This window comes from Schistocerca piceifrons, chromosome 2 (genome assembly GCF_021461385.2).
Source record: "Schistocerca piceifrons isolate TAMUIC-IGC-003096 chromosome 2, iqSchPice1.1, whole genome shotgun sequence".
Taxonomy (NCBI): Eukaryota; Metazoa; Arthropoda; class Insecta; order Orthoptera; family Acrididae; genus Schistocerca; species Schistocerca piceifrons.
Window position 1 is genome coordinate 294,313,028 of NC_060139.1, and position 816,797 is coordinate 295,129,824.

At 44.2% G+C, this 816,797-nt stretch overlaps 1 long non-coding RNA gene and 3 other non-coding genes across 4 annotated transcripts; 2 read left to right on the plus strand and 2 right to left on the minus strand.

The window, feature by feature from the left end:
• Positions 1–72,915: 72,915 nt before the first annotated feature.
• LOC124777090 lies at positions 72,916–773,670 on the minus strand. Its single transcript, XR_007015683.1, has 3 exons — positions 773,561–773,670; positions 342,021–342,105; positions 72,916–73,037 (listed from the first exon to the last, which is right to left on the minus strand). It is a non-coding gene; the product is annotated as an uncharacterized LOC124777090 (long non-coding RNA).
• Positions 192,726–192,799, minus strand: Trnat-ugu. Its single transcript has one exon. It is a non-coding gene; the product is annotated as a tRNA-Thr (tRNA).
• On the plus strand, positions 246,406–246,480 carry Trnat-ugu. Its single transcript has one exon. It is a non-coding gene; the product is annotated as a tRNA-Thr (tRNA).
• A 228-nt stretch (positions 773,671–773,898) lies between the features above and the next one.
• On the plus strand, positions 773,899–773,989 carry Trnay-gua. Its single transcript is given in 2 exon segments — positions 773,899–773,935; positions 773,954–773,989. It is a non-coding gene; the product is annotated as a tRNA-Tyr (tRNA).
• Positions 773,990–816,797: the final 42,808 nt, after the last annotated feature.

The window sequence follows — 816,797 nt, forward strand, 5'->3', positions numbered from 1 at the left end:
AGAGGAGGTGCTTGTATATGACGCCGCGGTTTTCCTGGCACCTAGGGTCAGCAGCCATCGGCCACTGGCTGCGACCTTGAGGCGACAGAAGGCAGCGGGTAGCGGACAGGAAGCGGTGAGCGGTGTAGGGCCTTAGTGTAGCGTGGGGCGTGCCTTCCTGCCTGTCGTCTGCCTCCGCGTCTTCTGCTCAGCTGCTGCTGCTGCTGCTGCCGAGGGGTTCGCATCTCCATGCTGCCTTCTCGCCTTACGCCAAGGACGATGCACATAACAGATAGTGCTCTACAGCACGCTACTGCTCAACGAAGGGGATGCTGAATCTCTAGACAAGTACAGTACTGTATGCTGGAACTATAAACTACAAAATCTGCTGTGCAACAGTAGAACACAGTACAGCAGTGCAGTAGAATTTGCCTGCTGAATCCGGATAAGCAATGAGTTTTGTAACATAGGGCCAAAGCTGTACAAATCGTTCACACTCTTGCACATGGAATTTACTCTAGATGCAGGCTGGTAGGGCAAACGAACTCCATCCTTGGGAGAGTGGTCGCGTCAGGAAGGGCATACGACCACCAAGGAAGAGTAACACTGCCAAAATCCGTAAAACACTGCCGGCCTTTCAGTGAAAAGGGTAAAGGGAAAAGGAAAAGAACATTATTGACCTAGTCATCTTGAGATTGAAGCTCTTCCGTTCGTGTTTGCTTACAAATAGATTTGTTTTTTTTGAAGGAGTCTGCCTTCGTCTATTACCCAGATATATTTCGCTGAAGTTTCAGCATCATCCTTGCGCTTTTTATTTTGTTTCTATTAAACAGGCAAAATGCCCTTTAATACTAGTAGACATATAAATTTGAGTTGTCAAGGCAGTCTTTACAAATTTGCGGAATAGACACAGTTTTGTGTACGTATAGCTTGTTACAATATGTTTCTGTTTTCCTTTTTTTTCACGGGTTTTCTTTCACAGTTTGTCATCTGCAGCCATGTAGAACTTAACGGAGAAAAGTTATTTATTTCGAAATTTTAATTTTACGACTGCGACTGTTAAGGTTAGGTCTAACATTAATTAATTCTGTGTCGAAGATGTGTGTGTGTGTGTGTGTGTGTGTGTGTGTGTGTGTGTGTGTGTGTGTGTTTCTATGGGCCAGAGTTGTCTGATAGCTCCTTCAATTTCTTAGTTTTTGTAGGGGGGCTGTTGCTATATTTGAGAATTTTCAGTTCGGTGTTGATGTCTGTTGGGCTGCGTTTTTATCTCCATAGGGTGGTCAGAAAATTTAGAATGACAGCTGTTACGTTTTGATGCTCTTCTGTGTTCTGTGTATCTGGTATTAAAGTTTCTGCTCTATATAGGACAGACAAGCATAACATTCCCAATCGTAAAATGTCGAAGTAAATAACATTTCTACATTAAGTTCCACATCGCTGCAGATAGCAAACTGCGGAAGGAAACAAGCGCGAAAACAAATATAAAAAACCAGGAAGATGTCTGTTCTTCAGATTTGTAAATACCGTCTTGAAACCTCAAATTTATATATGTAGAAGTAGAAAAGGGCATTTATCCCGTTTAATAGAAAGAAAATAAAAGCCCAAGGATGAATCTGAAGCTTCGGTGAAACATGTCTGGGAAATAGAAACAAACATAAAACTGTGTACTGCTCAAGGCGAACATCCTCCAAAAACAAGACAATATCTTTAAAGTTTTATCGTTATCCTGTACGGGATACATACAGGGTGGGCGAACTAAACCTGTCCGCAAATTATTTATAACACTGACGACGAATTGACGCTTGTTAATGAACAGGAGAACTGCCCATCACAGGGAACGCTGGAAACCGTGATTTCGCTGCACCAATCGGTTGCTGTGACACGTCTGCGTGCATCTCCCGCACGTTTAGTCTAGAATACTTCGTTGTGTGAGTGAGTAAGAGCAACAGACGTGTTTATAGTGACCAGCTGGATGCAACACAAAGTGCTGTTCGCGATAAGACAGCGCATTTCCATAGCACGGTGTTACGCGAAGCACAATCCGTGGAAAACTTATGCAGAACTATTTGCGCAAGAGTTTATGACTGGGAGCGTTTCTGCAAAACCTCCAGCAAAGTCTGCAATTCCTAACTTAGGCTTAGCGGCAAAGTGGGGCGAAACGGGCTGTTTACAGGATAAAAACCATAACTATCCCGAAATAATTCGCACACCAGAAAACATAGCTCCACTAAAGGAGAGCCTGGAACAAAGTCCGACGAAATCTCAACGTCGTTCATCTGTACAAGTGGGAATTAAAATATCTTCGTGTCCAAACCTAATCAAGAATGACCTGCTTCTGAGGCGTTATAAATTTACTGTAGTGCACGAGTTCAAGCGCCCAGTCGAACTTCGATGTGTTCAGTTCTGTCGACGGTTTTTACGTGAAGCGGAATCAGGACTTTTGGATAGTCAGCTTTCCCATAACTTCAGATCGCTTCGATTAAATTAGTTTAAAAAGGCATTCTCGATTTTTTTCGACCCTTTCCCCTTTGCGGTTCGTATCTAATGACCTAATCGTCTAGCGGGCGTTAAACTTTAATGCTCCTTCCTTTGAACATACTCACTGAAATGGATCGTGTTTTAGGTGATGGGTACGATAAGCAGGTAAATTTTAAAACTGGACAAGAAAAACTTAAAGAAATGGATGAACTCTGCTGTCTCGGAAGCAGGCACGTAAAGAAGGAATATACGTGGTGTGTGGAAAAACTAACGGGGATTTTGTAATTTGGGGTGTTGCGTTAAACCGATTCGCGCGATTTTTTCATTATTGTGTTTTTAAACATGTCTTAAAAGTTTTTGTACAATATTGGCCATACCACATATTTAGTCTGTTGTCAGGTATCAAAAAGGTTTCATGTGTTTGGGTAGTATCGGCGATTTTTTGTTTCGTATAAAAATTGATCAGAGGGTTTTTATTAAATTTTTCTGCAATAACGAAATAAAGTGCAGCAAATTTTTGTAAATGTTAAACGTTGCTTTTGTGAGTCTACTATGAGTAAAGCAACGGTTTACGAGTGGTGCAAGCTTTGTGATATCAATTGCCTTATGCCAAGAAATTTTCTTGGATATTTTGGGTGTGAAACACGCGATGGCAAAATTCGTTCCAAAATTGTTGAATTTCGAATAAAACTGCAAGTTACTCACGAGACGCTAGTTGGAGTCAGCAATTATGCAGAACTACTGTAACGTGTCATAACATGTAATGAAAGATACGTTTACGCATATGACGTCGAAACTAAAGTTAAATCTTCCCACGCAAGCGATTCTGGATGGGGAAGATAGAACAAATTCTCGACAAGTGGCGAGGCTATGCTCACTGAGTTCTTAGATTTCAACGGATTAGTACACCATGAGTTACTGCCAGAAGATTGAACGGTCAATAACTAGTGCTACTTACAATTTCAACGCCGTTTTCATCAAACAATGTGAAAAAAATCCGGATTTGTGACGAAGCAATTCACGGCTTTGCACCACGATAACGCGCCTACTCACAAAATTTTAGGCAAAAACAGTACTGCAATGGGGTCGTATTCTCCAGGCATGAGCCCGTATGCCTTTTTCAGTTAAAAAAAACAAACTAAAAGTTCCGTAGTTCTACAGACATAGATGAGATTAAAAACGGATAGTTGAGAAAGCTAAGTACGGTCTCAAAGATGGAGTTCAAGAAGCGTTTCAGGGACTGGAAAAATGTGTAATATCTAATGGGGACTATTTTGAGTGGGACAACAATGGTGAAGAATACGTAAGCTTCTTTCCACAAAAAAAAATTTTCCCTTATTTTTTGAACTCGCCTCGTATAGGAAAGATATAGTAGCTACATATTGCGCAGAGCAAACAACTCTTTCATCCGAAAACATTAACTTTGAGGCCGTAAAAAGAGCCATGGAAAGTTATGTTTGGAGCACTGCAGTTATGTGTGAAAACATGAACAACAGGGAAGGCAGAAATGAAAGATCAGAATTGACTGAAAAACGGTGTTTTAGGAGAGGACTAAAAATCAGCTGGGTTGCTCGACTAAGGAATGCAACCGTCCTGCTACGAGTCAGCGAGAAAAAGTGCCAAACAGAAAAAAAAATAACGAAAGGAAGAGACAGAGTGGTAGGAGACCCATTACTACAAGAGTTGTTGCTAAAACTATAGCTGATGTGGTCACAGTGGGAAAGGATCGTTGAAACAAGCTTAAGTGTAAAGTGTGCGATCTAGCAAGTGTGCCGACATGAAGCGGACAGGAATGGAGAGCTGCATCATATTGGCCTCACGGTTCATGGCCGAAACGATAACGTAAGGAGTTATTGCGTCTTTTGTAAACGGAGAAGCTGACTAGTAGTGTAGGTTCACTCAAGACTATCGTGGAGGTTCGTTATACTCCTCCGTGTCGGTATAGTGTTACTGACATTGCAGCTCGCAGTTGGTTGCAACGGTTTTCTATCGATGCTTCACATTCGGTCATTCAGTTCACTTGCGTACCAGTTTGATACGATAAAGAAAGACCATCAAGAGCTGTAGCGAAGCCCAAAAAATTTCCCGGCGTCTGCTGTGCGAGTCACAAGCAAATACGATGATTCCGATCACGAGGTCACACATTCCCGCGTGTGAGCGTGCTGCTTCGCTTCCGCTGCTGCTGGCGACATGGGGATTGCAGAACGCATTCAGAGCCCGGGGCACAGTGAGCATGAAAGCCGGCAGGCAGGCAGCATAATTGTCAACAGGGAGGGGGGGGGGGGGAGAGGGGATGGCGGGACGGGGGGCACGTACATTCACCGCCCACGCTCGCTTTGATGCCTTTTGTCACCGACATCGGCACTGAGAGGTCGATTAGGCAGCACAAAACAACGTGAGCTCGCTCTCTTTTCTCCTGAAATAGTGCTTCTGAAGTAACTTCAATTGTCTGACGCAGGCGCAATACCAATTACACTGAAGTTTAAAACTGCTCCATTCATTCCGCTGCTATGGCCGTTAACAGGTCGGTTTAGCCCACATGAAAGTGTAATAGAAATGCTCGGTGAATTGAAATTTGAATCCTTTGAAGAAATATGTCGTATTTTTCGCGAAACTGTGTTAGATGAATTGTTCAGAGAACACTCTATGTCACCACTATGCTGTCATAATAGTATATCTACACGCCTGCATACACGGTCCGCTAGCCCCCATACGGCGCATACGGGAAGGTACTTTGTACCACTGCTAATCAGTCCCTTTCCTCGCAAATGGACCGAGAGAAAAAGTACTGTCTCTAAGCTTCCATACGAGCCCTGATTTCTTCCAATCTGTCGCAAATGCCTGTTCGTTAACTTTCTCAATTGTGTTTCACCGAAAGAATGTCATCTTCCCCCGCAGAGACTCTCGTCTGAGTTCACACATCATTCTCAGGAAATATTTTAAGGAGGAATATGTGACATTTGGAAAGACACACAACGAAATACCGAAAGGGACATCATGATAAGTTTGAAAGTAACTGAATAACCTGTCGGAACATTCACAATTTGCTAGAGAAAAAATGTCTTTTAGAATTATTTTTCTTTATGGTGGATCGTTATGTCTTGTACAATGCGAAGACGTCAGTATACTTTGCTTGAGTAATGACTTTTCCTTGCTCATATTTCATGAGGGCATGTGGTCTGCCATGCTACGTCAGAATCGGTAAGGTGAGAGAGGGCCAAGACAGCGATTAAAACATTGGGCTCGCATCCAGGAGCGACGGGGTTCAGTTCGACAAACGGCCATCCAGGTACAAGTTTTCTGTGGTTCCCCTACATCGCCTAAGGCGAATGCCGCGATGGTTCTCTTGTAAAGGACCCGGCCAATTTTCTTTCGGAACGCGGGCTTGTGCTCCGTCTTCTATGACCTCGTCGTCGACGGTGCGTTAAAACCTAATATACCTTCATTTGTCACTATGGTAATGATTTAGATTTTACAATACCTGCACAAAAAAAAGCCAACGGTGTAGATCACTAAGAACATAAAGAGATGAAACTACTTTCAATAAAAATGATTTACAACAGTTAAGAAGTGAGCTCTGTTCATACAAAAATACACTACTGGTCATTAAAATTGCTACACCACGAAGGTGACATGCTACAGACGCGATATTTAACCGACAGGAAGAAGATGCTGTGATATGCAAATGATTAGCTTTTCAGAGCATTCACACAAGGTTGGCGCCGGTGGCGACACCTACAACGTGCTGACATGAGGAAAGTTTCCAACCGATTTCTCATACACAAACAGCAGTTGACAGGTGTTGCCTGGTGAAACGTTGTTGTGATGCCTCGTGTAAGGAGGAGAAATGCGTACCATCACGTTTCCGACTTTGATAAAGGTCGGATTGTAGCCTATCACGATTGCGGTTTATCGTATCGAGACATTGCTGCTCGCGTTGGTCGAGATCCAATGACTGTTAGCAAAATATGGAATCGGTGGGTTCAGGAGCGTAATACGGAACGCCGTGCTGGATCCCAACGGCCTCGTATCACTAGCAGTCGAGATGACAGGTATCTTATCCGCACGGCTGTAACGGATCGTGCAGCCACTTCTCGATCCCTGAGCCAACAGATGGGGACGTTTGCAAGACAACAAACATCTGGTTCGACGACGTTTGAAGCAGCATAGACTATCAGTTCGGAGACCATGGTTGCGGTTACCCTTGACGCTCCATTACAGACAGGAGCGCCTGTGATGGTGTACTCATCGACGAACCTGGATGCACGAATGGCAAAACGTCATTTTTTCGGATGAATCCAGCTTCTGTTTACAGCATCATGATGATCGCATCCGTGTTTGGTGACATAGCGGTGAACTCACATTGGAAGCGTGTATTCGTCATCGCCATATTGGCGTATCACCCGGCGTGATCGTATGGGCTGCCATTGGTTACACGTCTCGGTCACCTCTTGTTCGCATTGACGGGACTTTGAACAGTGGACGTTAAATTTCAGATGTGTTACGACCCGTGGCTCTACCCTTCACTCGATCCCTGCGAAAACCTACATTTCAGCAGGATGATGCACGACTGCATGTTGCAGGTCCTGTACGGGCCTTTCTGGATTCAGAAAATGTTCGACTCCTGCCCTGGCCAGCACATTCTCCAGATCTATCACCAATTGAAAACGCCTGGTCAATGGTGGCCGAGCAAATGGCCCGTCACAATCAGCCAGTCACTACTCTTGATGAACTGTGGTATCGTGTTGAAGCTGCATGGGCAGCTGTACTTGTACACGCCATCCAAGCTCTGTTTGACTCAATGCCTAGGAGTATTAAGGCCGTTATTACGACCAAAGGTGGTTGTTGTGGATACTGATTTCTCAGGATCTATGCACCCTAATTGCGTGAAAATGTAATCACATGTCAGTTCTAGTACAATATATTTGTCCAATGAATACCCGTTTATCATATGCATTTCTTCTTGGTGTAGCAATTTTAATGGCCAGTAGTGTGCAATTATTTTTGACATTATTTGGTACTTATAAGGAAAACAAAGCACAATAGATAAAGTCAAAAGGCGCTGTTTTCCATAGTAAATATTGTTCGATATGACTGTATGTATGTATGTATGTACACTGAGATGAGAAAAGTCATGGGATACCTCCCAATATCGTGTCGGACCTCCTGTTGCCCGCTGTACTGCAGCAACTCGACGTGGTATCACCTCAACAAATCGTTGGAAGGACCCCTGCTGAAATACTGAGCCCTGCTGCCTCTGTTGCCGTCCATAATTGTACAAGTGCACCAGTGCAAGATTTTGTGCACGAATTGACTCTTTGATTATGTCCCATTAACGTTCGATGGGATTCATGTCGGACGATCTGGGTGGCCAAATAATTGGCTCGCATTGTCCAGAACTTTCTTCAAAACAATAGCGAACAATTGTGCTCCGGTGACATGGAGCATTGTCATCCATGAAAATGAAGTCCATGAATGGTTGCAAATGGTTCCGATGTAGCCGAACAAGACCATTTCCAGTCAACGTTCGGTTCAGTTGGATCGGAGGACCCCCACACTGTAATGGAGCCACGACCGGTTTATACAGTGCCTTGTTGAAAACTTGGTTCCATGGTTTTGTGGAGTCTGCGCCACACTCGAACCCTACAATCAGCTCTTACCAACTGAAATTGGGGCACTCCTGAGCAGGTCACGATTTTCCAGCCGTATAGGCTCCATCCGATTTGGTCACGAGCCTAGCAGACACGCTGCAAGCGATTTCGTGCTGTTAGCAAAGGCATACACATCGGTCGTCTGCTGGCACAGACCATAAACGACAAAATTCCTTCGCACTGTCGTAACGTATACGATAGCCCGCCCGGTTAGCCGTGCGGTATAACGCACGGCTTTCTTGATTGGGAAGCAGCGCCTGGTCCCCGGCACGAATCCGCCCGGCAGACTTATGTCGAGGTCCGGTGAGCCGGCTAGTTTGTGGATGGTTTTTAGGCGGTTTTCCATCTGCCCCGGCAATGCTAGCTGGTTCCCCTTATTCCGCCTCAGCTACCCTATGTCGTCGATTGCTGCGTAAACAAGTTCTTCACGTACGCGTACACCACCATCACTCTACCATGCAGACACAGGGGCTACACTCGTCTGGTGTGAGACGTTCCGCCGCGCAGGGTTAGCCGATCGGTCTAAGGCGCTGCAGTCATGGACTGTACGGCTGGTCCAGGCGGAGGTTCGAGTCCTCCCTCGGGCATGGGTGTGTGTGTTTGTCCGTAGGATGATTTAGGTTAAGTAGTGTGTAATCTTAGGGACTGATGACCTTAGCAGTTAAGTCCCATAAGATTTCACACACATTTGAAAATTTTTTTGAGACGTTCCCTAGGGGGGAGGGTTCGATGTGGGGCGGCGGTGTGGTGAAGTGAATTGCGGTAGTTGTCGTGGGGTTGTGGACCACTGCAGCTGCGGTGGGGACGGAGCCTCTCCGTCGTTTCTAGGCCCCCGGTTAACGTGCAATACAACGTATACGATCGTCAAACGTCCGACATTGGGTTATGTGGCTATTTCACGCAGTGTTGCTTGTGTGTTATCACTGACAACTCCACGAAAAGGCCGCTGTTCTCGGTCGTTAAGTGAAAGCCGACGGCCACTGTGTTGTTCTTAGTGAGAGGTACTGCTTGAGTTTGGTGTTCCCGGCGCATTCTTGACACTGTGAGTCTCGGAATATTGAATTCCCTAACTGTTTCCGAAATGGAATGTCCCACGCGTCTAGCTCGAACTACTACTCCAAGTTCGAAGTTGTTAATATACGTCGTACGGCCACAATTACGCGAGAAACCTTTTCACATGAATCACTTCAGTACAATTCACAGCTCCGCCAATGCACTGATCTTTTTATACATCGTGTAAGCGATACTTCCGCCATCTGTATAAGTGCATATCGCTATCCCATTACTTTTGACATCCCCGTGTATTTTCTCGAGCAAATAAACGTTCACGTCGACATTTTTCGTATTATTTCACCTCTCATTAGTGTGGGAAATTTCGCATACAATCTTTGTCAAGAATAGCAGTTAAGAATTTTTCCTTTGACAATTAATAAGCTATATTATCAAATCTAGCCCCTTAATTCCGATACTGTATTCCGGTATCTCACAACTCCAGTTTCACCGTTGTGCACAGCGCTAGCTGACGTGACGTAGTGTCCGTGATCTGCCTAGTGTGAAGACACCTCCATCCGACGGTTGACGTCGCCTCCAGTGCGTTGACGCCTGCAGCTACGCAGCAGTTCAGATCAAAGGCGGCGTCGGCGAGACGTCTGTCCGGAGCGCAGCGGCAAACACCGGCGACCAATCAGGACACCAGCAGCCTCTCAAAACAGCTGACCAGCCACCACTCTCGAAACACAGGCAAAAAGATTTTATCGTAACGAACCGAAAGGTAGTGGTAGTGAGGACTGGCGATGAGTCGGTTACTGCACAAGCATATGGTTTATCACCACCGCTGTTCAATATTTATGCTGAGATACAGGGTAAACGGTTAAGTATGATCAACCAGTCTTGGGAGGACTAGAGAAAGAACTACGATTTATGAAAGAAAGGATCGTAAACGTGGGGAAAGAGTATGCAACGAGGATAAGCGAGGGAAGACCGTAGTGATGACAAATCAGCAAACGTGAAGGTTCCGTCAAAATGTCATTGGAAGGAAATACCTTGGAACAAATAAAATCCTTTCTAACACCACGTTACTTTTGTTTCGTAATCTGTTTTTTGATCAGAACTATGGTATTTTCTTTGCAGCCTGAATAGCAAAATTCGATGAAACAAATTCAGAGATGCAACTATTTTGTACAACTAACAAGAAATCATTAAGTAAAAGTACACTGAATATAGAGATTATCGCGCATTTACATGCTCCGAATTCGAATAATTTTTTCGATAGCAAACATTTATTTACGAGCATCAGATGTTCTAACGGATATCTGCCCATTTGTTGAAAACTGTGGGAGGTAAAAACATTATTTGTCATACCTCACTGCCGGCTCACTGTCTTTCCAGCAATATAGCATCTCTCTTTTTGTACAAAGTAGGCTTAAATGTTTGTAACGCCTGATGAACTATCATGAAATTGCGACATGAGTGGCGTAAATTTCCAGACAGCTGGCCTTTCAACGGCCGAAACAACACAGAAAAAAATCCCGGTATTGAACGCATTTTTACCCCATGATTTCTTATTCGATCGAGAAAAGATTTATATCGCTTAATTTATCCCGTCAAGGTGATCTGTTCTGAAGGCAACAATAACGTAGTTCAATAGAAAAAGGTTGACTGCCTGCACTTCGGCTATTAATGAAGTTGCGTGAACTCATTGCCGTTGGTTTCATGAGCGCTTGGTCATTGTTCGTCTAGATGAAAATAGATTACAAATTTATTTAGCGGGTCAAAAGTAATTTGACGTGGAAAAGTTAGACGCTTCACCCTGAATAACACTCAGCCCCGAAAGTTGGCTGAAAACAGAGACAGATAAAGTCTTCAGTAGTGGCATCGCGTTAAGTGAAAGACTCTACGGTGAGAAAATACACAAAATGAGTGAACGAAACAGTGATCTGTACGTGAACCACGTTTTTACAGCACTGTTAAAACGATAATGGAGAGAGAATGCTCGACCTACTAGCTCTATTGCCAACGATGTGGGCTTCCCTCACGGTCTGGCAGCAAGAAGGGTTGCCTATAGCCAGATGCGCAGGCGTTGTGGCTCAGGAACGGATTGTGTTGGGAGTTACTTGGTTATTAATGAAACCGCTCCAGCTGCTGTCGAGAATTTACTGAATCGACTATCAGTTTTGGTATTTAGATTAGACGATTTTCAAGTAGTTTGGAAAACTGCCATAAATATGATGGCTATATAAATATTGCACATAATGCAAAACGAAAAAAAAAACCCAAAGCCTACACATCCACCGTATTAGTGCAGAAAGAGCATAAAATTTACATTATGCTGTAGAGAAGTAACTCAGATGATTAAAAACTACAATTCAGGTGGATTGAAAATGTTATGTGCCCAACCGAAATCGTGAGAAACGTCAAAGTGTCAGGATTATAAAAACTGCACAACTCAATATATTAAAAGTATTGGCATACTGTAGCTTTTGTCCTGACATACTCGAAAATTTCAAATTGCATGTTTTACCAATAAAAGGCTAAAGCTAATTTTTACATTCAATCATTTTTTAAATCCATTTTACTGGTAGTTTTTTTTATCATTTGACGTCGCTTCTCCACAGTACACTGTACATTTTATAATCTTGTCTGTGCTTATGTTGTTCATGCTTAAGCCTTGTTTTTCATCTGTGATATACAACATTTATAAATCCATCATATTTTTGGCAGTTTTCAAAACCACTTGAAAGTGTCCTAAAGTAAAGGCCGAAACCGGCAGTGGACTCAATACCCTTCTCAAAGCAAGTGGAGCTGTTTTCACTAATTAAACAAACGACAATGGAATCAGCATACCCTCTGAACATGAAGTAACTAATAAGTATCGAGAGTTATTCGGAACGAAAACTGTAACCTCAGCGTTCAAGGTTGCTACGGAGTTCGGGAGTACCTACAAATCAGAAGTGATACAAACACGTCTGTAACATCAGCATACTGATTTTCACACCATATCGCTTAGTATACAGGGTGATTACGAACTTTATTAGACAATTTTTCGAAAATCAACAAATTTTCTGAGTGTTTTGTATAAGTGACCCGTGGTTTCTCGTGGGCCGTTACAGAATAATAATGTATTATGATTTATTCTGTTCAGTACACAAATTACCGGCACCTTTGCTTCTGTAGAAATACCTTTACGATAGTGAAATAGCTTGTAATGCGCAATCGGTAAAAAGGACAACACAAAAGGCTGAGTAGGCGCGCATTGCCTTAGGTTCCAGCTATTCTCAGACTAGAATCCCTGTTAAACAAGACAGAACGTTTTGTTCTCCACGGGGAAACGAAAACGTTTCTTGTCAGATTCAGAGTATACGTTGAGATCTCCAACGGCCCAGCACATCAGCTCTTAGCTGCAGAGACGCGTTTCGTCATTAATACACGAGTGTCACTCAATAATTAAATAGACAAATAACTGTACAGCAAAAATCTTTAATAAATGGACAAAATTTTTATGTATTTTCCAGGTAATCCCCACCAACATCATTGCACTTTTCTCATTTTCTAACGAGTCGTCTTATCCGTTCAGCGAAGAATTCTTTATGTTGATCTCTAAGCCAGTTTTGTTGTTTCTTCTTTACCTCTTCGTTACTGTTGAGGATGAGTAAAGGTTGTTTCATCAGGCCAAACAAGTAAAAATCAGAAGGGCACAAACAGGGTTGTAAGGATGATGAGGTAGGAGCTCTCGCAACGCCTTTGCCAGTAGTTTACGGAGTCAGTCGTGTGGTATAAGGTCTAGCGTTATTTTCAAGAAGAACGCCTTTCCTCTGGCACCTCGGACATTTCCCCTTCAGCGGTGGTTCGACTTTGCTCTCAGTCATACTTGTGTAGCAGAGGCCGTTGATATTGCACTGCTCGACAAATCATGCAAATCGGACCATGCGCACTCCAAAACTGGTTGCCAGTGGATGTTTTGACGCCTGGACTCCGGCTCAAAACCATGTATCCAAGTTTCTTCACAGGTTAAAATCCCATCCAACAACGCATCATTTCTGCTACTGGTATGATTTTTGAGCTCGGTGAAACGAGAGATCTCTGTTCTTCGTGATGAACCTCTCTGCAAGACCACCATGCACAAGTCTTAGGATAGTTTGGTTTGTTTTGAATGATTCAATGTGTTGTCACAATATTTACTCGACATTTTACAGCAGTTTTACAAACCTTAATTCGTCGGTTTATTGGATAAACTGATCACTTCAAACTTGCAACTCCGATGTCGCTACTGCTGCCGAACACCCAGAGCAGTGGTCCTCGTTTACGCTTTTGCAGCACGGTTGATGCAATTACCGCCATACTGTCTGTTCATTCGAGAGAAGATTTCTGACAGTTGCACTCTTCCCGAAAATAAAAATCGGATCAGAGAAAGCTGTTGAAAACTACTTTGTTTGAGCGGACACCCCATCAAAACTAGAAACTTAAACAACGCTATGTTTACGTAAATATTGAACACGTAACTAACCTTCTTCTCAAAGTCATCAACTAAAACTTGCAAAATTTTCAAATTCCTGCTTTAAGCATTGCCATATATATTCGTTAGTCTGTTTAACTGCTGAATGACTGTGGTACTCCGGAGACGCCAAGGCGGACAGGCAGAGAGGGAGGGTGCCGGTTCGAATACCCCTCTGGTATCTTATGTGTGGGTTTTTGGTGTTTTGTCTTAGTTGCTTAAGACGAATGCTGGTATGACTCGCTACGGACAATTTTCTTCCCTATGGGTCCTCAATCTGGGCAACGCCTTGCCGCAGTGGCTACACCGGTTCCCGTGAGATCATCGAAGTTAAGCGCTGTCGGGCGTGGTCGGCACTTGGATGGGTGACCATGTGCTGTTGCAATTTTTCGGGGTGCACTCAGCCTCGTGATGCCAATTGAGGAGCTACTCGACAGAACAGTAGCGGCTTCGGTCGAGAATACCATCATAACGACTGGGAGAGCGGTGTGCTGACCCCACGCCCCTCCTATCCGGCGGTCGGATGGTCCCGGCAGGCCACTCGTGGCCTGAAGACGGAGTGCTTTATTTTTTTTATGGGTCCTCACTCTGAGCTTCTCTTTCGTCTCTATTGACCTCGTCATTCAACCTTCCTTTCCATCATCCATGCAACCTCGGTAATTCAAGCAAATTCTGTCAACACGAAACCTAATAGGTACCACATTCTCTTTTTGAGAAGGGGACAGGGGGATCGTAAAGATATTTCATGCCTAAAGACACGGTGATCGATACTGTGACAGCCTAAGAAATCTACAGCGAGCAAGCCAAAACCGGAGGCGTAGAAAGATCATTCTTCTTGATGACAATGCCCGCTATCAGAACGATGTTTTAACCAGAAGCTTGGTAAAGCAATTTGGACGGGAAATATTTGATCACGCAGCATACAGTCCAGATCTTGATCAGAGAAATTTCCATCTTTCCACGGAGGCCAAAGAGTTTGTCGCCAGGAAGGATTCGGAAGAGATGCCGAGGAGGGGAATGTAGCAAACAGACAGGCCTATGCACTAGCTGCACCAGACTACGAGACTAGATATTCGAGGCTCGTAGCCACATGCTTAAATAATAGATGCGATTATGTATAGAAAAAAACGATGCTTCCATTTTGTAAGTTACACTTTTTCTGGTCATAAAATATACACTCCTGGAAATGGAAAAAAGAACACATTGACACCGGTGTGTCAGACCCACCATACTTGCTCCGGACACTGCGAGAGGGCTGTACAAGCAATGATCACACGCACGGCACAGCGGACACACCAGGAACCGCGGTGTTGGCCGTCGAATGGCGCTAGCTGCGCAGCATTTGTGCACCGCCGCCGTCAGTGTCAGCCAGTTTGCCGTGGCATACGGAGCTCCATCGCAGTCTTTAACACTGGTAGCATGCCGCGACAGCGTGGACGTGAACCGTATGTGCAGTTGACGGACTTTGGGCGAGGGCGTATAGTGGGCATGCGGGAGGCCGGGTGGACGTACCGCCGAATTGCTCAACACGTGGGGCGTGAGGTCTCCACAGTACATCGATGTTGTCGCCAGTGGTCGGCGGAAGATGCACGTGCCCGTCGACCTGGGACCGGACCGCAGCGACGCACGGATGCACGCCAAGACCGTAGGATCCTACGCAGTGCCGTAGGGGACCGCACCGCCACTTCCCAGCAAATTAGGGACACTGTTGCTCCTGGGGTATCGGCGAGGACCATTTGCAACCGTCTCCATGAAGCTGGGCTACGGTCCCGCACACCGTTAGGCCGTCTTCCGCTCACGCCCCAACATCGTGCAGCCCGCCTCCAGTGGTGTCGCGACAGGCGTGAATGGAGGGACGAATGGAGACGTGTCGTCTTCAGCGATGAGAGTCGCTTCTGCCTTGGTGCCAATGATGGTCGTATGCGTGTTTGGCGCCGTGCAGGTGAGCGCCACAATCAGGACTGCATACGACCGAGGCACACAGGGCCAACACCCGGCATCATGGTGTGGGGAGCGATCTCCTACACTGGCCGTACACCACTGGTGATCGTCGAGGGGACACTGAATAGTGCACGGTACATCCAAACCGTCATCGAACCCATCGTTCTACCATTCCTAGACCGGCAAGGGAACTTGCTGTTCCAACAGGACAATGCACGTCCGCATGTATCCCGTGCCACCCAACGTGCTCTAGAAGGTGTAAGTCAACTACCCTGGCCAGCAAGATCTCCGTATCTGTCCCCCATTGAGCATGTTTGGGACTGGATGAAGCGTCGTCTCACGCGGTCTGCACGTCCAGCACGAACGCTGGTCCAACTGAGGCGCCAGGTGGAAATGGCATGGCAAGCCGTTCCACTGGACTACATCCAGCATCTCTACGATCGTCTCCATGGGAGAATAGCAGCCTGCATTGCTGAGAAAGGTGGATATACACTGTACTAGTGCCGACATTGTGCATGCTCTGTTGCCTGTGTCTATGTGCCTGTGGTTCTGTCAGTGTGATCATGTGATGTATCTGACCCCAGGAATGTGTCAATAAAGTTTCCCCTTCCTGGGACAATGAATTCACGGTGTTCTTATTTCAATTTCCAGGAGTGTATTTCGTGCATTTATTGCAGCCAAATGAGAGTTACTTCTCGGATTACCGTCGTAATTAGGCAATATTGTATTGAGCTTAAGTAGTTAATGCAAATGCGAAGAAAAAAACGTGGAACGCAGAAATTCCATACAAATATCTGTCACGATTTTCAAAATAAGTAAGTAATGTGATAAATTTAGGACTTCCTTGGGACGAAGAGAGAATTTCTATGCCCTGAGGTGGAAATGACGGCAGAAAGACTAACTGATAGCTGGCATTCACTCCGACGCAACGTGTTTACCTTTCGCTATTTCCTCCCAATTTGCAACCCTTGCTTCTCTGAATATCAGAGGGTTACGTAAACGAATTACGACGGGTAATGAACTTAGGGGAGGATAGTCCTCGATGAGATCCTTCCCTCCCAAAAAAGGAGGCCCACAGCGGAATAAGCTCACTGCCTCTTAAAATTTATGTAGGACTGCGCCATAGGCCCCTTCCACAAAGTAATACTTTAGTTATATTACGGCTGCCGTGAGCCGTTTACGTATTCTAAACGCAGCCAAATGTTTAGAACAGTAAAGGAATCAAATTCTGTAAGGAGAAAGAGTGAGGAGGACAGAAAAAAACAGCATAGGGTACATTACTTCATGAATGGCTTTTTACGTTTAACCCGTAAGCAGGATATGCATTATGCAATTTGGTTTCAGCTCAGTACCTCTACATACATTCTTCGCAAGCCGCCTTACGGTGTGTGGCGGATAGTATACCTGGTTCCACAATCTGGTCTCCCTTCCCAGTCTGATTCGTGAATGGCGCGTGGGAAGAATGATCGTCGGCAAGTGTCAGTGTGAGCTCTGATTTCTCCGACTTCTCGTTTTGGTCATTTTGCGAGACGTATTCAGGAGAAATTAATCTGTTGGTCGACTCTTCTATGAAGGTATGCTCTGGGAATTTCAGCAGCGAACCTCTCCGTGATGCACAACGCTTCTCTTGTAGCGAGTGACTTTGGAGTTCGTTGACATCTCCGTAACGCTCTCGCGCTGAGTAAAGGATCCCGTGAAGAAATTCGCGGGTCCCTTCTATTAACACGGCGTTGTAAGTGCGTCCGACTAGCAAACAGTATTCATGTGTCGGGCGGACAAGAAGTTACTGTAAACCACTTAGATGACTTACTATTCCCTTTCCTTCAAATAAATCTTTTTTGGGGTCTAGCTTTTCCTACAAATTGTTTTATATGGACATTAGGTTGCACTTCAGGTCGCTCTGGATGTTTACTCTTAAGTTGTTAGTAGCGTAACCGATCAGTAGTAGATTTATTCGCCTACTTGTGCGCAACATGTCACGTTCATTTGTACTCAGGGTCAACTGCTAGTCCCTGGACCAACCGCCGATTAACTGTAGGTCTTCCCGTGTTTCTGTTCCAACTCTCTGCGCCGCAATCTTCCAGGCATCGCTAGCGAACAGCCCGAGGCAGTTCCCGACGTTATCCACTTGCTTACTAATTTAAACATCGGACAAGAGCACTGTCGACCATGCGCTGCATCAACAATCAATCTCCACTGCATTGTGTCTGCTGCTGTTTCCTCCCAGTGGACTACATTCAGAGCTTCCGCATCTTCCTCTAGGTCGTCTTCCCACCTGTTTCTTGGCCTACCGATGGGTCTTCGTGTCGCAATGAAAGCTTGCCCAGGAATTCGGGTCTCTGCCATACGGATTACGTGACCTGCCCATTGGAGTCTTCTACTCTACTGATACTGTAAAACGTTGCACGGGTTCATGATATTAATTCCATATTCTTTCTTGGTCTCCAAGTATGTCCTCTCTCACCGGGCCCCAGCTTCTCCTCGTCTCCTTTCTTTCAAACGTTACGAAGCTTCTGCGTCTCCTTTTAGTTGGTGTCCAGTTTTCTGAACCACAGAAGACAAATGCGCGTGTAACGGCATTATAGGCATTTTCGCAGAATGCGATAGGGCTTTCTATTTGAACGTGTCTCCCGGGGCATACAGACATTTGGAACCAGCAGAAATTCTTTCGTTTACATCTGTGGGTATTTGGTTACAACAACTGTATCAACATCCCAGGTAGCTGAACTGATCAACACACTTGATCTTGTCTCGGTCAACTTTGAAATGGTATTGTTCACATTTAATTGTGCCTACTTGCATATGTTGTCTCTGTGTGTGTTTCTTTTCTTTTTTTGTTGGTGAGTAGTCCTGCTTCACTTGCCGCTATGGTGATCCTTTTATGCGTCTCCCCAGTCTCTTGTCCACTCTCGCTCACTGACACTATGTCGTCTGCGTAAGCAAATTTCCGAGACCTGCCACCTTCCGTTCGTAGCCCTTTACACTTTTCCAGTACACTCTCTGTTTACGACTTTCTCCGGAGTAATATTAAATAGTACGCACGACAGAGCATCTCCTTGTCTTAATGCAGCATTCACGTATACTGATAACAATAACATCCGTCTAACACTCCCCTGGGGAACCCCCGAAATCACTTTAGCATCTGTCGATCTCGTTCCGTCAAGAACAAAGTGTTGAGTTCTTGAAATGGCTTTAAGCACTATGGGACTTAACATCAGAAGTCATCAGTCCCCTAGAACTCAGAACTACTTAAACCTAACTAACCTAAGGACATTACACACATCCATCCCCGAGGCAGGATTCGAACCTGGGACCGTAGCGGTCGCGCGGTTCCAGACTGAAGCGCCTAGAACCGCTCGACCACTGCGGCCGGCTGTTGAGTTCTGTCTGCAAGGGAGTTCAGTGACAAATCTGGTTACAAACTCGGGAAGGTTGCCTGTTACGTACTGAACGACAGTGCGAAGCTGTGTCTAAAGCCTTCCGGAAGTCTACGAACAAAACTAGTGCGTCGATGCTAACACTAGCACGCCGTGTTCTCTTTTCCGCCATGCGGAAGAAAACAGCTTAAAGGTGAACGGAGGAGTTACAGATTGTACTAAACGATACTAAGGCTGATTGATAAAGCTCTGAGTATTGTAAGGCGTCAAAGAGTGAAGTCGTGAATTTCGTTGTGAAAGCGATCTGTCTGAATTCTGAACCAAACGTGGCGAGCTGCATAGACGCTACATCCGTCTTTGTATAGGCCTCCGCGAGCGCTGGATCGCACATCGGATTACAAATTACACTATTCAGGTGCTGGATAAGCCAGTTTTGGGTGTGCGTGGACCTTGCATCGATGGTGAAAGGGCTTGATCATGTTAGACCCCTCAACGAAGGGGCTTAACCGTTCACGGTATTTGCACACCACACAGTGCAGCAATCGGTTACTGTAGATAGGCTCCCGTGCAGGCTCGTAAACCGATACTTTTTTGAGCGCCTTTGTTGACTGAGGGAGATGTGTCAAGCCCTCATACGACCTTCCATAAAAAAACGTATACGGTCTGTTGCTTTTGATCGGAATGTCTCTCTAAGCTTCGTGTAAAAGTAGAAAATAAATTTCAACCTCAAGCAAAATTCTGATTATTTATAACTTATGGATATTATTATTTCCCAAGCGGGAATAGTGAGCATTAATGAAGGGATGTTTTCCAGTGTTTCACAGTTATGAAACAAAATGTTCAAGTTATTTACTTAGTTATCTGTAATTTCAAGGATAATAATTACTTTGTATTGCTATGATGTAGTAAGTGTCAGTTAGTTTATAAATGTAATAAAATTCCTCACTGAAAAGTATGGCAAAACTACGTTTACTTATTTTTCATATGGTGATTTATACTTAACTTCACGTGCAACCACCTTCCCCCCCCCCCTCTCTCTCTCTCTCTCTCTCTCTCTCTCTCTCTCACACACACACACACACACACACACACACACACGCACACACACACTTACACACTTACATATTCTTTTTTCTATGGGCTAGGATAGGTTGTACAGTACTAATTATTTTAGTTTGTATTTGAAGTTAATTTTGTTACATTTATATTCTTAACATCTCCGTGTAAGTGGTCAAAGATTTCTACTGCTAAATGCCTCATTCCGTTCTGCACCAAACTAATGTTGACTGGTGGATACTGAAACTCGTTAGTTCTTAGTTTATTAGCATTCTAATGGGCGTTAATACACTACTGGCCATTAAAATTGCTACACCACGAAGATGACGTGCTACACACGCGAAATTTAACCGACAGGAAGAAGATGCTGTGATATGCAAATGATTAGCTTTTCAGAGCATTCACACAAGGTTGGCGCCGGTGGCGACACCTTCAACGTGCTGACATGAGGAAAGTTTCCGACCGCTTTCTCATACACAAACAGCAGTTGTTGTGTTGCCTCGCGTAAGGAGGATAAATAAGTACCATCACGTTTCCGACTTTGATAAAGGTCGGATTATAGCCTATCGTGATTGCGGTTTATCGTATCGCGACATTGCTGCCCGCGTTGGTCGAGATCCAATGACTGTTAGCAGAATATGGAATAGGTGGGTTCAGGAGGGTAATACGGAAAGCCGTGCTGGATCCCAACGGTCTCGTATCACTAGCAGTCGAGATGACAGGCATCTTATCCGCACGGCTGTAACGGATCGTGCAGCCACGTCTCAATCCCTGAGTCAACAGATGGGGACGTTTGCAAGAGAACAACCATCTGCATGAACAGTTCGACGACGTTTGCAGCAGCATGGACTATCAGCTCGGAGACCATGGCTGCGGTTACCCTTGACGCTGCATCACAGACAGGAGGGCCTGTGATGGTGTACTCAACGACGAACCTGGGTGCACGAATGGCAAAACGTCATTTTTTCGGATGAATCCAGGTTCTGTTTACATCATCATGATGGTCACATCCGTGTTTGGCGACATCGCGGTGAACGCACATTGGAAGCGTGTATTCGTCATCGCCATACTGGCGTATCACCCGGCGTGTTGGTATGCGGTGCCATTGGTTACACGTCTCGGTCACCTCTTGTTCGCACTGACGGCACTTTGAACAGTGGACGTTACATTTCAGATGCGTTACGACCCGTGGCTCTACCCTTCATTCGATCTCTCCGAAACCCTGCATTTCAGCAGGATAATGCACGACCGCATGTTGTAGGTCCTGTACGTGCCTTTCTGGATACAGAAAATGTTCGACTGCTGCCCTGGCCATCACATTCTCCAGATCTATCACCAATTGAAAACGTCTGGTCAATGGTGGCCGAGCAACTGGCTCGTCACGATACGCAAGTCACTACTCTTGATGAACTGTGGTATCGTGTTGAAACTGCATGGGCAGCTGTACCTGTACTCGCCATGCAAGCTCTGCTTGACTCAACGCCCAGGCGTATCAAGGCCGTTATTAAGGCCAGAGGTGGTTGTTCCGGGTACTGATTTCTCAGGATCTATGCACCCAAATTGCGTGAAAACGTAGTCACATGTCAGTTCTAGTATAATATATTTGTCCAATGAATACCCGTTAACATCTGCATTTCTTCTTGGTGTAGCAATTTTAATGGCCAATAGTGTAAATGAACCCATATTTTCCAAAATAAAAGTTGAAGCATTATCGTAGTTTTTTCGTCCTCGAAGTGCAAATATGAAGTTTCAGTGAAGCGATAAAAACAAAGCGGAATGTAACGCTATGCGCACTTGACAAGTGCAACATGTGCACTTTCCTACATCATTTTCGGTCTGTGCCCACTGCAGTAACCTAACGGCAAAATCTACATTGTTCACATTATCCACATCGTTACGACAATTTTGTACTTCGACGATGATTAACGGAAGAACGTACGACGACACGGCAACTTCTCTGAGAAATCCGACTGCATGTGATAACATACCCTACCTGGTAAAAAGTAAATTAATACGGGGCGTGCCCATCTTTCAGTCAAGTGTCTGAAACTCTACGGAGGAATGGTAGTCCATCCTTCCTCACGAGCCGTAATCGAAGAGGATAGCGATGTTTGACCGTGAGGTCTCGAGAGAAACCAACGTTCTAATTCATCCAAAAGGTGTTCGATTTGGTTGAGCAAGTCAGTCTTTTTCACTAATGTTAATGGCTTGGTTCAAATGGCTCTGAGCACTATGGGAGTTAACTACTGTGGTCATCAGTCCCGTAGAACTTAGAACTACTTAAACCTAACTAACCTAAGGACATCATACACATCCATGCCTGAGGCAGGATTCGAACCTACGACCGAAGCGGTCGCGCGGTTCCAGAATGTAGCGCCTAGAACCGCTCGGCCACCCCGGCCTGCGAATGTTAATGTCTAAAACCCATTGCCTCACGGATGGTGCTTTACGACATGTTGCATCGTCATGCTTGTACAGCCAGGCATTGCCTGCGAACTGTCCCTCTGGTGTAAGCAGTACATAATGCTTTAAAATGTATTCATATCCTTTCGCATTTAGCATTTTCTGAAGCGTAATAAAGGGACCACATCCTAACCATGAAAAACAGCCACATACCGTAATACCACCTGCTCCGTATTTCATTTCCGGCGCTCCACATGGCATACGCCAATCGTTGTACTAGACTAACTTGTGGTAGCATTCTGGAAGTCCCGAGTGGTTCCTTCTGCTCAGTTCACATGATATTTTTCACAGTCACTATGTACAGTGCCCGACGGACCCTGTCCGTCAGTACGTGATATCTGCCAGGTCTCGTTTTAGCTGTGGTCATTCCTTCGCGTTTCCTGGAGAGGGAGGAGAGGGGGGGGGGGGGCAAACCGGTGTATGTGCCCCGGGCGGAAATGTCAGGGGGCGCCAAATTACACATATTCTTGAAGAAAAAGCCTTGTTTCACAAAGCACCTAGCATCCAGCGCACGTTGGTCTATTTATTATTGATATCATTTTAAAACGTGTCCCTGTTAGTTTTTGAACATTTTTGAACACATTTCTGAACGAATCATAAGCTGACATTTGAATGGATCCATATTGCACTTTTCATGGACTGTGCGGCTGGCTGGTCCCGGCGGAGGTTCGAGTCCTCCCTCGGGAATGGGTGTGTGTGTTTGTCCTTAGGTTAATTTAGGTTAAGTAGTGTGTAAGCTAGGGACTGATGACCTTAGCAGTTAAGTCCCATAAGATCTCACACACATTTGAACAATTAAACATATTGCACTGTAAGTCCCTGACAGAGAAATCCCCGTCGCAATTAGAAGTGAAAAAAAAATAAGCTTTCCGGGAGTCAAAAGGGGACAGGGCTATACGAGCTGAGCCGAATAAACCCAAAAGGGTGAATGCCGATCGCTGTTTGTTTATGTGGTTGATTGAGTGTGCGAATGACAAGCGTTATTATAATTACTAGCGAAATCCATAGATTCAGACTACCATAGTAGAAATAAACGAGTAACAGGACTAACATATTATCCTCTCGGTATATCCGAGAAAATGAAATTTTATCAATAAAGTTTTGCCAGATCGCCACATTTTTAAGGTCCAGTTGTACGAGTCCCCGGTTAGCAGCCGCTTAAGTTCTGTTCTCGGAATAGCGGGGAAAACGCTCTAACCGGAGAATAAACGCGGGATAACTGAACCGGTGATTCTGGCAGGGTTAGTGAAGTTAACTGGAGAATAGGTTTTGACAATGTCAGGAATAGTTACAGAATTAATGATGACAAGATTGTTTGTTAGAATGGGGAAGGAAAAGAAACCGGGGCATCACACAAATTATGTGGAGGAATATGACGATTCTAAATTTATGTAAAACTTTCGTATTTCTACTACTTTTCGATCTCAAGCTTGAGAAACTGGAGCATATGAATGGAATGTGAAACTATTCCCTACATAGAACTTTTTGCTTGTAGCAGGCCTACTAGGAATTTATTTGATAATGGTACTTCGTGAATTACATTCTGTCGTGTTATTATTTATGTAAATGAAGTACGTAGATAAAAACGACCATTTGTGCCACAACAGCCTCACTTACGTGTCGTTTGTTGCAACTGGTGCAATATTAGAAAGGCCTATTTAGCTTTATCTAGCAGAAAGTGACAAAATAGACGTAATCAAATCGAGAAACCACGTCAGTCTCGGGTACTATTCGTATTAAGAGCTTTTTCAGTATTAGACAACGACATTTTGATTTTTCATGCAGCAAAACATTTTACGAACTTTGATGAGGTAATAGATTCTTTTGCAGAAAAGAAAGCGCGCCGTGTAAAGCTGTAGCAATATTGGAGAGAGAAAAAATGCTGCGACCTTAGTATGAAGAAATGGGTACTGACTTTGCTTGTCTCTTGTCTTTACTGGTTTCCTATATTTAATTTCATGTCACATAAAATAGAAAGTTATTGCTAATAGGCAATAAAGATTGCAAATTTTCTGAAGAGTTCTTATTCTCCCAGTCGCTAATAATCCCACCCACTATTAATTGTATTTTTTTTAAAGGGGATAGGATGTCAAACCTACCGACTGGGAGCAGGAGACGCACCACATGACATTTTGATTTACGCTGTCCTGAAAATGGGTTTAATGGTTTCCATTAACAACATGTATGTTAGAATTGCACAGAGCGAAATATAGTGACATGTGACAGAAGAATGCTGTGCGAAGAGGGGCGGCACTGCACTTTGGCACACTTAAGGTCAAATAATATGCCTTACATTTCCTCGAACATGTATGTTTTATATATCGAACTCTTCACAAAGACGTGCGCTACAAAATGAACATATGTTTGAAAAAACTATTTTCTTTTAATTTCTGATATCATATATCTAACGCTCGTGGGAGATGGTGGGGGGGGGGGAGGGGGGGGAGGGGTGTAACTATCAAGTTTTTGCCCCTGTTTGGAAATATCGCAGATCCGCGGCTGTTCAAAACCACATCAACAACAGTCGACTTGAACAGCTTTTAGAAGGGTCAAAATGTGCGTAATTGATTTGTTACACAGATGACAGTGACTAGCTGACGTTCGAAGTCACTGACCGAACAATTTTGCTGCTACAGCTTCTCTGCTGACAACCACAACACTCCCTGCCACCTTTCGTAACCGTAGGTGACATCTTGCGGTGAATTTCGCGTTACAAAGCGGTATACTGTTTCAAGCAAATGTTTAACTTTCGGCACAAATAATACCCTATTTATGTATGACTTGTGAACCTTATATTCCTGATTGCCTGTTCTCCACGATTTTTTCCCACGATTTGTGGTCTTTATGTCCGTTTATCTTCGATCATTTGCTGTACGCAAATTCAGACAAACGACCTTTGTGTGTTTCAGCTGAGGCACTTCCCTCGTGAGGCGGCGCGCGTCTTTAGTTTCATGGTCTCCTTGCGATTCCTCCGCGGTGTTGCAATTCTGCCGTCCGGCAGTGAACCTGGAGTCCAACCTACAAACTCGTAAACTCCGCGTGCACAGTCACAGAATGCGTGCTACGAAAACGCGAGCCCTAAGGTGTCCCCGGAACGGCAGCGGCCGTTGGCGGAGTGCGTTCTCCAGGAAGGAGGCGGCTCCACGGCACGGCACAGCACGCCGAGCCACGGCAGGCCGGATAAAATCAATAGCAGGGGCAGCAGCAGGAGCAGGCAAAAGCACGGGGCGGCCACGCCTGTCTCCGAGGACCCCCCCACAACACCTGCATTCACAATGGTGACCGGCCAGGACAGGACCCCGAGGACAGTCCACTGGTGTATGGCGACGGGCCCAAAATAAAAGTCAGCTCTGCCAACAAATCCCTCTGCCACGTCCACCGGAGACACGGGTCGCGTGCTCCCTGGACAGTGCATCGTGAACAATAGATATGCATTACGCAGCTAACGGAAGAGAGCACCTTCAAATAACGTGACCAAAACTGCCTCAAAGGCAAAGGAGGATCCGCAAAATCCCAGTGGTCGAAAGGGCTCAACAGTTCAGGGAGCAGTGGTAGATCTAGCCCCTTAGCGTGGAATGATAGCCCTTCTAATGGAAGATGACCTCGAGAAAAATTAGCCCGTCCTCCAGGATGGGGGTTGGGGCGTTGGATTCGGAGCCCGTCACTTATATAAAAAGATGCCGAGGCAAAATTTCCCACTAAAATAGTCTTGGATGAACAGGTTGGTCTTTCTGGAAGACGAAATTTGGAACGGAAACGACAACTGTGTAAGTATTTCATGGAATGAAATGGACACAGTAGCCCTAACTGAAACGAAGAAAAATGGCAAAGGTACGGAAGAACGGAATGGTTACATCCATATCTGCGCAGTGCCTAAAGAGAAGAGAGCTAGAAGTGGAATCTCCACAGCTATTACGAAAAAAATACAGTGGCGATGTGAAATCCTGGGATCAGATTAGTGAAACAACCCTGCAGGTACAAATGGATTTATTAACACACTCAGTCATGACCGTGGGAGTGCATGCGGCAAATGACGACGCCAAGAGGAGGCAACAATAAAAATTTCATGTCAAACAGACGGCATCACTGGAAGAGGTAAGTTATCGAAAAGAACTTTTAATTATTGGGGACTTGAAAGCATGTGCCTGGGTGGAGAATTCGCGACTCTGTTGTTGGTAAGTATCGGAAAAATGTGTTAAACGACAATGGGCATAGGCTGATAGACTTATGCCAGCAAAATGCTTTGAAGATAATGAATGCATGGTTCAGGCGTAAGCAACATGTGGGGACAACCGACTCTGGAGTTAAGATCAATAACTGGGCAGAAAACAAGACTGCATGTATCTAGGATGTGAGAGTTTTACTGGGAGCCAAATGTGGAGCACTCCATTTTATGCCGGCCGGAGTGGCCGTGCGGTTCTAGGCGCTACAGTCTGGAACCGAGCTTCCGCTACGGTCGCAGGTTCGAATCCTGCCTCGGGCATGGATGTGTGTGATGTCCTTAGGTTAGTTAGGTTTAATTAGTTCTAAGTTCTAGGCGACTGATGACCTCAGAAGTTAAGTCGCATAGTACTCAGAGCCATTTGAACCAACCATTTTATTGGGTTGAAGAATCTGCTTTTCATTAGGACGGAAAGAAGCAGTAGACGAAGTGGTGCCAAGTGTGAAGTCTTCGTGGATCCCATACAGTGTAGTAAGTTTCCAGGGGGACTCAACAAACTTCCTCTATCAACTTACACTCGCAGTCAAGGCGTAACATAGCAAGGATGATACGGTAGAAAATATGTGTAACTCATTTAGCAATTTTATATGATGCGGCCTTTGATGTTCTAGTGGGAAGACACAAAGCTGCGAAGAGAGAGGAGGAATCTATGGCGAAGTGAGGAACTAGCGAAATTGTTGATGAAACAACATTTTGGTGGTACTAGAGCAATCGTGGAAGATACTGAAGACGATGAGAATTGACAAGAAAGGTACTGCTGAAATTACTCGAACGAGCAGGGAGGAGTGTCTAAAGTATTAGCAAGCCTTGCTGACGGAGAAGAGGAACGAATTCATACAAGGAACATTGAATTTGACGCAAGAGAACGAACAGTTGTGTACAACAGCTCGTATGGTTGTGCATGATATGTTGGCCCCATTGTAAGATACGTGTAGAAGAGGACCGGGTATCCAAGGAACGGAAGAAGTCTGTTATTACTTCAGTCTATAAGAAGGGACATAGGCAGAACTCTGAAAATTATCGGCGCATAAGTGTGATGCAATCAGTACCATGATTACGCAAGAGATTCTTAAAGGATGGATTAGAGATGGAGTTTAAAATATCTGAAAAAAAGGATGGTTTTAAACCAGGGCGCTCATGCATTGACGGAATATTCACGTTTTGGAATCTAATAGAGAAGAGAATTAGCAGAGGGAAACAGAACCATTCAGTCTTCGTAGATTTACAGAAGACCTATGATACGGTACCACAAAACCATTTGCGGTCAAGTATGAAGAATAGTGGTGTGCCAACTACTTACAATTAAACAGCCCTATACGGACAGCGTGAGTGGCGTCAAAGCAGGAAATTGAGTGTCACAAGAATTCCCGTTACAAAATGACTACACCAATAATGTGCTATGTGGAGGAGGCACTTAAGTTACGATATCATCAAACGAGAAAGTGAAGATGAAAAACATAATAAAATAGGGCGGGGTAAGAGGGCCATACGACAACTGCACTCGTACCTTTGGAATAACAAAAAGGACCAAACAAACATGTGACATATCGTTCAACTGTTGAAAACAGCCAACTTTGTAAATTGTTAATGTTGATACTTGGTTGTATGTTAGAGGTTAGAATTTAATTCTTTAGCGTAATGGTAGATGATTTCTTGAATTGGTTGTGTAGGGCCGGTTTAACGAAGGGCTATAGAAATATTTTGTTTTATTGAAAGTGTAGTATTTCTATTCTGTTTTCTATTCTATATTTCTATCGTAAGTACGATCCAGCAACGCGGGAAGTAAACAAGCGTCAGGCAAAGACGTTGCTTGCGCTAGAGATGAATTTTTAGAGGCGCGTCGACAGGGTCGCATTGGCGTGGCAGCCGAGGTGACCGTTCAAGACTGGCAGGGCCTGAAGGTGTTAAGAGTGGAGACGACCGAGAGAGTTCTGGGTAGAGAGGGCCTCGAGAAACTCACGTGTTGCGTCATTGTCAGCCGGACGTCACTACGGGCTGCGTGGCGTGTGGCCGCTACGTGGATGTGGACACAACAGTCTGGAGAAGCGGTCGGCATCTCCTGTCGGCCGGACGGACACGCGAACCCACTGGAGGCGGTGAAAGGGGCTTCTGCTCTTCAAGAGCAGCACTACCCGAGTACTTTTGGCAACTGTCTGTTTACGCTGGTGGTTTTATGGCCGATTCAGTACACTGCGCGCAATACGAGCGGAGCGCTGGGTGTATTTACTAGCGACGACATTCTACAAGCAGATCTGTCGTTGTCTAGTGACTAGTTCTGGCTGTTTATTGATGGCACACAGGATTGTGTGTGTGTGTGTGTGTGTGTGTGTGTGTGTGTGTGTGTGCACTGTGGTCGAGAGCAGTTCTACTTGATGACTGCACGCTGTAAGCGTGATTAATAGTATTAACCCTAAAGCATTTTGTTTAAAATATGCCCAGAGCATAGCTGCTGAGCTTGTTGTGTGTTATTGATGAATTGTTTGTGTCCTAAGAATTTACGATATATGATCAGGTCGTTCGGTAGATCTTCTAGCTTGTTGTGGTAACTGTGGTAGCAGTTGTTGTAGATCATGTGTAGTTGTGTTTTATAATGCTAGCGAGTCCTGAATGGTTCTTCCGTCGTATGTTTTGCTGCTGAAGTAGTCGCATATGTTGTTATTGATTACGGCCGGAGCCCCAGCCAACTTTATGTTTTGCTGCTGAAGTAGTCGCATATGTTGTTATTGATTACGGCCGGAGCCCCAGCCAACTTTGTAAATTGTTAATGTTGATACTTGGTTGTATGTTTGAGGTTAGAATTTAATTCTTTAGCGTAATGGTAGATGTTTCTTGAATTGGTTGTGTAGAGCCGGTTTAACGAAGGGCTATAGAAATATTTTGTTTTATTGAAAGTGTAGTATTTCTATTCTGTTTTCTATTCTATATTTCTATCGTAAGTATTTTAATGTTAAATAAAATAACTGTTAAATAGTGTCCCATACCTGCACAACTCACAACCTGTAGCCCGAACCACACTAGATCCAGCGCTACACAATGAATAGATGAAGACGCTCCAATCTGATTAGCAAAACTAGGCAAAGTAAACCAAATTATACGCGAACTGACGTGCTTTGTCTGTAAATCAAAAGTGTTCATTGACATGCAAATACGAAAAAACCTACTGATCCATCTTCTGAAACCACGGGGCTATACTCCCGAGTCTCGAATGTGTAATGTAGTGCGGTATACAAAACTGGCTGTGTAAATTTGTAAATTAAAAAATGGTTCAAATGGCTCTGAGCACTATGGGACTTAATATCTGAGGTCATCAGTCCCCTAGGCTTAGAACTACTTAAACCTAACTAACCTAAGGACATCACACACATCCGTGCCCGAGACAGGATTCGAACCTGCGAACGTTGCAGTAGCGCGGTTCCGGACTGAAGTGTAACTTAAAGTGGACTGTGTTTTCTAAGTGCGTGAAACGATCAGAATGAGGGTGTATTTATAGCCATGTGCGAATGGATAGTTTCGCGGTGACTGGAACGCACAAAGGAAGAGGCTTCCTCCAGGGCCAATACGTAAAACTAGCGCGAGTTTTCGCTCGAGAGCTTCTCGGCGACTGACTGGTGTGCGGTTTGGAAGGTCTGTCCCTACCGGCAGTGATGTCAGTGGCGCTGGCTCCGTCCGCGACCGTAAAAGGCAAAGGGCCGAAGGAGCCGAGGCCGTACTGATGACGGGAGGGAGCCCGATGCGGAGGACTGCGCTCCCCTCTTCGGCTTTCTCAGCACGGTTAGGGTTTCAAGTTAAGCGCCCACACAGAAATTTTATGAAGAATTAAGATTCGAAAAAATCGTCTTTGAAAATTAGCTTTTAAGGATAAAACATTTGTTTGTCTTTCTGTAGTTGTCAGTAACAGAATATGAAGAGTAAAAGTCTTCTGAATGTAAAATTCAGACCTTACTTTTATTTGAATCCTATATTTATTAACAAACAGAAACGTTCATTAATAAATTTTAAATCGTAATATTTCAAATCAAACGAACATCTTTTTAATTAATAGTTGTGTGAAATTCCAGTATTCACACTTAATTGATATTTGGTGCAAAAATGCGAAACGTGAAATAGAACACAGAATACTTTTTTATTTCTAAAAATTTAATAATATTATTGAAGAACACAATCTTTTTTTCTTTAACAATGGGCCATTTGACATGTCTGTAAAAAATTTTAATTTATTTTCATACGAACCCCAAAACTAACAAGAAAAATACGTTATTCTTGTTTAAAAATTATGATTCAGTATTTGTAATCCACATTTCTACGAGGGCTATTTGGAAAGTAAGGTCCGATGGGGTGCGAAATAGAAACCACAATGAAAATCCGACGAAGCTTTGCACAGATGTGTTGGGTAGTACCTGTACTTTGCCTGTCGAATGCGTCATGTCGCTGTTTTGAGTTCTGAGCACACAGTGAGTACATACAGGTGTCTAGAACGATAGCGTCTCCCGCCAAGTATGAGGGACTGGTGTGAGACTTCGCCTGATGTCATGCAGCCCACATAACATAGCTGTCATACGTTTCCTTCCGCATGACAATTGGCAGGATGCACAGGCGGCTGCATTCTGTGATGAGGATATTGGAAAGTGGGTACAGCGCTACAATAGACGTCTAAATTGGAGCAGTGACTGTGAAGAGAAGTAGCTGGAATGTGCAGCTAACTTTAGCAAATAACACATTTTTGATTTGCACAGTGTTTTCCATTTTGCAACCGATCGGACCTTAATTCCCGAAGAGGCCTCATATTTGTTAATAGTTTCTCTTGTATGGAAAGGACACTGCGTCCTCCCACAGTATTGCCATGTCTGCAGGGTTGGTTGCACGGCAGATGTAAACAGCGTAACCACAACATAGTTCCGGTGAGGTTCACGGATGACGCAAATTCTGCCAAAGGAGGCCTACATATCTGCACAACTATACAATGCCAGTGTCCTGCACTAAACTACAGTGTGGCTGTATCCTTTCCTCTTCAAGTCTTTAGTGAGTTGTATACGGGGTCTCCGAGAGCTCTGCAGTGGTCTATGAGTGTCTGCTTCCTGGGCAATGCCTGCAAGCCAGCACGAGTAAACTACTTTGTTTAGAGTTTTGTGACCAAGCGATCATTACTGAATATGTGCATTTTACATTGATATCATGAGAGTTAGAACTACATTTACCGTGTGTATTGCGTAATGAACCAGGGACCTAGAAGCGACAGAGAGGTTTCGTCCAGCCATAGCCCTCAGTGGTTCACAATCCCACAATAGGCCACAGCAGTCCACCCACCCCACCGCCGCCCCACACCGAATTCAGGGTTATTGTGCAGTTCGGCCCCCAGTGGACCTGCCCCCCCACCCTCCCCACGACCGGGAACGTCTCATACCAGACGAGTGTAAACCCAAATGTTTGCGTGGTAGAGTAATTACGGTGTACGCATATGTGGAGACAGTGTTTGCACAGCTATCACCGACACAGTGTAACTGAGGCGGAATAAGGGTAACCAGCCCGCATTCGCCGAGGCAGATGGAAAACCGCCTTAAAAACCATCCACAGGCTGGCCGGCACACCGGACCTTGACACTAATCCGCTGGGGGGATTCGTGCCGGGGACCAGCACACCTTCCCGCTCGGGAAGCAGCGCGTTAGATAGCGCAGCTAGCCAGGCGGGCATATTTACCGTACTTGTAATAAACACTGATTCAGTTCTGTCAATCCGAAGTCGTGCAGCCACCTGGATAAACAGAGACAGAAGATTTTGCGAAAGTACGGCACTTAGTGAGGTCAGTCGACAGATGTTGGATACTTGACAGTGTTTGTAAATATTCTAATCTTAAAAAGCGGCTTTTCTGATCTTTTATGACAACTTCGTCCTACAAGTTCAGGAAATTCATACCCAGGCAGTGACCCAGTTGCTATACGGATGACGAAAATCGAACAGGGCAGATCAGTCCATACGGTCGCTTCGTAAGTCGCGAGCCGCCAGCGTCGCAACCCGCGTTCTTCCATATTCTAATTCCAGTCAGTCTGACTGCGCCCCTTAGGCTTGTCCTTTCGGCTATTGTCCACGCCACGGCCATTTTCCGCTACGTAATGGTGGGGAGGGGCGAGGCTCCGAATAGCCTCGAGGTGATGGGCCAGAGTTTGTGTAACTTTTCTGTGTGGGTTGTGACTCTCCAGCACATGTCGGAAACAAAATCCAGCAGGAAACGGTGATTTCGAGAGCAGCTCTATTAGCGTTAGCAGGAAGTGGTCAATGTAAGTGCCCGATTCTTGTCCTCGATTTTGATTGGCTGAAAGGTCGGTATGTTGAAACAATTTCGTGGAGTAGAGGACATCACAAAACAGTAGAGTTGGTTGGCAGTCTTCGCGGTTGTAGCAGACACGTATACTGATGAGCTAGCACATTATGACGGCCTTCGTAACAGAGTGTTAGTCCACCCCTGGAACGCATTTTAGCACCGATTGTGCGCGACAGTTGTGCAAGTCGTTGATAGATTTCCGAAGATATGTGGCACCAGATTTCTACGCACAGGTCACGCAATTCCCGCAAATTACGGGTCACTGGTTTGGGGCGACGACCTGACGTCCGCTAGAATCCCAAATATGTTCCACCGGGTTGAGTTAAGGCGAATATCGTAGCCAAGACATCGAAGTGAGTTCACTATCATGCTCCTCAAACCACTGTAGCACGATTGATCTTCTGACACAGGCAATTTTCCGGCTGAAAGGTTACCAACTTCATGGCGGAAGTCATCAAGTATAAAGGAGGAAATTCACAATAAAGTTCACGTAGACCACAGTTCTCATGCTGCCTTTGACTACTACCACAAATACCACGGAAGTCCAGGTGAATATCCCCAGTGGCATAATAATGCCTCCAATGGTCTCTGTTGGGAATGTAATTACCAAATGGTACTTTTAATTCAGCCTTAGCATGAATGATAACAGAAAAATGCTACAGTTCATTAATGGCAGCTATTGCACGCTTGCTAGTTAACACTTGCTTGGATTGATAGGACGCAATAAAACAGAAATGTGGCAACACAATAAGAAATGATCAATAACGCTTATTATGAGTATGCTACAAAATGGTACTTTGGTACAGCTTGATGGTTGGCACTTGATGTCCTATATCTTACACAATGAAATCTAAATTACTTTGCTGTCTGTAGCTAGTCTATGATATTTTCACCATGTCTGAATGCAATATGCAGACACTTGCGATTGTCTTACTGCTACGTAAACAGTCGCTCCTAAGAGCAGTGACTCCTAAGTCGGGAGGCAGTCTTCACAGTACTTCAAAAATGTTCAAATGTGTGTGAAATCTTATGGGACTTAACTGCTAAGGTCATCAGTCCCTAAGCTTACACACTACTTAACCTAAATTATCCTAAGGGCAAATACACACACCCATGCCCGAGGGAGGACTCGAACCTCCGCCGGGAGCAGCCGCACAGTCCATGACTGCAGCGCCTGAGACTGCTCGGCTAATCCCGCGCGGCTCTTCCCAGTACTGTACTGAGCTGACTCCAGGCAGCGAACTGAACTGTCTACATCTATATTTACACGTACACTCCCCAAACCATCGTACAGTGCTTTTTGGAGGGTATCTTCTACCACTACCAGTCATTTCCTTTCCTGTTCCACTGGCAAATGGAGCGAGAGAAAATCTACAGTCTATAAGCCACTGTAAAAGTCCTAATTTGCCTTATCTTCGTGATCCTTCGGTGAAATGTACATTGGTGGCAATAGAATCATTCTGCAGTCGGCCTCTAATTCCAGTTCTCTAAATTTGCGCAATATGCCTTCACAAAACATTTCTGTAGTACTTGCATGCCGATCGAAGCTAGAAGTGTCAAATCTAGTACCACGATTTTGAACTGCTCGATGTCTTCCTTTAACCTGAGCTGACAGGAATCCCAAACACTGGAACAGTCCTCAAGAATGGATCGCCCTAGCGTTCTGTACGCAATCTCCTTTACGAATAAGCTAGAATTTTCCGAAAGTCTTCCAATAAAACGACATCGAGTTTTCGGCCTCCCTACTACCAACCTGGCACTCTCATTCCATTTCATATCGCTTTGCAAATATTATGCCTAGATATTTAATTGAACTGACTGCATCAAGCTGCACCCTACCTATGCTGTGTTAGAACGTTGCAGAACTTTTTTTTTTCTTCTCATCCACGTTAACTTATTCCACATTTAGGGCAAGCCGCCATTCATCACACCAACTAGAAATTTGGTCTACCTCATCCAGTTCGCAATTGTGTCGTTGTCTGCAGTGCATCGTGTTTTGGTGCCTATCAGGAAAAGTAATTCCGTATCTGCCAATGCAAGGTGGAAGCGATACAGTCTGCTGTCGGCAGAGCCGCCTGTGGCGGCTGTCCACACTATTGGTGGATGTAACGACGCTGGAGGGAGTGGTACGGAAGCAGGAAGAGGTCCCATGTTTGTGGGCAACATCTGGAGGCTGCTGCATGGAGCCGAGACACGCCAGGCGGGTGGTTGTGCCTGTGGGGCGGCGGCATCTCGCGGTATCTCTTGTGCACCCCTGGCTCGGTACACAACAGTCTGCATCCGTGGCGCAGTTCATGTTTCGAGCAGAGCTGCGTCTGAAGGACGGCGCATCTGGACACCACCATCGACCTGATGGCGTAACAATAAACGTCGTTCATCCAACGAGGGGACACATTTCCATTCATCCAGTATACAATCTCGATGGTCTGATGCCCTTTGCCATTATAATCGATAATTTTGCTGAGTCAACAAGGGAACACATAGCAACTGTCCCCTGCAGAGCTCCATGTTCAACTATGTTAGCTAAATAGTCAGCTCAGAAACTCTCGCGTCTGCACAAGCTCTGTACCTTCCCATGGGACCTGCCACAGATCACCGTCTATCCTTCTTTACGGAGTAGATAGGCCTCCGACCTCCACTTTGCGTGATGAGGTGTGAACGTCCAAGCCGGCTGGAGTGGCCGTGCGGTTCTAGGCACTACAGTCTGGAACCGAGCGACCGCTACGGTAGCAGGTTCGAATCCTGCCTCGGGCATGGATGTGTGATGTCCTTAGGTTAGTTAGGTTTAATTAGTTCTAAGTTCTAGGCGACTGATGACCTCAGAAGTTAAGTCGCATAGTACTCAGAGCCATTTTGAACGTCCAACATGTTGTCACTGTCCTTCAACCATTTTCCCAGCCGATGAGCATTGCCACTTCCAACACGCTGTAATAGGACACAGTTTTCTAACATACTTTTTTTTACAGAAATAGACGATACCAAAAGCTATTTGAAATTTTGTATAGGTTAAAATTATCTCAGCTGTTTCACTAAAAGAATTCCATATCATTTTGAAAACGCTGAATTATATTTCAGGCAAAAAGGTTTAAAAAGAAAGTAATTTGTTAGTACTCTGTACGTACAGTTAAAATTACTCTTCTATCAGAAATATCTGAAATTACGAAACTGATAGATTGGTCTTAGGAAAGGCAGGAAAAAGTGTGGACGGGGCCTAATAAGTTACCGTTGGTTGCATAGTAAACACGTACACTTTATTTAAGTAAGTAATTTTTTAAAAACAATAATTTTAAAAATATGGACTGTAACACAAGCTACACTGACGGCTGAAGGCCTTATTACGAAAGAATTCAAAATTATTTGTCGATTGAAAGCCACAAGCAATACTTCAGAACAATTAGCTGCTGAAGGCCTGAATTACAAGTGAGGAAGACAACTACACGTTAAAAATACCAAAGTAATTTTAAAAAACAATCATTTTAAAAAATCAACTGTAACACAAGTTACACTGACGGCTGAAGGCCTTATTAAAAAAGAAGTCAAATTATTTGTCGGCTGAAGGCCATAAGCAATAGGAATAACAGGATGGCAACTCAAACTAGGGACAGTTTAAACGCCGACCAACCCTCTTACAAAATCCACCTAACATCTGATAACCAGCACAACGATGGAATACCTCAGGCGAGAGCGAAGTGACAGACAGCACTGCGTCTGCTGAATACGGCTTTTAAAACACCAAAAGGCAGAAGGAACCACTCCACAAACGCACTAGGCAGACAGCTTTAAAATAACTGCTCATTCAAACACACTAGATACACACGGACCCGCGAAAACAATTCCACCAACAACTCAAACAAAGCTAAAACCAGTCACTGTGGAACAACAAGCACGAACCACAAGTCGACACAAAAACAGAGGGCCCAGAAGCGGTCGGAAGACCAAATACACGTCGTTCGATGAGACGACCGACCGAACGACCAACCAACGGTCGTCCCCGCTCAAGTCGGGCAAGGGAAAGGTGCCAGTATGAATCGTCGACTGACAGCTTATCGTCATGAGGTCACTTACACACACACACACACACACACACACACACACACACACACACACACACACACACACAAGTGAAGGTTGCACTACTCGAATATAACGATCCATTCAACTTAAACTCGCTGAGTGCGGACCACGACGTGGTCGTGCACTCTCGCGATCACATCCTTCCATCGGGCAATGCATGTATCGCGAGCTACCCCGGCGAGTACTGTCGCTGTGCGGACCTCACTGCTCCTCCGTCCTAAGCGAACTACCTGACACACGACGACCTGGAAATACTAGAGGGCGCTCCAAAGATAGTACAGTACGTGCTATCGATAAGCTCTGCTCCTGCCACTGACGGACAGACAAAGAAAGCAAACATAGTGGCGCCAGTGAACAGACTGAGAAAACGAGAGGTGACAATCCCAATAGAAAATGCCAACCTGTCAATGGCACAAAGGCGAGCTGTATCAGTAAGATCTAGCATACTTAAAATTGATATCATTAATTGCAAAATCTAACACTAATTATTAAATTTATTTTTGAATTAATTTATAAAATTATGTAATATCTTGGTGATAATTCTTCTTTTGCGAAGAAAGTTTGTAAACTCTTTTGCTTTGTAAACTCTTTGGAGTATTTCGATTACCGCAGAAATTTAGTAGTGGTGGGTATGCCTCTGATGGAAACAGACGTATTTGTATGATTGACACTAACAATGTTATCCGTGGTGTTATAGAAGTGGAAACTGCAAAGACGGTAAGATACTGAAAAATGTGAAAAAAAATAAAATTCAAGAGTAAAACAGGCAAATCTTCAAACATTATTCAGATCAACAGGAACCTACAAAATTCAAAATTTCAGCCTCAAGGATGTATCCCTAGACGCGAGAACTGCAGCCACCAACAAGAGAAAATTATAAGTTCAAATGGCTCTGAGCACTATGGGACTTAACATCTGTGGTCATCAGTCCCCTATAACTTAGAACTAGTTAAACCTAACTAACCTAAGGACATCACACACATCCATGCCCGAGGCAGGATTCGAACCTGCGACCGTAGCGGTCGTGCGGTTCCGGACTGAGCGCCTAGAACCGCTAGACCACCGCGGCCGGCAAATTATAAGTAAAAAGTTTTACTTTTGTATATCTTACGTCTCTCGAAGCATTCGAAACTTTTGAAGAGACAGGAAAAATTAATGTTGATATGTGGGAGGGTAAGATTACAACGCGCATCCTTAGGCCTTTGTCAAAATCGGTTATGTCGGGGGATTTCCCAATTTGCGGCTTATATCATCACTAGAATGATTCCTCATTTGCTTAAACTCAGATTACACACTTTCTTTACTACGAGACGTGTCTGCAACCTCACCGGGCGGCATTCAGTGTCGCGTTAGGCACTTGTCATAAAGTTGCGGTTTCCCAGTGCAGTTTGCCATGTAGGGCGGAGGTGATACTCAAAACGCTGCGTGTCTGGAGTCGGGAGTGACTGACAGTCATTGATGGATGTAGCTGTACTAGACGAATTTAGAAGAGCTTTCCCGTGTATGGGTGTGGAATTCCTCCTAGTCACTTTCCAATTTTCTAGGCGACGCATTTTACTTAGGGAGCACTTCCTAGGTCGGCAGAGGTCTCATATCGGAAGGTGGGACACTTGTACCAGCTGGAGGTAGTGCTTAATAACAGCGATGGAGTTTCTCGAGGTATTACTGAGACTTCTCTTTATTGACTCTGAACTGTTCTCCAGTTTTACAGTAGATTATTGGAAGAAGCTCCTAGCACTCATTTGGATAGGGCGTAGTTACTGTTTGTGGTGCACTACTTCTAATCTAGTGCTCGAATTACGAAGACTTTCTCAAAGCAGCTGAAATGTTAAAGGGCAGGGTAGTGGTATAGAAGCAGTGAGATGATGAACCCTGTCCCGTGGGCCAAAGCGAGAAAGCGAGGCTGACTACTATTTAGGCTGATTTAATAATACAGCAGTGCAGACTATTAACCCAGATTTGTGAAGAAACTTTTCCGTTAGGTCTGCAGAGTAAAACGTCACGTAATATGTCTCACATGCCGTATGTTGCTATGAGTGCACAGAATCTAACCACAGTCGTGACTGTGGCTTCGTATAACAGGGAGTTCTGAGGATGACGTGAAAGGAAAGTTTAAAAAAAAAAGCTTCTTACGCAACCCCACAAACTTTTTGTCCTTGAGAGGACGTAACTACAGTCGAATACAATTTCTTGCCCATTTTCTGCCAATGCAGATTATTTCAGAATACCGTAAGTGTAAACACTTGTTTTGCTATCCAACAGTGCTGAATAGTGTGCAGTCTGCGTGGTACGCTCATTGTCGAGTGGCAGTAGTTTCTAAGGCATTACGACCAAAGATGGGTACAGAAGTATATAGGCACTATGCCTATGAACGGTACAAAGTTTGTCTTTAGTGTTATTGCACTTTGCTTATGTGTGGTGTTTCTAATGAGCAGATGGGAAGCTAGCCCCGAACGGTATGGAAAAAATCCACAGCCAGACTGTGCTTTGCAAAACCAAATCTTTCCCAGTGGCGTGACCAAATCCGAGATGAATGCTGGTGCGACAATAAAACTTACCACACTCGGCTTATTTCAAGTACAGCAATCTGTGCAACTATTCCTTCCAATTTTAGCTTGCTTACAACATATCGGAAAGTAAGACGCCAATTTGCAGAGAAGAAAGGGACTCATATCTTATTTCAGAATCTGTAAAAAAAAAAAAAAGACTGGACTATAAATGAAATACGGACTTCAGTAAGCAGTAGTGAACAGCGAGTGGTGGGATGATGTGGTGGTGCACTCTGCGAAATCGTTTTTATTTTGTAGCCGTGTTTAAAAATTCCATTAACGGAAAGCTGAGTGGAGCGAAAAGGGAAGGGAGGAGTAGAAGCGACTGTGGTGTGGGGAGGCGGCGGGCATCCATTAGGGTAGCTCCGCCTCTGCTACTGCGCCACTGGCTGGCAGTCCGGCGGCAGATGGGGAACTATCAATCAGTGTCTCCGCAAACTACAACTACCTCCGTCGACAGTCAGTTGCCCCTGCCGAGGACTATAGAAGTAATCGTCAAAAAATCGAGTTTGTAATTTAGACTGATGCGCCAGTGTAGTCACCCCCCCCCCCCCCCGCCCCCCCCCCTGTCCACGCCCCTGCCACTACTTGAGTAAGCCTGGCACAACAGCAAGAACTTCCGTTACCGTCGTCTAGGTCAGCGTTTCTCACACTTTCTGCCCACTTGCTGCCTTTCAACAGTTGTCAAAACTCTCACGACCTGAACGCTCAGTTCAAACGCAGTCAAAGTCTACCTCGCACACAACTCTTTCTACATACAAAAATACTGTCATAATAACAACTGGAAAAAAGAGTAAATATTTGTACATAATAAATTCATATTAAGATAAATTAATCATGTTGTTGTCGTCTTCAGTCCTGAGACTGGTTTGATGCAGCTCTCCATGCTACTCTATCCTGTGCAAGCTTTTTCATCTCCCAGTACCTACTGCAACCTACATCCTTCTGAATCTGCTTAGTGTATTCATCTCTTGGTCTCCCTCTACGATTTTTACCCTCTACGCTGCCCTCCAATACTAAATTGGTGATCCCTTGACGCCTCAGAACATGTCCTACCAACCGATCCCTTCTTCTGGTCAAGCTGTGCCACAAACTTCTCTTCTCCCCAATCCTATTCAGTACTTCCTCATTAGTTATGTGATCTACCCATCTAATCTTCAGCATTCTTCTGTAGCACCACATTTCGAAAGCTTCTATTCTCTTCTTGTCCAAACTATTTATCATCCATGTTTCACTTCCATACATGGCTACACTCCATACAAATACTTTCAGAAATGACTTCCTGACACTTAAATCTATACTCGATGTTAACAAATTTCTCTTCTTCAGAAACGCTTTCCTTGCCATTGCCAGTCTACATTTTATATCCTCTCTACTTCCACCATCATCAGTTATTTTGCTCCCTAAATAGCAAAACTCCTTTACTACTTTAAGTGTCTCATTTCCCAATCTAATTCCTTCAGCATCACCAGACTTAATTAGACTACATTCCATTATCCTTGTTTTGCTTTTGTTGATGTTCATCTTATATCCTCCTTTCAAGACACTGTCCATTCCATTCAACTGCTCTTCCAAGTCCTTTGCTGTCTCTGACAGAATTACAATGTCATCGGCGAACCTAAAAGTTTTTATTTCTTCTCCGTGAATTTTAATACCTACTCCGAATTTTTCTTTTGTTTCCTTTACTGCTTGCTCGATATACAGATTGAACAACATCGGGGAGAGGCTACAACCCTGTCTTACTCCCTTCCCAACCACTAGTAGAAGCCAACCTCGGGGAAGATCAGTTTGGATTCCGTAGAAACACTGGAACACGTGAGGCAATACTGACCTTACGACTTATCTTGGAAGAAAGATTAAGGAAAGGCAAACCTACGTTTCTAGCATTTGTAGACTTAGAGAAAGCTATTGACAATGTTGACTGGAATACTCTCTTTCAAATTCTAAAGGTGGCAGGGGTAAAATACAGGGAGCGAAAGGCTATTTACAATTTGTACAGAAAACAGATGGGTATGTAAAAATGTATTGGGAATGTTTTGTAAAGTGCCTAATGGCTTCTGATAGTGTGAACCGTGATATCCTCACGCTAAAGTCAAAATATTAATGAACAATAGACAGAGCAGATTCGTGGTTTTTAAATAATCTGCAGGAGAAAAAGCCATGTGTATAGGTTCCATATAGAGCGTGTAGCAATAGACAGTCAGAAATTCAAGGAACTAGGAACTAGACATAGTGTTGCACAGGGTTTTATTTTAAGTTCTCTTATTTCTGCTGTACATGCTGTACACATATGAAACTGCTCTCGCATTGTGAGATCATATAATTTTTTGTCACATTTTCAGAACAGAATAATAAGCGGTATCAGTCTTGTTAGCGAAAATGTAGTTGACATTTGAATACAAACAGATGGCACAAAGTAAATTAATTATTATTTGATTCTGAGAAGACACACTACATGAATTCAATTCTTCTTACATCAATTCATAAAGTGTTCAAAGAAAGAAATACAAGAACTAGTTTGTGTTCTGTTCATGGGACAACCTTAATAGGAAAATCCACAACCTAGAATCAATGAAGCGCCTTAGTTCCACCACATTTGCAATACATTGGATTAATGCTGGTGACTTGAAACGGAGAAAATAGTTGTCCTACATATTTACCGGCCCGGATAGCCGTGCGTGTTAAAGCGTCGCTTCCAGGACGGGGAGATGCGCCGGCCCGGTATCGAACCCGCCCACTGGATAAACGACGAGGTCGGGTGTACCGGCCAGCAAGCTTGGATGCGGCTTTTACGCGGTTTCCCACATACCGCTAGGTCAATGGTCGGCAAACAGCCACATGCGGCTCTTAAAGGCCCCCCCGAGTGTGGCTCATTGGATAAAGTAACATGTGCGAGCGCGAACGTAAAGTGTGAATGGATGTTCGTGGCCAATGCGCAGAAGTCGGTTTTGGGCCTGGGCAGTCTATTTTCAAGAAGTGGCGTTATTCAGATGCAGGTGTATGAGACTCAGACCACGTGCTCTCGCTGCTACCCCTACCGTGTTTGTTGCCTGTGACAGAGGCTGCAAAAGAGGGAGATGGACAATGGCGCGCGCGCGCGAGATAATTTTTGACGAGCTGAATGTCATGGAAAGCGAAGCTGCGGAAGGAATACCTATTTCGTTGAGGAGTGTGGAACAGTTCCTTGCGAAGTGTGGAAGGAAGCGTCCAGTGGAGCGAAAGGAGAAGATAATTACGTTAATAATTAAGTAAGAAGAGATCATTTGAAAGGCTATTTAGTAATAACTACGAGTCAGTAACAAGTGAAGCAGACAATGATGGTGACAAATAAATATATACTTCTGTAATAAAAAAATACTGGTATGTATGACTGGTTTCCTTATTTCTGTTTTTACGTATTTAGCTGGTGTTTATGAGAGAGAGAGAGAGAGAGAGAAGATATGTTGGTTTTTAACGTCTGGAATAGTATTCCTGCTTCAGAATGAGATGAAAAAATTAGCGTTTGTTATCCTTTCCTTATTCAGGCCTACATATACACGTGAACAATCAATTTCAGTCAATTTCATGCATGAACCACATCACTCGTCTTACTGACGAGAATTCGAGAGCGTGTCTAAAATAAAAACAAGATACAAACCTGACTTAGCCCAAACTTTCCAAGGAGACGGAAGGCCATTGTGGACACTAGTTTTTGTCAGTCATTTCATGATACCTTATAAGTTAATTTAAACTATAAATAATACGGTTATTAAATACAATATGATATAATATTCAGAGTAATACCTAAATATTAACTAAAAAGCTAAAGTTTTTTAAATTAATTTTAGGGAGCGTTGTGGAGCGAATGAGGTAGTGTCGAGTATTGGGAAAGGTATACTGAGATGATTTGGACATAGAGGGAAGATGAAGGAAAGGAGGCAGACGAAACAATTATACAAGAGAATTGTAGATGGGAGGGGTACCTCAGACTGAGGGCGTTCTTAGCGCACGCCGGTATAGGACTATGCCAATTGAGTTAATAACGATGCATGTTTAAATTTAAAAAATGTTTGCGTTTAAAAATATTTAAGTTTAAAAAATTTCGCTCTCAAAAGAAATTTCAATAGTTGTACTGTTGATATTTGGCTCTTTCGACTGATGAGTTTTTCGAGCATTGCACTAGGTGACTACCGAGCTGGTACTCAAGTTCGCAACATTTAGAAAACTTTCCGTCACGTTCACGTGAATAACACTAGACGCAGACAGTTGGGATGAACGTGTTCCATCCCAGGGGGTAATGGGGTGGCGACAGAAAGGGCACCCTGCCACCCCTTAAACTAACCGTGCAACATCCGTTTCATAATCATGCCGACCCTGCTCCGATGCGGAAGAAAAAGAAGTAGTAGTTTATTCTAAATATTTATATTCCCTAATTAGTTACAGCATCAGTTATTGTACAAATTTAGGTTGCAGGGACAGTAATTTCAGAAGAAGTGAGTTAAAAGAATAATATTGAATATTAGTTCTAGAACTGGTCGAGCAAGGACAATTTGGTATTTTCAATATTCATTAATGCCCTGTGAAGTTATGAACACATAAAAAAATACGATGCGCCAATATAACATTTGAATCAAAAACAACGTCTAGGGGTTTTTGACAACCTTAGCCGACGAGTTTGTTCCACCTCGTGGTTACATGACGGTACTATTAGTATTTACGACAGGGAAGCATGCGGTCGCATTTTCTACAAATACGACACTTTTTTCTGAGCTTGGCAAACGGCTGGGCAGAAGCGTGAGAGCGCACCGTTAACGTCGGACCGGGCGGCATGAAACAAACCCAGTAGTTGAGCGTCGGGAGGCTGTCTGTCTGAAGCACCTGCCTAGCGGAGGACACTGTAGCGACAATAGTCGCTCCGGACCACCGGGCCGCCGCGCTATCGACCGGTCGATAGCTGGAGCGATGGCGGCCCGGTCGGAGCGCGCGCCGCGCAGTTTTAAACCGGCACCGCGGCTGCGAGTTACTAATGACAGTCATTAAGCGCAGCGGCGAGGCGGGCGGCCGAGCCGAGTGGATTAACACCCACTCGATTGCAGCCACGCCACACGCCGAGAGCGGCCGTTTCATAGTTCACGATCAAACCCCACTTTCATTAGTTTCGCCAAATCCAGCTACCTGCTACACAGGACAGAAACCCGCATTTCACGCGATCGCTCCTGGAGTTCTTCAAGCTGGCTATTTACGTCCATGAATAACTACATAACAGATACAGCACCGCTCTGTATGCAGCGTATCAATTTCTCCTCGCGACACAACCACCACAAACATCAACGAAAAAATTGGCAAGGTGAGGGCAGGATGATGATGATTGGATTGTGGGGCGCTAAACTGCGCGGTTATCAGCGCCCGTACAAATTCCCAACCTTTGCTCAGTCCAATCTCGCCACTCGCATGAATGATTATGAAATGATGGGGACAACACAAACACCCAGTCATCTCGAGACAGGTGAAAATCCCTGACCTCGCCGGGAATCGAACCCAGGACCCCGTGCTCGGGAAGCGAGATCGCGACCGCGAGACCACGAGCGGTGGACATGAGGGCAGGACTCACACCCTGAGGGTTCGGTACAAATTTAGTTGTATATACAGGCAGTTCATCCATCCTAGGAATCGAGAATCTCGGTCATTTTTGCCTGTTATCGACAGTGGTACTTGCAGTGTATCGGTCCCAAGGATTTCAATGATTTTCAAGAATATACACGGACGGAAAAAAAATCGCAGCACCAAGAACTATTTGTGCAATGTGAATTAAATTTGGTAGGCCTGTTTCTACAACTGAAAGATGATGTCTAGCCAGATTTCGCGCCAGTCGTATAGGAGTGGCCCCAGTAGCGCCACCATAGCGATGCAAATCAGATTTGCTCTAATCACACGCTGCAACGGTCCTCGGCGTTAGTTACCTTTGAGACTGGAAAGAGAGTTAATGTTAGCCAAGATTGCCTTCAAGGTAACAAAGATGCTATTATCAACACCTCACTGAGATTGAACGAGGTCGTATAATAAGGTACGAGAAGCTGGATATTCTTTCAGCAATATTGCAGAAAGCCTTGGCACCAATGTAGCCACTGTGCACGGTTGCTGGAAGCGGTGGTCACGAGAAAGTACGGTCTGAAGATAAAGGGGCTTCGAACAGCCACGGGGCGCTACCGAGAAGGAAAGACCACCGTGTTCGGCGTATTGCTCTGGGGCATCGCATTGCATCTCCAGCAGCAATCTGAGCAGCAGCTGGCACCATAGTTACAACGAACAGTTAGAAATCGGTTAATCCAAGGACAGCTTCGAGCCAGGCACCACGTAGCATGCATTCCACTGACCCCAAACCACCGACACTTGTGACTTCAGTGGTGTCAAGCGAGAGCTCATTGGAGGGAAGGGTGGAGGTCTATCGTGTTTTCTGATGAAAATTGGTTCTGCCTCGATACGTGTGATGGCCTTGTGTTGGTTAGAAGGAGGTCATTTGATGGCCTGCAACCAACCTGTCTGCGTGCTAGACACACTGGACCTACACCTGGACTTATGGTCTGGGTGACATTTCATGTGACAGCAGGAGCGCTCTCGTGGTTATACCATGCACTCTGATTCCAAATTTGTACGCCAGTCTGGTGATTAGACCTGTTGTGCTGCCATTCATGAACTGATTCCAGGGCGTGTTTTCCAACAGGATAGCGATCACCCGCGTACCGCTGTTGTAGCTCAACACGCTCTGCAGAGTGTCCCCATGTTACCTTGGCCTGCTCGATCATCGGATCTGTCTCCAGTCGAACACGTATGGGGTATCATCGGACAACAACTCCAGCGTCATACACAAACAGCATTAACCGTCCCTGTATTGATCGACCGTGTGTAACAGCCATGCAACTCCATCCCACGAACGGACATCCGGCACCTGTAAAATGCAATGCATGCACGTTTACATTCAACATTCTGGTGAGCACACCTGTTATTAACGAACCAGCATTTCACATTCGAACTGTCTCTTCCCCCGCTCACATTAACCTGTGATCTTGCGAAGTTAATCACTAAAATATGTTACCTAGGCAAATGTGATTTCAGAAATTTCGTTCCTCTACATTTATTATTTTATGGTGTTGCGATTTTTTCCGCCCAGTGTAGATGTGACAAAGTCATTCAGGAGGCAGGCGACCGTTGTTGTATTAATCAGTAGATCAGCATTCATGCTGAGTTGGTCGCAGTGGTACAGTCAGACATTAGACAAGGAATGACTGTCGCTCGTACGACGCGTTTCGGAATTTATCCATCATCAGATATCCAGTTTGTTTCACATATAGCCTAAAACGCCGTGTCTACGTGCAGCAATCGTTTCCGGGTATCTAATGCGGGATAAATTCCGAAAGGCGTCATATGATCATTAAAGTCATTACTTGGCTGATGTTTGACTTTTACCATTGCGACCCACTCAGTCTGAATGTAGCACCACCGATAGTTTTAATTTCAAGTTTAACGTCGAATAACAAATGATAAAACAATATTTTTGTGTGATATAATTAGAAATGAACAATTTTCGGATTTTTTTCCCTTTACGTGTGCTGCAAACCACGCTTCTTGCCAAATTTCATGATTCTAGGTCAACAGCAAGTACAGGTTTTGATGAGTAAGATATCGAGTGTCAAAGTGTGTGGCATAAATGGCCGTATCTTTTGATTGGGTTGACTTAGAAGCTTAAATTTTTTGTACCACGAAGGGGCCATAGAGGTGAGTATGTGAAATAAACGTCAACTGGACAAGTCTACCCGTTCCTGAGAAATAGGGTTTTGTAACAGCCGGACAGACAAACAGACACGGGAGAATGAACCTATAAGGGTTCCAACGACTGAGGTATGGAACCCTATAAAACACACATCAAAAAATGTTTTACATCACCCCGGTTCCCAGAACTCCTGAAGATAGACGTTGACTGTGGATATTGTATCACAGACACAGTCGTTTTGACTGTTCAGAGTAGCCACTAAACCCTCCCAAAGATGTAAACAACCGCTCATGAGCAGCACCTATTAGACGTAGGGGGTCCGACAGCCGATCAGTTCCAGTCATTCCACCAGGAAGCAGGTACACGGCTCGTGTTGTCTGTAGTTCAACCACGCCTAGACGTTCAATAATGCGGTTTGATCGCGTCCGCATTGTTGCTTCGAGCCAGGAATGGCTCACAACAAAGGAAGTGTCCAGGCGTCTTGGAGTGAACGAAAGCGATGTTGTTCGGACATGGAGGAGATACAGAGAGACAGGAAGTGTCAATGAGAAGCCTCGCTCAGGCCGCCTAAGGACTACTACTGCAGTGGATGACCGCTACCTAACGATTATGGCTCGGAGGAACCCTGACAACAACGCCACCATGTTGAATGATGCTTTTCGTGCAGCCACAGGACGTCGTGTTATGACTCAAACTGTGTGCAAAGGCTGCATGATGCACAACTGCACTCCCGACGTCCATGGCGAGGTCCATCTTTGCAACGACGACACCTTGCAGCGCGGTACAGATGGGCCCAGCAACAAGCGGAATGGACCGCTCAGGACTGGCATCACGTTCTCTTCACCGATGACTGTCGCATATGCCTTCAACCAGACAATCGTCGGAGGCGTGTTTGGAGGCAACCCGGTCAGGCTGAACTACTTACACACACTGTCCAGCGAGTAGAGCAAGGTGGAGGTTCTCTGCTGCTTTGGGGTGGCATTATGTGGGGCCGACGTACGCCGCTGGTGGTCATGGAAGTCGCCAAAACGGCTGAACGATATAATAGTACCATCCTCCGACCGATAGTGCAACCATATCGGCAGCATATTGGCGAGGCATTCGTGTTCATGGACGACTATTCGCGCCCCCATTGTGCACATCTTGTGAATGACTTCCTTTAGGATAACGACATCGCTCACCTAGAGTGGCTAGCATGGTCTCCAGATATTAACCCTATCGAACGTTGTAGGGAAGCAGCCTACTCACGCTGTTGTAAATTCACATCAGTTTCCATTATGTGCCAGCCAGTCTGCTGTAACTAGCTCTGACGTCATAAATGTTGCGCAATACCTTAAAAATCAAGCGAATGAACTAAAACTTTTCTAGCATGTCAGAAATAATACTAAATTAATGTGTGTTAAATATCAGTTCGATAACTTCAGCCATTTCCGAGAGTTGGACGTTTTTCTGAAAAAATCATTGGCGCAACAGAACAGAGCTAGAGACTTCAAAATTTATATTTAGATTCATCTTTCATAATGATTTAATAAAAACAGTACTTTGGATTTCACAAATTAAGACTTTAGTGGAAATTCATGATTTTCTGATTTTCATCTCAAAACTGAAGGAAGCAAGATAGATTAAGTAGGCTAGTAAATAAGGCTAGGATGTTTAGATTTAAATAGGTTGGAGGTCCGCTATGATTATGAAGATGTGTAAAGTTTCTTTTTAATACCTATAAAATTATAGCGATAGCGGATCTCAACAGGGCTAGTTCAGAGCTCATCTAGTGCGTGCAGGGCAATTAAATTAATTCTCTCGCCTAAAGTATTTAACTTAGCCACGTCAAAATTTTATTATCAATACTTACCTGCGTGCTGAATGCACGTTTAAATTAAGAGATTCTTCGGCCATCAGCCAAAGAAGCTATAAATTATTATGTAACTTGAAGTGGTGCGTTACTAGCCCAGCGGCTAGTCGGGAGAGCGGATTTAATCAGGCGTTCCCTCAGCCGTCCGCACCGCGGCTTTATATATAAGAACACTGCGCGAGGAAGCAAGGCCCCAGTTCTCTCCAGACACTGAATGACACGCCATCTGTGTCGGTAGTCGCGTCGCATCAGTGTATCTGCTACAAACAGCCTCGGGTGCCGTATTAAGTTACTAGAGATATGCGGAACCATGAAAACATTTTATGTGAAGTGTTAATTCTGGAATGATTTTCATTATCTAGCTTCAGTTTGCGTATTGTATTTTTCACGTGCCGTCGCGGGACAGACATTCTACCAAAAATTTAGCGTGGCGTTTGATGAAATATTTTCATCAAATTATGGCGAGCATTCTTTTTAACATTTGATTTGGACATTTATAGTTGCTTCAGCGCATTAGACTCTGAACTGTTCTGTTAGTTAGGTTGTAGGGATACTTGTGTTGTTTATCAGTGAATTTCAGAATATACTCAACTATTTTGGAAAACCGTTTTTGATTAGAAATCCCGGACAATCTCCTAATTCCTCAGAGCTATAAGCTGCAGCTATAAGAACATTCTCAGGTAAAGTGGGCACTAGGATATCTATTTACTGGCTCCAAGTTTTATTAAATCACTTTCTGGGGGTCACGGAGTAAATAGAGAGCCAGTGTTGAGAACGGCAAAAGACAGCAATAACAACATTCTAAAAGCTAGAAACTGATTCAACACGCAAGCATATATACAACAGTAGATTTACTATTATTACAAACTTTCATCTGCCGCCCCACATGTGGTGCATCGGCCGGGAAATACGCTAAGTGAAAGTGATTTTTAACTATTCGGATTCGCGAGTGAAATGCGACACGCAACTGAGTATAGAACAGTGAATGTGTTACGTGTGCATGTGGACGACGCAATTGGATTAACAACGCATCTGGATTGACGGAGCTGGCACTGAGTCTAGCGGTGTTGCCGGCATCGCGAGAAGCCAGTCTCGCCGCACCGCAGTCGTCCGCTGGAGCAGCCGACGCAGAGCCTGCAATTGCGGGCCACGCAAACACACAACAGCCGTCGGAGAGCCGTCTGCAGTTCAACGTGCCACGTCGCATCAGGAATCCTGGTACGCCGCGCCGGCAACGCCATACGTCGTGCAGAAGGAACTAAGTTAAGTGAAAAGCTGTTAAAAATTTTACTAACCTGCACTAAAAGACTGTCGGCGATGGAACCGTCAAAAGAAACTGAGGTTAAACTTAAATCAGAACCTATGTCTGTTGAGGGAACTGTAAATACAGACAACGGTTCGAGTGTAAATATGCATGAAAGTAGTAATGTTAAAGTGAAATATGAAGTATTGTCTCCTGACAGTAGTGTGGGAAGGGGCAATGATTCAATAATAGAGACCCCTGTAGTAAAGCGGAAAGTAGAAATTGTAAATTTATTGGATGATAGTTCCTCTGATGAATTAAAAATGAAACAGTCATCAGAGATGGTAGAGTTTAAGAAGGAGAAGTTAGATATGACTAATCAATCAGAAGTTTCATTTAGTTTTGATGATTCTGGTATTGGAGCTAGTTTTTTGTCACCTGAGTGTGATAAAAAGCCAGCTCGTGAGCAACCCAAAGATGCTGGGGCTGTTGATTTAAATGTTATATTACAAGCAATAGCTGCCAGCAATGCTGAATTAAAGTCGGAAATAACTGAGGTCAAAAGCAGTAATGCTGAAATGTCAGCCAGTAATGCTAGAATGAATGCTGAATTAAAGTCTGAAATTGTGGCCAGCCAAACAAATTTTAATAAACGATTGGAGGTAATGGACGATACCTTCAAGGCTGGTTGCAATAAGTTGAAAGAGGATCTAGACAGTTTGAATTATAAAATTGATTACAATCATGAAGATATTAAGAAAAAGGTTGCTCAACAGTTTTCTGAAATGTATAAAACAGTTAAATCCGAAGTTGCTGAGGTTCGCAAAGACTTCCAAATGGAAGATGCGAAGCTGGAGCACAAGTTAACAGAAAAGATCGAGGCGGAATCTGAACTGTGCTCAGATAGATTTAAAGATGTTAATATAAAAGTAAACATATGTCAAGCAGAAGTAGAAGCAATCAAAACTGACACTACTCATATTGTGCAAAGAGTAGATAATGTTGAAATGAAAGTAGAAAATATAAGTACTAACATTGAGAGTAAAGTAGCTTCAGTAACTTCTGGTAATGGTAATGTACAACAAGTTGTAGCTGCAAACGCCGCTTTTATCGGGTGTCGGCAGTTCTTGCGGTTCGATCCAGATAAAAATATCCACCCGCTAGATTTCTGGAACGATTTTGAAGATGTGATTCCACCAACTTGGTCTGAGCGAGAGAAAATCTCATTTATTAGAAGCCATTTAGCAGGTGACGCCATGCGTTGGTCAGCTGATGTTATGTTGAAATGTAAAACATTAGCGGAATTTAAAACAGCTTTTATTAATGAATATTGGTCTAGCAATAAGCAAAATGAAGTGTTGAGAGAATTTTGGAGTGGAAAACGCTTCAATGCAGGCAAGGAATCTATTAAAGAGTTTGCTAGGTCATGGATTTCACGTTTGTCACATTTGGCGGAAAAGCTAAAACCAGAAATGATTATACTAGGTCTGGAAGCCAAACTGCCATGGTACTGGCAAACTAGAATTATATCAGCCCCTAGAGACAATCTGGATCGTTTCATTGAATATTTGGAACGTGTAGAACGTGTTGCTGCCAATGAGGAGCAAGCACGTAATAACCGTAATGCCAATAATAATAATAGTAATTTTAGGAACGAGCAAAATGGCAATGTAAACATCAGAACAGTAGGTGTTCGTCATCCTAAGAGAGATAGGAATTGGGGAAATAATTATCAGAACCAACAATGGCGTCCAAGGGATAATAATTTTGTTCCAAACAGAAATATGCATGTAAACAACAGTACGGAAAGTAAGGCTATGCCAGCTAACTATAATGAAAATAAAGGAAACAGTAGTAGACCTAGGCAGGAAAACTAGTTCCCGTCTATGAGGACACTGGCGCTCACCAGGCGGTTACTTTTCCTATGCCAGTAGTTAAGGGAATTGGTAAGACAGATCAGAATACTCAGACTGAACATGTGGAGGAAGAGTCGGTAGCACCTAAGGATACAACAGAAATATTAGATCACTCACAGTATTTGATAGATACCGTATTAGAGACGCTTTCTAAGTGGGAAGAGAAAGAGAAGGCGCAGCAGTGTAACGATAGGGACGAGCTACAAAATACTGAATTGTCAGGTGAAGAAGCAGAAGAAATTCATGCTTATATTTACGATGAGGATGATGTGCTCTTATCTAAAGTGCCTGTGCAGGATGTTGATAATGTACTAATAGATTTAGGACAGGAGATAAGTGGGAATGTAGAGGGTAGGCTGTTTGGGGTCGATGAACCCAGTAGCTGTGACCAGTTGTCACTTGAGAAGGAAACCGACGATAATGGTGAAAGTGGTTTAGCTGTAACTAATGTTATGCCCGGTCTGGAGGCGCAGAATCGCTCAGACTACAGTAATTTGGGTCATGTTCAGCAAACTAAATGTAATGAAGTCGTGCGGTGTTTCGATTTAAAATTAATAGACCGACTGGAAAAGGCAGCTGAAAATGTAATTCAGGAAACCCCTACACACTGTGACCTAAATGTAATGAAGACAGATGTTGATCACTTTAGTTGGAGACAAATCCAAAAGGAACTATTAGATGAATTTGAGGAACCACCTGTACAACCTAGAATAAGCCACCCTATAATAATAGTGAATATGTTGGGTATCAATGTACGTTGTCTCTTAGACAGTGGAAGTGAGGTGAGTGCAATATCTCAGTCCTTCTTTGATGCATTACCTGGTAAAGACAAGCTTACAGTAATGAGGGTATCAGGACTAAGAATAATTGGTGCTACTGGCAAGGTTTCAAAAACGGTAAAGCAAGAAGCTTTACTACCCTTTAACATTAATGGTAATTTAATTGATCATCCATGTTTAATTGTAAACAATCTCAGTATTGAGGTTTTAATTGGCATAGATTTCTTGTCAAAATATCAGAGTGTTGTTGACTTTGAAAGAAGCCAGTTAAAAATGGTCTTGCCAATAACCGGAGTAATTATAGTACCTTTTAGTGATAAACATGTAGTAACTGATCATGAAAACTGGGAGCTGCCTATACGAGTTCTGAAAAACAGGAGGTATTGGGACGAGGATGTTAATCTTAATAACAATAAGTTGAACACAGAAGAAGAAGAAGAAGCAATTATTTTAGACAAAATAGAAACTAAATTGCAGGAAATCGATAGGATTTCAGCCAATCAAAAGGAAGAACTGAGACAGGTTCTAAAAAGGCATCATAAGGTATTTTCAGATCGACCTGGCATAGTCAAAGGTTATGAATGTCAGTTACAAGTGAAGCCCGGCCAAGTGTTTTTCAGGAAGCCATACCAAATACATGTAGCAAGGAAGGAGGCGGTTCGAAAGGAGATACAGAGAATGTTGGAGTGGGGTGTGATTGAGAAAGCGGTCAGTGAATACAATAATCCTCTTGTTGTTGTACCAAAAAGAGACGGGAGTGTCAGATTGGTCTTGGACGCTCGTTGGTTGAATGAAATAGTGGTTAGGGAAAGTGATAGACCGCAGAACATGGACGAGTTACTGCAAAAATTCCGGGGAGTAAAATTCTTAACGTCCATGGACATCACGTGTGGGTATTGGAATTTGCCACTGGCGAAAAGTTCAAGGAAGTACACAGCTTTCTTGTACGAAGGAGTTTGTTACCAATACCGTGTGGTACCTTTCGGACTTAATATCTCTGTTTGTGCCTTCGTACGTGTGATGTGCCATGTTTTAGGACCAGCTTTAAGCAATAAAATAACAGTTTACGTAGATGATCTGTTAATAGCAACTCCTACCTGGGAAGAACACATAGCTTTATTAGAGGAAGTGTTAGAGGCTATTGAGAGAGGTGGCATGAAACTAAAGATTGAAAAGACTGAGTGCGTTAAAGAGGAAATAGGTTTTTTGGGATATAGGATAAGTGGAAAAGGTATTCTGCCTGACCCAGGCAAGCTAGCAGTCATTGAAAAATTTGAGGCTCCCAGAAACAAGAAGCAGTTGAGATCAATGTTCGGTCTTTTCGGCTTCTATAGGCGTTTTGTTAGTGATCAGGCTTTTAATGTTCCCTGTCTTCACCTCCTGCTGAAAAAGAGTACCCCTTGGGTTTGGACAGCAGAATGTCAACAGGCGTTTGAGGTGCTTAAACAGTCTTTAATTAATAGTCCAATTTTGCATCATCCTGACTTTGAGAAACCCTTCTGTATGTCTGTTGATGCTAGTGGATATGGTATAGCTGTGGAGATATTCCAGGTAGAAATAGAGAACGAACAAGAAGTGCACAAGACTATAGCTTTCGCAAGTCGATCTTTACAGGCAGCAGAGAGAAATTATGGCATCTCAGAACTAGAAGCGTTGGCAATTGTATTTGGGGTACAGAAGTTTGAGCAGTATCTATTAGGTCACAAGATAATAGTTTATAGTGACCATAAGGCATTGACCTTTTTAAAGACCTGTAAGTTGAGGAATTCTCGTTTGGTAAGATGGTCATTGTATCTCCAGCAGTTTGACCTTGAGGTTAGATATATTCAAGGGAAAGACAATCTGGTAGCTGATGGGTTATCTAGAAGTGCGGAGCTCTCTGATGACGCGGGAATTACAGCAACACACCTAAATGAAGTTCGAATGTTTGCATTGCACGAAGTAAAGGAAGAAAGTGCGTTAAAGAGAGTGATTAAGAACTTGAGACGTGAGCAGAATGCAGATGACCAACTGAAATTAGTGAAGAGCTATTTAGGAAATGCGAGCTATCCTAAGGTTTCGCAATACTATTGTTTGCATAAAGGTATTCTGTTTAGGAGGAAAAAGGTAGGTGTTTCTGAGTGGAAGCTGTGCTTTCCCTCACAACATGTAGACTTACTAATCGACTATGTACACCTGAGGTATGGGCATTACGGTGCAAAGAAGTGCATTGCAAAATTACAAGAGAAGGTTGTGTTTGACAACATGTACCGCCGTGTGGCCAAGCGTCTAGCATCGTGTGTAGTGTGCCAAAAGGTCCGTGCTGCCAACACCAGAATACAAGGGGATATGCATTCAGTAGAGCCAACTGAAACCCTAGAATTACTGGCTTGTGATTTGTTTGGCCCTCTTCCTGTTTCGAGAGGTGGTTGCACCCATGTTTTTGTTGTGGTGGATGGATTCAGTAAATATGTTAAACTATACCCAATTAAAAGAGCAAATGCAAAAACATTGGTTGAAAAGTTGGAAAAAGATTTCTTCGTGAACGTTGGCGTTCCGAAGAATTTGCTGTCTGACAATGGACCTCAATTTACTTCTGATAGATTTAAGGAATGTCTAGATAAGGCCGGCGTGAAACATCTGAAAATATCTGCGTATTTCCCCCAAGGAAATATGAGTGAACGTATTATGAGGGAATTGAATAGGCTTTGCAGAACTTATTGTGCTCGGAAACACTCAAGTTGGGCAGAGCACATTAAGTATTTTGAGAATGTAATTAACAACCTAAGACATGATGCAACTGGTTTTGCACCTTGTGAATTGATGTTTGGCCAAGAACCGCACAATGTGATTGCAGATATGGTAGAATTCCCTATTCTAACGCAAATATCCACAGACGAGAAGAAACTAAAGGCTAGGGCTAATATGAGAAAAAGAGCGTTGGAAAGGAAGAAGCGTCATGACGCAAAAGCTGTACCTACTAGCTTTGAAATAGGTCAATTAGTCCTTGTCAAAAACAAAGAAAAATCAAGGAAAGTAAATGCAGAAACAAAGAAATTCATGTTTGTATACCAAGGACCTTTCAGGATAATAGGAAAACCACATGCCAATGCATATAGGCTAGAGTACCCTAAAAGTAAGAAGCTCTTAGGTCTCAGGAACGTGATTGACCTAAAGAAATTCATAGGTAGTGAATGAATGCTGTAGGGAGGAGGTTGTTCTGTAACCTCTACACAGTGTGGCAGCTGTGCAGTCCCAGCTGTGTGAGATCTTCTTTCCCATTTCAGATCTCACTCACTCTTCATCTTTTCTATCCACCTAAAATTTCTAACTCTTCTTTACAGCATTAAACCAATGAATGCTGTAGGGAGGAGGTTGTTCTTTAACCTCTACACAGTGTGGCAGCTGTGCAGTCCCAGCTGTGTGAGATCTTCTTTCCCTTTCAGGTCTCACTCATTCTTCATCTTTCCTGTCCTCAAAAATTTCGACCTTTTCTTTCCAAATACTAAAATTTTCCGTTATGACTATTAAGCCAGCATTAAACCAATGAATGCTGTAGGGAGGAGGTTGTTCTGTAACCTCTACACAGTGTGGCAGCTGTGCAGTCCCAGCTGTGTGAGATCTTCTTTCCCTTTCAGGTCTCACTCACTCTTCATCTTTCCTATCTACAAAAATTTCGACCTCTTCCTTCCAGACATGAAAATTTTCTGTCATGGCTATCAAGCCATGAGTTATGTAACCATTCTATCTACCGATTAGTGACAAAAAAAATACCTAATGTGACAAACCTAATAGTGACAAACAATAGAGAAGTATGACGTAATTAAGATATAAAATGTATTTGAGTAACAAGTATGTATAGTACCCTGGTAATATAAGAAGTACAAAGTGTTGTTTTATTGGAAATGGTCCACCAACAGTAATTTAAAAAGATATATGAATTCATGTACAAGCAGGATCTGAAGTGGTAGTGAAACCTAGTGTATGCTGTAGAGCTAACTAATTAATAATAAAAGAGATTGCTTAGTGTTATGAAAAATATGCAGATAAGTTGTAAGGATAAACTCACCTGGTATAGCAAGGAAAGGCAGTGTAATGGAATTGAGCAGTGTTTGTGGTTGAGACGTGAAGGACACGTCCCTGAAGTATTTATAAGGTTGGAGCTGGCCATTATTTTAGTGTAGTGTGTGACAGGATACACCTACACGTATTGAGGTTATGAGTTGGAGGCGTGAATGCGACCATAGGTACCCTTATGTTAGATGAGACAGAGCAGCTCATGGTGTCCTATAGGTTTAAGGAATTTAGCATTACGCTCGTCCATATTTACTTGATGCACTTTAGTGGTAGGTCTGAGAGAGACTACCTGAGGTTTCAGCGTCCGATCGAGTGGAAATGGATTGCCACGTGAGCAAACTAATCAGCTGCAATACACTATGAATATGAGATAAATGTGCTTTCCTATGCTTTAAATTTAAATGGAGTGAGTATTACTTAAGTTCATACACTAGCAAATGAATAAATAACATACTGACAGACGTGAAACATTATTTTAGCTCAGCATAAATACACTTCAAAGTAAGTAAGTACCTAATTGCAGATGTGGAACTGACAACAGCAGAGGACCAATAAGTGGATTTAGTAGTCAACTAAACGTAGTGTGTTTTGAACACTCAAAACTGTACTATTACCAAAAGTTACTCACATGTACATGGAAGCTGAGAAAACAACCACTAATCATACTCATACTATCTCTAAGAATAAAGTAATCAAAGATGAGTCAGTTAAGTAAATAAGATGCAGATTTGTCAGGAATGTACCGAGCATTGGTTCAGTGTTCCGGCCCAGAAATAATAAATTCAGATTAAATATGATTTATGATTGTATGCCTAAGGAGCATAAAATTTCTCCAGTACGTGACTAACGGCGTTTTGAGCCATTTATTTGCCGATTTTATGACAGTTAAGTAACCGTGAGAGTAAAATTAAAAAGGTTCTGTTAACTTTGTTCCAGCAACATACTGAAGGATAAAATGTATATATCCCCATTTCATTGTGACCCACCCTTTGGTATTAAGTGAACAGAGTCTGAGGCACTCTTTTTGTTTGTTCTACAGGACAAACCAGATAATGGCAGCCTGGTAGCTGCGTGAAAGCGTGGAGTGACGTGGACACAACTCACAGTGACCCCTCCCCTTCCCCCCATGTAATTTAGAGTGATAGAGAAGGACGCACACCATAGCAACTTCCCCCCCTCTACCCTTGTGAATGGAAGTGTAGGACGCCAGCCAAAGCGGCTACAACCACGTGTGTAAAAATTATTTGTGAACTTTTCTTTCAGGTTTAGAAAAGACTGCTAAGAGATAATCATCTGTTTATGTGTCATGTTATTTTCTTTGAATTTGTGTATGTAAAAATGTATTTAATGTAGTTAAGATTTTCATAATTTTTCATTTTTTTATGTGTTTGTTTGTCTAAGGCAATATGTATGCCAAAATATTTCGTTGACTTTGCTTAAAATTTTGAGTAATGACATTGTTTAAAAAGGCAGTGAACATGCCTACAATTTAAATAATTAATGTAGGTAATCAGTTTTCTTTAAAGTTTCTACAGGTTTATATTTCAATTTTGATTTTTCATAGGGAGTTAAACTGTACTCTTGCTTCCCTTTTTGTAATTAAATTTTTTTTCCATTCATTAACATTCATAAACAAAAAATTTAAGTAGAGGGTGATGTAGGGAAGCAGCCTACTCACGCTGTTGTAAATTCACATCAGTTTCCATTATGTGCCAGCCAGTCTGCTGTAACTAGCTCTGACGTCATAAATGTTGCGCAATACCTTAAAAATCAAGCGAATGAACTAAAACTTTTCTAGCATGTCAGAAATAATACTAAATTAATGTGTGTTAAATATCAGTTCGATAACTTCAGCCATTTCCGAGAGTTGGACGTTTTTCTGAAAAAATCATTGGCGCAACAGAACAGAGCTAGAGACTTCAAAATTTATATTTAGATTCATCTTTCATAATAATTTAATAAAAACAGTACTTTGGATTTCACAAATTAAGACTTTAGTGGAAATTCATGATTTTCTGATTTTCATCTCAAAACTGAAGGAAGCAAGATAGATTAAGTAGGCTAGTAAATAAGGCTAGGATGTTTAGATTTAAATAGGTTGGAGGTCCGCTATGATTATGAAGATGTGTAAAGTTTCTTTTTAATACCTATAAAATTATAGCGATAGCGGATCTCAACAGGGCTAGTTCAGAGCTCATCTAGTGCGTGCAGGGCAATTAAATTAATTCTCTCGCCTAAAGTATTTAACTTAGCCACGTCAAAATTTTATTATCAATACTTACCTGCGTGCTGAATGCACGTTTAAATTAAGAGATTCTTCGGCCATCAGCCAAAGAAGCTATAAATTATTATGTAACTTGAAGTGGTGCGTTACTAGCCCAGCGGCTAGTCGGGAGAGCGGATTTAATCAGGCGTTCCCTCAGCCGTCCGCACCGCGGCTTTATATATAAGAACACTGCGCGAGGAAGCAAGGCCCCAGTTCTCTCCAGACACTGAATGACACGCCATCTGTGTCGGTAGTCGCGTCGCATCAGTGTATCTGCTACAAACAGCCTCGGGTGCCGTATTAAGTTACTAGAGATATGCGGAACCATGAAAACATTTTATGTGAAGTGTTAATTCTGGAATGATTTTCATTATCTAGCTTCAGTTTGCGTATTGTATTTTTCACGTGCCGTCGCGGGACAGACATTCTACCAAAAATTTAGCGTGGCGTTTGATGAAATATTTTCATCAAATTATGGCGAGCATTCTTTTTAACATTTGATTTGGACATTTATAGTTGCTTCAGCGCATTAGACTCTGAACTGTTCTGTTAGTTAGGTTGTAGGGATACTTGTGTTGTTTATCAGTGAATTTCAGAATATACTCAACTATTTAGGAAAACCGTTTTTGATTAGAAATCCCAGACAATCTCCTAATTCCTCAGAGCTATAAGCTGCAGCTATAAGAACATTCTCAGGTAAAGTGGGCACTAGGATATCTATTTACTGGCTCCAAGTTTTATTAAATCACTTTCTGGGGGTCACGGAGTAAATAGAGAGCCAGTGTTGAGAACGGCAAAAGACAGCAATAACAACATTCTAAAAGCTAGAAACTGATTCAACACGCAAGCATATATACAACAGTAGATTTACTATTATTACAAACTTTCATCTGCCGCCCCACAACGTGTCTGGGACAGATTGAAAAGAGCTGTTTATGGACGACATGACCCAGCAAGCACCCTGAGGAGGATAAGCCGAATCGCCGTCGAGGAGTGGGACAATATGGACCAACATTGCCTTGATGAACTTGTGGATAGTATGCCACGACGAATACGGGCATGGATGAATGCAAGAAGACGTGCTAGTGGGTATTAGAGGTACCGGTGTGTGCAGCAAACTGCACCACCTCACCTGAAGGTGTCGCTGCATGGTGGTACAACATGCAATGTGTGGTTTTCATGAGAAATAAAAAGTGCGGAAATGATGTTTATGTTGATCTCTATTCCAATTTTCTGTACAGGTTCCGGAACTCTCGGAACCAACGTGGTGCAAAACTTTTTTTGATGTGTGTAAAAATAAAATAGGGTCCAAGCTGCCTATTTTCTATTGCACGACACCAGTATTGGGATACGTCTGGGTGCAGCTGATAAGGGAAGTACGAAAATGTGATTAGAATACAAATCGCTTACTCCAAGAACAGTGATGTAAGGCATTCATATGCAAAACGGAGCTGTTGTCTGGTAGCATCATTCTACGACGGCATGTCTCACAACGTGAAAAACCGCGAGTACAGCAGCACGATCGTCATTTCATCGTCAGGTTTAATTCTGTTTTGTACAATGAACTTTCTGCACCGAAGTACGAGCCTGTGTTACAATACGCTTGCCAAAGGGAGCCTACAAACGTGAAAATGAAACTGGTGTTGCGTTTGGTACTGTACTGTGTGAATTCAGAAGAGATGCTGAATAACAAAAGTGCCTCAAGTCATATGTGCAGTTGTTTGGTTCCACTTTGGTTTGACCACTTGGTTGGAATCACACATCTTCACTTTTAGCAGTGCAACACTATTAGGTCTGCAGAAAAAGTTTGTTGTTTAGATAGCATAATTATTTTCGGCTGGTCCCGGCGGAGGAGGAGTCCTCCCTCGTGCATTGTTGTGTGTGTTTGTCCTTAGGATAATTTAGGTGTGTAAGCTTAGGGACTGATGACCTTAGCAGTTAAGTCCCATAAGATTTCACACACATTTGAACATTTGAACATAATTATTTTAAGCAGAGGGAAGTATACCAGTTAATAGCGACAGTGAAATATCTGTGTTTGGCGTCCTGTTATATCGATATTTTGTTTGTTCGCGCTACTTAAGTTGCTCTTTTAGATCTTGAGCAGATCATTCAAGTGTCTATCGTGGTAGGACGTGCAGTCCTTTATGCGAGTGGCTCATACAATTGGTTTTTGGATGAGCCATTTATATTATAAGCATATTTTCGTATGGTTCTTAGCATTCGAGGTCACGCATTTCCGTTCTCAGCATTAATGATGGAGGGACGACGACAGAAGAAGACGAGGTGGTAACACGTCAGCGACACTGTTCTCGCTGCACTAGAGAACGTCTTCAGACCTCTGAGCTGCAATGAAGAGGAATGCATGTTCACGGAATACATCTAAACCTCCTCCGAACTCAAAGAACGAATGTAAGAACACAACAGAAAACTTTTTGCAGAGTTGTCAAATAAGGACATGATTGGAGACTGGCTGCTACATGAAATAATTTGTTGATAGTGTACAACTTTAAAAGCTGACCTCAAAAACAGTACTAATAAAACTAAAAAAAGAGATAGCCAATGTATCTAAATGGAAATATTACAAACCCTCAGTGAAGTAATTGTACCAGTTGACACTGCTTTTGTATTAAAGCCACCTGAATGCGACGACCAGAATGGGAAAAAAGCCTGGAGTGCTTTCGGTACACTAAATACGGTTTAAAGGCTAAGTCCCTGCTGCGTCTGTAATGGAAAGATTACAATCACTGTGTGTTACCAGGACTGTCTTGCAGCAGTGGGGGATGAACTTCCATTGCTAAGTTTTTTCAAAATTTAAGAGTTGAACGGCCTATGGAGAAATACATGTCGAGATTTCTAGCAAAGGCAGATGGACGAACAGTGTAGCGTGGGAGTTCTCTGCCGGATTCCAACCGGAAGGAAAAGAGCGACTAGACTATCTAATTGAAGGCTGGTAGGAAACGTTAGAAAATGTATGGAGGCAACGCGAATACGTAAAGTTGAAGGCATAAAAGAGTCCAGAGAAGGATTGTGGCGGTGATAGTGACGATGATTATCAAGAAGAAGAAAGGGAGGGCAAGAAGAAGAAGAATACGCTGAGTTTGAAATATTTTAACCTAAGTTACTTCTGAGCCAGCAAGGGCGGCCTCGCATGTTGCAGCAGTGGCCGGTCTTCCTGAGAGGTCCGGACAAGCGCAGAGGATAGGATTGCTTGTCATTGGGAGCTCCAATGTTACACGGGTGATGGAGCCCCTTAGGGATATGGCAGCTAAGGACGGGAAGAAAGCCAATATGCACTCCGTGTGCATACCGGGGGGAGTCATCAAAGATGTGGAAAGGGTTCTTCCGGCTGCCATCAAGGGTACAGGGTGCAGCCAACTGCAGGTGGTGGCTCATGTCGGCACTAAAGACGTGTGTCACTATGGATCGGAAGAGATTCTCTCTGGTTTCCGGCGGCGATCTGAGTTGCTGAAGACTGCCTGTCTTACTAGCGAAATGAAGGCAGAGCTCACCATCTGCAGCATCGTCAACAGGACCGATTGCGGACCTTTGGTATAGAGCCGAGTGGAGGGTCTGAATTAGAGGCTCAGACAGTTCTGTGACCGTGTAGGCTGCATATTCCTCGACTTGCGCCTTGTGGTGAGGGGGTTTCGGGTTCCGCTAAATAGGTCAGGTGTCCACTACACACACGAGGAGGCTACACGGGTAGCAGGGGCTGTGTGGCGAGGACTGGGCGGTTTTTTAGGTTAGACAGTCTCGGGTTCAAATGGTTCAAATGGCTCTGAGCACTATGGGACTCAACTGCTGTTGTCATTAGTCCCCTAGAACTTAGAACTACTTAAACCTAACCTAAGGACATCACACACACCCATGCCCGAGGCAGGATTCGAATCTGCGACCGTAGCAGCAGCGCGGCTCCGGACTGGAGCGCCTAGAACCGCACGGCCACCGAGGCCGGCACAGTCTCGGGAAAGATAAAAAAGGGCTCAAGTCTCAAAGGGTACAGGGCAAAGAAACGACGAGAATCGACCAAGCAACAGTCGATATTGTAGTTGTAAATTGTCGTAGCTGTGTTGGAAAAGTACCAGAGCTTCAAGGGCTGATGGAAAGAACTGAGGCTGAAATCGTTATACGTAGGAAAGAAAGCTAGCTGAAGCCGGAGATAAATTCTGCCGAAATTTTTACAGAGGCGCAAACCGTGTTCAGAAAGGATAGATTAAATAAAGTAGGTGGTGGTGTGTTTGTGTCTGTTGGTAGTAGTTTATCTTGTAGTGAAGTTCAAACAAATAGTTCCTGCGAATCGCTGTGGGTAAAGGTTATACTCAACAGCCGTACCAAAATTTCTACATCTGCATGAAGATGCAGATATTTTACTCTAAAAACAAATAACATCATTTTGAAATGAAGGAAACTATTCTCCATCCGACGTTGTAAGTTTGAAAATATGGAACAGTGAGTGATGATGGAAGTTATGCAGACAATCAGTAATGCTGCCTTACTTGCCGTAATGCGAGCGTGCCAGATTAACAGAATCCGATTAGCATGCATGATTACGCCCGTTCACTGAAAGAGGTTTAATCCCCGTACTTCCGCGATAAGCAGATTTGTCGATAGTACCCGTGTTTATTATTAACCTTGCGAAGAGGAAGATGTGTAGAAAGGTGGTCGAATAGAATTTGACGGCGCGGCGTGACGTGGGCTGGGTAGCTCCGGAATTCATGGCTTCCCGCGCCCGTGCAGTATTCATGCGCCTGGGGCCTACACCCTACAAACAACCCCATCCCCCCCCCAGTCCCACCACCCGTCACACACACACACACACACACACACACACACACACACGGCCTGTTCACAGTGTACCACATACCTCCCGTTTGCCTACGTCGCCCACCCCATGTTCAAATTTCACTGTAGAAGCGCGCGGTGTCAGTAATACGGCGTTCTCGACGTAGCTCAAGGTTTCATCAAGTGCTCATGACCGTAGAAATCAGGTATCAGTTGGCGTCGTACTGTCTAGCAGACAGTGTCGGTTCGCTTCTAACACTCTTCTGTAAAACGTTTTGACCACACTTTCCAATAGATTTAGGCACGAAATTCTTCTTTTCTGTACTTTTCAATGCCATATTTTTAATATTCGTTCGTCTTTATTGAATCTAAAATATTAATTGCACATAGTTCTCTCTACATGATAGGTACGCACTGTTGGTTGGTTGATTCGGAGGAGTGGACCAAACAGCGAGGTCATCGGTCCCATCGGATTAGGGAAGGATGGGGAAGGAAGTCGGCCGTGCCCTTTTAAAGGAACCATCCCGGTATTTGCCTGAAGCGATTTAGAGAAATCACGAAAAACCTAAATGAGGATGGCCGGACTCGGGTTTAAACCCGTGTCCTCCCGAATGCGAGTCCAGTGTGTTAAACACTGCGCCACCTCGCTCGGTATACAATAGTATAGCTTCCTAATTTAATTACTGTAAAATAAGCAGCAAAAAATGGTTCAAATGGCTCTGAGCACTATGGGACTTAACATCTGTGGCCATCAGTCCCCTAGAACTTAGAACTACTTAAATCTAACTAACGTAAGGACATCACACACATCCACGCCCGATGCAGGATTCGAACCTGCGACCGTAGCGGTCACGCGGTTCCAGACTGAAGCTCCTAGAACCGCACGGCCACACCGGCCGGCTAAGCACCAAGGCTTGGAAATCTGCTTAATACGAAGGAATAAACTTAGCACATCGTATACAAGTCGAAATAAAACTGGACCGCAAAATACTTCATTCACCTTAACATACGCAACACAATTTTCATCTGCCCCAATTGCGAATTATGTAAGCTGGGTTGCCTATCTTAAGGTGAATGAAGTATTCTGCGTGCCACTTTTATTTCGTCACACCCCCCCCCCCTCCCGTACATAATTATAAAGCTTATCTGCAGTTAAACATTGTTCGAAATTTGTACACTATCTGGGAGTGCACTCCAACACCATCAAATTTATTTGGAATACGTAAATATACAGCCAAACATGAACATTACCCCTATGATATTAACACTTGATCATCGTGTGTCTCGATGTTTTATACCATGTAAAACGCCTGTTTTTGCTACGATACTGGTATTTATGCTTTGGTCGTATTTACATAGCCTTCCTCCTCGGAAATATTTCGGTTTGCATTTGTAGCAGCAACATTTTTGCCACTGCTTAGTAATAAATGAATGTATAAAACTGGGTAAACACGACTAATATTAAAGTTTCGGTGTTGGTGCAAATCTATAGTAATAATGAAACTGGAAAACAAGCGTGTCTGTCTGTTAGAACATGCTAATCTCCAAAACTACTAGACGAATTTTCATGGCGTTTTCACATGTAACTTGATCGCGACTTGGGGCGGCATACAAATTTTATTTCATCAAAAAAAAGTATCGTAATTTAAAGTTTTATCCTCAAAAGCCTACCCAGCTTAGAAGTTCGGATGTTCAATCTTCATTGTGTAGTACACCAGAGGACCAATAGATAGTGCTATTCGTTTTTTTTAACTCGCTGACTGATGTAGTTTCGGAAGTTTACACAATAAATCAGTCATATCTAATGGCCGCCATTTCAACTAAATACCTCGGAATTACAATTACGAACAATTTAAATTGGAAAGAACGCAGAGTATGTTGTGGGCATGGCAAACCAAAAACTGCGTTTTATTGGCAGCACACTTAGAAAATGTAACAAATCTACTAAGGAGTACACCACGCTTGGCCGTCCTCTTTTGGAGTACTGTGCGGTGTGGGATCGTTAGCAGATAACGAAGTACATCGAGAAAATTCAAAGAAGGGAAGCACGTTTTGTATTATCGATAAATAGGGGAGAGAGTGTCACGGACATGATACAGGGTTTGGGATCGACACCATTAAAACAAAGGCGTTTTTCGTTGGGCCGGAATCGTCTCACGAAATTTTAATCGCCAACTTTCTCCTCCAAATGCGAAAATATTTTGTTGATGCCGATCTACATATAAAATAAGGGAAATCAGAGCTCGCACGGAAAGACATAGGTGTTCATTTCTTCCGCGCGCTGTTCGAGAGTGGAATAATAGAGAATTATTGTGAACGTAGTTCGATGAACCCTCTGGCAGGCATTTAATTGTGATTCGCAGAGTATCCGTGTAGATGTAGATGCTAGTGTACTTGTAAATAAATAGCTTTATACCATACTCACGCAACAGTTCGCGCTTGTCGATGGCGACGTGAACACAACGCTACCCTCCTCAGTCCATGACTTCCGCCTTTCATGATGGGGTGGCCCAGACCGTTTGCAAACATGAGTAAACACTCCAGCAGCCGACAGACGAGTAACTCACCCGTCACCACCTCGTGCATTTAACTGGAATCGTCTCTCAGTTGTAGGGTCCAAGACGCACTGTCGGTCTGCGAGAGGGTCACTATTATTTCAACAGGCGCCGGTAGCGTAACGATGTCTGCATTTGCCGGGAGTCTGCGAAACAAGGCGTACCAGGCAGCGAGTCGTTACCGGTAAGCAGGTCAGCAGCAGCAGGAAGTGGAACGCCGGGACAAAAGACTGGCGCCAGCTGGAAGCAATTAGCGCGCTTTTTGTGCGTGCCAACAATCGCGCCAGCCCGCGGCGCGGCGCAGCGCCGCTTAATTGGACGGACGGTATCGATTGGGAGCGCGGCAGTCGACTGTCAGTGCCGACTGCGGGAGCGGCTACTTCCGTAGTCCATCCGCCTGCGCCCATCTCTCTCTAGGAAGCGGGCAGGCGCTCTCGGAAAAACATCTGCGCTCTGTGCAGAAACAGTCTAGGATGTTGCGAAGCGGGATGCGTCCTTTCCGGCGGCAATTCCAGCGATATGAGTACACTACAGCACATAAACGTTTTCATCACATCAGTTTCCGTTATTCTGGGACAGAAATCACTCTGGCTCCTTCAAACAAGATACAGAAGCTGCGAGTGCTTCAGAGAATTACACACCCCGTAGTTCCTTAGGGTTGCACAGTTGATAGCGTACACACGTATTAGTTTGAGCATTCTTTTGATCGTCAGCTTCATTACATTTTATTATAGTTTATTAATGATGTCCGTTATTAGTTGACATGTAATCTCTCTAGTTATAAGCTACGCGTTGTTCACAAGTAGGCCAACTAAACTCTCGAATAGTCTGACTATAGAGGAACGTCCATTAATTTTGCATTTTTCGTCAAAAGTACAGCACTTTCTTTAATATTCCAGTGATGATATCATTTGTAAGATTTATTTTTTTAGTTACTTGTGTTTAATGCCAAATTATGACAACAATATTATTAATTCTTTCAATACTGGCAAGAACAAACAGCTCGTGTGGCTCTAGGACAAGCAGAAGAATATGACGAACTTCCAGCATGCTGGAGTACCTGTGGATCAGCAACTTCTGTTAATCGGTACAATGAAAGCGCAGTCCAAAGTTGCAAATTTCACTTTTTTTATTCACTCTATGACTAGTTTCGGGCCGACAGCAAATTTCAAATCATCGTAACATAGTTTTAGAAAATGGTATTTCCGAAGGTGTGAAAATCATAGCTGGGTCTGAGCACTATGGGACTTAACTAGCCGGCCGGAGTGGCCTTGCGGTTCTGGGTGCTACAATCTGGAACCGAGTGACCGCTACGGTCGCAGGTTCGAATCCTGCCTCGGGGATGGATGTGTGTGATGTCCTTAGGTTAGTTAGGTTTAATTAGATCTAAGTTCTAGGTGACTGATGACCTCAGAAGTTAAGTCGCATAGTGCTCAGAGCCATTTGAACCATTTGATTGGAATTAACTACTGAGGTCATCAGTCCCCTAGAACTTAGAACCACTTAAACCTAAGGACATCACACACATCCATGCCCAAGGCAGGATTCGAAACTGCGACGGTAGCGGTCGCGCGGTTCCAGACTGAAGCGCCTAGAACCGCCCGGCCACCCCGACCGGCCGTGAAAATCATATCAAAAATGTGGAACGAACAGTTACAGCCTACACACACTATTTTTGACATGGGTTTCACGTTTTCCGAAATACCGTTCTTGAGTACGTTACGATGATTTGAAAATAGGTCTCGTCTCGAAACTAGTCCACCGAGTGAATAAAAAAAGTAAAATTTGCAACTTTAGATTGGTTTTTCGTTGTACTGAAACACAAGAATGTTACTTAAGAATACTACAATAGCTCTAAGATTTTCATGCGGCAATTTTCGTACATCTTAAAAGAATAATTTTTTTTAAAAAAAGAACATACCTGTTTTTAAATTAATTACCTATCCTTCCTGTAATTTCAGTTCCAACCAAATACAAAGTTTTTCCATTACTATAGTTCATTCAGTATTAATTTTCCAAGTACTTTCAGGTCATAATAATTCGGGCCCTGCTGTTACAGGTCATTTTTCACAGTAGGGGCAGCCACCCTCCCCGGCAACCTGCCGCGCGCGCCTCTGCAATGGCACAAGAAGTTTCTTAACCGTAGCATCTGTGTGAGTACAAACACGACGTCGAGAAACAAGACAGAACTCAGTACACAGACTTATTTACACACTGTTGAGAAGTTCCAATATGTCAATACTGCATCCAGCCTCTGGAGATTTGTCAACTGTTTGAACAAAATCACCGTCAGACGTCTTCAACTACAAAAGAAACAGCGACTAATGCATAGCAGGCTTAAAGCGAAGCTTCCAGCTGTTGACGGAGAGACATCTGGTTGACAAGAGGACAACGAGTGAAGCATTTGATGAACACTGTTGCAGAATATTCTCGAAATATATCTCAGAAAACCCCATGAAATTCTGGTCATACCTAAAGGCTGTCAGTAGCATCAAAGATGGTGTTGCGGCGGCGCGGTTCCTTTCTGGGATTAAACCAGCACCTACCTGTGAACTCGTTGCAGCAGATCGCCGGTAGGAAAGCCGAGCAGAGAGCTACCGAACTGCGACTCGTACCAGGCTGCATGCAACGTAACCATTCCAAAAATCGGGAAAAGGTCTTTATTTTGAATGAAAAGTGAAATACTGGCAAAACTTCGGTATATTCTAAAGTCGAGAATTACACGTTCACTGCCAAGCCCGTGCTAATTCTAACACAGTCATGCACAATCCCTTTCACTCACATTAGCAAGTTTATGATAGTGTATTTCCCGAAATCTGAACAGCTACTAAACACGGATTGTTCTTAAATGAAAATGCTCGCCATACTATTAAGTTTATCAATGTCTAAAGCACTCCCGTTTTTAGCCTACAATCTGCTCAATATGCCACACGTAATTGCTGTCTTTTCTGAAACACAAAATTACTTTAAAAAATCCGTACTTTCTATAAAAACCCACCGGAATAAATTTGCCTTCACTTTAAAGCACTTTTGAGGCATGTAGCACAACTAAAAGCGACAAGCTCACCACCGTACCATTGAAAGGCTGAGCTCCGACTACTTTAGACTGCAGTAAACATTCTCTATCTGCAAGAGAAAAGGCGCGCGAAGAATACTCCGTTCTGATTGGTCAGTTTTCTTTAAGGCCAATAGAAAAATGTTATTCTCCCGCGTTAGTCCGTGCTTTTCATGACTAACCAATCAACAAATAACACACTTTGGAGTTTGTACTTTTCCCCGAAATAAATATTTCACTTTGCGTTATTAACTATTTTCATTTGCACTCGAATTAGCTTTCCTTTTACCACAAACTTACTTAACATATTATGATACAAAATTCCCCGTCGTCTGCATTCACAGTCTTAAAAATTTCTCACGCTCGTTCATATAGCGTTTGTCAATATAACAATGATCTACATATTTACTTTAGACCACATTCACGCATCATTCACGCTACTAAAAACATATACAAAATTGTACAAACATAAATAAACAAAAGAGCCTTCAAGAAATAAACAGAACAATTTACAAAAAACATTTTCTTGACCTGTTTCTTGACTGTCTCTGTCCGCTACTGTACTCTGACAGATGAAAATTAGAGCTACGTACTCGGCTGAACCCGCTTCAGACCATCTGTCATTATGCATGCATGAGTCATTCTCCCGATACACAGGCTCTAGGCAGAACGGATATAAAGGCGCCACACCTCAGTGTACAGACATTCTTGTATGACACAAGCGCTGAAATGGAAAATAGAAAATCAGAAGCAGAAATTCTGATGACTATTTCCAAATGTTCCTTTACTAAGGATGACACAAAAATATAACCTCGTTTTACTTCTTGCATCGTTGCAAAGTTGAGTGATATACGTATCAGTGGAGTTGAGAAACAGTTAAAATCGATAAAACTGAACAAAGCTCTGGGACTCGATGGAATCTCAGTCAGACTCGACACATAATTTGCAGCTGAATTAGTTCCCATTTTAACGTAATATACTTCGTACAAAAACAGTGTCCAGGGATTGGAAGAAATCACACGTTACAAGCGTCTACACCGTGGATTGCAAAAGGGATCAACAAAACTATCCTCACATCCCACTGATGGTGGCCAGTTGCAAAATACCACAAAATATTCTGAGCTCAAAAACAGTGAAGTATTTCGAATAGAATGACCTCCTCCGTGACATTTCTAAAACATTGATTATGTGAAACCCAACCCGTACTTTTCTTACACGATATCCAAGAAGCAGTGGATCAAGGCATTCAGTTGAATGAAGTGTTTCTTGATTGCTGTAAAGCATTTACCGAGCTCACATAGACGTTTATTAACACATATACCATTGTGTGGATTGATAACCACGATGTGTGACTGCGTTGGGGATCTCTTGGTAGGCAGGCTGCAGCATGTTATCTTGGATGGAGATTCATCAACAGAAGTAAATATAGCTTCAGGCGTGCCTCAGGGAAGTGTGCTGGAATGCCGATTGTTTATTTTGTGCATTATTGACCTGGAAGAAGGTATCAGTAGTAAGACCACACTTTTTTGCACATTACGCAGTTATCTATAATGAAGTACTGTCTGGAAAAACTACAAAAAGATCCTGTCAGATCTTGGTAAGATTCAAAGTGGCGTAGAGTTTGGCAACTTTTTTAGATGTTGAAAAATGTAGAACTGTGCTCTTCACAAAGCGCAGAAAGGTAGTATCCTATCATGACAACGTCAATAACTAATAATTAGAAACAGCAAGTGATATGGATGTAAGAATCTGTAGCGATATGAAATCGACTGATAACATAGGCTCAGCTGAGGGTAAAGTAGATGGCAGACTTTGGTTCGTTGCTAGCGTAAGGTGTCAGATGTTCAGCGTACCTCTGACATGCTACAAGTACGATCCACAGTGACCTGCAGGAAAGGGATGCTACCCGCAAGATCATGCAAATTTAAGAAAATCAATCTTGCACAATGGATGATATCATATTAAATGAAGATTAACCATGGAAGTGAGGGTGGCTCACTTCACATGGATATATTTATGAAGGGGCTCATCCAACTACAAAATGAAACAGTCACTATAACAATTTGGTTTATTACCACAAGACATCAAATAAAATTATTTACACTTTGACACATGCACATAAACCTTCACTATAAGGACAAAAGTTTGGAATTATGAACTATAGCCTTGGAGCAGGTGGCTTGGCACGTGAAAGCGAATGTGAAACTATATCGCGGATATGGCCAGTGATGGTAAAAATTGTTATCATTTAAAGATAAATCCCTGGAAAAGCCAGAATGAACAGCAATAGCATTATCAGTGCAACTAGCTGGCTGCTAGCGTTAAAACTTGGTAGTTAATCCTCATGCAAATTAACTAGCTTCGTGGCCCCTTGTCTCAGTGGCCATATCAGTGGCTCATGCTTACCACTCTTAAACAGGCAGAGAGTAGAAGATGGCAGCAGCAGTGGCTGGAAATTCTAAGGCCAAGTCAAAACCTGTACTCTTAAGTCAGAGACATCCCTCTCCATGGCTGCCCAAAGCTAAGTGTATTCTCGATGGCACCCCTAAAGCAAGTGTACTCTGCGACCTCCCTGCAGCACTTTTCTATCCGGTACGTAGCTGGTTCTGCCAGTACAAGAATCTCACCGACCAGTTGCGGCAGATCTTGTCAGTTCTGACAAATAATTCTGTAAAGAAGTTTAACAGATTCCTACTCTTATGGAATTTTTCATGGTTAACCAATAACGGTATGGTGTGGGAAGGAAGGCAGAAAATCTCTCCTACTTGGTGACAGATTTCCAAGCCCGGCCAATCAAAAGCCTTCTGCTGAAATAATTGCTGTGAGCCAATCGGAGACCCTCTTACTTGGATTTAAATGAACACTGCTGTGCGGCATAGCCACGACCAACAGGCTCTCCCAATGCCTCATGCTCTGAGATTTTCAGCGGGCTCCCAGATCTTATCTTGCCCAACTTGATACCTTCTAATGTCCTGAGCAATGTAGTTTTTATGGAACGCGGGCTGCCCTCCCACGCACTTTTTCCGCAGACAGAGATAACTGTGACTTACCTGTTCTGTATCTGCTCAGGGGCTGACTTCACTGCTGAAAAAGTTTATGACACTCCAATCCTTCTAAGTTAACTTCCTGACCACGAGCCAGCTAAAGACAGTCCCCAAGATTGTGGAAAATAACATGTCTCCCTCACTGTAACAAAAGGAAAGGAGAAGAAGCCACATCACAACAGGATACCGGGAAAATTCAGTTTATAAAGAAGACTGTGACATTACGACAAAGCTTGTCCGACTATAGTACAATATTTCTTCCACATTCTTAAATTCTTTTCATTTATCATGAATATAAATATTTTCATTGTCCCCTTATATATGATCAACTGCAATATTACGATATTATTTTGTACAACTATTGGAACACAATTATTATAACTGTTGATAGTCGACAGACTGGTAATGTCACGGGCACTGCATTACATAAAATGAAATATGTTTGTCTGAATGGTAGTAGGATCTGTGTCATCAGAGAGAGAGAGAGAGAGAGAGAGAGAGAGAGCCAGAAGTTACCTGTGAAAAAGGCTGGACGCGATATGTAGCTGCGAGGAAAAGCGCACACAAGCGAGTATACGGGGTGGTCCATTGATAGTATCAAATGAAAAAACTACAAAGAACCAAACTCGTCTAGCTTGAAGGGGGAAACCAGATGGCGCTATGCTTGGCCCGCTAGATGGCGCTGCCATAGGTCAAACGGATATCAACTGCATTTATTTAAATAGGAACCACCGTTTTTTATTACATATTCGTGTAGTACGTAAAGAAATATGAATGTTTTAGGTGGACAACTTTTTTCGCTTTGTGATAGATGGCTCTGTAATAGTCAGAAACGTATAAGTACGTGGTATCACGTAACATTCCGCCAGTACGAACGCTATTTTCTTCGTGATACATTACCCGTGTTAAAATGGACCGTTTACCAATTGTGGAAAAGGTCGATATCGTGTTGATGTATGGCTATTGTGATCAAAATGCCCAACTGACGTGTGCTATGTATGCTGCTCAGTATCCTGGACGACATCATCGCCGGATAATTACGTTATTTAAGGAAACAGGAAGTGTTCAGCCACTTGTGAAACGTCAACCACGGCCTGCAACAAATGATGATGCTCAAGGAGGTGTTTTAACTGCTGTCGCGGCTAATTCGCACATCAGTAGCAGACAAATTGCGCGAGAATCGGGAATCTCTAAAACGTCGGTGTTGAGAATGCTACATCAACATCGATTGCACCCGTACCATATTTCTATGCACCAGGAATTGCATGTTGACGACTTTGAACGTCGTGTACACTTCTGCCACTGGGCACAAGAGAAATTAAGGGACAATGACAGATTTTTTGCACGCGTTCTATTTAGCGCGACGAAGCGTCATTCACCAACAGCGGTCACGTAAACCGGCATAATATGCACTATTGGGCAACGGAAAATCCACTATGGCTGCGACAAGTGGAACATCAGTGACCTTGGCGGGTTAATGTATGGTGCGGCATTATGCGAGGAAGGATAATTGGCCCCCATTTTATCGATGGCAATCTAAATGGTGCAATGTCTGCTGATTTCCTACGTAATGTTCTACCGATGTTACTACAAGATGTTTCACTGCATGACAGAATGGCGATGTACTTCCAACATGATGGATGTCCGGCACATAGCTCGCGTGCGGTTGAACCGGTATTGAATAGCATATTTCATCACAGGTGGATTGGTCGTCGTAGCACCATGGCCCGCACGTTCACCGAATCTGACGTCCCCGGATTTCTTTCTGTGGGGAAAGTTGAATGAGATTTGCTATCGTGGCCCACCGACAACGCCTGACAACATGCGTCAGCGCATTGTCAATGCATGTGCGAACATTAAGGAAGGCGAACTACTCGCTGTTGAGTGGAATGTCGTTACCCGTGTTGTGAAATGCATCGAGGTTGACGGACATCATTTTGAGCATTTATTGCACTAAAGTGGTATTTACAGGTAATCACCCTGTAACAGCATGCGTTCTCAGAAATGATAAGTTCACAAAGGTACATTTGTCACATTGGAACAACCGAAATAAAATGTTCAAACGTACCTACCTTCTGTATTTTAATTTAAAAAACCTACATGTTACCAGCTGTTCGTCTAAAATTGTGAGCCATATGTTGGTGACTATTACAGCGCCATCTATCACAAAGCGAAAAAAGTAATACAACTAAAACATTTATATTTCTTTACTTACTACACTAATAAGAAATAAAAATGGGGGTTCCTATTTAAAAAAACGCAGTTGATATCCATTTGACCTACGGCAGCGCCATCAAGTGGACCAACGATAGTGCCATCTGGTTTCCTCCTTCAAGCTAGACGAGTTTCGTTCTTTGTAGTTTTTTCGTTTGACGCTTATTTCGTGAGATATTTGGCCCGGTCACGATCAATGGATCACCATACATATATACAGCCGTTTTTACCTCATGTCTTTGCAAATGGAACACGAAAGGAAATGACTAGTAGTGGTACATGGGCTCTCCACGACTCACAGTACTGTGGTTTGCGGAGTATGTATGTAGATATGTAGATCTAGATACGGTGCACAGTACGTAAATGATACAATACCCGAACATAGGAGTAGTTGGAGTTCGTATTGGCGCTGCGCACATCATAGCATACAGGACTGAGCCCAGAAGCAGAAATGAAGTGACACTGGGCGTAATACCTATATACCGACAACACTGCCCATCGGTGCCGTTAACCTAAGTTGTTAGTGCTGCTTATAATTTTTTGCATCAATGGTTGGCAGGGTATAGTGTTGTACAAGACAGGGATGATTTTGGATGCGAAGGGGGCGGGGGGGGAGGGAATAAGAGGAGTATGTGGAGGGGTGGGGTAGGGTTCGGAATGGGGGAGGGGGTAAGCAGACATGGCGCCAGGCGCGCCGGGAGCCCACGACGCGCGGTTGCTCGGCATGCGTAACGCACTGGCCACGCCCACAATGCGACGCACGCACCCCCTAATGGCAGCCACGTGCTCGCTTCACACACAACAGAATACAGAGGACACTCCCGGAACCTGCTGCATTCCTACAGTACGTCCACGTCCGTACAACTCGGCAATTGCCACTCCTATTACATTCGTTTATTGGTGGGTAGGGAGGGGGGGGGAATCCTAGCAGCACGACTCGATCTTTGTTTTTTATTGTCTGTAATCATGATAAGGACTCCAAGTACGTGGAACACACTACATATGTTCCCACTGTCGTCTCATATGAGATTTTCTTTATCTGTGCATCGTCCTTCCAACTTACTGCTAGCCATCCTGCACTGTGATGTTACGTATTCGTCCAGTTTCATGTCGTTTCATAGCACTACGCCTGAATACTTAAGCGAAGTCACGTAGTGGAGATGTTCGCCACTTATCTTGGAATCACATACTATAAGAATACAGTATGCAGACACAGAAGGGTGTAGTTACTCGGAGATGAAGAGGCTTGCACAGGAAAGAGTAGCATGGAGAGCAGCATCAAAGCAGTTGTGGCGTTCGCCTGCTTCATTTCTTCGTTGATAGTCCTCGGTGTCGACCTACTGTATTGTTACACTGGCTGAAAAATGAGGGCGGTGGTGGGGGTGGGGGGTGGAAGTTCAACGACAGTTTCGTTTCCCAGTTCACGGTTATATGGCCAGTTCACTGTTGGTAAAATGTTAAGCCTAATTAACAGGTTGCAGGAAAAGATCAACATACTGCTACTGTTGGACCTACACATGAGAGCGGCGAACGTTCTCAATGCATTCGCTGCAAACACCCTCACACCGAACTGCCACAGCGTATAGCGTGATTCATCTACCCAAATCACTCGTTTCGAATCATCCAGTGTCCGGCAGCGTCGCTCTTTACGCCACTTCAAGCTTTGCTTAGCATTGAGAACAGAAATTCGTGGCTTATGGGGAGATGCTCCACTATTCCACTCCACTGTTTTTAACTTGCTACGCACAGTCGCTATGCTAACTGGGCTTCTGACAGCACTTTGGCACTCACGAGGGATTCCTTCAGCTGATTTCATGCGGCCTCGAGGAGTGGCCGCGCGGTTTGAGGCGTCATGTCACGGACTGCGCGGTCCCTCCCACCGGAGGTTCGACTTCTCCCTCGGGCTTGGGTGTGTATGTTGCTCTTAGCATAAGTTAGTTTAAGTAGCGTGTAAGTCTAGGGACCGGTGACCTCATCAGTCTGTTCCCTTAAGAATTCACACACATTTGATTTTTGATTTCATGCGATTTTTCTACGACCACCTTCCGCAATATTCTACGGTCGCTGCCCGTCAGTAAATGAGGCCTGGATGGTGTTGGTTTATCTGTGGTTGTTGCTTCGCATCGCCACTTGACCGTCACAACATCAACAGGCCACTTCGGCATCTTTAGAAGGGATTACACATCTCTTGGCTCTGAGCACTAAGGGGCTTAACATCTGAGGTCATCAGTCCTCTAGAACTTAGAACTACTTAAACCTAACTAACCTAAGGACATCACACACATCCATGCCCGAGGCAGGATTCGAAACTACGACCGTAGCGGTCGCGTGGTTCCAAACTGAAGCGCCTAGAACCGCTCGGTCACACTGGCCGGCTACCAAAGCACCTACATATCTTTGGTGGATCTGTTGCTCAGCTGACATGCAATGGCTACTCGACCTTCGAAGTCACGCAGCTTTGACACCTGACCCATTCTGCTGTTACTGCTACCCTACTCTACTCTGCTCTGCTGGTATCAAAATATTCGCCGCCTGCTTTTATACCGGCGGGTCCGCCTCTCGTGACGGCTGTTACGTATGGGCGTCCGGATGGGCTTGATCAGATAGAGTACATGGAAACTTCTGCACCAATGCTAAGTACAGCCGGAGCTGCAATTCAAACTGCACTACCTAGACTGATTTCACGTTTACGTACAAATTCAGAAACCTACATTCTTCCTTTCCAAAGCCATTTTGGTTACATCGCCAGTCTTTATGAGAGATAATCCTCTCTGAAAGTCAGAGTTTTGCGTCGTAGATCTTACTACACTCCTGGAAATGGAAAAAAGAACACATTGACACCGGTGTGTCAGACCCACCATACTTCCTCCGGACACTGCGAGAGCGCTGTACAAGCAATGATCACACGCACGGCACAGCGGACACACCAGGAACCGCGGTGTTGGCCGTCGAATGGCGCTAGATGCGCAGCATTTGTGCACCGCCGCCGTCAGTGTCAGCCAGTTTGCCGTGGCATACGGAGCTCCATCGCAGTCTTTAACACTGGTAGCATGCCGCGACAGCGTGGACGTGAACCGTATGTGCAGTTGACGGACTTTGAGCGAGGGCGTATAGTGGGCATGCGGGAGGCCGGGTGGACGTACCGCCGAATTGCTCAACACGTGGGGCGTGAGGTCTCCCCAGTACATCGATGTTGTCGCCAGTGGTCGGCGGAAGGTGCACGTGCCCGTCGACCTGGGACCGGACCGCAGCGACGCACGGATGCACGCCAAGACCGTAGGATCCTACGCAGTGCCGTAGGGGACCGCACCGCCACTTCCCAGCAAATTAGGGACACTGTTGCTCCTGGGGTATCGGCGAGGACCATTCGCAACCGCCTCCATGAAGCTGGGCTACGGTCCCGCACACCGTTAGGCCGTCTTCCGCTCACGCCCCAACATCGTGCAGCCCGCCTCCAGTGGTGTCGCGACAGGCGTGAATGGAGGGACGAATGGAGACGTGTCGTCTTCAGCGATGAGAGTCGCTTCTGCCTTGGTGCCAATGATGGTCGTATGCGTGTTTGGCGCCGTGCAGGTGAGCGCCACAATCAGGACTGCATACGACCGAGGCACACAGGGCCAACACCCGGCATCATGGTGCGGGGAGCGATCTCCTACACTGGCCGTACACCACTGGTGATCGTCGAGGGGACACTGAATAGTGCACGGTACATCCAAACCGTCATCGAACCCATCGTTCTACCATTCCTAGACCGGCAAGGGAACTTGCTCTTCCAACAGGACAATGCACGTCCGCATGTATCCCGTGCCACCCAACGTGCTCTAGAAGGTGTAAGTCAACTACCCTGGCCAGCAAGATCTCCGGATCTGTCCCCCATTGAGCATGTTTGGGACTGGATGAAGCGTCGTCTCACGCGGTCTGCACGTCCAGCACGAACGCTGGTCCAACTGAGGCGCCAGGTGGAAATGGCATGGCAAGCCGTTCCACAGGACTACATCCAGCATCTCTACGATCGTCTCCATGGGAGAATAGCAGCCTGCATTGCTGCGAAAGGTGGATATACACTGTACTAGTGCCGACATTGTGCATGCTCTGTTGCCTGTGTCTATGTGCCTGTGGTTCTGTCAGTGTGATCATGTGATGTATCTGACCCCAGGAATGTGTCAATAAAGTTTCCCCTTCCTGGGACAATGAATTCACGGTGTTCTTATTTCAATTTCCAGGAGTGTATATACTACACTATTGTATTGTGTGTACCGAATAATAGCACTGAAAAGCAGTAACGCAGCGTTCGTAGGCCATGCTCGTTCTCCCGTATCTCTTCTGTCCCCCGTCCGCCTCCGTGGCGCAACGGTAGCGTTACTGCCTACCACGCAGGGGCGCCCGGGTTCGATTCCCGACGGGGGACTGGATGTTGTGTGTCCGTCATCTTCATCATCATTGACACGCAAGCCGCCGAAGTGGCATCAACTAAAAAGACTTGTAATACGGCGGCCGAACACCGAAGGGTATATCCCAGCCAATATATGCCATACGTTCATTTGATTTTCATTCTTCTGTCCCCTCTAGTCTAAAGGATTGTCACAGATACCACGTGGTTATAATAAAAGTACAGCTAATCATGGAGGTCCTGTGTGGGCTGTAATTATCGTTAGCAGCGAAACTTCTTAGATATTCTAATGTCTTAATGCGAAACCGATTTACGCTGAAAAAAAAGTTCCAGTTTTGGGCACCAGGTGCAAATCTGGCGCTATGAATGCAAGAAAGACGTATAGATTTGTTTCCGTATGGATTAGGATGGAAAAACAGTCCTAAGCAAAGAAGGGAAAGCAGAAAGGTGGAAGGAATATGCAGAGAGTCTGTACAAGGGCGATGTACTTGAGGGCAATATTATGGAAATGAAAGAGGACATAGATGAAGATGAGACGGGAGATATGATCCCGAGTGAAGAATCTGACATAGCACTGAAAAACTTAAGTTAAGTCAAGGCTCCGGGAGTAGACAACATTCCGTTACAGGTACTGATGACCTTGGAAGAACCAGCCATGACTAAACTCTTCCAAGGCCAGGCAAGATGGTAAGTTCCTATGGGACCAAACTGCTGAAGTCATCGTTCCATAGGCTTACACACTACTTAACCCAACTTAAGGACAACACACACACCTATACCCGAGGATGAGCAAATGAAGGAGACAGGCGAAATATCCTCAGGCTTCAAGAAGAATGTAATAATTCCAATTCCAAAGAAAGTAAGTGCTGACAGGTGTGAAAATACCGAACCATCACTGTAATAAGTCACTGTTGCAAACTACTAACACGAATCTTTTACGGAAGAATGGAAAAACTGAAAGAAGTCTACCTCGGAGAAGATCAGTTTGGATTCCGCAGAAATGTTGGAACACCTGAGGCAATACTGACCCTACGACTTCTGATAGAAGATAGGTTAAAGAAAGGAAAACCTACGTTTATAGTATTTGTAGACTTAGAGAAAACTTTTGACAGTGTTGACTGGAATACTCTTAAAATGGTTCAAATGGCTCTGAGCACTATGGGACTTAACATCTGAGGTCATCAGTCCCCTATACCTTAGAAGTACTTAAACCTAACTAACCTAAAGACATCACACATATCCATGCTCGAGGCAGGATTCGAACCTGCGACGGTAGCGGTCGTGCGGTTCCAGACTGAAGCGCCTAGAACCGTTCCGTCACAACGGCCGGCCTCGAATACTCTCTTTGAAATTCCGAGGGTAGCAGGAGTAAAATACAGCGAGCGGAAGGCTATTTACAATTTGCGCAGAACCAGATGGTAGTTATAAGAGTTGAGGGGGACGAAAGGGAAGCAGTGGTTGAGAAGGGAGTGAGACAGGGTTTTATCCTGTCCCCGATGTCATTCGACCTATACATTGAGCAAGCAGTAAACGAAACAAAAGAAGTATCTGTATTGAGTGTAGCCATGTATGGAAGTGAAAGATGGACGATAAACAGTTTAGACAAGAAGAGTATAGAAGTTTTTGAAATGTGTTGCTACAGAAGAATTCTGAAGATTAGTTGGGGAGATCACATAAGTAATGAGGAGGTGCCGAGTACAATTAAGAAGAAGAGAAATTTGTGTTAGAACCTGACTAGAAGAAGGGATCGGTTGGCAGGACATGTTCTGAGGCAACAAGGGATCAGCAGTTTAGTACTGGAGGGAGGCGTGGAGGGAAAAAATTGCAGAGGGAGACCAAGAGATGAAAACACTATGCAGATTCAAAGGATATAGGTCGCAGTATTTATCTGGAGATGAAGAGGCTTGCACAGCAGGATATAGTATCGTGGAGAATTGCATCATACCAGTCTTTGGACTGAAGACCACAACATGAATTAGGAACGGGAAGAGACCAGAAAAGATCAGACAAGCGAGAAAGGGCTAGTGTCGATTTTATTATCAACTGCCGCTTTCTCCGGAGACGTCTACCAGATGGTGCATCCGTAAAACGACGTTATCAACTGTTGCTGGTAACAGTTCCGGTGGAATCTGAGCAACGTGTTCGAGACTGAACTTGTTGGTAACCGCTTTCTTTTAGATATCCCCAGAGCCAAAAGTAATAAGGATTCAGATCAGGCGGCCGGAGTGACCGAGCGGTTCTAGGCGCTTCAGTCTGGAACCGCGCGACCGCTACAGTCGCAGGTTCGAATCCTGCCTCGGGAATGGATGTGTGTGATGTCCATAGGTTAGTTAGGTTTAAGTAGTTCTAAGTTGTAGGGGCCGAAGACCTCAGATGTTTCAGATGTTGAGTCCCATAGTGCTCAGAGCCATTTGAACCATTTTTGATTCAGATCAGTGATCTTGCAGGCCATGCATCTGGAAAACATCTGGAGACTATACATTCACGGAAGTTGTATTAAGGAGCCCTTTCACTGGACGAGCGACATGACTTGTTGCCCCATGTTGCATGGAGACAGTCGCTGGTTTCCTCTCGAAAGCAGGAATCACGTGCTGTACAAAGATGTCTCGATGACGAGCAGACGTCACGGTGCACCTGACAGGCCCTTTGGCAGTATTCTCTTGAAAGAAGATCGGACCGAGAATAAAGGTTCTCGTGAATCCACAGCACACAACCACATACGACGAGTTCAGTGGCCCTTCGTGCACAATACGCGATTTAACGGTATCCCAAATTCGGCAGTTCTATGTATTCACAATACTCTGTAGTGCGAAGTGGCTCTACAAAATATTACCAATCCACATGTCATCAACTTCGATCTGCGACGGAAACCGAATCCTGCTGCCGATCACGAGGTTTTAAGTTGTGTAAGCGGCTGTTGATAATAAAATCATCATCATTCCTTTTTCACTTGATGGTCTTTCCTGCCAGTGGCGCAGTCCTAATCCATTTCTGTTCACAGCGCCAGATTTCACCTAGAGGCCAAAACTTGGACTAATTTTTTTTTTTTTTTCATCGTAAGACGGTCCCGCATTAACGCATTAGATTATCTACCAAATTTCGCTGCAATACGATAATTACAGCCCACACTGGTCATCCGTGAGTAGCAGAATTTTAATGATAAGCACCGTGAAAGTGAATGGCAGTGAACAGCGCCCAATTGTCAGGGATTGTTCGATCGCTCGCGTTCGCTTCCACTGGCTGCAGTGTAAAGCAGGCCTGAGCAGCACTCGGCGTAGCACGCCGGCCGCCGGAGGAGGGCGGGGCGGTCCGTGTGTGGCGCCGCCCAAGTGCCCGCTTGATGTGGCGGCGACACGCGCGACAGGAATAGCTGGCGGCGGCGGCGGCGGCTTCCTGCAGGAGGCTGGGCCGCGCGGAGCGCTCTCTCCCTCTCGTCAGGCAGGCGGCTGGGAGCTCGACGTGCCGGCGGAGCAGAAGAAGCCACGCAGCAGCACAGCGCAGCCTGTTTGGCACGGCGTTGCACGTGGACCGACATGGAGGAGGACTCCCCCAATGGACGCATTCTCACCGGCCCGTCCATCCGACTGTGGCAAGTGGAGTAGCGATTTGAGCCGAACAAGGCGTATTTCGACCGGACTCGGGAAGAGGTCAGAAAAACTATTGCTCCGGTTAAAGGCTATAAGTTGCTCCAAGGAAGGGTACTACTTATGCCGCTGTAGAGCTCGCCGACGCTCCTTAATTTCTTCAGCGACTTCCGGCGACCGAGGGACTGCCTTGTGCCTTGGGCACCCTAAAGAGCGAGGGATCGCGTTTTCTGCAGCAGAAACAATTGTTGTAGTCACCTGCTCAACCACCACATCGATGTTACCATGTGGAGGAGATTCAACGGTGACAGCAGAGGTGAAATTTTCCCAGTCCGCCTTGTTTAAAGTCCATCTGCGCAGACGTCTATGGGCCTCATTCTGGGGCAGTGACAGCAATAAGGGGAAGTGGTCACTACCACACAGGCCGTCACGTGCTCTCCAGTGGATAGATGGGAGAAGTCCTGGGCTGCAAATTGATAAATCAATGGCCGAGTAACTACCATGAGCCACACTGAAATCTGTGGCGGCCCCAGTATTTAAGCCGGCCAGAGTGGCCGTGCGGTTCTAGGCGCTACAGTCTGGAGCCGCGTGACCGCTACGGTCGGAGGTTCGAATCCTGCCTCGGGCATGGATGTGTGCGATGTCCTTAGGTTAGTTACGTTTAAGTAGTTCTAAGTTCTAGGGGACTGATGACCACAGCAGTTAAGTCCCATAGTGCTCAGAGCCATTTGAACCCAGTATTTAAGAGGCAGAGGTCGAACTAAGACAGTAAAAATTTCACATATCTGCCTCGGCCAGTAAGCACAGTGCCACCCTACAATGGGTTATGGACGTTAAAATCTCCCAAAAGTAGGAAAGGTTTAGAGAGTTGAACAGTCAGTGCAGTTGATACATTCAGGGGTACTGCACCATCTGGAAGAAGACATACATTGCAGACAATTTCGTGCACCATTCTTATTCTGACAGCGACAGCTTCAAGAGGGGTTTGAAGGGGGCACAGGTTCACTACAGACTAAGTTTAGGACATAAACGCAAACTCTTCTTGACACTCGATTATAGTTGCTATGTGTCCTGTAATATCCCTTATAGCCGCCGAGGACAGGCGTCCGCATTGCCGGGAACCAGGTTTCCTGGAGGGCAGTGCAGATAGCAGGTGTAAAGCTTTACAGTTGCCGTAGCTCAGCCGGGCGATGGAAAAAACCGCCACAATTCCACTGGAGGATGATGTCATCGTGAGACTGTGAAGGCATGGAACTTTTAATGAGGCAGTTTACCCCTCAGAGTCACTTGCTTCAGAAGGGTGTCTCACCTGCACCTGCTCACACAGTTGCACAAAAAATCCAACACTGAAACTTTACAAAGTAAATCTAGCACTTCGACACCCCAGGTCCGCTAACGTGATTCTTCCGTCTCTCCCGGCGTATTGGTTGATCCGACAGTCCACGAGTGTAGAACAAAGATGCCTATTATGCGATAGTTCCCAAATGTGCGACACCTCGACTTTGCTCACAGCAGGTGCTGAACTCTGGTGGACATTTCCTTAAACACGTCTCTGGAGCGTCAGACACAGCGACGATGACGCTATTACTCGGCTGGAAAGAGTGTTTAGACGCAGTTATAAAATTTATAGAGTCTGGAGTTTTTGTGACATCGGTGCTAAGTTAACATTATGCTTAAAGCTGTATGGATATTACTATACTCTTTATAGTTCTTGTTTTGGATAGAAATACCTATAATTTTTGACACGTTCTCAGCATGAACGAAACTGTTTGTCCAATACGATGAGATTCGTAATATGCGATAGCGTTGGGATCCAAATAAGCGAGAGTGACACTTCACAAACTATATACATTGAAGGTGGAAGAAGGAGCAGGGAAAGGAAGCAGAAGGAACTATTGGTGTCGGCTGCATCGGGACTTTATGCACAATAAGCGACGACGAGAGAAAATGTCTGCTAGTCCGAGATTCTAATCTAGGATCCTCTGCGTTAACCACTGCGCCATCCGGACACAGTGTTTATCGCGATTATGCGGACCTTCTCCGCACGCCTCTCGGCCGGCCCAAACTCCAACCCAGCACCACCTACCCGCAGTCGATGTCCCTGTCCATGTCCTCCAACCTCGCTTCTGCGAGATTCCCGCAAGAGGTCGGATGTACCTGTGTATCCCCACTGAAGGTGGCGGAGTCACTGCGCACCCAGGCGAATCGCTTATAAGAATGCGTTGTCTGTTCTTTCTGACATGACGCGGGTTCCAGTCCAGGTCCAGCCGATTCCGCATGAATTTCCGATGCAGCTAACATCAATAGACACTTCCCCTTCCTTTCTTGTCTCCCTCTATCCCCCTCCACCTTCAATGTACATAACATATATCACAGCTGTGGATTTCACGTGATGTCTGTTCTGTCGGACGTGCCAGAAAGAACAGACACCACGCGTTGATATAATTCTTATATAAAGTGTGACAATTATTAAACTATATGAAAAGAAACGTAAATTAGTTGCAAACTACTGCGTGCACGCACTTTATTCAACATGTAAACGTCACTACAGATATTCGGATGTAGGTTATGACATCTTCGATATGCCTGTCATCATTGGCGATGATGTGGTGCAGACGAATAGCGAAATTCTGCATGACCCGCTGAAGAATCGGAACATCGATGGTGTCGGTGACTTCCTGTATGGCTCCTTTCAGCTCAGCAATGGTTTTGGCGCCATTTCTGTACATTTTGTCTTTAATATAACCCCACAAAACCGAGTTTCATGTCTTCACATGCGGACAATATGGCGGCCAATCGAGGACTATGCCAGTGGCTTCTGCGTACCCCAGCCAGAAACCGTTCCCAAACTGCTCCTCCAGGACATCAAACACTCTCCTTTTTCGATGGGGTCGAGGCCCGTCTTGCGTGAACCACGTCTCGTCGAAATCAGGGTCACTTCGGATAATGGGAATGAAATCATCTTTCAAAACCTTCACGTACCGTGCTATCAAGGAATATCGCTCCGATTATTCCGTGATTGGACATTGCACACCGCACAGTCACCCGTTGAGAGTGAAAAGAGTTCTTGATCGCGAGATGCGTATTCTCAGTCCCCCAAATGCGCTAATTTTGCTTATTGACAAACCAATCCAAATGAAAGTGGGCTTCGTCGCTAAAACAAACCATACTAATTCCCATAATGCCACGCGGCCAAACGTGTAGTTTGAACGTCCTAACGCAACCCTTTCAGAAATTATGACTATTTTATTTCATATAGTTCAATAACTGTCCCCCTGCACTTGTGCATCCACACTGAAGGTGGTGGATTCATTGCCCGTCGAGGCGAATCACTTATAAGTATGCATGGTGTGTTCTTTCGGAGATGTCCCGAGTTCGATACCAGGTCAACCACATATTTTCACTCATGTCCGAAAGATGTCTTATAATTCTTATATAGGATTTATACAATAATATCATGATGTCATCGTATACCGGACATTTCACGTCGTAGAGGTCTACAATAAAGACATGGGTCATTCATATTACCTGCCGTCGATGCCGTTCATTCTGAGGACCAGGAATCATCGTAAAATAAATGAATCCGAATCTGTGTCAGTGTGGGTTAAAGGTGCTGACCATTGTAAAAAAATATACAATACTATCATAAGTCAGCAATATTTTATCATTTATCATAGTAAAGTAATATCATTTGCGTTTATTTTTATTTTATTAAATTACCATAAACGGCAATAGTCGTATGAGTGGAAACTTGCCAAGTTTTCCCGACGTTACTATTAAGGCAGCACTTTCTTCATAAGATAATCAATGTTGTTGTTGTTGTTGTGGTCTTCAGTCCTGAGACTGGTTTGATGCAGCTCTCCATGCTGCTCTATCCTGTGCAAGCTTCTTCATCTCCCAGTACCTACTGCAGCCTACATCCTTCTCAATCTGCTTGGTGTATTCATCTCTTGGTCTCCCTCTACGATTTTTACCCCTTTACCCCCCACGCTGCCCTCCAGTACCAAATTGGTGATCCCTTGATGCCTCATAACATGTCCTACCAACCGATCCCTTCTTCTAGTCAAATTGTGCCACAAACTCCTCTTCTCTCCAATTCTATTCAATACCTCCTCATTAGTTATGTGATCTACCCATAAGATAATCAATATTCCTCCAAATTCAAAGCGCTCATCTCACAATACTTGTAAAAGTATAATAAATAAAATGAAAAGAACTGAAGTGCTCTGAGGGCTATTTCTGATGAAATTTATGGGACTCCTGGAAACCTAGTATGCCCGAGAGATTGAAACATGGCTGGCAAGTAACCCAGGTCGCATTGTCACGCCATTGTTAATAGCCAGGTTATTTGGGGCACCTTACAATCGAGCAGCAAGAGTGGAAGCGTCTGTGAATGCCTTCAGAAAAGATTATCAACAGAAACATCTGTAGGAAGCATGATTTTTCAGTTCATCGTCATGCGAATACTCCTCAAGAAAGTGATGCCGAAAACGAAACTATAAAATATATGTGAAGCGATTACAAGAATCTAAACAGAATAGATCACCATCCGAAGTTAAGAATACAGCAGCCAAAAATGTACTCGGGAAGACTAGAAAATCTTCAAAACGTAAAGCGGAAAAATGGTCCATTGATTCTGTATCTGATGTGCATCTTGATGAGAGTGGTGATTCAGGTAGCAGTGATGACGAGAATGCGGAGTGCTTGTTCTGTACAGGGCGCTTTTCTGACGATAAACATGGGGAAACATGGGCATAGTGCACTAAATGTTGTAGCTGGGACCATGAAGACTGCGGTATCAAAAATGGTTCAAATGGTTCTAAGCACTGTGGGACTTACCATCTGAGGTCATCAGTCCCCTAGACTTAGAGCTATTTAAACCTAACTAACCTAAGGACATCACACACATCCTTGCCAGAGGCAGGATTCGAACCTGCGACCGTAGCAGCAGCACGGTTCCGGACTGAAGCGCCTAGAACCGCTCGGCCACAGCGGCCGGCACTGCGGTATCGAAGAAGACAAATTTATATGTCTGCAGTGTCGTAAAGATAAACTTAAATAGTGTGAAATGAGTGAAGAAAAACAGAACTCAATGAAGGTGTAAAAAGTGTATGTTCATATGTCACATTAGTTACTAATAAAAATGTGTTTACTCTCTCATATTAGGAAACAAGGATTTCTATCAAATATCTCGTTTGCGAAGCTTTAATAACTACACTGAAAGTTTGTTTATTATTGCTAATATAATAAATCTATGGTAAAGTTAAATAGTATGAGCTATTAGTACCATGATAAAATTTAATTGTATTTGCTTTTGGTCTTTAACTTGTGTGTCTCATATAAGGCACCTTTCTTTTAGTGTTGATTCATGATGTCATGCGGGTACAAAATTTGCCATCGTCAAGTAGACTGGCGAACTCATCTCCTGGGGGTACGCGGTGGAAGGGAATAATTATTTCATCGCTCTGTTTACAAGCAGAACACGAAAGAGAAGAGCAATGGTACACAGCAGCCTCCACCATGCGCTGAATAGTGCCTTGAGGATTATGTATGTTGACGTAGAATTGTTTATTCTATATGTGTACGCTATCAAAATTGTAAGTAGGCTGTTTATGTTTTCTTATTGGCAACGTTACGTAGCGCTCTGTATAAAAATCACTGGCTGTGCTGTGTGCAGTCTGTGGCTAGTTTGCATTGTTGTCTGCCATTGTAGTGTTGGGCAGCTGGATGTGAACAGCGCATAGCGTTGAGCAGTTGGAGGTGAGCCGCCAGCAGTGGTGGATGTGGGGAGAGAAATGGCGGAGTTTTGAAATTTGTAAGACTGGATGGCATGAACTGCTATATATATTATGACTTTTGAACGCTGGTAAGGTAAATACATTGTTTGTTCTCTATCAAAATCTTTCATTTGATAACTATGCCTATCAGTAGTTAGTGCCTTCAGTAGTTTGAATCTTTTATTTAGCTGGCAGTAGTGGCGCTCGCTGTATTGCAGTAGTTCGAGTAACGAAGATTTTTGGTGAGGTAAGTGATTTGTGAAAGGTATAGGTTAATGTTAGTCAGGGCCATTCTTTTGTAGGGATTTTTGAAAGTCAGATTGCGTTGCGCTAAAAATATTGTGTGTCAGTTTAAACACAGTTATGTATAATTTTTCTAAGGGGACATTTCAAAATTAACGCTACACGACACAAAAAGTGGTATGGCGGGAATTAAAACGCTAGGGAATTCATACACTATGTCCTCGAAAAGAAAAGCCAAATTCATTCACTGTTGTAATCTTCGATGGAAAGGGACTCTTTTGTTGGGAGAAACAAGGTTAAAACAACTATATAGATAGCAACAATAATTTAAAAGTGGCATGTTTCGACTTCACGTGGAAGTCACCTTCAGAAAATGAGCACTGTAACAGTAACAATAGCAGAGTTACAGAAAGTTTGATGAGTATGGCGTCAGTGGAAAGTGCAATGAAGTAGCGATGTAGCATTTACTGATCCGGCTGCTGTTGATGACAGCTGCTCCGATTCTGAATGAAATGAATGAGCCTATGGCACCCTCGGATTCTCGCGCGGCAACACGATGGTCAACTGTTGACATGCCTGCAGAGCCACGGCTTAAACAGTGTGTAAATTTCGCGCCGAAGACGGATTACGCCAGTACTAGAGAATGGTAAATGCTACGCAAAATGTGAGACACTAATATTATGTGAAATTTACAAAATAAGTTATAGTAAGCTAAGTACGAATATATAAACAGCTAAATAATTACAGATCATTAGGCAAATAGTCTTCTTTATGTTAAGATAAGTGAGCTTACAGACTTAGAGAAGATGCAGTGCTACCTAGCGGCACTGGTACGATTAGCAAAGACGTCGTTCGTAATCGTTTCCAGCCGACATGCAAAACAAGCCCCGCATTGGCCCCTCGGAAAGTCTTTCGCTGCCTGCCACACCTTGGAACGACCACCCACTCGACCAGGGTGACGGGTCGTCCTCAGTGCAGGCAGTACTCCAACCTGCCACAGTAGTGGACCGATTGGGGAGCACGTGAGATATAATGATCGTCCCTCGGATCTTTACGTGCGGCCTCTCACGGTGAGACCTACTGGCAGCATCTTCATGCTGTGTGACCAAAGCTAACACTGCCTGGAGTTGTGACCTAGTGAGGTGGCGCAGTGCTTAGCACACTGGACTCGCATTCGGGAGAACGACAGTTCAATCCCGTCTCCAGCCATCCTGATTTAGGTTTTCCGTGATTTCCCTAAATCGTTTCAGGCAAATGCTGGGACGGTTCCTTTGAAAGGGCACGGCCGATTTCCTTCTCCATCCTTCCCTAACCCGAGCTTGTGCTCCGTCTCTAATGACCTCGTTGTCGATGGGACGCTAAAAAACACTAATCTAACCTAACCTAACCTGGAGTTGTGAGGGAAGTGTTACCAACTCAGCTCACATCTGAGCACAGCAATCACAGTTCCCATCCGTACCAAAGACGGCGAAAATATACTCTATACATTTAATAAACGCGGAACTGTGCCTTATAAATAAACAAACACGCACGAAATTAACGAGTTTAAACTAAAGAGCGCAGAAGAACTTTAAAATAAGTTGCTTCTTATGAGAAGCTGGTCACACTCACAGACGTAAACGGTGTCCTCCGATATGCTGCTGTAGTAATGAAAGATTCTAGCACTCTGCTTGCTCTTAACTGCGACGATTAGACGAGGAAGCGTTACGCCAGGGTTCCACCCTTCCGTCCTTTCGACATCTGTACTTGTTTCGCTTCCTCTAGCTATGTCACTCACATCGGATACCGCACTGTTTGTAACGCTGCAGAAATTATTAGAACTGGGTCTTTACAGAGCAAAGGCTGTAACCAACAGGTGAAATCAAGGTCAACCACAAATTTCTGAAGGCGAGTTCCAGGATCGGCTGAGACCAAACAGTCCATCCCAGTCCGCAACGGGTCATTCTACTCTGATCAGCATCTTTCTACTCGGCCGAGAAGACCCAGTAGTTGGTTGACTTGTAAAATAGGTACTATAATTGATTTTAAGTAAGTGTGGTTTAGATTCTGACGAGAGGGTGGTAGTCAGTTTAAATAGTTTTCGCTGACGACGGGACGAGTGTGATATCTGTTTTAAAATTATGTGAACTGTTCGAACTCTAGCCTAAACTATTGGTATGGAGGTTCCAATAAGTTGCAGAGAAGCTGACTCATCCCTTTTTAATTTAGTGATCACCCAGCAGCATGTATTTGCAGCTCCATTTTGATAGCTGCAGCTGCCCCTACCGCTGCTGTTTTATGCAGCCCGTAATGTACTAGCCGGCGTTCACAAAACACACGCGAGATTTTCATATTCTCTCGCTTGCTACGTGCTTACTGTTAGCCCTACGTAGCTTTTTGTAGAAAGTTTAATGTAGTTAAATTGTGTACTGGAATCCGTTTTCTCTGGTGGCCACCGTTTTCGAGTTATTCAAAAGTTACCTTCAAACGCACCTCAGTAAACCCCCCCCCCCCCCCCCAGCTCATATCTCACGTCAGGATATGTAGTATGTTTTTCGTGGCACTCCTTCCTACCATTGTACAAAAATTTCTAATTACACGAAGTGTCACCGATAATCGACCATTTCGGTCCCCATTGATTGACCATAGCCTGCTACTTCGTTAAGCATATTAGTTTAAACGCGCCCGTGAGGACAGCGAACAAAAATCGAGTTATGTAAACGTTACGCTAAAATTTATTACGTTGACAATTCGATCCAGATTTAGCGCTTATAAGCAAAGTAATTTCGTCGGCAGAAAGTCTGGCGAATAGAAACAACGTAACTGTTTATTTTATTCACAAAATTGTTAGGTAAAATTTGCACTAATGTCAATTTTACATTTGTAAGTGCTCGACTAAGTCGGTGTCGTAATACGGTCAGTCAATGCAAAGGCCAAAACAGGTCAAAACTGGGAAATAATGCGTGTATGCCACGAACAAAATAGAAATCCTGACCGGTGGGGGAGGGGCGGCGAGTTTGAAGGTAACTTTTGTACTTTTTTTTTGTTTAATAACTCGAAAACGACTGCTTCTAGCTAAAATGTATCCCAGTACAAAATTTAACTACATTAAATTTCCTACAAAAAGATCCTGTTCAATTTAACTACATTCCTCTCATCAGACTTGAGCATGGACTCTAAAGAACTCGATGTCATTGGTCCACACAAAACTATTACCATCGATTACAAACAGAACTACTTTCCATATTACAAGACAAATGACAAAAAATACACGCGTACATTTACTTGAATTTACGGAAGTGTCTTCTAAAACGGCAATAAGAGAATTAGCAGTATGCCTACGTCAGACTAACGTCACATTGACTTCAAGTTAAACATATCCATTCTGCTCTTAACGCAGCGAAGAAGGTTATCAACAAGGAAGGATACACCGTAAAAGGAGCGATATCTTACACCAAGTTGTTAAATGAAGAGGGTAAAAATTTGACACATACCTTCCCTTCGTACAAGGAGTAATCGTAAGGAAACTTTCGTGAAATTTACCTTTTATTGAAAAATATTGGTCTGGGGAGAAGAAAACTATTTCGTTTTGAGTTACGGTACGAGGTCCAATGCTTTGTCTCCAATTCGGGTTTTGTTCTGAGGCGCCTTTTTGCTGTGAGCCCAGGTAACCTTTAGTTAGATTTATTGATGAGCCTTATGACTAGAGGCAGAGAGAACTCCTATTAATGAATGAGAACGGTAGCTCTCTACCGCAAAGTATGGGAGAGAGTGTCACAGAAATGATACAGGACTGGGGCTGGACATCATTAAAAGAAAGGCGTTTTTCATTGCGACGTAATTCTCTCACGAAACTTTCTCCTCCGAATGCGAAATATTTTGATGACACCGACGTACATAGGGAGGAACGATCACCACGATAAAATAAGAGAAATCAGAGCTTGTAGGGAAAGATATAGGCGTTCGTTCTTTCCGCGCGTTATATGAGATTGGAATAATAGAGAATTGTGAAAGTGGTTCGATGAACCCTCTGCTAGGCACTTAAATGTGATTTGCAGAGTATCCATGTAGATGTAGATGTTGATCTACTACAGCATTTCTCGGCACGAAAAGCCAGCTGAACTTCTCTCGTAATTGTTGAAATCACGTCCGGGTTTGCCCCGAATACACGGATCGACAGATCCATGCGACTTGAGAACAGTTAGTGTGTAACAGCTGTGAGAGAACACGAAAGCAATGACCATCAGGAAAAAGAAATGTACACGAGGGGTGTTGGAATTTTAGTAACTAAAACCAGTTATGGTTTTCTTTTTGTCACATATTCCTCTCTGAAACTAAAAGAAATAAATTTAGATGTCCGCCTCCGACGTTCGTTTGCGTTTCTATGGATTTTCAACGGTCTGTCATTATTCATGGTTTGGTTATAATACGTACGATATATAAAACGATTTTTAACATATTTTAGACCGGAAGATAAACGTTAACCGCTCTTTGTAGGTCATGGGTCACAAGCAGTTGTTTTTTTCGCAAATTATTTATCTTCTTACTTGTGGTATTGTCGCCACTGATTTCGCAGTAATTATTCAGAGCTGGAAATCTTTATGGTTACTTGCTGGAAATGTGGAAACTGTCACGAACGTGGTACAGAGAACTGACAAGACTCAACTTAAAAAATAAATAAATGAAGCCTAGCCAAGCACCTATGTCAAACGCTTGAAAGCCTTATAGTTGCTTCTAGAGAGAGACGCTTGTAGAAATGATAATCCCAAATAAGAATGGAATTTTTCCGGAAGGAATTCCTGCACTGGAAGTTAAATAATGGAAACACTTAAAAGTGGGCAAGTAAAATGAAGTTGAACACGTTCTTTACATATGAGGTAAACCGCGGCAGCAGTAAATAGAGTCCGGTGCCGCGGTGCAATGGTCACCATGCGGCATTTTTAATTTAGGTGGAGAAGGAGGGACGGATGAAGGGTGGGAGGGAGAGAGGGACAGGGAGACAGTGGGAGGGAGAGAGGGGGAGGGAGAAGTGGGAGAGAGAGAGAGAGCGAGAGAGAAAGAGAGAGAGAGAGAAATTCCCCGGCCAGGGGTCTACAACGCGCTTTCTGCGCATCAACCCAAATGGAACACAGCCAGCTCCCTCCACTATTTTACTGCACTTGACCCGCTGTTTCCTCACTAGTGACACAGACGTTGACAGTTTTCTTGTGCTATGGCACTGCAGCCTAGAGATTGAAAAAATCGACCCGTTAAAACCGTTACCGGTATTTTAATCATGTATAACCGCTATTTTTCGATATTCATTTAATCTCGTTTATAACACGCGTTTTGCTTTAAAATCACAAACGAATAAAAAACCGAACTATCAATTAGCCACAGTAGCAGTGATGAAATTTTTCGTTAAAAAAAACGTTTTTTAAAGAGGGAGTAATTTTTAGTTCTTAAATTTTGCGTTCGTTTGAAATATTGCGTTATTACAGAAAATGGGAAAAGCGATCGTTGCTTTTTCAGTAACAATGCCGAGAGAAACGAGCAACAAACACATGGCATACGAACTGGCACAGCGTTGCTGAGACAATAGTGTCCCCTGTCGCCGTGTGCCCTGGCACAAAGGTAGGCGTGTACGTGCCGTGTCCGAGACTTGATCCCACGTAGTGTACACACTGTAGTCTCTCGCTGTCTTCGATGGACACCCGTTGTACTGCAGAATGCCACCAACCCAAGTGTGGAAATAGTTGTACGAACTGAAGTGGTAGCAATGAAGGACAATGCTTCATTTTCTTCAGAATATTAAATATTTACCTACTATTTCTATGAAATAATAAAAGACGAAGGAAATTATGCTAACAATAATGAATTAAAAACTTAATAAATATACATTCATAGTATACCACAAAAATAGAAAGTAGCTGAACCGTTGCGTGTGTCTACATGTTACGTCTTTATCTTCTTGTAGCTCATGAAAACTGAAAAATTAACACGAATAAGAAATAGAGTTCTTCAAACTCAGTTTTCTCCCTTTAGCACTCACCATTTGTAATGCTCAAACAGTGGTCTGATCCGCGTTATAATACGATTTTTGAGCAGACTTTCAGAAAATTAGAATCAATGGGAAAACACTGGTCATTTTTTGTAGTATTCAACCACTTATCTATCACCTTTCTGGAAAAGCAGCGAATTGTGGACATATTAAGTTTTCCTTTATTTGTCTATTTAATTCAATATTTTGATTCTACGTATCTTGAAACTGGGGGATCTTTGTTGGATTTCTACGTTTTTTACAGTAAATAGTAGGAATAAAAAACCGAAAATCAGTTCTTTCCGAAACCGATTATTCTGAGCAATTTTAACAGTTAGGTTAAACTGGTGTGAAAAAAACTTAATGACCGAAAACCGGTAGTTTCAGTGGTAATAACCATCCCTACTCCAACCCCTACTAACGCTATCAGATGCTACAGAAATGTGAGTAAGCTCTGAACTTTTCATCCCTGTCCAGAATTCCTGCACTAGGGGGGCGAGATGGAAAGCTGGAAATCTAGCCATCAGATGGCGTTCATAATAGAAAACGATTTTTTTTCCTCTCGTACCGGTACATATTGCACAGTAATGTTAGAGAACGGTCAATTTCAGCAGTTCTGATTACATCCGTTTCAAATGTATGACTATTACGTGAGTTTCGTTCGGATGGATAAGCTACACGATATCAGAGAAGACCCTCATTACTCTTCTTGACTTTGTACAATTGCGAAATGAACAGATGTATTATTGGTGTCCTTGCTTTGAAGCTGACGAAAAGCATTGTTGTGAGTATCTTATTGTTTTGTTTCACTATCGCATTTTTTCAGTTGCAAGGCTGATCTGAACGGACGCAGTTGAGGGGCGATTATGGACGCGTGTGCGCGTGCACGAACGTCCACAAGCAGGATACACAATGAGAGAGATACAGGATGCGTCTACACGTCGCCCTACCTCATAAAGTAACCCTTCTTGATTGGAGACACGTGCTTTTGTTTCAGAGAGTGTCTACCTCTACACCTAAACACAGCAAACCACCGTGAGGTACATGGCGGAGAGTACGTCCCATTCTACCAGTTATTAGGGTTTCTTCCTGTTCCATACACGTATGGAGCGCGCGAAGAATGTCTGCTCGAATGCCTCTGTGCGTGCAGTAATTATACTAATCTTATCCTCAGTATCGTTGTGTGAGCGATAGGTAGGGGGTTGTAGTATATCCCTAGAAAAATCGTTTAAAGGCGGTTCTTGAATCTTTGTTAATAGACGTTCTCGGGATAGTTTACGTCTTTCTTTAAGAGTCTGCCATTTGAGTTTCTTGAGTATCCCTGTGACACTCTCCTCTGCATTAAACAAATCTGGCCATTCGTGCTGTCCCTCTCTGCATACTTTCAATATCCCCTGTTAGTCCTATCTGGTACGGGCCCCACACACATGAGCAATATTCTAGGATGGATCGCACGAGTGATTTGTAAGCAAACTCTTTTATAGACTGACTGCACTTCCCCAGTATTCTACCAGTAAAACGAAGTCTGCCACCTGCTTTACCCACGGTTAAACCTATGTGATCATTCTATTTCATATACCTACGAAGTGTTACACCCCAGTATTTGTATCAGTTGGCCGATTCCAACAGTGACTCATTCATATTAAAGTCATAGGATACTGCGGTTTTTCGTTTTGTGAAGTACCCAACTTTACATATCTGAACATTCAGAGCAGTCAGGCAATTACTACACCACTTTGAAATCTTACCACAATCTGGCGGAATATTTATGCGGCTTCTTTCAGACAGTTTTTCATTATAGATAATTGCATCATCTGCAAAAAGCCTGATTTTACTATTAATACTGTCTGCCATTTCATTAATATAAAACATGAACAGAAAGGGTCCCAAGACACTTTCCTGGAGCGCTCCCGAAGTTAATTCTACATCTGAAAATGCCTCTCCATTCAAGGTAACATGCTGTGTCCTCCCTACCAAAAAGTCCTCACTCCAGTCACAAATTTCACTTGCTACCCTATATGATCGTACTTTTGACAATAAGCGTAGGTGCGGTACTGACTCAAATGTTTTTCGAAAATCAAGAAACAATGCATCTACCTGGTTGCCTTCGTGAGCGTTGGACATTCCGGCTCCCAAGTTGATGCCATATTTCTCGACTTTCGAAAGGCGTTCGACTCAGTTCCGCACTGTCACTTGCTACAAAAAGTGCGCGCTTACGGTCTATCCAGTGACATATGCGGTTGGATAGAAAGTTTTCTAACAGACAGGGAGCAGTATGTCGTCCTGAACGGGATAACTTCAACAGAAACAAGAGTAACTTCAGGTGTGCCCCAGGGCAGCGTAATAAGTCCTCTGCTTTTTACATAAACGATTTGGTTGATGGTATTGACAGCGGCCTTAGACTGCCGATGATGCTATAGTCTACAGGAAAGTAGTGTCACATGAATGTTGTGAACAAATCAATGAGGATTTGCAGAATATAAAAGCGTGGTGTAATGACTGGCAGTTGTCTCTCAATATTAGTAACCTACTACGTATTACAAGGCGAAAATCCCCATTAATGTATGAGTACAAAATAAATGATCAGTCTTTGGAAGCGGTAACATCAGTCAAGTATCTGGGTGTGACTATTCGAAATGATCTCATATGGAATGATCAGATTACACAAGTAACGGGTAAGGCGAACTCTAGATTGCGGTTTATTGGTAGAATCCTGAAGCGATGCAGTCCTTCAACAAACGAAATAGCTTACAATACGTTAGTTCGTCGAGTCTTAGAGTATTGTTCGTCTGTATGGGACCCTTACCAGTTGGGTCTGATTCAAGAGATTGAGAAGGTCCAAAGAAGAGCGGCAAGATTCGTGATTCGTACATTTAGCCTTCGCGAGAGCGTTACAAATCTCATAGAAAGTTTGAAGTGGGACACACTTGCAGGTGGACGACGCGCTAAACAGAAGGGGCTGCTCACTAAATTCCGAAATCCAATCTTCACGGAGGATGTAGAGCATATATTATTACCACCAACTTTCAAATCGCGTAGTGATCATCATTCAAAGATAAGGGAAATAAGAGCTCGTACTGAGGCGTTCAGACAGTCGTTTTTCCCTCGTGCAATCCGTGAGTGGAACAGAGGGGGGGGGGGGGGGGGGGGAAATATGACTTTGGCGCGAATTGTGCCCTCCGCCACACACCGCTTGGTGGCTAGCGGAGTATATATGTAGATGTAGGTGGTTACCTCTGAGATCGGACATAGTGAGTTGATTGTAGTCAAGAATGCCTCTGAGGCAACGAAGACGCCATTATCAACACCTCACTTAGTTTGAACGAAGTCGTATAATAAACGAGAAGCTGGATGTTCCTTCTCAAATATTGCAGAGCGACTTGGCAGGAATGTAGCCACTGGACATGAATGCTGGCGGCAGTGGTCACGGGAATGTACGGTGGCAAGTTGAGTGGGCTCCGAGCAGCCACTTGTCATTACCGAACGTCACCTTGTTCTGCGTATGGCTCCGGAGCATTGCACTGCATCTGCAGCAGCAACCTGAGCAGAATTTGGCGCCACAGTGACAGCGCCGAGCTGGACACCCTGTAGCGTGCACTCTACCGACCCCAAACCACCGCCATTTGCGACTTCAGTGGTGCTAAGCGAGAGCTCATTGGTAGGCGGACTGAATATCTGTTGTGTTTCCTGATGAAAGCCAGTTCTGCCTCGGTGACGTGTTTTGGTTAGAAGGTGGTCAGTTGTGGGCCTGCAGCCAACCTGTCTCTGTGTGCTAGAACGCTGGACCTGCACCTGCAAGTATGATATGGGTTGTGATTTCGTTCGACAGCAGGAGCACTCTCCCGGTTATCCCACGCATTCTGACTGCAAATTTGTACATCAATCTGGTAGTACGACCTGTTGTGCTGCCATTCGTGAAGATCATTCAAGGGCGTGGTTTTCCAACTTGATAACGCTCACCCACATACCGCTGTTGTAACTCAACATGCTCTACAGCAGGGATCCCCAAACTATTTTGGACAAGTGACCCCTTTTCCAAAATGAACTGTTATCTCAGACCCCCACGGCCAAATTACCTACTTTTAAGATCAACTCCCTTGTTCATAATGGTCCGCTAACTTAAAACAGCTGCTACAGAGTGTTATTTTTCATTCTGACTTAGGTCAATAGAAGAAGACAGAGTGAGAATTAGCAATGCTTTAAGTTAGCAGACTATTATGAATAAGGGGGCCTATCTTTAGTTTTTTTCCTATTGATACAAAATACCATTTTTGAAGGCTTCATGGCATCGTTACTGAATTCTTTTTCACATATGAGACACATCGGCAAGTGTTGATTTGATGGAGATGCAATAAATCCGAACTTCAAGTAGTCCAGACTGTATTGTCTGCATTTTTTTTCGTGTCCGCCATCATAAAACTCACAGTAATCCTGCAAATAAAAAACTACCTAAATAAAAAACTATAATAAACTGTTAAATTTGCACACTATCTTATTTTTATCACACCTAGGTAATGGATTCTTGTTAGGTATTACTGACTTACTCATTGATAAACTTGGATACCTATATTTGGTACGTAACTATAGTAAGTAATTACGTATAGAAAATTCGTATTAGGTAAGTAGGTGCCTATCAGCATAAGAACGAAAACCAAAGCAAATTGAACACTTCAAATTTTAGGTACCTACCTACTTAACAACTTAAGTGTAAGTAATTTTTACAAATACTTTTATACCTACCTATTTAAAATATGTTGTATGTTGTGTTTACCACTTTTTCAGTCACTTTACTTCACTTAATTTAGCTATGTAATAACTTTGTAATGTCTTGAAATAAATGAGTACTTATATGAGTTATAATCGTTCAAGTCCAACGAATTTCAAAACGCAAATGAACTTTCAACCTAAGTGCAAGCTCGTTAAATAGTAAAATATCAGGAACATGTTTGGACTTGATCATGAATTCGTTCGTGTTAAATCGCTTAAGCGTCAAATAGAGAGCAAGTCAAAACGCGCCTGAAAGACGTACGCTCGAACTCATTATCTTGCACAAACTTGTCCACACAGACTTGCTGAGTTTTTCATCTTGTTCGAACTTGAGACTTCACATTACTACAACAATGCTATTTCCTACAAAAATATTAATTATTCTTAGTACACGTAACACAACATAAACAATACAGTACCTACCTATCTTGAAAGTTTTAAATAAGAACTTATGTTAATTTAATAGGGATCGATTTTTAGACCTCGTCGACCCCCAAAATCAGGGAAACCGATATCGACCCCAAGTGGTCGATATCGACCACTTTGGGAATCCCTGCTCTACAGAGTGTCGACATGTTGCCTTGGCCATCTCCATCACCAGATCTGTCTCCAAGCAAGCACATATGGGACATCATCGTACAACTCCAGCGTCATCCACAAACCGTCCCTGCATTGAGCGACCAAGTGCAACAGGCGTGGGACTCTACCCCAGAAACTGACATCCAGCACCTGCGCAACACAATGTATGCACGTTTGCATGCTTGCATTCAACGTTCTGGCGGTTACACCTGTTGAAAATGTACCAGGATTTCACATTTGCAATGTGAATGTTAGGTCAACAACTTTGCTTCCGCCGTTTTGCAATAGACGGCAGTAGCGACAAGTGGGGTTCAGGTGATTGGTCATAGACGTAATACAATAAGCTTAGACATCTGTAAACATAATGTCATAAAAATGTTAGTCGATTTGAGATTGCAGCATAAAGTTATTCTCGATTAAGTACGTCAACTTACGTACCCATTTCTCGCCATTTGCGGGAAGTTTTAACTTTCTGCTTTAACATGAAGAAATCTGCAGCTGTGGCTCTTACTATGCTGGGTAAGACCAATAGTGAGGGAACTATTAGTGGAAGTACGCGCAGAGAATGTTTTCAATGCCTTAAGAACGGTGATTTTGATGTCTGAGACGGGCATGGCGGGGGAAGACAGAACGTTTTCGTAACTACTGAAACAGATGAAGACAGTTACAGGACATCACTATCGAAAGCAATTGATATGTTCGAGTCCAGCACTGAAACACAAACGGCCACAATACACCGATAGACACGTAAAGGTAATTTTGCAGCAGGTCAGTGCTCGACCCCATGTCGCATGACCCGTCAAAATATAGACGGTAAAGTTGAAATGAGAAGTCCTATCCCTCCCGCCGTATTCTCCATATGTTGCTCTCTCTGTCTACCACATTTTTCTATCAGTGGCATAAGTCGGGCTAACCAGCACTGCTCAACATATGAACAAGTGCAAAATTAAAAAAATGCTTCAAATGGCTCTAAGCATTGTGGGACTTAACATCTGAGGTCATCAGTCGCCTAGAACTTAGAACTACTTAAACCTAACTAACCTAAGGACATCACACACATCTATGCCCGAGGCAGGATTCGAACCTGCGACCGTAGCAGCCGCGTGGTTCCGGACTGAAGCACCTAGAACCGCTCGGCAGCAGCGCCCGTCAAGTGCAAAATTGAATCGATTCATGGATTCCCACAAAAGACGCCCAGTTCTTCCGCCACGGGATTCGTACGCTATCCGAAAGATGGGAGAATGTAGTGACCACCGATGGGCAATACTATGAATCACAATAAAGCCCCGAACTTCGAAGAAAAACGGCGGAAGCAAAGTTGTAGACCTAGTATGTCATCTAGACAAATGTATTCCCGTAATATCATGGAATATTCCAGAATTTGAAACACGAATAGCTGCTATCATGAGTTTCTTAGAAGTAGATACCTTAGGGGTTGCGAAGCAACTCAAATCGCTTGATACGGGCAAGTCTTCAGGTCCAGATTGTATACCGATTAGGTTCCTTTCAGATTACGCTGATTCAATAGCTCCCTACTTAGCAATCATATACAACCGCTGGCTCACCGATAGATCTATACCTACAGATTGGAAAATTGAGCAGGTAGTAGGAGTAATCCATCGAACTACAGACCTATATCATTGACGTCGGTTTGCGGTAGGGTTTTGGAGCATATATTGTATTCAAACATTATGAATCACCTCGAAGGGAACGATCTATTGATACGTAATCAGCATGGTTTCAGAAAAAATCGTTCTTGTGCAACGCAGCTAGCTCTTTATTCGCACGAAGTAATGGCCGCTATCGACAGGGGATCTCAAGTTGACTCCGTATCTCTAGATTTCCGGAAAGCTTTGGACACCGTTCCTCACAAGCGACTTCTAATCAAGCTGCGGGCCTATGGGGTATCGTCTCAGTTGTGCGACTGTATTCGTGATTTCCTGTCAGAAAGGTCGCAGTTCGTAGTAATAGACGGCAAATCTTCGAGTAAAACTGAAGTGATATCAGATGTTCCCCAGGGAAGCGTCCTGGGACCTCTGCTGTTCCTGATCTATATAAATGACCTGGGTGACAATCTGAGCAGTTCTCATAGGTTGTTCGCAGATGATGCTGTAATTTACCGTCTAGTAAGGTCATCCGAAGGTCAGTATCAGTTGCAATGCGATTTAGAAAAGATTGCTGTATGGTGTGGCAGGTGGCAGTTGACGCTAAATAGCGAAAAGTGTGAGGTGATCCACGTGAGTTCCAAAAAAAATCCGTTGTAATTCGATTACTCGATAAATAGTACAATTCTCAAGGCTGTCAATTCAACTAAGTACCTGGGTGTTAAAATTACGAACAACTTCAGTTGGAAAGACCACATAGATAATATTGTGGGAAAGGCGAGCCAAAGGTTGCGTTTCATTGGCAGGACACTTAGAAGATGCAACAAGTCCACTAAAGAGACAGCTTACACTACACTCGTTCGTCCTCTGTTAGAATATTGCTGCGCGGTGTGGGATCCTTACCAGGTGGGATTGACGGAGAACATCGAAAGGGTGCAAAGAAAAGGGCAGCTCGTTTTGTATTATCACGTAATAGGGGAGAGAGCGTGGCAGATATGATACGCGAGTTGGGATGGAAGTCATTAAAGCAAAGACGTTTTTCGTCGCGGCGAGATCTATTTACGAAATTTCAGTCACAAACTTTCTCTTCCGAATGCGAAAATATTTTGTTGAGCCCAACCTACGTAGGTAGGAATGATCATCAAAATAAAATAAGAGAAATCAGAGCTCGAACAAAAAGGTTTAGGTATTCGTTTTTCCAGCGCGCTGTTCGGGAGTGGAATGGTAGGGAGATAGTATGAATGTGGTTCGATGAACCCTCTGCCAAGCACTGCAGAGTAATCATGTAGATGTAGATGTAGATGTACTCTACTGTAATTATTTTTTGGTGTTGCGATTTTTTTCCCCGTCAGTGCATTTTAAACATGAGTTTAAGAAGACGGAACGTTGTAGTCAACTGTGTGGATCTGATAATGGAGACCAGTTTCAACAGCTTTGGAACTTAAGGTATTTTTCCCAAAGGTAGCGCTTCTTTTGGAAGGACGCGCCACGAGGCGTGAAGTAGAAGGGGGCGAGTGCCTCTGCATTCTCTCTCTGTGCGAGCGTTCCCCCGCTGGAGCAGGCTGTGAGCGTTGTCACTGGAAACACAAAGGCAGACAACCAGCCGGCGAGCAGTTCACATGCAAAACGCGTGTGAAGTACACAACGAAACAGTTAGACAGGAGCGAGAGAAAGGCGCGTTCCGCCTGGCCGACTCCCCGTTGTTCCGGTAGGCGCGGGCGGGCAGCCCGACCGTAGCCACAGATAACGTGCGACGCGACGGGCATCGCATTCCTGCTGCCGAGGCAGCCGACAACGTCGTCTGGAGGCTCCAGTGCCGCTCCAGGCCTCCAGGGCTTCTGACTGCGATGCTACTAGCAGCTCCACTGTCTGGGTCCAGGTTTTTTTTTTTTTATCATCGGTCTTCTGACTAGTTTGATGTGGTCCACCACGAATTCCTGTCCTGTGCCAACCTCTCAGAGCAGCATTTGCAACCTACGTCCTCAGTTATTTGCTGGATGTATTCCACTTTCTGTATTCCTCTATAGTTTTTGCCTTCCACAACTCACTCTAGTACCATGGAAGTCATTCCTTCAGGTCTTAAGAGGCGTCCTATCATCCTGTCCCTTCTCCATGTCAGTGTTTTCCTCATATTCCTTTCCTCGCCGATTCTGCGATGAACATCCTCATTCCTTACCTTATCTGTCCACCTAATTTTCAACATTCGTCTGTACCATCACATCTCAAATGCTTCGATTCTCTTCTGTTCCAATTTTCCCACAGCCCATGTATCACTACCATACAATGCTGTACTCCAGACGTACATTCTCAGAAATTTCTTTCAAATTAAGGCCTATGTTTAACACTAGTAGACTTCTCTTGGCCAGGCTAGAGTGATTTTAATGTCCTCCTTGCTCCATCCAACATTGGTTATTTTGCTGCCTAGGTAGTAGAATTCCTTAAATTCATCTACTTCGTGACCATCAATCCTCATGTTAAGTTTCTCGCTGTTCTCATTTCTGCTAAAAAAATGGTTCAAATGGCTCTGAGCACTATGGGACTTAACATCTATGGTCATCAGTCCCCTAGAACTTAGAACTACTTAAACCTAACTAACCTAAGGACAGCACACAACACTCAGTCATCACGAGGCCATTTCTGCTAGTTCTCATTACTTTCGTCTTCTGACTTAGAGGGCTTGGTGTAACTACGGATGGAATATCTGCTCCTCTGCTCCAGAAATGAATGGCCTAACTTGAAAAGGCTGTTTGTTATTTATTTATGTAGTCCTTCCTTCAGTTTCAACGGAAGTAGCCTTCTTTTGGTAGAAGTATGGCCATCATTCCTTAAAATTTAGCATATATTGTGTGTGTGTGTGTGTGTTCAAAAAGGTTTCAAATGGCTATGAGCACTATGGGACTTAATTTCTGAGGTCATCAGTCCCCTATAACTTAGAACTACTTAAACCTAACTAACCTAAGGACATCACACACATCCATGTCCGAGGCAGGATTCGAACCTGCGACCGTAGCGGTCGCGCGATTCCAGACTGAGGCGCCTAGAACCGCTCGGCCACAACGACCGGCTCTGTGTGTGTGTGTGTGTGTGTGTGTGTGTGTGTGTGTGTGTTGCAAAATAGTTTTGTTCACATATAAACATTCCAGTAGATTATATATAACTGCTATACTTTAGCGTATTTTTATTCATGAAACAACTGATGAAGTGGCACTAAATATTCATACATTCTTGTGCAGTGTGAGCAGACGACAGGCTGTCAACCAAAGCATCTATGTAACGAAAAATGTTATCGATTTGAAGATGTAGCCCGAACCGGTTAGGACAGTAAAATACAACATTCAGAAAGTATTTATGGGTCGTTGCGTCATTCACCAACTATTATTAACGGCCGCGAAGTTCATAAGATCCAACATGGATCGTATGCAAACGGGTTCTGTCTTTATATTGGAGGTATGATCTTACAGTTAGCCACATTCAAAGAGAGCTGCCACTCTTAACACCAAGTTGCAATGCTGGCTAGCCAAACCCCCTGCATTCCTTTACAATTAACCAGTGTTGTCACTCTACGGTAGACAACAGCATCGTCAGCCAACAAACAATCAGAGAAATAATGACTACTTGACAAGTCGTGCATATCCAGGACCTCAGGAGTCCTGTTACACATCCTTATGTCGTTTCTTTCGTATCCACTGCAGGGTTTCTACCAGTCAAACACTCTAAGAGCCAAGCACACATTTGTCATGTTTCTGCGGATAGCGTCCAGAGCCTTTTAGGTTCTTTCACACAGCTATACCCACATGTTAGTCTTTTTTCGAATATTCTCTTTATTACCAAACTCCAATAGTGAAACTAATGACACAACCTGCACAGTTTCTACGCACCGTGCCAAAAAGAGCTTTTAATTCACGCCGAAATTATAATAAAAATTGTTTAATGAGTTCGGAAACTCGCTTTGCGCTGGACTACGGACGTAGATTACGTTGCAAGTTCGAAACAAAGTTGGAGAACACAAGTTGTCACACCTGTATTTTTTCATATATATACGTAATTGTTTTTAATTAGTTCTACTGTTGCTTAACATTTAATTGTTTGTCTCAGTGGATGAAAGTGTTTGGATGTTCAATTTGCTTTTAAATTATGGTGCATTAAAGTGAGCGACGTGTTTTTCTTGCTAAACACGTATTTCGGCAAGGCAATAAATACACGGATATAATGCATGAGGCATTTGCTGATAAATTTTCGAAACAGCTGTACCTCATCACAATGCGTTTCATCCAGTTATTGAGGAATTTCGAGAGAACGGCTCAGTGTTAAATATCGTACGAATTACAAGACCACCAAAACTAAACAAACAAAAGTGGTTGGATATTTCTGACTCTACGCAACAGAGCCCAGCAAAATCATTGCCCAAGTTGGCACACGAAAAATATGTCACGCTTGCAAACAGCACATGAAGTGGTTAGGCAAATACTAAAACTGCTCCCGTATAAAGTGACGGTAGAGCAAGAACTGACAGATGCGAATCATGAAAAGCCAGTCCATTACTACAAACTGTTTACATTTTTCATTGAGAAGAATACCACTGATTTCTTGGTGTCACCTTCCATACAGACGAGCATGGTTCCACCTTTTTGGTCACGTTAGCATACCAAAACACGATTACGGTCAACGGAGAATCCTGGTTCTGCACTTGAAACGCCATAGCATGATCAGAATATTTGGGTGTGGATAGCAATATCCATATGGCTCATTATTGGATCGTTATTATTTGAAGAAATCGTGAACGGTGAATCTTATTCCTTGATGATCCAAGATCTCATTGGCCACCTAAAGGAAGACCCAAATCAAGTACTAATAGTTTCAACAAGATGACGCTATTGTGGACACGACTAAAAACGCTATGGTCTTCTGGGCGTGCTTTTTGGGGCACATGTCATCTCAAAAAATTTCTGTCCCCCTCGCTCGCCGGACATTACACAGCCAGATTTTTTCTTTATGGAGCAACAAAATTGATAGTACGAGGGTGAGTCAAATGAAAACCTTAAATATTTTTTAAATATTATTTATTGTGCAGAAGTGGTACAAAGCTGTTTCACTTTTCAACATAATCTGCCCCACGCTAAATGCAAAAGCCCTCCAGCGCTTACAAAGTGCATAAATTCCTTTAGAAAAAAATTATTTTGGTAGTCCGCACAACCACTCACGCACCGCGTGGCGTACCTCTTCATCAGAACGGAACTTCTTTCCTCCCATTGCGTCTTTGAGTGGTCCAAACATATGGAAATCACTTGGGGCAAGGTCTGGTGAGTATGGTGGACGAGGAAGACACTCAAAATGGAAGTGAACCCTGGTTTCGTCCCCAGTAACGATTCTTGCAAGGAAGCCATCACCTTCTCGTTCAAAGCACCGAAGAAGTTCTTCACAAGCATCAACACGTCGTTCTCTCATTTCAGGTGTCAGCTGCCGTGGCACCCATCTTGCAGACACTTTGTGAAACTGGAGCACATCATGCACAATGTGGTATGTTGACCCATGACTAATCTTTAAACTTGCTGCATTGTCATTCAGTGTCACTCGGCGGTTTTCCTTCACTATGTCTTCAGCTGCTGCAATATTCTGTGAAGTCACAACTCGTTGTGCCTGACCTGGACGAGGAGCGTCTTCCACTGAAGTCACACCATTTGCGAACTTCCTACTCCATTCGTAGACTTGCTGCTGTGACAAACATGCATCACCGTACTGAACCTTCATTCGTCGATGAATTTCAATAGGTTTCACACCTTCACTACGCAAAATGCGAATAACAGAACGCTGTTCTTCCCTGGTGCAAGTCGCAAGTGGGGCGGCCATCTTTATACTGATACTGTGACGGTATGCGTGCATCTGCACTATGCTGCCACCTACAGGCCATTCTGCACGCTGTTTGTAGCACACTTACCAACTTACAGGATAACGGCGCGAAAATTTCGATTTGTTATTACAAATTTAAGGTTTTCCTTTGACTCACCCTCGTATATCGCAGTCGCCCAGGTATGCTTTGTGACTTAAAACGTGAAATAAGTGCACACGTGAGAAGTGTATCACGACCATATCTGCAGAAAGTGTTTTCCAATCAAATTAAGCGGGTCCAGACTTGCGTAGCAGCGCGAGGACGTCATTTCCAACATATATATGTTGTAGCTGCACAGCAACTTCCTGAACATCCTGTATAAACTGATATTATGCAGATACTACTACAAATATAACTGTCTATACATATTTAATTCGGACACTAATATTTGTGTATAATGTAATGCATCACAGCTTGTGTAGCCCGTGTAGCTATCAGAGACTGAATAGCTTTTATTTTGCTATATTTACCGTCTTTGTTTAATACTTTTTGTTGTATGTTTAAATTGAAAACATTTAAAAAGTCTTTGTTTAATAATTTTTGTTGTATGTTTAAATTGAAAACATTTAATAAGATTTAACAGCAGTAATATTCTAAGAGAGAGAGGTTTTAAATGTGAACCGATAGGTAGCGAGTTTTGATAGAAAACTGCTAGGACAGCAGTTATCGAAGATTGGTTGTTGGCCGGGGCGCTGGCATGGGTGGCCAATTTATAACCGCGGACTGTAAAAATAATGGACAAAGTGTATTAAAATGTGACACGTTCTGGGTTAATTTTCCACTCAATATGCTAAAGGCTGCGTCATGGGATTAGTGCAGAAACACGTCTATCAACGGGACGGTTTATGAAGCAGAACACGGATTACCGATCTGAAATTATCATGGACTAATGTGTGGTGAACTAATGGGAAATCGATGACTGTACAATAATAGATTTACCGAATGTGCCTCTCATCGTGAGCTAATATAGCACGGAGGACTATGAAAGCAATGTCTGTAAAAGGAATGTTGACCAAGTGAATTGATCTCAATACTGAGTACAGATTCGGAACTGTGTACCAATTTCAACATTCGAGCTGTGGTTATAAGTGCTTATTAGGCTACACGTAGTGACGTTGGTGAACTTTGCTTCCTTCGGCTAGAGGCACATTCCTTCTGCATCGTCACCTGCCAACGCTTACACTAAGGAGAAGACGATACGCATCTTTTAGTGTATCTTCAAGCCAGCAATCACTTCCTAGAAGAAAACTGCTGTGCGGTTATTTAATAATCATCACAATTACAGGAATATGTTCGCGGCCCACCAGCCTGAACGATAACTCGTCATTTCTCGCATCTAAGTTTCTTTCGCCGAATATTACAACTGTTAGGGAACTCTCTTATCGCGATTATGGTTTTTGAAGTCAAATTTTTAATGACCAACAGCCTTCCGCAGTGGTAACACCGGCTGCGTCAGATCACAAGTGCTGCTGTGGTTGGCTATCACTTGGATTGGTCACCGCCCGAATCTGCCGAGCGCTGTCTCCAGCAGAGATGGCGAATGTGAAGGAGACAGTGTGAGACACAGGTCACAAGCTGATGACTCCCCTGCATCGTCAATTTTGGATGGTGTCAATTTGTCCCCCTGAAGCGACCACAAAATTACCATCAGTTATTATCCAAAGTTTACAGCATATCAATACAATTGTAGATGTGGAAATGAAATTTACTTTCTCTTCCAAGGAACATTGTCGATGTTTTCTCCTTATATTGCAAAGTTGCAGCTCCTTCCGTTTTTTAATCTTTTAAATCGAATGGAACACTATACTCCATTACTACCGCACATCGTAAAATATTTCCAAACTAGGGAGGTGCCATTCTGAAATACAAACGATGATTAAGGGCGACAGCGAAAAACTTAAGTACAGAACAATTTCCACGTGTAACGCCGGAAATGCATATCCTCCTGTTTCCATCTATTGCACTGCAAATTTTTTCCTTATTTTCTTACCTGAAGATATAACATTTCTGTGTCTTTGTATATTGTAATAGTTTTACTATTTGTATATATATGCATTTATGTCGATGTATAATTGGTATGTTTTGTGAATATTATTTGTATTTATACGCTGGGTCTGGCCTAGGGAAAACTATGCTATCGAACGAATACATCGATAGGTCGTGTGGAGAACCAAAGTGTTTAGGATCTTTGGTAGTGTTAACTCTGCCGCGTGGAGCGCGGGCAGAGGGAGTCTGGCTGGAGTAGTGCGGTGGAGCAGTTGTGTTGTGTGACGCTCCCGCGAGTTGCCGCGCTTTCGGGGTTTGGCAGCATGTAATTGCGCTCGACTCGCTATGATAGTTTCTGACACGGTGTCGCGGACGGGAAGCATTAGCTGGCGCACATCAAGAGCCCGTTTCGCCTGGTGACCGTGTCGAGAAGAAGGCGCGCCAACATCCAGCTTCTGCAACAGCGACGGCCGACAATGAGTGACAGTCGCCACCTCCTCAATCGACGACTTCAAACCTTCAATCAACCAACAAGGAAGACTGGAAGCACGTAAAGTCTTAGAACTGTATGGCAGACCTCAGCTTTTCAAAATTGTTCCATTTGCCTGGAAAATTACAGCAACTTAGCATGAACCTTTGTTGCTCATTGTCCCAATTGCATTACCAAGCAGGATCCCTTCCTTTTCCGGAATGAACCCGAGTGTCGTTGAAATTCAAACGCCAGCATTAAAGTAATATCATTCCATTTCACTGCTTTAATTTCAAAGTTCAGTTAAGGTATTCATAGCTGGCTACAATATTTAGATTACACAAGCTCAAATTAAGAGTGCGAGTTTTGTTAGCATATTTTAGCTTACCTGTGACTGCAGCTCAGCTTGGTACGTAGTAATGTTACTATTGTTAACTGTCCAGAATCATTTAATTCAAGGTCAAAGTTAAATCTCTTATTTCTAAATTGCGTGGATTCAAGTAGCTTTTGAAATGATTGTTGAGGTAGCCCAAGACTAACCTTATTTTACTGAATTTCGTAGTGCTTCAGAAACAAATCTCACTATTAATTTCAGCCACTAAATTAACTTTCAATTTTCCGGTTTTATTAATTCTTTTGCTAAATTAAGTCAGAGTGTAGCGAAATTTATTACTTCTGACAAACTTTCAATTTTCACACAACACGTGTCAGCCTTCAGTTGCCACGCTTTTGGTGCTAATTATATGTGTAATAACCTTTCTTTTTCAGTTAGTATAGTAATTGTCCATAGGACTGGCGACCGTAATTTCCCCCAAATCTCAAATATCTAATTACCGCTAGTTAATTGTTAACGTAACGGCCGCATATTTACTTTCTTTATTAACTTTACCCCTTTTCAAAATTAATTTCCACCAGTTTCATTTGAATTTTTCCTTTCATTTAGATGTAACCCTTTCCTCCCTCCTTACCGACAGATTAACTTAGGTGACGATTGCTTTTCCCAAATTTCCATTAGGTACACGCAGTTTAATTTATCACTGTCATTAAGGTCGATAAGTGAGGGGGAGGTTACACACGTACGTGCGTACCGTCAAACAGGTCACGCCACACGGCAACAGGTACACTAATGTCTCAGCAATGGAAAATGTTAAAATGTGTGTGAATTCCTAAGGGACCAAACTGCTTAGGTCATCGGTCCTTAGACTTACACACTACTTAAACTAACTTATACTAAGACCAACACACACATCCATCCCGAGGGAGGACTCGAACCTCCGGTGGGAGGTGCCAGGCAGTCCGTGACATGACGCCTCAAACCGCGCGGCCACTCCGCGCAGTCTCAGCAATGGCGTACCGATTCGTGTCATGCGATTTGTTGCTCGTTGCCGTTGTAACTAATTCTTGCCGTTGTAGCCAAAACAGCACTAACCGTTTTTCCCACTTTCCATGATAACCCAATATTTCTAAGCAAAGAAAATTTTTCGTATAAACACTACCCGTTTTTAAAAAAAAGTTTTACATAAAAACAAAAAATTTTAGGACAAATCAATATACCTCTTTTTCGTCTGTTATTAGCCATAAATTTAAAAAAACCTGTTGTAATCGAGACCGAACAAATACCGAAAAACTCTGGTTATTCAGTACTAAAATACCAACACCAGTCATTCAGTGTCGGTTTTAATCGGCCCTACCCTGGTTCAAGCACAAACCCCTTTCCTGGCGGTGTGTGCGAGTTGTGTCTTAAGCTTATCTTGACTTTTCTCGTCATGAGGGTACTGATGGGCGGTCTGTTACAACTATTAAAACCATTCAGAAGCCAAGATCGTGCAAAATATTTTTTATTCAAGACAACCGGTTTGAAGAGTCTTAGCTGTCATCTTCAGTGCCTAAACAATTTTTAAAAGCTGAAGATGACAGCTAAGACAGTTGAAACCGGTTGCCTCGAATAAAAAAATTTTTTGTGCGATCTTGGCGTCTGAATGGTTTCTAACAATAACGTGTACTTGTTGAGCGTAAGTCACTGTAATGGATGTGTAGTGTTGTGTTTGTGTTGTTACATGAAGGGATGGGGCCAGCACAGGGTCTACACCTCTCGAATATCACCGAGGGGTCAGTCGATCTCAATATCCCCGTACGACGGACGGATCACCATCAGCTGTGTCGGATGCTCTCACTCCATGAGACACTGAGCAGAGGTTTTTAACGTAATCCCGACACTGGCGCAAAGTCCGGTGACCAGCAACTTGACGCTGCCACCTCTTCTCCCCTTTGCGGCCAACTGCTGGAGGCAATAATTTCTTGCACCTCCAACACGATTCGAAATGGCTACTTCCGTGTTCAGCGCACAAGCGTGCGGGACCGACCTCTAGGTTACAAAGGGCGGGTGTCTTCTGTACAAATTTCCTTGTATACTGTACGTCTTCACAATGTATTCCCGACTTTAATAAATTCGGATTTGGGGTGGGTATATGAGGTCTGAGCTGAGAAAATGGACGCACACTTAAAGGTCAGTCATCGAGAACTGCGCTTTTCGGCGCGACAGATAACTCGTGCGACTAAGATGGAAAGAGAAAGTAAACCCCAGCTCTTGAAACACGTCAATTACAGGCCGAACTGTTGGACAAGATTAGCAGAATCTTGAAGTGGCCAAACTTGGCCTAACAGGCGAGCTGTCGCGGCTTGTCGAGGCGCCGATCGGCTGGCTGCGGGAAGACGGTGGAGGGCGGAGGGTGCTTCCAACTTGGTGCGCTGCTCCGCCCCGGGGCCCTCAGCCGCTACAAGTGGCGCGTAATTACGTGCTGCGGGCTGCCGGCTCGCGGGAACAGCGCCAGCCGCAAGGAGGCCGACTGCGCAGGCGCTGGCCGTAGGCTGCCAGATCTGACAGCCGCATCCGCTTCTTAAGGTACCTCCTCTTATTACGCCAGAGGCCCTTCGTTCTCTGACTAACACTTGTTCGCTCTTCCGGGAATGCTCTTCCGCTTGTGGAAGTTGCCGTCACAACGCGCCCAGTGTTTTATTTATGTTAATCATTTTAAGAAGAAGAAAAATCAATTTAAGAAGAAGAATGAAGAGATGAAATAGTGAAGGCAGCAAAGGATCAAGCAGCTAAAAGGACGAGGGATACTAGAAATCCACGGGTAACAGAAGAGATATTGAATTTAACTGATGAAAGGAAAAAAATATAAAAATGCAGTAAACGAAGCAGGCGAAAAGGAATACAAACGTCTAAAAAATGAGATCGACAGGAAGTGCAAAATGGCTAAGCAGGGATGGGTAGAGGAGAAATGCAAGGATGTAGAGCCATATATCACTAGGGGTAAGATAGATAATGCCTAAAGGAAAATTAAAGAGACCTTTGGAGAAAAAAGAACCACCTGTATGAATATCAAGAGTTCCGATGGAAAACCAGTCTTAAGTAAAGAAGGGAAAGCAGAAAGGAGGAAGGAGTGTATAAAGGGTCCGCACAAGGGCAATGTATTTGAGGGCAATATTATGGAAACAGATGAGGACGTAGAAGAAGATGAAATGGGAGATATGATACTGCGTGAAGAATTTGACAGAGCACTGAAAGACCTAAGTCAAAAAAAGGCCCCGGGAGTAGACAACATTCCATTAGAACTACTGATAGCCTTGGGAGAGCCAGCTATGTCAAAACTCTACCATATGGTGAGCAAGATGTATGAGACAGGCGAAATACCCTCCGTCTTCAAAAAGAGTATAATAATTCCAATCCCAAACAAAGCAGGTGTCGACAGGTGTGAAAATTATCGATTTATCAGTTTAATAAGTCATGGTTCCAAAATACTAACAGTAATTCTTTACAGGCGAATGGAAAAACTGGTAAAATCTGGTAAGATCAGTTTCGATTCTGTAGAAATGTTGGAACACGTGAGGCAATACTAACCGTAGGACTTATTTTAGAAGATAGATTAAGGAAAGGCAAACCTACGTTTCTAGCATTTCAAGACTTAGAGAAAGCTTCTGACAATCTTGACTGGAATATTCTCTTTCAAATTATGAAGGTGGCTGGGCTAAAATATAGGGATCGAAAAGCGATTTAAAATTTGTAGACGGCAGTTATAGGAGTCGAGAGACATGAAAGGGAAGCACTGGTTGGGAAGGGAGTGAGGCAGGGTTGTAGCCTATCTCCGATGTTATTCACTCTGTACATTGAGCAAGCAGTAAAGAAAACAAAAGAAAAATTCAGAGTAGGAATTAAAATCCATGCGGAAGAAATAAAAACTTTGAGGTATTGCCGATGACACTGTAATTCTGTCAGAGACAGTAAAAGACCTGGAAGAGCAGTTGAACGGAATGGACAGTGTCTTGAAACGAGGATATAAGATGAACATCAACAAAAGCAAAACAACACTAATGCAATGTAGTCGAATTAAATGAGCTGATGCTGAGGGAATTGGATAAGGAATGAAACAAAGGAGTAGACGAGTTTTGCTATTTGGGGAGCAAAATAACTGATGATGGTCGAAGTAGAGAGGATATAAAATGTAGGCTTGCAATGGCAGGGAAAGCGTTTCTGAAGAAGAGAAATTTGTTAAGATCGAGTATAAATTTAAGTGTCAGGAAGTCTTTTCTGAAAGTATTTGTGTGGAGTGTAGCCATGTATGGAAGTGAAACATGGACGATAAACAGTGTAGACAAGATGAGAATAGAAGCTTTCGAAATGTGGTGCTACAGAAGAACGCTGAAGATTAGATGGGTAGATCACGTAAGGAAAGAGGAGGCACTGAGTAGAATTAGGGGGAAGAGGAATTTGTGGCACAACTTGAATAGAAGAAGGGATCGGTTGGTAGGACACGTTCTGAGGCCTCAAGGGATCATCAATTTAGTATTGGACGGAAGCGTGGAGGGTAAAAATCATAGAGGGAGACCAATAAATGAATACACTAACCGGATTCAGAAGGATGTAGGCTGAAGTAGTTACTCGGAGATGAAAAGGCTTTCACAGGATAGGGTAGCAAGGAGAGCTGCATCAATCCAGTCTCTGGAGTGAAGACCATAACAACAACAACAATCATTTAAATCGAGTAAAGTTAAATTCCGTCGAGTATTCTAAACACTTTTCATTGCGATATGGGAGCAGGGCTGCAGCTGAGGGTTGGCGAGTGGCAGTGCCCGCGTGTGTGGGAGGGTAGGTGGCGAACTCTGCGGCAAGAGGAGGTGCAAAGGTTGAGGTCGTGTGAAAAACGGCTGGCGAAAGGAATACTGTACACGCTGTGACTGAATTCCCGTTACTCGCTCTGAGGACAGGCTCCTCACAGCAAAAACAAGAAAAACTGTACAGTAATCATGGGCTCTAAAACGCACACCTTAAGAGCTGTAAGCACTTGTTCACCTTTGATGCTGTGAAACACATCTCATCTACTGCATGCTCTTTGCTTTCCGTATTTTGGGAGAAGGTACAGGGTGTTTCATAACGTTTTGACGATATCAAACGTGAATAACACACACACTAATCGTGAAGCAAAGTTCAAAGTGCAACACTGATTCAAGTTTACTTATGAAGTACTGCATCGGGTTAATGACTACGTTTCGCGGCTACACGACAATGGATGCATTTCACCCAGGTTTTCAACATATCTTTCGTAACTGCTAGAGGCATTCTGGAATGGCCATCCCGAATTCGATCTTTCAACTGTTGCAAGCTTCTCTGTCAATCTGAGTAAACTCTCGCCTTCAAATAACTCCACAGTTAAAAGTCTGGCACAGTAAAACCAGGCGAGCGAGATAGCCATTCGATACACGAGCGTCTGGAAACTATGCGGTTATCAAACGGTTCGCGGACTCGCAAGGTCTTGTTGGATGTGTGGCACGTCGTGCTGTCTTGTACGAAAGTTTTCGTAACGAGACACGAGGGCCTGGCTGTAAACTGTTACGCACATGTTCGATGTCTCGGGGGTTCTGACGCCTTTTCGAGGGCCAGTTGTCTTTCAATTCGATGCACTGGCAGTTGCACGGAAGTTTCTTATCCAATTCAACATTGTTTCGTGAGCAGGAAGTAGATATCGCGGCTTAATCTTCAATTGCTTGCGAAAAGCATGTTGCACGCGTATGACAGATTTGTCGCAGCGAGAATAGTACTCCACCGCTAACGTACGACTTTGTTTCGACATGATTACTGAGCTGTATACGGGATGAAACTTGATGCTCCGCACTACTAATAGACGGCACCAGCGTCTCATAATCTTGTTTTTTAGCGCACGTTATTCAGATTTGAAATCGTCAAAACACTGAGAACACGATGTAATATGGACCAAAACAAGAAAAACTGTCTGGTAAAAATGCGCTCTAAAGTGCACTTGTTCATCTTCGCTACTGTGAAACACATCTCATCTATTGAACAAGTGCTCGTAGCATTTAAGAACCCATGTTTCCTGGACATTTCTTTCTTGATTTGGTGTAATCAACATGGCCCAAAAATCTGTAAAGAGAATTTAGTAACACTCTGCATACTGCACTACGTCCATCCTACGCTTAACACGGAAGTAAACATTGCAGTGTGTTTTCTTCCACGGTTGTAGTTACGTCACTGGAGTCGCCTTCCCGCGGAGTGTCACGTGACGCGCAGTCCAGCTAGTATTGTGGTGCGTTTGCCAAGGAGGTATATAAACTACATATAGTGGCTATCTGTGAGGTAACAGCGCTCCCAGCGGCAGCAAAAAGCAACACCGGCCGCCATTTTTTGAAACGTCTACATTTGGTGTATAGTACTGGCATTAGAAAATCACTGTTTTCCGGTTGTAATTTGTTTTAAAAGTCTTATTGACCGATCGCGAATCATGCCCAGTGTATGTGCAGCGTACAATTGCGCTAATAGAAGTGATAAAACAACTGGAATATCATATTTCAGGTGAGTATCTAAATGCGAGTTGTACTTCGCGTCTTGTGCATAATTTTCGTGTTTAAGCTGTATCCAAAATGTAAATAAGCTATTGTATACACGTCTCTTTATTTTAGATTTCCTCTGAAAAAGAAAGAGGTGTTAAGTCGGTGGGTAGCCAATATGAGGCAAGATAAGTGGCAGCCAACTTAATATAGTTACATATGCTCGTTTCACTTTGAAGATAGATACATGCATAGTACAAACGAGAAAAGGCGACTTCTGGGAAACGCAGTACCGACAATATTTACGTTTGCTGACCATCTGCAGAAAACAACTATAGTATAGAGACAACCAAGGAAACGGCCTGTCAGTGAAGAATCAGCTTCCTTATCAAATGAACCGGGTAAAATAGTTTTCCTGTTATTTATTTGCTATATGGGTTATGTGTGAATTTTACTATTAATCAATGTATGTTTAAAGAAAAATAAAGCTTAATGATAATACTTCATTTTTGTAGGTGAAAGAGTGAATCAGAATGATCATACAGATCAAAAAATTGAAACAGAATTATGAGGCACTACAGAAAAGGACAGAGAAGCTGAGGAAGCAAGCGGAACATGCAAGGCAAAGTGTTTCAAGAAAGAAGAAACAAATTGTGACATATAAAAAACAGTGGTTGTACGCCTAAATAAGACACTTCAAGACTGTGCTTCTGAAGTGATAGGATGTGACAAAAATAGTGATATTCTGAAGCACTTTTTGCAATGCAAAACAAATGTTCAGTTCCTGAATATCCTAAAGAAATAAGACAGTTTGCCCTTACACTCAGTTTTTATTCCTTCAAAGTTTATAATTATTTGAGGAAGTCTGTTAAATTACCCCATCCTGCGCTGTCAATTGGTCCTTTTTGGACCTACTGAACTATTTAAAATTGTTTTTGACCTAATCTATATGGCATTGCAGCGAAATGAACTGCAACATTTCGTAATAAACTTTTCAATTAATCGATGTCAGAAGTGTGTTTCATTTCTTTTAGCCTTCGTCACTATATGTTTTACAGTAGAGAAATCAGATTGTCAGTGCAGATTGGCTTTTTTTTTACGCCATGCGTAGTAAACAATAACAACATTCAGTATTAGCAGACGACGTGTAGGCTGCAACTTGACGTTACAAGACATGGCGGCTCAGTTTTCAAGTTGCTTCAAAGATGGCGGTGCCATAGCCAGTCTATGTTGTTTATATAGGTCGTTGGCGTTTGCGATGCAGCCGTCGTAGCTCTCACGCGTGTAACAATGTTAGGTACACTAAACCCCTTGACATCAGACATAAATGTGGTAAGTAGAGGAAACCCCTTAGCACCGAAAGTAGTTGCTGCTACTGAGGTGGCTTCCTTGCAGGAACAAGTATACAACCTCGTCACAGAGCCAAATGGGTTTAAGCAAATACCGAAAAACTGAAGGCACCACATATCAGCAACAATTTGAAATAATTTATTAAAAGAAAATACAAGTTAAGTATTTCGAATGCGAAGATGCTCCGAGGCCGCGTTATTAAAAATTAACATGTATTGATCTAAATTTGTACTCCTCTCTCGTCCTGAATCGAACCGGTGATGACTAACATAACCAGTAGAATGTCCAGTTGGGTTCTTCCCTGCGGCGAGTGTACACAAGCCCTGATGCGCGACGCTGATGCGCACTGTCATCAGTGGTCACGGGCCCTACATACAACGTAGCATACACTTCACAAACATGTCGTATTAACTTACATATACTCACCTCATGATGAAGGTTTAAATACCTGAAACGCATTGTGGAAATGAAATAAAGTGTGACTGGTAAAAGTACTCATATACATCGAAGTGACTGCTCTGCAACTCACATTTGAGTGCCTGGCAGAGGGTTCATCGAACCAGCTTCAAGATTTTTCTCTGCCGTTACTCTCTCGAACAGCAGGTGAAAAAAGAACACTTTCAGCTTTCTGTGCGAACTCTGAATTCTCTTGCTTTTATTACCATGATAATTTCTTCCTGTGTACGTGGGTATCAACAAAATATTTCGCAATCGGAGAAGAAAGTTGGTGAAAAGATCTTGCTACAACGAAAAACGCCTTTGTCTTAATGATTGCAGCCCCAACTCGCATTTTCATACCGTGACATTCTCACCCATCTCTGCTTTGCTATAATACAAATCGAGCTCCCTTTTTTCGAACTTTTTTGATGTGTCCGTCAGTCCTATCTGATGCAGATCCCACACCGCGTTCAGTACTCCCCAAAAAAACGGACAACCGTACTGTAGGCAGTCCCTGTAATAGGCCTGTTGCACAATCTGATAATCAGTTCAAAATCGATTTAATTAATCGCAGTCTTTGGTTAGCTTTCCCCTACAACATTATCTATGTGATCGATTCCAATTTTACTTTCAGTCAATATCAGTAACAGCCACGGTAAGGCCTGACATAAAATTTTCGCATTTAGAACGTGGTTCGTACGTCGCAACATCTACATCTACATCTACACTTATACTCCGCAAGCCACCCAACGGTGTGTGGCGGAAGGAATTTTCGTGCCACTGTCATTACCTCCCTTTCCTGTTCCAGTCGCGTATGGTTCGCGGGAAGAACGACTGCCGGAAAGCCTCCGTGCGCGCTCGAATCGCTCTAATTTTCCATTCGTGATCTTCGAGGGAGCTATTAGTAGGGGGAAGCAACATATTCGATACCTCATCCAGAAACGCACCCTCTCTAAACCTGGACGACAAGCTACACCGCGATGCAGAGCGCCTCTCTTACAGAGTCTGCCACTTGAGTTCACTAAACATCTCCGTAACGCTATCACGCCCACCAAATAACCCCGTGACGAAACGCGCCGCTCTTCTTTGGATCTTTTCTATCTCCTCCGTCAACCCAATCTGATACGGATCCCACACTGATGAGCAATACTCAAGTATAGGTCGAACGAGTGTTTTGTAAGCCACCTCCTTTGTTGATGGACTACATTTTCTAAGGACTCTCCCAATGAATCTCAACCTGGTACCCGCCTTACTAACAATTAATTTTATATGATCATTCCACCTCAAATCGTTCCGCAAGCATACTCCCAGATATTTTACAGAAGTAACTGCTACCAGCGTTTGTTCCGCTATCATATAATCATACAATAAAGGATCCTTCTTTCTATGTATTCGCAATACATTACATTTGTCTATGCTAAGGGTCAATTGCCACTCCCTGCACCAAGTGCCTATCCGCTGCAGATCTTCCTGCATTTCGCTACAATTTTCTAATGCTGCAGCTTCTCTGTATACTACATCATCATCCGCGAAAAGCCCCATGGAACCTCCGACACTATCTACTAGGTGATTTATATATATTGTGAAAAGCAATGGTCCCATAACACTCCCCTGTGGCACGCCAGAGGTTACTTTAACGTCTGTAGACGTCTCTCCATTGATAACAACATGCTGTATTCTGTTTGCTAAAAACTCTTCAATCCAGCCACACAGCTGGTCTGATATTCCGCAGGCTCTTACTTTGTTTATCAGGCGACAGTGCGGAACTGTATGGAACGCCTTCTGGAAGTCAAGGAAAATAGCCTCTACCTGGGAGCCTGTATCTAATATTTTCTGGGTCTCATGAACAAATAAAGCGAGTTGGGTCTCACACGATCGCAGTTTCCGGAATCCGTGTTGATTCCTACAGAGTAGATTCTGGGTTCCCAGAAACGACATGATACGCGAGCAAAAAACATGTTCCAAAATTCTACAACAGATCCACGTCAGAGATATAGGTGTATAGTTTTGCGCATCTGCTCGACGACCCTTCTTGAAGACTGGGACTACCTGTTCTGATCTACCTCCGTTCAACTCACAGACGCAATGTTTTCTGCTGTGCAGAGATGACAGTAGGCTGGTGAGTTTGCGTGGCATTACGATGGCGGCAACTTGTAATTGATTGATTGATTAATTGAGAGGGTTGATGGGACCGAACGGCGAGCTCATCAGTCCCGCGATTCAGAAGTTAGTCACAAAAGGAAGAGGGTCCGCTAAAAGTGGACGGATCCAGTCAGGGGAGTTAAAATTATAAAATAATGAAGTTAAAACACACACTGTAATAGGCATAAAAGGTGAGACCAAATCTAAAAACTGGAAAAAAGGGACGGTCTTTCCATGGGGGAGTGATCATGGGTCCCCAGATCGAGAATACATGAAGAGAGGTCCCAAACACAACCACCCTGCCCCAGCTCCAAGAGTAAAAGACCAGTTCAACCACCCGTGAATCGTCTGCTGATATTAAATTTAAGGAATCGGGAGGACTATACTTAGCACGAAGGACCAAAAGAAGGGGACATTCCACCAATATGTGGGATATCGTCAGTCTGACTCCACAACTGCATTGTGGGGGTGGTTCGTTACGTAGGAGGAAACAATGGGTGACCTGGGTATGGCCAATGCATAAATGGGATAAAACAGTGAACTCTTACCGAGAGGAGCGAAAGGAAGAGCGCCAAACTGCAGTAGACCCCTTGATCGTGCGGAGTTCATTAGTATAAGCAGTAGCGCACCAGATGTCATTCCACTTTTAAGCAAAGAGAGATTCGACGTAGATCTACATATCGGCAGCTGGAATCATGAAAGAAAATGGGAGGGGTGGGGGGTAAGTATCTGCTTCTCTAGCCAAACGGTCAGCCAGTCCATTCCCTGGGAGGCCCACATGTCTTAGCACCCATAGAAAGACAACTGAGCAGGAGGCATGACGAAGGGCAGAGAGGACATCATGGATAGCAGAGACCAAAGGTGCGAGAGTAGCATCGGTCGATAGCCTGCAGGCTCCTCATTGAGTCTGAACAAATTAAAACACTGTGTAGGGGCAACTTGTGAACAGTCCTTTTTACTCCTGCATAAATTCAGGATTTACTGTATGTTTCCGATGCTTGGCAAATCCTTGCACTACCTACGATATCCAGGATAACACAATACAGTTGTGCGCGTAAGCCACGCACGAGAAACGCGTCCAGTTGCAGGCCGGTGTAAATTCCGCACAAAGCCGGCGGGCAGCGGCACGAAATTGCTCGCAACTATATTACAGCCCGCTTTAGCGGCGCGACATGAATACATGCACGAGGCGAATAATTCTGCCGCCATAACCTCGCCGCTGCGTGTGACGCACAAAGGGAACCTACGCACATCGCGTCACGGGGACAGATTTACCGAATCACTGCCGGTTTCCCAATTACAGGTAGGGACTGGCAGCGCCGCACTGGCTGCGATGATGAGAAGCTAATCCACCGTATCAGAACCTATAAAAGTCGCCAATTTCCGTACAGGGTACGTTTCAGGTAGACAACTGACTTTGAGAGAAATCAAACTCACCAATTCGCACTTTCCTCACATGACACCTGAAACCCGTGGATCAAGGCAGTCAGATTGATGCTTTACTTGTTGGCTTCGGGAAACCGTTTGACTCAGCACCACACCAACGGACATTAAGGAAAGTAGGATCATATGGGAGTCTCACATAAAATTTGTGACTGGATTGAGCATTTCTTGGTAGGAAAGACATGGAGTGTTATCTTGGATGGAAAGTCACTTCTGTAAAGTAATTTCCAATGCACTCAGGAACGTCTGTTGGGACTGTTATTGTTCATGTTGTTTATTAATGACCTTGCAGACAATGTGAATAGTACCTCAGACTTCGCGGATGATGCGGTCGTCTATAATGATATACCGTCCGAAAAAAATGCACAGATATTGAGTCGGATCTTGAGAACATTTGAATGTGATACGAAGAATGGAAACTTACTTTAAATCCACATCTACATCTACGTACTCATCAAGCCACTGTACGGTGAGTGGTGGAGGGTAGCCTGTACCACTGCTTGTCATTTCCTTTCCTGTTCCACTCTGAAAATAAAGCGAGGGAAAAACGACTATCTATACGCCTCCGTATGAGTCCTAATTACTGGTATCTTATCTTCGTGGTCCTTACGCGCAGTGTATATTGGCGGCAGTAGAATGGTTGGGCAGTCAGCTTCAAGTGCCGGTTCTCTAAATTTTCTCACTAGCGTTTCTCGAAAAGAGCGCCGCTTTCCCTCCAGAGATCCCATTTCAGTTCACGAAGCATTTCCGTAACACTTGCTTGTTGTTCAAACATATCGGTAACAAAGCTGGCAGCCCGCCTCTGAAATGTGGTGGTGGTGGTGGTTAGTGTTTAACGTCCCGTCGACAACGAGGTCATTAGAGACGGAGCGCAAGCTCGGTTAAGGGAAGGATGGGGAAGGAAATCGGCCGCGCCGTTTCAAAGGAACCATCCCGGCATTTGCCTGAAACGATTTAGGGAAATCACGGAAAACCTAAATCGGGATGGCTGGAGACGGGATTGAACCGTCGTCCTCCCGAATGCGAGTCCAGTGTGCTAACCACTGCGCCACCTCGCTCGGTGCCTCTGAAATGCTTCGATGTCTAACTTCAATCCGACCTGGAACGGATCCCAAAGACTCGAGCAGTACTCAAGAATAGGTGGCACCAGCGTCTTATATGTGGCCTCTTTTACAGATAAACCACTCTTTCCTAAAACTTTCCTAATAAACTGAAGTCGACCATTCGTCTTCCCTACCACACTTCTCACACGATCGTTTCATTTCATATCGCTTTGCAACGCTACACCCAGATATTTAAACGACGTGACTGCGTCAAGCAGGACACTACTAATGCTTTATCCGAACGTTAAGAGTTCGTTTTTCCTACTTATCTACATTAACTTACATTTTTCTACACTCAGAACCAGCTGTCATTCGTTACACCAACCAGACATTTTGCTGGGGTCATCTTGTATCCTCCTATAATCACTGAACTTCGACACCTTACTGCACGCCACGGAATCATCAGAAAACGACCGCAGACTGCTGCCCGCCCAGTCCGCCAGATGATGTATATGTGTCGAAAATAACAACGGTCCTGCCACATTTCCCTGGGGCGCTTCTGACAATACCCTTAGCTCTAATGAACACTCGCCATCGTCGCCATCGAGGACAACATACTGAGTTCCACTATTTTAGAAATCTTCGAGCCACTCACATATCTGAGAACCTATTCCATATGCTCGTTCCTTCGTTAACAGTCTGCAATGGGACATGCTATCAAATGCTTTCCGGAAATCTAGAAATGTGGAATCTGCCTCTTGCCCTTCATGTGTAGTTAGCAGTATACCATGTGAGAAGAGGGCAAGCTGAGTTTCGCTCGAGCGATGCTTTATAAAACTGTGCTGATTAGCGAACATAAGCTTTTCGGTCTCAAGAAAGATTATTATATTAGAACTGAGAGTGTGTTCGAAGATTCTTTTACCCTTATTATACAAGGTGTCCAATTTATCTTGACCACCCTAAATAACTGTTTGCCCACATGCAAATTACGAAATGTTTCAAGCAAATGTTATTTAGCCGTCAGGGGGACATCAATCAGCATGATTGCCTTCGTTGTAGCTTTGTTTTTTACAAAGATATGAACAGTGGTATGACTTCCAGAATTAGATTTTCACTCTGCAGCGGAGTGTGCGTTGATATGAAACTTCCTGGCAGGTTAAAACTATCTGCCGGTCCGAGAGTCGAACTCGGGACCTATGCCTTTCGCGGGCAAGTGCTCTACCAACTGAGCTACCCAAGCACGACTCACGCCCCGTCCTCACAGCTTTACTTCTGCCAGTACCTCGTCTCTCCTACCTTCCAAACTTTACAGCTCTCCTGCGAACCTTGCAGAACTAGCACTCCTGAAAGAAAGGATATTGCGGAGACATGGCTAGCCACAGCTTGGGAGATGTTTCCAGAATGAGATTTTCACTCTGCAGCGGAGTGTGCGCTGATATGAAACTTCCTGGCAGATTAAAACTGTGTGCCGGTCCGAGACTCGAACTTGGGACCTTTGATTTTCGCGGGCAAGTGCTCTTCCAACTGAATAGTTACGCAAAAGTGGGAAAAACTAGCAGAGGCTGACTTCGGTGATGATTAGTTTGGGTTCAGTGAACTGTAGGCAATGCTGATCCTATGACTTATCTTAGACTGAAGATATAGAAAAGTATGTTTACAGCTTCTGTAGATCTGACAAAAGCTTTTGACAGTGTTGATTTGAATACGCTTTTCCAAATTTTGAATGTAGCAGGAGTAAAGTACAGGGAGCGAAAGATTATCTGCAACGTGTACAGAAACCAGAAGGCAGCTTTTATGAGTCGAGTCGAAGGACATGAAAGATTAGCAGTGGTTGAAAAGGGTTGTGACGTCTCCTCAATGTTATTCAATCTGTAAACTGAGCCATCTGTGAAGGAAACCAATGAGAAATTTGGGAAGGTAATTAGAGCTCAGGGAGAAGGAACAAAAACTCAGGGGTTTCAAATGACACTGTAATTCCGCTAAAGGCGAAGTAAGCACTTTGACCGGAACGGATATTACCTTGGCAAGGGTATACAGTGAACATCAACAAAAAGAAAACAAGGGTAAGAGACTATAGCTGACTCAAATCAGGCGATTCTGAGGGGATTAGATTAGGAAATGAGACACTTAAAGTAGTAGGTAAGTGTTGGTAGTTGGGCAGCAAAATAACTACACTCCTGGAAATTGAAATAAGAACACCGTGAATTCATTGTCCCAGGAAGGGGAAACTTTATTGACACATTCCTGGGGTCAGATACATCACATGATCACACTGACAGAACCACAGGCACATAGACACAGGCAACAGAGCATGCACAATGTCGGCACTAGTACAGTGTATATCCACCTTTCGCAGCAATGCAGGCTGCTATTCTGCCATGGAGACGATCGTAGAGATGCTGGATGTAGTCCTGTGGAACGGCTTGCCATGCCATTTCCACCTGGCGCCTCAGTTGGACCAGCGTTCGTGCTGGACGTGCAGACCGCGTGAGACGACGCTTCATCCAGTCCCAAACATGCTCAATGGGGGACAGATCCGGAGATCTTGCTGGCCAGGGTAGTTGACTTACACCTTCTAGAGCACGTTGGGTGGCACGGGATACATGCGGACGTGCATTGTCCTGTTGGAACAGCAAGTTCCCTTGCCGGCCTAGGAATGGTAGAACGATGGGTTCGATGACGGTTTGGATGTACCGTGCACTATTCAGTGTCCCCTCGACGATCACCAGTGGTGTACGGCCAGTGTAGGAGATCGCTCCCCACACCATGATGCCGGGTGTTGGCCCTGTGTGCCTCGGTCGTATGCAGTCCTGATTGTGCCGCTCACCTGCACGGCGCCAAACACGCATACGACCATCATTGGCACCAAGGCAGAAGCGACTCTCATCGCTGAAGACGACACGTCTCCATTCGTCCCTCCATTCACGCCTGTCGCGACACCACTGGAGGCGGGCTGCACGATGTTGGGGCGTGAGCGGAAGACGGCCTAACGGTGTGCGGGACCGTAGCCCAGCTTCATGGAGACGGTTGCGAATGGTCCTCGCCGATACCCCAGGAGCCACAGTGTCCCTAATTTGCTGGGAAGTGGCGGTGCGGTCCCCTACGGCACTGCATAGGATCCTACGGTCTTGGCGTGCATCCGTGCGTCGCTGCGGTCCGGTCCCAGGTCGACGGGCACGTGCACCTTCCGCTGACCACTGGCGACAACATCGATGTACTGTGGAGACCTCACGCCCCACGTGTTGAGCAATTCGGCGGTACGTCCACCCGGCCTCCCGCATGCCCACTATACGCCCTCGCTCAAAGTCCGTCAACTGCACATACGGTTGACGTCCACGCTGTCGCGGCATGCTACCAGTGTTAAAGACTGCGATGGAGCTCCGTATGCCGCGGCAAACTGGCTGACACTGACGGCGGCGGTGCACAAATGCTGCGCAGCTAGCGCCATTCGACGGCCAACACCGCGGTTCCTGGTGTGTCCGCTGTGCCGTGCGTGTGATCATTGCTTGTACAGCCCTCTCGCAGTGTCCGGAGCAAGTATGGTGGGTCTGACACACCGGTGTCAATGTGTTCTTTTTTCCATTTCCAGGAGTGTAGTAAAAGAGGATATAAAATGTGGAGTGAGAAAAGAAACATAAGAATTTCTGAAAAAGAGCGAATATAAATTTATACGTTAGGAAGTCTTTTCTGAAGGTATTTGGATGGAATGTAGCCTTAAACGGAAGTGAAACGTAGATAATGAACAGTTGAGACTAAAAGAGAATAGAAGCTTTTGAAATGTGGTGGTATAGAAGAATGCTCAAGATAGGTGGGTAGAGCAGGTAACGACTGAAGTGATACTGAATGGGACACGTGAGAATTGGTAGTACAAGCGGACTAAAAATATGGATGGGTTGACAGGACATCTCGCTAGGTATCAAGGAATAGTTAATTTGTTAAGTATGGAGGTGAAGATTGCAGAAGAAAATCAAGACATGCATACAGTACGGAGGTTGAAATGCATTTAGGCTGTAGTAGTTACTTGGGTATGAAAACACTTGTACAAGTGACACTGGAATTGGGAGCTGCGCCACACCGATCTTTGGACAGACGACAACAATTGCGACATGAAAATCATACGAGACGAAGCCAAGTACCAGTCCCGATAGTAATATTGAACGACAAAGATTGCTCTACTTATCTTTGTGAGGCACTTGAGTGCCAGGACCCGGAAAATGATTATGAATGCCGAAGGCATCACGTTATACACAGTACTTCCCTGTCTGCTCATTGCTCCGACTGTCCGCACGCACGGTATGAGTCAAAATTGCTCTATTTCAGCGCCGTGGCCATTATGTCAGGCGTGTGGTGAAAGTTTTAGAAAGTGGGCGCGCTGATTTTTGTGAACATCTCTGCGATGCACAACGCATTTCTGTTAGCGTCTTCCATTATAATTCGTTGAGAGTCTGCAACACTTTTTTATTTATTTATTTACACGTCAAGTTCCGTAGGACCAAATTGAAGAGCAAATCTCCAAGATCATGGAACGTGTCAGTGCACGAAATTACAACATAAAAATAATAACAGATAAAAATAAAATGTTTATGAACCCTAAAAAAGTCACCCCATAAGTTTAAGTAAACGCAGCCAACAATACAACAAGAATCAGCTTAATTTTTCAAGAAACTTCTCGACAGAATTGAAGGAGTGACCCATGAGGAATCTCTTCAGTTTCTATTTGAAAGCGCGTGGATTACTGCTAAGATTTTTGAATTGTAGATGTAGCTTATTGCAAATGGATACAGGAAGTTCGATCCAAATGCAGGTTTGATTTTTGCCGAGTATTAACTGAATGGAAGCTGCTTCTTCTTGGGAATAAGCTAATATTGTTAACAAGAAATGACAGTAAGGAATATAGATATTGAGAGGCCACTGCCAGAATACCCACACTCGTGAACAGGGGTCCACAAGAGGTCCGTGAACGTACACCGCTTATTGTCCGAACCGCCCATTGTCATGCTGAATTAACAAACATACGAAGCAGAATGAAATTTTCACTCAGTAGAGCAGTGTGTGCTGACTTGAAACTTCCTGGCTGATAAAAACAGTGTCCATGGTCGGAATTCTAATCTGGGTCGTTTTCATTTCGCAAGCAAGTGTTCTACCGGTTGAGCTAGCAAGGCACGACTCACGACTAGCCTTCACAGGCTTTCTTCTACCAGAACCTCGTCTCCTACCTTCCAAGCTTCACAGAAATTCTCCCGCATACCTTGCGGGTCGTGGGTCGTGATTGGATAGCTCAGTCGGTTGAGCACTTGCCCGCGAAAGACAAAGGGTCCCAGGCTCAATTGACGGCCAGGTACACAGTTTAAATCTGCCCGTAACGAAGCGACCACCTCATACTTCATTAATTCATCTCGAATGAAGAACTCTTAAGAATCAGTCATGTAAGGTTCTTGTAAGCGACAGCTTCCGTGTGCGAATTACGTCTCCTTAGGATTATCCCAACAAACGAGAGTCCGTTACTTTCCATCTCGACTAGATAACGAGGTTGTTCCACATTCAATCAATTCCGGACAGAAACTCTTAGAGCCTTGAAGGCTGTGATATTGCAGTGGCTGACTGCTTATTGTGTATACTCAAACGATATGGAGTTTGACAGAGCACTGAAAGACCTGATTCGAAACAAGGCCCCAGGAGTAGACGACATTCCATTAGAACTACTGACGGCCTTGGGAGAGCCAGTCCTGACAAAACTTTATCATTTGATGAGCAAGATCTATGAGACAGGCGAAATACCCTCAGACTTCAGGAAGAATATAATAATTCCAATCCCAAAGGAAGCAGGTGTTGACAGGTGTGAAAATTACCGAACTATCAGTTTAATAAGTCACGGCTGCAAAATACTAACGCTAGTTCTTTACAGAGGAATGGAAAAACTAGTAGAAGCCGACCTCGGGGAAGATCAGTTTGGATTCCGTAGAAATATTGGAACACGTGAGGCAATACTGACCCTACGACTTACCTTAGAAGATAGATTAAGGAAAGGCAGACCTACGTTTCTAGCATTTGTAGACTTAGAGAAAGCTTTTGACAATGTTGACTGGAATACTCTCTCTCAAATTCTGAAGGTGGCAAGGGTAAAACACAGGGAGTGAAAGGCTATTTACAATTTGTACAGAAACCAGATGGCAGTTATAAGAGTCGAGGGACATGAAAGGGAAGCAGTGCTTGGGAAGGGAGTGAGACAGGGTTGTAGCCTCTCCCCGATGCTTTTCAATCTGTATATTGAGCAAGCAGTAAAGGAAACAAAAAGAAAATTCTGAGTAGGTATTAAAATCCATGGAGAAGAAATAAAAACTTTGAGGTTCGCCGATGACATTGTAATTCTGTCAGAGGCAGCAAAGAACTTGGAAGAGCAGTTGAACGAAATGGACAGTGTCTTGAAAGGAGGATATAGGTTGAACATCAACAAAAGCAAAACGAGGATTATGGAATGTAGTCGAATAAAATCGGGTGATGCTGAGGGAATTAGATTAGGAAATGAGACACTTAAAGCAGTAAAGGAGTTTTGCTATTTGGGAAGCAAAATAACTGATGATGGTCGAAGTAGGGAGGTTATAAATGTAGACCGGCAATGGCAAGGAAAACGTTTCTGAAGAAGAGAAATTTGTTAACATCGAGTATAGATTTAAGCGTCAGGAAGTTGTTTCTGAAAGTATTTGTATGGAGTGTAGACATGTAAGGAAGTGAAACGTGGACAATAAATAGTCTGGACAAGAAGAGAATAGAAGCTTTCGAAATGTGGTGTTACAGAAGAATGCTGAAGATTAGATGGGTAGATCACATAACTAATGAGCAGGTATTGAGTAGGATTGGGGAGAAGTTTTTGGCACAACTTGACTAGAAGAAGGGATCGGTTGGTAGGACATGTTCTGAGGCATCAAGCGATCACCAATTTAGTATTGAAGGGCAGCGTGGAGGGTAAACATCGTAGAGGGAGACCAAGAGATGAATACACTAAGCAGATTCAGAAGGATGTAGGTTGCAATAGGTACTGGGAGATGAAGAAGCTTGCACAGGACAGAGTAGCACGGAAAACTGCATCAAACCAGTCTCAGGACTGAAGACCACAACAACAACATGGTATATTTTCGTACAATAACATTATATTTACACTGTTTACAGACAGCTGTCATTCTGCGCCATGGTCTGGTCATCTGTAAGTCTGTGTACACTTCATATCAAGTTGCTAAGTCTGTCAGCTACCTGTAGACAAATGCACCGACTAGCAACAGCCTCATAGCACCACACACTTTGTCCAACGTCGCGTTTTCCTGTCTGCCTGTGGGTGCTAATCTCGGGAACTGCTACTTGTAGGGATTTTGATACGGTTTCCACTAATAAATACACTGATTCAGGAGGAACGTTTTTGTATGTCACTGCATATTATAAAGAAGTCGTCAGCGCTCTAGATGCTTAGTGCATACGCCGCCGAGTGGCACTACCACGTCACCGGTGGACGTCGAATTCGCGTCACCTCACTGACTGCAAATGTGACAGGACCACAGGTTTTTTTAGCCGCCGCAATTCAGAACTCCACCCCACATTATCCTGCGACTACTTTCATATCACGCCGAATATACAGAAGACCAGTTGTGGGACATTATGAAACAAGCACGACGCTGTTGCTACATCCACTGGTAGTGAATATTAGTGCACGGCTTCCCAAACTGTGTGTCAGCGGAACGCTGGTGTTCTGCGGGAATTGAATAAGTGCTCCGCGAAAAACTATTAATTGCATGGCGTATTTTCGACATTACTTATTTTTTTTAGATTTTATGGTTTATTTGTTATTACATGTGATTTACAATTGAAGTAATCACTGAATAAGTCAAAGTTTTCTCGGTTTTCCAAATTTTATCAGTCTTCAGAATAAACAACATGTTCCGTTAAAGCACCAGGATTCTTGAAGTGATTCTTTTCCGTCAGAGGAAAAATGTACGGCGCTGCACGATGTAGTGCCCGTAAAGCAGCAAGAATGTACAGAGAACGCTTTCCCAGCAGGTATCATCCTAATTGGAAGATGTCTGAACACTAGACTTTTACGACATGTGTTGGATCGAACCACCCTGCAGTAAGCACTCGTCAACTTGCCCCTGAAACGCACACCTCGAAGGATGCAGTGTGGAGAGTAATGCTGGTTCAAATGGCTCTGAGCACTATGGGACTTAGCTTCTGAGGTCATCAGTCCCCCAGAACTTAGAACTACTTAAACCTAACTAACCTAAGGACATCACACACATCCATGCCCGAGGCAGGATTCGAACCTGCGACCACAGCGGTCGCGCGGTTCCAGACTGTAGCGCCAAGAACCGCTCGGCCACTCCGGCCGAGGTATCACTCGATTATCACACAGAACGGCGCCAGCACTGGGACTACTAACACGCATTTTGAGCCGCTGGGTTATCCACCGCAGTGCTGTAGTGCCGAACTTCGTACAGTTTGCATTTTTCACGCTTGAGGCGTCATTCACCCGTAACGGTATTTTCAACAGCCGCAAGATCCACGTCTGGAGTAAGCACAATCCTCATGCCATCCATATCGGTGGCCACCAGCTACGATTCTTTGTCAACGTATGGGCGGGCACTGTTCAAAATCACCTAGTAGGATCTTATGTGCTGCCTGCCCGTTTGACTGGTCCACGTTACCTGGTGTTTCTGTAAGATGTGTGGCCACAGTTCTTGAAGACATTACCCCTTGTTGTCGGCGAAAGGATGTGGTTTCAACACGACGGTGCACCAGCCCACTCCCATGTTAATGTCCGCGAGCACCTGAACGACACGTACCCTAATCGTTGGACTGGAGAGGGATGTCCTGTCCCAAGGCCAACGACGATCGTCGGCTCCCACACGTCTGGACTTTTTCCTCTGGGGTTTCGTCAAGAAATTCGTGCATGAAACCCCCGCAGAAGCGGCTGAAGACCTGCTTGCTAGGGTTCAAGCTGCTTGTTTCCTAGCTGAACAGACGCCAGGCCGTGCGCCAGAAGTTAAAGCGTCGTTGCCATGCAATCACCGAGAATGGTGGTCGTCACTCTGAGCAGTTACTATGAGCTACATTGTTTGTTATGCACTGTACGTCTTGTATGCTCATAACACAGCAAATATGCATTTCCGACCATTCGTTCCCTACCTCAATATAATCGATTGTGGACTCACTGTCACCTGTTTCAATGTGATCCAAAAGGTTTGAGACGACCTGTATATTGTAAATATATACATTTGTGTTTTAATCTTTCTGTAGTTTCTGATGTGTTCTATAGTGTTCATCCACCTCGTTACAGTGACGGACACGACAGTTAGTGCTACTCGTCCGCAGGTGGAGTGCATCTATCAGAATCTCATAAATATTAAAATTAACTTTAAACACAAACTGAAATCATATCAGTTTCACAGCTCCATAGAATAATTTCTGGACTGCAACAATATTGTGTGTGTGTGTGTGTGTGTGTGTGAGAGAGAGAGAGAGAGAGAGAGAGAGAGAGAGAGAGAGAGAGAGAGGTAAATGTTCAGGGTATTGCCGGTGCTTCACTGAGAAAGTCTACGGTAATTGAAGCCATTACTGTTCCCATATCAGAGAGAGAGAGACCGCAATAACTAAAAGATACGGGTCAATTCTGAACAGGACTTGCTCTCCGAGGCTTCCGTACAGAATTATGTACACCAGGTGTCTCTTTTAAGAGTTCTCAGGAGAATTTTCTCTGGTGATTCGACAGGTATTTGCAAATTGCGTTGCTGTAATGTGTAGCTACAGTCGGCCCAAACAAATACCGCTCATCGAGTCTTTCATGCGACGCCGAGTGTTGAGGAAAACCAACACTTTGTTTCCCACTATGGACAAAACTTTTTTTAAAGCGAGATTTTACGTGCTCATTCCATAGAGCCATCCCAGTCTAGTGCGACTTTGTATTATTGGTACATATTAACAAGGACGCTAAAACTCTTAGGAAACTGTATTCCACCAGTAGCGACTGAGCAGCGCCGCTGCATGCCGGCAGCTGTCAGAGTGGACCAGGGCAGAGCCGTCGCTGCTGCAGCACTGGTTATTCTTCGTGCCTTACTGTCCCCGTTAAGACGGCCTGGTGCAAGTTTTTCAACAGGATGCCACTTCGACGACTTGCGTGTCCTTTTCCTCGAATGGTCACTCGTCCAAGTACCAGCCGGGCCCATTGTTGATTAACCTCTTTTTTTTTTAAGGAAGCAGAGCAGATATCTTTAGGCCGGTGGAAGCAGGATGGACAGGGCTCGAAAACAAGGCCTGGCCACAATGCCTCCCCCTTCCTACGAGGCATGTTAAACAGAACATCTTTACTTCTACTATGGTGCTCTTCTACGGGGTAAAAAAAGTAACTAAACAAAAAGATTAAAGCATAAACAGAATGTAAAGGCCGCTCTTCCGGCAGAACCAACATTTGACACTACACTCGCCGCTATCATCGATCAACACGTCCATGGATCCTTCTAATCCGCCATTACAGCCAAGCACATCTTCACGAAGAAAGAGTTCATATGGTTCTGTCTCTTGTACCCATCCGTTTCGTAAAATTAACATGCACATCAGTTTAACTTCTCATACCTGACACAACCCAATTGCAGGGCGGGTCCAAGAAGACACTACCCCGATAATTAACGAAGCATTGGCGGTAGCGCGGGTGGCATCGTAGACGAGTGAACCTTTCCAATAGGAAGGTCCAAAAATAGAGGAAGTGGTGGTCATCGTCATGGTAACGATACAATATGGTCAAACCCGATCCATGTCACTGCATTCATCTTAGTATGTGTATAAAACGTCAAATCTGCGATAAGAAGGATGACGGAGTCACAGCTGTAGGGGTCCTTCGCTGAAAGAGCGGCAAAATCACTCTCTTCAACCTCCACACGTCCACAGCAGACCCATATTCCAGCCAGTGTTCATCTGTATCAGGAAGATGGCACTGGAGACACAACAGAGAATCGGCCATACATGCGGAACGGAGCCCTTGCTGATTCATATATTTGTGGCTGACCTCTAAATACCAGGCCGCTCTGGCGTCGAAATCGAGAGGAGCGCCATGTAACCGGCCAAATAACCGACGGTAGACGGCTTTCAGTCGGATTGCGGAGATGTCCTCACATCATATAGCAATAAAGATCATGGGCCCTCTGCAGTCACTCAGTTCACAGATCAGTGTTGACATAACTGAAGTCCACAAAAATGTCCGCAAATTGATGCAGATTTCAATGGTGGGCTATCAACAAGTGTCATCGTACGAACCATTCAACGAAACATCATCGGTATGGGCTTTCGGAGCCGAAGGCGCAATCGTGTACCCTTGATGGTTGCACGACACGAACTTTACCGACATTGGATTGTTAATGACTGGAAACACGTTGCCTGGTCGGACGAGTCTAGTTTCAAATTGTTTCGAGCGGATGGACGTGTACGGGTATGGAGACAACCCCATGAATCCAAGGACGCTGCTTGTCAACAAGGGACTATTCAAGCTGGTGAAGTGTCTGTAACGATGTGCGGCGTGTGCAGTTGGAGTAATGTGGGACCCCTGATACATCTACATACGACTCTGACAGGTGACACGTATGTAAGCATCCTGTCTGATCACCTGCATCCATTCGTGTTCATTGTGCATTCCGACGGACTTGGGCAATTCCAGCAGGACAGTGCGACACCCCACGCCTCCAGAACTGCTACAGAGTGCATCCAGGAACACTCTTCCGAGTTTAAGCACTTCCGCTAGCCAACAAATTCCGCGGACATGAACATTATTGAGGATATCTGGGATGCGTTGCAACGTGCTGTTCAGAAGAGATGTCCACTCCCTCGTATTCCTACCGATTTATGGACAGTCCTGCAGGATTCATGGTGTCAGTTCCCTCCAGCACTACTTCAGAGATTAGTCGAGTCCGTGCCATGACGTGTTACGGCACTTCTGTATGCTAGCGGGGAAACAACACGTTGTTAGGCAGGTGTACCAGTTTCTTTGGCTCTTCAGTGTATATCGATGAAACGAAACTCGCAGTAGACTAACCTGTGGTCGCTCTATCGAATGGGCACGTAAAATTCCATTTTAAAAATCATTTTGCCGATGACAGGAAAGAAAGTGACGTTTTGCGTTGACACTGGGCGGTACATGGAAGAAGTGATATCCAGCTACACATTGCAAAAACGAAATTGCAGATATATGCCGGAATACCAGAGAAAGTGGCCTAACGACTCTTAGGACAAACAACCTGTAGAGACAGTATCAAAATATTGACATAAATAGCCGTAACTTTTGACTGCCTTGACGTAGAAGCTTCAAGTTTTTCTTGCCAAGGGACCGTAGATCTTAGCATTTGATATAATTTTCTGCTTGTTACTTCTAACCGTTCCTGAGAAAAAGGGGTCTTAACAGACGGACAGATAAACGGACACGCCGGCCGGTTTGGCCGAGCGGCTCTAGACGCTTCAGTCTGGAACCGCGCGACCGCTACGGTCAGGTTTAAGTAGTTCTAAGTTCTAGTAGGGGACTGATGACCTCAGATGTTAAGTGCCATAGTGCTCTGAGCCATTTGAACCATTTAATAAACGGACAACAAATTGTTCCTTTAAGGGTTCCGTTTTTACCGATTGAGGTACCTACGGAACATAAAAAAGAATCTAACAGCAGCGGCGCTCCTACGCAATACCTTGAGATATGCCAGACGATACACTCACACCTGACGACACCTCTCCATTTACAATGACGTACTGAATTGTATTCGTTAGGAAGTCCTTAATCGAAGCACATACTTGTTCGCATATTCTCAATGCACGTACCACTATAGGATGGCGTTCAAAAGTGTCGAAGCAGCAGAGGATTTACCTGTTCGCAGTGTAGCGTGACGAGACACCAGCCGACATCTCTTGACGCGCTGCGGTAGTGTGAGTAACTGTTGGTACAGAGCGCCGACTTATCTCGCAACAGCTGTTGTGTGCCGCGCGTTATCAGGAGAAAGAGAAGACGGGGCAAGCCAAGCAGAAGCCGGTGCGAGCGAGTACACGGTCCGGCTCGGAAGAACGCGCGCTTATCGCTCCAGCGGCGGCCACACACGCAGTTACAGCAGCAGATGCGCGGTCGTCTACCCGGAAACATGAAAATATCTCCCCCCCCCCCCCACCTCCCCTCTTCAAACAGCAACACTCCTCGCTATGTTGCGCCAGCTCTTATTTGCGCCTTCTCAATGCCTGCAAACGCTCCGCTGCTCATAGACCCCTCTCACGGTTACTTCATTTCCGGAAACTCGGCTCTTGTGATCTGAGCTTTTATAATTCTGAAAGAATTTCTGAATCTGGATCCTTATGGATTGTGAAAGGGCTGAGCGAGATGATTCACTTGATGACGTGTCATTATGCGAGAGAGTTCTCGGCCCCCATTTCCTGTAGACTATGAGTTCGTGATGTATGGTTCCAAAGGAGTCCCAAAGGAGTCAATTACTATTCCTTGTATATAACTGCATGACCTTCCTCCGCTCACCTCAAAGCAAAATTAGTGCTTTTTGCTTACGAAATACGTTGTTGTTGTTGTTGTTGTGGTCTTCAGTCCTGAGACTGGTTTGATGCAGCTCTCCATGCTACTCTATCCTGTGCAAGCTGCTTCATCTCCCAGTACGTACTGCAGCCTACATACTCCTGAATCTGTTTAGTGTATTCATCTCTTGGTCTCCCTCTACGATTTTTACCCTCCACGCTGCCCTTCAATACTAAATTGGTGATTCCTTGAAGCCTCAGAACATGTCCTACCAACCGATTCCTTCTTCTAGTCAAGTTATGCCACAAACTACTCCCCAATTCTATTCAATATCTCCTCATTAGTTATGTGATGTACCCATCTAATCTTCAGCACTCTTCTGCAGCACCACATTTCGAAAGCTTCTATTCTCTTCTTGTCCAAACTATTTATCGTCCATGTTTCACTTCCATACATGGCTACACTCCATACAAATACTTTCAGAAACGACTTCCCAACACTTAAATCTACACTCGATGTTAACAAATTTCTCTCCTCCAGAAACGCTTTCCTTGCCATTGCCAGTCTACATTTTATATCCTCTCTACTTCGACCATCATCAGTTATTTTGCCCCCCAAATAGCAAAACTCCTTTACTACTTTAAGTGTCTAATTTCCTAATCTAATTCCCTCAGCATCACCCGACTTAATTCGACTACATTCCATTATCCTCGTTTTGCTTTTGTTGATGTTCATCTTATACCCTCCTTTCAAGACACTGTCCATTTCGTTCAACTGCTCTTCCAATTACTTTGTTGTCTCTGACAGATTTACGATGTCATCGGCGAACCGCAAACTTTTAATTTCTTCTCCAAGGATTTTAATACCTACTCTGAACTTTTCTTTTGTTTCCTTTACTGCTTGCTCAATACACAGATTGAAAAGCATCGGGGAGGGGCTACAACCCTGTCCAACTCCCTTCCCAACCGCTGCTTCCCTTTCATGCCCCTCGACTCTTATAACTGCCGTCTGCTTTCTGTACAAATTGTTAATAGCCTTTCGCTCCCTGTATTTTACCCTTGCCACCTTCAGAATTTCAAATAGAGTATTCCAGTCAACATTGCCAAAAGCTTTCTCCAAGTCTACAAATGCTAGAAACGTAGGTTTGCCTTTCCTTAATCTTTCTTCTAAGATAAGTCGTAGGGTCAGTACTGCCTCACGTGTTCCAACATTTCTACGGAATCCAAACTGATCTTCCCTGAGGTCGGCTTCTACCAGTTTTTCCATTCGTCTGTAAAGAGTTCGCGTTAGTATATTGCAGCTGTGACTTATTAAACTGATAGTTCGGTAATTTTCACATCTGTCAACACCTGCTTTCTTTGGGATTGGATTTATTATATTCTTCTTGAACGAAATACGTAGTGCAATTAATTCTATTAGACTAAAAGCAATAGAAGAAATTTACAAATAATAAACAAGTGGTTCTATGAGAACAGATTCTCATTTATTTTGAATAAATAAATAAATATAAACATTATATGCAGCTCTGTGCAACAAATAGAATAACACAGAATTAAGATGGCACATACACATGAGGTAATTTGCGGGTTACACAGCTCAAAATTTATGATTGTACATACCTATGAAAACTTTAGCTGGAAGAGACATATTGCTGGGCTGTTCGAACAACAAAGTTCAGAACTTTCTTGTTAACGTAGATTGTATAAAATTGAAAAGGCTGTAAGCACTATCGGACTTAACATCTGAGGTCATGAGTGCCGTAGAACTTAGAACTACTTAAACCTAACTAACCTAAGGACATCAGACACATCCATGCCCGAGGCAGGATTCGAACCTGCGACCGTAGCCGTCGCGCGGTTCCAGACTGAAGCACCTAGAACCGCTCGGCCACAGCGGCCGGCGTAGATTGCATATTCCACTCAACAACAACGTATGACATTATTTTTAGCGGTATATCATTACTTACAAGAAAGTATTCATTACACAAAAGCAAGCAGTGTGGTTAAAATGTTTTGTTCATCTACAGACATCTTCCACGTGTGTCTTCAAGCAGTTATGTATTTTTACTGTCCCTTCACAATATATGCATTTGCCAATGAAACTCGTTATAAATAACACTTCGCAAATTGTCAATAATAGTAATATCCGTAGCTACAAAATGAAGAAAAAAAATCACCTTTATTATACACTATTAAAGCTGTGGCTCAGGAAGCAATTAAACATACAGGCAAAAAAAAAAAAAAAAAAACGGTGATTATTTCCCAAATAATGTGAAATGTCCCAGTGGTAGCAAAGCTAATTTTAAATCTCAAATCGTTTCTTCTGAACAGCTAGTTCAGCATTTTAATTAAATGGTTGTAACAGGTATACCTACAAATCTAAATTTAGGTGTATCACTAGTTACATAAGTGTTTGAAAGTCTAATATATAGCTTGTAACCTGACTCGTCCAGTGACACCCCGGTAAAAATCGAGCGAATGATGCACAGAACACGTAAATGACTACAGCAGGATTCAGTACGACTCGTCCACAACTGTACGTGTTTCACGTGACGCCGGTAGATCTGCTGAAGGTATCGAGTGAAGGTGTACGGTCAGTGAAAGTACGCAAAGGAAACGAATATACTGCTGCATAATTAATAATTATAGCTCAGCGGCACCATAACTCAGTTATATGCAGGGTGTTTCGGTAAGAGCATGAAAAAATGTAACAAGACATACAGAATGCTCCACTGAACAATTTGAGGTAGCGAACCTGGGGTCGGAGAAGCCAGCTTAACGAGATACGGAAGTAAACTTACCTACCGCTCTGTCTAGCATTACTGTTTTCCAGCTTATTTACAACTAACATGCATACAAGTTTATACGTACTGTGCTGTTTATTAGCCGGCCACTGTGGCCGAGCGGTTCTAGGCGCTTCAGTCCGGAACCACGTGGTTGCTACGGTCGCAAGTTCGAATCCTGCCTCTGGCTTAGATGTGTGTGATATCCTTAGGTTAGTTAGGTTTGAGTAGTTCTAAGTTCTAGGGGACTGATGACCGCAGATGTTAAGCCCCATAGTGCTCAGAGCCATTTGAAACTTTTTTTTTGCTGTTTATTTACACGCACATTCTTTATTTCCTGCATGGAAACGAGGGGAACAAGCCTGATTACTAGGAAGTCATGATGCAGGTTGTGTTTACTTTATTTTTCCATATGGTGGCTCTGTTGTATTAACATTGTCCCATGAAAGAACGTGCTATGAATGAACGACAGACCTATTCATTACTCAGTGCTATTCAGAGACGTACAGTACAATACGATGGAGCTGTACCGATACAGTTTCGCAGATCTCACTGACATGGGCCTTCTGTATGGACAAGTGCATTGGAATATTCTCGCTGGTGAAAGGCTGTACAGGGAACAATTTCCTGACAGGCATCATCCATCATGACGAGTGTTTATTTCTCTCGATCGACGAATGAGGGAGACTAGTTCACTGGAAAGAAGAAACGAGAGACATGGCAACATGAGGGCCACTCGCATACCTGATTTCGATGAGGAGGTACTGGATCGCGTTGCAAAGGACATCACTACAGTGAAGATGCTGAATGTGTGCTGCTGCTGCTAAAGACTGAATATCATTCCTCATTCTATGAATGCTGTAATTTATGACTGCAGTTATCTGTCACCTTATTTATGTCATTTTAGTGTAAGCTAGCCACTTTGTTACTGTTTTTGTGGAATAAAAAAGTGGTAAAAAAAGAACAAGTACTCATCGTATTGCACATGAAATGGGCACTGCACCTGCTATCTTGTAGTGAGTACTCCACCCACATCACGCACAACGAGTTCATGCAATGCTTCTGACTGACTATGCTCCAAGTCTCGCATTGTGTCAGTGGCTCCTCCAAATGGTGCTGTTTACCGACGAGGCCTCGGTATGGTTCAAATGGCCGTAAGCATTATGGGACTTAACATCTGAGGTCATCAGTCCCTTAGACTTATAACTATTTAAACCTAAGGACATCACACACATCCATGTCTGAGGGAGGATCCCAACCTGCGACCGTAGCAGCAGCGCGGTACCAGACTGAAGCGCCTACAACCGCTCGGCCACAGCGACCGGCGACGAGCACTCATTTGATCTTGATAGTATTGGGAACAGCACGAATAGCCATGTATGGGATGAGGAAAACACGTTGCGGTAGAGTCACACCATCAAGCACGTTTTGCTGTCAATATCTGGGCCGCCATTGTAGACGATAATCTCATTGGGCAATACCTTCTACCTGGCCGTCTGAATGGCCACCTGTACTTGAGTTCGTGCAAAGAGTTCTACCCGAATTGTTGGGTAACGTACCCTTGGCTGTTCGTGAGAGGATGTGGATACGACATGATGGTGCACCGTCTCACTTCAGTGTGGATGTCCGCAACCATCTCAATGCTGTATTTCCTGGTCGCTGGATTGAAAGGGGAGGTCTTATTCCGTGGCCTGAGAGGTCACCTGACTTGAATACTGTTGGTTATTTCCTATCGGAATATCTAAAGTCACCTATGTATGAGACTCCAGCGGGTACGGAGATGAAATTAGTTGTCAGAATTGTAGTTGCCTGTGACGTGATTCGACAGACGCTAGGGATATGTGTCAGGGTGCGTCAGAATCTTGTTCACCGATGTCTTGTTTGCGTTGAGGCAGATGGCCGTCAGTTTCAGCAAATTTAGTAAGGTATAATATAAATGGGAAGTTCATTGTGTCAATGATAGTATTTGCAGTTACTGTAAATAATGTAAATAAAAAAGTACGCAGTATTGCGATTTTATTCCTATTATCTGCATAAGCCCGTTTCTCTGACCCCAGGTTCTCTGCCTCAAATCGTTCAGTGGAGCATCCTCTACGTCCTGTTAAATTTTCGCAGTCTCTTACGGAAGCATCCTGTATATTTGCAAGTGGGACATTACGAACAAGATATTACTATAAGCATTGGTGTGAGGATATGAAAGTGCTACAATACAATGGCGCTGAAGCTGCTAAATATAAACGACTATAGTCTCTCGTTATGTGATTCTTGCACGGGAATGAGGCGTGACTGCATCCACGCGTTGGCGCATTCATTACCTCTTGTCATGCAGAGTTTCACCGGAGTCTTCAATAAGGGCCAGACCACTGTGCTCACTTTTTTTTTTCTAGGTGCCCTTTACTGGGCTTAAGAAACTGTACCGTTCCATTCAAAAAAATGAGAATTATTTCAGAATGTCAGAAGAGAACAACATCATGACCTAACTGTGAAGCAAAATATTCGACATTATTTCGGTATCTTAAACCGTTTATGAAATAAGGCGTACGTCTATCTTAGTAGCGAGACTGCATGCATTTTAGAAACGTATTTTTATCTCGGCGTGCAGAAAAATGCTGAAGATTGGGTAGGTAGACCGGACAACAAAGGAGAGGCTATTGAATAATATGGGGAGCAAAAATATGTGTGGTACAACTTGCCTGAAAGAAGGGACAGCTTGGTAGGAGACATCCTTAGGCACAAAGCAATAGCTAAGCTCGTAACCGAGGGAGAGGCCACTGTAGAGGCAGACCAACGCTTGACTGCGGTTAGCAGGTTCACCAGTTGGATGTAGATTGCAGCAGCAATACAGGAATGAAGAGATTCGAGTAGCATGTGTGTAGTGTGCCACACATGGTCACGACTCACCTCCATAGGTCGACTGGAAGCTACTACTAGAAACAAGTACTACTTTTCTTTCAGCCTGCTGTTCCGGCGAATGACGCTCTACTAGCAAGATTGCAACTAAGTGCAGAATCATCCACTTGTTCCTCGTTGACGTTATAACTTTCCACACGTTGTCTGTAACGGAACAATTAATGGTGAAATATGGGAGAGATTGACGCACACAGTAACGTTAGTTTCCGTTAAAGGTAGTGGAGTAATTAATTTATACTTCATTGTTTTATACTTAATCGTATCTGATGGGCCTTGGTGGTTAACTGTGTGTTCCTTATGATGTTAAGAAGAATTCCGCTGAGAGCTGGTGCAATTCTTGTTTTATTGATACCCAATCGGTTTCGGCTCTAAGGCTGCATCATCAGGGGAAATAATGTTAAAAGGTCATCGATGTATCCAACGCTCATAATCAAGATACATTATTCGTTGAATACTGTCCGCTAAATATTGTCGAATGTTCAAAATGGTTAAATGGCTCTGAGCACTATGGGACTTAACACCTGAGGTCATCAGTCCCCTAGAACTTAGAACTACTTAAACACAACTAACCTAAGGAATCACACACATCCATACCCGAGGCAGGATTCGAACCTGCGACCGTAGCGGTCGCGCGGTTCCAGACTGAAGCGCCTAGAACCCCTCGGCCACAGCGGCTGGCTCTGTCGAATATAAAGTAGACATCAATGAATAAGATATCTTTAGCGATGGGTACACCTGCGACCTTTTACAGAATGACTATTACTGGACTATACGAAGAAGGGTAAATTAGTTGCAAAATAAGGCGTGGACACACTTTATTCAACGTGTAAATGTCAATACAGATATTCGGATATAGGTTATAACATGTTCGATATGCCTGTCATCATTAGCGATGATGTGGCGGAGACGAATAGCGAAATTCTGCATGACCCGCTGAAGTGTCGGAACATCGATGCTGCCGATGACCTCCTGAATGGCTGTTTTCAGCTCAGCAATGGTTTTGGGGTTATTGCTGTACACCTTGTCTTTAACATGGCACCACAAAAAGGAGTCGCATGTGTTCACATCAGGATAATATGGCGGCCAATCGTAGCCCATGCCAGTGGACTCTGGGTACCCCAGAGTCAGAATGCGGTCCCCGAAGTGCTCCTCCAAAACATCCAACACTCTCCTGCTTCGATGGTGTCGAGCTCCCTCTTGCATGAACCACATCTTGGTATCAGGATCAATTTGGATAATGGGGATGAAATCGTCTTCAAAAACCTTCACGTAACGTTCGCACTGATTCTTCCGTGACTGGACACTGCACACCACACAGTCTCCCCCAAATGTGCCAATTTTGCCTACTGACGAATCCATCCAAATAAAAGTGGGTTTTGTCGTTAAATCAAACGACACAGCGCATACTAATTCCCATCATGCCCCGCGTCGAACTGTGCAGTTTGAACGTCCTAACGTAACCTTTCAGAAGTTACGACGATTTTATTCCATATAGTTCAATAATTGCCACCCTGTAATGTAACATTATTCACCTGATGCTACAACTTTAGGCCCGAAACGGTTTGTGTATCAGTAAAACAAGGATTTTGCCAGCTGTCAGGGGAATTATTCTCAACATCATGCCCCTCAACGGCTGTGGACGCCCAGAATACATATAAAAATATTTGTTCACTGTTTAGGAGTATTCCGTGTATTTCGTTGCACACAGTTGTGTAATGTACAATACTTCGAGCTGAAGTCTGATATTCGGTCGCTCCTAGGTATTTTACGGCTGTTACTGTTTCCAGCAGTCCTCCTCCGCAGCTGAATGGTCAGCTCCACGCGCGGACGCGGGTTCGATTCCCGGTAGTGTTCGGTGGGAGGACTGGTGCGGCCTGCACTCAGCCTCGCGAGGCCAGCTGAAGAGCTGTTCGACCGGTTAGCAGATCCAGAGACACCACTAGCACAGGATGAGACGGCGGTCGGTCGGGCCCTATTAGCCCCGCAGAGCCAGAATGCGGTGCTTTCCCTTCACCTTACCACTGTTAGCAGTGATTTAAAGACAGCCGTGTAGCCGAACAGAGCTGGTCCTATACTCTGTCAGTTCGATTTTGCTTATCAAGCGACAGTGTCGATCTTTACCAGCACGTAGCTCTGCTCTGCAGCAGTCGTCTGCCGCCTTGTGAAGGTCCTCCAGGGTGCTTTCTGCGCCAAACAAAGCGTCCGCCTCAGGCAGAGCCGGCGCGCCTGTAAGGAGGGAATCGTTATGTCGGAATAATTGATGAAGCCGTCGAGGGCGCGCTGTAAGCACCGGCAAACACAGTCGGCGAGCATTCGTCGCCGTCGCGGAAGGAAGCCCGGGGCGACTGAAGCGACGTTTCTAATTAAAATTTTCACGTAATTAAGAGCCGGGGTGGGGGCGGCGGCGGCATTGAACTGGCACGCGCGCAGGCAGCTAGCCGGCGCGGGCAGCGCGGGCAGCCGACTTCTGCCAGAGTCTCTGCTCTCTGAGGCTGAATTCGCCCCGGCGACCGCCAAAAGGCGGTGCAATGTTCGTGCAGTGGCGGGGCGCTGCCTCTGGGGTCCTCTCTCTGACGCTTCCCCGGCTCATGTCGGGAAGCTCTGAGCGCGACAGGGCCCGGAAACAGAAGCTGATACAGACTTTCGTCATCTGCAGCGTTAGAAAAATTATTGTATATATTTTGAGAGGTACTAGTAACGACCAAAAAAAGAAACTTCCACTAGACTTGGTCTCTAAAACTCATATCTCAAGAGTTATGAGCGCTTATTCATCTTCGCTACTTGCCAAACACAGCCTATTTGCTGTTACGAACGATCTACAAAACGCAGTAGACAAATGAGTAAACAAAAGAGAACGCAGTTCCCTGTTGCCGCGAAAGACTTGTGCTCCTATTGTACATACACTGAGGTGACAGAAGTCATGGGATAGCGATATGCACATATACAGATGTCGATATTATCTAGTACACACTGTATAAAACGGCAGTGTCTTGGCGGAGCTGTCGTTTGTAGTCAGGTGTTTCACGTGAAAAGGTTTCCAACGTGATTGTGGACGCACGACGGGAATTAACAGACTCTGAACGCGGAATGGTTGCTGGAGCCACACGCATGCGACGTTCCATTTCGGAAATCGTTAGGGCATTGAATATCCCGAGTGCCACAGTGTCGAGAGCGTGCCGAAAATACCGCATTTCAGGCGTTAACTGTCACCACGGGCAAAGCAGTCGCCGACAGGCTTCACTTGACGACCGAGAGCAGCAGCGTTTGCGTAGAGACAAGCAAATAAGAGCAGAAATCAATGTGGGTATACGTTAGGGCAGTGTGGCTGTGGCTGACGTTAATAGGCTACAGCAGCATATGAACGACATGAGTGTCTTTGCTAAGAGCACGACATCGCCTGCAACACCTTTCACGGGCTCGCGATCATATTGGTTGGACCCTAGACGTCTGGGAAACCGTAACCTCCTCACATGAGTTCCGATTTCAGTTGGTAAGAGCTGAAGGTAGGGTTCGAGAGTGCCGCGGATCCTTCAAATCCACGGACTCAAGTTATCAACAAGACACTGTGGAAGTTGGTGTGAGCGATGTTTACATGGAATGGACTGGGTGCTCTGTTCCAGATGAACCGATGATTTACTGTAAATGGTTATGTTTGGCTACCTGCAGACCGTTTACAGCCATTCATGGACTTAACGTTCCCAAACAACGATGGTAGTTTTATGGATGACAACGCTCCATGTCACCAACCCACAGTTGTTCGCAAATGGTTTGAAGAACATTCTCGATAATTGGGACGAATAGTCTGGCCAACTAGACTGCCCGACATGAATCCCATCGGATATCTATGGGACGTAATCGAGAGGCCAGTCGTGCGAAACATCCTGCACCGGCAACACTTTCGCAATTATGGACGGCTACTGAGGCAACATGGCCCAGTACTTCTGCAGGGAACTTCCAACGACTTGTTGAGTCCATGCCACGTCGAGCTGCTGTACTACGCTGGGCAAAAGGGGGTCCGACGCGATAATAGGAAGTATTTCATCAGTTTTGTCACCTCAGTGTAATCTGCATGGTATAGCATACGATCTGCACTTGTGGGTCGTCGCTAAAGGAGGTGCTCAATACGATGTTGATGAGGGACATCTTAGGGAATGATGCAGTCCCTTCAAACCCACGTTTAGTCAAGGGTGCGATGGCAGGTTTTGGTGACGCGTTCCTGTACAGTTTTTGTATCATTAATGGCGCTTGCATTCACCAAAATTTTCAACTGTTCCCACACCCCAAAATCGAAGGAACGAGCTGGCCAACGTAGAGGACCTCCCTAACTAATCCATTGTCCTTTAAATGTTTGTCTCAGGTTTTTCTAGGACATTTCGGAGGAAATGAGCTGACGCTCTATAATGCATGAATCATATCTCCAGCAGTTACTGGAATGGTACTTCCTCTAGCAGGACAGGAGGTTATTTGGTAGAAACTGAAGATACCTTGCACCAGTCAATTTGTTTGATAGTATGTAACGTTGACAGACCATTTGAGAAGATCGTATCTCCCATTTCCCGTGTGGAATAATAGGCTTCCATTGTCCTCGTAAGCGGAAAGACACAACTGTAACGTACAAGCATTTCACAAACTTTTATCAAAACATAAACTGGTTCCATAAAAAGTGATGTACGCGCTGCAGTTACGCGGAACTGTGAATATGGTTTACAGTAACAACGCTAACAGATGTTTCCTGCACACTGTATCAATGGATAATAACAGAGGAAATTCGTTTACCGTATACTGTACGTCCTTCGTAACAGCAAAGAGGTGGAAATGGAACAGATGTGTTTTGCAGGAGCGAAAATGAAGCTCATAGCTCATAAGGTATGCGTTTTAGCGCCTATGTCTATTGGAAATATTTCCTTTGCTTTTATCTATAGTGGACCTTCTCAAAATATAGAACACTTTTTTGAACACCCTGTATTTTCCTCATAGCAGTGCAGTAAGTATTGAAAGCAAAAACACGCACGCACACACACTATGAAGCCCACGTCCGATTATCATAAAAGAAACGCTATTTGCTGCACACGCAGCACCTAGGCAAGGTCTCTTTAAAGGGCGAGCTAATGTGTATTAACGTGTATGAGAGAGAGAGAGAGAGAGAGAGAGAGAGACCGGTAGCATCGACGAACATCTGGATCCCTCCTTCACATCGTCAAACTATATTGGGGTAATACTAAGAACTGATAGGAAATGAGACGAACATGTAAAATCCGCAATAAGGAAGACCAACAGAAAACTTTGATTTGTTGGAAGGGGTCCAGCATGGTTCACTGTATCTGTAAAGTAAGTCTCATACAAGATGCCAGTGCGACAAATTCTGCAGCGTTTGGAGTGCATATCAAATGGTCGTAACAGCGGATACGGAAAGAATTCAGGTGCGCTGTTGTCTGTTGGGATCGTAACAGGGAGGTAGAGCCCTTGCGGAAAGGTAACAATAATGATTGGGGAACTGAAATGAAAAGCCGGCCGGTGTGGCCGTGCGGTTAAAGGCGCTTCAGTCTGGAACCGCGTGACCGCTACGGTCGCAGGTTCGAATCCTGCCTCGGGCATGGATGTGTGTGATGTTCTTAGGTTAGTTAGGTTTAAGTAGTTCTAAGTTCTAGGGGACTTATGACCACAGATGTTGAGTCCCATAGTGCTCAGAGCCATTTGAACCTGAAATGAAAATTAATGGATGTCTATCCTATTACACGGAAATGTTTGGAAGAAAGACGATGATGTTCTCCTGGAATCTCTATAGGGTAAATTTAAAGATCAGCTGATGGAGTCAGTTTGTGCTACATTTCTGCTGCAACCGTTGTATATTTCGCAGAGATTTCATGATAGTAGGATAAAAGAAACCGGAGGCATGCAAGCAGCTGTTTTTCCCTCGCTAATTACCCGAGTGGAACAGGCAATACCGGTACCAGGCACCCTCCGTCATCCATATTACGGTCATTCGCTGAGTATAAACGGCGGACACTGTGACGGGTGAAAATACACGATAAGAGAATCAAAGACGTTCCAGCACAGGTGGGTCGGCAAACGCGAGGTGGTTGGCAGCTGTTGCTTCGACGTGGAACATTGCCCTAGTCGCTAGAAGTGTGTTTGAAATGTAAAGTTTTGGACAAAGTCGCCATCTGATTGAGGTCAAATTTCACCCGTGGCCGGCGGTTGCCGTGTGTGGTACACGCGTGATGGGACACCGGCACATTTTGCAGCTACCGTGTGATGTCTGGCTCTCCAGAACGGTCGGAGATGGACAGCTGCAGCAGGACCTGCAGCTCAGTCTCCGAGTTCGCGGCTCGCCTGTTGACCCACGTCCTCATCTTGCTATCGTATACTCTCATCAGCGTTAGTCTTCGCCATTAATTACGACACGCCCTGTATATATTGTAAAGACCCTAACTTTTCCAGATAATATGACGTTTCACTCGTGAAATGTATTTGTAGTCTCTTTTCGTCAAGACAAATGGTGACCACTAGCTCATGAAACAAAGAAGAACGTGTATTCTCGCAAGTTCGTTAATCACTGAGACAAGGCCCTTCATTTTTATGGAACTACACCTCTTTGTGCCAGAATAGTAGACTTGTATGTGAGAAATTCAGTGACATAAGTATTTTTGTTGTTTCGATATGACTAGTAGATCATCTTCAGATCTTAAACCGAGAAAAGGAAAAACGAGGTGCTGTAATATCAAAACCACATGCCCGTAATACTATAAATACTACTAATTCAAACCCGCGTCCGTCTGATTTAGGTTTTCCGTGATTTCGCTAAATCGCTTCAGGCAAATGCCGGGATGGTTCTTTTGAAAGGGCACAGCCGACTTCCTTCCCCATCCTTCCCTAATCCGATGGGATCGATGACTCCCTTGTTTGGTCCTCTCCCCAAAATCAAGCAACCAACCAACTACCAACAATAGTACCACAAATTAACTTTACAATAGAATGAATTTGGTTATACCTAGTGGTGCAAGATGCAGTTTGTCAGCAGTGGTAAGAACGTAACTTAAAATTACGTAACAAATACACAGCATACAATGGGGAAGTTTCCAACGACAAAAACGTAGCATGTACGTAAGTCAGTGTCTAGTATACCGACTCAGTGCGAAGAAGATTCTGTCATCATAAAATAAAAAGAATTTTTAAAATAAAAAATATGCTAGCCTAATACACCTCAGCATAATATACTATGAGCTAAAAGCATAATTGCAAAAGTAGGAAACAACAGGGACAACTGTCCATCTACGGCCAGCTGACTAGATAAATACGATGTTAGCGAAATGAGGGGGCGCATCAGGGATTGAAAATCTACTGGAGATCGTCATTCTAAATGTTATACCAACGGAGATCACGATTTCCTGAGACATGCCGTTCATTATGAAAGAGCTACTTTATTTGTCTATAAATGAGACTGAGTGACTCATCAATATAAGGTTTCCTTTGGTACGAAATCTATTTAATCCTGCGTAAAGTCTAGAGCTCGAGCAAGGCTTGCGTCTGAACCCGGCGGCGCAATTTGCAGAGTGGCGTCAGATTCCGGTGGCTTTTCAAACAGCAGCAGCAGCAACAAAACAGTCCCCTATACAGAGTGTAGTTTACAGTCAGGCCTACAAGTGAGCTACATAGCTGAGTTTAACTAATACAGAACTGCTTCACGGGCGCAAATAAATACCATAGATCAGTTTTAATTCTAGATTACTAAACCCTCGTACCTATTCGCCTTTCTCACCAAGCTGGTATTGTCAGTACATGGTGTGAAACAGGGCATTTTGTACTTATTTTGTACGTGACATACCATCTAAGACCTTATAACTGTAATTAACTGTGCATAAACTATAAATTATAACTTCCTTTCAATAAAATATGGCGTAGTAATTTAGTGTTTCAGGTTTAAAGAAGTATCTCGGTGGTTGCTAAAGTTGCAAAAACGCGACTTCTTTTGTCTCATGTAGCCCAGGTCCTTATTTCCCTTGTTGGAAACAGATTACAAATATCTTTTACGAGGTAAAAATTATTTCAGGTAAACAATTAGTCGCTTGAGCTTTGCTGTAATACACTACATATCATTCAAGGTCTTTACTCACAGATGGTAAAAGAGACTTTCTAAAAGACGTGGACCATAATGTAGGAAATTTTAGCAAACAAGGTAATGATTAACATCAGCTCGTGGCTTACAGAGAACAGATTTTCGCTTTACTGTGTATACGCACATTTACCTGACAGGGAACTCTCCTAAAAGCAAAAATCAATATCACAGGGTGATCAAGTACTCAGGCAGTTGCGACATTCTGAATTCCTCGGACCGAAGCTCGTTTAAAAGTCTTTTTAAATTGTTCTGATACGAGTGCTCCTACCCGCACTGTAGCAATGTATTCACTGGCTACGAAACTAGAAGGCTTGTTTACAACGCTTATTTCCGCTATTACAGATTCGTACTTTTCAGGCCTGCCAGTGGGTTCCCAGAAAAGGGCGGTCAGAACTATTTGCTGTGTTAATCACAAAACTTGGCGCAGGCCGTTGTCCAAGCGTCTCCGAATCTGACTAGGTCCTTTGTCACCTGTTAGTTCAGTCTCATGTAGATGCCAGTATAACTCTTACAAACTTTTGAAAGCCATCTTTCAGACAGACTGCAGTTCCGTTAAACTTCAGAGTGGCATACGATATTTTCAAGAGAAAATGATAACAAATAACTGAAATATTTGCTGTCGATCTTCTCCATTACGACTATTCGTATTACCCACAGTACAGCAACACAGCATAACAGATAACGAGTATTGAATGAACACAACTACTACGGGATGAGTAGAAAGAACGACAAAATTCAGTTCAGCTGCTGCAATTTCTGCTTCATACTCACACAGAAGTTAAAGACCACACTGCGAGTGTGATGTGTCGACTTACATGCGCCACGCAACAGATTCCCCGACGAGGCCGCCTTTCAGTAGTGCCTCCACTGACCTGGGAACAAAGAACGAAGACAGATATGTCAGTAAGTAACACAGTAAGTTCTCTCCGTAGCTCTACGGCACGCAGCGTTGTCTCAGCAGCTTGTGGAGGCAGTACCCCTATATAGGAGTGCAACTACAAGGTGACAATTACTGAACTATATGAAAAAAAACGTAAATCATTCACAAACTACGGCGTGGACACACTTTATTCAACTTGTAAACGGCACTACAGACATTCGGATTTACATTATGACATATTCGATATGTCTGCCATCACTGACGATGATGCGGCGCAGACGAATAGCGAAATTCTGAATGACACGTTGAAGTGTCGAAACGTCGATGCTCTCGATGACCTCCTGAATGGCCGTTTTAAGCTCAGAAATGGTTTCGGGGTTATTCCTGTACACCTTGTCTTTAATATAGTCCTACAAAAAGGAGTCGCACGCGTTCACATCCGGAGAATGTGGCGGCCAATCGAGGCCCATGCCAGTGGCCTCTGGGAACCCCAAAGCCAGATTGCTGTACCCAAGGTGCTCCTCCAGGACATCAAACACTCTCCTGCTTCGATGAGGTCGAGCTCCGTCTTGCATGAACCACATCTTGCCGAAACTAGGGTCACTTTGGGTAATAGTGATGAAATCATCTTCCAAAACTTTCACGGACCTTCGGTAGTCACCGTGCCATTAAGGAATACCGCGCCGATTATTCTGTGACTGGATATTGCACACCACAGTCACCCATTGAGGGCGAAGGGACTTCCCAATTGCGAAATACCGATTCTCAGTCCCCCAAATGCGTCAATATCGCTAATTGACGAACCTATCCAAATGAACGTGGGCTTCCTCGCTAAACCATACCCAACCAAACCATACTTATTGCCATCATGCCCCGCAGCAATTTGAACGTCCTGACGCAAACCGTCCAATAATTACCACCCTGTATGCACCGTCCAAAACCCAGCTATATAAATTAAGTCTTTCATAATATTGTAAGGAAAGATTTTTTTTTTTTTTTTTTTTACGGATTCATGTGATTGATAACTCATATATATTGATCTTTCTGGGATTTAAAAAAAAAATAAAACAATTCGTACGCTTTTACATACACAAAGAGGATAAACCTCTTACAGTACTTCGACATTCTCATAATATCTGAGCTTTCACTGTTGCTGATCAGTCAAAATCTTTTGGTAAGAGTAATCTGCCTGACGTATCGGAAGTTCCATGCGGCTTTGCGCGGATGATGCTGTAGTATACAGAGAAGTTGCAGTATTAGAAAATTGCAGCGAAATGCAGGAAGATCTGTAGCAGGTACGCACTTGGTGCAGGGAGTGGCAACTGACCCTTAACATAGACAAATGTAATGTATTGCGAATACATAGAAAGAAGGATCCTTTACTGTATGATTATATGATAGCGGAACAAACACTGGTAGCAGTTACTTCTGTAAAATAACTGGGAGTATGCGTACGGAACGATTTGAAGTGGAAGGCGGGTGCAGGGTTGAGATTCATTGGGAGAGTTCTTAGAAAATGTAGTCCATCAACAAAGGAGGTGGCTTACAAAACACTCGTTCGACCTATACTTGAGTATTGCTCATCAGTGTGGGATTCCGTACCAGGTCGGGTTGACGGAGGAGGTAGAGAAGATCCAAAGAAGAGCGGCGCGTTTCGTCACGGAGTTATTTGGTAAGTGTGATATGGTTACGGAGATGTTTAGCAAACTCAAGTGGCAGACTCTGCAAGAGAGGCGCTCTGCATCGCGGTGTAGCTTGCTGTCCAGGTTTCGAGAGGGTGCGTTTCTGGATGAGGTATCGAATATATTGCTTCCCCCTACTTATACCTCCCGAGGAGATCACGAATATAAAATTGGAGAGATTAGAGCGCGCACGGAGGCTTTGCGGCAGTCGTTCTTCCCGCGAACCATATGCGGCTGGATCAGGAAAGGGAGGTAATGACCGTGGCACGTGACACACACCGTTCAGTGGCTTGCGGAGTATAAATGTAGATGTACACAACGAACAAATTCTAAGACTTCAGCATCACACCCTTCATAACCGTTTCTGAAAGTACCAATATATTACTAAAATCAGTCTGTATTGCTGAGACATGTAACTCAGTGATAGTGGCTAAAGAAGCAGGCCGCGGAGGGAAAGGGGGGGGGGGGGGGGGGAATTGACAAGCATTATGGTTAAGATAGTGTTTCATTACACTGCGAGTAGCCTACAACACTTAGTATCAGTTTTCGCTAATATGATGTCATTGCATGATTTCACCTCCCTTATTATTCATTATAGGGGATCTGAATCAGTTTGCTTGGTTTCTTGATGAATTTCTAGTATCAAACCTTTCGGTTCTTTATCGTTAAAGCTAACTGTAGATACTGCGTTGGGGATCTACCTTCTATATGAGTGACCGTGAAATCATATTCGCGGCCTCCCGATCCTGTATGTGATTGTTTTTTGTTGTTATTATCACCGAATTCGTTGGTGATAATTGTCGTTATAGTCGTTGTTTCCTTGCTGCTCGATACTGAGTGGACCAGGGGCAACTCCTATAGTAGGCAACTCCTGTTTATGCTTCTAGAGGGTGCAGAGAGGACTTAGTAGATAAGCTTTTGATAAGGAACCTATGTCCAGAAATGTAACGTTTAGATGTAAAATAAGAAGATCGGATCACTTTCAGATCTCCCGCTACATGGTACACACACAAACTGAGAACTAGGCGCAGTCGCTAGTTCCTGCTGAAGTTATGACGTAGGATACTATTTTGGTCCGACTACACAACGGCTGCGAGAAACTCGTGCGTTCGTAAATAGGAGGGTTGACTGGTGCTCCACGGACGAGCCGCAGTTTCTACGTCGAAGAGGACGTCATTCTTCACGTAGAAAGGAACCCGACGACGAGTACTCGAAACATCTGCCGTGCCATGGACGGTCGTAGAGTACACACGTCAGAGCTCATCGTCTCCGCTGTGTGTGTGCACCGTGAAGAGGGGAATTTGAAGCTGACCCGATCTTCAAATTTATTTTGCATCTAAACGTAACGCTTCTGGATATTGATATCTTACATAAAAATTCATCTACTAAACCCTTCTATAACCCGTAATAGGAATTGTGAAACAGCCTAGTTTCATTGAGCATCGCCGTTCCCTTGAACCTCTTTCGCACCCTGGGCGATGGTGCGTGTTTCTACCCTCAGCCCTCTCCCAACTTCAGGGGTGAGGCGTTATCTACAGGAAGGAGGGTGGATCGTAGCCGACATGTGTTACGTCCAACACCTGGCGTGGCCCCAACTGTCGATCGTAAACCGCCCTCCGGCGGCAATTCCAGATCTGACGTGGCCGGGTGGCTGATCGAAGCGTGGCTGCGCTACCGTCTGTTCCACGGACAGGGTCCCACTCTCAGCTTGGTAAACGTGAATAATGCGAACCGAAAAACGCACTTGGAGAATCTAACGTTACTATAGAAAATTGCAAGAGGATGAAATAAAGTAGGAGACTAGAAAAGATGATAAAGATCATACAACAAGATTTGGAAAGAGGCCTCAAAACGTATCAATGATTAATAGTACTGTCTAGAAAGTAGTATTATTCACTACGAACCGAGCAAGAGAAAACACATGGAAGCAACATACTTACAGGAAAACAGATTTCTTCCAAAACAAAATGTAAAATACATACGGAATCACTTCGCTACAATGAATGCTTCGGACACTCTTGTCGCTTTTCACCAGCAATTTTCAGATTATATATGAGTGAAATATTGAAATACTGGTCTAGAGAGTGTAATGCTATGTTTTTCATGGTTTGGCAAGTATATTTTATTTAATTTTGCCGTTCTGGTTGCCACAGTCCTCAGTTAACACAAGGAAGCGAAGTCGTAAGAGTCATCTATCCGAGAAACGTCTAAACTTTGTCCTCCATTACAGCGTATTGTAACGTTTATAACTTCCGTATCGGTTTTTCTGAGGCGGAGATAGGTGTTCCCAACCCTGCATTAACCTCAACGAGCGCGGAAAACCGCGAAAGAATTGATCTGAGGCCTGACCGTGTCCCAGGTCAACGGCCGCATCTGGCTCATAACCGGCTCACTGCCTCGCAAGCCAGCGCGCTTCGGGTTATGTTGTACGAGCAGCTGAAAAAATGATTGTACGTATCCTAGCCGAAGATGGAAAAGATATTGCCCCTGTGATGAGGAAACTTTTACAATAAAATGGAAGGCCAGGCTGCAAACAAGCATCAGAAAAAGCCGTTCGATAGTTGTGGCCTCAGAATGGTTCAAATGGCTCTGAGCACTATGTGACTTAATATCTGAGGTGATCAGTCCCCTAGAACTTAGAACCAATTAAACCTAACTAACTTAAGGACATCACACACATCCATGCCTGAGGCAGGATTCGAACCTGCGACCGTAGCGGTCGCGCAGTTCCAGATCGAAGCGCCTTGAACCGCTCGTCCACAGCGGCCTGCGGGGCCTCAGAGTAGACGTCTTAATGAGTATGGGGAAAAAATCCGAATGTTCAACAGTTCACATATCTGGCGTTCACTAACTGCGAAATAAACATGAAAGAAGTGTGCTCCTTGAAGTAGAGCTAAGAAAAGTCAGAATAAGACATATGAATTCTGTCTTGCGGGATCCTAAAATCAGAAAATAGAGAAAATGCCGTAGATTGCAGTAATCTGCGACGAGTAGTGACACCTCAGAATCAGTATGCGATCTCAATATACAATTAGACAAAAAAAAGACGCACAGGCAGTGAATTATCGGAATGGGACGGAAATCGGTAGATGTGATCTACATGTAAGGACAACCAATTCGTTATAATTTAGGAAAATTGGAGGATTTGTTCAAGTGAAAGAGCTTCACAAATTGAGCAAGTCACTAACGTGTAGGTCCACCTCTGGTCCTTAGGCAAGCAGTTATTCATCTTGACATTGACACAGTTGTTGGACGTCTTCCTGAGGAATGTCGTCCCAAATTCCGTGCAATTGGCGAGTTAGATCGTCAAAATCTCGAGCTGATTGGAGGGCCCTTGCCCATAATGCTCCAAACGTTCTCAGTTGGGGACAGACTCACTCGCCTTGCTAGACAAAGCAGGGTGGGTGCCGCGGATGGTAACCAAAGGGGTCGTGCTATGAAAAGAAATGCAGCCCCAGACCATCACTCCACATGGCGGGCGGCAGCCATGTAGGTATCGCACTGCTCTCCGGAGCATCTCCAGACACATTTTCGCTTGTCACGGGGGCTCAGTTCGAAGAGGAACGAATAGCTGATGACAATTCTACTCCAGTCAATAAGATATCAGACCGATGACGTATCCAGAGACGCCCCCAGCAGCTGTGCTATAACAACCTGACCGCCGCCCGCCATACGTTTCGACAACCGGGAGTGATGGTATTGGGCTGCATTTCTTTTCATGGTAGGATCTCTTTGGTTGTCAACCACGACACCCTTATAGCACAGCCGTGCATCGATGAAATTCTACGACCCATTTTGTTGGCCTTCATAGCAAGCCATCATCGGCTTACATTTCAGCAAGATAATGCCCGCCCGCACAAGGTGAGAATTTCTCCTGCTTGTCTTCGTGCTTGTCAAAACCTCCCTTGGCCAGCAAGGTCACCGGATCTCTCACCAATTGAGAACGTTTGGAGCATTGTGGGCAGGGTCCTCCAACCAACTCGGGATTTGACGATCTAATGCACCAACTGGACAGAATTTGGCACGATATTCCTCGCGAGGATATCCAACAACTCTATCAATCAAAGCCAAACCGAATGACTGCCTGCATAAGGGGCACAGGTGGACCAACATGTTATTGGCTTGCTCAATTTCTGAAGCTCTTACTACTGAATAAGTCATCCAAATTTTCTGAAATTGTAATCATTTGTTTGTCCGTACATCTACATCACATCTATCGATTTCCGTTCCATTCGGGTAATCTCTTCGTGGTGCGCCATTCTTTTTTTTCTTAGAGTGTGTAATTATAATCTAGAATTAACCCTTTCTGGTGCTATAGAGAGGAAGCAATTATCACGGCATGGACACATGAGGAGGATACCAGATGAGAGAATACCAGAGCTAACTTGGATCTGCGAAGAGAAGGAATCCGTGGAAAAGGTGGATAGAACGAATACAAGTAGTTAGGGGGCAAAAATAAGCTTACCGGAGGACTAGTGTCACTTCCTCCTTTTTCTGTTCCATTAGTGAATGGTTCACATGAAGAGCGATTTACGTTAAGCCTGTGTGTGGGCTCCAGTCTCTCTGGTGTTATCTTCACGGTTTTTTCGGAGGTGTACGTTGGACGAAGCAACATCTTGGACCGAGCGAGGTGGCGCAGTGGCTAGCGCACTTGACTCGCATTCGGGAGGACGACGGTTCAATCCCGCGCCCGGCCATCCTGATTTAGGTTTTCCGTGATTTTCCTAAATCACTCCAGGCAAATGCCGGGATGGTTCCTTTGAAAGGGCACGGTCGACTTCCTTCTCCGTCCTTCCCTAACCCGATGAGACCGATGACCTCGTTGTTTGGTCTCTTCCCCCAAACCAACCAACCAACCAACCAAGCAATATCTTGGTATTTGGAACTATTTTGAAAATAATATTGTCGAAGTATGTCCAGTAAACAGTACGAGGCAAAACCGAGAGATCACTCCCAGAGAACCGGATGCTGACGTAAAAGGCAAATAAAAAAGATACAGAGGAGATGACGGACGAAACCGCCTGCGCCTTTCCGTTAGTCACAACCCTCCCTCCCAACATTTACCTCACATGGTTCAGTGCAACCGAATTCACGAGTGATGAACGTGGAATTGAGGTCCACTGCTCCGGCAGGTTAAACACGTGGCGCGCAAATGGCAAACAATGCTGCGGACCTTGCTGCACCAGAATCGACACATTTGGCCTCGATACCAATACCTAAAATTGTATCGACACCTCCATAACTTCGAAACAAAAGTCGATATCAACAATATCGGCTGATTTTATCCACATTTTTACAATTTTCTTTTACACAAACAATTTATTTAAAATACAGGATGAAATATGGAAAACATACTATTCTTACATGAATCGCCTTGAATATAAAATCAAATACGAAGGTAACCAGTCAAGAAAAAATACTGGATATGGGATAATAAATATAGGCACTGATGTAAATTTCATGCAACGCTTAAACAGACACAGTTTCCATTATTATTAGTAAAACCACTGTCTTCGTGAAAAGTTATGTGTATCTGCACCATTTTTCTGACTGGGAGCCTAAAAATATTAATTTTTTTTCTAGGAAACTGCCAGAAAGTAGTTTTCTCTGCTGGAAGATTGACGCTACCCACGTTGAGAAAATGAACTCTGGCCTGTTTGTACAACCGGACACACAGTTTTTATTACTTATATATGTCGCTGAAATCTGATATTTTCATAACAAACTGAACATGTCAGGTGGCTGTCATTGCTACACTTGTTGTTGCTCTGTACTACGTAAATACTGCACAGGTTTCCACTCGCGTTTAGCTTTTAGTGAAAGGTTTTTACTTCCCCCCCAAACCACTACTCACGCTACAGACGATCCGATATTTCATATGACGTTATCAAATTCTCGAATACTTTGTATTAAAACAGACACCACAGACCTAAAACAAATTACTAATATCTGCAATATCGGAAGTTCCTAAACATGGACTGGCCAGATTTCAAAGTGAAAAAACCGGGACAATTTTGTTTGTACCTAACTTCGTTACTAACTTTAATACTACACTTATGCTTAGCTTTCCGCTCACTTATCGTGAAATTTTGAAATCAATAACAGGTCTATGACGATGCAGCAGCTGAATAAACCCATAGCAAGAACGCATCTTCATTTTGTGAACTGGAAAGGAACATGTAGGTCCCGTTAGGAGAAATGGTTTATTTGGTGCTCCTTTATAACTGGTTTGGTTTTGGTTTAACTTGTCTCGAGGGCCATAAAGTGGAAGGTCGGCAAATTAAGAGACCAGGGTACATAATACCTGCTTTTCTTTGCAACATACCTCTCAATCTTTCTTTAGATATAATGCGAGTTAAAGCAAATGCGGTAGGTCTTTGCAAATACCTCAAATGGCTCTAAGCACTATGGGACTTAACATCTGAGGTCATCATACCCTAGACTTAGAACTACTTAAACCTAACTAACGTAAGGGCATCACACACATCCATGATCGAGGCAGGATTCGAACCTGCGACCGTAGCAGCAGCGCGGTTCCGGACTGAAGCGCCCAGAACCGCTCGGCCACAACGGCAGGCAGGCCTTTGCCGGATATTGTGGAAATATATATTTCTACGGCGTTCTATTTCTACGAAACACATTTGTCACGAATGTTTATTTAAAGTAGAAGTATTACTACACGCATTTAGTTTCTCGATAAAAACCGGGACAATTATGTGTCCCGAATGATTTGCTAGGGACACCAGGACATTTTTGTGAAAATGGGGACGTCTGGGCAGCCTACCTAAACAGGGCGTCCGTATGGACACAGGAAACTGGACTCTCACTTAGAACAGAATCCTCCTTCCTGACAAAGGTCTGCCCAAATGGCGCTGTTCCAACAGTCTAAGGTCGGTTCGTCAGACACATGTAGTCATCACTTGTTAAAAACGTCGCAGCAATGTAAAGCAACAACAGATGCTTACAAGGGGAGGTCACAACGTTGGGATCACGGATTTACTTCAGACTTTGTACACCTTATAAATATGTTTGTTCTAATAATTAAATTAAAAATAGTAAAAAGTCAAATAACACGAAATGCATTAAAACTTCAAGCAAATAGATGTAGTAACCACGTTAATTTTGTTAGCACATCTGAACATGTAAACAAATACGTAATCAGTGCCGTTTGTTGCGTTGTAAAATGTAATTACATCCGGAGATATTGTAACCTAAAGTTGACGCTTGAAACCTCCGACGTTCAGTTGCGTGTTGTAACAAACACGGGCCACGGTCGGCGAGCAGCATCTGCAGGGACATGTTTACGATGACGACCGTGTTTACGAGTGTGGCTGTAGTGCACTGTTGTGGTTTGGTCTAGCTGTCGCAGTGTCCGCATGTAGCGCTTGCTGCTATTGTTATTCTGCATTCATCTCCGCACGCAGACCAACTGTAGTACACCGTGTTACCAGACGTCTGTAATAGTGTAGTGTTGTAGGAACTGTGACCATCGTGTATTCGAACTCTGAAAAGGCGGAGATGATACTCATCTATGGCGAGTGTCGACGAAATGCAGCTGAAGCCTGCAGGGTGTATGCAGAACGGTACCCGGACAGAGAGCATCCAACGTGCCGCACATTGCAAAACATCTACCGCCAACTGTATGCAACAGGTATGGTCGTAGCACGCAAACAGGTCCGTAACAGGCCCGTCACAGGAGAAGCGGGTGCAGTTGGTGTGTTAGCTGCTGTTGCCATGAACCCACATATGAGTACACGGGACATTGCGAGAGCCGGTGGACTGAGTCAAAGTAGTGTCATGCGCATACTGCATCGTCACCGTATTCACCCGTTTCATGTGTCGCTACATCAGCAATTACATAGTGATGATTTTAATCATCGAGTGCAATTCCGTCAATGGGCATTAACAGAGAATGCGTTGCAGTTCTACCTGTTTATCGATGAAGCGGGTTTCACAAACCACGGGGCAGTGAATCTACGGTACATGCATTACTGGTCCGTGGACAATCCTCGCTGGCTCAGACAGGTAGAGCGACAGCGACCGTGGACTGTAAATGTATGGTGCAGAATCATTGGCGACCACCTCATTGGTCCTCACTTCATTGCAGGGGCCCAAACAGCTGCAACATACATCGCGTTTCTACAGAATGATCTGCCAACCTTGCTCGAAAATGTCCCACTGGAAACGCGTCGACGTATGTGGTATCAGCATGATGGTGCACCTGCACATTCCGCAATTAACACTAGACTGACCCTTGACAGGATGTTCGACGTGCGTTTCATAGTACGTGGAGGACGCATAAATTGGGCAGCCCGTTCTCCTGATCTTACACCTGTGGACTTCTTTCTGTGCGGTACGTTAAAGGAGAATGTGTACCGTGATGTGCCTACAACCCCAGAGGATATGAAACAACGTATTGTGGCAGCCTGCGGCGACATTACACCAGATGTACTGCGGCGTGTACGACATTCATTACGCCAGAGATTGCAATTGAGTGCAGCAAATGATGGCCACCACATTGAACATCTATTGGCCTGACATGTCGGGAGACACTCTATTCCACTCCGTAATTGAAAACGGAAACCACGTGTGTACGTGTACCTCACCCCTCATGGTAATGTACATGTGCGTCAGTGAAAAAGACCAATAAAAAGGTGTTAGCATGTGGACGTAATGTGCTGTACCTAAGGTCCATCACCGTTCCCTCTGGATCCCTACGCAATTCGGTGCTCTCCGATACACACGATCGAACAGCGGAGGAGTGGTACTCAAGCGTCAACTTTAGGTTACAATATCTCCGGATGTAATTAACATTTTACAATGCAACAAACGGCACTGATTACGTATTTGTTTATATGTTCAGATGTGCTAACAAAACTAACGGGGTTCCATTTAAAAATACATAGGTTTGTGTTAAAAAACATACTTCCGTGCATTTTTTTATGGGTTGTATTAACCAATTACACTAGCTCCTCTCCTCACGTTCGTTCTGTGGAATCGATTCGTCAGTATTTGATGTGGTTTACGAAATATATCCAGCGGTAATGTTAGGTGACTCACCCTGTATATCCAATTACATAATAGACGCGTAAAACTTCTATCGGGATTTTGTCGGGATTGCCAGAATAGTGCACCTTACTATTTGCACATCGTGTTGTTCTGACAGCCTACTAAAGGTGTACAAAGTTTGAAGTAAATCCGTGATCGCGACGTTGTGGCCTCCCCTTGTTAGTACACGTCGGAGCCGGCCGTTGTGACCGAGCGGTTCTATGCGCTACATTCTGGAACCGCGCTGCTGCTAATGTCGCAGGTTCGAATCCTACTTCGGACATGGATGTGTGTGATGTCCTTAGGTTAGTTACGTTTAAGTAGTTCTGCGTTCTACGGGACTGATGACCTCAGATGTTAAGTCCCATAGTGCTCAGAGCCGTTTGAACCATTTTTATACGACGGAGCCGGTTCCTGACGTAACCGTCTTACCGCCTCATTAATGTGCTATTCAGTTCGTTTTCTGTCCAACAGAGCAATGCCAAGGTCACCGCAGATACAAAGTGAGAACTGGGGTATGACGTCACATCTGGACGTAATTCGGACAAGGTTGGCGCGACAACTGAGTTACAACACAGAGAGCGGCAAGCTCCACGGAATCTTTAAGTGAGTCACCCAACAGCGCGTCGATGTATTGTGTGGAACAGAATACGTACGCTGATACGATGTGTGATTCAGCGATAAGTTCTGTTTCAGCTGTGAGACTGTCGGCTTGTGTCTGAGTTTCCAACACGTGGGCCACGACGCCGCGAGTCTGAAAAAGCCACCCTCCCATAGCACTACAGTGGAATCTAGGCCTAGACCACCTTAGTCGAACTTGGAACTATTTCAGAATAAACGTCTCAAACCAGTCGGAAATCAAGTTTTCTTTTGTACACAGACTGATCTGCAGTAAAACGTTGCATATAATTTTTGTGTTAAGTTATTTCTTCAAATATTGAACGGCTTTTTTAATAAAACAAAAGTTATTGTCCCGCTAATTCATTAGTAGACGCAGGGCGCATTTAGGGAATATATTCCTGTTATCAAAAGAGCAACGTTGGCGTGGCGTATGACGTGGAGGTTCTCTATCCACATACAGCTGAATACCTCTCCCTTCACGTAATCAATAAATACATCACAACCTGTGGTAGCCAAATATTTGAATTCCGTGTAACTGGAGTGCTTTCCCAATACCGTTCTGACAGGAACGGCGCAGCTTGGCAATTAATTTTACGCTCGTCCACCTTGTGACAGACGTACTACATTTTCAAGTTTCTGTCCTCTCTATACTGGTAAGCGATTTCTTGCATCGTCTATTGTTACTAAGTCATATTCCTCTTACGTTTTATCCTTTTTATTTAGCTAGCTTCGAACTGCGGTAATAATCAGCCAACACAACCTTTCCCCTCAATACGCAGCAGCACACATATAGGGTCTCCCAGGAGCACTGGTCAATGTCCAGGAATCTGACAGAAACGATTAATGGAAGCAAGAAGGCGTAGTAAACACTGACTTTATACGCATACCTTAAGAGCTATGAGCATTTTCCCAGTAGAAGATATGTTTTCACAGAAGAGAAAAAGTGCTCATTGCTCGTCAGGTATGCACTTTTGAGCACGTGTTTAGTGGGCTTTTTTTCTTGTTTTGGTAGATGCTACCACCTCTCAAAATAAGATGAAGTGCTCATAGCTTCTGAGGTATGCATTTAAGAGCCCATGTTTACCGGATTTTTTTGCTTCGAATGATCTTTCCTGCCACAGCTCTTAATGCTGACCATTCCTTCTGGAACACCCTGGATACTATCGCCTCTGGTTCTGACACCCAGTTTTACAGCATCTTTCGTGAACTACTCAGCATGATGTTATACGGGTCTTGAATATTTGAAGGAAATTCTGTACTGTCTCTCCACTCTACGGAGTGTTTCTTGTACATCGTCTGTGTTTTCTGTCGTATGTGCACTGATACGCGGCAATCTGAACGTTAAGTATTGTCCTTTCATGTTGATTGTCCTTACGCTCTTTCTCTGTTTGATCAGCGGACAAGGTAAACACACGATTTGACAACTGTGTTTACGTAACAGGCATAGATACACGTGTCCACCATGTTGTCTTTAGCCCAGTTCATAGTTCCACATGTCACACATCGGCGAAGCAGCCCTCTGTGTTGTAATATATACATAGTGTCATGGGACCGGTTGCCCCACTTGAAAATGACCTGTGTATGACTTTCGAATGTCGCGGCTGGGTATGGCGTGTGGCGCCAGTGTGGACGCAGTATTTGGCTAGTCTGGTCTGTCACAGGCAGGTGTCTGCCGAACATGCCAGCACTCTGAAGCTGAATGATTATCGGCACAAGGCGCGTACACCATTGCATATCGGAGATCACGCAAGAATCTATGTTTCCGAGTTCAAAAGTGCATCAGTTGGACCTTCAGTACTGCTCAGAATATTTTTACACATTCGTTAACTGCCGCAGAGAACGACGGCAGGTGAGGCCTAGGTAGAATATGGGCCCCGATATGGACCTGTGACGTCACTCTAGTCGACTCGACCACCATACATCGGGAAAGCTCAGCCCCGTGCAGGATCCACGGGAAATCAACATGACAATCAACAGGTACACACTAAAGGTGTTAACTTTCTCATGTGCTATCGAGAGCGGGCATGCATTTAAACTCGCAGCCAAGAATTACGAGGGGTGTTTCAAAATTCCGTGCAAGAGTCCGAAAGATAACTTCACGGGCGCGTAAGTATGGACCTCGACATCTAGGGGCCATCAATCCCCCAAATACCCAGAACCACCCACATCCAACCAACCCACGTCATACACATCCATGCCAAAAGCAGGATTCAAACCTGCGACCGTAGCGGTCGCGCGACTTCAAACTGGAGCGCCTAGAACCGCACGGCCGCACCGAGCCACCAGCATATTTGGAAAGAACGCACACCAAGCTTCAGCCGTATTGGTCCATCTCCTTTTGGAAAGAACGCACACCAAGCTTCAGCCATATTGGTCCATCTCTTTGTGTTTGGCATTCGGGTGAATCAAGGAAGTCGAGTGATTGTCAAAAAAATGGACGAAGAAGAATTTCGTGTGGTGATTAAACTTTATTTTATGAAATGCAAAACGCCTCAGGAGACTAAAGAGAAGCTTGATAAACATTACAATGACTCTCCACCTTCGATTAGAACAGTTTATAACCGGATTCAAAATTTTCGGAGTGACCATATGGGCACATGTGATGCTGAACGTTCTGGACGACCTGTGGAGGTTACGACTCCAGAATCATTGATAAAATCCATGATATGGTGATGGATGACAGAAGAGTTAAGGTGCGTGAGATTGCTAGTGCTGTGGGCATCTCGAATAAACGCGTACATAATATTCTGCATAAGTATTTGGACAAGAGAAAGCTATCCGCAAGATGGCTTCCGCGATTGCTCACGCTTGACCAAAAACAGAATAGCATGAAGAATTGCGAGGATGGTTTGCAGCTGTTCAGAAAGAATCCGCAGGACTTTAAGCGTCGTTTCGTCACTAAGGATGAAACATGGAGACATTACTATACTCCTGAGACCAAACAACAGTCTAACATTGGGTTACCAAGGGAAAATCTGCACCAAAAAAGGCGAAGACCATTCCTTCGGCCGGAAAGGTTGTGGCGACTGTTTTTTGAGATTCGCAGGGGATAATCCTCACCGACTATCTGGAAAAGGGTAAAACTATTACAGGTGCATATTATTCATCGTTATTGGACCGTTTGAAAACCGAGCTGCAAGAAATCGCCAGCGATTGGACCGCAAAATGACCTTTTCCATCACGATAATGCACCAGCACACACCTCAGCAGTTGTGGTCGCAAGATTAAGGGAAATAGGATTCCAACTCGTTTCACATCCCCCCAGTTCTCCAGACTTGGCTCCCTCGGACTATTTGATCCCCAATTTGAAGAAATGGCTGGTGGGACAAAGATTTTATTCAAACTAGGAGGTGACTGCAGCAACTAATAGCTATTTTGCAGACTTGGACAATTCTTATTATTCGGAAGGGATCAACAAGTTAGAACAGCGTTGGACGAAGTGTGTTAAGTCTAAATGGAGACTGTGTCGAAAAATAGAAAAGGTTTACCCCAAACACGTAAGCAGTTTTTATTTTTGCACGGACTTTTCAAACGCCCCTCGCATTAAACTCGTCGGAAGTAGTAACTCGCTCCCAGCCGGAGACGGCCGTTGACCGTTGGCACTCGTAAGACCTGTATCTCTTTGGCCCCAACCACAGGTGTCTGACGTCACGCCGCCTCCGCAGAGAGTCACGTGGGGGCGGTCGACAGTCTGCTGTCAGTCAGACGAGTACCTCTCCAGAACGACTCCAACGCCTCGCACAGTCCACGATCCACGACTTCCGCGCCTCCACGATTTAACGGCAGTTCTGAGCGCTCGCGGAGGTGTGAACCGCCACTGATGGGCCCTTTACAGGCTCATGTCTTTGCACCGACTGCTCTGTACAGACACTGTTTGCACAAACAAACCACTGCATTGAAGGAATCGGTGACCGAAAAGTTTGTCCGTGTTATTACCGTCTGCGTTCGGGCTGGGCGAAGTGCATCGGCGCTTAAATTCACGCAGACTAGATGAAGTGCTTCAGTACTTTTACATACGGCACATGTTTCCGGAATGATGTGCCTTGGCGATGAAGATGAAAAAAAAGCATAGTTTCTGTCAGTTTTCAAGCAGCTCAGTGTTATTAAAGTCTTCCATAAGCACTTAACGATTTGTTTATTACAGTGTCATTTCTCCTTGTATACGGCGTAATATTCTGAAACAACACATGTAATTCGATACAAAGAACACACAGACGATGCACTATGTTAAAAAAAGTAAGTAAATATAGTTTTTCGGCCCACCTAGCACAAAAGTCATTCCGTTACAAACCTCAACACAAAACACCACAAAACAAACCACCATATCCCACACATCGCAGACAAAGGAATAAAAGTGGACCTCCTGAAACAATTAGAAATTTTCGCTCATAGCAATAAATCACCTCACACCATCTTAAAAGAACAAAACGACTTAGCAAATAACCCATTTTTCCAAAATTTCAAAGAATCATTAAAATTGAAAAAGTAAATAACTCACAAAACCGCCTCCCCCCCCCCCCCCCCACTCTCTCTCTCTCTCTCTCTCTCTCTCTCTCTATCTCTATCTCTATCTCTATCTCTCTCTCTCCCTTCCACACCAGCTCAATTACTCAACACACTCTCTCTCCTTCTAGTGCACAAAATACTGTTTATTTCATAAGTATTGGTCAATATTAGTTAAACAAAAGATAATTGAAATGTCAAACGAAATTTCAGTGCTAAAATTGTAAATGTAGTATCTTACAAACTCATTGTTTAATAGAGGATGTCAAATCACACACTTTTCAGTCGTCTTATTTCCAAACTGATTTTATTTGACTACCAGTTTCGGCGATTTATTACTTCGTCTTCAGGCTCCTGACCGACGTGTAGGAAGATTCCAACCTCGGTTCAGATATTTGAATGCTGGCCTCTATTTTGATTGGAACCGAGGTTGGAATCTTGCTACACGTCGGTCAGGGGCATAAAGACGATGTAGTAAATCGCCGAAACTGGTAGTCAAATAAAATAAGTTTGGAAATAAGACGGCTGAAAGGTGTTTGATTTGACATCGTGTAGCGAACAGCCGAGTCCCGCAACCATATCTGAAAAGATGGACAAAAAAATGGCTCTGAGCACTATGGGACTTAACATCTGTGGTCATCAGTCCCCTAGAACTTAGAACTACTTAAACCTAACTAACCTAAGGACAACACACACATCCATGCCCGAGGCAGGATTCGAACCTGCGACCGTAGCGGTCCCGCGGTTCCGGACTGAGCGCCTGAACCGCTAGACCATCGCGGCCGGCAAAGATGGACAGACAGAGACATTGTTTGATAAATTTTATAAACAACACATGCAAATTTTGCCATATAATTACGTTTCATTTTTGCAGTAGAGAAATAGTTAGATACTTATTGTCGTCAATGTGTATTACAAGACCTGAACAAAGAGACTCTCCGCTCTAACAGAAACTCTTTCACGTAACTATAGCTATACACCTTGGTTTATTTACGTTTTGTAAAGCATGTGTGGAACGTGTTACCTGTGGCTACCTTTGTGAAGTACAGTAAAATTAACATCACTGGAAAACATTCATTATGTTTTTCAGAATGCTGTGTACACCAACTGTGGTGTCACCGCCAGACACCACACTTGCTAGGTGGTAGCCTTTAAATCGGCCCGGTCCGTTAGTATACGTCGGACCCGCGTGTCGCCACTATCAATGATTGCAGATCGAGCGCCGCCACACGGCAGGTCTAGTCTAGAGAAACTCCATAGCACTCGCCCCAGTTGTACAGCCGACTTTGCTAGCGATGGTTCACTGACTACATACGCTCTCATTTGCAGAGACGACAGTTTAGCATAGCCTTCAGCTACGTCATTTGCTACGACCTAGCAAGGCGCCATATTCAGTTACTACGAATGTGTTCTGAACAGATAATATTGTGAATCATGTACCGTCAAGAGCAACGTTCACCATTAATGGATTAAAGTTAAGTATCAAACAAATTACGTCCGCTTTCTGAATTCTAATTCCTTGTCACGTTCCAGACCTCACGTCAGTATAGTCCTTCCCTCCTCACGCCAGCCTGCTTGAGCGAAAACGCGTGCATTTCGGCCACCTCTAGTAACACGGTGTTGGCTTTTCTGCCAACACAACACCAACAACCAACCAACGGGTAATAATAACAAAATTAATGCAACAAAATCGATCTCATAATGTGAATAATTCTTGACACACTCAGTGCTTACATGTTTCGTTTATACATCTTGCCACAGCTACACTATTCCCACACCCCTGCTAACAGTCAATAAATATGTACCATCTGATGATGAATATATAAGCGGTTCGAAACCGGCAATGGGATAATAAAAATTGACGAGCAAAACATAACGCGACTGGTTGCACTAATTTCAAGAAACCTTTAGAAGATGTAATGTCTCTTCGTCCTTTTTTCCGATATTTAGCTCCTTCAAAATATTAATATGCGAAAGAGTAACACCTTGTAGAAGCTATTCTTTTGTCTATCTTCTCTGTACTGATCTCCTTTTTATAACTTCCGAAACAATGGAACAAGATTTAATTACCTCGTAAGTTAACTTAATTGATTTAGACGTGGCCAGAAAATACACTGCACTCTCGGACTGTTGATTCAGGACTGTGCGAAAGTTGCATTGTAATTGGAAAGTGTAAATGCGAATTAAACACTGCAGACCACATGTGAAGAGGGGCGTTGTGAAGATGGTCTGCCCAGACAAACCTAGACCTTATATGACATCCCGTGCCTTCGGATGACTTCCAACCAGTCACTGCATTTAAAAATTATCGCGACAAAAATCTGAAATTTGCACTAGAAAATATCGCTGCAATTTGATGACGGTCTTAGGCTTCAAACTACACTGCGCAACACAATTAAGGGACCACTTTCTCGAAAGCCTGTAATTGTCGTGCATTGTGACGCACAAGTCTGAAATGTGGCTTAAATGTGCCTGCAGCCTTCCTCTATAACGGTGCAAAAGCGTTACACTCAGCTACATCATGCTAGGGCTCCACCATGCTTCGAACAGCAACGTGTCGACTCTTGCGAATAAAAGGCCAGAGCTTAGAAGTTCGTGTGAGGTACGTGTAAGGTTGGTTTAATGATGTCACATTGGCACCAAATTTCTCCACAATTCTGCCCAACATCACCGTGGACGAGTTACATGTTGGGAAAGGTCGTCACAACCCATCTTACACACGTTTCACCCCTTCTTTTGATCCCTTTGCGATGGAAGTGAGAACCGACACCCAGGGTTCAAATCACGCGATTCTTTTAAAGGACAGACGAGCAAAACTTTACAGTCACACCGCCGCTCAGAACTGACATGAAAAGGCCTCACAGGTTGGCAAGCCTTGGGGTTACGTCATTTCGACACTTTGTCAGAAGATGTTAATGAATCTTCGAAACGTTGCGCATTTGTAAATAACTCATTCGACTAGCAAGTAGATATACTGTATAAATTTAGCGAATACTCCTGAAGCTACCTTATGGTGTGCAGGGGAGGGTATTTCTGGTGTCACTACGATCTCCTTCCTACCCGGGTCCATTCGGGAACGGTGCGTCAGAAGAACCCGGTAGGTGTCCGCATGGGTTCTGATTTCTCCGAATTTCTCGTTGTGGTCATTGCGCGAGAAGTGTGTGGGTGGAAGTGGCGTGTTGCCCGACTCTGCTTGAAACGAATGCTCTCTGAATTTCAACAATAGACAGTGACAACGCTGCTCTCTTCTAGCATCTGTCACTGGAGTTCGCTGAACTTCTTCCGTAACGCAGTCGTACACGAAAAAATTAAACCGTGACGAAAAACATCGCTCTTCGTTCGATGCTCTCTCTCTCTCTCTCTCTCTCTCTCTCTCTCTCTCTCCCTTTCTTTCCTTCTCTTTCTCTTACATTCAACTGGTAAGGGACCGAGACTGTTGAGTAACACTCAAAAACCAGTCGACCAAGTGCTTTGCAACTCTTTATGGACTTAGCTAATAGACTGGTGTCGCAACTTTTATGTTTTCCTTGTGCGCGTTTTCCTTGCACTAAGCCTGCTGCGGACATTTCAAGGTTACCAGCTTCTTATTATTCAATGTGTGATGCTTCATATTTGTACACTGGATATTTTTCAAATAGAAGTCTTCAGTAGTCAATACGTTACGCTACAGAGGTTCTGAGTACAAGCAGCGTGATCTATGGTAGCCAGTAGCATTATCGCTGCCAGTAGCATTCAGTGAGAAGTGAGTGAGGGAGTCGGGTGTTGGTTAAGCTGAAATGCACAGGATGTTGCTTTTTGGAAATATGATTTGGTAACGACTGATTTGAGAACTGTGAAGAATTTCAGGTAATGTTTTCGCTGTATTGCTTGCTCGCGCGTAATCTATCCTGAGTTTGAAACAGATAAATACTTACCAATTTTCTCTTTATTGGTTCGGATCAGTTAGTCTGATTGTCGAGACGAGATGAAGTAAAATTATCTGTTGAGATGGTTTACACTGAGAATGATAGACGCACCACTGTTTTACTATTCTGTTAACTAATTTCATACCGGAGTCATATTTTATGAGAAGTGACTTTTGTAAAGATGACTAAAATTGTTAAAGAATGGGGTTCACAGTTAACTTAAGAATGCTAGTCTCTTCTCAGTCATTTAATACGTCGAGTTTCTACCACCGTCTCCTCACCAAAATTTTGTTTTGTAATTGTGTCTCGTCGCATTGTATTTGAGCGGAACACAGTCATTCAAAGTAAAGCGTGATGTTTTCATTGCGTTAGACTGCGAAAGGTTTCTTTTCCTAGAATGGTTTGCTGCTGCGCTGTATTTTAATATTCACCACTTTATAACTCTACCGAGTTTCCGCTGCCACAAGGTAATTCACGAAAATTTAGGGCCAGTTTAGTATTACAGTCAGGACGCGGTAAAATCATACACAGTCATACGTTACATTTCAAAATTATTATCAGGATCAGCTTAGGTAAGGTTAAGTTTAGATCTCGTTTCTTACGCATACAGTCTTCTTCTTCTTACAGTACGATGTTATATTCCCGTGTGCATCATTTAAACTTTGGAATTTTATTTAGTAAGTGCGTGTAAATTACTTCACAGGGAATTTTAACAGAAGCATTTTGGACATTTATTCTTTCAAAATTTGATTTGTAATTTTTACCTAGAACTTTTATTCTGTTAGTTTTGTGTGTTCGAACTGCAAGTGAACTACTGCGACGTCACGCACTTCGCAGAGACTCACAGGACAGCCTATTTAACAGTTTTATGTTTTCTAATTATTTCTGGTAAAAGTTAACAGCAACACATTTATACAGTTTCATTTGGATTTGACGACTCTTTTTGTCAGATAGCGGTTGCGTAATCACACCACTTGCATCATTCAGGTTAACATTACAACACAGACATACACGAAAGTTTAAGAACAGGAAACTAGTGTTTATCTAACAACAACAACAACAAGAACAACATACTAGAACAACTTAAAACGAACAGCTGCAATATACAGTAACAATGCACTGCCGCTGTCGACGTTTCTGCCACCGCGAGCCCGTCCTCAGACAGCAGCAGAGGGGCCGCGGCAGCGCTCTGTCCGCCATTAAGTTCTCAGTTTCCTCGCCCGACTCCCACGCAGCAAAAACGCAGACACAGCCGGCAGCGAAATCCGGAGCCCGTCTGCTAACAGCTCACCGCCTCTCTCCGTTCTCTCTCCCAGTTCTGTCCGAGCCAGCAGACCGACGTCCGTTTCACGTCTGGCTGTGCGGACGAACGGAACTGAAGCTTTGGAGGAGATACCTTACTGCCAACGATGAATAAGTGATGAGTACTAATTTTGTTTTACAAGGGCTGGAACTTAACTAGTGGCAACTATTTATTCACAACTGATACAAAAGAGTTACATGTTTGCACTCGCTACTGTCCTTCAAAGTAGTCACAAGTGTTGCGTAGAACCCGTTGCCAGCGATGTGGTAGGTGTTGTAATGGTTCTTTATTTACGTGACCATTACGACACTCCAACCCCAGTTCTCGATACTAGTAATATCGTACTACTTTTCTGCGAAGTAACAGACATATTTTTGTGACAATATTCACATTTGGTTTTATTAATGTATAGGTACACCGATGTATCGATATATTACAGTGATATGGTTCTTGTGTGTATTCATTTCTGTGACACTGTCATAATCTTTGACTTACTTGTAACCGTTTTGGCGCGAATGCGACAGAGCAGTCTTTGTTTCACTTTGCAGAAGTTAAGTTGTTATTTCGCTTTGTAAACGAACAGTCAAGTCTTGTGTTTGGTTAAAGTGGAAATTAAATATATGAAGATTGATGCAAAACTGCTTCCTTGATGATGTGACAATTAAGAAGAAGTATGTATGTGAATTTACAAGAAGTTTAATAAAAATATGGATCGTGAACACCAAGTCAAAAATTATTTCTACCATACCATTGTTCTGATCTGGGATTGTTTGATCATTAAGAAATTCCTGAAAAAGGCATTTGTTAGGTCTTCAAATATTGCTAAAATAGAGATCTGGACCTTCTAGCAGTCAAAATGGAATCACCCTAGAATCAACAAGATGAGCCATAACAACTTCGACGAAATCTACGTGGGAATCCATTCAAGATAAGTGCCAAAATTAATCACTTTTTTACAGTGACTTCATTATTTCCATTCTGACGATACCATCCACAGTCAATAACTTTGTTGTTGCCCGATAAAGCGAACATATGCTGCGTGAGCAACATTATCAATCTGATTTCTAATCTACTTTGCAAGTGGTGGTATTGTTAGAGCGTGTACACCGTTAGCAGAGCCTGTTCTGCTGATGGTGAGAATGGAGCGGTCTACTGCCTGTCGAATCTCTGGAACAGTTAAAATGCCACAATATAGTTCCTTCATCTTCGGAATGAAAGCAAAGTCACAAGGACTTAAGTCCGGGGAGTATGGTGGATGGTACAGTACCTCCCAGTCCTATCGACCGAAGAGAGCAGCCACAGCTTGCGCTGTATGCGCCAACGCATAGTCGTGGAAAATGATGGGTGGGTTGTGCAGAAAGTGTCGCCGCTTCTTTTGAAAAGCTGATCGCAGGTGATGCTCCAAAAACGAACAGTAATACTGTGCACTGACTGTCTGTCGTGGAGGAACATAATGCGTTAGGATAACACCATCACAGTCGTACACGAGAATCTCCGTAACTTTCACCATGCTGGGGCTATGACGCACTTTCGACTTTCGCGACGACCCATAATGACGCCATTCGTTGGATTGGCGTTTCAGTTTTGGTTCGTACGATGCGGCACATGTCTCATCCAGTGTTACGATACGGCGTAAGAAAGCCTCTCATTCTCGCTCACAGCGCTCCAAGTGCGTCTGAGCAGCGTCGTAACGCATCCATTTCTACATTCCCATCAAGTCATGCGGAACCCATCGTGATGCAATGCCCAGTCGAAGCACAGTCGTAAGCGCTAATCCGGTTTCGTGGGAGAGCTCACGAATCGTATGGCGTCGATCACTGTGCACTAACGCAGCAACAGCATGGCACTTCTTCAGAGACGCTAGGACGACCTGCCCGATGCATGTCTGCCACAGTTTTCCGACCTTCGTTGAAGACTTTTACCTAACGTGCCACTGTTCTGTACGGTAATGCCGATTCCCCGCACGCCTCTTGAAGATATTGATGACATTGTCGTGCTATATGACCTGTGACACATTCAATCTTGATCCAACTCCGTTGTTCCATTTTCGAAAACACAGTGACACCGTTACGTTAGACTGCTGCTCGCTCACAAGTGACTGTGTTTCCCCCGATTGTATGCACGCCGGTGACGTGGGACGGGCGAGTCCATTTGTTCGGAGGTAAGATAGGTATGTCAACAACGTGTGCTATCAGCGACAATAGTAGATTCCATTGCATAGTGTCTCCACAGCAGTGTTGCCATTATTTAAGTTTCAACCCACGTATTTTCTTGTGACGGCCGGCCGGGGTGGCCGAGAGGTTCTAGGCACTGCAGTCTTGAACTGCGCGACCGCTATGGTCGCGGGTTCGAATCCTGCCTCGGGCATGAATGTGTGTGATGTCCTTATGTCAGTTAGGTTTAAGTAGTTCTAAGTTCTAGGGGACTGATGACCTCAGAAGTTAAATCCCATAGTGCTCAGAGCCATTTTTTTGTTAAATAATTATAGATATCTATAACCTAATATCAGGCTGGAAATGGCACGTTGTAGCCTATCACACGTAACGATAGTTTAGCCCATACTATGCCGATCCACTTACAAATGAAGCAATGGAAAAATGACTGCCCATGTCTCTCTGTACGAACCCCGAACTCCCTTATTTTGTCCAGAGGGATGTACGCTGCAGCCAGTATAATCAGTCCGCACCATGTCGCTACATAGAGCTGCTTAACTTGCTCACCATCGCTTCGCGGAAAGGCCGCCCACACCCCTCCAAGCGCTTCCGCAACACTACCGACTGACTCACAAGGAACCCCTGCAGTGTGGGGTCGGAAAAAGCCAATGACATTTACGGCATTCGACGCCACACATATTGTCTATCATGCAGCCACAATATTGCCGGCTAATCGCAACAGAGGGCGGGACTGTAGATATGCAATGGTGAGCACAGTACGAGTCTACGGAGCGTAGTTGAAGTGCTTAGGCGACGACGAACTCAACAACAGTACTACAGTGCTTGTGGTGTCGATACAAATCAGAGCAATGGCAACAGTAAACGAAGCAAACATTGCATTTCATCTACATCAACAGTTGCCGAAGTTGACATTTCGTCAGAAAGGAACCCCAGAAATTTCGCAGAATGAGAAAGAAATTGCAGATGAAATATTACCGTTTTTGTAAGACGAGTCATAGGAAAATGTGTTGTCGTATACGCTCGACTGTGCGGTCACTGTAGACGAGAAGTACAACGATGAGGCTGACAATTTACATGAAAAGTACAGTGATGACGGTACGTGGTTAACAAGTGAAATTGATACTGAAACAAATGTCGAGCCGTGTAGTTCATCATCCTCGTCAGACAGGAAGCCACAAATTCCGTCTCCCGTAAAACGTAGTAAAGGACAATCGTTGTCCAAAGAGCGGCTACTGAACATAAATACTTACATGTAAGATCATCCACAGCGTAGTAAAAAATATTTATAAAGCTAATTATGAATAGATTCCGAATACGTCCGCAGCAATATGACTGTGTAGCCCATTGTATTGTATTGTATGTGAACCGGGGACCTAGAAACGATGGAGAGGCTCCGTCCCCGCCGCAGCCGCAGTGGTCCACAACCCCGCGACGACTACCGCAGTCCACGTCACCCCTCCGCCGCCCCACACCGAACCCAGTGTTATGGTGCGGTTCGGCCCCCGGTGGACCCCCCCCCCCCTCCCCCCCCAGGGAACGTCTCACACCAGACGAGTGTAACCCCTTTGTTTGCGTAATAGAGTAATGGAGATGTACGCGTACGTGGAGAACTTGTTTGCGCAGCAATCGCCGACATAGTGTAACTGAGGCGGAAAAAGGGGAACCAGCCCGCATTCGCCGAGACAGGTGGAAAACCGCCTAAAAACCATCCACAGACTGGCCGGTTCACCGGACCGCGACACAAATCCGCCTGGCGGATTCGCGCCAGGGACCAGGCGCTCCTTCCCGCCCGGAAAGCCGTGCGTTAGACCGCACGGCCAAACGGGCGGGCTGTGTAACCCATAAGAAAAACTACGGATGTTCAAGAGATTTTGAATAGATTCCCAATAAGTCCGCAGCAATACGACCGTGTAGCACATAAGAAAACCTACGGATGTTCGAGGGAGGACAGGGCGCACTTGTTGCAAAAACGCCGGCCGGAGTGGCCGTGCGGTTCTAGGCGCTGCTGTCTGGAGCCGAGCGACCGCTTCGGTCGCAGGTTCGAATCCTGCCTCGGGCATGGATGTGTGTGATGTCCTTAGGTTTGTTAGGTTTAAGTAGTTCTATGTTCTAGGGGACTGATGACCTCAGAAGTTAAGTCGCATAGTGCTCAGAGCCATTTTTGTTACAAAAACTGATGTTTGAACGTTTCATGGATGCTCGATACAATGTTCTACGGGATGTGCATGATGGTGACCTACTAAGTTATTCACATGAAACTGCGCGTGACATAAATTACAGAGATTCAAAGGGAAGTTGTGGATGGCTGCACAACTTCAAATAGTGCGACACAATTGGACGACTGCTAATTTCGATGGTAAGTTGTTTATTGTACTGCGAGAAGTTGGAGGTGGTGTCCCCCTACAATTCTTTCTGGTGTGCGTGATCTTCCAAGGGCAGTAGGGAATATTTACGTCACACGGCATAAGAGAACTACTACACTACAATAAATGTATTCGCAATTGCGAGTATGGACTACAGTCAGCTGTATAGAGGAGACGACAACGAAAGGTGTATAATGGAATGACGACAATGAAAATTGTGCAGGACCGGGACTCGAACCTGGATTTCCCGCTCATCGCGAGCGGTCGCCTTACCGTTAGGCCAGTGGCCAGTGATTTTCAACCTTTCAGAATACGCGACCCCTTTACGAGTAAAAATATTCTGACGACCCCCAGAACCATAATAAAAGTGTGATAAAAAGGTATAATTAAAGTACCAAGCGTGAACGTGAGCGAATTTGCAATGTGCTTTCAAAAAACCTTGTCACTTCCGAGAGACATTTATACAATAGCAGATGATGGTCACGAAACATACGATACCAGTCACGCTGCAACTGCTTTCTCCTGCGACTGCAACCATCTGAGCAAGGCTTTGCGACCCACGGGTTGAAAAACGCTGCGTTAGGCTATCCAAGCATCCTCTCGTAAATACAACTATGTTATGAGCACTGCTTTTGGCCAATATCTTGTCAAAATAACTTGCTTTTACTTGATCCCCGGTCTGCGAATAAAAATCATCCCTCCTTTAGAGGGAACTATCACCACTGAAAAGTGTGCGACGTTGCTATTCATATCAGCTGGAAGCACTGGACAAATTCAGCCTCTGGATTTTTTTTCGGGCCTTGTCAACATCTAGTATAGATGTAAGTGTCAGGAAGTCGTTTCTAAAAGTATTTGTATGGGGTGTGGCCATGTATGGAAGTGAAACGTGGACGATAAATAGTTTGGACAAGAAGAGAATAGAAGCTTTCGAAATGTGGTGCTACGAAAGAATTCTGAAGATTAGATGGGTAGATCACATAACTAATGAGGAGGTATTGAATAGAATTAGGGAGAAATTTGTGGCACACCTTGACTAGAAGAAGGGGTCGGTTGGTAGGTCATGTTCTGAGGCATCAAGGGATCACAAATTTAGTATTAGAGGGCAGCGTGAAGGGTAAAAATCGTAGAGGGAGACCAAGAGGTGAATACACTAAGCAGATTCAGAGGGATGTAGGTTGCAGTAGGTACTGGGAGATGAAGAAGCTTGCACAGGATAGAGTAACACGGAGAGCTGCATCAAACCAGTCTCTGGACCGAAGACCACAACAACAACATAAAACAAATAAATTATCGCACTCTCTGCAGCTAGAGCTTAAAGGATAGCCAGCTTCACGATAAGCTCCACGACAGACCGTTTCGTTTTCTGCGATCACGTTCGATCAGTTCTCATCACCCCGTTACACTAATATAATTCTATGCGAATTCTTTAAAATTGGATACCTAGCTGAAAGTTTTACACGTCTGTAACTCCCATGGAGTTCGCCTTCGATCTTGATAGTGCGAACTTTTCTGATCACTGTGGCGTGCCACTTTTCTTTCAATGGTTGTAGAGCACGTTAATGGTTTCGTTTCAACATTTCTTGAACGTTAACGATGTCCATTTTGTGGTGCAATACATACATCGCGTAGAAGGTTGATCTCTGCTCTTCCGGACACTCATTTTCCGCCGCCCTCCTTATGCGTATGGTGCGTCATTGGCAGCTAGTATTTTTCCTGTTATAATTGTTAACACAACACTCTCAAATGAGCCTTACTGAAGACTGAACTTGAGATCTCGCACAGATTCCTTGTCAGACTCAGCCCCACCACCGAGCTTCTACTTAATGGTAAAACCAACAGGAAGCATCCAAGAAAGAAACTACAGAGAGGCACTCAAGAAAAAGACCACCTAGGCACCCCCTTTACTCTGAAAGAATTAGAAGATTCCATCTCCATAATGAAAATTAATAAAGCCGCTGGCCTAGATGATCTACGCCCAGAACAAATAAAAATGCTCGGACCTGTTACCAGACGGTGGTTACTAGATACGATGAACAAATGAATTCTTGAAACGAAAATCCCCAAGACTTGGCGGAAGGCAAATATAGTAGCTATACCAAAACCTGGAAAAAAGAACCACAGACCCTAAAATTTTTTGGCCTATCTCCCTGCTTTGTCAGCTCTATAAAGTCTTAGAAAGAATGATCCTTAACCGCATCTCAGAACATGTAGACAAGAATATAATTAAAGAGCAAGCAGGATTCCGCCCAGGAAGGTCATGCTGCGGACAAATCCTCAACCTTACACAGTATATAGAAGATGGATACGAGCGGAAACAAATTACAGGTGCAGCCTTTATCGACCTTACAGCAGCTTACGACACCATAAACCATAGTAAGTTAATATCAAAAATATATAACACCACAAAAGACTACCGACTGGCGCAATTCATCCAGTGCCTGTTGCAGAACAGACGGTATTTTGTCACGCTGCTGTCGAAGAAGAGCCGATGGCGGACCCAGAAAAACGGCCTACCTCAAGGTAGCGTCCTCGCCCCATTGCTGTATAATATTTATACCAATGACCAACCGATCAGCATGGACGCTCGCTCCTTCATCTATGCAGACGATACAGTCGTTGCCACCCAGGGAAAAACCTTTGAAGAGGTAGAAAGTAAATTAACTTTAGCGATTGAAAAGCTGGGTGACTATTACGATAATAACCACGTCAGGCCAAACCCAGCAAAAACCCAGGTCTGTGCTTTTCACCTACTTAATAAGGAAGCAAGGAGGAAACTCAACATAAGCTGGAAGGGACAACATCTATCTCACTGCGACACACCAAAATATCTTGGGATTAAACTTGACCGTGCTCTCACCTACAAGGAACACTGTTTGGCCACAAATATGAAAGTGAGTGCCAGGAACAACATCATCCACAAGCTAACAAATAGCAGATGGGGAGCGCAACCTACAGTTCTCCGCACGTCAGCTTTAGCTTTATGTTTCTCCACTGCGGAGCACTCGGCACCCGTTTGGCAAAATTCCACCCACGCTGAACAAGTAAATATAGCATTGAATGAGACTGGACGCATCGTGACAGGATGCCTCCGCCCAACTCCCACAAAGCAGCTGTACCACCTCATGGGCATAGCCCCGCCAGACATCAGAAGAAGGACTGCCGCAGAAATCGAGAAACATAAACAGGAGACAGATCCCAGGCATCCAATGTTCGGATACAATCTTCAACCTCGCCGACTTAAATCAAGGAAGAGTTTCCTACGAACAACTGAAGCAACTCTTTTATCGCCTAGAGCACGACGAGAAGAACTGTGGTAAAATGTGGACCCAGGAAGACCAGGTAATAGCCCCAGGGGAGAACCCACAGCTGGCTCTGAACTCCCATATACGACCTGGAAAGCCCGGAATAGACTACGAACAGGCGTATCAAGATGCAGAGCAAACTTGGAAAAATGGGGCTACATCAGTGCAGATGAGCCCTGCCAGTGTGGAGAACAGCAAGACCCACAACACCTACTGGTCTGCAGGAAACTAAACAACCCGTGTTCGACTCAAGACCTATTTGAAGCAAATGACAAGGCTATTCAAGCTGCAGTGTATTGCGCTTCACGTGGGATATGAAAATCGCTCTGTTTCGCATCCTTAGCGCTTATCATTATATTTTACATACTTTTCTATATTATTGTAGTTAATTTACCTTATAACCATGTATTATTGTATTATAACTGCTTCTCTTGCATTGTAATATAATCTTTTTTTTGTAAAATAGTGATGTCTTGGATACGATAAATAAATAAATAAACCGAGCTGTGGCCCGCAGTTGCCTCTCGGCAAAGTTCCCACTTCACAGCAGACACACGTTTCCACACAGTCCAGTCACATCTGACACGTAGAGGATGCGACTGCTGTCCCAGCGGTATGAGGAAACAGATTCCCCTTCCTCCACCGCTACTTCGTTATGCACGCACCGGAGGCGCTTGGCTGCGATGTGGTAATCTAAGTTTGCGCCTTGGGAAACCCCTGCACCCGGCTGTAATAGTATGACACACGCGACTCTGCGGTTTCGCTCCCTCACAGCGACCAGAACTGTCTAGAGGAAGCAGTTAGAATTGCCAGGCCAAGAGAGAAACAGAAAGCAGTACCCAGAGACAGCACTAACATCCGCATCACATTACAACGTATCGTGGAGGGCACATCGTGTAAGATTGTCATTCACCGCACCTCAGCCTGCTTTTCCAGTACCAGTTACTAACGGAGGGCGGAAATAACACAGGTTACAATACGTATGGCTTACCTAAAATTCGCGAATTCTACCTTCGCCATATACAGGCATAGGTGAGCTACACAAGCAGTGGGCGAGAAAGTAGTTAAAGATGAGATGGCGGATATGATACTGCGAGAAGAATTTGACAAGAACACTGAAGGACCTCCGTCGAAAAAAGGCTGCTGAATTAGCCGACATTCCCTCTCAATCATTGCCATTCCTGGGAGAGCCAGTCGTGACAAAACTATTCAGTCCTTTGTACAAGATATCTGAGACATGTCGAACACAGACTTCGAGAAAAAGGTTTGAAAATCATTCCAAACAAGGTAGGTGCTGATGTGTGCCAATATTATCGAACTATCAGTTAAATTCGTAATTATTACAAAATAATTACACAAATTATGGAAAAACTTGTAGAGGTCTCGGGGAAGATCAGTTTGGTTTTCGGAAAAATGTAGGCACACTCGAGGCATCACTGATCCTATAACAGTATCCTGGAAGATAGGTTACGGAAAGGCAATTCTATGTTTAAAGCATTTGTAGATTTACAGAAAGTTTTTGACATTGGTGATCGGAATACACACTTCGAAATTCTGAAGGTAACAATACTAAAATACTGGGAGGGAGAGAAAAGTTACAACTTGTACAGAAACCAGACGGATCTTAGGTCGTGAAAGGGAAGCAGAATAGAGGAGGGAGAGTGGGAGCATCGTAGCCTGTTCTTCATCTTTTCTTTCCCCTGGCTTTATCCCGTCTGGTATCGGTTCCGCCACCTGTCTGTATGTTTCGTATTTTAACTGTTTTCGGCCGTAACCGACATATAGGAAGTTTCCATCTCGATTCTGGTCAAAACCAGGAAGATGGCGTAGTAAATCGCCGAAACTGGTAGTCAAATAAAGTAAGTTTAGACGGTTGATATGTGTTTGATTTGACATCCTGTGTCGAACAGCCGAGTCCCGCAACCATCTCTAAAAAGATGGACATACAGAGACTAATCGAACATTTCCGTTACAGCCGCTCCCCCATGTCATTCAGTCTGTACAGTGACGAAGCGGTAAAGGAAGCCAAAGGACCAAGAAATACAAACTTCGAGATTTGCCCATGACATTGTAATTCTGTCATTGATAGCTAAGGATTTGAAACAGCAGTTAAATAAAGTCAATGGTCTCTTTAAAAGAGCTTATAAGATAAAAATCAACAAAAGTACAAGAAAAATAACGGAATGTACTGAAGAGATAAACAGTCTTGGATGCAAAACAGGCTTTATTATTTTATATTTTGCCAAAAATACTTTTCGCCTTGTTTAACGCACCTTCAGATGGGCCTACAAAGAAAAATACAAACTTTTTTTAGAAAATGGTATCACCCCGACTTAGTAAAACTTTGGACAACCAAGGAAGATGTAAAAACCAGCGTACAGGCATCACGTGTGTTAAACACGTATGTTGTTCATGCAAATATCTTAGCATGCAAACACCGCTGTCAATATCTTAACAATATTTCGTGGTGTCCCTTGAAATAAAAATAAATGGGATGTAATAATCGAAAATATTCAGAAGCTAGTTTCTGATCTTGTCCGTCAAAGACACCAGTAAACACGACAGAAATATTTTCAAATCACTGGTATAAAATAGCGTTGAGTACACGGCAAGTACCGAGCGAGGTGGTGCAGTGGTTAGCACACTGGCCTCGCATTCGGGAGGACGACGGTTCAATCCCGTCTCCAGCCATCCTGATTTAGGTTTTCCGTGATTTCCCTAAATCGTTTCAGGCAAATGCCGGGATGGTTCCTTTGAAAGGGCACGGCCGATATCCTTCCCCATCCTTCCCTAACCCGAGCTTGCGCTCCGTCTCTAATGACCTCGTTGTCGACGGGACGTTAATCAACACTAACCTAACCTAACCTACACAGCAAGTCACGTTTCATATATATAAAAAGCCTCAGCGAGTAGTTGCCCTTGTTGAGTTTTAAGAGACTTCGTGCAGTGCCCTTTTACAATACAATGAACCAAAATGGCATTCAAGGCGAGTAGTCTGCGTATGCCTCTAAGTTACGCCCTGAGAAGGAGGCAGCAGATTACCTTGTAAATTACATGGCGCATTTCAAATGACACGAAAGACGGAATCAGGCCTACAGAAATGCATCAGAAAATGTAAACATGTAAAAAGCACCTCTTCCGCGGGATGGACGTGTGAGTAGTTTTATCTGCAAATATCAGTATTAAGCACAAGTACACTCATGATGAGCAGCCGAGCTGGTTTAAGTATCTAAATTCAGGCGTTTACCTACTCGAATGCAATGAGTGTCTAGTTCCGCACACTAGCCAGACGCAGAACTTTTAAAGCCAGGTTTCATGAACATCTGTTGAACAAGAAACTCGAAGTGAAATACAACTCGGCCTTCGCAGAACATCCTAAGGCCGATGGACATGCAGCCCTTACGCTACAGAATTTAAAAAACCTCCGTTACGCCCAAAAAGGCAAAAAACTGAATATTTTAGAACAAACAGAAATAGCCATACATGTAGAAAAACAGGCAGAAGATTACTAAACGATCATCTGGTCGGAAAGAATCAAATGTACTTTGATTCCATGAGACTCCTATTTTAGCGTAAGTAGTTAACGCCTGGATTTCACCGTTTCGGGGGGTGCCATCTCGTGCTTTTTTGCTCCAGTGCACTGGATTGTTATTTAGATACGCTCGTACTTTATCTGATGCGCTATGCTTTTTATTGTGAAATATATAGCTGATACTGGCCTATTTGAAATCCCATATTATGTATTCTTTTATCTCTATATTTTATCCAACTTTACGTTCTTAACACCATGTGCTTTAATGAAGTGTGTTTTGAGAGTTATCCTAACATTCAGATGCTTTATTACTGCTTCTGACTATTTTTGGGCTTCTAGTTACCGTGGGACGCGTTTCCAGTATACCTGTATCGTAACTTTTCATTTGGTGCGCGGCATAGGTGTATTTCGATTAATCCACAAAAAATTATCTTTCAAGGTTCTTTCGTACACTTTTACTCCCCTGCGCTCTAATAGTATGTGTTTCACATATTTTAATTTTTAAATCATTAGTCATCCCCTGTTCATTAAAATCCACTTCCATAAGCATATTATTTATATTTTAATAAGGAATGTTATTAGTTTTCCATTTTTTTGTAACTTATCACTATGTTTGGTTGTTAAAATAACTCTGCCCTAATTATGCCCGTTGCGCCATCTGCTGTGAGCGACGCAAGCTAACTAATATCTCTTATAGTTCAATACCCTGTAGCATTTGCGCAGACAGAACATACACAACGGCATTTCTTGCATGTTTACATTTTGTGAAGCATTTCTGTAGGTCTGATCCCGTTTCTGGTGTCCTTTGAAATGCGCCATATAATCTGCGACGTAACCAGCTGCCTCCTCCTTTTTCAGTAAGTAACCTAGAGGTATAAACAGATTACTCGCCTTGAATGCAATTTTGGTTAGGTTAGGTTAGTGTGTTTAACGTCCCGTCGACAACGAGGTCATTAAAGACGGAGCGCAAGCTCGGGTTAGGGAAGGATTGGGAAGGAAATCGGCCGTGCCCTTTCAGAGGAACCATCCCGGCATTTGCCTGAAACGATTTAGGGAAATCACGGAAAACCTAAATCAGGATGGCTGGAGACGGGATTGAACCGTCGTCCTCCCGAATGCGAGTCCAGTGTGGTACCACTGCGCCACCTCACTCGGTCAATGCAATTTTGGCTATCTTTTGGTCCGCTTTATTTTGGTCCGCTTTATTTTGGTCCGCTTTATTTTAAAAGGGCACTTCGCGAAGTCTCTTAAAACTCGACAAGGGCCACTACCCCCTGGGGCTTTTTGTATATCTGAAACGTGGCTCCTGAATATTTTCGTTTATTATATCTCATTTATTTTTATTTCAAGGGACACCAAGCAATGTTTTTATGATATTGACATCGGTGTTCGCCTGATAATACATTTGCATGGACGGCAACATACGTGTTTAATACCTGTTATGCTAGTAGGTTCAAAATGGCTCTGAGCACTATGGGACTTAACAACTGAGGTCATCAGTCTATGCTAGTAGGTTGGTTTTAAAATTTCCCCAGGTAGCCCGATGATTTACTAAAACTGGGTCATGTCATTTTCTAGGAAAAGCTTGTATTTGACTTTGTAGGCTAGTCTGAAGATGCCTTAAACAAAACGAGTTATCGGCAAAATATCAAATAGTAAAGGCTGTTTTGCAGTCAGGACTGTTTATTTCTTCAATAGGTTTAGCACTAGTTGCTGTGCCAGACTGCCATGAAATGGAAAAAATTCTGTAGCGGAACGCAGTCAAATCAGAGAGAGCTGAAGGAATTAGATTACGGAATGAGACATTAAAAGTGGTAGATGAGTTTTGCTTTTTTGTGCAGCAAAATATCCGATGATGTCCGATGTAGAGATGATAAAAAATGCAGATTGGCAACAAGAAGAAAAGCTTATCTGAAAAAGAATTATTTCTGAAGGTATTTGTATGGACTGTAGCCTTAAACGAGAGTGAACCGTGGGAAGATGACCAGTTCAGACAAGAAGAGAATGAAAATTTTAAAATGGGTGCTACAGAGGAATGCTGAAGTTTAGGTGGGAAAATCGAGTTGCTAATGAGGAGGTACTGATTCTAATTGGAAAAAAGAAGTTCGTTGAACAACTTAGCTAAAAGAAGGGTAGGACACATCCCGAGGCATCAAGAAATCTTCAGTTTCGTAATGATGGATGGGATGGGTGGGGGGGGGGGGGAGGTGGCAGATTGTAAAGAGAGGCCAAGGTATGAATACAGTAAGCAGATTCAGGAGGATGTAGGTTGCAGTAGTTACTAGGAGATGAAGAGGATTGCACAGGACAGAATATATGAAGAGCAACATCAAACATGTCATCGGACTGAAAACAACGAGAACAATAAAAACTTACGTAGGAGGAAGCAATATGTCGGCTGACTCTTATAGGAAGTACGCTCACGGAATTTTAACAGTAAACCATCCCGTGGCGCTCAGTGCCTCTCTTGTAGCGTCTGCTACTTAATTTGTATGAGCACTTGCATGACGCTTTTCCATTTACTAACCGATGAAACGCGCTGCTTTTCTTCGATTCTTCTCTATTTTCTCTATCAATCGAACCCAAAGGTCACAGACTAAGAGCAAAACTTAAGACTTGGTCGAACAAGGGTTTTGTATGCTGCATGCTGTAATAGGATACCCTTTTCTAACATAACCTTTTTCTATAGTAGTAGCCGATACCAGGATTAATCCCGAATCTGGTATGGGTGAACATTCTCGGCTCTTTCACTAAAAGAATTTCATTTGATTTTGTATACAATGTATTATATATCAGACCAAAATGTATAAAAAGAAATTAATTTGTTACACTCTGTATGTACGGTTAAAATTATTCCTCTTTTAGAAATCTCTGGTATATTAAAATTCATATTATTAATTGCACAATCTGACGATAATTATTAAATTTATTTCTGGATTCATTTATAAAATAATTTTATGACTTGGTGATGATTCTTCTTTTGTCAAGAAAGTATGTAAACTCTTTGGAATACGGTGACTTCCGCAGAAAGTAAGTAGTAGTGGGCATGCCTCTGATAGAGACAGACGTATTTATTTGATCGACACTATCAATGTGATCTGGAATATTAGGTGGAAATTGTAAAAACGGTGTGATATCTAATAATGTCACAAAGAATAAAATCCAAGAAATATACAGGCAAATCTTCATCAGTTATTTAGTCATCAGGAACTCACAAAATTTCAACCACAAGAGTATACCCCTACACGCAAGACTTGGAGCCAACAACAAAAGAAAGTGAAGATAAGTAAAATGTTTTTCTTTTGTAGATCTTACGCCTCTCGAAGCTTTTGAAACTAATGAAGACACTAAGAAAAATTTAATAGTGATGTGTGGGACGGTAAGGTTACAATGCCTTTCCCACGATTAGTTTTGTGTGTTGATTCCACTCGACATCGTTTCGTACATACCGTATTAGATATTTAATGGAGATTACTGTTTCCGGTACGTTTTCGACAATCATGTAATGATACGGCAGTAGGTCTTTCCGTTTCGTTAGTTAGTTTCATTTACCGTGGATAATTTTGCACGATATATTGTATTGATGTGGAACGAGTCATTTTACATTCACATCGCAAATTAATTTGTAAAATATGGCTATATACTAAACACTCACTAGCTTTTTTATTTAATTTTTTAACATACGCCGACGGGGTGGCCAAGCGGTTTTAGGCGCTACAGTCTGGAACCGCGCGACCACTACGGTCGCAGGTTCGAATCCTGCCTTGGGCATGGGTGTGTGTGATGTCCTTAGGTTAGTTAGGTTTAAATAATTCTAAGTTCTAGGGGACTGATGACCTCAGAAGTTAAGTCCCATAGTGCTCAGAGCCATTTGAACTTTTTGTTTTTTTTTTTTTTGTTTTTTTAACATACAGATGTGAGTGAGTAATTCCTACCCATCACCTTTCACACATTTCAACAATAGAAATTCTTGTACGGAGCAGAAGGAGTTATAAAGGAGAAAACTTTTCAGTTTGTTTTCAAATTTTGCTTTGCTGAGTGTCAAACATTTTATATCCCCGGGCGAGTGATAAAAAGTTTTTGGTTGCACCATTATGCACCCATCTTTGTGCTAAATATAATCTTCATCTGGCAAACGAATGACATTTTTCGTTCTGGCTGTAATTATGAACTTCATTGTTTCTTTTGAACTGCAATGGGTTATTTACAACAAACTTCATGAGGGAATGGATATATTGTGAAGCAGTAGTCAGAATACTGAACCCTTTACACAAATGTGTAAGACGATCAAGGGTGAGCACAACATATTATTCTTACAGCTCGTTTTTGAGCTACGAAGACTTTCTTTCTTAAAGATGAGTTTATACGCAATGTGTTACCGTTGTTTATGTTGTGGGTCAACTCGCGATACATGTTGCAAGCTTCGACTCTCTGCATATGCTGGTACATTTCGCAATCATTTTTGTACGTTCTGATTTCCCTATATAAAACAGCAGAACGAACGGTCAACCGTAGACAAAGAGAAGCCAGCTACATTTTAACTTACTCTTACAGCAATTCTGTGCTCTAAACGGGAATGTGGAATCTAGGAGCTTAAGGGCAGTATAAAAGACACTCCTTGTGAATAGTTTAAGAGAAGTAACTGCGACGAAAACAGGCAGTAATACGTGTCTTCAAAATAAAACAGTCATAAATAAAAAAGTATACCGAAACGAGAGAAAATTGGTCACGCCCCTAGAATACTACTATTTCTATAGCATTTTAATGATTTCATACTCTTGAAATCGATTGGACATTAATTTCCCATCAAGACAAATTATATGGTGCAACTGCAGGGAAGAACTGACATTGTTCCTGGAATAAACAAAACAGCTGACAAAGAAAAAGCATGGTTCGTAACCGAATGGAGTCCCTGAAAAATAAACAAACAAGCATTAAATGAGTCTTCAGGAAAGGTTCACAAGCTTTTGATAATGCTTGGCATTGGCACCGTCGGAATGTTGACCTATCCGAAATGAAAACAAGATAAAATCAAATAAAGCTGGAAATAACAGATGCCAAAGTTTAAACAATTTAATCACATTATATGACTTATGCCACGTCGGCACAGTGAATGTTGCAAAATTAAAGTATAGTGAAAAAATGACGTATTAAACAAATCACAGCACTTTGGACCGGACCACCGAGAAAGAAGTTACACTGATTTTCAAACGAGTGAGATACTGATCTCTTACGTATTTGTAGCAACTTGTTTCCAACAATTACGAAGCCAAGTAAATGTTTGCCCGCCAAGTGCCAAACAAACATTTGTACAGGTTTCAGGGAACACAGAATTGGGAATACAGCAAGCGACAATCAATGTAAAGAATTGCCGTATATAAAGTACTATTTGCTGTCAGAATGATGCCTTTACTCAGTGGGAGAGTATGCCACGTTTCTGAAATTTCCTGGCGGATTAATGCCATGTTATGGACCAGTAGTGGGTCCTGGAACCTTATGATTTACGGGCAATGCTCTTACTGGCTGAGCTACCCAGGTACAACCCAAGACGCGCCCTCACTTCTTCCAGTTTCTCTCTCCAGGTTTTACAGAAGTTCTCCTGCACACCTCGCTGGATCGGCGTTGCTTCAAGAAATGTAGTTCCAGGTTGTAGTCCCGGTCCAGCTTGCAGTTTTAATCAGCCCGCAAATATCCATTCCAGTTGTATTTATCTAAGCCGTACACCACCGTTATAATCAAGTCACATACTTCCCCGCAGCCGAGGTCACTAAAGCGGATGGGCACCGACTGCGCGCGGAAAGGTAAATCTCTGGCAAGCATCTGTGGAACGAAACTGCTGAGGTCATCGGTGCCTCGGCTTTCACACTGCTTAATCTAACTTAAACTAACTTGCGCTAAGGATAACACACACACCCATGCCCGAGGGAGGACTCGAACCTCCGACGGGGGGAGCAGCGCGAACCGTGGCAAGACACGGCTACCCTGAGCGGTGGCGCGGGAAGGTTCACTGTTTGACCGACAACGCGAGAGAAGATTCGGCATCACCTTAGCAAAAACGTCGGCTGCGCGCGATGGTGTATGTTGTAAACAGGTCGACTGCGCGCGAGTGTTTTGTTTGCTAATTGGTAAAGTTTGTACTGAACTGTTGGTAGCACTGCCGCTTACTCCGAGTGCTCCATTGCCTGTTCCCGTTCCTACTCCTCCCCTATGTGACTGCGTTCTCTCATCGATCATCAGCAGCAGCAGCAGCACAATACTACACCGCACACGCTTCTATTACACTCACATACACCCCACAAATACACACACGACTGTACTCTCATATATCCGCAAGGAAAGAGGCCAATGCGGTCGGAAGAAGAACATCCTTTCCGACTAGTGGCTGATTTCACCCCCTAGGATTCCACGCCAACATTGCCATCCGGCATTTACATTTTTTGCATATTTCTCATTGAATAAATAAGTATTCGTACTTACTGGTTTGCGCTATGATGCTAATACTGAACTTGGAGATGATTTGTGCCCTCTGGAACACTCCCCGCAGCTCAGAAAGACACGGTTTCAGCGAGGTACTAGCTACCTCTGCGGTTCTTCTGGCACGAAACAGAAATGTGGGTAGCTTCTGAGCAGTCCAAACTTCTAGTGTGTGGCTAGACTAACGGATCGCATGTGAAGAGTCAGAAACACGATTCTGAACTGCGGGGAGGAGGGCTATCGCACTTTGTGGGCCAGAGGAAAACGGAGTGACGACTTGTGTTTGGTATGCTAAGAAGAGTGCAGTTAGAACGACTGGGGTCGGAGGGTCTAATAGCGGCCGTGGTCCTGTTTGCCTTGGGTCGTGTCCTGGAGTGATGGCCGCACGCCAACATCCTCCCAGAAGCCTCTGCACGGCGGTTGCGCAGCCAGCAGGGGCGAGGTGGTCTTCCGTGTGTGCGACGTGGCCGGCATCTGCGGTCACCCGTTCGACAACCAATAGGAAGCCTGTGGATGTGGGACGTCGTCCTATTAAAGGCATCAATCTTCACTCTACACCCACATCTACATCTACACTGAAGCACCAAAGGAACTGGTATAGGCATGCGTATTCAAATACAAAGAAATGTAAACAGGAAGAATACGACGCTGCGGTCGGTAACGCCTACGTAATACAAAAAGTGTCTGCCGCAGTTGTTAGATCGGTTACTGCTGCAACAATGACAGGTTATCAAGAATTAATTGAGTTTGAACATGGTGTCATAGTCGGTGCACGAGCTATGGGACACACCATCTCCGAGGTAGCGATGGAGTGGGCATTTTTCAGTACGACCATTTCAGTTGTTCAGATGTGTGTGAATTCCTAAGGGACCAAAATGCTGAGGTCATCGGCGCTAGACTTACACACTACTTAAAGTAATTTAACCTAACTTATGCTAAGAACAACATACACACCCGAGGGAGGACTCAAATCTCCGACGGGAGGGGCCGCACAATCCGAGACATGGCGCCTCAAACCTCACGGCCAATCAGCGCGGCTACGACTACTAAACGAGTGTACCGTGAATACCAGGAATCCGGTAAAACGCCGCGCGGGATTAGCCGTGCGGTCTGAGGCGCTGCAGTCATTGACTGTGCGGCTGGTCCCGACGGAGGTTCGAGTCCTCCCTCGGGCATGGGTGTGTGTGTTTGTCCTTACGATAATTTAGGTTAAGTAGTGTGTAAGCTTAGGGACTGATGACCTTAGCAGTTAAGTCCAACAAGATTTCACAAACATTTCAACATTTTGAATCCGGTAAAACATCAAATCTCCGACATCTCTACGGCCTGATAGAATGGGACCAACGACGACTGAAGAGAATCGTTCAACGTGACAGAAGTGCAACCCTTCCGCAAATTGCTGCAGATTTCAGTGCTGGGCCATCAATAAGTGTCAGCGTGCGAACCATTCAACATCATCGATATGGGCTTCCGGAGCCGAAGGCCCTCTCGTGTACCCTTGATGACTGCACGACACAAAGCTTTACGCCTCGTCTGAGCCCGTAAACACCGAGGTTGGACTGTTAATGACTGGAAACATGTTGCCTGGTCGCTCGAGTCTCGTTTCTAACTGTATCGAGCGGGTGGTGGTGGACGAGTATGGAGACAACTTCATAAATCCAAGGACCCTGCATGCCAGCATGGGACTGTTACAGCTGGTGGAGGCTCTGCAGTGATGTGGCGCGTGCAGTTGGAGTGATGTGGGACTCCTGATACGTCTAGATATGACTCTGACAGGTGACACGTATGCACGGATCCTGTCTGACCACCTGCATCCATTCACGTATAAAGCTGGTATCTGTATAGATACCATTGGTGATCTTGCAGCTCTCGAAGAATGAAATTGTAACTAAATCCAGACCTTTAGTTGCTTACAGGCGTTGATCAATATCACGGGGAGAGTTGAAAAATGTGTGCCCCGACCGGGACTCGAACCCGGGACGTCCTGCTTACACGGCAGACGCTCTATCCGACTGAGCCACCGAGGACAAAGAGGGTAGCGAGACTGCAGGGATTTATCTCTGGCACGCTCTCCCCGTGAGACCCACACTTTCCAACTTTCTGCCCACTCACTACGTTTGTAGTGCCCCTGCCTACCATACTCATTATTCGCGGCAGTCAATCTTCCGATTCCCGTAAGAGTTCGGGCAATGTGAGTGCATCCGCACTGAAGAAGATCATTGGCCGGTAAGTCTTGTCTATATGAAGCTAGTATCTGTACAGATACCATTGGTGGTCTTGCAGCTCTCGGATTTGTTCATACTCTTTAGGAAAGGTAAAGTGTCTTTGATGGATAACAAAACCGTCGGAAACGACAAAATACGCGGCACTGTTTTGTGATTACTCAAAGCTAACCAATAGAACGCTAATGGCGTGATGTACCACAGACCAGTTTCGTAGCCGGCCGGAGTGGCCGTGCGGTTCTAGGCGCTACAGTCTAGAACCGAGCGACCGCTACGGTCGCAGGTTCGAATCCTGCCTCGGGCATGGATGTGTGTGATGTGCTTATGTTAGTTATGTTTAATTAGTTCTAAATTCTAGGCGATTGATGACCTCAGACGTTAAGTCACATAATGCTCAGAGCCATTTGAACTAGTTTCGTATCTTCGAGGAACTGTGCGGATTCTTCATAGCGCATTTTCCAGCTGCACCAGCATCAGGACGAGATGACACAGACAAAACGCTGACGAGGGTTTGGTGTAGCAGTCACTGAGGAATGTGAGGATCTGCACAAGACTCTAGGAATGAAGGTCAGCATCAGATAAGTAGAACAATTGTGAATGTAACATAAAACAGATGTGTTTGGAGGAGGGGGTATTATTGTACGTAGTCTGGAAAGGCGTTTCACCTTCTAAACTGACCTCGCCGTGGGAAACGGTGGCGCGCCGGGCCCAGAGACTGGTGGTAGGCAGACCAGAGCGGATGAGGCAATGCCGGAGCTGGTGAGACGCCAGCGCCACAGCCCTCGACTGGCAGCGCTCCAGGCCGCGGGTAACGAGCCGGGATTGGGGCGGGAACCGCTCCAGCGGTGCTTCGCGATACGCACTTCGCTACTACTGTACGGCTCAGCGCGTCTCCGGGCACACCGACAGCGTAAAGATATCGCGGTTGGATCACCGTCCGAGGCACAAGATTTCATGAAAAATTGACTACATTACAGTGCGCTAGTGCTGGAACTTATTTGGGAGCCATGAGACCTACTCCCAGCAAACACGCTGCTATTGCATGGTAAGCAAATGCCGCATGATAAAGAAGACGAATGCTAGCCGGTGGATATTTACTCAAAAATGTTCCTGCCGAGACAGCCAAGTGTTACAGCTGCATCTCGTGGTTGGATCACCGTCCAAGGCACAAGATTTCGAGAAAAAATGACTATATTTCAGTGCGCTAGTGCCGGAACTTATTTGGGAGCCATGGCTCAAATGGCTCTGAGCACTATGGGACTCAACATCTTAGGTCATAAGTCCCCTAGAACTTAGAACTACTTAAACCTAACTAACCTAAGGACATCACACACACCCATGCCCGAGGCAGGATTCGAACCTGCGACCGTAGCAGTCCCACGGTTCCGGACTGCAGCGCCAGACCCGCTAGACCACCGCGGCCGGCTGGGAGACATGACATCTACACCCAGCAAATACGCTGCTAGTGCAGGGTAAGCAAATGCCGCATCATAGAAGATGACAAATGCTAGCCGGTGGATATTTACTCAAAAATCTTCATCTACATCTACATATCTACATATACATACATACTCCGCAAACCACCATACAGTGCATGGCGGAGGGTACCTCGTACCACAACTAGCATCTCCCCTCCCTGTTCCACTCCCAAACAGAACGAGGGAAAAATGACTGCCTATATGCCTCTGTACGAGCCCTAATCTCTCTTATCTTATCTTTGTGGTCTTTCCGCGAAATATAAGTTGGCGGCAGTAAAATTGTACTGCAGTCAGCCTCAAATGCTGGGTCTCTAAATTTCCTCAGTAACGATTCACGAAAATAACGCCTCCTTTCCTCCAGAGACTCCCACCCGAGTTCCTGAAGCATTTCCGTAACACTCGCGTGATGACCAAACCTACCAGTAACAAATCTAGCTGCCCGCCTCTGAATTGCTTCTATGTCCTCCCTCAATCCGACCTGATAGGGATCCCAAACGCTCGATCAGTACTCAAGAATAGGTCGTAGATGAACCACATCTTCCCACAATTCTACCAATGAACCGGAGACGACTATCCGCCTTCCCCACAACTGCCATTGCATGCTTGTCCCACTTCCTGCCGAGACAGCCAAGTGTTACAGCTGAATTAAATTTGACGATAGTTACAGTAGTTTTCGTCACAGTCATAAATGTCCTGTCATCTTCGATAGTTATACGGCTCCAAAACATCTGTTTGAAAATCTCTTCAGGTGGTGGTGATAGCAACTTTATTCAACCGTGCATCACTTTTCTACGGATTCCTTCCTTTCATTTCGGGTGCCACGGCCAAATATTTATTCAAAGACAGTTCCATTTTCCACCTCGGGTATTACGCAGTCACTGTCGATTACAAAACGACCAGCTGATTTCGGCGGTTTGCCGTTTTCGTGCACGTATTCGTATTCTCGTAAATGTACACCGCCACCTTTTGCGGATGCGCACATATCTAGGCTGTATCTGTCTTCTTAATACGTAATCACTGCCGAGGAAACACGGGAGAGAAAAACGGAAACGCTTTGAAATAACATTACAGTAGTAGTGACATAGGTACGTAGACATAAAAACTCATGTTCCGTGCAATACACTGCGAGTTTTTATGTTTACGTACGTATGTCACTACGGAAGTGATGCTATTTTAGCCGCGCGGTCTGAGGCGCCTTGTCACGTTCCGTGCGGCTGCACCCGTCGGAGGGTCGAGTCGTCCCTCGGGCATGGGTGTGCGAGTTGTCCATAGCGTAAATTAGTTTAAGGTAGATTAAGTAGTGTGTAGGCTTCGGGACCGATGGCCTCAGCAGTTTGGTCCCATAAGACTTTACCACACATTTCCAATTTTTTGCTGTTTTAAAGCGTTTCCGTTTTTCTCGCCCATGTTTACTCGACAGCGATTACGTATTAAGATGACAAATGCAGTCTACGTTTGGAGATCCAAAAAGGCTGAAGGTACATATACGAGAATACAAGTGCTTACATGAAACTGGAAAACAGCCGAAAGCAGCTGGCTGTGGTATAAGAGGCGATCAAAAGTTACTTTTCAAAGGCCGTACGGTCCAGAATCGGTATGCCAATCAGGCAACATCGCAGTGAAGCAATCATCCGACGCACCCGTCTGATAAAACACCGTGCCTTGCTGCGTGAAGAAGTCCGTAACTGCCTGCTGGACATCTACGTCCGACAGGATTCGTCGACCCTTGCTTTTCTTTAAGGCATCGAAGGCGCATTAATCGTGTGAGGAGAGATTACAGGGTGCTCGAGTGTCTCCCACATGAGTTGTCCCCAATGGATGAGGCTGGCCTCCCAGATCGACCGCCGTTTCGCGTAGAATCGCGACCAGCCCGGAACGGCACACCATTCCACAACGGCGGTTTTCAACAGGCACGCTGCCCGATACGCATTCTTCATTCTCTGGTGGATGTCTGTCTACCGGTGACTGCTCTTTGGCACAAAAAAAGGAATAATAGCAAGTTGGTCCTATATTGAAAGTAGCCCATGTTTCCATTATTTTAGATGCAATAGGAACGTCGCAGCATCAATAATCACGATTTGTGTGTCATCACATTTTTCTGATTGATGTTAAAAGACTGAAAATAAAGGGGACCAGTTTCTGTGACTGCGACAGCAGTTACTGGATGGCTTGAATCACACGTTTTTGTTCCGAATGTACAAGATTACTTGCTAACTTTAAAAGTTCAATGTATTTTCCCCCACAGACGTGGGGAGATCCAGTTTCAGAGTATATGGAGCTCTTTCCATACACATTCTAGGAAGCAACGCACTTATGAACAAAAAGTTGATACTTATACTGATTTATTTTCTAAAATATTTCCTTTTTATCAGTAAGAACACATTGGTCAGCACGACAGAAGTGGTCTTAAATGGTTCAAATGGCTCTGAGTACAATGGGACTTAACACCTTAGGTCATCAGTTGCCTAGAACTTAGAACTACTTCAACCTAACTAACCTAAGGACATCACACACATCCATGCCCGAGGCAGCATTCGAACCTGCGACCGTAGCAGTCGCGCGGTTCCAAACTGAAGCGCCTAGAACCGCTAGGCCACCGCGGGCGGCGATGTGGTCTTAATATTCTCGCTAAGGAAATATCTATGTATTTGTAAAACTTGCCCATATTTGAAGTTTCTGTTTACATCTGATGCTTAATATTGAACTGCGATAATTGCTAATAAGAGCATGTCCCGGACCTGGCACTCGAACTAGCAGCATTGCCTCGAATGGGAAATGTTGTTATCCACTGACTGTGGGCATCCAGACACGACAGAAAAGAGACGCAACGACGCAGCAATGCTTCGCTGTAACGAAGGCGATAGCAACCACACCAAAGTATTTTTGCATCAGAGCGTTTCTACATTACTCCCTGTTTTGCGTTCGACGCTTTTGTGATGGCTTATTACAGGCGTTTTCACTTTTATGAAGGCATTTTTATGGAAACAAGGATAACTGGGCTTAACAAACAGAATAAATCATAATTACGTTATTATTCTGTAATGAGCCACTGGAGACCAAGGGTCCCTTACACCAAAACACTTGGGAAATATCCCTGAACAACCTCCGAATTTTGTCAGCGGACTTCTTGTCCACCCTATATACTATACTGTATTGTCACTTTCCTAACTTAAATGTATTTGATGGCGTGCCCATTGGCTGCCAGTCAGAGAAATTGGGAAGAGGACAAGTGAGCATGTTTTTCAACATTACACGGTGAACCGACAAAGAACAGAAGACATTCCTGAGGAATGATCACACAAGCAGGGCAGGGCAGTGAAGCAGCCAAGACGAAAACTGTAACGGGCTCCCCATACTATAGAGGTGCAAAACTGCTAACTTCAGCTGGGGCAAGTGGTTGGGAAAGGTCCCCCTCTGAGTGGTGGTTGCAGTAGGTCACCATTTAAGCGGTGGTAGCATATTTATCAGTGGTTTTTGAATAATTTATATGACTGAGATGTGCGTGGTTTTATGAATACCGACGCACATCTAAACTAATGAATGGATTTACAAAACAGAATTAGGGTACAGAAGAGCAGGATCGCAGGACACGCGTGTGAAAGTAGCGTCGAAACATTGTGCAGTTTCAACGGTTAAATGTAGATAGATGCTAGAGAATTCATTCTTTGTATACAGGGCTATTCAAAAAAAGGGAACAGATTTCAAACATTCATTGCTTCCAAACTGCAAACGATAGAAACACAATACCAAAGTTCCTGGAAATTTTTATGCATTCAATGTGAGCACCAAGTGTTAAACGACAAATATCGAAACAGTGCCTTATTTCCTGCCAGACACAAAGCAGCTTGTCTCTCGTTATCGAATTCACAGCTTCAGCAATGCCACGTCGCACACTTTCAAGAGTGTCAGGCAAACTCTTGAAACTCTGCGACATCGCACTGTTGAAGTTGTGGATTCGATAACGGGAGACAAGCTGCTTCGTGTGTGGCAGAAAATGAGAAACCGTTTAGACATTTGGTGCTCACACTGAATGCATAAAAATTTGAACTTTTCGCTTTCCAGGAATGTTCGAACTGTGTTTTTGCCTTTGTAGTTTGGAAGCAATAAAAGTTTGAAATCTGTTCTTTCTTTTTGAATAGTCCTGTATATCTGAGTAGACAGAGTACAATTGAGTCAGGCATAACAACAATGCTCTAGGATGAATTAGAAATCTAAATTTACTGCTTATTTACAGTACCGTTGTAGCGCTGCACAATAAGACAGAATTCCAGAATGAAACTTCCACTCTGCAGCGGAGTGTGTGCTGATGTGAAACTTCCTGGCAGATTAATAGTCTGTGCTGGACCGAGACTCGAACTCGGGACCATTGCCTTTCACGGGCAAGTGCTCTATCTACTGAGCTACCCAAGCACGACTCACGACCCGTCCCGAGTTCGAGTCTCGGCCCGGTACACAGTTTTAATCTGTCATAAAGTTTCAAGACATAATTATTCCGACAAGTGAGTGCTGCAGTGGATATGTGGCTCGAGGCACCAGGAGGAGGCGAAAGTTCTCAGCTGCTTTGAGACACGTGTAATCACTGTTTCCTGGAAAGCTTCCTATAAAGTGGGAGTGGGCCTATTAATGTGGACTGAAGTTCAATCTTCGAATTTTCGACTCTGCTGGTAGTGCGCAAGACTAGACACAGTCAGACCACACAAAAGCTGCGGTAACGCCTCTGTTGACGTGTGTAGCGTTAACACATGAACATCGCAGCGCAGCCATTGGTCGGCGCGAGCAACCAATTACCGGCGGCAGCCTTGCCGCCATTGTCCTAGGAGGCGCCGGCGGCGCTAGTCGCAAATTAGCTGTCCTCCTGTCGCTATTAGCTGCCCGAGATTGGCTCAACACGTGTCCGCCTCCAGGTTCGCACGGATGCTGCCAGCTGCAACACCTCACTGCGGCAAATCGCGGCCCCCTAAATCTACACGTGAGGGCCTCTTAATCTTCTCAGTACACCTAATTAGCACCACTGTCAGACTGTTCGCTGACGATGCCACACAAAGTCGCTGGTGTAATGAATGGTAGCTCTCTTTAAATACGGGCAAAAGCAGCATACAGTCTCTAACAAATAAAAAGTAAAGGACACTATGCGGTAAGGACATTAATGATTAACATTTAGATCACGTTACACCGTACAGGTGTTTAAGGATAATACTAACAAGCAATATGAAACTGGACGAACACGGAAATTCACAATTACGAAAGGCAACGGAAGGGTTCACATCTGTAGACGAAATCACATGCATCACTTTTGTTTTACGAATTCTAGAGTACTGTTTCAGCGTTCGGAATTCTTAGCAAGTATGTGCGAAGACACACATCGAACAAATTAATAGCTGCGCAGGTCAGAATAGGCTGTGGTAAAGCGTAACACAAATGTTCGGGGAAATTAAATGATAATCTCTATTAGAGAAATGCCCTTGTTCTCGATGAAACACTATTGGTTAAATTTAGAGGGTCTGTATACTAAGGACAATGTGCCACCACTGTGCTGCCAGTATGGTATTTTCCTCGGTCATGGGAAGAAGAAGATGAGAGAAATCTTGGACGGTACACAAGCGTACAGATAATCATTTTCTTATGGGAATATGGCGGAAAACTTATAATATTTCTATGAGGTACCCTCCGCCAGGCACTGTATGTTGGTTTGCGGAGTATTTACGTACACGTAGATGTCGCCTCCGAGCAAGCCGCCTTGTTGCACAACTCTTTCTGTACGTTGTACATGGACTCGAATTGTGGCATCGGCTTATAACGTAAGTCCCTTCAGACTGGGCTATCCAGAACTAGCCTTCGCCTTATCTGCAACGTTATCAGAACCAGAGAATGGAAGGCGCCTTCGTTCAGATCCCTATAAATCTGTCACACCTGTTCAACGCGGCTGTTGATTTACGCCAGTTCTAATGCAGAAAACTCTTATAACGATGCAAAGCGGCTGTGCATCGTTACGAGAGAGAACGCGGCATACCCAAGAAAACTTACCAAACTGCCGTACGTTTTCAGCAGTTATTTTATTTACATGGTCAGTTTCGGCAACTCATTACTGGTATCTTCAGGCCCTTATGCACTCCATTTGTAGAGAATCAGATACATCAGTGCACCATAACTGGAGCCATCCATACCTGGATTCAGTGAATTTTTTGTGGGCTGTGTACTTCTAAGACTTGAGTTGTTATCAAGTGTTCGAAGTACATACTTCACAAAAATTTCACGGAATCAAGGTACTGGTGGCTACAATTACGCACGCATCGATGTACCTGATTCTCTGTACATGGAGTGCATAGGGGCCTGAGGATGCCAGTAATGAATTGCCGAAACTCATCACCTAACTAAAATAACAACTTCTGAAAACAAACGACTGTTTGCTGATTGTTCTTTGGTAATTATCTGACAGGCCGCTGTCCCGTATCCACGATGGATCAACAGAGACGTGGCGTAGATGTTGGTCGGATCCACACGCCTCACTGTGGTACACCATCCAGCCTGGATATGTTTTACGACATTTTCCACATCACATCTGGCCAATCCAAAGGCAGGTATACAATGTCCGCATTATAACTAATAACCAAGACGTGATCGCGTAGTATGTTTGCACACATATGATTGAGTCAATCCGTTGTTGAGCTACACTCGGAGTACGTCAGACTGGACGACGAAAGTCCCAGGAAAACGGAAGTAACATTTCGCGTCCACCAAGGAGGAGCAGTAGCATCTCTAATTTTCTCGATATACATAAATGATTTATGAGAGAGGATTTGCACCACTATGATTGTCCACTGATGATGCTGTTATCTCCACTACCTTAAGGACATCCAGAAAAACTTGGGCAGAATTACCAGTGGCAGTACTGTATCGAAGCTCTTTTTAAATAGCAGAGGTTGAAAATACCGCTTCATTTGTAAATTTCTTTATTTTCACACGACCGGTTTCGGACTGTTATAAGCCCATCCTCAGGTGTCGTAGCTGTACAGCTGAGGTCATCAGTCCCCTAGAACTTAGACCTACTTAAACCTAACTAATCTAAGGACATCACACACATCCATGCCCAAGACAGGATTCAAACCTGCGACCGTAGCGGTGGCGCGGTTCCAGACTGTAGCGCCTAGAACCGCTCGGCCACTCCGGCCGGCGGAAAAGATCAGTTTGGGTTCCGGGGAAATGTAGGGGCACGCGAGATAATGCTGACTCTAACTGCTTTCTAGAAGATAGGTTAAGGAAAGGAAAATCTGCCTTCATACTATTCGTCAATATTTAGAGAACGCTGTTGACAAATTTGACAGCCGGCCGCGGTGGCTGAGTGGTCTAGGCGCTTCAGTTCGGAACCGCGCTGCTGCTACGGTCGCAGGTTCGAATCCTGCCTCGGGCATGGATGTATGTGATGTCCTTAGGTTAGTTAGGTTTAAGTAGTTCTAAGTGTAAGGGACTGATGACCTTAGATGTTAAGTCCCATAGTGCACGGAACCATTTGAACAAATTTGACTGGAATGGACTCTTCGACAGTCTGAAGGAACACGGGTAAAACACAGGGAGTGGAAAAGTTGTCTACACCTTCTACATAAACCAGACAGCATTTGTAAGGATCGGAGACAGAGGCGCAGCCAGTACCCTATGTTATTCAGTCTATGAAATTTCAGGGAGAGGATATAAAAACTTTGAAGTCTGGTTATGACATTGCAATTCTATCAGAGACGGCAAAGGATTTCGAAGAGCAAATAACGGAATGGATAGTGACTTGAAAAGATTGTTGAAGACGACTATCAGAAGAAGTTAGGTAAGGGTAGTCAGTTAAATCAGGTGACGCTGAGAGAAATGGATGAGGAAATGAGACTCTAAAAGCTGTGGATGAGTTTTGTTACTTTGACAGTAAAATAGCTGATGATGGCCAAAACAGAGGCGATTGTGGTGTCAAGTGATTAGTGTATGCTGCGATATCAGCACAAATGTGTGTTATTTTATTGCGGTAGCGTTCTCGCTTCCCGCGCCCGGGTTCCCGGGTTCGATTCCCGGCGGGGTCAGGGATTTTCTCTGCCTCGTGATGACTGGGTGTTGTGTGCTGTCCTTAGGTTAGTTAGGTTTAAGTAGTTCTAAGTTCTAGGGGACTGATGACCATAGATGTTAAGTCTCATAGTGCTCAGAGCCATTTGAACCATTTTGTTATTTTATTTGTGATATGCTGATATTCCCTGCTATTTTTATTACAATTTGACGCGACATCACTGCGTGACTTTCAGTGTTGTAACAAGCATATACGGATAACAATGTTACAAGAGCCAATGATGACAGCGTAGATCTGTCGAAACCGCCCATAGTAATAAAAAGAATTGATAGCGATGTTGGCCAACTTGATTCATCAAGAATAATGTAAATTTCAGATCGCCGCCCATCGAGTGACGCAGTGTGAAATATATATACATTTACGTATTAAGAAGTGTTTTGTGAAGGTATTTGTAAGGAATGTAGCCTATTACAGGAGTGAAACGTGGACGATATGCAGTTCAGACAAGAAAAGAATGGAAGCTTTCGAAGTCTGGTGCTACAGAAGAATGCTGATGGTTAGATAGGTAGATCAAGTAATTAATGAGGAAGTACTGAAGAAAAGAAGTTTATGCCACAACTTGACTAAAAAAGGGATCGACTGATAAATGCATCCTGAGGCATCGTCAAGTTGATAATGGAGAGAAGTATGGATTGTGAAACTGTAGAGAGACCCCAAGGCTTGAATACAAAAAGCAGATTCAGAAGGATATAATTTGGAATAGTTATTCGGAGACGAAGAGGCTCGAACAGGATAGAGTAGCGTCGAGAGCTGCATTGAAAGAATCTTCGGAGTGAGGACCACAACAGCAAACAACAAATCACGGTACATCTGCCGTAGGGATTGCGAGAATAACACATATGAGAGATTAGCATGTGTGCAATGGCAGTCAGTTAAGACTCGCGAAAGTAATAGGACAGGAATTTGGTAACGCTGGCGTAAGGTATCCACACCATGTATTGTACCGCAGCCTACTGAGTATTTATATAGAAGTAGACCAGAAAACAACAAACACAAACAACCAGAATAAGAGAGGAATGTAGACGATCCACTGGCGGGCAGTGCAAACGACTTTCCCTTCTGGCGTTTGTGGCGACACGACTGACGTCTGGCCACATAATTACATTGCAAATAATTGTCAAATCGCGGATAGACGACTACCTATCGTACCATAGGCGGAGCGAACGCTGAAGGAACTGCAGGAGAAACTTTTATTCGGACGTACTCCTGTGATAAAATATGCCTCACGAACGACACGAGAGGAGCGTCGTGCGAGAACCGATGTGCCAGTAGGCAGCTCCGTTCACTGCATACGCCACGGCCCGCTCCACGGACTCTCTCAGGCTAAGAATCGGGTTTAGTCAAACTAGGCGCATTAGGAGCAGCATTGGCCAGATGTCGGAGGTGTGCTCAAACGCGAACCATTTTGTAACCCTTTGATGACCGCATTGGCAATGTGGTGTTGGTTTTTACTGCATGAGATCTGTTCGTTAGTTTGTTTTATGGGAAAAAGATTGAAGTGTATTGCTCACATACTAGGTATCAGAAGTTACGATTCGGTAGGAAAACCATCGGTCCTGTAATTGGTCTTGCACAAATTGCACCCGTTACTGCTGTTGTCACATTGTGCAAAAGCTTACGTCGTACGTGAAACCTCCTGAAACGCGCATACCGAGACATCAGAAGCAAGGTTCATGGTTGCATTCTGTATGCACTGTCCTCTTATGCATACAGACGTATGTAACCCAGCTATCATTCCTACAACTGTGATGTGTAAATGGTTCGTAGAAGTCGATACTGATCATAAACCCGATTGTATTTAGCTGCTAAGCTAATGAACACATAATAGTTGTCCGCCTGCTTAGCTGGGTGGTAACGTGCTCGCCTCCAATGCAAGTGGGCCCGGGTTTGATTCCCGGCCGGGTTGGGGATTTTCTCCGCTCGGGGACGGTATTGTGTTGTCTTCAGCACCATTTCGTCCTCATCATCGGCGTGAAAGTCGCCCTATGTGGCATTGACTGAAATAAGACTTACACTTGGCCGCCGAAGTTCCCGGAATGGGATCTCCCGGCCAACGAAGCTATACGCTCATTTCATTTCATTCCACATAATAGTTGACACAAAAGGAATGCTGCCACTCTGTTACGGACAGTGCAGACATTATGTCCAGCTTGAATTCAGAGAGACATCTGAACACTAAGCGATCCAGAGTAGCGATAGCGAACCCGTAGTTTTGACCTGCGTGCACGAGTATTACGAATCACCCATAGTGAATGACGACCACTTCTTATGAAATCTCGCGACACCAGATGGCCGTTTGCGTATTCTGCTTTACGCACAATTACGAGGGTTGGAATGTGAATAGTGCAACTATTTATTCACAACCGATACAAAAGAATTACATGTTTTCACCTTTTACTGTCCTTCAAAGTAGCCACCAGTGTTATGTAGAACCCGTTGCCAGCGATGCGGAAGGCGTAGTATACCGTTAGCAGAGCCTGTTCTGTTGATGGTGCGAATGGAGCGGTCTAAAGTTGTGGTGATTCTCTTGTATGACTGTGATGGTGTTATCCTAACGCATTACGTTCCTCCAAGGCAGACCGTCAATGCACAGTATCACTGATCGTTTTCGGAGCAGCACCTGCGACCAGCTTTGCGAAAGAAGCGCCGACACTTTCTGCGTAACCCACCCATCATTTTCCACGAAAATGCGCGGGCGCATATAGCGCAAGCTGTGGCTGCTCTGTTCGGTCGATGGGACTGGGAGGTACTGTACCGTCCACCATGCTACCCGGACTTAAGTCCTTGTGACTTTGGTTTGATTTCGAAGATGAAGGAACCACTTCGTGTCATTCGCTTCAAAACTGTTCCAGAGATTCGACAGGCAGTAGACTGCTCCATCCGCACCATCAACAGAACAGACTCTGCTAACGGTATACTACGCCTTCCAAATCGCTGGCAACGAGTTCTACACAACGCTGGTGACTACTTTGAAGGACAGTAACAGGTGCAAACATGTAACTCTTTTGTATCGGTCGTGAATAAATAGTTGCTACTATTTAAGTTCCAACCCTCGTACTTATTAGTCAGTCATCCTGAGGAGGCTGAACGACTGATAGGGAAACCCTTTTAAAGGAAGGTTGGATCTGATAATGAGGGAACTCTGACACCTGACGTGTGAGTGTGTGTGTGTGTGTGTGTGTGTGTGTGTGTGTGTGTGTGTGTGTGCGTCAGAGAGAGAGACAGAGAGAGAATAGTGACGCACACAGACACAAAACACACATACATATAAACAGCATTTTAATTTTTGTCTGGGACGAACGAAGACATTGTCCCACGTCTGCACCCTCGTTATCGCATGACTAACGAAACTGATAGGCCCCTTCATCTGCTCCCAATTCGGAACCACTCCGCCTCATAACCATATGGAGTCTGGCTGAAAAGATTTGCGACTCTATAATGGGCTGGATATAAGACAGCCCGCTCTATTCATTGCAGTGGCGAATGAAAAAAGAAAATATTGTCTCTCTCATACACGTACGCCTCATATATCGACCAAGTCATAGACTGTACTCTGTGTTTTCATAAACAAATACACTTTCACATGCACTAAGCTTTCCATTTTTTGTCTCGGCGTTTTGCACATAATTAAGTCAGAACACAACCCATTCCTCGGTTCTTACCAAAGTTTTCGGGAGGTTTCCCTCGGTTGAAAGGCGAATGCTGGAAATAAAAACGCCTTCTGGCCTACAACCAACGCAAACAGTATTTAGCTGAAAAGTTCGTGGGCAATCTATAGATTATAAAGTAATGAAATTTATAAAATACACTCTCTGTTTAGAAATAGTCAGAATCTTTTATATAATACGGAACTCAAGAGTAGACGTCATAAGAGCCGGACCCGCCATTATGAATTGAGGTGGGCGGTACTGAGCTGTCGTTAGAGAAGTAGTGACAGCAGAATGAGTCGGTCAGGCGAGGTCAGTGACCTCGGTCGTGGACTAGCCACTGGATATCACCTTAGTAACAAATCCATCAGAGATATTTCAATCCTACAACTGTCTATGTCGACTGCTGGTGACGTCACTGTGTCAGCCGTGGCGGCTCATATCGATAGTTCCACTCTGGTGGTTATCTTTCCTGCCACGGTCAGGACGGTAAGCAGCCCCCTCTGGGGCCTACGCGAGGAGTAGCGTGGCGGGGTCCTGGGGGGGGGGGGGGGGGCTCCGGGACGTGGTGGAAGACGGTTGTCGGGTTGACGCAGCGAGTGTGGGACCAGACCTATCGCATGGAGATATACAAGTTGGCTCTGAACGGAAGGCGCCGTAGCAAGCAGCGGGAAGCGGGCGTCCTGTAATTTGTGTGAAGGAGTAACGATTTGCATTGGATGTCCCAGTGGTTCCCGAGAGTTGCGGTGGCTGCTGTCGGAGAAGAGAATTGGTAAGAGCTTGTGTCTACGCTCTTTTCCGTACGATGTTGCTGCCTGCCGTTATAGACGGGTGAAAATCAGGCGCTTGTATTGACTATACGGGAACTGGAGATGTTAAATTACATTTGTGATTGAGTCTCACTTGTACTGTGACAATTTAGAGGCGAAAACTGTGGTGGTTTCATTAGATCTGGTTCTTTGCTGTGCAACTAAGAGAGTCAGTTATTTGGGGTAACTGAGGGAACACCATTATGTTGGTCTAAGTGATACGTTCTCTACGTTTTGTCTATGGCTTTGCGAATCGAAATCGTGGGGGAGTACACGTGTGAGTAATTTGCTATTGTATTGATGGTTATGTTGTAAAGACTGTTCTCTGGTGCGTTAAATCACGAGCTGATTTGTAACCATCTAAGCAGAAATTACCATTGCTACTTGCTTATGTGCTACTGTCCTTATTATTGGCGTTGTTTGTCTTTTGATTGTGGGTATGCTCACGTTTAAAAAAAAAGTACGGCTACTATTCATAAGGGTTGTCTAGTAAGGAAATTGCTTAAGCTTTTATCATATGCTGGTCTGTTTGCCTATCACATTGGCTTTCTATGCGGTAATTGAAGGAACGTGTATGGTGGTTCAAGATTGTAGGCTGACTAGTATTTGAACTGGTATTGAGGTTAAGGGCGAGATCAGCATCCCGCAAACCCGCACGCTGCGCGTGGTTACATGTTCCGCTATTCGGGAGCCGGCTCTCTGTTCTTGGATTTTGTAAGGACACGTGATGAGTGCATCGCTGCAGTTTTTCGCGTGCTAAATTGCGGGGTGTCGGTACCGTGATGTACTTGTGATGTATGTTATGTTGAAAGGGAATTAACTGTACCAAACTTAAGTGAGCTTTTAGTTTGTTTTAGGTCTGTACACGGAATGATGTTGATATTTTGTCGATTGCGGCAATAACTTCCTGTGTGGGGAGATTCTCTGAGGCACTTGTATTGTACTGTTGCAGCGCAGTCCATCTGAAACGTGCTGCTTAAAACTTGGGACTGCAGCTCTCTGATGTTATATATTACTGTTTAATCTTAAATGTCTTGGATGTAAAATGGTTGTTGAGGATTATGTAATTAATTTTGATCGCTGGTTCCTTAAAGGAAGTATTTAGTTTTAAAATATGTGCTCGGTCAGAGCCTATTTAAATATGATTATTCAAATTTTCTAGTCTTGCTTTCTTAAAAGGCTTTCAGTTAAATGATTGCTATCTGCCTGTTTAAATGTTTGAGTGACTTAAAGGAAAAGAATATTATTTTGTAATTTGTACTGATTGTTCCTTTTGGGTAATACCTGACTTATGTGTTCAATAAATGAGTGTCTAGTCAATGGTCATGCACTGTTCTATTGCTAGCCTACCCCTTCCACTCCACAGCCTATTGAGCTGCTTTGTGTCGAAATTGTGTTCAGAACACCCCTCTGGACTGACACCTCACTGTGAAGTGGAAACATTAAGGAACAGCCACATCTAAATCGAGACCAGGCCGACCTGATACACTGACGGACGGGAACCAGCGGCCATTGCAGAGGTTGGATGCAAATAATCACGCGAAATCAGCGGAAGGAATCACCTGTGAGTTCAAAGGTGCTACGTAACAGCAGTCCATCTGGCACAGTGACTGGTGTACAATGCTCGGGCAGCTGTAGTCATTTTTGTATTGGATGCTTAACGATGCCTGAGGTGGTTGAAAGAGCGACGACACCACTGGACAGTGGATGACTGGAAACGAGTGGTCAGGAATGATGGATTACGTTGTACGTTGTGGCGATCCGATGGAAGGGTCTGGGTTAGACGAATGCCTGGACAACGTTACCTGCCACTTGTTTAGCGCCAAGATTGGAGTATGTAGGAGGAAGTGTTACGACGTGAGGGTGTTTTTCGCGGCTAACATGTGGTCCTCTCAGTGCACATAGGAAAACTCTATTGGGAAGCTTGTAACCGCATTTTAAAGTAGAGGTACAGTTCGCAGACAAGGATTGTTTCTATTAGCATAACAGTGCATCCAGTCATAAAACAACACCTGTGAGCAATTGTTTGTGGGCAATAACGTTCCTGAAACAGACTGGCCTGCCCAGATTCCCGGCCTGAACCCAACGGAACTCCACTGGGACGAGCTGAAACGTGGACCTCGCTCGAGATCCCAGCGCCCAACATCACCACATTTTCTGGTTGCCTCTTGAGGAAGAATGGGTGCCATTCCTCCTCAGACATTCGGACTTCTCATCGAAAGTGTTCCCAGTAGAGTCCAAACCGACGTACAGGTGAAGGCTGGACGCGCCACATATTCCATGTCCTCTCGTAGGTTTCCGGGTGCTTATCATCAGATAGTGCCTGCATGTACTCTCTTGGTATGAAGTGCCCTCTTCGACGCATAGGAGCGTGCCGCCTATTAAACACTGTAGTGAATACAGGGACACTGCAGGTGTCGCTACATCGCTGGTACCAACATAATCTCTGACCGCAGCGACCGCCACCGCTTCGTTCACATCTGTACGATCCCGTCACCTCTTTGAGGGTCGTTAATCGCAGTGCGTTTGTAGACCTGGGCCGGCCGCGGTGGTCTCGCGGTTCTAGGCGCGCAGTCCGGAGCCGCGCGACTGCTACGGTCGCAGGTTCGAATCCTGCCTCGGGCATGGATGTGTGTGATGTCCTTAGGTTAGTTAGGTTTAACTAGTTCTAAGTTCTAGGGGACTGATGACCTAAGATGTTAAGTCCCATAGTGCTCAGAGCCATTTGTAGACCTGGCGACTGCCCATGACTCAGCTCGTGGCGGGAGCTACCGTTTTGCTAATGAGCCCCGCTCTAAGGCTACGGGAACTCCCACAACTGAGCCCCGGGCAGGGTCCCCCGGGGCAGGCGGGATCGCGTTACACTCGCCGCCTAATGGCCAGAAACACTACACTGCTCCACTGTACAGCGCGGACGGCACGGCAAGGCGGTTCTCTCTAGCCCGCCGCGAGGGGCAGAGTTCTCCAAAACAGGTGTCGCGAGCACCGGGAAGAGAAACGAAGGCACGACATTGCTTTCGTGCTTCAGACTAGTATTCAGAAAAGGCAAAGCCTCTGGAAAATCACTTACTGTGGTGCCGACTGTCGGAAGTGATGATCGAAGAGATCGCTGTGTTAAGAAGAAATCTACTGATACCAGTAACTGAATGCAGGCTCTTATTTCGACTGTACAAGACATGGGATGCTTCCTACACGTAGGCGAGGGGTCCTGAAGAGGAGGTAATGTACCACTGAAACTGGCTGTTCAAATAAAAACAACTCTAAATTTAGACGGCTGAAGGTGTTTTGATATGATGTTTACCAGGTGTACAAATATGAAACCGCAATTTGGAAATTTGTGATAAGATTCTATGGGACCAAACTGCTGAGTTCATCGGTACCTAGGCTTACTCACTAAACTAACTTACGCTCAGAACGACACACACACCCATTCCGGAGGGAGGACTCGAACCTCCGACGAGGGGAACCGCGCGAATGCCGGCCGGAGTAGCCGTGCGGTTCTGGGCACTACAGTCTGGAGCCGAGCGACCGTTACGGTCGCAGGTTCGAATCCTGCCTCGGGCATGGATGTGTGTGATGTCCTTAGGTTAGTTAGGTTTAATTAGTTCTAAGTTCTAGGCGACTGATGACCTCAGAAGTTAAGTCGCATAGCGCTCAGAGCCATTTGAACCGCGCGAACCGTGGCAAGGCGCCTTAAACCGCACGGCTACCCCGCGCGGCCCCGCGTTTTTGTTGCAATAATTACGCGTTTGTTTTTTGAAATTGATTGTGTGTGTGTGTGTGTGTGAAATCTTATGGAACTTAACTGCTAAGGTCATCAGTCACTAAACTTACACACTACTTGACCTAAATTATCCTAAGGACAAACACACACACCGATGACCGAGGGAGGACTCGAACCTCTGCCGGGACCAGCCGCACAGTCCATGACTGCTTGAAACTGATAAACAATATTTGATTCAAAATACTCTGCATTGTTATTCATACATTTCTCCCAACTCTCCAGTAGGCTATCAATGCCACGCCAACAAAACAGTTCTTCTTTTGAACCGAACCAGTCAGCGAGCCATTTTCGTTCATTCTCATAGGAAATGAAGCGTTGTTCAGCGAGACCGTGACCCAGTGATGCAAACAGATGATAATCGGACAGAGCCAACTCTGGAGAATAAGCCGCATGTCCTAGTATTTCCCAACTAAACGCCCCGATCGTTTCCCTGACTACTTTTGCTGTGTGTGATGGGGCGTTATCATGAAGCAATATGACTTTGTGTTGCCTTTTTCAAAATTCCGGTCGTTCTTCACGTAATGCTCGATTTAAATCGATCATTTGCTGTTGGTAAAGATCAGTATTAACTGTTTCACAAAGTTTTAGCAGCTCATAATAGATTATACTTTTCTGATCCCACCAAACACAGAGCATTGTCTTCTTTCCAAAGCGGTTTGGTCTTGTGGACGTCGATGGTTTGCCTGGACTCACCCATGACTTACGACGATTAGGATTTTCAAAATATTTCCATTTTTCATCACCTGTCACTTTTCGATGCAGAAAAGACTTTCTTTTGCATCTGGTGAGCACCATTTCACAAGCTGTCGTTCGATTTGCGTCGTGTCTTTCATTCAGTTCATGCGGATGCTATTTTCCCACTTTTTCGATCTTTCCCACAGCTTTCAACCGAAGAGATACGGCTTTGTGCGTCACATTCAATTGTTTCGCGAGTTCCTGTTGAGTTTGAGTATCATATTCATCCAATAAGGCCTGGAATTCGTTGTCTTTGAACTTTTTCGTGGTTTCCCGCTCTCGTCGTTTCTCACGTCAAAATCACCATTTTTGAATTTATAACAGAAAACTAATGCTGTCCGTAAATCGTAGTTCGTAGGCACAAATCTCAACATATTTACGGCTTTGGAACAGATACCGATGTATGGAACTTGGGTTACTGTGTGTTGACATTCGTCGTCAGCCGTTACAGGAAGCAGATGGCGCTGCAGGCGCGGTCTCACGGGCCCTACACTGACGGTTAACACATCTATAGGGAAATCCGGTTTCATACTTCTACACCTGGCACGCTGAACAGCGGAGGTCCCGCAGCCATCTTGACAAAAGATTGACACATATAAATAATTACACCGCAGAGTGAAAATGAGAAGTGCAAAACAGAACAGATGTTCAGGAATATCGACAGAGCGAAACAATGACAACAGTACAACTAGCTTCAGGGTAGCTTTGCTGAGCACCTGTGTCGCGTAAGTGTGTATCCATCGTCCGAATGATTAGTTTGTAATAAAGAAGGCATTTATTAGTCAGTTTCATACGCTGACTTGAGGAAAAATGGAACTGTATAAATCACCATCGTTTGTAACACTGTATCGGGAAACCCGGAACAAATGGTTATGGGAAATGGAAATGAGCGTTTGGCGTCATTGGTCGGGAGGCCCCTTGCGGGGCAGGTCCGGCCGCCTTGGTGCAGGCCGTATTACATTCGACGCCACATTGAGCGACCTACGCGCAGGATGGGGATGAAATGATGATAAGAAAACACAACACCCAGCCCCCAAACGGAGAAAATCTCCGACCCAGCCGGGAATCGAACCCGAGCCCGTAGGACGGCAATCCGTCACGCTGACACTTTTTTTTTTTTTGGCGGGGGGGGGGGGGGGTATGGAGTTTTTATTCATTTATTTTATATGAAGTAAGGTAGGAGAAACAGAAACCTTTATCATTCACAAAATAAACATAGTACGTCCTGACACATGATAACTGTCCTGGAAGGGACCTCGCTGCCGTTCTTCCATGCAGCATGAAATAACAACAAAATCAAAGTGGGGCCACCTCCGGCACCCTAAAGAAAAGTATTTATGGATATGAAAACAAAATTTGAAGTACATCCATTTGCTAACTGTTCAAGCGTGAGTGTTTCGTAGGTCGCATACTCGGATAGTGTTCTTAATCGATCACATTACTTGGTCGGTTGCACAACGAAGGCACCGCCGCTCATCTTTGCGCACCCGGCACACCCCAAGTATATGGAGGGTCCGCAAAAACCGTTATTAGGAAATTGGCATACCAATCCTTGTACTTTTGTAGCCGTAATAGTTTTGTGTGGCCATCTTGCAAGTATTGCCAGTAATCCAGTACGTTCAGTAAGTTCGTACGTGTGTCTCTATAGACGTAATGGACCGTCATACCTGTGATCCACGCCACTACGTTCGTCTTATGACGCGGAAAATACGTTTCCTCTGGAAAAAATACTATGTCAGAACAGACTACTGTATAGATAGTGCGCCGCATGAACGCTATTATCTTTCTTGCGAGAGTCCAGACAGCCAATGGTCGTCCGTATCCAGCTCGCCACATTGCTGGCACAAGGGCGAATCCGCCAAATGTATTGCGTACTTTTTATCATTTATAGGGTATTTTCGGTTGACGACAATGTACCTTGTTGATCTGACTGATGTAGGTAGGTGGGGGTGGTGGACCGTGCCCCACACCACGTGCCAATGGATGTTTGCGTTTCACCCTATTCCTGGAGATCTGTCGAAGAAGCAGATGGTACACGTCCTTCGATGTCGACTGTCGGGTCGTCGGTAAACGCTCTCGAACGTAACTGTGTTCCACGATGAACGTGCGCACATACGTTAACGGTGGCGATATATGGCCGACACTGACTGGAGGAAGATGCGATGTTGGTACGAGTTCTTCGATGATCGTCCCCGTAAGCGAGTGATTCCTGTTGCGCCACCGTTTGAGCATAGTATTAATATACATGGCACGCGCTTCTCGTGCACGTTGACTAAACCAACGCCCCCCTCTCGCGCTGGGAGGGTAAGCGTGTTGTACTGTACCTTAAAGAGTTGTCCCAGGCACACACAGTACCCAAAAGCCGCCTGAATCCTCATAGCCATCGTGCGCGTCAAGGGGAGAAGGTGTGTCAGGTGGCACATCATGGGCGCGAGATAAAGGTTGACGAGTAACACTCGCTGCAGCATATCCATCGACTGTAGGGCGTTTAGTCGTACTGCTGTGCGGACTCTGAGTAACAGTCTTCGGTAGTTGTCCGCAGCCGTTCTCACTGTCTCTTTATGAAAGGTGATACCCAAACAGCGGAGGGTTTCCACCGCAGGTAAGGGTCCTTCCGTTCCTGGTTCTAGTCCACGCCCCACATGCATGAATTGTGATTTTCGGTAGTTGGCCACACTTCCAGCTGCCATCCCATACGTCTGTAGCCAATCCAGTGCTGTTTTAGTCTCCCTCTCATTCCGCACGAGGAACACAATATCATCCGCGTATGCTCTGTATTTGAATGATAAATGCCGTAGGGAGATCCCGGTAAGACGGCGGCGGAGGCCTGCGAGGCACGGTTCTAAGGCGATTGCATAAAGGAGGATCGACGAGGGGTAACCCTGTCTCACTGATCTTAAGATCTTAAAATACTCAGTTCTCCCTCCGTTGACCACCATCGCTGATCTGGCGCCTCGCAACAGCCGCATCACAGCATTGGTCAATAATGGCGAGACACCCATCCTGTTCATCACCGCCGCGAGATACACATGATCCACGCGATCAAAAGTATGATCGAAATCTATTGCAACCATCGTCCCCCGGAGGCGGCATGCAGCCGCGAGGGCGACGGCGTCACGATAGTCTCCCAACGCTGTGCGGATATTACTGATGCTGCCAAGACAAGTCTGATCGGCATGTATTCGATTCTCCAGCAACTTTTTGATACGACTTCCCAGGATGCGCATGAAGATCTTGTAGTCACTATTGAGGAGGGTCAAGGGGCGATAATCACAAGGCCGTTTGCCACCACGGGGCTTCGGTATCGGTATCATGAGCCCTTCCGTGAAGTGAATGTGAACTGGTACTTCTTGCCGCAGAAGCTCATTAAACATACATAGCCACATCGGTGTCATAATGGTCACAAAGGCACGGTAAAATTCCAACGGGAATCCGTCTGGACCTGGGGACTTGTTGCAAGCACCTCGTGTAATCGCTTCCTCCAGCTCTTCACACGTAATTTCAGATAACCCGTCCGCTTCCCCGTTCACACTCGTCGCGTCTGGGATCTCTTCCAGGACGTTCCCCAGCTCCCTCTGACCCTCCCCGTTGCTCGCATAGAATCTGCTAAAATGATCCGTGAACGCCTGTGCTATACCCCTTTGTGTTGTAAAACAACGGCCATCGCCGAGATCGATCTCATGTATTAATTTCCTGCGTCTTCTTCGTCTTTCCTTTATCACATAATGCATCGAGGGAACCTCGTTGGGCAGGAAATCCTGCGACCTCGCGCGTATCATCGTACCTGCCATCCTCTGCGTCGCAAGTTGTACCAGCTTCGCCTTAACTCGGTGGACGGCCGTCTGGCGTTCTGGTGTAGGTGGTTGAGCAAACAGCTCCCGGAGAGCCGTAAAGTAAAACTCAGTGGTCGTGCGCTGCCATTGAGAAACCTCCTTCCCGTAACCTATTAACGTCCTCCGTAAAGCTGGCTTCGCGCACTCGATCCACCACTGCAGGACAGAACCGAAAGAATTTCGTCGACGGAGGCAGCCATGCCACGCGTCCTCCACCATGCGTCGGCATTCTGCATCTCGCAGGTGGGAGACGTTCATCTTCCAATTACCCCTCCGTCTCCATACCTGCTGTCTATCAAAGTTAACCGTATAAATATATGCCTCGTGGTCTGTAAACGCTGTCGGCCATATTTCTGCGTCCACCGTCGACATTGCTAACGCCCTTGAAACGTAGATCCGGTCCAAATGGCCCGCGGAGTGGCTAGTAAAAAATGTATATCCTGGTTGGTTGCGATACTTCAGGTCCCATGTATCGACTAATTCCATCCCGGTGACCAGCTCCCTAAGTTCTTGGCTAGTAGTATAGTTAGGTTGTTGGTCCTTTCTGTCGAGCACACAATTAAAATCTCCGCCGAGTATGCAACCATCGTATCGTCCCTGGAACAACGGTGTAACCTCATGGGCGTAAAAATCTGCTCTGTCCCTTCTCTTATCTGAGCCTGACGGTGCGTATATGTTGATCAAACATATTCCACCTATGGTCACTGCCGTACCACGGGCAGAAGGCAAATACTCTACGTCGTCTGCACGTATCCCTTCCTTTAATAGTATAGCTGTGCCAACGCCTCTCTCGCCACACGGGGAACGGTAAATGTCGTAACCGTAAAAGTCCGAGGGGGAAAGTACCCGAACTTCTTGTAATAATCCTATGTCTAAATCCGCAGCCTTTATCATGTCACTAAGCATCTTGATTTTTACCGTCGTCCCAATGCTATTGATGTTAACAGACCCTATCCGATAAGCTTGGTGCATGGCGGTCAACGTAGATAAGGTACCGTACGGTCGCTAATTTTGCCGTACATAGGCTGCTGTCGGACTAACGTCCCCCGCCGTCCCCTCATATGGTCTGCCATTATTCCGTGCACTCTGCCGGTCTTACACCGGGAGAGTGCGTGGGAGCAGTTCCTCCGACATCATCTGTTCCCCACGGGGGTGGCTCTTCTGACCAGTCCCCTAGTGTCCCATCGTTGTCGTGCTGTGCAGGCGCCATAGCCTCCACAGTAGCCTGTTGCCGTCTATCGAGCTCCTTCGCTGTGTCTGGAGCATCGTCAGCGGTAGGTCGTGCGGCCGTCCCGCTGGCCACCGTTGCATCCACGCTAGACAGTTCTTCTGTATCCATGGTCGTCTGTTCTGTACCCGTAAACATATCAGAATTGTCTGCTAGATCAGCGTGGTCGTTCTCCACCGTGAGGCGGCGCTTCTTCCGGCGTTTTGGTGATCGCTGTTTACGTTGCCGGGCCTCGGAATCAGAGGTCAGCATGGTCTCCAGTTGTTCGTGGGGGGCGTCGGAATCGTGCGCCCTCGCACTATCGACGTCACCAAGTCCCTTATCTGAAGGGAGCGCAAGTGGAACCGAAGAGAGGGCGTCCTGTGACTGCTGCAGGCGGTCCAGCGCAACGTCGTCTTTATGTGGCTCGCCACGATCCGCCGCTGTCTGTGTGTTCTGGTACGCGTCTGTCTCGCGGCCCACGTCATCGCGTAATGCGGCGACGTAAGTCATTGGGAGCACGGTCGGATGCGGCGCGAGGGGTGGATCATCCCGTGGCAGCTGTAATAACCTTCGTTGAGCACAGAACGTATGTGTCCCTCCTTCCCACATCCAGAGCACGTCCGTGGTTGTCCGTCGTAGATGACAATCGCCCGACAACCGGCGATGTACAAGTATGACGGGACGTGTTTTCGGAGTTCGATCCGTATTTGTCTGACGCCATTGAGGACAGGATACGTCTTGAAACTCGCCCATTTTTCAGCCACGTGGGATAGGACCGCTCCGTAAGGACGCAGGGCGTCTGTCACCAATTCTTCTGGCACTTCGAATGGAAGCTCAAAGACGCGGATCGTTCGGAGGCCCATGCCGGCGTGTTCAACTGTTACCGCTCCAACATTCCCGTCCGAATGACAGAAACGAAGTCCTTGTCGGTGTCGAAGTAGTAGTTCGTCACATGCCGCTTCATTTATGAGCTTGACATAGACCACGCTGCTGACTATAGATAAGTGTATTCCAACTAGAACGTCAGGTTCGATTTTCACCTCGTCCCGTAAATAACGTTCGATCTCGTAAGACTTCGGTCGAGCATATTCGTTAACAAAACTAAATTTCAGTGTCGATTTGCGGAACGACAAGGCCATGATTCGTTCTATGTATACCGCGACACACTGCTACACACTTAACGTAAACACCTCTCGCGCAGACGTGCGGCAGGGACGTAAACACCGTCCGAACCGCTGCGCCGCCGAAGGCTGACTGCACTCAGCTATCGGGGCAGAAACAAATTGTTATGTACCAGTGTTAAGAACGTTAAGTAAATAAAGAAAATTAGTTGGGCAAGGGTAAGACGGGAAAAAAATAAGGTGCTCTTTTTTAAAAAAAAAGATGCTGCAACTCGCAAAATATTATCTGTTGGAAACAAGGAGAATAGTTGTTCTGGATGGTCGGGTTTGGATTTGAAATCTGCTCATCCTGTTTGTCATCCGCAACGTTCGGTAAACAGGGAGAGACAGGGAGGGAGGGAGAGGGAGAGGGAGAGGGAGGGAGAGAGAGAGAGAGAGAGAGTGTGAGAGAGAGAGAGAGAGAGAGAGCAAATGCGTATCAGAATTGTGAAGATTAAAAGCTGTTATTTGCATTTGATTCTTCGTTTTGTAAAGTTTACCGATCGCGCGAATGTTGCGTTAGTTACCCCATTTCGCATCGCTAATGAAACATTTCACGGCGCAACAGACGTGGAATAATGCCCCTAACCGGACGGAAAGCGGGAAAAAAAATAAATCACGCGCATTAATTAGCGGCTGGTGCAGATGTCTGCTCACGCGAGCATCGCCGATAGCAGTTGCGGCGCCATCGGACGCCACGGCCGAACGCACCTCGCTGCGAGCGGACGCGACAGAAAAAACAAGGCAGCAAAAAATAAATAGTCGAAAAAAAAGGCCGCACGGGTCGTGGCGATATAATTACCGTCAATACGGCGTAGTCCAGCGTCACGACCGAAACTGAGGGGAAAGTCTGGCTGCCGGCGGTTTAGGTATTGTATGTAGTTTGTGCTCTGTTCTCATTACGTATAAACGGTTTAATACGCTGATTACACTAGATACCTTGATCGCTCTCATATTCTCGATGACGCACAACAATAAAGAAAATAAAAACGCACAATACACAGTTACCAAAGACACTGATGGGCCAAAAAATTATGGCCACCAGCTTAATAGCTCGTTCGTCCGCCTTTGGAACGAAATACATCGCTGAATATGTGTATTATTGATCCAAGAGCTAGTTGGTAGGGGTTTTGGAGGTATGTGGCATCAGATGTCTACGCACAAGTCATGTGATTCAAGTAAATAACGGGCCGCTGATTCGCGTACACGATGATGGTGGCCTATAGCGTCCCAGATAGGTTCCACAGTATTTACATCAGGCGAATTTCATCGCCGAGACATCAACCTGAGTTCAGTATAATCCTGCTCAAAGCACTGTAGCACGGTTCTGCCTCCGAGACACGGACAGTTATACTGCTGAAAGATGAGACTGTCGTCGTGGAAGACTACAAGCACGAAGGAATTACTACCATAGGTCGCATGCAGGCGCAAAAAACGTCTCTCATAGCACAACACTATTTTCCACAAGCCTGCGCCCGTGGCGTGCTGTCCGTTTTCTAGCCGCTGCTCACTTCGATGAAGGCGTTTGTGGAGACGGCCATCGACCTAGTGTAGCAAAAAATGTGATTTACCCGAAGAGCCGACACGTTTCCATTGATCGACGGTCGAATTCGGATGGCCCCGTGCACACTGCATTCGTAACTAAGTCTTTAGGTCAACATGTGAACAGGTAGGGGTGGTCTGCTGCGGAGCTCCATGCTCAACAATGTACGATGAACGGTGCGCTCCGAAACACTCGTGCTAGCACCAGCATTGTGCTCTTTCGGCAGAGATGCCACATATCACCATCTATCCTACTTTACAGAGCATACAAGCCTCCAAACACCACGTTTTGTGAAGAGTCGTGGACGTCCAACCATTTGACACCTAGCGGTAGCTTCACTGTCCTACCTCTTTCCGTAGCTGCTCACGACAGTAGCACGTGAACATTCCACCAGCCTCGCCGTTTTCGAAATACTCGTTCACAGGCTCTGCTAAAAATAATCTGCCCTTTGTCGAAGCCGGTTATCAAAATGGATTTTCCCATTTGCGGCCCATATCTTCGCTAGAGTGATCCCCCGTCCGTATCTGCTCAGCTTACATACTTCCGTTACCGCGTCACATGCCCGCATCGCCACCAGGGGGCATCCAACGTCGCGGTCGGCATTGGAGGTAATGTTTTGGTTTACCAGTGTACATGCTAATGTTTCTTCCGCAGGTCCTATGTGAAATGGGCATCAAGTAAGTGATAAAAAAGCAAATGAAAATGTATCTGCATTTCTCATTTACACTTTAATTAAGAAACTAACGACAACATGTAAATGAATGGGTAGTGAAGTATGGCCAGGTCTTTGAACCTGCTTCTGCAAAACGGTCTCATATTTACCCAACAAAGCAGTCGTATTACACGCTTTTGGATGCAGAAGATTTTCCATTGAAATTGTAAATCGAAAAACGATGTTTGGTCGGTAACGTGTTATCCCTGCGTGGTTTTACAGACAAACGTATGCGCACGCGGTGTATGTGGAGCAGGTGATGTTAAATCTTTACGACGGTGATCGATACTAGGCCTGTTGCAAACCGTTATGCATTCAATACTGAATAACTAGAATTCAGCAAGACTCTAAGCATTTAGAATCTAACCATTCTTGTGCTGGTGAAACCACAATCGTACTCACTTTAAGAGTAATTGTAGCGTCGACTGTTTCTATATTCCTGCATGCGTTTTCGTTCAGTCGTTCAACCGTTTTAGGGTTACTTTCGATGCTTTTAGAGGTCCACAGAGATCAAAATCACAAGCAGACAAGTTCGGAGAAAGAGGCGGCCACAAACTCTTATTGCGTGTTCTCCTGTGGAGGCTTCAGCCAATGACAGGACATGTGGTGCGTAGTTCCATCTCGCTGGAAAAAAGACTGTCGTGAGTTTGACGTTCATTTAACATGATCGGGGACAAACGTCTGTATGGACATTAGTTTGAAAGAACACGGGACCCATAACTGCATTACACAAACCAGGAACCACTCACTCGCTCACTTTCTCTCTCTCTCTCTCTTTCTCTTTTAATTCTGGAGAAGTATTTGATCCACAATGCGAGGAGTAGTGATTATTCTGGATATTGGCGTGGCCAGAAAGGCGACGATATGCTTCATCATTCATAAATTGTAGTGCCTGGTGAAGTTTGCCATCCACAACTTTCCAAGCGGATAGTCCTGGTACTCAACGATCTTGTGTTTGTCAACTGCAATTAATGTCGGAAAACATAAAACGCGTAAAGGTTTCAGGTGTAACTACCTAAATTCTGAATGACAAGATGTACGTTTAATACCGTCTGTAGCGAAAGGTGCCTGAGAGCTTTTTCTGGGGTTAGAAGCAATTTTCTCCAAAATGCTTGCAATCGCTTCCGGAATTTCAGCGGAAGGCATACGTTTGTGCTTGCAGATGAAAATACTGACACTGGACCGATATTTTGTTATCAACTTCTGAACACTAGCTTTTCAGGAATACTGGAGAGATGGGTACCGTTCGTGAAAAATTTTACAGTTCTTCTTAAATGCAGAATGCAAATCTCAACAACCGTACATTTACATAATACAGTATACATCGCTTGAATGACTCAAGGAACAACTAAAGTCACAACGTCCAATTTGAAGCTACAGGTGAAGTTGTGAACATTAATAACGCCCGTCGCGTGATCAGAAGGTCGGGAAAACCGGAAGCTGTAAAAGCGGAACGTGTTGTTCGTGGATGGAGGGACACTTTCATCTCGGAGCTACCATACTCGTATATAGTATCTGTTGAGCAAAGTGTTCCTTCAGAGTCCGCAGCTCGTGGTCGTGCGGTAGCGTTCTCGCTTCCCGCGCCCGGATTCCCGGGTTCGATTCCCGGCGGGGTCAGGGATTTTCTCTGCCTAGTGATGACTGGGTGTTATGTGATGTCCTTAGGTTAGTTAGGTTTAAGTAGTTCTAAGTTCTAGGGGACTGATGACCATAGATGTTAAGAGCCATTTGAACCATTTTTTGTTCCTTCAGAAATCTGAGAAACTGTATGTTTACGCACAAAGAGGCTCCGGCTTACTTCAACTGCAGTCCCAGGGCTGTTGTAACTAACGTGAAGCTGATGTTTGGTTTGTGGGGCGCTCAACTGCGCAGTCATCCGCGCCTGTTCACATTACCAACCTATAGACAGTCCAATCTAGCCACTTTTATGAATCATGATGGAGTGATGAGGACAACACAAACACCAAGTCCCCGGGCAGAGAAAATCCCCAACCCGACCGGGAATCGAACCCGGGACCGCGTGATGCAGAGGCAGCAACGCTAGCCACTAGACCACGAGCTGCGGGCAGTACGAACAGACGTTTACCGCCACTGCTGGAAGGCAGGCACCATCCCGTGCAACGGCTTTCCCACATTTCTATCAATGGAGACATTTAAATGCGGCATTTAAAAGACTAAGGAGCGAATTTTCATTAAATATAAATCTTTAAAACTGACCGAGGTGGTGGTACAGTGGCTAGCATATTGGTCTCGCATTCGGGAGGACGACGTTTCAAACCTGCGTCCGGCCATTCTGATTTAGGTTTGCCGTGTTTTCCCTGAATCGCTTCAGGCAAATACCGGGATGATTCCTTTGAAATGGCGCGGCGGACTTCCTTCCCCATCCTTCGCTAATCCAATGTGACCGATGTCTTGGCTGTTTTGGTTCCCTCTCCCAAATCAAGCAATCACCATTAAAATTATAGTTACCATACCCGCAAGCAAATCTCGTACGTAACATGTAAACAGACTCCTTTTGCATCATCTCGATAGAAGTCGTGAGTGATTACTAAAATGGTGCAAATGGCGCTGAGCACTATGGGACTTAACATCTATGGTCATCAGTCCCCTAAAACTTAGAACTACTTAAACCTAACTAACCTAAGGACATCACACAACACCCAGTCATCGCGAGGCAGAGAAAATCCCTGACCCCGCCGGGAATCGAACCCGGGAACCCGGGCGCGGGAAGCGAGAACGCTACCGCACGACCACGAGCTGCGGACTGAGTGATTACTAGGAAACTGAATAAACAGCTGAAGTTTTTGGTTTCTGCAAGTGCCAGTACCAATGAGGAGACACTTCAAACCGTAGCGTGTGTGCCTGCAAATCTATCCGCAAACAGTCTGGAATTTTTCAAACTCTGCGACAGTTGAAGTAACTGGAGGACGTTTCAGGAACATTTGTTTTGTGATTTACGCCATTTGTTTCCGCGTACAATGTAAAATTTGCAGTATCATTGCAGCATAACATTTGTTTATCCGGCCTCTTCAGCAGACATTTCTGGACAAACGTTTATACCATGGGAGCCTGTGAGCGTATTTCAGAGGCGGCCAGTGTGTAATGTAACACAGTATGTAGATTTAGAATGGTCCCGCCGTCCGGCGAGCCTCCGCAGTGTGGCGGGTGGACAAATAGCGAGGGAGGCGCTGCGGCCGCTGCGCTGTAATGAAATTTCGCGGAGGGCGAGACGAGAAGAGCACTGAAAAAGAAGCAGCCATTAGTCGCGGCCGAAGCTTGGCAACATAAAAGAAACGCGAAATCTACGAGAGAAATTTGCACCAGTCTATCGTAGGCCGCTGGAGCGACGAAGGATTCCGACTGACCTGAAAAAGGAGTAGGTGGCCCCCAGTTGCCAAGAACAGTCGTCGGATACGTTCACCAAATTCTAGGTCTATAACTAGCACCGTCCGAACGGACCTCGGAAGGCCCAACGGTACCGACTGACCGCCGTGTCATCCTCAACCGACTGGCGTCACTGGAGCGGTTATTGAGGGGCATGTGGTCAGCACACTTCTCTCCCGCCCGTCGTCGGTCTTCGTGACTGGAGCCGCTACTTCTCAGTCAAGAAACTCCTCGATTGGCCTCACAAGAGCTGAGTGCATCCCGCTTGCTAACAGGGCTCGGTAGATCCGGACGGTCACCCATCCACGTGCCAGCCAAGCCCGACAGCGCTTAACTTCGCTGATCTGACGGGAACAGGTGTTACCACTGGGGCAAGGCAGATTGCATTCTAGTCCTATACCGTGTCGAAATAATTCTTCCACTGCCGTGATTAATAAAGCAGTGGTCGCTAGAGTGGGTCTAGCCCCAGCGTGTGTGAGTTAACGAGCATTTCGCTCTCATTTAAATATATGGCCGAAAGAGTCAGCCTTCAGGAATTAAGAAACGAACCCTGTCGTCCACGACCGTGTGCCACAAAGGGTGCAGATTCGCCACGAGATGGGGAAACTCACGGGCGTCTATTGTCTATCGAGGCCTAAGCGCTGTAGTGTGCGAGTGAGACAGACGAGAACCTACGTCATAGGGAAAACCCGTAGTAGTTGTTTGTGGACAGGGAGACGTAGCAGTGTTAAATATGGAGGACCTAAGATTGGCCATAAAGGGAAACATTTATGAAAACTATTTAATTCTGTAGTAATTCAAGGAATAAAGCCATAGTCGTTTTAATCTACCATCCTTAATAAATTTTCATGGTGATCCCGATAAAACTTGAATACTCATCATTTCTATAATAGTTTAGGATTTACTGTTAAAGTGAAATTAACAAGTTTCGTAACAAAGACCTAAATGATAAAAGTTGAACGCTTTGGTGGATCTTAACATCGACATTTCATATAGAAGCGCATCATTAAAATGACAAATGTTGTAAAAATCAGCTCTGTAACTTTAATGTTTAAAAGATATAGTAAATTTCAATTATATGTATTTTCAGTTAAGCATCAGATCATCATTTCCTCCACACAAAACACACTGAACGATGACAGCATGACACCTTACTGAATCATTAGGTAATAGAATATTTGTTATAAAGTTTAGTGCATAATAGTTACTTTAGTTCTTTATTTATTTATCAGAAAGCTCATTAGTGCAGGGCCACTGGCTGTGGTATTCAAAGCTAAGAAGGAAATTGTATTGGCTTTATGTAAAATAAATTAACATTTATTAAGTAATTGATATTATTGTTATTTTATCTAGACCGTAACTTATTTAAAGATGTTAAAATGTAAAATAATGTAGAATAAGCTGTAGTCAATGAAATGGACGGCTTCAAGAAAGGGAACTGCCCTAGCCAGTTGAGTGAGGATTTCGGCGAGCGGAAAACGTGGCTGGGGACGGGTAGAGGGACAATGCTGGTGGAGACGCGAAAGAGGACGGTCGGCCGTAAGGTAGCTAGGAACTGAAACGACGTAGAAAATTTCGCGTTGGGTGGTATCGGGGGGCTTAGTCTCTGAGCGGTGAGCAGTCGCGCGCCTGGTGTGAACTCTTAACTTTTCGCGTAGTTAACGAGGTGGAGTATTGGACTTGTAATTCACGATGAGATTGTGAATGATCGAGCTATGTCAAATGGGTATACAACCGAGTGTAATAGTAATTTTAAATACTACCAATTTCGCTGTTAGTTTGCTTCCTGAATAAACATTATGTAAGACATCGTGGTCTCCTGACCTTCATTGCTTACATATTCCGCCCTCACAATCATATTCCGCACGTCAAGATGCTTCATTCAAACCCAAACTCGATAAGATAAACTCAATGTTGTATGAATTCATGTAAACGATATGTAATTAACAAGCAAGCGCACCATGGTTGAAATACTCAAGACTGGCGTACACACATACATTCCAGACATGACAGTCACAGAAGCTTTTAGTTCGGGAGAGAAACCGCACAACGGGACGCCAGTCCCTTCAGAGGACGACCCAGCCTATGTCGGCTGGTGACCGCCCATATAGCGGACAGCGTGGGCCTGAGTGAAAGGGGGGAACAACTCTGTGTTCAGCTTAAAAGCAAATTCCGCTACATTGTGTGGGAGTGGCCAGCCTACGCATTCTTTACACATAGCACGCAGTTTCAGAGATTTTCCTAGGGAGACAGCAAACGCCAAACGCCAATGCTACAGGTTTCAGGATTGGTTGCCTTAAACGAAATGTCATTCTCCCGTTTTAGAAGAGCAATGCTGATTGGCAGACGATATTTCTGACGCCTTGAGCTGAAGGAATAGTGGAAGAGACCGAAAGATATACACCTTCACGTCTGGCATGGTTAGGCGCCGTTTCGTTGTCGCTCTTGGAGCGAGGAACAAGTCTATCCTCAGTACTTCACTGGGAGAGCTCCTCTGTCGAGAGCAAATCGAAGTGCTACTCTATATTGTGTCCTTGCGATTAAGCATTGTTCACTGTGTTGGCCGACACACTTATTGTGTGGTGTGAACGGACAGAGTTATAGTTAAACGCCTGCGAGCGAATTTTGAGTGGCATCGCGGTGGACTGGTTATCTGACCGGTGTGCCATGCCAATAGTTAGAGTAGGGGCGAATGGGAATCCTTGACTTCATCAAGGCATAGGGAGAGTTTCCTTGGCGAAGGTCAATCCAGATAGAACGGGAGTTAACTTATTTGTCAGCAGCGAGCGGCGCAGGCAGCAGTCATCGCAGCTTACGGTACTGTGTGCTACAGCTATTGCGCGCCCCATATTTCCTCCACAACAGTACACTTCACTGCATTTCACACGCGGCAGCCTCGACCATACCTAGCAACATTCTAATGGATAATTATTCAAGTTGAATAGGCGTGCCTCTCAGCCACTCTGCCAAGTCAACAACCATCTTAAACTTTGTATAGGAATTTCATTAGCGAATCCTATCCTTGAGAGGTAACTTCACATTCCGAAAACAACCAGGATATAACTTGTTCAATTCATAACTAAAAGTGCCATTGTGATTTTTCAGAATTTTTGCAAAATAAATAATAACTTTCGTTAGTTTCATGTTTTTCTTACACTAACTAACACTACTCCAGTACCCTAGTACCCCACTAGTTATGTAATAAATTTTGTGAATTTTTGTATCATTTCCTTACAGCAGACGACTCCAGAAGATATTTATTGCTGAAAGTTTTTCAGAACGTTAGGAGCGTCTGTCTGACTTCTGTAGTAGTGTGGGGGTGGAAATTGCATCTTGCAGGAGCCACAGGGTAAAGGGTACATCTCAGATTAATCCGTTGCGCAGAATAACAGATCAACCCCACACCTCAGAATTAGTCTAACCAAATCGGAACAGTGTGACCTACATCATTTATGAGTCGTTCATTTAGCTCCCGATATTATTATTACTGTTGTTATATGTCATATTAACGTTGTATGTTTCATACAATTTCGCAACCTTGCCATCAGCCAGACAATTTAACCAAAGTGTCACAAGTGTCTAATCTAGGGCGTTAATGCGAAGCGTGTGGTTCAACCCCTAGACGAGTTTTATCCAAGGTATTTCGACGAAGAGGAACCGCATGTGAGCCCGAACATCTTTGGGATGTTAGCTCGCACGTGCAACACAGTACACTTGATGACATCGCCGAACACGCAAGAAAACAAGTCAGTGACGGCTCTACCCAGAGTTCTTGGCTAGCTGTGGCGTACAGAAAGTAGGAGTCAGATGACAGTGCGCGCTAGGAGGCAGAAGATTCGCTACTCGAACTGTCAGGCACCAGTGCAGAAGTAACATTCCGTTGTCTGCTATTGAGCCCCAGCGTCGAGACAGACATAGGCCTGCTGGCCGGGGATCGGTGCGTTGAGTGAAACAGTTCCCTATTCAGTCGTTCTCAAACAGTACCTGCGTAGCCGGTAATGGCGTGATCGCCGGCTTCAGTTTACCGTAATAACCAAGTGCACTGGTGATTGGTGGCACTACGCAATCTGATTGCGGTAAAGCAATCAACGGCCTCGTATCAGCACGACATTCTTTGATGACTGCAGGCCCTTGGCCGCAGTTGGATGGCCATAAAGGCGAGTCCTACACTTTCCTATTCAGCTGTACCTAATTCAGTACTTCTATTATGCTACATCGACTACATACGGAATAAAAGGAATATTTAGACTGTTAAATCTAAAAGGTAATACATGTTAGAACTACGTTGAAGCTTTCCAGCCACCGTTGACGTCTCGCCTGCTAGCTCTTGTCACGTGATCTCCTGGCGACGGTTGTTTAATTATTTGCGTGACAATTAGTTCGAGTGGCTGACGTTCTGAGGATTTCACCCTCAGTCGCTGACGGCGGATGGGAATCGACACTGCGGCCGGAGTTTGCCGTGTACCCGCCGTATCAGCGTACGTCGGCTTTTCCATGGACTTAGCTCTAACAAGCAGGAGGTGTACCTTAAGATAAATGGAGCTCGGATTCCGCTGCTGCAGTTAACTGCTGCTGCAGCACGCAACAAGTGGAGAACCACGTCGGTAATCGCAGGAAGAGGCGCTGAGACGTTGGCGCGACAGGTAGGTGTAATCGCCTGCCGCGGGCTTGACTCCAGTCCTCGAACAGCAATGGAAGGTTAATCTCTGATAATGTCAGCCACTCGTGCTGGCGAAACTTCAGTAATGTCACTATGCGACCGTTGGCCGAAGATCCCAAGAGACCGATACGTCATAACACGTTATTCGGTACATTTTCGTATATTTGAAATGACTTTACATATATTTACTATCAAAAAGTCTCAAATCAAGAAGATGGTCCTACTTGCATGAAATGTGCGCGAAGTCTCCGTTGTCCTCCAAGTTGTTCTTCACTCCGATAGAATTAATAATAACAAATCGATGACTTCCGCGCTAAGGGAAGTCAAGATTTTCCTTAAAAGTCAAGTGGCAAGCAAAAGCTCACCTACTTAAATCTCTTAGTTATGGTGGCTCTGCATATTCTTTCTATCTGATATCAGAAGATCTCCCTCTTTATCCTATACACCAATTGAGTAAAAATTCCAGAATAACAGTGTACAGTATGTGATATTATTTATTGGCAGTGTAACTGTATATCTTTTGTAGTTTATTGTTTGTGGAGAAACTTATTTTCACGTTGGTACCACAAAGTAAGATTTCAATTTATACATAGAAAAAGTTGTACTTCCTATGAGTAAATGTGAATAATATAAGAATAGCTGATAATGATTGGCATTTGCCATAGTCTAAGTGAAATGTGTAATGTACTTACGAATAATAAAACAATGAAGACTATAACGTTGCTGAATATCATAGATAGGGACTGATGACCTTACCAGTTAAGTCCCATAAGATTTCACACACATTTGAACATTTTTTGAATATCATAGATGTAATACTACCAGTAATGCAATCTACTTTGCACAGGCTGAAAATGTTAAGAGAATAACTTCCGGCTGCTGTCAAATACGAGATTTTTGTCAGAGTCATGCTAACTCTGTTTACTACGCGTTAAGTCAACATTCAGCAGCCACGGCTGTGAAAACGAAGAGGAATAGGCGAGGACTGAGAAGAAATATTATGTCTGCCATTTGTTTTATGTGGTCACTTGAATGGGCACTTTCCGTAGGCGAGGGATGAATACTGCTGATTTCGGTAAACGGCAATGACCTAATATTGGTAACCTAAACAACCGCTAGCTGCTGTAAATACTTGCTCGGTAATGCTGAGGGAACTGTATAAAACTTCCATGCCCAACAGTGCAGGAGCATACATTGCAAAAGCGTCTATGGCATCATTACAATATATTTATGAATATAGGAACTAACTCCGAAAAACCATCATAAACGCATAGGCGGTGTGTCCTGCTTGAAACATCTACATCTATGTGATTACTCTGCTATTCACAATAAAATGTCTGGCAGAGGGTTCTACGAACCACCTTCAAGCTGTCTCTCTACCGTTCCACTCTCGAACGAAGCGAGGGAAAAACGAGCACTTAAAAGTTTTCTGTGCGTGATTATCTTTTCTCCCTATGTAGGTGTGTGCCAAAAGAATGTTTTCCAATAGGAGGAGAAAACTAGTGATTGAAATTTCATGAGAAGATCCCGTCGCAAGGAAAACCGCCTTTGTTTTAATGATTGCCACTCCAGTTCACGTGTCATGTCTGTGGCACTATCTCCCCTATTTTACGATAATACAAAACGAGCTGTCCTTCTTTGAAGACATCCGCCAGTACCACCTCATGCGGAACCCACACCGCACAGCAATACTCCAGAATAGGGCGGATAAGCGTGGTGTAAGCAGTCTCTTTAGTATACCTGTTGCAGCTTCCAAGTGTTCTGCCGATGCATCGCAGTCTTCGGTTTGCTCTACCCACAACATTATCTATGAGATCGTTCCAATTCAGGTTATTTGTAATTTTAATCCCTAAGCAATTAGTTGAATTTGCCGTCTTCAGATTTGTGTCACTTATCACGTAATCGAAATTTAGCGCGTTTCTTTCAGTACTCATGTAAATAACTACACACTTTTATCTATTCAGGGGCCGGCCGGAGTGGCCGAGCGGTTCTAGGCGCTACAGTCTGGTACCGTGCGAGCGCTACGGTCGCAGGTTCGAATCCTGCCTCGGGCATGGATGTGTGTGATGTCCTGAGGTTAGTTAGGTTTAAGTAGTTCTAAGTTCTAGGGGACTGATGACCTCAGAAGTTATGTCCCATAGTGCTCAGAGCAATTTTTTTAATTTATTTATTCAGGGTCAGTTGCAGTACTTTTCGTTAGTTGTTAGTTTACTGAAAAAATGTTGCAGTGTGTCGTTGACATATCTCTCAGAAGTTATGATTTGATGGGAGAAAAATCGGTTCAGTGATGCGTTTTGCACTAATGCTACACGACGCTCCTGTTTTCACATCATTCAGGATAACTTGGTGTCGCTAAAGAGGATTTTCATAACTCCAGCGTCCATTATTCTACAAGTTCATATATCCTGATAGAAGCAGCCATGCTTCGTCAGAAATAAAAGCATTTTACGATAAACCTCTCCATCGTGCACACACAGACAGCAGTCAGTAACCTGCTGCCGTACTCCTGTCCAGCAACGGTATCTGAATTAGCTAGCCGATGCTCTGCTACTGCCATTACTTCGCAAAGTTGCAGTTTGAATTTGTGCACAGTTTTACGCGCTACTGACGGATCTTTGTGAAGTGCCAAACGGCGCAAAGGTTTTGTCGGATTTCCTTCCAGGCCCTGTCCTAATTCGTCTTGTCTGTCTAAATCCGGTACACCTCCCCGGTACTGTTCCCCATACAGTGCTTGCGTTACAGCTGGAACATCCTGGATCAGTAGGCCCTGTTACTATTGCCATATCACAGCAACAGCGACGACTAGAACCTACGTTACATGCGGCTTTTCTCGGATGTTGCTGTAGTATACAGAGAAGTTGCAGCATTAGAAAATTGCAGCCCAATGCAGGAAGATCTGCAGCGAAGAGGCACTTGGTGCAGGGAGTGGCAACTGACCCTTAACATAGACAAATGTAATGTGTTGCGAATACATGGAAAGAAGGATCCTTTATTGTATGATTATATGATAGCGGAACAAACACTGGTAACATTTACTTCTGTAAAATATCTGGGAGTATGCGTGCGGAACGATTTGAAGTGGAATGATCATATAAAATTAATTGTTGGTAAGGCGGGTACCAGGTTGAGATTCATTGGGGGAGTCCTTAGAAAATGTAGTCCATCAACAAAGGAGTTGGCTTACAAAACACTTGTTCGACCTATACTTGAGTATTGCTCATCAGTGTGGGATCCGTACCAGGTCGGGTTGACGGAGGAGATAGAGAAGATCCAAAGAAGAGCGGCGCGTTTCGTCACAGGGTTATTTGGTAAGCGTGATAGCGTTACGGAGATGTTTAGCAAACTCAAGTGGCAGACTCTGCAAGAGAGGCGCTCTGCATCGCGGTGTAGCTTGCTGTCCAGGTTTCGAGAGGGTGCGTTTCTGGGTGAGGTATCGAATATATCGCTTCCCCCCCCCCCCCCCCCCCCCCCTACTTACACGTCCCGAGGAAATCACGAATGTAAAATTGGAGAGATTCGAGCGCGCATGGAGGCTTTCCGGCAGTCCTTCATACCGCGAACCATACGCGACTGGAACAGGAAAGGGAGGTAATGACAGTGGCACGTTAAGTGCCCTCCTCCACACACTGTTGGGTGGCTTGCAGAGTGTAGATGTAGATGTACAAAAGCTAGCACTGGGTATTCATATAAAGTCCCTCTACCGTTTCAAAAAATCGTGACATGGCAACTATTATAGAGCATCGTGGTTTCTTGTCGAAGTTTAAGTTGCTCTTTAGTTACTTTTTTTCTGAAATATCCTACAGCTGATGCGGAACGATGGTCCCAATTCGCGACTTTCTTAATTGAATGTGGCCGGCGGGGGTGGCCGAGCGGGACTAGGCGCTTCAGTCTGGAACCGCGCGATCGCTGCGGTCGCAGGTTCGAATCCTGCCTCGGGCATGGATGTGTGTGATGTCCTTAGGTTAGTTAGGTTTAAGTAGTTCTAAGTTCTAGGGGACTGAAGACCCTAGAAGTTAAGTCCCATAGTGCTCAGAGCCCTTTGAACCATTTTTTAAATGTGATTGTTGATTGTCAACGAAGTGTCTCAGACATTGCACCGCAGACTGAGCTGAATGTTTTCTGTGGCCTGACGCGCGGTAGGATGACACACCCATTTTTCTTCGCAGAGAAAACTGTTAACGAGAAATGTTCGCGTGGACGTCCTCGAACAGTTCCTGCTACCACATGTTGTTGAGCTGCATCTGTACATCATCTTTCAGCATGATAGTGCTCACCCACATTAGAGTTTGAACGTGCAGGATGTGCTAAATGACACATTTCCTCAGACGCTGATGGGTCGTAATGGTCTCACCTCATGACTGCCGCGCTCTTCCGATGTCGCGCAATGATACTTCTTTCTGCGGTGTTATGTGAACGATCGCGAGTCCACAACATCAGTCAGTGACGTTGCTATCGTTGGTGCACGAATCACTGGAGCAATGAGGACTCTTGATACTACAGTGCTCGTCTGGACAATCACCTTGTCTGCGAAAGACGAATGGGGAATGCATTCACATTCTGGCATAACAGAAAAAACTTTGAGAGCTGCTAAACGTTTTACAACAAACCATGATGCTCTAGACTTCTTTCCCGTTTCGTGGCCTTTCCCCTGTTTGCTTCAGTGTGTGTTGACTACAGCTACGCTTTTTCTGGGACACCATCAGGAGAATTCTATTGTTCCAGTGTTTGGGGTCCTTATCAAGTGGGCGTGAGAACGGACACAAAATTAATTCAGTTTCGCGCTGCTACGATCGTAACAGGCTCGCCATAGACCACACGAAAATGCCAGGGGAGCCTAAAAGGGAATCCTTGGAAGAAAGACGACGAAGTTGTCGTGAGACCCTGTGTTGAGTAAATTTTTAGAACCTGTATCTGAAGGAGACAGTGCGACGATTATATTGCAACCAACATATATCTAACGCAGTGATCACAGGTATACGATGAGAGATATCACTGCAAAAACAGAGGCACATGAACATTCAGTTCTCAGTCGTTTAGTACGCGAAAGAAACCAGAAACAAAATCGATAATATTGGTGCCACGTACCCTTCGGCATGCAGTGTACAGTAACTTCCTGAGTATGCGTGTAGTTGTCGAAGATTCAGAATATCGAAGTTCCCTCTTACTCTAGTTACGTCGTGAATATTTTCGTTTCTTAACCCTTTCCCATTCTTTAACAAGTCCGACTCATGTAAATAAATGAGGACCAAACGTAAACATCACGAGTCACACTCGTGGGAACAAAATTACGGACTAACACTTTTTTATGTGTCGGATACGGCTCTGTTCAATACGTACATTCTTAAAAAAACAATACGAAATCAGAGAAAGGAAACATATGTTCATTACCGAATAAATGTTGCAGACGTAACGTTAAAAAACGTCGAACTGGCAGACTACGAAAAGTGTGGAAAGCCATCATCACGTGAAACACCTCTTCGAGTCCAAGCACAATACTGGCACCATTTTCGAAAACATGTCGATCTGATGCCTAAAGAAACCACCCAAAAAGGGTGTACATAGCGAAACGAAGCGAACCGACGTGGTAACGCACGGAGTGTAAAGTGGCGCCACGTGTATCACAATACTTTCGAAATTAACATGCCATGCAGCACTACTAATTTTTAGAGTTGTGGGCATTTCCCTACTAGAAATTCGTTCAAAAGGAGCATTTTTTATTCTCGTAATTACATTTTTTTATTCACAATAACCACGTTAGGCGTTGTGTTATTACATTCCTTAAGAAGAGGTCACACATGAAGACACCCAAGAAGATTGTAATTTCTATTAAAGTATTGTTTACTATTGTTTGAAATATTGTAATAGAAAATAAATACACAGAGCTGCCAAAAGTCATGGGATAAAAATACGTACGTATACACATGGCCGTAGTACCACGTATGCCAGGTATAAAACAGCAGTGGACTGGCAGAGTTGTCATTTGCACTCAGGTAATTCATTTGAAAAGGAGTCTGAGGTGATAATGACCGTACGCGTGGAATTAACAGAGTTTGAAAGCGTAATGGTAGTTGGAGCTGGACGCATGGGACAATCGATTTCGGAAATCGTCAGGGAATACAATATTCCGGGATCCACAGTGTCAATTGTGTGCCGAGAGTACCAAATTTTAGGCGTTACCTTTTGTCAACGACGGTCTTCACTTATCGTCCGAGAATGGCGGCGCTTGAGTAGTGTTGTCAGTGCTAACAGACAAGGAACACTGCGTGATAAACAGCAGAAATCAACGTGGGACGTACGACGAACGTATCCGTCAGGGCAGTGGGGCGAAATTTGGCGTTATTGGGCTATGGCAGCAGACGATAGAGTGTCTTCGATAACAGCAAACATCGCCTGCAGCGCCTCTGCTGGGCTCGTGACCGTATCGGTTGCACTCTAGACGACTGGAAAACCGTGACCTCGTCAGAGGGTCCAGATTTCAGTTGGTAAGCGCTGATGGTAGACTTCTAGTGTGGCGAACACCCCGCGTAGCCATGGACCCAAGTTGCCAACAAGGCACTGTGCAAGCTGGTGGTGGATCCATAATGGAGTGAACTGTCTCCTCTGGTCCAACTGAACCGATCATGGCCTGGAATGGTTTGTTCGGCTACTTGAAGACCAGTTTCACCCATTAACAGACTTCAAGTTCCCAAACAATCGAAGCGCAGCGATTGGTTTGAAGAACATTCTGGACAGTTCGAGCGAATGACTTTGTTATCGGGAACGCTTGGCATGAATCCCATCGAACATTTATGACACATAATCGGGAGGTCAGTTTGTGCACAAAATCAGGCACCGGCAACACTTTCGCAATGATGGACGGCTGTAAAGCCAGCATGGCTCAATTTATCTGCAGGGGACTTCTAACCACTTTTTGATTCCATGTCACGTCGAGTTGCTGCACTACGTCGGGAAAAACGTGCTGCGTCACGGTACCAGGAAGTATGCCAGGCTTCTTTCACCTCAGTTTATCAATAAGGAACAAGAATTAAATTAGTATTAACGTCTACAAGAGCAATGTTTCGTGCAACAATTGAACACGTAGCTACGCAACAGGTACCGGCCTGTCGGCGATTTTCTGCCGCATTATGCTGGTCCGTTTCGCACGTGTCGGTCAACAGTCACTTGGGCACGGATTTCGTCCAACCAAATGGTACGGCAACGAGTTGAAGCCTGCCCTAGCGGTTCTTGGTATGTATTCAACAACGGGACATTCCCATAGAACACGAGTTCATGCGGTCGTGTGACTAGGGCCTCCCGTCGGGTAGATCGTTCGCCTGGTGCAAGTCTTTCGATTTGACGCCACTTCGGCGACTTGCGCGTCGATGGGGATGAAATGATGATGATTAGGACAACACAACACCCAGTCCGTGAGCGGAGAAAATCTCCGACCCAGCCGGGAATCGAACCCGGGCCCTTAGGTGGTGATTTCGCCACAGTCACAGCTCGTCGCCGTCCCCCTACCAGTTCTGTTCAGATATGTGGGTACGGCTCAGAAAGCGTGAGCTGAATTACATCATCACGAAGACTGACTAATCGACGTGACTCAGTAAACGTGACGCGCCCCGGGCCGCAGGGGGGCAGGAAATGACATTGGCTGACATCAGCCCAGAAGCTGCACCAGCAATCACTCGATTCCTCCGGTGAGAGCCCTGCAGGGCTGCCAACCTCGGGCGGCCCCCTCGCGGCTGCAGTGTTTGCGGAGCGGATGCCGACCCTGGGCGGTCTCTGGCGCGGAGAACGCCCGCCATTGTGTGGGAACACGCGAACAATTGCCAGAGATTAGACTCCGCGACTGAAAGGATCGCAGCTGCTCAGGGAATAAGGGAAGGCGCGGGCAAATGGGAGCCGAGAGCCGCCGCCTGAACTAAGGACCGGCGAAGACAAAAGGAGGAGCGCGAGCGCCGCTATTTAACGCACGCAGGGGAGCAGACAAACAGCCGCCTGCCGGCGCAGAATCAATAGCCTTCCCGTCCCATCCGTACCGTTCGACAAGTGATTGCCTGCGCTCTACTGTATTTGCCTTTCGCTTCAGCAGACGATACAACTTCCTGTTACACCGGGTGTCGCCGGAGGAATGGTCAGTATCCTGATGTATGATGGGAACGTTCAAAAAAATGGTTCAAATGACTCTGAGCACTATGGGACTTAACAGCCGAGGTCATCAGTCCCCTAAACTTAGAACTACTTAAACCTAACTAACCTAAGGACATCACACACATCCATGCCCGAGGCAGGATTCGAACCTGCGACTGTAGCAGCCGCGCGGTTCCGGACGGAAGTGCCTTGAACCGCTCGGCCACCACGGCCGGCTACGATGGGAACGCTCATTTCAAGAAAGTAACTTTACATGGACATATTCCCTATTCCGAATAGTTTCCGAGATGCAACGTATTTAACGTACGCGAGACGAACTGCTTGGTCGTAGTATGGACCCTGCTGTCCTCATTAGGGAACGTGCGGATGCACACAGACAAGCAAAACGACACGCTCTCCAAACAGCGCACAAATGCACTGAAGTTGACAGCGGGATATTCGAACATTTATTGTGAACTGTACGACAGGTGAAACGTGACGTGTTCGATGATGCTTAGAGGTCAATGCCTTAAAAATACGTATTTTTCAGCTGATATTTTGTAAAACGTACATCACAATAATTATTAACTGTTGTACACAAAGTTTATTATTTTTTTACATGCGTAAACACAATAACGTGTTGAATAACACAGAAAACAAATAAAAATGTACATTTAAGGTAAACAGTTTTTGATGTTGCTGAGCAACAATCATACAATAATTTTTAAATGAACACACCACCATTTAAATGTCCTTTTGTTTATTTAATTACGACCCAGATTTCGGCCTTTTTCGTCATTTTCAAGTGACTGAGTTTTGTCGTTAACATATATTGCCGAACATCAAGCTTAAAATTGGCCATAAATTAAGAAAAATATTAACTCCCTACAAAATGCCAGATGTAAAATTAAATGGCTCTTAGCACTATGGGACTTAATACCTGAGACCATCAGTCCCCTAGACTACTTAAACTCAACTAACGTAAGGACATCCCACACATCCATGCCCGAGGCAGGATTCGAACCTGCGACCGTAGCAGCAGCGCGATTCCGGAGTGAAGCGCCTAGGACCGCTCGGCCGGCCGGCTGTGAAATTATCATCTTGTAAAAAGAGATCATACACCAAAGTAAACCTGTTTTTATTAAATATTACGCGCTCGCTCCATTACTTACTGATGTTTTTACAAGTTGATGATCTTACATCTGGCATTTCGTGGGGAGCGAATACTTTACTTTATGTATTGCCAATTTTAACCTTGATGTCCTGCAGTATATGTTAATGACATAAAATCAGTCACTTGAAAATGGCATAAAAGGCCGACGCCTGGGTCGTAATTAAACAACAATATAGTCAAATGGCGGTGTGTTCATTTCAAAATACATTAAATTCTTCTATCTTGTAAACCATTTGGAATAAGAAATATGTCCATATCAAGTTTTCCTTCAAATGATCGTTCCTGTCACATCCCTGAATACTGACTATTTCTGCTGGGACACCCTGTATATACGCGTTGTTTACAGCTAACGCCGTTACTCGCTTATCAACCTTCATAGTTTACAGTCTTATCTTCCTGGAGACTCCTAGAGTCCACAGCCTCGTTGACGTCTGTCGTCCATCGTCTAAGCCGTGAACCTCACTTCCGTTTCTTCGCTCTGGCAATCTTCTTTACAACTTTCCGGTATTTGTCCAGCTACACTGCGTGCCAAAAAGAAATTGCAGCATCCGAAATGCGAGGATGAAACGAAACGAAACTAGACCGGTTGACAGAGTATCTGTTATTATTTCAGTGATTACAAAATTTACACAGAACTGGGCAGTGTCGGACCCACTCTGGCCTGGATGTATTCACTGATGGGAAGGGAGTCACCTCCTGAGGCAAACTGGCCCACAGCTGTTGTGACTCCTCCTCCATATCCTGGATATTGGCAATGGGAAGGATTTGACCTCCGCGCTGCTCTCACACCATGTTCTATGGGCGCAGATCTAGGGTTCTCGCTGACCGTGGGAGTATCTGAACATCACGATGATAGTTCATCGAGACACGTCTTCTTATAAGGTATCTGAATAGATTCTGAAGTGTATCTTTGGAAATCATGAACTGTATCTATTAAAATTCCGCGAATAATAAATGAAAAAAATGTTCAAATGCGTGTGAAATCTTATGGGACTTAACTGCTAAGGTCATCAGTCCCTAAGCTTACACACTATTTAACCTAAATCATCCTAAGGACAAACACACACACCCATGCCCGAGGGAGGACTCGAACCTCCGCCGGGATCAGCCGCACAGTCCATGATTGCAGCGCCTTAGACCACTCGGCAATAATAAATGAATTCATTTTACCACACGGAGGCTAAGGCCCTCTCATCAAACTAGAGTGTGTATTCTGTCCTCAGTCAGGCAATATGTTCATGGAGAATGTAGTTTATAACAAGCAATTAAATAAATAGGCATGCATGAATTGGACAAGCGACAAACGCTGTAGAATTTATCATATGAAACAGAGTGGAATATGTGAGATAAAACATGAGCAGTCAAGATTAATTTAAACTAGATTCAACTTTTATTTTACGTAATCAAATTAGAAAAGCACTACACATGTATATAAAAACATAGCGGTTGCTGGTGGCTGCTGTAAATAACCACGTGAGTGCAACAAATAATCGAATACCTTGCATAATAGGCTTGTAAATCATTAGATTCTCACAAGACAGGATTCACTCAATGGTAAGGTATCACACATGCACTTCAGATTCACACTAACACAACAGAATAGACAGAAAAGAACTAGAAGAACTACAACATACACCACACACACACGTTCCGCAAAAGGTTTACTCCGCTGGACTAAAGCGAAATACGAAAAACTCAAGCCGTGGATCTGAACGAGAATAACAATCCGAAACGCAAATTAAATCAGGAACTCCTGTAAAACAAGGCACACACATGAGGGGAATGTAATTTAAGCCCTATAGAATAAGAACGGAAAACGGACGAGCAGAAGACTCGTTCAAGCATGTGGCCCTAGCCACACAAAGTGAGATCGACAAAAAATGTAAAAATTGCGAAAAGTCACTTAAGCCGTGGGAGGAAGTACCCACATAACTAAACTATCGCGGGATAATTGCAAGATGAAACAGATTCCGAGAAATGAATGTTCTCCAAAACGATGACGAACAGATGGAATTGAGCGAACAGTCACGTCCTCTAACGGATGGAAATTACGGAATACCGACGTAATTAACGAAACTGAAGGAGGAATAATGCAAGAAACACAAACACACGCACACTCAAACTGGCAAACACGGATTCTAATTGAGATTCAACAGAGTTCGCACACCACGCTCCCACGCTTCTAAGTTCTGGTTGAACAAAACACTACTAGTAAAGTGAAACAATTACAAAAAAAGGCTACCATTTCCCATTCCGAATAAAATGTTCTACATGATAATAAAGGTCTGAAGCTAGAAAAGAAACGGATTAAAATTTCTACTTCACCGAAACTTAGACAGAATCAGTCTCCACATTCCCTACTGCAGGGGAGCTGCCACGACAAAAGTTCTCTCTTCAAAATCCCAGGACCGAATGTCCTGCACCGTGACGTCATGAGGGTCCCTACAATAGGCAGCGAAGCTGTCAGGGAACAACCTTAGCGCACCTTGTTAACTTAAGCACAATAGTGCATGGACTAGAAGGCAACGAAACCTCTTCGCTACTCTCTAAGCTTACACCAAAATTGTCTAAACTGCCAAGGTAGCAGAGAAGTTTACCCGTCACCAGGCATTATGAAAACTCAATATACATACGCATTCACTCACTCTGTCATTCTAAGATGGTAAGAATGGGAAAGAAGGATAGCGGTAAAATATAAACACATCTACATCTACATGGTTACTCTGCAATTCACACTTAAGTGCCTGGCAGGGGGTTCATCGAACCATTTTCATACTACTTCTCTACCATTACCCTCTCGAATGGCGCGTGGCAAAAAAGAACACCTAAATCTTTCCATTCGAGCTCTGATTTCTCTTATTTTATTATGATGATCATTTCTCCCTGCGTAGGTAGGTGCAAACAAAATACTTTCGCATTCGTAAGAGAAAGTTGGTGATTGAAATTTCGTAAATCGAACTCGCCGCAAAGAAAACTGCCTTTGTTTCAGTGACTGCCACCCCGACCCGCGTATCATATCAGTGACACTCTCACCCCTATTGCAAGATAACACGAAACTAGATGCAGTTCTTTGAACTCTTTCGATGTCCTCCGTCAATCCCACATGGTAAGGATCCCATAACGAGCAGCAATATTCCAGAAGAGGACGGACAGTGTAATGTAGGCTGTCTCTTTAGAGGGGGTGGCGCATCTGCCAACAAAGCGCAGTCTTTGTTTCGCCTTCCCCACAATATTATCTATGTGGTCTTTCCAATTTAAGTTGCTCGTAACTGTAATTCCTAGGTATTTAGTCGAAATGACAGCCGTTAGATTTGGCCGGCCAGAGTGGCCGAGCGTTTCTAGGCGCTACAGTCTGGAACCGCGCGACCGCTACAGGTTCGATTCCTGCCTCGGGCATGGATGTGTGTGATGTCCTTAGGTTAGTTACGTTTGAGTAGTTCTAAGTTCTAGGGGACTGATGACCTCAGAAATTAAGTCCCATAGTGCTCAGACCCATTTGAACCTTAGATTTGGGGGATTTATCGTATACCCAAAATTTATCGGATTTCATTTAGTACCCATGTAGATGACCTTCCACTTTTCTTTGTTTAGTGCCAATTGCCACTTTTCGCACCATACAGAAATTCTCTCTTGATCATTTTGTAATTGGAATTGATCGTCTGATGATTTTACTAGACGGTAAATTACAGCGTCATCTGCATACAATCTAAGGGGGCTGCTCAGATTATTACCTAAAAAAATGGTTCAAATGGCTCTGAGCACTATGGGACTAAACATCTGAAGTCATCAGTTCCCTAGAACTTAGAACTACCTAAACCTAACTAACCTAAGGACAACACACACATCCATACCCGAGGCAGGATTCGAACCTGCGACCGTAGCAGTCGCGCGGTTCCGGTCTGAAGCGCCTAGAACCGCTCGGCCACCGCGGCCGGCTGATTATCACCTAGATCATTTATGTAAATCAGGAACAGCAGAGGGCCTATGACACTACCTTGCGGAACGCCAGATATCACTTCTGTTCTACTCTATTATTTAGCGTCTATCACTACGAACTGTGACCTCTCTGCCGGCCAGTGTGGCCGATCGGTTCTAGGCGCTTCAGTCTAGAACCGCGCGACCGCTATGGTCGCAGGTTCGAATCCTGCCTCGTGCATGGTTTGTGTGATGTCCTTAGGTTAGTTAGGTTTAAGTAGTTCCAAGTTCTAGGGGACTGATGAACTCATCTGTTAAGTCCCATAATGCTCAGAGCCATTTGAACCATTTTTTGTGACCTCTCTGAGAGGAAATAACGAATCCAGTCACACAACTGAGACGATACTCCATATGCACGCAATTAATACATTGTAATAAATCAATATATCGATATAAAATAGACATAGAATAGAAATGAATTCAGCGATTGTTTGCAGTTGTAGCTGATTGGAGCATGCTCAGCTGCTGATTATTTCTCCTGGCGTGTTTATTGAATGCACCGGATGTGTAAGGCGCTGAAGGACATGTGAAATAAGATTAAGTTTTATTTAAACGTTATGAAGGGGCTAATACGGAGACTCTTCACCATGTGCGGACGACCACTGGCCGGCTGAAAAATGGCGCCACGATACAGTCGGGCCAGAGACAACACATGAGGACAGAGGAAGTCTGTGACGCAATGGTCCCTCAATCACTACCAGCTGTGACCTGAAGTCATGCGAGAAGTAGCATCGCTGTGCGTCTCGAAACATTGGAAGAATGGCACATCTTCGCAGGTAGTTGGCACACCCGCCGACGATGATCATCTGTGGTAGTGCAGAACCGCGATTCATCGCTGAATACAATGCGACGCCATTCAGCAACAGTCCGTGCTTCCTAACCACAGCACCACTCCAAAGGCATACGTATGCGTTGTGGTGTTAACGGCAGCCAGACTATGGGACCGTTATTCCCTACCCCGGCTCCTGCTGGTCTCTTACCAATGCTGTGGGATGACGCAGCATGCTGCAGGGAGCTCGTTATTCGTTCTCGGATGGTAGACGCGGATGCGAAGCGATTACGATGTGCTTGGTGCACGATACGGCGATCCTCCTTTGGGGTACTCAGACTGGTCGGCTTAAACCTTGATGAGAAGTGCGCCTGCCTCATGTTGCTACACAGTGCAACATCGGTCCATTGCCATATCATAACGCCCAAAAAATCTAGGTGTCACAGGATTCGACCAGCTGCAGGGCCACTGGTTCATCGTGGAGACATTTCCTCTGACCTGCGGCTAAGAAACTTTTCTGGTGTATCATTTCATCCGAGATTGCTAGTCAATCAAGGATTGTGTGGGCTCTTCCATGAAGCTCGAAAAACAGGTCCTGCCTGGACACCCCAGTAAGTAAGAAGCTTAGGGTGTAATGGTCCGTCGTCAAAAAGATCATTAGGGAGGGAGCACAAGCAGCGACTAAGGGAAAGGTGGGGAGGGGGGAACAATCCCAACATTCGCTTTAAGCAATTTGCGAAAATCTGGGAGAACCAAAATCTGGCTGGTCGGGGAGGGGTTTGAACCAGCACTGAGACCTACCCATTTTTATTTTCTCTCATATAGCGAACTCCCGGTCAGTAGATAGTTACAACTCCCGATGATACAATTAGATTAGTCGATGTTTCGTTCAGGGCTGTTATTCCACGGATCCATTTGATGTTGGAGAAAATATTCAGCTTCGAATATGAAACGAAAACTTCACGTATTTTTTTCCTATCGACATCCAGCACAAATAAAAACAAAATCGGATGCAGAACAATATGGACGCTATCAGTGCAGTTATCATACAACACCATTCTAAACAAATATACAGTCGCATGTGAGGTAATGCCCAGTTGTAGATGTCGAACCAAGTCACCACGCCCTCTCCCTTCACCCTGACGGCACATGCACATCCCAGCTGAGACAACCACTTTTATAACACTGGCTTATGACTTCATTCTCAATGGCGGCGCAGTTACAAAATGTCTATTGAATCAAATTATTTTTCATACAAATTCACATTTTGCTGAAGGTCAGTTTTGAAGCAAGACTCGGTGCATTAAAATAAAATTATAGGTCCCTCCCAGATTGCCGGTTACGCTTATGATATGTTGACTGAGCCAGCTTGACATGGGGGTAGAAGAGCTGAAAAGACAGAAGAACAAAAATCACCATAGAAATGTCAACAAAATTCAAACAGAATGTTGTTCATATGTATGTCGAACGACTGTGTCTGATTAGTAGCGAAAAAATCGTGAATTCGATTTTATCACGGCAAAGGTATCTTCAAATTTATCGAAGAATTTACATCGCTATTTTTATTAATTAATAGGCATCGAGTAATCGTATTTTAGAAGAAAGAAGTCACACATACTGAATTATTTTGACCAGTTACTTTAACTGACATATCGGAATTACTTCAAAACTATTTTAAAGAATGAAAAAATAACTTTATCGGTGCTCTGTATCAGGCTTGGAAAGATCAATCCATGTAAGTCATCGTCCACAAAACTGGGAATAAATTTTGGTAATCTTACGCCTAATTTGGAAAACACATGATAATAGCTTACAGCGCAATTATAAGCAAAATGACTGGTATGAAATGAGTCTGATAATTTCAAGCAATTTTATATTGTAGTCGCAAGTGTGTATTACGAGTGTTTCCGGAATGAGTTTTCACTGTGGAGCGGTCTGTAGACTAATTTGAAATTTCCTGGCAGATTAAAACTGTATGGCGGGCCCGCACCCGAACCTGGATCCTTTGCTGCTCGCGGTCAGGTGCGCTACCGAGTGAGCTGCCCGAGCACGACTCCCGACCCGCCCTCACAACTTCACTTCTACCAGTACTTCAACACCTACCGTCTAAACTTCACAGAAGTTCTGCTACGTAACTTGCGGGGCTACTGCTCCTGGAAGTAAGAAGGTCTCAGGTTCGAGGCTCTGGCCAGCACACAGTTTTAATCTGTCAGGGAAGTCTGAGTATTATATTACATGTGAAGCAATTCTTACTACATTATGATGAACAGAGAGCCCTCCGACTTAAGCAACCGTTTAGATTGGGATCGACTGCTTGCAGCCGAGCTTGACAGAAAGAGGGAAGAATTCAACTGAACGACAGCATATCGTCGATCGTCTTACCGCCCATCTCGTCCAGTGAAAACACTGTCCGCAGAAGTCAACGTTCCGGGTTCGAGTACCGGTCCGGCACAAGTCTTACAATCGACCAGAGTTTCAGAACGGCGCACACTCAACTGACCCATCGCGGTGCGTAATAGAAGCCGGAAAGATCCCAGCACTGTCCCATCTCCCAAACTACTTCAGGATCTGAATCTTACTAGTAGTGAGGGAGGACAGGTGGAATATCTTTGTCAGCCCATCAAGTACTCAGACTCGCGGATGGCAGCACCGGCGGGTACCTCGAGGTGAGGCAGCTACCGGTACACCCCTCCCCCACTCTCTCTCGCTCTCTCTCCCACCACTCTGTACTGCAGCTTCTGGCTGGGGAAATGTGGGAGGGGTCGCTCACAAAGCCGCAGCTGCTGGAGGAACTGTGCTCGCTGCTCCCACGCCGAACCGACTGCGTTGCAGCTACCAGAAAGTGATGGCCGCTGACCTTATCACCACACCTCTGCGTGTGTGGCGGGAAAGTGTACCACCGATTCGTAACAAATGTTGCCGATGCAGACATCAGCACCAGCCTTTACGTCCAGTAGATGGCGACTAACAGCGTTTTTATAACACCGCACTGCTGTATCCCTTTCGCACACAACTGTCTACGCGTATCCTCCGCCACATTAACGGTGTGTACCGGAGGCTTCTTGTCGTATCATTATTTTCCTCCTTCCCTGTAAAGCTCAAAAATGGTGCTTGGAGAGAACATCGGCAAACTTCCGAATGAACTATAATGTCTGTGATTTTCTGGTAGCGGACATTCAACGAGACGTTCGTGGGAGGCAGTAATATGTCGCCCAACTAAAAATGGCTCTGAGCACTATGGGACTTAACTGCTGAGGTCATCAGACCCCTAGAACTTAGAACTACTTAAACCTTACTAACCTAAGGACATCACACACATCCATTCCCGAGGCATGATTCGAACCTGCGACCGTAGCGGTCGCGCGGTTCCAGACTGTAGCGCCTAGAACCGCTCACCCACTTCGGCCGGCTCGCCCAACTCTTCTTGGAACTTACTCTCTCGTATTTTATCAGGAAATCTCCCGGTGATGCACAACGCCTCTCTTGTGCTTTCTCGATCACTCACTTTCAGTCTCAAGCTTACTTAACGAGCTCGTAAAAAAAGTCGCCGCGCTTCGATCTTCTCAGTCTCTTGCATTAACCCAATCTAGTAAGGACTTACGAGCAATATTAAAAATTTCTTTGGTTACAAATTAGTTTTCCTTAATATTCTTCCAGTCGTTCTCATCCAGCCCCATGCTTTACGTACGACTAGTTTTGTGGTTACTGTACTTTAAATTACAATTAAATCAATACGATGAAATGAATACCCTTAGCTGCATGCAGGCGTTGAGATACGTCAACGGGGACAGTTGAAAATGTGTGTCCCGACCGGGACTCGAGCCCGGGATCTCCTTCTTACATGGCACACGCTCTATCCAGCTGAGCCACCGAGGACACAGAGGATAGTGCGACTGCAGGGACTTATCTCTGGCACGCCTCCCGTGAGACCCAGATCCCCAACTTATTGTCCCGCACGATATTCGTAGTGCCGCTGCCCATTACACTCATTACTGGCGGCTTTACCGATTCCCGCAAAAGTTCGGGCAATGTGTGTGCATCCGCACAGAAGATGGTCAAATGGCCGGTGAGCCTTAACTATGTATATGAAGATGTCCGAAAGAATGGATATCATCTTCATATATATAGTTAAGGCTCACCGGCCATTTGACCATCTTCTGTGCGGATGCACACACATTGCCCGAACTTTTGCGGGAATCGGTAAAGCCGCCAGTAATGAGTGTAATGGGCAGCGGCACTACGAATATCGTGCGGGACAATAAGTTGGGGATCTGGGTCTCACGGGAGGCGTGCCAGAGATAAGTCCCTGCAGTCGCACTATCCTCTGTGCCCATGGTGGCTCAGATGGATAGAGCGTCTGCCATGTAAGCAGGAGATCCCGGGTTCGAGTCCCGGTCGGGACACACATTTTCAACTGTCCCCGTTGACGTATCTAAACGCCTGTATGCAGCTAAGGGTATTCATTTCATTGTATTGATTTGATTGTAATTTCATTCTAACGAGCTTCACGGTTCTTTCAGACATGTCCGAAAGAACAGATACCATCTTCATATATATTGTACTTTAGGTCGCTGCAGATGGTTACCTCTTGGTATTTTATGACTGTTACTGTTTCCATTGACCTTTTCGCCAATAGCGTAGTCGAATCGCAATGGATCTCTTCATCTACATGGGTGCAGTACGTTACATCATTTAATTCAGGGTCAGTTGATTTATGCCTATCATTCTTACATTCTGGGATTCCAACTTCTTGCAGGCACCATCATCGTCTGACAACTGACCCACGGACCATCCGATATTGACCATTAGATGATATATATTTTGCAGACAGTAATGTCTCTGTGACAGTCCCTTCACGACACCTGAAGAAATGGCTCCACGACTAATTTTCGGCACTTCCTTTTGGTTTCGCTTATGTCATTTCGATCTCAGATTTCTGCTAACTACGATTCTTTCATTTTCTATTTCCGTTTGTTGTATTCCCAGTGCAAAAATTACTTCTAAATGAATGTGTCATGACCAGTGAAAATGTGTGCCAGACGGTGACTCAAACCAGGACTGCCTGCTTCTTGCGATCCTCTGGGCACGCCTCCATATCTGACAAGCTGACTACTAACAGACATTCCCCCACGGGGAAACCCCATGAATAAGGGGGATGTTGGCGATAAACGGCGTAGCACAAATTTTCAGTTGCCACTACCTAGTGCTTGTACTTTAATCCAGTATACCTGAGATTATTGCTGTGATGCCGTTTCGTGTCACTGCATCTTCGCTACTACATCGGTATATTCATTTTATTTCAGTGCATTTCACTCACTTTCTTACTTCCAGAGTATTATGACACTTTATTATTCAAGGTAATATTTACATTGAGTCGCTTGGTTTCCTCGAAAGAAGAGTTTCCTCCTATTAAATGTGTCACGAATCATTTCCGGTATAGCCACCACTATGATAAATGTCAGTTACGCGCGCTGTGCTATAGTTTGCCATCAGGACATACGCCGTTCGAATCCTGGGAGTGGAACAGTTTCACCGGAGGTATTTTGACTAGAAACGTGACATGAGTCTGCAGTGTAAAGCTCCTGATCATCGCCCTGTGCAGTTTCGCATGGACAGCTCGACCGCACCTTTTGAGCTAGCCGACCGCAGACTGAGCTGTGTGTCGACACAGGAGCATGCTGCCACGCACACACACACGCACACGCACACAGACAGACAGACAGACACACGCACAGACACACGCACACACGCACGCACACACACACACACACACACACACACACACACACACACACACACACACACACACACACGCTTGCGAGCGCACACACACACACACACACACACACACACACACACACACACACACACACACACGCACACACACATGACGACATGACACTGCATGCATACATCGCCCCCCTGTTATAAATCAGTTATATTTAATACAAAACGTCAGTAGGCAAAGGTAAAGTTTCACCATCCACGGGGTCTGTAAAAGGACGTCGCAAAAACCACGTAATACAAGCACACACATCTCCTCTTTGGCGTCTGTAGTGGATCCCGTGATAGCCGTCATGTTGGTGAAGCTTTTGTACCGAACGTAACATTGGCGTTTTCGATACGTAAATTACCTCCTCGTTTTACATTGGTCAAGAGATGAAATGCCGGCCTGCAGGTACACGTAGAGATGCTGCCTACAGCGTACTCTCTACAGGCCAGACTTGTGACGATTACCTTGGATATATACATATATATATCCCGTGTGGGGTTGTTAGTACCCTCATCGGGCGCCTTATCGGGTGGCAGATACGGGAAAACCTCCAAGATATAGGTGGTACTGGGAAAATGAAATACACAGGGAGTACCAAAAGCTCACAAACATCACAAACCCACTGGCGTCTGTTTGGGATGCGACGGCAAATGTTCAGTGTCTGTTCCTCTAGTTGAGGCGGTTGCAGTAAAGTCTTCTCGAACTCAAAAATCGAGTCGTACACATGTGATCTCAGTCGAGATCTCCACAAAAACTGAATTTCAACTTGAACACATCATAGAAAAGACGATCATTGAATCACTACCTGAGGCACCACTTGATAGACTGGACTCACCTGATCATCAGATTCTGGGGGATCGGGAACACCATGCGGGAAAGAATAGGAGCTCCTCAAGAACACTTAACACTCTCAAGACTAAACATTAGAATTTGTTGACACAATTAATGTGAACATTCTTACCAAAACAGGAAAATTAAAAGATCTCAACAACACCCTGGAAAAATTTGACATAAAAATTACCACACTCCCAGAGACCAGATTTACTGACGAAGGACACGCCAATATAGAGAAATTCAGAACCTACAAGAGCAAACCTGCCTTAAAAGTTAGAGACAAACTACCACTCCTGGGAACCGGATTCGCCGTACACAACTCGGCACTCGGCTCAGTGATTGACTTCACCTCCCCAATGAAAGAGTTCATTACTGCCAGTAAAATCAGCTAATAAAGCTTACACACTAATTAGTGTACATGACCATACAAATCAACATAACAAAACAGATCCTGAAACCGTGGATAATTTCTTGGAAACTCTGCAAAAAGAAACCAACAACATACAAGAGCACCATGTGAAAACCCTATGGCGCGATTTTAACGCACAGCTAGGGAAAGAGAGAAAATTCAGATACATAACAGGGCCTTATACCAGACACAAACGTACCAACAAGAACGGTCAGAAACTAATTAACTTCTGCAGGAACTTTGGACTTAAAGTTATGAGCATCCAATTTCAAAACCACACACACAAGCTAACCACACGGAGATCGCCCAATCTGAGGCAGGGCGAATACCAAATTCATCTCGTCGCTATTTTCAAGGAAAATACGAAAGAAATTCTAAACGTCAGACCTCGCAAAGGCGCTTTTGAATCAGACTATCTTCTCCTACAAATAAAGACAAATTTTCAACCCAATAGAAGGAAAATATATCCACCCAAAAAGATGAAGCCAGATCAGGAATACCTGAAACTCAACAAAGCGAATCATCAAACAAATTAATCAGGAAAAATCGACAAACTGGAAGAAACTAACAAGGGAAATTCAGGAAGCCATGAAACTGGGACACCCCCTCGCACCAGAAAACACCACTTGTGGAGCACAGTCTGGGATCAGCCAACAGACAACAGAATAACAGGCTGGAAAAAATTCAACAGCCGCAAGACCGAGGAAAACTGGGACAACTTTCTTAGAACTCGAAAACAGACTGCAAAGGTGATTCAAAAACAAAAACTAGGATATGACAACAATAGACTCCAGGAAATCCAACACGATATCAACAAAAATAATATAAAGAAATTTCTACAAGACGTTTATAGAAAACCTACAGGGATACCAAGCACCCAGTCTGTGCTTCGAAAGCCGGAAACCAACTCGAAAAAAACTGCAAAATATTACAAGCTGCGACACTGTAGCGAATAAAACAGTGATCCGAATATAGAATAAATTTCCTTTACTTACAAAACACACCTGAAGATGGTCATTATAGACAGAAACCGGTAATCTATCGACAAAAAGTTTGTGACCATAGACGTAAAGTAAAGGAAATTTATGCAAAATACTAGCCCAGTATTTCTGCTTCCTTCTTAACAGTCACCACAACAGGAAAAACGTGGCTTCACAACCCGGTATTCACACAACCGGACTCAAAAGCCCCAGATCGCGCAGAAATTACGGCGATAACCAAGCAGTTCAAGAACAACAAAGCACCAAGAGAAGATGGGATTGTCGCAGACTTCTGGAAACTGAACGATCCTACACTGACACAGAAACTTCATCACCTAATCTCAGGTATATGGGAGACGGACGAAGTGCCAGAAGACTGGAAACGCGCTCTGATGCGCCCGTTAGATAAAAAGTGTCACAAGACCGACATCAAAAACAACAGAGGAACCTTCCTGCCCTCAGTGGCGTACAAAATCCTCTCCAAAGCAAAGCACTTCTAAACGGAATATAACCTCAGCGAATCCACTACTTGGTGAATATCAGGCCGGATTCAGAAAAGGACGATCATGCGCGGAGCAAATCAAATGGCTCCGAGCACTATGGGACTTAACATCTGAGGAGACTTAGAACTACCTAAACCTAACTAACCTAAGGACATCACACACATCCATGCCCGAGGCAGGATTCGAACCTGCGACCGTAGCAGCAGCGCGGTTCCGGACTGGAGCGCCTAGAACCGCTCGGCCACCACGGCCGGCTCTTAATGACTTCTTTTGAGCCTAAGTTCATTACCAAATCATCCACTAAGCTATATATTAACATACAAATGAGAAAATGCAGGAATACAGTAATTACATTTATCGATCTCAGGAAATCTTATCACTCAATAGACCGCGAAGTCCTCTTTAAAAGAATTCGAAATCGACCAAAAGACCCGGAAAATCATACAACAGATACTTACAAGAAAAACTTCCAAAGCGAAATTCATGGGTGAGGTATCGGAACACTCAAATTAGAAGGGGAGTACGGCATAGAATGGGAGTACGGCAGTGGGGCGGTCTATCCCCGATACTTTCCAATATTGTTCTATAAAATATTATCAGAGAATGGGAACCTGATATAAAAGGTGTCTAAATTGGCATCAGAAAAGAAAACAGTACTAAAGTAAAATGCCTTGCCTTCGCGCACGAAATTATGATTATCACAAACAACAGGACAGAAGCGATTCACGTAGTTGAAAATCTACAAAAAATTGCACAGAAGATTGGATTGCAAATTTTGTACGAAAAAACCCAGTAAATGGAAAACGGCCAGAGAAAAGTGCCCGCTAATCACGAAACACGGTAACATCACAGAAGTCAGCCACTTTATCTTGGCGAACCTATACAGTCATCAGGACTAAACAGAACCGCCGATGAACAAAGGATCAGCAAGCTGCAAAAAGGCATATAAATTAACATGGCTCTTCTACAACAAGAAATGCATTTCGACAGACGCAAAATTGAGACATTACAAAACTGTGGTTCTTCCAGAAGCAACATACTCAGCTGAAACAATGGTAATTGGTGGTCACTCCAAAATTAGGGAAATAGAAAAAACAGGAGCGAAAAATTCTTAAGAAAATTTACGGAGCAATCAACAAAAACGGCATCTGGACGATGAGACCACAGAACTAACTCCATCAAAAGACGAACACAATAACCGAAGAAATCAGGAAACGCCAAGCAGAGCCCTACACACACATCTACAGGATGAAGAACACCAGAACCGCAAAGAAACTACTCGACATCGTAACAAAGAGAAAATGCAGCACGGAGTGGCTAAAGGAGGTCCAGAGGGGCATGCAACAGATCAACATATGAGTAAAATCATGAGTGTGAAGTTCGAGCAAATAACAACGCAACAGCTTGGTAAAAAGTGGACAGACGAACGGAAGAGAGAACATTCTGAGAGGGTGAAGAGTTTCTGGAAGAGGAAGAGGGAAAATATCCAAAAACAAAATCGTGAATTCAAGTTCAATCGCTCTCCTAAAGGGGAAAATATATATATATATATATATATATATATATATATATATATATATATATATATATATACGAGGCCTGTTCAGAAAGTAAGCTCCGATTGATTGCCAAATTGAAACCACAGTGAACAATTAGCTACACCTTTCAGCTACTTCTCTACGTAGTCGCCGTTCTGACTTAGACGTTTGTCATAGCGTTGTACCAACTTTTCAATAGCCTCATCATAGTAGGCAGCCGCCAGTGCTTTCCGCCAATTCTCCACGCTGGCCTACACCTCGTTGTCTGTGTCAAAATGTTGTCTTCAAAGACAGCGGTTCATGTGACCAGAGATGAAACTCAGGGGGAGACAATTGCGGACTGTATTGTGGGTAATCTAACATTTCCATTTGAAAACGATGCAGGAGCATCTTCATTGCCCCTGCAGAATGCGGCTGAGAATTGTCTTGAAGAAGAAACAGCACGACAGTTATGTAATGTTAGCTGCATAGCTTCAGGCGAAATTTCTCACCAGGCCCTCGTACTTGGCGGCAGACACTATTTTCTAGACATCTTTACGCACTCACTGCGAGCTCAGAAATGAGAAGAGCGACGTGATGCTAACTGAGGTTATACTAGAGACACTACCCAACACATCTGTGCAAAGCTTTATCGGATTTTCATAGTCGTTTCCATTTCGCGACCGATCGGAGCTTACTTTCTGAACGCCCCTCGTATATTGATTGCTCGAAATCTGCTTCTGACCGCTCGCTTACGCCTTTCCGCGCCCATTCTTCGCTTGGAACTCTAGCACCTCGACTCATTTTGACAAGTCGTCCGCGGGACATAGGAAGCGACTGTCGTGAGTTAAACACTGTGCACGGTGACTAATGAGAATGTTGAAGATTTTACATGCCTTACCGTGGCTCAGTGGATCATTCGCGCTACAACCACAACAGTACAGCTAACACACAAGCAGGGCACTATTTCCAGCGCAGTCGCAACTACCGGTGGATGAGGACTCCGGCCGGCGACCGACCTGTGAGCAGGCGTTTGTTTACACTTGGACTGCCTCACGGGGGACAAAGCGTAGTTTGACGCAGGCCGTCAGCAGGTGAACACCGACAGATAAGCAGCGGATGGTGCTTCAGGCCCGGTGTTTCAGCGGTCGGCTGCAGGCCACGCGATAAGCCACTGCCTTTTTGGGACAGGCTTCACGCTTTATGTATCTCCTACCCCCTCTGCCCCCTCACACCACAGCACATATTTCACCTTATGCGGCACCGATAGTTTTCGCCGTTTCCAGTGAGATGCCTGTCTTCCTTGAGCAGCCAAATCGTCTAAACATTGGCTTTCATGCCGTCCTTTAGCCCAGCTATCGTAGCTGCTTTCTGTTGTTCTAATGTTGTTAATAAGAATCTCCTCAGTGTTCCTTGTTTTCCCAACATCAAATGGTTTTAACGTTATTTTATATTTTTAGGTAGTGATCGTAAATATTGCTCCTTTTCGCACGCCTTGAAATTTAGACATTATGAAGGATGAAATACAGGGAAGAAAGATTGAAACTCGCACGGAAACCAGACTACGGTACACTTCGTAAGAGTCGAAGGACATGTTAACGAGGCAGTAGTTGAGAATGCAGTTAGACAGGGTTCTATTGTAATCCCCATATTATTCAATTTGTACGCAGAGCGAAAAGTATACTAGGCAAAGGATAAATCTGGAACGGGGATTAAAGTTTATGGAGAAGAAATAAACAGCAGGTGTAGTAGACAGCCAGTCAGTTGCAATAAATGGTGGATTTCAAATAACATTTACCAAGGTTTCGACGAATTTAAGCCCGTCTTTCTCAGGACAAACAAACTTCATATTAGCAACCAGTAAGTGAAGCTGTCTCCTCATGACATGTGTCAGCAACGGTCTGTATGTTCATATGTAAAAATTAAGGCCCCTAGAGTCAAGGGCATCTCACATCAGTAAAACCAATCTCTTAAAATAACAGACCATGTTAATAACTACATGCCCTCAGTCGTCACGTAGCTATTAACATGGTGTTTTATTTTAAGAGACTGATTTTATTGATGGGTGAAGCCCTTGAGTCTAGGGTCGTTAACTTTTTCATATGGACATACAGACCGTTGCTGGCACATGTTATGTGGAGACAGCGTCACTGACTGATTGCTAAAATGAAGTTTGTTTGCCGGCCGGTGTGGCCGAGCGGTTCTATGCGCTTCAGTCTGGAACCGCGCGACCGCTACGGTCGGAGGTTAGAATCCTGCCTCGGGAATGGATGTGTGTGATGTCCTTAGGTTAGTTAGGTTTAAGTTGTTCTAAGTTATAGGGGACTGATGACCTCCGATGTTAAGTCCCATAGTGCTCAGAGCCGTTTGAACGATTTTTTTTGTCCTTCTGAAGAAGAGGGGTTTAAACCCGTCGATACCATGGTAAAGGTATTTGAAAATCACCATTTATTGCAACTGGTTGGCTGTCTATTACACCTGTTGTTCTGTAGCCGTTGCTGTAGTGCAGCCATCTACAAAATATTGAAGGAATAAACCTTTAAAGTTTTGTCGAGGGCGCTGTAATTCTGTCAGAGACAGTCAAAGAAGTGTAAGAGCAGTTGGACGGTATGGATAGTGTCATGAAAAGAGGTTATTATAGGAAACACCAGCAAAAAGAAAACAAAAATAGTGGAATGTAGTCGAATTAAGTAAGTATATCCTGGGGGAATTACATCGGGTAATGAGACAGGAAAGGTAGTAGAAGAGTTTTGCCATTTGGGCAGCAAAACAAGAGAAGAGGGTAGAAGTGAAAAGGATATAAAATGTAGACTGGCAACAGCAAGAAAGATTTCCTAAAGAAATATAAATTAAAGCGTTAGGAAGTCTTCTGTGAAGGTATTTGAGTGCACCCTGACACTGAAGTGAAATATGGACAATAAGCAAGGGGATAGATGTTGATGACTAGATGGTTAGCTTGGGCAACTAATGAAGGGGCACTGAATGGAATTGAAGCGGACAGAGACTTACGGCATCACTTGACTAAAACAGTGAGTACGTTGGTGGGACATAAAGCGACTGTGTATTTCGTGATATAAGGAAGCTTGAGAGGTAAAAATTGTAGAGAGAAAGACTAAATGCCACCTACAGTAAGCAGGTTTAAGTTGATGTAGGATGCAACAGTTACATAAACGTGAAGAGACTTTACAGGTGAAATGCACTTCAGACCAGTCTTCGGCCTGAAGGCCACCGCAACAGCAAATGAGGTGACACTGTTGCACTGAGGCTGTAACGTTTACTACGAACTCTTCTTAGTCACACAACTAGTTCCGGAATATACTGACATTTTCTAGTTTTTAGCCACAGCAAGGCGACTTAGATACGCAAATGGCAGCGTTCTCGCGCCGTTTGTAGTGGTTTACAAACTACAGGAAAAGCTGGTGTTCATGTAGTTTACAAACAGCTCTTCAACTGTCTTAAGTGTACCGACTGTCTGTAAATAATACGAACAGCCGTATTTCTACACAGTTTGCAGATGGAAGGCCAATATTCAAGAATGGCTCGAACGAATGTTTTGTGAGCAACTTCTTTCGTAAATGGGGCATACTTCCCTAAATTTCTTCCACTGAATCTTTGCGTGGCATCTGCTTTTCCTATAAGTGGTCTGAAGTGGTCATTCCCCTCGAGACTACTGCTGACGGCTACTCATAGATTTTCATTGTTGCCAGTAATTTCCCACCAACAATGTAACCGAACTGAAATGGGTTATGCCTGCTATTTATGCACCGTCTATTCATTTAATTACACTCCCGGTCCGTACACTAACCTCGCCGATCCTCTGCAGTTCTTCGTGCATTTCGCCATAGTCTTTTGTCGGTGCAAGTTTTCTGTACGTTACAAATACGTCCGCGAATCACGGAGCTGCCGACATTATCAATAAGACCGTTCACAGACACCGTAAACAATAACAGTGCCGTTGCGAACTAGGCTGCCCATCAGTAGCCACATCTCGGTCTATAGAAATGGAGAACTTTGAAACGCAGTACGTCTACTGGAAGAGCCGTGTTGTGCGTGCGCCTACAGTAGTTGGCAGCCGTATTTACCTTTCATCTGCCCTCGGAGGAGTAATGTAGCGAGTGAGCGCTATCTGCGCAATTTGAGAAAGCAGAGCACTGAAAAGCGCGTCTCTGAACGCAGTCATAGAAACCAAGCAGCGGCTTTATCGGTGTGCGAGGAGGCGCCAAATCTTGCTCAAAGTATAATACGCTAGTGCGGAATCGTGGCATCTAAAAAAGTACGGCTCGTCGTATATCTATTCAAACGGTTCGCTTTGCATTTTAGGCAACTGCTCGGCAGTGTATTCAGCACACTTTTTAAAAAAACGAAAAGAGAAGCACTCGCTATACGAACTACAGTTGGCTATATTCACATTCTCGGTACTGATGCTCCTGTATGCAAACATTCCGTTTTTCCGTTCCCGGTCTATTAAAAGGTCCGCCACTTTGCGATGACATGAAGGCTTGATCTGCAATTTTTGTACAGAAGTAGAGGTTGAAAATACCGCTTCAGTTGTAAGATTCTTTTCATTTTTCAGACTTAAACCACTACTGGTTTCGGGCTCTTACATGCCCGTCATCAGATGTGATGCTGAAAATAAACAAGAGACCGAAGCTAATTGCCGACCGCGGTGGCCACGCGGTTCTAGGCGCTGCAGTCCGGAACCGCGCGACTGCTACGGTCGCAGGTTCGAATCCTGCCTCTGGCATGGATGTGTGTGATGTCCTTAGGTTAGTTAGGTTTAAGTAGTTCTAAGTTCTATGGGACTGATGACCTCCGATGTTAAGTCCCATAGTGCTCAGAGCCGAAGCTAATTTTTACACGCAGTAATACGTATGAGAAAACAAAAAGTAAGTCCCGTATAACATTTTAGAAAACAGCAGTCAGGCTAGGTGCGGTAAAGGGACACCAGACACCAGACAATCCTAATGACGACTGTCTGGGTACAGAAATATGCAGTGAACACCGGAACACTTAACACTTTGTGCTGTGACCCCGAGCGCCGCCATGAGCGAGTATAGCACACGGTGTACCACCAGCGACCGCAGAACACAGAGTAGCGTACACGAAATGGTTCAAATGGCTCTAAGCACTATGGGATTTAACATCTGAGGTCATCAGTCCCCTAGAACTCAGAACTACTTAAACCTAACTAACTTCAGTACATCACACACATCCATGCCCGAGGCAGGATTCGAACCAAGAAGGAAGGAAGCTGGTGAATCAGAGAGGCAAAAGTACTGCCATTTATCCACGGGAAAAACAACATGGGACCAACTAGGCCGGCCGCTCACAACTTGAATCAGTGATTTACATGAAAAAAAAAGGTTCGTGAAAAGCGTTGAGAGTACATTATAAGTGATAAAGGAACATATTGGACAGAGACAGTACAGAGCTGTAGTGGAACTCTTAACTGGCAGCCGGCGACTTAAAGCTCATGTATGAACCGTAAGACCAATAAAGTTCTTTTTTCCCCTTTGGTAAGACACAATGAAGTTCTTTTTCCCCGATTTCCATGAGTTGCATGCACATTTTCTAATTTAGTGGGGCCGAGTGTGGTGAGGTGGAATAACGTAACACAGCCATGAGTCAAAAGAACATACACGTGTGACACACCTATCGAAAAACATCTCGCTACTAAACAAAATGGAAGGTAGCTTAACCTTAAAGTAAACACAGTAAAAAACTCCTACACCAATTAATAACTAGCAGCAGCAGCACTAAAGGGACACATTGCAAGTAGGAGCAATTCAAAAACTGCTAACTAAAAGCCGGCGACGCAACAAGGCCTACATGAGATAAGACGTGAGACAAATTCTACATCACGAATGACAGGTAAGTTTTAATTTAGTGAGGACACAGCTAATGATGCACAACAAAGGGCGGTATTCATAGGATGACAAATTAAAAATATGCAAACTTCTATTAAAAGAGGACATTTTTCAGCTATGTAAAATAGAAACTGGGTGGATCGGTAACTTACTATGTTCAAAATGCGAATACGAACATGGCTGAAACCTGACATTGTGGCTTTTTAGAACATGTCTATCGTGTAATCCGTTCAGCCACTCCCATTTCCTACAGTATGTTGGCCATCAATTAGAGAAGTTATAGATATCCTCAGTTTCTTTCAAATGGTTCAGATGGCCCTGAGCACTACGGGACTTAACTTCTAATGTCATCAGTCCCCTAGAACTTAGAACTACTTAAACCTAATAAGCTAAGGACACCACACACATCCATGCCCGACGCAGGATTCGAACCTGCGACCGTAGCGGACAAGCGGTTCCAGACTGTAGCGCCTAGAACCGCACGGTCACCCCGGCCGGCTCTTCAGTTTCTATTAGCTTTTCGGTGGACTCACGATTTTTGAAAGCAGTGGCAGTCATTTCACAATATTCTTGCACAGTGTACACTCTTTCAGCTCTTCTGGTTAGCCGTTTCACCGTGGGAAATTTCCAGTGATTACGTTATACCTGGCACTCGTACGAATGTCCACGAATAGGGAAATATCTGTTCCACTTCCTTAAAATGTTTAGTGTCCTCCAAAGTGTAGTGCAAACATTCTAATCAACGGTAATTCTTATTTTGCCCAACGCAACCGTCGAAAAATAAAAGTAACTGACATTTTCTAGTACACATTCTTTTAGGTAAATCAAGTGGGAAGAAGCACACTTCATTCGCTCCTTTTCTCGCATTGCCTTCATGGTACGCATGCGTTGCAGACTCGTTATTCTTGTTGTGGATACAAAATACATTTACCAATAGCTGCCGAAGACAAGTTTCTAATGAAGTCAAAACAAGTACCAAGAAGTGAACCACTACGTCTGCATTCTTCTTCAGTTACCTGCATGCTCTTGGAGAACTTATCCGATATGCGTCTACGTACAACAAACTTCGCAGCTGCTACTCTTTTAGCAGTGTCGTTCAGCACTGTACTTTTCATTTTTAATTTGAGTTCTTCGCATTTCATACCTATGTCAACTACATGTGTACCGACTGACTGGTCGAAATGTTCCCTGAAATATTTGGCTTAATACTTGTATGTAATATCAGAGCCGTGATGTGTTGTTTGAAACAAGTAGTACATACATTGCGAGCCTGGAGTCCAAATATCTAACTTCATGTGAGGAGAACCGTGACACATGGACAGGAAAAGGCTATATGATCATGAATGTGCTTTACACGTGCAACTCCACATTTATCTTGCGGATTCTTCTTCTGAAGCATTAATGGCTGAAAATTCCGTACTCTCATCGCTGTTATACCAAGGAAGAAACAAAAGCTGTATGGCACACTTCACGTCATTCAGTGTTTACCAGCACAAAAAGTAGGAAGACTGTTAAACTCTTGCAAGCACACCAGTACATCGGAACAGTCATTTCCTGTGAGCTTTTCAAAACACTTGTCACGGCAAGTAGATGAAAGCGTAACGAATAAAACATTACTTTGTCCTCCTTTTTTCAGACACAATATGCAACAAGAAAAGTGACAATGTATTTCGATACAGCTGTGAAAGCATTGCGCTGGCCTGGATTATGCACCGACTTTTCTTTCTGCAGCGGGTAATACTACTCACGACCTTCCACTCTTGCTATTTTTATATCATTCTGTTCGTGATTTTCAATATTGCGTTCTCCTTTCCTTCTTTTCTTGGCACTTTCACCACGTTTCACATCAATTCTTGACGCCATTTTACGACTCAGAACAGTTTCACAAATGATAACAGTTGAACTACGAAAAGCGAAACGAACGCATAGTGCATTAGGTGTTCGATAGACAGTATACGAAGACGATCACTCCAGGAGTGAAGCCTTTCCAAAATGACGTCGCTGTAACGAAGTCGCAAGAACGCATTTTCAATGTGTGGAAGAAAGCCATTTTCATGCAGAAAAATGTGTATCAAATCTGATATCGTCCATAACTTATTTTCTCAAATTTTGGAATAGAGAGAGCCCTTTCAAAAATGACTATCATTTATACATCTCTGTCATAGGGCCAAATAGGGTTAGTTAACATCCAAGGAAAAAATAGATGGCAACACAGATTAGCAACAATTTACAATTACTCATGAAGGCAGTTTTATAATACTTAACTGGAGTACGAAGATTGTCTGTGGCAAAGTAAATCAACGTTCACTTGCACTGATCCGTCTTTAAACCGTGGTTTGGTACTAGAACCAGTGAACAATATTCTACATCACTTTCACAATGTCCAGTTGGGGTCTTGTTGGCGGTGACTGACTCCAAGAGTCCACAGACACTTGAGGTTCTAAGTGCAGACGTGTGTCTGCCGATATCCACATTTGGCGGTTGGATGTCCACTTGGGAACTATTTGTGTGACGTAAGGCGGTTGCTTAACATAGTCCTTGACGTGTGTCCCCTCTTTTGAAGCTTAATCTTAACTAAGATGCGCCTGAGTAGCAGGCAACTTGGTGATCTTCTACGTAGGCTGTGTCACGCATCATCTGGAGGAGACAGCAGTAATATGAGCATGAAGCAATGCTCCGCGTTGTGGCCCAGAGAGGCCAATGTGAACCGACCGACAGTCGTGTCCTCCTCTGCCAATGGCATCATCTCAATGCGGTAGGGAGGGGTCTAGGGTGAGCATCACGCTCTCCCGGCCGTTGCCGGCTTTCTTCACCTTGGAGCCGCAACTTCTCACTTAAGCAGCTCTTCAACTGGCATCACGGGGCTCACTGTATCCCGTTTCAGTTCTCCCACCAAGGAAAAATCGTTGGTAGTACCAGGACTCGAACCCGTGTCGTCTGCACAGCAGTCAGAAACGCTGACTACTGACCTACGGAGGCGGCCATGGGCACAAAGAAAGGCTAAACAAAAATATCGGAATGCCCATCGTTACACGTCGTGTGGTCCAGCAAGGGCCACGCTCGAATAATGATAGTAATGATAATAATAATAATAATATCAATAATACAGAAGGTTAAGTCTGATGACAACAGTGACATGATAAACCGTATTTTACTCTTAGTAAAGTAAATCTGTCATCAGCATCAAGTTTGATCCCATCATCAGTAGTGTCTTAATAATCTTAAACAATAGTAGCGTTCTAATAATCATAACCTCGTTGATGACCATTTCAGACAGGAAGATTAGCTACCAATATTGAACTTTATACAAGACAGACAATAGACGTTGAGCAATTTGTATCTTTATCAGACATGACATGAAAAGCACTGCATGTAGGGGGTGTGCGGATGCATGTCACGAAAACATTCCCCAGAGAATAATGCTCCCTACTCCGGCCTAGAACCTTCTTACGGCCTTCTGTTCCATGAAGCAAAAAACGTGATTCATTTGAAAAGGCCACCTGTCGCCCGTCATTGGACGTCCTATTGGGGTAAAGGCGAGCAAATTCCAGCCTTCGTCGCCGGCTGAACGCCATCTCCATTAACATTCCTAATTTATTTCGCGGAGTTACGCAAAAAAAATTGTAAATACGGGTGGCGTCAGGTACGCAGAATTACTCATACAGCGTGTGACGTCAGAGCACACAGGATGTGCTGTGCTGTGCTGTGCTATGAAGTTTCGCCGGCACCAGATGGCGCGAAGCGTAAACTTCGGGTGCCGAACGCAAACTTTATTTTGAACTGAAGTTCATCGCGAGACGCGATGCCCAGGCAAACACTTGCGGATGAAAACTCCGTTAGACACAACAGATGGGCGGACCGTTCCTGGGGCACTAACGACCTGTACGCTTTAAACTCATCTACAGCTATGTGTGGCGCATTTTGCCTTTCCTTTGGTGCATGGTACGTAGTTAATTCAGTTTTAGTAACGATGGTTCAGAGTAAAAATAAACTAACGTGTGTTCTACTGAAAATATTGAGTCCGATCCACGAATATTTCTCTGTCGGTAAAAATGAGGTCAGTCGGAATCTGTTTCATAGTTTCCCCGCCAAAACTTCCACCTGCTATTTCTTTGTCTGTCTACCAACTAGTGAAAGAGTGTCGCCTGTACGCTTTAAACTCATCTACAGCTACGTGTGGCGCATTTTGCCTTTCCTTTGGTGCATGGTACGTAGTTAATTCAGTTTTAGTAACGATGGTTCAGAGTAAAAATAAACTAACGTGTGTTCTACTGAAAATATTGAGTCCGATCCACGAATATTTCTCTGTCGGTAAAAATGAGGTCAGTCGGAATCTGTTTCATAGTTTCCCTACCAAAACTTCCACCTGCTATTTCTTTGTCTGTCTACCAACTAGTGAAAGAGTGTCGCCTTTTCAAACTTTAAAGACTGTATCCAAAACAAGTTTGTCAAGTTCTGCTGGTCTGCCGTCCGGTGTGGCCGTGCGGTTCTAGGCGCTTCAATCTGGAACCGCGTGACCACTACGGTCGCAGGTTCGAATCCTGCCTCGGGCATGGATGTGTGTGATGTCCTTAGGTTAGTTAGGTTTAAGTAGTTCTAAGTTCTAGGGGACTGATGACCACAGATGTTAAGTGCCGTAGTGCTCAGAGCCATTTGAGCCATTCTGCTGGTCTCAGAAAAGATTGTGGATGAATGCAAGATAATGATTGCGAGATGGACATTTTGAGCACGTCAGATTGTTAAAGTTTTTAACGCGTTTCGCATAGCGAGTAGAATCTGAGACGATGACATGTTCTTCAGGGTATTCATTTTATTCGTAATTCCTGAGGAAACAAAAACAAAATATGTGTAAGAGTATATGTACATCACGAAAGTTCTAGAGCATGTATGGGAATGGAGGCTTTTTCGGTAAATTTCGATGATGAAATCTTTTGGGAATATTTGCCGAGAAGCCTGAAGATGACATGTAGGAGACCTGCTGAAATGTAGCAACAAGATGGCGCTGTCACTCGGCTGATATCATGCGAAGATTTCATCAATGCAGAGGATATGTTCCCACTGTATTACTTTTTTTCAGGTCTGGAAGTAGTCCGTAACTTGAAGCACGACATCATGTTCAATGAAACCATGTCGGTTGCTGTTTCAGAGACTGAAGTGGTTTCCTTCACCAGGATTTCCTCTTTCAATATAATTTCATGATAACGACAACAAAAAGAGCATGTCTTATGCTCGCGTGTGATCACCTTCCAGGAGATCTCCCAGGTAGGAATCAAAATGGATCCCGTAAACACGACCGAGTGCATCCAGCTCTCTCTCTCTCTCTCTCTCTCTCTCTCTCTCTCTCTCTCTGTTCATCCACGAGGACCAGAAGGCTATAAATAACAGCTCCTAGGCTGATGTCGTGTTCCTTGACACCCGGATGCCGTTCGACACAGATCTGCACTGTCACCTAATCAACAAAAAGTACGAGCGTATGCAATATTAGACGAACTTTGTGATTAGTTTGAAGAGTTCCTACCAAATCCAATACATTAAGTCAATCGTAATGACGGAGAGAAATCTTCTATTGTAAAACAGACTTCGGGCTTACCCCGAATGGAGTGATGGAGAACCATTACTGTTCTCAGTATTTATAAAGGACATAGTGGATAACTTCGGAAGTGTCAGGAGGCTGTCCGCGTATGATGATGATGATGATGATGATGATATGATGATGATGATCTGGGAGATCAGAATATTGTAGCGAAAAGCAGGAAGACAAGAGGATCGACGCGTGGTGCAGGGACTGACATTTGACTCCCTACATGTCACGTAATGCCCATAAATAGGCTGAAAACTCCATTATTGCGTGATTACAGGATTTAAGAAGAGTCTCAGGAAGTAGTTATATCCATTAAAAATATGGGTGTATGAGTACGGAGCAGTCTGAAGTGGGACGACCGCATTAAACTAGTCGTAGGATCTGCAGATGGCAAGCTCAGGGTCACTGAAAGAATCTATACTAACAAGGAACCCCTTCAGCGTGAGGTGGCAAAATGGCAGTGATGTCTACCGCATTCGACGCCACACGTATTGTCTACCATGCAGCCACGATATTGCCTGCTAATGACAACAGAGGGCGGGGGCTGGAGGTATCCAATGTAGGATACAGCATTGAGTTATTGTGATCGTTTCTCTGTTTTGGTTACTGATAACTTGATACCAGTGCGTATGAGTTTAATTTGTACATCACAGCACCGAAGGTGATCACTATGTGATTGAAAATCTATTTTGCTATCCTTAAACCATCAATATTACGGCCAACGCTGACCTTCCTTTTAATTTTAATACAGCATGAGGCTACCGAGCGCAGTTGAACTGCTTAGGCGACGAGTAACTCACAACAGTGCTACAGCGCTAATGGTGTTGATACAAAGCAGAGCAATGGCAATGATAAACAAAGCAGAGATTGCGTTATATCTACATCAACAGTTGCCGAAGCTGGCATTTCCTCAGACAGGAACCCAAGGTATATCGTAGAGTGAGAACGAAGTGGCAGATGAAACACTAGCGTTTCTGCAAGATGAGTCAGTGGAATGTGTGCCGTCGTATACGCACGACAGTGAGGACAATTTACTCGAGAAGTGAAATGACGACGATACGCTCTTAACAAGTCTAAGTGATATTCTAACAGTTGACGGGCCGTGTAGTTCATCACTCTTGTCGGACATGGAGCCACTAATGCCCTCGCCAGTGAAACGTAGCAAATGACAATCGTTGTCCAAGGAGCGGGTACCAAACATAATTAAGTACATGGAAAATTATCCGCAGCATAGTATAGAAAACAATTATGAACAGATTTCGAATAAGTGCGCAGCAATTTGACCGTGTAGTGCATAAGAAAAACTACAGATATTAAAAGGAGAACAAGGCCCACTTGCTACAAAACTTGGTGTTTGCGTGTTTCAAGGGTGCTCGATACAACTTACAGGAAATGCATAACAGTGACCTGCTACGTTATGCACATCAAACTACGCGCGGGATAGATTACAGAGATTTCAAGGGAAGCAGTGCATGGTTGCACAACTTCAAACAGTGCATCAGAACTGGAAGACGTAAGACAATGAAATTTCAAACAAAGCGACAACTTGAAGATGCATAGAAAACTGAGGAATAGGCCCGAGAATTTATAGATGAGATAAATAAACTTGTCCCATCGTTCAGTAAGGAATTTATTTTCAACTCCGACCAATCGGGATTTGAAGAGGAAATGCATATGAAAGGAACCCTGGAAATCAGAGATACCAAGAGAGTTGTATCAGTATCAACAAACATCAAACCCTTAAGCATTCGTATACAATTATGCCGACTGTTAATCTGGATGGTAAACTGGCTGGAAAGTTATTTACTGTGTTGCGAGAAATTGGTGGTGCTCTACCCCCTATTATTCTTTCTCGCGTGCGCGATCTTGCTAGGGTAGTACGGAACATTTGCGTCACTAAAAGCGAGAGTGGGAAAATGGGCGTAAGAGATCTTCAACTATGGTACGAGCACTGCTTTTGGCCAATAGCTGATCAAAATAATTTGCTTTTGTTTGATTCCTAGTTTGTGTATAAAAATCATACTCTTTTAGAGCAAACTATCCCTCCTGCAAGGTGCGTGACAGTGCAGTTCACACTACCTGGAAACACTGGACAAATTCTGCCTCTGGATGTTTGTTTTTATCTGTTCCTACAAAACATTATCGCACTATCTGGAGCTATGCCTTAGCCAGTTTCACAATCAGCTCCACTATAGACTGTTTCATATCGATTACATGCCATCACTTACCATGATTCTATATGCCTTCTTTAAGAGTGGATACCTAGCTGAATGTCATGCACAGTTTTTAACTCCGAAGGACTTCACTTTCGATCTTGATGGTGCAAACCTTTGTGATCATTGTGGTGCGCCATTTTTCATTTGGTGTTCATGGTGCAAGTTCAGGGTTTTTTTTCTGAACATTTCTTGAATGTCGAAGACGTCCATTTTGTGAAGTGTAATACATACATCCCGTAGACGGTTGATCTCTGCACCTCCCAGACATTCATTTTCTGTCGCTCTCCTGACGTTCATGGTGCGTCATTAGCAGATAATATTTTTCCTGACATAATTGTTAGCACAACACTTTCAAATGAGCCATACTAAAGACTTGCAACATCGCACTCACGAAATTCCTCGTAAATGCAATCCACCCACGAAGGAGGTAGTTTACTAAACAATCGTTCGACCCACACTAGAGTACTAATCTTCAACCTTGGACCGTACTAGACAGTATTTATGAAGGAGACAGACAAGATACAAAGAAAGGAAGCGCGTTTCGTCACAGGTGTATTTAGTAAGACCAAAAGCGTCACGGGGATGCTCATCCACCTCCAGAGGTAGACGCTATGAGAGAGACGTTATGGATCAAGCGATGGTTTACTGTTAAAGCTATACGAGCATACGTTTCTTAAATAGTCAACAGATATATTGCTCTCTGCTACGTACATATCGGAAGAAGACAATTAAGGTAAAAGTTCACACTAAGGTCTATAAACAATCGATTCTTACAGCGCACCATTCGCGACTGGAACAGGAAAATGGGAAAGTTGTAGTGGTACACGAAGTACCCTCCGCCACACTCCATAAGATGGCTTGCGAAGTATAAATGTCTTCTGGGGCATATTACAAAATAACTTTTTTCCAATCAGCACTCTTTATTGGGATCCACAATTTAAGGTGAGCTCCGAACTGTGGTGCAATAACTAACCATGTCCAGAGGTGAAAGAAACATTAAGTGACAGAAATCCTAGCATCGCCCTAGGTTTGGAAAAATTCCGACTTGCGATGTAATGAAAACTAAATTCAACTTAGGTTTCCGATAATCTGGCTCGCATAGACGTTTTGTGCTACCTCACGCAAGTGCCCTGCACAGCTCTTGGAGTACCTGGGCGGCGGAACTGCATAGAGCTTGCCCCACTTTGCGGATCAGGGATTTAAATTGATTTCCTATCCAGTATCTGACCTTGTAAGGATTCGGAACTTTTTCCACTTGCCGAGGGTGTCCCTGGTTTCTTTGGATACTGGGAAAGTTGGGAGGATATAAGAAGGAAATCGAGGAGTAATAAAAACAAATATATTCTGAAATGAGACTTGAGTAAAACACAATATTAAGCGTAGGGTATCCTTCACTGGCATTACACAATCAGAAACGACACAGAAAACATGTACTGAATCGTAGCTACATACACAGGACTACGATCAAATCGGAGGCAGAATGCTGAACCATGAGAGTTATATCAAGCCCACAAAGGGGGAGAACTGCTGCCTGGCGGTAAATTCCTATAGCAAGATGTAGTCACCAACTGTGTTGAGGCTGTAACAGCTTGTCCATTTCGCAGCTCAAACTGAATAGGTCGGACAGACACCGCACTCTGGTAGTCTTCAGGTTTCAAAAAACAGAGGCCTTGCCCACTACGTGGTTGGAAAATGGACAGGTAACTGACCACGTCCTTCAGACAGAGGCTCAGTCCAGACAGACAGAAAAGCGGTTTTTGCTGTATCACTGTGCCTTCCACGAGGAAGAAGATGCCAGTTTAAAACTTGAACAGTTTTTAACAGTTGTTGCCATTTTGACTGATTCATTAACTCCTCTCAAAATGAGAGGCGTCGAAATCTGTATCTAGATTTTGGTTCGTCACTATTTTAGATATCATTACCATGAAGTTGCTTTTCTCTTTGGAAATTTCGTTAAGGTGTACATGACGACTGAATTTTCAAGTAAATCAAAATTTATACGGGTCGTGAGTCGTGCTTGGGTAGCGCAGCTGGCAGAGCACTTGCCCGCGAAAGGCGAAGATCCCGAGTTCGATCTCGGTCTGACACACAGTTTTAATCTATTGATCATCTACTTTTCACCCGCACTAAATTAACGAAAGAGAGGGACACACTCAGGAAGCAAGGAACTAAAGAAGAACGACCCATGAACAAATGAGATTTTGTTCATAATTTCACGACATATTTTATAACTTTTGTAATTCAGTAAGATTCTCAGTTGTATGACCATTGTTTCGTGTCAACCATAATTTCATTCATGCCCCGAAAAACCTGGGCGTTTGTTGGGAGGCTAACAGATTTGTATTCATAACTGAAAGACTTGTACATGTAACTTTATTTCAGTAAATTTTTGATAACTGAAACGCTTGTACATGTAAATTTATTTCGGTAAAATTTTAAATATTCATATATTTCAATTTTGTATATGGAATGTAAATCATGTAACTGTATGAGTTGTGAGTTGTATTATGAGGGTGGCTTCATAAGCCTGTTAAATTTGTATTAAAGAATGGAACATTTTTGTTGCACGTTCATGGATGGTAAGCTTGATTGTATGAAGGATTGTATAATGAATTTCAACAATGTAAAGCGTACAGTTAATTGTTGACAGCCGTCTGGATTAGTCAGTGTGTCAAATGCGGTTGAGAACGGTGAATACCGCGTTTCGTGCTGTTATTAAACATTTTCATTGGAAGGGTTGAACTGCCACACAAATCAAAACAGAACTGGATGAAGTTCACGCGGTTTCTCCTCCGACCATTTATTTCTGGATTAATGAATTTAAACGTGATCGGACAAGCACTGAAGACGAAGCGCGATCCTGCCGTCCAGTGAGATCACCGCGGAGGAAATCGTTGACAAAATTCATGGTACAGTATAATGCAAGCCCGCCGAATAAAAGTTCAAGAGAATGCCGAGACTGTAGTCATCTCCAATGAGCGAGTGCTTATCATCCTGCAAGGAGAACTGTCCATGAAGAAGCTGTGTGAGAGGAGGGTGTCGTGGCTGCTCACAATCGACCAAAAGTGCATGCAGCACAATGTCTGGCAATGTTTAATGGCAATCCGCAAGACTTTTACAACGATTTGTGACTGTTGATGAAACCTGAATCCGTCATTACACTCCAGCATCTGAACGGCAGTCAAAACAATGGTAAAAGGTTCGTGAAAGTGCATCGAAGAAGGCAAAAGCCATTTTGTCATCTGGCAATGTGATTGCCACTGGTTTTTGGGATTCCCAAAGAATAATCCTCACATATTACTTGGAGAAAGGCAGAACCGTACCTGGACCCACACTATGCTTCTTTGTTGCATCGTCTGAAAGTTGGATTGACTGAAGAAAGCCCTTGGGTAGCAAGCAAAAAGTGGTCTTTCACCAAAACAATGCACAATTCCACACATCAGCCATAACAACGCCGAAAGTGCACGGATTGGGCTTTGAACTGGTACCTCACCCACTCTATTCACTATAGTAGTCCCAAGTGACTCCATACTGTTCCCTAACTTGAAACTTTGCTGGGAAGAAATTTTCACCAAACTAGAATGTGATAGTTGCAGTCAACGAGTATTTTGCTGAGTTTGACAGAACCTATTTTTCTGATGGGATGGAAAAGCTGGACGATCGCTGGACAAAGCCTGTGCTGTGTCCCTCAAAGGAGACTGTGTTGCGAAGTAAGGTGAGTTGTTTGCAATTTTTTTTTTTTTTACCAAATCACCCTCGTATCCATGTTAATCTAAAATTCTATGGATAATATTTTAAGTTAGCTTTTATGCATGTAATGTTAGAATGCAATGAAGCACGTTAAATAACTAAATGAAAGAGAAAGAAAATAGCTTTTAATTATTGTTTTCCCTCCTAGCAGTAACTGTGTCTTCTACAAAGACTGATAGCAGTAGAAGAAGATGGAACACCAGAAATGTTTTGCTTCAGCACTGAAAGTATACAGCGGTCGCCAAGGGACGAAAAGCTTTCGAATTCCAGAAGCTTCCGAGGGCGACAGACGCTATCTGGCCGGCCACAGAACGGGCGGCGACTCGTGACAGCGGAGGAAACGCTCAACTTGTCGCCCCAGAGGGCATCGGCTGGCCCACAAAAAAATAAACACCGCGGCACGGAGCGTCGCGGCTGGCGACACACACACACACACACACACACACACACACACGGCATAAACTACACTCCGGCTGCAAGGCAGCAGCAGCATTCGGGACTGGAGCTCTGCCCGTGATGTTTCTTAGCTTGGCAGTTCTGGAACTCAGTTCGGATATGCCCGACTGACCAAGAAATGCAGAAGAAGAAAGCAGCCTATGAAGCCATGTAAGCGCGTAGTCTTCCTCGACGAGACTCAGTTAAAGGTTTTATGTGCATGACGCCGCGTTATACTGTAAAATAATAATTGACAACCAATGCTGTACGATCTCAATAAATTCATCAGATGTTGAACTGACTCTTTTATTTGAACATGTAGTGTAATGAAATGTAGTGTGAGGAGGGCTATGCGAGAGGCGTTCAATGAATTCGAAAGTAAAATTCTATGTACTGACTTGGAAGAAAATCCTAAGAAATTTTAGTCTTATGTCAAAGCCGTAGGTGGATCAAAACATAATATCCAGACACTCTGTGACCAAAATGGTACTGAAACAGAGGACGACAGACTAAAGGCCGAAATACTAAATGTCTTTTTCCAAAGCTGTTTCACAAGGGAAGACTTTACTGTGGTTACGTTTCTAGATTGTCGCACAGATGACAAAATGGTAGATATCGAAATAGATGACAGAGGGATAGAAAAACAATTAAAATCGCTCAAAACAGGAAAGGCCGCTGGACCTGATGGGATACCAGTTCGATTTTACACATAGTACGCGAAGGAACTTGCCCCCCTTCTTGCAGCGATGTACCGTAGGTCTCTAGAAGAGGGTAGCGTTCGAAAGGATTGGAAAAGGGCACAGGTCATCCCCGTTTTCAAGAAGGGACGTCGAACAGATGTGCAGAACTATGGACCTATATCTCTAACGTCGATCAGTTGTAGAATTTTGGAGCACGTAGTATGTTCGAGTATAATGACTTTTTTGGAGACTAGAAATCTACTCTGTAGGAATCAACATGGGTTTCGAAAAAGACGATCGTGTGAAACCCACCTCGCGCTATTCGTCCACGAGACTCAGAGGGGCCGGCCGAAGTGGCCGCGCGGTTCTGGCGCTGCAGTCTGGAACCGCGAGACCGCTACGGTCGCAGGTTCGAATCCTGCCTCGGGCATGGATGTGTGTGATGTCCTTAGGTTAGTTAGATTTAACTAGTTCTGAGTTCTAGGGGACTAATGACCTCAGCAGTTGAGTCCCATAGTGCTCAGAGCCATTTGAACCATTTGACTCAGAGGGCCATAGACACGGGTTCACAGGTTGACGCCGTGTTTCTTGACTTCCGCAAGGCGTTTGATACAGTTCCCCACAGTCGTTTAATGAACAAAGTAAGAGCATATGGACTATCAGACCAATTGTGTGATTGGATTGAGGAGTTCTTAGATAACAGAACGCAGCATGTCATTCTCAACGGAGAGAAGTCTTCCGAAGTAAGAGTGATTTCAGGTGTGCCGCAGGGGAGTGTCGTAGGACCGTTGCTATTCACAATATACAAAAATGACCTTGTGGATAATATCGGAATTTCACTGAGGCTTTTTGCGGATGATGCTGTAGTACATCGAGAGGTTGTAACAATGGAAAACTGTACTGAAATGCAAGAGGATCTACAACGAATTGACGCATGGTGCAGGGAATGGCAATTGAATCTCAATGTAAACAAGTGTAATGTGCTGCGAATACACAGAAAGATCATTTATCATTTAGCTACAATATAGCAGGTCACCAACTGGAAGCAGTTAATGCCATAAATTATCTGAGAGTAGGCATTAGGAGTAATTTGAAATGGAATGACCATATAAAATTAATCGTCGGTAAAGCAGATGCCAGACTGAGATACATTGGAAGAATCCTAAGGAAATGCAAACCGAAAACAAAGGAAGTAGGTTACAGTACACTTGTTCGCCCACTGCTTGAATACTGCTCAACGGTGTGGGATCCGTACCAGACAGGGTTGATAGAAGAGAAGATCCAACGGAGAGCTGCGCGCTTCGTTACAGGATCATTTAGTAATCGCGAAAGCGTTACGGAGATGATAGATAGACTCCAGTGGGAGGCTCTGCAAGAGAGACGCTCAGTAGCTCGGAACGGGCTTTTGTTGAAGTTTTGAAAACATACCTTCACCGAGGAGTCAAGCAGTATATTGCTCCCTCCTTCGTATATCTCGCGAAGAGACCATGAGGATAAAATCAGAGAGATTAGAGCCCGCCAGAGGTATACTTACAATCTTTCTTTACACGAACAATACGAGACTGGAATAGAAGGGAGAACCGATAGAGGTAATCAAGGTACCCTCCGCCACACACCGTCAGGTGGCTTGCGGAGTATGGATGTAGATGTAGATGTAGAACATGTTACGTGTTTCGGGATTACACTCATCTTCAGACTTCACAAACTTCAACTCCTTCCTAACCAACCAGGCGTACAGCCTTGACAACTCAAAGAAAGTGTTCAGTAACACATAACTGCGACACAAGCAGTCCTTTAGCACTTGTAGCAGAGCGACTGCTTGTGTCGCACTTATAGTCGTATGTTATTGGACACTTTCTTTCAATTGTCAAGGCTGTACGCCTGGTTGGTTAGGAAGGAGTTGAAGTTTGTGATGTCTGAAGATGAGTGTAATCCCGAAACGCGTAACATGTTCGAATAAAAGAGTCAATTGAACATCTCATGACTTTACTGCGATTGTACAGCATTGGTTGCCAATTATTAAGATAAAATGATCGCAGGCCTCAGACGGGATTTTATGTGCTGGATATCATACTGTAAAATAACCGTCCCTGGCCGCTGTCTGGTTCTTTTGGCGTAGTGTGTTGTCCAGGGTCCATTTATAGATGCCTCTACTGGCCGTGATATTAAGTCACAATTTTAGAAATTGCTGATATTTTTGGTTTGCTGCGGTGGAGGAGATGGGCTTGCCCTCCTGCTGTGTGACGGGGGGTGGGAAGGCCTGTCTCGGTCTCCTGTTGCCTATTGGCGCTCGCCGTGACTGGTAGTTAACAACAAGGGATAGGGTGCGGACTCCAGTTTTCCTCGTGTGGCATATCGGTCCTCATGGCGAGCTATCCGACAGTAGCGCTTGCGCCGCAAGCTGTTTGCGTGGCCTGTCTGGCTCTGATGGCTGGCAGTCAGGATGTTGATGGCCTGCAGCCATCCCCTCTTTTCATACTAAAAATATAAATGTCGTGTGACTAGGGTAGACTGTTCGCCGAGTGCACGTCTTTCCATTTGACGCCACTTCGGCAACTTGCGCGTCGATGGGGATGAAACGATGGTGATTAGAACAACACAACACCCAGTCCCTGAGCGGAGAAAATCTCCAAACCAGCCGGGAACTGAACCCGGGCCCTGAGGATTGACATTCTGTCGCGCTGACCAATCAGATACCGGGGGCAGACTCTTTTCATGCTGATATGACATTTTACTACTTCAGTGGCCTCCCTGATCTCGCGTTTCACCATCCACCATTCGCAGGTACAGTAGTCTCACCGAATTTTATTTCCCTGGCGAGTCTTTCTCATGTTTTGGTGCCACAGATTTCTCGTGCTGCCTCACGAGAGGAAAACGGCTACCTACACCCCAAATGCGTGTCACTGCTCACTGTATGGGACAACAGACAACAGCAGACCCGTATTCACCACAGTGAACCAACCTAACAAATTTTTCTGTCAACTTCCCCCATCAACCAATGATAGTAGCAGCTTTTAAAATTGTGACGTAACGTCGTGCCTAGCAGACTGGTCATCCACAAATATAAGTGACCCTGAATGAAACAGCAGTAGGAGGAGAAGAAGGGAACTGCAGACATGGCTGAAACATCGGTTTCATTCAGTGGTAGTTATTTTACGCCGGCCAGGGTGGCCGAGCGGTTCTAGGCGCTACAGTTTGGAACCGCGCGACCGCTACGGTCGCAGGTTCGAATCCTGCCTCTGGCATGGATGTGTGTGGAGTTCATAGGTTAGTTAGGTTTAAGTAGTTCTAAGTTCTAGGGGACTGACGACCTCAGATGTTAAGTCTAGTAGTGCTCAGAGCCATTTTTCAAGTTATTTTACAATACGACGCGACACCATAGTCAGGAAGTCCTTATCACAACAGCTGAAGACGAATGACTACGACCAAGTTCAGAATCCCATAGGTGTCCTGATCACGGACAGAAGATCAATAAGAAACTGGAATCCCCACTCCTCTGGTTGGAACGCTGGGATCTATATCTACATCTACGTGATTGCTCTGCTATTCACAATAAAGTGCCTGGCAGAGGGTTCAATGAACCAACTTCAAGCTGTCTCTCTACTGTTCCGCTCTCGAACGGCACGCGGGAAAAACGAGCACTTAAATTTTTCTGTGCGAGCCCTGATTTCTCTTATTTTACCGTGATGATCATTTCTCCCTAATTAGGTGGGAGCCAACAGAATGTTTTCGCAACCAGAGGAGAAAACTGATGATTGAAACTTCATGAGAAGATCCCGTCGCAACGAAAAACCCCTTTGTTTTAATGATTGCCACTCCAATTCACGTATCATGTCTGTGACACTATCTCCCCTATTTCGCGATAGTAAAAAACGAGCTGCCCTTCTTTGTACTTTTTCAGTGTCATCAGTCAGTCTCACCTGATGCGGATCCCACACCGCACAGCAATACTCCAGGACTGGGATGGCGCCGAGAAATGGAAGACGAACCTATAACAACCTCACAAACGTCAGGCAATCGCGCAGTGTACTGCACACGAATTCCTGACGCACTTTCTGACGAACCACGGTCCGTATATCACCTGCTGTAATCAGAAGAGGGAAGGAAACAGAAAGAACGTGTCCGCACTGAAGAGGGTATTCTACAGCGCACTTTGCGTATGCCGAAATAACTAGTACTTGGCTGCAGCGGCTGACTCATCATTGAAAAGCAGATGTTCCCGAAGTCTGTGACCCGAGTCAGCTCGGCATATCCTCCACGGTACTATTGACGTCATTTCTAAAAAGGCACGGGACGCACATCATATCACCATCTGAAGCAACACGGTGCCGCAGCACTGAAGCACAGGTCTGCTCACACGGGGCCGTGACTTTGGTCGTCATGCAATTAGCCGTAGTCCACGGATCCCGGGAAGAGTGGTGTCTGCGAGATGGAAAGCAGTCAACGATGTAAATTTAATTTAAATCCAGTACAGGGCCGGCCGTGGTGGCCTAGCGGTTCTAGGCGCTTCAGTCCATAACCACGCGACTGCTACGGTCGCAGGTTCGTATCCTGCCTCGGGCATGGATGTGTGTGATGTCCTTAGGTTAGTTAGGTTTAAGTAGTTCTAAGTTCTAGGGGACTGATGACCTCAGATGTTAAGTCCCGTAGTGCTCAGAGCCATTTGAACCATTTGAACCAGTACAAGGAAATGACATTCCATTACTGTATTACAATGCTATTGGTAATTACATATTAATATAAAACATTAAATTTAAGAGTATCTACGAAGATATTCTTCACTGCAATAGGAGGAGTTGCCCAATAAAAAGTTATTTAATTTATTTAATTCTACTGCATTGTCTATAGAACATTTAATGTGCTCTGGTATGTTGTCTAATACATGTGTGTCCATGTACGTGGCTGCTTTCCGTATTAATGTTAACTCCTTGAGGCCTTCGTAGAGGTTGTTTTTGGTCTTAGGATTATATTCCCGTTCTTCTTTTTTGCGAAAAGATAAATACTGGTAATGAGAAAGGACATTAATGCATATATGTTTTGTGAAGGAATTGTCCAAAACCCAGTTTCTTGAAGAGGTCTCTCGAGGACGTTCTACAATTGCCGTCAATTCATAATTCTTATAATATGCTTCTGTATTCAGAAAATACCGTCCTTGCAACTTAAATCTCCCCACAAAATGATTCCATAAATCATCAGTTAACGGAAATATGTAAAATAAACTAGTTTCTGCAGCCTTAAATCACCCGCAGCAGTAATAATGCATACTGCACCAAACGCAGCTCATCCAAGGAACTTCATTAATTTTGGCCAATGGGTCTTTCAATTGATGTTGTGATCTGTTTGTATTCCTGAAAATTTAAGACTTTCTACTTCTTGTATTTCTGACGTCTGAGAAACTTAATTTCCTAGCTTGTGGAGTTCTGTGAGAGGTACTGAATTGTCTGTATTGAGTATTCTCAAAATTCGTTGATAGTAAATTTGCCTCAAAGCTTGCGTTGATGTTTTTGAATAGTTTATTAGTTGTCTTTTCAGTAATCCCTGGTAGTATTTTTTAGTCCTATATTCGTATCATCTGCAAAAAGTACAAAATTTGCGTGTTCCGAAACCGTTAGTGGAAGATCGTATAGTATATCAGAATCAACAGAGGACCCAGAAATGAAGCTAGCGGTACACCACGTCTGATCATTTCGAAATGTGAGTGGCTATCGTCATGTGAATGACACAGTTTCTTTTCGGTCATTCAGATCAGATACAGGTTATGAAGCTGCTGTGCCTACTATTCCGTAATATTCCAACATTTGCATTAGGATTTCACGCGTCACACAGGAAAAGCCTTAGCGAAGTCAAAAATTATTCCTAATGGTAGTTATTTCTGATTTATTGATTCAAGTAGTCCATCTGTCCAGGTAAACGAAGCCTCAAGAATTTTCACTCACACAGTTTTAATCCACTAGGGTGCGCACACTCCCTTGCAGAGTGAAAACTCATTCTGCCAACGAAATCCCAGGCTATGCCTAAGCCATGTCTCCACAATATTCTTTCTACCAGACCGAGCGAGATGGCACAGTGGTTAGCACATTGGACTCGCATTCGAGAGAACGGTGGTTCAAACCCGCGTCCAGTCATCCCGATGTAGGTTTTCCGTGATTTCCCTAAATCCCTTCATGCAAATGCCGGAATGGTTCCTTTGAGAGCGCACGATCGACTTCTTTCCACAATCTGATGGGACCGATCACGTCGCTGTTCGGTTCTCTCCCCCAAATCAACCAACCAACCTTTCTACCAGGAGTGCTAGTCTCGCAAGTTACATATTAGAAATTCTCTAAGTTTCTAAAGTGAGAAATGAGGTGCTGACGGAAGTAAAGCTGTGAAGCCGAGTCGTGCGTCATATTAGGGTAGCTTAGTTGGTAGACATCTGCGCACGACAGTAAAGGTCAGGGGTTCGAGTCCTGGTCCGGTACACAGTTTTAATCTGCCAGGAAGTTCTAAATACAGTCTGTTCGGTTGACAATCCTTTTCTTTTTTAAATCCGAACTGTTTGCTGTGTGTCATACGAGAGGCGTTCAGTAACTAACGCAACACATTTTTTTCTCGGTAAATTTCGTTTGAAACACGCAGGACTTGTTGTGGGTCACCGTGAAACATTCCCGATTCAGCGTCTACAGTTTCATGAAATTACAATATGTGGCGGCGCTACACGTAGCCTTCAAAATGGCGTCCGTAACGGAGACGCGTTCCAAGCAGAGAGCTGTCATTGAGTTTCTATCCGCGAAAACCCAGAGCACCGCACGCAGATATTTTTGATATTTTTAGGCGCTTGCAGAATATCTACGGAGATGTGGCAGTGAACAAAATCACGATGAGTTGTTGGGCGAGGCGTCTGTCATCATCGCAAAAAGGTCGTGGAAACCTGTCGTAATCTCACGCGCATACAGTTGCGACTTCTGCCATGTTGGACCGTGCGGACACTCTCATTCGAGGTAACCAACGGAGCAGACTCAAACACCTCGTTGCTCCACTGGACGTCTCTGTTCGTAATGCTGACACACTCGTCCACCAGTTGGGGTACTCAAAGGTGTTTGAGCGCTGTGTTCCTGCCCACCAAACAGAAAACCATAAAGAGCAACGTAGTAGCATCTGTGCGGAATTGCTTGCACGTTACGGGGCTGAGCGTGACAATTTGCTGTCGAGCATCGTCACAGGCGATGAGACAGAGTTGATCCCTTCGAACTGGAAACAAAAGAGCAATCCATGGAGTGGCCCTACACCACCTCTCCTTCGAAGAATAAGTTCAAAGCCGAACCACCAGCCGTCTATTTATTTAAACATATGGCTAGGGCCCCTCGTCGGGCAGACAGTTGGCCGGGTGCCGGTCTTCCAAATTGACGCCACTTCGGCGACCTGCAGTCGATGAGGATGATAGGATGATGATGAGGACAGCACAACACCCAGTCCCTGTGCGGAAAAAATTCCCCGACCCAGCCGGGAACCGAACCCGGGCCCAGAGGATTGACAATCCGTCACGTTGACCATTCAGCTACAGGGGGCGGACACCACCAGCCGTTGAAGTCATGGCGACAATCTTCAGGGAATCTGAAGAAGTTATTCTGTTTGATGTCCTCCCTCTGGTGCAATAAAAAAAATGTCGTGTGACTAGGGCCTCCCATCGGGTAGACTGTTCGCCGGGTGCAAGTCTTTAGATTTGACGCCACTTCGGTGATTTGCACGTCGATGGGGAATCTCCATCCCAGCCGGGAATCGAACCCGGGCCCTTAGGATTGACAATTCTGCGCACCCGAGAGGAACTCACAAAACTTCATTGGACTGTTCTTTCTCATCCACTCTACGGCTCGGATACCGCATCTTCCGACTTCTGTTTGCTTGGCCCAATGATGAATGCACTCCGCGGTAAACAGTACGTGGATGATGGGGAGGTTACTGATGCAGCGCCGGCCGGTGTGGCCGAGCGGTTCTAGGCGCTTCAGTCTGGAACGCGTGACCGCTACGGTCGCAGGTTCGAATCCTGCCTCGGGCATGGAGGTGTGTAATGTCCTTAGGTTAGTTAGGTTTCATTAGTTCTAAGTTCTAGGGGACTGATGACCTCAGAAGTTAAGTCGCATAGTGCTCTGAGCCATTTGAACCATTTGAACTGATGCAGCAAGATGTTGACTCCGACATCGACCAGTAGACTGGTACCAATCCAGCATACAGGGCCTCACAGTAAGGTGGCCTAAAGCCGCCGCAACGAACGTAGTTTATGCTGAAAAATAGGGTTTTGTAGACAAAACAATGGGGACTAATGTGGCATATTGGAATCCGAAATAAAACCAGCCTGCTTTCAGGGGGAAAAAAATGTGTTGCATTACTTATTGATCGCTCGTCGAACATTGTCTTCTGGAAAACGTTTGAAAATTAATGAGATGAGTAATAATGAGATGAGCCAGTGATTCATTACTATCTTTTGTGTCCTTTTTTGTGAAGTGGTTTGACAACAGTATATTTTTTATTGCAAAGAACCATTCCGAAAATATTCACTAGGCAAGCAACTCAATATATTACAAAATTCATCTACTGTTTCATCATAATCACTTGAATATTTATTTTTAAGAGAACTGGTAACTCTGAAAACTTCTTTTGGAGTTGTTGGATGAAGTCGAATTTTGGGAAACTTGTTTTAGAAATATTTTCGTGGGAACTGTAAGTTCTTTGCAGAAGAAGTTTTCAAACGTTAGTTATTTGCTTCTGCCAGAAAAAAGTTACGGCAATTTTCTGCAATTTTAGGGCTATCTTTGATCACTTCATCATCTATCTTTAAAAATTTTTTCATTTGCTTGATTAATTTTTCTGTCTCATTTTTTTATGTGAAAATACTTTTTATCATGTTGATGGAAGAGCTTATTTTTTTCTTGAAGGCATGTGCAGTTTGATGCTGTAATAAATGTGTTTAGAATTTTACAGTATAATTTTTAAATCATCTCTAGCGACCCTGATGCCAAGTAGAGTCTTCTCTTAGTTTTGCATGATATTCTGATCCACCTCGTATCCAGAGCTTAAGTGCACTGAATATGGGTCCAACAGTTCATTCCTTAGAAAAACAGTTTTCCAAGCAAGTTAAGACTATGTTACAGAACACATTGTATTTCTCATTTACACCAGAGATATTTGGAGTCTACATTTCACAATTTCTTCTTAAATTTTTCATTTATTTTTTCATTTATCACAAATGTAGTTTTTCAGTTATTTTTATTTATGTTAGGCATTCTGATACTGAACGTCTGCAATAACCCGTCGCGGTGTGTGAGACCCTTGACTATGGGAATTACACGATGACTTTGCAGTCTCGATACACCTATAAAAAGTTACCAATAGTAGTGTTGCTTGTTTCCGTAACTATTACTGCAGACTGTGTTGATTATATGAAATGGCAAGGAATTCAAATATAACTCTACATATCCTCTAGAAAATTTAAATTAAAATATCCACTCACTATTATCTTTTTCTTCTTGAAAGTCAAGAAGTTTGATAATGCATCAAGGTGGTTCATTACTAATTCAAAATTACGACATAAAGCCTTGTATATTGGGACTACTATTACTGATTTTCCATAAAAATCTACTTCTGCAACACAAGTTTCAAAATGCTGACCACTGCAAAATCTATAGGTATTAGTGTTGTTACGTTTATATGTTTTGCTAATGTAGGCCAAGTGGCAACTTCTCCATTCTCCATACCTGACGTGCAGGAACTAGATGCTACGTTACTCAGGATTCCTGTATCTGCTATCAAACGGTGTTCAGAAATAATATGCAAAGGAACATTACGTAAATGAGTCTGGATGCTTTAGATTCGATACTTTTGGTATACATATCGATAACAAGAGTCAATAATATCGCAGTACTGAAATAAATATCAGAATGTCAATTTTTAAACACTGGTTTAAAGAGAATGAAAAAGTATGCATATCCATGTGGTACACGAGAAATCCAAGTGCAGTAGTTAAAACTAAATAACAAGTGTAATGATGCGACTAACATTACATGTGTACCCAATTACACAAACAGCCCAGAATTCCTTCGATCCACGTGCGAACTTCAGTGCTTTGTGAACGCATCTTCCAGAAATATAGAGATAATGACCCGACAGAACAAAAATGGTTCAAATCGCTCTGAGCGCTATGGGACTTAACTGCTGAGGTCATCTGTCCTCTAGAACTTACAACTACTTAAACCTAACTAACGTAAGGACATCACACACATCCATGCCCGAGGCAGGATTCGAACCTGCGACCGTAGCGGTCGCGTGGTTCCAGACTGAAGCGCCTAGAACCGCTCGGCCACTCCGGCCGGCCCAGACAGAACAACCAATTTTCTAACAAACACATGGAAAAGTTTATACTTTTGGGCAGCGTATCAAAAAAATGAGTCAAGTGGGCGCGTTCGCTGAGCACACGGGTCACGGTCTGCTTTACAGACGATGGCTCCGCGTTCTCGGAGAATGGTAGGTGTCCTCGTTATAGGCGACGTGCAGAGAAGATCCGCAGCTGGGAGCAGGAGCCTGACGCAGCTTCCGGTGCGTGCCGACGCACTTCCGGCGGCGAGCGACGCGCCCGGAATTAATCCCTCCGCTCCGCTCCGCTCCCCTCCCCTCCCTCCGCCGCCACTCCACTCGACGGCGACGACTTTTTAATTAATCCCGCAGCGCGCTGCCAGCTCGCGGCCGACGAATTTCAATTAAAAACAACGCCGCCCGCCTACAAGGCCCGCGCACGTATTTCCGAAACTAGGACGCGCGGCGCGGACACATCCCTCGGCGCGAGCCTTTCCGTGCTTTATGACTAGAACACTGCTCCGGAGACGTCTCAACAGACGCGGCTATTGGTTCTCTCTGCGAACGGTGGAGCGAGCTGAAAGTAAGGCAGATGGTAAACTAATGTACATGGTGACAGTTGCTGAACTACATGAAATAAAATCGTTGTAACTTCTAAACGGTCTGCGGAAGGACGTTCAAAATGCACAGTGGCAGCGGGGCGTGATGGGAATTGGTATCCGCTGCACGGTTTGGTTTAGCGTCGAAGTCCACTTTCATGTGGATGGCTTCGTCAATAAGCAAAATTGTAGTGACTGAGAATCTGCATTTCACGATCGAAAAGTCTCTTCACCCTCAACGGGTGACTGTATGGTGTGCAATGTCCAGTCATTGAATAATCGGTGCTATATTCCCTGAAGGGAACGGTACGTGAAGATTTTGGAAGATGATTTCAAAATGGTTCAAATGGCTCGCAGCACTATGGGACTTAACTTCTGAGGTCATCAGTCCCCTAGAACGTAGAACTACTTAAACCTAACTAACCTAAGGACATCACACATATCCATGCCCGAGGCAGAATTCGAACCTGCGACCGTAGCGGTCGCGCGGTTCCAGACTGAAGCGCCTAGAACCGCTCGGCCACAACGGCCGGCGGAAGATGATTTCATCCCCATTATCCAGAGTTACCCATTTCGACATGTTGTGGTTTGTGAAAAACGGAGCTCGACCCCATCGAAGCAGGAGAGTGTATGGTGTCCTGGATGAGCACTTTGGGGATCGCATTCTGTGTCTGGGGTGCCCAGAGGCCACTGGCATGGGCCTCAATTGGCCGCCATAATCTCCGGATCTGAACACATGCAGCTCCTTTTTGTGGGGATATATTAAAGACAAGGCGTATAGCCATAATCCCAAAATGATTGCTGAGTTGAAAACAGCCATTCAGGAGGTAGTGGAAATGAGCGTTTGGCGTCATTGGCCGGGAGGCCTCTTGCGGGGCAGGTCCAGCCGCCTTGGTGCAGGTCTTATTTCATTCGACACCACATTGGGCGACCTGCGCGCCGGATGGGGATGAAATGATGATGAAGACAGCACAACACCGAGTCCCTGAACGGAGAAAATTCCCGAACCATCCGGGAATCGAACCCGGACCCGTAGCACGGCAATCCGTCACGCTGACCACTCAGCTATCGGGGCGGACATTCTGGAGGTCATCGACAGCATCGATGTTTCGACACTTTAGCGCGTCGTTCAGAATTCCGTTATTCGTCTGCGCCACATCATCGCCAATAATGGCAGGCATATCGAAGATGTCATAACCTACATCCGAATATCTGTAGTGACGTTTACATGTTGAAAAAAGTGTGTGCATGTCGTAGTTTGTAGCTAATTTGTTTTTTCATATATTTCATTGATTGTCAACCTGTAAGTACGTGCCAGACCAGGAGTCAAACACACGTCTCCTGCTTTTCACGAGCAGTCGCCTCAACTGTTGATCTACCAAAGCATGGCTGTGGAACTGACTCAAACTTCTGTCACTGAGGTTTCCACGTATGGACCACAGGTTCTCACAAGGGTTTTGTGGGATCGTAAGTGGAAGAAGACCGTGGCTCGCTTTGGCGCTAGATATTTAAATTACACGAAGTATGTTAGCTGCTTTGAGGGGGATGAATCAGTGACGATGGGACAATGAAGATTCACAGATATGAAATTATAGCGGTGCGTACCATAACAGAAACACAGAAGCTGCAATGTAGTTTTGATTTATTTCTATTTTACAATGTCTGTCCCTTCAGGCATTGATATAGACAGTGGCCGGCCGGAGTGGTCGAGCGGTTCTAGGCGTACAGTCTGGAACCGCGCGACCGCTATGGTCGCAGGTTCGAATCCTGCCTAGCGCATGGATGTGTGTGATGCCCTTAGGTTAGTTAGTTTTAAGTAGTTCTAAGTTCTAGCGGACTGATGACCTCAGAAGTTAAGTCCTATAGTTGTCAGAGCCATTTGAACCATTTTATAGACAGTGTAGCACATGGAGGCGCACCGATAGCCGAAGTGGTTAAGGTGACCGTACGCTGTAGTGTAAAAATATATAACCAGTGATATGTAAAAAATATACGGCAGTCTGCCAATGTAATGGTATTCTTAATGACTCATTATCAGCTGTTGAAAACACTTCTCTGAAAACGACTCTCAAGAATGTTCTTAATATTGCAATATATTTTAAGTTAGCCCGACACAGATCAGTAATTAATAAACTAGCTCAGTTCTCAGGGTAGTTACGTAATCGTCGAAAATTTATTCCTTCTTTACCCAACACCACAGATATTATTCCAGGCTCCTGAGAAGTCGTGTGCTATTGCACCAGAGTATATTTCACAAGTCTGTTCGATGTACACTACTGCAATACGTAAATTAATATCGTGGTTTCGTCTCGAATCCCCAATATAAGATAACAATAGTAGCATCTACAAATGAAATCCTATAATGGAACTGGAATCTGTGACCTGACCTTTTCTGCCTGGGATGTTATCTCGAAAGAAAAGTTGTAAGTAAAAATTGTTAAATTATTATCAGCGACCGCCGGGCTCGTAGGATCTGAAAGAAAGTTAATTGTCCTAACCGACGGCTCGTCTCGTAGATGAGCTAAAAGAAAAATGTTAAAGATTATCTAAGATGAAAATCCTTTGTTAAGGCCCATATACCTACTTAGGACAATTCAGGTATCAGATTACAAATTGATTGACCACATACACAAATTCTTTTGACAAAATAACCATTATATTTTTTCTGGTTTTAAGTATAACTTACATTATTACCTGGTACAGCAAGAAGAGCTTTACACAAGACCGTCCTCTTAGGTCAGAATCCGAGCAGATAAGATAAGTGAATGACAAAGGAAAGGTAGTTCATGCATAGAAGCGCAAGGGTTCATGGAATAACATGTCCATTGTAGTTCTATCTCTTCTTCCTTGTCGTAACTTGTCGGTTCTTTATTAAATTTATCGTAATATTTAGTTTACTTTTTTAAAACCTAAGACTACCCAGGAGAAACAGTACAACGCGATAAGTGGGAAATGCCAGTTCGAGTCCAATCCGGCACAAATTTTCATGTGTCACTAGTACGTCATATACAGGGTGTTACAAAAAGGTACGGCCAAACTTTCAGGAAACATTCCTCACACACAAAGAAAGAAAATATGTTATGTGGACATGTGTCCGGAAACGCTTACTTTCCATGTTAGAGCTCATTTTATTACTTCTCTTCAAATCATATTAATCATGGAATGGAAACACACAGAAACAGAACGTACCAGCGTGACTTCAAACACTTTGTTACAGGAAATGTTCAAAATGTCCTCCGTTAGCGAGGATACATGCATCCACCCTCCGTCGCATGGAATCCCTGATGCAGCCCTGGAGAATGGCGTATTGTATCACAGCCGTCCACAATACGAACACGAAGAGTCTCTACATTTGGTACCGGGGTTGCGTAGAGAAGAGCTTTCAAATGCCCCCATAAATGAAAGTGAAGAGGGTTGAGGTCAGGAGAGCGTGGAGGCCATGGAATTGGTCCGCCTCTACCAATCCATCGGTCACCGAATCTGTTGTTGAGAAGCGTACGAACACTTCGACAGAAATGTGCAGGAGCTCCATCGTGCATGAACCACATGTTGTGTCGTACTTGTAAAGGCACATGTTCCAGCAGCACAGGTAGAGTATCCCGTATTAAATCATGATAACGTGCTCCATTGAGCGTAGGTGGACGAACATGGGGCCCAATCAAGACATCACCAACAATGCTTGCCCAAACGTTTACAGAAAATCTGTGTTGATGACGTGATTGCGCAATTGAGTGCGGATTCTCGTCAGCCCACACATGTTGATTGTGAAAATTTACAATTTGATCACGTTGGAATGAAGCCTCATCCGTAAAGAGAACATTTGCACTGAAATGAGGATTGACACATTGTTGGATGAACCATTCGCATAAGTGTACCCGTGGAGGCCAATCAGCTGCAGATAGTGCCTGCACACGCTGTACATGGTACGGAAACAACTGGTTCTCCCGTAGCACTCTCCATACAGTGACGTGGTCAACGTTACCTTGTACAGCAGCAACTTCTCTGACGCTGACATTAGGGTTATCGTCAACTGCTCGAAGAATTGGCTCGTCCATTGCAGGTGCCCTCGTCGTTCTAGGTCTTCCCCAGTCGCGAGTCATAGGCTGGAATGTTCCGTGCTCCCTAAGACGCCGATCAATTGCTTCGAACGTCTTCCTGTCGGGACACCTTCGTTCTGGAAATCTGTCTCGATACAAACGTACCGCGCCACGGCTATTGGCCCGTGATAATCCATACATCAAATGGGCATCTGCCAACTCCGCATTTGTAAACATTGTACTGACTGCAAAACCACGTTCGTGATGAACACTAACTTGTTGATGCTACGTACTGATGTGCTTGATGCTAGTACTGTAGAGCAATGAGTCGCATGTCAACACAAGCACCGAAGTCAACATTACCTTCCTTCAACTGGGCCAACTGGCGGTGAATCGAGGAAGTACAGTACACACTGACGAAACTAAAATTAGCTCTAACATGGAAATTAAGCGTTTCCGGACACATGTCCACATAACATCTTTTCTTTATTTGTGTGTGAGGAATGTTTCCTGAAAGTCTGGCCGTATCTTTTTGTAACACCTTGTATAGGATGACAATTATTGAACTATATGGGAAAAAAAGTAAATTAGTTCCACATTACTGCTTCAACACACTTTACTCAACATGTAAACGTCACCACAGGTATTCGGATTTAGGTTATGACATGTTCGATATGCCTACCATCATTGGCGATGATGTGGGCAGACGAATAGTTAAATTCTGGATGACCCGCTGAAGTGTCGGACCATCGATACGGTCGATGACCTCCTGAATGGCTGATTTCAGCTCAGCAATGGTTTTGGGGTTATTGCTGTACACCTTGTCTTTAATATAGTCCCAAAAAAAGGACTCGTATGTGTTCACATCCGGACAAGGTGGCGGCCAATTGAGGCTCATGCCAGTGGGCTCTGGGTACTCCACGACATCAAACACTCTCCTGTTTCGCTGGGGTCGAGCTCAGTCTTGCCGAAATCAGGGTCACTACGGATAATGGGACGGTAATCAGCGTCCAAAACCTTGACATACCGTTCGGTAGTAACCATACTATCAAGGAATCTCGCACTGATTATTCCCTGACTGGACATTGCACACCACACACTCACCCGTTGAGGGTTAAGAGACTTCTCGATCGCGAAATACGGATTCTCAGTCCCCCAAATGCGCGAATTTTTATTATTGACGAACTCATCCAAAAGAAAGTGGGCTTCGTCGCTAAACCAAACCATGAATGCGTTACTAATTCCCATCACGCTCCGCGGCCAACCGTACAGTTCGAACGTCCTAACGCAAGTTATACGATTTGTTTCATATAGTTCAATAATTGTTACCCTGTACCTATAGTCCGCAGCTCATGGTCGTGCGGTAGCGTTCTCGCTTCCCACGCCCGGGTTCCCGGGTTCGATTCCCCGCGGAGTCAGGGATTTGCTCTGCCTCGTGATGACTGGGTGTTGTGTGCTGTCCTTAGGTTAGTTAGGTTTAAGTAGTTCTAAGTTCTAGGGGACTGATGACCATAGATGTTAAGTCCCATAGTGCTCAGAGCCATTTGAACCTGTACCTGTACGTAACACAGCTGACTTCAAAATATTCGCAGTCAGCGAATAAATTTCATAATGTAATTTTCAGTTGCAACGACATAGCATTACTTGGCAGGTTCATCATTTCCGACAGGTCTGCACGGAAATCATTTCATGTCAGGATGGGCACTGGATCTCACTCCTCTAGAACGAAAATGCACACGTGGCCCGACAAACGCTTGTATCCAATAGTCGGTCGGTAAAGGCGGCACAATTGGTGGCATGCACTATTACACTGTTCAAGCATTTGCCAGTAAAGTGAGTGCGTACGAAGCTTCACTTGCAGGCTTTGATACCTGTTTGTCCACTTACGATCTGAGTGTATAGCGCGAGAGAACTCACTGACCTCCCCATATGTCCCACTCATATCCATTACAAAACCTTGATTCTGGTAAATGCTTTACAAGATGCGCAAGACGCCCGTTGGCTGCAGCGCTCAGCTGATTGAGAATGAGACCGCACTCTGCGGTGTTCCCACGAGACACATTCCGCAGCTGCTCGGAACAAAGGGAAGCACAGTCTTGGTGGAAGCCCTCAGAACAGTTACAACATTTTGCTATATTCGTCATGGATGAGAACTGTACGTGTGATTTAAATCGACGGTCTACAGGGTGTTTATAAATGAATATATGGGTTTTAACGCTTTATAATATTTGTTACATTAAACTTACAGTTATAAATGATATGTCAAATGAAAGAGCAACTCAAACCGTTTTACCAAGAACCTTATAAATGTTCAATGTGAGCAACATTCGTCACACGGCACACATCAAGTCTATAGCCGAGTTCTTTCCAAACTTTGATAGGTGTGTCTTCAGTGACTGTAGCAACAGCTGCTTCAATCCGGTTTCTTAATTCACGGAGGTCTGCTGGTAGCGGAGGCACGTACACACGATCCTTGATGAAGCCCCAAAGGAAAAAATCGCATGGCGTTAGGTCGGGTGAACGTGGAGGCCATGCAAAGCAAGCCCTGTCATTGGCCCCCTTGCGGACTATCCAGCGCTTGGGTACAGTGAAGTTCAACCAACCGCATACTTCTCCATGCCAGTGAGGTGGCGCACTGGTGCCAAACACAACTGTTTGAGTTGCTCTTCGATTTCACATATCATTTATAACTGTAAGTTTAATGTAATAAATATTATAAAGCGTTAGAACCCCGATATTCATTTATAAACAACCTGTATTTGGGTATAAATATGGCGCTACCAGTCGCTTTTTTGAAATTTTGACAGGATTTATTTTCTATACCATCGTCAGATGAAGGTGTTACAGGAACGTAATACTCTGTAGCATGTGCAGCTGTACGCTAGGGTCGTGGTACTGCCGGAAATAACGGAAATTACGTTACCGGTAACGAAAAGCTTATGAAACAAAAAGATTCTTATGTTTTGGATACTGACAGTGCACAGTGCCGTGATATCCATGCTCGCACACACACACACACACACACACACACACACACATACACACACACACACACACACAATATTTAGCTGCACTCGGTTTTACACTTATTCGTAATAACTAAACATTGAATGTAAATACAAAGAGTTCAAATGGCTCTGAGCACTATGGGACTTAACATCTGAGGTCATCAGTCCCCTAGAACTTAGAACTACTTAAACCTAACTAACCTAAGGACATCACACACATCCAAGCCCAAGGCAGGATTCGAACCTGCGACCGTAGCAGTCGCGCGGTTCCGGACTGCAGTGCCTAGAACCGCTCGACCACCGCGGCCGGCACAAAGAGAATGAGTGCGATATATATCAAACTTTGCCACATCATGATCTTTGGCCTGAGATGCATTGTGTTACAGAATAAATATTTACAACTATACGTAACACATGCAGATGAATCTTGCTGGTTGTAGGTTTGTTCTTACATTAGCTATTGCAAGTAATTTGGATTAAAAAGTTACACAAAAGATATAACACGTAATTAAAGAATGAATCAGTTACTACCGAATTTGACTGCTAGCTACTCACGTGACTGCTCTTCGGGCAGATTCGACGCGTGTTTGCACTCGCACAGCAACACCCCGTGCAGAAAGCGCACACGTCCGGCAGACCTCAACTACAGCCAGTCTCACACACACGGGTATTGACGCAAGAGGACGCGCGCGCCGGTTTATGTCCGGACAGACAACTTGTCGTCTACGTGCGGGTCGCCTCATTTATTTACGGCCCAACGAATTTATTTTCTCTGTCAAAGCGCTCCATACGTGTCCACGTAGCTGCGGCCATTTTCCACATTTTCCGCGATACTTTACGGTTTCTTTCTCAGTTTCACTGCTTGTAAAATTTATCTCTCGGAGGAGGTTCCGACGGCTCCGTCCCATAAACACGCCATATCCTGCTCCTTCAAAACCTCGAGGAAAGAGGGATAACACACGTACACACGTAAACATAAAAGTCTCCCAGGCAGTACCGCTTCAACACAACTGTACGAAGCCCTATTGCCGGCTAACATTTCACGTACACCTTAAGAGGACAACGAGGAAAATAGAATTAAATATAAAAAGGTGTTGCTCAAAGAGAACTGAGGAGTAACACGAAAAAATATAATAGTACCTATCAACACCACAAAGCTTCAAAAAGTAAGATGTAATGATGATATAAAATGACAGATTAGCTGTTTCACTAATGAAACAGCTGACTTTGAGGACTGCAGCCGATAATTACAGACAAATGAACTATGTGCTTTCGACACTCGGTCATTCGTTAATGCATTACTCGTTTGGGTGGTTCAGATTATCCTCTTCTGGTGGGAAATTACCTTGCAGGCTACTGAAAGTCATCATTTGAATCATCAAATGGTTCAAATGGGTCTGATCACTATGGGACTTAACTTCTGTGGTCATCAGTCCCCTAGAACTTAGAACTACTTAAACCTAACTAACCTAAGGACATCACACACATTCATGCCCGAGGCAGGATTCGAACCTGCGACCGTAGCAGTCGCGCGGTTCCAGACTGAGCGCCTTAACCACGAGACCACCGCGGTCGGCATTTGAATCATCGAAACAACTGTTAACAATAGGTGACTAATCTGGTAACCTGTTTCGTTAACTTCTGAGAGGTTACCCTGAAGACAGGAGCTAACAACATTTTAATTCGCTTTTCAAGGCAACAGCAATAAAAACGTCTGCAGACGAGAGAACAACATTAGTACTTGGATTGAAATTCCCTACACTCTATTTTGAACACAGAAAGATACGCAGCCGGCCGGAGTGGCCGTGCAGTTCTAGGCGCTACAGTCTGGAGCCGAGCGACCGCTACGGTCGCAGGTTCGAATCCTGCCTCGGGCATGGATGTGTGTGATGTCCTTAGGTTAGTTAGGTTTAATTAGTTCTAAGTTCTAGGCGATTCATGACCTCAGAAGTTAAGTCACATAGTGCTCAGAGCCATTTTTGAAAGATACGCACATAAAATTCAGAAACGTGTTTGTCATTGGATTGAAGATGAGAAGGGAATGAAAAAGTAAGCGGAAAAAAGAGAATAACGTACGTAAGGGGAGTCTGTCCCAAAGGGCACGTACACTACTTGGCAGTACAACGCCGAGAAAGCACTGTCAGATGTTATCGTACACGTACACACCATCGGCGGATACGTAAATAATCAAGGTCCGCGCACTGTGCACCGAGCACACCGCAACCACTTCGCATTTACGACTGGCATCCGAAAACAAGTAATGGGCTCTGTGCGACATTCTGTTTCATCCAGCACCAATGGTCGGAGAATGGCAGCAGACGGGATGCGGAATTACCGCCGCATGCGTAGGCCGGCGTTAACATCACAAATAACGGCCGTTTTTGGAATGGTGCCGTGACCGGCAAGCATGGAAAGTCTGATGATTGGCGTCGCATTATTTTAGCGACGAATCGCTGTTCCGCACTACCTTGAATGACCTTCGTCGGCCACCTAGGGCGTGGTGCCGCTGTTCCGATCTTTCGGAGAGCCACAGTGGTGTTAGTACTGGCTTCATGGTGTGGAGAACCATCGAGTATGACTTCAGGTCACGGTTGGCAGTACTGAAGTGTGCCATAAAGCCGTTTTATCGTCTCCTGAGGCAAGATGGCCGACAACCGGGATACCGGCGGTGGGAAGGAGTTGACGCCCACATGATCTATAGGGGACACCTCTGGGGACCTTGCTGACTACAGGAGTGCGTCAGCATCACGCAGACAGTTCATTACGGTACGTGCTGTGCGTGATCGAGAATTGTCCTGCTGAAAAATAGCACCGCAGTACTGTCGCATGAGTGAGGACAAGTACTGAACTATGATGGCACCACGGTATGTAACGGACATCCATCGTTCTCACTTGTCGTCTCATGCGACAGTACCGCGCTGGCATTTTTCAGCAGGGCAGTGCTCGATCACGTATAGTACGTGCCCCTATGAACTGTCTGCCTGATGCTGAGACGTGGCCGGCAAGATCCCCCAGATCTCTCCCCTATAGGTCATTCTGTCCCAGCATGCAGTTGTGGGCCCTCTTGTCTGAGGAGAGGATAGAACGGCTTTATGGCGTACTTCAGTGCATGCCTCCACGCTAGAGGGGGTGTATCTAACACTAAATAGTAGGTTCAAATTGCAAAGCTTTTTTTAAAAGTCTGACTCGATGTGGTAATGGCTGAAAGCCATCATACACCCTCTCGACTCACTTAATTTATTCCTGCCTTTCCGTGGACTCAGCTTTTTCTTTTTTCTTTTATTTTTTGTCAAGCTTTGTATTCGCACATCTGTAAAGTCAAATATGCTGTCGCTGGACTGACATGCAGCACAGTAGCGCTCCAGCCCATCCATGGTTCAAAATGGCTCTGAGCACTATGGAACTTAACAGCTGAGGCCATCAGTCCCCTAGAACTAAGAACTACTTAAACCTAACCAACCTAAGGACATCACACACATCCATGCCCGAGGCAGGATTCGAACCTGCGACCGTAGCGGTCGTGCGGTTCCAGACTGTAGCGCCTTTAACCGCTCGGCCACTCCGGCCGGCCCGTCCATGGTAACACGGTTGGATTCTCCTTGGCATGCTGTCCCCAAGCTGGTGGAAAAGTTGCTGATCCAGCTTGTTCCAGTCGTCAATGGCGCCCGTCCCTGAGATCATCAGCCGGCCACTGTGGCCGAGCGGTTCTAGGCGCTTCAGTCCGGAACCGCAGCGCTGCTACGGTCGCAAGGTCGAATCCTGCCTCGTGCATGGATGTGTGTGACGTCCTTAGGTTAGTTAGGTTTAAGAAGTTCTAAGTCTAGGGGAATGGAAAATGGAAAAACTGATAGAAGCCGACCTCGGGGACGATCACTTTGGATTCCGTAGAAATGTTGGAACACGTGAGGCAATACTGACCCTACGACTTTTTTAGAAGAAAGTTAAGGAAAGGCAAACCTACGTTTCTAGCATTTGTAGACTTAGAGAAAGCTTTTGACAATGTTGATTGGAATACTCTCTTTCAAATTCTGAAGGTGGCAGGGGTAAAATACAGGGAGCGAAACGCTATTTACAATTTGTACAATTTGTACAGAAACCAGATGGCGGTTATAAGAGTCGAGGGGCAGTGGTTGGGAAGGGAGTGAGACAGGGTTGTAGCTTATGCCTGATGTTACTCAATCTGTATATTGAGCAAGTAATAAACAAAACAAAAGTTCGGAGTAGGTATTAAAATCCATGGAGAAGAAATAAAAACTTTAAGGTTCGCCGATGACATTGTAATTCTGTCAGAGACAGCAAAGGACTTGGAAGAGCAGATCAACGGAATGGACAGTGTCTTGAAAGGAGGGTATAAGATGAACATCAACAAAAGCAAAACGAGGATAATGGAATGTAGTCCAATTAAGTCGGGTGATGCTGAGGGTATTAGATTAGGAAATGAGACACTTAAAGTAGTGAAGGAGTTTTGCTATTTGGGGAGCAAAATAACTGATGGTGGTCGAAGTAGAGAGGATATAAAATGTAGACTGGCAATGGCAAGGAAAGCGTTTCTGAAGAAGAGAAATTTGTTAAATTCGAGTATAGATTTAGATGTCAGCAAGTCGTTTCCGAAAGTATTTATATGGAGCGTAGCCATGTATGGAAGTGAAACGTGGACAATAAATAGTTTAGACAAGAAGAGAATAGAAGCTTTCGAAATGTGGTGCTACAGAAGAATGCTGAAGATTAGATGGGTAGATCACATAACTAATGAGGAGGTATTGAATAGAATTGGGGAGAAGAGGAGCTTGTGGCACAACTTGACTAGAAGGGATCGGTTGTTAGGAGACATCGAGGGATCACCAATTTAGTATTGGAGGGCAGCGTGGAGGGTAAAAGTCGTAGAGGGAGACCAAGAGATGAATACACTAAGCAGATTCAGAAGGATGTAGGCTGCGGTAGGTACTGGGAGATGAAGAAGCTTGCACAGGATAGAATAGCATTGAGATCTGCATCAAACCAGTCTCAGGACTGAAGACCACAACAACAAGTCTAGGAGACTGATGACCTCAGATGTTAAGTCCCATTGTGCTTAGAGCCATTTGAACGATTTTTTTGAGATCATCCAGTGAGTAGTTATGGTTCCTCCGACGAGGCACTTCAAGCTTCAACTGGTTTCCAAATACATGTATAATAATACCAGGCTGTTGTTATTAAACTGATGGTGTTCCGAGTGCAGCATTGTGGGCTGTATACATTGCAAGACGCTGAAACATCGTAGGTGTGTTCATTAATCGGTGAGCTCGCAGAGTATGCATAAAACAGTAATAATTCCAGTTTCTGTAAGCAGTCAGAATGTAGTGTGAGTGCAGGAAAAGGGGAGGAGCGACCAAATACATGATAACGGTGGTTCTGGTACGTTTATGGGGATAAGGTCGCAAATTACAACATGTGTTCAGTATGGTCCCCCGACTCTGTAACACGGCAGCATGTCTGGTGTAGTCACAGCGATATGCTGTCATTCAGATCAGGAAGAATCCGGACACATTCCTGACAGACACGATCTTTCACAGATATTCTCGCAACCAAAAGTCACGCGGATATAGGTCTGGGGATGCGGAAGGTTTCTTGAAGCAAATCTTTCACCTTGTAAGCGATACAGGGTGGCGCCCTACCTTGCACAAAAAATGTGGTGTGGGCAGAGTTGCGTGCCTGCAAAGCTGGAATTATGCGTTGGGCAATGAGGTCCTTATAATGCACAGATTTCACTATACACGTAACAGGCCCGCATGGTGTGAGCACCTCGAAGAAAAACGTAGTGAGAATGAAGGAGCGTGTGAAACCACACCACACAGTCACATAATCTGTGGACGTTCGTGCACAACATATGGCGGAGTACAACCCCATATGCGTCAGTTCTGTGAATTCAGGGTACTCTGCAGAGCAAAATGTACCTCGTCATCCGAAAAATATTCCCCAGTCACATGTCACGTGCCAAACGTCACGGCGTTGTAGCTGATCTTGAGGCTTCTTTATCAGCAGTGCACAGTCTTCCTTTTCAATAGCTATTGTGTTTCATACGGCAAAATTCAATCTTCTTAATCCTTTACATCAACAGTCACTTCACAAGAGAAATCAACACGCGCCGCCAAATGACAAAGTGCATGCTGACGACAAAACAGGAAACATTTCCATTCTGACGGATTAGGGCGCCATATTTTCATCTGGTCGCATCAAGTGGGACAACTATTCTTTTCAGCATACTTCGCGAGCACAGCGATTAATGAACATGTTTCAGCTTCCTGCTGTGTACAAAGCCCGCACTGCAGAACTCGGAACAAAGTCGGGTTAATTACAACCCGGCGTATTACGTCAACAAACACACACACACACACACAGATATATATATATATATATATATATATATATATATATATATATATATATATATTAGTATTCACATTAATTCACATTACCGGTTTCGCCAACATCTGCCATCTTTAGATGTGAGTCACATCTCAAGATGCTGTTTGCAAAAGTGGTAATGTAAATATTTTACATATATTATACAAGGTGTTACAAAAAGGTACGGCCAAACTTTCAGGAAACATTCCTCACACACAAATAAAGAAAAGATGTTATGTGGACATGTGTCCGGAAACGCTTAATTTCCATGTTAGAGCTCATTTAGTTTCGTCAGTACGTACTGTACTTCCTCGATTCACCGCCAGTTGGCCCAATTGAAGGATGGTAATGCTGATTACGGTGCTTGTGTTGACATGCGACTCATTGCTCTACAGTACCAGCATCAACAGGTTAGTGTTCATCACGAACGTGGTTTTGCAGTTAGTGCAATGTTTACAAATGCGGAGTTGGCAGATGCCCATTTGATGTATGGATTAGCATGGGGCAATAACCGTGGCGCGGTACGTTTGTATCGAGACAGATTTCCAGAACGAAGGTGTCCCGACAGGAAGACGTTCGAAGCAATTGATCGACGTCTTAGGGAGCACGGAACATTCCAGCCTATGACTCGCGACTGGGGAAGACCTAGAACGACGGGGACACCTGCAATGGACGAGCCAATTCTTCGAGCAGTTGACGATAACCCTAATGTCAGCGTCAGAAAAGTTGCCGCTGTACAAGGTAACGTTGACCACGTCACTGTATGGAGAGTGCTACGGGAGAACCAGTTGTTTCCGTACCATGTACAGCGTGTGCAGGCACTATCTGCAGCTGATTGGCCTCCACGGGTACACTTCTGCGAATGGTTCATCCAACAATGTGTCAATCCTCATTTCAGTGCAAATGTTCTCTTTACGGATGAGGCTTCATTCCAACGTGATCAAATTGTAAATTTTCACAATCAACATGTGTGGGCTGACGAGAATCCGCACTCAATTGCGCAATCACGTCATCAACACAGATTTTCTGTGAACGTTTGGGCAGGCATTGTTGGTGATGTCTTGATTGGGCCCCATGTTCCTCCACGTACGCTCAATGGAGCACGTTATCATGATTTCGTACGGGATACTCTACCTGTGCTGCTAGAACATGTGCCTTTACAAGTACGACACAACATGTGGTTCATGCACGATGGAGCTCCTGCACATTTCAGTCGAAGTGTTCGTACGCTTCTCAACAACAGATTCGGTGACCGATGGATTGGTAGAGGCGGACCAATTCCATGGCCTCCACGCTCTCCTGACCTCAACCCTCTTGACTTTCATTTATGGGGGCATTTGAAAGCTCTTGTCTACGCAACCCCGGTACCAAATGTAGAGACTCTTCGTGCTCGTATTGTGGACGGCCATTCTCTAGGGCTGCATCAGGGATTCCATGCGACGGAGGGTGGATGCATGTATCCTCGCTAACGGAGGACATTTTGAACATTTCTTGTAACAAAGTGTTTGAAGTCACGCTGGTACGTTCTGCTGCTGTGTGTTTCCATTCCATGATTAATATGATTTGAAGAGAAGTAATAAAATGAGCTCTAACATGGAAAGTAAGCGTTTCCGGACTCATGTCCACATAACATATTTTCTTTCTTTGTGTGTGAGGAATGTTTCCTGAAAGTTTGGCCGTACCTTTTTGTAACACCCTGTACTCAGACTTGGAGTGGTACCATTCCTCCAGTTGAGAATCACTAAATTTTCAAAAAATTGATCCGAAAGATGTTCATTTATGTCCATGTCAGTATATACCGCAGGTCACCGGCCTCACTAGATTACTGCAGCCTGTGAAACTGTGTTCACGAGACGAGGGCGCTGTGCCCGTGTATCATCATTTTAATTGAGTCCATCACAGAAATGTCGACTTTAGGGCTGAACAAAGGGTTGAAGATCCTGTCTGATACACGCTCCAAGATGTGACTGGCCCACCTCCTTCCTGAACCGGTGGCGCTGCAAGCCCGAGACGTCCATTGGTGCTTGGCCGCCTCCATATTCTGCTACTACGATCATCAGGCATCAGGCAAGTTCCTCACACGTCTATGAAGAGAAGCCGACGCCACTGGTCCAAGTTACATGCCAGGTGCTTTTTTGCCAACCTCCTCTGTACACAACGATGCTGCGACATTCGTACTGTTGTCCATAGCGGACGCGCAGAGCCCACATTCACCATTGGCGGCCAGTTGCGTACTGTCTCTCGCAGTTTCCTCCGAAAATGGCAGCGTGGAGCTCTGTTGCGATGTACTCGGCGTACTAAGGAGCTGTAATTAATGTACCGTCCTTCAAAAAGCGGGCCGGATTTAGTGTATCAAATTACGATCTTTTTTCGAAATATACTAACAACATTGTGAGTTAACGAGCATTTCGCTCTCATTTAAATATATGGTTGAAAGAGTCAGCCTTCAGGAACTGTGAAACGAGCCCTGTCGTCAAGGACCGTGTGCCACAAAGAGCGCAGATTCGCCACGAGATGAGAAATTCACAGGCTGAACGAGGTGTAAGAGCTGTAGTGTGCGAGTGAGACAGACGAGAACCTACGTCATAGAGAAACCCCGTAGAAGCTGTTTGTGGCGGGGGAGACGCAGCATTGTTACATATGGTGGACATAAGATCGGCCACAAAGGGAAACATTGATGGTTCAAATGGCTCTGAGCACTATGGGACTTAACATATAAGTTCATCAGTCCCGTAGAACTTAGAACCACTTAAACCTAACTAACCTAAGGACATCAAACACATCCATGCCCAAGGCAGGATTCGAACCTGCGACCGTAGCGGTCGCGCGGTTCCAGACTGTAGCGCCTAGAACCGCTCGGCAACTCCGGCCGGTTCATCAGGTAGAGTTCCCACGTATCCATAATGAGGCTGAGAAAGCTCTACAATGTTTCGAACAACATGTATGTGTCAGACCTTATTTCGATTATAAAACTAAATAAATCACAAGCATGTGGTAACTTGAGTGCGAAAATCTGAGAAACTGTCCGTGTCTCTCTGTATGCCGACAGTTTGTAAAAGGTTAAAATTGCAGTGCTCTAAAACTAATTAAATAATACGGAACATTTGTCTCGTTTATAATTTATGTTGTTGAGAAATATGAAACTAAGTCGTAGGCAGAGCGACTGCACTGCAGCCTAAATACACTGGTGTCCAAAATTAAAGCAACAAACAGTTATTTCCCCGTCCTGTGTTTAATTCACGATGTAATCATACAAACTGTCAACAGATTTCCGTACGATACTGTTCTGCATAGGAGATGGCATTCCGGTCAACGAACAACCCCGCCAACGATGACGTCAGGGCACCTATCAAACGAAGTTGTGTTTGCCGGGTGGTCCCACATCATCAATCGCTGTGTACACAGCCACAGACGGTGTAGTATGGCACAGAGAAGACGCCTGTCAGACCCTCTGCAGTGGAGAGCCATAGGAATAGTGGAAGCAAACTGATGTGTTGCCCAACGTAAAGTCCTTGAGACAGAGAAGTTGCTGTCCATGCATCAGCACGGCTTTAGAAATCATCGCTCCTGCGAAACGCAACTCGTCCTTTTTTCACATGATATCTTGCGAACCATGGATGAAGGGTATCAGACGGATGCCATATTCCTTGACTTCCGGAAAGCGTTTGACTCGGTGCCCCACTGCAGACTCTTAAGGTACGAGCAAATAGGATTGGTTCCCAAGTATGTGAGTGACTCGAAGACTTCTTAAGTAATAGAACCCAGTGCGTTGTCCTCGATGGTGAGTGTTCATCGGAGGTGAGGATATATCTGGAGTGCCCCAGGGGAGTGTGGTAGGTCCGCTGTTGTCTTCTATCTACATAAATGATCTTTTGGATATGGTGGATAGCAATGTGCGGCTGTTTGCTGATGATGCTCTGGTGTACGGGAAGGTGTCGTCGTTGAGTGACAGTAGGAGGATACAAGATGACTCTGACAGGATTTGTGACTGGTGTAAAGAGTGGCAGCTAACTCTAAATATAGTTAAATGTAAATTAATGCGGATAAATAGGAAAAAGAATCCCGTAATGTTTGAATACTCCATTAGTAGTGTAGCGCTTGACACAGTCACGTCGATTAAATATTTGGGAGTAACATTGCACAGCGATATGAAGTGGGACAAGCATGTAATGGCAGTTGTGGGGAAGGCGGATAGTCGTCTTCGGTTCATTGGTAGAATTTTGGGAAGATGTGGTTCATCTGTAAAGGAGACCGCTTATAAAACACTAATACGACCTATTCTTGAGTACTGCTCGAGCGTTTGGGATCCCTGTCAGGTCGGTTTGAGGGAGGACATAGAAGCAATTCAGAGGCGGGCTGCTAGATTTGTTACTGGTAGGTTTGATCATCACGCGAGTGTTATGGAAATGCTTCAGGAACTCGGGTGGGAGTCTCTAGAGGAAAGGAGGCGTTCTTTTCGTGAATCGCTACTGAGGAAATTTAGAGAATCAGCATTTGAGGCTGACTGCAAAACAATTTTACTGCCGCCAACTTATATTTCGCGGAAAGACCATAAAGATAAGATAAGAGAGATTAGGACTCGTACAGAGGCATATAGGCACTCATTTTTCCCTCGTTCTGTTTGGGAGTGGAACAGGGAGAGAAGATGCTAGTTGTGGTACGAGGTATTCTCCGCCACGCACCGTATGGTGGATTGTGGAGTATGTATGTAGATGTAGTAGATGTAGATGTGGCCCGAAGCTTAGTGTGAATCGTTGTGTTGTTTCTCGGATGTGGCGACAGTTTATAGAGCCCGAAATTGTATCCTGAAGACCAGGGCAGAGCCGACCACGTCTCACCTAAGATAGAGACCATTGTTATTTGGGTGTAAGGGCACAACGGTATCGGTTTAGTACAGCACAGCAACTGGCATCTGACTTCGCAGCATCCACTGGACGTGTTGTATCGAGGGAAGAGGTATACAGAAGGCTTCGACAGAGTGGCCTTCATTGTCGATAACCTGCTATATGCGTACCCTTGACGAGTCTTCACAGAAGGGAACGCCTAGAGTGGAGTCGTCAACATGCCACTTGGACAGCCGAGCAGTGCGCCAATGTTCTTTTCACAGGCGAGTCTCGATGTTGTCTGTGGAGTGATCCTCGACGGATTTGCATCTGGAGGAAACATGGAACACGATTTCTTGACCCAAACATTCATGTTGACCACTGGAATAACTGTTCAAGAAATTGAACGGGTGAACAGGCAAGGTTTAACTGCCATCAGGAATCGTAACGAGATCTGGGGACCTTATGTGTGGTTGTTGCGAGGTGCTGTGGACCCAGACTTCGTATTGATGGACGACGATGTTCGACCTCGTTCAGGACAGGTGGTTGATATTTTCTTGGAAATGGAAGATATTACACACACAGTATGACTTGTTCACTGTGCCGATTTGAATTCCATAGAGCGTTTCTGGGACGCGCTACGGAGACGGGTTGCATCACGCCAGCATCCGTCAACCACTCTCAAAGACTTGCGAGTAGCTTTACAGGAAGAATCGGCGTTACTGCCTCAACATGAGATTGATGACATCATCCACAGCACCCTAGGTCGTTGTCAGGCCTGTACTGTTGCCAGAGGTGCTCGCACCCCATACTGAGCACATTAACCAGTTGCTGGAATGTTTGTGTAAATCTGTTAAGTTGGAAAGAACGAAGAACGTTTTTGTCCAACGTTACGCATGTTGCAGCTGTTTACGTTCTGTTTCTACTTTAATATCATCTGTTTTTACTGTTTTGTGGTAAAGTAAACGCAATCGTGTAACATTTCCCTTTGTTGCTTTAGTTTTGGACACGACAGTACGACGCGTTCGCAGTTTCCTCCCCTTCCCGCTCTGACAGCGCGGTGTGGTGGTGGGCGAAGCGTGCAACCAGGCTGAGCGCTACGGCACGGCCAGGGTACGCGTCGCGACTGCCCCTGATGTTAAGATAAGTTCTAAGTGAATATCGGCCAGTAACTTCTGTTTATGAAGGGGGATGGGGTAACGCATTTCCGTTAACTGTTCTCATTAGATAAATGCATCGAGTCGCAGACTAGTTATATACAACGGGCAAGCTAAGCCGAGTGGAAACATCCGACTCTACCGAACATGTGCGTTCCGAATGCTCGTGGCAGCGCGTGCCCAGCTACCGGCCAGTGACGCACGGACGACGCCCTCAACAAAACCCGCCGCTGACATATGCGGGCGCGGCGGGCGCCGCAGTGCAGCGCAACCCCCGCCTACGGTGACAGACAGTATCCCGGAAACGCTGGAAGGAACTGTCACCGCCAGTATTTGGCTGACGAGGGGTGGAGGGGTAGTGGCGAAACCTCCTGGTCACCAGTCATTGCCCCAATATCCTGCATTAAATCTCCACAGTGTTCTCATGAAGCGAGGGCGTGTGACACTGTTGTTGGTGAACCGTCCGTCGCACAGTGGTGCCAAATCCCAAAAATCTGGCCATAAGTTGAAAAATAAAGTTCAAGTTCCGGTAATTTCTAGTCGTGGGTAACGGTCTGAAAGTTGAATTCCGGTAGTCAGAGCCCCCTAGCCTCTATACCTGCCATTGTTGGAAAGTTGAAAGGGAACCCTTCAGCAAGCTAGACGCGTCGCCCAGTGAGCAAATATTTCAACGCTACAGTCAAAGGACGCCAAATCTCTAAAAATCGATCGATTTCAATTCTTAAGTACGGAATCAACAGTCGCAAGTAAGTAGAAAATCATTGTGTAACATAAAATTAATAACAATAGTCCATTCGATAACAATAAATGAATCATTTATGAGTAAATAAAAGGAGAGTTTTAAACACGAAGAGAAAAGTTTGTAAGTTCTGCAGAGTTCAACGATCTGACCGATCGCACGTTGTAGATGGAACTATTATTGAATGAGAAAAAAATAAAAACTTACTGCATCTAGCTGCAACTGTGTCATTGGTACGAATTCTTGCAAAGTAAAACATAGTTTGCTAAATTTCGTACTTCAACGAAGCAGAATATTGCTGTATTTCTTGAATTTATCTGCGTTCTTCATTGTATTTCGAGTTTTATGATACGTAATTAAATTTTATGAATATACTCTTCTACCTTTCAAATAATATATTGCAACCAAGTTAAATATGGAATCATCCACCTATATAGATATTACGTTTTCCAATTTCAGAATCTGTCGCTGATGAAGATGAAGCGTGCGGCCTGACAAGAGGGGATTTTTTTTCGATACTGAAACGTCATTTGAATGAGAAAGTGACTGAAGTGTATGCAGTGATCGAAAATTTCATGTCTGCTAAATTGCAACGCATTTCTGCTGCTATAACAGGGGTAGAAGAAGGCTTGATTAAGCGTTTCCAAGTGATATTGCAAACAGTCTCGAGTGGCAATGAAATCGATTTCGTAAAATTCCAACCGGTTTGCTTCTTTTGCCTAGGCAAGAGGAAGGATATTCACACTTTGACCCTGTATTTTTGGATAGTGACACTAAGACTATTCTTCTGTTTGGTGTATAAATGGTCTCTAGACCGAGGGCTATCCACAACACTTGACCCCTCCTTTTTATCAGCAATGGAACCCGAGGTGTGAGCACCGGAAAATCCCGTTTTTATGCGCGACATCGCATGTATAGCGATACAACGCGAGAGAGGAAGCCATTGACCACGGGAGAAGAAACCCCTTTCCGAAACTAGGTGGCTGCACCTGGCACTCGCCGTCTACCAGTCAATAGCGCCACATGACTCTTTCCTTGCTCTCTAGCTAGTTTCGTGACGTTACTACTACGCTGTACAATCGTCACACAAGGTGGGTCACGATTTCCACGTCTGTGTGACAGACAGCTGTCACGCGGCCCTCCTTCTCAGCGGCCACTCTTCGTTGAGACAGACAGACAGACAACAGCTGGTGATGCCACGTCCCGAGCTTGTCGCTGTCAGTGGAGCAACACTCGTGTTGGCCAACAACACAACTTCAGTACTTTACTGTCAGCATGTATAGCTGCCTCGACTTGGTCTGTGACAAGTAGCAGCACGTATAGGGCCTAGCCGGTAAATAACAGAATGTCTGTCAAACCCCTGGTCGTGTGCAAAAGAAATCTCTCGGCTACGACGTTCATAACACAAGTTATTTATTATAAATTCATGCTAATGCTTAACACCGAACTACAACCTAAATACACTGGGGGGGGGGGGGGGGGGTACTTAAATCATCAGAAAAAAATAATTGGAGTGGCACCAACAAGAGACGGGTGGAAAATAAGCAATGAAGAAATCTACCAAATTACACGTAAATTATTGGAAGTAATGCGAACGTGAAGATTTAGTCTTTTTTTGGAAGTCTCTACATATAAGGAAATCAAATTAAACACCTTTCAGCCATCTAGTTTCCTAACTTGTTTTATTTGACTACCGGTTTCGGCGATTTACTATTTCATCCTCAGGCTCCTGACCGACACCTCGGTGCTGATAAAAACAGGGGCCAGCAGTAGTGGTATCAGTCGATTTCTGCTTGCTATAACGATACCTTCAACCATCATCTGTCGATTGTTTTGATCAGGACCGAAGTGGAATCTTCCTACACGTCGGTCAGGTGCCTGGAGATGGCGTAGTAAATCACCGAAACTGGCAGCCAAATAAAATAAGTTTGGAAACTAGACGGCTGAAAAGGTGTTTAATTTGACGTCCTGTGTGGAGCAGCCGAGTCCCGCAACCATCTCTAAAAAGATGGACATACAGAATCTCTACATATAATATTGGAAGTAACGCCAACGTGAAGATTTATTCTTTTGTTGGACATCTCTGCCAGATGAAAGAACACGGTCTAAAGAAGCAAATAGCCCCGTAAAATTTCAGAAAAAGAAATCAACTACAGCCCAGATCATAGAAGTAAGAAACGAGCGTTTAAGAAATGACATACAGACACTGTTTCAGAGCTAAGGTACTCCATTTGATACTGTAACACATTTCGAGGTATTAAAATCATCAAGCAAATATGGCAGTGAAAAAAAGATGTACGTAATTCCTGATGTTATGGAATTTAGTAATTATATGTATGTCATTAGTAATAACAAATAATCTATAGCCTCTCTCATCGTAACACAGTTCGTCTACAGACATTAAAGATGCTTCGCACAGGTGCGCAATAGAAGTTACAAAGTGACGTAACACGAGGAATAACACACTGGTTGTACAGAAGTTCGCCGTCTTGATTCTAGTGCACAATGATGATGTTTCTAATAAATAATGTGCTGTAAATGTACTTCACGAGTTTACGAACAGTGAACAGCAAAGATTTAGATAGCCACAGTGATGCAACAAAGGAGACCCCTTGAGGAAAGCCAATTCTGACGAACATGAAGCGTGGTTTTTTACGTTTTCGTGTTAGCAGCGGACTAGCAAACGAAGTAAACGCCGTATCAGATACATTATACTTCTCCTTCCGCGCAGGCAAGTCCACAGTTCATTTAGAACTGATTATATTCACGTTATATCCCTTTTTATTGTCATTTTTGCCTGATGATTCCATCTCTCGAAATATTTTGCAGTATTAAAATAAATAAAGCAAGATGACAAAGAATTGTAACTAGCAGCGATCCTGAAAACACCGACTTTTAAATTTAAACACAGATTCACGGTCAAACAAAAGCAAACAGAGCATTAAGCAGTGTTAAGCTATCATGAAATTGCGCAATTATCTTTCCAAAGGCAGGTGGCGCTCCAAAGTCGTCCGTCTTGGAGAGCCAACGGTGATATTGTCCCTGAATGGCCGCGAGTTCAGGTCGCACACTTCAGCTACTGTTGTAGATTGTTTCAACGATCTGAATTCCGATTCCGTGATTTATTATTTATAATGAATCAAGATTTTTATCTTTTAGAGATTCGAAATGTTCAGGAAAACGTTTCCTGGAATCCCTCGGCACAATGAAAAGTTGTCAGAGCCTCGAAGTCCCATTGAAAACACAATGTGAGGCGATGGCAGACGATTTTCAAAACTTAGAACAACAGGATCTGCTCGTTGCAATGAACAATCTAATGAGTACAGAATATGGGTTGAGAGTAAAGTCCGCAGCTCGTGGTCGTGCGGTAGCGTTCTCGCATCCCATGCCCGGGTTCCTGGGTTCGATTCCCGGCGGGGTCAGGGATTTTCTATGCCTCGTGATGACTGGGTTTGTGTGATGTCCTCTTAAGTAGTTCTAAGTTCTAGGGGACTGATGACCATAGATGTTAAGTCCCATAGTGCTCAGAGCCATTTGAACCATTTGAGAGTAAATCGCCGGCCGGAGTGGCCGAGCGGTTCTAGGCGCTACAGTCTGGAACCGCGCGACCACTACGGTCGCAGGTTCGAATCCTGCCTCGGGCATGGATGTGTGTGATGTCCTTAGGTTAGTTAGGTTTAAGTAGTTCTAAGTTCTAGGGGACTGATGACCATAGATATTAAGTCCCATAGTGCTCAGAGCCATTTGAACCATTTGAGAGTAAATCGAAGACAGACGAAGTAGCAGAAATGATAACAGCGAGAAACTTAACATCAGGATTGATGGTCACAAAGTAGATGAAGTTAAGAAATTCGGCTATCTAGACAGTAAAATAACCAACAACGAACAGAGTATGGAGGACATCAAAAGCAGATTAGTAATGGCAAAAAGGGCATTCCTGGCCAAGAGAAGTCTACTAGTATCAAACATAGGCCGTAATTTGAGGAAGAAATGTACGTTTGGAGCACAGTATTGTATGGTAGTGAAACATGGGAAAACCGGAACAGAAGAGAAACGAAGCATTTGAGATGTGAATGTTGCATATTAGGTGGACTGATAAGGTAAGAAATGAGGTTCTGCGCAGAATCGGAGAGGAAAGGAACATTTGGAAAACACTGACAAAGAGAAGGGGCAGGAAGATAGGACATCTGTTAAGACGTCAGCGAATGACTTCCATGGTACTAGAGGGAGCTGTAGAGGGCAAAAACTGTAGAGGAAGACAGACTTTGGATACAGCAAATAATTGAGGTCGTAGGTTGCAACTGCCACCTTGAGATGTGGCACAGGAGAGGAATTCGTGGTGGGCCGCATAGTCAGAAAACATGACTAAAAAAGTTGGAACTAACTAAAGGCGAAAATCTCGGCAGAAGAAAGTGAAATCGGATCAGACTGTCTGAAATAAAATAAACACTTTATTAAACTTCCTGGCAGATTAAAACTGTGTGCCGGACCGAAACTCGAATTCGGGACTTTTGCCTTCGCGGGCAAGCGCTCTACCATCTGAGCTACCCAAGCACGACTCACGATCCGTCCCCACAGCTTCAATTCTGCCAGTACCTCGTCTCCTACTTTCCAAACTTCACAGACGCTCTTCTGCGAACCTTGCAGTACTAGCACTCCTGAAAGAAAGGATATTGCGATGACATGGCTTAGCCACAGCCTGGGGGATGTTTCCAGAATGAGATTTTCACTCTGCAGCGGAGTGTCGCTGATATGCAACTTCCTGGCAGATTAAAACTGTGTGCTGGACCGATACTCGAACTCGGGACCTTTGCCTTTCGTGGGCAAAGGCTCTACCGTCTTACCTGCCCAAGCACGATTCAGTTTTAATCTACCAAGAAGTTTCATATGAAAATCTCATTCTGGAAACATCCCCCAGGCTGTGGCTAAGCCACGTCTTCGAAGTATCCTGTCTTCCAGGAGTGCTAGTTCTGCAAGGTTCGCAGAAGAGCTTCTGTGTAGTTTGGAAAGTAGGAGACGAGGTACTGGCAGAATTGAAGCTGTGGGGACGGGTCTTGGGTCGTGCTTGGGTAGCTCAGTTGGTAGAGCACTTGCCCGCGAAAGGCAGAGGTACCGGGTTCGACTCTCGCTCTGGCAGACAGTTTTAATCTGCCAGGAAGTTTCATATCAGAGCACACCCCGATGCAGAGTGAAAATCTCATTCTGGAAACACTTTATTGTTTCTGGTTGTTTCTCGTTATTTTCCAAAACAATGAATTACGTTGCCCTTCTTTTTTAATTTTGTCGTTCGTTAGGCAAAAGCTTCCCGACGGACTGTTTTATTTATACCCTCATTTAAATACACAATCATGCAGGAACGGCGTTTGCTCTAATCTTTCAAAAATTAGAACCGCTTCGATTGTATTACTTATCAAATCCTTGTCTCGTTTCGGTCGGCAGGAGTCTCCTTGCGACGCTACTCCATGGTAAACCCATCTCGTAGTGTGGGAAGGACGTTGCGGAGGCCGAACGACTGGTCGTTCAGTGTCTATGCGGGCTTTCCCGCACATCGATGATGAATACTGTAGAGAGCCTCGCCGCCTCAGTAACCCGCAGCAAGCCAGTAAGGGCCCCACTACGGGTAGGAGACGAATTAGTACAACACGAAATAATTCCCACGGTACTCGATGAAGTCGTAGAGAGCATACATTCATTCTAGGACAAGACAAAGAACTGAGTGCATCACGCACAGAATAGTCGAGGACGTTGGGTGAGAAGATCGGAAGTGGGAGGGGGGCGACCTGCTAGCTACTCTGACAAGGGGAGGCCGCCAATTGTGAAATTCAGATTCGATTCATACTGCGCATAATAAAAGCTCATGGCCAGAGGTGTAATGTGGCAAAGCACCAAGATGCACTTCTCAGCCGTTGTCGAGTAAATCGACAGTTAAAAGAAACCGTTGCGGTGAAATACTCTCTATGGATAACACTTTTCTATAGCGTCGTGGCGCAGCGGTAAGCGCTCGGGTTCATAATCTGAAAGTCGCCGGATCGAATCTCGCGCCATGCAATTTTTTTTATTATTAGTTTTTTGTAATTCATATATATATATATATATATATATATATATATATATATATATATATATATATATATATATATATAAACTGTTAATGAATTGCTTATGCATCTTGGTGAAGGCGGATCGCTCTCCAATTGTACCGCCTCCATTTTTCCGTTTGTTTAATAGGGTGTACCAAAGCTCTCACGTCCGCACTGATTATATACACTCCTGGAAATTGAAATAAGAACACCGTGAATTCATTGTCCCAGGAAGGGGAAACTTTATTGACACATTCCTGGGGTCAGATACATCACATGATCACACTGACAGAACCACAGGCACATAGACACAGGCAACAGAGCATGCACAATGTCGGCACTAGTACAGTGTATATCCACCTTTCGCAGCAATGCAGGCTGCTATTCTCCCATGGAGACGATCGTAGAGATGCTGGATGTAGTCCTGTGGAACGGCTTGCCATGCCATTTCCACCTGGCGCCTCAGTTGGACCAGCGTTCGTGCTGGACGTGCAGACCGCGTGAGACGACGCTTCATCCAGTCCCAAACATGCTCAATGGGGGACAGATCCGGAGATCTTGCTGGCCAGGGTAGTTGACTTACACCTTCTAGAGCACGTTGGGTGGCACGGGATACATGCGGACGTGCATTGTCCTGTTGGAACAGCAAGTTCCCTTGCCGGTCTAGGAATGGTAGAACGATGGGTTCGATGACGGTTTGGATGTACCGTGCACTATTCAGTGTCCCCTCGACGATCACCAGTGGTGTACGGCCAGTGTAGGAGATCGCTCCCCACACCATGATGCCGGGTGTTGGCCCTGTGTGCCTCGGTCGTATGCAGTCCTGATTGTGGCGCTCACCTGCACGGCGCCAAACACGCATACGACCATTATTGGCACCAAGGCAGAAGCGACTCTCATCGCTGAAGACGACACGTCTCCATTCGTCCCTCCATTCACGCCTGTCGCGACACCACTGGAGGCGGGCTGCACGATGTTGGGGCGTGAGCGGAAGACGGCCTAACGGTGTGCGGGACCGTAGCCCAGCTTCATGGAGATGGTTGCGAATGGTCCTCGCCGATACCCCAGGAGCAACAGTGTCCCTAATTTGCTGGGAAGTGGCGGTGCGGTCCCCTACGGCACTGCGTAGGATCCTACGGTCTTGGCGTGCATCCGTGCGTCGCTGCGGTCCGGTCCCAGGTCGACGGGCACGTGCACCTTCCGCCGACCACTGGCGACAACATCGATGTACTGTGGAGACCTCACGCCCCACGTGTTGAGCAATTCGGCGGTACGTCCACCCGGCCTCCCGCATGCCCACTATACGCCCTCGCTCAAAGTCCGTCAACTGCACATACGGTTCACGTCCACGCTGTCGCGGCATGCTACCAGTGTTAAAGACTGCGATGGAGCTCCGTATGCCACGGCAAACTGGCTGACACTGACGGCGGCGGTGCACAAATGCTGCGCAGCTAGCGCCATTCGACGGCCAACACCGCGGTTCCTGGTGTGTCCGCTGTGCCGTGCGTGTGATCATTGCTTGTACAGCCCTCTCGCAGTGTCCGGAGCAAGTATGGTGGGTCTGACACACCGGTGTCAATGTGTTCTTTTTTCCATTTTTCCAGTGTATTAACATACAAATACAAACTCTCATGACAGAATCAAATAGAGTCGGGATACTGTAATTTCAAATAAAACACAATGTTTTTTGGTGATTTAGTTTATCATCTAAAAAAATGTACAGCGGCTGCTAGATTACGGTAATACTTTCCTCCCCAGACTATAACAGAAGAATAATCATTATTGAAGTTCTTGTCTTTTTGTTTTACAAGTAAAAATTACATATCTGCTACGCCTGTCTCATGTATATAAATTAATTCTTTGCCGCTACTCAGCGTATTTATTCCATACAGTTTTTTTAATGATCTATTATAACAGGTAACCGGTACTTCTTGGAATCAAAACTCATTAGGTAGACAACTAGGAATGCTGACTAGACTCGCTTCACCGTTCAAACATTCTGCCCACTTACGAGTATTCCCACAGGTATTCACTTGGCAGGAGTCTGCGGAATAAACAATGCTGCGCAATTAACTTGCCCCTCGTCAAATTACTGCAGCGGGTGTTTATGTGCTGTGGCGTAGCCCTTGTGAGGTATTCGAAGAAAGGATGCAAAATCTCGGCTCACGAAGTCCTGGATGGTTGTGTTTACGTTGTAACTACATAGTTGTAAAACGAAATAACAACCTCAAAGATAGGTACTGGTGTAATTTGCATTTTCCAGACGCTTATGACAGCTACTATATTTCATGTTTCCATTAGGGTCTTAAGTCCTTTCACTGCCGACATGTGACAGTCAAAATAAACACTATAAAGGCTCGAACCAGATGCGTTCGCATTAGCGATTTTTCTACAAGATATTTTTTAAGCAGAGCTGGTATGTATTTTATAATTATTTTTGTAGCTTTATCACTTAAACGACTTACGAAAAGGAAGGATAAATCAAACCACAGTTACTTGTCCCTGTCATTCCCTGTGAGTCGCATGATATAGACATATCACAAGTCAACTTCCCATCAATCTGAATATAACCAGATACTGGTGATGCTACATTCACGCACCCGAAAGCGCAGAGAATATCTCCATGAAGGTTTACTGTCATTAAAAGACTCAAATAGAATGGAACTGTGATTGATATTTATCAATAAGCGGAGAAACAAAAGCGATGTATACTTCTGGGAAAGGGGACATTTTATTTTACCAGGAGATGAAACAAATTTTTGAACCATATATTACTTAACTGAACAAAAAAACATGTGATTTCACGCTTTCCCAGCTTTGAAATGTTCTCGGATATTCATCTGTGTGGCGGCGTGCAATGTACTCGTGAACGATATTTTCACCGTGTTCGTCGTTACATTTATAGCCGCAGACTTCCGAGCCAATATCCAACGAGGGTGAAATAAAACGTATTTTAACTCTGACAGCCCGGTGTTCGCACAACCTACCACTACTGCGTATTTCGAAGAACAGTGCGGTTTATTAACTCGCTATAAAACATAAAATGCAACGGCACTACTGGAGTAACAGACCACCTTTAATTAAAAGCGCCAAGTATAATTTGTGTTTAATTACATTTCATTAATAAGCCCTAACATTTTCATTTTCCTTAAAATAAAATTCACTTTCGCAGTATAATTGGTATTCTACGGACATCATTGTTAACAAAACGTCTTGCACGTGTAGGGTAACACAAATGAACTGCATGACTAGTAATTTGAGGTTTCTGAAGTGATTGTGTAACACTGATGAATCTTACCATTAAGAAAGAATGACAGTTTTGGCGTTACTTATACATTACTATACAGAAATCATTAGTGAACTGCGTTCCTACACGCTGTTTATGAAGTTTACTTCATCAATAGAAAATATCCTATTCATTTGCTCAAACACGGATGCCTTTCGTGTCCGGTCGTCTTAAGCAGCGAACACACTGAGTATGTTACATGTTTCTAACAATTTTTGAAACAATGTTTGCGGCCAACTACTCGAAGTCGCCGCTGCACGTCACTAGGCCAGGTACTTTGAAAAGAGTGCGATAATGGAGTTGACGAGACCGGAGATTGTGAAATTTACGAAATTATATGATCCATGGAAATGCCTAAGGGTTGCCAGAAGTGAATACCGTAGAGAACAGCGCACGAAACATTTCTCCAACACATACTTGTTTCCAATGTTTCTGTCTACGCGGCTTTAACCCCAGCAACAACACCAAAGGAGGGAGAGGAGGGGGTACTTTGAGCCCACTTTTGAAAATACCGTAATCTAGTCAGGTACTTTATATTTTAAAATTCTTGAAAAAATATTTATTGTTTTTAATGAAGCTTTCTACCAGATTCCATAAACGTTATAAATATATCATTTAACTGAAATTGAAATTTGTGGTGAGGTCTTATGGGACCAAACTACTGAGGTCAACGGTCCCTAAGATCACACAACTTAATCTAACTTAAACTAAACGCTAAGGACGACACACACACACACACACACACACACACACACACACACACACACCCATGCCCGAGGTAGGATTCGAACCTCCGACGGGGGGGAGCCGCGCGCACTGTGACAAGACGCCCTAGACCGCGCGGTTACCCCGCATGGCATATATGAGTTAAATTTAACCCATAAATTTAATTCCCTGTAGCAAGTGTGGCTCCTCACAGTAAATATCATGTCCAATATTTTCAGTTACAAGACACTACCTGCACATCAGCATCTCTTTAAAATGTATGTTGTGAGTAAAAGTCAACACTAATTATCGTAAGTTGTGTTTATTAAAATTGTATGGTTTAAAAATTACACAGTAAATTGCAAAGAACCGTGCAAGTTACGCTATTAGTTTTATGTAGTACTTCATGATTATTTTAGAGCCTAAGTTCGTAATCAAATCATTCACTAAGCTGTACAGTAACGTCCATTACGACAGCAATACGTTTATTCATTGCAGTTAAACACGTCTTGTAAATTGGTGCAGGGCTGAAGTTATTTAACGGCATTGAACAGGCATGTGGCTATCGAAATGGACGTTAATGCATAGCTTAGTAGATGCTTTGGTAATGAAAAAAATGGTTCAAATGCCTCTGAGCACTATGCGACTTAACTTTTGAGGTCATCAGTCGCCTAGAACTTAGAACTAATTAAACCTAACTAACCTAAGGACATCACACACATCCATGCCTGAGGCAGGATTCGAACCTGCGACCGTAGCGGTCGCTCGGTTCCAGACTGTAGCGCCTAGAACCGCCGGGCCAATCCGGCCGGCGATTTGGTAATGAACTTAGGCTCAAAAGAAGTCATTAAGAAATACAGAAAATTAGTACTCCAACTTGGACGGTTCTCTGCAATTTATTGCATAATTTGATAAACTCTTAACTTCGTTTAATTGTTCGTTCAGCTGTTTCCCGTGGACTCTTAACTGCACGTCTTGAGCGTGCACGCCATTCATTGTAGAAGAAGAATTATAGCAAAAAACGAAAAACACAAAACTTTGCAGCATATGACAATAAATTCGCCACGCGCACGGTTCGCACTTGCAGATATACTTAACTTTTGCAGTTTTCGTCTCCACTGCTGTCATGTTTAGTGCGTCTTACATCACGATATTGACACAATTCGGCAACCTGATGATATTCGTATGTATATCAATACAGTTTTGGTGGTCCTCATTAATCAATAATAACGTAAACTCTGTGTTTTTCTTCTGCACGATAATTTACAAATGTTGTGTTCTATTTTAGATGTAACATATAACATGCCTATCGTAATGAATGTAACGTAAAATGCCTGGTTAGATGTCTACATCTACATGTACATGTATACTCTACAAATCAAATTTAAGTGCCTGCAGAGGGTTCATCGAACAACCTTCGCAATTCCCTATTATTCTATTCTCGTATAGCGCACGGAAAGCACGAACAGCTATATCTTTCCGTTCAAGCTCTGATTTCCCTTATTTTATCATGGTGATCATTTCTCCCTGTGTAGGTCGGTGTCAACAAAATATTTTCGCATTCGCAGGAGAATGTTGGTGACTGGAATTTCGTGAGAAGATTCTGTCGCAACGAAAAACGCCTTTGTTTTAATGATGTCCACTCCAAATCCTGTATCATTTCAGTGACTCTCTCTCGCGATAATACAAAACGTGCTGCCCTTCTTTGAACTTTTTCGATGTACTCCGTCAGTCCTATCTGGTAAGAATCCCACACCGCACAGCACTGTTCTAAAAGAGGACGGGCAAGCATAGTGTAGGTAGTCTCCTTAGTAGGTTGTTACATTTTCTAAGTGTCCTGCCAATAAAACGCAGTCTTTGGTTAGCCCTCCCCACAACATTTTCTATGTGTTCCTTCCAATTTAAGTTCGTCGTAATCGTAATTCCTAGGTATTTAGTTGAAATTACGGCCTTAAGATTTATTGTGTAACCGAAGTTCGACGGATTCCTTTTAGCACTCGTGTGGATGATTTCACACTTTTCGTTATTTAGGGTCAATTGTCAATTTTCGCACCGTACAGATGTCTTTACTAAACCGTTGTGTTCTTCTGATGATTTTATTGGTCGATAAACGACAGCGTCATTTGCAAACAGCCTAATATGGCTGCTCAGATTGTCTCCCAAATCGTTTATATAGATAAGGAAGAGCAAAGGGCCTATAAGACTATCTTGGGGAACGCCAGAAATCCATTTTGTTTTACTCTACGACTTTCCGTCAGTTACTACGAACTGTGGCCTCTCTGACAGGAAATCACGAATCCAGTCACATAATTGAGACGATATTCCATAAATACGCAATTTCACTACAAGCTGCTTGTGTGGTACAGTGTCAAAAGCCTTCCGGAAATCCAGAAATACGGAATCAATCTGAAATCCCTTGTCAGTAGCACTCAACATTTCATGCGAGTAAAGAGCTAGTTGTGTTTTACAAGATCGATGTTTCCTAAATCCATGTTGACTGTGTGTCAATAGGAGCGTTTTCTTCGAGGTAATTCATTACGTTCGAACCTTGCGAAGTTGAATACATAAACAGTTTCGCGAAATGATCACGATGAGAAAGTGAGATAGAGGATTACTGGCAACTGATCGTCCCGCGTACCATGTGAGAATGAAGCGGGGAATGGAGCAGAAATGTTGTTGGCGGCAGATGGAACCTCCTCCACGTCGCCTATATGTAGGCAAGCCCGCTTAGCAGCCCTCTCTGCCCGCCTGCTGGACGCAGCGCACCCCGCGCTATAAGGCGCGCGCTTCCATTATTCAGGCGTCCCGGGCCGCCTCCAGCAGCTCCACTGTGCGTCCCGCTCGCTCCAACTACCACCCCCGCCCCCCACCCCCCACCACCACCACCTTTGCAGACATGAGCTTAAAACCTGCGAAGATCCCGACACAGTCCCCGCCCACCCCACTTAAGCTCCACCCCTGATCAGCAAGATGCTCCGCCCAACCGGAGCAAAACGATACACATCGTCGCAGATATGTTACCCCTAGAACGAGAACTAGAAAATGAACAATTTCCAACGTATAATGCAAAGACTTTAAGTTTCAGGTATTAATGTAAACGTTTACAGACACGACTACGATTATAACTGTATGTTATTGAAGAAGTAGAAGTGTCTATAACTTAAAATGGATTTCCGGTACCTAATGGTATTTACAACAAGCGGAACAAAAAATCACAAATGATTTAAAATAATAAATGAAAGCGAAATACAAACGTGCTGTCTGTTAATTATAATGTGAGCCAATTAGCATCAAATTAATCGCTTAATATAACGTGATCTTTCGGGAAAACTACACTTCGCAAATAATGTGATTGGAAATGTTACGTATGTCGGTAATAAAAGCTTACGATGTCGCAGATGGCAACAGAGTTTATTTCTTTTATTCATCCAAAAAAATCTATCCAGATTATAAGACACAGAACAAACACAAACCAAAACAGCACAGTAAAAATACTGTACTATGTCAGTAGAGACATAAATGTAAGCTTTATCCACCAAACAGCTTGCACTATTTTCATTAGCTTCACTATCTTGTTTCTAGTCCCTGTATCTCAAACATCCAAAATATTCTGCTACGGAATAGAAGCAATAATCTAATAAGAATAGACAGGCCTACTTGTTTACAATGTCCTCACTTGACTCAATATTTTTATGTTTATAAAATGTAGCTTGACTCATTAGACCTAAAGAAGTGAAGAATATAAAAATCATGCTTATAACAAAAACGTTATGAAGGCAGTCGTATTTTCCATACATGACACATGAGATATTTCATTAATATAGTATTTGCGTCTGTATGTAAAGTTAGAAGTAGGTATATTGCAACCTATGAATTATTGTTATAATTACCAAATACTTCAATGGAACGACTAATTCACTTAAAAATTACGTACTATTTATTGATCTACTTTCAGTTTATCTGTAGTGACTTAAATGTTGTGTGGGTGCAGGAGTGCCTTAAGAAGTAGGAGCTCTTATTTTGTATACTTGCTATAGTGTCCGTTCTTGTTACGAAATAAATATTTAGCGTTTTCAGTAATACTTTTTCTTAAAAGCAATTCGTTTAATAGAGATCCCAATACTCGCGACGTAGGCCGAAATATTGTGTTACATAAACATTAAAATATCACGCGCTCTCCGCACTCACAAAAAAGCAGCAACACCACCCGGGCTCCAAACCGCAAATGCAGGTAGTCAGGTACTGTTTCCGGTCTTCCGTAGTGAGGGAACTATAGGGGGTGGGGTGAGGTCCCGTTCGTGAGCGAGGTATGGGGGTGGGGTGAGGACCCGTCGTGGGCGAGCTGGAGTGCGGGGTGAGTGTCGCAGGGAGGTAGAGTGGGGGGTATCCTCGCTGGGATCTTCGCAGGTTTTAACGTTTGCTCCTTTGCAGCCCCCGGCGGTCCAGCCGGGTCACGGGCCAGCGGTCCCTAAACACCGCGACACCACGCTTTCCTCTCCACCACTGCGTTCCACAAGAGCAGATCCGCAACCTACATCTCAGCCACGTTTTAAGGCGCGTAGCAGAGAGTACTCCTTGTACCACTGTCTTCCCTCCCCCCCCCCCCCTCCTAGAAACATTCGCCTTCAAGGACCTATGTCTGCAAGAATCTGTATGAGCTCTGCTTTTTCTGATATTCTCCTCATAGTCATTTCTTACGCGTACGTGGAGGAAGTCGTATTTTGGGAGAGAGTGCTCGCATAATTTCAACAGAACACGTCTTAGTGATGCGCAAAGCCTCTCTTGTAGAGCCTGCGACGGGAGTTTGTTGTGAGTATCTGTGACACACTCGCACGTGCCAAATGATCTTCGTTCGATCTTATTCGTCGCTATTACGAACTCTCTCAACTCCACGCAGGAGGGGATGGGGCGCTTATGCGCACCTTTCGAATCTATTGTAATCTAGTCATGTACTATACATTTCAAACATTTGAAGGTATGTATCTTTTTAATAATTTTTTTATACCAATTTCCGTAATGGTTTTAAATTTCTTACTAAAACTTAACAAAAATATTTAAGTCTTAGTAGTGATTGTCAGTGTTGGGGCAACTCCTGTTCATTATTTATATAAATTATATACCCTCCAGTATTACGGGTAACTATAAAATGTTTCTGTTTGCTGATAACACTAACTTGGTGGCGAAGGATATTGTGTGCAACATTGGTTCGGTTTCAAATAGTGAAGTTCATGACATAAGTTCATGGCTTGTAGGAAATCAACTAACGCTAACTCACAGTAAGAGTCAGTTTTTACAGTTTTTAATACACAATTCACCAAAACGTGACATTTTAATTCCACATAATTGGCATATGATTAATGAAACTCAACAGTTCAAATTTCTAGGTGTTCAGATAGATAGTAAACTGTCGGGGAAAGCCCACGTTCACGATCTCGTTCAAAGACTTAATGCTGCCATTTTTACTGTTCGAACGGTATCTGTAGTAAGTGAGCGTTCGACACGAAAATTAGTCTACTTTGCTTATTTTCATTCGCTTATGTCGTATGGTATTATATTTTGGGGTAACTCCTCCCATTCTAAAAGGATATTTTTGGCTCAGAAACGGGCGGTTCGGGCAATGGTTCAAATGGCTCTAAGCACTATGGTACTTAACATCTGAGGTCATCAGTCCCCTAGACTTAGAACTACTTAAACCTAACTAACCTAAGGACATCACACACATCCATGCCCCAGGCAAGACTCGAGCCTGCGACCGTAGCAGCAACGCGGTTCAGGACTGAAGCGCCTAGAACCGGCGCGGTTCGGGCAATCAGTGGTGTAAGTTCGCGAACCTCTTGTCGACCCCTATTCACGAGTCTGGGTATTTTGACATATTAGCTTATTCCCAAGAATAAGCAGCTTTCACTTAGTTAATACTCGGCAGAAATCAAACCTGCATTTGGATCGAACTTTCTTAACTTTTGTGCAGAAAGGTGTGCAGTATACTTCTGCATTCATTTTCAATAAGCTACCACAAGAGTTCAAAAATCTTAGCAGTAATCCACGTGCTCTCAAATCGAAACTGAAGAGTTTCCTCATGGGTCACTCCTTCTATTCTGTCGAGGAGTTCCTTAAAAAATTAAGCTGATTCTTGTTGTATTGTTGATTGCGTTTACTTAAACTTATGGCTTGACTTTTTTTTGGGTTCATAAATATTTTATTTTTATATGTTATTACTTTAGTGTTCTAATTTCATGCACTGACACGTTCCACGGCATTGGAGATCTGCTCCTCAATTTGGTCCTACGGAACTAGACGTGAGAAAAAAATGACAGCAATAGTGGGAGGAAATGAATGAGGTAGTTGCAGTGAGAGAGAGCAACAGGGAGACAGCGACAGCGACAGGAGACAGTAGTAGCAGGACAAAATGAAGGTAACTACGGATGAGAGACAGGAGACAGTGGCAGTTTGATAGCCACAAAGAGGTAATGCCAATGAGTTGAGCCGAATGAGTGGGTAAGAATGGGCAGTTGGGAGTGGATGGGTATGAGACTTACGACGATGGACTAGTGGTTGTGAGCAAATTTCAGTTAGTGCATGTTGTGGGAGTCAGAGGTGACTTGCATATTATACTCGCAAGAGCGCCAATATGCTCTGATGCCAGAATTTTTGGTACTATTTTAAAGGTGCTGAGGAACACAGAATGAGATATTTGGTGCCGTACTTTTTAGGCAGGGTCTATTAATAAACAGGAGCAGATTAGTATTTTTTGTGCTCCAATAGGAGCATTTTTCCGCTGGTTAGTTGTTGTGCGTTGTTACCTGCCTAGCAAATATAACATATGCGAGAGGGGGGGGGGGGGGGGAGGGAGAGAAAGAAAGAGAGAGAGAGAGACGGAGAGAGAGAGAAAGTGATGTTATGTTGTAATTTCATGTACTGACATGTTCCATGACCTTGGAGGTTTGTTTCTCATTTTGTTTCAAATGGTTCAAATGGCTCTAAGCACTATGGGACTTAACATCTGAGGTTATCAGTCCCCTAGACTTAGAACTACATAAACCTAACCAAGGACATCACACACATCCCTGATCGAGGCAGGATTCGAATCTGCGACCGTAGCAGCAGCGCGGTTCCGAACAGAAGTTCCTAGAACCGCTCGGCGCTCAATTTGGTCCTACGGAACTTGACGTGTAAATAAATAAACAATAAACTTTTCGCACCTAATCGCACACTCATGTTTTGACATTCAGGACTTTCTTACACATCACTATATCCTTAAAGAGTATGTTGTGAATCAAAGTCAACGACAGTTAACGATATTTGCATTTTGTAAATTTTTCTGTGATGGCTACAAAGCAACCCGCCGTCCCTCCCCTTCAGAGTACACATTACGTAAAATATCTGGGTATTGCTAAGATTGAGCTAATTGATATTTTTAGGTTCTGTACCTTATTTATACATCATTACCTATTTAAAAAGTATTTTGCTAATGACAAGTAACAACAATTAGCGAATTTTAAATTTTGTTTGTGGGGAATAAAGAACCGCCCCGCTCCCCTCTTCTCCGCGCAACCCCCCACCCCACCCGTTGGGCCGGCAGGGTGGTTGAGCGGTTCTAGGTGCTACAGTCTGGAACCGCGCTACCGCTACGGTCGCAGGTTCGAATCCTGCCTCGGGCATGGATGTGTGTGATGTCCTTAGGTTAGTTAGGTTTAAGTAGTTCTAAGTTCTAGGGGACTGATGACCTTAGAAGAAATGTCCCATACTGCTCAGAGCCATTTGAACCACCCCTTGGTATTACACGTTATAGAAAATGCTATGCTATTGCAAGCGTTAGTCGAGAGTGGCAAAGTTCAGCCGTACTCAAGAATCGGGCTTCCAGCTATTGTCTAACCCACTTCTTTCTGTATGAATTCCGAGGGGCGTTCAATAAGTAATGCAACACATGTTTTATGAAAGCATGTTGGTTTTATTCAGGATTCCACTACACCACATTAATCTCCACGCTTCTGGTTACAAAATCCTATTTTTCAGCAGAATCTCCGTTCAACGCGACGGCCTTACGCCACCTCACTGGGAGAGCCGTCTGCCCGCACGGTACAACTCTACTGATCGATGTCGGAGCCAATGATTTGTTGCATTCAATAACCTCCCCATCACCATGTATCATCCCGCGGAGCACATACGTCATTACGCCAATCAAATGGAAGTCGGAGAGTGCGAGATCCGGGCTGGAGGGTCGATGAGGAAGAACAGTCCAATGGAGTTATGTGACCTCCTCTAGTGTGTGCAGAGTTGTGCTACGCCTTGCGTTGTCATGGGCAAGGAGAAGTAGCGACGAATACGCTGTAATATTTTCTTCAATTTCCTGAGGATAGCGAACTACACTTCAGAGTTGATGGTTGCACCAAGAGGGAGGACATCAAACAGAATAACTGCTCCAGTGTCCCAAAGACCGCCACCATGACTTTAACGGCTGACTGTGCGGCTTAGAACGTTTTCTCCAGAGGAGAGGTGTGTGGCACCACTCCATGGAATGCCGTTTTGTTTCTGGTTCGAAGTGATGGACCCGTGTTTCATCGCCTATGAGATATTCGACAAAAAAAAAAGTCACAATCAGCTCCGTAACGCACAAGCAATTCCGCACAAATGGTCCTTCGTTGCTCTTCTAAAAAATGGTTCAGATGGCTCTGAGCACTATGGGACTTAACATCGGAGGTCATCAGTCCCCTAGAACTGAGAATTACTTAAACCTAACTAACTTAAGGACAGCACACACATCCATGCCCGAAGCAGGATTCGAACCTGCGACCGTAGCAGTCGCGCGGCTCCAGACTGTAGCGCCTAGAACCGCTCGGCCACCGAGGCCGGTTCGTTGCTCTTCTGTCCAGCGGCGAGGAAGCCAGCGGGCACACCTCTTTGAGTACTCCAACTGGTGGACGAGTGTGTCAGCACTACTAACAGAGACGTCCAATTATGCAGCGAGGTGTTTGATGGTGATCCGTCGATCACCACAAGTGAGAGTGTCCGCACGTTCGAACATTGCAGGAGTCTCAGCTGTGTGCGGCCGCCTGGCATGCCAGAGATGGCGACCTCGTGGCGATGATGACAGACGTCTCGCACAACGATTCATCGTGCTTTTGTTCATTGCCAGGTCTCCGTAGGCATTCTGGAAGCAAGTCTCAGGTTTCCCCCCGATAATAAACTCAATGACAGCTCTCTGCTTGGAACACACCTCCATTTGAAGGCTATGTATGCCGAGGCCACCTATTGGAACTTCATGAAACTGTAGGGGCTGGAATGGAATGGAAATGTGTGGCTAGGGCCTCCCGTCGGGTAGACCGTTAGCCTGGTGCAGGTCTTTCGATTTGACGCCACTTCGGCGACCTGCGCGTCGATGGGGATGAAATGATGATGATTAGGACAACACAACACCCAGTCCCTGAGCGGAGAAAAATCTCCGACCCAGCCGGGAATCGAACCCGGGCCCTTAGGATTGACAGTCTGTCACGCTGACCATTCAGCTACCGGGGCGGACAGGGGCTGAAGAGGCGATATTCCACTGTGTCCCACAACAAATTCCGCACTTTTTCAACCTAAACTGGCCGATAACAAAATTTGTTGCATTTCTTATTCAACGCACCTCCGTCATTTCCTTTAGATTCTTCTAATGAATCTTACCCTCGCAACTGATTTTCATTCAATTTGTTTTATGTGGTCATTCCACGTCAGGTCGGCCGGACGGCTCCAGCTAGGTCTGTCACGGTACTTACTCTTTCCAGCGATTTGTCACAATAATCTAAACCAAGAACGGAACTATTATTGCGCAGTTGGTTACATTTACACTCCTGGAAATTGAAATAAGAACACCGTGAATTCATTGTCCCAGGAAGGGGAAACTTTATTGACACATTCCTGTGGTCAGATACATCACATGATCACACTGACAGAACCACAGGCACATAGACACAGGCAACAGAGCATGCACAATGTCGGCACTAGTACAGTGTATATCCACCTTTCGCAGCAATGCAGGCTGCTATTCTCCCATGGAGACGATCGTAGAGATGCTGGATGTAGTCCTGTGGAACGGCTTGCCATGCCATTTCCACCTGGCGCCTCAGTTGGACCAGCGTTCGTGCTGGACGTGCAGACCGCGTGAGACGACGCTTCATCCAGTCCCAAACATGCTCAATGGGGGACAGATCCGGAGATCTTGCTGGCCAGGGTAGTTGACTTACACCTTCTAGAGCACGTTGGGTGGCACGGGATACATGCGGACGTGCATTGTCCTGTTGGAACAGCAAGTTCCCTTGCCGGTCTAGGAATGGTAGAACGATGGGTTCGATGACGGTTTGGATGTACCGTGCACTATTCAGTGTCCCCTCGACGATCACCAGTGGTGTACGGCCAGTGTAGGAGATCGCTCCCCACACCATGATGCCGGGTGTTGGCCCTGTGTGCCTCGGTCGTATGCAGTCCTGATTGTGGCGCTCACCTGCACGGCGCCAAACACGCATACGACCATTATTGGCACCAAGGCAGAAGCGACTCTCATCGCTGAAGACGACACGTCTCCATTCGTCCCTCCATTCACGCCTGTCGCGACACCACTGGAGGCGGGCTGCACGATGTTGGGGCTTGAGCGGAAGACGGCCTAACGGTGTGCGGGACCGTAGCCCAGCTTCATGGAGACGGTTGCGAATGGTCCTCGCCGATACCCCAGGAGCAACAGTGTCCCTAATTTGCTGGGAAGTGGCGGTGCGGTCCCCTACGGCACTGCGTAGGATCCTACGGTCTTGGCGTGCATCCGTGCGTCGCTGCGGTCCGGTCCCCAGGTCGACGGGCACGTGCACCTTCCGCCGACCACTGGCGACAACATCGATGTACTGTGGAGACCTCACGCCCCACGTGTTGAGCAATTCGGCGGTACGTCCACCCGGCCTCCCGCATGCCCACTATACGCCCTCGCTCAAAGTCCGTCAACTGCACATACGGTTCACGTCCACGCTGTCGCGGCATGCTACCGGTGTTAAAGACTGCGATGGAGCTCCGTATGCCACGGCAAACTGGCTGACACTGACGGCGGCGGTGCACAAATGCTGCGCAGCTAGCGCCATTCGACAGCCAACACCGCGGTTCCTGGTGTGTCCGCTGTGCCGTGCGTGTGATCATTGCTTGTACAGCCCTCTCGCAGTGTCCGGAGCAAGTATGGTGGGTCTGACACACCGGTGTCAATGTGTTCTTTTTTCCATTTCCAGGAGTGTATTTATGCTCAGGGTCAACTGCCACTCCATGCACCAGAGTTCAGCCCTCTGCAGGTGTCCTGCATTTCGCTAAACCCTCATAGCGTTGTATCTTTCCAATAGACTGTAATATCGTCTGTCAACAGCCGCACGCAGCTTCCGCCGTTATCCGTTACATCATTTATACGGTCTGTGAACAGTAACGGCCCAATCACACTTCCTTGGCGTACTCTAGAAATCACTTCTATATCCTATGCAGAGAACTGGAAAACAGTATGCTACTTGCTATTTTATTTTGCTATGTAAGCTTATTTCGACCTTATTGCTTCCATCAGTACATGTCCTGACGTTCTAGATGGGCATACGTCGACTCTGAGTAAACCGCTATTGTTGTCTGTAGCTTTTGGTTGTAATATTATCTTCAGTAACGTTTTAAAGCTGTTCGATAATTTGCTGTTGCACATGTTTTATAAATTTTTTTTTACTATCTGGCAGTTGCAGAAATTCGAGGTTGACTGTTGTCATATAGCAAAAAACGTATTGTAATGTATGTGCCATAGCAAATTATCTAACAGCTTTAAAAACTTTCTGAAATATTATAACCAACAAATATGGACATGAATAACAGTTTACTCGAAGTTGACATACGTCCATCTATAACGTCAGGACATATACTGACGTTGTTCCTGCGAATAGCTGAAATCGAATAAAAATTAATTGAAAATACTGAGATGTGTCTTGGTCAGTTATGAGTAAAATACTGCATTTGATTACAAGTGCTTTTTGAAGGTTAGCGAATCAAAACGTTATAGAAAAATACATTGCTGGACAGACAGTAGCATGTAACAGATAATTAAAATAAGCAGATTCACAAGAGTCGTAAATGTAATAGCTGTCAAAAAGCTAAAAAACATGTTTCAAACAGTATACATGGAAGCAAGTTATGCTGGAAGTATAGCTGTGAGGGCAGATCGTGAGTTGTGTTTGGATAGCTGAGACGGTAAAAGAACTGTCCGCGAAAGGCAAAGTTTCCGGGTTCGAGTCTCGGTCCAGCACTAGGTAATTTTAATCCGCCAGGACGTTTCAGTGTTCATGTTTCCTAACACACAACGTGACGGGCCAGTTGTCGGCTTTTGATACAGAACTGCCAACAGTGCGGATGGGCCGAAATCGACGTAGCACGTCCACATGTCGCCCTTGTGGTATTGTGGTAAGATCTTATGGGACCAAACTGCTCAGACCCCTAAGCTTACACACTACTTAATCTAACTTAAACTAACTTACGCCCACACACACATAGCCGAGGGAGGACTCGGTCACCCTTGTCAAGTGCATATACCTACTCCAGCCCACAGTGTTGTAATAACTGTATTTGCAACTCGATGATGAATAAGAAAAGATGTGGGGTTGCACAGCAACTTCTATTTTGGGAAATACTACTCCGCAAGTAGCGTCTAACATACATAGTTTCAAGTATCTGCCAAACGAAAACATGATTTTCGACTCTGGTGGTCACTGTCTGCTGGACGCCATCGTTCCTTCAGCGTTGTATACTGCTGTTGTACTATCATTCGATAACCCTCAAAGATCTGTTACGGATACATGCAGTATTTTACAGATAAATGACCCCGTGTGGGGGTAGAACATATTGTAAAACCGCTTTAATCGAATTTAGCCATTCCAGGTGGGATGCTTCAGTTGAAACTCCTCGCTTTCATGTGTTCGTTATTCTGCTGCATTATTTGCCTCATCATGGTGGATACAAAGTAAAAGCCTGAAACTAAATGCATCATAGAGCACAAAATTTCAGTTGTAAATCCATGACTTGCTTATGACTCAGTGCTGACAACCGCTCTCAAGAAATTTTGGGACTTTTGTGGCCATTTCTTGACGTTTAAGGATGAAAAGTAAACAACCTGCCTTTTGTTCCAATAACATGTTTAAATTGACGAGCGTAAAAAAAAACTAATTTACAGGGAACAACGTCTCAAAAACTAAAAACATTAGTAACTGCGCAGAACGTTTGCTCTTGACACTAGATATAAAGTGAAATTTTGTGCCCATCACCCAGCGAGGACCAGGGTTGGATGGCCCAGGATACAAACTGCCCACACACTCCACCATGAAAAACACAAAATACGTAGCAGCACTTCAAAAAAAAAAAAAAAAAAAAAAGAAAGTTAACATAGGGGGAGTGCGTGTACGTGTGTGTGTGTGTGTGTGTGTGTGTGTGTGTGTGTGTGTGTGTGTGTGTGTGTGTGCGTGCAGTTTGTGTCCTGTGTTGAAAGTGGTGTTGAGTGCTGCAGGATGAACAGAACAGCAAGAGCACATATACAGCAATACCAAAGCACAATACATCAACGTAAGTAATAAGACATTTATTGAGCGAAAGGTGCCTAGGCCAGACAGACAGTATCGATTGATGTAAAGGTAATTTCCGGAGTACCCGAAGGAATTACTGTTTACTTACAATGTATGTAAATGATGTAGCAGAAAACGCCGGAACCTCTTTAAGACTTTTCGTAGATAATGCGGTTGTCTGTAACAAAGTAGCGACGCCAGAGGAGAGTGTCGATTTGGAGAATGACCTGCAGAGGATTGATGAACGGTGCAGTCTCTGGCAGTTGAGCTGGCCGCTGTGGCCGAGCGGTTCTAGGCGCTTTAGTCCGGAACCGCACTGCTGCTAGGGTAGCAGGTTCGAATCCTGCCTCGGTCATGGAAGTGTGTGATGTCCTTATGTTAGCTAGCTTTAAGTAGTTCTAAGTCTAGGGGACTGATGACCTCAGATGTTAAGTCCCATAGTCCTTAGAGCCATTTGAACCGTTTTTGGCAGTTCAAATGGTTCAAATGGCTCTGAGCACAATGGGACTCAACTGCTGAGGTCATTAGTCCCCTAGAACTTAGAACTAGTTAAACCTAACTAACCTAAGGACATCACAAACATCCATGCCCGAGGCAGGATTCGAACCTGCGACCGTAGCGGTCTTGCGGTTCCAGACTGCAGCGCCTTTAACCGCACGGCCACTTCGGCCGGCTTTTTGGCAGTTGACCCTGAACGTAAATAAATGTAACATATTGTGCATACACAGGAAAAGAAATCAACTACTCTATACCAATGCTGTTGATGACAAACAGATGGGAACAGTATGTACCGTAAAATATCCAGAGCGACCTAAGGTAGAAAGATCACATAAAACAAGTAGTAGGAAAACCAGAAGCCAGACTGAAATTCAAAGGAAGAATTTTAAGAAAATTGAACTATCGACGACAAAAGTGGTTCACAAGGCGCTTGTTCGACCGATTCTTGAATCTTGTTAGTCAATATAGGATCCTTAACAGGTAGAGCTGGTAGAAGACGTAGAGAAGATGCAAGAAGAGCTGCGTCTTTCGTCCCGGGAACGTTTAGTCGGCGCATCAGCGTTACAGACATACTCATCAAACTCCAGTGGTAGGCGTTACTAGATAGGTGTCGTGCCTCACGAAGAGATTTACCATTGAAATTTCGAGAGAGAACCTCCAAAGGAGAGTCAGACAACGTATTTTTCCTCTCACAAACATCTCGCGAAATAACCACGAAGAGCAAATACGAAAAATTAGAGGTAAAACGAAGGCTTTCCGACAGTCATTCTTCCCATGCGCCATTCGCGAGTGGAACAATGAAGGAGGGATCAGTTAGTGGTACCAGAAATACTCTCCGCCAGTAATCGTCAGGTAGCTTGAGGAGTCTTGATATGGATGTAGAATTGTTTGTAGCTTACGTGTGCAATTATACAACATTTAGGTTGAAAGTGCTACATACAAAAGATATGTATGTATTTCAAAGCACTGATGATGCCTTACTTGAGACGAAACGCGTGTGACGAAACAAATATTGCTTTTATTCAGTTTCAACAGACGGTCCTAACCTAAAACTCAATAATATAGTGTCAGAGATCCGTTCCCCCTTATATACACACGTAACCTGCAGGTGGGCTGGGTTCAAGCTCCAGACGGCTAGACGGCTAGAGGTTGTTCACTGGGCTGCGAAGCCTAGTTGGGCGTGTAACGTGTGCCGTGTGCCTAGCCAGGCGGCCTGCGGGAGCCGGCAGTGAGACGTGACGTGACGAGACGAGGCGGGACGAGAAGAGACGAAAAGGCGGGAGCGGGGCGGGGGGCGGGGGCGGCAGCTGCGCGCCCCCAGGGGCCGCTTTGTCCGCGCCGCGCCGCTCAGGGCTGCACAAAGGCCACTGTGCGCCACACTGGGCTTACGTCTCCGTCCTGCCCTCACGTGGCAGAGTCCATCTCACCCGACCCTCACTTGCAGTGTCCTCCTATTTCACTTCTTGATCCTCCCTTTCCTCCTAATCTATATCAACAGCTATACTCTGAGAATGACTGAAGTGCATGGTACTACATATACCACTCGCATATGGAGTGTGGACAGACTGTCTGTTTAAACGTCCCACTGTGCTCTGTAATCAGACCAGTCTCGCTTTGGCGGTCCCTAGTGGAATGATGTGTAAGGTGTTTTGCTACAAGGGGCGACCGAAAAGTTTCCCTAAAAACGCTGTACCGGCCAGGATGCGTATGCCAATCAGGCGAAATCGCCTGAGCATTGAGGTAATCGTATTACCGACGCACAAGGTTTAACACACCCCTTTTGCAAACACCACGTCCTGCTGCGTAAAGATGTGCAGAAGTGCCTATTGCACATTCTCATCGGACAGGAATCGTTGACCCTTAAGGCCTTTTTTAGGGGATCGCATGGGAAGAGGTCACGAGTATAAGCATGTGCCTGAGTGCCTTGCGCTTCATTTGGCGTAACTTCTACGTATCTCCCAATCGACTGGCGTCTTATATCGAGTCGCAACCAGGACAGAATTTGTCGCACCATTCCACGACGGTTCCTTACGACAGACATGCTGAGTCATACACATTCTTCATTCTCCGTTGAATGTCTGCCGGTGTCCCTCCTTCAGCAGCGAGAAAAGAACAACAGGAAGTTGGCCTTGTTTGCACGTATTTGGTAATAACGTTGCCATAGTTTACGTTTACGCGTTCACCGCCCGCACGTCGGAAAGACACGAATGCGAATACCACACTAATCCCTCTCCTAAATGTCGGTGCTTGTATACCCACATCGGAGCCGCGCTACGTTGCATATACCATGCAGAAACACTATCAATAGGAAACATTTTGATCTCCCCTTGTATAAATTTCTGAATTTCTCACCTTGTTTGAAAGACTTTAATTAAGCTTTCGCGGGACGATTGGCGCCCATCTTCAAGGATCTGTCAGCCGAAGTCTTGTAATTCCAGTGACACTCTCCCGTCAGTCAGACAGACCTGTGAGAATTAATTTTATCTGCACAATTTCTAAGGCATTGCTACACAAGAGGCTGAAGAATATTCCTAAGTTCTGCAATGAAGGGAGTTTTATAAGCAGGTTATCGCTGGACGTATTGGGGCTTCCTGGCAAGGAACCTCTTGGGCGAGAGGTGTCAAAAGGCCAATGACGTTTACGACATTCGACGCCTCACATACTGTCTACATGCAATCACAATACTGGCCGATAAAGCCAACAGGGGGCGGGGCTGGAGGCATACAACGGTGAGCACAGCATGAGGCAACGCAGTTTAGTAGAAATGCTTAGGCAACAAGTAACTCACAACAGTGCTACACTGCTATTCGTGTTTACACAAAGCAGAGCAATGGCACCGATAAACAAAGAAAACATTGCATCGCATCTACAACAACAGCTGCCGAAGTTGACATTTCTTCAGAAAGGAAGCCAAGGAATTTCGCTCTCCACCTTTCGAAATGTGCCACACTCCATAAGTACTTACTTAGTTGTGATTACATCTGTCATTAAAAGAAACATGAAAGAAGTTTGCATACATGGGAGGGACTTGGAGACACCAGATGTTTTCAGTTTGATTATATAATGGTAAGACAGAGATTTCTGAACAAGATTTTAAACTATAAAACATTTCCGGGGCTGATGTGGACTCTGGCCACAATTTATTGGTTATGAAGTGTAGAATAAAACCGAACAAATTGCAAAAAGGTGGAAATTAAGTGAGATGAAACCTGTACAAGTTGAAAGAACAAAAGGCTGTTAAGAGTTTCAGAGGGACCACCAGTCAATGTTCCAAACAGCGGAAAGGCGTACAATAGGAAACAAATCAGTAGCGTAGAAAGATGAAACAGTGAAGGCAGCAGTGCGTCACACAGGAAAAAGACAAGACCTAGTAGGACTCCTTCAATACCACAAAAGATTTTGAATTTAACTAACGCAAGGAGAAAATACAAAAAGCCAGCAAATGAAACAGGCGAAAGGGAATACAAACGTGTAAAAGAAGAGACTGAAAGGAAGTGCAAAATGGTTGAGCAGGAATGGTTAGACAACAAATGTAAGGATATACAACCATATGCAACTCGAAAAAACCTACGGGAAAATTAGAGAGACCTTTGTACAAATTAGAGGCAGCTCTATGAATATCAAGAGTTCATATGGAAAACCAATACTAAGCAAACAAGGGAAAGCTGAAAGGTCGAAGGAGTTTATGGAAGGGTTATACAAGCGGAATGAACTTGGACACTGTATTATAGAAATGAAAGTGAACGTAGATGAAGATGAGATGGGGGAATGATGTTGCGAGAAGAATTTGACAGGGCTCTGAAAGCTCTAAGCCGAAAAAAGGCCTCGGAAGTAGACGATATTCCGTCAGAACTATTGATGGCCTTGGGAGGGCCAGCCATTACAAAACTCTTCCATCTGACGTGCACGATGTATGAGACAGGCGAAATATGGTAATAATAAATAATATAGTAATTCTAATTCCAAAGAAATCAGTTGCCGAAAGCTGTGACGATTGCAGAACTAACAGTCATGGTTGCAAAATACTACACTACTGGCCATTAAAATCGCTACATCACGAAGAAATGCAGATGATAAACGGGTATTCATTGGACAGATATATTATACTAGAACTGACATTTTCACGCAATTTGGGTGCATAGATCCTGAGAAATCAGTACCCAGAACAACCACCTTTGGCCGTAATAACGGCCTTGATACGCTTGGGCATTGAGTGAAACAGAGCTTGGATGGCGTGTACAGGTACAGCTGCCCATGCAGCTTCAACAAGATACCACAGTTCATCAAGAGTAGTGATTGGCGTATTGTGACGAGCCAGTTGCTCGGCCACCATTGACCAGACGTTTTCAATTGGTGAGAGATCTGGAGAATATGCTAGCCAGGGCAGCAGTCGAACATTTTCTGTATCCAGAAAGGCCCGTACAGGACCTGCAACATGTGGTCGGGCACTATCCTGCTGAAATGTAGGGTTTCGCTGGGATCGAATGAAGGGTAGAGCCACGGGTCGTAATACATCTGAAGTGTAACGTCCTGTTCAAAGCGCCGTCAATGCGAACAGGAGGTGACCGAGACGTGTAACCAATGGCACCCCATACCAAATGGCTCTGAGCACTATGGGCCTTAACATCTTAGGTCATCAGTCCCCTAGGACTTAGAACTACTTAAACCTAACTAACCTAAGGACATCACACACATCCATGCCCGAGGCAGGATTCGAACCTGCGACCGTAGCAGCCCCGCGGTTCCGGACTGCAGCGCCTACAACCGCACGGCCACCGCGGCCGGCACCCTATACCATCACGCCGGGTGATACGCCAGTATGGCGATGACGAATACACGCTTCCAATGTGCGTTCATCGCGATGTCGCCAGACGCGGATACGACCATCATGATTCTGTAAACAGAACCTGGATTCGTCCGAAAAAATGACGGTTTGCCATTCGTGCACCCGGGTTCGTCGTTGAGTACATCATCGCAGGTGCTCCTGTCTGTGATGCAGCGTGAAGGGTAACCGCAGCCACGGTCTCCGAGCTGATAGTCCATGCTGCTGCAAACGTCGTCGAACTGTTCGTGCAGATGGTTGTTGTCTTGCAAACGTCCCCATCTGTTGACTCAGGGATCGAGACGTGGCTGCACGATCCGTTACAGCCATGCGGATAGGATGCCTGTCATCTCGACTGCTAGTGATACGAGGCCGTTGGGATCCAGCACGGCGTTCCGTATTACCCTGCTGAACCCACCGATTCCATATTCTGCTAACAGTCATTGGATCTCGAACAACGCGAGCAGCAATGTCGCGATACGATAAACCGCAAATCTCGATAGGCTACAATCCGATCTTTATAAAAGTCGGAAACGTGATGGTACGCATTTCTCCTCCTTATACGAGGCATCACAACTACGTTTCACCAGGCAACGCCTGTCAACTGCTGTTTGTGTATGCGAAATCGGCTGGAAATTTTCCTGATGTCAGCACGTTGTAGATGTCGCCACTGGCGCCAACCTTGTGTGAATGCTCTGAAAAGCTACTCATTTGCATATCACAGCATCTTCTTCCTTGTCCGCAGCGCGTGGTCGTGCGGTAGCGTTCTCGCTTCCCACGCCTGGGTTCCCGGGTTCGATTCCCGGCGGGGTCAGGGATTTTTTCTGCCTTGTGATGACTGGGTGTTGTGTGATGTCCTTAGGTTAGTTAGGTTTAAGTAGTTCTAAGTTCTAGGGGACTGATGACCATAGATGTTAAGTCCCATAGTGCTCAGAGCCATCTTCTTCCTGTCGGTTAAATTTCGCGTCTGTAGCACGTCATCTTCGTGGTGTAGCAATTTTAATGGCCAGTAGTATAATACGAATTGTTTACAGAAGAATGCAAATACTGGTAGAAGCACACCTCGGGGAAGATCAGTTTGGATTCTGGAAAGATGTAGGAAACCGCGAGGTAGTAGTGATCCTACGACTTATCTGAGAAGTTATGACAAGGAAAATCAAACCTTCATTTATAGCGTTTATGGGCTTATAGAAAGCTTCTGACAATATTTACTGGCGTACTCTCTTTGAAATTATGAAGATAGGTGTAGTAAAATAGAGGGAGCGAAAGGCTATTTACAAATTGTACGGAAACCAGACGGCAGTTATAAGAGTAGAGTGGTATGAAATGGAAGCAGTCGTTGGGAAGTGAAGATGACAGGGTTGTAGCCTACTGCCGATGTTATTCAATCTGTAAAAGCAATAAAGAAAACGAAAGAAAGATTTATAGCACGAGATAAATAAAAGCCTTGGGGTGTGCCGATGACATTGTAATTCTGTCAGAGAAAGCAAAGGACTTGGAAGAGCAGTCGAATGAAATGGAAAATGTCTTGAAACAATATGAGGTGGACAACGAAAAAGGCAAAAGGAGGATAATGTAATGTAGTGGAATTAAACCAGGCGATGCGGAAAACCAACTGTAGATTAGGGAACGAGACAAAGTAGTAGATGGGTTTTCCTACATGGGCAGTAAAATAACTAATGATAGCAGAAGTAGGGAGTATATAAAATGTAGGCTGAAAATGGCGAGCAAAGCGTTTCTGAAGAAAACTGTTAACATGGAATATAGATTTAAGTGTCAGAAACTCTCTTCTGAGAGGATTTATCTGTTGCGCAGCCTTGTGTAGAAGTGAAACTTGAACGATAAACAGTTCAGCCAAGAAAAGAATAGAGGCTTTCGTAATGTGGTTCTACAGAAGAATTCTGAACATTAAATGGGTAGATCACGTAATTTATGAGGAGGTACTGAACAGAACTGGAGAGGAAAGAAATTTGTGGCACAGCTTGACTGGAAGAGGGGATCGGCTGACAGGATAGATCTTGAGACGTCAACGAATCAGTAATTTAGTGTTAGAGACAGGTGTGAGAGGTAGGAGGGAGTAAAAACTGAAAAGGGGCAGCAAGAGATGAATACAGCAAGCAGATTCAGAAGGATGTAGGTTGCAGTAGTTATTCGGAGATGATGAAGTTTGCACAGGATGGAATAGCGTGGAGAACTGCATCAAACCCGTCTTCGGACTGAACACCAAAATCAATCACAACACACAACTTAGGAAAAATCAATACGTTATGAAACTGAGCATGCAAAATAGAGATAGTTTTATATATTTTCACAACTTATAATCAATGTGACAGAGAATTTTAGGGTAAAGTGCTGCACTGGAGACGTGTAAATATCTCTGTTGTCAACGAGACAGCAAATGCAGTGGAGAGTCCTATATGACGCTCGGAAATACAGTATAGACGCACAGTGGATAAGTGGGTATTTATGGAGGTAACAGGAAGATTGTATAACAGAAAACAGCAGAGACTGCATGTGCGTTTCCTTCTTTACGGCGACAAGGAAATGCGAAAGCAGGAACAAACAGGTAGTGTGTGCGATTGAGAACGCTAGAACCAAGGAGGCTGGTTTTCAGAGAGGAGAGGTGTACGAATGAAAGATGTAGCTGCTGCTGTTACATGGGTGAGCGATAGCGCGCGCGCCTGTGTGTGTGTGTGTGTGTGTGTGTGTGTGTGTGTGTGTGTGTGTGTGTGTGTTTACCTGTTGCGCGTCCTTGTGGCCGCGTCACACGGTTGTTTGCAAAGCCTTTATCACGTGCTCCTGTGCCAAACTAGTACACACACACACACACACACACACACACACACACACACAAACACACACACACACACACGCACGCACACAAGCGCGCGCGCGCGTAACCACCTCCCCCACCCTGTCTGTCTCTCTCTCTCTCTCTCTGTCTCAAAGAAAGAGGCAATACCGACCACGCTACTTATCTTGGGAAATAGGGTGAAGAAATCAAACGTAGCATTATATCATTCGAGGATTTACAGAAAGCTTTTAATGTATATTCTTTGAAATACTGAAGACAGCACGGATCAACTGAACATCGTGTGCTGAATTTGGAGGCTGCAGAATCGAAGGGAATGAAAGGGAAGCAGGAGTTGAGAAGGTAGTGAAATACAGAGCAACAGGGCGTCACTTATGTTAATCTGTACAGTAAGTGCCGGCCGAAGTGGCCGAGCGGTTCTAGGCGCTACAGTCTGGAACCGCGAGACCGCTACGGTCGCAGGTTCGAATCCTGCCTCGGGCATGGATGTGTGTGATGTCCTTAGGTTAGTTAGGTTTAACTAGTTCTAAGTTCTAGGGGACTAATGACCTCAGACGTTGAGTCCCATAGTGCTCAGAGCCATTTGAACCATTTTTGTACACTAAGTAAGCAGTAAAGTAAACCACAGAAAAATTTGTTGCAAGAATTAAGGTTCAAGGAGAGGAAATAAAAACTTTGGAGGTTTGCCGATGACTTGGTAATTCCGTCAGAGACAGCACAGGATTACAGTATAATGTCACAACAACGGACGATGGCTAAGGTCAGAGGCGGATTTACATACAGGCCCACTAGGCATGGACCTAGGGGCGGCAGCTTTAGATTGGTTTGTTGGTTTAAAATAAGGGGGAAGGGACCAAACTGCTTGGTCATCGGTCCCTTGTTCCGAATAAAACAATGCCACAAGTGGGGGGGGGGGGGGGGAGGGTGGATAAAACAAACGAGATGTACAACACAAAACGGAAAGAAAGGGAAAACCACTAGAATGAAGGAGAGGTAACAAACGCTAAAAGGAACAAAAGAGGACAAGAAGACAACAGAGAGACTCAAGAAACAGTTAGAAAAGAGTAAAACAAGAAAGCAGATTACAGTGGCTGGCCGACCACGAGAATAAAAAGGAGAAGCCAGCCACTCAGCAACACATTAAAACCTCCACCCTAAAAGCGCTAGGGTAGAGGACACAGAGGGACAAAGGACATGCGCGAAATCTTAGATCGAATGATAAAACCCACCCTCACCGAATAAAACGTAAAACTAAAGCTGCTGTTGAGGTATTGTCGCCCAACACCGAAGGTAGGATGCTGGGAAAGTTAAAAGACCGCCGCAGAGCGGCTAAAAGTGAGCAGTCCAGCAAGAGATGGACGACCGTCATTTGTGATCCACAGCGACACCGAGGTGTGTACTCGCGACGGAGGAGGTAACCATGCGTTAGCCGCGTATGGCCAATACGGAACCGGCAGAGGACAACTGATCTCCTGCGGAAGGCCCGCGTGGAGGACTTCTACACAATCATAGTCTCCTTAATGACATGCAGTTTGTTGTGAATACTGTTATGCCATTCCGTCTCCCAAAGCTGAAAAACCATGCGGCGTAAGAGAGAACGCAGGTCACTTTCAGAGAAGCCGATCTCCATAAGCGGTTTCCGCGTAGCCCGTTAGGCCAGCCTGTCGGCAAGTTCGTTGCCTGGGCTTCCGACATGACTTGGAGTCCAGACAGACACTACTGAGCGACTGGACCGTTCGAGGGCATAGATGGACTACTGAATGGTCGCTACCAAAGGATGACTAGGGTAGCACTGGTCGAGAGCTTGTAGGCTACTCAAGGAGTCAGTACAGAGAAGAAACGACTCCCCAGGGCATGAACGGAGCCCGAGATACAGCCACCAGCTCTGCAGTGAAAACACTGCAGCCATCGGGCAAGGAATGCTGTTCAATATGTCCTCCATGGACATCGCAAAGACGACGTGACCATCAGCCATCGAGCCGTCGGTGTAAACCACTTCATGACCTCGGTACATGTTAAGAATCGACAGGAAGTGGCAGCGGAGAGCGGCGGGGTTAACTGAGCCCTTAGGGCCATGTGACAGGTCCAGTCGCAGCCGCGGCCTGGGTGTCCACCTTGGAGGTGTACGTGAATGGACCTCAAGTATAGGTGGTAAATGCAAGGACTCCAGTTCGGATAGAAGGGATCGGACGCGAACTGCAGTTGTAAGCCCTGACCTGGACCGCTGATGCGGGGGATGAACCTCCATGGGAGGGAAAAGGAGACGATAATTAGGATGCGCAGGAGAACTACGAACGTGTGCAACGTAACTGGCGAGCAGTTGTGCACGCCTAACTTGCAATGGAGGGACTCAAGCCTCCACCAGGACGCTGGTCACAGGACTCGTCTTAAAAGATCCCATCGCTAGTCGAACGCCACAGTGGCGCGCTGGGTCGAGTAAGCGCAACACTGAGGGCGCCGCCGAACCATAAACCACACTCCCATAGTCAAGGCGGGATTGAACAAGGGCTCTGTACAGCTGCAGCAGCGTAGAGCGATCTACACCCCAGTCGCTGCTGCTCAGGCAGCGGAGGGCATAGAGGTGCTGCCAGCATTTCCGCGTAAGCTGACGAAGGTGAGGAACCCAAGTCAATCGGGTGTCGGAAGCCAGTCCTAAGAATCGATATGTCTCCACTACAGTGAATGGATCGTCATTAAGTTAACGTTCTGGTTCCGGATGAACGGTTCGACGCCGACAGAAGTGCATAACACACGACTTTGCGGCCAAGGACTGGAAACCGTGGGCTAGAGCCCATGACTGCGCCTTGTGGATGGCTCTCTGTAGGTGCCTCTCAGCGATACCAGTACTGGTGGAGCAGTACGAAATGCAGAAGTCGTCTGCGTACAGAAAAGGTACTACGGACGGCCCTACAACTGCTGCTAGACCGTTAATGGCCACTAACAATATACACTCAATACACAGCCCTGCGGGACCCCATTCTCCTGTATATGGGGGGAACTATGGGAGGCACCAACTTGGACACGGAAAGTACGAAGCGACAGGAAATTTAGATAAAAATCGGGATCGGGCATGGGGGACCCCACTCGTATAAAGTGGCAAGGATATGATGTCGCCAAGTGGAGTCATACACTTATCATAAATCAAAAAAAGACGGCAACAAGGTACTGGCTTCTGGAAAAGGCTGTTCAGATGGCAGACTCGAGGGACACAAGATTATCAGTGGCAGAGCGACCTTGGTGGATACCGCCCTGGCATGGAGCCAGTAGACCACGTGACTCCAGGACCCAACCTAACCGCCGACACACCATACGTTCCAGCAACTTACAAAGAACGTTGGTGAGGCTGATGGGCCGATAGATATCCACATCAAGCGGTTTCTTGACAGGTTTGAGTTTGAGCACTGGTATGATGGTGCTCTCCCACCATTGCGATGGAAAGACGCCATCCCACCAGATCCGGTTGAAGATGACGAAGAGATGTCGCTTGTAGTCAGACGAGAGATGTTTAATCATCTGGCCGTGGATCCGATCTGGCCCAGAAGCTGTGTCGGGGCAATGTGCAAGGGCACTGAGGAGCTCTCATTCCGTAAATGGGGCGTTATAGGGTTCACTGTAGCGTGTAGTGAACAAGAGGACTTTCCTTTCCATCCGCCGTTTGAGAATGCGAAAGGCCTGGGCTGGGGGGGGGGGGGGGGGATAATTCTCCGATGCAGAGGCTCGAGCATAGTGCTCGGCAATCGCGTTTGCGTCGGTAGATAAAACGCCATCGACGGTAACGCCAGGGACTTCTGTTGGGGTGGTACCCAAAAACACGTCTGATCTTCGTCCGGACTTGGGAAGGTGACGCAAGGCACTCAGTGGTCGAGACATACCTCTCCCAACACTCCTGTTTCCACCTTTTGATAAGATGACGAATGCGGGCACGGAGCCGTTTAAAGGCTATTAGGTGCTCTAGGGAACGGTGCCGCTTATGTCGCTGTAGAGCTCGCCAACGGTCTTTGATTGCCTCAGCGACTTCCGGCGACCACCAAGGTACCGACTTTCGCCTGGAGCACCCCAAAGAACGAGGGATCGCATTTTCCGCCGCAGAAACGATCGTTGTAGTTACCTGCTCAACTACAACATCGACAACACCATGTGGGGGAGATTCAACGGTGACAGCAGTGGTGAAGGCTTCCCAGTTTGCCTTGTTGAAAGCCCATGTGGTTAGGCGCCCGTGGCCATGACGCCGGGAGAGTGACAGGAAGATGGGGAAGTGGTCATTACCACACAGGTCGTCATGTGCTCTCCAGTGGATAGGTGGGAAAAGTCCTCGGCTGCTAAGTGATAAATCTATGGCCGATTAACTACCATGAGCCACACTAAAATGTGTGGCGGTCCTAGTAATTAAGAGGCAGAGATCGAACTGGGACAGTAAAGTTTCGACATCTCTGCTTCAGCCAGTAAGCATGGTGCCACCCCACAAGTGGTTATGAGCGTTGAAACCTACAAAAAGTAGGAAAGGTTTAGGGAGTTGAGCAATCAGTGTAGCCAATGGGTTCAGGGGTACTGCACCATCTGCATACGTTGCAGACAGGTATTTGCTGCGTCTTCCGTATCCCGACAACCACAACTTCAAGAGGGCTTAGAAGAGGCACAGGCTCACTACATACCGAGTTCAGGACATAGACGCAAACTCCACCTGACACTCTATTATATTCGATATGTTTCTTGTAATATCCCCTGTAGCCGCGAAGGGTAGGGGTCCGCATTTCCGGGAACCAGGTTTATTGGAGGGCAACGCAGAAAGCAGGTGTAAAGCTTAACAACTGCCGTAGCTCAGCCAGGTGGTGGAAAAAAACCGCCGCAATTCCACTGGAGGATAATGTGATCGTGAGGCTGGGAACGCATGGAACATTCAGAGAGGCAGTTTACGTCTTAGGGTCACCTGCCGCTACCGACTTGTTTCCTGAGCAGTCTATATCCATTGTGCACGAGGGTCTGGCGAGATCTAGGACCTCAGTGGCCCCCAGAATCTCCACCCCAACCTCAGACGGAGAGCTTGTAGGTAGTAGTGGTGTGGATGCCAATTCCTTTTGTCTTGGGGATCTTCTTTATGGGTTTCTCTCGCTGCTCCTTGGGTTTCTCTGGCTGGGAGGGCTTCGCTGATTCAGTCTCAGGGACTGAGGATGATCGCGAAGCCCTACAACCAGCTGCATTTGGGCACTTCAGCTACTGACAGGTGTCATCTTTCCCACTAGCAGAAACCTGGGAAGTGAGTGGCCCAAGGGACCCCTTCCTAGTGAGAGGAGCCGAAGAAGACTTACGCTTCTCCAGCTGAGAAGTGGGGACTGGAGTCCCTGATGGTTGGGGGGAGGGGGGTGGGGCAGTGCTCCCGGGGTAGGTGGTACAGCAGTAACAGGGAGAGAATTGCACCCCACCATCAAGGAGTAGGTCTGATCTTCTAGCTCTTAGAGCCGACTGGAATTCTTGGAACTGATGGGGCTAAAACTGTTCTCGTAGCGGCGGCGAAAGAGGAGGTCATAGCCACAGGATGGAGGCGCTCAAATTTCCTCTTGGCCTCAGTGTAGGTCAGTCGGTCCAGGGTCTTATATTCCATGATTTTCCTTTCTAGCTGTAAAATCCTGCAGTCTGGCAAGCAAGGGGAATGATGTTCTCCGAAGCTGACACAGATAGGAGGCGGGGCACATGGAGTATTGGGATGCGAAGGACGTCCACAATCTCGATATGTGACGCTGGAAGTACAGCGGGACAACATATGGTCGAACTTCCAGCACTTCAACACTTAAAGCACCGCATCGGGGAAGGGATACATGGCTTGACATCACAGTGGTAGACCATCACCTTGAGCATCTCGGGCAAGGCCAAGATGAAGGCTCCAGTGGCAACCTGATTATCCCTCGACCCCTATGTACACTCCGGACGAAATGAACGCCTCGGTACTCTAAATTGGCGCGCAGCTCGTCGTCAGACTGCAGAAGAAGGTCCCTGTGGAATATAATACCCTGGACCGTATTTGGCGTGATGGTAACGGAAACATCCCGCAGTGTCTCACAAGCGAGTAATGCCCGTGACTGGGCAGAGGATGCCGTTTTTATCGAGACTGACCCTGACCGCATTTTGGACAAGCCCTCTATCTCCCCAAACTTGTCCTGTAAACGCTCAACAAAAAACTGAGGCTTCATTGCAACAAAGGACTCCCCATCAGCTCTAGTACATAGTGGGGTGAATAAGTTCGCTGCCATCCTTAACCTGGCGTTCCTCCCATGGTGTGGCCAGGGAAGGGAATGATTTAGGGTCATACCTAAAATCAAACAAATTAGCGCTGATCCGGGAGATTGCCTCCCGTTGTCCTTCCCACGCATCGCTCGTGAATGGAACGGAAAGGGGGAAATGATAGTACTGCTACAAATTCCCTCCACTACACATGGGTAACGTGACTTGTGGAGTATAGCTATGGCTGTAGACTATCTGCTGGAGTGAAAACACCACTGACGGACGAGTGGTGCCTTGGGTTTCGAGATGTTTTGCGACGCGGTGTGTGTGCCGTTTGTCGATTAATAACTGGCAGAACACATTTATGTTAGTAGGATTGTAGAGAGGACAGTATTGGCAATAATTATATCATATTTTTTCACCATTCTAATTGTCCGATGAAGACATTATTGTGCTTCTCATATCACAGTGTTTTCTCATGATACGCAGGTTATATTGATGATAATTTTCAGTCATGGCGAACTGCTTTCACTTGTCACACATTCTTTCTGTTTGTTGCGGACTGATCTGAAGCTGGTCACTACTGACAAACTGGTTATAAAAAAATAATAAACTCTCATGATCAAGGACACGCGATGCTACAATTGGAAGCATCATGACAGTGTCGGGATTTAGATGATGTACAAAGACCAAGAATGGAGTTCAGCAAGGAAGTGCACTATCCCCACTACTGTTCATCACTGTTATATGAAGAACGTCAAGGAGAAGTCAGGTTAACTGAATGCGTTTGCCTTTGCTGATGACATCATGATATGGAGTGAAACTTAAGAGGAAGTATAGATCAGACTCGATTAATGGAAATCTCAGTTCCAGAAATATAACCTCAACATCAGCAAGACCAAGACAGTGGTGATGGTAGTCAACAGAGATGGACAACCAGCAAGTGTAAAACTAGGAGACCGGCAACTGGAGTATGTGGACAGTTTTCCTTACGTTGGAAGCGTAATCTCCAGTGATCATTTGGTCAGAAATGCAATCACCAACAGAGTGCACAAAGGATTTGAATTCTACCAGCAAGTAAGATCACTTTTTAGAATGAGATTTTCAGTCTGCAGTGGAGTGTGCGCTGATATGAAACTTCCTGGCAGATTAAAACTGTGTGCCGGACCGAGACTCGAACTCGGGACCTTTGCCACACGCGGGAAAGTGCTCTACCAACTGAGCTACCCAAGCACCTTTCCTTCTTGAGTGGTAGTTCTGCAAGGTTCGCAGGAGAGCTTCTGTATAGTTTGGAAGGTAGGAGACGAGGTACCGGCAGACGTAAAGCTGTGAGTACGGGGCGTGAGTCGTGCTTGGGTAGCTCAGTGGGTAGAGCACTTGCCCGCGAAAGGCAAAGGTCCTGAGTTCGAGTCTCGGTCCGGCACACAGTTTTAACTTGCCACTTTTGTGGGATGACTTGATTGCAAAACCGTCCAAACTGATGATGTTTAATAGCTATTTCATACCAATATTGACCTACGGTATTGAAACATGTACCCTCACAAAAAGAGAATCATCAAGGCTGCAAGCATCAGTGATGAAATTTCTTAGATCTACCATCCAGAAGACCAAGATGGACAAGTTAAGGAACGAGGAAGTGAGGAAAGAAGCCGGAATGAAGACATCCCTATTACATCGAATTGGCGCATCTACGATGGTACGGGCATGTGATGAGAATGGAGCCAACTAGAACAGCCAAAATAAATTTGGAAACACGGGCGTATGTGAAAAGACCTCAAGGAAGACCTCGAACCCGATGGATGGACTTAATTAAGACTGATCTAGTGACCAGAGGATGGACAGTGGATGATGTACTCCGTGAACAGGTGTATTTGGACACGACAAAGTGGAAACGTAAGGACAGTGTAATCTTATCGTAAAATTGTTTTCGTAATGTCATTTAGCCTGAAGATGGGGTATTCCCTCGAAACATGTAGCAAAATAAATTAATAATACAATAGTTAACAAAGTTTGTGACTGGTAGCGGTAATTTAGAAAAACCTTTAAATATTTCTTGAGACAGTCACGGTCGTAAAATAGTCAAAATGAATTCAAAAGTGGAAGAGGCTCATTGCCAGTACCTGGGAAACTGGAACTGTTAAATGATGATTATGATGATGATAGTGTCGGAATTCATCAAGTTCGGAGTTATTGTACACCAAAAAATGGTGGACTCACCTGTGACCGTCGAACTTTGACCAGATCGGACGACACGGCTTATGGGGAAGCGGCAGGCAGGTAAGCTCCACGCTATTCGTCGGCCGCTGTGCGGGTTGCCTACCTGCTAGTGTTCGCGGCGGTCATCACAGGAAGCGGCGGCGGCGAGGTCCAGCCACCAGCAGCATGGCGCGGCACTCCCTCCTATCCTGTGGACAGAGACCACAGCGCGTCCTGTAGGGTACACTCTGCTCTTAAAGTGTGACGTAAACAGGCACGAAACTGAGAGGCCGACAGTCACGGGAAGGGCTGTCCCATTTCAAGATGCACCGTGTACGACCCCCGAAAGCCGTGGCGTACGGCGTGAGTGGTATCCAGTGCACATCGGAACCCGTCGTGAGTTAACCGACTTTGAACATGCGATGATAATCGAGGGTCGCACCATATCGGAGATTACCCAAGAATTCAGGTTCCCGACGTCAACAGTGTCTCGATACTAAAAGACAATGTTTCTACAGGCGGAAACCGCCGCACAGGAAGACCAACGCAAGTGAATGACCCTGGTACGTGGTGTCGCGACACGGGACGATCGACGGCGTACTGCCAGTCAGATCGTCGTCGATTTGCACGTCAGGCACAGGGACCCATTGCTGGCAGTGCTCTACGAAGACACATGCAACTAGCCGACGACCGACATCACATCCAGTGCCTTCCCATGACTTGCACCCTATTATGTGAAATGATTAAAACGGCAGCTACATGTAGAGCACATAGTAGAGGATAACATATCGTAAAAATGCATCATGGCAAAATCACTAAACAAAATTATTTTGGACCACTAGGGAGAATAAAGAGTAGTACAAATACACTAATTTCTCCTGAAGTAATATTGCGACATTTCCTTCTTCTTATGAATGGTTTCCAAAAGATAAAGATTAAGCACTAAGTAAATGGAAATGCCGTGTGGCGAGGGCCTTCCGTCGGGTAGACCAGTCGCCTCGTGCAAGTGTTTCGAGTTGACGCCACTTCGGCGACTTGCGTGTCGATGGGGATTAAATAAGGATGACAAGGACAACACAACACTCAGTCCCTGTTGTTGTTGTGGTCTTCAGTCCTGAGACTGGTTTGATGCAGCTCTCCATGCTACTCTATCCTGTGCAAGCTTCTTCATCTCCCAGTACCTACTGCAACATACATCCGTCTGAATCTGCTTGGTGTATTCATCTCTTGGTCTCCCTCTACGACTTTTACCCTCCACGATGTCCTCCAATACTAAATTGGTGATCCCTTGATGCCTCAGAACATGTCCTACCAACCGATCCATTCTTCTAGTCAAGTTGTGCCACACACTTCTCTTCTCCCCAATCCTATTCAACACCTCCTCATTAGTTATGTGATCTACCCATCTAATCTTCAGCATTCTTCTGTAGCACCACATTTCGAAAGCTTCTATTCTCTTCTTGTCTAAACTATTTATCGTCCATGTTTCACTTCCATACATGGCTACACCACTCCATACAAATACTTTCAGAAACGACTTCCTGACACTTAAATCTATACTCGATGTTAACAAATTTCTCTTCTTCAGAAACGCTTTCCTTGCCATTGCCAGTCTACATTTTATATCCTCTCTACTTCGACCATCATCAGTTATTTTGCTCCCCAAATAGCAAAACTCCTTTACTACTTTAAGTGTCTCATTTCCTAATCTAATTCCCTCAGCATCACCCGACTTAATTCTACTACATTCTATTATCCCCGTTTTGCTTTTGTTGATGTTCATCTTATACCCTCCTTTCAAGACACTATCCATTCCATTCAACTGCTCTTCCAAGTCCTTTGCTGTCTCTGACAGAATTACAATGTCATCGGCGAACCTCAAAGTTTTTATTTCTTGTCCGTGGATTTTAATACCTACTCCGAATTTTTCTTTTGTTTCCTTCACTGCTTGCTCAATATACAGATTGAATAACATTGGGGAGAGGCTACAATCCTGTCTCACTCCCTTCCCAACCACTGCTTCCCTTTCATGTCCCTCGACTCTTATAACTGCCATTTGGTTTCTATACAAATTGTAAATAGCCTTTCGCTCCTTATATTTTACCCCTGCTACCTACAGAATTTGAAAGAGAGTATTCCAGTCAACATTGCCAAAAGCTTTCTCTAAGTCTACAAATGCTAGACACGTAGGTTTGCCTTTCCTTAATCTTTCTTCTAAGATAAGTCGTAGGGTCAGTATTGCCTCACGTGTTCCAGTATTTCTGCGGAATCCAAACTGATCTTCCCCGAGGTCGGCTTCTACCAGATTTTCCATTCGTCTGTAAAGAATTCGTGTTAGTATTTTGCAGCTGTGGCTTATTAAACTGATAGCTCGGTAATTTTCACATCTGTCAACACCTGCTTTCTTTGGGATTGGAATTATTATATCCTTCTTGAAGTCTGAGGGTATTTCGCCTGTCTCATACATCTTGCTCACCAGATGGTAGAGTTTTGTCAGGACTGGCTCTCCCAAGGCTGTCAGTAGTTCTAATGGAATGTTGTCTATTCCCGGGGCCTTGCTTCGACTCAGGTCTTTCAGTGCTCTGTCAAACTCTTCACGCAGTATCGTATCTCCCATTTCATCTTCATCTACATTCTCTTCCATTTCCATAATATTGTCCTCAAGTACATCGCCCTTGTATAGACCCTCTATATACACCTTCCATCTATCTGCTTTCCCTTCTTTGCTTAGAACTGGGTTTCCATCTGAGCTCTTAATATTCATACAAGTGGTTCTCTTTTCTCCAAAGGTCTCTTTAATTTTCCTGTAGGCAGTATCTATCTTACCCCTAGTGAGAAAAGCCTCTACACCCTTACATTTATCCTCTAGCCATCCCTGCTTAGCCATTTTGCACTTCCTGTCGATCTTATTTTTGAGACGTTTGTATTCCTTTTTGGCTGCTTCATTTACTGCATTTTTATATTTTCTCCTTTCATCAATTAAATTCAATATTTCTTTTGTTACCCAAGGATTTCTACTAGCCCACGTCTTTTTACCTACTTGATCCTCTGCTGCCTTCACTACTTCATCCCTCAAAGCTACCCATTCTTTTTCTACTGTATTTCTTTCCCCCATTCCTGCCATTTGTTCCCTTATGCTCTCCCTGAAACTCTGTACAACCTCTGGTTTAGTCAGTTTATCCAGATCCCATCTCCTTAACTTCCCACCTTTTTGCAGTTTCTTCAGTTTTAATCTACAGTTCATAACCAATGGATTGTGGTTAGAGTCCACATCTGCCCCTGGAAATGTCTTACAATTTAAAACCTGGTTCCTAAATCACTGTCTTACCATTATATAATCTATCTGAAATCTGTCAGTATCTCCAGGCTTCTTCCATGTATACAATCTTCTTTTATGATTCTTGAACCAAGTGTTAGCTATGATCAAGTTGTGCTCTGTGCAAAATTCTAGCAGGCGTTCCTCTTTCATTTCTTACCCCCAATCCATATTCACCTACTACGTTTCCGTCTCTCCCTTTCCCTACTACTGAATTCCAGTCACCCATGACTATTAAATTTTCTTCTCCCTTCACCCAGTCCCTAAGCGGAGAAAATCTCCGACACGTCCGTGAATCGAACCCGGGCCGTTAGGTATGACATTCGGTCGCGCTGACCACTCAGCTACCAGGGGCGGTCTAGCAACATGTAAATACGGCGCTATTACCCGTCATCACTGTGTGGCACGCTGCAGAACTTTTTCGTACGAACAGACTCCTGGTTACACACTGATGATCAAATGGCTCTGAGCACTATAGGACTTAATTTCTGAGGTCATCAGTCCCCTAGAACTTAGAACTAGTTAAACCTAACTAACCTAAGGAGATCACACACATCCATGCCCGAAGCAGGATTCGAACCTGTGACTGTAGCGGTCGCGCGGTTCCAGCGCCTAGAACCACTCGGCCACCCCGGCCGGCCACTGATGATCCAAAACATTATGACCACTGTCCACCGCGATACTGAATGCTGCCTGGTGATGGTGTAGGAACATGGGGTTGTAATGGAAGCAAATTAAGCGGAGCACATACGAACGGTGAACCATTCTAGCGACCATACGTGGCGCAATGTGGACACCCACTCACGTTGGTGAGGTCGTTACGGTTCAGCGTCTCGAAACGCGTACCTCGAACGCGGCGAAGACAGTCGGCTGTTTGCACGTTACAGTCGTGACTATCTGTCGAAAGGCGTTGAAGGACTGTGAAACCGTGAACAGGTGGCAGGACGTTGAATGTCCAAGTCTCATCACACAGCGTGACCGCTCTGCAGAGCACAATACGCGGCCATATGTGGCCGACCTGGCGTCAAGAGTACAGTACTGAAGCAACCACAATTGTTTCGGACCACATCGTCCACCGCACTTTGTTCAACATGGGGTTCCGCAGCAGATAACTCTTAGGTGTTCGCATGTTGAGCCCTACAACATCTTCAATTACTATTCCAGTAACTACGGTATCATCGAGACGGAGCCGTGGATCAATGCAAACGTGTCTCTCGGTCGGATGAATCACGTGTCCTGCTACGCCAGGTAGACGGACGTGCCAGGATACGCCGTCATTCAGGCGTACGATTGCACGAAATGTGCACCCGCTATTGACATAGGCAGTTGTGGGCTGTATTATGCTGTGGGGTACATTAACCTAGGCTTTATGGGATCTATCTTACTAATACAACGCACCATGCAGGCTATACAGTGTGGACTATATGAAAATTAATACTGCGGACCATCTTCATGCTTGCTGTCTTCCCCACCGCGATGGAATCTTCCAGCAAGATAACTGCCCATGTCACAAGGCCAGAATCGTGCGACAGCGGTTTGAGGAGCATGGTGGCGAACTCTCTCTGGCCGTCACGTCCGTCTCACCTGAATCTTAAGGAGCTCTCTGCGACGGTAAGGGAAGCCGGCTCCGCACTCACAGACCAGTGGCCCGTAATTTCAGCGAACTGCGTGACTTGTCCCTGTACATCTGCTGCCGCTTATCTGAGGAACCAACAGAAGTGAATGGACACGCCATTAAGCGGCTGATAGTAAAGTTTTCGCTCGTAAGTGCATGTCCAACCTGCAATCCCTTAAACGCCTCATGGTGACAGTCTAAGTTGTTGCTTATTCTGATCCGGAGCCAGTTATGATACTTGTCGGAAATTGATGCTTCGAGATGCTTAGTCTCCTGCATTAAGCTACTCAGGCTGCCGAAATACCGATCACAGTGAGAGACCACGCTCTGGTGCCTGGCGTCTGAGGTCTATCCTGTAGAGGTGACTGAGGAAGCTTCAGTCGTAGAAGCACAATTATTCTTACCGATGACGTTAGAAATAGTCTGCGCATATCCAGTCCGTAAACCGCGACCTTCTAGATGGCAGATAAGAGATGGTTGCTTGTTATAGTACTGGCAGCCAATGTGTGTTATCGTTCTCAAATGGTTCAAATGGCTCTAAGCACTATGGGGCTTAACATCTGAGGTCAGCAGTCCCCTAGACTTAGAACTACTTAAACCTAACTAACCTAAGGACATCACACACATCCATGCCCGAGACAGGAATCGAACCTTCGGCCGTAGCAGCCGTATGGTTCCGGACTGAAGCGCTTAGAACCGCTCGGTCACAGCGGCCGGCGGTCTCGTTCTCTTCCAGGTCTACGGTCGGCGCATTAGACGGCCTTGCTTCAATGATGATGATGATGATGATGATGATGTTTGGTTTGTGGGGCGCTCAACTGTGCGGTCATCAGTGCCCACAAAAAATCCCAATTTTTACACAGTCCAATTTTTACACAATCCAATCCAGCCACTTTCACGCATGACGATGACGATGAAATGATGAGGACAACACAAACATCCAGTCCCCGGGCAGAGAAAATCCCCAACCCGGCCGGGAATCGAACCCGGGACCCCGTGATCTGGAGGCTGCAACGCTAGCCACTAGACCACGAGTTGCGGACCCTTACTTCAACTTCAGTCATGATATCGAATGCACTGAACTCGGGGGTAACTATGTCCTTTCGTTGATCGATGGTTTTTTTTGTGTGAAGTGATCCACATACTCGTTTTGTGGAGGTCTTGGTGCAGTGGTAAAGTGCACGGAGTATCCGCAACGCTGCAGCTGAACCAACTTTCTTCCTTACGATCCAATAAGATGAACGCTGTTGCTACCCCGTCCCACTTGGACGCTGGGACCTGGTAGCACACTCGCCGCGTGAGACACCGTTAACCTCTCACTGAGTCCACTGCTGGAGCCGTCAGTGGGCTGCAGCGGAGTTGCGACGCTGTCTACCGACGAGAGAAGCATCCGCAGCCAACAGGGGACACTCTATCATGACTGCTACGACGGCTATTCGGAAAGTGAGGTCCGATCGCTCGCGAAATGGTAACCACTGCCAAAATCGACTTTACGGTTTCACTGTGCGCTCAGATCTGAAAAAAAAGTGATGTGACACGATCGACTGACACACTAGAGACACTGCCCAACACATTGTGTTACGCTTCATAGCATTTTCGCTCTGGTTTCCATTTCGCGTCCTATGGGACCTTACTTTCCCAACAGCCCTCCTAAAAACAGTGCGCTGGCGTGAGATCGTCACACTGTCACGTCACAGTCGGCCTGTGACACAAACGTGGGCAAATGGAGGACGCAGAACTAAATGACGAGGACCAACTAGTAAAAATTCTTCTTTTATTCTTCTCTGCATTAATTGACACTGACCAATTTGCTTAATATTTCTCTTGACAAATGACGGATCCACCATAAAAACTTACCCCTTAGCTAGTTAACAAATCTGTAAAAAACTCTGGCTTCTGCACGGGAAGGAGACAGAACTGGGAGCGCGGTAGATCTTCGCTCTGCAAGACTGCAGCAAGGTGTTCACCTTGCTTTCCGGTTTAATTGCCAGCTACCTCATTATTATTAAAATATTCTAGCACCAATGGATTCCTGTGCACGTTTTAAATGTGGAGGTGGTGTTGACGCATATGAGAGAACATCAAAGTCTACAGTAGTGCACTCGGTTGCAGTAGCCATACCATCCGTACAGCGACAACAAGCAAGAGGAGTCACTGCCACGGGTAGCGGCTTTAGTTCAAACCGTACAAACTACATCGTATATAACGGTCGAGAGAATCAGGGATCGTGGATAGACTAGCAGTATATTGTAAATATTGTTCCCGGGCGAGACGGCTGATGTCGTGAAATTTCCACAATATGTTGTCGGCGCAATTGACCGACGTCTTCAGGTGCGGCAAACACACTGCTCTGGCTGTTTTTATGTTGTGCCCAAAGGGTGATCACCTTTGGCGATTTTTTCTTCTGGGATGGCAACATATGCGACATAGTTTAGCTTTATTGTGTATTCGCTTGCAAAAGGACTTAGGATCTCTCTGGGTCCTTGAGTCTTTTGAGGGCGTTGGTTAGGTGCAATGGGCGATCAAAAAGTTTTGCACAGTAGTCTCTAATTTTTTTATTTTTTGCAGGAGGAGAATTGACTTTTTTGTGAACATACTTGGAAAATTTAACTATAAGTTGGTATAAATAAGTATTTTCTTCTATTTACAGGTGAACCATAATGGACCGTGAAGCAGATGTTAGGTTGCGACAACGGTCGGTGATGGAGTTCCTCTTCAAGACCGGCGATGACTCTGCCACATCGATTCACAGTAAGTTGCTCCCTGTTTATGGGGAGGACACAGTGGATTGCAGCACTATCCAGCGGTAATTGCACAGATTTAAAGAAGGTGATTTCTGTCTACTGGGCAATCCACGATGCAGTAGACTATCGACGGCAGTGAGTGATTGAATAAGGAGACCTTTAAGCAGATCATCCAAAATGACAGATCTGCCATCTTTGATGGTCCTGTGGGGGCGTAGTAATGGCTTGTATTTGTGCCAATGTCGTGGCAGAGACTAGCCTACATTCGCAATTTGACGGACATTTCCACGATACTCGTCTAATTTGTGAAAGAGACGAGTTGCCTGGTCTTTCATCTTCTCAGCGACGTATATTCCTCCAGTTATCTCTGGTATTTCTCTCGTCCTGGCCCATCTTGGGGCGCCCAGGCTCCACGTCAAGCACCTGTTTTGTAGTGATTGCTAACTGCGTATATTAGAGTGAGCTCAGTCTGTTACCGAAGCCTCCTATTTATGACAGTCTAAGAAGAAACTGGCAGGCGTGAACGTGCCAGACTTCCGTGACCGATAGCGCAGATATGCAGATCGTAGCGAGAGAGACAGCTACGCCACCTGTCGTACGAGGAACGCACACTGGGAGCTGTCGTCGGCCGCCCCTCCCCTCTGTCGGGAGCCTCTCCGCCGGTATTTGGCCTCTGTCCAAAAAATTCCGCAACCTTGTCCACAAAATTTTTCTACGCTCACCTCTTACTTATTGTGCATGGTCTCCTTCGAAATATTCTCCTCCACGACTGAAACACCGCTCCCAACCCTCTTTCCATTTCCGGAAGCAGTCTTGGTATGCCTCCTGCTGGATTGCGAGAAGCGCCGTCTGCGAATTTGAATTTTTTCTTATCTATCGTTGCAAATCTCTGTCCTTTCAAGGTGGTTTTCAACTTTCGAAATAAAAAAAAGAGTCCGCAGGGGCCATGTCTGGGAGAGTACGGAGGGTGAGACAGCACAGTGATTTCGTTTTTTGTGCAATAGTCACGGACAAACAGGGGTGAATGTGCGGTTGCGTTATCATGCTGCAAGAGCCTTGAATTGTCTCGCCACCATTTCATGCCGTTACCTTCTCATATTTTCTCGCAGCCGTCGCAACACGTCCCGATAGTACCATCGATTAACAATTTTTCGCTGTGACACGAACTCATGATGAACTAGTACTTTACAGTCAAAGAAAACTATCAGCATGGCTTTCACATTTGACGTGACCTGACGAGCTTCTTTTTTTGTTTTGGAAAACCTTTCCCGACCCATTGTGAAGACTGAACCTTGATCTCAACATAATAACTGTGGACTTCGTCTCATCTCCATTTATGATTCTCTTAAGAAACATCTCGTTTCCATTTGCGCGATCCCAAAGCTCTTCACTAAATGCGAGGCGAAGGTTTTCCTGGTCTTGACTCATGAGCCGTGGGACGAACTTGGCAGCGCGATGCATTCCAATACGCTGTGTCAGGATTTTACGACATGATCCAACTGAAATGTTACACTCTTCTGCAATCTCTCCGACAGTCAGTCTTCGATTGGCACGCACAATTTCGTTGACGTTCCTGACATGAGCGTAGTCGGTAGAAGTCGAAGTGCGTCCTGAACGAGGGTAATCTTTAACTTCCGTCTGGCCATTTTTAAACTGTCTGAACCATTCGTCGGCTTAAGCACTCATCGCTGTAGGCTTTCTGCATCGTTTGATGTTTGTCTGTAAAGGGTCTCTTCAGTTTCAAGCAAAATTCAATGCAGACGCGTTGCTCCCCTAACTCTAAGAGACTAAACTCCGCCCGAACAGGCCATGAAGGCCAAACGGTACTGACCGCCGTGTAATCCTCAGTCCGCAGGCGTCACTGGCTGCGGATGTGGAGGGGCATGTGGTCAGCACACCCCTCTCCCGGCCGTATGTCTGTTTGCGAGACCGGAGCCGTTACTTCTCAGTCAAGTACCTCCTCAGTTTGCCTCACAAGGGCTGTGCGCACCCAGCTTACCAAGAGCGCTCGACAGACAGGATGGTCACACATTGAAGTGCTAGCCCAGCGCGACAGCGCTTAAGTTCGGTGATCTGACGAGAACCGTGTTACCACTGCGGAAAGGCCGTTGACCTCCTCTGACTATGCCTGCTCGAAATACACAAACCGTGCGACACAACGTTCTACTCAATACTGCACTGGACAATAACTAACGGACATACAACAATGAAACTTCCAGTAGTTACACATTAAACATAGGAGTGTGCAGAAATAGCAACCGCATTTCGCCCCAACATAATATTGCCGCGAAATTACGAATGTTTCGGAGTTTTTCGAACAACCTCAATAAGTGTCCGCGCTAGCGTGTGCCCTCGTTCTCGTCGTTGTCAGCCGAATATCTATGTCGCCACCGCAGCATCATCCCTTATACGACCAGAAGTTCTTCTCTGTGGCCGCTTTGATTTTAACATTGCCAGAGCTGGATCCTAAGCCGTGCCGAGTTAGTATCCTGCGTCCTTGTTCAGCAAATTAGTCGCGCTGCGAGTTTCCGCTGCTTCTTTAATAACGCTGTTCCAGCACGAAGACGTCGACGTGAGAATTTTTGTGTTTTCGTATTCGATACTGTACCCTGTACTGAAGCAAAGCTGGCCCCTGCACATTTCTCTGGCTGGTCCAGACGTGTGTGTCGTCGATGTTCGACGCATCTGTCCTCAAAGGAGCGACAAGTTCGTCTAACGTATGACGTCCCGCAGCTATAGGGAATCTTATAGACATCAGGTCTTCTTAAAACAAAATCATTTTTCACCGAGCATAAAAGAACCCTGAGTTCCGGTGGCGGAAGAAAGACGCATTTAACTTTATGTTTCTCCAATATTATCCCACTTTCTAAGAAATACCACCGAAGTATGGCAGGATGATCATTCCTCCTTGTTCTCTACTTTCTTCCAGCTCCTCACTTTGTCTAGCATGCACCGGGCGTAAGGAACAGCGAATCTCCCGTTCAGAATATCCACTCTCTAATCATAAGGTACGGATGTGGCGTAGTTCATCAGATAAGCTTTCTGAATCCGATATGGCTCGTCATCTGTGGGCCAACGTCGTAAGCACGCCACTTCGTTATGCAGGATGTTGACACCTGGTGGCCTGTTGGTGTAATTCCGTGAGTGTATGTTTACGGTACACTGCGTCACCCAACATGTCATTTTCTTTTCTCTGCACCAAAACATTCAGGAACGGTAGTTCGCCGTTTATCTCCATATCCATCGTAAACTTGGTGTGCGAATGAAGAGAATTTAAACGTTTTAAAAATGAATCCAGTGATGCGGCGCCGTGGGGGCCAGATTATAAGTGTGTCATCCATATATCGCCAAGAACACGTAGGTCTCAACTACTCTGTCTGGAGTGCTGTCTCCTCTAAACCTTCCGTAGAAAGATTGTCTAACAAGTCACATATGTTTGTAGTATATTCACAGTTCAAATGGTTCAAATGGCTCTGAGCACTATGGGACTTAACATCTGTGGTCATGAGTCCCCTAGAACTTAGAACTACTTCAACCTAACTAACCTAAGGACATCACACACATCCATGCCCGAGGCAGGATTCGAACCTGCGACCGTAGCAGTCGCGCGGTTCCGGACTGAGCGCCTAGAACTGCTAGACCACGGCGGCCGGCTATTCACAGTTAAGAGGTAGGCAAAACACCTATGATAGGTAAATATACAGCTCCCCATTTTTTTCAGTCAATAGCCACGCCTACTTTTAGAGGCACTGTCGTTATCTAGTACTGAAGACGTCCTTCGCTGACTTGCAGTGAGCGGCAAGTGATTTAGGTCATTAGGAGAACACATATCTGAAAAACACAACAAACCACGAAATAAATAACGAAAAGTGACTAGTGCTGATAACCTCGAGAGTGTGCTAAGGCTGGCTTTGTTGTGACGCTCGCTTATCTCTGGCACTGTGACCCACATGTCACCTCGCTCGTGTAAAGATTTTCTGTTCCAGCCATTCCCCTATTACAGTAACCATAAGGTGCAGTACAATACACAACTCCCACTGAACATCACGTACATACAACAGATTCATTTACGATGACGCTATAAACATCCTTCTTAAAGTACTGGATGGAGCGTGTACCACTGGGGAAACCGAATCTCTGACAGCTCAACACCGTTCACCCCTGATTTGTGTAGCGAAAACTGTCGATGGTAAAACGTTGTTCTCCAGCGTCCAGCACTTTTAGAGCAAAAATGTTTCTTTAAAATTGAAGTTCCCTCAATAATGTACACTGAAGCGCTAAAGAAACTGGCATAGGCATGCGTATTAAAATACAGAGATACTTAAACAGGCAGAATACGGCGCTACGATCGGCAACTCCTATCTGAAACAATAAGTGTCTGGCGTAGTTGTTAGATCGGTTACTGCTGCTAACAATGGCAGGCTGTCAAGATTTGAACGTAGTGGTATAGATGGCACACGAGCGATGAGACACAGCATCTCCGAGGTAACGATGAAGTGGGGATTTTCCCTTACGACCATTTCACGAGTGTACCGTGAAAATCAGGAATCCGGTAAAACATCAAATCTCTGACATCGATGCGACAGGAAAGAGATCCTGCAAGAACAGGGCCAGCGACGACTGAAGAGAACCGTTCAACGTGACAGAAGTGCAACCTTTCCGCGAATTGCTGCAGATCTCAATGCTGGGCCGTCAACAAGTGTCAGCGTGCGAACCATTCAATGAAACTTAGTCGACATAGGCTTGCGGAGCCGAAGGCCCACTCGTGTACGCTTGATGACTGCGCGACACAAAATTTTACGCCCCGCATTGGTCCGTCAACGCCGACAGTGAGCTGCTGTTGACTGGAAACATGATGCGTGGTCGGACGAGTCTCGTTTCAAATTGTATCGAGCGGATGGACGTATACGGGTATGGAGACAACCTCACGAATCCATGGACCCTGCATGTCAGCAGGGGACTGTTCAAGCCGGTAGAGGCTCTGTAATGGTGTCGGGCGTGTGCAGTTGGAGTGATATCGGACCCCTGATACGTCTAGATACGACTATGACAGTCGATACATACATAAGCATTCTGTCTTATCACTCATGTCCAATGTGCATTCCGACGAACTTGGGCAATTCCAGCAGGACCATTCGACACCCCACACGTCCAGAACTGCTGCCGAGTGGCTCCAGGAAAACTCTTCTCAGTTTAAACAGTTCCGTTGGCCACCAAACTCCTCGAACATCAACATTGCTGGGTATTTCTGGGATGCCTTGCAACGAGCTGTTCAGAAGAGATCTCCACCACTTCGTACTCTTACGGATTTATGGACAGCCCTGCATGATTCCTGGTTCAGTTCCCTCCAGCACTACTTCAGTCATTAGTCGCGTCCATCCGTCTTCGTGTTGCGGCTCTTCTGAGTGCTCGCGGGGCCCCTACAAGATATTAGGCAGATGTACCAGTTTCTTTGGATCTTTAGTGTATGAGAATACACTCATTTCTTCACGTTTGGCCTGCGGTCATTATTTACTCAGACAGCTCCTCTCTGCTATGCTCCTGCCGCTTTGAAGACTACAAATGCGGTCCAGAACTGCCACAATGGTAACCTGATTCGTCAGAATCGAAGGCATCGTCCGACGTACTCCAAGACAGTGTGACTTGACCGCCGTCGTCCACGATGTGTATACACAAATGAGCTGGCAAGTAAAGCCTGTAGCCGTCCGAGACTGTACACAGTAGTGCGCAGGGAGTTGACATCCTTTTCCTCGTGCAAATATAGCTACCTCAGTCTAAACACTTGTAAAGCTTCAGAGAATAGCTGCACGGGTTTGTTTAGTCAGCGCGAGGTTGTCAGAGCAATATTAAACAAACTACATGAAATAGTAGTAGTTACTTTGGGCACCCCTGGATTGCTCTTACAGCAGTATTCGGCATGTAGTGTTACTACAGTTTAAGGGTAAAAATGTAATCCATATATACAGACATTTACACAGATGTTTGGTTTGACACGGATGGGAACAGGCAGTCGGCCGCAGCCTTATAGCATGAACCACCCTGGCGTTTGCCTGCAGTTAGTAACTTATACGGAAACCACGGAAAACCTAAATCAGAATGGCTAGAACCAGAAGGGGCCTTCCATCCTCCCGAATACAAGGCAAGTTTGTTCAAAAACAGCGTTGCTTCATTCCGTTTGTCCCTAGTGTACAATACTGATTTCTTTGTACATTCTTGGAAGTGATTATTTTACATCGTGGAAAGCTACACTGATTATTGATTTCCCAAAACCAGTAGGGCAAACCCGCCACCACCCCACGTTGCATTCTTGCCAAATTTATTCAAGAAGGCGAATCCAATATGGCGGCGGCAGATGTGGCAACGACGCAATGGAAGCTGTGATTGCACAACAACTTCCTGAAACACGATGTTCCTTTCCAACATCGTAACGAAATCTCCGTCACTGGATGCCGTGGCTCTTATACGAGAAACTGATAGGCAGAGCCGCTCTCGCACACCGAATCTCGCGCATCTCTTGTGTCAGCCGAATTCTCTTATCTCTAGTGCTCAGAATCCATAAACAAGCTCCAGTGCGCGACGCAGTCTCTAATCGCAGAACGGTGTTAACACAGCATCCATCGAGTTCATACCTAATGTACCATTCTTATCTTTTAAAGTGCAGAGACGCTTGGACTGAGGAAGCAGGTGGTGACGAAAAGAGATGTGATCTGCCGTGACTGTCCCCACATAAGCATTTTTCCGGAGTGAGTCACAAATCGACAGTATTCGAAATAGACAATACACAGTACACATAAATCACAAAAGCACGCAGCATGTTGTATACGGCACGTTAAATGTGGCGTGCCATAAAAAAAGAAAGAAGTTCAAACTTTAATATACCGACGCCGTCATGAGGACGGGAACGATAGCTCTCATTGCAGAGAGATGGGCTGACAATTTGTTATTAGAAGAAACCATCCAATATTCACGTAAAGTGGCGTAAGGAAACTACACCGTTAAAACGGAATGGTCGTAAACCGTTGTCTTCAGTTTTACTGGCATCTCCGCTCTAAATGCATACCGGTGTTTCAGGAAAAGCTATCATCCAGTTAGCTGCGCCCGACATTTACAAGTCTTATTTACGAGCTGACAAACAATCGTAGTCGCTGGCATTTTCCAGGCACATTATGTCAATATAAACATTTAGTGCTGTGTTCCATTTTTAGGGCATAATCTTAGTTTCTAAACTGTATAAGCTGAGTTCAGCTATCTTAAGTCACGAGGGGGGAGGGGGGGGGGCACCAATACTATCTGAGGAATGGAGTTTTCCCAATGTCTTTAACCCACAGCATCATCTGAAAATCTCCTTTTATTAGTTCTTGTTCCACTGACTATGTCCTCTATCTAGTTCACTTTCGGCAATGCCATTTCCAAGACAGTGGACAACGGCTTAGACGAGATAGAGCGTACTAGTTTTACACCTATGGGCAGATCTATCGTCCGTTCGCCGCTGCGAACAGAGACTGGGGATGTGATATAAGAATTCTCCGGACTGACATAAAGCGTAATAAGCACACAAAACTAGTAAATACAAGAGTGAGATTCACTGAAATTACCTTAAGGAATTGAAAGGCATCCAAGAAGGCGGTCTCTTACGTATGGCCAACTGCTCAGTATGACTCGTCAGCCCTGATACCTTGCCACGGACGTTTTATGGAAAAGACAGAGAAGATGCAGCGAAAAGCAGCACCTTTCTTCACGGGATCAATTAGGAAATGCTCAACAAAACATCAGTGGCAGACGCTGCAAGGAAGGCGCTGTGCATCACAGAGAGAAACTTTTAGAGCGTTTGTCCAAGAAGAGTCGAGAAACATATTACTTGCTCCCCCATACGGCAGGAGGCGAGAAAATCGAGGCAATCACAGCTCACGCGGAGTCCTCCTTCCCACGCAACATTCTCGAATAGAACATTCCAAAAGGGGTGGGGGGGGGGGCACACACCGGTTAATGATACTACCCTCAGTTGAACACGGTCAGGTGGATTACAGAGTATGTAGCTGCAGATGATACATAGACTCTATCAACGTATTGTTCAGCTTGACCTTGCAAAACCTCTGTGTAAGTGACTGAAGCAAATGCCTCTTCAAAATCGACAAAAACTACTCAGTTATGAATCCGGTATTCATTAGAACGGCCGATGACCTCTCAGAGTGCAAGAATATGATCACTGATAAAGCAGTTACGTAATCTTGTCTGCTCAAGGCGGTCCAAATCGAATTAAGCGTGCAACGAATTCTGACCAAGTATATCCCTATGGTCCAACTGGAAACCTACTATTTTAAAGTTTTGAATATGACTGCGTGGTGAGTGACCGGTTACGAAGTAAAAATAACAGCAATAGCAGCCCTCGGTCACAAAAAATGAGTACCGAAACCTGGGTCAAAAGACTCCTTTTTTGCGACCGAGGGCTACTATTGCTGTTAATTTTCCTATTACTTTATAATATCGACCAGTATTACTTTATAATACCAAAACTGGCAGATACGTACATCAAATAAACCGTATCCCAATAAGTAAGCGCAATGTTTGAATAAAACACTTTAGTCATTTCAAAAGGTGAAATGTTATTTTCAGCTCGTCAGTACACAATGCGGTTGCATACGATCAACAATATCGAACAGAGGTCCGCAAAAACTTTTTTGACGAACTTTTAACTCGTTCTGCAATGAGGTGTTGCATTTGATCCTTTAACTTAGGAATCAATCTCAGTTTGTTCTCGTAAACACGTGAGCTCATATAAACCCACAGCCACACGGCGTCATGTCGCAAGATCTTGCTGCCCAGTTCTGGTCTCCATGGCGTGAGATGAGGTGCCCCGGAAATTTCTCCTCCAACAATGCCCGCGATTCGCGCGCGGTATTTCAGGTGGCGCCATCTTATCAGAAGCACTTGTTTTCGAGGTCAAGAACCTCCAGTTGGGGACCGAGGAAAGTGACATACCGCGTTGCGATAACGCATGCCATTTGCCAGCAAAATCCGCACTAAACACTGGATCCTTGAAACGTTATCCGACAATCCTCGTAATCATAAATCTGACAGATTTGTCAGTTCAGTTGGAAGAGTGCCTCTTCGCTAATGACGACATTCCTTCCAAAAATCAACCACATTTACGTTGCCCAACACCTACCCAGAGAATTCACGCCATTGCAAACGATTATTGGCAGTAGCTGTTGCGCCAATTGATCCTAGTAAGGACGTAAATTTAGATTCTAATCAGAATTCACTGAATAGTGCTAATTGAAATGTTCAGCTGTTGTGATCGACAGTCAGTCGAGATCAGGTGTCACATTATTGGGACGACACTATTAGCGCACCGGCTGGTACGAAGTCGCTTTGGTGTGTTATCATCAGAAACCGAACCACTTTTCTCAAACTTTTAAATTGCTCGTCGAATTGCCAATGAATTGAGTACGTATCGCCCATCGATAATTGTACTCAGCTGGCGAAATGAGTCCGAGGAACTCCCATGTTCTATGCAATAAACTTTGAGGATGACAACACGTGGTTCGACGACAAAGCGAAACATTTTCCCTACCCGCCATGTCTCTTGGTAACAGCCGAGAAATGGCAAACGTGCCGCGTTATTTAAATTCTGCATCCTGATTGGAATACCACAAATGAGTATCTTACCCCATTTCCTATTTTGTAGATTGCGATTCATCACGATTTTACTAAGACGGAGAACTGAACTTTCGAGTGCATCATCACTAAATCAGTTACATTACGTCTGCGAATTTTTTATGTGGTGATGCTCAACCGCCGGCCGCTGTGGTCGAGCAGTTCTAAGCGCTTCAGTCCGGAACCGCGCTGCTGTTACGGTCGAAGGTTCGAATCCTGCCTCGGGCAGGGATGTGTGTGATGTCCTTAGGTTAATTAGGTTTAAGTTCAAAATGGTTAAAATGGCTCTGAGCACTATGGGACTTAACTTCTGAGGTCATAAGTCCCCTAAAACTTAGAACTACTTAAACCTAGCTAACCTAAGGACAACACACACATCCACGCCCGAGGCAGGATTCGAACCTGCGACCGTAGCGGTCGCGCGGTTCCAGACTGTAGCGCCTAGAACCGCTCGGCCATCCCGGCCGGCTAGGTTTAAGTAGTTCTAAGTTCTAGGGGACTGATGATCTCAGATGTTAAGTCCCATAATGCATAGAGCCATTTGAATCATTTTTTATACTCAACCATTGACAATAACAAGTGCTGGAATGTATATACGTGCTTTGCGGCAGAACGTCTGTTCAGATCACCGGTCAATTAGGATGCACTGCATTGCCATTCGTAAACGTAAAAACAGCGCGCTGCCTACGCAAAGGCCATATGGTGTCAGCTACAAAATGGTTCAAATAGCTCTGAGCACTATGGGACTTAACTACTGAGGTCATTAGTCCCCTAGAACTTAGAACTACTTAAACCTAACTAACCTAAGGACATCACAAACATCCATGCCGGAGGCAGGATTCGAACCTGCGACCGTAGCGGTCGCGCGGTTCCAGACTGTAGCGCCTAGAACCGCTCGACCACTCTGGCCGGCTGTCAGCTACACTGAGGAGGTGACATATTATGATCACTGCGCACCGCAAGAACGAATGCCGCCTGGGGCAATGCGGGCACGTGATGTGGGAACGAGAGTATATAACGCAGAGAAGAGACGAATGGGTTATCATTCTAGCAATGATACGGACAGCAAAAGGGGCACATTGTTTTGGTTCGGTGCCTGGGAACAAGCATCTAGGAAACAGCGAAGCTGGTCGACTGCTCGCGTACTGCTGTCGTGATCGTCTGTGGACAGTGGCTGAAGGACGATGAAGCCACAGGTCGGCGACAACGTGGTGGACGTCCACCCCTGTTCACAGAACGCGGAGTTCGAGGATTTCCCTACTCCGTAAAGCAGGATAGGCGGCAATCTATGGCATACCTGATGACAGAACACAATGCTCGTGCCGGCATAAGTGTTTCTCAGCGTATTATTCAGCGAACATTGTTGAACCTGCTACTCCCCTACGTGTTCCCATGTTGACCTAACGACATCGTCAGTTACGACTGCAGTGGGCACGCGATCATCGAAATTGTATCGTGAATCAATGGAAACGTGTCATCTAGTCGAACGAATCAGGTTTCTGGTTGCAGCACGTCGATGATCCGTGTCCGAGTACGCCGACATCAATGCATGTGGGCGCAATTCTGTGGGGACAGTATTATGGTGTCGGGGATATTCACCCGGGTTTTTCGTGGGATCTGTGGTAGTAATCCAAGGCACCGTGACGTCTGTGTACTGCGTGAACATAACTGCGGATATCCTGCATCCAGAAGTGGCATCTTGCAGTACGATAACTGTCTGCGTCACAAGTCCAGAATCGTACTACATTAATTTGAGGAGCTTGATAGTCAACTCATGTTGATGTCTTTACCACCAAATTCGCCTTATCCGAAGCTGGGACACTATCGGATGCCACCACCGCGCTCACGGATCACTCGCTCGAAATTATTAAACGTGTCTTGTCCGCAAACATGTGGTGTCACATTTTGTGTCGTCTCGTTGTTACTGTAGAGCTGTAGCACTGGAAGCGAGGAGAGGATGTTGTTTGGTGGCCGGTACCCTCTTTCCATAACACAAACTAAACACATGTATTAACAGGGTTCTTTATTAATATAAAGGAGAAGCTACAGGACTAAACTTAAGATAGTCCGGGCGTTGTGGTACGAGTTCTCCGTAATAGTTCACGTTAGCCTCACTGCTGGTGAAGTACACGTTCCGCTATTCACACTACTCTGGTCGCTAGGTGCTGACTCACTCTGAGCTAGAGGCTGAGCTAACTGCGACTGCGACTCCAACTGGGCTGCGACTGATGACTCGACTCGTTCACTCACTGGTTGACTGACTGGCCTTCCGGTCCGCGGCGGCGATCAACATACTGGCGGCTGAGAGGTCGTTGGCGGCCTATTTCTCCCGAGTCTGTCTTTGGCCTCTATCGCCATCTTCTCGCAACCTCTTTGTTGCCTGGTGCGCTTTCGCCAGCACATCACATGTACCTCGAAATCTACCAAGGACTTGTTGAATCCATGTCAAGTAGATATCCTACCGTATTACGTTCCAAAGGTGGACAAACAAGCTATCAAGCCGGTGGTCACTGAAGTGACCTCAATAAGCAAGAACAAGTTCCTGGGAAAACAAATAATAGCACTATGTGACTTAACTACTGAGGTCATCAGTCCCCTAGAACTTAGAACTACTTAAACCTAACTAACCAGACTGTAGCGCCTAGAACCGCTCGGTCACCCAGGGCGGCTCATCTACAGTGCATTTCTTGTTAGTTCCTGGAAGCGTAATGACCTATAGGGCTTTCAGTGTGCATAAACGATATGTAAGACGAGATCAGTACCACTATCAGATTGAAACTTCCTTGCAGATTAAAACTTTGTTCTCGACCGAAGCTCAACTCGGGATCTTCGCCTTTCGCGAGCAAGTGCTCTACCATCTTAGCTACCCATGCAGGACTCACGACCCGCCCTCACAGCTGTAATCCCGCCAGACCTCATCTCCTACCTTCCAAACTCCACAGAAGGTCTCCTGAAAACCTTGCGGAACTAGCACACCTGGAAGAAAGGGTGTAGCGGAGACTTGGCTTTGCCACAGCCTGGGTGACGTCCTAGGTTGAAATTTTCGCTCTGCAGTGGAGTGTGCGCTGATATGAAACTTCCTGGCAGATTAAAACTGTATGCTGGACCGAGATCGAACTCGTGACCTTTGCCTTTCACGGGCTGTGGCTAAGTCAAGTCTGCAAGGTTTTCAGGGAGTTTCTGTGAAGTTTGGAAGGCGGATTGTGAGTCCTGCTAGCTCAGATGGTAGAGCACTTGCCCGTGAAATGTACAGGCCCCGAGTTCGAGTCTCGGCCTGGCACACAGCTTTAATCTGCCCAGAAGTTTCATACCAGCGCACACGCCTTGTAGAGTGAAAATTTCATTCTGGCACCATCAGATTGTTTGCTGGCGTTGCTGCTGTCTATGGAAAATATCGTCGCTGGACAGCCATAATAATAATCAGAAAGACTTGGACAAAGTTGCCGTTGGTGTAAGGAATGGCTGCCCTATTTAAATTTGGGTAGACCCAAGGCAAAACCAATAACAGAGAGAACAGTACGTGAGTCATGAACATGTGTAGCACGTCACATTGAGTAAGCACTTTGGGATAATCCTGGGAAACGATATGCAATGGAATCATCATGTAGCCTAAGTATTAGGAAAGACAAATAGAAGACAGATTTGTTGCAAGGGTTCTGTGAAAGTGTAAGTCATCTGCAAAGGAAATCACATACACGACGCTAGTTTATCAAGTAGGCATGGAAGAGACCCCGAACGAATTCAGAGATGCGCTTTTAGGATCGTTACAAGATGTGCGACCATTCTTCTGCCAACATCGTGCGTCTCGCTTTGTGAAGACGGAAGTAAGAGAATGCGGACGCGTACAAAGGCATACGGACAGATATTCTTCGGGCGCTTAGTACGCGAATGGAATAGGAAATGGAATCGCTAAGATTTGTACGATCTACCCTCGGGCATACACGGTACAGTGGATCGCATGAACGTAGATACAGATGGATATTGTTAGTGAATGGTTCAAATGGCTCTGAGCACTATGGGACTTAACATCTATGGTCATCAGTCCCCTAGAACTTAGAACTACTTAAACCTAACTAACCTAAGGACATCACACACATCCATGCCCGAGGCAGGATTCGAACCTGCGACCGTAGCGGTCGCGCGGTTCCAGACTGTAGCGCCTAGAACCGCTCGACCACTCTGGCCGGCTGTCAGCTACACTGAGGAGGTGACATATTATGATCACTGCGCACCGCAAGAACGAATGCCGCCTGGGGCAATGCGGGCACGTGATGTGGGAACGAGAGTATATAACGCAGAGAAGAGACGAATGGGTTATCATTCTAGCAATGATACGGACAGCAAAAGGGGCACATTGTTTTGGTTCGGTGCCTGGGAACAAGCATCTAGGAAACAGCGAAGCTGGTCGACTGCTCGCGTACTGCTGTCGTGATCGTCTGTGGACAGTGGCTGAAGGACGATGAAGCCACAGGTCGGCGACAACGTGGTGGACGTCCACCCCTGTTCACAGAACGCGGAGTTCGAGGATTTCCCTACTCCGTAAAGCAGGATAGGCGGCAATCTATGGCATACCTAATGACAGAACACAATGCTCGTGCCGGCATAAGTGTTTCTCAGCGTATTATTCAGCGAACATTGTTGAACCTGCTACTCCCCTACGTGTTCCCATGTTGACCTAACGACATCGTCAGTTACGACTGCAGTGGGCACGCGATCATCGAAATTGTATCGTGAATCAATGGAAACGTGTCATCTAGTCGAACGAATCAGGTTTCTGGTTGCAGCACGTCGATGATCCGTGTCCGAGTACGCCGACATCAATGCATGTGGGCGCAATTCTGTGGAGACAGTATTATGGTGTCGGGGATATTCACCCGGGTTTTTCGTGGGATCTGTGGTAGTAATCCAAGGCACCGTGACGTCTGTGTACTGCGTGAACATAACTGCGGATATCCTGCATCCAGAAGTGGCATCTTGCAGTACGATAACTGTCTGCGTCACAAGTCCAGAATCGTACTACATTAATTTGAGGAGCTTGATAGTCAACTCATGTTGATGTCTTTACCACCAAATTCGCCTTATCCGAAGCTGGGACACTATCGGATGCCACCACCGCGCTCACGGATCACTCGCTCGAAATTATTAAACGTGTCTTGTCCGCAAACATGTGGTGTCACATTTTGTGTCGTCTCGTTGTTACTGTAGAGCTGTAGCACTGGAAGCGAGGAGAGGATGTTGTTTGGTGGCCGGTACCCTCTTTCCATAACACAAACTAAACACATGTATTAACAGGGTTCTTTATTAATATAAAGGAGAAGCTACAGGACTAAACTTAAGATAGTCCGGGCGTTGTGGTACGAGTTCTCCGTAATAGTTCACGTTAGCCTCACTGCTGGTGAAGTACACGTTCCGCTATTCACACTACTCTGGTCGCTAGGTGCTGACTCACTCTGAGCTAGAGGCTGAGCTAACTGCGACTGCGACTCCAACTGGGCTGCGACTGATGACTCGACTCGTTCACTCACTGGTTGACTGACTGGCCTTCCGGTCCGCGGCGGCGATCAACATACTGGCGGCTGAGAGGTCGTTGGCGGCCTATTTCTCCCGAGTCTGTCTTTGGCCTCTATCGCCATCTTCTCGCAACCTCTTTGTTGCCTGGTGCGCTTTCGCCAGCACATCACATGTACCTCGAAATCTACCAAGGACTTGTTGAATCCATGTCAAGTAGATATCCTACCGTATTACGTTCCAAAGGTGGACAAACAAGCTATCAAGCCGGTGGTCACTGAAGTGACCTCAATAAGCAAGAACAAGTTCCTGGGAAAACAAATAATAGCACTATGTGACTTAACTACTGAGGTCATCAGTCCCCTAGAACTTAGAACTACTTAAACCTAACTAACCAGACTGTAGCGCCTAGAACCGCTCGGTCACCCAGGGCGGCTCATCTACAGTGCATTTCTTGTTAGTTCCTGGAAGCGTAATGACCTATAGGGCTTTCAGTGTGCATAAACGATATGTAAGACGAGATCAGTACCACTATCAGATTGAAACTTCCTTGCAGATTAAAACTTTGTTCTCGACCGAAGCTCAACTCGGGATCTTCGCCTTTCGCGAGCAAGTGCTCTACCATCTTAGCTACCCATGCAGGACTCACGACCCGCCCTCACAGCTGTAATCCCGCCAGACCTCATCTCCTACCTTCCAAACTCCACAGAAGGTCTCCTGAAAACCTTGCGGAACTAGCACACCTGGAAGAAAGGGTGTAGCGGAGACTTGGCTTTGCCACAGCCTGGGTGACGTCCTAGGTTGAAATTTTCGCTCTGCAGCGGAGTGTGCGCTGATATGAAACTTCCTGGCAGATTAAAACTGTATGCTGGACCGAGATCGAACTCGTGACCTTTGCCTTTCACGGGCTGTGGCTAAGTCAAGTCTGCAAGGTTTTCAGGGAGTTTCTGTGAAGTTTGGAAGGCGGATTGTGAGTCCTGCTAGCTCAGATGGTAGAGCACTTGCCCGTGAAATGTACAGGCCCCGAGTTCGAGTCTCGGCCTGGCACACAGCTTTAATCTGCCCAGAAGTTTCATACCAGCGCACACGCCTTGTAGAGTGAAAATTTCATTCTGGCACCATCAGATTGTTTGCTGGCGTTGCTGCTGTCTATGGAAAATATCGTCGCTGGACAGCCATAATAATAATCAGAAAGACTTGGACAAAGTTGCCGTTGGTGTAAGGAATGGCTGCCCTATTTAAATTTGGGTAGACCCAAGGCAAAACCAATAACAGAGAGAACAGTACGTGAGTCATGAACATGTGTAGCACGTCACATTGAGTAAGCACTTTGGGATAATCCTGGGAAACGATATGCAATGGAATCATCATGTAGCCTAAGTATTAGGAAAGACAAATAGAAGACAGATTTGTTGCAAGGGTTCTGTGAAAGTGTAAGTCATCTGCAAAGGAAATCACATACACGACGCTAGTTTATCAAGTAGGCATGGAAGAGACCCCGAACGAATTCAGAGATGCGCTTTTAGGATCGTTACAAGATGTGCGACCATTCTTCTGCCAACATCGTGCGTCTCGCTTTGTGAAGACGGAAGTAAGAGAATGCGGACGCGTACAAAGGCATACGGACAGATATTCTTCGGGCGCTTAGTACGCGAATGGAATAGGAAATGGAATCGCTAAGATTTGTACGATCTACCCTCGGGCATACACGGTACAGTGGATCGCATGAACGTAGATACAGATGGATATTGTTAGTGAATGGTTCAAATGGCTCTGAGCACTATGGGACTTAACATCTATGGTCATCAGTCCCCTAGAACTTAGAACTACTTAAACCTAACTAACCTAAGGACATCACACACATCCATGCCCGAGGCAGGATTCGAACCTGCGACCGTAGCGGTCGCGCGGTTCCAGACTGTAGCGCCTAGAACCGCTCGGCCACCCCGGCCGGCATTGTTAGTGAGTAATATTCTTATCACGGTACGTTTTTGCAGATCGTCGTTAGTTTACCTGGCACCATACAGCAGCGTTTGCCGTATAATTTGCTTCTGCACTGGAACAGACTTTCCTGATCGGCAAGTACATAACGGCCACACTCCAGACACAGTAGGTGCTACAAAAGTAGAGTTACGCGCCTCAGTTACTCAGAAACACAAATGATATGTGGTACTGAGAGACCGTTCACCTTGGGCTGTTACCACAGCACACACGACCCCCCATCTACCGACTGCCTCTTGTAACATGTAGATGAGCCAACATTATCTGGGGGACGAGCCAGTGTTTGCTGTACTAACAGTCCGCAGTTGTTATCTGAAGATGACTCATTACACTCGAAACAGCCGTTGTAGAATGTATACCTTATAAACTGCCAACTACATAAAATGTCGCCTATACTTAATTTCCCATTACGCATAACGCATACTTTTTGTACAGTTGCTAACGTCACACCCCGACTTCGCACAGGTGGCACTTAGCGTCTACGGCCTGACTACTTATTCGGCGCATGGGTTATAGATCATATGGGGTGTATCATAATTAGTGGCATAAACGCATACAGTTGAAAGGACACGATACTAGAACCAAAAAAAGTCTCAGTAAACACAGGTCAGTAGACGAACAGTTTGCAAAATAATTACGACCTTGTGGTTACCAGCCACTACTCTAAGAGTACTAGGTGATCGTCCTGTGGGGTCGTAAATGTTACCAAAAAATTCAATGGACGGAATTACCTTCCGTTTGTGCGGCGTCATCTTGCAGGACTGCTTCAGGATGTTCCCTTGGAGCAACGCCAGGGGATGTGGCACTTGTACGATGGAGCACCGGCACATTTTGCTGCTGTGGTGAGACGATATGCAACGTATCGATACGACCAAAGATGGTTGAGGAGAACTTGCACCGTGGCCTCCAGTATCACCTCGTGGATTTCCGTGTTTGGGGCCACATTAAAAGTGTACTGTGCACCACTCTGGTTAACACAGTTGAAGAACTGGAGCAAAGATTTGTTAATGCTTGTCAAGAATTTCGATTGATCCAGATGTGTTTGAAAGGACACGAAACACTTTGAGCACCTAATTGAACTACGAGTACAGTCATGTAACTGCCTCTGTGTTCAATGAAAACAATTGCAGTTCTACCAAAGAATCTGTAACAACTTTTCTTAATGTTAAACAGCATTGTTACCTTTTCCTCACATGGATGACGTTTACACAGAATAAAGTCAGTGATGGCTAGTAACCACAGAGTCGTAGTAATCGTGTAAACGGTTCGTTTACTGACACTTTTTTGCTTCTAGTATTGTGTAGTTTCAACTCTGTGCGTTTACACCATTAATTATGATACACGGTGTATACACAAACATTCCTCGTGAATCAATCTGACTATTAGTGGAAACCGTATTCAAAACCCTACAGCAGTTCATGAAATTACCCCGAACATACAGATAGAAAACGCGGTGGGACACTTTCATTTAAGCTACGTACAGAAGCATTAATATACAGGGTGTATCAAAAAGGATGGCACAAACTTACACGGCTGAAAGTACACTATAATAGAAGCACATATATCAACTAAACATGGGCTCTAAAACTCATACCTTAAGAGCTATGAAATAATCTTGATTTTCAATATTGTGAAACAAATCTCTTTTACTGCAAGCTCTTTGCTTTCCATATTTTGGGAAGTGGTAGTATGCATCAAAACAAGAAAAAAACCAGTAAAATTATGCTCTAAAATGCTACAGTTTGTATATCAACTACGCCCCTTTCGGAGTACGTTCGTGCGATAGCTCCATATTTAGCAGTCATATTACAATCGCTCGTTCCACCAAGAGCCCGTACCCAAGGACTGGAAAGCTGCACAGGTCACACGAATACTCAAGAAAGGAAATGGGACTAATCCGATGAATTACAGACCCGTAACACTGACGTCGATTTGCAATAGGACTCTGGAACATATACTATGTTCGAACACTATGAAACACGTCGAAAAAACAATTTATTCATATATAGTCACGACGCATTCAGAAAATATCGTTATTGTGAAACAACTAGCTCTTTATACTCACGAAACAATGAGTGCTCGCTTCGCGCGCCCGGGTTCCCGGGTTCGATTCCCGGCGGGGTCAGGGATTTTCTCTGCCTCGTGATAACTGGGTGTTGTGTGATGTCCTTAGGTTAGTTAGGTTTAAGTAGTTCTAAGTTCTAGGGGACTGATGACCATAGCTGTTAAGTCCCATAGTGCTCAGAGCCATTTGAGCCAATGAGTGCTATCGACACGTGATCTCAAACTGATACAAGATTTCTAGATTTCCTCACAATCAGCTTCTCGTTAAATTGCGTGTGTATGGAGTATCTTCTCAACTGTGTTACTGGATTCATGATTTCCTGTCAGAAAGATCACATTTCGTAGCAACTGATGGAAAGACATCCATTGAGCAGAGTGATATCTGGCTTTCCCCAAGAAAGTGTTGTAGCACCTGTGTTGTTCCTAATCTATATAAACGATTTAGGAAACAATTTGAGCAGCTCTCTTAGACTGTTTGCAGATAATATTGTCTTTTATCATCTAATAAGTCATCAAAAGTTCAAAACCAAATGCAAAATGATTTAGACATGATATTGACTCTAAATCATGAAACTGAGATCATCCACATGTATACTAAAAGGAATCCAATAATTTTCGGTTACACGATAAATCAAACAAATTTTAAGGTTGTGGATTCAACTGAATATCCAGGGATTACAAATAGGTAGACCTTAAACTGGAACCACCACAAGAAAATGTGCAGAAGGCTAATCAAAGCCTGCGCTTTACTGGCGTAACAGATAATGCAACAAATCTGTGGTATCTTCACGAAAATTCAATCACCAATCTTCTTTTCATGATTAAAAATATTTTGTAGAGTCCCACCCACAAAGGAAGAAATGAGTAATCGCAAAAAAAGAAAAGAAAAGAAAGAAAGAAATCGGAGTTTGCAAGTGCTATTCGAGGTTAGAAAGGAAGAGAAAGAGCCTGAAAGCGTTACGATGAAGCCTCTGCCAAGCACTTAAATGTCAACTGCAAAGTAGTCATGCAGATGTAGATGGAATGCGGTCTTCGCGAAACTTCCTCTTGCCCGCCGGATATAATTACCTGCATAGGAGCTTGCAACAGGGATGATCTTACAACCGCAAACCAACCTCCTTCTGGCGGATATGTTTTAAGTACAGGGTAACAGGATATGTGTTACGACACCAGCGAATAACTGTCATGGTAGTAGGAGTCGTATAGGGCAAAAATTACCGGACAAGACATACACTGAAATATACCCAACAAGCAATTGAGGATGTTGAGTGCACAGAACAGAAATTTTGGGTCCATCACCTGGCCGACAAAGAGATTGTTAGATACGGAGTAGAAGCTGGGACTGGGAAAGGGAAACAGGTCGTGTTGTTTTCAAAGATATCATCCCGGCATTTGCCTGAAACTATTTAATGCGGATGGCTGGACGGGTATCGTAAAGTGTCCTCTCTGTTCAACTTTTAAGATATTAATGCACAAGGTTTTCCGTGGTTACATATGGTTTCCCATTTCGCACTATGTCACGACCATTTGTTTAGAGCTCTAATCAGTTTTTTACCAGCCCGTCATTCGCAGTGATTTTTCCTCTGTAAACTTCGCCAACCTGCCAATGAATTTAGACAGGTTTGACATTTTTTACACTCAGGAAATGAAAAGTGCATTTAATTCACACTTTTCGGGAGTTTTAATTAACTGAGCAATTTTAAATGAACGCGAACTAACGTAAACACAAGAGAATATTCCTTCTGGCGACGGTAGGTAGCTAAATAGTTGCAGGGACCCAGTGCGATCGCCGACCGTAACGCTGCAGTGCATACAACTAAAACAGATCCTTATTTTCAAGGAAACCGGACAGTTGTGAGTAGGGCTCGCACTCTGAGGACTCCGTACATACTTAATTATGTACACATACGATAATCATAGTAATAATAATAATAATAATAATCTCGTGTGGCTCAGTGACCAACGACACTTGGGCGGCTTGCGTCTACCTAGCCTACGTTAGTTATCCAACCGGGGAAAGTGGACCTACAGTTTCTGCTGACTCCTCACATCGTTGAGAGGTGAAGCGAAGCTTGAAACGAAGGCTGAAAAATCAGTGGTCCGACAGGGATTCGATCTCGCAACATCTCTGTTTGCGAGCAGGCACTTTTACCGCAAAGCATCAGGATAGACATTTATTTAAAGAGTTCCTCATATGTTTTGAGGAGAGTGTTTGTATCAAGATATGCGACATATATGGGCGTATCTTTTGACTGCGTTGGATTAAAAGCTGAAATTATTTACACAGCCAAGACCGTAGATCTTAGTATGCGACATAAATTTCAACATCATACCACAATCAGTTCCCGAGAAAAAAGGGTACTAACAAATGGACAACAAAGTGATCCTTTAAGAGTTCCGTTTTTACCGATTGAGCTATGGAATTCTAAAGTTATCTTCATTTTGTCCTGCTACTACTGTCTCCTGTCGCTGTCGCCGTCTCCCTGTTGCTCTCTCTCACTGCAACTACCTCATTCATTTCCTCCCACTATTGCTGTCATTTTTTTCTCACGTCTAGTTCCGTAGGACCAAATTGAGGAGCAGATGTCCAATGCCGTGAAACGTGTCAGTGCATGAAATTAGAACACTAAAGTAATAACAGATAAAAATAAATAAAATAATCCTTTCCTACCTAAATAATAAAACTGATCTACAACTTTTATTCTCTCATTTCCTAAGTATTGTCTAATTTACTTCGAATAAATTCCATTACCCTTGTTTTAATTTTATTGACTTTCATCTTAAATTGGAATTTGTGGTAAGGTCTTATGGGACCAAACTGCTGAGGTCATCGGTCCCTAAGCTTACACACTACTTTATCTAACTTAAACCAACTTACGCTAAGGATAACACACACACACCCATGCCCGAGGGAGGACTCGAACCTCCGAGGGGTTGAGCTGCTCGGACCGTGACAAGAGGCCTAGACCGCGCAGCTACCCCGCGCGGCTGAAGTTCATCTCAAAATCTCTTTTCAAGAAACTTTCTCCAACTGACAACGTGTCTTTCGGATTACTCCTTTGTTGCATTTTGTGCTTGTTCTATGCACAAGCTGAATACATGGGGAACACACTGTCTCTCTCTCTCTCTCTCTCTCTCTCTCTCTCTCTCTCTCTCTCTCTGTCTCTCTCTCTCTCTCCCTTCCCCTTATCAATTACTTCTTCCCTTTCCTGCCTTTTGAACCTTAAAGGTGTAGTCCAGTTCCTGTACATGTTATGGATAACGTTTCGCCCCCTGAATATAACCATTGCTGCCTTCAAAATTTCAAACAGTGTATTCCAATCAACACTGTCAACGGCTTTCTACAAAATCTACAAATGCTATGAACGTGTTGCATGTAGAGAATGATTGATTGCACCCGCAAGCTGCTCCACTTAGTACACAATGTCGACGAGAGGCGGTTTGCACGCTGTGTGCATTGCGAGCGCACAGAATGTGGCGCGTGTTCGCCGCTTCCACGATTTGCGCGCTGTTGGGACGCCTCCCCGCACTCTGCATCCTTCAGGGAGGCCGACGCTGTCACGGGGACACGCCCTGCTGTGACCTCACGCCACGTCTTTGATGTCGGCCTACAGCGTCCGGCTAAAACTGCGAAACAGCCAGCGATGTGGCGTTCCGGATTCCGCACACATCCGCTCAGGGTACCTGCTGAGGCCGCTTCTGTCCCGCTGTCCGTGTCTCCGAGTCCACCGCGAAAGAAAACAAAGCGTAGCGTCGATCCGGCGTGCTGCTGTTCCTTAGCTCAACAGCTGCCACCTATGAAGACAACTCGACAGAACGATACACATTTTCCTCCCTTTTTCTGTACTTTCTTTTTCACTTTATCTGCTTCATTTTCAACATACATTGAAAAGGTTATTAGAGAATAAGTTTTTGTAAATTTAATTTCGGATACATTATGCTTTTGTTTACGTAATGCACTTGCTATGAATGTGATAACCATTTTTAATTATTTTTATGTTGTATGCTTTCTTCTTTGTTAACATGTTATTTGAACTCATTTTCTACAGGCAGAGTAATATAAAAATTACGATTTTATATACGAGGGCTGTTGAGAAAGTAGGGATCGTTTCCATGTGAGGCCGCCAGGCGCGCGCCGATTGCGTATATTTTGGCATGTGCGTTCACTGTCGCAGAGGTTTTTTTTTCCCACGGCACGAGCCTTGGCACTTTTTTCCCTCTGCTCTTCAAATTGCTACCCTCATTCGCGTTGCGTTCACTATCTATCACCTGATGGACCGTGTTAATGCGTAGTCTTACCCAGACGCACGGATAACATCACAGCCCAGCATCCTGTGATCCACCTATTAGATAACTAACATATTGACGGAGGTGGCAGTAGAACTTTTGGTCTGGTCACCATGTTGGTGCGGGCGTGGAGGGCAGCTCAGTCCGCATCCATCCGTGACAGCGGGAACGTCTCTGCGCGTTTGTTTGTTTTTTTTTTCTTTTCGATATTCGAATTTGAAATGTACGCTGCAATCAAAAATACCGCCAGTTGTGAGGTGCGGTCTGTGATATGGTTTTTGTCGGCAACATACCTGAAACCTAAAGAAATTTATTGAGAACAGTGCGAGGTGTACGGAAACATCGTAATGAGTGAATGTCTCGTCTGGAAATGGTGCATTCGGTTTAAAAATGGCCGAACCAACGTTCATGATGAAGAAAAGAGTGGACGCCCGAGCATTGTGACTGACGATCTTGTCGCTAAAGGTGATGAAACGATTCGTGAAAACCGTCTCTTCACAATACTGTCAAACTTTGCACAGCCTTAGAAGAGTAGTTCAAAACAAACGCCGAGGAAATCTGATGTCCAAAAGTTTGTTTTTGCACGACAATGCCCGACCTCACACGGCAAACAGCACTAAAGAACTCCTCAGTTCATTCAAATGGGAAATTTTCCCTCATCTGTCCTACAGCCCCGATCTTGCACCAAGCGACTTCCACTTGTTTCCCAAGATGAAGAACTGGCTTGCAACGCAGCGCTTTGATGACGACGTGGAACTCCAGGCGGGCGTGACTCACTAGCTGAAGTCTCAGGCGGCAGAATTTTATGACTAAGGTCTTTCAAAGCTTGTCCACCGCTATGATAAGTGCCTCAGTGTGTTTGGTGACTATGTGGAAAAGTAGTATGTCAGTCGCTCTTTCAGATGTATATAATAAAATGTGTATCTTGTACTTAGTTTTTAAAATGCTGAAACGTTCCCTACTTTCTGAATAGCCCTCGTAAAACTGTAAATCGTTGTAATCAGCATCTTTGAGTGTGTTGGGTAAAGCGAGCTTTATGATAGGTGTAGAATCATATCGATAGATCGACAGAGGAAAGCACCAACAGAGAGTCTGGAGTAAGAGGAGCACAGCGGAGGTACTGTCGTGTCACGTATGTACTGCTACACATTGTGTCCGTCGCCGATGAAAAATATCAATGTTTGGACAGTGCTACACTCATGATCTCGGAGTTTACTGCTAGTAACTTCATTTGTCGCGTTGCTTATTTGCCGGAACTGTTTTTTGACTCATTAAACATAAAACTTTGATGTGCAGGCCGGCAAACTGTGAGCACGCCGTACAGATACAGTTTTCGATTGTAGACAACGCAGACTGTTTAGTGCTTACCACAGCCTGAGGAATGAAGCTGAAAAACAGTAACGCACTTACTTGTCGTGCATTGATACAAACAACTCTGAATGAATGTACGGTGTATTGATCGCCGCGTGACTGAAGAGGTTATGTAGACATGTGCACGGCACTTATTGTTCGATCGGAACCACGGGCAAGATTTACAGCACAACTGACTTCATTTAATTTTGCATTGACAACGGATATACTGTGAAAAGCGCCGCGCCCGCCGCTATCGTAAAGGAAAAATGCTATTCAGATTTATTTTCAATAATATTCAGAAAAGTAGTTAAAACTTGGTTCCGTTCATTGAATTAGTTCTTTTCATAATCATAACAACTTTGCAAATCCATCAATTTCCGACGCAGTCATTTTTCCAAACAATGAACTAGAAATACTAATGAGATAAGAGTTAAACAGTTTTGTTTGTTTTCATTTGCTTTTCTTTGCCAATGTTTCTTTATTTATTTAGTTTGTAAGTGTTTGCCTGCATTTGCGTGTTTCATTGTTTTGCATTTAATTTCGTACGAATTATTGTGCTGTGCCAGTGAAGTTTGCGTGGTGTGCATTACCCTCCATTACGTGTGTAGCCAGAAGCAGGCCACGAGTTGTTCAGTTCGTTCTTGATTTGGGCTAATGGGTGATCATTCCTAATGTTATAGTTTGTGGGTCATTACTTGCATGTGTCAGTATAATGTTCAGCCAAATTCAAGAAAAGTAGAGTATTCCTAGTTTTAGCTATCTTAAAATTTCCGGCGCGGTAGATTCAGGGGAGACAGATCGGGGTATTGGCAGTCCGAGTAGTTGAACACCGTCGGTTCTATTCCGGTCCATTTACGAGGAGGAAGTGTTTCGAACGATACAACTACATTTCTGTGATCCGTTATTTTCACACACCAACTCCAGTGGATACAGAAATTCTGGGCCTCTGGCTGCTAATTTAATATTATGACCCGAATGGGAGTACGCCTTTCCCTTAGAAATTAGCGCAGATACGCTAGCACACCGGACAAAAGATTATTCTTCTCAGAAGACATCACTCCAATACCCTGTGTTAGCGCTTCTAGGCTTGAGAATTCCACAAGTTTCTTCATGTGTACTAAGTCTGATGATTCAATCCCAAAAAAACTATGTTCCGCTTCCTGTTACAAACGTCGTAGATATTTTGCATTGGATTATGATCGTAAGATTTGACATGCCAGTCGAAGTGTAATATGGCACCTACGTGTCAGTCAAACCAGGAACGTATCTGGCTGTGCTGAGAACACGATGGTTGTCTTCCAACATATGATGTCCACAACATAATATAAGAAAAGACCGCATTTGGTGACTGGGGAAGTCGAAGTGAACATTCTGATCTTAGCTCAGGGTAACCTGGATGAGGGTAACATGCTGAAGCACGGCACGGAAAACATCTGAAAACGTTACAGAACCACCTCCAGACTGAACAGCAGGTCAGCGCCTTGCATCGTTTCTAACGAGACAGAATTCCGATTCGCCAGGCCACAATACATGCCTCTAGCTGGCTAATGTTCTGTTTCTGTGGAGTTCGGCCCACTGAAGACGGCATATGTGTGACCCTGTAAGCAATGGCCTTTTGCAAGGTTCATTCCAAATGTTGATTCCAGACAGTGCTTCGAAACTGGTTAAGGTGGACGTGCATTCACTGACAGAAACAGTTGTTGTCGAGTTTGGAACTGCCTCTTAGTAACAAGGCAAGACACTCCCATTCGGTTCCTGTGGGTTAGGATCTTTTAATGATTTTTATTGACTTCATTGGGCTTTAGCGTGCACCGTACAACCAACTCTTACTTACATACAATATACAGGTGTTTATGGAAAATTAGTGTTAGAATATTTGCTTGCAATTATCAACGTTCTCATGTCGTGTTATATGGCCTTAGAGACGTTGGAAGTTACACTTCGGGGGACTTCGTTCTCGTCCGAACACAGTGGCTCCTCTGTGCGATTTTGTCACGTTTCGACGTCGAACTATCTTACTGTTCTGCTTGCACACATTCTACTGACACCCGAACACCTTTTCACCGCCATGACACGTCAGCAGTGGATGATTACATGACACTCCGATACCACTTCCCTTCCAAGAGGTTATATACGAAGATAGTAACTGTTCTCGAAGGAACAGATACCATTGATGACCGTGCAGCTTCTCTAGAATAAATGATGATTAATTGAAACCCTCAGCTGCGACAGGTGTTGTTGATATGTCTCGATGGAAAGAGCTAAAAATGTGTGCCCCGACCGGGACTCGAACCCGGGATCTCCTGCTTACATGGCAGACGCTATATCCATCTGAGCCACCGAGGACACATATGAATAGCGCGACTGCAGGGACTTATCCCTAGCACGCTTCCCGTGAGACCCATCGAGGTATATCAACAACAGGTGTCGGCAGCTGCGGGTTTCAACTAATTATCATTTATTCAAGAGAAGCTACACGGTCATCAATGGTATATGTTCTTTCGAGAACAGTTACTATCTTCATACATAACTGGCCATTAAAATTGCTACACCACGAAGATGACGTGCTACAGACACGAAATTTAACCGACAGCAAGAAGATCCTGTGATATGCAAATCATTAGCTTTTCAGAGCATTCACACAAGGTTGGCGCCGGTGGCGACACCTACAACGTGCGGACATGAGGAAAGATTCCAACCGATTTCTCATGCACAAACAGTAGTTGACCGGCGTTGCCTGGTGAAACGTTGTAATGATGCCTCGTGTAAGGAGGAGAAACGCGTGGCATCACGTTTCCGCCTTTGATAAAGGTCAGATTGTAGCCTATCGCGATTGCGGTTTATCGTATCGCGACATTGCTGCTCGCGTTGGTCGAGATCCGATGACTGTTAGCAGAATATGGAATCGATGGGTTCAGGAAGGTAATACGGAACGCCGTGATGGATCCCAACGGCCTCGTATCACTAGCAGTCCAGATGACAGGCATCTTATCTGCATGGTGTAACGGATCGTGCAGCCACGTCTCGATCCCTTAGACAACAGACTGGGATGGTTGCAAGACAACAACCATCTGCACGAACAGTTCGACGACGTTTGCAGGAGCATGGACTATCAGCTCGGAGACCATCACAGACAGGAGCGCCTGCGGTGGTGTACTCAACGACGAACCTGGGTTCACGAATGCCGAAACGTCATTTTTTCGGATGAATCCAGATTCTGTTTACAGCATCATGATGGTCGCATCCGTGTTTGACGACATCGCGGTGAACGCACATTGGGAGCGTGTATTCGTCATCGCCATACTGGCGTATCACCCGGCGCTATGGTATGGGATGCCATTGGTTACACGTCTCGGTCACCTCTTGTTCGCATTGACGGCACTTTGAACAGTGGACGTTACATTTCAGATGTGTTACGACCCGTGGCTCTACCCTTCATTCGATCCCTGCGAAACCCTACATTTCAGCAGGATAATGCACGACCGCATGTTGCAGGTCCTGTACGGGCCTTCCTGGTTACAGAAAATGTTCGACTGCTGCCATGGCCAGCACATTCTCCGGATCTCTCACCAACTGAAAACGTCTGGTCAATGGTGACCGAGCAACTGGCTCGTCACAATACGCCAGTCACTACTCTTGATGAACTGTGGTATCGTGTTGCAGCTGCATGGGCAACTGTACCTGTACACGCCATCCAAGCTCTGTTTGACTCAATGCCCAGGCGTATCAAGGGCGTTATTACGGCCAGAAGTACTGATTTCTCAGGATCTATGCACCCAAATTGCGTGAAAATGTAATCACATGTCAGTTCTAGTACAATATATTTGTCCAATGAATACCCGTTTATGATCTGCATTTCTTCTTGGTGTAGCAATTTTAATGGCCAGTAGTGTATATAGTTAAATGGCTACCCGGCCATTGACCTTCGTCTGTGCGAATGCGCACAGGTTGCCCGAACTCTTACGGTAATCGTCACCTTAGTGGGCGCGAGTAATTAGTGGATGGGCAAATATCTATTAGGAACATTACGTATGTAGATTGTGGACAGTTGGGAATGTGGGTCTCACGGGAAGCGTGCAAGGTATGAGTCCCTGCAGTCGAGCTATTCATCTGTGTCCTCGGTGGCTCAGATGGATGCCGGCACGGTAGCTCAGCGTGTTCGGTCGGGGGGCTGCGTGCTCTCTGTAATATAAAAAAAACTGAGTCAAGGCATCAACGATCAACTTGAACGGATGTCTTGTGACCTCCGCCCAGACCAAACGCAACGAACTATATCGAAAAAAAAGAGATGGATAGAGCGTCTACCATGTAAGCAGGAGATCCTGGGTTCGAGTCCCGGTCGGGGCACATATTTTCAGCTGTCCCCATCGAGGTATATCAACAACATCTGTCGGCATCTGAGGGTTTCAACTAATTATCATTTATTCATGGAGGTTATTAGTTTTCTTCCAGTCAGCTTATACACGTGAAGTACGCACGATGTTGCAACTCTCAAACAATGGCATCATGAAAAATGATTAAAACGCAGTGAAGTTGGCCTGCCTGGTGATGCCCTCATTACGAAAATGAACACACTGGAATCTGAGCCCTGGGGTCCCATGAGGAGGTAGTGAGCGACGGCCTGGTCTACGGCAGACAAACGCGCGCTGCTGTGTAGTTTCCCGGTTTTGTTTCGTACAGCGCGTTCTGCTGCACCGCGCCTGGCTCAATTCAGATGGTGTCCTGTCACTAGACGGCGCGGTCGTCTCTGACTGGTCTGGAGTTACACCTAGCTGTTGGTGAAGGCAGGAAGCGAGTGGCGCCGGGGCGCTGCGTTCCAGCGCTCTAAAAACACGGGTAGTGTTTGGAACGCGGAATGAGCTCTACGTTTGGTTGCCAACCTGCTCACGGGGCGCCAAAGGCCTGCTCTCTGGCAAGTCAACGGCTTGGTGGGGGCGGTACGTTCGCTTTCTGACTGCCCTTCCCTGTACCGCTCAAAAGTGTCAACGGCCTTGCCTCGTTGAATACACTGGCTCTCGTCGGGTCACCGAAGTTGGCCAGTACTTGGATGGGTAACCGCCCGGATACATCACGTCACGGCAGTCTCCCTTTGGCTTTTGCGGCAAAGGGGAGGAGGGATGGTGGCGTAAAATTCGTAATCCCCAGACTTTGCACCAGTGTCATGGATAAAATTCCAAACCTCTCCCAGTATTTTGTGAAGGACGGCACGTGACACTATTGATAACGAAGCGTACGTCAGATGGAGACTTTAAGATCGACGAACCCGTGGTAGTGCTCTTCGAGAGGAGCAGGCTGTGAGCCGGTATCGGATTTTACCCCCTCACTTCCCTCATCATCACCCAACTCGAACACAAGGCGACACTACACCCGTCCATTACAGCCACCTACACACATCAGACACACTTAAACACACAAATCTACCGTGCGCGAAAGACAAGAAGATTTGTGCGATGAGGCGCCTGAGCTTGCCCATCAGAGCCTTCCAGTCAACGAGGCCAAGCGGCGGACGTTTTTTTACCGCGCAAAAAGGCAAAATTCTGCGAAAAACGCACCATAAAGATGTTCTGAATGAAAAAGCCATTTTAACATCCACCAGTCCTATTGATTAAAATACTACTTAATAAGCGCTCGCCGTTATCAGTCTATAATTCTATACCAAGGTACTACAATACTTAGTGATCGCGTCAGTAACTGTCCTTCGTGTCCCGACGGGTCTGAAGATATATCAGTTCGCGGACTGAAATTGAAAGGTTATAAAATAATCAGTTAATAAAAACTGCAAATACTACGGTACATTCCGGTGAATTTGTACGTTAGACTTTTATGTCGCAAGCCGCCTGACATATCCCGATCTTTTGCTTGAGTGTAACTAAGACGTCACAAAATAGCTCATCGTATTGTTTGATGAAATGTGTATGTAGCTCTCAGTCCACAATGTACCTCCTGAAAATATTCCACAACACAGAAAGCAGCATTATAAATAAACATGAAAGATCAAGGGAGACAAATCACTGTTAAGAAAGTTTCAGGTAGAATGTCAGCTTATCATTACTGTTGTTTGAGTTTTACGTCGAAGAAACAACGAATTAAGTGAAAGAAAGTGCCGGAAGATGAATAAACGTGTAAAGAGAACAGGTAGAAGTGCCAAGGTTCGTAAGCGAGATAAACCTTCATACTAGAAGACGTACTGAAGGGACGGACAGCATACTTGGAACAGAATACCGTGTAAATATAAAAAAAGAAGCCAGGTAATGCCCTTCATAAACACGAAGTAACCGATAGTAAAATTACTCGTTAACGTTTGGAGGCCATCAAATCGTTTAAATACCTAGCAGTAATATTGCAAAGCCACATGAAACGGAACGATTTAGTAGAATCAGTAATACGGAGGCAGAACGTAATACTTACATTTGGCCGGAGGGTTCTCGGAAAACGCGGTGCTTCCCTTAAACGAAATCGAAATCAAGACGCTAGGACGGCTTGTTCCAGGGTAGTTACTACCTGCTGCTTACTACTTATTCTGCTGCGGCATTTCGAATATTCATGAAATTCGTCCGAAAGCGGAACGGAAGTAATTCACTAGCTTACCACTCTGTCTCACTTTACGTACATTCTCAGTAATGGCCAACGTTTCCGCTGCGCTAAGTACCCTGGAATAAGCTGCCCTAGCCTTCCTGAGTATTTATGAAATTCATGTGAAAATCGATGTGGACGAAATTCTTCAATAGTAAAGTTCTAATGATATCAGACGTTCATATGGAGCTGAGGAAAGAATTCGTGAAAGTGTATGTCTGGAATACAGACCATTGAAAACCCGGAGAAGAATAAGATGGAAGCATTTGGAATGTGGTGGTGTCGAAAAATGTTAAAAATTACTACAGATAATATACGTAATTCAGAAATACTACAATGTATAAGTGACAACAGAAGTCAATGAAACGCCCGTAACCGTGGCCTGGTCAGGTGATTCCCGATTTCAGTTTGTAAGAGATGATGGTGGGCCTCGAATATGGCACAACTCCACGAAGCCATGCACCCAAGTTGTCAACGAGGCATTGTGCAAGATGGTGGTGCTCCTTAATGCTGTGGTTTGTGTTTACATGGAATGGTCCAACTGAACCGATCATTGCCGGGAAATGGTTACGTTCGGCTACATGGAAACCATTTGCACCCATTCATGGACTTCATGTTCTCCAAGCAACGATGGAATTTATATGGATGACAATGCGCCATGTCACCGGGCCACCAGTTGTTCGCGATTCGTTTGAAGAATATTCTGGACAATTTGAGCGAATGCTTTGGCAACCCAGATCACCCTACAAGAATAACATCGACCATCCATGGGACATAACCGAGAGGTCACTTCGTGCGCAAAATCCTGCGCCGGCAACACTTTCGCAATTATGGGCGGTTACGGAAGCAGCGTGGCTCAATTTGTTGAGTCCACGGCACGTTGAGTCGCTGCACTACACCGGGAAAAGGAGGTCCGACACGATATTAGGAGGTATTGCAGGACTTTAGTCCCCTCACTGTATACAGAAACAGGAGAGCATGAAAGAAGTCGAAGGGCTAATGGAGAATAGGAAAAAGTCCACAATAAGATTAGCTTTCATTAATGGGTTACTGTAAACTAACTGCTGAAAACCATTTTATCTTTAACGCCACTTGCTACAGTCTAGGAGAAAGAGCGTCACTGGAGGAGGTCAAACTGTGAAGGTAGCAGTCAAGCGTTTGGAAACCACAGTATGCAGACTTTCAGAGTAATAGAGACGTTGGACTGGGGGGGGGGGGGGGGGGGGGCACTACACTACGATAGTACAGTACAGCGCGATATACGGCAAGTGGAGTGATCAGGTCGCGTGGGAGTCGTGCTCGGATGGCCGAGGCGGTCAAGGCGACTGCTAGCGTCAAGCGGGAAGTCCGGGTTCGAGTCCCGGTCCGGCACTACTTCTTCACTTGTCGCCGTTGAATTATTTCTGTACTCTCGTGCAGCTGAGATGGGTAAAGCACTTTCATATTGTATATGCAGGGTGTTACAAAAAGGTACGGCCAAACTTTCAGGAAACATTCCTCACACACAAAAAGAAAGAAAATATGTTATGTGGGCATGTGTCCGGAAACGCTTACTTTCCATGTTAGAGCTCATTTTATTACTTCTCTTCAAATCACATTAATTATGGAATGGAAACACACAGCAACAGAACGTACCAGCGTGACTTCAAACACTTTGTTGCAGGAAATGTTCAAAATGTCCTCCGTTTGCGAGGATACATGCATCCATCCTCCGTCGCATGGAATTCCTGATGCGCTGATGCAGCCCTGGAGAATGGCGTATTGTATCACAGCCGTCCACAGTACGAGCACGAAGAGTCTCTACATTTGGTACCGGGGTTGCGCAGACAAGAGCTTTCAAATGCCTCCATAAATGAAAGTCAAGAGGGTTGAGGTCAGGAGAGCGTGGAGGCCATGGAATTGGTCCGCCTCTACCAATCCACCGGTCACCGAATCTGTTGTTGAGAAGCGTACGAACACTTCGACAGAAATGTGCAGGAGCTCCATCGTGCATGAACCACATGTTGTGTCGTACTTGTAAAGGCACATGTTCTAGCAGCACAGGTAGAGTATCCCGTATGAAATCATGGCGGTGAATCGAGGCAGTACATACTGACGAAACTAAAATGAGCTCTAACATGGAAATTAAGCGTTTCCGGGCACATGCCCACATACCATCTTTTCTTTATTTGTGTGTGAGGAATGTTTCCTGAAAGTTTGGCCGTACCTTTTTGTAACATCCTATATACGATAGCAGAATAATGAATGTGTGGTGTCTGCTCTTTCGAACATGTCCTAAAGATCAGACACCACACATATAATAGGAATGTACGAGGGTCATGTTTAAAGTAAGGATCGATAGCGCGTCGTGTCCGCTCATACTGTCACGTGACGTCCGTTCAAGGTGGCCACTGGTGATGATCTTTAGGTTGTGGGGCGCTCAACTGCGTGTTCATCAGCGCCCGTACAAAGTCCCAATTGTTACACAGTCCAATTTTTTCTCAGTCCAATCTAGCCACCGCCACAAATGATGATGATGATGATGATGATGAAATGATGAGGACAACACAAACACCCAGTCCCTGGGCGCAGAAAAATCCCCAACCCGGCAGGGAATTGAATCCGGCCGCCGTGATCCAGAGTCAACAATGCTACCCACTTTTTTTTTCATTTTGTTCGATATAGTTCGTTGCGTTTGGTATGGGTGGACGTCACAAGACATCCGTTCAAGTTGATCGTTGATTTCTTGACTCAGTTTTTTTATTACAGCGAGCACGCAGCCCTCTGACCACTCTAGGCCAGTATCTCAGTACGCCGCCACTACGTTTCACGTCTCTGCCGGTGTTGGTTGTGTGGTTATATAGCTCCGTTTGTCGCCATGTCAGGAACCGCGCTGCTGCTGCGGTCGCAGGTTCGAATCCTGCTTCGAGCATGGATGTGTGTGGTATCATTAGGTTAGTTACGTTTAAGTAGTTCTAAGTCTAGGGGGACTGATGACCTCAGATGTTAAGTCTTATAGTGCTTAGAGCCATTTGAACCATTCTGTCGCCATGTCAATCAGTAATCCCGCCGATTGTAAAGTGCTCTCGGTTATTCGGTTCTTAAATGCTAAACAAGTTCGTCCTGCTGAAATTCAGCGGCAGCTTGTTCAAGTTTGTGATGCAAGTGTAACGAAATATGGAAATGTGCGTAAATCGTGTAGGCTGTTTAATGAAGGAACGATCTGGACGGCCTGCTGTCATGAATGAAGACTTGAAACAGAAAGCTGACGAGGCTCTTCACCAAAGCATGCGTCTCACTGTTGACGAGCTGCATCAAAGACTTCAACAAGTCTAAAATCAGTAGTTTATCGCATTCTTTCTGACAAACTTCACTACAAAAATATGTGTGGGATATGGGTGCCGAAAATGTCGACAGATAAACACAAAACAAAGCGAATGGCAGATTCTTTGTCCGTTTTGGAGCGCTATCGCAAGGATGATGACGAGTTCCTGAGTCACGCTGTGACCGGTCCTGAAACGTGGACTGCGCACTACACTCCAGAGAACAAACGTCAGTCCAGTGAGTGGCATCATTCCAACACCTGACGAAACCACGAAAATTCAGACAAGAACTTTCAACAAGGAAAATCATGGCAACGATTTTCTGGGGCCGGAAACGCATTCTTATATTAGACTTTTGCTAAGAGGAATGACATTAAACACTGAGAGGCACTGTGAAACATTATTAAAGCTTAGGCGCGCTATTCAAAATCGCCAGTGGGGGCTGCTCTCTAGCGGCGTCGTTCTGCTTCACGACAATGCTCGGCCCCACGTTGTGGCAAGAAGAAAGACGCAGTTGGACGAGTTTCATTCAGAATCACTGGATCATCCACCGTACAGCCCTGACTTACCACCACCAGACTTCCATCCGTTTTCAAAACTGAAGAAATTTCTTGGTGGAAAGCGGTTGGAAATTGATGACATGTTGAAACAAACAGTTGCTAACTGGTTTGACGCTCAGGCGGCAGAGTTCTTTGATGCTGGGATCCAAAAGCTGGTGCCACGACTTGACAGATGCTTAAATGTTCATGGTGGCTATGCTGAAAAGTGAAAAAATGTGCTTATTGTAGTTTGAGATACAATTTTCGTTTATAAAGTTCCTCTTACTCCATTATAAATCTGTTCTTACTTAAAAATGGCCGTCTTATATTGTCTGAATGTAAACGAAACTCTGCTGCAATCTTTTATTTTCTACGATACCTACATCTTTTCAAACTATGTGATTATTTAACCTGTGTGGTTGTGTTAAAACGGGGTAATTCTGACTTGCCAAATGCGTAAATAAAGACGCTTTCTCACTTATGCGAGCAATGAGTTGGTTTATGTTGTTTGTGAGCTAAGTCAGTTCTTTATTCTTGATTTCTTCTCCCAACAAGCTTACGGAAATAGGAGGTACATCTTACTGACGCAACTGTAGTCATCTCAGCGCCGCTTGCTTGTCATTAGATTTCAAAGTCACCACTCTGACTGTGTGGCCGTTAGTGTAAAGAAATTTTCAAAAATTCTCCAAAAATGTTAGAAAATTATTTAAAAGTTTTTATTGAAAATGAATGAAAATTCTTCAAGGCTGCATTAGCTGTTTAGAGGTTTCTTTATTAGGCAAAATAACCGATTTCACATCATTCTAGGTGCATCTTCAGGTGATCATAACTTTTCACTTCATAAGGCTAGAGAAAATCTACGATATTCTCTAACCTTATGAAGTGAAAAGTTATCATCACCTGAAGACGCACCTATAATGATGGAAACCGGTTGTTTTGGCTAATACAGCCTTGAAAATTTTTTAGTCATTTAAAGGGTTTTTTAATATCTTTTTGAGAATTTCTGAATTCTTTCAACGACCGGGGCAGCGGTGTGCTGGCCAAATGCCGCTCCGTATACGTATCCAGCGGCGCCAGCCGGCCGCTGTGGCCGAACGGTTCTAGGCGCTTCAGTTCGGAACCACGCGACTGCTACGGTCACAGGTTCGAATCCTGCCTCGGGCATGGATGTGTGTGATGTCCTTAGTTTAGTTAGGTTTAAGTAGTTCTAAGTTCTAGGGGACTGATGACCTCAGATGTTAAGTCTCATAGCGCTCAGAGCCATTTGAACCAGTGGCGCCTATCGGCTGAGGATGACACAGCGGTCGGTCGGTGTCATTGGGCCTTCAGCGGCCTCTTCGGTCGGAGAGAAAGAGAGTTTGGAAATTTCGTTACAGTAACGGATCTAACCTGTGAGTAGCGTAACTACAAAATAGTCTATATGCCTGTGCTTCAAATGAATAATTCCGACTTGCCAAATGCTCTTCCATATACTCTGATGCATGCTATACACGCTGACCACATCAAATATAAAGCTAAAATCAATTTCCTAATAACATACTTGCCAGTAACAGGAGAACTGCAATAAGAGAATTAACAATTAAGGTATATGATTGCCCCAAATTAATATGCTGCCATATATTTTGTTACCTCGCTGTAATTGCAAATAAAAAAGTAAACCATCTGCAAACACTATATCATACTGTTGCGTTAGGGGTGTAGATCCAGTGTGACAAATTCCCAAACTATAACAGAATTTAAGACTGGCGTTTACAGAACTGTTATTGTAAAAAATGTAAAGAGCAGTTGAATAATGTAATGCAGATCAGCACACTTAAAACTTAAGTTTACATTACATCCTGTTTTGCAACTTTATATGGTAAAGTTCATTAATGGACACAGTTATCATTTTCTGTTATGTTCCCTCTGCGAACTAATGCTCCGAGATCTGATTAGAAATTTTTGTATGTCCTTCCTTCTGATTGGAGGTCTTGGCTCCACTGCCGTTCACTTTTGTAAGAAAACGAGACGCCTATAGCCGTCCTTTTGATCTTATTTAATGTGTAGCTACCAGTTTCGGCGCTTAAAATGGCGCGCCTTCGGGCCTTAGTTACACAATAAATAAGATCTTAAGGACGAGTGTAGGCGTTTCATTTTCTTACAACTGACCAGAAATGAAAGAAATCCATTTAGCGAGTAGAGAATCTTCATTAGCGAAACGGAACGAAGTGAAATACTCATTCTTCGATTTATAGTTGGGAAAGCAGCCAGGCACACGGAATTGCCTTTGTCAAGTGAAAAAGTTCGCAACAAAACCGTTTGTGTGTTCTGCGGACACGTGCAATCAAAACATATGCTGTGGCTTACTGTAACACCTGCACAGATTCTAAGTGGAAAACTGAATTAATTTACTTCAGAAAGTATCTTTACCATTATTATGTTGAACAGTAATCAAACGTACTGGGCGACGCCCTGTTGACTGCACAATAACACTCCATGAGTAGCGCGTAACATACAATAATCTACAAACGAGAGGTAGTGAACAACTCCCACATCTTCAGAAACACGCTCTAGTCGGTCCCCGGCTGTGACGTCAAGTCCATTCTCAACTCCGCAGCCAATCCAGTAGCTTAACGAAGGCTCGGCAAACATATAAAACCGAAAAACCTGCTAACACACAGAATTTCTCCTTCCTCTTACTTCTTACTTTCATGCTCTCTCCATGCTGTTCCAAGGTCACTCTAACCGGACGTTTATTCACCCTGACAGACATTCTTCCTTCCTCCCCTACCATTAAGTAAATTACGGCTCCTAACTACCCCTTCACGTCCCATTTCATAACTCGATAACACCCTCCCCCCCCCCCCCCCCCCCATAAGGCCGCAGATAGACTCAGACCGACCAGTTACCTACGTCTATACTCTGAAAGCCACCACACGGTGTGTGGCGGAGGGTAGTTCGTCTACCACTGTCATGTCTCCCTTTTCTGTTCTACTCGCGAATGGTTCAAGGGAAAAACGACTGCTTGTAAAGCTCCGCGTGGGCTCGACTCTCTCTGCTTTTATCTTCACGGTCTTTTCGAGAGATATACGTAGTTGTTGTTGTTGTCTTCAGTCCTGAGACTGGTTTGATGCAACATGCTGTTTACTTTGGATCTTCTCTACTTCCTCTATTAATCCTACCTGGTGCGGATCCCATACTGACGAGCAATTTCAGGTATTCAGGTACTACGTTCCCTGAGTATTTTTCCGTTGATTCTCAGTCTGGCATGTGGCCGTTCCACTTTAAGTCGCTCCGTAGCATACTCCTAGATATTTTATGGATATAACTTCTGCAGTCGTGTAATCAGACAGTAAAGTGTCTTTCTGTCTATGTATTTGCAATATGTTACGTTTGTTTATGTTAAGGGTCAAAAATGGCTCTGAGCACTATGGGACTCAACTGCTGTGGTCATCAGTCCCCTAGAACTTAGAACTACTTAAACCTAACTAACCTAAGGACATCACACACATCCATGCCCGAGGCAGGATTCGAACCTGCGACCGTAGCATGTTAAGGGTCAATTGCCACTGCCTGCACCAAGTGTGAATCCTCATACATCTTCCCGCATTTCGTTACAATTTTCTGGCGTCGCGACTTCTGTGTATACAGCACCATCATCCGCAAAAAGCCTCACGGAACTTCCGACGTTATCAAAATGGTTCAAATGGCTCTAGAACTTAGAACTACTTAAACCTAACTAACCTAAGGACATCACAAACATCCATGCCCAAGGCAGGATTCGAACCTGCGACCGTAGCGGTCGCGTGGTTCCGGCCTGTAGCGCCTAAAACCGCTCGGCAACCTCGGCCGGCCCAACGTTATCCACTTGGCCACTAATATATTGTGAAAAAGTAATGTTCCTATAACATTCCCCTGGGGCATCCCCGATGTTACTTTCACGTCTGAAGACTTGTCTCCGTTCAGACTGACGTGCTGTGTTCTGTTTTCCAGAAACTGTTCAGTCCAGTCATGGCCTGATATTCCATTCGCTCGCATTTTGTTCGTTAGGCGGCAATGCGGAACTGCACAGAATGCCTTTAGGAAGTCAGAAACACAGTATCTACCAGGGCGCCTTTATCTACTGCTCTCTGGGCCACGTCTACGAACAGAGCCAGCAGGGTTTCACACGATACTTGTTTTCGTCGTAATACGCGAGCATAAAACATGTTCCAAATTCTACAACAGATCTACGTCAGAGATGTGGGTCTGTAGTTCTGTGCCTCTGTTTGACGATTTTTGAAAACGGGAATGACCTGTGCGTTTTTCCACTAGAAACCCTTCGCTCGTCCACACACATACGGTACACTAGTAATACATCTACATCACTACTCTGCAATTCACATTTAAGTGCTTGGCAGAGGGTTCATAGAACCACAATCATACTATCTCCCTACCATTCCACTCCCGAACAGCGCGCGGGAAAAACGAACACCTAAACTTTTGCCGGCCGAAGTGACCGTGCGGTTCTAGGCGCTGCAGTCTAGAACCGCGAGACCGCTAAGGTCGCAGGTTCGAATCCTGCCTCGGGCATGGATGTGTGTGATGTCATAAGGTTAGTTAGGTTGAACCATTTGGACCTAAACCTTTCTGTTCGAGCTCTGAGTTCTCTTATTTTATTTTGATGATCATTCCTACCTATGTAGGTTGGGCTCAACAAAATATTTTCGCATTCGGAAGAGAAAGTTGGTGGCTGAAATTTCGTAAATAGATCTCGCCGCGACGAAAAACGTCTTTGCTTTAATGACTTCCATCCCAACTCGCGTACCATATCTGCTACACTCTCTCCCCTATTACGTGATAATACAAAACGAGCTGCCCTTTTTTGCACCCTTTCGATGTTCTCCGTCAATCACACCTGGTAAGGATCCCACACCGCGCAGCAATATTCTAACAGAGGACGAACGAGTGTAGTGTAAGCTGTCTCTTTAGTGGACTTGTTGCATCTTCTAAGTGTCCTGCCAATGAAACGCAACCTTTGGGTCGCCTTCCCCACAATATTACCTATGTGGTCTTTCCAACTGAAGTTGTTCGTAATTTTAACACCCAGGTACTTAGTTGAATTGACAGCCTTGAGAATTGTACTGTTTATCGAGTAATCGAATTCCAACGGATTTCTTTTGGAACTCATGTGGATCACCTCACACTGTTCGTTATTTAGCGTCAACTTCCACCTGCCACACCATACAGCAATCTTTTCTAAATCGCTTTGCAACTGATACTGGTCTTCAGATGACCTTACTAGATGGTAAATTGCAGCATCATCTGCGAACAACCTAAGAGAACTGCTCAGATTGTCACCCAGGTCATTTATATAGATCAGGAACAGCAGAGGTCCCAGGACGCTTCCCTGGGGAACACCTGATATCACTTCAGTTTTACTCGATGATTTGCCGTCTATTACTACGAACTGCGACCTTCCTGACAGGAAATCACGAATCCAGTAGCACAACTGAGACGATACCCCATAGGCCCGCAGCTTGATTAGAAGTCGCTTGTGAGGAACGGTGTCAAAAGCTTTCCGGAAATCCAGAAATACGGAATCAACCTGATATCCCCTGTCGATAGCGGCCATTACTTCGTGCGAATGAAGAGCTAGCTGCGTTGCACAAGAACGATGTTTTCTGAAACCATGCTGATTACGTATCAATAGATCGTTCCCTTCGAGGTGATTCATAATGTTTGAATACAGTGTATGCTCCAAATCCCTACTGCAAACCGACGTCAATGATATAGGTCTGTAGTTCGATGGATTACCGCTACTACCCTTCTTAAACACTGGTGCGACCTGCGCAATTTTCCAATCTGTAGGTACAGATCTATCGGTGAGCGAGCGGTTGTATATGATTGCTAAGTAGGGAGCCATTGAATCAGCGTAATCTGAAAGGAACCTAATCGGTATACAATCTGGACCTGAAGACTTGCCCGTATCAAGCGATTTGAGTTGCTTCGCAACCCCTAAGGAATCTACTTCTAAGAAACTCATGCTAGCAGCTGTTCGTGTTTCAAACTCTGGAATATTCCATTTATCTTCCCTGGTGAAGGAATTTCAGAAAACTGCGTTCAGTAACTCCGCTCTAGCGGCACAGTCGTCGGTAACAGTACCATCGGCACTGCGCAGCGAAGGCATTGACTGCGTCTTGCGCTTGTGTACTTTACATACGACCAGAATTTCTTCGGATTTTCTACCAAATTTCGAGACAATGTTTCGTTGTGGAACCTATTAAAGGTATCTGGCATTGAAGTCCGTGCCAAATTTCGCGCGTCTGTAAATTTTAGCCAATCTTCAGGATTTCGCGTTCTTCTGAACTTCGCATGCTTTTTCCGTTGCCTCTGCAACAGCGTTCGGACCTGCTTTGTGTACCATGGGGGATCAGTTCCATCTCTTACCAATTTATGAGGTATGAATCTCTCAATTGCTGTTGCTACTATATCTTTGAATTTGAGCCACATCTCGTGTACATTTGCATAGTCAGTTCGGAAGGAATGGAGATTGTCACTTAGGAACGCTTCTAGTGACACTTCATCCGCTTTTTAAATAAAATTATTTTGCGTTTGTTTCTGGTGGATTTGGAAGAAACGGTATTGAGCCTAGCTACAACGACCTTGTGATCACTAATACCTGTATCAGTCATGATGCTCTCTATTAGCTCTGGATTGTTTGTGGCTAAGAGGTCAAGTGTGCTTTCGCAACCATTTACAATTCGCGTGGGTTCGTGGACTAACTGCTCGAAATAATTTTCGGAGAAAGCATTTAGGACAATCTCGGAAGATATTTTCTGCCTACCACCGGTTTTGAACAAGTATTTTTGCCAACATATTGAGGGAAGGCTGAAGTCCCCACCAACTAAAACCGTATAATTATTTGTTATGAGACTCAAATTTTCTCTGAACTGTTCAGCAAATATATCATCGGAGTCTGGGGGTCGGTAGAAGGAGCCAATTATTAACTTAGTTCGGTTGTTAAGTATAACCTCCACCCATACCAATTCGCACGGAGTATCTACTTCGACTTCACTACAAGATAAACCACTACTGACAGACACAAACACTCCACCACCAGTTCTGCCTAATCTATCTTTCCTGAACACCGTCTGAGACTTTGTAAAAATTTCTGCAGAACTTATTTCAGGCAATAGGAGACGGACAAGCTGTTTTGCACACTATGAAGAATCTAATTGGTATCCCATCAGGACCAGAGGGCTTTCCTCTGTTGAACGATTTCAGCTGCTTTTCTGTCCCATGTTCATTTACTTCGATATCTGTCATACTGTCGTTCGTGCGACGATTAAGAAGAGGCAGTACAGTGCGATCTTCGTCTGTGAAACAGTTTTGGAAAAATACGTTTATAATTTCGGCCTTTTCCGTGGCATCCTCCGTTTCAAAGCCCTTACGGTGACACAGTATCTATATCCGCAAGAAACAGCGCCTTGCCTGTTCGCATCACACTGTACCACTCTTCGTGATGTAACGGTCCACACGTGGAGCTCATAGTTATTTTAGTAAGACGGTGGAGACAGCGGTACAAAGGAATTGCAGGGGCGACAAAATCTGGATGACGTATCTCGAAAGAGGAGTTTCTTGCGTGCGCAACTACCGATGTTCCCACCGTTTTGACAATGAGACAGGACATAATTTGGTCACGTGACAACTGCCACAATTGTTTGCAGATTCGAGACTGAAAACAACGTAACTGCATGCTTGACAAGCACGCATGAACAAACATTTTGTACAAGAGTGTTTGACAGTTAGTAGGATAATTTTGCGCAAGCATTCGGACAGTTCAAGCTGCTTGAGGCTTTGTCGATCTTCAATTATGCAAGCCTCTGCAACCATAGCAGGTCGTTGATGCTTGGGTTGGTGTAACTAGAAGGTGCAGGCTCGTAAAAACAAACAGCAGTTGTGGGACAATCTTCGTAGCGCACTATGTCGAGCGATGTGAAGAAAATCAGTCGCAAATTGCTAGGACTGTCTATTCAACAATCTGAAAGTCAGCCTTGTTACAGGGTCATTACATCGTAAAATTGTCATGAAAAAACAAATAAGGATCTTGCACACGCTGAAGTTTTAACAAAATGGAAATGGCTTGTCCCTGTCACTGGCAGACATGCTTCCAAAGCCGACTAAAAGAGGAAAAAATCGCAATATATTTATCAGTATGGGGCGAGAGGAGATGAAGAACAGAAATCAGCAGTCGCGCATTTCAGATGGTATAGATGTATAGCCTTAGTCTTCATAGCTCCTTCAGCTCATGAGAAGCCTCAAGTGTTTCTGTGAGTATTTCATGTGGTATTGCAGATTCTCTCATGTTTCTACCACTTTTTTTAATCTATTGTGTTACGAATGATAGGATTTTCAAGTACGTCTAGGAAATAATTACACAGATCTGGTTATTAATTTCCAACTCATAGAGTAACTTAATCGAGGAGGAGTTTTTCGTATAATTAATCAAATATGAAATGATATCACCGTAACGCATTACAGGTCGAGAGCCCCCATTAGGAGTAGTTCGGCCGCATAACGACGTCTTTTTTAGACGCCAAATTGTCGACTTGTGAGTCGATGATGGTGAAGACAACACAACGTCCAGTCAGTGAGCAGATGAAATCCGACCCGAGCGGTAATCGATCCCGGGACACCACGATGTAAAGGCAGCAACACGAACCAGTACACCACGAGCTGCGGATTACTCCACACGTCTCGTTTCCTCTTTAGAATTCATTCACGTCACAGCACAAAACCAGCGAAAACGAGCATCTGGTCCTTGTCTGAGCTCCACGAATTCGAAGCGCCAACTGTAACTCTTGTACAAGCATGCTTTTACTGTCAGGAGGGGAAGGAGATCTGTTCATGCTTGCCTATAATGTTTTGACATGCATTATTCCCATGCTTACAAGGAACTCCTCGAGTGCTTGGTCGCAAAAGTCCAATGATGTTTACGGCATTCGACACCCCGCATATTGTCTACGATGCAACCACAATATTGGCTGCTAATGGCAAGGCGGTACTGGAGGTATCCAATGGTGAGCGCAGCATGACGCTACAGAGCGTAGCTGCATTGCTTAGTTGACAAGTAACTCAAAATGGTGCTACAGAGCTAGTGGTGTCGATACAAAGCAGAACAATGCCAACAATAAACAAAGCAAACATTGTATTATATCCACAACAGCAGTTGCCGAAGTTGACTTTTAGTCAGAAAGAAACCCAAGGAATTTCGCAGAGTGGGGAAGAAGTGACAGATGAAATATTAGCGTTTGTGTAAGATGAATCAGTGGAATGAGTGAATACATGAGGAATACAGTGATGACAATACATGTTTAACATTGAAATCGATACTGAATCAGGCGCGAGCCATGTGGTAAAAAAAAAGAACAATTACGAACGAAATCTGGAATAAGCCCGCAGTAGTAGGACAGTGTAATGCGTAAGGAAAACTACAAATATTGAAGGGAGGACGAAGCGCACTTGTTAGAAAACCTGGTTTTAGGCATTCCAAGTGTGGTCGGTACAATTTACGGGCTGATGACAATGATCTACAACGTTATGCACGTCAAACAGCGTGAGACAGAGATTACAGCGGTTTCGAGGGAAGTAGTGGATGGTTGCGTAACTTCAAATAGTGCTGCAGAATTGGAAGACGTAAGATAACAAAATCTCAAACAAAATGTCAAACTGCGGAATCGAGCCAAAAATTTATATATGACGCAAACAAATTTATCCCATCGTTCAGTAAAGAATTTGTTTTCAACTCCAACCAGTCGGGATTTGAAGAGGAAATGCGTATGAACGCAACCCTGGAAATTAGAAGTGCCAAGGGAATTGTATCAAAATAAACTAACATCAACGCCTTGACGCATTATTATACAATTATGCCGATTGTGAGCCTGGATGGTAAATTGGCTGGACAGTTATTTAGTGCGCTACGAGAAGTTGGAGATGCTCCGCCCCTACGATTCTTTTTCGTGTGATCTTGCAAGGGCAGTCGGGAAGATTGACGTCACAGCAAGCAAGAGTGGGAAAATGGGCCTAAGAGAACTATAACTGTGATACGAGCACTGTTTTTGGTCGACAGCTGGTCAAAATAACTTGCTTTTGCTGGATTCCTCCGTATAAAAATCTTACACCTTTAGAGCAAGCTATCCCTGCCGAAAAGCGTGTGACATTGCTGTTCATAGCACCTGGAACAACTGCACAAATTCTGCCTCTGGATATTTGTCTTTTCCGTGCCTGTAAAACATATTATCGCACTGTCTACAGCTACACCTTAAAGGATAACCGGTGTCACGATAAGCTCCACTACAGAGTTTCGAAATTCGGTTGCTCAAATGGTTCAAATGGCTCTGAGCACTATGGGACTTAACATCTGAGGTCATCAGTCCCCTGGACTTAGAACTACTTAAACTTAACTAACCTAAGTACATCACTCACATCCATGCCCGAGGTAGGATTCGAACCTACGACCGTAACAAAAAAATGTTCAAATGTGTGTGAAATCTTATGGGACTTAACTGCTATGGTCATCAGTCCCTAAGCTTACACACTACTTAACCTAAATTATCCTAAGGACAAACACACACACCCATGCTCGAGGGAGGACTCGAACCTCCGCCGGGACCAGCCGCACAGTCCATGACTGCAGCGCCTGAGACCGCTCGGCTAATCCCGCGCGGCGACCGTAGCAGCAGCGCGGTTCCGGACTGAAGCACTTAGAACCGCTCGGTCACAGCAGCCGGCCCATTCGGTTGCATGCCAAAGCATTTCATCACTTCTCGTCACCCCGTTATCTCAGTACGACTCTATATGCACTCTTTAAGACTAGGTACGTAGCTGAGCGTCCTACACTGTTTGTAATACCCAGGGAGTTCGCCGTCGTTCTTTATGGTTGGTTCGTTGGTTCGAGGAGGGAACCAAACAACGAGGTCATCGGTCCCATCGCATTAGGGAAAGATGGGGAAGGAATTCGGCCGTGCACTTTCAAAGCAACCATTCCGGCATTTGTCTGAAGCGATTTAAGGAAATCACGGAAAACCTAAATCAGGGTGGCCGGAGGCGGGATTGAACCGTCGTCCTCCCGAATGCGAGGAGTCCAGTGTGCTAACCACTGCGCCACCTCCCTCGGTCGTTCTAAATGGAGAGAACCTATGTGATCACTGTGGTGCGCCATTTTCCATTAGGTGTTCATGGTGCAAATTACTGGTTTGTGCTGAACACTTCTTGGATGTCGACGATGTCCATTTCGTGAAGTGTAATACATACATTCCATAGAAGGTTGATCTCTGCACCCCCCAGACACTCATTTTCCATCGCTCTCCTGATGCGCTTTGTGAGTCAAAATGGTTCAAATGGCTCTGAGCACCATGGGACTTAACTTCTGAGGTCATCAGTCCCTTAGAACTTAGAACTACTTAAACCTAACTAACCTAAGGACATCACAAACATCCATGCCCGAGGCAGGATTCGAACCTGCGACCGTAGCGGTCGCCCGGTCAAGACTGTGGCGCCTACAACCGCTCGGCCACCCCGGCCGGCTTTGTGAGTCATTAGCAGCTAATATTTTTCCTGTCATTTTGAAACGAGCCTTACTGAAGATTGAACTTGCGGCGTCGCACTCAGGGGGTTCCTTGTTAAAGTTTGATGTGTTTCTGCCTCTCATAGTTGGTATAGTGAATTTCTTTACACCAACTGACGGCGTAGACGGAAAGAGGGAACTGTTCATCAACTGTGAGGTTCGCCCCCGGTAGCTGAGTGCGACGGACTGCGCGACGGACTGTCAATCCTAAGGGCCCGGGTTCGATTCCCGGCTGGGTCGGAGATTTTCTCCGCTCAGGGACTGGGTGTTGTGTTGTCCTAATCATTATCATTTCATCCCCATCGACGCGCAAGTCACCGAAGTGGCGTCCAATCGAAAGACTTGCATCAGGTGAGCGGTCTACCCGACGGGAGGCCCTCGTCACACGTCATTTACATTTTATCAACTGTGAGGGAAACAAGCTATTCAATTCGGCCAACTGCCTGGTCCAACGACAACGTGGACTGAATTCCGCGAAAATCTGACGCGCAATCTTGCTTCGGTCGCTATTCTACGCAAACTGCCATTTTAAAAGTAAAGATTCCTATTGCGTACGCGCATCAGTATGCGGCGTTGTAGTGGTAGACATTGTTCAGCTTGTGAGCTGGGCTGTCAGCGCTGTTTGACGCCGAAACGAACAATTTTGCTTCTAGAAGAGGGTTTGCGTTTTGTTCCGGGAGGGGCTGAGAGCTGCAGGCGGCGTGAGGGAATCAAGACCCCGGCTCTCGCGGCGGAACAAACCGATTAATTAAAAAGTACAGCCGGAGAAGGGGAGTCTGCCGGCGGGGCCAGACATATTAATTTCTTACGAGGAGAGCCGAGGGGCTCTCTTGTCTGTAGCTGCGACTACAAAGTGGCCTGGCCGAGTTGAGCTGCGTGTTTCCCTCACAGTGGAGGAACAGCTCTCTCTTTCCGTCCACCCCGTCACTTGGTGTAAAGAAATTCATTATACCAACTATGAAACGTGCAGAGAAACGTTCCTGTGCCCTCGTAAGCCCTGAAAATGCAAACATAGCGTAACACGGGCGCTGTCGTACATTGTAAAAGGTACCGCGTATACATGAAGCAGAAATTGCTCTCTTTGCTGACGATGCAAGTATTATATTCGAGCTTAATGAACACGTTTCAACATTTGAATTAGTGAACTATATTTGCTCGAAAATTTATAACTTTTTCTCTATAAATGAACTTTCACTGAATTTGAATAAGAAACAATACACGTCGTTTTGTATTTGATGAGGCCTGATCACACCATTAGAAATACTGCAAGAGGCCAAATCAACACGTGAAACACATTATTACAAATTCTTAGGCGTTTATTTCGACAAGAATCTCAACCGGAAGTTACAGAGCTTCTGAAATGTTTAAGCTCCACAATATCAAATTTTACAGATAAAAATGTCAAAAAGTTGACTTACTTTTGCCGGCCGTTGTGGCCGTGCGGTTCTAGGCGCTTCAGTCTGGAACCGCGTGACCGCTACGGTCGCAGGTTCGAATCCTGCCTCGGGCATGGATGTGTGTGATGTCCTTAGGTTAGTTAGGTTTAAGTAGTTCTAAGTTCTAGGGGACTGATGACCACAGATGTTAAGTCCCATAGTGCTCAGAGCCATTTGAACCATTTTTTTTTTACTTACTTTTCCTCATAAATGCGCACAACCTCGTACATTCTTGAATTTTTAACCCATATCTTGGAATAATTACCAAATACGTTCGTTTATCCAATCAAGTGCTTAAGATTAACTAACTGTAGCTAGTCTTACGGAATTTTAGAATAAGGAACAGAGAGCTTTTATGTAAAGCACATTTTACTTTTTTGGTTGGGAAGACGCAGTTGTTATCTTCGATAGAGCGTCATTCACAGACAGAGATAGAGGTATCCTCTTTATGTTGCACATTGACAGACAATACTAACACTAACCTCAGAGTTTTTCAATTGTAACACTTGTGTATGATGAAGTAATATGTGAAAAAAGCTACACGAATATCCAGACGGATCTTGATAAGTTTTCACAATGGTGCAAAGATTGGTACTGTGCTGTCAGTGTTCAGAAATATAAAATTCTGCACTCCAAAAACCGAATAATACTTAGTATCCGAACAGCACGATATTAATGAGTCACAAATTGAGACAGTGAAGTCAAACAAACACCTGGGGTTACCAGTTCAGACTGTACACAAAACACTGGTGCGACCCATCCTGGAATACACAGGCCAACGATGGAAAAACTTTTTTGCTGAAAATACCTTATTCTTGCGTTTTTTGGGGTGGGAAATCCAAATATGATACTTAAAATCTGTAGCACCCATCATTTCTTCACATTTACAGTTAAATTTATTAAATTAGGCGATTTTTAAAGAATTTAACAGCTTTTATATAGTTAAAATAATTTAAAAATGGGGTATAGTGAATGTAGATGACATTGGTAGCACTGCTGAAAAACACTTGCTGGAAAAAAAGGTCGATTCTATTTTTGTGTTAATAGATGATGTTTTGTTTACTGTCAACCTGACCTCACTTTCCCGTTTCCTGTACATGTGCTCAGTACAATGTCTAATCGTGGTTGTAAAAACCCTGCTGACAGTTTTTGTTATATTTGTGGTGAATCTGTGATTAAAAAACACCAAAGAAACGTTACAGACTTCATGAAAAAGGTTTATCTATCACACTTTGGATCTAAACTTGGTGATCAAGATAAATCTTGGGCGCCACATAAGGTATGTTATGTGTGTGTTGAAGATCTGAGAAAATGGTCCGAAAAGGAGAAAACAGCCTTTAGATTTGCTGTTCCTATGATGTAGAGGGAGTCAAGAAATCATTCCGATGATTGCTACTTTTGCAGTGTTGACATTACTGGTCATAATTCGAAAAACAAGAAGGTAATAAGCTACTCCTACCACCTCTACATATAAAGCTAGGCCTAATCAAACAGATTGTAAAGGCTTTGCCTATAGATGGACCATGTTTTAAGTACCTCTGCCAAAAGTTTCGACACCCTTCAGAAGCTAAACTACCTGGACCTGACATTAGAAAATTGATGTTTGATGTTAACTATGACTCCACAATCACCTTAAATGAAAAAGAAGCGTGGGTACCATTCAAGCAAGTCGTTTCAAAGTTCTTAGGACATGAAAAAGACCTAGAATATGTTTCTATTATAGCTACAATGTTAAAGAAGTTGAAAACTTTAGGATGTTTAATGAGCCTGAAAGTTTACTTTTTGAAGAGTCACCTTGATTACTTCCCGGACAATATGAGAGATGTTAGTGAGTAGCAAGGAGAGCGTTTTCACCAAGACATTAAAGTGATGGAAAAACGCTACCAAGGCCGCTGGAACACCAGCGTGATGGGGGACTACTGTCGGTCACTTCACCAAGAAGTTCAGCAAGCGACTCATCGTAGAAAAAGCTACACAAGAAGCTTCAAAGAAGACAGAGAAACAAAATACAAACCAATTCCAGCTGACAAGGGAAATCTCTATTAACACAGATCATTGTTTTCAGTAGCTTACTGTAAACACAAACCATGCTTATGTTGTAACAAAGCGTTTCATTAATTTCCCCGTTTACGTATAGCATAGGATTTTTATATAATATATATTAAAAAGCATATTGCTCAAAAACTATGGGTGACACAAAAAAACTAAAGCTAGATTTGGATTCAGCTCATAAAAATCTATAAAGATCAGCTAGCAAAATAAAAAAAATATTTTCAAAAAAAATTTTCGTTCGCCTGTGATATTGCTCAAGTGCACTGACCTACACATATACGGGGGACCCTGGAGGTATACACAGCGGGGCAGCACGAATTGTGACAGGTTTGCTTAACCTACGGGAGGGCCTCACGGATGACGCTCAAATACTGCACTGTCTGCGCGCTTCAAGACAGGCGCCAACTGTCGGGAGAAAGCCTACTTACATCGAATGAGGTTTTCACTCTGCAGCGGAGTGTGCGCTGATATGAAAGTTCCTGGAAGATTAAAACTGTGTGTCGGACCGAGACTCGAATGCGAGACTTTTGGCTTTCGCCAAGAGCACTTGATCGCAAAAGGCAAAGGTCCCGAGTTCGAGTCTCGGTCCGGCACACAGTTTTGACCTGCCAGGAAGTTTCCTACTGACATAGATTCAAGAACCGGCGATTGAGGAATCGAGGAATACACCTCAGCCTCTAGGTGTCGCTCACATAGGGGCATACTCGTATAAGACAATATTAAGCACAGGCCGCACAGGTGTATTTGTAGAGTCATTTTCCCGCGTTCCCCACGCGGCTGGAACGGGAAGAAGCGCCAACAGGTGGTACAAAGCTAAGGGAACCCGTCGTCACACTGGACGAGATGGCTAATGTTAATGTCAAGCTCTAAGAGTTCTGTGACGTCAGTTCCTGTTATTTCACGTTGAGGAACCATAGCCTCGCCTGTATCACAAAACAAGTCCTGCGCTGTTTCGGCAAACGTATTAAGAAAGGCTGAAGCAATAAGAGGAACTACCGTTCTGTACCTCACAAGCAGAACTTGCGAGACGCCATACTGCATTTGTATTCCTGCAATTGAAGCTCATATTTCGTTGGTTTTGCTGCCTGTGAATATCTGCTGTTTATCAGCAGCAGCACATTCAGGATCTGCGTCGCTACTGGGGTGTGATTCGTCGTAATAAAGTGAAAGGAAACGTCAAACTGATGGTTAAGGAATTACGATATTTAGTTATTCTCGTGTTGTAGCTCGCGCGTTTTGAAAGTAAGCCGTTTTAAGGCGATGACGTACTGAAGATTCATCAAAAGCGCCTCGTTCTTAATAACACGTCGGCGGTGAAAGCATTTAGAAGATGGGTTGATCTGGGGGAAGAGACCAAACAGCGAAGTCATCGGTCTCATCGGATTAGGGAAGGATGAGGATGGAAGTCAGCCGTACCCTGTCAAAGGAACCATCCCGGCATTTACCTGAAGCGATTTAGGTATATCACGGAAAACCTAATTAAGGATGGCCAGACGCGGGACTGAACCGTCGTCCTCCCGAATGCGAGTCCAGTGTACTAGCCACTGCGCCACCTCGCTCGGTGCATTTAGAAGATCGTAACAAAAATACAGCGTTGTTGATTGCAGAAATTCAGCGTAGAATATCGGTAAAGGTGCTGGCTGATGAGAGAATGGCGAGTTAGTTCACGTATTGCTGTGTACTTTTTTTTATCTTCGCCTTTTGTTAAAGACTGTGAGATTTTTCTATTCAATTAATAGAAATATTTGCTCTCTCCCAAGCGTGAGTCTGTGCAATTTTCTGAAGTTTTATAAGCTGATATTTTCAATTTTTACCTTATAATATGTTAAGGGGTATTGACAGTTTTATTTTTGCGTACTAGAGAAAAAAATCACTAGCATATGGACACGACAGGAAATGTACGTCGTAGTAGAACTAACGTAGGAATGTTACGAGCGTAAACAGTGTCGTTTTCTAGCCAAATACAGCGGATAGTTATTGGTGGAGAGCGCTACAGAGACAAATCACGTAAACCAGTACGTCCCGTGAGGCTGCGTTTCCCGCCCGCTTTCACGTTAACGTTAGCTGCCTCGTCCCGCGTGAGGACGGCTGAAGCCCCCTCCGCCGTCTTTGAATTCCGCCTGTTTGAATTCCTTACGTGAACCGAGCCTAAGAGTGGTCCTGCAAAGTGTTGTGTAATGACATTAAACCCTGGACACGAGTGGAGCTGGTAGCTGTGAGAGGAAAAGAGGGAGTGAGAGTAGGTGAGGGGGAAGGGGCAGAAAGCGACTCAGCGGCGGCGACAGCCAGCTGGCCGTCTGGCCGCGTGGTCAAGGCCGCGCCGCGTGACGTCACACAGGTGAGTCAGGCCGCGGATTACGTAGGCATCTCCCATCTGCGTCTGACGTCTCCCGGAACGCAACTGACTTACCAGGTGGGCGTGCGTTCCGCGACAACACGCGCCTCTCCTGTAGACGGGAATGGCTGTGTGGCTACCTCCCGGCTCCACATCCGGCGACCGCCCGCCCGCCGCCCCCCCCCCCCCCCCCCCCTCCTCAAGCTCTGAACTGCTGTCGAGAGTTTCGTGGCAACACATCGACTGTCCCTTCCGCTGCTAAAATATAGCCGACAAGGAAAACTGTGCACTCAACACGTAAGCCACATCCCTCAACAGTGCTTTCCCTAAGACCAATTACTCTATAAACTTATCGATCTTGATTGAACACGTATAATGCCGACGACTTTGGAAGCATCAGAACCAGTACTTACGAAAGGAATGTTCAATCTCTGCCTGTGCGAACTAATTTAGTTGCCACACTACATGTTCAGAGAGCTAGCTACTACGATTAGATGTCCAGAGCGGTCACCTAGTAGACTGAACTAAATTACGTCACACCTAAACGGGCGCACAACATACGTATAGAAATTAACGCATCTAAAACGCAAGCAGTCTTGCTCCCTCACAAAAGACTTATCACTCACGAGTTCAGATAATCTCTTCTACCCTTATCTAAACAGCAAAGAAACCACATTATCTTCTCCTGCAAAGAATCTAATAATCGACCATCACCTAGACTGGACTGAAAACACATCTGCAGTCTGTAAGAGGTGTCAGAATCATTTAATTCTTTAAAGCAATATAAAAAAGTTAAGCCGCTCAACTTTTTTTATATTTCTGTAAAGAATTAAGTGATTCTGACACCTTCTTACAGACTGCAGTTGTGTTTTCAGCCCAGTCTAGGTGATGCTCGAGAATTATCCCCAACAGAGGATTAGACATATTTTCCAGCCTAAATACCTTGCTGTCATACTCGATCGGTCGTTAACATACAAAAAAACCCTTCAAACACTAGCCAAAAGCTAAAGACTCGGGATGCTGAAGCTTTCATTCTGCAGACTGTGGCTCTGACCCTAGTACAACCAGTGGCTGAATACTGTGAGCCAGTATAGCAACACAGTGCTCACACAAGGAAACTAAACATCCATCTGAATCAATTAATAAGAATTATTGCGGGCACACTAAAATCCACACCAATGCCTTGCATGCGCACAATCAGTAAGATTCCACCAGCTCAACTGCGACGCCGAGAAGCAACCGATCGAGAATGGAGGAAGCTGCATCACCTCGATTACCCCCAGACGTTCCAGTCCATACAGTCTTAAATCACTTTCCTCCAGACCGCTTGATATCACGCACTCCACTGTTGCATAATGGGAAAAACCACAAGTTTGACCTTAAAGCGAAGAGTTGTGCAGGAGAACGGAATGCTGCAACAATAAAACATCAATGTGTTCAGGATCCATCTGCCAGTTTACCAGGATCTGACGTGAAGAGAAGTGAGTGGACATGGTTGAACAGGATAAGAACTGGTCACGCACAAGTGGGGACTCCAGGACAATTCGGTGAGTTTATTAATGCCACTCCCTCTGTTATAAATTGGTTTCACTCAACAGATGTTGAACTCTGACTAAATGTACCTGTTTTAGTTAACAGTCCTAATTTTATAATTTAAATGTCCTCCTCTTAGCATTATTCAATTACTATCATTAAGAATTTGTGCCTAAATCCTTAAATATATAACTGTAAACTATACGTATTTCTCAAAATTTGGTGTTGTCGCCATAAGATAAGTAAAAAAACAAATATAAAAAGGTATTTCCTACTGAGCTAAAAAAGAAACGCGTAGAGTCACTAATACTCCATCCTTGATTACGGTGATCCTATTCTCCAAGGACTTTCGAATGAAACCTCACGCCCACCGGGACTGGCGATGAATGTTTGTGTGCGATACATTTGTGATGTACGCTATTTCGACGTGTCTACAATCAGTTACCGCGGCTAAGAGCCGATAGGCGTACAGATTAACATACCCTGTGTTTCCTGTATCGTCTTCTCAATCATTGCACTCCTTCCTATTCATCTTCATCCCTTAAGCTACTATCTGAACAACACAGCAGAAATACTCGTTGTCAACAGAGTAAACTCCGCTCTGTACCACTACACAACATCGCCGTGTTCCCTAAATCATTTTCTGTATCAGGAACCCGACTCTGGAACAATATTCCTCAAAATATTACAGAAATTAAAATTCTTTCAAACGTCAGAAGACATCTAATGGCCCACCTTCTACCACAATAGCTATCTCTTCTAACAGCTCGCTCCCATCAACCCTCCCTCCCCACCCCACTTTTCCTCCCCTTCTCTTCAAAGTTCTCTGTAGAGATTCTATTCTTTCCTAGCGACATTGTCACTTTCATTTCAATCCTCACTTCTTTCATTGTCCCTTCCACTTCTTCTAATACCAAACAAGGCTTCAAAAGTGCTTAACTAATCAATATCATTCTTAATGTCTTTATTATTATGATTATTATTGCAAATTATTACTTTTGTTAATACTGCAAAATATTATTGAATTTATTATGTAATAACTAATTAATATCGTTCTTAATTCCTCCATTACTGTATCATCATTATTGCCAATTATCATTTTCATTAATAATGCAAATTATTATTATTGTGATTGTTATGTAGTATTTTTGTATGTGTTGTTTCTTATCAGATGCAACAGAAGGCCTTAAATTCAGCAATCCTTCTGTCACTACTTCACGATCACGTTATCCTCCAGTGGAATTGCGGCGGTTTTTTCCACCACCTGGCTGAGCTACGGCAGTTTTTAAGCTTTACACCTGCTTTCCGCGTTGCCCTCCAACAAACCTGGTTCCCGGAAATGCGGATCCCTGCCTTTCGCGGCTACAGGGGATATTACAAGAACCACAGCGAATGTAATAGAATGTCAGGTGGAGTTTGCGTCTATGTCCTGAACTCGGTACGTAGTGAGCCTGTGCCTTTTCAAACCCCTCTTGAAGCTGTGGTTGTCGGGATACGGAAGACGCAGGAAATACCTGTCTGCAATGTATGCAGATGGTGCAGTATCCCTGAACCCATTGGCTACACTGATTGCTCAACTCCCTAAGCCTTTCCGTGTCCAAGGTGGTGCCTCCCATAGTTCCCCCCATATACAGGAGAATGGGGTCCCGCAGGGCTCTGCATCGAGTGTGTCTCAATTTTTAGTGGCCATTAACGGTCTAGTAGCAGCTGTAGGGCCGTTCGTAGCACCTTCTCTGTACGCAGACGACTTCTGCATTTCGTCCTGCTCCACCAGTACTGGTGTCGCTGAGCGGCGGCTACAGGGAGCCATCGACAAGGCGCAGTCATGGGCTTCAGCCCACGGTATCCAGTCTTCGGCCGCATAGTCGAGCGTTATGCACTTCTGTTTGCGTCGAACGTTCATCCGGAATCAGAACGTTACCTTAATGATGATACATTCACTGTAGTGGAGACATATCGATTCTGAGGACTGGTTTCTGACGCCCGATTGACTTGGCTTCCTCGCCTTCGTCAGCTTACGCGGAAATGCTGGCAGTGCCTCAATGCCCTCCGCTGCCTGAGCCATACCGACTGGGGTGCAGATCGCTCTACGCTGCTGCAGCTCTACCGGGCCCCCACAACCGCACTAGTGGTCGACTGTGAAGAGCGGACAAATTGAATAGCTGGCCGGCGGCTATTAGAGTGGTAAACTGACGCGCGGGATTTCGAATGTTTATACATCGCTTTTGGTTATAAAATGCCTTCCCTAGAGTTAGGTCACAAACATAATGCCTCATTTAAATACGTTACTACAATATATTTTTTAATTTATGAACAAACAGCAACTAGTCACTGTTTATGAATTTATATTACGTAGTACATGGAATCAGCCGTAGCTAAAAGTTATGCACTGGACCCCTAGCATTTTTCGTAGTTCATTTACGATAGATGTACGCAAAATGCATCAAAATACTCGAAGATTTGCCCACTATGTCAATAGATATTTTCTGACTCTACCTTGCTTTAGATTTTATGACGAAAAGTGCGTTATATATGGCGTAGTGCTTTGGCAACTCACGACCAAATTATCAAGTTTCAACCTAACCTAGACCATGAAAACACTACCGATCAGACAGCTACAACAAACAAGACTTCAGGCAGGCATCCAGTATCGCATTAGTCACAATATTTACTTTCGTTGTACACTTCAGTTTATATGTGTGGTTTTTTTCATATAATAAATAAAACTCAACAACTGTTCCATCAAGAGAAGTTGTGAAATCAGATTACAATTACACACATTCAGTTGCATTTTATAACGATAAAAAACCTGCTAACTCAAATTTCGTGTTGCTTGCAACTCAACTTTTATAGTTAAAATAAAATGTGGTTCACAAAGAAAAATTTATCTTCTGCTGTATATGGTCTGGAAAACGAAAGATGGATGGAACAGCATCATCTTTCAGCTTTCTGCGATTTACGTAATTTTCAAGGAAACAACTTTCTTCAAAATGATCGGAACATATAAAATGGTATTCTGTCGGTCGGAAATCTTGCCTCCTGACAGCGTGTAACCATTTTTGTAACAGCTGTGGTTTTGAGAAAGGAAACCTGCAAATATATGCACAGACATTATGCTAATACCGTGTTACAAAAACATTTACTAAGCAAGTGCACTGACATACAAAACAACTTAAAATATCCACATACCTGTGAAATGTAATATTCGTTCCTTTCTCGAATTTATTTGTACAATTAATCGCTGCACAACTCTTCATCATTGTACTTCTTTTGATTGGAACGTACAGACAGTAGAATTACGAGTAACAAATACTGTATGTACGCCCCAACAAATATACAACGTTGAATCAGGGTCTTCATAAACAACAGTACTACACAACACATCAGACTACCACCACTATAATGGCGTCCAGCCGAAGGTTCAAATTATCCCGCGACTGCAGCGCCATCAGTGAGTCTAGTTATTTTTTACAAGGTCTTTGAGCTCTACAGAGCCCTTGTTCAACCCAGCCTTCGCTATGGGAGTCTGGTTTATGGTTCGGCGGCGGCCTCAGCGTTGCATTTATTCGACCCAGTGCACCTTTTTGGCGTTCGACTAGCGACGGAAGAGTTTAGGACGAGTCCGGTAACCACCGTCCTGACGGAGGCTGGGGTCTCTCCATCGAAGGTTAGCTGCTCGCCAGTTACGTTGCACACGTTCGTAGTTCTTCTGCGCATCCGAATTACCGTCTCCTTTTCCCACCCACGGCGGTTCATCTCCCGCATCAGCGGCGCAGGTCAGGGCTTACAATTGCAGTTCGCGTCCAATCTAGAGGCCGTCAACTGTCGCCGTATTCCCGCTCGTTCTCGTAAGCGGGACAGAGCAGCGAGAATGCTGCCTGCGAGATTATCGTGTTCCGAGAGCGTGGTCTCCATAACGAGGCGACCCCACACTCTCAGCTGGCCACCTGCAGCGCCGCCGGTCGCATGGGGCCGTTCTGAACGCTATCCGAGTTGTGCGTACTAGTAAGGAACATGCGCGTGTGACATGTCACCGCTGTGCTGCTATGTATGAATGCATTTTGAGATTTAAGACACATTTCGGTCGAACGAATCAAAACTGAGACATTCGTACAAATCCAGTCCACGTAATTACAAAAGTAAAGCTGCCAAAGCTGACTGAAAATATACAAACCACAGCAACAGACATAAGAAAAACTACAAAAAGCCGGGTCCACCTGTTGCTAAAGCTGAAAGAACCGTAAGATTACGATGCTTGAACTCAACAAAGAGAAATGCGTTATGGCCGCATCTGAGATAACGCATCACTTAGAAAGAGAATACTGATTGCACAATAGAGAGCAGTGAAAGTAATATGCGATGTTCACTCACGGAAATCATGTAGGCACAATAATCTTCAAGGAGGTTGGCATTTTAATTGCGCCGTCAAAGTACATATATTTGCTAATGACATTGGTTATAAACAGCTCATCACAGTTTGAGAAGAACAGTGTTGTTCACACGGAGAACACTAGAGGGAAAAAAGATCTTACCCATTGTTAAAGATGACAGTGGCTCAGAAAGGAGTTCAATATGCAGCAACAAATATCTCTGATTACTTGCCCAATAACATAAAATGTCTGGCAGGTAGCAAAGCAAGTTGAAATCGAACTTAAAAATTAAAATGTCGGGCAAGTAGCAAAGTGAGTTTTAAATCGAACTTAAAAATCACTTCTCCTGGACAACTCCTTCTGTTCCATTGAAGAATATCTATTGAAAAGGTGGTAGCCAGAGAAAAAAAGACGCTCTTTCCACATCATTTCCATAAAACAATCATTCAAATGATCTATCGAACATTTAACTAACTGACCAACCAAAGTCAGTTGTACCGGCAGTCGTACAATACCACCCAAAAGAAAAACGATTTAAAGCAGCAACTGAAGATGTGATCCACCTGCTAAACAGTACGTTGGAAAAAATCTGTTATTTAGTGAAGAAGTAGCGTTTTATACACAACCAATTTTCTTCTAGTCAAGCGATGTAAACGACCGTAGTACACAATAATAAATACATTTTATTAAAAGAAAGTGTACATATTCAAAACGAATAATGTAGAATATAGTTTCGCAAATTAATCTGAACCTTAATTCAGCAGTCCCATTTCTGAAGATGTTGCACTGCAGTTGAGTCTGTTCTCCTGTTAGTACCATAGTTATACAACAATTTACATTACTTAGTATGAAGTATGTAATATTCACTGCATAATTGTGCAGTCATTACTTATCACTTCTCAATATTATATTTGGTTACGTACACATCTCAGAAAACCAGTTGTCAGGTGCCTTTGCTTCTGTGATTCAAATTTAGCTTATTTGGTTCTCTTATTGTTATGGATATGATAATATCATTAACGCGATCGGAATCTAGACAACCTCTTTTCTGAGTCAGTACCAACCCTGCCTTACTAAAGTTTCTTTCACTCGAGGCACTACTGGCAGGTATACAGAAAACCTCTTTGCTGAGTTTCGACAGGGCACACGAATTTGTTTTCCACAATGAAAGAAGGTCTGTGAACTCATCGTTTGGACTCTCCATGTTCATATATTTTTCAACCTCATCTTTCGATTTTGAGGTGAATGTTCTTCAATTTTGATCTTTTTTTTTGTGGGAGAAGGCGTGACTTCTTTGGTTACGTTCGTATCAACAACGTTATTTAACATTTTTCTCACATCTTGATGAATTTTTTCTCTTCTTTCTTCGGGAAAAACTAATAGTTCCTTGAAACAGGGATGCAAGAACGTCGCCATGTAATGAATGTCATGTAGTTCATTTAGAACTTTCTGTTTTATAAACAGTTCTGCGCTTTTCTTTAGCTTACACATTGTCACATCGTCGGTTCCAGTTTCGCAGAGACCTATCAGTTTCAAAATCCACGGCACTACAAGTGGTAGTGTTGGCCATTGTCTCCTTCCAAATCGTCCGTGGCCTCTTTGAAAACCTTCAGAAATTGAATAACGCTTTCCACAGTCGCATTCTGATACGACGTCATCATCTCGTGTTTGTTTGAATCAAGCAAAACGGCCTCTATTTGGTCTCTCTGTGAATGGAATGAGTCTAACATCATGTACACGCTGTTCCACCTGGTTTCTACATTATGGTGTAAGGTTTTATCTAATCTCGTGACTAAGCCATATCGCTTCATTAAGCCTACTAGTTTACGTACAATCAGGATGGAGTCATACACTGCAGGAATCTCATCCATTAAGAAACCTTCATTGAATGTGTGCCTCAGTGCTGTATTAATACAGTGCATCACACATGGGAATCGTTTGTGTGCTTCTAGTGCTTTCTTGATGTTAGCTCCTTGACCTGTAACGAAAGTAACCTGTCTTTGTTCCGAGGGTGTTATCTGCAACTCTGCCATTTGTTCATATATTTCCGTAATGATATGTTCACCAGTCTTGGCACGATCAGGCAACCTCGTTGTTAAGAGTACACTGTTTTTTAATTTCCATTTGTCCGTCGACTCATCAATATAGCTGGATGTGACAGCCAGGTAATGGGTCTTACGATAACTGTCTCTCCGCAGATCGCACGTCATTGAACACTGGTTTTTACCAATTGCGTCTTTCACTACTGGAATAAGTTTACTCCTGACTTGGCAATTCCTTAATATGTCGTGCTACAGTCCTTGGGGGTAGCACGTCTTGGGCGATGACTTGTCCATATTTTGCTCCCATATTTATCCGTTCTTGAGCTAAGCTTATGAATACTTCACCACTTACCATATTAAATGGTCGGAGGTCTGTTGCACACATTAAAACACATTTGTCCCTAATAGATATTTTATCAGCACTGGCAGCTGGAACGCTTGACAAGTGTCGATTATCCTTACATTTATGTCTGTTCAATCCAGTTGTGCTTCCTTTGTAAGCAAGCAATGCTCCACAATTTCCACTTTGGCACTTAACATAACCAACTGGAAGATGTGTATCTCTTTCAACAACCACCTGAAACAGTCGTAATAAACACCTTCATGTTTCACGAAGACAATTTTTCTTTTCGTTTACGGACACAACAAACGTATCAGTTCATTAAAAATGCTAGGCAAACGAAGCGATTCGATTAATCAAATACTATCACGTATCGAATTCGGAAGCTCTATTCTGTAATTATTTAGTAATAATTGAAGGGCTTACCTTAAATTTTTCCCAACTGGAACTGCCACTCCTCACTCCCTCTTTATTTATCAGAATGTACGTCCCATCAGCAAGTTTCTTGCCCGCATCTCGTGGTCGTGCGGTAGCGTTCTCGCTTCCCACGCCCGGGTTCCCGGGTTCGATTCCCGGCGGGGTCAGGGATTTTCTCTGCCTCGTGATGGCTGGGTGTTGTGTGCTGTCCTTAGGTTAGTTAGGCTTAAGTAGTTCTAAGTTCTAGGGGACTGATGACCATAGATGTTAAGTCCCATAGTGCTCAGAGCCATTTGAGCAAGTTTCTTCAACACAACATCTTTTGTGACGGTAGTCATTGCACTGGTCCCGGTTCAGCAACCACTCATGCTGGGTTTAGTCCCGTGACAATTTACTGCCTACCGCTACGTTACGATAATGCGAGTCTCTCGGCCAGCTCGCGCTCTCGCAGTCTCGGGCCAGCACCCGTCCTATCCGACAATCCTCGTCTCAGCTCACTTTCGTAGCGTGACGTCAGTCATCCCCACCTGACGCGCCTGTGCCAGCGATAATGAGCTGCGTACTCAGCGAGAAGCGAGCGAGACTGAGCAGTGTTTTGACGTGCTCTAGTCCCAATCACGCCAAGGCAAATGATTGTCACCGCTGGAGAGATGGTGGCCGGAGAATTTGTCCGTGATCACGAAATAGATTAATTCGTAATAGTGCAAGGTAACTCTTATTTTTTAAGTGCTTCCCCTCTGGGATATTTCACTCAAATGCTGTTTTAATTCTCGATGGATGAAGAGAGGGCTGCGACATCTAACCTGTCTGGATGCGGACAGTGTTCAGAACGGGCCTATCACCTTACATCGTCTATCTCACCCCATAATCAGTCGTGTCTGGCTGAAATTAGTCCCATTGCATTCAAAGAACTGTGACCTTCGTAAGCGAGAAATCTGTGTTCCGTATTATGTCCTCATGTCACACAAGTTGGATTATCGTTTGGCTCATAGAATCCGTATTTGTTTCACGATGCGCCACAAGAGCACACCAAGAGCTTCAAGCATGACGTATCTTATGGTAAAACTCAGGAAGCGCGAGGTGCAGGGTAATGGCTGTTTCGTATACGTGCGTCACGACATTCGCAGGCTGGTGCTGCAAAACAGACGCCGCTGTCTTCCTCGCGCAGTGAGAAACAGGAGTCGTCACACGACTTCAATGCGCGTTTTGTTCTCGGCTCGCAAGCTGCAGACTTCAGTCAGCCACCTTCAAAGTTTGCAGGAATTCAGTGAAAAACGTAAGCAGTGTTAATGTGTTGTGTTCTCCTGCTGTACTCCACAGTACATGGCGTCTGAATGTTCTGCATCCTCACAAAATGCCTCGGACGAGAGCAGCTCCTCGATATCACTAACGTAATGTAAACAGGCGAAATGCTGCATAAATTAACGACTAAAGTCTGAAGTACGTCTCGAAAAGATATCTGTGCTAATAGAAGATCAGAGTACTAACTTAGAAAAGTTAACCAGAGAATCAGGCGCGGTCTTTCCCGATTTCATCGAGCTGGACCAGGCAGGCACTTTGGAAACGGCGTTGACACAGAACAGGTACTGATAAGGGCTCAGAACAAACATCATGTACCAAAAATAAGACGGAGAAGCCTATTCCCGACGTTATCCAACCTATTCACTCAGCAACCTGTAAATACTAAACGTAGAGTATTGTACACCTTTACAAATAACTGCTGAACTTCCTAAAGTCGAAAAACAAAATACTTTTACTGATTAAGTACATTACTACTTACAATTAAATAGTAACAGTAGTAATAACGTAATAATAATAATCAGAAGAAGGAGAAGAAGAAGAATAAGAAGTTATAATATTCTGTTGTATAATCTACTATAATCTACAAGTAATACGTTAGCATAGTGATGGAACGTGCTACTATTTTTAATCCCTCCCACTATTCTTTAAAACTTTCCCTGATGTCTGACAAGACTTCGTAGATTCGGCGGCCCCTATCAGGTATACCCCACTCCTGTGAGCATTAATGCCTTAGCGTTTCAGCTCCATTTTACCTGCATTTCTATTGCTAATCAGTCTTTTGCGGTAGACCCTGATAGTCTGCAGCTATGTAGTGCCTATTTGGGCCAATTTGTGCAACACACTGCGTGTATTACTTGCTGTTAGGGTGAACGGTGATGGACATTTAATTTTTTATTAAAATGAACTTTTAAATGTCGATAGGTCATCTGTCTAGCTATCGACGTATTCCCTGATCTTATGACTTACTTTTGAAAGCTCTCCTCTGAACAACAAAATTAGTTATCTCTAATAGAAACTGACAGTTTAGTGCAACTGTAACACCGCTGTATACGACCAAGGATGTTCTTTCCAGAAATTCACACATGCATGTCACGCCTCCACAATTCGTCGACACAATAAAAAGAGACATTAGCATGAAAAGAAGGTACAAGCGAAAAGCCAACTGCCATCTGCCAAACTGTTGTCTCTATAAAGGCAATTACTTTTCTCCTTGGATGAACACAGTAACGAGTGGGACATCAGAAGGCAGCAAATACAAAAGCTCCGTTACGTAAGGCAGCACAGTAAAGCAGAGAAGAGTCAGATAAAGCGGCCCTTATCGCCAGCTCCCGGTAGGGTCGCCACCTCGGCGTCGTAAGCTGATGCCCTGCAGCCGGCACGACGTCGCTCTCCTATCTTATGTTTCTTGACCAGTGGTACGTTGTTTATGATTAACACGTTACCTCAAGGCATTAGCTTCTCTTTCATCTCTCCGTTTGTCTTTCCGGTCTGCTTCCTCACCAGTCAAAACATTCTTCCTTCCACTCACTGACAGTTAGTACCTTTACAGCTACCCAACAACAGGGATGTTAATTACTGTGTTTGACCTACTGTTCCAAACATTTTGTATACAATTAAGAGCAGGTCATTTCGTGAGCGGGAGGTGACACAGAGTACCTGAGTGCTCATCCAAACAGGAATGTATGCGTGCAGTGCTGCAAACACGGCCGTTGTCTTGGGAGACTGTCCGCACTATAACGGCGCTATTTGTGGAAATAAATACACTGGTGTGTAAAACTTACGGACGAATGTAACTTTTGCATGATGCACCACTGTCATGTAACATAGCTCGATGAAACTTGGATCAAAAATAAAAAACTGCTACAGTGTAGCACAGAAGGTAACTGAAAGAAGCGTTGCTGGGTGCATTACATGCCCACACCTCTCGCCATCTGAGGGAATGTCCAGCGTTATCGAACACGGTCATTTTAGTCGTCCGGGAGTTATGGTATGGGGAGGCAATGACGTATGGACGTACTGAGCTCCAGATCTTTGAACACGTCACACTCACTGGTCAACGTTATTCCTTCCCCATGTGTATCTTTTCAGGGATGCATTATGTCCTGGCTTCATTCTGATGGGGGACAATGCGCAACCGCATGGAACAATGCAGGTGGAGGTTGTCTTGCAACGAAAGGATATTCAGCGAATGGACTGGCCTGTCCATTCTCCCAACTAAATTCCCATTGGGTCAGTGTCTACATACACCAACCACCATCCCGCAGTTGTCAATCGCGTTCTACATCTACGTGATTACTCTGCTATTCACAATAAAGTGCCTGGCAGAGGGTTCAATGAGCTACCTACAAGCTGTCTCTCTACCGTTACACTCTCGAGCGGCACGCGGGAAAAACGAGCACTTAAATTTTTCTGTGCGAGCCCTGATTTCTCTTATTTTATCGTGATGATTATTTCTCCCTATGTAGGTGGGTGCCAACAGAATGTTTTCGCAATCGGAGGAGAAAACTGGTGATTGAAATTTCATGAGAAGATCCCGTCGCAACGAAAAACGCCTTTGTTTTAATGATTGCCACTCTAATTCACGTATCATGTCTGTGACACTATCTCCCATATTCCGCGATAATGCACAACGAGTTGCCCTTCTTTGTACTTTTTCGATGTCATCCGCCAGTCCCACCTGATGCGGACCCCACACCGCACAGCAATACTCCAGAATAGGGCGGACAAGCAGTCTCTTTAGTTGGTGGAGGAACAGAACGCCCTACCACAAGCACCACTTACCAGCCTTGTGGCCAGCATGGGAGCACGTTGGAGATGTTGCCTTGCCGTCCTGATGATCACAGACCTTGTTAAGAACCCTGAGCCGCAGTTTGCAATGGCCAGGGGACGACCATGAATCGCGGTAACTTCGGTGTAGTTATTGCCTCTGAATAAAAGTCTCATTCCTGTTCGTCTCAATGCGTATTTCTTTCAGCTACCTCCTGTACTATACTTCTGCAATTCTTTCTATGTACGGTCCAAGTTTCTTCGAGCTTTATTAGTTGCTAATGACTCATCACCTGAAAATTACTTTTGCCGTTAACTTTTGCCCAACAATGTGCCATTATTAACAGTGGCTGGTTGCTGTTTCCTTCTTTGCACGAATCAGCTTGTAAAGACTGGTACTGAGAGGCAGTCAGTTACCTGTTATTGCACTTGGAATATTCTTGATAAAGCTTCTGAATATTTTGGTTACAAATCATTTACTTACAAACAGAGATACATTGTTTTTTCCATTCTGGTGAGATATAGAACTACTCTATTTCCACTGTTTATTTTTGCCTCGCGCAGTACGCCAACGGAATAGGACAGAAAATCGATAATGCTGCTACGATCTACCCTCCACCTCCCACTGAGCTGTGGCTTGCGGTGTGTACATACAGAAACAGGTATGTAAGTCAACTCAGCTCTGCCGTTCTGCAAATAGATGGCAATAGCGGCAAGTGATGGTGCAGGTGATCGGCAGTAACTGTCATTCAATAAGATTAGGCATTTGCATACATAAAGCCATAAAAATATTAGCCGATTTGTGATTGCATCACAAAGTTATTGTGATTGTACATGTCCACTTATTAGCCCATTTCCCGTCATTTGCGGTAAGTTACAATTTTCTGCTTCGAGCCGGCCGGTGTGGCTGAGCGGTTCTAGGCGATTCAATCTGTAACCGCGCTGTTGCTACGGTCGCAGGTTCGAATCCTGCCTCGGGCATGGATGTGTGTGATGTCCTTAGGTTAGTTAGGACATTTTAATGAAAGAACGTGCAGAGAATGGTTTCGACGCTTCTATGACGGCGATTTTGGCGTCGGAGACCGGCCTGGTGGTCTAAAGAGGTTTTCAAAGCTACTGAAAACGACGGAAACAATAACAGTAGACAAACGGCTACAATACAGCGATAGACATGAAAAGATGATTTTGTAGCATGACAGTGCTAGTCCGCACGTTGCAAAACCCGTCGAAGCGTATTTGGGAACATTGAAATGGGAAGTCCTACCCCACCCGCCGTATTCTCCAGACATGGCTCCTTCTGACTACCATCTTTTACTATCAACGGCACACGGCTTGCCTGAACAGCACCCCCCCCCCCCCCCTTCAGATGGGACAAATGCAAAATTGGATCGTTTCATGGATCGGCCAATTCTCCCGCCACACAATTTCTATGATGCCCGAAAGATGCGAGAAAGTAATGGTCAGCAATGGTCGATACTTTAAATCATAATTTTTTTGAGTTTTTTATAATAAAGCCTCGAACTTCGAGAGGAAACGGCGGAAGAAAAGTTGTAGACCTAACAGAATGGTATGGTTCCAGTACAGGAAGAATCTAATCTGCAAAACAGGTTGGTTGGTCCACAGAAGAGCGAGTAATACACTGAAGAGCCAAAGAATGTGTTACACCTGACTAATATCGTGTAGGATCCCCCGCGAGCATGTAGAAGTGCCGCAACACGACGTGGCATGAGCTCGACTAATGTCGGAGGAAGTGCTGGAGGGAACTGACACCATGAATCCTGCAGGCTGTCCGTAAATCCGTAAGAGTACGAGGGGGTGGAAATCTCTTCCGAACAGCACGTTGCAAGGCATCCCAGATATTCTCAATAATGTTTATGTCTCGGGAGTTTGGTGGCCAGCGGAAGTGTTTGAACTCAGAAGAGTTGTTCTGGATCCATTATGTACCAATTCTAGAACGTGTGGCGTGTCACATTGTCCTGCTGGAATTGTCCAAGTCCGTCGGAATGGACAATGGACACGAAAGGATGCAGGTGATCATACAGGATGGCTTACGTACGTGACACATGTCAGAGTCGTATCTAGCCGTATCAGGGGTCCCATATCAGTCCAATGCACACGCAGCACACCATTGCAGAGCCTTCACCAGCTTGAACAGTTCCCTGCTGATATGCAGGGTCCATGGATTCATGAGGTTGTCTCCATACCCGTACACGTCCATCGACTCCATACAATTTGAAACGAGACTCGTCCCATCAGGCAACATGTTTCCAGTCATCAACAGTCCAAAGTCGGTGATGACGGGCCCAGGCGGGGCGTAAATCTTTGTGTCGTGCAGTCATCAAGGGTACACTAGTGGTCCTTCGGCTCTAAAAGCCCATATCGATGATGTTTCGTTGAATGGTTCGCACGCTGACACTTGTTGATGACCCAGCATTGAAATCTGCAGCAATTTGCGGAAGGGCTGCACTACTATCACGTTGAACGATTCTCTTCAGTCGTCGTTGGTCCCGTTCTTGCAGGATCTTTTTCCGGCCGCAGCGATGTCGGAGATTTGATGTTTTACCAGATTCCTGATATTCACGGTACACTCGTGGAATGGTCGTGCGGGAAATCCCACTTCATCGCTACCTCGGAGGTTCTGTGTCTCATCGCTCGTGCGGCAACTATAACAGCACGTTAAAACTCACTTAAATCTTGGCAACCTGTCATTGTAGCAGCAGATGTGTCTCAGAGCTGGATAGTGACAGATGGTGACGCGAGACTGGACATGCACGTAGTTTATGTATCAGCCGATAGAGGACAGCATTGGATAGGGGACTGTGATTTAGTTTCGATTGTGCCCACAAGAGTGCACTAAAGTAATAGAATATTTTTCATAAACTGTTATGTCTTTTTGTGTATATAAAATGTTATAAATGTGTTTTAGCAGTATGAATGATGCCTGAGTGTGGTTTAAGGTTAATATGAAGATAATTGTTTAACGAGTTATGTAGTGGGATTTAGTGTGGGAACATTTCGAAGAAGTATGGATGTGGACAAAGGGGATTTTTGTAGAATAGATTTGTAAAGTAAGTTTATGGTAAAGGGAAAGTTAATTCAGATATAAATAACAATAGTAAATAACTTTATGCATAAACAAAACTTCAGCATATTAGATAATTACGTCGGTAAAAAGTGCAGTCGTTAGGTTTAATATTTTGCGATTGGTTATTGATGAAAAGCGCGGACTGACGCGGGAGAATGTTGTTTTGCTATTGGCTGTTGAGTAAACTGACCGATGGTAAAGCAATATTCTTCGCGCGCCTTTCTCGGCTGGTAGAGAAGACAGAGTATTCTAGAGAGGGGCTGGTAGAGAAGACAGAGTATTCTAGAGAGGAGTCGGAGCCCCGCCATGAAACAGTTCGGACGTGTGTTGTAGTAGTTCCGATGGAAATGATAAGTTGCCGGATCTAGCAGTGTTTCATACATCAAAAGTGTTGTAAAGTGACGGCATAATTATTCCGATGGGTGTGTAGAAATTTCGGAATTTTTAAGTGAATTTTGTGACGAGAAAAGACAAATTCCGCGTGGCGTATTGAGTAGGTCGGTGGCTAAAAACTGTGACTGCATTAGGTACTGACAGAGCATTCTCAATCAAAAACAATCCGTATTTTTGTAGCTATTACGTTTTCGGGAAATTCAACACCATAAACTTGATAACGTGAGTGAAAGGGATTGTGAGTGACTGTGTTTAGACTAGCACAGGCTTGGCAGTGATACTTGTTCACCAAAGTTTCAGAATATATTAATTAAGGACAAAATTTCCAACCTTTCATTTCAGTGAAAACTTTGTCCCGAAACGTAATTGCAGCCTGGTTCACGTCGAAGTACAGTTAGGTTTTGCTCGGCTTCCCTACTGACGATCTGCTGAGACAATGTTCAGAGGTAAGTGCAGGTTCGTTACAAAGGAACGGAAGGAACCGCGCCGCCGCACATTGCCGACCGCAGCGCCATATTCTGCCAGTTTACGTATCTCTGTAACTCAAGACGTATGCCTATAGCAGTTTCTTTGGCGCTTCAGTGTAGTAGGGTAAGGCTAGCAGGTGCGATAGTCGGAAGAAATGGAAATACATCTACATCTACATCCATACTCCGCAAGCCACCTGACTGTGTGTGGCGGAGGGTACTTTGAGTACCTCTATCGGTTCTCCCTTCTAAACGGGGATTATGAGAACACGGATGGTGTCGGCGTGGAAACGGAAACAGGAGTTCGCCGTCGAACAGGAGGAAGTGTAGCAGGAGAGAGAACAATTAGATCCACGGACGGACGGCGCCTGTTGCGCGCCGTGGCTGGCGTGTTGTCCAGAGACGGGGCTGGGAGGTGTCGGCGACATCTGGGCCACGGCGCGCCCGCCCCGGGCAGTCTCATCCCGCGGATCAATGGGCCCGGGCGCCTCACAAAGCGCGCTGCCGCTGCAACTGGAGCGCCCACACCAGATGAGCAGAGCACCGCCACAATGCCGTGTCCCAATTAAACGGCGCACAAAAACTTAAAGCTGACGGCTGTGCGGGAAACAATCCTACCGCCTCCACATTTAAAACTTGGCACCTACGTGAGCGCCGACCGAGCGACGCAGGTGCAACAAAGCCCGAGGACTGTATCCATACAACTGTAGAGTTCCACAGCCGCTGAGTAATTCACACAAACTCATTCCTGACCCTCACAGCTGCTGCTCAAGACTTTTATTCCAATGCTGGCTATGCTCACATCGTCATCTTTAGGAGGCAGGCAAACAAATCTACGAATTTGAGGTAAACGTATGACGTCATATAATATTACGAAGAGCGCCTGCCAGCTGAAAATGGATGGGTGGATTTTCTGCGTGCGAGTGGCTTTCCGTAATACATAATATCAGACAAAAATATCAAATTCGCATGCAGAAACAAAACAGTATCTACCTTGTTTAAAAGAAGAGACAAAAGTGTAAAAGAAATTTCTGAAGCGTAAGGTAGCGTCACAATTAACCTGGTGCTCTGAAACACTTTACAACACTTTAATTGTGCCTAATCGTTTGCATAGGAAACCAGATAATTTAAAAGGACTTAAAAACCTTTCGCACAATCAATTCATTGTCTTCTAAAGACCCTACAGTTCACTAGCCAGACAATTTTCTACTCCTTTTTCTGTATACCGAACGCAATAGGTAGAGTAGTGATGCATTATATATATTGAGCAAACAGTAAAGAAAACAAAAGAAAAATTCGGAGTAGGTATTAAAATCCACGGACAAGAAATAAAAACTTTGAGGTTCGCCGATGACATTGTAATGCTGTCAGAGACAGCAGCTGAAAGGAATGGACAGTGTCATGAAAGGAGGATATAAGATGAACATCAACAAAAGCAAAACGAGGATAATGGAATGTAATCAAATTAAGTCGGGTGATGCTGAGGGAATTAGATTAGGAAATGAGACACTTAAAGTAGTAAATAAGTTTTGCTATTTGGGGAGGAAAATAAAAGATGATGGTCGAAGTAGAGAGGATATAAAATGTAGACGGGCAATGGGAAGGAAAGCGTTTCTGAAGAAGAGAAATTTGTTAACATCCAGTATAGACTTAAGTGTCAGGAAGTCGTTTCTGAAAGTAGTTGTATGGAGTGTAGCCATGTATGGAAGTGAAACATGGACGATAAATAGTTTGGACAAGAAGAGAGTAGAAGCTTTCGAAATGTGGTGCTACAGAAGAATGTTGAAGATTAGGTGGGTAGATCACATAACCAATGAGGAGGTATTGAATAGAATTGGGGAGAAGAGGAGTTTGTGGCACAACTTGACTAGAAGAAGGGACCGGTTGGTAGGATATGTTCTGAGGCATTAGGGGATCACAAATTTAGCATTGGAGGGCAGCGTGGAGGTTAAAAATCGTAGAGAGAGAGACCAAGAGATCAATACACTAAGCAGATTCAGAAGGATGTAGGTTGCAATAAGTACTGGGAGATGATGAAGCTTGCACAGGATAGAGTAGCATGGAGAGGTGCATCAAACCAGTCTCAGGACTGAAGACCACAACAACAAAAACGATGCATTAACTCTATAGGCTCCACAAACTTGATTTGATTCTCATAACCTTACTCGTTTCCAAGTCACCATATACAGAGTGTCCCGGGAAGAATGATCAATATTCCGGGATATGGCACGAACGATCACTCGCAGTAAAAAAAGTCTGGCTCTATACACGTACGACAATAGCTATGAGCAGTTGTTCAGTAACTATTAACAATTCTATGTGCATTTAATTCCAGCATGACGAATGTTATGCATTCTAACGAAACCTTGACAACAATCAGTGCAACTAAATTTTCTCGTATTTGTATAAAGGTAGGCTTCCGCGGCCATTGACATAGTCACTAAAATTGTTCTGGGTTTGCTACCACATTGTCAATATGAAAAACTACCGACGTTTCGATCACTGTTGCGAGTGACCTTCTTCAGGGTGTTTTTGTTTACTGCTGAATGACAAAACTTTGTTTCTTATATACCTGCAGACGTCGCTATTATCTAATTCTGATAAGCTGTTAAGGAAGAAGGGGTGTAATGTTAGCAGTTCTTGACTTTCACGTACCTGGTTGACTTTGTTGCTGACTACACTTTAACATAGCCAGTTGCTAATCACCTCCTTCAAGCATCTCTGGCTATTTGCTAAATTCACACATGTCATAGTGAGGAAATATTTCACTTTTATCTATTAAGCATACTTTTTTTTATTAAATTCACGGCAAATATAACATTTATCTCTGTTCCTCTCACAACAAATTTCTCCCAACCACAACTCCCTCTTTCAGCCGTCTCCTACCCAATCTACTTCATAACCCGTACTGAAAGAACGGTATGTAAGCGCCAAAGGAGGTGTGAAAACTATATACTAAAAACTGTATGTTGTCTATAATACGGCTGATTTATAAAAGCACTTTGGATTTTAATGTAATTGTTGCCATTATCCCCTTTAAATATTTTGTATTACAAATTAAAAATAGTTCTTTGTGTTACAGAAAGTTTAAAATGTGTCTAAAATACAGATGTAACCTAACCAAGTATTGAGAAAACACTGTAAGTGGTAGGAGAAAACAATTGAGCTCTAATATGGATTTAGTTCCTCAAAACCAATGAGTTTAAGCTTTACCTCAGAAAAAGTGACCGAAAATATTTTATTGTTGACCCGTGTAATCAGTAGAGCAATATCACCCCGTTAAAGAATGACGAAAATTGGCAATAAGAAAGAAGAACCAGGGATGTAGACAGGCTACGAAAAAGCTGGGTAGGAAGAAATCTGCAGTGGGTACAGTTGGCAATGCGCCACAACTGTTCCTCGGATTTAAAATTCAAATAATCGCCACCGCAAAAGACGTCGGACGGGCGGGCGCGTGGCCGTGCGGTCGTGGTCGCGGTGTCGGCTTTCGGCCCCGGCAGCAACCTCAGTTCAGGCTCCGGGAGGCGCCTTGTGCGTTGTGAGCCGCTTAGCAAGCGGGGGCAGGGCCATTGCGTTCTATTCTACTGTACAGTCACTCGCCGCAACGCTGCAGCAGGAATCATTTACGGGCAGGTCGCGTCAGAGTCCGTCAGACGCGGTACGGCTGTGACCTGCCGCATTCCGTATTTTGCAGAAGTGTGGCCATCTCTGTGGCTTCCTGCAGCTGTCACCGACTTGCCTCAGACACACGAATATGCACCAGTACGTCTGAAAAGTCAATGCTATCACCTCACAACAGCAACGAATTACACTGCAGTAAACTGGTAGTAAAGGATGTTGTGTGCAACATTGGCTATGTTTCAGATAGTGCAGTTCATGACGTAAAATCATGGCTTGTAGAAAATAAACTAACGTTAAATCACAGTAAGACTCAGTTTTTACAGTTTCTAACATACAATTCAACAAAAACCCGACGTTCTGATTTCACAGAATGGGCATATGGTTATTCCTAGGTGTTCAAATGGCTCTGAGCACTATCGGACTTAACATCCGAGGCCATCAGTCCCCTAGAACTTACAACTACTTAAACCTAACTAACCTAAGGAAATCACACACATCCAAGCCAGAGGCAGGATTCGAACCTGCGACCGTAGCAGTCGCGCGGTTCCCGACTGAAGCGCCTAGAACCGCTCGGCCACCACGGCCGGCCCTAGGTGTTCAGATAGATGGTAAACTGTCGTGGAAGGCCCATGTTCAGGATCTTGTTCAAAGACTTAATGCTGTTATTTTTACTATTCCAACGGTATCTGAAGTAAGTGACCGTTCGACACGAAAATTAGTCTACTTTGCTTTTTTTCATTCGCTTATGTCATATGGTATTATGTTTTGGGGTAACTCCTCCCGTCCTAAAAGGATGTTTTTGGCTCAGAAACAGGCGGTTCGGGCAGTAAGTGTGTAAGCTCTTGTCGACACCTGTTCACGAGTCTGGGTATTTTGACGTTGATCTCTCAATATATATATTCTTTACTGTCGGTTCTTGTTAACAATATCAGTTTATTCACAAGAGTTAGCAGCTTTCACTCAGTTAATACTAGGCAAAAATCCAATCTGTATTTGGATCGCACTTCCCAAACTCTTGTGCATTAAGGTGTGTAGTATATTGCTGCATCGATTTCAATTAGCTACCACACGAATTTAAAAATCTTAGCAGTAATCCACTCGCTTTCAAATCGAAACTGAAGAGTTTCCTCGTTCCTTGAAAAATTAAGCTGATTCTAGTTGTATTGTTGATTGCGTTTACTTAAACTTATAGCATGACTTCAAAATGGCTCTGAGCACTATGGGACTTAAGCTCTGAGGTCATCAGTCCCCTAGAACTTTGAACTACTTAAACCTAACTAATCTAAGGATATCACACACGTCCATGCCCGAGGCAGGATTCGAAACTGTGACCGTAGCAGTCGCGCGGTTCCGGGCTGAAGCCCCTAGAACCGCTCGGCCACAACGGCCGGATGTATGCCATGACCTTTTTTGGGTTCATAAACATTTTACTTTATCTGTTACTACTTTTTATGTTGCTATTTCATGTACTGACACGTTCCATGACCTTGGAGATTTGCTCCTCAATTTGGTCCTACGGAATAAATAAAACTGAAATACTCAGGTAAAACTTGAAAGCCGCATCGTCTTCTCAATCATTGCACTCCTTCCTATTTACCTTCAACCCTTACGCTACTGTCTGAACAACACAGCAGAAATACTCGCTGTCCACGAAGTAAAATACGCTCTGTACCACTACACAACACTGCCGTGTTCCCTCATTCTTTCCCTGTATCGGTAATCCGACTCTGGAACAATATTCCTCAAAATATTAGAGAAATTAAAATCCTTTCAGGCGTCAAAAGACAGCTGGCCCATCTTCTATCACAATAGCTACCTCTTCTTGCAGCTCACTCTCATCAACTATCCCTTTATCTACAGAGTCTTCTATTGAAATTCTCTTCTTTCCTGGCAGCCATTGTCAATTTCATTTCAGTCCTCTCCTTCATTATCCCTTCAACTTCTTTTAATACCAGACAAGGCTTCAGATGTGCTAAAAACGCTTCAAAAGTGTTAAATTAATCAGGATCATTTTAATGCCTCCAACATTTTATTATTATTATCATTATTAGTGTTACTATTATTATTATTATTATTATTATTATTATTATCATTAATTCCAATTATTATTTTTATTAATAATGCACATTATTATTACTGTGATTGCCATGTAATAGTTTTTGTATGTGTCGCTCCTGGTCAGATGTAAGAGAGGCTAAATAAGCAATAAATAACTAAGTTACATGAAAATTATCAAACTAAGAGTTGTTGTTGTCGTCGTAGCCGCCTTCTGTCCGAACATGGTTTGCAGCAGATATCCTCGACTGCTGGTCCTACGTCCATATCAAGCTGCTCACTGTAGCCAAGACCCGGCCTTCCTCTAATCTTTCCATCCCCGATACTCCCCTCCACGTTTCATTGATGCCTCAGGATGTACCTTATCGGTCAAGTTGAGCCATAAATTCCTTTTCTCCACAGTTCGATTCATTATCTCTTCATTAGTTATCCGATCTACCCATCTAATCTCCAGCGTTCTTCTGTATCACTACCTTTCAAAGGCTTCGATCTTCTTCCTTTTCAGGCTGTTTATCCGTCCCCGTTTCACTTCCCACCAAGACTACACTACAGACAAAAGCATAACGCGAAAGTTGGTTCAAATGGCTCTGAGCACTATGGGACTTAACAGCTGAGGTCATCAGTCCCCTAAACTTAGAACTACTTAAACCTAACTGACCTAAGGACATCACACACATCCCTGCCCGAGGCAGGATTCGAACCTGCGACCGTAGCAGCAGCGCGGTTCCGAACTGAAGCGCCTAGAACCGCACGGCCACAACGGCCGGCGTAACACGAAATTTCCTAAGTTTTTCATTCTTTAAAACATTTATCATAAAAATCTAAGTAGCAATTGAGACTGTGATAATAAATATTTTAAAAAAATTACCGAATCTGTAGTGGCAGTATGGTATCCATTACTAATATTTATATTTATATTCGACCTCCCCCCTTCCCATGACCTTTCAAGAAAACAGAACCACCTGTATGAATATCAAGAGCTCAGATGGAAAACCAGTCCTAAGCAACGAAAGGAAAGCAGAAAGATGGAACGAGTATACAGAGGGTCTATGCAAGGGCGATGTACTTGAGGGAAATATTATGGAAATGAAAGAGGACGTAGATGATGATGAAATGGGAGATATGATACTGCGTGAAGAGTTTGACAGAGCACTGAAAGATATAAGTCGAAACAAGGCCCCGAGAGTAGACAACATTCCATTAGAACTACTGATAGCCTCTGGAGAGGCAAAACTCTGTCATCTGCTGAGCAAGATGTATGAGACAGACGAAATACCCTCAGACTTCAAGAAGAATATAATAATTCCAATTCCACAGAAAGTAGGTGCTAGCAGATGTGAAAATTACGGAACTATCAATTTAATAAGTCACTGTCGCAAAATACTAACTCAAATTCTTTACAGACGAATGGAAAAACTGGAAGAAGCCGACCTCGGAAAAGATCAGTTTGGATTTCGTAGAAATGTAGGAACACGCGAGGCAATACTTAACGTACGACTTATCTTAGAAGATACTTAAGGAAAGGCAAACCTAGGTTTCTAGCATTTGTAGACTTGGAGAAAGCTTTTGACAATGCTGACTGGAGTACACTCTTTCAAATTCTGAACGTGGCAGCGATAAAATATAGGGAGCGAAAGGCTATTTACAATTTGTACAGAAACCAGATGGCAGTTACAAGAGTCGAGGGGCACGAAGGGGAAGCAGTGGTTGAGAAGGGAGTGAGACAGGACTGTAGCCTATCACCGATGTCATTAAATCTGTATCTTGAGCAAGCAGTAAAGAAAATAGAAGAAAAATTTGGGGTTGGAATTAAATCAGGAAGAAGAAATAAAAACACTGAAGTTCGTCGACGACATTTCAAGCCTGTCAATGACGGCAAAGGACTTGGAAGAATGGGCAGTGTCTTGAAAGGAGGATACAAGATGAGTATCAACAAGAAAACAACGAGAATAATGGAATGCAGTCCAATTAAATCAGATGATACTAAGGAAATTAGATTAGGAAATGAGACACTTATAGTAGTAGATGAGTTTTGCCATTTCGGCAGCAAAATAACTGATGATGGTCGAAGCAGAGAGGACATAAAATGTAGACTGGCTATGGCAAGGTTAGCGTTTCAGAAGAATAGAAATTTGTTAACATCGAGTATTGATTTAAGTGTCAGGAAGTCTTTTCTAAAAAATTTACACAAGAAGAGAACAGAAGCTTTTGAAATGTGGTGCTGGAGAAGAAAGCTGAAGATTGGATGGATAGATCACGTAACTAATGAGGAGGTACTGAATAGAACTGGGGAGAAGAGGAATTTGTGGCACAACTTGACCAGAAGAAGGGATCTGTTGGCAGGACATGTTCTGAGGCATCAAGGGATCACCAATTTAGTATTGGAGGGCAGCGTGGAGGGTAAAAATCGTAGAGGGAGACCACGAGATGAATACACTACGCAGATTCAGAAGGATGTGGGTTGCAGCAGTTGCTCTGAGATGAAGAACCTTCCGCAGGATAGAGCAGCATTGGGAGCGGCATCAAACCAGTCTCAGGACTGAAGACCACAACAACATATTCCGTGTTAACAAATTTCTCTCTTTCAGAAAAGTTTTTCGTGCCCTCGTTAGTATGAATTTTATATCACCTCTGCTTCACACATCATTAGTTCTCTTGCTCTCCTCAGAGCAAAACACATTACCAGTTTTAGTGTCTCCTTCCCTAATCTAATTCCGTCGGCATCGCCTGATTTAATTCGAGTACATTCTATTATCAACGCTTTGCTTTTGTTGATGTTCATCTTATAACCTCTTTCGAGACACTATTCATTCTGTTCAGCTCGTCTCCCAAGGCCTTTCCCGTCTCTGACAGAATTACAATATTAGCAGCTAAGCTTATTTTTCATCTTCAGCTTTTGTAGTACTGTCTTCCTCAGTTGCGTGTAATATTAGAAAACGATGATAAATTTACTTTTTGGACTGTGACTACAACTGAATGAATCGCAATTTCCGTGCCATACGTGTTTCGCCTTTGTTCTTTGCAAGTCATCCTCAATGGCCTGGAACATGTACATATTTTTACTATTTAGTTTACATTTTGGGCAATGTACCTATATGTTACAAACATCTCTGGTGGTTGGTTTTTATTATTATGCAGTAATATTTTGAATTGTACTTACAGGTTGAGTAGACGATTTTCTACATGTTATCCTTCTGTTCCATTTTTGGTGCCGTTACTAGTGCTGTGAAATGAGGGAAAAAAACCATAAGTGGCACTTATAAGAAGAAGAACGGCCCCAAAAATGGAACAGAAGCGTAATATGTAGAAAATCGTCCACGCAACCTGTAAGTACAATTCAAAATATTACTAAATAATAAGGAAAACCAACCACCAGAGATGTTTATAACCTATAGATACATCGCCAAAAACGTAAACTAAATAGTAAAAATATGTACATATTCCAGGCCACTGAAGATGTCTTGGAAAGAATAAAAGCGAAACGCGAATGGCACGAAAATTGTGATTCATTCATTTGTAGTCAGACGGTCCAAAAAGTAAAAATTATCAATATACCGTAAAGGACTATTTTTCATTCTTCGCACTGAACTTTTAATACCTTTCTAAATTTTTTCTTCTTTTTCTTCACTGCTTGCTCAATGTTAAGACTGAATAACATGGTCGTCTCAGTCACTACTCCACCTTCACGTCCTTCGTCTCTTATAACTGTAGCCTTGTTTCGGTATAAATTGTAAACAGCTTTTCGCTCCCTGTATTTTATCCCTGCAAACTTCAGAATTTCAAAGAGAAATTAATAGAGCTTTTTTCATCTGTATCTACTCTCTCAGACAAAAAAAAAAAAAAAAAAGGTGCACCAAGAAAGAATTCTGCAAACTAGTCACAAACTGATACTCATAGAGGTATCGAAGGTAAATGCAAAATTGTGAGCTTTGGCAGCTGATCGATGAATGTGTGACGCTGTAACGCAATTTCACCTCGCGCCTTACAAGGACATTAAACAGGGGACATCACGATACAATTCTTTGCGAATTTCATCCCGGTACGCAGCTGGACAGTAATTATGCCTCGCAGTCAGACGCTTGAACAATATACGGAGATGTCAGCATTTGAGAGAGGACGTGTAGTTGCACTCAGAGATGCCAGTTGGTGATCGGCGAATCGCTCCACATCTGAATAGAAGCGATGCCATTATTCGACGACATTGGCAGGAATCGGTGACCGTGGTAGAACACAGCCTCAAGAAGGAAGCGGTCGACCTGGGGAGACGAAAGAAGGTGAAAACCTCGCAATCGTCAGACAAGCACTCAGAGCCCAGGATTTATCATTATCACTGATCCTACATGGAACTGTGTTTCTGTGACCATAAGGACCATAAATAGGCGGCTAACAGGATGGGGGATAAGCTCACGGCGACCCTCGCGCCAATTACCTGCGACTTCCTTACACCAACAAGTCCGTTTCCAGGGGTGTCGGGCAGATTCGGCCTGTAATCTTAGTGACTGGAGTAGAATTGTCTTCAGTGATGAGGGCCGCTTCGAACTGAGATCCGATGACCAGCGAAGACATGTCTGGAGACGCTCCAGAGAACGATGGGATACCAACCTGACTGTTGGAGGAGGGGGAGGAGATTAGTGTTTAACGTCCCGTCGACAACGAGGTCATTAGAGACGGAGCACAAGCTCGGATTAGGGAAGGATGGGGAAGGAAATCGGCCGTGCCCTTTCGAAGGAACCATCCCGGCATTTGCCTGAAGTGATCTAGGGAAATCACGGAAAACCTAAATCAGGATGGCCGGACGCGGGATTGAACCGTCGTCCTCCCGAATGCGAGTCCAGTGTGCTAACCACTGCGACCTGACTGTTGCCCCCGATACGGCCCAACAGTCAGGAGTGATGGTCTGGAATGCCATTTGTTTTCCAAACAGGGCCTCTTTGTTTGACATCCGCGGCCCGCTTACAGCACAGCCGTACGTCAACGATATTCTACATCCCATCTGGTTGTCTTTCAAGGCAACATTTCAGCAATATAATGCCCGCCAACACACGGCGAGAACTTCTACTACTTGTTCAAATGGTTCAAATGGCTCTCAGCACTATGGGACTTAACATCTGAGGTCATCAGTCCCCTAGACTTAGAGCTACTTAAACCTAACTAACCTAAGGACATCACACACATCCATGCCCGAGGCAGGATTCGAACCTGCGACCGCAGCAGCAGCGCGGTTCCGGACTGTAGCGCCTAGAAACGCACGGCCACATGGGCCGGCGTCTACTACTTGTCTTCGTGCTTGTCAAACCCTGCCTTGGCCAGCAAGGTTGCCGGAAGTTTGCCCAATTGAGAACTTTTGGAGCATTATGAGCAGTGCCCTCCTACCAGCTGTCCGCCCCGATAGCTGAGTGGTCAGCGTGACGGGTCGCCGTCCTACGGGCCCGTGTTCGATTCCCGGCTGTGTCGGAGATTTTCTCCGCTCAGGGACTGGGTGTTGTGCTGTATCATGTCATCCTCATCCGGCGCACAGGTCGCCCAATGTGGCGTCAAATGTAATAAGACCAGCACCAAGGCGGCCGGACCTACGCCGCAAGGGGCCTCCCGGCCAATGACGCAAACGCTTATTTCCATTTTCCTACCAGCTCTGGATTTTGACGGCCTAACGCACCAGTTGGACAGAATTTGGCTCCCTCAGGAGGACGTCCAACAACTTTAGCAATCAATGCCAAGCCGAATAACTTCTTGCACAGGGGCCCGACGAAGACCAACACGTTATTGACTTGCTCAATTTATGCTCTCTCTCTCTCTCTCTCTTGAATAAATCATCAAAGTTCTGTGAAATTGTAATCATTTGTTTGTCTGTACATCACAACCACCGATTTTCGTCCCAGACGGAAGATTCCTTCATTGTGCGTCTTTTTGTCTAAGAGTGAATATTCCAGATATCAATCTAAAGGGCATGATATTGATTGAACGCTACATACCTTTTTCTTCCTTTAATTTTTCGAATGGATGATAGATAGAATAACTGCTTGTATATGTGTAGATGTCTGCGACTAGGAATTTTTATCTTCACGTTAATAACGGTAGCAACTCGTTGGTGACTGAAGAATATTGGTAATTTCAGCCATGAAATCTGCCTCTTCATTTGCCTTCGTCCGATGTTAGGCGCCATTTTTCATATGTTATGTTAAATTCTCCCACTTATTCGTAAAGGAAAGGAAGGCAGAAAGATTAGGGTTTAACGCCTGGACATCACAGACGGGGACAGGCTCAGGTTGAAGGAAGAATAGGGAAGGGAACAGGCCGTGTCCTACCAACCAAGAATTTGCCTTAAAGGAGCTAGCGAATCCAGGAAAAAGTTACATCTGGATGGCCACATGAGGATCTGAACCGCCGTCCTCCCGAGAACTACACCACTGTGGCGACCTCTGCGTCACCTAGGCCGATATCTTCCTTGCCACGCCACCCAAATTCCATCAGTCCAGTACAATGCGTCCCCCATATTATCGAGCGCTACAGTTCGCACAAGTGTTCTTAATGCACGACTTCTCATATCTAACAGCAGATCCTCAGTGTCCTACGATCAATCGAAGCTTTCACTTCCTTTCAAGTACCGTTGTTGGGTTGTTTGGGGAAGAAGACCAGACAGCGAGGTCATCGGTCTCATCGGATTAGGGAAGGACGGGGAAGGAAGTCGGCCGTGCCCTTTGAAAGGAACCATCCCGGCATTTGCCTGGAGCGATTTAAGGAAATCACGGAAAACCTAAATCAGGATGGCCGGACGCAGGATTGAACCGTCGTCTTCCCGAATGCGAGTCCAGTGTCTAACCACTGCGCCACCTCGTTCGGTTTTCAAGTACAAATGAGCGTATGTGGTCATTGGACTTAATATTCCTCCGCATTGTTGTTCCATGATATCTGTGTGCCCCATGATTGACTTCAGTCGTGACTTACGGAATAGTCAAAGGTTGCTGAAAGTTCCGTTGGATGCTCCTTTTCGCTGCCTAAGACAAGTTGTCCGGCCCGGTAGCTGAGTGGTCAGTGCGATAAAATGTCTGTCCTAAGGGCCCGGGTTCGATTCCAGGCTGGGTCGGAGATTTTCTCCGCTTAGGGACTGGGTGTTGTGTTGTCCTAATCATCATCAGTTCATCCCCATCGACGCACAAGTCGCCGAAGTGGCGTCAAATCAAAAGACTTGCACCCGGCGAACGGTCACACGACATTTACATTTAATTAGACAAGTTTACTGCTGGACAAGTAAATTGCAATCCGAAAGGCAAGTAACTGCGAAAAAAATAATATTGGAAATGATAACAGTGATGAACTAAACTATCAGGGACTTAGGCTAATGACACTACAGAGAGCAATCTAGGAGGAACTGTGGGAATCGATACAGATTTGTTGACCTGCCGGGAGTCTCACAGGAACACTAAAGGAGCTCAACTGGCGGACCCTACAGGAAACACACTGCGCATCGCGGAAAAATTCCGAAAGTTCGAGTTCCAAGAAGAGCTGAGAGACACGTTATACTTCCTCCAACAAGTGTCAGGCGGTGAACTTGGGCTGACGTTTTACGAAGAGCAACTGAACCCAGTTCTTTGCACGCACGCACCCCCCCCCCCCCCCCCCTCCAGTTAATGGAATAGAAAAGGGGTAAATTGATTTCGTACACCACGCACAGCGGCGTGTGGGAAAAAACAGGGATCGGAAGGTGATGTGACAGGCGTGTGGCATGTGTATGAGGCCCTCGGCTCCATGTCGTCGCGATCCAAATCCACTTTGCTCTGCGAATTACTGTCGGGAGGAAAGTAGTCGAAGATCCGTTCCGAGCGCTGTGGCTGAGCAACTTGCACCACTTCGTTTCTTCCAGGGGTGCTGGCCAAGCACAGTATGCTAATATTGGCACGGAGTGTCCTTTAGATGTAGAAGCGAGACATGGTGGTGGCTCCTATGGGACCAAACTGCTGAGGTCATTGGTCCCTAAGCGTGCACACTACTTAATCTAAGTTAACATAACTTACGCTAAGGACAACACACAAACACACACACGCCCTTACCCGTGGGAAGACTCGAACCTCCGACGGGGGTAGCCGTGCGAACCGTGACAAGGCGCCTTGACCATGCGGCTACGATATATGGAAGAAGAGGGCTAACTGAATATGCATGCTCAGAGCTGCTGCGCTAGAACAAAATGTGAGCAAAAATACAAACAGTGCGTTACGAGTAAGTTAGAGAATAAGCTGCAGAAGTCCGGCGTTAAAGTTATACAGTATATATTGTTTTGGCAAGCCCGTTTATGTGGAAAATAATCTCTACATGAAACGAACAATCGATGGGCATAATTCAGTGGCATGAAATGAAATCGGTGAAATGCACTGATAAAAGGTTAATCTATAATGTAAACAATATGTTGTGAAAAATTAAAGGTTTTGCCACAACGGGAATTGAACGAGCATCTCCAGTTTACCACGAGCGATCGCCTTAATAAAGTAGAACACCTAACAAAGCCTCAGCAACTACCACAAACTGTCCATTCATTTCATTTCTGTCAGTTTCAATCGAATGGAAACATATCCCCGTAATAAGATCAGCCACCGTTCCATCAATAGCGCTTTCAACACCCCAGTTTCAACCTCCATTGTTAAAATCTTGGAATAACGTAGCATCCTAATCTTTTACCCTTGTGATCATGGCCTAATGGAGGATTGGTTTTGCCACTGGAGAAGCTACGACGAGTCTCGGGTGTCTAATAGTTTATAGGCACCAAATAAGGTTTTTGGAATAATCAAGGTCACTGTGAGTTTGCACTATGTTAAGTAATACAGGCTCGTTAAACACAATGAGAGATCGTTCAACACAATCGGAGACATTCACCACTTTCGTGTTATACATATACTCACGTCTAATCTGAACACACTTCCAGTAGATAATAATGTCGGCACACGCTACTATAGAAATGTGCGTGCACATGTGGTCAACGCAGTCTAAGGGCCAGCACGGTAGATGCTGACGCGTATAATTGGCATTTGCCACTAAACGGTATAATTACAAGGATTTACTGGGGCTGAGGCCAGGGCGCTGGGGATTCAATGAGACGATACTACGTCCAATGCACCACCTTCCGTTAAGTCGTCACAACTACGACGGCCTACACACACACACACACACACACACACACACACACATATGCACGCACACAGCGCCATGCGCTCTCGGCGCTCGACAATCGATCCTTTACCTACTCACAGCATGTGTGCACAAATTATATGGCCAATGCTATCGTAAATACCCCGTGGGACAACCTGCAGTTGGACTGTTTCGAAGGACGGAAGATTGGGGTGTAACGTTCTGTCAACGAAGTGGTCATTAGAGACAGAGCAGAAGCTTGCACTGGAAGGGGAGGGGGGGGGGGAAGGAATTGGGAATCGGACATGCCCTTCCCCCTTCCAGAGGAAGCGTCCTACCATTCACCGTAAGCGGCATAAGGAAACAATGGAAGGCATAGATGTGAATTTTCTCATGCTGAGAAATTAGAAGGAGCGATCTGTTTTTATTCTCAAAATCTCTCTAAAGCTAAAAAAAGCACTCCGTCTTCAGGCCACAAGTGGCCCATCGTGACCAGCCGACCGCCGTGTCATCCTCAGTTGAGGATGCGGATAGGGGGGGCGTGTGGTCAGCACACCCCTCTCCCGGTCTTTATGATGGTATTCGTGACCGAAGCCGCTCCTATTTGGTCGAGTAGCTCCACCGTTGGCATTACGAGGCTGAGTGCACCCAGAAAAATGGCAACAGCGCGTGGCGGCCTGGATGGTCACCCATCCAAGTGCCGACCACGCCCGACAGCGCTTAACCTCGGTGATGTCACGGGAGCCGGTGTAGCCACTACGGCAAGGCCGTTGCCCTCTCTAAAGCTAAGCTCGGATAAATATTTATTTATTTACAAACAAACAGTTTCGAGGGACATTGCTGTCATCTTCTGGTATTCAAAAATTTATGTTATAAAATGTGTTCTTTTGAGTTGGACCTGGAGCTAAGTTGCCATGTGGATAAAATGTAATTCATGGAATCGAAACCGGTTGTTTGTAAGTAAAGAAATATTTGTGAGAACTTGGCTTTGGAGAGTTTTTAACATACAAATGTGAATAGCAGGACAAAGAACTGAAGCCCTGTCCTTCGGAGTCCCGTGCCTCACCAGCGCGCCACTTTCCTCGGTGGTCTGGACACAACAGAAAGTAGTACTAGTGAAAGTGAATGTTTTATTCACACTTCGAGGTGAGATTAGGCAACGTAATGGTCAAGGCGATTATTGGCGATACACAGCAGGTCTGGGTTTGAATCCCGCTCTGATATATAGTCTATTTCCACATGTCATTACATATTCATTCATACTATGATGGGCAGGCATTACACAAAAATGAGCCAGAAACAAATGGGGGATGAATCTTTCGGCTATATGGGCCGCAAATAAGGAAATCTTCTGACAACTCGCTCTGGAAAAATGGGAGATTGTTATGGCTTGGCGCCTGCGACAGAGCACGCCGGAAACGATTAATTTGGCCGGCACTTCGCATTGCAATGCAGTGAGCATGAACGCACTGTCGTTGGTGAAAACACGAGCAGGCTACGGCGTGTTGGACGTCCACGATTCGTGCCGGAACATCGAGGCCGAAGGCAGACCCAACGTATAAAGCAGGACAGACGGCGATCTCAAGATGTTCAAATGTGTGTGAATTCCTAAGGGACCAAACTGCTGAGGTCATCGGTTCGTAGGCCTACGCACTACTTAAACTAACTTGCACTACTAAACTAACTTAGCTAAGAACAACCACACACCCATGCCCGAGGGAGGACTCGAACCTCCGTCGGCAGTGGCCGCGCAATCCGCGACTTGGCGCCTCAAACCAAGCGGCTACTCCGCGCGGCAGACGGCGGCGACCTGTGGCAGATCAGAGGATAGAATGCAATTCCAATGCAAGCACAAGTGTTTTTGAGCATATCGTTCGGTGCACATTGTCGAACACGTGGCTCCGTAGCAGAAAACCGCTACGTGTTCCCGTCTTGGCTCAACGACATCGTCAAGTACGACTGCACTGGGCACGTGATCCGTCGGTGAATGGAAACGAGTCGCCTTGTCGGAGCAACGAAGTTTGTTGTTATACCAGGTCGCTGGTCGTGTCCACGTACGCCCTCATCCTGGCCAACGGCTTATCGAAATACGCACCGCGCCACGGATGCAGGCCGATGGAGGCAGTATCACACTATGCAGGACTTCATGGGGACCTCCCCTGGACCCGAGGCAGATGTGGACCACATGAGCCATACTGCGGATCAGCCTTTCATGTTTAATGTATACATTCCCCCCCTCCTCCCTCCCCCCGCGGACCTCGACGATGACGTCTTCAAGTACGATAGCTTGTAATATTTCTGGCTTAGTCAGCCATCATATTAGGCTCCAAGAAGCTGTTCCCAGAGCAGTGGAGATGCAAGAAGTATATAGATGACGAAATGTGGTGTGAGGTACCTGTGATAGATGTTAGACTTGGTACCATTCCCGTGAGAAAGACCGCCCGCATAATGCTACTGCTCTGTGTTTGGCTGCTGTGTTCGGAGCAAGGGCGCCAAAACGTTAAAGTATAGTTATTATTATTATTAGTTCATTTTTTAATAAAACTATCTCTCAACAGCTGACTATCAATCAGTCATTTTAGAATTATTAAAAACAATTTAAATCAAAAACAAAAGACTGACGAAATTGCAGACGAAGCACTTCGGAAGCGTTCGGGTCACGCCTTTTCTGGTATGGCGCGCGAAGTGTTTCGGGCTGTTCGTCACTCTGGATTAGGCAGTCGAGATGAACAGACATGTTGTCTGTCGTAGGATGTGTTTCCAATTTTTATTTAAGTTCCTGTTCGCCACTCTGGATTAGGCAGTCGAGATGTACTGTCACGTTGTCTGTGGCAGAATGTGTTTGCCAGTATTCAGTATTAAAAGATTCACTCCGGTAGTCATGAGGCACAGACACCTGCCACAAATAGTGTAAAGATACATTTTCGTAAACATTGTGTTTGATCATGTACTTTGCTGTATCAGAAGGTGTTGTACTAAGATCATGTAGTCTTCTCGTGTGGCTACATTAAAATACGCGAGTGGCATCCCAAAGAAGTGATACATTATTTCAGAACAGAACCTCGCTAAAAGTCAGTTTCAGCCTCAAGATACAGAATCTACGACCTGCGTGCTGTTTTCTGCGCTGGGGACATCAACTTGAAGACAGCAGGTTCGTAAACTATAACAGAACATTCGTATTCCACACAATGCAGTGGAAACAACTAGGCGCCTCACGTGTACTGGATGCACAGAACAAATGTGCTCAGTGACACGTCATCTGCAGTAATGCAGAGGAGGTAAAGGAGGATGATCGTTATTAATACCTACAATTCAATTCATTCTTCCTTTCTTGTCGTAAGCTGTCCGTGTCACATGGTCAGAATCCTGTTGCTGTGTTTTGAGAAGCACGATAGTGATCTCAGGTTGATATCTTGACTACCAAACCTCCTTGACATGGAACTCATCTGGGACGATATCGGACGCCACATCCCCGCCCACGAAGGACAAGCCCATAATTTAGGGGAACTGAGGGTCCTTTGCGAAGACACCTGGAGCCACACACTTCTGGATACCTGGCAAGGACTTGTCAGAGCCATGTGAGGCAGAATGGCTGCTGTACAGCGCTCCAAAGGTGGACCAACACGCTATGTAGCGGACGGTCGTAGTGTTTTGGATCGTCACTCAAATTTTGGGTTCATTGTACCGGTAAATGGTATTTCAAACAAGGGACAGGCCATGTCCATTATAATTATCCGGGCTGTTATGCTACTGAAGTAGCGAGCCAGTGGGTGTGTTGGACCTTCCATCGAGTTGCAGACCTCCTTGAAGATGTCCTCCGCAGACGGGGACGAAACCTTGGGAATTGACACAGAATTCATCAACCGACCACGGCATAACAGCCCGGATAATTATAATGGACATGACATTTCCGGCGGTGAAAGTCTACATTTTAGTATAAGGGACAGGCCAGCAGTGGGTAGCTTTGGGACCGCAGGTGAAAGTCCGCTTGCGTATTCAGCAAGCGCCGGTAGTGTATTCGCGCGGCTGACGCAGAGGTGACGCGGCTCGCCGCCAGGTGACCGACGCAGACCGCCTCGCCCTTTCACGACGCCCGGCGTGCCTGTAAAAAGGCAAGGAGTGGCTGTGTGACTCTCTCTGCCCGAGTCAGCGCCTCCTTTACCGCGACGAGTCATCGCCTCCAGGTGTCCAGAGCTGCGGGCCGGCGGGTTGCAGCGCTCCGTACAGGTCACTGGGCGAGATACAGTACCTGACTAAAAAATGTGTAAGCACCCTCTAGGACGAGAGAAGGAAACGAAATTTCGCTGGTTCAGAAGGTATGTGATGTTGGTTGGTTGTGTTGGGTTGTTTGGGGGAAGAGACCAAACAGCGAGGTCATCGGTCTCATCGGATTACGGAAGGAGACCGGCGGGGGGGGGGGGGGGGGGGGGGCGAGCGGTTCTAGGCACTACATTCTGGAACCGAACGACCGCTACGGTCGCAGGTTCGAATCCTGCCTCGGGCATGGATGTGTGTGATGTCCTTAGGTTAGTTACGTTCAGGTAGTTCTAAGTCTAGGGGACATGACCTCAGGTGTTAAGTCCCATAGTGCTCAGAGCCATTTGAACCATTTTTAGGCCGCGAAACCGGCTGTGTTTTAATAAACAACAATTTACCAGCTGTTAGCAGAATTCTTCCCAACATCAGCCGGCGTTGCCCAGAATATAAAACAGTTTGTGGCTGCTGATAGACTCCGACGAATGTTCTGGGGTGACACAGAATGTTGCACCGAATCCACTACTTCTTCTCAGATGCTGGGCGCAAATGTGAAGGGGTTACGATGTACTTGGTACACAATAACAAAAATCCTCTTTTATGGTAGGTGTGGTCGATCGTGACCTTAACGAAGGGTATGCCTACCCTCACGATCCCATGCACTCCAACAGCTGATCACTGTCACATCCGAGTGTCCCGCAAATCCGGTTATTGGACAGTTTGACCAACTGCCCAAATAGACACGCACAATGAGTCCCCTAAACTCTCGTCAGTTGCTGATAACGCTGTCTCACACGTGTACGCCGCATCTTCGTGTCTTTCACTCTAGATCTGACGGTTTTCGCGCCCCCTTACATAGCCCGGCAGGCCTGCTAACTGCACTACTGTCAAACAGAATTGCAGCTCCAATCACTAACATATCCGCCGATTGCGTGCAAGTGTACGAAGTTACATTGGCTACTTCCCTGTTTTTGTCAGGAGGTTTATACGACCTAATGTCACGACGTCAACAGAACGTTAATGAACCATGCGATAAAGTTCCGCGCAGTTGTTTCTACCAAGTACTGACTACATCTGAGGCTCAATTGAGGATATCCCAGCCCATAGAAATCAACACGTCGTTCTTAACGGAACGAAGTCGCCAGTTGTTACAGTTACTTTGAGAATAATTCACACAGGGGAGGCTGATACTCTTTAAAGTATAGACGATGAAAAAAAAAACTTTCCACATAAATTTGACAAGTTATTACAGGCGAAACACATTTGTTCTGTAAGTCACAGGAGCAACGTTTCCGCGCTACCGAGCGAGGTGGTGCAGTGGCTAGCACACTGGACTCGCGTTCGGGAGGACGACGGTTCAATCCCGCGTCTGGCCATCCTGATTTAGGTTTTCCGTGATTTCCCTAAATCGCTCCAGGCAAATGCTAGGATGGTTCCTTTGAAAGGGCACGGCCAACTTCCTTCCACAGCCTTCCGTAAACGGATGAGACCAATGACCTCGCTGTCTGGTCTCCTCCCCCAAAACAACCCAACCCCAACCCGCGCTAGTGGTACATGGAGGGTTTTCACGCTAGGCTTCCCTGAGGCCAACGTTCGTTCACAATTCAACAGGAATGATACCCATCAATAAGAAATCGAAAACTCGTGTTCCACCATCAACAAAGATTTGTTGGTGGGCTGGTATTGTTCACGACCGTCTGATTGGGACATATCTTCTGCCTAAGACAGTCGATGGAGGAAATTACCGTATCTTTCTCTGTCAAGTATCAGAGAAAATGTTGGAGAACAGAGCTAGCAATAGAGCAACGGTTATAGTTCCAGCATCGCAGGGCGCCACCTTATTTTGCCGCTGACGTCAGGAGGGGTGGGCCAGTATCGCGGCCTCCCCGCCCTCTCACCCCTAAGGATTTCTTTTTTGTGGAGAGAGATGAAGCGCTTGGTGTACGAGACACCGAAATACACTCCAATAACACTGGCTGTTCGTTTAGCTTAAGCTGCATCCATTACGCCTGAAACACGTGGTTGTTTTGAGCGCGTTAGATAATCATTAGAGCGCAGATGCCACATGAGCATTAATGTAACGGGACGACATATTCAGCAACATCGTAAAATAATATTCATTCTGCGGCACTCTGAACACCATCTCTGTACACCATTAACGTCGAAATCTTTATAGTTACCTAGTAGCAAAACGGTACACTTGTGTGAAATTTTTCTCACATAAAAAATGTTTCTTTTTATCTCCTCCATACATTCTAAAATTTTGTATTCTTAGTTTTCTTCCTTCAATTGCCAGAAGACTTGAGCAACGCAGGACTATTTACTCAGGATTGAGGACTGGTGCAAGGACTGCTTTTATTTAATCGTATGGCTAGCCCCCCCCCCCCCCCCCCCCCCCCCCCCGTCGGGCGGGCCGTTCGCCGGGTGCCGGTCTTTCAATTTGACGCCACTTCGGCGACCTGCAGTCGATGAGGATGATGATGAGGACAGCACAACACCCAGTCCCTGGACGGAGAAAATTCCCCGACCCAGCCGGGAATTGAAGCCGGGCCAAGAGGATTGACAATCCGTCACGCTGATCATTCAGCTACCGGGGGCGGACAAGGACTGGCTGTCGAGCCCTAACGTAATAAATTTACATGTATGTACATCTACACGACTATGTGGCAATTCACACTTAAGTGCCTGTCACAGGGTCCATAGAACCACATGCAGATTTCGTGGCCCAATAGCTGCTTTAATAAATTTTGAGGGAGCAGAAGGAAAAGAATTTATGACGTTATGCAATCGAAATATTCCTCTACAGTAACACTTCCCGCCAGCGCTTGGGAACAATAGAAAAGAAGTAAACCTTTGGCGTCGACGTTTAGCTTCATTCTTGAGAACAGATGTAAGGATTTTATCGTAATAATGTCAAGGAAATGTAATTGACGTACGAGAGAGGTGGCTGACAAAACACTCGTTGGAGCGATTATCGAGTATTGCTCATTAATCTGAGACTCTTTATGGGGTAGGATCAACAGACAATGTAGGGAGAATCCAAAGAAGGACGGCGCGTTTCGTTATGGGATCGCTTGGTCCGCGCTATAGCTTACCAACTCTATAGACAGACGCTCATGAAGAGGTATACTATTGATATTCCGATAGCGTATTCCAAGAGGAATCGGGCAGCGTATCACTTCCTCTCGAGAAAGGCCCGTGCGAGGAAGACAGAGAAATTAGATGCCATGAGGAGCTTTACGGTCAATCATTCTTCCCAACCGCCATTCCCTGATGGACCCGCTAGAGGGTAAGATGGTAGTAATACCATAAGTGACCCCGCCGCAAACCGTACGGTGGCTTGTGAAGTGCAGATGTAGATGTATCACTACAAAGAGAAATAAAACAATATTACTGCTCAAAATTAATGACTGGGAAGGGCCGGCCACGGTGACCGAGCGGTTCTAGGCGCTTCAGTCAGGAACCGCGCCACTGCTACGGTCGCAGGTTCAAATCCTGCCTCGGGCATGGATGTGTGTGATGTCCTTAGGTTAGTTAGGTGTAAGTAGTTCTAAGTTCTAGAGGACTGATGACCTAAGATGTTAAATCCCATAGTGCTCAGAGCCATTTGAACGATTTGACTGGGAAGGTGACAACACTCTACGATACCAGGTAGTATACACTGTGGCAGTGAAGCTGCGCTGTAACAATGCGCTTCTCTTTGGCTACGTAATGCTCCTGGTCTGTAGATGGTGTCGTATTTGTAAAGGACGAACCAGCGTTTCGACAACTATTTTGAGTGTCGTCCATCGGGCTGGGAGAGGACAGTGGTCCACCAGCGGAGAACGCGGCGTGGGCTGGCGGTGGGCGACTCGGCTCGACCAGCAAGTGGCTGGAATCTCTCCTCTCCTCTTGCACGACTTCCGCTCGGCGTCCAGATCATTGTCCGCATCAGGCCCGTCGTTCTGAAGCGCTGCGCTGCGCTCTGCTGTCGGAAAATACCGCACTCGAACGTCACCGCTGCCCTTTCGTGGTATCGCCTTTGATACGAAGCGCACACTCGGGTAACGCAGGCTTGGACATTTTGTCGGATCTTGGATCTCTGGTGGGAAAATACCATTTACTACACTACACTGCGCTTGTGGTGGCAGTTCCCACGGCGGCCGTCATTTGCAACACTACACGAGTGACTGCAGTCAGCAGTTCTCCAGGCTGCCTGCTGGAACAACGCGCTGCACCGTAAGAATGGCCGGCACCACCAACGCGAGTAACGAACGAGAGACGGATGAATAATAAACAACGCACTATAATGGAAACTTTTCACGGACTAGTGGTAGACATTCAATGGTACAGATTCCGCGATTGTAGTTCGAAGCACACACGTTCCTGAGAAACAACCCCCAACAAAGTGAGTGGAATAAAGTCTTTAAAACTATTTTTAATGTCGCTGTCAGTAAGAGCGAATTCCGAAAAATTCATGAAAATAACAAGAAACGAGTGTAATACATGATTTACCGGAACAAAATATTAACGCAAGGTTTCGTCTCTTTCGAATGGAGAATGAAGTCACATTGAGCATTGCGATTCACTGGTAACATTGCAGACCTCTGTAAAATTGTTTGCGTTTTGGTTGCAGGAACTTGCACATATCTAACAGAGACCGATCTTCTCTTTCGTGGTGCTGTCAAGGGAACATTCAAAAAACGATCTAGATGAAACTTGACTGTTGAGTAGTGAGCGCAAAATAAGGCGAATCGTATTTTCTTGTTTGTGCCCAATTTCACTTTTAAGTGGTAAAATACACCCCAAAAGGTAATTTGCCATATTGGGTCTAGAGGGAATATCTTCGAAACGTTGATATATAAAAAAAGATTTCTCATGTAAAAGTTGATATTTAATTAACGTTCTTGAAAACGTTGTAATCGAATTTTGTAATAATTTGAAATCTGCCAAAACATTCCATTACTATCAATTAATCTTTAAGAATGAAAACTTTTATTATAACATAAATGAAAGAAGCTTTCAAGCTACATACATCCATGTGTAATAAAGCTGGTTTCTGAAATACCACCTTTGGAAAATAATTTCTACACAATGTGCTGTCACAGTATTTTCAGCATGAATTAAAATATCTATTCATTAATTATTAGTCCATTATCTATTTTATCTGTATTTGTTTTCTGCTTTAAATTTTTGTTTTACGTCTTCTATTCATTTTGTTTGCTTTTTAGTTTACCGTTTCAGATATGTGTATTTTGTTAATTGAAAATATTTAGTAACGCATTATTGTGATACAATGCGATAATCTCTAAATAAATGCTTAAAACATAACGTTTTCGTACGCCATGCACATAAAATGAATGAAATTTCTTCACATTACATACATGACGGAGATCACAATATAAAACGAAATTCAGCAGGATTTCAAATTATAGCGGGCCACCCTCTAAATAACCTGCTTTATATCATGCATATTTCAGTACATTGGTAAGCCTTGGCGAAGAAAACTGATTATGTACTAGTGACGGCAGCTTGATTATATACACTACTGGCCATTAAAATTGCGACACCAAGAAGAAATGCAGATGATAAACTGGTATTCATTGGACAAATATATTATACTAGAATTGACATGTGATTACATTTTCACGCAATTTTCGTGAATAGATCCTGAGAAACCAGTACCCAGAATAACCACCTCTGGCCGTAATAACGGCCTTGATACGCCTGAGCACTGAGTCAAACAGAGCTTGGATGGCGAGTACAGGTACAGCTGCCCATGCAGCTTCAACACGATACCACAGTTCATCAAGAGTAGTCACTGGCGTATTGTAACGAGCCAGTTGCTCGGCCACCATTGACTAGACATTTTCAATTGGTGAGAGATCTGGAGAATGTGCTGGCCAGGGCACAATCGAACATTTTCTGTATCCAGAAAGGCCGGTACAGGACCTGTAACATGCGGTCGTGCATTGTCCGGCTGAAATGTAGGGTTTCGCAGGGATCGAATGAAGGGTAGAGCCACGGGGCGTAACACATCTGAAATGTAACGTCCACTGTTCAAAGTGCCGTCAATGCGAACAAGAGGTGACAGAGACGTGTAACCAATGGCACCCCATACCATCATGCCGGGTGATACGCCAATATGGCGATGACGAATGCACGCTTCCAATGTGCGTTCACCGCGATGTCGCCAAACACGGATGCGACTATCAAGATGCTGTAAACAGAACCTGGATTCATCCGAAAAAATGACGTTTTGCCATTCGTGCACCCAGGTTCGTCGTTGAGTACACCATCGCAGGCGCTCCTGTCTGTGATGCAGAGTCAACGGTAACCGCAGCCACGGTCTCCGAGCTGATAGTCCATGCTGCTGCAAACGTCGTGGAACTGTTCGTGCAGATGGTTGTTGTCTTGCAAACGTCCCCATCTGTGGACTCAGGGATCGAGACGTGGCTGCACGATCCGTTACAGCCATGCGGATAAGATACCAGTCATCTCGACTACTAGTGATACGAGGCCGTTGGGATCCAGCCCTGAACCCACATTTTCCATATTCTGCTAACAGTCGTTGGATCTCGACCAACGCGAGCAGCAATGTCGCGATACAATCCGACCTTTATCAAAGTCGGAAACGTGATGATACGCATTTCTCCTCCTTACACGAGGCATCACAACAACGTTTCACCAGGCAACGCCGGTCAACTGCTGTTTGTGTATGAGAAATCGGTTGGAAAGTTTCCTCATGTCAGAACGTTGTAGGTGTGAATGCTCTGTGTGAATGCTTTGTGTGAGCCGGCCGGAGTGGCCGTGCGGTTCTAGGCGCTACAGTCTGGAGCCGGGCGACCGCTGCGGTCGCAGGTTCGAATCCTGCCTCGGCCATGGATGTGTGTGATGTCCTTAGGTTAGTTAGGTTTAATTAGTTCTAAGTTCTAGGGGACTTATGACCACAGAAGTTAAGTCCCATAGTGCTCAGAGCCATTTGAATGCTTTGTGTGAACTTTGTGTGAATGCTCTGAAAAGCCAATCATTTGCATATCACAGTATCTTCTTCCTGTCTGTTAAATGTCGCGTCTGTTTTACGTCATCTTCGTGGTGTAGCAATTTCAATGGCCAGTAGTGTAGCTTCTCAACTGGACATTGACATCAAAATCAATCAACAGGACTAGATCTGAAAATCTTCTCGTAAAGTTCTTTCAACATCGAAAGCCGTATACGTATGACCTCCGTACCTGTGCCGTCGAGTCCCTTGGGATCACCGGATGAACAAGTTTCTTGTTCTCGGTTATAATGGTCAAAATGGTTTTCCCCCACTGAACCTTTTCATAGTTTTGTAAGAAACTAACGGTGAGACTGAACCGAGAAATCAAGAATCTCTTTTTGAAGTCCTTGTGATAGTATCGAAATCTGGTAAACAAAGGTCTGACCAGGTCAAAATATATTTGAAAGATGTTTTCTTACCCAGTATGGCAGAAAAATCTGTGTTATTGTTAGATTCTTGGTGATGTCAGTGTGAAAGAACCGTACAGAGCATTTGCTACCTCAGGTCGGGGAACTGGTTGATCTGTTGATCCCAAAGGACTCGAAGGCACAGGTACAGTCGCTACTTGTATACAGCTTTGGACATAGAAAGAACTTTTTTGGCATGGTAAGACATGTATTGCCCCTGTAAACTGAACTTCCTTAAAGTACTCGATGTGCTATGCTACACCAATCATTTTTCGAACACACGTTTTTGTGTAGGAAGTACATTCCTCGCGCTGCAGATTTAAATGGGGAAATATCGTCGGTATCATACAGTGCTGCTGTCGAAAGTGACGAGTTGTCGTTGCATCATTGTGAGCGCGGATTTCCCAAGCTCCCCACCACGCAGGAATTTGTCAGCTCGCGAGCAAGCGCCTGAGCAGGAGCGAACGTTCACGCTCAAAATCAGTGGCCTAGGAAGTTGTTTCCCTGACGAATTTTCAGTGTCGCACGTCAGTGTGCGCTGATTTGAAACTTCCTTACATATTAAAACCGTAGCCGGACGCTGTGGCCTAGCGGTTCTAGGCGCTTCAGTCCGGAACCGCGCTGCTGCTATGGTCACAGGTTCGAATCCTGCCTCGGACATGAATGTGTGTTATGTCCTTAAGGTAGTTAGGTTTAAGTAGTTCTAAGTCTAGGGGACTGATGACCTCAGATGTTAAGTCTCATAGTGCTCAGAGCCATTTGAACATTTTTATTAAAACCGTACGCCGGACAGTGATTCCAAGCAGGAACTTTTCCTTCACTACAGGACTGCTCGTCCCGCAACGTAAGCGGGAGAACTACTGAGAAGTTTGAAAAGTAGGAGAGAGAGAGAGAGATACTGGCAAGAAGTGAAACAGTGTGGTGGGTCGCGAGTCGCCGCTGGATAGTTCAGTCCGTAGAGCTTTGCCTACGACGGATAAAGGTTCTGGGTTTGTACCCCCTTACGGCACACAGTTCTAATCTGCCAGGAAATCTCTATCAAGGGCACATTCCGCTGCAGAGTAATAGATTCATTCTAGTTCCTCTTATGTTTCAAGAAAGGTTCACATACCGACTACTTTGCAACCGCACCAAAGGCGACGGCGTGTTGTTTTTCAAGACAGCGGTGCGAACGAGGTGTCTGAGGTAGTCCAGGACAGGAGTTCAAGTTGGCGTCCGGCCATCCAGGTTTAGGATTTCGGTAGATTCATTAAATCTATTGAATCTATTAGGGCTAACACTAGGATAGATTCTTTGAATGACCACGGTCGAATTTCTTCCGCAACACGAGGTTTTCCTCCACCTGTAATAACGTGGTCGTCGAAGGGACGTCAGTCCCCATCTTCCTTCCTTACTTACTTCCTTCCTTGAAGATACTGCCACAAAGCGTTGCTCACTGAAGACTTTCTAGTACCTGAAGTACTCGCATCCGATCATTGTTTCTATATCTCAATGCTCAGTTTCGAAACCTCTATCATCACAATGATTTTGACTGTAAAGGTTTCACCCTAACAACATCAGCAGCAGCAGTATTCGCTTGACATCCGCTGCTGAAAGAATTCCTGTTATAGACTTTCCTATGCATTGCGGTTCCAGCTATGCGCATCCACGCTGCTCTCATGTTTTATAATGTCGTTGACCCACATACTAACAGGCCGCTGTAATGCTCTTTTCTTTTCTGTCGGCACCTAGCGAAGGACTCCCTTGGTCCGTCAATTAGCCACTAATCTGCTACACGTGCCGCCAAAGTCTGAGTGCCCTAAAACTGACATTTCTTGTATAAATGAGTTGGTCACACTAAAGCCATAGTATTGTTTCACTGCAACCAGCCACGTAATGCTAAAACTGGCTAAACGAGAAGCTTAATGGAATCACAGGAAATCGCTTCTAATGCGTCCGCATGACTTGTAATAGATACTGCTGTACAGTTGGCAAGTGCACCCACGGCATCTGCCGTGAAATCTCGACACTGTGCCGTCACTGACCGCGAAGCTAACGTGAGAATCTTGTGAAGCGTTTAGACAGCCTCTCACGGGCTTACAATGGCCTCAGACGGCAGCCTTTCGCGCACAGGTAAATTTTCATCTAATTAAGAAATATGACAGAACCTTATAACTTATGACAATGGCGATTACACAGAAAATAAAAGTAAAACAAAGGTATATGTTTGAGATTCTTGTAATATAGTTTATTTAAATATTCCAATATTTAATTTGTAGACAGAATTATCTTGCTCAGTTTGGAAGCCCTCTACGCGTTTTTCCGTTTTTGCAACTGAAGACATGCGCGGAAAAACATGCTATCCCTCGAATGTAAAAGCTTAGAGATAAGTGTTCCCATCTGTTACTAGGTATGGGGAACTATCAAAATTGACAATGGTCTCACCCCTAAATTTTTGCATCTGAAGGTTAGCCCGTTTTTCCGCGCATGTCTTCAATTTCTTTAAAAAAATTGTTTCCTCTCCAGTGGAGAGGCTTCGTATACTGCTTTGCAAACAGCGAGGAGGAAGTAAACCAAAACACTTTTGTATGAGGTTATTTAATTTTACGAGGGTCACTCCAAAAGAAATGCACACTGTTTTTGTAAAAATAAAGTTTTCATTCTGCATGTGTGAAAGTTTTACAGTGTGTAGATACATTCTTCCCGCTTGTTTTCAAACTTAGTTCAATCTGTTACCGTGAGTGGCGCCGCCACAACATGTCTTCAAGATGGCTGCTACACTTGACGTTCGTCAGAAGCAACGTGCTGTCATAGAATTCCTGTGCTGTGAAAACGAGACAGTGAGAAACATCCACAAGAGGTTGAAAAAGGTGTATAGAGATGCTGCTGTCGATCGCAGTACAGTTAGTCGGTGGGCAAGCAGGTTACGTGATGAAAGCGGGCACGGCAATATTGAGGATTGTCCTCGCAGTGGCAGGCCTCACACTGCACACGCTCCAGACAATGTGCAGAGAGTAACGAATTGGTGACTGCTGACAGACGCATCACAGTGAACGAATTGTCACTCTACGTTGGGATAGGGGAAGGAAGTGTTTGCAGAATACTGAAAGTATCGGCATTAAAAAAGGTTTGTGCCAGGTGGGGTCCCAGGATGTTGACAGTGGCTCACAAAGAAACAAAAAAACGGTATGCAGCTAACTTTTGGAACAGTACGAGAATGGTGGAGATGAATTTCTTGGAAGAATTGTGACAGGTGATGAAACATGGCTCCATCATTTTTCACCAGAGGCGAAGAGGCAATCAATGGAGTGGCGCTACAGTCTGGAACCGCACGACCACTACGGTCGCAGGTTCGAATCCTGCCTCGGGCATGGATGTGTGTGATGTCCTTAGGTTAGTTAGGTTTAAGTAGTTCTAAGTTCTAGGGGACTTATGACCACAGCAGTTGAGTCCCATCGTGCTCAGAGCCATTTGAACCATTTTTGAATGGAGTGGCATCAAGCAAATTCACCCAAGGAAAACAAATTCAAAACCACACTTTCTGCTGGAAAAGTTATGGCTACGGTGTTTTCCGACTCCGAAGGACTCTTGCTTGTGGACATCATGCCAAGTGGAACCACCATAAATTCTGATGCATATGCGACAAAGCTGAAGAAACTTCAAGCTCGACTGAGTCGTGTTCGACCACATCGGCAAAAGCAGAATGTTTTGCTATTGCACGACAATGAACGGCCACATGGAAGCGATCACAAAACTCGGATGGACAACACTGAAACACCTGCCTTACAATCCTGACCTAGCTTCACGTGACTATCATCTCTTTGGGAAACTGAAAGACTCTCTTCGTGGTACAAGGTTTGAAGGTGATAACTCCCTTGTGCACGCTGCCAAACAGTGGCTCCAACAGTTTGGTCCAGAATTTTACCGTGTGGGTATACAGGCGCTGGTTCCAAGATGGCGTAAGGCAGTTGAGAGGGATGGAAATTATGTGGAGAAATGAAAATATTGTTCCTTAAGGATGTATCTACACACTGTAAAACTTTCAAACATGCAGAATAAAAGGTGGATTTAAAAAAAAAACAGTGTGCATTTCTTTTGGAGTTACCCTCGTACGTGTGACTTGATAACTGAAACTCGGCAATGAGATCCGCTGTGTATCGCTTGACACTCTGCTGAAACGAGAAATCCGAGTCTTAAAAAGTTTCTGGGCGAATGAGGTTTCGTGTTCGACGCCTCCCAGCGTTGTTCAGGCGTTAACTCTGGCGTCACTAGTGGGTGTACATGATGAGCTGTAATCTCTGCCGACGCACGTCTCCTCGCCTGTCGCGAAACTTTTCCAAGTTTGCTCGCGCAGTTCAGAGAGAGAGGTCGAGTAAACAAGTTTCCGCCGCCTGCGTTATTCTGAGGCCCAGCCGAGGAGCTCCTTCAACCGATCGGGAATCGGCGTGCGCAATATCCTAGGCTACGCTACTCCACGCCGCGCGACCGCCCGCCCCCGCCTACGACAGCAACAAAAGGTCTGGCCGCCCGCCGCTCGCTTGACCTACATTGCGGGGCGGAGCAGCAATGCGAGCGCAGCCGACGCTAACCTGCTGCTGCATAATGCCCTGCCCGCCCCCGGAGACCGCCTGGAAGAAGCTTTTATCGTCCTCGCAATACCGAGGCCGCCGCCGTTTGACCTCTGCAGAGAGGAGCTTTGCTGCTCCTTTCCATTCCCATTCCTGTGAACGACAAGGCTCTAAACAGTCTCGCAACAGCAAGTTCAGCGGAGAAAGGTGCGCAAACATTCAGTGGCTCATTCTCAGTTCTGCGTTCTTGATGTAAATAGACAACGTAACGTGAGGCGACGTCGAACTGTCGTTTCTTCCTCCTTCAACTGCAAGTAACATCCTCGACCCCAACATTGGTTTGAACGTCCCATTCCCCTTTATAACTGACTTCTTCTTCAGGGTATCTGTCTTATGGCAGGTTTCAACTGGAGGCTCTCCATCGTGTTCTGTTCTGAGTTGAAACACCCCACCCGTCACTTATCTGGTTTTAGCGTGTGTTCACCCCAGCTAATTGACTAACACATCAACAGAGAGTGCAAAACTGCCGCAATATCGGATAACGCAAAGAAAGTAATAAGGCCCTGTAACTCCTGATTGAACTGCGGTGGCAGTGTTGACATTAATTGATTCAGAATTGATCCCTTTTAATTAAAAAGGGGTGCACATTGATGTTATACTCAGCTATTGAACACCAGATGCAAATGTTGAACATACAATTAATTAAGAAAGTGACTTGGGATTTCAACTACTTGACTGAAAACAGATGCAGTTGATTAGCACAAATGGGGAGACAGCGACCTTCAATCATCGCGTTACATGACTCTCCTAACAGGCAGTGCGGATAAATTGCGTTTACGTGGAGTAAAACGCGATAAATCAAAATTAATTCCTATCGACTGACCCAGGCGTAATGCGAAGTGCGAGAAGAATTCTGCAATACACGGCCCACGAAACCGTCGTGGAAACTTTGCCGGCGTGATCCAACAAATTAATCAGTGGCCTAACTCAAGCCGGAGCGGACGCGATATCACCGAATTCAGCGTGGCGGGGCGGTGTCGTTGTGCGGACGTCGGCCGGCCTCGTGGTGCTGCAAGGCCGCGCTCGTCTATTCACTCCTAGCTATCTTGCTCAGTACATAGCTGAACGAAAACTTTCTACCTCCAAGCTCAATCGTTCCGTTTGCTAAGTCATAAACTGCAGAGATGCTCACTCTCTCTCAGGCAACCTGAGTAAAAAACGCCACGTCTGCACTCTAGGCAAGCTGGGAACAGAAGACCTCTACGGAGACTTCTGCCAGTCTGCTCTTCACCTCGGTTTCCCCTCCAACAAAATCAGTTACGCCAATTCCAGGGCAAGTCGCGTTAATTATGCGTCGCTTCCCAGCGCCGACCAATGCCTGCTCTGGAAAGTGAACAAATTCCCACAAAATTTCCCTTCCTCTCAACTTCTGCTAGTTAGGTCCTCCCAGGCCACCCATCAAGGTTAGCATCTGCATAAAACACAAATTTTTTCCGAAATTCTGACTCTCAGGAGAGTACTTCAAATTCCATGGTCCTACGTTCCCATTGGAGGCCGGCCTATTTCATTCTGTCGCTCTTCACCTGATTTACTTCAGACTCTGTGGACCATGAATTCAGCGTGAAGTTGCTATAGTCACGAACACGCATATTTCGGCCTCTGTTGACCACTCCACCGTAACTTTGCGCGGCTTTCTCGCATGTTTCACTGAAAACGGGACGACGGATATTTATCAACAGGCGTACAAGTTCTCCGTCTGCTTCCATGTGAACCAGCATGGGGTCAACCATCACTTCACTGTCACTCATCTTAAGGCAGATGGAGGCCGCGCCCCGTTACCGCTTTCTCAAAGTTCGAGCCGCCCTAAGCTGCCTATTGCCGCTTACCTTCGCTGCTCCCCAGCCGCGCGCTGCCACCCAGCCGCAGTCAACTCTGAAACTCTGACCCGGGATAAACTAGCCTCCAGTAAATCGACGCGTTTCCACAAAGTTTTCATGTCGCGTGAATTACTTTAAAATCATCACCAAACATTAATTATTCCAATACATCCATACAAGATGCATTGTGCCTTGTCAGTCATTTTTGTTCAGCCCTACGTGAGTTCGGTGATCTTTAATGACTTCATCTAAGGGGCATAGTTCTTGCCATCTTACAGAGAATATTCCTTCATATGTCTGTAAGTTCGTCCATTTCTAATGTCGTCAAAATTCCAGTTCTCTTCCATTTTTCCTTCTACAGTTCTATGTTCGAGACAACTCCTACACGGTATATGTCCCAACAAAGATATTTTCGTATTTTTGATCGCTTTCAATAATCTTTGTTTCCCCTTTTTTCTTCATTACTTCTTCGTTCTTAAGTCTGTCAGTCCGCTTCATCTTATGTATTCTTCTCATGGCTACATTTCAAAATTTTCTACTGATCTTTCTTCTTTCTTTTTAGCTTTCCACGATTCACTGCTGTATAACACTACACTCCAGTCACAACAATTATATAAATATTTGCCTCTGGTCCACTGAAATTTTTCTCAATGTCAGGAAATTCTCCACCTTTTAAAATGGTTTTCTTCCCCTAGGTACCCTCCTCCTCCTCATTTCTTTGGTGCACCTTCCGTCCCATCTAGTTAACTTCGTAGGTAGATAAATGATTTTACTTGTTCTACCTTTATCCGTCTAAGTACATGTTAACTGGAGCTTCCTTCTTGCTCATTATCATCACTTTCGTCTTCCTTGCGCTCTTCTTCATTCTGTATTCCTCGCCCTTTCTTGCAATAACTGACCTAACCAACCAGTTAGAGAGAGGCCTGCCGTTTAACATGGACTGCGAACCACGGCGCAACTCGAATGTTTTCACATACATGGATTGTTATCACAGGTGAAACAAGCGAAAGTCCTAGGAACGATTAGGTACCGAGCCCTGGAGTTTTGGATTCGTCACCTGGAACTTGTGCACTTAGCCACCGAGTTCGAATGTAAAGAGATGCAACTCAAGTGTCGTTATTCGAACACTGCCTCGTCTACTTTTGTGTGTCTAAGTAGTTAACCGAGCGAGGTGGCGCAGTGGTTAGCACACTGGACTCGCATTAGGGAGGACGACGGTTCAGTCCCGTGTCCTCCCATCCTGATTTAGGTTATCAGTGATTTCCCTAAATCGCTCCAGGCAAATGTCGGGACGGTTCCTTTGAAAGGGCACGGCCGACTTCCTTCCCCGTCCTTCCCTAATCCGATGAGACCGATGACCTTGCTGTTTGGTCTCCTGCCCTACAACCCAACCCAATTCTAAGTAGTTAAGCAACGCAGTGTCTGGTTCGCTGACAATTCAATTTCGAAATATGTCCGCTTAGATCGTACAGTTATAAATGTAATTTTGACTTAACGTTTATTTTCCTCAGCTATCTGTGCCTCTCTATCACTTGAAAAGAGTCACTGATGCGGAAGTCAGCTGGCTGCGTTACACGTACAGATTTTTGTCTAATATTTACAGTTTTGGTGACAAAGAGTTTCGGGAGGAAAGAGAGGAGTAGTGGATGAAGAGCCCGCAGGACATGCCACCTGTCTCTCACACTGCTGATAACGCGCTTTTGGGCTCTGTTGGGCGTCTGTGTGTTACAGTGGCAACGAATCCTCCGGAAATTCTGAATCCACTGTGGATGAAATAGTCACAGTAGCAATGGAAGTTGGAATATAATTAGTGTCCATAGTTTTAAAGGAAAAACAGACAACAAATCATGAGACGGCTACCGCTGAGCAATACATACTTAAAAATAGCAGTTTGGACGTACATTTAACAAAAACTAGTTTATCTAAACAAGGTGCAAACACATTCGTCATAAGTTATGCATATTACACAATCAAAGATTAGTTAAAGGACTCAGGATAGTGGTTAATAAAAGATATAAGTACAACACCTTGTCACATTACAATGTTTTTACAAATCGCGTTTCAAGACCAGTAGTATGTAGCACAAATGTCTTGTCATTCTCTTGAGTTCTCACTCATCATGGAGGGAATGCTAACTCAGTTTTTCAGGTGGGCTGAGTGGAAGACGTGAAGACGTGCGTGGGACGTAGTGGCATGTTTATTGGCTTGGAGTCAGTTTTGCGAACAGAATGCAGTTCGGGCTAGGTGCATAGCAGCGTGTTCACGATTCCAGAGTCAGTACCGGGCGTCCTTGACGTATCCAGCGATTAAGAGCAAAACTATGTTATAGCGTTATGTCATCAAGAGTGAACTGCAAATCGAAGAAAGACGAGAGTAATGAGAAGTAGCAGAAATGAGAACAGTGAGAAACTTAAAACCATAATTGGTGATCTCAAAGTAGATGGAGTTAAGGAATTCTGCTACCTAGGCAGCAAAACAACGCATGACATACGGAACAAGAAGACATAAAAAGCAGACGTCAATGGCAAAAGAGGCATTCCTGGCCAAGAGAAGTCTTCTAGTATCAAACACAAGTCTTAATATGAAGAAGAAATTTCTGAGAATGTACGTTTGGAGCACAGCATTGTATGGTAGTGAGACATGGAATGTGCGAAAGCCAGAACAGAAGAGAATCGTAGCATTTGAGAAGTGGTCCTACAGACGAATGTTGAAAAGCAGGTGGACTGATAAGGCAAGGAACGAGAAGGTTCTCCGTAGAATTGGCGAGGAGAGGAATATTTGGGAAATACTGACAAGAGAAGGGACAGGGTGATAGGACATCTGTTAAAACATCGGGGAATAACTGCCGTGATACTAGATGGAGCTGTAGAGGGTAAAAGCTGTAGAGGAAGCCATAGACTGGAATACGTCCAGCAAATAATTGAGGATGTAGGTTGCAGATGCTACTCTGAGATGAAGAGGTTGGCTGAGGAGAGGAATTCGTGGCGGCCCGCATCAAGCCAGTCAGAAAACTGATGACTAAAAAATATATACGCGAACTTTGTAAAAAAAATTGAAATTTGTGGTAAGTTCCTGTGGGACCAACTGCAGAGGTCATCGGTCCATAGGCTTTACGTTATCTAATTTAAACTAACTTACGCTAAGGACAACATACACACTGACGGAGGTCTCGAATCTCCGACGGGAGGAGCCGCGCAAACCGTGGCAACGCGCTTCAGAGAGCACGGCGACCGTTGTACAGTAGGGGCCAACGGAATGAGGCAGTGCAGTTGTGAAGAGACTAACTTCATTTTCGGGAGGATGGGCTTTTCTCTGTCAGGCCACCCTGATGTCTTCCGTGCTTTTCGTACATCATTTCATGCAAATGTCGGGATGGTTCCTTCATCAAAGTCACAGTCGACTACTTGTCCTTTCCACATAAGAGCATACTTACGTATTCTGCGTATATAAATATTTTTGAGCTATAGATTTCAACTGAATTACGTCGACAAATCCTGTATCATTACGTGATGTCGCTGGATGAATGAATAAGTAAAAAAGGAGCCATACTGTTAACCTTACGTAGGTGCACTAGACAAATAAGTTACAATTTTTTTTGGTGTATTCTAGGCCTACGGATCGAATTAACAATGATAAGCTCATGAACGTAGATCCAAGTATGAGTTGAAATATAATGAAGGACAAATGTTCAGAGTAGCTGTTCCACTCAAAAGAAACTTGTACCGCAAAATATTGCTGTATTACTGGCTACTGTTACCCGTAACGCAAGCGGCTCATTACCAGTGCCTGGTGATGCTCTGGCGGGCAGCTGTCAACGTACCTGGAACAAAAATGAAAGAGATTACTGTAAAAGGAGCGTACAAAAAAATCTGTATTACTAAGCGGCTAACCCGGGGTACAGTCACCGGGGGCCCCAGTTGCATGTTGCCTGTGTAACGGCTTTCTGGGGCAACAAAACTTTGTTTTTCAATATTTCACATTGTTACCGATCGAACTTAAAAATTCAACATGCTGTCATAAACTACTTTTTACGAGCTATAATCTTATGTTAAAGGTTTAAGATAGTAAGAGAAGTATATGCTTAGAAAATAAGAAAATATTTATATGTGAGCAGGCAGTGTAACTCAAGGCGCGCAAATTACACAAACTATATTCATCCAGTATTGGGCAATGAGAGCACTTATAGACTTCCAAACAACTTGACATAATTTCAAACCTTTCTAGATTATATCAAACATGTAACAAACTACCTCATTTGTGTAGTAATCAGATGTTTGCAGCTGTTTCATACACGGGAGTTTCATTCTTAAAGATATCGGAAATATGGAAAAACTGCGAGAATTGCATGCTTGAAAATAAACGTAGATGCTAGCCAAGGCTGCAGGTTACGCTGTTGTATTTGATCTATGTCCTCAATACCGCACGAACCATATCCCGAGTAGGTTACTCATGGTTGAAACTCCGACAAATTTGTATTTCAATGTAAAACCATACACAGGGGTTGGACAAAACTATGTAAACACCAAAATACAACACCTTCCATGCCTAAGACGGCGTAGTAAACCAGTTGGCATTCAGGACAGCTTCCAGTCACCTTGGAATGGATGAATACGGCTCCTGCATGGTTTTCAAGGGAACTTATTCCGCCACCAAAACAGTGGCACGTTCAAGTAACTGTGATCGAGGTGGATGACGACCACGCACCCTTCTCTCCAAGGAAGAAGACAAAAGCTCAACAACATTATGATCTGGTGGCTGTGACGGCCAGGGAGTTCCTACAATTCATCCTCGTACTCCAAAAATCAGTACTAGACGATATGAGCTGTTTGCGGACAAACATTGTACCGTAGGGTGGACCCGATCATCCAAAATGATCTCACAGTTCTTGGCAGTAATGCAAGCGTCAGTCGTGGTCAGAACAGTGTTCTGTGTAGCTGTGAGTGGATTATGTCGGACTGAGTGAATTAAAACAGGGGCAAATTGTTAGTACAGTTATGGTGGATGCTTCCGTAACCACGGTAGCCGAAGTATTAGGTGTTTCAAGAGACACTCTCTTGAAGATTTATACCGCATACAGTGAAAGCGGAAGAACATCATCCGGTAAGTCACAACGCGGACGAAAGTGTGTGCTGAATGGTAATGATAGGTGGTTACTGGAGAGGACTGTGATAAACTAGAAGAGGACGAAAGATGAGAAAGTCTCTGCAGAACTCAATGCCGCACTCGCGAACCCTGTCAGCACCAAAGCAACACGAAGAAAGCTCCAGAAGCAGGGAATTACAGGGCGAGGCGAAATTCCAAAACCAGTCATCACTGATGCAAATTCCCGTAACAGGGAAACGTGATGCCGGAGCCGTAAAACCGGGGACTACGGAGCAACGCAAGACAGTCATTCGGTCGCATAAGGCTTGTTTCACACTGTTCCCAACGTCTGGCCGAGTTTACGTCCCAAGAGTGAAACATGACGGGGTTCGGTGGTGATTTGGGCAGGCATATCGTGATATTTCATGGGCCCCATGGTTAATCCGGAATGTCGCATCACTGCCAACAGTTGTGAGATCATTTTGGATGATCGGGTCCACCCTACGGTACAATGTTCTTTCGCAAACAGCTCATATCGTCCAGTACCGATTTTTGGAGTACGAGGATGTATTGTCGGAACTTCTAGGCCATCACATTCACCAGATCAGGAAGTTATTAAGCTTTTGTCTTCTTCCTTGGAGAGTAGGGTGCGTGGTCGCCATCCACCTCGATCTCAGTTACCTGAACGTGCTACTGTTTTGCTGGCGGAATGGCACAACTTCCCTTGAAAACCATGCAGGAGCCGTATTCATCTATTCCAAGGCGACTGGAAGCTGTTGTGAATGCCAACTGGTTTACTACGCCGTCTTAGGCATGGTAATGTGTTGTTTTTTGGTGTTTACATATTTTTGTCCAACCCGTGTGTATGGTTTTACACTGAGATACAAATTTGTCGGAGTTTCTACCAGGAGTAACCTATTCGGAATATGGTTTGTGTGGTAAACTTGCTATTTCTCGGAGCACCACGCAGGAACATAAATCGACATACCAAACGTATATGTCTGTGGACGCAAGTAATTTAGTGAGACTAAAATCAGTTCTACGATCATACCCTGCCACGATCTCTGTGATACGTGACAGCTTCCATTCAGTGCGGTTTTACTTGATGCGTCATTTGTCCATTAATTCGCCGGACCACACTCATGTCATCATCTACATCTGTACTCTGCCTGTGCTCCCCTGCACGTAGAGGCATTTGTGTCATTTTCTCTGCGCCCTCTCTTTGATTCAGACACACAGCAAGCTGAAGAATATTCATAGTTTCCGCCCTGAAAAACGGTTCTTTTAGTTTTTTAAGCAGCTTCTCCCGAAATGAACCGTGCCTTTCTTCGAGTGTCTTATACGTGAGATTTTTTTTAACATCTCTGTTACACTCTCTGGCTAATAAAACCAGCTTGTGACCATTTTCATCATCGTTGTCTGTAGTACACTATATTTTTTTCTTGTCGTCATGCTACACACATAAACACAAACATTATTGCCAATATCTGTTTCATCACCATTTTAGTTTTATTCTTATTAATTTCACAAACGTTTTGCAGTATGTTCATGAACGTTATGTCTTGCGAAAGATCTGCACGGACTTTCATGTAGCACGGAAAATCCTACCGGCCTGTTTGACAGCTGTACTATTCAAGTTTGACTGATCATGTTGAACATTACAGCCAACATGTGCTGTGGGGAGAGGCTGCCAAGTGCACGAGCAGAGTATGTGATGCGTTTCAAACTGTGTGGCTTTTACCATGTGAAGCGGATACTGACAATCAGACCTCCTTCGATCAACCTCCTGAAGGTGGAGTGCCGCGTGTTATTAGCCGAGCGGTCTAATGGACTGTGCGCCTGGTCCCGGCGGAGGTTCGAGTCCTCCCTCGGGCATGGGTGTGTGTGTGTGTTTGTCCTTGGGATAATTTAGGTTAAGTCGTGTGTAAGCTTAGGGACTGATCACCTTAGCAGTTAAGTCCCATAAGATTTCGCACACATTTGAACTTTTTTTTTTAAGGTGGTGGAAGGCTGTCGTTTTTGCAGAGGGCTGGTTAGGGTTACAGGTGTTTGAGGAGAAGGTGAGGTACGATGCCCAGACCGGGATCGGCACCTCCGCCAGCGCACCTGTAGCAGATGGCGGCCGTTAACTCGAGACCCGCACAGGGATCGAGATGCAAATCTGGCTACAACTTTCCGAACTTGGCTTCATTCAAACTTAGTTGATCTTGCAAGTCTGCAGAACGGGGCCCCGCACACAGTGGAGCAATATACAGCTGTACAGCTGGCTGGCTGGCTGGCTCGCTGTAAACTGCAGACTGCACCGCCACGGCACAGAATTTAATGAACGCCCCAGCCATACAGCGCTCACGCGCCAGCCCGTAACTAAGTTGGCGCCTATAAATCCCCGAATAAGCGCTATTAATTGGGAGCGCCGCTCGCACGAGCTCCGTGTAACCGGGTTAACTCCGCGTGTAAGGCTCAACTTTTAATAAACATTTTATTTTGTTTCGGAGCAAGGATGTTGCCGCTGTACACAGCACCGAAGCGGCGTGATATAACGTGAAACATTAATTTCTATCACAGACTTTAGCGGAAAAAACTTTACTAATTTCGAAAACAAAAGAGCAGTGTTACTTAGCAACTTTGTTTATTTACGAAACGGGAGCGCAGTTTCACTTAAAAGTTCGACTGCCATCCCGTCCTCCCCACAATCAACGACTACGTACGTACGTACGTACGTACGAATGGTATCATTCGTTGGTACAAATGACTCCAGTGCTTTTCAGAGCATTGCAGCATGTTCGAGATGGAGGCTGAGTTGTTATAGGTCTAAAGCCTTTTTTACACGATGAACGAAAGTGTCCAACAAAGATTACAGTCTACTGAAGTGATCCAAGTGCACTAGACCCGAACTATGAACCCGTAAAAGATCTAGTATCAGCGTTTTTAAATGATAAACGTAAACACAGCGTTGCGCTACTACCATAAAAAGCCGTGATTTCACATTAGCGTATCATTAATTACTTATGAAATTTACAAAGATTTAAAAACTTCCGTGAACATATTTACGAAAAGTGCACTACACTCACTTGCTCAGACAGTTCCTTGTGATAACGAAACGACCATAAACAGCAACAAAAGTCAACATACGTTAAGTGCACCAGAAAGCAATGTGGCAGACCACAGCAGACAGCAACCCCAGCTCGCGCATGCGCAGTGAGGCCACTAGTACCGAATTTAGAAGTGGCCCTATTCCCTTACCCCTAGAATCATCACTCGTCGCTACTAACGCGATGATAATAGTGAACCCGTTCACACGATAGGCGGCCGCCAATGACGCAATTGGTTGTCAATCGATTACAAGTTCGTTCATCGTTTAAAACGGGTATAACACATTTAGCGCTAACGTCGAAACTTGAAACTTCCTACGTGTGTAAATCCTCAGTCGCAATAAACAGGAATATTCATAAACTGGACGTGTGTTCACACTCTGAACACTTACTTCTTGTCACGAAAGTGCTGTTCTGTGGGTTTCACACTTTGAAAACGGATTGCTGCGAAATGTTCCATTGCCAACACACAAGGCGGATACTGCCCGTTTATAATAATGCCTGCAGGCATATTCTTCGAATTCTTAGCTTTAACAGAGATGCGTTACCCTATTCACATACCTCGTCTCAAACACACGCAGAACACTTTCCTAGCGTCGACTTTCGCGACGTTTCGGTCAATATGTCTAGGTGAAATAATTTCAGTAATGAAGAAATCCAGATGAAGATAAGTTCTTCATTTATGTGGCCATATTATCGGTAGTTGTTTTACAATTATTGAAGGTATTTTCGTTCTGTCGTTGCAACTACAACAAATGCCTGTCTTTTTTACCGGACGCGTTTCGCTGCATTGAGGTAAAGCATCATCAGTGGTCTGCTGTTTAGTTATTTACATTTTGATTTGCTTTAAGATCGGAAAACAGTTTGTTAACAATGTGTCGGCCCTTACTTACGGTGATTTCCGCTTGATTTCTCGCCTACATCGGGAAATACCGTCTGCTAAAACATCGCTGATGTTTTTCTTCTTTAGACACACATAGTTGTGTTCTAATGTTTCGTTGCTCTGCAGCAATATACATTTTTTATGTTCTTCACAGCACAACACAAAATAAATAGTTGCTCAATGACCCAATACGTACTGGAAACCAGACTCTACGTAAAATAATTGATGAAATGACATGAAAATGAAAAGAGCCTTTTCCATCCTCCACCCTTTCCCACCCAAGCACCCCCCTCCCCACCCAATTTCCTCTTTTCGAAAAAATCCTCTATCACCATTCCTTCCCTGCTCTTACACAGTACATAAGTACACAAAAGCATAATTAAATAGAATCACACACGTACAATAAACTAAGAAAAAAAAGAGAGTATAGATGGAAGACAAACTAGCGGCAAGGTTATTTTCTGAACACCTGAAAACGCAACCCACAATACAAAGAAATATAAAAAACAAACAAAAATAGTGGTGTGCGTAAAAGTGTGCTGTGAAAAACGTAAAAAAATGGATAGTGCTGCAGAGAAACTTAACATTAGACCACTACTATCAGTTCCTAAGGAAGAAGAACATCATCGATGTGTTATCAGACGGCATTTCCCGATGTAGGCGAGAAATCAAGCGAAAATCACCGTGAGTAAGAACCAACATATTGTTCACAAACTGTTTTCCGATCTTAAAGCAAATCAAAATGTAAATAACTTAATTGCAGCAATAAAGCGAAACGCGTCTCATGAAAAAAATATGTATTTTTTGTTGTTGCAACGACAGAACGAAAATGCCCTCAAGATGAAGATAAGTTGGAATTTCTAGTCCATCATGTTAATATTGGGCCAACAATATGTTCTTTCTAGCGCTTTACCTTTGCACGAGGAAGACTGAGATGAAGAGTTGCATCAAACCGTTTTCGCAATGATCACTACATCGTCGTCGTCATCATCATCATCACCACGAACAACATCTGACGAGTATACCAGCGTTGAATAGAAGCAATGTAGTCGACCTTTTGTTTATTGTCATTTGCTGGCTTCCACGTCTTGAGCCGTTCATGAAGAATCGAGTGCAATCAGTTGCCCATAAAGGATAGCCAGAGCTGTAGACTGTGACGGCATTGTCATTACGTGCTAGTATAGAAGAACGTATCCTCATCGGAAAAATGCAAGTAAATCCAAAACAATGTAGACAGTAGGTTACTGGACGTAATGAATACCGGTACGTTCTAAACAATGAAAAATAACATAACAAAATGTATACTGTAGGATAAAAATACCTGGTAGCTAACGAATGTAACATTAATAGTATGCCGCTGTAGTCAGTCACATGCACTGCACAGCTTTTTAGGGCGATATGAGGTAGGTCGAGTGCAAAATGTCTGGTGCGGGGAAACCAGACGAAAGACTACGAAATACCGGAAGAATTCGTGTCAAGAAAAAGGAGACACCAGCAATACACTTTCGAGCCTATTTCTGGTCTGAGTGCTTGGTGTCCTCAACATGCCAGATTAAGGAAGGCGACCGAAGGAATTGACAGTCGTGCCCTACCCACAGGCGATCGGCTTAGACCTAACGGGAGAGCTCTCATAGACACAGACAGTGCACTACCCGAGAAACGCGTGTTAGCAGGTGTGGAGAACCCGTCTTCGACATACACAGAACTATTCTACTGCTTCGGTGTTGTATCCCACAGAGGAAATGATAAGAGCGCGAAAGACGCGTGGGTTCGAACTTGCCACGAGTTTTCCCACGCTCTGTTTGCAGTTATATCTATAGAAATTCTCCGCAAACCACGGTTCTGTGCGTGGCGAAGTTATGAGCACATGTCTGTGTACGCGCCCTAATCCATCTTATCTTATTCTCTCCATCCGTACACGAGATGAGCGATAGTGGCGGTTGACTTATCGCGTAGTCTTCCTGGAATACTGTATCTATAAATTTACGCAACAGGAATAACAACATCATCTGTATCCCAAAAGGTTGACAATTCAGTTCGCTCCTGCGTATATCTCCTACGGGCTATATCGACCTATTCTGGCAGCACGTCTCTGAATTTGTCCGGTATCTGATACGGTTCCGCACTTACGTTTAGTGAAAAAAATACGAGCTTACGGAATATCGGACCAGGTTTGTGATTGGATTCAGGATTTCCTAGAAGAAAGAACACAACATGTCATTCTTAACGGTTCAAAATCTGCAGATGTAGAGGTAATTTCGGGAGTACCGCAAGGAAGCGTGATAGGACCTTTATTGTTTACAATATACATAAATGACTTAGTTGACAACATCGGTAGCTCCGTGAGGCTATTTGCAGATGACACGGTTGTCTACAAGAAAGTAGCAACATCAGAAGACTCGTACGTACTCCAGGAAGACCTGCAGAGGATTAATGCATGGTGCGACAGCTGGCAGCTTTCCCTAAACGTAGATAAATGTAATATAATGCGCATACATAGGGGCAGAAATCCATTCCAGTACGATTATGCCATAGGTGGTAAATCATTGGAAGCGGTAACGACCGTAAAATACTTAGGAGTTACTATCCGGAGCGATCTGAAGTGGAATGATCACATAAAACAAATAGTGGGAAAAGCAGGCGCCAGGTTGAGATTCATAGGAAGAATTCTAAGAAAATGTGACTCATCGACGAAAGAAGTAGCTTACAAAACGCTTGTTCGTCCGATTCTTGAGTATTGCTCATCAGTATGGGACCCTTACCAGGTTGGATTAATAGAAGAGATAGACATGATCCAGCGAAAAGCAGCGCGATTCGTCATGGGGACATTTAGTCAGCGCGAGAGCGTTACGGAGATGCTGAACAAGCTCCAGTGGCGGACACTTCAAGAAAGGCGTTACGCAATACGGAGAGGTTTATTATCGAAATTACGAGAGAGCACATTCCGGGAAGAGATGGGCAACATATTACTACCACCCACATATATCTCGCGTAATGATCACAACGAAAAGATCCGAGAAATTAGAGCAAATACGGAGACTTACAAGCAGTCGTTCTTCCCACGCACAATTCGTGAATGGAACAGGGAAGGGGGGATCAGATAGTGGTACAATAAGTACCCTCCGCCACACACCGTAAGGTGGCTCGCGGAGTATAGATGTAGATGTAGATGTAGATCTGCTCTCAGGGCTACGCGGTAAGGATTCGAAACGCCGAAGCATTACTAGAGAACTGGTCCAACTACCGTGCTGTGCGCCATGTCCTTTGAATTTTCCTAGAGCCTTTCCAGTGAATCTAAGTATTTTAATAATCCCGTGTTCCTGTAATTTCATTTCGATTCTTATTACTAATCCTTGGATATTTAAACGAGGTCACATACTCCACAAGTTCGCCACTGAATCTTTAATCTGACGCTAGCGTGTTCCTTCTCTTTTTTATAGCAATTACCCTGCAGTTATCCGCGTTTAAAAAGAGCTGTCACTCGATGTACGAAGCGGAAATTTTGTCCACGCCGTTCTGATTTCTTTAAGATCGTCCAACGACCCTGCTTCCCTGTACACGGCCACATCACCAGTGAACGGTCTGCTAGTGCTGTTCATCTTACACTGAAAAGCAAAGAAACTGGTACACCTGCATAATATCGTGTAGGGCCCCCGCATCCCGCGAGCACGCAGAAGCGCCGCAACACGAAGAGGCACAGACTCGACTGATCTCTGAAATAGCGCTGGGGGCAACTGACACCATGAATCCTGCAGGGCTGCCCATAAATCCGCAAGAATACGAGGGGATGGAGATCACTTCTGAACAGCACTTTGCAAGCCATCCCAGATATGCCCAATAATGTTCGTGTCTGGGTAGTTTGGTGGCCAGCGGAAGTGTTTAAACTCAGAAATGTGTTCCTGAAATCACTCTGTAGCAATTCTGGACGTGTGGGGTGTCACTTTGTCCTGCTGGAATTGCCCAACACCGTCCAAATGCACAATGGACATGGATGGATGCAGGTGATCAGACACGATGCTTACGTACGTTTCACCTGTCGTAGTAGTATCTAGACGTATCAGGGGTCATATATCACTCAAGCTGCACACGCCCTACGCTTTTACAGAGCGTCCACCAGCTTTCACAGTCCCCTGCTGGCATGAAGGGTCTTTGGATTTATGAGGTTGTCTCCATACATGTACATGTCCACCTGCTCGATACAATTTGAAACGAGACTTGTCCGACCAGGCATCAACAGTCAACAGTCCAGTGTCGGTGTTGACGGGCCCAGGCGAGGCGTAAAGCTTTGTGTCGTGCAGTCATCAAGAATACACGAGTGGGCCTTCGGCCCATACCGATAATGTATCGTTGAATGGTTCGCACGCTGACACTTGTTGATGGCCCAGCACTGAAATCTGCAGCAGTTTGCGGAAGGGTCGCACTTCTGCCACGCTCTTCAGTCCCCGTTGGTCCCGTTCTTGCAGGATCTTTTTCCGGCCGCAGCGATGTCGTAGATCTGATGTTTTACCGGATTCCTGATATTCACGGAACAGTCGTGAAATGATCGTACGGGAAGATCCTAACCTCATCGCTATCTCGCAGATGCTGTATCCCACCGCTCGTGCGCCGACTGTAACACCACGTTCAAACTCACTCAAATCTTGATAACCTGCCATTGTAGGAGCAGTAACCGATCTAATAACTGCGCCAGACGCTTGTTGTCTTATATAAGCGTTGCAGACCGGAGCGCCGTATTCTGCCTGTTTACATATCTCCGTATTCGAATACGCATGCCTACTCCAGTTTCTTTGGCGTTTCAGTGTATATGGTAAATCGTTTCTATATACTCAAAGCAATAGTAGTCCTATTACTCTGCCTTCGCTCACCCCCGATGTTACTTCTGTTGTGTGTAATATAGGACTCCAGTTTAACGTACTTGGACTATTTTCTACTTTATTTTGTAATATAAGACCTTATATGGTGAGTCCGCCTGAATAGCTTAGTGGTAACGTGTTTGCTACCAAGCAGCGGGTCCGGGTTCGATTCCCGGCCGGGTTGGAGATTTTCTCCTCTCGGGGACTGTGTGTCGTGTTGTCCTCCTCCCCCTCCTCCTCCTCCTCCTCCTCCTCATCATCTCATCACCATCGACGCGCAAAGTTGCCCAATGAGGCGTCACCTGAAATAAGCCTTGCAAACCGGCGCCCGAAGCTCCCCGGATGGGGCCTCCCGGCCATCAATGCCGCACGATGATTTCATCATTTCATTTTATATGATAAGACTTTAATCTCATAACGCATCTGGTTCCGTGTTGTTGATGTCGTCATTCCGAAGACTGGTTTGATACAGTACTTAAAAAGAGTGTACCGTGCGCAAGTCTCCTCATCTCTCAATAACCTTTGCATCCTACATCCATTCGAACATGCTTAGTGTAGTCAAGCATTGACGTCACACTATAATTTTTACAGACACACTACAATCGTTTATCAAATTAACTAACCGTGGATGGCTCAGGATGTGTCCTATCAAATGATTTCTTCTAGTACTCAAGTTGTAATATACATTTCTCATTTCTCTTGCCTCATTTCGGTTCAGAAACTCCTGATATCTATCCAGTCACCACATTTAATCTTCAGAATTCTTCCGCCGTATGTCTTTTTCTGTGTTCTGTACAAGGCTACACTTTAGTTATGTGCTAGCAAGAAATTCATCCAGCCAATTGCATGTCTGCAAAGACACTGCCTTTGATCGTACGAGGGTCGTTCAATAAGTAATGCACCACATTTTTTTCTCAGAACATATTTATTGTTAAGAGTCAGAATTTGCTGACAATATACATGTCTTGTCCATGTTCTATTTTTGTACGAGATCTCCATCACGTTCTATGGCCGTACGCCACCATTGTGGTAGAGCATGTATTCCCTGCTGGTGAAAGCTCTTGTCCGGTAGGCGTAGCCATGTCTTCACTGCATAACTGACACTCTCGTCATTTCAAAGTGTGTTCCCCATAGAGAATCTTTATCATGTTGGAGCAAGATTTCTACTGGATTCTTGTTCAATCGAACACGTCGGAAACGGTTTTTAAGTTTATTCAGAGTCTTCACGTATGACTCTGAATTGATGGTTGACCCTCTTGACATCACATCCACGAGAATGACGCCATCACAGTCCCAAAGACTGTCACCATGACTTTTCCGGCAGAGGGGGTTGTCTTGAATTTCTTCTTTTATGGTGAATGAGGATTATGCCACTGCCTTTTTGTTTCCGGCACAAAGTGGTGCACCCAGCTTTCGTCCACCGTAACGATCCGTGACAGAAAGGCCTCTCCGTCGGTCTCAAAACGCTCCAACAATTCAGAGAAATGGCCTTTCTTTGAATCTTGTGGTCCGCTGTGAGCATTTGTGGAACCGATCGTGAGCAACTCTTTAAATATCTGAGAGTCTCAATCATTGCAGACGCACTTCCAATGCTGACCGACAACTGTAGGGCCAATTGTCGACTTGTGATGCGCCGGTCGGCACGAATAATGGCGTCCGCACGATTCAGCATGCCTACAGCAGTGGCTGTGACCGGACGTCCCAAGTGTGGCTGATGGTGGAACTCTGTTTCTGCATTTCCTGAGGCTGTAACTTTCTTTACCCAACGCACAACTGTACTCCTATCAACTATAGTATCGCCATTCACTGTACACAACCGTTTATGCATGTTCAACACGGTTTCCTTTTCTGCGCACAAGAATTCAATCAACACGCTCTTTGTAATGTGAGTCGTATGTAGACGCCATTTTGACGCGGCGGCTCTGCCATCTTCCAGAACGGTTCGAAACTTCACCGGCGCACAAAACAAACATCAAATGTGAAGCACCAACAAAGTCGTTTGTCTATGTATATTAATGGCTTTTTTTAAAAAAAGAATGTGGGCGTTACTTATTGAACATATTAGCATCTCTAAAACGAAAGTAGTGTCAGTGGGAAAGAAATATAAACGGATTGAGTGCCAAATAGGAGGAACAAAGTTAGAACAGGTGGACGTTTACAAGTACTTAGGATGCATATTCTCACAGGATGGCAACATAGAGAAAGAACTGGAAGCGACGTGTAGCAAAGCTAATGCAGTGAGCGCTCAGCTACGATCTACTCTCTTCTGCAAGAAGGAAGTCAGTACCAAGACTAAGTTATCTGTGCACCGTTCAATCTTTCGACCAACTTTGCTGTATGGGAGCGAAAGCTGGGTGGATTCAGGTTACCTTATCAACAAGGTTGAGGTTACGGATATGAAAGTAGCTACGATGATTGCAGGTACTAGTAGATGGGAACAATGGCAAGAGGGTGTCCACAATGAGGAAATCAAAGAAAAACTGGGAATGAACTCTATAGATGTAGCAGTCAGGGCGAGCAGGCTTAGATGGTGGGGTCATGTTACACGCATGGGAGAAGCAAGGTTACCCAAGAGACTCATGGGCTCAGTAGTAGAGGGTAGGAGGAGTCGGGGCAGACCAAGGAGAAGGTACCTGGATTCTGTCAAGAATGATTTTGAAGTAATAGGTTTAACATCAGAAGAGGCACCAATGTTAGCACTGAGTAGGGGATCATGGAGGAATTTTATAAGGGGGCTATGCTCCAGACTGAACGCTGAAAGGCATAATCAGTCTTAAATGATGATGATGATGATGACTTATTGAACAACCCTCGTACACTGCTTATTAGACGCTTAATGGGCACAGAGTCGAACGTCTCACAGAAATCTACGAAGATGGAATTTAACTGTTGCAAACGTCCGTTTATGAATTAAGCACGAGTGGTGTTTCCTGGGTTCGTGCTGATTCTCTGAGGATAGGTTGTTTCCTTGCACGAACGTCATATTGAGGAAACGATACGACTCTTAGACACATCAGTGATATTGGTCTGTAACTCTGTGCAGCTAATCTTGTTTGGAAACAGAACTGACCTGCTCTCTTTTCCTGACACACTACAATCGTTTATCAAATTAAAAGACATTCTCCACAGACACGAATCAGGAAAGGAGATACTGAACGTAAAACGGGCTTCTGGAGATATGTGGATGACACCTTTTTCGTCTGACCACATGGACGTGATGCCCTTAATAGATTTTTGGACTACTTCAACTGTCTTCATACCCGGATTTACCATGGAGGTTGAAAGTGATGGGATGCTTCCATTTTTAGATGTTATGGTTTATAAAAAAAACCAGATGGTACTCTGGGACATAATGTTCACCGAAAGCCGACGCACACAGATCGGTATCTTCATTCTAAGAGCTGTCATCCACCACACCAACGCAGTGGCGTTCTTAGGACTTTGGTACGCAGAGCATATGCCATTTCCGACGCAGACAGCTCAACAGAAGAACTTGCGCATTTGAAGGCTGTTTTTAAAGAAAATGGATACACTGAGAATCAGATTCGTCGGACTATGGAGTTTGGACCATTACTGGAGGTGCATGAAGAGGAACGTAGATCGGTGGCCTTTATCCCTTATGCTGGGGGGCATATCGTTTAAGATAGGAAGAATTTCAGGGAATTTTAACATTAAGAGTGTGTTCCGTCCACCTTCTATGATTAGGGCACTACTCGGCTCTGTGAAAGATGATTTGGGGCTTAGGAAACCCGGTGTATACAAAATTCCGCGTCAATGTTTCAAGGCTTACTACGGCCGTTCGATTCGCACAGTTCATGACAGGTGTGTGGAACATCGCCGTCATACGAGGCTACAACAGCCGGAAAAATCGGCATTAGCAGAACACTGATTAAATGAGGGATACGGTATGAAATTTGACGTAACTGTGATATTGGCCAACACTTCCGGTTTTTGGAACAGTTTCTACAAAGAAGCAATTGAAATTAGGTTGGCGGATAATTTAGTTAACAGAGGCAATGGGTTTCCTCTTAGCAAGACGTGGAATCCTGTACTATCCCGCATCAAAACAGAACGTTCTTCGGTGCGGGCAGTCCGAGTATTCGAATATCGTCCCTGAGTGCGATATATCGTTGTCGCCAGTCTTCTACTAAGGGCGGCAGTCTTCGAGGGCAGCAACTGTAATGGGCGGCGCATCCGCCGTGTACGGTACGGTGGCCTATATAGGACATAGGATTCGCAGCCTGGGGTCAGTTCTCAGCGGGACTCATCAGCAGAAGCAGCATTCTCATGAAGATGGCGACCAGTTGGATCGCCGAAATATCGAATCGAGCTGATTTTAGGATCCGGCAGCAAACCCGAAGAGACTTTCAAGACTTATTACGCCGGGAAAGCCTACGATGTCACAGCGTAAAACGTAACTGGAATTCCGAGTGAACGATGAAATGCAGGAACATCTGCCATACATTTTACTGTTTCAGATGTAAATACCATCAGGTGTACAACGGAACGACGACAATCAAAATTTGTGCCAGACCTGGACTCGAACCTGGATTTCTCGCTCTACGCGAGCGGTCGCCTTAACCGCTTTTTTTTTTTTTTTTTTTTAATCTGCTCGGGGCGGACGTCGAAAGACATCCGTTTTAAGTTCGTTGTTGATCGATTAGCTCAGTTTTTTTTTATTACAGAGGGCTGCTAACCCTCTGACCGAACACGCTGAGCTACCGTGCCGGCAATACCAAACTTCCATCTCTTGTTCATACCTCACAACCTATACTTGTAGACACATTACCTAATTGCCATACAGGGGAGGACATTTTAATTGACCGAAGTAACATTGCACCGTGCTTCTGAACAACACAGGCAATTCAATATCGTATTTATTTGCCGACACCGAGCAAACGACTTTCAATTAAAATGTCTCCCATGTACGGGAATACACGTAGTAGATGCACGAGCACAGGTTTTAAACACACTGTTGACGACGTATTGAAAGCTTCGGTCTTGCTGTCGAGCATGCTCGGATAGTCTAATGGTAAGGCGACAGCTGGCGATAAACAGTAAATTCGGGTTCGAGGCCCGGTCCGACACAAGTTTTCCCTGTCGTCTTTTCCTTGTGTAGCTGATGGTTCTCCGTATTCGCAGCTGCTAATACATCTCATATATTTGATAACGGCTCCAATCGCTGCAGTGCCCTTTCCTTCGGACATGCATGCATGTCTACTGCTTAACAACTCAGGCACTCCAAGATCGTAGGTGTAAATCGCTGAGGCACTGGACTTGCATCTGGATGAAACAGGTGTTCATGGATTCGATCTTTCCTGCCGGGGTTAGGTTTGTTCGTGGTTTTTCTGAACATGTTCAGAGGAATTTAGTCCGGCACAGCTAATCTGTGACGACGCAGATGTTGGTGGGACGGCAGTGGACGCTTCCTTTCCTGACGTGTCAGATCGTTACGACACTGCCTGGGAGGGCACAGGGAAACAGAGACGCAGCGCCAAACTGTGAAAGTGACGGTGAGTAAGCCGCGGCGCAGCCCCATCTGAATTGCAGACAAGAAATGCAGATGAGGCCGAGTTGGCGCCGGCAGCCTCCGCTGTGATGACAGCCAGGAGCCTCTGCCTGCACACACACACACACACACACACACACACACACACACACACAGTACTGTCGTCTGACCAGAGGCCCCAAGGTCTGAGGGCGAAATACAACAAGGCCCGCGGACCCAATATCGCCGGCAGCGTCATCGGTTCGGCTTGTGATATTCCATCAAAGTGATACCCCTACCCTCTTCTCTCTCTCTCTCTCTCTCTCTCTCTCTCTCTCTCTCTCTCTCATTTTCTTTTTTTAACCATGTTCCCTTCAGCTGCTGTTTATTTTGGTTGGAAAACAGAGTTAATCTATATCTAGGGAAATAAGAGAGGGCTGAAAAAATCATTGAAAAATCATCTAATAATCGCGTTCGGTCTAACTCACGGGTAGTCAACCTTGATATACGTGCCGTTCACTTCTGTATCCCTGTTAGTTGCCATTTTTTTAACCGCCCACCGGCTCCATATCATCGGAGGTCTATAAAATAGAGAAGCACTTTATAAGGTTTATAAGGCAGTTACAGCAAGTTAAAGCATATAATCTACACGATGTATAAAGACAAGTGGTATTTTAAAATACCGAAAGTTCTTGGCTATTTATCTCCAAATTTTTACACAATACCCTAATAAACATTCAGATAGACGTAGGCTATGCATTTATAATATATACGAGGCCCCGGGAGTAGACAACATTCCATTAGAACTACTGACAGCCTTGGGAGAGCCAGACCTGACAAAACTCTACCATATGGTGAGCAAGATGTATGAGACAGGCGAAATTCCCTCAGACTTCAAGAAGAATATAATAATTCCAATCCCAAAGAAAGCAGGTGTTGACAGATGTGAAAATTACCGAACTATCAGTTTAATAAGTCAGAGGTGCAAAATACTAACGCAAATTATTTGCAGACGAACGGAAAAACTGGTAGAAGCCGACCTCTGGGAAGATCAGTTTGGATTCCGTAGAAATGTTGGAACACGTGAGGCAATACTGACCCTACGACTTATCTTAGAAGAAAGATTAACGAAAGACAAACCTACGTTTCTAGCATTTGTAGACTTAGAGAAAACTTTTGACAATGTTGACTGGAATACTCTCGTTCAAATTCTGAAGGTGGCAGGGGTAAAATACAGGGAGCGAAAGGCTATTTACAATTTGTACAGACACCAGATAGCAGTTATAAGAGTCGAGGGACATGAAAGGGAAGCAGTGGTTGGGAAGGGAGTGAGAGAGGGTTGTAGCCCCTCCCCGATGCTATTCAATCTGTATATTGAGCAAGCAGTAAAGGAAACAAAAGAAAAGTTCGGAGTAGGTATTAAAATCCATGGAGAAGAAATAAAAACTTTGAGGTTCGCCGATGACATTGCAATTCTTTCAGAGACATCAAAGGACTTAGAAGAGCAGTTGAACGGAATGGACAGTGTCTTGAAAGGAGGGTATAACATGAACATCAACAAAAGCAAAACGAGGATAATGGAATGTAGTCGAATTAAGTCGGGTGATGCTGAGGGAATTAGATTAGGAAATAAGACACTTAAAGTAGTAAAGGAGTTTTGCTATTTGGGGAGCAAAATAACTGATGATGGTCGAAGTAGAGAGGATATAAAATGTAGACTGGCAATGGCAAGGAAAGCGTTTCTGAAGAAGAGAAATTTCATTTAAATGTTAGGAAGTCGTTTCTGAAAGTATTTGTATGGAGTGTAGCCATGTATGGAAGTGAAACGTGGACGATAAATAGTTTAGACAAGAAGAGAATAGAAGCTTTCGAAATGTGGTGCTACAGAAGAATGCTGAAGATTATATGGGTAGATCACATAACTAGTGAGGAGGTATTGAATAGAATTGGGGAGAAGAGAAGTTTGTGGCATAACTTGACTAGAAGAAGGGATCGGTTGGTAGGACATGTTCTGAGGCATCAAGGGATCACCAATTTAGTACTGGAGGGCAGCATGGAGGGTAAAAATCGTAGAGGGAGACCAAGAGCTGAATACTCTAAGCAGATTCAGAAGGATGTAGGCTGCAGTAGGTGCCAGGAGATGAAGAAGCTTGCACAGGATAGAGTAGCATGGAGAGCTGCATCAAACCAGTCTCAGGACTGAAGACCACAACAACAAAAACAACACGTTGTATAAAGAGAAAATTAGTCGTTAAAATACTCTTGCAGTTCATGATTCAATTACTTTTTTTACTCTAGTGAGCATTTGGGCGGACACAGGCTTTTCTGATCAGCCAGAACATTAGACCATCTACCCAACGTCCTTCTTTGGCACGGATAGCAGCGGCGATGCGTCGTGGCATGGAAGCAAAGAGGTCACTGGTAGGTCGCTGGAGTGAGTTGGCACCACATCTGCACGCACAAGTCACCCGATTCCCGCAATTTCCGGGAGGGGGGGGGGGGGGGCGAAGAACTCTGACGCCACATTCAATCACATCCCAAATGTGTTCGCTCGGGTTCAGATCTAGCGAGCTGGGGGACCAGCACAACAACTCTAACTACGCACTGTTTTCGTCTAACTACTACACCACGCTCCTGGCATTGTGACATGGCGCATTATCTTGTTACAAAATGTCACTGCCCCCAGGAAACTTGATTGTCGTGAAGGGGCGTACGTGGTCTGCAAGCAGTGTACGATACTCCTTCGCCGTCATGGTGCCTTGCACGAGCTCAGCTGGACTCATGGATGCCCACTTGGATGTTCCCCAGAGCACAATGGAGCCGTCGCCAGCTTGTCTTCGTCCCTCAGTACAGGTGTCAAGGAATTGTTCACTGGAAGACGACGGATTCGTGTCTTCCCGTCTGCGTGATGAAGAAGGTATCACGATTCATGAGGCCGTGAAACGCTTTGCTACTGCCCCAAGGTCCAGTGCCGATGGTCACGTGCCCATTTCCGTCTTAGTTGCCGTTGTCGTGGTGTTAACATTGCCACATGCATGGATCGTTGACTGCTGAGGCCCATTGTTAGGAGTGTTCGCTGCACTGTGTGTTCAAACACACTTATACTCTGTCCAGTATTGAAGTCCGATGTCAGTTCCGCCACAGTTCGCCGCCTGTCCTGTTTTACCAGTCTGCCCAGACAACGACGTCCGATTTCTGTAATAATGGGTGGCCGCTCAACCCCACGATGTCTGGACGTGGTTCCACCTTGGTTTCGCCACATGTTGAAGACACCCGCCACAGAGCTCCTCGAACAGCCGACAAGTCGTGCGGTTTTCGCAATGCTCGGTCCGAGCCTCGGGACGATCACAGTCTGCCCTCGGTCAGACAGATAGATGGCGCGCCTTCCCCATTCATCTCACGGACAGCACGTTCACTGAGACTACATGCATCGTGCGTGTGTCTGACTAGCAGTCATTCCTCGCCAGGCGACGCTGCTATAGGTGCTCATAATATTCTGCCTAATATATATATATATATATATATATATATATATATATATATATATGGAGACGGAGGAGACAGAAATTATTAAATGTATCCAATTTCCAAACATATTTAGGAATTGCGAAGCATTGTCGATTAGATTTCCACACATTTGGACATAACACAGGCATTTTTAATTTTGCCTTAGGTTTCCATATCCACCAGCATCGATTTATGTGTACTTTCTTCATCATACCTAATTTCTAACCGTTCTTTTTGGCGAGTTTTATCAGGTTCTTCAGCATTTGCAGTAAAAGAATTTTTCATCCAGTCATACACCTTCAGTCTCAAAATACCTTCAAATCGTTTTTCCATGTCCAGTTTCAATTCGTTCTGAAGCTTACTGAATCTATCAGTATAATTTCAAAAAAATGGTTGAAATGGCTCTGAGCACTATGGGACTTAACTTCTGAGGTCATCAGTCCCCTAGACTTAGAACTACTTAAACCTAACTAACCTAAGGACATCACACACATCCATGCCCGAGGCAGGATTTGAACCTGAGACCGTAGCGGTCGCGCGGTTCGAGACTGTAGCGCCTAGAACCGCTCGGCAGTACAATTACGAGTAACATGATCTTTTATAGGTGATAATTCCGGAAACTGATAAATTCTCATTTCAGAGAATCATAACGAAGTACTTCCAGTTAGTCAATAAACAATGACACAATGCTTTGGCAGCCTGAATGACTTTTATTCGCTCCTTGAACCTGCAAAGTGACCTAATTAAATCTCGTGGAAATAGTACCCAAATAAAAGGTACCATTATTTCCTGTTTTTAATTGTTCACATCGATTGGTCTGATTATCTCTTTCAACAAATTGTATGACACTATCACATAATGCTAGAAAACGAGCCAAAGATGTACCCTTCGAAAGTCACCGAAACTTCTGTTTGCAAAAGTAACCTATTAAAATCTTATTGACCTGGCAATCGTCGAAACATTCTGTCAGTTTCTGAATTGGATTTGATCTCGTTCACAGCTCTAATTATTATGGTTAATGATGAATGGAGACTTTTACTTAGATGTTTCCATACAGGATGATGTCTGTGCAACACACATTGAATACGTAAAACATCTGGTACTTCTTCCAGCAAATAAGCAACATATTCACGACAGTGACCTACCGTTGATGGTGTTCCAAATGGTTCAAATGGCTCTGAGCACTATGGGGCTTAACATCTGAGGTCATCAGTCCCCTAGAACTCAGAACTACTTAAACCTAACTAACCTAAGGACATCACACACATCCATGCCCGAGGCAGGATTCTAACCTGCGACGTAGCTGCAGCGCGGTTCCGGACTGAAGCGCCTAGAACCGCTCGGCCACAGAGGCCGGCGATGGTGTTCCATCAGTAGCGCACGCAACAATACACTGGCGCGGGAAACTTAAGGACGGAAGCAATTTTCGCATGACGTGTCACTCCCAAGTATCATAGCTCGATGAAACTTGAACCGTACGTAGTGTAGTAGAGAAGGTAGCAAAGAAATACACATTGAAACGAACAGAAATGACACTTTTATTCAAGGACAATAATTATACTCAAGTCACGGCGATTCATGGTGGTCTGGACACTACAAAAGGTGGGACATGGTTCTTAATAAGGAGTGTGGTCGCCACGCACGGCAGTGCACGCTGTGGAACGTCCTCCGTTGCTGGCCACAAGGTTGGTGAGGGGTTCTTGTGATGGGGCGTTCCATTCCTCCACCAGCGCGTTGACAACTGGTGCGTGGGCGTTGCTGCATGTGGATGTGCTGAGTACGTGTGCCCGACGCATCCCGCACGTGCTCGACGGGATTTATTTCAGGGGAATGAAAGGCCAGTCCAGTCGTCGAATATCCTCTCGTTCCAAGAACTCCACCACCAGCGCTCTTCGTTCCGATAGCGCATTGACATCCGAAAAAAACGAAGTCAAAGCCGAACGCACCCCTGAAAAGATTCACGTGGGGAAGCAACACAGTGTGACAGTAATGTCGAAGGGTGAGTGGATCGTGCTCGTACATTTGGAGGTCAGTACGCCCACGCAACATTATGCCTCCCCACACCATAGCACCTGGACTTCCAAAGAGATCATGTTTGACAGTGTTCCTGGGTACATTACGTGTTCCCACTTCTTGCGATGTGAAGGCGCGTCCAGCATTGTAGAGCATGATTATCAGGGGCAATGTTTTTGAAATTTCTGGTATATCCTAATGCATTACCCTATAGAGACAAATCCTTTTACAGAGAGTGTTATTACAGTTTCTCGAACATTATAGGCTTTATCTCCTTTCGTAATTAATTTTGAAATGTGGCAAATGATCCACCTTGTTCGCTGCTTAATTGATGGGGCTGTTGTTGAACGATTTTGAAATTTTTCACAGATTTCCTGAAAATACTGAAAGGACTTGCGATAGTCATTTGGATGCTTTGTCGAAAGCTGTTCTCGCGATTGACTTGACTTCATTGCCTCACTGGATACTTTACGACATAATAAAACTGTGGATGCTGTTTATTTACAACAGATTCTACGTAACCAATTTTCATATACTCTTACAAATAGCCACAAATATATATATATATATTGTGATATGGGCTCACAATACTTTGTTGGAAGCTAGAAGGTCGTGTTCCCTGTCATAAATCTGCGTACTGATCAGTGCGACCGTCTGCGCATGCCCACCGCGCATCTTGGATTGGGATTAGGTATGGGTTTGAGTTTGGGGAGGGGGCGGCACCGGATACCAGCGCTTAATGTCTGCTACAGATGAGTTGGGTCTCGTGAGGAGGCGCGCGAGATATTCTGAGAGGGAGCTATTATCTTTGCGGTCGCACTGTAGCGTCATTCAGTCTTACTCACGTAGAGTGAGCTAAGCTTACGCAGGGGCGATAAAATAGTTCGATATATTTTCTGAAATTTAAACTGTTGCGCACAATTTGAAGGAAACCTTTGAAAACGCTTTTATAGCCCACCGCCCACGTAAAAAGATGGAACGCCCATTAGTGGGTGGTAGCAGCTAGGTTGACTGCCTCTGGTCTAATAAACCATCGGTGAAAAATCAGCTAATTCCTCTATTGATTTCAGAGCCATATTCAGTAAAGGCATGCCTTCATTTCTTCCGATGAAATATCTTTCCGTGAGTATCACACCTTCCGTAGTTTTTCTGCTGCAGGCACATTTTGTTGTGGTTGCTTTTCCGTAAATAAGGTCGCCTGTAAAAAAAGAGTTGGAAATATTCGAATCATTTTGTTCGACGAGCACTTCAGGAATTTGCTAAAGAGGACGTCAGCACTGTCCTACGCGACAGATTGCCCACTATCGTCACTTCTCCTCGTCACTAATTTCATATCAGTGGAACTTGTATAATTACCACTTACACGCCTTCTGCATGTTTTCTTCAACCGAAGAAGAAAGGGAAAAAAACAAATGTACAGGAGAATTTCACGGTGAACAGCTCATGTCTAAGCACGTAGCCCATAATCATAAAAAACGGACAACTTACGGTACTTGGTAGTCAGAGTCGTTACAACATGGCGAAACGTGTTGCACCGCGAACGGGACAAAAAAAAAAAAAACATAGCCTACCGATTTTCCACTCTGCCTCCAACGTCAGACAACGTCCGGAAAGGCTAAAATGAGTGCTGCTTTAATTACAGGTACATCAGTTGATACACCGTCACATGACCAGTAAACTTTAATGGCACGAATCTTTTTTCCCTTTGGTAAGGACACTGAAGAGCATTAGCATATTGTAATAATGGCGGCGAGGTTAGCAGTCTTTAACATAGGTTTTCTCTACACTTCCGTAGTTACGCTGCCTGTCTCCACATTAAATGTGGGAAACTACATTTCATAGGCGCCTAAACGTCGCAACAAAAAACAATAAATCTACCGAATGAAAGACAGAATCTATAAAAAAGATAATAAACTGCTTCATTGTCTTCAGATAAATAATTATATAGGTGTCTTAATGTACCGAGAAATTTCTATAAAAGGTTCAATTCTGGATAAAGCAGCATCGATAATTTGCATACAATGAGTTTTGTTTCCCAACCTCGTAGTCCCTTGTCAAATTCCAAGACTGTCCACCAATTATCTCTCTAAGAATCTCGTTAGTGTCATGCGTTCTGAACTTGCTTGCCGTGCGGTGCTGGCGCCATTCGACGTCCCATCAATCTATGCATACGTCTGTGTAAATAGACTCTAAGAAGACAAAAAAAAAAAACGAGGCATCACGGAGGAATTATCCGGATGGGACGGATATCGGTAGATGTGATGTATATGTACAGATAAGTGATTATAATTTCAGAAAAATTGGGTAATTTATTCCTGAGAAACAGGTACACAAATTCAACAAGTCAATAACGCGTTGTCCACCTCTCGCCCTTATGCAAGCAGTTTTTCGGCTTGGCATTGATTGCTAAAGTTGTTGGACGTCCTCCTGAGGGATATCGTGCCAAATTTTGCCAAACTGACGGGTTAAATCGTCAAAATCCCGAGTTGGTTCGAGGGCGCTGCCCATAATGCTCCAAAGTTTCTCAATTGGGGGGAGATCTGGCGACCTTGCTGGCCAAGTTAATGTTTGGCAAGCACGAAGACAGGCAGTAGAAATTCTCGCCGTGTGCGGAACATATCAGAATTCATTCTAAGTGTTAAACATAGGCAAACACAACAGAAAACGCAATCATATTACATCAAAAAACACAATAACAAACTTATTAGCCAAGCCCGTTTGTGACGTCACAGCACTCAGTCATATAAATGCAAGAGAATTTGGTGCTTCTCGCTATGAAAGTTCAAAGGGATGTGGTGTAAAATGCTGCATTTGACAGCCTCTCTACAAGAGATTTGGTACTTATTGATAGAAAATATTTACTTGTTCGATCCAGCAAGCTATTAGAAGGGATTCTTTTAGGATTTGGTGCCATTTGAAAACAAGCTCCACATATACGCCCCGTTCTGTATATAATTCACGGTATACTCACATAAACTGTCAACAGATGTCCGTACGACCGTATTCTGCGCGCAAAATGGCATTGCAATCAATGGACAACCACGCCAACAATGACGTCAGGGCACCTAACAAACGCGGTAGAGGTTGCCGAACAGTCCCATATCCATAATCGTTGCGTACACAGTCACAGACGGAGCTGTATGGCACAGATAAGACGGCTACCAGAGTCTCTGCGATGGAGGGCCATAGGAAAAATGGAAGCACCGGAGTCACATACTGATGTGGCTCGATGGCTTAATGTGAATCAAATGGTTCAAATGGCTCTGAGCACTATGGGACTTAACATCTGAGGTCATCAGTCCCCTAAAACTTAGAACTACTTAAACCTAACTAACCTAAGGACATCACACGCATCCATGCCCGAGGCAGGATTCGAACCTGCGACCGTAGCGGTCGCTCGGTTCCAGACTGAAGCGCCTAGAACCGCTCGGCCACACCGGTCGGCTAATGTGAATCGTGCCGTTGTTTAAGATCGGGGCAGGAGCGACCACGTGTGACATTAGAAAGAGATGACCGTAGGGCATGTAAGGGCATCACGGTACCGCAACATCCTCTGGACTTATTGTTTCGAGCAAACGGTTTACAGAAGGCTTCGGCAGAATGACCTTTATTGTCGGAGACCTGCTTTATGTGTACCTCTGACGCGTGTTCACAGAAAGGAATGTCTAGAATGGACTCATCAACAAGCCACGTGGACGGTCGAACAGTGGGACAACGTTCTTTTCACAGATGAGACCAGATTTGGTCTGGAGACTGATTTTCGACGGATTCGGACCTGGAGGCAGGGTATAACACGATTTTGGGACCCAAACATTGTAGGAAGAGGCTGATATAGAGGAGGATGACCAATGGCATGGGCAGGGTTTATGTTGAACTCTTGAACACCTCTTCATGAAACTATGCAGGTGAATCGGTAAGATGCAACTGCTGTTAGGTAAGGTGATGAAATCTTGGACCTCGTATGCAGTTGTTACGCGGTGCTGCAGGCCTAGACTCCGCATTGAAGGACGGATAATGCTCGACCCCATAGAGCACGGGGTTGATGTTTTCTTGGAAACGGAAGATATTGCACGCATGGAGTGGTCTGCTCGCTCTTCGGTTTGAACCCCGTAGAGCATGTCTGGAATGCATTAAGGAGACGGGTTGCATCACGTCAGCATCCACCAACCACTCTCCAAGACTTGCAAGCAGCTCTGCAGGAAGAATGGGCGTTACTGCGTCAACATGAGATTGATCTCATCACTCCCAGCATGACCCGCCGTTTTCAAGCCTTTTGTTACCATGATTCATCATCATCAGTTATCTACTATATTAGCAGGTCCTTTGCCTCTCCATTTTCTGCGATCCATTGCTTCCTTCTTAAGGCTGCTGTATGTTGTACCGTCCATCATGTCATCCAGTATCTGGAATCTCTTCTCTTCCTTCCTCGCTTCCTTTTCCCTTCTACATAACCTTCTAAAACTGTTTTTATCAGTCCGTCATTCTTTCTTAATATATGCCCAATCCAATTTCTTTTTCTTCTCTTTTTTACATCTAGTAACTGCCTTTTCTCTCCCACTCTTCTCAGTACCTCTTCATTTTTTACTCTGTCCATCCAACTTATTCCTTCCATCTTCCGCCACGTCCAGATCTCAAAAGCCTCCAGCCTTTCTCTGTCTTTTTTCCTCATAGTCCATGTTTCAGCGCCATATAAAAGAACACTCCATACAAGACATTTTATGAGTCTCTTTCTGAGTTCTCTGTCCATACCGCTGCAGAAGATTCTCCCTTTCTTATAAAACGCCTCTTTTGCCATTGCTATCCTTGCTTACCATGATTAATAAGGAGATATAATTTTTTTGCCTGTCTTCTACTACCTTGTAGCCGGCCGGAGTGGCCAAGCGGTTCTAGGCGCTACAGTCCGGAACCGCGCGACCGCTACGGTCGCAGGTTCGAATCCTGCCTCGGGCATGGATGTGTGTGATGTCCTTAGGTTAGTTGGGTTTAAGTAGTTCAAAGTTCTAGGGGACTTATGACTTCAGCAGTTGAGTCCCATAGTGCTCAGAGCCATTTGAACCATTTTTTTTACTACCTTGTACTTCATAGATATATTTTGCTGACGTAGAATTTTTTCATTTGGTTATACAGTGTAGAACATGAAGAGTGACTATGTTTACTTTGCTGCTTTCTATACGAGTTCATTATGTCAAGACTTAGATTTTTTCTGATGATCTTTCAAACAGTTTTATTAAACGTATTGTGTGAAACGGAATGCAATAGGCAGAAGTGTTGTAAGAACTGTGGAGCGAGAGAGGTATCGATACTAGTCGGGTCGAACAGTGTGTGGTAGACAGTCGCGGATGGCGTGTGAGCGTGGCTGTTCGGAAGCAAGTATTGTGTGAAGTAATGGTGTAAGTTTAACGCGATGTTAATACCGAACTTTCATGTGTTAGACACGGTTTGAAATGTGACTTTTGATGGACATTCCAACGAACGTTGTATTGCGCGAACGCTGTTGGTTTTTGCAGAATGATGCTTGTGGCAGTGACAATGCATTCGTGAACAGACAGTATTATCGTCGGTTTAGAACTGGACTGCATTACATTGACTGTGAATTTAATATTCTTCATTTTCTTTACTACGACAAATGACGTCTGCTAAAACACTAATCACCAATGTGGAAACTGTGAACTGTGTTGCTACGTAAATGACTGTTTTCGCGGGAACAGTGTTATCGTGAACCATGAACATTAAAAGCAGAGGGACTGTCTAACTTCGCACTGGCAAATTATAGCAAGTGGAATGTTAATTTAAACACGACGTGTGGACTGTGCCGAACTATCGTGTGTGAAAGAGCAGCTGAACTAATACGACCTTCAAGTGCTGCATAAACAGTTACTTTGTTCCAGCCTACGACAAATGGATGATACGCAACTTACTACCACCGCCAGCCGAAACAGGATGTAAGGAAAGAGGATATATTAATGCCAGTCTCGCGACTGGATGAATTTACAGGATTCATTTCAGCAACTTCAAACTGCTTCTATCGCCATCGCCACATCACGCCGACCCAGAACAGATAAGACTCAAAACCATTTCTCTCTTCGCGAAACTTAAAATTGTAACCAATTTAATTTCTTTCTGCTTTGTAACAATCTATCTCTTAATGTTTCTCTCCGCACATAAAAGAAGTGTACTGTAAAGGCTGTTCAGTGTTGACCCCAGCGCTAACAGTAATTATTGCCATCATTCATTTGTTTATGCTTTTCAGTATATTTGTACCAGTCGTTACTTGCGTTATGTGTGTCTTTTGGAGGGGTGTCTTCGACGTATATATACAGTCGTTTAGGCAGGAGAATTTATGTTGTATTCTGAAATTTGGCCTGACACGTAAATTGAGTTATCTGCCATTAAAGTTATTTACACCGACCAATTAAAAATAGTCCAAATGGCTCTGAGCACTATGGGACTTAACATCTGAGGTCATTAGTCTCCTAGAACTTAGAACTACTTAAACCTAACTAACCTAAGGACTGCCCGAGACAGGATTCGAACCTGCAACTGTAGCAGTAACGCGGTTTCAGACTGAAGCGCCTAGAACCGCACGGCCACCGAGGCCGGCGACCAATTAAAAAGAAGTAGCTTACTCGCCATTGGTTCAAGTTAGCGTATTGAACTTTGAATCTAACAGCTGTCAAAGTACGCGATCTTTGTTTACATGTCACTTAACGTCATATTTACATTCATTTATGTTTAGATGCAATTTTATCTGGATTTAATTGTTACTGGTAAGCAAAATTACAGTATAGTGTGCCCTTAATCATCAGACTAGCCTCAGAAGGTTTTACTGTTTTCCACAATCAAAGGATTTTATTATCAGAATTTTAACAGGATTGGGAAACTTTTCATATGGAGGTGTGCGTATTGAAGTTTCCGGAAGTAATACGGGATCTTGGGGTTTAAACAATATTAATTTACTTCATGCAATTTTCTTTTAAATATTTTCAGATTACAGATTCACGGTCACGTAAAATCTCCAGGAACTGTTTGCCGGCTTCAATCTGGAACCGCGCAACCGCTACGGTCGCAAGTTCGAATCCTGCTTCGGGCATGGATGTGTGTGATGTCCTTAAGTTAGTTAGGATTAAGTACAATAGCTACACCAAGAAGAAATGCAGATGATAAACGGGTATTCATTGGACAAATATATTATACTAGAAATGACATGTGATTACATTTTCACGCCATTTGGGTGCATAGATCCTCAAAAATCAGTACGCAGAACAACCACTCTGGTCGTAATAACGGCGTTGATACGCCTGAGCATTGAGTCAAACAGAGCTTGGATGGCGTGTACAGGTACAGCTGTCCATGCAGCTTCAACACGATACCACAGTTCATCAAGAGTAGTGACTGGCGTATTGTGAAGAGCCAGTTGCCCGGCCACCGTTGACCAGACGTTTTGAATTGGTGAGGGATCTGGAGAATGTGCTGGCCAGGGCAGCAGTCGAACATTTTCTGCATCGAGGAAGGCCCGTACAGGACGTGATACATGCGGTCGTGCATTATCCTGCTGAAATGTAGGGTTTCGCAGAGATCGAATGAAGGGTAGAGCCACGGGTCGTAATACATCTGAAATGTAACGTCCACTGTTCAAAGTGCCGTCAATGCGAACAAGAGGTGACCGAGGCGTGTAGCCAATAGCACCCCACACCATCACGCAGGGTGACACGCCGGTATGGCGATGACGAATACACGCTTCCAATGTGCGTTCACCGCGAGGTCGCCAAAGACGTATGCGACCATCATGATGCTGTAAACAGAACCTGGATTCATCCGAAAAAATGACGTTTTGCCATTCGTTCACCCAAATTCGTCGTTGAGTACACCATCGCAGGTGTTCCTGTCTGTGATGCAGCGTCAAGGGTAACCGCAGCCATAGTCTCCGAGCTGATAGTCCACGCTGCTGCAAACGTCGTCGAACTGTTCGTGCAGATGGTTGTTGTCTTGCAAACGTCCCCATCTGTTTACTCAGGGATCGAGACGTGGCTGCACGATCCGTTACAGCCATGCGGATAAGATGCCTGTCATCTCGACTGCTAGTGATACGAGACCGTTGGGATCCAGCAGGGCGTTCCGTATCACCCTCCTGAACCCACTGATTCCAAATTCTGCTCACAGTCATTGGATCTCGACCAACGCCAGCAGCAATATCGTGATACGATAAACCGCAATCGCGATAGGCTAAAATCCGACCTTTATCAAAGTCGGAAACGTGATGGTACGCATTTCTTCTCCTTACACGAGGCATCACAACGAAGTTTCACCAGGCAACGCTGGTCAACTGCTGTTTGTGTATGAGAAATCGGTAGGAAACTTTCCTCATGTCAGCACGTTGTAGGTGTCGCCACCGGCGCCAACCTTGTGTGAATGCTCTGAAAAGCTAATCATTTGCATATCACAGCATCTTCTTCCTGTCGGCTAAATTTCGCGTCTGTAGCACGCCATCTTCGTGGTGTAGCAATTTTAATGGCCAGTAGCGTAGTTCTAGGGGACTGATGACGTCAGATGTTAAGTCCCATAGTGCTCAGAGCCATTTGAACCATTTTTGAACCGTTTTCTTCATAGCCTGTATTGCTGCCAGAGATGGTGACACCCCATACTGAGCACATTAACCAGTAGTCGGAATGTGTGCGCAAATCTGTTAAGTTGGAATAAACGAAGACCATTTTTGTCTACCGTTATGCATGTTGGAGTTGTTCTGTGTTCTTTACATTGTTCCTGCTTTACTATCACCTGTTTATACTGTTTTGTAGCAAAACAAATGCAACCTTGCCAAATCTCCGATGGTTGGTTTAATTTTGGACACAAGTGGACATATACAGTGAGTGGTAGGAGAAGAACAGCGCGGCCTCTCCTAGATGGGCGGGGCGGTGAGGGAGCCGCAGAGAGCACAGTGCCAGGTGGCGAGGTAGGGCGCCGCTGACGCGAGTGAGTCACGCTGTTGCAGCTGTACCTGCCTGCCTGCCTGCCTGCCTTCCAGCCTACCTGCACACACGGCCTTGGCCGGCCTGACACACTCCCGCTGCAGCCAAGGTGCGCGGGAAGCAGCCGGCAGGCAACGGGCATTTTTCTCACGCCCCCGGATAATTAAGTGCCCGCCTCTCGCAACTCGTACATTGTCTAGCACTGGAGTACGTGAACTTATTGTAATTGCCAATCGTACTGCATAGCCAATTTCTATGCAGGTATCAATTTTGTGTCTGCAAATTCAGTTTACCCTGTTGGTTGATATAATCCAAAAGGCAGTAGACAGCGCATCTCAGGTTCGCCCATGTTTCTGGATTTCCGAAAGGCTTCGGTACAGCCCGGTAAAGTCGCCTAGTAATCAAAATACGTGCATACCGAATATCAGAACAGATATGCGATTCGATTGAAGACTTCTGTAACTCAAACGTGTCGCTCTTAATGGAGAGGTATCGTCAGAAGGGAAAGAAACGTCTGAGGTACCTAAAGGTAGGCTCGTAGCGCCGCTATTGGTATGCGTTCCTGAAAAACTTGGATTAACGGAAAATTGAAAAAATATTCAAAAAAGACCTCCACAATTCGTTACGGCTTTATTTATTCAGCGTAACAGTGGCACAGAGAAGTTCAACAAACCGCAGTAGCAGGTTCAAAATGGCTCTGAGCACTATGGGACTTAACTGCTGTGGTCACCAGTCCCCTAGAACTTAGAATACTTAAACCTAGGCCGGCCGGAGTGGCCGTGCGGTTCTGGGCGCTACAGTCTGGAGCCGAGCGACCGCTACGGTCGCAGGTTCGAATCCTGCCTCGGGCATGGATGTGTGTGATGTCCTTAGGTTAGTTAGGTTTAATTAGTTCTAAGTTCTAGACGACTGATGACCTCAGAAGTTAAGTCGCATAGTGCTCAGAACCATTTGAACCATTTTTGAACTTAAACCTAACTAACCTAAGGACATCACACACATCCAATCCCGAGGCAGGATTCGAACCTGCGACCATAGCGCTCGCGCTGTTCCAGACTGTAGCACCTAGAACCGCTCGGCCACTCCGGCCGGCGCAGTAGCAGGTGTTAGGAAGAAGGTGTCGTGCATCTCGGGCAGATTTACACTTAAAAAAATTTCAATAGAAGTTCTAATACGAATGAGAAAACTTATAACTCCCTTTCGCGTATCATCTCACATGACGACCGTGACGCTAAAATTAGAAAAATTCGGGCCCGTACAGAAGGGTTTCGAGAACCTCCCATCTCAGGAGAAATGACAGTTATACAGTGGTAGCTTGCGCCAGACACCTTAAGGTGCTCGTAGAACACAGCTGTGAATGCAGTTGTCGAGTAAACGGTATCGAATCGTTTATTTTAACTGTCACTACTGTACTTGCAGAGGAAACATCAACCCAAGTTTCTAGAAGGGCTATGGTGTCTTTTTTTCTTTTTTTTTAACTGCTTGCACTGCGCAGACTTTGTTCATACTCATTTTGATTTCTTTCCCTCGAGAGCTGAATAATACGGGATAGAAAGGTTATTTTTGTCCGTTTTCCCTAAGTATATAAACAGCTCTGTTCGTTTCCCTCGAATAACTCAGAGAAGTCGTGCTCTCGCAGGCGGATAAACTCAGTTCGCACTGCATTTTAAGGATACAGGGTACTTATAAATGGTGGAAAAAATCGAAATTTTTTATTACTTTATTCAAATCTGTAGTCTTTTAGTCTTTCCTGATTACATTGATATATACATTGTAGGGTTTCAAATGAAAAATGACCTTTATATACTAAATTTTAAAGTTACAGTCATGTATGCCGCCCCGCCCCCTTTATTTCTGTTGTAGAAACCAGTATTATTTCGAAGAGAACTGTGAACTTCCTGTTTACAGCAATTATACGTATGATACATTGTGTATGTTGGTAACAGTGCAGGTTTCAAGTGCCTTTAAATGATTATCTTTGATAGAATTTACTTTTGTTTCGCTGAGGCAGTTTGTTCACGTGTTACTGAATGTTTGTTGCCCAAGTGCTACATATATTTGTGGAAGTACATATCCTTTAGTGTGCAATAAATACGAACTATGCCACGCATAAAGAAATTAAATAAAAGGAAATTCCGTGGTAACCAGTTCACAAACAAAGAAAGCCACACTGTCAATTCTTCGGGGAAGAAACTCCCACATGGCACGCCCCCTGGTGATTCAAACTTTGTGTTAACAATGACACTGTTTGTAGTGGATTTGTTGTTGTTGATGTGGGCATCTTATCTTCTTTGATAAAGGAAGTGGCGAAATTAAACAATGTGATGGCGAAGGCTGGCTCGAAATAATTGAACAACAAAGTAGAAGGAAGGTTTTAGCATCAAAATTAGTTGTTCTGTGTAGATCCTGCAATAAATCTACCTCGAAAATGACTTCGAACATTGTGCATAATTCATATGATGTGAATTTGAAGTTAGTGTATGTAATGCGTGCAATAGGAAAAGGAAAAAAGGTTGCTCAAACGTTCTGTGGTTTGATGGACCTTCCTCCTCCCAGTAGCTTCAGTAAGTACATAAAAATACTTTAAGGTGTGTTGACGGTTGTGTCTAAAGCATCTATGAAACGTTCAGTAGAAGAAACTGTAAACCAGGGACATTGCTGTTACACGTGATGGGTCCGTGCAACGTCGAGGACATTGTTCCTTGAATGGTGTTGTAAGTGCTACTTCTCTAGAGAATGGAAAAATTGCTGACGAAGTGCTGCCACACCTGCCATGGTAACACTGAAAGTCATATTGAACATCAGTGTTCTACGAATTATTATGTTACAATGGAGATATGGAGTGTGATGGAGCTATAAAAATATTTCAGAGGTTGGTGCCCGTTTACAACGTTAGAAGTACCTAAGCGATAGGGACTCTAAAGCTTTCAATAAAATTAATGAGTTCAATGTTTATGATAACACCTTTGTAACAAAACTTGAGTGTTGTGGACATGTGCAAAAAGAGGATGCGTGTTAGATTGAGGAAGCTACGAAGAGAAATGAAAGGAAAGTTGCTATCTGTTGGAAAATCTCTGTCTGGCCGAGGCAGATTGACAGAAACTAAAATAGACCTTCTTCAGAGTTATTATGGACTGGCCATTAGACGAACTGCACCTCTGAATGATGTTACAGCAATGGGAAAAGCTGTATGCGTCACCTATTTTCCTAAGTTGCCCACAGATGACCACCCTGTTCGCGGACCTTGCCCTAAAGGAGCAGATTGTTGGTGTGGTTACCAAAAAGCAAAAGAAAGTGGTCCAATATACCATCATAAGTATTCTCTTCCTGAAGCTGTTATGAATGAAATAAAACCAATTTTTAGAGACCTGAGTGACCTTGTTTTGCTTAGTAAATGTCTTCATGGGGGCACTCAGAATACAAATGAAAGTTTCAACCATTGCATGTGGGAAAGATTACCCAAGAATGTTTTTGTAGGACTAAATACATTAAAAGTTGGTGTACTATATGCAGTGATATGTTTCAATGATGGAGTGAGAGGAAGGTTGGAGGTTCTGAGAAATTTAGGCATAAAATGTGGCTCTAATATGGATGATCAATTGCTTGCATGTGACAGACAACGGGTGCATGAAGCTGAAAGATTCGCTCTTCAAGTTACCAAAGATGCAAGAAGTGCTAAAAAGAATGCCAAGAGGAACCTTGAAGATGAAGAAATGCTGCAGGATGAAGACTATGATTCAAGAATGTTCTGAGGCACAGTTTAATTGGACTCATATCTTCATTCGCAATTTCCCGCAAGTTGTATTTTCCAGAATTCAGATACAAATATTTCCTAAAGTTTATAAAGCATTACTCTAATTTTTTTCTGTAACTTGCAATAGTCCATACTTATGTGGTAGACCGAAACTTTATTGAAGAATCAACTAAATTATAGAAAAAATAACATTTTTACTAGGCAAAAAATTAAAATGTAAGATGATATTTTTTTATGCTTGTTATATACATAATAGGTGGAATTAAAAAGGTCTAGTAACTCAGCCATCATGTCATGCATATCTTGTAAAAATTGGGTCTCCTTCAAATGTATAACTTTAGATTAAACGGTACCTCAATTTGAGAAAGCATTTTGAAAAAAAAATGCCTCAATTTCTTTGTAATTATTTTAATAACCCGAAGCAGGTTAAAAAATATTCAAAATACTTCTAATTTGTTTAGAAAGTGTGCTGCATTACCTGATCTCAACAAAAAATCTGTAAAGCATAAACAGTGCCTGAAAGAAATAGGTGTTTTTTACATAATATTGAGCCGGAAAAGTTCCCTGTGTCCTTAAAGCAGGGAGATGTGGTAGTACAGCGCCTAACCAAAGTGGAATTACAGTAACAGCCACACTACACACTTAAGACTGCGAAAACTTGTTTACTTTCCATAATATACGATTATTAGCAATATATCTTAGGCGAGAGTGTGTCCATTCACATTACTAGACGAGAAAAGGGCTGTCAGCGGACAATTCCCGAATTCTGTCCAGGCCGTTGTTCCAGCATTTTAGAATTATAGCTCTCCAATTGCTATAGATACACTCCTCATAAGATTTGTCGTTAATAACGCGGCCTCATTCAAATAGAACTACAGCACAGACCCAAGAAAACACACGGAGGGAGAAGTCCATGCTCCGTAAAGCTGTTTCGCAGTACAAAAAGATGTACGTTCTTCTGAAATTGACAGCAGACCTGAAAAATTTTAATGGTAAGACCCAAACTTGTAATTTTACATTGAGAGACCTCGAAGTGGCTCACTTTTACTCTGCACAGGAGTTCCCTGCTGCTGTCTAGTTCCTTCCAATATAATATGTTACAGAACTGCAGAGATGATCGTAGAAATGTTTCAGTATCTAATAAATCACTATTTTTATAAGTTGTTTCATTTAGTGACTCGGTCTATGACCAAGCAGTTTTAGTTCACGGAAGAGATGTGTTGTCAGTGGCATACAACTATCTTGTGTAGCCTGTGACATGTGTACTATGTCCATATTGTGTTCTTCTTTCTGAATTCCAGCATTTGAAGAAACATATCAACTTACGTGATGTTTATTAACAACTGCCAGGATGAAAACTTAGGATTGTGAACATTATACTCCCCTTTAGTACTGTCACTATCCGGTCCTACGATCACCAAGCCATCTTCAGGCAACGAAATTGTGTTTTGTTTCTCAAATATCAAATTATTCTATGATGAACTGTATACCTCTTCGGTAACTAGCAGCCAAAACACAATCTAATAAATTCTAGTCCCGTTTAGTGACTGCCATCCGACGAGAAACAAAGATAAACGTAGCTTCCACTTTCAACTAAACATAAAAGCTTAGTAGCTGGGAAAGGGAAGGAAAAGTTACAGGAATATTTTTAACTAATATGATGAAAGAAGACTATTTTATTCAGTTTTGTTTCCATTAGGAAGAGCGTGCTCCACGACCATATTAATGTGATCCAAAACAGCAAGAAGGGTAGGATCGGCCGTATTTTTTTTTTTTTTTAATCTGCTTATTGCAGATCGATTTGAACTACTGATCAATATCTTGTGTGGAGGTATGTCGACCCCTGGTAGCTGAGTGGTCAGCGCGACGTAATTTCATACCTCACAGCCCGGGTTCGATTCCCGGCTGGGTCGCAGATTTTCTCCGCTCAGGGACCGGGTGTTGTGTTGTCCTTATCATCATCATTTCATCCCCATCGACACGCAAGTCGCCGAAGTGGCGTCAACTCGAAAGACTTGCACCAGGGAACGGTCTACCCGATGGGAGGCGCTAACCACACGGCATTTCCATTTCCAGTGGAGGTATATCCAAATTATGACAATTCATCGTAAAATAAAATCGCGCATGGTACCACACTGATATTACTGATAACAAACAGTTATACTGTTTTAACTATATGGATGTGTGTAGACTGGGGTGACAAAAGTCATGGGATACATCTTAACATCGTATCGGACCTCCTTTCGCCCGGCGTAGTGGAGCAGCTGGACGTGGCATGGACTCATCAAGCCGTTGGAAGTCCCCTGCAGAAATATTGAGCCATGCTGGCTACATTGCCGTCCATAATAGCGAAAGTGTTGCCGGTGCAGGATTTTTTGCACGAACTGACCTTCGAATATGTCTCATAAATGTTCAATAGGATTCATGTCGGGCGATCTCGGTGCCCAAATCATTCCTCAAATTGTCCAGAATGTTCTTCAAACCAATCGCGAACAACTGTGGCCCGGTGACATGGCGCATTATATCCAAAAAAATTATGTCGTTCTTTAGGAACATGAAGTCCATCAATGGCTGCAGATGGTCTCAGTTGGTTCAACTGGAGAAGAGGACACAGTCCATTCTATGTAACACAGCCCATACCATTATGGAACACCACCACGTTGCACAGCGCCATGTTGACAACTTGGGTCCATGGATTCGTGAGGTCTGCGCTACAATCGAATCCTGCGATTAGCTCTTACCAACGAAAATCGGGACTCATCTGACCCAGCAACAGTTTTTCCCTCGTCTAGGGTCCAATCGATGTGGTCGCGAGCCCAGAAGAAGTGCTGCAGGCGATGTCGTGTTGCTAACAAAGGCACTTGCGTCGGTCATCTGCTGCCATATCTTATTAACGACAGATTCGTCGCACTGTCCTAACGGATACGTTGTCCGCCCCGATAGCTGTGTGGTCAGCGTGACGGATTGCCGTCCTAATGGCCCGGGTTCGATTCCCGGCTGAGCCGGGGATTTCCTCCGCTCAGGGACTGGGTGTTGTGCTGTCTTCATCATCATTTCATCCCCATCCGGCGCGCAGGTCGCCAATGTGGCGTCGAAAGGGGCCTCCCGACCAGTGACGCCAAACGCTCATTTCCATTTCCAACGGATACGTTCGTCGTATTGATTTCTGCGGTCATTTCACACAGCACTGCTTGTTTATTGGCAAAGACAACTCTACGCAAACGACGATACTCTCGGTCGTTAAGTGAAGGCCGTCGGCCACTGTGTTGTCCGTGGTGAGAGGTAACGGCTGAAATGTGGCATTCTCGGCACACTCGTGACTCTGTGGATCTTGGAATATTTAATGCCCTTAATATAACCGAAATTGAAAGTCCCATGCGTCTGGCTCCAACTACCATTCCGAATTCAAAGTCTATTAATTCCTGTCGTGCGGCCATAAACACGTCGGAAACCGTTTCACATGAATCACCTGAGTACAAATGGCAGCCCCGCAAATGTAGCGCCCTTTTAATACCTTGTGCACGCGATACTACCGACCTCTGTATATGTGCATATCGCTATCCCATGACTTGTCAGCTCAGTGTATGCTTAATAGTTAAACTGTTTGTTATCTCTAATGCCATTATCCTATCATGTGCGAATTTATTTACGATGAGTCATCATGACTTAGACATACGACGGTTGTAACTTTAATAGTGGCAACTATTTATTTACAGCTCGTACAAAATAGATACGTGTTTCAAAGTTTCACTGACCTTCAAAATAGTCACCAGCACTGTGTATAACCCGTTGACAGCGATGTGGAAGTCGTAGGATACTCTTAGCAGTGCCAGTTGTGTTGACAGTTCGAGCGGCGCGGTCTATTGCCCTGCGACTTTGTAGCAATTCTGAAGCGAAGGCCGTGAAGTGTTTCCTTCAGTTTAGAAATAGAGTTGAACTCACGAGGCCTTAAGTCAGGGGAGTGCAGTAGGTGGTGTAGCACTTAGCAGCCCCATCAGTCAAACAAATCAGTAACAGCTTGCACTGTACGTACTTGAGCATTGTCCTGCAAAATGATGGTAAGGTCCTGCAGAAAGCGTCATCACTTCTGTCTTTAAGCTGGAAGTAGGGTGTGTTCCAAAAATGAACAGCGTAGAGACAGAAGTGATGACACTTTCTGCAGAACCTGACCATCATTTTGCAGGACAATGCTCAAGTACGTACAGTGCAAGCTGTTACTGATTTGTTTGACTGATGGGGCTGCTAAGTGCTATACCAGCTACTGCACTCCCCTGACTTAAGCCCTCGTGAGTTCAACTCGACTTCTAAAGTGAAGGGACTGCTACAAATTCGTCTGGCACTAGACACCCCCCCCCCCCCCCCCCCCGCTCGAACTGTCAACACAACTGGTGGCACTGCTAAGAGTATCCTACGACTTTCACATCGCTGGCAACGGGTTATACACAATGCTGGTGACTACTTTGAAGGGTAGTAAAACTTTGAAACAAGTATCTGTTTTGTACGAGCTACGAGCTGTAAATAAATAGTTGCCACTATTCAACTTCCAACCCTTGTAATTGCATTCAAGATAGCTGCAGAGTAGCTGAAATCGATGTACAATAAACAGATTAAAATTCTACGACCGATGCTGCCCTTCTTGCAATGCTGGATGAGATTATTTTAGTAAATATACAATCACAATTATGGACTAAAGAAAGGAATAAGTTTACTAAATGTATCGTATAAAATTTACGGAAAAATTCTTAATCGAAGACTACAAACAATAATAATCTCAGAAGAACACTCAGGCTTCAGAAAGAAAAGTTCGTGTAATGATAATATATTTATAACAAGACAAATTAGTGACAAACGTCGGGGATTTGGCTTAGAAACGCATTTAGCATTTATTGATCCTGAATGCGCCTTTGACAAGGTAGAAAGACCACCTAGTGGAAAATGTTGGAAATATGATGACCAGACAATCACACAGGAAACAGAAAATACTTAACAAAGATTTACAGGATGTACATAAAGTCCGGGAACACTTTCAATAATTTATTGCACAAGAATTTAACATTTTACAGATATCACACATATTGCATGTTGAAGAGAAACTCCGAAAGTTTTATTTACAAACATTCGACACGCGAACCATGAGTGACCCGGCAGACGTCAATACGGTAATCGAATCCTTGCCACACGCGTCCCAGCATGGCCTCGTCGACTGTGGCAGTCGCTTCCCGTATTCTCTCCCGGAGCTCTGCTACAGCACGTGGTAGAGACGGTACATACACCAGATCTTTAATGTGTCCCCACAGAAAAAGTCACACAGAGTAAAATTTGGTGATCGGGGAGGCCATTTCATGAAACAGCTGTCCCCTTCTGTAGCACGGCCGATCCATCCATGCGGCACCTCCGTGTTCAGGTACCCATGATCTTCACGATGAAAATTGGGTGGAGCCCCATCCTTCTGAAATATGAACAGAGAATCTGATTGCATCTGAGGCATCAGCCATTGCAGCAACATGCCCAAGTAAGAATATCCAGTGACAGTGCTCTCGGCGAAGAAGAATAGCCCGTACAGTTTTCGACGTGACAAGGTACCAAAAACATTTACCTTTGGAGAATCACGCTCAAATTCTATGCATTCGTGTGGATGCTTTGTACCGAAGTTTCGACAATTATCCCTGTTCACTTTCCCTTTAGTGTGAAAAGTGGCTTCGTCGCTAAAAATTAAGCGATCAACAATGCCATCCCAATCCTCATACGACTGCGAACAAAACTCAAAACTCTTGTCTTTGTCGTCGTCATTGAGCTTCTGCACTAGCTCCAATTTGGATGGCTTCATAGACAGCTTCTGTCGCAGGACTTTCCACAGTGTCAATGGAGCCATTTCGAGTTCACGGGATGCACGACGCACCGATTTCTTATGAATGTCTCTCGTGCGCGCTCCACGTTCACTTCACTTACACTGGGACGTCCGCATCTTTTGCCTGGCACAAGCAACCCGCCGTAACGAATTTGTTGTGCCAGTGGTAAATGGCCTTCCTTGTTGGTGGCTTCTTATCGCTGTAGCACATTTGTCTTTGTCGAACTTCAACACACAGAAAGCTCGCTCCGCACCTGAACTCGCCATGTTTGCGACTAGCGTGACTATCGACAAATTACCAAACTACTCTGTGGCGGTATACATGAAAAAAAAACTTTCAGAATTTCTCTTCAAAATGACATATGTATGATATCTGTACAATGTTTCGTTCTTGTGCAATAAATAATTGAAAGTGTTCCCGGAATTTATGTACACCCTTTATATATGTACAGATTAAGGCAAACCGCAATATATTCCGACTCTCTCGGGAAATAAGACAAAAAATAATGGCTTCCAAAGGAAAAAATCCAGTCACAATAATAATTGAGAAAATTAATGCAAAAGTATCCCACTTCAGTTATCCAGAAGGTGATATAAGTTTTACCTACGACTAAGATATTGAGAAGACGGTTAATAAATATCAAGCTGTCTGTCAAGCGATTGGAACAACTTTGGGAAGAAAAACAAAAGAGAAACACAAATGAAATTCTGTTAAGTTATAGCTGTACCTGCTCTGGTATACGTTTCCGAATCATGGAGAGTAACACACACACACACACACACACACCAAAAAAATCACATCTACATGCAGCAGAGGAGAAGTTCATGAGATACGCAAGATGCTGTAATAAAATGAATAAAATAAGGAATGAAACAGAAAGAGCTGGTTTAAAAATCTTTTCTGTTAATGACAAAATAGAAGAGAATAGAATGAAGTGGATCACGTTCATAGAATGAGAGAAAACATAACGAATTATCGGCAAACTGGAAGAGGGAACTAGGCAGACCTCGTAAGGGATGCATGGATGGAAGGAGACCGGAACAGGCGATTACAACACCTAAACGTTGCAAGCAGATGACGACGATGGAAGGAATGTAAGCTTAGTATTTGACAGTGATTCGGGTTCCCCGCCCAGCCCGAGCACCGCCTCTCTCACAGAGGGCTCCGCCGCCACCGCAGGTGTGTCACGTGGCCCCGTCCACCGACGCGAACGTTCCTAAACACCGCGGACCCACGCCTGCCAGTTGGTCCTGGCTCGTCTACGATGCCTTCAGTACTCGCCGTTGGTAGTAAAGTGATCGACCTTGCCTGCGTTTACGTTTTTCCACTCGAATTAGCCCCTGGACTGATTGCACATGCCTACGATGACTTCCGCTGCACACTGGTTAGCTGTATACTTCGTGAACTCCGTCGTCATCGATCTCAGGAACCGCCTGTTTGTTCCACACCCGTCTCTTCGTCACCTGCAGTGCGAGTGACCATTAACTGTGTTCCGCCTACGCTGAGTAGGAGAGAAAAGCCAACACTCAAGATAGACAGGGCAACACATACAAACGATGAAAGAGTTTACAGTGTGAGCTCTTTTAGTGAAGCTGGTGTAGTTGGCAACAGTGTCGGCTGTAACAGAACTGAACTTTGGACAGACTATCTACCACAGCTCCCCTGAGGATTTCGCCCACTTCGCTCATCTGACAAGGGACGACAAATCCAAAGGAAACTGACTTTTCTCTTGTTTCACGCTGTTGTAGAACGTGGTTAGAAGCAGCGAATGCTACCCTACTACGATGTGCTCCTCCAGAGTTTCCAGGAAGCTGATGTTCAAAGTTTTAGAGCCTAGTGAATACCGTACGAGAGCGCTAGCTGCCGAGAAGAGACGATATCGCAACCAGCCAAGGCGGCGGACTACAAAGTCTCGGCTGCGTTCCAGACTCGTCATTTTATTCTCGTTACCATAATGTCCCACCAAACACTTGTGTCGCAGCAACGAATCGAGTTTCCTCGAAAAGTAACAATATTTATGATAATCATAATTGTACAATCCTGGCGATGAATAGTGGAGATATAATAAGGAAGCTTCATGACAGGCACATTTGTTTATTGATATATTGATGTGCGTATCGCAGTGAAGTCATAACGGGCTATACCTACCTTGCGACGTATACTTTTTATAGCCAAGTCTAGAATCTCCTGAAACGATTGCAGAACCCTTGTACACCGTTACAGGCACAGAGAGAAGTAACGTCCCGTGAAGATAGCATTCCTCTTCAATCCTTGCTACTGCATCAGTTGACAGCTACGGCATTCGTAACTGTGTTGACACACACACTGCGTCGAAAACTATTCCTTGACTGCTGTTCTCGTAAAAAAGCACTGAAATCTTTGTTTCACTACCATTATGAACAATCACAAAGTGGCATTCATAGAACGTGCTTGGTGCAACTCTGTACTACATTTCTCACATTTTTACGATAAATACTGCTTATATACGACTGACTTGACAAGGATAACTTTTAGTGCGTGCAAGAATGAAATCAATAAATAACTGTACACTTCGCCAAGGATCTTGACTATCATGATCATTACTGTTATTGTTCCTTTCCAAAGAATAATGATTCTTTGTGGCGATACGAGTGTTTGGTAAAAGATAAGAAGAAAAGCAAAGTGATAAGCGAGAAACGCAATAGCAAGCAGACTTGGCGTCATCTGCCCCCTCGTCTGGTTGCTCCTGGGCTGTTGCTCGGTGGCTGGCGCCCAGCAGCCCCGTAAAACCTTGAAGATCGATTAATCTAAAACGCTCTAGAAGTGCATCGTACTAGAACGACATTTCTTACATCTCAATATGTTCTACAATCGAGTTAAAGATGAGAAAAATCCGCTGCCTGGATACGTATACGTTTATAGTTATACAGGGTGGTCCATTGATCGTGACGGGGCCAAATATCTCACGAAATAAGCGTCAAACGAAAGAAACTACAAAGAACGAAACTTGTCTAGCTTGAAGGTGGAAACCAGATGGGGCTATGGTTGGCCCGCTAGATGGCGCTGCCATAGGTCAAACGGATATCAATAGCGTTTTTTTTTTAAATAGGAACCCCATTTTTTATTACATATTCTTGTAGTACGTAAAGAAATATGAATCTTTTAGTTGGACCACTTTTTTCGCTTTGTGATGGATGGCGCTGTAATAGTCACAAACATATGGCTCACAATTTTAGACGAACAGTTGGTAAAGGTAAGTTTTTTTAAATTAAAATACACAACGTAGGTACGTTTGAACATTTTATTTCGGTTGTTCCAATGTGATACATGTACCTTTGTGAACTAATCATTTCTGAGAACGCATGCTGTTACAGCGTGATTATCTGTAAATACCACATTAACGTAATAAATGCTCAAAATGATGACCGTCAACCTCAATGCATTTGGCAATACGTCTAACGACATTCCTCTCAACAGCGAGTAGTTCGCCTTCCGTAATGTTCGCACATTGCTCTGCGCATGTTGTCAGGCGTTGTCGGTGGATCACGATAGCAAATATCCTTCAACTTTCTCCACAGAAATAAATCCGGGGACGTCAGATCCGGTGAACATACGGCCATGGTATGGAGCTTCGAAGACCAATCCACCTGTCAAGAAATATGCTATTCAATACTGCTTCAACCGCATGCGAGCTATGTGCCGGACATCCATCATGTTGGAAGTACATCGCCATTCTGTCATGCAGTGAAACATCTTGTAGTAACATCGGTAGAACTTTACGTAGCGAATCAGCATACACTGCACCATTTAGATTGCCATCGATAAAATGGGGGCCAATTATCCTTCCTCCCATAATACCGCACCATACATTAACCCGCCAAGGTCGCTGATGTTCCACTTGTCGCAGCCATCGTGGATTTTCCGTTGCCCAATAGTGCATGTTATACCGGTTTACGTTACCGCTGTTGATTAATGACGCTTCGTCGCTAAATGGAACGCGTCCAAAAAATCTGTCATCGTCCCGTAATTTCTCTTGTGCCCAGTGGCAGAACTGTACACGACGTTCAAAGTCGTCGCCATGCAATTCCTGGTGCATAGAAATGTGGTACAGGTGCAATCGATGCGATGTAGCATTCTCAACACCGACGTTTTACAGATTCCCGATTCTCGCGCAATTTGTCTGCTACTGATGTGCGGATTAGCCGCGACAGCAGCTAAAACTCCTACTTGGGCATCGTCATTTGTTGCAAGTCGTGGTTGACGTTTCACATGTAGCTGAATACTTCCTGTTTCCTTAAATAACGTAACTATCTGGCGAATGGTCCGGAAACTTGGATGATGTCCAGGATACCGAGCAGCAAACATAGCACACGCCCTTTGGGCATTTTGATCACAATATCCATACATCAGCACGATATCGACCTTTTCCGCAATTGATAAACGGTCCATTTTAACACGGGTAATGTATCACGAAGCAAACACCGTCCGCACTGGCGGAATGTTACGCGATACCACGTACTTATACGTTTGTGATTATTACAGTGCTATCTATCACAAAGCGAAAAAAGTGATCCAACTAAAACATTGATATTTCTTTACGTACTACACGAATATGTAACAAAAAATGGGGGTTCCTATTAAAAAAACGCAGTTGATATCCGTTTGACCTATGGCAGCGCCATCTAGCGGGCCAACCATACCGCCATCTGGTTTCCCCCTTCAAGCTAGACGAGTTTCGTTCTTTGTAGTTTTCTCGTTTGATGCTTATTTCGTGAGATATTTGGCCCGGTCACTAACAATGGACCATCCTGTACAGTGTGATTCAGCTGCCCCTACCGATGTCGTTCTATGCAACCCCACGTGACAAAAAATGTTGTTGGCCAGTTTGCTCTGGAAATGTAGAACACACTGTCTAAATCTCGCAGAATAACTGATAAAGTATACGAAGACATCACAGACTTCTTATACAATTTCTGTTTATAAAACTACTTTAGCACATTAACACTGCGAGTCACATATTGATTTTCTGATTGGGTTATGTACCGGAAAATTGTTACTTCTATGCTTTCCATTTCGCCACCTGCTGATTTCGTTGTTTCTGATAGTGAAACACACTTTATGAAAGAATGTTTCTGAATAATTTACGGTTGATTAAGTAACATAAACGGGATAAAGTTACAGGGATATTCAATACTGAATGGGTACACCGCTAATTACACAAAGAAACGTTGGAGACATTTGGGAAAGAATGGCAGGACTAAGGTATATCTTGGGTCCACAGACACAATGTAACTCACGACTAGCTCTCAGTTGTTGTATGATTCCCTTTGCTAAAGGTCAGCCAAAGCGCTGAGAGAGAACTTATACCTATTACGTATCCCTGCTACAGACGTGGGGCGGGTTGCATAGAACGGTATCGGTAGGGGCAGCTGTATACTGCGTTTCGTATGTACACAGTGTGTTGTAGCTCTACTGGGACAGATATCGGACCCGAGAGGCGGAGAGCCGGCCTAATTACTGACACATGACGCGCCAGAGTGGGTACCGCCGCTGGCTGCAGTGGGAACAGAGCAGGGCAGGCCAGAGCAGGCGAGGCTCGACCAGGCCGGTCACTCATTACGCCGCGCAGCTTAATCGGGATGACCGCCGACTGCCCGCCGCCCTATCCCGCCAGCGCGCCGGATACGGCTCATCAGCAACAATCGCAAGTCGGGAGCAACGCGATGAGGTGACGTGAGGTGAGGCCAGATCGCGCGCGACGGCACTTCCTCACTCTCCCGTATCGACTTCCTGACTCAGCTTTTCGCTCGCGAATACATTCGCGCTCTGCCGGGATCAAGTTTAAGGCTGAACCTCAATTCTGGGCTTTAAAACGGTCACTGCATGAAGGCGGCTTGTAACAGACGCGAAACTATTACGAAGTGTGCTACTTCATAGTTTTGTACGTAAAAGAGCAGTACCTAAGCGCAACCATAGAAAGAATTTGGGAGTAAAGGTGACTACATTCTGTACATTATGAAAGAACACAACGTGTTCGCATTCATTTAAATGTTGGTTGTTTATAAGAATATCGTGCTATGTTTTGTGTAATAAGGAGCAACGTCAGCCATCACGTGTCTGAAAACCAGAGAGCCAGGGCAGGTGTCTGCAGTTTACCATTCTGCTCTACTGGTCCTCACGTCGGTCGGGTTCCCTCAGCACTATGCAGGATCTTAACGGCCCCGTACGATTAGCGCCCGAGAGGGCAGACACACTTTTCGTACAGGCACTTCACGTAGCTTGAGGCAGATATTGGGTCGGTCTGCAGCGACGCAAGTCTCCACGAGGACAGGAGGACGGCGTCTGAAGCACCGTGGTCTGTTACCACGGCGACCTTCGTTACCGCTTCGAATGAGGAGAGAGGCGCGCCGACAATATTGCGCCAATGGCACAGGACGCCACTGCGTCCTTTCAGATGAGTCCCGTTTCCGTGTATTATATCATCGTGGACGTGACGGGGTGTGGAGACTCCGAGGAGAGCACACACGCTAGACTGCGCTTCGACATCGTCCTAAGGAGTCAGCAGCGGCCGGTCGAAGTGGCCGGGCGGTTAAAGGCGCTGCAGTCTGGAACCGCAAGACCGCTACGGTCGCAGGTTCGAATCCTGACTCGGGCATGGATGTTTGTGATGTCCTTAGGTTACTTAGGTTTAACTAGTTCTAAGTTCTAGGGGACTAATGCCCTCAGCAGTTGAGTCCCATAGTGCTCAGAGCCATTTAAGGAGTCATCAGTATTAACATTACCGTATTAACAACACGTGTAATTCACCTGTTCACAGTACTGCCCGTAGGTACTGCCGCGATCCAAGTCAAAGTAAAGTGCGTTGTTTCAGAGAGCAAGCAGCGAATGTTTCGTGCGAAAAGTGACAACTGGTCTTAAATGACGAAAAGTGTGACGTGATCAACATCAGTATTAAAAGGTATCCGTTAAATTTCGGTTACACGATAAATCACACAAATAGGTTGTCAATTCAAACACAGTGTGGCGTGTTGCTTTTTGTTCAGGCTTTTCACTCGTGACGTACGAAGCGTTCTCTTTTCCTGTTGGTTCTACTGTACTTGACACTTTGCCGAAATATCGCAGATATTTATTTTGTGTTTCACGTGACAAAATAGCTCTTCAACGCGAAATAGCATGAACTGGCGTCAGAAAACTCTTAGAGCGACACGTGGAATTTTAGGTAATTCGACCCGTGTGACGAAGCTCTAACACCTGTTAACGAGAGTAACAGAATAATAATTTCGTGTAGCTCAGTGGCCTGGTGCATCGGACAGCACTACGGCAGCTTGCGCGTGCGCAGTCTATCCTAGGACAAGGACTTGAACCTCCGACGAGGGAGGGGGGAGGGGGGGGCGCAAACTGTGACAAGGTGCGTCAGACCACGCGACTGGGTTTTATTTATTTATTTAGGAGTTAGGCAACATTGCTTGAAGCGATTTAGGGAAATCACGGAAAACCTAAATCAGGATGACTGGAGACGGGATTGAACCGTCGTCCTCCCGAATGCGAGTCCAGTGTGCTAACCACTGCACCACCTCGCTCGGTGAGAGTCAGAGAGCTGTAGCAGATGATCCCAACGTTGGTGGCTCTTAAGCGTTTGTTATGTAGCGCGCTCCGCAAGAGCATTTGCATGACTGCTACTAGCACGATTAACCCAGCCGGCTTTGATTGCAGCCGCAGTAAATTCTCATTACCCTCAACCCCCCTCCCCCCTCTCCCAGTCTTCTTCCTCGTTCCCCACTACCACCACCCATTCTTCACTGCCGCAAGTCGCAAGCATCTATGTTACCTTTATACTCATGATTTATTTTCGCATACGAACCAATTTTTACATTTTTTGGGGTGGAGGAGCGTATGTGTTAAGAAGTACACTCATGCTCATAAATTAAGGATAATTGGAGAACGTGGTGCCACACAACGTGGTACTACACGAAACTGACGCTAATAGCATAGGCGCATAGGGAACATACACGGCATAGATTCGGTATTGGTGATAAGTTGAGAAAACCGTCCCGAAACACATGTGCTACAAAACGCCACTGTTTCCTGCGCATGCACCCCGACATCAATGTGGGATATGATCACCATGCACACATACACAGGCCGCACAACGGTTAGCATATTCTGGATCAGGTGGTCGAGCAGATGCTGGGGTATAGCCTCGCATTCTTGCACCAGTGCCTGTCGGAGCTCCTGAATTGTCGCAAGGGTTTGAAGGCGTGCAGCGATACGTCGACCAAGAGTATTCCAGACGTGCTCGATGGGGTTTAGGTCTGGAGAACAGGCAAGGCCACTCCATTCGCCTGATATCTTCTGGTTCAAGGCACTCCTCCACGATGGCAGCCCGGTGGGGTCGTGCGTTATCATCCATCAGGAGGAAGGTGCGACCCACTGTACCTCTGAAAAGGCGGACATACTGGTGCAAAAAGACGTCCCGATACACCTGACCTGTTACAGTTCCTCTGTCAAAGGCATGTCAAAGACGACCACCAATCATAATCCCACACCACACCATCAAACCACGACCTACATACAGGTCCCTTTCAAGGACATTAAGGGGTTGGTATCTGGTTCCTGGTTCACGCCAGACGAAAACCCGGCGAGAATGACTGTTCAGTCTATACCTGGACTCGTCTGTGAACATAACCACTGTTTAATGACCATGTACTGTGTTCTTGACACCAGGCTTTACAGGCTATCCTGTGACCAGGGGTCAGTGGAATGCACCTTGCAGGTCTCCGGGCGAATAAACCATGTCTGTTCTGTCATAATCTTGAGATCACACTTTGTGGCACGCGGAGGGCCCGTGCTACGACCTGCTGTATTTGAGCAGCCTCCAGTCGCCCTAGTATTCTACCCCTCATAACGTCATAAATATGTGTTGTTTGAGCCTCTGCACACTTACTCGCTGCACCGTACTCTGACGTGCACAAACACACCTCTGCGTATGTGGATTGCTGCCAGCGCCACCGTGCGACGACCGCAGGTCAAATACACCGTATGGTCATACGCCGAGGTGATTTAAACCAGCAAACCGCCTACCAGAGTATTGTTTCACCATGTATCAGCATTATCCTTAATTTATGAGTATGAATGTAGTTAATTGTTTCTTTGTATAGATGGAGGCACACCGTGTAGTGTGCCTTCGGACGTCGTCTTCGAGACGTCACTGTTAACGGTGAGTTCAAAAATGGTTCAAATGGCTCTGAGCACTATGGGACTCAACTGCTGAGGGCATTAGTCCCCTAGAACTTAGAACTAGTTAAACCTAACTAACCTAAGGACATCACAAACATCCATGCCCGAGGCAGGATTCGAACCTGCGACCGTAGCGGTCTTGCGGTTCCAGACTGCAGCGCCTTTAACCGCACGGCCACTTCGGCCGGCTAACGATGAGTACCGTTCGTCAGTTTCGATAGCAAAGTGCAGGGGAAACTTGTTTAATTTTCTGTACCTGGCTTGGTTTGGTATCACGGAGCCCACCGAGGAAGCAACCATGAATTTTCGGATAGGGAATACCAAAATAACGGAAAGGCGCCCCGGAGTGCAATTACCTTAACGCATGAAAACCAACGATCATGCGCTATCTAGGTACCATCAGCTTCGGTAGAGAGATATTCAATTGCTGTCTTGTTCCTTCTAGGGGAAGGGTGACTGCTAATAGGCAGTTTTAGTAAACGTGAGATCAAGTCAGAAGGAACTGCGTGTATACGGCATACGTGTGCAATGTGTTGGCTGACTGGCGAAATACGCGGCGACGGAATTGGGGGAGAAATTGCGCGAGTGAAATCTAGCAGGTGGTAGAAGCCTTCGAAAGTGCATCTCTTAAAGCGAATCTCCTCAGTGCGAGAGAAGAGCAGGGAGCGAGAGAGGGAGGATAATTGCTCGCTGTCTTCCTGCTGTGCTACGTCTCGCTAATTGTGTGCGAGCAGCGAGCCATTTGCGAGGCAGCCGGCCGGGGCTCTTTCCGGAATGCAATGCGGCGCGGGCAGCGCACAACACAACATAACAGAACAGCGCAGCACGTGTGCGCTTGCACACGGTTCACAACTGTGCCCGTCTTCCGCCCGAGACGTCACCTGGAGGCTGCAGGCAACAGAGGGCAGAACGCTCGCCACTCGGATCTGCAGCAGCGCATCAGTCACAAGGGCTGGCTATTTCGCTTAGGCCGGTATTACTCGATCATGTGTCTTTAAGAAAAAAAATATGATCAAATATTCGTCAAATTTCTTTGACATGGCGCTAAAATGGGGTATTACACTGTCGTCATATTTTTCGTCAAATTTCAAGATGGCGGACGACAACTCGTTATTATGCGGTGCAGTTGTTAGAACCACAGTTACGTTGTGTGTCTATGTGGAAGAAAGGCGGCGAAAAAGAAGAAAACATACTTGGATGAAGCGATAGGTATTAGTCGAGATAACAAAAGCATTCAGAAAAATTTGTTACGAGAGCTGTAAGTGGAGGAAGTCAAGTCTTAATATATATATTACTTACGAAAGGATGACCGTGTATTTCAGCATTTGCTCAGTAAAGTGACTTATCTTATTACAAAACAGAATACTCTCTTGAGAAGTGCTATATGTGCAGAAGACAGGCAAAATGTGACACTTCGATTTCTTGAGACATAAGAGAGCTACTCTAGTTTACAACACAGCACTCGAATATCACATTGCACATTAACCAAAATAATTCCAGAAACATGTGAAGCAATTTATGAAGCACTGAAGGGGTTCAATGGTTCAAATGGCTCTAAGCTCTATGGGACCTAACATCTGGGGTCATCAGTCCCCCAGACTTAGAACTGCTTATACCTAACCAACCTAAGGACATCACACACATCCATGCCCGAGGCAGGATTCGAACCTGCGACCGTAGCAGCAGCGCGGTTCCGGACTGAAGTGCCTAGAACCGGTCGGCCACACTGAAGGGGGAATATGTGAAGGTAAATAAATGTTTAGTATACTATATGGGCAATAAGAGCTATTTTTAATTTTGAATCATTTAATTAATGGAATTAGTGTTCCAACAACTACAAAACTAATAAAAAAAATACGAAACTGATGAAGCGCTTTTTAACTTGTGCCATCCAGAGTTCAAAAATAGACAAAGTAGGATGAAAAGTTAAGAAAGAATTTTCTAATTTTAGAGTATGACCACATCCTCTATTGGGGCTTGCTAAAAAGCTGCCTGGATGTTTCCAGGTGTAGAGGTGGATGTCTGTGGTTGTGTCTGTGGACATGATGTCGCCTGCAGCGTGTTTCACTGCCCATCACCACACAATTAATAGCATGCACTGTGGCTCTCGCTCTCCTCCCACGTTAACCGCAGCAAGTTTATTAAAAACGAAGAGTCGAACGAACAAACCAACTTTGAAGCCATTTTTACAGACACACTAAGGAGACGTCAAATAGCTGTAGCGACGCCAGCGCTCGAAGCGGTTACATTTCACATTGCAGTGAACAGAAGATTAACGACTTTTATGATCAAATCTACGGCGAGGCCCTAGATTTATGCGACTACAGTTATATACATATCTCCACAATTCGGCAGAAAATGATGAGTATAACACGCTTCGAAAAGTCGTGATATTGTGTGAATTTTAAAATTTTCACGTCGAATTGACTGTTCAAACAAATTTCGGGCTTGCAGCCGGTCGTCGTTCAATACTTTGCACGATATTTCGGCTGGGCACCTGCCAGTCATCTTCAGGTAGCCGTCGCAGACGGAGGACGTTTTCGCCAGTCTGCGACGGCTCACCTGAAGATGACTGGCAGGTGCCCAGTTGAAATATCGTGCGAAGTATTGAACAACGACCGGCTGCAAGCCCGAAATTTGTTTGAACAGTCGTGGTATTGTTTTCACACTGCCACCCGTTTCAAAACCCTACAGCTTTTCGTCAACAGTAGAGCCTTTAGGCCATTCTGTCACGTCTCGGTGCCCGAACGTCTTACTGCGCTGACTCCATACACTCGCCTGGAACATACACACACCACTTCAGTGCCTACGTCAGCAGTGGAGGGTCACGTGACCGCCTGGTATCAGTTCAGTACCAGACACGTGGATGACTAATATTTTGTCAGACGCGGTCATTTGGTCGCCCTCGCCCTCCTGGAAATACCTCCGCGAGGACAGCCCCAGCACAAAGCTGTCGCCTGCGCCAGCAATATAGTAGAGGCCGGGTCAGCCGGCGATCTGCATAGCGCCGGCAAACAGGGCGACCCGCGCAATATCGGACCAGCAGGCTCAGGGACAGGGATAGGGCCGCCCACAAAGGGCGCAAACAGTGGCCGGCCGCCGGCCTACACGCGCCCTGCGCGCTGCTTCGTCACGTCGCGCTACACGGGGCGGCCCCCTCTGCGAAATAACCGCAGAAATCAATGTGGGACGTACGACGAACGTATCCATTAGGCGAAATTTGGCGTTAATGGGCTACGGCAGCAGATGAATGACGTGAGTGCCTTTACTAACAGCACGACATTGCCTACAGCGCCTCTTCTGGACTGGTGACCATGTCGGTTGAACCCTAGACGACTGGAAAAAATTCGGAAATTTGTGGTACGTTCCCATGGGACCAAACTGCTGAGGTCATCTCTCCCTAGGCTTACACACTACTTAATCTAACTGAAACTGTCTTACGCTAAAGAACACACACACACACACACACGCGCGCACGCACACACACCAGTACTCGAGGGTGGACTCTTAACCTCCGCGCGAACCGTGGCAAGGCGTCTCACACGACTGGAAAACCGTTGCCTGGACAGATGAGTCCCGAATGAAATTTTCACTCTGCAGCGGAGTGTACGCTGATATGAAACTTCGTGGCAGATTAAAACTGTGTGCCGGACCGAGACTCGAACTCGGGACCTTTGCCTTTCGCGGGCAAGTGCTCTACCAACTGAGCTACCCAAGCACGACTCACGCCCCGTCCTCACAGCTTTACTTCTGCCAGCACCTCGTCTCCTACCTTCCAAACTTTACAGAAGCTCTCCTGCGAAGCTTGCAGAACTAGCACTCCTGAAAGAAAGGATATTGCGGAGACATGGCTTAGCCACAGCCTGGGGGATGTTTCCAGAATGAGATTTTCACTGTGCAGCGGAGTGTGCGCTGATATGAAACTTCCTGGCAGATTAAAACTGTGTGCCGGACCGAGACTCGAACTCGGGACCTTTGCCTTTCGCGGGCAAGTGCTCTACCAACTGAGCTACCCAAGCACGACTCACGCCCCGTCCTCACAGCTTTACTTCTGCCAGCACCTCGTCTCCTACCTTCCAAACTTTACAGAAGCTCTCCTGCGAAGCTTGCAGAACTAGCACTCCTGAAAGAAAGGATATTGCGGAGACATGGCTTAGCCAAAAAGGCACTGTTCAAGCCGTTGTGGCTCCATAATCGTGTGGGCTGTGTTTACATGGAATGGACTGGGTCCCCTGGTACAACTGAACCGATCGCTGTGTAGAAGTCGTTATCTTCGCCTACTTGGAGACCATTTGGAACCATTCGCGGGGTTCAAGTTCCCAAACAACGATGGAATTTTTATGGATGACAGTGAGCTGCTGCTACGGTCGTAGGTTCGAATCCTGCCTCAGGCATGGATGTGTGTGATGTCCTTAGGTTAGTTAGGTTTAAGTAGTTCTAAGTCTAGGGGACTGATGACCTCAGATGTTAAGTCCCATAGTGCTTAGAGCCATTTGAACCATGAAACAGCCGATGCTGCTCGTGTACACCGAGTATTCAGTCCGAAAACAGGCCTCCAGGAATGTTTCCGCGCTCAGACCTGGTGCGCACTGCCACTTTAGTGCAAGAAGGGCAAGAGCGCAGGAAACCGGCCGCCGAGTCAGAGTGCACCACAGCGACGTCATTTCGATATTCAGACTGGTGCTTGTGACGCGAAGACATTTAAGCTCTACCTGGAAGTTGCCTTGTGCGGTCAACACCACCACCTGATGGCCGTTCCCCGCATATTATAGCTTTAAGGAACCCTGAGGAAGATGCAACGTTAGCCGCACGCTGCGATTCTAGAGGCGTCTGTAAACGGTGGTGATTGGGCAGACGGTACACACGATCAGTTTGGCTTGTAGCAATCCACTGATTACGAACAGCAGCAAATATCCACCAGCGTGGTGCGCGAAGGAAGTGGACAATAACAAAAACGACGCTGCCACACCACTGCGAAGAGAATTCCGTTGATACTCTATTACAGGATACTTGGCACCAGTGGCGGATACAGAAAAACCTCGAGGAGGTGCTGAAGATATCTTGAGCTACCTTTACTTTTACCGTATCGAAGGTTCTCTGTGCAAGAAAACAGTAAAATATTATCGACTTTTCTCAAACAAACGCCAGAGAGAATAACCTATCGAGATCACTAGAATTACCTCGGGGTTTTTCGTAGGTATGTGTTAGCTATCTATGTGCCAGACAGAAACGTATAAAATACGATGACGCGGACGCGCGTGCTACACTGGAAAGTACAACTGCTCGATAACTCCATTCAGTCGGGTCGGCTGACGAAAAAAAGAAGGAATAGCGTGGGGGTGCGGGCTGACTGGCGGGGGCGGCGCACGGCGCGGGTGGGAATGCGAACTGCCCGCCAAGGGGGGCGGGAAGGGGGGGTAGCGCCCGCACCCCCCCCCCCCACCCTTTATTTATCCGTCACTGGTTGGCACATATTTTGACGTTGTCAACTCAACTAAGTATCTAGGGATTAAATTCAGAAACAGTGTACATTCGGACCATCATGTGGGAAAGCTTCTAACAATGTTGAACGAGATTCTACGATTTGTCGGCAGAGAATTTTGGAAGTGCAACAAAATCACTACGTTTGGCCGTCCTCTTCCAACCTATTACCGCGTAGTATGCGACCCTTACCGGATAACCCTGACAGAAGACACCGCAAAAACTCGAACGACGGCGAACTGATTCCTGTTGTCACTAAACAGGGAAAAAGTGTAACGGCAACTAATACAACTCAGACTTTTTCATTGCGTTGACACCTTTTCAACACATTTCAATCATCAAATTTTTCCCTCGAATGTCCAAATATTTTGATTCCTCCGACGAATATAACTATCGCGATAAAATAAGACACATGGAATGTTTTAGAGGCGTACCACAGGCGCTGTCAGAGAACTGGATGACGGAAATTGAAAGCTACGTCTTCCACCCGTCGTTATCAGGAGAAACAAAGCTGGCGTTCAACACGTCGGAGCGTGGAATGTCAGATCACTTATTCGGGCAGGTAGATTAGAAAATTTAAAAAAGGTTATTAGTGAAGAGGAAGTATTAGAGAAGGTACGAGGAACAGGACTCCTGGTCAGGAGAATACAGGGTTATGAATAGAAAATCAAATAGGGGTAATGCAGGAATGAATAAAAAATAGGAACGCGGATACGTTACTACGAACAGCCCGGTGAAAGCATTATTGTAGCCAAGATAGACACGAAGCCCACGCCTACCACAGTAGTTTATACGCCGACTAGCTCTGCAGATGACGAAGAGATTGACGAAATGTATGATGAGATAAAAGACATTATTCACATAGTTAAGGGAGACGAAAATTTAATATTCATGGGGGACTGGAATTCGATAATAGGAAAAGGAAGACAAGGAAAAGTAGTAGGTGAATGTGGACTGGTGGTAAGGAATGAAAGAGGAAGCCGCCTGGTAGAATTTCGCACAGAACGTAACTTATTCATCGCTTACACTTGGTTTAAGAATGAAGGCTGCATACGTGGAAGAGATCTGGAGACACCGGAAGGTTTAAGATTGATTATATAACGGTAAGACAGAGATTCGGGAACCAAGTTTTAAATTGTAAGGCATTTCCCGGGGCAGATGTGGACTCTGACAGCAATTTATCGGTTATGAAGTGTAGATTAAATCTGAAGACAGTGCAGAAAGCTAGGAAATTAAGTAGATGGGGCCTAGGCAAACCGAAAGAACTAGAGGTTGTAGAGAGTTTCACAGGGAGCATTAGAGAATGGTTGACAAGAACAGGGGAAAGGAATACAGTAGAAGAAGAATGGACAGCTTTGAGAGATGAAACAGTGAAGGCAGCAGAGGATCAAGTAGGTAAAGAGGCGAAGGCTAGTAAAAATCCTTGGGTAACACGAGAAATATTGAATTTAATTGAGGCCGGCCGCAGTGGCCGAGCGGTTCTAGGCTTTTCAGCCTGGAACCGCACGACCGCTACGGTCGCAGGTTCGAATCATGCCTCGGGCATCGATGTGTATGATGTCCTTAGGTTAGCTAGGTTTAAGTAGTTCTAATTTCTAGGGGACTGATGACCTCAGATGTTAAGTCCATAGTGCTCAGAGCCATTTGAACTATTTGTTTTTTAATTTAAATGACGAAAGCAGAAAATATAAAAATGCAGTAAATGAATCAGGAGAAAAGAAATACAAACGTTTCAAAAATGAGATCGACAGGAAGAGTAAAACGGTTAAGCGGGAATGGCTAGAGGACAAATGTAAGGATGTAAATGCATGTATCACTAGGGGTAAGGTAGATGCCGCCTACAGAAAAATTAAAGAGGGCTTTGGAGAAAATAGAACCACCTGTATGAATATCAAGAGCTCAAATGGTAAACCAGTCCTAAGGAAAGAAGAGAAATCCGAAAGGTGGAAGGAATATAAAGAGGTTCTATACATGATCAATGTACCTGAGGGCAACATTACGGAAATTGAAGATGACGCACCTGAAGATGACGGGAGATATGATACTGCGTGAAGAATTTGACAGAGCACTGAAAGATCTAAGTAGAAACAAGGCACCGGGAGTAGACGACATTTCGTTTTAGACTACATGACAGCCTAGGGAGAACCAGCGATGACTAAACTCTTCCACCTTGTGAGCAAGATGTATGAGACAAGCAAAATACCCTCAGACTTCAAGAAGAACATAATAATTCTAATTCCAAAGAAAGCAGGTGCTGACAGGTGTGAAAATTACCGAACTATCAGTTTCATAAGTCGCGGCTGCAAAATACTAACTCGAATTCTTTACAGACGAATGGAAAAACTGGTAGAAACCGACCTCAGGGGAAGATCAGTTTGGATTCCGTAGAAATGTTAGAACACGCGAGACAATACTGACACTACGACTTATCTTATAAGGTAGGTTAAGGAAAGGTAAACCTACGTCTACAGCACTTGTAGACTTAGAAAAAGCTTTTGATAATGATGACCCGAATACTATCCTCAAATTCTGAAGGTGGCAGTGGTAAAATACAGGGAACGAAAGGCTATTTATAATTTGTGCAGAAACCAGAAGGCAGTTATAAGAGTCGAGGAACACGAAAGGAAATCAATGGTTGAGAAGGGAGTGAGACAGGGTTGTAGCCTATCCCCGGTGTTATTCAATCTGTATATTGAACAAGCAGTAAAGGAAACTAAAGAAAAATTTGGTGTATGAGTTAAAATCCGGGGAGAAGAAATAAAAACCTTGAGGTTTGCTTATGACATTGTAATTCTGTCAGAGAAAGCAAAGGACTTGGAAGACACTGTCTTGAAAGGAAGTTATAAGATGATCATCAACAAAAGCAAAACGAGGATAATGGAATGTAGTCGAATTAAATCAGGTGATGCTGAGGAAATTAGACTAGAGAACGAGACATTTAAAATAGTAGATGTGTTTTGCTATTTGAGCAGCAAAATAACTGATTATGGTCGAATTATGGGGGATATAAAATGTAGACTGGCGATGGCAATGCAAAAGTTTCTGAAGAATAGAAATTAGTTAATATCGAGTATAGATTTAAGTGTCAGGAAGTCTTTTCTGGAAGTATTTGTATGGAGTGTAGCCATGTATGGAAGTGAAACATGGACAATAAACAATTTATACAAGAAGAGAATAGAAGCTTTTGAAATGTGGTGCTACAGAACAATCCTGAAGATTAGATGGGTACATCACGTATCTAATGAGGAGGTACTGAATAGAATAGAGGAGAAGAGGAATTTGTGGCACAAGTTGACTAGAAGAAGGGATCGGTTGGTAGTATACGTTCTGAGGCATCAAGGGATCACCAATTCAGTACTGGAGGGAAGCGTGGAATGTAAAAATCGTTGAGGGAGACAAAGAGATGATTACACTAAGCAGATTCAGGAGAATGCAGGTTGCAGTAGTTACTCAGAGATGAAGATAGAGGATAGAGTAGTATGGGGAGCTGCAGGAAACCAGTCTTTGGACTGAAGACCACAACAACAACATCTTGCACACTCTGCCAAGCAGCTTGGGTGAATTTGAGAGTACTCATGTACATGTACAACACGAGAACGCACGCCCAGACAAAAAAAAAAATCCTTTTCGAACTTAGAAATGTAAACATTCGAAGAGACAGTTTTGACACAATTAATTAATGAACAGAGTCTGATTACCCAGGGCGATAACACAGCGACGTATTCCTCAGCAGTTGAGAAGTCAACACGTTTGACTGCCGTGCGAAGCCCCTGGGCTCAAATGGTTCAAATGGCACTGAGCACTATGGGACTTAACTTCTGAGGTCATCAGTCCCCTAGAACTTGGAACTACTTAAACCTAACTAACCTAACGACATCACACACATCCATGCCCGAGGCAGGTTTCGAACCTGCGACCGTAGCGGTCGCGCGGTTCCAGGCTGAAGCGCCTAGAACCGCTCGGCCACAGCGGCCGGCCCCCTGGGTTCAATTCCAGGTACCGTCAAGGGCCTTCCCTGGTGGGAGGACTGGAACGAGGCGCACTCAGGCTCGAGGTGCCATCTAAAGAGGTACGTGAATCAGTTGCAGCAGCTGGCAGCGGCTGAGACATCGGTGTCCACCCACATCGGATTCAAATGACGCCACACGGCAGCGGATGGCAGGGCGGACAATTGGCATTGTGTGATTCTCTGGGTCTGACCGCAGAGCTTAACTAAGAGACGTCTGGCGCTGTCTGTTAAGGATGGCGTCAACTCCACAAACCAGGCAGCCACGTAATTGTGGGCGCCCACGTACCCGGAGAGACTGCCCCGTCCGAAGACTATCCAGTCGCCGATGTAATCGTTCAAGGGTCGTGACTTCTCGTCGAATCCATTTGCTGACATTTGGCAACTTAAACTGGGACTCCACCGGCAAGATCAAGCCCGCTTTCGCCGTTCAGCGCAGTTGTAACAGGTATAACAGATAAGGAGCGTACGTGCTTTTAATACATCCTTGTATTGGTAGAGTCTCAGATTTCGCTCCTATAACTCTGCGGGAAACGTCTAGAGTCTTGTCTCAGGATTCAGTAGAGCACTTAGAACGCTAGACGAAAAGGTAAAGTTATTTCCGCATTCAAGTCTCGTCACGTTTCGTGATCACGAAAGTGAAGGTTCAACAGGGACTAACTTCTTTATTAATTACAAATCGCTGTCAGTCACTCAGATTCATTTTTTCCGTCGTTTCCCTAAGTGGGATAAGGCAAACGTCAGGGCGGTCTCTTTGAGACGGACACGGCTTCAGCCAATGATCCCGTCGCCGACAACACGTAAACGTCTTTTTTTTTTTTCATTCCCTAATCACATATACTGCTGAAGATCAAACGCACTGTCATGTAATTTTAAGAATAGTACAACCTTTCACGAATCCATCCTGTATCTTCAGTTACCGACTTTTCGCAACGTTCTTACCTCAAACATATTAACCTTTAGCACTATCCCCAGTGATTACATAGGAATGTAACAGTATATGGAAGTAATCGGCTCATCCTAGAAGTTAGATACTGAAATCAGTTTCTGAGATATATTTCTAAATTAGAACAATCGATTTTTTATCTGCTATCTATGTGCTGACTCAAATTTAGAGTGCGATTCATTTAGAAATCAAATAATTATAAATACTGTGCTTTTATTACGGCGTGCTTATTAATATGTTTTCTTTACGAGGTATATAAAATGTTGCTATTTGAGAGCGATTGCGAAGGAACATTTCCAAGTGCAAGGTATGGTTAAGTTCTAACAACTGGTGACTATTGCCATATCATCAGCGAACGAGGTAGATTTTGCACAGCTAGCAGATCTGTAGGTACACAGTTAACAAAAGAAGCAAGCTATGAACTGAATGATGAATAACGAAATATCTGATGTCGTTCCTTTTGGGAGTGCAGCTGTATTCCTCTGGTAGAGTTTGTTTCTGCTGTAGGAGTAACACTTTTCCCCATGCCGCGCGGCTAGGGCTCTATTAATTCTTGGGTGGGTGGTATCCACCGTCTCACTAAATGCTGTAAAACAATTTTGAATGTGTTACTTTCTGCAACAACAGGCTTTTCCCTGGATTTGTCTCATTCGGATACTGGTTTGTTCCCTCTATATTTTCTTCCAACCTAATCAACAGTTTAAATTTTAGTCTGTCGGTTCTGTTCACTGTTTTGTAACGAATTAAATTGCGAAGGGTACTGCTAATGTGCTCATCGTACCTCACGATCCACTTTTTATGTTCCACGTCCTATGCAGTTTCATCTCTCTCTCTCTCTCTCTCTCTCTCTCTCTCTCTGTGTGTGTGTGTGTGTGTGTGTGTGTGTGTGCGCGCGCTCGCGCGCCTGTGTGTGCGAGCGCAGATGTCCACAGAACTTCCGGTTATTCGTTCTATCGTTTCTTTCAGTACGTGTTCTGGTCTGGCCAAAATTTTATTGTGCTTGTTATTGTGATCATTGTTCCTCCTTTTCCTCAACATTACAGCTCGAATCGAAAGCTGTCTTTGATCAAATACGAGTAAAAGAAAATGACAGACTTTCATTAAGTATTATCGGAAGATACTTCCACGATTTACTAGTTAATGGACTATCTTTTTGAATTAAGAGAAACGCAAGCACGCATATATGAAAGACATTTAATATTTCTATAATGTAGCAACAAAGCTCAAAATCGGTACCTGCGATTCAGCAAAAATTACTCGTGTAGTTGATTTTCGATGTACTCTCGGTCACGTATAAAGTAAAACACGGGAAATTTGGGTTTAATAACGGGTGTACAGAGCCGCAGAGCTGCTTAAGAGGGCAGTGTGGCGCCCGTATCGGTTATTACTGCTGTTTTCGATCAGAGATCGAGAGCAATCCAGCTCCGCAATTGCCGCTTGATTAGCCGTATTGCGAGGCCGCGAGCGGTGGCTGGCGCTCCTAGAAGTAGTAACGGACGAGCGAGTAAGTATCGTCCGACGTCCCTGGGGTCGAGCAACAGGCGAATCGCAGAGAGGATCCACAGCTCTGCTTCTGCCGCTCCGCAACGTCCGGGTAATTGCAGGAAGGAAATGAATGTAGTTGGTAACAATCTCTAGTGCTTGCTTTAGTTTATTATTGGTGCAACGAGTTCGAGGTACCTCGCCACTTAACAGGCCTATAGAGGCAGTCCGACGACGAATGGTCAATATTCACGGATATCAGAGAGACGATCCTTCCAAGTAAGAAGTCTGGTAAACGTATATTCTAAAGTGCATACCTTTAAGAGCTTCGAGCGCTTGTTCATCCTCGCTATTGTGAAACACATGTCTTCTACAGAACAAGCGCTCAAAGCTCTTCAGGTATGCACTTTACAGTCCATGTTAACTGGGCTTTTTTGCTCTGAATGATTGTTTCCAGGATATACCTGAATGTTGACCAATCCTCCCGGGACATCCTGTACAGCTTCATTCGTAAAACGGACGATTCTCGCAGCATCTCAGGTAACTTATTGTTTTGGAATCCTCGAAACTCTCGCGAACGATACTGCCTGGTGCCTGGTTTATGCAGAAACGGGAGGAAACGCATTTAACAAGCTCACTGACATTCTGTGACCAGGCAGAAGCACGGGTAAAAAGAGAGGTGTCAAGTTTTGACTCCGCGCAATTCGTTTCCCGTGAAGCTACGCTAGGTATGCGCCGATCTGCTACCCGTCCCCTTCTCAGAAACACCGGTGAGAGGTTATAAGACATTGGCGCAGTGGGCGGGTGAAAAATGAAGACTATTGAGGATGTGAGTGAACAGCACGATACATTCAAAATGAACATGCTTCTTACACCTGAAAACTCTTAACAGCAAGCGACGGCTATCTCCCAGCTTCGTGGCTACACGCCCATCAGCGACGGTACGCGAGGAACGTTACAACTATCTGGAACACACCTCGGCGGCACGGTAACAGAATATTCTGATAACACGCCCCATCTCTTTCACTACTTGCTGTCTGCATGTACCCAAAGCCGACAGCCCAACAGCAACCCGAAGATATTCAGCCAGTAACTCCACTTTGAAACTGAGTACGAAAACAGCCTTTTGTAAGTGGACGCGGCACTGATATTCGACAGTACTCAGCTAGCCAGGATCAACAGAAGACTCCCGAAGAAGTTTCCAGCACGAGGGACGAAACGTCAAGTACTGGAGAAATCTGAAGGGGAATTATATGACGCAGCCTAACAACTTAGGATATTTTACCGTCAATGACAATGACCACGAAAGCATACAAAAATACACTGAACAGCCAAAGACACTGGTACATCTGCCTAATATCGCGTAGGGCCCATGCGAGCAAGCAGAAGTGAACACGACGTGGTACGGAGTCGATTAATGTCTGAAGCAGTGCTGAAGGGAATTGACACCACGAATCCTGCAGGGCTGCCCATAAAACTAGCGGAAAAGTCTTACGGGACCAAACTGCTGAGGTCATCGGTCCCTAAGCCTACACACTACTTAATCTAACTTAAACTAACTAAGGACAACAGACACACCCATGCCCGAGGGAGGACTCGAACCTCCGACGGGGGGAGCCACCCGGGCCGTGACAACACGCCTTAAACTGCGCGGCTACCCCGCGCGGCGGCTGTCCGCAAATCCGTTAAGACTACCGGGGGTGGAGATCTCTTCTGAACAGCACGTTGCAAGCCATCCCAGATATGCTCAATAATGTTTATGTCTGGGGAATTTGGCGGCCAGCGGAAGCGCTTAACTCAGAAGAGTGTTCCTGAAATCACTCTGTAGCAATTCTGGACGTGGGGGGTGTCGCATTGTCCTGCTGGAATTGACAAATGAATGGATGCAGGTGAGCAGACGGGGTGCTTATGTACGTATCACTTGTTGAAGTCGTGTCTAGACGTATCAGGGGTCCCATATCACTCCAACTGCACATGCCCCACACCATTACAGAGCCTCCAACATGTTGAACAGTCCCCTAATGACATGCAGGGTCCATGAATTCATGAGGTTGTCTCCACACCCGTACACGCCCATCCGCTCGATTCAATTTGAAACGAGACTCGTCCACCAGGCAACATGTTTCCAGTCATCAATAGTCCAATTTCAGTGTCAACGGGCCCAGGAGAGGCGTAAATCTTTGTCGTTCAGTCATCAAGGGTACACGAGTGGGAATTCGGCTCCGAAGGTCTACATCGATGATGTTTCGTTAAATGGTTCGCACTCTGACACTTGTTCATAGTCATGTACTGAAATGTACAGCAGTTTGCGGAAAGTTTGCACTTCTGTCACGCTCTTCAGTCGTCGTTGGTTCCGTTCATGCAGGATCTTTTTCCGGCCGCAGTGATGTCGGAGATTTGATGTTTTACCGGATTCCTGATATTCACGGTGCACTCGTACGGGAAAATCACCACGTCATCGCTACCTTGAAGATGCTGTGTATCATCGTTCGTGCCCCGACTATAACACCACGTTTAAACTCGCTTAAATCTTGATAACCTGTCATCGTAGCCGGCCGATGTGGCCGAGCGGTTCTAGGCGCTTCAGTTTGGAATCGCGCTGCTGCTACGGTCGCAGGTTCGAATCCTGCCTCGGGCATGGATGTCTGTGTGATGTCCTTAGGTTAGTTAGGTTTAAGTCTTTCTAAGTTCTAGGGGACATATGACCTCAGATGTTGAGTCCCATAGTGCTCAGAGCCATTTGAACCATTTTTTTTGTCATCGCAGCAGCAGTAACCGATCTAACAACTGCGTCAGACACTTGCTGTCTTATATATGCGTAGCAGACCGGTGAGCTATATTCTGCCTGTATACATATCTCTGTGTTTGAATACGCATGCATATACCAGTTACTTTGGCGTCTTCATTGTAGCCCTTTTAACAGAGGGGTATTCATAGGCTGTTCTAAATAGTGTGTCTGTTTTTCTGAGAGAGAAGGAGAGTGCGCGTGTGTGTTATTGCTATAGTCAAATGCTACGGTCAGGAGATATGGAAACAGACGGGAAAAATAGAGCCACTTCCCAGCGGCGCCCATGAGGGTTGAGCCTGCTGTTGTGGCTGCCCTGATGCGCGCTGCTGGAAGTCTGCCAACCAAACCTGAGCCTCCCCCCCCCCCCCCTCCGGTCTCCTCTCTCTCTCTTCCTCACCCACCCATCCACACACACACACACACACACACACACACACAAACACACACGACGGTAGAGTCCGTCATGCCTTTGCGGTCTGCGCAGCTGAAGACGGCCTGTTTTGCCATACTTGGCCTCCGTCCAACATCCGCCGCCCTGCGTAATACAATGTATGGAAGCTGCCCGGCGCTGCAAACAAGCCGCGTAAACAGCGCAAAATACTTGACACTCCTCGTCCTTATACGCCATACACGCACGGTGACGTCACAAGTGTTTCCGTGTTATTTAATTGTGCATCGGGTGCAATGTCCGAAATAAATGAGACAAAAGCACCTAAACAACATTTCCCCCCTTTTCTTTCCCTTCCAGGAACTATTTCATAATTTATCCACGTTGTTTATTACCTCACAGTCTTGCCGCCGTCCACTGATCACAGCAGGCAGCAATTTAATTACTTATTCATGAACTCCAGCTCTAGAGACTCGCGGAATATTTTCTAGGACACAGGTTATGTAACGCGAACATTCGCATTACAGCATTCTCGCTTACACAGAGACGATCATTATTTGAAAAGAATACTGTAAGTAACCTATTTGTATGTTGGCAGCGCTACAGACTGTGTTAATATCGCTGACAGCGCTCTGCGCCCTCAGCAAGAGATTCTATGGTTGGACGGACTAGCAGTTAGCGAGTGGATAGGGAAGTGTATGGCCATGATATTGTTAATGGAGACTCTGTGTTGGTAGGACGGGCAATGTGAAGTGAGATGAAATGATGTGTTTATAAGAAAATATATGCGACCGGTGCGGTCGCTGGTTCGAATCCTGCCTCCGGCATAGATGTGTGTGATGTCCTTAGGTTAGTTAGGTTTAAGTAGTTCTAAGTTCTAGGGGACTGACGACCGCAGAAGTTAAGTCGCATAGTGATCAGAGCCATTTGAACCAATTTAAGAAAATATGCAAGGAAATGTATGATTATGAATATCTTTCATAATGTTTGGATAGTGGAATTATTGACAACCATATAATTTTTGGAACTGGATGTCACATGAATAAGGTAAAATTTTCTAAATACATTGTTCGCTCTTCAACAAAATCTTTCTTTTGCTAACCATATGACTCCCAGTAGTTAGAGTCTATAGTAATTAGAATCGTTTTATTTAGCTGACTGTTGTTGCTACTTGCTGTAATTGCTGTAGTTCGTGTTTTGAAGATTTTCTGTGAGGTAAGTGACTTATGAAAAAGAATGGGGTTTCCCCTATCGGGATTCGTGACTGAAATAAGTTTAGGCAATTAACGGAGTTGGAGGTAGTTTCATGTGTCTTTAATTTCATATTTTTTGGATTTGTATTATTTTTAGGATTTCTTGCAATTCAGGGCCATTCTTTTGTGTTAATTATTGAAAGTCATGTTGCCAATGTATAGCAGTCAGAATGCGTTGGGCTTGTATATTGTGGGTAATAAATGAATAGGTTAAGTTTGAGTTGTCTTTGTCAGGGAAAATTCTTTTGGTCAGTGCCTAGTAAAAAAAAAAAAATAAATAAATAAAATAAAAAAAGAACAATTAAAGAGGTAGTTTCAATACAAAGGCACTACAATGCTAAATTCGCATGTCACCACCTGTGACTTCACAATATTAGTTAATGGAATGCTAAGCCTACTTTGTGCCTCGTAGCTCTTTTTCATACAGGAAACAGTGACCCCTCAGCATCCCTAAGTTCCAACGTGCAGTACTGCACTCTTTCACGTGCATCATATGACACAGCGTTTACCACGTGTGTCACCGCGACCAAAGACAAGACTTGGCTGTATTTCATATACAAAAGTAATGTGTTTCAAAAAGATTTATCCCATTTTACTGGACTATATCTTCTACGCGCATGAAGATGGAGACTTTCAGTACATTTTAACATACGCACAGAATGAGAAAGTTTTTATTTTCAACTGAAACATCCGATTTTACAAGGATTCGTCTTTTACATGAGTACACATACAAACTTGGTGTACTTTTACCATTTACGTACGTTGAGGATCAAACTTTCGATCAACGTTTCAAAAACGTTGAACATGGCCTGCACCGGACGCACAACGGACATTCAAACGATAGGCCAACTCGTCCCATACTCAAACGAGAACGTCTGGACTTCGTGCATTCCTTAATGTTGCAGTTCACCCAGTGCTGTTGCAAGGGGAGTCACATGCGCCGAGACTTTCGCAAACCATCACAAAAAAGATGGAGCGACGTTAGAGGCCAGTGGTGTAATAGGTAAGTTTTACGCCCCCGTAAACCTACTTTACACGACAACATTACGTTTCACGAAGCTGATTTCTTTTATGACAGTAGAGACAGCGACACCAGTGTACAGTTCAGTTTCTTAGTTTTGTGAATGTCGGAGTCGTCTCTGAAATGGAAGTTTTGGCAGCTGAACACATAGTGCCGCAGTAAATACTTGTCGGCATGAAATCCTAAAAAGATTCCCGAACAGGCCATGAAGGCCCAACGGTACTGACCGGCCGCCGTGTCATCCTCAGCCCACAGGCGTCACTGGATGCAGATATGGAGGGGCATGTGGTCAGAACATCACTCTCCCGGCCGTATGTCAGTTTCCCAGACCGGAGCCACTACTTCTCTATCAATTAGCTCCTCAGTTTGCCTCCCAAGGGCTGAGTGCACCCCGCTGGCCAACAGCGCACGGCAGACCGGATGGTCACCCATCCAAGTGCTAGGCCAGCCCGACAGCGCTCAACTTCGGTGATCTGACTGGCACCGGTGTTACCACTGCAGCAAGGCCGTTGGCCGGCATAAAATCCACGCACAAGAAAATATACAAGAAATGTGTCAGGATTCCTGATTCGATAGGAAAAAAGGTTGCTCAACGACCTTGCTGAAAGAAATTATTTTGGTTCAAATGGTTCAAATGGCTCTGAGCACTATGGGACTTAACTTCTGAGGTCATCAGTCCCCTAGAACTTAGAACTACTTAAACCTAACTAACCTAAGGACATCACACACATCCATGCCCAAGGCAGGATGTGTGTTGCTGTCGCGCGGTTCCAGACTGTAGCGCCTAGAACCGCTCTGCCACTCCGGCCGGCTAATTATTTTGGAAGACCCTGGAAGTTATTTGAACCATCTGACAAAGCCACAAGACCAGTTCACGTTTTTCTTTTCCTTACAAACATTACCAACGCTATAACGCTTGAAAAAATTGTCATTAGAAGTCAAACTATAGATCACACTGCGCTTTTTGGTAAGTGAGGATTTATATTCGTCTCTACAGTAGATGTTGTCTTGTTCACAGCCAGATGTTTTCCTTGCTAGTATTTTCGTAATTCATATGTATACGTTTCGAATGGAATGAAGTTTGCTCTGCATCTTAGACACTGCCATCCCATCCACGTTCAGGTAGTGAAGGACGGCCTCAACTAACGAGGGTAACTCCCCATCACAACCCCTTCAGATTTAGTGGTAAAATGGCGCCAGTGGACAGCCCCTCAAGAACTGCACACAGATCAAGCATGAAAACAGGAAGAAGGTGTGCTCAACTATGAGAAAAGCAGCAAAATAGAAACAGTGAACTGTCTAAGCTCAATATGTGCAACTTCGAGCGCATTGCTAGAATCACGGCGTCGTGGTTCTGTGGTCACAGTGTTGGACTGCAAAGCGCAAGGCCCGTGTTCAAATCGCAGTCGTCTCTTTTTTTTGCACAAAATTATGAACTTTCCGTCCGGTCATTGACGTGACTGTTCTCTTTGTGTACTCCTGGCAATTTTCATACTATAAATTGGTTGTAGAATATGAATCATGTGATAAGAAGACATAACCGACGCAATTAAATGTGATGAATAGTGAGATTGGGCGAGATGCCGCACAGACGTCTCACAGAAATGGAAACTGCAACTAAACGAGTGTGAACTATGTTACATCAATGGAACGCAAGAGTCAAATTTTCCAAGACGGAACGCAAGGAACACGGCGCTGCTTGTTTCTTTGGTTAACATCACTGAACTCCCATAAACACCTATGCACAGTACAGATGTCCAGGAAGCGAATGATTTGCTCCGTTCCACACTTGGTACCTCTCTTTGTTCACGTTGTTAATATGCAACCCATACGGCACCTCACCTCAAGCCACGCGTGGCTACTAGTTTCGCGTCGGAAACTGTTTAGTTTCGATAGCAAAAGGCGAAACCGCGCAGCGCGCATGCGCAGTGGCCGGTAGCGCAGTTTCGAACTTCGCAACTTGGTGTCCTGTAGCCTTGCGATCTAACAGTAAAGCGCATGCCTGGGAAACGAGTGGTCGCGGAATCGAATCTCCGTCGGACCACGGAAATTCTGAGTTTGCCTGTAGACTGCGATCTGAGGAGCCACCTGGACGGACACCTGGCTAGAATTCCACGTTAAACAATAGGGTCTTGTTTTCTCGGTTGGATAACTGTGGTACATTAGGGATACCCAAGCAGCCGAAGCGGCGCCCAATCCAAAGACTTACATTCGGTCACTGTGCCATACGCATTTATTATTAACTCGGTATCGAAAATCGCGCCTCACAGCTGTAACTGAAACCCAGCTGTTGAAACGGAGAATGCAAAACCGGTACTATTGCTACACTAGTGGCCATTAAAATTGCTACACCACGATGACGACCTGCTACAGACGCGAAATTTAACCGACAGGAAGAACATGCTGTGATATGCAAATGATTAGCTTTTCAGAGCATTCACACAAGGTTGGCGCCGGTGGTGACACCTACAAAGTGCTGACATGAGGAAAGTTTCCAACCGATTTCTCATACACAAATAGCAGTTGACAGGCGTTGCCTGTTGAACGTTGTTGTGGTGCCTCGTGTAAGGAGGAGAAATGCGTACCATCACGTTTCCGACTTTGATAAAGGTCGGATTGTAGCCTATCTCGATTGCGGTTTCTCGTATCGCGACATTGTTGCTCGCGTTGGTCGAGATCCAATGACTGTTAGCAGAATATGGAATCGGTGGGTTCAGGACGGTAATATGGAACACCATGCTCGATCCCAACGGCCTCGTAACACTAACAGTCGAGATGACAGGCATCTTATCCGCGTGGCTGTCACGGATCGTGCAGCCACGTCTCGATCCCTGAGTCAACAAATGGGGACGTTTGCAAGACAACAACCATCTGCACGAACAGTTGACGACGTTTGCAGCAGCATGGACTATCAGCTCGGAGGCCATGGCTGCGGTTACCCTTGACGCTGCATCACAAACAGGAGCGATTGCGATTGTGTACTCAACGACGAACCTGGGTGCACGAATGGCAAAACGTCATTTTTTCGGATGAATCTAGGTTCGGTTTACAGCGTCATGATGGTCGCATCCGTGTTTGGCGACATCGCGGTGAACGCACATTGGAAGCGTGTATTCGTCAATGCCATACTGGCGTATCACACGGCGTGATGGTATGGGGTGTCATTGGTTACACGTCTCGGTCACCTCTTGTTCGCATTGACGGCACTTTGAACAGTGAACGTTACATTTCAGATGTGTTACGACCCGTGGCTCTACCCTTCATTCGGTCCCTGTGAAACCCTACATTTCAGCAGGATAATGCACGACCGCTTGTTGCAGGTCCTGTACGGGCCTTTCTGGATACAGAAAATGTTCGACTGCTGCCCTGGTCAGCACATTCTCCAGATCTCTCACCAATTGAAAACGTCTGGTCAATGGTGGCCGAGGAACTGGTTCGTCACAATACGCCAGTTACTACTCTTGATGAACTGTGGTATCATGTTGAAGCTACATGGGCAGCTGTACCTGTACACGCCATCCAAGCTCTGTTTGACTCAATGTCCAAACGTATCAAGGCCGTTATTACGGCCAGAGGTGGTTGTTCTGGATACTGATTTCTCAGGATCTATGCACCCAAATTGCGTGAAAATGTAATCACATGTCAGTTCTAGTATAATATAGTTGTCCAATGAATACCCGTTTATCATCTACATTTCTTCTTGGTGTAGCAATTTTAATGGCCAGTAGTGTATGTTATCCGAATCTCCAATCGACGCACGTTAGGTAATTAGAGAGAGAGAGAGAGAGTTGCACTGACAATACACGTGCTCTCAACTTGAAAGCAACTCAAGTTCGGATTCGTAACTGACTCAGGTACATCCACGAACTGACGAACAGGTAATCAGCGTCCGTGGGGCATTTCTATAGCGACAGTTCGGGCTGACATTATAGCGGCGGGTAATGAGTAAAACAAGTCTCCTAGGGATCGGAAGAAGAGGCGGCCGCGCTGAATCCAGGCCGCGCTTCCGAGTAATGACGGCAGCGGGGAGCAAAATAAACACGAGCTGCAAAAAGTCGCCCGCTGGCGAAGCTACCTGCTGCGGGCAGACGGCGGACCCACAGGCGAACTGAGCCACCAGACCTCAACAGCGCCGCGGCCACTGATTCCCTCCGGCAGCAGCCGCCGCTCCACTTGCATTAGCTAATGCGCCCTTCTCTCCCAGTCGGCCGTTTCTCAGTCGGCGCACTCTCTTCTCTGCTTCTTTCTGTCGTTTCCACGCATCCACAGCAACCAAAAAGGCGTCGCTGGCCGCTGTCTCGGCCCACTGGTAATATTCCCCACTCTTCTTCTGGTAAGCGTTGTTCACAGACTTAAGGCCGGTTCCCACTAGAGCGCGGCAGCGCGTCGTGCGGCAACGGCAGCGGCAAGCGTTTTCCGCTTTGACGCGGCGGCTCGCGGAATTGGCGTTCACATCTGGAAGCGGCAGGCGCTAGCGGTAGCCAATGACGGACAGCTACTGAGGTACGGGGTGGGACCCACTGAAACTCCCGGTGCGTTTGAAAAACTATATCTTACACCTACATGGAGGAAAGACGAAGTTGGGTGAAGACATACCAATTTTCCATTTTCTGTACAATGTACTCTTTCACATATTCCATTATGCATGTTTTCTCATTTCACCATAAACAGATTCATGACTACCGTTCATCATTCTTCACTATCTAGCACATTGCGTAAGAATCATGAAAGAATAATACATATTTGGAACAAAGTTTTCGAAACCAGATTTTAAATTATAAGACATTTTCCGGTGCAGACGCAAACCTACAATACTTTATTAGTTACGAGCTGCAGTTTACAACTAAAGAGACAGTAAACGGTAGCAAATTAAGGAAATGGAACTTGAATAAGTCAAGACCCACAGTTTTTCGATAATCTTAAAGTTAGCGTAATGCAACGACTGACTGAAACAGAGGAAGGAATCCTCTAGAATACGAATGGATATCTTTGAGAGAAGAAGTGGTGAATGCAGCAGAGTATGAGAATAGGAAGAAGGTACAGTAGAAATCGTTAGATAAAACGTGAAATATTAAATCTGACAAGAGGGAAAAATATAAAAATGCAGCAAATAAAGTAGGCCATTGGAAATAGAAATGTCTAAACATGACGTTGACAGGAAGTCCAAAATTGCAACGTGATTTTGCACTTGGAAAACATAAGGGAATGAAAATGAGAAAGAACAAAGAAATCTTTGCTCAAAGGAGAAGCAACTGTCAAGAACTCATTTGGCAAGCCAGAACTAAGCAAATAAGAGAAGGCTAGATAGTGGAAGGAATATGTAGACAGGAGAGAGGGAGGGGTTGTACAAACTAACATAAGTACAATGTTAGATTCCTGTGAGATGTCTGAACACGCGAGGCAATACTGATCCTACCACTTAACTAAGTAGACACACTGAAGAACAGCGAAACTGTGTTTATAGCATTTGCATGTTTAGAGAAAGGTTTTGACAATCTTAATTAAAACATTCTTTGAAGCTCTGGAGATGTCATCGATAAAACACAGGGACACAAGATTATCTACAACTTGTACAGAAACCAAACTGCATTTCTAAGACTTCAATGACTTGAAAGGGAAGCAGTAATTGAGAAGGCAGAAGTAGAGAGGATATAAAATGAAGACTGTGAATAGCAAGAAAAGCGTTCTGAAAAAGAAAATTTGTTCACACCGAATATAAATGCTAATGGTTGGATACTATTTTACAAAGGTATTTGTGTGGAGTGCAGCCTTGTATGTAAGTGAAACGTGGACGATGAACAGTTCTGTCAAGAAGACAATGGACGCTTTCAAAACGTGGTGATTCATAAGAATGCTGAACATTAGATACGAGGATCGTGTGACTAAAAAAGAGGTACGGAATTAAATAGAGGAGGAAGAGGAAATTACGGCACAACTTTGACAACAATAGGGGTTAGTTGACAGGACGTATTGTGGGGCGTCAAAGAGTGAGGACAAAGGGGTTGGGTGATAGTATTCTGATAATAATCATCTGCTGAAATACTATTCTACTATTTTATCTATTAATGTAAGCAGTGAATTTACTCTTCCATGCACTCCTTAAAACATTTAAACCAAAACTGAAATCAGCTGAACACCAAATCTTTCAACCACTGTCTGACAACTACTGGATTCACTTTCAACTTTCTATAACTATCACTGGCTAGCCACACACACATACAGATATAAGGAGAACAAAAATAAACAAACATTAGTTTTTCAGCATATAATTCTGCAGGTTGGCAACATGTACATAAACAAACCAGACAGGAAGGGACATGAGGTGAACACACTGTAGTTACGACTTTAAATCAGAGTTTTCGGTAAAACGTCTACTGCTAGTGACAGAAGAAAAAAGAGCGAACATGAAAATGTGCTTATGTTCCATAATCTAAGTTTTAGTTCAACCTCCAGCATGTGACCAGGTGAGGGGAAACGTATATGTCCGCCAAAAACTCGATTCACTGTAAGTAATCAGCCATTCACGTAAAAAAAGATGTAAACTGTTTTATAATCTGCAAGTATCACAGATCAAAACAAAACTGAGTCATTCTAGATTCCACCGAAGATGCCTTAAAGTAAAAGGCGAAACGCGTCTTGAATCAGTAAAGTACACTGGATTCTTTATCCAGGAAGAAAGGAAATAATCAATAACTCTACATATTTAGTAAATTACATCTTATGACATACCAGCAAATTAGTTTCGGTTTAACTTCTCATTCGACATGCTATTAATGCCATTTAAAAAAATTCATCTATCCCTTCTGAAAAACTGTAGTTACTTTCATATCTCGGTAGATAAACAGATTTAGGGTATTTATCATGCGACGAAATACATGACTTTTCACAAGTTATCGTTTGCAAAAAAAAAAAAAAAAAAAAAAAAAAAAAAAAAAAAAAAAAAAAAAAAAACATTTAGATTTCTTGAACCGTTTACGAAATTTGCGGTTGATACAACCACATGGTTTACGACGAGCAGGACGAAGTACCGATCGCGTCGCCGAGCAACCCGCACGCGGTCACCGCACAGCCCGTCCGCCGACATATCAGTCAATATCTCGAGAACGGTGATAGCTATCGATCTGCTCTCAGCTTTAAAAACAATTTCGATATGTTGACTAAATTTCATACGCAATAATGTATTACCTAAAATGAACTGTACGCAAAGTCCACGCAATGCGTTTTTACCTCTGCACACTCATTAAAATTTCGTGTAAAGGTTTACGTAAATGCGATACAGCAAGTAACCACCACGAATAACGAAAAGAAATTCGGTTCTTTATCGAGAGAAGATATCTGGCTGTAACATGTCCAAGAATCAAATTTTTCTACCGAATAGTTTCCTTGGAATCGGATGTTAAGTATTTCATAGCTGCCGCCGCGTCCGCGCCAGCGGTTCGGCGAAAGTTCGCGTGGCCCGGGGTTCCGTACCTGACGTCACGCTCAGCGCGTTCTGTGATTGGCGGCGCGCACCTGGAGCGCGGCACGCGGCAGCGGAAGCGGTTCGACATGGTCAAACCGCGACGCAGAGCCCGCCGCGCCGTGCCGTTGACGCCGTTTCCATGGCAACCACGCCGCTGACGCGCGGTTTTGACGCGCGGCAGCCCTAGTGGGAACCGGCCTTAAGTGTTCTTCACTTCACGTTGTCGATCCAGTACAGAACGAACACCTCTTCCACACTCTCTTATCGCACTTGATTACGTACCGCCGGCTTATAGTAGCCTGTGACGCCAATATACAAATTCTACAAGCCACTGAAGAGTGCATTTTGTACCGTTGCTGGCCATTCCATTAAAAAAAAAAAAAAAAAAAAACTGTTCACTTTCAATTTTTGCTGTATTAATTTTATTTTTTCACAACTAGTTTCAGACTTCTAGGCCTTCTCAAGTTATTTCATGGTTCTGTACAAAATAGAATGTATAAGGGTTGACCAGAAAGTATTTCACCGCACTTTTTTTCCTCAGCAGAAAACAATGCTACGAATGCGAAACGTTACGTATGTATTATTTGAAGACTCCTGAGTGAGCGCTCCAAGTTTCCGTCACCTCCAACAGACAGCGTAGCTGCAGGACAGATCCAAAATGGCGTCTACAGGTGATGAACGTTACAAGTAACGTGCCGTCATTGAATTTCTCACAGCAGAGAAAGAAACTGTGGGGAATACGAGGGTGGACCCAAAAGTAACCGGAATCGTAATGCTGCACATCGTCTACTTGTAGTAGCAGGTTGCGCCACCAGAGGGTTGTAGTAGGAGCTTTACTAATTCAGTGCCGGCCGCGGTGGTCTAGCGGTTCTAGGCGCTCAGTCCGGAACCGCGCGACTGCTACGGTCGCAGGTTCGAATCCTGCCTCGGGCATGGATGTGTGTGATGTCCTTAGGTTAGTTAGGTTTAAGTAGTTCTAAGTTCTAGGGGACTGATGACCACAGATGTTAAGTCCCATAGTGCTCAGAGCCATTTGAACTGATTCAGTCTTCCACGCGGCGTCACCCAACAGTGAGAAGTGTGCTATCTTTGGCAGTTCTTTGAGTGTGCGTACAGTGCAGACGTGACACAAGGAAATGGCTAGTTCTTACGAACAACGTGCGGCAGTGAAGTTTTGTTTCTCGCTCGGCAAGAACGCAGCAAAAACTGTTGCGAGGATTCAGACAGTAAGTGTACGAATGGTTTTCTCGGTTTGAAAAGGGAGAAATGGTGGTTGAAGATCAGCCCCATTCCGGTCGACCTTCAACTGCTCGAAGCGAAGACAACATCGACAAAATCCGTGATCTCATCAGCGAAGATCGACCAACCAGCGCATCTTGACCATCGATTTGGGGATGCGAAGAGTGGCAGCAAAATTTGTGCCGAAACTTCTTACCTGAGTTCAAAGGGATCGTCGCGTTCAAGCCTGTCTCGAAATGAAGGAGGCGTTCAAAGATGATCCACATTTTTTCAACAAAATCATAACAGGTGATGAGTCATGGTACTATGGGTACGATCCAGAAAGTAAACAACAGTCATCACAATGGAAGTCACCTGGCTCACCTCGACCAAAAAAAGCTCGACATGTGAAATCGAATGTGAAAACGATGTTGATCTGTTTTTTTGACATCAAAGGGATCGTACACTCTGAATTTGTCCCTGAAAACCAGACAGCAAACCAACAATTCTATTTGGAGGTTATGAAACGGCTTCGCAGAAGTTTGTCGCGAAACCGTCCGGCTTTGTGGGATTCTGACGTGTGGTTCCTGCATTACGGCTCTCAGCATTCGCCAGTTTTTGGCCTCAACGAAGACGACTACCTTGACCCACGCGCCCTATTTGCCGGATTTAGCACCCTTGGACTTCTTCCTATTCCCGAGGGTGAAAAAAGACTTGAGAGGGAAACGTTTTGTGGATGTGGAAGATGTAAAACGCAATGTCATGAAAGTGCAAGAAAGTATGAAAGAGAACGAATTTAAAAGGTGCTTCGAACACTGGAATGAACGTTTCGACAAGTGTATTAGTGTTAATGGAGAGTACTTCGAAGGAGATTAAGGTTGTATTTGAAAACAATAAAGTATATGATTTCTAGAAAGAAATTATGGTTATTTTTGGGCCCCCCTCGTATTCACGAATGCTTGTGCAAACTCTGTGGAGCATCACCTGTCGACAGAAGTACAGTTAGTTGCTGGGCACAGAGGGTGAGGTCGTCAAAAGGCGGATCGGCGGACCTCCACGATTTGCAGCGGTCGGAGAGACCATCCACGGATGTCACACCTGACATGTTGCAGCGAGCTGATGTTGTCATTCGCAAGAATAGACGCATTATGACTCGGCAGTTGGCGCTGCGTCTGTCAATCAGCAAAGAAAGTTCACACAGTGAAGCACTGTCTTTGCTACCAGGACAAGGATTAGTACCGACAGGGCATACACACCCTTGTTTCGCGCTGGAGGAAGGACATAGTACGGGATGGAGATTACGTGGAAAAATAGGGTGTGTAGACAAACCTCCATTCTTTCGTGTGCGTGTTCTCATTATGTTTAACAAAGAATTGTTGAAGAAAAAAATGTGGTGCACTATTTTCTGGGTAAACCTCGCAAAAGATGTGAATGTAAACGAATTCTAAATACATTTACCAGCAACTAGTACAGACACATCAACCAATAACGAATCATACCACCCAGAAATCCATAAAAATAGCGTATTTTCACTCAGTGATACGGAGATTAAGAAATTTTCAACTTTAAGACCACGAGATCAACAAAGAATTAGCAACACTAGAAAATTTAGCCGAAGTAAGTAATTTCAAACCACAAAGAAAGAAATGTACAGATAGAAACTGAAAGTAAAGCAAACATCAGACCCAACCGAAATTAGTATAGAAAGAAACGAAACCAAACAGAAAATTAAATTCGTAGCTCTGCCCTATTATGGAATCATTTCTAATAAAATAACCAAAAATTTTAAAAATATAAGTATATACATTAGGTTCCCCACTGAAAACAATATTGTAAGCAGTAACCCAGTGCAACAGATCCATTTAATAAGATAGGGATATACAAAATTGGATGTGACGATTGTGACATATTGCACATCGGAGAAACTTGTAGGAAGTTTCTGCAACGTTTTAAAGAGCACACAAAATCCAACAACAACAATACAAGTCTTCAATAACCACGCGCGAAATTTTCAAGTAATCTCGCTCGCTACGCACTAACTATTAGTTCTGTAGAAAAAATGAACAGCATTTTTTTGTAGGAAATTGAATGTGGTTAAATTTTGTACTCTAATATATTTCCCCTGGAGGCCAGGGTTTTCGAGTTATTCCAGAAAAACGTACAAAAATGACCCTGAAACGCACCTCGCAGTGAGTCCGTTACTTGCTGTCAGATGACGGACGCAAATATGAAGGGCTGCAATGTCCTTGGAGCACAGCACAGCGAGACGCTCTGGCGGTCATCAGACGTGGTCCACCAGAACCTTGACACGCATGCCGGGCGTCATGATCTCATCCCAACATTAGGCCAATTTGACATCCAAATGACCCACAAGCCTGGATTTTGGGCGATTCGACCAGCCGGCCAAATGGGGACCCACAGTGAGGCCCCTTCCAAACTCTTGTCAGGTGTTCCTCTCCCAGTCGAAAATCGAAACGTCGGCCTTTTCGAGAACGTAACCGAGCTGCATCCGTTAGTTATATGACAACCGACACAGAGGAATTTTTCTTACAGCAGACGGTGGGAAGGTTAGACTTTGGCGACCCGTCGTCGTCGGAGTCATTACTGTTGTTGGAGGTTGGCGTGTGTGGGGGTCGTGGCCGTGTGTGAAGAACCGCGCCCTGGCATGGTTTGTGGAAGACGCAAAGCAGGCTAGCACGGCAGGGCGCCACTACAGGTGCGACTCCCCTCTGTCTGGCTGCCTGTTCAGTGTCCAGTCGCTGCCAGGTGCAGCGAAGACGGAGGGAGCTGCGCGCGCCCATTACGTAACCGCCCAACCGGTTCCGGCACGGGCGGCGCGCGCCGCGCATACGTAGTACACGCACTGCACTCACTGTGTACTCCACGCACGTTACGTCCACGGCGTCTGGCACAGCAGTCTAGCTGTCGGAGGACGCCGTCGTGCAGAGGTGGGGCCTACACCTGACAACGGACGCTAGTCGAGACGCCAAGCGAGCAGAAAACAGTGATCTCAATTAACACAGACAGCTCGAAGGACGTGGGGATGGGGGTGGGAGGGGAGCGGGATAGATCGTGATGGGTCATGACCCTCCCCCCAAATATGTTTTAGTACAAGCCCTTATATTTTAACAATAGCTTAGTGCCCTCTGCTTCGCTCGCTTAGAGTTCTTTAATCGAATTTTATGTTGTTCACAAATTGAAACACCTTCTAAACTTGCCACGCCAATAACGGCCATAGAATCACGGTCTTTTCCGAACGTACTTCTGACCAAAAAGCTATTCTGGTAGCTAGAGCCCAAGTTTACTGTTAATCATTCGTTTTGAGTTCTTGTGGTGATATTTCCATAGAAACGTTCATCCCCTAACACACATTTCTTTATATTTAACAGAGAAGTGAAATAAAATATTCATACATTTAAAATGGCTCTGAGGACTATGCGACTTAACTTCTGAGGTCATCATTCGCCTAGAACTTAGAACTAATTAAACCTAACTAACCTAAGGACATATCACCAATCCATGCCCGAGGCAGGATTCGAACCTGCGACCGTAGCGGTTGCTTGGCTCCAGACTGTAGCGCCTAGAACCGCACACACATACATTTAGCTTTTAAAATTTTTTAGATACAACGAAATTCTCTGTTTTAAATTTTCATCCCCTACTTACTCCCTTAGGGGTTGAATTTCAAAAAACAGTGAAAACAACTTCTTTTGTTTGTAACCGATGAATCAAATACCACTTTTGATAGATGCAGCTGTAAAAACGCTTTAGTAGTTCTTTAATAAGCATTAATTTCAAAAAACCTTTCACTTACTATTTTACCCCCTTACTGATTGAATTTCCAAAAGTGCTAACACACGTATGTATTTCTTTATTTCTGACAGTTTTCGCAGGTCTACCTTCAGAATTGCCTTAATAGCAACGTATTTTCGAAAAAAAAATTCATTCCCTGTTTCATCCATTTAGGGGTGGAATTTCGAAAAATCCTTTCTTAAACGACGCCTACACCCTTTCAAGTTTCTGTCCTTTGCCGTTTGGGCTGAGCGATGATCAGTCAGTCAGGACAAAGCCTCGGATATACACTATGTGATCAAAAGTATCCGGACACCTCACTGAAAATGACTTACAAGTTCGTGGCGCCCTCCATCGGTAATTCTGGAATTCAATATGGTGTTGGCCCACCCTTAGCCTTGTTGACAGCTTCCACTCTCGCAGGCATACGTTCAATCAGGTGCTGGAGGTCTTCTTAGAGAAAGGCAGCCCATTCTTCACGGACTGCTGCACTGAGGAGAGATATCGATGTCGGTCGGTGAGGCCTGGCACGAAGTCGGCGTTCCAAAGCATCCCAAAAGTGTTCTGTAGGATTCACGTCAGGACTCTGTGCAGGCCAGTCCATTACAGGAATGTTATTGTCGGGTAACTACTTCCCCACAGGCCGTGTATTATGAACAAGTGCTCGATCGTGTTGAAAGATGCAGTCGCCATCCCCGAATTGGTCTTTAACAGTGGGAAGCAAGAAGGTGCTTAAAACTGTGCTGTGAAAGCGCCACGCAAAACAACAAGGGGTGCAAGCCCTCTCCATGAAAAACACGACCACACCATAACATCACCGCCTCTGAATTTTACTGTTGGCACTACACACACTGGCAGATGTTCACTGGGCATTCGCCATACCCACACACTGCCATCAGACCGCCACATTGTGTACCGTGATTCGTCACTCCACACAACGTTTTTCCACTGTTCAATCGTAAAATGTTTACGCTCCTTACACCAAGCGAGGCGTCGTTTGGCACATACCGGCGTGATGTGCGGCTTACGAGCACCCGCTCGACCATGAGATCCAAGTTTTCTCACCTCCCGCCTAACTGTCATAGTACTTGCAGTGGATCCTGATGCAGTTTGGAATTTCTATGTGATGTTCTGGATCGATGTCTGCCTATCACACATTACGAGCCTCTTCAATTGTCGGAGGTCTCTGTCAGTCAACACACGAGGTCGGGCTGTACGCTTTTGTGCTGTACGTGTCCCTTCACGTTTCCAATTCACTATCACATCGGAAACAGTGGACCTAGGGATGTTTGGGAGTGTGGAAATCTCGCTTACAGACGTATGACGCAAGTGACACCCTATCGCCTGACCACGTTCGAAATTCCGCGGAGCGCCCCATTCTGCTCTCTCGCGGTGTCTAACGACTACGGAGGTAGCTGATATGGCGTAACTGGCAGTAGGTGGCAGCACAGTGCATCTGATATGAAAAACATATGTTTTGAGTGTGTCCGGATGCTTTTGATCACATAGTGTATGTAGACATACTGACTGCCTAATTCCCCGACTAAGTTGCGGAAGATTAAGTAACATGAAAACTCTGAGTCTCGAAACCGGCGAGAAATTCTAGAACTTAAAAGCTGCATCAAACTGAGGATACTTCCCACTTGTGTACGGGATGGTGTGCTCACGCGGATAGGCCTATGACCTGAACGCCTGCAGTATACATCGCAACAGGCACCAACGCACACACTTTCAGATCGACCGCACCCGCACCCAACAGGAAATCCAAAGAGCATTGTAGAGCCTTTGCTTGCAGGCTACTGTTCGCAGTCGTAATGCATTTAATATTGACAAGCGTGAATGCATACTTCGATTTTATTTGGGGTAAGTTATGTCGTAATCAAAGTTGTGTGAGTTTGTTGCTGCTATAGCTCTTAAATGAACTGCCTGAGACGTATGTATTTTTCAGATTTTCGGACGTATACTTTTCAAAAGCTCTATTTTTCGGAATTGCAATTTCTTTGACTTTATCGTAGAGCAATACGCTATTCAGTGATAGCGTTTGGCCTTGGTCTGCCTCTGCTACTGTACAGTCTCCTAACAGGGGAGCTACGCATGAGTGAAATATTCTGGAGATGGTACTTACTACGTTTTTCATTCACATCACTGTTTTAAACAATGTGCCAGAAGTTTTTACTTATATTTAGGAAATTCTACATCGCTGAAAAAGTAAGCACTGAGAAATGTGGAAGAGCAGAGACAACTCACAATTAATAAAATATTCCGGGCGATTATGCCGTGGTCCGCCCCGATAGCTGAGTGGTCAGCGCGGCAGTCTGTTGCGCCAAGCGGCCTGAGTTCGATTCCCGACTGGGTCGGAGATTTCCTCCGCTCAGGGACTGGGTGTTGTGTTGTTCTCATTATCATTTCATCATCAGTGGAAGGCAACGGGAAACCACCACTGGAATCACTTCCCTAGACGCTCAATCGGTGGACCTCTCTGACGAGGCTTTCCCCATGATAAGACCTGCCGTAAGGCAGAACACAAAGGTGTCATAATGCCGTGGTCTAAGGAATTTCAGTTCAAAACCCGACGTGCCGTCCTCATCTGCGGACGACATTTTCAAGGGGGATCGCAGCTTTGTTGAATGTCCGATTCACACCCTGGCTCGCTTCAGACTACAGCAAAATTCCGCTTCCGTGAATTACTGCGCAGTGGCGTGCGTTTGAATACCCGTGCGCAACGATCCCCCTTGAAAATGTCCTCCGCAGATGGGAACGAAACGTCGGGTTTTGAAGTGAAATCCCCTAGATCACGGCATAATAGACCGTGAAAGTTTACATTTTACAGCAGAGACAACTACCGCGTGCGGTAAAAAGTAGGGAAAAAAGCAGACAGGACACATATTGAGAAATAACGAATGATTTATGATCTATTGTTGCCAGCTACATGAAAGCGTGACCAGAAGTTAGTATAGAGTGGGTCAAATAAAAGTGGCCCGGAGAAGAGAGTTTCAGGATGCAAGGAAACACAGCAGTGGAAAGGAAATACAGAACTATCCTGACTATAGCAGATGTTGAAAGTGAACAACTTTCACCTCATGGCACCTTTAGACAACAATCGGCAAGTTACTGACGACGCATCGAAGATGGGCTGCTGGAATTGCTGCATTCTCATCCGAAATGTTCCGCTGCAGTCCTTGAAGATTATGATGCTACAGTTCTTCAAGATTATGAGGGTTGCTGCGATACACCTTAGACTTGAGGGTTCCCCACAAAAAGTAATCGCACGCTGACAGATGAGGTGAAAAATGGTTCAAATGGCTCTGAGCACTATGGGACTTAACAGCTGAGGTCATCAGTCCCCTAGAACGTAGAACTACTTAAACCTAACTAACCTAGGGACATCACACACATCCATGCCCGAGGCTGGTTACGGACTGAAGGGCCTAGAACCGCTCGGCCACAGCGGCTGGCGGAGACCATTTTCCTGACACGTAAAAGAACTTTTTCGGAGCTTGTAGCTATGTTCTTTTGGCAGTCTGTTTTCGCCTCATTAGTTGAACGTTATGTGCTTATTATTGATCTTATTATTTTGTCTGATACTATTGCGGCGAGATGAGGTGACCTGGGTGGCCAGTTTGGCCGCGACCAGACTGATCTCTGCGAGCAACTCTGTTAAGCGTGAATGTTGTGCAAATGTGCTCCAAGGTTCGGCTGGTTGTATGGGCAGTTTTTCCCTCCTGTTGGCATGTGGTTATATGCATATATTCACTTCCAATTGTATCCACTCGTCCGGGCCGCTTTCGTTTGAACGACCCTGTACGAGGGGCGTTTAAAAAGTCCGTGCAAAGTCCGAGAGATGGCACCACCGACGCGTATCGAGGTCATGTTTAGTTAGTAACATCTTTGGAAAGAACGCACACCAAGTGTCAGCCATATTGGTCTGGTTCTTTGTGTGTGGCATTCGTGTGAATCAAGTTAGTTCAGTGACTGTCAAAAAATGGACGAAAAAGAATTTCGTGTGGTGATTAAACATTACTTTACAAAAGGCAAAACGCCTCAGGAGACTAAAGAGAAGCTTGATAAACATTACAGTGACTCTGCACCTTCGATTAGAACAGTTTATAAGTGGTTTAAAAGTTTTCTGAATGGCCATATGGGAACAAGTGATGATGAACGTTCTGGACGCCCTGTGGAGGTTACGACTCCAGAAATCATTGATAAAATCCATGATATGGTGATGGATTACAGAAGAGTTAAGGTGCGTGAGATTGTTAGTGGTGTGGGCATCTCGAATGAACGGATACATAATATTTTTCATAAACATTTGTACATGAGAAAGGTATCCGCAAGATGGATTCCGCGATTGCTCTCGCTTGACCAAAAACGGAATCGTGTGAAATGTTGCAACGATGGCTTGCAGCTGTTCAGGAAGAATCCGCAGGACTTTAAACGTCGTTTCGTCAGTGTGGATGAAATATGGATACATTATTATACTCCTGAGACCAAAGGACAATACAAACAATTAGTTGCCAAGGGAGAATCTCCACAAAAAAAGACGAAGACCATTCCTTCGGCCAGAAAGGTTATGGCGACTGTCTTTTGGGATTCGCAAGGGATAATCCTCATCGACTATCTGGAAAAGGGTAAAAGTATTACAGGTGTATATTATTCATCGTTACGGGACCGTTTGAAAACCGAACTGCAAGAAAAATGCCGGCGATTAGATCGCAAAAAGGTCCTTTCCATCACGACAATGCACCAGCACACTCCTCAGCAGTTGTGGTCGCAAAATTAATGGAAATAGGATTCCAACTCGTTTCACATGCCCCCTATTCTCCAGACCTGGCTCCCACGGACTACCGTTTGTTCCCCAATTTGAACAAATGGCTGACGGGACAACGATTTTATTCAAAGGAGGAGGTGATTCTGCAACTAATAGCTATTTTGCAGACTTGGACAATTCCTATTATTCGGAAAGGATCAGCAAATCAGAACAGCATTGGACGAAGTGCCTAAGTCTAAAAGGAGACTATGTCGAAAAATAAAAAAGGTTTACCCAAAACACGAAAGTAGTTTTTATTTGTGCACGGACTTTTCAAACGCCCCTCGTATATTCTGTATTGATTTACTTACAAACTATGTACCCAGGTGCTCTGTATCTGCACCATCGTACCTCACACAGAGATCTATACCTCTCAGTGTCCCCCTTGACATCCTTCAGAACAGTTCGGGGTTAAGCTTCGAAAGGTATCTTCAGTGCGTTTACACAATTCTTCATTAGTCTTGTACCGCCGTAGAGCCCCGTGGGACTTGATTGTATCCCACAATGAGTTGTCTCGTGTGGTGAAGTCCGGGCATTGTGGTGGCCATTTTGATGGAACTGTAGATGTTGCTGAAAAACGTCCAATCCAGTGACCTAGAAATAGTTCATAAAGAAAATCACGTACCTGAATTGCAAAGTGTGCTGGAGCACCATTATGCTGTAACCACACATGATTCACACTCCCCCTGTCTTCGAGCCAAGTTTGCGATGTGACGAAATAAAAATTTCCATTCACATTCAGTTAATAAAAATGATCCAAACAGGTATCGTGATGAGACCACAGCCCATATCATAACATAGCGGGCCCGTTGTTTTGATTTTTCCCTACGCCAGTCCAGAAAATCACACTACTACCTTGCGAAGTGCGACACTCCTGGGTGAGATGTGGCAGCAATCTGTGTTGATTACCATGACCACTGATCGGATACATGATTGGATGGTCGAGGCAGGTGCAGCGGACCCAGAGTTATGTTCTGGAGAGGGGGCGGGGTGGAGAGAGGTCCCATTGAAATATGATTGCAGTCACTCCCAATTTCATCGTTCCACAGATGTGTGCCATTTTAATAATAATAACAATAAAATGTATACACTGTTTTAGTAAAATAATACTAAATTGCATAATTATAATTAAGTATACAAAATATTTTAATGTAATAATAATTAGTTTAGATCAGTGAATAGCATATTGCTCTAGCATAATGCCAAAGAAATTGAAGTTCCGAAAAACGTAGCTTTCGTAAAGCATACATCCGAGAATTTGAAAGAGGCATGTGTCATGCAGTTAATTTAAGAACTACAGTAGCGCCAAACTTTCACAGCTTCGTCATTATATGTCACACATGCAGCAAAGGTACCAAGGAAGTGCGTAGCTGCCCTCTTTAGAAATTGTAGCTGCAGGTTAGAAAGGGACACTCCTGCGGTACAGCATGAGAGGTAAACCAAAGACAGATACTGTCAAGGTTACATTCTATAAATTTATTGTGAAAAGTGTAAACTCCAAGCCTCTGACAAAGAGCACTTTGTTTGCTCTACGGACACTGCATAAAAACAAAAAATCGAGAATGTAGACTATGTAAACGAGAGCTGCCGGAAACGAGTAAAACCGCAAAGCTATGTTGGCTCGGCCTTCCGGCAGCTGCATTATCGTCGGCTTGCAGCAGCCAGTGCTTCATGAGTCAGCGTCTGTCTCTGTCCTGTGATGACGGAAACATAGCATTATTTTCGCAGATATCGAAATGTAGCTTAGAGATTGCATGGGAATCAAACTATGAACCCGAAGCTCCAGGGTTTGTATTCACGAATGGCGCTGGAACCTAAGACGTCTTTCACATTTGACATCGCTTAAATGTGTAAAAAGATGACGCAGCACTGTGCTTTGCATTTCTAATCAAGCTGCAAGCCCCTTATAACTGTCTCGGTGCGTTGCGTTCGTTCTCAGAAAGGAAACAACGAAACGTCAGTAAGACCGTCGCTAGCAGAGCATTCGATTAGAAGTGTGATTCGTTTTTCAGCGATAGTTATGGATCAGAAACAAGGGAAAGAGTGAAATCCGTTGCCGGCATATACGCTACTCCCCTCCATCATCTCATTCGTTTCTCTTGCTGCTACATAAGAGCAGTGACTTCACCCAGGACAACACAAACACCATTTCTGACGGCAAAGTGGTTAGCACTACCACACGACCACCACTAGTGGACGTTCGAAGCACGGAGAAAACTCATCTTCACCGATCTGTTCTGTCCACTCGACCTAGTCCAGGATGTGGATTAACCCTAGGATGAAATGAAGTGAAACCCTCGGCAAGTCCTTACTGTTCATGAAACATTTTTCGGTTACGCCTACCGCGAGTGCGTAAAGTAATACAAAAAATGAAATCTGTAACTACTAACAAGGATTTATCTGGTGTTCGTCTATGACATTTGGATTATGTTACTTTGAGGTTACCGCACGAAACATCGTCTTCCATTGTTAGGCCAAATTCTGACACATAAAACAAACTCGCTTCTTATTCCCTTCTCGGAAAGCCTGGGGAGTAATCTTTGCTCAGGTGTGCAACTGTCGGATTCAACGATACTGAGCACATAATACGCACAAAGACCACAGGTTTCCTTTAAGGCAAGTAACCTCCTAAAGACTGATTCATAATTTAAACTTCGGCGAGAAATATTCATAATTACTGTAAGAACCCTGTCAGTGTAAGAACCCTTTCAAATGAGGATAGTTAGTTACGTGTTCCACTGATCAATCTCACGGTAACCGTTATGATGTGGAAGGGGTCATATGCATAAGAAATGCATAAATCAAGTTCTTTTTTTAAAAAAAAAAAGCTTAAAAATTTTATTACCTACCCCATTTCCTTAAATGGCACAAAACGCATATATTGTACCTATAGATTTATTTACTCCTATTCAAAACTTCATGTATGGTATAGAAGGAGTTGTGAAGGAGATATGATTTCAATTAATTCTTAAAACTGTTGCTGCTGTCTGTCAGACATTTTATTTCATTTGGTAATTTATCGAAAAGTTTTACAGAAGCATATTTTATACCTTTCTGTGCCAAAGATAGACTAAGTAGAGCATAGTGTAAGTCTCCCTTTCTTCTGGTATTATAATCATGAATGACACTGTTGTTTTTAAACTGGTCCATGTTGCTGAGAACAAATTTCATTACTGAGTAAATGTGCTGTGAGGCAGTTGTAAGAATTCCCAACCGTTTAAAGACATGCCTGTAAGATGTGCGACTATGTGCCCCACACATTATTCTAACCACTTTGTTTCGAGCAGTGAATACTTTTTGTGACATCTTTATGATAAAAATAACCTCTTTTGTTTACTCCACTTTACTCCAGTCATTATATTCGATTAGAAATCACATGGAGAAGCCTGAAGTGCAACAAATACAACGTTATTGACAGAAGGCAAGTAGGCCGTCCCGTTAACTGCGAGGCCCCGTTTGTCATCACACGGTGGATGACAGCAACTACACTCCTGGAAATGGAAAAAAGAACACATTGACACCGGTGTGTCAGACCCACCATACTTGCTCCGGACACTGCGAGAGGGCTGTACAAGCAATGATCACACGCACGGCACAGCGGACACACCAGGAACCGCGGTGTTGGCCGTCGAATGGCGCTAGCTGCGCAGCATTTGTGCACCGCCGCCGCCAGTGTCAGCCAGTTTGCCGTGGCATACGGAGCTCCATCGCAGTCTTTAACACTGGTAGCATGCCGCGACAGCGTGGACGTGAACCGTATGTGCAGTTGACGGACTTTGAGCGAGAGCGTATAGTGGGCATGCGGGAGACCGGGTGGACGTACCGCCGAATTGCTCAACACGTGGGGCGTGAGGTCTCCACAGTACATCGATGTTGTCGCCAGTGGTCGGCGGAAGGTGCACGTGCCCGTCGACCTGGGACCGGACCGCAGCGACGCACGGATGCACGCCAAGACCGTAGGATCCTACGCAGTGCCGTAGGGGACCGCACCGCCACTTCCCAGCAAATTAGGGACACTGTTGCTCCTGGGGTATCGGCGAGGACCATTCGCAACCGTCTCCATGAAGTTGGGCTACGGTCCCGCACACCGTTAGGCCGTCTTCCGCTCTCCCCCCAACATCGTGCAGCCCGCCTCCAGTGGTGTCGCGACAGGCGTGAATGGAGGGACGAATGGAGACGTGTCGTCTTCAGCGATGAGAGTCGCTTCTGCCTTGGTGCCAATGATGGTCGTATGCGCGTTTGGCGCCGTGCAGGTGAGCGCCACAATCAGGACTGCATACGACCGAGGCACACAGGGCCAACACCCGGCATCATGGTGTGGGGAGCGATCTCCTACACTGGCCGTACACCACTGGTGATCGTCGAGGGGACACTGAATTGTGCACGGTACATCCAAACCGTCATCGAACCCATCGTTCTACCATTCCTAGACCGGCAAGGGAACTTGCTGTTCCAACAGGACAATGCACGTCCGCAAGTATCCCGTGCCACCCAACGTGCTCTAGAAGGTGTAAGTCAACTACCCTGGCCAGCAAGATCTCCGGATCTGTCCCCCATTGACCATGTTTGGGACTGGATGAAGCGTCGTCTCACGCGGTCTGCACGTCCAGCACGAACGCTGGTCCAACTGAGGCGCCAGGTGGAAATGGCATGGCAAGCCGTTCCACAGGACTACATCCAGCATCTCTACGATCGTCTCCATGGGAGAATAGCAGCCTGCATTGCTGTGAAAGGTGGATATACACTGTACTAGTGCCGACATTGTGCATGCTCTGTTGCCTGTGTCTATGTGCCTGTGGTTCTGGCAGTGTGATCATGTGATGTATCTGACCCCAGGAATGTGTCAATAAAGTTTCCCCTTCCTGGAACAATGAATTCACGGTGTTCTTATTTCAATTTCCAGGAGTGTAGCTCAGAGGCCGGTGACTATCGCTAGCTGAAAAGAGATCGAGGGCGGACGTTTACCACGTTGCAGCTGGAAAAGGCTAACGATGAAGGCTCCGAAGCGCCAAGACTTATTGTTCACTAGTAACAAAATCCCGCAATACACTAAATTACAGAAGTCAGTCTCTTGGTCGCAAATTAGTTTACTAAAACTCGTGACATGTGCCGGCTTTTCAGCCATCATCAGATCCAACGAGAATAGAAGCGCGGCCAATACACGTTGCTGCTGCACACGTTGGGTGTGATGATGGCTGCAAAGTCTACACCGGTCATGGGTTTTAATAAACTAGTTTACGACCAAGAGACAAACTTCTGTAATTTAGGCTGTTACAAAGGTCACCGGTCTGTTTCGCAGGTCCAAGCTCCCCCACTGCAGTCTGTAACTGTTACGGTCGCAGATATCTCAAAGAAACTCATTTTATTTACCATACGATAATTATATGTCAGCCTTAAAATATCAGTGAGGATGAAGACAATTGAAGTTAGTATGATGAAACTGGCATTTTCGAACTTATATGAAGATGTGGTAACTGTTGTTCAAAGAATGGGCAGTCGTTACTCAGCCTTGAACCTGACATTTCATCCGTGCTGGGTCTACCTTCGTATACTAGTATTATTTATTGTGCAGCCAACGATAAGTGCTCATGTCAGCGAAGAGTCAGATGCCACTGTGACGTCTCACTCTATTGTTTATTAACGATGAAAAAAATGGCTCTGAGCACTATGGGACTTAACATCTATGGTCATCAGTCCCCTAGAACTTAGAACTACTTAAACCTAACTAACCTAAGGACAGCACACAACACCCAGCCATCACGAGGCAGAGAAAATCCCTGACCCCGCCGGGAATCGAACCCGGGAACCCGGGCGTGGGAAGCGAGAACGCTACCGCACGACCACGAGATGCGGGCCATTAACGATGATTTTGAAGACTGAACACTGTACGCGGAATGGTGACACCTGACTCGTTCAGGGTGCGATGCTGAATAAACATTATTTTCACTGGCCAGTTTACGCTTTTAGCGTGATATCTTCCCGACACCGTACACCAAACTACTCACCTCTTTATTTCTAACGAATAGTCCGACCGAAGAGTGTAAGGGACACTGTTTCTTTAGTGGCTCAATGAGGAAAATATGGACGGTTCTTTCTGAGTCGTAACTTTCCACTGTGTCCTTCTACCCCGTCGAAGGTCGTACAGTGTAGTGAGTAAAGGTTTAACAACAAGCAGCGCGAGAGCGTGATTGTCTACGTTAGATTCGCTCTGCTTCCAGGGCATGTTTTGTTGCTGTGGTCTTCAGTCCTGAGACTGGTTTGATGCAGCTCTCCATGCTACTCTATCCTGTGGAAGCTTCTTCATCTCCCAGTACCTACTGCAACCTACATCCTTCTGAATCTGCTTAGTGTATTCATCTCTTGGTCTCCCTCTACGACACTGCCCTCAAATACTAAATTGGTGATCCCTTGATGCCTCAGAAAATGTCCTACCGACCGATCCCTTCTTCTAGTCAAGTTGTGCCACAAACTCCTCTTCTCCCCTATTCTATTCAATATCTCCTCATTAGTTATGTGATCACCCATCTAATCTTCAGCATTCTTCGGTAGCACCACATTTCGAAAGCTTCTATTCTCTTCTTGTCCAAACTATTCATCGTCCACGTTTCACTTGCATACATGGCTACACTCCATACAAATACTTTCAGAAACGACTTCCTGACACTTAAATCTATACTCGATGTTAACAAATTTCTCTTCTTCAGAAACGCTTTCCTTGCCATTGCCAGTCTATATTTTATATCCTTTCTTCTTCGACCATTATCAGTTATTTTGCTCCCCAAATAGCAAAACTCCTTTACTACTTTAAGTGTCTCATTTCCTAATCTAATTCCCACAGCATCACCCGATTTAATTCGACTGCATTCCATTATCCTCGTTTTTCTTTTGTTGATGTTCATCTTATATCCTCCTTTCAAGACACTGTCCATTCCATTCAACTGCTCTTCCAAGCCCTTTGCTGTCTCTGACAGCATTACAATGTCATCGGCGAACTTCAAAGTTTTTATTTCTTCTCCATGGATTTTAATACCTACTCCGAATTCGGAAAACAAAAAATTCCAGAGCATAGAAGTTGCGAAATAAAATATTAAGAGAAACTTTCGTCAATGTTCAGAGAAGAGTATGGATCTCTGCAGTGTAGTAACAGCGATACGACTCCTGAGGGGAATCCCCGAAATGCCTGCACCGCTTTTGTCGCGACCGACCAATCAGAAGCTCGCGCGACGCCACAGCGGGGCGAGCATTTGCGAGTTTAGGGTGTGTGTGGGGAGGGGGGCGGCCACCCCGGCCGCCTGTTGAGCAGATAAGGGCTCTCCGCTCTGCTCTGCTCTGCTCTGCTGCAACGGCCGGGGCCCCGGCGGAAATCAAGCGCGCAGATAAACGCCGCCGTCTCGTCGCGTCTCGTCAGCCTCGCCGATGGCCGCAGTTACTCCGCTCTCGTATCGCCTCGAGAGTCTCGAGCAATAAGGCGCGCGCCACGACCCGCGGGAACAGGGGTGGGGGGAGATCGCGCCTAAAAAGACAGCCGAGAACACGGCGCGGCGCCGTAATTGGGCGCTAAGCAGGTTTCTGAGAGGAAAGAATGGCGGAAGCGCTCCGGGTCAAGTGGTCTGTACCCGCCGCTGAACGGGACCGGCGACAAGGAGATTCCGCTGCGTCTCGTAAGCGTGCCGTGTCTACCAACCCGAGTACTTCGACAGCGACAGACACGTTCTTTTGGCACTGCAATATTGACAGTGTGGACTTTCCAGAACGCGGGTGCGGTTTTAACTATAGTCAGTCAGTTTGAGCAAGTTGCATTTACAATTTTGGTATCGCTGAGCGTTACGAGCAGTGGAGATACCAGGTGTAGAAATATGAAACGGGAATTTGGTTGCAATAACTACACATCTGTTACGAGGGCGGTTCAGAAAGTAACCTCCGATTGGTCACAGTGCGGGTTGTGGGGGGAGTAGCGACGCCATCTGTGCGTTCACGCACTCAACAGGTCAGTCGGCATCAAGCCGTGGTCGAGTGAACGTCGTACCTGCGCTAGTTTAGTTTTTGTGGCAGTTTGAAATGTGTGCTGCAATAGAAAACCCCGCCAAATGTGAAGTGCGTGCTGTCATAAGGTTTTTTACAGCCAAAGGATATTCTGCAGCAGCTATTCATCGTGAGCTTTGTGCCGTGTACGGACCAAGAGTTATGAGTGAAGGAGTTGTCCGTGAATGGGTACGTTTATTTAAAAGTGGACGAGAAAACGTTCATGATGAAGAGAGGAGTGGTAGACCATCATTGGTGACTGACGAACTCGTTCAGACAGTTGATGCAAAAGTTCGTGAAAATCGACGTTTCTCAATGTCGGAGTTGTCTACTGGTTTTCCACAGATTTCAAGACTCTCTTGTACGAGATAGTGACAGCAAGACTGGGTTACCGTAAGTTCTGTGCACGATGGGTGCCCAAAATTCTTACCGACCACCACAAAACTCAAAGAATCGCCTCTGCATTAGACTTTCTGTCACGTTATGAGGACGAAGGAGAACCATTGTTAAACAGAATCGTGACCGGTGACGAAACCTGGATTAAGTACGTGAACCCTGAGACAAAAGAACAATCAAAGATGTGGGCACATTCAAATTCGCCTACCAAACCAAGAAAAGCCTCGCAAGATTTTTCTGCCAGAAAACTGATGGCAACGGTGTTTTGGGATGCCAAAGGGGTGTTGTTGGTTGAATTCATGGAACGTGGTACGACAATTAATCAAGACGTGTACTGTGAAACAATAAAAAAGTTACGACGGGCTATACAGAACAAACGCCGTGGTATGTTGACTTCCGGTATCGTTTTTTTACACGATAACGCCCGTCCTCACTCTGCTCGCAGAACAACGGCCCTTCTTGAGTCCTTCAAGTGGGACGTTATCAACCATCCACCTTACAGCCCAGACCTGGCGCCAAGTGATTATCACCTCTTCATGCATTTGAAGAAATGGCTCGGGTCACAGCGGTTTGATGACGACGAAGAGCTCAAAGATGCGGTCACAGGCTGGCTCCAGGCACAAGCGGGTGATTTTTATGCAGAAGGAATTTCAAAGCTTGTGAAGAGATACGATAAGTGCCTCAATCGCTATGGAGACTATGTAGAAAAATAGCGCAAAGATGTAGTTGTAATATGTATATATTAAAATATTTTTATTTAACTTGGTGTATTTTTTTAAATCAACCGGAGGTTACTTTCTGAACGGCCCTCGTATTTGAAACTGGTAAACAATATTTTATTCAAAATAATCTCCATTGCTGTTTATATATTTCTTCCACCTCTCCGTCAGGCTATGAATGCCGCGCCAAAAAAACAATTCTTCTTTTGAAGTGAACCAATCAGCGAGCCAGTTTCGTACGAACTGAAGCGTTGTTCAGCGAGAGCGCGTCCCAGTGATGCAAACAGATGATAATCGGACGGAGCCAAGTCTGGAGAATAAGCCACATGCCTTAATATTTCCCAACTGAACTCCTCGATCGTTTTCCTGACCCATTTTGCTGTGTGTGATGGGGCGTTACCATAGAGCAATACGACTTCGTGTTGCCTTTTTCCATATTCCGATCGTTTCTCACTATTTAAATCGATCATTTGCTGTTGGTAGCGATCAGTGTTAACGGTTTCACCAGGTTTTAGCAGCTCATAACAGATGACACCATTCTGATCCCACCAAACACAGAGCATTGTCTTCTTTCCAAAGTGATTTGGTCTTGCAGTGCCTGGCTTCACCATGATATACGACGCTTAGGATCAATTTTTCATCACCTGTCTCTATTCGATGGAGAAACGACTTCCTTTTGTATTTGACGTGCAGCATTTCACAACTGGTTTTTCGATTACATTCAGTTCATGCGGAACCCATTTTCCCACTTTCTGCACCTTTCCCATACCTATCAACCGAAGAGAAACGGCTTTCTGCGTCACATTCAATTGTTCCGCGAGTTCCTGTTGAGTTTGAGGATCATCTTCATCCCATAAGGCCTGCAATTCATTGTCTTCGAACTTTCACGGTGGTTTCCCGCGCTCGTCGTTTCTCGCGTCAAAATCACCACTCCTGAATTTTTTAAACCACGACAACACTGCGTTTGCCCAAGAGCATGTTCGCCGAAAGCTTCAACAAGCATTTGATGCGATTCTGCAGCAGTTTTCTTTAGATGTTAACAGAAAACCAACACTGTCCGCAAATCGTGGTTCGTCGGCACAAAACTCGACATGTTTACGGTTTGAAAAGAAACCTATGTATGGAACTTTGGTTACTGTGTGTTGACATTCGTCGTCAGCCGTTACAGGAAGCAGATGGCGTTTCAGACGCGGTTTTACGGTCGCTACACTGACGGCTAGCAACATCTATAGAGGAATTCCGGTTTCATTCTTCTACACCTGGTACGCGACAGTGAGAATGGAATAAATTTAGCGGAAATTTGAGACTAAGCAAAGGAAGGCGGACTGGGTTTGTCGTTCCATCGACGACAAAATAATCAGAGACGAAGCTCGGGTTGGGGAACGATGGTGCAAGAAATCGGCCGTGCTCTTTCAAACGACCCATCCATGAATTTCCTGTAAGTGGGAAATTTAAATATGAGAATAACATAGAGGTTGAGTGAAGTGGGGAAACGTGATGAAAGAATAAGAAATGAATTAATAATACGGCTCAAGAGATTGAGACAGCAACTTATTAAAATAGTAGCATTGCTGTCTAGTAGAAAGCGTCGGATGCTCTCTAAGGCTATTCGCAGATGATGCGGTTGAATAACAAAATAGCAACGCCAGAAGATAGTAACGATTCGAAGAATGGCCTTCAGAGAATCGATTAATGGTGCAGTTTCTGGTGATTCACACAGAACGTAAATAAATGTAACATATTGAACATACATAGAAAAAGAAATCCACAACTGTATAGCTACACTATTGATGACAAACCGCTGGAAACAGTATCTGCAGTAAAATTTCTAGGAGTAAGTATCCAGAGCGACCTTACGTGGAATGACCATATAAAACAAATAGTGGGAAAAGCAGATGCCAGATTCGGATTCATAGGAAGAATCTTGAGGAAATGTAACTCATCAACGAAGGAAGTGGCTTGTAAGGCGCTTCTTCGACCCATTCTTAAGTGTTGTTCATCTATCTGGGATCCCTACCAGATAGGACTGATACAAGAGATAGAGAAGATGCAACGAAGAACGGCGAGTTTCGTCACGGGATTGTTTAGCTGGCGAGAGAGTGTTACGGAGACGCTAAACAAACTCCATTGGTAGGCGTTACAAGAGAGGCGTTGTGCATCACAGAAAGATTTACTACTGAAATTTCGAGAGAGCAGTACCCTGGAAGGGTTGGACAACATGTTACTTCCCCCTACATACTTCTCGCTTAAAGGCCATCAGGAGAAAATTCGAGAAATTAGAGCCAACACAGACGCTTACCCACAGTCATTCTTCCCACGCGCTATTCGCGATTGGAATAGGGTTGGAGGGTTCAGTCAGTGGTACAAAAAGTACTCTCCTCCACACACCATTACGTGGCTTGCGGAGTATGATGTAGATGCATATGTGTAGAAAAGTAAGTCAAATACAACTAATTACGGTTAACAATAAGATATCAGTAGAAAAAACAGTAATTTGACATTATAATCTTTAAACTAAATCCCGTATTTAAATTGAGACGAAGACTAAACTACCCTCTGTAAAAACTAGTTGGTAATAGCGATATGGCCCTCAGTCTAAGTTGTGGATAACGTAATAAACTTGAAGAACTGCATGTTAGCATTAGGTGTTCGAATTATTCTTTGCGGGTTTCGATCGCAGCGACCATCATCACATGAAGAAAAAGCAGTACTTCTTTCTTACTGTGATCGTCGCCGCTGCGACCGAAACCGGTTAATAATAAAGAATAATTCATACAGCTGACAGCTGAAATGCAGTTCTCCTCGTTCCTGACAGCTGTAGCATATCATCTCACTAAAATATCAATGTAATAAAAGTGAAGAATGCTAGTGTGATCTTCGACTGTTGGCGTTCAGATTTTATGTTTGTGAAATGAACAGTGATCTTATCACGACTTGATTTGTACTGCATTGTGAAACACAGACAATACCTCCTACAGCCGATTATTTTCAAATGTGACTGACGATCAATTGTACTCGTATTTAAAACAAAACATGGAGATCAAGCGGTCACAGCTTTTACTTCCCAGTTATCTGTATCTGAGACCTACCTTCCAAATACCTAAATTCTGTCTGTCTTAATTAAATTTGCGACCGCTACCGTCTTTGAAATATGGGAAGAAAGGCCGGAGGAAAGGCCAGTGGGGAGGTAGTAGGGCGCATCTTACAGTCTCAGCGTATGCGAGGTTGAAAGTCCGGTCGTGTCCCTCAAACAGACTGTTTTCAATCTACTGTTTCGTTCGGTTGACATATACAGCAAATAGTTACGGTAGGCTGTAATTGTATGTGAAGGGACTTTTGAGAATCTTTTTAATCTTCCGTCTTCCTGTTGCGTGTAAACCTGGAGGACGACGATCAACGAGATGTTGTAGGACTCAAACTACGAGCTCAGGAAACATGGGAGCCATTCTTTGGAACACGAAACAATCGCGCCTCGTCGAATTTTAGCGCTCCCTTTGCTGATATCCAGAGACAGACGTTAAAAACATTCAGTCCGGCTGTTTGTTTCGATCCCCAAGGACATGTCGAAGTGTGTTTGTGTACTGCACAACCGATGCCCGTCCGCACGTTACGTGCTGCTACCGCAAACTGTTTGAGTCTAAGGTGCGAAATTCTGGCCCACTCGTCGTCCAATCCAGAAATCATGCGTGGCTTTCACGCGACCTGAAGGAAGATCTAGGTAGAAGCACTTTCGCAGACACGTGAAAGCTAGGAGCTGTTATTAAATTAACGAGGAAGCTGGAGAAACTGTTCGTCGAAGCAGGGTTTTAAAAAAAATGTACACAGTCCCTACAACAGCCTTGTTAACAGTCCTTGATGGCTATTTGGAAAAATACTAAGAGTATTTTTTAAAAGTACGTGAAGTTGCAAAGAAAATAGAATTTTTCAAACACATTTTCCTTTATTTCTATTCTTCATTACATAGTTACGCTGTAACTCACTACAATAAATGATCTAGATATTCATGTTATTAAATTTGTAAAAGAACTATCGATAGCGCAAGAACTGTAACAAGCAATAATTATTCTGTGTAAGCCTGTCATCAGGAACTGTTGCATATACCAGCCACTCGTCAATAACGAAAACAAAAACAAAATACCACATTTGGACTTCTATCGAACTGTAGAATGAAGCAGCTTTTTTAACTCCGCAAATAAGGAAAAATGGGGGACGTTAACCACGCTGAGAATCTTATCACATATAAAATTTTCAATTCTTTGTATGCACCACAGAACCTTGGACGCTTAATTCCTTTTTTCCAGAGCATAAGTAGTAAGACGTTCTTATAAATCTCTGTACAGTACATAATGAAAATACGGAGAACATACGTCCAGAAGGTTCAGAAACGGTTTTTCAATCACCTTAGTTCTTTCATTGTGCAAGTGGATTTCTAGCGAAAACATGATACTGATAGAAACTGAGTCTTACTAGATAATCACTACCTCTTTTTGTTTTATTTGCGAATTGATCACTTAGGATCACGCTCCAACTTCATTTCTTCTTTGTCTGAAGTTTCCTCTTTTTCCAGCACTCCTTCATATGGACGCTGTGCTGTTGCTTCTGTTCATCCGTCCAGACTCTTCCAGTCTTCTTAGTTCTTCCGACTTGAAATTCTTCCAAATTTTGAATATTAGTCCGAAATGTATCCACGTCGTTGTAGTGTTCTTTTACCACAGGTACTCGAATATCCTTTTGGTTAGTCTGGTTCTGTCCATTCCGTACAGGTGTCCTAGAAATGATAACCTCCTCTTTTTCATGGTCTCCGAGTTTTTCTCCAACTTTTTGTAGATTTCATTGTTGTTTCAAGCCAGCTTAAACTTGGGTTGGACCCATGATTTTCCGTAATATTCTTCTTTCTAGTATCTCGAGCTTTTCCAACTTGTAACTCACTGAGAGGCATTCGCTGGCATACAGCCGCTCTGTTTTTACCACAGCATTGTAGTGCTTTATTTTGGCATTCCAAGAGATGCACTTTTTGTTGTAGATTTTTTTCGTTAATCCGTAAGCTCTCTCCATTTTTGAGATACGGTCCCCCACAGCAGCTTTCTCCAGTCCGTTCCCTTGTATGGCTTCACCGAGGTATTTGAATTTTTTTCACCCTCTCAATCCGTCCAATCTGTGTTTCAAGGAACTGTGGTCCATGTTTGTCACTTATCATGAATTTGGTCTTCTCTTTCGAGATCCTACGTCCTGTTTTGCAAGCGATCCTTTCTAATAGGTTGATCTGTATGGTCGCTTTTTCTGACTTCTCTGATAGTATTGCAAAATCATCAGCGAAAGCCAAGCAGTTTGATTCCTCTCGATTTTCTTCATAGACAGATCGCGCTAATCTCTTGATTTTCAAGTTCGGAATTCCAAATTCTCATGATCTTCTCCAGGACAAAGTTAAACATTATTGGTGATAATCCATTGTCCTGTCGCACACGTATCTTGATTTCAAACGGTTGGGACAATTCCCCCATAAAATTCACTTAGAAAGTTGTACTTGTTAAGGTTTCTCTGATAATGTTTGCCAGCTTGTTTCTGACCCCAAATTCGCTGATGATTCTATCTAGGGTCTCTCTATCCACCGAGTCAAAGGCTTTTTTGAAGTCAATGAAAGAGACCACTATATTTTTGCCATTCAGCATTCTGTGTCGGATTACTGACTTCAAATTAAAAATTTGTTTGGCACAAGAGCGGCCTTTCCGGAACCCACCAAGGTATTCTCCAAGTTGTGTATCTAGAATTCCTTCAGTTCTGTTCAGCAGTATCTTTGACAGGATTTTGTATGTGACTGCCAGTAATGACACGCCTCTGTAGTTGTTTACATCCTGAAACTTCCTGGCAGATTAAAACTGCGTGCCGGACCGAGACTCGAACTCAGGACCTTTGCATTCGCGGGCAAGTGCTCTCCATCTGAGCTACTCAAGCACGACTCACGCCCCGACTCATTCTGTTTACATCTTGTTTGTCAGCTTTCTTATGGAGTGGGTGGATCAGCGCCGTTTTCCATTCGTCTGGCAGTTTTTCTGTCTCCCATATTTACTGGAAGATTCGGTTTAGGTCGTCTAGGACTTCCGGTTCTGCCGATTTCAGCATTTCTGCTATATTGATTCTTCTCCGTTGGCTTTGTTTTTGAGACTTTTTAGGGCTTCCTTTATTTCTTCTTTTGTTGGCGGCATACCATCTTCTAGGTTCTCAGCAGGAGCCATAAGGTTGGAGGTGGGCAGTTGAGCTACTTCTCGAAATATCTGGCTTGTATACAGCAATGTTCTTGATTGTTCAATCCAGTTGTGTCCTGTTCACTTTTGAAGCTTACACTTGGGAGTTGGTATCCTTTGAGCTTGTCTTTGAAAGTTTGAAAGAAATCTCTGCTATTATTTTTTGTGAAGCTGTCCTGGAGATTTTGTAGTTTTGCGTTCTCAAATGATCGTTTGACTCTGCGGAATATCCTTGATGTTTCTTTTCTTTGTTTTCTGAATTGTTCCCAGTGTTCCGTATTTCCTGAACTTTTCCATCTTTTCACTAAATTATTATTTGCACATTTCACTAATTTAGCTAGAACGACCTAAATTAATTTTGCACAATTTATCTATTCTTGAAAGCCTTAATTCCGATGCGAGTATTAGCTGCAGATGCAGGACGAACGACTTCTTGAGGCTGTTCGAGAAAGATGACAGAGGAATTTCTGTCGTGTCTCTTTCTCGGCGGAAGTAGAGCACTATTGAAAACCTGTAAGAAAACTTCCACAAAGGGAGGCCGCCCTGAGAAAGTTTCCAGGTGGAATTCGGAAGTTGGAGAACTTGCTACAACTAATCCCAGTTATTGAAAAGTGGGAGGTGAACAAAAGCTGCGACTCTGGGGACCAACTGGAAGTTCGCAATTCGCGAGTCTCAGTCTCAAATTGAAACCAGTAGCTGCTGAACATTGCCAATCCAGGATATTTAGTTGCGGAGTATACACGACGAACGTTCTTAGTTATCGACGTTTAACGTTCCTTCGGCAATCGAAGCTGGCAAAACCCTGGAAAAGTTCAGTCTGACAAGGAGAGAGGAACAGATATTGTGACGTTGGAACTCAGACAGTGCAAACACTGGGATGTTTCACACGGTCTGTGGCAAACTACTACTGCAGGAAGATATATAGGAACATTCTGCAGTATTTAGAATTTTTTGAAGTTATTACTTTACTGTAGCATTAGTAAGTAGTTCCAAAACAGAATTAAGCAAAATGAAGCAAAATCATTACAAAATTGCTGAGAAAGGAGGATTACATGTTAATGAAGAAAAAACAGAATATCTGGTCATAAGTAAGAAAAACCAAAGTGATGCAGCTTTGGCTGTATACGGATTCACATTCAAAACAGTTGACCGCTCAAGTACTTAGGGAGTCTGTTTAGTAACAATAATGGAATGGATACAGAAGTACATGCCCGCGTAGCAACAGCGAACGAAACACTCTTTAGTTTTATCAAAATCATACAAAAAAGATTACTTAGTACTAACTTAAAGTAGTAAAGGAATTTTGCTATTTGGGGAGCAAAATAACTGATGATGGTCGAAGTAGAGAGGATATAAAATGTAGACTGGGAATGGCAAGGAAAGCGGTTCTGAAGAGGAGAAATTTGTTAACATCGACTATGGATTTAAGTGTCAGGAAGTCGTTTCTGAAAGTATTTGTATGGAGTGTAGCCATATATGGAAGTGAAACATGGACGATGAATAGTTTGGACAAGAAGAGAATGGAAACATTATTCCCCGGACGCACGACCACCGAAATAGTCTCGAAGATTATGGGGTGTGTCTCACAACTCTTCATGCAGTTCATGTCGGGTACGCTCAACTGGACTAGCTTCCAAGCCACTATCATACCGCTTTTCACACTACTACATGGATAATACACCACACCAGCCCCGAAACGCAGACTTAAACACAATCACACAGATCCTGTTTTGGAATGCCAACGGGATCGCAAGCAAAAAAGCCGAGATGGCCGCGTTCATGGAGCGAACTGTATCCGAATCGCTCTTGTGAACGAAACACTGCTTACGCCTCGCAAACAACTAAACTTCCAAGGTTATTGCGTCTATCGTACCGACCGAGCGGATGGCAGGAGGGGAGGCGGCACGGCAATCATCATACACAGAGACATAGACCACACGAACATCGAGCTCCCAGCACTTGAAAGGCTAGAGGCTACGGCCGTCAGGGTCAATTTCAACGGAGCCAACACCACACTGGTATCGCTATACAATCCTCCTAATAACATAGTAACACGCGATATCAGCACAGTACTCAACATAGCACCGCGGGTAATAGCCGCTGGAGACCTCAACGCAAAACACACTGATTGGAACTCACGAGTACGAACCTCCAACGGCAAGAAACTGTACGAACACGCGCTAGGCCGAAACTACATTATACTTGGACCGGACGTTCCCACGTTCGTGCCTACACAGGCCCGACATAGGCCAGACGTGTTAGACATAGCCCTCATAAAGGGCATCACATGTACACTCAACCTGACGGTTGAAAACGATCTGGACTCAGACCACATGCCTGTAATACTGCACATGGAAGAGACACTGCAGGACATCGAACCACGCAGGATGCTCAACTACAAGCGTGCGAATTGGACACTGTTCAAGGAAACGCTTGATACTCGCATTCCTGACACACACGAAATTAACAACACACAGCAAATTGATGAGGCTGTGGAGGCTCTCACAACTGCCGTCCAAGACGCAATGACTGACGCCATTCCATTTACAACACCAAGACAACACTCGACGGCCCTGCCCCAGGAAATCCTGGGCCTTATCTCAATGAGGAACCGCCTCAGGAGATACTGGCAGCGTACCAGGCGCCCGTTCTATAAACTGCACGTCAACAGACTCCAGGGCATAATACGGAATAAAATTCAAACATTCAGAAACGAACAATGGGGACAGAAACTCGCTGGGCTGGATACCACACGTCCTGGCGTGTGGCAGCTGGCCAGACACTTCACCAGGGAGAAACATTACATTCCCACGTTACAAGGACCAGACGGCCCAGCCTACTCCGCGACGGAGAAGGCAGAGCTTATGGCCACAACACTTGCAGCGTCTTTCATGCCGAATCTGGTTCCTTCAGACCCAGCATTCACACTTGAAACGGACCAGGAGGTTACACGACTTGTAGCCCAGCCCTCGCGCACCGAAATAAGACGTACTAGCACAAATGAAGTCACATGGGCTATCAAGCACACCAACGCTAGAAAAGTCCCTGGGCCTGATGGCATTCAAAACCGTGTCCTCCAGGAGTTCACGGATAAAGCCGTAGAATACCTCACACACTTAACGAATGCCATCCTGACACACCAACACTTCCCTGACTTTTGGAAGGCGGCCAAGGTCCTGATGTTCAGGAAGCCAGGGAAAGACCACTCCCTCCCACAAAATTACCGACCTATCAGTCTGCTGTGATCGCTCAGCAAGATTGTTGAGAAGGTAATACTAAAACGTATCACTAGGCATTGCATCGCCAACGACACCCTAAGACCGGAGCAATTCGGCTTTAGGAATCACCACTCGACAACACAACAACTCCTCCGCGTAGTCGAACATTAACACACGGCTACAACATGAACAAAGCCACAGGGGCCGTGTTCCTAGACATCGAAAAGGCTTTCGATCGTCTCTGGCACAACGGACTCATACGCAAACTTAGCGAAGCTGGTTTCCCGGACGGACTCGTGCGTCTCATACACTCATATCTCACGAACAGATGTTTCAACACTAACGTGCAGGATAAATAATCAACACAACACGGTATCCAAGCTGGAGTACCCCAAGGAAGCATCCTAGGGCCCATCCTGTTTAACCTGTACATTAATGACTTCCCAGCGACACGAAACACGACGTTAGCCGTCTACGCAGATGACACAGCCATCCTCGCGCAAGACTGGAAACCGTCGAACATAAACTCACGAATACAGACAGCACTCAGAACAGCTGAGCCTTGGCTGGAGCGATGGCGTATTAAAGTAAACGTCGACAAGTGCGAAGCAGTTCTGTTCACACGCAGACCGAAACTACTGCGCAAACACCAACACTGTAGACCGATAACACTACATACACGCCCAATACGTTTCCGGGAGAAAGTCAGATACCTTGGTGTCTGGCTGGACCGGAAACTTACATGGGGGGACCACATCGAATACGTTGCCAACCGAGCGCACGCGAGGCTCAAACAGCTCTACCCAATGCTCAACAGGGCAAGCACACTGAATAGGAGGGTGTCGAGGTCCTTATACATGACACTGATTAGACCTCTGATGACGTACGCAGCTCCCGTCTGGGGATATGCAGCTCCCACACGACTGCGCCGCCTGCAGATCATACAGAACAAGGTGCTACGAATCATCAGCAATGCTCCACGCTACACACGCACCGTGGATCTTCACCATGAATACCGCCTTGATACCCTCAAGGAAGTATTCAAAAAACACGCCACACGACTATACAGGAACTCGAGACACTCGAACAATCCTTTCATCCTCACTCTGGGAAACTACGATCACAACCACAGGTGGAAACACAAGCGGCCAAAGACACTGCTAGCTAGGGCATAACCACCTATGGTAAACTAACATACGCAAACAGCGACAAACGCCGGTAAGCCCCTGCATATCAGCAACACTGACTGGCAACTACCAGCTGCTATTAGAGCCAACCAACAGGCCACAGCAGGGACACCGACGAGCTCGCCCACAGACGCACGAACAATCTGCCAACACTCCCTCACACTGTGCCTCCGGTATATGACCTATCGGACACACGACCGATAACAAACCTAACTGTTGCAGGCTGCAGGACGCTGAACGAGGACTCTGTACCAGCACCCAGCGCCAGCCGCCGAGCAGCACAAACGCACAACGTCAAGGTATCGACATGCATGATACCCACTACTAACAAAGCCTATCCTTACACAACCTATCGCAGGTAGCAAGACAACCGCTACTGCTCTTGCCGCCCGACCTAACTTTCGCAGAGGTTTTTTTCCCTTGGCTCTTGCTTTGGCACTTTTTTTCCTCTGCCCTTCAAACAGCTACCCTTCGTCAGATTTCGACCAATCTATCTCCAGATGAGCGCGTATTAATGGTTAATCCTAACCAGATGTACGCAGACATCGCAGTACCCTCATCCTGCGACACCTCACTTTAGTGAATACTAACCCTTATGCAGAGATGGCAGTAGCCCTTTTGTGTTGGCCATCATGCCGGTGTGGGCGTGGAGGGGCTCCACCTCTTTTTTTTTAAAAAAAAAGAGAATAGAAGCTTTCGAAATGTGGTGCTACAGAAGAATGTTGAAGATTAGATGGGTAGAACACAAAACTAATGAGGAGGTATTGAGTAGAATTGGGGAGGAGTTTGTGGCACAACTTGAATAGAAGAAGGGATCGGTTGGTAGAACATGTTCTGAGGCGTCAAGGGATCACCAATTTAGTATTGGAGGGAAGCGTGGAGGGTGAAAATCGTAGAGGGAGACCAAGAGATGAATACACTAAGCAGATTCAGAAGGATGTAGGTTGCAGTAAGTACTGGGAGATGATGAAGCTTGCATGGGATAGAGTAGCATGGAGAGCTGCATCAAATTAGCCTCAGAACTGAAGACCACAACAACAACAACAACAGTACTAACTTCAAAATCCGATTGTAGCAGTCGACATTATACGGATATGAAGCATTAATGTTCAGAAAGAAATATGAAGAAAAACTGTTAACATTTAAAAGAAAATACTAAGAAAAATTTTTGGTCCAATATATGATGAACATCATATGGAATGGAGGATAAGAAAAAAAGAAGAATTAAGAGAGAGAGCTGTACAAGCATCGTAACATCGTACATGTTTTAGAGGAGAGAAGGTTGAACTGGATAGGCCATATAGCAAGAATGACAGAAAACAGACTACCCAAAATAGCATTCAGAAGGACAATAGAGGGAACGAGACGAAGAAGAAGACCCAGAAGTAGGTGGAGAGATAACATCCAGGAGGACACAACTAGGATGAACACGAACACTGAAGGGACAAACAGTGCACTCAGCAGAAGGAAATGGAAGAGACTTGTAGAGCAGGCGTATGGTCGATAAGGCCCTTGCCACTTGTAAATAAATAAATAAATATTATTTTACTGTAGTCCTTTCATTTTGATCGGTGTATTTACTTATGATCCCGCAAACTGAGGGAGTCCGCTAGGGTGCTCGGTAGGTGCTGTAGTATCTTGGTCTCTATTTTCAGACGTATTGCTATCGCCACCTTTTGAAACAGTATTTTGATGAATGGCTGCCGAACCTTACAACAAATTTTCATTCCAATCAGCCTTTTAGTCCGTTTTTTGCAGACGGGTGTGTTACTAAGAGGCTTTTTGGCGCGTGGAGAGCAACTTCAGAGAAAGCGAGTCGTCCACGTCAAGCCGCTGACTTTGCAGAGAGAACTTCTTACGACACCCGCTGAACAGCTTGGCAATGAAACACTACGCTCCCTGCGCGTCGTGAACGCTCCCTGAACGCTGGACCTCGGCGCCATGACCTGCACGAAGAGCTAAGCGTAAATCGAGACGACAAAGCCGCGCAGTAAAGGCGACCGAACGACGCGAGACACCGTCTGGACGGAGCCAGAATGTTGCAGTCAAACACGCCGGAAACAACAACTCACGAAAATCTCCTGCACAGGGTGCCTCACAGTTCCGGCGTTAGAGGTTTATATGGGGTTGTAGAAGGGGCACAGTAGATAAAGTTTTACACAGGATCCCATGTGCGGAAACTTCACCAACGACGCTATAGAGCGTCAAAGTTACAGGCACCAGCACCTGTAAATTTACGTATATACAAGGTGAATACGTGATGATGTTACAAACTTTCAAGGATGATGAAGACGGATAAATGTATCAATTTTTTGGTAAGGGTCCCCGGTTCGGAAACGGACGAGGTGGAAGTTGCAAGCGAAAATCATTTTGATACATCTGATAATGTAATACCTGTACCGGTACTCCTGTTGCCAAGAATGTAGGGTAGGAAACTTTCAGAGATGGCAGTATGGACCAAAACAAGAGAAAATGTCCAGTAAACATGGCCTCTGAAATGCATATCTTAGGAGTTATGAGCACTCGTTCTCTTCGCTATTGTGAAACACATGTCCTCTGTTGAACCAGTGCTCATAGCTCTTAAAGTATGCCTGTTAGAGCCCGTGTTTACTGGACACTTTTTCTTATTTTGGTCCTTACTACCACCTCTGAAAGTTGCCTTCTCTACAACCTTACTAACAACAGTACCAGTACATGTATTCCAATTGTAAAGGGACACTCTCCAATAGCATTACTTTTCCTCAACGGAAGTAGTCGATACCAGAAATATTTTCAAATTTTGAAAAGGTTAATATTATTATCTCAGCTGTTTTTCTCAAAAATTTCATATGATTTTGTACACTATGCGTTATATTTCAGGCTAGAATCTATAAAAATAAATTAGTTTATTTTCTTTGTTACAATCGATATGTACTAGCTCTGAACGTCCAGATAAATTTTTCTAGAAATATTTGAAATTACGAAATATTTGGCAACTTAAAATTTCTATTATTAATTACGCAATTTGGTATTATTTATTGTGTTTATTTGTGGATTTATTAAAAAAAACAATATAAATTAATTGAAATTCATTTGTCAAGAAAATTTGTAAACCCTTTGGAATATTGTTATTACCGCAGAGTGAAGTAGCAGTGGGCATGCCCCTGATGTGACCGGACGTCATTTATATTTGGGAAGAACAATGTAATTTCTGGTTTGTTAACTTGAAAATTCAAAAGACAATGTGATATAGAAAAATGTGAGGGAATAAAATTATCTTGAGAAAAAAAATTTGCACCGTCTCACTTCAGAGTTAATTACGACAATTGGAACCATGAGATCCTAAAATATGAAAATTTCAGCTTCAAGTATCAGCCCCTAGACATGAAGAACTAGAGCCAACTACGAGAAAAGAAGATAAGTAAAAAGTTTATTGTAATTCTTACTCCTCTCGTATTTTTACAAAAAGAGACCATACCATCGGCAACACACTGTTAGATCGGTTTTCGCTTATAACTTTCGGCTCTTTCGTTTCCGGTACAGGGACCCTTACTTCAAAATTATGTACGTATCCTTTTCCGTCAACCTTGAAAGTTTGTAACATCATCACGAAGTCACCTACATTTACAGGCGCCGGCGCCTATGACGTTAACGCTCTGCTGCGTCGTTTCCGGACATGGGTTCTTATGTAAAATTTGATCTACGAAGTCCACTGTACAATCTCTAGAAGTGTGTAACATTCATTGTCAAATAGGCTGTATTTTTTATGATGAAACAGAAATACCGACATCAGCCGTAGGAGGGCGAGGAAATAACCCAGTGGCGACTCGTGAAAATTTCCGCCGGACCGAGACTCGAACCCGGATTTCCCGGTTTATGCAAGCGATCACTTTAACTGTTTCGGCTATCCGTGCACGCTTCACATCCAACCTAACTCCCCAACTTGTCGCACACTACTTCCGTGGCTCCAGCTATCCATTCCTCATTGCCCGTAGCATCAGGTATCATTCCTGCAACAGGTCGGACTTTGGGTGTCTCCATGCTGAAGACATGAAATGCCGACGAGGCACATGTGTGGCGTCTGTTCTGTAGAGATTTTCACAACGTCAGACGACTGAACGCAATGACTGCTTTAAGCTCACCTTCCCCTACATGTTGTTGGCAGGTGATGTACCTGCTAACACATTTCAGGAAAATAACACATCCGAGTTACATTTACGAGATGAAAAATTTTCTGGGCTTATATTACACTTTGTCGTGTTTCCTTTTTTTTCGTCTACATCTACATGTACATACATTCTACGTAAGCCACCGTACGATGCGTGGCCACTACTAGTATTTCCTTTCCTGTTCCACTCGCAAACAGAGCGAGGAAAAAGCAACTGTCTATACGGAGGCCTTTTCGTATCACCCTTAAGCTCTCTATTCTTATCTTTATGATCCATATGCGGAATGTACGTTGGCGGCAGTAACATCGTTCTTCAGTGTGCTTCAAATGTCGGTTCTGTAAATTTTCTCAACAGTACTCCTCGAAAAGAACGTCGCCTTCCCTCCTGGGATTCCCATTTGAATTTCCGAAGCACCTCCGTAAAACTTGCGTGTTGTTTGAACCTACCGGTAACAAATCTAACAGCCCGCTTCTGAATTGCCTCGATGTCTTTCTTTAATCCGATCTGGCAGGGAACCCAAACACTCGTTCAGTACTCAAAAATGGATTGCACTAGCGTTCTGCACGCGGTGTCCTTTGCAGAAGAATCGCACTTTCCTAAAAATTATCCCAATAAATCGAAGGTGAGCATTCGCCTTCTCTACTACAAAATGGTTCAAATGGCTCTGAGCATTATAGGACTTAACATCTGAGGTCATAAGTCCCCTAGAACTTAGAACTACTTAAACCTAACTAACCTAGGGACATCACGTACATCCATGACCGCGGCAGGATTCGAACCTGCGACCGTAGCAGTCACGCGGTTCCGGACTGAAGTCTACTACAAACCTTACATGCTCATTCCATTTCATATCGCATTTCAACGTTACGCCCAGATATTTAAACGACGTCACTGTGTCAAGCACAAGACTACTAATGATGTATTCGAACATTACGGGTTTGTTTTTCCCATTCATCTGCATTAACTTACATTTTTCTACGTTTAGTACTAGCTGCCATTCACCACACCAACTAGAAATTTTGTCTCGGTCATCTTGTATTCTCCTCCCGCACACAACAGCCTCGTCAGTGCCGGCCGGTGTGACCGAGCGGTTCTAGGCGCTTCAGTCTGGAACTGCGCGACCGCTACGCTCACAGGTTTGAATCCTACCTCGGGCATGGATGTGTGTGGTGTTCATAGGTTAGTTAGGTTTAAGTAGTTCTAAGTTCTAGGGGACTGATGACCTCAAATGTTAAGTCCCATAGTGCTCAGAGCCATTTGAACCATTTTTTTGCCTCGCCGGCAAACAGCCGCACATTGCTGCTCATCTGTCCGTCAGATCGTTTATGTATGTACAGAAGAAGATCAGCCCTATCACACTTTCCTCTCCTGACGATACTGTTGTCTCTGATAAACACTCGCAGTCGAGGACAACATACTGGGTCCTGTTGCTTAAGAAGTCTTCGAGCCACTGACCTGCCTGGGAACGTATTCCATACGCTCGGACCTTCGGTAACAGCCTGCACTGTGGCACCGTAGCAAACGCTTTCTGGGAATCTAGAAATATGGAATCTGCCTTCACCCACGATTCAAAGGGCATCACATGAAAAGGGCACGGGCAAAGCTTTCTCTGACAACATGTTCAGCTGCAGCGACACTTGCATTTTACTGTAACACGGAACTTCTGCCAGACGCTCCACCGCATTTACAAGGCACTAGGGTGAGCTGGTCCACATAAAGTAGGAAGCCAATAATGAGGCACCTTCATCAGTTGAAACAAACCTTCGGTTTGACGGCCGCTCCACTTTCTAAGAGAATGCGCGGCGTGCCAAAGCCGCGAATACGTATGGGGCAATCGGAGCCTGAATGCTGCGCTGCGGACTGTAGCAGCAGGGGGCAGTTTCCTTGCTGGGAAGCCCGCCAGCTGACCGCAGCCTGTCGTTTTTATGGTCGCGTGCTCCCAGCGGTAGCGGTGCCGTTTCTTTTGCCGCCACCACAATCCAGTCTGGCTTAGCAATTCGAAAGGGTAAGGAAAAGGTGCGATAAACCTAGATATGTAGTGAAGTTACGCGAATGAACGGCTTGAGACTGGTAGACTAATGTGCTGCCAGCACTAGGAAAATACGGACTCCCTGCATACGGCGCACGCAGTGAAACCCAGAATTTCTAGGACAGACCACAGAGTCGGGAAAGTTCTACACACCAACATCACACTTTTTAAGCGTACAGCCGGTGTTGAATTGCTCTCGTGCCCTTAACTTAAGAAGTAGGACAGTAAAATATAAAAATTACATAAGCAGTGGTAGAACGTAATTTGCGCTTAACAACACGCTAAACGATATGGCTTTTCCACACTAGATGTATGTAACATGAAACTCTTACAAACATATTGTCAAACGTATTCGAAAATGTCTCCCATTAGAGATATCTAGTGTGAGGTTTTTGTTTCGTTGGTCTGTTGAACTTTTGACACAGACTGACCTAATAAACATAATGTCGTGAACGTATGCACATCGCTGTGGTGTTTTTGCACCTGACGATGGTCTAAATGACCGAAATGGTTGCAAAATATAAGAAATTCAACTATCAGATGCCAGTGAATGTATACATTATGCGTTTAATTAAATCCTGAGATCTATTTGTAGGAATACTCAGTCGAGCCAGAAACCAGGCCCACCGCTGTCTATTGCGCTAGGAGACCATAAAACCTGCTCCGTTATTCCATGAGAGGAGGACAGAGCCCGCGCGCGCGCACACACACACACACAGAAAGAGAGAGAGAGAGAGAGAGAGAGAGGTGTGTGTGTGTGTGTGTGTGTGTGTGTGTGTGTGTGTGTGTGTGTGTGTGCGTGCGTGTGTGTGTGTGTGTGTTTCTGCCCCACATAATGGCACCCCAAAACAGCAGCGAACCTCCACCTTCCTCCACTCGCTGGACAGTGTGTCTGAGGCGTTCAGCCTGACCGGGTTGCCTCCAAACACGTCTCCGACGATTGTCTGGTTGAAGGTATGTGCGGCACTCATCAGTGAACAGAACATGACGACAATCCTGAGCGGTCCATTCGGGATGTTGTTGGGCCCATCTGCACCGCGCTGCATGGTGTCGTGGTTGCGAAGATGGGCCTCAGCACGGACGTCGGGAGCGAAGTTGCGCATCATGCAGCCTATTGCGCACAGTTTGAGTCATAACACGACGCCCTGTGGCTGCACGAAAAGCATTGTTCAACATGGTGGCGTTGCTGACAGGGTTCCTCTGAGCCATAATCCGTAGGTAGCGGTCATCCACTGCGGTAGTAACCCTTGGGCGGCCTGAGCGAGGCATGTCATCGACAGTTCCTGTCTCTCTGTATCTTCTCCATGTCCGAACAACATCGCTTTGGTTCTCTCCAAGACGCCTGGATACTTCCCTTGTTGAGTGCCCGTGCCCTTCCTGGCACAAAGTGAAAATGCGGACGCGATGGAACAACGGTATTGACCGTCTAGGCATTGTTGAACTACAGACAACACTAGCCGCGTACCTCCTTCATGGTGGGATGACTGGAACTGATCGGCTGTGGCGCCCCCTCCGTCTAATAGGCGCTGCTCATGCACGGTTGTTCACATCTTTGGGTGGGTTTGGTTTAGTGACATCTCTGAACAGTGAATGGGACTGTGTCTGTGATATAACAGCCACAGTCAACGTCTATCTTCAGGAGTTTTGGAAACCGGGGTGATGCAAAACATTTTTGTTGTGTGTATAATCGAAAAAGACTATATTAGTCTCGAAGAATATGATCGATAGTTCCTGTGACTTATTGGGCTGATTGGTGACAGCCTTATCGGCAATTAATCAGCGGGGGGAAGGCAGGTGTAGTCAGAATGGAATGTAAGTGCGTCCACTTCAGTGTTCCTTGTCTACAGTTGCAGCTGCACCGGTGCTTTGACACTGGGCGACCTCGCGAACAGAGTGGACCCCTTTTGCTGAGTGTTGAGCGACAGAGACGCCTTTAAACGCCGCACTAAGTGGCGCGCCCTAGGCTCGGGCAGAGTGCGGTAGACAGCCCCCAGCCCCAGCCCTCGTGCGCCGCAGCACAAAATAATTTTCCGCCTGCTTAAATACCGAAGGGGGTGGGTGGAGGGGAGGGAGGGAGGGAGGCCAGGAGGGAAGGCCCGGCCCTTTGTGGCGCCTGTTGCGGCCGCTACGCAGGTCGATAGTGCGTGCCGCAGGCCGAGGCGAGGCGAGCGGGGGCCAATCACATCGGAGACCACGGCCCGGGAAGATGTAGCGGCGCGGCAATACTTGGGCGCACACCGCGACAGAATTTGGGCGGCCAACGTGCACCACGGTCCTCCCACCGAGGAAAGCCCGCTGACGCTCAGCAGGCAGAGCGCGCCTTCCTCCTCGTGAGTCACGGCAGCTGATCGACGAGTTCCGTAGGCGGCAAAAGGCGGGGCAAGTACAGTGCCACGTATCGCGGAACACGTCAGGGCTCCTTATTAACGTACCAGTCCCATAATGCGGCTAGACCTCTGTGGCTGGCTAGCTGGCGAAACATCTTTTTTCTTTCGTTTCACCCTCTTTGGGGTACGCTGGATCAATAATTTCTTTGAGCGTTGTTCTTCTCTTAGGGCCCAATATTTCTTCATTCTTTCTGATCTTCTTTTCCTCTCTTCTTCCGAGATGAAGGGTTTGGACTTTTGTGTAGATTTGTCTTGGAATCCTATGTTTTCATTTTTAGTAATTAATTTAGCTGTTCGATCAATAAGTGAATTTACTGAAATCTTTAATTCTACTAGGTCTTTCTCAGTTTCTGAATCCGGCTTCTCGCGGTTATTTGGGATGGATTCAAATTTTTCAAAAAAATGGTTCAAATGGCTCTGAGCACTACGGGACTCAACTGCTGTGGTCATAAGTCCCCTAGAACTTAGAACTAATTAAACCTAACTAACCTAAGGACATCACACACATCCATGCCCGAGGCAGGATTCGAACCTGCGACCGTAGCAGCCCTGCGGTTCCGGACTGCGCGCCTAGAACCACTAGACCACCGCGGCCGGCAAATTTTTCAAGGATGGGTTCACAATTCAAGAGTTTCTCAAAGTAGCCTGCTAGTATTTTGCAATTTTCCGTGTTGTTGTGAGCGATGGACCCATTTACATCTCGAAACTGGAGGGTGGGTGCTTTGTATCTTGATAATCTTTGTTTGAAAGTTCTGTAAAAGCTTCTTACGTTGTTTTTAGCAAATTCTTCATCAATTTGGAGGAGACTTTTGTTTTCATGTGTCTTCTTATCCATGTATCGTGTTTCTTGAATGGCTGTTGCGAGTACGTTGTGGTTATTTAGCGTATCTGATAGATGTTTTAGTTTTCCGGTTTTCAACAATGAGTTTGCATTGAAAGTTGCCTGCTCTGACTGGCCGACTGCTGTCTACCAGGGAATAGCAAGATGTTATAAGATGCGTATCAATAAACTAACACGAGGTTAATAGAATGAAGTCGAATCGATTAATTCTGCTTTCAGGGAATTATATTTGAAAATGAGACATAAAAAGCAGTCGATGACTTATATAATTTGTGCAACTGTACAGGGGACATAAATACTGTCTGACAATAGCACGAAAAAGTGTTTCTGAAAAAAGAAGAGTTTATTAACACATAATACAAATTTAAGTGTTAAAAGGCCTTTGCCGATGGTAGTTGTCTGGAGTGTAGCCTTGTAACGAGGACGATAAACAGTTCAGACCAGAAAAGAATAGAAGCGTTTGAAATGTGGAAAAGAGAAATTTTTAACACAAATTGACTAAAAGAAGGGATCGGTCGGCAAGGACACTTACTGGGACATCAAACAACGGTTAATTAGCTAATGGAGAGAAATATGTGAATGTAGGCTTTCCCACTGTATACTGCTGATCAAATCTTTTCATCGAAACGTAGCGGATTTTCGACGCAGTTACCCGGATGGAAGCCCGAGAAGATTTCATCAGCAATGGAGAGAAATGTTCATCATTTTCATTTCAAAAAAAGATGAACATTTCTCTCCATTAGCTAATTAATTATTGTCAGATGTCCCATTAAATGTCCTTGTCGACCGATCTCAGTTAGGAAAAAATTGTAACCTGAGGATGGGTAAGCAGGTATGAACGGGTGTAAGTAGCATTAGTTAGGCAGAGACGAACAAGCTCACACAGGATAGACTAGCGTGGCGAAGAGCTGTAGACAAGCATCCTTCGAACTGAAGACCACAACTATAACAACAGGTATGTGGCCAGAGACAAGTGTGGCTGCTCGCAAGCCTTTCTCGTGAAGGTTCCTAAGTCGGCAGTTATCCTGATGTCCTGACGTCGCTACTTGACTTCGGGTTATTTCGCCCACTCACGAAAACCTCTACATCTGCCGTTGAAATAATGTGCATGAAAATGTATATTCCACTCGCCCGGTACTCGGTATGAACGCGAATATTCGTTTAATTACGGTAGTTCGCAGTTTCTACAATTACTCGAACAACCACTTGCATTACAACATAAAAACAACAATCCTTTGAAGAAAAGACATGTTTAATTGTCTGCACCACAGTGCTGAGTATTTGTTAGCTACTCGTTTCCGGCTTTAACCATTTTCAAGAGATACGCGTTATGTATTTGGGATATACTTCTATGGACCGATCTATTTGACTCATCACACTTAAGATGTAGTCCAGATCTTCATTACCTAGCATGTTCTCGCTGGAGTTCACTGTGTGCCACGGTCGTAGTCGGCGATGTGGAACAGCGTCGAATGCTTTACGGAAATCCAGAAAGACGGACTCTACTTGTTCTCCTGCGGTTATTGTCTGCAAGACGTCGTATGTGAATAAAGCAAGCCGTGTTCCACGCGAGTAGTATTCCCTCGCTCGGTCAGAAGAGTCCAAACGAGCTTGCCGTACCTTCGCACGCAGAAGGCGAGGAATGCCAGCCCCTCGGGTGAACAGACATCGTATCAGCTGTGGTTGGGCACAGAGTGCCTTGCGTACAATACTTCCCCCCTCCGGCCGCTACATGCGCTTAGCATCGCCGTTGCTCGATAAGCAGCGATGTCAAGTTTTGACTCTCGTTCAGCGACGATAACAAGTTTTAACTGGTCTGGTGGACCCGCATGTCGGAGACAAGTCCTTGCGAAACACGGACATGGACCCTAGCTGCGCGTTGTTCAATGCGATGCAGTGGCCCTGAGCTATCGCACCTCTGACCCGTGACATGTCTGCATCTTCGCAATGCTGGCGCAGCTATTATCATACGTCGCCAACAGAGGCGTTTCCAGCAGAACGTTGCAAAATGGAAAGAGCTCGCAAGATCTCCTCACCGCTGTGTCCTTTTAACAAGCAAAGATACAGAGAGAGAGAGAGAGAGAGAGAGAGAGAGAGAGGGGGGGGGGGGGAGGGAGGGGGAGATCGATAACAGCAGTACGCCAGTACAGACCATTTCTTCTTAGTGTTATTGTTATTCTTTCGCTAGCGCTGCTACGCGATTTGTGGTCTGGCTAATTTGATACAAATTTCATCGTTTCTTTGTGTGTCCATCCCTGTAAATTACGAGGACTTCTGCTAATCAATATGGAATGAAAATTAAAACACTGCAGCCTTCTGTTTTGCATTTAATAGGTTTGCGCAACCAGTTTCGGTGTTCCACTGCACCATCATCTTCAGGCGTCTCGATCAACGTACATCACGAAAATGGATTTCTCACAATTTATTTTGGTCAAGGGACCAGAATATGATGTAATGAATCACCAAAACTGGTTACGTAAATAAATTAAATGTAAAAGAGAGGGATGCAGGTGTTGATATTTGGTTGGTTCAAATGGCTCTGAGCACTATGGGACTTAACAGCTGAGGTCATCAGTCCCCTAGAACTTCGAACTACTTAAACCTAACTAACCTAAGGACATCACACACATCTATGCCCCTGGCAGGATTCGAACCTGCGACCGTAGATTTGGTTTGTGGGGCGCTCAACTGCGCGGTCATCAGCGCCCGTACAAAGTCCCATTTTCTTTCACAGTCCAGTCTAGCCACTGTCACTAATGATGATTATGAAATGATGAGGACAACATAAACACCCTGTCCCCGGGCAGAGAAATGCCCAACCCGGCCGGGAATCGAACCTGGGACCCCGTGACCCAAGGGTAGCAACGCTAGCCACTAGGCCTCGAGCTGTGGACGGATCCAGGTGTTTTAATTTTCATCTTTCAGCGTACTCTTAAATTATAGCTCATATTGTCTTCCTTGAGACATTTCTATGTCATTTTTTTTCCTATTTGTTCGAAATCGCTGGCGATGTGGTTGAATAAACGCAAACCAAATAAAAAAGAAAGGCTGCTCCACGACTTTCCTTTCTGGTCCTGCCTGACATTCGAAAATATACTGTCAAACAGCAATATTAGTGCCGTCCGCTGTGGCCGAGCAGTTCTAGGCGCTTCAGTCCAGAACCACGCGGGTGCTACGGTCGCAGGTTCGAATCCTGCCTCGGACATGGCTGTGTGTGATGCCCTTATGTTAGTTAGGTTTACGTAGTTCTAAGTCTATTGGACTGATGACCTCAGATGTTAAGTCCAATGGTGCTTAGAACCTTTTTTTTTTATTTTTTTCAATACTAGTGGGATCCGTTCAAGGTAAAGCTATCCCGAAAGACGTATAGTTTAACATCCATTCGATATTAGCAGCGGATCTTTTTCTCATACGCTTCCTGTCCTGAAGTTTTGATCCGTCGAAAGCGCGTTTTGTTCCGTCATAATAACGCGCTCTGGGGCCAGTAAACAGGCTCTGGGCTGTTTTCGAACTACGCACCAGAAAAGCAGACAATATTCGGACCGAACCTTAGTGGGGAACGGAGAAGTGCTGATTCATCAACATGCCCACTGGAACAGTCTTCGACACATACATTGGGAAGGTGCAGGCCCATAAAGGTGACAGCACGCTTTAAGGAACTTATATCTAAGGCCGGTATTACACTATCAAATTTCTTTGTCCAATATCTTTGTCCAATATCTTTGTCAAAGATATTTGATAGTGTAATAGGGACTTTGTCAAATGTCGTCCAATATTTGATCAAATCTAGGGCCCCGCTGTATATTTGATCAAAGAAACCGCTTGTCTTCTGTTCACTGCAATGTGACATGATACCACATGGAGCGCTAGTAGCATCGCTGCAGCGTTCTGTCGTCTGTAGTGTTTTTATAACCATTGCCGGTAAATACAATTGGTGTGTGCCGACAACTACAAAATTAATAGAGATGTCTGAAGCTGATGAGGCGCTTTACAACGTGAGGCACCCTGAATACAAAAATAGATTAAGAAGATTGGAGACCTAACCTGACCTAACCTAACCCAACCTAACATAACCCTCTCCTGTAGCAAGGAATCGGAGTGTTATAGTGAGCCTGTCTTCTGAAGATGTAGCAGTTCTTAAGTGAATATTGTGCTTTGTGATATGAGGATACACTTCATTGAGCACATACAGAAATGTATGCTCATCCATTCTTAAGTAATTGATGTACGACTTGACGTCTTCCACTGTAAGCTCACGTAACAAGTTTTGTTGAATGCTTTTATCGTGTCGTCGTAAAACCCACGGCTTCACCCAGATTAGATTAGTTTTTCGTTCCATAGATCCGTGCTGAGGAGATCCTCGTGGATGTGGAACATGTCGATTTTTTAAGCTGAAATAACAATACTAATAGTATGAATAAATACAATACATCATTTGTTTTTATTAAAAATTTCGCCAATGGAGTAGAAGGAGTTGGCCAGTAGTAAGTCTTTCAGGCTCCTTTTAAACTGATCTTTATTTCTAACTAAATTTTTTATGTTTGCTGGCAAATTATTGAAGATGAGTGTTTCTGAGTAGTGGACCCCTTTTTGAACTAAACTAAGTGCTTTTAAGTCCTTGTGCAGATCATTTTTGTTCCTGGTATTGGATGTATGAACTGAGTTGTTTGTTGGAAAAAGAGATATATTATTTACGACAAATTTCATTAAGAAGTAAATATACTGAGAGGCAGTAGTTAGTATACCCAGTTCTTTGAAGAGGTTTCTGCAGGAGGTCCGTGAATTTACTCCACAAATAATACGTATTACACGCTTTTGGACCTTGAAAACTTTTGTTTGACTTCAAGATTTACCCCCAAAATATTATCCCATATGACACTATGGAATGAAAGTATGCAAGCTTTTTCATTTTTATGTTGCCTATGCCTGCTAACACTCGAATTGCCAATACAGATTTGTTAAGGCCTTTCTGCAGTTCTGTGGTGTGCTCCTCCCAACTGAATTTATTATCAAGTTGTAATCCCAGGACTTTTAAGACTGTCAACCTCGTATGTATGGTTCCATTTTTCCCCCACTTCTTTTCCGCATGTGCACACAATGCAATTGGAGTACGTAGAACCGCTGCGGTTAAATAACAAGTTGTTGTCAGCCATCTTGAACTTTGACGAAAAATTTGATGACAGTGTAATACCCCTTCTAGCGCTACGTCAAAGATCGTTGTCAAATATATTGGACGGAATATTGGATCACATCTTTGATCAAATCTTTGACAAAGAAATTTGATAGTGTAATACCGGCCTAAGTGATATATATCCACTCACACCCTCGCAGAACCCGCGCAATGTTTGCAAAAATTTAAAGGCGGATTGTTAACGGCTGCTTTATCGCAAATATTTCGCGTCTGTCTTTCCCGTCTCATTGTTTTAACGAATATTGTGGTCTAGAAAGGTAATAAGCTCGGAATTTACTGTGATGTATTGATATAGGTAATACATCCGTTGAACGCCCTGCTGTCTCAGTGAGCGTATTTCCCCTTCCATCGCCGCGCTTAGCTGACGAAGTTTCTCCACGAACTTCCGTACGTCGTCGCAACAGTTGAAGATGTAGTTCTAAGACAGCCCTAGCGTACCTGCGACTGCTGTCACGAATGCGCCGAAGCTGAAAGCGGCATTTGCCCTATATGGAAGTCTGTAATTTCCTGTATGATGGTACACAAACCCAACTGCGTATACTTGTCAGGCATAATATTTTCACACAATACTTCCAGATATGTTACAGTGCATATGGGAAATGAAAGACAACGTCAGACCACGAGTTCGGACGGAAGAATTTTGTTACAGCGGCGTGTCCTTTTATTTTGTGCAACCCGGCTAAGTTGAAACGTTTCCCACTAGCATCCGTACTACGAGTGGACAGCGCAGCGCGCTTCGTTTGGATGAGTAGCTTGCTTGACCCGCGGCCAGCGACAGCGTTGTATTAGACGGTGCCCGACTGTTACGCCCAGCGCCTCTGGTCCCACCGCACTGCCCTGCAGGATAGCTTCGTAAAACCAGTCCTATATTTTAATCACTTGTTTGTAGCAAAATTAGGACTGTACGGTGTACGTTTTTACGGTGAGGTTCATAACGGAAGTGTTTGGCAGTCGTGGCCTACAGCCGACCCGCAAGAAGAGACGGGCGCGGTATGGGGCACAGGCCACGCTTTTTGTGCAGCGCTCAGACAGCTCGGCTACGGCTTCTGAAAAAGGACGAGAAAGAAAGAAAGAAAGAAAGAAAGAGAACAGACCGCCACACGGCCTTGGGGACAAATCTCGCTCTGCTTTCCAAACAAACATGCTTTCGCTGTCGCTCAGAGAACAGAAGTGTTGGTCCTTGTTTTCCTCTTCGCGTGAGTTTCATTTTCTAAATTTATAAAGGGTACTAGGAAAGTTTCGCAATACAGAGTTGTTTATTTAATATTCTCTAAGTAATTTCCGTCACATTGAATACACGTCTCCATCCCCCGAAACCAATCCCTAAACCAGTTCTCCCAAGTTTCTGTAGGGAGTAAGGCACACTGGTTGTTCCAAGCCCTAAGCAGGTCCTCATCACTTGAAAACTGCACTCCTTTCAGCTTCATTTTCACGTGCGAGAACAGTGAAAAGTCACAAGGAGCAAGGTCTGGACTGTAAGGACGGTGCTCGAGAAGTTTCAGTCCTGTACCCTGCAGATATTCGGTGCACGCTTTGGCGCGGTGAGCTGTAGCGTTGTCGTGATGGAGGAACCAAGTGTCCATTCTTGACTTCCGTTTTATTTATTCATTTACACCTCAAGTTCCGTACGACCAAATTGAGGAGCAAATCTCCAAGGTCATGGAACGTGTCAGTACATGAGATTACAACGTAAAAGTAATAATAGTTAAAAAATATAACGTTTATGAACCTAAGCCATAAGTTTAAGTAAACGCAATCAACAATGAAGCAAGAATCAGCTTAATTTTTCAAGGAACTCCTCGACAGAATAGAAGGAGTGATCGTTGAGGAAACTCTTCAATTTTGATTTGAAAGCGCGTGGATTATTGCTAAGATCTTTGAATTGTTGTGGTAGCTTATTGCAAATGGATGCAGCAGTGTACTGCAGCTCTTTCTGCACAAGAGTTAAGGAAGTCCCATCCAAACGCAGGTTGGATTTCTGCCGAGTATTAACTGAGTGAAAGCTGCTTATTCTTGGGAATAAGCTGATTTTGTTAACAAGAAAAGACCGTAAGGATATACATATTGAGAGACCAATGTCAAAATACCCAGACTAGTGAACGGGGGTCGACAAGAGGTTCGCGAACTTACTCCACTTATTGCCCGAACCGCCCGTTTCTGAGCCAAAAATATCTTTCTAGAATGGGAGGAGTTACTCCAAAATATAATACCTTACGACATATGAGAATGAAAATAAGGAAAGTAGACTAATTTTCGTGTCGAACGATCGCTCGCTTCAGATAGCGTTCGAATAGTAAAAATGGCAGCATTAAGCAAGGTGCCCTTACCAGTGCTGCAGGATCTACAAGAAGCGTAAGCGACTAAGGAGTCGCGCACTCACAAAAAACCGAAGGCGCCGCCAGTATTTCCTAAGATATAATAGCTACGGTAATGCAGTGTGTGGGTCCACCGTTGTACTTCAGTCATGGCCCGCACTTTTTTGTAAAGTGACATCTCAGTTAGCTCTTACATTTTCACAAACAATTCACTGACAGCGGTAAACGTTGTCTTTGTGCTGTCGTGCCAATTATCTTGTCACTAGTTGAAATCTTCCTCTGTCCTGGATAGTAGTAAAAAGTATCCACCATTAATATTGTCGTATTTAAAGTGCTTATGTAAAGAGTGAGGTACTAGAAACTTTCTTGCATGACGCCTTGTGTTTCAAATTAAGATATGTGTTTTAGCCTACGACACTGCACATACATGGCTGTCGTCCATCTTTCTGATTATCATTTTGTGTGTTCAGCGCCATACGATTGCTAGCACGTGTGATGAAGTGTATTTATGCTGACGCAAATCCGCGAATGAGTATGTTACTGTCTTCTGTTCTGACTGCTATGTTTCTTTCGCTGCGATATTGTTACGAATCGGAGTTGTCAACCACAGCTGCAAATACATACGATCACTGAAACCTACAGTAAATCTATCGTTTTTGTTTTTAAAGTCCACGTATTTTGGAGGGTTTAATGTTATATAATTAATGAGTTCTGTTATTTGGTGCGTGAAAGCTATAATACAGTCCACTATCAATTCTACTGACAGTTAATTCCGAAAAACTGCTAGCTTATCAGAGGAAAATAACATCAAATGAGTCATTGTGCTACAGTAACGAGACCAAGACCAGACAGCAGCTTGTGATGCACTGCAGAGCCAAAGAAACTGGAATACCTGCCTAATATCTTGAACGGCCCCCGCGAGTGCGCAGAAGTGCCGCAACACGACGTGGCGTGGAGTCGACTAATGTCTGAAGTAGTGCTGGAGGGAACTGACACCATGAACCTTGCAGGGCTGTCCATAAATCCGTAAGAGTACGAGGGGGTAGCGATCTCTTCTGAAATGCACGTTGCAAAGCACCCCAGATATGCTCAATAATGTTCATGTCTGGGCACTTTGGTGGCCAGCGGAAGTGTTTAAACTCAGAAAAGTGTTCCTGGAGCCACTCTATAGCAATTCTGGACGTGTGGGGTGTAGCGTTGTCCTGCTGAAGTTGCCCAAGTCCTTCGGAATGCACAATGGACATGAATGGATTCCGAGGGTCAGACTGGATGTTTACGTACGTGTAACCTGTCAGAGTCGTATCTAGACGTATCAGCGGTCCCGGATCACTCCAGCTGCACACGCTCCTCACCATTACAGAGCCTCCACCAATTTGAACAGTCCCCTGACAATATGCAGGGTCCATGGGTTCATGAGGTTGTCTCCGCTCGATACAATTTGAACCGAGACTCGTCCGACCACGCAACATGTTTCCAGTCATCAAGAGTCCAATGTCGGTGTCGATGGGCCCGGGCGAGGCGTAAAGCTTAGTGTCGTGCAGTCATCAAGGGTACATAAGTAGGCCTTCGGCTCCGAAAGCGCACATCCTTGATGTTTCGTTGAATGGTTCTCACGCTGACACTTACTGATGGCCCAACACTGAAATTGCAGCAATTTGCCAAACTGTTGCACTTCTGTCACATTGAACGATTCTCTTGTGTCGTCTTTGGTCCAGTTCTTGCAGGATCCTCTTCCAACCGCAGCGATGTCGGAGATTTGATATTATACCGGATTCCTGATATTTACGGTACGCTCGAGAAATGGTCGTAGAGGAAAATCCCCCTTTCATCGCTAGCTCGGAGATGCCGTGTCCCATCGCTCGTGCGACGACTATAACACCACGTTCAAATTCACTGAAAGTTCGATAACCTGCCATTGTAGCAGCAGTAACCAATATAACAACTGCGCCAGACACTTGTTGTGTTATATAGGTGTTGCCGAGTGAAGAGCCTTATTCTGCCTGTTTACATATCTCTGTATTTGAATACGCATGCCTATACCAGTTTCTTTGGCGCTGCAGTGTATTTTCTATTTGAGGCAGTTCAGCGTCACATCGACGAGATCTCTTACCCATTTCGCGAACTATGGATGGAACTTATTTTTTGGCAAAAGCTTTATAATAAAGTCCTATAGCTACGATCTCATTGCCATCTATCAGCTCAAATGGCTCTGAGGACTATGGGACTTAACTTCTGAGGTCATCAGTTCCCTAGAACTAACCTAAGAACATCACACACATCCATGACCGAGGCAGGATTCGAACGTACGACCGTAGCGGTCGCGCGGTTCCAGACTGTAGCGCCTAGAACCGCTCGGCCACCCCGGCCGGCTCTATCAGTTCATGGAGAGAACAATGCACCTCATCGCCCTTTCGCATATATGTATATACGTGATATGAGAGACACGTACTGCAGCAGCCCCTTACACGGAGGAGGCCGGCCGGCAGCACGCCCTCCACATGGCCCTCGAGCCTATTCTGGAGTCGTCCTGATCCACGATCGCTCACGTGCTGTGTATGCAGCACGTACAGCTCAGCGCAACGAGAGCGCCAGCCAAGAAGCTCCCTAGCTGAGGATTAGTCCTGGACGATACACTCACACGCGTGCGGCGTTCGCCGATCCACGCTCGACACAGTCTGGCAGCGGCGGGCTACCGCTCCTCCTCAAGGCACTACACACGTCCCCATCTCCCCAGAGGCCGCGCACCATCCGCCAGCGGGTAACCGCAGCGTCTACCCCTGGCACAATTCACGCGAAATCCGATTGGCATGTGTTTTTTTTATGAATCCCTTTGTAGTAAGTTGACCGGCGCTTGTTGCGTGCAGTCCCGAAGCGCAAGTTGCGGTGGCTACAACCGTCACAGAATACCGGTAGCAGACTGTCGATTTCACACCGCAGTTGCACACACCGTGCTTGTGAGACCAGTTCAGAGTGGAGGCCAACCTACAGCTGGTACGTTGGATGGAGGCCAGGATATATGACCTGCAACTGGAACACGCCTTCCTGCAGTGGTACCACGCCTGTAACAAGGATCTCTGCTCCCCTAGGCCTAGGCCGAACCTGTGGGCCCTAGCGCGGAGAAGTTTTTGATAACCAACCTACAAAAAAACAGCTTTTTATAGCAGTTTTCGAATTAAAAGCCTGTAATTCATTATGTAAGTTTCATCATTGAACTGTATAAAAATTATTAGAGAGCTGCTTACAGCAAGTAAACTTTATTTACGACATACTGTTTCGCTTTATCGCCATTTTCAAGTACCTGCAATTACAATTTATGGGTATAGATGTCAACGTCATTTATATTAAAAGTAGCTGTATTGTACTCATGTCTAGACTGATGTGACGTCCGTATTACGTGGTCATTGGACTATGTTTATAACTGTGACTGCTTTAATGAGATGGTAAATGATGTTAAAATGTTCAAAATAAAATGTTAATTACGACGTGACAGCCGTTTGACAGTTCCACTCTTACGACGCTATATGTTCACAAAGATTGTGCAGATGAACAGCGATATTATTTTATTAACCAAAATTTGTTACTATTGGTTTTGGTTGTTGCGTACGTTACTTCCGATTTACCCATTTTGGTGTTCTAAAAGTTGTGTCGTAAATAAAGTTTACTTATTATAAGCAGCTATTTGGTGCATCTACTCTAATAACCATTTCGTTATCAGACATTTATTATGCTGCTGGCCCCAAAGAAGAAAAACTGTATAAAATTACTATGTACGTTATGATTTAATGGATTAATGAAATAAAAATAAAAAAGAAACTCCACTATCATTTTAAGGGGATTAGTTTGTAGTTTACGAAGTGATGACCATTGGTATCAGTGCAGTGCTGCGAACTTCTTATCATGGATTGAATGGTATTCCTTAACACTTCGGCACCTATCGAAGCACATGCTCTGACAATTCTCTCTCGTACATCGTGCAAATAGTAGATATTCGCCGAATACGGCGTATACATCTATCGTGCCATTGACACGTAAACACCATTCGACGGTTTCGCAATACAGTAATAGGAACGGTAAGACTAGTATCGTCGAATCAAGCGAATGTGAACGATGTATTCCTTCGAAGAACAAGTCGATATGCTTCTCATTTACGGAGAATGCCAACGAAATTCAGCGAGAGCTAGAGACTTATACCCTGACAGATATCCTCAATGTACTCACACTACACGTCGTACATTCAAATTTGTGTATGATAAATTGAGAATAACTGGATCTTTAATGCATCGGCAACATATGCGGCAAAACAAAGTTACTCACGAGAAAACGGAAATTGGTACTCTTGCCACTGTGGTTCGAGATCCTTCAGTTAGTTCGCGTCAAATCGCAAGGAAATCTGGCATGAGCCAGAGAAGTGTTGTTCGTGTTCTGAATCGCCATAAGTATCATTCTACCATATCAGTCTCCACCTAGAATTAATTGGTACGGATTGTATTTTATTTATTTATTTATTGCCAAATTATAGACCTGTTACCTTACGTTTAAAACACGTCACACATCTTACAATTTTCGTTTTTCATCTTTTTACAGTTTTCTTTCCTTTTGTTTTATCTACAACATTTACAAAGAATAATACTTTTCAAAATAACAATTACGGATTGTATGCGTCACATTGAATTCTACCCATGGGCTCAACTTCAGATTCACAGGGATGAGACATTTATTAATTTGATTTTATGTAGTGACGAGGCTACATTCACGAACGATGGAAATGTTAATCTGCATAACATGCATTATTGGGCAACTGAACATCCGTGTTGGCTGCGGCAACCTTCGCAGAAGAGCTTCTGTGAAGTTTGGAAGGTAGTAGGCGAGGCTCTGGCAGAATTGAAGCTGTGGGGATGGGTCGTGAATCGTGCTTGTATAGCTTAGTTAGTAGAGCACTTGCCCGCGAAAGGCAAAGGTCCCGAGTTCGAGTATCGGTCCGGCACACAGTTTTAATCTGCCACGAAGTTTCATCCTGTTCATTAATTGATTTACGCTCATGCATTATTTCTTGCGGTGTAGTCAGGCGTTGCGCAGTGCCGAAATGAAGGCACTGTGTTTTGTCTAAATTAAACGACGGTCTGTTTGCAGAGAATCGTTATTAATATTCAAGAGATTATTACTTTCGTTTTCAAGTGCTGGTGGTACTGCGTTAGGATTGACTACAATATTTCCATCGTCAGGAAAGAGAACTATTTATGCTTCTTTCATATGTGCTGAAAACCAGTTGAATGTATGAAGAACAAGAACGGACCTGATATCCACCCCTGTGGTACGCCGGTAGTGATTAACCCGCCAATCAGAAGATGCTAGTTAGGTAGGATGTAGAAAAGATGTAATCACGATGAGTGGTTGGTTGTTTAACTCTGATTTTGCCTCTGTGTCTAGCAACTAGTACACTACTGGCCATTAAAATTGTTACAGCAAGAAGAAATGCAGATGATAAACGGGTATTCATTGGACAAATATATTATACTAGAACTGACATGTGGTTACATTTTCACGTAATTTGGGTGCATAAATCCTGAGGAATCAGTACCCAGAACAACCACCTCTGGCCGTAATAACGGCCTTGATACGCCTGGGTATTGAGTCAAACAGAGCTTGGATGGCGTGTACAGGTACAGCTGCCCATGCAGCTTCAACATGATACCACAGTTCGTCAAGAGTAGTGACTGGCGTATTGTGACGAGCCAGTTGCTCGGCCACCATTGACCAGACGTTTTCAATTGGTGAGAGATCTGGAGAATGTGCTGGACAGGGCAGCAGTCGAACATCTTCTGTATCCAGAAAGGCCCGTACAGGACCTGCAACAAGCGGTCGTGCATTATCCTGCTGAAATGTAGTGTTTCGCAGGGATCGAATGAAGGGTAGAGCCACGGGTCGAAACACATCCGAAATGTAACGTCCACTGTTCAAAGTGCCGTCAATGCGAACAAGAGGTGACCGAGACGTGTAACTAATGGCACCCCATACCATCACGCCAGGTGATACGCCAGTATGGCGATGACGAATACACACTTTCAATGTGCGTTCACCTCGATGTCGTCAAAGACGGATGCGACCATCAGTAAACAAAACCTGGATTCATCCGAAAAAATGACGTTTTGCCATTCGTGCACCCAGTTTCGTCGTTGAGTACACCATCGCAGGCGCTCCTGTCTATGATGCAGCGTCAAAGGTAACCGCAGCAATGGTCTCCGAGCTGATAGTCCATGCTGCTGCAAACGTCGTCGAACTGTTCGTGCAGATGGTTGTTGTCTTGCAAACGTCTGTTGACTCAGGGATCGAGACGTGGCTGCACGATCCGTTACAGTCATGCTGATAAGATGCCTGTCATCTAGACTGCTAGTGATACGAGGCCGTTGGGATCCAGTACGGCTTTCCGTATTACCCTCCTTAACCCATCGATTCCATATTCTGCTAACAGTCATCGGATCTCGACCAACGCGAGCAGCAATGTCGCGATACGATAAACCGCAATCGCTATACGCTACAATCTGATCTTTATCAAAGTTGGAAACTTGATGGTACGCATTTGTCCTCCTTAGACGAGGCATCACAAGAACGTTTCACCAGGCAACGCCGGTCAAATGCTGTTTGTGTATGAGAAATCGGTTGGAAACTTTCCTCATGTCAGCACGTTGTAGGTGTCGCCACCGGCGCCAACCTTGTGTGAATGCTCTGAAAACCTAATCATTTGCATATCACAGCATCTTCTTCCTGTTGATTAAATTTCGCGTCTGTAGCACGTCGTCTTCGTGGTGTAGCAATTTTAATGGCCAGTAGTGTAAGTGCTGGAAACCAGTTGTATGTAAGAAGAACAAGACCGGACCTGACATCCAGCCCTGTGGTACACCGGTAGTGATTACCCCCAATCAGAAGATTCTAGTTAGGTAAGAGGTAGAAAAGATGTAATCACGCTGACTGGTTGGTTGTGTAACTCTGATTTGGACTCTGTGTCTAGCAACTAGTAAGGGTTTTTCATTTATTTTTGCAAAACACCGGTGGTTAAAACCTGCACCACACGCTAAGAGGCGGGAGCCAGCGAAGAAGAAGCTGGGGCGGCTGCAGGCGCGACCGGAAGTTTGCGAGAGGAACAGCTTCCGGATCAGGTGAGGGCGCAGCAGAGCTGTGTAATACGCGCCAGAGGTGCGCGACCACGCACAGGCTCACGCACGCGGGCGGCGCGCCAGATTAGGCACGGCGCTCGTTAATCGACGTCACGCCGCGTCACGTCCCGCGCACGCCTTTACACAGTTTATCACGCGCTGCTTTCATAGCCAGCAGCTATCCTCCTATTGCGATTACTGTGCTCCAATGCGCTGGCTTGCGGTAATGTTCGGTGCATCGGGTAACAATACGCGGTGGAGATTACTCCCGTGCTCGTATTCTATTCGTTCTAGGACAGGCGGAATAATCAGCCCGCACATTCCGCCCTCCTGCGTCATGTCGCGTTTTGCCTATCCTCTCTGAACGCTCACGTTCATTATCTAACTCTCACAAGTTGTCTGGCACAACCTCTTTCCAACCTCTATGGACTCCCCTATATTTTCACATCTCGAAGTTTTGCGTATACATTACTGGCCATTAAAATTGCTACACGCGAAATTTAACTGACAGAAAAAAGATGCTGTGATATCCAAAAGATCAGCTTTTCATTCACACAAGGCTGGCTCCGGTGGCGACACCTACGACGTGCTGACACGAGGGAAGTTTCCAACCGATTTCTCATGCACAAGCAGCAGTTGACCGGCGCTGCCTGGTGAAGCGTTGTTGTGATGCCTAGTGTAAAAAGGAGAAATGCGTACCATCACGTTTCCGACTTTGATAAAGGTAGGATTGTAGCCTATAGCGATTGCGGTTTATCGTATCGCGACATTGCTGCTCGCGTTGGTCGAGATCCGATGACTGTTGGCAGAATAATGAGTCGGTGGGTTCAGGACGGTAGTACGGAACGCCGAGCTGGATCCCGACGGCCTCGTCTCACTAGCAGTCGGGATGACAGGCATCTTATCCGCATGGCTGTAACGGACCGTGCAGCCACGTTTCGATCCCTGAGTCAACAGATGGGGACGTTTGCAAGACAACAACCATCTGCACGAACAGTTCGAAGACGTTTGCAGCAGCATGGACTATCAGCTCGGAGACCATGGCTGCGGTTAGCCTTGACGCTAAATCACAGACAGGAGCGCCTGGGATGGTGTACTCAACGACGAACCTGAGTGCACGAATGGCAAAACGTCATTGTTTCGGATGAATCCAGGTTCTGTTTACAGCATCATGATGGTCGCATCCGTCGCAGAACTATCATTCCTGAAAGAAAGGAATTGCGGGGACATGGCTTAGCAACAGTCTGGGGGATGTTTCCAGAATGAGATTTTCACTCTGCAGCGGAGTGTGCGCTGATGTGTTCTGCAAGGTTCGCAGGAGAGCTTCTGTAAAGTTTGGAAGGTAGGAGACGAGGTACTGGCAGAAGTAAAGCTGTGAGGACGGGGCGTGAGTCGTGCTTGGGTAGCTCAGTTGGTAGAGCACTTGCCCGCGAAAGGCAAAGGTCCCGAGTTCGAGTCTCGGTCCGGCACACAGTTTTAATCTGTCAGGAAGTTTCATACCTCAAATTTTGTTTTTGCACGACAATGCCCGACCTCAGACGGCAAACTGCACTAAAGAACTCCTTATTTCATTCAAATGGGAAATTTTTCCCCATCCACCCTACAGCCCCGATCTTGCACCAAGTGACTTCCACTTGTTTCCCAAGATGAAGAACTGGCTTGCAACGCAGCGCTTTGACGACGACGCGGAACTCCAGGCGGGCGTGACTCACTGGCTAAAGTCTCTTTCAAAGCTTGTCCACCGCTATGATAAGTGCCTCAGTGTGTTTGGTGACTATGTGGAAAAGTAGTTTGTCAGTCGCTCTTCCAGATGTATATAATAAAATATATTTGCTCTTTTTTTTTAATGCCAAAACGTTCCCTACTTTCTGAATAGCCCTCGTATATTCACCAATCTCGTAAAAAAAGCGATCATCATCGCTTATCAACTCTTTCATTTGTTCTGGAGAGTCTTTGTATCACCAGACATTACAACCGAAATAAGTAGATATACTGGCGAAACACAACAGAATGCAAGAACCATACTCGTCAGAAGCAGAAAGGAATTTCAAAAGGGAGCGGTTCAGTCGTACTGGGGGAAGACAAATCAATTGGTGGCCCTGAGTTTGTCCCGTCTTAAGCCAATCAGCTGCATATTCTGCTGCCACAAGGCTGACTTGACTGCGAGACAGTTGCAGTTAGTGCGCGGCCAACACCGAACTTCACGCCGCAGTCGGAGGCGGCCTATTGTCGCCACGCTGCCGCGCGAGGGGCCTCCGATACAGGAGTGTCTGCAGTAAGCCGACAATTCAGTTCTGGTAGTTTATCCGGCCCTGGAACTCCAGACGGATCACTGTATACACAAAGTGAAAAGACGGTAGGACTCCACGGCAAGCAGATCAAATGACTCCTCTACGTAGACAGTCACATTCACTGACACCCTGGCCAGACGACTGACGCAGAAGTCTCCTGTGTGGGCAAACATATCGTCTCTCTATAAAGTTAACATGTTCATTGTATTGTGTAGCTATGTTCATGCTATAAATCCCCGAAGTATTCACATATCCCATTCATTCTGCAAGGTCTACATTGCAATGCGGTAGTTGATATTTTTATTTAACTGCGCGCTAGGCGTCAAATTAAAATACATCCCATATCGTACAGTTTCCTTATACTTTTGCGCCCAGTAGAGGAATGACAAATCGACTTTAAGGTTCCGTATCTCAATCGGTTAAAACGGAAAGCTTATAGGAGCACTCTGTTGTCTGTCTGTCTGTCTGTCTTTCTGTACGTCTGTTAAAAAAAAACCGTTTTCTCAGCAACGGGTAGACGTATCAACTTGAAATTTGTCACACACTAAGGAATAAGGTTCCTTGACGGTGTGATACATTGAAGCTTCCAAGTCACTGTGTAACGTTACCACCGACCAACTTAAACGGCAATCGTTGCTAACGTTATACCTCTGCGAGCAAATTTTGAGAAAGTTGACCGTGAGATAACCTAATGGAAACAGAGCAATCAAACTGGGATTCGTTTCCGAAACACTCCAGCCGAATATAAACAATAGTAAACGGTGGGTCTGGAACAGACGATTTCCAGCACAAAAGCAAGATGTAACATTACATATTAAAACAGGTCGCCAGCCTAATTATGCATTTTTGTGTCACGCAAAATGATAAAGCAGAACGCTGAGCTAAAGCTAACCTAAACTTCCCTGACTCACACCCTTAACTCTATCCTTATATCTGTTAACAGACCTTGCAGATAAATGTGCTAGTAAGTCCGATAAGCAAATGGCCACTCAGATGGTAAACAGCAACATATGCCTCTCAACAACACGTACTTAACTGAACTAGGTGCAACACACATGAAGCTAGTAGCAATACTGAACAGGGAAAAGCTTGAAATGATTCTGAATTTAAATCAGGGGGTCTACTAATGATCATAAGCTATAACTTCATCGCCTAATACAGGGTCTCTATGTCTGTGCATTAACCACCTTCATTAGAATAGATAACACAGCAAACAGTTCATTCTTAAACTCAGTTTGAGTAAACTAAACAGACTGTTGTATATAGATGCAGGCGACAAACTGTAAGGAAAACCAGTCAGTGTAAAAACGTAATACAGCAGGAAAACCACACCGTGTGGTAAGAAGGTATGAATACACAATTTTATATGCTCTTCAAAAACCTGTAATTATGACTTAGAAACTAAGATTCATATGTTCCTTATGTTTAACAGCCATAATAATAATAAAAAAACCGCTGATGATGCTGCAACTGCAGTGAAACATGTCTGGGACAAAAAAAATTGTGTTTTGCTGAAGGCGGACCCCACTGAAAAACGTATGTTACTACCCTTAAGCTCTTCTGGCCTGAAAACTCCAGGAATATGAGCCACTATGATCCGCTGCTGCTAGCGAGATGTTAACCACAGCACTGCTCAGCCCAGACGCCTTACCCCTCACAAAAGACGAGTTGCCACTTGCGCGCCAAACACACCTTTTCCACTCCGCCAGGCTGCTTCCGTAGCTGCGGGGCTTCCCTACATCTTTTACATTCAACCCCCTGTTCCCTAACTATGGACCAAGTCATTTATAGTACATTGTATAACAATTATTTCATTTCCTATTTAAATTCACAAGCATAATTTAAACAACAGCATTCAAAAATTCACATAACTGAAACATGTATACATGGTCAAAGAATTTCCATGACAGATACAACATTATATATAAGCAATACTACAAATTGATATAGAAATATCTATACAGATACAAATTAGGTCAAAAACAGGTGTTAGAACTGCAGTCAAAAGATACGGCCATTTATTATGTCATATATTTTGATACTCACAACCTCACTCATCAAAACCCTTAGGGTATTTCCTGTTCGCCTAGAATGATGAAATTTGGTAAGAAGCAAGGTTTCGCAGTGCAACCAAAGAAAAAATCTGCAAACTGTAACTCTGTTATTGTATTGCACGAAAGATATTGTTTTGTCATTTGTTATCAGACTATCTCTATGTCTGTCCGTCCGTGTGTTACGATTCCTTTTTTCTCAGGGACTGGTACACGCATCAGGCTGAAATTTATGACCACTCTAAGGTCAGTGGTGCCTTGGAGTCGTAATAAATGGTAAGCTTCTAAGTCAGTTCAATCTAAAGATACGGCCATTTGCCTCAATCATCAGAACCTATAGGGTACTTGCTTTTGGCTTTTGACTTAGAACCATGTAATGTGGTAATAAACAAGACAAGTATAGGATAAAATCCCAGAATATTTCTTTAGTCATTTCCCATCCGTCAAATTTGAAATTGAAACATTCTCGAAAGTCTTGGAATCCCTGGGAACGATATCTTGCCAGTATCAGTGTCGCTAACAGGCAAAAAGGGTCGAGATTTTCGATTCCCGAGACGGAGGAACTGTCTATATTCGTAACTAAGTTCGTACGGAAACCTCAGTGCGCGAGTCCTAGCAGCATCTGGCCAGTTTTTTTAGTTTTTTTTATATAACGAATTACATGCTGAACTTAACCCTATTTTTCCAGTTCCTGGACTGTAACCAGCTACCTCCGTGTCCGGTGCCACTGTCCCTGCGTGCTTTTCGCAGTCTCGCCTGCAGAGGGGAGCGCCAGCTTCACAACAGATCAATATGGAGGTGTTCGTCTGCATCTGTACCTGTCCGTCAACTGCTAAGCGATGTACTGCTGCGTCCGTTTAGCAAGTACAGTACCTAAGTTTTCCCCACAACTGTTCATTCAGCTGTCGATTGGCAAAGTCGCACGTAAATGCTATATAGCGGTTTGCGAAACAAACATTAGAGACAGGATAATCCAACAGATGTTGTTCTACATACACCTGCATCGCGAACCATTGTCAAGTGGATACCTACGAAACCGAAGTTTATATGTTGCACTCGCAGATACCACAGTTTGTGTCTCTTCAGACCAGTCATAGGTAAAACGTAGGATGAAGGCAGTTTATTAGCTCTAGAACGCACTCCGAAAATTTGCTCTCACGGGCTCTCAGAATCTTTGCCGGAAGGCACGTAATTTCGAATACAAAGTTTTCCATCCGTGAAAATCGGTCATCTCCCAGTGAATGTTCAAAAATGGTTCAAATGGCTCTGAGCACTATGGGACTCATCTTAGGTCATAAGTCCCCGAGAACTTAGAACTACTTAAACCTAACTAACCTAAGGACATCACACACACCCATGCCCGAGGCAGGATTCGAACCTGCGACCGTAGCAGCCTCGCGGTTCCGGACTGCAGCGCCAGAACCGCACGGCCACCGCGGCCGGCGACAGTTTGTTCAAATGGCTCTGAGCACTATGCGACTTAACTTCTGAGGTCATCAGTCGTCTAGAACTTAGAACTCATTAAACCTAACTAACCTAAGGACATCACACACATCCATGCCCGAGGCAGGATTCGAACCTGCGACCGTAGCGGTCGCCCGGTTCCAGAATGTAGCGCCTAGAACCGCACGGCACTCCGGCCGGCCAGTGACAGTTTGACAGTGACTAAACCGGCCACGAACTCGCGTTTTGAGTTTGATGGGGACTTGGTTACTAGATATCCCGTATGGAAGCAATAGCACAGAAAGACGCACAGGAGCATTGGAAGATGCTGTACTTGGTACGTAACGTTCAATTTTCCTGGCCTTTCCCAAAAAACTTGAATCTTCCGCTTGTTGCAGCTACAAGGAGGTGGTCTGGAGTTAATATCCCGCCCACGATCAAATCATTAACGGAGTACGAGCTGGGGAGGAGGAAGTGAGATTGCTCATACCTTTCATCTGTGTAGATACTACAGCCAGAAGTAATTCAATGTCGGTGTCAATAACGTGTTTACAAACGAAGCACGGTTCTGTTTAAGGGCTTCGATTTGTGCTTACGTAAAAGTGACGTCGCCTTTAGCATGAACGATGTGTTGATTCTGTCCACAGCAATTTGTAAACAAAAAAAATGGTTCAAATAGCTCTGAGCACTATGGGACTCAACATCATAGGTCATAAGTCCCCGAGAACTTAGAACTACTTAAACCTAACTAACCTAAGGACATCACACACACCCATGCCCGAGGCAGGATTCGAACCTGCGACCGTAGCAGCCTCGCGGTTCCGGACTGCAGCGCCAGAACCGCACGGCCACCGCGGCCGGCAATTTGTAAACACACGGAACTTGTAGGCACGTTTACATGCAGATATCGCCGAAGTGCGACGTTATCTGCCGGACATTTACATTGAATGAGAACATCAACGTCCAGGTCACGCGCCCTTGTGTGGAACTTCAGACATGGCTCGCGCCCGCCCGCCCTGACGGCATCCCTCGAGGTATCTTTTATTCAGTCGCGTGCGAGAATCCGTTCTGCCTGCGGGCCATTCACGAATGCAGCGAGAACAGTGTCTGACAGCAACTATGAAGAGAATCGTCTCCTGCAAATTAGACGCGGCCGTGAAGACGTATACGACGGTGCCACACGCCGTGTCAGCGTGTTTCTGTGTTCGGACGTTAGTGAGTCGCCGTACTGAACTCTCTGTACGTATTCTCTGATTCCTAGAAATGCCGGGTTCCAGAGGTCCTCCGCTGGCACACAGGATGAATATGCAGGAGCCTTGTTCCGCAGTGTAGTAGATAAACCTTGCTCTGTTCGCCATTTACAACCAGGACTTTGGAAGGCAGAGGGCTCGCAGTGGGCGGTAGGAGTCTGCTAAGGCGAGAGGCAATGCGTCCTTATAAGCACAACTGCCGTAAAAGGGGTAGAATCAAAAGGGCTCAAAGACGAGTGTTAGCTCGTAATTCTGGGATCAGTCTAAGACGTATTAGCTACGCATGTACACTACTGACTACTAAAATTACCAGACCATGACGACAGCATGTATCAAACGTCAGATAGGGACGAAGTGTACTACATCCATGCTTATTCAAATAATGTGCATTTCAGCACTGTCGAAACCTAACAAAACAGGTAGAGGTTGCGCCTTCACAATTATTTATACAAGGTGTAACTGGCATAAGTGAAGATATTTTTATTTGGGGTAACTTAATACAGACACACATCAGTGTGTTCGTTGGCTTTTCTCTACATCGAACAGTCTTCCCACAAACACGTCACATAATGTACAGCCGGATGTTTTCTGCACGATAGTATCTGCACCACTAAGTGGACTACGCCTGTCGGTATAGACTAATCGTTTTGTGTCCACGCATCCATACTTCAACTCCTGACGCGCTGCCCAGGGGAAAATTAGCATTAATGGCTTGCCCTTGTTACATGTATTTGGAGGCACAAACCAAGCTAAAAAAAAAATTTGTTGTTGTTGTAGTGGTTTTCAGTCGTGAGACTGATTTGATGCATCTCTCCACGCTACTCTATCCTGTGCAAGCTTCTTCATCTCCCAGTACCTACTGCAACCTACATTATTCTGAATCTGCTTAGTGTATTCATCTCTTGGTCTCCCTCTACGACACTGCCCTCAAATACTAAATTGGTGATCCCTTGATGCCTCAGAAAATGTCCTACCGACCGATCCCTTCTTCTAGTCAAGTTGTGCCACAAACTCCTCTTCTCCCCAATTCTATTCAATACCTCCTCATTAGTTATGTGATCTAACCATCTAATCTTCAGCATTCTTCTGTAGCACCACATTTCAAAAGCTTCTATTCTCTTCTTGCTAAACTATTTATCGTCCACGTTTCACTTCCTTACATGGTTACACTCCGTACAAATACTTTCAGAAACGACTTCCTGACACTTAAATCTACACTCGATGTTAACGACTTTCTCTTTTTCAGAAATGCTTTCCTCGCCATTGCCAGTCTACATTTTATATCCTCTCTACTTCGACCATTATCACTTATTTTGCTCCCCAAATAGCAAAACTCCTTTACTACTTTAAGTGTCTCATTTCCTAATCTAATTCCCCCGGCATCACCCGATTTAATTCGACTATATTCCATTATCCTCGTTTTGCTTTTGTTGACGTTCATCTTATACCCTCCTTTCAAGACACTGTCCATTCCGTTCAACTGCACGGAGCTGAGTATGGCCCCCCTGAACCCATCGATTGCAGTCGTGGTATCCCGCTAAAAACATACTACTCCTAAAAACAACAATTATTGGTCTGCTAAATGAAGCAAATACTAACGTATTGTTGTTCAGTACGCTGTTCTCAATCACCAATAAAAATATCTGCACTTTTACGTATAACACCTTGTATAAGAAAAGATTAAAGCTGGTTTCTCATGTAGCAGTCGCATTTGAATGCTGATTATTTGCAAAAATATTTTGTTACGCCACGTGCAAGAAGGAGAAACGTCTACATACCACAATATTGTGCTCGCCATGGCCGGGATACCACGACTGCAATCGATGGGTTCAGGAGGGCCATACTCAGCTCCATGAAGCGTTTCACTGGCGTCAAGCGACTAGCGCCCAAGAGGACACACTATCGTTCACTGGGCCATATGAGATCCCACAGTCACATTATGCAGCTCCAGTCATGATATGGGTTTGCTCGTAGCACGGTAAGCATTCTCACAGAAAGCCGTGTCGGTGTCTGGAGCACCAAGAACGCTCTGCACCGTGAGCATTGTTGAGGTTTCCCTCGATACATCACCACAGAGAGGCGCGCCGGAAACAGAGCACCCAGCCACAACAATCAGTTGCACCAAGCTGTCTTTTCAGACGAGTCCCAATTCTGTCTACACCAACATTATGAACGTATATGTATGTGTAGGCTCCGAGAAGAACGAACATTGCAAAACTGCAATCGTCACGGTCATACGGGCGTTCAACTGGTCTGATAGTTTGGGGCGCTATGGGTTGCATTTCTGATCCTTTAAGTCCGGTGACTGTCGTTTGCGTATCGTCGTCTTACAGGACGCCCTCCAGGTCTCACATTTACTGAGCAGATCTGGTCACGGATTGACGAGAAACTGGCGTGTCATCATTTGCCAGCCTCTACAGTTAGTTTAATATCTTATTATTTGTTAGTTAATTTAAAAAATGGTTCTAATGGCTCTGAGCACTATGGGACTTAACTTTTGAGGTCATCAGTCGCCTAGAACTTAGAACTAATTAAACCTAACTAACCTAAGGACAGCAGACACATCCATGGCCGAGGCAGGATTCGAACCTGCGACCGTAGCGGTCGCTCGGTTCCAGACTGTAGCGCCTAGAACCGCATGGCCACTTCGGCCGGCGGAGATGATCTCTGGACGAATTATGACCGTGGAAAATGCAGGTTCGCACTATCGTTCCAAACTTCATCTACGAGCGATCTATGTCTCGTAATATCTGTACTGTGATAATTAACTAATTTCAGTGTGGAGATATACACACCTTGAATACTTGATGTTAGTTATTGGATATTATTTTGTGCAAAAAACTATTTGAACATTTACAATATACCTTAATGTCGTCTCACAACAATACAATCTCTCGCCTCCTCTTATAGGTCCGATCTACCCATATCCTTAACAAAGAGTCCTTAAAACAAATCTTTGGTTCGGTAAGACACAGAGATGCGTTCATAGCACGGTACGTCCGATTCTCGCAGCCGGTATATGCCGTTCACCACAATATGAATTCGTCGCACCCTAATATACTGTAGAATTGTGGCACAGATATGTATCAAAATGAAATTAAATGTGGCCCAAACTCAGCGTGACGTAATGCCCAGCCGGGCTTGAATCGGAGTTGATGTTAGAAGTGGCACGTGTATGTACAGATATGCTTCAGAATGAAATCAAATGTGGTCCAAACACAGCGTGACGCAATGCCCAGCCGGGCTTGAATCTGAGTTGATGTTAGAAGTGGCACGTGTATATACCACAGATATGTATCAAAATGAAATCAAATGTGGTCCAAACTCAGCGTGACGTAATGCCCAGCCGGGCTTGAATCGGAGTTGATGTTAGAAGTGGCACGTGTATGTACAGATATGCTTCAGAATGAAATCAAATGTGGTCCAAACTCAGCGTGACGCAATGCCCAGCCGGGCTTGAATCTGAGTTGATGTTAGAAGTGGCACGTGTATATACCAAATTCCTCATCCCAGTCACTTACTAAATCAGTGGTCCAAACTCAGCGTGACGCAATGCCCAGCCGGGCTTGAATCTGAGTTGATGTTAGAAGTGGCACGTGTATGTGCCAAATTCCGCATCCCACTCACTTACTAAATCAATCAGTTAGAAGTGGCACAGAAATGTTTCAGAATGAAATCAAATGTGGTCCAAACTCAGCGTGACGCAATGCCCAGCCGGGCTTGAATCTGAGTTGATGTTAGAAGTGGCACGTGTATATACCACAGATATGTATCAAAACGAAATCAAATGTGGTCCAAACTCAGCGTGACGTAATGCCCAGCCGGGCTTGAATCGGAGTTGATGTTAGAAGTGGCACGTGTATGTACAGATATGCTTCAGAATGAAATCAAATGTGGTCCAAACTCAGCGTGACGCAATGCCCAGCCGGGCTTGACTCTGAGTTGATGTTAGAAGTGGCACGTGTATATACCAAATTCCTCATCCCAGTCACTTACTAAATCAGTGGTCCAAACTCAGCGTGACGCAATGCCCAGCCGGGCTTGAATCTGAGTTGATGTTAGAAGTGGCACGTGTATGTGCCAAATTCCGCATCCCACTCACTTACTAAATCAATCAGTTAGAAGTGGCACAGAAATGTTTCAGAATGAAATCAAATGTGGTCCAAACTCAGCGTGACGCAATGCCCAGCCGGGCTTGAATCTGAGTTGATGTTAGAAGTGGCACGTGTATGTACCGAATTCCGCATCCCAGTCACTTACTAAATCAATCAGTTAGAAGTGGCACGTGTATGTACCAAATTCCGTATCCCAGTCACTTACTAAATCAATCATCCATTCTTCCTACTATAATTTACAGGTACTACAACTAAAATTTCGTCATTTGCTGCCCCTCCTGGTGTTACTTTCTTATGAGCAGCAATGTATATACAACATCCGAAATTTCTCTAGTAAGAGCTTACAATTAGATGCAAAGTGATCCATCATAGTGTTCTCTGTTCCCATCTGATACAATCGTGCTCAATAGCAGTTTATTTCAGCTATAGAAATGAAATGCTATTTGGTGTCATCTCGCAGGCAGAGTCCCTATAGCAGGTCGATAGGAGACTCCGTCACCACTCAGTCTGATTCCTGCCATTGGTTCCGCTACTCTTCTGAGGGACGCAGTTGCCAGCGACTGTCGTTGCTGCCCAGCTTCCACAAATCACAACAGAATAGACTAGTATCTGTATCTGACTAACTCTGTATACTAGAAACCTTGGTGCTCAGTCCGCCCCCGTTAGCTGAATAGTCAGCGCGGCGGAATGCAGGAGATTTTCTTCGCTCAGGGGCTGGGTGCTGTGTTGTCCTCATCATCATTTCATCCCCATCTCCGACGCGCAAGTCGCCCAATGTGGCGTCGAATCCAGTAAGTACTTGGCCTCGGCGGCCGAACTTCCCCGAATGGGGGATTCCGGGCCCACAATGCCGTACGCTCATTTCATTTCCTGGTGCTCAAACTGCCACACTGTAACAACTGTGATTATCAGATTGTGTAACAATTCGAATTAGCTCTCCCTTACAACCTACACGACTATTATGACGCCTCTCATCTATAGTGCGGTGTATGTACAACTACCGGTCATTAAAATTGCTACACCACGAAGATGACGTGCTACAGACGCGAAATTTAAACGGCAGGAAGAAGAAGCCGTGATATACAAATGATTAGATTTTCAGAGCATTCACACAAGGTTGGCGCCGCTGGCGACACATACAACGTGCTGACATGAGGAGAGTTTCCAACCGATTTCTCATACACAAACAGCAGTTGACCGGCGTTGACTGGTGAAACGATGTTGTGATGCCTCGTATAAGGACGAGAAATGAGTACCATCACGTTTCCGACTTTGATAAAGGTCGGACTGTAGCGTATCGCGATTGCGGTTCATCGTATTGCGACATTGGTGCTCGCGTTGGTCGAGATCCAATGACTGTTAGCAGAATATGGAATCCGTGGGTTCAGGAGGGTAATACGGAACGCCGTGCTGAATCCCAACGGCCTAGTATCACTAGCAGTCGAGATGACAGGCATCTTATCCGCATGGCTGTCACGGATAGTGCAGCCACGTCTCGATTCCTGAGTCAACAGATGGGGACGTTTCAAGACAACCATCTGCACGAACGGTTCGACGACGTTTGCAGCAGCATGGACTATCAGCTCGGAGACCATGGCTGCGGTTAGCCTTGACGCTGCATCACAGACAGGAGCGCCTGCGATGGTGTACTCAACGACGAACCTGGGTGCACGAATGGCAAAACGTCATTCTTTCGGATGAATCCAGGTTCTGTTCACAGCATCATGATGGTCGCATCCGTGTTTGGCGACATCGCGGTGAACGCACATTGGAAGCGTGTATTCGTCATCGCCATACTGGCGTATCACCCGGCATGATGGTATGGGGTGCCATTGGTTACACGTCTCGGTCACCTCTTGTTCGCACTTACGGCACTTTGAACAGTGGACGTAACATTTCAGATGTGTTACGACCCGTGGCTCTACCCTTCATTCGATCCCTGCGAAACCCTACATTTCAGCAGGATAATGCACGACCGCATTTTGCAGGTCCTGTACGGGCCTTTCTCGATACAGAAAATGTTCGACTGCTGCTCTGGCCAGCACATTCTCCAGATCTCTCATCAATTGAAAAACGTCTGGTCACTGGTGGCCGAGCAACTGGCTCGTGACCATACGCCAGTCACTACTCTTGATGAACTGTGGTATCGTGTTGAAGCTGCATGGGCAGCTGTACTGTACACGCCATCCAAGCTTTGTTTGACTCAATGCCCAGGCGTATCAAGGCCGTTGTTACCGCCATAGGTGGTTGTTCTGGATACTGATTTCTCAGGATCTATGCACCCAAATTGCGTGAAAATTTAATCACATGTCAGTTGTAGCAGGCCGCGCGGGTTTAGCAGAGCGGTGTAAGGCGCTGCAGTCATGGACTGTGACGCTGATCCCGGCGGAGGTTCAAGTCCTCCCTCGGGCGTGGGTGTGTGTGTTTGTCCGTAGGATAATTTAGGTTAAGTAGTGTGTAATCTTTGGGACTGACGACCTCAGCAGTTAAGTCCCATAAGATTTCACACACATTTGAACATTTTTTCAGTTCTAGTATAATATATTTGTCCATTGACTACCAGTTTATCATCTGCATTTCTTCTTGGTGTAGCAATTTTAATGGCCAGTAGTGTATATGCACACAACAGCAGCGAAGTTTCCTGAAAATTTCGGAACATTTTGTAACATACTCGCAACCTGCGGAGACCTCGAAATTTCTCTATTTCCGTTCAAGCTCCGTGAACTATGAGCCAGTTGCTACATGACTTACAGCTGTCTCACCTCACTGTTCGGATTCAACATGCCGCCCTACCGCCTAATTGCCACCTGGGCGAACCTTACTTGTTAGCTCAGACCTGCGTATGTTCCCTTAGTTGGACTATCACTTGTTCTCTTTTCGTCTTTAGACATTTACTAAGTCTTTGCGAGAGGAAAAGTGCTTTATAGGAAACTTTTATATATTTAAGTACTCTGTGACAGCTGTAGTAATTGATCTGTATACATTGATACCGCATTACACGCGATATAGACAGAATGAAACATCGTTGAAGCGTTACGGCCGCAGTAAGGACCCTTAAACGCCGTGGCGTGGAACCGTACAGGGTTGGGATGTAACCCTGATAAATCTACCTGTACGCAATTTGTATGATGATCAGCTCTCTATGAACTGCATCGTAGACATGCAAGATTACGACGTACAGGCGCGGGAGCTACTGATGCCCGTTGTTCGTCGAGTAAAATGGTAGTCGGGCAACTCCAACGTAGGAACCGACCTGTTTTCCACAAGCGCTGATCATGTCGAACTTAGCTTGCTCTGTTCGTTAATGAGGTCCAGGGAGCAGCAGAAAGCGGATTTCAGGTAGGTTAAGAACTTCAGACAGCACGTTAAGCTATAAGCAAGATTCGGTACAAGGAGTAACATCATACAGAAATCACGTGGCACCAAGCTGGGCTCTTTAGCAGAACACTGCTACTCCATCACGTCAAGAAAATAAACATCGAACTAAATCACCCAATGGGAATTAATCTGTGTACGAGTAAGTGTACTCCCACCTTCTGGCCACCAATCGTAAACCATACACCTCCACCACAGCTGCGAAGACAGCAAGCACTTGCTAGAGCACTTATAAAAAGTCAAAGCAATCATCATCATTGTTCTCTGATTACATTAAGATTAAACGAAGCGACAGCTACGGTCGCAGGTTCGAATCCTGCCTCGGGCATGGATGTGTGTGATGTCCTTAGGTTAGTTAGGTTTAAGTAGTTCTAAGTTCTAGGGGACTGATGACCTCAGATGTTGAGTCCTATAGTGCTCAGAGCCATTTCATTAAACGAACCCGCTCCAGCAAACCATCATCTGGTGATGCCACGTGCTTAGAAGATAACAGGTTTGATATTACGCAATGCATGGGAAGATACTGTAGCTCCACACCTCAAAAAATCTCTGAAAAACAGACTGCCTTGAACCTCCCAAGAAAATTTTGGATAATTCTAAATTGGACTAGAACCAACCATTGCAAATGTGCGGACTCATCGTTTAAATGGAAACTGAATACATCTCCGAAGGGCGACTGTGGAGCCTAAATGCGAACAGTCCAGCATTCAGTGCAGACATGATCACTGGCAGCCTCGGCCGGACAATCTGAGGAGTTCCTGAATGATAAATAATAAACGAAAGAGATAGAAAAGGCTCAAAAGTCGAACTTCATGATTCGCAAAGGCATCCTTTACTCAGCCTGAGAGAGTCACACAGGTGCTCAGCGAACTGTGGAGAGAGACAAAAACAAAAGAACGTTGTCCATCGCTGAGCGCCTTACAGAATTCCGAGAGCGAAGTTTCAAAATGAGTCGAGAAACATTGCACTTCTTCGATATGTAGTGTAAATGTAGACGTGCTGAAATATGTCATCCGGAGATATCTGAAAGTGGAGCGGTGCCTCTCAGATGCAGGGGCTATTGTTCGGATTATCCTCAACATGAAGAGGATGAGGTCGGGTGTTTGGGAACCCAGCGGAGTCTTGGTAACGGTATTTCAAAAATGATTCAAATGGCTCCGAGCACTAATGGACTTAACATCTGAGGTCATCAGTCCCCTAGAACTTAGAACTACTTAAACCTAACTAACCTAAGGACATCACACACATCAATGCCCAAAGCAGGCTTCGAACCTGCGACCGTAGTGGTCGCGCGGTTCCAGACTGAAGCGTCTAGAACCGCTCGGTCACACTGGCCGAACTGTGCTCTTCCTACACTCTCGATATATGTCGGCTTTTTCTGCACTGATAAATCCCATTGTCCACTCACGACCTCCTGCTTGCACTTTCATACACAAACTGACTAGCGAGTCGTAGTGCAATCAAGGAACATGCAAGTACATTGTAAGCAAACATACGTAACAACATCGTACCTAGCAGCTACACAGGTTGAATGGCACAAACAAGTGCCGGTGTGGAAACTTTTCAAAATACGATATCTCGTAAACGACTCGCACTAGAATCCTGCAACAAACACTACTGACACTCTAATTTACCCCACTTGTAGTTTGTTAATGTCAATAGGCATTGTGTGTATGTTTGCACAAAAAGTACACTGTTTACTGGTTAAGAATACGAGGCCCTGAATACCAATCCATTCGGTGAGAACCGCACGTCAATAGCGCTTTCCATTTCGCAATATTTGGGGTGCAAGTTTTAGTCGATTCACCCTGCATAAGCTGAGAGGAGACGAATGGGAAATCACTCTGGCGACGATACGGGCCGCAACTGAGGAAACCCACTGCCATGAGCGATTTTGACAGATTGTTATGGCCCGATACCTGGGAATGAGCATCTGGTAAACATATAATTTGGTTGGCGGTTCGCGTGCTTCTGCCGTTAGCATCTATGGGAAGTGAATGAAGGGCAATCAAACCGCCAGTAGGCGACAAGGTGTTGGGCGTTGAAACCTCATCACAGAAAGTTGATGTCGGAGGCTTGCCCGCTCTGGAACGCAGGATAGGCGGCGATCTGTATTAGGTACGACGACAGAGTACAGGCACAAGTATTTCGCTGCGCACCTTTCAGTACACATTACTGAACATACTGCTCCCAAGCAGAAGCCCCCTGCGTGTTCCCTTCTTGACCCAACATTATTGTCAGTTACAACTGCTGTGGGCATGCGATCATGAAGAGTGCACTATGGATCAATGGGAATGTGTGATCCATTACACCAATGAATCACTTTTCTTGTTAACGCCGGGTCGATGATCGTGACTGGTTACACCATCGTCCAGGCAAACCGCATGTGCAACGGACGTAGGCCGGCAGGGATAGAATTAGGACTGTGCCACCCGCATGCCTTCACGCTTGATATATTCGTTAACGGCTATGGCATCTTCCAGTAGGATAATTGTCTGTGTCACGCGATCAAAATCGTCCTACAGTGGGAGCAGGATAGTGAACTGACGTCTTGCCCACCGTCTCCGTCTGATGTGAGCCCGGTGGAACGCATCTTTGGCGCTATTGGGAACTTCCTACGCGCCCTCAAACCAGCGGCCTGTAATTCACGGGAAATGCAAGAGCTGTGAGGCAGATATCAGCTGTCACACACCTCCGGAAAGCTACCAAAGACTTGTTAAATCCCTGCTACTCAGAATCGTTGCTGCATTACATTCAAAAGGTGGAGCAACACGCAACTAAACAGGTGGCCATAATTTTTTTGCTCGTCGGTGTTGGTTGGTTGATTCTGGGGACGGGATCAAACAGTGAGGTCACGGGTCCCATGTGATTATGGAAGGATTTGGAAGGAAGTAGGCCGTGCCCTTTCACAGGAACTATCCCGGCATTTGCCTGAAGCGATTTAGCGAAATTAGGGAAAAGCTAAATCAGTATAGTCGTCGCGGGTTTGAACCGTCATCCTCCCGAATGCGAGTCCAGTGTGCTAATCACTGCGCCTCCTCACTCGGTTCTCATTGGTGTGTAACTGATGAGCTCTGTGAGCCGGGACAAGACTGGGCACAAGCCGTTAATGCCCCATGTTTCCTTAGCACAGAAGTAGACGTAGTGAAGGCGGCGGGAGGAGGTAGGCATACTGCTGAGTAGCAGAAACTTCTTATAAACTGCAGACGTTAATGGATTTGAGCTGTTTGGCCTGGTTAAAGCCTTCTGGATTCCAGAAACACCTTGCGCCGGAAGACGCAAAACCTAGCTGTATGTACGTATGTATTTTTTCTGAAAGCAGATTGGTTTTACTCGGGATCCCAATACAATATATTATTTCCCACTCTTTTGGCTGCAAGACCCTAATTTTCAACTTAATCTCCGTTCAGTGCGATGGCCTCTGTGCCCACATGGCACCACTCTAACGACCGACGCCGCAGCCAACGCCTTGCTGCATAAACATCCGGGTGGTAGGGTGGATGAGGGAGAACAGTCAAACGAAGTTCTGTGAACTACTCGTGGGTACGCAGACTTGTGCGAGGCCATGCGTTGTCATGGAAAAAGAGAAATTCTTTTGCATTTTTGTGGTGACAAAGACACAGAAGTCCTTTCTTCAGTTTCCCGACGGTAGCACAATAAACTTCAGAACTGATCGTTGCACCATGAGGGAGGACTTGAAACAGAATAACCCCTTCATGGTCCCAGAAGACCGTCACCTTGACCCTGCCGGCTTTAATCTTTTCCGTCAGAGGAGATGTTGCGTGACGCCACTCCGTGAATTGCCTTTTGTTTCCGGTTCGAAGTGGTGAACCCATGTTGTTCTCGTCTGTCACGATCAGCCTCGTAATGCGCAAACAATTTCGCACAGGTCGTCCTTCGTTGCTTTTTATGGTTTTTCGGCGGCAAGGAACGCAGTGAGCACACACACTTGAGTGCTCCAACTGGGGGACGAGTGTGCCAGCACTAGAGACGGCCAGTTGAGCAACGAGGTGTTTGACTGTGATACGTCGATCACCGCGAGTGAGAGTGTCCGCACGTTCCAACATCGCGGGAGTCACAGCTGTGAGCAGCGCCTCGCCCAACGGCTCGCTGTGCTTTTGTTCACTGCCAGGTCTCCGTAGACATTCTGCAGGCGCGTCTGTATCTGCGATGCTCTGGTTTTTCGCCAAGAGAAACTCAATTACAGCTCTCTCCTTGAAACGCACATCCGTTGAAGCCTACGTATGATGCTGCCACCTGCAGGAAGTTCGTGAAACTATAGGGGCTAAAAAGCTGAAATTCCTCATGTCCCACGGCAAGTACCCCAGTTTTTCAACCGAAACTGCCCGAGAAAATAAATATTTGTAAGTAAAATGACCGAGATTTTGATTTGTAATTAGTATGTTGATAAATTTTGTTAGTAAGTAGTTATCTTAGTAATTAATGAATTAGTTATAAATTGTTATTCCTAAGGAAATAGTTACTAAATAAATTATACAGTAATATATATTATAAACGATAAAAGGTTACCGTCTGCTCTATTTCGAGCAATAAATAATGACAAATAATTAATATAAATCGACGCACAAGTGGAATGTTCTTCATTGGAGGCACCAGGCGCATCTCAAGTAATGTGCCTTTTTATGAACCTCTTCGGTTCCCGGAGACCCATGTTGTGCTCCGGTGCAGGTTTTTCTTGCTTCGTAGAAAACTGCATAGCTTCTGCATTTCTTTCATGTTACTGCGTAACACCACGCCGATGCTAGTAACTCCAGTCGCTTATCACATAGTGCGTTCGCTACAAAACGTCCGCCTGCGGCCGCACAGTTCGCTGCCTCGTGCCGCCAACAGCGGACGTCTGTTGTTGCCACAGACGTTAATGTCCCCGCGGGACGCTGGGAACCAATTACAACCGACCGGCCTCCTCCGCGAGCGGGGCGGGCGACGCTATTCAGAAATTTGAGAGCCGACTCGACTGGGCCGTATCAGAGCAGCCAATATCGACCGGTCGTCGCAGCTCGCTGGCATTAGCGCTGCCGGGGCGGTCAGGGGGGAGCAGGGGTGTCATTGTGGCTGCGACCAGAGATAGCGGGGAACCCCCCGGACTGTGCTGCTGCCTCCTGGCGGCTCCGCGCTGCACCAACCAGCCGACTGTCCACCACAGTCCTCAGCTCCCGCATCTGACGTTGACAGAGGGTGATGATAGCCGAGTCTTTTTGTTCACCTGCTGTGCACAACAGCGTCCGTGCAGGAGAGCATCTCATCGCTTATCGACCGAAAATTCCTGCACTGACGTCTTCTCCACACACATTCGTACCTTAACAAGTTCTTTGTTGAGATAAATAGCGATAATGTTACCTCAAAAAACAGCTAGTGTATTTCTTAATGAAAGAATGTTCTCAAACTTTTCTAAAATCCACTACTACATTGCATGCATGCAAATTGTCTTTATGAAATATAGCAAATAAGTCACGCTGGTGGAAACAGGAGCAGGCGATGTCCAAAACAGACTTTAATAGCCATACCAACTGTATGGATGTTTTCACTCAATATCTGGGTGCATTTTACTTACATACATGTTCATAGTTTTCGAATATACGAGAGCAATGACTAAGGTTGCCAACTATTTTGGAGACAAATAACGTATCTTCTTCCAAGCAGAGGGAGATAAAAAAACTTCGACTCTCTAACGAAGTATTTTCAAAATTTATGTATTTACGTAAATACGTATTTTTCGTACTTCTCGCATTAAATACAAGTATTTGGACAGTATTGAAAGTCTACAAATGGTGCTATATTGTAAATTTGTTAACCTGCCAGGATAGCCAAGAGCGCTAATGCCTTGCTTCCTGGACTCGAGTAGGCGCGCCGGCCCCGGATCGAATCCGCCCGGCGGATTAACGACGAGGGCCGGTGTGCCGGCCAGCCTGGATGTGGTTTTTAGGCGGTTTTCATCCCACTAGGTGAATACCGGGCTGGTCCCCACGTCCCGCCTCAGTTGCATGATTCGCAGACATTTGAAACACGTTCACACTATTTCATGGCTTTCGCTAGACGCAGACAGCTGGGGTACACAAATCCCTCCTGGGGGATACGGGGTGGCGACAGGAAGGCGTTCTGGCCACCCCCTGATATTAAATCCATAGTAACTAGGCTGACCCCATGTTGAAGTGGGACAAAAGTCCAAAAGAAAATTATGATATTGTAAATTTGTTTAAATAAATGAACAATTACTTTTAATTTAAATTATTTATAGTTATGTATCTTTCTTCCTATCCGTTTGCACCCATCATTGACAGTTCTCTTAAGGTAAATGCGAGGTGACGTGGACAGAAAACAGATGTTATCGGTAAAGTAGAGAGATTAGGTGTGGTAAAAAGAATTTATTGATCCCACCGGTATACTTTGTTAAAATTCTTCACAATAATGCATTTCCAACAATATAATACAATCAGTACTGCAATCAACCAGTTCTCGGTGCCGTTGATGTGAACATTGCCATAACTCCCTTCCACATTCTATTTATACAGTTCTCTTTTTTATGCACTTTCAACAGAAAATACGCTTTCTCGCTAATTACGCAATTATTTTTTAAAGAAATTTTTGCCATTTGATTTTTAACTGTTCATTTATCCTAAACAATCATGACTGAGGCTTTGTAGTCATTCTCGAACGCATATTGAAATGTTAAAATATGTCCGACCTGTCTGTGACATGTCATCGAAAATTTATTTCTGGTCTTTGAAATATAACTTGTTACAGAGAGATCAGACATGTTTTAACATTTTTCAACATGCATTTGAGAACGACTACAAAGCCGAAATCATGATTGCGTAAGATGGATGAACAAACAACAGTCAAACTGCGAACAACAGTCAAACCGGAAATTTCTTTCAAAAAATTCTACGTAACTACGGTACCCCACGATGGAAAGTTAATTAGGTAACTAGTGCTCTTTGTTGAAGGTTTGTCCTTGGTGAGGGCGAGATCTTCATCTGCTACTTCAAGCCCTGCCACTGGCTTCTTTCCCGCGATTTATTTTAACAACTGAGCAACAAGCCGCTGACAAAGCGCTCGATGCTACGAGCCCGAGAATCGACATTTATAAACCGTTTGTGGACTGTGTGATCGGTGAGCGACGGGACGTGAATGCCTTACAAGTGGAAATCCCTGTATGCGGCGCAAACCGTCGCAAGAATGATTCACCGTTCGTCTCTGCTGCGCTTACTGTCCGTAAACTCAAGTTGACACTCGGCGTGGTTGCTGATGGAAGCAACGACTGTAAATGGGAGACGCCTTTATGGTCGCTCCCATGAGCCACAGCGCAGAGCGTCAACTTGAGATTAAGCGGACAGCACGATAGTTTCCTTACCGCAGTAGTTCAAATGGCTCTGAGCACTATGAGACTTCACAGCTGAGGTCATCAGTCCCCTAGAACTTAGAACTACTTAAACCTAACTAACCTAAGGACATCACACACATCCATGCCCGAGGCAGGATTCGAACCTGCGACCGTAGTGGTCGCGCGGCCCAGACTGAAGTGCCTAGAACCGCTCAGCCATCCCGGCCGGCTTACCGCAGTGGTTCCCATTGTTTCTGACTCCTTTGCCCCTGAGAAATCAGATATCAGATAACTAGGACACCCCACCTATCCATTATTATCAACATTAGCGTGCAACAGAACTTCAGAACGAAAAAGAATTTTCTTTGAACAGTTTTACTTTTAAAGTGATGATAAATAAAAATGATATTTAATTTTGGTAAGTTTTTTAATAATCAAGGAACTAATGAGTCAATGACACAATTTCTGCTGCTTATTTCTAAAAATCTTATTTCATGAAACGATGAAGCAATTCTGAATACATCGCGAGTGCTAGCTAAAACTCTTCTTCAGAAAAGAAAGCTAACAATCTACCGACACTGATGGTAGACCTTGTCACAAAATATGCTGCCTCTGCTCCACCCATCTGCATAGCGACATTTGCTTTACCCACGCCCTGCACCCTCGTTTAAAAACGACCAAGTTAGCGAGCACTAAACTTACCTCTTTGTAAATCACTCCTTACTTCTGACTGCCAGAAACTATAAGACTTAGGCTGCCAGATCCTACAGCAGTATCTTATGGCCGGCCGGGGTGGCCGAGAGGTTCTGGGCGCTACAGTCTGGAACCGCGCAACCGCTACGGTCGCAGGTTCGAATCCTGCCTCGGGCATGGATGTGTGTGATGTCCTTAGGTTAGTTAGGTTTAAGTAGTTCTAAGTATAGGGGACTGATCACCTCAGAAGTTAAGTCCCATAGTGCTCAGAGCCATTTGAACCATTTTTGACCCAGTATCTTATGTGGCTACTGCTGCGCTGCCAGTTCGTTTATTGTTGCGCAGTGAATAATGAAGGAATTTCAAGTTTATTGCTGGGAGTACCTACACTTCGGAGAAGGAATTTTGACGAGTATTTAAGCATATACGATGTATATGTCTCCATTTTCCTGTCATATATGCGTGGTACAATCTACAAAGTGCAAAACAGTGGGTGGACTATATGAAGATGTTCATACATTCGCTTCACAAGCTGTAACTTCCACCATATTATTTTACGCTTTGATCTAATTATTGATAACCTATGTATTCAGATTGTTGTTGTGGTCCAGAACATGTCCTACCAGCCGGTCCCTTCTTCTTGTCAAGTTGTGCCACAAACTCCTCTTCTCCCCAATCCTATTCAATACCTCCTCATTAGTTATGTGATCTACCAATCTAATCTTCAGCAGATTAGTGTTACGAAATAGTAATCTTTTAAACATAATGTCGCGGCTCAGATAATTTCCATTTTAGCAGCCAGGGTGTAATTTCCTGCCGGTTGGAGACTACCGCCTTACCCGCATCAGGTAGCGAGGTGGCGCAGTGGTTAGCACACTGGACTCGCGTTCGGCACGACGACGGTTCCTAACCCTCGTCCGACCATCCTAATTTAGGTATTCAGTGATTTCCCTAGAACACTTCAGGCAAATCCCGGGATGTTTTCTTTGAGAGGGTACGACCGATTTCCTTCCCCACCCCTCCCCAACCCGATGGGACCGATGACCTCGCTGTTTAGCCCCCCCCCCCCCCCCCAAATCAACCAACCAACCTCACCCGCATCGCCGGCCGGTGTGGCCTTTGCGGTTCTAGACGCTTCAGTCTGGAACCGCGTGACCGCTACGGTCGCAGGTTCGAATCCTGCCTCGGGCATGGATGTGTGTGATGTCCTTAGGTTAGTTAGGTTTAAGTAGTTCAAAGTTCTAGGGGGACTGGTGAACATACGAGGGCTGTCCAGAAAGTAAGTAAGTTACGATCGGTCGCGAAATGGAAACGACTATGAAAATCCGATAAAGCTTTGCAAAGATGTGTTGGGCAGTGTCTCTAGTATGACTCTAGGTAGAATTATGTCGCTCTTTTCATTCCTGAGCTCTTAGTGAGCACGTAAAGATGTTATATAAAATAGTGTCTCCCGCCAAGTAGGAGGGCCTCGTGAGAATTTTCCCCTGAAGCTATGCAACCAACATTACATAACCGTCGTGCGGTTTCTTCTTCACGACAATTCTCAGCCTCATTCCGCAGGGGCAATGAAGATGTTCCTGCATCGTTTCAATTGGAAATGTTTGGTTACCCACAATACAGCCCGTAATTGTCTACCACTGAGTTTCATCTCTGCTCAAACGAACCGCTGACTATGATGACAACATTTTGGCACAGACAACGAGCTTTAGGCCAGCGTAGAGAATTGGCGCAAAGCACTGGCGGCTGCCTTCTATGATGAGGGTATTGGAAAGTTGGTACAACGCTACGACGAATGTCTGAGTCAGAACGGCGACTACGTAGAGAAGTAGCTGAAAGGTGTAGCTAACTGTTACAAATGAAACATTTCTGATTTTCACTGTGATTTTCATTTCGCGATGAATCGTAACTTACTTTCTGGACAGCCCTCGTAGATGTTAAGTCCCATAGTGCTCAGAGCCATTTCACCCGCATCGCCACGGCCGCTACTCAGTCTCATCGGGGGGCAGCGGTCACAGGGTTCCTTTGGCTCCTCTTCAGTGTGACAAAGGAACGACATAATGTTGTGCATCGAACCTATGGAGATTTTCAAACACGCCACCAGCCGGAAATGGAACACAAAGCCAACTGGAACACATACGAATCACTACCGTAAGACAAACAGGAATCGATCATCGAAACCGGAAATTCAGAAAGGGATCATGAGGTCTTGATTATCGCTTATCAAGGAAGAAGCGGAAGTCTCAGTATCTCAAAAAGGTCATGAGCGGACTAATCGTCGGCCTTCACCCTGTCGGGACTCAAAATGTGATGCAGTCCTCAAGGAACGAAGGAAGGCATTAAGAAAATACAAAAATTTCTCCAATGATGCAGACTTTCTTGCCCTCAGGAAAACACAAGTAGCAAACAAGAAAATATTCGAGAATAAAAGAAGAACGTCGTGGCTAAATTTCTGCACTACTGCCTGCAAAGAAACTCCATTAACCAGGATCTGAAATGTAATGCCGGCCGCGGTGGTCTAGCGGTTCAGGCGCTCAGTCCGGAACCGCGCGACTGCTACGGTCGCAGGTTCGAATCCTGCCTCGGGCATGGATGTGTGTGATGTCCTTGGGTTAGTTAGGTTTAAGTAGTTCTAAGTTCTAGGGGACTGATGACCACAGATGTTAAGTCCCATAGTGCTCAGAGCCATTTGAACCATTTTTTTGAAATGTAATGCGGAACATTATAACCTGTCTGACAATGGACATGCACACACTTCCAGCATCCGACAAGCTTTTAGGGTCGTTCTTGTGGATTACAGCTCCACCTGACGTGAAGGACACGGAAGAGGAGGCGGAATATGAAGAGGACAGCAGTGTCAATACACACCTCTTTTCTCTGGAAGACATGCAGACTGCGGTCTCCCAAGGGGAGGATACTGCACATGGCCCGAATTATACTGACCACCCAATGTTACGACACATTTCACACAATCGACAACTGCTGCTGCTGCTGCTCAAGACTTACAATAGTGTATGAACACAAAAGATCAAAATCGACTCGCTAGAAACATGTCGTGTCGTCGCCATACACAAATCGGAAAAAAGAAAAGTGATAAACCCGAGTCATATTGGCCTGTAACTTTAATGCCGCGTTCGGCCAAGGTAATGGAAAGGATTTTAAGCGACGCTTTAAACAGCGGTGTGAGAAGAAGAAATTATTACCGGAAAACCAACTTGGATTTCGAAAAGAAAGAGGGACAGTTGAAATCCTTTTACGATTAGTTATTGGCAAACAGCTAAAATTCTCTCAGAATAATTATACAAATATGATAGCTGCGTTCACAGGCTTGACTAAAGCATACGTCGTCTTGTCAGTCTCAGGGGGAAAAAACTGAACAAACTCCAGATTCCAAAAACACTCGTGCATAACATTGTAAGCTTTCTGAGCAATAGGGAGACAATAATTTTGCAATACGGAGCTGTACTGGGACTCACAGAAACTAGCAGAGGACTGCCGCAGGGATCAGACTTGGCTCCCTTATCATTCAATCTCTACACAGCAAACCTCCATGATCTACTTGCCAGTGACATCCAAACAGTGTGTGTGTTTGATGCTTACGGGCACTCAGCGGCGAAGTTATCAGGGCCCCAGACAAACATTACAATACGCATATGACGTAAGCACATATTTCGAAGTCAGTACTTTTGTCTTGCCATCTGAAAATGCACACCACATTCATATGTCTGCACGATTGGTGTACAAGAAAATTGCTTCGAAATCTCTTATAGCAAGGGACTTCCAGCACGCTGTAGTAGCTTAGGTCAGCAACTTTTGTTGATCAGTAGAACGAAAAACCAATCCAAGTTGCAAATTTTTACTCTTCATTCATTCGATGACAGCTTCGGTCCGAGACCCTTTTTCAAAACTCATAAAGGGCAGAAAACCAAATTTACATAATGTATAATACAGTTATTAACAAAATTTTAAGCATATGCCAAAGATACAGAACATATCGTTTCGAAACTTACGTAACATAGCCGACAATGTCAAAAATGTGCAATGAACGTTTATACTGCTTACATATAACTCCCGCTGCCGTAAGAAAACGTCAAGAAAGGGAAGCCCTATTAGGTTATAGGAAACCTATTTTTATTTATTAAAATATTCTCCAACCATCAAGAATACAACGATTAATACAATAACCCTACAAGTCAATAATAAAACTATTGCTTTGTTAATCCTTTACCAAAAACAGTTAACTATTTAAAACCACTGAACAGTAAAACACAGCAGCACAGCGTATTACAAAGTTGTATGCCCTGTTGGCACGTAAAAATCAATAAATGTGAACAGCAACACTAGTATTAAAAGAAGCCATGGCAATACGCCTGGTTGGCCGGGGTGACCGAGCAGTTCTAGGCGCTACAATCTGGAACCGCGCTACCGCTACGGTCGCAGGTTCCAATCCTGCCTTGGGCGTGGATGTGTGTGATGTCCTTAGATTAGCTAGGTTCAAGTAGTTCTAAGTTCTAGGGGACTGACTGTAAGTAAGCTGTTCAGGTTTTCTTATTGGTAACGCCACGTAGCGCTCTGTATGAAAATCACTGGCAGTGCTGTGTGCAGTCTGTGGCTAGTTTGCATTGTTGTCTGCCATTGTAGTGGTGTGAACAGTGCGTAGCGTTGCGCAGTTGGAGGTGAGCCGCCAGCAGTGGTGGACGTGGGGAAGTGAGATGGCGGATTTTTGAGAATGGATAATCTGGAGGCGTGTCCATCAGAAACAGTACATTTGTAAGAATGGATGTCATGAACTGCTATATATATTATGACTATTAAAGTAAATACATTGTTTGTTCTCTATTAAAACCTTTCATTTGCTAACTATGCCTATCAGTAGTTAGTGCCGTCGGTAGTTTGAATCTTTTATTTAGCTGGCAGTAGTGGCGCTCGCTGTATTGCAGTAGTTCGAGTAACGAAGATTTTTGTGACGTAGGTGATTTGTGAAAGGTATAGGTTAATGTTAGTCAGGGCCATTCTTTTGTAGCCCCTCAGAACTCATCCGCATTTGCTTAATCAAATTGCCTGAACATTTACGACACATTATTTTGGCAGGACGTTGCAAAGACGACGTTGAAGCTTTTCAGGGACTCTTACAAGAATTAGAAATTGACACCGACAATCGCGGAACGCGAAAACAGGAACACAACAATTACAGGTCACATCCGTCGTAATTCCGCGATGACAGAAATAATAACTGGACACGACAAGGCTATTCTTACAACGTAAATCGTGACCAAAATAGACACCACCCATATGACAACCGTTGGCAGAGTTGTAATAGTTACAGAGAAAGATCGCATTTCCATAGTAATGCCTATCACAGAGACAACCAGAGAAACAGACAATATGGGAACCAAAATAATTATTATCAAGGGAGACGGAATAACTTCAGACGCAACAGTTCAGCGTGCAGTTACGATTCAGGGAGAAATTCTCCACTACGTGACCGACAAGAAATTAATTACAGAAATTACCGACATGACGACAGACGATATAATCGTAACGACAGACCTGAACTGCATCAGAACTAGCGGGATTCAAACAGGGCAGGGCCCTCTCGACAAGGTGAATTTGTAGAAGTCAGGTCTCCTAATCCCAATAACGACGCGCGCCAACAAAGAGACAGACAATGACTTGCACCGCAGGTAGCCACGTGCGCCGGCTGACTCAGAGGAAAATAACATAGACGCTAACCTTGAGAAAAATTTTAGCGTTCCTTACCGACCTATACTACATGATAATTGCGTTGAAGCTGAAACTCTGCGTACTAGGAAGAGTAAAGGTTTACACCACATTTCACATGTAAAACCGTTTATTGAAAGATAATCTGCTTTTTAACTTAGTCTTTGCTATAAAACTTTTCACTTCACGTTACCAATACGCTTCGTCAGACTTAGAAACTGTTAACAAGCAACTATATATTAAAATAAACTATCCAGTCTAGAACCTAGGGAACATATTTAGACAGTAATTACGAATGCATTGTTATAGTGAACAGACGACACAGTGTTATTGTGTGTGTACATTCTTGCTTGTTAGTTGCACGATTACGTAACGACTATAAGGCTTACATACTTAGAACATATACAGGTACTGCTAATGAGATTTTAATGCAACATTTTGGTTTACTTGAAAATACATTATGGATTTAAAGTGGTTTCTGAGAGATATCAGATGACACAGTGGCTAGTTTATTTGACAGCTACACGACTATATCACGACGCTACTAATGTGTGACACAATTTACATTGTTGCTTTTGCAGTGTATCTGTTTTATATCTGCACAGTTTTTCTGTATTATTCTGGAAAGTAAAACATGTTTTAGTAGTAACTTTTGTGGTATAGCTACAATGAGACAGCCTTTTCCGTAGCACAACAATACGTTACAGTATAGTACTATCTTGATCACGGTAATGTACGTAACAACTACGATATCTATACGCAAAGCATTTCACTTTTGTTTATGATGAGGTAAGTTCATTGACTTCTGCAGAACTTAGCTTTCGGAGGACGATAACTACGACACTTCCATAGAATTATCTTACAGCAAGACACATATTTAGCGCTACAGGACACGCATTTGAGTGATTAATTTTGAACTTAAAACATTTATTTTTAAAGATTTTTTAATTACAATGATACAAAGGTTTTGCGTGATACATTTCATTCTGTTGCTGTAATCTGTAACACCTGAGGGTATAATTACATTAATCCTCAGGGGGGTACACGCTTACTTTGTGTACCATGTGTTTGGCAAACACAAGGAGCCCTAGCTAATATGGTATTTGCTTATACAACTTTACACATCGGTACCATATTCCTCTAAAACAGAATTACACAGCTATCTGATTATTTGACAGAGAAACAAACAACTTTTTACTACATCAGTGACACATGTTTACACAATTACACAGTTGGAAACTGTATTTTTTCTGTACTGTGTGAATTGTTCATATTTTTTCGGAACCATTGTGATACTATGAGAGCTTTGAATTATGTATTTGGTAAGGGATCATGATTTTTGAAGTACGTTTGAGGTAGATGACTTTATTGAAGGTATTGAAATTATTGAAAGAAGCTGCGACGACTTTGAGATGTGATTGATCTGTTATGATGTTATTATTACGATGACAATATGTATTATGCTGTTGAGGTATGTTTATGATAAATAAGCTGGTGCTATATGAGGAATCTGATTATGCTATGTATTTATTATGATGAAATATTGAAGTGTCGATGCAAGATTGATGTGTCGACGAATATGTATATGTGTAATAACTTGAACTTTGTCACGTTTAGGTATAAGTTATTGCATTTGCTGCTGCTGTTTGCCAGGCATAGTGCTACTGAATTTCACTTTGTATTTTACTCTGTTAAACCAGTTTTACTACTGATTTATTTTTCTTGTTGCTGCACATTGGCTCATATTAGTTGTAATGTTGCATTTTCTCTGCTATCTTATATATATATTGCTGCTTGCTTTGCCAATTTCCATTTTTTTGGCATTGCTGTTTGTGTTAATTTGTTATGTGCTGCTGCATTGCCTCGTCCCTTGGTATATATATCTGAGCTCAGTAGATTTAAGTTAGCTTAAGACGGGGTAGACTATATAAGAAACTAACTATGAAGAATAGGGAAAGAATGCATTGAGAAGTTATATGAAAAAGATTTGGGCAAAAATGAATATTGTACAATGAGAAATATTTATTTAACAGGGTTAGATAGTTTTTTTTTTCAGGAGAAAATGTTGAAATAAGAGGAAAGATCTATGGAATGAAATTTTGGGTTGGACTGCAGTACCAAATGTTACACTGAAAACAAACCCTGTCCTTTCCTCCTGTGTTATTCTGCTATGTGTTTGTGTACTCTTGTGTATTTGTGTTCTTCCTGTCTTTATGTGTTTAGTAATTAGATTTATGTTGTAGAATTTTTCTAGTACTAAGCTACATTCACTATGATGAAGAATACTGTTACCCTCAAATATAATTTGCATTAATAATATGTTACCTTCATTGTAAAGATGTTTAGACATTATTTATTCTGTTCTGTTTTAATGCTCATGTGTGAAATTAATGTTTCGAAAACTATTCTCATTATTTTATGTATGTACTTATGTCATAAATCCTGTAACACTGTTGTATCTGTTTATTTCTATTCTTTTGTAAAGCTTGTACTACTACAAATGTTATCTGTATTGTTATGTTCTTTAATGATGTATTTTGAACCTTTGTAATTGTATTCTTATGTAGTAAATTTATGATTGTATAGACACCAGTTCATCAAATTAAGTAACTTGTAAGCATTCATTTCACTGCACACATTTCTATTGGTCATAGTATATGCACAATATGTGAAAAAAAGGAGGACTGTTAGTGTTTGCACGTGTGTTAATAATTCAGCAAGGGACTGGATAACAGCATTGCTGGTTCTAAGGACAATTCCAAAAACTTTGTGCCTGCACAAGTGGTGGTTTATGGACTTGCTATATTGTCCGCAAGACTCTTCGATGACGATTGTGCACCTGCACAGTCGCTACAGATGGCTGCTAGCTATCTCTACAAGGACTGCAGTGGGTCTGCACCTCTGGTGGCCCACCAATACCGTAATCTCTACCAGGACTACAGTGGGTCTGCTGTTTGATGACCTACCTACCAATATTCTTCAAAACTTCGACTGACTCTGCTGTGGGTTTGCTCTGTTGTGGCCCATTACCTGTCTGCATGTCAAGAGTCAGCACCGTCTTTCCGTTGGAAGGACAACACTACTTCTTCAAGACTGCATGGAAATCCACTACTTCCGTGTGTATTTTCTTTTACTGCTCAGACTTTGAGAAAAACACTGCTATTTTACTGTGATGAACGATCAGGACTGTCTTTATGGACTGTGAGAAAATTTTAGCTTTTGACCAACATTGTATCAAGTGTGTGCATTTGATTTCTTTGTTATTGTAATTAAAAAATTTTTTTTCAAAGCTGTATTGGCCACTGCCCAAAACAATTTGTAAAATTTTTTGTGGGGAGCATGGGGGCTATGTAAGTAGGCTGTTTAGGTTTTCTTATTGGTAACGCCACGTAGCGCTCTGTATGAAAATCACTGGCTGTGCTGTGTGCAGTCTGTGACTAGTTTGCATTGTTGTCTGCCATTGTAGTGGTGTGAACAGCGCGTAGCGTTGCGCAGTTGGAGGTGAGCCGCCAGCAGTGGTGGATGTGGGGAAGTGAGATGGCGGATTTTTGAGAATAGATAATCTGAAGGCGTGTCCATCAGAAACAGTACATTTGTAAGAATGGATGTCATGAACTGCTATATATATTATGACTATTAAAGTAAATACATTGTTTGTTCTCTATTAAAACCTTTCATTTGCTAACTATGCCTATCAGTAGTTAGCGCCTTCGGTAGTTTGAGTCTTTTATTTAGCTGGCAGTAGTGGCGCTCGCTGTATTGCAGTAGTTCGAGTAACGAAGATTTTTTGTGAGGTAAGTGATTTGTGAAAGGTATAGGTTAATGTTAGTCAGGGCCATTCTTTTGTAGGGATTATTGAAAGTCAGATTGCGTTGCGCTAAAAAAATATTGTGTGTCAGTTTAAGCACAGTCATGTTTAATTGTTCAAAGGGGACGTTTCATGATGACCTCAGAAGTTAAGTCCCACAGTGCTCAGAGCCATTTGAACCAATAGGCCTGATTTCATTTATATAGGCGGTAGATATTAAGTTGGCTTCACTACGCTTGAAGATGGAATCGAAGGTAAAATTCGGAAGGATAGCGCAAAAGCAATTTCAGGGTTAGGTTCATGATTTGTTAATCCGAGTTTGCATTAATCCCTTGTTTTGCTTGTCAGTGAAAGAAGCCTCCTTATCCTCCGGATAATAATAATTATTCTCCACATCTAAATAATATGCTGTGGTTACTAAATGATAATCTAACGTTGAATTTGAAATAATTTATTGATCAGGCACTCAGCCATTATTGACCCATAAATCATTGGCATTATTAATACTTGTTCATGATGATTTCGAAGTTTTAAATAGACTTAATTAATGAAATACCTTCTCAAAAGTTATTTAGTGGTTAACAAGACCCAAGCAAACTCCTTTTTATTAAATTCATTCTTAGTAACAATAAGCTTTAGCCGTTTTTGCTGCATGCTGCTACGAATTGCTGTAAACTACATGGAGAAAGGCAGTCATCTAAAGAGGTGAGTGCAAAACGTAGGGCCAAAACAGAAACGCTGACACATCACAACATGTCACGTATTCTAATCCAGTAAATTCCGTTGCACAAGTCAGATTCTGTATCACTTGTAAATTCTTGATCAAAAACGCAGTCACATTACTTAGGTTCAAAAATGGCTCTGAGCACTATGGGACTTAACTTCTGAGGTCATCAGTCCCCTAGAACTTAGAACTACTTAAACCTAACTAACCTAAGGACATCACACACATCCATGACCGAGGCAGGATTCGAACTTGCGACCATAGTGGTCGCGCGGTTCTAGACTGTAGCGCCCAGAACCACTCGGCCATCCCGGCCGGCAGATAGCTTAGGTATTCATTGTTACAGGTTCATTTGTTCCTGTAGTTTTTCATATTCAGATACGCAGTAAGGTAGCTTATCCAAATGTTAGTTTTAGGTTTTTCATGTAACTATCTGTTTAGGGCTTAAATGACAGTGAAACTGACACTCAAACAACACGCAAACAGTGTTATGCAGGTTAGAGTCCGTTTACTGATATCTCAGGTTGCTTATCGAGTACGTGTTCACTGACGAACATAGACGATATTGGCTGTAAATACGTCACATATTTGTTGCATATACGTTACATCTTATAGCAAGTCTACTTTTATTATCAATACTCACCATAGGATTTCACTTCCCCAAACACTGCAGGTGGGACAATATATTTTTCCAGTTGCCAAAACAACTAAATATCTTGTGATCATTATCGATGATAAGCTAAGATGGGCTCGTAATGTCAGAAACATTACCAGACGTGAAAATGCCTGCAATTGCATCAGCTACGACTGGCGTATGGTGTGGCTGTGATCAGAGGACAGTGATGTCTTTATACCGGTCCCTAATAAGGACACACACTGATTGGAGACGCGTATGCTGCGGATCAGCATCAGACAGGACGCTCCACACACTAAACCTTGAACATCGTTACTGGGGCGTTCATGTCAACCCCAACCAACGATTTATTGGTTGAAGCGAATGAACCACCGCTGAAGCTGTGACGAATATACCTCTGCAAGAAATTTATCCTGCGGCTCTGTTTCGACGAATATGAGCCCCTTGTCAAAAAAATCCGGAATTAACATCCCACTGTGTGTACGCAAGATATTGGGTAAATAAGCAACTTCCGCCCTTCGCGGTTGAATATACGGAGATGCAGACATTGAGGCACCCGGTGTGGGAAAGTCCTCTTCTAATGCACTACAACAGGCCATACGAAACGTCTACTCTGGATACTGATGCCAGGACCAGTTGAACTTGTCAAAACCAAGACATCAGCTAACCCAACAGCAATGGAATTCCTGTCTTACTATCACAAAGCGTGCATCGTGTGTACAGATGGGTCCAAGTATATTGACGGTACTGGTAGCGCTTATTGGGTACCCCGAAGCAAACAACGAGGTCTATACGAGCTGCATCCACACTCCATTATTATGACAGCTGAGCTGATTGCCGTTTTGGAAGCCCTACTATTCGCACAGACGTCCACAGAAGACACAATAGTTATCATCTCTGCTGTATTATCATCTCTGATGTATGTCAGCCCTTCAACTGGTTGCAAACCATGTAACAGCTGTACCATCTCCATATTTGCATCTAAAAATCGAAGTCCGCAGCTCGTGGTCTAGTGGCTAGCTTTTCTGCCTCTGGATAAGAGGGTTCCAGGTTCGATTCCCGGCTGGGTCGGAGATTTTCTCCACCCGGGGTCTGGGTTTCTGTGTTGTTCTCATCATTTCATCATCTTTCAGGAGCATGGCGAGACTCGACAACTGAAAAATCGCAAATTTGTACGGGCGCTGATAACCATCCCGTTGAGCGCGCCACAAACCACCATCCTCTAAAATCAAAGGCAGCCGCTACGCACTAGTTTACCCTACTATTGTAAGAGTACCGTGGTATAATAAGGCACAAACATCAAGGAGCTTCACGACAGTTACGGTATGGCTGAAATTTAATCATTATAAATTCAAGAAACACCGCTATCGGCTTAACCTAAGCGCCACCCCTCTGTGTTTGAGGAGAGGAAGAAGAACCGAACCATATATTTCCACATAAACGCCCATGTCAATAATCTTCGGGCTCTTGGTCATCAGTTCCCAAGCAGCCTCCAAAACTTGTTAGCAACGTGTAAGCTACTGAACGAGTTCGTCAACAGTGCCAACATCAAGATATAGGCTCCCTGTGCTGATAATAGAATGATCCTGGTAGTCACAATTCCAGGGGAAGACCACAGCTCAATAATTGACTGTATCCCCGCGAGCTACTCTGCAGAATATGGAACGCTCAGTCTCTAGATGTACGTCACTGTGTACCTCCTATGTGTACGAGTCTGAATAAAACTGTAACTATACGTGTGGCTGTCATACACAACTCTGATTCTGGTAACTATGCTCCTGTTCTGTCTAGACGGTACTTACAGACTTGCACAAATATTAAGTTCTCCACCCGCAACTTTTGAAAAACTCTCACAGGACATGCGAAGAACATTTTATTGTTAATTTAGATGTATAATTATTAATTTTAGATGTATAATTATTAATGTGGGCTGAACTGGAAATATCCCAAATGCGTACCAATGGCGATACATTTCTTACTGTGTTAATAGTAGGATTTTTATAGTATACTGCCATTGTTCCAATTTCGTCTTGATTAACCGTTTCGGTATATTCTGACTATACATCTTACTTTATGTCGAATCAGTCCTTCATTAATTCTATGTTACATCGTACCAGGCTACGACGTAAATAACGTCTACCCCATGAATTGTCAAAATCAGTTGTAATATGACATTTCCTGTGGCTATCTGGCTGAAATTTCAAGTTCCGAAAGCCATAAAGTTAGAAAGAAAATAACGTTGTCCGTCGCTTGAGGCAGCGGGTGACGGCGAGCGCGTGCTACCGGCCATGTAAACAGGAGACTGGCTGGGGAGGACGGGCGGTCGCTCGGTCCGATGGTCGCGGAGCGGCTGTTGCGGGGACTGAAGAGCGCGCCTCAGGCATAACGAAGCGGACTGCCAGACTTTGGACCAAGGTGGAAGGAAGTACGTGCCTTCCGGGACACGCTGCGGGCTGACGCGTTGAGAAACCAGAGAAGATTTTGCTGCGATGGCACGTCGCGAGATCCTTCATTTGCATAACACCAGTTACGTTTCGTAACGGAACAAGGGATCGTGAGTTCTAGATTCAAGGTGAAGTCACCCCACTACCCACAAAAACCAAAAAAACACAAGAGACAATACCAGCGCGCACGAGAATGGATGGGGATTTCGATCCAATATGATAAAGGTGCAGGTTAGAAGGGTTGATAAAGTTTTGACCCTACTGGACAGCAGGGTCAGAGCAGGGACAACGCGCACCGCCCAATCATTTAATTTCGTCGCCGAACTCCCTACAGTCCAACACCGACTATCTAGAGAGGTCACGCACTAGGACACCACAACAGTCAGCGGACGGCGTGAGGGTCCATCTCCCGTCTATAGAGCTTGCTTGAGCATTTCGTGGTTTCCTCCAGCAGTTCAAGGCGGATGCGCGCAGAGTTGCTTTGAAAACTGCCATGTCCAATTTCTTGGCTCACATTAATCCAACGTAAGCTTGCGGTCCGTCCTACTAGATTCCAAGGTAATAACCCCAAGTCAAATCAGTAGGTTGTTGTATTCGACTTCTTGAACTGTATTGAATATGAAATGAATTTTTTAAGTATGCTAGACGTTGTTGAAGTATCGTGGGGTGTGCAAACGTAAGAAATCTTGCACTTGTGCAATAGAAAGAACAGTCGTGGTGATTAAATGGTTCAAATGGATCTGAACACTATGGGACTTAACAGCTGAGGTCATCAGTTCCCTAGAACTTAGAACTACTTAAACCTAACTAACCTAAGGACATCACACACATCCATGCCCGAGACAGGATTCGAACCTGCGACCGTAGCGGCCGCTCGGTTCCAGACTGAAGCGCCTAGAACCGCTCGGCCACTCCGGCCGGCCGCGGTGATCAAATAAAATTGACAGTCAAAGGCCAAAACATGGGCATAAAAAAATGTATCATTTTTTCCAGTTCCAAACTACATCATACTTTTGACTCCTTATTCTGGTAAGAAAGTTAATATTAAAATACTCGCGAATGCCTTGGAATTTCAGGTTTTTGTGATGTTAGACAGTTCGTTCTGATAGGTGTCGCTTGGCGGAGCTGCTGTGGAAAAAAGCGGGAGTTTACAAAAACAGCTACCGATCCTTATCTCCCTGTACATGACGACCTTCCTGCACTCAATAAAAGCAGACTCTGCTCCTGTCATTTTACAAGATGCAAAATGTTTGGTGGACAACGGAGTGACAACAACAGATCGATGGACAGAAATACGGCAGAACGACGCTACCCCAGAACAACTTAAGATGCCCTGCATCTCGACCAGGTCACCAGGTTCCGTAGACCACCGCAAGATCTGTTCTGCGCTTAAGAGAGTAAGGACAGATAGTAGAAGATACCTTGACTCAGTGTTCAATTGGGGATTAACAACATCTCCCAGCTTGGTTGTGGTGGAGAACGATAAACTATTTAGCATATTATATGCGCGTGCCCAAAACGAATCTTCTTGGCAACCCGGATGAGTTCCTGGTGGCGACAATGACCTCTATTGAATATATTCAGCAGATGGATATATGTCTCTCAGCGACTGCGCTTTGTAAATGCTGTGAATTTGGTTTAACTCATAATTATATGTATTTTTAAACAAAAAATGTTTTGTAATGTGATACGCTAAATAAAAAAATATGGAAAAAAGAAGCAAGATGGTTGCTGCGATGAGTAACATGGCCGTTCCCCACGAAGAAATGCTTTTGGTGTAAGACGTTAATAAGTCAGCAGATACCACTGAAAACGAGTCTGGTCACAGGGATCTGGAAGACGTACCTGGATGTGGCAGATAATCTGATACAGGAACCGAAGATCGTTGCAAAAATGAAAGATTTTGGTGTTCTACGACGGAGGCATCAGCCGTCCAAACAACTGTCAAAATGGCGCACGACATCTGCAACGAAAATGCTGGGAACGCCCAACGACAAGGAAGACGAGATTCCAGTCATGTGATCACATTGGACATTGCTGGTTCACCACTATGACACAGAAACGAAGTAAAGGAGCAAACACTGGAAACGCACAGATGTCTCCTCAGCATAGAAGACAAAGACGCCGTTCACTTTCGAAAACATTATACTATTTGTGTTTTTGGATTGTTGAGTTATCATTTCAACAAACTATGGTGCACTATTACCAAACTCTTGTAATCTGGATGGGTCCTGTGATCACACAGAAGGGGCACGGAATGACTATAAAAGGTATACGGCTCCAGCACAAAGCGCTTGCTCATACTCTTTGAAAAACTGTAACTCTTTGTTCAGGCACAAGTGCGAAATTTTACAACAGCTGCCTTATTCGCAACATCTGGCACCTACGGAACGTTGTCGGAAGTCTGGCTAAAAGGTTAAGGGGGAGGTTCTCCCAGGCTCCTACAACAAGACTTATATCGAGAACAATTTAACTGGGCCCTTTTTACATAAATTTCTGTAGGATTTTGTTACAGCAGGGTCCACAGCCGCGATAAACTTTCTACAATGACTGTTATTTATTTCCATTTTATTTTTATTTTGCGTACAGGTACTAAGTTTATTTTGCGTTTCGGCTGTGTAGCAATTGCCGGCCGCTGTGACCGAGCGGTTCTAGGCGCTTCAGTCCAGAGCCGCGCTGTTGCTACGATCGCAGGTTCGAATCCTGCCTCGGGCATGGATGTGTGTCATGTCCTTAGGTTAGTTAGGTTTAAGTAGTTCTAAGTCTATGGGACTGATGACACCAGATGTTAAGTCCCATAGTGCTTAGAGTCATTTGAACCGTTTTGTGTAGCCATTCTCAATCAACTGCATATATATCATATCAGAAACACATAATTAGAATACAAAATACAAAGCAGTCATTGGTTTTTGTCATCAAAGTGAAAACAGACTTTTCTGAGGGTGCCATAGAGTTGTGTCCAGCAACACCTCGACGCAAATAAGTCAAAGATAAACATGTCGACAGGTGCGATCGATGTGTGGTCTATGCTATCTAAGATATTAATATAAATGTTAGGAGGCGAAGGAAGGACTATTTTCTCTTTATTCTGCGTACAATGATCATAATCGATACTATCGAAATACAAGTTTTTCCAATACTAACATTTATGTAACATTGTTATCCGCAGTTTACTACAAACGCAAAATAATTTTATTTAAAAAAGCGGATAAAGTATCACTAGAAGCCTTCCTAAGAGACAATCTTCATTCCTTCCGAACTGACTATGCAAATGTAGACGTGATGTGGCTCAAATTCAAAGATATAGTAGCAACAGCAATTGAGACATTCATACCTCATAAATTGGTAATAGATGGATCTGATCCCCCATGGTCCACAAAACAGGTCCGAACGCTGTTGCAGAGGCAACAGAAAAAGCATGCGAAGTTCAGAAGAACGCGAAATCCCGAAGATTGGCTAAAATTTACAGAAGCGCGAAATTTGGCACGAACTTCAATGCGAGATGCCTTTAATAGGTTCCACAACGAAACATTGTCTCGAAATTTGGTAGAAAATCCGAAGAAATTCTGGTCGTATGTAAAGTACACAAGCGGCGAAGACGCAGTCAATACCTTCGCTGCGCAGTGCCGATGGTACTGTTACCGACGACTGTGCGGCTAAAGCGGAGTTATTGAACGCAGTTTTCCGAAATTCCTTCACCAGGGATGACGAATGGAATATTCCAGAATTTGAAACACGAACAACTGCTAGCATGAGTTTCTTAGCAGTAGATACCTTAGGGGTTGCGAAGCAACTCAAATCGCTTGATACGGGCAAGATTGAATACCGATTAGGATCCTTTCAGATTACGCTGATACAATAGCTCCCTACTTAGCAATCATATACAACCGCTCGCACACCGATAGATCTGTACCTACAGACTGGAAAATTGCGCAGGTCGCACCAGTGTTTAAGAAGGGTAGTAGCGGTAATCCATCGAACTACAGACCTATGTCATTGACGTCGGTTTGCAGTAGGGTTTTGGAGCATATACTGTATTCAAACATTATGAATCACCTCGAAGGGAACGATCTATTGATACGTAATCAGCATGGTTTCAGAAAACATCGTTCTTGTGCAACGCAGCTAGCTCTTTATTCGCACAAGTAATGGCCGCTATGGACAGAGGATCTCAAGTTGATTCCGTATTTCTAGATTTCCTGAAAGCTTTTGACACCGTTCCTCACAAGCGACTTCTAATCAAGCTGCGGGCCTACGGGGTACCGTCTCAGTTGTGCGACTGGATTCGTGATTTCCTGTCAGGAAGGTCGCAGTTCGTAGTAATAGACGGCAAATCATCGAGTAAAACTGAAGTGATATCAGGTGTTCCCCAGGGAAGCGTCCTGGGACCTCTGCTGTTCCTGATCTATATAAATGACCTGGGTGACAATCTGAGCGGTTCTCTTAGGTTGTTCGCAGATGATGCCGTAATTTACCTTCTAGTAAGGTCATCCGAAGACCAGTATCAGTTGCAAAGCGATTTAGAAAAGATTGCTGTATGATGTGGCAAGTGGCAGTTGACACTAAATAATGAAAACTGTGAGGTGATCCACATGAGTTCCAAAAGAAATCCGTTGGAATTCGATTACTCGATAAATGGTACAATTCTCAGGGCTGTCAATTCAACTAAGTACCTGGATGTTAAAATTACGAACAACTTCAGTTGGAAATGAAGTGTCGGCAAAAGTGCCAACACCGTGTTGTTTGAGGAAGCCGAAATGCACGCTATAAGCTCACGCAGGATGGCGTGAGGTCTGAAACAGGATACTTAATGAATGCTATAAAGAAAAGTACGTAGCTTCTGGAATACTTAACTTTAATCCACAATTGGTGAACATTGGTCTTGTTACTGTACATGCTTCATTAGATACATAGCAAAGGATAAATGGCGCCTTGCTAGGTCGTAGCAATTGACTTTGCTGAAGGCTATGCTAACTATCGTCTCGGCAAATGAGAGCGTAATTCTCAGTGAACCTTTCCTAGCAACGTCGGCTGTACAACTGGGGCGAGTGCTAGTAAGTCTCTCTAGACCTGCCGTGTGGTGGCGCTCGGTCTGCAATTACTGACAGTGGCGACACGCGGGTCCGACGTATACTAGCGGACCGCGGCCGATTTAAAAGCTACCACCTAGCAAGTGTGGTGTCTGGCGGTGACACCACAGGAAAGACCACATAGATAATATTGTGGGGAAGGCGAGCCAAAGGTTGCGTTTCATTGGCAGGACACTTAGAAGATGCAACAAGTCCACTAAAGAGACAGCTTACACTACACTCGTTCGTCCTCTGTTAGAATATTGCTGCGCGGTGTGGGATCCTTACCAGGTGGGATTGACGGAGGACATCGAAAGGGTGCAAAAAAGGGCAGCTCGTTTTGTATTATCACGTAATAGGGGAGAGAGTGTGGCAGATATGATACGCGAGTTGGGATGGAAGTCATTAAAGCAAAGACGTTTTTTGTCGCAGCGAGATCTATTTACGAAATTTCAGTCACCAACTTTCTCTTCCGAATGCGAAAATATTTTGTTGAGCCCAACCTACATAGGTAGGAATGATCATCAAAATAAAATAAGAGAAATCAGAGCTCGAACAGAAAGGTTTAGGTGTTCGTTTTTCCCGCGCGCTGTTCGGGAGTGGAATGGTAGAGAGATAGTATGATTGTGTTCCAAGAACCCTCTGCCAAGCTCTTAAATGTGAATTACATAGTAATCATGTAGATGTAGACAATAAACTGAAGTAATAATTGTAAGATCATTTGCGGAGTCTCAGTTTCCTGCTTAAAAGACAGAGCCATTGGAAACATTAAAACATAATGATAAATAATATAATCCCATTACTTCTGTGACACTATTTTCGTGACATTCTAGTTCATATCGAATGTTATAAAAATACAGGTCAAGATGACGTTCGTGCGCCTACACACTTCTTTAACACAGCAGGTGAAAGAGAACCTCTGGATAAAATGTCAAAACTACGAAGAAAAAAATTACATTTCAAAAGTATCGGTTAAGATCTCTGTACACAAAATAAGAGAAAATAATCCTTCCTCCTCTCCTTTCGTATCGTTCATTTTAATATCTTAGACAGCACAGACCACACACAGAGAGGTGCCTGTCCGTCAAGGTTATCGTTAACTTGTTTGCCACGAGGTGTCAGTGCACACAATTCACTTGAAATGGCGTCGTTGTGTGCTACTGTTTTCACTGCACCAAGTATCATGGTTACAGCTTTTACGGCCGGTAATGTGGCAAAACATTTTATTATACGATGTTTTCAAACAACGCTTACTTTCTACTTTACTTGTACTCACACAGTGTCAAATTTTTATTTATCTTACTGTACACAAGGCCAGCCGCGGACAGCCCATGAAAATGACTACACGAAAACATATGTAGTTAACAGGTTAAACATTGTAAGTACTCTTTTTATTCTGCTTTTAGTCTGGCGTTATTCAGGTGACTGTTACTAATGGTTGCTTTGTAATTTATACTCTATGTTTTACTGACCCGTATGAAGTTATTTGAGAATGGTTAGACAGCCGAAAGATCGTACTATGCAAAAAAAAAATCAAGTGGAAATAAAAAGTAAGAAGCTTATTTCTTTCAAAAATTTCTGAAGGATTCACTGTATGATGTTAGGTTGGCAAACCATAAATTTCGTCTCGCAGCAATATCCCTGTGTGCGTGAAGGCGTAGTTCAGGTAAGATTCTAACGAAAATCTCTGTATTGACGATGATTTGTAACTTACTAATGCTAATATTTCTGAAGCCGGATAAATATTTCTATATCTAAGCAACATCATTTTGCTACCGTCTTCTCTCTTTATCTCTCCTCGGTAAAATACTCGAAGTTAACATTCAATTTTACTAACTGAATAAGTCATAATTCGTTTCAATTAACTTTTTGCTCGATCACTTCTTCTACACAATTGTGCTTGCTTTTAAAATTTGTGTCGTGTCGTCACCTCTTGACGTTGTGACAGCATGCAACTCTGGAAAATGTTCAAGTTGGGTAACAATCTGTTTCTAAGCGCAATTAATATAATCTAAAACAATGAAGTCGTGGAAGACATGAAAGAACGAGAGCATAGGACCTCTCAACTTTAGCGAAATGTATACGTGAAACTGAACTGACTCACAGCACGTGAACGATTTCTCTGCTAAATCTCTTGTCCACATGTGAATGGCAGACGATTTTGGCGAGAGAGACGCTACGGCGACAGACGATGTCAGTTTATTGGGTGGCCTGTCGAACAAGAAGACAGATATCGGTAGAAGCATGCGGTAAATGGCATCGATCTGGTGTGATGTGGTGAGAGGCCCGGCTTGGCCGGGGTTTTCCGGTGACGCAGCGCGCAGCGCAGAACCAGGCTTTCCACAGTAGATAGGTTCCTCGCCGAATGCTTCCTCCGTATCGGTAAAAGGATCGAGGGGCAAATGTGGTTAAGGGAGACACACACTTCAGCGAAATAACGGTGAAGGAGGGAATATCTTGCTGGTTTTGTTAGGTAGGAAGTTGGGAACCGGGAGAAATTCAAACCATGCGTTATAGTCAACACTGCAAGGAGACTCGCCGTAGCTGTCTTCGGAAAAATGAACCAGGATGGTAAAAACGGTGTAATTTTAATGTTACTCTCTATTGGAAGGCGGTAAGGAACACTGCTATTTAACATCTCGTCGAATACTGCGTCATGAAGAGGGGCGAAAGCGAATGGGGAGAGGTATTCGGATGTGTTCTCCTCAAATACGGTTCGCGCATAGCCGTTGACACTACATTACTTGTGTCCAAGCTATAAAAGAGTCTATCTACATAAATGATCTTTTGGACAGGGTGGATAGCAATGTGTGGCTGTTTGCTGATGATGCTGTGGTGTACGGGAGGGTGTCGTCGTTGAGTGGCTGTAGGAGGATACAAGATGACTTGGACGGGATTTGTGATTGGTGTAAAGAATGACAGCTAACTCTAAATATAGATAAATGTAAATTAATGCGGATGAATAGGAAAAAGAATGCCTTGGTGTTTGAATACTCCATTGGTAGTGTAGCGCTAGACACAGTCACGTCGATTACATATTTGGGATTAACATTGCAGAGCGATATGAAGTGGGACAAGCATGTAGTGGCAATTGTGGGAAAGGCGGATAGTCGTCTTCGGTTCATTGGTAGAATTTTGGGAGGATGTGGTTCATCTGTTAAGGAGACCGCTTATAAAACACTAATGCGACCTATTCTTGAGTGCTGCTCGAACGTTTGGGATCCCTATCAGGTCGGATTGAGGGAGGACATAGAAGCAATTCAGAGGCGGGCTGCTAGATTTGTTACTGGTAGGTTTGATCATCACGCGAGTGCTACGGAAATGCTTCAGGAACTCGGGTAGGAGTCTCTAGAGGAAAGGAGGCGTTCTTTTCGTGAATCGCTACTGAGGAAATTTAGAGAACCAGCATTTGAGGCTGACTGCAGTACAATTTTACTGCCGCCAACTTATATTTCGCGGAAAGAGCACAAAGATTAGAAAAGAGAGATTAGGGCTCGTACAGAGGCATATAGGTAGTCATTTTTCCCTCGTTCTGTTTTTGGAGTGGAACAGGGAGAGAAGATGCTAGTTGTGGTACGAGGTACCCTCCGCCACGCACCGTATGGTGGATTGCGGAGTATGTATGTAGATGTAGATGTAGAAGGAAGGATATGTACACCCAATGTTTAGTCGCCTTATACAACTCGATACGTCTGAATGATTAGAACACCTGCAGAAAGTAGCGATAGCTGAATTTTTTAGAGCTCCGTACGTTCATTGTCGCAACAAATCCGCAGATACTAATCTTCGTCACGTTCATGAAAATTCAGCGTCGACGTTGTGTAGCGGGAAGTAAACGACTTTGAAACGCTGCGTCGTCAGTTCACACTCTGCTCCTCGATTTCAGCTGACTCAAAAAGGAGACTGCGTAACGTACGTACTGCACAGCAGGGAATACAAGCGGATTCCATTTCCGGGTCTGCCATCCGGGTTTTATACGAGCCCACTACACCAGGGTACGCGCCGGCCGTCTGTCGGCGATATATTTCGTACTGTACACCTACCAACCCGCGTGGGACGACTGCTTCTGTCAGGACTATAGAGGTGACCCCAAGGCGCTCACAAAGGCTGCGTACATACCTGGAACAAACAAACAAACATGTTTTGGAAAGCTCCACAGATACATTGTAGAACCATAGATACAAGATACTGCCATAGTTTTACAGCTACGAAAGGCTTTATCGTATGTGCTGGAGTAGAAATGAAGTTTTGAACGTATTACGTGTTCTAACATTAACCACATTCGTGCACACCGCCGTATACAAAAATTTGTAACTTGTAGACATTACTTAAAGTCAAGATCATACAACAATATTTTACGAACCGTAATTCATGTCTTACTCATGTCTTTATGAAGCGTTAAGCTGTGGGCAGGTTCACTTCTTCGAATACTCTGATCAGCAGAAACCACGCCTATTTTTCCTTTCGCTTGTTGAAAACTGAGCACGCCAGAATAAAAACTTATTGTTTATTTCCTGTTCGCATATCACTTCCTTGTCTGGGCCCCTTGATTCATAAATTAAAAGCACAACAAATCGGCTCAGGAAAATGCCGAGAATCCCGTCTGTAATGACGTCACTACGACAAGGCAAACACTGTCCCTTCAGTTAAAGGATTCTTTGGAAAGTCAGTCATATTAAGTGTGGAGTATATATGAACCTGTTTAAACACACATGTATCAACTCCCATCAACTCCCGTCAGGTCCAATACATAGGACAAACAAGCAGAATTTTCCGAACGAGGCACATGAGAGCCATAAAGAGTGACAGCACATATTCAACTTCCGCAGAACACCTAATGAACAAAAACCATAACCCCACTAATATCGAAAGCGATCTTCACATTCTGAAACACAGTAACAGTCTATACAGACAACGAACAATGTTACAAGCGAAAACACAACGCTTTGTAAGAACACGCTCTTTACCGTTCTGAGAGAACTGACCAAGGACACAGAACAGAAATCACACACACGCAAAAGAACCACTTCCCCATAACATACAGAGACACAAATAAGGAACAGAAGTCGTCTTAACTCCCACTACAGTTTTCATAGCCTTCTCGCAACATGCGATACGTGTCTCGCGAAACACGCGAACAGCAAGACGGCGTCATGTTCTGGATCATAAACAAAGTGCGAATGTTTTGTTTTTCTGTGTATAAAATCAGCTACATGCCGTCCAACGAACGTGAGTACACGAATGACTAAGTAACAGCCCAGTACACACCAAAACTGTATTCCACAACACTACCGTAACCCGAAGTGTGACACATGTAAGTTCACCTTTTAGTATTTGTTTACTGAATGCCGCTCACACAATTGCAGATGACATGACGTACACTGAGAAAAAGACGGCAACAGATAAAAGCACAGAAAATATGCCACAAACAGCAACAATAATTCTTAAAAACTCGCCATATCATACTACAAATAAGGTAGTATGAAAGTATCCATAGAAAAACATATTTCAGAAAACGAACGGTAAAAACGTAATAATGTGTTACTGTGTTTCTATAACTATGCTATTTTCTGCATGTTTTAGATTCATGGAACCCACTGATATTGACGATATTTGTCGCCGAAACTAGTTTGGGGAATAAATAAGTAAACAAGGTGTTTTGCATCATATTGTTGATTATCGTGGCTCTTCTTAGGTGAAGTCCTTAACATAAGTTAGTGCCGTGTCGCCCGACTCGAGGGAGTAGCCAATATTTCCAACGCCAGTATATTTCCTGTTCACCAGACTCTACGCCAAATTCAGGGTTAAATTCGAAACACCTCCACAGTTTTCACGGAGTAATAGCTTGTTACACTAAATTGGGACCAAGTTCCTCACTGCTACTTGCTTGTGTAACATGTTTACAGTTTTCTTCTGAAGTGAAAGTCGGGTAAAAACTCGAGATTTTGACAATAACCGCAGTCTTCTTTTTCAGGACCAATGACTCTCGTAACTGCTGCTGTGGAGATCTTGTGTAACGAATAATCGTACTGTGAGTGGTCGACCTATGTACGTCACGCACCATGAGATGGTGCCCATGTCTGCGCCACGAAACGCTGCTGGAACGTGCGGTTCTAGGTGTTTCAGTCCGGAACCGCGCTGCCGCTACGGTCGCAGGTTCGAATCCTGCCTCGGGCTTGGATGTGTGTGATGTCCTTAGGTTACTTAGGTTTAAGTAGTTCTAAGTCCAGGGGACTGATGACCTCAGATGTTAAGTCTCATAGTGCTTGGATCCATTTGAACCATTTTTTTGAGCTGCTGGAACGTAAATAATTCTACGAGTCTCTCCTCTCCCATGCAGCCACTGTCACGATTGAAGTTACTGTGGAACATCCTGATCTCTGCGGCCTCTTTGGCGACACTAATTTGATGGGGCGACAGACAGAGAAAAATTTATACACGTACACCGTTGATGGTGGTTGGCCCGTCCGTCGGATGGGAAGGCTACCATACGCACAAACTACGGTTACACTCGCTGCGGCGCCCGATGTTTGCGATCGTAAAATGGGAAATGCCTTTACGGTCGCTCCCGTCAGCCACCGCGCCCATTGTCAACTGAGTTCGCGCGTACACTAAGACCGGCAGCCCTCTCGGTGCTATTCCAGAAGAGTGGGCTTTGTGTTCACACTGGCGTTCACCTTCTCCCTTCTCTCCCATCGAATTCACTATCGCAAAAACGATACTTAACACGCATTCACCGCAGTCACCTGCACTGGATAGATACAAAGAGATCAAATATGCACAAAATACAATCTTACAGGCCGGCCGAAGTGGCCGCGCGGTACTGGCGCTGCAGTCTGGAACCGCGAGACCGCTACGGTCGCAGGTTCGAGTCCTGCCTCGGGCACGGATGTGTGTGATGTCCTTAGGTTAGTTAGGTTTACCTAGTTCTAAGTTCTAGGGGACTAATGACCTCAGCAGTTGAGTCCCATAGTGCTCAGAGCCATTTGAACCAAAATCTTATAGTTTCATTGCAATCTTACACTTTCACTGCAAGATTCTGAAGGTTGTTCGGTAGAAGGTGATAATTAAAAACGAAATAACTGAACATTTGAGAACTCTGGTCTGCGAGATGAGGTATGATAATAATATAAATGAAAAGGTGCCCATTTACAAGCAATATGAATAACAAGGAACTTTCAAGGAATATACAGAAGGGGGCGGTCAGTGTTCAGGCACCCAGTAGGAACGTTCATTCGAAGCAAAAACGTCGAGTGTACGTGGGCTCTAAAAGGCACAAGTGAAAAACTATGAGCCCTTGTTCGTCACCGCTGCTCTACTGAAGAAGTGCTCACAGCTATCAATATACGGATTTTACAGCCTATGTTTACTAAACATTTTTGCTTCGAATCATCGATCCTATCGTATCCCCCTCCGGACACTGTGTAGTACAACTACGAAATTCGAAAAGATACAAAAATCAAATTGCATTAAAGTGTGTCGATGGCATTATTATTATATGAAAGCGAGAGTTGGCTAAATTAAAAGAATGATGATAGCAAAATGCAAGAGTGCTTAATGCAAAATGGGTAAGCAGGAATTGGTAGAGAAGAAATATATCGATATAGAAGTATATGTTGTAAGTAGGCTGTATAGGTTTTATTATTGGTAACGCCACGAAGCCCTCTGTATGAAAACCACTGGCTGTGCTGTGTGCAGTCTGTGGCTGGTGGACATTGTTGAAATAGTCGCTATTGTAGTGTTGGGCAGTTGGCTGTTAACAGCGCGTAGCGTTGCGCAGTTGGAGGTGAGCCGCCAGCAGTGGCGGATGTGGGGAGAGAGATGGCGGAGTTTTGAGAGCGAATGATCTGGACAGAGACATAAATTTGTAAGACTGGATGTCATGAACTTATATATATATATATAATGACTTTTGAACACTATTAAGGTGAATACATTGTTTGTTCTGTATCAAAATCTTTCATTTGCTAACTATGCCTATCAGTAGTTAGTGCCTTCAGTAGTTTGAATCTTTTATTTAGCTGGCAATAGTGGCGCTCGCTGTATTGCAGTAGTTCGAGTAACGAAGATTTTTGTGAGGTAAGTGATTCATGAAAGGTATAGGTTATTGTTAGTCAGGGCCATACTTTTGTAGGGATTATTAGAAGTCAGATTGCGTTGCGCTAAAAATATTCTGTGTCAGTTTAGTGTTGATGAGAATAAGTAAAGAGAGTAATGTCTGAGTACGTTCAGTTTTGCTCAGCTGTTTGAAAAGCAAATATGTAAGAGGTTTATCAGCACAGTAATTCATTCATTTTTCTAAGGGGACGTTTCATATGGGGACCCTGCCTATGATTAGCAGAAAGATAGATGCTGCCTACAAGAAAATTAAAGAGACGTTTGGAGAAAAGAAAAGCTCGATATTTGGGATGTTGCATGGATAAAATATGTGAAGCAAAAGGTTATTGACAACATTTACAGAAACCGGACTGGAATTATAGGAGTCGACGAACATGAAAGCGAAGCAGTTAGATTACTTATGAATTCATTGTGTGAGTGAACAGTGACCAATGTGTTACAAATATTTACCATCAAAAACAGTCTTGATCACAATTTATTTATTACGGTGACCGGTTTCGACCACTACTGTGGTCATCTTCAGACCAACGAGTGAGAACCTCCTTCTGGTGGTAAACCACTACTGCCTACACTACGCTAATAGTGGTGAGTAGTGATTTACCACCAGAAGGAGTTTCTTACTCATTGGTCTGAAGATGACCCCATGAGTGGTCGAAACCGGTCACCGTAATAAATAAACTGTGATCAAGACTGTTTTTGATAGTAAATATTTGAAGCAGTTAGAATTTGAGAAGGATGTGGGAGAGGATCCCAGCTCTTCCTCGATGTTATCCAATCTGTACACGTGCGAGCAGTAAAAGAAACCAAGGAGAAATGTAGATAAAGGATTAAAGTTCATCGAGAAACTTTGAGGTTTGCCGATGACATGATGCTTCTCTCAGAGACAAAAGCGGACTTGAGAGATCAGTTGAACGAATGGACAGCGTGTTGAAAAGAGGCTCTTATATGAACACCAACAAAAGTAGAATGAAGGTTATGGAATGCGGCTGAATGAAATCAGGCGGTGCTGAAGGAAGTAGATCGCTAGTTTGTAAAAGGAGTAGAAGAGTTTTGCTACATGGATAGTAAAATAACTGGTGATCGCCGAAGTTGAGAGGATATAAAATGTAGACTGACAGTGGCGAGAAAGGAGTTCCTGAAGAGCGAATTTTCTAGCATCGAATATAAATGTAATTGTTAGGAAGTCTTTTCTGCAGGTGTGTGTTTGGAGTGTAGCCTTGTACGGAAGTGAAATGTGGGGGACAGGTAGTTCTGAGTCGAAGAGAATAGAAGCTTTTGAAATGTGGTGCTACAGAAGAACGCTCAAGATTAGATGGGTAGATCGTGTAACTAATAAGGAGACACTGAACAGAACTGGGGAACAAGATATTTGTGGCACAACTTGAGAAAAAGAACGTCGATAGAACACGTCCCGAGGCATGAAGGAATCGCCAATTTTGTAATGGAGGAGAGTGTTTGAGGGTGAACGCTGTAGACGGAGACGAGCGACGAATATACACTACTGGCCATTAAAATTGCTACACCACGAAGATGACGTGCTACAGACGCGAAATTTAACCGACAGGAAGAAGATACTGTGATATGCAAATGATCAGCTTTTCAGAGCATTCACACAAGGTTGGCGTCGGTGGCGACACCTACAACGTGCTGACATGAGGAAAGTTTCCAACCGATTTCTCATACACGAACAGCAGTTGACCAGCGTTGCCTGGTGAAACGTTGTTGTGATGCCTCGTGTAAGGAGGAGAAATACGTATCATCATGTTTCCGACTTTGATAAAGGTCGGATTGTTGCCTATCGCGATTACGGTTTATCGTATCGCGACATTGCTGCTCGCGTTGGCCGAGATATAATGACTGTTAGCAGAATATGGAATCGATGGGTTAAGGAGGGTAATACGGAACGCCGTACCGGAACCCAACGGCCTCGTATCACTAGCAGTCGAGATGACAGGCATCTTATTCGCATGGCTGTAACGGATCGTACAGCCACGTCTCAATCCCTGAGTCAACAGATGGGGACGTTTGCAAGACAACAACCATCTGCACGAACAGTTCGACGACGTTTGTAGCAGCATGAACTATCAGCTCGGAGACCATAGCTGCGGTTACCCTTGACGCTGCATCACAGACAGGAGTGCCGGCCAGGGTGGCCGAGCGGTTCTAGGCGCTACAGTCTGGAACCGCGCGACCGCTCCGGTCGCAGGTTCGAATCCTGCCACGGGCATGAATGTGTGTGATGTCCTTAGGTTAGTTAGGTTTAAGTAGTTCTAAGTTATAGGGGACTGATGACCTCAGATGTTAAGTCCCATAGTGCTCAGAGCCATTTTGAACAGACAGGAGCACCTGCGAGGGTGTACTCTATGACGAACCTGGGTGCACGAATGGCAAAACGTCATTTTTTCGGATGAATCCAGGTTCTGTTTACAGCATCATGATGGTCGCGGTGAACGCACATTGGAAGCATGTATTCGTCATCGCCATACTGGCGTATCATCCGGCGTGATGGTATGGGGTGCCATTGGTTACACGTCTCGGTCACCTCTTGTTCGCACTGACGGCATTTTGAACAGTGGACGTTATATTTCAGATGTGTTACGACCCAGGTCTCTCACCAATTGAAAACGTGTGGTCAATGGTGGCCGAGCAACTGGCTCGTCACAATACGCCAGTCACTACTCGTGATCAACTGTGGTACTGTGTTAAAGCTGCATGAGCAGCTGTACCCGTACACGCCATCCAAGCTGTTTAACTCAATGCCCAGGCGTATCAAGACCGTTATTACGGCCAGAGGTGGTTGTTCTGGGTACTGATTTCTCAGGATCTATGCACCCAAATTGCGTGAAAATGTAATCCTATGTCAGTTCTAGTATAACATATTTGTCCAATGAATCCCCATTTATTATCTGCATTTCTTCTTGGTGTAGCAGTTTTAATGGCCAATAGTGTAGTAACTAGATTGAAAAGGATGTGGGTTGCGGTAGTTGTTCGGAGATTGCACAGGATGGACTAGGGTGGAGAGCTGCATCAAAGCAGTCCTTGGACTGAAGACGACAACAGCAAAAACAACTTGAATTTCACAATGGTTAGTGCCACAAAAAACCATTCACGGCCAAACTGCTTCGATAACCCGTTCTTCGCTTTGGAACGCAAACTGCGTGAGGCGCGTGAGTGTCACAGGCGGAGGTGCTGCCTCGCCCCGCATTGGCTTGTGCCTCAACCCGAACTGTTGTACTAGAGTTGCTTCACACGGGTCATATTTCACGAGAATGCGTGGCTGCTGTAGTGCTGACGTCAACTATGGTGCGAACGTGGCCGCAATATGCGGCTATTTTGCGGCAAAGCCCAGCAGTATTGCTAACGGCGCAGTCTGTTGGTGGTAGTTCCCGAATTGTTATCGGTGTTGTCAACCAAGGGCGGAGAAAATTTCGTATGGTCGCGCCCTACCCTATCTATCTCTGTCCTATGTAAATGCTTCCATCTCACTCTCAATCTTGCTTCTTCTTGCTCACAACGACAGCGCCGCACTGCAAACTCGCGTAAACTGAGCATCGAGATAGTATTATTTCATCTCAGGTCTAAAGATGGTGCGCTACGTAGAGGTACTCGGTCTGTTTATTGCCTACACGAATGCAAAAGTGAGCAAACTACACTGCAATGAATTCCATAAATATGATAGGTTCATCCGTGACCAGAGCTGTAGAAAACAGAGAGTAATGTACACAAAGTCTACGATCTGAAAAAGAAAATACACTCCTGGAAATGGAAAAAAGAACACATTGACACCGGTGTGTCAGACCCACCATACTTGCTCCGGACACTGCGAGAGGGCTGTACAAGCAATGATCACACGCATGGCACAGCGGACACACCAGGAACCACGGTGTTGGCCGTCGAATGGCGCTAGCTGCGCAGCATTTGTGCACCGCCGCCGTCAGTGTCAGCCAGTTTGCCGTGGCATACGGAGCTCCATCGCAGTCTTTAACATTGGTAGCATGCCGCGACAGCGTGGACGTGAACCGTATGTGCAGTTGACGGACTTTGAGCGAGGGCGTATAGTGGGCATGCGGGAGGCCGGGTGGACGTACCGCCGAATTGCTCAACACGTGGGGCGTGAGGTCTCCACAGTACATCGATGTTGTCGCCAGTGGTCGGCGGAAGGTGCACGTGCCCGTCGACCTGGGACCGGACCGCAGCGACGCACGGATGCACTCCAAGACCGTAGGATCCTACGCAGTGCCGTAGGGGACCGCACCGCCACTTCCCAGCAAATTAGGAACACTGTTGCTCCTGGGGTATCGGCGAGGACCATTCGCAACCGTCTCCATGAAGCTGGGCTACGGTCCCGCACACCGTTAGGCCGTCTTCCGCTCACGCCCCAACATCGTGCAACCCGCCTCCAGTGGTGTCGCGACAGGCGTGAATGGAGGGACGAATGGAGACGTGTCGTCTTCAGCGATGAGAGTCGCTTCTGCCTTGGTGCCAATGATGGTCGTATGCGTGTTTGGCGCCGTGCAGGTGAGCGCCACAATCAGGACTGCATACGACCGAGGCACACAGGGCCAACACCCGGCATCATGGTGTGGGGAGCGATCTCCTACACTGGCCGTACACCACTGGTGATCGTCGAGGGGACACTGAATAGTGCACGGTACATCCAAACCGTCATCGAACCCATCGTTCTACCATTCCTAGACCGGCAAGGGAACTTGCTGTTCCAACAGGACAATGCACGTCCGCATGTATCCCGTGCCACCCAACGTGCTCTAGAAGGTGTAAGTCAACTACCCTGGCCAGCAAGATCTCCGGATCTGTCCCCCATTGAGCATGTTTGGGACTGGATGAAGCGTCGTCTCACGCGGTCTGCACGTAAAGCACGAACGCTGGTCCAACTGAGGCGCCAGGTGGAAATGGCATGGCAAGCCGTTCCACAGGACTACATCCAGCATCTCTACGATCGTCTCCATGGGAGAATAGCAGCCTGCATTGCTGCGAAAGGTGGATATACACTGTACTAGTGCCGACATTGTGCATGCTCTGTTGCCTGTGTCTATGTGCCTGTGGTTCTGTCAGTGTGATCATGTGATGTATCTGACCCCAGGAATGTGTCAATAAAGTTTCCCCTTCCTGGTACAATGAATTCACGGTGTTCTTATTTCAATTCCCAGGAGTGTACATTCCCGTCGCTACCCTAGTATTACTAGAAGATCTGCAGTGTTGAGCCATTTTTGAATTCTACATAGGTTCTTAAGATATGTAAACTTTTATGAACTTTCATTACGTGTATTTCCGTATTCAAGGGCACCAACTTTCCAATTGTGATTTGTAAACATTACTTGTAACGTCTTATAGTTCTGTTCGTAGAAGCATCGCATTTACGAAATTTAGAGTTCTGCCACTCTACTGGCGAACCATAGTAAAATATTGTGATATACATTTGACTGTTTCTGTACACTATTCATGAATTCGTTGAGTCCTTCCGCCAAAGTTAACGAATTACAGTTTCGGAAGCAGTTGGATTACTTGAAAAAAAAATGTATCTACAAAGCCCGACTTCGCTTTTTCTTGCTAACTTTATTCCTTGTGGAATGCAAATGCTGGACAGCCTCACTCACTTCCACTGTCTCGCTTTCGTCTCTTTCTCGGCAGCACTGTGGGCAGTTTAACACATCTGGTCCCGAGATGCACTGCCATAAACATTGCCGAGCAACACTGGCTGCCTTTGTTGTTGAACACGTGGCTTCATTTCGTGTGGCCAGCAACGTCGCCTGGCTATGTTGCCTGCAGTTTGCAGCCTCAACGGCTCGAGCAAAAAGCATCTCAAGGAGCGTGGAAATCACGAGAAGACACGCTTTGCCGGTGCGTGCCCTACCCCGTGTCGCCTGCGTGCCGATGTATTCGTTTGCTACTCCTCACACCTCTCTCTGTCCATCCGCTCCTTTCCCTACTTTACATCTCCTCCACCCCTCTGTGAGTCTATCTGCTCCTGCCCCTCTACCTCCTCCACACTCCCTTTATCTCTTACACAGTCCCTTTATCTCCTCCTTTCCCTATGTCTATGTCTATCCATTTCCCTTTCTCCGTCGATTTTCTCCTCTCCATCTCTCTGTTCATCTCCTTCTCCACCCTCCCTCTCTTCATCTCCTCCTCTTTCCTTCCTCTGTCCACTTGCTCCTCCGCCCTCTCTCAGTCCATCTCCTCCTCTGCCCTCTCTCTCTCCATCTCCTCCTCTTACCTTTCTCTGTACACCTCCTTCCCCACTCTGTCTGTCTATCTCCTGCTCTACCCTTTCTCAGTTCATTTCCCTCTCCCCTCACTGTGTCCATCTCGTCCTTCCTCATATCTGTGTACTACCACCCTCTCTGTCTATGTCTTGCTACCCCCTTCTCTCTCCACGTTATCGACCCCATCCCAGTAAGAGAGTGCTAGTTCTTACTCCTACAGTTTTTCCTTCCAGACATAATATCTGTATCACGGTTGGTAAAAATTGAGCCAGGGGTTTATGAGGAGCTTTCTTGTTGCGACTTTGCCAGAGTAAGCTAATTTCACATATATTTAAGATATGAAATTACAATGAAACGAACACCCTTAGCTGCTTACAGGCGTTGACATATACGTCAACGGGGACAGATGAAAACGTCCGAAAGAACAGATACCATCTTAGTATATATATAGTTAAGGCTCACCGGCCAATTGACCATCTTCTTCTTCTGTGCGAATGCACAGACAGTGCCCGAACTCTTACGGGAATCGGCAACGCGCCGCGAGTAATGAGTATAATGGGCGGGGGCACTACGAATGTAGTGCAGGACAGTGCGTTGAGAATGTGGGTTTCGCGGGAGGCGTGCCAGAGATAAATCCCTGCAGTCGCGCTATCCTCTGTGTCCTTGGTGGCTCAGATGGACAGAGCGTCTACCATGTAAGCTGGAGATCCCGGGTTCGAATCCCGTTCGGGGCACACATTTTGAAACACGTATGTAACGCAGCAGCGATGGCGAGGCATTGTAGCATCTGTGACCAGAGAGTATGCGCTTGACCGCGCGTGTGTTGCGAGCGGTTCTCAGTCTGTCGTTGCGAGTCTGTCAGTTCAGTCGTTGCGAGTCTGTAGCTCTGTCTAGTTGAGAGCAGTACTCAGTCTGTAGTCGTCATGCAGAGCGGTCGGTCAGTAGTAGCAGCCCAGTGCGGTTGTGTGATGTAGGCGGTCGGCAACACTGGTCAAGATGAGGAATAAGGTATACTGTTAATTAATATAATCATTAGATAATGAAAAATTTTATTTATTGTAATTATTCTCCAACAAGTCTCCCAATAATAATTTTTTATTTCAAAAGCATTTTCTCAAAAATTTAATTTTTTATTGAACTCAAGATTTCGTTGCACTTCCCATTTCATTCCACTTCTTTTGAAGAAAAACTCCACTAAAATCACAAAAAAGAGAATATTATTATTTGCAATGCAGTTCCTCCAAGCGGTGCGCAACAACAAGAGCAGAAATGTGACATCCATTTATTCTGAGGTAAGACTTTAATTCTGATTGTTTTACACAGGGCCAAAGACCGATATTTCGGTTTAATTGAATTTTTTTGTCACTGAATGGACTTTAATTTTTTGAAGGATTTATATTTGAGTCAGATTGCGAATTTCACATTTTTTTGTTGCCATTGTCAGTACATTTGATTGTGGGCAGGTTACGCCCAGAGCAGTGTCCATTGGCATTCATAAATAATATTTCTGTCTTGTAAATTTTTGTGGGGAGGTTACACTTGGCGACACCCAGTCCAGGATCGTATTTCGTTGAGAGTCTTTTGAGCGACAGTCAGATATCTGCTCTTATTTGCTTAGATATAATTAAGATTTGGCGCTACGCTTTTATTAATCTTGTGACTTTCTTTCTACAGGTCAACGGCAATTTGTTGCTCTGTTGTATTTGTGTGTTGCTTTTGCATTGTGTTGATTTGTTTTGTGAAAAATTTTGACTATTGTAAAATGCCGCGAAAGACTGTGAATAGTGTATCGCGAAGTATTGTGAATGAAATTACCGACTTAAACAACGTGACCGATAGTAATTGTGATACGCAACGTAATGATGACAATCCTGCGTTCACTAACAATCAGTGCATTCCAACCACTAATGATGACTTTCATCTTAATGATGAACAAACGAACTCAATTGTCTTGTCTGTTAATTTGACGACAATTGATGACGCGGGACGCTCTATAGTAATGAGCGCTGCCGAGCTTAACATACCCGATTTAGAAAATCCAAGTAATGTACAGACAAATTTGTCTAATGAAAATGAACAGGATACACAAAGTAGGACGGATTTATTTAATTCCGAAATAATGTGTGACAGTGTACATTCGACTGACAAACCTTTTTGTAAATCTCAAAATGACCAAATGGTTACAGAAAGTGAAACAATTCCAGATCCACTGTTGAACAGCACAGAGAATAGAAATGCTGACCTTGAGTCGAATCCAATTATGGCTTTGTTGCGACAAATGAGCAAACAACTTAGTGAACAGAACGAAAAACTTGACAATAATGACGAAAATCTCAAACAACTTAGGGAAGATAACAAACAACAGAATGAAAACCTCAAGCAACTTAGTGAACAGGTCAGACAACAAAATGAAAAATTTGACGACAATTCGAAACAACTTAGTGAACAAATTACAGCCGTTGCCGCGCAGTGCCATGACACTAAGGAACAGTTGCGCGTGGAAATTGAGGCTTGTTCACAAAAAAATAGCGAAGAAATAAAGTCGGTTGCGCAAGAATTAAGGGAAATGCAAACAGCCGCGACAGATACACTCAGAGACGAAATTAGCGGAGTCGCCAAACAGTGCTCTGAAAAAGCTACACAATTACGGGACGAGTTTAGAGCAATGACGGTAGAACTTTCGCGCACTATGGACGCAAAGATAGACGCGAAATTCGAACAGCAGAACACTCAGATTAACGAGCGCTTTAATCAGCACATACAGAACAGTGATACGCGTTTCCGCAGATTTATTCAGGATCAAAACAAAGTAAAACGACAAGTCATGGAAACAATCACTGCACAAAGACAAGAGGACAAACGTAAAATATTCGCGAAAGCGAAGACGTATGTAGACAATAATATTACTACAGTGTCCGACAAAATTAATACCATAGAACAATTGAACGCGGAATTACGGGATGAAATTTCTGACCTGAAATCAAAAACAGATACACACACAGTAAATATTCAAACAGTGACAGATAGATTCGAACAACTAGATCTAACACAGGATTGCGGTGTCATCAAAGCTGATGTTAAAAAACTGAGCGAAACTACGCGCAAGTTGCAAAAACAGATTAATGCGTCTGATTCTAAAACCGATGATCAGGTTAAAATACTGACTGAAAAATGTGATGAATTGGCCAGTCGTATTGATGTTATCGAAAATACTAGTGACAATAAATCAGACGATACTGCACCGGTTTCTTTTATCCAAACACATGAATTTCAAAATTTACAGCAGACAATTAATGAAATCGATTCATCTAACAACACGTTACGTCGGAAGTTATCAAATTTACAACAAGAAGTAACAGAGATGAAAAACATGTCAGTTAATAACATACCACAACAGACGCCACTTTATGAACATGTGTCAGACTCACGCAGCGCGTATAATTTGGGTAATCTACAGAGAGTACGGGACTTAGATTCCGATCAACCGCAGTTCAATAGACTCTCTTACGATCCTGAACCTGTTTCATTACACAGAGATGATAATTTCGACTATAAACATTTTCTGTCAGTAAGAAAGTTTAAGGTTTTCAAAAACGATAGAACGCAGATTCACCCATTGGATTGGATTCAACAATTTAGCTTTGCTCTTCCACCGACTTGGCCTGTAACACACAAACTTGAATTTATTTGCAGCTTTTTGGAAGGCGAACCGGCAACTCGTATGAGACCGATTGCGAGACAGTGTTACTCGGTAGAGGAATTTCAGAATGCTTTTCTGTCAGCGTACTGGTCGAAGACGACACAGCGCGGAATTAAAGATCAGTTGATTAGTTTGCCAAATTACGAGAACTCAAATTTTCCGAGTGTGACGCAATTTTTTGAGCACATGGTACAACAAAACCAGTACCTAAGTGAACCGTACAGTGAATCCGCACTTATACAATTATGCATCTCTAAATTACCACGGTCATTACGAGTGTCACTTCTAACGGGCCAGCAAAAAGAAAACATTTCAGCATTCAGAGATTTGTTACAGCTCTTGGAAGTACAACAATCTGATTATTCTTTTGTAAACAAAAACCTTTCGTATAATAACCAAGGTCAACAAACGTACAGCAATTATGATCAGGGACGTAATTTCAATCGGAAAGATAACAGACGCTTTAGGAACGATAACTACCAGAAATTTAATAACAGGCAAAATTCTAATTATCAATACCGTCAAAATTTTCAGCAACAGGAACAACACTTTAGTAACAATAGAGGTGTTTCACAACAACAACATCAAAACCAGCCGGTTAGGATACCTAACCAACAATGGAATACACAAGGTCAACCAGGCTTTAATGTTTCGCCGCGTGGACGTATAGCCCCTGGTCCAACAGATAGTAACGTACGTCAGCAAGGAAACAACTACGTACAAAGAAGACAGTATTTCAATTCCTATCGTAATGCACCGTATAGGAATGACTATTACGACAGACGTAAAAATAATGAAGACAATTTTCAGCGAACATCTAACAACAGTCGGTCATACCAACAGCAAAATCATACGCAAGAACATATTCTCATGAATGAACCCGACAGTAGGTACCATCCAGAGCGTAACACGCCTGGAAGAAGTAATAGGACAGTTCAAATAGTCGAAATGCCACAGAATCCTCCTAATAATAATAACACGTCAGATAGAATCTGACTAGATAATGTACAGGACGCATCTTGCAATAATACAAGCACTACCTTAGACACGCAAAATGTTGTTCACGAAAATGTAATTACTTTTGACGACATCAGAGACACTCTTTTACAGGAAAGACCAGTTATTCAGAAAACCATTTCACATCCTGTTATCGAAATTAAAATTGGTTCATCAAAATTCTCAGCAGTAATTGATTCCGGATCACCTATATCAGTAATTAATGAGGAGACTTTTAATGAGTGCAACAAAGAGAATACCTATCCGACATTACCTTTAGGCAAAACAAAAGTGAAAGGAGCAGTATCGAGTAAAGGAGTAGACGTTAAATTACAGACACATTTATCATTTTGTATCGCAGGTCACACGTTTCACTCTAATTTTTGGATTGTTCCTTTATTGACAACAGACGTTATTTTAGGCACGAATTTTCTGGTACAACACGAAGCAGTCATTGATTTTCAGAATTCTTATTTAATGTTAAAGGATGAAAATGTACAACTTGCTTTAGAATTTCAGCACTCATTATCTGCGGAAGAACAAACAATTAACCGCACAGAGGTCATTTCCGCAACACGTGACATAGACTGTAATCCCACATTGTTAACGGATACGTACGTACACAACTATAATACTCCAGACGAAATGGACTACGACGTAATACAAATGATTTCCGATAAAGTTAAAGAGAGTAGTGCAATTACAGACGACGAACGAACGCAATTACACAAAATTCTTTTACAGCAAGCTCCAGTTTTCGACAACATTCCTGGTACTATGTCCGGCTTTATGTATGAATTTCAAGTCAAACCGCATGACACATTTAAAGCAAAGCATTATCCTATTCCATACATTCACAGAGAACAGGTTAAAAAAGAATTGCAGGATATGCTCGACCAAGGAATTATAGAACCAGCAGTTAGTCCGTACATAAACCCGCTACATATTGTTAAGAAAAAAGATGGCTCACTTCGCTTTGTACTTGATTCACGTCACATTAATGACATTATTATTAATGAAACAGATCGACCGCAGACATTAGAGGAACTTTTACAGAAATTTCACGGTACAGCTATTTATTCCACATTAGATTTGAAATCGGGATTTTGGCAAATTCAACTTCATCCGAATTGTAGAAAATATACAGCTTTTCTCTGTTTCGGCGACTGTTATCAATTTTGCAAACTACCGTTCGGCTTAACTATTTCTTCTGCAGCTTTTATTCGCGGTTTGAACACAATACTTCCGACAGAACTTAAAGACAGAATTACGACGTATGTAGACGATATTCTTATCGCAGAAGCTAACTGGTCTGAACACAATCTGATTCTTGAACAACTGCTGCAAACTTTTCATGCACAAGGACTTACAGTTAACCTCAGTAAATCGCATTTTGGCAAAACTTCCATAAAATTTCTTGGACATGTAATTTCAGCAGAAGGCATTGCGCCTGATCCAGAAAAACTTCAGGCTCTACGTGACATTAGTGTTCCTACGACGAAGAAGCAATTACGCAGTTTTTTGGGCTTAATTAACTTTTTTCGTAAATTTATTCATCACTCTGCTTTAGACACACCCAGATTATGTCAATTAACAGGTAAAAACAGTATTTGGTCTTGGGATAAGCAAGCACACTCTGAATTCATGAACCTGAAACATGCTTTGTTGAATGCACCACTTTTATCGCATCCTGATCTTACTAGAAATTTTTCCATTGCCACCGACAGTTCCAACACCGCTTTAGGCGTACATATTTTCCAGGAAATAGAAGAAGATGGCTGTATAGTAATTAAAAACATCGCATTTGCAAGTCGCATTTTGTCACCCGCTGAGCGAAATTATTCCGTTACAGAATTAGAAACATTGTGTTGTATGGGCTTTTACGAGATTTAGGCACTTTCTTTATGGCAGACATACCACCGTTTACACGGATCACAGAGCGATACAATTTTTGCTTTCAGCTAAATTTACTCACGATAGATTAAGCAGATGGAAACTATATTTACAGGAATTTAATTTTACAATAGTTCACATTCCCGGCACGCAAAATGTTATAGCGGACGCACTATCGCGTTCTCTCAGCAACAATCAGCAAGACGTAGCAACCCACTTCTGCAAAACAAATTTCAGTGTCATGTACATTCAGCAAGTTGCATTTGAAAACTTTATTTCATCGTCATTACAGGACATAGCAAAGGAGCAAAATAAAGACAATGTGTGGAAAGAAATTAAACAGCTTTGGCAAGATAAGAATAATGTTACGATTAGAAACCACTACACTGTACGCAATGACATTCTGTTTCGCCGCTCTCATCCTGACAGCAACAATTGGTTATTATGCATTCCTGACGAACTGGTTAACAAATTAATCTGGTACACTCATCTAAGTTACGCACATTACGGAGCACGAAAATGTTTTCTTATACTGAGACAGAATTGTTATTTTACTAACATGGAAAAACGTATACGACGAGTTTTAGCGTCTTGTAAAATTTGCCAGAAAGCTAAATCAGACACCACTTCACATATTCCTCCTTTATATCCCATTATACCTGTGAAATTAAGACACATGGCCGCAGTAGACATTTTTGGTCCGATTCTGAGAACTAACAGAGGTTTTTGCTACATCTTTGTCGCTGTTGAGCTCACTTCAAAATTTGTTACTTTCACTCCGTTACGCAAAGCTACTGCTAAAACTGTTTCTAAAGCATTTGTAAAACATTTTCTATCTCATGTAGGGCATGTAATGAAAGTAATTTCTGACAATGGATCTCAATTTCGTAGTAGCGTATGGACACGCATGTTACGAGCCAGAAACATTTCTCCGATCTATATATCCAAGTACCACGCTTCTTCGAACCCTTGTGAAAGATTAATGAAGGAAATTGGTAAACTGTGTAGAATATACTGCCACAAAAGACATATTGATTGGGATACACACATACTCTCATTCCAAGATGTAATTAATTCCATTCCAAATGAATCCACTATGCTATCTCCGACTGTTATACTGAAAAACGTTGAACCACCGAACAAAATTAAAGAATTAATAGAATTTCCCAAAAGTCGTCGCCTACGACACCACGAAATAATTGACATTGCGCTGAACAACATCAAACGTGCCGCAGAGCGCCGGAGAAGACAGCAAAAACAGGTTTGTACACGCCGCGACTTTCACGTTGGACAGAAGATATTGATACGTACACACTATTTATCCAGTAAATTAAAAGGTAAGTGCAGTAAATTTGAACTTCTATACGCAGGTCCATATCGGATTCGCAGCATCCCTCACCCCAATGTTGTACACGTCGAAACTTTGAGAACCAGAAAATCGAAAGGCAATCACCATATCTCAAACATTAAACCGTTTATTGAGTGAAACCACTGTATGATTCAACACACTATGATGCCATTTACTAATGCAATTAATTCACCTGACTAATTACTGATGATTATCGTATTTTTTCTTGGCAAGTGCCCGGCAAGGTAAGGTTAGCAGGTCGCTTTTCTTGTCGTTACACATCAGACCGTGCACATTTTCCATTTTTTGTGTATGTGATTGTACTCCAGTTTTGTTTGTATGGACTATGAAATAGTTAAGATATAACACACACCAGTCGACTTTGACATTTTTTGCCTTATGACATCTCAACATCGTGACTGTTTCACATTTTTTTGCTGCTGCATTGTATTATTCTGTGTATATCTTTGTTTTCGAACACTGTCAATGTTTTTGACATATTACGTTTTCTGTCATGTTATGCTGTAGGGTTAATTATGTTACCATAAACCAGTCATTATCTAGTGGGTATATGATTTAAATGCAGGACATTAATCTTTGTTCATCAATTTCAGAAAGGAATGATGATTCTAAGAAATAAATTTAACATAAATGGAATTTCACCTACGGAATAAACGAAAGGAGATGCAATAACTTTATGAGGAAGAGTAAATGGATCAGGATTAACAAACATTAACAAGAATATACTATACTCATCGAAGAATAGCAGTCTTAACTAATTTTTTCTTTCAGAATACAAGGTGATTGATGCAGGCTGTCAGAGAGAACTACACATCTTAGTTTTAGTGATAAAATATGCTAGAGATAAGGAATAGTTATGAAATGAGTAATGAAGTGATTTTTTGCAGATGATAATGAATACTGATGAATAATGATGAAGGAAATGGTATTATGAATAATGAAGTTTTTCTTTACAGGTGATGATAATGGTGAAGTTATGATGATATGGATAATGAAGTTTTTTTTTCTTTACAGATGAGGATAATGTTGAAGTAATGTATTTATGCTACGTAGTTATTTAAGTATTTGTTGCAGTTTGCTTTGACAGCAGGTGTTACATTGCATAGTAGGATGACTGAAAGTTTTGGAAAGGACAGCTATGGAACACATTTTTATACACACTTCACTGCCTGTTAATTCGAAGTTCACTACTTTTCAGCATAGTGTGCGTTTCTTCTTTCAGGTCAATAATCCGTTTTTGTATTTTTTCCAGGAGAAGTTTTTCATGACACTTACTAAACCTGTTACTTATTATACCTGTTCTAGTACTTGCATTTTTATTTTTTACCCATTTGTGTCTATCGCTTATAAATGTGATCACATGTACTGCCTTGTTACATAACCTTGCTACAGCCGACTCATGACGAATGACGTTACCTATCCTCATTTGCAGCAATAGGTCAAAAACAAATAGTGTTATGTTTCAGCAATTAATTATCGATCCCAACGCAATGCATTGCTAACAAAAAAAAAAAAAAAAAAAAAAATATAAAATGTATTAACAGTCCCAAATAGTGATACCAGTTTGAGAAAATTCTGAATAATACTGATCAACTCTGAATAGCATGTCACTTGAGTAATGACCTCTTAATGAGACTATATTCAAAATAATGCTTTGTCACTAGCTAATAACTGCCACTGTCTACTATAATGATACTACGTATAATGCCTGTGATTATTAATGATTTGCCTGTAATTAACTGATTTTAATAATGCCTTTGTAATGATCTGAATACTACTGAATGAGGAACACTGTTTATTGTAATGAGTACTTGTAATGCCCATGATTATTAATGCTATGACTGTAATTAACTGATTTTTAATAATGACTTCGTAATAATCTGAATAATACTGAATGATGATTTTCTTCAATACTTGCTGGCCACTGAGTGCCAATAATTAATGTCACTCCACGAATTGTTATTAATTATGCCATTGATTAGCTCTTGTTTCCAATGTTGATACTTTGTAATTTGAAATGAATGTGACTGTTTAATAATGCTTTGTAATTAGGAGAAGGCTAATAATTCTTAATATATTGGAATTTCAAATGATTAATTAACGATGCCATACTTTGTTGTTGGAAATGAATGTGACTGTTTCATAATGCTTTGTAATTAGGAAAAGACTAATGATTCTTAATAGATTGGAATGACACATAATTAATTAACTATGGTACTGTTTAATAATGCTTTGTAATTAATTAAGGCTACAAATGATTAATTAATTAACTGTAATTAGACAAATGATTAATTAACGACAAATGATTAATTAACTGTAATTATACAAATGATTAATTAACTGTAATTAGACAAATGATTAATTAATGACAAATGATTAATTAACTGTAATTAGGAAAAGGCTAATGATTCTTAATTATACTCTGTAACTGGAAAAGAATGCGATTATTTAATAATGCTTTGTAACTAGGAAAAGAAGATTACTGATTCTATGTAAAACAATTAATGAACATTTTTCTGTAATACTACATACATGGTACAGAAATGTTCAATAACTGGGCTATGAATGCCGCACACTACTACTGTAATTGACAATATTATGTGACTTAATGTCCTTCACCTCATAAGCTGACTACCCTGAATTACTGCAATGTCCATTTGTCCTGTTTATCCCAGTGATCATGGAGCACTATATTTGGTTTTGCACTAATTCTACGTTGGTGTGCCTTGTAAGAGTGTGGTGTTGACACGACATGCTGTCCACCACCGTGAGCAATGAAGACGTTATTATGGTCCCACTGTTTGGTGTACCTAATGTACTGCCAAAATGAAAACATGGAACATTACTACGACAGTTCAGTGTCTTTGCTACACTGATAAATTCTGATGGGAAAAGATCTTCAAGTTGTGTCACTTGGTGTTGTACTTCTGTGGAAAGATATGGACTTTCAGAGCAGCTGTGTGCAATCTAAAGTGCTACAACCATGATGCAATCCTTCCCTTTCCTATCCTGATTCTTGTCACATAAAGAAAAAATTTTTTGGTAACATCATTTATGTTCATAGGTTATACATTTTTCGATTCGCTGAACTCCGATGCGAGTACACTTATGTCACTTGTCAACATAATATTTTTTTTGCCAGTCTGTTTATTTGTTCTGAATATGCTAAAGAATTTTTTCAGTGCCTGTGCACTTTATCTGTCAAAAAAAAATTTGTATATACTTTTCTGATTTGCTACTATGTTTTGTACTCACATTTTGTCTTTGTCTGATATATTTTGTACTTAGTGCGTGTGCACAACATTTACTTTATGTACTACATCTAATTATTCTTGCCATTCTGTTTGTTCTGCATATGCTAAAGAATTTTTTCAGTGCATGTGCACTTTATTATCTGTCAAATAATTTGTATATACTTTTCTGATTTGCTACTATGTTTTGTACTCACATTTTGTCTTTGTCTGATATATTTTGTACTTAGTGCGTGTGCACAACATTTACTTTATGTACTACATCTAATTATTCTTGCCATTCTGTTTATTTGTTCTGCATATGCTAAAGAATTTTTTCAGTGCATGTGCACTTTATTATCTGTCAAATAATTTGTATATACTTTTCTGATTTGCTACTATGTTTAGTATTCACATTTTGTCTTTGTCTGATATATTTTGTACTTAGTGCGTGTGCACAACATTTAAATATTCTGTAAGTTGTAGGATTTTGTTAATTAATGAAAAATTTTGCCGCGCTTGGCAAGTCCAAATGACTCACCATCGCTGCCAAATTTTTGCCCCCCCAGTGGAGGGTTATGAAACACGTATGTAACGCAGCAGCGATGGCGAGGCATTGTAGCATCTGTGACCAGAGAGTATGCGCTTGACCGCGCGTGTGTTGCGAGCGGTTCTCAGTCTGTCGTTGCGAGTCTGTCGTTGCGAGTCTGTCAGTTCAGTCGTTGCGAGTCTGTAGCTCTGTCTAGTTGAGAGCAGTACTCAGTCTGTAGTCGTCATGCAGAGCGGTCGGTCAGTAGTAGCAGCCCAGTGCGGTTGTGTGATGTAGGCGGTCGGCAACACTGGTCAAGATGAGGAATAAGGTATACTGTTAATTAATATAATCATTAGATAATGAAAAATTTTATTTATTGTAATTATTCTCCAACAAGTCTCCCAATAATAATTTTTTATTTCAAAAGCATTTTCTCAAAAATTTAATTTTTTATTGAACTCAAGATTTCGTTGCACTTCCCATTTCATTCCACTTCTTTTGAAGAAAAACTCCACTAAAATCACAAAAAAGAGAATATTATTATTTGCAATGCAGTTCCTCCAAGCGGTGCGCAACAACAAGAGCAGATATGTGACATCCATTTATTCTGAGGTAAGACTTTAATTCTGATTGTTTTACACAGGGCCAAAGACCGATATTTCGGTTTAATTGAATTTTTTTGTCACTGAATGGACTTTAATTTTTTGAAGGATTTATATTTGAGTCAGATTGCGAATTTCACATTTTTTTGTTGCCATTGTCAGTACATTTGATTGTGGGCAGGTTACGCCCAGAGCAGTGTCCATTGGCATTCATAAATAATATTTCTGTCTTGTAAATTTTTGTGGGGAGGTTACAATTTTCATCTGTCCCCGTTGACGTATGTCAACGCCTATAAGTAGCTAAGGGTGTTCATTTCATTGTAATTTTATTCTAACGAGCTGCATGGTCACCGATGGTATCTGTTCTTTCGGACATGTATATATATTTAAGATATGTTATATATTTCCCACTAACTGTACTCAAATTTCACTCGTATCTGTAGCGAATTTCGTCCTGCAGTTTCGATTTCACGCAGCCAAATCGCAATAACGTCATATATCCTTACTAGTGTATCGTACAATGATACAATTTTGCGAGTAAATTTAGTGGTATAATTTTGTACTGTCTACCAAGTGTGCTGCGAATAGGGCTGCTAGTAGAGAAGGAACGAATTTAAACGTCATGCATGCTGCGCCAGATTTTCGAATGTGTCAGTGTTTAAGACATATTTCATGAACTATGCGTCGTACAATGATATAATTTGGCGGATGTTTTCAGTGGTACATGTGAATAATGTCCGCAAAGTGTGTTGGGAGTACAGTTAGTAGCAAACAAGTAATGAATTAAAACGTCATGCCCGAAGCGGCATATTTGCTGCATGAACAGGAAAATGTAGTAATTCACAAACTTTTTTCTTTCATTGTCTTGTGGGAGTTGTCAGCGAGAAAAAGTTTCATTTATGTTAGAAACTATTTGTCAAGTTTGTTGCAACTCACGAAGTTCTCTCATTATCAAATACTGGATGAATAAAAATCTGAGAATTCGCGCTTCGCGAGCTACACTACTTTTTCATCCCCACCACCACCCCCTTTCATAGGTAGATGGTTCTTATCCCCACAAAGATTCTCTCCAGATAATAATTGCCATGTGTACCAAGTTTGGTTGAAATCGGTCCCGTGGTTTAGTGGAGATGTGGAACGTACACATACACATACATACACTTTTATAATACGTATTGATTTGTCTAAATCGTCCAGGTCAGCATAAAGCGACATACCACAGTAATTTGCGCACTCGTAATCCCATGCAACTGCCTTGCTTTACCCGCCTCCGTAGCCGACACCTGTACAGTGGCGCTGAACTCGGAGGAAAACCGGTTCAAATCCTGGTGATGGATGAAATTTTCACTACTAGTATTTGCGTAGTCATCAGACTTTGTGCCAATTAAATTAGAAACCTCTCCGCAGTGGCTCAGGAACTGAGGGCATATCACATTGTCGATGTTGGTGATCCGTCAGTAGAATGGGGAACTGGTTCAAAAAATGGTTCAAATGGCTCTGAGCACTATGGGACTTAACAACTGAGGTCATCAGTCCCCTAGAACTTAGAACTACTTAAACCTAACTAACCTAATGACATGACACACATCCACGCCCGAGGCAGAATTCGAACCTGCGACCGTAGCAGTCGCACGATTCTGGACTGAAGCGCCTAGAACCGCTCGGTCACCGCGGCTGGCCTGGGGAACTGGGACGTTACGCTCGGCGGCTCCCTTCGTGCTGTTCCAGAGCAATAGGTTATGTGCCAGCATCGCGTCTCACCCTCTGCCTTCTTTTATCATCATCAACGTCATCATCATCACTATACAACACAAACATAACGCTACACTACAGATGCGTCCATTATATTCACCTGCATTCCACAAATAAACATACACTATGTGATCAAAAGTAGCCAGACATCCCCAAAAACATACGTTTTTTTCATATTAGGTGCATTGTGCTGCCACCTACTGCCACGTCAGCGACCTCAGTAGTCATTAGACATCGTGAGAGAGCAGAATGGGGCGCTCCGCGTAACTCACGGATTGCGAACGTGGTCAGGTGATCGGGTGTCACTTGTGTCATACGTCTGTACGCGAGATTTCCACACTCCTAAACGTCCCTAGGTCCACTGTTTCCGATGTGATAGTAAAGTGGAAACGTGAAGGGACACGCACTGCACAAAAGCGTACTGGCCGACCTCGTCTGCTGACTGACAGAGAGCGCCGACAGTTGAAGAGGGTTGTAATGTGTAATAGGCAGACATCTATCCAGACCATCAACAGGAATTCCAAACTGAATCAGGATCCACAGCAAGTACTATGACAGTTAGGCGGGAGGTGAGAAAACTTGGGTTTCATGGTCGAGCGGCTGCTCATAAGCCACACATCACGCCCGCAAGTGCCAAACGAATCTTTGCATGGTGTAAGGATCGTAAACATTGGACAATTGAACAGTGGAAAAACGTTGTGTGGAGTGACGTATCACGGTACACAACGTGGCGATCCGATGACATGGTGTGGGTATGGCGAATACCCGGCGGACGTCATCTGTCAGCGTGTTTAGCGCAAACAGTAAAATTCGGAGGCGGTGGTGTTATGGTGTGATCGTGTTTTTAATGGAGGGGGCTTGCACTCGTGTGCACTATCACAGCACAGGCCTACACTGATGTTTTAAGCACCTTCTTGCTTGACACTGTTGAAGAGCAATTCGGGGATGGCGATTGCATCTTTCAACACGATCGAGCACCTGTTCATAATGCACGGCCTGTGGCGGAGTGTTTACACGACAATAACGTCCCTGTAATGTACTGGCCTGCACAGAGGCCTGACCTGAATCCTATAGAACACCTCTGGGATGTTTTGGAACGCCAAGTTCGAGCCAGGCCTCACCGACCGACATCGATAATTCTCCTCAGTGCAGTACTCCGTGAAGAATGGGCTGCCATTCCCCAAGAAACCTTCGAGCACCTGATCAAGCTTATGCCTGCGAGAGTAGAAGCTGTCATCAAGGCTAAATTCCAGCATTACCGATGGAGGGCGCCATGAACTTGTCACTTTCAGTCAGGTGTCCGGATACTTTTGATCACATAGTGTATGACACAGTTCTCACATATCCGCAAGCAGAGGGATCGTTGCACGTGGTCGAAGAAACCATTATCCGACGGTCGGATGAACCCCCCCCCCCTTTCCCTTGGGATATCCCAACGAACAAAGACGTATGTTCTTTTTTTTAACCTGATTTAATTGGAACACTAATTGTTCATTTTGTATATTAATAACATTGCGGGGAATATTAACAATAAACTGAAGCATTTCGCAGACAATGCAGTCATCTGTAATGGGGTACAGCCTGAAAGAAGCTGGACAAATATTCATCCAGATCTGGATAAGATTTCTTAGTGGTGCAATGACTGGCAACTTGGTTTAATTATCCAAAAATGTAAATTTTTGCACTTTATAAAACGAAAAAAATTTAATATCATGTGACTGCAATATCAATGAAGCACAACTGAAATCAGTTAACGCATACAGCAAAAATTTGTAACGAAATGAAATGGAACGATCACATGGCTCATTCGTGGGTAAAGCAAGTGGTAGACTTCGATTTACTGGTAAAACAATGGGGAAATGCAGTCAGTCTACAAAGGAGATTTGTCACAGAACACTAGCGCGACCCATCTTAAAGTACTGTTGAAGTGTGCGGGAACCGTACCAAATACTGAACATATTCAGAGAAGGATAGCCCGATGGGTCTTTGGTTTGTTTGACCCGTGATTGAGAGTCACTGACATGTAGAAAAAAAATTAAAAACTAGCAGACGTTCCAAGACAGATGCAAACCACCCCGTGAAAGCCTAGTTACATAGTTTCAAGAACAAACTTTAAGTGATGAATCTTGGAATATATCACAACCCCTACGCATCGCTCCTTTGGGGATCGACAAGACAGGGCAAGACTAATTACAGTGCGCACAGAGACGCTTAACCCATCATTCTTCTCGCACGCCACACGTGAATGGAAAGGAAAGAAACCCTAATAACTTATACAATGAGGATTACACTCTGCAATGCATTTCACACTAATTTCTAAGAGTATGGATGTAGATTCAGATGTAGATGAAACAGACGTAGATTTAGTTTCTCCACGGTGCTTTCCCAAGGTCAGTCCGAGGTAATGTCTGGATATAGCTTTAAACGTGACTTCGCTTATTTCTCTGCCATGCTTCCTCAGATGCTTAAAGCTTAAGTCAATGGACACTTCGGGTTTCTTTGCGAGACTTCACCACTGTCCCGTTAAGAGCACAATTTCCCTTCTTCTTTTTTTAAAAAAATATACTGATCCCTGAAAAGGGCTTGACTACAGTCTAAAACAAACAGTGAACTCGAAGTGTACCGACAAAATTTCAGATGTTGTTCAGGGATATTTCCTGAATATTATTGTATGACGGTCTGCCGTGGTTCGTCACGGACCAATAATGTACTTACGATTATGTAATGTACTTAATGTAGTTAATCTGTGATTAAGTACTGACTGTTAATATCTTTTTGCGACGTACTTTTTTTTTTTGACAGCTGGATATCAATTGTGATTTTTCTCTTTAAGAAAGTATAACAAAGTTACGTTCATTCCTTTTCCACTTGCTTTAACGACACAATCTGACGATGGTAGTCTGCCGAAGTGCGTAATTCAAAGCTATTGTAGATAAATACAACACGATCTAACCAGTTCTTTCACTGTCTAAATGTACCACGATCGCTGACCTCTTCCACTAGTTTCTTTATTTTACATTCGCGTATCGCGTATGCTGGGGATGGAAAAACTTTTTGGCTCGAAATTTTGGGAGCCTTAGGTGGATCTTTTGCAGACCATCCAGAATGTCACTTCTATAATAGATTTTGCTTACTGGGAGCAAGTTCGACAAAAGTTCGTCTACCTACAAGGGGAATTGCACGTCGTGGCTCAGTGCGTTTCGGTCTTGAAGGAACACGGTTTTTCACTGCCAGACCTAGCAATGCCTTCGACTTCGTAGAGTACAATTAAAGCTGAATGATAAGAAGACGGTACCACACACACGTACATCCCCATCCAAACCTACAGGGCGACGATTATTGAACTACATGAAATGAAATCGTCGTAACTTCTGAACGGTTTGCGTTAGGACGTTCAAACTGCACGGCTGGCCGCGGGGCATGATGGGAATTAGTATGCGCATGCGTGCTTTGGTTTAGCGACGAAGCCCACTTTCATTTGCATGGTTTCATCAATAAGCAAAACTGGAGCATTTGGGGGACAGAATCCGCATTTCGCCATCGAAAAGTCTCTTCACTCTCAACGGCTGACTGTGTGGTGCGCAGTGTCCAGTCACGGAATAATCGGTGCGATATTCCTTGGCGGCACGGTGACACCGAACGGTACGTGAAGGTTTTGGAAGATGATTTCATCCCCATTACCCAAAGTGACCCCGATTTCGACAAGATGTGGTTCATGCAAGGCGGAGCTCGACCACATCGAAGCAGAACGGTGTTTGATGTCCTGGAGTATCCAGAGGCCACTGGAATGGGCCTCGATGGGCCGCCATATTCTCCCGATCTGAACACCTGAGACGCCTTTTTTTGAGGCTATATTAAAGACAAGGTGTACAGAAATAAACCCAAAACCTCTGCTGAGCTGAAAACAGCCATTCAGGAGGTCATCGACTGTATCAATGTTCCGACACTTCAGCGGGTCATTAAGAATTTCGCTTTTCTTCTGCGCCACATCATCGCCAATGACGGCAGGCACATCGAACATGTCATAGCCTAAATCCGATATCAGTAGCGACGTTTACATTTTGAATAAAGCGTTTGCACGCCCTAGTTTGAAACTAAATTTTCGTTTTTTTCACATAATTCAATAATTGTCACCCTATGTATTCCGCAAGCCATCTTAAGGTGTGTTGGCCGAGGGTACTGTTGGCTACCATCATTTCCTCACTTCCCTGTTCCATTCGGGAATGGCGCGTGAGGATACCCTCTGTCGATAAGCCTACATATGACCTCTGATTTCTCTGATTTCCTCTTTGTCGCCGTTTAGCGAGGCATTTGTGGTAGGAAGTAACTGTTGCCTGTTGATCACATGGACCGCTCTGCGTTGGATGTTTTCTCCCTCTTTTATTAATTCGACCTGGTAAGGGTCCCTGACGAGCGATGCCAAATAATCGTTATACATGGTGCGCTGTAAGCCATTAGTGCCGTGGCTGAATTACAAATCCTCGAGATCGTTCCAGTGAATCTGAGCCTGGCATCTGATTTTGCTACTGTTTGTTTTGAGTTACTTCTACGAACTCTACGGCACCCACTGTTTGCAGTGATTTATTGCCAGTAGCGTAATCGAAGAGCAATGGATCTCTTCCGTTATATATGCGCAAAACTTTACATTTACTTACGTTCAGGTCAATAGCCAGTCTCGCGCCGACTGTGGATATTCTGTAGGCCTTTCTGCGTTTTGCTGAATCCTTCCGGTGTTGCAACCTCCCCATAGAGAACAGCATCCACCGCGAAGAGTCTGACGGAGCATCAGACATTATCTATTAGCTGCAGTGTGCCGGCCGATGTGGCCGTGCGGTTCTAGACGCTTCAGTTTGGAACCGCGTGACCGCTACGTCGCAGGTTCGAATCCTGCCTCGGGCATGGATGTGTATGATGTCCTTAGGTTAGTTAGGTTTAAGTAGTTCTAAGTTCTAGGGGACTGATGACCTCAGACGTTGAGTCCCATAGTGCTCAGAGCCATTTGAACCAAGCTGCAGTGTAAACAATAACTGCCCTGTAACACGTGCATGGGTACCCCTCCCCCAAGACTACATTCATATCTGTCGATTTCGTCCCGTTAAGAACGACGTGTTGGGTTCTCTCTGCTAGGAAGTCTGGAACCCAAACAGAAATCTGCTCCGATACTCGGTGAACGCAGAACTTTGTTTAATAAAAGACAGTGCAGAGCTGTATCGAATGCAAGAAACACGGCATCAATCTGGAAGCCGTTGTCTACGCGCTGGGCCTTTCACGGGAGCACAGAGTGGGTGAGTGGCGGATAGTCAGTAGTGGCGGCAAGGCGGCGGCGGGTCTGAGAACGGCCCACGTGCAGCACACGTGTGTGTGTGCGGGCGAACGTGCGTGCGTGTGCGTGCGAGTGCGTGAGCTGCCGGCGGCGGCGGTGGCGGCGGGCGAGGCGTGGCCGGCCGGCCGCCGGATCGATACTTCCAGCTCCAGCGGCGGCGGCGGCGGCGCCCGGGTCGCTCCAGCTCTGCTCCAGCTCCAGCCACAGCCAGAGCCGCCGTTCAGGCTCCAGCCACGCCGCGCGGCGCCGCGCCGCTTCCGCACAGCCGCTCCCCGCGCAAAACTCACCTCACCATATCCGCCCATCTACTCTCGTGTCGTACCGTCCCACTTCGGCTTGTTCTGTGTCCAGATCTACACGCACTCAAACTCACCGGACAGAAATTCGGATTGTCATGCACCGCAGATAGTACAGTTGCAAGAAGCCGCTGAAGTCGTAGAAAACAAAGCAGTGCTGGTGTTTAACGTCCGATCGACGACGAGGTCTGTAAAGATGGAACATGAGCTGGGAGTAGGAATCCAGGTGGGCCCTGTCCTCATCAAATGCACCATCCCGACATCTGGCTGAAGCGGTCTAGGGAAGCCATGTAACACTCTGAATGGCTGGACGGGAATTTGAACCGGCGTCCTCCAGAATGCGAGTCCAGTCGCTGACCACCGCACCACTTGGCGTAGTTTGATGGTAAACGACGAAAATGGGAAACAAGACAATATTTTCCTTTTCTTTACTTTGCTCTCTTTAATACGCGTGTTCTCCGCCGAAAGGTTTCCCAGCGAGCAAAACTTTACCTACACGTACACTCTGCGAATCGCTGTTCACTTGTGGCAAAGGATACGTTTTATTGCACCACATAAGCTTTCTTCCATTACATTCAAAGATGAACGGAGGAGGAGTGACAATACCTCGCTCTGAAAAATGTCATGTAATTGTAACTTCTGGCAATAAATGAAACCGAATTTCCAGCGCATAAGAATGCTATCACTTCTGCCCAACAATGGACAGTCCTCTTGGGTTGAACTACACATTTCATGTCTACATGTGTACTTATTTGGACTATTTAACAGAGAAACTGGCGGCGATCAATTACAGTTTATACAGTAGTAGTCGTTGATGTGACAACGCGCTCATCATAGCTTCTATGACAGGTTTTTCTTAACACTCCACGAGAGTAGGCAAACCGCCCGAAGATTAGTTTCTGTATGTCCACCTTTTCAGAGATGGTTGCGGGACTCGGCTGTTCCATATAGGATGTCAAATCAAACCCCTTTTCTGCTCTCTAGTTTCCAAACTTATTTTATTTGGCTACGCCTTCTCTGACCAGAACGGAGGTGGAATATTCGTACGCGTTGGTCAGGGGCCTGAAGATGGAGTAGTAAATCGCCGAAACTGGTAGCCAAATAAAATAAGTTTGGAAACAAGACGGCTGAAGGGTGTTTGATTTGACATCCTGCCCGAGGGTTAAGTCAGTTGTTTCAGAGCGGACGCTGTGGGCTCCACATTTCTGTCTCTTTTAGCTTTGTGTCGTACCACACAAATCCTTCGTCTACATTAATGAAATTTTTAAAAGATAGTACTCACCTTGCAACCTAGGCACGTTTCAAAAACGGCTGAGTATTTACACTGGCAGCGAATATCGAATGGGCAGGAGAAAGTTCGGCAGCTTCAATGATATTTCCAAAATCGACGCTGGAATGTTTAAAAGACCAACTGGAAGCAGTACTGCGGAGTCGTTGAACGAAAACAGGTTTTCGGAGCTGCATTTAGACTTAGTAACCGTAAGAATCTGTAAGACTGTGATAGCACTAATTATTTGATAGTGAGAACATTTCTCAAAAGACATTGAAAGTACTCGCAAATGCGAATATGGACAGCCATCAGCTGTAGAATGGAATGACGACAGTGAAAATTTGTGCCGGACCGGGACTCGAAACCGGATTTCTCGCTTATCGCTAAAAGTCGCCTTATCATTTGGCTACCCGTGCAAGACTCCCGGCCTCACCCAAACTTGCACATGTCGTCAACCACGTGTACTCATAAATCCAGTATGTACGAATCCCCGTACAGTTGAGATATTTTGCTTGAAGGTGGCTTGCCCGGTGTCGGCGGATAAAAGCGTTATTGCACTGCCTGTGTTATTTGGAGTACGATCCATTGTTGTTGCATGCATGTCCAAAGGAGCTTTCCGTCGTATTCAGAATAACACAGGTGGTGCAATATCATACACTACTGGCCATTAAAATTGCTGCACCAAGAAGAAATGCAGATGATAAACGGGTATTCATTGGACAAATATTTTATACTAGAACTGACATGTGATTACATTTTCACGCCGCCACGGTGGTCTAGCGGTTCTAGGCGCTCAGTCCGGAACCGCGCGACTGCTACGGTCGCAGGTTCGAATCCTGCCTCGGGCATGGATGTGTGTGATCTCCTTAGGTTACTTAGGTTTAAGTAGTTCTAAGTTCTAGGGGACTGATGACCACAGATGTTAAGTCCCATAGTGCTCAGAGCCATTTGAACCATTTTTTGAACATTTTCACGCAATTTGGGTGCATAGATCCTGAGAAATCAGTACCCAGAACAACCTCCTCTGGCCGTAATAACGACCTTTTTACGCCTGGGCATTGAGCCAAACAGAGGTTGGATGGCGTGTACAGGTACAGCTGCCCATACAGCTTCAACATGATACCACAGTTCATCAAGAGTAGTGACTGGCGTACTGTGACGAGCCAGTTGCTCGGCCACCATTGACCAGACGTTTTCATTGGTGAGAGATCTGGAGAATGTGCTGGCCAGGGCAGCAGTCGAACATTTTCTGTATCCAGAAAGGCCCGTACACGACCTGCAACATGCGGCCGTGCATTATCCTGCTGAAATGTAGGGTTTCGCAGGGATCAAATGAAGGGTAGAGCCACGGGTCGTAACACTTCTGAAATGTAACGTCCACTGTTCAAAGTGCCGTCAATGCGAACAAGAGGTGACCGAGACGTGTAAGCAATGGCACCCCATACCATCACGCCGGGTGATGACGAATACACGCTTCCAATGTGCGTTCAGCGCGATGTCGCCAAACAAGGATGCGACCATCATGGTGCTGTAAACAGAACCTGGATTCATCCGAAAAATGACGTTTTGCCATTCGTGCACCCAGGTTCGTCGTTGAGTACACCATCGCAGACGCTCCTGTGTGTAATGCAGCGTCAAGGGTAACCGCAGCCGTGGTCTACGAGCTGATAGTCCATGCTGCTGTAAACGTCGTCGGACTGTTCGTGCAAATGGTTGTTGTCTTGCAAACGTCCTCATCTGTTGACTCCGGGATCGAGGCGTGGCTGCACGATCCGTTACAGCTATGCGGATAAGATGCCTGCCATCTCGACTGCTAGTGATACGAGGCCGCTGGGATCCAGCACGGCGTTCCATATTACCCTCCTGAACCCACCGATTCCATATTCTGCTAACAGTCATTGGATCTCGACCAACGCGAGCAGCAATGTCGCCATACGATAAACCGCAATCGCAATAGGCTACAATCCGAGCTTTATCAAAGTCGGAAATGTGATGGTACGCATTGCTTTTCCTTACACGAGGCATCACAACAACGTTTCACCAGGCAACGGCGGTCAACTGCTGTTTGTGTATGAGAAATCGGTTTATAAGCTTTCCTCATGTCAGCACGTTGTAGATGTCGCCACCGACGCCAGCCTTGTGTGAATGCTCTGAAAAGCTAATGATTTGCATATCACAGCATCCTCTTCCTGTCGGTTAAATTTTGCGTCTGTAGCACGTCATCTTCATGGTGTAGCAATTTTAATGGCCAGTAGTGTATTTCCTGAAAGCGTTCTCTGTCACACTGAGACACATAGTAAGGAGCATTTTTATACGTTTTTTTCTTTTAACGAGTGCCCTCGCTTTCCAGTGGGAGCAGTCGGTGTCTTACTACGTCGCGCTAACGCGGCCGCTCCCACAAACCACTCACTCTTGGCTCACTACGTCGCAGGCAGTCTAATCAGCCTTAACTGGAGGCTGTTCCAGTCAGCTTGCGCCGCGACTCCCCCTGCAACAAGAAATGTCGCTTGCTCTTGGCCGAGGACCAACTAAACCGGAGTGTTGGCCAGCTGTGGAGGGTACTACAGCTAGCAAAATCCGGTTCACTTCGCTTAACACGGCGACAGTATCTCCGGAGTCCGATTAACACTTCCGTCAACGCTGTGCGTCTAACCGTCGAAGACACGGCGGGAAGTGCAAATGCGCTAAGACTTACTGTTGTTCCATTTCCCTTAACTTTTTCGTGTTGTGATGACCAGGTGCTAGGATTGGAAATTTGTGGTAAGTTCTAAAGGACTAAACTGCTGAGGTCATCGGTCCCTAAGCTTACACACTACTTAATCTAACTTGCACTAACTTATGCTAAGGACAGCACACACACCCATGTCCGAGGGAGGACTCAAACCTCCGAGGGGGGGAGCCTCGCGAACCGTGACAAGTAGCCCTAGACCGGGCGGCGGTGCTAGGAGTGTTCTGTAAGGAATGACTCATCTGAATCACTATAGAACATACACAAACCTATAGCGATGACTTACTTGCCTTAAGCAGGGACCATATATGCACAGACCAGGAGAATCGTGCAGAAATATGGCAACAAATCCTAAGAAAAAATATCCTTAAATAAGTGTCTCAGACAAGGGTACTCATTATCAACTTTATTTAAAGCATAATAGAAGAGATGTTGCAAAACTGGAAGAGGAAATGTCGCGGAATGGGAATCCTTGCAGGACAAAAAATACTGTATACTTCACTGTTCTTCGGTGACCAGGTCCCGAAAGCGGGAGACAAAGACGTCTCCAATCACATTTCAGGAAACTGTACTAAGAGTAGTCGAAATGAGGCCGAACAGTAATCACAAGAAAATGGAATACATGGAACAGGCTGAAGATGAACGAGAAGATTTGAATGTGGGATTGTGCAAAATTAAAAATACCTGCACATTTCAATACTTGGGCCTCATTTTTGTAACAAATGGAGAAGCATACAACACATCACAAATAAAATTGGGCAAGGAAAAATGGTAATTCGCCAACTTAACTCCTTACTATGGACCGACAAAGAAAACGAAGGTCTTGCTGAAGAAGTCAGTCGCGAAAAGTATGACCACACATGTCGCCGAAAAATAAGAGGAAAATAAAATGATAAATATAAATTGATGTCCCTTGAGATGGGTTTTTGACGAAGAACTTATGGCATCTCCAGAGTGAAACACGTCAGAAATGAAACAATACGGAAAATTATAGGACAAAAGACACTATTTCCGATGCCATAGGTAGCAAAATATGAACCTGGTGTGTTTACTTCTAGCGACCGGATCATAACTGATGGCCAAAAAGGGGACGCCAGCTGAGCGACGAAAACGGGGATGCAGTATGTTAATCATGCGATCAATTCAAGGGACCTTTAGGAAGGACAGTGCAGAGGCCACCTTCAACGGAGGGATATATATATTATCAGTCTTCTGACTGGTTTGATGAGGCTCGCCACGAATTCCTCTCCTGTGCTAACCTCTTCAGCTCAGGGTAGCACTTGCAACTTACGTCCTCCATTATTTGCTGGATGTATTCCAGTCTCTGTCTTCCTCTACAGTTTTTCCCTCTACAGCTCCCTCTAGTACCATGGAAGTCATTCCCTCATGTCTTAAGAGATGTCCTATCACCCTATCCCTTCTCCTTGTCAGTGTTTCCCACATATTCCTTCCCTCTCCGATTCTGCGCAGAACCTCCTCATTCCTTACCTTGTCAGTCCACCTAATTTTCACAATTCGTCTGGACCACCACATCTCAAATGCTTCGATTCTCTTCTGTTCCGGTTTTCCCACAGTCCAAGTTTCGCTACCGTACAATGCTGTACTCCAGACGTACATTCTCAGAAATTTCTTCCTCAAATTAAATTAGTATACTTCTCTTGGCCAGGAATGCCCTTTTTGCCATTGCTTGTCTGCTTTTGATGTCCTCCTTGCTCCGTCCGTCATTGGTTATTTTACTGCCTAGGTAGCAGAATTCCTTAACTTCATCTACTTCGTGACCATCAATCCTGATGTTAAGTTTCTCTCTGTTCTCATTTCTACTAATTCTCGTTACCTTCGTCTTTCTTCGATTTACTCTCAATCCATACTGTGTACTCATTAGACTGTTCATTCCATTCAGGAGATCATGTAATTCTTGTTCACTTTCACTCAGGATAGCAATGCCATCAGCGAATCGTATTACTGATATCCTTTCACCTTGTATTTTAATTCCACTCCTGAAACTTTCTTTTATTTCCATCGTTGCTTCCTCGATGTACAGATTGAACAGTAGAGGCGAAAGGCTACATCCTTGTCTTACACCCTTTTATCCCTACTTTTCTCAGAATTTCGAACATCTTGGGTGCATTGTCGAACGCTTTTTCCAGGTTGACAAATCCTATGAACGTATCTTGGTTTTTTTTTAGGCTTGCTTCCATTATTAACCGCAACGTCAGAATTGCCTCCCTCGTGCCTTTACCTTTCCTAAAGCCAAACTGATCTTCATCTAGCACATCCTCATTTTATTTTCCATTCTTCTGTATATTATTCTAGTAAGCAACTTGGATGCATGAGCTGTTAAGCTGATTGTGCGGTAATTCTCGCACTTGTCAGCTCTTGCCGTCTTCGGAATTGTGTGGATAATGCTTTTCCGGAAGTCTGATGGTATGTCACCAGACTGATACATTCTACACACCAAAGTGAATAGTCGTTTTGTTGCCTCTTCCTCCAATGATTTTAGGAATTCTGATGGAATGTTAACTATCCCTTCTGCCTTATTTGATCTTAAGTCCTCCAAAGGTGTTTTAAATTCTGATACTAATACTGAATCCCTTATCTCTTCTAAATCAACTCCTGTTTCATCTTCTATCACATCACACAAATCATCCTCTTCATAGAGGATTCCAGTGTATTCTTTCCACGTATCTGCTCTCTTCTCTGCATTTAAGAGTGGTATTCCCGTTGCACTCTTAATGTTATTACTCTTGCTTTTAATGTCACCGAAGGTTGTTTTGACTTTCCTGTATGCTGAGTCTGTCCTTCCGAGAATAATTTCTTTTTCGATGTCTTCACATTACTGTTTTGATCACTAAACAACGATCTGAGGAAAAGACTTGCCAGTGTTATATCTGGAGCGTTGCGCTATATGGTGTGGAGACCTGGACATTGAGGAAGGAAGACGAAAGAAGACTGGAGGCACTAAAAATGTGGATATGGAGAAGAATGGAAAAAGTGAAATTGGAAGACCGAGTAAGGAATGAAAAAGTATTAAGAAGACTTGGAGAAGAAAGAAACATGCTGAAAGTCATCAGAAAGAGAAAACGGAACTGGATTGGACATTGTTTGAGGAGGGACAGTTTATTGAAGTAAGGAATAGAAGGAATGGTGGAGGGAAAAAGGGGAAGAGGAAAAAGAAGATATCAGATGCTGGACAACATCAAAGGAGGCAAATATTCAGCTAAATTAAAAGACTGGTTAAGGATAGACAAAAGTGGAAGAGGCTTAACCCACGACAAGACCTGCCGTAAGGCACAATACCACACTACTACTACTACTACTACTACTACTACTACTGCTCACATTTTTCCTGCAGCCGTGATAAACGATGGCCAAAAAGAACCTATAACTGAACACCATCTGAGCGGAGGTAGCGTGGTAGATCACCTAGAAGATGGATGCAAGACGTTAATAATGCGATAAATTTAAAAGGCTGCGAAGAAGAAGACTGGATAGGTTGTAAACTGCGAAGCTGAGAAGCGAAAAAAAACGACCAGGGTAGGACAACGCAGCAAATTTGGGACAGCTAAGCTCTGTTATAGACTACAAGCACTCTGTGATTTATGAAGAGACGAAGACCTTTGTTGTGGTACAGTGTAGTTCGGGAAACCACTGAGGTCAGGCAGTGAGTCAGAGTGGGGAGGGAGGGGGAGGAAGAGGGACCTCATCAACAGAGGCGCCGGCTGCCAGCTCAGGGAGGATCGGTACCGCACCATTAACTGTCCCTCGGCTCACTTTGTGAGTAGCTGTGAATCTGGATACTTGAGTCCAGGTCTGTTCTAAATTCCGAAGTAACTCGGTTCGGTAACTGGTCGGGGGTGAGACCTGCAGCAGATCCTTCCCTAAGCTGGGCGAATCCAATTTTTCGCTAGGAAGTAATCGAGTGACGGCGGTTCCGATTCGCCATGCTCTCCGTCGTGGACCGGGAGTCGAGAACTGCCAGCAAACGTGCCCTCGTACACGTACATAGATACTCTGCAAATTACATTTAAGTGTCTGGCAGAGGGTTCATCGAACCACCTTCGAGTATAATTAATTTTCTGGAGACTAGAAATCTACTCTGTAGGAATCAGCATGGGATTCGAAAAAGACGATCGTGTGAAACCCAGCTCAAGCTATTGTACTGAAATGCAGGAACGAATTGACGCATGGTGCAGGGAATGGCAACTGAATCTCAATGTAGACAAGTGGAATGTGTTGCGAATACATATAAAGGAGGATCCTTTATCATTTAGCTACAGTACAGCATGTCAGCAACTGGAAGCAGTTAATTCCATAATTAACTGGGAGTAGGCATTAGGAGTGATTTAAATTGGAATGATCATATAAAGTTGACCGTCGGTAAAGCAGATGCCAGACTGAGATTCATTGGAAGAGTCCTAAGGAAATGCAATCCGAAAACAAAGGAAGTAGGTTACAGTACACTTGTTCGCCCACTGCTTGAGTATTGCTCAGCAGTGTGGGATCCGTACCAGATAGGGTTGATAGAAGAGATAGAGAAGATCCAACGGAGAACAGCGCGCTTAGCTACAGGATCAATTAGGAATCGCAATAGCGTTACGGAGATGATAGATAAACTCCAGTGGAAGACTCCGCAGGAGAGACGCTCAGTAGTTCGGTACGGGCTTTTGTTGAAGTTTCCAGAACATACCTTCACCGAAGAGTCAAACAGTATATTGCTCCCTCCTACGTATATCTCGCGAAGAGAACATGAGGATAAAATCAGAGAAATTAGAGCCCACACAGAGGCATACCGACAATCTTTCTTTCCACGAACAATACGAGACTGGAATAGAAGGGAGAACCGATAGAGTTACTCAAAGTACCCTCCGCCACACACCGTCAGGTGGCTTGCGGAGTATGGATGTAGATATAGATTCTCTGCTACTCCAATCTCGTATAGCGCGGAAAGAACGAACACCTATATCTTTCAGTACGAGCTTTGATTTCCCTTATTTTATCGTGATGATCGTTTCTCCCTATGTAATTCGGCGTCAACAAAATATTTTCGCATTTGGAGGAGAAGATTGCTCCGCTACCTGCCTCACAGGATGACACTTATGCGGTCGAAGGCACTCACCCAGCCTTACAACTATGACAGCGGAAAACACTGGGCCTCACTTCCCGAGGCCTCTCTGAGCACTGCCAGAAACAGGCGAACTGTTGTCCAAGCACTAGCCGGCTACCCTGATTTTTCTTCAGTCTGCCTTCCGTTACTAAGTCCAGTGTCGGGACTGTTTCTCTGTTGCCATTCCCCTCCTTGCAACCAACGTGACGTCCGTCCTTTCTAATCTTCCGCGCAGTGTTCTGGGCAGCAGATTACAAGCACGACTGCTCACTGAGAACAGTGCGGGTAGCGAACGCGGGCAGTGCCATGTACACGGGACACGGCAGGAGTGCGGTACAGTGCTGGGGTCGCGGCAGTCTACGTCACAGAATAGCAGGCGAGCACGCGACACGACAGCGACTGTCGCCGGCCGGTACAGCCGCTGCCGTTTAAAAAGTCACCGCCGAAACCGCGACCTAGCTCGCCACTCCGCTCTATCTCAGCTGACCGGTGCTGAATTCTGCCTCCTAGCACCTGTAATCAAGTTTTCGACGGCATAAACCAGCGGTGCCCAACCTTTTAGCTTAGCTGGCTCACAATAGAAGAGGACGAGTATTTTGGGGGCACACATAATATACACTACTGGCCATTAAAATTGCTACACTACGAATATAACGCGACATAGACGCGAAATTTAACCGACAGGAAGAAGATGTTGTGATATGCAAATGATTAGCTTTTCAGAGCATTCGCACAAGGTTGGCGCCGGTGGCGACACCTACAACGTGCTGACATGAGGAAACTTTCCAACCGATTCCTCATACACAAGCAGCAGTTGACCGCCGCTGCCTGGTGAAACGTTGTTGTGATGCCTCCTGTAAGGAGGACAAATGCGTACCATCACGTTTCCGACTTTGATAAAGGTCGGATTGTACCCTATCGCGATTGCGGTTTATCGTATCGCGACATTGCTGCTCGCGTTGGTCGAGATCGAATGACCGTTAGCAGAATAACAAATCGGTGGGTTCAGGATGTTAATATGGAACGCCGTGTTGGATCCCAACGGCCTCGTATCACTAGCAGTCGAGATGACAGGCATCTTATCCGCATGGCTGTAACGGATAGTGCAGCCACGCCTCGATCCCTGAGTCAACACATGGGGACGTTTGCAAGACAACAACCATCTGCACGAACAGTTCGACGACGTTTGCAGCACCATGGACTATCAGTTCGGAGACCGTGGCTGCGGTTACCCTCGACGCTGCATCACAGACAGGAGCGCCTGTGATGCAGCACTCAACGACGAACCTGGGTGCACGAATGGCAAAACGTCATTTTTTCGGATGAATCCAGGTTCTGTTTACAGCATCATGATGGTCGCATCCGTGTTTGGCGACATCGCGGTGATCGCACAATGGAAGCGTGTATTCGTCATAGCCATACTGGCCTATCACCCGGCGTGATGGTATGGGGTGCAATTGGTTACACGTCTCGGCCACCTCTTGTTCGCATTGACGGCACTTTGAACAGTGGACGTTACATTTCAGATGTGTTATGACCCGTGGCTCCAGCCTTCATTCGATCCCTGTGATACCCTACATTTCAGCAGGATAATGCACGACCGCATGTTGCAGGTCCTGTACGGGCCTTTCTGGACACAGAAAATGTTCGACTGCTGCCCTGGCCAGCACATTATCCAGGTGTCTCACTAATTGAAAACATTTGGTCAATGGTGGCCGAGCAACTGGCTCGTCACAGTACGCCAGTCACTACTCTTGATGAACTGTGGTATCGTGTTGAAGCTGCATGGGCAGCTGTATCTGTACACGCCATCCAAGCTCTGTTTGACTCAATGCCCAGGCGTATCGAGGCCGTTATTACGGCCACAGGTGGTTGTTCTATGTACTGATTTCTTAGGATCTATGCACCCAAACTGCGTGAAAATGTAATCACATGTGAGTTCTAGTATAATATATTTGTCCAATGAATATCCGTTTATCATCTGCATTTCTTCTTGGTGTAGCAATTTTAATGGCCAGTAGTGTACTTATCACTACTAACAACAACTGTTGTTGAGAAAAAAGGAAAGAATAGCAACATATTTAACTTATTGTATGGTATTGTATGTTAACCGGGGACCTTGAAACGACGGAGAGGCTCCGTCCCCGCCGCAGCCGCAGTGGTCCACAACCCCACGACGACTACCGCAGACCACTTCACCCCTCCGCCGCCCCACACCGAACCCAGGGTTATTGTGCGGTGGGCCCCCCCAGGGAACGTCTCACACCAGACGAGTGTAACCCCTATGTTTGCGTGGTAGAGTAATGGTGGTGTACGTGTACGTGGAGAATTTGTTTGCGCAGCAATCGGCGACATAGTGTAGCTGAGGCGGAATAAGGGGAATCAGTCCGCATTCGCTTAGGCAGTTGAAAAACCGCCTAAAAACCATCCACAGACTGGCCGGTTCACCGGACCTAGCCGGGGACCAGGCGCTCCTTCCCGCCTGGAAAGCCGCGCGTTAGACCGCACGGCCAACCGGGCGGGAGTTATATTTAACTTAACGACATCAACGAAATTTTATGAATTTTTTTCCGATCGTGTGATAGATGCTCACTTTTAGGGCCGCACTGATAGTTGCTTTGCGCCGCATGCGGCCCGCGGGCTGGATACCCCTGGTATAAAGCGTTCAGGGGGGGGGGGGGGGGGGGGAATCGTACCTGTCGAAATACAGGAGCAGGTCACTGATTAGAGGAGGTATTCCCGCAAGTTCCGTTGTTGCGGGTAAAAGAACCTACGCACAGTTTCAGACTTAAATATCTCTAACGCCTGTCCGTTGCAGCCTCGTAAAGCGTACTCTGAGCTCAAAAATTACGACGTCCGTGGAGGCAAAGCAGCTTGTCTAAGTGAATCTATTCGTTTTCCGAAAGGTGTTCGTTATTCTATCAAATTACTGACTGCTGACCGAGATATGGGCGGATCTTTTACTAAGAGAACCCAGCTCTGGAAGGATTACGGCAAAACGTGTACTTAATGTAATAAATATCAGATCTCTACAAATGTTGGTAACTCCAAAGTAGACAAAGCTCAGCAAGAAATTCTTCTGCCCCCCACACCGTACAAAAATGTAGGGACAATATTAAGGAGGATACGAAATGTGGCGAACACGTAAAATGCTAAGTAGGAAGCATTATTGCAAGGTGCAGTATATACGAGATCTCTTCAAAAAATGCGGAACGTTCCTAATTTCGCGCCAGTGGTGTGCTGGAGCGAAATGCGGTTGGCATCCCTGCACGCGCCTGTGTTTAATGTGTAACTGCAGGAAGTTTCATTGTTGTATGTCTGTTAGTTATTGTTCAATGCTGTATTAAGTAGAGCGTTGTGTCGCACAGTTTGGAGATGGCAGAGTTAGAGGAGCAACGCGTCTGTGTTAAATTTTGCGTGAAACTCAAGAAAACTTCTACAGAGACATACCAAATGATGCAAGAAGTGTACAGTGATGAGTACTTAAGCTGTACTCGGTGTCACGAATGGTTCGCCCGGTTTAAAAATGGCCAGACGAAAGTTAAAGATGATCCTCGTTGAGGATGCCCTTCGAAATCTACCGACGACGCTCGCGTCAAGAACGTCAACGAAACTGTGCGTGCCAATCGAAGACTGACTGTCTGAGAGGCTGCAGAAGAATGTAACATTTCAGTTGGATCATGTCATGAAATCGTTACACTGCATCATGGAACGCATCGTGTTGTCGGCAAGTTCGTCCCACGGCTCATGGGTCACGACCAGAAAGACCTTCGCCTCACAATCTGTGTAGAGCTTTGGGATCGCGCAAATGAGAACCAGATGTTTCTTAGGAGAATCATAACTGGTGTTGAGGCGTGGGTCAACGGTCACGGTCTTGAAACCAAAGTTCTGTCTTCACAATGGGTCAGGAAAGGTTCTCGAAAACCGCAAAAAGCTCGTCAGGTCAGGTCAAATGTCAAAGCCATGCTGATAGTTTGATTTTGTAGGATTATTTCATCATGAATTCGTGCCACAGAGACAGACTGCTAATTGATGGTACTACTGGGACGTGTTGCAACGCCTGCGAAAAAGTGTGAAAAGGGAACGGCCTGAAATGGTGGCGAGACAATTCGTGGCTTCAGCATCACGGTAAAACACCCGCACATTCATCCCTGTTGGTGCCTTACTGTTGCACAGAAAACGAAATCACTGTGCCATCCCATCCTCCCTACTCTCCAGACCAGGCCACTGCAAACTTTTTTATTTCCAAAGTTGAAAACCCCGTTGAAAGGACGAAGATTTGCAACCATAGACGAGATAAAAGAAAATTCGCAGGCGGCGCTTCGCGCGAACCAGCAGGAGGCGTACCAAGACTGCTTCAGGAAGCGGAAACGACGTTGACAGCGGTGTATCAATTGTCGAGGAGAGTATTTCGAAGGAGACCGTACACAATAAGTAAATGGTAAACGAAGAAAACATTTGTGGACAAAGTTCCGGAATTTTTGAGCAGATCTCGTATTTGAAGGAAATAGCACACAAGAGACTAGTGCGACCAATTCTAGAGTACTGCTCCAGTATTTGGAGATCTTATCAAGGAGGCATAACTACAGACATCCAATGAAGCCGGGCTGCTAGGATGGTTAACAGATCGGTGCGATCCATTTGAAATGAGAAAGCGTGCTTAAAAATAATTCTGCCAAATTTTTATGTGGCTACTTAAAGCTTTTCAGGTAAAACAGACGTCATTAACATTCTCCACCTTTGTTTTTCATGTCTACATATTTGCAGAACTCTGGCGCTAGAGGGCTCCGATTTCTAGCGTGTAACATGGCGATGCGTGACGTAACTACGTCGGTGGGTGAGAGGCAGCGCGATGTAATCGAAAGCACGAATTCGAAGAGTTCGTCTACACTTGGAGCACTCTCTCCTTCAGCACAAAGTCAGACCTCACACTAGAGTTGGGGCATCTGCAACAATCTGACGGCTTGGGTCAACCATCATTGGTCCTCCTCCACACAGTCGGGACTTGGCCGCATCCGATTGTCATCTGTTTGGAGAATTCGAAGAAGACTTTCGAGGACTTCGTTTTGATAGTGATGGAGCGGTGCAGGCACAGGTGAGGTTGTGGCTCCGTCAACAAAGTCAAACATTCTTTACTGACAGTATCAACAAATTGGCCTCTCGTTTCGAGAAATGTGTTCGTCGCCAGGATGAGTATGTTGAGAAAGAAATACGAAGACATTAAAAATAAAGATGTAGAATGTTAGTAACTCTTATCTTGACGAAATAAATCTCGGGTGAACAGCCTGGTGTGCATAGGACACAATATTTCGGCAATCGACCACGTTGCCATCATCAGGTGCGCTGATGTACTGACCGGCGGTGGGCCGGCGCCATTTATATATAGGACAATCCCCCTCCCGCTCCTCCCTCAGGCCGGAGTGTACCGACTTCGGGGGAGGAGGGAAGAATAACGAGAGCGGTGCCGGCAGACCCTCCTGAACGAGAAGACCTAGGACGCAGCGCCCAGGCGGCGGGAGAACGGACGCTGTACCTGGACCGCGCGCGGGGCGCGGACTGCACTGACTCATAGGAAGCGCCTGAGAGAGGAGCGGGTTTGGGATTGTCCTATATATACCTGGCGCTGACCCACCGCTGGCCTCAGACGCCATTACTGGATATCCAGCTGAAATACACTGCCGAATAACTGGCACCACACAGGGAAGCTGTACCGTACACTGCATGCAAACAAGCTCCACACATCCCGCACACAGTGAGATGATCTATGGCCGATCTCCCACTACTGTATAACGATCTTGATTGTTCCAGGAATGTAGCAGCTGCAGCAACTGGTACACATCGCCATCGCTTGTCACGGTAATGATGCATGATACCTATACTAACAAATCCAACCTTGCATGAGCTATCGCAGCTAGTAAGCCACTACTGCTCTTACTACCCATCACCCCTGTCGCAGAGGTTTTTTTCCCACGGCACGAGCCATGGCACTTTTTTCCCTCTGCTCTTCAAATCGCTACCCTCACTCGCGTTTCGTCCACTATCTATCACCTGATGGACCGTGTTAATGCGTAGTCTTACCCAGACGCACGGGCAACATCACAGCCCAGCATCCTGTGATGCACTTACTAGATAACTAACATGTTTACGAAGGTGACAGTAGAACTTTTGGTTTGGTCACCACGTTGGTGCGAGCGTGGAGGGGCCCCATCTCTTTTTCACCGCTGGTCAGTACATTAGCGCACCTGATGATGGCAACGAGGTCGATTGCTGAAATATTGTGTCCTATGCACACTCATACCAGACTGTTCACCCGAGATTTATTTCGTCACAGAATAAGCCTGGAGAAATTGGAGAATCACAACTCTTGTCTTACTTTAAAAAATGGTTCAAATGGCTCTGAGCACTATGGGACTTAACATCTATGGTCATCAGTCCCCTAGAACTTAGAACTACTTAAACCTAACTAATCTAAGGACATCACACAACACCCAGTCATCACGAGGCAGAGAAAATCCCTGACCCCGCCGGGAATCGAACCCGGGAAGCCGGGCGTGGGAAGCGAGAGCGCTACCTCCCGACCACGAGCTGCGGACTTACTTTAAAAGGTTTAAGAGTTTTCACATAAAAAATTTGGAGGCTTATTTTCGGCACGCCATCGTATATGAAATTCTCTTTAAAGTGGAATTTAATGTGCCAGTTCGCCAGAACGGTTCAAAAAGAATCTACTGGTATATTCGGTTTAATTATATGTATTACAACAGCGACAGCAAACTGGAAGAATAAACACTACTAATAGAGGAGCGCTGAAACTGTGTATGAATGTATGCAGGGTGGCCGGTAAAAGTCTGAAAAGAGGGGTGTTGCAGGGTAATAGTTTGGAAAAAATTCGATACGTTGCGGTTTCCGAGTTAATCAGCATTGGATTTGGCCAGTCTGGCCGTTGCGCGCGTATTCAAGCGGCGCGCCAGAACAATTAGTGGCAGTTGTAGTCATGCCGTAGAGACTGCTCAGCCTTTGGTCCAGGTTCCACCCTTACTACCGTCCCACGTCCGGCTTTTGTATCGCTCTCTGCTGTCGGTTTTAGGGAACCAAACGAGATAAACACGTTTGGCAATAGCGTGCCTGGCGGGCCGCTTGAATTTGCTCACGCAACTACGTGATTGGCTAACTTCAAACGGAATAACGTATCGATTTTCTTCTTAACAATTATTTCTCAGCACAGAATAGCCTGAAACAGGTTTACAAGCTTCACAGACTGTTTCTGATCACCCCGTATACAGCAGATAGATGTAGCGGCTACGAGACAAGAAGTAGAGAGGCCACGGGCAAAAAAAAAAAAAAAAAAAAAAAGTTCAAATGTTTGTGAAATCTTATGGGACTTAACTGCTCAGGTCATCAGTCCGTAAGCTTACACACTACTTAACCTAAATTATTCTAAGGACAAACACACACACGCATGCTCCAGGGAGGACTCGAACCTCCGCCGGGATCAGCCGCACAGTCCATGACTGCAGCCCCTTAGACCGCTAGGCTAATTGGCCACGGGCAAGGAAGACTTGGCGGAGAAAAGTTTAAATACACCTCGTTAAACCGAATCCCACACTAGACTACTTGGAGACTGCTCTATGGAATAGGCACATATAGTTTTACTTTTTAAGAAGATGTCTGTAACGAGAAATAGTGCTTTTTTTTTTTTTTGCTCACACTGACGAGAATAATTTGTTCGGGTAAACTTCTTCATTTCATTTAAAAAACGGTACTTATTATTTGTCGTGTGTAATAGTACTAGAGGTAAGAGGGCATGTTCAGTCTAGTGCTTGATACGATTTACTGAAATGCTGGAGATTTTGGTTCGATTCACGCTACAACGCCGCGTTTTTCTATCAGGACGTTAACGGCGTAGTCTGTACATTTGATGTCACTAAAAGTAAAAGTGGTTTTGATTTTACTATTGGTGGTGGTGGTGGTCCGGCCGCGGTGGCCAAGCGGTTCTAGGCGCTTCAGTCCGGAACCGCGCGACTGCTACGGTCGCAGATTCGAATCCTGCCACAAGCGTGGATGTGTGTGGTGTCCTTAGGTTATTTAGGTTTAAGTAGTTCTAACTTCTAAGGTACTGGTGACCTCAGATGTTAAGTCCCATAGTGCTCTGAGCCATTTGAATCATTTTGGTGGTAGTGGTGGTGGTGGTGGTGGTGGTGGCGGCCGCGACCGCGGGTGTGGTGACGGTGGTGGTATCATGCCAGTAGTGAGATGGTGGAGATAATTGTTGCAGTTGCGTCAGCGATGACCGCAGGGAACTGAATTGGTAGAAATTTTGACGACAGTGCTAACCCAGCATTATCACGCTACTGGATGCTCGTGAATCTAGTGACTTTGCTCGTGCTTTTGACAAAGTTTATGTGATTACTGAGACGCCAGTAACACATTAAAATGTAGAAACCGTGACACAATAGCATCGACGCAGTTCTTTCGCGCGAGTGTTTGTGTTCCAAGAGGCGGAAAGGCTATCCCAAGTAGAGCAGAGCAAAGCAGAGTAGAGTAGGCCACTTTCAGCTGCCAGGGGGGAACGGAACGGAGCGGAATCGCGTATTCAAATCGATCGCAAGGATCGGCAAGCGGAAAGGAAAGGGTGGCGCTTTAATTAGGCAGAGGGCCCTGTGGCCTGATGACGCGTAATTAACGGCGGATGTGTGGCGCCGGCTCAAGACGGGGGCGGCGCTCTCTGCTTGTCTCCCTACAAGGAGCGCGCCGCCGCCCCTCACCAGCACTCTGGCCGCCCCCAGTTGGAGCAGATAAACTGCTCGCGACTGTACGAGGAGGCCAAACATTTCTACAGGTAGCCTGAAAAGCCATACGTCGTTCTCGCATCAAGATTTCTCTACCGAGCTTGCAAAAAACCTTCACAATTTGTTACCAGAAGCTTAGCTCTTTTAAATTGCCCGCTTCCTGAACTGGAGAAGGCACATGCTAAAAATAATTTATTTGTAAGGCAATACAGGCAGTAGTTTCTACAACGCCTGTGGATGTCTGGTCAGTAGCAGCGTAGATTGGGGAACGGCCTGGCATTTGCTTAAGTGAGACTGAAAAACCGCCTAAAAACCACACTCATGCTGGCTCGTGTACCAGACCAACAACAGTCGATTTAAAACTTTCTGGCAGATTAAAACTGTGTGCTGGATCGCTCCTCGAACCGGAACATTTTGCATTCGTGGGCAATTTCGATCCGAATCAGCGTACACTACGCTGCGGACTGAAAATTTGTTCTGGAAATAATCCAGTACAGCCTACGCAGTGGCTAAGCCATTTCTCCACAATATCCTTTCTACCAGGAGTGCTAGTCCCGCGACTTTCGCAGGAGAACTTAAGTGAAGTTTGCGAAGTAGGACAGAGGTACCAGCAGGTTAAAGCTGTGAGAGCGGACAGTGCCTACATAGTTCAGTCGCTAGAGCACTTGTCTGTGAAAGGCAAATGTTCCAGGTTCGATTCCCAGTTTGGCGCACAGTTTTAATCTGCCAGGAAGTTTCAATTTCACCAATTTAAGCTATGGGAGAAGGTCTTCGCGGAGAAAATATTAGGAAAAACATCCAACATGTGAAAATTCTGAAACACAAGTAGGTCTAAACCTCACAACCCATGAATGTTAAGATTCTAGTGTTTTCTATCCATTATCAGGCTATGACGAAAATTAATACAACAGGAATTGTGCAGTATCGCCCCATATAATTGGTACATTACATAGGTGATTTAATTACACTAGTGGCCATTAAAATTGCCACACCACGAAGATGACGAGCTACAGACGCGAAATTTAAGCGACAGGAAGAAGATGCTGTGATATGCAAATGATTAGCTTTTCAGAGCATTCAGACAAGGTTGGCGCCGGTGGCGACACCCTACAGCGTGCTGACATGAGGAAAGTTTCCAACCGATTTCTCATACACAAACAGCAGTTGACCGGCGTTGCCTGGTGAAACGTTATTGTGATGCCTCGTGTAAGGAGGAGAAATGCGTACCATCACGTTTCCGACTTTGGTAAAGGTCGGATTGTAGCCTATTGCGATTGCGGTTCGTCGTATCGCGACATCGCTGCTCGCGTTGGCGAGATCCAATGACTGTTAGCAGAATATGGAATCGGTGGGTTCAGGAGGGTAATACGGAACGCCGTGCTGGATCCCAACGGCCTCGTATCACTAGCAGTCGAGATGACAGGCATCTTATCCGCATGGCTGTAACGGATCGTGCAGCCACGTCTCGATCCCTGAGACAACAGATGGGGACGTTTGCAAGACAACAACCATCTGGACGAACAGTTCTACGACGTTTGCAGCAGCATGGACTATCAGCTCGGAGACCATGGCTGCGGTTACCCTTGGCGCTGCATTACACACAGGAGCGCCTGCGATGGTGTACTCAACGACGAACCTGGGTGCACGAATGGCAAAACGTCATTTTTTCGGATGAATCCAGGTTCTGTTTACAGCACCATGATGGTCGTATCCGTGTTTGGCGACATCGCGGTGAACGCACATTGGAAGCGTGTATTCGCCATCGCCATACTGGTGTGTCACCCGGCGTGATGGTATGGGGTGCCATCGGTTACACGTTTCGGTCACCTCTTGTTCGCATTGACGGCACTTTGAATAGTGGACGGTACATTTCAGATGTGTTACGACCCGTGGCTCTACTCTTCATTCGATCCCTGCGAAACCCTACATTTCAGCAGGATAATGCACGACCGCATGTTGCAGGTCCTGTACGGGCCTTTCTGGATACAGAAAATGTTTGACTGCTGCCCTGGCCAGCACATTCTCCAGATCTCTCACCAATGAAAACGTCTGGTCAATGGTGGCCGAGCAACTGACTCGTCACAGTACGCCAGTCACTACTCTTGATGAACTGTGGTATCGTATTGAAGCTGTATGGGCACCTGTACCTGTACACGCCATCCAACCTCTGTTTGGCTCAATGCCCAGGCGTACCAAGGCCGTTATTACGGCCAGAGGTGGTTGTTCTGGGTACTGATTTCTCAGGATCTATGCACCCAAATTGCGTGGAAATGTAATCACACGTCAGTTGTAGTAATATATATTTGTCCAATGAATACCCGTTTATCATCTGCATTTCTTCTTGGTGTAGCAATTTTAATGGCCAGTAGTGTATTTTGTGTAATGAAAAACTACTGTAGTACCATGTATGGATACCACACGGGCTTCGCAAAGTTGGCAATGGAATTTGCAAAGTTTCCATCAGACGCAGATAGCAGTCTGTGGGATCTGGCGGACCCAATGGTGCACGTCCGCTCAGCCACGCCTCTGGTGGGCTCTGTACCACGAGCGCCCTCTGCTGCCGCAATACAGGACGGCCGGCGGCAGCCAGATGGCCCACTCGCGCTCGGAGCCACTTTGCTGTGCATATGCTGCCTGCTCATGGCCCCAACATCGTCATCTGTGCTTTAGTTCAGAGAATCTCATCCTTGTGGACACTGAGAGCTAGACTCTGTTTCTTTCTGTATTATTTTCAATGAGCCGTGGTACGCTTGGAAAAACACAAGTTAAGTAAATCTTCTGTTTGCTGTGTTATCATGTCCACTGAACATTTTTTTAATATGTTCCAGCATTTTCCAATACTATAAATGTGATTAAGGGAATGGTCTCAAGCGCTTAGACCGTGTACAATGGATATTTTGTTTTAACATGAATGTAAGCCATTTTTTAATAATGATAGCCTAACCTGTGTAACATATAGGCCTACCATTCCAACTGTAGCCTATTTGCTTCTTTTTCCAGAACATTTCTCACCAGTAACTCTAAGTTTTTCGGGAATAATCAAACATATCACGATTGGAATGTACATGTACTTTCATCATCTGCCTCATTTTACTTTTAAATTTCATTTTGAAGTTTTCAAAGTATACAAGTTTACACCATGCTTTGCGAAGCACCAATAGTTAGTTTCATGTTCCGTGCAACATTTTTTCGATAAATCGTTGTGGAACGATTCATTTTATATTAACATCAACCTTTTGTAAATATACCTCCATGCTGTCTGTCTTTTTACACTAAAGACAGACAGATGTTAGTAATTCCTACACATTACCATTCAGACTTTACATTCTGCGGAATTGGGAGAGTTGTCTAAGAGAAACTTTTTCAGCTTAGTCTCAAATCTTTCTTGGTTGTGCGTCAGGCATGTTATATCACTGGCTATGTGATCAAAGCTTTTGGTTACAGCGTTGTGAACACCTGTTTGTGCTACAGACAACCTTAATGTGGCGTAATGGATGTGATTTTTTCTTCTGGTATTGAAATTATGTACACACACACACACACATACACACACACACACACACACACACACACACACACACACACACACACACAGATTCATACAAATATGCACACAAAATTGACACACACATGATCGCTGTCTCCGGATATTCTGGACAGAATATATATATATTTTTTTTAAGAACAAGGAAATGTGAGCAATGAATAATTATTGGCAGGAGGAATTTAGAGAAGAGCGCTGTCACGCAGCCGTATGTTGTGCGGGAACGAGACCGCTGACACGGTGTGGTCGGATGTCGGGGCGTTTACGGTTGGAAGGCAATGAAGGACATAGGAAAGAATAAAAGTAAACAGGGCAACCATAACACATGTAAACAAAAGATAATATTGATTGAACGGCTCCATTTACGAATGAAATGTTATAGGATCGATTAGTACAGCCGTAAACGACACATGCTGGCATTTTTGATGAAACAAGTACTTCTACACACAATCAAAGCACTAGTTGCTATATGAGATACGATCACAAAAGTCTGCAGCTATTCCCAACGGTCGAAACTGCGCACGGGCACGTCAGAGTGATGTCACGACGAAGTATCACTGCAGTGAACCAACGAGGTATAAATGCGGTGAATCTAATGTCCGGGGCTATGTAAGATGACGGACGTCGGCTTCAAGTTTGCGACACAGTGATAGCTCCCTTCTTTTTCTACCTCCATGTGAGCGCCAGACTGCTACCATCGGTTGTCTTAGCAACGCCGCTCGGGGTAGCCATGCGGTCGTAGGCGCCTTGCCACGGTTCGCGCGGCTCCCCCCCGTCGGATGTTCGAGTCCTTCCTCGGGCATGTGTGTGTGTGTGTGTGTGTGTGTGTGTGTGTGTGTGTGTGTGTGTGCGCGCGCACGCGTACGCGCGTGTGTGTGTTGTCCTTAGCCTAAATTAGTTTAAGTTACATTAAGTAGTGTGTAACCTTGGGGACCGATGACCTCAGCAGTTTGGTCCAATAAGACCTTACCGCAAATTTTCAAATTCCCATTTAGCAACGAACAGAATCAACAACTATATTATGACGGCTTCTGGTAAAGATTATATTGAAAGAATTTTCCTTTCTAGCCTTATTTTTCCTCGAATGAAGTGGAGCTGCAAAGTTTACGTAAATAAAAACGTACAATCGGAAATGATTTAGTGTCAGAAGACGTTGTGGTTGAAACGGGGCAGCATACAGTCATTTCATAAACAAAATACTTGTAAAATTGACCCGTTTCACCACGAACAAAACACAATCATTTATTTTTGGATACCAGCTGTTGTGGGCAGATCGATCCGTTCCAAATTCAAATGGTTCAAATGGTTCTAAGCACTATGGGACTTAACATCTGAGGTCATCAGTCCCCTAGACTTTGAACTACTAAAACTTAACTAACCTAAGGACATCACACACATCCAAGCCAGAGGCAGGATTCGAACCTGCGACCGTAGCAGCAGCGCGGTTCCGGACTGAAGCGCCTAGAACCGCTCGGCCACAGCGGCCGGCGATCCGTTCCATTTCATTCACAAAAAAATGTTTCAATATTGTAATGTAAACACATAAACTGCAACCAGTCGCATTTTTGAATAGTTATTTATTATTACATGAACCGGTTCTCGAACCGTTGCTTGCGACAGTATGGACAGTTTTTTTCTGTAAGTCAGCAACCAGCATTATGCTAGAAATAGATATGTAACTTCCGGAAAACCATCTGAAGATGAACCTGAAAAGGTTCGAAAACCGGTTCATGGAATAATAAATAACTATTCAAAAACGAGACTGGTTGCAGTTTATGCATTTACATTCACTTAACAGTCACGGGATCTAAAATATCCGTAATGGATAAGCTTAATGTGTTTTAATATTATCTTAATATGATATTTTTACGTTCTAATCCGTCACGACTTCGAAGAACCTAAAATTACAACTATTGACTCGTATCCACACCATAATTAAATTCTTTGCAACTTTTCAAATGTTCAAATGTCCTACGGGACCAAACTGCTGAAGTCATCGGTCCCTAGACTTACACACTACTTAAACTAACTTATGCTAAGGACAACACGCACACCCATGCCCGAGGGAGGACTCGAAACTCCGGCGGGCGAGGCCGCTCAATCCGTGACATGGCGCCTCTAACCGCGCGGCCACTCGGCGCGGCTTGCAACTTTTGTTTTGTAGTAACAGAAATAACAGAACAGGAAAAAAACTAGGCAGATGGCCAGCTGAAGGCTTCCTCTGTTCGTTAAAATACATTGATACTAGCGTACAGAAATCTATGGAAGTTACTGAATGGGAACGTGAAAATAAATTGCTTGGAGCTAAGTTGAGTACGATCTCTCAGGTTTCTTAGGCATGTTAGATTAAAGGTGTGCTATAGGGTATTCAGCTGCAAACATATCGATGATCTGCACACGTCTTAAGAAACGAGGACTGCCAACTGCAGGTGGTGACTGCAGCTGTCCCAAATTTAGACATCACTTTTACACAGGCCCCCATCACCTTTCCTTCTAGCTAAGTGTTAGTCCATTGATTAAAACAGAGCGACAGTTTTAATAGACTAGGCCTGTCATCTCAACTGTTCAAAACCAGCTTCCGCAAATTGTTAGATCGTCTTTAATCAAATTTAGAATAGCGACACTCTTGACGCGTGCAGAAATGGCAACAAAATGAACTGTCAAGAAGGAAATTACTCCGTAATAACAGCACAATTTATAGCAGCGCATCATTCTATACTTCGTTTCTTTCTTATTCTGTTCAGTCTTACATCCACCAGCAGCACTTCTATTCGTTCGTTAGCAAAACGAAAAGAACTTTTGGCATGAAATTATCTTTTTTTAAATTCTGCTACAATTAGTTAATTTACTCGCGTGGCGTTTTTTTGCAGGGAGAAAAAGCAAACAAACAAGGATTGCACATGTAACAGAATTTGAGAATTTGAACAACAAACGGTATACCTACGGCAGGAGTCAAGCAGACCATTAAAAGAAACTTTTAACGGGAAACACAGGGAGACACACTTGGACGTAATGGATGGACTCATTTTCACTCCAAGCAGATCGTTGGAAGGAAAATAAAGAAATTTAAGTTCTGATATGACTTTCATGTTTAGAAGTGATGAGCTTTTAAGATTTTTAGTCAGTTATACAAGTTATTCACATCTATCCTTAAAGTGGGTTTCAGAATTTTTTTTCCTCCGTTGACTCATCTGTTCTACTATTCTTTGTAGAGATCGAAGGATCAACCAAATGGCATATCTGTAGATGATCTGCCGAATACTATACATTCATCTACATCTACATTTTGTGAGAAAAGACTGAATTCAGGATAAAACGAACAGAGAAAGGAAGAAGTGCCACATATTTCATATCTTTGTTAGTAACACAAATATTATCTTACGAGTCGAATGAAAAATGGACGAAATGCAGGGTGACAAGATTTACTTCAGATAAACACGACTGGACCCATTTTATTATGTGCCGTGACGGGTATATTGCGAGGAAGCTATTCTTGTCTGCCTATATTCGTAGCTCGAACAGTCGACAGATTATAACTCGATGTCCCCGGTTGTAACTGCTACGATAACAGTCTAAAGATGGCACACTAAACACCGCGTGAAAGTTCTAGCGAAGATTTGTATTGCATTCAGTGGTCGTTCCAGCACGAGGCTTCAGTTTTTGTGTCAGGAACCGAAACAGTAGTGTTACTCATTTAGGGGCTTTACCCTTTGCTCGCGTGTCTCGTGTACAGGTATACTATTATCGGTTAATCGACTGTTTACAAGGTGTCTTGGCGGCGTGGTTACATGTCTTAGCACATTACCATACAATTTCTCGATAGAGCAACTCTTAAGACAGCCTTTTTTTCATATCAAACGTTCTTGGTCAGCCTCTGGAAATCTGTCATTGGTTTCACATCTATAGTATACTCTGTCACGTAACAGACCTGACACGCACTTCTCCTTGTTTTAACCCACTTCACATCCTTGAAAGGTTTCGGCGATGCAACGCTTGCTGCGAATGTTCAAGTGGATGCTGAGCATTCTCTTATCTTTGGTATAGTTTTACATGCTGTTTCATCAAGAATGTGAGGAGGAACATGATGCAGAGATGTCCACAAAATACGTGTTAAAGCCCGGATATCGCTGAAAATTGTAAAGACTCGTCTTTTGCTGGTGAAGTATCCTTACAATTCTTCAGGTGGCTGTAAATATCCAAATGAATCAAAATAATAAACTGTATTTGAACTTTTCTTGACATATGAGACCCGGTGGCTTCCTGGACCTCCTGCAACATCTAAATTCACAATTCCGCATTCATTTGTTCTCCAAATGGTCTTCGATAATGTATCTCGCATATAGACACCACGGAATCCTGGAATGGGGAGTTTTCTTTAACAACCTTAAGTAGATCTTTATTCGTGAGCGCTCGATCAGGTAGAATAGCTAACGGGCTTTTTTAATTTATGAAGAGGTCCAGTCCTTTCTTGTACGGTTTCAATGGCTACAGCTTCAATGACGCGATTATGCCTTCTTGCCTCCTCTAGCTGTGCTTGGGCGTTTTGAGCATTCTTCACAGTTTTGGCTACAGCTGCAGCCCCTCCTGTGAGTGAGCCTACTGTTGATAGAGCCGCAGGGGCTGGAACGAGGAACGGAATAATTCCGCCTGATTCTTGGGTAAAGGTAGAACGTGAGATTGTTTAATTGTACCCTTCTTGTTGTTGTTCTTCTTCTTCTTACTCATAATTGCATGCTTATACTGAGAGAATGCTTAGGTGAGAATGCAGATTTTCAGGCAGCCTGACTTCTTCTTCTTCTTGTTCCCCAAAGACGACCGCGCTGCTTTCATAATTCGCTTGAAATTCATCACTCCTATGCCTAACTTAATTTTACCATGCATGGTTTTATCAACAACGTATGTAGCCACACGTTGACCTATACGTCTTATTTCCTTGGCTCTATCAGCTAAAATTCTATATACTAAGATGGTATCTGTTCTTTCGGACATGTCTGAAAGAACAGATACCATCTTAGTATATACAGGGTGTTACAAAAAGGTACGGCCAAACTTTCAGAAAACACTCCTCACAGACAAATAAAGAAAAGGTGTTATGTGGACATGTGTCCCGAAACGCTTAATTTCCATGTTAGAGCTCATTTTAGTTTCGTCAGTATGTACTGTACTTCCTCGATTCACCGCCAGTTGGCCCAATTGAAGGAAGGTAATGTTGACTTCGGTGCTTGTGTTGACATGCGACTCATTGCTCTACAGTACTAGCATCAAGCACATCAGTACGTAGCATCAACAGGTTAGTGTTCATCACGAACGTGGTTTTGCAGTCAGTGCAATGTTTACAAATGCGGAGTTGGCAGATGCCCATTTGATGTATGGATTAGCACGGGCAATAGCCGTGGCGCGGTACGTTTGTATCGAGACAGATTTCCAGAACGAAGGTGTCCCGACAAGAAGACGTTCGAAGCAATTAATCGGCGTCTTAGGGAGCACGGAACATTCCAGCCTATGACTCGCGACTGGGGAAGACCTAGAACGACGAGGACACCTGCAATGGACGAGGCAATTCTTCGTGCAGCTGACGATAACCTTAATGTCAGCGTCAGAGAAGTTGCTGCTGTACAAGGTAACGTTGACCACGTCACTGTATGGAGAGTGCTACGGGAGAACCAGTTGTTTCCGTACCATGTACAGCGTGTGCAGGCACTATCTGCAGCTGATTGGCCTCCACGGGTACACTTCTGCGAATGGTTCATCCAACGATGTGTCAATCCTCATTTCAGTGCAAATGTTCTCTTTACGGATGAGGCTTCATTCCAACATGATCAGATTGTAAATTTTCACAATCAACATGTGTGGGCTGACGAGAATCCGTACGCAATTGTGCAATCACGTCATCAACACAGATTTTCTGGGAACGTTTGGGCAGGCATTGTTGGTGATGTCTTGATTGGGCCCCATGTTCTTCCACCTACGCTCAATGGAGCACGTTATCTTGATTTCATACAGGATACTCTACCTGTGCTGCTAGAACATGTGCCTTTACAAGTACGCACAACATGTGGTTCATGCACGATGGAGCTCCTGCACATTTCAGTCGAAGTGATCGTACGCTTCTCAACAACAGATTCGGTGACCGATGGATTGGTAGAGGCGGCCCAATTCCATTGCCTCCACGCTCTCCTGACCTCAGCCCTCTTGACTTTCATTTATGGGGGCATTTGAAAGCTCTTGTCTACGCAACCCCGGTACCAAATGTAGAGACTCTTCGTGCTCGTATTGTGGACGGCTGTGATACAATACGCCATTCTCCAGGGCTGCATCAGCGCATCAGGGATTCCATGCGACTGAGGGTGGATGCATGTATCCTCGCTAACGGAGGACATTTTGAACATTTCCTGTAACAAAGTGTTTGAAGTCACGCTGGTACGATCTGTTGCTGTGTATTTCCATTCCATGATTAACGTGATTTGAAGAGAAGTAATAAAATGAGCTATAACATGGAAAGTAAGCGTTTCCGGACACATGCCCACATAACATATTTTCTTTCCTTGTGTGTGAGGAATGTTTCCTGAAAGTTTGGCCGTACCTTTTTGTAACACCCTGTATATAGTTAAGGCTCACCGGCCACTTGACCATCTTCTTCTTCTGTGCGAATGCACAAACAGTGCCCGAACTCTTATGGGAATCGGCAACGCACCGCGAGTAATGAGTATAATGGGCGGGGGCACTACGAATGTAGTGCGGGGCAATACGTTGAGAATGTGGGTTTCGCAGGAGGGGTGCCAGAGATAAATCCCTGCAGTCACGCTATCCTCTGTGTCCTCCGTGGCTCAGATGGATGGAGCGCCTTCCATGTAAGCAGGAGATCCCGGGTTCGAGTCCCGGTCGGGGCACACATTTTCATCTGTCCCCATTGACGTATGTCAACGCCTGTAAGCATTTCATTGTAATTTCAGCTAAAATTCTGTCTGCGGCGTGACGTGCAGGGAGATGTTTATTTGCGGCGTAGGCTAGGTCATTGTGCAGGCAGGCTTCGTCGAGTAGGTTAATACCTCTATCGCTACGTGCCAAGCGTTTCTGACGCTTTGTTCCTGGTCCACAGAAGTTATATCCCGGAATGTGTAATTCAAATGGTAATTTGTCGAGAATACCACCTCTTATTATGGTGTGTCTCCTACCATGCATTGTACGCTACTGAGGTGACTGAGGTCTACGCATCCTATTATATACTAAGTCGTCAGCATCAATACAGCTGTTTTCTGATGAAGGAAATCCCAACCATTTAACTAGCGCTATATTCTCACGACGTCTTATTACACGTTCGATGAGGAATACATCTGCTACAGAGCTCTTCTGCAATTCCTCTGTGTAAAAGCATCCTGCAATTTCTGCACCCTTGCTATCCTTTAAGATACATGTTCGGGGATTCGTTCTCTGCACTTTTGATACTGTGAATATTTCAGCTGACTAGTTTGGTAACTACTATTTCTCAACTGCCGTCTTTTGCTATGAAATACGTACTAAGTCACCTACATTAAACCTTTATTTGTGTGGATCCAGCATTTTAATGCGGAAATATACCGACTTCATGAGTGAATTGTCACGAACATCGATCGGTTTCTTTATTATTGTTCTATGTTTGGTTCGATTATACCTTGCTATTATCTGTGGTAGGATATCCGCCCACTTGTACGACCCACGAAGATTAAATCGCTTCCACATTTGAGCTTCCACTGTTCTGTTCGGACGCTCCACAATACTCACTTTCAGATGGGTAAACGTTGAGCAGTGGTGTATTCCGTACCGCTCCATCAAAGTCTTGAAATGTTCATTGTAAAACTCCCCACCATGATCGGTTTGAAGATTGTCTGAGCATCGATTCGTTCCTGTTGCAGCTCCAACACCGCAGCAACATCTCCCCTTGTCTTTGTTTTCACAGGTAATGTCCATGCGAATTTAAAGTATGTATCAATGACCATTAAAATATACTTGAAACCTATTCTCACGGTTGTACAGACCCACATCCACAAGATCCGCCCGCCATAAGTCATTCAGTCCTTTAATCATCACGTGTCTGCCAGGGTATGTTCTGCGTGCTGGTTTGTGCAGTCCCTGAACTACTGTTTCCAAACTTACTATTATTATTCGATGATTCCTCTTTCTCTAAGTTCTCAAATTATTGAGACAACCTCATTCGAATGTGCTGTATTACCCGCTGCAGCTGAAGCCATCAACAGCCGAAGCCTATCTATTACTTCATCTACCTCATCGTGATATATATACTGGGGGGTGGGAGGGTTGACTGCTCACTCGTTTATGTTGACTGTCAAGGCCTTCACCAATGCTTTGGGGTTACTCATGCTAGTGTATTTAGAATTTTGGAGTTTTGTAGGCTTTTCAGTGTTCCGTCTGCATTCTTATATACTTCAGTCAAATGTAGTATTTCTCCATTCGCCTTGCGATCACTGGCAGAGTATTTTAAGTTTATTGAGGCTCTTAGGAAGATGCATTTCATTAAGCCAGGAGCTCTTTTAAACTCTTTATCCCCGATCCGAATTGTGCTATCGGTTAAACGTATAGATTGAGAGCCGAGCATGCACGGTCTCTCCTAGCTGACACGGAATGTTCTATCTATCCTAGTCGAGTACTGGTTAGTGAAATCACCAATTGAATCGTTTTCAACATTATCATCATCTCGTGATGCTAGCTTTCTGGTACATTCGGTAACGGGTTTAAATGTCTCTCTTAGTGTTTGCTCCCGCTCCATATGCCCCATCCTTAACAAACGAATTTCTCTCGAACAGCTTTACGCGCCTGAATGACCTTATGCTTAGTCGACATTTTGACGCATACTAATCTGAGCTCTGTATATCGCGAGGCTTTATGTATGCTTTGTTGTTGTTGTTGTTGTTCTTCTTCTTCTTCTTCTTTCTTGGATCCTCCTCCTCCTCAATAATAAGAACCTCAGCTTCTATTTTCCCCTCAATTGCGCTAATTCTTTACTCTAGCCGGTACTGGTCAAGCGCAAAAACTTTCTGATTGTCCTTTAATTCCTTTACAGGGTTACCGAATACGCTGAGTCTTTCCTCAAGAGTTTGAAATTTCATATCAGTATATATGAGAGCATTTTGTCTATGTAAACCCGACATGCGTGCGAATATGTGCATGGTGTAGAGTATACTGATGCATTCACCTATTTTGTCGAGTTTTATCAATAACGAGAAACCCGTGCTGTGAGTGATTCCAGCAATCTCCACATATCTTTACAAATTCATTGTAAGACATGTCAGTCCCTACATGAGCTTGGTAAATGTGTTTTAAACTGAGATTGTCTTGTTTGAATGCTATAATGAGGTTGGCGTTATCCCTCACCAACTGTTTTGGGATCCTGGAATATGTTTGACTCAGTACGTCAACACTCATATGACGACCAAAGCAGAAATATCTACGGATCTGGTCCTGCTTTTCAACAGCTACATGTCAAATATGAAGACCGTGTTTGGCTTTACGTCTTCAGGTGGAGGGATGTCTTGGCTTTCACTGAATGCCCTGTACATTACGCCATCTAATATTCTCTGCAGTAACTGATACTTGGGTTGAAATAGAATATGTAGACATGCTCCATCAATGTCTGCTAGCAGAGCCATGAGAAAATTTGTCTTGCCACGGTTGGAGGGACGTACAATTGTAGGTCGTATGCTGTCGGGAAGGAGCACTCCATTCTTCTTAGTCTTCTTTTCCAAATCTTCACTGTCGCAGGACCAGTCACCTACAACAAAGTCCTTGTGGCGAGGGTGCTTCACTCAGTCTGCCAACTGTGTTAGGTCCTGGCGTGCAATAGCCTTTTATATAAAAAAGAAAATGTGCTTAGTCACATTTGACATTATATGCAGGGTTATTTTGTCTAGAGAAATAACACAAAACACAAATTTGAGATAATAAATATATTTGTTTATTAACCATTGACAATTATACATAGCATTATCACCATCAAAAAAATCACTTGCTTCTTTTCTTTTTAATCGGCGCAACAGCAGTGCAGTATTTGGAAAACAGCTGCTTCTTACATCCTCCAAATTCTGCACGCATTTCCCGCAATGTTATTGGTGCATCGCAATAGTCTGGTATTCTATCAGTAAATTTAATTTCAACATTTTCCAAACATATTCGACGAACAGCGCGGGACTTCTGCACTGCACTTATACAGGTACCGTACTAAAACAGTGATCTATATCATCTATGTGAATGCTGCATGTGCTAAGACAGTTCATGATATCATTGTATACAGCTTGAACATAAGGGAGCCATCTATCTAGTCTCTCCATCATAGTAGTTATCGCTGAGTGCAGATTGAACAAGTTACCAACTGTTGAGTGCTGCATGTAAATACTCTGCCCATCGCACTTTTAACTCTTAGTGTAACATCATCATGCATTGATAATATACTCACAGTTAGGCCATCACAGTAGATGTCCTGATAAGATTGGGCCAGAACATATTCTGTAGTCATATGCCTCTTGATGTAAGCTTTTGCACGACCGAGTTCATCCCACTCATAGTCTTAAAAACGCACTTTAATATTTTTTGGCACATTTTCGAGCACTAACACAGCTGAGACGTCACCGCCATGTGAAACTTCAATTCCTAGAGGAAGACTTTTTAACCGCTAGATGTTAAGGTATAGCATGAGGCGAACAGTAAAGGTGGCTGTGCATTGGCGGTGGGTAGCTTCTCATCCACAACATCCACACCAGCACAGTTAGCCATCTGTTCTTGCACTGATGCTGTTAAACTCCTCCTGGTCAGACACCAATAGCTCTTCGATAGAACACATTCCGCACAGCCATGAGGATGGGTTGGTGGAGGGGAACTGGATGGGGATGAGCAGTTGCTCTTCAATGGTATATATCACGTACATGAATATGTTTCCACTGAAGTGAATTGACATCAATTGCCCACCTCTTCCGTTTTGGGAGAATGAATACTTCATGTGAAATATCTCAACAGTATGCACATGTGCTTGAACATGTGTCGGTTACGACATGCATCTTGGTTCAATCCCTCTGCATTGTCGCAATCTGCTGAACTGAATTCTTCTGCTTCTTTCTCCTACACTCTTCCATTATCATAGTCTTCCATACCTCATGTAGTGAAGTGTGGCTACAGTCCTCCTTGAAAGCTGCTCTATCCTTCACATTCATCTCAATGATCGAATACATCATAATGGTTCCACAACGACAGCTCGGCAAAGATTGAATGTGTGCCACCAATTCTGGTCACATGAATGGAGAAAAAAACTGTCCCAAATTCGAAATTCCCGCCCATTTTCCAAGAGGATGACGGGCCATTATGCAAAAAGTCTGAAAGGGGGGGGGGGGGGGGGAGGGACTCCCAGGTGACCTGTAGAAGCACATAATTCGATTTCCCTCCAAAATTCAAACTTCCCACCAGGGGGACATGGCACTTTTCCAGCCTTTAGCTGCCGTCTTGGATAATGGTACTCGCGTCATCAGCTGACTCACGACCGCCAGCTTGGGTTCGGTCATGCGCTGTTACCAAGTCTACAGGCCGCCCTCTTGGATGGTGTCATCGCTGCCATCTTGGATACATCTGGCAACAGTGGAGAGTGGGGTGACACATACTTTGCCCCACTACTGCCACCCTCCTTGACCTTCCTCTCCTCCCCTTGTTTGTGAGACTGGTGTTTCAACACTGTATCATATCGCTCATTAATGAGGAAGATATGACTGTAACGACTTTCTTCACAGATGTGATAAGTCAAATGAATATTTGATTCACAGAACCCAGTATTTATATTGTATAGTCAATGTTCAATAGAATCATAAGTAAGCGTCCAAGGGAGCATATGTGTGTTCTCAGCCTGCACAGTCTGATTTATCAGAGAGGGTCAGCAGCACTGTTTGACTGCTCACTGGTTTTGCTGTCGTCTACAAAAAAGCTTCATCGCTGGATGGTCGTGCAAAGACTTTGACAAATAACCACCTGCTATAATGGATGGCAGCTGTCTGTAAGTGTGTATGATACAACATAAGAAACAAAATAAGACAGAGAGAATGAATCCTACCGACTATAGTTCCAGAAAGCGTTTGACACGGTGCCTGACTGCACACTGTTGACATACATCTGAACATAAGGGTTTAGGTTCCCAGATATGTGAGTGGTTCAAAGACTTTTGTGCTGGTATAAGCTGTTGCAAGCACAGCAGTCGGCAAAGATATAGCAAGAAGATTGATAGTAGGCGCTGGATCAAGCGCACCTATCAGGAGAGAGGCGAAAGACAGACTCGCAAGCAACGGGCCACCAACGCCCTCTCGACTGCAAATATTTAGATCGCTGAAATGGACTGGAGGGCTCAGTCTCTCAGTCTCAGTCTCAGATGGTCACTAACTCTGTCAGTCTCAATCTCAGTCACTAGCGCAGTCGCTCAGCCACTGAAGCACCAACGCGCACTCCAGTTTGGCAGCTGTCATTCATCAAATAGCAGGACTTGTACTTCACCAGCAGTGAGGCTAACGTGGACTACTATGGAAAAGCTTGTACCACAACACAGTGACTCTAGAAGATAAGTAGCTTCCTGTTCGAGTAAATAAAGAACCCTGTTAATACATGTGTGTAGTTGTGCTGCAGAAAGAGGATACTGGCCACCAAACAACATCCTCTCCCTCGCTTCCCATGGTACAAGACTCAACAACTTTTTAAGTTACAGAACATAGTACGTTGTCCTCTACTGTGAATTTCATCAGAGACAAGGGTATCGTCAGGAGTGCCCCAGAGAAGTGTCATAGCACCGCTATTATTCTTTGTATACAAAAATGATCTGACGGACAACGTGGGCAACAATCTGTGGCTGTTTGCTGGTGATGCTGTGGTGTACGGGAAGCTGTCGTCGTTGAGTGACTGTAGGAGTATACAAGGTGACTCAGACAAAATTTCTGGTTGGTCTGATGGATGGCAGCTTCCTATAAATGTAGAAAAATGTACATTAATGAGGATGGGCAGTAAAAGCAATCCCGTAACGTTCAAACACAGCATTATTAGTGTGCTGCTTGACATAGTCACATCGATTAAATATCTAGGCGTAACGTTGCGAAGCGGTATGAAATGGAACGAGCACGACAGGCGCCCGCATCTCGTGGTCGTGCGGTAGCGTTCTCGCTTCCCACGCCCGGGTTCGATTCCCGGCGGGGTCAGGGATTTTCTCTGCCTCGTGATGGCTGGGTGTTGTGTGCTGTCCTTAGGTTAGTTAGGTTTAAGTAGTTCTAAGTTCTAGGGGACTGATGACCATAGATGTTAAGTCCCATAGTGCTCAGAGCCATTTTTTTTTTGAGCACGACAGGTTAGTAGTAACGAAGACAAATGCTCGACTTCGTTTTATTGGAAAATTTTGGCAAAGTGTAGATCTCTCATAAATGAGGCGGCGTATAGGCCAGAACGTTAGTGCAGTCCATTCTTGAGTATTGCTCGAGTGTTTGAGATCACCACCAGATAGGATTAATGGAAAACATCGAAGCATGTCAGAGGCGTGTGACTAGATTTGTTACCGGTAGGTTCGATCAGCAAGCGAGTGTTACGGAGAAGCTTTCTGAGCTCAAATCGGAATCCCTGAAGAGATGACGACCCTCTTTTCGCAAGACACTATTGCAGAACTTTAGAGAACCGGCATCTGACGCCGACTGCACGACGATCCTACCATTGAGATAAGCTGCGAGAAATTAGGGCTCGTAGGAGGGTTTTAGACAGTCGTTTTTCCCTCGCTCTATTTTAGAGTGAAATAGGGAAGGAAATGACCAGTAGTGGCACAAGGTACCCTCCGCCATGTAGCGTACGGTGGTCTGCGGAGTCACCCTCCGCCATGCAGCGTACGGTGGTCTGCGGAGTCTGTATGTAAGTAAATGTAGATGTTACGAGATTAGAGGCGCACACCTGGAGAACGTTTAAATATGTGGGATAATACTAAAAGTGATACGAAACAGGTCGAATACATCAAAGGATGAGCGAATGAAAGACTTAAATATTTTTGAATAGATTAAAGGAAAGGACGACTTGAAGAACTGTAAGCATTAATTTCATGCGATATTCAATATAAACATGATTTTTTTTAAAGTGTTGCGCTCCCTGTTTCTATATGAGGTACGTAGTGCTGTTTAGCAACTCACAATACAATCATTTGGCAGACAGTTGTCAACAATACATACAGTGCTTTACGTGAAATAATGACAGCTGCGTCTCCGCATGAGTTTTAGGGAGTGAAAAAATTTACGAGCAGATGACGTTCAGGTTACCTGTATAATGGTCGCATCATGACAGCACTGTTTCGTGCAGTAAAAAGTAAGAGATAATAATGGCTGGATAGTACAAGCTTACTAAAGGTTATCAAAATGCTGAGATATGAAGAATGACGATCGCCGAGTTCTTTACATTCATGGTTTGATCTCAGGATAGTCTGCAACACTTGCTAATTCATAAAACGATTTTTGCCTGAACTACAGTAAGTGGGAAGCTAAAGTGTCGTGAATGGTGTTTGTGTTTCTGTACAGTAAAAGAAACATGCATTTCCCAAGCTCCTGGTATTATTTCTCTTATTCATTTCTACACTCTTTACACACACACAATGATATGGGTATTGGAAAAGCTTCTCCACCGTAATACAGGTCGCCCTTAACTTTATGTCAGCCGCTACAATGTAAGGCTGTACAGCCTGGTGCTCTTCCGCGCGTCGAGCGCTACCAGACAAGCCGGTAGTTAACGCGACAACGTCGTGTTTTGTGCGGGTAGTCTCCATCTCTTTCAGTGCGTTAATAACCCGGTTCCTCGACATGCGATAACATATCTTCGTTAATTATAATTTCTGACGTCATTTGCATGAATACGGTTTTTAATTAAAAGTGGAATTTTAATTCTCTTGTTACGTGAAACCATAACTGTGAATGAAATGCAATAACTTGTGAATGCACAGTCCTGTGTAGTTAGTCGAGAGGTTCTGAATGCTCCGTCTGATGACAGACAATTCAGACTAGGAAGAAGCTCGTAGTGCGCCTGGTATGACCCATCTAATAAGTAAATCCTAACATATTTAGAAATCACTGTTGAAATGGAGTGGAAATCTCGGTCATTATGTGTTTTGAAACAAACGATAGACTACTTCCGTTAAACAATCATAGCAAACATCACATTCCCCATATTAGCACATTATTCGAGGATCTAAAACGGGATCGTTGGGTCTATGTGTTTCTAATCTTGAAAAGATAATGATTCTATCATCCGTTCTAGTTCTCACTTCACTCACCTTTTTCGAGGTTTTCAGACACCTTTTCACGCAACAGCTTGCGCTGCTTGGATTCTAATACATGCATCAAAAAAAGTTTTGCATCACCCGGTTCCCAGAACTACTGAAGACAGACGTTGACTGTGGATTTTGTATCACGGTACAGTCCCTTTGACTGTTCAGAGATGTCACTAAACCCGCCTAACGATGTAAACAACCATGCATGAACAGCGTCTATATAGACGGAGGGGGTCCGACAGCCGATCAGTTCCAGTCATTCCATCAGGAAGTAGGTACACGGCTCGTGTTGTCTCCAGTTCAACGATGCCTAGACGGTCAAAATCACGGTTCGATCGCGTACGCATTGTTACTTCGTTCCAGGAAGGGCTCTCAGCAAGGGAAGTGTCCAGGCGTCTCGGAGTTAACCAAAGCGATGTTGTTCGGGCATGGACAAGATACAGAGAGACAGGAGCTGTCGATGACATGCCTCGCTCAGGCCGCCCATAGGCTATTAATGTAGTGGATGACCGTTCACGTATTCAGGTTGTAGAATATGGTGTGGTGAGCAGCTGCTTTTACTTAAACACACGCCTCGTGAACGAGGTAGGTACGTCAGCATGATGTATTGCAAATTGCAGAGCCATTTGGACATGCTACTTAGAAACTCTCGAGCTGTTTTTCGTTCACCATTCATACGTCTGTACTTGCCTATACTCGTCTTGATATTCAGTAACACTGTTAATAAAAAGAACATCAGACATACAAGATCGAAACTGCCCGGTCGATTGTCGGATGTACCAGCATCGAACAATTTCTTTACGGTATTTAATTGAGACTTTTTTTTATTTATGTGAAAACCATTCTATAAGTGTAGGCTGTGTCACAGGCGAAGCAAACGGAAAATTATTGTAATAGTGATCGAATAAAAAAATGGTTTACTGTTACGAGTCACTGTTTATTTAGTTCCACGTAGCGTTTCGAATCTTTAAACCTCCATAATCACATGGATTTATGTGGCTTAATGTAGCATTTAAGTTTTATGTTAAGACTTTGGAGTAACCTGTGACACTGTCTAGTAGAAAAAATATATTATTACAGTTTCTCTATTCTAGACACTGCCATAGGTTACTCCAAAGTCGTATAAATCCATCCGATGATTTCGGTTTAAACCTTGGAAATGCGTTGTTGAACAAAACAAACAGTGACTGGTAACAGTAAACTTGCTGTTTCACGAGAAACCCTAACCAAAAATGTTGGCGTTTAATGTTGTCCAACTTAGTATAAATGTATTTCAAATGTTAACTTTCCAGTTGTGTTCCATTGCAATTGGGCTCAAATTTTAGTAATGTCTCATCCTATATTTCCTACTGCGAAGTATTTGTAAAAATAGAAAGTAATTTTATTTCTTTTATTTTTGAGAGCTCTCTGAAGGATGTTCTACAACATAAGTAAAATATAATTCCTATAACACGCTTCAGTTCTGAAAATACTATCACTTCCATAATTGATTAAAGAATAGAAATATCCACATTAATGTAGTTTCTTCACTTGTTAAATTACCTTTCGCAGTAATCGTGTGTACCGCATATGTATTTGAACTAAGGCATTTCGTTAATTTTAGTGTATGTGTGTTCCAGTTAAGGTTATGTGCTCTATATGCTGCACGAAAAATTTCAGTGTCTTAAGTAGACAATTTTCATAGTACTGAACTGCAAGTACTGAGTCTTGACAAAACTGAACGTTAATCTGTTTACCGTGAGCCATTTGTTTTACTTTCTGAAACATGTAACCGCGATTTGACGGGAAAACAAGTTTTATTTCACAGTCTAGATTTCGGTCTCAGGCCATTATGAAGTGTTACAGTTGATATGGTTGTAGAATAAAGTAGATGACGAAATCATAGGTTTTAAATTTTGCTACACTGTGGCAAAGCAGCCATTGACATAAACATTAAAAAGCTTATGTTTATGTCGGTGGTTGCTTAGACACAGTGTAGCAAAGTTTAAAACCTGTGATTTGTAACACTTGATAATGGTCTGATAACTAAAGCTAGAGTGTTGGATAAAACTCGTTTTGTCGTCAAATGACGGTTATACCTTCCAGAAAGTTTTATATGACTCTGGCTCCACATAAAATGTAAAATCATTTGTTTATGTTTTTATTTACAGTAGAGCGTCGATTATCCAAACGTCGGTTAACCGAACGACCGCTTAACCGAACTGTGTACTCGCTCGTTAATTTTGTATACTGTGTGTATTGCTCATGCAAAATGCGTAAGTAATATGTATATATTTTTGTTTAATCAACTGTGCCACATACTATATATTCCTACTGTAGTTGCCTTTGTATGTTACTTTGTAATACTAAAAGAGATGCCTGTTTTTATGAATAAATTTACTGTACGGTACTTCTTTTTGGCAAATAAACATGTACAGTTCGATTATCCGAACAAACCAGTTTACCGAACACCGATGTCCCCCAATTACTTAGGATAATCGACGCTCTACTGTATTTCGTTAGCTATGTTTTCAGTAAGAGGAGTGGTGCTAATTTAGATCCCCATACCTGTATTATCAGTAACAATGGCAAAAGTGGCATCTTCTGACAACGCGAGTGAAGGATCGTTCATTCATTTACTTGTATCAGAAACGACACAGAGTCTGATACAGAATGTTTTACACCATCTCAAATTGCTTCAAATTCTGAATTTTCGCCCCTAAGTCCTCGACCTGGAACTCAAATACTCTGAACGGATATCTCTTTTTTTCGGCTTTGCTCAATGTCAAGCGTTATCGTGCAACATTTACAAAATTTGGAACAATTACTCTTACACAAAATTTTTCGAGACGTCGGTGTTTCGGAGTTGCTGTGAACTGTATTTCCTACTACCTCGCCTTCCCGACGCAGCCGGGCAGCGCTGTCGATCATTCCCCGGCCTCCCCCGCCGCACCGGACCTCATTATACCAGTGCTCGGCGGCCAGCGGACTGCCTCGGCACGACCCGGCAGTCCGGCTGCGTGCGCAGTGGCTCTGCCTTACCCCTCGTTTGTGTTTCGACGTCTCTATAGCCGCCAATGTCAGCAGCCGAGCCCCGGAAAACACGAGGAGCGCAGCCGCTGCGTGAATATTTCACTCGCTTTGCGGAACTGCAGGCGACTAAAGAGTCTGGCGCCCTTTAAAAAGTCATGCAGCTCCAAGCTTCGCTGTGGATATCGTCCATTTCTTCGTCGCTAAAGCAGGCGGTTTTTTTGTTCCTCCAGAGACCTGTGCGAAAGAGACCGTCTAGTTGCTCCGCCCTCTCATCCGCATACATTTCCACAGTCATTCACCTCCCTTTGCCACGACACTTGTTACAATATGCTCGATTTTGTAACGTCCCTAACCTGACTCACTCCAGTCTTACCAGATATACTGACGGAAAAAAAAATCGCAACACCAAACCATGGTTAATGTAGAGTGAAGAAATTTCGGGAATACATTTGTTCAAATGTGCGTGAAATCTTATGCGACTTAACTGCTAAGGTCATCAGTCCCTAGGCTTACACACTATTTAACCTAAGTTATCCTAAGGACGAACACACCCACCCGTGCCCGAAAGAGGACTCGAACCTAAGCCGAGATCAGCCGCAGAGTCCATGACTGCATAACCTTAGACCGCTCGGCTAATCTTGCGCGGCACATTTTTCTAGGTAACATACACTCCTGGAAATGGAAAAAAGAACACATTGACACCGGTGTGTCAGACCCACCATACTTGCTCCTGACACTGCGAGAGGGCTGTACAAGCAATGATCACACGCACGGCACAGCGGACACACCAGGAACCGCGGTGTTGGCCGTCGAATGGCGCTAGCTGCGCAGCATTTGTGCACCGCCGCCGTCAGTGTCAGCCAGTTTGCCGTGGCGTACGGAGCTCCATCGCAGTCTTTAACACTGGTAGCATGCCGCGACAGCGTGGACGTGAACCGTATGTGCAGTTGACGGACTTTGAGCGAGGGCGTATAGTGGGCATGCGGGAGGCCGGGTGGACGTACCGCCGAATTGCTCAACACGGGGGGCGTGAGGTCTCCACAGTACATCGATGTTGTCGCCAGTGGTCGGCGGAAGGTGCACGTGCCCGTCGACCTGAGACCGGACCGCAGCGACGCACGGATGCACGCCAAGACCGTAGGATCCTACGCAGTGCCGTAGGGGACCGCACCGCCACTTCCCAGCAAATTAGGGACACTGTTGCTCCTGGGGTATCGGCGAGGACCATTCGCAACCGTCTCCATGAAGCTGGGCTACGGTCCCGCACACCGTTAGGCCGTCTTCCGCTCACGCCCCAACATCGTGCAGCCCGCCTCCAGTGGTGTCGCGACAGGCGTGAATGGAGGGACGAATGGAGACGTGTCGTCTTCAGCGATGAGAGTCGCTTCTGCCTTGGTGCCAATGATGGTCGTATGCGTGTTTGGCGCCGTGCAGGTGAGCGCCACAATCAGGACTGCATACGACCGAGGCACACAGGGCCAACACCCGGCATCATGGTGTGGGGAGCGATCTCCTACACTGGCCGTACACCACTGGTGATCGTCGAGGGGACACTGAATAGTGCACGGTACATCCAAACCGTCATCGAACCCATCGTTCTACCATTCCTAGACCGGCAAGGGAACTTGCTGTTCCAACAGGACAATGCACGTCCGCATGTATCCCGTGCCACCCAACGTGCTCTAGAAGGTGTAAGTCAACTACCCTGGCCAGCAAGATCTCCGGATCTGTCCCCCATTGAGCATGTTTGGGATTGGATGAAGCGTCGTCTCACGCGGTCTGCACGTCCAGCACGAACGCTGGTCCAACTGAGGCGCCAGGTGGAAATGGCATGGCAAGCCGTTCCACAGGACTACATCCAGCATCTCTACGATCGTCTCCATGGGAGAATAGCAGCCTGCATTGCTGCGAAAGGTGGATATACACTGTACTAGTGCCGACATTGTGCATGCTCTGTTGCCTGTGTCTATGTGCCTGTGGTTCTGTCAGTGTGATCATGTGATATATCTGACCCCAGGAATGTGTCAATAAAGTTTCCCCTTCCTGGGACAAAGAATTCACGGTGTTCTTATTTCAATTTCCAGGAGTGTATTTAAGCGATTAACGAAGCAATATCACAAGTTACACTACTGGCCATTAAAATTGCTACACCAAGAAGAAATGCAGATGATAAACGGATATTCATTGGACAAATATATTATACTAGAACTCACATGTGATTACATTGTCACGCAGGTTGGGTGCATAGAGCCTGAGAAATCAGTACCCAATAAAACCACCTCTGGCCGTAATAACGGCCTTGATACGCCTGGGCATTGAGTGAAACAGAGCTTGGATGGCGTGTACAGGTACAGCTGCCCATGCAGCTTCAACACGATACCACAGTTCATCAAGAGTAGTGACTGGCGTATTGTGACGAGCCAGTTGCTCGGCCACCATTGACCAGATGTTTTCAATTGGTGAGAGACCTGGAGAATGTGCTGGCCAGGGCAGCAGTCGAACATTTTCTGTATCCAGAAAGGCCCGTACAGGACCTGCAACATGCGGTCGTGCATTATCCTGCTGAAATGTGGGGTTTGGCAGGGATCGAATGAAGGGTAGAGCCACGGGTCGTAACACATCTGAAATGTGACGTCCACTATTCAAAGTGCCGTCAATGCGAACAAGAGGTGACCGAGACGTGTAACCAATTGCACCCCATACCATCACGCCGGGTGACACACCAGTATGGCGATGACGAATACGCGCTTCCAATGCACGTTCACCGCGATGTCGTCAAACACGGATGCGACCATCATGATGCTGTAAACAGAACCTGGATTCATCCGAAAAAATGACGTTTTGCCATTCGTGCACCCAGGTTCGTCGATGAGTGCACCATCGCAGGCGCTCCTGTATGTGATGCAGCGTCAAGGGTAACCGCAGCCGTGGTCTCCGAGCTGATAGTCCATGCTGCTGCAAACGTCGTCGAACTGTTCGTGCAGATGGTTGTTGTCTTGCAAACGTCCCCATCTGTTGACTCAGGAATCTAGACGTGGCTGCACTATCCGTTACAGCCATGCGGATAAGATGCCTGTCATCTCGACTGCTAGTGATACGAGGCCGTTGGGATCCAGCACGGCGTTCCGTATTACCCTCCTGACCCACCGATTCCATATTCTGCTAACAGTCATTGGATCTCGACCAACGCGAGCAGCAATGTCGCGATACGATAAACCGCAACCGCGATAGGCTACAATTCGACCTTTATCAAAGTCGGAAACGTGATGGTACGCATTTCTCCTCCTTACACGAGGCATCACAATAACGTTTCACCAGGCAACGCCGGTCAACTGCTGTTTGTGTATGAGAAATCGGTTGTAAACTTTCCTCGTGTCAGCACGTCGTAGGTGTCGCCACCGGCGCCAGCCTTGTGTGAATGAAAAGCTGATCTTTTGGATATCACAGCATCTTCTTCCTGTCGCTTAAATTTCGCGTCTGTTGCACGTCATCTTCCCGGTGTAGCAATTTTAATGGCCAGTAGTGTAATATAAGCGCGAGAAAAGGCATTGCAAATGTGAAGTGCTGGCACATTAATAACCGGCGTAACCGCCAGAATTTTGAATGCACTCACGCAAACGTGCATGCATTGTGTCGTCAGTTGTCGAGTGTCAGTTTGTGGGATGGAGTTCCATGCCTGTTGCACTTGGTCGTTCAATACAGGGACGGTTTATGCTGGTGATGGATGACGCTGGAGTTGTCGTCCGACGATCTCCCATATTTGCTCGATTGGTAACAGATATGGTGATCGAGCAGGCCAAGTCAACATTTCAATACCCTGAAGAGCACGTTCTGTTACAGCAGCTGTATGTGGGCAAGCGTTATCCTGCTGGCAAACATCCCCTGGAATGCTGTTCATGAATGACAGCACAACAGGTCGACTCACCAGACTGACGAACAAATTTGCAGTCAGGGTGCATGGGATAAACAGAAGAGTGCTCTTGCTGTCATACAAGATCACACGCAAGACCGTAAGTCGAGGTGTAGGTCCAGTGTTTCTAGCACGCAGAGAGGTTGTTTGCAGGCCCTCGACTGACCTCCTTCTAACCAACACACGGCCATCACTGGCACCGAGGCAGAACCGGCTGTCATCAGAAAACTCAAATGGCTCTGAGCACTATGGGACTTAACAGCTGAGGTCATCAGTGCCCTGGAACTTAGAACTACTTAAACCTATCTAACCTAAGGACATCACACACATCCATGCCCGAGGCAGGATTCGAGGCTGCGACCGTAGCGGGCGCGCGGTTCCAGACGGATCGCCTAGAACCGCTCGGCCATCAGAAAACTCAACTTTTCACTCCAATGAGCTCTCACTTGACGCCACTGAATTCACAAATGGCGGTGATTTGGTGTCAGCGGAATGCACGCTGCAGGGCGTCCGAGTCAGAGCTGTCCTTGAAGTAATCGATTTGCAACAGTTCTTCGTGTCACTTTGGTGCCAACTGCTGCTCAAATTGCTGCCGCAGACGCAAATGATGCATCAGAGTCATACGCCGAATACGACGGTCTTACCCTCGCTAGCGCCACCTGGCCATCCGGAGCCCAGCCTTCTTGCCACCATACCATCGCTCGACCACCGTTGCCAGCAATCTACAATCGCTACATTCGCGGCAAGTCCTTCTGCTACATCGCGGAAGTCACATACAGCTTTTCGTAGTCCTCTTGCCCTACTTCGCTCAAATTAGGTGTTAATAACACAATTTTTGTCATCTTTAGAGCAGGGTAACTAGCGCTGACGACCGTTACACTGCGTACTGAAGACAGGAGACAATAGGAGTTGTATCGTAACATTCTACCCATCCCCTCAATATGCCCACAATAAAATGTTTTTGTAAGGTAATGGTGGCAACACCGTACACCGCACTTGGTAGATCATAATCACATAACGAACCAAATTATTGTGATTATCTACCAAATTTCATGTTGTAATCTCCCCCCCCCCCTCCTTCCTTCTTCCAATTGTTGTTCACGTTAAACAATACCCAGTCCAAGTAATTAATAAGAAAAGTCTTTTATGAAGATTTGAGAGGAGCCAAGATTACAATAAGCGTTCATGTTAGCTTGAGATGGATCCAATTCTTCTTGTCTATGGGTCTGATTCTTGAAGCTGAAAATCTAACATCAGGTCCTCACGGTTGGTTTCGACTAAATAAACTGGAAGAGTGTTGTTGCAGAATTTTTTACGTAAATATATTTTCCACTGATTTACTCACATTTTAGTATATCATACAATATCTTGCTTTTTCACATTAACAAATCCGAAATTACATTGTTCGCAGTTAATATACAAAAATACGTCCAGTCACATCAGAGGCAAGCTTACGACTCTCTCACTCTGCGGAAATAACAATATTCCAAATGGTTTACAATTTTTCTTAACAAATGAACTCCCACTAGTTTTCGTTACATTATTAATTTCAATTACTATTTCTTAAATAAATCCATAAATAAACATAGTAAGCAGTACCGGATTGCGTAATTAATAATAGAACTTTGAAGTGTGCAAATAATTCGTAATTTCAAATGTTTCTAAGAACTGATTTTAACTGTTCATTCGGAACTAGTGCTTATCGATTACAACATCGAAAGTAAAATATTTTATAAAGTAATTCGTTTTCATAAATTTTACCTTGAAATGTAACATACTGCGTATAAGATTATATGAAAGTTATCAGAAAAGCAACTGAGATAATACTGACCTGTCCAAAATTCGAAAAATAATATTGGTATCGACAAGTACTATTGAGGAAAAGTAATGCTATAGGAGGATGGCGCGTTACAATGTCCATCGTGCAGTTCTACCATAGTTAGCACTGAAAGGAATTCGCATCGAAGGTAATAAAAAATTGAGGATAGATCTGCACTGTAGGGACAGTATTACAAAATAACACTTCAGTTTCGGTATATTACGAACATTTTTCTAAACACTTTCTTTCGCATAATATTGGAAATAGTACAGGAAAAATTAATTTCAATAGTCAGTTCACACTAAGCTTCAAATGATAAAATCAGATTTGACTTGTAATACAAGGCTTTTCGCATGGCTCAGAATGTAAGACTTGTTCGTGGGCAGTAGTTCTCGTTAGATTAGTAATCTGACTCAGAGTTTTAGGAATTTTTTTTCTTACGGCAAAGCTGTAAAACATCTTTCACAACCAGCCTACAAATTTACCCGCTAATTTAGCCTCTGTCAGAGACGTTATAGCAATTTCTTTTGTCACTAACTGGTACTTATTATAAGCATTTCCACCTACGTGAACACTACCGAATCTCTTGCATCATGCCTACGTGCCAGCACTCACGAATTCAGCGAAGATCAAGGCTAAAATAAAAATTAGAAACATGCGACAGTATTTTGCAACACAGTAAATGTTCGCAAGGGGAGTCTAAGTACTCTGAGGAAATACAATATTATTATTGCAAAGATATTTATGGGTTGGGCTGTTTAGGGGCAGGAGACCAGACAGCGAGGTCATCGGTCTCATCGGATTAGGGAAGGATGGGGAAGGAAGTCGGCCATGCCCTTTGAAAGGAGTCATCCCGGCATTTGCCTGGAGTGATTTAGGGAAATCACGGAAAACCTAAATCAGGATGGCCGGACGCGGGATTGAACCGTCGTCATCCTGAATGCGAGTCCAGTGTGCTAACCACTGCGCCACCTCGCTCGGTCAAAGATATTTATGGCTTCACCACTTATTTATCAGCAAATTGCGCCTTATAGATGGACGAGTGTCTGACTTTTCTCCTTCAGTACTTCATGGACAGACAGACAGAAATACTCATCGTTAACGAAAATACTTGTAGTTGGCATAGCAGTTCCTTAATTAACACACCAGACGTTCACTCAAAGAGAAGGGGATAATCTCCTCAGAAATACTATAGATGCTTTGTATGCTTTACGATGTTGGAAACGTCATTAGTAATCGAACCGAGATAAGAGTAGTGGCACGAAGAAATTAAAAGAACAAGCGATTTTAAATTATTCACAAGACACGAGCTAGGACAAAGTCAACACACAATTACGCTTGTATTTGATAACTGCGTGTAATACAGTGCGCAAAGGGGCATTTAAGCAACCATACTTTTCGCGCTCCACAAGTGGAAGGAAGCGTATAAAACCTTAATACGTGATACAGTGTTGCTGTTGTTGTGGTCTTCAGTTCGGAAACTGATTTGATGCAGCTCTCCATGTTTCTCTATCCTATGCAAGCCTCTTCATGTCTTAATAACGACTGCAACCTACATCCTTCTGAATCTGCATACTGTATTTATCACTTGGTCTCCGTCCATATTCTCTTTTTCCGTATACTTTTTTAATTACAGAAAGAAACCACCAGTACTATCATTCACACATTTCGAGGGGGTGCGCGCAGTTTTATGCAAAATAGAAAAATATTGCGCGTAACTTTAGCAGTGTCCGGAAGACAGGAAATGATCAAATAAAATAAGCAAATTTATACATTCAGTCTTTGATACTCAAATGCAGGCAATAAGAATATTATAAAAACTTGACATATCATATGCTGCAAACGACATTTTAAGAAAAAATATACGTCATACAGGCTTTCAGTTAACGACAGATGTTGACTCATTACGTAAGATGGCGGAACCAATAGCAGAATTAGTTAGACAAAAGTCATCGTGACTTTACTTGCACGAAGATAAATTGCAACACAGTGAAATATGAATACATGAGGAAAAGTACCACCAAAGCTTCTATCAAACGCCTAGTTTCTGCGGCAACTTACCGCCGTCCTCAGGCCCCACCATTGCCAAAAGATTATTTGATTTTCTTGGCGCATTTACTGTAGGATCCTTGTTACTAGCACCCGTGGGCTGGCTTTCATCAGCGGTCTATACTCGACATCGTGTTGTCTCCGATCGGTACATCACTAACTAATGAGGAGGTACTGAATAGAATTGGGGAGGCAAGACATCTCTGGCACAAGTTGACCAAAACAAGGGATCGATTGATAGGACACATTCAGAGACATCAAGGGATCACCAGTTTAGTATTGGAGGGAAGTGTTTGTGTGTGGATGGGGGGTTAAAAATCGTAGACGGAGGCCAAGTGATGAGTACAGTATGCAGATTCAGCAAGGATGTAGGTTGCAGTGGTTATTCGGGGAAGAAAAGGCTTGCATAGGATAGAGAAGCATGGAGAGCTGCATCAAATCCGTTTTCGAACTGAAGACCACAACAACAACACTGTATCACGTATTAAGGTTTTATACGATTCCCTCCGCTTCTGGAGCGCGAAGAGGATAGCTGCTTAAATGCTCCTTTGCGCACTGTTGTTAACCTAACCTTGTCTCCACAGAGGAAAGACAGGTGTGGCCGAAAACGAAAAATCACTCCTACAACTGACACAAAGCTACTTAGGAAGAGTGTAATTCATCCTCACTAGACTCTTAACCCTCGGAATATCAAGGGGGAGGTTGGGGGGGGGGGATACTTTATGGCCACCTTTCGAAAATATTGTAATCTAGTCAGTTTTTTATATCTTAAGTCTGAAAAAATATTTCTTGTTTTTAGTGAATTATTCTATGAGATTCAAGAAATGTTTAAAAATTTTCAGTTAAACTTAACCCAAAACTTTAAGTCTTAATAGTAAATGTCACTTTTTTCGATGAATGTCATTTTCATTATTTTCAGGTTCAAGACCTTCCTTACACATCAATACCTCTTACAAACGAGTAAAAGTCAACAACAATTAGCGAAATTTTCATTTAAAGTTTTTGTGGTGGTCATAGTAAAGTTGATAATACACGTTACTGAAAGTGCCTTGACATTGCTGAAAGTGTGCTAAGCGATATTTTAGGGTTCTGGACCCTGCTCACACATTAGTAACTTTTTAAAAAGTGTGTTGTTGATATAAGTTAGCAACGAGATACGGATTTCACCTTTTCTCAGATTTTTTTGGGAGTGCATAAAGTGCCCACCCCGTCCTCCCTTGCTAAGGCACGTTACGGAAAATGCGTTGGTATTGCTAGGGTTAAGGGCCTTCAGAGAAATCTATTGTCCACTGTGGTCGAAACTGACTCTTTAATGCTACATCGTAGGCTCCTTGATCGTGGGCGGTGGGCGAAAGACATGAAAATCAATTAAGGATCAGTTGTTAACACCTGCAACAAAGAAAAAATGATTGGCAAGAGCCAGACCTCCAATGACTGCACAAACAAGTAATTTTCATTGTAGAACCACAATATTTTATTGTTCAAGGTTACAGGGGAAGGGTTGTCAGGCGAGGCACCCACAAAGCAGTGAGAGCTGAGCATCTTGAACAGATTGTAAAGCACCCTCCCAAAAATAATGTTTCGGGTTTTAAATACCCTCCCAGAAAAATGTTTTGGGGTTTTCATTACTGCAAGTGGCCCTGGGGCTCTAGTTTCAGTTAATGACGTGACGAATTCATCCAGATACATGGAAATCCTTAGGTGGAGGATTATTCCTACAGACCTTTACAGATGGTGGTGGAACATTTCAACGTGATCTGATCTCGTATCAAACTTCTAAAGTAGTCAAGACGTTCATGGAAGAAAACAACAGTAATTTGCTTCAGTGGCCTGTTAATTCACCGGTCTTAAATCCTGTCGACAAATTTGTGGAGTAATGTGAAAAGGCGTATTGGTAAAATGGACTATACAACAAAAGAATACAAATGTGGTAAAAGTGTGGTTTCATGACGAGTTAAGTACGAAACATTTGCTCTAACCTAGTCGAATCTATGCCACAACATGTTCAGAAGCTCATTAAGGCAAAAGGAGCAGACGTTAGTTATTAATATACCGCAAGCTACTAACTGTAGCTTACTGTAATAGTACTGTAATACTAAATGTACCCTGAATTTAATCGTCCTGCCCAACAAATTTACACACTACTGTAGGAATAGTAGGAGGTCGGAAATATCACGTACCGCCACCGATTAATTCTTAATTTTCTTCTGTCAGTCTCCTCTCCACTTCATATGCTTTTTCTTCTTCTTTACAACACTTTATTTCACGTAACAGTCACAAGAGAAGCAGTTTTTTGACATACGAAACGAACTTCATTATCATAAATTAATTCATAGCACAGCTTCTAATTACAAGATTATTTTAACTTCGTACTAGCAGTAGTTCGAAACGCATTATTTGCATGCATGACAGCCAGCGGTTTCAGGACAAGCGCGGCAAGATACCAGATGTTTAGTTGCAGCATAACAACAGTATAATGTCACGTCTGTTAGCAGCTGTTGCACGCCTAATAAGAAACTCATTTAAGCGTTGCGCTGATGATGCACGAGTTAAATTTTTCGCAGTTTTTTCCCCATGATCTTCAACGCCTACACCTACATCCAAACTCCGCAAGCCACCTGACGGTGTGTGGCGGAGGGTACTTTGAGTACCTCTATCGGTTCTCCCTTCTGTTCCAGTCTCTTATTATTGTGGAAAGAAAGATTGTCGGTATGCCTCTGTGTTGGCTCTAATCTCTCTGATTTTCTCATGGTTTCTTCGCGAGATATACGTAGGAGGGAGCAATATACCGCTTGACTCCTCGGTGAAGTTATGTTCAACCCTATCTGGTACGGATCCCACACCGGTGAGCAGTATTCAAGCAGTGGGCGAACAAGTGTGCTGTACCCTACTTCCTTTGTTTTCGGATTGCATTTCCTTAGGATTCTTCCAATGAATCTCAGTCTGGTATCTGCTTTACCGACGATTAATTTTATATGGTCATTCCATTTTAAATCGCTCCTAATGCCCACTCCCAGATAATTTATGGAATTAACTGCTTCCAGTTGTTGACCTGCTATATTGTAGATAAATGATAAAGGATCTTTCTTTCTATGCATTCGCAGCACATTACACTTGTCTACATTGAGATTCAATTGCCAGTCCCTGCACCATGCGTCAATTCGTTGCAGATCCTCCTGCATTTCAGTACAATTTTCCATTGTTAAGCCTCTCGATATACTACAGCATAATCCGCAAAATGCCTCAGTGAACTTCCGATGTTATCCACAAGGTCATATATATATATATATGAAGTAGTGAAGGCAGCAGAGGATCAAGTAGGTAAAAAGACGAGGGCTAGTAGAAATCCTTGGGTAACAGAAGAAATATTGAATTTGATTGATGCAAGGAGAAAATATAAAAATGCAGTAAGTGAAACAGGCAAAAAGGAATACAAACGTCTCAAAAATGAGATCGACAGGAAGTGCAAAATGGCTAAGCAGGGATGGCTAGAGGACAAATGTAAGGATGTAGAGGCCTATCTCACTAGGGGTAAGATAGATACCGCCTACAGGAAAATTAAAGAGACCTTTGGAGAAAGGAGAAACACTTGTATGAATATCAAGAGCTCAGATGGAAACCCAGTTCTAAGCAAAGAAGGGAAAGCAGAAAGGTGGAAGGAATATATAGAGGGTCTATACAAGGGCGATGTACTTGAGGACAATATTACGGAAATGGAAGAGGATGTAGATGAAGATGAAATGGGAGATACGATACTGCGTGAAGAGTTTGACAGAGCACTGAAAGACCTGAGTCGAAACAAGGCCCCCGGAGTAGACAATATTCCATTGGAACTACTGACGGCCGTGGGAGAGCCAGTCCTGACAAAACTCTACCATCTGGTGAGCAAGATGTATGAAACAGGCGAAATACCCTCAGACTTCAAGAAGAATATAATAATTCCAATCCCAAAGAAAGCAGGTGTTGACAGATGTGAAAATTACCGAACTATCAGCTTAATAAGTCACAGCTGCAAAATACTAACACGAATTCTTTACAGACGAATGGAAAAACTAGTAGAAGCCAACCTTGGGGAAGATCAGTTTGGATTCCGTAGAAACACTGGAACACGTGAGGCAATACTGACCTTACGACTTATCTTAGAAGAAAGATTAAGGAAAGGCAAACCTACGTTTCTAGCACTTGTAGACTTAGAGAAAGCTTTTGACAATGTTGACTGGAATACTCTCTTTCAAATTCTAAAGGTGGCAGGGGTAAAATACAGGGAGCGAAAGGCTATTTACAATTTGTACAGAAACCAGATGGCAGTTATAAGAGTCGCGGGACATGAAAGGGAAGCAGTGGTTGGGAAGGGAGTAAGACAGGGTTGTAGCCTCTCCCCGATGTTGTTCAATCTGTATATTGAGCAAGCAGTAAAGGAAACAAAAGAAAAATTCGGAGTAGGTATTAAAATCCATGGAGAAGAAATAAAAACTTTGAGGTTCGCCGATGACATTGTAATTCTGTCAGAGACAGCAAAGGACTTGGAAGAGCAGTTGAATGGAATGGACAGTGTCTTGAAAGGAGGATATAAGATGAACATCAACAAAAGCAAAACAAGGATAATGGAATGTAGTCTAATTAAGTCGGGTGATGCTGAGGGAATTAGATTAGGAAATGAGGCACTTAAAGTAGTAAAGGAGTTTTGCTATTTGGGGAGCAAAATAACTGATGATGGTCGAAGTAGAGAGGATATAAAATGTAGGCTGGCAATGGCAAGGAAAGCGTTTCTGAAGAAGAGAAATTTGTTAACATCCAGTATTGATTTAAGTGTCAGGAAGTCATTTCTGAAAGTATTCGTACGGAGTGTAGCCATGTATGGAAGTGAAACATGGACGATAAATAGTTTGGACAAGAAGAGAATAGAAGCTTTCGAAATGTGGTGCTACAGAAGAATGCTGAAGATTAGATGGGTAGATCACATAACTAATGAGGAAGTATTGAATAGGATTGGAGAGAAGAGAAGTTTGTGGCACAACTTGACCAGAAGAAGGGATCGGTTGGTAGGACATGTTCTGAGGCATCAAGGGATCACCAATTTAGTATTGGAGGGCAGCGTGGAGGGTAAAAATCGTAGAGGGAGACCAAGAGATGAATACACTAAGCAGATTCAGAAGGATGTAGGTTGCAGTAGGTACTGGGAGATGAAAAATCTTGCACAGGATAGAGTAGCATGGAGAGCTGCATCAAACCAGTCTCAGGACTGAAGACCACAACAACAACAACATATATATATTGAGAATAGCAACGGTCCTACGACACTCCCCTGCGGCACACCTGAAATCACTCTTACTTCGGAAGACTTCTCTCCATTGAGAATGACATGCTGCGTTCTCTTATCTAGAACCCTTCAATCCAATTACACAGTTGGTCTGATAGTCCATATGCTCTTACTTTGTCCATTAAACGACTGTGGGGAACTGTATTAAACGCCTTGCGGAAGTCAAGAAACACGGCATCTACCTGGGAACCCGTGTCTATGGCACTCTGAGTCTCGTGGACGACGTCTTTTTCGAAACCCGTGCTGATTCCTTCAGAGAAGATTTCTAGTCTCCAGAAAAGTCATTATACTCGAACATAATACGTGTTCCAAAATTCTACAACTAATCGACGTTAGAGATATAGGTCCATAGTTCTGCACATCTGTTCGACGTCCCTTCTTGAAAACGAAAGCTATTCGTATTGGAATCTTAAGCAAATTCTCTCATGTAATCTTGTATTTTGGATGAAGAGTTATTTTTCGATGTCCATCCTGTAAGTATGCGTCATACTAAAGCCTGTTTGTTAATTAATCATGTTCAAAAATTGTATGAGTTGGTGCGGGCGTATCTCGCCTACCCCTCTGCACAGGCCTGTTGGTTAGCACGTAATTCTGGACTCACGCTGAGATCATCATAGGGGCCGACTGCGCGACTAGTTGCACTGATGGAGCAACTTGCAGCTGCGCAGCTCCCTCCAGAAGACGCCGCACACTCCAGGACCCGGGCGACAGCGATTAAGATGGCGCGGCCTCCCTTGTAATTTGTGCCGTTCTTGGTCCTCGGGAGCACTCGAGGCGTGCGCTGGGGGCCTTATTTAATTACGGAGGCCAATTCGTGTGCGGGGCCCCGCCGCTGCGCCACGAGCCTCTAATCACTCTTTTGTCCATTAACTCGGCGGGGCGCTTCGCAAACCGTGGGCCGGAGCTTCGCCAAGTGCGGTGCAGGTGGACGCGCCGGTTCGAGTCGCCGCAGCTGAGTCGATGCTGCCGGGTCTTTGGTTCCGTCCTTAAATCACTTGACGCCATGCGTGTCTTTACGATGATGCTGATAATAATTAATAACAATAGCACTAAATAACAACAACAATACCGTGCTTAAATGGTGTCAGTAGGCTCTGCTAGCGAACCACCAGATTAGCAAGTCATTGCTGCAAGGCTGCAAAACGAAATGCACTGACGGAAAAGAAAATTACAACACCAAATAATAATTAAGGTAGAATAATGAAATTTCGGGTATGCATTTGTCTAGGTAACATATTTAAGTGGTTAACATTCCAAGATTGTGTTCCAACATTATGAATTACCTCGAAGAAGACGGTCTATTACACAGTCAACACGGATTTAGAAAACATCGTTCTCGTGAAACAGAATTAGCTCTTTACTCACATGAAGATTTGAATGCTATTGACAAGGGATTTCAAATTGATTCCGTATTTCTAGCCGGCTAGGGTGGCCGAGCGGTTCTAGGCGCTACAGTCTGGAACCGCGCGACCGCTAGGTCGTAGGTTCTAATCCTGCCTCGGGCATGGATGTGTGTGATGTCCAGAGGTTAGTTAGGTTTAAGTAGTTCTAAGTTCTAGGGGACTGATGAGCTCAGAAGTCCCTTAGTGTTCCGAACCATTTGAACCGTATTTCTACATCTGCATCTACATGGATACTCTGCAAATCACATTCAAATGCCTGGCAGAGGGTTCATCGAACCACCTTCACAATTCTCTATTATTACAATCTCGTACAGCGCGCGGAAAGAATGAACACCTATATCTTTTCGTACAAGCTCTGAGTCCCCTTACTTTATCGTGGTGATCGTTCCTCCCTATGTAGGTCGGTGTCAACAAAATATTTTCGCATTCGGAGGAGAACGTTGGTGATTGGACTTTCGTGAGAAGATTCCGTCGCAACGAAAAACGCCTTTCTAGATTTCCAGAAGGCTTTTTGACACTGTACCTCCCAAGTGGCTTGGAATCAAATTACGTTCTTATGAACTAACGTCTTAATTACGTGACTGGATTCGTGACTTCCTGTCAGAGAAGTCACAGCTCGTAGTAACTGACGGAAAGTCGAGTAAAACAGAAGTGATTTCTGGCGCTCCTCAAGGTAGTGTTATAGGCACTTAGCTGTTACTTATCTATACAGGGTGTATCATAATTAATGGCGTTAACACATACAGTTGAAAGAACACGATACTAGAAGCAAAAAGGTCTCAGTAAACATAGGGTCGAAAATGCAAACCTTAAGAGCTACGAGCAATTTTTCATCTTCGATATTGTGAAGCAAATCTCTTCTGCTGAAAGCTCTTTGCTTTACATATTATGAGAAATGGTAATGTGGACCAAAAGAAGAAAAAAATCCAGTAAACATGTGTATATTGTAAGCTGAGTAGCCTAGACGCAAAAAAAAGCTAATTGCATGATCCTTAGATGATCACGAATCACTCGTCCAAGCCGGCCGAAGTGGCCGTGCGGTTAAAGGTGCTGCAGTCTGGAACCGCAAGACCGCTACGGTCGCAGGTTCGAATCCTGCCTCGGGCATGGATGTTTGTGATGTCCTTAGGTTAGTTAGGTTTAACTAGTTCTAAGTTCTAGGGGACTAATGACCTCAGCAGTTGAGTCCCATAGTGCTCAGAGCCATTTGAACCACTCGTCCAAACGACTATGCACTGGCAGCGAGAATGTTATTGCTGCGTACGAATTTGTCACAGCGCAGCCAACCCAAAGTTGAATAAGAAAAATATCCATTCCAATCGTAAGAGACTCAAAGGTAGCTTTAAATGTCCCAATTGGTAAGTCTGATGTCTGTTCACGTGCTTTTTATCCGGACATGGCAGGGCGACAGCCACGTCTATTGGGGATTTAGCGGGCTTTGCACCCGAAGACAAGATGCAGTTAGCTGATTTTGAAACCGAACACGATTTTAGACGGTTTATAGTCGGTTTTGCAACCTGAAAGTGGACGCATGTTTGATCATACAATTGATGTTGCAAATGTAAATGCATGGATTGAGTACAAGAAAAACCCATCGGAATTAGGTGTTCCTAAAAATAAGACCCTTGATTTGCTTCTTCTTAGGGCAAGTGTGGCCAAAGTACTGACAAAAATAGATAAGCCTGCTGTCAGAAAAAAGGGGGCGTCGCACTAGTGAAAGTCAAAGTACTTCAAAACGAGCTATTGCGGAAGTTCGTCCAGAAGCTGCTAACTTGCGAATCTTCCAGTGGTCAGTGACAAAAAATCATTTGACAGGTGCAAGAAACCGGGTTGCAAAGGTAAAACAAAATTTTATTGTGTAAAGTGTAACATTCACTTATGTCTCGGTGGAAAAAAATTGTTTCTTTGATTATCATTCTTCAAAAGTGTAAAACCACAGTTTATGTATATAATCATTAAGCAAGCTTTGTGTAATTTATGTATTTTGGTGAAATAAATCAAATAAAATACTTTCACTTTTCGACTTACACTGCACCTACTTGAAAACAATGTCCTCATTTGGGGACGCGTTGTATGGGGAGGCACCTCCGAATATTTTATACATCTGAAAAATCATAATTTAATTCGAAGAACTGGACAGCAAAGCCATGATGTTTTTTTTAGGAAAAAATAATTCGTGAACAAAAGGGTTAAAACATGCTGCACGGCCAAAAGATACTAAGACGACAAATTCTACGACGGAGCACAGACGCTTTTCTCTGTTTTTTATCAATAATTATTAATAATTGTTTTTTGGTGTCATTGGAAGATATACCTGTATATATCTGATGAAATAAAATCGGACGGCATTTTACGTCACAGATATGAAATAAATTTAATTAAATTCTCTACGAGGAAAATGCGTTTCATAGCAACAGTCATTGAACCTGTAATTTGAGGAAAAAAGTTAGAGAGAGAGAGAGAGAGAGACCATATCAAAAAAACGCTCAACCTGCCGGAAGGCGGGCTCACGCTTGGTATGGAAATACGAGACAGATCTTTTTGAGAATGGAATTCAGAAAGTAGTTGTTCACTAAAAGTGACTCAATAGTGGTGGCAAATATGTGGAAAAGTAGACTAAGGTATGCGCTTGCATTTTATAGCGAAATCATTTGTGTATTTTTAATGGTACCTAAAACAAGAAAAACGCGGAACTATATGGGCCATAGTCCTCATAAAAATACGCTGTATAGCTTCTGCATTGGCTTTAGTTCAAGTGTTGTTTGATTGCAGAGATGATCATTTATTGACGCAGACGACTGTCGCCCGAAGTCGTTTCACTTCTTCCCGAGTGACAACTGTATAGGAACTTACAGGAAGCTGAAGAGGCTAGGAGATGTATTACGGATGGTACTGGCCCATCGGTGTGCTCAGTGCACGGTTAACCGTAACGGAAGCCGGACGCTGTTACGCAGACAACATGGTTTTCCGCTCGACTGGCGGTGGAAACAGCCAGCCGCGTCCATCAGCCACCAGGACGCCGTCCGTGCGAGGCTGCGTGTGACAGCCGATACGCGGCAATGTAGGATTGACAGATATAGCTCTCGTCACGGGACGGTTTTCCAGGGCGGAGCTGTCAATCCATTTCAGTCAGCATCCGGTGTGATGCGCTTGAACTCGGAGGGAGAAGACCTGAAACAGTTTTGTGGTCTCACGGTAGCGTTGCTTCCTCGAGTCCCACATATACACTAAAGCTAAATTAAACTCCGTCCGAACAGATCTCGAAAGGCCCAACGGTACCGACCGACCGCCGTGTCATCCTCAACCTTTTTGCGTCACTGGATGCGGATTACGGAGGAGCATGTCGTCAGTACACCACTCTCCCGGCCGTTGTCAGTTTTCGTAACCAGTGCCGCTACTTCTCAGTCAAGTAGCTCCTCAATTTGCCTCACAAGGGCTGACTGCAGCCTGCTTGCCCACAGCGCTCGGTAAGACAGGATGGCGACCCATCCAAGTGCTAGGCAAGCCCGACAGCGGTCAACTTCGGTGATCCGACGAGAACCGGTGTTACCACTGCGGGAAGGCCGTTGGCTCCTACATACACACTACCTAACAAAAGATGAAGCACCCAGAAGACATGGTCGGATATCAATGTAACACGGTACGCGTACACACGATCGGCGGTTACGTAAATGATTAGTATCGCAATTCTCTGTGACAGGTAGAACGGCCACCACAGTGTATTAGTGTTGTTCATTTGCAACCAAACCTCGTATAGTATGTAAGTGGCGTGATCAACACCAGATGTTGACTGCTCTCTGTACAGGGCACGGAGATGCTGTCTACTTGTGTGAGACAGCCTTTTTGCACCTGGCAGCGTTTGAAAGGGGCCTCATTGTGGATCTTCATTTGGCCAGCTGATCGAATTGTGCAGTATCCAGAACTGTGGGGTTTTGGATATGACAAGGGCTCGATGTTGGACTGTATGGAAACGTGACGGCAGGCTTACTCGTCATCAAGATTCTGATCGACCACGACTGACCGCTACAACGGAGGATCGCTGTACTTGGCACCAACAACATCGCAACCCCTTCATATAGGCGCCTGCGACCCGAGAAGAAGTAATGGACCCCTGCAACATTCTGTGACATCCCGCACCGCCGGCCGGAGTGGCCGAGCGGTTCTAGGCGCTTCAGTCTGGAACCGTGCTATCACTACGGCCGCAGGTTCGAATCCTGCCTCGGCATGGATGTGTGTGATGTTCTTAGGTTAGGTAGGTTTAAGTAGTACTAAGTTCTAGGGGACTGATGACCTCTGCTGTTAAGTCCCATAGTGATCAGAGCCATTTTTGAGCCATCCTGCACCATTCACTGGAGACTAGCAGCAGTCATGCTGGGTAGTTACCGTCCCACACGTAGGCTGCCACAGACGCCACCACGCAAACGTCCGGAGCGGTGCTGTGGATGGGAAGCGTGCACTGCTGATGAATGGTGTTGCATTGGCTCCAGCGATGAATTGCGTTTATGCTCTACCTCGGATGACCATTGTTGGCGACGATGGAGGCGTCCTGGGAGAAGCCGCATTCTTCCAGTGCTTTAGAGAGGCTGCAGGCGTCATGGCTTGGGAAGCCATCGGGTATGGTTTCAGGTCATAGCTGGTACAGATTTTGGGAACTCCGAGGGCACAACGGTAATTCACGAACATCCTAGGTCCTCAAGTGTTATCTCTGATGCGACAGTATCGTGGTGCCATTTGTCAGCAGGGCACTGCTCGTCTACAAGTGCCAAGTGTCTCTATGAACCATCTGCGTGAGGCTGAGGCGCTCTCGTCGCCAGTAAGATCCCAAAATCTGTCCCCAACACACGTGTATGATCAGCTCTGACGTCAGCTTCGTCCCAGTCCCACGATCCAGAACATCGAGGGACAATTACAACAGTTATGGGCCAGATTGCGCCAGGATTGTAAAACAGTTAAGATCCTTAGACGCTAGGAAGTCATCTGGCCCAGACGGTATCCCTGTAAGATTATATGTTGACTATGCTAAAAATATAGCACCATTCTTATCCATCATCTATCAAAAATCATTGGAACAGCGGGAAGTTCCACGGGACTGGAAGAAGGCCTAGGTCACAGCAATCTATAAAAAGTGTTGAAAACCGGATGCACATATATGCCGGCCAATTTCACTGACGTCGATTTGTTGTAGAATCATGGAACATATTTTGTGTTCAGACATAATGACCTTTCTAGACTCTGAGAAGCTCATCTACAGAAACCAGCACGCTTTGAGGAAATAGCGGTCATGCGAGACACAGCTGGCCCTCTTTGTGCATGATTTACAACACGCTCTAGATACCGGCTCCAAGGTTGATGCCATATTTCTCGACTTTCGAAAGGCGTTCGACCCAGTTCCGCACTGTAACTTGCTCCAAAAAGTGCGCCTTTACGGTCTATCCGATGACAATGCAGTTGGATAGAAAGTTTTCTAACAGACAGAGAGCAGTATGTCATCCTGAATCGGATGACTTCAACAGAAGCAAGCGTAAGTTCAGGTGTGCCCCAGGGCAGCGTAATAGGTCCGCTGCTTTTTACGATTTACATAAACGATCTGGTTGATGGTATTGACAGCAGCAACAGACGGTTTTCCGATGATGCTGTACTCTACAGTAAACTAGTATCACACGGAAGTTGTGAACAAATCAATGAGGATTTGCAGAAAATAAATGCGTGGTGTAATGACTGGCAGTTATCTCTCAATATTAGTAAGTGTGACCTACTGCGAATAACAAGGCGAAAATCCCCATTAATGTACGAGTACAAAATAAATGCCCAGTCTTTGGAAGCGGTAACATCCGTCAAGTATCTGGGTATGATTTTTCGAAATGATCTCAAATGGAATGACCAGATTACACAAGTAACAGGCAAGGTGAACTCTAGATTGCGGTTTATTGGTAGAATCCTGAAGCGATGCACTCCAACAATGGAAATTGCTTCGTCCAGTCTTAGAGTATTGTCGTCTGTATGGGACCCTTACCGGTTGGATCTGACTCAAGAGACTGAGAAGGTCCAAAGAAGAGCGTTACAAATGTCATTGAAAGTTTGAAGTGGGACACACTTGCAGATAGACGACGCACTAAACGGAAGGAGCTGCTCACTAAATTCCAAAATCTGATCTTCGCCGAGGATATAGAGCATCTATTATTACCACCAGCTTTCAAATCGCGCAATGATCACCATTCAAAGATAAGGAAAATTAGAGCTCGTACTGAGGCGTTCAGACAGTCGTTTTTCCCTCGCGCGATCCGCGAGTGGTACAGAGTGGGGGGGGGGGGGGGGGGGGATATGATTTTGGCGCGAATTGTGCCCTCCGCCAGACACCGCTTGGTGGCTGGCGGAGTATATATGTAGATGCAGATGTAGATGTAGGAAAAGATACAAAGTCATTAAGACAAGAAAAGGTGCGACATCATACTGATAAGTGGACTCATTCTGCCGACTCGATCTTGTAATCATTGAAACCCCACCACATGTACCTTTCCAACATGTGAAGTGTCTTTTAATTTCCTACTCTCTTCCTACGTGTTTCACTTTTTTTTTTCAGGCAGTGTACTAATGGACCAAAATACACTGCGCAACACAATTAAAGGATCACTTTTTTCAAACATCATGATTGTGTCCCATCATGACGGATAAGTTTCAAGTTTCGCTCGATGGTGCATACAACCTTCCTCTGTAGTGGCGGGCGCGGCGACGCTTCAGACTGCAAAGTCTCGATACGTGCGAAAAAAAATCCAGAGCTCAGAAGTTCATGTGAGGTGCAAAGTGGGTTAATGGTGACACATTTCAGCACAACGCCACCGTGCACTTGTCACACTATGGGAAGGTCATCACACCAACTATCACTCAAATTTCACCCCTGAGTTTGACACGTCAGAACAGCGACACCCGGCGCTGAAATCACGCTGTTTTCTTATAGATGGCCGAGGCCGCTCAGGAAAGACACGAATGGGTCTCATGGGGTGGCGTAAAGCGCGTCAAAATAACCATCCCCTCCCTAGAGGTGTGCATTTACACACGTTTCGCGATCGAAAAGGACAGTCTGCAGTGCGGTGCGCAACAGAGCGACGTCCTTGATGTTGAGGGGTAAAGACAAGCGCCGGCACGAAAATGAAGAACGCAAGAGCAGAGAAGGCTGTGAGACGACGTCAGCAAATAGTTTAATGACTAGGACCGCACCACGACTGGAGCGCCCTCTATCCGAAGAGAATATAAGCGCCTCTCGTGGCAGCCTCGGCCCGACAGTAGTAGAGCGGCACTAGCAGACCCCGACTAGAAACTACACACTAGAAGAGACGTGAAAATGGTTCAAATGGCTCTGATCACTATGGGACTTAACATCTATGGTCATCAGTCCCCTAGAACTTAGAACTACTTAAACCTAACTAACCTAAGGACATCACACAACACCCAGTCATCACGAGGCAGAGAAAGTCCTTGACCCCGCCGGGACTCGAACCCCGGAACCCGGGCGCGGGAAGCGACAACGCTACCGCACGACCACGAGCTGCGGACGAAGAGACGTGATTAGTGATCCATATGAACTTGTATGAATTACTTCTATGGACATTGTATATAGTAAAAGACATTGATTATTTGCATGTCGCCATTTGCTTGGGACCCAAACTTAAGTATTGCGAGTCTACTTTACAAAAACCATTAACGTGAATTGCTTGAAATTGTTGTATAGTTATCCGAGAAAGCAGGATCCTTTAGGCACCCTATAAGAGACAAGTGGGCAGGGCGCCACACTTGACAACCTTTGACGCAGCTTGAATTGTTGTATTCAAGCCTGTGGGCGATTCAGTCCTCCTCTAAGGACACCGTGAGGCGGCAACCCTACTGAACGTGATCGGACGCCTTCCAAACGTAGCGTGATCACTGTTTTTGCCCTGCTGTACAGGGTGGAACCACTAAGGACCGTTCAAAACCATTCGACGAAGCCTGAACGCGATGCGAGGCAATAAGTGGTGTTTAGGTTTTTTCAAACCTCCTGTCTAGCGCCCTCCCGTTGCTTGATCACGCGGAGGGTTGCAATATTCAGAACTGCGTCAATAAAATGACAGAGGGTCCCTTCAGAGTCCTCCTCGCTTCGGCAACACTCTCGATGCCATCCGTACACCTTCGTTGAGAACTTTAGAAATGTACCTGTATAGAGACTTCAACACCCATTCAGTGAGTCAGCGGGTGGCACCGGTGGTGTTGCCGAACTGAGGGAGAGGGGGGGGGGCGGCAGTCTCTGAAGGAAACTTTGCCTTTTTCTTCGCACAGATGTCAATGTTGCACCCATCCACCCCCGTGATCACGCCACAGGAGGGCTGAAATAGTACAAACACGCACTGTGCTTCGGATCACTTTCAAACTTCGAATGGTTTTGAACGGCCCCTAGTGGTTCCAGCTTCTGTATCAGCGCAAAAATCGCGATTGCGCTTCATTCCAAAGGGGTGAAGATCACGTTCAATGGAGACTGCAGCCCCGCGGTGTCCTTAGCGAAGGGTTGAATCGTCTGGGATTTGTCAACAATGTCGAAGGGTCCCGAGTTCGAGTCTCGGTCCGGCACATAATTTTAATCTGCCAGGAAGATTCAACGATGTCGAAGGTTGTCAAGAACGGCGTCCTGTTGCACACCGCACTGGGAATGTGTGGAAATCAAAATCCCAAGGGAAGGGATAGTTTCATTGACGCACTTTATGCCACCTCCTGAGGCCTTTTCTTGTCGACTCTGAGCGGTCAGCCACCTGTAAGAAACCCATGTGGTTTCAACGCTGGACGTCGCGGTACTGACCTCCATCGCGGAGGCGTCAAAAGAAGGAATGAAGTGTGGGCACAAAGTCGTGTGACACGTCCACGATAGCTTTGGGCAGATTTCGGATATTTTGTACCCATGTGACATCATTAACGAAAGCACCCACCACATGAGCATCAACAATTTGCCCACATTACAATTCACTTAGCTCCGACATAACGCACTCAGGCACTGTTACAGGAAACACTGTTCTAACTGCGGCTGGCACTTGCCACGTACAGAGGACGCTGGACAGGTGTCGGTCGTGGTCAAATACAACGGCGCCACCTGCAGCCTAGGCTAGCGCCTGCATTTATGCTGTAGCATGCATTTCTGATCGTGTTTCCATATTTCTGTCCAACCCCTGCATATTCTGCAAGGCAGCGTACAGTCCGTGGCGAATGCTTGGTTGTATCTTTATTATACAGGTATTCTCTACGAATTCCATTCGCGCACTGAGCGAGGGAAAAAGCTGAGGAACCTACCTCAAAATTAGTTCAAATGGCTCTAAGCACTATGGGACTTAACATCTGAGGTCATCAATCCCCTAGACTTAGAACTAGTTAAACCTAACTAACCTAAGGACATCACACACATCCACGCCCGAGGCAGGATTCGAACCTGCGACCGTAGCAGCAGTGCGGTTCCGGACTGAAGCGCCTAAAACCGCACGGCCACAGCGGCCGGCGGAACCTACCTCATCATCTGTTGTTTTCAAGATGAGTGTATGAACAAAGGAAGCTGTGTTTCACATTAAGAGTTGAAATTTCATAAAGTGGCTACACGTCCGCTATGTTTGATGAAAACTGAACTGCCGTGTCTTCTGGGGTCAAAGCTATCAGTTAGCATGTCACACCGACGCATCCAGACGAACGTTGCTATTCAATAGTCAGTCGTTATTTAAATCGCAGAACTCATTTCCCAAGCCAAATACATAAGATTTGCTAAGAGATGTGATAGTAACTGATACCTTTTCCTCCAAAAGTATTGCAACAAAATGCATCAAATGGCTCTGAGCACTATGGGACTTAACTTCTGAGGTCATCAGTCCCCTAGAACTTAGAACTGTTTAAACCTAACTAACATAAGGACCTCACACACATACATGCCTGAGCAGGATTCGAACCTGCGATCGTCGCGGTCGCGCGGTTCCAGACTGTAGCGCCTAGAACCGCCCGGCCACTCCGGCCGGCGAAAGTATTGCAGTCCAGTTGGTCTGAAAAGAACCGAACGTATAGCCACTCTATGAAATTGAAAGTCAGTGAAATTTTAAGTGTTTGAAATGTAAAGTCTTTGAAATTGAAAGTCTTTAGTTTCCAGCGAATTGTGTTTTCTAAATCCAAGCTGATTCTTTAAGAGAAATTTATTTTCCTCCGGGAACGCCAAAATGTTTTAACTTAGAAGTAGCTCTAGGATGCTGTAAGAGACAGATGCAAGCGACAGTGATCTGTAATTATTAGCATCTGAACTTTCACCCGTCCTGTTTTAACGGCAGTGAACTGCACTCTTTTTAGTCCGCGAAGCTATTGGCTGCACAAGCTATTCTCTATGAATATGAGCTAGGCAAGTATTTCTGCTTGGGCATCGTATTCAGTGTAAACTCTAGCTGGAATTCAATCAGTATCTGGTGGCTTGTTCGTCTCAAGTAGTCCTGACTCTTGTTCACATTCACAACTGTCAAAATCAATATAGCTCAGTCGTAAATCTGAGCGGCGGCAAACACTGGTGTATCCTCATCCATACACACATGTTTAAACGCGAGATTTAAAATTTCTGCTTTCTGTCTACAGTCTTCAGTTTCTACATGCGAGGTACCTAGTAGTTACTGTTGAGTAGTTGCTCTTCTAAACAGCATCTCATACGAGCAAACCAGTTGCGCCATTACCTGCGGCCACTCTTACTTTAGGTACTGGGGCGATGCACCCCTCTGTTTAAAAGGAATAGCTCGATACGGTCACGGGGTCGATCCGCGCACGTCTGCTTTCATGGTTCGTAGCTGCAAATAATAACGTGCAGCACTGATGCTGCAGTCAGTCTATGCACTGGCTAGAATTGCGAGTTAATAAAATACACAGAAATACAAAATGAAAGTTAAATGAATAATTTAATAAAAAGGGTTCTAGTCTAGCGTTTGTAATTGATGAAGACGTCTGACAATTATTTTGAATAATGTTTATTCAAGATAGGACATCTCAAATAACGGGAAGTGGTCGCACGGTATTCAGTTACAATACAGACAGAAAACACTCTTATGGAATGCAGTAAAGTTACGTTGAGAGCCTTACGAGAATGGTAGAAAAACCCCCAAACTGAATAGTAATCAAAGACTCCCGAAAACTAAGTCCATTTCGTGATCACGATACACGAAAGATTCTCCACTTCAAAATAGTTTGGAGTTCAGCATGATGATTCACAAATTAACACAGGCGATACTCAGTTCCGTAAATCAAGCGGCAACAGGTAGAGTCAAAAGTCAGAGTCCAACTCTGGTGCAAATTCAGACCTTTCGAAATGCAAGCCCATTCAGAAGCTAAAGTATGGTAGCGGCCATTCACCAGCCAGAATCAATCCCCTTCACAAATGAAGACCACTCGTTACCACAGGCAAGACTGCGTCCTCCCAGAACTCGCGTAGAAGTGTCCAGAATCACTCCCTTGAGCTCTTCGCTCGCGAAGTCCCAGTCTCCACTTGACTCCAGTAGTGTCCTGTTAATATCCGTTTTCCCGCCAAAAATACATCGTCCTTAAGCTCTACAGACATGATCTCATTCAAGTCGACCACTTCCCAGACTAAACTAATATACTACAACAATATTTAAATAAAGAAATGTCATGAACATCTGGTTACACTCAGATCATTTACAATACATGTAAGTAATAGTTGGTACATAAATAAGCCAGCATTCTTGTGCAAGTGTGCTCATGACAAATGAAAACAGATTGTCCTTAAGTACTGTTTAAACAGCTACAGGGTGACAATTACTTAACTATATGAAAACAACGTAAACTACTTACAAACTACGGCGTGCACACACTTTATTCAACATGTTAGCGTCACTACAGATATTCGGGTTTAGGTTATGACATGTTCGATATGCCTGCTATCATTGGTGATGATGCGGCGCAGACGAATAGCGAAATTCTGCATGACCCGCTGAAGTGTCGGAACATCGAGTCTGTCGGTGAGCTCCTGAATGGCTGTTTTCAGATCAGCAATGGTTTTGGGATTATTGCTGTACACCCTGCCTTTAATATAGCTCCACAAAAAGGAGTCGCATTTGTTCAGATCCGGAGAATTTGGAGGGCAATCGAGGCCCATACCAGTGGCCTCTGTTTACCCCAGAGCCAGAATGTGGTCACTAAAGTGCTTCTCCAGGACATCAAACACTCTCCTGCTTCGACGGAGTCGAGCTCCGTCTTGCATGACGAGGTCACTTTGGATAATGGGGATGAAATCATCTTCCAAAACCTTCAGGTATCGTTCAGTAACGCAACGATTATTCCGTGACTGGACATTGCGCACCATGCAGTCACCTGTTCAGGGTGAAGAGACTTCTCGATCCCGAAACCCAGACTCTCAGTCCCTCAAATGCGCCAATTTAGCTTATTGGAGAACCCATCCACATGAAAGTGGGCTTTATCTACATCTACATCTACGTGATTACTCTGCTATTCGCAATAAAGTGCTTGACAGAGGGTTCAATGAACCACCTTCAAGCTGTCTCTGTACCGTTGCACTCTCGAACGGCGCGCGGGAAAACCAGCACTTAAATTTTTCTGTGAGAGCCCTAATTTCTCTTATTTTATCGTGATGATCATTTCTCCTTATGCAGGTGGGTGACAACAGAATGTTTTCACAATCAGAGGAGAAAACTGGTGATTGAAATTTCATGAAAAGATCCCGACGCAACGAAAACCGCCTTTGTTTTAATGATTGCCATTCCAATTCACATATCGTGTTTGTGGCACTATTTTCCCTACTTCGCGATAATACAAAACGAGCTGCCCTTCTTGCCCTTCTTTGTACTTTATCGATGTCATCCGTCAGTCCCATACGATGCGGACCCCACACCGCACAGAAATACTCCAGAATAGGGCGGACAACCGTGGTGTAAGCAGTCTCTTTAGCAGACCTGTTGCACCTTCTAAGTGTTCTGCCAATGAATAGTAGTCTTTGCTTTGCTCTGCGCACAACTTTATCTATGCGATCGTTCCAATTAGGGGGTATTTGTAATTGCAATCCCTAAGCATTTAGTTGAATTTGCAGCCTTCAGATTTGTGTGACTCATCGCGTAATCGAAATTTAGGGGATTTTTTTTAGTACTCATGTAAATAACTTAACACTTTTCCTTTCCGTCTATTACTACGAACTGTGACCTTTCTGGCAGGAAATCATGAATCCACTCGCACAACTGAGGCGATATTCCATACGCACACAGTTTGGTTAGAAGACGCTTGTGAGGAACGGTGTCGAAAGACTTCTGGAAATCTAAAAATATGGAATAAATTTGACATCCCCTGTCGATAGCACTCATTACTTCGTCGCTAAACCAAACCATGCATGCGCATACTAATTCCCTGCGGAAAATCATGCTGTTTGAACGTCCTGACACAAACCGTTCAGAAGTTACGACTATTTTATTTCATACAGTTCAATAATTGTCACTCCCTATTTATGGCTGCTTTACAGAAGCATCTTTTGGCCCTCTTGTCAATAGTGGTGTCCGCTAATACAAGCAACTGAGCACTTATGAATTACGACAGTTTTTAACAGCATTTGCAGTCAACTTTTAAATGAAGTTACTGGCAAAATAGTAAACTGTTCATTAAATAAATACAGAACTATGATAAAATGTCAGGTATTGATGCTGTGTTCATTTGGTGCGGAAATGTGGAGAATACGATGCTCTGACAAACATGAAACACATACAAAAGACTTCGTAAAATAATAAATAAAATTGATACATATACGTACATTTCAGAGGTGATAGCTATAGTGCAATGCTATCATCTGAGAGATCGTTTGTTGAAATCGCACCAAGCGATTAAAAGTTTTTAGTTCAAAGTTCAAAGTTACACAATTATGTGTAAATATTTATTCACTGTGAAATATCAACTTTGTAGTTTCTAAGATATTGAAATACTGAATTTTCATGGCAGATTAAAACTGTGTGCCGGACCGAGACTCGAACTCGGGACCTTAGCCTTTCGCGGGAAAGTGCTCTAGCGACTGAGCTACCCAAACACGACTCGCGGCCTGTCCTCAGAGCTTCAATTCTGCGAGTACCTCGTCCCCTACCTTCCAAACTTTACAGAAGCTCTCCTGCCAACCTTGCAGAACTAGCACTCCTGAAAGAAAGGATACTGCGGAGACACGGCTTAGCCACAGCCAGGCAGAGGTTTCCAGTTTGTTGTGTCATTGAATACGCCTCATTTTTATGAGATCGCAAATATATTCAGATTTGCATTAATAATTGGTTGTAAATTACTATAGAATCTCAGATAACTGCAAGAAGCCCTATTTCAATTTGTGTCATAGCCCCCCATTGCTGGCAGCAGAACCGGCCCTGTTTACCAATCGACGCGTCGTCTAAATTCCCCATACCAGGGTTTACCCGTTCCCAGCCATGCGCTCCTTGTGTCATCCCCGCCTGCCCTGAGCCCTGGCCCGCTAGTGTTCAGCTGTACGACAAATTCACTTCACCTCGTAGCAGTTCTAGCCGGCTGGTTAGCTCTCCTACATATTTGTAACGTTACGAACACCAGACGTATTTGCCACAGAATGAATGGAAGGTTTGCACCCGCTAACTGACTTCCTGATTTTTCATACGACGTGAATTTCCTACAATCTTCTGTTAGATCTTTCGCCACGATATGACTGAAGATTACTGCAAGATTTACGGATAGCCCTTCTTCCGGATGCACGAGTTGCGATTAAGTTTTCTCTTGTCAGCTTCTCCGCATCTGCTTTATGGTGGGAGTGTAATAGCGACTTTGTCCGAATGGTACTATTAAACCGAGATGTGGCACTGCCGCCTTTTTATTACTCTTCTCGTTACGTTCTTGTCAACACCGCGGTTTATAGCTGCTGCTGCTGCACCAGTACCGGAGATAGCAAGTAAACAGCGCACTCACTCGCTGCCGGTTAACCGCCTCCGCTCACCAGTCGTCCTACCAGAGACCACCGCCAGATAGGAGGCGGTAGAAGAAACTGCTCACACTGGAGAACCTGCTTCATAGTACTTACACACCGGAGAGTATCATTTCAGGCTCACTGTCTACAGTTCCGGCGGTGAAGTGACAGTTTCTCTTGTCCACTTTTAAAGACGATATTTATTGAGCACACAAACAAGTATTCGGCCGGCCGGAGTGGCCGAGCGGTTAGGCGCCACAGTCTGGAACCGCGCGACCGCTGCGTCGCAGGTTCGAATCCTGCCTCGGGCATGGATGTGTGTCATGTTCTTAGGTTTAAGTAGTTCTAAGTTCTAGGGGACTGATGACCTCAGAAGTTAAGTCCCATAGTGCTCAGAGCCATTTTGAACCATATTGAGCAAACAAGTATTCGGCCTGCCCGACCGAGAGAGGCATGCGTACTGGTTGTAACAATGGACTCGCATTAGGGAGGTCGCCGGTTCAATCCGCGTCTGGCCATCCAGACTTAGGTTTTCCGTTCATTTCCCTAAATCGCTCCAGGCAAATGCCGGTATGTTTAATTTCGAAGGGCAGGGCAGATTTCCTTCCTCGTCCTTGAAACATTGCGAGCTTCTGACCGTCTCTAATGGTCTTACTGTCGATGGGACGTTAAACCCTAGTCTTTCTTCCTTCGTTCCTTTGGTTTGCTTGTAGCTTAGTACACTTCACCTAACTTTTATCCTGTGTGTAGTATCGATTTATAAGGTGCGACGACGGAATGTCAGCAAAATACCCATTCGAAGTCGGCATATTGCCTACTGGACTGAAAACGTTTCCCACGTTTATATGTGGGAGTGCGCCGAGGTCATAAACTGCCAAACCCCCTAAAGAGAGTAAATATCTTAGCAGTTTGTTCTTCAAAATTCTCAGTCTTCTCACTGCGAAAGAAGCTGTATTGGCAGATGCACTGCTCTGAGATACTGTTTTCTTTTTACAATCCAAACATGTTCGCCCGTATTTTTCATGCAGTTGGTGCAGAACACTCGCGTAATATTCGCCAGTTACTATTTCACCCTTTGTAATGTAGAACAGCTTTTGAGCCTCAGAATGCGAATGAAATTTATTTCGCCTTATTATTTGTTCGTTGTGGGACCGCTGGCTAATGAGCTTTCCTTTCTGGACTGAATGGGTGAATCCACGAATCATCAACTGTAACAAATCGGCGTACAAACGCAATTGCAACTTTTTTGGGTTCCAACATTCCTTTTCGCATTTACTTCGTATCTGAAAACATGCAGCATTCAACGAACGAAATAAACAGGAGCCAAGCACATTAAAAAGCGTGTAAATAAAAAATTAACCTTGTCCATTTCGAACTTGACTTAAGTTATTGCCAACTACTTACCATCGTAAGAAAAAATTTCATTGTTATCAACCCAATTTATGTGCCGGGCCGGAAACTTTTCAATTCGTCCTTTCCTTACAGCAAAATTCGTGTTTGTGCCACGAGGCGCCTGTTCTCTCCTCCTCCTCAGTAACTCGCACTGAATAGCTGCTTGAAAAAGAAGGTGTGGTCCCGTCTGGGAAACTGACATCAGCGATCGGGAGAGCACTGTGACCCAGCGTACTTGCCGTGACTCGCCATCCCACGAAAGCCCTCCTCACACGAGACGAGGCAGCTAAAGCCGTCGACACACGGACCGTGTTGTCGAACGTTAACGTTGAACGTGCCAAGTTCAACGTGCTGCTGAACGCTCAGGAACGATGCGACTTGCGCATACGGTACGTGGGCCCCAACGTGGTATACGCGATCGCAACGCACTCCAGCGGCAGTTGACGGATTCTTCTAATGTGTAAATCACACTGTTTACTCAACGGGCGCGCGTAAAATTCCCACGCACATTGCCTCCACCGTCCACGAAAAGGAAAGTACCATGTCCAATCAATAAAGGCACAGGCTTATAAAAGTCCCATTACAAACAGTGCATTACAAATTTGGAATACTTCTCCGCATAAGATAAACATTATTTCATCATTCCCACATTTTAGTAAAACCCCAAGGTCAGTCTTACCTGATAACTGTTCCTACTCAGTAGCAGAATCTTTGCAACATGTAAATTACGAAGCGTAAAAGAAAAAGGAGCAAAATATCTTTACACAAGTAGTGCAAGCTGTCCTGTAGATTAAGCCAATCGAACAAACTCACCCCCTCAAAAAAGCGAACTTATATTTACATAATATCAAATATTATAGTATATATTTATATTAAACTAATAATAAAGTATCAGAACCTAATAAAAATGCGAATGTTAGGGGAAAAATTGGTAGTTTCACGACGTTAACCACCGTCCCAATTGACAACTGCTTTCAGAATAGTGACGCTACTCATTACGCTAAACCAACATAACACCCTTTACAGTAAATTATATTATGTTACCCGTAGCTGAAAACCTTAATCGTAGATATGTTAGTAATTGAAATTTAATTACAACAAATTGTACCAAGAACAATACGTTTTGTGCGGATCTTCAGTGTGTCGCTGCCTTCAAATAGCCTACTCTCATAATACGCAAGTTACAATAATTCTTTTGCCACGAATATGATGTTTCTCATTATTTTATTGGAACGAATCACACAATTAACAACGGGTTTTCCAGTGATTCTCAATTTGCTGGAGCTCAGAAACGGCATATATACATATAGGCTTGAAATGAATGCCAATATGGCGCCTCACAACTCTGTACTGAAGGGAGACGACGTGCTTGTGACGTAGGTGGCGTTGTACCATCTCATTGGTCAACGCTCAGACGCACGCTCAGGATATTTGACGGCTTAACGTTGACGTCGGCACACGGGACGAGCTGGCTGACGTGATTTGCGCTCTCAGCGCTCGCCAGAGGCAGTTGTCGGTCTTATTTGGCTCGCAAACTACACAGTTTCTTTACGAAAGCGGTTATGCAAAAAACAGCTGCGTTAACTCTGTTACCGACTGTAGAAGAAGAGCGGAAAAAACCGCGCAGAAGATTTAAGACTCGTCGACAGCTCGAGCAGCGAATTGTTGGTTGAGGAACACAGTATAATGCTGTACAACGATCTGAGATGCACACTCGTAGAAGTTATTAGTTAACTCAGTTGAATTTTCATCCCACTTTCGGGTTTAAATCGAATGTAGTTAAGATAAAGTGTTTAATGTCACTTTCAAATGGTTCAAATGGCTCTGATCACTATGGGACTTAACATCTATGGTCATCAGTCCCCTAGAACATAGAACCACTTAAACCTAACTAACCTAAGGACATCACACAACACCCAGTCATCACGAGGCAGGGAAAAATGTCACTTTGCGCAACACTTTGAAATAACTTATTTCATAACATAGATTCCAATATCGAGATCCGTTTTGTAATTTCATTCGAATTGTGAGCTAGCGATGCTCGCTTTCATTTAAATATATGGCCGAAATGGTCAGCCTACAGGAATTGTGAAACGAACCCTGTCGTCCAGACCGTTTGCCACAAAGGGCGCAGATTCACCACGAGATGGGGAAACTCACAGGCGTCTATTGTCTGTTGAGGCCTACGCCCTGCAGTGTGCGAGTGGACAGACGAGAGCCTACGTCAAAGGGAAACCAAGGGAAGCATAGCAGTGTTAAATATGGCGGACCTAATATCGGCCATAAAGGGAAACATTTATGAAAACTATTTAATTCTGTAGTAGTTCAGGGAATCAAGCCATAGTTATTTTAATCTACCATCCTTCATAAATTTTCATGGTGATCCCAGCAAACTTGAATATTGATCGTATCTATAATAGTTTAGGATTTACTGTTAAAGTGAAATTAACAAGTTTTGTAACAAAGACCTGAATGATAAAATCTGGACGCTTTGGTCGAACTTAACGATCGACACTTCATATAGAAATGTATCATTAAAATGACAAACTTTGTAAATATCAACTATGTAACTTTATTTGTTTAAAAGATATAGTAATTTAAATTATCAGTATTTACAGCTAAGCTTCAGATCATCAATTCCTCCACACAAAACACGTTGAACGATGACAGCAGGACACCGTATTGAATCATTAGGTAATGGAATATTTGTTGTAAAGTCTAGTGCATAATAGTTACTTTTGTTCTTTATTTATTTATCAGAAAGCACACTGGTGCAATGCTGCTGGGCGTGACATTCAAAGTTAAGAAGGAATTTAACGTTTATTATGTAATGGATATTATTGTTACTTTATTTAGAACGTGGTCAAGCTTTGATTATTTAAATATGTTAAAATTTAAAATAATGTAGAACAAGCTGTAGCCTATCAGATGGACGACTTCAGGAAAGGGAACTGCCCTAGTCAGTTGAGCGAGGATATTCGGCGCGCGGGAAACACGGCCGGGGACGGGCAGAGGGCAGGGTTTGTGCAGACGCGAAAGCGGACAGCTCGGCTGGAGACACCAAAGGGTGCATTTCGGACTGAGACGCGAAAGCAGCTAGGAAGTGAAACTATTTAGAAAATTTCGCGTTGTGTGGTATCGCGCGGGCTTTAGTCTCTGAGCGGTGAGCAGCCGTGCGCCTGATGTGAACTCTTATCTTTTCGTGTAGATGACTTGCATTTCGCGATGACATTGTGAATGATCGAACTGTGTCAACTGGATATGCGCTCGAGTGTAACAGTAACTCTAAATACGACCACTTTCGCGGGATGTTAGCTCGCAGAATGCAAGATGAGATTATTTCGAAGCTGCTCATCATCACTGAAAAATATGTTTACCGACAAGATATAAGCACGAGCCAGTCCATAAAGACAGATATAAGTAGTATATATATATTACAGAAAGTTTCACAACGGCAAAAACTTGCAGAGTGTAACTTGTGTTTACTTTCAGAAATAGACTGGCAATCACGTTAAGATTTCTAGCGAATGGGGAAACTTTTCCGTCGTTGGCCTGTGCAACAAGAACCGCAGCAAATACGTTATTTACAATATATAACATGGAATTTTGAGACTGCACTTCTATGAAATGAGAAAGAAACACCCAGAACCTGTTAGAAAAGAAAAGTTGGAAAAGAATTTGGAGGAAGGTGGTCGCGAAACACTTACTTTTCTGTATGCAACTCAGCATTCACGACGCTATCAACAGCGATACAGCTTTTGCTTTTGCGAAATACACTGCCTAAAGGCTGTATCTTCATATATCATTATCATTATTTGACAATCAAATATGTAAACTGTACCAAAACGATGCGCTTTTGATATGTCATCATTGTGTCGTAGCGTTGAAACGGTATACTTCCGAAGCAGGAAAGTTGTAACACTAAAAACATCAACCAGAGGAAGCCTTTACTTATCGATATGTAGCTTCCCGTCATTTTATTATAACAAATCGTAGATAAAACGATGCGTTTTCGTGAGATCCTAAATTTGCTGATGCTTTGAAATAGCCCGTATTCATACCGCGTAATCTATGAGAAAGAAAATCCACCAAAGACGACGTTTTCCGCCATACAATATGGCGGTTCCCATGTTCTACCAGTAACGTAAAACGATGCCGCAATCATTGACCGCGTTGCTCCCCACGAGACAAATGTCTGACATCCGAGATTCTTTATTTCACGCTCCGCATTGTAGTGGAACGTGGAATTCCACGCTGTGACGTCACTAGCTCCTCACCAGCGAGCGTTTTCACGTCCCGTGAGAGGACGGCTTGCGACTCCGGCGACAGAAGCTATAATTTGCTAAACGTGCAAACTAAGTTGTCACTGCCGGCCAGAGTGGCCGAGCGGTTCCAGGCGCTACAGTCTGGAACCGCGCGACCGCTACGGCCGCAGGTTCGAATCCTGCCTCGGGCATGGATGTGTGTGATGTCCTTAGGTTAGTTAGGTTTAAGTAGTTCTAAGTTCTAGGGGACTGATGACCTTAGAAGTTAAGTCCCATAGTGCTCAGAGCCATTTTTTTTAAGTTGTCACTCGGCGCGGTGGCTTATGGGAGCGACTGTAAATGGGAAATGCCTTAACGGTCGCTCCCACCAGCCGCCATGCCGAGTGCCTGTTTTCTGTTAATCAGCGCACCAACCCGCTACAGGCGTACTCTAGCAGCTAATGTAAAATCTGCGGACACATTTTCAAACAAAATAAACATGCGCTGTACGTCGATACCCGCTACAGGCGTACTCCAGCGGATCTGCGGACACATTTTCAAACAAAATAAACATGCGCTCTACGTGGACTGCACCAAATTTGTGCTCAAATTTGTTCACATAAATGAATGGATTGAAACTATGTCTGGCGCCAGTTTCCGTCGCATCTGTCCTTAAAGATTTCGCGAGACTTACCATAATGAGAAATTACAAATCAGAAGTGTGTGAAACATATAGAGAGCATAAGTGCAGGAAACTTTTCCATTTGCCCGCTTACCAGTCGTTCCGCAAATCAACTGCGTCGGAACATCAAGAAGAAATTTACTGGCGTAATGAAACCCTAAGCCGCAGCGCCAACTCGAAGGTGGGATCTTCACCTTTCGCCAGCAGTGTTTTTACCGACTGACCACCCAAGCACGACTCAGGACCCGCCCTCACAGCTTTCTCCTACGTTCCAAACTTCACAAAGTTCTCCTGCGTACGTTGCGGGACTAGCACTTCGCCGCAGAGCGAAAATTCGTTCTGGAAGCATTTCCCTAGGCTGTGCTAAGCCGTTTCCGCGCAATATCGTTTCTTCCACGAGAGTAGTTCCGCAAGATATGCATGGAAACTTCTTTGAAGTTTGCCATGTACGAGTGAGTTACTAGTGGAGCTAAAGCTGTAAGGACAGGGCGTAAGTCGCGCTGAATAGCTCTGTCTGTAAACACACTGCCTGCCAAAGGCAGAGTCCCATTCCGAGCCGCCGTCCGATACGCAGTTTTAATCTGCTACTGAGTTTCGTATCAGTGTACACTCCCCTGAAGAGTGAAAGTTCATTCTCACATCGAGAAAAATGCTGGCACAGCCCAGGACATACCAGCGAGGTACAGACGACGACAGCTTGCTCCCCTCCACCACAAAGAAAATATTCATCGCAAACCTAGCTCGCATTCTGCTCCACGAAACAGACGGATGTTAACACTTCAGTATCCGTTTGGATAAAGCTAGACCATATAAAGGATACTGAAAATTAGCAAGTGTATCTAGAATGCTGAAATCTTAAAACTACGAGGGTAATCCCAAAAGTAAGGTCTCCTATTTTTTTGTAAGTACATGGACCTGTTTATTTTTACAATCGTTTACAGCTTGAACATTTAGCTATTTTTCGACATAATCACCATTTCTGTCGATGCATTTTTATAGACACTGTTGCAGTTTTTGTATGCCCATGTCATACCAGCTCGCCACCAAGCTGTTCAGAAAGTTATGACCCTCTTCTTTCACCTCGTCGGAGCTGAATCGCTTTCCGGCCAAATGTTCTTTTAACCTAGGGAACAGGTGATAGTCACTGTGCGCAAAGTCAGTACTATAGGGTGGGTGGGTGATTATGTTCCACTGAAACTGTTGCAAGAGAGCTACGGTTTGCCGAGCGATGAGTGGGGGAGTGTTGTCATGGAGAATGTGTATGTCCTTGTTCAACATTCCTCTTCTCCGGTTCTGAATTGCCCGTTTGAGTTTTTTCAGAGTCTCGCAGTACCTGTAAGCGTTAATTTTGGTCCCAGTGGGCATAAAGTCGACCAACAATAACTCATTCCGATCCCAAGAAACGGCAGACTGTGTTTGTTTGAATTTCTGCGGCTGTGACGAAGAAGGATGCCGCCACTGGCGTGATTGTTGCTTGGTCTCTGGCGTAAAGTGGTATGCCCAGATTTCATCACCCGTGACAATTGAGTCCAGAAAGTTGTTCTGTTCGGCTGCAAGGCGGTGAAGAAATGCGCGGGAAGCATCAACTCGTTGCCGTATGTGGTCCTCAGTCAGCATGCGTGGCACCCATCTTGCGAACACCTTCCGGTAGTTGAATGTTTCCGTTAAAATTCTGTGAGCGGTGCTTCGCGAAACCTCAAGAACCAACGTGCAGAGATCATCCACGGTGATCTGCCGATCTTCACGCATGCTTTGCTCAACCTTCAACACTGTCTCTTCAGAAATTGCCGGTCTCCCGCTTTGTTCGTCGTGAATTTAGGTCCGACCAGCTGCAAACTCTCTACACCACTTACGAACATTTTTGACATCCATGCACGACTCATCATACACTTCCGTCAACTGGCGATGGAGTTTAATCGGCGCAGTGCCCTTTGCGTTCAAGAGCGGAATAATTGCGCGCAATTCGGTCTTGGCGGTAACATCGAACAGGAGCTCCATTCTCAACGGCTGCCAAGCCTACACTGAGCGCCTGAGCGCGGCGTGCGGATGTTTACACCCAGCGAGTGAAGCACTCTTCATAACAGTGTGACCAACTGCCACATAAACAGAGTTCTGTGCTTATAAAAAAAATAGGAGACCTTACTTTAGGGATTACCCTCGTAACTGTTCCGCCATGCACGGCGAAACCTAAGATGAGCAACCTACCCTAGCTAAGGCAGGCCCGTCCCAAGGGTGTGGGGAAACTGGTAACCTTCAATGGTGCGGGCACACAGGGGACGCAGAAACTGACCGAAAAGGATACAGACAGGTTAAGAATTAACAGGGAGAGGTACATCAGGCCTCCTACCACTCGTATTCCCACACAGCTTCTGCCTACGAGAAAACGCTTTTCGCTGGGATCGCCACTGTAGACGCACACTGTTGTCACAGCGTCATTTCGCCTAAGTAACAAAATACAGAAACGACTATTAGCGAACAGACGTTTGCCGCTAACAGGGTTTATGTGGCAACACTGTGCTTAGTTCGCAGCTGTCGCCTACAGTTCGCTCACTTTCAACAATCGAGTTGCTGTTGCTACTTCGCTACGGTATTACTGGATTTCAAAGGTCCGCGAGTGGGTATTATGCGGACGCTATATCGTGGCAGTTTTAGGCGGAGAGTGTTTTGAACTACGGTTCCATAAGATACCGGTGAGCGCGGGCCTGAACTACCACTGCCAACGGCACCAAACAATTGCGCTGTAGCCGCTACCAAATGCTTTGTGTACTTTCAAATGTTCAAATGTGTGTGAAATCTTATGGGACTTAACTGCTAAGGTCATCAGTCCGTAAGCTTACACACTACTTAACCTAAATTATCATAAGGACAAACACACATACCCATGCCCAAGGGAGGACTCGAACCTCCGCCGGGACGAGCCGCACAGTCCATGAATGCAGCGCCTAAGGCCGCTCGGCTAATCCCGCGCGGCTGTGTATTTAAATTTGCTTTGCGTTGTAGATTTTTTATTTATTTATTCATCTATTTTTTGAATTGAAGGAAGAGACTAATCCTGTTGCATAAAAGGCTTCGAATGCGACTCTCACCACAAGAAAAGGAATCAGCGATCCCCACGACCGTCATGTCAGTTTTGCTTTCGTAGAAGCACAGAATGCGGGAGTAGTGTGGCAGCCTTCGAGAAGGAGGCGGGGCTATTCCCCCGCACCGCTCCTCCCCCCTGGGACAGTCGTAGTTCTCGTCTGTTTATGGACGCAGACAACTGCCTATACCGTCCGCATAATACTGAAACGAATGTTATTTGATCGAAGATTTCTTACTTTTTCTGAGTTTTACCTACAGAGGACTACCAATAATTTATGAAGGATAAATATAATATATTCTTTACAATAAACTGTTGTTACCATATTACCCGTTTTAACGGAGACCATCCGTTTTTGAGACCCTTCTCCGACCCCCAATCGGTTTTGGAATTTTTTCAAAACCACTCGCTTTTTAGTGCACAATAAAAATGTTAATTTATTTATCACTTCAATTTAAATTGAATCGTGTCTCAGGCAACAGTCATTCAGGAACCATGGATGTAGGTAGCTTGAAAGCTTCTTTAATTCATGCTGCCACAAAAATTTTCATTTTTCAAATAAGTAATGACGAGTAGTCGAAATTAGCTAATAGCACGATTAAATAAAAGTCATATTACAGCATACTAAGGACCATGTTTACGTTTATTAAGCTTACTAGATGACGACAGCATTTGAAATTAATAATTTCGGTCGATAATTAAGCGAAATATTGAAAGTCCAACTTCTGTTGCTCCTGGAAGCCGTTAGGTAGGCAACCTATAACTGGTACCAGGTTCTGGGATTGATACAGATTACCACAAATTGTACTTGCTTCACTTCACTGAAATTGTTTCTGTGATAATTAAGAAGAGAGATAAAACAATCAAAATTTAATGTCAGGAAAAACATCAGCGTCTGGTCATACGGAGTTTAAATACCGCAGAAACTAAGTAGGCTAAATTTTGACTCGTTTTCTTCCTATTGTTTTACTACTTAGTGTTGTGCGGTGCGGACAGAATACCCCGAAACCACTTGGTTGAAGACAATATCCACGTGCAAACCGCCCCACACGGAACATCAACGTGTGGCCTTAACCCAGTAACGACGCAGCATTGAGTGAATTGGCGCCGCAGGTCCCTGTCGCCGACAGCTGCGAACAGCTGCCCATCAGCAGGGGGCAGTGAAAGGGTCAGCGACGGCGGACACCAAGGATTGTCGTAGCCAACTGGGACCTCGTCGGGACACCCTGAGACGAGGATGTAGAAATGAGGCAAAAAAAAAGTATTTAATGTAATTACTTTTTATTTAGAACACAATGACGTGGAACTTGCGGGTTAAGTAGTTGGTGCACCATATTTTTCGGAAGATTTCACCTTTTTCAGCACGTCTTCTTCCCCTTTTACGTAGGCCTATTTATAAAACACCATGAAAGTCACCTTTCACTTAAACTGGCACTGTAAGACTGATTCCACAGTCCGTGGCAGCAGTCGATTTCTTTCATCAGTCCACTGGGCAGAGATAAGAGAAAATACTATTTCCACAGTGGCTTGTGTGCGGAACAGAAAATAAATAATCGCATAACTGTAGCAGTTGGCGTTTGCGTTCAGGATTATCGACATTCTGAAGAACGTAAATCCACCATCGTTCCATGGAGTGCATGGACTTCCATTCTTCCGCGTCATGCTTACTTTCTAAAAAGCTCGTCAGATACATATATTCCTCAAAACAATTGTCGCTTGAGATCTTCAGACCATTTTTAGTCAGGTATATCACAGTATTTTCAACCATCACCCAATATGGGGTTTCAGACAGCGTCATCCAATCAAATACTTGCTACTTTTTAAAAATAAATAGCCCATTTCTCTAAGTATTCAAATGCTGTGATATAGAAAGTCATTATCTCTTCCTCAAATTTCGAAATCAAATTAATTATTTGTTGGTGAGGGTTCTCATTCTTTAATTTGTTCAAATTCATCTTGGTTTCCTTGACAATCAAACTGGCAGTCTTCCTTTCATTAAGACATTTTTGAATGTAGAGTAATATATTTCTTATTTCAGTTAGCGAGACTTTATTCTTTTTCACGCTTTTTACATGTATTTTTTCAAACAGAGCCAAGTTTGATTGCAGGAACATGAAGCGAATGTCACTGATCGGATTAACGAAAAAAATTTGAAATTATTTTAGGTGGCCTGTCTCCGACATCAAAAAATTGTTTCAACAGAATCCAAAGCTTAATAATTATCTCCACTGCGGGTAGTAACGACAGCCATCTTGATTTTGAGTGAGATAGAAGTCTGATGATCGACATCCACGTATAAGCAGAACTCTTTCAGCTTCTATGTACTTACCGAGTATATTGAAAAATAATTAAATATTTTCAGGACGATTCAATGTCGATAGTTAAGACTCCAGCAGCGCTTGATGTAGTATTGTGGAGAATATGGGCAGGGCATCCAATTTCCTCTGAATTTTTTCCTAGTTCTTTTTTAATTTGGCGAAACACATTCCGCTGGCTTCGTCGATGAAGCCCTCCGAAGTTGGTATTGGTATTGTCTTCACAAAGAGCGATTAATTTATCTAGTGGGATTTGCAGTTGTCTTAAAGTGTCTAGACAAAACTTCAAAATTGCCTCCGATGCTCCGTCATTCAGCGAATCAAACTTCAACAGCTTCTGTCGGATTCAGTCAGTTTCAGTAAAGTATTGAACAACTGAAGGGAACATCTTTCCAGCCTTGTGGTTCGATACGTCCGTGCCTGTGCCATAAAACGAAACGTTTTGCAATTTTTTTATGCATTCGGACACGGTGTGTGGTGCGAGAATATTTTTAACAATCACTGTAGCCTTGATCCTGGCTGTATATAGCTTTGAGTCGGGACAGGTTGCGGCATTCAATTTTACGGTACAGTCAACAGAACTGAAGATGTTTGACAGCTTTATTAGCTGTTGTTAGTTCTGCAGCAGCAATTCTTCCTGGGTGTCTTCTTTTACCACGACTGGAAATAGGCCTTGATGTCGATGCTACAGCGAATCTGTTTGTATGATTCTTCGTAAGCAATTATTTCTGGGTATCTTCCTTAACTTCCATGACTGTAGAAATAGGCTTTGATGTCGATGCTACCGCGAACCAGTTTGTATGATTCTTCGTAGAAATGTGATATCTCACATCTGCCTTACCTCCGCGTGTTACTGAGTTGAAACAGCTACAAATCTCACACAACGCTTCCTGACGCCTATGGCCTTTCTGGACAATAGAGCACTCTTTTGTGCAATCATCCGGAAAGTGACACTTTCTCTTTCCATCCTCAGGCATTTACGTAAGCTATGATAAAACAGTTTTATTAGACGGTAAAAAGTTGACAATAACACTTTACTTATTGAAATCCACGTCACTATGCACTTCATGCCCTATGTTCCCACAGTAAACCCTTCAACTAACTTGCACTCATTGTTCGTAGTATTTCTCGGTGTACATGCCGCGTCAAATCAGGATAAATCTCCAAGCTTTCGACCACTACCTCCATTGTCGTCGTCAGGGCTAAAACTGACTGTCGTGAACTAGCGAGGTTCCCACTTTTATACGCAAAGGACGGCTTCTTATTGGCTGGAATACGTCAGCGATATGGCGCGTAGCGAAGTGGTGCCCTCTACTTCCATAGATGTAGTTGCTATCCCGCGTTGCTTGCAGCGCCATCCCTTAAATCAGGAGGTAAAGTGCGAGAAGTTTTTCTCTGCGATTTTTCTTTATCCAGTGCACTCTTCCAAGTGTTGCTAAGTGCATAGCCGTTGTCTCTATTAAAGTTATTATCGCTAAGTCTAATTTCGACTGCTTCCCGGATCACAGAGTCCCAGTAATTCGATGTGTGGGCTATTACTCTGGTTTCTTCAAATAAAATCTTATGCTTGTTAAGCAGGCTATGTTCAGCCACCGCTGATTTTTCCAAATACCTGTATTTCAGGTGGCGTTGGTGCTCGATGCAGCGGTCGGCAACGGTTCTTACAGACTGGCCCACGTAATTCTTGCCGCATTCGCAAGGAATAGTATAAATTCCCGGCACTCTTAAGCCGAGACTATCTTAAGAGTGCCGGGAATTTATACTATTCCTTGCGAATGCGGCAGAATTACGTGGGCCAGTCTGTAAGAACCGTTGCCGACCGCTGCATCGAGCACCAACGCCACCTGAAATACAGGTATTTGGAAAAATCAGCGGTGGCTGAACATAGCCTGCTTAACAAGCATAAGATTTTATTTGAAGAAACCAGAGTAATAGCCCACACATCGAATTACTGGGACTCTGATCCGGGAAGCAGTCGAAATTAGACTTAGCGATAATAACTTTAATAGAGACAACGGCTATGCACTTAGCAACACTTGGAAGAGTGCACTGGATAAAGAAAAATCGCAGAGAAAAACTTCTCGCACTTTACCTCCTGATTTAAGGGATGGCGCTGCAAGCAACGCGGGATAGCAACTACATCTATGGAAGTAGAGGGCACCACTTCGCTACGCGCCATATCGCTGACGTATTCCAGCCAATAAGAAGCCGTCCTTTGCGTATAAAAGTGGGAACCTCGCTAGTTCACGACAGTCAGTTTTAGCCCTGACGACGACCATGGAGGTAGTGGTCGAAAGCTTGGAGATTTATCCTGATTTGACGCGGCATGTACACCGAGAAATTTTTACTCAGGAAATACGTCGCGAAAGACTTCGTAGCCATTGTTCGTAGTATGTTTAGAAACAATCGTCATATCAGATTGCTGTTCAAATGGGAACTGCCCGATTCTTTCACGTGGCGCTGCTTAAACAGTTGCAGCCCCCGAGCTATTGGAGAAGTCTGGTATTTTCTAGAATGATGGCGCTGGATCTAGAAGGTGCTTGCATCATCGATACAGGATGCGCAGCATGCAACACCATCTGGGGAGACTACCTTGTCAACACAAACTTGTTGACATAAATAAAATTGAGGCTGTATTTACATGTTCCGCTAATAGATGACGTTACTTCAGGACCTGAGCAAGCTCGTAACAGTATTTTGCAAAATTGGGACAAAACTGGCTCTTGTCGGGATTTCGGGACAAGAAGTTCCCCACTGTCGCTTGCTACAAAAAGTGCGCGCTTACGGTCTATCCAGTGACATATACGGTTGGATAGAAAGATTTCTAACAGACAGGGAGCAGTATGTCGTCCTGAACGAGGTGTTCTACAGAAACAAGATTAAGTTCAGGTGTGAAACTTCCTGGTAGATTAAAACTGTGTGCCGGACCGAGACTCGAACTCGGGACCTTTGCCTTTCGCGGGCAAGTGCTCTACCAACTGAGCTACCCAAGCACGACTCACGCCCCGTCCTCACAGCTTTACTTCTGCCAGTACCTCGTCTCCTACCGTCCAAACTTTAAAAAAGCTCTCCTGCGAACCTTGCAGAACTAGCACTCCTGAAAGAAAGGATATTGCGGAGACATGGCTTAGCCACAGCCTGGGAGATGTTTCCAGAAAGGCAATGGTCCCGAGTTCGAGACTCGGTCCGACACACAGTTTTAATCTGCCAGGAAGTTTCATATCAGCGCACACTCCGCTGCAGACTGAAAATCTCATTCTGGAAACATCCCCCAGGCTGTGGCTAAGCCGTGTCTCCGCAATATCCTTTCTCTCAGGAGTGCTAGTTCTGCAAGGTTCGCAGGAGAGCTTCTGTAAAGTTTGGAAGGTAGGAGACGAGGTACTGGCAGAAGTAAAGCTGTGAGGACGGGGCGTGAGTCGTGCTTGGGTAGCTCAGTTGGTAGAGCACTTGCGCGCGAAAGGCAAAGGTCCCGAGTTCGAGTCTCGGTCCGGCACACAGTTTTAATCTGCCAGGAAGTTTCATATCAGCGCACACTCCGCTGCAGACTGAAAATCTCATTCTGGAAACTTCAGGTGTGCCCCAGGGCAGCGCAATAGGTCCTCTGCTTTTTACTATTTACATAAACGATCTGGTTGACGGTATTGACAGCGGCCTTAAACTGTTTGCCGATGATGCTGTACTCTACAGGAAAGTAGTATCACACGAAACTTGGGAACAAATCAATGAAGATTTGCAGAAAATAAATGCGTGGTGTAATGACTGGCAGTTATCTCTCAATATTAGTAAGTCTAATCTACTGCGTATAACAAGGCGAAAATGCCCATTAATGTATGAGTACCAAATAAATGATCAGTCTTTGGAAGCGGTAACATCAGTCAATTATCTGGGTGTGACTATTCGAATTGATCTCAAATGGAATGATCAGATTACACAAGTAACGGGTAAGGTGAACTCTAGATTGCCGTTTATTGGTAGAATCCTGAAGCGATGCAGTCCTTCAACAAACGAAATAGCTTACAATACGTTAGTTCGTCCAGTCTTAGAGTATTGTTCGTCTGTATGGGCCCCTTAGCAGTTGGGTCTGATTCAAGAGACTGAGAAGGTCCAAAGAAGAGCGGCAAGATTCGTGACTGGTACATTTAGCCATCGCGAGAGCGTTACAAATCTCATAGAAAGTCTGAAGTGGCACACACTTGCAGATAGACGACGCGCTAAACAGAAGGGACTGCTCTCTAAATTCCGAAATCCAATCTTCACCGAGGATGTAGAGCATATATTATTACCACCAACTTTCAAATCGCGTAATGATCATCATTCAAAGATAAGGGAAATAAGAGCTCGTACTGAGGCGTTCAGACAGTCGTTTTCCCCTCGCGCGATCCGCGAGTGGAACACAGGGAGGGGGGGGGGGGTGAAGGGGGGGGGGGGAATATGACTTTGGCGCGAATTGTGCCCCTTTGCCACACACCGCTTGGTGGCTAGCGGAGTATATATGTAAATGTAGAAGGTCCCTTAACGGTGACGGTCCCGATATATCAGGACGGATGCCAACACTATGTTTAGCGGACGTGTGTGTCGGTTCATACTACTGCTGGCCGCTCTTCTTGGGGTCCGCCATTCGATGCCGTCGGGCTGCGCGTGGACTGCAGCGAAGTCTTCGCCCGGCCACCGCCGGCAGTCGCTGCAGCTGACGAGGAAGCTGTGCTAGCTTCAGCCGGCGTGAGTAGCCTTGAGGGGCGACCGCCGTGCTGCACCGATACCGAGATGCTGTGGATCAACACCAGGCCTCGTCCACCGGACGAGGGCGTGCCCCTGTGTATTTGCTCTCTCTTGCTGCAGCAGCCGTCACCGACGGATTGCTGTAGTCCCCCCCACCCGCTCATCGAACCCACAACGTCCGGACTGGAGAGCAGGACGCCGTCATGACGAGTAGAACAACTGCTTCCCACTCCTCCGTAGCGGCCGCATCGCTGCGGACCGTTACGTTAGAATGAGCCTTCGAGAACAAAGTAACACTATATGGCAATTTCTCTTCGGTACAAATTTACTTTTACTGATATGTTTTAATGAGGCTGCAGAATTACATGTTCGCGTTTTTAACGAATGTTACGCCTATTTAATATCAATCTTATACTGATTTTAATTTTATCCATATTTTGCAGCTTCAGACGTGCCTGTATTCAATACACTGGAAGTATGAATTAAAAAACGCCTTCAGTCCCAATTTTTCGTGTTTTATTAACTACATGATGCATTTCGGACCCTGTGGGTCCATCATCACGTGTAATTTGTCTTATTACATGGTTTATTTTTTCTCTTGGATGACGTGACATGCATATTCCTGTCATGAAAAGGTTTGATGTTAAGTTATGAATGTAGTAAGCCAAACGCTGGTTTTGAAGTTTCTGCCTGTTTTCCTATCGCTAACATTTAAAAAAAAGCAAATGTAACAGTTGCATTCTCAACTAACATCCATAACATAAAATCAAACACACAAACATACAATAACAACGGAGGGTGCAAAGTATCATGCCCCAGTTCTCCTGCCAACAGGCCCATAGGCAGAAACTTCAAGACCCATTTTCAGGCTCAACCACTTCGAAAACTCAGTTATTTCACAATTGTTGGAAACGAAACAGGTCATCAACAATGTGGAAAACAATTTGGTAGTACTAAATAATGAAGCCAATACCCTAAATCTTTTAGAACAGCTGGAGATATATATCCACAAAAAAACAGAATCTATGTTAAACGAACAAACAGATTTCGCAAGGCACAGTTATTTCAATAATTTTAAAGATCTATTCTAAAGTTATTCCCTTTATATGTCAGCAGTTATAATTAAATCTCTGGCACAACGAATAAATTCATCTTTGATGACACCATGTACATAAACATCTGTGAAGTGTTTACAAACATGTGTATGCAAATGTGCCTCTTGAGTGAAGTGATATGTACGAACAGTATGCAGAAAAGAATGTTTGATGGTGCTAAAAAGTTATGTGGTAAGTTTAACTTCATTTTTTCCACTATTTCTAATAATTTTCCGCGTTTGACTAAAGAAATTCATAGCCTAACATTAAACCTTTTCATGACAGGCATATGCATTTCACCTCATACGAGAGAAAAATAAATCATGTATTAAGACAAATTACACCTGATGATGGACCCACAGGGTCCGATGTGCATCGCGTATTTAATAAAACACGAAAAGTTGTGACTGAAGACGTGTTTTTGATTCATACTTCCAGTGAATCCTATACTGGGTTATTAATTAAATTTACTATGCGTAACAGGAATGAGTGAAGTTTATTTACTTAGCCTAACAATAACATGCAGTGTGTTTACAAAAATATAATCACGTTTATATTATAAATTACGACAATTTCAAAAATGACAAACTGCATATTTTGAAGTTACCGTGTTCACTTACTGATCAGAAGCAGTGATATCGTACGTATATATTGTCTAATAGATCTTTCATATCGATTTATGTTTAATATTATTTTTAATCATCTGGCAATTAGTCAGTTTCATTAAACATAGCATTATTTTTCTGAGAAAAACTTTATGAAGTTATATGTCCAGTTACTCAGTAGCACGACAGTCAATTATAATTACAATATTGAACGTTATTTAGACAAGTAGTAGCAAATACTCTTTTGATGAAGCCCATGCGGAATTGTACTGGCTCGATATTGTACTTACGGAGGGGGATATGCTACTCGAAAGGCTAATCATACTACAGACTACAAATACTGCATCTGAAGATAAGATCTTATCTTAGGAGAACAGTCGAAGAATAGAAGAACAGGCAGTTGCTGACGTCGAGGAACATCAATTTGGGTTGCGGAGAATCATAGGAACACCAGGCAATACTGACCTACGACTTATCGTAGACGGTAACTTAAAGAAACAAAAACCTACGTTTGTAGTATTTGTAGATTTAGAGGAAGCTTTTTATAATGTTCACTGGAATACACTTAACGAATTTCTCAAAATAGCAGAGATAAAATGCGAAACGTTATGTTCAATTTGCATGTGTACCAGACTTCAGTCATTAGAGTCAAAGGATATGAAAATCAGGCAGTAGTTGAGAAAAGAGTGAGACAGTGTTGGAGCGTATTCCCGACGTTATTCACTCTGTAAACTGAGCAAGCTTTAAAGGAAACCAAGGAGAAATTTCGAAAAGGTATTAGAGTACAGGGAGCAAAAACTTGAGGTATGAGGCTTGCCAATCACTTTGTGATTTTGTCGAAGATGGAAAATGACTCGAAATAGCATTTGAACGGTATGGATAGTGTCCTGAAATAGCTTATAAGATGAACATCAACAAAATCAAAGCTTGGGTAATGCAACGTAGTACAATTAAAACAGGCGATACCGAGCGAATTAGATTACTGATATGAGACATTGAAAACGGTACATGAGTTTTGTTGTATCTACATCTAGATACGGTAGGTACTCCTCAAGCCACGGTACGGTGCACGGCGATGGGCAGCAAAATGAGTGACGACGGCCATGGGAGAGAGGACAAAAATGAAGAGCGCCAATAGTAAGAAAAGCATTTCCGTATAAGAAAAAAAAATGCTAAAAGCGAACAGAAATTTAAGTGTTAGTGTGTGTTTCCCGGAGCACTTGTCTGCAGTTAAAACTGTACGAAAGTCAAACGTGGACGACAAACAGTTCAAACAAGATAGAAGCTTTTGAAAAATTCTGATACAAGAGAATGCCGAAGGTTAGATGGGTAGATGGAGTAGTTAACGCTAATGTACAGGAACTGACGTGAGATGAACCGCAGCGAAAACAACATAGAATAGACGATTTTTTTTGTTACGCATTACTTGAGCTAAGAACTTAAAACATCCATAGTTGGAGAATATTGAACGACCTGCTCCACACGCATAGGAGGAAACTTTTCAGAAACAAATAAATAAAAAAATTGTATAAGCGGCTAAGAAAATCTAGAAGGATGAGTTTCAAGCAACACACTGCTGAAAAGAGCTCCTTATGGTCGGTGACAATATAAAAGCATGCGCAGCCGTCCATTGTTGCTCTCAAGCTTCTACGACGCCAGAAACTACGAAGTTCCTCGTTGGCGGAATAGGACGTCTAGCCAAGTGCTCGGAATAGTTCTCAGTTTTCTCGTGCCATTTCCTATACTGCGTGCCTCCGGAGAGGTCTCTGATTTCAGTGTAATAGCTGACTGCCTGTTCGGGTGCGTCTCATCGCTGTTTCTCAGAGCACCCCTTCTTTTTTTTTCCTTCAAATCGAAGTCGACAGCTTGACATGCGTTAACTCACTACGTCAATAACGTTGTCATCGATGGTGGTGCATTTTCAACGCTGCAGAGATCCGAGATGTGCTGAAGTAGGTGCGGCTCTGAATATGGAGATGTTTCTGTTGGAATAGGGTAAGTGATATTAAAATATACTTTCAGTTAACTATTTAAAATTAGCTAATTAATCAAATTACGACTCCAGTCCAATTAATTATATTTGGTATAATGATCACTGAAGAGCATTTCTTTCAATTTACGTCAGCATACTTACTTTTCCTTAATGGAATAACACAGTTTTGAGTTCATTAAGACGTCGAAACTGTCTCTGTTACAGAGTCTGGCGTGAGTGATGGCTGCTTTCTTACAGTAAAATTTAGGAGTAAACACACAATTCTTCTACGACAGATGAAGGTGAAAACCATAGAAAAATAATGGTATGTGAACACGTTAGTCGGTACCCAATGATACACAAATCCGTTCGCAATGTGTCTAGTAGAAAAACCTGCTTTACCGCGTCTTCAGTTGATATCGAAATCACAGTAGTCAAACACTTGTTGATGTCTAAAACACTACAGTTAAAATCGAGGACACATTATTCTGCATAAGACTGTTAAATTTGCGCAAGACGTAGAAGCAAATTTCTCACCTTCGTCACGTAGAAGCGAATTTCTCACCTTCGTCACGTTTTGGTCTACACACCTAAGTGATATTACGAATCATGATAGCACGACTGTCATTTATCACGAAGCTCGCCGATAAAAAGAAATTAACCGTGAGTTTCTGGTATACAGCCTTGCGTTACCGGTTGTGTTTGCATAGCAGGAGCGCCTCTTGCGCTTTGCCAGTGCGTGATCGTTGAACCAGAGCGCGGGATGATGTGTATTGCTTCTCGCGCTAAACATTTTCACTTCTAGTTCGAGGAATAGAGCCCTTGTATCTCGTTCTGGTGCATCGCTCGTTGAGGGTCCCACACACGAACGACAAAGCAATCGTTCGCCAGGTCGCGCGAACTATTCTACGTCGCGCGAGTGTGCAAAAAATCGCTTGCAATTCCCAAATAAGCCGATGAATCGCAGGCGAGAAATCGCCTTGTGTAGTAATATGTCTGACTAGCTGTACCGATTTCTTTATAATCGTGGTTCTGTGGTTTATTTCGTTTCGCTGTGGCCCTGTGGACTAAGAACTTCACGTATTACAATTAAAGAACATGAACCATTCTGCAAAGCACATAAAAGCAGTTGCCACATTGCAAAGGAATAAAAATATAAAGGCACTGATACGTCACAGAGTTTACTCTTATAGGCATTTTGAAGCTTCTGCCGTACAATTAGAATTTAACTTGTGGAAAGTTCATAGTAATAATCACAATATATGGCAAAATATGGGCAAACACCTATTAGGCGCACTTCTAATGTAGTGATGTGGACATGTTGGGAATGTGGGTCTCACGGGGAGCGTGCAAGGGATAAGTTCCACGCAGGCGCACTATCCTCTGTGCCCCCAGTGGCTCAGATGGATAGAGCGTGTGCCATGTAAGCAGAAGATCCCGGTTTCGAGTCCCGGTCAGGGCACACATTTTCAACATGTCCCCAATGATGTATATCAACACCTGTTCGCAGCTAGGGTGTCGATTTAATTATCATTTCATAATGTAAATACTTTTCGCTACGCTAAAAGATCAAAAATTTAAAAAGATCTGAGGACATTAAGATGTATGTGCGATATACAGACCCATCGCATTTGTCGTAAATGAAAAATATACTATGTTCTTAACAGAAACTACAGATCCGAAGAGACGTCGTTCCAAAACAAACTCAACACAATTCCGCCCCCTTTTCTTTCCTTTCTCTTTTATGGCATAAGCTGGTCAAGTGACACTACTGAATTTCATGATGGTGTCGTTCGAAATATTGGTCGACCTTGCTTGGTGGATCGCTTGGGTATGCCGGTATCGAAGACAGCAACCGATTGCAGCGATAACGTAGTACGATACTGGCACGGAGATTGCCAGCAATTTATCGATCATGTGAGTTGTCAGTGAGAGATTGTGTAGTGTAAAGTCTTGTACTTAAGATCTTTGAAATTACTGGTGCGAAACAAGGTTACAGAGTGAATACTCGACCGCGGGACAAAATCGTTAAGTTTCATCTTTCACGTGGTATACATCTAATTGAAACTTTTCGGAAATAATGTAATTGAAACTACTCAAGGCTTGCCTTTGTTAGTGTCCACAGAATTAAATTAAGAAGTGCTACATATTTGTCCGTTGCTGGGTTGAAACGCCATGATAAACTTAGATAGTACGAGGGCTTGCTGAAAAGTGGTGCTTCCGAATTTTTTATGCGACAACTCTTAAAGCTTTTTAAATAAAACAAACATTATTAACATTCTACATCTATATTCTTCATGTTTACAGTCCTCTGCCGCGTGAGGACTCCGAATTGTAGCGTGTAACACGGTGATGTGTAACGTTACTACGTCAGTGCGTGAGAAATAGCAAATTGCACGAGTAATCGATTTCGAATATACACGTTCAGTTCACTGTTATCGACCGTCCTCCATGCAGCCCCGATCTGGCCCCATCGGACTTTCATCTGTTTTCAAAATATAAAGAACACCTTCTAGGATTTCACTCTGATAGTGATTAGAATCGTTCCAAGCAGATTTGTGGTTGTGGTTCCGTCAACAGCCATTCTATCAACAAACTGGTCTATTGTTAGTAGAAATGTTTTCTTCGCCAGGGTGACTGTTGAGAAAGAAATATGTAGACTTGAAGAATATAGACGTAGAGTAGAATGTTGATGTTTCATTTACAAAGCTTTAAGAGTTTTCACATAAAAAAACTCGGAGGCATTACCCTTCAGCACGCCTTCGTAACTGCCGAGAATGTAGCTGGCAATTCTAACACTCTTGTTTCTCGACAAGCGCACGAAACTATGCACAGCGTTCCTTAAGCCGAGTTTACACGACATTAGGTTGCGACAGTCGTTGCGTGGAATGAGTTCCACGCAAATGGTTTCATATTTGACTGTCGACACGGTGTAACCAGTATACACTTCAGTTTCGTCGTTTTATGGGTTCCTGAGTCGTGTCTGGAATGAAAGCTTTGGCATCTGCACGCCGCACGAATGTGAAGGAGTTAAAGCTTGTTGCGTGGAATCGCTACATAAGAAAAAAATAAGAAACGTGTTTCGATTTGTGACTGGATGAAGAAAAGACGTCGGCTCGGTTGCTCAGCATTCTTGCTGAAATAATTTGTAATGGAATCCACAAGAAGTTCTTTTAATTGCCTTAGAATGTCAGCAGAACTGTTCACGTTTCTTCTAAATAGAGTTAATTTTGCGATAAGGAATAAGGACACTGTAATGCATGAAGCAGTTCGCCAGAACTGAAATTACGTATCACATTGCGTGCATTACAATAGAGAAGTGTTATAGGCTCTCTATTGTTCCTGATCTATATTAACGATATAGGAGACAATCTGTTTGTAGCTGTCTTAGATTGTTTGCAGATGATGCTGTCATTTACAGTCTTGTAAAGTCATCAGATGATCAAAACGACTTGCAAAATGATTTAAATAAGATATCTGTATGGTGCGAAAAGTGGCAATTGACCCTGAATAAGGAAAAGTGTGAAGTTATTCACATGAGTACTAAAAGAAATTAGCTAAATTTCGATGTCCGCCCCCAACATATACAACGAACAAAATGAGTTGCAAAAAAAAGAAGTCGTTAGAGCACTCGCCCCCGAAAGGCAAAGGTCCCACGAACGAGTATCAGTCCAGCACACAGTTTTAATTTGCCAGGAAGTTTCGATATTTTTTGTGTCATATAATTTTCGGATTTCTCCCTTTGCTTGTACTGTGAAACTTTCCTTCTCGCTGAATTTAATAATTCTAGTTCAACGGGAAGTACCCTGTTGGTTCTGTGTCTTTGCGAGTGTCAAGATCTGTGACATAATGGCCGTCACTTTTGATTACATTGACTTAGAAGCTTAAATTTTTTACACTGATAAGGGCTGCAGACTTTGGTATGTGACGTAAATTTCAGTCCTATAAGATTTCCGATTTTACCAGTTGACGTTTGTTGTTGTTGTGGTCTTCAGTCCTGAGACTGGTTTGATGCAGCTCTCCATGCTACTCTATCCTGTGCAAGCTTCTTCATCTCCCAGTACCTACTGCAACCTACATCCTTCTGAGTCTGCTTAGTGTATTGATCTCTTGGTCTCCCTTTACGATTTTTACCCTCCACGCTGCCCTTCAATGCTAAATTTGTGATCCCTTGATGCCTCAAAACATGTCCTACCAACCGATCCCTTCTTCTAGTCAAGTTGTGCCACAAACTTCTCTTCTCCCCAATCCTATTCAATACCTCTTCATTAGTTACGTGATCTACCCACCTTATCTTCAGCATTCTTCTGTAGCACCACATTTCGAAAGCTTCTATTCTCTTCTTGTCCAAACTGGTTATCGTCCATGTTTCACTTCCATACATGGCTACACTCCACACAAATACTTTCAGAAACGACTTCCTGACACTTAAATCTATACTCGATGTTAACAAGTTTCTCTTCTTCAGAAACGATTTCCTTGCCATTGCCAGTCTACATTTTATATCCTCTCTACTTCGACCATCATCAGTTATTTTACTCCCTAAATAGCAAAACTCCTTTACTACTTTAAGTGTCTCATTTCCTAATCTAATCCCCTCAGCATCACCCGATTTAATTTGACTCATTCCATTATCCTCGTTTAGCTTTTGTTGATGTTCATCTTATATCCTCCTTATTGCTTGAATCAGCTAGACTGATAAAACGTATTGCACACTGCCAATTAAGTATTCTGTATGGCAAATAGTATAAACTTTAAAACTAAAACAAAATCTATACCTTATTGTTTATGGTAGCTACTGTTGACTGGTTTTAATGTAATGTATAAATTATTAATAGAGTATAAATTATTAATTAGAAATAAAAATAAAAGGGCTGTAATCAAGAGATGTAAAAGTATCCCTTTGCAGGAATTTTGCTTTTTTAATTATTTAACTTCGCATTTCCTTGCTTTAAGAGGAATCAACTCAAAGACTATGCCACTGCAGTCAAGTTTAGTAGTTATGTCGTATTCTTCCGACCAGATAACTACATTTGAAACAGTCTACTTTCTTCTGTACTCGACCTTGCATATATTTCATCACCTTCATTTGCTGAAATTGCGTTCAAACTATGCTGCAGCCTCTAGCATTGTCATTCTCAAAGCCGTTTCCATGTTTGGGTCACCTTTTGAAAGCAACTATTGACGTAACGAGCTCCACTGCATGGGCATCCGCAGAAGTTATTCCGATAGGCGGTATGAGTCTAAAATTTTAAACAATTATATCAATTTTATATAATTGATTTGATGAGTTCTAAAATCTACCATGTGCCACGAAGTACACTTCAAAAGATTCATAGATATCCCCTCAGTATTTTTAAGCTGGATTATTTTGGTACTTAAACAGTCAGCATGTTTCAGTTGTCTATGCAGATTTCATCGTTTTACGTTATTTATACGAATATGGATGCTACCTTTTTGATTCAAGGATCTTAAAATATGTCCTCATACGATTAAATCCGGGATTTCCAACGAGTTGCGAAATGAAGTTAGAAAATATTCAGAAAAATGGTCGTATTCCCATGATGTGAGGCTGAAACTGAAAATCAAAATTCTAAAGTAAAAAAGAAGTCTGAAGAATTGAAAAAATAATGTTGCATATCAGCAAAAATAACCAACATAAAATTCCATGTTAATGTTCCTCAAACGGAATAAACTTTTTAAAAAAGGCTTATTCAATGGTGATGCCATTTGCAGAGGGGAAGGACAAGGAGATTAGGACGTATATCCAGATCACAGACATACTTAGCAAATGCGAAGCGTTGGCGGATCCGCTAATTATTTGTAATTGTAATAAACGCTTCAAAGCCTTAAAACCCCAATATTTATCTTGAAACATCCTAATTAAGCAGTGTGTTTCTCGGAACTTGCTTGATCTTCTGAAAGAAATGCGTCAGCGGTCTTTGAAACTTTTATATACTTCGTAGACACTATAGTTCGACCCACGAACGATGGCTGTTCGCGCAGCTCGGGACACGGAAAAGGATTGCGTTATTGCCGAGTCCAAGCGACGGTTGCGGTAAGCGCGTACACGTATTCTGAGCGTGAAGAAAGCGTGTATACTGCAAATTCCGTCTCGCTTGCTTGCGCAGAATTTTTCGCTTACCGCCACCATCAGCCGTGACAACTCGCAACAAATGGAACAAAAAACTCGCTAAATAACTCGCTACGACCACCTTCAATGCTGGCATTGACTACGACAGTCACAGCAGAGCGCTGATAACATTTCTGAACGCCCATTGGCTGTCGGATAATACGTGACGTAACTGCACAGAGCAAGCCTAAAGTCGATCGCCATCGTTCATGACTCCAAAATGGCTCTGAGCACTATGGGACTTCACATCTGAGCCGGCCGGAGTGGCCGAGCGGTTCTAGGCGCTATAGTCTAGAACCGCACGACCGCTACGGTAGCAGGTTCGACTCCTGCCTCGGGCATGGATGTGTGTGATGTCCTTAGGTTAGTTAGGTTTAAGTAGTTCTAAGTTCTAGGGGACTGATGACCACAGATGTTAAGTCCCATAGTGCTCAGAGCCATTTGAACCATTTTTTTTACATCTGAGGTCATCAGTCCCCTAGAACTTACAACTACTTAAACCTAACTAACCTAAGGACATCACACACATCCATGCCCGAGGCAGGATTCGAACCTGCGACCGTAGCGGTCGCGCGGTACCAGACTGTAGCACCTAGAACCGTTCGGCCACTCCGGCCGGCCGTTCATGACTCCAACTTTAGTTATGAGCCTTTTCCTCGTTACTTCAGAGTCACGCTGACTTCTCCTTTCTTAAAAATAGTAATTTCGCGCTAAACGCGAATCTGCTCGACGACGCGCACGTCACTCACCACCTCCCCCTGTCAAGACCGACCGTTTGCTGTTCGGGAGAAAAAGTGGCTGAACTATCGTGGGAGGCCCCCTTCCAGAAGCCTTTGGAGGAACCCATCCTTCCTCACCAAGATGGACACTATGCTGTTTCATTTGCCCCGTATAAATGGTGAACAAACAGCGATGACGACAAGATTTTGGTCACATGTCGGATAAACAACAAAAAGTAACAAAGATGTCCGATATTCTTGCCACTTCGCCTGTGAGTTAAACCTCAACGTTTCTCGGACGACGTGCACCGCTTTCGTCAGTAGGTTACCTGGCTGGCGCAACTATGCCTCCGCAGCAACAAACAGTGCCTGCCGTCCTTGGCAGATGACGTCAGCATGTCGTCATGGCGCGCCAGCCGTGTGACGCTGGAGGAGGCCCCTCCCGCACCATGGCCGGCCAGCCGAGGCGAGGAGGTTGCCCGTCCGCTCTCCCATTACATCTGTGTCTACAGAGGCGCTGGTTTCCAGACAGACGCTCGCCTTCTTCATCTGAATCGCGCGCATTTCTACCGCCTCTACAACTGACTCGCAACGGGTCGGTGTGTGTGGTAGGGCTGCCTTATCTGCATCTACCTGTCATTCCGGAAGCAAAGTGCACGGCGGAGGGCACTTGGAACCAGTACCAGCGATCTTCTGCCGTATACAACTCGCATATGCTGTACATTACCCAGTCTCTCTCTCTCTCTCTCTCTCTCTCTCTCTCTCTCTCTCTCTCTCTCTCTCTCTCTACACGCGAGGTGTAGGATGCCGGCCGGCCGTTGTGGCCGAGCGGTTCTAGGCGCTTCAGTTTGGAACCGCGCGACCGCTATGGTCGCAGGTTCGAATCCTGCCTCGGGCATGGATGTGTGTGATGTCCTTAGGCTAGTTAAGTTTAAGTAGTTCTAAGTTCTAGCGGACTGATGACCTCAGATGTTGTCCCAAAGTGCTCAGAGCCATTTGAACCATTTTTTTGTAGGATGCCGGCAGCAGTCTTCCCCTACGGTCTCCCAACAGGGTGTCAACATAACGTCGCCTTTGCTCCAAGTAAGGCATTTGACATCGTCCCGTATTGCTGTTTAATGAAAGAAATACGAGCTTACGGAATATCGGAGTAGACTTGCGACTGGATTCAAGACTTTCTTGCAGACAGAACTCAAAACGTCGCTCTTACCGGAACAAAATCGACAGATGTAAAGGTAATATCCGGGGTACCACAGGAAAATGTGATAGGACCGTTGCTGTTTACAATATATATAAATGATCTACACTTATGCTCATAAATTAAGAATAATTGCAGAATGTGGTCCACGTAACGTGTCACTACACAAAACTGGCGCTAATAGGCACAAAGGGAACACACACGACACACATCTGTAAGTCCAAAGAAGAGCGGCGCGTTTCGTCACAGGGTTATTTCGTAAGCGTGATAGCGTTACGGATACGTTTAGCAAACTCAAGTGGCAGACTCTGCAAGAGAGGCGCTCTGCGTCGCGGTGTAGCTTGCTGTCCAGGTTTCGAGAGGGTGCGTTTCTGGGTGAGGTATCGAACATATTGCTTCCCCCTACTTATACCTCCCGAGGAGATCACGAATGTAAAATTAGAGAGATTCGAGCGCGTACGGAGGCTTTCTGGCAGTTGTTCTTCTCGCGAGCCTTACGCGACTGGAACAGGAAAGGGAGGTAATGACAGTGGCACGTAAAGTGCCCTCCGCCACACACCGTTGGGTGGCTTGCGGAGTATAAATGTAGATGTAAGTCTACGGTATTGGTGATAAGTTGAGAAAACCGTCCCGAAATACACGTACCACAAAACGCCACTGTTTCTTGCGGATGTACCCCTACATCAATATGGGATATGATCACCGTGCACATGTACACAGGCTGCACAACGGTTTGGCATACTCTGGATCAGGTGGTCGAGCAGCTGATGGGGTATAGCCTCCCATTCTTGCACCAGTGCCTGTCGGAGCTCCTGAAGTGTCGTAGGGGTTTGAAGACGTGCAGCGATACGTCGACCGAGAGCATCCCAGACGTACTCGATGGGGTTTAGGTCTGGAGAACAGGCAGGCCACTCCATTTGCCTGATATCTTGTGTTTCAAGGTACTCCTCCACGATGGCAGCTCGGTGTGGCCGTGCATTGTCATCCATCAGGAGGAAGGTGGGACCCACTGCACCCATGAAAAGGCGGACATACTGGTGCAAAATGACGTCGCGATACACCTGACCTGTTACAGTTCCTCTGTCTAGTACATGCAGGGGTGTACGTGCACCAATCATAATCCCACCCCACACCATCAAACTACGACCTCCATACAGGTCCCTTTCAGGGACATTAAGGGGTTGGTATCTGGTTCCTGGTTCACGCCAGACGAAAACCCGGCGAGAATGACTGTTCAGTCTATACCTGGACTCGTCCGTGAACATAACCCGGGACCACTGTTCCAATGACCACGTACTGTGCTCTTGACACCAGGCTTTATGGGCTCTCCTGTGAACAGGGGTCAGTGGAATGCACCTTGCAGGTGTCCGGGCGAATAAACCATGTCTGTTCAATCGTCTGTAGACTGTGTGTCTGGACACAACTGTTCCAGTGGCTGCGGTAAGGTCTCGAGCAAGGCTACCTGCAGTACTCCGTGGCCGTCTGCGGGCACTGATGGTGAAATACTGATCTTCTTGTGGTGTTGTACACTGTGGACGTCCCGTACTGTAGCGCCTGGACACGTTTCCTGTCTGCTGGAATCGTTGCCATAATCTTGAGATCACACTTTGTGGCACACGGAGGGCCTGTGCTACGACCTGCTGTGTTTGCCCAGTCTCCTGTCGCCCTAGTATTCTGTCCCTCATAACGTCATCAATATGTGTTCTTTGAGCCATTTTCAACACATGGTCACCATTAGCACGTCTGAAAACGTCTGCCCACTTGCTCACTGCACCGTACTCTGACATGCACCAACACACCTCTGCGTATGTGGACTGCTGCCAGCACCACCGTGCGACGACCGCATGTCAAAGGCACCGCATGGTCATACCCGGTGGTGATTTTAACCCGCAAACTGCCCACCAGAGCGTTGTTTCACCATGTATCAGCATTATCCTTAATTTATGAGCATGAGTGTAGTAGAAAGCGTCGGATGCTCTTTCAGGCAGATGATGCAGTTGTCTTTACCAAAGTAACAAAGCCAGGAGATAGTAAGAATTTGCAGAACGACCTGCAGAGAACTGATGAATGGTGCAGGCTCTGGCACTTTACCCTGAACGTAAATAATTTTTTTTCGAAATTTGTGGTAAGGACTATGGGACCAAACTGCTGAGGTCATCGGTCCCTAGGTTTACGCACTACTTAATCTAACTTAAACTAACTTACGCTAAGGACAACACACACACCCACGCCCGAGGGAGGATTCGAACCTCCGACGGGGATAGCCGTGCGAATCGTGACGAGGCGCCCTAGACCGCACGGCTACCCCGCGCAGCCGTAAATAAATGTAACATATTGCGCACATATAGGAAAAGAAATCCACTACTGTACAGCTACACTATTGATGACAAACAGCTGGAGACAGGGTCTGCCGTAAAATATCTAGGCGTAACTATACTGAGCTACCTTGAGTGGAATAACCATATAAAACAGATAGTGGGAAAAGCAGACACCAGACTCAGATTTATCGGAAGAATCTTAAGAAAATGTAGCTCATCCACGAAAAAAGTGGCTTATAAGGCGCTTGTTCGCCAGATTCTTGAGTATCGTTCATCTGTCTGGGATCCCTATCAGGTAGGACTGGTAGAGGAGATAGAGAAGATCCAACGAAGAGCGGCCCGTTTCGTCACGGTATCGTTTAGCTGGCGAGAGAGCGTTACGGAGATGCTAAACAAACTCCACTGGCAGAAGTTACAAGAAAGGCGTTGTGCATCACGAACAGATTTACTATTGGAATTTCGGGACAGCGCTTTTCAGGAGGAGTCGAACAACACATTACTTCCCCCTACATACATCTCGCGTATTGACCACGAGGAGAAAATCCGAGAAATTGGGACCAATACAGAGGTTTACCGACAATCATTCTTCCCATGCACTATTCGCTAGTGGAACGGGGTTGGAGGAATCAGATAATGGTTGCGAAAGTACCCTCCGCCACGCGCCATTAGGTGGCTTGCGGGGTATGATTTCGATGTAATTAAAGTTCTCCGATCATCTCTGTTACACATTCGCGTCGGTTCTACCGACCTGTTACGATAGTAGCGTCCCGACTCTGAGTTTGTTCCATGTCTCGTATCACGCCTACTTGGTGAGAACTCCAAACGCTGCAGTAGTATTCCAAAAATTGATCGCCGTAGCGCCTTGTTTACTGTTTCCGTTACAAATACCGCACTTTCCCAAAAGCCTTCCAACAAATCAAAGTCTTTCAAAAATCTTGAATTTTTTGTGCTCCGCAGCTTTTAGATATTTGTTGAAGGACATCTTCTAAACACAGTGAACTGCACCTGAAATATTTATTAACCAAAATAATATTCGGGTGTATAACCCATTGTCAGTGGTATATTATGTGTCTCTGTACCAATGACGTGTGTCAATTATAAATTATTTATGTTGTTCGGTTTCATGTGCATCTGGGAAACAACCAACCGTGTGGATACCCAGAACCCAGTTACAACCATATCTATGTTCAAAAATGGCTCCAAGCACTATGGGACTTAACATTTGAGGTCATCAGTCCCCTAGACTTACAACTATTTAAACCTAACCAACCTAAGGACATCACACACATCCATGCCCGAGGCAGGATTCGAACCTGTGACCGTAGCAACAACGCGGTTTCGGATGGAAGCGCCTAGAACCGCTCGGCCACACAGCTGGCATGTCTGTGTTAACAGGACAGAATATGTAGTCCGTCCCATCTCATAGCGCACAGGTTGTCGTGAGACTCTGACCACTACATGACGGTTATTCAGGATCAAGAATTGTCACAGCCTAACATTTGACAGCAGCACCGTATAGGACAATGTGTGTGCTGTGAGAGAGGACGGATTTCATATCCTATCGTATCAACATACACGTGGTTGTAATTGGGATCTAGGTATCCACATGGTTGTTTGCTTTCTAGATGCACATCAAACTGGCCATCATAAAGCATTATGACTGACACACATGGCATTGATATAATAGAGGTACATAATATGTCACTGACGATGGTTTATGCACTTGAATGCCGTTCTCGCTAACAAATATTTCAAGCACAGATCAAGGTATTTATAAGGTGTCCTTTATCCAAGTTTTTCATTGGCATTCCCTTCTACTAATATTACTCAATCCCTCTATCTCATATCACTTCGTAGCATTACGGCCAGATATCCGACACTGCGACATGCTCGAGATATTGATCACTAATCCTGGTATCTGAGACCACGGAGTTCTTTCTCTCCTTTACAGGCATTACACTGTAATTTATCCACTTTTAACAAAAAAAATTCATTTCATTATGCCAAGCGGAACAACAATCCAAGCTGTTTTCCGCTTCCTTAAAATTTACTTTCCTGTAGAAAATATCAGCAGCGTCTGCACACAATCAGATAGCGCTACTGACCCTGTATGATTGATCGTACATGAATACTGATAACCCCAGTCGCCCTGTTACTCCTCTTCGGATATTGCCGAGATTGGGTATTATGCGTGCCTTGACGATATGGATAGCCGTGGTGTAGGTGCAACCACAGCGGTGGGGTGTCTGTGGAGACGCCAGACAAACGTACAGACGTACGCTTACTGGAGAGGGGCAGCAGGCTTTTCAGTAGTTGCAGGGACAACGGTCTGGATGATTGGCTGAACTGACCTTTTTAACACCAGTCAACACGGTCTTGCTGTGCTGGGGCCGCGAAGTGCACAAAGCAAGGGTCGAAACTACGGCAGTTTTTTTCTTTTTTTTTTCTTAAGTGCTTCCGGTGCTTCTGTATGGTTAAATGATTATACCAACCCCTTGGGTTAAATATTCCGGAGGATCTCCGGGCAGGGACTGCTTAGGAAGAAGTTCTGCGGGTCGGAGCGTGAAATGTTAAGACCCTTAATCGCGTAGGTAGGGTACGAAATTTGGAAAAGGAAATAGATAGTTTGAAGTGAGACACAGTGAGAATTAGTAAAGTGGGGTGGCAGGAACAAAAGGATTTCTTGTCAGGTTAGTACATGGTTATAAATATAAAATCAGAGAGGGATAATGCAGAAGTAGGTCTAATAATGAATAAGAATATGGGAATGCGGATAAGCTACTGTGAAAAGCATAGTGAACGCATTATCGTAGCCAAGATAGATACAAAGCCAACACCCAACACAGTAGTACAAGTTCATAGCCAACTAGCTCCGCAGATAATGAAGAGATGGAAGGAATGTATGAGAAGTTAAAACAAATTCTTCAGATAGTTAAGGAAGGGGAAAATTTGATTGTGAAGGGGGACTGGAATCCTGAAGTATGAAGAGAAAGAGAAGGAAAAATAGTAGAAAAATGTGGACTGGGGGAAGGGAATGAAAGAGAAAGCCGCTTGATAGAATTTTGCACAGAGCACAGTTTTATCATCGCTAAAACTTGGTTTAAAAATCATGAAAGAAGGATATATACGTGGAAGAGGCCTGAAGATACAGGAAGGTTCAAATAGATTGCATAACGGCAAGACAAAGATTCCAAACCAACCAGATTTTAAACTGCAAAACGTTCCGAGTGACATTGTGGACTCAGACCATAATTTATTGGTATAATTGCAGAAAGTTAGGAAATTAAGGAGATGGGACCTGGATAAATTGAAAGAACGTGAGGCTATTGAGAACTTCAGAGAGGTGCATTAGGTAACGATTGACTGAAACAGCGGTAAGGAAGAAGATGAAGACAATAGACGACGAATGGGTAGCGTTGAGTGATGAAATGGTGAAGACAACAGACGATCAAATACGCAGAAAGACAAGACGTGTTAGATATCCTTAGACAATGCGTGAGATAAAGAATTTAACTGACGAAAGGACAAAAAATTTAGAAATGCAGCAGATGAGGCAGACAAAAATCGAATCCAGACTTCTAAAAATTGAGGTCCACAGGAATTGCAAAATGGCGAAGCAGGAACAGCTGGACGAGAAATGTAAGGCTGGATATTGTAGAAGCATGCAAAACTAGGGGAAAGATAGATGTCACACACAGGAAAACCGAAGAGAACTTTGGCGCAGAGAGAAGCAGCTGCATGTATATCGAAAGCTCAGCGAAAACCAGTACTAAGGAGGGAAGAGAAAAGTGGAAGGTGGAATGAGTACATGGAGGTCTAGACAAGAGAGATGAATTTGAAGGCAGCACTATAGAAAGGGAAGAGGAAGCAACTCAAGGTGAGATGGGAGAAAAAATTGAGAGAGCACTGAAAGCTGTAAGTCGAAACTGGGCCCCTGAAGTAGACGACTTTCCGTCAAAGTTACTCATGTCCTCGAGAGGGCAAGCCATGATAAAACTATTCCACCTGGCGTGCAAGATGTACAAGACAGACGAAGTACCCTCAGACTTCAAGAAGAATATAATAATGCAAATTCCAAAGAGGGCAGATGCTGACTGGTGTGAATACTACCGAACCGTCAGTTTTAACAAGTTATGGTTGCAAAATATTGACAAGAATTATTTACAGAAGAATGGAAAAACTTGTAGAAACCGTTGTTGGGGGAGATCAGTTTGAGTCATTCCACTTGTTAGCGTTTACCAAGTGTTGTTCTGCCATGACAGTGCAGAAATTATTTCGTGAGTGATAGAATCCGTCACCTCCAAATGCCGACAACATTCGCAGAGGGCGTCGGCAGTTTGAAGAACCACAATGTTTATGCGAAGGAAAAAATGCAAGCGAGCCATGTGTGTCGGCACCGATCGTTGTCGCTTTTCGTTTGAACGAAGTCGGGTTGTTTCTTTTCGTTACTGGTGTTATCTTACGTTTACCCACGTTTAAAGAGAGGAACAGTGCGGGTTCTACTACGTTTACATGCGACACTCGCAATGTTACTTTTTTCTGCTGAAATTTGCCGTCCAGCGTACACACTGGGTTCTAACGGTCGAAATGTTATCGAGCCAATCACTTTACGAAGCTGCCCCGTATAACAGTACTGTACAGTGAGATGACAAAAGTCGTGGGACAGTGATATGCACATTTAGAGTTGGTGGCAGTATCGTGTACACAAATTATAGAAGGGCAGTGCATTGGCGGAGTTGTTATTTGTACTCAGGTGATTCAGGTGAAAAGGTTTCCGAAATTGTTAAGGCAGCACGGCGAGAATTAACAGACTTTGAACGCGGATGGGTAATTGGAGCTAGACGCTTGGGACATTCGATTTCGGAAACTGTTAGGGAATTGAATATTCCGAGATCCATAGTGTCACGAGTGTGCCGAGGATACCACGCTTCAGACGTTACCTCTTACCATAGTCAACACAGTGGCCGAGGGCCTTCACTTAACGAGCGAGAGCAGAGACGTTTGCGTAGAGTTGTCAGTCCTAACAGACAAGCAACGCTGCGTGAAATAACCGCAGAAATCAATGTGGGACTTACGGAGAACGTTTCCGCTAGGACACTGCGGCGAAATTTGACGTTAATAGGCTATGGCAGCAGACGAACGACGCAAGTGCCTTTGCGAACAGTACGACATCGCCTGCAGCGCCTCTCCTGGACTCGCGACCATATCGGTTGGACGCTAGACGACTGGAAGACCTTGGTCAGATGAATCCTGATTTCAGCTGGTAATAGCTGATGGTAGGATTAGAGTGTGACCCAAACCGCACGAAGCTATCGATCCAAGTTATAAACAGGTACTGTGCAAGCTTCATAATGGTGTGGGCTGTGTTTACGTGGAATGGACTGTGTCATCTGGTCCAACTGAACCAATCACGACAGGAAATGGTTATGTTCAGCTACTTGGAGACCATTTGTAGCCAGTCAACGATGGAATTTTTATGCATGACAGTGCACCATGTCGCCGTGCCACACTTGTTCGTGACTGGTTTGAAGAACATTCCGGATAATTCGAGCGAAAAATTTTACTACCCACGAGAATTTATGGGACATAATCGACAGGTCAGTTCGTGCACAAAATTGTGCACCGGTATCGTTTTCGGAACGTAGACGTAGCATGGCACAATACAGGGTGTCTACAATGAGACTCCAACATTTTAATATCCTATATCTTTCTCATTTCAGATGGTGGACCTGTGAATCCTGAAGGGGCAGACAGAGCAACTCTACAAGTTTGTGGTGTGCAAATTTGATATGCCAAGTGGCCGTAGTGGAGCTGCAATCAATTGTTTTAGCAAAATGGAGGATATGAAGGAGCGTGCACAAGTGGTCTGGTGGTATGCAGAGACAAAATCGGCGACCCAACCGCAAAGAAACTTTCGTCGAGTTTACGACAAAGCGCCCCCGTCGTTCAAGACTATAAAGAAGTGGTGTGATCAGTTTTTGGCTACAGGGAGTATTGCGAAAGGGCATGGTGGTGGTAAGCCTGGGATCAGCGAACATCATGTGGAACAAGTGCGGCGGTCATTCGAACAAAGTCCACAGAAGTCAGTGCGACAGGCGGCACGAGAACTTCGTATGAAACGTTCAACAGTGCACAAAGCGCTTCATCAGCGATTACGTTTGTACGCATATTAAGCGCAGGTTGTGCGAGAAATCAAGCCTGATGATCGACCAAACCGAGAAGAATGTGCATGCGTCATGTTAGATCGCATTGCCGCGGACTAGATATTTTTATCACGCGTGATGTTTATTGACGAGGCAACCTTTCACGTGGCAGGGGCTGTCAATCGTCACAATGTGCGCATCTGGGGGTCCGAAAATCCACATGCACCTAGGGAATACGTGCGCGACAGTCCGAAAGTTAATGTGTGGCTTGGTTTGACGATGAATCGCATTGTTGGGCCGTTTTTCTTTCAGGAATCGACTGTGGATGCAGCCATCTACCTGGACATGTTGGAACAATTTGCCGTGCCACAGATAACAGACCTGCAGCCAAATGTGATGTTTCAACAGGACGGTGCACCACCCCATTGGAGCCATGATGTCCGAAAATTTTTAAATGACACATTCCCGCAACGATGGATTGGCCGTGGAGTCCAACTCCTTGGCCGCCAAGTTCGCCCGACATTACCCCCCCCCCCCCCCTCGATTTTTTCCTGTGGGGTTATGTGAAACACCGGGTATACGCTACACCAGTAAAGGGCCTGCAAGACTTGAAACAGCGCATAAGAATTGTCATCAACTCTGTCACAGAACAGATGCTCCGCAACACATGGCACGAAATCGATTATAGACTTGATATTCTTCGCGCTACCCGTGGCGTCCATGTTCAAGTATACTGAACCGTCCACCTGTGTATGAAAACTTGATGAGCTGCTGTATGATTTCCCTGTATTTGTTCGTCAATAAATTGTATTTCCTCTCAGATTTTATGAGTTCAAATGTTGGAGTCTCATAGTGGACACCCTTTCTGCAAGGGAGTTCCAAACGACTTTTTGAGTCCGTACCACGTCGAGTTGCTGCACTACGTCGGACAAAATGAGGTCCGACGCGATATTAGGAGGTATTCCATGACCTTTGTCACCTCAGTGTATCTCGGATAGCAGAGGCAGTGACAGTCATTCTCCGGGCGCCCCCCTCCCCGACAGCGATTTGCGGAGCAAGGTGTGGTCGCCTTAGAGGCAGGAACACCGGAGCGCGGTTCCGTGGCGTGTAGCGGGCAGGCAGCCAGTGGCCTCAAGAGACTTCCGGCCGAGTGGCCGGCTATCTTTTAATGGATCAATCTCCGAGCCGTCTGCGCTTCTCAGAAAGAAACGCTCATAATCTCTGCGCTGCGACCGCCAAGCGCTTTCGATGGCGAAAGCTCGTTTTGGAGAGAGTAAACTGTCGCAGGAACGAAGGTTAAAATTTACGCTGCAGTATCGGTTGGTTGCCACTTTGTCCCAACACAGAAGTTTAGACTCCCAGCTCTCGCCACCTCGGACGATATTAAACACATCTTTATTTTGCTTTTCCCTTAACCTGACTACAATATCATAACAGCGTATTTACCGTTCGAGGTTAGCAGACCGAACTTGGATTCCGATAAAAAACTGGTACTGAATCCCGATCCGTTCGTTGTGGTACAGTTCTGTGTGATTTGCATGTACCACACCAAATGCTGTTAAGGGCAGGTTTACTATCTTTGGCCGGAAAAATGCATGTTCTTTGAGAATTTTTTTTGGTATGTGTTACAGATATCAATGTCAAATTTGGTCAAAATGTTTGACATTTCCTCTAATTACTGAAATTTTTTCGACTAGAAATGTCGAAGACCAAAGGCAGAAGTGGCGTCGGAACGAAACAAAATCTCGATGTACACCTCCACGCGCGGTATGTCACAGGTCAGCCGGCTCGTCTGAAATCAAAATTGAGTTGACGTTAGCGAAGTATATAAGGTTCTTTAGCAGTTGTACCTCGCTTAAGTTGTTTGGACCATAGGAAACAAAATGGCGGCCATTTGGAAAAAAAACGTTTTTTTCATCGATTTTTCGACTTCCTCTGCCAAGTAAGCGGTCGCTCGGTTCCAGACTGTAGCGCCTAGAACAGCACGGTCACTCCGGCCGGCAGTTTTGATTACATATAAATGCAATATTACGCAACGTACGTTCAATCCGCTATTCCGGGTCCATAACCTAGTCCCTCCTCTCCCTCATAGAGGGCGTTCTGCTCGATCTGGGCCATCCTGCGCTGCTCCAGAGCCGCTTGTACGGCCGGTGACAAGCGGTTTTTGGTCGCTTGAATCCGGTGGTCATCCGAATGCTTGGCGAACTGCGTCGAATACAGTCTCAGGGTGACGTCCATCGTTGTCATGGTCTTCAGAATTGCTAAATACCCTTCGTTGAAGCTGTTCACTACCAGGAAAGTCGCAGTCTCCACAGTCTTCGGACCAGAATGCAAATTCTAACTTCCAAACACCCAAGCACCGGTACAATAACTCTTCCTCCGAAAGAAAACAACTGTGCGTGAAAAAGGCCGATTTCTGGCAGGTGCATTTTTTTGTCCTACCGCGGATAACAAACATTTCCGTTCCGTATTCGGAAATATCGTTTCAAGGGTGGATTCTAAACACTTTTATGGATCCAAAAATGCAATTTTAAAAAATCGATTTTTTAACCAAAAGATAGTAAACGTCCCCGTAATGAAAATACGATGCTATGAGGATATCGCAAAAAAAAAAAAAAATGAGGGAATTCAGGAATTCTTGGTAGGGATGAAGCAGCACGTTATCTCGAATGCAGAGCCAGCGACCGATGTAGAAAGTAACTTGTGGCGTGCCCAAGGGCAAGTGTCTTGGGAGCATCGATATTCACGTTTTATAGTGACGAGCTTGCAGTTTTAACGGTACTCGCGCGGAAACCCGCGCCGCTTCCAGGATTCGGGCACCCTCGGGTACGCAGCTCGTGGTGTAGTGGATAGCGTTGCTGCCTCTGGATCACGGGGTCCCTGGTTCGATTCCCGGTTGGGACCTTGTACGGGCGCTGATGACTGCGCAGTTGAGGGCCGCACAAACCAAACATCATCGGGGACGCTCCGCGGATTGGCGGCGAGGGGCAGCGTGCCGACCAGCCTGGATGTGGTTTTTAGGCGGTTTCCCACATTCTACTAGGTCACATTTTCATATGGAATAACACTGGACAGACATGGGACATTCCATCCTGGGAGGGAAGGGACGACAACAAGAAAGGCATCCGGATACACACTGTCACTACCGCTGCAAATACAGACTGACATGCCGACCCCGTGAAGACATCGCATAAAGGCCAGGAAAGAGGAGGAGACAATTTTAACTGTGACCTCATAGTTTTTCGAATGATTCGATTATACAGCGAAATAGCATTGATGATATTTTTAAAAATATCGCGAATATTTAAAAATATACCATTATCGGCTCTCAATATACCGGGAAAAAGTATCGACATATCGACGGAAACAATATCGACGTGCCAACCCACAAAAATATCGGCTTCTCATTATATATATAGTGCCGGTTTTAGAGCTGTATATTTAAGTATTGATTTTTTATTAGATATTCTGTACATCAACAGACTAGCAGCCTGCTAGTCTCCCTCAGAACAAGAGTTGAAAGGAAAACTATGGCCGGCCGGTGTGGCCGTGCGGTTCTAGGCGCTTGAGTCTGAGACCGCGTGACCGCTACGGTCGCAGGTTCGAATCCTTCCTCGGGCATGGATGTGTGTGATGTCCTTAGGTTAGTTAGGATTAAGTAGTTCTAAGTTCTAGGGGACTGATGACCTCATATGTTAAGTCCCATAGTGCTCAGAGCCATTTGAACCATTTTTTGAAAACTATGTACGTTCATGCTTGATGATAACATCTTTGCTAACAATAGTAACACCATGTAAGTGGCGCAATAAAAGGTGTCCGATGGGGTCCGTCACTCGGTTTCGTCACATTCGGATTTGCCCGGAGCACTTCATGTCGACTTCCCTGTTTTTATGCGTTTTTTTCTTTTTATTTCGATTCTGTCAACGCCAGCGACCCAGCTAGTTGTAGTGTCGTCAAAATTGCATGGTGAAACTGAACGTTGCAGTTTTTGTTGGTGGAGCGAAGCGCCGATTACGTCAGTATTTCCCCTCGACTCCGCCCACCCCAAAGACCAGTACGGTCATTTTCAGCATCTGTTTTTGAAGAATGCCGGTGTGAAGAAGTGGCACACTAGTTCCATTAAAAATTCTTTTTTAACGCAACAGATATGCTGTTTCTTCATACCGGAAATCTTGTTATTTCATTCACCCCCCCCCCTCCCCCAGTGCAATCGGACTACTAGTTTTGTGCCATATATACTTGCTTCACACAGGCAAAGACAAAGATTGGACGTGACGAAAGCTCAAAACGTAGTAAGACTCCTTCACATAGCGAAAGTAAAATTATGTTCTACTACAATTTCAAAGGAACAGCTTCAAATATGTACCGAAAATTGTGAAAAAAATTATTGTATAAAATAAAAATATCGGGGAAGAAAATATCGCATATATATTATATATACTTTTTGGAAAAAATATCGAATAAAACCGACAAACTGCAGAGACGGATTCCTCGCTGGAAATGGAGGAAAAAAGGTTCTATGAACATGTGTCTGGAAACGCATCGTTGCCACGGTAGATGGCCTTGACGAATGTCAGTTCCTCTGACCACGTGCCGTGCGTACGTTGTGTGTTGCAGGCTGTGTGACGCAGCGTACTCTAAGCAGCGGAATGGTCCGCTACTCAAGTCGGGAACAAGCCGGGATGGTGTTTGTGTACGGCCAGACAGATGAAAATGATCGAGAGGCAGCACAGCTATACTAAAACAAGTACCCTCACAGACACCAACCATATCACACAACATTTTAAGCCCTTTTTGAGCGTTTGTGTGATCATGGGTCCTTTCAGACAGACGAACGTGAAGGGAGGCGGCAGACTGTGCGTAAACCGGATCTGGAGGACCGGGTTCTACAGCGTGTTCACAACGCCTGTGACGGTACTGGGACAGAGGTCTGAACGTGCGAAAGAGTGCGGCAATCCATGTTGCGACGTGCGAACGAGTGCATTATATCCCAGGGAGGCCACTTTGAATATCTCTTTTGACGTGGATGCGATGCAGCTCTGTCCTGTGTTCCAGAATGATTTGTTATTGTTGCACGCACACCGTCCATTTCCGGACGTGTTCACAGGACTTTTTTTGCTCCATTTCCATTCATGAATCCGTCCCTACACTTTGTCGGTTTTGTTTAAGTTCACCCGTACAGGATGAGTAAGTAGGAAAGGTACTTTCTTTGAAGGGTGATAGTATCAGTGATTCTGAACAAAAAAATAAAAAACTTCAAGTGAACATGCGCCGTTTTCTTAACCGTATCCGAGGTACAGCTGTTTCAAAATCACGGGTGTCAGACACATGTCAGTCATCTGCACTCACACGCGGATATAACCAGAGCGACATTAGGCTACGTAGTATTGTCTTTGCTGTGAATTTCAATGCGCGCTTCACATGCCAGTGACACTACCTCACTGAAACGTGTCCTGTGCGTTGGATCAGTTGCCGTCAAGTGATTTCTTGGCCACCGAGGTCACCAGATCTTACTCCATTACGTTACTGTTTGCGGGGCTGGCGTAAGAGCGAAGTCTAAATGCGAAGAGTGGACACAGGAGGAATTCTTGCCCGTATGTTACACTCGTGTGCTCAAGTAAATAGCCGTACGAATGGGCTCAGACCACTAACACAGCAGCTATTTACGTACAAGAGCTTCAAAATGCATTGCAGTTGACGGCGGACTTTTAGAACATCTTTTGTGAGGAAATGTACTCTATCAAACACGAGACCACAGTGTTTCATGTACTATTACCTGCATTTGTCGCAGTTACCACTGTTTTCATTATTTTTCTCGGAAACTTAAGAACAGGACATGTGTTCGTATGACGTTTCTTGTTCAGAATCATTAATACTATTGCTCCTCAAAGCAAGTACCTTTCCTCCTAACTCATCATGTATAATGAAGTTCTGTTTAAAAAAACAATGTACAGATATTCAGTCAAATTTTGATACGATTACAAATCGGTGCAAAGACCTGTAGCTTTCTTTAAATGTTCATAAATGTAAAATTTTGCACTTCACAAACCAAAAGACGCAGTATGCTTCCTAGTCACATGTAAAACCAAGCAATTTACACAAATACCTGGGTGTACCACTTTTTAGCGATATGAAATGCAACGATCGGGACCGGCCGGGATGGCCAAGCGGTTCTAGGTGCTGCAGTCTGGAACCGCGCGACCGCTACGGTCGCAGGTTCGAATCCTGCCTCGGGCATGGATGTGTGTGATATCCTTAGGTTAGTTAGGAGTAGTTCTAAGTTCTAGGGGAATGATGACCTTAGAAGTTAAGTCCCATAGTGCTCAGAGCAATTTGAACCATTTTTTGCAACGATCGCAAAGGATCAATTAAAAGTAAAGCAGGTGGCAGACTTACGTTAATTTGCAGCATACTGCAAAATTCCCATCAATTTATAATTGAGACTGCTTACAAAACACTCGTGCGACCCATCCTACAATAGTGCTCGTAATATGTGGGGCCTGTACCAAATAGGACTGTTAGGGATATTGAACGTGTACAAAGAAGCACAGTGCAAATGATCGATGGCAGAGTGTCATGGAAGAGAGCCACTCACATGTTGAAGAAACTAAATTTGTAGACTCTTGAATACATACGGAAACTATCCCGATAAATCTATTGACAAAGACGGAAACTAACCCGAAAAAGTCTACTGACAAAGTTTTAGGAACCAGTATTAAGAAGAGAAATTTGTTAACATCGAGTATTGATTTAAGTGTCAGGAAGTCGTTTCTGAGAGTATTTGTATGGAGTGTAGCAATGTATGGAGGTGAAACGTGGACGATAAATAGCTTAGACAAGAAGAGAATAGAAGCTTCCGAAATGTGGTGCTACAGAAGAATGCTGAAGATTAGATGGGTTGATCACATAAATAATGAGGAGGTATTGAGTAGAATTGGGGAGAACAGGAGCTTGTGGCACAACTTGACTAGAAGAAGGGATCGGTTGGTAGGACATGTTCTGAGGCATCGAGGGATCACCAATTTAGTATTGGAGGGCAGCGTGGAGGGTAAAAATCGTAGAGGGAGACCAAGAGATGAATACACTAAACAGATTCAGAAGGATGTAGGTTGCAGTAGGTACTGGGAGATGAAGAAGCTTGCACAGGATAGAGTATCATGGAGAGCTGCATGAAACCAGTCTCAGGACTGAAGACCACAACATTAAGTGAAGAATCTATAGTCACGTACGTATCGCTCTCCTATGGACGGCGAGACAAGATTAGGCAAAATGCAGCGCGCACACAGGCATTTTAAGCAGTCTTCTGGCGCGCATGGAACGGAAAAGAAGTCCTTATAACTGGTGCAGTGGGAAGTACCCTATGCCATGCACCTCGCAGTAGTTTGCACAGTATGACTGTAGATGGAAAGGCTGGCAAAATGACAAGACTTGCTCGTCGTCTTAGTCTGGAACTATTGGACACTGAAAAGGAGAGTCATCGTCTCCTCCATGTAGAAATCGTTAGATACGCAACATTTGGGGGAAGGCAGCGAACCGAAGTGGGGAAGTCCTTATCGTGGCATTCTTGTACTGATGCGAGGAAAGCACTGAACTCCACAGTGATCTGAAGTGGGGGAGTGCTTCCCCGTGACATTCTCCTTGTACTGATGCGAGGAAAGCACTGAACTCTAGTATCATCGCCGGGCAAGAATTCGAATCCCCCCCTACGGACAGAGGCAGGTCGCATGGCTTTCCATCGCGAGGCGTACCCACAAAGAAGGTCACGGTCGATTATCCAAGACGTTGCAGGAACAGTCCGTGGCAAACGGTAGGCGAAAGTGACTTATTACCAGCTTATGCTCGTGCAAGCACTTACGACTCGAGAGAGAAAGATATGAAGCAGTCTGGCGAAAGTTGCTGAATAAATTCCTCCTGGTCCACAAAATTGTTGGGGACCCAGCAGTGCGGTTGCTTATGTCTACTTGAGCGTATGTGCATGATGTGCGCAAATGTCTGCTGAGAACAGCGAACATAACTTCATTTGCATTCGAAATGAAAGCTGGTGAACGAGTTTGAGTTCCTTCTAATAGCGCCGCCAGTTGAAGTGAAAACGCCCGAGTTTATGAGGAAGGAGAGAAGACAGTTTTACAAAGGCAGACGTACAATAGGGAGAAACTGTGACCTACCCGAGTTTCCGGTCATTTTGCAGCTGAAAGCCCTGTGTTTCTTTTCAGTGTGGCCACTGTTGCTTCCTTAGTGGAGAAACTTAAGAATGAAACTCCAGCGACTAGCCTCTAATGAAAGTGGTGTCGATGGTCGTTAAAACTGAACTATGAATAACAGGAAAATTATGAAAAAATGACAAGATGATAATTACTGTGTCAAATTTGTTATTCCTTTAAGTGGAAGCAAAAGAAATAAAGCAAAGCGCTTCTCTTAACAACGCCTTCTCTCTCAATGTGTTCTCTGTCTCTGTCGTACCGTTGCAACCTGGCGTGGCTGTTTTTGTAGAATATACACTCGATGTAGAGGTCGCGAGTTACTCAGACAGGAACCGGAAGTGGCAATGCGAAGGAACCGTCCCAGCATTCGCTAGAGTTGGTTTAGGGGAAGCTTGAGGCGGCTGGTCCACAGTTTGCAGCCAATCCCTTTCTAACATGGATGCAATGTTGTAAATAATACGCAAATGGAATGGAACAGAAGCTCGCGAGTATCAGTATCAAGTGCTCTCTGCAACGTACTGTCAGGGGTTTACGGAGTGCATACGAGAAAATAACTGTTGGGTATAAAAAACATAACCGCAACGCACCACTTCGTTCAACAGCGCCCGAATTCACGACCGGTGCAGCGTGCACACGGGCGCGCGTATGCAAACACACATGCGCGCGCGCCGGCGTTGTCTGAGGAATCCGTTCGTTTGTTTGTTTGTTTGGTGCTCTTTAGCTGCACTTGGCCGGAGTGTTCATTAGATTCTGTGGTGCACCGATTCACTATAAGCGTCTCCCTCCGAACGCCGCTTACAAAACTAAACACTAGAGCGGCAAGCGGCGCTAACTTCACAGACAAGAGGATTAGGCAGTATCGAGCGAATGGGTGGGGAGGGGGCGAGGCGACGTTACCATGGCTACTGGGAGACCTGTAGTCTCCTGTCAACCCCCCCCCCCCCCCTTTCCCGCTCCACAGCCGCCCACAGAGTGTAGCGATTTGACAAGACTGTATCCTTGGGGATATAACAGTAGCTGCATTCCCCTATACAAAGACATCTACAGACTTCCATGTGGTATTAATACACTATTTGATCTATAAATAACAGTTTTGTAGGGTCTTCGAAATTAAAGATCGCATTATTAAAATGTCACTGAAGAAAGCAAGGAGAACATCATTTTGTTATTCCTAAGTTTTATTCATAGATTCGGCAAGAGAATTCAATATCGCACGATCACTATATTCTGAAAGTGAATGGATCTTATCAAACAAATTTATTAAAATAAATGTTTACTCTGCACTCGATTATTGACGTCTTGATATCCGAAGTTAGGGAAATGAGATGTCTATTAATGCACTTTCACTGTAGTAATTCATATATCGACAGAAAAAATTGTGTGTGTAATCGTGGTTTCACACAGAATAACTTAAAGGCGTTACTGCAAGTGACGGAACGAGTAAACACACAGCGAACAACAACTCGTCAGCAGCCGCACATACCTTGAGTCGATTTTCTGTCACGGAAAAGCGCGCGGAGAACGACACACTCTCACCTCACACATCGAGCGCGGACTGCGCTCTGTTGAACAGACGCCCCGACTCCAGCGGCGGCGAATTGACGTGACCAATCACGAGCGGAATATCAGTCACGTGGTGTCTGCGAGTAGAGATGGAGACCGAGCGTCACGGAGTATAAAAACAGATATACGATGAAAGACTCATGCATCTACTTGCAGTTACTTTTCGTATTGTCATGAGCAATTTCCGTATAAGTAACTATAAAGGGTCCAAAGTAAAACTTATTGTGTATATATATTTGCTCGTATTATAAGCCACTTCCTCTGGTAGCTCAGTTGGTAGAGCGGTGGACTGTAGAGGTGCAGTATAGCAGAGATCCATAGGTCGCTGGTTCGAATCCGGCCCGGAGGACGTATTTTAACGTCCTTCAAAATACCAGTTTCATTTCTCGACTTCAGATATTTAATCGCTTTCTCTGTTTAGCAATGCGGAAGCATAGAAAAATCATGCTAATGAAGTGTAGATAATAGTTAACATATAGGCCTTTTTGTTTCTTATGCTTTGGGCACGATAACCTTCAATACAGTGCAAGGCTTGACACACATGCATCCGTACTCAGCAAACCAATGTCAAGTGCATGGCAGAGGGTGCTTCCTCTTGTATCACACATTAGGGTTCCTTTCCTTTCTTCCCCATATGGAGCATTGCTTATCTGTTTCTATTTTGTGCTTCCTTTTATTTCTGTCACAGCCACATTATGATACAGTAATAACTGGTTCCGGTCTACAATGGCTATCTTCAGAAGCTATTAGTTGTGGATGACATTTCATGAATCAAACATTCATTACGTGCGTTGTCACACTGTTTGAACACATCATAAGTGATGTTCACACATCTGGGCAAAAACTCGTTATTAATTCTATACCTGTCAAGGGCATGGCAGGTGTACGTCCTTTTGTACAAGTTATTAGGGCTTCTTCCTATTTTCCCATTAACATATTGAGCGAGGGAAGAATGACTGAATGCCTCTGTGTGCACTATAATTTCTCTTGTCCTCCAAGACTCCTGTGAGAACTTAGGGGGTTATCATATATTCCTAAAGTCATAATTTAAAGCCGATTCTTGAAATATTTTGAGTAGGCTCTCTCGGGATAGTTTATGTCTATCTTCAAGAGTCTGCCACTTCAGTTCTTTCACTACCTCCATGACATTCTCCCACAGTTCAAACAAACCTGTGACCATTTACTACTTTATTACTAGATCTGTGTCGTTTACCAGTCATGACTGGACAGACTGTGTCAAGATTAATTACGTGTATACATTTAAAGAAATATTCACAAAATTAAGACATTTATACTTAATAGAAACAGTATTTGTTTGTCCATTCACATTGGTCACTATTAAAGAATTCACCAATGGAGTACAATGGGCATTCTTTCAGGTCCTGTTCTACTCTCCTTCTGAATGTTCCTAGCGGCAGGGATTGCACTTCTTGAGGCAGTGAGTTGAACATCTTTAGGGCAACCACTGGAAAGCTGTCTTGTGTTCCCGTCTGTCGACACCTGGGTATTTTGATGCTCCTCTTGTTACGGGTATTTTGATTGTGTATATCTTGCCTCATGCTGAAGAATACTTGGTTTTCTTTCACGCTGATGAGACATAAAAACACATACTGGCTGAAGACTGTCATAATTCCTAACTGCTTGAATATAGGCCTGCAGTGCTCCTATCTTTTGCTTGATGTGATTATTCTGAGAGCACATCCTTACAACCTGCAGAATGTCCCCATAACAGTAGGCCATAATTGATGTGGCTATGGAATAGGACATAATATACTGTTATGAGATATTGGTCACTCAATACACCTTTTAACCTCCTCAGAAGGTATATTACATGGGAGAGCTTGGAGCACTGTGTGTTCGTTCATTGTTAGTTTCCTGTCCATCATGAAGCCCAACAGTTTGACAGCCTGCATATTATCATGGCATCCGATGTTGTTAAGGGTGCATATCAGATGATGTGTTTTTTCTTCATTCATTTTCATTTTATTTTTGATGAACCATTCTTTAAAGTGTTGGAAGAGCACATCTGTTTCTTGGAGTGATTCTGCAGCAGTTCTTCCTTTGGCAAAAAGGGTGGTGTCATCAGCAAACTGTAACATATTGTTGTTATAGCCCATTTCATTGACATAAATAAGGAACAGGAGAGGCCCTATGAAAGACCCTTGGGGTACTCCATATTCCAGCTTTTGTTCTTGCGATGTTGCTCCATCAGTTGATACCACTTATCTCCGGTTTTCCAGATAAGACTGAAAAGTTGCCAGAACAACACCTCCGACACCATAACACTTCAATTTATTGTGCAGTATCTTGTGGGAAATGCACTCAAATGCCTTGCTAAGATCACAGAGTGTCAGTGCCACACTTTCTCTGTCTTCGAATCCTTGCCTTATTTTTCCGTTAAGTCCAGTGCTGCCATAAACGTTGACTTTCCCTTGCGAAAACCATGCTGTGTGTCCTGGAAGAGCTTATTTACTTCAAAATAATTCTGTAACTGGAGTTTCATAACAGACTCCACAACTTTAGCTAGAATAGGAATGATAGAAATTGGTCTGTAGCTGGACACTTCACATGGGTCACCTTTTTTGTAGATTCGTACTGTCCATGCTACTTTAATAAATTTTGGGAAACACGCCAGAGTACAAGCATTTGTTAATTACCATAGATAATGGTTGAGCAAGCTCTAGAATAATTTTCTTCAGCATTGTGCAAGACATACCATAGATATCTTCGCTCTCCGAGTTCTTGTATGACTTAACTTTTTTTAGGATATCCTTAGGGTGCACTTCCTTCCAGTTTTCAAAAGTGCTACTGGTTATGTTTCTCATGTGACTTGTGGGGACTAAGCCCGAGTCAGGTATTTCGTTAATTGTATCTTTCACTATCCTAACAAGGTACTGATTGAAGGCGTCAGGGCTACCGGAATTTAAGGCTGAGGTGGGCTTTCTTCTGCACTCGTTTACCAGATTCCAAGATGCTTTGCATAGATTGTGAGCCTCTTTAATGAACCTGTCATTGTATCTCTTTTTTGCCTCCTTCACTTGCTTTCTGTAAATTCACTTGGCTCTTACATAGTTACAATGAAGCAGGTCTCTAGATGGGAGATCTCTAGCTGCTTTCATATGGTCCCTGAAAATTAGCACAATGCATTTTAATTTGTTTAGCTCAGGGGTATACCCCACCCCCCACCCCCCCATGAACCATGGACCTTGCCGTTGGTGGGGAGGCTTGCGTACCTCAGCGATGCAGATAGCCGTACCGTAGGTACAACCACAACGGAGGAGCATCTGTTGAGAGGCCAGACAAACGTGTGGTTCCTGAAGAGGGGCAGCAGCCTTTTCAGTAGTTGCAAGGGCAACAGTCTGGATGATTGACTGATCTGGCCTTGTCACAATAACCAAAACGGCCTTGCTGTGTTGGTACTGCGAACGGCTGAAAGCAAGGGGAAACTACGGCCGTAATTTTTCCCAAGAGCATGCAGCTTTACTGTATGATTAAATGATGATGGCGTCCTCTTGGGTAACATATTCCAGAGGTAAAATAGTCCCCCATTCGGATCTCCAGGCAGGGACTACTCAAGAGGATGTCATTATCAGGAGAAAGAAAACTGGCGTTCTACGGATCGGAGCATGGAATGTCAGATCCCTTAATTGGGCAGGTAGGTTAGAAAATTTAAAAAGGGAAATGGATAGGTTAAAGTTAGATATAGTGGGAATTAGTGAAGTTCGGTGGCAGGAGGAACAAGACTTCTGGTCACGTGAATACACGGTTATAAACACAAAATCAAATAGGGGTAATGCAGGAGTAGGTTTAATAATGAATAGGAAAATAGGAATGCGGGTAAGCTACTACAAACAGCATAGTGAACGCATTATTGTGGCCAAGATAGATACGAAGCCCACACCTACTACAGTAGTACAAGTTTATATGCCAACTAGCTCTGCAGATGACGAAGAAATGTATGATGAAATAAAAGAAATTATTCAGATAGTGAAGGGAGACGAAAATTTAATAGTCATGGGTGACTGGAATTCGAGTGTAGGAAAAGGGAGAGAAGGAAACATAGTCGGTGAATATGGATTGGGGCTAAGAAATGAAAGAGGAAGCTGCCTGGTAGAATTTTGCACAGAGCACAACTTAATCATAGCTAACACTTGGTTTAAGAATCATGAAAGAAGGTTGTATACATGGAAGAACCCTGGAGATACTAAAAGGTATCAGATAGATTATATAATTGTAAGACAGAGATTTAGGAACCAGGTTTTAAATTGTAAGACATTGCCAGGGGCAGATGTGGAGTCTGACCACAATCTATTGGTTATAACCTGTAGATTAAAACTGAAGAAACTGCAAAAAGGTGGGAATTTAAGGAGATGGGACCTGGATAAACTGACTAAACCAGAGGTTGTACAGAGTTTCAGGCAGAGTATAAGGGAACAATTGACAGGAATGGGGGAAAGAAATACAGTAGAAGAAGAATGGGTAGCTTTGAGGGATGAAGTAGTGAAGGCAGCAGAGGATCAAGTAGGTAAAAAGACGAGGGCTAGTAGAAATCCTTGGGTAACAGAAGAAATATTGAATTTAATTGATGAAAGGAGAAAATATAAAAATGCAGTAAATGAAGCAGGCAAAACGGAATAAAAACGTCTCAAAAATGAGATCGACAGGAAGTGCAAAATGGCTAAGCAGGGATGGCTAGAGGACAAATGTAAGGATGTAGAGGCTTATCTCACTAGGGGTAAGATAGATACTGCCTACAGGAAAATTAAAGAGACCTTTGGAGATAGGAGAACCACTTGTATGAACATCAAGAGCTCAGATGGAAACCCAGTTCTAAGCAAAGAAGGGAAAGCAGAAAGGTGGAAGGAGTATATAGAGGGTCTATACAAGGGCGATGTACTTGAGAACAATATTATGGAAATGGAAGAGGATGTAGAGGAAGATGAAATGGGAGATATGATACTGTGTGAAGAGTTTGACAGAGCACTGAAAGACCTGAGTCGAAACAAGGCCCCCGGAGTAGACAACATTCCATTGGAACTACTGACAGCCTTGGGAGAGCCAGTCCTGACAAAACTCTACCATTTGGTGAGCAAGATGTATGAAACAGACGAAATACCTTCAGACTTCAAGAAGACTATAATAACTCCAATCCCAAAGAAAGCAGGTGAAAATTACCAAACAATCAGTTTAATAAGCCACAGCTGCAAAATACTAACACGAATTCTTTACAGACGAATGGAAAAACTAGAAAGCTTTTGACAATGTTGACTGGAATACTCTCTTTCAAATTCTAAAGGTGGCAGGGGTAAAATACAGGGAGCGAAAGGCTATTTACAATTTGTACAGAAACCAGATGGCAGTTATAAGAGTCGAGGGACATGAAAGGGAAGCAGTGGCTGGGAAGGGAGTAAGACAGGGTTGTAGCCTCTCCTCAATGTTATTCAATTTGTATATTGAGCAAGCAGTAAAAGAAACAAAAGAAAAATTCGGAGTAGGTATTTAAATCCATGGAGAAGAAATAAAAACTTTGAGGTTCGCCGATGACATTGTAATTCTGTCGGAGACAGCAAAGGACTTGGAAGAGCAGTTGAATGGAATGGACAGTGTCCTGAAAGGAGGATATAAGATGAACATCAACAAAAGCAAAACGAGGATAATGGAATGTAGCCGAATTAAGTCGGGAGACACTTAAAGTAGTAAAGGAGTTTTACTATTTGGGGAGCAAAATAACTGATGATGGTCGAAGTAGAGAGGATATAAAATGTAGACTGGCAATGGCAAGGAAAGTGTTTATGAAGAAGAGAAATTTGTTAACATCGAGTATAGATTTAAGTGTCAGGAAGTCATTTCTGAAAGTATTTGTATGGAGTGTAGCCATGTATGGAAGTGAAACATGGACGATAAATAGTTTGGACAAGAAGAGAATAGAAGCTTTCTAAATGTGGTGCTACAGAAGAATGCTGAAGATTAGATGGGTAGATCACATAACTAATGAGGAAGTATTGAATAGGATTGGGGAGAAGAGAAGTTTGTGGCACAACTTGACCAGAAGAAGGGATCAGTTGGTAGGACATGTTATGAGGCATCAAGGGATCACCAATTTAGTATTGGAGAGTAGCGTGGAGGGTAAAAATCGTAGAGGGAGACCAAGAGATGAATACACTAAGCAGATTCAGAAGGATGTAGGTTGCAGTAGGTACTGGGAGATGAAGAAGCTTGCACAGGATAGAGTAGCATGGAGAGCTGCATCAAACCAGTCTCAGGACTGAAGACCACAACAACAACAACAACAGGGGTATACCACATCTTCCCTGTTGTAGGTTTGTCCCTTCCTTTAGCTTTGCCTGTAGGATTCTTCTTGTGGATTTCTGGAAATAAATCATCAAATTTAGCTTTTAATGATTGGAACAGACATTCGAATGAGGCACTGGCCCCCATTCCTGCAATTTTTTGCTGCCAGTTTACACTTGGCAGGTCATTTAGTCTTTCTTCTTTCATGATCCTTTTACTAAATGTGTAACTGGAGTGCCATGAGCTTGGTTGCAGTTGACTCAAGCATTTATACCTTTTCCATCACTAATGCACTATGGTCAGCAATCATTGGTTCAACTACACTGGTATTATAGTCCTAGATATTGAGGTTAGTGATAACTGTGTCTAGGCAGCCATCACCTCTTGTTGGCAGTCAGTTTGCAACAAACAGCCCATAGCTATCTATCAAAGTCATGAAAGGACTCTCTCTTTAGTGCTTCCATCACCTATATGTATGTTGAAATCTCCACACAGTGCAATTTTAGTTTCAAGACATGTCAGGTAGGACAAACATGTTTCTGTTTGTGCGATAAAGTTTCCAAAATTACCATCTGGTGAGTGGTACACAGAGACAATAATAATGTCAATATCTGTTAACACTAGTGAAGCTAATTCTAGATCTAGGTCTGTGGAAAAGTTTTTTTAAGTCTATTTCCTTTAGACTAAGAGTCTTGCTTGCATATACAGATACATCGCCATGAATTGTAGTAGTTCAATACCATGAATTTACCATGTCCAAATATTCAGTGGCTCTGTAATAGTCACCTTCTGCTTCATCTAACCAGTGTTCACAGATACATAAAACATCTGATTTGACTTCTTCTTCACCTTGGTTCTTAAACACTGTATATTAACAACTGCTATAACTATGGGCATAAAACTATCATCTCTACTGTTACTTCTGTGAGATATTATGGGGCCTTGGGTTTTTATTTCAGGCACTATTTTACTGGGGCACTGGTCAATCTCCGGAATAAAAAATGCCTGTTAACAATATTCTTTGGCCATAGTGTTGTGTCCATCACCTTGTCCTTTAGATGGAAGTCCACACCAATCTTGAAGCTGCTGTTCACACCCTGTGTTTCCAGTTTTTCTGCATGAAAGTTGGTTCCATTTTCAGTTGTGCCGTTTTTCACTTTTCCTAAATGAAACCATGCTCTTTTCTCGCCATATAGCATTCCTTGTTCGTCACCAGTGCCTATTATCTGATTTTTTCTTTCTCTAGTACTTGAATTTCTGACAGATGCTATGGCAGATGCTTGAGGTCTTTCGTCCTCTACACTTTTCTTTAGTGCAGTTGCATACAGCATTTTTGGTTGTACAGATGCATTCTGCTTCGTTTTGTGTATGTTGTTGGTTTGTTGTGAATGATACTTGCTGATCCGTAGATCGAAAAGTTCTTTTCCTACACTGTACATCACGCCAATTTGTAGCTGTATTGGGTGAAGGTTTCTCATCTGAAGGTCTCGCTAAGATGTTGGGACTGGTTTCATTTATACTGGCTCCAATTTTCGAATTGTTCAAAGAAGTATTGCTAACATATCGATCTTCTGTTGCTTCATGGACTGTACGCTCTTTATTGGTAGGCCTATTTGTTTGTTCCAATTTGTTACATGCATCTGTTGTTGTTGAAATGTTTTCTTGCCCTGTTTTTGTTTTGTAAGAGGAAATACTGGTAGTATTCACACAGAGATTCTGGTTTACACTGTGGGTTATTGATTCACTATCGTTTATTTATTCCAACTCGCCTATTGTGATTAAATTTTTTTTTTCGTTTGCACACTCAGTTTGTTTTTCAAGTAATATAGGAGGTTGTGACGAACTTACATTCAAATTTCGAATAAATGGAGCAGGGCCGTGTGTTACAGGCTCAGTAGTCAACCCTAAATTTGCTATTAGACATTAGACATTTGGAGTGCCCTTCTCTGTATAACATTCTTGAGAGGAGTATTTTGCTGGATTATTCAATGGAAAGGGGAGAAGTAACAAGGTAGCTTTGAATGAGGAAGAAAAGGAACTGGATTTGGAATTGGAATTTGAAAAGGAAGCTGAACCACCAGAATTAGAGGATGTGAAGAATGCAATAAAAAACTTAAAGAATAATAAAACATCCAGATGTTAACAGCGCCTGCTGAAGATGATCATGCAAACAAATGTTTTAATAATAAAACAGCTTGAGAAGATGGCACAGAGGCCCAATTATTAAAATTAGGGATGAAAAAGATGGAGACAGTGCCTGAGTAATTAATTAAGGACATATACATTATGGAAGAAATGGCAACGGTTTGGCATATAGGAATAATATGCCCATTACATAAGTAAGTCAGAGTGCAACCATTTCTGCAGAACTGCTCTCTTACAATATATAAGGTGTTTAGATTTCAGTCTCTCAACTAGAATTGTGGATGGAAAGAATACTGGGAGATTATCAGACTGGATTTAGGAGAAATAGATCCGCCATTGACCAGATAGTTTTATAGAGACAAGTTCTAGAGAACTTTTATTAGTATGACAAACAGCTGCATCAGTTGTACATTGACTTTAAACATGCTTACAATGTTCTACAGTAGAACCAGATTCCTTAAAGTATGAAAGGTTTTCAGTTTGTAAGCTCAGAATGGAACAAGTGTTGTCAGGAGAGTTAGATGTAGGGAGAGGGCTGCAGCAAAGAGACGTGATCTCTGTGCTTCTCTTTGACTTAGCATCAGAAAAGGTAATTCAGCAAATGCCAAAAAAACAGGAGGAAAAATATTTATCCAGCAGATCCAGATGGTGGTATACACTACTGATGTAGCATTAATTGCAAGGAATGTCTGGGCTTAGAGCCAAGAGCGACATCACACAGCCGCTACCATCACAGCCACTAGTCTGGTGGTAGCAGCTGTGTGATGTCGCTCTTGGCCCTAAGTGACCTTGCGGCTGTCATTGTATCCATGGAATATTTTATACAGTTGATAGACATGTTCTACTTTTACTTTTTAGTTTTTATTCCTGTAGCATTTCTATTTGACAAGAGCACTTTTGCTCAGACATTTTACCCATGGTGTGATTACATGCAATTTTTTATTCTGATGAAGATTGCCCTAGTGCAACTGAAACCATGGTCAATTGACAAAAAATTTTGTGCAACCGATGTGGCAGTATATACATCCTGTAATGAAACATTACAAAGCCTTCCTTGAAGATATTTGTCTGGAACATGGCCTTGTATGGAAGGGAAATGTGGGTTATAAGATGCTCAGACAAGATGAGAATACAAGTCCTTGATACATTGTGCCATAGAGGAACGCTGATGATTATATAGATAGACTGGCTAACTAATTAGGGTGTACTGAATTGAACTGGGGAGGAAAGAAATTTATAACACAAGTAGACAAAAAGAAGGGATTGGTCTATCGGACTCATCTTGATATGTGAAGATATAAGGTAATAAAGGTAAATGTGAGGCTAAAATTTCTCGAGACAGTCCAAAACTTGACCGCAGCAAGAATTTTCAAATGGATGCAGGTTGCAGCACTTATGCTGTGACAGAGAGACTTGCACCTAAGCAAGGACAGCTGCAACAAATCAGTCTTTGAAATGAAGATTATGACAACAACAATGACAACAACAACAGCCACCCCTTTCTTGGCTTTTGTAGAGAAGAAGAGAAACAATAGCATATTTGAGCTTCAAATTAATTTTATAGGAGCAGTCCTTTAGCTTGATTGGAAGATCTGTGAAACAGAAATGAAAGAGGTGAATTTGTGTCTTGGTGCAGCATCCACCTCCAGAACAGGGATCCATGTTTTAAATATAAGCGTGTTGGCTATTCCAGGCCAGCACTATTTGTTCTAGCCTCAGAACTAGCAAACATAGCAGTAGTTTATTTTACTGATTCTTCTTCCTCTTTTTCAGGTTAATACCACATCTACATACACATTTTAGAATTGAAAAGAAATATTATGGTGTGGAAGACCACAGACAAATTACATGCGAACCAGGTTCCCTCAACACCAATGGCAGGCAGTGTGGCACAACAGTTCTGCCAGAAGAAGTGAAAGCCACTCGGTGTTACAAAATGACTCGAACCAAATGATGATAATCTTTACTCCATTGAGCTTATGCCATGCAGTGGGTTTGAGGTTTGCAGAGAAACTGACATCTTGGACCACAGTGTATTGTGCCCTGCTGTTATCTGGAACACACTACAAAAATTCTCAGAATAATTAAGTGAATAGCAATCAAAACCATCCTAACCCACGACTTTGAGTAAGTTCCAAACAACAAAATGGCAGTGACAGCTTGGACCGAAGACTGCGTGTGAAGTGTGAGCAACACTAGAGCCAGTGGACACGATCCAGTTTTTGACAGTTACTTGGGATCAACATCAGTTGGCATGAAGATATGATTAAGTATCAACAAACCTTTCATATTGTTTAGAAACATTCTGTTGGACATCTTATTAATATGTTAAATTATAATCAAAGGATACCATAAAAGGCAAAACATCAAACCCTTTTCAACTACCTAAAATTACTGAAAAACGCATAAATAACCATGGTGTAAATTCACACCCTAGAAAATGACTTTTTGCTTACTCCAAAGGTTGGGAACTTCTCACTGCAATATAAAGATTTTTTTTATTACTGTATAATAATTTGAGAAATGGAAAGAAAAATGAGGGCCATAGAGAAATTCTTCATTAATCACAAAAATGTAGCAATATATAGAGGAATGTATTATTTCTTATATGCCAGGAAAGCCTCTGATCACATATCAGATACTTCTTAGATCTCATTTTTTGCCTTGTCTGTGCAGCAGCACCATTTCACAACTTCATGAAATGAATCACTTTTTCTTTATAGCAATGTGCTCAATATCACGTTATTGAGCTACAGGTCTGCATTAATGTACAAACATTCAGCCTTATTTCAGAGCAAAGATTATTGAACAAGAAACAGCCTTGTCCTCCTGATTGCTCTAATTTTATTTTTACGTAAAATAATGGGAAGATAACTACTCACATACAGCAGATCAATGTTTGGAGCACAGTAAGGTACCAGAAAACAGCATTCACACTAGCTTTTGAGCAATAGCTCTTTTTCTAGCACAACTACACACATTCAAAAACACAACCACACTGATGTCCATGAAATTTTCTCCATGGGCTAGATAGATATAAGAGAAGCAACAAAGTTAATATGTAGGTTGTTGGTCAGGAAACTGTAAGGATAGGATAATTTTCTGTATTCTCCCAGCCTTTTTGTGTGTACATCATTACTTCATAGCTTCAACTGATTTCAGGGAAATAATTAATTATTTCTTTCAAGGTTTAAAAATTTATGCATTATCCTCTTATGTGCTCCAACAAGTGATGCTATTTATATGGTGCATGTTTTGTCTATAAATAGGTATAAGGGTGGTCATTACTGGCTGAAATTAACACACTGGTAATATTGAAAGAATATTCGAGAGAGATCCTTTGGCTTATTCATCAGTCACGCAGATGTAACATGTTTTTAAAATTGTACTTTCTCAGTGTACACTCTGAAGCAGAGCAGTTCAGTTTAACAATTAAATTTAGATTTTAAATGCAAATTTTGTAAATGAACCTTTCAACATTGATGTGGCACTCACAGACTACATATTTTCTATCTCAGTGTATTATTCTTAAGATATATTTTGGTTGACTGGCCACAGATGAGCTGTCCACCTTTGGCAGCATCTTTAGGCTGATGAATTCTTCTCTGGAAATCAGCCAAGTAGTAATATGTTTGTTTTGGAACACTGTTTCAACATATTTTTTACATCATCTTCCAACAACAAATTTTTCCATCAGTAGATGGAAAGTAAGGAACTATTTAAAATTAAGTTATTACTTGCTGATTTGCTGAGAAGAACTTGTCAGTGCAATTTGCTGAGAAAGCATGCATTCACATATCTTTGTGCTGGTAAGAAATGGGGAGACAAGTACTTGTTTCTCTGCTTGTCGTATTTGCCTGCTTGAGATTTTGAGGTGCACATCTCACAAACCACTTTTTTTTCTAAACCAAATTGTTCACAGGCTCAGATGTTTATATTCTGTGTATTTTAAATTTAATGCTGGATTACAAATTAAACCCATTTCATGTGTTTTTACAGACACAAGCAAGAGTGTCTACATCTACATCTACATCTACATTGATACTCCGCAAGCCACCCAACGGTGTGTGGCGGAGGGCACTTTACGTGCCACTGTCATTACCTCCCTTTCCTGTTCCAGTCGCGTATGGTTCGCGGGAAGAACGACTGTCTGAAAGCCTCCGTACGCGCTCGAATCTCTCTAATTTTACATTCGTGATCTCCTCGGGAAGTATAAGTAGGGGGAAGCAATATATTCGATACCCCATCCAGAAACGCACCCTCTCGAAACCTGGCGAGCAAGCTACACCGCGATGCAGAGCGCCTCTCTTGCAGAGTCTGCCACTTGAGTTTATTAAACATCTCCGTAACGCTATCACGGTTACCAAATAACCCAGTGACGAAACGCGCCGCTCTTCTTTGGATCTTCTCTATCTCCTCCGTCAACCCGACCTGGTACGGATCCCACACTGATGAGCAATACTCAAGTATAGGTCGAACGAGTGTTTTGTAAGCCACCTCCTTTGTTGATGGACTACATTTTCTAAGCACTCTCCCAATGAATCTCAACCTGGTACCCGCCTTACCAACAATTAGTTTTATATGATCATTCCACTTCAAATCGTTCCGTACGCATACTCCCAGACATTTTACAGAAGTAACTGCTACCAGTGTTTGTTCCGCTATCATATAATCATACAATAAAGGATCCTTCTTTCTATGTATTCGCAATACATTACATTTGTCTATGTTAAGGGTCAGTTGCCACTCCCTGCACCAAGTGCCTATCCGCTGCAGATCTTCCTGTATTTCGCTACAATTTTCTAATGCAGCAACTTCTCTGTATACTACAGCATCATCCGCGAAAAGCCGCATGGAACTTCCGACACTATCTACTAGGTCATTTATATATATTGTGAAAAGCAATGGTCCCATAACACTTCCCTGTGGCACGCCAGAGGTTACTTTAACGTCTGTAGACGTCTCTCCATTGATAACAACATGCTGTGTTCTGTTTGCTAAAAACTCTTCAATCCAGCCACACAGCTGGTCTGATATTCCGTAGGCTCTTACTTTGTTTATCAGGCGACAGTGCGGAACTGTATCGAACGCCTTCCGGAAGTCAAGAAAAATAGCATCTACCTGGGAGCCTGTATCTAATATTTTCTGGGTCTCATGAACAAATAAGGCGAGTTGGGTCTCACACGATCGCTGTTTCTGGAATCCATGTTGATTCCTACATAGTAGATTCTGGGTTTCCAGAAATGACATGATACGCGAGCAAAAATCATGTTCTAAAATTCTACAAGAGATCGACGTAAGAGATATAGGTCTATAGTTTTGCGCATCTGCTCGACGACCCTTCTTGAAGACTGGGACTATCTGTGCTCTTTTCCAATCATTTGGAACCCTCCGTTCCTCTAGAGACTTGCGGTACACGGCTGTTAGAAGGGGGGCAAGTTCTTTCGCGTACTCTGTGTAGAATCGAATTGGTATCCCGTCAGGTCCAGTGGACTTTCCTCTATTGAGTGATTCCAGTTGCTTTTCTATTCCTATCAGTGTAGTCCACAAATGACAAGGTTCCAACTTCCTGTCACAATTCAGCAGCCACTTTCAATTTGTTAATGAGATTCAGTTCCACACACAGCCTACTATGGAGTGAGAACATCTCTATCAGTTTACATAAAGATAAATTCATAAATAATCACAACCCTATAATGTGTAGCCTAAACATCTCAGCATCATATCTATAAATAAAAGTTCATTATTTTATTCAAAGCTGTACACGTACCAAGGTTTCATAGCATGTATGGAAAACTGTGAGCACATTATTACTCACCACATAGCGTGATATGACTAACTTATTATGACCTGCCTTCATAAGACTATTGTCCCCATACAGCCAGTAAAAAGTAGGATGGATAGTGTTTGACATTTTGTTGATTTCGAAATCATTAAATATAGAGTAGTACCTGAATTGGAAGTCAGGAGTAGGTAGTGGCCGTAGGCTGTTGAGGAATCGTTTGAGCAAATGCTTGGATCAGTTTACGGAAATCTCAGAAAATCTACATAAAGATGGCCAGACAGAAATTTGATAACCATCCTACCAGATACAAAAGATCGATAGGAAGATTAGGGCTTATCATCCAACAACAATACAGTCATTTAGAGATTGTGGTGAAAGATATCTCCCAGGAAGACAGTTGTGTAACCCTACCTTTGCGTATCTGATGAATGATGACTGATGTAGCTGGAATCATTTATTAGCTAAACTGTTCAGAACAGAAAACTGTTTGGTGGTTTTTATAACTTGTTTTTCCACATGACATGGCAAGGGTGGATGCCACGTGTCTTCAAGGGAGAACAGAGTTTGCAGCATTATCACGAGTTCTAGAGAATTCCATTTGTTCCCCAATTTGGCATCCCAACTTGGAGTAGCAAGGTGCACCGTCAAGTAAGGAGTGCACCATGACCATGCTGACAAAGCCACACTGCAAACAAAAAAGGCCACAACTCTGTAAAATCATTCATTCGTGTAATGTCAGAGTCTGCTGCCAAACTGAACTAACAAGCAAAGTTTCCTGTTATTAACTGTTGTAAAGTTATACACTGGGATACAAGTATTTATCAGAAGAAGTAATACAGTGTATTCTTTTATAAAAAATTGAATTTACATGAAGATTATAGGTTTTGTGAACATTGCATTTTTCACCCTAACAATAGGATGCAGAATAATTTTGTGCAGGAAATCCACAAAAGCTAAGAAGAAAAATCTGGTTGAAATGAATGTACGGACACATAAACATTTACGAAGATATAATATTGACAAATATTGCAGTTGTCATTAGCAATTAAACCAACAGCAGAGGATTTATGATGACATGTTTAAGTAATTATATACGAGGGTTGGAACTTAAATAGTGGTAGCTATTTGTTTACAACCGATACAAAAGAGTTACATGCTTTCACCTGTTACTGTCCTTCAAAGTAGTCACCAGCGTTGTGTAGAACCTGTTGCTAGCGGTGTGGAAGGCATAGTATACCATTAGTAGAGCCTGTTCTGTTGATGGTGCGAATGGAGCAGTCTACTGCCTGTCATATCTCTGGAACAGTTCTGAAGCGAATGCCACAAAGTGGGTCCTTCAGCTTCGGAATCAAATCAAAGTTACAAGGGAGTATGGTGGATGGTACAGTACTTCCCAGTCCCATCGACTGAACAGAACAGCCACAGCTTGCGCTGTATGCGCCTGCACATTGTCGTGCAAAGTGGTGGGCAGGTTGCGCAGAAAGTGTAACTGCTTCTTTCACAAAGCTGGTCGTAGGTGATGCTCCAAAACCGAACAGTAATACTGTACATTACGGTCTGCCATGGAGGAATGTAATGCATCGGGATAACATCATCACAGTTATACACAAGAGTCATCATAACTTTAGACCGCTCCTTTCGCACCATCGATAGAACAGGCTCTGCTAATGGTATACTAAGCCTTCCACATCACTGGCAAAGGGTTCTACGCAACGCTGGTGACTACTTTGAAGGGCAGTAACAGGTGCAAACATATAACTCTTTTGTATCGGTTGTGAATAAATAGTTGCCACTATTTAAATTCCAACCCTCATACAATACTGATATAGAGACTTCAGAAGAAATAATTTCTCAATGAATGATACCTGTGCAAGTTGACAACAATCACGAGAAAGAAAATATGTATGATATGGAATTTAGGCAAACTGTTCAAATTGACAACCATCATGAGAAAGAAGAATTAACTGTATGATTCGGAAGATAGGCAGTTGAGACTATGACTGGTTCACAAGTTCCAAAGTTACACCACAGCAGCCAGCAGTAGGAATGTCGAACACTCATCAACCTACAGCCGTGCACTTCCCAAACACAATGATCCATTTTCCCGTCACTGTGGTGATGCTACAAGACATGCAGGCAATTTTGATGAGCTGTGTTGAAGCCACAAACAAAATAATATTTTTTTTTATTGTATGCCTGTATTGACCTTGTATTGGAAGAGGTACTGAATGTGCCAGTGCTCAAGATGCTAATTTAGTAGAATAATTTAAGTCTCAAGGTGATGATTTAAAGTATCAAGGGGCAGAGCTGAATGCTTGACTGGATAGTACTAACAGCTCAGAGTGATGAGTTAAAAACTGAGTTTAATATTAAATTAAATAGCAGTAATCCTAACTCAGTGGAAGAATTGAGGTCAGAAGGTGATGACTTAAATGGAGACTAAAACTAAATAACCAAAAGTTGTATGAGCATGTAGTGGAGTTAGTAAGAGAAAAATTATAAATAAAACGGTAACACGACAAAGGGCAGTTTCAGGTTTAATAGGGGAGTTACAGTCTGAGATTATTAAACAATGTGATTTAGTTAGGAATGAACAGTTCAGAGACCTGAATAAGGATTTTAAGGAGATTAAAGATTTTACTGAACATTAATTTACTGATATATCTCAGTTAATACAGTACAGATAAATGTTTTAGAAAAGCAAAGATTCTCACAGAATAGCAATCTTTGGTCCTTTGCAACTTTGGAGAAGCTTGTTGGTGAAGTAACTGAACTAAAAGTCCAAGGAAAGGTTGAATCATCTGTCAGTACACGAGATTCCCCAGCCTACACAGAAAGAATGGAGGTGGAGTTCAGAAAGTTGTGCGATGAACTGGTAAAAATAAAAGATGAGGTTGATACAAAGAGATTAAAGACTTATCAAAAGTGGTATACATTTACCCAGTTTCGTAAATTTAAATTGGAGGGGGTTGTTCACCCTCCTTACTTCTTGAGGATTATTTTCTAAATCCTTGCCCAAAAGTTGAGATGACTCCAAACAACTTGGTTTTGTGCTCAGTTACATAGAAAATGATGCTGTCAAGTGGAGAACAGCCCTTTCAAAATAATTCTCTTCTTTGAGTAATTTTCAGGTTAGATTCCAAAAGTAGTATTGGTTTACCAGTACTCAAGAAAAGCTAATGCTTGAGGTACTAGAACCTAGATATTACAGGGGTAGCTATAAGAAGCAAATATAGTGGCACCTGACAAGATCCAAATAATTAAGTGATCCTATAGAGAAGAATCATTTCATAAAAGTGTTGGTCCTTATATTAACCTTCCATTTAATAAAGTGAAGGAAGGAAGGATGTTAAGACTTAACATTCTGTTGACACTGAGGTCATTAGGGATGGTGAACAGGCCAAGATTGTTTCAAGTATGGGGAAAGAACTCTGACGTGCCCTTTCAGAGGAGCCATCCCAGGATTTACCTGGAGCAATGTACGGAAATCAAGGAAAAGCTAAATCAGGGTGGACAGACACATTTGAACCCTCGTCCCCCAGAATGAGAGTCCAGTGTGCTAACCACTGCACCACTTTGCTTGGCACTGTATGAGAGAAGAAATATGGTACTGGGGATGATCAAGTGTAAGCGAATAAATGACTTTCATAGGAGGATTAACACAATGAATAAAGAATGAGGGGACTACAATCAAGAGGAAACCTTGTGATATGAGAATAACAGTGGAAACAGATATCCAACTCATTTCCAAAGAAAGAATGACACTAAGTATTGCAAGGTTAAAAGAAAAAACTGGTAAGATGAATAATCAAAATTACAACAGAAGTAAAGTGTTTAATGCTAACAGTATGAGAAATGTAAGGCCGAATATAATGACAGACAGACTGTTTACATACCCTTCATCAGAAAACAGTGTTTGTCCTGGAGCAAGGGCCAGGCTCCAGGACATAATCGTAGAACAATAGGCCCTCCTATAGAAAATGTAGGAGGGGTCAGTCTTCTAGTTTTGACATGAAAATGATACTGGGAGAAGAGAGTAATAAAGACAAAGAAGAATAAATAAAACTGATAGCGTCTGGTATAACTTTTGGGATGCAAGTAGACCTTCATTCGCACTCAGGTAGTGAAATATCTTTAATATTGCGGGAATTAATGCTAGCAAAAAGAAATAAACATTTGTGCCTGATGCTGCTGGTAATGGGAGTTTATGTTGTGGGAATAATAGATAGTAAAGGCAAGCAAATAAAGGAATAAATGAGGCTACTTATCACACCTTTACTTTTCATCAAATGATATTAGTGGTATCCAATTTTAATGTAGTTGTACTTCTAGGTTTTTAATTTGGTTACTTGACAATATAGTGTCACTAGATTTTAACAAGATTCGTATTTAGGGAAAGAAGACCATACATATAGAGTGACTTTCAAGAATAATTCAGTCACCTTCAAGCAAGAAAAACACCCAATGAAATGTGTTCATTTAGCTGCTATCACTAATACCATCGTAGTGGAGGAACAGAATGAAGCAGAGGACAAATTACCAGAAAGCATAAAATTAAGACTATAGGAATGTAACATATTAACAATGGAACAAAAGATTCAGCTACAAGATGAACATATAACGTGGTGGTGACCAATAAACATGGTATTATCGAGGAATACGTTTGTAAGTTTAAAATAAAAGAGAAAGAACCATTCATTTGTAAACAATACCCTATTCTCGTAAGTCTTCAATGTGCAGCATAGTTAGAGATACCTGTTGCTGGGTCATAATTTCTGGGGGATTTCTATGTTCTTTTTTTAGATTTTGAAAAAAACTTTTTGCTTGTATTTTTGAAACAATCCTGTTGGGGATAGTAAGGAGTACTGCTATCTTTGATGTTGCAACATATCAATTGGTACAGATTACTTATCGTTGGCTTCTGGCACTTTCAAGGCTGTGTGCACTTTTTCTCTGGAGGGCCACTGTCTTGCTATATAATGGCAACAATGCCCCTGCACTAGTGGTCCTGCTTGCTTGGTGTGAGCAAGAAGAGTCATTATTCGGCCTCTACACGGAACGGTTGCACTCTGCTGTGTCGTAGATAACCAGTATGAAGAATTTGGTAGAAAGATACTTAACAGTTACTTAACAGTTGAAAGTGTTATGTTGGTTCGTAGGAGAAAAGTGTCTGAATGGGTAAGTTATTTTGCAGAAAAGCATTCAGGATCAGTTATGAGATTTATGGTTGGAATATTGAAGTGTATGTGAATCAGAAATTTTCATGGAGAAACATATTGATGGTACTGTGAATGTGAAACAAGCATAAATGTTTAACGTGAGACTGGATGCCTTATACATTGTTCAGGAAGTATGTTACATGCTAAAGGGACAATAAAACAGAGCAATTTTGACTTGTACTGTTATTATTTCAGAGTGAAATTTTTCATTTTTTAACTAAATAACTTTAATATTTGGAAGTATAAGAGATGCGTGGTCTTGCTAGGCACATGGTCAGGTTTATTGTGTGACGAAGCATGTTGTCTATGTAAGGCTCCCATACTCAAGTCAGACAGTCCAAGAGCTGCAAAAATAATTTAAAGTAAACCAGAAAAACATTAACAGAGCTTTACAATCTTAAATGCATTGTTTGTTGATTATAAGTGCAAGTAATCAAAACCAAACAACAATAATCCATTAAATTTCGGGCATGCAGCCGCGCAAATAAAATTTCCTCTACTGATATTTCGGCCGCGTATCGTCTGGCCATCTTCAGAGCGAGTCACAAGACAGTCTTGTGACTCACTCTGAAGATGGCTGGACGATACGCGGCCGAAATATCAGTAGAGGAAATTTTATTTGCGTGGCTGCATGCCCGAAATTTAATGGATTATTCATTACGCCACGAGAAGTTGAAAATGCACACCAAACAATAACTTGAAAATCCTTTTTTTAATTATACTTTTGTTGTATTGAAGGAATTGTACTTTATTGTGCATATGAAGCCATTTCTGAGCATTAACTTGTCAACTTTACTAAAGTAGTTTAATTTTATAACAACACTGCTTATGACACAGAGGCAGCTCGTACCTAGTTGTGTGAATGGAACTACTTGCTGCGCAGCTCATATGCCACACATTCCTTACATTGCATGTTTAGTGTTTAGTGACATACATTGAAACACCAAAGAAACTGGTACAGGCATACATATTCAAATACAGAGGTAGATAAACAGGCAGAATAGGGCACTGCGGTAAGCAAAGGCGCAGTTGTTAGATCAGTTACTGCTCCTACAATGGCAGGTTATCAAGATTTAAGTGAGTCTGAACGTGGTGTTATAGTCAGTGTACGAGCAATGGGATACAGCATTTCTGAGGTAGCAATGAAGTGGGGATTTTCCTGTATGGCCATTTCATGAGTGTACCTTGAATATCAGGAACACAGTAAAACATCAAATCTCCGACATTGCTGCAGCTGAGAAAAGATCCTACAAGAATGGGACCAATGACCACTGAACAGAATCGTTAAACCTGATGGAAGTTCAACCCTTCCGCAAACTGTTGCAGATTTCAAAGCTGGACCATCCACAAGTGTCAGCATGTGAACCTTTCAATGAAACATAATCAATCAATATGGGCTTTTGGAGCTGTAGGACTACTCCTGTACCCTTGATAACTGCATGACGCAAAGCTTAATGCCTCGCCTGGGCCCGTCAACACTGACATTGGACTGTTGATGACTGTAAACATGTTGCCTGGTCGGACAAATCTCATTTCAAATTGTATCGAGCAGATGGACATATAAGTATATGGAGATGACCTCATGAATCCGTGGACCTTGCATGGCAGCAGGGGACTGTTCAAGCTGGTGGAGGCTCTGTGATGGTGTGGGGTGTGTGCAGTGATATCGGACCCCTGATGCGTCTAGATATGACTTGACCGGTGACACATACCTAAGTGTTCTGTCTGATCACCTGCATCCATTCATGTCCATTGTGCCTTCCGACAGACTTGGGCAATTCCAGCAGGACAATGCAACACCCCACACATCCAGAATTGCTAAAGAGTGGCGCCAGGAACACTCTTCCGAGTTTAACCCATTAAGTACCAGTGTCCTATTTTGAGGACAGAGCACATATTTATTTATAAATACACAATAAATTATTAATTTGCAGCTATTACTGTTCTATGTCATTTGTTGATGTTTTTTATAACAAATGTATGCTTACAGGAAATTAAAAGCAATAAATCCTACCGTTAATTGATTATTGAATACTACGGCACACTTTTCGTTATTACAGGTATTTAATTTATCAACAATTTAGTAATATTTGAAATATGTGGCAAAGATCTTTTTGTGCATTGTTAGCTCAATTGGAGTTATATTCATTGTTTTCCATTGTTATAAAATTTGGTGTACTCGAAATAGGACACTGGGACTTGGTGTTATCATTTCAGTTATTTGTATTGCTGCACATTCAAATATGAAACTCTGCTACTGCGGATGTATTTTCTTTTTAGAATGTGGTAATTTTACCAGATTTTGTTGCTGAGGTAAGTAACAACTCCTCTTTTATAAATATATATTACAGGATATGAAGTTACTTTGAAATTTACAGTGTATTATGTAAGTATATTTATGAATACGTACCCATAAGTAAATAATACAGTTCCAGATGGACAGAGGTATTTACACATTCCCTTTTCTGTAGTTTGCGATAATGTATTATTCTTTCATTTAACTTTATTTTATCACATTTTATTTCATTTCATTTTAGATAGATTATAATGGCTTCAGATGAAATAGATATCTCACTAACGAAGAAATAATAAACAGTGACGCATTCTATAATGTGGTGTCAGATGATCAGGACCATACTGATATCACCGTATGTCCTCCTGAAGTAGACTACATGACCAATGAAGAAGAAGGTCCAGACGATGTTATTGGAACCGTGGCAGTCTCAGATGTGCCAGGGGCTATTGAATTACATTATGTTGCATCAGAGAATAACGAAGAAACTGTATGTAAAACTTCACTGCCAAGTACATCCCAAGTTTCCAGAAGTAAATCGAAGAATGGCCATCGTAATGTCTGGTTCTTTTACAGACTAGTACGTGGGAAAAATGCACTGGGTTTACTGGATTTCAGACGTGCTGTTACAGTTACATACCTGAAATTGGACACTGGAAGACCGAATATTGTATGTCCAATGGAATACCCATCAAGTCAGTTGAGAGTGATACCAGATATCAGGTTCGATGGATTTGGTCATATGATTGACAAAAGAAGCATGCAAAGATGATGTGTAAGAGCTAAATGCAGCGGGAAACCAGAAACATATTGTGTTAAATGCCATGTAACACTGTGTGAAGTGTTGTGTACACTTTCACAAGAAATAAATAGTTAAGACTTGAATAGTTTAGTATGCTATATGATACTGTTAGATCCCAGTGTCCTATTTTGAGGACGGCCATTCCGTCAGAATGTATAAATATTCTTTGGCTATTTTTGTACTTATTGTGGTTCATACACTATGTACATTATAATTCAGGAATAAAAAATTCAATTAAAAAAAATTAATTTGGGACTTAATGGGTTAAACACTTCCACTGGCCACCAGACTCCCCAGACATGAACATTATTGAGCATATCTGGATGCCTTGCAATGTGTTGTTCAGAAGAGATCTCCACCCTCTTGTACTCTTACAAATTTATGGCCAGCCCTGCAGGATTCATGGTGTCAATTCCCTCCAGCACTACTTCCAACATTAGTTGACTCCACGCCAAATCGTGTTGCGGCACTTGTGCTTGCTCGTGGGGGCCCTACACGATATTAGGCAGGTGTACTAGTTTCTTTGACTCTTCAGTGTACATCTCTAGAGCCATACAATCAAATAAGTAAGTCAGTTACAACAGAGAAATGGCTCTTCTCACATAGCTATTCTCACTATTTTCTGTGTGAATAATGAAGCAAGGGCCACCTTAGTCTGGTATTTTGATAGGAAGACAGCTCAAGTTCACAACAGCATTACTTATGTTTTACTTGTAGTTTGTACTTTGAAGTGATAATTGTATGGTGTAAATTGTAGAAGTTAAGAAGAATGTAATTCCATAATCACTTTTATAAGCTGCAGAGATGGATGTTAGCAAATTCAAATTGAGAGGAGAAAGAAAGGAAAGGTGGAAAGTATTTGATCTAGATCAAAATTGGTTGAAATGAAATGAAATGTCGTGTAGCTAGGACCTCCTGTCATGTAGGCCGGTCGCCTGGTGCAAGTCTTCCTAGTTGACGCAACTCCAGTGAGTTGCTTGTCAATGGGGATGATATGATGATGAATACAACACAACACTCAGTCCCTGAGCAGAGAAAATCTCTGACCCAGCCAGGAATCGAACCCGCGACCCTTTGCTCGGCATTCCATCGCACTGACCACTCAGTTATCGAGGTGTACATTAAATTGGATGACATGCTAACATCCAGTCTAGAGATGAAAAATAACATAAATAACCATCACTGCACAAATTGGACTTAGTTTTGATAATTTAGTACAAGCATAAAAAAACAATTCCTCAGTTATACGTAATGAAATCAGGGAAAATTTTGGTTGCTGTGAGCGGAGTACTTATGAGATGGAAAGGAAAGAAACCAAGCAATCAGTTATTTGTTCCCAATAAGTTAGACTTAAACAATGGAATCTCCAGGTTGGAATATCAACAATGTAAAGAAAGGACAGATTGCTACGTACCGTAAATACAACGTATTAAGTTGCAGAGAGGCACAACTAAAAGACAAATTACCTTTCGGCCACAGCCTTCATCAGAAAAAGAAACACAGACACATTCATTCATACAATCAAGCACAAACTCTGGTCCAAGCTGCTGGAGATGGCGGTCATGTGTTTGTGAGCTGTGCTTGCTTGTTTAAATGAGTATTAGTGTGTGTTTTTTTTTCTTTTTCTGACAAAGGCTTTGGCCAAAATCTAATATGCAAGTGTCTTTTAGTTGTGCCTGTCTGCAGCTTAACGTGTCATTTTTATGGTAGATAGCAATCTATCTTTCCCTTAAACTATTAAGTTAAGATTTAAGTTTACCTCAACACACATGAATAGTGGGAAGGGAAGAAAGTTATATACTTAAAAGCAGAAAGAGATTAAGGAGATTAGCTTGACTTAGTTAACTTAGTACAAGTAATAAAGCTCAGGGTATAACTGTTTGAGATGGAAGGAATATTAGGGATTAATGTCACGTCAAGAATGAGATCATTGGAGATGGAACTGTTTAATACATCCTTATTGTAGATTAATGGAGCTTATCTATTACTCTGATTTAAGACTGAGAAAGAGATGTAAATGGCTGATAATTCCTATTTGTGGTGTAGTACTCATATCACAAAGAAACTGCTATTTCATTTCTACTTTCAAAAGTAGTGTTAGAACCAATTTTTGGGGCCTGTGGGGGTGAAGCTGCTGGTGACCATTCTGTAGGACTGACGAACATCTTAATCCTAACAAAGAGATAGAGGGGCTGGCCAGTACTTACCTCAGCTCAGTACAGCCGATAGATACACAAAAAACAGAACCGAAAATTTACGTTCCTAGCTTTCGGAACAAATGTTCCTTCATCAGGGAGGATTCTTCGGTCTACCAGGGAAGTACCCTGTAGAGATGGAGTATAGGGTGGACGGTGAGGAATGTACCTGTATTCGGCGTCTCTACTTTCTTTTATTATTTCTTTCTTGGGTTCTAACATTCCTAATCTAATGTTTCCTTTCACACTTCTCCAACATTCCAATTATTCTGTCCTCCACCTTCCCACATTCAACAGCTCTAGTGCACAAACCTTTCTCTGGCCCATATACTCTAACCTGATTTCATACAATCGCCCGGTATACAGCAAGACCCAAGTACCTTCTGGGCCTAACGTTTAATCATAAAAGGAACTGACGTTTTCTTGATACCAAATTTGGAGTAAATAATACAGCCAACACTAAATGAAGATGTAAAGTCAATATATTAATGCAAAAGTGATGAGCATAGAAATACTGATATAAATGCACATTTATATCTTTTGTTCTACAGTAGTACTTTTATTGTGTTAACCAGTTTTCCACTTACAAAGCCATCTTTAGCCATTAACTGAGTATTGTCACCAAATTGTCAAAAATGTTATTTACTGTATGTCTCTAGTTCAATCTAGACATGTAACTTCTCTTCCAATGTTGTTTACAAACACTGTAACTTATTTGGTGACAATACACAGTAACTGTCTGAAGATGGCCTTGTAAGCCAAAAACCTGTTAACACAATAAAAGTAATATTGTACAACAGTCTGCCTCCGTAGCACAGCGGTAGCGTTACCACCTACCACGCAAGGGGGCCCGGGTTCGATTCCTGACAGGGGACTGTGTGTTGCGTGTCCCTCATCATCATTGACACGCAAGTCGCTGAAGTGGTGTCAACTAAAAAGACTTGCAGGACGGTAGCTGAATCCCGAAGGGGATATCCCAGCCAATAAATGCCATACGATCATTTCGTTTTTTAATATTGTAGAACAAAAGCAAACTAGCACTTTTCATTTATTATAATGTCATTCTACCAAGAACCGATGGAAGATTCAGCTAACACAGCTATTTCACTCAGGAAGAGTGTGTAGCCTTGCCTCTACCTAGAAGACAAATTATGATCCCAGTAGTTGGAAACATTTATTAGTTGAATATTTAAGATGCTTGGAGGTTTTTGTTATTTTTGTCAGGATGTGAAACAAGGTGTAGCAAGGCTAATGCAGTGAGCGCTCAGCTACGATCTACTATCTTCTGCAAGGAGGAAGTCAGTACCAAGACTAAGTTATCTGTGCACCGTTCAATCTTTCGACCAACTTTGTTGTATGGGAGCGAAAGCTGGGTGGATTCAGGTTACCTTATCAATAAGGTTGAGGTTACGGATATGAAAGTAGCTAGGATGATTGCAGGTACTAGTAGATGGGAACAATGACAGGAGGGTGTCCACAATGAGGAAATCAAAGAAAAACTGGGAATGAACTCTATAGATGTAGCAGTCAGGGCGAACAGGCTTAGATGGTGGGGTCATGTTACACGCATGGGAGAAGCAAGGTTACCCAAGAGACTCATGGGTTCAGCAGTAGAGGATAGGAGGAGTCGGGGCAGACCAAGGAGAAGGTACCTGGATTCGGTTAAGAATGATTTTGAAGTAATAGGTTTAACATCAGAAGAGGCACCAATGTTAGCACTGAATAGGGGATCATGGAGGAATTTTATAAGGGGGGCTATGCTCCAGACTGAACGCTGAAAGGCATAATCAGTCTTTAATGATGATGATGATGATGATGATGATGTGAAACAATACAGATGGACACCACACATCTTTAAGGTGGCCCGAGTTGCAGTATCCCGAGGGCCTTCGATTTTTTCCATGATTCGGCATCCCGGCTTGTGGAGTAGCAAGGTGCACCATTGTGTAAGGAGCATGCTGTGACTATGCTGATGAAGTCACAGGAAACAAAAAAAAGAAGTCCACAGAACTGCAAAATCGTTCATTTGTTTGTGTGTTGTCAGGGTCTATTGTTTGACATCGAACTAAATGAACAAGTAGGGTTTCCTGTTATTAACTGTTGCAATGTTATATGTTGGGATAAAAGTACAAGTATTAATCAGAAGAACCAGTACAGTGCATTTCTGTATAAAATTTGAATTTACTTACACTCTTCAAAGTGGAAAATTACAAGATGATGCACAAGCTTGAAGAGGACAAGGATAGGGAAGGAAACAGGGCATGTTCCTTTTAAGGGAACCATCCCAGCAATTACTTTAAGTGATTAGGACAACCATGGAAAACCCAAACATGGGTAGCTAGTTAGGAATTTGAGCCCCACTCCATTACATCTACATAACCACTGTGCAAACCATCGTGAAGTGTGCGGCAGAGGAAAAGGCAGTTCACTTAAACTAACAGTTTAAGATTGACACACATGGTGGAAGGAAACCAAGAACTAGGAACCAGGAGAAGAGCTACTTTAAGATTATGAGATCAAGTATTATAGATTAGGAAGCACTGCACCAGTGACAGGTCAAATATGAAATAAAAGAACAGATGCAAAAATAATATACAAGCAACACGGAACGTATCAAACTAGTGAACTGACAAGGGGGAACAACTTGTATGTCTGAAGATGATGAGTAGAGCAAAAAGGAAGTGTAAGTGAAGTAATTAGGCAACAGGTTGGACAACTACCAGAGAGGGAGGGAGAAGGTAAGCTAAGGCTAAAAAATGTAAATTGAAGGAGTGTGGAGTCTGATCACTAGAGGAATATAACTAAGAGGGAGGTACAGGTGAATACAGAGCAGCTGGTGGCAGAGCAACTTCCTAATCTTGAAACTGATGGACACTGGTGGGTGGCCCAGATGAGTCACATGATGTAACAGGCATCAGGCCTTGTGAGCCATGCTGTAGATGCACACTCAGCAACTAGGTGGTGGGTATCTTGACTGCAGATACTTTGTCTTCATCCATTCAGTCTGATTTGTGCGTAAGAGGCAAAGAAGAGAAGGTACGTCACTTGACGGTGAATAAAAGGCTCTATCTTGAGTAATGTAGGTTTTTCCATTGGTAGAGTACGAGAATGCGGGAGCATGTGTCTCAACTTTCAACAGAAGAGGCTGCTGGGGTAGAAACTAAGGAGCACAGATGGTGGCCGGTGGCCCACATATGTGGCAGATATGACTGAAGGAATGAAATTATGGGTACAGGGAAGGCTTAAGTAATCAATGACCTCATTTGATATGCCTAATGTAATGTAGAACCCACAATGAACCAAACAGATTTGGGCCTGTAGTGACACTTGGCTGCAAGTGAAATGTTGCTGGGTAGAGAAGAGAGAGACGGGCGAGCCATGCCATGGAATTTGTTTCTGTCAATAGGACAGCCATGAGAAGAGAAAGTGTGGGTAAAGTAACAGTAAGTGGTGCTGGCGGACATGCTAACTGTACATACCAAACTTTATTTTTGTCTTTTTAACTCCAGAATGAATTTTCACTGCACTGCAGAATGACAATTCCTTCTGAAACAAACCCCTAGGCTGTAGCTAAGCTATTTCTCTGCAATACCCTGAGAGGAACACCAGAGAACATCTGTGAAGTTTGGAAGGTAGGAGACAAAGTTCTGACAAATGTGAAACTGGGGGATCTGTTGTGAATACCTAATTATACGTAATAAACAAGGCTACTACAATATAATCTCTTCTTGCACACTCAAAGCCTGTCTGCTGACAGCAATGGGAGCCAGTGTTCAAGCCAGTAAAAAAATATGAAATATTTTAAATGACTATGGTCACAAAAAGTTTCACCAGAGATGATAGACACACAATATGAAAGGAGAACTAGGGGCAGGGGAGACAAACGAGATATGACCACAGTGGAGCACTGAACTTCAAGCTACCGTGTTACTATTGTTGTTGTTGTTGGTGTAGTCTTCAATCCTGAGACTGGTTTGATGCAGGTCTCCATGCTGCTCTATCCTGTGCAAGCTGCCTCATCTCCCAGTACGTCCTGCAGCCTACATCCTTCTGAATCTGCTTAGTGTATTCATCTCTAGATCTCCCTCTATGATTTTTACCCTCCACGCTGCCCTCCAATACTAAATTGGTGATCCCTTGATGCCTCAGAACATGTCCTACCAACCGATCCCTTCTTCCAATCAAGTTGTGCCACAAACTCCTCTTCTCCCCAATTCTATTCAATACCTCCTCATTAGTTATGTGATCTACCCATCTAATCTTCAGCATTCTTCTGTAGCACCACATTTCGAAGGTTTCTATTCTTTTCTTGTCCAAACCACTTACCGTCAATGTTTCACTTCCATACATGACTACACTCCATACAAATACTTTCAGAAACGACTTCCTGACACTTAAATCTATACTCGATGTAAATAAATTTCTCTTCTTCAGAAATGGTTTCCTTGCCATTGCCAGTCTACATTTTATATCCTCTCTACTTCAACCATTATCAGTTATTTTGCTCCCCAAATAGCAAAACTCATTTACTACTTTAAGTGTCTCATTTCCTAATTTAATTCCCCCAGCATCACCCGATTTAATTCGACTACATTCCATTATCCTCGTTTTGCTTTTGTTGATGTTCATCTTATACCCTCCTTTCATGACACTGTCCATTTCATTCAACTGCTCTTCCAAGTCCTTTGCTGTCTCTGTCAGAATTACAATGTCATCGGCAAAGCTCAAAGTTTTAATTTCTTCTCCATGGATTTTAATACCTACTTGGAATTTTTCTTTTGTTTCCTTTACTGCTTGCTCAATACACAAATTTAATAACATCGGGTATAGGCTAGAACCCTGTCTCACTCCGTTCCCTACCACTGCTTCTCTTTCATGCCCCTCGACTCTTATAACTGCCATCTGGTTTCTGTACAAATTGTAAATAGCCTTTCGCTCCCTGTATTTTACCCCTGCTACCTTCAGAATTTGAAAGAGAGTATTCCAGTCAACATTGTCAAAAGCTTTCTCTAAGTCTACAAATGCTAGAAAGGTAGGTTTGCCCTTTCTTAATCTAGCTTCTAAGGTAAGTCGTGTTCCAGTATTTCTACGGAATTCAAACTGATCTTCCCCGAGGTCGGCTTCTACCAGTTTTTCCATTCGTCTGTAAAGAATTCACGTTAGTATTTTGCAGCCGTGACATATTAAATGGATAGTTCGGTAATTTTCACATCTATCAACACCTGCTTTCTTTGGGATTGGAATTATTATATTCTTCTTGAAGTCTGAGGGTATTTCGCCTGTCTCATACATTTTGCTCACCAGATGGTAGAGTTTTGTCAGGACTGGCTCTCCCAAGGCTGTCAGTAGTTCTAATGGAATGTTGTCTACTCCCGGGGCCTTGTTCCGACTTAGGTCTTTCAGTGCTCTGTCAAACTCTTCGCGCAGTATCGTATCTCCCATTTCATCTTCATCTACATCCTCTTCCATTTCCATAATATTGCCCTGAAGTACATCGCCCTTGTATAGACTTTCTATGTACTCCTTCCACCTTTCTGCTTTCCCTTCTTTGCTTAGAACTGGGTTTCCATCTGAGCTCTTGATATTCATGCAAGTGGCTCTCTTTTCTCCAAAGGTCTCTTTAATTCTCCTGTAGGCAGTATCTATCTTATCCCTAGTGAGATAACACTCTACATCCTTACATTTGTTCTCTAGCCATACCTGTTTAGCCATTTTGCACTTCCTGTCGATCTTATTTTTGAGACGTTTGTATTCCTTTTTGCCTGCTTCATTTACTGCATTTTTATATTTTCTTCTTTCATCAATTAAATTCAATATTTCTTCTGTCACCCAAGGATTTCTACTACCCCATGTCTTTTTACCTACTTGATCCTCTGCTGCCTTCACTGCTTCATCCCTCAAAGCTACCCATTCTTCTTCTACTGTATTTCTTTCCACCATACCTGCCATTTGTTCCCTTATGCTCTCCCTGAAACTCTGTACAACCTCTGATTTAGTCAGTTTATCCAGGTCCCATCTCCTTAAATTCCCACCTTTTTGCAGTTTCTTCAGTTTTAATCTACAGTTCATAACCAACAGATTGTGGTCAGAGTCCACATCTGCCCCTGGAAATGGCTTACAATTTAAAACCTGGTTCCTAAATCACTGTCTTAACATTATATAATCTATCTGAAACCTGTCAGTATTGCCAGACTTCTTCCATGTATACAATCTTCTTTTATGATTCTTGAACCAAGTGTTAGCTATGATTAAGTTATGCTCTGTGCAAAATTCTACCAGGCGGCTTCCTCTTTCATTTCTTCCCCCCAATCCATATTCACCTACTACATTTCCTTCTCTTCCTTTTCCTACTATCAAATTCCAGTCACCCATGACTATTAAATTTTCGTCTCCCTTCACTATCTGAATAATTTCTTTTATCTCTTCAATTTCTTCGTCATCTGCAGAGCTAGTTGGCATATAAACTTGTACTACTGTGGTAGGCGTGGGCTTCATGTCTATCTTGCCCACAATAATGCGTTCACTATGCTGTTTGTAGTAGCTTACCCGCACTCCTATTTTTTTTATTCATCACTAAACCTACTCCTGCATTACCCCTATTTGATTTTGTATTTATAACCCTGTATTCTCCTGACCAAAAGTCTTGTTCCTCCTGCCATCGAACTTCGCTAATTCCCACTATATCTAACTTCAACCTATCCCTTTCCCTTTTTAAATTTTCTAACCTATCTGCCCGATTAAGGGATCTGACATTCCACACTCCGATCCGTAGAACACCAGTTTTCTTTCTCCTGATAACGACGTCCTTCTGAGCAGTCCCTGCCCGGAGATCCGAATGGGGGACTATTTTACCTCCAGAATATTTTACCTAAGAGGACACCATCATCATTTAACCATACAGTAAAGCTGCATGCCCTCAGGAAAAATTATGGCTGTAGTTTCCCCTTGCTTTCAGCCGTGTGCAGTACCAGCACAGCAAGGCAGTTTTGGTTAGTGTTACAAGGCCAGATCAATCATCCTGATACTACTGAAAAGGCTGCTGCCCCTCTTCAGGAACCACACATTTATCTGGCCTCTCAACAGATACCTCTCTGTTGTGGTTGCACCTATGGTACGGCTATCTGTATCGCTGAGGCATGCAAGCATCCCCACCAACGGCAAGATCTAAGGTTCATGGGGCGGATGTTACTATCTCATCATAATAATGTTACTATTATGATGAGATTAAACTGTGGGAATTGAGAAACATTCATACCAGCGCAGCTTCATTGTAAAAATGTATAATGCACACACCTGTCTTCAAAATACTGTCAGCATCCAGTATATCTACTTTTTCATTGTTCCTGGTTCATGAAACTGAATAACCAGACTACAGTTTATTATAATTATCAAAACAGATACCATCTAGAAACAATAAATTTCTGATTCACCTACAGGCTACAGCTCAGGCATTTCTCTGTGATGTCCATTCATCCAGGAGTGGTAGTCCAGCAAAGTATCCAGGAGAAAATCTGTCAAGTTCGAAAAGTGAAAGAGGATTAATGTCATGCTTGAATCGCACCCAGATAGCTCTGTTGGTAAGAACATTATCTGTTAAAAGAAGAAGAAAAAGAAGAAGAACAAGAACAGGGTTTAACGTTCAGTCATTATAGAGATGGAGCACAAGTTTGGTTGGGGGAGTTAAACTGGCTCCACTATTTTGAAAGGACTGTACTGATTAAAACTTAAAACCAGATGGCCATACGAGTATTAGAACCTACGACCTCCTGACTGCATGTCCAGTGCCTTAAATGATGTGTTGCCCCACTTGGAAACATTATCCCTGGAATTTAAGGGTCTGTATTTGAGTCCATGTCCAGCAAACAATTTTAATTTGTCAGGAAGTTGTTTCAATAGGCTCAAATTCTGTTGCGCAGTAAAAAAATTTACTCTCAAACTGGCCTCTACGCAGCAGCAATGCTGTTTTTTGTGATGTCCATCTTCCTAGTAGTGACACTCCAACAGAATTTGCAGGAAAACTTATGTGAAAATTGAGATGTTGGGGAGTGGTACTAGCAGGTTTGAAGCTGTTAGAATGGGTCAAGTTGTGCCTGGATAGCTCAGGTTTGAATCCCAAATCCTCTGCACAGTCTTTAATTATTATCCAGTTTCAACAATTATTAGAGTTCCATTTGCATAGTTATTGTCTGAAGATAGTGCAAGTAAAAGATACTGCGCGAAATAAGATGACGTTCCTGATGTTCAACCTTTTTTCCTTTTATAAACACCATACTAAAAAAATATCTAATTTTTCATGTTGCTACATCTTACATCATGCTATAAATTTTCATTCTTCACGTTATTCAGAATTGATAATGATAGCATGCAATACTCTTAGATAATCATAGATTTTGTTTACCGCAAACAATTTTATAAAAACGATTTTCATCACTATAGAGCTTCCTTTTTCAGTTAATCATTACTTACAGTGTCAATGTCTCATAATATTTGGGGGGGACATAAAGCGGGGGAGAGGGGGGGGGGGGGACACCACATTAGGAGGTTCAAAAAAATCCGATTTTTTGTCATTGCATAAATCGTTAACTTAACTGTCCAAGAGCATGCTGTCAAAATTTCAAAGTGAAATTTGTATTCGTTTAGATTTTATGAGCGTAGAACCAAGTGCACATTGGGTACAGGCTCAAGCACAGATGGGGCGGAGAAATACCTCAGGTAGGCTTGACTGGAAAGGTAAACTCACAGAGTCATTAGTGAAAGAGCTCAGTGCTTATTATGTACTAGCAATTAGAAGACACATAGATAGTGTGCAACATGTGAAAAAAGCAATTATGGTGACATACTATCATATGATTTCCACGGATTAGATCCTAGACATGAGTATTGCCCAGAGGGAGAAGGCAGCTGGTGTGAGTGGCAGCAACGAATAGCCCTTGGAATGGAACATGAGCTGCACCCTACCCCATTGCACCCCAACGTACAGAAAGAAGTTCTTCCAATATATTAAGATTTATCAAGGGATGAATTACTGGAGAGATGTTTAGGTGGCCACACACAAAATGCGAATGAAAGTTGTAATTCCACTATTTGGCGATTAGCTCCTAAACACTTGTACTCTGGACTAAAAGCTGTTGAATTGGCATTGTATTCAGCAGCGGGCTTACTCAGTGAAAGAAATTCATCCCTTCTGATGGTCATGAATGAGACAGGGATTGTAGTAGGCATGCAAAACCCCAGTTATAGAGAACAAATGGATAACCAGCATGTGCACCGGCAGAATCGATATAGTTCATTGTAATCGACGGAAGATCGGAAAGCTCGGAATGCACTGCTGCAAGCACAAAACGAAGCCTATGAGGAAGGAGGAGGATTACTATATGGTGCTAGAATCGCAGATTAATTGGTAAGCACTTTACACCATTGTTAACTTCCTTGAATTTCTAGTTTCCAAGAATTTATTTTTCAAACACGTTTATCTCGAAATGACTTTTTCACATTTGCATGCAGTCCAACTCAAAAAGTACAGAACCAATCACTATGAAATCTTTACAAAAATTACAAATTATATGAACCCACTTTTGAGATGATACCATGATTTTAAGGGTATATTTCTTTACATAATTAGACAAAAAATTGTGAAAATCGAAGTAAATTGTTCCAATGCCTGCAAAATTTTTAATTTTCATAATTTTTCACCTGTATTGAGGCTCATATTCTTAGAAAATAACTTATTAATGTAAAATCGAAAACTTTTTGATTTCAGATGTAAATTGGAATGGCTACACTGCATGCAATTGGATAACTATACTCATGACTTTCAGTGAGCATCACAGCACAACTTTGTTATTTTTGGCTAATTGTTCGAAATAGGAATGAAATGATGTCAAAATTTGATTAAATTCTAATTAATTCTCCCGATTAAAAAAAATCCCAAAAAGCTGTGTCAAACAGCCTCCTAATGTGGTTTGCCCCCTTAATAAAGGTAAAAGTTGGTCAATCTGAATTTACAAAATTTAGAGTGAATAATACAGTACATAAAGACATGGTAGTTAATAAACCAGAAACATCCAAGTTTACAAATACTTCTTCACATGGTTACTTTCTTTTTCCCATTAACTCTTATGCTCTATGTGGATAAAGAACAAGTAAACCTTTCACGAAACATACAGTTTATTTGTAATCATATATTTATTATTGATATATTTGTATAAACATTTCCTATAAAACGGGCATAAGGCATCTTCCTTATATCACATGGAGATATGGAGTCAGGGCAAGATCAGGAACAATGGGACAAAGTGAACTGCAAAAAACTAAACATAAGCATTCTTTAACAAATGACACCACAATCAGGAGCAAGTAAGCAGACACTTTGTCTGAAACCAATTATTTCTGCTTTAAACATGCATAAGAAGTTCTAATTTCTTTTCCGAAGATTTGAAAAAAGGCCAGGCATATCATGAGCTGATAACTATTTATTAGGACTCACAAGGCACATTTCATGTTTGGTAATAGTGCAAATGAACACACTTTTATAGTCCAAGTTAAATTTTTCTCATGTTCAGAATCACAGCTTATCTTACATTACACACCAATTTTAAATTTTTGACATAGATAACCACTCCATACAGTCAGACGCAAAGATACTCTCGCAAGTGTCTTTTTAATAATAATTATTAAGGTGGCACTTCAGCTGCTTTTCCCACTTTCTCACACATCATTTGATAATTTTCCTATTTCTACGGATCTAACATTAATTCCCTGTACATGTTGAGCCTCTAGGGAGAAACAGTATACACAAATATAGACCAAGTAATGGGTACCATTCATGACATCAGTTTTAATCAAAGTAGCAGCACAGCAGCTGCAGCAACAACAGATAAATTTTTCTATCACATATGCAAAAATAAATAGAACCTATGAGTCTACATTTAATCTGTTTAACTCTTTCAAACAGTCAAGTTACATTAGTAGCTAACTGTAATGTTATAAAGAGTTTCCTTCGCCATTAAAATGTTCTTTTGATTAAATGTTTCAATGAATGGCATTTCTGATGAAATTACACACATTTAGTTTTCAATGTACACATCTTACTCTGTAGGCAAGCATATTCATGTTGATGTTTTCTGAAAATTACACACTTATCTTTTAATATTTTCCTATACAACACTGTACAATATGAACATGAAATTGCTTTGTGAAAGTAATGGTCGTAAGTGGAGACAAAGATCTGGCAGGAAGTTTTGCCACTGGTTAGTTTAACAAATTAGTTTCCAGATGGCTAAATAGATCTGCTAATGACATATGACAGTATTCTTGATGGAGTTACACTTAAACTGACAACTGTCTTGAAAATACAGCCTTACATAACTGCATATAAAAAATTAAAGATGTATGTAAGTACAGAAGAATCAATATTTTAAAAACACTGCTATATTTGCAATTTATATTGTAATCCACTTAACAAAAATGTCATTACACTTAATGGTACAGTTTTCTTTGGTTTGGAATCAATTTCACCAATTGACAATTGAATAGAAAGGGTCTATATGTCAAAGCAAGCAAATGCAAGTTAGGTGGTTTAAAAAGATCAATGTTTCATGCAGAATACTTTTATAAAGGGTTTATGGCTTCAATGTTTTTTGTATAGTTTTTAATGTCCTCAGAATATGGCAGGTGCTGTATCTCCAGTGGTACAGTTAGCAAGTAAGGGTTCAATCCCTGCTTGTTCTCACCAGCTGGTAGCACTGTGTTTACTGCATGTAGTACAAAATGTTTTCCAGTGATGATGTTAACATTCTAAAAAGGAGAAAGAGATGTTCTGAAAGTGTTTCCAGGGAAAGGAAGAGACTAAGGAACAGTGGACAAACCTACAAAAACTCCAGACAGAAAGATGTGCCAGAAAAACAGCCTTCAAAAGCTCATGTAAGTGAAAGTTATATTTATACCTCTACCATAACCTACATCTGTATTTTCAATCTGGCAATCAGATAACAACAACAATACTACTACTACTACTACTACTACTACTACTACTACTACAAGTGTAACGAAGAATGTTATGCTTTGTCAGCCGAATTTAACCAACAATTGTTTTTGGTTTTCTACAAATGCACATTGGAGCAACAGAAAACATTTCTTCTTGGTCATATGCAGCTAGGTGTTGTAAAGAGAAGATGGCATGGAAAATATGACTATGTCCTGCAGAAAATCTCCTACGAATACGAGCTACTACACTGTTCCAGATGGTAACGATAGTCATGTAGAAGATCATCGTAAAATTTTTTAATTGTTTTTTTTACTGCCTCACAAACATATCTAAGTCTTGCAAGAGAAAAAGGAGAATACATTTATGTTGATAACAGGGGACAACACAGTGCACCAAGAATGTATTCACAGGAAGTGAGGAAGCAAATATGTGAACACATCAAATCTTTTCCTGTAAAAGAAAATCATTAAAATAGAGAGCAATCAGTGATTAAGTCCAGATTTGAATGATTCGAGGCTATTTAAATATTTTATTGTCCAATACTCTGTATGAAAATTACAATAATATGCTCACACATTCAAGAATTTTCCTAATTTGACATTTGGACTGATCAGACTGGATACTTTTAGTACTTGTGACTTACTGCATTCCAAATTTTAAGTGTGACCCAAGCAACACCCAACACAAAGCAGCCCTTGAGTGTCACCAGAAAAGGGAATGTCTGCATTACATGAAGATAGAATTTTGTCACAGACACCTAGTACAGGTACACGTGTGATCACAGCCAATTTACAGAAGGTATTTTATATCCCTTTACTGACACATTTTGAGATGCTCTCATACTGTCAACTGTCCTGTTTCAATATTTGTATTCATGTTTGTGATACTGAACCTGGTGTGTTCATCTCTGTGACACTGAATATGCATACATGTGTCTTTGAAATAAGAGTGTTACTGGATGTGGCGACAAGGAAATTAATTCCTCAATGCTAAAAGCTATTTCCCTTCTTACCTCCAATAAGAGAAAGCTGGTAATTTGGACTGATAATTGTATCGTACAGAACAAAAGTAAGATGATGGTTATTACTCTTCTGCAAAAGATTGCTTGAATAAAATCAGTCATAAGTTTGTTGATAACAGTCTTTTGTTTCTTTCTTGCAACCGTGACTTTGCTATAACTGAGAAGAGGAACCGTGTCATTAAGATGTCTGCACCACACGATCTAGAAATATTAATAACATCTAGTAGGGCAAAACATCCTTATCTTGCTGTAAATATGGACAATGATTGCAAGGGTGTTTGGAGATAAGGCCTTTGTGTATGTTAGTCAAAATGGTACATATACCCCTTTTCAAATATATTTTTTCAAATAGATTTTTCTATTGGAACGGTGAATTTTCTTGATTATTTTCTTTCATAACACATTCATACAAATTGTTTGTCACAAAATATATTCCATTTTCTGTTGACTAATCTTCTATTGAAATAAAATATGTTTATCAACCTTTATCAGTTCTTTATTTTTGGCGCTTAGACCCTTCCTAATTTATAGTGTTCAATTGTCCTCTTCTGTTCAACCGACAGTGTTGAACAAGCTTTGCCATCTGCGAAGGGACAGTCACTTTGCAAACAATGAAAACTTAATACAGTACCCAATATAAATTTAAAAAATGATAGATTGTAAGCAATGCTGGCTTGACGTATTAAAATTGTGCAGTTGTATTAAGCTGCCAGCAATGAGTGTTTGCAGTTTCGGTAATAGAATGAACAGGACCGGTTCAAGAACATTTTTCCACACAAGCAACTTACCATTTGGTGTCCCTTTTCCCTCCTACACTTTCACCCATGTCAGCTTTCACTACTAACTGCAGTATGTCCTGTGTAAGATTTTTAAAAGCTGTGGTGCCACTGGCAACCCTCTCAGCTTGAACCCACAAGTAGCAGCTTGTGTCGCTTGGTCCTTTACTGGCTCAGGAATGAATTCTGAAAACACAGGAAGGGGGAGAACTGTCCAGCACACTGTTACACTTCAGTTGATGCCAAATACTATCTACTGCAGGAAAAAGGGAAGAAGGGTATCAGTGGTAAATGCCAATTACTAATGTGCAAACATAGATTCACAGAGCAGTGTGATCTTCAGGAACCCTCAACAATTACACAGTATTACAAGGAAACGAGGGGATGAAGCAATTAAATTTGTAGCATAGAAATAGGTTTGCATAAAGTGAAGTAAATACACAGTAGCTCACTAAAACAGCACAGGAACACACTAAAGAAGTACATGATGCCATAGGTGCAATGTGTGTGGGAAAAACACCAGGAAGAACAATTCAGGTCTAGTGACAAATAATCAGAAGATCCATACAATGCAAAGTTTTGATTTGCGGTGGTGACAAGGAAGAGAATATTTTTGTTTTCTTTTCTTTTTTTTTAACACCGGAGAGAATAATAACCAGAAGTGATTCTTTAACAAAAAATTACACGGTATTTACATTTTATTTTTAGAAATGAAAAATACATGCATTAGTTACAAGTGTACCTACGACAACTGCCCATTTTTTCACACAGAATCCACAACTGGTTACAAACCTTTCACTGTGATAGAATGTACTGCTTATGTCACAACTTAAAACAAAATATTAGAATGATTCTGATGCTAAGATGCATTTCTTAAATTACAAAGGATGCTAAAATGATACACATGAGAAATCTCTCTTCCTTGGATGATGTTTTTTAAATAATGTTCAAGACTTTGGAACCATAGGCTAGAAGAAACGCTGTTTGAAAGACTGATATATTTGAAAAGTAACAGCAGTGATTTGCATCGGAAAATGGTGAGGTTTGCTGTGATTGTGTTTTCTAACTCTATCAACAGCACACTGATTAGAGATCCCTTGCAAGGCCTGTTTTGACATAGTGTTAGAAGTTATGACATTTTCTTGTATTGATTTAGTAAAATTGTGAAAAAACCAAAGAAATGACAGCAGGACATGGTTTTTCCAGTTGTCCCATCGGCATTTTATTTCTCATTGCATTGCTCGGTAAAATGTTTAATGTCTTATTCTTCAGTTCACAGCAATTTATAGTAAAATAGTTGCCAAATACCTAATATGATGTACAATAATACATGAAAAATCTGTTTTACAAATATAAATATAGGCAAATCATTTTTGGAATGATTAAGAGAATCATCAATTTATACAACTACAGTCTCAAAAGCTTTATTTTGTGTCTACAGAAGACGCTGTTAATCAGCCAGCATTATAAGACACCCAGAAAGCAAAACAGGAAAGAATTAGAAAACAGTACTATGCAAAGGGTGAAAAAATTGTTTCTCAAATACCAAATGTCTGTATTTATGCACTACTGCAAGAATGTTACAGAAAGTTTTGAACAGATCAAGACTAAAATAATACCATAGCTCCTGATCAGCCAGTTTCATTTAGTAATTGTTGTCAGAGATGGTTCTGTAGTTGCCTCTAACTGGCTAGGATTAACAGTAATATCTGTGCTAGAAACACGTCTGTGTACTACTTTCTTACAACAGCTTTACTATCAAAACAAAGTACCTCATACTGAAATAAATATGGGCTAATTACAACAAAGAGGTATATCAGCAATGCAATATTCAGTTTTTATGCTATCAAAAGTCACATTATGATTACGAGTGAAGATTCAAACTTTCCTGTAGAGCACTGACATCCGGCAAATTTCCAACAGCTGACATAGGAGGTATTAATAATGAAAGATAGGGCCATAAAGGTGCAAAAGAGCAAAGGAAGACAACAGCTAAAAGCCTGCGCATTACATTTCCACTTTGACTGCAAAAAATTAAAGAAAATCACGGTTGGTTGGTTTGTTTGGGGAAGGAGACCAGACAGCGTGGTCATTGGTCTCATCGGATTAGGAAGGATGGGGAAGGAAGTCGGCCGTGCCCTTTCAGAGGAACCATCCCGGCATTTGCCGGGAGTGATTTAGGGAAATCACGGAAAACCTAAATCAGGATGGCCGGACGCGGGATTGAACCGTTGTCCTCCCGAATGCGAGTCCAGTGTCTAACCACTGCGCCACCTCGCTCGGTAAAGAAAATCACGAATTACTGAATGAACAGTTTACAAAATTGTAAATTTCTCTTCACTAGTAAGCTAAGAAGTAATGTAATAATATTAATTTCTCAAACAGCTGGTTGATGATCGTGGAAACGGATGCTTGGGCAAAAATGAAAGAAATGTGTTAATTAGAAAGCAAAACCATATAATGTGTTTTCAATAGTGTGCATTGTAAGATGCAGATAAAATATGAAATAAAAGATGGTGTAGACACAGTCCACAAAAAACTTTAAAGATAGAGACAAGGGATATTGCAGTATGCCTATGAACTATGAGGACTAATATTGTTGTGGAACAAACAGTCAGTGGTAATCATGCTGCTGGAAGTAGCAGAATGTTAAATTATCTGGTGCAAGTCAATGAGACGATAAGGATAAGTAGTGTTCTAAACGAAATAAAATTTTTCTCTGACATTTTACATTTATGTCCAACTGGCTTGGAATGTTACATGTCATAAGACGATTGCAGCATCAAGTGCCACAATTATATGCAAGAGTGTGATGGGAGACTGATACATCAATTAATTAGGTGATGCAATTTGATGGCATATGAGCATGTCTCATCTAATTATACCAAAAACTGAGAGGCAAATAACGTATATCACAAGCTGATACTAGTTGTATAATACTTTGGATGCAATCACCATGGAACGCAAAAGTATAGCTCACACTAAGAAATAAATCAGTAATTACTAACTGGTATCATCAGCAAATTAATTACATGTCTTTTTACATTTATTTACAAATATTTACATCATTCGGCCAACTATGCCCAACATCTCATCACAACAGAATAATACACAGAAAAATTACAGAAAATTTTGGCCGACTGTGCTCCAGTAAGTGAAACATGAGTTTTGTCGATGACAGGAACCATACCAGATTGTTAGGACAAGAAAAGAGGGCAGCTTAGATATCTCTACTGTACACTGTGAAGTTCATGAGCACAGATTTGCCAGTGTCGTGTTTCCAGAATGACTAATGACAACAAACATGTGGTTTCATTACAGGTTCCAGTTGCCAGAAGTGTTCACTATTTCAGAATCAACAATAAATTATACACTTCTCTACACAAATTGGGGAGAAATAAATATATCTCTGATGCAAACATACTACCTGTTCACTTTAAAGGTCTAAATGGCACATAATGTTGAGTTTCATGACCAAGCAAAGGAAAACAATAAGCGTGTACAAAAACTGTAATGTCATAAAAACAGGGACAGAAAATGTCAATCTCCTAGTATTCAATTTCATTTTTCAAGAGTTGTGAATTAAAGGACGTGACACACTGAAATGTTAAAAGATATCGTTCAGGAATTGCTACATAATTTATTTGCCATCAATGTGCAATTATCCAACCAAAAGACCACTGAAAAAACATTTTAAGCCTACTGTCATGACTCTCCCCTTTCCCATCTATTTCTCTCAATTGTGACTCATCCTTCATTTTTGCTATTCCCACAAATTTTGTTTCCTTTTTTTCCTCTCTTTCTCACAAGGAAGGGATGTTCATTTGCAAAACAAAAGAACTCATTATCTTGCTTGGCTATGTAGAACTTACAAAGTAACTGTCACATTCAGAGCCCCATGAAAAGATAGGGGAGAATGGTGTTTCTGATTGCACTTGTGTAATACTGTGTTGTGTTTTATGTAATAGACATTACAGTTAAATTCTGTGAAATGTCTTATGATCATATGCCATTTTAAATTATAAATGAATGTGTACTTGTTTCAACATAACTGCAGAAAAATTGTTGGACAACAGAACTACTTATATTGATGTGAAACTGGAGTACAGTACCAAGTGGAAGAAAATAATGAGTTATCAGATCTTGTGCACAAGATGTGGAGATAAAAGAATATGGATCAGGAGGATAAGAAGAATGGGACTGAGGGGTAGGAGAGGTGGTATTAATTACTTTTCTTCAAAGCTTGTATCACCCTCCTTCTTGGGAGGTGGCAGGGGGGGAGTGGAGATTTTGTGTAGACCAACGTATGTTGTTGGTTTTTTTTTCTTTCTTTTTTTAATGTGGGTGAGCTGATTTTTTTGTCTTAAGCTACATTACTTTAGTCAAGGACTTCTTTTTAAATATGTGTAATTTCACCCATGACAATTTAAGTGCAACTGATAATATAAATATGTAAACAACACCAAGTATTTCAAACATGTAAAACAAATAATCAGTATCTTATATGAATGCTAAGAAATATTAATACACTTTCCATGAAAATTTCTGAAATTTTTGATAATATGAGGTATACTATACCAGGTAATAAAGTTTCTGTTTATTGACATTGACAAAACTTGTAATCGACAATAAATTACATTTCTT